At 39.7% G+C, this 947,914-nt stretch overlaps 70 protein-coding genes, 6 long non-coding RNA genes and 1 other non-coding gene across 224 annotated transcripts; 30 read left to right on the forward strand and 47 right to left on the reverse strand.

The window, feature by feature from the left end:
* Positions 1–43,421: 43,421 nt before the first annotated feature.
* LOC114871477 (protein O-mannosyl-transferase TMTC2) lies at positions 43,422–186,637 on the forward strand. Its single transcript, XM_046285286.1, has 11 exons — positions 43,422–44,533; positions 114,876–115,116; positions 115,847–116,143; positions 118,625–119,516; positions 124,183–124,297; positions 147,741–147,826; positions 161,767–162,011; positions 182,960–183,100; positions 185,034–185,118; positions 185,930–186,489; positions 186,557–186,637. The coding sequence occupies exons 1-10, from the start codon at positions 44,448–44,450 to the stop codon at positions 186,259–186,261; spliced, it is 2,520 nt and encodes an 839-aa protein (XP_046141242.1). The 5' UTR covers positions 43,422–44,447; the 3' UTR covers positions 186,262–186,489; positions 186,557–186,637.
* A 32,839-nt stretch (positions 186,638–219,476) lies between these two features.
* On the reverse strand, positions 219,477–238,641 carry LOC114871022 (UDP-glycosyltransferase UGT5-like). Its single transcript, XM_029176402.2, has 3 exons — positions 236,702–238,641; positions 231,331–231,550; positions 219,477–220,675 (listed from the first exon to the last, which is right to left on the reverse strand). The coding sequence occupies exons 1-3, from the start codon at positions 237,798–237,800 to the stop codon at positions 220,396–220,398; spliced, it is 1,599 nt and encodes a 532-aa protein (XP_029032235.2). The 5' UTR covers positions 237,801–238,641; the 3' UTR covers positions 219,477–220,395.
* Positions 238,642–242,722: 4,081 nt separating this feature from the next.
* Positions 242,723–243,577, reverse strand: LOC114871033. Its single transcript, XR_003788459.2, has 3 exons — positions 243,227–243,577; positions 242,956–243,161; positions 242,723–242,869 (listed from the first exon to the last, which is right to left on the reverse strand). It is a non-coding gene; the product is annotated as an uncharacterized LOC114871033 (long non-coding RNA).
* Positions 243,578–243,785: 208 nt separating this feature from the next.
* Positions 243,786–247,867, reverse strand: LOC114872628 (phosphatidylinositol-3-phosphatase SAC1). The gene is made up of 8 exons (XM_029180017.2): positions 247,552–247,867; positions 247,350–247,441; positions 246,935–247,275; positions 246,747–246,858; positions 246,333–246,679; positions 245,889–246,266; positions 245,656–245,823; positions 243,786–245,578 (listed from the first exon to the last, which is right to left on the reverse strand). The coding sequence occupies exons 1-8, from the start codon at positions 247,587–247,589 to the stop codon at positions 245,300–245,302; spliced, it is 1,755 nt and encodes a 584-aa protein (XP_029035850.1). The 5' UTR covers positions 247,590–247,867; the 3' UTR covers positions 243,786–245,299.
* A 673-nt stretch (positions 247,868–248,540) lies between these two features.
* On the forward strand, positions 248,541–251,197 carry LOC114872634 (malate dehydrogenase, cytoplasmic). Its single transcript, XM_029180030.2, has 5 exons — positions 248,541–249,105; positions 249,426–249,621; positions 249,925–250,247; positions 250,324–250,701; positions 250,778–251,197. Exons 1-5 carry the CDS (start codon positions 249,103–249,105, stop codon positions 250,877–250,879), a joined length of 1,002 nt encoding a protein of 333 aa, XP_029035863.1. The 5' UTR covers positions 248,541–249,102; the 3' UTR covers positions 250,880–251,197.
* A 16-nt stretch (positions 251,198–251,213) lies between these two features.
* Positions 251,214–263,963, reverse strand: LOC114872606 (E3 ubiquitin-protein ligase HECTD1). Of its 9 annotated transcripts, none has more exons than XM_046285210.1 (22): positions 263,669–263,963; positions 263,076–263,121; positions 262,799–262,938; positions 262,477–262,711; positions 262,070–262,410; positions 260,939–261,992; positions 260,644–260,766; positions 259,532–259,925; positions 259,275–259,310; positions 258,807–259,073; positions 257,277–258,737; positions 256,912–257,198; positions 256,518–256,778; positions 256,232–256,439; positions 255,862–256,062; positions 255,495–255,751; positions 255,198–255,356; positions 254,910–255,116; positions 254,597–254,841; positions 253,960–254,527; positions 252,835–253,871; positions 251,214–252,750 (listed from the first exon to the last, which is right to left on the reverse strand). In XM_046285210.1, exons 3-22 carry the CDS (start codon positions 262,936–262,938, stop codon positions 252,468–252,470), a joined length of 7,764 nt encoding a protein of 2,587 aa, XP_046141166.1. In that variant the 5' UTR covers positions 263,076–263,121; positions 263,669–263,963; the 3' UTR covers positions 251,214–252,467. The 9 variants fall into 9 exon arrangements, with proteins under 9 accessions (XP_046141166.1, XP_029035794.1, XP_046141165.1 ...); XM_029179961.2 differs by having other exon boundaries at positions 255,198–255,368; XM_046285209.1 differs by lacking the exon at positions 263,669–263,963 and adding an exon at positions 263,511–263,534 and having other exon boundaries at positions 255,198–255,368.
* Positions 263,964–264,531: 568 nt separating this feature from the next.
* On the reverse strand, positions 264,532–266,628 carry LOC114871582 (E3 ubiquitin-protein ligase RNF8-like). Its single transcript, XM_029177678.2, has 4 exons — positions 266,264–266,628; positions 265,322–266,174; positions 264,834–265,247; positions 264,532–264,765 (listed from the first exon to the last, which is right to left on the reverse strand). The coding sequence occupies exons 1-4, from the start codon at positions 266,390–266,392 to the stop codon at positions 264,707–264,709; spliced, it is 1,455 nt and encodes a 484-aa protein (XP_029033511.2). The 5' UTR covers positions 266,393–266,628; the 3' UTR covers positions 264,532–264,706.
* Positions 266,629–266,848: 220 nt separating this feature from the next.
* On the reverse strand, positions 266,849–290,514 carry LOC114871524. 5 transcript variants are annotated; one of them, XM_029177541.2, is made up of 12 exons: positions 290,411–290,514; positions 289,287–289,391; positions 281,698–281,908; positions 281,520–281,622; positions 280,549–281,416; positions 279,847–280,280; positions 279,667–279,776; positions 275,475–275,597; positions 274,065–274,160; positions 270,741–270,910; positions 270,488–270,662; positions 266,849–269,845 (listed from the first exon to the last, which is right to left on the reverse strand). In XM_029177541.2, the coding sequence occupies exons 1-12, from the start codon at positions 290,417–290,419 to the stop codon at positions 268,632–268,634; spliced, it is 3,618 nt and encodes a 1,205-aa protein (XP_029033374.1). In that variant the 5' UTR covers positions 290,420–290,514; the 3' UTR covers positions 266,849–268,631. The 5 variants fall into 5 exon arrangements, with proteins under 5 accessions (XP_029033374.1, XP_029033383.1, XP_029033364.1 ...); XM_029177550.2 differs by having other exon boundaries at positions 266,849–269,842; positions 281,520–281,625; XM_029177531.2 differs by having other exon boundaries at positions 281,520–281,625.
* A 294-nt stretch (positions 290,515–290,808) lies between these two features.
* Positions 290,809–301,384, reverse strand: LOC114871544 (protein mothers against dpp). 6 transcript variants are annotated; one of them, XR_003788588.2, is made up of 13 exons: positions 300,971–301,384; positions 300,456–300,873; positions 300,148–300,385; positions 299,831–300,067; positions 299,515–299,760; positions 299,188–299,437; positions 298,443–299,108; positions 298,120–298,372; positions 297,940–298,058; positions 297,535–297,884; positions 297,350–297,456; positions 296,830–297,008; positions 296,407–296,618 (listed from the first exon to the last, which is right to left on the reverse strand). XR_003788588.2 is itself a non-coding variant. In XM_029177585.2 (12 exons), the coding sequence occupies exons 1-12, from the start codon at positions 301,089–301,091 to the stop codon at positions 296,978–296,980; spliced, it is 3,036 nt and encodes a 1,011-aa protein (XP_029033418.1). In that variant the 5' UTR covers positions 301,092–301,384; the 3' UTR covers positions 296,645–296,977. The 6 variants fall into 6 exon arrangements, 4 of the variants coding, with proteins under 4 accessions (XP_029033443.1, XP_029033449.1, XP_029033418.1 ...); XR_003788590.2 differs by having other exon boundaries at positions 296,696–297,008; XM_029177585.2 differs by lacking the exon at positions 296,407–296,618 and having other exon boundaries at positions 296,645–297,008.
* Positions 301,385–301,769: 385 nt separating this feature from the next.
* Positions 301,770–303,033, reverse strand: LOC114871587 (CCAAT/enhancer-binding protein gamma). Its single transcript, XM_029177691.2, has 4 exons — positions 302,870–303,033; positions 302,393–302,503; positions 302,157–302,313; positions 301,770–302,096 (listed from the first exon to the last, which is right to left on the reverse strand). Exons 2-4 carry the CDS (start codon positions 302,501–302,503, stop codon positions 301,993–301,995), a joined length of 372 nt encoding a protein of 123 aa, XP_029033524.1. The 5' UTR covers positions 302,870–303,033; the 3' UTR covers positions 301,770–301,992.
* A 90-nt stretch (positions 303,034–303,123) lies between these two features.
* Positions 303,124–305,621, reverse strand: LOC114871573 (RNA polymerase II-associated factor 1 homolog). The gene is made up of 8 exons (XM_029177666.2): positions 305,431–305,621; positions 305,269–305,361; positions 304,879–305,203; positions 304,656–304,799; positions 304,472–304,575; positions 304,176–304,392; positions 303,870–304,110; positions 303,124–303,786 (listed from the first exon to the last, which is right to left on the reverse strand). Exons 1-8 carry the CDS (start codon positions 305,502–305,504, stop codon positions 303,326–303,328), a joined length of 1,659 nt encoding a protein of 552 aa, XP_029033499.1. The 5' UTR covers positions 305,505–305,621; the 3' UTR covers positions 303,124–303,325.
* Positions 305,622–306,001: 380 nt separating this feature from the next.
* LOC114871566 (probable protein S-acyltransferase 23) lies at positions 306,002–309,084 on the forward strand. Of its 2 annotated transcripts, XM_029177653.2 has the most exons (10): positions 306,002–306,095; positions 306,171–306,484; positions 306,739–306,992; positions 307,075–307,189; positions 307,283–307,408; positions 307,484–307,929; positions 307,995–308,244; positions 308,320–308,492; positions 308,567–308,732; positions 308,808–309,084. In XM_029177653.2, exons 3-10 carry the CDS (start codon positions 306,811–306,813, stop codon positions 309,009–309,011), a joined length of 1,662 nt encoding a protein of 553 aa, XP_029033486.1. In that variant the 5' UTR covers positions 306,002–306,095; positions 306,171–306,484; positions 306,739–306,810; the 3' UTR covers positions 309,012–309,084. The 2 variants fall into 2 exon arrangements, with proteins under 2 accessions (XP_029033486.1, XP_029033477.1); XM_029177644.2 differs by having other exon boundaries at positions 306,029–306,484.
* A 146-nt stretch (positions 309,085–309,230) lies between these two features.
* LOC114871560 (engulfment and cell motility protein 1) lies at positions 309,231–312,583 on the reverse strand. Its single transcript, XM_029177631.2, has 7 exons — positions 312,263–312,583; positions 311,834–312,127; positions 311,326–311,754; positions 310,835–311,251; positions 310,324–310,761; positions 309,930–310,236; positions 309,231–309,856 (listed from the first exon to the last, which is right to left on the reverse strand). Exons 1-7 carry the CDS (start codon positions 312,392–312,394, stop codon positions 309,693–309,695), a joined length of 2,181 nt encoding a protein of 726 aa, XP_029033464.1. The 5' UTR covers positions 312,395–312,583; the 3' UTR covers positions 309,231–309,692.
* Positions 312,584–312,689: 106 nt separating this feature from the next.
* LOC114871316 (T-cell activation inhibitor, mitochondrial) lies at positions 312,690–315,574 on the reverse strand. Of its 2 annotated transcripts, none has more exons than XM_029177064.2 (8): positions 315,392–315,574; positions 315,200–315,314; positions 314,513–314,907; positions 314,119–314,431; positions 313,903–314,003; positions 313,699–313,860; positions 313,412–313,543; positions 312,690–313,346 (listed from the first exon to the last, which is right to left on the reverse strand). In XM_029177064.2, the coding sequence occupies exons 1-8, from the start codon at positions 315,412–315,414 to the stop codon at positions 313,112–313,114; spliced, it is 1,476 nt and encodes a 491-aa protein (XP_029032897.1). In that variant the 5' UTR covers positions 315,415–315,574; the 3' UTR covers positions 312,690–313,111. The 2 variants fall into 2 exon arrangements, with proteins under 2 accessions (XP_029032897.1, XP_029032906.1); XM_029177073.2 differs by having other exon boundaries at positions 313,699–313,842; positions 315,392–315,570.
* Positions 315,575–315,769: 195 nt separating this feature from the next.
* On the forward strand, positions 315,770–319,352 carry LOC114871325 (equilibrative nucleoside transporter 1). Its single transcript, XM_029177085.2, has 11 exons — positions 315,770–316,337; positions 316,427–316,573; positions 316,643–316,724; positions 316,799–316,974; positions 317,055–317,149; positions 317,226–317,276; positions 317,358–317,590; positions 317,764–318,001; positions 318,079–318,164; positions 318,238–318,437; positions 318,505–319,352. The coding sequence occupies exons 2-11, from the start codon at positions 316,434–316,436 to the stop codon at positions 318,614–318,616; spliced, it is 1,413 nt and encodes a 470-aa protein (XP_029032918.1). The 5' UTR covers positions 315,770–316,337; positions 316,427–316,433; the 3' UTR covers positions 318,617–319,352.
* Positions 319,330–320,995, reverse strand: LOC114871335 (protein-L-isoaspartate(D-aspartate) O-methyltransferase). Of its 3 annotated transcripts, none has more exons than XM_029177116.2 (6): positions 320,925–320,995; positions 320,403–320,498; positions 320,122–320,261; positions 319,817–320,042; positions 319,662–319,747; positions 319,330–319,593 (listed from the first exon to the last, which is right to left on the reverse strand). In XM_029177116.2, exons 2-6 carry the CDS (start codon positions 320,461–320,463, stop codon positions 319,420–319,422), a joined length of 687 nt encoding a protein of 228 aa, XP_029032949.1. In that variant the 5' UTR covers positions 320,464–320,498; positions 320,925–320,995; the 3' UTR covers positions 319,330–319,419. The 3 variants fall into 3 exon arrangements, with proteins under 3 accessions (XP_029032949.1, XP_029032940.1, XP_029032932.1); XM_029177107.2 differs by lacking the exon at positions 320,925–320,995 and adding an exon at positions 320,710–320,918; XM_029177099.2 differs by lacking the exon at positions 320,925–320,995 and adding an exon at positions 320,830–320,901.
* A 147-nt stretch (positions 320,996–321,142) lies between these two features.
* Positions 321,143–341,740, forward strand: LOC114870982. 6 transcript variants are annotated; one of them, XM_029176342.2, is made up of 16 exons: positions 321,388–321,478; positions 321,599–321,624; positions 330,179–330,351; positions 330,450–330,597; positions 330,673–330,967; positions 331,064–331,402; positions 331,486–331,658; positions 331,765–331,904; positions 332,709–332,795; positions 333,327–333,557; positions 334,021–337,572; positions 338,100–338,207; positions 338,366–338,476; positions 338,964–339,068; positions 339,570–339,779; positions 339,854–341,740. In XM_029176342.2, exons 3-16 carry the CDS (start codon positions 330,193–330,195, stop codon positions 340,031–340,033), a joined length of 5,838 nt encoding a protein of 1,945 aa, XP_029032175.2. In that variant the 5' UTR covers positions 321,388–321,478; positions 321,599–321,624; positions 330,179–330,192; the 3' UTR covers positions 340,034–341,740. The 6 variants fall into 6 exon arrangements, with proteins under 6 accessions (XP_029032167.2, XP_029032158.2, XP_029032183.2 ...); XM_029176334.2 differs by lacking the exons at positions 321,388–321,478; positions 321,599–321,624 and adding an exon at positions 321,143–321,319; XM_029176325.2 differs by having other exon boundaries at positions 321,375–321,624.
* Positions 341,741–343,012: 1,272 nt separating this feature from the next.
* LOC114871010 (protein phosphatase 1 regulatory subunit 42-like) lies at positions 343,013–344,757 on the reverse strand. Of its 2 annotated transcripts, XM_029176388.2 has the most exons (7): positions 344,571–344,757; positions 344,198–344,503; positions 343,891–344,125; positions 343,705–343,827; positions 343,484–343,621; positions 343,238–343,402; positions 343,013–343,116 (listed from the first exon to the last, which is right to left on the reverse strand). In XM_029176388.2, exons 1-6 carry the CDS (start codon positions 344,709–344,711, stop codon positions 343,269–343,271), a joined length of 1,077 nt encoding a protein of 358 aa, XP_029032221.2. In that variant the 5' UTR covers positions 344,712–344,757; the 3' UTR covers positions 343,013–343,116; positions 343,238–343,268. The 2 variants fall into 2 exon arrangements, with proteins under 2 accessions (XP_029032221.2, XP_029032213.2); XM_029176380.2 differs by having other exon boundaries at positions 343,013–343,402.
* Positions 344,758–344,895: 138 nt separating this feature from the next.
* LOC114872719 (NF-kappa-B inhibitor-interacting Ras-like protein) lies at positions 344,896–350,652 on the forward strand. 3 transcript variants are annotated; one of them, XM_029180269.2, is made up of 3 exons: positions 344,896–345,140; positions 345,248–345,572; positions 350,450–350,652. In XM_029180269.2, exons 1-3 carry the CDS (start codon positions 345,042–345,044, stop codon positions 350,527–350,529), a joined length of 504 nt encoding a protein of 167 aa, XP_029036102.1. In that variant the 5' UTR covers positions 344,896–345,041; the 3' UTR covers positions 350,530–350,652. The 3 variants fall into 3 exon arrangements, with proteins under 3 accessions (XP_029036102.1, XP_029036112.1, XP_029036093.1); XM_029180279.2 differs by lacking the exon at positions 350,450–350,652 and adding an exon at positions 346,631–346,724 and having other exon boundaries at positions 344,898–345,140; XM_029180260.2 differs by lacking the exon at positions 350,450–350,652 and having other exon boundaries at positions 344,901–345,140; positions 345,248–345,759.
* LOC114872717 (fatty acid 2-hydroxylase) lies at positions 345,841–347,974 on the reverse strand. The gene is made up of 6 exons (XM_029180246.2): positions 347,281–347,974; positions 346,913–347,138; positions 346,668–346,828; positions 346,434–346,566; positions 346,241–346,360; positions 345,841–346,172 (listed from the first exon to the last, which is right to left on the reverse strand). The coding sequence occupies exons 1-6, from the start codon at positions 347,560–347,562 to the stop codon at positions 346,087–346,089; spliced, it is 1,008 nt and encodes a 335-aa protein (XP_029036079.2). The 5' UTR covers positions 347,563–347,974; the 3' UTR covers positions 345,841–346,086.
* Positions 348,118–358,663, reverse strand: LOC114872701 (sodium- and chloride-dependent transporter XTRP3). Of its 3 annotated transcripts, XR_003788812.2 has the most exons (13): positions 356,226–358,663; positions 353,796–354,028; positions 353,578–353,598; positions 353,135–353,356; positions 352,874–352,984; positions 352,549–352,790; positions 352,321–352,465; positions 352,043–352,244; positions 351,810–351,969; positions 351,505–351,667; positions 351,224–351,424; positions 350,659–350,726; positions 350,022–350,111 (listed from the first exon to the last, which is right to left on the reverse strand). XR_003788812.2 is itself a non-coding variant. In XM_029180194.2 (12 exons), the coding sequence occupies exons 1-12, from the start codon at positions 356,473–356,475 to the stop codon at positions 349,959–349,961; spliced, it is 2,103 nt and encodes a 700-aa protein (XP_029036027.1). In that variant the 5' UTR covers positions 356,476–358,660; the 3' UTR covers positions 348,118–349,958. The 3 variants fall into 3 exon arrangements, 2 of the variants coding, with proteins under 2 accessions (XP_029036027.1, XP_029036037.1); XM_029180194.2 differs by lacking the exon at positions 350,659–350,726 and having other exon boundaries at positions 348,118–350,111; positions 356,226–358,660; XM_029180204.2 differs by lacking the exons at positions 350,659–350,726; positions 353,578–353,598 and having other exon boundaries at positions 348,118–350,111; positions 356,226–358,661.
* Positions 358,664–361,327: 2,664 nt separating this feature from the next.
* LOC114872711 (venom serine protease 34-like) lies at positions 361,328–364,209 on the reverse strand. Of its 2 annotated transcripts, none has more exons than XM_029180231.2 (8): positions 364,070–364,209; positions 363,591–363,805; positions 363,286–363,513; positions 362,956–363,154; positions 362,685–362,885; positions 362,460–362,611; positions 361,993–362,146; positions 361,328–361,726 (listed from the first exon to the last, which is right to left on the reverse strand). In XM_029180231.2, the coding sequence occupies exons 1-8, from the start codon at positions 364,077–364,079 to the stop codon at positions 361,701–361,703; spliced, it is 1,185 nt and encodes a 394-aa protein (XP_029036064.2). In that variant the 5' UTR covers positions 364,080–364,209; the 3' UTR covers positions 361,328–361,700. The 2 variants fall into 2 exon arrangements, with proteins under 2 accessions (XP_029036064.2, XP_029036053.2); XM_029180220.2 differs by having other exon boundaries at positions 363,591–363,808.
* Positions 364,210–365,943: 1,734 nt separating this feature from the next.
* On the forward strand, positions 365,944–371,488 carry LOC114871794 (centrosomal protein of 89 kDa-like). Of its 2 annotated transcripts, none has more exons than XM_046284989.1 (6): positions 365,944–366,208; positions 366,290–366,554; positions 366,634–367,720; positions 367,807–368,059; positions 368,126–369,362; positions 370,644–371,488. In XM_046284989.1, exons 1-5 carry the CDS (start codon positions 366,161–366,163, stop codon positions 368,375–368,377), a joined length of 1,905 nt encoding a protein of 634 aa, XP_046140945.1. In that variant the 5' UTR covers positions 365,944–366,160; the 3' UTR covers positions 368,378–369,362; positions 370,644–371,488. The 2 variants fall into 2 exon arrangements, with proteins under 2 accessions (XP_046140945.1, XP_046140946.1); XM_046284990.1 differs by having other exon boundaries at positions 366,295–366,554.
* A 4,654-nt stretch (positions 371,489–376,142) lies between these two features.
* On the forward strand, positions 376,143–439,250 carry LOC114871729 (dystonin). 23 transcript variants are annotated; one of them, XM_046284975.1, is made up of 41 exons: positions 376,145–376,766; positions 382,577–383,062; positions 385,740–385,801; positions 389,903–389,962; positions 390,627–390,716; positions 391,018–391,188; positions 396,222–396,501; positions 396,886–397,336; positions 397,414–397,671; positions 397,736–398,309; positions 398,390–398,413; positions 398,527–398,991; positions 399,075–400,280; positions 400,357–400,440; positions 401,763–401,984; positions 404,022–404,137; positions 404,211–413,445; positions 415,880–416,026; positions 416,103–416,326; positions 416,401–417,195; positions 417,252–418,105; positions 418,272–418,561; positions 418,635–420,156; positions 420,231–420,400; positions 420,493–424,136; positions 424,374–424,385; positions 424,936–427,060; positions 427,119–427,366; positions 428,136–428,210; positions 428,516–428,687; positions 428,777–428,894; positions 428,969–429,198; positions 429,282–429,399; positions 433,544–433,650; positions 435,173–435,335; positions 435,403–435,540; positions 435,620–435,803; positions 436,344–436,406; positions 436,794–436,913; positions 437,482–437,541; positions 437,780–439,250. In XM_046284975.1, exons 2-41 carry the CDS (start codon positions 382,942–382,944, stop codon positions 437,937–437,939), a joined length of 25,158 nt encoding a protein of 8,385 aa, XP_046140931.1. In that variant the 5' UTR covers positions 376,145–376,766; positions 382,577–382,941; the 3' UTR covers positions 437,940–439,250. The 23 variants fall into 23 exon arrangements, with proteins under 23 accessions (XP_046140941.1, XP_046140931.1, XP_046140937.1 ...); XM_046284972.1 differs by lacking the exon at positions 433,544–433,650 and adding an exon at positions 432,166–432,317 and having other exon boundaries at positions 376,147–376,766; XM_046284980.1 differs by lacking the exon at positions 433,544–433,650 and adding an exon at positions 432,166–432,317 and having other exon boundaries at positions 376,147–376,766; positions 418,347–418,561.
* Positions 439,251–440,153: 903 nt separating this feature from the next.
* LOC114871830 (formin-2-like) lies at positions 440,154–448,111 on the reverse strand. 2 transcript variants are annotated; one of them, XM_029178308.2, is made up of 10 exons: positions 447,067–448,111; positions 444,970–445,657; positions 444,477–444,906; positions 443,249–443,415; positions 441,968–443,186; positions 441,768–441,889; positions 441,416–441,700; positions 440,806–441,343; positions 440,482–440,735; positions 440,154–440,420 (listed from the first exon to the last, which is right to left on the reverse strand). In XM_029178308.2, the coding sequence occupies exons 2-10, from the start codon at positions 445,450–445,452 to the stop codon at positions 440,274–440,276; spliced, it is 3,645 nt and encodes a 1,214-aa protein (XP_029034141.2). In that variant the 5' UTR covers positions 445,453–445,657; positions 447,067–448,111; the 3' UTR covers positions 440,154–440,273. The 2 variants fall into 2 exon arrangements, with proteins under 2 accessions (XP_029034141.2, XP_029034131.2); XM_029178298.2 differs by having other exon boundaries at positions 441,416–441,703.
* A 6,066-nt stretch (positions 448,112–454,177) lies between these two features.
* LOC114871842 (hemicentin-1) lies at positions 454,178–497,406 on the reverse strand. 4 transcript variants are annotated; one of them, XM_029178351.2, is made up of 8 exons: positions 497,284–497,406; positions 490,638–490,825; positions 459,611–461,072; positions 457,615–458,855; positions 457,365–457,533; positions 457,071–457,249; positions 455,971–456,246; positions 454,178–454,450 (listed from the first exon to the last, which is right to left on the reverse strand). In XM_029178351.2, the coding sequence occupies exons 2-8, from the start codon at positions 490,693–490,695 to the stop codon at positions 454,290–454,292; spliced, it is 3,546 nt and encodes a 1,181-aa protein (XP_029034184.1). In that variant the 5' UTR covers positions 490,696–490,825; positions 497,284–497,406; the 3' UTR covers positions 454,178–454,289. The 4 variants fall into 4 exon arrangements, with proteins under 4 accessions (XP_029034184.1, XP_029034174.1, XP_029034154.1 ...); XM_029178341.2 differs by lacking the exon at positions 497,284–497,406 and adding an exon at positions 490,892–491,488; XM_029178321.2 differs by lacking the exons at positions 490,638–490,825; positions 497,284–497,406 and adding an exon at positions 462,603–464,832.
* Positions 497,407–498,365: 959 nt separating this feature from the next.
* Positions 498,366–532,488, reverse strand: LOC114872099. Its single transcript, XR_006829292.1, has 5 exons — positions 530,681–532,488; positions 530,058–530,325; positions 522,146–522,329; positions 521,804–522,077; positions 498,366–504,171 (listed from the first exon to the last, which is right to left on the reverse strand). It is a non-coding gene; the product is annotated as an uncharacterized LOC114872099 (long non-coding RNA).
* Positions 532,489–532,916: 428 nt separating this feature from the next.
* LOC114872080 (medium-chain acyl-CoA ligase ACSF2, mitochondrial) lies at positions 532,917–538,365 on the reverse strand. The gene is made up of 8 exons (XM_029178856.2): positions 538,038–538,365; positions 537,443–537,953; positions 535,803–535,986; positions 535,514–535,723; positions 535,286–535,420; positions 534,011–534,124; positions 533,688–533,924; positions 532,917–533,564 (listed from the first exon to the last, which is right to left on the reverse strand). The coding sequence occupies exons 1-8, from the start codon at positions 538,135–538,137 to the stop codon at positions 533,235–533,237; spliced, it is 1,821 nt and encodes a 606-aa protein (XP_029034689.2). The 5' UTR covers positions 538,138–538,365; the 3' UTR covers positions 532,917–533,234.
* Positions 538,366–538,460: 95 nt separating this feature from the next.
* Positions 538,461–551,371, forward strand: LOC114871800 (serine/threonine-protein phosphatase 6 regulatory ankyrin repeat subunit A). Of its 7 annotated transcripts, none has more exons than XM_029178224.2 (14): positions 538,461–539,756; positions 539,824–539,925; positions 540,873–540,974; positions 541,061–541,177; positions 541,692–541,892; positions 541,960–542,343; positions 542,416–542,736; positions 542,843–544,073; positions 544,148–544,323; positions 544,399–544,827; positions 545,076–546,102; positions 546,697–546,810; positions 548,589–548,856; positions 549,150–549,833. In XM_029178224.2, the coding sequence occupies exons 1-14, from the start codon at positions 539,424–539,426 to the stop codon at positions 549,604–549,606; spliced, it is 5,262 nt and encodes a 1,753-aa protein (XP_029034057.1). In that variant the 5' UTR covers positions 538,461–539,423; the 3' UTR covers positions 549,607–549,833. The 7 variants fall into 7 exon arrangements, with proteins under 7 accessions (XP_029034057.1, XP_029034067.1, XP_029034073.1 ...); XM_029178234.2 differs by having other exon boundaries at positions 542,846–544,073; XM_029178240.2 differs by lacking the exons at positions 546,697–546,810; positions 548,589–548,856; positions 549,150–549,833 and adding exons at positions 550,291–550,558; positions 550,760–551,371.
* Positions 539,666–541,285, reverse strand: LOC114872096. The gene is made up of 3 exons (XR_003788711.2): positions 541,249–541,285; positions 540,272–540,499; positions 539,666–539,851 (listed from the first exon to the last, which is right to left on the reverse strand). It is a non-coding gene; the product is annotated as an uncharacterized LOC114872096 (long non-coding RNA).
* LOC114872093 lies at positions 544,512–550,577 on the reverse strand. The gene is made up of 4 exons (XR_003788710.1): positions 550,488–550,577; positions 548,048–548,182; positions 547,587–547,851; positions 544,512–544,597 (listed from the first exon to the last, which is right to left on the reverse strand). It is a non-coding gene; the product is annotated as an uncharacterized LOC114872093 (long non-coding RNA).
* LOC114872053 (transient receptor potential-gamma protein-like) lies at positions 551,261–553,456 on the forward strand. The gene is made up of 6 exons (XM_029178817.2): positions 551,261–551,310; positions 551,454–551,506; positions 552,502–552,629; positions 552,724–552,872; positions 552,984–553,119; positions 553,191–553,456. Exons 2-6 carry the CDS (start codon positions 551,479–551,481, stop codon positions 553,401–553,403), a joined length of 654 nt encoding a protein of 217 aa, XP_029034650.1. The 5' UTR covers positions 551,261–551,310; positions 551,454–551,478; the 3' UTR covers positions 553,404–553,456.
* Positions 553,457–553,486: 30 nt separating this feature from the next.
* LOC114871974 (inactive peptidyl-prolyl cis-trans isomerase FKBP6) lies at positions 553,487–555,420 on the reverse strand. The gene is made up of 6 exons (XM_029178638.2): positions 555,328–555,420; positions 554,996–555,248; positions 554,464–554,924; positions 554,213–554,401; positions 554,037–554,148; positions 553,487–553,971 (listed from the first exon to the last, which is right to left on the reverse strand). The coding sequence occupies exons 1-6, from the start codon at positions 555,366–555,368 to the stop codon at positions 553,684–553,686; spliced, it is 1,344 nt and encodes a 447-aa protein (XP_029034471.2). The 5' UTR covers positions 555,369–555,420; the 3' UTR covers positions 553,487–553,683.
* Positions 555,421–555,676: 256 nt separating this feature from the next.
* On the forward strand, positions 555,677–560,298 carry LOC114872015 (PIH1 domain-containing protein 1). Of its 2 annotated transcripts, none has more exons than XM_029178734.2 (7): positions 555,677–555,763; positions 555,831–555,906; positions 555,983–556,165; positions 556,233–556,405; positions 556,466–556,717; positions 556,787–556,930; positions 560,029–560,298. In XM_029178734.2, the coding sequence occupies exons 1-7, from the start codon at positions 555,701–555,703 to the stop codon at positions 560,134–560,136; spliced, it is 999 nt and encodes a 332-aa protein (XP_029034567.1). In that variant the 5' UTR covers positions 555,677–555,700; the 3' UTR covers positions 560,137–560,298. The 2 variants fall into 2 exon arrangements, with proteins under 2 accessions (XP_029034567.1, XP_029034575.1); XM_029178742.2 differs by lacking the exon at positions 560,029–560,298 and adding an exon at positions 556,996–557,177.
* Positions 557,039–560,077, reverse strand: LOC114871978 (sphingosine-1-phosphate phosphatase 2-like). 2 transcript variants are annotated; one of them, XM_029178650.2, is made up of 5 exons: positions 560,020–560,077; positions 558,592–559,689; positions 558,314–558,515; positions 558,005–558,229; positions 557,039–557,932 (listed from the first exon to the last, which is right to left on the reverse strand). In XM_029178650.2, exons 2-5 carry the CDS (start codon positions 559,085–559,087, stop codon positions 557,515–557,517), a joined length of 1,341 nt encoding a protein of 446 aa, XP_029034483.1. In that variant the 5' UTR covers positions 559,088–559,689; positions 560,020–560,077; the 3' UTR covers positions 557,039–557,514. The 2 variants fall into 2 exon arrangements, with proteins under 2 accessions (XP_029034483.1, XP_029034493.1); XM_029178660.2 differs by having other exon boundaries at positions 558,592–559,686; positions 560,020–560,036.
* Position 560,299: 1 nt separating the features above from the next.
* LOC114872001 (magnesium transporter NIPA2) lies at positions 560,300–562,555 on the reverse strand. Of its 2 annotated transcripts, XM_029178710.2 has the most exons (5): positions 561,971–562,555; positions 561,788–561,910; positions 561,521–561,663; positions 561,131–561,441; positions 560,300–560,618 (listed from the first exon to the last, which is right to left on the reverse strand). In XM_029178710.2, exons 1-5 carry the CDS (start codon positions 562,047–562,049, stop codon positions 560,603–560,605), a joined length of 672 nt encoding a protein of 223 aa, XP_029034543.1. In that variant the 5' UTR covers positions 562,050–562,555; the 3' UTR covers positions 560,300–560,602. The 2 variants fall into 2 exon arrangements, with proteins under 2 accessions (XP_029034543.1, XP_029034535.1); XM_029178702.2 differs by having other exon boundaries at positions 560,300–561,441; positions 561,971–562,554.
* A 411-nt stretch (positions 562,556–562,966) lies between these two features.
* On the reverse strand, positions 562,967–566,277 carry LOC114871989 (protein fuzzy homolog). 3 transcript variants are annotated; one of them, XM_029178690.2, is made up of 6 exons: positions 566,188–566,277; positions 564,490–564,670; positions 564,013–564,405; positions 563,756–563,953; positions 563,446–563,645; positions 562,967–563,350 (listed from the first exon to the last, which is right to left on the reverse strand). In XM_029178690.2, the coding sequence occupies exons 2-6, from the start codon at positions 564,565–564,567 to the stop codon at positions 562,993–562,995; spliced, it is 1,227 nt and encodes a 408-aa protein (XP_029034523.1). In that variant the 5' UTR covers positions 564,568–564,670; positions 566,188–566,277; the 3' UTR covers positions 562,967–562,992. The 3 variants fall into 3 exon arrangements, with proteins under 3 accessions (XP_029034523.1, XP_029034513.1, XP_029034503.1); XM_029178680.2 differs by lacking the exon at positions 566,188–566,277 and adding an exon at positions 565,008–565,529; XM_029178670.2 differs by lacking the exon at positions 566,188–566,277 and adding an exon at positions 564,988–565,529.
* Positions 565,843–571,616, forward strand: LOC114871855 (serine/threonine-protein kinase Warts). Of its 4 annotated transcripts, none has more exons than XM_029178391.2 (5): positions 565,843–566,062; positions 567,269–567,620; positions 567,705–570,180; positions 570,396–570,673; positions 570,770–571,616. In XM_029178391.2, exons 2-5 carry the CDS (start codon positions 567,342–567,344, stop codon positions 571,199–571,201), a joined length of 3,465 nt encoding a protein of 1,154 aa, XP_029034224.1. In that variant the 5' UTR covers positions 565,843–566,062; positions 567,269–567,341; the 3' UTR covers positions 571,202–571,616. The 4 variants fall into 4 exon arrangements, with proteins under 4 accessions (XP_029034224.1, XP_029034214.1, XP_029034205.1 ...); XM_029178381.2 differs by lacking the exon at positions 565,843–566,062 and adding an exon at positions 566,451–566,521; XM_029178372.2 differs by lacking the exon at positions 565,843–566,062 and adding an exon at positions 566,605–566,694.
* Positions 571,617–575,743: 4,127 nt separating this feature from the next.
* On the forward strand, positions 575,744–576,887 carry LOC114872067 (mitochondrial pyruvate carrier 1-like). The gene is made up of 3 exons (XM_029178835.2): positions 575,744–575,938; positions 576,111–576,211; positions 576,672–576,887. The coding sequence occupies exons 1-3, from the start codon at positions 575,883–575,885 to the stop codon at positions 576,821–576,823; spliced, it is 309 nt and encodes a 102-aa protein (XP_029034668.1). The 5' UTR covers positions 575,744–575,882; the 3' UTR covers positions 576,824–576,887.
* A 138-nt stretch (positions 576,888–577,025) lies between these two features.
* LOC114871917 lies at positions 577,026–581,326 on the reverse strand. The gene is made up of 12 exons (XM_029178501.2): positions 580,497–581,326; positions 580,296–580,414; positions 580,068–580,212; positions 579,855–579,984; positions 579,598–579,763; positions 579,304–579,484; positions 578,870–579,228; positions 578,625–578,781; positions 578,314–578,445; positions 578,048–578,165; positions 577,737–577,891; positions 577,026–577,653 (listed from the first exon to the last, which is right to left on the reverse strand). Exons 1-12 carry the CDS (start codon positions 581,141–581,143, stop codon positions 577,527–577,529), a joined length of 2,436 nt encoding a protein of 811 aa, XP_029034334.2. The 5' UTR covers positions 581,144–581,326; the 3' UTR covers positions 577,026–577,526.
* A 2,678-nt stretch (positions 581,327–584,004) lies between these two features.
* LOC114871930 (heterogeneous nuclear ribonucleoprotein R) lies at positions 584,005–609,144 on the forward strand. 13 transcript variants are annotated; one of them, XR_006829290.1, is made up of 12 exons: positions 584,005–584,390; positions 586,870–587,255; positions 587,356–587,463; positions 587,599–587,775; positions 589,072–589,207; positions 594,381–594,586; positions 594,712–594,861; positions 595,381–595,526; positions 595,630–595,745; positions 598,309–598,457; positions 601,491–602,038; positions 603,127–603,143. XR_006829290.1 is itself a non-coding variant. In XM_029178573.2 (12 exons), exons 2-12 carry the CDS (start codon positions 586,872–586,874, stop codon positions 604,538–604,540), a joined length of 1,986 nt encoding a protein of 661 aa, XP_029034406.1. In that variant the 5' UTR covers positions 584,005–584,390; positions 586,870–586,871; the 3' UTR covers positions 604,541–609,144. The 13 variants fall into 13 exon arrangements, 11 of the variants coding, with proteins under 11 accessions (XP_029034406.1, XP_029034417.1, XP_029034427.1 ...); XR_006829291.1 differs by lacking the exon at positions 603,127–603,143 and having other exon boundaries at positions 601,491–601,763; positions 601,868–602,038; XM_029178573.2 differs by lacking the exon at positions 601,491–602,038 and adding an exon at positions 604,293–609,144 and having other exon boundaries at positions 603,127–603,292.
* A 488-nt stretch (positions 609,145–609,632) lies between these two features.
* Positions 609,633–619,276, forward strand: LOC114871872 (dorsal-ventral patterning tolloid-like protein 1). Of its 4 annotated transcripts, XR_003788659.2 has the most exons (18): positions 609,633–610,331; positions 610,775–610,835; positions 610,931–611,029; positions 611,133–611,310; positions 611,437–611,463; positions 611,542–611,753; positions 612,015–612,222; positions 612,642–612,850; positions 613,727–613,958; positions 614,041–614,226; positions 614,302–614,547; positions 614,679–614,899; positions 614,982–615,164; positions 615,609–615,738; positions 615,864–616,048; positions 616,839–616,978; positions 617,115–617,189; positions 617,874–617,945. XR_003788659.2 is itself a non-coding variant. In XM_029178414.2 (16 exons), the coding sequence occupies exons 3-16, from the start codon at positions 610,939–610,941 to the stop codon at positions 618,269–618,271; spliced, it is 2,706 nt and encodes a 901-aa protein (XP_029034247.2). In that variant the 5' UTR covers positions 609,633–610,331; positions 610,775–610,835; positions 610,931–610,938; the 3' UTR covers positions 618,272–619,276. The 4 variants fall into 4 exon arrangements, 2 of the variants coding, with proteins under 2 accessions (XP_029034247.2, XP_029034257.2); XR_003788657.2 differs by lacking the exon at positions 617,115–617,189 and having other exon boundaries at positions 617,874–617,960; XM_029178414.2 differs by lacking the exons at positions 616,839–616,978; positions 617,115–617,189 and having other exon boundaries at positions 617,874–619,276.
* A 1,972-nt stretch (positions 619,277–621,248) lies between these two features.
* LOC114871920 lies at positions 621,249–625,558 on the reverse strand. Of its 2 annotated transcripts, XM_029178516.2 has the most exons (10): positions 624,783–625,556; positions 624,566–624,711; positions 624,314–624,439; positions 623,972–624,123; positions 623,775–623,891; positions 623,645–623,705; positions 623,278–623,573; positions 623,073–623,204; positions 622,768–622,989; positions 621,249–622,682 (listed from the first exon to the last, which is right to left on the reverse strand). In XM_029178516.2, the coding sequence occupies exons 2-10, from the start codon at positions 624,685–624,687 to the stop codon at positions 621,559–621,561; spliced, it is 2,352 nt and encodes a 783-aa protein (XP_029034349.2). In that variant the 5' UTR covers positions 624,688–624,711; positions 624,783–625,556; the 3' UTR covers positions 621,249–621,558. The 2 variants fall into 2 exon arrangements, with proteins under 2 accessions (XP_029034349.2, XP_029034359.2); XM_029178526.2 differs by lacking the exon at positions 624,314–624,439 and having other exon boundaries at positions 624,783–625,558.
* A 112-nt stretch (positions 625,559–625,670) lies between these two features.
* LOC114872088 lies at positions 625,671–626,165 on the forward strand. The gene is made up of 2 exons (XR_003788703.2): positions 625,671–625,886; positions 625,985–626,165. It is a non-coding gene; the product is annotated as an uncharacterized LOC114872088 (long non-coding RNA).
* A 57-nt stretch (positions 626,166–626,222) lies between these two features.
* LOC114871824 (protein artichoke) lies at positions 626,223–633,053 on the reverse strand. Its single transcript, XM_029178285.2, has 6 exons — positions 632,471–633,053; positions 630,424–631,037; positions 629,774–629,947; positions 629,591–629,709; positions 629,388–629,534; positions 626,223–629,315 (listed from the first exon to the last, which is right to left on the reverse strand). Exons 1-6 carry the CDS (start codon positions 632,479–632,481, stop codon positions 626,223–626,225), a joined length of 4,158 nt encoding a protein of 1,385 aa, XP_029034118.2. The 5' UTR covers positions 632,482–633,053.
* A 1,037-nt stretch (positions 633,054–634,090) lies between these two features.
* Positions 634,091–638,445, forward strand: LOC114871908 (vacuolar protein sorting-associated protein 16 homolog). Its single transcript, XM_029178490.2, has 16 exons — positions 634,091–634,322; positions 634,421–634,607; positions 634,701–634,829; positions 634,919–635,060; positions 635,143–635,270; positions 635,354–635,535; positions 635,604–635,976; positions 636,058–636,185; positions 636,259–636,403; positions 636,491–636,625; positions 636,725–636,886; positions 636,966–637,115; positions 637,216–637,463; positions 637,557–637,653; positions 637,725–637,828; positions 637,914–638,445. The coding sequence occupies exons 1-16, from the start codon at positions 634,267–634,269 to the stop codon at positions 638,050–638,052; spliced, it is 2,505 nt and encodes an 834-aa protein (XP_029034323.1). The 5' UTR covers positions 634,091–634,266; the 3' UTR covers positions 638,053–638,445.
* Positions 638,040–640,326, reverse strand: LOC114872026 (phosphopantothenate--cysteine ligase). Its single transcript, XM_029178755.2, has 6 exons — positions 639,649–640,326; positions 639,451–639,581; positions 639,265–639,365; positions 638,940–639,154; positions 638,658–638,840; positions 638,040–638,565 (listed from the first exon to the last, which is right to left on the reverse strand). Exons 1-6 carry the CDS (start codon positions 639,775–639,777, stop codon positions 638,380–638,382), a joined length of 945 nt encoding a protein of 314 aa, XP_029034588.1. The 5' UTR covers positions 639,778–640,326; the 3' UTR covers positions 638,040–638,379.
* A 290-nt stretch (positions 640,327–640,616) lies between these two features.
* Positions 640,617–641,367, reverse strand: LOC114872073 (NADH dehydrogenase [ubiquinone] 1 alpha subcomplex subunit 4-like 2). Its single transcript, XM_029178849.2, has 3 exons — positions 641,196–641,367; positions 640,985–641,131; positions 640,617–640,853 (listed from the first exon to the last, which is right to left on the reverse strand). The coding sequence occupies exons 1-3, from the start codon at positions 641,244–641,246 to the stop codon at positions 640,800–640,802; spliced, it is 252 nt and encodes an 83-aa protein (XP_029034682.1). The 5' UTR covers positions 641,247–641,367; the 3' UTR covers positions 640,617–640,799.
* A 272-nt stretch (positions 641,368–641,639) lies between these two features.
* On the forward strand, positions 641,640–646,626 carry LOC114871883 (tyrosine-protein kinase Fer). Of its 5 annotated transcripts, none has more exons than XM_029178442.2 (15): positions 641,640–642,180; positions 642,275–642,448; positions 642,529–642,625; positions 642,697–642,892; positions 643,088–643,225; positions 643,302–643,511; positions 643,597–643,780; positions 643,926–644,096; positions 644,471–644,704; positions 644,789–644,965; positions 645,276–645,489; positions 645,580–645,732; positions 645,832–645,954; positions 646,042–646,164; positions 646,255–646,626. In XM_029178442.2, the coding sequence occupies exons 1-15, from the start codon at positions 641,968–641,970 to the stop codon at positions 646,395–646,397; spliced, it is 2,550 nt and encodes an 849-aa protein (XP_029034275.2). In that variant the 5' UTR covers positions 641,640–641,967; the 3' UTR covers positions 646,398–646,626. The 5 variants fall into 5 exon arrangements, with proteins under 5 accessions (XP_029034275.2, XP_029034283.2, XP_029034300.2 ...); XM_029178458.2 differs by having other exon boundaries at positions 642,090–642,180; positions 642,261–642,448; XM_029178450.2 differs by lacking the exon at positions 643,926–644,096.
* Positions 646,418–649,929, reverse strand: LOC114872030 (translation initiation factor eIF-2B subunit alpha). Of its 4 annotated transcripts, none has more exons than XM_029178795.2 (9): positions 649,413–649,929; positions 649,237–649,338; positions 649,028–649,167; positions 648,774–648,890; positions 648,581–648,693; positions 648,354–648,498; positions 648,163–648,288; positions 647,914–648,068; positions 646,418–647,153 (listed from the first exon to the last, which is right to left on the reverse strand). In XM_029178795.2, the coding sequence occupies exons 1-8, from the start codon at positions 649,423–649,425 to the stop codon at positions 647,919–647,921; spliced, it is 906 nt and encodes a 301-aa protein (XP_029034628.1). In that variant the 5' UTR covers positions 649,426–649,929; the 3' UTR covers positions 646,418–647,153; positions 647,914–647,918. The 4 variants fall into 4 exon arrangements, with proteins under 4 accessions (XP_029034628.1, XP_029034610.1, XP_029034618.1 ...); XM_029178777.2 differs by having other exon boundaries at positions 646,418–648,068; positions 649,413–649,673; positions 649,748–649,926; XM_029178785.2 differs by having other exon boundaries at positions 646,418–648,068; positions 649,413–649,538; positions 649,629–649,926.
* A 1,143-nt stretch (positions 649,930–651,072) lies between these two features.
* On the reverse strand, positions 651,073–675,691 carry LOC114872202 (ankyrin-3-like). Of its 5 annotated transcripts, XM_029179227.2 has the most exons (28): positions 675,610–675,691; positions 673,139–673,240; positions 672,926–673,058; positions 672,700–672,863; positions 672,015–672,170; positions 671,809–671,937; positions 671,536–671,733; positions 670,888–671,184; positions 670,403–670,600; positions 670,022–670,168; positions 668,980–669,129; positions 668,755–668,895; positions 668,525–668,680; positions 667,955–668,251; positions 667,690–667,873; positions 667,430–667,549; positions 667,273–667,357; positions 667,131–667,148; positions 666,627–666,851; positions 666,400–666,545; positions 666,103–666,311; positions 665,383–665,587; positions 665,054–665,243; positions 664,832–664,970; positions 664,324–664,603; positions 664,093–664,242; positions 652,915–661,384; positions 651,073–652,057 (listed from the first exon to the last, which is right to left on the reverse strand). In XM_029179227.2, the coding sequence occupies exons 1-27, from the start codon at positions 675,649–675,651 to the stop codon at positions 652,929–652,931; spliced, it is 12,717 nt and encodes a 4,238-aa protein (XP_029035060.2). In that variant the 5' UTR covers positions 675,652–675,691; the 3' UTR covers positions 651,073–652,057; positions 652,915–652,928. The 5 variants fall into 5 exon arrangements, with proteins under 5 accessions (XP_029035060.2, XP_046141232.1, XP_046141231.1 ...); XM_046285276.1 differs by lacking the exons at positions 670,022–670,168; positions 670,403–670,600; positions 670,888–671,184; ... (5 more) ...; positions 673,139–673,240; positions 675,610–675,691 and having other exon boundaries at positions 667,273–667,303; positions 668,980–669,909; XM_046285275.1 differs by lacking the exons at positions 670,022–670,168; positions 670,403–670,600; positions 670,888–671,184; ... (5 more) ...; positions 673,139–673,240; positions 675,610–675,691 and having other exon boundaries at positions 667,273–667,348; positions 668,980–669,909.
* LOC114872273 lies at positions 661,401–663,838 on the reverse strand. 2 transcript variants are annotated; one of them, XM_029179338.2, is made up of 3 exons: positions 663,484–663,838; positions 662,228–663,355; positions 661,401–661,888 (listed from the first exon to the last, which is right to left on the reverse strand). In XM_029179338.2, exon 2 carries the CDS (start codon positions 663,258–663,260, stop codon positions 662,250–662,252), a length of 1,011 nt encoding a protein of 336 aa, XP_029035171.2. In that variant the 5' UTR covers positions 663,261–663,355; positions 663,484–663,838; the 3' UTR covers positions 661,401–661,888; positions 662,228–662,249. The 2 variants fall into 2 exon arrangements, with proteins under 2 accessions (XP_029035171.2, XP_029035161.2); XM_029179328.2 differs by having other exon boundaries at positions 661,401–663,355.
* A 53-nt stretch (positions 675,692–675,744) lies between the features above and the next one.
* Positions 675,745–679,201, reverse strand: LOC114872254 (bifunctional peptidase and arginyl-hydroxylase JMJD5). 4 transcript variants are annotated; one of them, XM_029179320.2, is made up of 9 exons: positions 679,092–679,191; positions 678,016–678,158; positions 677,722–677,866; positions 677,490–677,658; positions 677,218–677,385; positions 676,867–677,084; positions 676,629–676,790; positions 676,188–676,455; positions 675,745–675,834 (listed from the first exon to the last, which is right to left on the reverse strand). In XM_029179320.2, exons 2-8 carry the CDS (start codon positions 678,153–678,155, stop codon positions 676,198–676,200), a joined length of 1,260 nt encoding a protein of 419 aa, XP_029035153.1. In that variant the 5' UTR covers positions 678,156–678,158; positions 679,092–679,191; the 3' UTR covers positions 675,745–675,834; positions 676,188–676,197. The 4 variants fall into 4 exon arrangements, with proteins under 4 accessions (XP_029035153.1, XP_029035143.1, XP_029035126.1 ...); XM_029179310.2 differs by lacking the exon at positions 675,745–675,834 and having other exon boundaries at positions 676,070–676,455; positions 679,120–679,201; XM_029179293.2 differs by lacking the exon at positions 675,745–675,834 and having other exon boundaries at positions 676,070–676,455.
* On the reverse strand, positions 678,203–679,215 carry LOC114872285 (UDP-N-acetylglucosamine transferase subunit ALG14 homolog). The gene is made up of 2 exons (XM_029179348.2): positions 679,150–679,215; positions 678,203–678,871 (listed from the first exon to the last, which is right to left on the reverse strand). The coding sequence occupies exon 2, from the start codon at positions 678,855–678,857 to the stop codon at positions 678,222–678,224; it is 636 nt and encodes a 211-aa protein (XP_029035181.1). The 5' UTR covers positions 678,858–678,871; positions 679,150–679,215; the 3' UTR covers positions 678,203–678,221.
* Positions 679,216–679,596: 381 nt separating this feature from the next.
* On the forward strand, positions 679,597–682,638 carry LOC114872243 (BTB/POZ domain-containing protein 17). Of its 2 annotated transcripts, none has more exons than XM_029179273.2 (4): positions 679,597–679,793; positions 680,054–680,325; positions 680,395–680,535; positions 680,683–682,638. In XM_029179273.2, exons 2-4 carry the CDS (start codon positions 680,227–680,229, stop codon positions 681,940–681,942), a joined length of 1,500 nt encoding a protein of 499 aa, XP_029035106.1. In that variant the 5' UTR covers positions 679,597–679,793; positions 680,054–680,226; the 3' UTR covers positions 681,943–682,638. The 2 variants fall into 2 exon arrangements, with proteins under 2 accessions (XP_029035106.1, XP_029035114.1); XM_029179281.2 differs by lacking the exon at positions 679,597–679,793 and adding an exon at positions 679,834–679,960.
* A 174-nt stretch (positions 682,639–682,812) lies between these two features.
* On the forward strand, positions 682,813–691,009 carry LOC114872231 (serine/arginine repetitive matrix protein 1-like). Of its 4 annotated transcripts, none has more exons than XM_029179258.2 (8): positions 682,813–683,080; positions 683,528–683,767; positions 684,027–684,162; positions 684,265–686,233; positions 686,383–686,441; positions 686,534–686,602; positions 686,946–687,064; positions 688,542–691,009. In XM_029179258.2, exons 1-8 carry the CDS (start codon positions 682,994–682,996, stop codon positions 688,545–688,547), a joined length of 2,685 nt encoding a protein of 894 aa, XP_029035091.2. In that variant the 5' UTR covers positions 682,813–682,993; the 3' UTR covers positions 688,548–691,009. The 4 variants fall into 4 exon arrangements, with proteins under 4 accessions (XP_029035091.2, XP_029035081.2, XP_029035072.2 ...); XM_029179248.2 differs by lacking the exon at positions 688,542–691,009 and adding an exon at positions 687,172–688,258; XM_029179239.2 differs by lacking the exon at positions 688,542–691,009 and having other exon boundaries at positions 686,946–688,258.
* Positions 691,010–691,714: 705 nt separating this feature from the next.
* On the forward strand, positions 691,715–706,126 carry LOC114871210 (putative thiamine transporter SLC35F3). 5 transcript variants are annotated; one of them, XM_029176839.2, is made up of 11 exons: positions 691,715–692,193; positions 692,619–692,770; positions 693,334–693,569; positions 693,804–693,950; positions 694,704–695,051; positions 695,128–695,256; positions 695,579–695,768; positions 695,893–695,982; positions 696,063–696,192; positions 701,208–701,752; positions 703,374–703,460. In XM_029176839.2, exons 2-10 carry the CDS (start codon positions 692,632–692,634, stop codon positions 701,746–701,748), a joined length of 1,950 nt encoding a protein of 649 aa, XP_029032672.2. In that variant the 5' UTR covers positions 691,715–692,193; positions 692,619–692,631; the 3' UTR covers positions 701,749–701,752; positions 703,374–703,460. The 5 variants fall into 5 exon arrangements, with proteins under 5 accessions (XP_029032672.2, XP_029032687.2, XP_046141001.1 ...); XM_029176854.2 differs by having other exon boundaries at positions 701,343–701,752; XM_046285045.1 differs by lacking the exon at positions 701,208–701,752 and having other exon boundaries at positions 703,374–706,126.
* Positions 706,127–706,574: 448 nt separating this feature from the next.
* LOC114872108 (probable ATP-dependent RNA helicase pitchoune) lies at positions 706,575–713,250 on the forward strand. 3 transcript variants are annotated; one of them, XM_029178925.2, is made up of 11 exons: positions 706,575–706,870; positions 706,955–707,059; positions 707,145–707,285; positions 707,370–707,630; positions 707,694–708,008; positions 708,093–708,394; positions 708,730–708,882; positions 708,957–709,127; positions 709,853–710,030; positions 710,186–710,279; positions 711,752–713,250. In XM_029178925.2, the coding sequence occupies exons 1-11, from the start codon at positions 706,774–706,776 to the stop codon at positions 711,753–711,755; spliced, it is 1,821 nt and encodes a 606-aa protein (XP_029034758.1). In that variant the 5' UTR covers positions 706,575–706,773; the 3' UTR covers positions 711,756–713,250. The 3 variants fall into 3 exon arrangements, with proteins under 3 accessions (XP_029034758.1, XP_029034748.1, XP_046140969.1); XM_029178915.2 differs by lacking the exon at positions 711,752–713,250 and having other exon boundaries at positions 710,186–711,130; XM_046285013.1 differs by lacking the exon at positions 711,752–713,250 and having other exon boundaries at positions 710,189–711,130.
* A 137-nt stretch (positions 713,251–713,387) lies between these two features.
* On the forward strand, positions 713,388–742,506 carry LOC114872118 (protein held out wings). 3 transcript variants are annotated; one of them, XM_029178937.2, is made up of 9 exons: positions 713,388–714,359; positions 724,472–724,605; positions 724,751–724,867; positions 725,905–726,045; positions 726,309–726,408; positions 726,665–726,967; positions 728,213–728,281; positions 734,779–734,906; positions 738,454–742,506. In XM_029178937.2, the coding sequence occupies exons 1-8, from the start codon at positions 714,233–714,235 to the stop codon at positions 734,859–734,861; spliced, it is 1,074 nt and encodes a 357-aa protein (XP_029034770.2). In that variant the 5' UTR covers positions 713,388–714,232; the 3' UTR covers positions 734,862–734,906; positions 738,454–742,506. The 3 variants fall into 3 exon arrangements, with proteins under 3 accessions (XP_029034770.2, XP_029034780.2, XP_029034791.2); XM_029178958.2 differs by lacking the exon at positions 728,213–728,281 and having other exon boundaries at positions 713,617–714,359; XM_029178947.2 differs by lacking the exons at positions 728,213–728,281; positions 734,779–734,906; positions 738,454–742,506 and adding an exon at positions 736,010–736,155.
* LOC123987657 lies at positions 719,050–721,941 on the reverse strand. Its single transcript, XR_006829248.1, has 3 exons — positions 721,490–721,941; positions 721,076–721,311; positions 719,050–720,992 (listed from the first exon to the last, which is right to left on the reverse strand). It is a non-coding gene; the product is annotated as an uncharacterized LOC123987657 (long non-coding RNA).
* A 444-nt stretch (positions 742,507–742,950) lies between the features above and the next one.
* Positions 742,951–746,796, reverse strand: LOC114872103 (anaphase-promoting complex subunit 2). Its single transcript, XM_029178903.2, has 8 exons — positions 746,316–746,796; positions 745,690–746,122; positions 745,293–745,531; positions 745,026–745,206; positions 744,720–744,945; positions 744,384–744,568; positions 743,764–744,309; positions 742,951–743,688 (listed from the first exon to the last, which is right to left on the reverse strand). Exons 1-8 carry the CDS (start codon positions 746,385–746,387, stop codon positions 743,249–743,251), a joined length of 2,322 nt encoding a protein of 773 aa, XP_029034736.2. The 5' UTR covers positions 746,388–746,796; the 3' UTR covers positions 742,951–743,248.
* Positions 746,797–746,883: 87 nt separating this feature from the next.
* LOC114872364 (protein real-time) lies at positions 746,884–753,327 on the reverse strand. 2 transcript variants are annotated; one of them, XM_029179478.2, is made up of 17 exons: positions 753,130–753,327; positions 752,954–753,053; positions 752,692–752,841; positions 752,313–752,444; positions 751,933–752,061; positions 751,738–751,844; positions 751,385–751,458; positions 750,946–751,248; positions 750,744–750,832; positions 750,512–750,649; positions 750,220–750,340; positions 750,000–750,124; positions 749,322–749,390; positions 748,068–748,314; positions 747,654–747,748; positions 747,316–747,458; positions 746,884–747,217 (listed from the first exon to the last, which is right to left on the reverse strand). In XM_029179478.2, the coding sequence occupies exons 2-17, from the start codon at positions 753,014–753,016 to the stop codon at positions 747,148–747,150; spliced, it is 2,055 nt and encodes a 684-aa protein (XP_029035311.1). In that variant the 5' UTR covers positions 753,017–753,053; positions 753,130–753,327; the 3' UTR covers positions 746,884–747,147. The 2 variants fall into 2 exon arrangements, with proteins under 2 accessions (XP_029035311.1, XP_029035320.1); XM_029179487.2 differs by lacking the exon at positions 749,322–749,390 and having other exon boundaries at positions 753,130–753,324.
* A 147-nt stretch (positions 753,328–753,474) lies between these two features.
* LOC114872386 (calcium and integrin-binding protein 1-like) lies at positions 753,475–755,255 on the forward strand. Its single transcript, XM_029179530.2, has 5 exons — positions 753,475–753,946; positions 754,019–754,053; positions 754,467–754,714; positions 754,806–755,004; positions 755,077–755,255. Exons 1-5 carry the CDS (start codon positions 753,896–753,898, stop codon positions 755,096–755,098), a joined length of 555 nt encoding a protein of 184 aa, XP_029035363.1. The 5' UTR covers positions 753,475–753,895; the 3' UTR covers positions 755,099–755,255.
* A 760-nt stretch (positions 755,256–756,015) lies between these two features.
* On the reverse strand, positions 756,016–758,273 carry LOC114872391 (receptor expression-enhancing protein 5-like). Its single transcript, XM_029179543.2, has 4 exons — positions 758,037–758,273; positions 757,031–757,263; positions 756,827–756,962; positions 756,016–756,752 (listed from the first exon to the last, which is right to left on the reverse strand). The coding sequence occupies exons 1-4, from the start codon at positions 758,161–758,163 to the stop codon at positions 756,706–756,708; spliced, it is 543 nt and encodes a 180-aa protein (XP_029035376.1). The 5' UTR covers positions 758,164–758,273; the 3' UTR covers positions 756,016–756,705.
* A 742-nt stretch (positions 758,274–759,015) lies between these two features.
* LOC114872351 (transducin beta-like protein 3) lies at positions 759,016–764,887 on the forward strand. The gene is made up of 15 exons (XM_029179457.2): positions 759,016–759,261; positions 759,550–759,601; positions 759,663–759,870; positions 759,999–760,173; positions 760,549–760,719; positions 760,798–760,973; positions 761,113–761,312; positions 761,389–761,592; positions 761,670–761,859; positions 761,948–762,066; positions 762,186–762,344; positions 762,417–762,582; positions 762,669–762,893; positions 762,976–763,103; positions 763,196–764,887. Exons 1-15 carry the CDS (start codon positions 759,236–759,238, stop codon positions 763,388–763,390), a joined length of 2,394 nt encoding a protein of 797 aa, XP_029035290.1. The 5' UTR covers positions 759,016–759,235; the 3' UTR covers positions 763,391–764,887.
* Positions 764,888–764,943: 56 nt separating this feature from the next.
* Positions 764,944–770,185, forward strand: LOC114872289 (pH-sensitive chloride channel 2-like). 2 transcript variants are annotated; one of them, XM_046285014.1, is made up of 9 exons: positions 764,944–765,484; positions 767,021–767,210; positions 767,317–767,546; positions 767,925–768,007; positions 768,095–768,250; positions 768,319–768,474; positions 768,554–768,719; positions 768,810–768,996; positions 769,084–770,185. In XM_046285014.1, exons 1-9 carry the CDS (start codon positions 765,405–765,407, stop codon positions 769,345–769,347), a joined length of 1,512 nt encoding a protein of 503 aa, XP_046140970.1. In that variant the 5' UTR covers positions 764,944–765,404; the 3' UTR covers positions 769,348–770,185. The 2 variants fall into 2 exon arrangements, with proteins under 2 accessions (XP_046140970.1, XP_046140971.1); XM_046285015.1 differs by lacking the exon at positions 764,944–765,484 and having other exon boundaries at positions 767,056–767,210; positions 767,349–767,546.
* An 896-nt stretch (positions 770,186–771,081) lies between these two features.
* On the forward strand, positions 771,082–774,815 carry LOC114872370 (mitochondrial dicarboxylate carrier). Of its 3 annotated transcripts, none has more exons than XM_029179500.2 (9): positions 771,082–771,173; positions 771,803–771,893; positions 771,961–772,082; positions 772,216–772,371; positions 772,441–772,607; positions 772,669–772,876; positions 773,557–773,637; positions 773,706–773,762; positions 773,845–774,815. In XM_029179500.2, exons 3-9 carry the CDS (start codon positions 771,987–771,989, stop codon positions 773,950–773,952), a joined length of 873 nt encoding a protein of 290 aa, XP_029035333.1. In that variant the 5' UTR covers positions 771,082–771,173; positions 771,803–771,893; positions 771,961–771,986; the 3' UTR covers positions 773,953–774,815. The 3 variants fall into 3 exon arrangements, with proteins under 3 accessions (XP_029035333.1, XP_029035342.1, XP_029035352.1); XM_029179509.2 differs by lacking the exon at positions 771,082–771,173 and adding an exon at positions 771,255–771,498; XM_029179519.2 differs by lacking the exon at positions 771,082–771,173 and adding an exon at positions 771,570–771,687.
* A 6,183-nt stretch (positions 774,816–780,998) lies between these two features.
* Positions 780,999–861,305, forward strand: LOC114871290. 4 transcript variants are annotated; one of them, XM_029177012.2, is made up of 11 exons: positions 780,999–781,513; positions 801,540–801,795; positions 836,100–836,192; positions 848,028–848,162; positions 849,851–850,015; positions 853,529–853,663; positions 854,380–854,649; positions 854,898–855,272; positions 855,346–855,768; positions 855,950–856,241; positions 856,326–861,305. In XM_029177012.2, the coding sequence occupies exons 2-11, from the start codon at positions 801,565–801,567 to the stop codon at positions 860,087–860,089; spliced, it is 5,883 nt and encodes a 1,960-aa protein (XP_029032845.2). In that variant the 5' UTR covers positions 780,999–781,513; positions 801,540–801,564; the 3' UTR covers positions 860,090–861,305. The 4 variants fall into 4 exon arrangements, with proteins under 4 accessions (XP_029032845.2, XP_029032826.2, XP_029032855.2 ...); XM_029176993.2 differs by having other exon boundaries at positions 781,000–781,513; positions 855,941–856,241; XM_029177022.2 differs by lacking the exons at positions 780,999–781,513; positions 801,540–801,795; positions 836,100–836,192 and adding an exon at positions 842,100–843,953 and having other exon boundaries at positions 855,941–856,241.
* Positions 789,311–791,299, reverse strand: LOC114872296 (thyrotropin-releasing hormone receptor-like). The gene is made up of 3 exons (XM_029179374.2): positions 790,600–791,299; positions 789,973–790,166; positions 789,311–789,575 (listed from the first exon to the last, which is right to left on the reverse strand). Exons 1-3 carry the CDS (start codon positions 791,297–791,299, stop codon positions 789,516–789,518), a joined length of 954 nt encoding a protein of 317 aa, XP_029035207.2. The 3' UTR covers positions 789,311–789,515.
* On the forward strand, positions 797,956–798,027 carry Trnae-cuc. The gene has a single exon. It is a non-coding gene; the product is annotated as a tRNA-Glu (tRNA).
* Positions 861,306–861,475: 170 nt separating the features above from the next.
* On the reverse strand, positions 861,476–870,875 carry LOC114871484 (neprilysin-like). Of its 4 annotated transcripts, none has more exons than XM_029177464.2 (19): positions 870,618–870,875; positions 870,052–870,196; positions 869,128–869,288; positions 868,121–868,282; positions 867,714–867,797; positions 866,380–866,591; positions 866,026–866,220; positions 865,824–865,937; positions 864,620–864,761; positions 864,348–864,465; positions 864,125–864,215; positions 863,869–864,045; positions 863,672–863,772; positions 863,538–863,596; positions 863,345–863,396; positions 862,849–862,916; positions 862,622–862,767; positions 861,978–862,139; positions 861,476–861,826 (listed from the first exon to the last, which is right to left on the reverse strand). In XM_029177464.2, exons 2-19 carry the CDS (start codon positions 870,120–870,122, stop codon positions 861,653–861,655), a joined length of 2,289 nt encoding a protein of 762 aa, XP_029033297.2. In that variant the 5' UTR covers positions 870,123–870,196; positions 870,618–870,875; the 3' UTR covers positions 861,476–861,652. The 4 variants fall into 4 exon arrangements, with proteins under 4 accessions (XP_029033297.2, XP_029033290.2, XP_029033281.2 ...); XM_029177457.2 differs by having other exon boundaries at positions 870,052–870,387; XM_029177448.2 differs by having other exon boundaries at positions 870,052–870,396.
* A 2,847-nt stretch (positions 870,876–873,722) lies between these two features.
* On the reverse strand, positions 873,723–883,742 carry LOC114871166 (transmembrane and coiled-coil domains protein 2). 11 transcript variants are annotated; one of them, XR_006829257.1, is made up of 13 exons: positions 882,834–883,740; positions 880,955–881,099; positions 880,544–880,739; positions 879,858–880,023; positions 879,534–879,762; positions 879,189–879,233; positions 878,856–878,938; positions 878,437–878,445; positions 877,533–877,864; positions 877,059–877,459; positions 876,600–876,760; positions 876,196–876,301; positions 873,723–875,232 (listed from the first exon to the last, which is right to left on the reverse strand). XR_006829257.1 is itself a non-coding variant. In XM_046285031.1 (12 exons), exons 2-11 carry the CDS (start codon positions 881,086–881,088, stop codon positions 876,604–876,606), a joined length of 1,752 nt encoding a protein of 583 aa, XP_046140987.1. In that variant the 5' UTR covers positions 881,089–881,099; positions 882,834–883,740; the 3' UTR covers positions 873,723–876,301; positions 876,600–876,603. The 11 variants fall into 11 exon arrangements, 10 of the variants coding, with proteins under 10 accessions (XP_046140987.1, XP_046140990.1, XP_046140989.1 ...); XM_046285031.1 differs by having other exon boundaries at positions 873,723–876,301; XM_046285034.1 differs by having other exon boundaries at positions 873,723–876,301; positions 877,533–877,825; positions 882,834–883,739.
* Positions 882,834–884,591, reverse strand: LOC114871203 (GSK3-beta interaction protein). Its single transcript, XM_029176826.2, has one exon. The coding sequence runs from the start codon at positions 884,138–884,140 to the stop codon at positions 883,790–883,792; it is 351 nt and encodes a 116-aa protein (XP_029032659.1). The 5' UTR covers positions 884,141–884,591; the 3' UTR covers positions 882,834–883,789.
* A 683-nt stretch (positions 884,592–885,274) lies between these two features.
* LOC114871595 (F-box only protein 39-like) lies at positions 885,275–889,133 on the forward strand. The gene is made up of 7 exons (XM_029177704.2): positions 885,275–885,547; positions 885,869–886,101; positions 886,814–886,978; positions 887,044–887,270; positions 887,785–887,943; positions 888,307–888,471; positions 888,552–889,133. The coding sequence occupies exons 1-7, from the start codon at positions 885,356–885,358 to the stop codon at positions 888,701–888,703; spliced, it is 1,293 nt and encodes a 430-aa protein (XP_029033537.1). The 5' UTR covers positions 885,275–885,355; the 3' UTR covers positions 888,704–889,133.
* Positions 889,134–890,893: 1,760 nt separating this feature from the next.
* LOC123987670 (zinc finger protein 585A-like) lies at positions 890,894–896,943 on the reverse strand. The gene is made up of 7 exons (XM_046285125.1): positions 896,907–896,943; positions 896,420–896,789; positions 895,797–896,338; positions 893,171–893,999; positions 892,332–892,418; positions 891,757–892,155; positions 890,894–891,410 (listed from the first exon to the last, which is right to left on the reverse strand). The coding sequence occupies exons 1-7, from the start codon at positions 896,941–896,943 to the stop codon at positions 890,894–890,896; spliced, it is 2,781 nt and encodes a 926-aa protein (XP_046141081.1).
* A 910-nt stretch (positions 896,944–897,853) lies between these two features.
* On the reverse strand, positions 897,854–899,682 carry LOC123987671 (zinc finger protein 525-like). The gene is made up of 2 exons (XM_046285126.1): positions 899,666–899,682; positions 897,854–898,892 (listed from the first exon to the last, which is right to left on the reverse strand). The coding sequence occupies exons 1-2, from the start codon at positions 899,680–899,682 to the stop codon at positions 897,854–897,856; spliced, it is 1,056 nt and encodes a 351-aa protein (XP_046141082.1).
* Positions 899,439–947,117, reverse strand: LOC114872300 (zinc finger protein 436-like). 12 transcript variants are annotated; one of them, XM_046285197.1, is made up of 6 exons: positions 946,438–946,853; positions 945,479–945,652; positions 944,717–945,059; positions 944,436–944,613; positions 923,236–924,473; positions 921,498–921,632 (listed from the first exon to the last, which is right to left on the reverse strand). In XM_046285197.1, the coding sequence occupies exons 1-6, from the start codon at positions 946,567–946,569 to the stop codon at positions 921,583–921,585; spliced, it is 2,115 nt and encodes a 704-aa protein (XP_046141153.1). In that variant the 5' UTR covers positions 946,570–946,853; the 3' UTR covers positions 921,498–921,582. The 12 variants fall into 12 exon arrangements, with proteins under 12 accessions (XP_046141151.1, XP_029035221.2, XP_046141149.1 ...); XM_046285195.1 differs by lacking the exons at positions 921,498–921,632; positions 923,236–924,473 and adding an exon at positions 899,439–903,515 and having other exon boundaries at positions 946,438–946,842; XM_029179388.2 differs by lacking the exons at positions 921,498–921,632; positions 923,236–924,473 and adding an exon at positions 906,230–908,552 and having other exon boundaries at positions 946,438–946,844.
* Positions 947,118–947,914: the final 797 nt, after the last annotated feature.

Here is a 947,914-nt window from a genome sequence, read left to right on the forward strand (position 1 = left end):
GAAAATCTAATCGAAAGTTCCTACGAGCTAGGAAATGAAAGTTGAACAGAGGTAGAGTAGGGTGAAAAGAAAAACGAAGAGAAGGTACACCATGAAACTAACGTGTTTCGTTTGAGAAAGAAACTGAACTTATAAGTTCTCGAAGGGATTTCGAAGGGTGGTAAACGCGTGAACGAAAGATTTTTCGAAATTCTTATCTTTCAACTGACTTTGAATTATATCAAATTTTTTGCCATAACTGAAAACTCTACCACGAGTTTTTTTATTTTTTTCATCTCTCTTTGCTTGTTCGTGGTGGAGTCGAGGGAAAAAACGCTTACCGGGCAGATTCACGCGAGAGCTAAAGCCCTCCTTTCTCTCGTATTTTTTGCCATGCTAAAATTCTATCTGATACCCGGAAAGTTTTTTTGCATTCCTTTTCCCTCTCACTCTTTTGCTTTCTCTGTTGTAATTTTTCCTTTCTTTTTTTTTTTTTTTTTCATTATTCTTGTTTCATTCCGTCCGTAAAAGATGATACACGGAGCGCGCAGTCTGAAACAATGTAACGGTGGTCGAAGTTTCGCTTCAGTTACGCTTATTAAACGTAATATCTGTTCCAAAAGTAGCGAGGCACGTTTGTAATATAAAATCGTTAATTAAATATCGAAACGTTTGCAGCTGCAAATTAAAAGCTCGTCCGCGCGTTCTCTTTCTCTTGATGACGCGAGAGCATATTCAGCTCGAAAATGAAATTCGTAATTCGGTCACGTTGCAGTCGGACGTTTTAATCAGCCTGACGGAACGCTTGAAATCCGTGAAGGAACGGCTCTTTCTTCTATCGTTTCACCCCTTTTCCCCCACACCAACAGCCACTCTTCTCCTCCTTTCTGAATTATCTTGCGGTTCCTTGCTCGCGGGGACACAGATTTTCATTTCAGATCTGGCTCTGGTACAGTGCAGAGGAGAAAATAGAAGTCGCTTCCCGTTGATTTCAATCTGTTTGACGGTACTCTGCTCGGTCTTTCTCGCTTCGCGTAGCGGCGTCGCGATGCTCGAGGCCGGCCGCATCGCGACGCTACCCCGAAGACAACGAGACAAGATCCGCGACGCAGGCATCCGTTATCGTACCACGGCATCTTGTCCCCGACTATTCGATGATGTTCACCCTTCTTTTTCCCTCCTTCAAGTCCAACATCGCGATGACGTTTCCCTCTGTTAGAACATTGACGAGCAATTACGCGAAACTTTGTCGATTCTTCTTCGGTTGACTCTAGTATACAGGGTGGACTACTAACTTTGATCATCTTAATTATCTCCGTTATTTTTAGAGATACGAAAGAAGTTTATTTGCGAAAGTTTTATGATATCAAGGGGACCGTAACGTAGCGGTAATAATTTTGTTTGTAGGTGGACCGACTGTGAAGATTTTAAGGTCAATAGTGTTTTTTAAATGGAATTGCGTTTTCTTATGTAGATTATAAAACTAACAAAGATAATTTAAACTTTCGTATCTCTATAAAATAGTGGATGTAACAAGGAGGATGAAATTTAGTGGTTCACCCTGTATAGGTATCTGAAATTCCATCGATTCGTTCTCTGTGAACAACAGCTTGTTTTTCGCTATCCGTTCTTCGAATATCGAGCATAGAAGAGACAACAACGATCTGGTGCCATCGGGCTGTCGTTTATTAAGGCATCGTAAAGCTAGAGTACTCTTGAACTCTGTACGTCGAGTTTGCAAGAATTCCAGAGTAATTCTGGAAAGGGAAAAACTTTGCCTTGATTGGACAGCGATGAAACACAAACACGATCGTCGTAGTCGTCGTCTTACGAACATTCCATTTCTCTCCGCGTCGAACGATTAGTTAGAATACACGCAACAGACTCAATTTCATAATGGTGTTTACTTTCGCTTTGCGAACGCAGAATACGTTATACGTTTAAGGGAAACAAGTTTGTGCGCGTGCATCAAACTGCAGACAATATTCTAGAGTCAAGTTGATGAATGTTTACGGTAAACATAGCAACTTGCTACGCGACTCAATCTCGTTACCACTTTTCCCGATCGTTTCTACGTTCTTAAGCTATCTCGATGCCGATGGGTTGTATCCACGAGTGGATGAGACTCCGTAAGGGTGTCATCCCCTTTCTTAAAACTTTCTATCGATACTATCTTCGATAAGCTTTGCTAGCCTAGCAGATTATCGAGAAAGAGGAGATGCCGAGCAAAATTTCTTCCGCTCGTTTTGCCCTTAACGTTTTGCTACATTAACCCTCGTGCCGATAACTAAAATATTCACGATAGTTTTATAAACAGAGGCTATATTCTTAGGGTTGACGTAAGGGTTAAGAGTTTATTTTCTTTTGTGTAACTCGCCGTGACCAGCTAGAAGACGATACCGATATCGATATTGTGTAAGAGCTTCGATATTATCAGCGAACATTTTGCGCGAACCAGTATATTCCCCTGGAAGGGGTTTAATGCACAAATCCACTCCCTCGGGTTTCAGTTTTCGATCGCAGCTGGACGTCGGTCGAATCGACTCGGTTTCCTCCGCTCCGCCATCCCTTCATCTTCTCACCCCGGTACCAGCAGGTAGGCGTCTCTCGGAAATCGCTTAATCCTCCGGCTGGTCGAAAGCCCTTCGCCTGGTATTACGGTAAACGTTGATTTGTGGTCGCGGCAGCGACATTATTTATAATTTGTGGGTATTAATAGCTGACTCACGCGTGCGTACCTAGGGGGTATATAACGGTCGGCAGCCTTTCTGTTCTCATCTATCTCACCTATCGTCGATTTTCCTCCTCGTTCGCGGATCTAGTAGTTCAACTTTCGCTTCATTTTCGCGATCGTCTCTGTTCCATTTTTTAATTATTACTAGATCATTAGGGATCGAGCGAAGAAAGGGTTGAAAGTGAGTAACTAGGAGAACTTTATGAAAGGTCCGAATAATGGGATACGTTATTTCTCGAGGACTGTTATTTCACGGTGATATCCAGCAACTGTGTATAGAATAGGCGCCGTGATAACGGAATCAGATAGTAGCCGTGCCATCTCTTACCGCGGAATAATACCTTATGGGAATATAACTCACTCTGGCCAAACCGATATTTTTGCGGGAGAATCACGCACGTAGATCCCTACGTTCGACCTCTTCCTATGCTGACAGCCAACGTCTGCCAGTCGGTAATGGCTTATTCTCGAAATCGTCGACCGGGGTGTAATAAACTGTTCGGAGACTACCAATCAACCTATAAAGCTTCGTTCCTGCTGCTGGTGGAAAGATATTGTACGGGTGCGGACGTCACGAACCCGGTTCACAGCCGCAATCGAACTCCTTTGTATCTTATTTCGTTCGTCGATCTTTTCGAATACCTACTACAATAATTAAAAAATTTATTTCAGCTACGTTTTTATCATTTGTCCAGAAAATCTTAATTTAACGGGTTTTTATACTGCTATGATATGTTCACTGGGAAAATGAAATCCTTTCAACGTGCCCGATTTCAATGTAAAACTTTAATAAAGGCATTGCTACGCTTTTTGAGGAACTGAAACTATTACTCATTTCCAGGGCTATTAATTCCCACGTAAAGCTTTGTGGAATAATACAAAGATTACCAAGCTTCTGATTACTAATATTAATTATTTTAAAACACGGAACAAACAACGGGATTAACTTTTCGTTACATCTGTTTCGTGTTACAACACGGTGACACGGGTGTTATTTATTCTGCTAAATAAATTTTTCCACTTCTGTTTCTGCGCAACCCGAAGAGAAATAAAGAGTTGTTCATAATATTTGAAAGAACCGGATGATTCATCTTTATCGTACCGTTTAAAGCAAGACGATCATTCTCCCTCTTCTTTAACGATCTCATCGTTCTCGCGAACACGTGCTACGCGATAATTGTTTAGCGAGTAATCATCAGGAACGTTCGTGTAAATGGGATTTGCGCGAGGAATACGGGAGAAATGGAGGAACGGAGGGAAATTCTGCGACGACACACACGTACCTACACACGACGAACCGAGAGGAATTGTTAGGAAGAGGATCGAAGATGTTTACTGGATTCGGCTGCGGTCTACGGTGAATCAGGCCGCGAATTGGAATTCTCCACCTAATAAATCACCGTTGTATATCTGCGTACACCAGGCTCACCCTCCTCTTCCCCTATTCCTGGCATCCCCATTCGACGGTATAGAAGCGTCAGCTCAACAGGGCACGGTCTCTCGCCAGGAAAGCGAACATTGTTTCGCGTGTGACCGTAGAACCGATTACGGTGGAACGATCGAGTAGATAACGAAACACGCTTGCCACGAACGAGACAACTTGGCCAGAGATCTAGAAGCGGTTGGATCGATACCACGGATCGATAGTTTGCTGGGAAATCAAATAGAATCGCGAGGGTGTGTGCAGCAGGCACGATGGTTATCGACCCACCGCCGTTTATTCGCGGCTTAGATTCTCATTGATAAACAAGAGCCGATCGAATGGCAGTGTCGGGCTATTACGAGAATAAGGTCAATCTGCTTTTTTCTACGCTCTTATTCTTTTATTGTTTTTTTTTTTTTTTTTTACACGGTATAAAGGGGATGATTGCCACCTTTCGTACATAACGTCACACTATTTAAGCTTCGTGTAGAATATGCTTCTGTTGCGTGGTCTCCCTCATATAATAACCATAAAATTTTTTTTCGAAGGCTATAATATCCTACGATACGAAATAGAGTAAACTACGAACATTTAACATAGGTTGATAAGCAAAATACCGAGAACAGTATGGGGGGGATACCAATATTCCCTTACATGCTATAAAACCGTTAAGAATATGTAAGCTCGTTCATTTCGACGAAACGAGCTAGCCAGTATTCAAGTTCGGGCTTTAATATCGCTGAGAGCAGGTCCGCGTTGACAAAAAGGCTAGAGAGTTTTTATTAAAACTCGTTCACCCTCTCTGTTTCGTTCTCGCTACCCTCTTGCGCATTGATTTTCAATGTAATTTCGCAAATTTATGGGCCATTTGCATCGGTCCACGGACACGGTACCGATACGATCGCGTTTAATAATTTTCTGTTTTTTCCATCTTCCCTCTCCCTTTTCCAACTTCACCCTCTCGAACCTCATTTTCTTTTTTTTTCTTATTCTTTTTGCTCTTTTCATTTCATCCGACGAAATAGATTTCGTTCCATCGGATGTTACCGTTGCGAAATAGCTAACCGGTTATCTTCTTCCTGTTTCAGAACATTTTTCAAGGCCTATCCAGCCGCAGTATCGCATTTCGGATACGTCGCGAGTAAAGCTATAAACCAGCGAACGAAGCGATCGCCCCTGTTTCTCGTTTCTTTGTCACCCTTCTCTCTTGCCGCCACCCTTACAACCGTCACCACCGCCACGACACGAACGAACCTTGTTGCCGACATTCGGATTCCCCATTAAACATGGCCGTGGCTTATCTTAATGGACATCTAGCTGCTTCCTTGGATCCTGCGACGCGATACACCGGCAATCTTTTGCGACGAGCAACGTCCCTTCATCCTGGATAATCGATGACCAACGAGGACGTTTTCACGAGTTGCTGGATCAATCGGACTTTCCTGATCGCTTCCACGATTCCCAGTGATCATCCATGGTGAGTTCTTGTCAGCAAATACATATTTCATAAATCGCTTACACGCTTCTCTATGTTCCGTGTATTTAAATGCCATCACGATCAATGCTTCTGGAACAATTGATTTTTCGTTAATATCGTGATATGCAATATTTATTTGATACGTTCTTGATATCTCTCGGGCTTACGAGCTGATTCGATTTATCCTCTTGATTCGAGCACTTGATAATACATTGATTTGCATAACAACGAGTAACGCAAACGATACATCGCGTATTTACAATGAATAAATATTATCGGATACGATTCTGTTTAAGTGAAATATTTATCTGCCAATTGTTTTATAAGAGGTTAATAAATGTAGGGGGAATAGCGTTGAAAATAACGTCGCATTCTCGCGATGCTTTCTCTGTAAATGATCTAAGGGGGAAACATTTCGGTAGATTTCAAGGTACGTTAAGCGTCCTGTAGTGGAAAGTAGAGTAACGATCGTCGTCGGTGTTGGTAGAAAAATGTAAAGAAGACTGTACACTTTTTTTTTTTCGTCGAACAAGACGTTCCCGCCTTAGCAGTCTCCACGTTGGAAATAGAGTAATACGTCTTTCTGTCTGTGTATGTGTGTCTCACTCCCTCGGTGCGAGTACTCTTTAATTTACTGCCGTTCTCCACGGCTGCTGCAAACTGAATTAATAACAAGCCCGCTTCTTTGACGCTGCTGTTCGAGGAGGTGGCTCGAATAAAAAGTCGCGCCATCGACTCTTGTCGCGAGATCACCGCGTGTATTTTTCTCGACGACAACAATTGCCAGGACGAAAACAAGCAAGTCGCGTAGGAAAAAGGGGATTCACCCTCGTTTGTATAGGAAATTTTCGAGAAGATCTCGCTTCAAACAGAGTTCCGGCTAATTTGCCGGTTATTTCCGCGAGGCTGGGGGTGTCGATGAGGACCCGAGAGGTCGGTGATTTCATCCTACTCCGTTACTATACCTTTTATCCGGCTATGCAGAGTGGCCCCGTATTAAAATGTAAATGCGTGGTAGCTAGTTATTATGCGGAGCGACCGATGCGATCTCCACCGGCGGCGATGCGATCCACCTCGTGTGTGCTACCTTCTGCGCCCCTCGTCGTCGCCGTAAACACCCGATAATGGGGAAACCGTGTACCTCGCTATCCACCTCTGTACACCGAACGCAAGTGTGAGAAAGAGTAACCAAGAGAGAGAGGAGATCGTTGCTCTGACCTCTTCCGATCAAAAATCGCTCGGACATCGAAAACCATCTTCGATGATCCTCTTCCCAGCTTGTTCACGGATTTTACGTCCTTCTGGTCGCGACCCAGATCCTTTCGCGACCGTCTACGATGGCTGTCGCGATCCAGCTTACGATAGATCAAGTTCGCCCCTGTTCGGATTACTCTCTCGGCTCGTACTCGTAAAACTTTTAGATCTCGACCGTTTTTCATCGGGCGTTAATCGTACGATTTCGATTAAGATAGCCAGCTGACCGGCTCGTAAAAGTTGGACCCTCGTCGATGTCGAAATCGGTTATTGTACCGCGTCGGAATTAGAATTTCAATCGATGTCCTTCCCTCGACGACAATAACGGAAGCGAGGTCGAATTTTGCTTTTGAAGTAGCCCAGGCAGAACAAATATTTGAGCTACCACCTAAGAAAAATATGAAACACAAGATTCTTTTTTTTTTTTCTTTTTTACAAATATGTACGTAGGACTGGAAGTGTCCGTTTCTTCCGTCTTCGCGAAGATCCAACAGCGAACGCGAGTTTTATCCTCGCGATCCTCGCGCAGCGTATTTTTTCCCCGGTATACGTGACCCGGCGATGAAAAATATTTGCTGGTTTCGTTATTACGGTTCGCGTAGCCGTCTGCGAGCGGACAGGGGTGGTTGGATTCTTCGGCGGAAGAGGCACGTTCTCTTCTCGTCCCTCTTGGTTGTCACCGTGTTCTCGCGATGTTATCACTGCCTCCTGTTTTGTGGCTTTCGTATTATTTGCGCATTTCCACGGTTATATTCCTGCGGGTCTCCGTTCTACCGTATAATAAAATCCCTCTCAGCAGACTGTACTCTCCTTGCCCCTCTTTTACCCGATCCCATCCCCTCGGTACACAGAGTATGTTGCTTGCACGGGGCAACGCGTGGTGCATTCTTGGTGTAGTAAAAGGGGCGAGAAGAAGGAGAAGTAGGGGATGGACTGGGTGAGAAACCGAGACGGCGATGGTAAGGGTTGGATGGTATGGGAGACGGGGAAAACATAGAGGGCTGAGTAACTGCAAACAACAAATACCAGCGGGTACCGGGGCGTGCATTCCACCGACGACGACGGTGTGTATAAACACCAAGTCGACGGCCGTGAAATCCGTGCAGAGAAACCGAGTTAATGCCACTGAAGTACACGATACTCCGGCTATATTTGTCGATCGTTCCCAAAGACGATATATAGATGCCCCGTAAGCGTAAGCTAATCGGCCTTGCTACGAGTCTTGCCGAGTCACCCTCTTCTCTCTTCGGCACACCCGACGAAACTTTGCGCACCCATCGCTCGTCAGCTAATGAACTCGGGTCACCTTGATGCACCGAAAAGCACGATCGAACCGAGAGATGAAACTAGACGACGATAGATTGAAGATTTTAGATGAGCAGCATCCTGATCGGGTCAACTTAGCTGCGGTCGGAAGAGGTTACTAAGTCGACTGATTAACGCTGACCACGGGTCAAGTTTCCTTCTAGTATTAAGGTCAAAGAGTAGCGTTTCAACTGGTCGACGGTTAACGGGGCGTTTGAGGGATCGATAAGATCCTTGGTAAAAGGTATCGAGAATCATCTTGGCGAGCTGGTGAGGAACGATTATTCATGGCGCGGAATGCATCATTGAACGTTTAATAAGGAAGCGATGCAACGGAAAGAATCGTCTACTATCCTACGGCGAAACGGCGTCGTAAAAGGAACGCCCTGGAAACGTAAGATCGACGAGATACGCTGGCCGGGTAGCCGAGAACGAGCTCGCATAAATATTTCTGAAAAATTAACGAACCGGCAATAATGTATTTTACAACGGTTGATAAGTTCCGTTGAGTAACACGAGCGTGGAGGAAAACGCGGCGAAAGAGGTTGCCCTGATAAATAGGTCGATCATAGACGCCCTGCCGGAGCGTAAAGGATTAATCTTCTCTCGCCGAGAAGTTTAAATATTAAATACGATTTCTCGCCGCGATTAATTGATTATCGCTTTACGGTATGATGAACGAGCCTTCGAGGAAAGCCGATAAATAGGCACGTATCGAAACGAGGCGCTTGTATGCCGCTTTATGAGCAGCTGTGCCCGTGTAACTAGGCGAGGGGAAAAAAAAAACAATAACGGAGAAAAACGTGTCGTCTCAAAATGTTGGCCTAAATGGCACGTTCCATTAGAGTGGAAAATTCGAAGGCCGTTGCACGGGTCGATACGACCTGCTCGTTACAACGGTCCACTTTGCGAAAGAATAGAGGTCAGACGGATCGAATCGACGATGCGATTAATCCTCTTGTCTTATTTCCTTCGTCTCGTCGATACGAGCAAAGATAAACAGGACGGTTGTTTTTAGAAATATGGAAAAATGTCGTGTTCTTATTCACCTTGTATAATGGAGAGGGTTGGTTCGGATCGAGACTGTTGAAAAAAGTAAGATAGCTCGGTGGATGTAAATCGAATCGCTTAAAATTGCAATGGTTCGTCGTCGCGGGATAATGACTGTCGTCGCATCGGATCGCGTCTCGACTCGATTCGTCGATTTGCATTCGACCGTGGAATCGATAAATTTCGCTCTAATTGCTTCGATAAAACGGAAGTGGCGCGGCGCGGCCGATCGTTTACCAACGACCGCGTTCTTGCCAACGGACACAGATTTCTCGAGGCTCCTTTTTACCAGGTATTTCCAATGAAGGGGACAAAGAGGTTGGCCTGGTCCGGGAGGCCTGGATATCGCGACGCCGCTAAATATTCGAATCGCCGTTCGCGATACAAGAGATTATTAAAATATTTAAACGAGCTCGTCGACCGGTCGTTACTGGGACCCGGAGTCCTCTCCTCGCGAGGTTCTCAATTAAATGCTAACGAGCGAAGAGCTCTTTCCACCTGAATACTGCTTCGTTGGAAGCTGCAGCAGCCACCTAGCTTTTCCTTCGGCCTCTACCCTCCCCCCCGTCACCGTCCTTCCTTCGTCGTGGCCCTTCTTCTCTTTTTCCCTCGACGACATTGTTTTAACGAGACTGGGAAGTGCAATTTGTTCGTCCTGCCCTCGCTTCGTCGCAAGAGGGGTTACCTACCCTTTCTTCCTCTCTCGTTGCGATACCCTTTTTCTCGCGAAAACTCCCGTCATCCTTGCGCGCTTCCACGTTCCTCCCTCTACTCGCTCGCGGTATTTCAGCGGCTTCGTAAAAATCGCTGACGGTAGTTTCGAAATTTATGTTTACATTGCTCACCACCGTGCCACCGAGGGAGATTCAAACTTGTCGACTCAGTTCGCCGACAACAATGGGATACGTCGAGCGGTAATTGAAATGTTGCTTGCGCGCGAGAACGGCCTCCGGTTGGTTTAACCCGTTGGTGCATTCAGAAGAAAGAAAGAAAAAAAACAAAATAATACACTTCGCGGAGTCCATTACGCTTGGCTAACTAAATCCCTCGGTTGTTGTTGCATCCACCGAGAATAGAATCCACGCGATGATCTTTACAATTCGACTAATTTTCATCGTTTTTCCTAACCAACCATTCTGTTTCTACCCTTTGGCTTGGAAAAAAACACTCAGTTTCCCTGTGGAGATTCTGGAAATTGGAACAGCCTCGAACAACACAGCAGGCCCGGAGGAAAAAGAAATTTAATAAAGTTCCCCGCGTGCGTGCGCTATCTTATCCCAGCCATAGAATTGCGTAAATTACGTTCGACCCTTCGTATATTTCGTTCCGAGGATATACACTACCGGTCAAAAGTATGGGACGTAAAGTGAAATTCTCTACGTGCTCCTAAAACGGGCCGGGCTCCTGTATCTGCTGATAGATCGTCGGTCTTATAAATTTCATAAAGCATCGGTTCTTTTTTATTATAAATCTACTCTGGATAGGTGTTCCTTCGAGTTTCCTAAGAACCCACCCTCCCTGTCCGGAGAAACGCTCTAGCAGAGACCTAGGTGGGTAAGGTCGAATTAAATTTTAATTTGCAACTAGTTAAAAAGTTAGCGACACCCGCGAGCGTAAGAAGCAGCAGGTACGGGCGCGTCGGTGGTGCGACGATAATATAAGGGGTGAAGTTTGGTCGGTTGGCTGAAGACACGGTGGCCCCGTCGCGAACTCCTACCGCGACCAACCAACGAGCGAAGAATCATGCGAACATCCGGGAAATTCGAGAAGCGCGAACTCGTTAGCCCGTAAATCGTCGTCACCGTCTGTTCCACGGGACGCCAGGCTAGGATAAGCTTAGTTGCGATTAAAGCGTGCATCCAGCTGTCGTAGCTCGCACACCATAGGAACGGGGTTCAATTACAAGGCAGAGACGGAGCCGACTTGTTCGTTGTCTTTATCGTTACCCTACCCGGCAGACAATTACGCGACGATTCGCTGCTTATCGTAGCCATTTTCAGCGGGAAATGCGAATAATTAATTAGGGATAATAGCTTGGTAATAAGAGATTTTCTTAAAAATATCACTGCCCTCGTTGCGCTTTCTTCGGCTGACTCGGAGCTATAAAAAGATTGCATCGTTATTCTCGTGATAAACCTTTCGTGTAATTACAAAAAATATTGTTCTAATTCTTAACGCGGATCAGACTAGTCAGCTGCTATTCTTCAAGATTTTCGAAACTCTTTACGGAGAGTCAGAATAGTTAAATGGTGAACAGCACGCGTCTAGGAAGCTGTAGTTTAACGTCGACGATTAAACGCAAACGGAGAAACTTTCTGCATGACTCGACTAGCGAGGTACTTTCGAGTTGCTAGGCTTTTCAACCATCTTGCAAGCTTACCGTGGCGATCGTCGTCCTGGTTGATCGTTCGGAAGATTAACCGAGCACGAAACACGATCGATGTTATACATAGACGTAGAGATTTATCAATCGAGTCGTCGCGAATCGGCTCAAAGACGTTTATACGACAAATCGTTCAATTTCCAACGGTGCAGCTGAATATCGCTTGAATCTCGCGAACGCGGACCGTTTTCTGTCTTCGTGCCAAGGAAGGGAATAGGCTGTCCCGGATGATAGTTGAAAATATAGGCAAGCAAGAGAAAAAGAGGAAGAGTGAGAGAGAGAGGGGGAGGGAAAAAGATTGCGAGAAGAAGGGAAACGTGGCGCGCATACAAGGGACGCTAGATCCGTACGAATCCCTCGGAATAGAATAAAGAACCGGCGTATCGGCGAAACTACATAACCGTAACGATATTACGTCGCAAAAGGAGTTATTTGCCGCTGTAAATAAGAAGGTGAGGAACAGAAGCAGCGGGGATGGGAAGGGTGGAGGAGGAGGAGGCCGCGGAAAAGGGTGGCTAGGGATGGGTAGGGAAAAACGAAGGAAAAAGAGGAATAAAACGAGGGCAGCCCGCGAGAAGATGAAATTTCCTTTTCCGGGTTGATCGTTAAGCCGCGTACAGTGGTTCTGACGACGGAAATATCGGTTTTTGTGGACGAGAGATCCCATTGTCTTTGCGGATTTCTCTCTTATCAAAAAAGAGGAACAGAAGAGGAACGAAGAGATGAAAAGAAAGAAGAATAAAAAAACAAAGTACAGTCAGTTGTTCGCGGTCGTTACCGAGTATTCGTTGCTTTCCAATCGTATATTAGTACCAATCTGACTTCGAGATCGACGCGACGTTATAAATCAACGGCAATTCCGCGATTCCAATTAAACGTAGACCGACGTCGCCGCGATTCGCAGACGCTAAAAATCGAAGGAAATCCGTTCGAGAACATCTTTATCGCGCTGATACATGATTGCAGTTTAAACACGACGTCGCAGTTACCGTGCCAAACGAGTTTGTTACCGGCTCGATAATTGCATCTTCCGCGTCCCACTGTTTCCGGGCGGACGTAAGTCGCGAGGATAAGCCGCGTACAAAGAAGAAAGGAGTCTGACTTCTCAGAAACGATCGGGAATCTTGTGATTCCAATTAACCGATAACGAGCAAAAGTAATATCCTTTGTCCTTATCCTCTTCTCTCTCCTGCTTTCTCTTAAGCTCGTCTTATTCTACTCTCTCCACCATCTCTCTCGTTGGTTCTCCATTTCTACCAGTAGATCGATCCGAAGCCAACCGCCTACGTTACTTTTATCGGAATAAAAAGGGAGAGTTGAGTTTAGCTCGATCGTATAGATACCAAAGATCAGTCCGAAAAGTCGGCGACACACGGGTTTATACCTTGACGTTATATGTATTCCCAACCGAGTTACCGTCTGATTTCGATATTACCCATATTTTCGAAACTCGCGATGCGTAAGCGGTTCGATCGCGCGATTAATTAACGCGCTTCGTAATTGCCCGGCTCTCTTTGGCTGAGCGTCGAAAAGAGCCAACTGAAATTAATCATCGACCCGTCCGTACCTTATAAACGTACCAAATCAGTGAACGTAATTTTCGTTCGCGTTTTCTTAATCGATTGACCCATGGAGCACGAAATACCGTGTCCAGCATTAATTAACGGAACACGATGAACCGTGGAGTAGAAAATTGCTGGAACAACGAGGGTATCGCGTAGATAATAATCCATGGACGTAAACCAACACCGAGTGTATCATTTATAAAGCAAGCTACCACCCACCGCGGATACATTCCCGGTGCAGAATTTTCGTACGCTCGAAACGGGAACGTCTTCTCCCGTGGGGACTGTGGCTGGTAACTCGTATGTATAGAAAATATACATGGAAATAGTATAGGCGGATAATAATACCCTGTTCACGTATCGTATCGTACCGTGATACGGCAATAAGAGACGCGAGGCAGGAGGATCGTCGAATATTTCGATTACGTCTGCACTGCTATTGGGTAATACTACTTTCATCGGTACGGTTCTCATCGCAGCCCTGTTATCGGCATTCGCGAATCACCGTGACGTAACTGGCCGCAGTTACGTAAATTACAGCGAGCGAGAGACGACGACGACGACGTCGACGGCGATCATTAAGCGTGGCGTAATTTAATGACAAAGACAATGCACTCTTTCTGGGAAAAGGGAGGGAGAACGGAGAGCCTACGATCCGACTGGAAACGTCCCCCGTAATGGTACTCGTTAAACGACAAGGCGCACGATATAGAGTGGCCTTTTATCCTGGCTCAATTGCTAGAACCACGTCGACGCTAATAACAAGAACTGCATAATAACGGACAATTGGCGGACTCTCCTTAAGCGCGGGGAATTTGAAATTTTTCAATCGACCCGCACTCTCTCCCCGATCTACCCGTAATTGGATACTTAAGCGAATAATACCCGGTGCTGGTGTAATTATCGTTCACTCTGTGTCTCGCGTCCGATGTTGTATGCAATCCCGGAACTGTATGCATAAAAGAAACAAGCGGCAGGTGAGCGTCGTAGATACGTTTCAGGTTTATTTCCAGAGGAAAAAGAATGACGGTGCTCGCTTTCATCGCGGAAGACAAATCCGCGGCGTTAACTGGACACGTAACGGAACGCGCGACGGCTCGACTGAAATCACGTCAGAACCCGGTGTAATTTATATGAATCGCGCCGCGTGGTTCGTGGATATTGCGGCATCCGTTATCCGTCGTCGACTTTCCAGATTCCAGCTGGTCCATAAGGAAATTGCGAGCTCGATGAATGCAACTAGAGAAAACTGTATCGCTTTACAAGACCCGTGGGAGAAGGAGTTTTCGCGAGATGGTAAAATCGAAAACGTGATGTCCTTTCGACAAGAAAACGAAAAGATTATATTCGAAATTCACAACGAAATCGCAACGTGTATGGCGTTTGGCAAGCTCAACTAAGCGAGCTGAAGCGAGGCGACGAAAGTCACGATTTATGGGACTTTGTTTACGAGCCATTAAAGAAGAATTATATCGGGGGAAAATCGCGCGAGAATTGTCTTATCGTGCGAAACAACGCGCAACCGTGATGATTTAGTCGGTCGAGCACGGCTCTTCCCCGATAAATCAGGGTGGTAACGCGAGCCCGCGAGTCGAAACGGAACACAGATTTCTTTCTCTCTCGCGTCTCGTGACGATTGATCGATCGAAACGGACGATTCGACTCTCGACGATTAATTAAGAAGAAAAGGGGAGGATCTTTAATCCCCGGTATGCGGGCGTCCGCGGGAATATCGGATCGGCGATCGAGCGCACAAAGGCGGTCAATTCGTCGAAAGCTCGCTTTGTAGACGCGGAGAAGGCTTGTCAGCCACTTCCTGACTAATTGCCGGCGAGGCTCGCCGTTTCTCGGAAGTCCCGTGGAAATATTGCTTCCGCCGGTCGAAGTACCGAAGACCGACCTCAGGAAGACTTCGGGCCTATTTCAGAGCAGGGAATTGAGGTCGTAGATCCTTCTCCTTCTTCACCGGTTCCTGCTATTCTCTTCCTCTCGCCACCTCTCTCTGTTTCACCTCGTCCCTTCGCGTCTGCTGTAGGACTTGTACTAGTTTCCACCCCGTGTCTCGAGTAGGCCGAAACTATGCAGCCGATACACTAAATTCCCTTGTTTAATTAGAAATTAACGGACGTAGACTGCTCGTCCGATCGCGATACGTTAGACGAGGCTTTCGTTCAACAACGCGCCAATCGGCTGACTTTCTTCGCGTTAACAACTTCAAATGTTAATACTTTGATAACGAGCTTACCTGCTCGTTAGTTTGCCGTTTCACAAGAAGAATATCTCAACTGTAGGTCGACAATTTTAACGAAACTTTCAGAAAACGAGGTAGAATTTCGCCTCTTTACAAATCATCCCTTATATAGGAGTGCATACTCGGAAGTTTTTTAATTATTTTAAAATTTTCTGCCTATCTTCCCGAACTTTTCCTCCCAAACAACTTCTTAGCTTCGTCAATCGCGTTAGGGTGATTCGTTTACATCGATGCACGGAACATCCACTTCCCTCGAACGCATTTGTAGTAGCGTGTTCTCGTCCCGACGACACCGTGCCTTGGGACGACGCGTAATCGTAATTAACGAGGTAAAAATAGAGAGCACCGGTGGGTTCGCGCGGCGAGAACCAAGTGAAAACTCATATTTACCGGTTAGCGAGCTCAGACATCCGCAGTAATGCTGCGGCATTACGCGATGCGCCTAGAATACAGAGTTTCTGGCCGGTGGCGAAATAAGCCGCCAACACCGGCTTCCGCGTTCTGAAAACAAACGACACAGAATACTGATAAAAGGGGAGACCATTTGAGGCTGTATACGCGTTACGTGTTCGCTAATGAACGAGCCGTACCACGTGGAGTTTTAAGGTGTCGACGCGTCCCTCTTTTCACTCTTAATTATTTGACCAAATATAATTAGTAGAGCCGGGTAACGGCTATTACAGTGTTCGCGTTAAAGTCAAAAATATTACTTTTTAAACCTGGACGTCGAAGTTACCTTCAACAATGTTTTGCCCTGTTCTTGTTCACTGACCAGAACAAAGCAAGATCGATGGAATGGCTATTATTCGTTATCTTCCATGCAGCTCGTTCGTTCCATTTGCTTGGAAATCTACGTCCTTGAACGGACGGTTTTTTATTCGCAAAATTTTACGATGATTAGAAACTATGATAATTCGATAGTGTCAAGGGAGAAGACCACGGAGAATGATTAATGGCAACTCGGTTTGTCCTGTAATTCATTTTTTTTTCTCTCGAACCATTATTACCGCGTGTTGGTGAGCTTTATCGCTTCGCGCGCCATCTTTCTTTAATAACGACGCTTAATTTCTCTCGTAATTGGTTTTCTCTTGTGCCTGTAAAATGGCTGAAACTTGGAGAACGTTGGATGTCAATATTCTTAATGCCTCTTCGCGCATTCCAGGATGCTCATTTTTCATTTCTTGCAGTCAGCTTCTGAGCTCGATAAAAGTATCCTTAACCCTAAATCCTAGTCGATCGAATTGTTGCATACAATTTGTAAGATTGGATCACGGTTGACCCCGGTCGGCGTGGTACGAGGGTTAATATCAGTTCGACGATTGCCAGCGATTCGAATACAGGGCTAGTATTTTTCCAGCGACGTTTAATTCCCGGCGTGCACGGTTTGTTAAACGGTGTTCGATAAAGTCTTCCGCGACATCGAATACCAATAGAGGGAAACGAAACAACAAAGGAAGAAAAAAAAAGCAGGGAAAAGTGTAGCAGCTGTGAAAACAGAAGAAAGAGGGTCGGAGTTTCGATAGATGTGTCGATTAATGGGGAAATTTAAAAGGTTAGAACACGCTTTCAACGCGATCGCGCGTCGCCCTCGTAACGGAAAAGTAATACAATATTTTGAACAGCACGGGGGCGAGAGGGTAGTGGCGTTGCTGGCGGACAATTAAAAGCTCGCAGCGGTGGGTGAGAATAATTGCTCTTCGTTTCGATGCGAAAGCCGGAATTCTGGCAGCGCTGACAATAAAGCTGACCCGTGCCGTGGCTAGCGTGTTCGCGAGTGCCCGCCTCGCGACAACAGGAGGATGCGATTGTACCGAGTGACAACCCAGTATGTCGAACGACCAAATGGATTTTACGTGTACACGAAAAATACAGAGCCGACATCGCTATTGTGTTCGATACGTGGGCCGAGTCACGCGTGCACTGCTTTTACATGGACGCATTACACCCACATTTACCCAGGCCGGCCGTAATGCGGCGAACAAGCGAGACACGTTCGCGCGTTCCTCTCGTGAAACCTATGAAAACCAAAGAGGAAACGAAATTAATTTACTTGCAGCGACAACGTAGCTGCTTCTACTTCTGTTCTGTTTCTTCTTTCCGTCGCGCCGTCCTCTTACGCGCTTCTCTCTTCTCTTGAAATGGCACCTAACTCGATTTTCTCGACATTTTTCGCTCGAAACGTTTCGAAAGCATCCTCGTAATGCCGCGACAAAGCTCGTTCATAGATATTTCCGGTCTTCCGTCGCTCCTACCCCGTAGGGCAGAGGATTTTAATCACGAGATTTGTAATTAGTACGGTCGTGAAACGGCATTAGGGGCCGTCTCGTAAAACCCCCTGGAGACGCTGAGGTTTTTCAATTTGCCATCCCGAATCGCGTTTCGCGACGGATTTAGTCGGTCTGATGAAATTACAAAAAAAAAAAATGAAAAAAAAAAATTGGAGGAAGAGAGAGATGAAAGAAGAACGAAACACGCGTTTCTGTATCGAGCTGCGTCCCCGTCGAGCAACAACGGCACGTTTATCGCTTTCTGGCGAGAGCTAACTCGATTTATCGTCGATTCGACGCGGTACACGGGCCCGTTGAAAATCGTTATCGCGTCTCGGTTATCATATCGACTCGCTTCTACGTGTCGGCATTACGGTATTGTGTTAACAGCCCCTGTTTCCGGCTCCTTCACGCGACTCTCCCTTTTCCTACCCCCAGGCCAATCACCGATTACGTGCTACGTCTTAGGACCTGCTTGGTTATCGGCATTCCTGTACGCGCACCCTTTGCCAACGCGTCTAATCGTCGTTCAGGAAACAATAATAATTTCACGTTGATAAATCACTTGGAAAATTTATTAATCGATAGTCGATAATTGGAAACAATGGGAGCACGAACGGGAAATAATCAGCTATGTCTTTCGTAGCTTCTAGTTTTGCGAACGCACGTATGTGCGTGTGTGTTGACCCCATTCATCGTTCAAACGAGACAGTTATGTTATTGCGTTCGCGAAAGGGAAGCGCAACGGTTGAAAAGCATTAAATAAATCGACGTTACATCATAATGGTATCGGTGAAAATCAAATAAATATTTGCAGCGACACGATTCGGCCGGATAGCCGTGAAATTTAATTCGCGTCACCGAAGAGGGCACGGCGGGACTCTGGTCGAATGTAAATTCGGTTTTCCCTCGTGCGCGGAAATGTTCCCCCAATAATTTCCCGTTTTTCGCGTGGCCCACATTTGTCGAACAACCGGCGATTTTGAAAACTCTTTTTTTTTTTTTTTTTTCATTTTTCTGCCTTGTTCGACGTCGGAACGAGCGGCACCCGTGGTCGCCCGTGTCAGGCGTACGTCGAAACGAAAGCGTCAGTTTTAATTACGCGCTCGCTCGGTGTATCGCGCCATCGGGGATGTCCAGGATATCAGGGATATCGACTGCATATACCCTGTGTATCCGCTAGCGGGCACATTGCGCTGCGCGATATTGGCTATCGCTTCTCTTAGCCTTTGTCCGCGCCATCCTGTCCACGTAATCTCGAAATATTAGCTCGCCGGTGATCATCGGTTTCGCATGATACCTGTATTTGTCTTCTTTCATCTCGATCTATTTCGCGCTAACCTCCATGGCTCATTGTTGGGCTGTTCGTTTAGACAGCTTGGGATTTCGAGTATTAAAACGAGCCAACAATGTTCCCGGTTGAAATGACAAAAATCCACGTGCGCCCAGGAGGACGCCACTCGGCAGAGTGGTTCATAAAAGATACACAACCAGGCGAAACAGTAATACGTGTGTACCAGCGCACCTGTTTGTCCAGTAACTTCGCGCAGACGTTCCTGCTCCCTCGCTCGCTTTTCAATTATCGGGCATGCAATTCCTTGAATTATCGGTGCCTTATCTAGACATACCTAGCCCGCGGCAAATTTCCAACATTTTCGCTTTGCTCCATCACCGAGAAATTTTACAGCGATCGAGCATCGGTGCATATCGTGGCTTTTTATGCACGGTCAGCGCGTGCCAGAAAGGTGTACAAAGACGGAGCTGGATTCATAAAGTTAGACGGGTGCGGTGTGTCGAATGCAAATTTCTATTCGTTCAACGGTGTTCCACGTGAACGGAACGTCGGTAAAATTCAAGAATTCGATTTATCCCCGGCTTTAATTTCGTCGGTTGAAATACGCGATAACGTCGAGGACGGTCTGTCGTTGAACGGCTCGATTGCCGGGGATTCGAGCGAAAGGAAAAGGTAGAATTAATTTCGTGCAAGGTTGAACCGTGGCTTCGAGAAATGGCAGAACCGAAACAACGGGCCATGGAATGGCAATGCGTCTTTCGTCCGGCCGGTGCCTTTCCTCTTGGCCGGAATACGTCCGGTAATTGCGTTTGTGTGTAGCCAGGAAGTTTTATTTGGCTGGCATTTATTCGGCAACGAAGAGACAGCAGCCCACTTAGCAGCAGAGACAAATGTATTTACGTCGTGAATCTGCCAGCAAGCCCGCATTCACCTTTCAAGCTTACCCCGTTTATCCGGGGATTCTCACAAAATTACGGCAACCTTCTGCTACTGGTATTTCGACGGATAGAAAAAATACACACCGAGACAGAGTAACTGGAAATAGTCAGCCGAGTGTATTATACTCATTGCGACTAATTTTCACTTGCACTTCCCTTGAAAGTTTTTCTCTCTTTTATTTTTTTTTTTTTTATTCTAACATTACATCATATTTCACTTTCATCGGACCGCTGTTGTCATTTCGATCGTCGACTTACGACATCCTGGCGAAAGTAGCAAACGGGAACATGGCTCGACAGCTGCGACACCGACAGACCCGGCAAGACGCATAAACGAAGGTGTACGTGTAAACGCTGCTTCGATAATAGATTTCCCATTTGGAGTTCAGAGTTCTACGGTGAATCTGTAACTTCGACGATCAAACTGCTTGCAGAGTTTGTCGCTCGAATCGAATGGGAGTTTGGGTAACTCGTACCTAGCTTGGCTCTTCTCTCTTGTACACGGCTATGTATGTACACGAGCATATATACGCGTACGTCTCTCCTCTCTTCTCCTTCACTGTCTTTTCCTCCACATACACTATCGCTCAAAAGTATTTGCTGGTCGTTATGCGTGTATAACATTGTGGATACACAGATTAGATAACATTCGCGTATTATCATGACACTATGTCGCAAAACACATATTAATTTTCTTGATATTTTTTTTTTATCATTAGCATATATTTATTTTCCTGTGTCATAAAATGCATAAACAGTCTAGTTACGAGGCAAACTGTTTATCAATTAATTGTTTATATATTTTCATATCTTTCGTGGATGAAAAATAGAAGGTTTAAACGAACAAATATTTTTGAACAATATTGTACATACGTACACGCGTGTACATGCGCGAAACTCCAGTCAACTTGACTACTCCGCGTGCTCTGTTCGCGCATTGTCGATGCCGCGGAAAGTATCCGGAGCTTTTTCTCCTTCCGATTCCAGCTTCCCCTCGTTTCCGGTCTTAGCCGTCAGACTGTGTACCATTAAAGCGTTTCCCAGCGACAGTCCCGTATGTATCGCGATGCTCCACGATGCATAGTACATACATAAGCGTTGCACCCTGAAAGTGTGCTTTTCTCTTCGAGAAGCCACCACGGGAAAGCTGGAATCCCGATTATATTGCGGAAACGAGACACGGCAATCGCTGCTTTCCTTTTACTTCCTTGCACTGCGGGCCTTGTCTGTACGATCGTTTGTTTGAGAAATAGTTCGCGAAAAGCCTACAGTTGCGAGGCGAATTTTTATCATTCACGTACAAAACATCCTGGCCACATTTGGAACAATAAATGCACGCTTAATACGCGGTATTAATCATTGAATCTAATAACATTACGTTGTGCGGTACGTGTGCATGTTTCAATTATGCGTAATCCATTCAAATTAATTAATAACGATGAAATATATAAGGTTACCTGTTTCCAAATATATATATTCCAATATTATTCGGTTACCGCATATCAAGTAACCAATTTCAAATCATATAAATTAAAATTTAATTAATAAAGTAACACCTGTGGCGGGTCGATTTAAATTAACAGATGTTACGTCTGAACAAAAGTAGAGAACTTATATTCTTTTTGTTATTCTTGTCCTGGTTCGTACATATACTGGTTAGACTATAATACCACAAGTTCCATTTTTCTGTGCCGCGACGGAAAAAGCCATCGAGCGTAAAAGTATTTTCAAGCGTGTTGCTCGAGCATCCCGTGGCGAACGAAAGCACGCTTCCTGTGCAACGAATATTTTAACACCTGCGAGCGGATTTCATCCCCGCATCATCCTTTCCCCTTATACACTGCAGCTCTCCCCGTGGATTTAACACTGAAGAGCACTTATCGTTCTCTCGCATTCTCCTTCAGTCACAACTAAATCGTCCTGCTCGAGTTCGACTTCGAGGTGTGACCTGACCTTGTTCTTCTCCTTTCCACCAAAACGTCCTTCCTCTCTCTCCCTCGCTTGTACTTCCGTTTTGTCGGTGTTCTCAGGCCTCGATGCTCGAGGATCGTCTAACGGACCGTGGCACGGTTAGGGAAAGGTGGTGAAATTCCAGCGAGTATAGCACCGGAGTCGATAATAACCGGGCAAAGTCCATTATGGCGCGTTTAAGGATTTACGTGGAGGGATTATCGATACTCGAGGAAAAAAGGAACGCTTTCTTCCTTTCTCGATTTTTTTCCCTCTTTCCACTTTAGCCTTGTGGTACCCTTTCGTTCTCAGCGAGATTCACCCCGTTCTCATCTTTCTCCTTGGACCCATTCCACTGATCTCTTATTCTTCAATCCGGGCGTGCTCGTAAAGGATTCAAAAGAGATTGAAAAAGATTTGCTCGTCCTGGTGTCGGGAAAGCGCGATGGTAACGCGTGAAGCTACTATAGGAAGCGAAGAGGCGACTGGCCATTTTACTTGGTCGATAAAATAAGTTTTGAAAAAATTCAGAATTAACTTCCGATATTTAGAGAAAGGGTACGGTTTGAAGAGGGTGGTGTTACCGAAGCTATGGGAAGTCGCTTAGCCCGCGTTCTGTATAATTTATACCATAAAACGTTTAGGTGCTACGGTATACCGTTGGCACGATCGTTGCAGCTGCTCCGGAGACGTAAATACGCTGCAATATTACAACGTGTACCGCTCGTTTCCCCGTGCTTCTTTAAATAAGAATCGTTACGAGAACTCTTTGCCTGCACGATCGTCGGTGGTCGCCGAGCATTACAATTTTTCACCACTTTAACCACCTTGCTCCAGTTCAATATTCTCTCCCTATTATATTAACACTCGCGTGGACGTCCGTCGGTCTTTCGTGTGAGTGTAAATAAATAGTGGAAGAAAAACAAAAAATTGAATTCGGTCCAGAGTTCGAGTCGCGAATTTGGGTGGATCGATTGATCCGGTCGACCGTTCACAGCGAAACAGAATTAATTCAGGAATCGTTCGACGTATGATAATTCGTGCGAGGTCTGCATCGTTGGAGCGTCACGTACGGTTCTGTAGCTCGCGAGGGCGAACCATCGGGAATATTGAAAAATCGATATTTACCGGACCATCGGTACGTTGTCACCTCCATAAATCAAGCGGGCTAGGCTGGCGTACGCGTGAAACGACGTGCTCGCAAAAATCACCTGGCCTTCTTTCGTTTTTCGCTCGTAAAAGCCGTCGGCGCGGCGCGGCGGCGGGGAAATTCAATTGAATTTTGCGTCCAGACAGTCGACCACAATCGGACGTGTAAACGGACCGATCTGTCCAGCTATCAGCTCGTCGTGGCGATGATGCGTGGATGTACGACGATTTGCGACGTCTTCGAGCCAACCTCGCAGCGAGATTCCAATTTAGATTCGTCGTCGTTCTCGCTAAGATGGGCCTCGATGTTGCTCTGTGGACCAGTCACATAGCCGTTTCACTGGAAAAGTGAACTTCTCTTCCTCGAACCAAGTGCTAGCAGCTTGCTTCTGCACACAAATACGCGGGCAAACAGGAAATTAAGGATCCTTTGTTGAAGACACCGTGTCACTGTGACGCGATCGTTGCAATTTTGATACTCTGGAATTTTCTTCTTTGCGCAATGATAACCGAGTTAGTTTCGTAGATGAACGGAATGAAAGGAGAAGACTTAAAAACTTAATATTTTCTTTGGGTTTATCTTTTTCCCACGTTTAATTCCAGTCCTTGGTGATTCAACCTGTACGCGTCACGTTATTACACATTTCCTATCGTGTAAGCGCCTTTTGATTGAACATTACTCTTACGAAAGGGTTAATCTTAGTTCTAGAGTCGTTCGAGTTTTATAGGCACTTGAAACATTTCACGATCACTGTATACGCGATCTCATTAGTTCCCGTAGAAGATGGCTAAGTTGGTGTAGTAGGAGTAGAAGGAGCTTGTTTCAAGACACTCTTACTTCAATTAATACTCGGCAACGATTTCCTTGAAATCTTGCAGGCTTTCACGAGTCGATTCTCTGCAGTAATTATTTTCCATCTTTTGTGAAACGAGCATCGTGATTCTATATAAACGTACGTTCTGACGGAGCTAAGTGGAATTAAACACCTCTCTCAATTAAAAAGAAGCACAGTATACCAATTAAAACTCTTGAGTTCCTATAGAATCACATTATATTAATTAAACGAACAAACTTGTCGACTACACGAGGGTATATAACATTATCATCGAGGTGAAATTTGAGAGAAAGCGTTCTGCCCGACTAATCTTATTTCGCGTATGTACGTCTCATCAGTCTGTTTATGGCGTAGGATACGTAATATATCTTCCGGTTTAATCTCCTGGCTTTCTTGCGTATCCATTCTCCAGGGCTGACTTTCCTAGGATTAATCCATTATTTCTTTTTTTATCTCTCTCTCTCCCCCGTACAAAACGTTTCATGCAGACGAGACTGACACGCGTAAGCGAAGAAAAGGGAAACGCGAGTTGACAGAGAGACAGTGACGTGTCAGAAACAACGCTGATCTTTCATCCTCGTTACTCTTTCCCAGGCAGGATTTTTGCGTTATTATCGGGAAGCTCGGTGCTGGTACGTATAAATTGAAACGAATTACGTAATAAAATGGCCATCGTTAAAAATAATGAAACGCGGGGGATAAAATATCGTCGGACGTCGAGCAATCTGGGCCCCTGGCGCACAGAGGGAGGAATCACGGAGGGAAAGAAAGAAAAAAAAAAAAAAATGGAGAAAGAGGATGAAGGAAAAAAAGAAAAATATTCGGCCATCGACGAATAGGTACGGCGGTTGTGCGCTCGTGCCGTGGCGTTTGCCATGAAAGAGGGTGAACGAGGATGGGACGAGAGGTTGGAAGAATGGACGATAGGACGATGGCAATGTACAGTCGGGGTCGGACAGGTATGGGGTGTGGGGCATAGCCACGATATATCGTGGCTGAGCCTTTATTAAAACTGCTTTCGGTATTATTGCTTTCCGGGAACGTCGAGTCTCGAAAATGGCATTTCCGCGAGATAGGCCGTGCGGTGGTCGTGTGCACTGCCGAAAAATATACTATATATCACGACCCCTCGTGAGACCTGTCGTCTCTGAGGGCATCGTCACACAGCCTGCTGGCCCCGGCTATGGCCTGCAATAAATATGCTCTTCACTTTGTGCAAGTCGCTCGCGTGCTCTTATATTGCTCTCGCTTGGTTATTGCCTGCCGACCAAAAGTGACTCGGCCATTTTCAACCCTGTCCGCCGCGGATCATCCGACAAATCTGCATGCGACCATGTTCCTGCGTGTGATTTTCCCCCGTTGTTTACTAAACGACCGGAATTCATTTTGAGAAGTACTATTGTTTTTCTTCAATCATAACGTAGTAGCGTACGTACAAAAATCGGACACTGAATTCGTTCACTGTGAGATTGATATTTAAACAGTCGTTGTCTGTTACTTTCACCGCGTTCCGATGGTTATTTTTCGCCGCTTCGTGCACTCGACGTTGAATCGCCATCGAAATTTCCACGAAACGATGCTTTCGCGCCCGCTACACGCGTATCCGCTCCTGTTTTTCGTTATATTTGCTATGTTCCATCGAACGATCGACCGCGTTCCACTGACGCAGAAACGCTGATGCTCGATCACGAACTCTTCGTACGAACGAACGACGCTCGGTTCATTGAATTTTTTCGTTGCTGGTTATTCGACAAGTTGGTTCGTTTCTCAAGTCTGATCCACGTAATAGCTCAGATTCGCTCGGATGATATCTACGTTCGTTCCTTGGTTTCGCCAAGTAGAAACCGACCGAATTTCCGTCGACGTTAAACTTCTGGTTACGGACGGAATCTTTCATATCTGATTATACGTACGCGTATCAGTCGAGACAAAGCGATCGGGTCTTGTCTGCTGTTCTCTCTTTGAATATTACTTGTCTTGCCAAGAGTAAGCCGCGTCAGGATGATGCTTGGGAAACCCTTCGACCGTATGAAAAGCAACGGAACGACGGTAGTAATAAAGGCGTCATGACAGTAATGGATGGTATTGACAACCCCTCTGTTTGCCCCTTTCTCCTTCTTCATCTCGAAGGAGTTTAACTCACGGAAACTTCTCTCTCTCTCTTCAACTTTCTTTCTCCGTCCCTCTATCTGTCTCTGTGTGTGTGTGTCTCCCTCGTTCTCTATCTAGACTTCTAGAAAAGCAGGTAACAGGGACGAAGCGAGGGAATAATTTCCCGTCGGATCGTCTTGAACAATGCAAATTGATGCGGAATCGATACTAAGCTGGTAGGAGTTTCTAATAAGATTCTCTCGCTTGCTTCGACGCGGTATTGTATGGCAGCTCTTTCGATCGTGTTGAATAAAAGGACTACGGTTTCTTCGTCTGTCGAATCGTTCGCCGTTATTTCCTTTACAAAGAATCCACGTGTTGCAAGACACTTCCTCTTAGCCCCATTTAGACGGGATTTCGCCTTTACCTGTACAATGGTATCGAGCACGCTGCAACTCTTGCTCCTCGAATGTAAAGAGAATATGCGGATTGGATCGGATCTATGGACTTTTCCAAGCAATAACGCGCAATGTTATTCAGTTGTCTGATTGACGTACAGGCATGGCATACATTTTTCATTTATATTATATTAAAAATAACCACCCTAATGCTAGGTCTGGGTACTCTTCCGTAACGATAAACTATGCGCATAGAAGCGAAATACAATTTTCCATGTGATAAGGGTTTATCCTTCCACGACGGTAGATTTTATTGTTTCCAAGCGAGGAGAAACGAGACAAGAGCGTAAAACGAGCTCGTGCAAACGGCGCGGCGATGCATGTTTCGCACGTTTTTCACGACGTTACAACGGCGTGTCGAGGGGGATCGCAGTTTTTCGAGGTAAATCGGTCGGAACGACGGTGATGGACATTTTAAAAACTTCGACGGGAAAGAAAAGGATATCCTTGTCGCTCGAACGGCAGGCTACAAATTGACATACGTCGCGTGGAGTTTCTGAAAATGCAACGCGAATCCGTTCACTCGCGATGCTCTTCGACAGGTTTCTGTAACGCGGCACCCTCTCTACTTCCATTCATCGACGCTTTATTCGAGTTTGTTCAACCCTGTTCCTCGTCATCTGTTACACGGATTATTATTTGCAAAATCGAGACCGCTCGTTGGTGTATCCGATTTCACTTGGAAGACTACGCTTGGAATAATTTATAAGCGCGTTTCATGGTTGATCACGTTCGAGTCCGATGTACGCTCTCAGTCTGTCGGTTAACTCAACGTAATGTGTGTCCACCAACACCCACGCGTAGCCAAAGAGAGAGAGAGAGAGACAGAGAAAGATCTGGCCGGGTTCCACACAGCGTCCTCATTATTCGTAAATTATTTGCCGGCCGTCACGTTGACCCGAGCGGGGAATTGGAATTGGTTGCTGCGATCGTATAGGGTGCAAACTCGTTGGATCGTAATAATACAGGTTCCACCATAATACGTGGACGTAATTTCAATGACGAATTCGTTACACATAAATTAGGAAGATAGTTCGTATAAACGTTTGTTCTATCCGGCTTTGTTTCCCAGTTACAGCTGTTTCTGTAATCTCTTCATTCAAGTGTTTATAAACAACGCTTGATATCTCATGTACCACCCTGTTAATTATTCTGTAAACTCTATTTTCCTAAATGAGAGAATCGTGTATCAAATTTTCCATCCCTTCTCGGATTTCCAAATTTAATTCCACCGATTCGGATTATGGTGCACCCTGTATCGAACGTCCGTATTCCATTAGTTACCTTTCCTCGCGTAATGCATTAGGGATCGTGTTAGAACGTGGACGAGGAGCGGAGAGAGAATCAAGAGAAGAGAAAACAGGGGTAAAGGAAAAATCACGGTCAATCGGGACCGATTAAATCGACAGAAGATTCCTTCTTATCTTTTCTGCTCGTCTTCGAGAAGGCGGCTATTTTGTCAATCTATCGGCGATCAAATTATCCAGCCAATGGAACGTCGGATCTCTTTACCAGACTCTACTCGATTCGCGTATCAGTTGGCACGAGTTTGTCTATCTTTGAAACGCTCGCTGGATATACGACAGAGACCACGACAGATTTCCTCGTAGCTTCGACACAGATTTTCCGCCCGACTCTTGAAAAGTTTCGGGAAACTGTTGTGCCGCGGAGAGAAACCTGTCCCAATATACGTTCCCTCTCGAATAAATCGAGAAACCTGATGTATTCGTATGCATCCTATCGCGAAGTCTTTATAAAACGCGAAATAATACCTGAAACATCCACGCTGCTCTGATTTCCAGCCACATCGAAGAGATACGAAAAACAATACCGCGACGTATCGTTGAAGAACTTCGTCAGAATTAACGGAATTAAACTCTTTCCTTCGTCGATTCCCATTACGTTTCCGCGCGGAGGATGACAATCAATTGGCGATTTTCGTCGATGCGCGGTCAGCGTCGCTTTGACGCAGGGATAATAAAGATAACGAACCGATACGGAAATAATAAGGATAATGAAGGGGAGAGGAGCAAAAGGGAAACGGAGAGGGTGGGCGCAGGGAATGGGTCGCGACGTGGACACTGTTTGACTGGAGCTGAATTAATCACCCGCTCGGTGAATACACAGGTTCGGCAGTTTGAATCGACGATAGAGCAGAGGCTGGCTAATTACCTGCACACTCTCCACGGGAAAAGAGATTGCTTGACCGACAGAAGCCATATAGAAAGGGGCAGGACGGATTCTGCCAGTCGGTCAGTCGTCTGATCCTCGCGTGTACTCGTGGGCCGCTTTAATGCTCACCCACGCGCACCCATTGCTCGTCCGCGTTCCCGCGTTCTCTACGTGTACACGGCAATAATCGACGGGCGTTATATTTCAGCCGGTTGAATTGGATTCAACGAGTCGCACGCACCGTACCAAATTTGCAAGCTACACTCGCTCTTCCTCTCCCGCTTACGCTCTACCCGTCTACCCTTCTCGTCTAGCGTAATTATACCACTTCCGTAGATTCGCGCCAAGTTACCCACGGCTCGTTCGTTCCCCCGTCTACGTCCCACCTACACGCATGCATACATACGTTCTAGAACCAACGTCGGTGAACGTTGGATGCGTGCATGACTCGGCTTCACCTCGCTAGGCTTATTTCGCGGTCGTCCTACTGCCGCGCGGACGATGATGAATGGGTTAATTAAGCGTTTCACGTTCGCTGGTCACCGGACCGGCGCGACTCCCAAGAGTTTGTTAAATGTCCTGATGCTGATGTACGTGACTCGTCTAATTGTATCGCCTTCAACGGCAGGAAATCGAATCAACGTCGATGACGCGAAAACCGTTTCCGTTCTCTCGATTCCCTCTTTGCCACCCTCTGACTCGAGTTACTCTAATTGCAGGAGATTTTAACGCGTCGAGGGAACTTTGTCTATCTGCGATATCCATGCTCGTACCGAGAATCAGAATCAAACCTTACGGCAGAAATTAATTAATGGATTTCACGGTGTCTCGAATTTTGAGAAGACGCTGAGATTTGAATATTTCACAAACGTTTCAATGAAATTCACTGAGCCAGCCGGTGACTGTTCTTGTAGCGACGTTCCTCGAGTGGCTTGTCCGTGTGTATCGCGGAACGGGGTATTGTTCGGTTTAAGTAGCACCTAGTTATCGCGTTCAAAGGAAAGATCGGAGAGGAGGAATTTCAGAGGGTATTTAAAGGGGATGGTAGCGCGTACAAAGAGAAATTTGACCGACGTCATTGCGGATATAGCGCTGCTATAATGCCTTCTATCCTTGGTCGATCTTTTAACCGAGGTTGAAATTAAGACGCCCAGAGCAACCATAATCGCCGCGTCTCGGGATCCCGTTGTCGGGTCACGTACAGAGATCCCGGGTAGCTAATTAGCCTTCCGCCGCTCTACGATTCGCCCCGGTCAATCAACGACGGAGATTCGGTCTTGATTCGATCCTCGGAGCCTCGTTAGCAACGCCGTATATCTAGCACAGCCTTGTCTTCTTACTTTGTACGAAGCTACGGTTACCCGCGAGAAAGTGTACGTGCGTGTACCCACTTGGACCCTAGCGGTTCTCTTCTATGTCATTTAATTGCGCTACGTGAGAGCGCCGACGATCCGGCTGCTCTCAGAAGTGGCCGGAATTCTTTTACCTCGAGAGATCCTCGAATGTGTCGTAATTGCGAGTTTCCAGCGGACGAGGAGGTACGAGGAACAGACAGAGAGGGTGGAAGGGGGAGGGTGGAGCGCGTGTAGTCGGTGGCCGCGTTTAAAAATGCATTCCGGCCCTTTTGAATATTAAGACAATTGCGACCGTGCAGACGGCGTTCCACATTCGCGAATAATTCTCGCGGCGACGGTACTCGTTCCGCTCTTAATTTCCATCCCGCGAAGCCCTCGATTCATTTGCGAGTTTCTCGACTTAAGCTCGCTTTTCATAGCGGAGTGGACTGGTTTCAACTTAAATTCAATCGGACGGTTATCTCAGATAGAGAGGCATCGATCAAGCGAAACACGAGGCGGAATCGCGTTTCGAAGGGAGGCGCTCGTAAACGCGATCGCGTGACGTTTAGCGCGTAAATCCATTAACGAAATTAATAACTGAAGCGAATCGCGTTCGCGACGGTAGGCATTCGGCTAGCTACGGGGTGGATGGATCGGCCATCGAGAGAGCGAGTCGTGTCCCGTTGTCAGCGCGCTATTACTAATTCAGAAGGCGGTCGCAGAGCGGGGCAACGTTATACGGCAGACGACGCATTCTGCATAGCGTATTCAACGGTACAATGGGCCGTGGATGCGAGTTTTGAAATATGAATATGAATACGGCCACGAGTGCACGCCTCGTCGAATCGCGCCAACGAAGACAGAGCTGCCGATCGATGACTTCCCTTTCTCTTCTGCTCGCCGACTGTGTTGCCGACGGTTTCTCTCCCGCGAAAACCCCGGGCTCGACCTGATTTATGCGTTTTTGTGGAAAGCGATAGGTACGTCAGCTCGCGAAACCCGCGAACCGTGCTTCCAGGTTGACGAGACTGTTTCCCAGCTAGTGTCGCATTTTCATGATTGGATGCGAGAACGACGTGTCGCGATCACGTGCGCTCGTTTAGATGCGATCGATAATTTATGCCACGACACGAGTTGGTAAATTTCAAAGTCAGTCGTTATTAAAAGTCCATCAGAACATCCTGGTAGTCTGCGGTTCGTTCGCGCGTCTTACTTTAATCACGGTATCATTATTTGATCATTGGTAAAAAGTTACCACTCTACTCGATACAATAACGAGGTGAAAAATCAACTTCACGTTCGTATGAAGAATCTTCTTCAAAGTAGAGCGCTTCGAGTTTGAGGTACGTTTTATTAATTGCTCTTTTCACGCTTCGAACGTGGCCACTTTGTTCTGGCTAACATCTCTGAAAGTCCGGTAGAAACGGTTTCGAGCTGGCGGGCATTCTCGAGAGTGGCTCATCGGTGGCTGCACGTTCCATTGGTTTTTTTCGTTCATTGGATGTAATTTTACGGGGTGTGGATCGAACTGTGCGTGGATACCAGTCGAGCGCGGCTCGAGCGTACATACCGGTGAGATAAAAGGGCTGGCTATTTCCGATAATACGGATCGCCCTACTTTCACTCTGGCTCGGTCATTAAATCTAATAAAAAAAAATCTCCTCTCGCATCGAGGCAAGGTAAATTTCATGGAAGCTCCATTATGTTTGACCTGCCATTTTTCGAAAAAGCCCGTCGTAATATCCCTCGATTATTCCCGGTTAACGCGGCAAGAGGTAGAAGAGATTCGAGTCGATTGCCAACTGGCCGAAACTTGGACCGCTGGAAAATCGTTTGTCGGAAAAATTCACTCTCCCTCTCTCTCTTTCGCTCTCTCTTGAATCAATTGTGAAAAGGATCTTGCTTCTCGGTTAATTTGACGCGGCCGTTCTGGAGGCGAAATTGGTGGCGATTCGTGGTGCCACGAGATATTTGGCCTGCAGTGCATCATACCGTTGCCTCACACCATCGCCGCGCCTTTCTTGGACCATTTCTCGAGAGGCTGGTCCTCGGCAAGATGCTGCCGCCGGCAATAACCGGTAACGTATTACCACTTCTGGTCGGTTGAGCGCATTTAGATCGCCTATTTGGCAAGGCAGCCGAATAACTTTGCGTTTTACTCGGCTAGCGGCACGAATCAAGCGCGAATACCAGCGCCAACAGCACCGTCGAGAGTTACGGCGCGGAGTTTCTATGTACCGGGGTCTGCTACGCAACGATTGCCCGTTTCCCTGAGCGGAAGAGGAACGACACGCTGCTGGCTTTACCGAGCGTGTGCGATAAAACTTGACCCGTTCGCGCGTGAATTATTCGCGAATCCGCTATACACTATCCGTCGACCGCAATTACGAATTACACGAGCCTGCGGTTGTTTCGATATGCCTGGATCGCCGCTCGATACTCTCTCACCCCGTGTGGTCACTCGGAGAATGGTGAAAATGGAATTCTATAAGAATTCCACCGACGTAAATAAATAGAATGATCCGCGATTCCCGAAAATCGTCGGTGGTTTTCCACGTTGCCTCGTCGTGTTTCCTCATCTTTTTTCCCACCCCGGAGAAGTTTGCTCGAACGGTTGTGTAAACTCGATCGACTCGCGAGAACGATCGAACAGCTATTTGAATACGAAACATGTGTTTCAGTTTTAACGAGCTCCTTTTATCGAATGCTTCGTCAATATTAACGCCCCTCGAACTCTGAATACACGTTCCAGAGTAATTGCACCATCCGTTAGATTTGCTCGGCATCAAAGTTACGGAATCACAGTCGTGTTTTCCGGTTGCGGAACAAATTATTCGTCACTCTTTTTTTCCCTTCTACTTCTGACACGGCCACGGTGTAGTAAGCGCAGTAAGGGTGGTGCGATGAATTTTCTTGATTTCCATCGACCACGGTGGGTGGTCTGCGGTGGTCCGAGGTGGGAGGGGACTCGATCCAATCGCATTATATTCCCATTTTCCGTGTGGCACGGGCGTTGGTCGGTGACCTGCTAGTCCACGGGGGATCCACGGGAGGACGGAAAAATCCCATTTCAATATTTCACGGCTTACGCCCTATCGCTCCTTGCCGGCCGGGTGTCGTTAATACACGAAACAGCCCAGTGCCGGTGGCGCGACTCGACGCTCTTGGGGTTTCCAGGCAGCCGCGAAATGACGTATAGACGCTTCCACTATCTGCTGGTTGAGATACCGAGGACGCTCGTGAGCAAACCGCACCGCAGGGGTCGTAGGCCTACCGGATTACCGAACTGGTCATGCCTCACCGCATGCCAAAAGTCCGTGTACCCGATATCGTTCAGCCCAATTAGCCCGACGCGTCGCCCATAATGGAGCTATTACGAAGTTGCCTTGTCACCCCGCTAACGCGATTAATATTATTAATGGGCCGGGAATGAATCACACCGCCTTCGGCCCAACCTCTTTTTCCACTCCAGATTTCCTGTCACTTTTCCCTTTGTTTCTAGGCAATAATTTCGAATCAACCGTTATCAGGAAGTAGAAAATTCTCGGAAAATGAATTCTCCGTAAGGTGCAAATTACTGAGAATTTAACGACGCTCCCTTGTAATAAAGCGATTACGATACGTCAAGCGTTCCGTGCCCTGCTACCCTTATTTCCATCGCAACAGCTTTATTAGCGCAATAATCGTTGAAACGTATCGCGACGAGCCATTAACGAGGCGCGACGCGAACAGGGAAACGGTATTCGTGTTCCTTGTCAGGGTTCGTCGTCGGTCGAACCCGTATTACCCGAGTCTAAGGTATTTGACGTATCCAAGACACGCGAGGGAACGAGAGGGCGAGCACGAGCCATCTAAACGCTTGCCATATGTCGTCCTGATGTTCCGAGGCTGCTGGAAAGGATGACGAAACGATGGAAGAAATCTGCGTAGTTGTATAAAGGGAATCCGATTTTTCACGCACCGGCTGGCTGGGATGTCATCGTAGCCGGTCCTCGGGCTGTTCCGCTCGTATCCCGTCGAACGTAGCAAATGACTCGTACACGTTACTGGAAGCTCGGGGATACCGGGGATACCGGGGACAACGGAAAAATGAAAGGACGAGAAGAGTTCGGTCGTGTGGTACGCGTCACGTACCGTGGTACGTGTGTTGGATACGTTAGTCGTAAACGGTCGAAGAATCACATTCGACGGAGTTCGCTTTAATGGCTCCGCGATTCGATCTTCCCACGAGGACGAACCGGCACGGAACGAATGTTACTTAATACGTGCTTCATACGAGATAAAGAGTCAACGAACGTAATAAGGTTCATAGGTTTCTCGGTTCGATCGATTTCAAAGCACTCGTTGATACGTTCTTCCCTTATTGATTCGTCGTTAAAAGAATGAACACGATTCGGTGTTACAGTTTTATAAGAAAGTTGTTATGAAACTAGAAAGATCAATTGGACCGATAAAATGTGCTATTTCACGGAAGAAATTTTCTTCCGAGCAACGCGTGGTTGTCTCGCGTGAACGGAACGCTTCAGCGCAAGTAGTACTGTCCGTAATCGATCAGACGCGGATCGAGGCTCGCCTGGTCAACGAACGTGGCCCCGCTCGTCAACCGGTCGCGCTGCACGATATTTTGCGTTTCACCGCGCTCGAGTGGCAAACGTATGCGTATGTGTGTGTGCAGAAACGGAAACGTGTGCGTGCGACGAATGATCTATCGCGACAGACCGAATATTGCGCTTGCTATTATCCAGACACGACAGGCTCATTTGTGCCGAGTGGCTCCGTATTGCGCCACTCGATCTTGGGATCGGTACGCATGGACACTAATGGGCCGAAGGATCTCATGGTCCCTGACACGTACTCATCGGCAGGGATAGGTAGAGACTAATAGAAGCTGCTAAACGATGAACAGGGAACACGAGGGAGAAAGAGAAGCCGTTAAGGGGTAAATAGACGGGGTTGCACGGTTGTCAGTTATACGGATGGACACGCGGCGAATACGTCGGAAATGGAAACATTTACATAATTGTTAATCACGCCTGTGAAATTTCGAGCCATGATTGATTCCGATTTCCAGTGATATACATTTTTTTTTATGCAATTCATCACGCGACGCTTACAATCCGTTCATCGAACGATTTTCGCGATTGAAATTCAAATAATATCCGGCCGTTTGTTCTATACCCAGTTTTTCAATTCAATTATTCAACACCCAATAATAATAGCAAACTTTTTTATTGAATCTGAAAACGGATCGATATTATATTGGGTCGTCGGATAATGAATTAGAAGGCAGAATGTTCTCTAGGTCACGTTAGAGAGCGTGTCCCAAGGAAAAGAGCAAATAGTTAACGAGAGCAAGGTAGTGGCTAGTGGTAAGGTAAGTCGTCGGTGTAATCGAATAGTGGATTGAAATGACATCCGCCACTTACCAGTAACTCGACGAGACTCTCCCGTGTGTCTTCGGACCAAGTGACTCTCCTTGCTACTATCTGGAGCGTAGATGGACGTTACACCGTTGACCATTACCTGTACATGTTGCACGTAAGAAACAGCTACGACGGGCAACCGTATCATATTTTCTACGGGTTGCTACGTGGGAATCGTCGGTCTGTCGCGCGTGTACCAGAAACAGGATATCGTCGGATCAGCATTCGGTCTAACACATCGTGAGTCACGTTATGACGAATGGCTATGTAGCTCGATAGAATTTCACTGGAAACCGAAGGTCGAACGTGTCGGTCGTGTTCGATGAACGGCTGATAACAGGTCTGGTTATTCGGGCGAAAATGTTGCGAATTTCGGCATCCCAAGCGTGATCGTACCCGAATAGTTTCGATTTCCTTTGCCAACGTTAAGGTTCATTTTTATAGTCAGAGGCAACGGAAACGAATCTTATTGACTTTTGCACGACGTGGCGTCAGCTGCAGCGTATTTACATATTTGCCCGTGAAACGAGCCCCGTTCGTGTATTTTATTCCCATCAGCCCCGCTGATCGTCTCGCTAGGACACTGGCTGCGCGAGTACGTTAGAGCAGAAGATATGACTTTTTACGAGCGCGAGGACGATGAAAAGGTGGAGACGCAACGACAGACGATGCTCAACAAGTCGAGTCATTGTCCCGAGTTATGCTCGACTCTGTCTCTGCTACTCTTTTCCTCTCTCTCTCTTCGTTATACTCGTAATGCGTTTTCCATCTCGTTTCGTCCTTTCTTGTCCACAGCTCGTTCGTTATCTTTCTTCGTCGCTCTCATTCTCTTCTGACAATGAGACACGTAATAACGAGATGCCTGCTGCCGAGTGGAATTTGTCACATTTATCCTGCACTTTCTCGCCTCCTCAACGAATCGTTTAATTAGACCGTCGCATACGAGTATCATTCTTCTTTCCACGCGTTATAACAGGTTAGTCACGTGATTTAAGTGTCAACACGCGTGCGACCCTTTTCCACTCATCATTCGTTAATTTTCTTCGTCGAGCAACCGCCGGTTCAGTGTTCGACCAATTTACGCACGGTCGTCTTAGAAATTTCATTAAACGAACACCCTCGTTCCCGCGTGCCGTGGCACGAAATCGTCTTTGTGTCGACAACGCGGTTCTCGTTTCAACCCCTTCAACGTTTGTCCGGCATTTGCCGTCGCTTTGGCTCGCTACAAGAAGAAGAATGGTCGGATGTGTCGGCAAGAAGAAAGCCACGAAGCTGCCTCCCCCATTGGGAGATGGTTTTCCTTTGGCGAGGAACATTTGCATCCAACTTTGTTACACTTGGTCGAACGACAAAGACATACACGAAGACAAGCAGCCGCAGATGGCCGAAACTTTGCCGGTAGGACAATGCCGGAGGAAGAAGGGACACGAGTAGGGCGAGTCGTTGCTTCAGGGGGAATGGTTTAATCGGCTACCTTCTCTACTGCCGTTCCCTTCCAGGGTCCCCTCTACCTACTTCGTCCACCCCATCATATCACCCTTTCCTCTGGTTATCCGTCGGCTGACGAACAATGCTTCACTCTCCAGCTCGATGGAAACTGAGCCATCTCTTTCCACCCCTTTCTCTTCTTTCACCAACTCGCATCTCCTATTTTCTCCCTTTTCTTCTTTTTCACTTCCCTCTTTTGCTCGTCCATCCGTACATACTGCCGCTCGAAAGTATTTGCTCATTTGGATTTTCTCGTTTTTATGAAATATACGCTTAATTCTTTTAATCTTGCGCGCTTCGTATTACATTTACCGACGGGTTTTATGAAAATTATTAAAATTCCCTTACGGAACTTTAGAATGTCGTATCTCACCGATGGCCAAATAACGATAGCGTATACACAACCGCACGCGTATACGATGAATCCGTGGTCGCAAAAGCCCATAGTTTTCCCTTTGGAGCACCACTTTCCCGTTCGAGTTTTCGACGGACCAGCTGTTGTAAAGCCACGGAGGTTGAACGAGTGGAACGAGGGCTCTAGCCGATGTTGTCTTATAGAATTTTCCACCAACGATTACCGGGATCGCTTCAGAGCATTTTACACTACTCGTTAGAGAAGTCCGTGTTCCTCCCTCGGGGATAGCCACGCGAAACGCGTCCCCGTTGTAACTGGAAAACTTTTCGAACAAACGCGATTCCCAGGAAACTGTGGCTTCTCGCAATTTTCCTTTCCAACCTCTTCCCTTACAAACGTTCCGCGTCCGTATCCGTCCGATCGGCTCTGTTTCCTTCTTCAAGGTAGACCGTTTTCGTGATCGAACTTCCTAACGCGAATACACTAATCGACGCGAATGGGACGTCCGTTCCGTAATGCGGAGGAAATAAATTTTCGATCGTTCGATCGATTAAATTTCGCCAGGAAATTAATTATACCCTTAGCCGTGTAACGAGATCGATATCGTTCGCCACAGGATGCACGTTCTCTGATATCTGGATTAATTTTCCAGACGTGTATCGTGTTCCACCTGTCGACGCTCGTTTCAACTTGAAACAGGCGAGAAAAACTGTCGCGTTCGAAGCGTGAATTCATTTCTCCGGCTGTCGATTTTTCAGTCCCGACTCCGGCGAGCTGTTTCCTGCGCGTAAAAGCGTAGATTATCGCCGATAGGTTAATATATGCGGAAACGAATTTCTCACCGATGATCGTCAGTTTCCTCGAGCGAACGAATTTCGTGAAATTTTCACCCTGCATGAAAACGATTTATATTTCATGGGAATTGCGAGAAGTTTTTTTAACTCGAGAGGGTTTTTGTCGTTCTATCGCGCGTCGATGTATTCTCCAATCGACGCATTCAGCTTCCACGAAGGCTTTTTAAAAACAACCAAGCGTTTGTGCGAAACCTTGTCGTCCTAGGATAGAAACCCTTCAGGATAGAAATGGAACTCTGCAGGGGTAGATCTCTTTGATTCACACGCTATTGTTCTTGCTCTATTTCTTACCATTGTTTTCCTACCCCTCTGTGCAGTAAAATATGTACGATATTCAAGAGTGACACGAATCGTGTCGTTTGTTCTCTTAATAATCCTTGCAAGTCAATTATGAATTATTCTCTGCCTGTATTAAACGTGCAGCGTTTTTATTAGACACGAGGAAATGTCGGACGACATCGTTGTCGGATCGAGCGACTATATTAGCCGATCGAGGAAATTCAACGGGGTGGGACCGGAACGAATATAATCGAGACGAGAGGAACGGTTAAAATCCCGGCTCGCGGATGCTCCTTTTCACGCTTTCTCCATCGTCGTCGTTATATTCGGACGCACAAAGACCCGCCTACCCTCTTTCCAAGCGAACCCGATATTTCATCGCGATTTTCCGCACACTCATCGCCGCTCGTTCGGGGTCGTTGGCCCTTCCCGCGGTGTTCGACGAACAAACGCCTTCGGCTATTCTTCGTTCGCGAAGAAGGGGCAACGTCGATCGTGACTCGACGAGAACCCGGTTCTTCGCTACAACCATCATCGGGGAAAACGGAACAAACGAGCGACTCCGGTTCGCTCGCGATTCTCGCACCCCCTCCGACAATATCTCGCCTAACCACCACCAGCCACCTGATTCGTTTCCAACCTGATATTTTCATCTCGTATTTCCGATTTGTATTCGAGCCATTTGCGTTGGCGTATATCGGGGACAGGTATCCAGGGTAATCTCGCGGAGTAATATGACGATATAAGTTTCTTGCGGCATTTATCGATAGCATTGCAAACTCACCATTCAAATCAAAACCAGATCGTTCGTAACTGTGTTCCTTGTAGATCGATCATTTCTCCGTCTAGTATCTTGGTAGACAGGTTAAAGTAAATACGGTGGAAGGAGGAGCGATTACAAGACGATGTCTCGACACCAGGAAGCTCGATGCGATTTAGAAAATGTCGAGAACCGACGTCGCGCAAATCCTCTAGGGCCGCAGTCGTGTGTCCAAGCACGTATTTTCGAAACACCTGTCGGCCCCGTCGACTCGGAAACGATAAATCGAGTTTCGTTGTCGATTTCGACGCGCTCGATGGTACGTGCCCTCTTCCGGTACGGCCCGGGTCGTCTCTGCGTTGGTTCAGGAACCGGGATCTCTTGCGGTCCACGTGCAAGCTCGTGCTATCGTGTCACCGACAAAGCCTCGTAGATTTCGCCGGCGCCGTGTTGAACCTACTCTTGATACCAGTTGTTAACAACATTCAGCTTGTCGTTACAACGCGGGTGGGGGGGCTATCGTACGCGTACACACGGTCCTGCAGCTCGTTCCGGGAACAGCGTGCTCGAATAATGGCGTTGAATTTTCCGCGCTCGCACAGCCCGCGGCGCGGATATCGGAAAAATCTCGGTAACGCGGCGTCAGTTTCGATAGCGAACGAACCAGCCCATCCCATTCCGCTGCTACCTACCGGCGTCGAAAATGCGCCTGTCGATCGATAATCACCACCGTTCATACCAGTTACCGGGCAATTTTTTTCTCCCCTCGTCGACCAATTCGCCGATTAAAACGCTGTCCGCGGACACCTATATAATACCGTCAACCATGGAAACGCAGTTATAATTCCTGTTACGAAGACGAGTATTCCGTTCGACGGCAGATTGATAAATAATAATAACATTTACACCCACCGCGTACGTCGAACTTCGTAGAACGCTGTTTTTGAAATTTGTTCTTTGGAATTTTCACGTCAAATTCTATCACCACCCGGCTAAATTCCTACCACGTATTTCTCTATCTGATATTTTACCGTGTTCTGGATTTTTTTTTTCTATTTTGAACCGAAGAGGCATCGAATAACCGAGTAACGAGCGATATCGATAGGGACGTACAAGCTTTTACACGAGCTAACGAATCCTTTGGTTACACAAAATTGTTTCTAACAGAGGAACGTACATAACATTTCTGCACTTTGCTTTCTTGCAATCACTTTATTTACATCACCGTGATTATTTCTGAAATTCATCGGTGAACAAATTTCGTTCTCTTAATTTATAAATTCGTTCGATGTTTAAAAAGTAACCGGACGAAGTAACAGGTTTTTCTTCCATTTTTCCAGTCATTATTTCCTCCACACCTTCATCTATTTCCTTTCTCTACAGAGCGTAACCCAGATTACGTTCGAACGCGTACGATCCGTCCCAGCCGCATCAGGATTAATTTCCTCCCAGCGAAATCAAATGACGTTCAATTTCCAACGCGGCTGCAAATAATTGAGAAACCGCGTAGCCGATTACGAACGAATCGGCCACCTAGTCTGCTGCCACGCGAAACGCTCGATTTATACCGATATTATCGTCTACTATGAAACAAGCGCGTCGGATAGCGTATTCGCATGGGGTTCTCGAAGAGGGATCGAACGAAATCTGTCCAAGCGGACGACCCTTGTTCCCTTAAGTGGGAACGTATGTTTCGTTTTTTATAGTCGGATCCCCTACCGTCATAGTTTTTCCATGGTTACACTCTTTCGATTGTCCGTGGAAGAAAAAAGTCGAAAATATGCTTTCTGTTCCAAAGAGTAAGTTAAGAACGAATGGGAGTGTCGTAGATTAACACGGCTACCCTGCATGTCTGACCACCGAACAAAGCTACTGTTCCAATTAAACACCCATTCACGCGGTATAAACTCCCCATATCGTTGATGCCCCAAATGGCCACCACCGGTGGTTACAACAATTTCGTCGATCCATTGGGGCGCGTTATCCCCTGGAGACAACAGCACGAATCGGGCTCGAGGGGGTAATTTCGAATCTGACGAGGGGTGCGCACAACTTTTCTCGTCGCCACGTCAATTTTATAAAATTGCGAGGAATTAGTGCTGGGGTAGCAAGAGTCACGAGTACAAAATCGCGACAGCGATCGCGTAATCAATTAGATAACGAGTGTTCCACGGCGATGGGGGGAGAGAAGCGTTTCTTTCTTTGGAAAAAAAATATTACTTTCCGGTAGCTGTAATATAACCGAGGCGAGCGTGTAAATCGGTGTAGGGCACGCCAGCGTACAGTACCGTGACAGGGTTAGGTGCAGAGTGGCGGCGAAGGGTCGGCGGGATGTGTGCGGCCTGGCTAGCCTGTTATTTGTCCCACGCGCTGGCAGATTAAGATAATGGGCTAATGCGAACCCTCCCGCGCCTCCGTGCCGTTCCCGGCGACCGATGGTGGTCGCCTGGACATCAGCGTGTCGGCGGGGGGAAGAAGGGTAGAGATACGATGACCGGTGACCACGCGATCCTCCCGGACAAGCCCGGTTATACGCGCCTCGTTGCGAATTATCGTGCGAACTAATCGCCGGGCATGCGCCATCCGCACGCGCGCTCCAAACTGCAACTCCGCTTCGAGCGACCGAAAACGACCCGTTCGACGCTCGTTACGCGACACGCGTCGTCTATTACCTCCGGTACACAGAATTCTATTCTGAGAATTATGTATCGATAATGCTGAGTTCAATGATATTTTCAGAGAAATTAGAAAGAACTCGATATTCTTTTGACTATCTGCATCGCCGTTTTGAAACTCATTGAAACTCATGATCGGTGAATCCTCTTGGTGGACCAGAGAGACGAGGAAACAGAAGAAGGTGTGCAAAGGGTTCGTACGGATCGATGTGTTACGTGCAGCGTAATATACGTCGTCCCACGGGTTCGACCCTTTCCTCTCGTATATAATCGGCCCCGGTGTTCGTTCCGTGTGCGGAATTGTTTACCCGTCCCGGCCTTTCCGCTGACTTTCGATCGCCTCTCGTTACTCCGCGAGGTCCACGTGCTTTATGGGACGCCGAAATAAGTGGCGGTCGGCTCGATTATAATTTCTCTCCTGATCGTACATTCTTCTCTCCTTTTACGGTTCGTTGCGACGTCGACACCTGTTTAATATTAATCGCGAATCGATTGAACAACCTGACGCTTTAATTTGCTTGTTTTCGCCGGACGAACGTTTGAAAATCAACCACCCCTCTGGTCCGATGCGTTCCATCCACGATCGCTGCGAAAATATCACAGAAAGAGGGAAAACATGAAATAATTGAATTTGTGATACGCGCAAAACGGACAAGATTCGATTTGGAAAAGCTGAAAGTTTTCAATGAAACTGGGTCAACCGGTTACACACATTCAAATGGAAGAAAAGCAGTAATTTTCGAAAGAGATTAAATGAAATTACTGAAAGAAAAACGGCGGAAAATTATTTGCGGAGTACCTGTACGGTCTGGATAGAAGGAAAGGGATACGGACAATTTCAGGTGAAATTGAATAACGCGTTATTCGTAGAAAAGGGCGATGTTTAGGGGCCATTCATTTGGTTAATTGGGAACTCCGCGAGAATGTCTTTTGGTTCGCGGAGGGTGGTGGCACTCGACTCTGCTAAGTATACTATCAACGGCCGTAACTGGCACGGTTAAAACAATACTCGTGACGAATGTACGCTTCACGCAGCCCCTTGCGCGCAATTAATTATCCGCGACTATAGTGATTAATCGTGGTAATTTGAGCGAGCACGGGACTGAAACGGTAACACTGACGGACAGCATTACAAGCCGCAGCAACCCTATTTAATATCGTGGATATACAACCGAGCCGTGTATACCTCGGGAAAGAAACCTCTGAATCCCTTTAACACCTGTTGTCTCCACTCGTCTTTTTTCTCCAGCTTTCGACCATCCATCTTTCCCGTTTCTCCACGTTTCATAATCTTCCATTCCCTTTCCCCCGGTTCGCTGTGGAATTAGTATTCATCTCGGACCATCTAGCGGCGCGATACAAAATATCATTATTCTTTCAGCTGTTCGTCCAGCGGCGAGCTGTTGCCACGATAAGAAGTTCACGGCTCGAGAAGATTGCAAAACGACGCGAGGCGACGCGTATAGAGAAGGTGGCGTCATTATCCAAAAGGGCAGCCATCGGGCCAACCTCGTCGCCGGGGTTGCGGTTAATCCAGTCCAGTTGGTCGCGGTCGTGGTCGTGGTCGCGGCGCTGGTCGCGGCCGGTCGTAGAGGTTGCTCTGTCGCGGGAGGAGAAGAGATGAAACGAAGGAGGACCAGGAAGCAGATCGGAGGAGGATGAGGAGGAAGAGGGTAGAGGAAGAGCAGAGGAGCGGGCAAGCGCAAGCGCCCATCCGATCGATGCCCGTCTCCCTCTCGTATAAAGCGCTCGTCCTCGGGGGGCGCGCGACAGTTGGCGTTCCGCATTCGGAACATGCGCCGCGTCGCGGGTACACCGTGTCCACCGTTTCCACCGTTTTCATCGTTTTCATCGTTTCATCGAGTCCTTTGCTGCTTAATAGCTAGCTCGAGGATAAACATCGATTCGTTCGAGGACCGGTCTGCTTAATCGCTTAGATCGACGAACAGCACTCGGCTGGTGTTGATCTTTGTTTCGAAACGACGACAATAATAAATCTCGGGATTCATAGGAACAGGACGAGCTCGTCAGTACGAGCTCTGCCTTTGAATGAATCAGACGTTGTTTACCCGTCGTCCGCTATCGAGTGACCGCGCGCGTATTCGTTGGTGATTCGAAAGGGGTACGGAAGGAGATCGAGGAGTGAAATCGTTTCGGATAAGTGTCGCGATTCGGAAGCTTCCTGGATTCAGTCTATCATAGGAAGTTGCAAGAAGCAAGCTGCACCCAGTAAAATTCACGGACGGATCTGCGAAAGATCCAACGCCTGTAGCACGGATGTCGAGGTCTGACCTCGCGACGACCCAGAAACAAACACGCCACGGGATCGGTGCGCGTTCTCGCGTCATCCTCGAGGAATAGAAGTAGTATCGTCCGCGACCATTCGGTCCAATCGTTCGTTCGACGTCGTGCGTCAAGCTCGACGAAGCTGCGGCTTGATTACTGGCTCGTTTCTCGCGACGTGCCAGCGACATTCGTCCCGGACGAGATACATCCGGACAGACGTCAGAGCGGCGGTCGCTGGACCGTCCAGCGGACGTCTCGACCGCCGTACGGCGAGCTGCTGGAGCCAGGAGGTGGAGAAGGAGGGGCTGTGGAGGTGGTGGAGGAGGAAGGCCCGCGGACGTGCAACAAGTTAAGAGGCCGCCGCCGCTACCGTCGACATCGCTGCCGCCGCCACCGTCCTCGCCACGATGTGACATGGATATCCTAGCCGTAGCCTGCGCCCTCGTCGCCACGGCCCTCTACTGCAACACCCTGCAAGCGGGTTTCGTCTACGATGATCGGTGAGTTTTTCATATTTTACTAATAATTTTACAAACCAGCCACGTCTTTCGATGTTTAGACATTTTATTATTGCCATCAAACTTATCGTTAAGCTAACGCCGTGTTCGTAAAAGTGCATATTAGGATTCACTTATCCAAGTATAATCTTCTAATACTCGATCTAGAGATTGTTCAGAGAGGAGCAATTCACTGAGCTCCTATTATCCGAACATTCTAACTATCCGAACCGAATTGTCCCTCGACGTGTTCTGATAATTGAAGTTCTACCGTGCTCCGGTAAACTATCGAACGGATGTGCAGTTCGACGAAAGTTCGTTGGTTTAAGCGATTGACGTTCTAGCGTGTTTATAATCTACATGAAACAAGATCCCACGAAAGGGAAAGAAACTCTAATGGTTCGAAGTAGCTTAGTCTTTCGAAGCGGTCCAAATCTTCGGTCTGAACTGTAGTTTAAGGCGATTGCCTTAAGAAAGATTGACGTACGGGAATAAAGCAATTTCTCGGCAAGGTGAATCGAATTAGATCGGATCCTCGGACGATTTGGAAATTCGCGAACGAGATCGGGAATGCGAGTTTGTTTTGCGATATTTATTACTTTCGATGCAATAGACAGTAAATGCAGAGAGCAACGGCAAACAAGCGCAAACACAATGAATAAAGGACAAGTCGCAGCTGGATAAGCTGATTTACGAGCCACCGCGATTTGCGTTACAATTTCACTTAATCCGATTCCGCTCCGGTTTAGTTAATCAGATATTACTAATTACGCTAACGGCCACGCAAATCATACGCCACTGGATTACCGTTCGATACGATCGGGTTACGTGATCTATTAAAATTCTTTGAACACGTAGAAGACGATTTCCATCAATTAGATACCCGTTTAGGTTAACTAAAGGAAGTCGTAGCTGCTGTTTTCGCTAATTAGCCGTATTCGATAATCAGGTCCAGCGTTTAGAATGCGACACGAGTCGCGGCGAGTAGATAGGATTCGGTACGCAGGACGCGCTGCTAGTATAATCCAAAGTTACACTCTCGCGATAAGCGTCCTTAATCCGAAGCTCTCGAATTCTATGATACCGAATCCCTTAATTGAGTATCCCGTAATCTCTGGAACATCGTAGTTGTGGCTCGATCAGCTGCGAGGTCGGCTCGAGCTCGCCGAACCGACACGATTACGTACTTCTGGCGTCATCGATGGGAATCTGTTGCATCGTTATCGCGCGAGCGCGCCTCCGTGAACGTTGCACAGGGTGCAACGTCCCACCGACGATAACTTCCCTCCGACCATCGACAGTCAGCCCTGATAACGCGACGATTTATTCGCCCGCATTTTACACGATAAGCTCTCCACCGTAAGACTCGCACCGGTTAGACTTTGTCCTCTGTTGCTCTACGTTATTTCTGCTTCGATGTAATCGACCGTTGAAAAATAGTGCCTCGAATAATTAGCATAGATTTGCATCCTTTTTGTAGTAAATACAGGGTAAACTGGTCTCTCAAGATCTTTATTCTTTTCAAATTTGATAAACTTGAATTTTCCAAGTAATCAACGTGAGCGATGAAATTGTTCTTCTGTAAAGCCGATGGATGAATGAAATCTGCTGCATTTCATTCGCACAAGTAACCAGTTTGCCCTACATTTCTTGTCGAACGATCGGCTTTGATCCTCCGCATAAATAGTTAAGCTTCGTGTAATGGAATAACAGGACAGGTACGGTAATCGTATGAATCAGTTTATTCCGGCGACCGCGTTAGAAATCAACCGTGTTGCCTGTTCTAATGGAATTGCGTGTAACGGTTTGCCTCGCGATCAAACGTTTAATCAGCGGATAAATTTCAACGCCGACCAGCCTACGAATGATCCCTTCGTGGCCGTCCCAGAACCAGCACCGCGATGTCTCCCCACGGTGCCTCGAATGCCGAGGTAATTGCGAAAAACCAGGACGCGTGCATTAAACCCGGAGATAATTTTTCATCCACACCCGACCCATTAGCGGTTTGGATCGTTCGATGAGACCGCCAAGACTAAGGCGACCAACGCGCTCGTCCTGACCATAATTAACTCGAGTTCAATTATTAACGACGCTCTGTTCGACTTTTCCCCTCGAGTCTTTCTCTCTCTGCCTGCTCCCTTTATACAGGGTGTCTATCACGATTTCGAAACATCCCTTACATTCTATCTTCCTCCTATTTTCCTTTTAGTTCGCCTTTTACGATCGTAGTCTCGCGATGTCAGCATCGCGACAGTAGTAAAAACTTTCTCGACAGCGTTTTATGAACGTCACCGTCAAAAAATTCTTCGCGATCAAACGTCACCGTTACAGTAGACGACATGCATACCCGTGTGTATAGGTGGGTTTCTCCGTCAAATCCATCCTCGTTTCTGTTGGCCTCCGAGCCCGGAAGGGTATCGTGGCTTCGGCTAAAAAATGAAGGAAAGTTTGTATGATAAATAGGAGGTACGGGATCCGAAGATCCTCCCGTCTGGTTGAACGTGGGCCGCGCCTCGTATAGGTTTTACCCCTAGAGTTTACCCCGTCTCGAGAGTTTATTCTGGCCGCGTTGCGCCACGTTGAAACTCATAGGATAATAAAAGTGCCGTATTTTACTGCGCCGCGCCGACCACAATGCCTTGGCAAAGAATACACACGGCCATATTTATTTGCCTACCGGGTGCTTTCTCCTCTTTTGTTTCGTTTTCTTCTTTCTTTTTTTTTTTCAACGAACGAGCAAGGGTGGCAGGATGGTAACCGAGTAGAAAGACAGGAAAAAGTAAAGCAGGGTTGTTTTGGAAGAGGAAAGTTTCGTTGCGTCTTCTAGTCGGCCTAATCTCGTAAACCGTCGCGTTTCCTGGATATACGCGGTCGAGGTTGCTGCACTTAGCTCGCGAACCTTCTACGAGTACTGGAATAAGAAAGCTACCGATCGAGACTGAAAACTGTGTCTCGGTGTCGTTGAATAATACCGTAGCAACGTGGCTCGTCGAAACATCCCTCGATCCCGTAAAATGTAAACCAACTTGTTACTATTTCAACTTATTTTTTCGTAGAAACGCGCCCTTCCAGATACGCGCGTAAATAATTGACGGGGTTGCTGGAACGTTTCTTGTTCACACGTTAGGTATGCCATTTCAAATACATTCGAAACAACAATGGTGAATGGCGCGAGCGCACGGTCGTGTGTTTATGCTTTCTCTAAATAATGGAATTAAGCTGTTTTAAAAACCTTCTCCTCGGCCAGCCTGTTATTTCACGGTACATTCGTTTTACGGTCCGATTTCTGTAGCAATCGGGGAACGCTCGTTCGAAGCCGCCAACCCGGAAAATCTCTCTCTCTTTTTCCGTTTGCCGGGCATTATGAAACATTTGTCGTTTCATCGATGGTCCGCCGTGCCGCGCCGTTTGGTTCAGTTCGACAAATTCATTCGTCGCTCGTTGCATTCACGGAATTGACGGCGTACCCCGTTGTTTCTCCCAAATATCGCGAATCGATAATTCGCGATAATCCATTACGGGTTTTTGCGATATCAAAAATTACGGTCGTTCGTTTGGAACCGAAAACGATTACTTCCTCGCGTCATGTGCGGCCGCGGAATACCAGTATTCCTCTATTTACCCATAACACTCGTTCGTCCAAGAGTATTAAAAAAATGCATCGTTCAGTCGATACATGTATGTACGCGTACATACATATGTATATACGCGTGCACGTGTGTGTGTGTGTGTCGATGGAAACGAGCGTTTCCACTCAAATTAACCAGCCGCGCGCGATCCTTGCCGCGACCTCTAGCTTCGAATCAAACCGGTCGACGTTGTCTGCAAAATAAAAAGCAAACGAAGTAGAAAAAATAAAAGCGCAACGCGACACTGGCTACGTGAAATTGATTTTTTTCCTTTTTTTTCCCCCGAATCGCATGCAAATCCGCTCGTTGCTTCGGCTGGCCTTGTCAGCTGCGACTGACAATGCCGCCTCTCAGGACGAAGTTTATACGAGCACCACTGGTGCAAGGCTGAGCGTTGAAGCGGAGAGATTCAAAAACCGTGCCGTGTAGATGTTGTAATATTTTAATATCGGTTTATGGAAAGGAGCTGGGATATATATAGGTTCGTTTCGGTTATACAACGTTTCCATCGTTTCTCTTCAGCAAAGAATTTACAGGCTAAAATCCGACCATTTTTTCCCCCTCGATGTACATTTTTACACCCCGTGGCCCCGGGTAAATAATGATCGGTAATCTAGGAAGCATTTTAGAGAATGACCGTCACGAATCGATTGGATTCCCGTCTATAATACTTTTTCTCGCGATGACAAATTCCGGTTATTTGTCAACCGCCTCGCCTCTGTGTTCAATCGGTGTACTCCCATTAAGAGAGATCAATCAACTTTTTTTTTATGATACTCGATATGAACTACGCGATTATTTAGCTGTGAATATCTTTCCGCTAGGGGGTGGTTTTAAATAATCATCGCAATCTAAACATACTACCCCGTAAAAAAAACTATAAATCTTCGTTTCTTCGCGAACGACTGTATCCAAAATTAGAATCGAATTTCCCCGGTGCTTAATATCCGAAACATCTGCTCCCCATCCCATCGCTAGATATCGATGAATTCTTCACCCCTAAAGCCGATATTCGCGTACAATCGCGAAATCCGGTCCACCATGACAGAGTCATTCACGGGGTGGGTGCTGGTGGTGCACACGTGCAGGGTGAAGAACGAAATACGAAGGGTGAGAACAAAGAGACGAGGTAGCGAGTTTGGCCTGGCCGGTGCACGTTGCAGCGCGTCATTTGGCCGCCGGCTGAAATTCTTGCAATTCCGTTCCCGGAATATCGGTTTATTTATTCCTACATAACGGCAAATGTTGCTTATGTGTGCGCGCGCGTGGTCGAACGATGTTTCGTGCAGTTCGATGCAGCTCGAACGATACTGCAGTCGGTCGATGCACATTTATCCTGTAGGACCAAACGGCGGGATCGATGCGCTTTATCGCGACCGAAAGAGTGCAACGGAGGGTGGTGGGAAAGGGATCGAAGATTATTTATTACCGGGCTCTTGGTCTTGATAGGGCCTTACGGTTCAAATGAAATACAACGCGCCGTTGATAGAGACCTGCCGTGAAAATCGGGAAACAATCGAACTTCCCTTCGATCGTATATCTGTCTGCGGCTCGACAGAGAGGAGATTGCGCCACGTGCGCGCATTTAGGTAAACGAAATTGATTTGGCAAAATAAGATACATTTAGACTCGCGAGCTCTGGTATACTCATTGTCAGACCTATTGTAAATAAAAAGGACTGTCTACCCGAAACAAGAATTCTAAAGAATAAAGGGTGCAGTGATAAGCTCGGTGGTGATCAAAGTTTGCCACGTGTATTAGACGGCGAAGCGAAAGTCTCTTTAGAGTCAGCGTCTACTTTCGTAGATTCAAAAGGGAACGAGGAAACCGATACGTATCGGCGAATGTTTGTTGCCTCTCTGTGAAGTAACGAAAAATGGAAACACCGTGGTTATGTTCGTTTCTTCCTCTTGCCTCCTGTCAAAGACGATGAATGCCCGTACGTAGAGATTCGAAAAGCATGCTGCCGTTGCTGCTTCAAGACCTTAGTTTCTTTGTGTTTCCCTGTAGCCTTTTTCGTGCCGCGTATTTTACCATTCACTGATCAGCCAATATCGCTAAGAGATTTCTGTTCAGGTGAGATTTCTCGATAAAGTCTCGGTTACCATCGGGGAGTAAGTAATTGAGTACTGCTCCAGCACTTTGGAGCAAATTGTAGAGTAACCAACGCTACCAACCGTGATTTAACGATGAAACGAATTTGGAAACGAACACAAGTTACAACTTCTTGTTCGTAGCACGCCGCAGTTCCGGTCTGAATATGCGACGCATACAACATTTTAATCGAGCGACCGTAACGACTGGGAAACGAGCAAGCGCACTTTGTTTCACTCCCTGTCTTTCTTTCTCGTTACTCCTCCGCCTGCTGCACTCTCTTTCTCTTTGTTCGTGTGAAATCAGCAGGAGTGGTAAACTGATGCGCGGACAGGGCTGCAATTACACGGCGCGTGTCGCAGAACTAATTAGCCACGGTTAATTTGTGCGCCATTACCTGACGTAAGACCGACGCCACGCGAAACCAGCCATGAGCAACGTTGCAACGAGACGCGTCAATTTGAACGATTAATCGAATTGTAGGGGAATATCGATTGCTTCTTTGAGATGACCTGTTCGTAGAATCGATTCGACGATGCCTTTGTTCCGCGCCAATTTATGTTCAACGCGTTCTCAGAAAATTAATTAAATAATCGGAAAACAGGGAAGGAAAGATTATTTTAAACGTTGATTAACATTCCACCTAGAGTTAAACAGAGAATTGAATTATTCTTGTCAACCCACGCCGTTTTAAATATACAGTTAATCTACTTTGAAGGTAACGCAATGGAAAGATGTACGAGATTCATTTGTCCACTTTGACCTCTTTTGGAATATATTTAACCAAACATTAACGAAGTCTTAAAAAAAATGGCTGTCACAGCGAACCTATTAAAAAACGCGGTATTCGTCGTTATCATAATAAACTTTTATGCGATTTAACGAGGTAAATGGAGAGCATTTTTTCAGCAATTCAAATATAGTATACAGTTCGAGCTTGGTGCTTGAAACAAAAACATGGAAACAATTTCATGTTGCTTTAAAAAAGGAACCAGGAAATGGAAATTAATTAATTAACATAAATGTTGGCTCGTCGGCTACGATCGACGTTAATTACGCCCGAAGCGTTGCTCTTTTTTCGAAGTAGCGAAAATGTATCGTTTATCGGAACGAAAATCGCGTAACGCCGTATAGAAGGCTTTTGACTGATTGGGCGGGATGTGTAGTTTAATAAATCGCACGAGTGAATTCATTAACGGCGTGCACAGGCAGCTCGTCCAAAATTGCTTCGAGCCGATACTCTGTTTTCGCGGCGGTGAGACGGGTGACCCGGGAAACGGGCATAAAAATGGCGATGGGTGCCTCTTCTGTCTCTTTCTATCGTCGATACGTTACAATTCGAGCGGCTGCTGATTTCGCGATGAACGAAGAGAAAAAATAAGGGATAAAGAGAGAACCGAAGAGCGATACCACCTGGCGTCGACCTATCGACTCGATCGTATCATCGTTTCACGCGAATCCGCGCAAAATATTCGATTAGCGTGTGTCAATTAAAAAAATCCGATACCTTTCATCCATTTTTTCGACGTTTCGTAATTACGAGTTCTGTCTGAAACAGTAGAAATCGGCGTCGATGATGATTTCATCCGGCAATCATTGTCCGTCTTCTCTTTATTTTATTCGCCTACTATTTTTTCCTTTTTCAACGTGTAAAACGTGTAAAAATTGTTCGCAATTCCTGGAGTGGTAGAAAATCAGAAGGCGTGCTGGATTTGGCCCCGGGGCCATAGTTTGCCGACCTCTGGTCTAGATTCGAGGATTTCAGCCAGGTCTCGCGTCGAAGCGAGCTTTCTTCTCGCAGAATAAAGATTCTCACCAAACAGAAGGTTTGTTTCTTTCTGGAAGAAACGTGGAATTATTTCCAGGCGTCGACGATTGAATCGTAGGAAGGATTTTCGTGTTTCAAGGTAGGCGCCTGCGGGAGATAAAGGGCGAATTCTTTCTTATCATCGCGAGGCAGCGAGCATCCTGCTCGGAACAACAATGTTTCGTTGTTCGGTTGGCAACAAAACGTTGCCTACCTCTATCTCTCTTTCTCCGTTAGCTCCCTTTATTCGTCTTTTCTTAGACACACCCCTCTGTTGCTTTAACTCTTCCTTCCATCTTTATCTCGCCGAACGTTTCTACAAAGTCCCGCAAACTGTTTCGCCGAGTCCTCTGGAAAACTGGTACACCGTCGCTGGATGCTTCGGGACGGAGACGATGGCGGTAATAGTTGGGAGCTGGGTAGAGGGAACGGAAGGAAGTCAAGCGAAATAGCAAATCCTCAAACAAACGGTGGAGTCTTTGCGAACTGTGCGAGCTTAGCAGTGGATTATCTTCGTCGTGTATAGGTTGACGTCGAGCCCGGCCGGATGTTCGATACCAAAGGATCCAAAATCGTGTTCCGCCGGTTTATACCCTCCTCTACAGCATCCTGTCTCGTCGATACCGAGGAAAGTGCACGGTCGCGAAAGCGCGCGAACGTACGATCATACGGGGATAGCTAAATTCACGGCTGCCAGGCGCGACTGGATCCCCGAGCTATGGGGTAGCTCTGGCTTAACTGGCTTAAGAAGTTTCGCTTCCCGTGATTGAGTACATCCGTCTAAATCTTTGCAAGCTCTTGCCACAGAGAGATCTCGTAGGCGCCAAGATTCGAGGAAAGAAAATATGTTTGGGTTAACTTCATTCTTTCCAGGGTTGCTGGAGTTTGTCGATCGGATTGATGGAACCGATGGATAATACCGAAACACTCGTTTATTATCTTAGATCCATTACGTCCTTTATTTTATTCTCTTTAATATTTTTTCTCGTTTAATTATCTGTACCAAATTGAAGTCATTACAAGGAAGTATTTGATGCGCTAAGAGGATCGCGAAAAGGTCGTACTCTGTTAGTCCATGAATAATTTACGTTAACGAGCAGAGTATTTCGACTTGAACGTTGTATAGATTCCGCGAAAGTTGGGTTGTTGAGCCGAAGTCTGAAGAGATTTCGCGGACTCGTTACGTCTGCTCGATATCAGCCAAGTCTCATCGTGGCGCACTTTGAACCATGTTTTCCAAACGATCCTTCGAATATCTGAACGCCTTTTTTACCTCCTGAGGATTTATTTCATAACCCGTGAATTTCGTCGAGTTAGCGTGGATCACACGAAACAGCGCGTTGAACGGTGCGATTCATTGGGTTTCACCTGTCAGCTGACGAAAGCGAAAGGAATCGATCCGGGGTCCATGAATAACAAAGCCATGTTACGCCGGCGCCGGTCTCGTTTGTCATCGGTTTGAATGCTACGAGCTTTGCGGTCGATCGGTTTATCGTTAATGAAATAATCTGCTTTGCTCGTATTTCTGTTGATCTTACGCCCCGTTATATCGCTTTTCAAATTTTCACCCCTTCGTTGCCGTTGACGTCTTCGATTCCTCGTAATAAATCAATCCGATTATGAATTTATATGTAATTTGTCTCACGTTCGAGTCTGAAAATTGGTGAACATTTGATAGCAAGTATCGCTGGCAGAAAAAGGTATCGCGAACGTTAAGTTGGCTGGTTGGTAGACACGAGGTGGAGCACGAAGGGTGTTTCTGTTGGCCATACGTGCGGTAATTTCGTCGCGTTATACGGCTCGCTCTTTCCGCAAACGACAGACTGGTAGCACGGTGTGAAACGTCGCGCGAAAGTGGAGCACGGATAATGGAGGTCCTTTCCTACCCCCTTTGCACCGCCTACCCTTGCCTTGCCTTCTACGCTACCTTGCTTCTCTTACGACCGAGACACTCGGTGGATGCGAAATCGATGCTTGGGCCGGGACGTGTTCGCGCAAAAAACGACGCGTTGGCAGGGTTATAACGCTGAGAGGTCTCCCGTAGTCGTCGAAGCGAGACTGCAGTAGCTAGAAAGAGCATTACGGACGATACAGCAGGTGTTTGTGAGACGTTTCGACCACGCTCGAGCGTGTACATCGAACAGCAAAACCAACGACCTTCTCTCGTTCGCGTTTTTCCAAGCTTTTGCTGGATAAGCGACCGGAACGTCGTTCGAGTTTCACGGAAAAGGAAGACACACAAGGATATAACCAGTTTTCTTATCCTCCTTCATCCTCGTCCACCAAGATCGTTCGTTTGTTGCTGTTTCGAAGCTGGTCAATCGTTTCTGGCTCGGAAGCAGTGCTTCTCCTTCCGGTGGACGACTCTTAACGTGCGCGTAAATCGAGATCAGCTGCAGCTCGGTAAAATTCTGCTCGTGTATTCGGTGAAATGGCGCGGACGAAATTCGATAAACAGCTAGCTGCTCCTTAAACGAGCCCGCGTCTCTTTCGATTGCGAGAATTATACCCGGTCAACCTTGTTTCTATCGCGGTTGAGCTACTTAAAGGATAAAGGGCAATAAAGAATAAAATACTGCCGAGGAGATAACTGAATTTAGGCTAATCTTTTCGTTGCAACGTGTGCAATTAGCTTACTACGAGGTAGCTTCGCTAGCTTATAAAGCTGTCGAGAGATGTGCACAATTGTGCTCCGTGAAGCGTACTTTCGGCAAGGGATCAAATCGTCCCTGCGACCGCGATGAACCTACCCTCGCGGTTCAACGATCATCGATTAAGCCCATATTTTTGGCTATCATTCGCGTCGCATTCATCGAACCACTGACACCAACATTTCCATCGTGCTCATTGCGGGCAACGGTAAATTTCCTTTACACGCGTTTTACGCGTCGTTAAATACGCGTATCGGAGCAGGAAGAAAATTGTCCTACAAATCGGACGTAATGGGAACGACAAGATTTCACGGCTTTTTTCACGCAACAAAAATCTAATTGCTTTCTCAAAATGAGAATTAAATTAATTATGTCGCCGTAACGTTTGCTTCGTCATTCGACACAATTGTATTTGCCCTGAGCCATTTTCTCTTTCTCCACTTTCATTCTATTTGTCCAACACTGGTAGCGTTACAATTTACAGAGAAACGGTCGGCAATTCTCCTGAGAGAAGCAGACGATTAAATCGAAAACGCGTCGCGGTCCGCGAGAAAGCAACGCGAGGACGGCATCCGGTAGGCAGTAGCGGTTGTCGTGGAACATGACTGGCGGCAAATTACACGGAATTAACACGGAGGATTGTTTGTAATAAAGATTAATAGCCGGCTTTGTAACGAGTACGTTTGATACCACTTGCTCGCAGTCCTCGTCCCTTATTTCACTGCTACCCTTTTACTCTCTCTTTATCTCACCCCCTTTGCTTTGTCTATCTTTCTCTCTCTCTCTCTCTCTCTCTCTGCCCGACGACGAATGTTGTTTGTGTAATCAACGGAACGAACAGAGCCCCTCTGCCGTTGCTGGGTGGGACCTAGTGCTCCTGTAGCGTGTAATTTGTAATTCTGCACGTTGCATTATTTTCCGCTCTACCGCTTCCCACTTTCCACCCTCCCGCACCGTCATCCCTCACACCCTCCCTCCCATTCTCTCTTCCTCGTGTACCTGTGTCACCATCGTTCCACAAACGGTCGTAAACTGGCCCATCTCGCTCTCTCGTCGACGCACGCTCTAAATTATAGCTCGATTCGTGTTCCGCATGACAATACGCCGACTACCCAGGAAATTGTGGAAATCAAATCAGCTAAGCGTGCGTCGATACGTCCACTCCGGTAACCGATCCCGCTTATTATCGTGCGCAGAAACGTCATTTGTCCATTACACGACGACTGCATTTTCAGAGCGAATCCTTTGTAGATCAGTCGATTAAAGATTGGGTTAATCGTCTCCGAACTACCCTCTCTTCTTAACTGAAATATTCCATCGGAATTCGTAAGATACTTGCTGAAAAGTTTACTCAACTTTCTTCTTAAATCTTTTAACATTGTTGCAAAGATTGAGAATGGATTTTAAACGTTCTAAAAACCTGTTAATACATTCGCGATGATTAACGGAATAGTACGCCCTTTGATATTTTCACTTGAAATTGACCAAAATAAGTTTCAATTAGGAGATTAAACGAAACTGTTTGATGTATTTTGAGCGTGGAATACCAAGAAAATTAAAATGAATTATAGAACAATTTGCGTAATGAATTTGATATTATCTCTGTTTTCATTCGTAACAGCCAGATTTCCTTCAACTTTCTGCAATAAACAAACGTAAACGCGAGAGTTTGAAATGAATTTTCTAATTTGCTTCTGTAGCTTTAATTTCAGCTCGGCATTCTCATTTGTAAAATTTAAAATGTGAAAATTTCATATCAGAAACAGTGATACGTTTTAATCTCCACAGGGAACACATTACGTATTTCCCGTTTTTCTGTCTCGTGCGTGTCCAAAAGCATTCGCATTTATCAGATCGCTCGGGACGTAGGAAGCGAGTATTTTCGAAGATTAAGTTCAGACCGGGAGTATCTTTCGACGATCTAGATAGCTCAATTGGTAGAGCATTCGTCCGACCAATAAAAAAGATCAGAGTTCGAATCCCTGTTCGGCTATCTGATCAATCCTTTATCTCTCCGCAGATTCGAACGTTGTTTCCTCGCTCGGATATTTCTGTCGGTTCGTTTTCATTTATTCATAGTCCGTACGATGTGTAACTCGCAGTTGTCCGTCAAATTGAATCACGTATAATTTTAGAATACCACACGTCGGAAAATTCAACGCGTTGAGGAATATCAAAATGTAAACATAGCTGGGGAAGGTGTACTACTGTTTTAATACGTGTCGCAAAAGTTTCTCCGTGTTCGGAATAAGAAGGTGCAATATAGCAATGTATATTCAAATTCTCGTGGTTCGTGATCTTCGCAAAAACGTGTCGTTCTCACGACGTCGGCTTGCCTCGCAGCGTTGATATTAATAATGTAATCGGCAAGGGTGGAGGGACGAGAATTAGAAACGGTGTCACGTCGTCGCGAAGCAAAGAGGCGGCTGAGACGACGACGAGGACGAGGACGACGTCGGTGGCGGCAGCGTCGTGGCGTCGACGCTGGAAGCGAAGATAATTAAACCACGACGCTCCCTTCCAGGCCATCCCCGTCGCCGTCGACTCGGTTACCTGGCCGTTATCGTGCTAGGAATGAGAATCTCAAATGGAGAGAACAGAGTTACCGTGCTCGCCGACTTATGGCCGTGGCCAAAGAACGGGAACAACGTTAATAACGTCCAAGACCCTGGCTACTGGGCTGTTGTCGCAGCAGCTACGCGAAACGTAAATAATCGATCGAGGCTGGGATATAATTTAATTGCTAATTTCATCACGAGCCAGTTTGTATAAAAGGGTTCGCGTCTTTTCTCTTACAAAGGCCTTTTATAAATGAGAATTACCCTTGATACTTTTTCACCCTCAACTGAACTTTGGCTAGAGACACCGTTCCAATTAGTCCTGTTTGTGCTCTCTTTCGATGCCATCGATAGCTCGACGTTCAGACGATTGTTCCGTGAAATTGAATCCTCGAAACGATCTCGAGAACGCGATTGTATTTCTTGTTCGTTAACTCTTGGATGCTGCAACATTTGGTAGTTTCATCCCAACGCAAAACTGTTTACGAGAAAACCACCCCCCCAAGTGTTCTGCTAAGGTTTTAACGAGTTTCAAAGATATTTGAAACGATTTTCCGCGATCGTGAAGTCGATCAAGGAATCGGACAGTCGCGATTTAAAATTCGGATAATTGGCCCGCGCGTGGCTCGGGATTATCAACTAGATGGACGTTAAGCATCGAACTCTATAAAATTATACACGTTGCGCTGAAACCTCTCCACCGCCACGGCAATTTCGAGAAAACGACGCCATTATCGTTAATGTTTTACCACGATCACCGTTGTTCACCGCAAAGTGCTCGTTCCTGTAATAATTATTATCATCCTATTCGCGACATTACGACCGCTTCTCCTCTCCCTCTCCGTCTCTCTCTCTCTCTCTCTATCTCGCTGTTGCATCGCGGTTCGACCTTTCGCCGAAAATCGTGGGCGCAATTTGCGCAAGTATTTACCAGGTCGCTTCGTGGAAATTCACAATCGCGTAATTCCGTTCATGGACTCGAATGAAATCAATTGCTCGCAACAAACTTCTGTTCAAACGTTGCGCAAGTGAAATGCGACGGGAAAAATGAAACTTTACGGTATGGGCGGTAACAGGACCGTAAATTATTCGACCGCGATTCGAAACGGAGGGAAAAAATCGGGGATATTACGATGGTTATCGATGTTATTCCAGTTGTTGCGTCGATGGCGGTTACGTTGTTGTTAGCGCTATTGTTATTAATAAGTTACGAGAGCGTGATAGAACGAGCAGGATGTAGGATACAGCTCGATACGAGTAAAATTATAGAATAGTTTGGCAAACATGCCGGCTTGGTACAGTGGATGCGGCGTCATTATCATTTCAGCGTAATTACCATTCGGTAATTACCGGCCGTATTCGTCACAGAGCAGCGGGGATGTTTATACCGTCACACGTACCGTGCTAGTTAGCCTCGTCACGTGTGCGTTCACATTTCCAGCTGATATCAGCCTCCATCGCGATACACCTAAAAACGGCTGCCGGCTATTGGCTCATTCGCGCTCTCAACTTGCCCTCCAGTCCAAGTTTCACGCTTGAAATTCAGCTTCGTCAACATCGATAGTTATCAATGCGTTGATACTTAATTAAACGTTCTCTAATTTCACGGTACGCTTTTGACGTCGAATAATATTCAAAGGATTGAATATTCTTATGAAATATTACCAATTCCAGGGTAAAGTTAATAACAATTGAAATCGTTCCACCGTCCGCTTCCATTGTGCCTGGTCGCAAATGGAAACTTGATGGAATGGGGCTTCAGCGACACGAATGAAAGGGGTTGGAATTTAAACAACACTAGCCGCACTACGTATTCGCTGTTCCCAAGTTAGTCGCACCTGTATTCACGTTTCTTCTTTGTACACCGAAGTCGAGATGGCGAGCTTATCAGAACGGACGCATCCCCAGTTTCTGGCTGCACAGCAGCCTGTGTAGCGGAGCGAATTATTCCGCGTTGCGATTCACAGCATCGAGCGCCGATATCGACTGCTGACAAAAGAGCGGAATTCTGCTCGTGAAGCACCCTTTTCACCCACTCGCTTCTCGCTGCGTGTTCGATGAAACGCGCGTTTCATAATAATTCGTAATGCGCGAACAGAGCTCCTCGTTGCGTGCACTCCTCTTTATTATCTTTGAAATTTTTGCGCGATATTCGCGAGACGCGACGAGCGACGTCAAAGCGAAGAATAAATGAAAGAACATCCGCTTTATCCGGCTAAGATTGTTCGCCGAGCAATTTTTATTTCTCCGCTCGACGAATTTCACGTTCGCGATGACGTTTTCGCTATTGTTACCGACGATGTTGCGTTCAGTCGCGCGTTTCGTAGCTCGAAAGCTGAAAGACGTTGGCAAAATTCTGACCGGGCTCCGTTTCGGCATGCGTGCTCGAGAAGTTACGTCGCGAAAGTGAAAGACACGGGGGTGCCACGCCACCGTTTGCCGCTCGGAAAGGCAGGAACGGGAAGAAGAGGTTGCTAGCAGACGGGAGGCTGACAGACGAGCAACGACGCGAGAAGAATGAGGGTGGAACGATTTATAGCGCCTTAAGACTGCCGCTACTTTATGACGACCTTAATGTTTGCACCGTAAATTGGCCTGGGTTAGGACAGCGAGGCAGGCCGAAAACAGTAAAGCGTGGAAGATCCTTTGGCCGTGACTGGCATTCGTATACCGTCGGAATAATTTCCTCCTGGCGTTCTCTCGGAGAGGAAAAAAAAATTGCGCCGGTGAATAAAAATCTCCCTTTATTCGCTCGCCAGCGAAGCCAGCCCTGACTCGTCCAAGTGACCGACGTCGTTTTTAATGGAACTTTACGCGTTTTGCGGGCCAAGCGATATTAAGGCTGCCGTTTCTTTCTTTTTACGGCCGCGAAGAGCTTCGAGAGAGAGTTTCAACGAGCAGAGACGCGAGGAACTTGTTAGACAAATGGAGTTTTTCTTTTTTTTCCCCCCCGCCCCCTCTTCGTCGAGTAAATTATCACGACGCGAGGTGCACCATTAGCATCGGGTACCGCGAGAGCGTTCTATGAACGCTTTAATTCGAAACGGACCAAGAACGATTATATAATTTCGCTCTCAACGAGAGGCAAGTAAATTAGAGATACATTTCCTAGTATGAAAGTTACTTGAACGCTTTTCTACCTTTGAAATTATCTCCGACTCTAATACCTCGATAGTTTTTCATAGAGAGTAACAAAATGAATCGATTGGCGTCTAAAAAAAAAATGTAAGGTTCCATTTAAGAAAACGAGGGTGGTATTAACATTTTTAAAACATCACCGTTTCTAAAGCTCACGTAAATTTCTTTGGAATTGCGCGTAGAATAAACGCCCTACATTTTCGTTTCACCCAACTGGCCAGTATTTTTGTTCCAACGAAGCCCTCGCAGTGTTTAAGAAGTTTTCTAAAGACCTTGGTAAAAGAATCCTGGTGTTCTAAATTTGCCATACGGAAACACGTTAAGAATGAAATTACCGGTGTCGCTCGTTAACGCGGTTTAAAAGCGTTTAAAAAGCAGCAACGATGTTGCCTCTTGCAGCAGCCTCGCACGTGCATCAGTGTAAATAAGATAGCGACCGGTGACCGAGAAGCGAGAAGAGCATAGGCTCGAGCAGAGGGTGAGAAAGCGAGCAAGAACGACCCTCGTGGCTGAACGAGAAGCCTCTTGTTCGAGTCCTCATAATTGAGACAATGAGTGGCGCTCGATGTGCGAGCGTCGCTTTGGCTACCACGTTACCACCCTCGTACACCCTCGTTTCTCTAGTGCCTGTAAATTCAAACAGGCTTGAAAAGGGTAGGATACGCTGCTTCCACGAAAGTGTCGACTTATTATTTTCATCCCGTAACGGTGAGCAAACGTTTGCATAGGCGGTAGCAGCCTTAAGGCGGCGTTCGAGACTCGCAGCGTCGCGTTAAGGGGCGTGAAAACGAGCAAGGGGTTGGAGATATCAGGCCGAAGATAGGGGATGAAGAGCGAGGAGTACGTTGACGTTCAACGGACCGGCATGCTGGCGATAAAGTAAAACGAATTGCTAAACGCTGCTCGTAATACGGAATTAATACAATCGCAGGAACGTTCTCGGGCAAAACGAGCTACTAGCAGGTGTACAACGCTTTGAAAACGTCAACGCTGTGGAAATCGGCTATTTCGCCGAGACTCGAGGCACGATTAGTGTTTATTAGCGTTTCGTGAAATTCTCCACCATGCTTCTAATGAAATTCTCCGATGATTTATTATTATACTCGCCTCGTTAAGAACGGATGAAAGTATTTCTCCTTCGCGTTTCGATGCTTCTTACACGTGACTTCTGTTTTTTATCATACGTAACAGACACAGAAACATCCGCGGCTTAATTATGAGGCGAGAAGTTAATGGACACTGTCCGCCCTACAAGCCCTGCGCCTCGTTTCCAACAGCGCGTATCAAGGTGTAATGGTTCACGAGTCGGTACAGTGGACAAAAATGTTCGACCAGGAACTCGGGCAACGAGGCAAGAAGATCGTTAAGGTAATACAAGAGTACGGTGTAAAATTGCCGGGCAAAAATTTGCACGTTGCTGACCGGAGCACGAGATAGCAACACGGAAAAGGCTCGGATGTAGGGGTGCAATTTAGCAGGAATCGAGAACGCCGTTACTCTTCTCGTCGCCTGTGGCCTGGTCGCATTCGAAAGTCAAGGGATCGTATTTGCAATGTAAATTTAGACGATTCGCAAACAAAGGTATCGCCGGAAAGCGTACTTGGAACCGTTGGTTTTCGCGAACGTAGAAATATCCGTGGTCGAAGGAAATCTGCGTACCATTTGGCGGACCCGAATCTTGCAGAGAAACAATTAAACGCGAGCTTCGATCGTAAATCAAAAGATTATCATTGTATCACGAAAAAAACGTGTCAAAATCGCGGAAATCGGTGGGACAGCTATCGACTACCGTATTATTTATTTCCAAACAAATTACAAGCAATGAAATCGAATAACGTCAATCAACGTGGCTGGATTGGACGTTTTCCGTGACACCATAGCGATCGTTTTTGTCGGTCTCTCGTGATTGGAAATACGCCCCGTAACGCTTTGAACGTTTATCGAAAATCCGCGATATTAGCGGATTAAAATCAGCCCGGTAATAACGGCGCCGCATAATGGGAAAGGGTCTCGTGTAAATACATTGGAAAAATGGAAAATCTAAGACGATATCAGTTTAATGTCCGGACCAAATGGCGTCTTGCTCGGCCGTTACCTTCCATCTCGAGCTTATTCTTCCTATCTCTCTCTCTTCCTTAGTCTTTTATCGTAGAAACCCAAAGAAACAGGAAAGAAAAAGAAAAATTTTAACGCTACGGGATTTCCTTTTCTCAAACTGAATAGTATTTGATTAATTTTTTATTTTTCATAACTATGGTGTTTCAAAGGGGAGGTTACTGACTTCAGAAGAAAACGGTGCACCCTTTCTTATACTTAATCAGATCGTTACGTATTACTAGACGTTATGAAACGATTTAATAAACGAGTATCCACGGGCAGGGATGTAAGCGGATAATGTAATGGAATATATCAGCGTTGCGTCTCGTAACGAGAAACAGTTTCGTTCCAAGAGAACGCGTTCGTTTCACATTTCTTTTCTGTACCTTTTTCTGTCACGGAACACTGAGACTGCCTTGCTGGATTTTCATATAAGCTCGTTTCGCGCGGACTCGCGAGTTAAGAGGGCACGTAACCGGATCCAGGTGGATCCTGAAGAACGTGCTAAGTATATTACAATAGCTGGCCGTTTCGCGAATACGCAATTTCTATTCCACCGCCCATGGTACAGTGGTAATATCGAGTAGTTACGAAACGTTGGCGATAAACATTCCGTGGATAGCCGAGAATATCCGAGCAGGCTAAAACGAGACGGTACGGAAACTGTAAGAACTCTCTTTTCCGTTCGAGATCGAATTAGCGCGTTTATATCAGAAGATCACGGGAGAGTAAGAAGGAAAGAAGGTGGAATACACAGGAATCGGTGATATTCGCTCGATAATCGTCGATATTCCTTCCAGTCTCTTCGTTGAAAGTCTGATTACACGGCGAACGATCGGTTTTTATGATGTTCCTCTTTGGAAATGGATAAAGGAATGATCGTATGGCCCTGTTCCCGCGGATAAAAGTGTTGAAAGAGCCGTTTAACAAGCCACAGGCAGAGGGGATATTTCAAAGGACAAATGACGTTTACATAGGGTCGGAAAAATCGACGACGAGAAGACTAAGAGGGTAGTGAATCGAGCGTAACGCGAACACCACTACCGTTCTCGCACATTTTTCATTTAATTCGCCGAATAGCACGGGGGCTACTGGTGGCGTACAATACAAATTTAAATTAATTAAAAGAAACGCTGCCCGAAAAAATCCAAGTTTCATTCGAAACAGAGGGAGTACAATCTAAGTCCCGTTCGTCGCCGACCTTCCGGACGGATTCTTGGTGGACCAAAATACCGAGGAAAATGTTTCTAAATTCAAATTCTGTCAATCTAATGACACTGAAGGTCAGAAATCTATGTTCCACGCTTGCTAGAAATTCTCTTTCTCATTTTTCCTGTTTATTTCCCGCGTGTATGCTAATCGCGTTAGAAATTTTCAACGCGCGAAACTTACGTTTCGCGATATTATAAGGGACGTCGTTTGCGAAGCACAGTAATAAATATATATGACCGCGAGAATGTTTCACGCGAGCGCGTTTATTCTCTTTCATTTTTCCTACCTTTTGTTCGTTGCTTTTTTCCCTACCTTTCTTTTGCTCGCAAATTTACCTCTATACGGAACACGAGCGCGTTCATACTCGCGATCCTCGTTTCCCTGTTGTTTTCTGTTTTCCGAGAGAATTTCGTCGAGTCACTTGGCTCGATATCGGCTCAACAGCGCGACAGAAAGCGGCGGATAAAATGCTCGGTAATTAAAAGCGACGACAGAGGTTGAGGGGGTGCGCTGAAAATTCAGCGCGTTTCGGAGACGCGATGAACAGATCGGGGAGCGGATCAAACGGGGCGGTGTGTTTGCCTTGGCGAGGATATCGGGATCGGAGGGTTGTAGGGATATTTGCTTGGGATCCCCGTTACTCCGCTGTAAAAACCATCAAACGGGAAGCATCCATAAATCATGCATCCCCTCAGACTACGAATGTTTACATTTCCAACGGTGAACGAGGTACACGCGAACGGAGAAACGAAAGTTTTTCGATGGGATTTGCTATCAGCTGCAAACTCGTGCATCCCGTCCTATTTGGACACTTGCTACTTTTGTCGACTACTTTTGTAATTAAAAAAACGTTTTCATCTTATAACCCTCGCGAGGATTGAAACGAAGTCCGTGAAAGAAATTTCACGCAATGTAAAGAGGGGTGCGGATAAGCACGGCCGCGTAACACCAGGTTGGAAATGTGTGCTGTAAAGGGAACGTGTGTACATCGGTATCGACGCGTCTCAAAGGATAGTACAATGTTTACAGAGAGTAGGGAACCGAGACAGATAGAGGAAGAAGCGAAGCGAGAGCTCACGTTCGCCGTTGAGGCATGCCACTTGTGGGTCTCTCGTGCAAACCCCTTGCCTCAAACCTACATACATTCTCTACCTACTCTATATTCCGTTCGACGAGCGTTACCGTTAGCCCGCATCGTGCGAGTACCAGCACCTAGGCACCTGTAACGTCACCCACCCTCCAACCGATTCTATCCTCTTCTTCCCTCTACCTTCCCTCTCTCACCTTATCGCTGTCTCCGTTCGATTATGCTCTCGCGATCTATATTGCCTCTTTGCATCTGCCTCCTACCTGAACTAGAATCCTTGCTGTCGAGACGAATAAGCGAACCTTCTATAAGATGCGTTAGAAGCCATTAGGGAGGCTTTGGTTTACTTTACGCAAATTGTTACGGCTTGTAGTCTTCCACGGATCGCAGCAACTTGCATATCCGTTGTTGATGAAAGCCTTATGCTTGTGGTGTAGATATAAGTAGTTAACCACCCTTCAAACGTACCTCTCTATTCGCTATCAAAGGACATTGCAAAAGTAATTTTCATAATAGTAATATTTCCATTTGTAAAATGGAAATGTTATAGTCGAGACACCATTGAAAAGTTTCTAGTTTTATAGCCAGTGAAAACCTCGTATTCGTTCAGAATTTCTTTACTTTTATAATACGATGACATTAGACACTTTGAAAGATTATTCTTTCGAAATTTCTTCTCGATATCGTTTTATGATCGTCCACTAGAAGTGGGAGAAAACTCTCGCCGCAGGTCTGGCAAGCTTTTAATTCCGTTCGTTTCTACGTAAATGAAGTATACGATCCTGTCGCTCTAAACTTGCTTTTACTACTTGCCGTTGCGAAACGGCACCGTAAACTCAGATTCTTGGACAGCTGTACGAGCTGTTTTCTCGGTACAACCAAGAATCCGAGTATTATAAAATTGTAAGGAAGAAAAGATTGGAATTCTTTATTCAAGAAGAAACTCCTTTTTTAATGAAATTAATTATAAACTATTGAAAGTATAAATTATACGAACAATTTATCTTCTCTTTTTGTTTAGTAATTATTCAAAATATGAAATGTCGCTCACCAGTGATCACCATAGTAGCGAACGTGTTAATAATCCATAAAGTCGTGTGGCGTGCTAGGCACGGTTGTTTCTACTGTGCCAGTCGAGTCATTAACAGGTTAACTACCGCAGTGAAAATAGCCACGCGTAGTGCGACACGTTATCATATCGTTTGTTTTAGACGCGACTAATTTTTCAATGTAAACTTTCAATTTGACGCCTCGCTTTATCAACGTTTACATAATTAGAAAGGCAACAACCACGCGAGTAAAGTATGTTAAACAATTGTTTCGTTGTTAATTCTTATCGAAATGCATCCACGGTGTACACTGAGTTGCATTGAACTTGTCGCAATGAAGTTGGCTACAAATTCACTAACACATTCACGCCGCAGCGTCGGTGAACCGAACTCGCCATCGGCTCACCGACACGGCGTGAACGCGTTAGTGAATTTGTAGCCAACTTCACTGCGACAAGTTCAATGCAACTCAGTGTACATACACGTCGGTTTTCAGTGTGGCAAGTCAACTTGTTAACCACTTTCAAGCGAGTTGCTGGAAACCGCTTGAATCGAAACGTAAGGAGGTGTCTGAGTAATTTCGCATTGTTCCACTGAGACGAGGTGGTTCGCCAGCGCCAGCGAATAAATGTGCTGGCTCGTTCAAGCGGTCTGAACGCATCTGTTTCGGCTAGCCGTGGCTGGCTCGATGTCTCGACACGTAATTTCAAAGTTCTTCGCCTGTGTATCGTTCTGGCAAATGTTACGCCAACTTGTCTAACAACCCTCGGATTAACTTACCGAAACGGCGTTGGTCAAGTTTCGCGTTCGCACGTTTTCTCTTTACCCTATTCTTTTTTCTCACGTGTAATTTGTACAACACGGTGAAAAACGCGAGGCGTTTAAACTTTTCGTAGGAAAATAATGTTATTCAACAGGAACAAGTGACATTTAAAAATCGGAATTTTTTTTAATTTTTGAAAAAAGAAAACGAGGTTAACAGCTGTATTACTACTTCCTATTTCTCTCATTGTAGAAAATTTCAGTTTTTTTCACTCTTTTCATCCCTCTCGCGTGGAACTAGTTTTGTGGTAACCGACGAAATTTCATGAAACTCGCCCGGCTTCGATTAAACTGGTCCTCCCCGTGGAATGCACGTATACTTTGCCCTCTCACCGTTGTGATACGCGTTGTGCTGTATAAATAATGCAATTTCGCGTCGTCGCTAACGGCGTCGCTTTCTCGAAGCGAGCCTAATTCGAACATCCAACGCTTCGAGGCAACCGGTTACGTATTCATAGCTTCAAAGCGTTCGCGCGAGTCTAGCACCAAGTTCCCGAAGCGCACGATTTTCTACGCTATAGCATTGTTTGTTGAATTCCGCGGAACGACCTCGGGGACGATTAACCAACCGCGTGACTGAATCCAGAGAGAAGGAACACGGTCGCGTAATTCATTTCGGAAATCCATTAACGGCGGATAAATTATGCTAAATTACTTGCCAACCAGTTTCTACCTTCTTTTTTTTTCCTCCCTCTCGCGCTCCACGGGCCACGCTTCATTTATAAAGCTCTCAGATCTTTACCCGCTCGCGTCCCTCTTCCTTCCGACCTGTAAAAGCGTCCGTGTTAATTATGTTTCCCGTTGCGCGAGTTAACCGAGAACCGAGCACCGACGTTGGTCAGGATTAAAAGTATATTTTTTTCGTTGGAAACGAGCGAACGGAGTACGTGCAGTCATCGCTCCGCAAGTTTCGCCCCGAGATTGGATGGAACGACGTAAGACGCCTTTGGCGATTAAGAGAATTTATTCCGAAAATCCATTAGTGCTCGTACTCGGGTCCCGGATAAATTTATGTAATTACCTTGCTCTGCCCCCCGGGGGCTGAATCAGCAAGGGGCCTAAGGCTCGCGAAGGTTTAGGTGCGTCGAGTTCATCCGAATCCTAATAAGCAGACGGTAATTGGAGTCTTAAACGCGTTCGATCGTCTTCTCCTTGGATATGTATTTTCCCGATAATTATCAAGCGGAAGCTTCCTTCTTTTCTCGGCTTCCATTTCGTCAGGAACGCGTTAAGATTCCTCCGGTAGCCAGAAGAGATTTCGATTAGCTTAGCTCGCGGGTAGCGGGTAGAGAAAGCAAGGCCGTGCCATTAAGGGAAGCAACGGGTGGTAAATGCAGGGATTACAGGTCCGGGATGTCCCGAAGGATCGACCTTTAACTGACCTCGAAAGAAGGGTAGGACGTAGGAGCAGCATGTCCTGCTGCTCTGTATGTATCCGGCGTTCCGATGTTAACACCGCCGGAACTGCCGCATGATTCCGGAATTCGCCAGGCTCTAATCCCAGCGGAACAAAGTTCCCTCTTAGCGTAGCAACGGGACCCGAAGCGTAATTAACGTTCGTAGTACGTGACCGGCCAATCGGTGACTCTCGCCAGTCACAGCCGTTGCCCGACGTCAGAATAGTCTCTGGCAGAGCAAGAGATATAGATCGATCCACGTTCTGGCTCTCGAATCTGGCGAAATTTGCATCGTGGATCGTTACTACCATCCACGACCATCTCTCCTATCTCTCTATCTCTCTCCCACTCACGAATTACCGCGATAGAATAATTATCGGGGAATTCGGCTGGGACCATCGATGGTGCGTTTAGCGAACGCGTTTCGAAGGAAACGTTTCCAGATCTGATCGATGTTGCACGGGACGAACGTTGATTAAATTGCTTGGACCCGTTGCTATTCAACTATCTAACAAACGAACTTCGGTAATCCGAAGATTTCGATTCTTTGCAAACTTTGCGTATTTGCTGAGAAAGATCCTCCGTACAATATCGTGCAACTTTTGTCTTTGTACCATCTTTTGCTTCTTCAGAGGGAAAGCATATTCCCGAGAATATCAAAGTGAAAAAAAAAAAATCAACAGACTTTGACAGCGTAGCAAGTTTCCATTTTGTACGGTAAAAGTAAACGGTAGGCGAAAAAGATTTTTCTTTCGAAAGATCCATCACGTAGAAGCTCGACGAGGTATACGGCTCGAATACCGTGCTCGTGTCGAAATTTCCGCATGGAAGCAACGAGAAAGCATATTCGGCACGCTATGATGTACGAGTTGAAAAAGGAATGCAACGGGTCGAGGGTGGCAGCGTAGAGAACGTACGTATGTCAGGTGTATAGAAGGAATTCTATAAGTCAGTGCCAAAGAGAACGAGAGATGATGTCAGAGGCTATAATGGAGAAATTTTTCATCAGAAAACGGACGAGACGTTTATGAAAGCGACTCGCCATCGTAAGAGAGGGTGTTTTATTAGAAACTAGGCAAATTTTAGAAATATCGTAGTTGAAAATCTATCGTAGAAAGAAAGACACGGTGACGGTTCCTGATTGACAAACAAGAGAGAGAAAAAAAAGAAATGGAAGGTTGGATAGGTTTAAACGAAATCGCGATACGCTGCAAAGAGGGGTGGATAAACGGGGTGTTCAGGAAGCTGCATCGTTCCAGCGAGTTACGGCACGCGGTCCGCAGAAGAATGATAGTCCCAGCGGATTCGAGGCTGAAAGGTTCATTCGACGAACGCACCAGCATAAATCTCGGCTCGTTCGTTCGTTATCGACGGTCGTTTCGTTGCAGATCGTCGAGCCGATTCGAGCGTCAAATTACGCTGGAACAATCGGACAGCTATCGTTGCTGGACGCTCGTCGACGGCGGCCTCTATTTTTCCCTCTGACTCGAGCGGATATGCGTTCGCTGTACGTGGCAGCCGTCATCGCACACCTGTTCGTCGATGCGTAATACAAAAGGTGGTTCGCGAATACACGCGTCGCGTCGCGGGAAGTAAAGGGTGGAGGGTGAGAAAATGAGAGGCGCGTCTTTCGCAACTCGCCGCGAACTGGTTCACCAGCCAGCCTGGAGGTAAATCCAACTTCATCGCGGCCATCCATAGCCCTCCTACTTCGTTCCTTCCCTTCAGAAATATCATTGAACGCCTTTAGAAATCTGGAACGCACGCTCCTCTCATGGCTACCAACAGTCTTCTCCTCTTTCTCGCGTCAGCCTTCCGTTTCTCTCTGTGTCGTTGAATGAAAATGTCGGCTTTACCTCGCTGTTCCTACCCTTTTGGCCGCGCCAGCCTCGCGGATTACGAAGCCGACGATGAGCTACGGAAGCGCAACACGGTGTTAACCGCGTTTAAGGAGACGCCACACTCGACCACCCTTTTTCCACGAGGGCTGGCTTTATATTCTCCTATACACACGTCGCTTTCGGCACTTTCGTCCTCGCTACCGTACAGCTTCGTTTTCACCGGTGAAGGAAGTGACGGTGGTTAGGGTAGGTTTGTCAGTCGACAGGGGTGACGTTTAAAACGAACTCGCATAAAAATCTGCCTGTCCCAGATTCTTCACGCTTTCTCGTCGGATCCATTGACGAAAGGGAGGCGCGCAACGTTAACAACAACGGCGACAACGAGCAAAGCAAATACGAGATTACGCGTTCCTTTCGCGATGCTCGTTACCGCACGTCCCTTTCACTCGAATTTCTTTCGTTTGTTTTATACTTTTCATCCCTTCGGGTCGGTCGCGGCTCAAAAGACTGGCCCGATTTCCGTCGCGGTAGCCGTGCATCTTGCATCCTCGAAAATGTTCAGCCGAGTGTACACTCGGGGACAAACCCTAGTAACGTCGTCGCGAAATGTATAGGGCGCAAGATTTTGTTCGGATCTAAATTTATTCTTTTTTTGTCTCCTCAAAGGAACAGTTTCGATCGACGTTTGCGTCTCGTTAGTCTGGAATACGTTGTTAGGTATTCAAAGGATCTTTGATGTCGAGTTATCGATAACTGTTGTTCTGTGCAGTGATCAAAGAACTTTTACTCTGTTTAACGACCCGTACTCACGCTTATTGTATCGTATATTTCTTGTAAGGATACAATTGAATCTTATATCTGTTGTTCTGTCAACTCGTTATAAGATACAGCGACGCTTCTAACGCGCTGAAAAACTCTCGGAATCTTGAGCGAAGATTAGTTTCTTGTATTTATTTGAAAAGTACTCGCGAACGAGAGTACGAGTCTTAAGATATCTCCATAAAAGGAATCTCTCGCTTCTGAAATCGCTAATCCAATGTTTGCGCCGAGCGGAGCAAGATTAAAGGATCCTTTTCGTAGGTGTGTTTCACTTTCACCCAGTTGGATCGTCTCGCCGGCTATCCAAAGGTCCGACGGAGTCTTGAAGATCGCTAATCGTGTTTAAGAATAAACTTTGCCGTGCCGTGCTGCCGACGCGGCGTGGCGCGGCGTGGCGATGCACCGTTCGAGCCGGGAATACATTAGCATGATTACTTTCTCGTACAATGCAGCGCCCAGCTGCGACGTGTACATAGGACTCGTCTCTCTAACCATCTCTTTCTTCCCTTTGCCACGATATATTGCCCCGCTTCCTAAGATCGTTTGTTCTCCAGCTGAATTATTCAGCGGAGGCTGACGCACGAAATCTTAACAACCGAATTCACGCGCACCACCGACGCTACTTGGTTTCGTGCTGTAATAAAGCCGGCCACGCTTGATTAATGCCTCGCACTCGAACGACTTCTTCTTCTACGATTATACGCGATTCAATTTACGCGACGTCTCTTGTCCATCGTTTTCCTATTCGATTTATTTCAAGACAGATAATAGCGGCAGTACACTCGAGTCGGTGGATGAAATTGAACGTAACAATTTGGCCGACTGAATTCGGAATCTCGAAGTGGAGTAGGGTTGCGTGACCAAACTGTCTGCGATAGCTGTAGGTCAGCTCATCGTTTGGCCCATAACTTTGCTCTAACAGTTCTCTTCCGAAGTACCATTCATCATCGCGCTCCTACCGAATCCTCTTGTTCGCATTCCGACGGTATCTATTAAAACTTGCTACGATTTCGTGTTTCATGAAGTACGTTTTTATTAACGTGCTTCGATCATGAACCCTTTCGTCGTTTGAATTATCATCCTTGTTAATGGTACGTGTAACGAATTAGGTAACTGGATAATTGAATATTATTTTTATAAGAACAAAGAGAAGTAAATCACGTAAATGAAGCCTCTTCTACGAGTACCTTCCCCTGCGTTTCGACAATACAACAAAGAAATTTTAGAATGGTGTACCCTACTTCTTTAGCGAATCGCGGTCTCTTTATTTTCCCTGTGGTCAACGTATCGCGACTCGGGACAAAGGTTTTGAAAGGTTAAGAGAGGCGCACAGTGAGCCTCGGAGGAGAAAACGGTCCAGGTTCGGACCCTATTTTGATAAGCTCGGCTATCGACCGACCGCTCGAGCTTCGTCTCTAGTTTTCTTCGCTTTCGTCGTTGTTGTCCTCTAGTGGATCGACGGAAGAATCGACCGACGCCTGTAGCTTCTTTAACGGAAAAATTTCAAAGACTCGGGATGCTCTGAATGGTTCTTTGAAGTTACCATTCCACCTTCTCGTTCTTGCTTCCTACGATGCAGCTTCGTTTCATCTGTTTCTGTTCGTTCTACACCCAACACTCTCCCTCTCTTTCTTCCCTCGTCTTTTCCTTCCTAGCTTTGACCATCTGTGCCTCTGTGTACGTGTACGGCAAAAGTTTCGACGAGGCTTTTATTCCGGGACTCTTCGGACCATTGGAAAGTTGGCGGATAAAGCTCTCGCTAATAAACCCCGAGTCAAAGCGGCAGAAGTCCTTACCGATGAAAAGGTGGAGAGGAGAAAAGGGTGGTATGAGTTAGAGAAACAGACGAACAGAGGGACAAGAAACTAGGGGATAGGGTTGAATGGGTGCAAGAAGGAACGAAAACATCGTGAAACGGTGAAATAATCGTGGAAAATAATAAACGGACGGATCGATGCAACGACTCGGTGAATTCGACAATTCTCTCAACCCTTCTGTTACTAGGGGCGTTTGTAGTCGTTCGCCATAAAACAATCACTGTATATTATGAACGATTATAATACAAATACTACAGAAATTAAAATGTAGCGAAAGGGTTAACGAGAAGAAGGAAAAAGAGATACGTTATTGATTAAAACGGTGGATGCGAAGAAGAAAGAATAGTAGAGGGGCTGAATGTCGGTCGAAGATGAAAGTAGGAAATAAGAAGGAAGGGATGACGAGCAGGTAGGAGAAAAAGAGAGTAGACGAGCGAACGAAAGAGTCGGAAGAAATGCTTTGAGAGAGAAAGAAAGGAAGCTGGGCGTAAAGCGTGCCAGCCAACAGCTGAGAATAAATTGGAACGTCGTCGAAGACGCGCGAGGAGGGTGGTGCGCGGAGCAGAGGGTGAGAAGCATCGGGGGATGATGCCGCGGGGAATTGGAACGAGACGGAACGTCGCTCTCGTCGGCTTTGTCCGTGTTCCAAGCCGCGCGACTCTTCCCGTCGACTATATTTTCGCCAGCCGAGTGATTTTTTTTCGCTCCCTGGGATGAGAAGAAAGATGTACCCTACCCGGTTTCCCCTCCTCGCGTCCCAGGACAGCACGTTTAATCGTCCCCGAAGCCATCGAATTTATAACCAGCAGGGGAAAAAAGAAGCGACGCTAGAGAATCGCCGAGTAAGCGTCGAATAGCGGAGTATCCAGGGGATTCGAGCACAGTTTCCTCGTTATCCGCGATATCGTTTCTGCTTGTCTTTCAATCGATTATATTCTGTTTGACAGAGCGAGTTTACTGTCCAGGAATCGAGAGGATAGCGTGTGTACGAGTTACGCGCGCTTCTGTACCTCGGTACGTTAATTACTCTTCTAATTCGGCTTTGAATAATCCCTCGTCAAACGATACAGCGGTGCGAGCGAGTTATCAATAGCAACGCATCAAACTTTCAACGGATCGTTGAAAGGTTTGAACGTACAGAACTGAAGCTGCAGGCTACGCACTATCCCGCAGCCCCAGTCCGCGGCTATGCAATCCAGCTCTCGGAAATAGTTAATTCCGAACAGGGCATAGAGTTGCGTGAAGGTTCATTCCGCCAGGTGAAAGGACGCTGGCGAAAGGGTGGACTGTGGCCACGTGAACAATTCAACGAACGTACCTGAGGGGTATGCAGGTGCACCTTTGTGGTGCGAAGTACGAGACGACAGAATGGGCTGCATACAATGCCTCTATCGTTGATTCGCTACCGAAACTCTATTTGCAACTCGATTGTACGTATAATTCCACCTGTCCAGCTCTGTGGGCTGTTCGTTGCACGAGGAATTGTATGACTCATTTAGCGCAAAAATGTTCATAAACTTTCATGACCCATCGGACGATCAAGTTTCATCGATGAACGACCTGAACGCGCAGCTGTGTCTAGTAGTCGCGTTACAAGAGGGGTTGGGCGGGTGGGGATTGTTTGCTCGTTTTTGCCAGATAATTACGATGCTCGTTAAGGTACCATTACGTAAGCGAACGTATTATCCGAAGCGTTGTGCGGCCGTCTAACTGCTCGTTCGAGGAAAGTTGCAGTCGCGTGGTGTCGAGCTGTACGGAGCAGAAATTTCGGGTAACTCAGGGAACTTGGCAGTACTCGACCGGACACTCGGTCGCGCGAACCTAATTTACACGACTGTCCCCACGATCCTGTAGTTAAAAAGCAATTCCGACGTCACCGCCGGCAATCTGGCAAACACTGACGACAACTTCCGCAACGAATCGTCGGCAAATGGTTAGGAAGTCAGCCGAATTCGTTCGCGCCAGACGGTAGACCGTGTTCTCGCTAAGTCGCACTCTTTTTCTTTGACTATCTAATAGCGAGCCGCCAGTTACGAAACTGCTTTGCAATTGTGATTCTTCCTCGGTGAGGATTCTTGGCTTCTGCTTTTCCCATCTTTCCTCCTTCTAATGCTTCACCGGAATTCGACCAGTATTTCCTATCCCTCTTGCTCCTGCAACCCCTCGAACCCGCTGGAACTTCACCACGCGGACAGGATAGATGGATGGACATCGAGGTTCCTGGAAATCTCGCGGAAATTTCCGGCCCGAGGGTGAGCATGAAATTTGCAAAAGTATACGTCGGAAGATGGAGCGTTTCGGCTAATTTGCTTGCCACCCTGAGAAATCACTGCTGCCACGTGGTCGGGCACGGAGATTGGGGAAGCCGTTACAGTCGTTGATGTTGAATTATTCTACCGAAAGGTTTTGTTCGAGCAACGCAGGAACAAATTCTTTGTAAAACCAACGGTACTCTTTACTTATCTTTACCTCCGTCTGTCAGTTTCATTCGAACGAAAGCAACAATCGCCGAGATTCTCACGGTGGATTCTTTTTAGCGGAACTCGACGTGTCGATCCTTTTTCACCCGAGTTGAACGGCGAGACTATACGCGCCGTGGCAAAGTTATTCGAACTCCCTTAGGACGTTCCCTTCTCTCGGATGAAATATCAAATTTACAGGAGTCTGAAGCACGGTGAAACTGTATGAGCGATATCGAGAAGTTGGCGTCGGTGTACGGCGCCGGGGAAACGATACGAGCCGCGAAACAGGTCAAAAGTTTATGGCCGGATAAATAATTTATATTAAATGGAATTGAAGCGAACGCGGCTCGATCGGTATCCCCGAGAAAGATTTATCCGTGCTCGTGATACTGCCGCTTCTTCCATGGCCACTCTATCGAAAGAGATTTTCGCTTTATTATATTTTTCTCTGCGGTTCTTTCTCTTTTTTTTCATTTTCTCGTCTCGCGTTTGCTTTCTTTTCTTTTTCCCGGCGTGTTCGAACCGCTAGGCTGTAGACTCCAGCGTCTTAGACAGCTGAACGAATGGACAACGAGTTTTCCAGGTATCCTACGGTACGCTTTCCTTCGCTGAAACTTTAAATTTTCAAAAGCTCTGCATGCTTTGCGACTGAATTATTCTCGTTTGCCATGCAATTGCTATCGTTGTCGGTAGTGGTTTCTCGGAACGGTGCTTTCCTCGTTCTTCTTCTTTTTTATCTTGACGTCTACATTCGTCAAAGGTCTGAATAAATAACCATCAAAGTCTTCATCATTTCGAGCGATCCTGCGATGATAAATTTATGTTATTTTTATTGGCGTATAATTAACTTCCATGAAAATTGAAGAGTCACTTTTCGAAAATTGACTTTTCAAGTTACGAAGTCTTCGAGCAAAGTTACAGCAAAAAGCTATTACGAAGATATATTTCATCAAGATAAACTGAACGATATTACCGAAGCGAAACAATTGATTCAGAGTGAAGGTAGTCGTTCGGGATCGATCTTCGATACCTCTTTTTTTTATTTCGCCACTCTCAGACGGTGTAAAGAACAAATAGACAGATGGATATTGAATTTACTTAGGATTCCTGGCGCAGTTGGTACGTCAAATTTATAAAAGCCACCGCAATAACTAAAATATTCCAAGGCGCGTTCCCGATGTTATTGGTAACGGTGAGGGTGGATTTGGAAGGGGTGGACGGGAGAAACCGACGGAAACGCAACGTCAGGAAATCAATATAAGAACGAGGAAACTTTAAATTAGACCGCGTTACTCGCGTTTCACCGAAGAAAATCGTGAGAAGTTCCAGGCATTCCTGTGGAACCGCGCCTCTCTGTAATCGTTGAATCTCCGCCGCAGGTTCCAACGCGAAGAATAACGTTGTTATTGTTCCGTTGTTTCTCTCTTTTCACGCGTCTTTGCGTCTCTTTTGAAGAGACCTGTACAGGATCGAACGAACCCGGTGTCCCGGAAGCTGTGAAATTTCGCCAACGTGACACAGTTAATCAGCCGTGTCAGGAAACGGAATTAAAGCCGTGTAAAAATGTCGGCTCGTAAAATAACTTTCCGCTCATGAAACGAGGGAAAATAAGTTAGCAGCGAGGGCAGGGAACGATCCGAGGGTAAATTGGAGGGAGATCGGGGCGGAAAGTCTATCGGACGAAACGAGTTTCAGCGAACGCGAAAAGTCCGCGCCGAGTAGTTTCTCTCGGCGACGAATATGGTTAAAGCCGAGAGGCGATGGGCGAGGGCCGAGCAGCCACGGCACCAGCAGTAGCGGCGATGAATGTGCAAGTTTCCAAAGTGAGTTTCCAAGATTTCCGATCCCCTGCTACCCGCTGGCGAGGGTGCGAAAACGTGTAGGGTGAAGTGTCGCCTGGAGTGGTCGGAAGGGTAGCCCAGGCTAGACGGAGATACCAGAATCTCGAGGCACGCTATCTCGATCGGACACCTTGGGGTAACGCGATGTTCGCGGAGCCGAGGGATGGACAATCCTGCTAGGCGTTAATGTCTGCCAGTTTAAATCAACCCCCAGCCACCCCTCTGTTGTCTCTGACACTGGCGACACGCCGGTGGAGACAATACCGTTACTCGCCATCCGAGTAGCTGCAGGCGTGAGAAAAAGTTTCTCCAGCAGGCGTTACTGGCCTCCTGTTCTCTTCGTCCTGGATTTCCATGTTTTTTCTTCTACCAGCAACTTTGCGGTATAATTCCTGGGTCGGCGCATAAGAAACGAGAAAGTAGAGATCCGCTTTCCACGGAGCGTCGATTAATTCAGACTGGATCGCGACGTTAAACGTTCGCTTATTTTCCTAGGTACTCGGCTGCTTGCATAATTGATTAATTGCCACTTTCGTCGCGTTATCGTAGAACCTCCTTCCGATCGGAGTCACCGTTCTACCGATGTTACCTTGTTAGTTCAAGCGACCCGAGATACCTTTCCTTTTGCATTTATTTTCACGTCTAACTGCACGCGAGAACATTTTCAAGTCGGAAATTGAATTTATTCCCGCTTCTCCGCGGACACGTCACTGTGCATCGCTCACGTATCCGCGAAGCGTTGTAGTTCGATCAATTTTTTATCAATCCCCCAGAGTATGAGTCATGGCGGCCGATAAATATGATCTCTCTGCGGTGTGCTGCAACGATCATTTACAATTCAACCGCATTTCTCGACGCAGTCGAACGTCGAGTGGCTTCGAGTGGCTTCGGCCGTATCCATTAATTTCACTAAATCGTGCGTTGAATTCGTCTCGGCCGTCTTCTCCGTTGCAATTCGCAAAGGTTGCCGAGTGAAAAATAACGGCGACGAATTCGTCGAGAAACGTGCATGTGTATAAATCGTAGGTACAATACAGTTCAAAAGTCTTGGCGCAGAACGACGCCAGCGATATTCCCTCTTTCCCGTTGCGCCTAGCTGCCCGAGCACCGATGGACTATTTATTTTCGCTTTACGAAGCTCCGCGGGAAAAAATGGAGCGGATTTGTAACCGGTGGAAAGACGCTCGCGAATCGAGGCAATTTCGTGGCTGTCGGTCTAACGACAGTCACGTTCTTCGCGACGGGAGCAGGAGGTGTCCTCCTCCGAGGAACAAAGTGTACCATCGTCATCGTTTCTAGATTTCGCCGGAGGAAATTATTTAAAAGAAATTTCTTAAGATGAGATTCTCTTATAAATTAGTCGACCCCTCCTTTGGACCTCCTCGCAGGCCATCAGCATCGGGAATTCAACTCGAATGCAAGTGACCTCATCAACACACACAAAATGACCCCGCAGGGTGACACTCAGCGGTCGCAACGCCACGGTTTCCACAAACTTCCCAAGTGTCTCGTATAATAAATGCAATCTTTTTCTAACCAACCACGAGTCAGCGAGTAAACGAGCTCGTGGCTATTCAGCGAAACCAGCTAACCCCCCTCGGTCGTTCTTAAAAGATGCACGCCAGCATTCGAGCGTCTTGAACATCGACACAGATTGAAAGAGAAACGAGTAAAAAGGGAAGAAAAAAAGAAAAGGACAATGAGGATAATCGTACAATGGATCTCGATTGGTCTCTGACTATAAGGTAGCTGGTGGCGCGCCGGTGCAAGCGGAAAGGCCCGCATAAAAAGGACAATGGAGGATGCTGGGCGAGGGTGAAAACAGGAAACGAGGCGAAAGAGACGGCAGATGAGCTGGAAATTAACGGGAACGAGTCGCAGCTTCGTTTGCCGCGCGCGTATTCGCGACACTCGTCACGGATCGCTCGCAACTACCAGCCTAGGACCGATTAAAATGAAATCGGATCGGGATTGTAGAATGGCAATTATCGAAGCACCGTCGGAGCCTGGATATTGCGTTTTTTTTTTTTTTCTTCGATCACGAACGTTGTCGAGCTTCTAATGAGAACACTGCGTCACGTGGATCAGACTCAACGAGCTTCAACGAGTCGCATTTCATAAATTCTCGTCGATCCGTCGAAAGTATTAATCGATTCGCGAACACTAGTTGAAAAGCAGGACGGATAAGAATCTCTTGAACCTGTTCGTCCACGGTTTTATTGTTCCATCGATCGATGATCGAGTTTCGTTGGACATTTTGACGCGTTGGAGAGCAGGATTCCAGAGCTGGGAAATTTTTAATGAAAATTCAGGTATACGCAAGATTTGTCGGATCGTTTTCACAAAACGAAGCGATCAAACTATCAAACTATCTGTGAAAAGACTTACAAGCATGTGAAAAAAAGATAGCAAGCTCGCAACACTCGAGGTTATCGATAGCTAACAAAAACGAAAGCTGGTCGCTAAAGAAGAGGAAACTTCTCGAGTCTATCGAGTAGACCGTTTCGTGTCCCTCGACTCTAGCGGAAGAACGACTCCGGTTTGTCTTTGCCCCGGGATCAAGCTCCATATCCTCTCGTTTCTTGCCGGTCCCCGTTCTCCTTCTTTATTCGATGCTCCGCCAAAACTTTTCTGTCGGTGATATATCGCGTTACGAATGGGGTGCCGCGGGAACTATATTCCCGAGTAGCTGTTACCCCGTTAGCTTGTTCGCCACGGCCCGCCCACGCGATTTATCTTTCGCGGCAGAGAGCACAACCCTCCTTTTCTCTAGCGTCGAGAAGCCAAGCAAACCGACCTTTTCTCCATCCGAACCTCTCGAACCAGTCGACCTCGCTTCCGGTGCATATTTTCGTGGCGAGCTATGCGTTCGAATTGGCCCCCCCCTGGCTCCCGGAAACGGCCCTCTTAATTTACGAGAGGCTGTTCCACTCTGATTCAAAGTATCGATGTCTTTTCTCCGTTTCAAGTCGAATCCAAGGATACTACTCTTCCTTGTTGTTGCTGGTTTATCGCGTTGCACCATGTATCAGGTTGTTCGTTCGAACGAGAACATTAACGAGATAGTACGTTGCAGGAGATTATTTTGAACAAGCTCGAGATATATCGCTCTCGGTCTACGAGATCTAATATCCTCTTCGCTCGATAACGTATCTTCTTTCGCATCTTCCCCTCCATTCGTCTTTATTTGCATTCAGCCAGGCCCTTGTTATTGCGTCGTTCGGCAACATCTAACAACACTTCCACAACTGGCTGCCATTATTATTCGAGACATTCCGACCGTTGATACAAGCTCCACTATTATGCACACCCGTGACGAAAATAGCTGCAGTGTAGATACTCTGCTCTATGCAGTTCTCGAGAATGTACACTTTTGCAGCCGAGTTTACGATATACTCGTCGAGTAACTCGACGAAATTTTGCAGTCGGGTTATTCGGCATTATTTTTATCACGCTTGCAGAAGACGAGATCGTTTGATAGTCAAGCAATAATCTGCCGCCAGGTCCCTGCGTAAGATTGCGAGTGAGGAATGTATGATTACGGGATGTTTGGATGAATGAAATTGAATCTGCACGAATGCGGCGTGGTTGAGAGAATCGGTTCGAGTGTCGCGTAGTGTGTGGTCTGGTTCTGGGAACGACTGAGAGATGCGTGGCTCTGTCGATGGACGTCTGTTTAGAGCGAAAGAAACCGGAGAGAAGGAAGAAAGTATATTTAGAGAAAGCGTCTGCGTATGAAAGGGTATGAACGAGTATTTGCGTTGATTCTACTGACCATCCTCCCACACCTTACCACAGTTACCTCGAGGCTGGGGTAAGAAGAGATGAAGCTTGATCAGTTCACACGCGATCGTAGCAGCGTTTCTTCGTGTTGCAATAGTGCGTGCAGTTGAAGTTACTTGAAGCTTGACGTCACGCTCGGCGGAAAAGCTATCGGGTGTCTGAAGCCATTACCACGTCGACCATTAGTAATGCGATAACCCGTGGAAAGGAGACGGTCGAAGCGGTAACTGGTTCCCTCAAGCTTCGTATCGTGATACATATATGTATATATATTATATAAAGGATCCTTGGTGCACACGGTGCATAGGTTTGAGTATCTATCGAAAGACCGGAGATGATGGGATGACGTTACCCGGAGCGCGAGCCGAAACTTTCCCGCTGACTTGACACAATCGCGGGAAACTCAAACCTGTACCCTTCGTTTTCTCCGTGGGCTCTTATTACCGGTATAATAATTAAATCCATGTAGGTTAATGCGCTCGTCGCTTTCATTGGGTTGCGAACCATGCTGCCCAATTAACGAGGAACTGAGACCCTTTACACTCGGGGGAATTTTGTTCCTACCATCCCTCATTAGTTGCGTACACTTCCGTTTCGCCATGGATTTAAACTTTAAGCCTTGAAATCGAGAGGAAGTGTCAATAGCTTCCTTTAACGATTCGTATTATAACATGTCTGACCATATACGCGGAATTCCACTGCGAGGGTGAACGCGTTTAATCGAAAGGCGTTCGTGCGAGTAGAAACAGACTCGATCGATCAGACAGCCGCGTTAAAGGAATTCAAACTCAAAACGTCGACAAATTCTTTCCAGTCGAGCTCCATAACTAAAATGGTTGTCGCCTACGTTTCTCGAATGGTTCGTCGAATCTGTCAGGAATATCGTGAAAATTTCCTCTTTCTCCTCCGTTCGATGGTAACATCGGCTGTCGATCACGCTTCGATTTGCCGCGTTCCAGATCCCTCCTCGTTCCTCGCACGAATTCCCTCGGTGGCTAAAAGTGGCTCGTTACGAGTATTCAGTCGGTTGTTCACGAGGAAGGTATTCGAACGGAACCTGGTGCGTTTCTAACGATGAAAATCTTCGCAAGAACGTGGATGCATCGAGCCGTGACGTCGCGGAGCAACGATTACCGGCACGGCCAGTATTATTTCTTAGACGTACTGCCGGCTGCTCGTTGCCGCAGAAAGCTGAACGGGTCTCTGGTCGACGATAAAAATAGTTGGCCGGTATCCAGCCGCGTTTATTGCTGCGAATTTTCTTCTTGCTACGCGGCTGTCCAGCCACTCGTGCAGCGAATTCGTTCTTCGATTGCCAGACACCGAGCCTAGATCAGCGACCACTCGTTTCCCGCTGATTCTCCGACGAGAAACAATTGCAAAGCTGTTTATTTTACTCTTGATGTTTCTTCTACAGTTTTGCTTGCTTTCACGCGACATTTCATCGGCCAATTTAGTCCTTAAATTTCAACTTCTCTCGAACATTTTATTATATAGATCGTCTGAAATGATAACTTTGAAACAGCCTGAACAAAAAATGCTTTTGTAACGCGTTCTATGACTTTGCAGAGGAGATTCGCGTAGCAAGATTTTTCGAGAGCAATCGTGCGGGGAATGGGATTAAAGGGACGCGAAGCGTGAACATTTTATTTTCCATTACCGGTTCGTTTCCTTTTTCCGTGAGTATGGTTGTCGATACCGAGCGAAACGGGGAAAAATCTTTCGTCTGCTTTTTATTTTGTACGCGGCAGAAGCAAACAAAACGAGATACAGTCGTGCATGCATGGGGGAGCATTTACGTGCGTGATCAAATCTCGAGTTTCTATGGTCTTCCTCTTCTCCATCGAATTTCTCTACGGTTTGCATTTCGCTATTGATCGATGGATCCTATGGATCATTCATAGAAAGAATCCGCGATGTTTTTATTAATTTTTCCCTATTCAAAGCGCGTCTATCGCAACGTCACTTTTATGGAAACGAAAGAAAATAACTGAAATCAAAGGTATCCAGATTGTTTTAACTTTTCGATAGGAAATAACAAAAATGCAAACGAATCCATACGTCAACAACAGATGTACCGAGCTGATAGTGTAAAAAAGGTTGTTCGATTACTTTTTATCTCGCGACGCCCAATTCAGAGCGACGATTTCGTTATCCACATTACGTCTCCTGAATTCAAGATTGCCTCAATTCCTTCTTATTTGTCCGGACACATTTTCTTCAACACTACAGTCGGTTTCGTGATCGAAAAGCTCGCGTGGCCGATGGTATCGCGGAGCGGAGTCGTGCTCGAGGTGCAGCTTGCGCAGGACAGGATTTTCCTCGTCTCTCCACCCCTTTTCCTCCGCTATTCCGCAGCCATTCTCTCGACCGATTCCCAACGTGCAGGAAACGAAACGAATTTCAGCTGGTTGCGGTGTAATTCGTTCGGCTGCTTATATTTGCGGAATTTATTGTCACTCGGGTGGGTGCGCGACGGCCAGCCCACGAAGGGGCTTGTTTGCGACGTCGAGTACTCGCCGGGATAGTTGAAGAGGTCCATTGTGTTCCTGGTTTCAGCGTTCACCACGACACCGACACGTTCCCTCGTACATGAACACACGGTTTTCCGGGGAGGCGATAGAAAGCTTCTATCGCGAGTCCCACTCGACCTAGGCCGTCTTACGGTCACCCTTCTGTCGCCGATACCGAGCAACCTTCTGCTCCTCCTTCACGCGCATCCCATTTTTCGCCACCGACTCCATCTTGAGCTTACTTTCATGAATTTGGGTCATCGATGCGAATATACGTCATTTTCAATGACCTGCGATCGCTCCGCGTCGGATTGACGTTTCAATATCGGGCTAATTTCATATTTCGTCGAACTGAAATTTCTAACCGGATCTGACGTTTCCAAGGGTCTTTGTCTAGGTGGAAATCATCGATAACTGGGGTCAGGGAAATCCTAGGCACCGCCAGGAAAGGGTTAATTCATGTTGGTGGTTGGAAAGGTAGTCTGGCGAGCGGATTCGAAGCGTAGTTGGTAACTGGAGCTTAAATTATCGATCGGGAACCGCAAGGAGATCGATCGAATTCGGAAAGAGGTAGGAACTTGTGACCATGGAAATAACGTCGACCGTAAGCCGCTGTCGTATTACGAAGCTAAAGCAGGCAATTTATGCGGGTTTAAAGAGGCTACGGTTCTCTCTCAGGGTAGAAGTGAAAATAATTAGCTCGTGTTCTGGGCCGTTGCAGGCTCGAGTTATTTAGTAGCTTTAATTTCCAACGAAACCACCGGTAAATGGACCCTCCGACCGTCCTAACATGGTCGATTCACCAGTGACGAGCTCGTGGGAAGGGTGAAATTCGATCAGCAACCCAGCTTCGTGTGTCGTCCAGAATTCTTAGCCCGCCAGAGATTTATGTACCGTTCGACGAGAATGGAAAACACTTTCCAAAGACGTCGCCGCGAGTTTTCTTCGAAACGATCCGCCATGGGATACGACCGCCATTCCCCTTTTCCTGCACTTCCTTCGGTAAAGCTGCTACGTCGAAGGGACGACGAGGAAGGAGGGGAATCTAAATTGAATTCTTCCGTTTCATTTGACGATAAACCGGCGCGAACGGGGCGCATCGTGTTAAACGAACGCCAACCACCGCGTCGGGGGTGGTCGACTGGAACCGGGGACGGCCCATTTCGTGATTCACCCTGTAACCCAATGTTCACCATATACATCGGTCGCGTATCGCCGCTGCACATTCATGCGAAATTTTCTGTCGGGCATTCGCGACGTGTGCCCTTTTTCTTCGCCATTGTTTGCCGTTTCGTTTCCATTCACAGCTATTTTTCTCTTCCGTTTTTTGTTCATTGCGATGGATGGGGTAAATCGTTTGATCGATCGACTTTAAATAATTTAGAACCATAAAAGATTCTAACAATGAGTTTAGAATGAAGCTTCTATAATTACTATTTTCTCTCAGATATTTACATGTATTAATAGAAGACGAGGTACAATTTTAGCGCGTGTCAATTATTCTCACGTCAACGGTTTAATAACAAATCTACTGAATCGAATCGTTATGTCCATTCCAATCTAAAATAAGATTCTTAAAATATTCTACTTATTTCATTAACATCAGCAACTGCCAGACATTCTGAATCGTTCAAACGGAAAAGTCGGGTTATTTTCAAAGACATCCAAATGGACTCCGGAGACTAGTCCGGGTCGAATTAAATTTTCACCACTGGCAATCGTTCGAATGGTTCGGTAACGGTAATTATAGTTGTCTCAGCGGAGAGGGATTATCGTGGATATTAACATGACCGTTACATACATCATGCGAGTGTCACGTGCCCATTGTGCCAGTCAGTCTTGGATAATTATTACGAGAGATCGATCAACATCAGCCGTGGTCGAGGCATCGATCAATGTTATCAAGGTAACTCTATTGCCAACAGTACCGTTACCGGATGATTATCGATACTGCTATTTGCCCGTCAATCGGTCCGGCTATTATCAGACGACGTTGCGTGCCGCTAATTATCGTTTTGCGGACCATTACCACAGATCGTATTGTATTCTATGCGTTTTACGTTGCACGGGCTCCAGATTTGTCGATGTCCGATCGATGGAAAGGGAAACCATCGTGGCAAACCATCGGGACAAATATTTTGCCAACTGGGATTGCTGGACCGTGATTCAATCTAGGATCTACCGCTCTAACCGAAAGTAATTCGACTTCTGGAAACTGCAGAGAGAAAAGTATTTCGTAGAATTGCTAAATTCGAACAGACGTCTTCTGTTTACCGATCGGTTACTCTCTTCCCGTGTTTGTTTTTCTAAAACTTGGAAAATTCTATGGTATTTTTATAAATTATAGAAATTAATTAGATCACAGGTATTTAGTTTTCGTTTTAATTGAAACCGAACGAAGTAATAATATCCATCCGTGATTCGCAACAGAATATTAGGAAAATACGGTTCAATTTAAAGGCTCGTAACTCGAGGAAACAGCAGTCAGGAAAATGTTAAGCTATTCACATCTGTCGCTGAATATTCTGGCGGTGGAAACTTTTGAAACGCAAATGGCTACCGTCTACAGATATTCGAAGGAGATATCAGAAAATCGATCCCCCTTTTCGCATCTTGTGCACGCAGCATTTGAGAATCTTTCCTTTGCTCTGCAAACACGTGCCATAGCCTGCATATAGCGTGATTACATTCGAGCCGTACGAAACACGCAGATCCTTTGAGCGGAATGTTTAAAGGGGGGAGAGACCGGGAAGATGGCGGGTAGAGGGTTGGAGTTATACGGCGGATCCTGGACGGAATGTAAAATCAAGCGAAACATCGTCGTCTTCTAGTTACTATTCCAAGGATTCTACCGGATATCCATCCGGCTGAGAGTATCACGACCGTTTTTCCGGATTATCCGAAAGTTTCACGAATTAAAGGTAGCTCCGTTGTTTACCTCTCGCTTATCGTACGCGCGAATCGACGTGGCTGATACGGAAATAAAAACACGGCCAGGATGTTGGAAACGTGCTTCCTTCTAAATCGATCTTCTTCCTACAACTGTTTGTATATCCTCTTCTTCTTTACGTTCCAACTATTCCCGGAGCGGATAGAGAGACTTTGGAAGAAATATTTTTATCAGCTTTAGCGATAATACGGTGATGATTTACGAAGCTATCTACAGGATAAAATCCATAAACTATAGAATTGAAACATTCAGCCCAGCGCACGGTGTCCATATTAAACATGGCCCATCTATGCCGTAATGAACCTGTTAATCGCAATCGTTATCAAAACAAATTGATCAACTGCAAAGTTATCCAGGGACCAGCTACTATTGATCGCAATCCGGATAATTATGTCCACCCACGGTCAGATATTTTCTTCTTAATTACAACGATTACCTGGTTCCCCGTTGTGCCCTAGAAAATAAACATCGTAGCCCGCGTACACCATGGGGAATCGTGTGCGAGCTCGTATCGCGACAGACGGTCTCGATCGTCGTTCGCAAATCGTGTCCGCGATAATAATCGCATAGTCAGCGATAGCTCGCTCCCTTCTAGGCGACGAAGCATCCCGTTTCCCGGTTCGTAGACATTTTATCGCGCCCCGGAGAGTTGCGGCTCGCTGGAAATAATTTGCTCGACAGCGAAGGGGAGAAACGGCCACGATTATCCGGATCTGCTATAGATTTTCATAATCCTTCGCCGTGGCAGAAGGTGGGAACCGGGGTTAGGTGGCCGGGATCGAGACGCGACGAGTACGAAATGAGATCCTGAATCGTCGACGGAAGACCGCAGTTTCTCCTCTCTAATCTGTCGTTTTGACCTTTCGCGTGGGAGGAACGTTCCGGTTGAACGAGGGGATGGTTGGATCGAAAGGAGAAATTAGGGGAATTAAATTGTTATTTGGATCAGCTGATGCTTCGTCGTTGCTAGATTTAATCTTTAGAAACGTACACAGCTGGCATTCGTTGAATTATACACCCGCTTTTAACTCCGATAGCTCGAACAATCTTACGTTTTGAAAGTTTCCAGTTAAGTTTCATTCAGAAAGTAACTATGACGGAATAATCACGCGTTAATTAGCTGGAAATTTGAGTGCAAAGACGTAGGCTCGAGCCGGGCTTAAGTCTCTGATTTGAGTTTGCTATAAATTTCGAGAAAGTAAAATATTTGCGTTGGACGTCGCTTCGAACTGCTGGAAAGTCTATTAAGCTTCTTCGTCGCGTCGCGACCTTGCTGTCCCGGGCTAACAATGACGAAAGACTTCGGGTCCTGAAACTTTGATCCGGCTGGATAAAAGGAAGAATAACTTTATTCCGGGCATCCATTAACGCGATTCATGAAAAAGCATTTAAAGTGTATCAGAGGATAAAAACAATGAAATATCGTTTAGGCATTTGAAGGGATGTTTAAGAATTTCAACGGGAATCAAATTACTCGGTAGGAAGTTTTTCCAGGCAACGGTTCGACAAAACAATTAGGGAAGCAGGGAAAGGGAAGATAATTGCGATTCATGAATGGGACGTCGCGACTGCGAAATTACGATGATTTTCTCCGTATTATTGAAATACGTTAGGAGGTTGAATTACATTTCGAGGATGACAGGCCGCGGGGGAGAGAAGCGAGGGGATAGCTAAGGAGGGTAACTCGGGGCTGCTAATAATACCAGAAGGATCTGGAATGGTGGCTCCACGTTTGACTCGAGAAGCTGAAAGTGGAAAACGACGGTAAGGCGAAAGGAGAATCGTGAGAAGGAAAAAGAAAAGGAAAAAGATCTCTCTATTATCCTCGCGCCAGCCTGACGTTCCGTATAAAGACAATGAGATGTTATTCAACGACGGACCCAGAGTTCAATATTTTAAATCTCTGCTTTGCGCTCCTGAAAATTGACCGGAGGTATTCAAATCATCCGCGAGCAGAGTATCGAGCTGGCAGTTCGGTTCTTTAATTAAGAGAGCCGCACCGGCCTGGGAAACCCTAACGGTGTAAAAGGCAGGATGAAAATATTCGCCGTGGCAGAACTAATCCAAACTCGCAGCAGAGAGCAGCATTCGAGTTATCGCGGGTAAACGACGAACGAAATTAAATTCCGCGTATAACTGCAGAAAAGTTTCTTCTTTATACCTTGATAGAGCAACATTTCGTGAAATTTCGTCGTCGTCTTTCTCAACGATTCTCTCAGCGACGAATCGACCGATAAATAGACGTTTTCCGCTCTCTCTCTCTCTCTCTGTACGCTACCATCATTCCCTTGCCTCGTCTCCTCCATCCGTTCGTCTATCGTTGCCTCTCCATCTCTGATTTGATTACGGACCAGAGTGCCGCGGATGCTCGTGCTATCGATAACCATCCTCGGCACGGCAGTCTCTTACGACGTCATCGAGGATCGTGGCAACCGGTTGAGATCGGATAGCCATTCGTGAACGCGTTATCGACTTGCCCGGAATCCGACGTACGCTCGTTGCAATTAAGTGGAACGAACCGACGGTTCAAACCGATTCCGATCGTGGCCTGTATACAGGAAACGCGTTACGACCGAATCAGATGGAAAAATTCCACGTCGACGACGATCCGATCGATCGGTTTCTTAATGTCATTCGCTACGTTTCCTCGTTACCTTTCGCTTTGGAAACTAGCCCGAGAGGGGTAGAAGGATCGTTTCGTTGATTAGGCGAAACTGATAGGCTTTTGTAATAAGCAAGAGCAGGAAATAGGAAGACAGGGATAATGATGATACACTGCCATTTACCGTATTAGGCACACAATTAGGCTACATTAGGAACGTTGGAACCAGCCTGAATACATCAGCTCGTGTTCCTCGACGAATAAATAATGAACGTTGCACCAACTTCTAGCATTTTCAACGATACGCACGAGAGTTCACCTTTTTCCGTAGCCTCCATTAAAAGCGACCTTTCTTAAGTGCTCGGTGAAAGTTACACGCGTGGAACCGGATCGAAAGGCTGAAAGGTTCCACTGCTTGCGCCCGATAAAACGATCCCGTGAAATTACCGAGCCACCGAGTTCCATAGGGAGCGGGCCAACTTTGTCGCGATAGTAGTCCTTCAGGTATGGAGCGGCGATAAAAGGAGCCGGGACGATAACTCAACGGCAGATGCCTATTTTGACGGGGGAAAGGCGAGCTGGCGAGCACAGGTGGAGAGGAGGGCAGAGAAGGTGGCTAGGTAACACTGGCAACCCGGAGGTTGCAGGCGAGCTAGAGTCTCTGTTGGAGGCATACATTATGCTAAGTCGGCCATTAGAGAGTGAAATATGTTTCGCGTGCCCCAGTCAGTTACCGAAGGCAGCCTCGTCTCTCCTTACGTCTCTCCTTGCACACGAACAAACCGCCAGCACCTCGAAGGCGTTGTATTACGCGGCTGCACGCCGCTTTACACTTATTTGCAACTCTAACAACCGCTAATTGGCGTTCTTTCTCGGCTCGCCCGTGCCTTTCAATTGCGTTTGCCCTACCCCTTTTTCTTTCTTACCCCCTCGTCTACGTCGCATCGCCTCGAACTCTATGACTAACAATAAGAGTATGCTTGCCGTTGGCTTGTACCTCTACGCTCGTGTCGTATTTTCACGTCGATAGCGAAATCCCTGTCTAGACACGGGCAATACTCGCAAGGGAGAAAGGCACCCCAACGCGCCTTTGTAAGATGATAGCGTACAGGTTGCTGATACGCGTGAAATATTAGAAGCAGTCTGCAATTGTGACAGAAACAATTCTTGGAATATTTTTCACCTTTCACGTTCGATAAAATCATTCGTTCGTTTGTACACTGTTACAAGGGTTTCCTGGAAACGTTTCCGATTCGCGGCCTATCGTGAATCGATCGTCCAACGAACGGCACCGTTGTTCGCGAGCACGTCGCTGTTAATTGCTGAGGATCGATCAAAAGTGAGCTGAAAATTTTGGTGGCCGAGAACAGCGTGGACCGGATATCCCGTTAAGGTCGATTCAATCGATCAGGGCTTGGATGTAGGTCGGCACGAGGCGGAGAATCGTGGATCGTCGGGCCGGAATCCTCGGAATTGCCGTACCATCGGGGCCGATTAATTTGTCGACCAGCCAAGAGGGTAGTCGTACGGCGTTGCCGTCGGGATTTAAACGGGGGGAGGATTCTGGCCGCAAAAGGGAAATACCGGAGTGGCTGTACGACCGATCGACCATCCTTCAGTGGCCGTTTTCGCGAGTATCTATCACGAATGGAACCTACCTTGCTTTCCTCGTTCGGTGTCCACCTGAACTTCTGAACGGTTCGACGCTCGTCAACCTCGAGTGACCGAGGGCAAATTAATTAACGGTGATCTTTGCGACGGCTCTATAAGCGCACGGTTCCTCTTTTGTACCCAATTCATGATTTGCTGTTAAAATGAAATTTCCTTGTTCGATTTTCTATACGAGGAATTATATTTTAAACTGTGCCACACGTGTGGTTGCATATCACAAGTCAAACTTGTGAAACGAGAAAGGTAGAAAATGTGTAAGCTCCTATTGCTTTCGATCTCAATTGCCCGCGGGCATTCTGGCCTAGAGGAACGACGTCGACCTCATCCTTGACTTGCTTCCCTTCAAACTTGCCCACCCGACGCAATCACACGATCGAGTGAACTTCCCAATCTCGGGTTAACGTTTAACGTTCCTCGATTCTCTGGCTGCACTGCTCTTGCTCTTCGATCCTCTCTTTCTTCCTCCACCTTTCGTATCTATTGTTTCTTGACTTTCAAACTATTCTTCGGTGTTGAATTTTTAATTTCTCGCGCTCTTTGCTCGGACCAGGCCAACGATAGTTAGCTCTCGTCCAGTTGTTTCGATCTGATTTGAAAATAATCAAATCCCTGTGGAAAATCCTTCGGTGAAAGCGCTGGCATACTATAGAAAAACGGAATCGTCGAGCAATCTTTTGTCAGGGGCAAGTTTTTCGCATGAAACTCGAACCTCAACCCTCGACGATCATCCTGGACGCGATACGTACTCGTTGAACAATGTCGTCGGTTCCCGTAGAAGGAAAAAGACGTTCTTTTCGTGGTGGCTACTGAAAAAGGTACGGTATTAGAAGGCTGGCCCTCCTTTGTCCGGCAACTTCATTGTACGCCGTTTCTCTCTGGCGGAAATATTCGCCGGATATGCCGATGAAAATCCAACTTCGTTGTCCGCGCGTTATCGCGCTCGACAAAGAGACCGATTAAGGTATGAATAATTTATAGGGGGCCGGTATTTTTATAAACGAGGGATCTGATACCGAGGCCTTCCGAGATACTCGATTCACCATGCATGCTTGGTATTAAAAATTCAACCATAAATCGAAGGGAAGAAAAGGTTTTCTATTTTATCGAGATATTTATCTTAGAAAGTGTGTACTTTTCTTTCGGTTTTTTAAAAAGGCAATTTGAAATGCGATGTATATAGCAGGGCAATAAAATTTTAGAATTCCACGTTGTAAAATGGAACATTTTTATTACGAGAAATATGTTTGGTCGTAATAGGGAAACGAGGGAAATATTCGTCAAAATTAGATCGCACCTCGTCGCAGGTTAATCGAGCTGGCTTCGTTGCGAGCCTCGCGTTCGAGATTTATTTTCGGCCCGTGGATTTCGTGCCGGTAGGCTAATAAAACTAGTAGTAAGATCGTCGTCCCACGGAAGTCACGTTCCCGGACTGTTATTTGCGTATAAGTGCCATCGACCCGTCTCGTGGACGGTGATTTTCAGAATGGAATTTTCCTCGAAACTGGTCGATACGATTCTTTTCTCCGATTCGAATTCAGTATTCATTACGAATAAATATCACGTGTTGTCGAAATATTAGAAGCGTCGACAAGAAACTTAAAATGTAGCGACGACAGCAATAATTATTAGAACGTTGGGTCATTACGATTAGCTCAGGCATTAATATTTAAGCGCTCCAGCGAATCAATAATGTATAACTTGCTAATTCCATATAGATCTCGTTGAATAATTTACACTGTTTGTCGAACATCTAGGTACTTATGAACAGTACATCGTTATTATTACAATTATGAAAATTAAGGTTGCGAAGCTTGGATTTTCAACATGTCAAGTGTAGCGAAAGAAAAATGTAGGTAAGCATTAGTCATTGAAAAACTTGGATGCGTCCAATAAAGTCAAAGAAGATGGCGTGGAATAAAACAGGGAAGCAAAGAACTGCGGCTCGTTTTTCACCGCAAGTTTTCTCGTTAACATTCCAGCAGTCGTTCGTTCTCAGAGTTCAATTTGCTCTTTATGCATAAGACATTACGTGGCTTGGCCCGGGGAGGAAAGGAATACTCGCGTCATGCTCGCGAGGAGTATCCTCTCGACTCGCGCGAAAGACTTGCTTGCGAGGGAACGTGCTTCGGGTTTACCGCGTTTACCGAACACCCCTGACTTTAGCCATCTTTACTCCCTTAGCTCGATCTCCGTGGAAAGGTAGAAGGAAGGAACGAAATGGATCTCGCTTTTCTCGAGGAAATGCTTTCTCGCTGCGGCACGCCCGTCGACGCCGGCGTCGCGATGCTGGATGCACGCTTTGTACCGCCATATCACGGAACGTGTCGAATAAATAGCACGATTCTGTTAAGCTGTTTACGCCGCGGCAGCTCCTGCTTCTCGCTTTGTGTCACCTTTAAGAGGATACTTCCACGTTCGATTTTGATTCTTCTAAAATCAATCTATTATCATTTTTCTCTTCAAAAATCAATACAAAATTTACCTATTATTCGTGCTTTCAAATGGAAATATTCCCTTAATATCCACCGCTGTATGCTTTTATCATTTCTTCTTCTTTTGAACTGAAAAGGGAAACTGCTTGTGGTGTATTGTTGTCACTGCTCATTAGTAGCATCCAGTGAATGAAGATCTGCTGTATGGTTTGTCTCGTAACGATGCACGGCGCGTATAAAGCACGAACGACAAATGAGTGACTCGCAATTATGGCTATAAAGCAATAAAAATTTGCAGAATTTGTGCTGCTTTTTCTGCAAGATCGTTACGAACGATACAATGACTATAAGCTGGTCTCTGAATAGAATTCTTCAGATAAACTGTCGAAAACAGCAAATTAATTGATCGTCGATATCATCAATGATGAATGTTTCCAAAGTTTCAACAGTTCGACACATTCCTTTAATTACTAAACACAAGTACTTATTTTACCCTGTATGATTAAACACTTTTGAGTAGTAGTGTAATTCTGATCGCAGCTGGTTCGCGATGAAATTCCTGCGTTGCTTCTCGTTCCCGTCTCTCCCGGTTGTTCCATTCCTAATTTGTTATGCACGAGTGTCGTAATAGAAACCTAGGTTGCTACAGTTCCCGTATAAAATTTCGGGAAAGAAAATGAACGCGACACGACCGCATCGTTATTAAATTTCTTGCTGGTTGTTGCTTTTTTATTAAAGCATCGATAGTAGTTGGCGTATTCCGCTTTCATAAAAATTTAAATTTTCGTAACTAGCGAAAAGAAGGGTGATATCGGGGCTAACCTTCGGATCCGTCCAACGATTCCCGCGGTATCTCTTGTTTCTTCGGCTCGATGATAAAACGAATTCAAGCGAAAGTAACGACAGCTTTTCTCTGCCCTGTAACCTTTCCTGCAGCTCGAATTATGCGGGTCGTTTAAAATATTTCCATGAAGAAGCAGGCCGTCGTCTTACCTCGCGAACGTGAATTTCTGAAAACGCTGCTCGATGTACCGGCAAAATTGCTACATCGTCTCTGCGGAGACGGAAACCCGGAAACGCGACACGAGGTTGCATGGTTCGTCGATCCTCTGGAAATCGTATCGTTGCCTTGGAACGATTTTACATTTCACATCGTTCAATGGCGTCGACAAGATCGGTTGCCTCTCTCTTACCCCATAGAAAATTTCGTTTTAAATGCAAAGGGTTAATCTTGAACCCTTCCGTTATTATAACTGCTCTCTTAACCCTCCAACGATGAGGTTTCATATTTGAAGAGAAATGTATGTAGGTAGAGAAAAAAAAATATACCGTTTCCATGATCTAGAGAGCAGAGATTCCTATTGGTATGCAGATACCAGACACTCGTTTCGCGATGTTCAGAGAGAGAAAAGGAATACTTTGCTTGAATATCTGGCTGTGAATAGGAACGCATGCACGAACAAAGCGATCGGTAAGGAAGAAGAGGCTCGTGACTCGACAGGCAAACCGAGAAGGGGAAAAACTGGCATATTCGTGTGAATAGTCGATGATAGATCCGACGAGTCGCATGGTTCGCGGCATTTTTGCGTTTTCCATGATTTCTCTGCCCTCGGGCGAGTCTAGACTTGATTGAAAAGCAGCAACGATGGAGGAACGCGAACCATGCGTGATATTCATGAATTCGAAAAAAGCGCAGTGAATTTCAAAATACATACGCTGAGTTTACTCGTTATGGTCAAGTTGGTTGATTTTTATATTCCACATTTGAAAGTAGGAAATTAAAAAAAAATGCCAAACAGTGAGATTCAGTTGGAAACTATCCCGCGTTGAATTTCAGAATTTTCATCCAGCATAATATTCGCTGGAAGTAAAATGGCAATGAGCGAAATAGAAGGAAACGCGGTCGTGCAAAAACTCGCACAGCCGTTAAGGAAGTAAGTACATTCTGTCGCGCAACTGTTCCGGAAGGAAACAGGCTAAACGGGATGATTTATATCACTGTTCTCCACGGTACATTGCAGTTGTTTCGCAGACACTACGGAGGCACAGTGAAATTACCTGTTCGCATACAGCGGCACCGATCGCGATTTGTCACTCGGTAAATAGCTCGGTAACGATCCGGCTAGCCTGGGCTTTAGTAAAGAGAGTCGTTCCACGGGAACATCAGCATTTGTAGTCACCGGAGTGCCGATAACGATCGTACGAACGTTGCGAAGAAAGTAGCAGTTTTTCGATAACGGTCCGCTGAAGAAGAGACGATGGCAGAAAGAGAGAAGAGACACTTTGCAAATCTGACGTCGGCTACGAATTCGGAATTTTTATTCCTCCTCGGTGGCTCGACGAGAATGAAAAACTCCGCTGGAAAATTCGATCCGCAAAATTAAAACTTCTCGCGAGTGTTTCTTCCTCGAACTTTGTGTTTCCGTATAAAGCTTTACCTGAAAGTAGACCCGAGTCTTTTCTTGGTTCACTTTATTAGGCTGTTTGTTATCGCTGGAAACGGAAATTCTTGGAAAGTTACAGCTAATTTTGTCTGTATCAGTACATACATTTATAAATCTTTTAAAGCAACCGTCTTTAAAGAATTGATAGGATCTATCGGTGTTGATTGATTTCTTAATTCGCCGGGCGGAAAATCTGGGCCCGTTAGAATTCGCGTTCCTCGATGGAGATCGATCGGTGGGAAGGAGAAAAATTGGCTGTTCGACGTGACGATGACGAGGCCGTCAACGAGCAAAGAGACCGATGCGAGAGAAAAGCGTAGGGGAACGGTCGATCTTTTCGCTTATTTTCCCCGTCGGCCTGTTCCGGCGTCACTTTTACACCCTCCGTCTCTCAACCACCCCGTTCGACCCGCCTGACGCGGCTTTTCCAAGGATTAATAACTCCGTACCGTGCCACAACGCGCGCCCAGCATAAAACACTCTTTAATCTGGAGCAGCGTGAACGCGTGTATATTACAGCCGGCGGTGCATGTCAACGGATTTCGCGTATGCCGAAAGACGTTGACGTCGCTTTTCAACAATCGTCATCAGTTTCTGATCGAGTCGACCTGTGACGAAGGGTTTGAAATATTTTTTTCCCTTCTGAACTCGACTTATATCCGAGAATCGACGATAGCCAATTTCAGTTACGAACTCAAGTATTAATACATTGATCGGTATCTCGCTTCGAATCGAATCCTCTATTTTCAAGAGACAGAGATTCCTAGTTGATTGTTCTTTCATTCGCTTTGCTTCGAATCCCCGCGTCGTCGTTTGCCGCGGTAAAGGCGGAATCGTCCTGCGGACTCGCGACCGAAAAATCTGTCCACGATTGTTTGATCCGTTCGTATTCCATCTGCGGTTGTGTCCAGGCCATTTGATCGATTTCAGTTTTGCCGGGGCAACTCCTGCCGCCTCCATCCTTGCTCCTTTTGCCCGGTCAAACGAATATCCCCGCGTCCTTGTGCTGGTCTGGGGCTATCGAGCGCGTCAAAACGGTCAGAATGCAGCAGCATCCTTCCTGGCCAGGAGTACCGAGAGAGAGAGACCGACCGGTTAGTGACGTTTCATTAAGACGACAAAGGACTTCTCGTCCCTCGTGCTACCGTTCGTATCCCGGTTGAACAACGATGTCCTCGCGAGCGTGCCCTGACAGGTAGCCGCGTGGTTAGATGCGCAAGCGGGCCAACATTAATCTCAAAGGGTCTCGAGCAACTAATTAGCGTTTAATTGCTACACGGATATTACGTGATGTTTGTGCAACTGCTTGTAATTTTGTAACCAGGACTAATGGATTAACTGTTACCTGACGAAGCTAGCTCTTTGCTGACTCAGCGTATTATTTAGCGATTAAATTTTCGAAACGTTACACCATCCTCTTATATATTATTTTTGATGCAACGTTTCATAAATCAAGCTGAGGTAGAGAAGCACTAGCTGACTTCGCGTTAAAATATCTTTCTGTTTTTGACAAGGGATATAAACTCTTGGATAGCCCGTGTTATTTCTCCGAACGCGTTATTTATCGTCGCAATAAGAAGGTGGGGGAGGAAAAAGTTGAACGGCGATTCTTGACGGAACACTTTCCAGCGGATGCAGTGAAAGTTTATCCTGCGCGAAAGTCAATTTGATAGATCTTGCAAGTTTGACAAGCGACGAGTCGTAATACTTTAGCGGCAAACGGATATTAAAACCGTCCGGGAACGATCAGAATATCGCTTAATCGAATTTACCTGCTGAAACTTGTAACTGTCTCTCCATTCGCGAATATGGGTACACGTAATAGTCAGAGTTCTCCGGTAAGTTTCAAACTGTCGGTCCGATGTCCCATCAGCGACAATTGTCCTCGAATATTCTAGAGTGTCTTCAACCCTTTATGGATATTTTCCAATATATGTTTTGATTTACTATTTTGCATCCTGGTAACGGTATTCGAAATATTAAAGATCGATGTAAAGTCATCAAACGGACGGAGAATCAATCATAGGGAAGCCGTAAATTGATTCGAAGATCAAAGGAGCAGGGAAGCTGCGTAGGACGAGCAACGATAACCAAGCTTCCGGTCGGCCAATATGCTACTCCATTCGCTATTATTCAATGCCCAGACGTTTTGTGCTCGATCGTATTCGATCGAATGTATTATCAAAGATCGACTCTCCTGTTAATCGACGCTGGAATTTCGATTAAAAGTTACGTCGCTTATACTTTCATCCCAGTGCGCGTACACACACGCGTCGAAACACATTGAATTCATTGAACCTGTCGTTTTAGATGAACGTCGAATATCTCTTGACGTGTTTGATCGTTCGAAATTTTATCGACTCGTAAAGTGCACCGAGCTGAAATAACTCAAACGCGCGAAGGTGATTTGAACGGTTCGATTCGTGGGCGACGTATGCTTTAGTTATGAAGTTCAGCCAGAAATAATTTATCGACGACCTGGATAACATTGATAAGAGAAATGTTTCGACAGAATTTAAGCAATCGAATAAGTTTTTTAAAGATCATTATTCTCATTTATACCAATGTTAATAATTTCCTCGACCGGATGCCGTCTATCCTCTCGAAGCCCTAATCGCAAAACGATACTCGTCGTTCATCCGAAATCGAGTGAACGTTGGAGCAACGAGTATCCGCGAGATAATGTCGATGCCATCCAGGCTGGATATCCAGGTAAATCAATGCGTTATCGCGCGACGCCGATTCCCAGAGAAGTTTCTAACAAACCAGCTGCCGGCTCGGAATCGAACGAACGGCCCCGGCTATTATTCGGGCAAAATAACGTTGACCTGAATCGGGCAACGGTTCGATTTAATGGTGCTCGTGTTGGAGGAGCGGCGAGAGCTGTACGCGCCCCATTATTAGGATCATTGACGATTCATTTCCGGTATATGACAGAGGGTGTTTGATAGGACGGAACGGGGTCAAGTCTCGCGCGTCGTTTTGTCATCGTCACCGGGGAATCGATCGATCGATCAATTGACGTGCAAGAAAATATTGACCCGTGTATTATAAGGTAGCCACAAATTATTTCCGATCCGCTCGAACACGCGCCCCCGGTAGCTCTTGTTCGTGCGGAAAATATCAGAGAACCATTGTTACAAAAACGCTACGAATTGGTGAAACGAGACGGATGAAATTTCTGTTTGTACTGGCTAATGATGGATTATGTTTTTCAATAAAGTTGCAAAATATTCTGTGCTTTCCAACGGAATAATGAACCCCCCGCGGTTCGGAGCTCGGATGTTCTTGGCAGAAGGCTCGTTTCAATAGAATACATTTTATAGAAATTTTCATGACGAAAACTAAATGGACGTACAATGGTGCATGCAAATTTACGAATTAAATACATGTATTTTATTTTTCATTTTGAATAATGAACAATTGCGCGCGGTATGTATTTTAATCCTTCGGTGAATTTAATTTTAATCAATGTTGCATCGCATTTAAAAAATGTGTTATAACGTGAAATAAAATTTTTTATAAACTTCGAAACTTGCAATATCTGCAACGATAGCATTCTTTCAAGAATGATTTATATTATTTTAGCGTATCTGAAATACGTTGTAAGCATTTACACATACATTATTCTCTCTGGCTTTGAACATTTTTCTTCCTTTCGGGTATCTGCATCCCCCTCTGGTTTCTTTCGTGCGCACTCGGTGCAAAATTAAAAAATAAAGGGATCGTATCTGGCGTTGACGGACGGAATTTTTATCCCCTATAAAGGAAGCCGTTTCACGGTGGAGGAAGAACGAGAGTGTAAGTGTATGTGTTAATGGGAGCACGAGCTTTTCGAGAGACAGAAGATGGAGCGTTTCCAAAATCCCTCGGGGTCGAGCCCTGGCCGATAAACAATTTTTCCCTGGTCCGTAGCCGGTCTCTGTGTTTCGTACGCGCGAGGCTCGTTCATTCCGTTTCGCCTGGACCCTCGTCAAAAGCTTAGAAACGTCCGTCAGCCTTTGGCTTGTCGACCAAGTGACGGACGAGAAAGATAAAAAAATATACGTCGGACGTATCGTGGCTGAGGCGAGACTGGCTCGAACGCCTTTGAATGTTCAACGAGAAACAAGGCTCCCGCGTAATCCACGCCAGCCTGTAACGTTGCTACTTCGTTAATTGCGAACGACGTCGGTCGAGGGAAACGCGTTCTAAAATATTTTCGAAGCTGCCTGGAAAAAGGGAGATTAATGGAAACACCGCGGCTGCAAGTTTCGTCCGGCGCGAAGCAAAAGTTTCTATCCGTTGGAACGGTGTACAAGGGATCGTTGAATAAATAAGAATCCTCCGTTCCGCGGACTTATCCGGCTTGATCTCGCGGCGAAAGAAAAAGAACAGAAAGGAGAAAAAAAGAAAGTAGCAGAGAAGAAATTTAATTTCTCCCAAAGAAAAGAGGGGGTCAAATATTTCAGACTCGCGGGAAAAAACTCCAGGTCGAGGTGAAAAGAAAAAAGAAAATAGAAATAAAAAAGAGCATCCGCAAACCGCGAAACGGAAAAAGTTAACCGGTTCTGTTTTACTTAAAAGCCGTGGATGTTCGTTGAACGTGGCTAATCCTCGCCGCCATAATTTTATTCCGAAGCCCGGCTCTAAATGCGCGTTCCGTAAGCCGTGGCTCGAAAGCAGCTACGAGCTGGTCTGGAATCGATACCGTTAAAGTATCGATACTTTGACTCATTATTTAGCAACAGTACGTACGTACATGGTATTTAAACAAAAGTATCTACCGGTATTTACTGGTATCGATTGAAGTGTAGCAAACGAGTCGGTCGTAAGTCTAGTTTAACCCTCCAGTGACTCGAGAATATAGGAGACACGAACCGCCCTCGTAACCCGTCGAATCCATCCCCAAGGCCAATATCGTAAAGAAGGGAACGCCTGGCGTCGCCTTTTGCCTCGTCTTTTACCTCGCCACGTCTCTCGCTTCTCACGGATTTTTCGCGAAAGCTCTGCACAGGGGTTTAGGCCTCGTTCACAGGCCGTCGAAGTTCGCGGCTTTTCCTCCGCATGAATCTTATCTACGTGCCGCAGGCGCAACCACCCCCGTTACCTCTCACCCCGGCACACGGCTCCCTTATTTCCCCAGCAGCCAAGATCGACCTCGTTTTAGCCTGCCATCGCCACTATCGGCTTCCACGTTTCATTTCGTCAAGTCGATCCCCTGCTTTTCCTCGACTATCCCGCTTTCACGCCACCCCCTTCCTACCGGAAGATGCTCGGATATACGGGAACGCAGCGAGGACTCGCGTGCCTCTATTCTACGTTTCTTCTATCTACCTTCCGACCACCTACGAATCTTCATTTCCTCTTCTATTCTACCAACGATCGACTCCCAAACGTCTCTTGCTTTCCGAATGAATTCCCTTCGATCTTTTACCGTTTCCTCTCCACTCGCCTCGCTCACTGACTCTTCGTTTTCGATTCCGAGGAAACGAAGAAACCTCGACTGTCTCGTAATTCCTTCGAAAATACACGACGCGGTTGTGGAAGACAACTACCGTTTGAAGAAGTGCTCTTCTTTGTTTAGCTTCTTCAACATTTGAAACTATATCCTCTTTTCCTTAATACGCGTAGGTAATAACTTACCACTCGTTCGAACGGTGCCTAATTTTCCATCCTAATCGAGTCCCAAATCCCTTCTTCTCCCGGATCCCCCTTTCACTCGCAACCTAAACCCTTCCTTTGTTCTCTCGTTTCGCTGGTAGCCGCCTTCCAGAGTCATTCGTCCCTCCGCGTTTTCTGATCCCCCGCTCGTTCTGCTCGAGCTTTCCACTCGACAATAGAAGGTGGAATCGAGACTCGGCATCGAGCCTCAATCAACAATGCCCTACCTCGAGCCTCCAGGCTGCCGGATATATACGTTATATCCCGACGACGAACGGTTCTCTATAACGCGGGCCAGGCTATAGAAAAGGTGCTGCCTGGCATCATCGTCGATTCCTACCAGCAACCGCGATTACGATTCCTCTCCTCTCTTTCCCTCGGCCTCGGAAAAGAGGGAACGTCGACTCGACGTAGCTGAAAAACGGGCGAACGAGTCGACGGAATCGAGTCGATCAGGAATGTCAGAGAAAGGGGATGATCGCAGAACGAGAGTACGAAAAGCTTTGAGCAATCATATGCGACGCTCCGGGAAGATCTCATTCGCAATTTAACCTTCCATTGGAAGAGAAATAGGATCCGTACCGTTTCTTCCCGAACAATTCGCACGAGATTGCACCACTGTCTCGACTGGCATCCCTTGACCGCGGAAAGTCACCGTTTCCGATCTTCCTTTTGTCACGGGCGCGACCGCTTTGGGATCTTCTAAAACTTAAATGCAGTTGTTAAACGAACAACTGCATCTGCCCGTTCTGCATTGAAACGCCCGATGCTCCACTTTGGAGAAAATTTATTAGCATCCTTCTGGAAGACATTCGGTCGACGTTAACAACGGTGAAAGTTGGTTGCAGGAAATTCCTAGATAGAGAATTCCCGTGGATCGTGTAGGTTGCATTCAATACTTTAGAATGTGGGATGAGACGCAGCCGTGACGTGGGTGTAGGATCCTCCAGACACTTTGGACAGCCATGGGTACCACGGGCTGAGATTGCTCCGGTGACGCGAGAGATCCTTCGATGTTCGATAAATCAGCGTTATTAACGCGACCGCGTAACGCGAGAACCGCGTCACCTTAATCGAACCTGGAACGTTCCTCTTGGAAAACGTAAACCCTTCGTTGGTCCCGGAACATTCGTCATCGTCGCGACGTCGCAGAAATTCACGAGGTCGCGGAGCGTGTCGAAACGGTGCCAGGTATTGCGCGCGCCACGATCTGACGCGGATCCCCTTTGGCAGGAATCTGAAAAGCGTTTCTCAACGTCACGATCGAACACGCCAAGCCTTTTCACGAAGAATACCTTATATATATGTATGTATCGACGATATCGAGGCCTTTATGTACCACTTTACGCGATCGAACGAACGATTTTGTTGGGAAATAAGGTAACTCTTGTTTGGCGTTGTCCTTAAACGATGAATTGTTCGTAGGTTTTGAGTCTTTGATAATAATTCCTACAAACAAAGAAGCTTTATACCAGATTAACCTGGTTAAGAAAGCAGCCGGCTGCTTAACTATACGGCACACGTAATCGTTCGAGGAAACATCCTCGGGGAATCGATTTCGTATGCAGCGATTCTCGAAGCTACGGTATCTCTCGGCTCGCAGAGAAGCGGTTTCCGTTCGGCGTTAGATCGCGCTAGCATTTTTCAACGTCACGCTCGAGAGCCGGCAGTCCATCGTGGTGGAATATAGGCGTCGTTGTTGCGGCAGACTCACGGATTTGACTGCAGCTGCGACTGCACTTCCCGCTCGGAAGAGAAGAGCGATTGAATACAAAATGGAACGTGGTTGATTTGACAGCGCACCACGAGGACGAGCTGGCATGAGAAGCAAGAGGAACGACGTGAATCGGCATAAAGGGAGCTCCTCTTCCACGGGTTCTTTTCCCATGCATCGTCAGGCTCGAAGCTTCTCGCGTCGTTTCGCTTTTCTTCTGTTCGCGTCCGCGCCTTTTGAAACGCGAGAGAACCTTGTGAAAGACGCGAAAAAGGGGCTGGATATTTTTCATCGGCGACCGACACGCGTTCGTCGAGTGTTCCTTTGCTCCGCGAATAAAGCATCCGATGTCGGATCGATTCCTGGGCAAGTTAAGTTTCCAGTCTGACTTATCATCGACTCGTTTCCCTCGTTCGAGGCTGAACAAATTGCGCGCTGCGTGCAATTAACACTTTAACCTCTTTTTTTTTTATAAAATATGCTAGCCTGGATAACAAGGTGTTCTAGCAGATGTTCTCATCAGTTTTTCCACCAATTTCCATCCGGAAGAGTTATCCGGACGCGTAAAGGAGATCCTTCAAAAATACCCAAAGAGTCTACACGTCCACAGCATAAACCTGACCGCGTTTCCTTAACAAGATTCGCCCATTCGTTTCTGTCAGCGGCAAAAACTCGTCGCATCCTCTTTCCATCGCGTCGTTTGCATGCATGCACGCTCTTTGTCCCCGGAAACTCGTTTCGACGACGCGAACATCACCATTGGCACGCGATCCACCCCCGAATACAAGGTCAATCGAACGTTCACCCTATCCTCGTTTTATTTTTTCTCTCCGTCGAATTACCGAAACGTCACGGAATAGCTGTTACAGGAAGCAGGATTATCTGAAATTGGTAATTACCGTGTAATTTATGCGCGCGAACCTTAATGACGTTTAACAAACGTCATTATCCGCTTGTTTCGCGTATGACGCCTGGATTTCGTTATAAATACGACGACTGTTCTGTCGCGCGAGTCAGAAATTTTATTAAAAACGCGTCCCGATTCGAACTGGCGGGGTATCAGTGACATTTCGTTAATTATCATTATTAGTTGAGATTAATTTCGTCGCTCGTTTTGTGGCCGTTTGTGTCTGACTGTGCTCGTGACTGGCGACGCGACGTGTACATGAAATTCAAACAACATTACCCGCTTTGCTCGTTACCCACCGCGTTTCCCTGCAATTACTCGCGTCGGGGTGCAACCGGGACGATTAACTGCCGCAATGAAGCCAAGGTCGAGAATTCCTAGGACGTCCAACGATCTGCCACGACGAACGATCCTCCGGGGGATCGCTCTCCTTGATCGGTCCAGCGGAAAAATCGGATCAAAGCCACGCCGAAATTCGTGGCTGGATGTAATTTCGCCTTAGCAAAAGGAGAGGCATGAACCTGCTGTTCAATTTACTGATCAACAGTGAACTTTGAGTGGTTTTTCTCTACTACCTGTAAGGATTAGAGGCAACGTTGAATACAATCTTTACCAATTTAGCCCTAACTCAATTAGAACAGCATGTTTATTACTGTAAATACCTTTCTATCGCCAAATTCCCAACAAAGTTATGTAGTACAAGGAAAGTACAGGAATGCGATGTAGAACGCAAACAGCATCAGCAGTTTAAGCTGGGAATTCTAGACGGAAATCGATATTGGTTCCCTGCAAGTTCACCGTGCATAAGAGAATTCGCTAATTCTCGAACAGCTGTCTGGAAGAAAGTAGTCGAGAGACAGGTAGAGTAGAATAAAGGAGAAGACGAGGGCGAGGTTGACGAAGGAGACAGGTTGGAAGACACGAAGGACGCCCGGCGTCGTCGTGCGCCTCGAGGAAACCGGACGAGGGATAGTTATTCAAACTATTCGAGTAGCAAGGAATTTCCTGCAGCCAGCTCTACCCTCGTCCCTCTCGCTGCTAGGATAATGGTGGACTGGCGTATGCGTCTATACCGTTCGTTCGTGCCATAGTTTCCCGTTGTAACCGCGATCGAACGTCCACCACCCACCCTTTCCACCTTCCTCGCGCCCAGCTAGCCACCCCCTCTGTACTCCTGCTTCTCGGGGTGCATTGTGGTCCGTGCAATTTGTCTTCTCGTCGATGAATGGAATTACGTGTCCTCGAATCGCCAGCGACGCGATTAAACGTTGGAACGGCAACGGATCGACGACGAGTACAAGCGTCGAGCGCAACTTTATTCGACCACGAAGACAATACGCGGTGTCGGGGCTGGAGAGACTCGGTCCGGTCGAATAAAGGGGACCCGTTATTGGCCGTTCGAGCAGGATGGGTCCCTAATGAAAAATTAAGGGCGCCTGCGAGCCGTTTACACCAGCCTTGATCGTCCATTGCTTTTTACGAGCCTTTGGAATAGCCGACATTTGCCCTGTTCGTTGCTGTTGCGCGTAAGAGTCGAACGTCGTAAACGTTTACGGAATTTCCTGGCTCCGTCTATTTCGGTGTAAAATGGCGAGAAATTGGTATTCTTTTTTCGCTTCTCGTTGTACCTCGATACTCCTGCCGCGGAAGGAGTATACGAAGTGAAAGCTTCCGTAAACCAGAAACAGGACGTCGCGAAATTATTTTTCAAACAGGGAAAAGAGCTTGTTCCTGGCGAACGATAAACGCGTCGGTGGAACAGATACCGAGTGCTTTGCAGCGACAGGTAAATCCTTCTGGCACACCATCTTCCAGCCAGTTCGACATTATACAGGCAAAGTACGTAGTCGTCGTCGATATCGACGACACGAACGTCCGTCGTAAAAGATTCTCTCGTGCAAGCGTAGGAGCGAAATCCTCTGTCGTGATCGGAATAACGAGTCCCGTCTGAGTACAGCCGATCGAGTGTGCGTAAATGGGACCCGCGAGGGTGAAGAAAAGTTTCCAGCAGCGCGAGGGTGAACCAGAGTATGGGAACGTGGTGGTATGGGAACGTTGGGGGTGCGCGTTTCAAGTGGCGATCGAGAAGCACCGAGTCTGATTTCCAGGCGACGCTATGAATTTTATTATCAACCCCGGTACCCCGTCCGACCCTCTTTCTTCTCGCCGCGCGTGCGACTTTGCACCACCCTTTCCAACGACTAATCAAATTCGGGACAACGAGCCTTTGGGGAAGGCTTTCTTCGCGCTTTCTCGCCTTTCAAACTTGTAATCTTCAGAGCGTAGACTTGTTGGAAAAGGTGTTCTAATAATTGGTAAATGAAGCAACTCGGTTTCTTAATTATATTGTGATAATACGAGAGAATTTTCTGTATTTTCCCAGCTACAGTATCGAAAATGTGGCCATTTTAGTGGAAGCTACAATTTTTTGAAATCTGTGTCATTCGAAATTGAAACCTATTAAGGGCGCTCTTCAAACACAAAAGCAAATACCGTTACAGTTTCGTTTGCAAAAAAAAAGAATATCCGATAAAAATCATGAAATTCTCTTCTACATGCAATTTCGCCACACTGGCCACGACGAATCATGTACAGTTATTTATTTAAATTGACCGAATTTCGACGAGAAGCTGGAAAATTGGAAGCGTCGATCCCTTTTCCAATGTGAATGCTGTTCACTAAAAAATGTATGATACGGCTGTCGACCCGGCGATTATTGTTGACGGAAAGAACAATGTCGAATCCGAGCAGGGATGAATTTTTAACAAGAAGCCCTACGGGATTCAATATGTGCGATGGTTCTTCAAACGCGCGTCAAGTAAAAGGCTAGCTTAAATCTCGATTAAAATTTTAATCAAGCACAGTGACCTCCTAGTTTGATGAATATTTTCCGTAAAACCGATGAGCTGATTTCCTCGTTGCAGGTAGCCACCGTGCAACCCTTTGTCCGGTCCTTTGTTTCTAGATCATCTCGATTAATTAGATTAGCCCGTTAATTTTCAACGGCTGCTTTTAATCTGTCCATGGTACGTGGTTTAACACCCTCCTCTTGCAATCTGCTCTCTCGGAATCGGTTATTATTCGTCGATTAAACGCGTGAAACCGAATCGAGATCGATTTCACGCGATCGTTCATTATCGTGCAACCCCTCAAAAATTGCTATAGCCTGCGAACTGCCATGCTCGTCGAGATCTATGTTGTAAATTACAAAGTGGTTGCGTAATTGATGGCTCTGCGAACCGAAAACGTGCGATTGGAACCGCCATAAAGAGGATCGTGGAATTAGGGTGGCATTCTAAGCGTCTATATTCTGGAGCTCGAGTTCCCAACATGTGGGTCGTTCGAGGGTTGTAGGTCACGCGTAGATTTCCAACTAAACCTCAAAAGGTCAGAAAGGTAGTTTCGGTGAAAAGTTTTAATACCGGTAGTTCTCATGTAACGTGATAATCAACGTGTTACTAAATCCTCGATTTACCAGTCGAAAGGTCGAGCAACAATCGAGAGAGCAAACAGTGGAGAAATCGCAGCACTTTTCGCGTAATGTCGCGCCTTATGGAGTCGATAATAAAGAGGAGAGGAAGAAGGAGGGAAAGTCTATCGTTAACGGGCGCAAATGGACGCTCGTTCGGTCGACAGAAGGGGCCAAGAGACAGTGAAAACGAGCGAACAGACGGAGAGACACGTAGGAATTCGGGATACCTTTATTATCGAACGGAGGGAGCCAGCAGGGAAAATAGAAGCGACTGGTCCTCCTCGTTGTCGTCGTCTTCGGCGATGGCAGCCTGCCAGAGGGTGCACGGATAAAAGGGAAAATACCTTGGATACGCGAGAACCTATGGGCAGAGGAGTCGACGGTAGCCGTGAAACGACACTGGCTGCAGGCCATTCTCGGCGCGGAATAAAGTATTATGAACGACCCTGGCTAGGAAGAACAGAGGGTTCCCTTTGCGCATGGAACTCGAAGATAATCGACACTCTACCATCTTAAACAGATACCGAAATGTTCGATACCCTGAATCTTAAATTTTCCAATAACCGTGAATCCATCAGCTCGTTCCATAAGTATCGTGGTTATTTTCATTAACTGTGCAGAAATTGACCATTAATTAGAGAATATATCCAATTTAGCTTTTATCTTCATTGAACTCTTCACCTTTGATATTTCATTCTATCCAATTTCATTTGTTCGTCCAACTGAACTCATATTATATTAAATCACTGGTATATTCTTTAATCAGGTTGATTTTACCGGATTGGTTAATGGCGCTCGAATATAATTTCTAATTAGTTGACAAACCTCTCGAGCAAACAGGTTTACATTAAAGTTGCGATTCGAGCCGCAAACTTCACGTGAATCGTTGATTAGCCTATTGAGTGATGGCAAACTTTGCTAGTTCTCTGGCAGAAACGATGACCGAATAATTCCGTGGACCAGGTAGAGGATCTCATATTCATCAGGAAGCTAGACCAATGTTAGTCGTGAGAAGTTCCCCACACGTTTGATTTCGTCGGACACTTTGATCACGAGTTCTTCGATCGTGAATTTCATAAATTCATATGTATAAGCACTTTTCTATCGAATACCCTTTACACTTAGAATCCTCCCGATCAATTCACCCGAAATCACTTATTACTCCGAAGGTATTTCCGGCTCGGGTTAACTGTGGAAGAAGCTGCGAGAAGGAGACAGTAGGAGCGACGAAAGAAGGGTTGGTATGCAGAAATAGAGAATCGAATGACTCGGTAGCGAGCTTACCGGCGAATGAGATAGTAGGTCTAGATCGAAGCTGGGATTGAAGGATGAGGTTGATCGATGAATGCTAGCCTGGGTTGGCTTTCGGGATCGACCGTTAGGAGATTGACCCCTGTCAGGGGTTTCTATTACGACGTTCTCGGATTCTGGAGCATAAAAGGTATATAGGACCGGGCATCGTTCTTTCTTTCTCTCTTTCGCAGCTGCTTGCTCTTCACCTATCTCTTCGTTCTTGCCCTCTTTACACGGCGGCTCTCAAAGAAGACGAGCTGGCTCGATTTACGCTCGTCGATTTTCACGCCACCTTCCGGAAACCCTCTCCTAAGGTGCACGATTTTCCTTGGCAAACGAAAAAACTTAGCTTGGTGACCGCGTGAAAGAGACTCGAACCGGACTACACAGACCACACAGAGAGAGAGAGAGAGAGTCGGGTCAGATCCTTGAAGTTTAATGTGGTTTCTTGCTCGACCCCTCGTCGTTCTGCTTTAGTTAATCGACTCTTTGATTACTTGGCCAGCTACGAGAGGATGGAACTTGCTTGGACATTGATTTTCGATGAGACACGACGCGGATTCTAAGATCCTCGACTGCGGATGATAGCGTTAATTTTCTTAAAAGGTCTGCCTTTAAGAAGAAACTCTCGATTCGAACGAAATGACGAAAATTGCTTGAAAACGTTTATGGTTCGGTGTCTCCTATAATTGAACTATCGTACAGTTGTCATACGTAGAGGATCTGTTTGAGGAAGTTTAATGCGATAACTTTGATACTAATAGCATTACCGGTAGCTATCTTTCCTTATGGAATTAATGGCAGCTTTAATAATAGTTCTATCGTTCCATAGAACTCGTCCGGTCGAACCATTCTCGTCTTAGAAACTCATTTCACAATCTAACTATTCTGAGTTAAAGTTACCGTTTATATCATTGGTGCTATTCATTGTTTCGAAAATTCGTTTGATTTAGATTAGCTATTTCTCCTTCCCACTATCTGAAATACCATTGTTATAATATTTGAAAGTGACGATACCTTACGATTAACAAAATTAATGAAACTCTTGCAGATGATTACAGCGCGAAGTAAGAGAGGGTTAATTATCTGCTGGAAAGTTTCTCGGATATTCAAGAAAATGACAAAAGATTTAATCGTTCGTGGCAATGTCTCGAGGATCTCGTTTCTCCTCGAAAAGATACGCGTGCCACAAAAGTTTTTCAGGCTAATAAATTCCGATACGGAATCGGAACTTTATTTCCGTGGCGAATAAAACAGCAGCAACGGAGGGATGATTTACTCGTGGTTGCCCCGTACAAGGAGTATTCTCGATGCACACACCGTTCAGCCTTGGGATGGGTATATTTCCCTTTATCAACTTCGCGGTCTCCTCTCGCCGAGATTGGATAACTTCCGTTATTCCGTGGTCTACGCGAAAGTCCGTGGGTCTTATCGCGGTCGATGATGCATATCGAATAGCTTCGTGAATCGTGCACGCTTCGCACTACGAGAAGTTGGCAAATCTGGCCAGCGAAGATTGCCAACGTTCGTTGCGCCTTCCAATTCAACCGTGATTCGCGCAGCGAGTTTTGACAATTTGCCAATAGAATAATATATCATCCACGATAATTACTGTATTATTTAATACCCTTCGCCGTTCTAGCAATCGAAATAATTATTGCGCAAACGACGTAGTTAATTCTATTGTAATAATCAAAATTTTCAGAGTCTCTCTCGTATGGCTTTCTAACGATGCATATTGACGATCGCTCGTAAATCAACTCGCTAATCGATCCCTCTCGTGCTTATTGTTTCCACGTTCTCTCGCATGATGGCCGTTTTACGGCTTCGGTCATCGCTAAACTTCCCCCGACTGTCTGATTATCGCGTCTGACCCAATTCGTGGTTGCGCTACTGCGGAGGCGCGCGCCTAAGATACTACCCGGGGCTCGTAAAATATTCAATAAGCAGAATTACCCTGTGTAACGATTTAACGGGTTCGGTTTCACCGCTCGATTACTCGCATTATGCCATTATGGTTTCTACGTTAGCCAATGTGCTTTCAGCTATTGAATAGGGCTATTCTCGAATAGCGTGTATTCGTTTGATGACTGTAGAGTCCGGCTTCCTAGCTAATCCACCATCATATTGATCCGAAGATAGCTCGAAATGTTGATTTATACTTCCTATTACCTGTAGCGTCGCGATAAAATAACTATGCGTTGATTTACTGGCCCGAGAAATGGACAGCAGTGACAGAAAAATAGCTTTCTGTTGTTTACGGAGACTATCGGCTCTCGACGATCTGTTTTCCATCATACTGAAACATCAAAAGCTTAGGATGATCCTCGTTTTATAGCTGCATGATCTTCCAAGGTCCGTGCGTGATAAAGTGCACTCTGTCGTCGACCAAGCCAGCTGTCATTGAAGAGAAATCCATTGTAGCGTTTGAGGACTATCAAAGGCCTACTCAGGCTAATTGCAAGTGGTCTCCATATTCACTACTGCAAATCAGGACCGTAACCCTCGAACGACGCACTTGTTCCAAACTTTTCCCAGCGAAAAACGTCTTCGAGTTGTTCAGGACTGGTTGATCTCGCAAGACAGTTCGGTGTCGTCTTTTACGACTTAACTTACGACGGCCACTTTTCTCCCGTTCCGTCACACCTAGCGACCATGACTTAAGCTTCACTTTCGAAATTGCACAAGGGAGAATAGGCGGGTAGAAGGCATCGATGGGCGTGCGGTGTGCCGCTCGAACGAGCCGGCTGCGGCCGAGAGGCTTCCAAAGACGTTGTCCCACGGATGGAACGAGTTTTCCGGACGATTTAGTCAGGTATTTATTTCCTCCACCCTCGGCAACATCTTCGCGGTTCTCGGTTCGGGTACCATCTTCTGGGAAATGCCCGACATAATATAGCGTCGTCGGGGTTCGCGTCTTCTTCTTCCTCGTTCACCGAACCGTGCTGCCCTTTTTATTGTTCTTTGAACCCCTTACCCTTCGCCTGGGTCGTTCGTTCTCGCGAAATGGGATCTGTTCCCGGGGAGGGAACGAAGATGGAAAGCGGTGGCGAAAGGGGATGTCGTGCAAATTGCTGTCCTCCACGTCATCCCCTGGGATTCGACGACGCCTGCTACTTCGAAGAAGACAACGCTTGCCGCCGCGTGAATTTCTGTTTACCCGAGAAACGCTGTTGAATCACGTTCCCATGACCAAGAACTAGTCGATCGTAACGCGGTGAAATTTACGAGCCAGGACCTGGCTCGATCGGCTTTAACCGGTCCTGTTCCTTGCCGCCGGGGTGGCAGTTAAATTTCGCCAACGAGCGCGATGGCTCGTGGCCACCGGCAAAAATTTCCAGCCAACGGAACGCACGACCGCGGACGTTATCGAATTTCATTCGCGCGAAACATTATTTTACGAGAAGATAAACGAACCGTTGCGACGATCGCTGCCCGAGGAATTTAACGCGTACGACCTCCCTCGTGAACCCTCCTCTTCCCCTACGCCCGATAAATAATTCTTGTCGATTCGAGATTAAATATGCCGTTTCACGAAATTAAATTGTCATCTGTCGCGAAATTACGCATGAATATTTATGACGCGCCACCGTTCGGACCTTTTAAATCAGCAGCCGCTGCGTCGATAGCGAGAGAGAGGCGATGGTTTGATGGTTACCAAAAAAGGAGACCGAGATATGGAAACGAAGCCAAAGCCTCAACTTAACGTTAGCTAAATATACGTAAAGTACCTCAGAAATAACCATCGATTGTTCGCGTCTTATTATTTTATGCAACCTATATTGCATAAAATGGGATGAGTCCGTGATGGAGCATTTTATTAATTTGTTTTCGTAACAGAGGTACGGTCAATAATTCTAATTGTAGCAGTCGCTAAGCGCTTTTCGATTCGGGCAAAAGCCACGGTAAATTGAATCGACGTCCCTGGACTTACGTAAGTCGGTCGACGAGATGGCTTAAAGGGGTTGGTCCGGTATTAGTCTCGGCTCGGCATGGTGCAAGAACCAGCTACCCTTTCCAGTCTGAACCCTCCGCGTGCAGTCACGTCCCAAGTTGCTCCGTTAGACCGACGACCAAGTTTCATTAACGTCACGTGTACTGTCAGAAATAGTCCCGTGGGAATAACCGCGAGAACCGTGTACACACATACCGACACGGGGATGAGAAGAGTATCTCTGTTTCGTGACAGTTCTGACAGATACTTAATATCACCGATGCCTACGACTAATACCTTGGATTACGATAGGTTGAAGGGCCAATTCGCGAGGAAAAACGATGTGCTTAGCGGGCCTGAAGCATCTGTAGTAAAAATGAAAGCGGAAAAGCTACAAAATGACAGGAGTTATTTGTTATCCCCGAAATCGAGCTCATTTTTCGCTTTGACGCGTTCGTTCGTGAGAATCGCGAGCTTGCAACTGTTAACGGCGTAACAGCATCGAAATTACTCGCGAACAGAGGGGCGATATCTGCCCGATGCAATTTCATTGCAACACGTGCTCGCGTGACTATTTATTTCCCCGGGGCTAGAGAATTTTCATTAAACATTCATGTTTTCAGTTGAACGATGCTATTAATGTTGCACGCTCGAATGGATCGACGTCAACGACGAATAAACGACTGGATCATCTTTATATAATTTCGCTGATTTTAAATATAAAAAGAAAATCTAAACGTTAAACGTCGTCGTTGTTTCTTGGGAAAATATCACACGCGTACGTATCGTGTGGAAGTTGAAACAAACAGCAAGGGGAGAAGTTTACGGTGCCATCCGGCCGCTCGTATAAATGCGTCGGGACGCTTCAGCTCTGTGGAAATCGAGGGAACTCGAGCACCGTCGAACAGAGAATTGCTCCGAATTCTAATGAAATTTTGCGACATCGTAAATCTCGCTCGCTTATGTCGACGTTTGCGATTCAATCGAAGAACTTGTAATAACTAACGCGGCGGCAGGCGTTCCAAGTTACTCTTACGCCGTGCTGCTTAGCTGAAAGGGAATTAAAAGTAAAGAGAAAAGTGTTAACGAAGGATTTTCTCGGGAGAATCTATTAGCCAGTGAAATTGACTTCCAGGAGTCACAAGTGCTCGATATTTAGCAGACCTTTCTTTGAAATATGTACAAGATAATTTCAAAGTTTTTCCTACTCACAGTACTCGGTGCTCTAAATGGAAATGGAAAGCTCGATAGAGCTTTCCGAAGCATCGAGAGAGTGCAAAATGCTCGAAACCCTGCGATCGGCACGAATGAAGATTAATCGTTAGTCTCTTCCCCGCAATTTTGCAAGTTTTTATTATCCACGCTACGCGAACAACGTCGCTTCGACGCCCCGACGTAACAGAATGAAAAAGAAAGGAAAAGAATCCCGTGGACCACGAAGGCATCGTCGTAATTCATTTGCACGCGGCTGGTGCCGTTTTCAAAGCCAGCTTAATCGATTACCAAAGTTAATCGATGGTCGGCTAGCTTCCACTCGAAGCGTTTGGAAAAGATCGACCAGCTGGCGCAGCAAAATTAAACTAAACCATATTAAGATTCTATATAAACTATATAAGACCGCGCCATAAATCAGCCAATTGCTGAGGAATCCAAGTTTAATTACCTTCGTTAGTTTGTCAGTGGTTCCTCGAGCTTCCTCCTACATTTTCTTTCCTCTCCTTCAAACCATGCTTCTCACTTTTAATCGCATTAAAAGTGTTTAATTGCATTTCTTAATCGCTCGCCCTGAAATCTATCTTCATCTCCATAATTCATCAACCACTAAATTCAATATTAGAAGTGCCGTAATCGCAATTGTGTAGATGGTGATTTCCTATATTTTTAATGAATTTTTATTCATTGATCGTTGTGAAAACCGCCCCTAATAACGGAAGACGAAGGAATCCTTCGTTTCCCGAGAGAAACACGTTATTCCAACGGTCGATTTGATTCCCTGGCTGGTTGTCATGGAACAGCTGTTCGATTCAAATCCCTCTCGCAAGAAGAATCCATCCCTTAACGTTGTTTCCGTCGTAGAAGCGGGTGATGCGCGAGCTCACGTAGAAAATGCGACACGATTCTAGCGAGGGTGGCACACGGCTTATTGGAGGGCGGTGGAATTCGAAATTATTGGCCCGGTGTTCATCGAGCCTCGGTTCCATTTCCCCAACGACGATGGCTCAGGTGCGTCGCCTGCGGTATCGTAGTCTCCAGACGAACCGAAACATCGGGACAAGCTTCCATCGATGCTCATGAATATCGATCCCGTCGCTCGATTAAAATGCCGCGGGCCGAACTGTTTGCTTGTTTGCACGGCGAACAACGCGCTAAGAGAGGCCGAATTTCAACAGATACCGCATTCAATATTTATACTTGTACTTATGATTAATGCTCGGCCTTCCATTCGAGCGAATTTCCATTAATTTAATCGTATACCTGTTGAGATCTAATCTGATTGGGTTTCGCTAAGCTCGGGCTTGATTGGAATACGCTTAATAGGATGCTTTCGAGCACATGGCATCGTTTCGGGGTAAAATACGTTGTTATAAGCTGAAAATTATATGAAAAATCCTTTTCTATTGATATTGCAAACTGACTTCTAACGTAATCGTTATTATCCGTTACAGAAGGGCTATCCTGACGAATCCAGACCTTCTATCCAGCACACCGTGGTCCCGGTTGCTGGAGAACGATTTCTGGGGTACACCCCTGAACGATCGAGGCTCCCACGGTAGTTATCGACCTCTTTGCGTCGCGACGTTTCGATTGAATCATCTTCTGGGTGGATTGGAACCGTGGGGTTACCATTTGGTGAACGTCGCCCTTCACGCCGCCTGTACCGTGCTCGTGGTCAAGGTGGCCAGAAAGGTAAATTTCACGGTTATAAGATATAGCATAATTAATGAAACGGACACGGTGGTCGGAGGTAATTGGTTGGTCAAACAAGAAACTGATTCGATAAAGGAGAGAAGGTGAAGAGATTCGCGGTGGATCCGCTTTTCGATTAACGCCGTTGCTCGTTCGTCGCTGGGATTTTACGTCAGAGCGGTACAAAACGAGATAATAGTGACACCTGTAGAACGTATGTCAGCCGGACTTGATAATACCGGACGTTATTCTGTGGCGTTGGAAATAAAATTTTACCGGTCCATTTAATCCCGGAATATTACCGTTCATAATTGAACGTCGCGTGTTTCTTCTTTTGACGCCGCGCCGCCGGTGCGTGTCACCTGTCGCCGTGATCGTAATGGAAATGGGATTACCGGTGGAAATCCGTTGTTTCGTTCTGTACGAACTTTCAACCGTGTCACGGTGAATCTTAATTAACATAGACAAGGTATTCTCGAGCAACGCGAATTATTTTCATCTCGTTCCTTTTCCTCGTATAAATTATCTATACAGAGGGTAATCAATTCCGGGAATAAAGAATTCAACGACTGCGTAATTTCATATTTTTACGACCCCATATTTCATTCACGTTTCTTGTTACGTCCGAAAGGAGTCCATTGATAGAATAATATTTCAGAGCTTTCATGATACACATCGTAAAAAGCTGAGTGAATTTAATGAATTAACGTTATTTACATTTGCGTTACAGGTTCTACCAGGAAGAAACAACTTGGGGCACGCGATCACCGGCTTCCTGTTCGCGGTGCATCCGATTCATAGCGAGGCTGTAGCCGGTATAGTGGGTCGTGCCGATTTGCTCGCTTGCTTGTTAACCTTGTCGGCCTTCTTGGCGTATTGCGCCCACTGCGAACAGACCAGATCACCGTTTCCTCTCTTCTTGGCCATCGTCTCCTCGACCCTGGCCACGCTAGCCAAAGAGACCGGGATATCCTCTTTAGCCCTGTGTCTCCTCTGGGAATTGTGTCGCGGCGAGTCGAATAGAAAGGTAAGAGAAACAAGATTTAAACGAGAAAATTTCTTAATGTATTCACTGTCCGAACTTAATCAAAAGGATAAGAAAAGAAGCCGGGGTTCGTGTTGATTCGATAAACAGATAGAACAGTTTTCGCGAAAGTTTCGTGATAGAAAGTTTTGTTTAGCAAGTAGTTGTTCGTTATTCTTTATCGTTTGCGCGCACGAAACACGGTCAGAACGCGTTAAGTATCTCGTTAACCAACTCCCCGGCTAAATATTCTCAACGAGGACGCGACGGAGAGAGTATCGAGCGTGTGCTTCATCCTAGTCCTTCCTCGGAGCAGGATGCGCTTACGGATTTACCAAGCTGTTTCTCATCTCCCGACTACACATTTTACAACTCTATCCCGCCTCGGCTTACAAACTTTCGTTTCAACCGTGCTACGAAAGTGTGAGGAGAAACATACGGATTTAAATCATTTCGCACGGTAAGCGTCCGATCTGATCGTAAAATCTTGAAGCTTGAAATTTCCTTGAATAATTACCACCTCGTTCTAGAAGAACAAGAACAGTCTAGTTCTATTCGTTCATTCGGTCGTTACACCTATCAGAGGTAAAGCTACGGTGAATCTAGTGCTCGTCTCACGTGCCCCGGCCGCATTACCGTAAATTAACGTTTCGAGAGCTGCATTACGCTGGATTGCGTCGGCTGCGCATCCGCCTGCCATTACGAATATTAACAACTGAAAATGGACCGGTCTGGTAATCAAATTACCGCTGACGAGCGAAAGTAGACGAACAGTCGTGCCGAGTGTGTAGAGAATATTCCGTAGCCGGAAGGGCAAACTGATAGCAGTGGCCAATTAGGTGACGCGATACAATTATCCGTAAGTGCAGCGGAGTATAGACGTCGTTCTATGGTAATTGCGAGCAACTGGCGTGACGGTGAATCCGTGCCATCTCGCGTACAGTGTCTTCGCTCGGCAACTCCACGGTGCACACGTGCGCGGGTGGATATCCGTGGTTGGAAGTCCTTGTTTCTTGAATTCGATCCGCTCGTACGCGTACGAGACGCGTCGTCGTCGTCGTCGCGATAGTTGGCAGACGAGTCGTGTAACCGATAACGCGAAGGTGGCTGCATCGCGTGTAAACGGGAGCCAGCAAGACGATCTGTTAGAGACAGCGAGCTGATGCACGGTAAGCCACCTCCAGCCACCGGTTCAACCGGCTTTAACGGCTTTAACCACCCTTCAGCCAGCTTTTAGTCGACCTAGTCGCTCTTAGAACCCTTCGACTAGAGCCTCCAGGCCTTTCTGCCGCGTGTCGCATCCGGAATGCGCTGGATGCATCGGACGTCCCGGGTGATGCATGTCGCGAACCTTGCCCGCGAGGGTTGGAGGGGTGCCAAGGGTCGTTCGCGTTTCCAAGACACCGTAGCATAGCGCGGGAAACTCGTTCTTCCATCCTGTCTTGCACACTCCTTTCTTTTTCCACCTTTGCCTCCGGTATATATATTTTCTTCTTTCTTTCTTTCTTTCTTTTGCCGTTCTACAACTGCAGGGTTAACCTCGAGCGTTTTTCGCGTAAGCCGAAAGCGTGGCTCACGGTTGGGAAACGGAAACCTCGCGGGGATAGCCAGAGAATCTCTCCTTGGTCGTTTTCCGCTCGCTTTGTCTACGGTGAGAAAATATGCGCGTTGCGGACGGGATACGGTTACCGGAACTAGAGAGTCGAAGAAAGAGGGTGACTACGAAGGAGGGTGAGAATATATACGCGGTCGAGTGGCAATTCGTGGAAACGAACTGCGAATGGTTGGCTTGTCTGGTTTAAAGAATCTAAGGGTTGAATTAATACAGCATGATTTTTTGTTAGGATGAAAAAAGACCGTATAAACATAGGTCTGGAAACGCTTTCTTTTGCCGAGATATACGCCGTTTTTGTTTACATGAAAATTTGAATATTTCATTACACGAATAGCTATTAATAATGTAGTATAGTAAGTCATCCTGACATTGCAAACGGCATGTATTATTGAGAGTGACCTTCAACCGAAAGGATCGCGTTTTTTCAACCGCCCCCCCCCAAAAAAGCGCCTTTTGTTCGAGCAGACAGTTAAAAAGGCACCAAAGGATTTTCCGTTTTAAATTAATGTTTTCGACATGAAACGAACATGGCTTCTTTGAACAGGCGGATACACGCCTACCCGGTCAAATTAGTTTGCCCGGTGCTTTTGGATCCAGAATGTCTCGTTTAAATTAAGCTAAGGGGTGCGAGGGTGGGTGGCGCGCTCTTTGGTTCAAGCGCGTGCAATTATTATTGAGATTCCGTTTAATTATGAGCGAATGTTGATGTATCGAGATTGTCCGAGGTCTTAATTAATCTTCGTCTACCTCGAATTCGCGGATATTAATTAACTATGTTTGCACACTTATTGCTGTCTTATTACAGTCTTCTTTATAATAATCCGAAGTAATTTAGCTGAAGTCTAACAATTCCTACTTTTCTGTTCCAGGCGAATTGCGGGCTGACCCGTAGCCGTAGCATCGGTATTCTTTCCGGAAGTCTGGCCCTGTTGGTCCTCGGCAGGCTGAGGATAACCGGTACGAGGCCAGAGTTCGCCAGCGCGGACAATCCGACCGCCAGACACCCATCTCGTCTGACCCGTGGTCTGACGTTTCTCTACTTGCCCGCAGCTAGCGCGAGGATGTTACTTTGCCCCAGCACTTTAAGTTTCGACTGGTCGATGGACGCGGTGCCGCGAATAACGAGTTTCATGGACGCCAGGAACCTCGAGTCGGTCTGTTTATACACAGCACTGATCACCACCTCTGTCTGGGCTATCAGGACCCTTCGTCGACCTGTCAGGGAGTCGTCGTGGAGCCTGGTGCAAGCGTACCCTCGTTCGGCTTCGTCCAGGTGTCCCGTGTGCGCAGGGAGACGAACAGGCGGTTGTCACACGGACGGTTGTCGAGCCGCGAACAACAACAACAACGGTCCTTTCGGCGATTGTCATTGCGCCAAGAGGGCCAACAGTGGATCGTCGATGAGCTGGAGCAACGGCTTCGTTAGTAGACAAACGGCAGCAACCAGCGTCGCAGCCTCGCTCGGTTTCCTCGTGCTTCCCTTCCTACCGGCTAGCAATCTCTTCTTCTACGTAGGCTTTGTAATAGCCGAGAGGATCCTTTATTTACCGAGCGTCGGTGCCTGTCTGATCGTTGGGGCTGCCATTTCCGGATGTTATCGGATAGCGAGAAGAACCGGATCGAGAAGAAGGGGAAGACTGGTGTTGCTGGCCACCGTTGTATTATTGTGTTTAATGTCGGCGAAGACGTTGTTGAGGAACGCCGACTGGTACGACGAGGAGAGCCTCTACAGGTCTGCCCTGCACGTCAACCCGCCGAAGGGTGAGTTTATTTTATATCAAACTGTTTTATCATCGCGTTAGATGAAATTGAAAGCCACTTTTCTTGTTAACAATTTCGGTGTCAAAAGAAGCAAAGGTGTAGTTTTCAACAATTTTTCTTAGTCGAAAGTGGAAAGATGGATAAGGATAAAAATTATGACACGGTACGAGGTGAAAGACGAGCAACAAACGAGGAATAGAGTAGAGTGACTAAGGTGGTAGGTAGTCGTTTGCAAAGGGGCTACAGACGCGTCTACCAGTGACAGATAAAAACGGGGACGAAGACGGATAAGAGGGGCGATAAAAAACGGACAGGCGGTGGAAAAAGGAGTGAACGAGCGTGTCCCTCTATTGCATGTCGCGTATCCACCTTCCCAGCAATTTTATATACACGGTAGGCGGATCGTTGGCCAGCCTGCCAGTTCGAGATGAGTGGAGGGATAGCAAAGGCCAGCCACCGTCTGAACGAGTTGCCCTATATCGAGAAAACTACTATAAGCCATATCCGTCGACCGAGTGAAATTTCATTTTTACACCGCCTCGTATATTTTATCCATAGAGAACGTATTTTTCGTTATATTTATTCATTCGACAAAATTTCTTCTTCATCTATCTAACTATTACACTTTCGCTCAATGACGAGAGTAGAGTGCATCGGTTCGCCAGCTGCTTTCCTCCCTCCTCAAGGTTTTATCCAATCCCTTATCCGTCTCTGTCCATTTTTTCTAAATCGCTGTTCGTTTTTACCGACTATCTGCTCGATTCGATCTTCTTCTGCTTCATACAGTTCCAAGGCTCCTCTAATTACCCATATCGAGCCAAAGTGGTTACGTATCGCGGACATCGGTGGTTCCTCGGTCTTCTTCCCTAGACCATTATCGCGGTCGCTTATTCGCCAAGTTCCGGCAACTTCATTTGGGGAATGACGAACACACGGTAATATTCTTTGTGACGGCTCGCTCATCTAGAGCGTCGCGTCGTGTTGATGCTCCTCGCTTTGTCGCCTACCCTTCTCATCCCTCTCCACCCTTGTTTCCCTTTTAATCTTCGTGTCAAAAGGGTGCTGGCGGGTAGCGGCGAGAGGGTGGTCACGCGAGGCGAAGTCGGGAACACGTTGCAACCACGGACAATCCTTTTGGCGGTGTAACATCAGCCCGTTGCCAACCAGCCACCGGTCACGGACCGTTTTAATTGCGCCAACAGAAATTGCAAATTACTCTCGCTCTTGGGACGACTTTGTTTGCCTTGGCGATCAAATTCCTCCGCCGGGCACCCTTGCATGTGTTTCGAGCTCGTCTTTGATGCCGCAGGATCTCATAGTTGCTTTTCTTTCGGAATTTTGTTGTGGCTCTTTCTGTTTGTGCATTAAATATTTTCTCGGCCAAAATTTTCGTTTCCGCTTCTACGCCTTGTACATCTTCTACCGATCCCTAAGATTCACCCTCGACGGAACGTGACGTCGTCTCGACTCGCTTAATCGACCATCGAGGCTGATTCGACCGCGTTTTTCCCCGGTTTAGCAGCGTGAGTTTTCGGCCGATCGTTCGGCGAGGATGATTAGGCACGCGTCAGCCAGCTTGAACGAGCAAAAAACGGAGGGTAGAAGAACCGAGGTATCTCGTTAAATCTTCGGCGAGAAGATTCGCGATCGCGTTACACGCGCCAAATCGAGTCACGACAGTATCGAAGAACAGCAGAAACTGCCACGTCAATGGAATCGCGCGACGATGAAATATGCTTTGGGGCGATTTATCGCGACTGATTTAGTAAAATGACAGCTTCCAGGCCGCTCTGGATTATCCTCAAGTTACAGCTTCACAGATCGTGTTTTCACTCGGATATAAGGTTGGAATCAATTTAGGTTTCTACCGGCGAGTTTAATTTCCAACTGAATTTCCTGCTGTGCAATTCAAATTAATTTTTAAAAGCTTCCCAGTTAATCTTGGCGCGATAGGTTTGAATGATATTCTAAGAAAAGAAGATTCATTGGTTGTGAATAAAGGAAATGCTTCTGGGAATAGCCGGATGAATTGAGAATCAATTAATAAGGTATAGCGATCAATCATGATATACGTCTTTCTCTTAGCTGATTCTTATTCAGTTACTTTGTCTGGTAATAATACTTTTACAATAATTCGACATTGATAGAAATTAAGGATGAAATTTTCAATTTTTCAGTAAGAAATACGAAATTTCTGAAACGTAATGAAAATAAGTCTCATGAAATGTCTATCAAAGTGTCAATAATTCTTCTGAAAACAGTAACACAGCATTAAGTAGTAGAAAGAAAGCGACAACCATTTATCGAGTTCGTTTTACTCCTTTCTCCTTAGTTTCATCTTTCCATTATTTTCCTCTGACCTGGTGAAAGAGTCACGCAGCTTTTGTTGGTCTCGCGAGGTACGATCTATCATTCCCTTCATTTACATCGCACTCGGTGCTCCCTAATTCGCATTTGGTCGCGTTACGTTCTATTTTCCCATTCGTCGCGGTGAAATTGAAAAGAACCGGCTAACCGTATCGGTGCGGTCTTACGTTGGAATATTCGATCGAATAAAATCTAGAACGCAGAATGCGGCTGTGCTCGCCTGGAGGATTTCTTTTTACGTTTCGCGAGGAAATTCTCGCCGTGCCCGCGCGATCGTGAAACACTCGAGGCCGACTCTCTGGTGCTCTGCATCGCGTTCTAAATACCTCGCTTAATTCATATCGCCACGGAATCGAGGGAAAACGGCAAGGAACGAAGCTCGAACGCTTCGAGGATTGTGGTTGAAAATATGCCCTTGATTTCAGGAATTTTCTTCGATAATCCGCGTAGCTGCGAACGTACGTGTTCCTTCGGAATAATTCGAAATCAAATTAGCAGTTTCATTCGTACGCGTTATAATTTATCAGTTACGAAATATCTGTGAAGAAGATTGAGAGGAAAAAAATCGGATTACCCGTTAATTAAAATCTCTCTCAGCTTATGTTTTACGCGCTAGCAGAGCTGGTAATTAGATTATCGTTGTACTAGAGACGCGCGGATGCGGCAGCGTTTTAAAGCGCTAATGAAAAACAATTTGAAGGGTTAAACGGGAGTAGCTTATAAAATAATCGCGCTGGATTTCAGCAAAGCGAGAGCGCGCTTTCTTTCGTTGTGTCCCGTGTAACAATAAAATCTTGTTTAAGACGGTGCCGTGTAATCCACTTGTCTCCTCCGTTATTCATTGCAGATTCCACTTGAAGGATACTTTTACGCGAGAAAACGTTTCCTGTAAAGATCCTGCTTTTTATCCCCAACGCTTCCTTATAAGATTGTTAAACACCGTCCGATGTTCAAGCTTTCGTAACAAACATCGAAAGGTTTCTTGATCGATTCGTGCAATCTTCGAACGATCACTCGTCTCGTATCGAGCAACATCACGAAATCGAAAGGGGAATTCAAGAAGGTTTTCCACGCTCGGTAGCCAATTTTACGAGCATGGATTCATTTATTACTCTTCGCTCGAGTAGCCATCGGTCTAGAGTAGGGACGTGGAAGGCTGGGGAAATGTGTTTTATCGGCGATATTGTTCGGGGAAGATAAAGCGAAAGGGAGGAAGAGATAGCGGCGCCCGCTCTGCCGCGATATTCGCGCTGCCCGTAATATAACGTCGATCCGTAGAGTCGCGTGTGCGCGGCTTTATTGCTCGTAAATACAAAGAAGTGAAGAAAAAGCGAAGGGAAAAGGAACGGAAGCGAAGGAAGCAACGTACCTGGCCGGCGTCTTATTGCCTTTCGAGAAGAAACCGTGCACTGCGTGTAAAAATCTATTCTGCACAAGTACGCTGTTTGCTGAAAGAATTAAACTTTTTTATTCAAAATCATACGAGATAAATTTAAACAAATTTTTAATATACCTTCGTATGTGTTGTGTATCAGCCCTAGGGGAAAAGCGGGTCGCCCCGGACATTTTATATGAATTTTAGTTTAGCTGAAGGTATCCGGGGCTACTCGCCTTTTTTCGAATGAGTAAAAACAGAGGTTCCAGCTTATTGCTTGTTGTCTTAAATTTATTTAAGAAATATGTTTTTTTTGTGATATAATGAATCAGATAGACCCTATATTTATTACCTGAAAGAGAAATTTGATTAAAATTGATTGCTTCTATGTTTTTTTTGTATTTTATTCAAGTTCCCCTATATGGAGACGCGGCTTAAGGCGCATGGGAGGACGCAAAAATCAGTAAAATTCAGGACATACTCAAATTTATAAAAGATACTAAACTAATAGAACTAATAATGTAAGCTTTACCTACTCCTGGATGTCGCTAATAACCTTGTAGTTGATGTGACAATAAACCTTAATTTAAAAAAAAAAAAAAAAAATTTCGAGTTCATTGCAAAGCAAAATTGTGAAGTGATTTGTGATTAAGAAAGTGGCTTTCGGCGAGCAATGAAGTTTCATAAGCAGATCAAGAATGACAATTCGTTTGATCTATATTCTGTCGTTTGAACCCTCAGCCTCCATCGAAATCCTCACCACGGTTTCCTGGGATCTCTTGGAAACCGAATCGCCAAACGGTTAGCTTGCGACTCTTCTCACGATTCTCCCTTTTCCTCTTTCTCTCCCTTTATCCGTACGTTGCTTTTTCCGACGTTTGTCGTGGTCGTTTTGTAACGAGCGCGCCGTTGTGATTGTTGCAGCTTATGGTAATTTGGGCAGCGTGCTGAGCGCCCAGGGACGTGTCGCCGAGGCAGAGGAAGCGTTCGTCCAGGCGCTTCGCTATCGACCGAACATGGCGGACGTGCACTACAATCTGTAAGTACAGCCACGTACAGACTCAATAATCCACTTTGTTGCCTGTCTACTTTTTACCATTTTCTCTCCATCGATAATGGAGGCGGGGTTAAGATCAGAGGGTGCGCCTGCTGCCTCGTTTTGCCGGGTTAAATAAACGATTAGACAAGGAATTTATTTTCGGTGCTAGAAAACTCCCTGAAAAGCTTGATAAGTTTCGCTGGTTGTCGCGGAGGAAAGTTTCGTCGCCGTGAAAAGGGAGCAGGGTTCTAATTTCCTGTTTCGCCGTTCAAAATGCGCATTCACTTCGGTTCGCTGGAAAATATTCTTATTCATACGTTCGCGTCACGAACGCGAAATCCAGACACGATTCCAGCGTGCTGAATCTTCCGTTTGCCCTCTCGAGTCTTTCAACCCCTCCCCGTGAACTCTCGTTTGTCCTCCGTTTTTCCCTGAAACGAACACGCTGGACAGACAGCCCCGAATCCCAAAGACGTCTGTCGAATTTGCGTAATCCGCGAGCAAAGCGCCGCAGTTCCGCAAATCTCGCGTCCAATGAACTCGCTGCTGATTTAAGTAGCCCGCAGTCTCGGGAGCAGTGTCCGAAATCCTTAGAAGGATCGAAACGTGGAACGCGAACGTGACTGCTGCCGGGAAAATAAAAGCACGAAGTCGTTGATCCGTGGCGGAAAATCGGTACACGCGAACGAATGACCGAGGAATTTCCTCGATCGTCCTTGATACACTGCCACACGCAAACTCTGTGGCGTTTTGTTTCGCTCTGACAAGAATTTCGATCAACCTTCCCCCTTGAATTCAAGTAACAAACGCATCCATCCCGTTGATAAAGTGTTGAAGCTTGATTCCTTATCTCCGCCTGGTATAAACGATAGAGTTCCCTTCGAAGGGAGCGCGGAAAGTCTCCAAGGACTTTCGATCAACGCTCGTCATCTCTGGACGATCGTCTGCCAGGGTTTCGAGGCGAAGGTGGAAAGCTGTCAAGGCTGGGGGGTCGATAAGCCGCCGCTGGGCATCCCCCTGCGAGCTTGCGATAAGCCGTTCTACGTACCGGACGCTCGATACAACCCAGTTATCCATTATCCTCGTTCGTAAGAGCACATCCGTAAGGCGGCACAAGTATCAGAGAGTTGTTTCGAAGCCGACGGACACTTTGCGGGGGTGGAAAAACATTTCGTAAGAAAGGCAAACAATGAGCTCTATTTATTTGAACGTCTCCGAGGCATGCCTGCAACCGATACCGGCTATCTTCCTCCACTCTCGCGATTAATAAAGCTCTCCGGAGATAGTCGGGCTGTAACTTTATAAAATTTCACACGCTGAAAAGGGGCTGGGTGGTAACGTTATTACGATCTATTTCAACGGTAAAAGTTCTCGCAGCGACCAGTAGCTGGGAAGAAAAATTGCTCGGGCCAGTTGGATAACCTGGATTCATTCTTTCGAGGCTATCGGATGCCACGATGCAACGAGGCGAGTCATATGTGGCCATTATCGCCGTATTCCGTATTATAAAGCCGAGGGATACGAGCATTCATATGCCGGGATTTACAACTCTCGTTTATACCCGTGCACCGTAAACGCGTCTAATCGGACAGCACGCCAGGTCTTATAAGACTGGCTGGATTTACAAAAGTACCAACGTGTATGCACTGGAGCAAAGTGGTTCCCTTAGATTTCAGTCGGTTTAGCGACCCGTGTCCCTCGCTGGCGTGTAATCCTCTTGCGAAAATAATTTACAGAAGGTAGAGGGTTGACGTGGAATGTCGTGTAGAGGAATAGCCCGGAAACTCGAGGGATCTTTTACAAGGTATCGCGACGTACGTCGGCCTTTGGAAAGATCGATTGTCCAGATACGAAAGAACGACACCGAACCTCTTGTTCGCGGCGACAGGACAAGAGGATTTTACGCCTACCAGCGTTTTCCCTGCGGCGCTTTGCTCCGCTTTTCTACCCTCGGAAGAGTGATGGCTGCGTTTCGGAAGGAACGATGTGCTGTTGATTTATTAAAAGCCCGAGGCGGATCGTAAGTCATCCGTCAGTTGATGACGGTGAATGGGAAATTGATTAGTCGTCGGGACACAGGGGGTTGCTGCTCGAGGACGTGGCGAAAAGAAAGAAGTTGTCCGCTTGCTTTTCTGTTCGACGACACCCTCCCCTCGGACCATCGGTGCCGTCACCTCTGGCCAGATTACAGTGTACCGCCTAGGTAACGTTGTCGTCGGATCGATAGGTAATTAACGGATGCCCGGCTCGTGACGAGGGATGTTTTAAACGTGACGCGGCAGCCGCGAGATTAAAAAATAATTGGCCGTGCGAGCTGACTGGCAGAGCTTACGGGTAGAGAAAATCGCTCGAACCCAAGAATAATTAACGACCGGACGTGGAGCTACGCGGATAGGAAGCTTTATTACAAAGAAGAAAGAAGCGAGGATACAGGAAGCGGGTAGACCGTGAAAAATATACGAGTATGTGATAATCCGCCGAGTTACGCAGGAAGAATATGTGATATACACCTGAATTACGAATCAAACGTTGGGTATGGTAAATTTTTCACTCCGGGTCACCGTTTATCCTTTCTACTTCGGGAGGACGATCTTTCCTCCAGGTATACACTGTTACCTGACACGTTAATTAAGCGGCGAACGGGAATTATTGGTCGTTTCACAGGCGGCTCGGCACGGCGGATCCGCCAAATGGCGTTAATTACTCGTCGGTAAATAGAATCAGTTGATTCGACGACGAAATTGACACCGAGTTCAAAGGAGAGGCGCGCGCCGCTTAATTGTCGTCGCGACGCCAGAGGTGCGAGGTGGTAGATACACGGACGCCGTAAAGCAAGCATCCGTCGTTACGACGAATCGAAGCGCGAAATTACGATACACCAGAGGACAAGGAACATTCGGAATACACGCAGCTTCGTTTAATACCGAGTAATGAAGCGTATCGTTTTTATTAACGACGTCTCTGACTCGAAATTACGCGATCGAGCATCGTTATCTTGGCCTGCAGCTCGAAAACGCTAATGAAATCAAACAGCGATCCGAGCGAATTAATTTGCTCATTGTCCCGACGAAATCGAGGCGAAACGTGGATGCACGCTAATTTCCCTGACGGCATACAAACGTTTTGTCGCTCCAGCGATCCCATTTCTCGCCCTTTGAGCATCCCGTCGCCCGGCTGCGCTTCGATCGCGATGAACGTCGTTAAACGCGTGCAAATATTTACGTCGTTTGTCGACCCTGTCTTTGAACCAACCTGCTCCCGCGAATCAGGAAAAGTTTCTTCCGCGAACGATGCTTTCTTCGAAATTCGCGGTATGCTTGCAAACGAGGGTGCATCAGCCGAGGGAGCTGACGAATAATTCGTGGAAAGGGTTGATACAAACTCGAATTTTCCGAGTTCCCTTATTCGACCCGTTACTTAATTATACCAGTAGCAAATTCTCAATTTCGCGAAAGAAATTCCATTCGCCCTTCGAATTTCAGTCGAAAGATTCAAAGTTCCTCTATCAGCTGGAACAAGTTCTCGATTGCACGAAAGAAATTTCATTCGCCCTTCGAATTAGAACTCGCCGATTCGAAGTTTCACGATCAACGCGTCGTTCAATTGCTCGAGTACTATCTTGGCAATTTTGCAAAAGAAATTTCGTTCACCGTTGATGTTTGCTTCCACGTCGAACGTCGGAGGAAATAAACACAATAAAACGGTTGGCAATCGCGTACGATGTCTCCTTCGATCGGGGTTTTAATCGAGAAGGAATACGTTCGAGCAGAGGTTGAGAAACATCGAGGGAAGCTTCTTCTTTCGGTCGAAAGGGGACGGGAACGTTAATGGAGATTCCAGGGTAAGGTCAATATTGAGGATGTCATTTATTGGTCGACGGAATTCGTGGCCTGGAATAGAAGCTCGAACGTTTAAGGAACGATGTGACGTCAGACTGCTAACAAACGAGCAACGTAATGAAGGTAATGATCATAACGATGGAAAATGAAGGGCTCGTAAACTCGATGAAACGGTCGAAGAGATTGCGACAAAGCCTGTAGCAAAGATGTTAACGATTAATTAACGGCAGACAAGGAACGATCATCGCGATCGTACGTGACAATGCATAATTGACGCTTAATTGCTGAGATGAAGCAATTAAGGAATATCGTCGCTCGGAAACGCTCGTCGAATCGGCGTAAACGACGTAAACGCCTTTCTCGCGGATTTCCACGTTTCCTCGATGTAAATGTAAAGAAACATCAGAATCGAGTCGAGATAACGCGATAGTAAACTCTGAAATGATTCACGGTTAAACCGGTGGTACGAGATTATCCTTGGTAATTCTAAGCCAACTTCGATATCCGTTTACCCGAAGTTTCCGCCACTGGGCTGGTGCACGTCACAAATTAAACTAGCCCGTTAATGGAAACGTTCGACGCTTGGAAAAAGGTTACGCGTATCAGGTGCACGCAAATACGATCGAATTTCCACGATACTTTGTTAAACAAGCCACCGCGTTTGCAATGGATCCAATTACCTGTTGGTCCCTAATGCAATCTCCAGGGATCGCCGGCTATTGCTTCCGGGTTATCCGACTCTCAGTGACGTTTCAAGGAATAAATTTTCAGATCGTTCCGTTCGTCCTCTTTACTCGAATTCGCCTTCAAAGGTCCTCGTGTAATATGAAAACGATCTGACCAATGTTAAATTGAGATAGCATCGGGTAATATTTAATGTAATTAACGATTGATCAGTTCAAATGAGATATTCGATTAACAATCTCATTTGGTGATTAAATTTTTTAATTAATTTTAATTTGCGTCTCTGTTAAAACACGAGAGGGCATTTGATGAATTTATGGGTGACTATGATATGGTTCGCTTTAAACGCTTATATGAATTAATCGTCTACTATTGAATTAGCTATTCAATTGACCGAAACTAATATTTCAATACATCACTATTAAATACACCCTTCACCTTCGAACACTAATCGTTCGATCAAATGAAACATTTTAATCTCAACTTAAGATTGAAGTGATAGAATAATCATTTCTCTCAACTATTGAAACATAGTTAAAAAGGAAACAGGATAGGTTTGATTAAGGAACATCTTGGCCAAGAAAGTATTACTCTCGGATGTGACAGTATTTATTTCGCATTAACAGACGTGACTAGACATAGCGAAGAGGAACGGCTGGAATCGACAGCCTGGCTGTAGGATCCCGTTTCAAGATGGAATGCGAGATGGGTTGGTAGGAGTCGCGTCAGGACTAGAATTCGCAAGGCGGGAGACGAGGCTGCGAATTGAATGGGAAATTGATGGGCTTCGCCCTGTCGGTCGTGTATATTCGCCATAGCACCCCGCTAGATTCCGTTGTGTCTCGGTTCTGTATACACCGCTGTACCTCGCAGCGTCCCGACGCTTCTCCTCCCTTACCGCCGTCCATTTCGTGACGTTACACACGACGCGTTCCTCCTCGCATACGGAACGGAACGTCGTGGATCCTCGGTGCTCTGGTTGTGTGCGTGTGTACAGCTGTAGGTAGCCGAGGTAAACCTTGGTCGGTCCGTTTGGACCGGTGTTTACCCATGCTGACCGTTTGAATATGTATAGTCTCGACAGTGCTTTGATTGTACCCCGGTTCGCATTTGCATGCGGAAGTGTCCCATGCCCGCTAGACTCGGGGGCTCTGTTCACTCTCAAGACGCAACAGTCGGCGCCGGGCAGCGTTACAGCTTCCCATGACGACTTCCACCGTCTGTCTGCCGCAGGGATGACGGGACAATGCTCTGGGAAGATGGACCGCTGCTTGCGGGAACACGGAATATCGATGAGAAGCGAAAGCTCGTATAAATATTTACGCGAGGTTGAACGGAGTTGGAGAAATTTCCGAAAAATAGAGATTGAGGTAAACAGGAGTGGTAACGTAAATTTGAAGCGGTAGGAATAGTAGAGGATCGTATAAAGATCGTATAAAGATCGTCTAGGAAATAGCTGGTCCTAGTAATTCCCCAGGACACCGGTTTCGCGCGTAAAACGTCGCGCTCTTCGCTCCGGTTACTCAGTTTTCCCAACGACGTGCTACCTGATAACGCAGACGTAAACCTGAGATAATACTCTAACATACTAACCACCGACACGAGTGGTTTAAGTTTGAGCGCTGTCCGGGTATGTTGAGCGCGTACGAAAGATAAAGTGCTCCTGTAAAGGGGTGGAAGAAGACTTTACCTCGCGACGAGGTTTCTACAAAAATAAGCGACTCTTTTGCTACACGGTTGATGGCACAGGCTAGGAGGATAATTTAGGATCTGTTCGTCTCAGAAATACCTTTGGAAGATGATCGATGAGACGTTGTTGTGGAAATTGCCCTCTTGCGACATACTTGGGATGCATGATGTTACAAGAGATGCTCTTAGATCATCTGCGAAGTTTGCGTCGTTTTTCATACCCTAAATTATAGGATCCTAAGACAAAGTACTTTAGGATGTCCTCGTTAATTGCCTTTCAAGCTATAGTTTTCCGTTTACAACCGGCTCTATTTTAGCTTTAATGTCCTTTAATTTACACCAGGCCGTGTATACACGCTGTGGGAGTACACGCATAATTCTAACCGCGCGACAGTGTTCCAAACGCAGGTGAAAGCCATCTATCCGTCGGTGCAATTGTAGCTAGTGCGAGCAGGGAAATCGTAGATTAACGCCACGTCAAAGTAACGCGAACTTCCGGCCATGCTGGCAATTATCCTGGCTTCGTTACGCGTCTGTACGAACTTTAAAGACCTGTCTTTAGATCTCGTGAAATACTGCAATTGCGTAAGTAAGCTTGAAACGCGGACGTAACGTCTGCTCGATTCGATCGTTTCTTTAATACCGTAATATATGTGTACAGTGTGCTCGAACGTACGGATACGAATGAAACTTTGTTCTCCACTTGTTGCGCTCAACGTCACTCCGTTTCTGGCCATATTGCGCGACCAAGTTACGAGACTTTGTCGCAAGTGTTCGTGCACGCGGTCTAAAATGAATAAAGCTAGTTTCTATCGTCAACGAGGGATCAGACAGTTATTAATACATTCGACATCCTTATTAAAACAATTCTAATCTTCTTTCTGTATTTTTTATTTCAATTAATCGCATTCGTCGCAATTAGACGACTATCAATCAACTGCTTTCCGCTGAATTTCGCTCGAATGCAATTACGGCAGTACCTTAATCGCGTGTTTTCATTAATTTTTAATACGTCAAACGGAAACACGATTCGAATGGTAATATAACAGACTGAACGGTGCGTCTGCGTTTGACGGCTATGGTTATCTTTCAATTTGTACAAACGGTCACGATTCAAGCGAGCCAGCCACGGTTCACCTCAATGGGAATAATTGGAATCGATCGAGTGAAATATTTGCGTATGGATAGACGGTGGACGGTATCGTTTTCAAAGAGATTTTCATGTAATTCCCGGTATAATATTGTTTCGCCGTGATTCATCAACGTCGCCGGATAAGATGCGCGATAGAAAAGCGGAGACTTTTGGTTCGATCAAATCGCGACCAACGTCTGGTCGCAGATTTTTCTTCGGTCAACGGTGGACGGTCGAGAAACGAGGAGACGAACTGAAAAAAAAAAAAGAAAAGAGTCCACAGAAGAAGAACCCTTGAACAAAAGTCCGAGAATCTCTTCTTCGGTGATCCCCGACGGCAAAAGTGATTTCCTGACCCGAGCTTCTCCGTTCCTTTCGTCCAGGCTCCCTTCGCTTCTGTATCCAAGTAAATACACTTTCTCGCATTAATATTCGAAGAGGAATACTTTTTTCGCGTCGATGCGAGTTCGGCACGTTGGTCAACAGAAGAATGTCTGGCGACTTTGCTCGTTATACCTTCGACCCCTCGTCCTCTTTCCGGTTGCATTAACGATTGTTCCGTTTAGCTCGCACCCATTGTATCGCGGCTTATTCACCACTGCCTATCGTTTATTGTGACGCAGAATCGTTATGAAAACCTTGCGCTAATTCGGAAGTTGAACAGAAGATCGGGGGCGGATTCGAATAGCTCAGCCTCTGGACAATCAGAGTGTCGCGGTGTTGAAAGGCGGGAACTTTCGAGTCCGAGCATAGTTTGACGCGTTTCCCTCCGCCTCTGCTGGCACGACGAAACGGCATAGAATCTTTAGAATAGAACACGACAGGGCATCCTACTCTCTGCCCTGCAGAGTTTCGCCCGTTCCTCGAAATACCTCCGTCGACGAACAGCAACTTCTGACGATGTTTCGTCTCCCGGTATAGTATAGCCAGATAGCGAACCGTGCTGAGAACAGCTAAATGCCGTTCCTTGGAATGCTAGACAGTGAATCAATTGTAGCCACCGAGATAGGATACGGTTCAGGAATGTCGGATAAATTTATAGAGAACGTTGACTGAAGTATCGCGAAACGATTTCGTTGGTCGAGTTTAGAAACTTTTATTTAACTATATCTCGTGGAACTATGCCGAGATCGAAGCGTGCTGATAAAATTATTTAGTGGTAAACAAAAACAACGCATCCATCACCGAGGGCGACGGATACAGCGTCAGAATTGAACAACAAGCGTATAAAATAAAATTCAAACGTATCGGTTCGCCAGGACAGCGGAGAGACGAATTAAACGAATCAGTGGATCTGTCTGGTTGGAAATTTCACAAACAGACCGCAAAGGCCTGAAGGGCGGACATTAAAGCGAACTCACAAAGTCAGATGGAAGTTTCCCCTGTCCCTTGAACCGTCGCGTCGTCGTGTAACTCAAGGGATAGTTTGATACGTTAATCCGTTAAGTTGGAGAATTTATCGAGTTGAAACTTGGTTTAATCTGGGCCCGATGTAGTCGCAAGAGCAAGTGGCTCGTGTATCCAGCACTGTAATGTACACCAAGGAAGACGGATACGGAGCCCGCAGGCTGGTAGAGGAGAATGCGAAAGGCAAGAGGATGATGGTAAGATGCGAAAGGTCTTGACAGAGACAGAGACCAGAGAGGAGGAGCGAGAGAGGGTACCATTTGGGGACCTTAAAAGCGACAAGACACGAGCTACTCGACGAGTTATCTCCGACGTCTTGCCGCACTCGAGGCCCGTCAAGGTAAACCAACTCCATGAATTAATTAGTCGGCAAACGACGAAACGACCGTGCTGGCTACTTGGAGGCATGAAAGGGTTCAGCTCTTAACTTAGTCGCGTGTAGACGCAGGCGCGCCGCTTTCCGCGAGCTTCAGATGAACGAAGAGGAGACGAGAGGAGTGTCAGCAGTCATCGCCGACGAAACTGTGCCTCGGTGTTTTCGAACTAAGTAAACGAGACAAGTAACTGACGACCGAAGCGCAACCATCTCGTCGACTTAGGTCTGTCTATGGCTCTTAACTGCGAAATTCCATGAAACGTGTTGCATAAGGTATAAATTTTAATTATCGCTACTTTACGATATGCAAGATCATTCAAAGAGGATTTGAATATATATTGAAGAGGATTTTGAAAAGAAAAGTACGACTTGAAACACACGAAGAAGAAGAAGAAGAAGGGAGGCAAGCAATAATGGCAAACGGAAAAAGTCGAGGGCATAAACGTCTGCGAAACAGAAGCCAACGCAGCTCGAGGGACGAAGAGTAGTAACGTTTATTGGAAGTTGGAGTTACGTACTCCCTCAGGATCAAATAGCGGTGAATAATACAGTTCGATATGTATTCCCGTTTCCCCGTTCCGCGTCGATAGCATCCGATCACGCGACAAGGAGGAGAGAAAAAACGAATGCGAAAGAGAGAATACACATAAATATAAATCTGGAAAATGAAGGAGAATGGGGATGATACGATACGCAGAACAGTCGAAGATAAAAGAAGTTCAGAGTGTATTCGGAGGCGCAGGAAAGTTTTCCGAGAGCTTTGGTACGGCACCCAGGGGAACCGGAGCGCGCATACAATGTTCGACTCTCTTTCTTTTGCCAACCGGATCCTCATAATATTTCTGGAAATCCTTCAAAATACCGCAAAGGGAAATTTTTCCCGAGCGTCGTTGTTCCGTGAAAAGCAGCTGCTTTCGCGCTGTTAAATTTACGAAAAAGACATTTTCCGTGGGGATCGGCACGGTTATGGGTGAACATTTGTCAACAGGAAATCCCTCGTTCGCGGTTTACAATTACCGGAAACGAATCGATCCGATCGGTTCTCCCGTCGCGGAAAAATAATTGCCGTTTTATCGCGCGACCTCATGGTACGCGAAAATTGACGAGGTGGCCTCGATATATAGTTCCATAGAGGCAATTCCTTTCTCCGGGAATCCGATCGAAAAGCCGCCGACCGCACCAAGATGATATCAGATCGACCAACACCGACGGAAAAATTGATTACTTCTCCTCGATAGCGAATCTGACCAGTCGATGATAGCTTTAATAACTTTCTCGATACTCGTCAATCGGCTGACCAAGCCGCAACGATGATAATACTACCGCCAGACATCACTAACAATTTATCCAATGAACACATCCCGTTATTTTGTCCGCACTCGACCGAACTTCCTCCGAGTAACTCAACTAGCCGAATAATAATCGTGTCAATGGTGTTAATGCTCGTTTGCTGTGTGTATGATGGCAGACGAATAATTTCAGAAAGGAAAAATGTAGGAAAATATTCATTATATCCTCTCAGAGGCAATGCAGTAAAATTTAATCGAGCATACGAGGTAATATCGGGTTAACTTTTCAATTACCCAAGACAGCAGGATGTGACGTCTAAATTATAAGCTGCCACCCTCGCTCCCTTCAATCTTCCCTGACTCATCTCCGCAAGCCAGAAAGTCATTATAATTCACCCCCCTACAATTATCTTCTAAATCGACGCCGCGAGGACGGTTCGCTGTCCGAGCGATGTTAACGCATAACGCAGAACCTCGATTATGGATGGAAGTAAATAACTTGCGGATCGATATCGTTTGTTTCGCGAGCCCTGGGCCTTTCATAAATTTTCAACGATGCGCAATTCGAGGGGTTCAGATATAACGCGCCCTCGAGGTTCAGCTTCCATCATCGTCCGAGGAATCGATTGGTGCGGGGGATCTTTGAAATTCCCAGTCAAGTTCGGATGGTTAACGGTCAATTTCGCGAACTCGATCTCTCGTTTCGTACTTCGTCTGGAAATCTGTGTGCAATTCTGCGAGGACGAAGCACGAGGAACGTCGCGTCGTTTGTATGTCGAGGGAACGTTTGTGCATCGTACGTAGCTGCTTGTCAGAGCAGCAATGTCTGATAATACAAAGCGCCATACCGCACGTGGCTTTCCGTCCTACAGTGCAATCAGTACGAACAATCAGTTTGCGGAATAGCCGCCGTTGGACACACAATCGACGTCTTCCGCTGATTCACTGGCTTAAAATACGATTATGATTCCCTTTTGTCCACTAAATCGTCCTGTTGCTCGCAACCATTTTTCGAACCGCCATTGTCCTTCCATAAAACATCGTGCACGATCAGGACGTGTACGTGAAGGATGGCGAATAAAGGGCCAGCTATTTTTTATCAAGAATATTTACGTCACGAATTCAATTTTAATCTAATACAATTTCCCCGCGCTAAACGCACCGTTCTCTTAAATAATCCACCCATGGTAGTTCAATCGTTATCGATCAAACAGAAGTAGGGGGATCAGTATCGTAAAGCAGCCGGTTCGTTGAAAATTATAACCTACGCCCTGTATGAACTCGGTGGAGCCATCTCTAAAGCGCGAAACCAAACAGAGAATATTTCCCGGAAGCAAACACCTACCCTCCCGTCATTCTCTTCCCGTGCATTGGACGGTGGCCATACGCACCAACTGGTCTTTCCATCTTCCTGCCCGCCTTCCGTTTCGGCCCCCTACGTGTCCCTGATTTGATTACCATTCACACACCTCTATGTTCCTCCCTCGATCCTGTCGCTTATCGCTCTCTCCAACCCACTCGGTGACCACTGTACACACACAGACGTGCACGGTGCACACACATTTCTCTATCCATCCGCTAAACCCTGCCGTTGTCTCTGTCTTCGAGCCCATCTGCGGTCGCTGTACACGCAGCTCTCTACCCTCCACCACCCTCCGTCCCACCATCCGTCTCTCTTCAACCACTGTCAACCCCTTCCGTTCTGGGCATTATTCAACTGGAAAACCATCAATTCAATTTTCATTTCTCTTTTTTTAATAATGTCCAAAAGGATGGCAGAAAGATACGAGTCGTAGGAATTTTTCAGGATATTCTTTCCCTAGATAACCATTTTCCCTAGGAAAAGCACGCTATGCTCGGTTTGAAGCCCCCAGCGAATGTACCGATAATCGGATCGCGAGCAAAGTGAAACATCCAAAGGCCGGGGCCGATTCTGACCCGCATACGGTATTACCGTCCGCCAAATAACCACTGGTTACGCCGCTACACCGATCCCCTTTGCAGCTTTGTCTCGCAGCATCAGATATTACCAGGATAATGCGCCCACCGGACCAGTCTCTTCCATATCTATCCCAACGGTGCGTACACTCCACGATGCTCTACACCCACGTACACACACGTGCGTGACCACTATGCGAATGGACAGGAACGGCAAGCTGTAGGCCGATTGAATAGCGAGGTCAAAGCGTTGATACGCTCAAAGCTTCGTTTCGACCGGAAGGTCGTCATCGGGTATCGGTAGGGCGTCATCGAACCGTTCCGTTGACAGGTTTAGAATTCGGTTTTGGCTAATCGCATGAGTGTATTTATGTCTACCGATCGTTGTTCAATGGTCAATACGCTTTTCATAGATCGGCACATCAATTGATTAGTACTTCTGGATCGTACTCTATGGGTATTGAGTTTACAAACTGACAAACGAGTTTGGAATCGTTGGTCAAAAGGAAGATTATCGTAGGATTTATATAAAATAAAGGGACACTTCTATGGTACGTATAGGTCAATCGGTTCAGATAAAGGACAGAGAGATGGCAAAAGTGCATAGCTTGAAATCGGTCCCTTTTAGAAATGTACTTTTTACTAGTGGGTTAACCGCTGTTATGCAGCCTGATAGACGAAGCGAACAGACCGATGATTGGCTTTATCTCGCAGTGGATCTTTTCTGTGTTGATTTGGGTGAAACCGGGTCGGTAAAGAGCAATTGGAAATTTTCGAAAACGCGTTTGACGTGGATGTTCTAGATTTTTGCGGTGAACATTTTGAGTTGGTCTATACGCGATTGAAATTCCCTCAAATCCAAAAACTATAACTAAACGGTCTGCTTTAGCGTTCTACCTTCAAACGAATTTTCCACGAAGGTTATCATCGTTAATTAGCCAGGTTTAACGAGAATCGCGGTTTAATTACGCGGCGCGAACAGGCAACGCGTGTCTTATCGCTCACAGTGGAATTAATGCGCGAAATCTGCAATTGCATCAAGCGACGAATCCTCTGTTACTTCCTCGTTGTACTCCTCCCTATACACTCCCGAACCGTGACATTTACCGTTCGAATTTTCCGTTTCATTAACCGAGGTTATCCGCGCGGCCATTAACGGGTCCGCGCCTCGTATTTACGCGTCGGTAATTAAGAGCTAATTAAAAATGCCAGGGGTATCCGGATCGGTAAACAATCGGGGACGAAAGCAGCAGCGACCACCCTCGACAAGATAAATCGAACGCCTATCTGCCGATCGTATAATGTGGCCCGGATTTAAACGGTGGTCGCTAATTGCGTACGGTATTCTGGAACCATTTAAATTGGTTCACCGCGACAGATCTAATCGCTTCGGTCATCCGTTTCGCCTGGTCGAACCTTCTCCACCCCCGATTCTTTTCCCCTGTCCGATTCGACGATCCGCTACAGAATCTGGCTCTCTGTTTTCGTTAGAAATACGAAGAGAAAAATTGACTGGTAAAATACCATCGACTGTTATTTGCAAAATGTTTTTCACTCTTCGAGTTACTACCCCCACGAGAATCGCTGCGATTATTTTCGTTCCAATTATATGGACTGTTACGGAAATGTTTATGTAACCAGGTTGCAATAATTTACTCGTTCGGTTAACATTCAGAAACAATAGTAATTCATATTTAGCAATTACTCTGGTAATATCTCAGTAACAGTGTAATACTCAATTCAAATCAGCATTAGGAGTCCATTTAGGCTGAGAAGCTGCTCGCGAGTGTTCTGCTCATTTGTCACTGATCCGTAAATGGGTAAATCAGACTATTGTTCTAATCTCATTCATCAATGGCCCCGAACCGTTAGCCCATTGGTGAGGTTAGTTGAAATCCATTCCCCTTACCTTGGATATGGTTCACCGTGTAATAGTCGAACGCACATCCTCTGATCCAGATCGAAGCCTATTGCCTATGCTCGCTTTCCAGAATTAATGCCCGGTTCCCAGGTGCTGGTGAAATCAAGAACAATGGGTAAATATTTTATAAGCCCCCTGCTGTTCGTTTTTCCTTCCTTTTCTTGTCGAAAACCGAAACACGAACGCTTTCACGTTCTCTAATAATTCAATACCGAACGATCGATCGTTCGACCAAAAATTGAATGTCGTTTCATGAAATTTCTGTTCGACGAACGATTTTTTTTTTTTATTCACGCGACAATCGGTGGCGCAGAGTCGAGTCAAACGGTGGGCAGTTTCTCCCTTGTTTTTCGTCGCTCGTTGTCACGCTTTGACAGCGAGAATTTTCAACGAAAAATTCCAACAACGGTAGAGTTTTCACGGAAACGTGCGAGCCGAATTCTTTCGTTCGACAGCAGAACTTTCTCACTCCCGGCAACGAACGAAAAAAAAAGAAAAAGAGGGAAACAAACCCGGGGAAGGAGTCGCCACGATCGTGGCGCGGTTTAACGAGTTTGCAACCCCCTATCAGGACGGCTGGACCAAAGCTGCAAGAAACTACCCGCGCTTGTCGAAAACTCTCGTCTTATAAGAAAACTTATGAGTAGATGAGGGAAGGAGGAGGAGGGTAGATCGAAGAAACGGAACGGAGAGGGAAAGGGACTAATTTGTGACGCGGTCCTCGAGCAGCAGCCATTACTCGGAAGCTTCGCGGTGAAACTTACAGAACCTTAGATGGTGCTCGAGCTCTGCCTTAATAAGCGCCTTAACATCCCGTCTATAAATTTTAAGCGATGTAAAATTAGCGCGAACCCAATGGCGTTCTCTTTCTCGTCCACCCTCCTCGCTCCACCCCCTTGCGTTGTCCTCGGTCTTCCCTCTTTCCGTCGAATTCGTTGGAATAATAGGTTTCAACGTTCTCTGACCCGTCTCCTTATTCATCGTCCGGGTCAAACCGATCCACGGTGGCGCATCCCTCTTTACCACCCACCCCTCGCACCCTCCTCTGGCCAGGCCACCTTGCTCGCGAAAGTCGTTATTAACGGGTATTCCGTCGGGAGTCGGAAGGTAATTCGAGTCCGAACACGCGAATGAAATTGGGTCTTAGCTCGCGAAAGGGTGGCGGTACGTGTGTGAGTTGCATAGGTGTAAACGATGTTTGGAACGTGAGTGGAATTGGAAAGAATTCGAAGTGTGAACATTGCAAAGGGCTCGGGAGAAAGGTAATTAATAACGGTCGTAGGGGATCGGTTACTTTTTCGTTCTGTTCTTGTAATCCGACTTACAGTGACTCGCACGTTTCGCTCGTGGGGTTTTAAAGTTCGAATAGACGGTGATGTTGGCTTTTCTTTCGTAACTTGGAACGTGGCTGTTGAAATTGTTTTGCTCCGGGGGTAGTTTAATTATTTCTCAGGTGATACGATGTCGAGAGAACGGAGTGTAATTGTTTAAAGCAAATGATAAATGACCTTCGCGAATCACGATCCCCGATGAATTAAAGAACGAAAGCTTCAACGTCGCTTGGAAATGTAACGAAACCGATCGCAATAAGCGACGAAGACGGAGCGGCCATGCGGGAAGCATAATTTTCAGACCGACAGACCAGCCAATTCGGCTTCGACCGGCCGAGCGAAATTGAATCCGACCCAACAAACGATCGTGGATGCATCGAACCGATCGTCGAGCGTCTCTCGAGCGTACTTGCTGTATTCCTCGTTCCTCCTATCGTACGTACTTCCAGCATGCGGTGTAATCGTGCGACCGATTTCCTACGCAAAACTTCCCGAGTGTCGTGGAGAAACGACGCGAAAAATCGACGTCGAAGAAGAGTCGCACGTTGTTCGCGATAGAACACAATGGGTTCGAAGGGAAAAGAAAAGAGGGAGGAAGGGGCCGAGGGTGGGTTGAAACGCGCACGATTTACTTTGCAAACGACGAAGGAACTCGGTAAACTCCTAGGCGCCCCGATACGACGCTCCCGTCTGAAAACTTGCCCAATAAGCGGTGAAAACAAGAAAGAGGCAAGCCCAAGGGGCCGCATAAACGTAAGCAGGTACGTTAACGGCTTCCAAACAGACGAATATATTTCTCGGTTCGACGATGCTTCGTCCTCTCGTCTCCTACTCCTTCACTTTCTTCCGCTTCAATCGAGATAACACCGAACGTCGTATTTTCCCTCTTGACGTTTTGTTATCTTCAACTCGAGCTGCAAATGACCATCCCTACAATTTAACGAACAACACGCTGCATCGCTGATAAATTTCAAAGTATCAGGAAATATCGAAGGGAAGCATTAAACTTGAGCTCCGATTGGAGCGTAAAACTGGCTGGTCCTGTGCATACATGCATACATGGAGATCGGCGATCTCGAGGCTAATAAAAAAAGCCGTGCTCGAGGCAGTTATTGGGCCGTTTTGAATACCGGTAAATTGGGATTGCCGTGGAAGGGGAGCCGCGCGGAAAAAGAAAATCCACGCTCGATAACGAACGATGGCCCTCGAAGAATATGGCCGTCGATACGTCCTCGTGTGGCCTCTGCGTTTTTCAAGCGGATTTCACCCTCTCGTGGGACCAGCTGCTCCATCCGTAGATTCTTGGCAAGCTTCCCGGGTTCGAGAGGCCAGGGGGGAAAGTCGTCGCCGATTGGAAGTATGAGAGCAAGGCCAGCCAACAAGCGTGTGTAGCAGAGGTACAAATTTCGAGCTGCTCGTTTTCGTCGGTTCGATCTTTCCGCGACAAATGAAAAACTTGAGCCGGGATCGATCATCGTGGTGGAAGAAATTAATCAGGCCATTCGTTACACACCTGTCATTTACAGGTTTCGCGAGGAACCTGCCGATACGAGGCTGTCGCGGATCCGCTCGAGGGCACTTTAGACCGATCGAGAAGCGTTCAAAAGCCGTAAACACCGGGGAACGAGCAAAGAGGATGACAGAAAGATGGAGGAAAAAGCGATGTCGGTTCGATCGTCGGTTGTATCAATCGAGTGGCACGTCGACGAGCGTTGATCGATTCGCGTCTCGCTTTATCGCGTCGTTAACGGCATTTTCCTTCTAGACTCGCGTGAAACTCGGTCACGCGCGTTAATCAAAAATTTATAGAACCCGTTCTTCCGTCCCTCTCGCACGGCCGATCGATCGAACGACCAAAGCTCCGCTCGAGTGAGCCTCCCATTCCGGAAGCAACCTTCAGCGTGCGAGCGTGAAAATTCGAAAAAACCGAGAGAAGTCGACGAAGCGTGCTGGAAGAATGGATCCCTTCGCTGCTGGATACGCGAAGCGTGTAACGCGCGAACACTGCCGCGATAAACGTCGCGCCGTGTCGTTATGTTTGCGCGTACTATTATTTTAAATAATATCATTGGAAAGATAGCAAACGAGCATGGATAATTTTGTTAAGTATCGGTATCGAACCGAGAGTCCCGATAGAACGCTGTCGTTTCTTCGGCGAAGCTTGCAGCTTTAGCACCACTTGCAGCTGCAGCTGCAGCCGCAGCTGTCGACTCGGTGCATCGATCGGTTTCGACGAGAGTGAATCGCGTTTCCAGCGGCCACCGCAACCAACACAATTGCAATCCCTTGTCCTCTTCCTTTCCTTTCTCTCCTCTATTCCTGTCTTCTTCTCTCAATTATTTTTTACAGTCGCCTATTACGGATATATCTTTTTTTTTTCTTCTTTTCCCTGGCTGGAGATAGCCAGAGCCAGCTGCTTCTTTCTCGTTTATCCAGACTCCTTTCCTTCCGCTCCACGCGCTCGATTCTCATGGTCGTTCTTTCTGCAGCCCGTAGAGGGTGGATTCCGAGTTCCCCAACCCCGCATGCTTGGCTCACTCGAAACTTTCTGCGGCTACGCGCCACACCGCGAGAGACCACGGCAAGATCTCGCGGAGAATCGTGCGGACTCGAATTAGTGCCGGCGTTCCGCCGCGGGATCTCTGTGAATCAGAAACGGGTTGGAACGAGGCGAAACGCTTCTCGGAACTCGCAAGATTGCGCGAGAGATTTCCTCGTGGAAAGTTTCACCGAGATTTCTTACTTTACTCTGCTCCTCGAACTTTAACGTCGGTATTAGTTTCATTAAGATCGATCGGGATTCCCTGTTATACGTCCTCGAGCTATCAATTAACGAACGGAACTATGTCGAATCCATACTGTTGAATTTTCCAAACAAAGGTAATTAATTAAATTCCCCGGTAGATAGGGTGATAATTTTATAGATACTTGTGAAACGTGGTTAGGTGGCGGGATACGAACCCCAACGATTTCCATTGCAACATCTTGAACCATCGAGGGTTCTTCTCTAAAAGGGTAGGGGAGGATCGTTAAAACACCCCCGGGGTCGTAAATCGTAGCTCGTTACGTTTCGGAAACGGCGTAACGCCGTTGGAAAGATCCAATTATCGGACCTCGTCGAACGGAGCCGGTCCTCTCTCGAACCGTCAATCTTGCAGGATAATACGAGCGGCGTAACGAGCGGAAAGGACGAAAAGGACCGTCCGTACAGTTGAAACTGGTCGGTGAATCTTGCGGACTCGACGGTCGTTTTCGTGCTCGTATGTTGTCGGCCGGAACGTACGTCGATACGACCGCAACGACGTCGAGAAGAACGTCGACGACAATAGCATCCCGCTCGATGAAGCAATGCTGACAGCTGATGTCGAAGCTGACGCCGACAGCGTCGGCAACGACAATGGCGATGACGGTCATCAACGCGGCGCCATCCTCCTCTCAATAGCCAGCCGATCGAGACACGCTGAAATTGATTTCGCTGCACAACGCTCTGCCCATCGGATTACATTAGAACACTCGATTTTCTTGTAGACATCGGCTTCGATTGCGTTAACACTTTGTTAATCCTTTGAAAGGATGAAAAGCAAAGTAAAATATTTAAGGTATACTCGAATCCTTTTCCATGCCACAAATCTATTCTTACAGCAGTACTATTCAGGTCTGCCCTGTTCCATTGTACCTTTCCGAAAGGTTGAAGGTTACGTGGAGTCTCCTTAATGGAAATCGATGTCGGTCTCCCGGTAGAAATTATGGGTAATGTCACCGTAAATGGAACTACGTGCGAGCACTCGAAGCGATCTTGACCCAGAATCGCTGGCACATATGTGTCACCCCGAAGGACGTCTTCGGTCATTCGTTTAAAAATAAAACCGGATACAACGTCGGCGTTACGCTTTTCGATCTAACACAGATTTCGAGCTGACTTTGCAATTTAAAAAATTAATGGCATCCTTTGGCTAGAACGGACGAACCGTGTAAAAATGTAACCTCTTTCTACGAATTCGATTTTCACCCTCAAGGGAGTTCGATGGAATCGACATTTTCGTTGCCGGCTCCATTTTACGCGGTTTCAACGCGGAAAAGTATTCGACGCTCGATCCGTTCAACGAATATCGAACGTCGAGTAATTTCAGTAACACCAGAGCTTATTACCGTGCACCTGTTACTCTGGGACTACCATTATCGGACACTCTGCGCAATATCCGCCAGCGATAATTACAGATACATCAAATATTCGTGGGGCGAACAATGCGTCGCGAACGTACGAGTTATCGGCTGCCATTCGGCGTACGAGATCCCCAGTAGTATCGCGCGTCGCTAGTCAGACTCGTTACCGCGATAAACTCGGCTGTCTTTATTGGGATTTTTACTCGTACCGTAATTCCTGTCATTAACGACTAACAACTCTCTGAAATCCATGAGACCGCTTCGTTAATCGCCGCGCCGGCCGTGTAACACGCCGTGATCGTTGATCGATACTACTGGCGCAGTAGAAATACCTATAATATGTCAGACTTAACCGTACGCGCCCAATTATCTCTCTAATTATTGAGAATATCGAAGAATGTTTTATATGAAAGTTGTTTCATTTTATGAGAGGAATTTAATAAAATATTAAACTTTTCTTTTATCTATTGGGAAAGATAACGTAGGCAAAAATTTCCAAGCACTCCATTTCGTTTTAAATTCCTGACGTCAATAGAAATACTCCACGTGTCAGTTGCTCGAATTTTCTTTTACTATATAGCATAACGGTTCGAGCGATAAACGAGCCACGAGGAAAGTTGCACGAGTCGATGTCGTGTCGAGCAAACATCGAGCGACGAAATATCAGCGTGGCTTCGAAACTGAAAATACCATGGCAAGCGTGGAGTTGCGTGCTGGGGCTAAATAACGGGGGCGACGATACGTGTGACGCGTTTATAGGAAACGCTGCTCGAGCGTATCATCGTGGATAAAAATATTCCGGTACCGTGCCTGTCGTCGACAAAACAACGATCTTCCTCGTAACGCTAGGTCAAAGTTTCAAACGGTCCCTTATCGTCTAAGGAAACATTTAACGATAACCGATCGTTCTTCGCGTCCGGAAACGATGTTAACGTTTGTTCTCGGAAATAAATTCGACGTAATGGTATTCCATGTGGAACTTGGCAGACCATTAAGGCGATGGCTGTTGTTTCCAATTCGCCAAGAGTCGTAGATCGTAGGGAAAGCGAAAAAGACAGCCACGTGTTTGTCTCGTACGTCGTAACATGACGGCTTGGTTCTCTTGCAATTTATTACTATCGAGGGTGATTCTTTCGGCCCGACAGCCGCTAATGCGATTACCTTTACTTTTGAAACGCAAAGTTCGATCCGTCGAAAGGAAGCAAACATCTAGCTAAGAGTATTGTTGTCGCGATAGGCAATCGATAATAATAACTTTTCTATTTTGAAAAAGCTCCCTTCAAAAGGAACGCAGGATTGAGAAATTTGTTATTTAAGCGGTTGATTTACAGTAAAGGATCTGGAAGGGTGTTAAGGTTAAAGAGAACGATGGTAAGAGCAACAAATTACTTTATACCATCCCTTATTTTATTCATCCAACACCTAAACAGACAGATATTTCGTTTCTCTCTCGACGAAATATCACTCGCCCTTTTGCTTTCGTTTTTCTTTCATTTTCGTATCGTTTTTCAGGATGCTTCGGCTTTTGTTGGGCCAACGCATCTCTGAACCATGGAATAAAATTCTCGACGAGCGACGCGGTGCGCCGCCAGGAATATTCGAAGCTCGCTTTGTCATCGAGGCTCGCGATCGCACAAAGCCGCGAGTGCTTGTTGCGAAATGTCGTTACATGGCTCGTTACGCGGCGCGAACGACGCGGCAAATAATAGAGCGAAGGGCTCGAACAATGCGTTTCGACAATGTATTTATTTTAACAATCGATCCGTCCACCGTTTATCCGCAACCCGACGCGCGCGGCCGTCCATCCCGCGAACGTGAAGCCACTCGAAATAAGCGGGATTCGAAACCCTCCCTACGAATCGAAACAGCTTTCGCGAATACGAGTACACCGGGAACAATACGCGATTCTATCTGCGACAGAAATTGCCGGACTCGCGTTCGTTCGAGGGCTAGACAAGTCTTTTGTTGCATCGGCAGCAGCAACTTGTACGAGTCTTTTTTCAAACTAGAATTTCAAGGAAAAACGACCGACAGATATTAACCCTTCTTGAATTTAGGGAAACCGTGGACGATCGTAATAGATAGCGAAAGTGAGAAAGGGAAAACAGTCCATTATATATCGCGCGAATATTCATCTTGAAAATTAACGAACGCAGAGTGGCGTCTCGTTAACGAACAGGAGAACTCCTCTGAAGCAAGCTGGAATGCTTGGTCGAAAAGGAAGTATCCTTATCTTTTTCTCTTTCCTATCTGTCTCCTTCTACTCTGTCGCTTCCGGACCGCGAGGTATTTCTCTTCTTTTTTTTTTTTTCGTTTCAGTCGCTCGAACGCTCACAAAGCGTGTCATTAGTATAACTTTTTTACGGCGGCCGGAACAAGTTGAAACGATGCGAATCGGATTTTTCTATCCGGTTAAAATAATGAAATTCCACGCGAACGGGGCACGTACTTTGCGATCGCGATCCTCGACGTACTTTCAGAGTAATTACAATTGTTAGCGAGACTGTACCTCCGTGATTTCTGTCTCTTTAAGGGTCGTTAACGCTTTTTCAAAATATTTCGCGAGGGAAATCAAATTTCTACGTTTTTATTGCAATATTTTTGCAAAAGTTACTGTACCTCGTTCCTGATGAACGATCAAAGGAACCTTACCGAAACATTCCATACACGGAAACATTAACCGTGGACGATTGACGGTTATGAAACCATGAATTATCGATCGACCACAGGACACGCACGCCTGATTCTCTACCCCCGTGTTCCCGACCTTCTCTCTCTCTCCCCTTATCCTCTAAAGTCGAACCGACATGCTCGATTGGCGAATCGGTCGATCGTTCACGAATCATCCGACTATCTTCGCCTTTGACGAGGAGTAAGAAAAATAATGGAACGCCTCGATCGTAGCAGAATAACAGTGAACGATATCGTCCGCTTCCGTTTTTTCGGGGCAAAATATTAGCGATAAAAGCGCGAAATAGCCAGTCTCGGTAAATCATCCCAGGTTTTCATCTCTTTTCAACTCTCGCTCGCACCCTTGTGACAAGTGATATTTTCATCGTCCGTTGAGCGACAACGTTCGAGAAAAGATTAATCACTGGCGTGTTAAAATGAATTTTTTCTCCTAAAATATGTGCCATCGTGGCACGCGGGTCCGCGTGTAACCGTTATAAAGTTCGTTTATTGGCACCCTTCTCTCTCGGCACCCACTACCTGTACCGTGCCCATGTTCGCTCGTTACGCCGCTCGACTTTTCCACGATAAGTCATCGGGTTGACAAGTAATATTTTTATCGTTTCTGAGAGTGACATTGTTCGAAGGATGATTAATCGTTCGTCGTCCAGGGATACGAGAGAGAAAGAGAGATTGTTATCCATGGGGAAAAAAGAAACACTTGAACGAGTTTTAATCGCGGCTCGACAACGTTTCGTCGACGTGTTTCATGATTTTGGAGAACGACAGAGGCTCGAGATTACCGGGTGTTGAAAAACGAATTTTTAAACGCGAGATTTGTAACGCGGAGAAGATAAAAAGGTTTTCATCTTTCTGTTCACCCTTTCCGTTGTACGCCTTCTCAGCATCGATCGCCTGAAATACTACGAATAATTTACTTACTGTACCAAGTCTGCCGTAAGCTCTGCAAATTCACTAATGATTTTGAATTTCTCTGTTTCAGGGGAATCTTACAGCAGGGCAGGAAAAATTACGAGGAGGCGATTCTGAGTTATCAGCGAGCAATCCATTTCCGACCGTCGTTAGCCCGTAAGTATTTTCATTATTCCACGAGTTACGACTGGACGGAGCCACTCGTCGGAACTCGAAAATTCCGCGATTTTTTTCCCAATGATTTCTCCGCGATTTTCTGTTCCATGGAAATCGACGTTAGTTCGCCGAGACTCGAATTAACGAAACGTAGTTTAAACGCAGTTGGCGTGCACCATTAATGAACCGCGGTCGCAAGTTATTGCAGTTCATTAGGGCACTGAACTGATGAAAAATAGAACGACCCTTTTGAAAGAACCTCGTCGACCATTGGGTCTATAAAACACTTTATAACTTTTAACTGCCTCACCATTTTGACATAAATAATTATTTTTTCAAATTTTAATCAGTTGAAATGTTATATTTTATTATTGAAGTACATAACTGATATATTCATGGTAACCACACAAACCGAGCTGATTGAATTTCGAAGTTCCTCCAAGTCGGCTGCTTCAACAAACTGACGCGTTTCCGATAGAGCAAAGGCTTGATTAAATGATCCAAGACCTCCCTCTCTCCTACACTATTTACGAAGCTCACGTTGTTCCTGGAAACTAAGTTGAAACGCCTTCGAAACAGCCCCGACTAAACACTTAAAATCAATCTCGTTGAAAGTCTTCCCTTTACTCTATCTTTAACTTATTTCGCATCGAGAAAACAACGAAGCTTCGGTCAATGATAATCTAATTAGCAGTGTAAAAATATATATCTACGCGAAGCGAATCCTCGCTCACTTTTAATGTACCCGATATACGAGGAGCTTCGTATCCCCCTGGAAATGTCAACGCGGTAAATCGAACTTAAACCGATCATCGATTCTTGACGATGTCATAAACCTTAGCCCAGGACACCTGTCAACGACCCAATAATCGAGCCAGCGGCGTCGAACGCAAAAATAAATAACCGACCAGGTGGAAAGCGGAAAATAAGATCAATATCGCGGCACGCCGGACTATTTGCTCGGTAATGAACCGTTCCCAGGACGGTCGAAGTAAATCGTCGTACGTGGATCGTACGGTCCACGTGACAAACGACGCTCGTTCTTCTGTACGTTCTCCTCTGACCCTTCCATTCGTCGGTCGAACCATTCGCCCTGCTGGACAAAAGGTGGCTCGTTAAGGAGCTGAACCGATCCCTGCCTCTCCGCTCTGGTCACGCCTACCGCGTGTACGTGAATTTTCCGTCATCTAGCAAAAAATTCACGCTAATAGCCACGGATATTGTTCTCTCGAGTAGAGGTCGGGAAAACGCGAGGAAAGGTAGTGTTGAAAATAATTTATTGATTTATTGAAAGCGAAATAAACTCGGTGTCGACGCTCGCAATGCAACTCGCAATAATGCCCTGTCAAACTCTCGACTTGTTACCCTTTCGATGGCTCGCAAAACTCTGGGCCTTCAACTCGAAAAATTTTCCCTCTAGACCCTAGAGTCTAGAACCTAGCGAGGGTGGTAGACTCTAGGGCCACCCTCACTCGCATGTACGCCACAGTAGACATATCGGATTTTTCAGATTAACCCTTATATTGCGAATGATGTATTTATTTTTGGCGATCAACGTGTTAAACGCATTTTGCAAAATATCAGCTCTTACCTTTTTCCGATGCGAGCATGGTTTTCGTTTCGTGTCGGCTCGCTTTTTACCGAAAATAAATCACGGTTTCACAGGTCGTGTTAAAAAAAAAAAGAAAAAAAAATAGCGCATACAGTGGAACAGGAACGTGCGTCGTTTTTAAGCGGGACGAGGGATGACACACGACGCGCCGGTTATACTCGGCCGTGCATTATTTTTACGCGAGGGAAAAAGCCGCTTTATCAATGCTGTTTACACGGTGAATTTTCGTGGAACAATTATAATGCAATTCCGTGAAGCAAAATATGTTGGAAAGCCGACGAGAGCATTTCGTTGTCCGCGCCCTGTTCGAGGTTGGAAACGCATTTGCATCCATAAGCGGACTAGTTTCGCGCATATAAAGCAACCACGCCAGCCAAGAATACCAACTCGCGGGAACAGCTCGACTCGTCGGATTTGATCTTTCACCCTGGACTGATTATCTTACCGCTCCGCTGGGTTTGTTCTTCTCGTTTCATCCGTTTATCGTTTCCGCATCTCGTCGCGCGGTGTTCCTTCTGTTTGATACGATTAACAGATAAAAAGGCTGCAAAAGTCAAATAGACAGACGCTAAGGGAAAAGTAAGTTGTGTATCTTTGATAGTTTTTGAGAAAATCATTTTCAGGTCTTCGTGACGGTGGTATTTCCCCTTTAAAATCGATTAAACAACACGGATATAGGTATTTATATTATTATCGTACTATGATATAAATAGAGGATTCAACACCAACTATGTTATTTCTGATTATTCAATTTCCTGTAAAACTTTCATTCATCATTAATGGTAGTCAAATATTTACGCGACACGAACAGAGCGAGCCTTATACGAGCTATTATTCCAGCAATTAACGATCCAAACAGCGTTCGATCCCATTAACGCGCTTCTTTAAATCAAACAATTCGTATGTACCCCGTTTAAACAGTATTCAGATAAATCGACGAGTAACAAGAGTAGCAATTTCGAGCGCAGACGTTTCTATTTGCCGACTGGTGCGATTATTAATTAATTGCACGCCTGGTTCGCACATCATGCGTCAATATTTGATTACAATAACGCCGGGAATCGTGCTAGCGTAAAAGCGCGCTCGAGTACAAATTTGAAAAAAAAAAGAGAGAATTTACGCGTCGACTCTCGATTTCGACGAGTATCGAAGAATCTGGCGTCGCGTCGTCGATTAACGCGCCGTGATTCGTTTTCAAAAGCTTTGCTAACTCGTCGTGCCGTGATCGAATTTGTTGCCGGGGGTAGTTCTCGTGAAACTTTCGTATTCCAGATAAATAGTTTGGTCGAGGGACGCGTTATCAGTGGCGTCCCGTATGCTTCGATACCGAAGGGAGAAACTTTTTTTTTTTTTCTGCGCCTCGTTCTATCGGCTCGGCCGACCGTATTCTCGCGAGTTCGAATAAATTCTCTCTGGACTAAAAGGAAGCGGCAAACAAAAAATATGGAGTAACCAAGCCGGTTCGAGTGGATGAGAGAGGAGATAAATAGCTTATAGATCGACCTGCTTGCAGAGAAAAGGCGTGCATTATACGACGTTCATCTGGTGTGTATTAAAAGTTTCGACGAGTTCGGAAACGTAATTTAACCGATCAGCAATTTTATCGACGTCGTAAAATTTTCTGGCCCGACTTGAACGATATCGAAACTTTAAATTTCAAACTGCACAGCTCTTAGGAAGATACGTTTTTGTTTTTCCTTTGACCCGTGTTTCTTCAAGATTTTTCGTGGAGATACCTCTTGTGGAATAAAATCATAAGAAGAAATGTATCGACCTCCCTTAACGCAAGCGAAAGTAGATCCGCGGGATCAATGAAACAAGTGGCTCTTTCAGTTACTTTTAATTATAATTCAAGCTTTAAATTGCTCGCGAGAAATGGAACGACTTTCGATTGTTGCTGGTCGAAAGAAAGGGAAACGACAAACGGAAGGAAAAAAGGTAGAGTGACGAGGTTGAAGAAGAAAGAAAAAAAGGAACGACGAAAGGAACAACGTCGAGAGCCCTTTGTAGCAATTTTCGCGCCTTCTGCGCGGAAAAATTCGAAGCGGAAAATAGAAAAAAAAAAAAGAAAAAATTCTTTCTGCCTGAGGAAGTTGCCAAGCGGACTGGCACAATTAAAGCGTTGAAATCGTTACTTGCCGCGCCGCGTGGAAGCAGGCTGCTTGAGCGTGAAGCGTAAGCCGCGTAACCGATTAACGTGGCTCGAACACTTTCATCGATAATCGTCTCGCAGCTAGCCGACAAACGCTTCGAGTGGCTGCCAAGTGTTTAGGGTAAAAAGCAGCGACGTCTCGTTAATAACGTGGAATATTAATAAAGGTAGCGACGGTCTCGAGATCGATCCTCGACCACTCGTACCTTCACTTTCATCGGTGTCGTGTGTGCCTATGTCGCCTCTCGAGCAGAAAATATTGTAACATCGCGTCTTGAAAAGATTTCTACCTTTAAGCATTTCCACCCCTTTTCTTCAACCCCCTTCGCCGTCGAAGAAAATCCGTCCCCAAAGGATTAATCCGGTTAATGTCCCCATTACCCACTGTCCTTATCTATTATTTCATTATCTCTTTTCCTCCCGAGTTCCTTGTCTCTCCCCTTTGCGACAAACCTCCAGGTGTGCCATAAAAAAGCTGAACGGTTCTAGTATTTCGTCCTCTCTGCGCTTCATCAACGAACCTTCTAATCAACGATCATTTCCTCGATGTCTGTCATCATCGTATTCTGAAACACTCGTTCGAGTCCATCGACGTCACAGTCGTAAAGTATAGACCGTCGTCTCAGAAACGAGTCAGGACCGTCTAAGAAGAAGAAGAAAGTTTGCCGGTAGTCGAAGGACGTGGCAAAAAAAAAAAAAACGTCACACCTGAAGCCCTTTCCGGATTTAGAAAGAGAGAGAGTCCCTTTGAACTGCGACGTCTCGCAGCAAGAAACGCCTCGGGCCGAAGACTTACTGCGACAGAAACTTTCCAGACTACCCGTTTGCCTGCGTACGTAAAACGTCTTACGCGATACACAAGTGACTCAATTAAAGCGACCAACTTGCGACGGGAAGCTGGAGAACCGACGAACAAACAGACGTGTCGGCGGACCACTCGTAAAGTGTACACCCTACATCGTGTCCGCACACAACCCACCGGCTTCCACCTAGGTACAAGAACAAGCTGGATCTTTCTTGGTCCTCGGTTCTTGACGGTCTTGTTCAACAACGACGATTAAATTGACGAACTTCGACTCGGCGGGGTCGTCGAACTCCGGAAGTAGAATTACACCGCGCACGGTCAGACCAGACACTAAACTACTTGGACAGATTAAGTGGAAGTAGTATTATACGGAACGAGGCAAGTAATCGAGATGGTTCGTGTTTCAAATTTCATCGGAGAAACTGAAATATTATAATTAAATCGCGTTTGAATGCGAGCTGATTTTTTGTCTCGTACGAAACATCGATTTCGAAAACTCGTTACATACGCGCACATACGACCGCGTTTTAATTAACGAATCCGGGTTACCGTAAAATGTTTAGCTTTCTAAGCTAATAACGTGAAATTGTTAAAAAGCAAACTCCATCGTGTATCCGTCATTACCGGAAACGGTAAATATGAACGGAAATGAGAGTACTTTACACCGAGATTCATTAACTGAAGCGGTAATTAAATGTACACATGACAGACGAGTTTTGAAAATTGACTTTCCGACGAAAGGTAACATCGTAGCAGAAGAATATTACTCAACATTTTCCATGTATTTTCCGTCGATATAATTGCCATTTTCTCTCTTTTACCGCCAATTACACCACATCCTCGGCAACATTTCCACAAAATTGTTTCATTATTTTGCCCAACGATCGTTCCTCTTCTTTGACGGAATATTGTTTAAACGTTAGTTTCGGTGATATAATTAAACCATTCTCCGCGCGCATCCCATTCGTACAAATTGGAATGGAATTCAAAGGGAGAGTGATTAAACTACGTTGTACCCGTGGAATTTGTAGGAATATAACGTTCAGGGATGAATGAATGAATTTCTTGGGGGATGCGGAATGCGAATGAAGTCGCGTGATAAGGAAACCGGAAGACCGACTCGACTTAACAATTTGTCCGTCCCCATGGATTATCGTTATACAATACCACAAATCCGATACAAGTGCCATAAAACTAACTATAGAAACTCTATCGTAATTTTTAATTATACAAAATTTACGACTTCTATAATAGTTAAAACTATACTCTCGATAAATGTCACATACCACCAGTGGCAGGGAACGTGTTAATTAACACACTATTATTTTCACTATAACGTCGAACAAACGTTCGGGCAGACTACTAAACACGTCGAGTGGTAACACGAGAATATTGGCTGGTACGTAGCTGAAACTCTGTTCAAAATTATCGAGAATCAATTTCAACGCATCGTGACACTGCAAAACGAACAACAATGCCTGTCAAGTATCGTCGACGAGACAATAACTAATAATTCCGTTGGCGTAATTAGATTGACGCTCGAAGGGATCGCGAAAGCCCCGATCTCGAGAGCGAAACATTCTCCGGAATGCAGAAACGCGGCGGGTGTATTCGCGAAGCGAGACCAGAGAACGCTGGGTGATAGGTGTTAATTACGACCCCTTAGCGATCGGACGCAAAACAAGCACCATAATCCATTGCGAATAATGACAGCGGGTGTACACCCCGAGACCGTATTAACCAGCCATTCAGAATTCGTCCGTTAGTAGAAATTCCTCGTCCCGTGCGTTTGAAACGCGGATTAGTTTGCGGGACGAGACACGGAATCCACGCTAGCGATACGTGCTCTTCGTTGGATTAATCCTCGAAGGGTAGGACATCGATACACGCGAGCTCTGCTTCGCAGAATGTCAAATTATTCAGCTGGAAAGTAGTACGGATAGTATAGGCGAGTAGTTCAGGTAAACGCAAGGAGTTCCGCCGCGATCAGTAGTAAAACACGTTATTGGTCGGGCATCGAAGAAAAATCATTTCCTTTGATTAAACCAAACGCGAACGCGACCGTCAACCACATTCGCGCCATGAATTTGTTACGTTGACGGTAAAATGGAGAACTTCGCGACGAATTTATCATTCGTTTAACGTCACCGTCAACGAAAATCTGCGAGGCTGGTTCGCGCCCGGCGATCGCAACGACAATCGCGCGAAATCTGAGCGTGATTAATTGCTCGTCAGGCTAACTTTTCCACGGTCGCGAGCAATTTTCCCGACACGGGGAAAACCAAAGCCATCGTCGCCGGTTTTTGAAAGCGTCGACTCGGCCGCATCGATCACCGGAAATTAGATGGATTGCCGTGCAATATCTTAATAACGGTTGATCAGGATACCCGGTGGACTTTCCGCTATCAAAACGCCGTCGATGAACTCGCGCATCGGTGAATTCCATTAATCAGCTAAATTAACAAGATCGCCTATTGAAACACCGACGGGGTGGGGAGTTGAAAGTATCGCGTGATTAATTACGTTCGCGATGCACATTTGCATTTATCATCGTAACGTTCGCGCGATGACCCGTAAATTACGAATTTTCCAAACGAAACTTTTGCGATATCCAGTAGAATTGACTCCTTCGTGGTCTCTCTTCGACGCGGGTAAACCACCAAGGACAGAGACGAACTGCTCGAGACGGTCCTTCGTAGATTCGAACAAGCGTCGAGATTCCGGGTTGGATCGCAGGAAATTAGCAGGATTGCCGTACGAGCACTTAACACGATTGATTCGCTCGAACACGGCTGTTCAACCAAGGACTTCCGTTCTTCGTTATTGCAAGACCCCCCTTTTCTCCAGGCTCCTCGCTTCTCCATCGATCGAGCAAACGATTCGATGGATATTCTCAAAGGCTTGATTGTTAAAGCAATTTCCCTCGAATTTATCAAATAAAGTAACTCTTTTTCTTCCTTCTAAAATTGTCGGAATTGAATCTAAATACTATGAGTGCTAGATAATCCGTCCAACGAGTCGGGATATGTTTAAAAATTCACGCGCTCGACGCAGGGTCGGTGCTCAGTTGTTTCCAGTTCTTCAAACGTTTCGGTCGAGCCCGGGCCTGCTTCGAGCGCGTTAATTTACTGTCTCGAAAGACACAAACAGCCCTGAAAAATTACCATTTAACAGACAACTGTTTCTTCATGCGAGATCAAGGAATTGCGGCGACGAATAAACAGGAAATTGTATCTCGAAATTCGTGAAATTACCTTTTCCCGTGTAGTGCATTCAGAGAGCGCATTGTCGCACGAAATTACGAGCAAACGAATTCTCCTCGCCCTTAGGCCGTCGCTCTACCTTTGGAAACTGGTACATAGTTTTTCCCGGAGCTAAAATATCGAGTTAAAAGTGGATCGGATGGGAAGCTCGTTTCCCGTTTACCTGGCCAGCTGAAGTTTCCCCTTTAAAAGGCTTTTTTCCTCCCCTTTCTGACGGGAGTTTGAGAGGAGCGGAAAATTTCGAGGGTAGCCACTCCTCGAAGTCCCCGTAAGCCGGTACTCGTTGGTTTACCACTTTTTAGACAAACCCGTAAACTAGCCACTCCGGTCGTCACGATACCCTCTGGCAGCGTGACGTGTCTCCGGGAAAAAAAATGTGCAAAACGGAAGAAACGAGGGAACGGGGTTGCCAGGTAAACGCATTTAGGTACACACGCCAAGTTGGACGTGCGCAAACATACGCTTAGGCGTCTCTGCACACGAACGCTCATATAAACAGACTAGATACACGAAAACCGTAAACACACGTATCGACGGGACTCGCACATTCTCGCCTCGAACGGGGTCGATACAACTTGTGTATCCTGCTCTGCGTTCTCCACGGTCCAGAAATGCGTAGGTATAACATTTATTTCGCATATATAATATATATGATATATATTTTGCATACATTTTTTTCACCCTGCAAAGGGTCGCCAGATTCTTTCAGAAATCAATGGAACGTATTAATTTGATATTGTTGCGTTTCAAGCTTTATCGATCCTTTGTTGGATTGTAATCATGATACAAAGGGGTGAAGAACGTTTCGTTTAATTGCACGCGAAACCAAGATAAAATTTTCTGTTCCGGCTGGTACACGGTGAATTAGCGCAAATTATACACAATAACTCAGCAAATGATATTTTATCGCGTCGACTGAACGAAGTACGTATATTTCTCGGGGTGTTTCTCGTCTGAAATGGTATATTCCTGCACCAGGATTCATTCCAGACGCGGCGACGTAACTCCCTCAGGATTTCAATTAAATTCAACTAAATTTGATTTAATATCGCGAACGCGAATTGTACGGCCTGCATTTTCTTGCGTTCGGTCCGCATCTAGCCCTCAATTACACGCCGCATTAGCTAACATATTATTTATTTGTTTACGATGGGACACGCCCACCCTTGACGGTTAGCCACCGTTTCGCGTGTGAACTCGGCATAACGCACCGGTAATTGTTTGCGCACTGTTCCTTGTTGTTTGTCTTTGTTCGCTAACCCCAGCAACCATTTTTGCATTGCGGTAATTGTTTCGATAAACCGAGCTTGTACGGTTGATTGCACGCGATCCAACGCGATATTATTCCCAAAGAATCACGTGCAATATGTAATTACCGACCAGTCGATAATAAAATAAATTTTACTTGTCACTCTTTGCGATTTGTTTCGTGTAAAACACGCAAGCTTTTCGAAGCTAATTGAATATTTTCTGCAAACCGTGTTCGACAGAATGTTTTTTCGTGATAAAATACACGCCGAATTAAATATTATGCATTTTCAAACACGTATACGCACGATATTATCACTTTTATAATTGCAGTGCCGCGTTGAAAAATTTTCGAGAATAATTGCACGTTTCGATTCGTATTCGAGAAATGATTAAAAAATAAATAACGAAAATTTCTGTGTAATCTGTTTCGAATCGCATACAAATTGTGTTCCACAAATTTTCTACTAACGAGTTCAATGAACTCGCTTTAGCGGCGAATTGCAAACGGAAATTGAAGATAAACGAACGAAATTTCGATGGACGAGCCCGGTGGAAAACAGTCACCCTTTGCCGAACGCGGTTCGACGATGAAGAGGGTGCATGCGTTAGCCAGTCCACAAATTGGCGGCCTATCGGTCTGCTAATTACTCGATCGGTTGGTGTTTTAAAAGCCGCTCCGTTACGAATCATTTGCACCGGGAACGGGGACAAAAAGAAGCTCGTGGAGGATCATAGAATTTCGTTATCGATTGGAACATTAATCATACCGCGATACCATAGCGACAAAAGTACCTCAAAATTAACAATAGTCCCAATAGTGATCCGTACGGATTACTTCTTCTCGCTCCATTTACGTGTAATTGTATCCGAATCGTAGGAAAATTAACGTAAAATTATCGGAAAGCAATTAGATTAAATTAATGATTCGAAATTGGTTTACCCCATTACTCGACGTTTTCGAAGGCATGCGTTGTTCCTTCCGCTTCAACTCGACGTCACTGAAACACAAACAAACTCGGATGAAGAAAATATCGGCAAAAGGAATAGAACGCGAGCGGGAACCGGGAAGATCGTGTACGAAGTAGAAAGAGGACGGTCGGGTTAACCAGGAAATTGCAAGGCACACACAAAACTCGACTGCACGATGGAATCTTAATTCCGCGAGCGCCAGAGTTGAATTCACTTCGGTCTGCCTCTTTCTTCCCTCTCTATCTCGCCCTTTCTTTTCCACCATCGACTTACCACCGTCTCTTTTCTTCTCTTCCACGGTTCTTCGTCTTCCCTTACCATGGTCTAGCGCGTCTTATTCTCTCTGTTCCGTAATTAGGAAGCAAACAGGCCGGCGATCTTGCCAAGTTGGCGAAGTCAGAGATGAAACAGCAGTTTCCGTCCGCCTATTCTTCTTCCACCCTTCGTCTCGGCGATCTTCGCAGCCCGGAGCGTTGCTTTTACACCCCGCGCGACCTTTCGACCGAGCTGTTTCACCGTTCTTCGACTCGAACATCGAAAGACGAGCAACGATGTATCTGGCTGCCAAACGCAGCCTCTACGAGGTGTTTCGTCCTCGTTTCCGCTCCTCAGCCACCCACTTTTCGTCTCGCGATGCGCGAATCGACCGCGAGGAATCGACTTTTTGCTAGCTCCCTAGCTCGAGGACCGTCGCGAATGTTTTTCCGACGGTGAACTGGCGAAAAGTCGCGGAAACGAGTGTTTTTTCGCCTGACGAATGAAATATTACCCTGGCACCGAGTTTCCTTGCAAAACTTCGACCGCATACATAAGAGGATGTATTTTCCAACTTGTTATTTCTCATATCTCGTCGCTCCGAATCGGTGTCCCTGATGTGGCGGGGTTTATTGTTGGGAAGATGGATAAAGAAATTGGGGTGACTCGGTGATGGTCTTTGGGTCACTGAATAGCAGAGCGATGAGGTGATAAATTTTGGTTTATCGGGTAATTTCATCCAGAATAGGACAACGTTAATATTATCTGGAATTTTTTTTAACAAATCGACACTTCAACTTCGACTGAACAATAAACGCATAACGCAAATATTTAACGATAAGAACAGCTCCAGAGAGAATGGATTTCCCGTCCGATCGATGAGAATTTCACGTAAGCTATTCAGCAACGTGATTGCAAATGACATCTGCAATTGCACCGGGGACGCACGGAATATCTGCGAATTTACCGAGATTTTAATTAATCAATCGTTCGACAAGCTCTCTGCTACAGTTTCGTCTATAAATACCCAATAATGAATTCGATATTATCGCGGCGAAAAAAATCATCAGAAACGAAGCTAGTTTCTTTCAAATTATCTATGAACGATTTTTCTTATTTTAAAAAATATATAAGCAAGCATTGAATCGCTTCGTTGTTTAATTAACAAAAAATTTGCGTTATGAGTAAAAAGTATTGCGACGGAATGGCAATTTCCTGGTAGATGCTCGACCAAAGGAACAGAAACAGCACGATACCTATACCTCAGATTATTTTGAATAAGGAACGAGGCGGGAGCAGGGCAATCCATTTTCCTCGACGCGGTCCCCCGGGATACTCTATGGAATTAGAGTACCCGACTACTCTTCCCTCTCACTCTCTCCTACTTCTCTGTGTCTCCTTCTTTCCTGAATACAGTTGTGCGACGTTTATACATGTACCAGGCTGGTACACCTTGTGTCAAGTCACCGCGAGTGTAATATCTTAAAACGCCGCCGTCCGACCGACCAGGAAAAGCTCCGATATCGTGACGGATTACGCGGAGAATTGCGGCTGGCGTTTCGCGGATAGGAAGCTGCGTTTTCTATCTTTCAGTGATGCCTGCACGGCGCATGTTGCAAAGTTCATCCGGGTTCATCCGGTCGATCTGTTTTTACGCGTGACACGAGTAATTAATTATGGATAATTAGGGTAAATCATTACCCTGTCGCGTAACTATTTTTATTTTTTACCCGTCCGTATCATTGAGCGATCTCGTTGATCCAAATCAGATTTGCCGAGAAGCGATAGCGACGCCTTGGAAAATTTGCCAATCACACGGCTCGTTAGTGAAAGTCTCCCTGGTCGCCTGTTTATGCTGTTAACTCGAGGCAGACTGGGGTAAACGTCTTACGTCAGGGGTTGTAATATCCAAGCATAGGATGATATCGGGATTAGCAGCCGTCTCCGTGATCGTAGTACATTACACTTACAATTAGAAACCCGGTTGAACGGTAAATAATTGGGCTGGAGAAAGTTAATCTCTTATCAACTACAGAAGGGTGCACTTTTCGTGGGAGATAATTGAAAACATTTGTCGGCGATGAACGATGTATTTAATTACTTACGAATTGAAATTAGAAATTTTTCATTCATATGTTCATTCTCATGCACAGGAGTATACATTTTCCGTCCTTTGTTTTTCTTATCATTTCACGGTATAAAGGGTTGCACGAAGGGCGACAATAAAAGTGGAAATAAACTTTTTAATACGTTTCACTTGGCCCTGGTTGCCTCGTGACGCGGCCTCGGAGATTCTGAAGCCGTATACCAGGCTAAAAGAATGCCTCCCGAGAAACTTGAAATTTTTAATTAAACTCATAACCGACCGCGGTGTTTTTTTTCCTCTTTTTGTCCGCCTCGTTCCCCCGCGTTTACCTTCTCGACCTGGTCGCTCAGCCATTGTGGCGTGGATCGTTAAGCGACAACAACCGGTGTGCAATAAATTAATTAAAAAGGAAAATAAAATGGAGTAATCGATAGGCGGTTTCGAGATCGAAGCTGTTCGAAAACAATAAAGGAAGAAAGCATAATAAATCTTTGAGGCTATTTTTCATGCATTCGTAAAGTAAAGTGAAATCCTTTCAACGGACCAATCCGTTTTAATTAAAATCTTCATAATGACAGAAGGAAAAGTCGGAAATTAGCCGGAAATCCAGCTTAAAATCTCCGCTTTATGGATGTGTTCGACTGATTTCGTCGCAGCTGCGAAGCGTACGGCCGGTCGTTTCGCACGATATTTAGTAATTAACCGACTGAAAGGCAAGAAATACTGGCTGCACGCGACAAAAGATGAAGAAGAGGAACAGGGTATGAAAATTTATACGGACTTAACCCGATTCACCGTGAAATCGCGAGGAAAGCACGGCAAAGTGCCCTTTTAATTAGAAACGAACAGGGCAAGAAACAAAGTGGTCGTCGTCGTCATGAATGTCTCGGATTTATGCTAAAGACTTGACGGTCCCACCGCCGCTTTCCTTTTTGTCCGAATTCTAAAAGAACCCGCGGCCCTTTCGTCTTGAAATTCTGGACAGGCTTTTCGGTTGCCGAAGGAACAAAAACCGTCTTCTGTCGTTATTGTGCTACATCCTGACTTATTAGATTCATTCCCATTGTTCTGAAACTTTCATAGCAACCCGGTACTTTTCTAATTCACAATAAAAGCACCGGAGAACCACGAACTATTTATTCAATTCTATTCAATCGGTTTCAAGTTTTGTTTGATGTAAATATTATTTCACGTTAAATATTCAAGCTAACGTTTGAATTAAATCTGCTTACGTTTGCTTTTGTTTGTTCAATCCTGAAAGGTTTAAATCAAATGTCTATGAAGCATAGAGATTCGAGGAATTTGGAATTATTGAAAATATCGGGAAATTTTGAAATAACATGGTCAGGATTCTCTTCCTGATTAAATGAACTTTACTTTCCGTTTTGAAAATGAGGTATTATTCGAATAATTTAATTAAATACCCGCAGTCAGATTTTCTATCCGCGCCATTGATTGAACGTTATCTTCGGTATAATGATTTAGCAGTTTATTCGGTTAAAAGGATTCCCGGCTGCTCATCATCCCTGCTGCTTTTGTCTTTACAGAGGCTTACGTGAATCTGGGCGCGGCTCTGGCGTCGGTCGGACGTGGAACGGAAGCGGCTGCGGTTTTGCGGGCCGGCGCATCCTTGGACGGGTCCGGTCTCAAGGACAAAAGGGCTCACGAAGCCGCCAGAGTGCAGGCCCTGCTTCAATTAGGCGTTCTCTACGCCGATCAGGGTAGATTACAAAGGGCCCTCTCTGCTTACAGGGAAGCACTCGACGCTTTGCCGGATCACTATCCACCTCAGGTCAGTTCAAGCTTCCTGCTTGTTACTCCATTAACGCGAAACAGCTGTCGGAACAACCAGCAGCTGTGCCACTTTGGACAACATCCGTCAGAATCCCCTTTGACGCGATATCTGTCTTTACCGGATCGATCCGATGAGCGGATTTACGATTAACTTATTCATGTATGCCGGCTTAATTGGACGATTTATCTTAATTGCTCGATTCGGTGATTTAAACAGTTTAAGCCCTTATTTTTCTATGAAGGTATAATGTGCAATCAGTTCGTTTAAAAGATGCATCCACTTTTCAAGGATAAAGAGTAACGCAGGAAAAAGATTTCGCGCGGAAATTCGCAGAAGATTAAATGAAAATTGAATCAGTTAAAACGCGTCGACGTTTTCTCCTCCCGACGTTGGTGGAATAAAAAAGCTCCCGGCACAACAGGAGCGTAGGGGTGGAAAGAAGGGGTGAGTCGGTGTGCAGGGATTACGGCGAGCTTAAAATTTTTAATTTTAGTTTACGACGCGACTGAAAATCATATTTGCGGTGTGCATACGCGCGCGTACCGTAGCCCGCGGCAATGAAAACAACAGTCGTCGTCGCATCGACGCTTCCGTCCCGTTGGTAGCTACTTTTTCTCCCATTCGTTCGCCGGTTATGTCTCGCGGATGGATAAAACGTTAATTACGATACTGGATATATCTAGAATTCTTCTTGAATTCGTTGAGAAAAAACGTCGTTGTTACGCCGATCGATACTCGACGAGTTTAATTAGCCCCTCTCAGTCGCGTGTTTCCCTTCCCGGAGTAATTGCGAAAATTGCAATTCATACGAGGAGAAACACGCGTAACGCGATCGTACGACCAGTTAATTCGATTTAATGAAGAAGCCAGAGATAATGGCACGATCGAAGTATCGTCGCGATCGATGATAAACGAATTATGATTCTACTTTGTTGTTCAATCGCGTGCCGATAATCGTCGAACTCGACAGGATACCATCAGGTTACACGTTTATCCGTACGGAACGAGGATACAATCGATTTTAATGTTTTCTTTTTTCACTATTATACATTCAATAGAGCCCCTTTTAGTGAAAAGTGTTTGCGATGCATATTGTTGATCGATCAAAACGGATATTAATTACAATGTTTCTTTGTGAGGGAACCTGTTGCAGTTCGAGCAACTATATACCTATAGGAATAAATGAATGCATTTAATTATCTCGCTGTGAGCTTCGAAAATTGTGCATCAATTTTCGACGTCGACTATAAAATAGTATATAAAATATGCAGTTAAAAATTGACACGTTTCACTGTGGCAGGATATTGAAAGTTAAGTGTTTCCGTGCTGCATTATTTCAGTTTCGACTGTTTTTATAGAGATTTTCATTCATTTTTTCCATACACCAACTTTTCATCCTCTACACTATGGATACCTAGGGATGTCTAGATCGATTTAGGGATAGATTCTCTTAGTCCATCGTCGTTCCATCGTTAGAACTCTTAATTGCTTTGCAAGGTTAGCCGAGCCGCGGGCAATTTCGAGTCAGCTGCTCGATCATTGTCTCGCGGGTCTGTTGGTTGGGAAATTCCTTGAGGGTGGTACGCGTCTGACCAAGGTAGCAGAGGCGTGTTCTCTCTACTCGTCAAACTTTACCTCTTCTGCTATCCCGTCTCGAAATCACTCGCTCGAATTATCCTCTCTGCTCCTCTCCGAAATTCTCGCCGCATGCTCGACCGCATATGTGGCGAAATTCTTGCGAATTTGCCGGTTCCACGGTCTCGTCTGGCTCTTCCTTCCGCTCCTGCAGTCACCAACCATCGCGACCAGTTTATATTTTCCCTCTTTTTCTGTTTTCTTTTCCTCTCTCTCTCTCTCTCTCTCTCTTTTTTTTTATCTCAGCCTCGTCCAACTTTTTGGATACCAGCCGAGGGTAGACGACGACAACAACAGCTCGTACAACGAGCGTATCTTCGCGCTCGACTTCGAAAGGAGAAGTTTGCATTTTTACGAGTTTCTCTGTCCCTTTCTTTTAGAAGCACAGCCAACACCAGGCTGCCAAGCTACGCTGCTTTCTACGTGCACGAAGCGTGGCCGCGTTTTGTTCGGCGCATCGTCGTGGAATTCCTGCGCGACAATTTATACGAAAAGTATTTTTCGCCTCGACGTGGCTCTCGCCGCAGGCTGCCGCTCGTTGGATATACGTGTGTCGGTAAAAGGTGTACGGGAGGAAAACACGTCCCTGATACACCAAGAGATCCGCATTCCTTCCGGTTGCTCGTTGACGCGTACTACTTTTTTTTTTTCCAAATCGAAGGTAATTTCGTCTTGAAATCACAAGGGTGGAAGATTTAACAAAATGTAACACCTTCGAAGTGTTAATATGTCTTGAAGCGTTAAATTTGGCGAGCTGACTTGCAAGATTTCCGAAACATTTTCTATGAGAAAGGGGAAAGTTTCGCCTTTCCGAGGAAACATATTAAACAGCCCGAGTGTATCGGTCGTTTGCAACACTCCCACTTCCTTCGTGCGAAAGAATCATCAATATAAGCTGAAGATTCACGTCAATATTACCAGTACACCCTTATCTTTGCAAGATAAATTCGATCAATCATCGCGTCGATTAATCTTTACTAAATATCCATCTTTGTCAACCTTGATTTAACAAGAGGGAAAAATAAAAATGACAGAAGAATTTTAAGCACCGTCGAAATTACACCAGTTTCGAAAGTGAATAATGCTCTTGAATGAATGTGGGTCAACGATCGATTGGCTATAAATTTAACCACGCTGTTATTAACAGTAATATCAATAACCTACTCGTTGAAGTAAATTGAAAAATGACATTCGATCAAGTGCACCAATTACAGAGGCAGTAAAAAAAAAAAAGGGATTACAAGTCTCAACGAGGATTTTCAATGGCGCAATCCGCTTGCGTGTAATTTTCACGCTCGAAGTGGGCTGAAGCATCGAAACGCGAAATAATTTGTCGGCCCGTCCGCTGTAAAATACACCCGCGAAACGAAACAGATATCGACCGCGATTGCACGACTCGCCGATGAATTCGAATGCAAATTCAGGAAATTTCTAGTTAAACGGTATTAATAATTTATTGCCTGATGGCCATTTGGAATTTTAAGAAGCGACCACCGTTCCGTCCCCGTCCCTATTTATTATTCACCGCGCATTGCTTTTATCGTGTGCACGCTACATTACCCTGCCGTTCAACCCCCTTACTCCTGCACCCTTCCGCTGTATTACTAACTGATTACGTACACCTTGCCTCGACGAATCTGCTAAAAATATACGAGTTATTTTATAAGGTGGCACCGTCTTCCAAAATGGTAACTCGGATAAATAACGATTAGTTTATTTGAAGGAAAACCCTTAGCGACAAATCTGATGATTGGAGGAACTCTGGTACTGGCACGTTTCCACGGAAACTTTTCTACGCGGCCAGTTGATCCGCCTAATTGATTAAAGCCTTCTCGCTTTATCAGGGAATCCGAAATATTTGATATCGGGGGCAAATTGAAATTCCTCCGGTTCGAGCTTTTTGCATTCTGCCGAGGGAACGTCGCCGACCTGAAACCCCCTCTGGGAGACCGTGTCTCGCTTCGATCGAGCAGCGTTTTAAGTTTAAAATTGTCAGAAAGAATCCGAGCCGAGACGTCGATTCGATCGTTCGAAAGATTGCACCGGTTCAAATCGGGGAAAATCGAAGGTATTTTCACTCTGTCGAATATTGAATCGCGATAACCATCGCTGTTACAAGATCAACAATTTAAAAGTGAAATATTTTATAGAGAAATTAAAATAATTAATGGCATCAATTTAAACGATTCGTTCTTTGTTATCGAGTCTAGACAAGTCGAACACAATTAGCATCAGTTTAAATGAATAGAATAGCGGCTAATTATTATCTGTTTTAAATTCATTAAACTTGATTCGTAAAGAGAAATAAAGAAGGTGCCACTTGAGCGTTCTGAAATGGTACTCTGTAATCACAATACAAGCGGAAACTTTACGCTTTCGCGAGTTACATCTGTTTTCAAATGTACACTCTGTTCGCAGCGGCGTGCAATCAGATTCGAAAGTTTCAGTTTGTTGAATTATTCTCGAGTAACCCTTCTAAATAGGGTTCGATCGTCGATGCGCGAGGTAAGCGGGTAGAGAGTCCATTGCAGTTTCGTATAATTCCTGTTGGAAACGGGCTGGTCCGGCATTATAACTAGTTACGACGCGGGTAAAAAGTTTTCCCGAGGCCGGCTCGAAGTAATAACTCGAACGAGCCGGTTGGAAAAAGGACGGACAAACGTAGAAATAAGAGGGAGAGACGAAGCAAGCTCGTTCCCCATTCGACGAAAGCTCTCCGCGATGCTGTTCGCATAAGCCACCGATATCACTCTGCCAGCCAATTTAAAGTTACGATTCGAAAGGCTATCTCGTCGCCTGGACGACCGTGAATCCCGTTTCCTCGACCACCTTATCGTTCCCTACCGATCCTATTCCGCGCACCTTGCCCTCTTAGCCGAAAATATTTCTCCCACTTGTAAACCACTTATTTTCATTTTATTGGGAATTTAATTATTGTCTCATTTCTAACCCTATGTTTACACCGTGCCGTTTCTTATCGTCGCAAGAAATATCGGCGTATCTTAACCCAGAAACTCGCTACGATAATTTATATTTAAGAAGGTAGATAAGAGAATCACGGTGGTTGGGGTCACGGGACCCGGTTAAAAATTGAATTCACGACAAATCCGGCGTGGCCGAGACTTGGCCGGTTCGATATCGTTAGAATAAATGTTTAACAACGTGAGTTATCGAGGTGGTGGCAACCGTTGATGCCAGCCAGACTCGTTAAAATAAAGGTAAACGAAAATTGTTCACCATGTACGCGGTTTTATCGCGCGTGACGTGCTCCTGTGTCGTTCGTTACATATGTTAGGCCACCGTATCACGTGCCCGGGAACATTAAATCCGACGTAATTTACGTTTCGCCAAACTCCCAGATAAACCTTTGATCGTTCAGCCTGACCAGAGGTACGCGTAACGCGACGCAATGGAGCGTTGAAATGAAAAAAATTAATATTATTCATAACTCTATACACGTGTTCATTTGTCTTCTCATCCTTGGATAAATTATCCAGCAGCGCCAATTGGTCAGTCGACCAGCGGCTGATTCATAAGCGATTAGCAGGATTTAATTTATCGTCGTATTCGTTCGTACTTAGCCAGCAATTAGACGTGCCTCGTAATTTATCGCTATTTAGTCGTGGCAGGATTTATCGTCTTATTTCCAGGAGGCGAGGCGCAGTTAGAATTATTACACGGAATGGGGGTAACGCGCGGATGTACACACACATACCGGGTATGGAACGCGAACAACTCGGGAGAGAAACTCTCTAATGAACGTCAAAAATTTTCACCGTTTTTCCAGTAACTCAATGAAACGGACCGAGCGGTGATTTAAGCCCCGTAGCTGGCGTCAATTACCGCGCGTTGAATCGACGCGCGGATATATAATGTGGAAACACGCGGGGATGGCTATAAGGGATGAAAGAAACGGTGGATAGGCATAGAGGGGTGACATCGTTAGAAATCGAGCAAGTGTTTTTCAGGGTCGACGGAGTCGAAGAATCTATGGCTCGCTGAACAAACGCAGGCGACAATCACGGATCGTGATAATGAGACAATGAAGAGAGAGGGATAGAAAGAGAGAAAGCAGGCTTGCACAGACGCGAACCTATCGACCGCGGTTTCTGGAACGACAGAAAACAGCAGAGCCCTCGACGAACCGGCTGCACCAGCTTCGCTATCTATTATGAGCCGTTGCACTCGTAATTATGTGCCTCGGTTCGTCGGGATCGCAAAGAATTCGCGAACGTGCAGACAGTCAGCCGGCGTGCAGCGAGCGTTCCGTTCCGTTCCGTCTGCAACTTCGCGCGAAAGATCTTCTTTCATCCGCGTTTTCGTTTTACCCGGCCGCCTTTCACGCCGGATAATAAATGTACTCCCCCTAAACGTCGCGGTCGTCGTTTACCACGGGATGCTTCCAGTAGTCCACGGTACAAACGGGATTATCTCTGGACGAATTTACGCCCGGTACCTCCGTGAAACGGTGTCCAATTAGCAGAATGCGGGAATAGAATGGAGTATGCGGTGTAATTGTATCCGGAATATGTAAGAACGACAGCGGCATTCTAGGCGGTCTTGATTAATCACTCGAGGATACCTCATCCTGTAGTCGCGGTGTATGAATGATTGCCTTAAAGGAGAAAAGCGAACTCTGCCAGGGATTAGATTGATTTCGTTAGAGAAGAAAGGAACTGGTCGATATAGTTCGCCACCAGGAAGAGAAGGTTTCTTCTCTTTCCGTCTCTCTCTCTCTCTCTTCTTTTGGTCGTTTTCAACGGGGCATCAATTACGGCAGCAGCAAACTTCGCGACTTCGCGTTAATTCCGCGAGCATCGTTCGAGCGACCAACTTTCCAGAAGATCGTAGTCGAGAAAAAATTAATAACCGGAAAGTTTCCAGCCCTTTTTCATTTAGTCCCGGCCAACCGTGCCCCGACACAACACGGTATGGTGCGTGACACGCGTCGATTTTCGTTAATCAAACGACCCGGAGGGTTACTCGCCTCCACCCTTATGATCGTTCAATAAAAAAAAAGGGGGACGAGAATCATTATCGCTGTTCGTCTTTTGTTTACTTTCTTTTCCCCCTCGTCGTAGGTATCGTTTCGCTGAAATTCGACGTTATTCGAGTTCTATCAGGCTTCGTGAACAGACAACGACGATAAAGATCAACAAATAACTCGGAGATTGCGTTTTATTTTCTCCAGCAGGTACAGATTTCTGTGCCACTCGGTCACCACTTGTTTAGAATCACGATATTGCTTTCCTTTGATACAGAAACGAAGTTGTTCAGCGTTAGAAGGCATAGACTTTTTGCTTTTTCAATCCATTTTCTATTCGGCAAATGGACGAGAACTATTCCTTTGACTTAGACTTTTGTATCTCTGTTTTCAGTAGAACTTAGATTTTTGAATAGAAAACTTTTTCCTCGGTATTTTTTCTTCCTAGCACTATGCTCATCAAAAATCCTTCTATCGAACCAAATCAACTATACAAAAACTTCTTTGATCTTAATCTATTTATCGCATCATTTTTGACACTATTATTTATATCTTCTAATTATAAGAACAGAATTTGTTCTCAAAGCTCTAAATTAAATTTCTTAGAAATTCGAATACTAATTACCTATTCGACACCAGAGATATTAGTCGCTACATCAAGAAATTAGTCAATGTTTCCCATTGAGTAGCTCACCGTTCGCTCCTTTTGTCCAAAAAATAAGGGTTGCGCGGCCCTCTTTATATGTTGTTTTAATAACAGAGAGCCGCTTTGTGCTGCACTGTTTGAGTGGCTAATTAGGTGCTTGCAACCCTCCGAGCGACGCACAATGCTGCTCGAGGTAATTTCACGGCCCCTTCTACTTTTCATCTTCTCAATCTACGAACCGTTCCTCGTCCCTTCGCCATCCCCATGGCCCGTGCGGGCACATCTACATTGTACACGCGCGTACACACCCTCCAATCTCCATTCCTTCTCTACCCTATTTCGTCGACAACCCTGACTCGGACCTAACTTTCACCCACCTCCTGAATTCCAAACCCCATCCCATCCTGTCCCGTCCCGTTTCGTAATTTCACCAGGAATGCGTGCGACCTTCCACCACCTATCCTCTCTTGTTACATCGTAAATTCGTCGGGATCTCGTCAAATCCCTGGGAAATTCCTTTTTTTTTTTTTACTCGACGAATCTACTCCCTCAAGGACGATTCTCTGACAACTTAAGACCACCAGATTCACTTTTCATCGGCTTTCGGTGACGAAATCGAGCATAAGTGGATCGATGACAGGGGTTGAAAGGGAAACTTCGATGGACAAGAAGCAATAAGAGGAGGGTTGTCTTTCTTTCTTTTCTTTGGGACGTTTGCCGAAGGTCGATCAACCATTGAATGGTAAAATCGAACGTCACGTTCGCCGGTCTTGCGTCTCGAACACTCGGAGGGTTACCCTTGGGAACGAGACCACGACAAGCAGTGTTCGTTGCTCGCCCCGTAATAGACTCGATAATGTCCCATTCCATTCGACTACTTTTTTTCTACTCTCGATAGTGGCTCTCGGCTCCCTAGAGGTATTTTTCGGTGGGTCTACGCGAATCGCTTTCGTAAACCGACACCAGATATATAGAATGAACTCTCGTGAACGTATTGAACGTGTTTCGTGGGGGTTACTTGATTCGCGGAATTGGAAATAAACGAACGACAATGCGGACAATCGAGTCAGGTTTTTGTAACGTTTCAATATCATCCTTGTCAATTGCAAAACGTAATCGACGAATGTTTTGGAATATTTCATTGTAATTTTGATGTTTCTGTAACGTCCGCGTAAACGGACGTTCCGATAATCAAACATTCGTGGATTTTCAATCTGTCGAAAGTGTCGCACGCGTTTTCGACGATTTAATTTCAATACATCCAGGAAACGCGAACAGGAATTTTGATATCGTCATTATTCGGAAATTTCAACGGGATATTCTGTGCGATCGAGCGAACAGTACCTTAAGAGTGATTAAAATACGACGATGAAAGATGTCGATTTCCTGATAGAATGCGATCGCGCGGTGAAAATTTGAAATGAACGTGGTGCGCGTAGATTGCGAACTAAAGTCAGTTATACGAATACACGTACGTGTTTACAAAACAAATTGCGAACAAGCGCAACGATAAATCATTTTTTCTGCTGAATGCATCCAACACTTCCGTCTCGAAACTCACTTTCAATTAAATTTTCCCGACATATTAAACTCTCGCTTTTCACGCGCGAATGTACACACATGGTTTATACGAATTTGAACGGATATATTCTGAAGGGATGAAATTTGGAATTTTCTCACGCTTTTGTTTTTTTTTTTTTTTTTTTTTCAATTAATGCCATTCAAGCAAATCGCATCTAGTTTCTATAAACTCGCGGTTACCCGTCGAGTGTACGGCGTGCTATTCGTGTTCGTTCAATCGCGAAATACAAGCCGCCGGCGTTTCAGCAAAGTGGAACACGTCGATTGCGTCACGAAAACTCGAGGCGATTTCCAGGAACGTCGCGTCGTCGTGGTGGTCTCCGTAACCGGTGTTCCGTGGCTGGCTAACGCGTTCCTAAGGGCCGGTTGAAAACACCGAGAAGCTTTTAAATTACGAGGGAACGGTCGGCTCGAACGGCGATCCAACCCCCGACCGACCAACCCCCCTAGCCCGTACAAGTCTACAGGTTTTTGTGTGCAATTTTAATTTTAACGTGAGCCATTCCCCGGCAGCTCGCTCGCCATCGTACAGGCGCACTTTAATCTTCCAGAAGAACGTCCATTGTACACCCCACTCCACCATTTTTTCTTTCCTCTCCTTCGTTCTGTCACAGTTTTCTCCCACCCTCGTTGAAGCTTCGCGTGGCGGATGCCTTTGCGTGGGATAAAAAATTTAAAAAAAAAGGGAAAAAATGAATAATGCGAAAGAACGGCGCGTAAAAAGAGGATACAGGAGTAGGGGGAGATAGAATTTCTTGCGTCGCCATTCGGTCGAATTAAACACTTCCAGCTTGGTCATAGCAGACTCCTTTGTCACCTGGCGAGGCGCTGCGGTTCGTTCGGGTTTCACTGAAAACTGGGCCATTTGTTCTCCGTTCGCAACGAAAACGTAGAAACGAAGCGAGAAAGTAAGGCTTTTCATCGCGACTCAAGGCATTCAAAGATTGCGTCGAAGTTTCGTTAATACCACCGCGGTCTCGTCTTCTTTCCTGATTACTCCGCCATTTCATCGCTTCTTCTGACCATTTCGTGCACTCTCGACCTATTCGCGAGTCGATCGCAAAAGCATTTCACCGAGAGAAACGCGAACGAAACTGGGGGGATGTTTTTAAGTAATGAAATCCGCAAGCAGGCAGTCAGGCAATGGTTGCTAAGACGCTTATTACTGGCGGTCGTTTTACCCACGGACTTCTTGTTCGCCAACGAAATTCTGGCCGATTCAACGGAAACAGAAAAGGGGGAATGAAACGACCCTCGTTTAAATGGACCATTCGGTTCCTTGACGACGCTCGCAGCCAGGTTACGCCACGTACATTGCTTTCGAAAGATCTACCGCGAATTTATGTTTTTTCTATGGTCTTCGTCGAGGGTGAGTCGTATACAGGCTGTCGAAAAAAATAACGACCGTATAGAAAAACAGAAGACGCCAACCGAGTGAATAAAATCGCGAAATTTACGGTGCAACTTTTTATTCGTCCGCTCTTATAGAAACTTACCAATACTATCGAGCAGACAATAATACACTTCATTTAAGAAAAGTATAAAAATCTGAGTCCAGTTCTTAGAGAATAAGAGGAATCGCGTGCTTTTTCCACGGCACCGTTCTCACCAGACGTGGCTCGTGAAATTAAGAAAAATGACCGACTGCTATTCTCGCCACTCGCAGACGTCAAAAGCGAGCAGAGCTTCAAATCTCATCAGTCATATTTCCCCGAGTGCGATGCGGCCGGCAGGTTTATCGATTCCAACGGTCTGATTAAGATCGTCCGTATCCGCTGCGACGTTAATTCGACCGACACCCGCTTCCACGGGACAAAAACTTACTTCTGCGACCCAATATCAGACCCTTATTTCTTCAGCGATTCGCGAAAGAAAAATTTGCCAAGTTTTGCGCCACGTGCGGGTCAGCTGGCCACCCTAAAAGAGAAATAAATAGAAAAAAAAAAGAAATTGTCGAGACGGCCATACTCAGCCAGTAGAAATAATCACACCGTTCCCGTAGGATATTTTCCTCGCCCATAAAACCATAATTTCGTTTCTCCTCCTCCCCTCCCTCGTCCCTCCTTCTCTCTTCTTCTGTTCAAACTGAAAACAATTCCGAGCGATTCAATTTCCTTGCCGCGCAATTGAAGCAACGAGAGGGAGATAAAAATCATCCCCGGGAGCCAGAGGAAATTTCATTTCACCGGAACGATGTTCAAAGTATCGCGATACTTAAGAATCTGACCCGACCAGGTGTACCAACCGGCAATAGTTGGAAAGCAATGGCCGAGCGGAATCGTTGTAAGCGAAAAATCGTCAATGATATCGGGTGGCTTGTAACGAATTTCTGCGTTTTTCCTTTTATTGATTTTAACCGACTGGTCATTGTATCGAATAGGAAGTTCGCGAAACTGAGGTATTTGTTCGATGTGTATTTTTTTTTACTCGAAATTTTTCGAAACTATTTGTTTAAGAGCCAATATCCTGAATATCGCGCAGCAAAGGGTGAATGGAAAAATAAAATTCAATCAATTTGAATAGTTCGAGTACGAAAAATGGTATTGGGACTGATCGTATCGCTTTGAATTCCATTTGTACGATAACAGAAGCAACGATTAAATCAAAAGAATTGTAACTGGATACCTTTTATTATAAATTAAAGTAGAAGCTCGTCGAGAAATCTGACCTCATTATTGATTTCTCGTCCACGTGTTCCTACAGGATATTCTAGGCTTGGACCGCGCGAAAATAAACGCACCAAAGATCGAAGATGGGGTGGGAAAATGTTGCTCGGGACCCGCTGAAATTTAGTTCCCGAAACGAGGGTCTAATCGTTGCCGCGATATCTCTCAGGACTTTACGACGGTCGTCCACCCACACACACGTGTATAATCGACGTTCCCAAGAACGTTCCTAGGTTCACAAAGGGCGAAGAACACCCGGTCTGGCGGGGTACATTACGTTTCAAAAGTCTTAGAAAAATCTTGAAAACCAGGGTCAACTCGAATGTCCACTTTTAAACAAAATATCCTGAGATACATAAAATTTTTCTTAAACTTCCAAACTTCTTTCTGATTCCAAAGTTTTCCTCCAGTTTATCTGACATTTAGCAAGTGTCCCAGGACTTTTGAACGATAGTGTATACGATATAGTAGAAAGGAACACGTGGAGAAACGTTTCAGCGAAAATGTGTGTGTGTAGGTGCGGGTGGTAAAGCATCACCGTGAAGATTACAACGGAGTTTCGCCAGTTTCCGATGTTTTATCGCGATGACCCTCGGTCGCGTATCCCCGGCAGAGTACAGAGGCTAGCTGGCCGTTCGCCTGGAAAATCGGACGAAACTTTGGAATAATACGCTGTGGAAGTCCCTAGCTGTCTCTCTCCGTTTACCTAGAAGAAAACGATTATCAGGGATCCGTGATTCTCGGCGTCGAGGGACGCGTTGTTCCATTCATGGAATTTCATAGCGGTCGACTCGATCCGTTTCCCTAGGAGATGGAACTTTTCAAGAGGATGCCGAGCGACGTGTTCCATCCAGACGAAGGCGTGAATCTTTCGAATCGAGCGATTAGACGAGGGAAATGAAACGAAGTCGAGGGACCCGGCCATTAGCAGTTGGTAATTTCTTCGTCGTTCGACAAAATCAACCGAGAGACAGTATTTTATCGTCGTCTCGTTTCTTTAAGATCTTTGTTCTACATTTATTTTGAGATAGTCTCTGAATTTTTAGAAATAATCTCGTAAGTGTAAATTTTCATATAGTTCATCCCTTAGACTTAAATTTTTGTTATTATAAGAGAAAACGTCTTCTCTTATTTTCGAGTTTTCTGGTCTGTAAAGTTTCATGAAAATCTTGAACTCTTGAATCCTCTCGGTTCTCGACGCGAACAAACTGGACGAAAATCCGCGTCACATTTCTACTCTTTCCGTCGCCGGAGGGGAATGATTTACGAGCGACGCTGATAATTACTTTGGTTGCGTTAATTTTCGAGTCTGATTAAAACGTCGCGGTGAATCGGATAACGGCGGATAAACGGGTTGGAAAAAATCGTCTGGACGCCGTAGATAACCCCTCTCGCCAACCTTCCAACTCGACGGATGATTTTACATTCTCTTTGCTGTTTTTTAAGTAGAATCTCTCGTCTCCAGATTCGCAGGAATACCAGGCGAAGCTTTTGTTCTATAGCAGAGATTTGCTGGCGGATAGAAATCGAGAACGGGAAGCTGTATATCCCAGGGGATGATCCGTGCATTGCGAAAAATTTCGAAAGGATCTCTAAGCGATCGACATTCCGGAGGGGATCGAATGAAAGACAATTAACGGGAGATTGATAGAACGGTCGGTTATTCGAACGAGTGCTTGTAAAATATAATGAAATTTCAATAGTTTGCAACGTTTCCATCCCGTTGTACGATACTATCCAATATTGTATACAGAAATAATCGAAGAAAAGAAGAAATCCACGAACCATCCTGTTATGATAAAAATTTATGAATGAATGAATAATGTTTATGTTATATGTATTATTCAGAGACAGTATACAATATTTATTAATAATTAAAATTTGCATAACACAAATGACAGGCATGTTATTGGAAATATTGTTATTTATATAAACGTTAATTGACAGCTCTTTAATTAACACGTTAAATATATTTTTCTCACGGTTATTGATCGACTTGCGCCAAATAAAACCTGTAGACAAATCCGGTGGTCGTTTAACAATGATTTCATAAACATTTAATGAGCAGGATGGTTAAGCGCACCGGCGAAGAAGAAGAAAGTTCGTCAGAACGTAAAGACCTTTTAGCTAGGATAGAACTTTTAACTACTGGCCGGTTGCTCCTTTTTTCCTTCTCGCCGTTAGCTTTATGACGCGAAACTAGACGCAATAAACATTCTATTGCCCTGGCCTCGTTATCTTTGCCTTTTTCTTCTTTTCTCGCCAACTAGACTGCCGTAAATACTTTCTGCAGTTTAATAAAAATTCCTACCGAGCCAAAATGAAACTTCGACAAACATGAGGATTATTAGTTATCGAGTTTTCTCGATTTTCCTCTTCTTCTTTCGTTCAACCGTGTATTTTTCGCCTGCGCCGAGTTACATAATTATCCTGAATGTTTCCATGATTCTTAGAATATTCGAAAAGCTTAAAACGTTTGATTCCTCGTAAATTGATGGCTTATAGGCATCTAGATTGGTCGTCGTTAATTGCAGACGGATAATTAATTTTCCGAAGGGTTAATCGTGAAATAACGCATTCGAAGCTCGTCGGTAACCGTCTCGTCATCGCTCAGAACAATTCCTCGATGCGATTATCGCGAGTTTCCATTCCCCTCGTGGGAGATCCTCGATATTACGCGACCATAATACGAAACGAGTAAATGCGGTTGAAATTAAAGCTCGAACGACCCCACCCCCTCCGCGACGTCAATCGGATCGCAGACAGAAATTAATCCATTCGCTGAGCGCTCCTAATTCAGACCGGTGTCTGATTGTTCGTTTCGCTTTGCAATCGAGCGGTTCGAGTCCCCTGGAGGATCGTCTTCGAGAACCATTCGAATCGCGAATAGCGATGGGATCGATCCGATAACGTGATCGTTCAATATCGATCATTCAAGAAACATATAGATCTTGGAAAAATTTTAATTTACAACACTTAAATTCGACTGCAATTTTTCATCGAATAAAAAAGTGAGAATGCTTTCTCGAATATAGGTTGGCACTAGATCAAAAGGGATTAAACGGCTGTAAAATCTTTCCTGTAATTGATACCTATCGATAGTACTGCCTCGATAAATCTCAAATCATTCACCGTATTTCAAAATCGTCATAAAAGTATCAATTCCGTGCGCGAATGTATCAAAGGATATCAAGACAGGTCTCGATCCCATCGCTTGGTATCGTGGAACGAGGTACGATTACGATGGAAGAAAAATGGCCAGGGAATTAGAAAATCTTTTTCTGTTCGTTTTAACGATGGAACGGGGCTGGTTTGGTGCGCACCGGTCGCCAGAGTTGCGCCCGAACAATCGATTCAGCCCGTTCTGGAACGCGTAAATTTCGAATCGTTTCCCGGCTAGTTGAGTCGGTTGAACAATTTTCGTTGTTTGCGTCGGCCCGCTCCGCGTATTTGTCTAATGTAAATTTAATACAAGCGCGGCCAGGCTGAATTCGAAATAATTTCGCGAAAGTTTCAGCCGGCTTACACCTCTAGAGTTTGATCAATTTTCCCTTTCCAACGAATATTGTTTATTCTAGTCGAGCGTGTGCGACCACGTGCACGAGCGGGCAACCAGCTAACGGGTATTTAATGAAACTCGGCTGCGGAATTAATTTGGAAATTACCATACGCGTCGCGAGCCAACGACGGCCTTTCGTCGGCTATTCACGTACCGCGAAACACCTGAAAAAACCGTCAACCTGACCAACCAGCGAAAATCTGAATGGATTAGAAGCGAGCGGTTAGTGGATCGCAAATTTTCCATTTCTAACTACTTAACTGCATTCACGGCGAAATTCTCTACAGAAATAGTCCGTACGTTCCAAATCGAGCGTCAATTAATCTGCAATTAAAAAGTCGAACTGGTTCTCGATCAACTTGCCAGAAATCCTTCTCGACTTTTGCTAATTCCTCTTTAAACTTGCCTAATCCTCTTCAGTCACGTTATCGACTGCTATCTTTTCCTGCGCTCTTCCGGCTAATTAAACATCCATTATCTTCTTAAAGATCGCGAAAATATCTTCGGCTCTGTTTTCGTAATTATCAAACTCCTACGGCGTACGTCGCGTTAATCAGAGTTTTTGTCGAATGATCACCTCGTAACATCGTGACGATGACAGTGAACGGGATTAAAGTTCGAAGCAAGAACGAAGCGTCGACGGACACGTTGTTCGGGCATTAAAGCGACGCGATTAAATCTCTTCCCAACACGAAGTAAAAAAAAAAAAAGAGAAAAAGTTATTTCATCCGTCGCTCGACCGGCTGCATGCACGCGTCGTTACCTGCATACGTGTCGGGAATATATCTTAATCCGCTGAAGCCCCGGCCTGAATATTTATGCGAGCCACCGTTTGCGTTGTAAATCGCGACCTTTATATTTTCGTCGAACGCCGTTACGTTACCTTTTAATTGAAATTGCTTGGACACTAGCAGATGGAACCCCATCGTATAGCGTTTCGATATCGATTCGTAATTATACGCTCCTTTCGTATTAAAAAGAATCACGAAGGATTTTTGCAGTTTACAATTAGCGGCTGATTTTTTGTGGCATCGACGTTCTCTTAGTACGTTAATTACCAGTATCAGTAGTATTAACCAATGAATAATCAGACGCGATTGAAAGCGTCGAAGCGATTTCCAGGAAACATTAGCAATATTTCAGGTTCAAGTTCTGCATTGAAACGAGCGACGATTGCATTTCCAACATGAAAATCAACTCTCCCTTTCTTCTACGCCGTTAATTAATGGTTTTTGCAGCAATAACAGCAAAAAGCATTAATGGTGTTTCCAAAGAGCTGAAGCTGGGAGTCTCGTCGCAAAAGCGGAAACGAACGGGGGTCCTCGACCGAGGGACGGTTCGTTACCCCGTTCGTGGGTATAAATCAAAGGCGTGGGAGGGCAGCGGCCAGATTTCAAATGCGCGAAACGCGAGCCCGCAATTTAATCCAATTATCCTCGCCGATTAGTCCTCTTGCGTATCGCGTGCTGCTTCTCCTTTCGGTGCTCGAGCCCACAGTCAGTCACCTAATTGGCCCGCTCGACTTACCGCTCTAATTGTTTGTCCCCGTGGCTTTGCGACTCGGTATTCGAGGCCCGACCATCGACAATCACGGCAATCACAAAGACGTGACGACCGTTCGAAACCTGTTCGCACCCGCTGCATCTCCGCGATTGTCCTCGCGAAACCTTTGAACATAATTATCGACGAATCAAACGCGCTCCAACTTCTGATCCCAATAATTCATGGATCGTTTCGCGAAACCGGAAATCGTCTGTCGAATATACATAGGAAAGTTTCGTATTTTGCACGATAAAAAGCTGAGTGATCCTTAATATAAATTTCGAAGTCTAAAAACAGTCTGTATCAGTGAATATTGCTTAAAAGGGATCGTTAGCTGTCGGATGAATAGATTCGCAACTCTAGCTAAGGAGATTCAAAGCGAGACGTTAGGCAACCATTAAGGTAATTGAAAATCTTGCAGTCAGCGAATATCTTAAAGCGTCAAAGTATCAAATTATCAGTTTCCTTAGAGCAACAAAACGTTTGCCTCCGAGCGACGAATATCTACTCGTTTGAAGCTGAAATGCGATCCCTTTCCAATCTCGTGCTTTAATTTCCATTCTGGCTCTATATAGCCAGCGATAAAACACTTTCTTCTCCAATGAAAAATTGCAACAATTCTGATAAGATCCTCTCATAAATCTTTGATAAGGTTGACTTGAACTTTGTTGTCCATATACGAGTGGTGTAAGTAGTATAGGTCAACGTAACAATGAAACGTAACATAACTTTCCATGATTAATTATTAATCAATTGTTAATCTGGTCTAGGTTAATTATTTATCGCCACTACGTTTCTGGAAATTAGTATGCTGTAATATTAACACATTGACTGGCGCAGTAGAAATGCTCATCATTAGTGCGACACAAGGATTGATTATTAATTTTGTAATCTAACGCATCGATTTGCTGTTTCGTATTACCGATGTAATTTTTGTAACATTAAAAGTTTCCTTTGTGATATTTTATGATTATAAAAGGGAGATTACATTTGACAGTAGTCATTTTATTACATAGTAAATTGTACAAAGGGATGCACCAAAGTTGCAGAATACCTTAAACTAGTAATTAATATTTCATTTGGCTACATTTGACATTTAAAAATATTAATTACAAATTCAAAATTGAATACCATGCACTTTCTGTAATAATGAAACCTTTGATCATTATTTTACAAAGTAATTAAATCCTCAGATGGGACTCGTAAAAAGATAAATTAAAGCGTTAAGCAACGAATTCTGAAACTTATCGTTAATTATTCATCGAGTGTAACGTTAATCCGAGGTGCTATACAACTGGTCGCGAGAGGAGGAGTGGTAGATTCGACGAGGTAGGAGAAATTTGAAAATTTCGAGGAGAATGTTCTGTTAATTTACCGGCTGGTAGGAGCCAGCTGGTAAATCAGGTTCCGAGCTTGATTAACCATTCATCCGGTAAAGCGACTACTTTCGTCGCACCGACTACTTTCCTCCCGATATCGTCAAGTTACGTAATCAGGCAGAAAAAAGGAAGAAAGGAGAGGGAAAAAAAAAGGAAAAACAGAACTGTTCTGAGAGCGTACTAAACTGCAGCACTACGATCGTTCTGAATTCCTTGTTAGAACCGGCCGTGAATTTACGTCCCTAATTTTTCCCGGAGGAACGGCACACTCGTGGAACAATGGACGTCGAACGACGCACAACTCGAGATGCTCCTCTTCTTTGTGCCCTGTTCTGTTGCCTATAACTCGAGGGCGTATTTTCAACGGAATCGTGCTGCTCTACTGTGCTTGCGTACGGCGCGGAGCACGTTACTCTCTCGAAAAGCGGTTCGAGCGCAGCCAACGATCGCGAGGAAACAAGCAGATAGCTACGACTATCTTCTCGACAAAAGATTTTTAATATGCTTCTATGTAAATATCTACAAAGGATCGTGCTGTTTCACCGGAGTATTGAATAGCAAACTCTTTTGTTAGACGTTGTTGAATTTGTAACCCAGTTTGCAAGATACCTTGGAAAAAGAATTTCTTTATGCGATTACCCGTTATTTCTCTTATTTAATTTAAAAAAAAAAGATTTCTGTTCAAAAATATCGTCGAACCGGAAACAATTAAGTACGAACGAAACAACAATGAACAAGCAAAGAGAAGAGAATTCTTTTTGTTTCGTCAGGAGCAAATGTTTCACTAGGGAAACTCGATTGGTGAATCGATTGTCACCGGCGTCTCTTTGACGTCTCGAACGATAGAGCGTCGTTTCGGAGAAATCCTCGATCCTCGAGAAGACGTTTTTCGATGCGGCAAGCATCGAAAGGAAGCGGAGCTCGAAGTGGATGCGAGGAGAAGACGTTTCGAGGAGGCGATTGTCGCGAGAATAATGGCGACGGACGTCGACGAGGTCGGCCATGCAAAAGACATGCATATCACAGGTTTGAAGCGCGGCTATCCCGACGGCTGAAAGCGGCGGCGCGTAATACTCTTCTGGAAAAGTAGTCCAAGTGAATAATGACTCGGCACAATGGAGTTTCGAGACCTCTCGGTGCTCGCAACTTACCCTCCGGGCCTGCATTCTTTCCTCCCTGTATTTACTTTTCTCTCGAGCGCATTAGCGCTCGGTGTGCGCGAGAGTTCTCTCGCGGTTTCGGTACGGGTTTCCTTTAAATTTTTCATCGTTTGCGGTCCGCGCTTTGACGGGGAATTATTCAACGGGTCCCGTCGCGGCACAGAGGCCGCCGTATCGTTACCGTTTCACTGAAGGAATCGCGCAGGAAAGAAAATTCATGAGCGGTTTACAACGAAGCGACGTCGAAAGGACGCGCGCGTACCGAAAAGAGGGCTCGATAAAACGGGACGATTCGCAACGCGTGTCCGTGGAAACTGGTTCAAGTGAATAATGACGGGAAACAATGCGACCAAGTCCCGTTTCGCTTTTGTAAAAAAGCACCACGCGTTCTTTGACGACGCGCCCACTTTCCTCGAGCCGTGCAATTGCTTTCACCTTTCGAATGCAACCGCGAGAAACGCGTAGTACCTACGTCGCATACGCGATATCGCGATATAAAGGTTTCTTAAGAAGGCGTTGCTTTTTAAAGAACGCTTCAACTTCCCACGGGCTTTTAGAGCCTCGATGCTGTAAGATCTATTACGTGTGGAATTTTCTGAGAAAAATGGAGTAATTTCTTCTTACGTCGGCTTGACTTGATTTTAAAGGCTATTAAACTCAACAATTTTCAAACAATATTTATCTTCAAAAATGTAAACTATCGAAAGAGGAATCCATCTTTTTTTCCCATCAATTTCTTAATTTCAGAGGTTCAGTTCTCGAATCGATTCGAGTCGATATTCAATTTGATAGGTCTGTCGGAGCCGACCTCGGTGAACAAAGAATCCGATGGTAAGCGATAAATCATCGATGGCGCGTAGCGTCGTTGATCGAATTCTTATGAATCGTGCGATTCCTCGTCGAATTGCTGCAGATTACTCTGGCTCGATCGGATAGCAAGAATTTCCACGGGAACGGGCGCGGGATCCATCGAATCACGGGGCAATCGGGTCCGTCGAGTCAGTTGGATATTCGACCTCGTTCCCTTCCTCCGATGCTCTTTGCCATTTGTCTTCTCCGCCCGCGAAAGACTTCTCCTCGGGCATTCCCCTTCCTTCTTCCATTCCTATCTCTCTCCTTCTTCCTTCACTTTGCTTCTTCCAGCCAGCACACCCGGCACGAACAAAATCATAAAAGTTTTAGTCTACAACTCTGGGACGCGAGGCCAAGCCCCCGTGTGCTCGGAAAGAAGCTTTTCGGTGTTAGTCGTTCCGTAACGTTCGCAGTCGTTTGTGTTCCCATCTTGTTCTCGTCTATACGTGTTCACCACCCCCATCGAACCACCCCTTTTAGACAGCCGTACGTGTTTCCCGGTGTGTAGACATCCGTGTACGTATGTGTACCTCCGTAAGGGGTTGCATAGGTGTGTATGTGAGAAAAGTGTGGCGGCTGGGCTCGAGTTTCGTCAGCCATTAGCAGCAGCCGTTGGTCCTGAAAATCAGAAAACTTCCGAAACTGATTCTCCCCCTTTTCGAGCCAATTACTTTCTACCGTTGCGGATTTATCGTACGCGGACCGATATTAATAGCCACTCCAACGCTGCTCGTTAAAATTGCACCTTTCCTTTTTACTTTTTTAACATGGGTTGTTTGAGAGAACTTGGAATTTTTTTTTTTTATTGAAATTGGATGCGAGTATTGTGAGAAAAATTCAGGAGATGAAAATATACTCGAAGGGTGGAAAGGGGAATAAAAAATATATAATGAAGTTAAAATTCTTAGAAGTAATCCTGACGATTAAATCGTATGTTACAGAGCGTTTACAATCTACTGGGAGAAACTCTATCGAGGCTGCAACAGTACGCGGAGGCAGAAAGGTGGTTCCAAGCAAGTTTGGCCAGCCAGCCTGACCACGTGCCGGCCCACATCACTTACGGGAAACTTTTGGCCCGAAACGTAAGTAGTTACCAGTTTTGGATCGCTTCTCTTTCATCAGAGAGCAGATCCAGTTTCCAAGTTTACCACGGCTCGACCGATATCGTTCAACGGAATTTCGCGATCCTCGAGATACCGACGTGGCTATCGAGTCAAGATATCGGTCGAAGAAAAACAGAGAATCGGTAAACTTCTTGATCCTCCTTTCCTCGCGTCAGAGGATACTCCTCTTCGGAACAACCTTTGACACTGTTCTATTTAAAAGGTAGCTGATTTTTCGAAAATAGTATTTCAAATGTTGCACGATTGGAAAGGAGAAAAATCACGTGGATAGGTCGGGGTTAGGCGAACGAGACTTATCGTCTCGAATTTGAAAGGACAAACGACGTTTCCTGATAACCTGGATTGCAGGTGATCGTTCCGCGAGTCTGACCACGTACCGACCCACATCACTTAGCGAACCTTCGACTCGGCACGTAAGTAGTTAGTACTATTTCGGCGGCGCGGTGCGCCGAACGATAGGCCGGGGAATCGGTTGACCCACATCACTTAAAGGGAAGCCAACCGCTGACGGGAAACAGCGCGCATTTAAGCTGATTCTGCTCGATCCACCGACCGTTCCGTGTTCCGGGAAAGCCAATCGTTGACCGGAAACCGGTATTTCTCGTGAAAACATATCTAACACAACGGACGATTACGCTCACTGAACCGAGAAGAGATTCGAGACCCGTGATGTTCTACCGTACGTGTCTCGTTCACCGAACGAGCTTCTACCTTCTGTTTTCCTTTTGCAAATGTACCAATAGTTTGCGATCAATTAACGCTGTATTGCGAACGTGACGCGGCTATTTAATTAATGTTTGAAATTGCTTCCATTGTCTTTTCGTTGCTCGACGTTAATCCATTCGTTTCCAAAAGTCGAAAATATATTATTTCGAAGATGTGAAATATTCACTTGTAACAGTGTAATTATCATTAATCGCTTCCAATGACAATTATAGATTTCTAAAACTAAATTTCAGAAGTAATACCTTGTCAACGGTAGCGAATGTGTTAATCAACTATATTATTTAACGCGAGTGCAGCGCAAACATTGCCGTCAATTACATAATACACTTAATTGTTTGAAATCATAATAACCAACGGAATTACTAATTTTCCATCGGTCCCACGGCGCGTTCAAGCAGTCCATTGTTGTAAAATGATTTTAAATTAATTATCCGTGAAACAAGCCCGGCCACTTTACATACGATAAATTTTAATTAATTCACCAACGTTAATAGTGTAACGTTTTTCATCGTAACCTGTGACAATGGTTATTGGCTATCGTAACTAAGCAACATGGATCTGCGGCAAACAAACCGAACCGAAGGAAAATATAATAAACCAAAGAGAGTGTTACGATGCGAAGAAAAAGTGGCCACCTGTACAAACGAAAACACGCTATCGTTCTTTATTTCGTTTCAAAGCTTCCTCTTTCTCTCTCTCTATTTTTAAATCACAGTTTCAAATGCGACGGAAAAACAACAGGGGAAAAAACGTTAGTAAACGCAAACAAGCAACGCGGATCGAAAACAACAGCTCGGAAAATATCCTGCGAAATGTTACCCTCCGATTTGTTACGGTCTGTTTTGTAAGAGCGCCATTTTTTGTCTTCGCTTCGGTAACGCTCGTTCCGCTGGACAGGAAGTCCTCGCGAATAGGCGTGTAAATTACGAGACGCGTCACCGGAAGGGTCAATGGAAAAGTCAGTATCGGTAAAACGATTCGCCGATAAACATTCGCCTCTGTAGACAATGAATTTTCATTGGCCCGCCTTTTCGAGGTCGCGGAGAACCGTACTCAAGTTCCAATTCCATCTTTTACAAGAATTGTCCTTCTGGTCGAATCTCAGCCGCGTTCAAACAAATTTGGTTATCGATCGCTTATAAAAATGTTGTATTTTATTTTTCAGTCGAGCCGTGTGCTGGAGGCTGAAAGATGGTTCCTCAGAGCCCGTAGATTAGCACCGGACGACTCGAGCGTGCATCATCATTACGGTAAGCATAATCATTAGCATTCTTGATTATAATTACGAGATAGGATAGCCGATATCAACGAGACGCATTAGTTCGAGCAAGCTGCTCGTCGTTGTCGAGTAAATTGGAGTGGCCTCCGACAGGTTCCTTCTTTGACCCGTGGTAGCGAGCGGGTAATTGATTCCTCGGAAAGTTTGCGCGCCACGAGAACATTACGAATTCCCCTGGTGTCGAAACAAAAGAAAACAAACCCTCGTAAAGAGGGCCGAGAGTGAAACGAACCACGCTGGATAACCGAGATTTTTCGAGATTACTTTAATAAGGAAGATAAGAGGATCGTAGATTCTTTAACTTGTTATAAACACCTGTATAATATTCTCCCGAGGGATGAAAGTAGACGTTGAAGAACAAGAACACGATAATCGAGGAGGGTGAAATTTAAGGATATCCTGTATTCTTTTTCTTTTTCTTTTTTAATTGAATTTCTTTTGGATATTGACAACATTTTCAAACTTTTTACCACCCTTTCAAAATCTCGAGCGTACAGAAGATTAATCTACTGGTCGAAAGGAGTCACAGTGGAGCGGTATTTTTAGGTGATAAAAAAAGCACGCGCTTTATCTCTCTTAGTGACACACGTCATTAGGCAGTGGTCCGCGAAACGTGGCGTGATATATCGCGTGGAAATTTACGGCCGTCCTAGGGCGAAGTGGTGGCAAAATATCGGAGACGTTTCTCGGCCACGCCTTCTGACGGAGTTTAAAGAAAATCTGAAAAGCGTCGAGGGACGGTCAGCACGGGGAATGTACGGTGAATTTTCTTTGATTTTCAGGACTGTTCCTGACGTCGCAGGGTCGACTGTCGGAAGCAGCGGAAGAGCAGCTTCGCGCGGCGGAACTTTCCAGATCCGATTACGAGCTGTCGATGGCGGCAGCGTCCGCGCTGCGCCAAGCGGACCGGCTCGAGGAGGCCGAGGTGTGGTACAGACACGCGGCAAGGCTGAGGCCTCACGAGGCACGAAGTCACACGAATCTAGGCGCGATTCTTCACTTGAACGGGAAATACAAGCAAGCTGCGGCGGCGTACAGCGAAGCGTTGAGGCTTCAACCCGGTGACGCAACGACGATCATGAACCTGCACAAATTGGCGGCCATTTTGGCGTGACCTCGTGACACGAGGACGTGGTCGAGAGACAGCAACGAGAGTGACGAGTGTGTGTATAATAAGAGCGAAGGAAAGACCCTCTACCGACTCGCCGTAATCCCTGACCCCATCACGTCTCCCCGATCTTCCTCCCGATATTCGTTTATATCCGTCGATCGGCGCGACAATGTCATGGGACAGAAGTATCCTGGCACCTTGACGCGCCGTCGACTCGTATCGCCTGCTATGGTATGTAAAGAATAAAGCTTCCTTTATTTTTCTCTAAAGAGTCGTATAACATTTTCTTCTTTTATAGAGCAACACACCTCTCCTGTCCTTTGCTTCCTGTTACCACCTTCATTGCCATGGACAGTCATCGATGATTGGTAACTGGATGTCAGAAATGTAATATTCTCAGATGATTAAAAGAGGCAAAGTGGAGTTTGATAGTAGGAACGATTAAGGCTCGAGGTGAAATGTCAAAAGGTTCCGATTGAAAGGAAAGTCGCCGAGGGATCGAGGCGGGAACACGGGAAACGAAGGTAAGTAATATAATCGTGAAAAGTTGAACAAACAGTGGAAAGGGTTCGTCGAGCAATCACGATAGAAGAGCTTTTAAATTCCCGAGGAATGGCTTCTTGAACTTTCCTCAAGGTAGCCATGAATCACCTGCGAACGGTCAACTCTCCACCTCTGTTCTGTTCGAAAGAAAAACGCCGAGGGCGCTCGAGCCGTTTGACCCTGATTTCTCGGTTAAGGTGGAACAGCGTCGTGTTACGGGGCGTTTCGCGCGAATTTTCTCACACCACGGTAAAGTCTGTGAAGCTCCATTAATATCGAATCTATTTGCACGACGGCACCGACTGGAATATTTAAGTTTACACTTTAAATCACACCCCCGAGCGAGTGGCTGTTACGCGGTAGCTCGACAAGGATGAAGAAGAACACAGAAGAAAAAGACGGATGAAGGTAATACCGCGAGAAAGAGAGACACCGGAAGCCGAACGAGAGACGGAGAACGGTAGAGAGGAACGAGGAGGAAGAGAGAATATAGGAAAAGGTAAGAGAGAACGAACCCACCTGTCGCTCCCGTTGGGGTGACAGTCTCACGACAAACACTCGACAGGTGCCGCACCGGTTACCTACCTTTATTCCCCGCGAAGAACTCGCTTCGTTATCTTTAAAGCGGAACTCGTCGACTCGTCAGGGACGAAGGAGTGCTTCGTTTAGTCGTTTCGGTCCGAACCAGGTCGCGTGCCATTTCGTTTCCACCTTTTACAAACTCTCCGCAACTTTTACTCTGTCTTTTTCGACCATTCTTCGGTCTACTGCATTCTTCCCGAACTGGGATCCCTCGTTAACCCTTATTTGGATCACGACAGTTCCAATGGTTCTACGAATCTTTCGCGTTAATAGAATTATTTGAAAAATTCTCGAAACTCTTAACAATTCTACTCTCGAATCAGCCCTTGTCTGGTTAGCGGTTTGTTGCTTTCGATTATTGTAAGTGGCTTCGAAAGTCGGACAAAAGAAACGACAATCGTCGAAGAGAGTTACTTTCCATCGAAATAAAAGACTTCTCCACCCTGTCTCGCTTGCCAGCATCCGTTTCTTGCTGGTCGTTCGAGTCACGATACTCCCTTAGCTAACCCCTCGGCATGCTTCTTCTCTAAATGTCATTGATTTTTAGCGGCGAACCCGTCGGTAAGACAATTTAGGGTGGAACGTCTCGTGCTCCCTCGCCCTTTTTATTCCCACAACCTTCTCCTTGTCCTCGCTTCTTGCTATCGTGCAACCTTTTTCCATCCCCTTGTCGTGCCACGTCGTTGTTTCTTCCCTCGACACGCCTTCGCCAGCTAGACCGACGTATACCCACTTTGCTTACAGATTAAACGTATCCTCCTTTCCTTTCTTCTTCTCTTATTTCGCCCACCTTCACCGTTCAGCCACGTTAATTCTTATAATTACTCACAGTCAAGACCGCTTTAACGTCGACTGATTTTCTAAGTATGAAGCAGTGGAATTGTAAATAGCTGTCTGGTCTTGATCGATATGCTTCTGTTTCTGTAACTACATCTCATAAGATATTATCTTATACAGGGGAGTGGTAGTACGATTACTTGGACTCGAGTTCGAGGGCTGTTTGTATCCTATCTTGATGGAATATTACATATTCCTGGCAAGTAATAGGACTGAACTTCTGTCGTACTGTAATTCTCACTGCCGAAGGACCTTTGGTCGACACTGAAACTTTCTCTGCGCTCTGTTCTTAGTCCGATTACTAGCTTTCCAATGGCAGTAGTGATTTCCAATGGCTATATCTTGGAAATCTAACATTTTTCTCTATATTTTACTTAATTTCACTATCCCCTCACAATTTTAATTTCTCCTCATTTGCCTTCAAGATTCTAACACTTCATTTTGAAATTTTTAACTAAAAATTAAAATAGTAGAAATTTGTCGAACACATACCAAAAGGGGTATTCTCTGTTCTCAGTCCGATTACTAGCTTCCCAATGGCTTTATCTTGGAAATCTTCTAACATTCTTCTCTCACAATTTTAATTTCTCCTGAATTGCCTTCAAGATTCCAGCATTTCATTTTGAAATTTTTAACTAAAAATTAAAATAGTAGAAATTTGTCGAACGCATACCGAATGAGGTATCCTCGTGCACGATTATTCCAGCGTCCAACATCCCTCTCTATTTTTCACAAGGTTCGACGTACGCCGTTTGTCTACTCGGCGTTCCCTTATTGACATTCCTGCCTGCACGCTTTTCCGCTTCGTCTTACGTTCCACGGAGAGTAGCGCAATAAGAGATAGGCCAGGGAGACAGGCGGACATTTATTATGCCGTAGGAGTCCCCGAAGAGCCGGTCGACCTCTCTCGATACAAAAGCACCGCGAAACAGAAGGGCCGTGGCTCTCTGTGAAGAAGCCGGTGAAAAGGCTGGAGGAGATGCGGCGTGGTTAATGGCGTCGTTCTACGGTTCGCTCGTTCAAAACGGGGCTTGAAAGCCGGGATACAGATAGCAGCTGGTCGCTGTTTTGCGATACGGTCTACGGGGTTTAACACGCGAACGACCGGGATACGCTGTTCCCGTCTACAATCGGGATCATTGTATCTTCGTAAAATCAGGATTATTAGCGACAAAGATGTTCTGAAACCAACCGTTTCTATTATATCCGCAGGAAGCTGAAGATACTCGTCGCCTTCTTCCTTTTTTTATACTCTTTCATTTTTACACGCCCTTTATCGACAAACGATTCAGAGGTAAGAAGAAACGATTTAAAGCTTCCTTTCTGTGAACAATCGAACAAAGTCGTTATTGAAGCTAATTTCCTGAAGAAAAATCACTGAACATTAATCCGTGACTCGGAATCAACCGGAATAAAAAGAATCAAGCTGAAAGTTCGTTCGATCGTGAAAATTCGAATCGCCGTGCAATCTTCACCGACGCGATAGTATTTCTTTCGAAACGAAGAGGAAAGTTCGCCGGGTTCAGGGAGCAAGAGTTTTAAATCCGTCTTGGTAGAAAGTCGACGAACGAGATAAACGATTCGAGAAGAGACGTCGTGTTAGCCGTGAAAGTAAAGGTTTTGTGTTTCTTAGCGCGGCCAGCCTTCCCTTTTCCCGGCTGAAAAATCTTCTTTAATTATCCCAGAAGCCAGTCAGGATTAAAGGGAAAGGAGTGGTAAAACGGCTCAACGCCGGCCAACGCAAACAACGTCTCGACTGATCCTATTTCTCGATCGATAAGTAATTAAGAGGGATTGTTTAGGGTTTAATGATATTAGTAAGATAGATCGTAGGAAGAAAAGGGGATATGAATAAAAAGTACAAAGTTCTTTCGACATCTATCAGGTAGGCGTGCACAATGAGAGGTAGCAGGTGCGGCAACGATGAAATATTCCGTAGGGTCCTGTCATTCCGAGCAGTAAGGTCAAGTAGCGTTTCCCGCTGTCTATCCCGTACGCTTTCTTTTGGACCTATCCTGATTTATACTTTAACTCGGGTTGAGACACTGAAAAACGGCCGTTACAAAATTCACCAGCCGACGACCACTCGGTGAACGAGAATGAACCAACTGGTACATAATTTATCTTCGAAACGAACGTGCGATTGTTGTACCGGTAAGAAACCGTAATATGTTACAATTTATTTGTAGCGTAAGGTCAAATCAAAGATTCCGTTTGAACGGAAGGGAAGGGCAGCACGCGTGATATAAAAGGGAGTGCCTCTTTTTCCGGTTCCTAGATTTCAAGGATTGGAACCACCCCTAAGCTGACGCAGGAGTTTCTACCTTGAAGGGATCGTAGTACTCTAAAATCCCCAAAAATAGGCTTTCCTAAGAATGAAGATAAATCGGTGGTGTAATTCTTTACGTTTGAACACCTGCTGCTCGAATTATCTTTTCCACTTTTCTCGCATCGCATTGTAAACGGTGCTCAACAGTTTTAGCGCGGGGATATAATAGTAAAAAGATTTTCCCTCGATTCCTGACGATTTCTCGAAATAGCGAGCGGAGGATTTTACGCGCGAACCGATCGTGCTTCGAAATAGAATTTTCGTTTTATTCGTCGTAATCTCGGGACGAAAATTCCGCGCGACGATCGCACGGCTACCTGTACGATACACGCGGCTTATCGACGATCACGCCGAATCGATCTTCGTCGGCACAGAAACGGCGTCCGCGCGTTTTATTGCGCGTAACGTGGCCACTAAAAACCGCGTGTCATAAAAGGGTAACAGCCAGATAAAAACCGAGCGCGAAAAATCGTCGCTGGTACGTGCGTCGATCCATCAGCGCCGGTTCTCCTCTTTCCTCCAACCAACTTCCATCAGGTTGCACCCGCTGCAACTCGTTTCCGCCTCGGAAAACGCGACTAGAATGTCGATCAACCGTGTCCGAACGTACGTTGCTGTTCTTGCCGTTGTTACGCGACGAACGTTTCCTCTAAGCCCTATGCTAGCTTCCACTAACTCGATCCTTCGTCGTTAACAACCCGCACGATTAAGCGTACGTCAGCGGTATAGCTGCGATGAAAACGTTCCGCGAGAACGAATTTCACACGCTGATTAATGAACTCGGCTTATCGTCCCGGTCGAGAGGCGTTTTGAAAAAGTAAAGTGCGATGATTTTTCTGTTCGTGGTATTTACCAGATATCCAATTTTCCTGGCTACTCGAATAACCGAGGATCCTCGATTCGAATCGACAGACCTAATATAAAGTATCCACCAGGCACGATTCCAACCGTTTAATCTCAAGAATTATTTATTCGATTACTTTCGTCGAATCGCCGCGAGGATACGTTTCCTGGCCTTTCGAGCACTGATTAAATCACGACGAGTGTACCCTTTAATACGAGGGCGTATGCACATTTAAGAGGATCATTCGCTTTCAAAGCACACTCGGAAAGCTGTATAAACTGAAAAACCGTATTAAAGAGATTAAATAGAGCAATTTGCGTAGCGAAATGAAACGAAACGGTGGTAAATCAACTGTTATGTATGAAAGTTGTATATAAAACATTTCCGAGTGCATTCACCCCTGAAAGTCGAGGCTCGAACTTTCCTCGTCCCTTTTGGTGTCTCGACGAAAAGCCGTTCCGAAGCAGACAATAACGGTCGGACAGCTTTCCATGGCGATGCTGTTCCGCGCAATTAACGCGTGGAAATCTCTCCAGCGTATGGGGATACGCGCGCGTTCAACGTCGACGTCGCAAGCGTATTGAAAGCTCATCGAGGCGTGTCGCGGAGGCGCGTTATTAACGTCGACGATTAACGAGACGCCAGGCTTGCAGCTTTGTTCCCTTGAACGTTAATCGAGTAGTCGCGGAGCGGCGGTCACGGTATAAACGAAAATACCCTGTGTGTATTCCGCTCGAACGCAACGTCGGCCCGGAAGTGGCTTCCTATGCTGCACGTCCGGCTAAAATATTCCCGGCTAAACTAACATCCTTGCTGTTGGAGCACCCTTCGGTGCTTTCCTTCGTTCCTAACTGTGCACACACGCTTGAAAATTAACACGTAACGCTTGATACTGTAAATACCACGAGAGAATATCGTTTTCTGATTTACACTGGATGTTTCATGTAAAAGAACGTTTTAACATGATGAAAAATCTCGTAAGATTTTTAAACTATTAATCTTCTCCGACGCGTGTTCCGATCTCTGTTATTTTAATAGCGAGTATATTAAATCCAGCAGATAAATCCTTACGTATTTTCCATCGCGTCAAACTTCAAAAGATTAACCCGGTGAGGTTGAATCGCGCCGAGCAAGGGAGCGAGATTGATGCTTGCTTTTGAATTCGTGCCGGACGCGAGGGAAAATTTCGTTCCAAGCAACGAGGGGCTTGGATTTTAAACGCGTTCCATATAAAAAGAACATTCACCCCGCAGTTCTTTTTACACTGTACCGCACGTGTGATGCCGGTTGATTTTCAAAAAAAAGCCCGTTCACGGGCAGACGTGTGACAGGAAAGTTGAGGAAATTGACCCCCTGAACCGCGGAAAAGAGACTTCGACTCGCACTTCTCGTTATTCCAGAAACTTGACTAACTTTCGAGATCTTTTTTTTCGCGAAAAATTTGTCCCCTTTCATCGTTGAAAGGTTGAACGAATCGTTCGCAGCACCTGCTTTCATTATTTCAATAAAACGGCGAATTTTTCTGCTTTGAAATTTGATAATTGAAGGCACGCTAATTAACGCGGTGTACGCTAAAAATGTAGTATTTCAAAATTTCAAAGTTAAAATAAAATGGCAAATATTATCGCGATGCACAGAAGACGAGTTTACCGCGACCCGATTACCGTCAGTAAATTGTCTAAACACGCGAAATCATTTAGCGACGATAAATGCCTGGGCCGGTTGTTATCCAGCCCGAGGAAAATGGTTGAAGCAAAGGATTTAATAAAAGCAAAGTGGCTGGATAAGGATAGCGAGTCGAAAAGCAAGGCCGCTTCAAAAGCGAGATTGCGCTAAACAAGATCCAATTGTGCGCCTGACGGAATAAAGGCGGAATAATTTACTTTGCGCATCCGGAAGCGAATCAAACAGCTGACAGGGATGTCTATCGCGAGCGGCTGCAACGATTAAGTTAAAAAAGTGATGGGGGAAAAGCTGGGTGCATGGGAAAAATTGCATTCGCGATACCGTGAGATCGTGTACTGATGAAAATTGAAAGAGATTCGATTAAAAAAAAAGTTGTACATCGACGCATATGGTTGATTTGCCGCGTTTCTCAGTTAGTTTCAAAATTAATCCTTTCATCGTGACAATTGTCGCTCTATAACAGCGAATTGATAAACAAAAGGGAATAATCAAAACATTGAATATAATTTCATCGAGGATAAGACGAATTTCGCACACGTTTCCTCTACTCCCGATACGTTGTTCATGCATAAACATCCTTGCTCGAGTAATTACCGCGCGACTGGAGCAATTAAATGGCAGCCTCGCAGCTTCGCGAGCTTCTTGAGAGTTCTCTCGCGCCATGCCGGATGCTGCTTGTCTCGCGAGATCTCCGGCTTACGAGCTTTCCTCTTCAGTCAGGAAGAAAGCAACCAGCCGGGAAAACACGAGTGGAAATCGATCGAGAGACTTGGACGGTTTTCTGTTCGATGGAAGTTCCACCTCGATCGGGACAGAGATCGGGGGTGAAAAGAGGAGGTAAAAAGAGCCCGATTGCGAGCTGGTCGATCGATGGTAGACGATAATTAGGCTCTCGTCCCGGCGCGAATTCCCGCTGCAAAATGCTGGCGCAATATCGCTCGCGGCTAGAGACAAAAGAGACTTCTTCGCGCTAGATAGACGGACGAAGATAGAACGATCCGGGGAATTAATTAAAGCGCGACGCAAGGCGACGCCGCCGGCAGGCAGCGAAGGGACGCGAGAAGAAAAGAGCCAAAGACGAGACGAGACGATGCCTCGGCTGAAACGAAGCCAGCCGGAGTCGAAAAGTGGACGACGACGCGGAATTTCACGCTCGTGACGAGGTTTATAATTATAACCCCGGCTCGCTAATGAAAACAGCCCCGACGTCGCACGCTATTCTTTTCATAAATCATGTCGACGGAAACCAACCGACCTACCCTTCCCAAGACACCCCCCGGATGCTACCGCTTAGACTCTAAGAATCTTGTTCGTGTTTGTCGATGGTACATAGATGGCAGGATGTTAACGTGCTTTTTCTATGAACTTCCCTTGAAAGGGGTGGATAGAAAGGAAAGAAATTGAAAGTTGTTTCGTTTATTATTTTGCAGGGAAGCAAACGTTAATTGGGAATGCACGGATTATTCCCTTTTTATATGATAAAAAGAGACGTCTGTTTGATAAAAGTTTTTATCCTGTAGAGAACAGAAGCGACGGGATTTAAAACAATCCGATCCGAGGGTAGCAATCAGATTCGCAAGCGTTTTCTACGTGTCCCTGGAAAACGGCCCGAAGAGATGTAGGATTTTAACGACCGTGACCCCTGCACCGTTACAAATTCCAGAGGGGAAACTGTGGCAGATGAAACGAACGAGATTCACGATCGGCCCAGCCAAGTCATTCGATTTTCATTGCTCGTTTCGCTCAGAACGATTTCTATCGATGGCTCGGTACTAACACGAGTATGGAATTGAAACTAAACCACTATTTTCGTTCGATATTTTCCTACAAATTCAAAGATTTCTCCTATGAGAATAGTAAGTCATCTTCACTTTTAATATAATATTTTAAGTCGTAAGTTTGTAGAAGTTGTAAAATTAAAGGAAAGTTTTAATATTATACAAAGTATCAAGAAGCAAACTTTAAATTAATTGGAGAACAATTAATGAGTCAATAACTAGAGCTAGAAATTTAATATAATTAATTAAAAATTTCAAATTTCCAACGAGCTAAATATCCAACACGTTTTATTCAAAAATGACAGCAACGATACAAGTTTACTTATTCGCAAAATACCAGTGTAAACCGTGATGGTACAGCGCAAAACCGTTCTCGAAGAAGCGTAATTTCCTGGATCATCGAATATCGCGATAGTCCAGGGGTGCGAACCACGCGACTATCTCGTTCACGAGGCATGCGATCGATCGCCGACGATGCATCGACGTTCAGGCTGATCCGGATATCGAATGGAAATGAATTTCCCCGTTTTAGTTCACGCGCACGTTGAATGAAACGCATCCCCTTTGATCCTGACGGGCGTACCGATTCGACCCGTTCCAACTCCGGGGATCACCGATCCTTCCACGTCGCGTGACAATGAACACAGGCGACAGCTTGCCGCAGAAATTGCGGCTTTTGTACCTGCCACTTCTTTCTTGTATTTCAACGCCACGTGTCACTGACCGATCGCGATCGAGTGACTGCAAAACTCTATAACGCACGAACTGCACCTACCTCCACGAAAGATCTTCCAAGCGATTATTTTATTCTTTTAAGAAGAAAGATTCAAAGAAACTAAGCGCGATTAGACGAGATTCGACTCTTTAATCTTGATACACTTGAAATATTCTTAACAATTTTTCCAATTCATTAATCATCATCTATTCAAGCTATCGTCGTTTAATTATACATTAAAAGAAATTTAAGGTACATTATCCAAATGGACAAGTTTCGTGGGTCGGAAATATGATGTAACGCGAGGGCGTGAACACGCGTGGCTAATTAAGCATAAAATTCAGGGTTGTTCCGGTTGACACGGTCAGTGACGGTACGTTAAACGCGCGAACGGTGCCATCACCGTCAACTCGGGGGTGGATTCGCCGAGTGAAATTGTTTGGCGTGGCCTTCATCAAAAGAAAAGTTTCATTAGCCTAATGAAACGAGTGACTAGGGGAAAAAGCTAGGCCGCAGCCATGGGCCGCATCCGGGACAGGACGAAAAGGAGGGAACGAGGAGAAGGCACGAGGATGTACCGACCACGCCAGCACTTTAATTAGAGAAATTAAATTTTCAAACGAAACACACGGCCACGACCTAGCCGACCTCCATCTCTCCCTCCCTCTTGAACCATCAACTTGTGTTACCCCTATTTTCAACCGGACCACCGTCGTAAACTACGAAACCATCTTCGTTGAATGGATCACGATTTTTTTTTTTCTTTTTTATGTGTGGAAAAACACCTCTATTTCATCTTTTTTTAATTTGATTGTCCCGCAGGTGTAAGCGAGCTAGAAGTCACTTTCAATATTTTTGAAATAGGAAATTGTTGATAGCTTTGAGCTTTAATCATTGAAAATTGAATTTTTCGCACGTTTGAAGATTTCAAGAGCCCTTACTCTTTGCAGTGCACCTGCCTGAAAATTGACTTTCCATTTACCAGAACGCTCAGTTTATAATTCGTTCACAAGGATTTACAAACGAATATACCGGGTATTAGCATTGTAACTCGCATTTTGAAAGCTACGAATGTTATCAATGGCCAACGTTCACGAGCGCATACAGAATTATCAAACCGGCTTTGAAGTTCTCTCCACAAACACCGTCAAAATCACCGCCCAAGTCAACCTTTGCAACTCTGTTCCATTCGGCATTGAGTTTATGCCCTTTGCGACTGGTAAACATTCAGTGTGCACACAAATGTGCATATAAACTCTGTAAATAACAAACATCTTCATACTGCATACCCTGTCAAAACAGTGAATCCAATTATTGCACCGACCGTTTTTCAATCGCTTTAAACTTGAAATTTATTTCCCTCGATTTCCAAACATTTCTCATCGTTCTAAACTTCATCGATGAATTTCGAGAGGGGAAAATTTTTGAATTACTTTCAAGAATCGCCATACCTTGGTGAAAGAAACGTAAGAGGCAAACGAGATGCAAACTGTCCAAGAGTTCCAGTTTACGGTGCTATCGTTCTTCCGGATCCGTCCAGCTCGCCGTAACTTCGTGAAGCCAATTTGCACGGGCAACAACTGTCCCGATCGAATCATCGACGAGCAGACGGAAAACAAGGGGGATAGGAGGGTCGCAAAGTTTTCCAAGGAATATCGAGCGTCGTTTGCGAGAGCGTAAGCAAAAGAAGGCGCGACGAGTATTTCAATTAGCGTTGTTACCGTTTCAGCGTGATTTCATTTTAAGTATCGCGATGCAAAGCGATTCCTTTCAGCATCGATATTGATGGTCGGTGTCTCGAAACAATGCTTGAATTATTAAACGCGCTCGTGTTCGATCGGCAAGAGTTTTCAGAGTAAATTGTACGTTTGTATTAGCAATGTTAATTTTAATGCTATCAAGGAAACGCACACCCCTAGAAAGATTTTTAGGGCAAGAAACAAATCACGTTATCTCTTATCTTGTTCCCAACTTGGATCGAGATACCGTGGCCAACTAGATATGTAGGACAAAAATGGCAGGAAATTCTCCCCGGCAACCGAGGTGTCCGTGGCCAGAGGGGAAGGAAAAGAAGAAAGAGTAGATACGAAGGCGATGATAAGGTTATTTAGCGTTCCGAACCGTGGGCAAAATGAATTACCACGGGCGCGGTTGGGATCCCTCGGGTCGCGATATCGCGTTCGCTAAGAACATCGTGTCTTCCAGTAAAATTTCATCCTTTTAACAAAATGGATTTTAACAATAATTGAAAGGGTCATTCGAATTCAAGCAACGATTCGAGGAATCCTCGCCCCGGGTAACGGCCGCTTCGTTGTAATAATCAATTTAAGTTGGTCGCCGTTTTCCAATACCGTTCGCAAATTATTTAACGCGGCGAAGCAGATACTTTCGCAAAGTCCGTCTCCGTAACCCCGACTTACCTCGAACTCCGATCACACCGGCAGCTACTATCAGGCTAACCTCATAAAACTTCGACCAGGCTGGATACCTTATTCAATGAACCGTGCGTTGACCAGATCACGCTCGTCCCTTGGTGTTCCATCAAGACGTCCTTTAACAAAAAAGAAGGACAGATACGGGTGTAACCCCGCAGGGAAAAGGGCGACGAAAAGAGAAAATTGATCGTAAGGTTGTAACGGCAAAAAGGGTAGTCAAGGGGTTAATTCGTGTACAGCCTACTACCTTGGAGCGTGATAGAAAGAGAAGCTGGTGGCCGATGCTCGAACCGTCTAACGAGCTGGCAACTCGTTTTACTCGCGATCTCGAACACTAAACAGGGTTATCCCTGGCTCCACTTTCATTCTCTTCGTCTGGCTACGCGTCTCCACGAGGGTGCCACGGTGTGTCCCGAGGAGAAACGGGTGCGGCGAGGAAAGTAAAGAAAAGAAGCCGGTAACTAGAAGCGGCGAAGCGGACCAACGGAAGAGGAAGGAAGGAAGGAAGGAAAAGAAGGCTGCCAAGGCTCTTTGGTCTCGGCTCTTGGGCGGTAACTCGATTTGTCGCCCGTCTTGAGCCAGATGGATCGGAAGTAGACGCGAACGCCAGCCGCATTTCAAGCAGGCTATATCACCCCCAACCCGCCATCCTTGCCTTCCTCTACGTTTCGTGTGTTTTGCAGACCACTCGTCCTTCAACTGGCGGACGATCCGCAACAATCGCTACTTCCTCTACTTCCAGCATTCCCCGCCAGAGGGATTGTTCGCGGTACCAAGTTTCTCGAAAGTACTCGGCTCGGTATCTATCCAAACGAGTAAAGTGCAAAATAGGATGAAAATTGATCTTTCGTCATTGCTGATAATAGAAAATTTTTCGCTAAATTGCAAGAGGATGAATCGACCATGGATAAAACTCTATCCTATTTTCTTCCCTTTCCTTTCTTTTCCCCAGCCGGTATAGCTATTAACCCGATACACGATCAGGCAGGATCCGCACGATCGAAGTTGGGATTAACTTTGGATCAGTTGGACATTTAATTATTGCACGATTCTTCGGGAAACTCGTAGCGCCAGGAAAAAGTTTTACGACTCAACGAAAATTAACACGTTCGCTGCCGGTGGTCATTTCGAACATTATTCGTCTCTGACTATACTTATTTTTAAATGCTTAATTTTAGTCTGTTGTATATATTCTGTGGGTCTGAACTTGAAAGCTACATCACAAATATTTATAACCGAATTAGCAAATATTTCAAATATATATTTATTCATCTCCCCGATGAATGTAAAGCAACAAGTAAATAAATTAATAAATAGCAGCCCTTCGCTGATAGATGCTTCGAAATGATAGAATCTGTCATTTGGAAAATTGCGTTTTCAGTCGATCGGAAACAGGAAGCAATCGAATTAGAGAAACACAACGATGGAGTAGATTTCGAATAGCGAAATAAAATGCGTCCCGTTCAGTTTCCCTCGTTGATCGAGCGTACCAAGTTCCAAGTTCGAACGATGCTGCAACGCTTCGCTTCGATCTACCGAAAAGACTTCGGCTAAACACCGGAAGCTACGAAACTTCGAACGGGAACAAGACGAGCTCGAGTCCCGGGCTAGCCTCGTTCTCGAATAAGCATCTGTCCGAGAACAACATTGAAACTTTGTAACAAGTATCCCTCGTAACGACGGGAGACCGGTATTACCTTGGATTTTCCTCGAAATCCAGTATCCAGCCACCCCCGATATTACCTCGCCGAATGTTTGAATCGAGCTGCGAAACTTGCAGATTTCGCGCGTTCGCCGATACACTTCTCGACGGGAAACGAAATAGTTCGAATCGAAACGATACCATCTTCGAATCGTAGTTTCCGTGAAAATTGGTTAACACTGGAATAACCAAACTCGTCAAAACGAAATTGATATAAAAGCTCCTACGCCATTTTATTTCGATTTAAAGGTAAAGCGACGTCCAACACCAATTGTGCCAATATGGAAGTGAAAAAGAAAAAATATATTCCACCAACTTTTTTTCCAACTCGTACATTACCTCGTTCGGATAGAATCGAAGGTGCGACGAATCGGACAAAAAACAGACGGCAAATTAGAATGACGAACAAAGGGACGAAGAGAACCCTCGATCCTAGTTGGAAAGCATCGCTTCCTCGAATCTCGCACACCCTCCGACAACGCTCGAGACCGCTTTATCGGTCTCGACCGACTTTCTAACGAATCGTTCTCTCGATACGACAACCCTCGAGCCCTCGCGCGACATAAAAGACGCGAAGAGCCGGAAACGGAATTAAAAAGACAGTAGGTCGGTAGCGTGGCTGAGGGGGAATAGACGACAAACAAGTGAAAAGGAGACGGACAATCGAAGGGATGAAACGAGGACACAAGCGTATACGGTTGACAGAGATAGAGGAAGGTCGAGCAGCAACAGAGAAGAGCAAGGGTGTAGTAGCGGAGCCGAATGAGAGATAGAGGGTTAGTATTGCTAGATAGGTAGATATACTGGATGTGTCACAATATATGACCTTAAATAAAGCACGCGTAAATAAAATTCAATATTAGACTAGCGATTTTACATAGCAAATCGAAATATAAAATTAAAAAATTAACTTTCCTACTGTATTTATATATACTAAATTTAATAGTAAAGTTCAACTGGCATATTATAGCGGAGCCTGTAGAAGAGGCTGCAAGGGTGCAGGTATCACGAGCAGTGAGTGCCGGGGGTGCCATTAGCGGGGTGTGTTTTGCGCCCGGGTCGCGCGATCAACTGCGAGGCTCTCTCTGGCGAGGGTTGCAAACGAGGAGGCGAGGAGGGTAGCCTCTATTGTTGCCGCTTTACCCGGCATGCATATTTAACGCCCGCGTTCCTCTTCCCTTCTCTAATTCCGTTTCTCTCGCGCCGCTTCTGTTTCTATGGCCAGCGGAGTCTGCGTTTCCCTGGAAAGGCTTTCTCTTCGTTTCACCCTCGTAGCACGCTTCAACCTTCTCCTACCTGTCTATCGTGCTTTAATTTCCCTGCTTCGAATCTCGACGCCAACCAACGTACGCAGTCACGTGCGATACAAACACCATCCACTAGCCTCGCAAGAACCACCGAACCGACAGCCCTTAGATTTTAACCCTTTAACGTTGAAGTACAGTATCTGGGTCGTAAACCCGCAATAATAGGATTCCTCCGTTTTGCTTCGACCCTTATTTCATTCAGGTACCATTTTACCCAATTTCCTTTGTAAAAGTTAAACGCCTGATCAGATTGAATTTTTTAATTCGAAAGCTTCCTTTATCAAAGGCAGCTGCGACTGGAAAGAACATGGTCGAAAAGGAAGGGGCAGGTTAAGACCCGTAACAACCAACCCCTATCCTCGAAAGACCGATAATGCCGGTGTACGCTTTACGAGGGTGCACGCTTACCTATCGATGAAACGTAATTTCAGTTTTTCACCCTGATACCGGTGAACCGATTAATTATTGGGAATTATGCATGTGGGCGAGGATTAAGGTAATTCGAGGAGGGATAATTGACGGCGGTAGGACTTACATTTTATGGACAGAAGTTATCGTTCCATTGCCGGGTAACGACGACCCCTTACCCTCTAGTCGTTCAAATCAGATTTTCCTATAACTATACCGAGATATCGAGGCTGCGAAAAATATTCATGTACTAAGAAACCTTCTCGATCCGCGCCATATTTTCTGTATCGATTCGTTCGTTAATCGAGTGACCGTTACGCTGTTTCCAACGGAACGAACGTTATTTTCCGCGGGTAGCTACACCGCGACGTTTCGTAATCGTATTATCGTCGCCCAGCAACGTTTCCATGCGAGGGAAATTCCTGAAATTTCGCTGCTCCCTGGAAAACGCGTGCATCGGGCAAGCTGGCTGGAAGAACGCGAGGGTGGACGCGCGTGCATTATCACGATACGCGAGTTTACACGCGGCCACGGTATACGAAGAAAGTGTCGTGTTCACGAATTAACGCTTGTCATCCTCGATACACTGGACGCCACACTTTTTTATTATTTATATCAAACGCTTTCGGAATTTTAATAAAGCATTCGAGGAGAAGGAGGCAACGTAAACATTTCGAAATACAGTCGGAAGAGACTGAGAAAAAAAAAATGTTTAACTGAGCTTTGTGCGGCTGTTGGACGGCCATTGGATAATTTATATTCACCGCAATCGTGATGATAAATATTTCCCGGACAATGGGCAGCGTTCGCGTCAAAAACGTCGATACGAATGTCGCACGAACGAAACGGCGCAACAGCGAGTTACGAGACCGGAGTTTCCACGTGACGATTAATTGTTATCATCCGTGGGTTTCTCCCTATTGTTTCTCGGGGATAGAAATTCTCGCTCACAATAACGTTTCTACGACTAGGCTGTGAATGGTACGTCCCATAACGTTTCCCATGACGTGGCTCGGATTCAGTTGAACAGAAAAGCTGTACGTAACTGAGTGAATTTGAATTATGATGCTGGATTAAAACGATACCTGTTTTGAAATATTATTTCTAGGATAAAGTTATAATAATCGAGGAACGTGGAAAATAAATGAAAGAAACGAAGTCTTTATGAAATATGCACCTCTCAAAGTGTTAATTAAAGTTAATTTTATTCGCTTGAAATGACTGAACGTTTCCCGGACAATCGTAGGAAAACACAAAGATAAATAAACGGGGTTATTACGGTCCCGAGGAGCAGGTTGTGCAACGCACGACGTTCCACTCGTTTTGCAACTCTGGTCATACGGTTAATTGGTTCGTCAGTCTGTAAACTGATTCGACGTACACCTCTCTCTGTGTCATTTACCGTGTGCCAATTCTTCCTTTTTTTCCCATTCTCCCATGACAAATACACCCTTTATCCACTGTGACTGGTTAACGTAACGCAACTTTTATTCATCCCCCTCTGACACAACGAAATATGTATCCATCTAATCTCCTACAACCCTTGTTCGTTTACGTACATTTTTTAAACATTTATTCTGTGCGTTTGTTTATTTCAAAATAAGACAAAATGGCTCGTGTATTTGTCAGTCCCATTTCCATTCGTTTTTACGAGGATACAAAAAGTAATGTTCAACGTCGCGTATTGTAACACCGTTGGTCATAGTAACGAAACACCGATGGTTGACCATTAGCTATCAAACACTAGAATTCAATATATTGTTGCGGCTGGCGTACAATTAATTATCGACTGACATACAGGCAGACGCGGTGAATGATCATAGAGTGAATGGGGGCCTGAACCATATTGTTTGATCATTAGCCTCGTTAATTATTGGCTTCGCTACATTCCTCGGCTTTGTCGGGTTACGCAACACAGGATATCGCTGCAAAGGCGCATCGAGAGCATTGTCGTCGACGCGTTCGGTTAACAAGCGTGTACGCGAGTGGAAAGAAAAAAAAATTCAGCCACCCCCGTGATCGCTCGGAAAGCTCGTTGAAAAGCATTGTTCCCTGTTCGTTCAGGTGGCGAGCATGGAAATTCGGAAAAATTCGCATTCTTTAATTCCAACCACTCGCGAACGCTGACGTTTGCAAATGAAAATAAAACGATCGATCGCGATAACGAATAATATTTATTAACCATTTATAAACTGAAAGATCGATGCCATGGAAATATTGATAGCGGTAAGCAAATTAGAAGGTAAATTCATCGGAAACAAATAATGATTTTGATGTTCTTTTGATACCAAAAAATATTTTCGCACATTTTTTTATCTACGTTTATCCGAAAGTCTCGCAGACTTGTGGAAAAATATGATACTATCAAGATTCGAAGTAGTTTTTCACGGATAAGAGCCTCGTCGGAACGAAACTGATCTACGCTAACATAGTTTCCGAATGCGTCTCGAACACCGTAAACCTTTAACGAGTGACTGTGCATCGTACGGACGCTCGTATCGCAGGTCGATTGATAAAACAACCCCTCTTGAAGCACTCTCGAATTCGAAGGGTGGATGCGGATATAAAAAAAAATGCAGTACAAAAAAGGATAAAGATACGGAGTGGTTTTTTCGTACGATAGGTTCCCAGACAATTTGGTAGCCCAATATATACGGCAACAATATTGTACCGGGTGGACATAAAGTTTCGGGTAAACGACCACTGTAACCGGATACAAGATACTGAAAGAGCAACGTGAGCACTAGTTAAGGGTTAATGTAGACCGCCATAGTCAGATGAGCTTAGTTACGTTATACGGTCTCAGGCTTAAGTTACACTGCACTGTGTGTTTAGTTGCCCAGGGAATTGTGTGTGCACGATTACGTGGGAACAGAGGAAAGCTAACTCACTTAGCACGAGAATAGAGAAGGAATTAGAGTAAATTTTTATGAGGCCTTCATCCGCCCTTATCGAACATTGCAGTATCCAAACTTCACCTCCCAAATAATTATTAATCCTCATTCTACAAGAGATTAGATTGGTAAAATGAAGCAATTCTTCGGATTCACACGATTTTCCTCAGCTTTCCGGTTTAAGCGAAAATTCGTTACCAAAATTCGGAAAATCCAATGGCCCTGCGGGCAGCACGAACACGCGGTTTGCGGGGCTAAGTGCACCGTTGAAATATTTAACGCCGAGTCAACAACCATTCAAATTCGTCCGGTTAATGGCGGCGACGATGAACCGTGAACGATGCACGTTTATGCTGCGAAAGTAGCGCGAGTCAGGGTTTGCCCCGGCGAAATTAATACGCCGTATACCAGGCGACGGATACGTAAAAATCAGCGTTAAGTTACGATCGATCCGTGGCATGAAACGTTGGGTGAACGCGTAACTTTACGATTGACCTGAAACTTTTTTTTCCGATTTTCACCGGAACGATTTGGATTCCGGTTATGACGTCGCAGTTCGTCGTAACATTCAATAAGTTACTACGTTTTCAATTCACGCGTTCGATCAGAGTCGCGAGCGGATTTATTTCAATCTACTCGACATCCGCGGAAACACCTCCGGCCATTCGCCATTACTGTATCCATCCGATCGTTTTTGATCGAATATGATCGAGTTTTGATCTCGCGATCAATTTATACTTCTTTCTCTTGAAAAAATATTCTTCTTCTTTTGATTCATCGATCGTTTAATTAATTTGTGGTCACTAACGATTTTCAAGGTAGCGAAACGTGTTAAATAGTTTTCGATCCAAAGTTCATTCTAACCGACGAAACGTACACAGTAGCTACTCGTGTCAATGAAAACGCTGCCGAGACGACAAACGGAAACGCTAATCGTAATCTGTTTACAAGATGATCAAAGTTGCAGGGCGCAGCAGTGAGACAACAGTTTCGAAGCGATTATAAATTGTCGACGAACCGTTGGTCTCTCTCTTTCTCCTTAATGTTCTTCCTCTCTCTTCCTTCTTTCTCTGTACTAATGCTTTCGTCGAACGTCGGAAATCAGGTTAACGAAATGTTATCTTTAGACCGCGATGAGATTACCCTTCGACGACATCATAATAGGATCGTCCTTTGACAAATATTAAATTTCATCGAACGAACGGGAAAGAGGATTAATTCAAATGCGAAGCGTAAAGTTCGCGCGAATCTGTACAAATTAAATTTTCCATCGATCGACAGCTTTATTTTGCTACGCTGCCTTTGGTTTCCGGTATCGTTTAATTATTCAACATGCCATGCGGTTATAAATGCGCCCTCCAATGGAAGGCCATTTTCAACGTGCTATGTCGGGGGTGGGGGTCGCCGACGCTCTTGCACGCGGCCCGAGGATTGGCCGGCACCGGGTGCGATCCCCGGTGACAACTATTTCTTTGAAAAAATTTTCTTCTTTTTCGAATACAAAAGTGTCTTCTGCCTGCAGCTCGAGGTATCATACCCAGTGGTGGGGACACCATCCCCTCCGCCATTTAAACCGCCATTTTCCCTAGAGGAACTCCAAGCTTGCTCGAGGGTGTACATCGATACCCTCGCGGTGTACACGGTGACCATCGTCCTGGATCCGGTTTTAATTAGATTTTCAATTAGATTTTCAATTAGATTTTAAAACGCGTGCCGAGCGTCGCGAACAGCCGGCTTTGTCAACGGCACGCGTGCGAGTAAATTACTTTCAGCGACGATTACCTAGCCGCGTCGATTAAACCGACTCCAAAGCTGCGCACCTATGCATTTCCACGGCTGCGTGGTGAAGCCGCAACCATGCTTCCAACTTCCTCTTTCTCGCTTCCTCTTTGTCTCTCCTTTCCATCGTCTCCCGCATCTCAAACCGTTTTCATCACCCTACGACTCCGTCGAGCTATCCTCGTCGACCCGACTTCCGTTCTCCGTCTGGTTCCCGTCGACGAGGGCTCTTCACGAATGCACACGATTACCGGAAGTTCGTCGGTGAAGCGGCGGGATTGCGCGCTTCCTGAGAGACCTGGGAATGAGTCGCGTTCTGAGCGAAACAATGTGCCGCGGATCGACGATCTCGAACGTAAAACTTTCAGGATTTTTCACTTCTGTCTCTTTTTTCATGCTTCTTTTCCCTTTGGAGATCCTCCGAACGAACGCATAGAACATTGCGGTCGTTATTCTGTGACGGAAATCTCATTTCTCTCAACTTTTTGTATGACCTCGATGGGTAACTCGTGATACGCAAATGTTTAACGATCCTGAGTAAATATGTTATTGCAAATGAAACGCCATTAGCGAAATATGTCGGGGAAGGTTAAATGGGAGTAAATAATTACTGGAAAATCATAGATATTGCTTTGCAGATGATAATTTATCTGCTGGTTTATGTTTCAACGCGTTTGAATGGAGATATTCGAAATAAACGAAGAATTTGAAATCACAGAAATATGTAAATAACAGACTGAGAATATTATATAGAAAATTTAATTTGATTTTAGATTTAATTTAGAGATTGATTCGATGAAATAGAGTTTTATGAATATTTCTATGGAAAAACGTATTCATTTATAATTCGTTTAATTTAAAAGATTTGCAATTCCGCACAGCAAAGGAGAAATAAATTCTAAAAAAAGAGTTAGTCGGTTTTTAACACAAAAGTGCACGTTAATGGTACTAGGGGAAAAAGCATCCTTTTAAATTCACAAAACCTTCCATCTTGCATACGGAATTAATTAACACAAAACCGTGGAATCCTTTAAAAATACTTTTTTCCACAAATCCGTAAACCCTTCGCATCCTGTTTAATAAATAATCTTTAAAGGAGAATTTTTCATAAATCAACCATGCACTACAGCGGTTGTTATAACATAATAAAAGTATGCAAATATGGTCTCGTTATAATTGTAACATAAATGGAGATTAAATTTTATTTGCTTCTCGCGAAACTGATAATGTAATATTAAAAACATGCAAATACAGATTACTGATCAAATATAAGAATTCATTAAACGGTAAGAATAATTTATTATATTCATACAATACCATAATAATTTAAATAAAATTAATGATAAATTATACAAAATGAAATGCAAAATTGCTCATTTTCTAGCAATACTTTATAATATTCGATATCAGATACCGTTTACGTATTACAAGTTTCTGGATCGCGTAAATTCGATCGAATCCTCGGCAAAGTTCCGGCGGATGTGTGCACGAGATCCACGAGTTCCATGCCCTAGGCACTTCCCATCCCCCCACCCCGTTACCCTTTAAATATCACGGTGGCGTCGTTTAATTTGCAGCTGTTGATCCTGCAAGAGGGTGCAGCTACGTTCCTTGAAATTTTCTACTCCCGCTGATTTCAATAAGACGCCTCGGGGATTCTCGTAAAGCTTGACTCATGCCAGCCAACTTCGCGAGTTAATATCTTTATGAAACGATAAGGCGCGAGGATAATGAAACCAACGAAAAGGTCGCATGATTAAGTGCTCTGCCGTCTCGCGATAAATGAATTCCGGCTGCTGGCGGACCATCCACGTCGTCTTCAACCTTCTTCCTTCCTTCCTTCCACCCGTTGGCTCGAGCCACTTAAAATATTCGCGGAAAGCGCCATTTCGACGGTTCCCCACTTTGATTTCGAACTCGAGAATTTTTTTAATTACTTCTGTCATCTTCGATTAAACACCTTCGAGCTGGACGAATTTCACGCACAATTTAACTAAAACAAAGATTTTAATTGCTTTTCACCTGTTATTTCTACTAAATCCGCTTATCGAGAGAAATTTCAGTATGTGTATTTATTAATAATTTCACGTCACTGCAAGAAAAAAAAGAATTAAAAATGAAAAATTACAATTATATCAACGTTCCGAGTGTTGATATTTAAATCCACGATTACTCTTCGAAAAACAAAGAAGATTGGCAAAACTATTTCGTCTCGGTAAACAAGACTCGATAGCATATATCGATTGGCGCGCACAGCTTAGCGAGATGCGATAGATTTCGAAACAACTTTTAACGAGACTCTCATCGAGCGTTCTCCAGGAACAACGAACACGGAATTTCTCTGCAAGGGACTATTTTATTAAGCTGAACCATTAAATTTGTTTTCCATCCTGAAAATATTCTTCTCGCCGGCGATCAGGTGGAGAAGCCGGTAACGCGGTTTTATGAAGTCTCCGGGACGAGCACGCGAACGTTTCAATTGCTCGTTTTACGATGAAAATCAACATTGGGAGGCCGAACTGAACGCGAGCAAATATCGCCCAACTTACTCTTCTGTTCTCTCCTGTTTTCTCTTCCTCTCACCCTCTCATTCTGTTACATGCTCTCACTTTTTTTTTACACCGACCGTGTAAAAAGAACTGTGAAAAAGAGGTTCGCGCTTAACCGGTACCTCTGTGAACGCAGGCTACGATTATTTGACGTGCGTCAACGTTGTCCGTCCAGCCCCGGCTATGTATTTTTTCCTTCTCTTCAACCGTTCGACATCTTCTTTTTTCGTTACACCCGAGCGTAAAGTGCTGGTCGACGGTTCTCTCTGCGAAAACACGAACGCGTAAGCTGATTAAACGCACGCGTTCGTGCCTGACGAGGGTGGTGGTCCGCGCGAAACGCGATTTTCGCGAATTAAACGAGCATCGCGATGGAAATGAAGAGGCAAAGGAAAGTTGCGAGTCAATTAACAAATAAACTTGCTGGTCAAATTGCGAGAAAGCGCTAAACTGACTCGACGAGTGAAAAGGAATCTCGAATAAAGGGAAAAAGGAAAGGAAAGCGATTGTAACGGTTCGATCGTGAGCGAAATTGATTTCATGATTATATCGATGCGAATCGTAAGAGAGGCCGTTTAATTCGGCGTCTCATTTAGAGGCAAGCTGGCGAGAAAATTCGGTTCAAAGACCGCACAGCCTCGCAGCGAGCAATGAATCTTTCAACGACGCCTCTCCGACTCTATCCTCCGCGTTTTATTACACCCCCCTCTGTCGGTCTCGCGCCGCTGCAAAGTGCCAATTACGCAGCCGAGGGCTCGAAAGGACCCTTTTCGAGCTCACGACCCGGCAAGAAGTTCGGCTTCTGGTCTGGGATTCTTTTAATCCTGAAAACAGGATCTCCGGAACTGATTGGAGGAAGCGGAGTAGGCGAAGGTTGAACGGAAAGACGAAAAGAAAGGAACTGTGTACAATAACTATAATTTCAGAATGAAATATTTCTTAGAATATGGAAATAAATAAATTATATACGAACGAATAACATGGAACAATCTCGTCAGAGGATGTAGCCAGGTGAAAAATTCAAATTTCTGAACGCGAACTACTTCGAAACACGTCGTTCTCGGAAAGAAGGATACGCAGGAGTGCGGTAGACGTTAAAGAGAAGAGGACAATACCGGGAACCTGTATGAATATAGAGAAGTAGTAACTTTCAAGACTCCCCTGTGACATTTCTAACGGTGACGTTTTACCATTCAGCTCGAAGGAACACGCAAACTAAATCGAACAAGATCGAACTCAGTTTCCGTTCCGAACATGTGCATACATTCGAGTGTGCACAAATGAAACGTTATAATCTACGAGTATCCTGGAAAGTCTGATATTATATTTACATAAACATAGCAGAATTGAAAATCCACTGGATAAACACTTCCGCAATAAATATTGCTTTCTGTATCGAAGATTAAACCGGTATAAATCAATCGGTTGGTTTTGATCAACCATAAAACGCATTCGAAATGGAAGAAAATTTAGGAGAGACGTTCGACGTTGCCAGAGGGCGAGGACGAGTAAAGAGGTTTGGAGGAAAACAGAGCAGAACAAAGCTGAAAAGAGACAGGAGGTCGATAAATCTAACGGTTGGGTATAGAACAATTCGGTGTTTCGTTCGAGTCCGCCATATCCGGCGTTTACCGCACGATAGAAAGTATCCGGCCGAAGAACCGCGCCGCGGCGCCAAAGACGCGGAGCAACCCCCTCGTATTCCTTCCGTTCTCGGGGAAAATAACGAGGAGGAGACCGCAGGGAGCTATGCCAAACACCGCGATGCACATCCACGAAAATTGAATGCAAGGAACGAGGCGGCGAAGAAGAGGTGAACGAACGCAATCTGTTCACGTGGACTCGAAGAAAACGCGAAATCCATGGAACTCGACGCGACGTTTCCTGCCACGAAACACGCGTTCCTCTTCTTCCCGCCCACGCGTTCTCGCGGGTACCACGTTATCGTCGAGAGACATTACGCGCACCACGGAAACCAATATCGACCCTCGTGAAATTTCTCTCGACCGTTCAGACGTACGAAAACGACTTCGAGAACGACGGATAAGCAGCAGGGACAGATGGAAACGCATAGCTGGAATAACCGGAGAAACGGGAACACGTGCGATCCCGATGCCTGGAGACGTTAACGGAATGTGCGTAGGGAAAACGACTGGTGTCAGGATCGTTGGAATCTTGTCAAGAGGGAAACAGAAGTGGAAACCCGTCTGCGAGAAGGGTTGCCTGGAATGTAATAATTGTGTTGAACGAGGGAAATCTTTCCTGGAATATTGAAACTTAGCAGAAATAAGAAATAAAATACTGAAATGAAATTCAAGTTAGGGTGTCCCTTCAATAAATACAATAAAAAGAACTTGAAAGGAAGTACCATTTCCTTTCATCGCAAAAGTCGCGTACCTTGTTCACCGAGTAGGTTGTTTATCTTGCTGTTTATCTTGGTAATTTTTCCAAGCACAAGGCAAATTGGAAAATCCCCGCAGTCCAAGCAACCCGGACCGATCCTAAACACACTCTTATACGCTCTTATCGCGCGCTCGTTGTTTTCTCGTTGCGTCTCGTCGGTTTGGCAGCGGTGGCAAACCGGGAACCTGGAGTATCCCCGGGAGACACGTGGAATAGAGAAAGCAGGATGCTGGAAAAATACCGCGCCGCTATTCCCGCCGGAAAATATTCGATACCTCGACGTCAGATACGGATACAACCGACGAATCGCGTGATCCTACATCCCGGGATTTTTCATTAAAACATACAGGGCGTTCGCGGTGAAATTAACGTTTTATAAGAAACTTCATCGCTTTAAATTCAAGAACTTCAATGGCTTAAATTTCATATGACTCGGGTCTTGAAAATTTCATCTTCGAAGACTGAAACTTCAATATTTGAAGATACGCATCGAAGCAAACGTGCAGTAGAATTTGCCTGAATTCGCTTCTGAATTTGCCTTCGGCTCTTCTCGAATCGAAGAGCAGCCAGCATAGTCAGAAAATGCATCTTGGTTGTTCGTTTCTCCGACCGAGACAAACGTCTGCTTCCTTATCTTCGTTGAAGCAACTGGACATGGTCCAGCTCGACCAACGACACGTACCAGCTTCTCGTTGAATTCTCTTTCTGTCCGAGCAAAAGAGAAACAAGCACGGGAAAGCGCAGAACTCTTGATTATATAAATACAAAGTGGCAAGGGAGTCGCGCGTATGGACTTCTGGGTGAAAAGACGTTATCTTCAAAGTTTCCAGCGTCCCGTGGAAGCGAGCAGGTCTCGCGAGGACGTCTCGCACACGAGCGCCGGGGCAAAATTCCGACTTCCTCTCTCTGGCATTTTCGAGACCGAACACTGACCCCTTTCAACGGACGAGAGTTCAAGCGTGTTCGATGGAAAGGAAAAAAGAGAAACGGTGGTCCCTTCGGGAGGAGGCGTGTAATTAAATCAAGCCGGAAGAAAGACGAACGCAGCCGTGAACGACAAGAGAATCGATTCATATTGCAATCAATTTAACCTTCTCAAAAGAACATTGATTACGTTCAATTGGATCGCATCGAGTCACTGAAGGGACTTTCGCTAAGTTCGCGATTTTCTCGAAGCGATACTATTTGGCATTCTCGAAAGAGGAAACGAATGAATTTTGCATTTTCAAGACACCCTGTATATGTACTTTACAATCCACAAGGAGAAAGCAGCGAGATTGTCGTCGTGGAATATAAATTAATTTGTTAAGAAACTCCGGCGCGACTAGGAGGAATGTCTGACAGTGTTAATGCTCGGCCAATATTAAGCGTCGCTCCCGGGACGACGATTCTTCCGTGGCCGTATGAAAATTTATGTCGACGATTTTTAGTTAAATTAGAATTTACGCGAGTATCTCTGGCCGGCTCGACGCGGGTAACAAAGGAAAATTTGCGGGAACAAACAAGGCGCGAAACGAAACGCGAAACGCGTTCGTTGAAATTAAAACGCGAGCCTTTGATATCAGATATCAAACCAGATTCGATTAATGAAAAAGGCACGCTTTTTCATTCAAATATAATGATCCTCGTCCGTCGACACGTCTAAAGCCGCTTCTCCACATTTCGCTCTCTTTTTTTTCGCACACGTGTCGGTTTTAACCCTTTGACTACTGATACGCTACAGAGTGGCTCAAAATAGATGTGTAAAGTGAATTTTTTTTTTAATTACTTAAATTAATAACACGTATGTTTCCCATAGCAAATAAGATAAATGCAAATAAATGTCTACACCGATAATCGATGCTGATTGAAAGCTGCTTCCAGCAACAATTCTCATTTAAAAAGCTCCATATTCAAAGGGTTGAAACTCAGTCCTTACATTCCCTAGGCCATCCTTTTCTCGCGTTATTCCACTTCTTCCCTACCACCGGAGATTACGAATGCCTCAGCGGTTTTCTCATTTAAACTTCACTTCTCTCCGCACTTAATTAACGCGCGGCATCGGAAGCGAGCCTGAATCTGTTTAATTGTCTATTCAATTACGTAGCACGCGTTGCAGGCATTCGGCTACCGTTACCTTTCATCAATGGATACTAATGTTGTAATCGCATTTTTATTCATTCACTTGTTGTCTCTGCTTTCGTAACGTTTTTTCATTAAAAAAAAAATTAATGAAAAGACATAATTACACTGTACATTCTATCGGCATGTATCGAAATCAAGTTTCCTTTCTGTTCTACTCTGCGTCCTTACGAACGCAACTTTGAATAAGAAACATTCAGCTCTCCTTCGGTCCTGATAGCTGAATCAATAGCGCTAACGATGTCGTCGATGAATCGTTAACGTCGTTAACGAAACGAGAGTCTCCGACAGTCGGGTCACATAGAACCGGAGGACTCGTTTCTTTCTCCCGCGGAAGAAAGTCAAGGGTCGCTCGTTCCCGTTCGGATAATCGTCGTTAGTACGTTGTATTCTTTTCGATGTCGCGACATTTTTCTCTCTTTTTTTTTTCTTTCACCTTCAACGAGACCGGAACGAGAGAAAGAGAGACAGTGTGATCCAGTTCGAAGTATGTGTTCTCCGCAGAGAGGGCAGATACTTATCGAGGCGATTACCGTTATTGCACGAACGTGCCCCTGTACCAGCCACCGGCATAACCCGAAGAGCTTTTCCGGACTTCGGGCCACTTACAAACTTGCTCGAGACATTTTCACCCGAGATAAATGAAAATGAGTTCCTTCACCCTCGTACAGCAAGCCCAGTCTTCGAGCTCTTCAATATGTATCGACCAAATATTAAATTTCTCGCCTTTCATCGTCACGTAATACACAAGGTGGTGAAAAAAGAGGGGGCTCAGAATTTCACTCGCTAAACGAAGGAAAAATTTTTAATCTTTCACCGGTAACGTAAGTATTATAAATCGTGTTGGTGGCAGGGTTGAAAGTTTACCGAGATTCCGATAATAATCTACCGTTAAAATTTTCAATTTTCTTCTTTTTCACCACCCTGTGTATCGCTCGGTTACGATATATCGTGCTCGGAAAACAATGTTTCATCGGGGCTGATGCATCGATGCGAAAACGAGACTCTTTCAGGTTCCTCTTGCTTTTCCCCGAGATGAAGTACTCGCGGAAGAAGAGACCCCTTTTAATTTATCCCCCTCGATCCCCTTCGTTCGCGATATTCTCTTTAATGTCGCGACGGTTCTCGAGAAGATAGAAAAGCAGGAAGGGAAGGTAAACGAGAGATTCGACGTGGAACTATCGGCGAAGTACGCTAGCGTAGATAAGGTTCCTGCAATTAGAATTGCAAAGTGCTCCTTTATATATCCGGGGTTGGATTAAAAGTAACCGTTTTATTGGGAACCAATGGTAAATATCAAACGGTGAACATATCAGGATCCCTGGAAATTCCTGTCGTACTTTTTAAGCTGTTACAGATATGAAAAAGTTTCTTTGTTAGAAATTCGAGAAAGAGTAAAGAGCAAAGGTTTTCGGGGCGACGATACGTAGAATCTGTATCGGCCTTGGGGGTCATCTTCGTCGTGTCCGCTGACGCGAGAAGCGAAGCAGATTGCCTCGCGACGTAGACGAGCAAATATTGGCTCTTATTCGAGTCGGTTATACAGCCCTTATGTACCCACCGGTTTTCCGCTTGCCAACGCACGTTCCGCACCCTTACCCAGCACCCACGCCGATCTCTAGCTCCTTCAGAATCGTTGTTATCCCGTCGTCTCGTCGTACGAGGTCGCTCGTCGTGGATGTTATTAAGATTTCTTTCCAAAATCAATAAACGTTTAATTAGAAAGGGAAAGAAATTGCAAGTATTTTCTGGCATGCAAGTTCAAGGTTTCATAAAGCCACCCCTCTTACGATCGTTTCCAGAATCGTTCGAACTAGGAGAACGAGCAGATACACGCGTTATTACGTTCGTTCATGAGAGTCAAATAACGTTGTAGCGGGGAAACGTAGAAACGAAGGACGGAAAGAAGAGGACCCAGCGAGGGGGTGAGTCCTTGGAACCGTAGCGGGCAATATGTTCCGAAATTGTTTTACTCGAGCCGAAGCAAAGAGAAGATAAAAATGTTCCGTCGTAGCTACGTCGTGCTACTTCCTACCCTGCCAAGCGCCACGGAGTAACTTTTGCGGGATGTGATGTGGAAAATTGGATTCAAGTTTCGGGCGGAGTGTAGCCAGAAAGGGACAGCACGGACGAGGGTGGAAGAAAGTCGAATACAGGGTGTCCCGCGTAACTTGGACAAATTGTATCCTTCGAACAATTCCAAATAAAGAAAAAAAAAATGTCATAGAAAAAGAAAAATTAAATTTTTCGCTGTCAAGTGATGCTTCAAAAAATAATAATTTATCTCCGTTCAATGACATTTTTTTAAATTTTGGAACGTTTTAAAGTGTATGGGACACCCTGTATGATTCAAGAAGAAGGAAAAGAGCAAAAGAAGAAGAAAATCTTAAAGAAAGAATAGAAAAGACAAGAGGAAGAAGCAAGGACACGCTTCTCTTATTGTATCTTCGCCCTCTTGCCCTCCCACATTTTCGTTTTCTGTTTTCTTCTCTCGTCCTTTCATCCTTCTCCTCTCTCATTTGATCCAAAACGAGCTTCCTTGTTCAACCACAGCACGTACACGTAAGAGACTACGCTTCACGGCTCGACCTTACTTCTCGTGTCTCGTCTACGATTTTCAACTCGACGAAGCGGTTCGACCAAGTAATTCCCTGGTGGCCGGAAGCAGAATCCCTCCTCCGCGAGCCTCCTTCCTCCTCATCTAGCGACTTTCAAACGCCTCTTTCCAATTCGCGACTGTGCAACCCTTAAATTCGAAGACAATTCTCCGGCCAAGGTGAAACAACAAAAAACAAGGATCGATAGCGCCATTGGATATTTTATTTAGAGGTGGACGGTCGGGTCCGAGGTTGGAGTTATCGAAATACGTCTGCCGGTGTAATACACGGAGCTATAGGAGAGAAGAATTTACTGACCGGCCGATAAAATAGCGATACGGGTCGTAGATGGGACGTGCGACAAGCCGGGAACGGTGAGATCAATGGAGCAGAGAATTTTTCGAAACGTCGTTAAATCCCCCGTGTCAGCAGGGCTCCGCAATCGATTCTTTCCGACTTCGAGCCTGCGGCTATTTCTCGTATCGGGGATATCAAGCTCACTGGCCAGAGTAAGCGACTTAGCCGCCTATAAGCGGTGAAACGCATCGTCGTTCGATTTTCTTCTCGTCCTGGCTAAACCGACGGACCGTTAACCATCCTCGATTTCGATGCTCCCTAGCGAATATCTTCTCGTTCGAACCCATTTTCATACCCGTTCTTTGATCAAAGAAACGATTAAATTTGAAACTGAAGAATTCGATCCTTTCACGGATGGATTATAGAAACGATGAAAAATGATTTTGAATTGATAAAGTCGGTGTTCAATCTATTAGGAGACACCCTGTATAGATTCTGTTCGTCGACCATGTTCCTTCGGTCTCGTTTCGAAGTGGCGTTTCTCGAATAAACAGTCTCGAATCGAAAAGGGAAGCTGGGGGTTGGTGATTTAGAACACGACGAAGGTGGTAGGTAGAGGAAGGGCGAAAACGAGCAAGTCCTTTTCGAGGAGCCACAAGCAACGTGTGGTCTCGGTCTCGTAGTAGCTTACTCGCTCTACAAACGTTCCTTGATGAGATCGACGCTGGTACCTGGAACTCTCCCTGCTTCTTCGACAGCAGAGAGGCAGGGACTCTTTGAAAGTGTGCAGCCCTGGTCGAGTGCCGTTCGGTCCTCGGTTAACGAACTAAATTTTCGCGAGACGCTGCTCTTAACGGTTTAAAGGAACGTTTGCGGTCCGCCCCCGCTCCACTACCCGCAACCCCAACCTTACCCCTTAACTGTTCTCGCAAATTGCTCGCGTCCAGTCGAGTTAATCGTCAACCCAGCGGTGTCTAACGTTTCCCGAACGTTCGTTTTCCTTCGTTTTCCCGTAACACGTACGACGAGAACGGTCCATGCACGACGATACGCTTCGTCAAAATGGCACCTGTTGCCAGCGTGACGATTAGTTTCTTGTCGAAGGATAAATCGTAAGGGAAACGAGAAATGAAGAATTAGGAATTGGAAAAAAGAATTCAAGCGAATGTACGAAAAAGAAGAGTAATTGTATCTGTGTATCGAGCACCTGTTGCCACTCTTTCGAATTACAATTTACATTTTAACAGAGAATAGAAGCGCCACGAAAGTTGACGATTCTTGACCCCTTCGTCCTCGAGTCATCAGGAAAATTGGAGGCTCGTTGTCGAATTGGAGAGCAATTCGCGAGACGATTCGAGGATAGTAATGCGACGAGGTACGCGATCAATCAACGAAATGAAAGAAAAACGTTGGAGCCGATTGAAAAAGTTTGTCCACGTGGACGGAGAAACGGAGTGAAATTCCTTCCGGTCTCCTAGAAACAGGGAAACAAATGTTTAAACTGGGACGAGCGAAGGAATTGCATTTAAATTAGATTACCGTCCGGGTAAATATTGGAATTCTACTTTGAACCGCGACGAATGAAATCGTATTACAAAATACGAATAAATATTACCCTCCTCCTTTTATTGTATCGCTCTTTCTCTGTCTCTTTATTTCCGGTTCATTCCGTTGATACTTTCCACTTGTTACGCGTTATTCCTGCTGGTATACAGCCACGAGCATCTGGAATTTAATTAGCTTAATTAAATCCGGATTAAATCAGCCGGAGATCGCTTGACCTGAAAATCGTGATGAAAGAATGCGTTTGAACTGCTGACTTTACCCTGTTATAAATACGTACAGGATCATTCACAATACGTGGGCATGATTTTTAGATTTAAACTTTTTATTCTGGTACCTCAATTTCTATTGCGCTGCACCCTGTATACACTTGAGTTCACGAGAATCACGAAACGCGATTCGCAGTTGTTCATTCGGACGGTCCGTTTCTGAAGAGAGTCGCCGAATTGCGAAAAATACGAGAATTTTTCGTAAAAAATGGTCCAACCTAGGGGACGAAAGCAGAAAAATGCGCATTGCAACGAGAACAGCTCTCTTTCACGGATTTCATCCATTCCAACCGAAAATTCAGACGTTTTTCGTTGAAAACGCTGATTATTAAATTTCTAAAGGAAAAAACAGGGTTCCAGGTTAAAACCTACCCTAGCGAGAATTCAAGAGTATCGCGACCAAATTTTTTCCTTGCCATTTCGACAGATACAGGGGGTGGTGCGTGAACGAGCAACAGACAACCGAATCCTATTCCATTTGACCTGGTCCCGTGGTCGAGGAGCAGCGGCAACCCCTTTGGGAAGGGGTTGAATGTAAGGAAAAGGGGCGTAGCTCGAGTTCATGATTCAATCAACGAAGTTAAAGCGAGCGCGAAATGACGCGGCGTAAACTCCCTGCAAGCCCTCTTTTCATCCCTTCGAGGGCGCGTTACTCGGAACGACGCACCCTCTTCGTAGAATTCCATTCATCCCTCGTATGCTTCCGAGCCGTCGACTCTGCTCGAATCGTGTTGCAACGCGATTCGATCGACCTTACCGTAGCAGCGTGTTTTAACTGCATCATCTGAACTAGAGTTCGCGAATTCAAGAGTCGTGGGTGTCTGTGTGCGAGGTGCGTTACTCCAATTACAAACGAAGCAGGCGAAAATCCGGGGCTTTATAAAATATACTTGTTACAATTTCAATCTCGTGTTAGATTTCCTTCGGAATTTTAGAAACTTCACAAGATACTATCGATACTATTATTTGGTCGAAGTATCACTGTATCAGTCACAAAGCATTCCAAGGGTTAATTTGGTACCAGTCGGAGAACGATAATATTTATCGACGACGAGAGTGTGTCTATTGCGATGAAAGTTCGGGACAGGATCGTTTCAAAGAGAAAACTTTCCTCGCTCTCTGTTTCTCAACGGACAGGAAGCTTTTAAAAAAAAAAAAAAGGGAGGAGAGAAGCGCATAGACCAAAGAGGAACGTAGTACTTCCGGCGCTTTTTCTTCCGCGTAATGGAATGTAAAGTTCCCGATTAAATTGCGTCTTTAAGCGATCTTCAGGAAGACGAGGGATATTTTTTGTAAAAATACAGCCAAAGTAACCGAGAAATATCGTTATCCTGTGTGTGTCTCTCTCTGTAACGCCCCCACTTTTTCCCTCCCTCTGCTTCGACACGAAAATCCATTAAAACGTCTCGAAAACACAGTCCTTCGAAACTTCTATTGTGAAAGAAAATATTATTACGAATTATTCTTCTGTCAAACGTAATCGTTGCGAATAATAGCATGAGACAACGAGCTCTGTTTCTTTCAATATACTCAGGAGAAAAATACCCTCGTTAGGTAATAATTTGTAAAAATAAAAAAAAAAATCATAAAAATTAATATTTGTACTCTTACATTCTTCCAATATCAAGTAATTAATTAAACTAATCAATATTGAAACTTCAAACGAGCACCATGGTTAAATTACCTTCCCGCTGGACGATCCTCGTGAGAATTCATCGCTGAAGAAAGTAGCGAAAAGAAAACCATGAGATGAGGTCGTTCCGAAAGGAACCTAGCGATATTGCCATAACGATATCGCGAAAAACGAGAATCGCCAGCTAGACGCGTTATCGCGCGAAGCGAGTACCATCGACGCGTCGTTCGAACGGAATTTCTCCGTCGCGTTTATCGTTCCGCGTATATCTTTACGAGTCGCTCCAGCGAGGATCCAGGAGGAAGTTGAAAGAGGCCGAAGGCGGAGCGTGGGAGGGTGAAAACTGAACGCGAGCGAACAGAAGGTAGCAGGAAACATCCGGTCGCATTTAATCTGGCAACGGTAGACGCGATACATCTTTGTTGTCATCGTCTAGGTGGATGTGTGTGCACGGTGTTGAAGTGCATTCGAGCACACCACCGGTTCCAGTTGCCTCCAGCTGTGAGCACAGCCAGAAGAGAACCGATGCAACCTCCTGGTCGCAGTAAAACCTTCGCCTCTTCGTCTTCACCGTTGTTCCCTTCGTCGTTGGCACGAGGCAAAGTCGGTGACTCGGCCACCTGGGAAATACCGAGTAATGCCCCGCAAAGCTGCTTCCCAACCTCCCCTTTTTTCCCTCATCTTTCTATTTCTTTTTTCCTTTTTCTCCTTTCCATCTTCTCTTTGGTCTTTCCTTTGAAGCGTACACACTTTTGTTTCGAGAGGATGCGAGTTAAAATTAGGAGAAACCACGTCGCATCACAAATTCACGTTTGTACAATGTTCTCTTTAAAAAGAAGGAGTACGTATTATTAATGGCACAGGTTTCAATCTCTTTTCTTGTGGCTCTTTGACTTCCTGCCTGAGAAGACGAGACACTTGATCGCGCGATAAAGAATGTAAAGAACGATCAATGCTACGGCTATCAGAAAGGCGGCAACGTCGACGAGATTACGTTTGCACCAGGACATCTTTGACCCCTCGCTTTTTAGATACGGCACACCATTCCCTCGACCCACGTACTCCGTCCACCAAACAGCCGTCTCCACTGGTGTCGCAGGCCGATCTCTGTAAGCTTTTGAAAGCTGCCGAGCGTTCTCCAGGTATCTGGAAGAAAAAGAAAAACAAAGAAAAATTACAGCAAAGTTCCGAAACACTCCATGCAATTCGTATACATTTCTCCTTGAGGGATACCGGCGTCGTATAAACCGAGTTTTATTACTCGAACAAACGAAGAAAAAGTTTAAGGAGAAAAGGAGCAAGCAACAATCGCATTGGCCATCCCATCATATTACTTCTCCATACAACCGCTATCTCGCGTTTCCATTTTCTTCATCGGTTATCGTTGCTTGCCTCTTTCCTTTTTTTTCTTCTTTCGATCCGAACTTTTAACAACTATGTCCGCGATACGATACTCGATGAATAATTCATGCAATATACCGATCGATCCAGCGTGTTCGATACATTGGCCGAGCGTGGAAAGATGCCGCCGCGGGATACTTTATAAATATCCGCGAGAGCTTTTAACGGTACGCTTATCGTTCAGCCGGAAACATCCCCCATCCCTCGTTCATCGACCGGCAACGAGGAACTCGTTTCATCGTCGAAAACAACGTTGTTGAAACGCGTGTCCGTTCGAACGAATCGGCAATACAAGCCTCGTTTCATCCCGCAGAGACGCGACAGACGGAGAAAAAGGGAGGGAAAAAAAAAGATAGCAAGGGAAAGGAGAGGAAGGGACGAAGAGGACGAGAGGGTAGACAGGCTGGCAAACCAGCCTGAACGACCAGCAGCACACAATTTACCAATCGGTACTCTCCATTATTCGTGTTTACAGCTGCAGGCCGCGAATCAACTTGCTCCACCCCCCTGTGTTATTTGCCTCGGTCAAATTCAGTCGCAGCCCTGCGGTGGTTTTGAATTAACCATCAATTTTAAGCGTGTTCGACGTCCCTTCCGTCAACGCTGCACCCTTCCCGTCCTAACCCGTCGTCGAGTCGATGTTTCAAAGGGTGTCGGACAGATAGCGTGGCTAAAGGAATTAATTTATCACGTCGAAGGATATCCCGTAATAATTTACCATTGAAATTTCCTCCGTCTTTTGTCAATTTCGTATGCAACCTTCGAACGGTTCTATCAAGATGGAAATAGAGGGTAGTTTCCAAAAAGGTAGTAGGTGGAACGTTATCGGGAAACGGGTGAAATTATTTAGCCAGGGTAGTCTGAAGGCAGATGTCGCGAAAGTTACGCGAGAAACCATTTCTATCCCCATTTCTGAGGCCGGCTCGTATCTCGAGGGGATCATAATTCCCGCGATATCTCGGATCGTTGTCGCGAGGCTCGAGCACCCAGACACCTTACGAACTTACTTTCCGACTTGTAACGTTATCGCAAGCTTCTCAGAGGCTCGCCTACTTCTCAAGCCAAAACTCTTGCAACTCGTCCGCGAGTAGCTACGAATTATATGAGAAAGTGCAATTTGAAAAAGTTCTAATCCTTTGAAATAAATAAAAGGTCGAGAATAAAAATTGATAGCCAGTGATAACTCGACCCGACTTATTTGCAAGGTGAAAGGAGGAACCCGGCGTTGATGGAAAATTCAACGGTGGCGAGCTTGAAAGGCTCCGACACATAATAAACGAGGCTTCCGGTTATCGGGATCACGGCACGCCGCTCCTGGGTCCTTTGGCTGCTTGCAAATTCTCCGGGAACGAGTTGCGAATATTTCGAGTCTCGCGTCGCTGAATATGCAGGTACACGCAATTAAAATGTCCCTCGTCAGCCGGGCGCAAGGGGTGAAAGTAATTTTCTCGGTGAATTTTTTCGAACTCACTTCGTCACGCGTTAACTGTATCGGTGGTGAATGTCGGTGAATTTCCTAGCTGTTCCTGGCGGAAAGTAATCTTCCTTCCGCTCGTAATTCCTTCGAAGTTACTTTACGATTTCCTGGCTCGTTGTCGCCCGCCGACTCTCCGCCACCTAACCAACTTACTTTCCTACTTGTAACGTTATCGCGGCGAACCGAGACGCCTCCATCTTCTGCTCTCGCGACCAATTAGCCGAGGTAACCGAACTCGTGCACGTACACCTATCTTCCGGGGCGCGTTATTCTCCAAAGATCCTAGATTAAGAATCAGAAAATTTTTCGTTTCTTTAATATCATCGCGACTACTTATTTATACTTTTAATAAATGGCAGGCTTGTAACGAAGGTGCACCGCCGACAGCGAATTATCGAGCCGTAATTTCAGCCACGGTACGTGATACAGCTGTAACAGGAACCGCGAAACGCTTAACAAACAACCGCTGAAACGATCCCCTCCATCAGGCGAACCAACTAATTGGGCCAGAAGCAGAAAAGTCCGACACCGGGTATGTTTCATTTGCACCTGACACAAACAACGTTTAAATCCTCAATTACAGTCGCTTGCGCGTAACGCGGACAGGATATCCGTTTGACGTACACACGCGTGCCACGTTAATTTTCGAACGCGGTTTCCGGCTGCCGTTGCGCCCATTCGCCTCTATAAATCTACAATAATTCATTGTTTGTATAAAAATTCACCGGTACTTTGATTTCCAATTTGCTACCTTACATAAATCCTTGAATAAAATCTAATTAAAAAAACTGAAACGATTTCAAGTAAAATCGATCACGTTAAATTCCTCTCGCGTAAGAAGAATAAAAGTAACGAGAATATATCCGCGCTTTAGACGCAAGCGTTTATTAAGGCGCGTACTAGAGCAGAAGAGGAAAGAAGTAAGGAACCTCCGGTGAAATGGCCCTCGGGCCCCGAGCTCCGATCCAATTAGATTTTTAATAAAAGTTTACCCATCCCGCCGTCACTGTCCCGCGAGTCACGTACCGGTTTGCGTCCCAATGGGCTGAGAAAAAGATTAACTGGTTCCCAGGGTAACCGGCCTTTTAACACCGAACCACCCCCGATACCATTTCGGTATAACTTCGACTGTTTTTTTTCCTCTTCTACATCGATCAATAAAATCGATAGATTTCAGGTACACTTTTAAGTGTAACACCCTGTGAAACGAAATACGAAGAAAATCGTTCCAAAATTCATGCACCGCAGCGTTGTTTCGATATAAATAAAGCCTGTAGCTTTTAGGTGATTACCAGAGGTACGCGTAGAATACGTTGCTAGAGTAAATACCGAGAGTAAAGAGAGAACGAAGCGTTTGCATTGCAAGTGTAATTCCCTGTCGACGAAAATGGAGAACGGATCCAGCGCGATGCTTCGTAATATTCCTGAATCAAAGCTCGATCAGTATGGTTCGTTTCAAATAAACTAACGCGGATTCTGATCAATGGGGGTTTCCTCCGAAGACGTTCCGGACGACTACCCTATCGAATAAGTATTTCGATGTTCGAAGGGTGGGCGGATCGTTGGCAAACATCGTGGATGCATAAAATCGTGGCTGTCCGTGGCAACGATTCTAAATTATCACGCCAGACGGTGGTAGGGACGTTAAAATCTACGCGTGTTCGTTGCGCTTGTTCGCCGTCCTGCCACCAAGCTTTCTTGGCAGATTTCGAGCAATAAGATGGGAAAACTACGTAAAGTTTACGTATACAGAAGCTGGAGGAAATAACCGGGACGCTCGAGACAGATATATCTTTCTTTTATTAAGACGTTGAATAATTTACTGCGGCAGCCCTGTAATATGAATTAATTAATACGCCGGTTGTCAGGGTGGAAGTAACCGATTTGGAATTTGACGCAGGTACGAGTCGGTTAAAATTTCATAGAGATAAAGAGGAAAACCTGGAACGGCGAGTTGGCTTTTATCGTCGCGTCAATTAATCTGGTTCACGCGAACATTTGATATTAATTCCGTTCGAGGTATTGTCAGATTTTTAGAGGCTGAAATTTACGAGCCACGGAAATTGCTCGCTTCCCGATATTTCCATTTGCAATGATATTTATGCTTCCGCCACGTGACTGCGACGAACACGCGGCTGATTCCGTCGACGCGTGTAAGTCGAGAGTCGTATTAAATGGAATCGACGGTATTAAACCGGGGAAATGAGAATTTTCGGGGAAAAATGGGGAAAAAAGGAAATAGAAAATTACAAGACCGTCCGAGTGTTAATAAAAATTAATTCAGCTATTTCTACGGAGTGGAAATCGTACTTTCTCATTTTCCTCATTTTCGAAATGTTTTTTATTCGAATGGTATTCCACGGACAGACGTATCCGAATATTCGAGAAGGAGATCAGATTTTTCCGGATTTTGATCCCGGTTTTATCATTCGCCTTCTACTTTCCTCTTCGTCTTTTCCTTCTTGCTGGACGTCGAAATTTTCTTCCAAAGATCCCCGTTCCGCATTACTCGGTGACTTATCGAGTTACAAAGACGTATATCGTCGGGAAGCGATTGGATTTTCCCAACCACCGTCTAGCACCCCAACGAACGAGAAGCCTCCAGGGAACGAGATCGGTTTTATATATACTTAGACACACGCGTTTTGTGTACACGTACATTGCTCGTTCCCGTCTACCAGAATATACAACGTTTCGTATAGGGTGTTTCATTTTCGCCAGGGACATTTTTCAAAGAATCCCGCTACCGCGACAGTGTATCGAAATCGGATCGTTGCCGGGTAACGAGATGAAAAATTATCACCGTCCTCGCGATGGGCTCGATTATTTATTCATATACACGAGATAAGCTCTATGTTGCATATTTGATCGTATAATGCGGATAATTTAGTGACGAGTAAAATATGTATTAACATTTTGATAACCCCGTATTTTGCGATACCTGTCCAGCTTATTTTACCCTCCACTTTTTTCTATCTAGGAGATTAATGATAGGATTATGCTTGAAAATTTCAAATTATAATTGCCACGCGATACGGTTGATGAAAATGGGATGAAAGATCAGATAGATATTCATAAATATGTGAAAAAAAAAATATTGATAATTATTTTAATGAAATTAACGATTTTTCCAGGAAGAGACGAAAACTGGAGGACTGAAATTTCAGCTACCAATGAATTTCGTCGGAGATAAGAAACTCGGAAGCGAATGAAATTCCTGATTATTAGGAGATCAAAGGCAGAGGGATAGCTGTGTGTACGGGACTTAATAAGCAAACCGAGCCTGAGAATACAGCGCGTAAAACGCAAAGGCAATATTCACGGTGCGAAACTGGCTGAACGAAAGAGAAACTCGCTGAGAGAAACAAGATCAAAGTCTTAGCGTATCATCTGCGAGATTTTCGATACTCCAGTCCGAAGCCATGCGACGATACGAGAAAGACATCTTGTTCATGAGAGACCGAGACGGATACTTTGATTCTCGCGTACCAATTCTCGGTCTGATCTTCGCAGGAGAAGATTAAACTGCACTCGGATGTTATTAAACTTCCAATCACGTTGATCCAAAACTTTATAACGCGTGTACGTCGAAACTTTCGTTTAATCTTGAAATAATCCTCTCCTTGGATTTTCGTGTAATTAGAAAATCAAAATAATCATCTTCTTTTTTCTTGCCTGTCGCGAACGAAAAAGAGAATTTCCACGATCATCGAAAGAGAAAACTTATGAAGATATCAGGTCGGCGGACGAATATCTGGATTAGGGCGGCTTCTTAATGCGGCTTTCGTGTACATCGAGCCGAAATGCATTATTCAAACACTTGTTCCCGTACACGTGGCGTAAATAATGAAATTCAACGGATCCGAGGAGAGATAACTTTTTTTGTCATACGACTCGTCGTAACTTTACAAGCAAATATATACACGTATTGCCCTCGGTAAATAAAGTAACAGCAACGAGAAAGTTCCATTTGCAAATAAGCAACTTTTTAATTCAACTCGAGAGCAAAGAAACGATGCTTCGAACTCCTTTCTGTATCGAAATTAACTTCGAAATTCACAAAGAAACCCGTCCTTTCAAACGCTCCTCGTAAAAAGAAGATTCTTATAATTAGGTAGCATTATACACCATCCCCGAATCTGCTTTCCCTCTGCTTCGCGCAGCAAACTCCATTCATCGTTAACGTAATTCTCAAGATTGGAGGAGTTATTCTTTGATCGTGGAGAGAAAAGCGAATCGTTTAAATCATTCGATGCTTAATAGGGACGATATACAGAGTGATTGAAAATTTTATTTTCGAACTCAGTCCATCGATGGTTTCTCCATTCATCAAAGGAAAAAGCCAGACCGACTGTGAAAGTAACTCCAGCCAACGTCCAATTACTTTCTCGTCCTGAGATACGTTCCACGCGTCATTACGCAGCGTCTCCGCCCTTGTTCATTTCCAGCCCTCCGCACCCTTTCCCGACGGCTTTTGCCCGTCTCGTTTCCGTTTCCCCCCGCTCTCGCTCGACCATTACGCGTCCCTTACGAGCGAGCAGGTGCGCCCAAGCACTCGTCGAATCCGCACAGACTCGCAAAAGAGGATTCGCCAGGAATAAGAATACCTTGGTTATATTTCGTATCTCGCTCTCCGGCAAAATAAATCCCGGCTAAAGGACGAGCAAGCTGAACGATGGATGGCATTCGTGGTCGGACGACCGCGAAGAGACCGAGACTCGTCGAGCGAAAGGGTTGTTCTCGCGGCCGAATAAGAACAACAGGGTAATAAAGCGGAGGGAAGTTGGGAGCCGGGGAGACGATAGACGGGAGAATGAATGGAGAAAGATGGATGAAAGGAGCTGAGAGAAAAACTGGAGACAAAACGAGTGTAACGATTCTCGCTAATGAGACTTTCCAGGAATTCCTTATTGTTAACAATGTTTAACGCGATGGATTATTATAATCTAGGTGTTTCAATTTGAACACAGAGAAATTCGAATAAGTGATCGGATCCACGTTTCTTCCCTTAACCAATTTTTCATCCCTACGTAGCAAGGTGTTCTTTCATCCCCAGCACGTTTTAGCTTCGTTAAAATCTTGGAAAAAAGTCACTTGCTCGTTCGAAATTATCCGTAGAGTCAACGTGGATTTTTGTACAATTAGCTTCACCTTACTCTGGATCCGCGTACTCTGTTCGTTAATTTTTTCCTCGACGAAAGAAGCGTCGCGAAACGGTGTTTAATCACGCGCTCTCGCGTCATCGGTCTCTCTATCTCTTCGCTTTCTTTCATTCGATGGAGAACGAGAGAACTTGTAGCTCGAGCGACTTGCAAAGACGTCGTTTAAGCATAACCCGGTAAGGCACAGACACACGCGTGTGCGGTGAACACGTGGGAAAGGAAGAAAGGGGTGTGTGTGTGTACCGAGGCGAGCAAGCTGCCACGTAGTAAGGCAGTAGTAAGGAAGGAGGAGAAGACAGAGAGAGGATGGTAGTCAAAGTTTCGACAGTTTGTAAGGAGGTACGAGGCACGCCCCTGTTCCTCTGCTTCTTCTTCGGTTACGGCTGAGGGATAACATAGTACAGCACCGACGTCAAGTTAGCCCGATACCCAACTCACCCCTTTACTCTTGCCATTCTCTTCTCTTCTGTTTTCTTCCTCTACCGTTGTCTAGAATACTTCACTGGCTTTACGATGCACACGAAATAGGACACTGCTGTTTTCCAGCTGCTCGTTTATTCATTTTCCTTTATACTGAGCGTCCTAGATTTTTCCGTATGATAAAAACAGGACTAAAACGCTCATAAATGATACCGAAAGGGTTTTTACGCATATGCCATTTTCAAAGCAGTGCCATCCCCTGGCCAATTCCTTGTCCACAGAATTTTCAGTAGTGTAGGCGTTTAGTGGAAAGAGAAGGCGGTGAGTCTCTCCGGACGCTCTTAGCTCCGGTCGGCGACCGCTAGGTGGCGACGGGATTGGTCTGTTCTCGCTAGCGGTCCCCCGGCATGTGATCCAAACACATATGATTTCCAAAAAATAGAGTTATAAGCATCGTCACCCCACTGACGAATCTGGCAGACGATCCAGAGACGAAAAAACCCCTTTTTCTGTTCCTACACTATAGGATGTTTATATTCAAGCTAAGAGCTGGTATAGTTTTGAATATTGTTATACACGAAGAGGAGGGAAGAGGATGATACGGCTAACATAGAAGTACATCAGTAACGGTGTATGCCGTTTGATCTCGAGCCGAATGGCTGTAAGTCGAAGTTGGCTTACAAGCGCAATCATGCGCACAGATCTTTGGGAATTGAATGGCCACTTTGCGTCGCCTCGCGGGATCCGGAACGGAGGAAACAGGAAATTGAACAAGCTTGTTGGTACGTCATTGACCCGGGTTTACGAGCTTTCACCAGGGGTGCACGGTGAAGTTATAAAAAGCATAGATAATATAACGTTACTTTGCAAGTACATATTGAAGTTGATCTCATCAGTAGTGATCGCGAAGGCCAACACGGACAAAGTTTCACGAGAAATCGAGCAAGAGGAATCGATGTTAACCACTTTGACTCCGGCCGGTGTCGATCCAGAAACTTGGCAATCCGTGTCGGTTTTATGAGCTCGAATATACGTTTAAGTGGATCTCGTGGAACGATTCGCATCGACGATAACGTATCGTTCGCGTCGTTTCCTATCGTGGGCTCAATCGTTTTAACCACCGCCTTATTGCGTTTATCTGCGACGACTTTCTTACTTTCTGACCGGCGTACAACGCAAGAACCGTGCTCGTAAATCAATGGAGAAGTAGTGATTAGCAGGCGCAACAACGAGTACCGTACAGCACGACAACTTCGAGCCTGAACCTCCGACTCTCTAACAACGCTGTTTCCAAATCGTGGCTTAATTTTATATCACTCGCGCATGATACCTTGCCGTTAACTATTGCACCTTGTCACGCGAGCAACAGAAACGTCGTTCGGTGAACCTCCTCGCGTTTCACCCTGTTGTTACCCCAACGTTCTTCCTTTCCACCTTTGACACGCTCGAAACCGTGCTGTCATGCGAACAGTTTAATCGAAAATAATAAATCTACGAAGACTGTAACGAAGCAGAAAATTTAAAAGATCGAATGGGATTTGAATCGATTTGGTAAACGTCAGACCGATTAGTCTAGCAACCTCTTGTATTTTCGTCACGTAACGACGTCGTACGGACGGGATCATCGAATTACCGATGCTCGAATTTATTTATTAATTAGTATTCAAGGCGTTGCGTAACGAGGATACCAATCGCAGGTGCATTGTCGCGACGAAGGATCGTATCGAACCGCGTCCACGTCGAAGGACCAAGTCGGCGAGCTCGTAAATCCAGCCTGTCGTAATTACCGGGACAGTAGCGAGCTACGTCGAACGTGACGCTGCCAACGCTTTCATATCCGTTCTGATTTATTAAGCCGCTTTCATCGTTCGACGCGCGATTCGCGTGCCGGCGCATCGTAATTAAATCGCGAGTTACGAACCAACGAGCAACGGTTCTTGTTCGACGCCCGATACCAGACCCTGTTTCGATCGGCCAAGATTAATGGAATTCTTTGCCTCGTTTCGATACCAATATTCCAGAAAATTCTCCTTTTTCTTCCACTAAACTTCTACGATTTCATGAAGCTTGAATGAACGAATCTACCTCAAGCGGAGCGATTCAAACGACAGAATGCAACGTCGCGTTCGTAAATATTACAGAATTGTTTCCGTCATTTCAATCCTGTAACGTTAACTCGACGAAATTACGTTCACCGCAAATACAAGAAGATTTCCTATTTCCGTCAGACAACCCCTGCGGCGTAGCAACGAGAAAAATAGGCCACGTATCGCGGCGAACTACGTCCCTCGCGTTCCTGTTTCCATTCCGCGTTCGACAAAAGTCGTACAAGTCGCCCGAAGACCGTCACCCAACGTGACACAGGGACAAGCGAAAACATCCGACCGCAATCAGGTGAAAAATTCAACCGTCCAGCAATTTACGTGGACGCGGACACGCGGCGCCGCGCCGTCAACCGTGTAAACAAGTTCGGCTGGCACGCGTAACGGCGACGTAACGCCGAGCCTCGGCGCGGTTAACAAGTTATCCAGTTGGCTCGCCATTGAATAATGTAGGATTTAATTTCGTCCAGGTTCCCTGGTCGTCATCGAGTCGCCCTGCTGTTGATTCGCGCCGTGAAACATTTAGCGAGCGTGAAATTTCCCTGGCGACTGACCGGATACGAGCCGCTTCCACGAGCTAGCCTTGGGTATTTGTCGATGGACGAGTATCGTCCACTGAGAGCACGTCGTGTTCCTTTTTTTCAGCAATTCGTGCCTTGAATTTAGAGGAGCAAACAAGAAAAAATAACACGACGAGCGTAACACCCTTGCCACCTTCTTCTTTTAACGAAGCAAAAAGAAGTTAATCGTAATTCTTTACATTAGGCTGCGAATCGAACGGCTGATTTTAAAGCTAATCGATACGCGTCTATGTTTATGCTTGGTCAGATAATCGGAGAAAAGAACAATGGGAATCTGGCGAGGGGTTGGGGGTTGAAGAGACGGGCAAAAGTGTCAGAGAAGAGACAGCGGGACAGAGATCGTAAGCAAGGAAAGGGGAGGATCGAAAAACGTCAGTGAGCCCTGGTTGCGGATTAACGGGACGCTTGTGCTGCAACGACGATGCACTTCCCGGATATCCGAGCGCCCGGACAGCTCGTGAGATATTCAACGGACCGAATATCCGGCCAGATTATACGATTTCCCTTTTTGCCACGGTTCCCTTCCTCTGTGATTTTACCTGCTCCCCCTTTCTTTTTTATTCGATTTTTCTTCACCCTGCTGACGCAACCGACGCACAATCGATTGGATTTCTAGTAGAGATTTCGAATTCATGCGTATGTGAAATGAAACTCTTACCTGGTATTATTGAAAACTTCGTCCACCGCGTGTCTCAGTGTCTGTTCGTTTAATTCGGTGAATTTCAAGACTATCGCAGCCCCTCTGGCTTGGGCTGCTATCGAGTTCTGATACTGATCCCCGTAAAAGGGCATCAGAATCATGGGCACCCCCCTGTATACACCCTCTGACAAACCCAGAAGACCACCGTGGCCGAAGTAGCACTTGACGTTAGGGTGAGCTGTAAAAAGAGATCCCATATTAAGAAGAGAAATCGTAGTTTTAAATAATATAATTGCTTAAATGACAATTTCTGTTTACTCGAAATTATAACGCGTTTCGACACTTGTTATAGTTTATTATTTGTTTAAAAATGAAAACAACGTCTAGCAAATACCACTGAACGAAAAATATTTATGATACAAACAGACCCACGGTTTATACGTTGACAAAGAGCAAATTTTAATAAAATTTTCATCTACAAACCGGCCGGGAAATAGCGAAATCAAAGCAATATCGAGAGAAATCGATTCTCGATATCGGAGAGTAATCGTTGAAATCCGTTTGCATCTCACCGCGACGAAAATTCACCGCATTCTCCCCCCACGATTTTTCCTCGAAGAAACTTAAAAATGGGGAGCACCGTGTTCATTTCCATAAATATTCAACCATGGATTTCAGTCTAACCCCGTCAAATATGAATCAGTTCGAGGAAAGAGGGTTCCCCTCCATAATACGGATTATTACGTTCGTAAATAGTAGGGAAGAGTCGTACAGTAGGGGTAGTTGGGTTGAAGTCGGATAGCAAATATATTATTTGTATAGGGAAAAAAACAGGAGGTAATAGAAGCTTTGAAATTAAAATGTAAAAAATTATTTCTTTCGATAGAATAGAATGAAAAATAAAAATCCTGGCATTTATAATACCGATCCCGAAACCTTTTACCAAAAAGGTTTCCGTACCTTCGGTGTCGATCCTAATGTCAAATTCCATTACGATCCGACTCCCAACCCAGCGTCTTTTTTCGCTTCTTTCTTCTCTATCGTCCCTTCGTTCGTCGACACCGCCGATTTACGTACAGATGCAGACGAAGCTAGAGGGGTTGTACGTCTGTCGGAACGTAAGGGGATGAGACACGACGAGCACCTCTCGAGGTTTCGCCCTCGATACATCCTCGTGACGGTGCTCGTCGATACGTGACAGAGGATATCTATCGGAGGTGGCCTGAATTTTTGCAGCCGACATCGGGAATACAACCGATCGGAGAGAAGGAAAAATCGGTCGGTCGGTTCTCGCACGATTTGCTCGAGATTTCCGTCAGCCGCGTTACCTTAACGGATACATTTTTACGGCACTGGTAACGAGGAAATAACGCGATGGTATTTTCTCGAGGAAGGTCGTTTTACGACACGAATACCCCTGACGAGAATTGATATTTGCTCGAGCACCAGGTGGTAGGGTTGCCGTTCTTTATCCAGTAATATCGGCAAATACTTCCGCTAATAATATAATAAAATATTACGAATGAATGGTGAAGAAATTCTGAAAAATTGAAGCGAGACGAAAAGGAAGATATGAAAAAAGAAACGGTAAAAGGAAATGCGTAACCTATGGTAACGGGGTTAATAGAATTCGATGCCTCGAGGGTAAGTCTACGTCGCAAATCGAATCGCGATCGATTCGCATCTGAAATTTCAGCAATGTATCACCAGGGAGCATCGAGTTAGCATAGTATACCGAACTCTGCAACCGTCTGACCCAAGGCAATCTAATAGAATCGTAAAAGTAACAAAGAAGTATATCCCATTCCTTAATGGATACCAAAAAGGAATAACAACGTGTTCGGCATCGATCGAACGATCCGACTTTTTAAAAGCCCTCGAGGATAATGCGACCCATCGTTTCGTTTCTACCTTTATATATCGCTAAATACGATACTCTTGGGTATTGCGTGTCAACGTATCCTACCTTCATCGCCGATATCGTTGCCTCTAAAGTCAATTACATTAGCGAGTCGTATACGAATTGACAGGATCGATCGTGAAACACGACGTGAAACGGGTTCCACGACCGAGAACAGCCCGCATCAATTTATCAAATGCTTCTGTTTATTTCGAATGTTTCCTTCGAATCGAGTGGCCGTGTCGCAACTATGAACGCGATAAAACCAGGGAGTATAATTAAAAATGCCACTTTTGCTTTTAGATGTACAGAGTGTCTCAAAAAAATAAAAGTAGACGAAGGAGACAAAAAACGACCGTTGAAGTAGCTTAAGAAATTAAATGGAGCAGAGCGTAACCACGATCTTATCAGGATCAGGAAGAAGAATGATAAGGAGAGGGAGGAAGCGGAAGATCAGGGATACACAGCAGTAAGGAGATAATAAAATTAAAGCGATCGATGCCAGCCTCCGGTCGAGTTACCCCGCCAGTTTTAGCTAGATTATCTGGTCACCTAGACAGCAACGAGATCCGGCCAACGCTAAAAAACGAGACCATCGATATGGTCTTAACGTCCATAGCGTTGCCTCCATGGGAAATAACGGCTGGCGCGACGCCATTGAATATCGATAAAAACAAAAGTGATAAGAGAATATGATAGCGATAATGATACACCGGATCGATAGTGGCCAATCTTCTTTTTACAACGCATAGAGTAAAAGCTGCAACTAGGTACTATCTTTGCTCGTGTTTCCTATCTGATGATAAATAATTTATTAGATAAAAATCAGACGATAAACAGTGATAATGAATATCTAACGATCTATTTGTATTAGGATGTCTATCTAATCGAATGCTTTTTAAATTTAATAAATCACCTTCCTATTAAACTAATATTTTTTAGATAAGAACTTAGCAAAGAAGAGCTTAATCTTTGCAAAACAAGAAAGAACAATATTGTTTAACGCACATTTGATGTGCAAATTTGTAAAAGACGATGAGCTTAATGGAACATAACGCGTAGTCAAACGTGCGAGTTGATCGATGACTGTACGGGATGTTTAAAAAATAACGATCATGATTTCTAGAAGTGGATCCTCACGAAAATTCATTCTACAAAACTTTTTATTCTCTTAAAAAATTGAATACACGAAACTGATAATGTTATTTAACACACTTACATTAGCATACCAATCACAGGAAATGATTTCACAAATTACTTTATAATCAGTTAATGATAGGAGATAATTCTGGTCGTAAGTGGAAAACACTTAAACATATGCTCCGTGTTTGCGTTCAGATCAATACGTGTCTGATCACCTAAGTACCTAAACTACTGAACAACCTACTATCGTGAAATGGAGCGCAAGAAGAGGCAGCAACATTGCGAGATCTTTCAATTTTAATACATTGTCTACCATAGAGGTCTCCAATCTATTAAATTGAAAATTTAATTCTTAATACAGCACGTATTACCATGTATTATACCAGGTATGGCTATTTCAACTGTGGCAATCAACGCGTTGACGGTGATTTATGTTAGCAACGGGTCATTAACGATTTACCTAATTAAAGTAGTTTCGAGAACAGTACAGAACTACCGGCACGAACATTCTCGTGGTCTCTAAACATCTAAAAAAAGGTTTCTACTTTAACTAAACGAATATTCCTAACAGAGTATCGTTAAGACAACGACCTGGTTCCTCAAGAAATTTGTATTTATCCATTCAAAATAATCTTTCCCAATACTAATACGCGTTAATACATTCTGTTCGCAGAAATATTCAACCTTGACAAAGTTTCTGGCACTGGTTTCGATGACTCTAGTCCATGACCTACCGTATTATATATGCATATGAAAATATCATTGGACGAAACGTTACGTATTAACATAAATGACGCTTGATAGACAGTTATCGAAGAAGAGCACGATATACGAAGGTAATGAGGATTAATTCGATAGGAAGCATCGATGAAATCGGTATCGGGACCAATGACCGCCTATATCGATATAATTTCACGATCGAAAAATAATTTAATATGCGGCATGATCGACGCGATATACAGAGATATATCGATGTCCCAATATCATTTCGAAGTATCGAAAGCTTCTCGGCTATGCAAATCGTTTCGAAAATTTCAAAACTATTTGACGTTCGATACCGTGCCGCTACTCGACAAATACCCGTCTGGGTTCTCCCCGCTGAAATCCGCTTTCGATATTTCCCTACGATTTCCAAGGGCTCTTTCGATTAGTTCCGCGCAATAGAGGAATTTCAATTTCGATTTCGAGTAGCCGATCGATTCTTTGCCGTTGGCTATTCTCACTGTAGATACGTATAGAGACATCGATATATCATACCTTGACTTTAGTATTCTTTTATGGATTTGACCTTAGAAAATATGAATTAATAACAATAACATTAGATATACTAAACAGATACTAAAAAGTGTAGGAGCAAAGTTTAATTTTTCACTGGTCGTTCTACATGGGCAAATTTTAATAAGCTATCATCGCGTGCACTTTGTTCTTAATAGAGCAAACGATGAATCATTATTTCATCTAACTCATCGTCAGCGTACTAAACATATAACGTTTAGTGGTTGCATAACAACGTACTAATATGTTGTGAAGAGTTGTACACAGTCGTTGAAAAATAATTAGTAGAATATTTTTAAGTAATCAGTGGGATGTGATAGTTATATTTGGTAGATAAATTATTTATAAAATGATCTGATACTTTCACTCGCGATGTGTAATCAGAGACGATTATACTCTTAATGGCAAGAGGATTAATTTGGAGTCAACTTTTTTTTTATTCTCCATTAAACGAAAGACTTGACGTAACTATAATAAATGACTTCATGAATCATTATCACATAAATTATTCCTAGTACAATGATGCAGCAAAAGCATAAATAAAAAAATATCTGACAGCAAGATAAGAAATAGACTAAATTACAACGATACTTAACTCTATAAGGCAAAAGTGAAAAATGTAATGACATTCCGATGAAGTAAACTAACGCTGGTCCGATCAGCCTATTTATAATATGACCAGGAAACGAAGTACGACACCGAACAGAAGCGTATCGATGAAACATGATTCCCTGATTCCAATATCAACAAAATGACCACCATGTTCGTTTACGCCGAACACGATACTACCACTATCCCTTGCGTAATGGCTGCCATCGACTCAAAGTTGACTTTTCTCGCTCTACCATTATGTCATATGTCAGCAGTAAACATTGTTCCCCAAATGACCACGAATAACCTTCAGTTACCAAAATTAAGATATCTCTTCTTCAAACAAATCTTACTCTATTTATTGTGTCCATAAGAACTGTGTAATAAAAACTGACCCCTCGAAGCAGAATAAGTCTTTGTTTAATCTTCAGACCCTAAATCGCTGAATTGCAAAAATTGAAATCTAATTTAATTACTTACCCAGTATGTCGTATTGGGGTAGCCACTTCTTCACCAAAAAATTCGGAGGTAGTTGCGGTAACTCGTCAGTCTCCCACTTCCAGATGATCTTCCTAGGAATAGAACCGAATACTTTCAGCAGGGCGTCCATTTTATCCTTCGGCATACTGGAGGTTTTCACCATGGAACCGAGATTGAAGTACAAAACACCCTCGCGAGCTTCGTCGAGGAACTTGGCGATGTCCTTCGGCAGAGGATTCGTTTTCTGCGGTATGTGCAGCCCTCCAACTTCAACGACATTAGGAGGCAAGAGCATAGACCCATGAAGAGTGTAATGAGTATTAGCGAACATCATGGTTGCATTTCTGCTGAGGTCCTTTAAATTAGGGATGCCCGGTCCATATACTTGCTCGGCAATCGTTTGATCCTTCCAATGATAGACGGTGTTGTAAAAAGTGGTTAAAAACCATATGGTTATAGCGTTCCATACTCTGTCCGTGAAACTCATCGGCCTTGGCAAACGGGTGAGCATAGTAGGGATATAACTAGCCTCGTTAGAAATTCCCATATGTTCGATCGCCCATGGCATCAGCTGATGAGTGGATATTTCAATGACAGGGGCGTTGAACTTGTGAACGACCACCATGAAACAATTCGTATTGAAGCTCTCCGTGAGCACCAGGTCGAACTTCGCGCCGGAAGTCGCTAACTGCTTAACTAGTGGATGTTTCAAGCCGACTTCGCAGGCTACAGACGACATGTTGTGCAAACCGTACAACTCCATGAATATTCTTAAAGGCGAATCTGTGATCATTTTCAGATCGACCACGTTTATGAATACACCGTACCTTTCGTCTCTTAAATCGATGTCCTTGTAATTGGGCAATGATTCAGCCGCGATGGCCTTCTCTGTTCTCGGGAAATGGGAGACCACCGTCAAATCGTGACCACGACGGGCTAATTCTTCCAAAAGCGGCTTGAACACGTCGAAATGACTCTTGCCGAGGTGGCCAAAGAATCCCAAGATCTTCAGCTTCTTCTGCGGCACCGAATTCTTCGTTTCGGCACATGATGCGAGAAACACGAATAATAAGAAAAGGATCGTTCGTGGTACCCACATGGTTGCGGGTCTATCAGCGTCTAAGACACTGGCTCTGACAGTAGTTCTGACAAACCACGGCTTCGTGAGGCAACGCTATCTCCCCTCTACTGAAGGTGATTCGTCACTGGGTCCATAACAAGCGTAACGCAACCAACACTGTTGGTTCTTTTCGAGGGAATCCCAATACCAATGATGATTTCACAGTTGCCTCTTCGATATTTTGTAAAATAATCTCTATCTATTTAAGAGAGATATAAATAGCGAGTTTGATAGTGTTTCTAATAATTATTCATTTATTGACACTTCTTGTTTGCTTATCACTCTGTCGCATAATACGTGCCTCTTTGAATGATAAGAGAGTAAAGGTATAGCGATAGAGAAAACTAGTGGCACTGTTCGTACGAGCCTGACGTTATGTAACGAATTGAACCGGTGTCGTAATTACGATGATCTGCTATTCCGGGCTTAGAAGCTTAGGAAGCGTTCTTTCTCAATCGTTTTTACTCTAGTCCGTCGTACGACCATTAAATATTTGAAGAATTTCACTTAAATCACTGTCACAGTTTCAGATTCAATTACGAAGGGTAAAATGACAAGCGTCATTCGATGAAAAAAACTGTATAAATGGTGCATCGTAGGTAATTACACTTGATTAGAGAAATTTACGTCATTTAATATCCATTCATGAAAATGCTTATCATTTATTCAGATTACGCATTGCATCACGATTTCTTCAAATTACGAAGATAATTTCCTAAGCACGATGACAATGTTGAATACTCAAAGTGAATGACACGCAACTTTAAGTCCGCAAAAAATAGATAATCGGATGTTTATCGTTCGTGAACGACTATCGTGACTGACTAATTTACTGTCTTAACGCGACAGTTTTCTGCCCCCTACTATGCCTGATGTTTGCTATAGCGTTGAGAAAAATATTCGTAACACATTGGACGACGACCAGAATTGATCGCGACCTTTAAACTATTTGGAGCATGGGACAAAAACGAACAGAAACTCTTTAGAGTCTCACTATGGGAGGTATGCGGATGTACTTGCATTTTTAAATAAGAAATGGAATTTGAAAAAATTCCTATGAAGAATCGATGAAAAATGGTCCTCGTAAAAAGTACCATACAAGGTCCATAGGTACCGTGTCGTACAGAACTCATTAATTATATCATAATTGCATATATGCTCTTTCTTCGAACTTAATATAATTATTCAACTGCTTTTGCAAGGTGCAAAATCCGTCTGAAGTTGGAACAACAGGTAGAAACTCGTTAAAACGTGCCATGGTACCGACGTTTGATTAAATTAGCGAAGAACGCTTTCTCCAGTTCGGTTCGATTTAAAACAAGGAACACGCGTTCCCGAGTTCTCGAGTGCAAGCAAAGTAAACTGTACACGGCTTGACTCGATTTTCCCTTGATCGCTTGCTTTATTTCTCTTACTTATTCGCCTCTTTCCTCCTCCACTCCACTACGTTGTAACGGCACTTTACTTAATTACCTTCGAACACAGCCAAACACAAACCCTCTCTCTCTCTTTCCCTCTGTTATGCATATTCCTCTCTGTGCTGCTTTTTATTTCTTCTTTACCTTCCAGTGGTTTTCGATACCTTTTCAAGTTGTCCTGCTACCGATAATTTCAAACAGGTAAACAGAACACTAAAGTGATTAAATACAATTACATAATTAATTCTTACTCCATTTGAGAATCCATGAATCGCACCCTTAGAAATTTTAATTTAATTGAATTATTCCCGGTACTTAATTTATTTCCATTTTTATACGCGGCTAAAGAAGAATATTTGCTCGACCGCAAAATCTGTTAAACAGATAAATCTGGTGTGCCTGATGGATAATATAAACGTACATTCATCGTTGCGAGAACAGAGCCGAAAAACCAGGCCACGAAACGGTTTCACAAGAGACGATCTTCCATAAAAAAACGACGACGTGTCATTGTTGATCTTTCACGAGTGTTTCCACGCTCGTTTCCATAATGCTTACGGAAAATCGATCGAACAGCGAACGAGCGTGGCTTATGTTGACTTTTAATTTGAAACCAGCGATCCCGACGATACGATTCGGCAGATTTTTATCGACAGCTCCCCAGCTAACTGCTGTTTATCAAACACTAACGAAATCGCTCGCTTGAATGATTAATATAATTGGAGGTCCCTCGACCGGAATCAAAGCGGACGTTTTAACGAGAACAAGCTTCTCCTGCCTGGAGGAATACGAGCGAAATATCGGACGCTTGTTACTGGAAAATAACCGAACATTTCCAAATTACAAACGAAAAATAATATCGCGGTGGAATGATTTCAGACCTGAATTTATTTATTTGTTTCGATTAAATGTCTTGACATTCAATTAACAGGCACGAATTCTCTCCGCTTCTCCTGTCGCGTTGGCTGTGGATTAAATTTTTGGAATACGTATCCAACAAGAAAGGAACGACGAAGGGAATTCGTTTCGTCACGTAGCAGTCGTATCGCGTCGCGTGGAATAATTTCGCGAAGAAATTTTCAACCGAGAAAGTAAGAAGGATCTTCCAAAGTGTATTAAAGTTTGTCGTCTGGTCGAGTTACAAGCGTTGGCCACTTTGCGCGACCAGATTAAAAGCGTGTCTGCCACAAAAGGGAACAATTTAAGACAACATTATATTCTCACCACTTATACAGACGTCAGGGTGTTCGTCTCTTCTCATCGACCACCGAGTCCTCTTCTTTTTTCGTCAAATTCCAAGGAACGTCAAATCGTCATCCGCACCTGTAATAATTTGTTATATATGTAAATGACTGAATAGTTGAACAGGTTGAAAGGATTAATACGAGAAACAGTTTCACGAGAGTGGATTTCCAGCTAAAGGTTGTTCCCTTTTTACGCTTGTCACCCTTTCTCGGTAGCTCGTCGAGATCCACATACAGAAGGCAGTAAAAGAAACGCGGTCGAACAGCGACAAAAGGTATGAGGGAAGAAAAAAAGAGGGATGGGAGAAGAGTGCAACAGGGGAAGAAGGTCGGTCGTAACAGGGAATAGAACAGCGGCATAAAACGTCGCGTGGAAGACGCGTTGGTCTCCCGCAATTTCCTCGGGATCGACGAACCCACCCCTGTTGGCTTATTAACTTTTATGGGAGGAAACTGCTAACCAGTGAGAAAAGGAGGGAGGATCTGGTGGAAAAAAAACGAGCAGACGTCGTCTCCGTGGAGAAGCACGAAATTTGAATTTATGATTAATAAAAGTTAATTGAATTAATTAGTCTAAGTTTGTAATAAGTACGAGATAAATACCGAAATTTGTAATATAATCCAGATTTATTTTAAAGCTGTTCTATGACTTACGGAGGAGAGTGTACACATAGGGTGGAAGTTAATAATCTCAGTTCCTTTCGCTGGTGGCATTTCTGCCGACAAAATATCCAGCGATATCTCGGGGGCCATTAAAATCCCCGTGGCGGAAGGCAATTTCAATAATACCGCTTAAGCTGGTCGCGAACATGCCTCGAAGAAGCGTCGCTTCTGGCGTAGAACGCTCGCGGGCCAATTTATTATTCCGGAGGTGCAGCAACGCACGGCCAAACCGGCCAGATGCGACCCATCGACGCAAATTACGCGAGCCGCGACGATATTTCTCCAAAAATTGCGACCATCCCTCCTCCTCCCACTCCTCCCTCCGCTGTACCACGGTATCGTACGTTTTATTAGACGTTACAATAACGTATGCACGAAACGTGGTGTAATTTCAGTAATGCACATTCCAGTAAAAATTGCGCGCAATCTTGGAATGCTGGCCGTTCGCGAAATGCACGATTCGTTTTTATTAAAACGCCGGAAAGGGTGGAAAAGCGTGGCATCAACGCGACACAGCTTTATCACGGACTTTAATATCTTCTCAAAAAACGCGAAACGTTTAATCCGTTGGATAACGGAAAGCTCGTTTTTAAAGGAGAAGTATATTAACGAGCTTCTTAATATCCTTCATTTCATCCCTGAGTTGAATCAGTTACAATCGGAATAAAAATCGCGGCTTTTAAGAAACGCAGGGTGTCTAAACAATAAAGGCAAAAGAACGATGAATCTTTTTTTTCAATTATTCGTACTTCCAAAGTTTGATCTTTGGTCCACCGTAAACGCTGGAATCGCGCTTTGTTATAGCGGGAGGGAAAAAAGAGAAAGAAGAAATCATCGAGAGGCAAGGAAAAAAAGAGAAGAAAGTTAGCGGTGAAAGAGAGAGGAAGGGACAGAAGGAAAATAAAGAGGGTTGCCGAGAGGCCAGTGAGACGTACGACTCCCGAGGGAAATTTAGGTGCGACCTCCATGTATCACGGAAGCTACCGTAAGTAGCTACGTAACCGACGTACGTACACCGCATACGTGCACGATCCTGCTATGTACGATTGTACATGCGCAAAAAGCAACCGGATTACACGCGGTCGCAACCCTAAATACCCGTCCAACGATTTGCCAATCGTGGAGCAGAACGTAAACGACACATAACACGCTCCATATCCTCTAACTGCCTGATCCAAGAAATAGGGAATTAGAGAAAGGATCTAACATCGACTAGATACGTGAAGTTTATGTGGGAGAATCGTAATATAATCAGGACAGCATCAATTTGGAACGTTGGGGGTTGAAAACCCTCTCTGCCGTACCGAAGCTTCTGCTTATACCGGCGGGGTTAAAGGGCGCAATAGGGCTAAATAAATATCCACTCCCCAACAGCCACCACTCTTCAAGTGGCGCCGGGTATGGATGAATTGAATACTCATGGGTTTGGCCAATCATTGTATCGGAGAATATGGTACGGAAAATCCAACACATTACTCTTGGGTCGAAAAAACCTGAGTGGGTTAGCAACTACACCCACCAGGCGCTTTACACCCGTATCATAATATAATCAGTCATACACTTACCGAGATAGAAAAGTTAATAAAAATAAGTCCCAATTTGAGTAGCTAAAGAGTAAATTCTAAGTCCCATAGTTCTTGGTATATCTATATAAGAATCCAAGCGGCAAAGCGAACATGGATTATGCTGTTTTTTTCTCCAGGGCACATTGAAGACTAAGATCCTAGAGATGCAAGAGCAAAAGAGAAATGGTAATAAAATCGATGGCCTGGATCTGCCGTCGGTTTGTAATTGAATCAAATTAATCACCCTCGTCGACCTCCAGTCCACACTCCCCGTCACTATAGCAGCGCACCGCTTACCATTTCCAATTAATAGCAGAAAGGCTGCACGTTTCGTTGGAACTTTATAAAACGAATCCAATTACGAACGACCGTTTGTCAAAGGCTCAAAGCCACGGAAAGTTTTGCCTCGGCACGAAAATGACGTCGCCTGCCTGTTTTCCTTCCTCATCTCTGTCAATACGAATAAATGATAGGCTGATAGATAGGCGACCACTATTAATAGTATTAAAAGTCACCTGTAAAGTCATCTAATGAAATCCACGGGTTTATGAATCTTAATCACAGTCAACTGTATCAGTTTCTTCAATTCAATGTAATTTATCTAGCTTTCTTGAACCATCTGCTTCTTTAGGTAAATTAATCAGCTTCCAAATGAATTATTCTTTCCAGCACAGTATTATCCTATATATGTATGTTTCAAATGTTTTAATTTAGGTTTGCCAAGTTTATATAAGAGAAAGAACTTTCAGTTACAAGTCCTTGATACTCCATAAAAGTATTCCTTGCTCTTCGAATGTTCTACTCGAAATCCATATTAAGAGAAACTATATAATACATGTTTATATTTGTCTTATTTGTAAATTTGCTTTTTTTTATTCCTGTCCTATAATCTAGGGACTCTAGCATAAAAAGAAACCATGAAGGAAATAAAAAGGAACAAAGAAACAGATTTCTGTCGTCTATTTCTCTTGTCCATGTTGTTCAATACCTTGAAATAATTGACATAAAAGTGATAAGTTTTCTAAGAAATACGCATGTATAATATATATTGGAAGACATCAATTAAATACTAAAATAAATTTATCTAATTTAATTACGCCAAAAAGATAAACGAACAACGTGTTTAATTAACTAAGTTTGCATTATGCCAAATGTATGATACGTTTATTGCTTATAATTAATAAATACAGTATCGAGCATGACAGACTTCCTTATAGAAAATAGAAATGTTATGGAATCTGGTGATCGTGGCCCTCTTCGAAGAATTCTTCAGGTTCCTAGATCCCAAGTCCCCGACCTTAGGAGATTGCTCGAACTCCCCAACCTACCCCAAAGGCGGTCCCAAGGGGAATGACGATGCGTGGGAGAAGGCCCCGTATATATAGGCCTGTAACACCCCACCACTTGTGTATAAACGTTCACGCGGGAAAATTTGAATTAATATTTACTTTGTGCCTCGTACTTTTCAATTATATTCTAAATTTTATAATATTTAATAATTAAAAATTATGTTATTTCTTTCCCTAAATCACTTTTTATATTAATATCATAAAAATTAAGGTTCTGAAAATGTCTACTTTGCCTGTAACACTATTTTCCTTAGGAAAGCCTATTGTGCTCGATACTATTACACGCAACGTTCATTTGCAATATAGAGAAAACAGTTTTATTAACATTTGGATTAAAACGTATTAACCGAGTTTAGTATGAAAATTACTTCTGAAATGTTTAAAAATACTCTTTCAACAGAACATCCTCCGATATCTCACTACAATTAAAGTGACTATGCAAAATTGTAACTTCTAAACATTACAGGCTTACGGTAGATAGGATAAAATCTTAAAAACATTATTTACTTTGGTTCGACATTATATGGCTATCAAACGTCAGGATAAATAAATATTTCGCATATCTTAGAATGCGATTCATTCTCTGACTAGGTCGTATAGCAAACAATTGTTATGATTGTATTTTCTAAGATGTATTGTTTATCGAAAGAAATTATGAATAATTTATTAATTACTTTGTTTACATTGCAAGTAGATTTTACGTACCGTTAGATACCTGCACTGTTAAAATTTCAAACGAATGGTCGGGCATAGTTAATAATTGCAGATCATCTATGGACGGTACATGTAAAGCACTACAATGCAGACTGACTTTAAAAGGACGAATATTGCCTGAAATCAAAATCTGGTCTCTTTACAATACTTTACAAGTAGTGAACGAGTGACGTCCCTTACAAATTGTATCTTATTCTACTTATGTAGAAAATATAAGGGTTTTAATAATTAATTAAAAGAATCAACTACCGTGTTAACCTATGTACATCAATAAGAACATATCTGCCCAATTTTTACTACACTTACCTCTCATGTAACGTTACACCTATAAGTTTAGAACTTAAAATGCATATACAAAGCTGGAATTCATAAATCTAAAGTGTTTTATAATTTTTACAATAAATTCTAATATCTAATAACAAGAGAATATATTATTGATAGTTAAACTAACAAGAAATTTGTAATGCTCCCCCAGTATAAATAAAAAGTATTGTACAATATGTACTACCTAAAATTATGAACCACTTAAAGTAACTTAGGTTTATCCACATACTGCTTGCCATGATGAATGATGGTTGCAAATGTACCAGCAACCATAGCACCCCAAAATAGCATGTACAACAAAATTTCAGTGGTATATCTTGAAGGTAAGATAATATGAGCAACTAACATGGACGATGCAACCAGAAGTACCAAGGGGAATGTTGCATAGCGCCAATTTCTTTCGCATTCCAAAGGACACTGAACCGATGTACATTCCCCATCTTGCACAATGTAACGGCCCAAAAATAAGTCTATTGAATCCTATTGAATAAGCACATTAATCACTAACATACATAAACATAAAATTAAGAAATATATTTAAAAGAGAAATCGTTTACCTGTCTGTAACCATCGGTAAAATTATTCTTGTAATACCTTGTTAAAGAATTCAAACCATCTTTCATAGCGCCTAATTTGGTACGTTTTCCTGTTCGCGTAAAATCAGTTTTCAGTGCACCAGTACCCGAATACTGAATACTTATCACATCCGCATTATCAGCCCAAATCTAAAACAGACACATTAAAGTTCAGTATGAAGAATCTATAAAATATAAAACACATAAATTCTTACTCGTTTGAACTGTTCCTCGATACTGGGATGATCTTCGATTCTTCTAAGAATTTCCAATCTTAATAATGCATCGTTAAGGACCCTCTTCGCTATCATACTCTGAACAACGTTAGTTCTATCAAGGCAATCAATGCAATTCGTGCGGAAAACACCATCCTGCGCTGATAATAACGTTCCATCTTCCAACAATAAAAAGTAACCCATTTGTTCTAACTCGGGAGCTAATCGATCGAGTAAAACATTCAGTCGATCCCACCTCATTCGTCCACATTCAGCGTGGAAGTCGAAGCTTTCATACCGTACGTTTTGATTGTTAATTCGTTGTACGACATTACGGTATGCTTTTTCAAGAACAGCTTCTGGACCACGTTGATCTATCTGTTTAAAATAAAAGCACAATATTTAATAAAGTTTCATTCACTTTCGTGTCTTTTAATAACTTACTAAATTTATCAAAATCTGTTTTCCATAATGAAATATTTGAGCTTCAAAATGTCGAGCACAAGCGGTTTGATGATCTTCGTGAATGCTCAACTGAGGTTTTGGTTTATACTTTAGATTTGGTGCCTGATACCAAAACAACGGAATGGAACCGCGTGTTTGTACAAAAGAACTGCGATGTCCGTTGAATTCAATCAATTGCTCTGTTTCTACATAGTTAGAAACATTACCAGTAGAATCTATACCACGTGAAAACAGTCTCGTTCCTGCACGGTGCACACTTCTTTTGGATACAATACCCAAATTAAATGTTGTACTCCCAGTTACAGTAATAGTGTTTAATGAGACAACTAAAGAATTATTAAGGAAAGTATAAAAATTAAGGAAAGACATAAAATATTTTGTTTGCAAGGATACATCCATGAATAATAGGCAGACAAAATTTGTATTGTTCTGGTCTTGATGTTAAATCTTGGAGAAGATAAGCATTCCATATAAATCTAAGATCTGCCCTATCGTGAAGTGGCATCTGTATAATAAAAAACAAGGCATTTCTATTGTTATATATAAACAATTATTTAAGATGTATTAAGTGTAACAATAACCTGTAAGAACTCAGGTGGAGTATTATGAAGTCTTTGCATCGTATGACTGAGATCATACGTGTAACTAAAGTAAAAATAAGGTGTGTTCAATACAGATTTAATCATTTCTAAGTATGTAGCATTATTCTGCACTTGTTTTTCACTGAGGTGCAATGAAGATTTTGTATAAGGTATAACTTCTGTTGCAACTATTTTATAGATTTGATGACCAGCTATGGTTCCAATTTCTGTAGCATCTGTTATCACTATAATGTAGCGGCATGCTAACAACCGTATGGTTCCTATTATACCCCATATTTTCCTACGACTTGCACTTGCTGGGATCTGACTAGCCGTGCCAGCTAAAGTACAAAAAATATGTGTTAAAAATTTATAGTTCACAATAGCATTATGTGCAAGCTGTAACATTAATTACCTTGTGTGTAAATTTGCTGACTCACTCGATCAACTACAAGCAATACTTTCGTCCCAATAGGCTCTACATAGAACTTTTCAGGTGTTATGTATCTGAAAAAGAAATTGTCTGTCAGTAGAGTTTCAGTACACTCCTTAATCTACCAATAAGTGTTAACAATTTAAATACCAGTAAGAAAGTAACGTGGACATGAAATACTCACAAGTATAGTTTGTCATATACATCTGTATGGAGCTTCATATTGTTAGACAATAATTTCCGCAATGTGTTAAACAAGAATACAAGATAACAAAAAACTCAAAACACGATGCAAGAAAAAATAAACTATAATGAGAACAAAAATCGTAATCTGTACATACGCAGGACTTAAATTATGATGGTAACTTAACTACAGATTAACTGTCAAACTGTTGTCAACTTAATATTCGAATTGGCATGATCGAAATCTGTCAAAATCGGAGTAACCTCCGCGCGTATCTAAGTTTTCTACTATTCTTCGCGGTACACTCAGGTACACTATACTATTATTCGTTCAACGAGAGACCAAACGCCTTTCGCGCAGCTCAGAGAGGCCCTCTACACTCATTTCTAACTTCGTGGTCGTATACATGGTGGAGAGAAATATATGAATAGAGGTAACATGTGGTTACGTCGAAGGGTATACTAAATATAAGACCACTAGGTATGCATGCTTGGTGCTACAAACGGAGCATGCTTGATGCAGTCAAAGAGTTAACATGCGCAAAACGAACGAAAAATGGTCGTAGCCAGGTATAGTCTCTTGTTGAATGAATAATATAATGTTCTACTGCACGAGTGCAGTAGTGACCTATACTATATACATGAAGCTAGCCGGAGGGAATAATAAAATATGATTATTTTTAATTTTTCTTAGTGTATTTCGCTTGTAAATCGTTTGAGATTGATTGTGAATCTATTTTTAACGTTTGTGACAAATTAGATCTTTTGTAATTACCAATTTTATTTCAGTCATGATGTGTGCGGTAGTGATGGGTACGACCTGATTCGATCCTGGGCTCGCATCACCTTAAAATGAATGAAAATAAACTTATTACAAAGTTAAAAATACATAAGTCTATAAAATTTCAACATGTTTGTTCCAACTTACTATGTCATTTTTATTTAAATAGGGATTATTGACTCCTTAACTTTGTTGAATAGATGGCAGCAAAGTAGTAATGCTTTGATTGGGTGCTATGTTTAAAGAAATTTTTAAACTTTTACACGATATCCGTAAATATGATGCAATAAAATTTTACTTATGAAATATATTGCTAACATTGCAATAAGTGGGCAACAAATACTGAAATTATCTTGTATCTTTTATTTAAAATAAATTGCACAGGAAGTTGAATGAGTATGTACCAAGGAAGCAAACGCGGGAACTCAATTTATGAATTATTTTGTAAAAAATATTGATTTTACACAATAATTTCGGTTTCATTAAATAATGTAAATATTATATGTTTGTAATACGTAATTAACAATGTATAAATTGAACATCATAATACAGTGTAATGGCTAAAATATGATGTAAATTAATTCAAACATTTGGCCTCCAACGGAATCGTTCGAATTCGAATCTATCTTCCAGAACAGTCACTGTCAATGTTATTGCTCCAAGACTCCAATCGTTCTGATTGACTGGATTGACCTTACTACTGCTGGAGAGTTAGATAACTGTTTTTGAGTTGTTTTAAAATTATTCTGTTCCAGATAAGTACTACTTAAAATGGTAAGTTATAAATGTCGTATGTTAATCATATTTTACTATAAAATAATTATAAATATTTGAAAACATTATATTCTGCACTGTATTTACGTAACCTACATTCGACCTTCAATAATCTTTCCAAATACTGATTGTTTCTAATTTAACATTCATTATTTCCTCTGCATATCGCATTTATTCTAGCCGACTGTAGAAACAATTATTAACTAACAAAAATAATAATAATTATTATTACTATTATTATATTTACAATAACAGGCAATTATTACCTGAATTCTGAATGATATGTATGTGCAGTTAAATTATTTTCTTTATTCTTTTAGAGCGAACCAATAAATGTGGTGGTTACTGGGGCTGCAGGGCAAATTGCCTATTCTCTATTGTACCAGCTTGCTGCTGGCTCAGTTTTTGGTCCAGATCAACCAATTAATCTTCGTTTATTAGATATTCCAGTCATGATGAAAGTATTAGAGGGAGTAGTTATGGAACTACAAGATTTAGCTCTTCCACTTTTAAGGGGTAAAATAATCAGAATTATTAGATGAATGATTACTAATAATATATTTCACTACATCATTATTATATGAGCATTTTGCAAGTAAATATTTCAATGATACCACAGTATCTCAGATAAACTTGTTGACACCGTTAAATATATTTAATCTATATATTTTTTAAAAAGTAGGTATTACATAATGCTCATATTATGTAATAGGTAAACCATTTAAATTATCTAGTTTTTTTAATAGAACAAATCTTCATAAAAAATGTAAGTTAATCTAATTAGAAACAAAATGATGAACTTATATGTTTCACTTCTAGAAATTACTCCAACAGCTGATCCAGCTGCAGCTTTTAAAGATGTAGCTGCAGCTTTTCTTGTTGGAGCAATGCCCCGAAAAGAAGGTATGGAACGAAAAGACCTTTTAGCAGCTAATGCAGAAATTTTCAAAGTGCAAGGAGAAGCATTAAATAAATATGCTAAAAAAGATGTTAAGATCTTGGTTGTTGGCAATCCTGCTAATACAAATGCTTTAATCTGCTCTCATTATGCACCATCTATCCCAAAACAAAATTTTACTGCAATGACTAGATTAGATCAAAATCGTGCACAAGCAGCTTTAGCTGCACGATTGGGTGTTCAAGTAATTCTAATTCTAATATGTACATATATTTTAATAGATAATTCAAGATATAAAAGTATTTCCTTTTCTTAAACAGGTTGATAAAGTAAAAAATACAATTATTTGGGGTAATCACAGTTCAACTCAATATCCTGATGCTTCCCATGCTACTGCAACCCTTAAATCTGGAACTGTACCAGTACCTAAAGCTATAAACAATGACAACTGGTTAAATACCACCTTTGTGGAAACAATTCAGAAACGTGGTGCAGCTGTAATTGCTGCTAGAAAAATGTCATCTGCAATGTCTGCTGCCAAAGCAGCTGGAGATCACATGAGAGATTGGTGGGTTGGTACTAAGCCAGGTGAATGGGTTAGCATGGGTGTGCTGTCTGATGGTAGTTATGGAATTCCAAAGGATTTGGTATTCTCATTCCCAGTCACTATACAAAACGGACAGTACCAAATTGTTCAGGTAAATACTTCTTTTTATAATTACTATTATCTAAATATATTTTAGGTAGTAATTTACACTTACATTATTGTTTCAGGGACTTCCGATTAGTGATTCTGCTAGATCAAAGTTAAATATCACATCTAAAGAGTTGGAAGAGGAACGTACAGAAGCAAACAAAGTTCTGCAAAGCAAGTGACTAAAATCAACAGATCATTCTGAAAGCGGCTCACCTGTTTCAGCAAAATTATGAAGAAATTGATATTAAAATTTTGCCAAATATATAAATCGTGATACATGATACATAGACTGTGGTGGCTTTATGGAACATTCTAATATATATATAATATATTAATGATATATGTACATATATGTATTGATTATATGTATGTTATATGGGATCTAATGAAGTGCGTATCTTTTCTAAATGGCACATGAATTGTTAATTATATACATTTATATTCATAGACTGTATAAAACATGTAACAAATTATATTGAAAACCATGTTGTACTTTATAACGTTTTTTTTTTTTTTTATTCTTTTCCCCAAGAATCAATAATAATTTATATTACAGTAATAGTAACTATTTCTCATATCGATATCATTAATCAATCTGTTTTCACATTTATATTATCTTCATATTTTTTTCTAGACACTATTATTACAAGTATACTGATTTCCGCCTATAATTATAATTATTGAGTGAGCATTAAGTAGCATATTGTACAAAGATGCAGAGTGCTCAGCTTGCCAAGTCTTCAATAATGCTTTCATCAAAATGTTTCATCACGTCCTTTTTATTACTCCTTTTTATAATCGGACCTTTCTATGCCTTTAGAAACATGATAATGCATATTGATAGTGAATTAAAAGGATAAACATTTGAAGCTGTGAAAATTGGTCTAGATGCTAAGAAACATCATTGTGATAATAAAAACTTAGCACTTTGCACGAGTCAATTTTGTTTCACATCTTGTCGCGCGTTGTAATATACCTCTGCGATACACGTGATGTACCACAGAAATATTCTGATAAAGAAAATAGAAATTTTCATCAAAGGTGCCTTTTCCCATATGGATCACTTTCAAGCACAACAATACTTCACAAAGAAGACAGTACGAACATTCGTTCTAAAATGAGGAACTGTAAAGTTTTTGTTCCACGAGGACAGCAAATATACTTGAAAACACTCGCATAAATTACAGTTGTTGAGAAAATACAATTTCTATTGTATTGGACAAATTCGTAATATATTTATGATTATTACCTGGAACGGATAGCCCACGAGAATACATAATAGCGTAATTCTTCATTATTTTGTCATTTAAATATATATGTATATATATTACAGTTTTGTAGCAAATTTTTACGTAAGTTTAAAAAATTTACTACTACAAAATTTTAAATACCCAAGTTGTTAAAGCAACGTAATTTGATGGTATTTGTTACATTATAGATTTCCATTAAAATGGACAACTTTGAACATAACATTAAGACGTGATATTTTATATACTTAAATATTCGTAATACAATGAGAATTCTTACTGATTTATTTAAATATTATACACGATTCCGTTCCAGGTTATGTAATTAAATCATTCGTTTAAACCTGTACTGATTCCTATTAGACTACATTTTTAGGTTATCCAAGTGACATCAAGGCCAAACTTTGCTTTTATACATAAGTTGTACGATTCGATTAGCAAAGTTCAAGTCACACGTTTTAAGCGCAAGTATTTCTGATAATATTATCGTTAACAGTTCTTTGCTCGAGTAGAGACGAGCTTAATTTAAGTGAAATCCTCTCTCTCTAGTTGCAGCTAAGAGTCTTTCTTTAAGTATTTCTTCAGTAGGATACTCTGGCAACTTTAAATAATGAACACAGGTGTTAACAGAGGGATAACCACCTGATCCAGCGTCTACTTTTCGTACGACAGTCAATCTAGGATGTAAATTACATAATCCTCCAGGAGGTAAAGCTGAACATCCAGTAGCAAATTGTAAGAAAGCTTTTCTTTCTGGACCAGTCAGTGAAAGTAAAACATTGACGAATCTTTGGAAACCAGGGCTGTAGCAATAAGAATAGAATATTAAGTTTAATAAAGTATGCTGTTAAAAATACGAACCTTAAATGTATTTAAAATAATCTCACCTTTCTCTTGTATAACCAAGTTTTGGCTCAGTGTAATTGAGCAAATCTTCTCTGGTCCACTGTGGGTTTTGTTCTCCGCAAAGCATAGCCCTTACTTCTTCCGGACTGAAAGCATGAAGTTTTTCCATTGGGAAGACTTTTGAAAAACCGGCTTTAAATGATTCAAGTTGTCTAGAGACTCCTCGATCGAGACAATAATTAATTGTCATCTCCGCGTACTCTTTCGCATTCTGCACATTTACTGATGTCTCTGCACATCCTTCTATTAATTCCACATGCTCGTATCCAAACACTTTTGAACTAGGAGAATATGTCATTGTTAAAGCCAAATCTTCAATAGGCACTGACATTCCAGATGGATGAGTAATATTCAACGACGTTTCTGCGTCAGTAGTATTATGACTATCCGAAAGCGATCTATCACGTTTAGCAACTGATGCTTGTATTTCTTTTAAAAACTCTCCTCTCACCGGATCGACGAATACAAGATCTTCGATATCTAATAATCCAGAATACCATGGAGGTGGTTCTAACGAAGAATATGTTACGTCTGTTTCACCTTCTTCTGATATAAAGCTACTCGACATACTTGATGACATACTTTCTTGAGTTATACCACTAAGACCAATTTTTTCATTCACATTATTTGTAATGTCTCCGTGACACATTAATTTTAAGAAAGGACGGGACAACGGCAAATCTACTAATCTATTATCCTGCAAAACTTTTGCCAGGAACACACCCAAGAACCAAAAGTATCGAACAGCACGATCACAAGTTACCGAATCCTGTGGTAAAGGTGCTGGGAATAATCCACTTGGTCGAGTTACATAATATCCTGCAGGTCGAACCTGCTCTCCAGAAACATGTGACTGTTCTGTATCATGTATTTCTTCGTCATCGCACAGCCATAAACCCAAGTCTTTGCGCTGTAACTCTGCAGCAACTAATGCGAAAAACTCTAACGTGGGTCCCAGACCTGTTCCTTCTTCACCGATAAATTCAACTTCTAATATACTTTTCCGACTTGCATGGACCTACGATACATAATAAAAATATATATATTTATTAAATACAACAAATAAGTCGATATTTTTTCAAATAAATTTTACAGGATTAATTTACCTTCATTACTTGTTCTGCCCAGTCTAATAATTTCTCTCCCCTAGGTACACTGACTCTTTCGTGTTTGAGTCTACCCACACGAAATTCGTGAATATCATCGCGACGTGGACTCAAACCAGGTGTTCTTTGTCTCTCAAGAACCGCATCTCTTTGTGTTTGAAGCCATACAATAGATCGGGACGCTCCAAAAGCGGTACAACTAAAGTACAGTCGTCTAGTTTCAAATGGTAATAAAAATGGACAACTCCTTGCTAATTCCTCGCACCAGTTTGGCAAAGCTCCAGCAGCTAGTGCTAAAGGATCTTGAATTTGTTGTACTATTTTATTTGTGATTTTCTTTGAAGTGAAATCATCGGGATGAACCCAACACGGTGATTCCTCGTTTTCATAATCAACGTGTTTACCGTCGTCACGAGTAGTACTCAATACATAAACGTGCCTCAGGAGCTGTAAAACGTCTTCTACCGTACAGACTGAAGAGCTTTGAGTGGTACTTCGTGAATATAATGTTACAATTGGCGTTGCTCTTCCAGACGATTCTTCGTCTCTAGATTCTTTATATATTATACTACAAAAATATAAGTTTAATATAACAGTAGAAATAATAAAATTTTGTATTAATAAATAAATATATTACGTGTAAGTTGGTTCCCATATTCTTCTTAATTTTTCTTGCCGGCTGCCCAATTCAGTTAGTTGCATTAATTCTTGTACCGTTTTGAAAATACTAGCGTGTGGTTCTGTAAGGGGTAATTCAACGTCTGGCACTCCTGGAAGTCCTGGACCTTTCAATGTTAAAGAAAGTCTAGGCATTGACAATGATCCAGACCGCGTACTTGATTGAGTTTCACTGCCAGGTGGTGGAATTTCCAAATCAGTTGTCTGTAAATAGAATTTCATAATAACATTAACTTACACGAACGGCCTTTTAATATTTTTACCGAACATACCTGATTGATGTTTGTTCGTCCGGGTCGTGGATCGAAGGCTGGGATCAAAGCAGAAAACTGACGTTTAAGAACAAACTCGTCGTCCCAAGCACGTCTCTTGCTGCTTTCTTCTTCCATAAAAGCTGCCAGGAGATTGCGACTAACCATAACCTCTTCGTAACCAGCATCGCAACCATCTCCTTCTTCTTCATTTTCTTCGTCATCTTCCTATTGAAAAGAACGGAGAACTCGCAATTAAAAATCATTTTTCTTACTCCTTTGTTTTCCAGGTTATTTTTGTCAACTTACCTCTTGATCATTTTCATCGTTATCCTCTTCTTCTTCAAGCACGCCATCTTCGTCATCTTCTAATTCGGTCAAAAGAGTTGGTCCACCTGTTGTTCTACCTCCACCAACGCTAGAACTTGCAACACCTCCGCAAGATTCCAAAAAGTCTTCAAGACTGACCTGTAGCCACAACTGCTTATTACATTATATAAAATTATATATTTCATTTTAAATGCTATGTTCATAGTGTACAATTGGAAATATTTGATAGAAATATATTTGTTTTTAAATTACTTCCTATTGTACACTAATTTTTACCTGTTCGCTATCACTACTTGTACTAGTCAAAGACATTGTAAGTGCTTGTCCTAAGCCGGGTCCAGTAGTTGTCGTGACACCACTACCAGCTACTTGACCACTACTGGTTAAACTTGGATAACTTTGAGCTGTACTAAGTAAACCGCCAGGAAAATTAGGACTTAGGGCAAGTCGAACTAAACTCGATACCGAATTAGGTCCACGTGAATTTGAACCAGTATTAGAATTAGAAGCAATATGCTGTCCACCTGTAGGTCCTACAAGAATTTGTATCATTGAATCATATAGCTATTAATCTAAATCATTAAAAGACAAAAACACGAATAATTAATATAAATATTATTAAGCAATACACATAGGCACTGACCCAAAGTTCGTCTTCGTGCCATTGCCGCAAATGTTTCCAATAAACCAGTTGCAGCTGTTGGTTCCAGTGTATTGTTAGCATCAGAACAAGCAAGATTGGGAACAGACACAGACATGGGATTGGTAACAACAACAGGACATCCTCCTGCTGTATTTTGCGTAGATGAGCTAGCTTCTTTGTCCCGACTACATTCTTTGGTAGCTAGTTCAGGGAAAACACGCTTAGCTTTATGGTTAATTACAAAAAAACTTATGCGAATAACAGAACACTAATAACATCGCATTTAGTTTGCATGATTATTTCATTTAAACAAAAGGAAAAGGAGGAAAATTAAATGTATAAATGAAAGAGAGATCAATTTTAATCATACCATCGGTAATTGCTGAATGATGCCTTTGAACAGACTTTATTCTCAATGAATTCTCCTCTAATTCACCCGCCACGCTGATTCTAACAGGCACTAAACTAAGTAATTCACCGCTCAAGAAGCTGTTAGTGTTGTTACGTAATCTGTCAGCTCCTTCCCTGACGCGGTCTAATACTTCAGTAGCTTCAAGACTCAATAAACCAGCCCCCGGCTGTAAAAATATTAAAATTTAAAACAATTATACATATACATGCTAATGGTTATTTTAATAAACGCGCGAGTTTCACACCTTGTTTCCTCGCACAGTAGCAAAAAGTGGCTTTGAACTACTAGACGCGCGATTGCTGTTACTGTTGGCAGGACAATCAGTGTTAAGGGCAAGACTTTCAACAATTGTTGCCAGATCACTTGTCACGGTAGTGTCAGGCCTGGGATGTAATACAACGGACAGTTCGCCCGTTGAATTTGCTCCACCTTCGCCGGTTACAGCAACAACCGCCTCGGCACGAGCGACCGATAGCACACTTTCTGCTATCGATTCAGCGGCTTGCTGTTTATTACAAACGCGATATTAAAACTACATCGAATAAGTGATTCTTTACGCTAATTAATTATAACACGTTTCAATGTTCTGAGTAAACAATAATTAGATTCTAAATAATAATGAACATTCTAAATCATACCTTAGCTGCGAGGTTATCAGCACTCGCTGCTTGATCCGTTGAAGCTACCGAGCCACGCATCGCGGTATCGGTGCAATCTGGTAAACTAGGGGTGCTACTCGATTTTCGTCCAGTTAAAACTCCACCAGCGCTTTTATTTTTGGTTCCATTATCCGTATCAAGACCACTTCCAACCAATCTTAGATCAAATTTCCCCTCTGCACCCATTCTATAAGAATTGGAACCACCATGATCCCATGTTACATCTATCCAACCATTATGCAATTCTCCTGTTACGGTACCTTCACCTAATAACGTACAACATATTTATTAAAGCGTCAATTGTATAAAAATAATATTAAATCGCGTTATTTTAAGTGTTATACCTGGTGGAACACCGTCCTGATCTCTCCATTTCCAATCTAAACCTCTAGCTACCCTAGCACCAGCAACCAAATGACGAAGAACTTGGGATTTAATTAATCTCCGTTGTTTTCGAACTCCAGCTTCAGCTTCTCTAGCAGCGCGTCCTAAATCCTCGCAGACTCCAGTAACCTCACCGTAAACTTCAAATCCAGACACAGACAAATAATGTGTTTGACCAGAAGCGTTCTTTCCGATTTGTTGCAATCGTAAATGACGCCAGCCTTGCGTTTCATCGGCCGGCGGTTCCAATGTCCAAGTGGCTGTGCTGCCAGGCTCGTTTAATGATGGATCATCTACATGAGCATATAGTGTCGTCCAAGTTACACCATCCTTTGATGCCTGGAACATCCAATTCCGCAAGGCACTTCTACCGTAACCCCTTGCATGTCTCAGTGTGTAAGCACTTGGAATAATCCAGACTCCTAAATCGATTGAAAACCACGCGCGCCTATCGTCATTTGTATGACAATTTAAAGCTGACGGGTCACGACTTAGAATATCTTCAAGATGACCGTAAGGTAGATTCCTTCCATTACTTGATGTAACAACAACTAAACCGTATTGACCAGGATTCACCCATTCAGAACAAGTTTTTGCGTTTGTACCAATCCAGTATAACAAACCATTTTCATCAAAGTCATACTGGTATTTAAACGTTATTCTATTGCCTTCTTTCAGTTTCTTAACAAATGTAAATGTTGATCTATCGTGATCGTGCCATTGCTTTGCTACCATTTTTAATAAATGACTCTCTAATTGTTGTATAGTGCTCAACGGTTCCATCTTTAAACTCCGACCAGATCTGTCTATTAAAGAACTTTCACCAGTTGCTTTTTCTAATCGGAAACGTAATCTTCTAGTTAAAATTTGTAAGCCATAGCCAGAGCCTGGGGTGTCGTATAAATAAACAGGCAATTTCTCAATAGATTCCAATACTGAAACCAACTTTTGGACTAGAATTTTAGCGGAATTATGTTCTTTATTGGCATCCTTCGAATGGAAGCAATTTTTGAATACTGCTATTCTTTGCATTCTAAGTTTCGTTGCCCTCAATGTTGGTGGTTGCGGGCCCGGCGGAGCTGCTAACAGCGCAAGTAAAGTTTGTACGAGACCGCTAGAATGCAGCTCGTAAGCAGAAACTCGTCCTTCTTCGTTCAGTAAAGCTTTAAGTTCATCTAGCGCGCTTAGTAATATGTTGCGCCATTCGCGATTACCTGACTGTTGTTTTTGGCAAGCTTTTTCTATTTGATTAACAATAGCCCCTAGCTTAGCGACTACTCCGCGTGGCTGTGCCTGAGCAGCTTTAAAATAACATTCATAAATATCTTGAGCTTGTACTTTAACTTTTTGTTTAATAGCTTCAATTTTTGATCTTGATCTTTTGCCCCTTTTGCCAGCCCATCCTGATACAAATTCTGGGCCTATAAACAAATCAGGAGGTGTAAGTTGGTCAATATAGCTAAACATTTAGAAAGAAAATGTCTACCTACCTAAACTTGTTTCTGCTGTGAAGGAATGCTTTGTACCTCGATTTGACTCAAAAATAAATCCTGGTAAATCTTCTCTTAAAATAGTTGCTTGCTGCTGACCATCGCTATTATGTATACACAATTCGCTTTCTTTTCTACTAGATAACGCCCAATTTCCTACAACTAACCGAATCGTACCAGGACGTGATAATACGGGCTGACTCACTGAATTCGGTTTCACTTGGCTACGTGCTCTTTGTAATTTCTCCAAAAATTCACCGCGATTCTCTGAAAATTATGCATGCTAATCATTGATACAACAGAACGACCACGAGCGGTGTGAAAATTTTCAATGAACCGAATAATGTTGTGGAAGAAAATGTATATAAATTCAGTAGAAATAAAGGAATTTTCATGCAACTGATGATATACACTGAAGGGTAGGATTAGCGTGCACAACTAGGAGAGTTGAACATTATGTGTACCTACCTTCAGTGGTAAGCGACTCAGTGTTCCTCCCTTTTCCTGTAGGCAGTTAGTAAAACCAGTTATTTACTAAACTATACCCCTCGCGGAAGTTAATCACAAATGAAAAGATATAACATAAAAAAAGTGATCTGAAAAGAGCCAATTTATCTGGCGCGATGGGGGTGTGTGGAGGTGAGAAGGAAAATTTTAACAAGAAAGACAGTGGCAAGATGGACGAGACATAGGTGATGATATATCACGGTAGGAATAAAACGCACCTGAAGTATCTGTCCCTCCCTCTGGACTTCCACTTGAGTACATTGTTGCTAATTTTCCATCGAGTATAAACCTAAACCATCCATTGCTTCCATTTGATAATTCTAAAGCGGCTGCATACGACCATACGTATAAGCAATCGCGTCCTCTGCAAATACACCAATCTCCCCAATGGTAAGCTCTTCCAATTAAAAGTTCTTTAGCATCTTCCATTCTTTGCTCTTCGGATTGATTTGATTCTGCCTCTGGCTCTGGAGTTGTTTCTTGTGGTCCGGCTAGTGCAGCAACTTTCGAAAAGACTCCCAGACGAGCAAAATGTTCTAGAAATTCATCTTTCCCTTTTATCATCAAATCTTGTATCATTTGCAAAACCACTAAGTGTCCATCTTCATCCTCCTATTAAGATTAAAATAAAAATGTTTTAAATGCAATTCTTCCTATAAATATTCAAAATCCAGTTAAGTAAAACAAATGATTTTGGTCCTTCTTTCTTAGTTTGATATAAAACAATACAAGTTTATATGTAACATAACGTTTATGGTACTTTTACTGACTCATAGTCTATGTAACACGGAATAGAACAGCACAAATTTATGTATGAGCAAAACGATTACGCGACCGAATGAAATGACAAGCAAATGCCGATTAATTCCATCAGCAGCAGGCAGACAGTCGACAGAAGTGGACAACCAGCTTCGTGTCTAATCTATTATGATTAATACCTGTTTATAGCAATTGGCCATTCACTGAAAAATTTTGTCAGGGTCCTTTGCTGTTACTTAGTTAAACAATTTTTTCCCTATCTGTCCTCTTATGTCAAGTTCTGTATTAAAAAATATATTGCACATAGATTCTACATACCAATTGTATTTGCATATGATATTATTTCAAAAACATTTGACCAGCAAAGGAATTAAACATGCGTACGTTTGTTAGATTTCACCCTTAATATAAATTGTGTCATAAATACATTATGTTAATAGTAAACGAAATCTTTGCATAAATTATTAATGAACTAGTAAAAAAAAAAAAACATCGTGAAGTTCACGAGTAGCATAGAGGGGACACAAAGGACTGTTCAACTAATGACTGGCAAATATAGAACAGACGTTACCGTCTTATCAACAATGTAGTTCAGGGAACTGGAAGACTTGCGCGATGAGAGACAACGCAATTTTGGGCCAATTATCGGCTTGAGAGGCGGAGGTGGTGGTGATGGTGCTATTATCTCAAGCTCCTGTGAACAATCTTAACTAAATCGCTAGTATTGTCTGTTTGGCTGCCTGCCTGCCTGCATGAATACTAAATATTTTTTAATGTATTAATTAATCCTATGTATATCACAGGACCTAAAGAAATTCATGTAAAATAAGAAAATATAAATTTCTATAAGATAATTCTGAATTTACCTCGTTATCCAAAACACTGGCAATTACTTCCACCAGCATAGCACCACAGCTTCCTGTTCTATCGGAACCGCATGTTTCGACAAGTAATTCCGGCTGAATATAGTGCACCATTTTTCTAATTAAACTTAAACTGGCTTTTCTAACGCTGGGCAACATTGATGATTGAAATGTCGCGCAGAATACCGGTAAAAGCCTTTTTAAATAAACTGGAGCCATTTCAGGATCACCTTTTGGTTCTGTAAATTCGGTTTCTGTCTCTGGCTTTCTGTGCTCTTGATTTGGTAACATCCACTCGCCAGGAGATTGTAATATAGCTGCAACTTCTCTATGCCCTTCGTCTACACGCTCTCTAGCTTTATCTAGTGGTGTTTTTCCATCTTCATCTCGTAAATCTGGATTTGCTCCGTGTCTAAGTAATACTTTAGCGATAGCTGGTCTTCCAAAACAAGCAGCATAATGCAGACTAGACGATCTTTGACCTTTATTAACATCCGCCCCTCTATCACATAAGAATTCAACCATTTCTTGAGTTCCAAAAGCAGACGCCCAATTAAGCAATGTCTGTCCAACGTCGTCCATAAAATTAACTCCAATGCCTCCGGAATCTATAGCTTCTATTAATGCATCTGTATCTTTCGATCGAATGCAATCAATTAGCTGCCTGTGAGATTTTTCTCCGGCACTTTCTGGCCGTCTGAATCGTGGTAATAAAGGACCCGATGGGCCTCCACTCGTATTACGTCCTAACGCTGATCTCCCTTCAAACAGTAAAACCAACAATAAATCAACTAATCTCATAGAATCAAGAGCACATCGTTCGTCTCCCTTTAAAGCTTTCTCAATTGCATCTGGTAGCTCAGAACGTAAGAGATCGTGAGTTATAGAAGGTGATCCTCTACAAAGTGTTGATAAAAGACTAATTATAGTGGAAACAGAAGCGCAAGAGTTTGCTTCTGGAGCAGGTATTGTTGAAGTTGTACTGGATGGTGGAGGTGTTTTTGGATTTCCAGAAGTAGCTGCTATTGATGTACCAGGTCCTGCTGCATTTGATAACCTGTAACAATTTCATTTAAAATTGTGTTGATTATAAACAGATATAGAAACTAACATCTAACTGCATTTATAAGATACCTATATAAGAGCTCAGAAACTAATCCATGGGAGGCTAAAGGTGCAGGATCTGTATTTCTTCTTGAAAATCTATCAGCCAATGATGCAAAACAACGAAGGGCTCCATCAGCAACGTGTGCATCTTCGTGTCTGAGTAATGTCGATAACGCTTCGATACAATCTGGTAAAGATTTATCTTGTGGTTCTACTTTTCCACATAAACGAGTAACGACAGCCATTGCCGAGTGGAGCGTATCCCGATGAACAAGAGCTCCGTGTTCCCGAATAAAACATAAAGCACATGGAAGGCCACCTGCTTCAAGAACAGCACCAGCTTCCCTTGCGCAAACAAGCTCTAATGCCTAAAACAAGACAAGATTAACAATATTTTTACTGTTATATTTAATGTCAACTAAACGATACAATACCTTTATACATTGTTCAGCTAAATCCCGACTAGTTCTGGAACCTAATCCAGCTCCGGACAAGCGACTGCATATACCTCTTACAGCACCTTCCATGGCTATTACTCTGCGTATACATTCTGGTGATAGGTCGAAATAATATGTAATGGCTCGAGCAGTCACTTCTAAAACACTATCCGGTGCAAGTTGATCCAAAAAGATTCTACATAATGCAGGAAGAAATGTGCGTGGAGGACAGCTGGAATATAAATAATTTTATGTAGAATACAGATATTATATATATTTTATCAACAGAAGGTACTTATTTTAAACATGTGTGACATACCATTCGAAGCATCGATCAACATTATCAGACATAAGCAACAACATGCATAATTGCTCTAATGCAATTAGTTGCATGTCTCTTTCATCTCCTTGGCCCATATTAAGCCATTCCAATAAAGTTTCAGGATCCACATCAGCCATCTTAACAAATTACAAAACATAATGATTATTATAATACATTAATGATTTAAATAGACTCAATACTTGTATAGATCAGATCAAATAAAATGTGATATAAGTTCTCACTTTAAACTTCTTTTTTATGTAACAGAACTTACCTTGTAAGTTTAATAGCACCAATAGAATATAATTCAAACAGACAATCTGAAAAAAAGTAAGGATAACAAAATTAATATTACAATTAAAAAAATATTATTAACTTAACATACCATTGAAAAAGTAATAAAAAGGTCATTAAAAAATATATATAACAGATTATGAAAAGTCAATATAAAACAAAGTAAAAATAAGTATACCAGCTTTCTAGAATATATTTATATTAAGCATTACATTATCAAAATTCTATATCGTTTACAACTCCAAGAAAAACGTAAGGGTATAAATAATGCAATAAAGTGTAATTACAAAAGTGAATTACAATTAAAAAATATATAAATATACGATAAATAAAAACACGTGGTTAAGAATGCGATGTCGTAAAAATAATATTTGTCGTCGAAGTACAAAGAAAGGTGAAAAGAATTTGTCATTACGATGGCTGTACGCGTGACACTGTCTTAATAACACCAGGTAATCTTGAAGGAATTTAGAGGAACAGTTGCCGTGCAGGTATACATTGTAAATTCAATGTATATAAAAAATAATTATCTATAGTTTGGTAGATACGACCTGCTTACACAGAAAAACGTACCGTTGTGCACAGTATTCCATTATTTGGAAGGGGTCAGGTCGCCATCCTTCCAAAGACGTGTCGTTTTCCACTGCGAAAAACAACGCAACAATATCGTCGTGCTTGGTCCGTCAGCGACACGAAAAATTTATCGCACTAACGGACCAACAAAGCACTCCTCCGAACAAAAAGATCTCACTTTACCCTAGTACCGTCGTATATATTTCGCCATTTACACGACGTTCAGTATAGTTAGGTATCACAACTGGCAACTCTTTAAAAGTCGTGTTTCCATAAGTGAACACCTCGAGGACTGATTGCTGGCAGATTTTCATGGATTCTCATGCAATTCCGATCGTATATGCATCATCAGTAACTACATATACAAAGAGATTAGAAATGCTTTTGTTCTTGAAAGGGTCACAATTTTAGGGATCCCAGACACCCCAGGAGTTCCTCTTTTACACCTCGCACTCGCAATTGAAAAGACACAATTTTCATTTCCTATGATTCTGTTTTCTAGAAATCAGTCAAAACCAGCACAAGACTACACAATTATTAAAATGCTTGATCAACTTATATTCGTAAACATGTATTTTAAAAAGCCCACCATAAATCAAGTGGCTTTGAAAATCGATCCTGGCGCCATTTATACTAAACGCACGAGTACTCCCTTGTTTCGGAAAATCGATCGGTAAGTCGTTGATTAGTTTCAGCCGTTTTTGTATAGATGACGCTAGGATCGAATTTTAAAAAATAGTCGATTTTTGGCGGTTTTTAAAAAAATATGTTTCTTTTTAACATATAATACAAGTTTAACTTATAACTAACGTGTAACGCCACCAAAAACTTCATTACGAAGCCTTCATTTGGTAACGGTGATATACTGAAGCAATCTATCGTTTTATTCTACAAGATTTGTAACATATTATGAACAGTGTGTGAAAAATATGACACTACTCTATCTTTTTAAGAGATTTGTACTTAAAAGAAAATGCATTTCTTACGAAAAACAATACTATTAGAAAAATATTCTTAGCCTAGATACATTAATGTTAATTAAATTTTGATTCTTCTCACTGCAGATTTTTTTAAAATTCTGGTTTTTCGTTCCATCGCTGAAACACAAAATTATTTAAATAATATGTATATAACAATTGTAAATACTATTTTCTAAAATATTTACCTCTTCTTTCTTCTATAACTTGTTTCCTTTTTTCTTTAAATTGAGCAGGTAAATTTTCTATCATTCTATCAATAAAATTATCAAGAACTATTGACCTATTCATTGCGGACACTGGTGTTCTACACACTGGACATTCCCTTTTCTTGATCATCCATGAATTTATACAATGCTCACAAAATGTATGCATACAATGTAATGTTGTTGCTTTAACAAACAATTCTGAACATATACTGCAAGTTAACTGCTCATCCATTATATCACCAACTTTATGAAATACATCTTCTGATTCATTAGTATCTACAGTAAGCTGAGTAGAAGTTGTTAAATCTATTGTTTCTAAGATATAATTTTCTGAACGATCATTTAAGAGTTCTAAAATTATACTGTCATTTGCCTCCACAGAAGGATCTGCATCTGTAAATTAAAAATCAATATATTCTTCTGCATTCTCTTAAAAGATTTAACAGCCCATTTAGGAAAAAAACTACCATTATTTCGTGTTGTTTCTGCTTTAGCTTCTTTTTCCTTTAAGGCTTTTTCTGTTTCCTTTAGCTTTTCCTCCAAAACGGTTTTTTCATTTAGTAATTGAGCTTGTATATTCTTTTCTTCCTTAACTACACTTTCCATAGCATTTTTCCATTCAGCCTGCTGTTCTTCTCTCAACTTTTCTATTTGTTCTTTCATTTCCTTTTCTAACATTTTTTTTTCCTGTTTACTCACATTTAATGCTTCTTCCCATTTTTGTTTTTCATCATTTAATCGTTTTTCAAATTGAACCCTTTCATTTTCTAACTTTTCTAACAGTTCTGCATACACTTTACGTAAATGCTTTTCTTGAACATTGCCATATTCTATTTTACTTTCTAACACTGTAATTCGTGTTTTAAGATCTTCAGTGTCTTCTTTAGTAATAGCTTCTTGATTTAAAAGTTTTTTCAACTGCAGCTTTAAATCATCTTGTTCTTTTTGTTTTGTTTCCAATTTATCTTTAAGAACTTTCTTTTGACATTCTTGATTTTGTACAAATGTCTTTTGTTCTATAAGAACATTGTCAAGTATCTTCTCATCTAATTTAGGTCTCTTATTCTGAGGCTCAGTCTTAGTACCAAGAGTGAATATGTACTTAAATTTTTCAGATGTACTAAACTGTACAATATCTCCATCAAACAGTCTTTTACTTACACCAGAAGTAAGAAGAATGTTATTAACATATGTAGCAGAAGAACTTGTGTCTTTAATGGTCCATTCTTCATTACCTTCGCATCTTAAAACACAATGCTTTCTAGATACCATTGTATCCAAAATAATTTCATCATTCTCCCTTGCTCGACCTATCTGAAACTATTATAAATAAATTAGAAAAAATTGATTGAATCAAAATGCGAGTAAAAGTTCAAGGGAAAAGGCATGTGATAGATGTTTATTAATACCTCATTTTTATCAATACGAATGTCATGAGGAGCACAACCACTCTTATCAATCCTCACTAGAACAGGTTCACGTGGTTTTACATCAGAATCTTCTGACATAACCCTTTTTTCCGCTTTTAAACCTTCCATTATTTATAGTTGTATTTTCATAGGTAAAAAAGTTAAGGAGATTCATGGGATAATGAAACTGATTCTCTAATCGCCTCCGCTGTTTTACAGACACGAAATCTCATTAGATAGTAACTGAACACTCATTAGATAATAAATAAAAGTCGTAAATAAAATCCACTCATACAATGTCACAATTCTTGACTTCAATTGTCAACATAAGAACGGAAATATAATTTCCAAATAAACACTTGCAACGACATCTATCTTGCGTTAAACACCATATTGAACTACTGGGTTTTAAATTCAAAAATTGAACAATAAAAACACTAAATTTATCCTTCGTTTAACATTCGAATATAGAGGATTATTAGCAATTATTACTTTTGTAATTACAGAGGACACAAAATAATTATAACGAATGAATAACTTTAAAACATTTAACTAAAATACATAAATAACAGGGAATTTATAGGATTCATTTTAATTTAGATAATATTTATTTGATAGGTATATAATACATTGAATTTGCCAGCACATGTGAGAGAAAACACACTTCTCGGCGAATAATACTTGCTTTTTCTTATATTCGACATCTTCCAGTTATTCCTACACTACTGCTACCGAACATACTTTTCCTGTTATCCATGGAACGGAGTTTCTTTCTTTTTTTTTCCATTTTTCTTTTTTTTTTTCTCTTTTAATCAACTCTTTACCCAACCGACTATTTTTCAACGTATAGTAGTTGGTTAACAAGTCGCACCTGAAATAGCATAGTATCTGTAAATTTGATGTTGCGCGTAAAAGAGAATACAGATAAATATATCGATTCATCGGTATTTGGCAATAAAACGTATAACGTTAAGAATGCTGTTAGTTAGTCCTCTTTCCACGTCGAAGATACAATATTATTACGAATGCTATACGTTTCTGCGTAAGCAATGTTACCGCCAAATCAACTTTCAATGTTACACAAAAATTATAATTTTAATGTCAACCGTGTATTACATTCGAAATGATTGGCAAGTAATCTTGATTTAAATGCAACAAACCACAATTAATATCGTACTGTTCGGTAAGCTGCACATCAATGACGAATAGTTTTCTTCAGTAAGCACAGTGAATGCCTCCTCATCGACGTTTACTTCATGGGTTTTCTTTTTCTTTTTTTTTTTTCTTTTCTCGAGGATAGGATCGATTTGACGGTCGTTGTCTATTTACAATATTTGCGATAAAGACTAATTAATTTATAAACATCGTTGTCGTTTATGTACAGACGTAATATAAACGCATCATACCTTATAAAACGGACATGTGTAAAATTGTCACGAATTAAATAAACAGTGACCCGACTCGATTCGGTTTTCTGAGAGATACATGGCTCGTGGTCGCCAATAGCCCGCAACACTATGTCGAAATTGACAAAAGATTTTCAAAAAGAAATCAATTGAATATTTACGCGCATTTTTTCTATCTAAAAGGACACATCGACGATAAGATACGTGGCAATCAAACAGTATCCTGCTTTCGTTCTACCCCTTTTTCTTGTATAAAATAAATCAAAAATATTCTTAGTACCTAAGATCGCAAAAAAAGTTCACCGAAAAAATATACCTTGCAATTATAAAATATATGTATATATATATATGCGTGTATGTATACATTAAAAAATAAAAGAGAAAAACATTGATACAACAAATGGGTTAACGAACGGCGTTGTATTGTGCGATCTTTCGTGTACTTAAGTCCCGGGAACAAAGAGGATTGCCGAATCGTGACAAGAAGATGTAGAAGTCAGTTTACCAATCACAATAACATAGTCATAATTTGAAAAACACTAGCACACCATAAAAACACTGTGTCTCTAATCTAAACACTTAAATAAAGTCCTAACTTCTTTATCTTCACGCGATCCCGCTACTACGCAAAGTATGACGCAAACAGTCTCGAAAAACGTATGTATAAGTTTTGGTAGAAAGCTACGCTACTCATATATGTCTCTTCACGATCAAAACGTATGAGTTACAGGTACCGAAGTAATAGAAAAAGTGCGCGTACAATGTTTTAAAGAACAGCGAGAACGTTCATTTTTATGTTTTGTAAAAATGATATCGTTATCCTTGGAAATTGGTTGGCGTAATTACCACGTTAAGTCATGGGAATTACCGAACAAACTTTGTGTCCCGATCAAACGAACATAGCAGCCGTTCGCAAAATTGAAATCCTTATAAATGTGGTAAGCGAGAGGATCGCGAGAACGTTACTTGATCGGTTTACCCCAGGGAAATTGTATCGGCAACGGAGGAATATCGCTACTGGTGGATGATTCGTCCTCGCTGCTCGTGGCGGAAGCTTCCTCCGATATCATAGCTTCACCGCCAGCTTCCTGAGGTCTTTGACCTGCTCCGCAATCCTCGGCAGCGGCAGCGGCGGCGGCGGCAGCAGCGACAGCAACAGCGACGGCAGAATTCGTGGTTACCGCTGTTGCAGATGATGAGGACGACGAAGATGTGGAGGAAGAGGAAGAAGAAGAAGACGGGTCACTTCTAGGTCTTCGACGAGCGATCGGTGTTGAATTAAACGAAGGAGACCAAGTAGATTCCTCTACACGCGCGGAATCCGTAACGGAAATACTTTTAGACCTTGCCCTCATATCGACGGAAGGCCTTCTAGGTGTCAATCGAAGCGATCCTTGCCTCGATACCGTTGACGTTGAATCTGATCTGCCCATTTTAGGCGGTGTTGCCAATGGCGCGGCGTCCGACGATCCCTTGGAAAATTCATCATCGATTTCCAACGTCCATGAGACCGAATCGCCTTTCTCTACCATAAATTTAACAGAAGAAGATTGCGGACCGTTCTTGTCGGGTGAGAGAGAATGTTCGACGTGTTCCGGGCCTAATGAACGGCTAAGCCTAGGCGTCAAATTCGCAAGAACGGTCACCACCTCGTTTTTTTGACGCAACCTCCATTGAAGCTCCTCGTTGCGTTGCGCTAACCGTTTGTTCTGCTTCGAGATCTGATGAAACGATTCGTGTAGTACCTCGTTGTTGTGAGACATTTGCCTCTCAAGTGCCTCTTTGCACTGAAGCTGTGCCTTCAGATCCTCGCATCTCGCTTCGAGCGTGTCCACTCGCTGTTGCAAAGCCTCTTTGTCCTCGATTTCTCGCCTAATATTATCGAGATCCGATCTCAACGCAGCGTTCTCCTGGCTTCTGATCTCTAGCACCGATCTCAATGATTCCACTTCCGCCGTGAGCGCTGCCCCTTGATCGTGAACGACCGATCTTCTCTTGAATTCCGCCTCTCTTCGCAACAATTCAGCCTCTTGCTCGGACCGCAATTTTGCAATCGAGGCCCGTTGCTCTTTCGCAGCCTCGTTCAAGGAATCGCGTAGCCTGACCTCGTATCTGCGCCTCTCCTCTTGCAGGGCTGCTTCCAATGTCGCGATTTGCATCGCATAATGTGTCTCTACTGAGAAGAAAAAAAAATTTGTTCCCTTCAGCATTGTGATTGACGTCATTCGGATAGATTGAAAAATGGAAGAAAAAAACAAAGTCAGACAGACCGAGAGAACGGGATTAAGTTCGACGAACGTGCCAAACCTATAATTAACTTCGATGAACGTTACGTGGCCACTAAATTGAGCGTTTGTGAAGTTCGAGCAAGTTGTGTGTCCGCATTTGAAAATTTCACCTCTAAATTGTTCGCTGCTAAAGACGGGGTAGGTGTGCGTAGGCACACCAGCCTCCTCGCGTATTTTAATTAACAATTGCTCCACTTTATATACTTCCACTATTCGCCACATCAGGAGCATTATGCTTGTTAACCGAGTGAATATTATTATCATATGATAGGTCGTACCAGGCACAGAACGTACATAACGTAAAATATAATATTCAAGTTAAGAACAGAAAGATAAAATATAGTAGAAGAACAAACTGAATTTACAAAGGGAAAAATTGTAATTCAAATATATGTGATATGAAGATTCAATGTTAGAATTTGAAAAACTGTACTTATATACCGTAATATCGTAAGTTACGTCACTGTGAGTTTTCACCGTAACCAGCCAGGAAACGAAAAGAAACATAAATAATTCTTGGCAAGGCTTACGATCTTCACGAAGCTGGTCCAAGGCTCTCCGATGATTCTCCCTCTCTGACTCGAGTCTCTCTTCAATGCCGAGGTTTCTAGTTCTCAACTCTTCGATCTCCGTACACCTCGACATCCATTCTTTCTTCATGTTTTCGCAATCTTTTTTTAACTTTGGAGTAGAAAAAGCGTCCAACTACGCACGAAACAACAAACGTGTAACGATTGAAAATTTATAAAAATATTCAAACTTGCAGAAAAATGAGAAACGTACCTCGTAGGCCAAATACTGTACGGTGATAGAAAGGGCTTCTATTATTTGTTCCGCCCTTTTAACTTGAATCGCATCGTAATGTATGTCGGTTTGTGCGGCCTGGTCTCGCGTCTCCAAAGACGCCCTTGTCATCACATAGTTGTTACCGTGTTGTTCCTTGGTATCGCGATCTGCAACCAATGTTACCGGTCCCATCACCATTGTGATTCTTCGATCGTATAAACAAAAAATTCGACTCAGTCCTCTGTTAATGAATTTGGCTCATTTAAATTCGGATACATTTATTCCAATAAATTAGTTACACGATTCATCCTCCTTTTCTTCGCCTCCCTTGTCGTTAAGTAACTCCGTTGTTATCGAGATAAATTGGAACTTCGATCGACCTGATCATTATTATTCAAAATTCAACAATCATCGCAAAGACACGACTACGTGCATCACTCTCGGCACCATCGTGAAATTGACTACCACCTTCTAGTCATTTTATATAGCTAGATTTAGGTGTATCCGAAGAAAGTCGTACGGAAAACTCGTTCCAAGAGAGAAAACCGTTTATTCCAGTCTCTGGAAAGTCGAGCTACCTGTTTGTCAGGATCCTTCAGTTCACCGGATGCGATGAACCGACCTCCCCGCACGGACGCAGGGGGAGGTGTTTCTCACAGAGAAAACGCAATTATCATGGTGACACGAGGGAAATTCACGTACGTGGGTCATTAAATCGTAACGACGACAATTTGGTCTGACTACGTCATACGAGGTTCATCCTCCCATTATTGCCGATGTACGTGAAAGCACGCGGACGCGTCTGCGACCCCTCGCCACCCACTACCTGATCCTTCTCAGCAAAGGATCAGTGACTAAAAAGAAAAAAAAAAGACGAAGTGTGCCGGCAGTAAATCGATCGATTTTATTTCTACAGCCAAGCCAAATACGCTCAAGAGCACGGCCCAGTCAATGAAGACACCACTGGGTTAAGGTCAACTCTTGTACGACAACCGTGGCGGGTATTTGGAAACTCCAAAAAGTTGATTGACACCTCATGTATCGTTATCTCCTTCATTAGAATGTCAAAATTGCCATGTTTTATCCGAGTCCACCTACTGAATCCGGATTATTTTCGGCACGATACTACGCAATATCAAATGTTTATCGTTTCTGCTCTTGTTTATACATAGATCCTCCTCTATATTTGATCTAACATTTTTTTGATTACACTATCGATTCCTCTATTGCAAACACTATTTAACATTTACATGATCACACGTTAAGTGTTTCTTTTAATTAAGAAATTTTCTTCGATTATGTTATAATTTGTTGTTACAGTTTGATCGAATAAATTGTTAACGTATATATATGTAACACGACCAGACAATAGGTGTTGTATTCAGTTCACAGGAATTATTTAGCCGGGTCTAAACATATACGAAGATGGTCGCGGTTGGAAACAATGTTCGTTCGATAACAATAATAATCGTGTAAGATACATCAAGAGGATCTAATCGGGATCGTCATTTATAACGATTTGCTGGCCAAGTCCGCACTTCGACTGAATTAGCACGAGCCACAGGCTGCCTCGCGGAGCGATATATCCCTCCTTCGTTCTTGTCGACCACTCCTACCACCACCTTGAAATGAGGTGCAACCTCGAAGAATACGAAGACGATGGACACGCGGAAAGCGGTGTCTGGCCGGACACACGCTCCGCGCGCTTGATACACACGACTTGAATATGACCCACAATGTCTGCATACGTTTCCATAATTTCTACGAATATCTTTCTCGGTTTCGCGCGAGAAACACGTTCGAATGAAATTTCCACGAAACGAAGAAACTCATTACAAAGGCTGTTCCACGAGAAAATTAATGTATGCGAAACAGTGGCGGATTTTGTTCTTCGAGAACCGTGCCTCGAATGAATTCGTCTTCTTATTTGGAATTAGCTACCCTTAAATGGCAGAGGATAGCCGTATTTGTACGAAACGATTGTACGTGTTCACAAGTATCATTTGAAGATAATGGTCCGAATGATCGACGATCGGATAACGCTCTTCCGCTAGAAGCTTTGCAAACAATTGTTAATTCCGCTCATCGATATCTGTTTCGTCACAGTGTAACGTGAACGCACTTAATGATATATTAGAATTAATCATTGCTCTGGCATATTCGAAATATTTGCTTTAGCTTTCCAAATTATTTACACGTTTCGTTCAAAGAGTATCAACGAAGAAGACACTGTACGTGTGTTCAAGAAGAAGACATAAATCAGCAAAACAGTTTGTTGAAATTTTAAGTGACTATACTCCCCCAATTTGCTTCACTGCCAATGTATCTTGCCACGAGTCGCTTCATGAATGATTAATAAAACAATAAATTAAAATGAGAGGAAGTACAAGACCGTGACTCGTAGAAACTCATCCCGTGGTTAGTGTTTTCTAGGACGTAAACGATCATTGATAATAATCTTCACTTCAGTAATTTGTTCCACATATCAGGTCACAAGTAATGTCGTTTCTTACCTTACGATTCATCTTGAAAGTAAAAAAAAAAAAAAATATGCAAATTTTTGCAAACTGTCCCGAGAAAAAAAATTACCACTCGAAGAATTACTTTCACTTCTTATTCAAAATTCATTTTACGATGCTCGTTTACGATTAGCCCGCGGGTTTTTCGAGCGACAATCGTCCCCTCGGAGACAGAAAGAATCCAGGATTTAATCCCGAGGACCCAGTGAAAGCTATGACTTTCTTCGAAACGACAAGTAACAACACGGAGGGATACGCACGTGTGCGTCCTCGTGCATGCGGAGAAACGGTTGTACGTACTGTACGCACCGCAAAATAACCGTGGGACTTTTTTAGAAACTAGCTACCGTCGGAGTAGCGCGCGGTCAATGAATTAGAAAGCAAGATGTTTCCTATCATCTTGCTGCCGTATTATCTTTTCTGCCGGCACCGGCTGGGAGGTAAAACGCTTCTTCTTGCTACACAGCTTCGATAAACCTCTCGCTACGCAGGTATGCTACTCGAAACTGTCTAGTAGGGTCGTTCAATAATTAAAGAGGCAAACTCAGCCGTAGTCGAAAAACTACTCAAGATACTTCCAAAAGCACTAGACGGTACGGAGACAAGTGTATAATTACACCTTACACTTTCAAAACTACACGCGTTTGTGTCTCCATTCGTTAAACGACTCTGCAGAAGGATCTCGTGTTCCAACGTGTATCTGGTTAAAATTAGGTAGGATTATTAGTACGGTGAAAGGAAGATCAGTCGGTTAATTGCTTAAAGATGTGAAAAAAAAAAAAAAATGAAACTGTTAATGTACCTTTCGTCGATGTCGTTATACTATGCTGCTTCGCCGGGATAGTGGTTGTTAATCTCCTGGTTATTGTCGGCTTTCGCGTCGCTGACGGACTCTTCTCTGGAAACAGAATTCGCTGCGTTAACGAGAGCATGTTACACACTAGCCGGCAGTGCCTTAAATGATGTATTATCGAGTTTGCAAGTACCGTACGGTGTGAACCGTTCTACGTCCGCGGAAGATAAAACATGTACAAAGCGTACCGGGGAAACACATAATTCCTCGCGTGAAAATTTAACGTTACACGTATACAATATTTAAAAGAAAAAGAAAAAAAATAACAAAGAACATTTTAGAACGCTCTGTTAATTAGTGAAGTATCGAAAAGACGAAACGAAATGTAATTGAAATAATATTTACGGTAGTACGAGACGACCATGGTAACAATGGCCAAACTATACACTATCCTTATCACTGATTCTTCAAAACCAACTATTTCCTTATCGCGATCGCTGTTTGCGTTCGCATACCACATTCGTAAAAGGCAAGACGATGGTATGCCGATCACGAAACTGTGCCGTATGCAAGCAATTCACAAATCACGTACTCCGGAGAGGAATATTTCATGCGATGTGCACGACACCCGACCATCTGCCAGACTGAGTGGCACGCCGTCCTTTTGCCCGTTTAAATTTGAAGAAGGAACAACGATTTAGGGATACCGTCGGGGGTTTTAAACCGTGGAGTCGATGGCAATAAGGGATGCGTACCGTTACAATTCTGACCGTGGCCATAAATAAAGGCACTACTATAATCCACGGTTAATTAGCGTAATAACATTAAGATATTAGTTCCATAAATTTGAATGCAATTTTTCTGCAGAGTCACGTAGCATGAACGATAAAAGTTCATTTATTTTATACAAGAAACGCACGATAATGAACTATAAATTAATCTTTGAAGATTAGATTTAAATGGTATTTTCATTTGGAGATAATTGCATACAAATTTCGGTTCTCCAAATGAGAATAATATCTTAATGAACATTGTCATAGAAACATAAACTAAAATGAAATAATTAGTACCTAATAGCTAACGAAGACATATTAATCCATGCTATTTGTTACCAAAAGTAGATTTGATAATTATGATTAATCATTGATACAAATCGCCTAATGCATATATGCTTGATTATTAATGTACGAGAGCGCATACTGTTGCATAAAGGAAGGCGTTCAAAGAAAAAGCGTTCTCTTCGTCGCAATAGGCCTCCGACCGGAAGTACGCAGTGGTGCCCTCGACCTTTCGTTTCCTCCGTTCAATCAGCAGACATTTATATATATACATAAACGCATGTGTGTTCGACCACGTTGTACGTGCAATTCTGGTGTCACATAATTTTAGGGTGCACAGGAACCGGGCCCTCGAACTCACCGAGATTGATGGGCGAAATTTCTACACAGTTTTTCTTGTCGAAACTATTGACACGGCTCTGTTGACTACCACGACCGTTTGCTACCAGTCTTCTTGGTGGATTTACCGATGTTGGTGATCTCTCTGAAAAACATAATAAAATGATTAATCGATCATTTTCATCGCGGACAAATTGGAAAGAAAATAAGTATAGCTTCCATAATGTACAATATAAGATTATTAGATAGTTCATTGACCGTGGAATTTCGCTTCCCTCATAAGTCGTAGTTATTTTAATAACATTTCGCGCATCATCGGAATTCGCGCTTGACGAGACGATATATATCGTCTATAGCGGGAACGTAGCGCACGAAGAGCTAAGTTTGAACCGTGCTCGTCGATTAAACCAACGAGGAAAAGAAAACGTTTATTATGTACACCAGGCTGCACCGTAGCCCGTTGCCTACGAGAGCTTGAGCACATAACGGCCTGACACGGGTCCGTGTGCATAATACTTTGAATTAATCTTGCACGTTGAAGAAACTAGCCGGGCAAATATTCAGGACATGCATAAGCGATAATCGATAATCGTTAAGTAACACATTTCACTGTGTACGTTTTAATTAAACCGGTAATTATCAATTATATAGTACAATCTTTCTATTTCAATTACCCTGATCATTCATTAGTGTAATTAAGTTAGGAAACCTACGGTTCTTGCGCCACGCTCAGGTGTGAAAGTTGGAAGTTTGTAACTTTCAATTTTACATTTTTCAGTTTTACATTGTATCTAAATTGTATCAAAGTCGGCCAGCTTACGATATTCCTCGTAAGATAAATTCGTTTATCGCCGAAGCAATCCCGATGTAACAGAGCAAACAAGCTAAAGTGAACTAGAGGGAGATTCGCTCTAGAGCCAACCCTTTTTCGCCCATTTCCGGTCAGACCAGAGGTGGCAAAAAAAAAATTTGTTTCGCCCATTCGTTCAGATTTTGACCCACTAAACTTTTGCCATTTGGTCTGTACAAAAGTGACAATTTTTAAATACTATAGCCCCCTTCTAAAAATTTTCAATCTTAAACACGGGTTGGCTAATAATTCCCTGTGAGATTCCTCGAATAACAATGATCGATGATCAAGATAAAAGAGAAATCCCCAACGACGTGTAAGTAGGGTACCTTTGATCCTCCTCCATAACGTTTTAAGCTCGCCATAGGAGAAACCGTTCGAACCCATCTACCTTTTCGAATGCCCGTGCAAACGGCCATTTGCTCCTATTCGCGTCGATGGAACTTTCTAGCGTTAAATGAACCAAGAAGAAAAAGATAGATAGATAGCTACGGACATTCTTCTTCTATTTTTTCTGAGAGACGAGATTAAAGGATTAACGAGGAGAGGCTTATGGGATAATACATCTTTCTCCAGTATGATCGCGCGGGAAAAACGTTCTCAGGTTCAAAACAAGGATTGTCCCTTCTCTATTGTACGACTATACCTCTCTTGAAACTGCCCAGCCGCATTTTCGCCGAATCTCTGACGAAATCCGTCCGCAGAGGGGGTCTACCCTTCGATCCTTGCTGCCCCATTTTGAAAGTTTCCTTTCACCGACGATCCATCCCCAATAAAATTCCTCGAAACTTTCCGGTCACGTAACCTGCATCTTCACCTCGTCGTGTCTTCGCAGTCCACGTCCATATTTACCATCCAGGCGTACTCCGTGGTTATAGAACACATGCATGGTACAAATTCGTGACCATAATCCAGCATCTTCGTCGAATATTCTTCACCCTTGGTAATCGTACCGTCCTCCAGTTCTCACGAATCGATATACACTAGGGGAGTGCGTGGTGTTCCGTTCACCTGGGACGGTGACTTTCGTGTCCCTGTCGGGGATAATTCGAGGCGAGATTTAATCGGACGTGTGTCGTTCGATCGACAAGCACGACGACAGGTTGTCGGTCGTTCTTTCCACGACCTGAATAATCCAGAAGCGCGACGGGTGTCTTTCACCGGCACCTCGATCCTCGACCATGTCTTCGGCCATGTGGGTTTAACATCTGACTCGGATATGGGGATTGCGTAAGTGGTAGATGAAACCGGGTGCGTACCGGTGGTCGTCGGCCTTGGGAACGCACGTGGTCGCCGGGTGCACCTGTCTAAACGGGGTGGGGACACGGGTAGAGACACCGTCGTTGGAGCCGTGTCGAGTCGAAGGACGTGTACGTACGTACAGTATAAGGTGGCCAATGAAGAAAGGCAATGCCGGAAATAAACCACTAGTGCCGTTGACCCGTAAGCTACGTCGTCGAGAGATGCCTAATGTACACGAACAAGAGTTTAGACCAAGTTTGATCCCATCTACGATCACCTCTATTCTTTGATCAGGCTAAACGTGTTCGAGGGAACACAGTAGCGTATCCAAAGATTCCTTCCGTAACGGTATCTTGGGAAACTTTCATTCGAGTTATCTCGAAGAGAGGGGACGGTAAAATCCAGTCTTATAGTATTCAGTCCTTGCGGTTCAGATTCCTTTGCCGATCGAAGCGAACGTGCGATAACATATGTAAGGCGTATATTATCGCACGGGGTTGCTAAGTAGAGAAACAGCTTCTCTTCGATCGTTCCTTCGTATCGAGCAAAAAGCTAAGGCTCTGTGTGACACAATTTGAAAATCAGGTCACATCGAGTGCGCTGTCGGATGCGGTTGACACGGTACTGGGTGTTGTATCAAAGGGAATCGAAGATATTATACGAGGCGATACGAAAAAACACGGAGAAATACGAACGTCGGTGATACCCGAAAGGTTCTACGGTCACACAGTTTCGATGCACTTTGCACCGTCACCTTGCGGCATTCACTGACGACCGATGCACCGGCTGTTCGCTCTTTACTCGGCTACCGTACTTCTTTTTGTCCCGCACACGTATTCCCTTCGGATAAAATTGCTGACCCGAATGGGGGTAGAGAGTAAGAGAACGTGAGAAAGGGAGAGAAGAAGAAACCCAATCAGGGGGAAGGAAGAACGGATATGCAACACGCGTGCATAAACAGCGTCCGAGCGAGCACGAGGTCCGCCGAGGACTGCCGACTGGATGCTGCTGCTGCTGCTACGGCTACGGCTGCCCCGATCCAATGGAAACGAAACTGTCCAGTGGCGCCGGAAGAGGGGCACCGGCGCCCTCCTTCCTTTTCCTATCTAAGTTTCCCGGCTCCCTAGCTGCGGGTCGATACAAAATACTCTCCTACGCCCATATTTACGATCATCCCCACCCCATTCAACGAAAGAGAACCACCTACGTAAAAACATTCCATCCCGAAAGGTTTTGGCGACGTAAAGGAGACACATGTTTACTCGAATACCAAAATTAATCTGTCGTATTTCAAACTTCAAGGGTAAAATTTTATATCTCTGAAAACAGAGCCTATGAAATGGTGTTTGGAAATATTTCTATTTCTTTCTTTTTTTTTTTTTTATTGTACTACGCGCGAAGTTGATGAAACGCAAAATAGCTTTTTTGTTATTTGATTAAGATTTAACATTTTCAAAGACAATTTACAAGTTTTTATACTGTCGCTTTTTTTTGACTAAATTGCGACAAGCGGTTAGCACTAAAAAAGTAGCAGAAGTTATTTTGAATAATGAATAAATTGATTTTATTCAATACCGGTTAGCATTCGAGTGTTATTGGAGGTCAGTCGGTATTATCAATACCTCCCAGTGGAGTACCACATACGGGATTGCAAGAGCATGCGCTTTTTTGCAAATGCGCACTGACGTCTTTTGAAACAAAAACTTGTTCCTAGCTTCAGCCTGCATTTCGTATAACAAAATGAAAGAAAAAAAGCAATTTAAACGGTTCTTAATACCATTCGAATCTACTCTATTTCTCGGCCTTTGTGGTTTTCACTTTTTTTTAGTAAGACGCATGGTATGCGGTCAAATATAATTCGATATCGCAAAATCGGTTGGCATCGTGTTTATTCAAGCTCCACTGTTCATCGCAAGGTCTTCCATTCCTGGTTCATACTATCATCATTCCACAATCTATCTCTCTATTCGATCTCTCCCATCAACCCTTAATGGCCCACATTTTTATGGTCAATATTAAATTAGGGTATGTTACGTAGATTTCGCCAAGAATAGAAGCATTGTTAACAGCGGATTTTAATTTAATTTGCGACGATGCAAAGACAGATGTTAATGCAACTTACTTGACGCGTCTTTGCTAGGTCCGGTGCTGAGATCACTCAAAGAGCTACGAACGGAGCTCCTGGCAGTTTCTTGAGTTGGCGATTTTGTTTCTTGACGGCCACGTAATCGCCTGATAATTAGAAACTTCTTAGCAACGCTACACGAATGAAAACGTTCAACCAAAAATATCAATGTCTCACCTTTTATCCTTATTGTTATTGTTATTCGCGTCGCCAACTTTCTTTTGAGTTGATCCCGTGGACGATGGTTGGGTAAGGCTCTGTAGGACCCGCGACTTCACCTCTTTCCTCACGCATCTAGTCCTCTGTTCGTTCTTACCAGCTTCGATCTTACTCATAACAGCATCCCAACGTCCACCTTTTCTGGACGTCCTTTGCGAACGTCTCGCTTCTTTCTCCGTTTCGTCCTTCGGACCAGACTCGATCATTGCCTTGATCTTCGAGACGACGTTCCTCTTAGGCATCTTGTATTTCTTCAAAGGAACCGAATCAGTTTTGTTCTGTGTCTTCGATCTGACGTTGTCGTTGTTCCGTTCCACCTCGATCACCGTAACCTCGGGTGGGTTCATGGATCCATTAGAATCAGGCGATCCCTCCAAAGTTGTCACAGGAGCCTAAAGAGGATCAAGTACACACGAGATGTTTCAATTGATCTACGCAATCACAGTAATACGAATAGCTAATCAAACATCTCCTACTGCTATTTGCAGAAATCTAAATGAGAAGGATAACGACCAGGAGAAGATCCTTTACTATTTTGATCCTTAAAGTAAAACAAATGTCCAGATTACTTTATTACTGACATCCGTAGTCTACTTAGGATTAATAGCGGATTTACAAGTTGATCCTAATCGCTACGAATAACTAAGCTTATCAACTCGCCTCTAGGTAATCCATAATAACATCCGGTTTAATAGGCGTTGGTTGACTTCTCTGCGAGACCTCTGTATCGATGGTGTCCGGTGTACGATCCTCGTTCTCTTCCGGTGCTTCTTCAGGTGCATGAAGCTCGTCCTGTCTCTTATCGAGATCCGAGTAAATACCACTCGAATCCATCTCTTCTCCGGTAAAACTCGGACATCTTCGACCACCGGGCGCGCAGAAAAGAGTACCATCGATTACCTGAGCTTTCCTATCACCGCGTACGATTTCCTCGTACGCGTCGGCATCGCTTTCTGTAAAAAAATCCGAGTCCGTCATCGGATCTTGTCTGCAAGGTGCCGGCAGATTCGGTGCTGGTGCGACGGACGGTGGATCGGCTCCGCGACTCGCTGGCCTCGAATTTTCACCGTCACCTTGATAACCGGCCTCCAAACTGGTGATACTCGTCACCGATGTGACGAAACTGATAGGAACGGTGCCGCCTCTGACGGGTTCGGTGGGCTTAGGATCCAGCGGAAGTTCTTCGGGAGACGGCGTCCTTTCGCTCGAGGCCTCCTCCGTCGGTTCAATGTCGACCGATGGCCTAGACGCCGATGCTCGCGTTAACGCCAGTCTAGAACCTGCCGATCCCGTAAGATTTTCACAGGATGGTGTCCTGGAGCACTCTAACGCAACCGTGAAGTCGGTCATCTGGTCGGGGGTCAATATACCGAGACTTTCGTCGTGTTCGAACGAATTCTGTTTGTTTAACATCAAATAATGCGGAGTTGCGTTAGCTGCGCTATCATTGTAATTGTTCAGGGTTGTGTCCAGCAGGCAGCTCTCACCAGTATCCTCGATCATATTTAACTGAGAATTCTCGAGCAAACTGTAAACAGCAATGGTTGAAGACATATTTGGCAGAGAGTCTACTCGACTTTATCTCACCGTGTGTGAAACAATCGGACGATACAAAAGTTACATATATATACCTGAAAAAGTTACTCTTCTCCTCGGGAAAATGAACCAACTGTTGCACGTCATCTTTGTCAATATCCCACACGGGTGATATCGTGAATTTCTTATGCCCCGAATCTACTAATTAAAAATATCATTGTTAATTGTCTTCTTTAGATACATATTTCTAGTGTTAAGATTCAGAATAATTACCTTCGATGGACGGTGTAGATACGGAACGCGTTCCACACTTTGTTTTTGGAGTGTTGGACTCGTCCTCGGTATCAACAAACTGCAAACATCCTGACAGTATCAGGGAACGTCGATGTCCAGGTACAAGGGTCGGTGTACCAAGTACCCTTGACTTCGGAAAGAAAGACGGTCGAGCCGCGCGTGGTACTGGTATCCGACTCTCCCCTACGTTCTGCAATCAGATTACAGAAAATGATAGATACCCTTGCACGCGTTGACTAATCATAAACTATTTCACACATTCGTTTAGCTCCTCGAAAGACGCACATTCCAAGGAGATGGTTACAAATTCCTCCATTTATCCGTTAATTAGTTGAAACGTTCCATACCCTGAAGCTCCAACTAACTGAATATAGACATGCTTAATCGCATTGTAGCAATCGAATTAAATCAGATGGAAACAGACTTCTTGGCAATGACGTACATGTTGTAATAGTGATGGTTATAATAGTGATCCCTTAGTTTCTGGATTCATTTTTCAAAATCACTAATCTTTCAAGAGTCTCCAATGTCCATCACTACGTACAACACAACCTCCTGTACGTTTCAACGTTTATTATTCGAATTGTAAATTAAAAAAAAAAGAAGGCAAATGATTTTTCAAGGTCGACCGAAACGTTTGACCCGAAGAACGACACGAAGAGTCCGTTGCCCTTGGCCCATCTCCAAATAAAACCCTTCGTCCCCGAGGTGAATCAGAAGTGTCTCTCTGGCAGTTGGCTAATTTAATTTTAACCCTGGTCCACGTTACTTCTCGTAGCTACCTTTATCCATCGCCTCCTCTGTTCTTTACTTCTTTCCTATCGCGCAAGAACACGTGTACCAGCGTACCCTTATAACCCGTCAAACTGATTCAACCGATAGATTAATCTTATCGGTCGCATAGTTTAGTTAACGACGTGTACCTATAAACAATACGTTAAGCATAGGTCGGACTTTGTATTGTCAAGAATTTCAAGTATTTGCTCGAGGATCTCCCGATAAGAGACATCGGTAAGATTGTACTGTTTTCAATCCGTAATCGTGTCCAGAAGGAAAACGCTGCATTTCACCGTGCCGCTAATAATAGTGTTACCGATGGCCTGTTCAAAGGCAAGGAACCGGCTGCCAGAGTAATAGAGTGCGTTCACCGACGACCCTGTTGAACGACGTCGTGACTGAGAACTGGGTTACATCGCGCGCGAGTTTTACTACGAACCGCTACTCGTCAACCCGGTGAACCCTACGCGCAAATCTCTGACGAAACTTTATCTTTTCTTCTAGACTCTGTACACACGCTCGCATCAAAACCGGATACCAATATTTCGTCCGGCAAACTTTACGCGGAAATAATAAATTATTCACGAACGATGCATTATTTTGTTACGAATGCAACGATGACGTATGTGCTCATTTTTTCACCAGTCTCGAGTATATCTACAGAGTGGTACATCTACATAGAATTGAAGATTTTGAAATCTTTCAGGACATTCAATTTGATACGATTCTTAGAATAAGTCTATCATTAACAATGACTTGCAACAATCGTCTGGACCACCCTGTATAACCCGCATAGTGGTTCTAAATCGATATTCGTGACACGTTCGTTATCGATCTAGGAAAATGTCACGGTCATCGGACGAACGAGCGAAACGATATCGACAAGAGGAACAATATGTTTAAATATCGTATCGACTTTGCGACGATGCCGACAAGAAAACGTGGCAAGAATCAAAATCAACATGCACGCATGTGTGCGTCTCTGTATTTATCTAAATGTGTGCACGGATCAAGCCAATGACGGGCAAAGGCCAGACCGGCAGTATAACTTTATTCCATTAGACTTTAATTCGTGCCAATTCGAGCCGCCTACCCGGGTCGCTTGTTATCTGTTTGCCACGCCAGGCGAAGCAACTGTGTTAATTAGGAGCACATTCGTTTCGATTTTTCTAATCTAACGGTAATCACGACGAATCATTGAATCTCAGTTATACAGAAACAATAGATACTATTGAAACGAACGGAGAATCGAAGATACGGCGCGATGCTCGTACGAGCCGATTACACCAGATTGTTCTTCGATTCGAAATTCTGAAATTATATCGACGAGTAAATGTCATTCCTTTCGATCAGCGAAATCGGCATCGGGATGAAAAATACTTGAAACGCTTTCTAAAAGCTGAAAGACTTTCTAAAAGGCGGCACCGTTTAGAGTTATAAATTACAACGCATTTACGTCGTCGCTTTGGTTCGTTGTTCAGCTTCACTGGATGTCATCACTTAACTTTAAAAAAAAAAGAAAAAGAACTCGCGGTTTTGTATAATTTCACCAGTAAAATTGCATTTGGCAACGTCGATCCATCGAGCGCGACCACGTAAGTGACAAGAACACACGTGACCCGGTGTTGTGATCCCGTGTAACCACATGCATAATTTCAAAGCTACTCGTAATTTGAATGGAATAAATTATCGCACCTGCGAGGACATCGACGTGCTCTCCTCGGTTAATTACAATTTCCAAGCACGCGTAACACCCCGTTTTGATAAGATTAAGAAGGAACGGATCGACGCATATCGAACGCGGAAAAGATTCTTCTTAACGGAACAATATTTACGCACTTACGCACGCTTCGTTGCCACGATAGAAGCGTGGTAAAAGCAAAACGATGATCGAAATATGAACGTATATACATGGTCGTTACATCGACTAACAAGCAGCGCATCCTCGGTTGCGTAACCGCGATCTTCGGATCAACGAATTCGACGCGCAAAATTAATGCAACTACGAAATTGACTGGCTTTCGTTCGACGTCGCTTATTAACGAATAATATATACACGAACAAAAGCGAGAACGTGCATAGAGATCACGCGAAGTTTATACACAGCGTGTTACAATGAAAATAACGCGTTGACTGGAACACTGGATACGTACTTTAAAATATCCATTATTAAAGATAAGATCAATTAACTTTCAAATTTAAACTTTCAATTTTATACGCTACATTATTAGATTAATAATAATTATATCCGAAGTTTGTCTTTTCTTTCCTTTTACTAATTATTCGATTCGAGACACCCATCATTTCTTTTTATATTTCGCCGATCATCGGTGATTCCCGTGACGTTGAACGTGTTAATATTTTCATCGCAACACGCTATAGACGAGTTGAACTCACGATCGGTGCCGATCGATGCGTTTTCCTCTTCGCGCTTCTCTCGCGCTCCTCATATTCGATCCGATTCCAAGTCACTTTCCCTGGTCGAGCAAAAACACGCTCTCTTAGTCGGTAATAGTCACAGGACTATTAATAAAGCCAACTTTTCGCGAACTGAGTCACAACTGGACGAAGAGGATTCACCCCGTTCCAGTAATTCGTACCTACGACGCATTTGCGATCTCGATCACATCTCGAACAATGACAACGAAACCTTTCCTCTCGCTTATAAAAAAAAAAGAAAAACTCGTACTAGGAACTCGAAATTTCCCTCGGTACGGAAACGCGGGAAAGTTTGCCAACCGGGAAACTCGGAGGCAGCGAATCGATAACGAGCAACACGATCGCGACGAGTCCGCCGCGTGTACGACAATGAAACAACGTTCCGGATTCGCTCGGTGATCCCCTGGTACTACCTATGCCACCACCGAGTATCCACATACTGACACAACGATAGAACCGAAGACAGACAGACAGACGTACACGTTTACACGCGTGCGTCGTCCTCGTATTATACACCTTCACCGCGCGAGCGGTACGGACTGACAACAAACACACCGCAACAACGATTACTATTCTTCAGAAACACACGGTTTCTGCATTCACCGGTCCGTGAATCCGTATAACCAACGCGGTACCAGCATACTCGAAGACTGTACAGGGTGTTGAAAAGATACAGGGTGTCGGGATGGGTGCTGGAATCCGGACGAAGGGTTGAAAGTGTTCCATGGGGTGATCCGTGTCGTACCTAGGGATGGGAAAAAAAAAATGTTGCTCAGTGAACTGCTGATTGAATCGCAATCTTACCCTTAATACTACCCCTCTCAGAGCACCCTATGTATGCGTCGCAGTTTACTCAGGTGAGATTCAACGATGTCCTCCTGAATCGCAGCTGCGTACAAAATTCATTCTCACCTTGAAATTAACTAAAAGAGAACATATGTGACAAACATAAGCCGTACATTGTTAAACGTGTAAAGTAGCTTCTCGGTAAACGTCATCAACCGAAGAACAAGGTTGTGCCACGTTCATGTTACGAGGTTCACTCGGTTTTCTCATAGTTACACACGTCCTCAAATAGAACCGTTTTCTTTCACATAGCAAAATGAATTCTATAACGATTCGTCGGTAGAGCGAGTACGTAGAAAGTGGAAAAACATATGTATGTATATTAGAAAACAGATTGAAAGAATGTAATAGATTTTCAGTTCCTCTTACGTGCGTAACTTAGAAACTCGCGCGTTAAAGATGGTAACGCGGCGAAGAAGAGAAGAGAGACAACTTTCACCGTACGATTATCCGCATCGTAACAAACGATAAGAACGAAGTCTGATAATAGCTTGGCAAAGTGAAGTCACGTGTGGTGCGCATAATCGTCGGTTACAGAGGAGTATTGTCGTAGAAACACGAGAATACAACTTGGTACGGTATTTTCCGTGGAAAACCGATGACTCGATGCCACGGTAGAAATTTCGTGTGAAATAAACCTTTAACTATCGTACACGACACCACTTTCGCGGTTCTAGAATTTCATGGTACGAATGTGTTTCAACTCGTCGACGAACGATCCCTTTCTGTCTTGACATGTTTATCGATTTTAGGATCGAATTCGTGCTATAGCTACACGTACCGGTCCTCGTCGACCTTTATATACATCCGTTCCTACTTCCCGCCGTGTAAAAATCCCCGAGAGGACCTTGAAAGGCCTCTCCCTAGCCTCGTCGTGCCGACTGGACAAGTCGGTACATTTTCATACAATGCCGCGTGTATGCGAGAGACTTTTACACCAGCAATTGTCTTTTTCAATAGAATTCTTTCAATTCTTCTATCTGTCTCATCTGCCTTAAAATCGGTATTAAATCCTTATCCGAATAAACGGTTTCTTGGGAGCCATTTAAGTACCATTTTATCGCATTGATAAACTGCAAGCGAATTTGCTTGGTAACGTTTAACAATTTGATAAGATAATAAAGAATAACATTAATTTTCAAATAATTATCGAATGACAAGGCCATCGAGGTTCCCACAGGGCCTCCATAAGTCGATTTTGCGTCTAAGAATGCAACGAGAGTAATGTTTACTTGAATATTAATCGATATAAATGCAAATCTAAATTTTGTATAAATTTTATTTGCGCTCCCTTTTTTATGTTATATACGCGAAGGGGCGCTTTTTCGGAGCTCGCCTCGGACCCCTGAAATCTCAAGGTCGGCTCTGGGTTCCCATAATCCAAAAAAGGGTTAATCTATCGTACTAGTAAACTCGTTATAATTCTTCAACGCGAAAAAGAAATAGTAAAAGTCGATGAAAGGTGTATAAAGTATTCGAGGATGATTATTATCGGTTCAGCCACCCCGATATTATCTACAGACATTCGCTCATCTAGACAGAAATATAATACAGTTGACCGCAATTCACCGCGTATTCCTGCCAACTATTATAAATATATATATAGGTCTCCTCGAAAATGTTAGATGCAGTTGTCTAATGAAATCATTGGATTTCACGCAATTTCTGTTCGAACGCGTTTCAACGAGACCGTTCGATACGAATAATACATTTCAATTCCTAATTTGCAGTCGTTTCACGGCATGGAAAAAGTCTATTTGCACATGTACCGGTTCGTATAAACGAGCACGTCTCCGAAGGACCGTTAAACACGGTGAAAATTTTATGAAGAAAGCACCTCCGACGAATAATGGGTCAGTCAGTGATATAAAAAAAAAGAAGTCCGCTTTTACAACCAGTTCGCGTGTCGTTTCTCCTCTTTCCACGTATCTAATGTGCTCGATGATCGTTACGATCAACGCACCTGATTACGATTGATTGCAAATTGATGATTCGGGCTATGCGCGTCATTACGAATGTGGTGCTGCATCGAACGTGAAAGTGTTGTAAAGTTACACAACTCGAATACGTAAATTTGCCACATCGAATTTGCCTTTCTATCGTTTGTCGTTTAGGTTGATGGAAAAATAATTGCATTTTTCATCATTGCAAAATTCATAACACTGGTAACTTCGAACGTTACAAGTGGACGGGTTTCTTTTCTTTATACAATAATCGCAATTATTTTCGTGCAAACTTGATATTTTTGATAATTCGAGACACCTTGTTGACCGTACGAGGCACGAATGCGCGGCTCATCGATCACGAAAACTCGTGACATAGCTGATTACAAATGTGTATGCATCGCACGAACATGGCACGTAGGTATCCCTGCATTGTTCAGTGATTGATGTTTAATGAAATCGATCGGGAGAGAAGAAACGATCGGTGTTCGAACGTTAACCAATATCTTAGAATCAAGATAACGTTGAACCTTTCATTTGTAAATGGGTTAACGCTAAGAAATTTCTTGAATACACGAATCAAATGTTTCTATCTGATCGTCACGGTTTCCACACGACTGCGGGTAAATAAGTGCTTTGCGGTTTTTGCACAATCCCATTCTGGCTGTGTAGACACAAATACGGTATAACAATTACTTCTCTATCTTAATTATAAATGGATGCATCGAACAATAATTGTTTAAATATCATCCTATTCGAATATTAATGCAGACTACTGTTCATATATAGGAGCATACTTGAATCTATCGATAAGTTTCTATCTGCATACACTTAATTGAACGAAATTAAAAACCATTAGTCCCACGTGTGTATATCTTAAGTACTTGTATTTATAGACTCGATATCTTTCAAATATACTAGTTGTTTATGTGGTCAAGATTCATCGGCGAACAAGAGATCTGAGAAACAAGAAAAGCTTCAGAGAAATTTATTTCAGCCTCGTATAAGTCGGCCCGTATTTATCCTACTTCCGCGTAATTTACAATAGCCAGAACATGGCTAGCGTATAATAAAAACTATGATCATGCAAAAATTTGCTATTATCACTACAGAAAACAAGCAGCCTTTTATTCGTACTGCATCAAGGAAGTCGACTATGTGTCGTAGCCCGGCTGATCATGACGGCGCCAAACTACTTTTTCTGCCCAGACAGACCGCTACTACTTGTCCACATAGTCGATAACCGATGCGGCTCAAAATTGTAACCAAGAGAAAGGTCTTTCTAAAAAAAAAAAGTGAAAGAAAAAGGTCAGCCTCGTACAATCACCTATACCTCCGTTCAGAAGTAGAAACAAATCAGAAGTAAGAAAAGAAGATTAAGTGTTTCTTAGGAATCAGCAACAGTTGTTGACAGACGTACCCACGCTCATCGCGCGAAATGATAACGAGCCCTAGAACCAACTGTAATACCATTGAACTGAATAAAACAGATATAATTTCAATGACCTTTAACCCGTCACGATAAACCAACGACTGATCCTTTTTATTTTGACCAGAACTCACCTTGGCCATCGTGTCGTGGGTGGGTCCTAAAGATTGCTCCAATCCGATGATCTCTGGTACCGATTCCCGCTGATACTGTTGCACTTCCTTGACATAAGTCTCGTTCTGGAAAACGGCAATATATGCGGTGGTCGCATTACCAGTCGTTTTTTTTCTTTTTTCCCACGCGACGCTCCTTTTCGTTCGCACCCGTGTACAACTTTCGTAGCGACACGTCGATTGCTTGCGGATGCTTTCACGCAGCGACGCTCCCGACGCCGGCGTCGCCGAGAACAACGTTTATTGATCGGCGCCGTGCGGAGGCGTCGTTACCCGTGGAATGGAGAGAAGGGGGTGGAATTGCCGGTGACGGAGATAGTGCTCGAGGTGGCGGTGGTGCCGTCGTGGAGATGGAAATGACAACGGAGGCGCCACCGCCGAAAAATCATTCCGCAAAACTCTTCGCTGACTCCTCGGACTTTCTTTCTACCTCTTTCTCTTTGCGGAAGTAGGGTAGATATAATTCTGAGGGAACAAGGAAAATGTATACCTTTTAGTATGGATACGATTACAGTATTCCCTTGCAAACTGTCCTGATGAGATTTTTATCTACTGTCCGCAGCCCTATCCCCACCATTGCGTAAAACAGCTTGCTCTATCGTTGTCTACAATCTATAGCCGACGATTAGGATCAGCAACGCATATTTGAAAATTTAATTAAATTGCTGAGATTCAATCATGATTATGTTTCAGTGATTTTTAATTAGATGATATAGAACAATAATATCGTGAAAGTAACTTACTTACCCTTTCTCTATTTTATTCTCTCTTACTAAACATATCCAGCTAAATGAACCGAAAATTAGATAATACCAGTAAAGTCCAGCTAGAGACAATTAACAAGGGAATCCTGCTTGATGATCAGAAGAAGGAAATAGAAGATGGAGAATGAGTGGAGATGCCGTATCTTCGATATTCTTAAAATGTTTAAATTTCTTCGTATAATAAACATACCTACGGTAAAGATAATTGTCTATAATGAGATTTGAAATGTTCCTTATGTAACTTCAATGCGTCCGCAAGAATAAACATGTCGACCATTTCAGAATTTGCATTGTAGTCTCAACTGACTGATGTAAACTTACCGAATCCATTTTTCATTATTTGTGTCTTCTAAACATCTCGCACTTCACTTTATATCTCTTATCTCTTCGATACATATTTCTACACCTATCAACACTATCGTGTCAACATCAGGAAGGGAAAGTCAAGCGAAGAACGTCCGTGAATATTTTCAAACATGTTTTTCAACTAAAACAGCGAATCCCCTGAAATATATATTCGTAAATAAACCAATAACTTTCGAGCATGAAATTAACCTATAATAGGCTCTTATAAAAATCGCGCCATTTCATTCACTATTTGAATCACAATTCTACCTGTGTTAAGTGAATTTAGTTTTAATTTTAATTATCAATATGAAACTTTTGGGAATAACGAGGACATTATATAAATTGATAATTAAAGTAATAAAACTACGATATTTTCATTGCACATAGATACACAGATAGAAATATTTTTTTTTTATTTATACTTGATAGCTGCACAACACAGTAATTACCAGAAATGCAGATACAGTAGCACAAATGAAGTTTCGTTTCGAAAGATTGGCAGAGTAAAAGAGAAATACACTTTACGATATACGCTAACATGTACGAAGTCGTTTTCTTAATGAATTTCATAATCTTACAACGATAGCAGAGTCGTACGATATCGTAATATTGACTGATACAAGAGATCTATACCTGCTGTTTTATCATTCATTGTATTATGATATTACATTGTATTACGAGTAAACATTATCTTGATGAATAAAATGATGAATACACTTATGGACATATTTCACTGTATCTGATCCAAGTGTTCTGTTGACAATTTTTACAATTTCACAGGAAAAACTTGCATTATACGATATCGTACTTTTCATCACGACAGACAACTGTGTCTCTTGTCATCATCATCGTTTAGAACGATAATACAATGATATTGACATCTCAACAGACTCAAAGTAAATATTATAAGAGAAAGCCCGCAGCTATCGGTTCTAAACGATATATGTGGAATGGATTCTGCAGACGTACATTCGATCTTTTTTTTTTTTTTTTACAACTAAAAGAATTTATTTACACTGACTGACATCTAGAATTAATCACGAATCTCTTTCCAAATCACCAATCATGATAGTTCATTTATATACATTCATATACATACCCCTCTGCAAAATTATTATATCATTAAATATATCTTTATAATTCAAATTCATCATTGCAGGCAAAAACTTGATTTTACACAGTTTGCTGGTAAGACTATTTAGCAAACGATCCATCCATTCGTTCCATCGTATATTATAGTAAAAACTTCTTCTCATACTTTCATAATTATTATGAACATATAATATAAAAGGCATCCAAGGCACAACTTGGGCGGCATGTACACTCAAGTGCAACGTAGGCTTCTCTTGGTTAAGAGTAATTATAGGAGGAGACATCCACAAGTGGCCTTTAATCTTAAGAGAACTCTGGGAGAGCCTAACTGAGAATCTCTTATCCTTGCACGTGGAAAACATAGACAAACAGGGCAGGTATTGGGACACTTCTTCTTTCCACTTCCTTTTAACTAACAGAAGCCTAAATAGCACCAAACCGTACTCAAATACGTTAACTCGTAGCAGTATAGTTTGTTACTTCAATGATTAACTAGGCCTTCGTTCATAGGTACAAGTTCTGCAAAATAATGAAAAAGATTAAGAAGCAATATCGGGTGATTTGGAAATGAGAATTGTGATACACTGTGCATCGATTAACAAAGAAATCAAGAAAAATATCAACAAAGAGTAAAAGCTCTAAACATAGGTATTACATATATGTAACTATTCATACATACATATTGCAATAAAGCATTGTGCTCGTTACGTGTGCGACAAGCTCGATATACCTAAAACATTAATTCACATCTGTTTTAATTGATATACATATTTTAAAACTTTATCAATACCAATTACAGCATTGTTTCAATAAAAAGAAGTATTGTCTTTTTTCTTTCTTAACTAAACAGATTTAACAGGTGATCATGAACAAAACGGTAAATGGTACGATAAGATAACGTTCTAATGAGTGAATATCTTTATTCCTCGTTGTAAAAAGTCCTTTCTCTTGTTTAGAACGGAGGTTTATTGTCACATTTCCTTGTACGATTGGCATTTTTTTAATCAATTCAAATACTCATCTTCATTGATTCAATAGTGCAAATATAGAGCATCGCTGATCACCCACACATAATTTGCTAAATTTGGTAGCAAAGAATCACAGCTAGGTACATCGACAAATAAGTAAGAGCAAGCGGCAGTGACTTCTGTTCCACAGTTCTCAAGTACTCTTAGATAACGTTATTATGATCCGTATACCGTCTTCATACTTGTAATTGAAATATACATACGTAGAATATACATAAAAAAAAATTAATTTGTAAAATAACTATGAAGTTATCATCAAGCCAGAAGATCATTCGAATACAAATCACATCACAGGTATTTCCGATTACAACATTGAGGTCAAAAATTTGTGCTTTTTCTCAGTAATACCTGTGTATCTTAATTAAGCAAAATTAAGAAAGTAGTCAGTGTAGGTAAACTGTTCTTCGGTTATAAATTACATAAAAAGACACGGACAATAGCATTATTTATAATGATTTGTTGACGCTTATGACATTTCCCCACGTTTTTTAATTTTTATTTAATCTCAACTAAATATTCATATGACCTTTCTAGCTCATTACCGCATGTATGCGATAGATGATTCGGTACGTTCAATATTGTAATGGTACTCTCACAGAACACGTATATTTATTATTCTAAAGTTTACAGTAACATGTTTTTTATAACCGAATATTTTTTATGCAAAATTCATCGTTTTTTTTATCGTCAAGGCTTATATTGTCTGTTTATTTACAGAAATAACTAGTTTAATTTGAGAAAGATAAAGCATCACATACATACGATTTTGGCACTTTTCAGAATTCAACTAATAAAAGCTTTTCGATTTTTTACAAAATGTAATACCAATCGTTTAAATTGCACACAATACCATGCACGTAATTGATATACTTTCTTTTTCATATGTACATTAACTTCTGTTTAAAGTTTAAAATTTACAAATACTTCTGAAAAGTGCAAAGTTAATGTATAATTCTTATATTACTTTCAAATTTGACAAGCTGCAAATATGACTCTATGTTAGTTGTCACATTAGTTTCTTATAAGGCTACATCCAAAGGCTTACATTACACGAATGTTAGGGAACGTTGCACAAAAAATATTTTTTATTTTTCATACGCATTATCGAATATATTTAATATTTCAATATGTCATCGGATGCAGTTAACTTTCAAATGTTAACGTGAGATCAGCATCTGATGTCTATATTGAAATATTAATTGCATTTTCATTAGTAAAATCGAAATTAATTACATTTATATTATAGTCTTCATTATTATAGTAGTAAATTTCAATAATCTAAGGCTTGTTTAGGCATAAATCAGATGCTTCAAAAGCATGCATATTATTTTTAAAACCGTGAATGTCATAATGTTATTTGATTGAAATTTAAATCATTGATTTCTATTAGCTTCTAATTGTTGTCGTTTCAGTTTAGCTGATTTGTTTTTCAATTTGTAATTTCCGTATACATCTTAAAAAACAAACTAACGAAGCCATTCATGATATAGCATTAGGAAACATTTTCATAACAATTTTCCATATAAAATAATGTATTAAATGTAGTTGAATATATTTGAAAAATATGATTTTTCTTATATATGTAAGACGTTATATTTTTACTAGAATTCCTTTCCTATGTAACAGCCAAAAAATTGTACAGCTTTTATGCGCACATTATGATCTCTGAAAATTTTTTCTTATTAAGGATCACATTCAATACTTATTGACTTTTGCAATCCGTTACTTTCATACAAATTATATTATCAACTTTCTTCATTATGCTTATACGAAATAGGTCTCATATTGGGACAGCATTTTTTTTTCACTTACCATTTCTTCTATTTTTTTTTTTAAATCTCTTTCAATGTCTATATTACTATCGCACTATTTAATATTAAAAACTGCTCTTGAATCTGGTTTTTACCTACATATCACTATTTTATCTTCTTCCTATTAAACATGAAGCACAAATTATGATACAGAACTTATAGCATTGTGGGGAGAACCCATTTGTGTCAACACTTTATCCAGCCACTGTAAGGGTCCATGTAAGTGTGCTTCAATCCAACAAGGTGTTGATGTAACATCTTGTCGATGATACTCGGCACCCCAGCCTTTAACAAATGACATTCTGCAACAAATATATATGTATACACATACATATTATCAATAATATTTTCAAGTATTAATCTTTTTAAATGTAGCAAATGTTTACCTTATAGTACACATTTTTGTTAACTCGTATACTGCTTCAAAACCATGATTAACACTTTGTGAGAGCAGCTGAGCAAACTCTTGATTATTAAATATTTTCAGTGAACATCCTGGTGGAATCTTACAAACTGTACTAGGATGAAATCCATGATGATGATTACAATTTCTAGATTGCACAAATATAGCAGAATCAGACAAACATTCTGCATAAACTTCACCGCCTACATAATAAAGGTGTACTCCTTTTCCTATGTGTCTTCTTGTATTTTCAATAGTTGAGTTTCGATTTACATTAGACAATTGTCCAAGACAAAAACGATCAGAGTTGTTACTTGGATTTGTAAAACCATCCACAATAACAGAATGAGAATGACAGTGAAATACTTCACCCACTCTACAGTTTAATTCATAATATGCAATAGAGGCCCAATAAGGTGGTTCTTGGTAGCACACAGGTGCTACTTCAGCTGATCCACTTGTATCCATTGCCACTGGATCTGGTGGTGGTGATTGTCCAGGCTGTGAACCATCTTCTGGTGGAGAATATGCTGGAGGTGGTGTTTCTGGCAATCCATTAGTACCATACGGACTTTGTGGATTTGGCGATGTTGTACTTCCTGGACTGGGAACAGATCCAACAGAAGACATAGGTGAAGTTGGATTTACACCACCAGTAGATCCAGCATTAAATCCACTGGAAGAGTAGGATACATTATGTGGCATTGTTGGTTCTGCTATTTGTTGAAATGGCAATAATGAATGTCCAGGAGCATATTCTGAATGTCTAGGTACCAGTACCGGTGGTAATACTGGACTCTCCACTCTTTTATAATGATAAGGATTAATGCAAACTTCTTTCTGTTTTGCAGAAAAAGGGTATTGACATAATTCCAATGGTTTAAGTTCATGGTGCGATTGCAAATCCGGCCATCTCCATACTCGACAATAAATTACATGTGGTAAACCTTTACGGTGTGAAACTTGCAATCTTCCATCTAAGCTTCTTGGAATTGTTACACATTTACTAGGTGTACCTGGGCAGCTTAAAGCACGTTCTAGTTCTTCTATTGCACCTTTTCGCTTTTTTAATTTTTTTACTAAAGAATCAACTGCCTTCTCTGCCCACTTTTCCTCTTCATCACCCTGTTTCCATCCAAGTAACTTCTTAACAGCAGGACTAGTGAATGAAAATAAGCTATTCAATGAAGACATAGGTCCAGAACTTGAGGATCCCTCTTCATCATCCATGTTAAAAAATACTGTAATATATAACCTACACCTATGTTTTATATAGTTCTTCCGTTTCTAAACAACCTGTAATTCAAAACAACACATATTTTCTACCTCTAACATTGCTTGATATAGTTAATACAAACATCTTTTGTACATGTAATTTATGTATTTTATTTACAAATTAAGTAGTTATATACATATCTAAAGCAGTACAGAACTGTCCAAGTACATTAAATTAAACAAACAAAAAGAACGAATAAAGTCAAGAAAGAAATATTATATTAAATGTGAGGTTAGATGTCTTGTAAACTTGATATACAGCATCCATCAAACGCAAATATAACAATAAAGTATCAGAAACATAAATTTAAAGAAATTCTATAAAAAAAATAATTAGTAATAAATTGCATATGCACTTACGTAGAATTGCCTAGCGATCCAGCATTGTTTTTACTACAATCTCCCACTCCTGTTACCACATTCTTGACGCCAACCTTTCAATCTCTATCTCTTTCACTCCTTTCAGTGGCAGAGTCAGGGCATTTACAACAAGCAATAGTATAGAGAACTTTTAGAATTTCAGGAAGTATTTACTCACAGACCTTCTTGCGTACTCACCAAAAATTAAACACCTAAAAATTATTTTAACATAACAAAATACTTCAAACAATATTTATTCTTTTCATATTTCGCATGCAGTTTTAATTACAAATATTTATCGTAGAAAGAATGAAATGTCGAATAACAGTATTATGGCGTTGCAAGAACATCATGGCGTCTTGTTTATAAAGACTGAATCCTGCGAGAACTATACGCTTTAACAATTCTATATAGTTTGCTTACGATTTGTCAAGTTCTTCTATTATTATATTCTTCCGTTGAAAAATAAACGTCTTTTATACACTTTATTTCTAACATGTAAACATAATTTATGTATACGTTTACGTACAACAGTAATATGCACTCATCGCACTACGCAACGACAATGTATTCAACGATAAGGGCTGATCGTAGATGACTCACTTGAAAAAAATGATACATTAGAAATTGTTATAAAAATTCAACGCGAGAAAAAGTGTTTTTGTATGTTTTTAAAATCATCTTTTTTAAAGTTTATTGTTAATTTAATTAATGATCATATATATAATAAAATTTTCATTACTTTCGTGTTTCATTAGATCGATTAGAGCAAAAAACAAAAAGCCGTGATTGGTACGGGTTGAACGTGAAAAAGGAGGGAGATTTGATTGTTTTAATTATCAATTATCATTGTAAATATACAAAATACTGTATTAAGTGATAAAAAAATTATTATACAATCATATAGAATTTTATATACATATATTTTTATCAATAAACGTACTGTTTCGCTAATGCTCGTAAAAACTTTGCTTTCCGAATATTCGCAGCCTCTCGTTGTATCTCCTCGTTATTATTTGAATTTAATTCCAATAAACCAATCACTTTGATCTAGAATAAGAATTTTACAAAAACATATATAAATCTAGTAAGTAATATATTTAAATAAATGAATATTTAACTCCTAACCGCTAACTGTTTTCTATGATGTTCGCCGCGTTTTGTATGCAAATGAATGAGATACTCAAGTATTGTAGTATCCCAAATGCAATGATAATATGCATCCATAGCATCAGCCGAAGCACAACTTTTCTGATCACTCGCTGCCATTTTAAATGCTAAAGAATAATCTACTTCTTCTAAAAATTGGCATAAAACGGCAGCTTGAGTATAACATTGTAGATGAGCGCAACATTTTATCATACGTCTGTATACAAGATCATCAATCTGTAAACGTGGTACTGGTTGACTGAATAGATCACTGGCAACCATAATAGCTTCTAAATAATACTTTATTGCACTTTCGTAATATCCTAAAACTAAAAGTATTATATTAGCATGCTGTTATTGACAAAATGTTATTTGAACACTTACCAAAATTAAGATCTCCCATCAGTCTCAACCAAGGAACGTTACTTGGATAATATTTTAAAGCCTGTGTTAAGAGTTGAAATAATAATTCTCCTATACTTCTGATGTTATAAGAATTGGCACTGTAAGATCATATGTATATGTTATTAGAAAATTATATAAATTTTAAGCTTAAGAGCTTACTTTGGTACACCAGCTGGCCAAAGTGAAAGATACTGTGTATGTAACTCAAGGCTGGATTCATCGCGTAAAACATTTCGTAAACGTGCTAGCAATGAAATAACAACCGTAAGAACCATAGGTTCGCGTAATCTATTAAGGGTACCACTTATGCTAGCGATAACATCTCTTGAAGCACTACCGGTACTAGTACCGCTATTACCACTGTTACTTCGTTTTTGTGGTTGATCTCTACTCGGTCCAAACGCAGCTAAAACTAAAAATACAACAATAGAATGATATGCGAGACACCGCACAGTGTATTACATAAGGTTTATGAAACCTACCCATATCCCAAGCTTCTCTTGGAAATTTCCTATTTCCCTTGTACTTTACAATGTCTTGACAAACACTACTGATAGCTGCAGCAAATTCCGAGTAACTCCAACGCTTTTCTAAACTTGTAAGATAGTCCCACTCAGCCATATTTAAAAGAAAAACAGTACAATACTCAATAATTTCTTGACGTGGAATAACTTGATCGGTTGCTTGTAATGCTCCAAGGCATTGCTTACACCTTGTAACTAAACTTTGCGTATCGCATATATTTGTTGCTGGCCATGCATGAAGACATCTCCATATTTCAACAAGAAGGCACTCCCAATTCACCAATTTACATAACTTAAATATTAATGTGTTACCACTTTGTGTATGTTGCTGTGCTTCTTTCTCTAATACATTTAAAATTTCAATTGCCCCTTCAAAATCTTTAGACATTACCAACTCTCTACTTTTTGCTAACAACACATATGAATAATCTTGAAGGAAACCTCTAGGAAGTGACATTACAACGCTTTGTAATGGAATAGGTAATTCCCAACAACTATTTACATGCCATAAAGGTTTCATTCGATGTTTTCCATCTAAATGTACCAATATTTCGTGAATTTCAGTAGTGTTATATGAATGTATTAACTTTTGTTCTAATTCAAATATTTCGATCTTTGGGCTTTCTGCAATTAGAATTTATCATCATATTATTTCATAATTACTTAATACATCAAACTAGATAATTAACATTTATATACTAACGGGTATACGTCGCTAATGATATACCCCAGTCATTTTTTAACAATAACTCCGGTAATTCAAGTTCTTCGTCAGTAGCTGATTTTCTAATTTCTTCCAATTCTTTTTCATCAAACAGTGCTATATATGAAGGATCACCAAGTATTTTGGAAGCAATTCCCTCAGTATTACTCATATCTACAAGGTAAAGAAGATACCGGGAAATACGTTTTTTATCCGTAGCAGTTGCTTTTTCCAAAACATGTCCAAGTGCCTAAAACCAAATTCTTATATAGCATGAATGACACAAAAATCAATATGAACGATCTGAAGTAAAGGATATAATTTTACCCAAAAGAACACATCAACCCCTTTATTTCCAGCTGCTTGTATTTCTGTTACATAATCACCAAGAATAACATTACCATCCAAAATTTTTCGAACCAAATTTAAACACTGAATTTGAAGCAAAAGATCGCGAGCTACTACAATCTTCCTATTAACAGATCCTCCCTGTACATCAAGTTCTAAATTATCTCTATAAACTTGTGGAATTTCTCTAGCAATATTATCCGCTTGTAAAATTTGTAATATATTCTACAACAAAACTCATTGTTAATACATTATATATAAATAAGTTTTCTAAATAACATTTAATTATACATACAGTGTATTGATCTTTGATCGAAGTTTGTAATTGTTGAGTAAGACTAGAAGTAACTCCTTCTACAGATACTTCGCATGCTAAGCAGCAGCCATCTAAACATTCCTTCTTAATTCTACAATATAATCGCTTTTCTAAATTATCAAGTTTATAAAATAATTCCTTTGCTTGTATAGTATGTCGTTTTGCTTCTTGATATTCCTCTTTTAATAAATGAAATCTTGCTAGATCATAATGTATCTAAAAGTATCAAAGTAATGAACCATAATATAGAATAATAATAATAAATGAAACATTAAAAAGAAATATGCTAATTATACCTGACATTTAAATTCATCTAGGCTTATAGAATACATGTTTTCCCAATTTTGTTTAATTTCAGTGCTATCTTCTGTTAACATTTGAAAAGTATCAAAGGACAACATTTTTGGTTTTATGTCATTAGTTTCAAGAATATTATTTAAAAAATTTATACTGTTAGATACTTGAGCTTCTAATTTTCTAATTATATCATCTATTACTCCAGGAGGGACATAAGTTGATTCCTGAATACCTGGACTAACATAAAAATCATTTTACAATTGATAAATATTTCAATCAACTGTGTTGTAAACATTTGAAATCTTACATATGAAGAAACTGTTGCTTAGATTGTTTGTTATTTAAAGCTCTATAAATAATTGCTCTTATGTGCCATCTATGATAAAGAACAATTGTAAATAAAGCTTGGTCAGAAATTGAATGTATCGTAAATTCAGGTACTACAGGGATTTCAACAGATAAATCTGATGTCACATAGAAGAGATCTTGTAGCAATGTCAATTGTATTGGTAATGGCAACTTTTTTTCTAATATATCTAAATCCCATTTTAAATATGCTGCTACTTTCAAAGAAAGAATCTTCAAAGCGAGATTTCTATGAGTTAACTTATTTGTAGCATTAGGTTTTGTGTCATTTGTTTCTGTATCAACAATTTTCACTTCATTTTCCTTCTGTTCTGAATTGATTGTCATAAATTTGATTATCAAATCTGTAGCTGAAGGATCTAAAATAATAATAATGATGATAAAATCAAGACAGTCGCCTTACTAAATGTTGTTTATTGTTTATATTACAAGTATTAAGGTTAAATAGTTATTTACCGGGTGAAGATTTAGATAAATGTTGTTGTAACAGAGATGGATTTAATAAAAATTCAAACCAAAGAATTGTATCAGGTGATATTGGCACTGTGCCTGGTCTTAACAAATCTACATCCATCATTGCATCGTTTTTGACTAAAACATTCAATCATTCAACGTTACAGTGATGCAAACGTCGAGGCCGAACTCCGAATTCCGCGTTGGTAAAACAGTCAACGTTTCATCAAAAATTAGGCCGAACAGAAATTGATTTAAGCGCCACCTCAGTTATTGCATCCAACTAACGGCAGGTCTTTTTATAGGAGAAAAGTGTAGAATTTGACTTTACCGAAGATGCAATCTTTTCAAAAATTCAATAACTTTATTCTAAATAAATATTCATATTAGCTTTTATGTACTTTTATTTAATTCATAATCTGTTCAATTATCATTTTACAAATTATGAAACTACTTCTTTTTTAGAAAAAGTAAAATATTTAATTCAAAATATTTAAGTATTTATACATCGAAGTACTGGAATGATTTAACTGTTCTGTTATGAACATATTTACAATACATGTAAAGTTTCTATGAAATCGTTTTTCATTAACAATCATTACATTTCTATTATTGTAAATACATTTAAATGTATTATGAATATATTTCTTTATCTCTCAATTTTTCTTTTTCTTTGTATATATTGCTATAGACAAAATTTATATTTTTCTCATAAATATATATTGTACTTTTTTTCATTGTAGACTATTTAAATCTCTACATAGATTCTGTGATTTTTTTGGTATTCAACCCTTTTTTTCAATTTTGTACCTCCTTTCATCATGTACCAATAATGGTAAATTTTAAATGCAATTCATTGCATTTATCAAGATTTCATGCATCTCAAATTCCTTACAAGTCAATTAAAAAGTAGACATCGTTCCAAGATGTCTAACTTTATGCTAGAAATGGATAAACCAAAGTGCATCTTTATCTCAGATATAATCAATACCACGTTATTTCCTTCACGTGGCATTTCATACAACTTATGATTTTGCTGTTTGTTTTGTTTGTTCTTCAGATTTTGTATCATCAGCTAAAAGAGCATTGAGATCTATATCTTGAAAATTCACAGAATGTTGACTTGAACCTAAAATCATTAGTGTAATTCAAAAATTGATTTCTTGGCATAATAAAATAACATACACACCTGCATGTGCAAGAAATAAGTCTTTCAAGAAACCTAATTCCTTTGTGAGCATTTTAATCTTTTCTTCAAGTAATTCATTCTCTGTTTTAAGCTGATTCACACGTTCTAATGTTTGTTGAGTACGTAATTTACTTTTAACTCTTGACCGTTTCACAGCCTGTAACAAATATTAATATTAACAAGTCAAATAAATATACACATTTTACTTTTAATGAACTTATTAAATACTGATTTACTTGATTATTTCTATCTCTACGCCTTCTATAATCTTCATCATCTCCTTCTTCTGAAATCTGCCGCTTTCTCTTATTTCCAGATGAAGTATTTTCTTTATTTTTTGGTGCCATCTGTAACCAGATGCCATGTTATAAAAACTTCAAAATTAAGGGTATATTATTTAATTATAAATTAAAACGTTATTTTATGTTAATTGAACGTCTTTCAGTGCATTATTCAATTTGTAAAAGATATATTATTAAATCTATAAACAAGATATATAATGAATCAGTTTTTTCAGGTTGTTGTCAATTACTTTTTGTACAATATTTGAATGTGTACATACATACAGCACAATTACAAATGAATATGAAATAGTGCGTCGCATAAATCAGGGTCAATGTTTTTGGGGCATATAATAAACTCAAAACGTTAAGTTTGCGAAACACCATTGAGTGATGAAAGATGTCGTGCTTTATACAATCTATTTTACTCACCTTTATGTTTTATATAGATATTTATATTCAATCTCACTTAATAAACTCATGAAACTCCAAAAATTCACACTTTAATTACCAGTAAGTCACTAATGGGTATCATTGGTATCACGATAAAATATAATTCAGATACGTCATGTAGATGATGCAATGCTATTAAAAAACAAGCTTGCAGGTGATATACGAGATGGTATGAACTGCACTCTGCTGGTACTTTTTTACACTAGGCAAAATAACGTTTATCAAACGTGATCTTTCTTATCGATATAGTGTCTCTTTTTTTTTTTTTATTACCTTACATTTATTATAGGCACTATATACATATAACGATAGAATGTTCTCAAAATAATGATAAACCATAAATGGTTTTAAAAAATGTAGGTTGCTTACGATTATTGGCTTAACATTTAAGTTTCTTCATTATAACATTAATTGTTCTTTCATTATAATGTTCATTTATTCACTTTCCGAACCACTTTCACCGCTACCGCTACCAGATCCACTACCACTTCCGGAACCACTGTCACTACCAGTGACTGATCTTGATCTTGAACGAGATCTTGATTTTGAGCTTGACGATGATCCAGATCGAGATTTGGCTGGAGATCTAGATCGAGATTTAACTGGTGATCCAGATCGAGATTTAACTGGAGACCCAGAACGAGATCTTGAAGGTGACTTTGAATTAGAAGAATTTCTGGATTGTGGAGTACGAGATCTTGATCTTGATTTACTACGTGATCTAGAAGGAGATCGTGATTCAGAGCGCGAACGAGAAGCAGATCTAGATTTTGATGGCGAATGGGAACGAGATTTTGATCTTGAACGGGATTTTGAACGAGAACGGGATTTTCTACTAGATGCTCGAGAAGATGCTCTAGATGATGCTCTTGATTCAGCTTCGTTTTCAAAACCATCTAAAACAGATTACAAAAAATCATTTTAAACAGTTTTTTTAAAAGAGAGAGTCATAACAATTTTTAAATGTAATGCTATTAACCCCTTTCTTCTGGTTTTTCGACTTCTTGTTGAGGTTCTTCCTCTTCCTCCTCTTCCTCTTCTTCATCTTCGTCTTCTTCTCCTGGTGGTTCCAATTGCTTTTCCCTGTACCTTTGCATTTTAAATTCATTAGCGTTGAGTGGTCTGTGTCTTACTATCAGCCTTGTATTATTCGGTTGCTGTCCAACTTTTTGACGACGTTTACTAAGGCGTACTCGCGTTTCCAGTTCATTATAATATACCTGCAATGTAAGTAATTAAATTTTATAACTTGTATTTTGAAAAAATAATTTCATATTTAACCTACCCCATCTTGCCTTATAACAAGGAAATAATTTTCTTCGTATCCCTTTGAAGCTTTACTTTTTACATTCCAGTTATATTCCCTAGCCATTTTATACTCATATTCTTCATCATCTGCATAGTCAATTCCAGCTGTGAAATCCCTCCTACGTTTTTCTAAGGTTTCATCTAAAGGTAAGAAGTATGCTACAAATTGTTCACCACTTTCATCCATTACACCTCTGCAACAATACATACATTATAATATCTTGTGCATATTGTATACAAATAACTAATAAAATTTACGAAGAATAAATTTACCGAATCATAGCTTGTGACATTTCTTCGATCTGAGCTGGAACAGAACGACCCGTTGGAGCTGGATCTGAATCAAATATGACTTGTGCACAAGGATATTTCCATAGCTGAAAATAATCAATGATAACATTATAGAAAAATGAAAATATTTTACATATATTTAATATAGATTATTAATTCTAAATACCTTAAAATCAGGAAATACTGGTAAAATCTCTACAGGTACTACATTTGGTTTACTGTAATGTCTTTCAATTGGTTTCTTATTATCTTCAAATGTTTTCTCTATAGCTTTTATTTGACTTTCACGATCCATATATAATGTTTCTTCCTAAAAACAAAAACACAAATATAAAATTTCATACATGGAAATGCATAATTAAAGTAAAAGTATAGATCTATTAACTCACTTTGAAATTTTTCTTAATGCTGTAACCAACTTTAGCTTCAACCTTATCAACAGTCTGTGGTTGAAATCTGGTTTGTTCTGTAGAAATATATTCTGTACGTCTGAGCCAAGAAACACTTCTGGCATGGTGTCTGGATCTTTTAGAATCTTGTGGAGTAAGAACATCTTCTTCGAGAAGTTTTTCATCAGCAGGATCTAACTGTGCATTCACATCTCCAGCATATGTGTCTTTATTGATAAGATCAATCTCCACACCTAAGTCATGTTCTGTCAATACTTCATATTTATAGTTACGTTCCAATGAAGTTGGATTATATTGAATAAACCTAGAAATATTTCTCAGTTGTACATTACCCAAGGCACTTTTAAAATATAAACATGCAAAACTTACCGAGTGGATTCAAAAGGATATGTAATAAACTTGGGATCAAATGGTATATCAGGCAAAGTATTGCAATATTTAACTCTACATATTAACTCAGACCTGAAATAAAAGTATTACAGAAGTTATATTAATATCAAAAAGATTAAGGTTAACATTTGTAATTGTTACCTTTTCTCAGCTGGTCTAGCTGTACGTTTATCTCTATCTGCAGCGTTACCATTAGTCTGAATTGTTGGAGCCATTTTATATTAATTAAATGGAACCTAATAATATTTTATACATCACAATTAAATTTCATTTAACACAACGTCATACATGTAAACCGCATTTTGTATAATTACTGTGTTGTGTATGGATGAAGTAATTTTGTACAACGCCATCTAGTTAAGAAATAGTATTTAAATTTAAATTTAAGCTGAAATATCCATTTCTTCAAAATATTGTATATAACAATTATAGAATGCATATTCTATATAAAAAATAATGCCTATTTAAGAATTTAATCTTTATACAACATTCATATAATATTGAGCACAGTGCGTAGGTCTCCCGAGAGAAAACAGCGATATACAGAAAGCAAAAATTCTCAAAATCTTAAATTTTTACAATATTAATATTAGAAGTGATTTAGAAACAAAATAATATAATTCTCTCCAAGCCTATACATATACATAAGATCTCTAACCCTTTATACAATGTCAGTTTTCACATGAATGCCACCGGGGCTGAAGGGGTGGACTGGAAACCCGGAGCCCCTCTTCCCTTCGCCCCTGAAGAGGAATTTCCCAGTGGAAACCTACCATGCTCGATACTGTATATACGAACGATAAAATGTAATATTTAATAAAGCTATCCGCTAGTTAAACTTCCAAAAATAAAAATAAATTTTACGTTTCATGCAATTTTAGTACGCAGGCGTTCATTCAACTATAGTATTGATTTTCATGCGTAATGTCACGCAACTAGTATGGTCTCACTTCGAAGTGCGAACATTGCTGCTCGTAATTAATCAAACTGCTGTATAAGAAAGGTATTGTTCTAGACTTTATTACAATAAACGAAACGGTGTCTAGCAAGAATTCGATTGAACAACATGGTTGGACCAAATGTTTCTTTGTGACTAACTGTTTCGGAAGGTGGAACAACCTCAGCCTCAGGCGCATCCTTTAAGACACCTTCCGAACACGAGCGAGTAAATACGGAGCTCGCAACGCTTTGTAAGGTGAGCTACAAAGATACATTAGTTGTACAAAAATGAAATAAACATGATACTAACAAAATCAAACAATTAAATCATCTTAAGTTGTAAATAAATATAATAAAGTGCCTTAGAGACTAGCGTTAAGTTTCAAATCTATGGCGGAGTAAACAATTTTATCACTTTTAAAGTATTTAGATTTAAAATTGAACTTAAATTTAACATTTAATTGATAATTAATGATTAAAATTTTATCAAAATATTATCAACCTTCTTAGGTGTATCCTGTAAGCCCTGTAACTGGGCCCGGGGCAGCGAGATCCGTATGGGAATTAAGTCCCGATCCCGACATGGTCGGGCATCTACCAAATACTCCGATTTCTAGCACCACTCATCAAAATCATGGATCTGCTAAGGATTCTGAACTGCAACGGAGAAGCGGTCCTGACGACAACATTTATGCCGACGAAACTGCTCCCGGTCAAACTCCGTCTAACGAAACCAAACAGATCTTTGAACTACTTAGATCCGGGTAGACTTGTTATCCTAATATTGTTCGTATTAACAGTGAACTAAGGTAAAAAAAAATATTAAAAAATGTAATATTTATTTAGGGAAATAACGGATGTGGATGAATTAGTAGAAAAGAATGGTTTAAGTTTGTTAAGCGCAAGGGATGAATGGGGATATACCCCAGCCCATTGGGCTGCTCTGGATGGAAACATCGAAGTTAGTTTGTATAATTAACTTCATGAAATTCATACAGCAATTACGATAAAAAAGCTATGTTATTATTTATAAATAAAAATCTATATGAAATAGGTAATGAGATACTTAATAGAACGAAATGGACCAGTTGATCTTTCTTGTCTTGGAATTCAAGGACCGAGACCGATACATTGGGCTTGCCGGAAAGGTCATAGTGCGTTAGTTCAAGTGTTATTAAAGGTATTGAAATTAGGTAAAATTGTAATTGCATATAAAATTACAATTTGATTACCTTTTTTTTCTTATTTATTCTAGGCAGGTGTAGCTGTTAATGCAGCAGATTTTAAAGGCCTAACTCCTTTGATGACTGCCTGTATGTTTGGAAAATTTGCAACAGCAGCATTTTTATTAGGGTCCGGTGCATTAGGACATTTAACAGATATAAACGGCGATACTGCCCTTCATTGGGCTGCATATAAGGGACATGCAGAACTAATAAGATTACTCATGTATAGTGGAGTAGATTTACAAAAACCAGATTACTTTGGATCTACTCCACTACACTTAGCATGTCTTTCCGGCAATGTCAGTTGCGTTAAAATATTGTGTGAAAAGAGTAAAATTGAATTAGAACCTCGTGACAAAAATGGTAAAACACCGTTACAGCTGGCAAAAAGTCATAGACATTATGAGATTATAAGAATACTTCAAGCTGAACAAAAACGACGGTGTAGATGGATTCCACCTATCAATGAACTTTGGTTCGTATTTTCGTCTTTCGTATAATGTATGCAGAATAATGTATTAATATCCATTTATTTTTAAGGGCATTATTATTTGGTGGAGCTGGCAACAGTAAAGGTCCTATATTATTATTTATGGTATCAGTTCTTTTATGGGGATATCCAATGTACTTACTAAAATGTATCCCATTAACGTGGAATCTCTTACGCGGTAGTCATTATTGCTTTATTTATTGGAACATCGTTATGTGGATTTCATGGATTGTTGCAAATAGAAGAGATCCTGGTTACATACCACAAAACAGTGAAACTTATTATAGAGCAATCAATCAGGTATTATTTGAAAATATTGGCATCATGTAGTATTGAATATTATAGATGATATACACGTAACGATCTCTATTTTAGATTCCATACTTCGATAAATGGAAGAAACGAAATGTATTGTTATCTCGACTATGTCACAGTTGTAGATGCTTCAGACCAATAAGGGCTAAACATTGCAGAATATGTAATAGATGTGTTACATATTTCGATCATCACTGTCCCTTTATATACAACTGTGTGGGTTTAAGAAACAGGTAAATTATAAAATTATACATATTACTTATAACATGCTTACTAATCGTTACTCATTAATAAATTATTATTACAGAATGTGGTTCTTCTTGTTCGTCATGTGTGTAGCAATAAATTGTTCTTTTACAATTTATTTTGCCTGCTACTGTATGGCAATTGAAGGAATCCAATTACTATATGTGTTGGGGGTACTAGAAGCTTTAGTGTTTTGTGGACTTGGATGGATTCTAACATGCACTTCGGTAATTATAAAATATACTTTTATAACATATGAAATATTTGTCTGGATTCATAGTAATTTATCTTCTTTTACGTAGGTATTACATGCTTGCATGAACTTGACCACAAATGAAATGTTTAACTATAAACGATATTCATATTTAAGAGACAAGAAAGGAAAATATTTAAATCCATTTAGTAGAGGTCCTGTTCTCAATTTTATTGAGTTCTTTCTTTGTCCTCCAAATCACCAGACAAACAATCCTCAAAATTACCAAATACTTTCAGAAGATATGATGTAAACTATTACGAAACCACTATTTTATAACAACACTACGCTTCTAAAAGATAAAAATATTGATTATATAATTATTTTTGTTTTAAATAATTATACAATATCTGCACAAAACTTACATTATAAATGGCTTCAGCATTATTATTAATATTATTAGCATTATTAATTAACATTAATATTATTTTATATATAATATTAAACGTATAGCATAATGATTCAATAAATAATTTATTAACTTACATTAAAAATTTATTACACCTCTATATAAATTTCTAAAAAGTTGATTGAACAGGATTTTAAATATAGTCTCATTACGATTACCATTAAGTAAGTATAAAAATTGTTAATGGAATTGTAAATAATATTCATTTTTCGATCTATGTACTATCGTTATAATATAAAATCGATATATCGTTATATAAGTATCAAATTGATATATACAAATGATATTTAAAATAATGTATGTAATTTGTATATATAAAAATGTAAAATATATCTTTGGTAACGTGTACTGCGTCTCCTCACATAATTAAAATATGTTAAATTTATCTAATTAAAAATTTGATGTATTCTATATGTAAACGTCATTAATAAAAGTATTAAAAATGATTCACTTGTATAAAAATGTAAATCTAAAATAAAATATCTCACATAAAACTGCTATGATTCCTGAACATAAAAAATACTTTTACTTTAACTCATAACAAAAATCGTAATTTGGTGGCGGATCAGGAATAGCTGGTGGTTCTTGAGGAATAACAATTCCTTCTGCGTCTAAAAGTCTTAATTTAATATCCATAGATAGTAATGTTTCCAAATCGTTATCTGCTTGTTTGCTGGTCATTCTAATACCTGTACATAATTACCTCTATATTGAGAGAAAATAATATTCAATACATATGTACACATAATGTATATTACATACCGAGTAAGGCGTTAATGCCATCAGTCCAATAGTCAAAAACTTGTTCATCAGGTGCAACAAAGTCTAGGCTTGAAACTTCCACAGAATCCAACATTAAAGAAAACGCCAACTGATGTGTAGTTTTGCGTCGTTGTAAATCCTTCATGTGTGGACAATCTCTACCAGTTACTAAACCACGAATTTCAACAACGGCTAATTTTGTAGGAAGTTCATCTATTGTTGGCACCGATTTTTCGTCACAATCACCATAATGAAATACTTTGTGATTAGGTGAAAGTCGAACATACCAAAATTTGTCCTTAATTCTCTGTTAAAGATTAAAATATTTATTACAAATATAAAACTGTAGAGAGTAAATAATTTTATTACGATTTTCAAAAAAGTAAAAAAGTACCTGTCCTCTGGCACTGTATTTCATAAACCTGGTACCTTCTACCAAAAAACCTAAACGTTGTTGTTGAATAAGTTCTAAAATTTCAGGTGTAATTTGTTCTCTGAGTTCGACAACTGGTCTTGCATGACTTTCCCATTCTTCCCTGCTAGTCCTTTCTTGTTGCCAAAGATTAGTGATTCTTGAATATGTTAATTGTTGCAACTCATTTTTAAATTTATCCAATCCTGTAGGCTTACATTGAAGTGCTCTAGTAATTTGTTCTCTTACAACAGAAAATACTTTTACAAAATCTTCGGTAGTTGCTCTCATTTCCTTCCAAGTTTTGTTTAGAAGAACTATACATACACAGTAAAATTCTTCAAATGGATGATCATGAGTAAAAAACATTGGATGATATGATTGACCTTGTTCACTAGGTGCCTCTCCAATACGTAATACCTAATTAAATCGAGGGATAAATTAAACTAAAAGTAATTATTTAAATTACTTTGCATTGTTTTATACTACTTACTTCACAAAGTAATTTAACGAGTTCCACGCTTGTTCTACCGAACGGACATTCATGTTCATCCGCTCTGCATGAATTTTCCAGAACAACTTTAGTATAAGATTCGGTGTGGTTCCGGGCAAAATAGACCATGCAATCTAGAGCAAGCATGCCAGGAGGTGTTTCCATAAAATCGCGTGCGGGATTAATATCATACTTAAAACCTAATTTTTTATAATCTTTAGCAAAGAGGCCTTGTTTACGAGCGGTTACATCTCCACCTATTGCACCTTCGGTATCAAAAGCAATTCTTCTAAGTTCTTTAATTTTATCATGTGCATCTTGATCCTGAGGATCCATTTTCGTCATCATACGCTGCTCCCAGAGACTTAACATTAATGTTTGCAATACATATAATTGATGTGCCATTTCCGCACCAACCTACATCAAAATATGATTTTATAGCAAATGTTTACATTGATTGATAAAAAAAATAATATTTCAATATTTCATACTTGACCAGTAGACTGTATGACAATTGTTAGGAAAACATTCCTAACTTGCTTAGATTGGAGAGTTGCAGCCACAGATCTACGTTTAGCTAAATCAGCTTTAAGAAATAAAGCATTTATCAAAGCTATTGCATTTTGTTGGATTTGTGGACGCATACTTTGTAGATGCATTACTAAGTTGGGAAAGGTCACTTCTTTCTCAACTTGGCCATATTTTCCAGAAGAGTTTAATACTATATTTTCAAGAATGCTAAGCGAAGCTTCAATAATACTGGTATCTTGGGTAACAGCCTGATTATTTACATAGCTTGCTACTTTGTTGATAAAAGGGGTTTCTAATATATCCCATGAAACAATTCCATGATCCATAAGTTCCACAAATGATTGAAGCGAATATGCAAGTGCATTACCTTTATACTTCTCACCTTCGACCTATAAAAAAATGTATTCAATGAATTAAAATACATGAATGATATGAAAATGATCAATTATTAGGATTTATTTTTATTACCTGTGATATAATTAAAGCTAATCCTTGCTTATTAATAAATTCTAATGCAAATGTCATATCTGTACTGAGAGTACTCAATTTTTGCAAGGCTACAGTTTTTTCTTCCATAGTTCCATTATTAAGTTTTGTTAAAATATCACAAGCTGTTTTAGATGGCGAAAACTCCAATCTTAAAATACTACCATTCTTTACTTCATTGCGATTTTTTTCTGTGATATAATTTTGGTTATTACTTTCAGAAAATTGTAATGAATAAGATTCAGGGTCAGAGAGACCCCACCCATTGCACAGTTCCTAATAAAAATTAAAATTATTCTTATTTAAATATATCTTCACAATTTTAGTTCTAAACAGTTCATCTTAAAAAATCTAAACAGGAAGATAATACAATTATAGTAATGTAATGGACTTATATTTTATTCAATATACCTGAATAATCCCAGTAAGTGGATGCTTTTGATTAAATTCAATAAGTTGTGGCACTTGATCCGTCATCTGAACAGCGATTTTCACAATATTTGAATCCTTTTGGACCGGCATTTTTATTGTTTGCGTGTACATCAAGGTACCAGGAACAATTTTTAATTATTAAAACCAATTCCAGAGATACGATAATCGCCGGCCCAAGCTATTATGAAAAATATTACAAATTTGACGTATCTCTTGTCATAACAACGTGACGGCCATCATGCTGGTGCGTCGGACGACCTCGCCCCTCCATGAACCATTGATGGACAATAACCCATACAGATAAAAAATATGTACCAACGTCGCTCTAAACCTTATTTTTATCGGCCATTTTACTACGCATTCAACGATTCATTGTCAATGGGGGGTGAAGAAATTTCAACTTCAATTTAGAAAATAGTTTGATTCTTTCATTTATTTGTATGCAATGTATTTATTGCTTAACTACACGATTGTACAAAATATTTCTTCTTTTCTCAACTATACAATGTACATACTAAGATTAGTTACAGAAAAACAATTGCAATTAATATGCAAATATATTTTACAGAGTATTATAAATCATTCTTTGTTATTAATTGTACTGCCAAAGCAATAGTAAAAGGATTTATACCTTTACTAAGTTATTCTTTTATCTTAAGCATATGTAAAGTTTTCATAAAAATATCTACCATTTCTGTATCATATGTTCTGTACATTATTAATTGATTACAATTCATAAAATTTTTGGAAATAGTTCTGTTAATCGGCATAATGATACAAAATATCAACAAATTAATGTTGGTATTAATTACTATTTTACATTGAAACCTAAAGTTTCCAATCCCATGGTATACATAAAACACCATCGCTCATAACAGAATAATAATGTGTCACCCAAAGCATGACACCTTCCAACAATGGGGCTAAAACGTTTTTGTGCAATAATAAACGTTCGCAACATTGTATCATTAAGTCTGGAGTGATACTATCATCTTTGTTCAGAACAATTAAACCCAGTTCTTTAACAGCCTTATCATGAAGCTCACGTTCGACATGTTTGATGCTGCAATAAAATAAGATACAAAATAAAATAGAAACTGTTCCAAGATATTTATAAGATAGTCTTACTTGTTATAATGATGTAATCTTTTCGAGGCTTCTTCTAAGTTTTCAGTAATGAAATTTACTAAAAGAAAACTTGGACACGAAGATGGAACTATAAACTGTCCAGTAGGAGAGAGCATTAAAGGTCCTGCTTCACTGAAAGTAAACCTCATCTTAGTATATATATTTCACTTCGATATTATATTGCATTATACTTACAAAGATGTTAAATTAACCATGTTTATCAAATACTTACAAATTAACTGAAAGTAAACATACAAGAAACTTTAAGTACTATACATAATACTAACGCTTCAATCACAATCTCATAAGCAGATAATTTCTCGGGCCAGACTTTTGGATAATTTCGTCGTCCTCGGTAATCCGAGAGGGTTGTAGTAAGTTGTCGAAGTTGCCGTTCATACTGACTAACCATTACTTTTGGCATGAATTTCCTGCACATATAGAGTACCCTGAGCCTTACCGTCATTCAATTAATGTGTTGTATTACGCACCGTCGACCAACTTTAATGTCGAGAAGTACTTGTGAAACTGCCTTCTCAAAAGCTGGTAATCTAAACAGTACGACATCATACTTCCGGATATTTTTAATTAGCTGTAAAACAAAAATAACATACCAGCTGTTAAATATGATAACATTTGTTTGATTAAATCTATTTAATAAAATAAAAACTAATAAATAGGATACAAGTTTTATAATTCATTCTTACATCAAGCCAATTGTGTCTGACTTCACCTGAATTCAACATAACATTTCCCTCTAGACTAATGCCTGTATCATTGGCAAAAACAAGTGTTCTGTTTTTGAGTACTTGCATTGGTTCAGGATGATGTTCGGCTAATGCCTTGAAAGCTAATAAACATCCTCTATAGTGAGCTATGTTCCATCCACAATCCCATACAATACTGTTTAGACCTAATTCAGAGCATAATATTTTTTCTAACTTTTGTACTTCTTCGCGTATGGGTCTACATGCTTCCAACTTCACATGTACTACATTAATATGTTTGTCCAAGTATGCCCTAATCAACAATCATCAACTATGTAATTAAACACGTTTAACAGAATGTTAATTATTTACATAAAAACACTGATAATCTTACTTAAGAGTATCTGGTTCTAAATTAATTTTTCTTCTCATTATAATAGATGCATAAATGGGATCATCTTCTAATTCTGAAAAATCTATGTTTTCTCCAGAATATCCTTTTCTTTGCCAAAATCTTGATTTATATTTTCCATTTTCTGATGGTTTTTGTTCTTCAATCTGATCCACAAATGTGGTTGGCAAATCGCATGTCTTTAGAATAGAAAGTATAGTTCTTCTTAAGTCCTTATCCTTTAACTGTATTTGTACTAAAGTGAATTTACCAGCTTTGACTTCTTTCTCATCTTTTGATCTTAAATAAAATGGTAAAGTAATAGGTCTTATAGGTCTTTGCTGTTGTAAATTCTCAATGACAGAACTTAATTGTTTTAGAGAATTTTCATTTACTGTCTGAAACAATCAAGATTTTAAACAAATTAAAATCATATTTAACATACATTTGATATATTCTTTATTTAATCAACCAACAAATATCTTGTATTCAGTTTATTTATACCTGAATATTATGTGCATTTACCTACATATACATAGCAATTATTGCACTTCCTTTGTTCTATAAATAATTCTTAACATAATAAGACAATAAACTGCGTTGCTGAGGCTTAATCAATTTAAATCGCTTTCACTTTACAGACTTGCTTTTTATAAGTTACCTAAAATCATTATAATTAACTGAACTTACTCTTTGTGTAGGATATTGCCCAAAAAGGTCAGGGTGAACTGTAAAGTAAAAAGGTCGAAGTGCGGTAGATACCTCACCCGTACTCAAAGCTCTTACCGCATCTCTCCTGCAAAAACTATTAAAAAAATTGTTATCAAGCCACTACTTGGATCTATTTGTACCATTCAAACTTAATTAAATATAGCTATTTACCATCTTCCTAATGCACAATACATTTTTCTAGTTCACCGTAATGTCATCACACGTCCATATCACGCAAAAGTTTACGAGTTGAAATGCGATATTTATCGCATTTGCCACTCATCAAACTTACTAAATGTACTACATTAGTATTCAAATAACAATTCTCTATTTTGTTAGTCGTAGAATATAATCTTTGAGATATATAATCTGCATAAAGTCTAAATATATGGTGTATTTCTTAGAAAATAACTCTCCTCGCAATGCGACAATATGCAAACTCGTATAACATTGGACTTGAACCTCTTCTTTGTGTCTAATCAATGGTGAGATCTGTATATGTATAGCGTGTATAGATACACTATACATATGTGTTAGTTGGTATATGTTTCGATAATCATAAATAGAGCATTACATACAATCAGTCGAATAATCATGCTATCCTAACTAAAGCTGAATGTTCCTGAATAAACATTGAAATTTTAAATATTTTCTTTTGTTCCTATCACAAATTTATGATGCATCGCATTCTTTTAAGAAACGTCATTACCAATTGGCGGGCTGTACTTGGTTTGTGTACTACACCAGCTGTTTTTGCATTTATGATGTAAACGAGTAGTAAAGAAAGAAGTTACAGTAGGATTATTATAAGGCTAATGCTACGGTATTTACTTTTTGTATCTGTGCTTAGTCACAGGTGGCCAAGGAAATGTATTATATACGGCATCGAGTCTCTTAAAGACTCTGGCACAGTAATATGTTAGAGGTATTGCCATTTGCTTCCCAGATGTGGATTGCTAAACATAAATTTTACTAAAGTTTCAAAATGTGCTGAACGTGAGACAGTTTAAACAAAGTGACATTGGTTCTTATTTGCAACCATGTAAATGGTTATTATACTCTAATTACATGTAAATTACAGAGTGGCATATATATAGATAATTTTCTATGTAACCTTGTGAGTAGAAAGAGAAAGTTGTTAAACATTTTTACCTATTGTATAATTTGTATAAATTTTAATTAAAATTTTGATCTTTTAATTTTCAGTTTAACCATGTATCCAATAAATAAAAGACCTTTGTTAGGAGGTTCGGACAGCGAATTTGAGGATGATTTAGAAACTGAAGTTGATGATCCAAGTATTTCTGTGCCAGATGAAAAGCCATTTTTAAAACAATATGAACCTAGCGATAGGTAATTTTCAGTTAGAATAATTCAATTGTTTGCTATATAATATGCTTTATGTATTTCTTTAATGTTTAGGTATAATATTGCATATATTGTTTTTTATTTACTTGGGATGAATATATTAATTCCTTGGAGTTTTTTTATTACTGCTGAAGATGTAAGTAACTGATATATCTTATTATTTAGCATCATTGATAGTGTATGATTGAGTTTGTCTAATTTGTTTTATAGTATTGGATGTATAAGTTTAGAGAAATACAAGAAAATTCTACGCATATTAACTATACTCATGTAGAAAATTTAGAAAAGAAAACTGACCTTCAAGCTAGTTTTACATCATATCTAAGTGTAGCAAGTGCATTACCAAATACATTGTTTCTAGTCATAAATGCATTTATCAGTAAAAAGTAAGTAAATTATATACTTTCAACTACACGATACTAGTAATAGAACGACTATATCAACTTTTCAATTTATAAAATAATAGAATTCCCCTGAGGACAAGAATGGTTGGCTCACAGTGTATAATACTGTTACTTTTCATTGTAACAACAGTATTTGTTAAAATAAATACAGACAAATGTGAGTTACAAAAATAAAAATGCTAAATATTACTGTGTATTGAACTTTTAAAGTAAAATTCCAATTTCATTTCTAGGGCAAGGCACATTTTTAATTATTACTTTGACCACAGTAGCATGCGTAAATTGTAAGTACATACATGATATTTGAAATACCAATAAATATTTCAACATGTAAATTAGGGAACAATATCGATATTTTTTTATAGCTGCAAGTGCAATTTTTGGAGGAAGTTTAATGGGTGTTGTTGGTCGTTTTTCTCCCAAATATATAACTGCTATGTCAAGTGGTCAAGCTCTTGGAGGAATTTTCACTGCTATAACAGAGATATGTTCTCTTTGGATTGGTGCTAGTCCTATGCTTTCAGGGCTAGTATATTTCATTATTGGAGATGTTATCTTGTTTTTATCTCTGATTGCATATGTAATGTTGGAAAAAGCAGTAAGTAATTCAACATTTTAATGAACATAGAATAATGATATTTATCATACAAGTGTTTTTAATATATAAGTAGCTTATGGTAATAACACAGACATGTATTGATAATCTGCTTTGAACTTTGAATAGAAGAATTAAACTGTGTCATATAAATCGTATCTATACTTTCTGCTTAGGCATTTTTTAAACATCATATGGTGGAGAGATTTCCTGACAGTGTAGAAACAGATTATTCAGTAACTGGAGAAGTAACTTTTCCACACGGCACAACAGTATCTTATACTCGTATTGTTAAAAGAATTTGGCACTATGGTATTACTGTATTCTTAGTATTTTTCGTATCACTGTCTGTATGTCCAGCAGTTACTGTACTGGTAGAAAGTCAAGATAAAGGCAAGGGTTATGCATGGAATGGTAAGTTTCAGTATTAAATCTTATATATACAGTTTTTAAATTATTAACATTTATATATATATATATATATTTTGCAGATATCTATTTTGTACCTGTGGTGACATACCTCATTTTTAGTTCTGGTGATTATGCTGGAAGAATATTATCAGGCATATTCCAGTGGGTATGTACAAAAAATATTCTTTGTTCAAAAATATATTTAAAGGTAATATTTAATGAGTTATATATTTTTTTAGCCAAAAAATAAACCCTGGCAGGTGATATTTTTAAGTCTGATAAGAGTAATCTTTATACCTGCTCTTATGTTTTGCAATGCACAACCTAGATATAATCTTCCTGTTTACATTCATAATGACTTTTATTATATTTTAATAACTATTGCATTTGCCATTAGCAACGGTTATCTGTGTAATTTGACATTTATTTTAATTCCTACGTAAGTATTATAGTATATATTAATGAGTTAAAATTTGATACATTTTGTAATGAAACTTTTGAAATAGAGTTGTAGATTCTCAAGAAAAGGAAATTGCCTCTGCTATGATGGGAGCTTTCCTTGGAATGGGATTGGCATCAGGTGCAGCACTTAGTTTGTTTATGGTTAAAGCGCTTTAACCATTATGATTAAAAGAGGCAAATATGAAAAAATGCAGGCATTCATCTCACTGCCTATTGCATACTTAAAATAAACTAGGACCACAGGACACAAAGTCCAATCACATTTAAATAATACAGTTATTTGATATTTTATAATAAATTGATAACTGCAATGTTTGACACATTACAGTAAATTATTTTTTACGTATTTCTTTAAGGAGTTAAACTTGACCATTCCATGAATACTTAAATTATGTTATGTATAGAATGGAAATAATTGTATGTCAAATTATATGTAATACATCTGATACATATAACATAGAGAATGAATGAATTATATAAAAAAATGTAGTTCTAGTCATCATACATTTCCGTAATGTATTTATTTTTAAGCATTCAGAGTACAATAAATTATGACAAGTAACTCATACTATATACAGAATAAATTAAAGACAGTATAAAAATACATAAGAGTAGTTTGTACTTTATTATATACATTAATAATAAAAAGGATAGTAATATATTCCTATCCTTATAACTTATTGCATTTCTGAATCGAAATAATATATTTCACTAAATATAAATAAACGTTATGTCGTTTTTTGAAGATTATAATTCGAAAATATCAAAAATGTACACTATTTTAAAAGGTTTTAAGCTTATGATTGTATTACATATAATGATTGTAACCTAAAGCTTTCTTTAATTTTTAAAACAATTGACAGCAAATATACAGCTAAAGTTATGTGCTTTATTTAGTACTTTCTTTTACTCACATTTACAACAGAAAAACTGCTCACTTATTGGAGCAAGCATGAACTTCATGAAGGATATTGCTTGCTTTTACTTGTTAACGGAACGAAAACAACGCTTGTAAGCGATTTTTTCATAATTTTTCCGTCCATTGTCTTATCAACCTGTACCAATGTTTGGTCTGAATTTTCTGGACCCATCGGTAATACTAAACGTCCTCCAGGAGCTAGTTGATCAATTAACTACATAAAAAATGTCACAATTAATTTAATGAATACTATATTAATTGATAAAAACAAATTTTCCTTACAGCTTGTGGCATTTCTTTAGCTGCAGCTCCTACATGAATAGCATTATATGGTGCTTTCTCAGGATATCCTAATCTTCCATCTCCAACTAGATCAATAAATGTTTTTTATATAAAAGGATTCAATTGATTTACAAAATATTTAACTAGATACTTACCAACTAATTGAACTCTACCACTTTTAAGAAGCTCTGGATTATCCCTTTGAATGTTTTGGGTAGCAAATGATTTAAGTTCAGGAATATGTTCAATGCCCACAGCCAAGCCATTTGGTCCCAACATCATTGACATACATGCTGTTAAATATCCAGAACCAGAACCAACATCTAATGCTCTTGCACCATCGTGTAATTTATCTTCAAGTATTTCTAAAGCATATGCATGCTGAAACATTTTGAAATTGTATATTCTTCCTGTATAAATTATATTATGAATAAATCAATTTATTTAAAAACATATATACCATATGAGGAGCACTTATAGTTGCACCATAACCAATTGATTGTGGAGAATCTATATATGCATAGCTAGGGTGAGTATAATTTGCTCTATCTACAGCAGACATTGCTTCATAAACTCGATCAGATTTAATTACTCTTGATCCTAAGATGAAAAAGTGCATATTTTCAAATATATACATATTTACCTATTAATGTACATATACATTTGGTTTTCTTTATTCAATAACATCTAAGAACAATAAATCAATATAAAACTTATAATAAGTGTGTTAATATCACTTACTCTTAAGACTTTGTATAAGATCATGGTTACTTTTTGCATGAAATCTTCCAGACCAAGCCATTTCATATGCAAATTCGGAAAATAATAAACTTAGTACTATAAAAATAAAAAACGTCAGATAATGGGACTGAATTTTGAGGCCGTATATCGCAACACGATGAAACACTCAACAATTTTTCATTATATGTACAACGACTTGCAACGTTTAATAGAAATGTCAATTTTAACAAATATTATACAGCTGTTTTCTTCAAAGAATGAAATAAATGTAATGTTATAGATGTTTATAAATATTTAAATAATTAACAAGTAAATTGAAGCCGGCCGTGATCAACGTCTGCTTCTCGTTAGAACAGATATCAATTGTCTTCTATATAAACACAAATACGGAATTTTATAAATACAGAATTTATCAATAGTTGCATACAATACATTAATTTGCAAACACAATAAGCAATCGTTGCGCTATTGCAAACCGCAGATCAAACAGAATAGCTTGTAATAGATGAATACGTCACTAACCAACTTAAATTTAGTAGCAAGCCAAGTGGGCTATTTACGTTCTTTTTGCCAAAGGTTACACTGTTGCTATAATCAATTTCTATTTTATCGACGGTGATAGTTCGTTTATAGTATTTCATTTTATCGACTGTTAAATTCGTAATTCAGCTGCTGCTATCTAGTGGTAAAAATGTGTTTATGCAGGGCGTACTCGCTTGATTGCGTCATAAGAGAAACTGATTTTCCTAGGTAGTCAGCCATATTGACTCGCGCGGAAGAACATTGAAAGCAGTCCCGTATCCACAGTGCTACAGTTTCATTTAAATGGTGCATTATCGTTACAAAGATTCTCTAATCGAGTTGGATATTCCATGAACCGTAATTAATAATCGAGTGAAGAATCTGATAACATTAAGGTAAGTAACCATTAATATTTATATGCGAGAAGGGACTATTTGAAAATGGTGCGAGTATGGGCCGTGGCTGTATCTCCAGCGTCGCCCCGCGATTCGACGGACCTGTTCGTGTTCGTACCCGTCGGTGGAATTGGAACAAGAGTTGTTTATGTGCTTACGGTAGGAAGTATTCTGTTAGTTACTCGAGAAAAATACAATTAGTGCTTCAGCTTTGTACATTTTTTTCTTATTTACATTTTGATCCACGATTTTCTCATTGTGGTGTATTGTATATTTAAGAGAAGACCGCGTCTATATCCAGCAAGGTAAGTTTACTAGTTTTCTGATTTCACTTTATTACCTTTGTGACACAGTGTAACAAAATTTGATCGAATTTCATTAAAAACATTTTCTTAAGTATAAAGTAAAAAGAGTTTTATACTTTTTATGTTTTTGATCTGTGGCACTAGATTGGTATCAGTATACATTTGTAAATATGACAGTTTAGCGTTATTCGAAGTATTTATATAGTAAATTTATTGTTTGATTTCTGTTGTTTTGTTATATTTGTTCTCCACTTTTAGCATAAAATGTAAAAAATTATGTATTGTTCACCTAACCTACAATGATTTTAAATAAAATTCAGAACAAACAGTGTAACAGAGTTCTTTTACGATTGTACATATTAGCGAGAATATCTTCCACAATCAAACGTAGATGTATTGTATAGAATTTATATCTTTTAATCTATATTTTAATTAAAAAATACACGGAAACATTTCCTTGGTCCGGTTAACAAAAAATTTGTACATAAGGTATATGCAAAACATTTCTACAATTGCATGCGCGTGTGTCTGTGTGTGTGTACTCTATATTGTATAAATCTGATATGAAATTAAACAATTGAATCATCTGTTATTTGCTCGAAATTGTTGATAAATAAAATTACATCTGAAATCCAGACAAACATAGGATCAATACAATCAAGTGATCAAACTCGCAAGTGCATTCTTTGCGCACTCTGTATCATATTTCACCGGGGAAAAAAACTATCATCTATTCTCTCGTAATTAGTGGTATGGCGAGATGTATAGAACACGTTGAAAATGATTGTCAACGATGTATCATCGCTGGGATAAAAACAATTGACAAATCTGAAATAACAACGCATCGATTATAATTTCTTTCTGCTATCGTTTCATTTCTACTTTCATATGTGACCCTGAGAATAAAACTTCGCCGCACACATATTGTGCTATCACTTTACACAAAAGGGTATTTTAAAACTATCTACTAAATCTTATACACATCTGGTATAATTCGAAATGGTTACTTCCTATACATTTTTAATTGAAAAATAATTATACCAATAATGGTACATTGAGTTCCACTTTTCAGATCATTTTACATTCCCGTTTCCGCAGAATCGAGATTTCGTCATTGTGTCTCATGGACGTTCATTACCAGCAATTAGGTCAATTATGTACTTTGTCGCGGAGACGCCAGCATTTCCGAAAGATTACATAGCTTGGTTGCACTTTTGGTCACCGGTAATCGATGACAGCTTCCATCGTTCATTTCTTTACATTCCCTAGTACTTTTCCCGCATAATTATTAAGCGTTTTAATATTATTAATTACGCAGAAAAGAAAAACTGTTGAAAATTTCAAAAAATGATCAGAGTAGTCGCTTCACGTAATATACCGACGCGGTGTTCGGTTACGCGCAGATCAACCAAGTATAGATTCCAGGGTGTATTTAGGATTATTATTACAAACCGTGCACCGCGTTAACCAGGGCAAGGAAGTGTACTCACGGCCGATGCGTAGGGAGGTGTGGCGTTGATAGGAGGTGATGCACGACACGACCGAAGTTACAATGAACTTGGGGGAACCGAGCTTACCCGCCGGTGTAATACACCGTTTGTAACGCTCCTTTCTCCTACCGGGAACGTGCGTACTCGTGAACTATGACACGAGTACCGCTAGAATATTCTGGCTAGCAGCTTCGTTGATGCTGAAATCAGTATAAATGCGTTCTAATTGCGTGAGATTAATGCCGTCGAGATTAATCTGTTTAAAACCGACGAAAGCGTTGGGTGCTCTTTATTATCTGCCCCTTGTAACCGATTACCAGAGGATATCGTACTTTTCACAAAGAACTGATTGTGATTTAAACACACCTTCGCTTTCATATTGATATTCATGCGATACGAGTCTCTTTTTTTTTCGATATCAAGTAGATATGGCAGCTGGAAATATAAAATACAGTGGTACTTCGGTATACGACCTTAATCCGTTCCTGATGTTTTCTACGTATACCAAACCAACCTTTCCCATAAGAAGTAATGTAAAAATGATTAATCCGTTCTCATGTAAAAAAAACTCCTATATTATTATACCTACATTAATTTTTCTTGTTTTATTCAAGAGCATCCCTTTGTATGTAAGAGTACTAAGCACCGGGGAAGTACTCACATGATATTGCAATAATTTAACAAATTTACAAATTTAAAAAAACAATTCCTCTGAGATAATTATTTAAAAATGATGCAAAATTTGTTACGTCCAAACAGGACGTATTCCGAATTGAACTTATACCGAGGTACCTACTCGTATTTACTTATATCGATTTATCCCTGCGGATGACGCACCACGTGTTTCGGGTAAAGAAACTGATATCATCATTAAGTACTAAAGTAGCGGGAGAGATAAGATGGCGTAAAAAGAGAATAATGGAAAAAAATTACATAATAAACGGAGAAATAAACAAATCATAGGTGATTCTTTTAGATTGGACATTGAGTACCACTCGTTCTATGCGGTGATCATTTTATTTTATTCGTAAACGTTATCAGTTTATCGAAGGCAATCAAGATAGTTTTATCAAGTATTATCCCAGTTAAATTATAGTACTACGCCTTTAATAGTAGCTACGACGACGGTGGTGGTGGTAGTATTAATAGTAATCACGGAGATACGAGCACACCTGTCCACCGATAGTAAACGTGGTCTCGCGTGGCCGCTCGATTCACGTAAAATTTAATTGCTCAGCTAGCTAGTTACGCATACCTGTCTTCCGTAAAGCAATCACCGGAAGCATTGGCGATGCACGTTAACCACGCGATAGAAACTTGAAAGATAAACACGATCAAGGCGTGGCTAGGTTTGTCACGTGGTGCCACCGGGATCGCAGTTTACAGTGTAACCTGGATTTCGATGTACGATGATACCATTCAGTTTTAAAACGTTTCTTCGTTAAATTCTTTCTACTCTCTAATTAGAAATTCTACAAGTTTCTAATAGTTGTCATTTTGCATAGTTACGGATTCCAGGAAATTAAGTTATCAAGCGTTTCTTCTAATCACGTTTCACCCAGAAATTGCACGACATACCACGCATGATTAAATAACGTTTGTTACTTCTTTTATCACCTACTTAGATTCGTTAACCGAAGTGTCGCGTATTTATGAATCATCCTGTAGTGAAGCAAGTTCGCGTGCGAGATTGTCCTGTGAATCGATGAAAATCTAACACGCTCTTCCCGAGATATAAGAGTCCAGGACTGCCCCCCTGGGGATGTTTGATCGATCGACGTTCCTACATCGCGGCCGGATACGTGCTAGCTGACAATTTTCCGGTCGACGAGTGGCAACAAACGAGGACTGAAATACGGTCGAGTTTCCTACGGTTCCGTGGTGCGATCGTATAAACAGCTTCCGTGAAGCGTGCCTTAATGCGTTCAAGATCTACGACGCTTTCTTAGGTTTTCCGTGCGCGAGGCAAACGATGCACTTTGTGGGTCATTTTTATGCTAAAAGGTTGAAAATCTTCAGGGTATTAATTCACCGACGCCGACGTCCAAATACGACGCGGAAAGAAAGCCAGTTGCCAGATCGCTTGCCTTTCCAGAAGGCTGCTAATTCGCGAACGAATCGCGCGAATACGACGTCGGTGCACTTTACTTATTACCTCGACTTAACTGCACCCGCCATTTGCCTCCGGTATTCATCGTCGTTCGGTAAGAGATTAGCGACGAGACGCGAACGATAACCGTAAAATCTCACGTATAAAGACCAGTAGCAAGGGTAGAGGGAACAAAGAACGATGATACACGCTTTTAAGGGATGCGGTGCATTTTCGTATGCACTCAGGCACCGAGATCCACTCCGGTTTCCTCGATTCCAGCACGTGCACAACATCGGACGAGTGTATTTTATCGGTCGTCGTGTGCAGACGATAGAAAGGGGTGCTCTTTTTCCCCGTTATATTTTTTTTTTTGCCGTTCAACCCTTTCTTTCATCGTGCTCGGGTACATTCATCGTAGGTCTTCGTCTGTCGCGAGTTTCAATGGTAGGAATCGGGTAGGGCGCTAGAGGCGGGAAGAACAGGGTTGAAAGAAGGAAGGAGACACGAAGGGTGACGCGTATCCTTTGATGCGTGAAATTAAACGGATGAAAGGTTTAAAAACGTCGTCGAAATTTCGCCGAACTGTGCAAAATCCATCGCTTCCTCCCTTAAGGGGAAACAACCTTAAACTCCCTTTGCTTTCTAAACTGCATACAAATAAATGAAGTTGAGAATGGTGTTCCTTAAACCAGTCGAGCGTGAACTCGACGCTGGAATTAACGAGAATTGCATTTCTGATCGAAGGTATAATATCCGGGCGGGGTTACCCCCCGTTTATTGGATCGAAAGTCACCGAGTGGTTCGTGCTTTAATTAAACGCCGCGTTACGACTCCCTCGCGTATTTTTACACGAGAACTCGTTCACGAGTGATCTTGCGGGCTGTTGCACGAGCGTAGAATTAAAACCTCGAGCGGTCGTCAACTACGTGAACAAGTTTCGATCGTGTCGGGTAGAACCCTGTATAACTCGAGTACCCTTTTATAATTTATAACAATTTGAAGAGTATAATTTGGGCTTCGACATACAGTAGGAAACATTAATTATAAAATTTCTATTGTAATAACTGTAGCGATAGAAAAGGAAGTAATAAGCAGTACTTTCACAGAAAACAATGGAATTTCCTTGTACGAGCATAAACTAGCAACAGGCAACATTCCTCTTTCCTTTCTTTACCCTTTTCTCGCAACACGATTCCTGCGTAACAATGTCGACTTTTTACGACCGCTTTTCTTCCCGCGTGAACTACGATATAATTGCCTGTGCCCTACCGCAACACCGTGACGTCGTTGCATCGCGAGCCCTTCAGTTATTACGCTTTTTTTTCACAGTTAAATCGTTTCTCTTTTCAATTCGCATTTCTTCGAAATACCTTATTCGCGTTTGTAAAGAAACTCCTTTGATTTCCCAGTGGAAAGGAAAGTGTCCAACAGCTGGGAAAATGCGAATCACGTTATCGAGGAAGGAGGGCAAAAAATAAACGCGAAGCAACATTTCGATGTACACGCGAAGGAGAAAATGCACTCGTTGGTCGTCGATTAGATGCGCCAAGCGGCCATGACGAGAATAGAAAAAGCAAGGAAGAAAAAATAGAAATCACGCTTCTCGTCAATTACATGCGTCATTTAATCAAGCACGAGCGTTTGACGCGGTCCGTGATCTGTGAACATGGTAAAAGTCGTAGAAAAGATTGTTTAAAACCTTGAAAACCGATGCTCAGTAGAAATACTTGTACATGAATCAGCCCGTACTCCGACACGAGGGATTTAAATGCCGCGAACCGAAACGATCGCGTCCGCTTCTGGTTGGGTACAGCGTGTATTCATTCACGTAGCTCGATTGCCAGCCACCACTGGGTTAATAAACTGCATCGTGTATACGTATGGAGAGCTGGCCTGGCTCGTTTTCCGACATCCTCCACGTTCGTGCTCTTCTGCAAGCACCACTCGTACGATAAGAATTTCGTCGATCCGTTAATCGGTTGTGCACGTTCGATGTCGATACTCCAGATTCAGATACCGCGGTTCCGTTAACCGGAAAATGCGACTCCGTATCGTCAACTCCCTTGAAGCTTTGTTCTGTGAAAACAAATAACGTCTCGAGAGCAGGAACGAAACTGGAGATAAATTTGCAATTTAAAATCCTTATTATCCACCGCGTTGGTCGTTGATTCTTTTATTTCTGGCTCTCGAGATTTGCATTTTTGCAATTATCACATCCAACGCTGTTCTTTCTATTTTTATTTCACGTTTGACGTCTCGAAGGATACGTCGTATCTCGAGATGTTACGAATTCATTCATTAAAGACGATGGCTGTTTAATGCGTACGGAGGACGAGAAGATGTACGAGCCACGGAGCCGTGTGCACACACGATCGCGTGGGCGTGTGCCAGAGATCACGCGACCCTCGTTTACAATAAGCCCTTTGACACACGACCAAACGAAGCCCACGCGTCTTTGAAAGGATCTCGGCTGACGTCGGGAAAAAAAAAGCAGATTCTTTCAGACCTTTCAGGCTCGCTCCATTCAACCGGGCCTTTAAACTTTAAGGCGACCCGTTAGCGAAACGAGACGGATCGACCGGTTTCCTCGGTGTCTACGTCTTGGATCCGAGACTCTCCTTTTAACTTTCCAATTCTTCGCGACTGTCCATCACGGTCCTCTCTGCTGTCTATGATATTCTAAAATATTGAAGAACGGCGATGACTCAGTGCACTGAATTCGTGATTTAGAATTTCCTCTTTGTTCCGATTATTCGACTAAATTAAGCGATTTCGTATCGCTGGTCACTGATAACCCCTTCCATGGACAGTCAACTGTAAATCATCGAGAACCGTTGTTTCCTTTCTCTGGAAAGAAGCTGCAATGACGATTGCAAAGCGTTTAGAATACCCTCGGTGTTCAGCGTCGAACGGGTTAAAGTAGAAGGGCAGACGATGCAAGAAATAGATGTATCATTATCAACGATCATCTCGCTCGTAGGTGAAAGAAATTCCTCCCACATAGCACGAAGAAAACGATTGTTGGAGCATTTTGAACAGTCAATGCAACATTGGTCACCGCGTCATCGTGCTGCTAATCGGTGCATTACTTCATCAGCCTAGTAAAGAGCACGGTAAAGGACGTCTGCTTTCAGCGATGACGACATTTAGGCTTGTCGAACTTACACACAGACACGAAAGCAGCCATTCTACGAATTCCATCGTGATTACTGCATAATAAAAAAATGAATCAAATTTACTTTTACCATTTTGGATCATCGAACGAATCGTCAAGGCAATAGATCGTCGCATTGTATTCTTGTTTCATCTAGGAAGTTACAAAAGGTGTCCTTTTTTCTTTTCATTTCAGTCGCGACATTATACAACTCGTAGCAAGGCACGGATTTATGTAATTACTCTTTTGTCGGGTTAGATCGTTGCGTAGCCTCGTAACGAGATATTCGTTGGGAATTGAACGTTAAACCGTGATTTCCGTTTTAATGATGCACAGACCGGTCCCACCCTTTTTCTGGACGCGTCTGTCTGCCGCTGTGCATGAATCACGTTTCGCTCACAGCATCTGAAATGATAGGAAAAACCACGGTGTATCGTTGGTGGACACATTTTTCCAGCTCGTTCCCATCGTAGCACTAATGGTATTTGTAACGACAAACGGCATATCCCGGTATGGTTCTGATTCCATGCAATTGAGGTTGAATTACTGTTTGCAACGCTACCATTGCATAAGGGACCGTGTATCCGAGCTACTTCGCACAGTCGATTCGAATGATGGAAACTCGACAAGGCGTGTCGGTCAGGGTCGCGCACGTTATTTCGTGACTACTTTTAATTCCTAGAAACGAATATAAATTTCAGAGAACCCACTGTTAAATATAGTAGAATTCCATTTCTTGAAGTTCCATTTCCTAGTGTCTTAAATTCAATTTCACCAGTAGGGATATAGATTATGAAAGATAGATTATCGAAGTGTTAATTAATGTAATATTGGAGCACTTAGACCAAAATGAACATGTTTCGTTGAGTCATTTTTCATTCAAAGGATTGATCGATAAAGTATCTGATAATTTTTTATAACAACCTTATCGTCCAATAATATCCGACAGGAGATATTTTAATCTACGAGCTATTATAAATATCAACAGTTTATTGGCTTTGTATCGAGACATTGCTCTCAATCTATATATAAGAATCGTGTACCCACACACGTTCGTTCTGCTGCTCTAAGAAGGGCCAACGACCTGTAGTAAATGTACACACATGTGCCTCTATCGTACGTAACTACTACAACCTGTCTTCTCAAAGTCTTACGAAATCGCTCGTACTATTTTCTCTGTCGTTTTCTACACGCTGATCTCAGACACCGCATAGACAACGGAGATTCTGCTTACCCGACGTATGATTACGCACCAACGGTACCAGAACATAAGAGTACCTTATTTTTCTTCTTTTTGTCGTTGACCATAAATCTTGGAAAGAGTCGCATCTGGTGCACACCAGATGATAATGCGCGAACATTAAATCACCGTTGCGAAAAAAGAAACGAGCAGTCGTTGGGAGAGACGACGTATCATTACTGATGGGGGACCAGTGCTTTAGGAATAAATGTATTTCAAACTCACAGCAACGCTGAACCTGGCCCTGACTTCCCATAATTAATATCAGAGATGGAAATGATACGAATAGCTCAATTATTCAAAGTTTTACAACTCTATAGAATTCGAAGCAGTTGGAAATTATATTCTCGTTTTCCCTCCGTGTTTTTCTTCGTTAATGAGATAGAAACCACGGTGCTTTATGGAGGGTACGTGTAACTCCAAGAGCCCCGGCAAATATTGATTATTTCTCTACATGGCACCCTTTAGTCTAGACAGGATCTATACTCGAACACCGGTGAACCGGCACACGCGATCTTTTCTCGCTGGAAAATGAATTTATCGTCGAGTTCTTTTATATATGGCACTTTCATTTCCAGCACAGGGCTGAAATATGCCGGAGGAACAGAAGTCAGCTGGTGGGCCACCAGAGGTAACGGCAGAAAATGGGACCGGAACGAATTCACCGACCAAAAGCCCGGTTAGCAAAGGAAAACTGGCACTTGCAAGAATCACCCTGCTTGATGGGACCGTCAAAGATTTTCACATAGATGTAAGCTGCTTAGTTCTTGCTTTATTCTTCAATTGACCTACCGTTTGTATGCTAGCGGAGGCTAATAACAAAATCAATTTTTTTTTTTTTTATTGCAGAGGAAAGCAAAAGGTCAAGATTTACTCGACATGATATGCCAGAGTATGAATTTACTGGAGAAAGATTACTTTGGTCTCATTTATGAGGATCGACACGACTTGCGAAACTGGCTAGACCTTGATAAAAGGATTGCAAAATTTGTAAAAAGTATAGTGTATTCTTGATACTTGGCGTAATGGTATTTGCGTGATTGCTAATGCATTTTCCTTTGATGTTTGCCAGATGAACCGTGGAAATTTAATTTCGAGGTGAAATTTTATCCACCGGATCCAGCTCAATTGCAGGAGGACATAACTCGTTACCAGCTATGCCTTCAAATTAGAAACGACATCATCACAGGACGATTACCGTGTTCTTTTGTGACTCATGCACTTTTAGGCTCTTATTTGGTTCAATCAGAGGTTGGAGATTACGATCCAGAGGAGCATGGGCGTACCTATTTGAAGGATTTCAAGTTTGCTCCTAATCAAACACCAGAATTGGTAGAAAAAGTAATGGACTTGCATAAAACACATAAGTTAGTATCGTCTATATTAATCAGCGAATTATCAATTATAATTCCCAAGATGATTTGTTAAGAAGGAATGATAAAAGAACGTTTGCGAATTTTTAGAGGTCAAACACCTGCAGAAGCAGAACTTCACTACCTTGAGAACGCAAAGAAATTAGCGATGTATGGAGTTGATCTCCATCCTGCTAAAGACTCTGAAGGTGTTGATATAATGTTGGGTGTATGCTCGTCGGGCCTTCTTGTCTACAGGGATCGATTGAGGATCAATAGGTTTGCTTGGCCAAAGATATTAAAGATATCTTACAAGAGGCATAACTTTTATATAAAAATCAGACCCGGTGAATTTGAACAGTTTGAATCGACGATAGGTTTCAAACTGGCAAATCACAGGGCGGCGAAAAAGTTATGGAAAGTGTGCGTTGAGCACCATACCTTCTTCAGGTAATAATGATCTAAGAGTAATTTAAATTATAAAAATAGAATGGGTTGAAATACATAAAGGGTTTTAATCGTATTTCTTTTAGGCTCATGAGTCCTGAGCCTGTAAAGAAAGTAGGTCTGATACCACATTTGGGTTCTCGTTTCCGATACTCGGGCAGAACTCATTACGAAACGAAAAAGACTCCTATTGATAGACAACCTCCACAATTTGAACGATCTTTGAGTGGTCGACGCCCTACGTCTCGCAGCATGGATGGTAATAAAACATCTAAAATTCATAAAGTTTGACCCAATATATTAACGTGTTATTTTATTATTTGTAACATTGTCAAGATTTTACTAGATGTACACGTTTTATGCAGCATTAGGTGGACCAAAACAAGTCGAAACTTACGGATCAGAACCAAGTAAGAGACATACAATGAGCTATGAACCAGAAATGATTCCTGACATGGAGCATATAGATCAACGGCCTAGTCCAATTAAAAAACAAAAGGAAAAGGTAAAAAAGAAGATATTTATATTACACACCTACATTACTGAATATGGTAATAGTTTGTAGAAGTTGCATGAATTCGTCATGCAAATTAAAAATTATTTCATGAATTTTAAGGATAACATTTTTGCGGTCTACGCTTTCAAACATCGTTTATATTTGAGCACATTGACGATATTAAAATTTTAACTAATTATCTAACTTCATATAACAACAGTTTTTGGTATAATATATTATTGAAATATAACAGTTACATTATGAAACCGAGAAATTGTAGAACACCAATTGGATCACTTGGAGAAAAAAGAAAAAGAAAAGATAATAATATAATTTTATCATTATGCACTATTTTTTAAAATTAAACAAACAATATTAGTAGCCATGGCATGCTAATGATTAATTGTATGCCATGTATTAGACATAGTTGTATGCGTTAGATATTTTATTATATCTATTCTGAATTCATAAGAACATATGAAATAATTAAAATACAAGTTAATTAACACTGGTCATACATGAATAAATGGAAATTTGAAGGTGTGACAGAAAAATCAAAATATAATTGTGGGGGTATGCAACGAAGCATTTCAGTTAATTAACTTGTATAAGTTATACAAAGATTTGAAGTATGCAAAAAACCTAGGAATGTGTAGCATTTACAAGACATTGTCTTATAATGATTATCAGGCATCGAACACGTGGCATTTGTATGTGATAATTTAATTTTACAAACTTGAATTGAATCTTCACATCTTAGTGCTTCAATCGTAAAAAAAAAAAAGCTAACTGACACCTAACTAACACCGGTAGCTCACACGCAAAACAAGTGCTGGAACAACATCAGCTAGCAGTACCAGTAGCCTGGAAGGAGAATACGATGCAGATCGTGGCAAAAAGGTATAGAATTTCACCTGGAACATACTCTATCATGCATTAACCAACAGTTTTCTATTTGTATTAATGTATGTGACCATTTGGTGTTTTCCTTTTTTTCAATGCATGCAGTTATATTCTGTTTATTATTTGCAAATATACGGCCATCGCCTCAAAGCTGAACTTCCTGAAATTCTTTAACATTTTCATTTATTCTAACATCATCACATAAGCATGCGCAGATGCAAATATTTTCATAGGTTTTATAAACTGCGCTAATGCTTGTGTTGGCATGCTATTAACAATTATAATCACGTATAACATCGTGTAACGAGAAAGATATTACAGTATTACAAGCAATCCTTTCCAGGACAGTACGTTAACAACTGATCAACAACTGATATTTTTTGAGAGCGCAGACCGTACTTAGTTGTCAAGCATGAAATATGTGCCAAGAGAATGTACAAAACATGTAGTAGTTCATAATAGCTTAACAGTAAAAGTTGATTCGTGCTTATTGCATGAAGCGATGTGTGACTATAAATTTACTTATAGAAACCGGTCGGAGGAATCGCGGTCCTACCGCCCGGTGGTCTATCTAAGAAGAAAAAGGATAAACAAAATGAAAATGAAAAGGAAAATCATAATGATCTCAACAATTCAGATTTGATTAATGAAAGTGCTCTTGAGAACAACGACATAAAGTCACCCAGTAAGAAAGGGTTGAAAAAGAAAGATAAGGAAACCCCAGAAAAAACAGATAAAGAAAAGAAAGAAAAAATAAAGGTAAGTAATATATTGTTCCGCTACCGATGTGCTATAGCTTATTATAATATACTTATTGTTAGTGAGAAAAAGTATAGTTAATTGTGTTCGTTCTTAGAATAAAATTATCATGCACAAAAAAATGTAGATGTTCAATAGGTAGAGAGAAAAATATTCGGTCGATTAAATTGTTAAGACTAGGATTTACATCCTGACTTTTTGATCAACTCACTTTATTTGTTAAATTATCCAAATTATCGACGAATATTCTCTCTAAATTTCTTAAGCTCAAACGATTACCTTCTACGATTGAAAGAACGATCAAACTGCATAAATTAGATATGTTTTAGTACATTTTTGTAAAAGATACTAGTATTGTAAAATTTGTAGTATTTATTAGCTTCGTTAGTTTTTTTAATGTGTAAAAAATATGTTTGTTATATGGCATGTTTTTGGCATTGCATGTTTTTGTTTATTGTAAAAGAGTCCTGTTGGCGGCTTCCTATTTGGCAAAAAGGAGAAGGATTCAAAGCAGAAGAAGCAGAAAAAGAATAAAGAGCTAGAGGAATCGATGGAAAAGAGCGACACGGAATCAAATCTTTCTGTATCAGAAAAGCAAATGAAATCTTTGACTGAAAAACCAAGTACTGAACAAACAAAGGCTAGTCCAGAACCACCGCAACTCCCCAGTTATACAAAACCTTATGATTACGAAGAAACAGAAGCTTCTCCAACGAAAAAACCTTTCACACCGTATGGATTTTCATACGAGGATAGACCGGCGTCTCCTGAAATACAAAATCAGCAGTCACCAACTGCTGCGAGTCGAAAAGCTACGGGCTTAGCTTTTAATTACGCCCCAGGTGAGGAGAAAAAGGTAGCTGAATCAGCGGAAAAAAGGAAAACCAAAGAAGCTGAAACTAAACCACCGTCGGGATTAAAAACTCCTGGTCTGAATTATGTGGAATCTGCCGGTTTGAAGGAACAGCAAAAAACTGCATCCAGACCAGATTTGGATAAGGATGCATCGACGATGCTTATTGCTGCTGAAAAAGATGCTGGATGTCAACCGAGTGTTGTTCAACCGATCCCTGCAGAATCGAAACCAGAGTACCATATTTTGCCACTTCCAGATGGTTCTAAAATTATAGGAGGTGTTATTTATACCAAAGACGGTAAATTATTAGATCAAAACAGTATCGGGCCGGAAAATTGCAAAGTATTGAACGGAAAAGTTCATACAAAGGATGGTAATTTGGTTAAAAAATCCGAATTTGGTCCACATGGGATCTACATTAATAACGGTATAGTCACGACTAAAGATGGCAAACCGGTGAATCAAGAGGTCTTAGGTGTTGAAACAAATTTCATTAAAGATGGTGTTATATATGGTTCAAACGGGCAAGTACTCGACGAGTATTTACTAGGACTAGAACACGCCCAAGTCAAGGAGGGAAAAGTCGTGAGGAAACATGGAAAACCAATAGAATATCATAAATTAGGTACTAATGGAACATATATAAAAGATGGTCTTATATTTACTTCTGATTCTAAACCACTTACTCAAGGATCATACGGTATAAATAGAAATTACATTGTTGCTGGAATAGTATGTAATGACAATGGAAAACCCTTGAATCAGTTTGTTTTAATACCTGATGAAACTTACATTTGTGATGGATTAATTTATGGACGAGACGGAACTGTAGTATCGGGAGGTATCTTAGGTCATGATGGTCATTATGTAGCAGATGGAAAAATTTACTCCAAGGATGGTAAACCAGTTAAACATGAATCCTTTAGTTCAGATGGGTCTGTTATAAAGGATGGTATAATTTACTCGAAAGATGGAAAGTTTTTAAATCAAGGATCTTTACTTCCTTGTGGTGCTCATTTAAAGGATGGAAAAGTTGTTGGTAAAGATGGAAAAACAATCAAACATGCATTTTATAACCTTGATGGAAGTTTCATAAAAGATGGTATTATATATAGTAAGGATGGTAGACCTTTAAGTCAAATTCCTTTAATGGCTGATGGAAGCTTTATCAAGGAAGGAATGGTGTATGACAAAAGTAACAAACCACTTTCACAGAGTCTTTTCAAACCAGATAACATTATAATTAAGGATGGTATAGTTTATGATACAAATGGAGTAACATTATCAGAAGCTATGCTTGGACCAGATGGCCTAATGATAAAAGATGGAATGATATATGGAAAAGATGGTAAACCTGTTAAACAAGAGTCTTTTGGATCAAATGGAAGTTACATAAAAAAAGGTATCATTCATTCAAAAAGTGGAAAGCCTCTTAACCAAGATTCATTCATACCCGAGGGTACATCTATCAAAGATGGTAAATTATATAATAAAGATGGAAAGTTATTAAAGTTTTCATTTTTCAAGCCAGATGGAAGCTATGTTAAAGACGGCCTTGTATATGGTAAAGATGGTAAACCTTTGAATTTATGTTCAGCACTTCCAGAAGACAGTTTTATTGCAAATGGAGTAATTTTCGATTGTAACGGTACACCTATGGCTAGAAGTATGTTTGGATCTGATGGTTCGTACGTTGCCGGCGGTATAATTCACAACAAAGACGGTAAAATAATTTCAGAAGGTGCTTTTGGACCTGATGGTAATATTATCAAAAATGGCTTGATTATTGGAAGAGATGGTAAACCCTTGACTCAAGATGATAAAGGACCAGATAATTTAGCAGTGAAGGATGGAAAAGTGGTTGATAGTCAAGGAAATCCTACAAACTTGGCATCGCTTGTTCCAGATGGTTGTTATATTCAAGATGGCGTAGTTTATGATAAGAATCAGAGTCCTTTAAAACAAGGAGCATTTAAACCTGACGGCACTTATATCAGAGATGGTCTTATATATGGATGGGGTGGACAATTGCTGAACATTGGCACTGAATTACCTAATGGAAGTTACGTACAAGAAGGCAGAATTTATGGGAAAGACAACCAGCCTCTGGATCATAGCTCATTTGGTACTGATGGAGGATACATTGCTAATGGTTATATTTATGGAAAAGACAGGCAATTACTTGCTCATGGAACATTCGGAAACGATGGAAGTTACATAAAAAATGGATTATTATATGGAGCAAATGGCAAACCATTAAACCGCAAACAGTCGGTAATTTCTATTACACTCGTTCGTTATGGTTTAGTGTATGGTACTGATGGCAAACCACTGAAGTCTGGTAATTTTGATACCAATGGAAGTGTTGTTAAAGATGGAAAACTTTACGATAGCGCTGGTCAACTTTTAAATCAGGCTTCTTATAGAAATGATGGAAGCTTTATTAAAGATGGTCTTATTTATGGAAATAATGGAAAACCATTGTCTCAAGGTAATCTACCTCCTGAAAATAGCTTTATTAGAAATGGAAAGATTTATGATCCAAATGGACAATTATTAACACAAGAAGCATTTGGACCTGAAGGTTTGAAAGTAGTACAGGGAGTTGTCGTAGATAAGACTGGTAAACCCCTAAAACAAGGAAACTTTGATACAGAGGGGAACATTATTAAAGATGGTATTATTTGTACATCAGCAGGCAAGCCTCTTGACAAATATTTCACTATAATTACACTTAGCTTAGTCCGCAATGGTTTACTTTGCGACAAAGATGGAAAACCTGTTAGACAAGCACCATATGGAAATGATGGAAGTTATGTTAAGGATGGAAAGATCCATGACAAATTTGGCAAACTAATGAATCAAGAAATCTTTGGAGATGATGGAGCCTATTTAAAAGATGGTGTTGTCTTTGATACTTCTGGAAAACCTTTAGACAGTGATACAATTTTGAAAGATATGCAAGATGCAACAAAACCAACTGTTTCAAAAACAAAAAGAATTTCTACTACAAACACTACTCCAACAATAGTGAAAACAACAACTAAACAATCAGTAGTAAAGGATCAGGAGGGTGTGACACGAAATATAGAAGAAAAAGTTGAAGATCTTACACCTGGAGGCACAGGCCAAGTAACAGTTTCTACACAAATGAACAAGGTGATACAATTTTTAATAAAGTATATAATATAATATATAGTACAATTAACTGCTTCACTAATTATAAGGTAAGGAAAGTAACGTTAACAAAAACAATTTACGAGTTGATGAATTTCTGACATTTGATAAAGATAAAGAACCTCACACTCCTCAGTTTCATTTTTGTTCACTCTTAAATCATTTTACACAATGGTGTAAATTTTATATAATACTGTACTGATTATAATATACATAATGATTTTGTAAAGTGCACCGTAGATCTAGCTATGTGATTTTTGGTCATTGAATATTTATTGCATGTAGTAAATATGTACTATTGATATAAATTTTAAATATAATTATACAAGTAGCAAAGGAATATACCGAGGTCTCAAAAAAATTGATTGCCGTATGGCAAAAAGATACCAAAACTTCTAAGAATCTTAAATAGTAAAAAATTTAGAACATCTAACTCGCTAACACTTTTTGTAATTTTACACACATATTGTTTTACTATAAGACATTAGTTACCTTGTAGTTGTATTTAGGCAGAGGCACCAGATGATGGTAGAACTCCATATATGACTGCGACTGCTGTCACCACACGTACCGCTACAATGCACGAGGATCTTGAAAAAAATCAAAAGACTAGCCAGGTTTGTAGTATTATCATTTAGATATTCAGATTACATGCCTTACTGTTTTATTTTCATCGTTTAAAAATCATTATACATACAAATATTTGCAATTGTTTTGCCTATTATATTGATTTATAGGGCTAGAATTATTTTTTTTTGTAATTTTTTTATGTTAGGTAGAGGAAAAGACTGTAGCGCATACAACAGCAACCAGTGCAACAAGACAAGAGCAGAGAGTAGTAACTCAAGAAGTTCGAACAACCAGTCATGTACTTTCTGGTGAACAGGTAATAATGTACTCATCATTAAAAAATATCCCCACTAATGAATGAAGCATGTAAAATATTTATGTAAATCATCACATGTTGTGTCTTTGGTTCAGCCTAACATTAAATCATTAAAATCTATTATACATATTACATGATGATAATATGGTCATTGCACATACATTTATGCGTTTTTTTTTAAGTGGGAAAATCAGTTAACATTATGGAGCTTATGATTCTTAATTATATATTATATATATACTTTTAAATATACAATTGTATAAAAAAATAAGCATTATACACACGTTCAATATACTTTTAACAGGATTATACAGTACATTCAGATAAAGGGGTTGTAACTTGTTTAGTAAATAGCAATACCTAACTTATTCAGGAATTGGTTAATTTACACAGTTTAACTGGTGCTATTTTTCAATTAATTATTTTTATTTTTTTTTATTTTTGTAATTAATTTTTGCCGGCTTGGTTAACACATTGCATGGTGTAGCTGTTCTCACGAAGGCTCAGTACATCAAGTTCAAGCAGTGATGATTCAGGTACTCCAATTGACCTTGAAGATGATCAGCAGGCTTTCTACAATCAGTACTATCAGGTAAATCTAAGGAATAGTACAAACACATTGGTCCTTAAGAATTAAAAAATTTTCATTGTTATACCATTTTTATTACGATATTATTTTAAAAATTATTCTGAGAGGTGGACCTTCACCAAGGTACATATTCTTCAGGTATTATTACATCACAGAATGTTATTCATTTCAAAAGTAAATCAATCATTTTTATAAAAATATTAATGCTAATTCATTTCATATGGTATTCATTGCTTAACATTTGTGGGAAAAATCATTTATAAAAAATGTAATCTATTCATTATCATAGAAGCGCTGGTTTTAAGGTATTAATCAGTAGTTATAAATAACAATTATTATACGTGTACAGTCTATAAAATATGAATAATGCTTTGGTCCTGTACATTTTATAATGCCTTTATATTTTAATATAATGTAAATGTAATTGTATGGTATTAATTGAGTTTGTTGCATTTTATTATAGAGTATCTATATACAAAATATTAATGGAAAAATTTCATTTAGGGTGATCAAGCTGGTGTTGTTGAAACTGAAGCACATGTTTATAAAGGAGAACCAGAACATAATGTGACTACAACTACTACAGTTCCGCTGGTAGCAACTGAAACCAGGAAAGTAGCTGTTGAAAGTGAAGACGGCATGTACAGTGCGACTGGAGAAATAGTTAGTTCTCAAACAATATCGAGTAAGACCCGTACAGTTGAGACAATAACGGTAAGATTCTTATTTCTATTGTAGGTGTTGAACATCGTTTGTGATGTTATATTTATTTGTTATTGTATTTTTAGTACAAAACTGAAAGAGATGGAGTTGTAGAAACGCGCGTAGAGCAAAAAATAACGATACAATCTGACGGCGATCCAATTGATCACGATCGGGCGTTGGCAGAGGCAATCCAAGAAGCTACTGCTATGAATCCTGATATGACAGTAGAGAAAATAGAAATTCAACAACAAACAGCACAGTAACCAGATTTAAAAACAGTTTTGTAAGAAATTAAGGGCACTCTCAAATCTAAATGCTTAAAATTCTGAAAGCTAGAAAATTAAATTGATATTCTCTGTATTATACATTAACATGCATTCTTCAATATTGCATGGTAAATAATCGAATTGAATCTTTCTATTGTCATCAATTACTTAAGCATTTTGCCAGAAAAAGGCAAGTTAAAAAGAATTGGAAACATTATTTCTTAGCAAATGTTATCCAATAATACGAGCTTGAACTTGATTGAAAATCAAGTTACTACAAGAAAAGTATAAGTGATGTTTTCTTCTAAGAAAAAAAAAAAGTTACGGTACCTCGTCCCGTAAACTGCAGTGTTCATATTCAAAATATGTATTATTTACATATACAGAGGCATAAATAAATATATATTATACATGTTATGTATACATAGCGATGTATGTACGTAAACAAAACAATTTGTTCATAGTAATGTAATAATAAGACAGAGTGCCCTATAAACTTACATTACTGTTTGATAGTAAATACAATGATATTCATGCAGTGTCTCGTGTAATAAGTATAGTATGTCATTTATATAAAACTTGTTCAAATGGTACACAGTAAAACAACATTATTAAGCTTAATTTTTATTTTTATCTTTTGCAGACTTTCTGTTATAACTTAAATTTCTATTTTTGAAAGATCGTCTTTGAGCCTAATATTAATAACATAATTAAAACAAATATTAAAAACGTTTTAAACAGTCGAGAGTATTTAAGTGTATAATTAATATATATATTTGAATTATGCAAGCAGTACAATACACCTACACACACACACACACAATATATACATAGCATAATTTTATGAAAAATAATTACTTCAAGATGAATACATCGGAAAGTAACAGCGGAAGACTTATAATACATAAGCCACAGATACACAAATTTTTTTATAATGATTCATGCGATTTAAATGTAGCTTTCCTGCAATATGTTTTTTTGTATAGTTTAAATATTTGTGATATATATTTTTTTCAAAACAAATATTACATAATGTTTATTGTATGACAAAGTCCTTTAAATATAAAATATTAATATATACATAAAAAATATATATACATGTATACATAAACATTTATGGTTATTTGATAAAATGAATAGAAGTCTACAAAGTTTCCTGTAACTTAAAGTATTAATATTCAGCAATGTGATACTGAAAGGAAATACACGTTGTTAACATTGCTATTGTATACAATTTTTATTTAATAATTTAAAAATATGCATTTGGAAGCTATGTAGATTTTCTTAAGCTATATACTTCAGAAATGAAAAATGTATTAATAACATTAATAAGATAAATTATATGTATGTAACTTCACACCAAGAGCTACGATGCATTGGTCAGCGTACATGTCTAAATTTAGCTGTAATTTCTGTAGTTTTAAGACTACAATTTCATATAAGATTTTGTTTGTTCAATAGTTTATTTAATTTTTGTATGAAACATGAAAAATATTACTAAGAAACAAAAAAGGCTGATAACCTGAATCTACAATATAAAGTTATTATGATGCAAGTCATACTTTGAACAAATAAATCTACATAAATATATAAATTTATAAATATGAATTACGTACCGCAGTTTCGTATATTTATGTATGAATAGTATGTATATTGTTCATGCGGCAGTTATAAAGCAACATTAAATATGCATATCACACTGTAGGAGGCTTGTTTATACCTTTGTTCTTTAATGTATTGTTTAAAAGTCTATTCATGTGAATTACGCTTGCATTTTGCACAAAGCATTTATTTTATTATACTAAATATAATATGTTTATATAATAATTATAAATTAATCTTTTTTACTTTTCTACATTTTACATAACGTATAATAAATTGAATGAAAAAATTTAGATGTATTATTACGTTAAAACCATTATACTGGTTATATCTATTTTTTATGAATACATCATTTCTTCCATATTGTAATGCTAATAAGATTTATATTATGTAAAACCATCCAAGTTTCTGTAGAACAAAGGATAATCATTGACCGTCTACGTGCGAACTGCATTACATATTATATGTTAAGTTTTGTTATACGCTGGCAGCTAATGAATTGTTCGAATAATATAAAATATAACGATTCATTAATTTCATTTTATTTTGTGCCGTTAGTTGTATTTTAAATATGCTCAACCATTTCATTACATCTATTTGTTTCTGAATATTATTTATAAGTAGTTTAAGAGATTTCGTAGATCGATTTTTATGTTTCGATATTATAAAAAGTAGTAAAGTTACGATAAAAAAAAAAATTAATTTTCTACTTGTACCTTTTATACCATGTAATTTTATGATTTATATATTTGTTTTTATTGTACCTAACATTCCATGCTTATAGTGACTAACAAATATGTATCATAAATGCCTGTGTCATTTAAAAATTATTTATTTGTTTATTCGTATAATTAAAATTATCATAATTTTATATTAGCTCTGCTTGAAGATATTGCTATATGTTTATACGCAGTTCATTACATGTACAAAAATTTATCCATCGCATACAATTTATTTTTATTATTTCAGTTGACATACAAAGTTAAGCTTTAAAGATAAGATATGGATCTTCAAGCAGTGTACAAACGTAGCTAATAGTATTTTGTACTTTAATACTTCTGTGGTTCATTTAGTGATAACATAATGATTATAATATTATATACTTAAAATTATAGTTCTATGACATTATAATTATAATATAATAGTATTTTATGTGTAAGAACGTCATAACTGTTTAACTATGCACGTTTTGTTATTTTTAAATTGAATTATTGTTTCACATGCATGAATTTCAATGTACTTTATTTTAACTATGAAAATGTTATTTTAATGCACATTTATATAATATATAAATTTCGCCTTACTGCTAGAAAGTTGTACAAAACATTTATTGTAATTAATTTGCCTCCAGCTTCTTACAATAATTTGCTAATGTTTTTTTTGATCATAGATTTTATTTTTATTACATACACGACTTTCCAGCATGCAGGCAATAGTACATGACTTACGTAGAAGTTATTTCATAAAACACATATATTCTAAAAAAAAAAAAAAAAATTAAATATGAAAGAAGTATACATTAAATTATAAATAATTTTCTAAAAAAAGAGTATTAATAAACAAAAAGAATGTATCTAATTGAAAAAGCTGTTTTCTTACATGTATATATGTATAATATCACGGTGATGTTTCAAATTAGTGGCAGTTCGATAGTTTTACTATTTATCAAAGGTTGTATAACACGAGGTTGTTTGACTTTAGCCGTTTTGTTCCAAAATGGTCTTGGAGTGATATGACCATTTCTTTTAGCATTTGTGCCTGACGCTAAATTCATTATTATAATCGATCAATATCAATAATACTTCTCTATAATAGAACAATAAAATAACTTCTTTATCAATTTACCTGATTTCCATGGTGGAAAAGTGTATGATTGCATTTCACCAATAGCAGAAGAAATTGTAATAAATGACTTTGGATGAGGATACTGAAACAGTGCTCTGGATATTGATTTTTTTAATGCAGGCGGTAAATTTAATGAGCCTAAATAATAACCGTAATAAACAAAATTGTATTATTAACATTACACAGAAATTTTTTAAGAATCAAACTTTTTAACATAATACTTGTAATATCTTCATCCAGTCTAGTTGTTGAAGATTTTTGAGTGTGGTGAAGATGTTTCTTTACTTTAAATCTTTTCATAAAACATCTACATATGTCTGTCACTAGCCTTCCATCCAAGGTTGCTATAAATTAATGTCATTTACAATAGAGTGTATATGCTACTAAGAAATCCAGTATAAACATACTTATTGTATCATTATTGGCAATAAGGTTTTCTTTATATCTATGATACTGAGTTACAGGATTGCCTTGCAAGGATAAATTTGTTAAAGAACCTAAGGCACTTATACATTCTGTTAAATCATCAATATCATTAATCACATTGCTTTTAGCTTCTAGAACTTCTAATTCATGCAATTCCTTAATATTTTTTAGGGATGTGATTTTATTGTTTGAAATGTTTAGTGCTTTTAAACAAGCCTGAAAAAGGGAATTATTTCAAATTTATTAGGATGCATAATCAGAAAATAATAAGAATGCATATAAACCTACGGATAAAGTACGTATACTTCGTGGATCAAAACACAACGATTCTGTAGTAGATAGTCTTTGATTTTCTATTTGCAAAACGGATAAGTTTTTTAAACGTTCAAGACCTTCAACCACCACTATATTGTTATATCCTAAATAAAGAGTCTGCAATTTTTCCAGGTAATCTAAATTTTCTATTTTACTTATTAGATTGTGTTGCAAATAAAGGTGCGTCAAATTTGATGCAAAATTCAAATTTTCTATCTTCAATATATTGTTATTTTGCAAATATATTACTTTAAGATTTCTGAAAGCTGTAAAATTACCCTGTAATATAAAAATTATACATAAATATTTCAATTATTACTATTAATTTTCAATAACAATAACTTACAATACTGCTGATAAACATGTCATTCATACGCAAATGTGTTAAGCCATACAGCTCATCCTTTTTTATCTTCTTACTGAGCGATTTGTTTAATTGAATTTGAGAACATTTTTTTTCAACATATTCAGCAGTTAATTTTACCATGGTTGAAAAATGTTATTAATGAATAAACGTTAATGTAAAATGCCGAGCAATACGTTTATAATTGATCAAACAGACGCGCCTTTAATATGCGGCATCATGCGGCATCTACAGGTATCGTAGCATGCCGTTAATTGCATGCAATAACTTGAGGTAGCGCTTAAATCAGTTTCTATTCGGCCTATTTTTCGATGAAACGTAGACCGTTTTACCGACGCGGAATTCGAAATTCGGGCTTCACGCTAGCATCACCTTAATCTTAGGAAGATGAATGATTCTTTTTTTTAATATTTACTTGTATTATTGATGTTTGAGTGAAGCTAAAAGTTAAGTATGGGAAAAACAACAAAAGTAGTTGTTTGTGGAATGAAAGGTGTAGGCAAAACAGCATTATTGGAACAACTCATATATGGAAACATCACTGTCAAGACAGTAAGAATTTAGGTTATATTTATATAAACCGTACTGCAAAATAAACACAAATTTATTTCTTAAATACATATATGTTTTGGTACAATTGACATTTTGGAATGTAACAGGAAATTCATCCAACGATCGAGGATATTTATGTTGCTAATATAGAAACAGATCGCGGTACCAAAGAAAAAGTGCGATTTTACGACACAGCAGGACTAGAATCTCTTCAGAGTAATGCAAATAATCAGCAGCTTCCACGACATTACCTTGGTTTTGCTGATGGTTACATTTTAGTTTATGACACTGCAAAGCCAGAATCCTTAGATGTACTATTTCCACTGAAGAAAGATATTGACAAAAATAAAGATAAGAAAGAAATAACTGTGATTGTTGTCGGAAACCGAACTAAAGCTGAAGAAGAATCTCATAGTCTGGAGAACACTGCAAGTAAGGCTGCAAATTGGTGTACAAGAGAGAAACTTAAGCATTACGAAGTAAATGTTATGGACAGAGCTAGCTTGTTCGAGACATTTGTTCATCTATCTTCTAGATTAAATCCTCCTACTAATAAGAGTACTTTCCCCCAGCTAAGTATGGGTAGAAAAACTGTTAAAGTAGAGGGGTCTTAATCTTATTCGTTTAACTTGTTCACTAGTATTACTAATTACCACTGACTTCTTATTAATATGCTCAAATTACTTTTATCAAAAATAAGTATATGTACTTAAAATATCTATTTGCTTAGGTACTAGTAATACTGCATAATGCGATACATAATTTTATCATTCTAGATCTGGTCTTATTTCTTTTTGTATCTTAAGCAGTTTTGTTCCTTTCTGTACTTAAAAATATTTGAATCGTCGAAAAATCAATTATAAGTTGCAATCGACTGTTTGTGTCTTGTTTCGTAATTCCGAGGAACTCCTTATAAAGCGTATATAAGTTATTTCAATATATTAATTCACCATTCAATCGGTTTTCTGAGTTTTCGCAAACTAATGGTTGTTCCAAATGCGTAGTCCCATAATTTACTGCTGATGCCAAAACCTGGAGAAAAGAATCGTTATATATAAAAATAATTTTGTCAAGCATTTCGAGAATCGAGAAGACATTACCTAGCTCGTGATGTAAGAAATGATGATAATTATGATTCCTTTTTAAGAGGTAAAAATACGATCCAGCTTTCGGCGCACCGTAATGTAAATAATAATGAATTAAATCGTAACACAAGTAGCCTACGAGTAAATTATTTTACGTTTAAAATATTGTTAATACCGTTGATAGATATAAGTGTATCAGTTGTGATACCTGTTGCCGTGCCAGCGGTAATAAAATAAACCATCTGTGGTGGAAATACTGTATGATAAAGGTATAATATCAGTTTTGTTATTAATAAACCAGGTACGGGAGGAAATACCAATCTTCTATCATCAAATGGGGCCTAATAAAAAAATTATTCGTTATGTATTAAATTATTATTATTTTATTTTTATTTTTGTTTTTAGTTACTGGATGAAATTAATGACGAATATCAACTTTTACCTTGTGATGAATACCATGAAGTATAAAATGCAATGAAATAAGTACTTTCGAGGTAGCGGGTGGTTTAAAGTGAAAGAGCTTACGATGAAGCACATATTCTAAGGCGCTCCATAGCAATATACCAAATACGTACGAAATTAAAGCTTCGAACAGTATGTTTCCTACAATTTATTTACGTCAAATGATAGTCATTATCGTACGTGCTAGCAATAAAAAAAAAAAAAGGAAGAAGTAAATATGATTACCAGAGTGACTATCGGCAATGCCCTTCCATCCTAGATAGAGCAAGAAGATACAGACAGGGATCCATACGATCGGTATTAAATACCAAGGGGTGATCGATAAAATTTCCAAGTAGTCTGATTTAAAGAGTCGAATTTGTCGGTTTACCGGCAAATTTACCCATTCCCAGTATCGATCACCCAACGTACCTACTTGACAGAGTATAGGCGAGTTCCAGTCGATGAGATTCTATAAATGTTTTAAGTCAAGCTATTACGAGACCACGTTTGCACTCAATACACGGTTGAATCGATTGAAAAATCGAACACAACGTTCTGGTTGTTAAAAGAACGAAGAACAGGCGCTGCTCGTAGATCCTCGTTCAACTTACTTCGTATTCCTGATACTTTTCATCGTTGTTCAATTTAAAATCTTCGAACAAATGAAACGCTCCTTTCGAGTGGGGGTTGTTGTTAAAAGCATTATCCAAGCTTTGATTTTTAAAGTAATCGAATACTTTCTTTCCACCTGGATGATATCGTAAGAAATTGCGTATGTTGTAATATCGTTCCTGATAACTGACTAGAAATTTTTCCTCCTCATTTTCTGTTGTCTCTTTCTCGTCTTTTAGTTGACCGGTTCGTTTGCGCGCCTCGTTTGCGGTCGTCGCCATTGAACTTGATCGGTTATTTCGAATTGCGTTGATTGTTCCAAAAATATAACTCGTGCAAACGCGAAACGATCGTGGGTTTTACGTTTTAAATTATAAATTGGCGAACCATCAACCTGTTCAACAACGTTTTATCGTTAACACGCGTCGAATCTTTTGATAAGATTCCACGTACGTGGCTATTATACGAATAGTCGAGGCTATATCACCTTTGAAAAGTGTTATCTACCGTGATAAGTTCCTGTCTATACGCTGACGCCACCGCCAAACGGTTTGTCGTCCCCTCCAACTTACGGTCTCCCTCTTTCTTCCCTCTTTATTATTGCATTATGCGAAATCGTTAAAAATAATTATCATTAATTCAATGCGATCGAGTCATTTAGTCCATTATTTAGTTTTTTTACATCTCATTATATGTTTTGCATACGTATTATTCGATATATAAGTTCTTTCGCTCCTGGAAGTGCGTATTCCGTGTACCCTCAAAAAAATCTGGGAAAAAAGAAGGAGGCTAGGGGAAAGAAAGTCGAGGAATTATCAGACAAATATGGTCCCGTATACTCGGCAATAAATAAGCTTTTATTTAAACGTCTTGGATACTTGTGTATACAATATACCCTATGTACGATCTATATTTATAATGTCTACGAACGCAGCAGCGATCATGCTCCTGTGTAAAGAGAGAAACAAGAGGGAGAGTGAGAAGAAAAAAAAAAAATGGAAAATAGAAACGAGGAAAATGAAACGCGATACGGTTCCTCCGAGTAATCTGAGCATTCGCGCTGCCAAAAATATAATAGTATTTCGAGCATCGCCGACATAATAATTTCTTTTTATGTAATTACACAGAATAGGCTACACCTCGTCGAGTTCAATGCTCTTGATTTATGTTATACGTAATCAACGTAATTTTATGTGCATTGATAAATTTCTAATGAATTACAATTTGAATTTTTGTAATTTGTTAATATAGGATTCCACTTCGCTATCGTCAAATCACTATTGTATCACACGGAACGACTCGAGTGATTGACTTTATAACATACATCAAGATCATTGAATTTAGTAAGATGCAAGTATCCTATTCTACGTAAAATTACCTCTTCTTTTTGTATGTTTAATTATCATCACCATCGATGTCCTCGAGCCAGGTACTGACCTTGTCAAGCTCGACACCGCTCGACAGAAAGATAGCCGTTCTTGCGTTTGCAGGATGTTTGATTTTTGGCGTGCCGATAACGCAACCGAAAGAAGTGCGAAAACAAGAAATATTTCCACAGTTTCTCTCAGTATCCGGCTAGTAAAGTAATACGTCTCCGTGTTCAATTCGAATCTTGAACTTCTTTCGTTCGTGTGATTTTTTAAGTACGATCCATGTTCGATGGAACACTTTTCGCGGTCTACTTTTTTTCTTAAGTAATCAGGGTACTAACGAATCGGAAGTATTACGAAATTCTTCAAGAGATACCGTCTCTATATTATTTCTATTTCCTACTCGTTACGACGCTATTTCTCTTTTTTTAGCCGAGTAGGTTTCTAACGTCTAGTTAGACTCCGTGACTTTTTGCAACACCTCCTGACGTTTCTTCTTTTCTCTTTTCTTTTCTTTTTTTTTTACCCCTGAGGTTTGGAAGCAGTAGGAACGTAGGCACCGTCCAGAAGTCGAACGAAATTTTCTTCTTCCCGACGAGCCTCCACGTGGAAACGTTTCGACGGATTCTAAACGACTAGTCGAATCCGCATCGAATGTTGGCGGAAGATCGGACGAGACTTATCGTCTCGTTCGAACGGTATTATACGCAAAACAGACGGTACTCTTTCTAAAAACGCGAAGGAGGGAAACTGACGTTAAATACGATTCGTTTCTTCGATTCGACGGAGCGATAAAAAAAGAAGAAATCTAATTTTAGGAGTTCGCGTATACAATTCGGTTCGTATTAAACGAATGTTTGAGCGTTACCGAATGAAAATTCTTCGAAAGGAAGTAAAATATGAGGTTCAGGCCGTTCGAAATGATTTACGTCTCGATCGAAACCGAGCAAACGAACCGGTGCGAAGCGAGCAGAGGCGCGACGAAACGATCTCTCTTCGTGATATACACTCTGTAACGCCGAGTTTATTTTTTTTTTTTGCTTGTATTTTCCTGTGTTTTTTTAAATTTTTCATGCTTTTATTTGCTTCGAAGTCTAACGTTCCGTGTCACATGTTCGACGGAAGATAAAATATTGCTTTAAAAAGCACCGATCATCTAATTTCAACGTTCACAACGGATCGGTAATTCGTGTCGTTTTACGCGTCTCCGCAGAAACGAAATTCGAAATCATCCTTCGATCATACTTTTCACCGCTGCTCGTAGAAACGGCTCGAGAAGATACTTCTAACTCGATAATGACTCGCTTTTAAAAGTCCATTACTTCCATTTTAAAAGGTTTACCCCGTAGTTTATTAGGGACGATCTTCGTTATGGGCGGTGCGCTGTTGTTATCGTCGTCGCTATTTATGTCCTCGTCCTCCTCTGGAAAATCTTCCAAACGATCGTGATATTCGTCCAGCTGAAAATTGAGAGTAACACGATTAATAAGAATTCTTATATTTATTTAGAGATCGTTTCGTAAACGTAGAATCGTAGCTATTGCTATGCGTGATGATTTAACCCTTCTTCTTCTGGTTTTCTTCAAGGTTCATTAGGCGATAATTTCACGTATCAAATTATCTGGAAATATAGACTTAGTCGTTACGACACTTGCGATCTGAAGAAGGGTTAAAAACGTGGGCTAAGCTAGCGTGTGTTCCTTATAATTATATCTGCAAAAGCGCAGTGCCTGTGAGAGGCGTCAAGCGAGAAGAAAGCTGTTTCCCTTTACAATCATTCTCTCTCTTCTTTTTACAGGTAATATTGATTTTACTAATCTGCTTGATCGACAACGTCCGTTAAATCGTGATTGTCTTCAAGAAAGCCCAAGCACCTGAAGATCCTTAGTCCCATCTCGCGTTATTCTTCGTGCTCGAAGAGCTTTTCAGAAAAGTGCGAAGCGCGCATATTCAGAAAAACAAAGCTAAGAGCATTCCGTAAACGGTAGTTATATACTACGGACTCACGTGTAAGGTAGCTATGGAAGAAGCGATTAATCGACGTTACCGCACACAGAATGGACGCTTCCCTATAACTGGCAGGTACGTCCAACGTGAATCTTTATTGCTTTTTCAGGCTTAATCGACGCACCTGATTCTCTGACCTTATCTCTTCACGATTTATCACTCGGTGCGTCAATTAAGTCATCTTCTACCATGATGACTACGTTTTACTTATTTTCGACCATGTCTAAACAAGCATATGACCGTGCCTCGTGTGTATGTGTATATTTTAATCAATAATTACGTATGGCAATAATCGGTGAATCGGTGAATAATAAAAACATATAATGTGATAATAAAATTTACGTGGAAGTAAGTATTGAAATATTACGTTATCGATTAATCGAGCATTTATTACTTTCAGTGAATACACAGAAGCTACAAAGATGTAGAGAAAAGCACACAGATGCATATGCGTGTGTCTGTGTCTGTAGAGATATACAGTACCGGATATATGTAAGTGTACGAATAAATGGACGAAGAGAATGCAACTTGATGATGATGAAACAGTTCCCTTTTGTTTACTTACATCCACATCCCCCATCATCTCTTTGGTGGAAACTGTGGTATCGATACGTCGTATACTTCCTTGATGGATGTCTACGTCCAATTTGACACATTGGAACCGTCTCAATAGAAATACAATGGGTATTGGCGCGACGCCCGCGAAAATGATGACGGCTGCTATAGCCAAGACCCAGTTTGGATAGCTCATGGTTACTGGTTCAGCCTGCAAACGAATAAAGGATGACGAGGTCTACTCGCAAAAATGGATATTTCCCATCGAAATTTGGAAACGAGGATTCTTACACGAACGGCATCCCACGCTGAATACTGAGGCTTTTTTATAAACATGGATGCTATGCTAGAGACTAGAATGCAAACCATGATTATCGGGGCGAGGAATCGCCAGGTGAATTGCCAGTAAGCACCTGGCCTGTATCCTGTCATTTCTTCGATGTCCTTTGTGAACCTGAAATTATAAAAATAATAGTTGCGATAGTTCTTACTACAGTAGTCATTATCTCCTGCATCGTCTGATACTACTGCGTCGGACACGCGCTTATATCGCACTCGTTCTACTGATTCTCTTCATCCAATTCTACTGGACTTACTTCTCGTGACCGTACACGAAGATGACGGAAATCATTTCCATGAGAGCTACCACCACGAGACCAATGGTACCAGCGAAACTGTCGAACATCTTCAGCCAGTACTCTCCGGCGCCGGTGCAGAAAATCAGACCGACGAAGAAACAAATTGTACAAACCACCCCTGTGACAAGAGAGGATTATTTAGTCTATTGAAATATTGCATTTTAGTAAGAAAAAGGTTTCGTTAATCTTACCAGTCATGTATTGCTTCTTTATTCTCTTGAACAAGTCTATGTCGAAAATCACGCATAACATTCCTTCTAGTATACCGATCTGGGAACCCAGGCCAAGTGCTAGAAGCATCAGGAAGAAGATGCAGGACCAGAAAGGAGCACCGGGTAGCTCAACTATAGCCTCTGTGAATACTATGAAAGCTAATCCTGTCCCTTCGGCAGCCTAACGATAAACGATCAATGTTCAAGAGAAAACGGTAAACGAAATTGAATAGATGAAATAATAATGAAACTCGTACATTATCCAATTCCTTGCTAAGACTGCACGTTTCAATGGTTAAATTCAGTGCAGTCGCGTTTAATGTATTTACAACATTTTCATATTCCTCCGTGGTGATGTTCTCGTACTGTATAAGTCCATGTTGAAAAAGTAAGTCTTTGTTACTGAAAGCAAAAATGAAAAACGAAGAAACGATTCAGAACGTTGTTCTTGTTTCAGATGTTGGCGTCAAGAAGGATTCGTTTACCTCGCGAGGCACTTATCGACGTTTGTCACCGCCTTAAAGCCTAGAATGGCGAATATTACGACACTCGCGTAAATAGCGGTGAAGGCGTTACATCCGCTAACCAGGATCACGTCCCGGACGCAGTTGTTGTCCGGGGTGTTGTACGAACCGAACGCGATCAAGGAACCGAACGCTAGTCCGAAACTGTAAAAAACCTGGGTAGCTGCGTCGAGCCAGACCATCGGCTCTAATAGTTTCTCGATCTATGAATAAAAGAAGAAAATGATGAAATTTACGAATAAAAATGGAATAATTATTAATCGATTGTAAAAGTAGATCGATATACCTTTGGCGTGTACATGTGGGCCAATCCAGCGCTGGCACCTTTTAACGTTATTCCACGAATAAAAAAGATAGTAAGCACCAAATACGGGAACATGGATGTAAAATATACCACCTTTAAAATCAAGCAAAAACATAAGTCGTCGACACAGTATATCTGACTAAAGCGTTTACGAGGGATAAATTAATTCGAAAGGGAAAGTAAACGACCCTTGCGATGTAAAAGAAAATAAGGAAACCAATTGAACGTTTGGCCTCTCTTTACCTTTCCCGATGATTGTATTCCCTTCATCACGATAAAGAAGACGACGATCCAACTCAACAACAAACAAAGGACGATCCACCACTTCAGACTTTGCCCACTTTCGATCGACGAAGCTGCGTCCAACGTGGTTCTGTACCAAAAATAGACAGTTCCGGAACTCTTCGCGCATTCCTCGACCGGCTTCCCGTTAATTTCTGGACACTTTGCCCATGGTAAGGGTTCCTGCGTTCAATTATTCCGTTTAAGAAATCTAATTACTCAAACATTCATAGTGTTCTCTATCGAAGCGTACGTTCTAAACACACGTTCACCACCATGGTACATATGATTCATAATAATTATACAAAGTAGCAAGTGAAAAATTAATAAAATCCTGTCGGTGAACGTGTTAAAATATCATGCGCGTTACATGCCACTCTTTATTAATTACTAAAAATACTTACGCCGAATTTAATCGTGACGGCCTAACCGAACGCGGCATGAAACAACATATATCGTATTTGTTAATTAAAATATCATTGAAGTGTCTCCTTCTAATCGGTATCGTTTCCACGATATTTCGACGATCGAAATATTCGAATCATTTTCGATCGACGAAATAAAGGGAGGAAAGGGGTAGTTATCGTGATATACTGGCCGTTTTAGCGATCAAAGAACTCACCTCGAGCGAATTGAATAGGTAATAGAAGCACCAGGTAATGATGACATTGTAGTAAAGCGCTACGAAGAAGGTGACGATGCAAGATGCTATTCCTATACCTCCTAGCCACGGATGTATCGTATTCCATACGCCAAGGGCACCCTGTCGCATACGTTGACCGATACCCAGCTCGATTAAAAAGAGGGGTACACCCTCGAGGATTAGCATCACGAAAAAGGGGATGAGAAAGGCACCTGAAAAGCATCCAATACGTAATTTCTTTTCTTGTCCTCTTCATTATAAAAATTAGATTCGTATTCTTCCTATTCTGACGTGTAAAATAATATCGTTCGTTAGCCATCATCCCCCTTACACTCTTTCCAACGGAGTTCCTCTTGTTCCCCCTTTTTTGACCCCTTATTACGAAAATGAATGCGTAACCGTTTTCTCTTTTAATCTCTCCCATTTGAGGGGGTTGTCCGTGTGCCTGCTTAGAGAAGGTTCTCTTCATACCCCTTTTTTTCGCGGTAGTCTAGTTCGAGACAGCCGCAGCCGGAATGTCTGGTTCGGTATTGATCGAGTGACGCGTATGTAAGTACGTACATATACGCGTATAAACTTTGATCTTGGCTTAACGGTTTTTCGTTTTATTAATAGGAAAATTATCAATTTCATCCCCTAACTATTTCACACCATACGTGCGCCGATTCGAATTCGAAGACGAAAGCAAATCGTTACAACATAAGGTATTACGATTTGCGATTAACATTCTTCGAGTTCTTTCTGTTTGCATCGAATCGAAAGAATTTTTCTCCGAGTATCGTGTCACGGCAGATTATTGACCAACAAAGTCACGTTTCACGTGATACGAGCGTTGTTACACGTGCTCGCGACGCAATAAACCGTTTTGTTTGAATATACATACGATACGCGATCCTTTGTTAGTCGTTCGTGAAAAAAGCATTTCGATGTTATATAAAATTGCGCAATTTACCGTTCCACAGTTATGTCAAAAGATAACTGGTTCAGGCTCTTCTTGTTACGCTTAAATTTCAGACTGTTTGCTGAAGTAGAGCGTTACATGCTCTATGAGTTCTAGGTCATGATTCCCCTGGCTCTACCGTTGAAGGGTTGGTCCGCGTTCTCAACGAGAACAAGAAAACCCTGCGATTCTCGAAATCCTCGCAATCAAAATACCGAGTCTCTTGAAAGAAGTCCTAGGGCATCGTCTCTGAGAGCGTCCTCCTCACCCCTTGCATCCAAGGTTGATATCAATTAAAACAGAAGGTCTGCATACGATGAAAGTCAGGTGAGGAGGTGATTCTCCTAAACGTAGCCTGAACTGAGATAAAGAGAGGGTGGTTAAAGACACCCCCTCACACCTTGCAGCCAAGGTTACTATGAATTGAAACAAAAACAGTGTACCTACATTTTTGAAACCTACAAAGTAGCATGAAAGTGATTGTCAGGTGAGTAGGTGATTCCCCTAAAGGTAGTTTGTGAAATTGTTACGTGTGTGTGGATGGAGGGAGAGAGAGAGAGAGAGAGAGAGAGAACGGTTAAAAAATCGATCGATGCGCGTCGGACGTCGGCGTCGGCGTCGGTTTGAACGGGCGACCTCGCCACCAGTGTCGTGTCACGGCACGAGGAAATTTCCATTGAAGGTGGAGAGAAGGTGCTGGCTCGGTTTCGGTGCACTGGCACATCTTGGCGAATCGTTAACGCGGCTAGGTAACGAGCGGGTGGAGATGGCCGCGTTCTGCGCAGTAGAGGACCCACAGGAGTTCCCTAGCTCGGTCGCGACCGATGGAAACTTCCGTGGCGAAATTCGCGGGGGCGTTCGATTTAACGCTACACGTAAAACACGCTCGGTGACGTAACGTTTAACATCGTGATTTCATTCGTGTTTCATACAAACCCACCCTCTGCGTCTTTCCTTGCAATTCGTCCACCCTCCACCCCCGTTCACCGCGTTCCACTTTGATCCATTCCGTTCCGTTCCATTTCGTTTCGTTTCCTTTGCATCGGAACGTAATCGAATTACGCCACAGCAACGCATATAGCCATAGGTCGTGGATAGGAAAGATGGAGGGTTCAAGGGCGAATTTGATAGGATTTTATTTCTTTCTCTAGGAACGGAGAACGTTGAGTTGACGAAGAGAAACGAGGATTCTCGGTATTTCGAAGATACGCGAAACACTTGGAAGATATATATTTTTAAGTCATGCTTCGAGAAACGACGGGAAGGGGGATGGACTATCAGGGTGACCGAAAATAGCGTATAACGTGGCGTTTAGCGTAGGCATCAGTTTGCTGCGCGGATCTTAACTGATCGAAATCAATTTTTCTTCTTTTACAACATTCCCAATGATTTTTCCCATTTTACGATTTATCGTGCCATCTTTTTTCTGCAAATTATAAATGCTTAATAATGACATAATGATAGCTTACCTCCTCCGTTTTGTTGGCACAGGTAAGGGAATCTCCATATATTCCCGAGTCCCACGCTGTAGCCGATAATACTGAGGAAAAATTGCATTTTGCCGCTCCATGCTGCTCTGTTGTCCTCTTTGGTCTCTTGACTGGCAGCAGCATTTTGACTTCCGGTAACAACGATCGTCACGTTCTGGCCAGCCTGACGTTCCTCGTTCAACGGAGCCAGCTCATGCCCATTTCTCGTGTTCTCGTTCTTGACTACCATGCTTCGTTTCAGAATCTCTTGTTTCAAAGACAAACAGCCACTTCAGCAGGATCGTTTTTCCTTTCGACACGTTCCCTTCTCGTTTACCTTCTTCTCTATCTTTTTTCTATCCCCTCGCGTTCAAACTGAAACTCCTCCTTTCCCCTCTCTGTTTCTTTATTTCGTTCTTTTGCAGTGTACTTTGGCTAAATACGATTCGATGGATGAACGTCGAGTGAATTTGAAATCACCGCGATCCAAGCGGACCACTGGCAAGTGGAAAAAACAGCGACAGCAGCGACAAGACCGCTGTCGAGTGCAACAACAGTAACAATAACAACAATCGCGTCGACGAAGACGAGGGATAAGAATGAGAACGGCTACGGCAGTTCAACGAAAGGCCCGACAAACGATCTCGATCGTTTTACGGTTAATTATAAGAATACTCTTCTCTTCTCTTCTCCTTTTTTGAATACCTTTACTTGGAGTAGAAAAAAAATTGCTTAGGGTAACGAGGAAGGCATGCCTGGTACGAAGAAGCCGCCTATTCGCCGAACAGGCTCCCACGCGGACCCAAGCTGTTTTCTGCGAACAGCAGAAGGGAGAGAGCTCGGCAAGGTATTCTTCTTCTTCTTCTTCTCCTCCCTGTTCACGTTATTCGGTCTCGTATGCTTGAAAGTCTTATTGTTCTTCAGCATCGATCAGGTTTAGGGATCGTTTGTAATCGCACGAGGGTAATCGTTCCAATTGAATAGCCGAAAGAAGAATCTTACGAATTTGTCCGTTCCATTGGCCAGGATAGAAAGTTAGCGCGATTCAAATGTTTGCCTCGTGCGAACGGTATAATCGATACGGCGTGGTTCGAGAGCACGACACGCTATCGTCGTACATGGGACAATGTAAATTTCAACGATTCGATATCAACTAACGGAATCGTCGATTGGAAAACGGTAAATGAGAACGATGATGCGAGTCAGAGGAATCGAAAGGATGATCGAAGAAGGACAGTGGTACGACCAGCGTTGAAAGAGATCCAGCTCGTACAGCCGTGAACATTAGGTCGCTTTTCGTGCGGAATCGGCGCATCGAAATTTCGTGGTTGATCGCGACCACGGTCCAGGCACAAGGGAGATCACTTAGCAATTCGAAGGAATCGAGGGAAGCTCACGTTTCACGTTGCTGACACGATTATTTTCCCGTAACATGCCCTTGTATTTTCGTTCACCCTGTCCACTGATCGCCTCTTCTCCCTCTGTTTTCTCCTCTTTCGTCTACCGTTGATCGTAACGTTCCTCTCGATTGCGTCTGACATATAAGCTTCGAACGACTCGTTCTCAAACGATGGAAAAAGCTGATCGAAACGACAACAGCATCGTAGCAGTATCCTGTTCGTTTGGTGTTCGATGTTCACGATAGGATAACCCGTCGAATTTATTTCGATCCGGTGGTAGTCCGCTGATGGATGCGATGCTCGCTGGAACTTGGATAACAGACCCGTGGACGGTGGAAGGAACGAATAATTTTCGGAGCCATGTAGTTCGATTCCCTGGCCTCCCACCTCGCTCGAACTCGGCTATTTTTTTCTCCTCTACCAACAGACTTCTGTTTGATTTCTTTTCTTTTCTTTTCTTTTCTTTTCTTTTTTTATTTTACGTTTCAGATACGACTGATCGGCGAGACGAGGGGCTTCGTAAGGCGAGCCCGCGCGAATTCTTTCTTTCCGTGTGGTGTCGAGCCTGAACTACCTTGGGTCGAAGAGAACTCTAGCAACGCGCCCCGTACATATGAACGTCGATATCCAACTGAACCACCGTTGAGCAGTAATGCGCGCGCGCGCGCTCTCACCCGTTTACGTACGCACGCGAGGGAACGAAGCGGAACCTGGAACTTCGACAAAGCTTTGCACAGCTTTCAATCCCCGATTGGCGGTGGTAATTGCGAACATATGGCTCGTACGATCTACCAACCGTCCACTGTCCGCTTCTCTACCAAAGTGGACACTGTACGACGCGTTTCAAGAACGGCCGAGTTACCACTGGCCGACTTTGTACGGGGAGAAATTGGGAGGAATTGGGAGGAATTGAAGAAGGGAAAGAAAAAAAAAAAAAAAATGTAGAACGAAAGGGAGGGAGAGCTGCTGACGCTGATCTATCTCTATGTGCGCCGAAATATTCCACGAAAGAGGAAGAACCTTGGTCCTATGTTTCTCCTGGTACACCTCTTCTGCTCTCCGTTCTGTCCCGCTTGGATGAAGCACGAGGTGCGCGAGCGCGTTCCCAGTTGCACATCGATCCTCCTTGCAGCCAATCCCCGTCATTCTCGTACTCCTCGATTACTCCCTGATCTCAACTTCCTTCGCCAGTTTGCAAATAGAATTCTACGTACTTTCCCCTAGTTTCGATGGAGCAGCGTCCTATCTTAATCGTTCCGAACCTTTCCACCTTTTTCGCTGACCTTCGAAACCCTGCGGATCTGGCTTCTAAATTGAATTTTATTTTAATATATTCTGCTTGAAAGGTACCAGTGAAACCCATCACGATGATATGTAGAAAATACGACACATTCGTCTTTTTTTCAATGCAACCTTGCTGATAGTGGATAACAGAAAGGAATAAGAACACGGTGGTAAATAATATGACATTGAATATTTGACATAATTACGCGCCTAACACGTTCGCTGTGGATACCAGGGATCCACCTTGGTTCGGATCTTGGAGATAGGTGTACGACGTGGATACAAGTCATTAATAATAATATTTTCTCTATTTACATGTGAACGGACCTCAGTTCGCAGTAAACTCATTAAAGCGATTGCATAGCGTTGAAACAGCGCTTACGTTAGTTAACTTTTTCAAGTACCTAATTGCATAGAATGCACTCTTGACCCTTTTGGCACAACCGCATCTCGATTCATCTCATTCAGTTATCAAACTGTGCTTCTGGAATTTGCTAACGTCACCTCGAGAAAGTTTCACCGATAACGAGAAAGTTCGTTTAATTGGCAATCGAAGTGATTTTTCAGTTCCTTGAGATGGTGAACGAGAAGCAGTCGCGAGGCAGATATTACACGGTACGGAAACTGGCAGGGAATTTTCATAAGCAGTAGCAAGTAACCGTGTACGAAGTACGAACGAGGAGGGTACTCATTTATGAGAACTATCATCGACTCAATAACTGTGTCAAGGGCAGATCACACCGAAGCACGTTGAAGAAATCAATTTGTTTAATAAATATCTCCCGCGAACGGAACGATCACGTCGGTTTTTATGATACCATTCGTCTCAAACGCAATTGAGATACGAATAACAATAGGTACACGAATATCAAAGTACTCAACAGGAAGTATCGAATGGTATCGTTGTTTTAGGTACTTGTACGTCTTTACCTGTAAAGAAAAAAAAAGGAAGAAAATAATATTGTGAAATACGCGACAGGGACCATGAAAATCAATGTTCCTCTCTTTCTTCCTCGATTTTTCTTAAATACCATGCTCGCGATCGTATTTGTTCCTGTTAAGCGTTCCAGGCCGTCGAGTAGTATCCCCTCGTACAAACTGTCTCACGTCACATCCTCATTCATGAACTTGTTAATAATGAGACATTGTTTACGCACAATTAATTTCAAGCAATCTACGAGCAACGTGAAGGCTTCCTAAAGGACGAACCGCTGATATTCGTCGAAGGGTCAACCGTGTACCGTGCTCGTGCCTCGATAATTTTCATTCGTCGCACGTTTTGTACGAGGAATCGCGTTGCGTAAGCATTCCTCTATATGGTTGGTTAGGATCGCGTGTTAAAATTTCACTCGACAAGAAAATCCACGGATTTATTCTATTTGCAACTTCACGCGATCGTAATATGTAACAATATTTGAATCGTGTATAGTAGTATTATAATTAAGATTTAAAGTCCAAGTTAATAATGTAATTGTAAACTTCAACTCTCGAATGCGAGGGAATTCGAATTCATTATAATCCCCGATAGAAGGGTTGAAAATTGTATACCTAACTTTAATTTAGGCCACGATTGGAGGGTTGGAGGGTTAAAACCCGGGATAAAAAAAATCCGGCAGTTACGTTACTGGAAGGTTTCACTTTATTTGTTTTCTTACGAGTCGACGTACTATCTTCTTGGTTCTTCTGTTTGCGAACAAGGTGTTGCAATACCACTCGAAATCCAGTAGATCTTCGTTGTTTGATAAAAATAGGTTTCGTACGGATTGGAATCGATTCGAACGTTACAAAAGACAGACGCTTTGGCGTCGTTCTTACGTAAACGTCAAATAATATTAGCATGAACAATGGAAGGGAGGGTGAGAAACAGACGTAGAAAAGAAGAGAGAGAGAAGAGAGAGGGAGGTCTCGAGGGTGAACCACAGGGTTGCTCGAAGTAGCAATATTTAATAAAATGTGTACACGTGTTATCCTTCAATTTGAACAAGGGTATTTGACGAAGCCGTGAATAGGTTTTAACAGGTCATCCTAAGCAGAAAAATGTTATACGATCGTTTTATTTCTTCCTTTCTTCAGTGTTTTTCTTTTTTAGGATAATGTGGTACGTGTTAAAAATGCAGTTTCACAGCTTTATTGTGAAATGCACATAAGAAGAATGCGCTTGTTATGGATATAAATTACACTGTCAGCAAGAATGACTCATTGGAAATGGGGATCTGATTATAATAAAACGATCGCAGATTTAATTTCAATTATTCTTTATATATACGAAGTTTATCTTTATAGGGGAAATATGGTGTGTCATCGATTGCATTAGATAGTATCAACCCTTCCGTATGCGGCTGCTGCTGTGTGATAAACACAAATCGATCGCTAATACTGATAAGTAGAGGATTGGAATAGGTAAAATCGATCACAAAACACAGTTCAGTAGTTATATTTACATTTGGTAATAATGCGTTACACGTATCAGTTAAATTTCGTGCGATAAATAAATAATATTTGTAATCTGAAAACTGAATAAATTACGCGGTAAATTTTATCCACGCCACTTGTAATCTATTTACAACAGGTGTTCGTGTTTCCAGGAAAAAATTTATGGCTGATATTACTAATATCGAATTGCGATCGATAACCGTACTCTTACGTACGTTCTTCGCAATCAATGGTCGATTATACGAGGACGTATATATCCGTCCTTTGCAATGAAAAGATAATGAAAATAGTCACTCGTCTTATCGACAGAAAGTTGAATCGAGACGAAGAGATGAGGAAGACGATGAGGTATGTTGATTTATTCAATGATGCAGTACGAGGAATCTGTAACAACAAAGTCGTGCAAATTGTGCGAACGCAGCATTATAGATCAGTGTTTCCCAACCTTGCTGGATTCGTGACCATTTTTCATAATAACCAGATAATTTACATGAAAGTTTAAAAACATACATCAAGAGCACGCTATAGAAAATAATTCAAATAATATTGAAAGTTCCTTAGAAACCATCTGCAACCCTTATGGGAGCCACGATCCACAGTTTGGGAACCTAAGTTTAGATTATGTTACACCAAATATCATAATCTTGTACCTGAAGTTTGAGAAACAATCCAGTCTATATAAGCACCAACTCTCGTATTTATACCAGCAGAAATACCGCAATTGGTGCCTTGACTGATGATTCCTGTAAGTATCAGTCGCCTACTGGTGGGGTTTTGCCATAGAACTGGTCCACCGCTGTCGAACTGTACATCGAGTAATTGTATTATGCTCGTAGGTACTTGAAAACTTGGATCTTTTTTTATTACCACGTTCCGTGCCGCGTGGGGCATATACGCCCCACGTCATATGGGACTTAAGGGGGTATTACAGCAGTTTTTTCATTGGGCCCTCACCCAGCCTCAAATATTCTCATATAAGGACGAAAAGCGAAAAATCCCGGACCTCTTTTTAGGCTCATTTTTGCCGATAATGTCACCTCGCTGCATTACCCGTGTCTACCCCCTTAACGTGTACAGAAATTGGTCCGGTACGGAACGTGTTAAAAGAGTATCTTACCTGACACGAGTCTTTATCCTCGCCATAAGTGCAAATTAGGTCTCTGGTGATGTTGCTGTAAATTTGGGAACACTGTAGATTCGTCAATACACTAAGGGTAACTTTTTGCAGGATGTCTGAAGTGCTACCACCGAAACTGGTTGATCCCCAACCTAGTTTAGAAAGGAAAGATACTTGTTTAACTCTGTTAATATTTCAAATACCAAGATGGTTAATTTTACGAACCCAATACATCAACATAATTCCCTCCGAATGTGTCTGGCGAGTGTTGAAATGGTAGACAAGCAGGTCCCACCTGATTATTGAAAACTATCTCTCTTTCCGTTTTCAAAATAGCTATATCGTTCAAATTATTTCCGACACTGTAATTAGGATGCACGATAGAACGAATCACTCGATGCAGCACCGTGGCATTTGTGTCTGCGCCTAAATACCAAAGATGTTCTAACTGAACGTATCCTCCGTACGAAACATGCTCGCGAATAACGACGCCTACCTGTACTCAGATCATGATCGCCCACCAGAATACCTAGTTCACGGTAATCTCTTGTATCGACACAATGTGCCGCAGTGACCACGTATCTGTTTGATATTATCGTACATCCACAAAATACGATCCGATTTACAGAATCAACTAAACCAGCCATCATCGGGAATTCGTTTACTCCTGCGTTGACTCCACCGACGATTCTAGTCTAAAAGTAGCATAGATATTTTATCTAATTGAAAGAATTCCGTCCAATTTACTGTAGAAATTCTTTTCCTCCTAGTAATTCTCGAATGTCTTAGCGAAGGGGTTGAAGTATTAAAATTGTGTCATACGTACGGGATTCTTCCATCCACATCGACAATTTTCAGAAATCAAATCTTCCGGTCTCTTAACCGCTTCTACTTCGCAGAGGAATCGACCACCTGTCGACCACAGAGGCGATTTAAACGTCACCACCATCGTGGGCCCATCGGATGATATATTGAACGCCCTATTGCCGCAAAATTGATACGAGCTGGTCGAATTAACTTGAACGCTCAATTTATCTTGATTACAGTTGTTGCTCTACGACAATGATTCCTTATTTTTTATATTCTTGATTTTGCAAATAATTTTCTCAAATACTTCAAGATTCGACTTACCCTCGGTAATTCGAACGTGGTACAATTCATTTTAATACGATAGTCGCTCTTCATGGTCCACGAGCATGAATTTCCTCCTCGGTACTTGTACGGATATCTGGGATTGTAAATGTAATACGACGTGCCGACGGCCAATTCCTGGGAAAAAGTGCATTCCGCATCCGCACTTTCGCTTACGTTGATTAACAACACGAGCCAGCACAATACCGATAACACTACTATAAAAAAAAATCATCCTTTATCAAAATGATCGCTAGAATGGAGTAAGGGACTATTTTTATGGATTTTTTTACAGCAGAAAATTATCATGCATAGAAACGCAGAATCTATTTTTAAAACACTTTACGATCGATTATTGATACCAATCAAGGTATAATTTGTAATTCATCTTTTTTTTTTCTTTTAGTGCGAACATCAGTCATTTTAAATCGGAGTACATTTGATGATCGGTATAAAATAATAGATTATTGCCGATGTACCTCTTGCCATGATACCGTGGCCAGGAAATCTCGTTATCAAAGGGAAACCATACGATACTTTTGACCCGACGATCGATTCCCGATACGGTTACGAAAATTTCAAACAAACGACTGTCACGATCTAGCTGTTTTCGCGCGAATTCCGACGTTTTTATCCCTATCGCGAGGACGAATTAAAGCGAAGGCTAATGATTTTGCGGGTGCTATCATATTGTCTTATCAGTGGTAGTCGTAACCTCGAAAATAAAGGTAGATTTATAACTACCCGAGTATATTTTCGCAACGGGTATGAACGAAATTTTCTCGGTGTTGGTGTTTGTTCCCGTTTTTCACGTTACACACGCTTAACGTCTGCCTCATTAGTTGACATAATCGTTTTAATCACATATATTTTTTTCCTCTTTAATAATACGTAGGAGATATCCGAGATATGGATATCAGGGTATTAGTTCATACGTTAGCTAAGCTTCGGTAATCTTGTTAATCTTAACAACCCTCATAAAAGATAATCTTCATTTTTATTTGAATGCACTTCCAGAGAACGAAAAGGTTTCGATTGTTTTAGGAGTTCTTGTAATAATTTCTCAAGACTTTCAGAGTGATCCCATAATTATTGATAAAATAAAATTTCTTTTGAATATGCGCTTATATCATATTCGCAGCACCATTTATTCCCCATAGTAAAATTCAGCCTTCAAAATAATAGACTGTTTTTCCCATTTTAAGTGAACGTTAAACATTTGTTGATGGATTTTAACACGATAACAGTATTTAACGAAAGACACTTCTTTTGTAACATTATTATACATATTATAATAAATATGTGTACTACGTCAAATAGTCGAGGACATTTAGCAGGTACTGTAATTAACAGATAAAATAATAATAGCTACAAACGTTTTTATCAATTCAACTAGCAATTACCATGTATCTTTACGCGCAAAAAAAAGAAAAGCAATAGAGCTTTTGAAAAATGTAGGTATACAAATGAACCATTTATAATGCATAAAAGAATTAAAAACTTTATTTTTTAATCAAGCTTATTTTCTTAACCACTTGAGAAGATAAGTAGGGTAGATAAGCCAGCGCAAATTTTGCAATAAGCGATTATAACGATAAAAAGCATATTTAACACGTATTCAAAATTAAAATTCAATTAACTTTTACTAACGAACATTTGAAATCAAATTTGCCTCAACACGAAATGCATTCATTGAAGTGTTTCTTTTTCTTCGATTCTTTATTTCTGAACGGATCCTTCTACGTAATTTAATTCTTAAAATCCTCGTCCTTAATCGTAGATTGCGTCACATAATGACTGGCAAAAGTGAGATTAGATAAAATCGCTAGATAACAGTGCTTCCTTTTATATTTTCCAATTCGTGTACAAATTAAAACATTTATTACAATTTAATTGCAAAATTCAATCGCCCCTAAAAGATTCATCATTTTATATCTCGGTCTACTTTTAAATCAGTTTTACTCCCTTTAATTCGTATTCTTTATAAAATTAATCAAAATCAGCACAAGACTCTCAAATTATTAGAATAATTGGGTGACAAACTCGTATTCACAAACTTGTATTTATAAAAGACCGCCGCAAATTAAACATTTTTTAAATTCGATCTTATCGTCACCTATACAAAAACAGCGCAAACTATTCAATAACTTACCGATCGATTTTCCGAAACAGGGAACACTGACACTATCTATCGGCGACTACTGAAAGTTATGCGACAACATACGGTTGTTATACCAACTGTGCTCTTTATATGCAGACCTAACTTGACCTTGGGGCTTCTGGAACCCCTAAAATCCTGATTTCTCAATAAATGTCCAGTAGTTTTTGGATCTGTAGTCACTGATTGCATTAAACATCGTTACTATGGTAATGCTAAATATACAAACTTGGAAATTAATAATAAAAATACGTATGCGCGATCAAACGCACGTGCGTATACTTTTCGTAGATTTAAATATATTAAATAGATCTGCAATGAATTTGTGGTATAAAATCAATCAAGATCGTTTTACGTTTAAGTATTTCGATCAGTCTTGATCAGATGATCACTGTTTTTTAAAATGTAAAGTATGACAATGGCTAATTATGAAAGTAGTACTGAACAACAAAGAAAGAAGGTAATGCAGTTTATAAGATTTTAATGTATCGTTTTATTGTATACAAGTTTTTTGTTTGTCCTAACCTATCATCTGCTACAGCACAGTTGTAGAAGAACATCGCTTATAAACAGTAGTTTGGAGACACCTTGCAGACCAGTTTATTGTCGCAGACGCATTTCGAAAGCAAGACATACACTTAAATCTCATGTATTGCATAAAGATCCATCAGATTATAACATAGGTGATACAAATGATAATGATGATAATGTATGTTCAATGAACAAAAAGCATGATTGTGAAAGAAATAAGAAATCACATGAGAAAAGTCAGAAACAATCATTTGATGAAGATGATGTTGAATCAGGTACTATTAATAGACATGAGACACAACATACTTCATATCCTATCAAAATAATACTAAAAGTGATATTTTATTATAACAGGTACCGTATCGTCAAGAATAAAAACCAAACATCCTTCTAAAGATTCCTTGAAAATAGCCAATGAGTATCACAAATTAGAAAAACGTTATAAACATATTGAAGAAGAATGTAAAAAATTAGGTAGTATATTAGAGCAAAGAGAAACAGAATATAAAGGAATATGTTCACACTATGAAACTTTAGTCCATGTAGTACAAGAACTAGAAGAGGCAAAAGTTGATTTAACAAAACACAATGAAAAACTTGAAGTAGAGAAAGTTCAGTTAAATGAAGATATATTACTTTTAAAAAACATTGTCTACCAATTGAATACTGAATTGGAAAGATATCAAGACAAATTAAGAGATCAAAAACTTGAAATCAGTTCTGCACACATAGAAAGCAGTGAAAAGGAAGAGAAGTACAATCAGAGAATTTGGGGAAGTATTAATTTTCATGCATTAGGTCCACTTTTGAATGCCTATCAAGAAAATTTGTCGGAAAAACGAGAACTTTTACGCATGTACGAACAGGAGATGGCTGATTTTGGTAATAGATGTAAGGAAGTCCTTACAGAGAATGAACTTATGCACAAAGAAGTACAAGAATTAAAGTCAGAGTGCGATAGGTATGCAAAGGAAATTGCGACATTAGTTGAAAACACAGCATCTTTAAAAAAACAAAACGATATTTTGGAAAAGGAAACCGGAAGTTTAAAAAGGGAAACCGCCGAAGTTCGTTCGGCGTATGAATTAAAGATGGGAATAATTTTAAAACGTAATGATGTACTTAGGAAAGAAAATATGACCTGCGTATCAGAATTAAGTAATCTTCGCGGAAAATATGAAATTTTAAGCAAAGAATTTGAAAAACTAAAAAGTAAAGAGGATCAAACAATACCTACGAGCATTCACACTGCCGCTGTCGAAGAATGTAAAAAATTACTGGATGAATTAAAATACCGATATGAAAATGAAAAACGTAATCTTTCCAATCATATAAAACGTATGGAAGAGAATCAACCAGAGAACGAGAAAGAACTCGTAATGGCCATAGCCGAAAGAAATCATTTGAAAGGTCTTGTTGAAAATCTTGAGAAAAATTTGAAGTAAGTTATCTGTTTTTTTTTTCTTCTTCTCAGTATCATTTTTATCTGTCTCATTCGCATGTATCATATACGTAGATTTTCTTCAGGCGTACACAACGTAAACTGGAACACGTGCAAGGTCTTGTATATTCAACTCGGATTTCACGTGATTCTCTGAAAGGGCAATTAAGTAAGGCGACCGCTTATTGCGAGGAATTGTTTTCCGAATATGAAAGAATCGTGGCAGAAAGAGAAAAACTATTAGCTATCCTGCGCGAAACCGAACAAGAAAATGCAAATATTGATCGCCTTGGAAAAAGCATTACTAGTCGAGTGAATGATTTAAAAAATCAATTAGAAGTACGTGTAAACTATTTAGCGTATTGATAGCGCTGTGCAAAAAATGATAAACAAGTATTATTTCAGATTGTCCGAAGAGGTGCGAGACAGCAAGTAGAATCAGCCGAAAAGCGAATAAAATTACAGGAACTTCGTGTTCAGCGAATGAAACGTATTTGTCGGCATAAAGTACAGCATTTAAGCGATATAATTAAACAAAAGGAAGACATTATTGGGATGTTAGAAAAAGAAAAACACGGTAATAAAAATTCAACGCGACATGAACTTCAAACAACGAGTAATAACGTATCTAAAACAGCTAGACCAAATAATACATGATCGCGAAAACAAGTTGGAAAACATCAGCATATTGTTAAACTCATGATAAGATCATCTATGATACATTGGACTTTGAAATTGATATTCAATGAATCTCTTAATAAACATCTAATTATGGAATAGGTGTTACTCGAAACATCGTCCTCGTATTTACCGACCGTGTCAGTTGCTTTATTTAGCGGTGACATCAAATGAAGCAAGTGGCTGCGAAGGCTACCGTTCGCCGCTATATGAATGGCCGATGGCAGTGGAGACTAATCTCTTAGTGAAAAAGTTGATGTCATCCGTTATAGGTATGATGTCAGACACGTTCCATTCATTCATATGTAAAATACACCTGTTTTAGGCTGAAGGTTCTCTTTTTTTTTTTTATAAAATTTGATAATGTCAAGTATCGAATAATTATTGGATCTTGACCTTTTCTTATTGATTAATACGTTTCGTAATTTATTTTTCCTTCCTTAGTTTCCTCTACTCCCTTCGCAATTGTTATGAATAGAAATTCTTATCAAAAGAGGAAGAAAGTTTATTCAAAATAAAAGTGAAGAGAGAAAGAAACAATTAGATAATACGTAATCAAGGAAAAGCCAAGTATTGGATTGGGTCAATCCGCGGAGCGCAGGGCTGTAGAGAGAGAGAGAGAGAGCCACGGTGTGGCGTTGCGAATCGGGGCAGCTGCCGATTCACTCGAGTTCGGGGACGGTCGATGGACTTCGGGCGAATTCGTCAAAAGCAAAATGTCGTCTGCTAGGCGCGTCGTCAGGAACCGGGTCGTATTTCTAACTCGAATGTTGCTATGATAAGTGATAATGCGATGTCTCTACGTACAAGTATATAGTGTTTTTTATTGGAAGGTGTATGAAAAAACACAAAAGGATATCCTTCGAATTTGGTTGCCTCGTTGCCGACAAAGAAATTCAACGAGAGTACCGGTGAACATTGATTTTTCCTGCTTTCGCATTCTACTCGACAGATGATCCAAACGGTAATGCACATCCTTCGTATTTTCTTCGATATCGTTACCATTCTAAGAATTTCAATGACTTTATTCTTTTAACACTGTACATAGATTTAGACGAGATAGGATATCGTTTCACCCATATTGTATTACGTCGAACTTATTGTTTGTTTCAAGATTCGAACTGATTACAAATGAATCAGAATTACTTTTCACTATTTTTGGTCAGGCGGTTATCTTGATTAGTCTGTTCAGTGAATGTATTTCGCAGATGTCGCTGATTCTTGATACTGTACATGTCTCATGTCTTACCTCAGGTAGAAAAGATTAAAACTTTATGATTTCTAAGGGTATCATGCATTTCTAGCGCTAAATCTAAAATCAATTTATGATCATGTTACCAGAACATAACCGAGCATATTTTCGTCGTATTTTAAGAGCCGTAAGGTTAGGTTTAACTCGGGGTAGAATTCAGGTTATATCTTTCGTTTCATCAAAGAATATTTTTAAATAAGAAAGTTGTTTTGCGTCTGGTTATTCAGTAGAAAATCATCAGAAAGTATTTGTTATGCTTTTGTATTCAGACAATTCTAAATTTGACGTAAAGAGAGGAAGAGGGAGAAAAGAACACTTGCATGCGTGTAAACTGAGGTCTTTTGAAGCATGAACGCAGAACGGATGTCGATGTTTTTGCGTGTAAAGTGAAAAAACAAATCAATGAAAAACCGAAAACTTTCTTTGTCTAAAGCACCTTGATACACATAGCGTTCTCTTTCATAAAATAAACGTCCAAATATGAAAAAAAAAAAAAGATCATATTTCAAAAAACGATGCAACATTGTTTGAGCTAAATACAATTCTATGTATAGATACGTGTAAGCAAGTACCTAAGTAGTTCCGTTTGAAAGTAGAACGATGATATGTATGTTCAAGAATTTACGCATGTATCAACTTTTTTAATAATGCTTCTTGAGAATTAGTCCGGCGTGATATCTTTTACCGCATCCGCTTCCGGCTCTTTCTATCGAATCCTATTACAATAATTAATAGTTGCAGTTTATTTTACGCCAACAGTTGATAGTCGAGCGTTATGAAATTTTTTAAAGAAAGTAGCGATCCATCCGAAGCATTACTTTCCCTCCCACTATGAGTCATAATTCAATTACTAAAATATTGATACATTGTTCTCATCCTCCTCCCACGGTATACACCCACGTTATACGTGTACCACGATAAAAGTAAATTACTAGTAAAATTATTTATAATCAAATTCATTGAAAGAAGCAATGTTTCTATTTTTATTTATAGAATGTTTCCAAAGGGGAACGACGTAGACACCAGCGGGGGCGGTGGAATTAGACTAGGATGTTTTCTCAAGTAATCTACCGAAGAATCATCGGGATCGTGACACAAAGGTCTTAAGACGTACACCAACAACAACAACGAGAAGAATCTCCGAGGCCGTGTCTTGAGAGGTCGAGCCTGACCTAACCGTTTGAGCCAAATCTAACCTGACCTAAGCGCCGCGGACGACGAAGATGCGAAGCATCGGTTGATTATCGGCGTGCAGAGGAAGCACGTTGCGTTTGTTACTAGAAAAGTGATATCCATCGCTGTTGGTCGTTAAGTCATCGTCGTGGCATCGTCAAAAGAACGCCATAACATTGTACGCTTTCCCTTGTTCGTCGTCTCTTCGCCACCACCTCCCTCTTCCTTCCGTTACGGCGTGCAGTTCGTGCACTTCTACGCAGCGGTACACTGTACTCGACCCAACAGCGGCGTACAAGTAAATAAACGCGCGGCAATGGTGGATTCGAGTTCCACGTGCTTTTCATTCAACAAAACTATTTTCAACTAGAACCGGGTTATTTTAAAAGAGAAGCATACGCATAAGGGAGGAAAGAGAGGGAGTAGAAACGAAGAGGATGTCGTATCTAATATCGCGTGCAAAGTTGCCAGCTGCCTGCTGTCGATAACTACGGTGCGCTATTCGCTGCTGGTGGACGCTATTGAGCGAAGACGACGTAACACACGGTTCACTAGTGTGTCGCGGTTGTGAAATTGTCTAGTGGTTGTGAAAACAGTGCCAAGCGAGGAGTTGCACGAATATGGTGTAAAAGAAAAAAGAAAAAAAAGAGGAAGGATACGAAGATTTTTGGATAATGGAGTTCGAGCTGGACGGAAGCCTGAAGGAATGGGTAAAGGACAAACCGTTGAGTATCCTGCAGCTTGATCCTGCTGACAGAGCCGTCTTACGGATTGCCGGTAAGTGTCAATTCCCTGTTTCTACTTTCCGTTTTCGCAAGCCGGTTACGTGTATTACTTTGAATTCTCTACCGCGTATACCGTCTTCCGCCTTTCGTTTTCGTACGATGCGGAATTTAATTAATCGCTATCGGACGTTAGTATTAAAAACAACGTTTCGCTGTTCCTGTTTGATATACGAAGGAATTACGCGTCCCGCTTCCTACAGCTGGTATTTATCTCTACATTGAAAATATATTTGCAGCATCTGGGAATTAATGGGTTAATTGTAAAACGAGTATCATTGTACGCGCGTAGTGTACTAAATTACGTTGTACAGTGGCGACATTAGTCGTTTTTCTACCACGTTCTAGCTACGAGTATCCTTATAGTCGAGATACGTAATCGACCAGAATGGTAGCGTATAATGAGTTGTAAATTAACGACAACGTCGGCAATCAATCATTCGGTCTCGTTATTCACCTTCGCGAGCTATTATTCGTAATGTCCTACAATTACACGTATACAACGTAATTGATGAAACCTTTAGCTCCTGTTTATTGGTGTTTCTCTGTCGATTCTATCATCGTCAGTCAAATTGCCCCTTATCGACCGTATCGATTCGTACACTGGTCACGTGACGTATGGAAATCGTAGTAAGCGGTATTCGATTGTACCGTTCGAGTAATCGAATCGTAAACAGTCCGAGTTTACGCGAACGGTGGTATGCGTTGTACAAACCGTAGTAGAAATTATTCGCGTTGTATAAATTCCAGTGATGTAGAAAACAAGAATCGCTTGCGGTACGATCTTGCGTCGACCTTCGACGAAGGGTGCTGACCGGGTATAGATACTCGAAACCAATCGAGAAATATCGAATTGCAGTTGCCGATCATCTTACCGTGAGAATTTTTTACACTGCGCATGCGCGGCTCGATTGTGAATCGTTTCGCGCATCGTTTCAACGTCGGAAACGATTTTCGTACGTTCCGAATAAAAACCTTACTTCCCGATTATGGCTGATTTTTATGTACAAGACAAGTGTGTGCACAAACGTATGCATGTAGGACACATCCGATTCGTGAAATTACAGGCTCTGATTCGCGTTCGCAAAACGCAACGTGCGTGTTCGGTTCGGCACCATTTTCAAACGGCGTCGTTAAAATATTCGATATTTCTTAGCCTTAGTTAGCGATTCAATCGACGTAATAAACGTCAGTAGTCGATATCGATGTATCGCATCTCAGGCACGCGAGCATAATTGTTTCTAATTATAGTGACCTATCGACGCACTATCGCGAATGGTCTAGTAACCGTTAAGCGTTCTTTTATTGCTCTTCGAAACTCCCCTTGCACCCTGTTACTCCAATAATTTATTGCTTTCCGAGAAATCTCGGTGTACGGAAGGCGAGATTGGCTCCTTTAACTCATTCCAACCGTCGCGATGAATGAAGACACTTGTGTAACGATCAAAGTGGCAGACAACCGACTAACCTACGATTCAACCTCGTCGTCGCGTCGATGAACTCACGGTCGAGCTTTTTAACGGTCACGGTCCATGGAATCTGTTTGTAGGAGAGGTTATAGTAGTTCAACTGTGCCTACGCGGCTAGTATGGAGCGGAGGCGGCAGGTTAGGTCGGTTCGTATTAATCTAGGAGCGTGGAGGCGGCAACAGGTGCTGCTAGGGTCACGGTTCGATGCCCCAGCCTCGGCAACGTCTTCTCTTTCCTCTTCCGTCTTTTTTTCCCTCGCTTCGTGTCTCTTTTTTTTACACACTGCCTTTACTTCCTTCCTTGCGCAGGTCCGTTTTATTTAGAGGCTGCGTTCGGTGACATTGCAGGAAGCAATCGATCGCGTAAAGAGGGGTTGCAATCGATCCTTTATTCGTTTTAACCTTTTATCGTGCAAAGCTTTTCCCTCAGAAGGAAAAGGTTCAAATTTATTTCTAAGCTTTTTGAAATTATTATCGGCGCAGCAATTTTTTTATTTCACAAGGATTTTTGTTATAAATTTAGAGAATAAGGTGTAAGGAAATTTATTTAAAATTTGGATCTATAAAAATTAAATTTTTGAGAATATTTGAAAATAATAATGAGGATTATAAGAAAGGAGGATGTAAAAATATATCCTGTGCTTTTATGTTTGTTGCGATTCCTACTTTTCTTTAACACGAACGAGCTTTCACGGATTGCTCGCTAGATGTCCCGGGGTACCTGACGTACCTGAGGAGCTCGATGCACCAAAGATTTATCTCCGTGAAAGCTTTTCTTTGCAATTGGTGCAGATAAATGAAATAACCCCCCGTATAATACGGGTTCCTTTTGATAAACATAGTAAACCATTGTTCCCTTTATTTATCGGACGCTTTCTATGCTTACCTGTTGGCAAAGCTTTTCCAACGATGCAACATCTTCTTCGTGGATAATTTCGAAGATTCGAAAACAACATTGCGTTACCTTTAATCTTCCGTAGACGCGATCGGATCGATCGAATCGACGTTCACTAACAGACTACAATTTTCATCGGTGAATTCTCGCGTTTTAATATATATTTCGTGTAGTAATCTTAGTTTCGATCGAGGTACAGTTAGGAATGCACGTGAACTTGCCAAGGGGGCCATGAATAAGTAAAAAAGAAAAAAAAAAGAAAAAATAAAATAGATAAGAAAAATGTCGAGTGGGATCCAGGTCATACGAGCCGGGAACGATGAACCGCTGCTTCGAACTCATCGAATATGTAGTAGACATTACTAAATAGCGTTAAACAGTGGGAATTATCTGGCTAGATTACAACCTACGGTAGCCAGCCAAGTGCTAGAATATAATACCAATGTTGACTTTGTAACGTTCTTTGCATATCAACGCGGTGAACCTTGCTTGGTAAAAACTATGAGGATTCACCTCGTTGTAATAACCTTATTTGCAACGTTACGGGTTGCATAAAAGTTGCAAGCCAGATGTGAATCATCGATACGAATGGAAAAAACTATGGAAGTGGAAAGAAGCGAAGAACTCTGCCAATTATTCGCAACCGTGTTATAAGAGATGCAGGTTTCTATTGAAATTTAAACTTCTTTGAACCTGAATGTCATTCTGAAACTCAACGTACAGATTTTATCCAAATTATCAGGTATAATTTTGTAAATTTTGAAACTAATCAACATTCCGAAGTAATTGAGTTATTTCTAGGTTTGTCGCTTCTGAAATTAACATACTTAAATATTCGCACGGTTGCGGAAAGTACCGTAAGTCGGTGTACAGGGTTTGGGTGAACTTGGATAAGTTATCGAGAAAGATTGTACATTATTGGTATCACTGAATCAGAGTCCACTTAAGATTATACGGTTCTTTGATAACGATCAACATTCTCGGTGTCGTTCAAAGTAAAAGGATCAAAATGGGCTTTAAAAGTTAATGACCGCTTAAATGACTAATGAATTTGAGGAAAGTTACGTAAATTTTAAAAATATCTGGGAAATGACAATGTTAATTGATTCCAATCGATAGATCGGTATCCCTATTTTGTTACAAGGAATGTTTTTTCATATTTTGATAATATTTTTTATCAAATTCCGTTTCGAGGAGGGTCGGACCCACCTCGACTCCTGCCTATTTACTCGAATGGTATCGGTGTACAGATAAGTCAGTAAACTTTATTCGACACGATCGCGATCGTTTATCTAGACAAGATAAACATTTCTACATTCGCGCGGTATTAGCGATCTGGATGAAAGTCACGCATTTAGTGTCCGCATCTGTTAGCAGGCGGTCTCGCGTTTGCTTTTGGTTTGGTTTTTGCCGGTAGCATAAACAAGAGGTAGAATACTGGCGACGTTAGGAATGATCGAGGAAGAAAAAGAGAAAAATTAGGTACATTTGGCTTGGCGCCAGATCGCAAGAATTCTCACGCTACAAGGGTGATACGCGCCGCCCTCTCCGACATATTCTCTTTGGGACACGCGAGCGGAATTCGCGGCGAAACGGAAGATGAAGAGAGAAGGAGTGAAAGAGTTATAACGTTGAATGAAAATCGTGCTGCAAAAAGTGAATAATCTGTTCAAGTTGTTGCTTTTAATCTTTTCTCTCGAAATAAGAAGGAATGAAAAAAAAGGAACACTAAAAACTTATTAAGATAAGAACTTTTATTCTTAACAGCTGATTATGCAATATCAAATTATGTTATATTTATGTGTAATAGTGAATGAACGAAAGAGTTAGTGCACAATTGGCGGTATTTTCACGGCGCGCCCCTGTTGTTACGTGACCTGCCCTACGAACCTGTTTGTAACGGCAGCTATTCTACTCCGAAACGCTGTCAAAAAGACAGAGACGTCGTTGTCTCTTTATCTACCACATAGAACCTGTCCCTTTACTCTTTCTCTGTAACCCCCTCTCCTTGGTAATATCAGTCAGTTTCACCCCGACCCTCGTGTATACGATCATCTCCGTCGAACGAACGGAGAAAGTGAAGGATGGAGGGAGGTGCAATGGCGGGATACGCTCGGTAGAGGTTAGGTACTGGAAGCTCGAGGCTCGAGGTAGAGAGGCAGCTTGGGTGGGCGGCAGTTGTCCAGGCCGCTGCAGTCTGTGTCGAGGCGACGTGGTCTACACGACGGAGCGGCAAATCGCGTCTTCTCCAACTCGCAAGCCGCTCGCTCGCTCTCCTTCTTCTTTCCCCCCTTCCTCTTTCCTTTTCATTTTCTCCCCTACCCTATGAAATTCTTTCTTCCTTCATCACGTTGTGCCATTCCGCGTTCGCTTTAGGTCCCTCCCCTGTGTCGGTTCGTTGCCGGTGTACCTTATCCGTTGGGTTGCTCCTCTTTCCTCGAGCCCATTCATCCTTCTCGGTCCATCCTCCCATCTTTTTCCAATACGACCGTTTCTCGGCACCGAGCGTCGAGCGTGTTTCTCCTTGTCGTCGTCCAAGAGGTATATCCCCGTCCTCGTCTAACGGCCTACAGCTACCTGGCCGTGTTACGGCGGGGTTCCGGATACGCGCGTCGACTTCGTCAACGCGTTGTCGTGCGGTACGTTCTACCGAGGAATTTCAGTGCCACGTCTCGAGTACGAGCGATCGGTTGGTCGGTGGGATTCGATACGATACGATTCGATTCGATTCGGTTCATCGTGTACATGTCAGTTGGTTAGCAGTGTCGCGTACAGACGTCATTGTTCCGATAAAACGCGTACGTATAATGTTATACGAGTGACAAACCGACATAGTACCTATCGATAACGAGTCTTATGTGCTCGGTAAACAAGGAAACGAAGGAACCTCGCGGGTGTATCTATTTGGCTTTGACACGTGCACGAGGAGAAGCTGCCGTAGGAATACGCTTTTGTTGATACAGTTATTTTGTAACTTGGAAATAGGTATTATAATAGGAAGAAAGATTTCGATAAACCCGTGGCCCGTGAGCAAAACACGAGGCGTTCCGTGAGTCACGCTTCGTTCCGTGGCACCTCCCTGCTCTTTCTACCTCTGGTCTCCTCCGGCTTCTCCAGCTGTCTCTACCTCTTCGTTCTATCTCGGTTTCGCTCATTGATACCCGGCTATATCGATCCTTATTCCACGCTCGTATCGTTTCCCCCCTTCGCTCTCGTATCGCCCCTTCCATTAACGCGCGCGACTTGTTGGTAATCATGAAACGGCATCGAGTCTTGAACGGTTAACTCGACCGATTCACGAAATAAGAAATACGTGTTATACCGATATTATCCGGTTCCATTCAAGATTGCCATCGCACTTTCGTTTCTTTCCTTTCCTCGTAGCTTCGGATACTTCGAATTCCTTCTTCCGTTAAACCATACAGTCGATTCATCGTTTCGTTCGCGTTTAACTTCGATGACGATACGAAATCTGTTTGGGAAAAAGACGTTTCGACGAATATGGGTTGCGAAACTATTTTCGTAGGTCTGGGTCACGATTGATACAAGTCCGTTCGACGGTCGGATGTACGAATATTAACGAGGACCACGGTACTTAAGTACAGTGGATTAGGCAAGAATGACAAGAGGACGTTGACGTAATCGAAGAAGACTCGGTGCGGAGAATTGTGTTGCAGAGGCATAATAAAAGAGAGATAGGCGGTGGTTAGCAGCCGGCGAGTGAATAAGAAGAAAGTCGTTTTCATCGAATACGGGGATTGCGTAATAATTACAAGCTGGGTAGGAGCTCTATGACAAACCGGCTTCGCGAGACACGCCGCGCACAATCACGGTACATATGAGTATACCGACGTTTCTGTGTCCGTTTTACCCGCGTACGTGGAATTTCTTAATTTGGTCCGATCGACCTATTCTCTGGCCCGAATCGGTCGCAAAGCCCGTTTTCCACTCTCGTCATCGAAAAAGTACGACGAAGAAAACGTCATCGTTCGTGGAACGCGATCATTCGAAACCGGAAAAACCATAAGCTATACACAATGAAAAATGTTCCTCGAAGCGGAACGAGTCGCGTGTTTTCTTGCCAAATTACTCCAGTCGGTTTAATTGAGTTCTGCCAGCTCGAAGGTCTCCCCTTTAAATGGAATGCCAATTATTCGTTTCGCCCTGTCTCCGTTTTATCCCTCTTTATCTTGCTGCATGCCATACGATGATATTCGTGCGTGCTTCAAAAGCCGTTTTTGTTCATTGATTTTCATTCAGATTGCTCTCGGATTTCGTCTGTACTATCTTTACCGATCACCTTCATGGTACATGCAGCGAGAGGTCGTGATTTCATGAAACTTTAACGCTAGAACTAATGTCGCTTATTTTTAATTTGAAAATAATGTAGAATAATGTACTTCTAGTGTTATGCGCTTTTTCACTAATGAAATCACGCGAGAAAATGACGCATCGAATTTATAATTTTTCTTCATTTCCATCGGTCATATCGGTTCTCCGTTCTTGTTCATCGCTTCTCGCTATCGTTGCCGAGAGACTTTGGTCTGCTTCTCGCTCTCTTTCTACTTGTTCGGTTAGTATATCGCCCCACCTTTCGTATCCGCGACCTCCAGAGTGTTCGCACCGAAAGCCGTATTTGGTCGTTGCGTTAACAGACCCGCGAAAGTGCAAGTAAGCTTTATCGAAGCGGTCCGCGTCCAACCGAGACTTGCATCGAGAGTCAACCGTCGTCATCCGAGTCCCATGCAATCAGGACACCACTTTTTATTTTTTCCCTGTTTTCGATCGGATCGAGGTGTCGCAACGATTACGCGATCGTCGAAAGATTCTCTTCTTCCACGAAACTATTTCCGTAAAAAACGCAAAGAGACATTTTCAAGTCGAGAAATCGTCGTATTTGAATGTACATATCCTGACGTCTCGTTTTGCTTGCAAAATCACGTCGAATGTTTTATTTCACGAGGGACTGGAGATCGTCGACGCCGTTTAGCATCTCGAAAACCAGTTTCAGCTGCGTCGCGAAACAGGAACGAAGAGTTTATAGAGAACCCGCGAAGAAGTAGAAGGAGGTTCTATTAGTCGAAACGGTCCGCTTAACGAGCAGTTTCGAGCAGTTCTTTGTATCCGGCGAAAAGGCCGGCGAAAAATCGTCGAATTTACGAGCGGATCCCGAACGAATTCGGCAAAGGTCATCCTCAAGGCCTTCGATTATGCCGCATTCACACCTGAGTTTCCCCGAACGAAAGGAGTATCCTTTTCGAACGCGGATCTTGAAATTCCATGGCTCGTTTCCGAGATCTCGCGCCTCGATTCGCGGTATCAAGTTCGAGGTTAAGATGAATCGCGTATAAGAGCGAAACGCGACTGCGCTGGGCTACCTTGACGAGAAAGGTCGATTCGTAATTGATATTAGACAGCTAGAGTTACCTTGTTTCATAGGAACAGAGAACGTTGGGTTACGTTAGGATGGATCGGTAGGATGGTGATTCGTTACGTTATCCGTCTGTAGGTCGACCGGTATGATGCGAAAGAGTTGAGCGTGAACGTGTCGCGAGAGTGTTGTTCATAAGTAGGACGTTAGGGGGATGGAGGGGAGCAAGCACGCACGGTGTCGTTAACAGGGACAACCGAGGTAAGAAAGATGCTTTTGCCTTGTCACCGAGAGGTAGGATCGATGGATGTGGAACGCTTTTGTCGCTTGTCCTCTTGTGATACGGTGTTACGCGAGATGTCAAGATAGGTGGGGTTTCCGTTGGAGAAACCGAGAAGAAGAAACACGCGGAGGAGTTACTTTCCTTTTGCAACTTTTCTAACGAACAATTCCAAATTTCCTTCATATGTTAACCCTTTCCACTCGTATGTCGCCATATAGTCGCCATCCTACATTTTTTAATTGTTTCTACTAAACCGGCAAGTTAAATTGTAATATATTCTCATCAAAATGTTTTCATTTCGATCGAGTATGAAAACAAATTCCGAGCCTTCTCAAATATAAATACGAGTGCAAAGGGTTAATTGACAAATTTGTTAGTCGATCGGCAGGAAGAGGGCCTTATGGAAATAGACAAGAAGTCGCGTATCTGGTGTCCAAATTTCTTTCATATATTAACCCTTTCCACTCGTATCCTACATTTTCTAATTGTTTCTACTAAACCGGCAAGTTAAATTGTAATATATTCCCATAAAAATGTTTTCATTTCGATCGAGTATGAAAACAAATTCCGAGCCTTCTCAAATATAAATACGAGTGCAAAGGGTTAATTGAGAAATTTGTTAGTCGATCGGCAGGAAGAGGACCTTATGAAAATAGACAAGAAGTCTCGTATCTGGTGGCAGCGTGGCTCGCACGCTTTGCCGCGTGCGTCTCAAGGCTGTGCGAGGTATACGAGAGTGCGGAGAGAGTCTTCTCAGCTTGGAAAGAGCCCTCTCGAGAGGAGTCCTCCGAGAGCCGACTATGGACCCGTTATACTGCTACGCCGTTGCCGCAAGAATGCCGCCTAGCCGGCCTCTCTTGCAGCTCGCGTTATATACCGATCCGATGCGGGTACACGCGCTTCCTTTTCTCTTCCTTCTTCGTCGCTTTCCTCCTCTCGAGCCTTAGACACGAGAGGATCGTTCGCAAACGATCCCCTTCGCTACCTCTTTCTTTTGCGCGACGCGTTTAGAAGGTTGTCGAGCGTATCGATTCTCGCACCGCAATGGTAAATCGAAAGTTGGTAGGTGGTAGAAGGGTGGATGGGTGGGTGGATAGGAGATGAAAAAAAAAAAAAAAGACACGTCGCGTTTCGATCAGTCGTGATGTCATCGATCGTTTCGCGTTTCGTTCGTCTTTCACGGATAATGTTTCTCTCCTTCACGCGTTGCTTGTCGAGATGTTGTCATCGCTGATGCGTTAACGCCGGATACTTACGTGGCTACCGGTCTAATTACCACTTCGACGTCGGCACTTTGAAACGGTGACGATTTCAATTTAATTTCATCTCAAACAAACCTCCAACGTGCTTCTAATTTTATCTTCTCACCGACGATGATGCCGTTAGAACTATCTAATCGTAATTTTATCATTTCAATATCGAAAGATCTTGTCATCGATATCATGGTAATCTCTACTTAAAGTAGAAAATACTCGGAGCGAAATGCGTCCCTCGAGTTCCCGGGATATATCGTACTTTCAAGAGATAATCGTGAACGAAGAGCATCTGGCTCGTTTCCCCTCTTTCGAGGTTCTAATAAAATTTCAGATGTGACTCTGTTCGCGCGTAACACGTTATACGGGGGGGTTACTTTCTCTCGAACTTTCTATACGTCGTCTATCCAATGCGACAGACACGGTTAGGAGTTCGCCTAACACCGCGTGGCGCGTGACACGCGTTACTCTATTTTCTATTCGCATCTAATTCCGTCGGTCCCGCGGAGATCCGGCCAGACTCGAGTCGGAGTCGAGTCGAGTCGGGGTCGAGTCCGTCCAGTTTTGATCGTGAGTCGAGTCGCGAGCTACGAGATGCGAGGGAGGTGTTAGAACCACGTGCTGGTAACGACTTTGACGTTTTCTCAAATGCAGAATGCCGGGGAACAACGGTTTACCTTCGTGGTTAGTGTTCGAACGTTTCACTTTCGTAGGGGAAAGTTTGAGAAGAGAGGAGAGAGATGTATCGGTGTGCATCTAGGAATGCGGATCGCTAGAAACGCGTACGTTATCGTCTTACAAAAGCTCGTTAAAATTGGAGTCGGACAGTTGCGGTCCTTCCCTTACTAATAAGAGGCAGCCAGTCGGTGGTGTGTTGCAATTGGCTTTACTGCTTTTCGCTCCGATCCAGAAGACGACACCCACATGCCATTGCTTCCATTACCATATGCGGAGATCCCGATGGTCTTGGGTTTCCCTGGGTGGCACCCGTGTCTCAGTCACCAACCGTCAGTTTGGTAGATCGTTGGTTCGCTCGCTCGCTCTCTCGGCCTCGTTCATTCGTTAGTACAATCGCTGATTCGCTCGCGAGCTCGACGCTACTCACGATCCACTCTTCCACCGTTCGTTGTCCATGTCGTTTCGTTATCGTGTACACTCTCCTCCAGTCTGCATTATAACATTCGTAACGTAACATAACCAGCATTTTCATCGTTCGACCGTAATAGAATCGTCGTCCGGTTTAATTGGCCGCGTGAAAGTTCAAACCGGAGTAGCGAAAATTACATCGTACTCTTCTCTTTATCCACGCTGTCCGCTGGTGGATATAGTTAAACTCTCTTTCTATCTTTCTCCGTTTCTCACGGCGAACGATGAACTAGGGCGTCAGCGAAAAGACCGATTACCCCGTGTACGTTTCTCAGTGCGCTTTCCACCGTAGGCCACTTTGGCCTGAAGAAACGTTGAGTGGTTACGTCTGCGACGTGCCGTGATAAATTCGGTCGTTGATTCGTTAAGGTTCGTTCGTCTGGAGAGCGGGCGAACGGCCTGAACGGACAAACGGGTGGAACGAAATTAGCCGTTCCTCTCTTCTCCTCTTCGCATTGTGTCGAGTACCGAGTGTCGCCGATGCAACCCCTGTCGCGTGGTTCCTTCATTTCCAATCCCTTCGCTCGATCGTACGATATATTTCTCTGTCGACAGTGATACGCGACCGGTGTGTCAACGTCAAATAAAAAAGTCAAATAATTCGGGCAACAGGAGAGGAAAGAGTGAATTCAATTGGGTCTTCCGTCAACTCGAAGTGCCATATATACGTTAAGATAAATAAAATATATTACATTGATTTCGTTAAGATTAATTATTATCGATGATAGTGTTCACCGCGCGAAACTGATAAGTGTGTTCAATTAAAAATCGGTGTCGAAGAGAAAAAAGGGAAAACAGTGCGTGCGTGTTAGAAACGATATTAGTAGAAGTGCGTTTGAATCGGAAGTATAGGAAAGAAAATGGCCACGATTATGGCTGGTTTCGTGAGAATTTAAAGGAGGATTTAATCGGCTAACGACATGTCCACTCAGGCTTATTACAAGGAGAGGCTCGGTTTCGATCCGGCCGATACTGTGGCGGAGCATCACCGTGAACAGAGATCCCAGCACGGCTACGAGGAATCTTTATCCAAGTTCAAAGGTCAGAAAGCAAACGGATTTTCGTGGATGATGGAAGGTGAAGAAAATTGGCGGGTGGACGGGGCTATGGAACATCGTTCGGCCAACTCTCAGGCTTTCTGGGGTTGTTGGGCGATGTTCATCGAGGCGCACGGTAGGTGAAGAGTTGGCATGCCGATGGCTGGACCTGTTCCAATACCTTTTTACCCCTCACCCTTCTATTCCCCTTCGTGATTTTTATTTCAATTCCCTCGTTTTTTCTCTCTTTTTCTTTCTGTTCGTCGAATTCGCTTTGTGGCTTCATCCTTTTTGCCCTTTATCGTTGGAAAATTGTTCGGGGATGTTACGCAAGTGATACAGAAGGATCGTTATGCTTGGGCCTTTTGTAATTTCAAACTTTCAGCGTGTATCACTCGCGTAACACTTTTTTATGAAACGATCTGGTTACAAAGGGCACATTTCGGGCACTTTGAGTGCAATTCTCTGGTGACTTTCCTCTTGGTCGCTCGACGAACGAGTGAAAAAGGAACTGGGGAATTGCACGCACCGCGAAAACTAGAGTTCGTATCATCGCGGTGTAGTATCACGAACGGAAGTATCTCTTTTTTATTTTTTCATTTTGAGGTCGTTTACCTTTTGCCGTTTGACCCGAATGTTTCGCGGAAGTAGTCTCGGAAATAGCTGGGGTAAAATAGTTGGAGTCTTCGCGGCGGGATTATAATCCAAAGAATCGGATAAATCTGCTTGATACGAGAGATTTTTTGACACGCTTCGCGTTTGAATTTTTTCTTTTTTGGTTTTTTTTTTATCTCCTTAAGGGGGTATATACCACCTAGAAATAAAAATTTTGAAATTGCTTGGTGTATATGCCCCCTCAACATTAACTAACTTTTTTTTTTTTGAAGTGTCTTTGTGTGTCTAATATCGCGACGATCTATGTCACAAAAATAAGACGATCGAGGCTTTGCCTTCTTAGTTTCTTTACGGTAAAATCATTTTTAGAAACGGGTTTTTTACGCACAAGCACGTAGCATAGATAGCATCTTGCTTACGAAAGAATTTCAAGATCTCTTCGAGAAGAATTTATAAATATCCGGGCCAAACATGCTTATTAAAAATAATACGATCGATTATTCGCGCGACGAGCACGTAACTTCCTGATTTCTGTATCATCGTCACGAAAATTGCATCGTGATTCCTTTTCCATAGCGATGCTCAGGGACAAGCGTTCGTTTGTCCCTGTTATCACGCGTGCTCCGAAAATCCCATATGCCCCGAGGGGGACCAATGTGTTCTCCTCGTTGTCCCAATTTATCTCCATTGAGTTTCGGTATGCCACTCTTCCGAGGTGTCGTTCTCGATTACATCGGAAACTCCGTCTCGGCTGACGAACTTCGATTAAGCCGATTACCAGATAATGCCTTGTCACGTCAATTAGAATAAATGCGTGTTTTATTTTTAACGATTACGTGGCAATCTTAGCTAATCGATATTTTAGTGCTGGAACACGAACGTAAGATAAGGATAATATCAATTTTATTTCAGGCTATGTTTCATTTTCATTTGTTCAAAGGTTAAACCATTTAGACTTTCGCTCGAAATTTTTCATAATTTTAATTCTCGGTCAAGATCGACTCGGTTCATTAAACAGACTGCGCAAAAGGGTCATTATGAAACTGTACAAATAGGTTTCTCTTTCTTATCTTCAAAGGTTGGCGCCACGTCGGGGAATTTACTGAATCTGTTTAAATTTCTCTGAAATCTATCTCGTTAGAAAGATACATTCGAGACTTGGAATGACCCAGTAGAAGGGTTAATTTATCGTCTTAGTTTCGAAGTCGGTCGACGATAACTGTTTCTTAACGAGAGCTTCGCTAGATAGAATCAAATAATCGATGGTAATTAATTGCTCGGGAGCACGGACTGCCTCCCGCTTGATTAACTTCGACTCGGTGTCGTCGAACTTGTTACATCGTACAATACTGTCCAACAGGCAATTTGTATTTCTTGGTAAGCTTTTTCTTATCAATGCCCTTGGTTTTTAAGAATCTTGGACATTGTTGCGCGAACTTGGTAAGCTTGCTAAGTCGGATTACACGAAATGGCACTTGTCATTTCGAATAGAACAATTGCTTTTGCTTTATTACGGATCAGGTGTTTAGGACACAGGTTGAGAAACAAAGGCACAGGTTGGGAATTAGAGTCCCTTCTGTCAGGTATATGCTAAATTATGGCCATTTTCTATAAGCTGGTACTCTTATGCCATTTTTATTTTGCATACAATCAATTGGTAATGAATCAATTTTTAATTTTTAATTAATATCAATTTGTAACTGAAAAATGGCCATTGCTTTCGCGTTTACCTAACTCGGCAAAGATTTTAGGGCACGTTTGCTTGTGTACCTGCACGATTGACTGTTTTCGTTTCCTACCTGACTGCCCACCTATCCACCACCCATTTACCTACCTGCCTACTTACTTTTACCTATCTATCCAACCACCTACCTGTCCGTCTGCCTGTCCGTCTATCTGGATTGCTTCGACTCCTTTGACGCCTGTGTTTGTGTAGGTTCGCAACTGCAAATGCAAACGAACGATTTAATTAGACCGCGTTGTGAGAATCAAGAATATACACTATCGTTGTCTTGCCGATCGAAATCACCGAGTCTCTAACGAAATCCTTGTCTTTGTGATTGCAGACGAACGAGACGCGATCCAAAAGAAAACATTTACCAAATGGGTGAACAAGCATCTGAAAAAGGTAAGGTAACCTCCTGGAATCGTAGAAACTGTTTTCAACGTTGTGCTCGGTCGATGGGCGTGTACTCAATTTACCATGTAAGCTATATGAATCGCCTGTGGCGTGCGTTGTACGTTCCTCGTTATCGATTCTAACGCGACTATCGTAACGATCGAAGGATTAAAAAGAGCGTTCCGCGGATTAATACGATGGGTGCTACACCTCGAAGGCTAGTCTCTCAGGCCCTTCCTTCAAACTATCGAACCGATCCTAATTTTAGAGCGACCTTAGCAAGTAGGAGGAGGCCACGGGCTGGTGGAGTCGAAGGCGAAAGAGGTATCGTAACACCTGATAGGTAAGGATACGAGGAGAGCCAGCGAGGCGCAACGCCGTGACAACCAGCTGTGTTTCGTAACCACATACGTAAACGATAGGGGACGTTTCTGCTCCTGGTCTGTCCATGTAGGCTGTACGCGTGGGTCGAGCATAATCCCTTCCAGGAGGGTATTTCACGCGATGGCTATAGATGGTAACGTATGGTAGAAATCGAGTGGGTGAAATCGAGAAAATCATTCGGTGACTTTCGATATTCCAGAAAATTTTTTCCTCACTTCCTCTGTTCTATAAAATAAGTAGCCTATGGGGAGATCTTTTCATTGATTATTCTATAGTACGCTTTACGGGTCACGTTGCAACACGCAGATAAGTGTATTGTCTATAATTATCAGTTATGACGTTGATGATCACCTGGTTGCATCAATCAAGATCTTGCTCGCGTTCCTTCCGACAGAAGTTTCCTCTTTCATGGAACTCGGAGAGGGGAGGAATGTTTTTTCCAACGTGATTTGATTAATGAGATTCAAAGTACCGAGCTACCGTAGCCGACGTGTTCGCTCGAACAAACACCGCCACTGTGTTCTGCGTCTTACGCATTCTCGAGCGAACACGTGACGAAGGAAAAAGAAAAAAAAAAGAAATACGCCGACGTCGGAGATGCCAGCATCTATTCCAACGTCGATTGCTCGTCAGAGAGATGCCAGAGTAGCGATGCCAGTACCGATTCTGACGCCGATGACGAAAGCCTCGGAGGTTGCGGGGAACGTGTTAATGGCCCCCAAGACCATGGTGACCGCAAACCAACGTCGGTCGTCGTCGTCGACCATGTCCCAACGACGCCGACGCCGACGAAGACGACGACATGGCACGCGACCGCGAACAATTCTTGTTACTCGAGACACGTTAGCCTTGATCTCACCGCTGACTTCTCTTGATCCTCAGCCTCGCGAAACGCCGATGACGCGTTGCTCCTTATTCTGTTTTCAAAAAGGAAAAGTATTGAAAAAAATTATGATTATTCTGTCTCTCTCACTCGAGAGAGAGGAAGAGAGAAAGAGAAGAAGCACACGTTCAATGATAAATCGAGCTGAGATACATTCCACGCGTTGCTTTCGCGTTACGTTCTGGCCGTATGCAAAGTCAGCAGTCGAAGAAGAAAGGAGAAGATAGGATGCAAGGTTGAAGGTGTTCGTAAGCGGCCAGTATAACTCGGCTAGCATTTCAAGGGTTATCGAGCCTCTTTATTTTCTACCTATATTAGCTGCCCTCTTCGAGCCCGGTTTCCTTTCGAAATGCAACGGCGCCTATGGAAAGCAATACCATTCAGCTGTGGTCTACCTGCAGCGCGAACTGAGAATGCCGAAGGCGGTACGGTTTATTGCAAATCGATAGAAATTAACACGTTCGAGTCCGGAGTAACAGGTGCAGCTCGATCGCGATAGTTCCTGGATAGGCTTGAACGAATCAAGTCCCAGTTAATATCATTAGAACTCCACGGGGAGCACTCACAATTTCTCCACTTTTAATATTGTCCCTCGTCAAACGAACCGAATCCAAGAATGAATAAAGGGGTTTCGCCCCAATTTTCTAATTCGATCTAAAGCACCCTCTTCGAGGAGCAGTTTCTTCTTCACCATGTACAAATCCACTCGCACACATGTATGAACACAGTCCAGGTTGCTGAGATACCCGTTGACGAGGATAGCCAGTTTGAATCGACCGACTTGGTGTTGGTAATGGATTGCAGGGTAATACGGCGAACGGTACTGCGTGTTTGCTCGGTACTGGTTCTCTTGGCTACCTACCTGCTCGATTCCAAGCGCCCACCTTTCCTCCGGTAACTCTGACCTTATTCGGAAACGTTCTCCTGCGAACGACGTTCCCGATTTACCACCTCTTGACTCGATAAGTAGGTGGGTAAGTAGGCAGAGTCAGGTAGGCAGGTAGGCAATCGTAGAAGTCAGTCAGTCAGTTAGTCGGTTGGTTAGGTCAGAGGAGCCGGTCTGGAGATGTTGCATAGGAACGTGGCAATCGTTCAACACCGAGTGCATGCTTGTTCATGACGCATCGTAGACCATTGCGTAACCATTTGGTGGCAGGAAATGGTCCGCTCAAGTAACACCCCAGACGTTCATGAATTCCAATCCGTTGAATAATGAACATTCCGTGATTCCTCTTCGTACCTTCAACAAGAATTTCCCTATGGACAGACTAAATCTATACGTTACACACAGTATATATTTCATTCGATCGTTCGTTTATAGGTAAATCGCGTACTTTTTACGCACGATCGAACCCCGCGCCCATCGACCGATACGCGTTTTTCATGTTTACCCAATTTCAATCTCTGATCGGTCGGTCGTTGTCCCGAGCGAAGCTGCAAAAACACACCGTGATTCTCGTATATACGCTCGTTTTACTTTCGTTTTACTCTCGCCCGAGAATAGTTGAAAGCACGACGCGGTTCGCAGCCAGCGTGACAGACAGCGGTATATTCGTTTCGCTCGTGACAACGCATCGATTGTTCCGCCCAGATATCTGCCAATTGCATAAGACCCTATTGTCAGATGAACATTTATAATTACGTTCTTCACTTTCGATCCTCTTTTTTCATGCTTACCGCAGCACTGGAAGTACGTGAAGGTATGAATCCGATAGTGTTCCTTCTAACTTCTCTCTAATACGTTGAAACGAGTGATTCTCCTTAGAATCTTTTTTGATAATCGTTACATGCATGTCGATAGTTTAGAACGTAAATCTAGAACTAATGAATTATTTGGAAATAGTCGAGGTTTGTTAGACCTAGACGTTAGAGCAGTGTTTGCCAACCCTTTTTGTGCCATGCCCCACCTATGCCTTTCTAAAAATTCTTCTGCCGTTTTAATATTCAAAAATCGAATTGTTCACCTAAGAAACTTGAATGATAGGTTTTAGGAAGAATTCACTAGGAAATTGTTGAGGAAACACAGTAAGTAAATTTTGAACTGAAATTCAAGTACGAAATAATTTTAACGAAAGATTTTTCTATATTATTTTAATTCTTAGTAATTATTTATTTATTACTTGATGCTTGATGCAAAGTAGCGACCGAAAGTCGCCATACGGTTAACTTAAACTCTGGACAAGTCCATTGCCACTAGAGGTGTGCGAGTACTCGTAATTTACAAGCCGAGCTGAACTAGCTTCGAATTTGCCGAGCTACTCGAAATCGACGAACTGTTTGATATAAAAGCGAACTACTCGAATATTCGAGCCCTTGTGAAAGTTCGATTTACGAGGGCTAGAATATTCGAGTAGTTCGATTTTTTCGAGTAGTTCGTCGATTTCGAGTAGCTCGGCAAATTGAAGCGATCGACTCGGCTCGACCGACCGATCATTGGTCGACTCGAAATTCGAGTACTCGCACACCTCTAATTGCCACCCTTAACGATCAAATTGCCACCCTGTGGGGCGTGGGTGTTGGGAAACACCGCGTTAGAGCATAGATCGTACTTGGAACCTAGGTTCTTTAGTCTTTGTTCTAGATTTTCTGAGCAATGACGTGCAATTAAGGATTATCCTGCCTAACTGTTCTCAAAAGGGAAAATTATCCCGAAGCTTTGTGTTCTCGCATGACAATGAAATCCTTGTTCTATCAGCAAGGATCTTTGTATCGATCACTCGTTCCGTAGGGCCGTGAATAGCGGAAGGTTTAACCTGCCGCTATCATTTTCGGTCAAGTTTCAGGCAGCCGTAATAAAATAATTACACACCGTGCTCCTGTTTGTCAATCAATGTTTTTTTCAGACTTACACGTGCCTGCACGTGTGCGTCCTTGTGAACAACCAGCCATGCTGTTCCCCTACTGTAAGTCAAACAGCAGGTGTCGTTAATCACCGTTGCCAATGTTAGAAGGAATTTTTCGCATGCACCAAGAAAACGATGTCTCGTTTTGTCCATTGTAAACAACCCGATCCTTCCGCATCCTTTACCAGGAATTAGAAATCTACGACCAAAGTTATACATCTCTGTAGTCGTTGGGCAAATGTGCAATCATCGGCAAGGGGGTGGGAAAAATGAAAATTGCTTCATATTCGTGAGTGCAATATTGAACTTGATTTTATCTTCGTTCTCTACGGAGATACGAGCTTATCTCATGCGATATTTAAACTCTAACCGCAAGTTTGAGGGCCGTGATTGCTGCGTTTGCACGTGACGCACCGCGTCGAACAACTTGGTACGTTTATTTTCGCGAGGCACGCGATTATCTGTTCTCTAGCCTCATCCTTTCCTCCTGGTCCCTTGTTTTGTCTGTGTGCTTGCACGTACGTGTAGAATATATTCGTTGCCTGTTCGATGTCCTGTCGTTTAAAATAATCGTTTCAAATTCGAACTTCCTCTTTCCTTTCAGTCTTCTTTAGTGTTTTATTTAATTGCTTGTTTTTATTTTCAGTTAAGAATTGTCGGGGAAGGTTCGAATATTGAAATTTGTTTAAACAATGATTCTGATAGACTGCGAACGTTGTTACAGGCCAGCAGACATGTCGGAGATTTGTTCGAAGACCTGCGGGACGGGCACAACCTCATTTCTTTGCTGGAGGTTCTCTCAGGCGAGCATCTCGTAAGTATTCAACGCCATACTGTTCCATTATTCTGGTTACTCGTCCGAGATGGCAGACAATTGGCACTGTTCTGCTTAATCCTTGGCTGGTCAGGGTGAAAATGCTGGTCACGTAACTGGCGGGGTAGAAAGCAACTTGACCCCAATTATACAAGAATTGATGGAACGTACGTTTTATCCATCCAAATGCGTTTTCTTTACCCGCCTTGATATTAAATTAACCCATTAACGCACCATTACCAGTCGAGGGTTAAATCGGACGGATGATCCTGCAAATTCTAACCGATCGATTATATTCCAGCCGCGAGAAAGGGGTCGGATGCGTTTCCACATGCTGCAAAATGTACAGATGGCCCTTGATTTTCTACGTTACAAGAAAATCAAACTCGTCAATATCCGTGCCGAGGATATCGTCGATGGTAACCCAAAGTTGACGCTTGGTTTGATATGGACCATCATACTACATTTCCAGGTGAGTAGAATTCTTTATAAATTACGATAGCGATCATTTGTAGCGATGGATTCTTGGAAGAATCTGAAATATTCGAAGATCTCGAAGGTTCAAAGCTCGAATAATCCATCGCTATTCCCATGAAGTGATAGCATAGTGTACATAAGAATAATCAATAAGGTCTTGATACACCTGGTTCGCCCTTTCGTAACCGCGACTATCGGTACGATTCCCCTAAAGAAGGACGAGATCATTTTTGATATCCAGCCGTTCGAGGTTTTTGGTATCGACAGCAAACGGTAGAAGACGATACCGATCGAAAGTTTCGCTTCCGAGAAACTTCAGCGCAAAGGGAAAACATGGATAGGAGGAATCATCGCGTAGGAATGCTCGACCACTCTCGTTTTTCTCGCGATTCTCGTTCCGATTGAAAGCGAGTCGGAGGGAAGTAAAGTAAGTTAGTCTGGTTGCAGGCGACGTTTGGCGCCGTTCAACGGCACGGAAACGGGAACGCGATTACGTAGAGTGGCGGGCGAACGAGAGATACCCGGCGCCCGTTTAAAAAGACTAGACCGATGCCGGACGTCGGGCAAAAAAGCCCGGTTCGATCGCGGCGAGTTAACCGCGCGTTACGGGATCATCGCACAATGGGAGACAGTGTTCGTTATTCGAACGCGTCGAGAAATCCGTCATCCTCGTACATATTTATTTCCTCTATTATTTCATTTAACTAACGGCTCGTCGTTAGGCATCTATCTAATGGTGTGATTTTTGTTTTCTTTTTGCGCCGCAGAGCTGGCGACGCAAGGTAAGTTCCCTAACATTTCTATGCCGTAGTGCTTTGCGAAAGAAGTTAAAAAGAAAAAAGGAAATAAAAAATCTCCCTAAGAAAAAAAGTAATAATTCCGAGCGATGTATGCGCCGCACAATGGGGCAAAATTTACGAATTTCAAAATTCAAAATTCCCACTGTGCGCCGCGTCGCGACGACCGTCTTATCGACCGCGCGAATCGATCGAGAGAGCAGTTAGATGGCGCTCGCATGTAGAGCAGCGGTTGGTTCCGTTCGCCGTACACGCGGAAACTTCGAAACGCCGTGATCTTCTGGATCACTTAACAAGATTTCCCTAGACGCGATCGTGCGCGTCATTTTTCGTAGCCGTCGATGATGACTGTTCTTCCTGACCGTTTATGGTAGTTTCGCGGCTTACGACGAGTCAACAAAGGCGGAAGATTGACATAGCAAAGACGAGAGCAACACGGTCTCGCTGGAATTTCGATACGTGGGAGGAGAGCGAACTGGCTGAACAACAGTATCAGCATCTCGTCGTTGTCTCCTGCGGCGCTTGTTTCTCCCTCGAGCACGAACCGCCCACCTTGTAATTATGTTAATCAAAATCGGTCGATCGAACGCGGAATACAAAAAGGCGTATGACGCCACCGGCCAAGGTCAATCGTCATCGATTCCGTTCCTTTTTAGCGCGTTTACGCGCATCCTAGCAGCTTTCGCGCCCTCGCAAACGGTGCGCCTTCATTTTTCTACGCTTTATTCAAAGACATTTGTATGTAATATTATAATAGGAGGAAGAGGAGGTTTAATTCAATTGCAACAATCGGTTCACGCGCTCAGCTTCGCAACGGAAGCACGACTCGACTCGGCTCGAGTCGCGGAGCGATGACGTCACGTCCGGTCTCGAGTAGTCGCGCGACTCCTGCTCGACCGTATTCCGTTCCTTTTTTCCCCTGCTTCAAGTTTGCAACTCAGGGACACGACGCGTCGCGTTGCGTTCTATTTTCGTTCCTTTCAAACTTGGTCCGCTTATTTAGTCATTGTTTTCGTTGCTGCGTCCTCTGCTCGTTTTATTTTCTTACCAGAGAATCGCTCGTTCTCGTCCTCGAGATGAGCCAACGCTATTAATTACCGGCGCGTACGAATTAGGTAAATCAAACGCGAATCGGCTCCCGGTTCGGTACTCGCGACGCCGTTTACTGTGCCACGCAGAGATCGTAAAATCTCTGGAAAAGGAAAAGGAGGAAGGACGCGACGAATCGCGTCCGTCTCGTCGCGGCGCGTCCACTCGGTTCCCAAGTGCGCCAAAGTGGGCTCTCGTTCGACTCGCCTCGAGTCCTCCCGATGACTCGACTAGTATCGCCCCGGCGCATGCGCGATCTTCCTTGCACCGATTACAACACAACTATGACCAAATGGCGAGGACGTCTTCGAGGACACTATAAGGGGGCGTCGCGGAAGCGTACTCCAGTCATGGGCGTTATTCGAATAACGGATTAAATTAGATTTGTTGTTCATTTTATCATGTCAAATGGTAGATCGTAGGATGAATCGATTTCGTTTCGGTCCCATTAGATTTGCTTAACCGTGACCGACAATGTTCCACTTTTTTGTCAGATAGACAAGATCTCAGAATCGGCGCGCATCTTTGAAACAGTTAAAAGTTGACATCACGGGAACCTTAACGAGATTCTGGTTCACAAATTTCTATTTCGACGATTTATTTATTATTCGAAATAAGTTTAGTCCAGCAGCGGCATGTAGGGAGATAGGGTGGGCAGGATGGAGCTGGCCACGGTATGACAACCACGAGAAAATAAGTAAGGAAGGAGGGGGGGTAAGAGAGAAAAAGAGAGTGGGGAATGAAGAGGGGGACTGTCGGAGGCGTCTCTCACCTGTGCGCATTTCGTTGGCCTACTCTCGCGACGGCAGCCGGATACAACGCGGCACGCTGTCGGTCGTTCGGTGAATCGCGACGCATCCTTGTGCCGTTCCATAATAACTCACGTTCGTTTCCAGCAAGTTCGCTTTATACGAACATGTAACGAGGAATAAAAATCGTTAAAAGCCAGCAAACCTAAAGACACGTGTCGCGTCTGAGTCGTGAAACCTTAGCGGTGAAACGAGCGCGTAAAACAGAGCGACTGAAGAAACTGGGAAGTGGGGATCGGTCTCTCGATGAGCGAACCTGTATAGTGCAAGAGACAGTCGGTTTCGCGATACGCTCCGTGGTGTCGTACCTGGCCGTCGACAGTGTCAACCCGATAACCGCTAATTCCCTCGTGTCTTGTTATCATCCTACGTCTTCTTGTCACTTTCTTCTACATCCTTCGATCCTTTTTTGCCCCACCACTTCGAACCACCTTCCACTTGTTCTTTCGACATTGTCTCCCGGTCTGGTAAACACGGTTCAGCTCCGTAGGCTGTTTCACGAGCGGTAGACGCGCGATGTATATCCCCTCTATCGTCAGTTGGTGCTAAAATCGCAAACGGTGCGGCGAATTCCTCAAAAACAACGACTCAGTTTTCGTGATCGATCATCGATACCACCGATCGCGATTGATCTCATCGCATTCGAAAGATAAGGAACCGGCGCGGCGACGCGTTAACGAATCGATAATCGGAAGTTTTCGAAGCGTGGCTATAACGGTGGTCGAGAACCGAGAGGTCGATTCTCGATAATCGGCTTTCACGAGGCTAACGTGCGCCCGGTAAGCGGCGACTCGACGCCGGATAAGGCTACGAATCAGTCGTACGTGCTTTGCTTCTCTTTAACGGACGTCGATGCTAGTTTCTTCCAAGATCGACGATCCTCTCTCGACGATCGCGAACGATTCGCGACGACAAACGACCGGCTGATACGTTCGACAATGTCTATATATCGGTTTAGCAAGGGAGGGCGATTGTTCGTGCAAGGCACGAGGGAAGACGACCCTCGTGAAAATGTCGTCTCCTCTGCTTCGACCACACCGACGCCCGTCAACGACGACTTGAGGGCGGTTTATACCAAACGACGACTCTCGACCGAGGTTCTAGGTACGATGCGATCGTTGCACCAGGTTTACGAGTGTCGAGGGTCTTCACAAAAATTCTGCTCAAAATTTGACCGATACAGTGAGGAGCAAAATTCAACCAATAACATTGTTTTCTTAAAAAAAATTTGTTATCCATGGTACCTACATATTAATACAATAAGAAAAACCTCAACTTGAACTGTTTTAGAGGAAGACTTACCATCACGATCCCTTCTTACAGCATTACTCATACCGCAAATATACATTGAAGAAATCCTTCAGAGTCTTCTTATCCGTGTTACATACCTCGCATTCAATTGTATTATTCATTTTCATTACAATACCCTTTCTCAGTCCTCTAGAATTGCATTGGTTAAGTTTTGCTCGGTGTAGACAGGCGCTAGGCTGGAATCCAGCCGACTGTGCGAGTCGATCGTGACGCGATTTCAAATCAGCTGGCTCGATACGATGCCTTCCGAGACTCGTATCCTCTCGGTGCTGTATAATTTGCGCAACCGTCATTCGGTTTGTTTACCGTGCGACTGATAACGCTATTTAGGATCGTCGATCGAGTCAACGAAGACGTCGAAACGCGGCGAGAACGGTACGAAACGTATCGTTACTCGCATAGTTCGTAAAACAACCACATTGACGAGGGGCGAGGAACGATGCGTCGGGGAGGATTTGACGAAACGAGCCGCCGCTGGGTACTTGTTGGAAACTACCGCTTCCTCTTCCTCCTTGAGCCGGCAGGTCTCGCCGAAACCGAAAACCGTTCGGGTAAGCGCCATTCGTTGGTGAAAAAAAATTCAAAATCCCTCGTTTCGTTCCGTCTTTGTGTTTAGCATCAGGGTTTAAAAGCGACAGGAAGAATCGCGCGAGTGAACCTCAAAGGGCGAACCAAGCGGAAATAATATTGCATTTTATGCGCCGCAGAGTGCAACCAAAAAGGAGCTTAACGCGTTCACTGCCACGTTGGTTCCTATGGAAATTCAAGTGTCACTTAAATATGGGAGTCAACGCGTTGACCCTAGGGTGGTCGCGCCGATGACATTAGTCATAGACTCTCGAAAATTAGTCATAGCTTGATGAATCCGTTTGCATCATATTTAATGATCCTCAGGATGTTATGGGTCCTCGACAATGACCGTATACCTGCGGCATTTGTCATCCACGCGACCATTTATTCGCCGCAGGGTTAAACCGGTGACGAAGTTTGTTAATGAAATTTAATCTGTTTTTATTTCATAGATATCCGATATAGTAGTGGGCCAAGAACCCAACGTAACTGCCCGCGAAGCTCTTCTAAGATGGGCGAGACGATCGACGGCGCGTTACCCAGGTGTACGCGTCACGGACTTCACCGGGTCCTGGAGGGACGGTTTGGCATTCAGTGCCTTGATACACCGAAACAGGCCAGATCTGGTCGATTGGAGAGGTGCTCGTGCCAGTCAACCACGAGAGCGGCTCGATCGGGTCTTCCACGTCGCGGAGCGCGAGTATGGCGTTACGAGGCTTCTCGATCCCGAAGGTAATCACTTTTTCATCGGTGATATAAAACGTTTTATTTCTCTCATCAAGTTTCTCTCGCGTCCCGTAGCGTGCGTTCCGTTTTCTCCACCGTTCATTTCCTTTTCTCTTTTACAAAACGCTGCTAGCTTGGCCCGTTTCCGCTCGTCGCTTGGACCGTGACGGGCTCCATCTCCCACCCTCTGCTTTTTCCCTTTTGCACGATAAACCTTGTTTCCTTCATTTTTTCTTTTTTTGGAAATGGAAAGCGTGGCAACTGGTTCGAGTTACTCAAGTACCGCGACAAGGTCGTATTTGACACTGTCAAATCTGTCGAGTTTCACTCGAGATAAACTATCGAAGAGTTAATTTCTTTTGATCGATGATCTATGTTTTCCTTTCCCAGACGTGGATACTCCTGAACCGGATGAGAAGTCCTTGATAACGTACATCTCTTCGCTCTACGACGTGTTCCCGGAGCCGCCATCTATTCACCCTCTCTACGACGCCGAAGCTCAAAGACGTTCGGCCGAATATCGAGAACTGGCCAATTCCCTCCACGTATGGATCCGCGAGAAGATGTGCCTGATGCAGGAACGTGCCTTCCCCCCGACCCTGATCGAGATGAAGAAACTGGCTGCCGAGAGCACGAAATTCAAGAACGAGGAGGTACCGCCTAGATACAGAGACAAGCAAAGGCTTTCTTACATATTCAGGGATCTTCAAAAGTATTTCGAAGCGGTCGGCGAAGTGGATATGGAACCGGAATTACATATCGAGGTGATCGAAAAGAATTGGAACCGACTGATGATGCTGCATCAGGAGAGAGAGCAGGCGATCATCGACGAAATTAAACGGTAAAGTATAATCGAGATCGATGAAAAGGTGATAGGTCACTTCAAGGAACTATGGTTTTTGATTTTTACGCTTGCAGACTCGAACGACTACAACGATTGGCCGAGAAAGTTCACAGAGAGATGAAGACGACCGATAATCGACTGGAGGAGCTAGAGAGACGAGTGGAAGACGAAGCACGACGCCTCGATCGGCTTCATCCTCTGGAGGCCAAACACGCGGTAGATCTTTTGGAACAAGACATACGCAACACCGAGATTCAAATTCAGAATATCTTCACTGACGTGCACACTCTTACCGAGGGGAAGTACAGTCAAGCGGTCGAACTTCACAAGAGGTACCACTTTCTATCTTCTCCTATTTATTCGGAAGAAAACAGCGGGTTTGTGTTTGCATTTCAGAGTACAGAAGCTGCATCAACGATGGGTCGCGTTGCGATCTCTTCTTCACAAACGTTTGGTACAGCCACTGTCGGCCGTCTCCTTCCCGGTAGAAGAACGCGTCGTAACGAAACACCGTACTACCGTCCATGAAACACGACTGGTGGATACAAATCCACATTTCCGAGCCTTACACGATTGCATCGACTGGTGCAAAGCTAAGATAAAACAGCTTCAAGAAGCGGACTACGGGTCCGATTTGCCAAGCGTTCAAAACGAGTTGGACGTTCATCAGAGAGAACACAAGAACATCGAACAATTCCATCCTAAAGTGGACAGATGCGTGCAAGCCAAGAGCCACTTCCACGGCGAAGAGTTGACGTTGTACAGTCAACATCTCGCCGTTCTACAGAAACTTTACACCGAATTATTGTCAGCCTCTAACAAGAGGCTTTCCGATTTGGACACGTTACACGATTTTATACAATCGGCAACTGGAGAACTGGTCTGGTTAAGTTCCAAGGAAGAGACAGAGGTGACGCGTGATTGGAGCGACAAGAATCTGAACGTGCAAAGTATCGAACAGTATTACGAGGTATTCGATGTTTTATTTCTTTCTAACTTGCTCACGAATTGAAAGTAAGATTCGTTAACGTTTTTTCATTATTTTGCAAGCGTACCTATGGATCTGGCATAGAGGTAATTTAAAGTGGTGGAATGTTTGATTTTGGAATTAATGAAATTTATGTTGATGCAATGACGAGAGGAATATTACTCAATATTTAATTCATCAATTTTATTGTGTTTTACAGTCCCTTATGAGCGACTTGGAGAAGAGAGAAATACAATTCTCCGCGGTACAAGACCGTGGCGAAGCGTTGGTTCTCCAGCATCATCCAGCAGCGAAGACGATCGAGGCTTACATGTCTGCTATGCAAAGTCAATGGGCTTGGCTTCTTCAGCTGACCCTCTGTTTGGAAGTCCATTTGAAACACGCTGCTCAGAGCCAACAATTCTTCCGTGATATTCAACAAGCGGAACAATGGATCTCGAAGAGGGACGAGACGTTAAACACCATCTACTCTCAGTCCGATTTTTCTTTGGACGAGGGTGAACGTCTTCTGAAAGGCATGCAAGAACTGCGCGAAGAATTGAACAGTTACGGTGATCACGTGCAAAAGCTAGTCGAACAGGCGAAGGACGTCGTTCCTATGAAACAGCGTCGTCAACCCGTGACACGACCCATGCAAGTCACCTGTGTCTGCAGTTACAAACAGGTGAGCAATGAAATTTTACGAATACCTTCCGCATTGGTAATTAGTTTCTACGAAATCGTTCGTGTAAATTTTCTCTGTTTCAGATGTCGATCGAAAAGGGAGAACAATGCACGTTATACGACAATTCTGGTAGAATAAAATGGCGTGTGAAGAATCAAGAAGGAGTGGAATCCCCAGTGCCAGGTGTCTGCTTCGCTCTTCAACCTCCAGACAAGGAAGCTCTCGATGCCGCCGAGAGATTACGAAGACAATACGATCGAAGCGTGGCACTATGGCAACGTAAACAGCTCAGACTACGACAGAACATGATATTCGCTACCATCAAAGTGGTGAAGGGTTGGGATCTACCACAGTTCTTGGCTATGGGTCAGGATCAACGTACCGCTATCAGAAAGGCGTTGAACGAAGATGCTGAGAAGCTTTTGTCGGAAGGTGATCCAGCTGATCCACAGCTAAGACGATTGAAGAGAGAAATGGCCGAAGTGAACAAGTTATTCGACGAGCTAGAGAAACGTGCTCGAGCGGAGGAAGAATCAAAGAATGCGGGCCGTATTTTCAACGATCAGATCTCCACTCTTCAACAAGCACTCGACGAAGCCGAGAGAGTTCTAAATGCTCGTATAGCTGCTCCTTTGCCTAGAGATCTCGACAGCTTAGAACATTTAGTTCTGCAACACAAGGACTACGAGCAAAGTCTACGACGCTTGGCACCGGATCTCGATCGGGTCCAGCAGACCTTCCGTGGTATCACCTTGAAGACTCCAGCGATGAGGAACAAGCTCGACGCTGTTACCACCAAATGGAATCACATCTGGAACGCTAGCAATCTTTACATAGAACGACTGAAATGTGTGGAGATCGTGCTCTCTGGTATCGAGGAGAACACCACCGCGATATCCGAGTTCGAATTGAAACTAGCCTCGTTCGACGAATTACCATCCGATCTGAAGGGATTGCAAAATGTATTAGAAGATTTGATGGTGCTTCAGAACGCCATCGCTCAACAGCACGGCGCGATAGACCGATTGAACGACGACGCGCACAATGCCAGACGCCTCGTTGAGAAATCACGATCAAACCATCGCGGTCCTCATTCGGACGTGGATCGTTTGGATGCTGAAGTGAACGCGTTGAACGCCCGGTGGAGTAGCCTCTGCGAACAGCTAGTCGATAGACTTCGAAGCGCCGAAACAGCCTATGGATTGGCTCAACAATTGGAGCACGCTTACAGGAACGAAGTTGATTTCGTTGACGAGTCCTATGCGAAACTGGAAGTGGAGAACGCGAAGGTAAGATATACGCCTTGGAAAAGCGAATTAGGATATCAAGATCGTTGGTATTATATACACCTTCTGTTGTTTCTAGAATCTATTGAACAAAGTTGTGGATCGAGCACCAGCGATCGAGGCGGTAAATGTGACCGGAGGTCGATTGATCCGCGAGGGGAAGGTAAGATGAGACGCGACACGTTCGCGAATGGGTATTCGCAAGCCTTTAGGTAGGCTTAGCTAGCATTTAGGTAGCCTTTAGGTAGCCTTAGCTTACGGTATGAACGCTTGCGTGAATGGTATTATTGCGTGAGTCCTTTCTTTTGTTTACGTATTTATTCCTTCAGAAGAACACGTCGCGCAAATTACCCCGCGTTACGTACAACACCCCCCCAACCCCCAATTTCGTGTACCCTCCTTATCGAATCTTACCCGTATGTCCCGTGAAGTCTGTCCACTTTGACGTACCTGCTAGATTGATAGTGAAGTTCTGCCTGCGAGGATGTTCATCGTCGTCGGCCATGGTTGTCTTCCTCGTGGATCTGGCTGCGATCATCGCCGTAATTGTCATCAGCTGCAATCACTAGGAATATCGCTACCGTTGTATCACTGTTCGCCGCTATGGACTTCTACTTTAGCAACCAGCATCGATCGCAACCCTTTATTTTTTCAGCAGGGTTTTCCATACGAGCTTTTACAACCGATCGTACGGCCAAAGAAAGTCAGAGGCTCGTTACGAACCGCAACGTATTTTAGATATCTCGAGTTTTCAATTCTTTTGCAGGGATCAAGGATTCATCGCGAGCTACATTTTTCTCGCTTTTATCGCACTAAATTATCGCTTTAATCTTGTCTTTTCTTTTTTTTTTTTCATCGCGCAGTAGATGCTGTACATGAGCAACGTAGGCTAAAAGAAACACGCTGTCACTGCTTTTCACATACGCAAACAAGGCTGAGGCTGTTTCCTTCGAATCGAAATCGTTTTTCCCCGTGGGATTTAATGTTCGACGCGATCGATCAATTTAAACAGCTTTTAATCCACCATCCGCTTTGAACACCCGCCTCCTCGTGTTCCGTCTATCCATAGGGCACAATTAACCGATCCTATTAAACGCGAAGCCTTGTAAAACGGTGTGCAAATAAATGAAGGTAATTCGTCGCGGTTGTTTCACGGTGCTCGTTATATCGAATCGTATCGCCGCGTTTATCTCGCGCAATGGTTTTCTATTGTGCATTGTCAAGGTTCGGGGCTTGTTGCTTCGCGCATTCCGGTTGTCGATTAACCGTCCAGCCAGATGTCGTAGATCCGCTTGAAAATTGCGTACACCCGCTCGAATTTAGTCCGAGACCGATTTAAGCGGTTGCTTGTGCTTCAAGACCGAACGGGGGTACCTTAGGACGATGGTACTAGGAATGCTAAGGGGTATAGAAGGTTTTTAGCGATGCACAGGCGAGAATCTAATACTATGCACTAACCGTAACGGGCTAACCGAAAACCCTTAGATCTACGGGCAAAGGCTTCGAGCGTTCAAGGAAGAATTGGAAGATATCTGTCCGTCTTTGGACGCTTCGGTGAAGAAACCACGACGGGAATATGTTTCGACCGTCGACGACGTGGCTAGAGACCTAGATACCCTCAACAGGAAGTACACCACGCTCGTGAATATCCTTCAGGAAAAGGTTAAACAGCTGGCGGTGCAACATCCGGAGGATACGTCTCTGCAGGTAAGATCTTTATCCGTTCTTTCGTTTAATCCTTTGAGCGCTGAATACTCCCGGCGGAAACAGTTCTTATGGAGGGCAATTCGCAAGGCGCAACAATGTTATGATTGTTTATTTATTTATTTATTCATTAGAATATACGGGCATGGCCCTTTTTATAAGGCTTTCGATTGTTTAACCATTTCATGACTTGTGGTTAATAGCATTTCGTTCAATCTTCTTAAAACAATAAGAAAAAAAAAAGATAAAAGATTGTAATTCCTGTACGCCAAATTAAATAATCGAAGAAAGTTATTTTCGAACATATATGCGTCGTTAGTCCAGACTAACATGCGTCCATAGCACTCAAAGGGTTAAAGAGTAAAATTAGGTCAGTAAGAGATGACTATAAATTTCTTAGTAAGCGTTCCACTTCCAAATGATAACACTATGCATAGATAAACTTTGATGCGTTTTGTAATTGAACCGTGAATGGTTCATTAAGATATGGTTTCAATTTCAATATTTATTGCAGTTAATTGGATTATATCCCATGGATTGTTGATTTCATAGTTCATTACAAGAGGAATCCTGAAGATAAACACGAGTCGATCGAATCATACCTTAAATTACACCGTGCCTCTTAGAATCATACCATCAGTCTAGCCAGAAGGCACACTTAGCCCAGAAAAGATGAACCGTTTCAAATTTATCAATTATTATTAACACGTGTAAAATTGGCAGTGATCTAGTCTCTCCTTGGAGATCGCCCACGCAGATGTACTCGTGAATAATTAAAAACTCGTTTCTCGTTACGAAACGACACAGTATCGCAAACAAAAGTTTCATCCTTCCCGCCGGCACGGCGCGAGCCGACGCGGGATCGATACGATACGATACGGATATCGCACGGTATAGAAAGCTCGATAGTCGAGCAAGTGGCCTGACGACGACGGCGCACAACAGGAGCGTAGCTGCGCTCTTGCATTACCGCATAGCCACGTCGCAAAAGTGGCCGGCGTCGTCTACGCTTTGGGCGTATTCTATCGTGGAAAAACAACTCCGGTTTTATCTATTTTTTATCGTTAGAAAATGCGCGTGGAAACGACACCGTCGACCGGGGGGAAGGCATCCGTCATGCCGGGAATTAGAATCGTACGAAAGGTACGAAACAATCTACTTCTTTTTTCCTTCTCCTTCCGATTGAAAAGAGAAAAAAACTGGACGACCGTGTCCTCTTCTCTAACGATCCACGATCAAAGATGATTGGAGTAACGATGAGAAGAGGGGTCGGGTATGGAAGCGAGGAAGGAAGGGGTTCATCGTTAAACGCAAAATTTTTCCTCGCTTGTCACGTGCGCGATATCGGTGGGGGCACGTGTCTCCGCGTTACTCATCGCGATTACGTTATCCTTTAATTCTACGTAGGTTACGAGGCCGACTGTTCGCGGAGAACGTTCTTGCGACACGATTCCGTGTATTTGGAACGAGCCTAACGTTCGTGAAAACTAATTAGTATACAGCGTAGGGAAGAAAATAAAGGGGGGGCTGAAGAGGAAATCGTGAGAAGATAAAACTATGCACTCTCTCAGCCGGTAAAGAGCGGTCGGTCGCATTTCTAAAATAAGAATCTGGCTTTTTAACGCGCACAGATGCCTCGTTTTCGCGAGTTTACGTGTCGGCAGGCGCCGGCTGCTTGCCAACTCGGGGATCGAACTCAGTCGCAGTGAGGTGTTCGCGGTGATTATACGCGGATCGTAGCTTCCGCGAGAAACATGCACGCCGTCGAGTGCCCCACCGAGAGCGACACGCAGCCCTGACACGCGACACACTTTCCACAGTCGAGCCGAAGCGTACGCGAATCAGAACTCGATCGTTTTCTTGCGTGTTTCTTCGTAGTTAGACCGCTCTGCGAATCGAAACGATGAAGCTCGATCGAAGAATCGTTGGCGCGGTAATTTTCAAATTGTTTTTCACCAATTTATTATAATTTTCTCGATCGCCTGATACTCGATTAACAATTCGATCGAGGATTATGCAATGTTTGTCGCGGTGTTTCAGCGTGCTCTGCAGGAGCAAAGGCCGCTCAAGACGTTCCGTACGGAGTTCAACATCTACGAGAGTAGTACCTGCGAGGAACGTTACACTTCAACGACGACACACTACACGCAATCGCAGTAAGTAATCGTTTTAGAAGGTGGAATCGACGGATCGAATGCTGTGTTCGCTACGATATTCGATTGCTCCTAGGTACAGTTTGGAAAGACACGAGAGGACAGAGCGAACCGAGAGGACCGAGACTACACGACGCTCCAGCTCGCAAGAGAGTTCGCGACTCGATGCCAGGAGCGCGTCCGTGGATCGGGACGCGGCGACGACCACGACCACGCAGTCCGATAGGGAACACGAGATCGAAAGAGAAAAGATCGCGCGAAAACGACAGCAAGAAGATGAAGAGGAGCAGAAGAGGGACGAGGCGTCGTGGTCGACGAGAACCAGTAGCAGTATTAGCGGCAGCAGCGCGCATTTTAGCGAGAGTAGAAGCGTAAAGAGGATAGAGCGGGCGGAAGAGGGTATAGGTAGAGAGAACGTGATCGAGGCTAGGGGTATCGTAGATCCACGGACCGGAAACGTGTTGACGGTGGGCGAGGCGATAAGTCTTAGGATCTTGGACGTTAGGAACGGTAGGATAACGTGCTCGAGGGACGGGAAAAAGACGGTCTCGATAGAGGAGGCTGTCCGTGAGAAGATTATCGAGACGCGTCTTGCTGATCGTCTGCTAGGTCCATGCGGATTCGACGAGGAGGGACGTCCGGTGTCTCTGCTCGAGGCGATCCAGCGGGAGCTGTTCGACGCGGAGAAACCAGACGGTTCCGGGCACGGTGATAGAGCGAAGGTAACTTACTCTAAAGAGAGTACTCCTGGCGATGAGAGCGTGGTTAGCGTAGCCGATGCGATAAAGGACGACGACGACGACGTAGGCAAGGGTTCCGCGTTGGATCCGCGCACGGGCGAGCTAGTTACCGAGGATGGCGAGAGATTGTCAGTCGAGGAAGCTCACGCGAGAGGTTACCTGGCGAAACTCGACGTGACCGTGACTGTAAAGAGGAGCGCGTTACCACTATCCGACGCGATATCTCAGGGTCTGGTGGACGAGACCCTTGGTCGAGTACTCGACAGGATTACGGGAGAGAGTTACGCCCTCGACGAAGCTGTGGAGAAAGGAATATTGGATCCAACCGGTAGAGAGATCGTGGACGCTAGGAATGATACGAAAGTGACGTTGCTGGATGCTATGAAACTGGGCATCGTCAATTCGAAAACAGGAAAATACATGCACGGTCTGACGATGGAGAAATTGTCTTTGAAGGAGGCACGCCGACGACGATTGATTGTTAAACCGATGACACTGAAGGATTGTCGTGACTCGGAGATAATCGACGAAAGCGGAAAGATTACCAGTCCAGCGCATCGAACGAAATTGACCGTAACCGAAGCGATCGAACGGGGTGTACTCGATGCCGATCGATTGAAATCGATCGTCGATGCGAAAACGGGTGAAACGGTCACGCTATCCGAAGCATTGGATCGTGGCTTAATCAATCCTAAAACGACCACTTACAGAAACACGAACACCGACGAGGAGATAGCTATTTCCGAAGCCGTTGAGAAAGGTCTAGTTACCTCACTCGCGCAGAAAACTATATTCGACGTGGATGGCTTCAGAGACCCATTAACCGGAGAGTACGTAAGCTTGAACGCTGCTTTGCTCAAAGGTTTAATTAGTTCCAAATCGGGCGGTAGTTACATTATCGATCCGAACACCGGGGAAACAGTTTCGCTGGCCGAGGCTGAAGAACGGGGTTACGTTCGACCGGAAGTTTCCGAGATGCTCAACAGAGGAATCGGTATCGTGGAAGAAGGCAAAGAGATTACTCTTCTAGAAGCTGTTTTCTCGGAGCTGATCGATCCGAAGACGGGTCTGTTATTAGATCCTAGAACCAAGAAACCAGTGCCTCTCGAGAACGCTATCAAGCGTGGTCTGATCACTCCTGATGGAGCTGCTTTGCTCACGGGATTATTGAACGTCACTGTCACCACGCAAACGGTAACAAAAGTGAAGGAAATTAGACACGAAGATGAAGTCAATAACGTAATTGACGAGCGATCAATGAATAAAGAGCAAAGAAGTTCTTCTATCGACACAGCGATGGATGTTGAAGAGTCCTACGAGTCTTCTCTGAAGGACAATATTCCCAAAGCAATCGGCACTACCACGACTATCATTGCCAAAGACCATATAGTCTCTTCTTCAGAAGCGAAATCAAGTACCGTTGTTAAAATCAAGGACTCTTCGGTGATAATAACAAAAGATAACGATAATGTTCAATCATCGAGGACCAGTCGATACAAGGATCCTGATCAGGATCAGGATACAAGTATGATGGGCGATTCTGCCAGAGAGGAAAGCTTATCGATGGAGAAACGCGTGTTTGAACTACCCACCGATGGATGGTCTCTTGCCGAGGCGATCGATCGAAAGCTGTTCGACCCAACCACGGGTCTCTTCATCATTCCAGGAACAGACAGGCTGGTCTCTTTCGAGGAATGCGTGAAATTGAGCATCATCGATCCTAATTCCAGCTTCGTGATCGATCCAAACAACGGGAGGAAAGTTTCCTTGCTTCGAAGTCTGGAGAAGAACATCCTAGATTCAACCGGTCATTACACTTATCCTCAAAAGATTTCTATGAAAGAGGCGATCGATAAAGGATTCATCATCATGGAGGGTAAAACCACGGACACTGACACCTCTCAACAGAGATTACTTAGAATCACCAAGATGTCCGGAGAGCCGGACAAGTTGGAGGTGACCCGACTTGACGATCCCTCGAAGCAGCTAGAAATCAAAGATTCCGAAACTAGTCACGCGATACCTGACCCGGTGCGGGTGTCGCGAGGTCTGATCTACGATCCAAGCACCGCTCTAGTCATATCCACTGAAACTGGAAAGTCTACGGAGCTGATGTCAGCATTGTCCGATGGCACCTTGCCAGTCGAGGTGGTCGTCGTTAAAGATCCTGCGACAGGAAAGGACGTTGGCATAGTCGAAGCCATCCAACGTGGAATCGTTGATTCTGAAACAGCTGAATACAATGTGAACGAGAACAGAAAGATATCGTTGCTCGACGCGGCTAAATTTGGCATAGTAACCGTGCTGGGTTCGCCCCTGGTGCCTGTCACATCTTCTACACCTACTGCAGACACGACTATACTTCATCAAATAGAAACTGAACGATCTTTGAAAGAAACCTCGCCAAGTGAAAGAGACGAAAGTTCGATGACTGGCAAACCCATCTCCGATACAGATTCTGCTCTTGGATCCACGTCCGTGGTAGATTCGGTGACCGATTTCTCGCCAACAGCAGCGACCAGCGAAGAACCTTCAGTTTCGAAAGAAGGCGATGAAGAGAGGTTCAAAGACAAACCATCTTTCGATCTCAAATACGAAGCAATCGTTGGCGAGACGGTTGTATGGTCAAGTTCCGAGGGTGAAGCGAAATCAATTGTTCTCCAGAAGATGAGGAAGCGAGTGGTGAAGGCGAAGGAAGCTTTAGAAAGTGGATTGATAGACGCGGAAACAGCGGAGATTTTCGAAAATAAAATGGCAGTGGAGGATGGTAAACCAGTGACACTTTCGGAAGCTATTCGCAGCAAGAAGATAGATGCAGGTTCAGGGAAGATCATCGATCCTCAGAGAGGAGATACTCTCAATATCGGTGAGGCTGTTGAACGTGGAATCTTGGATCCAGTAAGTGCCAATGTCCTGGTACCTCTGGCAAAGAGTTTGTCCATTCCTGGCTTATACAAACAAGGTTTGTTAGATCCTCAAGAAGGTAAAGTGGTTCATCCAGAAACTGGTGCTCATTTAACATTGAAGGAAGCAATTCTCTGTGAAATAGTCGATCCGTTATCCACAGTAACCTGCTTTGATGGTCGCACAGAGACTCTTCGCAATGCCATCGAAAGCGACTTCATTGATCCTGAAAGGTCTTTGATAAAGACCAGCGAAGGCGACAGTGTCAATTTGGTGAAGGCTGTCGAGAACAACGTGTTTGCTGATTCGGATAAGGGCCAGGAAAAGATTCCACCTGCTGGTATGACCTTCACCGTGGCTTTGGAACGAGGCTTAATTGACGCAACAGGCAAGGAAATACGTCATCCAATTACGGAAGAACGATTATCATTGGAGGATGCTATAAAGGGTAACTTCATCATGTCCTTACCTTGCCCAGTCAGTTCTGACAGCATGGAAGTAACCAAAGCCCTCGAGGCTGGTCTGATTGATCGCGAGAAAGGTGTTTTCGTTCATCCAACGACTGGCACACCGGTACGCCTTCTGGAAGCCATAGAATCCGGTCTTCTGGTAGTCAAACCTCCCATAACCAGCGAAGCCGTCACTGTTACCACTGGTGGCATCACAGAGACCGTCACCTCTTATCACACTGTCACCACTAAAAGTATCGATATTTTGTCAGGTTACGCGCTGGTGAATCCAAACGAGGTACGAAACATGGAGACTGGAGACACCATGACGATCGAGGAGGCTCGTCAGAAGGGAATCGTTAAACACGAATTTGAGAAGAAAGAAAAATTCACCACGAAGGACATCAAAATGACCTTCGATGATGCTCTGCAGAAGGGTTTGTTGGATATGAACGCTGGTACCTATACCCATCCTTCGACAGGATACGCTATGCCTATTCAAAAAGCTATCGAGAATGGTTTGTTAGAAGATCGTGCAGATTCCACTGTCGAGACTGCTGAGACTCAAAGAATCGATGAGATTTATGATGAGAAGACGGAGAGGTTCGTGGATCCAGAAACGAAAAAGTCTTACACGCTTAAAGAAGCAGTGGAGGTTGGATTGGTAGATCCAAATACTGTTCTTTACGACACCAGGACCGCTGAAACTGTGACCACCAAACAGGCACTTGAAAGAGGAATAATTGATCCTGTTACAGGAAAGACCAAGGATGTCGAAGGGCGTGGTACGGTCTCTCTGAAACAGGCTGCAAAATTGGGATTATTGGCTGTTGTTGCTGCACCTGTTCTTGCTGGAAAAGCGGTGTACGACGCTGTTCGCGATGCTTCTGCAAGCAAAGAGAAACATGTTCAAAAGGAGGTCACTCGTCCTAGAGAAGAACACAAGGCTTCTCCCATGGTATCACAGACACCATCGGTGGTGGAAAGTGCAGAGGAAGCAGCAGAGAAATTGACAAGCAAGGACAAGGTTCAAACACCAAAGGATTCTTTGAAGACACAGGATCAAAAGGAAGCTTTGAAGTCAAAGATTCAGACAGAGGAAGAACCTCCAAAGAAGCAGGTCCAAGAAGAAAAATTGGAGAAACCATTACAAGAGGATAAATTAGAGACCCAAGCATTAAAAACAGAAGTAAAAGAACCTTCCAAACAGGATGTACAAGTTGAAAAAGTAGAGGAACCATCAATCTCACCAGAGGAAGCAATGTCTGAGGAAGATCATGAAAAGGAGCCTGAATTTGAACCTGAAGGAGGAGAAAGGTTTGTGATCGAAGTGACACCCGACTTGACGGTTCGAGATCTCGTCGTTCGAGGAGCATACGACCTCGAAAAAGACAAGTTCATGGATCCAGAAACCAGAGAAGTGATCTCGTTCAACGACTTCGTCTTAGACCTTGGAATATTCGATCCTGATGAAGTGTTGGTGAAGGACCTATCCTGTAAAACAACAGACAGGTACGTGTCTCTTCGGGATGCGATCGCCAAGCCTCTAGTCGATCGAAATATAGGATACATGGTTGATCCAAAGAGCGGTAAGAAGATCCCATTCTTCGAAGCAGTGAAGTTAGGTCTAATCAAACAGAAACCAGTTATAAAACAACCTGAAATCTCTGCCATTGATGGTAGTAAAGAAGGTTTGAGTTTGCGAAGAGCTGTTGAAATAGGTCTACTTGACCCAACCACCTGCGAAGTTCGAGATCCAGTCACTAATCAGACGTTAAAATTGAACGAAGCCATTGAAGTGGGTTTAATTGATCCAGACTCTATCAGCATTCGAGATCCTGTAAACGACGAAGTCTCCTCGCTTCAAGAAGCATTGGAATCTGGTGCCAAAATCGATGTTGAAGATGCTTTTGTGAAGGGATTGGTTGTACCTGAATCTCGTAAGCCAATTTCTCTGGAGGCTGCTATCAGAAAGGGATTCTACGAAGAAGACACTGGTAAAATCACGGATACGTTGACTAGTCAGTCCATAGATGTTGAAGAGAGCGTACGAAGAGGAATAATCGATGCATTCATCAGTGAATGCGAGGACACTAAAGCAGGAACCTTCTTATCTTTGGAGGAGGCATTGGGTGGCGAATCGAAGCTTCTGGATTCTGGTACAGGTCGTCTTCGAGACACCAAGGCTGGCGAATTACTTCCACTAAACGTTGCTCTTGACAGAGGTATGATACTAACAACAGGGTTCGTTCCATCTTTAACCGACGTGATTGTCCAAGAATATTATTCTCCAAGAACTGGCCTCGTCGCTAATCCTAGAACAGGAGATGAAACCACCTTGAAGGAAGCATTAGTTACTGGTTACGTTGATGGAGAAACAACGATGGTGAGGGACGACCGCAACGACAGAGTATTGTCCTTGCAAAAGGCTGAAGAGAATCAGCTGATCGACCTCGAGGAAGGAGTCCTGATGTCTCCTCACCCAATGACCTTAGACGTTGCTTACGAGAAAGGATACATCCTCAGCACAGTGAAACCATGGTCGTTGCAGGAAGCATTGGCTCACCAGACTTACGATCCAGAGAAAGGGACCTTCGACATAGAGGGGGTCAATTACACCCTTGAAGACGCCTTGGAGAACGGTTTAATCGCCAAAGACAGTCCCTCCGTAAAAGATCCAAGGAACAGTGAGATAATTTCTCTTGGCGAAGCTATCAAGCAGGGTCTCATTGACCCTAAAACCGGCACAGCCATCGATCCATCTACAAGTTCACCATTGTCCTTAACCGACGCCCTTGATCGTGGCCTGATAGTACCTGCCAAACGCAAGATATCCTTGCCAGAGGCGGTTTTCAAAGGACTGTACGAACCAACCACTGGTCGCTTCATCGTTCCAGAGACAAGGGAGAAATTACCAACCGATCGTGCCATCAAGGTAGGCGTCATCGATCCCAGTACAGCAGTCGTGGTGCATCAACCACACGGCAAGGTGATCACCTTCAACAAAGCCATCAAAGAATCGATAGTCGACCCGAAGACCGGTACGGTGACAAACGAGAAAGGCAAGCCGGTAGACTTCCGCGAGGCGCTGGAACACGGTTTGCTCCTGGAGGCCCGTAGACCCATGACCTTCAGCGAGGCCATCTCCAAGAGGATCCTCGATGAAAGAACCAACATGTTCCTGGATCCTCAGTCGGGCGTTTACCTGAGTTTGCTCGATGCTATCCAGAGGAATTTGATCGACGCCGATTCGGTGACCGTGAAGGATGGCAGAAGCGGTTTCCGCGCGAGGATCTCCATGATGGAAGCTATAAGAACCGGATACATCAATGGATCCACTGGTAAAGTGAACGTCACTCCGGAATCAACGATGTCCTTGCAAGAAGCTTACGAAGCTGGTCTCATAGTCGATCACAGAGCAGCTGTTTCTCTTCAGCGAGCGATACATCAAGGATTATACGACGAACAAACTGGGAAGATCATAGATCCTAGTACCGGAAGAGCGGTTACTCTGCACGAGGCAATGAGGAACTGTCTGATCAATCCCACGCTTCCTTGCTACTGGGACCAACGAGCGGATAGATTGTTGTCCCTGGCTGAAACTTGCCGAGCAGGAGTGATAGACAGACGGTCAGGAATGTTCAAAGAGCCTGGAGCTAACAGATCCGTGTCCCTGTCTTTGGCTTTGCAACTGGGTCTGATCATCGACATCGAAACTGCGGAATTTAACCTCCACCAGGCGATCATGATGAACATTTACGACCCTGCGTCCGGAAAATTCACCCATCCGTCGACGAACCAGAAGCTCACTCTAGCAGATGCCTGTCGCACGGAGCTGATCGATCCCATGGGTTCCATCATCCGGGATATTCGATCAGACAAGTATCTGCCACTGTCTGAAGCTGTTTCTTCATCGGTGATCGACGATATCAAAGGTACTTACATCGCGGTACCGGAAGACGAAGAACCGATGGATCTCCGCGAGGCTGCTAACAGAGGCTACATCTTGCCCTCGAAATTCCCGCTCAGCATCGAAGAAGCAGTGAACTGTGACCTTTACCGAGTTCAAACTGGTGCATTCGTTGATCCTCGCACCAGCGAGTGCCACGATTTAGCTCGTGCATTCGATGCAGGTCTCCTTGACCCTGACACCACCGCCCTGAAAGACGCAACCACTGGACAAATAACGTCTCTGTCATCTGGCATCGAAAGTGGTTTGATAGACGTGGCACGTGGTCGAATCGTAGACTCGAAATCGAAACGAGGTTACCCTATAGACGTAGCTCTGGAACGTGGTCTCCTAGTCACTCTGGAGAAACCGCTAACTCATCAACCAGCGCGACGAAGTCTCGCTCGCAAAGAGGAACCATCTCGACAGGAGTTCACCCTCCAAGAGGCAATTGATAATCATCTCCTCGATCCAAACGCTGCTGTGATCAGAGATCCAAGGCACGGACGTTTCGTAACGATTAGCAACGTCCTGGCTGACGGTATCCTCGATCCATCCGTCAAAGGAACCTTCGAGTCTGACTCGGCTAAATCCGATAGCAAATTGACCCCGCGATTCGTTCGCTTCGGAGACGTCGAGGTGTACTTCCTGAAACCTCTGACCTTCGAGGAAGCAACCGAGAAAGGATATTTGTCCGTGGAAAGTGGAAAATTGACGGATCCGAAGAGCGGAGAGCCTGTTACTTTGAAAGAGGCGGTCGATCTCGGTATCGTCGATTCCGACTCGGCGTTGATTAAAGACACGAAGAAGAGGAAACTGGTGAAGTTATCCGAGGCGTTTAGGAAAGGTCTGATGGACGCGGAGAAAGGAAACGTATTAGAGACCGAAACGTCGAGATTGTATCCATTGTCGAAGGCGTTAGAGACCGAATTGTTGATCACACCTAAACGAGGTTTATCTTTCATAGAAGCCTTGGAGTTTGGTCTTTACGATACCACTTCCGGTCGTTTTAACGATCCCTTCCTGGTCGCGTCCGCGTTAGATCGTAAACCAGCAACGTTGAAAGATGCGATCGATTCAGGTTCGATAGATCCGTCCAGCACGGTGATCAAAGAACCCGGGACCGGTAAAATCGTTAGTTTGTTAGAGGCGATTAATAGCGAGATAATAGATCCTATAGCGGGCAGGCTTATCGAAGATCCATCGGGAAAGAAGGTGGACTTCGCGAAAGCCCTGGAGCAGGGTTATATTCTCACCGCAGAAGCTAGGGTAAGTGGCACTCTTTCTTGCTTCTTCTATCTATTCTTTACTGTATACTTCGTCGTTCTATACGACGTTTATTCTACCCTTAAACTTTCCTTTCCTTGCTATTATTTTTTTTTTAATTTTCATTTTGTTTTTGCTAAACAATTTTCTCACCTTTTTTTGTCTTTTGTTTCATGTTTTTTCTCTGTTTTTAACCCTTTCAGCGTTACGTTTGAAATATTCAAAAATTAATATAATTAATAATCCTCGGTAAGATAAAAGTATAAATTATATTTTTAAAATATTTCCACCGCAATATTCTTCAGATTCTTTTTCTAATTTTTCACCGCTAAAAGGGTTAATTTATTTTTCTCTTTTTCGTCTCTTTTTTTTTTTTTACTTCTAATTTCTTCAATAACCGCTTGCCAAAGGTAATGGATCGTTATTGTACGCTTCGATGCATCCGGTCGTCTATCGGTCTACGTGTGCGACGATAGTCGGCCACGATCCTGCGAACGCACATTACAGTGTATCCTACTATCGGCGTACTTGTCGATAGCAGCAAACTAGCAACAGAGCAAAACAGCAATCGTTAACAAGAAGCACCGTCATCAGAACTTATCATCCTGCATGGAGCCCCGTAATAAGAGCGTGCCACGATACGTTTAGAACAATGAAAAAAAGAGCCTCGAGTCGAGAACAGATCGCCTTCTTTTGACAGCATGTCGCGGATAAACGATCGAGGAAACGTCTAACGCAAGAACGAAACCTGCTCTGTGCACAGCCATGACCAATTATAAAAAGAAAAGAAAAAAGAAACGATTTTCACGTGGGCCGCTCCTCCCTTTTAATTATCCCATTTTCGTTCACGCTCGCATCACACCCCAAACTGCGCACGTCATTCTCACTATATCTTTCACGTAACAGGGGGCTAATGTCATACTAAAAAAGAAAATGATAAACACGAAACAACGATAACGTTCGTAAGATAATGTGTGATTTTAATCGATTAACTTGAATGTAAATATTCACGTATCATCGATCTATCTTTCGTGTCGCCTGATCGCATCGGCAATGCTAATTCGATTCATAGATTTATTAATCTATCGTTTAACCTTCGTTAATGGTTGCACGTTGGTTCATTAACGTTTCAACGCTATCCTTCGATCAATCTTCCTTGGTATTATTCATGGAACATCGATGAGTTAATCGTTAAATTTAGCGTGGAAAATGATAGAAGAAAAGCGTGAAACGTTAACAGGAAATCTGTATTTAACGTGTACCGTGACAAAGAGGAAGTAAATCCATTGGGGGTAATTAACGAGAATCAAATCCACAGCGATTAGTCGTTCAATGCGTAGCCACGTGTTACGTGTGATCGCATGCTTGATCCTTGTATAGACAATCGGGGTACCAATTTCTATTCCTTTTCATATTCTTGGAAAAAGGAAATTGTAAATATTAAAACTTTAATGGGTACTTAGAACGCTCGGTTGCCTGTGCAAGGTTTAACACGTTGAATGTGCAGTACGGTATTAATTGCAGTTATTCGAATTAAAGGATCATCAGCATTCAACGTGTTAACAGGTTACCATCGAACGCACACGCCGTCATACCACAGAAACCGTTTCCCATAATTACATTACAATAATTCATCGAAGTAACGGAAAAATTATTCTGTTCGATACGATGCTCGTATATATTGATTTAATTCAGTTCGATTATTATTTACAAAGAGGTTTTTCATTTCTTTTTCAGGTATTTATTTACGTGTTCAGTTTTAGCTCGATCCTGTTTCTTTCTAGCACGAGTTTGCGGAAATCTCTGAGCACGTGTAGCATAGCTCGACACACGTTGATACTATTATCAATATATAGATATATTGATAATATAAATTATTTATACGATTATATATCCTGTATGCGCGAATTTATCCCAGTATCCCGTTTTCATCTATCGTTATTATTATCACTCGTCGTCATTCGACCCGATCGTTTTCTTTATTTTGCTTGTGAACGCGTCTAATTGACGAGAACGCGGCTTGTGTCCTCGTTCGCTTCCGAGACTGCATAGAAAAAGCCACGTACAGGACAAATTATGCAGTTCGATTACTCGCTGCAGATCAATTTCTAAAAAAACTGTGTTTTGTTTTTTCCTTTTTTTTGTTTTCTTTTTTTTTTTTTTTTTATTAATTGTTTACTTATATAACGTGTTACGTTTACGTTCCAAGTGTGTGTATGTGTTTGCATGCGTGAGATACGTTTTTTTAAGCTTACCATGTCTCCTGTTTTTAATCTTACCTCGTTACAGGGTGACCGCCATTGGTAAGAGGGTGGTTTTTCGTTTCTACTTGTTACTTAATAGAGCACGTTAGAATAAGTAATTTAATGCGCAGCCAGCTGGCTCGTAGCGATCGATACGAATTTGCATGTTTCCTTTTTGTTGCAAATCATTGTAGCAAGCGGTCGAAGAGAAGTACAAATTATGCGACGAAACGTCCTCGAGGTTGTTGCAATGGATATCCGAGGTCGAGGACAAATTGGCCAAGCAAGACAACGTCAAGGAAGATATCGACGAACTTCGAAATCAAATAAACGCCATGAAAGTAAGGACGATTCTAAAAGACTGAGGTATTAAAAGGGTTAACGAGAATTGGTACTAATTTGGAAATATACTTTCAGGAAATCAAAGAGGACCTAGAAGCCCATTCTCGTCCCGTCTCCTCTTGTCTCGATCAAATTCGTCAGGTGGTCCTGACCGGTAGCAATGTACTGTCCAGCGAAGAAGTGTCGACTTTAGAGAAAAATGGTCGATCCTTGAAGACCAGGTTCGACAGAGCCTCGGATCGTACCGAAAGAATGGTGAAACGTTTGATAGCTGCCAGGGACGAGTTGGTGAAATTCAAGTCAGTCCTTAAATCAAGAATCTCCTCTTTCATTTTTGCTTTCGATTTTTCAATAATCTGGTTTTTGTTCACAGGAACGAGTTGTCGACCTTCTCTCACTGGTTGGACAACGCAAGACGCGTCCTGGAAGAAAAAGAACACTCCCTGACCGATTTGAACAGGTTGAATAGCAGCACCGATGCCACTCGCGATTTCATCAGCGACGTTATAGCCCACCAGGCTGATCTTCGATTCATCACAATGGCTGCACAGAAGTTCGTCGACGAAAGCAAAGAATTCCTACACGTTTTAAATGAATTTCGAACCAGTTTGCCACAGAGATTGCCTCATAAAGAGCCTGCTGCCAGTCAGGACTCTCCTGTGCGCGGCGAGGTCTCCATTGTCACCGCTCAATACAAAGATTTGCTTTCACGCGCGAATATGTTATCTGACAGACTGTCTGGCGTTGGAGGAAGACAGAGAGATTACCGTGAATCCTTGGAGAAAGCGAGAAACTGGCTGAAGGAAGTGGAACCGAAGGTTCATCGAGCCATCTCCGAAGCAGTCGCGGCTGAACCTAAACAAGTTGAAGATCAATTGAGCAAAGCTAAAGCGTTAAACAACGAGATGCTTGCGAATGAACGACTGGTCGAGAACGTCAAAGTGACTGTGGAGGCTCTTCTGAGATCCCTGGATGGACAATTAACGCCAAAGGAAGTCGACGAACTGGAGGAGCCTGCAAAGGCATTGGAGGACAAGTACAAACAGTTGACCAATGCTATTGGCGAGAAGTGTCAGGAACTGGATGCTGCGTTGGTTAGAAGTCAGGGAGTGCAGGATGCACTGGACAGTCTGGTGCTTTGGTTGAACAACATCGAAGGCCAATTCAAGTAAGTATACAAGATTCTTAATTTGTACTATTCGAGCTAAGCTCTTGTTTTTGTAGAAACATTCAGAGACTAGCGAGTTTGCAAAAGGAACGTCTAGAAGAGCAACAGAGAGATCAACGTCTCCTTCAGGCGGACTTGGACAGTCATCGTTTGAGCGTGGAAGCTGTAGCGAGTAGCGCGCGTGATTTGCTCACGAATTCGAGCAACGCGCGAATCGCGAAGCGCATAGAGGGCAAGTTGAAAGATGTCCAAGGTAGATTCGAGAAACTGATGGACAAGTCATTGCGCCGGGGTGAATTCCTCGACGAAATCGCGCAAGCTCTAGGCGACTTCTTGGTTGATACGACGAAATTCGATAGCTGGTACGCTCACATGATCGAAGCTCTCGAATCCCGAGATTTGAGCAAGCTCGACGTCGCAGAGTACGAGAATAAAATGGCGAGTCTGATGGACAAACGCGAAGACCAACGGGCCAACTTCGAAGACTTGATTCGCAATGGAAAGAGCCTGATTTCAAAGAAAGACGTGACTGACGTTGCTCAGATCAGAGACAAGATCAAGGCCCTTGAATCTCAATGGAAGGAAGTGAACAATTTAATCGATGAGAAACAACGACTCAGCAAATCCAGAGCAGAACAACTTACCGCTTATGAGAAGCTTCGCGATCAAGTCATCGACTGGCTGACTCGCACTGAACACAAGGTGCAGGGTCTTGAACCTGTGGCCGTCGATTTGGAGAAGTTGAAGAGACAAACTGATGAATTGAAACCTATCCAGAAAGAGTATCGCGATTATGGCAATACCGTTGACAAAGTAAACGATCTTGGAATCGCGTATGATGGTTTGCTGAAGGAACGTATCGAGAGCCCGACTCGTCGTCGTGGTAGTACCAGTCCGACCAAGAGACCAGGTACATATTAGTCGTCTTTTATTTTAACCCCTCTAACATAATAGATAAGCCCCTCTGCTTAATAACATTACATTTTCTTCATTACATTACACTCATCCCCATCTGATCATAACCAGTAAACTCGTCTACACTCATACATTTTTTTTTCTCATTTTTTTTTTTGTAGTACGACGAATGTCACAAGACGGTCGCTCACCATCTCCCGCTAAATTGTATGCTGCTCAAAGTCCGGTCTCTCCAGGTGGTAGCAGCGGGTTCAGCAGTCGCCGCTCCAGTCAGGATGGTTTCCACCTGGAGGACTTGTCGCCAGTTCAACAGCAACTTTCAGAGATCAATAACAGATACGGATTGCTTGGTGTTCGACTGACTGACCGACAAACTGAATTGGACAATGTGAAGGATGAACTGAGAAGACACATGGACAACTTGAAGACGCTTTCTCAGTTCCTGGAGAAGGTAATCTGTTATCCTGGAGATAAAATGTAATTTCTATTCGTTGAAATGTTAATGTGTCCTTTCGTTTGTGTAGATTCAACGACAGATACCAAAGGAGGCGATGCCAAGTACTAAAGAAGAAGCAGACAAGACTGCGAGACAGATCAAGACTGTTATTGAAGAAATGTATGAGAAACAATCGTTGCTCGACACTACTCGAACCCAAGTGCGTGATTTAGTCAGACGTAAGAAGGGAGCTGCCGGTGTGGATAGATTGAACGATGAGATGGAAGACGTGACAAATAGATGGAAATCCTTCAGCGAACGTTGCAAGGACAGGATAAAGTTCTTGGACGACGTTAAAGACTTCTATGATACATCAGAGGGTTTGGCATCCTGGCTGGGATCAAAGGAGAGAATGCTGGGTGCATTGGGTCCTATTTCAGCCGATCCCAGAATGGTTGCCAGCCAGGTGCAACAGGTTCAAGTGTTGAGAGAAGAATTCCGTACTCAACAACCTCAGCTGGATCACTTGGTCCAAGTCGGAGAGAACATCCTCAGCGTTATTGACACTGATTCAACTGACGGTCAAAGAACAAAAGCCAAATTATCATCCATCTTGGATAAATGGTCTGATCAGTTAGCTCGACTCGACGAAAGGGCGCAGAGTTTGGGAGACGCGGTTGATACCAGCCGCGAATTCGACGCGAGTCTCAATCGTTTGCGCGACGCTCTGCAAGCGATATCAGACAATCTCGACGAGCTGACTCTCGAGAAAGATCCTGAAGATCAACTACGAAAGATCGAGAACCTTGAAAGACAGCTGGAAGGTCAAAGACCTTTATTGGCGGATGTTGAGGCATCTGGTGAACAGTTGTGCGAGGTCTTGAGCGATCCAGCTTCTAAATCCGAGATCCATGGAAAATTGGCCGCGGTTGGAAAACTGTACACGAATCTGCAGAAGAAATTGGACCACAAGAAAGCCGAGATCGAAGGAAATTTGCGAGATGGAAGACAATTTGAAGCTTCCTGCACTAAAACCTTGGGCTGGCTCGCCGATGAGCTTGGAAACATGTCCGAGAAATTGTTGGTATCAGCTGATCGAGATATCTTGCAGCAGCAACTCGATCACCACGAGCCTATGTATAGAAACGTGATGGGTAAAGAGCACGAGGTGATCATGCTGCTGAACAAAGGAAGAGACATGTTGACTAGATCTCAGAAGGTCGAGAATCGGTCTCTGCAACGGGACTTGGACAAAATGCAATCGCAATGGGATCGTCTGAAGAAGGACATGATGGATAGGCACACGAAATTACAGACTTGCGCGGAACACTGCAAGAAGTATTACAAGGCGCAAGACGCGTTCCTGCCGTGGCTGCGACAAGCTGAAGACAAATTGGAATGTTTGAAGCCAGCTTCCTTCAAACGTAAAGACATTGAGAAGCAGCTGAAAGAATTGTCCTCGTTCAGAAACGAGGTCTGGAAACATTCCGGAGAATTCGAGAACAATAAAACTCTTGGTGAGACCTTCCTAGGGGCTTGCGACATCGACAAACAAAATGTTAAAAACGAGCTTGGCGCTATGAAGACCAGATGGGACAAATTGAACAATGGTAAGCGTAATCGGTCATGGTTTCGTGAACTTTTAATCGTGTAACACGTTTTAATAAATTGACGGATGTTGTAGATTTAACAGCGAGAACACAATCCCTGGAAGACACCGCGCGACATTTGATGGATTTCAACGAGAACCTACGAGAACTGAGACATAGCTTGCAGCGTTGCGAGGATAAATTGGCATCGCACGACGCTCTTGGAGGAGCGGCTAAAGACCCGAAACTTCTCGATAGGATAAAGGTAAATAGTCTTAAAAATCACCTGTCCATTGACACCCTTATCCCTACTCTTCCTCTCACCATCGCACGCTATGAATCATTTTTGTGTTTCAGATTTTACGAGAAGAAACGACAAACCTAAAGAAACCCTTGCAGTACGTCAAACAACAAGCAAACGACCTGGTGAACAAAGCTCGTGAACAAGGAGTCGATGCAACGCATCTGCAAGACGAAGTAGACAACCTGAGTGATAGAATCAATGATCTACAAGCGAAGTTGGACGACAGATGCAACGAATTACAGAGTGCAGCAACTGCTGTTGCACAGTTCAACGATCACGCGAAAGCAATTGGTCAACAAGTGACCAGTCTAGAGAAGGAACTGGATTCGATGAGAGCAGCAGGCAGGGAAATCAAGATCATTAGAATTCAAATAGAAGAAACCTCGAAAGTGATAACCAAAGTTACCCGATTGTACGAGGAGGTGACTAGTCTGGAGAACCTTGGAGAACGTCTGGTCGATTACGGTTTCGCGGCTGATGCTGTGGCGACCAGGGAACAAGTTGCCAGCTTGAAACGACAAGTCGGAAAACTTGACGATCGCTCGAGGGACCGTCACGAGGAGTTATCAACCACTCTCGACAGATTACAAGAATTCTACCAAGCCCACACAACCGTCATCCATGAGATCGATGCCGCAAACGAGCATGTGAGGAGATTCAAGCCAGTCGGATCAGAAGTCGAGTCCATCAAGGTTCAGCAAGAAGACTTCCGACTTTTGAAAATTAATAAAATCGAACCTTTGGCTCGTGCCGTCGAAGAGTGCAACGTCCTTGGTCAAGCTTTGATCCAAACTGCCGGCCGTGACGTGAACACCAGCAATATCGAAAAAGATGTCGATAAGATGAACGAGAGATGGAACGATCTGAAGGACAGATTGAACGAACGCGACAGAAGATTGGACGTAGGATTGTTGCAATCTGGAAAATTCCAGGAAGCTCTGGAAGGTCTCCAGAAATGGTTAACAGACACAGAAGAGATGGTTTCCAATCAGAAACCACCATCGTCGGATTATAAGGTAGTTAAAGCACAGCTGCAAGAGCAGAAGTTCTTGAAGAAGATGCTGATGGATCGACAGAATTCGATGTCGTCTTTGTACAACATGGGTCAAGAGGTTGCAGCTGGAGCGGATCCTAAGGAACGAAAGATGATCGAGAAGCAACTGACAGAATTGGTAGGAAGATTCGACAACCTAACGGAAAGTGCTGCTGAAAGAATGGAGGCGCTCGAACAAGCAATGGGAGTGGCTAAACAGTTCCAAGATAAATTGGTACCATTGGCTATTTGGTTAGACAAGACAGAGAAACGTGTCAGAGACATGGAGTTAGTGCCAACCGATGAAGAGAAGATCCAGCAACGTGTTTCGGAACACTATACCCTTCACGAGGACATTTTGTCAAGAAAACCTGACTTCAGCGAGCTTACAGAGATTGCCAGTCAATTGATGGCTCTCGTAGGCGAAGACGAAGCTGCTACTCTGGCGGACAAATTGCAAGATGCTGCTGACAGATACGCTGCTTTGGTTGAAAGATCAGACGCTCTTGGTAGTTTGTTACAACGATCGAGACAAGGTTTGCGCCACTTGGTTCTCAGCTATCAAGAACTGCAGGCTTGGATGGAAGGCATGGAGATCAGATTGTCAAAGTATCGAGTACTGGCAGTCCACACCGAGAAGCTTCTTCAGCAAATGGAAGATCTTGCTGATTTAACCGAAGAAGTATCCACCAGACAGACTGAAGTGGACAGCACCACGGATGCTGGTTTGGAATTAATGAAACACATCTCTAGTGACGAGGCTCTTCAATTAAAGGACAAGCTCGACTCGCTTCAACGACGATTCAATGATTTAGTCAGCCGTGGTTCTGATCTCCTGAAACATGCTCAGGAATCTCTACCATTGGTCCAACAGTTCCACGACAATCATAATCGCTTGATGGACTGGATGCAAGCGGCTGAATCGGCTCTGCAATCCGCCGAACCTCGCGAGGATGAGATTGTACGATTGGAAATGGAAATATCGGAATATAGACCGGTGTTGGATAAAATCAATGCCGTTGGGCCACAATTGTCTCAATTGTCACCGGGCGAAGGTGCCGCGACTATCGAGGGTCTGGTCACCAGAGACAACAGACGATTCGATGCCATCGCGGAACAGATCCAACGAAAGGCTGAGAGAATCCAGCTCAGCAAACAACGTTCGCTAGAAGTGATCGGTGATATCGACGACCTCTTGGAATGGTTCCGCGAGGTGGACAATCAGCTGAGAGAGGCGGAACCACCCAGCAGCGAGCCAGAGATAATCAGAGTGCAACTAAAGGAGCACAAAGCTCTGAACGATGATATATCCAGTCAGAAGGGTCGCGTCAGAGACGTGATCTCGACGGCGAAGAAGGTGATACGCGAGAATGGTCAACACGAGGACACATCCACCATAAGAGAGAAGATGGAGGATCTCCGAGAAACGATGGAGATCGTCTCAGGTCTTTCCGCTGACCGACTCGGAGCACTGGAACAAGCGTTACCTCTGGCTGAGCATCTGCGCGATACGCACATCGGTTTGGTCAGCTGGTTGGAGGAGGCCGAACAGCAGGTCGCCATGCTTCCTATGCCCGCTCTGAGGCCAGACCTCATAGCAGCTCAACAGGACAAGAACGAGTTTCTCATGCAGAGCATCAACGAGCACAGACCTCTGGTCGAGAAATTGAACAAAACTGGGGAGGCTCTGTTGAAGCTCGTCAACGAAGAGGAAGGGATCAAGATACAGGACATCCTTGAAGCGGACACAGCCCGATACGCTGCCCTCAGAGCTGAACTCCGAAGCAGACAGCAGACTCTGGAGCAGGCGCTTCAAGAATCCTCTCAGTTCTCGGACAAACTGGAGGGTATGTTGCGTGCTCTTTCTTCAACCGCGGATCAGGTGCACGGCGCAGAACCTATCAGCGCTCATCCTGGTCGCCTGAGGGACCAGATGGAGGAGAACACTGCGTTGGTCGACGAATTGGCCCAAAGATCCGAGGCGTATGCTGCTGTGAAACGAGCTGCCGATGACGTGATCAGCAAGGCTGGTAACAGAGCCGATCCAGCTGTGAAGGACATCAAACGGAAACTGGAAAAACTGAACAAACTATGGAGCGACGTGCAGAAGGCTACCAACGAGCGCGGACACACTCTGGACGATGCTCTGGCGATCGCGGAGAAATTCTGGTCCGAGCTGAACGGAGTAATGTCGACCCTGCGAGAGCTGCAAGATGCTCTCGCGGGTCAGGCACCACCCGCAGCTCAACCTGCTGCCATCCAACAGCAACAGGTCGCCCTTCAGGAGATCAGGCACGAGATCGACCAGACGAAACCGGACGTAGAGCAAGTCCGTGCCTCGGGACACGAGTTGATGGGTCTCTGCGGCGAACCGGACAAACCGGAGGTGAGAAAACACATCGAGGACCTGGACCAAGCCTGGGACAACGTAACCGCGCTGTACGCTAGACGCGAGGAGAACCTGATCGACGCGATGGAGAAGGCTATGGAGTTCCACGAGACTCTACAGAATCTTCTGGAGTTCTTGCAAGAAGCCGAGGAGAAGTTTGCTCGGATGGGACCGCTTGGAAGCGACATCGACGAAGTTAAGAAACAGATCAAACAGTTGGCCAATTTCAAAGCCGAAGTAGATCCTCACATGGTCAAGGTCGAAGCTCTGAACAGGTAACACAACTCGCTTCTTTCTCTCTCCCCCCCCGACTTGAGAATTTGTTGATTAATACACGAAGTCCAGGAGTGTTGAATCGCGTTTCACTTGTACCGGTACTCCTTTCTCGCGCGGTTTCTCCCGTTTTTTGTTCTCTGAATAACGCAAGACCAAGCCCCTGATGATGGTAACCAGCGAGATTCTAATCCCAACTTCTTTTGTTTTTTCCGCGCCGGTTCCTGTGAACGCATTAGGAGTCTGACAAGGCAAGTCAACCTCTCTCTGTGTTGTTGCTGTAGTTAGAGCATGGCTTAAAATTCTTTATATCGTACAACGTACACCGAGTATACGCAATAGATCCCCGAGTGGTCCTTTCTTAATCTTATAATATCAGTAACAAAATGTCGTAATACCCTCCAGTTGACGATCGAATAATCGAAAATCCTTAACTTTCGATGATTTATTGAAATTCGAACGGTCCGTTGATCCATCGTTGTATTTGCCTGCCTGTCTGCCTGCCTGTGGATCGTGACGTGCCTGTTTTACTTACATAGATCATAACTTTGGTCCTGGATTCGACGATGGACGCGAGTTGACACGTATTACCTTTAGGATTATACTTCCTATGGTTTGTTGTATCTCTCCTTTTCCCCGTAGATTCGTCGATCCAGTATTTATTCTGACTAAACGTAAGAGTATAGGGTACCCTTTTTAAAAAAACAACCCCGTGGTGTACGCTTTCTCACATCGACGCGTACAGTTCGCGTTCAAGCGTCCAACGTGAAGCGATTTTAACATCGTTCGATGATATTTCAGGCAAGCTGCAGAATTGACGGAGAGGACGTCGTCGGAGCAAGCAGCAGCCATCAAGGAACCATTGGGAGCGGTGAACAAGAGATGGGATGGTTTGCTCAGGGGTCTGGTCGAGAGGCAAAGACTCCTGGAGAACGCTCTACTGCGTTTAGGACAATTCCAGCACGCGCTTGACGAGCTGCTTGTATGGATCGAGAAGACCGACGACACTCTGGACAACTTGAAGGCGGTCGCTGGTGATCCACAGGTAATCGAAGTGGAACTGGCCAAGCTGAAGGTGTTGGTAAACGACATCCAAGCGCATCAGACCAGCGTCGACACGTTGAACGATGCCGGAAGACAGTTGATCGAGGATGGAAAAGGAACTGCTGAAGCATCGACGACGGCTGAGAAATTGGGAACCTTGAATCGTCGTTGGCGCGACTTGTTGCAACGTGCCGCTGATCGTCAACGAGAGCTCGAAGATGCTCTCAGAGAGGCGCAGTCCTTCACTGCCGAGATTCAGGATCTTCTGTCCTGGTTAGGCGACGTGGACAACACGATAGTGGCCTCGAAACCGGTGGGTGGTTTACCAGAAACCGCCTCGGAACAATTGGAACGTTTCATGGAGGTTTACAACGAGTTGGAGCAGAATCGACCGAAAGTCGAGACTGTTCTTCAGCAGGGTCAAGAGTACTTGAAGCGCGCCGACTCTAGCAGTGCCGGTGGACTGAACCACAATTTGAGAACCCTGAAGCAACGATGGGACAACGTCACAGCTCGTGCCAGCGACAAGAAGATCAAGCTAGAAATCGCGTTGAAGGAGGCTACCGAGTTCCACGATGCGCTCCAGGCGTTCGTTGACTGGCTCACGAATGCTGAAAAGATTCTAACCAATCTGAAACCAGTGTCGAGGGTAATGGAGACCATTCTTAGCCAAATCGAGGAACACAAGGCCTTCCAGAAAGACGTCGGTGTTCATCGCGAGACCATGTTGAATCTGGACAAGAAGGGCACGCATCTGAAATACTTCTCGCAGAAACAGGATGTGATCTTGATAAAGAACCTGCTCATAAGCGTGCAACACAGATGGGAGAGGGTAGTTTCCAAGTCTGCAGAAAGAACGAGAGCTTTAGATCATGGATACAAAGAAGCAAGAGAGTTCCACGATGCTTGGTCCAGTTTGATGAATTGGCTCGACGAGACCGAGAAGACCCTGGACGAGGTTGCCATAGACGGTGGCCTCGGTGGTAACGACCCAGAGAAGATCAAGGCTAGATTGAACAAGCATCGTGAATTACAGAAGGCTCTTAGCGCGAAACAAGGTACCTACGATATAACCATGAAGAACGGTAAGCTATTGAAAGACAAAGCGCCAAAGAGCGACGAGTTCGCTCTGAAGGAACTCCTAAACGAGCTGAAGAACAAATGGACTACCGTTTGTGGTAAATGCGTGGACAGACAGAGGAAGCTCGAAGAGGCTCTGCTCTTCTCTGGCCAATTCAAGGACGCGATCCAAGCGCTTCTTGAATGGCTCAGTAAGTCACAGAAGCAACTGGCTGAAACTGGACCTCTTCATGGTGACCTGGACACTGTGATGAATTTGGTAGAGCAGCACAAGACATTCGAGAAGGATCTGGAATCTCGTGCTTCTCAGATGGAATCGGTAATCAAAACTGGTCGCGAACTTCTCAATAAAGCACCCGAAGACGCGTCTGCCATTGGATCTCAGCTGGCGCAGTTGAACGACCTGTGGGACACGGTCACAAGGTTATCTTCTGCGAAAACATCTCGGCTCGAGGAAGCTCTGAGAGAAGCTGAACGCCTGCACAAGGCTGTTCATCTACTTCTCGAATGGCTGAGCGATGCTGAGATGAAGCTGAGATTCGCTGGACACCTGCCAGAAGATGAACAAGAGAGCAGGAACCAACTGATGGAACACGAGAGATTCCTGCGTGAACTGCGTATCAAAGAAACTGAAAAAGATCAAACATTGGAATTGGCTCATATGATTCTTGGTAAAGCTCATCCAGATGGTGCTGCGGTTATCAAACACTGGATCACCATCATCCAGTCGAGATGGGAAGAGGTGTCCACTTGGGCACACCAGAGGAACCAAAGACTGGAGAACCATATGCGAGGACTTCAGGTAAAAAAATCAAATCAACTATAAATCAAACGTTTTTCTTACATCGTTCCTCTTTCAGGACCTCGATAACCTTCTGGAGGAATTATTATCGTGGCTGGAAGGTTTGGAGAACACTCTGAACGCTCTCGAAGCTGAACCCTTACCAGACGACAAAGCTACTTTAGAGATGTTGATAGCAGACCACAGAGAGTTCATGGAGAACACTAGTCGAAGGCAAAACGAAGTCGATCGTGTTTGCAAAGCGAGACAGATCAAACCGGTGAAAGATACCAAGAAGATATTGAAGGCTAAGTCACCAGCACCGACGTACGTTTACATTCTTTCGTATCTGGTTATCTTTTCACTCCTAGTCCCAAGATTTTTTAGCGAGTTCCCTAGATCGCCAAGGATCGCGCTCGTCGATAATCATCGAGGTAGACGAACTCGTCACTGAACGATACTTGATTTTGCTTCTCGATCTTAATTCGAAGCAGCGTATTCTCTTATCCAATGTTTGTTTTCGTTTGCGTGCGCTTTTTAAACGTTTGGAAAATTACACTTGCCCGTGCATGTGTTGCGTTTGATTCTTCTTCTTCTGTCGTACTTGTACTCCTATTTTTTTTTTACATTTTTTTTTCTGTGTGATCGATCAACGAGGACAACTGGAACGACAGAAAGGTGCGTTATCGAGACAAGTAGCAAAACGATCCGTCGTCGAGAGATTCGAATCGGTTGATTTTTTTTTCTCAAGTAGTAGCATGGTATGTGATAGCGTATCTTTGATCCGGAACACACTTGAAGCGCATCCAAGGCGGACACTGTTACGAGCATAACGAATAGGCCTGCGTGTGAATTACAGTAAAATTTCGCAAATTGAAAAATTCTTTCGTTTGACGGTAATTTTGAGCGGTATTCCGCGTGGCCTATTCTCTCTGTTTCTCTCCTCTTTTCTTCTGCGTTTTGCTCGTCTCGAAAAGGAAATCCGAGGATCGATCGCTGATTTGGGACTAAGCGATCGGTGCCAGGAAAACCGCGAGTTTTGTCGCGCGGATACTTTGTAGAAGTGTCGAGTGATGTGACGCATGTTCCTGTTTAGCCGAGGCAGCCCAGGCCGTGAGAGAACAGCCGATACGTTGCCGCACATCGGCCCAAGGTTCCCACCTAAAGGAAGGTTCGTCATAACCAGTCTTTTCGATTTTTCTAACTTGCCGATGCGTTGCTTTTAACCCCCGATAACACTTTCTACTCACACGTTTCTTCACAGTTTCATTTATCTTATTGGATCCAATCTCTTTGGTTCTCCTTCTTCTCAACTCTTCAGCAATTAGATTTCAATAAAGGTTCTTCAGTGAGTTGTTTCTTTTTTTTTTTCAATTCATCGTTCATTTGCTTCCTTCGCTTCTCACGCTTTGTTTCTGCAACTTCTGAATGCGATGAAGAGAAGAGATAACTGATGCTGTTCGTTTCCGTATATAGCAAAGGCGCTGAACCAGAATTCCGCAGCCCAAGGGTGAAACTTCTCTGGGACCGATGGAGACACGTGTGGATGCTGGCTTGGGAACGTCAACGTCGGCTACAGGACAAGTATAATTACATTCAGGAACTGGATCGTGTTGCAAACTTCAGCTGGGAAGATTGGCGCAAGAGGGTGAGCGTTTCCTTTCTCTTCATCTCTTGCTTATCTTGATTCACTGGCGTTCTTACCTTAATTTAACGAACACCATTGTTCCCTCGCAGTTCCTGAAATTCATGAATCATAAGAAATCCAGACTGACGGATCTATTCAGGAAGATGGACAAGAACAACGATGGCCTTATTCCTCGCGAAGATTTCATTCAAGGAATCATGAATACCAGTAAGACTTTTTACAGTTCCAGGCGCGATGCGAATGAAAGATATAAGAAAACTAAATTAAATATATCTTTCTAGAATTCGAGACGTCCAGATTAGAAATGGGAGCAGTCGCAGACTTGTTCGACCGTCACGGAGAAGGATTGATAGACTGGAAAGAGTTCATCGCCGCTTTGAGACCGGACTGGGAAGAACGCAGGACGTATAACGACACGGATAAGATTCACGACGAAGTGAAACGCTTGGTGATGCTTTGTACTTGTCGCCAGAAGTTCCGCGTCTTCCAAGTTGGCGAAGGAAAATACAGGGTAGCCGAGATTTCCTTACCAAAAAGTGTTAATGAGGAAATTCTATTGCATTTATTTAATTGAGATAATTGTCTGCTTCGCAGTTCGGAGACAGTCAGAAGCTGCGATTGGTTCGAATTCTACGATCCACCGTGATGGTTCGCGTGGGTGGTGGATGGGTAGCCTTAGACGAATTTCTATTAAAGAATGATCCTTGCCGCGGTGAGTATTTATCTTCAATCTATCTTTACTATTTATTTCTTTCAACTCCGTTACCGTCGAACTATACCGTCGGAATCGATGAATTCAGGATTAGAAATCTTATAAAAAAAGAAAATTTCAAACATCCCTCGACCGTTCCGTCTCCTCGAAACAATTATTACACCGATTCTCGATTGAGAAATGAAATTTCACTTCTCCCTAGATCCCTTCTCCTCATCCAAAGAGGCAGCTAAACGCGTTTATGTTCTTTTACCGACTAAGACACGCGTGTGAGATTGAATTTGAATTTTGTTTTTCAATTACATTTCACTAACACATCGTATGCTTTTTACTTTGAGTTTTAGTTTGAAGTTTGTGTTTGTTGATTATTAATCGGACACGATTGCTTTCCGCTGCCTCAGGGAATAATTGTTGCGGTTGTTCACAAACGAATTCACTCATCATCCCGTGAATATCCCGTACTAAAATTCATTCATATTAAAAATTACTATTTACTAACGTAATCCTCGTCGAATGTTCGTACAACTATCGTACTATCATTTTTGTTGGTGTCATTCGTACGTGTACGATCTCAGCTCCTGAGGTACCAAACAAGTGACTAATCATTAACTGACTCTGTGATGAGTTTTTTCTTTTTTTTTTCTTTTTTTTTTATTTAACATTTAAACGAAAGAAAAGCGTGCGCTCCGTAAAATTCACCTGCGTTACTATTAATTACGTTTCATTTGACGCTTGATCACTAACCACGAACGAATCTTTGTTCCACGAATCGTTCACCTTACGTTCTCGTTTTTAATTACAACTTTTTAGCAAGTTAGCATTTCTGTTCGATTATGTTTGCAACGAATAGAATTCGTGGAATGGAATTCGATCGATTATCATTAGCGAACATAGAGTATTTTTTGGAACTTTAGGAGATCCTTTGTCGCTTGTCATTAGTTACTCTATTAACATCCATCGAATCATCCTCTTGTCGATCCTCTGTTCCATTTCAAAAATATTTATTGTCGGTTTTCTAGAAGAGAATATTTGAGAAGAAATTTTATAATTACTAGACGATCGAATGAATAATAATTTCTCTTCTAGGAAACCGCAATACGTACACTACTGCCCAGAAATTTGGAAACATTTGAATTGTTTTAAAAAATAATTAAAAAGTCGAGATAAGTGATTCTATATACATTGTATTCTTTTGCTGTTCTCTTCTATATTACTATATAGGTGAAGTATTGAATTATTTATTTAAATTTCTTTGTTTCCAAACTTTTTGATGGTAGTGTATGTTCCATCTTGTTTCATCGAAACATCTCATTTTTTGATAATGCACAAGTTTGTCGACGTACCTCTTCGACATATCACGTGTACATTTTAATAAGCCTCGAGTTTATTGCATGTCTTCGTCTATTTTATCGAAATTTATTTTTAAAAAAACGGACCAACTAAACTCCTCATATCGTAATTAACCCGTCAAGTTTTTCTAATGCCGATACCGGACCCTAACAAACCGGAACAACATGAGGGTTGGTGTCCGCTCGGTGAGAATCTTTTTATATGGGAATAATTGCATACTCGTGGCCCGTACGTTTCACTATATTGTTCTTATTTATTTAATACTAATACAATGAAAGAAAAAGAAACATTTTTAGAAAAGAAGGTGTTACTTTAAAAATCGTACGGGCCATGAACTCGACGTTTCGTATATCCTGCATGATTGATACGTATTTGTACGTGTACATACATTAACTACGTTTGCTTCCCCGAAACGAATTCGATTCCTGTTGCGTAAAAATCCTTTTGTGTGTGTGGCATGCAAGATGGTGTTATGGTTTCGAGTCATTCTAACAACGAACCTTATCATGTATTATCATCATTTTACCATTCATGTTACTTGTCCCCTTCGATAGTGTTGCTGTTGAAAATCAAATGCTTTTGTGCTTCCAATTTACCATCGTTTATTAGATTGATTAAATTTTTCAATTATAAAATTGATTTTCGACTTCAATGCTGTTTGCATGTCATTCTCGTCTCATTTGAATTCTGTTTAAGGTATTAAACCTTATTAACCCTTTTGTTAAAAGAATTTATAATCATTGCTAGAATTTTATGGTGAACTAGAGTCAAGTTATAATACGTTAACGAAAGGGTTAATGAGAAATTGATAATAGATACTTAATCACAATCACCTTTATCATAAAACAGGATATTTATATATTTTATTCGAATCCTTCGATTATTATCGGACATACGTTCTGTAATACACTGTATTTTTTTTCTTTTTTTCCCCCCACTGTACACACACACGAACATACCGCGTGCGCCGCTATCATCACTCCAATTACTATCGCTACTATCGCTAATTACTATTAATCTTCGCCAATCGCTGCTACCTCTACTCTATATTTCTCTATTATCTTTTTCTATTCCTATCTCTTCTCTGCATATACAAAAATGAATTCAATTGCCCCTTATATACTCCGCTGTTGATAACGCGCATGATTCGATAACGCCACTGTAAATGCTCCTAATTACGTACCCTCGTTTGCTTCACCTACTATATTTTTAACTTTCCAATCTATACTTATCTATCTTTATCTATTATCTGCCCGTTTCTACTTTCTGCGCTCTATCTTTCTTTTTCTTTCCTGTATAAAAAAAAACAATGTACTCATTTGTAACTTGGCCCCCGCCCCCTTACTTTGATACACCTGGCATACATGTCCTGTAACGGCTTCCTTCTAACTTGCGTGCACGCAACACACTCTGTAGCCAAGGGAAGAACGAATATCGAGCTGAGAGAACAATTCATATTGGCGGACGGTGTCAGCCAGACAATGACAGCGTTCAGATCGAAGCCGAGTCCAACGTCGACCCTACAACGTACCAATATGTCGTCGGCGAATGCCGGGCCCATCACTAAGGTAACGTGTGTGTCAGATTCTCTGATTCCGTCGATGGATCGTGGCTCGAGGTCCGTCGAGTTCCGAAAAAATAGACTTGCGATTTCGCGAATCTTGGAGCTGCGATCACGATCCATCGAGGGAACGTTAACGCCTCGTTCGTGCGGTGAAGCAGAAGTTGCTACCAGGTGGTTTCTTAATTTAATTATGGATTCTTCCGTCGGTACCTGGTTTCGCGATTTCCGCTTACCTGTACGAACGAGGATTGGTCCATGGATTTACTTTGAAAGTTTTGAGAATTCTCGAATCTCGGTGCCTTTGGGCGCAGTTTCTCAAACTTTTCAGAGTAACTCTTATAATCGTAAACCTCATCGCAAACTCTGGATCGTTCGTTGATCCGTTCAGCCGGCCGAAACTCGATCGATGCTCCATGAGAATAATTGTGGGAGGTTTCCTTGGTTTCGATCTAATGTCGCACGCATTATAGATCTTTTCCTCGCCTATCGACTCATCTCGGTACCCCTGTCCCTTTTTCTTTCTACGATCTTTACCTAGCCGGGTCGAAATCGTTGCCGTGTCTTCTCTCTTCATCGGTAAGTACCAGCCAGTTGTACGAAAAAAAAAAAAAGAAACTGGTATCTAGATTTATTTAATCCTCCGCATGCGAGCATGATGGCTTTAGAAACGGTGTAGCGTTTGCCGCACCTAGAGCTACCTATTCTACCCCACGCACCCTCTCGAGGTAGTCGCTTCAAAATCTTCCCGGTTCCTCTTTCATTCGATTCCCATTGAGTTTTCAGCCTTCGATGTCCTTAAAGTCCTGGATCCTAGCCACGCTGATGCGTCTTCGAATCGTGATCAACGTGTCGTGAATCCTTGGCGCTTCTTCGCCGAGGGAATAGAATACCTCACCTCAGGAGATGCGATTTCACGAGACTACTTCTATTTTTATTTTTTTATTTTTTCTCCTGTTTTTTCTTCTTTTTTTATTCAAATTCTGTCTCTGTGAATTTAGACGTCGAGCGACGTCTCCACGGCACCTAATCGATCTCTGTCCATGTAACCAAGCGAACGGGAACGTTTCCATTGAATTCGATGTTAATCAATGAATTTTTAAAATAGTGAAATTATTTTTTCAACGATTTCTCGGAAACTTTAGCGTTCGCTCGATCTACGGACAAACGAGATAAACTGGTGTTCACCACGACACAATCGGTATATTCCTAAACTTTTCGTTTATGGTGTAGCGGAGGAGTTTATGAGCCAGCTGACGCCGATTTTTGAGAGTTTGAGGCAAAAGGAGGATCTCCCGTGCTCGTATCCCCTCCACATGCACGCCCCCTCTTATCATTGGGTAAATAAGAACTCTACTGTCTAATTTCTGCTGTCGTTGGTGTGTGACACAATGGTGTAACCAGAAATATTTGATATATTCATCTATTATTGGTTTTCTATTCAGTTTTTCTATTTTTTTTTAATCTTCCGTTTTGTTGCTGTTATCGTTGAGTGATTCGTCTCCTCCGGATACCACACGGTGTTGTATGACCACCGATGGTGAACATGATCGTTGCTCATCTCAACGCCCGACATGCCGATCTCGCGATCATCCGATTTCGTTTGATATCATTTTAATTTCCGTTGCTCAGCACCGTCTACGTTCGATTCTCACGAAGATACGCGCCACTCGAGTGGTTGCTGATAAAAACGCGTCTTATCATCGTTACATATCAGGATCGGCGAATCGCGTTTATACGCGATGCAACGATATGCAACGATGATACGAGAGGATATCAGTAACGAGCGGATATTCACCTTAGGACCGCGATTCATCCTCTCGACGTGGCATAGTTTGGACGAGAAGCATTATGCATGCGGTAGAACCTGGTAGTTCATAGCTTGGCAAATCAACGTCCAGATATCTTCGTGATTTAGTTTCGCGATACTTGAACAGCAAACCGCATGCCTAGCGTTTTTTCGTTTCCATATTGAACGCGTTCTCGGGGTATATTGATTTCATTTCGATAAATTTGTTAGCCTGATTTTTAAACTGGATGCCTCTGAACGAAATCCCCTCCCAAGTAGTATGACCCGGGATATCTCTTCCAGCTAGTTTCGGACTCGATCGGCACCCTCGATTTTATATAAATTTTTTATTCGAATTAGAATCCTTGATATTTATTCCTCGAGGGTGTCGAACGTTTTACGAACTATTTAGAGAATCTCTCGCGAGATGAAATCGGGACTCGCGTTTCCGCGGATACGGTGTACTTCTGTACCGATATTATGCATAACGAGATCTCACCTGTATTGCTGTATTGGTGCGTGCATAGTGGCGTTGATCGGAGACACTTCGAATCACCATAAGCTACTCTATCTCTCCCAACTTCCTCTGGTAAGTTTGCATGGATCTTTTATTTACACGTGAATCTCTCTGTCGAGTTATCACCACGACGATCTCTATTTCTCTGGTTTTCTTCATTTTCTTTTTTTCTTATTTTTCTTCACTTCCTTCGATCGATCGATCGGTTTCTAGCTGTAGTACGGTGGCCATGAAAGGTTGTAAACGAACGACCGAGCAACACCGCGATATTATAAAGTTTTTTCTTTGTACCGATGAGAAAATTGCGTGGTAGAAGGAAGTCTATTTAAAATAAATAAATTGAAATTAAAAAAATCAAATTTCCTTCTACTTAGCAATATTCATCGAGCATCGCTTAAACAGCATCGACGCAAAAGAAGAACTATCTCAGCTGTTTGTTTATCCGTTTGTTTGCTTATTTATCTATGCTGTGCATTCTCTCCTTCGGTAGATTGCACTTTTTCTTTTCATTCCTCCATTCGTTTCGTTCACCTGATCTGGGATTTCAATCGCGTAGGTGAGAGAACGCAGTGCTCGAAGCGTTCCCATGGGACAAACACGAGCATCCCGTTCTTCCTTGAGCGCCGGAACGCCGGACAGCCTAAGCGATAACGAGAGTTCCTTCAAAATTGGCTCCGCCAGGAAGACCAGTACGCCTTACAGAAGCACAATAACTCCAGGTACGTAAAAAAGGCATCCTTAATTTTTAAGTTAACAGACAATTTTCTAATATAAATTTTATTGCAGGTGGTAGTCGGCCATCTAGTAGACCAGCATCGAGACCAGCGTCCAGACCAACAAGTAGACCAGGAAGTAGACCAGCCTCCAGGCAAGGTAGCAAACCTCCAAGTCGTTATGGTTCCACACAGTCGCTCGATAGTACCGGTAAGAACCTTCAAAGATTAAAAAAAAATTCTCTTTTCATCTATCAAACAACAATGATCAATTTAATCGTTCATTTCAGACGATTCGAGCAACCTAAGCCGCATTCCTCGTAGAACAGCCGTCAGCACAACAGGAAACACACCGACTTCCAGCCGACATAACAGTGTTTCAGGAAAACGACTCGGAACACCGGTGAACGGCTCTAGTTCGCGACCCCGAACTCCCACCGGTCTGGTTAGCCCCGCCAGTGGGGTTCCAGCTAGGTTCGTACCTGTGAAACCCTTCCGCGTGTGTTCGTCCGAAAAAGGAAACCTGGAAATTGCGCAAGAACAACTAACTCGCATCTTGTCGAACGTAGATCAATTGATTTTCTCGCATCGTGTGTACAGTACCGAGTATGCTTTTCCTGAGGAAGAAGCATTTTATCTTCGATCGTTATATCGCCACTTGGATCTTCTACGAAAGGATAGCGTGCTCGGCACTGTACATTCGTGATAGAGATGTATCTTCGTATTCGCATCCCCGTTCCGTAAATGTTGGAATGATTTTTTGATCGACGAAATGTTCATTCGTTGTTCCCGGCATTTTGTACCCCGATCGTGTTTATTTTCTCTTTTTTTTTTTCTTTTGTTCCCCGATTTCTCCCGTTACTTTTTCGATAAACAGACAACACGCGGTTGTATTGTCTTTGACACACGATTTTAGAACTTAGAACGCCTCGTACCACGCACATTAACAAAGTCAGTTCTAAACGTGTCGGTTAACGACGATTAACATAAGTTTCGTTAATAACATTTTTTTAGGTTTGGCACAATCCATAGAGCTTCGAGCATTCCAACCCTGACTGGTGTCGGAACACCGATCAGGTAAACTGAATTAACGATTATAGAGAATTGGCCGTGGAAAGAAATTGGCTTTAGCTTTTAATATTCTGTCAGATAAATTCTTAAGGTGGGTTTTATTACCAAAAGAAAAATGCTTCTCTGGGTGCATTCAATGAATTCTCTTTCAAATTTATGTACATTTAATGCTCGTTGCAATGGTGGAGGTGATTCATACGTCATTTATTCTCTTCTGTTTTTCATTCTTTATGTTGGCTGTTGGTTTTCGTTCTATCGATGCTTCTCCTTTAGTCCGCGATTTTAGTAACAATTTGCAAGAATGAAATCTCGACGAGACGCGCGTCTGCGCAGATAGGTATCTTAGGTATGTTAACACGTTCAACTGATGATTCGATGATGATGATGATTTAGCCGCTCGAGGATCCCCGTGTACGTGGGTACTGATATTAAATCCCCGCAATCGACGACCAGCAATATTTCAACTCATTCTACGCAAAGCAACCACTCGACGGTTTCTACCGATTCTACCGGGTATGGCCGAACTACTTTCCCGCTGTTAACACTCGCTCGCTTCTCTTTTCTTTTCTTTCTGCACTTTGTGTGAAATGCATGCTGTACAAGTATCTTTTTTATTTTTAATATCTTTTCAGTTTTCTGTCATACTAGTACGAAGAATTCAATGCAGTTGATTGAGTTTTTATATTATTTTCACATTTAATTATTTTATGTTGGGGTGCATTTTTCAGTCTCAAGAGTGAAAGTAGCTAATTGAAAATTGGAAAAACAAATTGGTACCATTTCATTAACCCATTAACTGCCAAATTTTTATTTAAATGGCAAAATTTTATGCCAAATGTTTATATTTTTATGAAAAAAATATATACATATTCAAATCCCCATTTGGGGATCGTGGTAGCAAATGGGTTAATCACGAACGTTTGAATTTTATCGAGCACCCATTCGTCCTGCAACTGTTTCGCATTAGCATGGTATTTTAATTTGCATAGCCTGGCTTTTCGCTCCGTTAACGGCCGTTTATCGTGCACCGCTTGTGACGTACTAATAATTAAGTATCGTGTCTGTTTTCCAACACTTATAGGAGCAGCTCGATGTGTACAAATTCAGCAACTAACACCTCGTCGGCCGTTAAGCAAGCTAGGTAATCATCGTTACCCTCTGTCACTCGGTTTATACTTTGGTTTTCTCGCTTGATGTCATTGTTCTCGTTGTTGGTTGTTGTTCATCGCCTCGCGTGTATCATACCGATCAAATTCCGGTGAAACAGAGCCGGAATGTAGCCTGATACGTATCCGGGCCCGATCAGGCTACGTGTACGATCACGTTCGATTAAAATACTATGTAAAATATATTGTAACGATTATTGTAATTTTCTGTAGAACAAGGACACCGTCCAGCGGATCAAGTACCCCACTGCCGCCGTCATTGAAACTCTCCAGGAAACCTTCCGGCGCCTCGGACACGTCAGTGTCAACACCAGCCAGCCAAAGGAGAGGAAAACCAACGCCGATCGATCAACGTGCACCATTCCGATTATAGTCGCGCCACGGGCATAGTCGTTGAAAGGCCAAAATTGTTCTCGAAGCCGTGATCGTGTCACCGTGACCGAGATCGCCGCCTGTTTTGTTCACGGGGCATCCTCGTCGACGCTACGCTTAGGATATTCTAATAATATATTAACGATTCGAACGCGAGGGCGCCTCGAGAGAGAGGGAAAGAGAGAGAGAGAGAGAGAGACAGAGATGACATTCGTTAGTAAAGCTTTTTTGCTTCAAGGAGAACTTCATTTCTTTTTTTTTTTCTTCTTTTGATTAGGACCCTTGGAAGCGAGGTTCTCCTCGAGGATGCCCGAATCGAATGAAAGAGCTTAACGTTATCGAGATATTTTGTAAAAATATACGCATAGATAGCTCGCGTGATGCGCGCTCCTAAGAGAAAATTTATCCAAGAACGATGCGTGTCAGGGTCGTACGTAAAGGCGTCGTTGCGGCGTTATGTACGAGCTGATTAGCCGGTTTCGTAAGAGTGTTTCTTTACGGACAGATAGCGATAACGATTTATCAAATAATGTAATTGTAATTTTACGTTATCTATTAGGACTAGGTTTTTACCGGTCGTTAACACGAGTAACGTTTCATGTTCGTGAAAAGAAAAGAAAAAAAGAGAGAAAAAAAAAAGAAACCAGTCGCTGGTGTATGCGTATCCCGCGACCGTACGCTTGTTTCAAATGTTGCTGACTTTATCGATCAATTTTTCTTTTTCCGTTTCCTAAGATTCTCGTTACTTTCGTAAAGGGCCCCCGTTGGAAGGAGCAACGAATCAAGAAAGAATACGATGATCGTATCGTTTTCTTCGAAGAGTAGAAAAACCGCGATGTATATACTGCTCGGTTGTCCGGCTCGGTATCGTACCGGGAATCACTCCGCGAATAAGACAGTTTCCTATAAAAAATGAAAAAAGAAAGAAAAAAAAAAGACAAATTACGCTACACGCAACGATTTTGCCTTGAGTCTATCGCCGTAATCGCTTTTGCGCGAATCGTACCTGCCCTACCGAAACGAACCGTGGCTCGGACGAACGAGTAGGGCCCTTTTATTTATACACGGCCAGTTCTGACCATCTGGCTTGTTCGATAACTATATTTTGCAGAAAGGCATTTCCGACCTTCTTTTTTATGTTTTTTTTAGAATTGCGATTAACGCGATAGCACGATTCGTACGATGATGCGATTAATCTATTAACTATTCTTAAATGTTAATCTCCTGTTTTCGCTTTACTTGAAGGTTCTGTATCGTCGCTACTAATTGCAGTGGAAAAATATACGCAAACGCACACGCATTTGACACCAAATATTCAGTGTCTTCGTCTATATATATTCTTTTTTTTACTGAAGAAAAGAAACAAATTTCGTGTAAAAAGTATCGTTTATTATAATTATCTAATAGTTCATTGTGGTATATATATTTACAAATCATTCGCAAACTTAACAAGCCTATTTACAAATAACAAATTCACAAAAACGAACCGTAGCTACGCGATAGAAATCTTTACTTCCGTTTTAAATTCGACAAGAACGTTAGTGCCGTAGAGTAGGACGGATCGAACAGAACGGACAATCGATCCCGAGACTGTCCTTTGTAAGGGGCGCGAAAATAAACGACACAATCAGCGTTAAAAGTGTAACGTTGATTCTTCGATGTCCGTCAACGTTCTGCTCATTTTCCGCGTGTCCCTTCGTGGACGCGTCGCTCGTTTGTTTTTTCGGCTTACGGTACAGTCTCTTGGAAATATATAATAGATATACAGGGTGTTCCGTAACTTGTGTAACTCTCGGAAACGGGGGGTTGCTCGGGTGATTCTGAACAACATTTTCCTTTACCAAAATGTCGTTTGAAGCTTCGTTTTTGAGTTATTAAAGAAAAACACTGGCCAATCAGAGCGCGCGCTGAGCCACGGAAGCGTTGGATTTTAACGGCGCTCGGTCGTGGTCGTGAACAAATGCATTGGCACAGCGTAGGTATCAAGGGAAGAGTGCGACAAATGTTACATCGTCTTAAATCAATAACAATGTGATAACTCAAAAACGAAGCTTCAAACGACATTTTGGTAAAGGAAAATGTTGTTCAGAATCACCCGAGCAACCCCCCGTTTCCGAGAGTTACACAAGTTACGGAACACCCTGTATAGATATGTATAGTACAATCTCTTACATATCTTTTTTACAATCTTTTTTATCCGATTTCGAAAAGGAGGAGGATACACAATTCGATGTGTTTAATTTTTTTTTCTTTTTCTTTGCAACAATCACAGACCTTTTTTTTTTAATCCTCGCTCGAAAACTGATATATACTTTTAGGCGACTCGATGAGATCACTATTTGCGTGAAAGTTTCTGGAGCCGTGCCTTCAATCCCGTGGCGCTTATTTTCAATTTCTCCACTTTATTCTTACTTTCGTACTTCTTTCGCATTTCTTGTACTCGTTCCTTTCGTATTCGTTGTTGCTCCTTTTTCCATATATCCTGCAAAATTCGTTAAATCGAGTATTATGATTATCTGATTGATCGAGATCGAACGACGTACTTTGAAATCCTTGCAAAAACCCAGCCACATAATGAAAAACGCGTTCGGATCGGCTGCGTCCAGGTTACTTCCTTTAGGCGTGTACTGATAAAACTGCATCACAGCTTTGAATTTGTTCTTCGCGTCGAGGAGGGCCTCTTGCTCGTTGGCCAATTCCTCGGCTGCCTCCTGGAAGAATGAATCCATCTTTTCTTTGAATGGTACTGCAGCTTCCGGATCTGTTTCTACAACGAGGTTGCACTTTTCAGTGCAAACTGGAAAAATGACAGAAAGCGTCAGATGAATTAGCGATCTCGATAAAGAAAATACTCAAATAATTCTTACCTTGCAATTCCTTTCGCAGTCTCTCTAATTCACCGGAGATATTGTCGAAACTGATCGTCGAGGCAGCCTCGATGTCCGTTGGTTCGGGTATCGGTAACGGAAGAGGTTCCTCGAAATTGTGGTCCTTTTCTTGAGCCAATCTCGCTTTCACGACATAATGGAGCAACGTTATCCCAGGTACGTTCGATTTCACGTCCCTCAATTTTCCTAAAATCTCCAAGCCGAATCCATCGGCCTGTCCTCTTGTTCTGTTTCCACCGTTCATATAATTGCCTAGGGTTAGAATCAACGCCATCAACTTCTTCAGGGAACTGGAGTTTCTTAAAAAATCGCAGGTGGTACGAAGATTTGTCAATTTCGAAGATAAAGAGGAAATAGCGTCTTGGAATTCTGACTGAAACATCAAACACGCTATCCTCTCCGCAAAATGATGTATACTTGAAAGCTTCTTCAGAAAGACTTCCGGACGATCCAGAGGTACTTCCGGGTTTGCTTCCTCGAATGCTTTTATGTCTTCCAGTTCCTTCTGCGTTGGTCTCTAATCGGCAATCATCGAATTATCGTCTCGTGATTATAATAAAAATTATAACGTATAATTTTATACACTCACAATTTCGTATATTTGTTGCAGCGCTTCCAAGCTAACTACACTCGTGTCTAGATTATACACTGCGTTTTCCACCTCGCAAAAGTCCACGTGCAAACTCTTCTCTAGTATCCCCACGGTTTTAGATCGCTTCGAGTCGAGGATTTTCGCTGGTTGCACTTTAGACGGTTTCGAAGCGACGTCCGCCTTTTTTACAGGTTTTCTGTCGGTCACTTGGCGGGAGAACAGACCGGTGAACTCTTTCATGTCTAGATTTGTCTCTTCCTCTAGTTCCGCCCATAGTGGACCCTGCTGATAATCAAGTTCAACCATAATTCAACCGTACTTTAGCAAGAAATTAACGTTCTGAAATTACCTGAGCGGCAGAATCCACAGCGTCGATGGAGCCACGTTCCGTGGGCACCACTGGTACCAGGATCCTCGTCCAATAGAGCGGTTTCATAGGTACCTCGGGACATAGAGGTTCTTTTCTCATACCTGAATCGAAAAATTATGCAATCTGATCATCGCGAAATCTTCGAAGCAATACAAGCGATACGCTGTTCTGTTACTCACACGCTCTGCTTGCAGGGTTCCAACCTCCAACCGGAGGTATAGGTAAAGGACAAGGTCCTGTCGGTACGGTTCCTGTCGGAGGCGGAGGCGGAGGTGGTGCTCCAGGTATTCCAATGAGCGGAGGAGGCGGTGGTGCAGCAGGTATGTTTCCAGGTGGCGGAGGTGGCGGTGGAGGTACTCCGCCGAAAGGTGTCGGAGGTGGTGGTGGAGGAGGCGGAGCGGATGATCCTCCGGATAACGGTCCTATCGACGGTGGCGGAGGTGGAGGAGGCGGTGGTGGAATCGGTGGACCGCTGTGCAGTCCGAAGGAAGACTGCGACGACAGTTGCGACGGAGGTGCTGGAGGAGGAGGCGGTGGCGGCGGTGGTACCGAACTGAATACCGGTATCTGAGGTTGCGGCGGAGGCGGAGGAGGTGGTATGGATGCTATTAATTTACCGATGGATGGTGTAGGGGATGGCGGTGGCGGCGGCGGTGGCGGAGGTGCAGGGGTTTCTCTGTGCACTTCTCCAGTCATTGGTTGCAAAGGTGGCGGTGGTGGAGGTGGAGGAGGCGGAGGCGGTGGTATCGTTGGCAGCGAAGTGGTAGTTCGTTGCGAAGGAATAGACTGCGCGGACGTTGAACAGGCGGGCAATGGCGGCGGTGGTGGTATCGAAAACGAAGGAGACAGAGAAGAAGTTGAATTATTGAGCGAACGGTGGTCTAAGAAAGGAGACGGCGGAGGTGGTGGTGGTGGTGGTGGCGGTGGTGGAGGTGTGCTTGAGAATGTGCTGGAGGATGAAATTTGCGGCGGTGGTGATAAAACTGGAGGTGAGGATGACGATGATAGTCGTGCGGTTCGAGCCTGTGACACTTCGCTCTCCGCACTCTTCGCGTCTTGCGAACTACTTCCGGTCGACGTCGAAGAACCCGCGGCTGTGGGTTGTTCTTGAGAAGCTTCATTGTGAATCACCGGACTGCCCAAAGGCGAAGTAGCCGCCTCGGAATACTTTAACTTTGAAAACTTCACGAAACTTCCTTCCGGATACTCGGCCGTCGGAGAGGTCTGCGTAGATTTACCTTGCGTCGTTTTCTCCGCATACTTGGCAAGTTCCCGAAGACGTTCTAGCTCGCGTTTCAACGTTTCCTTCTCCGAATCCCATCGATCTTTGGCAGAGACACCTTCCGAGTTTAGGGTAACGGATATGGACGGCGTGTCTCTGCGTTCTGTTTGATCTTCCTGAAACGAAATAAACCATGTAAAAACGTAAAAAACTTCATAGATAGGAATATGTGTCCTACCGTAGATTCCTTGTGCGTGGCAGTATCAACTGTAATGGAACCAAGAACTCCATCGGAGACGAGTCTGGAGTAGATTCTAGAGGCGAATTGTTCCAATTCAGCTTCCGTAAGAGTAGACTTCAAGTGTTCCGGTAAGGCCGTAATTAACGAGTCGACGAGTCGTCGTTCTGAAAGATCGAACACTCGTTTCATTTCATTCTCCCTTTCATTAGGCCACTCTTGTCTATTCGAAAATGAATGAAAAAAAAAACAAAATCACAGAAACTAGAGCAACAGAGAACCTATACGATTGTCACAGATCCAACGCGAGTACAAACTTATGATAACTTCGTTTTTCGCTTCTCCGCCGTTCGAAACTTTGTCCGGCATTGGCGGGTAAGTGCTTATCACTTGCTGCTCCGATCTCTGGTGCTTTCCAGAATTAATTATAGAACGAACTGGTGGTAATCAGTTCCGCCTGAAGTTTGTCATTCGAATTGAACAGCGAGCGTCCGTTGCGTTCTGGTTCGCGTTTGTTCTTCAGCAATTTGGTAAACAGACCGCGATAAATAAGCGTTAACCTCTGACAGTGTCGAGATAATTGTTGATGGTTGATCCATCGAGGTTCCCTCTAACTACCATTCAAATGTGTCCTCTATCAGCCGGATGACCGTGGAACCACTGACAATCCGGACGAGGTCTCCCTTTCACGACTCGTAGATACGAGCTTTTCAACGCCATGTTGAAACGAGAGGCTTTAGGATGAATTTTTTAATAGGCGCCAACGAACCTGTCGCGTCAAACGAACGCTTATCATCGCACGGCGGCGGATGAAACTTAACTGTGGAAGTGCGAGTACGACACGTGGTGAAATCACGCCTCCTTGATAACACTTATCGCTTTCCTTATCAACGATAGGCATTTATTAATCTTGGGTTTGCATCGTCTCTGAGCGATTCGCGAATATCTCTGTAAACTTTCTCTCGAATTTCACTTCCTGGATTTAAGGTGAACGTACAGGGTGTTTCATAACTTAGGTACAGTTTTAACGAGTACAACCGTGAAAGACTTTCGAGTCTTTCAAAGCTTTCCTAACGAAAGACTATTAAAACCGGAATAAAATTCGAAGCGATTCGAAACTTTTTCTATGTACTTACATCGTACCCATATACTTTGAAACACTTTGTATTTGATTTCGTACATCGAGGTCACGCGTTGATAAAAAGAAGAAATATAGTAAAAGGCTTACCGAGCGGTGGGGCGATGGAAGACTGTTCGATCTCGCGGCTCTTCGGTGCGGCGTAGGTGGTGGGAAGTAACGACGAGGAGGTCGTATCGGCCACTTCCGTCTTCGCAGCTTCCGCGGCGCCAGCCAGTTCTTCGGGGTCGGTAAACACGCTGTCGCTCGAGGATTCTTGACTCGGCGGCATCGAGATTTCCGTTACGACCAGACTTTTATTGGCTAATCGCCAAGAGTCTGTAACCAGAAGCGCTGGTCCTTGCTTTTGACTTTGATCAGATACCGCTACCACCGCGTTCGATGCCTCATCTTTCTCTTTCGTTTCCGTTAATACAATCGTGTCTACCGATTCATCCTGCGATTCGTCTTTCTTCTCGACCTTTTCCTCTCCTTCCTGTCGCGGTCTTTCCGGAGCCTCCGGAAGTTTAGTTTCCGGAACCTGTTCAAAGCCTTGATTAAATTTCAGGAAGAATAAAATTAACCTTCATCCTCACCCACTGACCTGTCTTTCAGCGAATCCAGGTGGCCTTGGTGCTTGCCTCTTATGAGTCGGCCGCAATTTTTCCGTTCCACCCTTTTGACCATCTCCCGTTTTCCCAAAACTCTGAGTCTTCTTAGCTGGCGTCTCTTCTGTGTCTCCAGTCTCCCCGTCGTCCCCGGTGTCCGTCGCGTCCTCCAGGCCATCCGCAATGGAGTCAGGTGTGCTCGCGGTCCCCTCGGTGGTTCCACGTCCCTTCTTGCCCTTCTTCTTCGCGTCGCTCTGCAGGTTACCCATCGCAACTACTCCCGGGGCTCCCTGTCCCGTGAGACTTCCTGCCTCACCAGAGGCGGTGGCTGGTGAAGCTGTTGCCACGGGTGCAACGCCTACGTCCCCGGCATAGAAGGCTCTGAACGTGTTGATCCAGAGGCGGGCGATGTCGCGCAGCTTTGCCCTACTTAGACGCGGTGAATCCGCGGCTGCGCTCCTGTCCTCGCTCCCGTTCATCTCGATGGTCGATACGACGGTTCCTTTTCCTCCGCAGCGGCCACCGGTGTCCTCGAGGACGGACGCGCTTTCCCGCGAGCAGGAGACGACTGCTCCTCGAACCGGGCAGAGCTTTCTGTCCAGCCGTAAGCGAGGCGAGACTCGAGGCTAAGCCGAGGATTTTGGCGAATCGGGTTCACTGGGAGGATGCCAAGGTGTGGACTACCTAGAAACGGTAGCACGGTGGTGGGAGATCCATGGAGAATTTCAGGTATGGTATAAACATTTTTGGTAATTATTGAGATTAGGTTACACCTCACAGATTTTGATTAAATTTAAATATGTTGTAAAATTAGACATTTTGAACAACTTTTTCCTATACATATAACCGCCGCCCGGCCTTAATTTTCGAGATATTTTCGAAAAACTGTTGAAACTAACACATTGAATTCTGGCCATCCGTGTGTGTCCGTGACAACGTACGCATCAGTATGGGATCGCCGCTGTTCTATTGTTTTTGCAGGCAGCAGCACGGTGACCGACACCAATATATATATTCATATATAACGGATGGGCTTAAAAATTAAATTTAACTAATTTTGATGATTTTAAATCGCACTATGTGCGTCTGGTCGCCATTAGGCGACCAGAATATCGCTTTAGTTTAACCTAACCTAATTCACTAATTAGGTACATTAGATTAGGTGAGTTTAGGCTATATTAAATTCCCGGCTGTCGTTGGGCAGCCAGCACACACAAGTCCAAATACAAAATGTTTAAATATTCGTATAATTTCATTTTGTATTATCTAGCTACGACACGTTGAAGTGCAGAAGTACACAAGGTATATGTTGATCATCAGTCGTCATGCTGTTGCCTGCAGAAACAGTAGAAAAACGACGATCGCACACTATTGCGTAAAATGTAACACGAACGCACATAAACAGGCAGAATTCAATGTATTAGTTTCGACAGTTTTTCGAAAATATCTCAAAAACTAAGGTCGAACGGCGGTTATATGTATAGGAAAAAGTTGTTCAAAATTTACACGATATTTATATAAATTCCAATCAAACATTTTGTTTCTTATTTTAGTTACCATAAGCCTATTGTATCCTTTTTAGAATAAAAATGTATATAATTGTTGCTCGTAGTGCCGATAGATGTGAGAACCAGACTAATGTTAATAATCTTAATTTACAAATTATGAAATTTTAATTTTTGATACTACAATTAATTTGAAAATTCAAAAAAAGCCACTGTTATTTCATAGTTTTAAGTTTTCACTTCTGTCGACAGTCCCCATGACTGTTCACTTTTTTTTTATTATAGATCTATGGTATTTACGTTGATAGAGGAATAATAGTTGGTCGTGTATTGTTGTTACTGTTTACACACAGTAAGAGAGTTCCAGGAAATAGATATCAACTGTAACCACGTGTAACCTATACTTTTTTTGATAACATGTTCGCTGCGGATTTTAGCGATAGTGTAGTTTAATTAATATTATTATTAATCATCCAGCGAAGGTATTAAGGACTTAACCATCATTATCCTAACCCTCACTTGCAAGGGTAGAAACATCTATGTCGAGAAGAAGAAGTAGCATCATTTTTATCGTCACGCTGCACTTACCTGGATGGTGCAGTCCGAACGGTCCAAGGTATCGCAGGTATCATTCGAGGTCGTTGTACGAGTATTGATAACGTTTACGTCACGATCGAGATGCGCGTTTACGTTTCCACTCGTTCAGCCGGTGCGGCGTCACGCTGTCTGCGTTGAAACCGAGAACCATCTACCAGTTTCATTCGTTCAGCATCGATGAACATCACTCGTCACAAGTTCTTACGTATCCAGGCTCTCTTACGGTTAGTCCAACGGTCAAACATCACAACTTCTGATTCGATCAGTTTCGAGACTACTTGCTGAATTATCGATTCCTCGTTGGTTACCACGGAAAGTAACACCGTCCTGATCTCCTTGATGGAAGATGAGATTGAGGCTGCTTCTGGTAGAATTTCAATCTTCTTGGAGTCTCTTTGATGGAGACACGGTTCTTTATCACAGCGAATTTCCATCGATCGAATAGAGGTGTGATTTTTAAGAAATTTATGCTAATAATATTTTTGTTCGCGAAACGCTAATTCAAGACCGATTGTCGGTAAGCGCCTTCATTTCTGTGATGGTGCGATGCACTGCAGACACGATTATTCAGAATAATTGTTCGGTTTTATACTTATGGGAATTGATGTATATTAGTTAAGATGCTTGTAAATATTATACACGTAACAAATAGCAGTAAACTGATCTGGTATAAATACCGGGACGTTTTACACAACGTACGAATCGCGCAAGCTCGTAGAAATGCGACGAGAGACGGGGTGTCTCGAAGGATTATCGATGTCTCGGTCTATAGAATATTCATTAGAATACCACCAATCGCTCCTTTATTCCTGCTATTACTATACATTCTATCTGCATATATGGAACGTTCTCAGCAGTGTGTAAATTTAAATAATTTACTTTGAATTGAGAATCATCCTTAGCACTTCCAGTACTTCTTCCTTATTAAATAAAGTGTTAATTAATTTCATGTTTTATAATTAATTTCTCCTGTGGCAAGCGTACACAGACATTAAATGCATTGCGCAAGAAGCAAAAAAGAAACATTACAACAGGGTATAATATCGAAATAAAATTAGATAAGATGTAAATTAACATATAATTTATATATTATTCATTTATACGTGCCACCCCTCACTATTCTTTTATTTATTATAAGACCGAAAAGTTATTAGAATAATTATTTGACAAAGTTATATTTTGAGAAGACCGCCTAGATTAATTTTTAAAATTCGATCACTCCGCCATCTATACAAAAGCGGCGGAAACTACTCAATAAATTACCGACTCATCGACTGACTTTCGACAGTCGGTAATCGACCATTCGGCAGTCGGTAAGTTAACAACAGTTTGCGCCGTTTTTCTATAGGTGGCGCAATGGCCGATGACTTGGGGTATTAGGGACCCTGAATCACCAGTGATGCTATTATGCAATCCGGGGTGTCAGGGACCCCGATGCATAGGTAGCGCTCTCTGCATACCGACATATCATCTTGGGGTATCGAGACCTACATGAAGCTAGCCGGAAGGAATAATAAAATATGATTATTTTTCATTTTTCTTTTAACGTTTGTGACAAGTTAGTTCATTTGTAATTACCAATTTTATTTCAGTCATGATGTAAGCTGGAACTTTTTAGTAATTTTGTATAATAAACATATTTTATGATAACTGATAACTGTAATTGGTTGGAAATCGTAGGTGATTTACAAATATATCATTTTCATTATTTGTGAGTGAATAATTTCTTAGTTATCTACAAGTTTGTTTTACAATCAATCATAAACGATTTACAAACGAAATACACTTAGAAAAATTAAATATAATCATATTTTATTATTCCTTCCGGCTAGCTTCAAGTGGGTAGCTAAAGGCATACATATACCCTTATTTTATTTTCTGCGTTCATTTAATTTGCTGTAATTAACTTCATTAACTTATTGAATAAACTCCTTAGGAGGACGAACGTGTTGATTTTATTACTTCCGTCTGTACCCTTTATATCTCTGATTTCACTATATCTCTGCACCCTTATATCACTGCATTCCTTCCATCCCAGCAAACCTTACATCTCAGTATTCCTAACATCTCTGCATCCCTTACATCTCTGCTTCCCTTACATCTCTGCTTCAATTACATCCCTGCATTCCTCACATCTCTACATCCCTTACATCTCTGCATTCCTCACATTCCTGCCTTCTTTATATCCCAACATCCCTTACATCCCTGCATCCCTTACATCTCTGCACCCCTTACATCCCTGCATCCCTTACATGCCTGTATCCTTCACATCCTTGTATCACTTATATTCCTGCATTCCATATATCCCAGTACAATTGAAATTTTTGCGGCTATAAGGCGTGCGTTTTTATATAAATTTAGTTCCTTTTGTCACCACCAGAGGGCGCTGCTTCGACGTTTAAAATTTAGTTCGCCTTTTTGCCGCCAGAGGGCCAAAAACTTAGCAAGGTTTAGTTCCTTTTTTCAAATCCAGAGGGCGCTGATTCGACGTCGAAAATTTAGTTCGCATTTTTGCCGCCAGAGGGCCAAAAACTTAGCAAAGTTTAGTTCCTTTTTTCAAATCCAGAGGGCGCTGATTCGACATCGAAAATTTAGTTCACATTTTTGCCGCCAGAGGGCCAAAAACTTAGCAAAGTTTAGTTCCTTTTTTCAAATCCAGAGGGCGCTGATTCGACATCGAAAATTTAGTTCGCATTTTTGCCGCTAGAGGGCCAAAAACTTGGCAAGGTTTAGTTCCTTTTTTCAAATCCAGAGGGCGCTGATTCGACATCGAAAATTTAGTTCGCATTTTTGCCGCTAGAGGGCCAAAAACTTGGCAAGGTTTAGTTCCTTTTTTCAAATCCAGAGGGCGCTGATTCGACATCGAAAATTTAGTTCGCATTTTTGCCGCTAGAGGGCCAAAAACTTAGCAAGGTTTAGTTCCTTTTTTCAAATCCAGATGGCGCTGATTCGACATCGAAAATTTAGTTCAAATTTTTGCCGCTAGGGAGCGCTATTTTTAGAGATTTTCGCGAAAATTTCGCAAAAAAAACTTACCTTTACTTACCTTTACGCGAAACAGTCATTACAATATATATTTATTATAAGGGATGCAGAGATGTAAGGAATGTAGGGATGAATAGAATGTAGGGATGAATAGAATGTAGGGATGAAAAGAATGTAGGGATGAAAAGAATGTAGGGATGTAAGGGATGAAGCGATGTAAGGAATATAGGGATGAAAAGAATGTAGGGATAATAGGAATGTAGATATTTAAGGGATGAAGAGATGTAAGGAATGTAAGGTGGTTGTGTCTTCGCTCTAGATCGAACGTAGGTCGAACGATTGACAACGGTGCTGCATTCAGTTACCTTTACTCGCATTGGTGTCTGCAGATTATATTTTTCTTCTTTTTCAACGTGAGAAAATCTTACATAAGACACCCCACCATCCCCTGGACGAGGATGGCGGGGCAGTTTCAGATTCCTACAGACTAAAATCCCACGGCGACCGTCACTGATATTACAGGGAAGGCTCCAGATCCGTATGTGTATTACTCCGAATCCTTAGAATTAAATAAATTAAAGGTATAATTCAGATAGAAAATGTAAAATTACATATTTCATTGAGAAGATACTTTTCAAATCCAATGGAAATCAGGGAATAAAGTAACACAGTTACGAATGTCGTTTTATAGTTTATTTTATATCGCAACATAAAATTTGTACAAATAATAATTCGTAATAATATCGTAACTATAATGGACGATAATTGATATATATGTATGTGTGTCGATCGATATATATCAATTTCAGATTTGCACGCGACACGGGGGTGGCTCGTGGTGCATAGACACGGGACGACGCCTCCGGCGTCGTTTCGCGTGTACAAGAACACGTGCGCACACGCAAACAATCACTCCAACCGACGTTTGATAAAACAGAGACGCGTTCGACATCGCTAAATGTTCGCATCAAACGCGTTTTTATTCGCGAATGATTATGTTTGGTCGGTCGGTTTGTCGTTGAAAAGAACGGAAGAACGGGGATTTACCATCGTTTCCGGAGACGATGTGTCCTCGCCCAGCATCCGTTTCGATCACCTATCAATCGACGATGTTTCGTTGAATTAATTGTTCGTCCGTTTAGTCGACTACTTTGTCCAATTAAAAAAATACCCTATTTTTAATCATTTATTTCTAACTGATGGATTCATACTTGTCTTTATTTCAATCGAAAAATATGATATTTTTCGAACTGATCAAAGTAGACTAACTGGTTGACTCTGGAAGGCGCGTTACAAATGAACGATTAATTAAAAACAGAAGGAAAGAGTTAAGCAGAATATAAAAAATGATGTAACAACAGCGAATAAAGGAGACACCGTCCCGCGGTCGAAACAAAAACTCGCCCGTTCTCCCGATTGATAAAAAAAAAAAAAAAAGAAAAAAAAGAAAAAAGAAATCATCTTCGTTTTTAATCGAAGAAATGAGATCACATAGTCGAAAGGAACGAACGCGTACGATCCGGCTGGTCCTTTTCTTTTTCTTTCTTTCTCTGCTCTCCTCTAACGCGTATATCTCATATATTTTTATGTATAAGTCTACACGAATGAAACACGATTCGACGAACGACGGCTGTTGGCCGCGCGTTTGCTGAGCGGTACAAAAATAAGAACTTCAACGAAGGTCGCTACGTTTATGCGAGATTCCTAAACGCGCCGCGTTAATAATACTACAAAACTAAAGGGACGCACGGTAGATGCGCGAGCCAAGAAATATCTTTTTACGTTAAAAGCGTAGCTATCGTTAGTTCGGCTTGATCACCGCGTAATCGCGATAATTAACGCGTGACGGCGAACGTTAACGGGACCTGAAGTACACCAGGTACTGCTTCACCGATCCTTCTTCCCTCGTCGTTGGTTCGCGTCGAACGAAAGGAGAACGAGCTCATCGAGTTCCATGAAATCCCTCAGGGCCCTGTCCGCCATCGCGTTCAAACTCGTTAAGTACTGATACGTTTACCGTTATTTACAACAGATGAACGTTCGAAAGTTAACACAGCCCACATTTTTACCCACAGCTCGTCTTCTATCCAAGAATTCCGTTCGCACCTTAAAATCTTAGACGGTTCAATTTTCATTCCCCAATTCATGCACCAAAGTAAATAACAATATGAAGGTGGACATAACAAAACGATGTCAGAATTTATCACATTCCTACCGGGTTTCTCTTTAACGAACCAAAGGACGCAAACGATTCTCGGTTTTCGACTAATCTGTGTCGGCCATCTTACTTTCGAACGCCAGACTTATTGCTTACGTTCCTAACAAGGAGAACTCTTCAAACACGAGCTCAGATTTTAATAAGACTTTGCATGTTAATAGATTACACTGTGATCTATCAACACAGAGAAGTTCATTAAAATTTGAGGGGACTTGGGAAGTTCCGCCTGTAAGCGCGCCGCGGGCGCAGTCAATTTATGGTACATGTACAGAAGAGGGTGTGCTCCCGGGTCGCGAATCCGGGAAGCACAATGGGGATCGTTCGTCGCTCGAGAATCGACGGCGTCGTCCACGATATAAAAGTACAAAATACGTAACGCGTCGTAGCTCGAACGCGAACTGTGTTCCAATAAAACGCAATCGAGCACGCGTTCGAGCTTCGTCGTTTCACGTGCGCGGTTATTTTCTTCTTCTTCTTTTTATCTCTCGTTTTCGAAGGTATGGCCTCTTATGGCATCGCGTCAGCCTTTATGCGAGATTCATCAAGACTCGATCGTCCATCTTCGTCGCGAGTTACTTAGATACTACATTAAATATAATACACATCGAACGATAATATCGGTCGGCGAGAAACGAGTTATCTTCCTTTTGTCGGTCGTCTCTTTTCACAATTGTTCCGACAAAATGATCACTCGTAGGGTTTGGATCCCGTCGTTGTCTGCCATTTCGTCCGCCCTTTCCGAGGATTCGCCGTCTTTCAACGGGTTACTCGTCGATCCGTGCTCGCAGCCCTCCGCTTCAGCCCTCTCCTCGTCCGGCATGCAATCGGCAACCTTCTCCTCGTCTTTCTGGCTCGTCTCGATTTCCCGCATCGTCGACGTGGCGACCGTCGCCGTGGAGGTGGTCGCGGTTGTCGTTGTCGAAGGGAGACTCGGCGTCCCCTCGAAGCCTGGGAACGCGGTGGGTGTCCGAGCGACGAAAGGGAAATTGCAACACGTCTCCGTGTATCGCGCGACGCTCTCGAGCGCGTTGTTGCGCTCGTTCCTCGTCAAAGCGAACTGCGACAGCCGTCCCAAGCATCGTCCTCTGGCTTCGCAGCTTTCTTGGAACCGAAACGACGAACCGTAATCTGTTGCTTCGAAATTCGACGACTCGATTCCGCTCAGACGACGTTCGTAAACGTGATCGTTTCTGTACCGTGATTCGAGCGGATCGAAAGAGGCCAACTGCATGTGTCTTCCGCGAGAGTCCAACGAAGATCCGTCGCCTCTTTCCTGTCCGAGCATCGACGTCGCGGCGTCGACGGCAAGATTGCTGCTCGCGGAGGAGACTGGAAACGCTTTGGGAGATCCTGGGGTTACGTTTCCACGGCTGATCTGTCCTGGAACTTCTGGCACTGGGTCCAGTTGACCGATGCATTCGAATCTTCGAGGAGACAGGATCCCAGAAGCGGTGCCATTGATGGCGGAGAGGTAACGCGGGGATCGCGAGGCAGCTCGTAAAGAGGGCGTCTCCGGTTCCGTGATTCCCAGTAATCCGGACTTGTCGACGCGTCGAACCGACGGCGAGGCTCCGTCAGGGTCGTCGTACGATCTGGTATGGGGCTGAGGGCGACGCGTCGAGTAGAAATCGCCGGTGAAAGGAATCGAGTTACCTGCGTAGCTTTCCCGATAAGAGAAGTGAACGGGAGGAGGGTAGGTCGGAGCGGTGGGATTTTCGGCGATTGTTATCGTCATTACAGCCGGCGTAGACGTGCAGGTGACGACGGTGGACGTTTTCGAGGTTGGCGGGGCGCTTACGATCGCGTTCCACGTCGACGTAGAGATCTGTGGCGGTGGCGGAGGCGGAGGAGGCGGCGGTGACGACGATTCAACGGGATTCTCGATCACAATCTCCATCCTATGGCGGAGCGGATCGCGCGAATGGTCCACCGGGTGATAAGTACCGGTGGCAGCCTGCTGCTATAGCCATGTGGTGCGTGTGGTTCCGGCTCGCGAGCCGGTAGGTAGATCTCAAACGATTATCTCCCGGATGATCCTTCGTCCACGGCTGTTCGGGGTCGAGTAGCCCGATTCGAGGCTCTCGTCGTACGACAAGCTGACCTGCTGAGGTGGCTTCGCGTCCTCGTCGTAGTTCTCCTGATAAGGTAGACCGGACACGTCGTACGGCGAATCTGTCGGACAAACAACGAACAAGGACTCTGTTGAGACTGAGAAAACAAAAGAATGCAGAGGCGAATACGTGCGCTGCGAGCGAGAACGAGCAGAAACAGGATGTGGCCAGGGATGGGCTCGAGTTGCCGTAAACATTGTTCCTCGAGTTCGAAACTCTTCGAGATTTTTAAACCTCGGATATATAGTCACGTCTTAAGATACTCGAAAACGTGGGTAAGTATTAACCCAGGGGTTACCGAACTTTTTGAGAAACGGGCTGGATTGAAATTTTTTAAAACATGGGGGTCGGACGAGCATACATAGGCGTAGGAAGGAACCGGTGGGCAAAGTGGGTAGGGCAACATTGATTACTGTACCTGGAATTCTTATATCAAATCACAATAGAACAATAGAAGAATCGTTGTGTATTCGCAACCAAATCATAAAATTTTATAAAATCAATATTTCTTATATAAAATATTTATAAATAAAAGTTGGGGGACGGATGAAAATTTATGGATGGTCGGATCCAGATCCACGAGTCCACCGACCGTATTGAGAATGAAATGTAAAACAACATATCTCAACGACAGCATAAAGTAAAATGTGCGATCAGCATTGTTTGCGAATTTTGTAATACCTTACGTTACACGGGATTGTGTTTCGATGAAGTAAGCGTTACGGTTCGATTTGTGATTTATGATTCATATTATTTATAAATGTTCAAAGAATTGTCGCAATTTATCTTGTATTTTGAAATAAAATAACATTGAAGTAATATACCGAATAACGTGATTTGAAAAGTGTTGAAAAGCTTTGGCTATCCCGTAGCCGGCCGAACCTTCCTTTTTCCTGTTCCACCTTTACCCGCGCGTTCACGATCGACCCCACGTCCGACGATGAGCATTCAATTCTATCTGTCGCAAGTTCCCCGAGCAATTTAGTTATACGGAAGTTCGCGAATCGCCGGCAGTCGCCCCGTTATTCGAATCGAAAAATGTTTCGAGGTGTTTTCGACGTCTTGACAGCTTTAATAGCAAAACGGGGAACGAATTTAAGGCACTTTGAGCATTTCGAAAAGTCGCCGCGAGCTACCAAGGATATTAGAAGTCGGTCGCTGATCAGAAATGTTATTTTCCTTAGCTCGAGCACAGTGCTCTGAATTACGTTTCCTTCGTCCTTTTAAGTTTCAAAGTAGCCATGGAAACTTTTCGAAGAATAAAGTACGTTAACGCTTAAACGGCTGATCTTTCGTAGCGTTATTTGCTTTCGATGATCAATGGCGGTACTTCGCGAGAAAAAGGAGGGAGTTGTTGAAGTATTTAAAAAATGTTCATTTTAATCCTTGAATGACGCGACGAAAATGATTGTACGTTCGTTAACCGAACGCGAAGGAGAATAAAAACGTACACGACGAACGAAGAATTTTCAGATATTGAAAAAATAGTAATTTTAAATAAGACGCGGTCGGGTCCGCGCGACAGGAAGTGGGCGGAGATCGCAGAAACGTGGAGGTTCAACTAAAGAATACCACACTTACCGACGTGTTTTTGAGACTTTACGACAGTGGCGAATGGTTCCGAGCAAAACTGCTGTCGACTTAGATTATGGCTTTCCCGGTAATCCTCCCTCTGTGGGAGGTAATGAGGGTGGGTCGGGTAATCCGACTCGGTGGTTGCGTATCCAGCCAGATCGTAAGGTTGGCCAACCCCGTTCGCCGCTGCCGACTTCATCTGCCAGATAGAGTCTTGCGAATTAACCGAACCTCCGTTATTGGAGTTCGAGTAACTGTTGTCCATGTAACCCATGTTGACGCCTGTCAGAACATGAATAAAGCAATTGCAATTTAACTGGGAACGAACAATAACCGGTTTATCTCTAGCTTCCCGTGAAAATGTCCGCCACTAAGATTTGAATTTATAAGAAAGCACGACAGCTTTCATTTCCGGCGAGCTTGAAATTTCAATCGGAATAAACTTCATCGATCATAACGTATTTGATTACCAACTAAATTTACGAGTTGTTCGAGTATTTTTGCTTCGGAAATTCGATATTGCAGTCGAGTTTAACATTAGCGGGGGGGAAGGAGAAGGAGGAGGAATCTGAATATTTTATAAAGGCGCTAAAACGTTACCGATTAGAATGAATTATTTGTTGAATTTTAATATAGGATTATGCATACGTGCTATCTTAATTATCCCGAAAACTATAACAGTTAGAGGAGTATTCGAATAAAAAGTAGCCAATATAGAGCGGAGATAATACAGGGGAAAAAAGGTACCGTATAAAGTTTGCAAAGTGTGCAATAAAAGAACGGTCAGTAGTTCCACACGAGTCTGTTACTGTATCACGGACAATATACAATGTGACTAATGTAACCGTAAGGAAGAAATGGTAAATTGAAATTGCAGTTTGCGGGGTGAATCGTTACAGCCATTACGGAGAAGATACGATCACCGAATACGCTAGAGCTCGTTAGACCATCCCACTTTTTAATACATTGTGTTTTTTTTTTTCTCTCCCCATCTTTAACCAAAAGAAGATACGAGGGCCGGTAAAACGCAGCCAGCGTATAAATTGCGATTCAACCGTTCGTGAAAACGTTATCACCGAAATTACTATCGCTAGAAGGTTCATTACCATTGATATTGTGGTTCGGTTGATGATAACCGTATCCAGGCTGCGAGTACGCCGGTGTTTTCGAGTCTTCCATGGCCAACGCGTGATCCAGGCTGTGCTCGAGGGCTTTGTTCTCCGCGTAGTAAGGCGGAGGCGCTTGGCTCTGTTGACCGTTTCCAGCGACCAGGCTCGGTCGAACTCTGAATGGACAAAAGAACATCGAAACCCTGCTTCGAGAAAGCATTCGTGGAGGTTGAAACTCCTCGGACCAAGGTCCGGCGTCGGTTTTCGTTCGCCAAGTCAAGACACACTTACGCGTTCGAGTCCATCTCGTAATCCTTGGCCTTGGTCGCGTGTTTTCGACGACATCGACAAAAGAGCAAGAGAAGGGCAGCGAATAGTAAGAAGACAGCACCGCTGACCACCAGAGCGATTAAGGTGGGCGTTGCGAGGGCGCCTGCTTGGGCGATGTAGGACGGGCCGACTAAAACAAGCGGAAAATCGTACGTTTTACTAATCGTGATCGTAGAGAAAATGATAGTCGAGCAATCGAAGATATACTCACTCTCAGCCTCGGCGTAGTCGCCGCACTTTTGTCGGTCCGCCTTCAGGCATAGTCGAACCCTGATCCTCGGCTCGGCGTCCAGAGTTTCGAGGTCGTCTAAGACACCCTCCCTTTGCGTGGGCGCGCTACCGAGTACTTCGAGTGGCCACTCGTCGAGGATTCTCCATTGGGATTCGTCGGTGGAGGAGGCAGGTCCGTCGAACTTCTCGATCGAGGCGACCAACGATAGGCAAGTGGCGCCAACGCTGATGGCCAGCATACCGCTCTCGGGATCGTAGCTGACTCTCAATGGCGCCGGGATCTTTGCTACAGCGGTGGTGGCTGTTACCTCGTCCGAGTAATCCGAATGATTCTTCGTGTTGTACACTTTCACTTTGAACGTGTAGGTTTGATGCTGTTCCAAATTGGTCACGTTGCAGGGATTAGATCGACGACAATCTAGTTCGAGCCATTGACCAGCAGGTGGTCTAGGAACGGCGCAGTCTGGCGCCACGATCTCATCTCCGCCGGGTACTCTTCTGTACGACACGAAGTACTTGGTGATGGGTAGTCCACCGTCGAAACCGAGTTCCCAGAGCAGAGCCACGTGTGTTGGACCTACGTCCATTGCCGTGATATTGATGGGTCTCTCCGGTGCGCCCTTCGGTTGCAATCTAATGGTCGATGTGATGCTACCCTGGGCGTTTGCTGCTCTACAGCTGTAATCTCCGTAATCCAGTTCGCGTATGTTTGTTATCCTCAGTACAGATGTGTACACGTCGTAATTGTCGCTGCTGGTTGAAATTTCGTAATGGCCGTCGCTGGACGAACCTTGAAGGCTGGCCGCGTTTGTCCCGAAGCTCCATTGGAATTCGGGTTTGGGCCAGGCTTGAACTTTACACGCTACTTCGGCGGTCTCTCGTAGATTGTACGCGACCTTTCCGTGCTGATGCAGAGCGATCGGCTCGTGTTCCACCTTCAGCATCATCGTCGACTCGACCTTTTTTACCTCGTTCACGAACACGCAGGTATACTTGCCACGATCGCTAGCAACGATCTCGTCGGTTTGCGGTCTCGCGTGACCCAAGAAGCTTAGAGTCGAATTTACGGTGATAACGTTCCCGTGTCCTTCCGAGGCGCTAGTCGTCACTTTGTACAGCCTTTCGTCCGCGGTCAGCTCTTGATCGTCCTTCAACCATCTAACGCTGGGCCGAGGTTTGCCTTGCGCCACGCAGGATACTTGAAACGAGGACTCGCCGACCCTGCGAATAAGATTTTTCGTATCGCCATTATTTATAAAGGAAGAGGAAAGGGATATTTGAAAATTGAATTCAACGAAACCGAGATAGCTTTCCTTTATGTATATCTATGAAAAGTTCCCCTCCCTCCTACTGATTTATAGTAGCTCGTTATTACCCCCCTCGTTTCATTAAAACAACGATCTGACGTTTAATTTCATAGCCGTTAAAAATACGGAGGAACGTTTCGAAAAGGAAACTGAACGGTCCGATGAAACGAACGTCGGAAGATAAATCTGTATTTTTAACGGCAAAAGAGATAATTAGGTATTCTGTTTCTGGCCGGTCGTTCTCTATTAAACCCCGTTATCCGGCATAATTACGAACCACGTCACGAGACATACGAAGATGAATTTCATGCAAATGCAAGAGTTATAGTCGTCAGGGAAGAGGATCTATGCCGACGTCTCTGAATCCCATCGAATCGTAAACGTTATCGTTGATGCCGTTTTAATTACGCGCCCATTTAATGTACTTGCAATATCTGAGACGATTAAAAGTCCCTTCCCCCCGTACCACGGACTTTTAAAAGTATAAAGGTCTTTAACGTTGGCCAGCTTTAACGTCGGCTTAAAGTACACTGACCCAATTTCGTAGCGACCTACTAATAACGCGGCGCGTTATGGAGAAACGCTTTTAATTAGCATCTAAACTTTTATCTAGCTCCCTGGTATATAGCGAAGGAAAAATGGTAAATCCAGCAGTAGAAAGATACTCACTTCCTGGTAACGTGTGGTTGCAACTTGGTAAGTATCTTGGGGGGTTGATGCACGGTCAGATTAACGGAAGCGGCTTCACCGTTGCCGATCTCGTTGGTGGCATGGCATTTATAAGTTCCCTCGCTGCCTAAGTGAACCGAGTCGATCTCGTATCTTGGTCCTGTGTTCTCGGAAGGCATGGATATGCTTCCAGACTCTCCTTCCTTCCACCATTTGTACCTTGGTTCTGGGTAACCAGCCGGACTGGCCATACAGGTCAGGATGACCCTGGATCCTTCTACAGCGACCGGTGAGTCCGGTGTGACCCTTGCCGGGCCGGGTTTGTGCCTGACGCGTACGGTGAGTCGTGCCGAGGCGGAATAGTTTCTTCTCTCGCCGCCAGATGGATATATCGTATTCACCGCTCGACAGGTATAATTTCCGGCATGATCGGCGGTGACGCGACTCAGTCGTAAAATGGAGCCGATCTGCCGGAAATCCGGCCGGCCGTCGCGCAGCCACTCGATCACCGATGGCGGAGGATTCGCAGTCACGTTGCAATGTACCGTCACCGTGTCCTCCACTTCGGCGATCCTCAAAGAATCGCCTTCGATCGAAACGGTCGGCGGATAGAGGACGTCCAACATGAGAGAACTCTCGCCTCTTTTGCCCAACCCGTTGTCCGCCTGGCACGTGTATTTACCGGCATCTTGAACGGTTACCCTTCTGATGGTGTGTTGGAAACTGGTCGCCACGAAGCTACCGTCGCGCCACCATCTTACCATGCCTACGGCCGGTTTCGAATCGACGCGACATTCCAGATTCGCCGTTCCGTTCACCTCCACCTTCAAAGGGTTCTCCGGACCAACGGTGACCCGAGGGAAGTAGTTGACGTCTAGGGTTACCGTGGCGTTCAAAGTTTCACCATCGCGCATCGCACGATTTCTTACCACGCATCGGAATGTGGCTCTGTCGTCTTCCTTCTTTGGCTCCACCAGTAAAGTTCTGCCAGAATAGAGGATGTTGGTCTCGTTGCCGCGGTACCATCTTACTTCCGGCTCTGGGCTACCACCGTTCGTGTTGCACTGCAACTCGAGCTTCTGTCCCTCGGTGGCGGACGCGGAAGTCGGCGAGATGCTCGGCGGCCCTGGTGCACGGAGCACGGTCAGGGTGATAAACTTTCGATGCAGGTCGTGTCCGGTGCCGCTAGCCTTCACTCGGCACTCGTATTTCCCGTTGTCCCGTTCGTATGATACGTTCCGTATCTGCAGGTCGTACCTGCCCTCCTCCAGGTTCATGAACACTTTGTACTGCGGCGACAGGGCGAGATTGTCGATGGCCGCGTTGTCGTGATTGTCGTTGGTGTGCGTCAACCAGAAACACGTGACGTTCTCTCTCGGCGGGGAGAATCGACACTGCAGCTGTACCGTCGACCCCTCGTGCGTGTCCATCTGCGTCTCCTCGACGCGCCCTTGTGCCGCTGCTGAAATACAACCGAAACGAACCGTCCTCGTTAGAACCCGCGGTTATATACTATTTTTCATCGCCTGTCGCTCGTTTTCTTTTCATCGCGCCCTCTATATTTTCTCGCCAGCACGAGAGTATCTTTTATCTAGCATCTTAGCCGCGGTGCAATGTAAGGCACGCGTGACCGCGGTCGGAAAGGCTGACCGCACCGTTGCACGAGAATCTTTTTGCAAACGTTCTCGAACCGGTATCGAACCGGCGGCATACGAGATGTGTCCTGTACACGCGTCAAAAACGATCGACGACGATCCGACGTTGTCTCGTCTCATCATTGGGTCGCGTAACGGTACAGTCACCGGTTTGACTTCTCGCCGATATCGCAAGACCTCTCTTTCTTCGTTCTCCAATTCCCCTCGTTTACAACGCGAACCCCACTCTCACCGGTTCGTTAGTTCGTCGAAGGTATCGTTCCTCTTTCTGTCTAACCACCTTCTCTAACACGATACCTCCGTCTCCGTCGAACCGTACTCTCTCGCCTTACCTGTACAACATACGTCCGGGCTGCCCCACACCCCCATCTTTTCTCTGCCTATGCACCAGTCTATATTTACGTCTGCTTGTCTCTCTATAAATCCATCCGCGCCGTTCTATCCCTCTTCCTTTTCCCTCCCTTCTTACCTAACCATCGACCCATCGCAGCTTACGTTTTCCCCTCTCTACCCCTCGTCCCATCGTTTCCCAACGACTTGTTTACTTTTCGATACAGCTTTCTTGCTCGCGTGCCATCGAGCCAACGTTCGATTTCTTCTATCGCGTCCCCCCGTAATGTTTTACTATCTTTACGAGCACGCGGAACGCGAACGAACGGTTCAACGAAGACGGAACATAGGCAGGCGCCTATATAACCAGTCTCGAGCAGCACGTGGGAAAAATCGATAGTCGCCCGATATCGATCGTAGGTATCGAAACGTCGAAACGTAGCTGGGGTACGTAACTCGTAACGGCTGGCGTTCGCCGAAGCGGAGAGCGAAAAGCGAGGCGTCGTTTAACGTTAACGCGCCTAGTTCCGTACGGAGACACCTGTGGCAGCCGAGCTACGTCACGAGACCTAATACCGTCACAAGCCGTAGTTTGGTATTTCCCGAATGGGAAGCTGCTCCGACCGAGCTGCTCTGCATACCCGACGAATTTACGACGCTTCTAACCCAAGTGCCGTCGGTTTCTCCTTGAAAGCGATAAAATACAACAACGAGCCAGCGGGAGCTCGTTAGTTTACCAGCGAATCGACTGAAATCGCGTGGTCTCTCGATTGGTCGAGCGAAAGGAGGCCTCCTCTTGGCCTCGCGCGGACCAGAACGAGTTTGTTAAAAGGACGCGTCGCGCTTGACTCACTGGATACTGCGACATACCGACACGGTACGTCGCAACAATCGCGTGATGTATAAAAAACGAGGACTCGGTTTAGGGAAATGCGAAATTAAAATGTCCTCGTATGCGACTAGCTAACCTCTTTGAATTTCGACGAATTTTCCAGGAAGATACTTACCGTGATGCAACAGCAGCAACGAAACGGCTAGGATCGCCGTGCTCGGCAATCGAACGATTCGAATCCTATCCATTCTATCGTTTAAACGAATTCCACGAGAAGTTTGATTGCAGCTGAACAAAGAGAGACGCAAATTGCTCGGCTCCATTCGAGCCGAAGGATAGAGTTCCGCGTTGCGCCGACTTTCACCGAGAATCGACGACGATGCGCGAGTTTGGCCAGCACGCGGGATCGATCGTATCGATCGCGTCGTCGATCACGCTCGCCAACTCACTGAAAACACTGCACGCATCTTTCGATGTTCGCTTCGTCGCACCTATTCCACTGTCACACCTTTTGTCACTGTTATTTCTCTCACCCGTCGTCGAGGCTGGTAGAAACCGAATCGTTAGCTTCATCGGTTTTGCGATCCTACCGAATCGACGTTTTTTCCCCTCTCCGATTCCAACCGGACTCGTTTCAACAGACTACCTGGAAGGTAGACCCACGCGCGTCGTTCTGCGATCCACTGGCTCGAATGAGCACTCCATCTCACGGATTCTTCGCACTCGTGTGTGCGTCGATTTCTCAACCGTTCCTCGAGGATCGCACGGTGATTCCCATCGCGAGCGACCGTCTACGAAATTGGACGGGGAAACAATTCGAAAATCGAAAGAAACGGTTTGCGCGCGATTTCAAAATGCCACGTTGCAAAGAGCGAAGATACTCCTTTGTTCAGGCGATTCTTTTACACCTAAGTTTCGCACACTTTTATTATTTCCGTTGCTATGTCTGCGTCGACCCTGGATCCGTCTACCAAACGTTCCTCTCTCTCCGCCGTCACTTTCCCCGGTGATTCTTTTTTTGCAAAACGGCCGTCGATGCAAAAATAGAGAGGCACGCGGAGTAAGGAGGTCGGGAATGCGACGGGAATAGTTTGGAGAAACGTTATGGTAGGATTAAACTCGAACGAAAGACGAGGAATCGAAGACACCTTGGAATTTAAATTTCCAATAATCCAAAAAGTTAACGCCAACACACTCCACGAGGGTCGCGCGACGACTGAGCTTGGGGTCGCATAGCATCGCTGCTACCCCCCACCGTCCGTTTCCCCTTGTTCGGCTACGAGCCCCCACTACGTTCTTGTGCGCGCGTAAGCGCAGCGTACAACCGGTCGCTACGATGCAGGCTCGACGGTTCGAGGCTAAGGTACAACGATGGTGTCGGTGGTGGTGGCGATGGTGATGGTGGAAGAGAAGGTGGCAGTGCCTGAACGGAAGACGAATGCACCAACGAACGCGTAAATGGGAGAAACGAAGATGGAGCAAAGTAGCACGAAGAGAGAAAAAAAAAAGGACGGAACGAGGAGAAGATGGAGGGAATGGACGGTAGGGCATGATGAAGACGACGCGGTTGAAGCAAAGGGTAAAACGTTGGAAAGAGGCGTTGGTTAGAAAAGGTAAAACGCAGCCGAGAACAGCTTGCCCCCACCGACCTATGCGGCAGGTGGTTCCTACCGCCCTGGGCTAGGCCCATGGGACTGCCAAACCTTCGCGCGACCGTCTGTCGTTCAACTTTTTCACTGGCAAACCTGCTATCTCGACCCCCGCGCAATTTTTTAAACTTTCACGACCGCTAGAAACACGAGGTTAGGAAACATTTCCATCCGGGGCAAGTTTAGCGATTACAGTATCAGTTTGAGTACAAAAGCGTCGGATTCAAGTACGCTAAGGTGTAGGTATAGTTTCTTAGGACGACGATCGATTCGTAAAGAGTAGATCGATTTTTAGAAGAAGACTAGGACCGGTGGTTGTTGGACGGTCGAATGACACTTTGGTGCAGCAGGTGTCCGTTCCTCGAGGATCGCGCCTTTCCACTCGATTCACCCTGCTACCTGGTTCGAACTTTCGGCCATCTGCTCTTCCCAGCCCGAATTCTCTATTTTTCTAGGAATAAAATATTCTCATCCCACGCGGAGACTGGTGTTGCCGATGAAAGGTGCACGGACATATGGTTCCCGTGGAAATTCGACGTTTCCCACCCCCGTGCATTATGATCTCGAACCGTGAGAGACGGTGGCTAAAGGAGGGAGCCGAGGGAGCGTAGGAAGGAGGAACGAAATGAAATTGAAGCCGGGTCTCGAGGACAGGAGGGCAAGTGAAGCTCGACTTCGATGGAAGGTGAACGCGACGAAGGGGAAACGGTTCGCCGATCGGTCTGGGGTATTTAAAAAAGAAAAAAAAAAAAATCGAACCGCTCGCGATTGGTTAGACGAAGGGACCGAGTCCGCGCGTGGAACGCGTCGAAAATGTGCTTAATTAAACGATAACGATTCTCGTTCGCGAATCGTTAACGAACCTTCCGTCCCGCGAGTCGGGGTGGAACGGTCAGCTGGATAAGCCCCGGCAGAATCGTCGAAATAATTGCGGCCACGATAATTGCGCCTCGATTCGAGCGTGATTCGCGTCCGTCCCGCGCGCTATATAACTTTCCATCAGGAGGATTAAAAGTACACGGTCGAGCCGTGTGTCATCTAGGCGGGCGCGTCATAAACGCCAGGAATATATCTGCGACTCAGAATTCTAATGAAAAGATTTCTTGCGCAATCATTGCTTTTCCACCCCGCTCGTAAAAAGCGACCGTTTAATCCTAGCAGATTTTAATGGAGGACCTCGTAACTACGGTCTCTTTCTCCGCCAGTCAGATATTACCGAGGCAAGGTTACAGCCGAAGAAAAAGGACGTCTCTGCGCCGCCGCGGCTCAGCATCCCGTGGCCGCGTCCAGTCACGCGAACCATTAAAGATTCAAAGGCCCGGAGGCGAGCAGATGGTGCCCGAACCGAGAAACGAGAATCGGAGGATCGGAGAAGCAACAGCCTGGACTCGGACCCCGAAAGGGGCCTCTGCCTCTCGGCACTCGGGGAATTACCTAGGAAGTGGCAACACTGCGGTACCGCGGTTACGTTCTTACGGTCGTGCCGGTGACCGAGAGCACCCGACCCCTTCCCCGGGGCCTACACACGCTTCTCCACGAATCTCGCCAGGTACTTTTCTACGCTTACGTTCGAATACGAACGATTCCACTCTCTTCCCCTACCTTCTTTCTTTCTTTACCTTACCTTACCTTACCTTACCTTTCCTTTCCTTCTTCCTCTCACCCCCGCCCCCTTATGCCTACCTTTCCAACTCTCCGACGTCCGACAACGTCGCTTCGCGATCTTGCAACGTCGTCGGGCCCCGGGGCCGGAGCTGGCAACCTTGTAGCATCGGGCCCCGATACCACTATACATCCAGCAGCGATGCCTCGGCTATTTGACTTTCTTACCGTTACCATTCTCGCACGTGCGTTATCGGCGCCAGCCTTTGTTCCATGATCCAACGATCGCTCCAGTCTCCCACCTCCATCGGGAGGACATTGGCCGAATAAGACACGCGCAAACGTCAAACAGAACCCAACGTAGTTTGATGACATTGAATTAATCATGAGTTTCGGACTTGACACTACGCGATAACGAACGTCCCCACGGCTACTCTGCCGGCCACTACTGTTGGGAGTTTAATCCCGGAGATGGAGTATTTCTGCTTATCCATTCCATAAATTGTAGGCTCAAACAGGAGAGCTCTTCGAAGCAGCTCTTCGGATGCAACACGCCCGCTTCTTAGAATCCTTATGTTGGAACAGTGACCGCATCTTCCGCGCCTATACGAGAGATCTGGCATCGAGAATCCACGCTTCTCCGAAGGGAAATAATAATTTTACCACGAGTTTAATCTGAAGCTGGACCGAGGTACAGAATTAGGTACCTCCATCTTGTCGCTGCGGACCGATTCCCGTCAGCCCGATAGCGTCGGAGCCTATGGAAGAATACCGAAAGAATCGCATTCGTTTTCACAGCTCCAGACACCGCATCTGCTTTGTTTCTTCTCTACAATGGGATATATTTCGGGCCAGACTTCAAACCGGTCAGCCTCCAAATACCTTCCTCCGATCTCTCTCTGGTCGTAGCATCGCGACGCCAGAGACGCAGCGTAGGTCCGAAGCTAACGTATATTCGGCTGCAACGCAGGCTTCCTTTCGTTAAAAGGAAAGGTAGGAGTAGTCTCGCACCATTTGCTTTCGTGCCTTTGGACAGAGCGAAAGACTATACCTACGCTGCAACACCTATACACCCACGCCTTGGCAATGGTACTCGTCGGTTCCATCGCTTTCCCTGGACGCTACCGTCCCCCGCCTTTCGTCGACCTTGGAATTCCTGATTCCCAGGCGTACCGCGCGTCCATCGATACGTCGCGTTGCTCGAACAAATACGAGGTTACCGGCTGGTGAACAGGCGAGGTCGCGCGTAACACGCGCGTACCGCTACGCCGATACCGATATTGGGCGGACTCGTTCACGGTACGGTGGACGAAACCTTGTGTCCCGGTTCGGGACGCAACGTGGACGTGGAAAAATGAGGCGCGAGAGGTGACGGGCGAAGGCGTAAGCGAAACCGCATGGCTCCGGGAACCGGCAGTAACAAGAGACTCTTTCATTTGGTAAGCCGAAGGAACGCCGACGGTTCGGCGACAAAAACACGCTCCTCTTCTCTTTCCGTTGCTAGAGGTTAAGAGGACGCTTATCGCGCCGGTACCGTCGAGTGCATTCCTGCAGTCTGTCGTCGCGAACGACGTGACGTTAAACGGAAAGAAGGAGAGAGAGAGAGAGAGAAAAAAATGGAGCAGCATCTCGGTCGCCAGAAATGAGATGCGACGACGCGGCAAACGGCGGACCCAGACCGTGATGCTCGTTTACGAAATGAGAAAGAAATGTAAACGAAGGCAGGAAACCGAGAAGGTGGACTGACGAACGAGACCGATAAGAAAAAGAACACGTGCCGGCTCGTTAAAACGTTAATACACGAACGAGACCGGATATCGCGAGCTTAAAGCTTCTTGGAGGAATAACAGAAGCTGGCCGAGCAAAAGCCCGCGAATCCCGGTGGCCAGGCCTATATTTGTATATAGGCTTCGAGCTCGGTAACGAAAGGGAGACCAAGGGAGGCAAGCAACAGAGGGTCGCTAGAGGGCCGAGAAGCGAAGCGAGCGGTCGGCCAAGCCAGCCAGAGAGCCGAACAGACGGAAGGAAGGCGGAAGAGAGGAGAGAAGAGGATGCAAAAGGTCTTGGGTTCAACGTTTCCTAAGAGACGATCGAGGCTAAATTTAACCCTGTTCGCGTCACGGTACGGCAGATACGAGAACCGCTTTCAGTCCGAACACCGTCAAAATTCTCCCTTTGATTGGCGTTCTCGATCGATGTTCGATACCGCGGCTTCTGGGCGCGACAAAAACGAAACCCACCAACGGCTGGTACGCCGTTTACCCGTTTCTTTCGTCTTCGGGACGGGGAAAAGAAGGTCGCGTTTCCGCGAAAAGACTCGTACGGTCCCCGTAGCCGTTAGGTGCCGGTATAAAGCTTGCTTTACACGTTCCTGCAATTTGCACAAATCGACTCGAACGAGTAAACATAGTGACGCGAATTGTACGAACGTGTAAACTGAGCTTAAAACGTTCTCGAGGTGTAAGAAATTCTGACATCCAGAGCATCTGGAGAACGTTGCCTGTCGTCTCTATTGAGGGTGCCACTTGCGGCACCAATTTCGGGCATTCTTGTGCAGGGCGAACCATTTGCCAAGTGGCAACACACTCCAGAAACATGTATAGATCGTAATCAATAAAATTTTTATACAATTTCTTGACTGTGTCCATCATCCTATCCCATTTAGAGTTTTCTTACAGAGGATTCATTAAGGATCCTATTTCGCGCCAAAATGGATCCACTTATAGGAGAGATGGAGAGATAAGGGAAACGGTGCGATTAAGAGAGGTGTCGAGTAATCAATTTGGAAAATCTCTTTCGTGAAAGAAAATCAAAGTCTCTGTTCGTAGTAAGGCAGCGATAACAGTGTCCTCCGTTCGACTCCGAAACGATAAGGGGTCGGGCACGGTCCCAGCTTCGTGATATCTGCTTCTCGCGCCTCGTTTATCTTTCCTCGATTGCTTCTTCTAAACGCCCCCGCCTTCTCATCGAGGCTTCTGTCGACGCGACGATACGACGTGGCGTCTCGGTACCCGCACCGAACAGACGCCCGTCGTTGCGTGAAACAATGTGCTCATGGACGACGAAGGAGCGTGGGATACGCACAAGCAGTACGTATCACGTGTCCCTGATGGTTGTGTTTGAAACGCGTACGTACTCGTACGCATACGTATCTCTACGCTTGCTGCGTGCCTACGTGCCTGCGTGCTTACACAGCCAGCTCGAAAGGTTCCCTTTGTCCCCTTCGTGGGTTCCTGTTTTTTTGTTTTCTCCATCTGGAAAGAGTGGTCGAACGTGACCGAGCGACCTAAACGTTCCCGACCGTTGGCAGCTATGTACAAGCAAGCACCTACCGCTGTTTTGACGGATTGCCGGAAAGGTAACGAGCTGGCACGTTTACGAGCGTAACGAATTCGCGTTTACCCTGCCCACGAAACGGCAGAAACTCGCGGCGTACATTTCTGCACGAAGGACAATCATCGTTGGCTGGGGAAAAAATCGAGGTCGCTTCCTTCCGCGTACGCGAGCAAACGTGCGTTCTTCGTTTAAACCTACGCCAGTCGATCGACTATCGTCGATGACGTTGTTATTATAAGCAGCAAGGGAATTGCCTTTCAACCAGTGCTCCGCTTAGGAAATACACGCTGAGATTACGGTGGATCAGAGGGCGCAACCTATCGGCTCGATACTTTACGCGTGAAGTGTTGGCCAACAGCGATCGTTCCCTTTTTCTTTGCTCGTTAGCCGTAAAAGAATAAATAAGGGCGAGTAAATTTCAACATGGGACTGGACGCTACCCAAACGAAACGTAATTGGGAAACGAAGAAACTCGTATACCATGGCTCGAGACCATCGCGCAACTGACTTCCTGATAAGGAGACAAGACCGCACCAACTCTATTCCAAGCAATGTCAACGTACGTTGCTACCATAATTCTTCTCCAACTGCAGGATAGTGTCAATTTCGAGCCTTAGGGGTTAAGAACCTGGTATTAAAGGGCGCAACTAAATAAATATCCACCCCTCAGCAGCCATCACCCTTCAAGTGGCGCCGGGTATGGGTAAACTGAATACTCATGAGTTTGGCCAATCATTCTATCGGGTGCGGAAGACACTTGACTCTGCGTCAGCGTAATTATATTCTTGGGTCGAAAAAACTAACCTGAGTGAGTTAGCAACTGCACCCACAAGCGCTTTAGGTTCCAAGCTGACAGAAGACTAAGCACCTAACAGCGGCTTTATTTTCAACCCTTACCTTGGCATCCGCCATATTTCGATAAGGAATTACATCGCTGAATTAATCTCGCGTGACATCCGCTGTAAAATGTAATTTCGAACAAGACGGTCCTATACTTTCAGTCGAAGGTGTAAGGGTTAAAGTGGACCGTGTCCGAGAGGGAGGCTCGTAAATCCGTTTAGAGATACAGGGTGATCGAGTGGTAGAGGTAGAAAAAGCGTAGAAAAAGTCAGACGGTTTGGGGGAAAGAAGTCCGCGGTTCGGTAGCCAGCCTCGCCGCGATGACACGAGAATACATGGCACCCATGGAGGCAATTTATCATGGAGAAAGCGGCAAAGCGCGCGAGCTTTGCCACCGTCTCTCCCTCGTTACTCCTTCGTATCTCTGCGGCCCGCTATCGTTCGAATATATCCGTTCGCGGTATCTAACGATCGATTTCGATTGGAAAACGCGACGCAGCCAGCGGTCGACTCCTTATCGTACCCGCTCGTTTCACCACCCACCCCCGGCCCCGAAACTGTACCGAGTATCCTGTGAAACTGCGAGAGAAGTTTGCCTGCTAGGCGGCACCTGTTGCACGGATTTCCGGCACGTTTTCCGCGTGCGTGTACGTGTGTGTGTGTGCGCGCGCTGTCGACGTTGCGCGAGTAAAAGAGAGGAACGAGGAACAAACGGGCGGAACGCGGATACAACGTACGATTAAGTTGCAATCCGCAGATTTCAAGCGTTGCATCACTCCTTGACGCGCTACCAACGATGAATCAGTCCCATTGATTTCATCCAACCGTTTCCGCCGTTACGCGTTCCTAGCCCGAGGCGCGAAACTGAAATTGAACTGGAAATTAGGACGCGAAAGGAGAACATAGTTTGCTCGTAACGAAGAGAAGCGTGCAAAATCGACCGTTATCCATGATTTCCTCGCGTCGAGGAAACACGGAGAGGGCCAAGGAGGGTCGAACGCGTGGAACGGATCGTGGCTGGTTGCTTCGAGCGTACGTAAGCCGAGGTGCATGCTGGCCGAGGGACTTGCATCTGCGAACCCGTCACACCGGTCCCACTTCTCCGCCATTGGCGTAGCGTTCGAGTTTTCCGGGCCCCGAAGGCTTTACACGAACGCGAGCCTTCGATCGATTTAAAGGGCCACGCAGGAATGCGAAACAGGGAGATTAGGGCCCCTATCGCATGCTTTTCGGAATGCTGCTTATCAACCTATTATTAAATAAAATTAAAAAAAATCTATATTCCTTCTGGATGCTTGTAATTATGCAAAATATCAAGGATGCATTAATCTGTCATGCACATGAAAGTCGGCAATTTCCTTCTGTTTTGAATCGGGATTGAAAAAACATAGCTGCTCGATTAACTAGAAGAACGTTCCGTCTGTTTATAATGTACGCACCGCGAGACTATCCGGTACCCTGGGATAACAGACACGAAATAATAAGCAATCTAATAATAGCGAAGCGATTTTGGTTCACGGTGAATCTTTCACGATTATTCATCGTCTTAAATAAGAGCGTTAAATCAGTGGTAATCTTGCTGCTTTCTTTCGCGTCGTACTGTATCAAGTTTTCTCGGAGGAGTCGCACGATCGCGAAGCACAATGCACCATGGGGACGTCCTGAATTTTCCGACTGAATCGCTTCTCACGTCGAACGGAAAAGGACGTACGTACATGTAAGGTACTGTTCGTTCGCTCGACTAGCTATACCTGCGAACGCTTCGTGATCCAAATACGAATACGCTGAACGTTGCTTTTAAATTATTCCTTTTTATTTTTACACATATATCTGAACGATAGACTCGCCGATTTTTTCGTCACTTTTCCAACAGCAATACACCAGCCTCCCTTCTTCCCTCGTCAACCACCGACGGACAACTTTCGAACCATTTTTCCATCCCGGACTTCTCTGCAGCCCTCGTTTTTGTCTGCGCGCCGTTGTTCGTTCTTTGGCTCCGGTCCTCGACCGTGGATCGTCGATGTTTTTGCGAGCAACCCGGTAAAGCTTGGCCCGAGACGGAAAATTCCTGATGAAAACTGAAAATTCTTGGCTTTGCGCCATTGGATTCCAGTCGAGCCGGTTGCCGCTCCTACCACGCCGTTACCTTCTCTCCCTCTCCCTACCCCCGTCCCCTTTCCTGTCTCTCACCTCTCTTTCCTTTCCACTCTTTTTATCCTTCCCTCGTCTCCCTCACCTTCCGGAGACCTTCCAGAGCCGAGAATCTACCTTTAGCACTCTCGAGTCCCGGGACTCCAGCACCGTTCATTGCCGAAGGAACAAGTCCGTCGAGGCGCCGACTCGATTGCCCTCGTCGTTTCGACTTTTTAAACAGGCTAATCGATGCGACTTACTTTCCTTCGACCCTCCATCTTTTCCGAAGAACTGTCAGGATCTGAAGAATCACCGTGTCAATGGCGAGGAGCGAGTACCGTTCGCTCACCAGAAAAAAGCCGAACTCCGTCGAGTTAAAAAGTCACAGGGGCATGGGGAATCGTGCATTCGCACCGCCCAATTCTTTTCTAATAGGTCCACTGCCTGACGAAATACGCGAAGGAAACAAAATACGACCGAATGAGGCACAGTGATATTCGATATCCCTGTCGTACTTTGCCGCATTTAATTTCATTCGCGTATTTCTTCACGCAACGGACCTATTGGGAAAAGATTGGGTGGTGCGAATGCACGATTCTCCTTTCTCCTGTTACTTTTTAGCTTAAAGGAGCTGGGCCTTCTTCAGAACTTATCTTCGATGGCGCGTAGGCCATCTGGTGAAACAAGATGGTGGGTTGCGTTCAAAGGAACGGTGCAAGAATGCAGCGTCACTGTTTAAAAATTCTCTTTAACCAGCGACGATTAGAAACAATAGGCGCGGCGGCGATATCGGAATAATGAAGTTCAAGAGAAAAGCTCCGCTAGTATTTTAGGAACACTAATTGTTTCTCGGTTACCGCCACGGAGAAAATAGCATCGGGTTAGTGAAAAGTCTGGCGCAACTAATTGTTCTCCGTGCATACCAGCCGGAACAGCCCCGGTTTATAGGCGGATTAAGAGCGTTGGCCCACGATCGATGGGGGTTGCCGGCCAATAATGCTAAGCTTCCGATCATTGCAGCCTGGCACGATCTTCGAAATGCAGTCTGAGAAGAATTTCAAGCCCGCACAAGGGAAGCCCTTTTCACCGGCAATTCCAGGAACCGGGGGGCGCACAAGGCGACCATTGTGTTAGCCGGTGGTGTTCGCGAACAGGACCTGCACACGGTTTTCGGTTTCCGAGAAGGGTACACAGGCGATTCTCGATGCATAAATAAGAAACGACTTGTCGTTCGTTGAACAACGTTTACATTAAGCGATTTCACGTTCGCTATAAACGACAGGCTTTGTTTGAACCAAAGCCTTGGTCTCTTTACTTATTAAATTACCCCGATAAAATTGCTGACATTATACGTAAAACCTCTTTAACCAGCGCGTTGAGCATCTTTTCAACTACAAATATGTCGAACAACGATGCTCCGCTTTCGGTATAAACCTTTTAGTTGGACAACCAAGTGGTCGATCGAGTCCGCGTCGACTAAACTAATTGTAAACTAAAAGTTGTCCAATGTAAATGGCGCTTTACGAAGCCTCGCAGTATGTACATACTCGGTTAGTTAACTCACGGCCGCTAGTACACCGCGAGCTACTTATTTATGGGTATTGCGTTCAAGTCGTTACGCAATCCGGGTGTTTATGGTCGAGTAACGGTGCAACTTACTAGGCCAGCTACTACACGGGGCTACGTTGTAAACCCGTCCGTCTAACGCAACTCTGTGCTCGCGGTCCAACTTTTCCCTCCTCTCTATCTCTCGGTCGCTTCTTCTTCGCTTGGGGATGTTCGCTTCGCGATATCATCAAGCCACGCCACGGCGTAGCTTGGTTTTTATAAGGAACATAGCACGGACGTTGGGTACGCGTAAATTTTACCGCTAGCTACACCCCGTCCAGGCGAGAAAACTTTTGCGACGAGGTTTCTCGGCTCGGCTCGACTCTCGGCAACTGCCCCTGCCCTGGCCAGGGTGTTGCGCGATCCGAGAGGAGGGGAAAAAATGAGCTGCGATGCGGGAGGATCGTTATGCTCGAGCACATCCAGCCACCCGAAGAAGTTTATCCCAGCTTTTCCGAGGAAAACGAAGGCAGGTTGGATAAAAGGGGCAGTGGTAAGAGGGAAGGAGGCGGGACAAACGAGAAGAAGACGTAGTAGACGTTGCGGAGCGACTACGAAGGAAAGGAAGACGATGAAATCGTCCCTTTGCGAAATCAAGAGGAGGAGAGAAAGAGGAATATCGACGCGGCGAATCGTTCGAAGCGGTTGCGGAGCGGAGCAACGACGTACGAGCGAGCAGAGTAAGCTCGATAAAACTAGTTGTCGAATAGCTCGGGGATATAAGGCTCCCGTTCGGACCCTTTGTTCTCGTTTATCGTGCCATTCGCGGCTCGGTTCTTCGCGAACCGCGACTTACCGTACCCTGAGCTTTCGCTCGATCGACTCCGGAACCGAACAACTTTGTCCCGTGAGTCGTTAAGACTTCTTTCCTAGTTTTCCCTCAACTTTAACGGCAGTCGAGGAGAATTCGAACGACCAGGGAGCGGCCTGCTTTTCTTCGGCAACGGTGTCACCGATTCAATAACACCCCAATTAACACTATTTTTCGCTACGGAAAATTAAGTATAAATAGACGATAACCGCGACGAACTCAACAGATTCGATAGAAACTTCTTTGGGTCGATGCTTGGGATAATAGGAAAATCTAAAAACATGATACTCGGGTACGCTGTTCACGCAAAATTCCAATCTTCCTATCATCTATTGAATCAACTCTTCAAGCAACCCGAATGCTTTAACGTAAACACACCCTCCGGAAATACCTTCTCTCGAAATTCAAATAAATACGTTTCCTTTGAAAATAAAGTTCGTTCTTATAGTCGATCGTGGAACGACTCGATAGGAAAGTACGATTTCTTAAACGCGACACAGGTGCGCGAAAGAAGGAGACAAAGACCAGCAGGTTGGATAAGTTTGTTCTCGCGAGAGGAGTTTACCTTTCGTTAAGTCGAAGTGGTCGCCTCGGTTTTAGGAGACACCGGGAGTATCTAGTTAGCCGGTCGTCGAGCCTCCGCTCGAGTGACCCTCGTCTTCCGCTGCTGCAACTCGGTGAAACGATTAAACCTGTCTCTTCTTTCAAACGTACGTTCCCCGATTTCCATTCCCCCGTGTATATACACTCGCGTACAACGTAAGCTTTCATGGATTAAAGGTAAGCGCAGGGAAAAGGAAGTTAACCGAGAATTTCCTACCCTTTTCCTAAAACTTGCCCGAGTTGCAAGCGATTGTACATTTGTCCACGAATTTACGATATCTCCCGTTTCATTTTCTTTAACTTTCGTGGGAACGCCCGAGGCTTGTTCTTACGAGTGGAAGAGGTACAACGTCGACGATGTTCAAAGGTGGCCGCCGGAAAAACGAGAGAAAAATATTGACTCGGGGTCACAATGGGCCGGAATCTCGGATAAAATAAGGATAAGATATCCTGGTGGCGTTGGTAGCCAAGGGTGCGTCACGGCGAATCGCCGGACGGTGAAGATCGAGAGTACCGGAGCAAGTTATACGCCGGGATTACGAGATTGCCACCAGGGGATTACGAGGATAGCTCCCGGAACGTCCAATCTCAAGGATAAACACTTTCCTACGTTCCTGCTTCTCGTTCCTGGTTCGCCTCTGGAGGCCTGCTAGACGAACCACTCTCGACGACGCTCCGACCCGATTCCTTCATCTTTCTCCTTTTCTTTTCTTCCTAGGGTTTGCGGAAGACCTAGGGGAAACAATGTCCTCCGCCTTATTGAGACAGCGACGCTAAGGCGCAACGAAATACACCGAAGGAATCATTCTAATAGCTGATAAAACTTGCTCTCCATAATGCTATTTTAAACTTGATTCTCGCTGTGCAACAAAGAATTCTGAATAAATTAGATTTGCAAGCAGTATTCATGAAAAAAAAAAAAGAATATCATTTTACAAGGTTCCTTTTATCGACAGACGAAGCTTCGCGTTTCACTGTATCTAAAGAATTTTAATGAATGAAATTTGATTCGTTATTCGAATAACGTCCGACATTACCGCGAACGAACCAAATGGAACACGTACTCTTATCTTGACGTATCCGCGGCAAATCAATAAGGCGAGCTCGATATTATGCATAGAGTAACCAGTTATTATCTCGACGCGCGAACATCTCTGCTTTCGTATCTGGGGATAATCAGTATTTTGTATATATACCGTAGAAAACGTAGGGAAATGAAACATCAGGTTGGCGGAAACAATTGTTGGATGTTTTTCAAATAATCGATACGCTACCAGGAAGATAATGAAAACGTCAGTAATACGAGGGGATTCGCCGAAATTAATAATCAGGCTACAAATTGGAAGAATTAAATATTCCATTCGGTGTATTAAAATATATTCCCCCCCACCCCGCGACTCTTTAGACACGGAAAATAATCGATTTCACAGTGATCTGTAAAATCGGTCGAATTTCATATATGCAGGTGAATAATATCGTTATCAAGGTAAATTAAACCATCTCTTTCGACTCGTTGACCAGATCCGACACGTTCAAACAGCGGAGAATTTAAACACGATGAGGGTAGAATCGTAGCGAGTAATTCGACGCCCCTGTTACTAGAGACATTTCTCTGTCAACCGTCCGACAATTGTCTCCCCGTTCAGATTACCAGCTTCGGCAAACGTACTTAGGGGCAGATTAAGCGACCAGGATTAAAGGTAAACTTGATTATTTCGTTAGACTGCTTGTTAAGTCTTCTTCGATGCTGTGCCAAGCGACGATCCAAGAAATCGAGCGACCCGTTGAACAAACTGCCGGGGCAAATAATTATGGAAATTACGATCGTTTCGTTGGATAGGATCGTTCTTTTCTCGGGGCACCGAGCTCGAGAGGATCGTCGAGGACACGAGCGGCAGGATGTTAATCTGCGATTCCGCGTTCCAACGGCAAAAAGCCCCGGAGACGTTTAGTCGCCGCTTAAGGAGCGACCTCGTTTTCCTCGCCACCATTCCGAAAGGGCTAGTCGGTGCTACGAAGATAGGCGTTAACCGGATTTAAACGATCGAGAAACGATCGATAAAGCGACCGAATTGTTCCGGACGGATTCTGAGATCCCTGCTCGAGAGCGCCTGTATCCTTCTAAGAGGAGAGAAAAATTAATTCTAATCAAGGAAATGTAAAACAATTCGCGGATAAAGATAAAATAAAAATCGTACGAAAATATAATTATTTTCTCTATCGACCCCTTCTTCCGTTTCTCTGCTCCCATATTTTCTTGCACCCTATTTTGCGGGTCTTCCGTGTTTACCGTACGGCCTCTTCTAAAGCTGACTCGCGTTATATTCGTTTCGCGAGATATTCCTCAGCGTTCGAGTCGAGAGAAACAAGGTAAGAACCGTTTGAAATTGCTCGCTTCCTGCAACGCCAGGAGGTGTTAAAGTTGGAAGGTTTTATCTTTCGTTTTAAACGGAAATCGATAAATTTTCTTGACAAAACCTTAATATTCTCTCTTCGTCCGAAGAAGAATAACAAACTGATGGTCCCAGGAAAATAAGCACAAAAGGGAGAAAGGAAAGAGCCAGTCGGTCGAAAGCAAGCCTAAACTGTAGAGCGAAACTTTTCGACGATCCTCGAAACGGATTGTTCGTCTTTTCCGTTTCACGGTACACCTAACGATGTCCAGGGGCTAAAACGGTTAGACTGTACGAAAAACGTAGCTGTGTGGTTGCGAAGGGAGCTCGGGAAGTTGCTGGAAATTAGAGAGGAGAATGGACGTACGGCAAAGGGAGTATAAGCAAGGGGTAAAAGAGACGGGGAGGTGGCAAAAAGGAAGCGTTAGCTGGTCCGTAGGAAAAAGTTTGAAAAAAAAAGGGTCCGGTGCTTCTGGTAAACGAGAAGTCGAGGGCAAAAGCTTCGTTGCTCTGGTCGGTGTCGAGCAGAGTTGGTCGCCGCGGCGTGGCATTAATATGCATTTCGTATCGTTAGCAGGGGGCTGCTGTTTCCCGCATCCTTCTCGCCGTGGATCGCATCAAGGATCACGGTTCCGGTTTAACGAATCGCTGCCTCGTCCTCCTCGTACCTGCCTTCCTGCCTGCCTACCGACAGAGACTTCCCTGGTTCGACTCGCATCGGTGAACGATACGTTGAAGGTGGACAGGAAAATAGAATACATAAAAAGAGAAAGAGAGGGATGGTATCGATGGTCGGCTCGTTTCGAACAGCACGGACTACGCGAAGTGTAAGAGGGAAGAAGGGTAGGGTGAAATGGTAACCAGAAAAGCAATTCAATCTGGAATCGGCAAGATAGAGGCGAACCGTTGCGGCAGCGAGACCGTTCCATTACCGGTTTACTGAAAGAGAAAAAGGAACAAGGGAGAGCAATGGGTGGCGGTGGTGGAGACTGGCAGCAATGGCACGGTTTGCCGCGACGCGCGGCCATTGTCACGGATAATTGCACGGCTAGTTAGCCGGCTTAGCGGAGACGCCTCGAAAACGGCCCGATTCAGACACGAACGCGAACGGAAGAAAAATATTATTTCATATATCGCGTTTCATAACATAAAAATTCCCGATGTTTTTGGCAGGAATGAAAGTTATTTTTCAAATTCGAACGTTTTATTCGTCGAAATACCATTCGGATGTATGGCCCTTTTTTTTTTTTTTACAAACGCGATTCAATGAAAACATCAGCGCCGATCACGCGCCATGATCGGCTACGATATTTTTACGAACACCGACAGCAACTGACTGAGCAGTGAATCACGGTTTGTTTGAACGCGTTTGCAGGATAAACCCTGTACGGATAAAAGAGCGCAGCATCAGCGTTCAGCTTTACTCCATCATTCTTTGAGCAGCTATGTACCTTTGTACGGTTCATTTGTTCTTTCGAATTGAAAAAAAGAATTGTATAAAATCCCGATCGTTGTAGGATGAAAAATAAATTGAAAACGCGCAACGAGTACAGTCGTGCTGCCGGTCGCGTTAACTCGCGCTATCTCGTTGCCCCTCTTAAGAAATTTTCTTCCAACCTTTTTACGCGCGGTTTATCTCTCCGAGGATGCTGTTACGCTCTTCTTCCGTCTCCGTGAGGAGAACGCGCTTGTCCCATCGCGCGCGATACCAGATAAAGCCAAGCCCCTACGATTCTATTTGTTCCGGCTTGATTCGAAGACGAAACAAAAGCACGCGTTCCTCCATTAACCGTCTCGTTGAAACGGGCTTCTCGTTGATAAAAACAGTAAACGAGGAAGCGGCAGGACGAGGCTCGTTGCATAGGTAATACCGTGTAACGGGGCAATGCGGGATAATCGGAGAATTAAAGCGAACACTCGTCGCTGATCTCCTTTCCTCGAGCGTAGTAACCGAGGCTACTCGGTGTCGTCTTACGCGGTTTTAAAAATTATACTTTAACCGCGGAAAAATTTGTAATTTTCTAGCATTCGCGACGAAACGATGTTGATCGACGGCGAACACGTTGAAACGCTATTCGACGAGGAGGAAGTTTCTTTGGCGTATCGCGATGGAGTGCGCGAGCGTAGAAATCCCGAGTGCCCGTCGAGAACAGAAGACCCGAGGATACGGTGTATACCCACTCGTCCCGATTCCTCGATGACGAAAGTAAGAGAGAGAAGATGGGAAAAGGGATCCCGGCTTTCCATCTCGTAGGATGGGAAATGGAGGTTTCAACGGATAGGAAAACGGGCACGAGACGCCAGTTTCGTTACGCGTTTCCGATCCTTAATGGGTTTATACAAGGAGTCGCATTCCAAGTTCCACGCCGTACGTAAGTACGTAATTCGGAGTCGCTTTAACAAGTTCTGCCGCGGAGACATTCGCGGGCGAGAAACACGCGGCGAATCGATCCGTCGTCGAGCGTTTTGCGCTTTCAACGCTGGAGAGTCTGGTCTATCCGTTCGGCAACGATACGTATGAAATCGTCTCTGAAAACGTTCCAGCCGCGCGCTCCGCTTCCGGCTTTGGTACGTGTAACGTCGTTCCACGTGCTCGACAGATGTTGCTCGTTTTTCTGCGACCTATGCTTCGTCTACGACGTCGAAAGACGCCCTCGACCCGTGCCGCTTGCAACCCTGCTGCGGAAGAAGGGCAAAAAATGGCCCGAATAGAATTCGTGTATTAGCGTTAGAAGAAGCGGAGCCAAAACGGCGCGGCACGATTTCGTGACACAAAAGTATCGGAAAGTAAGCTTAACGTTTATCGAATACGAGTACATAAAACGTTTCATCGATATTCATAATGCAAAATGGCTGATTGCAGATTACAACGAACAATGATCGATTTCCGGATATATAAAATTTGACACGATTCGATGATATATAAAATTATCGCCAAATACCACTTATGATATATATCAATTTTAAGCTCAAAGCCCGATGATAATGACTACGTAAATGTTTCATCAATATTCATATCGCAAAATGGCTGGTTCTTTGTTGCAGCCATCGATGAATCAATCAGTTTCGAGTTCAAGTATCGTCCATTAGCGAGTACCCAATTTTCAATTGTTTATATTTCACAGCTTCCAGATTACGTAAGCCGTTTTTTAAACGGCCTGTACACGGAGGAAAGTACGAGGTAATGGAAATTGGATATTTCCTAATGAACAATACTGTGCTAAATTGGTTGATTCATTGTTGGCTACATTGAAGATTGATATTTGGAATATTGATGAAACGTTTATGGAGTCAATTTCAATAAACTTGAAACTCTAAATTGGATACCGCAAATGGCATTTTGCGATAGTTTTATATGTCATCGAATCGCGTCAGACTTTGTAAGAAATTTTTATAGAACATCAAGAAAGATGATTACGAGGGTGGATGAAAACGAAGCGATCCTTGCTGAGAGACAGACGGTTAGATTAGCTTCGAAAAGGGTTGAATCGGAGGATCGTAGGAGGCGACGCGTGCCTCGATACCGCGAGTGCATCGAAGCGTACCGAAAGGTTTGCGAGAAGGACGGGAACGGTTAATGCTCGGGCATAAATATCGAGGCTCTAATTACGTCGACGAGCGTGCACGCGCCGCACATATACCGGGCATATTCCCATCGAATTCGTAATTATGGGCTTAATTGAAAACGTGCCGGCCATTCTCCGTCAGCCGGTCGCCGTTGCGAGCGCGTTACCTCGTAATTTCTAAAAACAAAACTGCGCCCTCCCTCTTTCTCCTCTCCGTTCGCCCCGCTATTTCGCGCTCCGCTCATTCGCGAATCGTAGCGGGGCTGCGACGGCGACACCGTACGTAGTAGTACGTATGTAAGAGACGAACGATGACCTCGATGGAAGTTACGGTACCGCGAGCGGTGCGGATGGGGCGCAGAACCGGGCACCCAAGAGAGGATTCGGGTCAGCCGAGCGAGCTGAGCGAAGCCGAGTACAACGTTCGTCGCGTGTGTCTATCGGCCGTGAACGTTGCTCGAAGCTGCCCCCGCGTCGAAAAAAAAAGAGCACAGGGATGCAAAGCGACGGCCGTGTAATTTATATCCGGGAGCGGAGCCAAGAAGCCGAGGGTACCCCTCGATCCCGTGAATCCTTCGGCTTGCGCTTTTGCGACGAGAAAACGCGCAAAACTCGTCGAACGACAAAACAGACTGACGTTCGTCGATTACATCCGCTCCGGCGAGACACACATACGTGTACTGCTTACATAGTCGACGGATTGTACAACGCGACGAGCACGATGAACGAGCCGTGAGAACGGCCCGTTTGGGTTAATGGCATCGTAGGAAACGTTGCTTCGCTAACTCGTGCCCTCGCCGTTTTTTCTCTTTCCGTCCCGCGCGCGGATCCTCGTCACGGCCGGACGCGGACCGTTTTACGCGTTGATAATTTCACTGGATCACGAACGAGAGAGAGAGTGTGGTATCATCCGAGAAAAAGGAGAAACGAGGATCCGTTTCCTCTTTCGGGCAGCCTTTTTAATACCGCTCGACTGCGAATCGAGGAAAACGAACGGAGGGAGCGATTGTTGATCGTCTTGGAAGAAAAACGAATTCCTGGCTGTGTATAAGTCGATAACGCGAAGGGTAGAGTCCGGTAGCGAAGCTTGGCCGCGCCGCTTATGGGTATATCGTGCTCTTTGATCTTTAAAAAGAATTCAATTTGCCTGGAGATTGAACCAGGGTCACTGAACCGCGCTCAAACGCCAATCGTTCTTCCCGAGTGCACAGGGGCTGCTACCGTGCCACGGATCCTCCGCCACCCCTTTCCTCGCTCGCTCCCACAGCGCACCCTCTCACAAGGCACGGCTAGGAAACCGGTCGTTTTCCTCGAAAATCGTTCCAACGACTCGCACGTTGCCTTTCGCTGCCTTAATTAATATTAGGCGTCGTCAAAATAGCTGCACGAACGGCAATCACCGACGACGATTCGTTCCATGACCTTACGACGGTAACTTTCATATAGGCAATGGAACGCCTAATTTTGAAAGCTTGCAAAGAATAAAGAACCTTCATCGCGATATCCGACGCGTTCAGAAAGAAAACGATGGAAAGAGAGTAGACTTGCGAGCGTTAAAAGCGAACATTTAATTTTCTTCAACTACCTTTTCCGTTCGTTAACGGGTCCGACTTTCGAAGGAAGTACCGTCCGAACGATTCGATTCGAGTGTCCGAAGAAGACGAAGCTTCCTGTGAAGCTGCGGAACGACCCTCGAATGCGTCGATGGCCCGTCCTTTCTCGTATCCTGTCCAGAAGAAAACGAGAAGAAAAGAGGTGGCGATTCGGATCGAAATTCGATTGGAAATGTCTTGGCAGTTGTGGCGAATCTGGTGTGGAAGTCGTGCAAGCGGAAGAATCGCGTTCGCGACGTAACCGCGATAACCCCGCGTACCTTTGGAAATATTCGGAACGGAAAGACTTTCATGAAAGGGATGAGAGGGGGTAAAAAAGAGCAGTAGACTAGACGACGTTACTTTCTTGGCCTCGCTTATGGGCATTTGCATAATATCGGAATATCCTTTAATGGGGAAAGAGGGTGTTCGGGAAACAGCGATTCTACAGGGTACAATGAAACTTATCGCTTCTTAAGCAACGACCAACTCTCAACCTTCCTCTCCGCGCCTTCGATCCCCTTTCTTTTTACGTTGGTCGTTTCAACGACTGCTTCTATCGCGGATACCACCGTTTCCAACGGAAGAATGATTCGAAAGCAACGCGACTGGAAGAAATTCAACGAGAGAGCAGACCAGTTGTAGGTTTTGGCGGAATTTCGCGGGTAAATTTAACTCGGCCGTTTGCACGTTTTTAGCTCGCTGCGTAATCGCATTAGCCACGCTGTTACAGCGGAACGTTTCTCCCTTTTCTTTTTTCTTTTTTTCTTTTTTGTTCATACTCCATGCGTTTCGTTGATAAAAGGTACGGCCTCCGTTGTTGAATAATATCGTTCTTCGTTATTCGCCGCCCGATGTACTCGAGAGAATATAGCCCCTTTAGATAGGAAATACTATGTGGCACGTCATCGTCCCCACCAATTTTCCCTAGTATTCTCTAGGGACTCTGATATACCTGTCCCGCTGCTTCCCGTTTCTCACTCTCCTTTCCCCCTATGAAATCGTAGACCAAACGAGAGACAGGTAACAACGTTAAGTTCTAGGTTGACTATTAACTTCCCTAGACGCGATGGCGCCAAACCGCGTCTCCTGTCCTTTACGAATTTATGGATTTCGAAATGAAATAATAATATTTCCTTTTTCTTTATCCCCCGTTTAATATTTAACTAATTTTATTTTCGAAAGGTTGATCGTTGGAAAAGTGCTTAAAGCGTCGCGGTTCAAAGCGCTTTTACGATTTTACCCCGAAGAAAATTATTAAAGGAAATGCAAAAGTGGCTACCGAGGGTATCCGATCGCTCGCAAAAGGGTCAATTAAAATTTGATTACTACCATTTACTTCGATCCCATTGGTAAACTCTGAATCATTTTTCTTTTCTCGACGCGGCATAATAATTTAGTAGCTACGTGATATTGCAGTTTCAAGGCAAATATAAGGTCGTACTCGGTGGTTGAAAAGAAAAATGGTTCGCGTGTTCTCGTGAAACGTGACGCGTTCTTTCTTGTCGAAAACATTCGGAGTCCCGGAAGTTTCTTAGCGATCCTTGTTTTTCCGGTCCGGAAACGCGAATTCCGCGAGAGGAACACTCGTAACCACTGACCGGACTATCGATCGAATAGCCAAGCGACGTTTCGCGTCGCGAACTTTTCTTTTACGACGATATTATTAGCGTGGAAAGAAGTTGGCGACGCTCGCGCGTAAACCGCTACCACGATACGGCCTGACAAAACGTTTTCATCTGGAATTCTCAGTTATTTTTCTACGTCTTCGCCTGTGCATCGAACAAAGGTATAAGGAAAGTATTCGAACAGCTAGAATTGGCATAAATGCATTTAAAGTTAGTCTCGTTTGCATATCTCCATTGAAATTTGGTCAAACCATGGCTATTAACGAGCTAGCATTATGCGCCTGTAAACGAGAGGATTCGATTAGTATCTTATTAATGAACAAATCTGGTGTACTTTAGTAGCCATTAATATTTATCTCCTGTTTATCTTAAGAACAACACTTGGCTCGTCACCAATCGACCCTCTACATTATTTATTGAAAATCACCTGTTTTCAAAGTGTATCGTGGAATAAATAAATAAATTACACGGTGTAGTAGATATCCTCGCATCGCAATATGCATTATGCAGGGGGGATACATTCAAAGATAAAATCTATAAATGTGATTGCAGTTGAAATTGGAATTGAAATTGTTATTAATGTACTTCTGATTTGCTTCTTTAGGCAAACGTTATCCCCGAGATTATTAATTAAACGTTAAATCGAAAAACTTTTAAATTAATATTGACTTAAATCTTTTCGCTACGGATTACTCGTCAAATTAAAGATCGACATCGTTTACGCGAGAGTAAGCACGTACCATCGAATCATTTCGCGCCTTTTAATTCCCTGATTACACCGGTCGATCTCGCAGGTTGAACTGCAACACACATACACACACACACGAAATCTGACCGGCTGTTGCGTATCGGTTTCGTCGTTTAACTCCGTGACCGGACATTAGCGTAATGCACGGAACGCGTGTGCCGGGTAAAATTCAGCCGTGGCATCGGGGGTGAGGGAGGAGGAGGAGGAAAATCGATGAGCGCTAACGAGCAGCGAAAAACCTTCTTCCGTATGGCGTTTGCACGCTCGGTGCCACGATGACCGGCAAACATTTTCAACCTTTTCGCGATAGCTCCAAGCTGGAAACGTCAAGAGAAAGTTGGAAGAAATTCGAACGTTCGAAGGGTGAGTTAAGGAGAAGAGGGCCGAAAGGCTTGCCGGTGAACGCCGGTATCGTGCGAGGAAACGAAGCCCGCGACACGGCGACAAGGGTTTCACGTGGAATAATTTCACTTTGCACAGCCAGATAAGAGCACGGGTGCATGTTACCCTACCCATTCTGTATGATTGCGGAATCGCGTGATCCTCGAGCGGGCGAAACGAGAATGGAAGCCCGTGAACGCGTATGCTCGGCCCTTTCGCAGCCGCTGAAAGCTGCCCTTAACCACGAGGAAAGAGCAAAGGGTCGTGTAAAGCGACGCTGATCAGAAACACGATGAACGAGGCTGGCCCATCGAACGACCTTTACAAAACGCTGGTAATTTGACGATTTATGATCGTGACTTTAAGGAAAGTTTTAAGATACCCTTCCGAGAAACGATCGGCTTCTGAAAATGATCGCGTTTAATCTTTACGAGCGATTCGTTCGCGGCGATAACAAGACCCGCGTCGAGACTTTTTTACCGTGGAACGCCATCGGAACGGAGGAGGCCGCGTAAATACGATACCGATAAATCTATGAACGAGGATCCATAAATAGTCAGCCGATACGTGCGCTAGCTGCGATATCGCGCTTCCTAGGTGAGAGTGTCTCGCGAAAGGGTGGCCCAGCCAGCGAATTGGCCGCCGGCCAGCGGATATTTTCGTAGTCTTGCCCTCCCCACAGCTGGTGTACGCGTTCCTAGTAACCCCATCGTCTCTGCCCGGGCTACTTAAATCACTGGAAATATACGTCGGTAGATTCCGTCTGTTCCACTTACTCCCGCGAAACGTTTCGTTCGGTACCAGCGACCCCGGCTATGGAAACCGATAACATTGGATAGTTAAAAACAGAGTATACTGGGTCAAAGGAAAAAAAAAAAAACTGCTCGGTCGACTGAATATATTCGCAATGGACGTTCGAATTGAATCGCAGCGAACGTTCACCTTTGATCATCGATTTGATGTGCAACGCGTAGTTCAGCAGTCTTTTAATCCCAAAAATACGCGATAGGGTAAGATGGTATAGGAGTAAGCTTTGAAATATTGTAAAAAACAAAGTACATAACGCGTTTCATTAATCAAAACGAGTTTTATCTGAAAGAATATCGATCTAGATAATTAAACTTTAAGTAATAATCAACAGTTAATTGAAATAATTAATAGAAAATCACGACAGATAGGGGGTCTCAAATAAACAAATTATTTTTTACAAAATTTATGACCAGCTGTTATATGTTCATAAAAAACCATGAAACTTTTCCTTCGAAAGTTTTCTTCTATCTATGATAGTTTCCAAGATAGTCTATTGTAGCCGAAACTTTAGGGAGTCGTTTCACCCCCTAAATATGAAAACGGGCAAAAATAAAAAAATACGTATACCTTATTTTTATTTGGTCCTTTAAAACATATCCAAAAATCAAAACAACCGGAGACGGACACCTAAAAACCCTTCCTTGTTAGCTTTGATACGCAGACTATTTCACTGTTAGCTTCACTGCATACTCTTATCGACTGCGAATGTCGTTGTACCAGCGTACCCTATATTGTTCTTTCCGTGAAACATTGAAACTCACCCTATGCACTTACGAAAGCAACACGAACAACGGCTTTCAAGTAACATCACAGAACGAGGCTGGTGCGGTGGTAAGAAGAAAAGAATGGGAGAAAGTAAATGTGCAAAGACAGCTGTAAGTGACGAAGAGGTCGCAAACGAGCCGGAAATCGTACAAACGGGCTCAGCTTTGGCCGCGAAAAGAACACGGAGGGATACGAACGCGTATATACGAATCCAATTACGCGGGATGGAGACTTCGCGTACCCTCGGTCCAATTAACGGGAAAACTAATTTTCACGCGGCGAAATCCGCGCACACCGAGACCTACCGCGTATTTTTTTCCCCCTCTTTTGTCCCCGTGCACACCGTGGCGACCGGATTCCCGCCGCCCTTCGTCCTTTTTTCTCCTTTTTTTCTCTATTTTTTTTTTCCACCCTCTCTGGCCACGTTTGGTCCCGATTCAGCGCGCGGTAATACGCGCGCAGCCGCTTGCTCGTTCCGCTGAATTTAATTTAGCACTTACCGTATTGCACGGGGCACGGCTAACCGTTTAACCGCCTAACGCCTTTGCCAACTTGCAGGGGACAACGGGCTGCGGAATTTTGTAGAGCAGCGTATATGCTCGCCCGTGTGCGTTTCCACACGGACGGACACTCGGCCTCGATTCACAAACGCGTCCCGTACACCAACGACCGAAACTCGTAAGCTCGATTTTTCCAAACCGATCGTTCCTCTCTAGGCTAGGCTACGCGATATCGCTTTCTAACCGTTTCGCGTCCATTCCGTTAGCAGCCGCGGATTAACGGGCACTCGCGAAACGAAACCCTTTAAACTCGGCACCCAACTCGGTAGCTGCCCGATCCAGATCGACTCGATATCGACTGTTTGACGTTCTCCTCCGGGAGGATTGCTACGAAAGGGGAATGACGTGCAGCGAACGTCGACGATTGATTCCGGCTATTATTGGTTGCGACTGTATCGACCTCGTCAGAGACAACAAATAAATGAACAAATCTTATTCCCTACATTCGATTTCAATTGAAACTTTAATAATTCAGTGCCTCGACACAAGGTTGAAAAATTATTAATTTTACGAACGAAATCCGTAGGGTAAATATATCCTCTTTTTATATCGAAGTACATAGGTATACCGTCGAGAAATCTGAGATAGTATTCAGAATGTTTATCATCTTTTTCGTATTATTCCCGATGATAAAAGGGCGCGCGGAGTGCATAGGTCAGAGTAGCAAGGTTCTTCCATCGTCTATATAAATCTTCGGTTCCGAGAGGTCGTGTTACTGTTTCCTTCTAATAGGTCAAATTAACCCTTTCCAGTAATCTATATTTAGTGAAATAAGAAGCTCTCTATTATCTACGCGGAGCTGATTAGATGATTTATGCTTTCGTATGCATATTTATACCAATGAAAGGGTTAAGCTCTGAAAGGTAAGCCTTTTTCACGCAACGTGCTTAACCCGAAAACGGAATTACCCAAGGGTTTCCGGGACCTTTAAGAAGTTGCACCGCTCTCGGAGGTTGGATTTATCAAGGAAAATCAGCGGAAACCCGACGGAGAGAAACGGGGCGATGCAAGTTTGCCCTGAACCTACGACCTTCCTCCTCTCGCTGCTCGTTCATACACGCATTAAACACAAACGATCCCGACTGGCTGGCTTTTAATCAGGCTAATGCGTGGCGTCGAGTTATTCCGTGGCTCGTTTCCCTTTCGCGTCCCGTACCGCGCCGATATCGAGCAACGTGGGTGTACACCTCTGAAAATCGAATGCAACCGCGTCCGTCAACGTCGCTCTCCTTTCCTGATGCTGCAATCCATCGGCGACTAAAAACACAGCCGAGAGCAAAGATCCGATCCCGGATCCTCGGCTGTGCTTCTCCATCCCCGACGCCGTGGAACGGGCAATCCGATTCTTTCGACTGGAATAAAGCAAGAGTTCCGCGCGATATCGCGATCCAACGAACAGCGGAACGTTCGAAATGAAAATTTATTCGCGTACCAATCTAGTCGGGATGAATCATGGCGCTTCGGCTCGGATTAACCCTGTGACGGTTCGGACGGTGATGTTTGTTGGATATTTAATGGAACAAAATGGTATCGGCGCCGATATTCCAAACGGAATATCGTTGAGGCGAAGGTTTTTAAAGGTAACACTAGTGGATGGTTAATGTTCAACGTTAGCCTGGTGTTTCTAAAAGAGTCGGAGGAATCGGGTTATTTAGGTTACGAGGAAACCTTAGGAGCGCGTGGTACGAAGGAGACACGTTGTGTAGAGAAACGATTCGCGAGGTAAATCCGCTTTGCCGAGAAACTCGAATTCCTGACGCGGCAGCATTTCCTATGACAACGTAACCCCTTGTGTGTGCACAAGATCCGCGAAAGTTTCACAGCAATTCGGCCCCGAAAGTCGTTCTCCGATGAGTCCTTTACCTCGCACACAGTTTCCCGATAATCCGCTGCCGCGTCTTTCCACTCGTAAACTCGGACTTTATCCGCGCGGTTTGGCCGCGACCCAACACCCTTTCGCTTTCTCCCAAGGGACTGGATTTTTTTCATCGCGTTTTAAGCCCCCACCGTGCCCGTTACGTCCAAGCAAGTTATATTTATATCAAGAATATATCCACCGCTTTGTTTACTGTGTATTACTATCTTAAATTTATGTCTGTCGATATGCGAACCATAATTAACGATTTAGGTAATACCTAAATACTGTTCGTCCGCGAGAAAATGGCAAGGGAGATCTTCGTTTGCTCCGCCTAAAAATGGAAAATTTGCTTTCTTTGTCAAGCGATTCGACCAATTACGAAAATACTTGTGACGCGAAGTATGGATTCCTACAAGTTTTAGCCATCTTGTCGCGGGCGAATAGTCCTGTGCAGAGATGAGAAAATGACGAGAGGCAGGAATGCGCGTACGATTGGTCGTAGTCGGTAAGTCACACTCCCCTCCCACACGCACTTTAGATCATCGCGCGTTATTGGCTGAGGCGGTCACGTATTCATCGCGTTGCCTGGCGAAGAAGGAAAATGAGACTTCGCGACAAAATGGAACGGTACGAAGTCAGCGTTGCGATGAACTTTAAACGCGAGGATCAAAAATGGAGACAGGGCGGAGCGTGCGAAGTGCTCTGGTCATCTTTCTATCTCTGCTCGGTACATATTTTACAGAGTCGCTCATGCAACTTCGTGTTTCTTTTTGTATCGAAAAAGAGATTACAGAGAGAGAGAATGCGATGTTCGGAAATTTTTCACTACGCAGGATTACCAGCTTTCAATTCGGAATTACTGTACGGTACAATGGATAGAAATATAGTGGAGAATAGTGGCGTGAAAAGTAACGTACGAAAGTTAGAAATACGTGACGGTAATCGTAAATTTGCCAGGCTTTTTTTCGAACGACGGTCGCGTCTGAACCCTTGTTCCCCCGCTTCCGGTTCCTCCCTCGGTCCCGACTCGGTAGGATCGACTTGCTATCGAGACTTCTCGGAAAGTCTACTCGAGTGAAGTGTTCGCGGCTCGTGGGCCAATCTGTAGGCTCCACTCGCAGCGGATCGTTCAGGAAAAACTCGCGGGTCTCGAAAGAACCTGTTGAGCCGGATGGATAGAGCAATGCTCGAGGCTTGCCCGTGTGCACCAGCGACAGAAAGCGGACAAATACGCGGCAGAGGAAGAATAAACGTTGAGGGGTCAGCGAACCGAAACGTTGGACGCCCCGAGTGGCAGAAGATCAAAGAATCGCATTAGAGCACTCACCTATGGTTCCCAGCAGCGCGACCAGCGTCCAATGCAGTACCTTCCCCTTCCACTTCATTCCACCTTCTTTTTGGAAGCACGTTCACAAGGATCTCCTTCCTTCTTCCACGTCCATCAAAACGCACGACACTTCTAGTCCTTCGGCACGTCGCGAGGGATGCACGACCTTCTTCGCAATCCACTTGAATCTGCAGACAGAGAATTCTTCGTAACCCCTTTAATTGTTTTTATTTCAAGATACACAGAGTACGCACATTTTATTTCGATGAATCTTCAACGAAACATGATGGATTACACCAAGATCACTAGAGGATCTACACTCTTCTTCGAAATAACACTGTCGGACAAAGAACACTTGTTACTCTCCGACGTGTCTTTTCTTCGAGAATACACTATTTTCTTTTTATTTCTTGATAAATCCTCGTGGAAAAGTCGAAATCACGGATCGGCGTGTAGAAAAGCGGAGGACCTTGTATCCCAGTACTGGATCGTCCTCGATCCCCTGTTCGTCATGGCGAACAAAGAAGAGAAGCGCGGGAACCGAGTTGCCGGTGGCCTGAGGCGGCCTCGAGGTCGAGATAACTCGCGAGGATCGAGTTTGCCGAGTGAGAAAGGGCGGCAAAAACGAACGAAGCGCAGCCCGGTGTAGGTACCCCGGGCCGAAACGAGCGGAGCGGAGCGAACCGAAGCGGTTACGGAACGACGAGGAGCAGCCTACCTGGCTACCTTGATAGCCGGCGGTTAAGTGCGACCGCGGACCGTTCTCGGGCCGCGTCTGCCTCGTAGTTTCGCGAACGAGCGAAAGGGACAAACTGATCGCAGAAACGCGCATGCCTCCGGCGAAAGTTTCTTCGACTGAATTCGACGCGATTCGAGCCACTCGCGAGGACGGTTCGTTTATTTCTCGCGCGAGTACGCGCCACTCTTCTGTATGCACACCTCTGTACCGTGTCAATCGACCGATCGTTCTTTTATGCCTTCCCTTGATATGGCATCCTTTCCCAAAAGCGGAAATTGTATTAAATTCATGAAGCGACGTTAAAATTTGTGTAAATAACAAATTTATGTAACACGGGTTATTTCGGCAAAGTGGGACACGATGCAAAATATTCTAGTTGTATGTGCTATTATATGAACTAACAAAGACAATTAATGCCTTTTTGACAGTATTATTATTCCAATCATTGAACGACTAATTATCAATTAATTAATTAAATATTGAGATAGGTAATTATATTGAATGAAAATAAACTTATTTGAAAGTATTGAAAAATACCGTAACACGAGTTTCCAAGCAATACTCATAAGCAATCGTAACGCAACTGACTTTTCTTACCTATTTTACAATTACGTTGGTCGATTTCTGTAGCATACGAGAAGGTGAGTAATACGATTTATAACGTGTGTTGTAAAAGTGAAAGAGCAATACCGCTTAACTACAATCTCTTTTCGATAGACCCGACCCAGTTCTAACACCTTTAGTTCACACCTCAGGTAGACTATAGTTCACCGGTTAGAAGCATCCTTCCCTTACGTTACTTGGTCTACCGATACTCTTCAATTGCATCTCCTTTCTGCTTCGATTTCCTCGAGAGCCGAGTCCTCTAAACGCTTTAACGATCCCTCTCTTTGCACGTTTCAATTCGTTTCGTTCATTTCGCTGGCAGCAATATATGGCCGGTAGATAAAAGGGAATGCCGGACCAAGGGAGCGACGATTTACTGGCCGAATCGATGCTCGTAAAACCGCGTCGCTTAACGCGAACGTGGAAACAGCTTCGACGAGGGTTACGCATCTGGCAATGGCCGGTGACATACTCGCGGGCAAACCATCCGCCCGTTGGAATGCACACCACTAATTCATGCTGTCCCGCAGCTCCACCGGATACCTGCTGCTTCGCGACGATCCGTCCTCGTTAAAATTACCCTCTGATATCCTTCCATCGAAATCGGCCCGATAACCCTGTGGAAACGCTTTTGTCACAATTTTCAAATAAATGAATTTAGAAATTTCGAGTGGTTAATTTTATTCGAGACACCCATCGGTACCTGAACCGTTCCCGTGGTTCGAGGGTTAAATATTTCAGGCAAGTTGCCGTCCGAAAATTTCACTTTTGACCTGGCTGCGGCTCGTATACAATTGATAGGTCCAAACTAGAATTTAAATTTCGTCCCGGACTATAGCCGAACGGGCTCTAACGGCGGGAGAAGTTAACCAAGGGAGAAGCGGAGAAACTCGCAGACTCCGCATCCGGCCGCTCGATGGTAGACCGTACAATTGTCTGGCATTGTGCTTGCAAATCAAGCGGCGTCCCGAATTTACATGAGATTTACGGCATTCCGTTTGCCGTAGTCCTCTCCTTCGGGGTGTAACGTTCTCGATTCCGCCTTCGTACCTTGTACGGACCACACGCGATCGCCTAGAAGACGGGACGAAAAAAGCGCTGCTTTCTACGCTTTAATAAATTCCGTTCGATTCGTCTTCGACTTTTCTATCCGATCCTTCGATTCTATTCAATTCACGGCGATTCGTTTTTCCGGCTACGAGTCGACCGAGCAAAAGTTTCACCCGAGCGAAGGAACGCGAATACCTAGGCCAAGCAGAGGCACGTACGTTCCGAAGGATACACAGGCCGTGCTGCGAGCATCCCCCAGGAGATCCTTGTTTCTTAATTACTTCCATCCATTAATTAAACAGGTCGACTCTTGTAGAGGACCGGAAGGTCGAGCTGTATTATGGAAAGGAGACGGTGGGGACAAGTTCGACGCAGAAGTAACTGCCGATAAACGATCAATCTTTTAAGAATCAGTGAACCGAAGATGTTTCCAAGTCTATTTTTGATCTAACGCGTAACTCGAAACGAGTTGACATTTCGGTGTAAATTACCTTCACCATCTTTCCAACAAATTTACCTTCAGAATTATCGATCACAGGTGTCTGCCCAATATAGAACGTCCGTATACGATATTATTCGCTGAAAAGTCAGCTCGCGAGCGTGTCGCAAACACGCGTGCCCACGAGACTCGGTCCACCTCAGGCGTTCGCTTCCCTTCCCTGTAGGTCTCGCAGTTAAATTAGGCGAAATAGCTCCCAAGACGTCTCTTCGTTAGACTTCTGCCGCCCGTTATCCTTCCGCGTGATACGGGAACTAAACTTTGCTTTCCATGTTTCCTGTCTGCTCTGCGACTCGCCCGAGAAAAACTCGGCCTCTGCATCGACTAGCTTGATTCGGCCTTGACAGAGAAGCGAAGGGTGGTTTTTCGGCTCGGTAAGGTCAAGGGAGAGGGCGTATGTGTGTGTCAAGCGGAAAGGGGATCGATGATGGACCACGTCGGTCCATTAAGTATTCGCGCGGCTTTAATTACGAGAACAAAGTTTCCGCTCGATTGGAAAAGTTTCCACGATGCCTGCATACTCGATCGCGCGGCAGACCGAGGGATGAAATCGTTCGTCCAACGCCACCCCTCGAGATCGACCTTTTGGGAAAAGCGGAAGCTTTCTTTCCTCGACGCGGCTCGGCGCAACGCGGACAGGGTCGCGTAAAAATTCCCCAGCAACGAAGAAGAACTCGCTCGAACGGAGCGTCCAAAGTATCCAAAGTTCCAGCTCGATTTCCCCTGGAGAATTTCCTCCGGGCAGAAAGGAAGTAGACGGAGATGGCTGGAAATCTTCTTCCTTAAGAGATGTTCAAAGGGAGCAACGCGAGTCAAACGGCGAGTCCCGTTCGACGAGAAGAGGCGAATCTGGTTCGATGCAATTAGAGAACGCGATCGCTTCGAAACTTCCTGATAAAAGTTGCCCGATCGATCGATCTCTCTCCACGGTTTTTCCGTCTCACGACCGATGACTCCTCGACGCTTCGCCGTTTTGATTAATAACGCTTGCTTTTTCAACCGTGTACAACGATCTCGTACGTAGAGAATCATCGGATGGAATATCGAGCGCCTGTACCGAAGCATCCATCATAAATTCTTGCTGCTACGTTTTTTTCTTATCGAACTTACGTGTGCACGATGCTGTTTCCTGGGACTGATAATACGAGGTCGCCTCGGGAGACTGGCACGAGTTGTAGCTGTTTTCTTGGTACAATTAGAAAAACGGAATGTTGAAGGAAAAAGATATAGGGGGGAAAAAGTGGTATACACGTTTGTAGGATCATACGGTTCTCGCTAGTGCAACGTTACATTTGATAATAGCATTATATTTTTCTCCGCGTTTCCATTAACCATTTATAAGGTAAATAAATAAATAATGCAATTTTTAATGCACCCTCATCGTTGCGGTTGCAAAAAATAATATACCACCCCGCAAATGTAGTACTCTTTGAGCCATCCATCTTTTTCCTTTTAGACTTTTTTCTACGTGCGCCGCGAAAAGAGCTATAACTTTCAAAAGTAATTTTGTCTTCCTCTCCTTTTTTTTTTCCCCCGGAGCCATTAACAGTCGCATCGGAGCTGGTTAAGGTTGAATCCGATTAAATAGAACGCATTAGAACGTACTGAAATACGCGCAATTCGGTCAAACGCTCGTTTCAGCATTTTTACTCCTTCTTTTTTTATATTTCCCCGCTAGAAACTCATTAAACTACACTGTCGAACGGACCTCGAAACGGTCTAGTTCTCTGTCTAGCCGATTCAATTTCCTGTCGTTCTTCCTTTTTTCCATCCCCCACCATCCGCCCTTTTAGCACGCTCAAACAGAATAAATAAATAAATCTGTCGTTGGTTCCCAATACTCCCGGATAATTCTTCGGCCAAAGGAAATTACCGGAGAAAAGAGCTGACGGTGCCGACTGATCGTCGATATTACGTTGGAGCGGCGCCTATCTTTCCCGTTCGCCGCGCGAGTCGACCCCGCCGTAGAAACAGCTGCACCTCCTGTTTCAATCGAAAGATCCATGGACCTACCCCGAATGTCGCTTATCGCCGTTGATAAAAATCCTGTGTCGAATTTGTCCGAGCCAGGCGTTCGACGAGGATCGTTTTCCGTTACAGAAATCGGAGGAGAGATAGCGATCCGAGGGATGCTGGTTGGAAGGGTAGAACGGGAGAACGATGGAACGAGGACTCTCGTAATCCTTTTGTAAGATGGCCAGGAGGGTGGTGTGTAACGTTTATCGCGATAAATGTAGCCGGCTTCGTCTCCCGTGAGGTTAGACGCGTGGTGGTCGTTAAGGAGTCGCGGACGATAGGGGATGGTATCGTTAACAGAGCGGGAAAGCAAGGAGGCGAGTCGTGAAAGCTCTTTGAGGTTGCGGCCCGATAGTACGCGCCTTGGGTTAAGTGCTCGCTGCGGCCCCGAAGATTCGGCTCGTCGGCTTAATAAGCTCCCGGAAACGCGCGAGAGAATTTGTTAGCCCCCGACGCGCTGTATACGAGCGTACTTCGAGACCGACTAATCTGGAACCACCGCAACCACCGTGCTCCTACGTCGCCGCGGAATTCCCACGCGATATGCTTCGTCGTTGCGGTTCCATCGGCGGCGAGTTACTCTAACAGAGTGGATACAACCAAGAGCGTACAGGTACACTCGGGCGCAACTTATAGTCGAGGAGGAAAAATGAAGGGAGGGGTTCTTCACCGTAGTATAAGAGGACCTAGCGGTTATAGGTTAAGACAGGGGCTAGGACTTGGGTCTTGCTCGCAGGTGGCCTCGTACGAGTCGAGAATCGTCGCAACGCAACGGTCGAGAGCGAAGCGAAGGAGACTCGACGAGCCGTGACCAAGACTTCCGTTCGCACGGCCCGTACCAGCACCTCGGAATAAAAGCGTTTCTCTCGCGTTTCAGGAGGATCGGGTAAGGGACGAGGTCGCGTGTGGGAGTCTACCGGACGTCGCGATTGCCCGACCAGACCGATTGCGATCTACGGGACTACGGCCTCTCGAAGCGAGGAACTGACAGAGTGTTCGGCCACCTCTGGGAAATACGGAGCAAAGGAAAGCTTGACAAAACGGTGATTTCGCGAAGGGGAATAGCAGCGTTAAGGTGCCTATCCACCAGTCATCGTTTTATCGACTGGTTTTCTTCGATTTCTATGCGTTTCCGAATCGAGACAACCAGCCGAGGGTTTGATGCCGGTTCAATGGAAGATGATTTCAACGACGTTACGAGTAATAGCGGAATCTAAGTTAACGATTACGTATACTTTCCGGAAACTGGTAGCAAACAGCAACGTAGACGCACCTTAAGACGAAAAGTGACGGAAGCCTAGGGGAACAGGAGAAGTCGAGTATCGGTTGAAGGACGGAAGAGGCGCAGCTGCTGGTGACTCGTTTCGAGTGCGTCTTCGTCTACCGTTTGAAGGAAACAGCGACAAGAACGCCGTCTCTCCCTCGAGTATCTCGAAGAGACCTCGACATTTTAGAGGAGCGAAGACGAAACAAGACGGAATCGGGTATCAAAGAGGTAAACCTCGGTCCCTGCCTGTACGGTTCCTCGGTAAACACGATCGTTCTCGGGGAGAGGGTAACTATATGTATACAGAAACCAAGTTTGCGCGTTCGCTATGTAATTGCTTGCCAGATTTCCCGTTCTAATTGCAAGGTCCGATTTAAAGGAGAACATTTCCCACTTTTTCCCTAATTGAACACCTAGCCTTGGATCTCCTTACCAGCGACTCGCAGGTGTAAATTTCAAAAATACACACCTTTCGACTTTCCTTCCGCCTCGTTGCCTTTCGATCTCGTCTCACCCTTGTTTGCTCTTCAATTCCCTTTTGGAGCGGTTAATTCTCCATCCTGACTATAGGAAATGTTTCCATCCGACTCTTGGAGTTCGAAGACCGACACTATAATTTAATATAAAGAAAAATGTTAAATATTAAATGGAAATAAATCGAAGAAATAAAAGGCAAAGTTTAAAGGGGAGGCGCTTTCGCCTTCGGTTCGTTCCGTCTCGTTCCGCTCGGCGGGCGTAGAAGAGAAGCGGGCAGTTTAATCGAGGCAACGGTTTTCCCAGTGGCACTGGTAGCCGGGTTTCGTAGAACGTTAACGGTCGTTCGGAGGGACGCGTGCCGGACGACAGGTGTGTTTGCGCGAGTTCGCGCGTCCAAGCGCGACACGCTATCGTTTATCTACCGGCTTATCGGTTCGGCTCGACGCGATTCAACCCCTCGTTCATCCGTTCAGGGTCTCGGTCGCTTCCGAGTTTTATCGCTTCTTCGTTCGAGTACCAGGATGAGCGGAGGGGTTGGAGGGAGCCGAGCAGAGTTCCAAAGGAACCGTCTTTCGATGGAATAAGCGCGAAAACTCGGCCGTGAGTTTCGCGTTTTATTGAAAAGCCGGCCCGAAGTGCCGTTGGATCTTTATCGTACCTGCAGCTACCTTACCTTCTTCCCAGTTTGACGATGAGTTTTAACCCTCCATTGCCGAACTACAGTCTCACTGATTGTATTTTTCTTTCAGCCCAACTAAGTATTCTTATCTCGTCTACCTATTCAATAAAAGCTACGGCAGGTATGTGTGATCGTTCGAAGACGAAATTAATTAAGTGCGAGAGGACCGTAAGTGAAGAGTTGTATTTTATTTTTCATATTAAATATTTTTGTTAAAATAACTGAAAATAAATCCCTAACAGTACGCAAATAACATTGCGTGATTTTTTATTAATTATTTCAATAACGTTTATAACTATTTATTGTTACTTAAAGTTTGATTATCTAGATCAATATTTGTTGATTAATAATCACCTCTCTACTACGCAATATCTTTTAAGAGAAATATTTAACTACAATAGCAAAGAGGGTGAAGAGTCTCGTGACTGCACTTGTAACTTTACGTCCCGTGTATGGTAGCTCGACAGTAGAGGGTAAAAAGGAAGGTGGTTCTTTCCCCTCGATCTTAGATCTCGTCTTTCTTCCGCCGGCGGGATAGGTCGATCGATTTATCGGCTGGTCGACCTCGAGCCCGTCACGGGCCGTATATAAATCGATTCGCTCGATTATCGTAATGGCCAGCTGACTTTAATGGCTCGCTAAACGCTTCCGCTTGTCGTCGACTGCTTGCCACGCGGTTACCCGACCGAAGAAAAACCGCCCTCTGGCTCGTCGAAACGGCTGTACCAGTCAGAGGGGAAACCGGAAGCAGACGCCGGCACAGCTAGAAACGAGGACAACCGGCTACTTCCGTCTCGTTCGGTTTCGAAGAAACTTACAGGCAAAACGCGGACGCTCTTCTTGCCGGTTACTCCTCGTGACCTCGCGACGACGTCGATCTTTCCGACGAAACGTTCCGCAAGAAGCAACGCCGTGCTTAGCCGAAGCGAAAACGCGGCCTTGCCAGCCGGTACGTTATTTACGAGCTAAGCTCGTTCGTTGGTTAGCTTCTTGCCTGCGAGAACAGCACGTGCAGGGAAGCCTGTACACGTCCGATTCTGATTAAAAGTAAATTTTCAAGTGGCATAAAAAATCATCGCTTAAAACAGCGGTCACCAAACAACAGCCCTCCAAACATTTTCATTCGAACCCCAACTTTTGTTTATAAATATTTTATATAAAGAAGCATTAATTTTACAAAATTTTATGATTTACCATTTGGTACATTTTATATACCTAAATTCCAATAAAAACACATGCAGTGTAAATTAATATTCTTCGTTTGACCCCGTATTTTAAAAATTTCATTCCAGTCCGTTTCTCAAAAAGTTTGGCGAGCCCTGTCACGTGAGAAACGTATTCTAACGAGCGCGACTGTGTCCGCACGCATCGTTTTTGCGCTTTTTCAACTCTTTCCCTGGAAGAAGGAAATTCGTCTTCGAAGAGAAGAGACTCGTCGCGAGAGTATCCTCCATTTTACGTTGGCCATTTAGCGACGACGAGCGTGCTCGACCGGTTCGTTGGTTGGTTGCTTCTCCTCTACTCGAAAGGGCAAAGAAAAAGAAGAGAGAGAAGGAGACGCGTCGGAAAAAGATGCTGGCGAAACGAGTAGCGTGGAGTAGCGGGCCGCAGTGTTCGGCTGCTGGCCTCCTCGTCGTCGTTAGATCCGACACGCGGAGTCCGTTGAACCTTGCCCGAACGAGGCCGACCTCTGTCTTCTGTATTTTTCTCTTCCCCTCTCCACTTTTACCTTACCAACGTAAGTCTCTTTCCGTCAGTCCGACAAAACCGAAGGCTTTGCAGTCGCTTCTTCGGATCGTAACTAACGGTAGAGAATTACTCGAACGGCTTACCTGATGGATACTCGGATATATAGCTTGATCAAACATGAATGAGACTGTTCGTATGATGCAGTTGAAGTATCGCTGGTCGGTCGAGGCTTCTTGTATTAATTACGATGAGTGATCAGGAAGTAACGCCGTTGCGCAACTCTCGTACCCGTTGATGATACGCAACAGATGTTGAAGAAACTTTGCTCCATAATTTTCCTATAATCAACGTTTTATCAGTTTAATCATCTGTGGGTAACGCGGTTCCTTGACAGCACGAAATAACTCATAATTAAAGTTATCGATCGAATCAAGATTTTTGCAAGCCACTTTGTCCCCTCGATAGGGCTGTGCGGTTTAACTTCGCGTGTTTCACGCAAACGGGCATTTTCTTGTTCCAACGATCACGGTATAATTGTTATCGTAATATCGTTCGGTATATCCAACGAAATATCTTTCTTCTCTGTTCACGATCAAATTTATCTGTTGCGTTGTTTCGTCGCGTATTATGGCAACTATCTTTGTCAACTTCTCCCGTTGCTTTCTTATTGTTTGCGGTTTTTCCACCGCTCGCCCTTCCCTGCATTCCAAACTTGTACGGCTTCTTCATCTCCTCGTTAATTCCGCGGCTAAGAAGAAGCTGCTTCTTAGCTGTCATCTTCTTTTAGAACGAATGAAAAATTTAACTCCTTCCCATCAACTTTTTCCCCTGCTACCATCAGAATTTCCAGTCTCGTGAACAAAAATCTTGGCAGTTGTGCAATAAAATCTTCCACTGTCGTGATACAATATTGATCTCTTCTCTTCGACGCTGACGCGAAGTGACCCCAATGAATTGGGGAAACGACGCCCTGAGACCTTTGCTCCTCCATTCTTATCTTCATTAGGCTCTCGAGGGTCTAGGGACGGTGAAGCAACCGCACATGGCGGCGACAGTCGTCCGAACACGTGGATAGGCACGGAATTTCGGTGGTTTTGAAAGAAATTGAGTTGCGGAACCTGATGCAACGAGGGGTGATAATGATCCCCTTCTTCGGCTGTGTTATGCACAAGGGAAAAACGAGGGTAAACCTTTACGAGTATCGACTGCGGTTCGATATTGGGCTATTTAACGTCTCGAAGCTGAATCGATCTTTAAGTCTGTATCGATCCGAGCGCGATTCGAATCGTCAACATCCCGACAATAGCCGTAAGCCGTAGAGCGGGATGGAAAATTGGCCCATTTGCTGCGACACCACGGGTCAGCAGGTGGATAACGGGGGCCGGGTTAGAAATTATTGGCGCGGTGAAATTTCTTCACGGACTTTTTTTCCCTCGCCGCTTTCTTCGACGCCGCTCGAAGGAAGAAGCGACGATACCCCGAATGGCACTTAGCGAAAGCATCGTCTGAACATCGATTTTCGATTCCAGACGAACTTTATACTTCCTTCGTTCGCGAACACCGAACGCGAGGCTATTTTTTTTTCCTCCTAGCCGAACGGTGTTTCATCCCTTTATTTCGGCCCGGTCGTTTCGAAAATTTCACCGAGAAAAAACATCGGTCAGCTTTGTCTTTCTCTTTCGGCGTCGATCGATCCCGGAAATGTATTCTCGTTCAACGGAAGCGGTTTTCACGCCGAGCTCGGTTGGTCGCGGAATTTTTATTCGCCGTTTAGTTTTAATCAAAACTCGAGGCCGGCGTCGCGATCTGCCGCCGCCGGCTCTCTTCAACGACCTTTTTTCATTTCGCGACGCGTACGACCGAGACGCGAAAGGACGCTCGGTGAAATGAGAACGGGAAAACGAGCGACGCGGACCTGCCTCTGTCCAGGATAATTGGAAAAGTACCGGGGAGGAAAAAAAGGAAGAAAAAATAAAAAATTCAGTATTCCACGTGTAAGGAGAAGCGAGCCGTGCCGGAAGGCCTCGAGCTCCTAATCTTTCGACGAGGATCGCGTGACTGTTGTCCCTTTACCGGCTACGTTTCTTTTCAGGGATCAGCTGTTCGACAGAAACACATCCTGAAACTCTTGCGTTGAAAACATTAAGTTCTTTGGAAAGTACTTAATCCCGTGAAACGAGGAAACGTCAGGTTGACGATAAAAATATACGCGAAATGATTACGTTTCCAAGTTAATATTTATATGCATTCCTCTCGTCTAAACAATATTACTTCGTGCTGAAGCAGGAGCAGCAGACCGTAACCACGTTACTCATATCAACAAAGCTATGCGTCCAATTCTGCCGCGAGCAAAGGGTTAAAATTGGGTTGCAAACGAGCGCCGTTATTGCAAACATTTTATCAAATATTTTCCGGGAAAATAATAAAAACAACGAACAATTATTTCATCGTTCGAATAATTGGCACAGCAATTTCCGGAAATGAATACACTGTTATTTGCGAACAGTAAATTCAGCTTCGAGTCGGTGTTATTCATAGGATTTCCAAAAATTGTGATAAGCTACGATTAACAAGTGGCGGAGATTTTCTCGGACAACGACGAGCCTGTTTATCGGGAACAAGAAATTCATATACCGTTTACGATACTTTATATCAATATTTGCCTCTCGGTAGCCGCAAATTTTCTTTCAATTTTTCATAATTTCACCGTACCGTGCATTCATTAGTTATCCAGTCATCGAGTCAATTTATCGGTGAGGACGTAATAAGTACGTAGAAGGGTTCACCTATACATTGAAACACACACACACGAGGGTAACTGCATGGCTGCACGTAACCTATCCCATGTTTTCATACCGACGACACGATATTTAACGAGAACCCACTGCTAATCAACTCCCACGTCGATACTCGATAACGATACGAGTACCTATGGCTTTCCATTGTCTCTCCTATCTCCGCTATAGTTCCTGATAGAACGTAAGTATATTTGATAAGATAGTTTCGAACATGTTCCGAAATTTGATAGGATTTAATTCTTCCGAATCCCACGAAGTGTAACTCGCGTATCGAAACTGGATTCACCGACGACTACTCTGAAACTCGGTACCCTAATTTGTCGCGAAACGCGTGCAACGGCACGTAGTTACGATTACAGGGAGCAGATGCTTTAGAGTTTGCGGAATATCTGGCGCGGTAGTAAACCGCGTAGGTACCAGGAAGAAAGGGCGAACTATTCGTTCTAGTGTAAGAAGTGTTGCCTCTGGTCCCCTCTGTTCTCCACCGTCAGAATCCGTCGTTTCTACTCGAACGATCGCTCGAATATTAATCGCACCGTTGATTCGAAGGAACAACTCGAGTTGCTGTTTCGGTTCTCCTTGGTCCCTGTTTTCCCCTCGTCGGTTCCCTTCGTTCCTGTTTCACAGACTGTTATCCAAAGCCCGTCTCTCTGTGTCCAGGAACGTCGAAACGCGCCGCGTCGCTCCGCTTAGAACGTTTCTCGACGCGTTACCAGGAGTTAGTTTCAGCTGGCTGAACCACGCTCGTTAGCATGTCATTTTTATTCATCGAGCCTCGAGAGGACCTGTAAGACAGCCGAATCGATAGCTGGATCCGTGGAAGCACCGTCTCGTAGGCGCGACCATGCGCCTGCGTCTCTTCGACGTCTACCTTCCCGCGTTTACTCTCTTCCTATATATTCCCGTTCGCACCTTTCCACCTCTTCTATCTTGGATTTCAGCCTGGCTCCAGCTTCGCAGCTCGTTCTTCGGTTCGAGGATCGCGGAAAAGTTTCGCCAAAGCCGGCTAAAGAGCAGAGAGAATCTTTCGCCAGCCGATCCCCGTGAGCGGCTCTGAAATCCCTTTCGATCGGCTACACTGTCAGCTTTTCCTCCCCCGCTTCGCTTTCCTAGTTTCTTCGTTAAGTATCTTCAACGAGGACACGGTATTTTTTAGGGGAATTATCGCGTAATAACCGCGACGTCCATCGATCGATAAACTTTGACCGTACATTTCCCATTCCGCGCTGCCGCCCTCGGCAGGAGGAATTTATAGCGAGATCTTGGGATCCACGAGTTATGGTAGTTGGAAATGGACATAGGAGACCTGGATTCTTACCTTTTAACGTGACTCTAAGTACCTGGTGTTTGAGATAGGGGACTAGCTAGGTCCTAAACGAAACAGAGCCCCTCCGTCGTTCCTTTATTTTCTTTTTTCTTCTCTGTTTCCTACTCAATTCCTAGCTAAACTAACGTCGTTCTTCTCTCTTATCTGTAGAATTTCAACTGTTCATCGCGTTCAACTCCTACCAGTTGTTCTCTTCTTCCTTCCTCCCGGCTTCATCCATCCAGTTTTCGTACGCAGACTGCTTCTCAAGCGAGCTTGGCCCCGCTCCAGATCCTCTCCTCTACGTGCTTACCTGAGTGCCGCGGAAACGGCATCTATTCGAGCGAAACAACGTATACGTGTCCCCACGATCTTCTCCCGCCTCGTGTCTGCGAGCTCCTTCTGGCCCTGGAAAACGAGCAATCGAAATAGAGACAATATCTGTAAGCAAGCAACCACAGCCAACACGACCTGGGAATATAACATCGAGAGGGTAGAAGGAAAGAAAAAAAAAAAAAGAAAGAAAGAAAGAAGGAGGCCGCACTGCTTTTCGCATGCACGGACGATCAGAAATTGGCCACAATCTTTGCGCCCGTTTACGGACAATTACCAACGAGATTGCCTTCTCTCCCCTTTTCTACGACCTCCTCCTTCTCCGCTGTCTTCTCACCCTCCCCCTCCCGCTGTTGCTTAATATCGACCCCCGTGTCGTTTGCTACGCTGAATCGGATCGACCACGCGACCCCACGATGAATAAAATACAATCGTACGTTCTCGTGTGCCATTAGGACGGATTATAAGCTCGTTCCGTTCATCGTAGCTCGGCCGAGCGTTGCTTCGGGGGATTCGTAATTTCTATTCAAAAGCCGATTCATTGCTTTTTCTCTTCTTTCCCTCCTCGTTCTCGGCCGGGCTATTTATTCTCTTTGTGCGGAAATGATAGGCCCCTATGAAAGTGTGATCTTCCGTGAGGCAAAATAAGATTTCTGTCGACGACCCCCTTCGTCGCGATCGAACGTGTCGTCAAAAATGAAAGCGACGACCGAATTTTCGTTCGTTCAAAACTACCCGAGGTTAAATTTGGTTCGTAAAATCGTCGATTTAAATTAAACAACGAATTAATGGTAAATGTAGCTGTCGTTAAATACCGGGATAACTTTGTTCATCTTTAAACCAAACTCGTTCTACGTTTGGACGTTTTGACCTCGTTAACGGAATACGTAATTTGACAAATAATTCATGGATAGATTTTATCGTCCGTGTTAATAACGCATCTCGATCAGATTCATTCGGACGCGTGTCATTAAATCATCGCTAATTACTGTTTAATCGAGCGCCGATATCGTGAAGGAGAAAAAAAAACTAGCTCGTCGTAGTTAATTCCGTTCGTTCGGAAAAATAGAGCGAGAAGGAAGGGGGTGGAACGCGTCGGGTCAGATTGCGAACGTCGATAAGCCTCGAATCTTTTTCATCCCAGGGAAATCGTTCTGGTGATTATCTCTCGACGAAAATTCGACCCCTTTTTTCTCTCGAAGAAAGAAGAGAATCGGTCTCGAGTTCTCGTTCGAGGATCCCCGAATCGACGATTATAATTTCCACCTGGATCCTTTTTCTCTCGCAAGGAATCCGTTCTCTTTCGAATTCTCTTTCGAATTTTTCATGAAACAATTACAGAGTTCATTTTCACGACATCGAAGACGTTTAACGAGACTATAAAACATTATAAAAATCGTAGTCAGACGGTTGAAAGTTCCTGCTCGACGCGGTTCAGAGGATCATCTTCCTTGTCGCGAAGATGCTTGCTCGTCACCGGTCGAGGTCTTTAACCTTCGCAAAGAACTCGAGGCGAAGATACGAGTGGAATAAAACGATGCATGTCGTTCGCCGTCGACCACGATCCGCAAGGGAAATAAGGAAAAGGAAAGCGCGGAACAAATAGAAACGCGATACAAATATAAATAGAGATACGCGAGCAACCGGCTAAAGGAACGCGTACTTGGAAACACGGAATGTCGTTGTTGAAAGTGTCTTGGTTCGCGGAGGTGCTTCAATTTTCCTTTCTTTTTTTTCTTCTTTTTATTCTTCATCTTTTACCGGGATGAAAGGGCAAAGGTAGCGGGAAGATCTTGGCGCGATTTGATTCCTTTATCCAGAATGAATCTGGGTCGAGGCTGATGGGCCACCTGGTGCACACCCATCACGCACGAGTAACCCCGGTTCGATTAATTCGATGACGCGAGATGGTTAATGAAAATATTATCCACCAGCATATTTGAGCAAAGCCCGCGAGACTCGTGAACGTTTATTGGCATAGACACGGTCGGACGGGGCGTAATTAGGTCCGACTACCGGATACGATGGGTTAACATACGACCTGTGATTATTAAATGGGAATTACCGGCAGCCCCGACATTAATGCGGTTCCCAGTATTATCGCGTGACGACCCTATACGAGCTTACACCGTAATTCCGTGTCTCTCCCGCTGCGACACACTGATTTTACGAACAACAACAACAACAACAACAACAACGACAACCTTAGCTACGAATAGCCAGAACACATGTTCGATCCTGTTCGAAAACGCAGCCGATTTCGATCGATTTCCATCTTCCATTCCGGCCACCGCATGAATAAGCTTCGTTCAAATTAATTAACGATAAGATTAATTGGTCGAGTATCAATCCCGAACGAAACAAGCCACCCTTCGTCCCCGTTCAACGAACCTTACCCTTCCTTTCCCTTACCCTCACGTTCAACGTCTCGTTAAGGGACGCGAAAACAAAGTCGTCGCTTCGTTTCGACGCGAAGAAAGGTAAAAGCCGCGGCTTCTGTCCGTGACACTTTTGCGATCAGAAAATAGAAACGATCGATAACTGTGCTCTGGAAACGAGTCGTTGCTGGTCAACTCGAGGGTGCAACCTTTCGATCCGTTCCTCGGACGGCCATTCTACTTTCTCGTTTCCCTACGATGTTTTTCCTCCCTTTTTTCCCCTCCCCAGTTTCGTTTATACAGAGCGTTCTCTTTAAATTGCGAGCACAAGGATTATTCTTTTTTTAACCGTGAATTGCAACGTACGTCTCTCCCGCGCAACTATTACACGAGATATTTTCTCATGTAACAAATTGTAGTTTGCAAGTGAAATAAGGTAGCCGAGTTAACCTGTATTTATTCAAAGCTCGCGTACACTCGCGTGTACAACGGCGAGAGAGGAAAAAGTAGTTTCGATGGAGTCCACGACACGGCCACGAATCATCCCCCTTTTCTTCGGGAAGGTGGCAGCGCTGGTCGAGCAGATTTATTCGCGACTCCCGTTGCTCCGTTGCAATGGTCGTCCGCTAACGGTGGGCGTGCTCGAAGGAATAGTTACTTGCTGCGAAGAGGAGTCCCCCAGTAAGTCTTTAAAGGAGAGAATAGAAACGGACTCGTGAAAAGAGCAGGATCGTTCGTCCTGCCGTAGCAGCGAGCCATCGAGATTGGCCCTAAAGTTTCTCGCGCTATCCACAAAGGCACTGATCGTTCGATTTATGTTCACCGTTCGCCACCTTTATCGGCCTGGATTCTATTCGAACGGGACCCTCCGGCTGGTACCTTCGAGGAATTCCTTTCTGGCCGGATTCCTAATCGTCGGCCGTTACGCTCGGAACCGTTCGAAATCGAGTGACGAACGATAATCGAACCGAACGGAAGAAACAAGATACACCGCGCGAATGATAATTCGAAAGGAAGAGTAACGCGACGTTTCGGCCCGATATTTGGCCAGAATTTTCGATGCGGCCGTTGTAATTTATCCTGGTAAAATATCGTCGTTTCAGCGACGTCAATGACGCGGAAAGGCCGACGGTACATCGTCGGGAATCACGCGAGCCGATCACGGTGGTCGATCCGCTCGATCGAATTTCGTTACCGGGCCAGACTGACGTTGACGCGTTTTTCGCCGCGACGAAAACGATGAACTAACAGAAAATGAAAAAAAAAAAAGAGAGAGAGAAAAAAAATAGAGGAATAAAATACAGGGTACAGAGGAAAAACGATGGAGGGCAAAGATGATACGATGGATATAGATGGATGGATGAAAACGTCGAGTCTACCGTTTACCTATCGTCGAACAATTTCGAATACGTCGGGCCGAAAGCAATTTCGGCGGTTGCCGCGTGTGGCTCATCGATATGGAAACGGGTCGCTAAGGAATTAGAACGCGGACCTCGATTGTCGAACGCCATCGTTCCAGCGAATAAACGGACTTCCTTGTCCGGTTCAAAGATGGACTCGATTTCCTTCGAGGTTAGCACGAGACTTCTATCGAATCCTCTGTTATTAGAGTATCTCGTCGCTCGAAAACTTTATCCTTCAATTTCTTTGTTACTCGACGAATACTTGTGTACCGTGAAACCCTGTCGGATTATTCGATATCCAACAATTTAATAGTTAGAGAGAATCGTTACGTTTAAACGTTGAAGTCGGCTCCGATGGGACCGAGAATTCCGTATTAATCTCGCTGACACATTTATTGGAACGTTACTGAGCATTTCAGGGCACGTAATCTTGCCATAATAACAGGATATCCCTGAATATTAGCAAGCGTCAAGCGATGAGATATTCACGTACTGGCTCACCTATTGCCTTTTCATAGAAGATTCATGTCGTTTGTAGCCAAGCCTTGGGATCCTCCCGCTCGATTTATCATTAAAATTTGTTAACGGTGTTCGCCGTTGAGCAGCCTCTAAGAACGGGCTAAACACGCTATATTCTCAAGGGTGTCTCGCCTGCCTAACATCCCCCTTTCCCATCCCTTTAACGAACGACCGTGTTAGATTTCGCTTACAAATTATTGACAAGTCAATGTACCATCACAAACGCACGTTGTATCTGAAATTTTGCTTTATATACTGTATACGGCATAACAACGGCAAAATCGACCCGGAATCACCGATTCGACGATAGCCTCGCGACGCCAGTTCCTTCCGTTCTGATTTTACGCGGCAAACGAACAAGCGTTAGAGCGAACCCAGAAGAATAAGAAGAAGAAAAATAAAAAATATCCTGACCATCCTCGTAAATTATCGTTTCCCATTAGCGTGCCGTGTGACGCAACGGCGCGGTTCGTTTCACATAATTAGGAGGATGGCTCGATGACACGTACGGGGTACACCGCACCATGGAGCCCCATAACTCACCCCAGGAACAACGATAGCGATGCCGTTACACCGGCGTTATTACTTGCCACGGAAGCTGACTCGGAATAGCTGGCCCGTTGATACCGTCGGATTAGAGACGCTCTTTCCTCTCCACCCCCGTAACCTACACCAGTACACGCCTCCACCCTACATTTTCCCCATCGCCGTTCCTATTTTCCTTCCTTTCCACCGGCAACGCGATGCACGCGTCCCTGACAGTGGCCGTGAGCCGCGAAACGAGATCTTCTTGAAACCAGGCAACCGGAACGACGTCGTTCTTCTCCAGTTTAAGGCTGTCGGCTATTTAACAACGTTAAACTCGCGCGAACCTGGTAACATTGTTATAACGTATTACAATATTGCGCGTTTCAAGACAGATTCAATTTGAATACCGTGCGTCGCCGATTTTCCGGACGAATTCTAGGTACCCATAGAGAAAGCGCGGTGAAACTTTCTCGTTATAATTATTCAAAGTTTTTTCCCTTCAAAACTCGAATGTCAGAGGTCTGGGTTGCAATTGACCTGGCTTCCGGCATCGGTGGGTTAACCAGGAACAGAAGAAACGCGGTCACCATCTAGGAAAGGCGAGCGTTCTTACGAGCCACGATGAACTTTAACGATCGGTCAGGTTGTCGAGCGAGCGACGATAAAGATCTAGCCAAGAAATGGGCGGGTTAGAGTGGCGAAAAAAAGAAATGGGGGGGAAAAAAAATTAGCGGGTGCTGGAAGAAAGGCGGCGCGCGTGACGCGCACGATTTCGCGTCTACGTGTCGGCGCGTCGCGTCGCCTCGCGTCGCGTCGTCGAGCCCCGGTGAACGCGGTGTCGTTGTTGAAGGGGACGCGTTAGACGGGAACCGGATGACGGGACCGAGTGAGCCTTGGTCACGCACGCTAATACCTGCTTCGCTTAATAACCGACCCCGTTAATCCGCGATTTATTTCAATTTTCTTCGATAGCTATCTGGACGCGAGCTTAAATAGGCGACATTGGTAAAAATTTGTAATTTAAAAAAAATATTTAACCGGTCTGCCCTGCGATTCGACGAGCGCACTCGCGATTGATAATAGGCTTAAGAAGTTTAAGAATCGAGAGATTCCCTTCGCGATGAAAAAAAACACACGGAGAGGGAAAAGTTTCGTGGCTCCGCGAGTTAATGACGCTCGTATTTCTTCGGTTCGGTAGCTAGCAAAACGCCCACCGCTTTGTTCGCGAACCCTGCCCGTCCTGCTTGGCTCGGTTCAATTCGACAGCAGAAACGGCGCCAAATCGACTCGCGTGATTCACCGGCGATCTTCGATCGTCTTCCTAGCCGAAACTCTCCTCCCCGAGCGACGACGGTTATTTAAGGGCGAAAGACCGTGAAGGGATAGCACGGCAGACTTCCGGTCAGCTTTGTCTCTTTGATGTCGCGGAGGGCCCTGGCTTCGCGGCTAGCTCGTCTAAGACTCCGTCTGGCCTGCCCAGCTTCGGCTTTCGTTGTGCTCGTCTAATTCGAAACTACATATTTAATCCTGAGCAAACCTAAACGGACGTTGCCCGGGTAACCGACGACACAAAGAACCCGCTAGGCCGCGAGGGATTTTGAAGACTCGCGGCTGCCTCGTCGGCCTATCCCTCTTTTCCCCACGTCGCAACCGAGGAATCACGAGTAGGCTGGATGAAAGAGGGTAGAAAACGAGGAGAAGGGTGATACGAGGCGATAGCGATGCCGATGTGAACGATGCTTGCTACTCGTTGTCGGTGTCGAGCCGCGCGGCCACGACGATTGCGAATTCCAAGTGTACGAGACCGGCATAAAAGTGAAGGAACGACACGGTTGAATGAGAGAAGGAAAGAAAAAACGCGGCACCCTTGTAGTTTTGAACACGACCCTCGTTTCCTCGCGGCTTGTAACACTCCCGTACCCCTTCTCGCACTCGTGCACGAGAGATGCGCCACCCTGATGTCTGACTTGGTCTTCAGGATCGGCTCCGATGCGAAAACTAACACGGTTCGTGAAAATCTCCGCTCGGTTTTTACAATGATAAACGACGCGTTCGCCGATAACAGCCTGCGCAACCACGCTCGTATTTTCATAAAGTCCTTGGCTAACCACGATACATTTGTTACCGTTATTAAACTACCTACTTCTTGATTAGAGACCACCAAGATGAGAAAGTTTGCGAGCGGTGTTCACGCGAGTTGCAACACCGACGATAGGATTTCTTTGCCTCTTGATTACTTTCCATTGTACATGTCGTAATGAAATAAAAATTCTTAGGAAAGTAGAAAGAAATATTTCCTCGCGATAACGCTTCGATTCGGACGTTGATAGAGCTGGTTCCCTAGGTGATAACCTACACCGCGCTCGCTTTTTATTTACATAAGTGATCTATTTTTCATGGCAAGTTAACAAACGATCTCATATTGGCTCATTTTTATACCGAAGAAGGAGCAGAGCAAGGACGAAGGCCCTCTAGCGTTTCTGATCTTCCGTGAGCTCGTCGCGGTATCCATCTTCCTGTTCTGTATACCTTTCCGTATGGTTCCATCGCGCGCGCTGAATCTTTTACAAAGAATCCAACAGACTTGGTTTATCTTTAACATCCTCATCGCCAACTCGACTTAAATCGACTTCCTAAATCAGTTTTGCATTAAACCTCTGCAAATTGTTCCGGACAGATTCTAAAGATTCACTGTCAAAGTTAAAGAACAATTTTCGAATTTCCTCTTGCCCAAAAGCGAATGAAACTTGCAAACACCGGTATTTACGTTGAAACGGGTAAAACTATTTACGGGCACGAGGATCAGAAGTAGAATGCATAAAATATGTATAACGATCGTAAATCGAAGAAACTTTCTGGGCCAGCTATTAAAAGAGCCACGCGGTTTGTTCTGTTTAATCGTGGCGAATCAATTATACGCGCGACTCGCAGCAATACTCGCGGTTCGTCGCGCGACCAACTCGCGAGTTCGCGTTAACCCGCTCCCTCGTTTACGCAATTTCCACGCGTAACCTCGCTCTGCGGTGTGTAAGCGACGCGACGGCACGCTTGGAAGGGATAAATGTGGAGCGAGAGGGCAATGGAACGATCGAGCATACTACTGACAGAGAGAGAGAGAGAGAGAGACGGCAATAAACCAGGAGGTGAATTCTCATCCATCAAGGTGTACGAGGCACATGCGCGATATTAGCGGTATTTAGTGCTTACGGAATGCTGATTCAGTTCGACACCGATGGCCAACCTGCGAGAATACTGGAAACAGCAACCCGTTCTATCGCAAACACACCCCCTGGACACACGTTCCACACGACGGACTAACATCTTCCGCGGATGTAACGTTGTTTCATTGTATTTTAATTGAATTGATATAAAGATCTTGAAATTTCACGAAGAAAGTCATATACCTACCTTTTCCTTTAGGTGAAGATACCCGTTTATTCTTTCTATCGCAAACACACCCCCTGGACACACGTTCCACACGACGGACTAACATCTTCCGCGGATGTAACGTTGTTTCATTGTATTTTAATTGAATTGATATAAAGATCTTGAAATTTCGAAGAATTGACGAAGAAAGTAGATACTTTTTTATTTTTCATATTCCTTTCCCTTTAGGTGAAGATACATCCCAAGATTTCCGATCTTTGTATCCCACGTTGGTAACGCGTTTAATCCCCTTGTTTCTTCTTAACGCCAAGCACGTCGGCTCTAGCACGTTTCTCCGCGGTTTTGATGGAGCACCGAAATCCCATAAAATTCCTCTGCTCTCTCTGTGTGAAAAAAGAGTGAGCCAACAAGGCGGCGGAGGAGACTCGTTAAGAGGTGGGTGCCAGCGTCAGCTACATCACGAGCTGTAGGACGAGCTTTTAAAAAACGTAGCTTTCTAGCGTGCTCTCCCGAACCACCTGAGCTCGTCTTTCGCAAAAAGCATATACGTTGTTGGCAGACGGGCCAACATGCCTGGAACGTGGTCGACAGGAGAACGGGACACAATTTCAAGTAGGATTTACCCGTCGGTCCCTGGGATATCGTTTCTCGTAACCGATACCAGCGGTTATTGTTTCCGCGGTTACTCGCGAGGAGGATGGATTAACGGATGGAAAGCAGCCGGAGACGAGACGAATCGTTGGGGATTCAGTTCTCCGCGACTTTGCCTATCGTGTTGGCTAGTTTCTCTCCTATGTACGGATTAGGGTTGTCGTTCGAGGCAGAGGAGAGGCTTTCGTTCGAGGTTTCCACGATTAACCGTCCGCCAGAAACGGAACGTATCTTCTTTCTCTTCTCGTGCTACGATTTCCACCGTGGAAGCTGTTTTCCGTTCTACGGATCTCGAACAAAGAGCACCCCCGATCCTCCACCATTTCCGCGGCTTAAACCGTGATAAAAGCAAGCACGGCCGGCGTACACGGCAATTTCTCGTGGAAGAAAACGAAGAGACCGTACGCGTTCCCGTCGCGACGTTACGCGACGCCGCTTTGCACGGCGTGCTTGCAATTGCCTTCGAGGCAGACCGAAGAGGAAGCGTGATTCGGTTTTTATAGCCCGACATCCCGCGCCCCGAACAGAGATACGAGGGATATTTATCGACGTGCTTATTTCGACGAGCCTCGGGGCTCGGCCCCAGCCTCGGGATAATCGTCGCAAGAGGCCACCCTGCCGTTCTGTCTCCTCTCTACGCCCGCTAATCCGAAAGGCACACGGACCGACGTAAATCAAACCGATCGCCAAGGACCATTGGGGAAAGAATAGCTTCCCAACCATCGATCCATCGAACACCACCCAACGATCATCGCTGCTTTGAATTGCTCCATCTCCCCCGACCAATTCGAAACGAAAATTCTTCTAACAAGATTGTTTTCTTTCTTCGTCTTGTTCCCTTTTCGTCTGACTGCAGGTCCCTTTGACGACGCGGTGACTTCAGGCAACGGGAAAATTATTATCCGCCTCTGTACGGGAAATTGAAAAGATCGGATCGAAGATCGCGACCACTTGCCAGCGATGCTTTTCAGATTATCCCCGGCTCGTTGCAGCGATTCTGAATCGCGTGTTGGTACAACTTTGTTATCGATACCGTCCTATCGAATTGCTCGCTTTTTATTTCAACTATTCATTCCGTTCAGTCATATTCGATTACACTGATTGGGAATAATCTATTAATGGCTCTCTATTCGCGATTGATAATAACGCGCGGAGTCAAGTTTCGTGATTCGCAGGGAAAAATCGGTTCGCCGAGCGTACTCCGATTTACATGGCTATTCAAAGTCCCAGGCGACGCACGAAAACGCGAAAACCATGGACGGTTCATAGTGGATCTCCGAGTTTCCTTTGATCTGTCGAGTGGACACGCCAAGGGGATACGTGACGGACGGTATAACCGTTGATTAAAAATATCCCGATCAAAGAGTTAAAAAGCAGACGATGGAACTTTTCCGCCGTCTCGATCCCGATTTCAACACAATCGTTGGTTGGAGATCGACAAATGGACCCGATTGGAGATCGATCCTTTGAACCAGTGTCTTGGTACTCGTACAACCACTCGTCCATTTACACAAAAGTAGCAAATGAAGTTTCTTTTTTTTTTTTTTTCAAATTTGTTATAGTAACTCCAGCATTTTCCCACCGTTTCAACGCATTACCGCCACTGTAGTCAATGTAAACTCGGTTTAACGAGGTGAGAAGCGTGGATGTTAACCATTCTGCGTTTCTGCCTTCACAAAGAGATTCCATTCTGAACTATGGACCAGTTGGTCGTTGTTCTCCTGAGCACGCGGTTGCTAACGCATCCTGTGGTTCTCTTTCAGACGGCGTCCACAGGGCAGTCGTTACGCGAAGAATGTTTTATTTATCCTTTTTCTGGTGGTTCGCACAGGGCAAGCCAGGAAGAGGCAGCAGGCGGCGCGGCTCGCATACATTATCGATCGTTGGCCAGCTTAGCCGACGGAGTTTCGCGATGCCAAAACGGATGCGAAATTCGCGAAAAGAGTACGTCTGATGTTCTCCCCTTCCCTCGCCCTCTGCTTTCCGCCGATTCCTGCCGTTACGGTTCCAGGTTTTCGACGCGAACCACCGAGGGAAAACATCGATACCATTTGGCGATCGAAGCTGTTCCAACGGAACATTCCGTGAACCAAGTGGGTCGTTTGCTCGAGAAAGAAACCGAGATGAAAGCCGAGTCTCCAGAAGTGAAAATAATCTTTTTACGAGCCGATCGATGCTTCTCTAATAAGAACGGCAATTTCCTTCTTATCCAAACAGACGGGAGATCCGGAGAAAGTTGGATGAGGGAAAACTTCATTTATGTCTGCGCCCCTCTGTATATTCAGTTCTGTTTTTTTTTTTTTTTTTATAACAGATCATTCTTCATAATTAGTAGAAATGTTCGAGATGAAATTGTGTTGAATTTTCCAAGGAAATCGCTTCTGTCATTTCGGGGTGCAGTTACATCTGTAACGTCATCTTCGATTTTTGCCAAATCAAGTGGAAAATTTGAGGAGACATTTTCAGGATACCGTGCTTTAGAGATATGTAAAAATTCAGGGATCGAAGTTTTGAAATTCTTCGGTCTGTACGCCTTCTTAAGAATCTTCCCGGTTTCCTTGCTCCAAACGAGTCTGTGTTGAAATCACTTCCGTCAGCGAGGAATCCTCTTCGAAAAGCTTAATCTTTATCCCCGGATATAACGTATACTTTATGAGTGGCTTAATTTACCGTCAAACTTTGATATCGTTGAAAAATATTATAAAAGTCTCGAATTATTATCAAAATCTTCAGCTAGATTACAAGAATAACCCCTTAAGATTTTCCACGGAGAACGTGTTTCGGACGGATCCAGTCTGGCATGGATAATTTCTATTATTTTCTCGATCCGAAGACAACCAGCTCACTGGCGGCGTAAAACTCTAGCCTCGATTCTTGCCGCGTTTTCAACGTTTCAACCTTCTTATCCTCCGCGACCAGTTGAGCGTTCCTCGTGTTTCTACCCCGTGACCCGTACGACCAGCCACTTCTTCCTTTTCCATCGTTTCACCTCTCCGTCTAACGCCATCCTTTCCTTCCATTACACGCTTCCGCTAGCAGGATTCCCTTCAACCATATTACATCGTAATAATAGCACTCTAGCAGTTCCTCCGCTACCGCCTACGTGACTCGTAATAATTCGCGAACGTGCGGCCCGATACAGGAACGGCGCGAGGCGCGGCGGCATACGAAAGCCACCTTTTCCAGCTGGCGAATACATCGTATCGGTGCAAAACCGAGGGGGATCGCCAGGTTAACCCCCTGGTATCGATCTCTCCTGCTCGATGCACGCTCCTCTAACCCGCTCGATAGCCCTGAGGTAGGATACCGTTCCTCCCGATCCAAGGCCAATTGGATCTCCTTGCTCGAGTAATCGCAGGTCGACCGTTCCATTTGCGTCCTACCATCAGACCCTGCCCCGACGAAATACCGTTCCTAATCGTTCTGGAAACGAAACACGCTCCACGTCGCCCGTGCTTCACCGATTACAAACGAAAAGCTTCCCTCTCTCTTTCTCTGCTTACCAAGTCAAATTCCCTTTTACGTTTTTTCCAACAACCGACACTCGATGCGAGCAATTAGAGATGCGCTTTCAACGCGAGAACGGAGCAACGATTTCGTTCGGTTCGGTACTTTGCTTTTAAGTTTAAGCACGGATTTCAATAATTGCCATGGCCAATGCTGCGTTCAAAGGATTCAGATTTTAACGAGGATGAATTTTAATAGGTCGATAGATTTCAAATTACGTTTACAACATTACTGTTCAGTTTCAGTAACCCTGTTCGAATTCCTTCCGTTTTTCCTTCACCCTCCGGTCCCGGGAACAACAAGAAAGAAACGTGCATCGTAGCGAGAGGAGAAACGATCGGATCCGCGTAAACGAAGGTATCCCGGGACGTTTGGTAGCATGAATTTATCGTGCTCGACTAGATTCGAATTGCTCGAGCCGGTTGGAATCGATAGGAGAAGGATCTTTCCACGGTCGATCGTTCGACCCCGAAACAGGAAACGAAAATACCGGAAAATGTCTTCGTTCGCGTTCTTTGCGATTCGTTTCCTTTTTTTTTTTTCTCTTTATTTTTCGGTAACAAGACTTACGAGTTTTGCAACGTGGTAAACCGAACGAAAAGCGGATCAACGTTTCGTGGCTGGCTACTAAAAGTTTCAACGATACGACCCGGTTTTGTATTTAGAAATTCTATTATTTTTACTAATTATATTTTAACGCGGTGACACCGTGCTCGTTGCTAATTCACACGTGCATCCTCGGTGTTATATTTCGTCCTCCAAGCTTCATATTTTATTGCTCGTATTTTTGAACAAATTTACTCTAATCGAAGTTTGATAATAGTGGCCAATTGTGGTTCGTTTAATTTTCATGAGAATCGAGTCTTGAAATCGAGGCAAAGATTGACTAATTATAAAAACGCGTCTGGTCATTGACCCGGTGGCAAACTGGCATAAAATAAATATTCAGTAACAGTATATATATATAAATAAAACTTGCATTTACAACAACGGTACCGTTCATTCTTAATGACTTCTTCCATTAATCCCTGAAAAGCGACACCGCGTGCAATCTCCTCGCGATAAAAAACCGTTATTGTTATCGTATTAAAATTCACCGTTCGTTACTAATCAATCCTGATAATCTCATCCAGTTACACGTTCTAAGGTTATTACTCGCACCTTTCCGTCCTGTCGTAAATACGCGTTCTTCCGTCTATCCACCTGTCCGTCTGGTATATCTGTCTGTGCCTCAGTAATCGCGGAACAGTAGACGCGGAATGGATTGCGTCCTCGGCGATAAAAAGCCAGTGTTCGCGTCGCTTTGACGTTGTTCCCGCGATTACCTCGACGGAATATCAAGTTTTTCCACGGTACCGCGAACGGTTCGCCGTCCGCGTGTACGAAAGAAATCAAGAAATTTCCGTGTCACCGGGGAAAGAACGGAAAAGCCGGGTGCCGTCTGTCCTTTTGCACGGGACAGGAACGGAACCCGACGCGATTATAAAGTCCCTGCCCGCGGTGAGTACGCGTCTGGCCGAGATTATACTCGGGGAAAATAATCGCGAGCCCATTTCGGTGAAAGCCACGCGTACAAAGTAATTAGTCTGATTTTCCAGCACTGCCACTGGCGTTTCGTTACCTCTTCCACCATCCTCGCCCTTCTTCTTCTATTTCCCGCACACTTCGTTTACCACGGCCATACTCTCTTTCTCCAGCCTTTCTCCGGCTGGAAAATTCACTCGCTTTTTTTCCATCTCTTTCTTTCACTCGTCGTCTTGCTTCGTTATCCAGTAGTCATAGGCGTAGCGAATCCCTTAAGATTCGGCGGAACTTTGATTCAGAGTAACAGAAATTTGGAATTCGTCTCTGTATTCTTCCGACAGTACTCTACAGGCGAAGTCGAACGGTGTTATTTTGAAATTTAGAACGCTTTTGAAAATTAATTAGACGGTAAAGAGGGAAAGATAAGATTACGTCTATGAGAGGACAGTCTTGCTCTGCTCCTCTAGGCGTGGAAATTCGTGGAAGTTACGCGTGGGAGTCCAGAAAAAAAGGAATGCAACTTTTTCCTCGGGAAATCTCTCTGTACGTTGCGCGCGACGAGCGTTTCACTGTCCCATTTCCTATCCTCGGCTCCCTTCCTTTCATGGTTCTTCCTTGTTTTCATGTTCTCACGGTTCGTTTAGCCCGTTTCTCATCACTAAGCAGCCAGTTTATTTAAACGTTGTTTAAGCGTCGTGCCGGCAAGAACGAAGAGGACACCCGGATACAGGTACGCGCGGAGCGGGTGGCGAATTCGTTCGCTCGTTACCGTGGTACGATTCCGGGGATCGGTTCCTCGACGGTGATTCGCCTAATTTAGCCCCGGCACCGGGGGTTACACAAAGACGGCAAAGTCTCACGGCACGTTACGCCCGGATCGTCGGCTTTTCTCACGATCCTGGGGATTCGGTACGCGCAAAGCATTATCCTAGCCCGGGTCCCTAGGGATTTCTATTTCTACCCCTTCTCTCACTCTCTCTCGCTCTCCCGCTCTCTGTAAACCGGGTCGCGGCTAGCCGAAAGAGCGAAAGAAAGACAACGCGAGGGTTGAGAATTGTGCACCGCTCGCGAATAAAGCGAGTCGAATTCGTCCGATTATGCAGGCGTGTATTTGCCACTCGTTAGAGGGGCCGACCTACTTGTAGACACTGCGAACGTGTACCAACTTTTTGTTCCCTCTTTTAAAATCTTCCCCCTCCCCCTTAAATAATGCACCCTCGCGAAACGGCAAACGAGAACGATCCAGAGAGGCAGCTACGTTTTCACGCGATAGCGAATCGTGACTTTTAAAACGCCGGAGTTCGGATTCCATTGCTAGGAGGTCGCGTTTAATCGTCTAAAGATCGAAACGATTCCTTCCCCTACCCTCGCCGAGTATCCTCGATTTCCCGACAAAGGAAAATAAAATACGGGGGTAGTTTCTTATCCGATTCGTCTCTCAGTCTCGCCATTATTTGCATTTAGTCGATTCCCCTCTATGAAGGTCGTTCGATCCTCCCTCTCTCTCTCTCTCTATCCCTTGTCACGATATTCTTTTCTTCTCTTTCGACAAGATGGCAAGAAGCGCAAAAGGAGGAGGGAAAAAAACGAGGCCGCGACGGGGTGCGAGAGGAAGTTTCGCCGCAAGGCGGCCTGGGACGATCTTTCGAGTTAATCAGGGACCGCCAGTGCCAGACGTCTCGAGCCGAGGATTCGATAGAAAGGAGAGAAGAAGTTTCGGCGAAAGAGTGCGCCGAGAATCTCGCGAAAAGTCAAAGTGCACGAGAAGAAGAGGGTGGCGGCTGAGGCGAGAACCCCGGGCGAAACTGGACGTTTCCTTGCCAGCCTACCTTTTACAACCGAGAAACATCCCTCCGCGTGAACTTTCATTGATTTGAAAGCAAATTTGCAAATTTGAAAATAGATAAAATTCCGTGTTATAGTCGCATCGGTAAACATTTACGTTATGCATCGCGCCTGCCGCAGATTTTTCGCGCGCGTGTTAACAAATTTATGTCAGTGTGGACATGACGCGTCGCATATAAACCTATGCAAAAATGTACGCCACATCCAACGCACGCGATCCACTCGTTGTCGCTTTTTTAAATGACATCAAAGAGTTTCGCGCCACAACGTAACTTTGATCTGGACGTATACGCGGGCGGGGTGATTTTGACAAATGCTTTTTGTGTAAATTTCCACGTAGCGACCTGGCTCGGTTTGTGTATGCAAATATACAGAGGGTTTTAAAAAATCATTCGTAACTTATTGACTTACCCTCGCAGTCCCGAGTCGCATTAAAGCGTATAATTCCGGTATTCCATGAAATACCGATTATTTTGTATTAATTTATGTTTATTCGAAGGGAATAACTATATTTTTTGATAATTTGTTTTTTATTAATTACTAACCACTGAAACTCATCTAATAATCTTCCTTCCGTCTATTTATTTGATACTTTATTTTCTACAGCTACGTTATTACAAAATTATTCTATGATTTAAGATCGGTAGATCGGTATTTCATGGAATACCGGAATTATAACATATTCACTCGGCAGTCGATGATGTAACGAACTCCTAGCTGCTCCGTGTAATCCCTTGGAGTCTGGAGAAGAGAAAATAACGAGTGTGTAAATCGTCGGGCCAGCCCTTCCTCGGCGGGCTTACGCGAGTCGTTATACCGTCGGTACTTTCGTGGCCATTCCGAAGGCGTAATATCCTCGTGATAGACCTAGATCGCCAGCCCTTCTACCCCTCGATAAACTTTGCCAGATGGGTCGAGGACGCGTGCCACGTCGAGATAAAAGATTAGCTCGTAAGCCCGGCGAGAGCCATTGTACGACACGAGGCTGCCTTGCGCCTAAACTTCCCATCGTTCGACCAACCACCCCTCGGCACGAGTGTTGCTACCCTGGCTGCCAGTGACGGGAACAGGTTCTCTCGTGCGACAGGTTCGTCGAAACGAAACGAAAGCGAAGGGTGGGCACCCCATCCGTACCCACGATGCAGTCGAAACCAGGGTAGGAATATTCGTACACGGTCAAGGGAGAGAACGATAGCGGGACGGTATCGAGTGTTATCCAAAGGCTGGTGCTCGAGATTCGTGGCAACGAAATTTACGAGCCTCCCTTAATCATCTTTACGCGGCTCTTTTTTTTTTCTTCTCCCTCCCTATGTTGATCGAACGTTTCCCTTTAGAATCAAACCGAACGCGTCGAGGGGATGACTTCGGTGGAAATATAGTCATCTTGGATAGAGTAATTGAATTAAAGTGAATTGGCGATACTTTTTACGTTGGAGGAGGAGGGTAAAATTAATTAGGATGTTAACATGTAAATCGAGTTGGAAAGCGATTGGCCGGCAAAGCGAAAGTTACAAGCCGAGGGTAAAGTGTATTTAAGTTTCCGCCTTTACCATACGCTCTTGGAACCTATCACCTCGCTACGTAATAAACCTGGAACTACGGCCTTCCAGCCTTTGGACGCCTCCGCGTGGAAAAGAAAACAAATTTCCCAGGCTGCTGGTTTACGAGTAAATCTTTCACAGTTATGTACGTATTCTCTAAAAAGATACAGCCACATCCGTCTGCTATATTTTATGACCGAACCGAGTTACCGGGAATGAAAATTCTCCAACGATTCGTTTATAATCTTTCAGACTTCTCTATTTCGTTGTTCGAAAATAGAGTATTAATTCTGGGGATACTGCTAAAGAAGTTGTTTGCTGTGTTTCGACCGTAATATCGCTCCTCGTTTGTGTATTAAATTTACGGCTCTGAAATACGCGTCGTATATTTAGAAATATCTACTTAAAATCAAAGGACACTCACCGAAGTACTTTGCATCGATGACAAGAAGTTTTGCGGAGGAGATACTAGGCACACATCGACTAACACCCTAGTTTTGCACCAATCTAAATAGTAGCTGCGACCGGTTCGACCAATCGTACGTCAGAACTGAAAGTACGTGTAAGCTGAGATAGGATGCGGCCAATCAGATTGCATTATTCTCGTGGGAGTTCCTGCGATCGGTGAACGGTAGGTTCCTTGATAAATCCTAGATCGATCCACGTCTGCGACAAAATTCTTCGCCATCAGTTTGAACCTGCAGCATCGTTAACGAAAAACGAAATTAATACGCTCTTCGTCATCCTCGTTTCAAAGTCTGTTCACCTTGTTGTTCCTGTTTTACTAGACACCCCTGATGCTCTTCGGCGAAGGCACGTCAAAAGTCCGTAGGTCGTGAAACAGGTGAAACAGCTTTGAGCCTAAATTATTTATCGCCGTAGGCCCCCGTGTCGTGTCTCGTTAATGTTTAAAAACAAAGAACACGGGGATTACGTTATCCTCGAGCATCCTGAAACGTGCCCAACAATGTAAAGCGCATCATCAACGATGCACGCGCTTAAACATTTCCCCGCTTATTGCAGTAACAGGCCTAAGAGCAAAAGGAAATGTAACCCTCTTTTTATTATTATCGCGAATTGTACTAAATAATGTACGCGTTTAACACTAGATTGCCGGAGAAATAGATCCGTCAAAATAGATATAGCACATATGGATTTTTTGAACTAAGGAGTGCGAGGAGAAGGAATTAGTATTTCTATAGATTTCATAATTCTATTAAAAATCAACATATGTTTTAATAAAAATTATCTAAGTTTTTCTATATATATAGCAATTAAATCGTAAATGAGTGAAATTGACTCGCCCCGGCAATCCAGTGTTAAACATTTCCCTGTTTATCGCAATAACAAGCCTAAGAGCGAAAGGAAACTTAACCCCCTTTTTATTATTCCGAATTGTACTAAATAGCATCGAGCCGAGAAGAAACGTGTCGTAAGCGTAACACAGTCTTGCATAGTCACCCACTTTCGATCGTATCCGTATCACGTACCAGCTCGACGACAGTGAAAGGGTAAAAAAAAAAAAAAAAACACTGTCCCGGGTGAAAATACGAGCGGATGAGGAACGGATTGCGGCCGTTCAGTGCCTCCGAACGGTGAACGGGTTCATTGTGTGTACCTGGCCGGTAAAGTCCGGTACATATCGGCTCCTTGTTCGCTTTCGTCACGCTCACGCGTCCCCGTTGATTTTGCAGCAGGGATAGCCAGGAAATTGAAGCGGTTTCGAACGAATCGGGCGAAGCCGGACCGATTAATCGTGAAACGGAAACGATCGTGCCGTCGCACGCGGTTCGCGATGGATAATCGATAAGCACGTGAATTTTGTAACAGCGTTTGCGCGCTCCCGTACGAATCGGTGTATATGTATTACTCGTTAAAACATCCGTCGAATGTATAACGGAAGAGAAACGGTGATGAAGCCCGGGAGCGAATAGAGAGATAGTAAAAAGAGGAAGAGGATGAGGCGTAGGATCTCGCGGCGATCGGCCGGTCTTCGTTCTAATAAATCGAAATTAATTGATAGCCGGTTACCGGGCTAACGAGTCGACGCGACGCGACTCGACGGTGCGTAACCTTCCAATTCGAATATTTTATCGGAACGGATTCGATTAAACGTCACGCGGTGGCCGGGGCATTTGTTCTCGCCCCGGTGAAAATTTCGCAACAACCGAACAACGCTCGTAAACGCGGGCCAACTTGAATGGTAATAACCGTTTCATCGTCGAGGACAATCGATTACGATCGAATCGACATCAGATAATGGTCGTGAAATTGCAAATCGAGGCTGGAGCCGCGTAATTTCCAACCTTCCATCCCCCCAACTGGCTCCACTCGAACGCGATTCTTTTCATCGTTCCAATAACGAGATAATCCGTGACGGCTACCTAATAGAAAGATAGAGATTGTCTACCTTTTTCTCGTCTCTACCGCTCGTGTTCGGTCGCGTAGCCTGCCAGTTGGAAACAGGGAATCTTTTTCATCGTCGAAACAGGCCGATGAATATTAATGGCCCGCGGGCTTGATTTCTAATAAGCAACCAGCCTCGTGACTTTAATAAACCAGCTTTTCCGCCGGTTCAGGCCAGCGATAAATTCCTTACGTTGCGTCATCGAAGCAACGACCACTTGAATCGGTCCATCGTTTTATCCTCCCCCTGTATCGTACTCGTGGCCTTCCACTGTTCTGTAATCGTTACGGGAAAGAGCAGAAAAAAGCGAAGTGGTACGCTTGAAAATTGGTTTGTTCCCGACGGAGAATCGTAAACGACCGCTACTCGTCGTTGGTAGCTTGGATAAATACCGGGGCAAAAGAAAGGAAAGGAAAGAAGTAAAGTAATCGCAAGATACGTTTCACGAGAAAGAATTAATTCATGAGCGTGGGCTTCGATTCCACGGGGGATCGTTCGCGGATACGTCGGCTCGCAATTTGCGCGCATCGAAGTCAGTGCATGAGCTAATGTATAATTTATGCAATACCTTTGGGTGCACAAGTACCGATAACAAAAAACAAAAAGAAGAAACAAAATGATATATAAAAGCGTGAAGCGATAGCGTTGTAAAAGGAATTATAAATTTAACCGCGATAAAGCGAAACGATTCAGAAATCTTTTTGACGCACGGCTCAGTTGAAAAATTCGATTTTTTTTTCCTCCACCCCTCCCGTTTCTCTGTACACTGATTGTAAGTGTACCGATATCGTATCAATTAATAACTGATCACGCATGATGCACGATGTAATTTGACGGTATAAAATATTGAAAGCGGACGAAAGAAACAACTAGCGAGAAGCAAGAAGTCGTTTCTCTTTATAACGTCGTGACCACGATCCAAATGCAATTTCCACCCCCTGCTGGGAATCGAACGACCCTCTCTCACGATCGCGCGGCGTAGTTGAAACGAAAACGAGCAAGGAAAGAGCATTTTTCGTGAAGAAGAGTCGTTCGACTCCGGTCTTCTCGCCTTCTCGGAAAGTACCAGCAGCGTGACGAACAACTGGAAAGAACGGAAGAGGAAGCCGCGTAAGAAAAGTAGCGGGCGAACAGAAGTGGAAGCTCGAAGCCACATAATTTGCCCCTTCGAGTTTCTCGGAAAACTTGGTCGCTTCCGTGCTTTCCCCGTCAACTATTCCTTAACTTCCACCGTCCAGGCTTCGCGCAGAAGCTTTTCCCTGGCACCCGGTCACCCGGAAGGACGGCCACGGCCGAGAATTCAACGACAAAGGCGTCCTCGAATGGGTTAAAAGTTAAGACTTCGAGGGTTCCTAGTTTAAGCGTCGCGGATCGACAACAGCGTCCGAGTTAACGACGAGAAAAACCAGCCCGCTCGCAATTTTATCAGCGACGTATAGAGATCTCTGTATCGACTAAGGCTACGTAGGTGAATGCTAATGTTTGGCAAGTGCATTCCTTTCATCCTGGAGACCCTATTTCGCGACGAAGCAAAGAGACGGAAGGGTGGGCCGAGAAAGAGAGATGGACGCGATAGAGGGAGTAAAAACGAAGAAGAAAGGCGAGCAGGGGAGGTGAAAAAGGGGGATGAAACGATGCTGAAAGGACGAGGCGTAGAAGAGACGAGGGAGAGCCCTTCCGAAGAAATTGAATGCAAATACGTCTGCAATACGTTCCTTCGCTTCGGTTAGCGAAGCTTTCGTCGACTTGGCTGTTTGTCGGTTATTCGAACGGACGGTATGCTTGCACTGGACGCCGCGCGTCTTACGCTGCAGGAAAATTGTAAAATGGCTCGAATGAGGCCGGTACGGACAAGTACGTACCGTATACACGCGAAATCTTTTCGATGGAACGGTCGAGAGGAGGCGAGGCTTCTTTCGTGCCGTTAACTCGTACACGCGGTTGACTCTTTACTAATTCAACGCCCTACCAGGAGAGAAATTTTCGTCGATACCGTTGAACCGTGGAATCGAGCACGTCGAGTTACTCCTACCTCGAAACCGTCCACCGTTCCATGTCCCAGCTTCGAAACTGGAACGGTTCGGTTGGACGGTAAATGAAATAAAAAATTCTTCACGTTTTGCTGATAGAGAAAAATACGTTTAATAAGGCTTCGAAGCTTTCCGAACGTACGTAGGTGCTCTTTGAGAAGGTGGAAAATTATTCCGATAGCCAATCGATGCTGGTATATTAGATTGAGCGAGAAAAGGGACAGTGTTCGCGAACCGACTATTAGAGAGAACGATGATCAAAGGATACAGTCGTCGATCGCGACGTTTATGAGGTTATCTACTCGGTTATTGTCGTGCCTTGGCGCGCGACAAAGGAAAAGGGGTAGACGTTGAAGTAACGCGTCTGGCTGTAAGGAAAAAGGAACGAAAAGAAGAAGAAGAAGAAGAAGAGAAGCGGAGTAAAAAGGAAAGCCGAGAGAGACGAGAGCAGGGAAAATCCGCTTTGGCCGCGGTGTCGTTAGCAGGCTAATTGGAATCCAATCAGCGCGATTAATCGTTTAACGCGTCGTGCCCACGTATCGGCACACCGGTGGCTGACGGTATTTAGGTATTTAATCGTGGGGGGGGTGGTTAAACGGGGGGTAGGTTGCATGGGCGTGAATCAGCGGCTATATTTTACCGCGTGGATCGGAATCGGTATCCTTTGTTTTTCTCGGACCGCAACTGGGCCACGGGAAAAAAAGGAAAAGAGAAGCTGAACGGTAGAGTACCTCTCCAGAGAGAACATCTTTCTCCTGTGGTAGCGCGGGAGCGTAACGCGTCGGAAGAAACGTGCCTCTCTGTCCGACGTCGAATTTCGTTCGTTTACTCTGTGGGAAGCCGCAGTTTTCCCGCTCCGCTTTCCCTCTCTCCCACCTTTCTTTTCCTTTTTTTCCCTTTCTTTTTTTTTAATTCAACCTCTCTTTCTCTAATTCTCTCGTCCCTCCTTCCGTTCTTCCTTTCTTTCCCATACGTTCGTTAATTAAATCCACTTCGTCAGAACGACGACGCGAGCACGCGAAAGAGGTCACCGTCGTCGTTGCGCACAGCTCGAGCGGACGGGGAACGCTGCGTTGCTCGGACCAACGACCGAACGAGGTCCGATTTTTCCGAAAAGCCGCATCGGAAACGCATCGATCGGTAGATGGAGTCCCGCGGGGAAAAAAGGGGAAAAAAGGGAAAAAAGAAAAAGAAAAAAAAAAAGATCCAAAAAGAGGTGGATTGGCGGACGAGCGGAAGGCTAAAGCGGAACGACCAACCTGGACCAGTCGGTACCGCGTTCCACGAGATATCCTCGAGTAATCCAGTTCTCGCGAGTCGAGGAAACGGCTAGCCCGAGGATTTAGCCGATGGAAAATACGAGGAGGCGAGGCGGGGCGAAACGGTGATCTTCCCTTAACGTTCGCCTTTTTCTGTCTCGTAATTCGAAGGAGTGGCACGGGACGATTGGGAATAACGCGGGATTACTAGATGGTAGGGGTAGTCTTTATCCATCGTCGTCGTCGTCGTCGTCGTCGTTGTCTAGTCACCGTCAAAGGAAACGGGAACGCGCGGGCTGATGTAAATAATGCGCGAGCGGAGCGGAGCAAAGGGTGGGTAGGTGCAGAGAACATAAGAAGCTGCGTTGATTTGCGAGAAGCTTGCGGAACGTTGACGAACAAAGGGACGAAGCATAGTGGAGGGTATAGAAGTGTAGAGGAGAGAGAGAAAGAGCCGTGAGCGATTGCCATTTCGTACCTGAGGGTATCGTTGAGCGTTTCAGACGCGAGGAAAGAAGCGGAGACGGGAAGGACGGGGCAGTAAAGAGGGACCTGGTTAAGTGGGAACGAGCAGTGAAACGGAGAGAAAGAGAAGGAACGCGGGACTTTATCGTCGAAGAAAGGCCGGGAAGAACGAGCATGTATCTGCATATAACCCGGTTTCTCACTCTCGCGAACGCGCTTTTACCCGCGCACAGCGGCCCCTCTGCGCCAGAGACGGAGCTGAAACGAGTTCCCTTGGGAAGTGGCCAGCCGTACCCGGACCGTGTACCACCGCTGTAACCCCCGTACCCTCCCGCCGTCAGATATCCAGGAGAAGACCGACCACTCTCGGGAGACCGGACTAGTGCTTCTCAAACACAGGCCAGCCGGCCCTTCCATCCTTCATTAACCGGCTTCTCCTCTCCCAGCTTACCCTTCCACCGACAGTTTTCCTCGAGTGCACCCACGTGCCACGCAAACGTAAACGCAACGAATTCGTGGCCCACCTTTTAAAGCGGACATACCCAATCGCGAAAATCAAAGCGGACATCTGGTTTAGCTACGAATCGTAATATCCTTCCGCAATTTCTCGTCTATCACCTGTTCACCAGGGGGTCGTTCCGGTACCCTATTCTCTTCCATCGACGTTCCCGCGATTCGCGATGCGACCTTGTCGCGAAAGCTCCTCGGTACGAAAACCGCAGGGATAGAGGAAGTTGAAAGGAGACGAGGGAGAGAGCGTCTGGCCGCGTCGCGAGGTTAACGAGCCACGCTTTAATAGGCAAAGTTCCGTCGCGAGTCGTAAAATCGCGACTGTCGGTGACTTTATCGATGCGACGGAAGACAGGGGCAAACGGGCGACGGAGAACGAGCTAGTAGGAACGGGTGAAAAGAGAGAGGGCACGCCGGATGCGAGAGCCAGGCCAGCAATATCGAGATGAGTTATTGTTCGCGGAGCACAATACGCTCAAATATGGAACGAAGCCGAGAAATTGATAGAAAAAATCCGCACGGAACTCCGCCGAAAGGCTTTATTAATTCCAGACCTACGTTTCTGCAAATACGTACGAGCTTCCGAAAAAAAAAAAAATAAAATAAAATAAAATGAAATAAAATAAACAAAAAAAGGAAAAGAAAAATCCATTTAGGTACGCGCGTGATGGTTGGTCGCGCGAACGAAAAGGGGTGTCGAAAAAGGGTCGGCGATGAGATGCAAAAGCGAGAGACGATTCGAACGTTGAACAAGGGCAAACAAGTAGGGGAAAGACGATTGCTCGAATCGTATTAGACGTACGCGAGAGCGCGGCCGCCGGCACACGGCCGATACTAAACAATGTATCGCCATTAAATAGAGTTAAATCGTGGGACGCGGGGACTTGGCCGCCTCTACCCTGGGATCGATACGAAAAGAGAGAATTCTCTGGCTACGGTTCGTAGGGTGGATGGCAGAGAAGAGGGTGAGGTGCAACCACGAGAAAACGCAGCGACAAAGGGAAATGGAGATGGAAAGAGTGGCACAGTAGGGTGAGCGAGAGATCGTGGATGGGGGACACGGTCCCTCGGTCCAAACCGACCGGCACGCTTCCACCTCGCTTTCCTGCCCGATCCACGACGACGTTTGCCCCGGCAAACGGAGAAAAACGTCAGGGACGAATGACTCCTCGTAAATCGATTACGTGGACGGAAAACGCCATGGTTTTCGGTCTAGAAACCCGGGGACCGACGTATACCGATCCGAGAAAGGTTTTATCGTTATCGTTATACTTGTTCGATTATTTCGATTTCTTTTCGAACGGACACACGGGAAAAGGTTGGATCAAGGATATCGAATTCAATGTCTCGAGACGTGAAATATTCGAGATCTATATAGGGTTTTCGAAACATCGAATTCCCCTAGTTAGCGGAAGTAAGAATTCGTCATCGTTGATGCCTGTCGTTCGACCAATTCCCTCGCGCTCGACTCGTTTCCCTTTTGTCCTCGTTTCCGACGCGTTTCCACGGAAATTCTCGCCGGTTTGATGGGAACGCGATAATCTTGGAGCCCTCGCGGGATTTCCGTAGCTACGGTGTACGCGGACAGCCTTACGATTCGAGAGGCAAGGAAAAACTCGCGAACCGAGCTGCTCGTCCACGGATCGTTCTGCCGCTCCATTAAGCTTCTTCCAGCGACTTTTTTCCCCCGGCTAAGCACGGGCAACCGTGATTCGTTGCGCAGTTGCGATTCCCAGCTGTTCGCCATAGTATTTTTCCTCCTTCCCCGACGATCGTTTCGCGAGAGAAAAACCATGTCTTCGCGTTCTGCTACCAGGGACTCCTCGAGTTGTCTATTTTCCTAATAAAAGCCACGTTTCTTTTCGATCGATCTCGCGAGACCAATGAAAAAGGTAGACGCTCTCGAGGGTCGCGATCGTAGCCGGAATAAGAATATCGATCTGAAACACTCTCGCAACCGCGTAACCTCGATTCCGAAGAACGTTACGTGTCTACTATGCGTTCTACCTGGGTCTACGTGTCGCCCCGCGACCTCCACGAAATATTCTTCCGTCTTCAGCAACCACCTCCACCTACGTATTACTCGTCGCTTTTCTCTCTTCTCGCCGACACTCCGGTCCATTCTCTTCGTCCTCCAAGCCGGAAGCTGGAACGTCGTGGAAGGATGAACAACGACGCCGAGACTACTGGCGTCGACTGATTCTCCTTAGCTACTTTACCAAGAAACACCGAGCTCTCTTGACACGCTCGACACTCGCCCGGCTTGATTCAGAACCTGGGGAAATTAGTGACGGGTAGCGTCAAATTATTTCACGAAAGTTTTATCAGGACGTATAAAAATTAGCGTGTTATAAGATATTTCGTACGAACGTTATTAATCATCCGGACAGCTTTCGAAAGAGCAAGGTGTATTTCGCGATTCACGGGTAAGGAAAAGTTCTGGTCGAACAGGATTACCAGGAGGTTGAAATTTCGGGCAGCTGCACGGTGGTGGTACACTTTCGAAATCCGGGCGAAGAATTCAACGAAACGACAACGAGTTTCGACAACGGAGGGAAGGGTGGGAAGAAGGTGGATTACGTTTACGCGGTCGGACTCTTTTATTACGTCGGTTCCCGCGATTCGCGTACCTTTTCATCGATCCAGCCACTGTTCGAGTGTTTGCCCTGCCCTCCAGTTGGCTGCCATCCGTTTTACTATTTGGATATTGCTGTCGTTATCCGGAATAGAGAGGGGTCCATCCGCGCACGGCCACCTTCCAGGAACGGTCGGCTCGCGGGGATACGCGTCGCGGTAGGAAAACCGCGTAAAAGCAACGGGGGAAATGGAAGAAACAGCCATGGCGAATACGGGAAAGAAAACGACGGCGACGATGGCGCGCAACTTCGTTTTTAAGTAATTGCCGACCCTTTCGAGAGCTTTCATCGAGACGAAACGAAAGCTCGCTCACAAGCTCGGCTTTCGTTCGCCGAGCATTCTGAAGTCTCGATTAAGCGATTAAACGAACCACCCCCGGGGGCTGCTGCCGTATTTAATTTACCGCCATTCTCCGCCTACTGCTCTGGAATTTCTTCTATTCTTCTCCTTTCCCGATCGCGCCACCTGTCCTTTTACCTTTCAATTCTTTATCTTCCGTCTTCGCGTCTTTATTGTTCACCGCGCCCCCCGTCAACCTTCGCCGGAAATCGACTCGGCAGAGGGAAAAAACGAATCGATTCCTTTTTCGAAAGGAAATTTCGACTGTTCCGTTATGCATTGGATATCGCGCGATTCGAAATATAATTCAGAAATTTTTAAAAATCATATCGCTTTACCAGCGTTCCAGTCTCGGTTTCAATTCCGTAAAGACGGAGCAATGGCTGACGAAGGAACGGACGCCGCGACGCTGGATCGACGTTTATGGCTGATCATGGAACAGGTTTCTCGATTACGCTGATATTTGACAGCTCGTTAGCTGCTTTACTCGACTAGAGAAATCGTGGTCACGGTCGTCTATCCGAACTGTCGGCCCGGTTGCAGGATGCCACCAATTTTCCCGTACAATTTTCCGCGCCGGATCTGTCTCGCTGAGCCGAATTTACTTCGCTGCCAGTATCATCCCTTCGTTCCCGCCCCGTGTTTCGTGTCCCGTGCTCGTATACATTCTGGACGTTCGCCAAAATTAATTCCTCTGCTCCTGAGACGACCTCGAACCGTCTCTTTCGCGATGATTCTCTCGTTTCTTTTTTTCTTCTTCTACTTCTACTTTTTTCACGACAGAAGAACGTGTGCGAAAACGTTTCGACGCTGTGAGACGTGGCAGAAATCACTTTCGCTCGAGAAGCAACGATCCTGATTCTCTCGAGAGAATCCAGGAAACGGCGTTTCGTCGAGCAAAGCCTTGGAGAACGACGATCGATATCTAATATCTATTCCCATCTGTATCTTTTCAAGAGAAAACGCGCGTTATCTCTCTCCGGGGACGACGCCTGACTGTCCGACTTTGATTTATTTATTTTATAAACGGATAATTGTAGATGAAATGAAACACTTGAACTGAAATTCAGTGAAACGCGTTGAAATCAATGGTCGGGCAGCTGCAGTCTTTTCGTTGCCCTTGAAGAGGATTAAATCACTCTTGTATTATTATTAAAAATCTGTAATCTTATTAAGTTATAAAAACCTTTTGACATTGCAGTCGGAGCAGTTGGGATTCTTTCGTTGACAGAATACGAATGGACGGAGTACGAGGAGACGATGAAACCGAAGAAAGAACGTGAAGGAGAAGGTGGAGGAGGCTGGACAGTGATTTCGTCCATCCCGATAGACGGCGGAGAAAACGGCAGGTGTTCGTGTGCGGAGCAGCTGCAATCACGACCACCATCTGCCGCGGTAATGCACGCCTCTTCCAAGTCTTCCAGTCTTGAAGAAGCGACGACTCGTCGCCCGAGGCATCCATCCTCAATTAGACGCCACCTGAAACACGTGCCCCTCTCGAATCCAACGATTTCGATGGCTTCTTTCTTCTCTTCTTTATCTCCTTCTCTCTGTCTTCTCCACGATGCCCATTTTACCAGTTTCAGCTTCCTATCGTACCGTTCTACGGCTTCCATCCTTTCTCCGCGTTACACGCGTCATTATACTTCGCTTCCTGGTTACGACGACGGTGTCATCGATCATCGATCAACGTTTTTCGCCAGCACGACAGTTGGCGGGCACGAGGCTTTGCGTAAAAGTAAAAAACACCAAGACTGACACGTGCTGTCTTCGAAAATGCGAATCCGAACAAGGGATCCTGGGTGTCGCGTTACCTTCCGCCGTGACCTACAAACCGGTCTTCAAGAAGCTTTTACAAAAGAATTAAACGAAATCATGTAATACACTGTAAAAATTGGAAATAAAATATTATTTCGATATTTATGTTTGTGCATCACTGATTTGGAATAGTTTTCTACCTTGCCAAACACAGAGGAGATGGCTAGAACACGTGGCGCCATCTGTCACAACCGAACGTATCTTCAAGATACCTTTATATGCTCGCGTCGACCATTTTATCTTCACCTCTGCGATAACAGTATCAATAACAAAAAGAAAAAATATAGAAGAACCTTATTTTTAAGTCCGTATCGCTTGCATACGTTTGTGTAAATCGACTAGACAGAGTTTATCTTGTCCTATACACAGCAACGTTTTATCCTTCCAAGATTAGCTCTTAATCGGTATATTTAAACTAGGTGCATCGTGACTGGGTGCCGTAGGGATTATCCCCTTTTCTTCCAATTCTTTCTTCATTATATGCTTCTGTATTTTCCCGCTGGCTGTCTTCGGATACTCATCGACGAACACCACGTAACGAGGTATTTTAAAGGGCGCGATTCGTCCCTTGCAGTACTCCCGCAATTGTTCCTTGGTAAGACTGGCGCCTGCTTGGAGGCGCACGCATGCGCACACTTCCTCGCCGTAGACGCTATCGTAGGCGCCTATAACTTGCGCCTCCAGCATCAGAGGATGCGTCATCAATAAGTCCTCGATCTCCTGGAACACGATTTATAGGATAAAGAAGCAAAATCGAACGATAGAGTATATTCTACCAGTCCTCTAAATAGTTATCACTTTTCAGCAGTAACAACTATAATTTCCTTTACGCCGCGTCTGTACCTTAGGGTAAATATTCTCTCCGCCTCGTATCAGCATATCCTTCAGCCTCCCGACTATCCGTCCGTACCCATTTGATTCCAACACGAATTGATCACCGGTTTTTAGCCAACCGTCTTCGGTCAAAGTTTTTCGTGTGTTCTCTTCGTCCTGCCAGTAACCCTTCATGTTGCAGTAGCTACGTATCCAAAGCTCTCCTGGAGAACCAAATTGTACGGGTGATCCATTCTCATCCACCACCTTCGAGACAAAGAAGAAACATCCGTGTAAGAACGCGACTGGTGATTTTATAAAAGTACAGAGTAATTTTTTTTTTTCTTAATTACCATTGCTTCGACGTGGTCCGCCAGATGCCCAACGGTGTTCTCCGTCAAATGGTGGTCCTCGTTGGGCAACGATTGGAAAATCACCGCCGCTGTCTCCGTCAATCCGAATATCGTCTATCGAAGGTCAAAGAACAGACGATTGGTCGTTTTAGGACGAAGCTAGGAAAGCTCGGTACCCGATTTCGCGAAAGAGAACGTTATTGATCGCAGCCAAGAAACGATATTTCTCCACGCGGAATCGTATTTATGCATACGAACCGAGGAGCTGCCCGTAAGAGATATGTGCATAGATAACGGGCTGGAACGCGACGCGTTATGTCGGGACGAATTAAGTACGAGAACCCGTCGTGTCGACGACCTTCGTCGATTTCCAGCCCCGTCTAAAATCGTGTTAACTTTAAATATTATATATCGTCGAATGGAAAATCCTTCGTTACGTTGTACGATTGATAAATTTAAAAGTCGTTCGATCGTGGTGCTGCGAACAGGTTCACCTTGACACACCGTCGTTCATCATAGGCGCGGTTGCATTTACATCGAAACCATTCGTGAAAGATTAAGATAGCATTGTTAATTAAGACAGCGTAATCAGTCGAATTGCGTCCAATTTTATTCCAAGTAAATTTTATCTAAAGTAATTCCATTTGCAATCTGAAATTTTGCATATTCATACCTATTCAAAAACCAGTAATAATTTAAGAATAATTGTAGGCACTTAAATCCTAATTTCGAAGTTTTTCAATACTACACAGACTCGAGTTTGTTGCTTACTTACCATTGCAAACAATTATTTCTTCCAATTTCAATTTTGACCTTATCTAATCATGTTATATATAATTTACTGTTGTGATAATAAATAAGCGCATGTAAATTTATGATACCGTAACAATGTTAACGTTTGTACTAGATAGAGATCCTAATTTAAATTCTGTAAAAAATGTAACGTATGTAATGAATTATTAATAAATGAATAAATAATAGGTACTTAAAATGAAAGAACCTGTCATTAAAAACGTTGCGTCACTTTGTTATACTTCAGAATGTAAGTAGTAACTAACTTTAATTATTAATATCTTTTAAACAATTAACCGTTTGCCCCCAAAATGGGGTATAGGCGTATCCAGCTCGACGAGCCCTATACGATGGCAGAGTTTCACTAATAAGTGAGCGTAACACTTGGGTAGTTCCCCTCGGTAAAGTTTCAAGACTTCCAATAGGTTCCAATAAAATTTGAAACGATTCGAAAAATTTGACAGAGTTTCAACTGTCCGTTACCTTCATATTGTCGAAACGAAAGCGGTCCCTTATTTTTCGAAAGAGCTCCGGTGACGCAGGTGAACCACCGGTGAAGCCAGCGAACAGAGTTATCGGCGGAGGTTGAAGTCGTTGATGAGCGTCCAGCATATTGATCTATCGTAAACGTCGACATCGTTTATTCGCGCGAACGCTCGAGAATTTTATTCCTTTATCGTGTGACGTCTTCGAATCGCCACTCTTTCTTACCCACATCGTTGGCGTTCCATAAACAACGTTGCACTTCTCTCGAACTATCGCTTCGATCGACTGCACGGGATTGAACGAGCGTCCTTGCAGCACCAGAGTGGTGCCGGCGGTAAACGAGGAAAGCAAACCTTTAACTAACCCAAACGCGTGAAAGAGCGGTACGTTTAGGCAAACCTTGTGCCCGACGGCGAGTTCCGATCTTTTCGCAGCCTGAGAACACCAGAAAGAGTTTGTTACGTCGACGGTTCGATCATGATTAAGGAATATTTGATCTGCCGCGAGATCTTACCTGTATCGCGTTATTCACGAGGGACCAATGCGACAGGAACGCAGCCTTCGGCTTCCCTGTGGTTCCCGAGGTGAATTGTATGTCGGTACCCTCGTAGCAGGATATCTCGTCTTGCTGGGCTGCGATCCTCTCCACCTCGATCTTCGACGCGAGTTCCTCCACGTCGCAGAAACGATGAGTTCCCCTGTATCGATTCGAATATACTTTTATTTTCGTAACTCGTCTCTGTTACAGTCGAAAAGATGTAATTATTTAAATGCAATCAAAGCTCCATTTATTCAAAGTATATTTATACCCAGTTAACTGAACTCCACTGAAGTTTTATTATTTAAACGGTTGCAGAGCGTCGTTTCGGTTATAAGCGCACCACGTATAAATTATGAAATGAAATAATCCAATTTCGTGTACGAATCCACTTATTTAAACGTGAGCTCCCATTATTCGAACAAGAAATCATTAGTACAGGCTGGAATTCGGTGAAAATCCCCTATTATTCGGAACGTTCCCAGTTACCGGTACTGTCCCCTTCGGTATAAATGAAGCTTTACCATAAGTATAGTTCAATTTCGATCACATTAACACGTTTTATCTTCGAATGTGTTATTGTATCGCGGAATACGTATCTATTCCAGCTAGTAACGTAACAGCATCGCTTCTATGTGTACATGTCAGCCGTTGAATCAAGCCGTGTGTGAGGAGCGGCGGCTGACCATTAACCTAATTGCGAATCGGGGATTCCTTTCGCGGATAGAGATTATTAATCAAATCGGCTCGATGATCGGGCAAAAGTTTGAAAGTTACGAGACCCCGGATTGGAAATAGATTGGCCGGACGCGAATGGGCGCGTTAAACGATCAATCGGCCCCCGTTGGTCTTTAAATGACCCGGCACTAGCCTCGAACTCGGCAAACGACTCGACGCAGCGTTTTTCTTCTTCTTTTTTTACCTGGTAACGATCGATCTGCAAATTACATTTTACTTTCCGGATATGAAAAGTGAAAGGGTTAATCGAAGGATCGAAAGAATATGCAGATGCAAGGGAATGGAAACGAAGCGAAAGGGAAAAGCGTGTCGGGTTCCACGCGGATCGTTTACAACGTCTGCGACAAGAAACCCGCTCGAACCAACGATTAAGCCAACAAAGTCGAATGTAGTTTGTGCGTCGTGGATCGTTCAAGCTCGCACGCGATATTCATGAATCAGCGAACCGCGAGCGAAAGAGCGCGAGAATACATTAAAACTACGCCCGGCTTCGACCTCGTCCGATCCAACTTATCACGACGGAACGGCCGGCCAGGACGAATTTACTTCGAAGAGGGGTTTCTCCTCCTCGGCTCGTTTTAATGCTAGCCCGGCTGCGACCGCGTTTCCTAAGGACGAAGGATTTACGTGGCTTCGTCGCCGACCTGTCCCCTTATCGACCCGGAGTTGCCGGATACCAAGGAGAGTTATCGCACCGTGTCCATTCTACCGCTTAAATTAGACGAAATTCCAAGGAAACTCGGATATATCATTCGCGAGAGATAGGCCCCGTCGAGTCGTCCAACCGATTCGTTTCCAGTCCGCGCCAGGATACGCTCGGACGCTTAAAACGCGGCGACGCGAGGCGTTTAGTAAACGTTGATCGAAGGTTTCCTTACGTCACGTGATCCTTCGAATGGATAATTATGTGCTCCAATGTGGGACACGTTTGTCGCGCCTCCAACAGCATGCGTGGATAGTCTTGCATCTTGAAACTGGCGGGAGCTATCACAGCTTTCACGCCAACCTTTTGTAAACAGTAGTTGATCTCGTTCATCTGGTACGTCGGATTGATCGCGACTAGGATCAAGCCCGCTCTGGCGGCGCTAAAGAAGCTCAACAACCATTCGACGTCGTTCGGACCCCACATTCCTATACGATCGCCGGGTCTCATCCCCAATTTGATCAATCCCGCTGCCAAACGATCGGCGCGACGTAAACACTCTGAGAACGTCAGGCGTATATTTTGATGAACGGAAACCACGCATTCTTGATCCGGCCACCTTTCCGCTGCTGTTCCCAATAATTTTCCGATGGTTTCTTCCCTTAACGGTAGGTCCCCTCCGCGGGCTATCCGGGCCAGATTTTCTTGCTGATTGTGATTAAATCGTTTCTCGTTTCGACAACGATCTGCAGAATAAATAATTTCCTAAGTGCTTACGTAAGTTATTATTGTTAGCGCATAATTCATCGTTGTTGCATTATCTTACTCACCGATTAGCGAGTTTCCCGGATTGAAGACGTCTCCTCGATGTACGCGATAGTTGGCGATCGATGGAAAAGACGAATATCTGTTGAACCAAGAGCGAAACATATTGTTGCATAAAAATCTGCTTCAGACGTGGAAGCAAACGAAAGCGTGAGAAGATCAGAGATAAGACAGCAGTCGTGACTACTAGATACTTTTCACTTTGACAATGAACAATGCTAGCCTTTCCATATATAACATGTTCTAATCTCAACTCGTTATCCGTCGATGATTAAATGACTGATAAATAACTGGCAAGTCTGTTTACTATCGCGACTATATGCAAGCAGTCGATTCAAACATCGAAGCATAACTAAGGCCGAGGAATGACGATCCTTGACACTTCTGTAACGCACTCGCTCGACCTTTGATACGTAGCTATCGCGCTGTCTTTTTATGGAAGGCATCGGCCTTGCGTAATTAAATCAAGCCGCTCGGTTACGCGACACGTGTCGGGGCGAGATGTTTTGATCGGCAAGTGCAACAGTCTGCCCGATACGATAATTGCATCTTCATTCATAAAAGTTGGCACGTCGTACGATTCAATTTCCACCTCGAAGAAAGGGGATGAAACGTAGAGGACCGAATTTTTCTCTAAAGAAATGAAACATCTTTCTTTCGAGCGGATGTAAATATGTAATAAAGATAGCCCATAAGAGATCTCGAAGTGAAAAAATAATGTAACAAAAGAAAAAGGGGGATTATGGTTGAGAAATTGGTTAAAATGTAAAAGCAGCGGACTCGAGATTGGTGGATGGCGTGCCTGCTGGCCCGCGCCGGAAGTCGCGTGTCGACGTCGACCATGCCACCACCGTCGTACCACCTTCTGTCTCCCCACCCTCGTAGTAGGTTTCTCGGGTTCGCCACCACCGCCACCGGTTTACCGCATTTTCTTAGCTACCAACGAAGCGGCATACCCCACGACGGAGCAACGTTTAGCTGGTTTTACCGTAGCACGCGTCGTTGCAACCAGCTCGAACCGCGTCCGTTGTTGGTGTACCGTTACCACTTGGTTTCGCGCGCTACCCAGGCAGTGATTGGTCGATCCTGCCAGCAGCGAGAGGGTCGAGGGAAAGCAACCCTCCGAAGGCGAGCCTCTGTTACGTAGCGTCTTCAGAATCGTCAGGATAAACGCAACGTTAACCACGCGCCGTCCGAGGGTGCTTCTTCCTCGAACTCGATGAAAGATCTTCTTCCGTTTCGCGAGATCGTTTCGTTGCTGATCGACCTTCGTGTGACGATGTAATAGTTAATCGGTAAAAGAAAAAAGAAAAAAGGGAATCGTCTAGACGCGTTGCCTAAATAGTAAGGATGTTGGGGCTGGAGGATGAGAGATCCACCTACGAGGTACCATGAGCAGTAACAGCAAGAAGACGTCGGGTGGGAAGGACGACAAGAAGAATCCGTCGAGCAAAGAGGATAGCCCAGTAGCGGCGAAAGATGAGGCCGGAGGGTCAGCGTCGACGGGGAGCACCGGTGGTGCTGGTAGCACGGATGGAGCGCAGCCTGGAAGTAAACCTGGATCGGCTGGAGCAACTAGCCGGGAAGCAGCTCAAAAACTGCTCGGGCTTGCCGCGCGTGGAGAATGGGCACCGATGGACCAGTTGCTCAAGTCTTTGGAGAAGGCGGTGCAGAACGTCGGGGAGGATGCTTCGGTGGCTCCTCTCACCAGCGTTATGGATCCGGTTAGTCGAAGATCATGGTACCTTGCATCAAGAAACGTTCTCGTCGATAAACGCTTGTAATTTCCAGGCGACTGGGATGACGCCGTTGATGTACGCTGTAAAAGACAATCGGACCGGATTACTCGACCGTATGATTGAACTGGGAGCGGATGTGAGCGCTCGAAACAACGCAAGTATTCCAAGAAACGTTAATAGAACGCCTGGTCGTGACTTTATAGTAGTTAAACACGAGCAGTAAGATTCGTGGAATTCGTTCGTCGATTCTTCGTGATTCAGTCGCATTCCACGGAACACGATATACCTTTTCGTGTTGAAAAGGGCCGCGGGTTGGTATTAGCTTTAGAAATCATGCCCGCCGTTGCGTGGCGTCGACACGTAATATTCGAGCAGCTGCGTGGCTCGGCCGCTTGTAGACCACGGTACGTGTACAGTTAACGATCTTGTAATCTTGCGCCAAGTCGAACAGGGCAGGGTAGTAAGATCGCGTGAAGGAGGGCCAAGGCCAAGAGGTTTACCGAAGAGGTTGGAAAAGCAAGCGAGCAAGTAGGCCGTTGAGTCAGTAGGACGAAAAAGTAGCTCGATTCCGAGTGCTGATTAGGCGGACTTTCCAGATTCTATCGGCGCGTTTCTTCGCGGCCGGCGACTACGCCCACGCTCTCCGCCGATCTTGTAACCTTCGTCGAACGCGAGCCATTCGGATCAGCTGCAAAAAGTTGGCTCCACAGTAAACTCCCCCGAGGAAGCTGAAAAAAATTTCATGAAATTAGCTCGACGCACCCTTTTGCCGAGTGTAAAACCGATGGCTAATCGCAGAGGTCGGGGTTGCCAGCCCCACCCAACGCGTGGGATCGACATCGTTTTCGAATCGTTCGACGATAAAGCGTTCGTTTTATTCTGGGCGCGGCAAAACGCGATTTATAACCCGGGTTTCCATACCATCCACTCGATCCGACGAATCTTACCGGTTCTCGCGATTTATTATCACCTAACACCCGGCTATTTCGTTCGATCGGCTGCGAGCAAAAACGTTCGAAAGATGAAAGTGCCGCATCGATCAGACGCGAATAAGAAACGATCCATGGTTATGCTAACGAAAGTGACCTTCCTTTTTCGCAGGACAATTACAATGCTCTTCACATCGCTGCTATGTACTCGAGGGAGGACGTCGTCAAGTTACTCTTGTCGAAACGGGGCGTCGATCCTTACGCTACTGGAGGGGTATATCAATCATTTCCTTATCGATTATCCACAGATCTTAAACGACGTAATTTCGTGCGATATTCGTTTTTAATTCTTCCACCTAGCCGAGACAACAAACCGCGGTGCATCTGGTCGCATCCAGGCAAACCGGTACCGCCACTTCGATACTTCGAGCGTTATTGGCTGCCGCCGGACGGGACATAAGGCTGAAAGTCGACGGAGTAAGTAGACCGAAGGAATTTATCGTCGTGGTATTGGAAAAGAAATGAAACACGAAAGTTTTCAAACAGACCTATGGATCCTCGAATCGAATTAATGCTTTTTTTGCACGATTCCCATCGCGCATTGCTCCCGATTCTCGTCCAGGTTTCTCGCGTGACGCGAATGATGCCGGAGGACTATCGCTGCCTGGTACCGAACAGCTGTCATAATTCTCCGCTATTTCGTTTCTTCTTCACCCTCTGTCCCTTTCTCGTACAATTCCATACGTTTCTCTTTCCTTCTCGCCCCCGCACGCCCATCAGCCTCCTAATGTTCTCTCGTTCTTTGTCTCGTGAACAACCAGGATTATGCGACTCCCGGCGAAATACCCATCGATATTTACGTACGAATTTGGCCATTTATGGAAATCGTACGACGAGTTCGTTTTTCTTTATCCGTAAAAATCGATGCTGCTGGGACGATCAGATGGCAATCGATTAAAATTAATTTTCATTTGATTCGACGTCGTTACAGAAAGGGAAGATTCCTCTGCTGTTGGCGGTGGAGGCTGGAAATCAGTCGATGTGTCGGGAATTGTTGTCTCAACAAGCGCCTGATCAACTTCGCGCGACTACTCCGACGGGAGATTCCGCTCTTCATCTGGCAGCCAGGAGGAGGGACATCGACATGGTGCGGATACTGGTGGATTATGGAGCGACTGTGGACATGCAAAACGTAGGATACAATTTCGAGGACGTGAAAGAAAAATGAATATTTAACGTTGATGAAGTAATAATTACAGGGCGACGGGCAAACGGCGTTGCACATCGCGAGCGCCGAGGGTGACGAGACACTGGTGAAATACTTTTACGGTGTCAGGGCATCCGCTTCCATCACCGATCATCAGGATCGAACGCCGATGCACTTGGCAGCGGAAAACGGACACGCTTCCATAATCGAGCTGTTGGCCGACAAATTCAAGGCGAGTATATTCGAGAGGACGAAAGACGGCTCGACGCTGATGCACATAGCCTCGTTGAACGGCCACTCGGAATGCGCGACCATGCTCTTCAAGAAGGGTGTATATTTGCATATGCCGAATAAACGGGGTGCCAGGTCGATTCACACAGCGGCCAAGTATGGCCACGTTGGCATCATAAGCACGCTGTTGCAACGGGGAGAGAAGGTATGTATTCAAATTGAGAATTTCAATCGACTCGCTTTAATCTGCCACGTGTTCTACTTTTTCGTTGTATAGGTGGACGCGACTACGAACGATAATTATACGGCCCTGCATATCGCGGTGGAGAACGCGAAACCTGCCGTGGTGGAGACTTTGCTAGGATACGGGGCTGAAGTTCACGTGAGGGGTGGAAAGCTTCGAGAGACTCCTCTTCATATAGCAGCTAGGGTTCCTGACGGCGATAGGTGCGCTTTGATGTTGCTTAAATCCGGAGCTGGACCGAATTTGACCACCGACGACGGTCAAACACCGGTACACGTGGCGGCGAGTCACGGGAACTTAGCCACGTTGAAGTTGTTGCTCGAAGATGGCGGTGATCCTATGTACAAATCCAAGGTAGAACTTTGGTATTATATTTTTAACCCATCCTATTGTTCTTCTTCTTCTTCTTCTTCTTCTTCTTCTTCTTCTTTTATTACATCCACGATGAGGACATTTTCAGCAGAACGGAGAAACCCCGCTGCACTTGGCGTGTAGAGGATGCAAGGCGGACGTGGCGCGTCACCTGATCCAATTCGTGAAGGAGAAAAAGGGTCAGGAAACGGCGACCTCGTACGTCAACAGTTTGACAAACGAGGGATGTAGCGCCCTGCATTACGCTGCCCAGATCGAACCGTCGGAAGTCGAGACGCCCGGGGACGATCGAGCGGTGATTCGTGCCCTCCTCGAAGGTGGTGCCGACGTGTCGTTGCAGACGAAGCAGGCACAAGAGTCGGCCTTCCATCATTGCGCGTTGGCCGGAAACAACGAGGTCTTGTCGGAAATGATAAGCGGTATGTCCGCGACCGAGGTGCAGAAGGCGTTAAATCGTCAGAGCGCGGTCGGATGGACACCGTTGTTGATCGCCGCTCACCGTGGTCACATGGAACTGGTCACCACGCTGCTTGCCAATCACGCAAGAGTGGACGTATTCGATTTAGAGGGCAGATCTGCGTTGCATCTGGCCGCTGAACACGGTTATCTTCAGGTTTGCGACGCGCTGTTAGCGAACAAAGCGTTTATCAATTCCAAGTCCAGAGTGGGTAGAACGGCGTTGCACTTGGCAGCTATGAACGGTTACTCGCATCTCGTCAAGTTTCTCGTGCAGGATCATGGGGCTGCGATAGACGTTCTTACGCTGAGAAAACAGACTCCGCTTCATTTGGCAGCAGGTGCTGGCCAATTGGAAGTGTGCAAGCTTCTACTCGAACTCGGGGCAAGCATAGACGCGACCGACGATCAAGGCCAGAAGCCGATACACGCCGCGGCGATGAACAATTACGCGGAGGTCGCTCAGTTGTTCCTGCAGAGGCATCCCAGTCTGGTGATGGCGTGCACCAAGGACGGGAATACGTGCGCCCACATAGCAGCCATGCAGGGCAGCGTTCGCGTGATCGAAGAATTGATGAAGTTCGATCGGCAAGGTGTCATCTCGGCGAGAAACAAATTGACCGAGGCGACGCCGCTTCAACTGGCTGCCGAGGGAGGACACGCCGAGGTGGTGAAAGCGTTGGTCAGGGCGGGTGCATCCTGCGCCGATGAGAATCGGGCAGGATTCACCGCGGTCCATTTGGCCGCGCAACACGGCCACGGTCAGGTACTCGAAGTTTTGAGATCCTCCCAGTCTCTTCGTATATCCAGCAAGAAGCTCGGCGTTACCGCTCTTCACGTAGCCGCGTACTTTGGTCAAGCTGGTAAGCTCTACTTCGATAAACACTGGAGAAAGATGAAAAGCTTCCTAACGAAATTTCTTCTTCCGACGTTTCAGATACGGTCCGAGAGTTGTTGACCCACGTTCCGGGCACGGTGAAGTCTGATCCTCCAACCGGTGGTTCGCTCGTAGGAGAATTAGGCAGCGAATCTGGAATGACGCCTTTACATCTGGCTGCCTATTCCGGTAACGAGAACGTCGTACGATTACTGCTGAACTCGGCTGGTGTACAGGTAACCGGAAGAACAAAACGAACTTAAGTAATGAGCCATTGTAGCGAATAAGATCATTAAGATTCTTGCCTTTAGGTAGAGGCGGCGACCACGGAGAACGGTTTCAATCCTCTTCACTTGGCCTGCTTCGGGGGTCACATCACGGTGGTCGGTCTTCTGTTGAGCAGATCGGCAGAGTTATTGCACAGCTCGGATCGGTACGGCAAAACCGGTCTACATATCGCCGCGACGCACGGTCATTACCAGATGGTCGAAGTACTGCTCGGTCAAGGGGCTGAAATAAACGCGACGGATAAAAATGGTTGGACGCCGCTGCATTGCGCCGCTCGCGCCGGTTATCTCGATGTCGTTAAACTCCTCGTCGAGAGTGGGGCTTCGCCAAAGAGCGAGACCAATCTAGGCAGCGCACCGATTTGGTTCGCCGCCTCGGAGGGTCATAACGACGTGCTCAAGTATCTCATGGAGAAAGAGCACGATACCTATGCACTGATGGAGGATAAGAGGGTAAGCTCTGATCGCCGTTCACCCAGCTACTTTCCCTTTTCCTTTTTTTCTTTCAAAACTCCTGGCTCGATGGTAATTGCCGCACGAAATTTCGAAACTTTTAACTCGAACCAGTCGAACCGATAAATTTCGACGAGTGCCAACGCTAGATAGTTAACACGCGATCCTCAACCTTCTCCCCTTCTCCTACTCTTCATCATCCTTCGTACCTTTTCGCGATTGTACAAGATCGATCGATTTCTTTCCAGTTCGTTTATAACATGATGGTCTGCAGTAAGAGCAACAACAACAAGCCCATCGAGGAATTCGTGCTGGTATCACCGGCACCGGTAGACACAGCCGCGAAACTCTCCAATATTTACATGAAATTGTCGGAAAAGGAGAAAGAGAGAGCGAAGGATTTGATAGCCGCTGGTAAGCAGTGCGAAGCGATGGCCACGGAATTGTTGGCCCTGGCCGCGGGCGCCGATTCGGCCGGAAGGATCCTTACATCGATGGATCGCAGGAACGTGGAATTTTTGGACGTTCTCATCGAGAACGAGCAGAAGGAAGTGATCGCGCATACGGTGGTACAGCGATACCTCCAGGAGCTATGGCAAGGGAGTTTAAACTGGAACGCATTCAGGACGATCCTATTGTTCATCGCGTTCCTCATCTGTCCGCCTGTCTGGGTGGTGTTTGCCCTTCCACTCGGTCACAAGTACAACAACGTGCCCATCATCAAGTTCATGTCCTATCTCACGTCTCACATTTATCTGATGGTCTTCCTTTTGCTGGTCGGCATAATTCCGATATATCCGGTGGTGAGAGCTAGCCTGCTGCCATACTGGTACGAATGGTGTCTCCTCGTGATGCTTTCCGGACTGCTGCTCTTCGAACTGACCAACCCGAGCGACAAAAGCGGACTCGGTTGGATCAAATTGGCGGTCCTGTTGTTCGGCGTCTGCGGTGTCGCGTTCCATCTGATGGGTTTCGTGGTAGTTCACCGACCCTACTGGCCGACCCTGCTTTACCTCAGGAATCAACTGTTCGCACTGAGCTTCTTACTGGCGTGCGTGCAAATCCTCGACTTCCTATCGTTCCATCATCTCTTCGGACCTTGGGCAATCATCATCGGTAACCTGATGAAGGATCTCGCGAGATTTCTCGCTGTGCTGGCCATCTTCGTGTTCGGTTTTTCCATGCACTTCGTAGCGCTGAATCAAGCCTTCAAGAACCAATCGATCCAGGACGCGCGAATAGAGGACAGAAAGAAAAAGGGCGCCTTCCAGGACGGTAAGTTCGACGCACGTTGATCTTAGCCGCGATTCTCATAGACTTTAGGAGAGAAAGGGAGAGAGAATAACCTCCTGACTTCTACCCCCTGTCTTTTCTATCCCTCGGATACGATCGCAAGCTACTTTCAAAGATTAGAATGAGAAAAAGGAAAGTAAAAAGAAAAGAAAGCTAGCGGCGCGGTCGATGGGACCGCGAACATGCGATAACGCGAGAATAACGCGTACGAATGCTTCTCCTCGTTTGGAAAAAGCTCGCATCGATGTTCGAAATCGCTCGGAACGTCCGTGCGTAACTCGAGACATTTTCCTTGTCCTTCGCGATGACTCCTCGACTTGGACGAGTATCGATACGTAAGCGGCATCATTAGAGGGACTGAGTTCGATCGAATCGTTGTTAACGCTCGGCTTTGTCTAATTCGATACCGCTCTGTCTTCGAAAGATCGACTAAAATCATTTTTTCTCCTTGTTCCGAAACGCATAAAATTTTCGATTCTCTACACGATAGAAAAGAAAGAAAGAAAGAAAAAGAAAAAATACAAGCAGCCTGGTTATCTCGTGACAAACGCATAATCGGATCAATTGCAATAATAGATTTGTTGGCCAATGTTACGGAATGGATGATGGAGACGCCATCGACGGCGCCTCCTCGTCGCTACGGCCGCTACAAGAAAAAGAATGAGTGTTGTGACGATAGCTCCCGAGATAGTAAGTTTTGCCGATTGAGAACGTTTAAAAACGAGAATCGCAACCTAACGGATACGCGAAAATTTGAATGGCAATGACACGTGCACAACTGAATGCAGGACACGATTCTTCTTGGTGTCGTATCGTCTGCATTGTGCGTTTTGGCCCGATGTGTGTTGCCTGCTGGGACTGCTGCCTGATTCCAATCAACATTAAATTATATATCTATATTTGCAACGTCGCGAGAATTGTTACACACTACGCTGTAACCCGTGCTGTGATTCGGGCTTTTGGGCGATTCAATCATCGTCTCTCTCTCTCTCTTCGTATTGAATATTTCGTTCAAACGCAGGGATTGAAAAACATTTACGATATCGCATCAATTTTACCCCTGTTCGAGACCAAGCCCGAATAACGTTCGCGCTGTTGAGTCCGAATCGCAGCTACTCGGTGTCCACGGCTCGATCTCGATCTCGATTTCGTTGTTTGATCCCGATCTCGAGGTCTCGGTGTCCCACCGAGTGGGTTGGGCGACCACTGCCGGCTTGTTTCTTTACCTCACGGAGGCGCCAATCGAGCGCGCGTTTCTCCACAGCCTCTGTTGTGCATCGTACGCATCTCTCAATCAATATAAAAGAGCAATGTTGTCTTTCTGGTGCTGTTCGAGTCTTGCGCAATGCGTGTTTGTTTCTTTTTTCTTTTTTTTTTTTTTTTTTTTTCTTTTGATGTGTCACTGATCGGCCAAAGTCGGATATGACATCGAAGCGACACTTCTCCACATTCGGTGACAATCTTACCGATAAAGAACCACCCCCTTTCGTCTCGATCTCCGTTTTACGATTTCCTCATCCTCGATAGTTCCTTGCTACCGTCAGAATCTTCTATTCCCCCTTCGAATCCTTGTTTCTTCGACTACGATCGCTTCGCCTGTTCTCCTCTCGTCACCGTGTTTCCGGAAAGCAACGAAGCGTCCGATCTTGGTCCTTGCATGCGCACGGTACATAGTACTCCTTTCTTCGTTACGTACACGTGTTCGCTCGCGCGGCTCGTCGCAAGATCCACCTTGAATGTTCGACAAGAAATAAGGGAGAGAGAAAGAGAGCGCGCGAGAGAATGTGAGAGAAAGTGAGAGAGAGAGAAAGGGGACGGGGAGAAAGAGAAGAGAGAAAAACCGCTGGTCGTCTGCATGCTGCATCTCATCGTCCAAAAAAAAAAAAAAAAAAATTTTTTTCAAAAAAGTAAATAAGTAAACGAATACCGATTGTGAATCCCGTGAGTTGAGAGAATCCGGGTATAGAGAAGAGCACGCGGAAAAGCCGCGCAAAATCCGGATGATCGATATAACACACACTTGGCTTATGTAGATCCTCGATGCGTACCGCGAGTGTTTGCGCTGAAACAAAAGAAAATGCAAATGAAACAGAATAGAAACGAAACAAAACAGAACAAAACAGAAAAAAAAAAAATAAATAAACAGAAAATAAACGATAGTGACCATCACGACAGTTAGACGACACCCTCGAAAAAGTTTACACGACGTGGATCGAAGCTCACGGAACGTCCGGCATGCATCCAACGTTATTCGCAAGCATGGCCAGTCTGTATTAGCATGAGCATGTTCGTACATTCATCGTTCGTTCGATCGTTCCAATGTACGTATTGATACACCACCCGCATCCATACATAGCGAGCCCACAGTAGCCAGCCTAAAGGCACGACGCAGCAGTCACGAGAGAAAGCGCAAAAATGAATGCAAACAAACGACATATCAAGACACGTGTGTGTGCCTCGAATTCCAGTAAAGATGAATCCGGTACTCGCCTTCGAGTACCTGTTCTTCGCTGTCTTTGGCCAAACGACCCACGGCGAGCTGAAGGTCGAGACTAATCAGCCTCAGTGGACCTCGGTCCTCTTCAAGTTGGCATTTGGCGTATACATGTTGGTCTCGGTAGTCGTATTAATTAATCTGCTGATCGCCATGATGAGCGACACCTACCAAAGGATACAGGCGCAATCGGACATTGAGTGGAAATACGGGCTCAGTAAACTGATCCGAAATATGCACAGGTAAGCCGGCAAAACGTACCCCGTAACGTTAGGCGAAACGGATCATCGTCGCGTCGAAATTCAAATAACAATTTAATTTAATATATCGCGTATAAGAAAAAAAGAGAAAAAAAGAAAAAATGGAGCCCGCATTCTCCTCGCCTAAGGAGTGTCTACTCCGTCTGCATATGTATATCCTTTCGTTAATAATTTCCGTTCAGCTGCATCCGCGCCGGGTATCGCGCATCTCGTATGTAGATCATTTTTAAACGAATCTACGGGAGATAGGTTGGACACGCGATTCCGTGTTGCAGAACGACCACCGCCCCGTCGCCTCTTAACTTGCTCACTACTTGGATCGTGTACTTCATCAAGGTGTGCAAGCAACATTCGGCGAAACGAAAACGGCCCTCGTTGATCCACATGATGGGACTTCAGCATGCCGGTCGTCTGTCACCGAGATCGAAGATGGGCGCTAAATGGTTGGCCAAAGTGAAAAAAGGTCAAGTCAGACCGAAAGACAGCGTTACTTTGTCGGTGGTACACTTGAGTCCTCTCGGTAGCCAATTGTCCTTCAATAGCGCGACCAGAATCGAAAGCGTAGTCGATTGGGATTCCATCAGAAAGAAATATCTAGCGTTGGCTGGGAACGAGCCTGAAAAAGAAGCGGATAAAGACGATAAGAACGAGGAGAACGAGAAGGAAGAGGATAACGGACCGACCGCGTCGAACTCGTCCACGATGCCAGCTACTTCAACGCCACCTATCTAGAGGAACCATGTTCCTCGCCTCGGACTAACAAAAGTTCAATCCATAATTACGAACTTGCTAAATTAACGAGCTAACGGTGTCGTACAAATTTTTCGCGCGCTAATTGCGCAGCATTGAATAAAAGAAAAGATAAAGCTACGACATCGAACAATTCTAGGTAACATCTCCGAAGGTCGACGACCATCACAATTCCGCGAGATATAAATCGAGCCTGGTATCGTTTCGGAGTTTACGTAAGTAGTGCCGCGAACACGAAACTAGCCAAGTACATAATATGTACGACCGTTATATCGTGCGTCCAAACGTTTGACCCAACTATGGTTATCCTACTTTTGGACTGCACTTCAATTCTCCTCATGGTTCCTCCACGATAGGATATCTCCGACGTGGTAGTTTGCCAAAGTAACCGTGATCTCAGCAAACGCATTCCTTTAAATATGTATTATAAGACTTTAGAACGACGCCATCTTGAATCGCGTCTTAGCGTTTATAGCGATACAGACACGGCACCTCGACGTACCTCGAGGTCGACAAAACCAACACGCACGTTACTTTACACGCATACATATAATACATTACGTATACATATATACGTACATACAAACAGATCGCATAACAAGAAAACCATGAACGGGATACACAAGAGTTTTCACGAGACATATGTCGTTCCCACGTAATTTCCAGTCAGGATGAGTCCCGTACTGGCCGTTGAGTTATTGTTCTTCGCCATCTTCGGTCAGACGACCCACGAACAATTCAAGGTCGAAATAATGCAGCCCGAATGGACCAGAGTTCTCTTCAAGCTCGCCTTCGGTATTTATATGCTGGTTTCGGTGGTCGTGCTGATTAATCTGCTAATTGCCATGATGAGCGACACTTACCAACGGATACAGGCACAATCCGACATCGAGTGGAAGTATGGATTGAGTAAGCTCGTTAGGAACATGCACAGGTAAGGATTTATAATCGTTGCTCAACATTAAAAAGTAAAAAAAAAAAAAAAAAAAAACGAAAAATATGGACTGTTCTTGTATAGCATATTTCTCGAGAATCGAATCGAGATCAAACTGGTATTTATCGATTACTCGTTCGTTAACGTCGATCCTTCGTGAAAAATGTCTAATTGATCGGAAACACGTTTATCGATGCGCAGGACAAGCACAGCGCCATCTCCGCTGAATCTTCTTACCACCTGGTTGGCGTACTTGTTCAAACTCTGCAAGAAACGCGCTGCGAATAAACAACGACCCTCCCTCGTCCGTTTGATGGGAATGCAGAGAACCGGTGCCCTTTCCCCGCGTTCCAGAATGGGCGCCAAGTGGTTGTCGAAAGTGAAAAAGACACAGGTGGCACACAAGGACAGCGTCGCCCTATCGGTTGTTCACTTGAGCCCTCTTGGTAGTCAGCTATCGTTCAGTAACGCTGTAAGAATCGATAATGTCGTCGATTGGGACGCGGTCAGACGAAAGTATCGAGATCTTTACTGTGAAAAAGTCGAGAAACACGTTGAAGAATCGAAAGAATCGACGGAACACGAGCCCATGCCGGCAGTTTTGGAAAGCACGTTGGTCGTTGTTTCAACCGAAAATCAAGCTGCCCCCGCCCCTGTACCATAAACCGAAAAAGGAACCACCTAATTTTACACTTATCCATCTGGTCTTGGATCGTTGCAGCCGATTTCGACTTCAAACGCTGTTTCAACATGTACAGTCTCGTCTCGTACGATTTTTCTTATCAAAATAAAACCCAAATCGATCGGATCGTTTTTTGTGACTCTACTGTTATTCCGTGGACCTGTCACCCTTTCTCGCATCGATATAACGATTATCGTTTCAACCATGTTTTAGAAGAGACGTTGAAGACGTAGAAGAGATGCTGTGTAGCAACAATACACAGGAATGTAAGGTTGCTTGGTTATGGTTAGTCTCTCTGTGTGCTGTCACTCGTATTCGCCGTCCCCTTAAATGTTTCATCAACAAATTAATAAATTAGTTCCACCGTGTTAACGAAAATATCGTTGAAAGTGCACTTACCCATGCTTACTGGCCGAACATCACGATGCTTGCAAACTTAACAATATCGAATCTGTTTTAAAAACAATCGATTGTATCGCGATTTTCGGTTCATCGACCGTCCGCCGTTTCAATCGAACTTTGTCATCGATCATATCGCACATTCTCTTTATCGATAGAATCATTCGCACGAGTTGCCGCGATATTTTCAAATCAAATAATCACGTGTCCAATAGTGATGTGCGGCCCGACTAGTCGGGTCGGTTCGGAAACAATCGGGCGAGCGTCCGATACATGCGTGCAGTCGTGTAACCCGACTATTTCGGGTTCGGTCGGGTACAGTCGGGCAGTTTTGGACGAGCTCCCAAATTATCTTATTATTAAATTATTTTATTCCAAAATTCCATATAAAACAGATTTTGCGCATGCTTATTGCAAGTATTAACAAGTACATTAGAGTTGGGCCGCGGCCCGAGGGAGCTCGTCCGAATCTGCCCGACTGTACCCGACCGAACCCGAAATAGTCGGGCTACCAGACTCCACGCATGTATCGAACGCGCACATCCCTAGGGTACACCGTTCAAATGTTCTAAAATCATTATCGATCATTCGTATCAATTTCCTTTTATCATTGGTACCGATCATTCCTATTCTTCCTACTCCCCTCTTCATTTCCATCGCATGTGCTCTGTTTCATGCTACGTGTAATCCCTTCCTTTCGGCAAAATGACATTGATTTTCATGAATGGAACGCAACGATCATAATTGTAAATGTATACACATAAAAAAAATGAACAAGTTAAATAGAATCAAAAATGACGATCATTGCGCTCCTTCGTGACTAACTCTGGCAATTGTAGATGCTTGATTAACATTCTTTCAGTGAAAGTGAGTCCCATCGATATTACGGAAAATCTTTTCTTCGCTATTTTTGGCCAAAAGGACACGGATGACTTCACGATATCGTTGAAACGAAAGATGCAACCAAGTTGGACCATATATTTGTTTAAGGTCAGGCTAATGATTCACAGCAATTACTCGACAAATAGAAATTTGTTAATTAAACGATTCATCATCCAATGATACCTTGGTAATGTTCCGGCAGGTATCCTTTTCTATGTACATGTTGGTTAGCGTGATAGTTCTAATTAATCTGTTAATCGCGATGATGTCTGACACGTACCAAAGCATTCAATCTCAGAGCGACATTGAGTGGAAGTATGGGCTCAGCAAACTTATTCGGCAAATGCAAAAGTAAGTACGTAGATCACGATTAGTAGCTAAGCTATTTGGCCCTGGATAGATAGTACCATGGCAACTCAAAGGACAGAAGATCCTATTACAATTCGAAACTACGTTTTTAAGAACACGAACTGCGCCTTCACCTTTAAATCTTGCTACATCCTGGATTCCGTTCATTGGAAAAGCATGTAATAGTCGAAGCAGGCAAGAACGAAAGGCAGGTGTTATGAGATTACTTGCAGGACATCCATTTACGCAGGTACGTCGATCTTTCGATATTGCTTTCCTTTCTTTCTTCGATATTGCTTATATTGCTTTCTTTTCTTGTAGGATAACGGAATATTATCGCAACAACCTGATACCATTAGTTTTCCATTACTTCGACCAAGTCCGTTGGAAAGTCAATTATCTTTCAAAGATTCGATGAAAATCGAAAATGTCGTCGATTGGGATCTCGTAAAAAGAAAGTATAGAGTAAGATTTGGTAATGAAATCGAGAAACCTCTTCCAGAAGATTCATCTACAACCAATGCAAACGTTTAAACAATTTTATATACATATATATACTTCTATATTATTTATAAACACTATGAATTTATCACCTTATCGTAAATGAAATCTATATATTATCACTTTGATATCTCTTTTATTAATTTCATATCTGCTATATGTATGATTAACTATAAGTGTAGAAAAAGAATTAAAGTAGTATGTATCACTAATAAAATGTGCTTAAATCATATTAAATTTCTGAAATTCAGACGTTCTTCAGCACAAAAATAAAAAAAATTTCTTGCAGTTTATAACACACACACAAGTTACTTTAGTAATTAAATTTGTTGAGGTATGTTACTTCTCTACCATATCTTTGGTGTGTAGTAACTACCAAACCGAAAGCAGCTGCTTGTTGGCGTATACATTTATCCTCGTCTGGTGTTAACGATTCGGGAAGTGGTTGTCTTAAAAGTTCACTATCTTGAACAAATGCTTCGCATATATCATGCGCAGCCTTTTCAAATGCGGATTCTTTCTTCGGTTTGTCTTCATTCTTCAAACACTTTGACCAAAGTTGTTTCTCCATTTCCAAATACTTTCTTTGCTTTTCATTTGCCTAAATTTAATAATGAATGCATTAAAAGTAATTTGACCTTTAAAATTTATACCCTCAATACTCACCAGTCTGATTTCTTTAATAATCTCTTCATTCTTTGGTTCCATTTGTAAAGCAATTTGTAACTTTTCCATTGCCCTATCATACTCTCCCATTTTCAATAATGCTCTACCATAACTATAAAGTAAAATCTATGTTATATTCGTTCTTCATAAGTTAAGTTAGTTTGAATGAAACATACTTGAAATGAGTCTTAGATGTTGGAATAGGTATTCTATTGCACGAATTACACACGCGACGTGGCATATTTACTAAATTGTAACAAACTGCAAGATTATTATAGCCTCTTGAAAGCAGTTTGTTCGCTACATCTTCTTCCTCCTGATCTTTTAATGCTGCTTGTTCTAACCACTGAACTCCTCTTGAGTATCTAAAAAAGAAAAATAATAAATTACAATAATAATGATACATTAATGAATTCTGTTAACTTACTCTCTTATTGCCTGCTTAATCTTATTCTTTTTAAAGCAATCTTTGGCAGTATTAAATTTAGCCTGTACTCTCTTGACAATATTTGCAAATAACTTTTGCTCTTCTATAGACAAGCTTTTGTAAGATTCAATACATCCACTGTCCAAATAATCAATTACATGTACAACATACAAAATATGTTCATTTGGAGGAATACGTGGGGCACAACCACATTTTCCATATGCCAAATCAGGATGCACAATGAATATAGCTATTTCATGTTTCTGCATTGATAATAAACCAATTTCTAAACCTGGTATCAATGCACCTTGATTAAGACAAAAAGTTTCTGCACCTCCACGGGCAAAACTAGAATCAAATGGTTCATCACTATATTCAAAGTGAGCAATATATTTTATAGTAACTTGAGCATCATAAGGTATAATTCCTCCAACTCCCTTCTGTTTTATTAATTTCATAACCTACGAATAATGTTAAAAAAATTGATGTATATAAATTGGAGATCCTGGTAACAACAAAAAGTGTTATTTACTTTGCCATCTTTAGTAACGTTGGTCATTTTAGCCTTTAATTTTTCAAAACTTAAACCACAAATTGAAATTGAATTTTCCGTAGTGCGATTATTATCATAGTCTTCTTCATCCTGGAAGTCATCCATATTTAGAAGATTTAATGCTTCTTCGTTACTCAACGGCAGATCCGAAGAATAACAAAATTCCTCTTCGTCGAGGTTTTCAAAATCGTCACCGATTTCAAAAGCAAAACCATCTTTTTGGGTTAAATCCCTGAAACGAATATTTTTAATATAATTGCACTTATTTGTAAAGAAGTAAATTACCTCAGAATTTGTTTATAATTACTTACTTGAGACTAAATCCCTGCGATGCGTTTATAAACTTTGTCATTTTAACGATAGTTTACAGAAATCATAAACTTAATTTTCAAACGTTAATCTTAGTTATTTTTTATAGCAATATATATTACAAAATTGCTAACTATTTTAAGATCTTATTATCCAAGAATATTATGAAAACGACCTTTTATTACTGTGTGTTTGTCCTTTGAAGGTTTTCTAACTACCCGAGAAACAAAACCTGACAAAACCTTTTTCTCCCACCACCTAAACTTAACGTATTTAAATAAGCTTAGCTAAGGTTAAATTCATGAAACATGAACACACGCATAACAAATCTAGACGTAAAATAAATTCGTTATAATAGGTATTCTAAATAGAATCATGAATAGTAGAACATTTCTTGATATTGATGATTCGATATTAACAAAAAACTTAATATTACCCGTAAGTAATTGCAATAATTGCCTAAATTTTAGTTTGAAATTGTTATACAAATATTTTTCTTTTTAAGGGAAATGCACAAACAACTGATGAATTAATGAAACAATTTGATTCAAAACCGTTTTTTATTATACAACCTACACCTGGTAATTTATATCAACATTTTAAGTACTAATAATAATATGTATAAAGTACATAATATTTAGATAAACAATATTACAGGAATATGCATAAAAGCAAAAACTGAAGATGGAGAAAAAATTTTTCTAAATATATGTACATCAGATAAAATACCACCAGCTGAGGATATATCTGATGCAAAATTTTTTGAGATATTAACAGACGAAAATCCACAATTTGTAATACCTATGAGTATTGGGAATGAAAGACTTGAATCTGATAAGGGTACCTAAATCTTCTGTATGAATATAAATATAGATTTAAGTACAAAATGAAACATGTAATATTGTAGGTGGAACTCCTTGCGCAACATATGATATTGTAATTAACACCACATACTTTAAAAAATGCCAGAAGAAGAAAAATTTTTTATTATTCACGATATCGGTTATCATGGATGGTGTGTCAAACAAATTTAATAAAACTATAAATGCAGAGGATTATGTAATCCTTAAAAATAGAAAGGTATGCTTATATAATTAAGCAAAATAAAATAAAATTATAAATTTGAATTTCATATCATAGGTTATTGGTAAATTGCAACAACATAGAATAGAAAATCGAGAACCACGAATTCCTTCACAAACTAAAAAGCCATTAATCGAAGAGATCAAATCACCCATAAAAAATCTCAGTGAAGATCAAAATAAATCCAATCAGTTACGTAATGTTTCTTCAGAATCTGTTTCCAATTCAACATTGAATTATGTATTATTGAAACAACCAAAAAAAGGAATGCCTACACATTTGATTGGTTTATTTCAAATGCCTAAAGGGGTAAGATGATTAAACGTTACTTTTAATCAATAGAAAATAGATATATACACATATTGTTATCTTGTACAGATTACTAGTAAAGATGTTGAAGTACTTCTTGACGAAGATCGCGTTGTAATTACCGTTGATAAAACTGGTCTCACACACGACCTTTCAGTTCCATGTATCATAGATATAGAACATGTAAAATGCTGTCTAGATAAAGATCTGAAGGTAAGAATATTAGCTTACTATAAATTACATTTTATTATAAGCACATTATGTTATTACTTTTACAGGTATTAAGATTAGACATGCCTGTAAAAAACGTTGTAGACAACATTTAAACGAATTACTTTATTTAATTTATTTTGTTATAACAATAACCTGCTTCATGTATGACAGTAACAAACATGAAACATCATAACATTTAAATATATGTATTTAAAAAATCGTAAAATACAAAAAGTATTATTTGTTACTTCAGTTTCTTTTCTCAACAAAAATAGAATTTTTATATGCACAAATGGTACAACGGAACGCGTATGCAAATATAAACATGAACTGGATGTTTCTAGTAACTCTACAGAGTAATTAGTACTTTTTGTGATGTATTAAATAAAATATGTAAAATCTGAACATTGTAAAAGCAATGTGTAACTTGTGACTAATTTCTGTATACAAAAATAGTATCACAAACACTGCTACTGGAATGATTTGTATGATAGTAACTTCGTCTTATCACATACTACTTTAAATAAGATTCATAAATCCAAGTATACTAGTATGAAATACGGAAATAGAAATACCTGATAATTTTATATTTCCGTGTAAAATGTCGGTCGTTCAATTCCAATCATTGTGAAAAAATTTGGCAAGAAGTATACTGTATTTACGCCTATCATAAAACAAGACAAATACTTGTGGACTAGATCAACAATAACCTTATTTTTATTTCCGGAATAATTTTGACTTTTCATGAGGTCCTTGGAATTAATGTTCAATATGGCACACATTGTTTTATAACTAAGAGACTTGCAAATAGTTCTTGTTGCCAGAATGCAGCAAAATCCAAGTATCGTTCTAAGTATCATACAACCAAACATTGTATAAGATGGCCAAATAATTTGATATGGTGGTGAGTTTGGAGGAGTTAACATTATTCCAGTATTGTAGTTGAGCCATGCTCCTAAATGAATCCCAGTAGTAACAGATACAACCATAGTTGTGTCACCCCTGTAACAGAGGAACCATCGATTACAATTACATTCACGTATTTACGAAATACGGGATCATTATATTTATTACCTGGTTGGTGTCCATTTCTTACTGCAAGGATAATAAACTATAACCGCTATACTAATAGCAATTAAAATTGCTAAAGCCCAAATGTTTGAAAGGATATAATAGTCTGTTATATCCACTAAAGGTATTAATATGATCATTAATCCAACAGCTAAGATTAATCCTGCTAAAATGTCTAGCACCGTGTGCATACCCAAATACAGCCTACTCATACACACAAGGGTACACCTTTCAAATACATAAAGATACTCATAGATTAAGTCTTTTATGAACTTTATCAACCTGTTGTTAAAGGCTTGTGTTGTCACTTACCACAGAAATGCAATTGTCCAACCGACGAATACATGATAAATATACCTATTCATTGTAAATAATACTACACTGAATGGGATTGATATGCCAATCATAGCATGGGTAGATGGCATTCCATATTCTTCTGCCCATTTTGATTGTAATCGAACTGCTGGTGGACAAGCAGGTCTTGGCCAGCATATAACATCCTTTAATATTTGACCTACGGATATAGTTTTACATTACAGTTGTAATACTTGAGAATAATGTATACTAGATTTTATTGGTTAATAGCTTACCTATAGTCATGATAACAGCCCATACCAAAACAACTCTTCTACCTACAGCACCATCAATGTTCCAAAACCAAAATGGTATAAATGTAGAATAAAATATTTCATCTCCCAATTGAGTACCGAATAAAAATAAATAATACCAGAAATAATTTTTTATAGTATAATCCGAATTTATAAGAGTGGATGATTGTTGTGGTTGAGTTTTAGTAACATTGTTGGATTTTCTCTCTACTGTAGTATAACCATTCAATTTTGATTCTTCATTATTTACCGAACAATTGTTCGTATTATGTTTAAATTTGTGGGATTTAATATCCCGCGTTTCACTGTGCGAGTTTTTGTCGCTATAATCTTTTGAGCTTTTCGTATAGTGTGTTTTAACACCGAAAAATGTTTGAAATTGTGCGACTAAAGACGGATCTTTTAAATATTCCACTATTTCTGACCACATAGTGTTTACATATAATATACAATTTTCACCGCCAAACAAACATTTCATTTAACAATTCAATAAAATATTATTAAACACGTGGAATGAATAACGACGGCTTTATGCAACTGGATGTATAGATTACACAAAAATCCATAACATCTACAAAGATTAGATTACACATCTGTCATATGAAAAAAAAATGCTCTTTACATAAAACTGCCGTGAATACGTTAAATAATCTATTGACTATTCATCGTTCTTTGAAACTACGTAAACCTATTTTCAAATAGTGAAATTCACTTAAAATTTTCAACATATGAAAAGTTATAAAATAATTCTTGTGTTGTTCATACGTATACGGACAAGTGTAAAATTGAAAATATTGATTTATATCTGTCATTTAGAACACTTTCTATTATTTTCACAGCAATTCATTTTATTTTGTGAACTACAACACAGTTGTAACGTAGGACGCTATATGCTTATATCAGTGACTACACAATACATAGTGTGTACTACCTTAATTATTTTAGAAATTATAAAAGGTACAAAATATTGTTAAGGTGATGCAAGCGTCGAGGCTGAACTCCGAATTCCGCATCGGTAAAACAGGCCATGTTTGATCGAAAAGAAACTGATTTAAGCGCCACCTGAAGAATTGCATCCTACTAACGGCATACTATATGTATTACGATGCTCAAGAAAGAACGTTATTAAATATCAAACAGTAAATGGTGTGAAAGAATATTAAAAACGATCAATATTGGTTAGGAAATTAACGATATAAAAGGGAAAGTAATTCAAATTCTGCTGTTTCAACCTCATTGTACAATCGCGGCAAGAGGACAAATTTTCAACTCTTGTATTTTTGAAGAAAATGCCGAATTAATGTCAAAGATCAAGAATCTAGACTTCTCTTCGATGGTTTTTTCTCTTTTTTGTATTTTCAACACCCGAAAGACAATTTAATTTAATATTTGAAGATAATTTAATGTTACCTGTTGCAGACACGTGCAAAACGGACGAAGCTTCGAAGAGGACTCAAGAGGACTGTTGCACTCCACCACACTCCGCGCAACGCACCCTTTAACGATGAATCTGATTGGTCTAAATAGGAGGACGCCATAATGGAATAACCAATCACAGGCATTGGTAGAAACTTCAAATTGCTTTGAAACTTTAACATGAAAAGAATGGAAAAATTCGTTGAAAATTATCAACGCCATGCTTATTGAAATATGATCAAGATTACTTTTTTCACTTTAAAGCACCGAAATATAAGAAAAAAGATAGAAATATGTTATTTTAATTTGCATTTGTATCGACAAAATAGAAGAGTTTTTAAATGTACACATGTAACGCTTGTATAGAAGAGATCATCTTAACATGATATTAAAAATTTTCAATAAGTACAAATATTTCTACAAAATTTGTGGGTGCCCAACAATTATGGCCTTTTTTTTTATCTTCTTGAAGTATTTAACTAGTATGAGCGTTTTTAGCGTATTTGATAGGTTATTTCGATGCCATATTGACTTAGCCTGTTGTCGTCTAATGAGTGGAGTCGCCGTCGGAACAGAATTACATAAGTGGCGGCCTAAGTTTATAGAAAGTATATATCACATTACTAATTAAAAGTGTTTTTAAATTTATAATTGTACAACATAACACAGTGTATTCAAACATTATATAGTTCTTGTCAAAGTTTGAGCTCCGTATGTATGCTCTAGTCTTTTAGTTTCCATTCGTAACAATAATCTATCTTCGTGTGCATTATCCCACTGATTATTGCTTAGAACTATTTCTCTTTTAGGGCGTAATATGTGTTTAATATTATCATAATGTATATCTATCTCTTTAAATGCATTTAAAAGAAATATGGCAATTATTACAATTAAAAAACCACAACAAGAACCAAAAATATCTTCTGTGCTCATGTTTTCCCATTCTCTAAATAATATAGCAGATGCAATTATTACTAATGTTGTAAAAAATACATAGTACACTGGTGTTACAACTGTAGTTTCAAATAAGTCAAGTGACTTATTCAAATAGTTCATTTGTACACTGATACAAAGTATAACAGTAAATAAAAAAACCCATGTTAACCAGTTTGCAAATCCATTGTTGTATCCTGTAATTGTTTCTTTCAAAGCCAGTCCTAGTCCCTTACAGCTCATAACAGTCAATGAGCCAACAGATGAACACAGCCAAATATATATCATAATATTTTGTTTTCCATAAGCAGGACCAAAATAAAAAATTATTAGAAGACTACATATTATTACACTTAAAACATATGTAATGTATCCTGGACCTTTAACCTTATCTAAAAGTTCATCTAATGTACTAACTTCCCCTGCTTTTGGAGAATGAAGTACAAGAACTGTCGAACCTAAGATACATAAAAGACAACCGATCTGAAATAGATAGATCATTTTTGTTTAATATATACATTATATAAAATATATGTCATTTGTACATATACTATGATATTACCTTTCCCAGTAAATTGAGTTTCTCATTCAGGTACTTTGATGCTAATATTGTAGATATTAGAACACTAAGTGCTCCTAATGGAGTAACCAATGAAGCAGGTGCAAAAGTATAAGCAGCAAAATTAGCGGCTTCTCCTATAGCCACTTTAATAGAAATAAAGATATTTTTTCTTTACTAAAAAGGTTACAGTTTCTTATAAACACATTTATATTCTACGAATATTGATTTATAATACAAAATCTATTCCTATTTATTCATTTCACGTACTTGAAAGAAGGCCAGTCCACCATATCCACTCTTTCAGATATCCGAATCCTCCAGACGAAGCTCGTAATCCACCGTATCTTTGAAGACGAATTAATGCTTTTTTCTTTATAATAAAACTAGCACCTAAATAAATACAACAATGTTTAATGATCAATTCCTTACAAATTTTAAAAGTCAACTAACCTATAAAACCGTTAGAACTAATGGCTAACCCTAAACCTATATAAAAATCTGTTCTGTCATTCCATTTTGCACTATCCATGATGTTTGTCACACTACCTATACTTCGATTCAAATTCTGATACTATTATTTCTTATTGAATATTAATATTGTATAAAACTAATTTATCCTGGAGTGGGATGTATTTGAACCATCAAATGAAATTATCTTTGCGTCAACATTGTTGACTTGCGGAGTAGCTCTTTCTGAAGAATCATGAAGAATGCCTTTATTGAAATGTTTTTCAAATGTTTTCCACGGTTTTATAACGAAAATGTTTGGTAAAGGCGGCGTTTAACATTTTCTTTTTTATCGACTTCGACTCCGGCCGCTTACAGAAAAAACGAGGAACTAAATTTGTGGTCTGTTTTACCTTTTTGACGTCTTTCGCGAGTGAAAAATGAACGAAATCGTAGTTCTCACTATTTTTCTAAATTAAACCTTGTACACGATCCCCTGAATGCTCGTTTTGCTCTATCCGACCCAAAGAATGGCGCTCTGGTCTCTATTTGGACATACGATTCGCAAAAATGTTTATATTACGAATAAATTAATGCAGGTGAGTCCGATCCGCCATTTTCTTGACCGTGGACAAACACCAATTTCAATATTTTATAACTTTTTTGACGATTTGGGTAAAATAAGGAGCAGAGCGCCATTCTTTAGGGCCTCCTGCACACGTCTCTCAAATTTCTTTGCAATTTGTTCAGCAGGAACGAAGAAAGGTGTGTTCTCGTTTCTAGGGATTATTCTACGAACTGTCGGTAAAGTTTTTGAAAAAAAATACGAATTTGATTGATTTCATGATCAGCATTATTGATTACTTTAGTCAAATGTCTGTATACAGAAATACATTACACACTGCATTTATTTACTCATTTGTAAGTATAAAAGAAATAAACCAGTAATATCGAACTAGTATAAAGATATTAAAGAAACGAATATTATAAGAGCAAATGTAAGATAAAAAAATTGTATTTACGTTTTACCAACAACCTTGTTTGTCTACAAGTAATGTTTTCAATACTTTCTGACAAATCAATCTCATAGTATGAGTGGGCACTACAGAAGCATATAAAATACAAAGTATATGATCTCCCTGTTTAACTGCATAACACTTGTGATATTCTGAACATAAATACGTTTCCTTTGCGCCAACAAATTGCCAGTTATTGTCGCTTATTTCATCACAAGATTCAGAGGATAATATAAAAGTCTCCACAGCTTGATGATAAAAAGTTCTTAATATGTCTAATCTGTGTGAACCGCTAATTCTGTTTTTTGCATATTGAGTGTTTTTACTCAGTATAAATTTCTGCACCTTGTAATTCGCCAATAGAAATCTAAACGCATAGATAAAACATATTTTAACACTTTTTCAAAAATATAGAATGTAAAGTATAAAATTATTTCAGTAAAATATTTGTAAATGTATTACCCAAGTGTTTCTGAATCTAAATTTATAGATATAGGTAAATTCCGTGGATAGCATTGTTCCGCATGACGTAAGGTATCGATACCATTCTTCCAACACTGTATAGCAAATCTCTCGATTTCTGATAATTCTGGATTCGGCCCGCATAATGTTAGTACCTCAATATGATTAATCAATCTAACAGACACCAATCTAAAGGCTATCTATATAGTCTCCCATGGTAAAAAAAAATTTGCTTTATTAATTAAAATCTTTATGTTATAAATTACTAAAATAAATTCATGTTCAGAAAGTACTTTTTAAAAATACTTACATTCGGACTTTTATAAGGTAAAAATACTGGAATGTCACGTGTAGTATAAGTATCTTCACTGTTAACAGCTATTATTAACAACTTTCTTTCAATTGGGTTTAAACTCCACCATCCTTCAGTGGCTACTACTAAACACCCATGTATTAAAACACAGCCATATATAGAATCCAAACATTCCACGTATCCCTCTAAGTAAGTCTTGAATATATTATTACTTAGTAGAGAACTAATTAATAAAATAAACAAATTTTAAGTACCTGCAAAACATTATATTCTTGACACATAATGCATTCTGTCATGTTGATGATGTCAGTTTTTGAATAAATTCCATCTCCAACATCAATACATTGTAATAAACTGTCAACAACTGGACTACATAAACGCATATCTTTCTTCAACTTTTCAATATTTTTTGTGCTCTTTAATTCTTCGATACCCACAAATAAAATCATTGCACCAAAAACAGCATCAAGAAACTTATTTAAAACATATTTTGTGGTACCACTCGCAATAACTATTAATGCAATGCTCTGTTCAAATTCTTTCCACATTATAGTTGTATCAGGCAAATCAGTATTTAAAAGCTTGATGTCTTGCGACTTGAGAAACATGTGTATTCCATTTAGAGATGCTATTTTAGAAAATGTCATCTATAAACGTAAAGCAGGAAATTTAAGTTCATATCCATATTCATAAATCATGCATATATTTTTTTTATTACATAAATATTTTACCGTATCTCCTTCACCCCTTTGTCGAGAAAACAAAGGGATGCCGCCAGAAGAGGTTAAACACATAATATGGGCTACCATGATATTTACTTTCTGTTCTTCATGCGTTAAATAACGTAAATAATTTTAATCAGTACTTTTGTTTAATTATATAAAGGTATTTACATTTATATGTTTCTTCTTGCTGTTCAAATTAAAATTTTGTTTATGGTGTTAATTTTATTTCGTTCTTGTTGGTAGAAATATATAAGTGCATACATACATAAAATATACAACCATATGCAGGCAGGCAAAATTATATATATATATATAAATGCGTACATATATAAATATTTTTATAAAGACAATATAACCTATATACCAACGCTTGTATTGATAAACTTCAATTTATTGAATTCGTGTAAGATTGAAATATAAAATGAAACATCTTTTTTATGACAAATTATAAAATATAAAGAATAAATGTATGTATGTATGTAACTGTTCATGTATTTTACATACCTACATATTATGTTACATACTTGACCATGTAGTATATATTATATTTTTGATCATATCGATCATGATCCTAATTTTTAACTAAAGTTTGTATTTCATATTTTTATTCACTTTTAAACTACTATGTAGAAACATTTCACATATATACGTGAAATAAAAAAATTGAAGAAACAGTATTTAAAATTTATTATAAAAGATAATCTTGTACAACTTGAGCTTCACTGGGAACACATCTTACTTGAATTTGAATTTCAATATGATCAATACTATGAAACTTATTTTTAAAATGGCAAAAAAAGTAAATATAACACGCATGTGAACGTATGCACATGTAGGTATTAATATATACATACATATGTGTATAGATATGCACATCCCTATTCGAAAGATGTGTGCACGCATGTGCGCATGTATAGATGCATGTGCTCGTAAGCAGGTACTTATATAAATTCCATAACTTCACCACTCAATAGATAGTAATTTTAAAAAATGTAATAAAAATTGATGAAAAGTTAATTTAATCAATATATTGTTACAGATAAACTTTAAGGGAGGAAAATTTATGATATGCGGATGTTGATACGTTTACGTTCAAAATGCAAATAATCGCATAGATATGTTCCACAACAGGACGTAAATAAGTACAATATATGTAGAATGCCAATGAACTGTGTTTTTATTATTTTCATATTAAATAGATTTTAGTATAAGTTAGTTGTATGTACGATAATAGGAAAATAATAAAATTCATTAAAATATAATTTTGGTTATTTTATATTTTCAATTCATTTCTTGAATTCAGATAATTTAAAAAGAAAAAATGAAATTAATGAAAATACTAAATAATCATATGTCTATGTATATGTATTATATTGATTTGTTGATAAAAAGATTTAAAAAAGTTATGAACAATTACTTTATACACATTTTCTTCTAGTTTGAGAACACTTAATTATTAAGATCGTATAAATGCAAGAAGAGATGTAATGAATATTCGAGAAGAGGCAGAGGGAAAATGAAAAAGGAATGAACTTGATGAAAATTAAATCGATTTGAGTGAAATGTTCACTATACATAGGTATGGAAAATAGCTGTTGAACGAAAGAATAGAAACGATTAATATAATGTTGACATCCATTTGGCACAAAGAAGCAGTTGCAAATTGCTGAAGAAATATTTGCATGATCAAGCTTTTGAACATACTTTCTGAAAATCTGATATTTCGTGTGCTTCACTAAATCCTAAACACTATCTCCCAAATATACTAGACATATTAATTATTAAGAGCGATCTGTTTTTTCGCGCACAATCTTCGTGTATACTGTAAATTACGAAAAAGAGTGTCAAGTCGGTGTAGGAATGTGGCACTTCAAAATGGCTGCCAGTTACTTTAGTAATTTACGGCTGTATCTTTCTTTGTTGTTGCTGATGTAATTACGACTATAAATTGGAGTACTACGGAATTAATTTTAAGGAAAAATAGTGAATTAAAAGTTCTATGTGCATGTTACCTTCGTCACATGGGTTCTGTGGAAACGTGAGAATAGAATATGCTCTAAACTTGTTCTCTCTTGATTACTACTTCGGTTAAACTTATTGCAAGAAATTTTTTAGCCAATGTCTTTTCGTCTATGAAGAAAGTGTGTTACTGTTACTCGTTTTGCATACAAAGGACATTCTGGATCGATCTTTTACGCATCTAATGAATAGGTTAGATTTTTGATCGATCTCAATATTATGTAGCAAAGATTAAAAAAAATTTGAGATTACATACGAGTCTGTTTTATTTAACAATGTAGGATTCTGAATAATATAAAGAGAAAGTTACGAGTAGAAAAATTAAGTAATTTTACTAGAATTAGTAAAATTAAGATGTGCAATTCAATGAATAATGTATGTTGATATTTACCGATTCATTAATATCATATTTTTATTATTGTTTATGATTGTAAAGTATTTTGCTTTGAAATAATGATATTTAAGTTTGTTAATGCATAGTTCTTTAGAGTAAGTCAATGTTTGTACTGTACATGTTAAAAGTTTTTATTAATGTTAAATCACTTTCACAAGAATGGTGTTAATAGATTTATTTGGTTTACGATAAGGAATCTTATATGGTATCTATTATAGTGAAGCTAGCAACGATACTGTTGTATATATCAGTGGTTTCATAAATATTAAGTAACAACATATGGATGTTTATGTGGCTAAATTTCAAAGTATATAGAACTTATTGTAAAATGTGTACAAGGTTTTAATAAAATAATTCCATGTTATGTTTTAGATGTATGTATACATATATATATATGTCACAGCCGGATTAAAGCTAGGTCTCAGAAGGCCTAGCATGGGCCACTATGAATCCACCCGCAGTTAACAAATCGAGCACTCGTAGCTCTGGATATCATCAAAAGGCTTTAGCTGAAATTCGCAATTCTCTATTACCTTTTGCGAATATCGGAGGAACAGGAGAAGTAGGTTCTAGTGCTGCTAGTACTATATCTACTTTATCCACAACCAGTGGCATCAGTTCAGCCTCAGGACTTAGCGGTCTTTCTGCAGCTTCTGGTTCTACTATAGATAAATCTGATCAACGTCAACTGTTAGCCCAGTTATTAACCATGGGATATTCAGAGGTAGGTTAAATCTGATTAAAGGTGCCTTCGAAAAATATACATATACGTTTTTAGATAATTTCTAATAAAATTTGAAACGTGCAGGAAATCGCATTACGAGCTTTGAAGTTAGCCGGCTGGCGTTTAGATGCAGCTATCGAATTCTTGAAGCAGGCTCAAGGAGAATCTCTGAACGGACTTGGTAAATTGAACAGCAAGTTAATAAGGAAACCCAGTTTGGAAAGAGAATTAAGTCTACAACGTGGTAGTCCTGCGTTGGACAGCGGAGCGGGAAGTTCACGATCCGATAGTCCACGTTTGACGGAGCTTAGTCCACATCCGCAGTTGAGTCGACAATATTCACCGAGTAATTTTGTAGAAAGAGAACCACCTCCTCCTCCACCTCCTAGGTGCAGCTCGACACCGCCACCCCCACCACCACCTCACGCACCTTATAACCAGCCGAATGTACCTACTAATATGCAGCAGATGCTGAAACGTATGTCTCCCGCTCCGGTTGTTCCTACTCGACCACCTCCTACTACACCCGGTAATACTGGACCGATTTCAACGTCCGTTAATCTGCCGCAAAGGGGCACGAGTCCGGTGGCTAGTTCAAACAATAGTTCTAATACTCGTCAACCTATGATCGTTCAAAATGGTCCTCAAGTTCAACAGCAACTTTCTCAACAAATGCAGGCTCTCAGTATTTATCAAGCGAACAATAGCACTTCGAATACTCAAGTTGAACCACCACCTCCGTATCCAATAGTTTCTTCATCGTCGGCTGGTCCGGTGCAACCACCATCTTATAGCGCTTCTATGCAAAACAGGCAGAGCCCTACGCAATCTCAGCAAGATTACCGTAAAAGTCCTTCGTCCGGTATTTATTCGGGTCCGACATCAGCCGGTTCGCCGAGTCCTATTACCGTTTCCGCTATATCTCCGAGTACCCAGGCATCAATGGCCAGACCAACTCCGTTACAGGCTTGGGGCGCGCGGCAAGCGAAAACGCAGCCGCCGATAATTATGCAATCTGTAAAGAGTACTCAAGTACAAAAACCTGTGTTGCAAACAGCAATTGCGCCAACATCACCTCAACCGATTTCTACTACTAGCAATACACCTCCGCCTCCACCTTCTTATGCATCTTCGATTCAACAAAAGCAACAGCAGCAGCAACAACCGCAACAGCAGCAGCAGCAGCAACCACAGCAACAGCAGCAGCAGCAACAACAACAGCAACAGCAGCAGCAGCAACAACCACCACCACCTGCTTACCCGCCAGTAAATAACGTTGGTACAACATCCGCGAATAATATAAACGTGGGTGTTTCTGTAGGGGTACCCACCACGGAACCGCCGAGTTATGCAATAACGATGCAGGTATTAGCAGCGCAACGCGGCATGCATCATCCTGTTCCTCCACCTCCGTACGGTACAGCGAACACGGAAGATTCAAGCGGAATATCAACGATGGAGAACAACGCGTCCCTTAGATCGTCTCCGGTCGCTCTTCACCCTCCGTTACAAAGAAAATATTCGCCTGCGGATGGTTGCCAGCATTCGACAGAAACTCCACCTTTGCCTCCGGTGGCATCGACTTCTGTCCAAACAAGAAGTAACAGCTGTAATAATAACGGCAGTAACAATAATAATAACAACAGCAACAGTAATCCAAGTGGAAACAATAATAACCATAGTAATAATAATAACAACAACAACAATAATAATAATAACAACAACAATCATTCACCGGATAACAATGGGGCAAAGGGTAATTCACCTTCGTCTTATAAGATCAAGCATCAATCTCCGATACCAGAACGCAAGCATATGAGCAAAGAGAAAGAAGAAGAGCGTAGAGATTGCAAAGTTCGTAATTACTCTCCTCAGGCTTTTAAATTTTTCATGGAACAACACGTTGAAAACGTGTTAAAATCTCATAAGCAACGATTGTATCGGCGGCTTCAACTGGAAACAGAAATGGCTAAGATAGGTCTTAGCGCTGAGGCTCAGTGTCAAATGAGGAAAATGTTGTCGCAGAAGGAATCGAATTACATTAGATTGAAACGTGCGAAGATGGATAAATCGATGTTCACGAAAATTAAACCAATCGGGGTCGGTGCTTTCGGTGAAGTGACGCTTGTCAGAAAACTGGACACCAACCAGTTTTATGCGATGAAAACTTTAAGAAAAGCGGACGTGTTAAATCGCAATCAAGTTGCGCATGTTAAAGCTGAAAGAGATATACTGGCAGAGGCTGATAACGAATGGGTGGTAAAGCTCTATTATTCCTTTCAAGACAAGGACAATTTATATTTCGTAATGGATTACATACCTGGCGGTGACCTGATGTCCTTGCTTATAAAGTTTGGGATTTTCAAGGAACCATTGGCAAGATTTTATATCGCCGAGCTAACGTGCGCCGTTGAAAGTGTTCATAAGATGGGTTTTATTCATCGAGATATTAAGCCGGATAATATTTTAATTGATCGAGACGGGCACATCAAATTGACAGATTTTGGGCTGTGTACAGGATTTCGCTGGACCCACAATTCAAAATATTATCAACAAAACGGTAAGAGCATCCATGAAACTAATTATATTAGGATAAAAAGATGAATACCATTTTTCTTAATATGCTTATACACGATGAGAAAGAAAATACATGTACGATGAATTTATTATTGATACTGTTTATGTAGATAATTTATTTGTAGCCAAGACCAATAATGATGCGAGTTTATTTACAAGTTGACATTGTACGTTAAGAGATTATGTTCCTCAAAACAGGTCATGGGAAGCAAGATTCGATGGATCCTGCCGACGATTGGAACAACGAATGTCGCTGTATGCAATTGAAGCCTTTGGAACGTAGAAGGCACAGGGAACATCAGAGGTGTTTAGCTCATTCTTTAGTTGGGACACCAAACTATATTGCACCGGAAGTTTTACAAAGGACAGGATACACTCAGTTATGTGATTGGTGGAGTGTTGGTGTAATTTTGTACGAAATGTTAGTTGGTTCCCCACCGTTTCTTGCCAATACTCCAGCCGAGACACAATACAAGGTACGAATGTAGTATTATTGGTATCGACGAACAAGCGTTCGTTCCATAATGGATCGATTAGGTGAATAATATTTTTTATTCTATGCGTGTTACCAGGTAATTAACTGGGAGACAACTCTGCACATCCCGAAACAAGCGAACCTATCAGCGGAAGGTATGGATTTGATATTAAAGCTGTGCGTTGGCGCAGATCGTCGGTTAGGTAAGAATGCGGACGAAGTGAAAAATCATCCATTCTTTGCGAGTATTGACTTTGAGAAAGGATTGCGTCGGCAAGTAGCTCCTCATATACCCCGGATACAATATCCTACCGATACCAGTAACTTCGATCCCGTGGATCCTGATAAATTAAGGAATTCAGAATCTTCCGACTCTAACAAGTCAAACGAATTATTGGATAACGGAAAACCATTTCACGGTTTCTTTGAATTCACATTTAGACGCTTCTTTGACGATGGTGGTGGTCCTGCGTATCCTAGTCGAATAAGTTTGGACGATAACGATAATCAAGGTCCTGTTTACGTATGACAGTAGGTTTATAAGTTTTATTCGCACTCAAGTTGATGCAGTGTTTCACGTTCGATCAGATAATCTTTGTAAATATTGTTCGAAAAAATATTTGTTCAGAATCGATGAGTAGTAATAGTAGTTAGAGTAATATGAATTGGACAAATTTTTTTTTGTTAAATCTTCAATGAATGTATGTATCGTACTACCTATTATATTATACAAACTGAGAAAAGCGACGATAACACAGAAACCCTCGCGTTTGTTCCTTAATTTCGATAAATTATCATATCTGTTGTTTCGTAACTTGTTTTCCTTTGTTTTTTCCTATTCTTCTTCTTACTTGTTTTATAAATTCAAATTGTTAGAGTCACTTGTCCGAAGATTCAATTTTCTTTCATTTTTTTTTCTTCTTTTTTTTTTCTTTTAATCAAGTCTAGAAGACGGAATTTCACATGCTCGCATAATCCAGGTTCATGGGCATTTATCATCAGTTTCTAATGATACAATTGTTGTAATTTTATAGTTCTTATGTGGCACACATTATTTAAAATATCCCGAAAGTATTATCATTTTTGAAATCTTATGAAATATGAGAAAGACAAAGAAACAAAAGAAATAGTAAACGTGACTTAAACAGAAGAAAATCGGATTAATATTTGGCGAGGTGTATTAGTTTTTATAATGTAATTATGAATGTAATGATCAATCGAGAAAAAAAGAAAAGAAGCGATTGATGGCTAGACAATATACACTTTTATATGATTATTGAAAACAAATATATATTGTGCTTGCCATTTTCATTGGTATTGGCTCGTGTGCCTATTGAAAACGCGTGTTTGTATGTTTCAGCAAGTACTGTGATATTGCAGATAATTAGAATAATGTGACTTTTAAATGTATCGGCCTTATTTAATTCTTCTTCTACTTCTTCTTCTTTCTCTCTCTCTCGCGCACACACACACTCTCTCTCTCTCCTCCTTTCTTTCTTTTTTTACATTGAATGCGACGACGAATATAAATAATAATTATTGCTAAATATTAATTAATATTGTATAGATTCTTAAATGGATGTAATGTGTTCATTGTAATATTTTATGCAGCTTTTAATTGTCATTTTGTCCCTGTTTTTTAATACTTTGTAATTTTAAGAGATGTTCATTGATTTACTATCACCTCGTATATGTTTTGTGAATATCTTTTGTCTTTACGGTTTAATTAGATATAACTTAATTCGGATGTAAAATTGAAAATGTTAAAAAATCCTCGTCGCGTTGATTTGGATAATAGAACTTCAATTTCGTGGTGTAAGAGTTAAACAATGAAAAAAAGAAAAAACTAATTTCGATTGCATAGGAAGATTGTTAATTGTTTATTCTATGAAAGGTTGTTCAACCAAGAAACAAATATTTAATTTTGTCAATGCATTTTATAACAATTTTTATAATTGAAACTGATATCGTTAGTTTCGTATTTGAAATTCTTTCAACGATAGATATATCGAAGAAATTGCTGAACCATCTGATTTCAATCAATTAATTTTCATATATTATGCTACAAATGGATGAAACATTATACATATATATGATAATCAATCAATCAAGCGATGTTGTACTGTTTTTATAAAATTAATTGTCTTGTGTTTTTACGTTCTTATATCACAGTAATTCATCAAATGAGATACATCTAAAGCAATAAATCGCAAAGTGTCCTTATTAACTTTTCTACTCATTGTTAATGGTCATGTGTTGCTGTGTTATATTCACAATTACACACGATTAACGATAAATCGGTCCATTCGTTTAAAACGATACGAAATAATCGTTACATATTTTACTAATTAGTTGATAATGAAAAAATGTGATCGTTGATGTTACTCGTTTGTTGAAAGCAAAAGGAATTAACACCGCACTGCATTATTGCATCAATGTATTTAATATGTACAAAGTAAGGATAAGTCGTTTTTCACATACAAAACACACACACACACACACACACATAATCAATTGAATTTACAGACGATGAACAAAAATCATTAATTATAGAAATGTAAGAATGATACATGATATCGAAACGATAATGAATATCATCTAAAAGGTACATTATATAAAGTTAATTACAACTTCTCTCATTTTGTAAGCAGTTTCATGTTTTTTTTTCTTATATTGAAAATGTTTTGAAATTAGTTAAAATAATTACTGTTAATCTGTATGCTTATTGTGCGTCGTATGTACCAAAGGAAAAAGTAAGTCTTTATATAGAGTGGAAGAATTTGATAGAAAAATATAGCAAAAGATTTATTTTACACTAATTTCAGGTAGTAATTATCTTCCAAAACATCAACGAACGATGAATCTTTATATGAATATATTATGGATAATTGTTTATTTTGGTACATAAGAAGAATACGTGTTTATATGAAAATGGTAAAAATAGAGAAAAGAACTGATTAATCAGAAAAGGAAAAAAGAGAAAATTAATATTTTTTCATTAAAAGCGGTATATACAATAGACAAGAAAAAGAATTAAAAAAATGTTAAAGGTTTTAGTCAATTTTTTCATGCATTTTAAGGATTTTTATAAAAGAAAGTAGACTGCATATCTAAAATGCAGTAAAGATGTTACTGCTTGGAGAAGAATAGCTAAAGGATGTAACTTTCAATACAGTGCATTTAAATCAATAATTGTAAACGTCGGTTTGCAAAATATATTAACTCTGATTGCACAAAATTCGTGACTTACAATTAGTTCGCTACGTGTAAAATTATCGTTTAGCAAAGAGAATCGAGTATTGTGTTACATCACATTTGACAAATAAATACCAAAGGGATTCGCTCTTACTATCATAAAAGTAATCCTTGTATGCTACAATTTTATTCTTTGTATACATACATAATTTTGCATGTTTTATTTTAGTTAATAGCTGTGTGCAAAATAGTGGCACAATATTGTGCCATGCATAAGTGGATACAATGTTAATATAAACTTTCAACAGATAGTACTTGTTAATTTTTGTTCTAAATCACAAGTGATTATTCAGAAATTAATATAAAATATATGAAACATTGTTCGTCGCGCATATATTTATTGCTCGATCGTTAATGAAATTACAAACATTTTAGATCGTACGTTATACTTTAGAGAACAGTTGAAATCAAATAATAACAACAATAATATAATTTTTATCAACGAATACACAATATAAATAATTGCAGAAAAGGATAATGAAATTGATTATCATAGAACTTAGGTAAATGTTGGTATGAAAATTTATCGTTAAGATCTTTGAAATGAAAATATTTTTTATAATTTCAATGAAGGGACACGCATATGAAAGATGAAAGAAAACAGAAATTCTATAAATGACTGGCATTCAAGGTGTTAGATTAAAAGAAAAAAATAATTTGACAATTGAGAAGTACCTCTTATTGTGTATTGAAAAAAAAATATTTTTATACCATGAAATGTACGTGTATATAATAATTTACATTTGAATGTTATCAATATACAGTTATAAAGTAATATTCGTTAATTTCACACTCGCATACATACACACATACACTAAATTAAGTTGAATTTAATTAATAAATTGTAGTATCATTGCAAGGTTTTACATCGTTCGAATTGCCGCGTGGTATACATTAGAGATTATGTCTACTTCGATCATAAGATAATACAGAGATCTGTTAATCCATAAATCAAAGCAAAATGATTTTTGAATCATATAGCTGTACATTCTGTAACATCTATTTCTGCTTTGTAATTATATCATGAACGTTAGAAGAGAAACAAGTTTATTTTGTAAGGCGGTATAATATATTAAACTCTGTATATACATATTTTGGATAATTATTCTAAATTAAAACTATGTTTAATGCTTATTTTATTTCAACTTATTTTTCCTACGTATTAGATATAACCAATTCTTACTGTTCGACGAATATGTGTAATGTTAAATGTTCAAAATATAACGAACAAATGAACGTAAGTAACATGTATGTTGTTTAAAAAATAACATTGTGCATATTTTTCAAATTGTGATATCTAACAGTTAAAAGTACAAAGTTGGAATCAAATGAGTGCAAAGTAACGCGAAATAAATATTTTTTCTATTTTATATCAGACTTCTCGATTTGACAGTCAATTCAATATTTCGAACAGATTTAAATTTTAATTATAAAATCGTTTAAACCATCGCGCGCGTGTGTCGTGAATTATCGATTGCTCTTTAGCTACAGAGATAATGAATTAAAAAACCTATGCCATGGAAGAATAAAAACAACAGTGCCATATTTTTTGCTTAAAATAAGTTAGGCAACGAAGACATGGTAATGTAAAGTTTTTATAAAATCTTCGGTCAATGTACAAACTCATTCGATGATCATTTATGTAATTCGGTTAATGGAGCTCCGGGCTTCCCCCACTTCGTGTACCTTCCCCTTAAAAAATCAAGACAGACGGCGATAAGATAGAGTCTTTCCTTTTCTATTGTAGTCTTATTTGAGGGGAATGTGTACGGAGTAAGGGAAGCCCGGAGTTCTACTGGACATCACTGATGTAACTAGATCGATTGTCGTTATTTCACGTTATTCGTTCAAAGTTACTTTGCTTGTGAATATCGACAAAAATTGTTCGATCCCCTTTTAGAAGAAACTCTGTTTGTTGAAAAAATAGAATCAGAAAAAGTGAAAAATCTACTAAAATGAATCGCATCAAGAAAATGTTATCGAGCAAAGAGACTCGAAATTATTTTATGAGGCAAGCGACATAGAATTCGAGCACGAACACATTCGCATACACGTGCAATCGTGTAATCGTGCAACCGTGTAATCGTGCAACAATACAACCGTGCAACCATGTTACTTAACGCTCGTGTCGTTTGTTGAATTGAAAATGATTCAATTATATAAAAATTGCTTTTCTGTTTTAGCACCCACTTTTGGGGACCAGTAGCTAATTGGGGCATTCCAATTGCTGCAATTGCTGATATACGAAGTGATCCAAGATATATCAGTGGAAAAATGACACTTGGTTAGTTTATCGATTTTACTTCTTCTAAAATAATTAACATTTTTTTCATTTTGCCATCATACATGAATTAAATAGATGAACTTATGTGTGTTAAATGAGAGAGATAGTGCGGATATGATCACGTGCTTTTCCCTATACGCGTAATGCTTTTTACTTTTTATTTTTTTTTTTCAATTAAATTTCATCGAAGTTATAAAGGTGCGATACAATGAAATATGTATATAAATGTTTAAGTATTTGGACCAATCAGATATTTTGACTGATTTAATTTAGTATTTTAGTAAATAATATAAATGTAAAAAAGTACAAAACTGAGGTCTATTTTATGTATGTATAACTGTAATTACACGAGCATTTGTGTGAATGTCTAAGATACTCCTAAATATAGATAAGTTGTTGGGGATTTGAACTTTAACAGCATTTATTGAAATTTATAAGAAGTTATATTAATTTTTTTCAGCTTTATGCATATATTCGGCAATGTTTATGCGATTTGCACTCAAAGTTGAACCACGAAATTTACTTCTTTTTGCCTGCCATTTCGTCAATGAAGGAGCACAGCTCACTCAAGGATACAGATTTATAAAATATCACACAAGTAATCCTGAATAATCATTCAGAAACATAATAGATTGTTAAAGGTGTAAATAATATTTGTACTCGCTTGTTAAAATTATTTCATTCTTATAATTTATTGTTATTCAATCACCCATTTTTATTTAAAATGTACCAAAATGCTATGTAAATGTAATAATAAAAAATTAAAAAATAATGCTAAAGTAAATTTTAAAAAGACTGATATAAGACAACAGAGTATAAAATAAGCTAATTTAATTGTTTATGTAACATATAATATAAAAAAATACAATACATGTATGTTTAAAAACGATACTAAACTATAACAATAATATAAGTTTTGTTATTTGTATCTTCGGTAACGCTATCCAGATATAGAAACATCAGACTTATCGGATATGGTTCAATTATGCTCTTAAAATTAGCAACAGACTATTTAGTATAAAAAATACGTTTACTAGCACGTGGAAATGTAATAACCTACATGTAAATGTTCAAAAAGTTCTTAAAATGAACACATTCGCTGCTACTCACGTGTTTCGCGCATGAGATTCCATCGTTCTTATATAATATCATATTCTTTAAAATATTTATGTGGACGGCTCGTATATTAGAACATTAATGATACAACTATATACGTATGTATCAATGGACGGATTATATTGCCTACTAATATTAATCAGTGAATTTATAAAACTCGATTTACCGTGAAAGGCAGTATTTATAGTACATCGCGTTTCTACGATGTCACTATAAGATATGAATTACTTTTAGCAAAATAATATAATATTATCGATAGCGACAGCAATACCCAATTGGCTTGAATCGACGAGGCACTGGCTAATCGACACTTGAACATGTCGTACCTGCAAAATAAACGTATGTTCATGTTATTTATTAAAATTCATTCAAAGAATAACATCTTTAAGTATTATACAATTAAAATTACCTAGTTTCTTGATCGTTAACTAAATTATTAAATTCGGCTTCCACTAACTGACCATCGTAATACGTGATTAGATCTTCGAATGGATATTCGAAAGCTTGTTTACATTCGCATTTGTATCCGCCTGTTTCGAACCCTCTGCCAAGAATCGGTACACACTGTATACACATATGTAAAAGAAAGAGAAAAATAAAAAAAGTGTATTAAATGAATAAAAATGAAAAAAGAAAAGGGAATAGTTTGTATGAACAATATTATGTTGTATTATAATTCATTGTCAGATAAATAAGATAGAGAAAAATTGAATATCTTACGTATGAGGTTTTTCTGTCGCATTTATGAGTACCCTTAAACGCATTCGGCACGTAAAACTCATCGTCACACTGGTTGATGTCAAGCTGAAGTAGATCCATGGTAACAGCTACAACACCTCTGTAAGGATTTTAATATAAAATGTGATCTTCCTTGTCTCCGTCCTTTATAATGAAACAGGTTTTCTATCCTTGTGGGGAGTATTTCACGTTTGATTTTTCTCATGCACTTACTATACTAGGTTCTTCATGTGGACTGAGATACTTACTTGAATTCCAGTTTCTCTTTCAAACTGTCCAAGCCGAAAAATGGGGATGCATAAGTAATTACCCATTTCTTCATTTTGCCGTTGCAATCAAAGTACGGGGCTGTCCAGTAACCATGATTCAGGTTTGCTGCCCTATAAAAATGAACATATATTTCCATACATTGAAGTAAATCTTATTTACAAGATCGAATAAAATTGAATTTTTCTTCTTGTTTCTTTAAACTCCACAAGTACAGTTTCATTTCCATGTTTCAAATAAATATTACACGTTTGTTCTTAACTAAATAAATTTATAATTTTTGTATTCTTACCTATATGAGTTCGGGTAATGTTCATATTTTTTTAAATATTCACCAGTTTCGTTATATCTAATTTTTATTTTCATATAATAATGTTCTAATTCTTCAAAATTCGTGGCCCATCTTTCTTTTGATAATCGGAAATAATTCTTTTTCGTGTATACCTTATCTGTAATATCGTTTAATACTCGTAAAATGATAACAAGTATTTATTGAAAAAGACAAATATTTCTCAATAATATCTACAGATATATTACCTGTATTATTCAGTCTAGCTAAATCTTCAACTTTGAACTTTCGTGTATTTAACTGAGTTTTGTACGCATACGGAGCGAAAAACGTTCTATTTGTAAACTTATCACGATCCCAAAGTGTTTCGGCAGCCCATATTTTAGTGTCTCCTAAAACTAAAGCTAAAGTCTCTCCGATCATTTGATCTTCGGTAAGCGGTCTGTCTGCTACCCTTTTACCCGAATAAACTTCATGGGGGTCAGAAATTTGTAGAAACGCGCTAATAAAATTTGCCAATCTAGTCGCCATTCTTGCTTCGTTCTCAAAGAATTCTTTCGCGCCAAAGCTTATGTCTCCCCGCAACATTAACTCTTCCGATGTGTAACTGTAATTTTAAGCATGTTAAATGTATCATTACTTTTGTGCTTTTATTTTACTTGCGCCACCCTTATTACATTACCTTTTACAAGTTTTCGAATTTACATTTAAAATAAATTTCAGAGCTTGATCTATATTAGTTTTTTCAGATCTTAGTGACTCTGGTCCAGTAGAATAATTTCTATAATAATAGAATTGCTCAAGGTACTTTTCTCTGACATATGGTTTTGCTTTTTCCCATTGTACGGGCATCTTATGAACCCCTGCATAATTGATCAATAATTCAGAAACAGATAGATATAATAATAAAGACAATGTTAAAACAATAATAATAGCAAGAAGAATAAAAAGGAAATAAAAGAAATGAAAAACGTACATCCTATTTTGGTACAGTCAAATCCATTGTAGTATTGTTCTTGAGTTGCTCTTTCTACAATTTCTCCTAAATAGGGACGCCGCACTACATTCGGCAATCTATAACCCGGCTTACATCTACACTGATATCCTCCTCTTCGAAAACCCCAACCATGCAATGGTTCACACTGTACACAATAATAAATACATGCACAAAACAGAATCAACAGGGACAACATTTAAAGTCTACCATTATTGGTTATTTATATCAATTAATACCTCAGTAGTCTCCTTTTTACATCTGTCAGTATTTGCAAATCTATTCGGACCACTATTTCCTTTTCCTTTAGGACACTGATTTATATCAATTCTTTCAAAATCCATTTCTATTACCGATATAGCGGTATATCTAAAATAAAATTATATAATATGTATCATAGAATTCAATGAAATAACTTAAAGTTAAATAATTTTAATGAAGAAGAAACGTACGTCGGATATTCTATATGCCTGAATCCTGTATGTCTCGGATAAATATCTGCGATAGGCACAATTGCTGCCACAAGCCATCGATTCGATCTACCGCAATCAAAATACGGTCTAGTCCATTTTACAGGTCCAGGGTATTCGTCCGCACCTATATAAAACAAAAAAGATAATATATTATTAAAATCTTCCTGTTTTAATTAGTTTTAATAGTTGCTTTTGTTATTATAATACCTGGTGGTCCGTGAAACGTAAATGTTTCGTTAGTATTGTTCGCATATCGAATTTCAACTTGATAAGTAGTTTTGGTATCGTGTCTTTTTTCAACATTATCTGGCAACCATTTCTTGTACCTAAAAATACATATAACACTTTATGTATTACAACAAGCGAATCATAAATACATTGTTTAGATATTATTAAATATTTTCTTACCATTCATTTATACGATAATAATCTGTTGTATAATCTTCAGCAAGACTATCGCTAGGAAATGCTCCTAAGTCTTTAACATTGAATGTATTTCTTGTAGATATTCTTTCCAAATGTATTGGATCATTAAAATCATCTGCTCTAAAAGTTCTTGGAGCAAACCTGGGCATGGTTTTATTAAAGAAGCCTCTATATGATGGCGAATAGGACATATTTGGAGAGAAATAAATAGCAGAAGCATTTATATATGGATTTGCTGAAACATCTGCTACTGTTGATAAGAAATAATACATCATGCCTGGATCATATGTATCATTGATGGCTGGACGTATAAAACGTGATTGTAAAATATAACTCCAGAAAAACGATCTACTAAGGGCCATGTTATGAAGATGTAACAGAGCAGTTCTGTTTGGGAAAACAGGATTGATATTAATATCTTTAATGTCTGGTAAATGGGAAACGGTATCTTCTGGTAAATAGAGGTCTCCAAGATGTTGAATTGGGCAATTGTTATTGGTGATTTTATCCATTCGTAGACGAACTTCGTCATAAGCATCTCTAGCTTGCCATTCGTATTGTCCGACAACGCCCAAGCAACAGAGGCTTACGATCAGTGCAGCACATATTTTCGGACCAGTAAATTCCATTTTTCAAAAAACTTATGAATCACTTTTTTATACACTTACATTATTATTATACTCGTATTATGTTTTATATTCGTGTCATCATTATACATAAAACTGTAGTGCTATAAAACGAGTAAACATACCCAACTTCACCGGAATCGTATACTCACAAATTGTACGTATTCACTATATGTTGCTTCTGTTCTGACGTCATCTATTCTATACTAAATTAGAGTTAACTTTCAACATTAACAGTGTAATTCTAATATGATACGAAAAACAAATCGGATCGTTACAAATTTCTATAAAAATAGTTAAACAAGCAAAAACAATTACAACTCTAAAGGTAAGAAAAAAAAACAAAAACAAATGGTAGATTTATGAAAGAATTGTTGTAACAACGATATTGTTAAGAATGTAATTTGATACTTATGAAAATATTTTTTTTTTTAAATATTTGAGAAGATATAAAAATTTTCTAATTATTTATTTAATTGTTTATTACACAACAACAAATATTACGTTTTATTTTTCTAAAAATGTCTTTCGTGGAAATTATATTTTGTGCAATATTAGAAGAAGAGAAAAATAATGAAACATTAAACTAAAGCCTAATGTAACATTTAAATATCTTTTGTTATGGTAACATATAGCATCTTGGTCCAACGACCCTCCCCCCTTCTCTTCCCCAAGCGGTTTGACTCTCCTAAGTGCGTAAGTATTCCGTTCGCTGTGGTATTATTGTCCCAATACAGGTTCACCCCTATTTATCTGTGATGTGAAAAAAGAGAATTTCTCATAGCTAAACAAGTATTTCGAAGAGACAACTTGCTGGGGGTCTATTCCATGGTGTAATGCGGCTGTTCACATTATTCTGGTTCCTGAGAAAATTTTTGTGTTGCCTGTCTGCAGTCCCCGAGGCTTTTGATGTTAACGTGGGAAATAGACTTATAAAGATTTATTAAATATCATCATACAAAAATAGCATATTTCCTCTCACGATAGCTTTTTATTTACATTTAAATATCTTTTTATATCAATTTAACTTAACAATTTTGCTAATTTATTTTTTTTATTTATAAACTCCAAATGCGTAATTGTACATGACATACATACGTTCCTTCTTGTATAGTAATTTATTTCAAGTGATAAACTTAAAAATTTTTGAGTCAACAACCATTAATGGAAAACAACATTAAAATTATCAGACAGTTCAGAGTTTTTTAAAACAAGATTTATTCGTATAAAGTTTATATAAATTTTTCTATATTAAAATGCCAACCTCCCACGATATTGGCTCCAGAATCGAGAAAAAAAAATGCATTGTCTGTAGAGAGTGCAACAGCTAAGTAATGAGAGATAGACGGACAGACATAGAAAGAAGAAAAGAGAAGGAAAAGAAAAAGAGGGGAGTGTATGTGTGCGTGAAAGAAGAAGGAGAGAGAGACAGAGAGAGAGACAGAAAGGGATTACGATAAGGGAAGAAAGAAAAAGAACGGAGAAAGGGAACCAGAGTGAGGAAGGCTAAAAGGTAGAACAAGAAAGGAGAGGAAGAAAGGTAATAAAAAAGAGAAGCAAGCAATGTAACTATTAAGTAAAAAATAATCAAATGAAACTGTTGTAAATTAACAACTATTGATCATTTTTATGGTGATAGTTCATATTCGATAAACGGAGAATTTGAATGAGTAAAAATTATGAAAACGAAAAAATTCTGAAGGAACAGGTTTCTGCAAGCGAGCGTATAAGCATTATTCCTCTCTGTTACTCCTTCAGACTCAAGGGACGCGGGTGCGTGCTCAACCAGACAGGCGGTTTACGGTTGAATTCAGGACCGTATCTTCTTATTTGCGTTTTACTCGCTTATCTTGATAGTAAATTACATAACTTTTCTTCTTGCATCAAAATATTAATCACTTTGTGATTATACTTTTTTGTTACAATCAAAATGTGACAAAATTTTAATGATATTTACGGTCTTATCTTAGGTTGATGAAATTTAAACATGCGAGTATTTATACATTATTTCATCTACTTACCTCATTTTAACATTATAATTACCTATTCATTTTCTATATTCGCTTAAATTCTATAACAGTATTATAGGGGTATAAAATTTTGATAAACAAGCATTTCAAATTATTTTCTTGTCCATTGCTTATACATTTTAACTTGTATTAAGTTAAATAATATAAAATAACAATGAAATATAATATTTTAATATATGTACAATTACATTACAATTTAATAATTATAATTTACATATGTACCTATGTATATGGTTGGCTATATTTACATAAATATCGTACAGTATCTGTATAAATATGTATCCATTTATCGTTATCATTATTATAATCATATCGTGTTTTGGAGTGTACATACATTTTTGGCAAAAACATTTTTGTTCTACATAATAATATTTCTTGGTGCTGCTTATATATTTAGCAGTTGCAGAATTGGATAAACGATATTTTTTACGTATTATCCGATACTACGTGCATACGTACCTATGCATACATAAGTATTTACATACACATGTCCAACGATGAGTAATACCTGTGTTAATTATTAAAATATAGTCGTTGTTTTGTCAAATCTTGAAAGCAATACAACGTAAAGATATAAATTGTAAATAACACGATTAAAACTAAACGAAGTAAACTGCACGTTTTATTGCAAAAAAAAAAATTATGTGAATTTCGAAAGATATACTACGAGGCCGAAGAAAAGTTGGGACGAACCTGAATAAGGCGGGGCTCGCATATACCGCGAAGAGAGGTAAGCGGTTGAATCGGATTGGATTGGGGCGCAACTAGCAAGCAAGCAAGCAAGCGAGAAAACTGGTTTGGTTTTGTGAGGCTTGCACCACTGCATCGTTCTTTCAACGAGACAGTCCAATTTATGCATTACGGCTATGTAGGCACTACACGATATCAAAACGCTGCGCCCGGGCTTACTCCACTTATCGTCACTATCATTGCAATATTATTGGAACTTTGCAAGTGCCTACAAGACTAAATTCACTCATTACATTTCAGTTAATACAATAAAGTGTTTATAATTTGTAACACATATTAAAACACAGTGGAATACAACGCGAAAGTGAAGCGAAATAAACGCAAGTTCTCGTACTCGTATTAACATTGATTCTATCTCTAATATGAATTTTGTATCAGTTAAAAGCTTGTGACTGTTTTGTGCCGTATCTAGTGCTTCGTTTTACAATTTGTTTAAAATTAATACTGTGAAGATTTCAAATTTCATACAGGTACAACATTTTTATATTGTTTAATTGTACACATCGTATTCTTGCAATATCAATGAAAGTTTATTTTTTCATCTTAAACATGTACTTATACTCACATTTATGTATATTTTGTAACGTTGTCTTATGTGAGAGGTTATTGTATTTGGTCACCAACCGTTTAATGTTTCTAAAAGCTATATATTTAACTTTTCTATTTTTAATTATGGTAGAGGAAGTAGTACTGTGTAATAATTTTACAATATACAGGAGAACATCAATCATGAAATATCGTTATAATGTCTAATTATGGTAATAACAGCGTATTATAACTGAATAGGTTGCATTAGAATCACATTCAACGTTTTTTCCTTGTGAGGTTCGAGGTTATAAAATAGTCGTGTTTCTGTTTATCGTATTTTAGTAATAAGGACAAAAAACAGTTAATCAGTGTGACTTTTCATTTTTTATACTTCATCTTGTAACATTGGTGTTCACGTGAAATAGTAAACCAAATTATTTAATTTATAGTTAAAAGGAATATAGGTATTTTTTTTTAAATTTCGTTAATAAAACGTGCAAAAATTGAATAGAACAATATGAAAGTTCGTTACGTAGAATGTACTACATGTGTGTGTATATGCACTATTTTGTTCTTGAAGTGATCTGTTAAAGTTGATATTGCCATGTCAAAGATAAATTGCAAAAATTGGTAATTATTAGAAACAAAGAAGTTACTATGACGGCAGTAGTTTAAATTTGCATACAAAAAAAATTTACGTAATATGCTATATGCACGATTCAATTACGAGATTCGTTATTTTATGAATGCATGTTGCATGGTCAACTTTTTCCTTTAAGCTTTTTGCATGAACCAATCAGAATTCGCGAATGTGTCTTAAAAGAAAATGGCTAACTCGCCATGTCGCTGGGTTCGAGCGTATCTTTGCGCGTCGTTTTGTGAACCCCGTAGTCTGCAATCACGTTGACGTCTGTCGCCATTTCCTCGCAGGAGGATTCTGTTCATTTACCTACTTTCTAAGGTATATATAATTTTTCTTGTTGCAAGTTTTGTGAATATATTTTATTATCGTATTTTTTTTTGGTAATACATTAATAAGCGCGAGTGAAAATTCGTCGGTTGGTATGTTAGATGTTGATGTTGTGACGAGTGTAGAAGTGCATCGCATTCTTCAAGAAATATGGATGCAGCACCATTGCCGGCCGGCAAGCTATACGCATAAAATTTTAATTACACATTTCTGAAAGTTTAATTAGAGGATTGTACATTTAAATTTATTAATTTAATTTTTCGATTGCAGTAATATAAAGTTACCATATTTTTAGATATATATTGTTCAGTGATAATATTCTTTATTGTATTTTATATTTGAAATCGATGCAAAATGTCATTAGTAATGTGTTGACGGAGTTTTATAAAAATCTTTCTGCTCATCATTCTTTTATTTTTTTATTTATTACATGATTTCTGATATTTCAAATGTCATGTGAGCTATTCATTAACGCGGGAAATTACACGGATTGTGTATTACATACGGAATGCTTAAGTCCAGATTTCTGTAGAGAACGTGTCTTGCTTCTTTCTTTTATATATTACATTTATGTAGATAAATATTTTTAAAAATCTCGATTTCTTGTAAATCGTTTCTTATTATTTTAATTCTCTGTTTCTTTTTTTCTTCATTTTGTCTTCTGTTTTTCATCATTCGTCTTATTCTTCGTTTTTTCCTTTTTATTATTTCTCTTTTTTCATTTTGTCTTCTTTGTATAGCTTTCTCTTTCTTTTGTGTTTGACTTTGTTAATTGCATATTTCTTTCTTACAGTATCTACTGTTCAGTGTTTAATGTAAAAGTTTTTTTGCTGAAAGAGTTGTAGTAAATTCTGGCTTTATTAAATCACAAAATTGCATAAGAATTGGTAACTGCATTATTAAGAAAACTTTAAAATGAAATAAAGACGGTTTTATATTTTTTTAATAAAAAGAAAAGCAGTTGAAAATACTTGATGACCGTCAGTAATGTTTTTGCTGCCTTGTAATTTATATTCAGTATATTAAATTTGTCAATGTTTTTAATGGAATAGTTATAATATTTTATTGTTTAAAGTTAACTAGAATAAAATAGAAACAAAAAGATATTTCTCACGAGTGTTATAAATATTACATTAACCTGTTGCTGTCAAAATACATATTGGTGCATAGTTTGAAAGTAAAAGGTTAACCGCAAGAAACATAAACAGATACATTCTGATCATCACAAAGACTTTTAAGTGGACTATTGCTTAATATATATAATTATTAGGATTAGATTATTGGTTTTGTATATAGATAAAATTGCTTGTAATCTACATGTATAGTTGTAAATTGGTCCAATAGCAAAGCCTTAAGAATATTGTATATTGTTTCATTTCTGATACAATTTCCTTCTCTTTGTTTAATTTAAGTATTATATTTATATATTAAATTAAAATGATTTATTTCAGCTATGGCAGAAGGGAATGGAGAGATAAAAATGGAAGAGAAGCAATCTAAGGAGGAAATGGAATATGTAGAAAGAACAGAAGACTATGCAAAATTAATTCAATATGGATTGGATGAAAAAGTAGCTGCTAAACTGGATGAAATTTATAAGACAGGAAAGTTAGCTCATGTAGATCTGGATGCAAGAGCATTGGATGCGTTAAAGGAATTTCCTGTAGAGGGTGCATTAAATGTACTCATACAATTTCTTGAATCTAATTTAGAGCATGTATCAAATAAATCTGCATATCTTTGCGGTGTAATGAAAACGTACAGACAAAAAAGTCGAGGTGGACAAGGTACTGGTACCAGCACGACTCCAAAAGCACCAGACGAGGATAAAATAAAAGTAAACTTATATTTTGTTAATTCAACATTTTTACTGCTACATGTGTGAAATTGTTATTTAAGTTATGTGAAAGGTACAGAAGCAAACGATAATGTTTTAGATGATTCTTGAACGAACTGGGTATCCATTGGATGTGACAACAGGGCAAAGAAAATATGGAGGACCTCCTCCAAATTGGGAAGGTCCAACACCAGGAACTGGTTGCGAGGTAAAGTATAAAATGTTGTTATTTGACTCACTACAGTACATATTTCTTTTGTTTTTAATGTAGTAATTTACAAGGATGTTTTCGTTAACCGTCGATTTTATTCTTTCATTAACCATCTTTCTGTTTTTATGAAAGGTGTTCTGTGGAAAAATTCCAAAAGATATGTACGAAGATGAATTGATTCCATTATTTGAAAAATGTGGAAAAATTTGGGATTTGAGATTAATGATGGATCCAATGGCAGGTTGCAACAGGGGATATGCATTTATTACTTTTACTAATAGGGAAGCAGCACAACAAGCTGTTAAAGAGGTATGTAGACATTTTCCAATATCTTTATTATCATGTAGGTACATGTTTGTGAAGCGTATACATTCTGTTATCCTAGTTTCTGATATATTGTTATGAACATGTCAGATCCCTTCATTCTTTTTTTTTTATGAAATTTTTTAGAAATGTTACAAAATTGTTATTGCTACCAAAATAAGTAGACTTTCGAAATGTTTAAATCTGTTATTAAATACTTTTTTCCTTCGTCTCTCATCTTTTATTTAAACAGTTAGTTTACCAAAATTTGATTGTCTATTATAATAATACTTAACTAAAACCAAACAGCAGTGAAATTTTCAGCCTCCTAAATACTATGTTATATCTCTAATATTTATTATTTTATTCGGTAAATTTTATGAATCCAGCTCTATGATACTAAGTGTCTTCCTTTTTGTTTATTTTTATTTTACATTAAACATTTCGAATCACTTTTTTCATACTTCCCATGTGGCTTGTTCTATGTTGTGACTTGCGTTTTCTTTTCACTTTCCTTTATTATTATTATTATTATTTATTTATTTATTTATTATCATTCTATTTTTTGTTTCGGTAGCTTTAACGCAATCGTTTTAGTATTGTTTCACTAATAATAAAAAATAATTTAAGATTCAATGTCTCTAGTTAGGAACAATCCACATATTTGTCTTATACATATACATGTACATATACATCCACCTGCCCGCCCAGCCAACCAACCAACCAACCACCTACCCACCCACCCACCTATTCACACACACAAACAGCCATTTATACATACGTAGATACATCAACACATATATACCTACATACCTACATACATTAATGATACCCTGGATAAGTTTCTTTTTCCAGCTCTCCTCTTTGCTCAGTGGGCAAAATTGGGAGTGGAGAACCTTTCAAAACATTGACGGTGAAAAAAAGAGAAAAAGAAAAAAAAATATATATATAAAAGTCTCGTGTGGTCTAATTGGTTAGGGGTATATTTACCTAATTGGTTGACTTTTCATTGGACAGTGACAATTTTTGTAACAAAATTTTGAAAATTGGTAGGCTTAAAATTTGTTTACAGGAACACATGATACGTGAACGCCGGTTTCCTATATTGTGAAGACTCGAGCGACAAAGCGCATGCCACTTTCTCGCTTTTATGGAACCAGGCCTTTGTTAACTGATTCACTAAATTGCATATTTTGAAAAAAAATTTTTTCCTAAATTTATTCTGTTTATTGCAATTACATACAATGTGGAATATCTGATTGGAACAATATTAGGCATGTGTCTGTTTTCTTCATCCCACAGCTCGATAATCACGAAATAAAACCCGGCAAGAATCTGAAAGTAAACATTAGCGTTCCTAATCTACGACTTTTCGTGGGGAACATACCAAAGTCAAAAGGCAAAGAGGAGATCTTGGAGGAATTTGGTAAATTAACAGGTAAAGTGAATTCGAGGCGTGTGTACCTACCTATCTACCTATACCTACCTGTTTACCTGTATTTTTGTAATTTAAGAGTGGTAGCTTTTAAGTAGTGGTTGTAGATGGTATGGAATTTATGGAGAAAAATTATTCAAGGAAAAAAAGCAAAATGAACGATCGCGCGTGCGATCGTGCGATGTGCGATTACCTATAGCACCTTCAGTTCTGGTCAGTCTCCTTGCCTCTCGGTTTATTAGTGAACAGTAACACCTCTCTGGTCCAAATCTTCTTTTCCTCACATATTTAGGTTGAGTTATGAGTTATTCGCTTTTCACTTTTATATTCATTGTATTCCCAAATTTCTTTTTTTCCAACTCAATTTCTCTTTTTTAATCTTTCCTATTACCTTCAATTTCCTTTTCTCTTAGTTCTCACCAACTGTCATTGTCGTTCTTACTGCCACTGCCATTGTCACCTGGAATAATCGTCACCACTGTCACTGTCGTTTTCACACACATCTGTTACATTCTCGTATAATACATAATATCGTCACCATATTCACAAGTTACCACTGGTATCATTAATATATCGTCACTACAATCCAACGTTAATTCTAATATTTTATTGCATACATACATACATTCGCGTATGCACGTGTACTTCTTAATAATATTTTCATCATATCATATAATATTTTACCGTATTATATCGTACCATGAATACACACATCGTATACAAATAGACGTATATAAATACCGCGCGCGCACGTGCCAAATTTCATCCGAATTCTCCCGATCTTTTTACGGTCGATCGATGGGTCGATCGTATACCGATTTTGCAAAACGATTACGTTTTCTTTTATTGCCATTGATTATGCAAAAAGGAGACGTAATGACTGAAAGAGAAAATGTGGAAGCTACATAGTAACATAATAACGCTATAAAAAAAAACAAAAAAACAAAAGAAAAGTAGAACGTAGTGAAAATACATAATGTAACGAACAAAAGAAAAAGAAGAGAAAAAACTGTCGTATTCTCTGATTACGATATTTAACGATACGCTATACGCGCGATTCATGACTGGGCCTCGAGCATGAGGGTATGGGAGATCTGCGTGGACCGCTGGGGCGTTTGGCTCGCTAACAAACGGACAGGCACTCCCATCCATCTACCTATCACCCATCCACCTAATCAACCAACCAACCAACCAATCAATCAATCAATCAGTTATTGACCTATCCATCCACCTAGTCATTAACTATGTATATTTACTCTTTTTTTTTTTTTTTTTTTTTCTTCTCATTTTCCATAATCCATCAACAACTATAGCTTGCCCTGTTCCTTTGTACAATACAAACATCCCTGAAGGTCGCTTCACGAATCCCATGTTCAGACAGCCAATAAGCAGGTGAAATTATAAAAGGCAAGCTTAATTGGCACTCTCCTTCCACATTATTCTTACAGCTGAATGATTATGAGATTCGGAAAGGGAAAAAGATTGGTGTTACCGTATCTTATAACAATCATCGCTTGTTTGTGGGAAATATTCCAAAGAATCGAGACCGAGATGACTTGTTCGAAGAATTTACAAAGCACGCACGTAAGTTGACAATTGTCCTTAAATCAGCAACAAGCAGTAACCGAAGGAAGTTCGATGGGAAAGATGGTGGGAACCAGAATCTTAATCTCTTAGCGATACGTACCGGCTGATTGTTTTTTTTTTTTCCTTTTTTAATTCCATATTAAGCAGAGGTGTCAGGTGGGTTAATCTCTTAGCCCTCTTGCATCGTTTATCAATTAGGAAAATTTATTTTCGAAGTGGTATAGATATATATATATATATAATACAATACACAGTGCAAGACCTTTTTCATATCCACAAAACCATTTCGCACGTAATCTCGCAACGAAATCTCCCAACGATAGTTTCTTTCATTTCCTTAAGTAAATGATATTTCGCATAACGATCTCATCGATTTTTTATGGTTTCATTGATCTTTAGACAAATAGCTTGACAAATAGATACATAATATTCTCGTACACTCTTACTCCACGATCAAAGACTGCTCGATTTTATTATAGTATCGTATAGTTTCGTATTGTTTCTTGTTGTAACTATATTTTTGTTCTTTTTTTTCTTTTTAAGGTTCAACATTTTAACACTCCTTCCACCTATTTTTGTATATTCTTTTTCTAATAATTTCCTAGCACTTTTTTTTTTTCTTTTTTAACTATTTCATTACCAAAAAGAACTGTTTCACGCGTTCGTCTCTCTTTCAAATACATTTTTCTACTAACTTGGTGATTCCATAAGATTCTGTGTCGTTAGCAGAGAAGCTTCTTGTTCGAATTCATTGATATTCAGTTTAAATTAGTGAAACGTTGATCGTACACGCGTAAAGAGAAGTATTTCGGGTGTGTCAATGAAATATCCATAGAACGATGCTTTTTGCTCTCTATACACAATAACTAAGTTTTTTTTACCGTCAACTTGGTCAATTTCTCAGATATTTGTTATCGAAAAAATGGCAAGGATCGATCGGGGAGTAATTAAGCGAATGTTAGTGGTATTTCTCACATGTTTTATGTGTGTTTTGCATAGCATTCTTGCATGTAATAAATAAAGTCTGGACTCAGAGAGGAGATAAGGGTTGAATGAAAAACGAAATGTTACTGGCACATTTCATCGTCGAGTTGTTAAAAGTTTCACGAAAAAGAAAAGAAAGATAGAAACATTAAATATTAACGCGGCAATTGATTGTAAATGATTGCTGTAGAACGATGAACCGATATTTTTTCCTTCTTCTTTTTTTTTTTTTTATTTGTTTTTTTTCCTTCTGAACATATTACGGGCAGAAATTCATTGCTATCGAATGCCTTGTATTTCTGTGATACGCGTGTGTGTACGTGTTGCGTGTGCGCACGTGCGTGTACGAATACACGTACATATATAGTCATAGTCATAGTTATAGACATAGACATAGGCATATGAACCGGCTTTTAAACTGAGAGGAAGGAGAGGAGAACTATTTTTTATAGGGAAAAAAAAGAAAAATAATGATAATCCAAGTATGTTATTATAAGAGAAAAGTAATTGTTTGAATGTTTGTGCTAATGGTCTTTTCTTTTTATTTATTTATTTATTTATTATTTAATTAATTAATTCAATCAGTCATTCATTCATTCATTCATTCATTCATTCAATCAGTCATTCATTCACTCATTCATTCATCCATTCGTTCGTTCATTCGATTCGATTTGTTTATCTGTTTATTGTTTGATTTTGTTTTTTGTTTCTCTTTTTTTTGCCTTTTTTTTTTGTTAATCGTGAGAACAGGTTGGTTATCGTATTATCGGTCGTACATATAGAGTAATATTTGTTCGAACGAACTACAATTTAACAGTATATTGGTCCTTTGTGTACTTGTAATTTAATCGTTTCTCACTGCATGTCAATTCTAATAGCATGAGAGTACCATAATAACGATAGCCTCTTGTATTTGCTGTCGTGTGTCAGCAAGCCAGGGTAATGAACATTATCATTGAAACAGAGTTTGCAGATACTTCGACATAGTGTGACGAATCGAAATAATATTACGGAATTCACCGACGAATTACTTATTCAGCACTGTTTTATCAAATGAAAACCATGAATCATTAATCTTTTTTTAATAACATTTCATTCTCATATTCAGTTTACCCTCGCATATTACAGTGCATTTTCTGTACTTTCTTCTTTTCTTCCTTTTTATTTCGCTCAATTTTAATTTCCACATTTTTTTATTTAAATTAATTATATATTTTCTTCTCTATGTTTTTATGTTCTTTAATATATCATTTTAACAAGATGTAAATTGTTCACTTACAATTACTTAGGACAACGATGAATGCTTTGAAAGATGATATATTATCATCTTTGGTTTATATTTATTAATAACAATTGTTTAACGCTAGTTTTAAATTGAATTTTTACACTTTGAAAGAAAGAAAGGAAGGAAGAAAGAAAGAAAAAGAAACAATATATACGTATATTTTTATTTGCATCTTAATTATATACGTATGTATATGTTACATGGATCCATTGAAAAGTTAATGAAAATTAGCAGCTATTGCTAGATTTTTGCGAGTGAACGCGTGTTTATTCGAATGGTAGGGTGGAGAGAAAGGTGTTGGGGTAGAAGGGAGGAGAAACATAGGCATACACACGTAGATATAAATATACGATACAGTGTTGTGTGTTTTACCTTGTACGGTTTAAGAATAAATTTTTCTTACAACACGACGAGTACTTGAAAAACGAAAAACCCACTGTGGGGTGGGAAATTTGACAACTTTTCGTTTATGTATATGTCGTTGATTCGTGTTTTGTCTTTCATGGTTGAACACCTTTTTTTTTTAACTGGGTGAAGACCTCTGGTATATGCATTTTGGATTCATTGAAAAGATCCAAAAATTTCTACATTTGCAGTATAAAAATACGAAACAAGCATATTCGAATACTACTCGAATGAAATTATTTTCATAGTAAAGCCTTGTTACTTTTTACTTTTTCTTTCCCCTTTTTGTTGTTGTTGTTCTTGTTGTTTTAATTAACATTTTAATATTATCATCAATGTTGTTTACTTAGAGAAAAATATTAAAACACATATGCAACATCGACGATTTTCATATAAAGTAGTTGAATTAGCAACAAGTTAGACAATGATTTTACTACGTGTTCAGTTTTTCTTGTTTTTGTCCTTCCCTCACCTCTCTTTCTCTCTCTTACATTATTTCAAGCATAATAGCGTATCATAATCAAAAACATTTTCTAAACACATTAACATGTTGGAAGAAAGTGAAATTTAGCTGGCATTATGTACAATTCTTTCTTTTTTTTATTTTTTATTTTTCTTGTTCGTTTACTTCATTACGTTTTAGTATCACTCAATATAGTTGCTTATACTTACGTGTGTATGTGTGTATATACATATATGCACGCACGCGCACGCACGCACACTTATAAAGATACATTTTGACAAATTTTATTTCTCTCCTTTCTTTTGTTTTGCGTCTTTTTTTCGTTGTCATTTATCTCTTCTTTTTTTTTTTTCTTTATTCTTTCTTATTCCGTAGATGTATATATTCGGTATTCGGTTCATTGTTACGACGAATATTACTGATCCTGTTTTGTCTAATTGTTCATTGTATAGCTGGCCTGACGGAGGTGATTATCTACAGTTCGCCGGACGATAAGAAGAAAAACAGAGGCTTTTGCTTCTTAGAGTATGAATCTCACAAAGCTGCTTCTTTGGCGAAGCGAAGACTGAGCACTGGCCGAATCAAGGTGTGGGGCTGCGATATTATAGTCGATTGGGCTGATCCTCAAGAGGAACCTGACGAACAGACAATGTCCAAAGTAAATGACAAAAATCAAGTTGAACGAAAACACTTTCACCTCCTGTCTTTCAGCTTTCAATTTTATCTCGAGAAACTGATCAATCGAATGTTTAATTTTTAATTAAATTATCTATGCTTTTTCAGGTACGTGTGTTATATGTGAAGAACTTGACGCAAGATTGCTCGGAGGAGAAATTAAAAGAGTGTTTTGAACAGTACGGTAATATCGAAAGAGTGAAAAAAATCAAAGACTATGCTTTTGTACATTTCGAAGAAAGGGATAATGCTGTTAAGGTAAGAAACCTGTAAATGGTACCTGTCTTTTTCGTTTGATATCCAAAATTCCCAAAGTATCGTATTATCCTAGAGTACTCTGTTAACCCGTTGCTTAATCAACCCTTTACATATCGTATCACCGGTTGCACTAACATTACGTGCAATTAACCCTTATCGGACGCTAGCTTTGTACATGATTCTTGCTAGATAGTTTCGAAACGATACGTCTCGTCACCTCACACGTACCATACGAACGCAGCGACAAAATACTTTTAAGGGTTGAAACCTAGCCAGTGTATAGGGCATTAGGTGGTAAACCACCGTTGATAGAAAGAACATTGAATAATTCCGTTAGGTATAGAGATAAGCGTGTCGCGATGCTTGATACTTGAGAGGAAACGGAAGAACATCGGGGGGTTCTTGTTGCTTTGGCATCTTCTAAACGTATTCTTGCGATCATTCATGAGACTAAACGGTTATTACAATCTCAGCGTGGGTGTACGTGTGCGTCTGCGTTTACACGAGCATATGTTACAGGCAATGAACGAATTAAATGGAAAAGAGATCGGAGGCTCTCATATAGAAGTATCTCTGGCGAAACCACCATCCGATAAAAAGAAAAAGGAGGAGATGCTTCGTGCCAGAGAACGAAGAATGTTTCAAATGTTACAAGGTCGTAGCGGGTGAGTTGCGATAATTACATTTCCTGTTAGAAGTTATCCCTCTTAATACCAGTGATCTGTAGCCAATAGTTTGGTTCGTTATAGCAACAGTTTTCTATTACAGAGGTTCCCCGTCGCATCCGAGCATGATGGGAGGACCGATGCCAATTCGAGGACCTGGTCAGGGTCCTCGAGGTACTGGTGCAGGTATGCGAGGACAGATGGGACGAGGTGATTATGGTAAGTATTGGTCAGCTTGTTTTCTTTTTCGCGGTTCGTTGGTTTTCTTATGCCCATCCGTACATAATATACGGATGTTATTTATTTGTATTTGATTATTTAATCACTTAATCATTTAATTGTTTAATCGTTTAATCATTTAATACAAACTCACGTTTTTAACGGTACATCTACAGATATGAAACGCGTATTATTTTCCTATTAAATTAACCCGCTGTTTTCGATTACAGTCAGCTGTCTTCATATTTAGGCTTAGACCATAACTTTTGAACATATACGCTTCGATCAGTATTTTATTCCTTTTTTCTGTTTGTTATCATATTCTTGTTAATTTCATTGACTTGCAATTCATTGATGACGCGTTAGATTAAAATGCCCGTAATTACAAGTTTATTTATTAAGATACGTACTTTTGTTTCGATTAAACGTGAAACGATGAAAATAAAACACAAATTTATCGATCGCGGAACGAGGCAATTACATACATCAATCGAAGGATTTGATTATCGTGCACTTGTATAAATTTCATTCCAGATTTTAAACACTAATATTTCATTTTTCAGATTAAAGTAAATATTAAACCATTTATAGATCATTTACACGAATATCGTTATGGTAATGTTATATGACATAGATATCCCGCATGCTTATGGGGATTTTTCACTATCTCACTACATACCTTGGCTTACGCGCATGACACGTATACACGAGAAATTTTATTTACAAGTCGTAAAGTGTATCTAAAAATAACTTTATACCTTTAATATTGCAGTCACGTTAGTGTCATTATCCTTTTCTTCTAAACCTTGATCAGAACCAAACGATTCCATTATTCGACCTTATTGTCGTTTCTGGGCTCATATAAAAAATTACTTGTATAGAAATTAACTTAATAAATTCGTTTGTGGAAAGGAAAGAAAAGGATGATTTAAAAAAAAAAGAAAATTAGCTAAATATGATGGAAATTTCATACTGATTTTTAAAAAAGAAGACAGTCGGGTACGAAGCGTTTCAGGTATAGATTTTGTAAATTGAATCTCGCGTCATATCGGAAGGTTGTAGTGAGAAAGTGCTCGGATAATGGAATACTTTCTCTTTTTCTTTTTCTTTTTTTCTCTTTTTTTTTTTTAATTCATTGTTAACGTGTCAATAGAGCCAAGTTAAATTTGGTCTGAGCCTATGATTATCGCGTGTTCACTTATTAATCGTTTCTTTCTTTATTATTTTAATAATATTTTAATTATTATTATTGGTAATAAACTTATATTTAATTTTCGAGTAAAGTACAGCAAGTTTGTGAAAGTATGAATTAAGAAAAACAAAAATTCTCCTGTATTTTCATACATATGCAGGATTATGCATATGTATGTAACATTATGACCTAGCGTTATTACAGTAAGAGCACCTTGTTGCCTTACCACTACCACTTCCTGTGACACCTTTTTTCTTTTACATATATATATATATATAAACTTATTTTTTATCACAATGAATAATTGCATGCGTACTGTTTGTTTTGTATTTATGTACTATTGGTGCCCAAAAATGAGAATTTAGTTCGTGGCAGTGTGTAATCGCACACGCGTTGCCCACGAAGAGGATATTTTTTTTTCCTCCTTTTCTCTCTTCATTTTTTTATGTTGTTTGTTCTATTCCGTTTTACGTAAGCGTGTGTACTTTGTTGATTTTGTATGCATCATAAATTCATACAATTTGATTTCAGCTCTCATGGAAATAGGTAAGATGCGAATTGAATTAAGAGTGGAACACGTAGTAAAGCGTATGATTTATTAGTAGACAATTTGTACTTTCTTTCCTATTTTAAAAATACAACATACCCATTGTGCAAAATACGCTGACGGATCATCGAAAATTGTGCATAAAGGTGAAATGTGAATTGTACAAAATTTTGACGAACAGCTTAATCATTCCGCGAACACTCGTATACGTATCAAAAGTAATGTATTATTATTATTATATCGGTCAGCTGATCGAATTTCTGGTGTGAATCTGTGGATGCAATGTTATGTTTTTTCATAAGTAGCGCAAATATCGCGAAAAATTTAAAAACCGAAGAACATCGATTGAAAAGTTCCAAAGTTTTCAATGATCCAGACGAAGCGTAGGGTTAAATAAAATCAGGATACGTGATGGTGGTAGGGTAATTTACACAGATTTTTCTTCGCAGTATCGTATAATTACATGTTCAAAATCTACTAATCTCCTATTTTTTTTTTTTTCATAATGATTTCAATTAAACTGTTTTTATTAGTACCTACATATATGATTGCGAGGTAAAAATCACAGCATAATTGAAATACGTACCTACATTTTTTGCTCTTTATTTTCTTTTTCTTTTTTGTTGATTTCCTTTCATTGGATTTTTCAAAACCATCTTTTCCCGGCATGCCTTTTCTTATTGCAAAAACAGAAAACAAGAACAAAACAAAACAAAAAAAAACCAAAAAAAAAAAATGAAAACACAAGTATTAGTTTTGAATAAGTTGTCAATTGGATATATCGTGGCTAAATTTGGGTCTATTTGTAATGTGTGTTTTTATAGATTATGATTACGACTATTACGGTTATGGGGATTATCGAGGTGGCTACAGTGATCCATATTACGATGACTATTATCGATACGAAGATTACTATTTCGATTACGCGCCGCCTCCGCCACCTGCCAGAGGGAGAGGCAGGCAGCCTCAACCGGTGGGTCGCCTTTTTTAATGGTTCTAAAAAAAAGTCGTTTCCGTTCTTCAAATATTATTATTAATTTCTTCCCTTTTTTTTCAAATTTTTTTTTTTTTAATTCTTAAATAAATATTTGTGTATGTATGCGTATGTGCTGTATATGCGTATACATATATATATGTATGTATGTATGTACGTACGTACGCGCCATACATGCGTATACATGTATGTATATACATGTATACACACATTAGCAGTAATTTGACTGTGGCACAGTGTTCGTGGAATGTTCCCGAGTTTTGTCGTACGATCCACTTCTAGATTTTCCAAAAAAAAAAAAAAAAAATAAAACCTACCCATATTTTCTTCTCTTTTCTTTTATTGTTCTTATTATTTTTTTTTTTCTCCAAATCGTTTAATAAGGGTGTGCATTAATTTTTTTTGATTAACTGCTAATCAAACTAAGACGTTCAGGTATATATGTGTACATAATAATTTAGAAGCGTGCTTCGCTACATACGTTATTATCATTTCACGCGAGCTGCTATCTTAACATTTACGACACGTGTGCTACTACCTGTCACGAATGCGTATATCTGGACGAATACGTGCCTGAAATGTTTGCGTAGATGCGCGAGTAATTGCTTTAATGTTCTTCCATTTTTTTTTTTTTTTTTTTCTATTCATCGTTTACATCCAGGCTCAGGCCTAAAGCAGACTCTCAATTACATTATTAGTTGTACATGAGTCCTTCCTCCCCCTGCACCACTCGTAAAACAATAAGAAATTCAATAAAAAATTTTTGAACTACTGAAATGAAATTAATCGTGTTTACACACACACAAAAGAAAAGATAAAACTTATTCAGATAAAAGTATTTCTGTTCGTATGTATGATCACTACTCTGTGTGGAATACGTGGATATTTTCTTAGAATAAATGTGTTGATGAACGATCGAACTAAAGAAAGAAAGAAAGAGGGAAAGTAAGAAGGAGAATTAGAAGTTACGTGTGTACCGTATTGAAAAACCCCAATGTATTATGTGGTGTATATGTTTCACTAATTCCATCGCTTACACTAACGGTATCCCGTGAAACCGAACACATTGCCACTTTCAAATTACTTGCTAATCATATCTGAGCCATGGTAGACCCATTCTAAATTTTTTTCAATGAAAATACAGCCGGGAAAAGCTATTAGAACATTCGAAAATAAGAGAGAAATGGAAAAGTCGGAAAACAAAACAAAAAATACCAAAAATATAACAGCGAAGCGGATATTAACGTAATTCGGAGGGACGATAGAAGATTAAAACGGGGTTTTCAACTCTCTCTCTCTCCCCCGTTTTCTCCCTTTTTCCAACAAGAAAAACAAAATAAGGTTACGCATTTATGGTACTGTAGGTCTTTTCCTACCATTTACCCATCATAGTTGTTGGTCATTTGGAGAATAACGAAGTTGTAGGCTGAAAGTATCAATAGAGAATATCCTATTGTGTGTGCGTTTTTTTATGTACCTGGTATATATATATATACACGCGTATATGCACATACTGGGTGGAAGTAAGATAGTGAGGTCATTGAAACACCTGTAGCACGAGGATGATAAATGAATTATTGAATATAGATGATATCGATGGATCGATTGACTTTGAAAACATCCATTGGGTAGTTTCCAATTTGAACGAGAATTACTTTGCAGATCACCTGCCCATACCTCGGCCAATGCGTAAACGTACCTCACAGTATTCCGCCAAGTATATACATATGTTGGTGTACATGATATTTCTATGTACGTATCTATGTATATATACGTATATGTATGCGTATACGTGTACACATTTATGAGTACATAACGTACATTATGAAAACGTAAAAAGCAATTGCGGCATGTTTGAAATTTCTGTTATCTTTCTCAGAGCGACGTACGTCTCGTGGCTCGGATATGATACAGATATATATGTATATATCTTAAGTTGCAGAATTATTCAGATATCGTAAGAGGATATTGGACCTTTTGCGCATTTGATAATAACGTTAGTTTGATAAACTAACTAATCGATGATTTAATTGATGGTCCAATGTATGGATAAATAAATATATGATAGACGTATAGACGCGCGCCTGTAGGTAGGTAGATAGGTAGATAGGTAAATAGGTAGATAGGTAAAAAGAAAACAGGTAAACGGGTGAATGTATGGGTGAATGAATTGATCAGTTTATTGATTAACTGATTGATTGATCGATTTTTGTACGAGTGGATAGATCGATTATTCGATCGGTTGATTGCGACTGTCGTTTCATTTCCTACTTTTACTATTATTAACGCACAGGAATGTGTGGATGTTAATATTGTCCTCTCTTGATATTCTGTTAATGCTTGTATATGTTTGGAAGAATCGAGATGCCGTTGTTTCCGAGTCGAATTCGTCTAACGTGATTGTTTCCGGTTGAACGCATTTGTCATCGTTTTGTACTTCTTATTTTTATACATCTTATTATTCGTTATTATGAGAAGTAGATAACCCGTTGAAATAATTTTATTTCGATCGACGTATTGCTCTCGATATGCATCGCTTTGGTCGTAGTTGTTAGAACGTTTTGCATTCGTTCGTTGTATGTGCTAAGCTGGTTCTTTAGTTGAGAATCAGTTGTAAACGAGTATCGTTTGTGTCGATGGTCTTTTAATCATATTTTGGTTAACGTTTCTGGTTATCATTTGTTACGCTAGATATTGTCATATGTGTTATTTCTATTGTGAAATTATATGTAAAGTAGTTACGTTGATTTTCACGACAATTCGTTTGTTTCTTATTAAGTGAAAATTGAATACGTTATTATGCGTATTCTGTTAATTTGAGAATATTACAACAACTTGAGAAGGTAGGTTGGCAGGTGGATTTTCAAATGGATAGATGGTTGAACGAATGAATAGATGAATGAATGGATGGATGGACGGATGACTTAGATAGATTAGATCTTGCGATAGATTCCTGAGTTAACAAATACACTTTCAGTTTCGATTTAGTATTACATAGGTTTACAATTGCAGGAAGGAAAGTTAATCGTGGCTGTTTCGAGAAAACATACTGGTATAGAGAAGAGTTGCCTAGGTTGTTGTTAAAAACGGCAAACATAATATGGTGACGATTTATGTCACCTCTGTCCATAATATTTCCATACCGAAACGTGTCTCATTATGTAAATTTACTATATGATGTGGTAACGGAGAACTGACATAAGGAAAGAGCAACGATCTGCTAGTTCCTACTGGTCATTATGTAGTATATATTGCTAAAGATTTTGGCGACTGTTGCTTGCTTAGGTGTGTAAAATACCGCTTATGCTTTAATATATCCTGCTGTAATGTTGCGCCGCTTATATTTGAAATTTTGACTTGTTGAATTTATTTAATTTTTTTTTTTCTAGCTGAAAGTGCAGTAGGTTGTGTCGCTTAAAAATGTTCCTTCGCCATCCCAATACAATTCGCTTTCCGCTTTAACTATATATTGGGTAATTCTGCTAATACTTTTGCTGACTGTAAAAAAAAAGAGAAAAAGGACAAGCAAACAAAACGTGATTAGTAAAATTTGGTTTTAGGTAATTCCTTCTGTTGCACTGATCTTTCTTTCATACTTATAAACGCACATATGTGTATACATATCGACACGTATACACGCACGCCCGCACGCACTTACACGAAACATTACCCCTTCCGTTTACTATTCCCTTTATTTTCATTTCCTCGTACAATACGTATCATCCGTTTGCCTATCCTGTTCCTTCTAATCATACGTATACAATATACATACATAACAAGAAATAGTATAAATATATATATATATATCTACATACATAATACATAATATACGTACATAGGTGCATAAGTGCAACACGTATATACGTACATCGACGAGTATCGAAGAATTGTTTCGGTAAGCTTTTAACTGTGTATCGATAAAAACGATTCTCTTAATCACACTTATCGTTAGTGCAGAAGTACAGCGATGCTTTTGGTCAATTTCAGCGGCAGGAGTTTATTCCTGTTGTTACGTTTAAGTAACCGAAGTAAATCAGGTGAGTAACGAAAGTTTTCTCTTAGTTTTCTTTCCATAAAAAAAAATGATGTCTGTGCTTATCGATGTACCGAATAACGCGTGCAATGTGTTTTGTGTACGTGTATGTTTTTTGCATTTATGCACGTACGTATATTGCTGCACATAGTTCATACGTGTACATACGTACGGAGGTACGTATGTCGTATAATGTACTCTTCCACAAATACACATACCATTTCTACACATGTATGAATATATATATATATAATAATTAATTCATTTATTTATAATGAATATAAAATGTATATATATATATATATATACACATTAAGTTCGGAAGGTTACAAAGGTTCGGTTCTGTATATATTTACGAACGGAACGTTTGCCATTGATATAACATTCATGTTACAATTAGGGTTTATTTATCGATAGGTGATACGTTAGCAAACGATAGTAATGTATCGCGATATAGAAAGTAAGCGGAGGGCTGTTGACAAGAACACGATTAAAAAAAAGCATGATTTAAAGAAAAAGAAAAAAAGAAAAGAAAAAGTTAGACACGCGTAAACGGCGGTAGGAATGTAATAATTATCAGAAAAGGTAACGATTGGGTGTGTGTTATTTGGCCAGGCTGGACGTGGTCGTGGAGTAGTCCCGCGTGGCCGAATCGGTGGCCCGCAAGTCCGTGGGCCAGTCAGGGGGGGACGCAACCCCGCAACTTCAGGGGCCCGTGGGGTCCAGCGGCTGTCCGCTCGTGGGGGGGTCCGCGCCAAGGGAAGTTTACCAGGTGAGGATGGTCTGTATCTCCACAATAAATCAAACATTTTTTTATATATTATTATTAATATAACTACCACTATTATTATTATTATTACCACCGTTTTGCTTTGTCTTACCACCGTTCGCTTTCGCACGATTCTCGTTTCTTTCACTTTTTCTATATATACTTTCTCTCTTAGTATCATCGTACTTTCGCGTTATTCGCTTTACCACACCGAGACGTAGATGTTCTTATTCGTTTTCAATATTAATTCTTTCCATCTTCTTTCTATTTTCTCCTTGTTTTCATTCGGGCATCCTATTTGGCAAATTTTCTATTACGCGTCGGCAGTTGTAGCAATGCTATCTCTACTTAATATCTCTACCTGGTGTGCTTCTGACGTCGTATTTTACTTGGTAGAGTGTTAACGCTTGATCTATTCCATTAAAACTGTCAATTTCGTTTCTCGGCGATAATTAGATTATTCGATCACACGTACTGCAACGTCGATAGGTGTTTGTAATCGATTAGCCAATTCTCATCTACCGGAATCTCTGACTCGTCTGATCGATCTATAGTGGATTCAAGTACTTTGATGTCGTATTCTCGTTTCTCCTTTCGCGTTTCTCGTAATAAGTTGAATCGTTACAATGTACGAGAATGAATCTTTCTTTCCATTAAGGTGGATACTTATTCTAGTCCATCCTTGTACTTTTCTATTTTGTATCGATTCCTCTAACGATTCGGTTCTTTCTTTCGAGACGATATTATCAATCTTCTTAACGTTCCTTTCGCGATACGGTGTCGCGTTTATCGATTCGTTATCCGCTTTTCGTTCGACACGAATTATCGAGACAGACGGTTGTGCAGGTAACGTGATTTCGCTCGGTGAACGATTCGGTCGCAAGTAAACGGTGGCGATGGAAGAAAAGATATTCCGGTGATTTTGGCAGTAGAGGAGAAAGCGATTATTCTGACGATTATCTCCCGGATAGCAATTGTGACGGAGGTTTTGTTTGCTTCTTTTGTACAGCAGGTAAACGAAAATTTGACGGGGGTCACCAGAACCAGGGGGAATCTAAGCGTCGCTTCCAGAGCAACTGGGGAAACCAACCCCTCGCTCAGCAACCACTGGGCAATGCGTACGGATTGGCGAGTGTGAATGGTGGCAGTGGTGGTGGTGGCGGCGGTGACATTGGATTTGGAGGCAGGACCGCTACGCTCGGCGGTATTTCCAGTGACGACCACGAGTGGTATCAAGACTCTTACCAATCGTGGAGCTAACTTCTGCAAGTTTGTGAGTGAACACGCACGCACGTACGTAAACACGCACGCACGCACGCACGAACGAACGAACGAACAAACAAACAAATGACGGATAAACTATGAGAAAAGCGATAAAAAGCAACGGAAAACCAACTGAACTAAACTTAAAAAAATTATATATATATATATATATATATACATATATATATAAAAAAAAAGGTAATATAATTGTGAAAGAAGAGCGAGGAGCGCATAATAAGCGATAGAAGAAATGATTACGGTAGAGAAAGATTTGAAACGAAGGAGGATATAATCCACTTATATATATATATATGCTATTTATTATATCGATCTGGTAATTGTACATGTTTTCGTACGTATTCAGTCATCGGATGGACAAGACAAGTAGGAAAAAAAAAAAATATGCGTAAAGCGTCGTGCGCTCGGCGTCACCACCATCGCCCGCTATTGTTGTGATTATGTATACAGTGATGTGCCACTGGGACTAATTATTACATCGGAGTGACCACCCAACAACCCACCCCGTACTACTATTATTATTATTATTATTATTATTGCTATTATTATTATTATAATTATAATAATAATTATTATTATTATTAATGTTATTATACATATACGTATATGTATGCATATATATGCGTGTGAATGTGGGATGTGTGCGTTCTGTCTATATACGTGAATGTTTTATATACATCGTATGTATGAACATTACATATAATGTATATATCGCATACGCGGATAGGCAAACGCATATACAGCCTCGTATGATCCTGTGTATGTACGCCTCTGAGAGTACATGCGAGCATGTATGGTACGTATGGATGTATGTCGGACGTTGTACGGATGCATGTCCGCGTATATATGAATGCATATATGTATATTAATTTTTAAGTACTACTACATTGTCACATTGTTTACTGCCAAGTGATACACGAAGATCAGCGATGTTGACGTTAGGATTGTGATGGCTTGTACTAATTAAGAGAAATCAGTGAAGCCTGCGATTTTATTATTGCTGCGGTTCAGTGTTGCAAGTATACGTGTGTAAGAGAACGCGTGTGTGTGCGTGTGTGTGTGAGCGTAAAGGATAGCGATCGAAGGAAGAGAAAAGGAATCGATAGTAAAGTTTAAGATAAAAGTATAGACGAAAGAACTCGAGTAACCAGGGAATTTAGTGTAATGATATAATGGAAGTGGACGACGGTGGACGACGGCAGACGATACGGGAAAGAAAGGCGATGCAAGAAAGTTAAGGAAGAATGAATGGCGGTAGTAGGATGTTGCGATAGAGTTGTGACGCGTGAATGAGATATTGCAAGTATCGATATAGTGATAAATTTGAATAATTTTTGTAAGGTTGAGGAAGGTGGAACTGCGCGTGTACGTTTTATGCTGCGCGTGCGCATACTTGCGCACGCATACGCGCATGCGTACACGCGGCCGTGCGCGAATGTACGGTGTGTCGTGTATGCGTGGAGCGCGCCAAGCGCCGCTAGACCTTCTATTGTTGGTCTATAATGTGTACAGTCAGTGAAACTATTATTATTATTAAGGGTCAGGCGGGTTTTATGGAAGTAGGAACTGAAAGGTTTAGGAATCAACGGTTCTGCAGACATTTATCGCATTCGATCGGTTATAATTACGAAATAACGCGTCAGACGGAAGAACGAAACTTTAATCGAGACAAAATTGTTTGTTAAGTACCGCGCATATGTGTAATATTTGTTTTTTTTTTTTCTTTTTTTTCGGTGGTAGTGTTACAAGAGCGGAAATTAGTCGAAATTTTAAATGATGTTTGTTGTTTCTTTGCTTCTTCGTGTTCTTTTTTTCTTTCTTTTCTTTTCCTTTTCTTTTTTTTTTTTAAATCTGAGAACGAAACAAAGAACCGTTGAATACATACAAACGAGTGTACGGGATGAATAGAAAAAAAAAGCATAGCTTATATGTTTCGTTTTCCTTTTTTTCTTTTTAAATCTTAAAATTTTACTTTCAAAATTTTTATGTTACGTTTCATCGCGTGATTCGTGCAACGCTAATGCGCGCTCGCGCAAATCTTTTTAGATAACGACTGACTACTGAAATTTGATAATGATAGTCACGGATTGATTTAGGATGTGTAAAGTAAACGCAACGTTTACAAATGCATGAACGCATACAGCACACATTTTGAGTGTTGACTCGTTGTTATTGTTAGCCTGTTAGTTAATTAGTAAGAGTTGTAAGTGCGGGCTTATAGTTGGTCCCTGTCCCTGGAGCCCAGACACCCCCCTGTTCTGGAGAATATTTGAAAAGGAAATATAAGCAGAAGCTTGATACCATTTTACACGCAAACCCCCCAAACTTATTACGATGAAAAAGGTAGAAAGTTGAACAATTAATGAGAAACATTAAAATTCGTTTGTAACGAAGCGACTGCATATCACCGTATTGTTCTATCGTGTAGCATGAGAAAACGAATCAGCACATACATCGGCTCTGTTTGAATATTACATACATATGAAAAAAAAAAAGAACCAACGTACATAAACACACATACACATGTACAAGTAGATACCAGAAAAATGCAGTTTCATATGGAAGCGATAGAAATTTCAATACGTAAGAAAAATGAAAAACAAAAAAAAAAAAAGAAAACACGAATTCTGTCCACTGAGTTTTGAAACAATCGATTTTCAAGAACGAATAGCTTTGAAAGCGATCGATTAGTTGAAAACTTATCGCATCGATGAGCATTTTGTTACATTATTATTATTATTATTCGCTTTTTACTTAAACTTCATATTTCTTTGCCATCGATACTAATAGCGATGATATGATAACTGTAACATAAAGATCGAAGGCCCCTTACTTTTACTTCCTGTCCCCAGTCATGCGGTCATTGTCTAACGGAAAGAAGCAACCGGGAGTGTGAGCGGGAGAAATAGAAGAAATCGAATTTAAGAGTGAAAGTGATCGATCGGGTGAGAGGGAGAGAAAGAGAGAGAGCGAGTGAGAGGGAGGATGATGGCAAGGATGGTTGGATGGAAGGGAAGAAAAGGGATTGAAGCGAATGAAAGCAAAAGGAAGATAGAAAAAAAGGAGCCAGCAGTTGAAAAAAGAAAAAAACAGAAACCGATATTTTACCTGTACTGGTTAAATATTATTGCCTTTTATTCCTTTAGTCCTCCTCCTCCTCCTCCTCCTCCCCCTTCTCCTCATCTCCTATAAACTCTTCATTATTCACTTACCATATTTTATACCTACCTATTCTACTTACCTACACATGTCCTATTTATAAAATCATACTATCGAGGATATAATAATATTAATATTAACGATACGATAAGGATAATATTGCTAATTATACTGAGTGGATTTTTGTAACACAATAACATTTCAATATAAATTCTGGTTTTCCTTCGAAATTTGTAGTAAAGGAAGATTATATACATATATACGAAGCAGGCAGGCAGGCAGGTAGGAAACAAAGATGCAAGCGAGAAAGAAAGAAAGAAAGAAAGAACGGACGAACGAAAGAAAGAAAGAAAGAAAGAAAGAGAGAAAGAAAGAGGGAAAAAAAGGAAACAAATTCAGCTTGCGGGGGCAAGGAAGCATAACCTGGCAAAAGCAGAGGCAGTTCACGGTGACGAGACTTTAGACTGATCTAGGTACTAGCGTTACGATATTGGCCCTACCCCAGCCTTAAGGTGCCCCAACAATTATATCATTTACCCTCTTTGCGCTATTTTATACTTTGACCGGTGTGTGGCAGCTGGGGTGCCTGGGGGGTTATCGGTCGCATTTAGGATAAAATGCACCACTGTGGCTGACAATGCAGTAGCCACGCGCGCCCTTTTACCCGGTCATTGACCTAATTCGCGGCACACATCCTTGGGAACTTGACTCTTTTTTGGTTGGCCCGTGTCAAGCGGATGTTGTGTGATTTTTGGGTCGCTCAATTTATGTTAATAACGGCCCAAAGATGTGTTTTTTAATTATATATAAAATATATTATATATTATATTCCTGCGAATATGCATTTTGTGACGTGATGTTATATAGCACTAATGAGGAAAACAAATAACAAACGATAAACAAACAAAACAAGCAAACACATAAAACAAAAAAAAAAGGATAAAAAAATATGAACAATTGTGTACGAAAAGAAAATGAAAGAAAAAATGTTTAAAAAAAAAAATAACGAAATACGTAACACTATTCACACGAATATAAACGGTTTATGTTTCTCGCGCCACATGCCACATGTCAGCTCCATGGCTATAAAAAAGAAAAAAAAGTTTCTTACAAATTTCTTACGACCAAATTCTTCTATCGTTAGTAATTGCGTTTTCAGATTATTAATTCTCTTTTTTTTTTTTTTTAATTATTCATCTTCCAATTGCTTTGCTTTTTTTAATTCCCGCAATTTTAAAAGTTGCCCATAATTTTAGTGTGACGTAGTTGAACATAATAATTATCGATGAATTTAAAAACGATGTTGAAACGGTTCCTTTTTTTCGGGCTAGGAGCTTGATTTAAAGTGTCAAAGATTTTTGTGTATGACCAGATGTATTCTACATGTCTCAATAAACAGTTGTATGTGAATTACCTTTCTTAAACGATGCTGTATTTATTTGCACGGTATCGGTGTTTTCGGATATCAACTAACTCCTCGTTACAACTATTAATCTTTCCTTTTTCCACGCTTTCCAGCTTCTCATATTTCATCTTGTTATTATACAAGTAACTGTAACACTATAGAGAAGAAAAGAGAAGTAGGAAGCGGGAATTAAGTAGAAAGCGCGAAAGACCGGGGTGAGAAGTAACATCATTTGCATTCCTTTCCTTTCCCGATATACTTCTTTTAAAAGTGTCTTTTTTTATTTCTTTCGTTCATATATTCAATTATTTATGTATTTCTTCTGAAAAATAATCGTTTTTCTACTACTTTCTGTAGAATATAGAAGTAGAAACCCTCGGTCGATGTCAGAATCCCTTGTTCTTGCTCGTTTCTCCCCACTCTTGCTTTAACCGATTCTAGCGACCTCTCTCTCTGTATCTCACCCTTATGGTTAGGGCGTATCGGGGTAAACCAGTATCTCGATAGGAGTTGAAAGAGAGGGGTGCAGTTGCCATTGCGGGGGATTCTGTCGTATCAGTCGACTCTGTCACTTTAGCAACGTCCCTATTTTATCCCTCCGTGCAATAATCTTCGCAGTAGTCAAGTTCGCCTGTGCAACGTGCATGCCGGGCGCGTGTACGCGGGCACCTACCCCCGAGATCCGCGTACGCGTAATATGGAGTTTTCGCTATTATATTTCGCCCCGTATCTTGGCATGCAAGCGTAACGATAAAGATGATATATCGCATCGATGTCGTCCTGGTGCCACGATTATCAATAAGCAATTTGCCTTATGCCCCTATAAGATCAATAAGCAGATTGCTCGACACGAGCCTGGACCGTATACGGTGCAACCGAGTACCGCGATTCGGATAGATACCGCGTTTGGTGGCTGTGTTTGTCGTTTTCGCGCAACCATCGATTTTCCTACGATTCGTCCTCACCATTCCTTGCTACCTTTCTCAATTTCCTAAATGTGCAAACTTGGAGAGCCACGAACCATCGTGGCGTAAAGTGTGTGGCATAAAGTTGGTGCACCCAAAAGAAGGGTGAAGTGTGCGAAACAGCTGGCCGGGCGGTTGAGCTACGACAGCGTCGTATTGTTTAGTTTATCGTTCGTACTCCTACGAACTTATCGAAACGTTAAATAAGATTCGGGTGTTGAACTCGACCTACGCGTTCAAGGTACGTATTCAAAGTAATGTATGTTCGCGTTACTTATATACGTGTATAATTTATAATTTATATTCTTTATTCGTGATCCGCTGATGTTGACCGTGTTCTTTTCTCGTCCAAGTGACTAAAGGGCGCGGTTTCGAGTTCTACCGTCTCCTCTCCCTCTTGTATTTATTTCGCGACACTTCTCGCAATTCCTCCTTAAGTTTTATAGCTTGTACTTTAAAGTTGACACAACGAATGCGTGTAATATATAGAATAGTAACGAGGTAGATTAGATGGGATGACATTTTTAAAGGGCGCGTTCGCAGGAGGGATACGGGGTTACGAGGGCGTGGCCTCGATAAATAAACGCGACACGTGCTTTGAATGCCCCTACGGAACAGCATCTTTTCGATTTTTGCGAATCCTGTTTTAAAAGTGGTTGAAAGTTAAAACACTTATGATTACAGATGATGTTCAGGAGCAATTTTTCATATTCTTCCTATGCGTGGAACAGAGATTGACGATATGGTAAAATCATTGTAAAATTAATCTATTATTAATAATGTATGTTCGTCGAATCGATGAGGATTAAAAGCGCGCTAAAATTAACTCTGTATCCCCAGGATGCAGTATGGCTTCGGTATTCTGGCAGGCTTCAGGGAATAATTTCATTTCTTCCGCTTTTATCTTGTTCTTGCTGCTCTGTCCTCGTAGCAGTACAGGTCAGTGGTAATACCTGAATTACACCGTCTTAATGTGTCAGGACGCGATGCAGATATTTCTTTGCCAGGATAAGAAGGGATTTACGTGTTTACAATTTCACAGAATGCGATCAGAAGTTTATAAGCACACCGGATGGTGCATTAAACGGAACTTTTCATGCACCGACGTTGATTAATCCCGAAGGGGATTCTCGGCAATGCGTGTACACGTTTTTCGCTGGGCCGAGGCAACGGGTAGAATTGGTTTTCACCTCGTTCGGTCTTCGAGGTGCGCCACCAGAGTAAGTTTGTTTTTCAGTTTCATCGATGAACCGTAATATTTGCATAATATTGTTAATCGATCACATAAGTAAGTACACGTTGATCGCTTACCCTGGTCCATTTATTTATGAATTTGCGTTCGATAGTGGCGCCGCCGTCGGAGAAATACCTGCGTAAGTATCGGCGCATCTTATTTACACGGTTGATCACGATTAATTGAACGATTAATCAGAGATATTCTTCGTTTCCAGTTGCGTCCACGAATACATCGACTTGTACATGGAAGTTAGATCCGAGAACACAAGCAAGTTGGTAGATACGCCTTTCGGAGGACGTTACTGCGGTCCAATACCACCTCGCAGGCGGATTTCCCTATACCAGGGAATCGCCCTTAGTTTCTACACCGATAAAAATATCACGTTACCCAGCCTCTTTAGCGGTACTTACGCGTTTGTCAATGCATGTACGTTTACTCTTCTTCATCTCTTTCTTCTTCTTTTCCTTCTTCTTCTTCTACTTTTCTCTTTATTTTTCTTATTTTCATTTTTTTCTTTCTTATATCACCGTTGTACATTCGAGCCTATCGCAAAGGCGCGTATTCGATTCATAGAGTAAAAGGGATATAGAAAATTTGAAAACATGAAAATATGAAAATATTGGCAAACAATTTTTCGATAGATCGTTCGGTGCAGACTGGAATGTTAATCGACAATGTAATTTGCAGCGGAATACGAAGTAGGAACGCCAGCTCCTAGCACGCCGTGTTCTTTCACGGTAAATTCGGAAAACAAGCGTAACGGCAACATATTGTCTCCCACGTATCCGGGAACTTATCCGAAGGGACTGGTGTGTAGCTATAAGTTTATCGGGAAAGACAGCCAACGAGTACGCTTGGAGTTTCGAGACTTTGATTTGTTCTTTGGAGGTCCACAGTATGTATACGTAAACGTATTACAGGGTGATCCTCTTGCTAGTGGACCCAAAAAGAAGTGGCGCAATAATAGAATGAAGAAGTTGACATTTCTGTCATCGCTTACTTGACGGAATTAAGAAAATAAGAAAATGTGTTAAGAAAATATTCTATTTTCCCCAGCGTTTAAATGGGACTTTTCTGCTCATTGCTCACATTTTCACCGCCACAGCCGTCTCCGCTGCAGGGGCCACCTCCGTCAAGTAAGCAATGATAGAAATGGGATGTCGACTTCTTCATTCTATTGTTGTGACACTTCCTTCTGGATCCATTAGTACGCAACACTTGAAAAGAAGTTTTTATACATGTTGCATATTTGAAAGCAGTTGCATCGGAACATCTGTTTTCTTTTTACTTCTTTATCACACCTTCGTTTTACAGCTGTCCGTTGGATTACGTTAAAGTGTACGATGGTTTGGACAATAGCTCCGCTGTTATTGGAACTTATTGCGGTCAGCAACGAAACTTGGTATTATACTCTTCGGAGTCTAGTTTATACGTACTCTTTTCTACTCTTCAACGTACAGCAAACACGCAAAATCGAGGATTCAAAGGTATCTTTGAATTCTCCGAAAGTTTCGTCAAATTAGGTAAGTTCGAAGCAGCGAATATACAAATTGAACGAGTTAGAATCCTTATATTTAAACTTTCTTTTTTAATCTTGTATGCGTCTATATTGTATGATATGTACGTATATGCATGTATATATACTGTATCTGCAGGCTAATATGTATGTGCGCTCTGATTGGCCAGTGTTTTTCGTTAATAACTCAAAAACTTCGACCAACATTTTGGTAAAGGATAAAGTTGTTCAGAATCACCCCGGTAACCCCCCAGTTCCGGGAGTTACGTGAATTCGATAACAGGTGGGCAAAATTTTAAGGGGTGATTCTAGGAATCAAAATAAGACGAAAATCAAAAATAACGAAATAGCGTTTGCGGCTTTATTTTTCAGTAATTAACGTTTAAAAACTCGAGTAAAAAGCGCCTGAAACCTGCAACCCGCCCAGCACCGACGACTGAACGTCAGGTCAGCAGGGGAAGGTACAGTCATAACCAGGAATCATTGAATAGTAGAAACTTACCTCGTGCTATTCTGTTTCTCGGTTATGACTGTACCGACCCCTGCTGACCTGACGTTCAGTCGTTGGTGCTGAGCGGGTTGCAGGTTTCAGGCGCTTTTTACTAGAATTTTTAAACGTTAATTACTGGAAAACAAAGCCGCAAACGCTATTTCGTTATTCTTGATTTTCGTCTTATTTTGATCCCTAGTATCACTCCTTAAAATTTTGCCCACCTGTTGTCGAACACCCTGTATTTTCCAAATTATAGTTTCCCTTACCGATGGTACAATCGGCGGCTTGCAACTAGCATTACACAACTTCCTGTATATACGATATATGTATGTGCGTATGCGTATGTATGTACGTATGTATACATACATACGCTCGTCTTTGTCTACTCAGACTTCATAACCGCTTACAAGGGTGAGCATATTCGAGGATCGGAATGCGACCAAAAAATTTTGAGCAGAAAGGAGTCCTCTGGATACGTCGTTAGCCCAAACTTTCCGTATCCGTACATACCGAAGGTGGTATGTCGGTATTTTGTATATGGAATGCAAGACTCGCAACATCTCGAGCGCGTTCGATTAGAATTCATAACATTTAAAATACCCAAAAATAAAACAATAGGAGAGTAAGTTCAATTACTATTTTTTAAACATATCTATTAATTATCATTATCTTATTACAATGAATTATCGTTTTATTTCGTCTAGTTCGTCGTGTACCGATGGTTACTTGAAGTTGTATTTAAAAGGACAAGAGGCGACCGATTCATACGATAAATTCGATTATGAATTATGCGGTTTGAAGAGCAATCCGAGCCACGTAGTTAGCGATGGTCCGAGACTCGTGATGGTATTTAGCAGCGGAGAATCTCAAGGACAAGGTTTTAAAGCACGGTAGGAAAGGGATGAAAAATTCTTTCTACTTAAATTTCTTCACTTGATTTATCGATATACTTTTGATATTTACAGGTACAATTTCGAAACGGAGTACAAGATACCAGGTACCGCGGCTCCAGACGGTAGCTGCACGTTTACGTACCGCAGTTCCTCGCGTAAAAAGGGAGACTTTAATTCTCCGCGGCATCCCAGTAATTACCCAAGCGACACAAATTGTACTTACTTTTTTTTAGCAACGCCGAACGAACAAGTTACCTTGATATTCGATTACTTTAAAGTTAGAACGAAAAATATAAACATGACTGTCGGCCACTATGGGTAAGTTGACTCGACTACGTATACCTGGTTACCTGCTTCTCTGATCAGGGAACAAAGATAAATTATATCACCGACAAGGAATAAATATGAGAACAATAATAACCATAGCTCTTCCCTCGTTTTATTTTCAGGCTGATTGCCTGCCAAGACGATTGGTTAGAAATCTACAATATGTATCGGGACGATACAGAAAAATTAATAGGCAGATATTGCGGTAGTACAGCGCCGGGACCTGTAGAGTCGAATCTCGGTGCACTTGGCTTAAAAGTGATCCTTCATTCGGATTCCGAGCTCGTTTACAGCGGCTTCAAAGCGCGTTACACTTTCGAAGTGGCCAAACCTATTTTCGGAGGTACTTCTTAGCACGCAAACTTTGCTACGTATGGAAATTTCAAATAGAAGTACTTACGTACTTTTAATCGTTCGTGTTGCAGATTGCGGCTCGAATATAAGTAGCGTTAATTACGGAATCATTGCCAGTCCAAATTTTCCGAACAAGTACGACGGTCCTGCAAGAAATTTTGCTAGCAAAACTTGTAACTGGTTTATAAGAGTTCGAGCGAACCATCAAATACTGTTAAACTTTGAACTATTTTCAGTAGAGGGTGATCAGCTAGGTATGTCGATGCGTGATTAGTTTAACGTTTCGGTTGATACAGGTACAGGGTATCTGAAGAACAATGAAAAACAAGACGTACACTGTGCCAGAAATGACTGTACCGACTCCTGCTGACCTGACATTCAGTCGTCGGTGCTGGGCGGGTTGCAGGTTTCAGGCGCTTTTTACTCGAATTTTTAAACATTAATTACTGGAAAACAAAGCCGCAAACGCTATTTCGTTATTCTTGATTTTCGGCTTATTTTGATCCCTAGAATCACACCTTAAAATTTTGCCCACCTGCTGTCGAACACCCTGTATAACGGGGTGCTAAAGGACCTGATTATTATTCCATTATCGGTAAATAGCCGGTTTTCACGATGTACGTCTTTTCTTAGATACCGTGTACACGCTTCGATCAATCATTTTTTATCAAAAGCGATAACGATCAATCATTTTTTAGTTCGTGGCTGTCCAGCTGCGGTGTTACGTATGTGGTATTCTGCGTTGACAACGCCGGTCGAGTTGTGCGGCGTGAAGACACCGGACATTAAATGGACCTACTTGTCCGAGGATAATAACATGCGCCTTAGGTTTGTCGTTTGTTCACGATTTCATCCTCTGTCGCATCTCTCCCTTTATCTCTTAACGTTACTCTCATTGAGCCTCCATCGATAGTGTCCTAAATTCTTTCTCTTTCTCCTTTTGTCTTTTCCAGCTTTATCTTGGCCGACAAAGCGGTAGGGCAACAAGGGTTCAGAGCTACGTGGACCGAAGTCAGTACAAATGGCAGCTGCCAGGATCAGTTTTTGTGCAGCATAAGTAAATACTGCATTGCCGAATCACTTCGGTGTAATAACATTTATAATTGTGGCCCGGCTGATACTTCGGACGAGGAAAACTGTAAGTTTCGCAATCGTTAGAAAACATCGAGAAAACGACTCCTTAATAAGCAGTGTGGTTGGTTTCTTCTTTTACCTTGCTTCTACGATCGATACACCTCTGTATACCTATACATAGGTAGATAGATTACATATATACTTTCTCCGTTGCAAACTATACACACCGATCCAATGTCGAGTATGTAATTCTTTCGAATCGTTCAATAGATATTATTGTTCTACAAATTTTTCGAACGTGTTCTCTTTTTATATTATAAAACCTTAAATTAATCCTTTTCGTCTGTGCGTATGTGTGTATATATATATATATATATTTGTTTTTTCTTTTATTTATTAATTCATTATAATTAAGTATATATATGGGATCGGGACATATATGGTCCTGGCTTCGAGAACTGATGCTGACGCGCGTTTCGAAGTAACTTTCAATTTCATTTCTCTTTCCCATTTCATCTTTTGCTTTTACAATATTGCGAGAACAATAGTTTCATACTCGTATTGCTAGATTGCTATATGAAAATGTACAAATTCATATTGATCGTTTGCGAGATATTCATTCTATGATTCTTTCGATTTTTGCATCGCGTTAGATAACACGAAATATAACGTACCGGAGCGAATGTTTGATATTGAAAAATAAATCGAAAAATGAAATATTGTATAATAGTACTCGAGGACAAGTATGTACAAAATTGTAATATTTTGGGTAAGTAGCACGTACTTAGTTGTGTATGTACAGGTGAGAGAATGTAGGGATTGAGTTGGGTGAATGACTGTGTGTGGTGTCGCAGGTGCAGCATCAGCCCCATTGTCGCCAGCACTGGCTGGAGTCTCTGCCATGCTTCTTCTATCTCTGTGCTTTGTGTTCGTGGCCATCTGAGCCCTTCATGAAGCTTCCGACGATCCGGCATGTTATGATCTTCCCTATCACGTGAGTTCACTCACAGTACTGCACACGTACCGTTTCTTTTCTTTTCCTTTTTTTCTTTCTTTTTATTTAGACTTTATTTTAATCTATTTTGTTATTTATTTATTCATTTTTTTCTTTCATTATTTGTGTTTAATAGGAAACTAGTCCTTAATACTGATTAAACAATGAAGAAGAAGAAGAAGAAGAAAGAAAAGAACATCAGATACATCAGGTGCACATCTGAGAAAATCTTCACGTTCCATTTTGTAAATTGACCAATATTAAGGACAATGTTTGTTTCCTTTATTCCTCAAGTTCTATAAATGAATCTTGAATGTCTAAAGAATTACAGTTACTTTCTGCTGTACCGTTTGTGTTATCTTTTACACATAGATTTACAGAAAACGCATGATTTACGATGAATGCAAATTTCTCCGTGTACAGTAGCATGTGACATTATTTTTTTCTTCTACGTTTCTATCGTTACCTTTACCTCTGTTTCTGTCTCTGTCTCTCTTTTTACCTCTACATCTATTTCCTATTACATTCAGACAGACATAGGCGGACAATTGTCTCTTTTACGAATAACTTATCTACTTAGCTTTTGTTTCTTTCTTTAGCATTATTTACGCTCTGTAAAATGTAAAAACGAAATCTTTAAGAAATATCGATAAACAAGTACAAAGCGCGCCACTGAATCGCGTTTTTCTTCACACACATTTACATATTTGTAAATTACATATGTTTAAATATATGATATACGGTTATAAATTGAGACGAGGCACTTTGATCGCTTGCTACTAAAACGAATTAAAGATGAACATCGTTGAATCGCAATCAAGTGTATATACGTATATGTTTTAGATTTATATATACGACGATGAAAGACGTTTAACAGAGAATAATCATGTTGCAGGTGGTACAGTTGTACAGACGTATAATTATGCTGTTCCTGCGAGTTATGCCGTTGGTACGGTTTTGGTAGCAGTGATCGTTTGCCTGTTTTATCATCGAAAATTAAAGAAACGAGTTCAGGCTGACCATCTCGATCAACTACGGCAGCGAATGGATGAAAAGAATCACCGTTATCATAACGAGAATTTACTACAACATCATTTAATTCAACAGCATAATCATCAGTATCATAGTCATTATCATCAGCATCATCATCACAACCATAATCAGCAGCACCAGCAGCAACAGCACTATCAAGACTCAACGAATAATTTCGATATAAGATATCAACTGGAATCATCGGTTAGTCTTGCGAGCGAAAGCGAAGCCGAAGAAGCTAGCAGTCTCAACAGCGTGTGACATTGCGTGACATTTTGTTCAAACTTAACGACCATCGATCATCGATCAGTTTCTTCCGTTCGCGTTCTATCATTCTTCAATGAACAATTGTAGCTCGATCGGCCGACAAATTTTCTTTACCTAGTTCATTGCATCGAAGCCGTCTTCGGTTTACTTCGACTTGTGCCGACTTACTTCGATTTTGGACGAAAACGAAATTCATCGTTGTGGTTCATAGAGAAACATGTGTTCCAATAATATAAACTGTACGGATTCTATCAAACTATTCGTACGTGATCGAATGTACGAAAAACAATTTTCATTTTGTAAAACGTACATACGTTAAACACAACTGGCATTCTAGCCAAGTCCTAAGGTTTTTAACAAAGTTGATGTGCGGCGCGTTTAACGAACTCTGTTTTTTTCTGTAAATTCGTGTGCACTAGGGATGTGCGGGTACCCGATAATACGGATCCACCCGATACATGCGTGCAATCGGGTAGCCCGACTATTTCGGATCAGGTCGGATAAAGTCGGACATATTCGGACGAGCTCCCGCGGTCCGCGACCCAATTCTGATGTATTTGTTAATGTTTGGAATAAGCATGTTCAAAATCTATTTTGTATAGAATGAACATACAGGTGACATGGAATGAAATTCATTTCAAATAAATTCGTTACAAGCATCATATTTCCTCATAAAGATTATCTTATTTCAAAATTCCACATAAAACAGATTTTGCACATGCTTATTATAAGTATTAACAAGTACATAAGAATTAGGCCGCGGCCCGCGGTAGCTCGTCCGAATCTGTCCGACTTTATCCGACCTGACCCGAAACAGTCGGACACCCGCCCGAGCCCGCCCGATGTTTTCCGAAGCGACCCGAATAGTTGGAAACCCGACATATTAGTCGGCCCGCACGTCACTAGTGTGCAGGCGTCTATTATGTATACCGCAGGTCACCAGAGTCCATAACTGCGAAAAGACCAGTTTTCGTTCTTCGCGCATCTCTAGTACGCATCTTCGCCCTGATTGGCGATACTCCCAAACGAAGTGGAAAGCGATTAGCAGAGAGCTCACTGCGTTCCCCCACCATCTTCCAACCTGCGCGTTGCAGTTATGGACTCTGGTGAACTGCGGATTACTATGTATATAGGTACGATACGTTACCTTTCCGATATCGATACTGTTACCTTTTTGTTTCAATTCTTTTATATGCACACGTATAACGTACTCATATTTGCAATATGTCGTAGATACATGATTTAATAAACGTTGTGCGAAGTGTAATAGATCCTTCAGATCCAAACAAGATAAGATAATCGGCTAAAATAAAACGGTGTACTAGGCAGTAATTTAAGAATCGGCAATAACCTGACCACGTAGTATCAATTATTTTGTTAACGGTAAAAAGAAAAAATGAAACAATAAGCTTAGCTCGGTTGTAATTGAACGATATTTCGGAAAACTTGTTCCTTCGAAAGAACGCGAAATATATTTTTACGCCAGTCAACTCGCTTCGTTGTTGTTATTGTTATTGTCACTTGTGTAATTTTAGTATTTCATTTGTCATCTTCGATATAAATTATTATACGAATATTGTGGTTTTCGAAATTAGAATGCTGGCGAATATGACACTTTAAGGAAATTTAAGAAAAGTCAATTCTGTTTTTTTTTCTCAAGCTTCTCTTTTTATTTTACCGATAAAATATTCGATTTCTTGGAAAATACAAATCGTAAAAATACAATCATAAAAGAATACAGGTCGTTGCGGTTTTAAAGCAAGCGCGTTTAATCACAAAAACTCTATCTTCCTTTTCATTCTTCTATTAATTTGACACCGTACAAATGGATTGTTACGCTCAGGGTTACATATGTATATTTTACACGTATATAGTGTTATACTTACTACTGAACTCTGTCGTGGTTCAGTTCTGCTATAGTGCGTTACGTTGCTTTGCAAGCACGGATAAAAAATGAAAATAAAAAACAAAAAACGCAAATATCTTCTTTACGCAAGAACACAAGAACTGTATACATCAGTGATTAAAACTACGAACAAATGGAAGAAATTGTGTTCGTAAGTAGCGATGTGTTTCTTAACCGAAATGAGTGATCGATTAACGATAATTTTATCGTTGAGTGATGACGAGCGATCATTCGTTGGTATCGTGTAAGTATCTACCACGATGTGCAAAGAAATAAATTTAAAATTTATCGTAAAACTAAACGTACAACAGCGTGAACGAGTTATATTATCATTAAACGTTCGACGGATACTTGTATGCATTATCACCAATATACGAACGTGTTTTCGTTTTTATGAAGTAAAATGTTTTCTATGTGCACTAGGGATGTGCGGGTACCCGATATTACGGTCTCGGGCGGGCGTCCGATACATGCGTGCAGTCGGGTAGCCCGACTATTTCAAGTCAGGTCGGAAATAAATTCGTTACAAGTATTATTTTTCCACATAAAAATTATCTTATTCCAAAATTCCACATGCTTATTGCAAGTATTAACAAGTACATAAGAATTAGGAACATCCCGCGGCCCGCGGGAGCTCGTCCGAATCTGCCCGACTTCATCCGACCTGACCCGAACAGTCGGGCTACCGCTACTGCACGTATGCATCGGACACCGGCCGAGCCCGCCCGATGTTTTCCGAACCGACCCGAATAGTCTTGATCCGTAATAAGCAACTGGCCAGACGTGTTGCTTATTTCAAGACAATTCTGTATTAATCGGGCCGCACATCACTAATGTATATGTGCGCGCGCAAGTTGGCTTCTTTGGATTAAACGATGTACATATTGGGTTTATGCGACGTTTTAAAAGAAACATTTTACGTTTCAGCAGCAACAAAGAGAGAAAGAATAGTCCAGTGGAACATATACCGCAGTTCACCAGAATTCATAACTGCGACGCGCAGGTTGGAAGATGGTGGGGGAACGCAGCGAGCTCTCTGCTAATCGCTTTCCACTTCGTTTGGGAGTATCGCCAATCAGGGCGAAGATGCGTACTGGAGATGCGCGAAGAACGAAAACTGGTCTTTTCGCAGTTATGGACTATGGTGAACAGCGGGATAGAAACGAGTATATGAAAAAAAAGAGAAAAAAAGACGGTATAAAATACGCTTGTTAACGAAGATGGTTTAAAAGTAGAGAAAAAGATTATCGTACAATTTACATGTGTGTCGATTTAACAGATCCGCATATAACGTAGATTGGAGGGTAGCTTTTAGGCCTCCTTAGGTCATAAACCGAAATGAATCATCGAAGCAAGGAAATAACCCGCCTAGTAATTATACTTGCACATATTGTTCGTCGTCGGTATCCCCGTTATCGATCAGGTCCATAGAATGATCCTGATATATCCTTTCGTAATCGGTGTTGGACAACTGCTTTCTCACTTTCTCGTATCCGTCTCGATTGTGTTCGGTTTTATAAGAGTTCACTTGTTCGTACGGCGGTTCCTCGTTGGTACGAGCGACACTCAAATATTTAACGCTCTCGTAATTCGGATCACCGTGATTGACCGACTCGTAGTTGGGATCCGTGTCGCTGTCGCCTGGTCGACAAACGGACGCGTAATTAGGTTCACCTGGATCGTGCGGCATACTCTCGTAATTCGGTTCCGAGTCCGTGTCTTGATCCACCTCGATTCTTCTCTTCCGTAATCTCACCTTTTCGTATCCAGGATCTTCGCTGCTAGCGTTGCTCGCCTGTCTCGGTTTGAACGGTACCGTGTAAGCTGTCGGTAAGTCTGTACCGTTTCTTACGGCTGCCGTAGCCGCGCCGGCGCTTTGATGGTAATCCACGTTTTTCCCCGAATATTGTTGCGAACGTAGCGTCTCGTAATTGGGATCGCAGGACTCACGAATCGTAGTTGGATTATTTTTTGGCAAATCAACCGCGACCGCCTCGTAACCGTGCTCGACTCCGAAGTTTTTGCTGTCCGCGTTCTCATTGTTCCTGACCGATTTCAAAACGGCAATATCCGAATGAAAATTACCGATAGAATTGTTCGATGTTGCAGCGTAGTGGGCGGAATCGGACTCCTTCTTTTGCAGTTCCATAGAATCGTGACTAGACCATGAAACTCTATTTATCTCGACCAGACTAGGCTTTCGAAACGTTCCAGAAGAGACAACAATCTCCGAAGACAGAATACTATGCGCTTCGTTCTGTTGCTCTTCCCCGTCTTTCTTTTTCTTCATCACCTTCGCGTACATATCCTCTAATGATTTTTCGTTCGACAGACTCGATTTCAATCGGTCTTCGTTCTTCGTTCTCTTCTCGATCGACGCGTACACTTCCACCGTTCCTTCCACCGGTGGAGGCGGTGGTAGCGGAGAATTAGCCTGACGTTTCTCCGGTTTAGGCGATGCAGGATTTACGATTGAACTGTTGGCACTCGAGGACGAAGCTGAGGACGAATTCGCAAAACGATTAACGAAAATTGAAGGCGGAGGCGGGAAAACAAGAAAAACTTATCGTTGATTGTTATTTACCTTGTCTAGAATGAGCGTGCGCGACGTGCCGCAAACTGTCGACGCTCGGAGGTTGCGGAGCGGAGTAAGTCTCTTCGGAACGTGACGGAGCTCGAGAAAACAATGTTTGTTCGTTTTGAGTTACCCGTTGAACCTCTGTCATGGTAGGCTGTATTTGAGCGTACGTTTCGCTGCCACTGGTGTACACTTTCTCTTGTTCGTCGATCGCAGCGTACATCTCGTCTATTAAACAGAACGTATATACAGTTTGTCTATCGAATATCAAAGATACGCGTTAGCTATGGGTTATTGCTTAGCACGAATACCAGAGTCGTCCGACACCGTCGCATAATGAGGATCCGTAAGAGGTCTGGCAGATTGACTTTGTCGACAAATTGTCTTCGTTTGCGCCATGATGTTTGCTAGGGGCTCTCTCACGCTTATACTGGTGTATCCTTCTATTGAAAAAAATATATATATGTAAAGAGAGAAAGAAAGGAAAAAAGAACAAATGAACAAAAATATATTTACTCGAATCCTGAGAGTCTCCGCTGAAATGTTGTTGCGGACTGTTAGAGCGAGGTTGAGACGATTGGGGTAATAGCATCGAAAGCGGTGGAGTCATGTACGGCAGATCTTGATTAGCTTGTACTCCACCTGATATGGCATTGGCCGCTTGAATGTCATAGGAAGCGGTTTCGTTAGTTAAAAGCGAATTGTGCGAGGACGATCGACGGGTTCGCGGTGGAGCAACCGGGTTTCCGTTTCCAGCTTGACACGTCGACGTGGACGGTTGCTCGGTGTCGATCATTTGTTTCACGTTACTTCTGCAACATTATTATCGATTTTAATAACCGAGAGAACTTGTCTTCACCGATTACATTCAGCGTTGCTTTACCTAATCGCTTGATTAACCTCAGTCTTTTGAACGTTTTGAAGTTGAGCGTACGGATGCTCGACTGGAAGAAACGGAAACGTTTACCAATAAGATAAGAGAAAACGATAATAATTCTTCTTTCGTTCGTTACCAGTGTCAGAATTTGGAGATGTAAATCTTGAATACTGATCGGCCGAGTTTTCTTGAATCAAAGGCCTTTGGTGTGAAATTTCTTGTATCTCCTCTTCTGGTATTCGTTCCTTCGTCGCTATGTCAAACGCGATAGTATTATTAAATTATACGTTTCGTTCAAATTTACTCGATTATCTCTGATGTTTACGTTGATACCTGTATCACGAACGGTGGCATATAATTCTGAATGATCCCCGATCGTTTCAGTGGTTTCATAAATGCTTTGGGATACGGACGCATCTGTACTTTCATCTTTCTTTTCCTTGTCTTTTGGAATATCTGGAAGACTTCTATTGGCACTGGTTGTTCTATATACAGAATGTAAGAACGTTTTAATTTTTATTTGTAAATCAATCTTGTAGTTAATATATGTATACTCTATAATAGGCTACACGTATCAAAGCAACGATAAAGTTTGGATATTTTTGAAAAGCAATACTACGATGCGAGCGTATTCAGATAAAGTTGTTGAACGAAGCTCAACGTGTCGGCAGGAACCTTTTTGCACTTTCAACAGCATCTTGTGTAGATACGTGTGGGACATTTGTTACTGGAATCCTGTTAATGCCATCGTTGTCAGAATCGTTTAGAGTTACCATTCCGGCGAGGCCAAGAAATTCATTCCTATTTAAAGGAATTACAACTGAATGTATCCTTGGAAACGGTCAAATAAACTCTATCTTCAAAATTGTGCATTAAAGTATAAAAACATAGCTATACACTTGCGATTATAATTGTGTGCTCAATTACTTGTTTTCATTACGGCGACAACTGCAAATACAAGCAACAATGAGGCCAAGAAACGATAACAATGCTCCAACAGAGACAACCCAGTAACACCAGGTAGTTTCCTCGACGAAAGGTCGTATCATGTTACAGCATGTATCTTGAGGTTCCTATAAATTTTTCACCTTATAATATGCATATAATACAGAATAGATGATTTGCTGAAAAGCAAAAGATTTACCTTTCGATCAAGTCATTGTTGAAGAATCCATGCGTTTTGTCTTTGACATTTTACCAGTGAACATTTCTGTTTGTCGTATACTCAAGATCAAAACTGGATAAAAATTTCTCCTGATGTGTAGTCTTATTTCTTCAAATTTTGTCCTCTATTTGATTTTTTTCTTATCTCTCTCTATCTCTGTCTCTATCTTTCCCTTCCTCCCTCTATCACACTTTTTTCACTTTCATATATAAATTTTATGTACTTATACATTACAATTTGTACAATTATGTTATAAAATACGCGTCTTCAGGCATTCGGTGTATATGCGTAATATTTGAAACGACTGAACGTTAATCAAACCGTCGAAAGCAATTGAAAGCATTTTTGTGTAGTACTGTTTGTACAACTTACTGTTTAATTAGTATACATTTTAAGATTTTACAATTTTACACAGTTTCACGATTCTTTCATGACTGATATGATGTTCGAAAGAAGAGTAAAGAACCTGTCAAAAGTTGGAGGTTCGTTTCAAAGATGTACGCCAAACGAGCATTACGTTTGTTATTTTATAGACAATTAAGATTTCATAGGAGAAAACGAAACCGCTTTTAAATACTAATGTTTACAAATACCCGGCTATTTATCGATATTCCGATATGTCATATAAATATATATACTTGTGACATATCACGATCGCGAAATAAGGTTACGTTATATCAATGCATACCGTGTATATCGGCCATACGTGTATAGAGTATAGTAAAATACTCAATACTTGCCTATACCAGTTCACCAGAGTCCATAACTGCGACGCGCAGGTTGGAAGATGGTGGGGGAACGCAGCGAGCTCTCTGCTAATCGCTTTGCACTTCGTTTGGGATCGCCAATCAGGGCGAAGATGCGTACTAGAGATGCGCGAAGAACGAAAACTGGTCTTTTCGCAGTTATGGACTCTAGTGAACTGCGGTATGCTTACCTGCATACTCACAATCTAGCGCAGTACAAATACGCGATTTACAGTTCGTGATTACAAACGTAGAGTTTCATTAGTAACGCTAGGTTATGCCTTGCGCTAGTTAAACATTCGATTTTGAAATGATGGATCCATTGTCAGAGGAAAAGGTAACGTTTGCTGTATTGGAATTCATAGTGTAATGTATAACAATATTTATTCATTCATTTATCTATTTACTAACATTAACTTATTTACTTATTTGCAGGGAAGAAAGAAGCAGATAAGAGTATCGTTTAGCTGATCGCTTCTGGAAAATACGTCAAAGGAAAATGGATTCGTTGAAAGAAGAAGACTTTCCTGTATTAACAAATATGTAGTTTTCAAAATAAGAAAACGATGTATGTACATAAGTATGTATGATAATAAGATATTTGAAGATATTCGAATATGCATGAGGTATTATACGAGGCTTGCGCCGTCGCGTCGTGCTTGGAATGGAAAAGTTATCTGTCGCATTTAGTATCCGTAGGACAGGCAATGTACATAGGTAAAGAGGGAGCATCGCAATATCCGTAAAACTGTTGTGCTTGTAATTGCGATTGCGAGTGCGAATGGGATTGCGGTGTGGGAGGTAAAAGGGTGTGCACGAGGTGTATCGGTGGTTGTACGTAAGGCATCATTTGAACGGGCGTGGTCGGAACGGGGGGAACGATCGGTCCGTTTCCGCGATCCAACGTCGATCCATTGTAAGATCCGACGTAGATATCGTGATTGATTTTGCCTGAGTAGGTGCTGGCTGCACCTCTGATCATCGAAACGTCAGGAATGCTGCTAGTGGCCAGAGCAGCCAAACGCGCTTGCTCTATTCGGCCGGACCATTTGAAACGGCACACGCAAATGACCAGCACGATGAAGGCTATGAACGCGACTACTCCGCCAACGATACCGATGATCAAAGTATCGTCGGTTCCCGAAGCGTTCGCACCCGGTGACGCGGTAAGCACGCGATCCTCGTTGTAATGCTTATTGCGATCAGAGTTACGGACCGTAGGGGCCACTGTCCAAATGATGTCGGGCTCTGGGAGCGTCGACCTACCAGAGGCATGACCAACGGAAGGAAGCGTCGTTTCCAAGTTATTGGAGGCCGGTACTCGATCGCCCGACTGATCGTACAGCGAAGAAGAAACGAAAGAGAAGTTGGAACACGATAATCGATCCTCGGTCAGATTGGTGAAAATAGCCCCGCGGAGGTGAGGCGGAGCAGCGCAAAGGACGCTCGACGCGTGGCCATTACCGTTCGTTTTCAGCCACTTCCACAGTTGCCTGGCGTCGCAATCGCAGTTGATCGGATTCCGTTGGAGGCCGTTGATCTTGACGAAGCCGGTTCGTTCGTCGAGCGCGGCAAGGAATTGAGCGGACAGTGTGGTAAATTTACTGCCGGAAACGTCCAGCTCCAAGCGGGTGGAACGCGGCACCGGGAAGAATAAGGAGGCGGGTATCGAGTCGATGGAGGTGTTCTTTAGACCGAGAAAGAAGGTCGGTCCTCGAACGCCGACCAACGAGCTAGACATTAGATTCTTCAGTCTCTCGCCTCGCAGAGTTAATTCCTTGAGCCGAGGATGGCTGCGTATCGATAGCTGTTCGTTGCTCACCGATGAATCCTTCACCTCGACGTCCAACGTCTCTAAACCGTTCATTCCTTTAAGAATCCCCTGCAGGTCGAAGTAACCTAATTTCGGGTAGCTATACGCCGACAAGGAGCGTAGCTTCGGCAACGGTTTGAAAACGTTCTTCTCGATCCTGGTACAGGTGGGCAGGTCGGACAGGTTAAGAAAACGCAAGCCGTTCAAGCCATCGAAGCTGGTTTCATTTAAGATTCCCGCGTCGTTTCCAGACACGTCCAACCAACGAAGCACCGGTAATCGTTTCAAAGTACCGATCACGCTTTGAAAATCTGAAAAGTTGTTCCTCGAGAGATCCAAGCTCTGTAGCATGGTGGTGCGTTCTAGTGCGTCGCTCGGAACGTTCGTTAGATCGTTCCCGGATAGATTCAGTCGCTTGAGAAAAGGTGTTTCCAATCTGACCAGACGTTTAACACCGGTATTGGCAAGATTCAACGAACGCAAAATCTTTGCCTCTCCGAGAATTCGGTTGATCGCGTTCTCGCTCAAAGGATTGTCCGAGAGATCTAGGTCCTTCAGATTGCCGGGGATATCCTGATCGAACAGTTCGACCATCCTGTTACGAGCAAGATTCAAACTGGACAAGGAGCCAGATTGTCTTCGGAGGGATACGATCGGGATCTCGTTGATCCGATTTCCGGCCAGATCGATGCTCTCGACCGTGCGGACTCTGCTCGGCTCGAAGATCGTATCCGGTAAGGTGTTCAAACGATTGTCCCGAAGGTTCAAATGCTCGAGACGGAGCAGACCTTCGAGAGTTCTTTCGCTCAACGTTTCGATAACGTTTTCGGACAGATCGATCAATTGTAGCTGGGTAGAGTTGTGAAAAGCCAGCTCGTCGACCGATTCGATCCGATTCGCGGCCAGGTTCAAATCGCGAAGCCGGCCGAGCTGAGAAAAGGCAAACTCGTCGATGCGTCTCAAGCTGTTCCTGGCCAATCGAAGCCCCTCCAAGAATTGCGAAGGTTTCAAGTAATCGGTCGGCAAGTAGACGAGTCGATTGCCCGACAGATCGAGCTCCCTCAGCCTCGGATGAATCGCAAAAGCCGTCGGGGAGAATCGTTCTATTCGATTGTCGGACAAGTCTAGAATCTCAAGACCGGTCCCGGTATCGAAGTGTTCCCCGGCGAACGAGCTTAATCTGTTCCCTCGCAAGTTCAACTCGTACAAACCGATCAAGCCCACGAAAGCTCCGTTCTCGATCAGTTCTAGTCGATTTCCGGACAGATCGATCCTGGACAGGTTGCGAAGATCGTTGAACGTCGCTTCCTCGATCCTTTCCAAACGATTTCCGGCGATCGATATTCTCTCGATGGATTCGAGGTTCCGGAATAATATCGCCGGTAAAATCTTTAGACCGGTTCGCGACACGTCCAGGTTCAGCAAGGAGGAAGGAAAAACCGGCGGGAAGCCTCCGTACAACGGATTCGAGCTTAAGTTTAAAAATTCGAGCGTCCGCAATTGGGCGAAAGTCTCTGGCCTGATCCGCGTCAGTCGATTACCGGCCAAGTTAAGAGAAATCAGTTTCTTCAGAGCAAGTTCGCCGATCGACGTTAACCTATTGAAGGAAACGTCCAAGTCGAGCAACGTGTCCTCTAGTCCGGAGAACGTGTCGCTGGAGATGCTGGACAGCATATTTCCGGATAACTCGATGCCGATCAGATTCTCGAAATCCCGAAACAAGCCAGCCGGTATTTCTCGCATCAGGTTTCGGGTAAGCGCCAGTCTAACGAGACTGGAGGATGTCGGTTTGATCAACTCGGTGGACAGTGCGGCTATACGATTGAACTCCATGTGAAGATGAGTCAACGAGGGTAATCTCGCTAGAGCCGTACCCGGTACCAATAAGATGTTATTGTCTTGCAAAGATAGCCACTTTAGCTCGGTCAAACCGTCGAACGACGATTCCTCCACCTGAGTGAATAACGATAGAAATCCCGTTAAGTAGACTCCTCCTTTTACCTTTTTATTCTATTCTTTACCTACCGTGCGTAAAACGTTCAAGCTTAAGTCGAGCCTAGCGAGGCTGGACAGATCTGAAAAGGTATTTGCTCCAAGCCGACCAATGTTGTTCCGACTAAGATCCAGTACCTGAAGTTCTTTCAGCGTCGTCAGCTGCACGCGTTCTATCTCCTGGAAGGTGAACCGATCAGATCGGATAAACGTATCGCGACGTAGATATTGCTTACGGTAATTAAATTGTTGGAAACGTTGAGAAACTTCAAGTCCGTCAAATGTCTCAACGCGTCGCTGGGAAATTCTTGAAGGAAGTTTGCCGACAGATCCAATTGCAGTAAATTATAAGCCCCTGTAGATATAATCGATTCGATGTTAGTCGATGTTAATTGAATCTTTCTCTCTCTCTATTATACCTTTGAATACGTCACTGTTAAAACGGCCGAGATCATTGTGGGATATATTCAAGAGCAACAATTGTTCCAGTCCGGAAAGAGCGTCATCCTCCATATGAGACAGTTCGTTATCGCTCAGATCTAATCGCAACAGCGAATCACCGATCATCGAAAATGCGGCTCGTGGTAACGAAGCTATGAAAGGAAAAATTATAATTTTTATAATTTTTATACGATTTAGTGATGTGCGGCCCGACTAATCGGGTCGGTTCGGAAAACATCGGGCAGGCTCGGGCGGGCGTCCGTGCAGTCGGGTAGCCCGACTTTTTCGGGTTCGATCGGGCTCAGTCGGGTTGATTCGAACGAGCTCCCGCGGGCCAATAAACATGTGCAAAATCTGTTTTATATGGAATTTTGGAATAAGATAATTTTTATTATGTGGAAAAAGGGTTCTACCAAAGGTTCAGTCCGACTGAGCCCGATCGAACCCGAAAAAGTCGGGCTACCCGACTGTAGGGATGTATCGGACGTCCGCCCGAGCCCGTCCGATTTTTTCCGAGCCCGCCCGAGCCCGTAATTTCGGGTTCTCGCACATCCCTATGCATTTGAAAGAAAACTGAAACGGAAAGTTTTATATCGTTTCAAATACCAATCGTTTTACTCCTACGTACCGATATTATTACCAGACAGCGACAACACTCTGATAGACTTTGGTCCTTTCAGCGACATCGTCGGTACCGCGGTCAGATTGTTACCGTCCAAGTAAAGTTGCTCGAGGCTGTCGCACCCCTTGAATATACCCTCTTCGATACTTCGAAGACCGTTTCTGCTCAGATCGAGCAGTCTCAGCTCCTTCATCCCGTGAAACTCGTTGCTCGAAAATATCGGATTCAGGTTGTCGCCCAATAAATTATCGGCCATCTTTAATTCGGTCAGCAGAGTCTGGGCACGAAGCGCGCGACCCATCAGCCTATGAATCGAATTGCCGGATAAATCGAGTTTCCTCAAATTTAAGTTCGCGGATTCGAGCAAATCCTCCGGTAGATTTTGGTATCCGCTGTTTCTTTGGCTGAACGAAACGATCGGCTCCTCCCGTAGACTGTCCACGTTGTCTCGGGTAAAGATCGCCCGGTCGCAATTCATCTCGATCGAGCGGCTGTATTCCGTGGAAACGGAACATTTGCAAGGTACTTGCAAATCTCGTTTCAACTCGATGCACGGTATCCATCCCGTTTGCTTCGACGAGGAAACGATGGAAATTAAAAGCACCAACGGCAAGTACCACCTGAAATTCAAATAATTCTGTTTACAGAATCATTCGATTCAATTTACTTTCATTGTTATTCAAACCCACCGCCAAAAGCGAGTAATCGAATCGTAGGAAGATAATACGGCGAAGAAATTGAAATTTCGATGGGAAAGAAGTGTTGGAATCTGGGTGAAGAAACGACTGCTTTTTAAGTATGAAAGTTTATTCAAGTAGTTCCTTGTCTCACGCCGAACTTAACTAACAGAATTACGTGTATGATGAAATACGCAATGGAACGCAATAAGTAAGTACACGACTCGCTGGTTACATCTTTCTTTCTGAGCAGGACCTATGGTCAGGGAGTATACGCTATTTCGTTATTCTTGATTTTCGTCTTATTTTGATCCCTACAATCATCCCTTAAAATTTTGCCCACCTGTTGTTGAACACCCTGTATAATATATTCATAACCTAGTGGGGGAGGATGACCTTAGCCCTTATGACTAACTGAGTGACGAAGGTGAATAATCTGTTTTTTGACTATAGGGACTACCCCTATGATGACGGGCACAATGGTCCCTAGAGGACTGAGTGCCCGGAGACCAAGCAGTAATAATAATCCCTATGATGAGTTGGTTCATTCGCTATAGGTTAAATAAAATTATCGTTATTTGAATGGTTGGTCATCCAACAGAAGGAACGCGATAAAAGACGAGGCGGTAAAAGAAACAAGAACGTATGGCCTGCTTTGGTCAAGCTTGTACGATCAAAGTATCTTGAAACGTGGCTATCTGTTGCGGCCTCCTATAACGGTGATTTTGTCCGCTATACGAACTACAGGCTCGTCCCGCTTCGTCGCTAAACTTGTTCCTTGCGAATGTCCAAATGATCAGCGTATTTTCTTTTTCCCCTTTTCCCTTTCTTTTTTTCTTTCTCAATCGAGCTAGAATTTCTCGTTTTTAACCCGAACCGTAACGCAGACACGCGTGATGCATGCTAATGGAATGTGACGCGTACGTAAGATTCGAATGGGAATCGATGCAAATACTTGCTCGATCCCGATGCGATTAACTGGCCGCAAACTCGCGGAAAACAGGTTTGAAGATGGAAGAAAGCGCGCGTGTTCTCGAAAGTATTTTATAACTTGAATTCGTTGCGTTTTTATCTATTGCCCTCGTGAAGCAAGGTTCGTTTTCCTTTCGATTTTCTCTCGCTTTCGTTTACACGTTGCATCTCGCGACTCGACCTGACTCGGTTATCCGCTTATTCGCTTATTATCCACTCGTTTCGTTTCATTCCGTTCCGTTCCGTTCCGTTCCGTTCGAATAGAAGATTCGTTCGAAAGGTTCCGTTAGAAAGTATCCGTATGATCCTGTTCCATGGGATTACATCTAGCATTAAATTCGAGCGCGGTTGCTACATAAAACGAATAATAGAGTCATTTACTGACGAACAACGCGACCACTTACCCTCTTTTCATAGTAGCTATTCCACGTAATAATTCGAACCGACTAGAAATACCAACAACCAAATCGTTCTCTCTTCATCGTTGCATGTCTTCATCCATTTCCTCGTACGAATCAAACGCGTCAAAGAACGTGATCGTTTGCCATAGCGATCATCCGTAGGTGGTCCTGCTGGTCTACGAGACTGCACATTCACGCAGCTCTCCTTTTCCTTTTTCTCTAGCTTCACTTTTATCCCGTTTCTCTTTGTTCGCTTTCCCGTTGATCGGTTTATTAATCGATTAGTCGATTAATTTACTGCAGATCAGTCTCCCATTCTTCTTCTCTTTTTCATTAAGATCGATCGAAAGTTTTTCACAAAGTCTGATCTATCGTAAAAAGTAACGAACCAACTAACTTCTTCGCGCTGAACGAGATAAACGGCAAGTACCTACTCGGCCAGCCGCGCACCGATGAAAAATCGTAATAAAAGATCGAAAGAGAAAATGCTGGGAGCGTAACGCGCGCTCTACCCTTTTCCACTGATTTCGCAGAGTCTTGTAACGGGGACCGCGCGCGACTTTACTTACACTCGAGAAACCTCGGCTTACGAGGCGTGATTTGCAGGTAGGGGAAACGGTAAACAGCCAGATGAAGGGTACACCGATACGCCCCCCCCCCCCCCCCCCCCCCCTGTGTATGTACCTGTATGCATACATCCATCTATATAATACACGTTTGCAGCCTGAGAAAAGAGCACGAGATGGGATCGGATGGACGTAGGAATGTTCTTCGAACAACCTTTCACTGGCACCATCGCATTGCGTCGTCTGTTCGCGGTATCGCCACCAACTTTCCTGCCTGAACCGTTACCCTCGCACAATTCCATATTTACCGTCTTCCATACTCCTTTCTCGTTCAGCTACCTTGATATCTCTTTTATCGTACCATCACCATCTTACGCCATTGCGCCCTTTCCTCCTCTTACATGTATTTACGCATTTTCCAATACTTTTACTATCTATTTAGTTGTTTAAACGTGTAAACGTGGTAAACGGTCTAAAATCGCGCTTCCGGGGCTCGTAACGATATTGATAATCGAAAAAAATCAAGTTTTCGATGCTCGTAACAATGTTGCTAAACGGGAAATTCTGAATCTCCTTAGTACCTAACAATGTTGTAAAACGAGGTACATATCCGGATTACTCGGCCGGTAAAACAGAGACGATTGTCATACCGGCTGTCTGTAGGGTACCTAAAACCCTCTAAAGCAATGACCTCTCGAAACAATGATTTATCCAGTCTTTTTGTATCTGTAGTGACTATATTATTACACTTACATTTAATTTTATTTCAAAGTTTTAATTATTAAAAACATGATACTAAACCAGTTCAATCTTTCATACGGTTCTATTACGCGGGCAAGTAAATTTTAAAATAATTGAAATGGCGCCGTGTAGCGGACGGGATCGGAACTAAAAAAATTCGTAACAGGAGAGCGGGAAGCAATGGCGGTATGCAAGGTGATATATTATGGACATGCAGGGAAAAATCAATAACAACTGATTTTCTAGAAACAATTTATGAACTTTTATGATGCCATTATGGTGCCGTTTTCAAGGCAGAAATTCGAGACTCCTTGAAAATAAAGGCATGTTCAGTTTTATATCTGTAGTCACCGTTCATGATGAGGCATGCGCATTTCACTCTGACTTTGATAAACACTGCTATGCACTGCAAGTTGACGTAAATCTCAAACACAGTCGCTTATTCTTCTTCCTCTATTATTATTTATCATCAGAATTATATTACTCAGAAAAATGTCGGCTATGTTAACTGCTGATTGGTTTCCTTTGGGCCGAGACGTGTACTTTAGGTAATAGTATTGAGATTATACATAAATTGATAATAAACTTTAAAGAAAGAATATTTACAGAGGTTTATATGGTTAAAGAAAAACAATAATTTTTTCAGAAAATTCGAACTCTATCCATTATCTTTCCAACATGAGGTTTCGAATAATAATTTTTTAGTAGCAGCTCCTTATGGAGGTTCCATTGCAATTACCAGGAATCCAAAGAAATTGGTTAAAGTTCAAGGAACCAGTAAACCTATGATATATTTATACACATCGTCTGGAAAATTAACAGCCAAGTTACAAGTATGTCTTTCAAAACTACCATTATTTTGATACAATTATTTTTTAAGCAGATTAAACCTCTGATATTGAAATTTTATGGATTAATTGTTTTAGTGGAGCGGTGGGCAGTTGGTTTATCTAGGTTGGTCTCAGCAAGAAGAATTGTTATGTATACAAGACGATGGTATGGTTCACATATACGATATGTTTGGCACTTATCAACATGCCTTTACCATGGGAAATGTAAGTCATCATTGAATGAACCAAATAATATATACATGGTTTAATTTAGACATTATGGTTATATTATTGTTTCTTTTCTTCTATATCAGGAAGTGAAAGATACCAAAGTTGTAGAGGCAAAGTTCTTTGTCAGCTACACTGGTACAGGTATCGCAGTTTTGACCTCTACTAATCGTATATTCCTAGTGAATAACGTGGTGGAACCAAAAGTTAGACAAATAGAAATTCCCAGTGAGTTTGTTGAACAACATTCCGTATCATCCTTAATTCATAAATTCAATCTTTATCTATCATACGTTTTTTTTTGCTCCAGGGCACGGAGGCTCCATAGATTGTTGGTGTTTAGTACTTTGCGACAGGGAATCTCGTGTAATTTTATCAAACCGAGATGGAATATTTGTTGTACATCAGTCGTATCAAAACGCAGTCCACGTACCATTTGTATGATGTAAAAGCTTTAAATGTTCGAAAGTGAGCAAAATCTATACCCGGTATTTAAACAAATTATATATTTCTTTCTTTAGGACAATATCTTCAGCAGACATAATAAAATATACAGTGTAATAGCCATGGCTGTGTCTGGAAATAATCGTCATATCGCTCTTTATACGGATACCGGTCATTTGTACATAGGTTCTGTTGATTTTAAGAAAAAATATTGCGAGCATTATACCAATATGAAAGAACCATTAGAAAATATAGCATGGTCGGTATATCATTTCTGTCGTTATCTATACCATTTTAATCGATTTGCTGATACATTGAAATTTCTAGGTGTGGAACTGAAGCTGTAGTATGCAGCTGGAGTAGTACCGTAATGGTGGTCGGTCGAACGGCCGAAGTAATAATGTACACTTACGACGGTCCGGTACATCTTGTTACAGAGATTGATGGTGTGCGTGTACTGTCTGGTTCTTCTCATGAAATGATACAGAAAGTACCGAGCGTTGTTCAAAAGATTTTTGGTATTAATTCAACCGATCCTGCGTCTTATCTTTTGGAAGCTTCGAAACAATTTCAGAAGAAGAGCCATAAAGCTGACAGTTACATAGATTTGGTTAAAGATAAATTAGACGTAGCGGTGAAAGCTTGTATCGATGGTGCTGGTCATGAATTTCATTTTGAAACGCAAAAGCTTTTAATGAGAGTAAGATTTCTAAGTTGCTTCTTATTCTTACTTGCATCCTGCGGCAAATGAACGATACAATATTCTTTCTGATTATCCTAGGCAGCCAAATTCGGAAAAGGCTTTAGCAAAACAGTCAATCCTGACTATTATGTTAATATGTGTCGAACGTTGAGAGTTTTGAATGCGGTTAGACATCCTGCGATTGGAATTCCATTAACGTATACTCAGTATCCTTTTATTTAACTCATACTATGTACCTCCTATTCATTTTCATAAGGTTTATTTACTTAATAATGACAGATTTACTGTTTTAACGAGTCAAGTATTGTTAGATAGGCTCGTTGCGAGGAGACACTATTATTTAAGCATACAAATTGCACGACATCTTCAGTTACCTGAAATCGAAGGAGAAAGTCGAATATTAGCTCATTGGGCTTGTTATAAAGTAATATGCTTGCTTCTTCTCAAATATTAATTATTTTATTGAATGTATTTCTGTATGTCTTAATCATTCTCCTGTTTTTCTTAATAGGTCAAACAAACACAGTTGGATAAGGAGCAAATAGCAGAAGAAATAGCCGATAAATTAGGATACGCGCCCGGAGTTTCTTACAGCGAAATTGCAAAACGAGCAGCCGATTGCGGTCGAAAACAGCTAGCTATCAAAGTGAATTCTTTATTCTCTATGGAACTATTTAAGAGAAATTAGCATCATTTTAATGGCTGAGTTATTGTCACATTTAACATTTTTTCTTTTCTTTTTAAGCTGATAGATTATGAACCACGTGCACACCAACAGGTACCGCTTTTATTAACGCTTGGAGAAGAAAGAGCTGCTTTAAGCAAAGCCGTTGACAGTGGAAATACTGACTTGGTTTATACAGTGATACTTCACCTCAGGGAAAATATGACGCTCAGCGACTTCCAGGTAAATAATTGATTACCGTTCGATGAAAAGTATTTGAGAGAATACAAAGTTTGGTACGATTCATGTTATTGATTGACAGATGTCCATAAGCCGTTGTCCTTTAGCGATGGCCTTATACATTAAATATTGTCAAAATCACAATCGGGAAACACTTCGAGATATTTATAATCAGTACGATGACTTTCATTCTCAAGCGATATGGTTTATTACTGAAAGTTATCAGCGAAAGGTTGGTTCAACTTAATAATATAACTAAACCTTTAAGTTTTTAGTTTATGTTTGTTAATATCGTTGGTCAATCAGTTGTTTATACGATTAATATCGCTTAGAATTCAATGGCAAGAGAAGCTTTATTGCAGTCTGCTCAAGAAAATTTCAAGTTAGCTCGTAACGATACCAACGCGGCTTTGACAGAGGAACAAATAAAATTGTTACGCTATCAAAGATCTTTAGAAGATATATTACACGAATCGATCGTTGGAAAACCGCTTCACGATACAGTACAGATATTATTGTCACACAATGAATTAAAATTGGCAGATAAATTGAGATCGGAATATCGAATATCAGATCGAAGGTATGACGAGTAATTTCACTTCTCAGTTGCTTGTGAATTACTCTTCTTTTATACATATGTAATGTGTAACACATGTGAAAACGTTGTTTTTAGATATTGGTGGTTACGAATACATTATTTAGCAAAAGAGGATATGTGGAGTGAACTAGAAAAGCTTTCTAAAAGCAAAAAATCTCCCATTGGTTATGAGGTAATTTTTCTACTCCGCTGTTAAAGTAATCAATCAATTTTCTAGTTTTTTTTCGTTTTCATTCGTTTCAGCCATTTGTAGATCAATGTTTGAAATATAACAAAGAAAGAGAGGCAAAGAAATATTTACCTAAAGTAAAAGATGAGCTGAAAGTGAAATACTTTGTCAAACTAAAGTAAGTATACATATAAATTAATATCAGGATAACATGTTTATTTTGTTACGACAAACTTAATAAAATAATTAATACGATATTACAGAATGCTAAACGAAGCGGTTCAAACAGCAGTAGAACAAAAAAATGTTTCAGCATTAAAGTTTGTCCTGGCACAATGTAATGCATCTGATAGACAGTTAATTGATAAAATTAACATGTATATAACAAGTCTTGAAAACTAACATTTTATTAATATGATTTCGAATCATTAGTTAAAAAATTGAGATATGTTCATCAGAAAGTAATTTTCTAGATACATTTAAGTGAAAACAATTTAAAACAAGTTAAATTCTTTTTAAAGGTGCATATTTGTATAAGTATACACGTACACGTGTATGCACATCTGTATGTAAATATTATTACTATATATAAAATAATGAGATCAGAACCTATAATAGATCTCTTAAATATCTCGGTATATTAATATAATTAATTTAATGTATATACATACATATATATACATATATGTATTAAATCTTTCTAAACTTAACATGTAATGGGAATATTCATCAACTACTTTCTCCTGTAGACTTTATGAAATTTTGGTGTCTGTCAACAAGATCATTGACAATTAACCGTTCGATTTCCTCACCTCTGTTCAACTGTTCGTTAGTAAGAGAAATGACATGATTACTTTCCTGACTGACGATTGTTACTTGTTGTTTTCGAGTATGCAACATATTTGCTATGACCAGCTGGAACAAAAATAGTTTCAGTGTGTACAAAGAAACAGTATATTTTATTAATTTACAGTATGCTATTAACGAAATTAATTGAAATTACTCACATTGTGTTTGTATCTATTGAGTGCATTTCTGGCTTTTAAAATTAAAAGGCTTTCATCAGTTTCCAACTTAAAAGACACTACAAATGCTTGTGGAACCCACAGACTTACTAAAGGAGCTAATATTTTTGGCACCAATTGAAGGGATATTGTTTGCGGTTCATCTGAAGAAATTTTATGAACAGCCTAAAAATATTGAAAACGATTTTACACATAAATAAATTTTAACAATTTTGTTAAAATTGATTTCGTGATGTATTTATAGAAAATTTTGAATGTGTATACCAATTCATTGGAAGGAATGTAAAAATCTGAAACTGCAGCAGCCAGATACAAAATAGCTTTGTTTTTAAAAGAAGCTAGTGCTTGACAGGCAGAGCGAAGAAGCCAAAGATATTCAGAAAGGGTTGTGAAAGTGAGTTGCAATAGTCTGTCTTGATTCAGAGCTTCTTTATATTTATGCAGTATTGTCGCCAACTTCTCTGTATACTGTGGCAACACTACAAACACAATATGGATTGTATAGTTATGTTACAATTAAATCAATTACACAATTTAGTGTAACTGATTTTTTTATTAATTAATCAGGATAAAAAGGAAAGATATATACCTGCAACAGTAGATTTTCCATCTAGTTGCTCATTGACCTCTAACATATCTAAAAACTTTTGTCCTGTAAAATGTCTGGAAAATGGTTCTAAAGACTTAATTCTGTCAACAAGTAAATAATAAATATTAATATGATAAAATGGTGATTCTATAAATATATATAAAATATTTGTAATTTATTAATTACCTATACATAAATATTACTGCATATCCAGATTCTAAAAAATATTCTGCAGATACAGATCCCCTAGTTCCTGCACTGAAATTATCAACAAATCTTACCGTATTGTGTTCTAAAGGTATTGTTGTGCCACCACTCTACAAGATCCATACATGCTATCTTAATGCAATGAAATATATAATACTTAGCAAGTTAAACACTTACCGTAACTAATACAACTTTATTGTTTTTTTTAAATTGTCTTTCTGTAAATGCTTTCAGTAATGCTTCACTTTGAGCAAAATCTTGAGGTGGTGGATGTTTAGCATAAAATTCTTCCCAAGTTAAATTCATGTTTATATGTATATATAACACACACGCGCGCAATTAAAAATACAATATTATGATAAAAACTTTCTACTATATTACGTAAAACAAATAGGTGAGCGTTACTTTAAATCGTATAAATTTACGCAGTAGATTGTACATGTAAATTACAAAATAAATGTTGAAAATATATGATAGAGTAACAGTAGGATATTTATCGTTAAAAGCAATAATACTATGTTTTACTCAAGAACTTTTTATTGCATTGTAACATAATGATGCTTCCAACCTGGCACAACTAAACAAGAATTATCAATAATATTCCAACTCATCGATATTGAATATATTACGCGTTTAGCAAATGCGCCACCAGATAGCGCAAAAATTGATTCGTCTCCTTTGACAAACTTGCATTTTAAAAAAACCGCCATAAATTGAGTATTTTTTAAAATTCGATTCTAGCGCCATCTATACGGAACTGGCGGAAACTATTCGACAATTTACCGACTACCGCGTGATAAGTCGGTAAGTTGTTGAGTAGTTTCCACAATTCTTGTATAGATGGCGCTGAGATCGAATTTTAAAAATCCTTTATGGCGGTCTTTTTAAGACACAAATTTGTCAATTATTTTAATATTTCGGTCTTGTACTGATTTTGATTTATTTCTCAAAAATAGAATTAAAGGAGTTAAAATTATGTTTTCAGTTCCGAGTACGAGGTATCATAGAAGAGGAACTGTTAAGACAGACAGAACTGTCACAAATTGTGCAGACCTAACCTTACCTAGGGGTGGCTGAGGCTCCCAAAAATCATGTCCCTTTTGTAACAAAAGCATGTCCAGTCTTGTTGGATCTGTAGTCACCGATGTAATTTAATTCTGTACAGTATATTTAACAAAAGAATACAAAGCTATACAATTTATTTGTTATTTATATCTATTTGACGATCATTAGTATATCAAAGGTCATAAACAGATACATATTGAAATTACTTGATGTCACCTTAACTGTCTATAATAAATACTAATCAATAGATGCACGATATATTTTTAGTATTCAGGAGCTGGTGATTTCTTAGGAAGATTATCTTGAATTGTTATGAACTGAAAGTTAAAATTAAAATCGAATTATCAAGTCTCTTACAAATACGTATAGAAAACGATTGCCGTTAACTTGTAATATGTTAATCCTTTATAATTAACTATCATCTTTTTTTGTTATTTATAAAATGTACCTTATAGTTTTTATCACGATACTCATTCCAAGGTTCAGGATTCGTCTTTGGGAACCACGCAACATCAGGGCTTCGAACAGCGGCACGTAACAGACATACTGCCGATCCCACTGTTCCAAATCCAACGCAAAAAAGTAATGGAAGCAGCTAGAAAAAAAATAAAGAATAGTAACACTGCGAACAAACAACTCTCACTTATTATTTTACTTACCATGGGATTCTTTTTTAAGGTTGTCCATGAAAGATCTAAGTATTTACCCATTTTGCCGTGTATGTAAGTACGTACGTAAGCATGCACCAGAAGAGGACAAATACTACAAATACTTCAGTCACAATTAAACTACTAGCTGGTGCAAAGCTCGTACGCAATGAACGGTATACGAACGAAATTTTCATAAAGGCGATTATACCTTAAGGATCGATGAAACATTTTGTAAGTCGATGCAATACGATTTAAAAAAATGTTATTTGCTAAACTAGCATAATCAACTTGCGCATAAAATTTTTGTACTATTAATTTTGTCTAATGCTTAATAAACCATATAATGATTTAAACTTCTATATACATAAGTTTGAAATGGAGTTATATATATGCATATATATATAAATGATATAAATATATATAGCGGGATTCGTTTCCTATTTCTTTTACCAGAATAGAATTGTCCGTCTACCTCAACTATTGTTTCGTGACGGTATTTTACAAATAAAAGTAGATTTTTACAGCATTAGATCTGTATAAATATAAATGTTGATCTCAGTCATCAAAGTGAATGCAACGATGTACGAGAGTAGAATCAAATAATACGTATACTGACTTGTGCCGGAGATGCATTACATCAATAAGTGGTTTATTAAAATCCGCTAAATTCTTTGACCATTAATGTCATTATATTCGTTCAGCGTAAGAATGAATCTTTATTGGTAATACCATTTGAAAACTCAATAAAGACGGCGATATTTAGTTTTTCATCATAAGCGGGATGGGCTTTTCTACGAGTTTGCAAGGACAGTCATCGCACGAGGCGTTACTCGCCCGTCAAGATGCTGAGATCAAGCTTCTTGAAACGATGAGGCGATGTCTGACGATTAAAGTTAAATCAGACCGCGAATATGCGACGACGATTACCTCTTTAACGATGCAAGGGAAAAAAATTGAACGCAACGAGGATCTCGTTGGTAGCCTTATAGCACAGGTATTTCATCAAAAATAAGATAAATTTTCATATTTTTTTAGTATGTATAAATGATTGTTCAGAAATATTTGCTTACATAGTCCTATTGTTATAGAGTTGGAGAGATATTATGGACTCTATCGATCAGACTGCTAAATTAATCAAGCAACAAGCAGATACTATCGAAGCGATAGTAGTTGAACATATTGCAACGTTATATTCTGAAAGGAGACGCGCCAGGAAACTGTATCAAGAAGAACAGACATGGTTAAATAATCAGTTTCAGCAAGTACGTATATCGGCTAATCAGTGTTACCTGCGAAAGATAATATCCAAAATGTCGTGCGTTATACCTATTGCATGTTTTAGTTGACCGAAGATGTTGCCAGAAAGAAATTAGAATATCAGAAGAATTTAGAGGTGTATAAACTGATGAGATCCCGTTTTGAGGAACATTATGTTAAATGTTAATATTTGTATTATCTATTTATTTATTTATTTAAACTCATTTAGTATATAGTTGTAATATGTTGTTAGCTGGGAGAGTTGGTAGAAAGCTGGACGATGTAAGAGAAAAGTATCAGAAAGCCTGTAGAAAGCTTCACCTCACGCATAACGAGTACGTGTTACTTTTGGGTGCTGTAACAGAATGTGAACACGATTTAAGAACTTGTTATTTACCCAGCTTACTTAATCGACAGCAGGCAATTCATCAAGAATTTGTTACGTCATGGTAAGTATTTATTTTTATTACAACCGAATCAATTTGCAATGTGTTTTGTTGTTTTACATCATCGATCAGTAATCTGTTTTTTTATAAAATCTTTGTGCAAACACATAGTTATATAACAGGTAAATGTTAACGATAATTATTATGGTAATTTATTGGTTACATTACAAATGGTAAGTCTCTTTCTTTGTACGATAGGAAAGCCATACTTCAGGACATAGTGAAATATTCTGATTTTACAACAGACAAGTTTCAAGAGATACATTTACGGATGCAAAAAGCCGTAGATTCTGTGAAACCTGTAGAAGAGTACAAGGATTTTATAGGGAAACATAGGTATTTCTAAGATGTTTCCATTTTCTCGTAAATTATGAGGATAGAAATAAAAATTTATTTATAATAATTGATACAGAACGCGACCGACATCTCCGATAAGATTTACATTCGACGAGAACCTTGTGGACGATACTTCAGGAAAATTATTACCAAATAAATTGACGGTAGATAATTTGACGATAGATTGGTTGAGAAATCGGTTGACGGAATTGGAAGCTTCGCTAAAAACGGCTCAACAAAGCCGACAAAATGCTCAGTATCCATCAGAGAACAATAGCGATTCCAAGTAAAACCTTTTTGTTTTTGTTAAAATCAAATACTTCATTTCATATCGTGTATATTTAATATGTTTATTTCTACGATTATATTAGAATATCAATCTTGGATTACTCTCGCGAGAGAGAAGAGTTACGATTGCGTTGTCAAGAAAAAAAACTTCAGCGGCAAGTGGACGTAATTAGAGGTGCTTTAAATGAGTTAGGTTGCGAAGAATTACCACCGGGATATGATATTTCTATGGAGAGTTCTTTCACGGATTCGCCTGCTATTACTAAGGTAATTAATTAATACATTTTAAAAAAGTAGATATTTCTGTAAATATTACATGCACCTTTTTATAATTTCAATTTCAATCATGGTTCTCAAATAAAAACTTGTTTTCTCTGGAGAATTAATATTAGTTAGTACCACTGCCTTCCAGAAAAATACAGTTGCAGATATTGGTCTGTTTACGTTACGAAGGAATCAACGATTTATGACAATATTTAGGTCTCCCTTCAAATCTTTACCGATAATAAACGACACAAAAGATGGAACAGTTAGATCGAGTAGTGAAGGTCCCACTTCAAACGCAGATAATACTCTACCAGTTGTATGTTTTTCTATATATGTTACCCAGTTGTTGTACATACTCATAATTTGTTTTATGCGTGATTGAAGAAAAAAAAAAGTATATCAAACATTTTTAAAAACTGGAAGTAATTGATATATATATATTCCTATTATTATTATTATTATTATTTATAGCGTTCTGTCTTTAACATTAAGCATGTGTTTTCTTTTTTGTTTTAAGCAAAAGTCTAATAAAGTTTGAGTTTTTTAAAAGCTTCTAATACGTGTGATGCATCGTTTGATGTTATCTTAAAATAGAAATAATATGGATAAAAGAAACGTAGGATTTTTTAATATATAGAAATTATTAATCCTAGTTAAGTTGGATCGAATACGTGTGTAATATAATTTTAGGTACCATTTCGTGGAATATCGCATTTAACTACTAATCAAAAAGGAAGTGGAAACGGCGATCTTATGGAAGAAGAATGGTTTCATGGTGTCTTGCCAAGAGAAGAAGTAGTAAGATTACTTGTAACCGATGGAGACTTTTTAGTACGCGAAACAACGAGAAACGACGAGTGCCAAATAGTTTTATCAGTTTGTTGGGATGGGCATAAACATTTTATCGTCCAAACGACACCTGAAGTGAGTCAACAGTTATGTATACATATGATTACGCCATGAAATCTACCAAAGACGTATAACAAAATATGTTCATATAAATTTCAGGGACATTATAGATTCGAAGGTCCTACCTTTCCGTCGATTCAAGAGTTAATAAAACATCAGTGGTTATCCGGATTACCTGTAACTAGCCGATCAGGAGCTATTCTCAAAACACCAATTTTACGTGAACGTTGGGAACTTAATAACGACGATGTAATCCTTCTAGAGAAAATCGGACGGGTATATTGAAATTTAAAAAACAAAAATTCTTACCTTAACATACAATTACCCCTTGACATACAATGACGTGTCTGGGAGACGCCGTACAGTATTATTATTTTATAATGTTACTTAATTATTGTCCATTAACATTATATATCAACCTGATTAAATGTTATATAGCAATGCAAATTTCAAAATAAATGTTTTTAAGCTTGCACATAACTGAGCCAAATTAAATAATATTTTCCGGACGCATCAAATTCCGTTTTAATTGTAAGTCAAGGGGTTAAATTCCTCTTTAAATATAAAAAAATGTTCGTTTCTTTAGGGCAACTTTGGAGATGTATATAAAGCGCAACTTAAAACTTGTAAGACTGAAGTAGCTGTAAAAACTTGCAAAGTAACATTACCAGACGAACAAAAACGCAAGTTCTTGCAAGAAGGACGGATACTGAAGCAATACGATCATCCGAATATAGTAAAACTAATCGGAATTTGTGTTCAAAAACAACCTATCATGATTGTTATGGAATTGGTACCCGGTATGTTGACGATTAAATTATAATTTTATTTAAGATAATTAAATTTTAGAATACAATCGTTTATTGATGCCGAATGTGCATATACATTAGGTGGTTCCTTATTAACTTATTTAAGAAAAAATGCTAATACCATCACGCAACAAGAACAACTACGAATGTGCAAAGATGCTGCTGCAGGTATGCGCTATTTGGAATCTAAATATTGTATTCACAGAGACTTAGCAGCCCGAAATTGTCTCGTAGGTAAATATAACAAATAAATTTTTATTTATTACAAAATACCTCTAGTACTCTATAAATAATACCTCTAGATGTATAACAATCTTTTTCCCCTTTGGTTAGGGTACGAATCTATAGTAAAAATATCAGACTTTGGAATGTCCAGAGAAGAAGAAGAATATATCGTTTCAGATGGTATGAAACAGATCCCGATTAAATGGACTGCACCGGAGGCATTAAATTTCGGTATTTGACAAAGTATAGTATAGTATAAGTATAGTATATTACAGATGTCTAAAATTTTTCGATATCATTTTTCATTCCTTCCTTTAGGTAAATATACATCGCTCTGCGATGTTTGGAGTTACGGAGTCTTAATGTGGGAGATATTTTCTAAAGGTGGAAGCCCGTACAGTGGAATGTCTAATTCCCAAGCTCGTGAAAAGATAGATGCAGGTAATGTTTTGTCGAAAAAAGACGGTTTAATTTTTGCATCTCTTCTTACGTCTAAAATTTTACTAAAAGGATTAACTTTGGTTTCTTTAGGTTACAGAATGCCAGCTCCTGAAAATACACCCGATGAAATATATCGTTTAATGTTACGATGCTGGGAATACGAGCCAGAAAAACGTCCACATTTCGATCAGATTTATACTGTTGTTGAGACGTTGTCCCAAGCGTATTTATAAAGAATAAACTTGAATCGGTATTAATCTGTATGATGAATAATATTTCTTTTACACCGTTTATTACAGTTATAGATCATTTTATCAAATTATATATAACAGCTCGCAAAGAGCTGTAACAACCGACGCTTAGTACCAAAACATACGTACGTGATGTATCTATGATTTACGATGAAAATCTCAAGTATTGTACACATTTGATTTTTAAAGAAAATAAAAATAGAAAATAGAAGATGTAAATTTCATCTAGTAGTGACATGTTCGTCATAGGTAATTTCAGAACGAAATTTTAACATCTAATGAAGTAGCGTAATTGTGTTTAAAGAAGTAGGAACATGAAGCTTGGGTTATTTTGTTCTACACGTGTGTAATTTTTTTTTACCATTTTAAGATAAAGTAATAGCGTATTATAACGTACAGATTTTCGCAGTAAATCATAGATATATTTTTCGTTTCTGCTGTGTTTATACATATATTGTGAAAAAAATTATGTGAATATGTATTATTGCGTACTATGACACTGTATCGTATTTTATTCTTCGCATTTTGTTTGTTTTTTATTAGTAATCTTGCGTCCAAATTTTTTAAACTGTTCGTCCGTCCAAATCATAATCCAGTTTTACTTGTTACAAACGCAGTATTATAATTGACAATTAAAAAAGAAACCGTATATTTTCATTTCTTCAATTGTTGGTAGTCATTTGTTTTCAAATTAAATTCAATTTGTTTAATCTTTGTCCAGACCAGAGTTTAATGATACTGTTACAAAAATGTTGAAGAAAACGTAATGTAGAAAGAGTAAAACTAATAACATAATATTAATTCATGATTACATATATATATATATTCTGTTTATTTTTATACAATTGCTTGTTCCGTTCTATTGAACTACACTATACGAAAATAAATCCGAAAATTTTGTATATTTATACATGTACTAAGATTTAAAATTTCTAGAACGTAATTTTCATTATACTTGTATTATGAACTTTTTGTTTTTATTGAAATTAATGTTAATTGTTGCTGTGCAATATGCAATATACGTTTAACTATTAAAGTGCGTATACTTTATGTACAATTGCATTAAATGATATGCATATACATATACATGGTGATATACATATGTATACATACTGCGTGAAGCATGCAAATTGATTTAAAAAAGAAAAAACAGAATGGAACAACTGAAAATTCATATCATAGAACAGAAAGACAACTGAATACATATTTTATTATGTATTATTTTGAACAATAATGTAAACAAAAATAATTATCATTTTTCAATACTCATTATCATTTTAAAAATTAATTAATAAATGTTGTGCTGAAACTTTTTGTAAAGCTCGAGTTTTCTTATGTTAAACTGTTAAATTTGTACTGTCTTCATATAAGCAGTTTTACTTCAACTTTTGTACTGTATATCGTCTTCATACTTTTATTAAACTTAAATGTATATGTAACATGTACCACAGTTTAAAATAAACCCATTAAAATGGATAATGTTGTAATTAGTACATACGTTTCTTATAAGTACAGCTTGATAAGTTCGTCGCTTACAGCCGAAGGTGTCAAAATACCTAAATCGGTAAAAAGAAGACTAATATAATGAGGTGGTGTATAATCAACTAACGGATGTTCTTTTTGTAAGTCGTTTTTTAGGGTGCTTGCTGTATACTGTAAAGCGAAGATATAAAAAAGAAAACATTTCTCAATTATTTTATGCTATATTTAACTGTACTAGAAAAAAATGATGAATAAAAAATGTTACCTTGAATTCATTTGGTAGATCGACTTGATTTAAAGGATATATTCGTGAAAATTTAAAGCTCTCCGTTAGCACATAAAACGGTTTTTTTACTTCTTTTGCACACATAGCCATCGTATATGTGCCAACCTACAGATAAATAAATGAAAATAGCAACTGATCGTGTAAATATATAATTTATAAATCAAACATACCTTATTAATAACACCACCACTTTCTGCGACACCTTCTGCTCCAACCATAACCATATCAACCTGTTCCATTACATATCCCATTGCAGAATCTAATATTAGTGTACAAGACACACCTAATTTGGTTAAATTTTGGCACATTTCTTCACTATCAATTGAAGAAGAAAAGAGGTAAAAACACATAGTCAAGAAGATTGTTTTAGCAATTTAATGATGTCAAGAATTCTTACCCACTATTATCCGGAGAAGAAGAAGTTACATACACCTCAAATATTTTGTTACTTGCAGCAGCTTCCTTCATTGCTTGCAATACAACTCTAGATTTTGAATGAGTAAGTATTTTCTAAAACAAATGACATGTTTTGTAAGAAGGAATATTTGTACAAGATATCATAAAGTATTAATGGAAAAAACAAAAATTACAGAACCATCCTTAATAAAATGCGCTGCTACTTTTGCAACTTTTCCTCTTGCAGCCACTAATTTCTCATAGAACATCATTCCCCTGTGAAGCATTATTCCTTTACATTCTGCAAATGACTAATACCATATAATTTTGAAAGCTGTACAAGTTGTTAACCAAAAAAGAAAAACAACAAATATGTTATTGTTATATACTATTATATATAATTATATTTTATTATATACTGTAATAAAAAGAATGTAAGCATTCTTACCGGTGTATCTAATGTAGCTAAAGTGATAAAACGAAGAAACAATTCGCTACCAGATGCGATAGCAGTTACAGGATTTTCAGTAGATCTCATAGCATCTATCGCATTTTGCAGACAATATCTAAGCTCTTGAACTGTTTCTGCTGCGATGGAATGAAATGTTCGATGAAAACATAAATATACCTCAAAATGTTATATCAACATATGCTTACATTTTGAATATTCCAAGACTTTAAGTAATGTACGAATAGCAGCCATTCCAGCAGATACATGCTTTTCATCTCTAATAATGCTGTTAAAGTACAGACAAATTTCTGGAAAATAAAAACAAGAAAAAGAAAATATACTTGTTTTTTTTAATCCTTTAATGTATCTTTGGATCATATACCTTCTTTTTCCATAATTCTTGCTTAATTAATGTGTATTCGTTGTCGTACTTTTTTTCAACGTCAATGAAATATTTATTTAAGAACAAATTAATTCAAATATCGTCAGTCAGTACTTTTAACATTAACTTAAAAAACATAAGAGTTACTTCATTAATGTTTTTAAATATGATATAAAGTGTATTAAGTACTATACAGATAACATGTGATAAATATACCTCATGATACAGATTTTACTTAACAAATTTTTCATATAAAACAGTCTGTAATAGTAAAAAAGGTTATAAAAATAACATCAATAACAATCTGAGGTGAATATAGGTACATATGTATTTACACCCTCGAGCACGCTCAGTGACCTTCTAGGGCTAGCGAAAATAGTGGAGGGGAAGGTGTCCCTTCTACTGGGTATGATACCACGAGCCAGCAGTCATTATGCCTAATTCACAGGAGATACTTTTCTATTTGCATTTGCCTCCTTCTGCGAGGAGGTAATGTCGCAGAAAGAGACAGCGGAGCGGGATCGGGAGAGGATGGGGTTTTAGTCAATAGGAATCTGACACTCCCCCGCAACCCTCGCCAAGGGGTCGGTGGAGGGTCTTATGCAAGATTTCCCCATGTTAAAAAAAAAATCCTTTACATCTCTGCGTTCCTTACATCCCTACATTCCTTACATCCCTGCATCCCTTTCACCTGAATTTCAGATCTCTAATCAGCGCCCTCTGGAGGTGAATAAAGGAACTAAACCATGCAAAGTTTTCGGCCCTCTGGCGGCAAAAATGCGAACTAAATTTCCGACGTCGAATCAGCGCCCTCTGGATGTGAGAAAAGGAACTAAACCTTGCTAAGTTTTTGGCCCTCTGGCGGCAAAAATGCGAACTAAATTTTCGTTGTCGAATCAGCGCCCCCTGGATGTGAGAAAAGGAACTAAACATTGCAAAGTTTTCGGCCCTCTGGCGGCAAAAATGCGAACTAAATTTTCGTCGTCGAATCAGCGCCCCCTGGATGTGAGAAAAGGAACTAAACATTGCAAAGTTTTCGGCCCTCTGGCGGCAAAAATGCGAACTAAATCTTCGACGTCGAATCAGCGCCCTCTGGTGGCGAAAAAAGGAACTAAATTTTGCAAAAATTTAAATTTAAAATTATTTTTCCCGAGACTTTACTTACTTTTACTTATCTTTATTCAAACCAGTGGCCATAAGTATATTGTTTATAATATATTTATTATAAGGGTTGAAAGGATACAAGAGATGCAGGGAGAATTCAGGAGTGTAAGGGATGTAGAGATATAAAGGGTACAGAGATGTAAGGGATGCCGAGGTATAAGAAATGCCGGCATATACGAGATGCAGGAATATAGGGAATGTAGTGATGTAAGGGATACAGGGATGTTAAGGATGCAGACATGTAAGGGATGTAGTGATAAAGGGTTGGGCCTCATGAGGCCCTTAAAGACAAAAAAATAATAAACAACTGGAAAGGTTGAGCCGAGGCTCATGAAGAGGGATAAAATAATGATTTGGGAGGGTGGTCCACGGGAGGCCTAAAAATAGGGGTAAAATAATAAATAAAAGGATAAAATAATAGGCGAGGCACACATATGTAATAGAATTAACACGTTCGTGCTCCTAATGAGAAAAGGAGTAAAACTATATACTATAGTTTCGTTCGTAAAGGTTTATATTTTCATCGATGAAAAGAAAACAGATTTTCAAGATAAACGAAAAGACATCGTTAAATTCTTGATATAACACAGAACTTGTACAATGGATCGAATACATGTAATTGATCGTTAGCAAAAATGATGAAAGCAACCACTTATGTCGATTAAAGTTTTCGCATACAAAATGTCTACAACATTTGCGCATATGCGTTTATATAATATACGTAGAGAATGTATTCTTTCCGTTACTTTCTTCCTAATATTTTAAACATTACAGTTTTGTATATAAAATTTCCTATTTAGTTAATAGATATTTGTTCTTTCGTGAACACTCGCAATTAAGATTAACAAGTATCAGAACTCGTAAATGTTCCTCAAAATTATCTGCGTAATGTAAAGTGTTCGGAATGATCAACACGTTAAAAAAAAGACGTAGTCAAAAAGACACTTTACAATCGAAAAATTTACAAAACATGACATTATACAATAGTATTATATAATATATGTAGGACGTATAAACATTTGAAGTACAATTTTACAATGATAAATTAATTGTCTTGAACAACCATGAACATTCAAGCAAGATATTCGCGATTACTTGATTAAATAAAAATTCAGAGCAACGGCAAATATTTAATATGATAAACTTACGATTAATGCGAAATAATTAAGCGTAATTCACGTTACTATCTAATGCGTTATTTCGGTAACAATGGTATATTTCGTAAACCATAACTGTTTCACTAAAGCGTAACAAAAAATAAATATTATTGGAGAAAGAAATAAAGATAAACGCGTGAATACCTTGTACATGCACAACGCTCAAGTACCTACTTCTTTGGTACCTATCATTTGGTTTGCTTTTTCTTTTTAATTACGTTTTGTTGTACACGCGTAAAGCATCCGCCTTACCCGGTGCCGACGATACTTCGTTGTGGCTTTAGAAACCAATGTCGTAACAAATTCACCTTGGTAGTTTTCTATCTGAAATAAAACATATTCAAGGAGAGAGGGTACTTTAAAAGTTTCAAAGTACTTAATCGGCCCTTTCGGCTGATATTCGTAATGGTATCCGAATTAATTAACCCGTTCCGTACCTTGTGGGATTCGGTGGTTTTTAATATTTAATTTTGCAGTAGAATTTTTATGCAATCAAGTAATAAGATTTTAATAAAGAAATTTTGGTTCTAACTTATTTAAATACTAGTAGAAGGTTTAAATTGACCCAACTTAAACTAACCTTACTCGTTTCAAAATTAGTAAAAAGGTTTAAATTTCATAGTCGTGGCACGGAACGCGTCAAGAAATGGGTGTTCGACAACAGGTGGGCAACATTTTAAGGGGTGATTCTAGGGGTCAAAATAAGACGAAAATCAAGAATAACGAAATAACATTTGCGGCTTTGTTTTAATTAACGTTTAAAAATTCGAGTAAAAAGCGCCTGAAACCTGCAATCCGCCCAGCACCGACGACTGAACGTCAGGTTAGCAGGGGAACGTACAGTCATAACCAAGAATCGTCGAAACTTACCTCGTGCTATTCTGTTACTCGGTACTGCAGCATTCGGCTTCGATTCTTGGTTATGACTGTACCGACCCCTGCTAACCTGACGTTCAGTCGTCGGTGCTGGGCAGGTTGCAGGTTTCAGGCGCTTTTTACTCGAATTTTTAAACATTAATTACTGGAAAACAAAGCCGCAAACGCTATTTCGTTATTCTTGATTTTCGTCTTATTTTGATCCCTAGAATCACCCCTTAAAATTTTGCCCACCTGTTGTCGAACATCCTGTATGTATCTCATCGAGTTAGCATGATGTTCCGCGTTCAAAATCCGACACATACCTACGAAAGTATTCCTACGTATCGGTGCTGGACGCTGTCCTCTTCTTGTCGCTTGTGGCGTCGGTTTCCGTTCTCTCGGACCTTTGCTCCAAAGAATTGTCCGACACGACATCGTCCGGACGATCGTCTTCGTTACTTCTTCCACGAGCTTCAGCCTCTGGTTGATCGAGCAAAGGCATGTCCAACGAGTCCGAGGAAATACGTCTAACGATGCTAGGCTGACCAACCATGTCCGATTGGGTCTCCTTCGCATCGCGTACATTATTCAAGGAATCAGAACTTAATGAAGGATAATCCAGAGTAGTTTTCATCTCTAAAGAATCCGAGCTTCGACAAAGCGGATGATGTTTCTTATCCGTGTTATCCTCCAATTCCAGAGAATCAGTACTCGTCTCCATAATGTTGGTGTCCTTCTGAAGCGGCACAGCTTCAGGTGTCTCCTGTTTCGGAGCAACCTGCGCGGCTGCTTGAGTCTCCGTCTTCTCCACGTCCATAATTTCAATCTGCGAAATGTCATCCGTGGTGTCGTCCTGGCGATCGAATTTCTCCACGTTCGATTGAGCTATGCGTATAATCTCGTCGATCTCTTTAATCCTCTTCTCGTAATCGTCCGACCCCGAAGCGCTCGCGTTGAACGAACCCGCCGCGCTGGTGTCCACCCTCGTCCGCACCAGACTCTCCAGCTTGTATTTGTTCTCGGGACTCTCGTGCTCCAATAGGTCCTCCTCTTCCCTGGCACGCATTTCGATCAGATGAGCTTCTCTACAAGCTTTCTCCAGCCCTTCGAAATCCTTCAGCGAAGACAAGGAAATATCGTCACCGTGGCCGGATTTGCTAGCTGTGTATCTCCTAGGAAGACTGCCGTTGTTCACGGAATCATGGGAACCGCACTGGAACTTTTTCGCATTCTCAGCTGCCACCGTGCTCTCCAGGTGCTCGAACTCCTGCAACGAACTTAAGGACACGTTGTCGTGGTCGGTCGGCCTAGTGAAGTACTTTTTGCCGGCCAGGACGTCGTAGTCCGGAGTGCTTCCCAAGCTGCCCCGCATGCTGCCCACACTTCCTATGGATTCCTTGTGGCTACCCAAACTGCCGAACCTACTGCTACCAGCCTCGAAGTCGGTGATCTCTTCTTCCTTGATGTCCTCCAGGGGACCTCTGTCGTATTCGATGTCGTACACCCGGGTGTCCGCGTGGAACTGCATCTCTATCCACTTTTTACCACCCTCGTATTGCTCTTCATCCGAGTAAGACTGGGAATACTGATCATCATTGGAGACTTGAGGCGGGCTCTCCTCGGATTCGAAGTCGAAGAGCTCATTGTTCTTCGATACTTTAACCACCGATGCTTGGGGATCTTCTTTTTCCTTGGATATAAGGTTCTCGAGGTCCCGGTCGTAATGTTTACTACTTGTTTGCGGCATAGCGCTGATGCATATGCTCTTACCCTCGGAGTCGTACTCCTCGGCCTCTCGACCGACCTCCTCAACCACCACGAAGTCGTCGATGATGTCGGGTTTGTCGATCATCTCGAAGGAATCGCTGTCCGGTGAATGGCGGTCCGATTTCTCTTTCCCTATTACAGTCTCGATGGACGCACCCGAGGTCGAAGAAGTGGACATGCTTGCCTGCTGTATCATGGACGACGGGGTGGCTGTCTGCACGGACATTTCAGGACTCTCGCTTGTTACACCTTCAGCGATGGATTTTTGATTAAAAAACTCGGATTCAGCTTGTGCTTCACTGTCTTTCTCGGTTATCTCCATCTCGGAAATTTCAGTGGCAACCTTCGTCAGAGATGAAGCTGTCTCTTCCGTAGGGGCCTGGACCGAGATCACTTGAGTACACACGCTTTGTACTCCATCCTCGGACACTCTAGACGTCATTATGTCCACGGACTGAAGGGCACCAGGTGTCGAGGTAGCAGTGGATGTAGCAAAATCTACCCCCTTAGCGTCCTCCTCCTCTGCCTCCATCTCGGCGTCCTCCATCATCTGCGGGAAGATCATCTCGGAGGATCGTTTCATGCGACAAGGTACATTGCCCTCGAGCTTATCCATAGGTTCGTCCATCGGTATGTCGCTACCCGAGGAGTCGGACCTATCCGTGTGCTCTTCGTCCACCTCGCCCTTAAGATTCTCCTCCACTTCCTCCTTCTCCACGTCCGCCTCGGAGGGCACCAGAGTCTCCGACAGCTCGCTAGTGCTGTCGATGCTGCCCAAATGACCGGAACTAAAGGAGGCCAAGGACTTCATGGACTCACGCGAGCTCATGGTCGTGGCGGCTGTGTGATACTCCTGAGATGTCGGCCTCGAAGCCGAGGAATGTTCTATCGACATCGCCGCCGTTTCGTACTCGGAGGCGGTCGCCGAAGGAACACCGCAGGATTGGAAAGCCTCCACGTCGGAGGAACTGGGCCGACTGCCGCTACCGATCTCGTAGTCACACGATTGATAGTTGCTACTTTCCCCGGAGCTGGAGCCAAGATCCGCCTCGCTCTCCGAGGTGACTACTCGTTTCGAAGATCTGCCGGGCTTCTGTCGCCTTCTGAGCACCGGCCGCGGCAGGGCCAAAGAAGAACTCTCGTCTTTATTGTCTACGTCCGAACCCGATCTACTAGCGGGCACGGGACTACGATACTCCTCCTCCTCGTCTTTCGGCTCTTCTTGGACGGTTATCGCAGTCTCAGTATCAGACTTTTCGATTTTCACCAGCGTTTCTTCTTTACCGACGGGTACCGGTTCCTCGATACTACTGGAACCGGATTCTTCTACGTCCGCCTTGCTCTCGACGACATCCTTCGTCCGAGGCGCGGCATCGTCGGACACTGTTTTATCGACAGGGGAATAGCGCGTATCTACTGGTTCTGCTTCTGGCTCGAATGTTTGCTCGGGATAGGGTGATTTGTATAAAAACGGCAAGTCGTTTGGAATCGATTCCGGTTGTAATTTAAACTGGAACTCCGACGGTGAGTCTTTTATTTGAATCACAGTTTCGCTATTCTCGTTCAACTCCTCTATCAGATCCTGCTTAGCCGCCTCCAGAGATTCCTTCACCTCGTCGATCTCCTTCTTAACTACCTGGTCTAGGACTGTTATAGCGTACCGGGCGCTTAAATCGACGTTACGATCGTCTTTCTTTATTTTAAAGGCACAAGTGTCGGAAGGAACTATAGATCTTCCAGGTTTCTCGTGTTTCTCATTGCTTTTCTCCATGTGTCTCTTATAGTCGTCACCAGAAGGCTTCATCTTCGACAGGTAAGCCTCTGTCCATTCTTTCAAAGCATCGCCAACGCGAATAGTTCTTTCAGGTTCTTCTTCTTGGGTCTTTTCAGGCTCCGTTGCCTTTTCTTCAGCTTTTCCCTCGTCCTTGGACGATTTTTCCAATTTGGTTTCAACGCTTTCCCTAGCTTTCATTTTATCCTCAATAGCTATCCTCTCCTCCTCCTTCATTGGTTCTGAAGGTTTCTCGATATGCAGTTCACTGGGAACGGTTAAACTACTACGTCTCTCCCTTCTCTCAGGCTCCACAGTGACTTTTTCGCTAGACTTCTTCTCTTCTTCGCTAGACTTCCTCTCCTCTTCGTTAGACTTCTCTTCTTCGCGAGATTTCCTCTCCTCTTCGCTAGACTTCTTCTCTCCTTCGCTAAACTTTCTCTCTTCTTCGACAGACTTCTTCTCTCCTTCGCTAGACTTCCTCTCCTCTTCGCTAGACTTCTTTTCTCCTTCGCTAAACTTTCTCTCTTCTTCGACAGACTTCTTCTCTCCTTCGCTAGACTTCCTCTCCTCTTCGCTAGACTTTCTCTCTTCCTCGCTAGATTTCCTCTCCTCTTCGCTAGACTTCTTCTCTCCTTCGCTAAATTTTCTCTCTTCTTCGATAGACTTCTTCTCTCCTTCGCTAGACTTCCTCTCTTCTTCGCTAGACTTTCTCTCCTCTTCGCTAGACTTCCTCTCCTCTTCGCTAGACTTCCTCTCCTCCTCCATACTCTCCACATACTCTTTGATCGGCGTCTTCGCGTCGTACTCGCGCTGCAGTGTATCCACCAACTCCTGGCAGCTGACGTCCAGTTTGTTTTCCACCAACTCGTTATCAAAGTCTTGTTCAGTGACGGTGATAACCGTAAATTTACCATTTTTGCTGGCCACCCGAACCTCGGACACAGTCTCCTTTGTCGGCTCAATCACACTTACGTCCTCGGAGGACTTGGTAGCCGATTCCTGCTCATGGTCGGTGGATCCATCCTGGGACGTCAAACGCTCCTTCTTCTTCATCGTCTCGTACGCCTCCAGCTCCTGATCGAATATCTGAGACGGCTCGAGCGTCTCGGATATTTCTATCTTCTCGTCCCCGATCATCCAATCGACAGGCTTGATCTCCAGCCCCCGCACCTTCGGCTTAGGCGAAACCATCGGGGGGCTCTCGATCTCGAAACTGTCCGTCCTCTTCGTACTTACCGGTTCGTAGTCCTTTTGCATAGCCGCAGAGAGAGATAGCTCATGGACCAAAGAGTAATCTACGTTAGTGTCCTCGGAGACGGTGCTGGGACTTATGGTTATGTCCCGCTCTTGGACCAATCTCTCGAACGAATCCATTTCCGCGCTCTCCCTAAGGGACGGTATACCCCGGCTGGTGGTCTGTTCGGAGATTTTCTGTTCGTCCATCTCCAGCGAAGGCACGTCCACCGAGTCTTCCCTGGACCGTACGTCGCCACCCGGCTCCAGGATTTCCAGCACCCTAGCGCCTGAAATTTCAGACACAATTTTATCGTGGGGAAAACTAGCCTCGCTACGGGAATCCCTCGGCAATTCGGATCGCTCTTTCTCGAATTGCAGGCTCGAAGTGGCTTTAGACACGCCCTCCGATTCATTCGTGTCGACGTCGATCGTCTCCTCGAAGTCTATCTGCTCGGATATACTACTGGGACTCATGGTAATGTCTCTGTCCTGTAATTTCGCCTGAGACGAGGATAAAGGTAAACTTTCTTTTTCATTTGAAGACGACTCTTCGTCTCTAGTGATGTCCTCGCTTATACTCTCTCTGGTGGAGTCTTTAGAGTGAGACTCTTCCGGTATCGATCTCGAGTCCTCCCTCTCCGTTTTCTTCATTATACTCTCGAATTTACGCGTCAGATCGTCCGCCAGCTTTTCGTCGCTCATTATCTGTTCAAGATATCCTTTGTTTAATAATTCCGCTTTTAAATCCGCAGCGGATTTTGTTTCTATCTCGCTTTCGATTGATTGGATCAGAGTTTCCGCTATAGTACGAGCTTCGATCTCTTTAAACTTCCGGCGCTGTTGCTCCTCTAAACTTTCTATCTTCACACTTTTCTTCTCATCTTCTTTCGAATCTTCGTCTTTTCGTGCTTTTTCGCTTGGTTCGAATCGAGTAACATCGAAACTCTCTTTGCTCTCTTTATAAGATTCTCCTTGAACGAGTGTCTCTACCTGGCCCAAATCCACGGGAGTCGATCTTTTCTCCGTTTCCGGTTTCAATTTTTCCATTATTGTCTGCGCGTCGCCTTTGTCGTCGATCTTTCCCGAAACGTCCTTCTTTATTCTAATAGCCACATCTGCGTCGCTTTCTCTCGATATCGTGCTACCTACCTCGCGAGTAGTAATTCCTTCTTTATCCGATAATTTCTTAATTATTTCCTCGTTCTTCATTTCCACCCTGGACTCGGAAGCGGCCGCGTCTATAATCTCTTTCGTGTCTGTTACGTTCATCGACATCTTTTGAATCGCCGTTTTATCTAACTCCTCGCGTTTGCTCGTTTTCTCTTCCAACGTTTCTGTGGGAGATTCTTTTTTTAATTGCGATTCAGAGGATTTCTTTTTCTCTACTCGTTCCTTTTCCTCCAAAGTGATAACCCTGTCAGTGCCGCTGGAGATCTCCGAGGACACCACTTCCTTTTCTTCCAACGTGCTGGAAACTTTGTGATCCACTTTTGATGTGACTACCGCGAATTCATTCTTTCCAATGTCTTTGTCCTCGAACATTTTAAATGCTTCTCGAGGATCAGTGAAAGTTTTTGCGAAGGTTTGCGTTTCGGTTTTTGTTGTCAAATGCTCCTCCAATTTTGACGTCACCTCCTCGCTCGACTTCTTTTCCGTTATTGTGATCGTTTCGCTCTCCTTTTTAACGTGCGCCTCCTTTTTCCCTGCCTTTTCCGACGTCGACTTTACGTCTGTGATGCGTTTCGGAATTCGAGACTCGAATTCTTTCTTTTTACTCGGAGAAACGACATCTTCTTTCTCGCCGTTTGAATCTTTGTCGCTCGGTGATCTGCTCAGAGATTTCGGCTCCGTTGGAGATTTCTGCTTTTCTTTTTGAACCTTGTCTTTGTCCATCTTTGCCATTGAAATTGGAATACGAGACTCGAATTCCTTCTTTGTGTGTTTTGGTTCAATCTCTGACAATGGCTTCTCTTCTTCCTTGAGTTGTGAGTCTTCTTTTGTAATCAATTCAGAGACGCAAGGTACTTCTTCTAATTTTTCAATCTTTGCTTCCTGTTCAATTTTTTCCGTTTCTTTTTTAACGCCTATATCCATCTTTTCCTTTCTCTCCAGTAGCTTTTCTAGTTCTTTTTTAACTTCTGCGGATTGTACATCCTGCCATTCTTCAGAAATTGTTTTTATCCTCTCTTCAGGAAGTTGAACCAATCTGCCTCCTTCGCCTTCTATTTGAACTGATTTCGTTACTTTTTCTTCTAACAATGTGCCATCCTGTTGTACCTTATAAATAATAGTGGTTTGTTCGGTTATTACCCTTCTTGCGTTTGTCTTCTCTGTAACGACGTCTGTCGTTTTTATTCCTTCAGGTGCTTTGACTTTCATTTCTTCTATTATTTTTATCTGTTTCTGTTTTTCTTCTATAATAGGTTTTTGTGGTTTTTCTTCCTCTTTGATTATCTCTGGCCCTCTTTTCTCTTCAATTTCAACTTCTTTTTGTTTCTTTGACACATCCTCTTGTTGGACAGTTGTTTCTGTCAGAAATTCTTTCTCTTCTTTTTGTTGCTGCTGTTCTTGTTGCACAGTCACCTTTGTAACAGATTCTTCCACTTTGCTTAAAGCCTCAGTTTCTTCTTCTTTCTCTTTTATACTTTCTACTGCTTCTTTCACAAATGTTTCTTTTTCTTTTTGTTCTGCCACAAATTCTACTTTTCTTGTGTCCTCTTCTTTTTCTTCTTTCTCTTTCATACTCTCTTGTTTCTTAATTACCTTTGTAACAGGTTCTTTCACTTCTCTGGAATCCTCTTTCTCTTCTTCTTTCTCTTTTATACTTTCTGTTGACTTAACCACAATTTCTTCCTTTTGCTCTTTCTTTAAACTTTTTTGTTTCTCAGCCACTTTTGTAACAGATTTTTCCACTTTTTTTGAATCCTTTTCTTCTTCTTTTTGTCTGATGCTTTCTTTTCTACTTTCTGCTGCTTCTATCACCAGTTCTTCCTTTTGTTTTTGTTCTTTCCCTATATCTTCTTGCTGCTGAGTTATCTTTGTAACAAATTCTTCCATTTTTTTGAAGTCCTCTTTTTCTTCTTTCTCTTTTACACTTTCTTTTATACTTTCTGTTGCCTCTGTTGCCTCTGTTTGCTTCTCTTCTACAGATTTTCGTTCTTTCTCTACAATTTCTTGCTGTATACCTACAGTTTGTTGCGCATCTTTCTCTACTTTCTTCACATCTTTCTTCTCTTGTAAACTCTCAGTATCTTTCTTCAGTATTTCAGGTTCATCCACCTTTTCTGTCACAGCTTCATCGGATTCCACGTAATCCCGTTTCTCCTTAATCAATTCTTTTTTGGAAACATCCATTGCAACATCATCGGTAATTACCTTACTCTCATATTGTTCTTCTTTGGCAACCCATTTCTCCAACTCTCTCTTCACACTCTCCATCTGTACTTGATGGGAGCTGATAATCTCTTTCCTTTCTTCCATCTTTTCAACCTCCTTCAGTTCCATCGTATGCTTCTCGTCTTTGTCCTCTTTTTCTTTATCACTCACCTTAGTCTTTGTCAGTTTCTCTTTGTCAGATTTCAAAGAATCTTGTTGCTGCAATTTAGACGGAAGCTTCGTCGTTTCTTTCTGTATCTGCTCCTCAAAATATTGTGCTTTCTCCGCCACCGAACATTCTGAAATGTCTGGCACGTTTAAATCTTCCATCGTCTCGGAGCTTTCGACTTGAGGACCAATCTCTGCCATGTCCTCTGTGACACCGCTGTGACCATACTCGGTTTCACTTTCGTTGATGGTCAACTGCGAGGATCTCGACACTTCCGATTCGGATCGTTGGTAACTCTCACGCTTTCTTGATATGTCCTCCCAGAACTTCCTCTTCTCGAAATACGTTTGCCTCTCGACACTCGGCGACAAATCCTGCTCTTGGCCGACTACTTTACTGGGATAACTAGCATCTACAGATTCTAGGAAAGAAGCCGCTTTTTGCGCAAGGGATTCGTGGATAGTGACAGCATCTAGAACAACCAAGAATCATGCTCACATTACTTTTTATTCATCGATTACACCTTAGACGGAAAATACATTTTTCTTTTATATATGTATATGTTATATGTATATAGTATTTATAATTTCAAAGGATATAAGCGATCAAACTTTGGCAAGCGATATGCATTAACACACTTTTAGATCATTTTATAATCTTTTCTTTTTTTTTTTTTCAAAATATTAACGAAGTAACGTACGATAAACTCCGATACTGTACATACATATATAATTTTGTCTAAAAATAAATACACTCTCAAAAAATAATACTATTAATCTCTCTAATGTGTAACATGCAATAGTGTGTATATGTGTGTGTATATATATAGAGATATATATATCCAATATACAATAAACTCTGAACTCTGTTAGAATTATAATTGCTTTTACTTCTTTTTTTTTTTAGATATTCTTCGACACTTAAAATTAATATCCCATACGGTTGTGTATGATAAGGTCGAGGACGGCAGTTCTGTCTGCAATTATAAGTATAGACAAGTAAGTTAATACTAAGCGGTAACAGTAAAACGAAGATTTGTTCATTTTTTAAATCGTTAATATTCGAATTTCTTCACTCAATTCCTATTTATGGAATATCTATATTCCATATAATGTTAGATAAAAATAGGACACATATTTTTTTAACTATTATTTCTTTCAAAGCAAGGAAATATTTGTTAGATAATTTAAATAACTTTGTTATATAAATATAGTAAGATATAATACCCAATATCCAGTATGTGCTTGGACAAGCAAAAGCTAATAAATATTCTCATACCTAAAGAATTTGTACTTTTGTAAATTTATATCCTTACCGTGTATTTGCTTTAAATTATTTTATTCGTTTGGATCAACGTCTTCGATATCGGTATGACAATCGCTAATTACATCGTCGCTAGTATCTTTTACGTATAACAAGGTATCCATTTTATTAATATTTTTCATGAAAACTTGCGATCCCGCGAGAGCTTCTAGATCCTCGAATAATTCTTTCTGACTACAACAAGCTTCTTGTACGTCCTCGTCGTCAGATACTTCCATGTCTTCTTCGTCGGTGTTGGACAGAACCACTATGTCTGGCATAGCGCAACACGACTCGCTTCGAGAAATATCGTCTTTATACATTTTATTTCGAACTTCCACGGAAAATGGCCCGTCGCCTTCTTTAGTCGTTATCGTTTCTCCGCTGTACTCGCAAAATATATCTGATCTAGGTTTCAAGTAGATCGGAGAGTTTATTTCCTCCTCGTCTTCGACGTCTTCGAAGTCCGTTTCACCTTGACAAGGACTTTCAGGAACCTTTAAAACATTTTGACTTTCTTTTTGCTCGCTCTCCGGGTCACTCGGATAAATTTCGTCGACGTCGGTTAAGTTTTCGACGAAACTGTTTCGTCTAGACTCTTCTTTACCATCGGCCGATAAATAATTTCCTTGTTCCTCTTGTTCCTCCTTACCATCCACATTATCTAACGTTACAGATATCGTAGGTCTTTGTGGATCTTCTACCGTACAATTTAACGATCTACCTTGGTAATTAATCGTCGTCAATTCTCCCTCGGAATCGGTATCGGAAAAGTGCAACGACGAGTTGTGAATCATCGCGTTCAGTTTCCTACGGGTCGATCTCAATTTACGCTTCACTTTCGTCTTCGAGGGGCTTAAATGTTCATCTTGATTCAACGACAATGTTCTTCTCTTTTCTAAATGCTCCACCGGTTTTTCCTCCTTGCCACTTCTTTCCGAATGATCTACAGAATTATCTAAAGGTGGTTCGTTTTCTTCTTCCGTTTTCGATTTCAACGTGCACTCTTCCGTATGTTCTTCTTGCTTGTCACTCGACTCTTCCATGGCGAGAAGCGTTTTAGGAACAGTCCTTCCTTTCTTTAAGACTTATCGTGTCGATCTTAAGCGTAAATTACTAAAGAACTTAAAAAAACCTGAAACTGAAAATAGTAAAGAAAAATGGAAATTAACGTTTAAACAACGAAAGAGAGAAAGATGTATGTAATAAATGAAATAAATAAATAAAAGAACAAGGATCGGTAACACGATTGAAATGAAATAAACTCACGTTTATGAAATCATTGTAAGATGAACTCAAAAGAAGATAGATTTTGAAAGCAGCATTTCTAACGGCGGTTCAGATCAGACTACAGAAAGCCGTCGCCGTTATTTCCAACCTTTGTTGATACTATTATACGTAATCGAATTAAAGAAGTCTTACTGAACGCTCGGCCATAAGCGGATTAACTTTTTTTTTTTCTCTTAGACGAAAACAGAGTCACAATGGAGTTACACTATGTGTCAAGTATGTATAAAATGAAACTATCTCGGAGATCACTTTTCTTATTCCTTTTCTTTTTCTTTTTTTTTCAAATAAATATCGAAGAGTTATAAACTGCAGTTATTTCCTTATTTAATTCGTCCATTCTATTGCAGCATCATACGATTAAGTTTACTAAAATAACAAGTATTTAACCACTTAATACCTACACGTTCATACCTTTCTTGCACCTTGCATTGCAGTTTCAGTTAAATACAATAACTATTCAAATGTCTATTCGAAGCTTGTATTCTACAGAAATGTCTATAAAAATTGATTTAATCGAATCTTCATTTCGCTACTTTAAATTCATTATTTATTTAATAGGTAATGATAAATGGTAATTAATGCCCATACCTGTTCGTTCTTTTTCCAAGGTGTCGGTAATAAATTTCTTTTCCGAAGGGGAGGTATCCTTCGGCTCGTCGCTTTTCTCTTTCTCTTCCTTCTTGTATTTCGATTCGTAAGAATCCCATTTTTGGCTAATGATGTTTGAATCTTCGTAATCTGTAACAAATAAAAATATATTATAATATACAAATGTGCGTTGTTTGATATTAAATACTGAACGCGTTCAAAAACATTCACCTTTAGATTTTTGCTGAATTTCAAGTTTAGTTGTAATCTCTGGAAGAACAATGTTTAAGACGCAAATTGGTTGCTGAGGTGGTTCTCCTTTAGCAACCTTCGGCTCCTTCATGAACAGCATCCTCGCTACGGGGTCTGATAACGGGTCCTTTACTTTCACGTGGAAAGATAAACGATTCTGACGGAAGGCTTTGAACGTGAACTTTAATTGTACGCCTGATTTTGTTACGGGTACCAAATTTCCACTAAATTCAATGTAAAGATCCTTCCCATCGAGTACCTGTAAAGAATACATTCCTTGTATATTGGAAAAATTTTAATTGAAACCCAAATTGTAATCAGTACGATTTAACCAGAGCCGGATAAAAATTTCTGTCACCCAGGGCTATTAAATCTTCGACGGGCCCCTTTGGTTTATAAACGTGGTTGAAAAATTGAAATTTATTTCGAAGAAAATTAAATAAAATTTAACGATCAAAATGATAATTATGTAACGGGGAATATTTACTTCAACGTCACGGCTTTTAACAATTTCGACGAATTCCTCTTGCCTCTCCAACGTGTGAATTCCTTCTTTTCCATCGGTCATACACAGTATTCTTAATGTAGCTTCAAGGATGTCCATTCGTTTTGAATAGATCACGAAACTGGGTACAAAAAATTAATTTTTTATCCAAAGAAAAGTAAATTGATACCATAAAATCGTTATAGCTTTGAAAATATTCCATACTTTGTAATATATGGTACAAATAGTGACTCTTCGTATAATTCTGTAGCCATTTTTGGAACGGCGCTTATATTTTGGCAATCCATCAACCAAAACCGAGCAGAGACAGTTGTTGTGAAGGATACTCTATCGTTCATGAAAGTTAGTGGCGTTGATCCGGTAACATCCTCCCATTGTGATTCACTTGTTCCACCTATATTGTTTATAATGTAAATAAATATGGAATGGTTAATAAAAATGAGACAAGTAAGTTAGTCAAAAATAAAAAATAAAAGAAAAATACATTTTGCTGCTATTATAACAATATTTATGGTAGCAATATTGCAATTTACCTGCAATACTACACAAAAGACGTAACGTTGGTGTTTCACCCCCATATTGATTTATCATTCCTTTATTAGCAGCTTGCGGTACTGGTATCGTCAATGTAATCGGTTTATGGAATTTTCGTCTTCTTGGTTCAATTGTTATCACTGGAGAAACGGCCACGCAATTGCCGAGTAGTTTTGCTGTAAGTTCTGCAGGAATTACATGTGCCTGTACGAAACAAAACATTTACGTTTTTTATTAGTTATAATTATATGGAAATGATTGTATACAGTACCGAGTAAAGCAGGATTTCCTAGAAAAAATGGCGATACGGAGAAGCAGAAATTCTCAAAATCCTAATTTTAATGATTTTAATATTAAAAGTAATTTAAAAAAAGAAATAATCTAATTTTTTATTATTAAATATTATCAAATTTAACATATAACTGAAAAGTATGGATAAGAAGGTAAATGTTAATTCAAATTTTCCCGCGTGGAGCAAATTTTCAATAGGTGGAATAAATTTTAGATGATTCAGAGGGTTAAAATAAGACGAAAATCAAGAATGACGAAATAGTTTTTTAGTTAAAAGATAATAAAAGATTCAAGTGAAAAGCGCCTGAAACCGGCAACCTGCTCAGCACCGACGAGTGAATATCGTGTCAGCAGGGGCGTGCACAGTCATAGCCAATAGCCTCGGTACTGTACACACTATGAAAAATTAATTATTATTATTAACTTGCCTGCAATCCAACTTTAATTTTCTTTGTCAGAGCTCCTGGTGGGAAAACTGCTTGGACGTGATTAGCTACACTGGATATTAAAATTCCACCCTCGGAACCAATGACATGAACTTCTTGTTTTATTCTTGTCACAATAGCAAAATATTGAGGGAAATCCGAAGTTATTATTCGAGTAATCCTGCCAGAATGAGAAGCACTCATTTGTGGATCTGTAAAATTCAAATTTTTTAATATTACTTTTAATAAACTAAAGTATCTTCTTGGTAATAAAATTATCATAAAAGATTTATTGAATACCGTATGGTGTGTTTAACAATGTATCGTCATTGTCAACAGAATTGTCATGCTCCTTCCATGTTTCTCCATTCTCGCTTCTAAGAATAATGATCTCCCTTTCCTTGCCTCGAATAGATGCAAAATGTGGTATATCGATTAAAACAGGCCTGCAATTACGTTTATTCCGTTGATTGTTTTTTTAATAAAAATGACAGACATTATAAGAAAACATCTGGAAATATATTCACCCTAGGAATGTTGCACCAATTGGTCCCATCTCTATGATACGAGTTGCCAACGCCTCTCCCTCCATTAAAGGAGGAGGATTTGTAACTTTACTAGGTTTTATTAATCTACAGGTAACTCGAATCGGCATTGTTGCTTTACGTGGCGGTACAATAATGCGTACACCACTGTGTCTACATCCCTTCATAGCACCTCCGCGTGCATCCACCAGAAAGCTTACTAAAAATCTACAAATTCAAATTCAACGAGTGTATGCTTTTTTAAATTATAATTAAGTAAACGTAACATTTTAACTATACTTTATGACTATTCACAGAAACTAATAATATTGTCCACAAGTTGTTTTATTATCAAATTTTTAACAACAATGTGTCTTAAATTGAAAATATTCAGTTCTATAATTTGAGACTGATGAGGTAATTTATTTTTGTTCCATTGCAATTGTAATGTGAATAGTTTATCTATATAGTAAAATTGTTCTAATTACAGTAACAGAATTTACTTACGATCGGAAATGCAATCGGCTAGAAAAAAAAAATATTTGATTTCGATTAATAAAGGTTTGCGCACAAGAATGGATATTACTAATGTGAATGCATTATCAAGAAATAGTTTATCTATCTAGTATTGTAAAAAATGATTACATACCCCAAATTAATTCCGTCAGTATCAAAGTTTTCTGCTAGGCAATAATTATTGCTTTGTGTAAATTCTTTCTTTTCTTCTTTTGTAACTAATCGAAAATGAGTTTAGAGGATTGCGTAAAGACAATGGTAATGAAAAAAAGGATCAAAAAGTATCTTACCTTGTCTATGTATTGGATCGTCTCGTGTAACGTCAATAGGCAACGAATCATCCCTTAAACTTTTCATTAAATCTGCTGTCAGATACCGATATGGTTGTTCGTTAATTAAAGTGTCTGAACCTGTAAACAAACGAGTGAAGTGAATTTGTTGCTCCTCAAATTCAAACTTATGTACAAGATATTTCAAAAACAATGCCATAAATGCAATTTAAATGAATTAAACAATTTAATGTTAATATAAAACTTAAGTAATATTATACCTCCTTCGTCATCTGAGTCGGACATAAAACTGGTTTCTTGCAAACTTTCAGGTGCAATAACTTTGTACTTCTCGTCCCAATTTTTATTATCAGGTGTTAACGTATCGTAAGACAATCCTTTCAGTACTTCCGTAACAGATATGTATCCCAATTTTTGAGCTATATTTAAAGCAGTCAAACCATCCTAAAGCAATACAAAATTTATATTTTAACTGTTTTGTTAAAAATTCTAATTTTGTACATAAAAAGAATAATAATTGTTCACCTTAGTCTTTGCTTTATGGGAGGCATTCCCTTCTAATAGAGCAGTAACTACATGAGCATGGCCCTGTTGGGCAGCCTGGTGAAGTGGAGTATAGTTCTGATTAGTTCTCACATCAATGTTCGCATTGTGTTTCAAAAGAAATCGGATCATAGAAAGATTTCCAAAATGCGCTGCAATATGTATCGGCCGGTAACCAGTTTCGGTCTCACTTTCCACGTTTGCGCCGTTTTTCACAAGAATTGATGCTACTTTAATAAAATCCTCTTGGGCGCACAGATGCAACGCGGATAGACCATTCTAAATAAGGAAAAATTATTCATCTTTAAGATACCAAATTTTTAACAGGATGTATAGAAGGAATTTTCAATAAAATTCCTTTTGTAATTTATATGTGGATCACTTTCAAATTTTCTAATTTAATAAAAAATAAAAGGCTCTGATTTAAATTCTCTTAACTCTTGTTTTCCCTATTGTTATGTACATTTTCCTGAATGAAATATTTTTATAACGTGTATAACTTTACTGCTATTAAATCATTTAAGATTTTAACAAAATTCGAAATAAATTTACCTTTGACCTGTGATTTGGATTAGCTCCATGTTCAATTAACAAATTTGTCATATCATAATGTCCTTTTTGTGCACTCAGATGCAGTGGTGTAAATCCAGCCTTAGATTCGGCATTTGCATTTGCTCCATTCTCTAATAAAGTGGAAGCAATGTCCATCTGAAAATATTTAACATAATTAATCATTAAAGTACCTTTCTTGAGCCATTCTTTTCAAATTGTAAGTACTTTACCTGGTTCTTACGAGCAGCAATATGTAAGGGAGTATGTCCATTTTGAGAAGCAACATGGGGAGATGCTCCTTTCTCTAACAAAAGATTTGCAACATTTGGATGATCATAGTGGCATGCCAAATGTAACGGTGTAATATCATTCTGAAATGTTTGATATAATTTTTTCTGTATTACTAGAGATGATGATTAATCAAATAAATAATTTGCACTATAATTTATACAAACCTTTCCTTGGGCATCTAATTTGCTATCTCTTTGTAAAAGTATCTTTGCAACGCTCATATTGCCGTATTTAGCTGCGATATGTAAAGGGGTAAAACCATTTTTAGTGGTCGCCTTAAGAGAGGCATTATTATCCACTAGAATAGTTGCAACCTGTGTGTCAAAAAATTCAACATAAATAAGGCTACAATTATAACTCATAAATAAAAATATAAAACACATTTTACAATGATACTGCAATACCCAAACGCAACAATGTATTAATAAAAACAAATTTTAAATAAAAAATAATTGTCTTACCTTTTACTAAATACATACCGATATTAAAAACAATTGATTTATAGAAAACATTTGAAATATACATAATGCAAGCACAGTACAAAGCTACAAATAATGCAAGTAACATTACGCTGTAAAATAAAATTCACAGAATAAATATTCATAAAAATAATAACATAATGATTAAGGGATCGGGTTTTTTAAAACTACTCTATAACGGGAATAATCGTTATACACATGCTCTATTTTTAAAATCAGTAATGTTCAAGGTTTTCGGCTTTAAACAAAAATTATCGTAGATTTATAATAATTTTCATATTTCGGTACCGAAAACTTCGAACAGAACCGTGACAAATCGAAGCCGTTGAAATCTACAAGGTGTGCTCTTCTTTGCTGTGTAGAAAATATTAATTTGTACATACATTACATTTAAAAAGTATCAACATAAATCAGAAAACCATGGAGTATACGTAACAGAATGTTGAAAAAAAGTTTACATAGAAAATAATCGATGTGATAAAAAATTTTATTAAAATAAGTTACACGTAAATAACTTAACGTAAAATATGAGTATAAAACAAAAGTTTTATTAACAACAGATGAAATGAAATGTAGGTGGTGATAAAAGGAAATATATGTAACAACGAAAAATAACGAATCTATAGCGTTTCTATATAAGATATTCACGATAATTTGCCCAAAATAAATGTAATCTACTTTGTGTGCTGATATAATCCGCAATCTTTGCAATTTCTTTGTACATTACCTCCTCCTGACCTTCCTTAGCCGCAATGTGCAACGCGGTGTACATATCTTTAGTTGTGGTATCGACGGCTGCACCGTGTTGCAAAAGTAGCATAACAATATCGATGTTTCCTAATCGTGATGCTATATGAAGAGGCGTTTGTTGCTCCTAAAACAATTAATACTATTGCGTTACACGGGCTGTACGGTACAAATTGGTGAAATAATAAATACATAGTATCATTTCCATTTAACAACGAAAACAGAAGCAACGATATATCAACGTCATTCGTGTATACCGCGGTTTCATGAATAAAAAAAAAAAAAGCACAATTAAAATATTGAAATAAATCGTTAGCGTCAAGAAGGATTCATTATTTTTCAAGCATGATAATTTATTTACCCTTGCACGAGCATCAACTTTTGCTCCGTTTCGTAATAAAATTCGAATAATATCTGTTTGATTAGCTCTAGCTGCCAAATGCAGAGGTGTTTCGCCCCTGACTGTTGTCACATCAGGATTGGCTTCGTGTTGCAATAGAAATATCACGATGTTCATACATCCCATAAAACTAGCAACATGTAACGGAGTCAGTCCAGACTGCAAAACATAACAGCTTTTTGATAACCAACAAAGAAAAGAAAATGCTTAAACCGTAAATCCCGTAGTTCGCGTTTTGTACGTGTTTTCCAAGAAAATAATAAATTTCATTCTATACATTTTTTCATGACAAAAGAAAAAAAGAAAGGAATTATTTTAAACGGTAGTTCATAATAGCTGAACCTGTTTGATCTAAAATCAAATAAAAATATAAAACAAACTTATGCATTTTGCACATAAACAAAATGATGATTAGAATAAATAAAAAAGACACCAATTTCACGTACCTCGGTGGTAGATTTGATCGATGCTCCATGCTTTAACAAAAGTTCAACAACTTTTATTCGATTCTTTTTGCAAGCAATGTGCAACGGTGTGAAGCCGTTTAAAGCGCGTGCATTCGGGTCGGCTTTTCGATCGAGAAGCAATTTCGCGACTCTAACGTGACCGCAGTGAGCGGCTACGTGAAGTGACGTTAAATAATCAACGGTAACTTCGTCTACAGGGGCTCGATGATACAGAAGTACCCGGGCCGCGTCTACATAATCTCCTTGCGATGCCATATGCAGCGGAGCAAGTCCATTCTGAAAAAATTAGAATTATTTTATAACTATTACTATCAATGGTAGGAGCGTCAAATAGAGAATTAAAGACTACAATAAATTAATAAAAAAACTAAGGTATTTGTAAGTTACATTAATAAAGAAAAAGAAGTAAAATCTCTTACTCTTATTTTTTTTATTACTATGCTTGTATATTTAAATGAAATATTTCGTTTATTAAAAAGAGGGAGGGGTAATTAAATTTTATATCTACGAAAAAATTAATATGACGCCCCTGATTAATAAAAATAAGTAACGTTAATACGATATACATATACACCTAGCACCTAAGTGAACTGCTAGAATGAATATTAAAAGACATTGCTTACGTACTTTTGTTCGTGCACTTATAGGCGCAGAGTGTTCAAGAAGCGTGGTAATTACTTGTTCGTGGCCAGATCTTGCCGCGCAATGAAGAGGTGTCAAACCGTCCTTAGTTTTCGCATCGATTTGAGCTGAATTCTCTAATAATACTTTAACCATATTGTTTTTACCCCATTTTGCCGCTACGTGTAACGGGCTTATATTATGCTGACAACAGAAACGATCAATGATAATATATATTCATTTATTCAACCCTTTAATCGATATTAAATTCGTCGATACCTTTGCTAAATAATTTACATCGGCGCCACGTTTTATTAATAAACGCGCTATTTCTTCGTTTCCATAATGAGCGGCGATGTGTAAAGGCGTGAAACCACTCTTCGAAGTTACATCGGGTTTGTGATCGTTCTGAACGAAGCGAACCGGTTGTTTAATAAAATGACCGGGCTAACAGAAATAAATTAATTCTTTTAATCGTTATTCACCTGTAAGAGGAGATCAGCGGCTTTACAGTCATCCTTCTTAGCCGCGATATGAAGCGCTGGTAGTCGAACTTTTCCTTTAGAATCATTCTCTAAAAGAACGCTGACTACTTTATCGTGTCCTTGTTGCATCGCCACAGCAAGCGGTGTAAATCCATCCTAAAATATTAATTTTTTCATTTCTGTTTTATACAAACTATGACAAATTTGATCATTTTATTTAACACTAGATTGCCGGAGCGAGTCAATTTGACTTGCTTACAATTTTATTGTTATACAGGGTGTTCGCTAACAAGTGGGCAAAATTTTAAGGGGTGATTCTAGGGATCAAAATAAGACGAAAATTAAGAATAACGAAATAGCGTTTGCGGCTTTGTTTTCCAATAATTAACGTTTAACAATTCGAGTACAAAGCGCCTGAAACCTGCAACCCGCCCAGCAGCGACGACTGAACGTCAGGTCAGCAGGGGAAGGTACTGTCATAACCAAAAAGAGAAAGCCGAATGCTGCAGTACCGAGAAATAGAATAGCACGAAATGTATATAAATATTATAATAATTCCTTCCCCTCCCCACTCCTTAGTTCCAAAGATCCATATGTGCTATACTTATATTGAAGGATTTATTTGTCCGGCAATCTAAGGTTATATTATATTAGTTAAATAAGTCGATTAATTTGAGACGTTCACCTCTGTTGCGAGACTTTGATTAGCTCCGTTGCTGAGCAATAATTTAACAACTTGATCGTGATTTTCTTGTGCAGCCATGTACAAGGGTGTGAAACCATTTTGTGATTGAATATTAACCGCGGCTCCATATTGAATAAGAATGCTTACTATCTCCGATTGACCAGCTAAAAAAAGAAAACGAAATCATGTTCTTCTATATTTAGATATATTCGATATAGTTACGCACCCAAAGAAGCTATGTGCAATGCGGTGTTTCCTTTTTTCGTAGCAGCGTCAACTTTAGCACCCCTTTTTAACAGTTCCGTTACTATTTCGACGTGACCATCTTTCGATGCTAAATGCAAAGCATTTAAACCGTTCTAATAAAGAAAATATTACATTAATCGATGTCGATAGATAAATACGTAATATTAAATATTATTAATAGATTGATACTTACTGAATTAGCTGTGTTAATATCTAAATCGGTATCGAGGAATTCGATCACTTTTTCAAGATTTCCAGATCGAGCAGCGCGAAGAAATGCTGTCGTATCGTCGACCTGAATAAAATACATCAATCAGTAATTAATATGATAATCAAAGAGGATTCTGAAATTATTTATTTGTTGCGAATAAATTATCAAATAGAATTAGCCAATTAGAAAAGACATTAATTAAATGTGACCGAATTAACAATTGTAATTAACCCACTAATTTAATGTTCGATTTCAAATTTATTCTACTTTAAATTTATCATCGACAAAGAGTGTATATAAATAAATGCATTAACATACGAGTATCAGTGTATACTGTTATAATTATAAAAAAATATATGTATTTTAATTCGTATAAAAATTTCGATATAAATTGTATAATAATTAATTACAGCGTCCTAATTAACAATCTATTCGAAGTGTTATAATTGATGGTGACCTTCACCCTATTAATCGCTTTAAATATTTCCTATTTTATACAGTTTGTGTCGTTTTCTAATGCATGTGCACCTATTACGTATCTTTATCTATATTCAAATTACGTGTTTTATTACTAGAGTCATATAGAGAGAAGAAGCAGCTGGTTTATGAACCGTCTGCTTTTAGTATACATACTTATGTATGATTCTGACATACAATCCCCCCTTCCACGACTTCTTTTTACTTTCTCAATGAGTGTCAAATACATCACGAAACTTTTCTCAGATTAACAAAAAGATTGATATAATAGTAAGATATTAATTAAAAATAAAATGTTATGTACTTTGTTAATAAAAACAGCGAAATGATTTCGATACATCGCTTCGTAGTTCACACCCTTCGATTAATAGATAAAGGAGAGAAAAAAATACCGGCAACATTCTGACACTTCTTTTTCCCGTAAAATACGTAGAACCATACCTGGCTAGCATTATCCATAACCATTGTGCTTATTTAGAGAGTAGGCACTGTTTTCCTAATTGCTCACTTGTCCAGCAATTGCCGGACAGAAAGGTGTTTTCCTCGGCACACGTTAAATTACCATTCAGACGCTCCTGAGGTAACGCTAAAGACGTACAGGAATATAGGAGCCGCCCCATATGCTAAACCAGGGCGCAGACTCGAACAGCAACGATTACGGGAAAAACAGGGGTTGCGTTGCTGCCTTTCTCAACCCCTTGTTATCTCTATCCTTGTTTTTCTAACCCCGCCTTATGCGATATATTGCTCCCGTCATTATTGTGCGCACGCGCTTATTAAACCTCACGATATATTCCCTTTCTCTCTTCCAGATACCCCCCTTCTTTCTATCACACATAAATATCATAGTTGCTAGGAAAATTATCATACACCAATTACCGACCGAGCATTTATTACTAAAAAACTAAATCAAACGTAATTTTTTAAGTTTATATTGTTCTGTATCCAGAAGAAACGTGTATGTACGTACTAAAACTTAATAGAACTATTATACAAATTAAAAGCTCCTATAGATTAACTATTATACAAATTAAAAGCTCCTATAGATTAATTATTTGTACAGTTTATGTATTTAATTAATTCATTTATTTAATTAATTCTGTTGAAATATGTTGCAAAGAAAATGGATATGGTTTTACGTATGTGCTATACACATACGAGTAATGATATCGTATATTCTATGTAAACGCGATCAAATTTTAATTTATACGGCGCATGTGCGAAATTTAAACATATACGACAATATTCAGCAAACGATTTATTCTTTTTTTTAAAAACAATGTTTTATGCTATAAGGAAATTCTACTTGATGGGTTAAAGAGAATTGAAAATTCAGTCGATCTTGAATTATTTATTAATGTTACTACATTATATAAAATAATGTTATCACAACACAAAAAAGCTTTGATTTTATACAAAAGAAAATTTATATTTAAACAGTTTTATTTTATTGAGATTTTTGCAAACCTAATGTTTCATTATTATCTCCATATTATTTTCCAAAAATATTGTTTCTCTTATTAAAAAAATGACTGAAAAATGTTTCTCTTATTAATTGTATAAAATTAATTATTTGTAAAAGCTTTGATTTTTTTTAATTCATTATTATTTATAAATCTTGTTTAATAAATTTACTTAATAATACTAGTTATCCGAATTTTCTAAAAATAATTTTCAACTTCTCAAGCATTGGACTGTCGCCAATATTACAATATAAATATTAACCAGGATAATGTTAGATATTTAATACTTTTTATAAATAACATAATCTATAAAATTTTATTCAAAAGTAATGCCCTGTCACTGTTATTTATCGATATTATTTGTATGCTATTTATTTTAAAAGTTGAAAATATTTTTTTCAACTGTAAACAGGAAATAAATTTTTTTAATACTCCAACTATACCGCGATATGTAAGCTTGCTCACAAATATGCAACACATTTTTTGATAGATGTTATTTGCACACATTTTTACCTGCAACCTAATGATCGGCGGAAATGCTTCCTCTGTCGTCATTTCCAAATAATAAACTGTGTATTTCGTTTGACAGGCTACGTGTACGTATATTTTCTACGTCCCATACTAAAAACGTAGGTCACAAGATATTTATAGCATTCTGTTTTATTCTCATGAACGCCTTTGTGGTGCATCTACTTCAATGATTTGCATATACATGCAAATATAGCAATAACATATCATCTTACATGAAAAAAAATAATTCATTGACTATCAAATATCCAAGTATTTTTTAGTAAATAGTTTACGAAAATAAGCGTAAAACAAATTATAAGTTGATTTCTTATTATACTTCTAGCGTCGAAACGCAACTAGTAACTTTAAATTTATACCGTAAATTAAACAAGATATATGTTATTAAAAATACTAAGGAATTCATTTTCCTATTATCATTTTCTTTTTTATAGTTTTAATCATATTACAATTCCTTTTGTACAATATTATATTAAATTATATACAATTTATCAAAGTCTTTCTCTCCTTTTTTCTAATTTCACAGTACTTTACTATTCAGTACTTATTAGTATTAAATATACCTTTAAATGTTTAATTCCACCAAAAACTGATTGAAAAGCTTGGAGTCAAAGCAGTTACATGGTGCCACCATTTTGGAGGAATATAAAGTACTTCTCCTGGTTTTAAATAACCTATTAAACCCTTAGCTTTACTAAAATTAGGCCATTTCTCCTCATTTGGATTCAAAGGATCAACTTGGGCAGTGTTGTTAAGCAACTTTGTATCATAGGGATATAAATTAGATGAATCATCTGGATGATATAAAATGACTCTTTTATACCCAAATACCTAAAATGTATTTAGAAATATAAATGAAATGTCAGCAATATTAATGTCTTTTTAAAATTACAGTTGTTTCTCAATAATATTATACTTCCAACTATAAACTTGGCTATTAATTATTAATATTTAATGTGTAAAATGTATACTACTTTATTTAAAACAGGTATTAACTTTCATACTTGACATAGTAGATTATTTTTTGGATCAAAATGCAAGGGTGAAACAGTCCCCATAGGTCCAAACCACGCATTTATATCTGGTGGCTCCACAGTATTATTATCATCATCATCTGTAAAATTGCAATATTCTGGTACCATAAAATCTTCTTTCAATTCGGGTATCTGAAATTAGAGTTTTAAAAATTTAATAAAAATATAAATTCAATAAGCAGCACCAAACACGCAAAAACTTATAAACCTGATCAAAAAGCTGATGTTGAGCTAAATAACCAACTTTATCATTTTTTGTTAATATATATTTTTGCAAAAATTCTGAGAAAGTGGAAAGTTGTTGAGTCCAATCTTCATCCGTATAACGTGATCCAATTTCAATAGGTACCATTCGATTGCCGGCTATTTTACTCAAGTAACTCAAGTCTTGCCATCGTTCTAAAGCTTTCCAATGCTTAATACAACCTACAATTATATGGGGAATACATTTAAAACATCACATTTGTTATTTTGACTTTCTATCTAGAAATACAATAATAAACATAGATATACAAGAACATTAAATATATTTTTTGAACATTAATTAATAAAATGTTACCTGTTAATATTGCTGGAACTTTTGGCTTAAACATATCTCTGTAAAATAATTCCATCGAGGGTTCATCATAGTGTTTAATTTCAGTAAATCTTGATAACAATTCACTATCATGTAAATCTCCAGATTTGATATTCAATTTTTCAAAATTCAGTGTTTTAGATGATTCTACTGCAAAAATAACATCAAAATTGTAGTATAAAAATACAATATAATTATAAATCACATAAATTTAGATTATTTACATTTTTGTTTTGTTTTTATGTAATACTTACTAGTATGATTTAGTTTTGAAGCAATCTGTGGTAACAAGTCAGAAATATTAGGAAATGGAGCTCCTAACAAAATACCTTTGTCAATTTGTTGAACAACATTTTTCAATAGCGTTATCTTTTTTGTGGCTTCTTTGGAATTAATCTCGCATTGAAATTCCAATAATACTGCCTACATAAATAAGTAGTAATCAATGCTTCTTCAAAATTGTCAAATATTAATATGGTTTATTACCTTTAAAATAACGCACAATGAATAACAGTATCGATATTCTATTGGTACAAATTGCCAATAACCTGAATTTAATGTTTCCCATGTTTTGTCCAAACAAGCTTCAACTAAAATTAACGAATTTTCTATCCATTTTGTGGATGGATCTCTTTCACAAAAAACAGATTATTATTAAAACTGTATTTATGAGAAATGTAAGTAAATTTGTATACTACTTTGAATGTTTCTTAATTTTTTTACATAATAAACATTAATATATTAAGTAATTAATTCTTTACAAAATACTTTTGTATTTACATTTTATTTTCAATGAAGTTTTTTAACTTGATTGTTATTGTTGATAAATGTACTTTCATTTCAATGGGTAAATAATTCTGTACATTTTCCATTAATAAATCCCATGGAATTAATTTTGCAATGAATGGGCAACTACACATTTTCTAAAAATGTTATAGGGAAATAATTAAAAAAATTAATCAAAATGTGAATTAAAATGATTTTATTCACAAATAAAATGTTCTACCATTATTATCTGGTTTGCATAAATACGGCCATTGTACAATTTGATGATCAACTATACTATACAAAATTTTTCCTGTTAACGATAATGTTTTAACTCTACAAAAACTTTCAATAAATATCATAGTAGTTTGCATGATATAAAATACTTTAAACAGAAATGCTGTGATACATAAAGGAACACAAGTGCCTGGGCCATTACACAGGATTAATTCTGGACGTTCTTTCCATAAAATTGGAACTGATTCCAATATTGCATAAATAGTTGTATAAACAGATGTATAATACGACTGATGAATTTCTCTACTTCTACGAATTTTATATGCTTTATAGTCAACATTATTCTTTTCTAGGCTTTTAATTTTTTCCATGCTCATTATGTCTGTATCAGCATATACATATATTCTTGGAGTATAATTTTTAAAATCTAAATATTTAAAAATTCTTATCATTTCAGCAGTGTGTCCACCAGATCCTAATATTATCATTGTTTTAACAGGTTTAATGCAAGCTACTTTTCTCTGTTCTGTTTTATATGTAAAAAGTCTCATAAAACATATTCTTGCAATAATTGCAGAACAAATAAGTATAAAAATATAAACAGAATACATTATATACATTTTCTTGATGTAACCTGCAACAATTAAAATATAAATCAAGAAAATTATATCTCAATTATTAATTTATTTTAGTAAGATAAAGCTGCTGGTAAGAAATAGAATAATAGTTTTCTGTTAAATAACTAATATGACTTTAACTGTTACAGAATACTAAGCATGGATTATTAAATTTTATAGAATTTTGTTAATTGTATTCGTTAATATTCATCAAATTTTGTTTACAATAAAACTTACACTTACAAGCAGATTTAAATTTCTGTACCTTTTCTTTAGTAATAGATTATAAACAAACTTTTAGTCTATTTGGTTCTTATTGTTGCGTATTATTGTTTCATATTGTTGCATATGAATATACAGCACCATCTATGTTAGAGGGAAATATGACTTATTACGCACATCAAATAATTTATTATAAAATTATTATCATTTGAATTCACGTTTGTCCCTAACATGTAATCTTTTATTTTCTTAATTATTAGTCTTTTAAATATCCAATATTTATTATAAAGTTGTTATTGAATCCAATTTTCTATCTTATGAACAAACATCACACATTTAAATAATAGAAACAGAACTTTATTATTGGTATTCGTTATTAATATAAATAAAATTCCATAATTAACAATATTATTTGATGAAAATAAGTCTAAAAATTTGCACTGAATGTATTATTCAACCATTCGAGCAAAATTTTATCTTTGCACTGCAATTTACTTTCAAATCAGATCAGTTCATATTTCAAGTCTATGTCATTTGTGTAGTTTGAGTGTTTTGAACTTTTGGATAATGAAATAGATTCTTGCTCGATTTAATAAACAAAAAAGAATTTATGTTTTATAAATAATAAAATGTTCAAATTTATGAAGTTTTACTATTCGCTGTCTTTGTCCTACTCGAGGTTGTAAAACCTTTCTATACATATTGTTATAACAAAACGTATGTATTTTACTTACTAAAACAATTTATTCATAATTTCTTTTATTAGATAGTATCGCATAAGATAAAATTGTATACTATTTTTCATAAAAACATAATTGATTATTAAATAAATAATTGTCATTTGTGATAATCCTTTGACGCTTTTTGTTTAATGTTTTGTGAAAGTACGTATATATATAGAAATGATTATTTTAGCACCTGTAAAATAGAAAATCTATACTTGTGCTTTTATTATATATATTGATTCTTTTTTTCAGGTTTTCTGGTTTGTAAAGTATCTTAGAGATATGTAAGAGGTTATGGAAAATATAATTAAACAGTTGCTTCTGTCATTGATATTATTATATCCTATGATATAAACAGAAAAATAACAGCAGAAGTATGTAAAGGAAATATGCGTGTATGTATATTATAAAATTCATTTAAGCAGATGACAGATTCTTCGAAGATGGATTCAAATAAACAAACACAGGAATTTAACAATGCTCAAAATGACACAGGAGAATCTGAAAATTCTGATTCGATAGAGGTTATTATAAACTTATATAAATTATAATTTATACTAAAGAAGAAGTAAATATATTAATTTCTTATATAGGTTGACAATTCACGTACAGTTCTATTAAAAATAGCAACATTATATGCTGAACGTCTTATGAATGATATTTGTCTTGTTGTTGATGGTATAGAATATCCAGCACATCGTCTTATATTGTGTGCTTCTAGCGATGTTTTCCAAGTAAGCAAATTTATTTGTAAACTTACATTCTTAAAATGTAACAAAAGCTGATTAGAACTACATTAGATAGAGACTTATTTTTTTATTGAAATTACATTCAGTATATTCATAAATTCGTATAAATTTGATATCAATATTTTAATATAGGTAATGTTAATGAGTCCACAATGGAGCGAGTCTCAAGAAAGTAGAGTAACTCTTCAAGAAACACCTCAATGTGTACCTATATTTAGTGAATTTTTGCGCTACTTTTATACTGGTCAGATAAGAATTAATTATGGAGTTGTCCTACCAATATTATCTTTAGCAGATAAGTATAATGTTAAGGATTTAATATCATTGTGCCTTGATTACATGCAAAATCATATTGCACTAGCTGCCACACATGGCACTGTAGTATCATGGTTTCAGTATACATCAAACTGTGGTCATCACAATATTACTCAAGCGTGTCAAAATTTTATCAAATGGAATTTGGAATTGGTTGCTAAGACTGCAGATTTTGCAAATTTTGATTTAGATATTCTTGTATCGTTACTACATCAAAGTAGTTTAGTAATAAAGGATGAAATGACGTTATACAAGTGCCTAGAATCCTGGTTGGATCATCAGGCAAATCGTTTGAAAACTCAGTTGTCGCACGATGAGTTAGAAGCTACGTTGAAACAATTAGTAATAGCTGTAATGTCTCCTGTTAGATTTCCAATGATGTCTCCTCGACAATTGGCAGAATTACTTTTATTTCCGTTAACAAAAAAATATAAAGAATTCTTTGTAGAACGTATGTCAATAGGAATGTCATTTCATTCAGGTCAGTTGGATCGAGTTAGAGAAGTAAGTTTAAACGAAGAGGATGGCGCGTTACTTTTTGAACCAAGACTATATACCGTAGACACTTGTAGTTCGTTACTTACTATCGAAAATTTTCATTGTTTACCCTCTTATCACACCAGAACCCTTGTGTTTTCAAGTCATTCGTGTTTAGCTGAGTATGCTGGTGATCGTGCGTGTGAATGGGTCGTTGATATATATCCAAAGGGTGTTTGGTTTAAAAAGTTTTTCTTAATAGTATGGCAAGGAACGGTAGAAATGCCTGAACATGTGAAGCGATCGGTAAGATTATCGCTTACGTGCAAGGAACCTCCGGTAAATAGTGATACTGATATGCGGGTGAAAATAGGTGTGTTAATTTATGGACTACAAGATGGTGTTGAGCATATTACGAGAGTAACCGAAATCATTCATAGATTTAGTAAAAAAGAACGTGTTCTCAATTTAGACGATCTTCTACCGTTTGAAGAATTAAATCCTCAGCAGGAATCTGTACAAGAATATACGTCTCCTTTTTTAGTAGGTCCAAATAAAGATATGCTCAAATTGCATATTGTTATATCACCAGCCAATTAGTTTATAGATCCTTTATATTGTATTAAATAGAATTTCCAATTTTTAAATATTGGAATCTAGTAAAAAATTGTCTGTCAGATTCGTATATTTTTGATGTATATACATATATTTAGAAATTTAAGTTTTTTTTCCCGCTTTTTTTTAACAGTTTAATGTTAGATTAAAGTAAAGTTTTAGATTTAAATTGTTATATATGAAAAAGATCGTATAATAAAATAATAGATTTAAGTGTACTATGTATTTTAACTGCATTTATTTAGTAACAATTTTTAACATAATAATAAATTGAAAAAATAATGTAGCAGTAATCCTGGCGTTCACCGCCAGAGGGATCATACTTGGCAGCTATATACATTTACTTTCTCACAAGTCCCTATATATCTATCCATCACATATGTATATAATTAAGCATTGAAAATATGTACTTCATGTAAAAAAAGTCTGTTAAGAATATTTTACACTTCAGATTATTTTTATATGTAATGAATGTAAAACAGATGCTCATTAGTATATTTGAGTAATGGTAGGTTAAGATATATGTTTCCAATAATGTCTACTTTAAATTAAAAGAGTTTTAATTTTATGATATAAATTAAATAGTGAAATAATAATAGGCAATTATAAAACTGAGTGTTTGTAAATTTTATGTTACAAAATTGAGGAGATTTAATTTTTGAATAAATTTTTCATACAATACAATGTGGTCTTATTTAATCAGAAGTTAAAATTACATAGCTCTTTATGATAAATACTACAGCAAATGATATCAATGAAAATATTTACATCGAACTTAAGTTATGAAACTAGTAACCGATTGCACATCTTACGTTACATTCTACTTCGAAGACATTTGATTTTATGAGCGCTCACGCCATTTTATTTATATGTGGTGGGGGGTAACAGAGTGTGCAACATTGCCTGTAGGATTCATAATTATCGAAAAATTGATCAAAAGAACTGCTTTGTTTTTTGCGATGTAGTTATAATTTATAATGTAAATTGTGATTGCTTGTAAGATAAATCATATACCAAAATTGGTATAGAGTTATTAATGCAAGTGTTGGACCTTCGTGTTGGTGGTAATAACTCCAAGTTTTGCTCCAATTGTAACTCGAATAAAATGGATTACCGTCAAAAAGTGAGCATAAACATATTATAGTAATTAATAAATCAATATATTTATCATATTGTTATTAATTTGATGTGTATTACTGATTTATGTGTTGATCATATGTGAAATTCAGTCATGAGAAAGAAAATTTATTTCAATATTATTCAAAAATTAATGATGAACAAGTTTATTTACACTTCTCTTATACCCTTAAATTGTAGAATTTTGTTGCATACATATATTAATTATTATCAAAGGATTGTTGAAAACAGTGCAAATAAGATGCATGTAATTCTTGTATAGTCCAATTTTCATAGTATGTTGATGTTATAATGATATCTATAAGAGTAATTTTATATTTAAACATTATTTTTAACAGTTGTTTATGATGGTATAATTATATTTAGGAATAAAAGATCTACAATACGTTTTTTAAAAATATATTATAATCAATTTAAATACTGTTTATTTCAGATGATTATACCTTCACAGCAAAATACAAAAAATGATGACGAAGATGATGAAGATTTGGAGGCACTTAGATTAGCAGCTCTCCAATCATTAAGAACTAAAGATCCTGTACATAATAAGAAACAGTCTCTACCACAAGTACAGAAGATAGATGTTACACAAACGTTTCATCCTTTGTATAAAGGCCAGCGACCTTTAAGAAGAGGATATTATCATAACCGAATACAACAGCGACAAAATGGAGTAATACTCTTTTCTCCTTTTCTTTCCTCTTAAATTTTTAATTGATAGAATGATTCAATGTTACAATTAAATATAGTTAATAGAATTCTTGTATAATGACTGTGTTGAATATGAATCATTTTAAGATCACATTTTCTTATTGAAAAGTATTTTTTATTTTAAAATTATAGTTTAAGCTGTTTTATATAGGATTTTAGTAATTTAAATGAAGAAAAATCTTGTTCTATAAATAACCCTTACTTCTTCTCCTTATTTATAGAATTTATATTATCAGAGTCCACGTAATCCAAATTTGATAGCAATAGTTCCTATGGATGACCGTACAGTACTTCAACAAGCTGATTTAACTTGTTCAGTAGAAAAGACTGATACAAGTATGGAATCTTACCCCACAGGTATGTAGATCATTGTACGTATGCTGTAAAAGTATTCACAACTGTAATGCTTATAACTCTTATCGTTTGTTTGAAATATTGCATAAAGATAATATTTTTTAGAAGTATCAAAATTTCATCGTTTCAAAGACCATGGAAGTGGTTCGGACGAGGAAGATAACAAAGAGCAGAAAAATACAATCAAGAAAGAAGAAATGATTGAGAAAGACGGTATTAAAACTGAACCCTCATCTGAGGTGGCGGAAAATCAAGAAGAAATTGCAGAAAATTTAATAAAAACCGAAGAAGATAAACCGGTCGTTAATGACGACGACGATGATATTCTTTTGATGGCTGATCTCGAAGAGGAAGACAGTTTAGAACGTTTGATGGATGAAATGGAAAGAGAGATGAACGTTGACAAGCCGTCCGAGAAAAAAGAGAAAAGAAGTAGTAAGAGAGAAAGTAAAGAATCGATAAAAAAGGATGATGCAGGAAAAAATACGAGTCAGAAGAACAGAACAGAAGACGGCAATAATCGGAAGGATAGTTATACCACAGCTTCAACGGTAGCTGTTTTAAAGAGTGAAAGGCGGTCTATATCTCCTCACGTAGGTAATCGAATTCCACAGAAACGTAGATCGTTGTCGCCAAGATCGCGACCAAGGAAAAAATCACCCAGAAGATCTCCCAGAAGGTCACCAGCTAGACAGTTAAAAAAGTCCCAGCGGGAAATATCGAGGTATAGATCGCCTCGAAAATCACCGGTGCGATATTCCCCGCGCTCACGATCACCCAAAATGTCCTCACGATCTAGATCACCACGATTATCTCCGCGTCGATCTCCGAACAAATCTCCTATAAGAAGATCACCGATCAAAAAGTTATCACCGAGAGGAAGATCTCCACGACTTTCGCCGCATTCCAGATCACCAAGACCGATACGTTCTCCTAAAATATCGTCAGCTAAATCCCCTAGATTGACACGATCGCGATCACCAAAATTTTCACCGCTTAGGCTATCTCCTCAGTCCAGATCACCGATAAGAACAAGATCGCCCAAAATGTCTCCAAAACGGACGTCGCCTCTTCGCAGGTTGTCACCAAAATCAAGATCACCCGGATTATCTCCCAGAAGAGGAACGTTACAATTACCCTCGCCGAAAATATCGCCGCGAAGAATTTCTCCGCGGGCAAGATCGCCGCGATTGTCGCCGCGTAGATCACCGTGGTCGTCACCAAGAAATTCGCCTCGTCTTTCGCCTAGACGGAAAAGGTCTCCGAGATGGTCGCCCAAAGAATCGTGTAGAAAGCATGGACCAAGGTCGGTTACTCCGGACGGTACTGGTACTCCATCGTACGCGAAGGAATCCTCGCCGGCGCCCAAAGGTAGAATATCTCCGGAAGCAAATCGTGTTAAGTCGAAACAAAAGGAAGAGAATTTTGAGAAAGTTTCTACGACGGAAAAGGAATCTACCGATGTAATTAATGATCCTGTACTAGAAGCTAGGCGAAGAAAATTTGAATGTACAAGGCCTATAGATCCTATAAATGCGAATAAAAAAATTAAATTAAGTAAAAAAGAGAATACTAGTAAAAAGGTGGAATTTATAGAGGGGGGAGATTTACAAGCGGGAAATGTTAGAAAAGTTACAGAGGAATATGAGGTTCCAGACAATGATTTGTGTTTAGAATTTGAAGAATTTGATGAGAGTATGGAAAATACTTCTCCGGTTGCGATCACGAGCTCTGTTAATACGTGCGTAGAGTTGGAATCACAAAAAACAGAGAAAGAGAAATCTTCGAAAAAGAAGAAGAAACGCGACAAGGAATTGTATCAAGTAGGAAAATTGAAAAATGAACTTCCTCTCTCTGAACGAATTGGGAAGGATAAAAAGTGTAAAAAGAGAAAAGATGTTGTTTCTGATGGTCCTAGCGACGATGTGGATGCCATTTTTGAAGACATAGCAGTTGACGAAGAAAGTGATTTACGAACTGAATTAAGTAGAAGGCGGGCAGAAAGACTAAATAGAACAGTGCCAATACAATCTGCAAGATTAGTGCAATCTGCTTTTAAAGGAGTTGTTAATGAGTAAGTATATTTAATATTATTTAGTCAAAATTGACTTTCGCTTGATGAGAGTATGGCATTTAAAGAAATATATATTATTAACATTATTATTTTTGTTTCATATTAATATTTACATTTTTCAAATGTAAAATAATTGTTTCTGCTTTCAGAGTCGTCAAGAATAATGCAAAAGCAAATCAAAGACACTTAGTTAAAGCAGATGATAAAAGTAAGTAATATGTATTAAATAATGTACACTTCGGATTTCTTGTATTAGTAAAATACGTGAGATAATTTTGAATTTGTATTTATATTTTACAGCTAATCAAAAGGAAGTTAGAAGGGTTACTGTTCTTCATCGGCCAATATCTGACTTACATGATTCGGAAGGTTTGTGTTTTTGTGTTATTAATGTAAATAATTGTGATATTTTGTAATATATGTTTTAATTAAATTATTTTGTAGCAAAACTTATTATAAAAGACTAACAAGGTATAACAGAGAGTAAAAGGACGTTACATATTAGGTGCAAAAATTGAGAAAAATATTTATTATTGCTTCATTTCATTTTTGATAGTATATTTTATTTAAATTGCAATTTCAAGCCTTTTCTTTTCGATTTCTAAATTTGAATTATTAACCGTAATAGTTTGGAACTATTACAATGGTTCGTTTCAAATTAATTTTATTCAAAGCATTATATTATGTTGAATAATTGTATGTATTTTTACAGATGAAGGTACTCTGGATTCAAAGATGCCTGTGCGCTTTAGATTGGGTTTGAATAAACAAGTACACGATACCAGGGAGTCTAAAGTTTCACGAAAAGCATCAAAGAGACAGGGTCGCAAGGTAAAACACAAAGTCAATTTGACTCTAATAAATAGTGAAAATATTTTATAGCATAAAAATAACACTTTATCAAGTGTATATAATTCATATATTCAATTTTTTTTTAGAAACATAATGTTCACGCATAATTTAGTATTATAATATTCTAATTGCTTGGGATTGTAATTTACCAATATTTGTTTTGTTAATTACATATAACGGTTTGAACATTAAAATCAATTGTTGATATCTTCAAGGATGAAAAATATTAGGAAAAGGTAGCGATATAAATAAATTTTATGTTTAACACAATCAATCTGTGCAAAAACTTTTTTTTCATAATACAAATGAAAATGTATAGTAATAGAAGAATAAGTTCTATTAAAATCATAATTACCTATAAAAAAGAAATGTTCGCTTCCATTGCTGTAATTTTCAAAATAATTTATTTATAAGCTAATGTTTGACATTTGAACGTTACATGTTTCATTAGTATCATACCTGCATTATGTTTCACACAGGAATTTTATCACTTTGTATCATCATTACAAATTAAATAACATAAAATTTATGTTGCCAAAACAATTATCATTTAACAATAAGCAGCTTTTAGTTAAAAAAAAAAGTATTAATGCAATAATTCTTTACATTTCAATGATTTCAAATCTAAAGAATAGAAATATTTAGAAAATGTTCCATGCATCTTTTCGATATATAATTTCTTAGTATAAATTAAAACTTAATTGATGTAAAATTTATCATATTAATGCTTTACTATTTGGGTACACCAATTAAGAGTGTAATTATTTACCAGAGACATCACATCATATTTTAAAGGAATTAACAGTGGTGTTTACAGAGAATATTATGTAATATTTTAAGTTTATTAATGTTTCTTTTTAATTTATGATAAATTATTATAAGACTTGCAACGCATGTTAATTTTACTGAGTGTTTATGTTGTCAATACACACAATTAATAGTTTCAATTTTAAAATGTGACCTTTTATTTGTAATATGGATTCAACAAAATGGATCTATTGAATCTACTCAATGTCTCCAAGTGCATTAAAATCATTGTCATAATTCCTTCAAAACTATGGAATTTTCGTACGTAATATTTTATTGCATTCTCTCAACCAATAGAAATGATAAATTAAAATGGAGGCCATCCCTTGTACATGGTATAAAATAAATTTAAAGTGATACATTCAGTATCTGTTATGTTTCTTTTCTGTTATAAAAAATCAGTTGGGTAGAAATACTTGTCTTTTAATCTTTTCATTTAAAATTTTTTATTTTATACGTATATATAGATTAAAAATTGATTTAAATTTATCTAAAGCTTATTTTATTAATACATCGTCTCTTCAGTGAATTGAGAACTTTATAAAACTTAAACGATTTAAAATTTTTAAATATAATTATTTAAATTTAAAATCTAAATATGATTTTTGTTAGGGAACGATAAATATGATCTGGATTTTTTTTTGTTTAGGAATAGAGTAAACGTGTGTTCTCCTGATTGCATATTTATACGAAGAGTGCATAGCTGTTCATCTTACCTCCTATTTTATTGTCAGCATAGGAAACTAAGATCCATTAAAAGTTAATTGTATTAAAGATTGCACTCGTGTAGAAAAATAGTATTTGTTTTCATTTGGAGTGTGACCTAACATAAAAGAAAAAGAAAAAAGAAAAAAAGAAAACATTCTTCTAGAAGACAATATTGATATTTCAAAATACTTTATGTATCATTGTATAAGCTAATTATTTATTGTTAAGCGTTATCGTAGATAGTAAATTACATGTGATTATATTAAATCAGTTGTTGTGTTGAAGTATTTGTACATAATTTACATCAGTCGCTCATTTAATAAATAAGAATCATTATTAATCCCAAAGTCACCTTTTGTAAGCCTAAGCATATTCAGTAATATGAAAAAAAAAAAAAATTCTGTATAAATGAATTGATGAATTGTAAATATTATAATGTTAATAAGGGTGTGAAGAGTGAAGAAAAATAAGTTGCTGTATTATGTAAATTGAGTTGATATTATTCAAATATTGAATATAGTATATAAAGTGATCTATATTGACAGAAGAGTGATTTTATTGACATATATATATATATACATATATATTTTTTACTTTATGTAATTTGAAAGTAGCAAATATGAATCTTTGAGATAATTGAAAGATGCAGTATAGTATAAAGTAGTTTCCCTCCATCTACTTATTATTTTACATTTCAATTTAAAACGTATAATACAAATTACATATTACTATATTTTAGCAAATGTAAAGAAAATGTATCTATGCACATATTTAAATTTTATATGTATAATTAAAATAGTATTATTATTAGTCGTACAACTACTAGAATTATATAGGTATACAAAATTAACATGAAATTTTAACATGAAACTGCGAAAACGTTTTATTCTACTAGGATTTCTTTCTTTTCTTTTCTTTTATTATAAATAGCTTAAAACAAGAGAATCTTATCTTGTATTTTATGCTTCTGCCGAATATGTAATTAATTGTTACTACATCTGCATTTACTTCCTATTATCATGAGTAGCATGTAAAGTACATATTGAAAGTAAATTATTACCATGCGTTACCAGTGTGCAGTTCAAGTAACTATTATATTTACAAATGCAGGAATAGATTATTTCGTACATTATATTTGACGCATAATATAACATGCTTCATAGTATCTATGAAGATGTAATTATTATTTTGAATTGAATAAAAAAAAAAAATAACAAATTTATATAAACTCCTTTTGATACAAATTTTGATATCAAAGATATTGAGAGGTCTTAAAGAAAATTTGAAATACAATATCATTTTGATAGATATAGAAAAAGCAATGCTTCAAGTTGTACACGAGTGTTATGATTTATATTTAGTTTTATCATATCATAATGATACACGATTAAACATGCGTCGAAGAAAGCAGCATAATATTTTGCATCAGTCAAAATTGTTTCCTTGTATGCCTTTACACATGTATTCAATTGTCAACTCCAAGAGTTGAGTAACAGACACATAATAATTATTATAAATATAAAGTAACTTAAAAGACTTGAAACTGTTGAATTTATCTATCGTACAAAATGTGATATATAACAAGGCTTTAACAGCCTTGTTAATGATAAGTACATCAGTTATTGTAGAATAACACAAATAGTTTTTAAAATTTAGTTTATAGACAATATATACATTGTCTAAAGATACATTACGAAATATATCACACATTTTATTAATCAAAATGTTTTTGATATTCTTTTTTTTTCTGTTTACATCTCCTAGTTGTTTATTCTCAGCTTTTATGCATAATTTAGGCATTTTTAATCTAATGAATCAAATTATTTTCTCACAAAGGAGTAATATAATTATTTCATGAATATCACTTTTCAGTGTTATTCTATAATAAGACTGTGATTAATCTGTAATTTTAATTATTGCTATTACGATGTTTGATTTATTTGCCTCATTTTTGTCATTGTAGTAAATACGGATGGAATTATATAAGAAGTATAACAAGTGAAATTGAAATTGAACAATAATAAAACTACATTTGTATATATATAGTAATGTCTAGCCTTCTTTTATATGTATTGTTGCATTTGTATTTGATATCAATAGGAATTTCTTAACGTAAAGAACATAAACATTTGAATTTTTCAATAAAATACTAAAAATCATCATCCATCTGTAATTTACTACGTATGTTATTCTTATTATTGCGGATGACTGTACTAGTTGTATGATTGTGTAGTTGTACTTACATTTTTTTACAAAATAACACATAGGATTTAGATTGTTCAGAAGTAACAAAATACAAACACCAAGTATTAATATGAAGCAAGTTCAGTGATATTTAAATCACAGATTATTGAAATAAACTAAGACTCTTATTTCAGAAAAATATAAAATAAAGTATTTTTATCTTAATTGTACAGTCTTATCTCTTATTATCCTAAAACCTACAAAAATATATTTATAAAAATTTATACTTTGTTAAAATAAAAATTAATATTCTTTATTTTAAAAAAGTGCTTTATATATATATTTTTTTTAATTTCTGAAGCGGTAGCAGGTTTAGTCTATATACACATAAAATTGAAACACGTGTTATGAGTATTTCGGATTGGATTTTCTTATTTGCAATTCCTTTATTTTACTTATCGTATTATTATTATTATATTAGTGATCTCAAATAAAATGTATACTATAAAATATAAAACAATTGATTTTACAACTTATGGTTTTGTTTTTAAAATATATGCAACAATTGAAAAATTCAAATACCGAATCTGAATCATGCGGTTCGAATCAAAAGATTGAAGCTTAGGTGTCTGTTAATAATTAAATAGTTAATTATTTGTATGACTTTCATACCAAAATTTTATTTTATACAAAATTTCCTTCAATCATAAAAATAATTTTTTTATTTTTAATTAAACTGGTCAAAAATTGGAGGGAAGTGATGGACGGAGAACGGGTTGTCAAGTTTGTACTCAACGTACAAAATAAAATTTTTTTGAGATAATTCAATTACAATATTCTTCATAAAATATTAGACAAAAAAAATACAAATAATTTAATACATCAAATGTTTGAAAGCTCTAATAAAACAATTAGTAAACGAAGCGCAGACGCAAGGAGGGTGTTCTAAACGGGTAGTAGTACGAAGTTTACTAGTAATCAATGACGCGACATAGTATACTTAAAACTACTTGAAGACCATTAGCGTGGAATGTGTTAAATTGACCGATAGAAAATAATGTTGTATTCAATTCGACCAAATAATCGAACAATTCAAACTGTTAATTAATGGTTAACAATGACAGCCATACACGTTTGACCAAAAAAGTAACAACTTATGTCGAGTGGCAGTAAAATACAAATGCTCCACTGGCTGTTGCATTATTAGATTCTGTTAATAGGGCAGCCATAAAACATGTCAATCTAAAGAACTAGTGGAGTAGCAATGGGTGAAACGACTTTGTGATATAATTGTAGTCAAATTAAAATGACAGTGTGTGTAAAATGGAGTGAGCATTTTTGTGCACTGCGAACGATGGATACGTTAAATTTAAAGCACATCGTGACTTCCGATCAAAAATGTGAAGAAGGTATGTCAAGTTTGCGATCAAAAGTAACCGCTGAGTTAATGCGATAGTTGTTGTTTTTCTTATTTTAAAAAATCCATATCTTCTCTTCTAAATCTAAGTCATGTTGCTTAAAAGGGTGATTATTGTCAATATCACGTGTGGTTTAAAATTGACAATTATAAGAAGATAATGGTATAAATAATAGTAGAAAATTTGAATAATCTTGCTGTACTGTACAAGTTATAACAAAAGGATGTTATATGTAAAGTTAATGTCTGTGTGTTTGAAGTATGCAACACATTTGGTACATTTGCAGAATAATTAATTAATTGTTGAAGTAATTGCATTTACTTTATATTTGAAGATATTTAGTATGTTTAGGCGTATGAAAATTTTCTATCTTTCTTCAAGTATGTTGAAAGCAAACATTATAATATGTTTTAAAGAACAAACTTAAATATGGGTAGCCAAGGAGTTGGGGACATTCCAACAATATTTCATCCCCAACAAATTCATGCTCCAAGTATTATTCTTGGAGATGGTCAGCAGAACCATGGCCCTCAAAGCACCAGTGGTCAACTTACTCGTGACAATTCTGGTAAGTGTAGATTCAAAATACTTAATGGATCTCCCAAAATTGATTATCAATTGTATACATAATTCTTAAAACTCCACGAATTAACTTATCATTCTTTAATTATAATTTCAATTTCTGTCACAGGAATGCATATGAATTTTATACAAATCCACTAACAAATCCACTAACCATATTTATTTTTGTAAATATTAAAATAATTAAAATTTTGTAATATTAAAATAATTTAAAAATAATGATGTTAATTTGTTCTTCCTATTATTCAAAAGTAATATTATTAATTTTTTGTTTCCATTTCAAATTGAAAGGAAAATAAGAATGAAAGCAATTGTTAAATAAAATATAGGAAATCTGTGAAACATAGGGATCGTAGCTGAAAGCGAATCCGAATCTTTCGTATTGTAGTCGGCCATCGTCAGCACGCTATCATCCCTTCTTTCACTCGCTATCAATCCTCTTATTATTGTTTTAGTGTCTCAATCCCACAGAAATGATGTTTCATTATATACACATTACGTAATATTATTAATCTATAACTAATTAATTTATTTGTTTGAAAAATGTAGGCTGTGAACAGCAACAAGGATGTAGCATTAGCGGTGGCCGAGATTCCGTGCCAAGTTGTCGGCCATTGGATACAAGCGGAAGCGGAACTGGAGGTGGAGGTACAGATAATCAAGGACATGGTATAGGTCAAACTCAAGTTCAGTCCCATGTAACAGCACCTCCAGTTACTTACCATCACAGATCTAATTCTTTATCCACATGTTATGCATCCTGTTGTGCAGAATCTGCAAAAAAGGTTAATTATTTTTAAACGATATTTACCTGATTAAGTCACCTATGATACTGTTATTTAATTTTTTAAAAACATGATTTTTTTATTATTAATCTATTAAATTTAATTCACTTTTATCATTATTAACTGTTTTATTTAAATAATTTGTAATTTCGAATGATAATAATACTAATAATGATTTTTAAAAATAAAATATTTGTTATTTATTTTTTAACAATTATCTCATTATGATTGCAGATATATTTTGGAGTGTGTGTTACAATATGTGTCACAGCAAGTTGGGTTGGTGCTACACACTGTATCAAATATTTATATTTTCACAAACATGAAACTCCTAATTATTCGTCGTTTTCTAATTCATCCATTACAGGACGTCATCAGCATGTAAGTTTATACAATTTCTTCATTCACTAAATCTCTTCGATTTTAAATAAATTAGATACGTTACGAAACATTAATAAGCAGTTAAATACATACATGTTTGACGAATTTAACGAAGTTAACAAATCTGTAATTTAAAAGTAAGTATATTTTATTATTTTATTAATTATCGAGGATCTCTTTGCAAGATCCAATTTAATTGCATGCATTTGAACATACACTAGTTGCATGCAATTATGTCACCTTACATGAGTATTATATTTTTTTATTATCTCATTTCTTGTATTATATTAGAAATTTTGTATGAATTGGAAAATAAAAAATTCAAATAAATATAATTTTTGTAGAATATAAATTATTCTTTAATCATACATGTATATAGTAAATAAATTTAAATACATACTATAGAAAATAGGTACAGAATTTTTGTTATATATGAGAGCATTCCATGTTCACTATATTTCAGTAGTGCAACTATGCGGGTGAAAAGGGTCAGTTGATCCCTTATTAAAAAATTAAATTAAATTTTATTACAATTGTACATAATATTATCATAATGCTAATAAGGTATTAAGAAAATTTGTTGACTCCCTTATAGAACCCTTCTGGTTGCGCTACTGGTGTATTAAAATGAATAAACGATGTAATAATTACATACATTTATTATAATAAATATTTTAGTAATATATTAGATAATAAGATTACATTATTAGAATAATATCAGTTTAACGATATTCTGTTTTGAAATGTTTTCAGACGGTTCCATATAACGCGCCATTTTTTACGACCTGGTTTTGTACAAATTGGGAAATCCTTTACTTCCCAGTTTATTTTCTTTGCCAATCTATAAGGATAAAATGTAATACTCCATCAGAAATAATCGCGGAGAGTTTACGAGGTTTCCGTGATAAAGGATTCACTGGTGGTCGTTTTTTGATCAGATGTAGTCTTTTTTGTGGACTCTGGGTAGTTACAAATTACATGTATATTTATTCGCTCAGGATACTACTAGCCACCGATGTAATGGCACTGTTCGCGACGAACGTCTCTTGTGTCTATTTATTATCGTGGGTTATTCTTCACGAACAATTTGTCGGTGTAAGGGTTAGTGATTACTTTTTAATTATTAATTCACTTGATTGCATCGTACAACAATTTGTAAAACAAATATATATTTTAGATAGTAGCAGTGATTTTATGCAATACTGGAATTGCACTTTTAGCGTACATGGATGGTATAACCGGAAGTCCAACATTAGGTGGTGTAGTTTTGGCAACATCCGCGGCAGCCGGATCAGCAGTTTACAAGGTGAATTTTTATATATGTATAATCATTCTTTTTTTTTCTTTTTTATTATTGTATCCTAAATATCTTTAACATTAACTGATGAAATTACAGAAATAGAATGCATATTAAAATTTAAATTAAAAATCTTTAGATCAATTTTGCTCCAAGTAATGGATTTGCAACAAGAGACCTTTAAAAATATCCTCTTATTTGATTGTCGTTTGTTTAAAGATTTGATTGTTCCTCAAGAACCAGCTCATCAGTTAAGAGTTAAACAAACGTTTAACTAATGTTAAACCATTAAGGAAAGGTATTAAAAATAACTAATAAAATGTTAAAATAGGTGCTGTTTAAAAAAGTAATAGGAGAGACAACATTCGGCCAAATGTCATTATTTTTTTCTCTTATTGGATTATGCAATGCAGCTCTGTTATGGCCAATTTGTTTGGCTCTTTATTTCTCGGGAGCAGAAAGCGTACACTGGGGACGATTACCATGGACAACGTTGCTTTCAGCAAGTATTCTACATCTAGGTCAGTATCCTTAATGGTTAACATTGATATTGAAGAAAGGGCATATCCAAAACTCATGAAATAAGCGACCGTGAAACAGCTTTATAAAATCGTTAAAGTTATACTTTTTATCGTTGTTTGACAGTTGCAAACATGCTTGGTAACTTCAGCATTGCTCTAACGTATGATCTATTCATCACGTTGGGGTTGATCACAGCAGTACCTGTATCCGCTGGTATGCTAAACTCGGAATAAACTCGTGACCCGTTACATGTTTGACATATCTATTTATTTCCTTTTCCTTTCTGTTTTCAGCGTTGGATGTACTTCTGTACGGGGCCCATTTCATGGGAATGAAACTAGCAGGAATGATCTTTATAGCGGTTGGATTCTTCCTCGTGATGTTCCCGGATAATTGGCCAGATTACATAACCAGACTACTCCGGTATGCATTTCATATGTATTTCGTATACATAATTTATGGTATGTTTATTAATTCTAAGTTCATTTTTCTCTTAGTCTTTAGTTTTGTAGTTATTCTAAGCGACCTATGTTTGCTACCTCTTTACCCTGACACAGAAACATATCATGCAGTATTCCTCGTGCAAAAAAAGGAATTGAAAGTTATCTATACCATTTTGCAATCCTGAACCCCGTTTCTGAAAATTATAAACGATTTAAAATTGGACGTGCAGTTTAAATTTCAAACCATTGAACGTATAGTTCACATGTAAAGGGCCGGCCCTGAGATTTCGGGGATCCGAGGCGAACTCCGAAAAAGGGCCCCGTCGCATATATGACCATAAAAAAAAGTACCTCAAATAAAATTTATAAAATTAACATTAAAGCTTGTATCACTAATTTAGATTTGCATTTACGTCTACAATCGTCTTATGGGGGCCCTGGACCTTGAGGGGCCTAAGGCGGCCGCCTAGTCTGCTTAGGCCCAGAGCCGGCCCTGCACATGCATTGCATTTGCAGCATTATCAGCAATAAATGTTTTAACGCACCGTCACTAATACGATATTTCTATCACGCTTCTGTGTTTTTGCAACCTATGTACCATATATGCATAGGTGGTGCTTCACTGGATTACTTAAAATTTAAACAGTACCTAGTCTTTAGTCCTTTATAACTGGAAAGCAAAGTCTTAGTTGCAAAATGGTGAAGAAATTTTTAAATAACTTTTAAGGTGTACACCATTTTTAACGCGCCTTGTATATACACACTTGTACACACATACACACTACTTTTCACTTTTGCAAGATTATTCAAATGTTGTTTCTCTTGTTTTGCACCAAATAGAAGCAGCGTGTAGTATCACTGACTGTAGGATATGCTTGACATTTAAAATTTTTCTATAAATATCTATCTTTATACTACTTATTTTTTTATTTACAAGTTACATATATCAAATTTACTAAATTTTCTGTATAAACAGCTTCTATAAGAGAAAAAAAAAACTTTAAGATGAGAAGGATCAATGTAACAATACATAATAATATTAATATTACACCTGTGTATGTTGTATACACTTTAATAGTGCTTTTTCATATAACAGCTACTCTGTCAACAATTTTATAAACAATACAAATTTCTTGTTGGAGATCACGTTACACTACCTCTAGGAAAATCGATTACTACTTCTTGATTCACAACCTGTGAATCGTGGCCCTGCACATGCATACATGTGTGCTTGCGCGTGTATGTTCATCTCGCGCGCGTGTGTGTGTGTGTGCCTGTGTGTATGCGTAGGTAAATTGGGAAAACACGAGACCAATTAACCAGACTGAAATTGTTTTTGCTGCTTAGTTAACACACAAATTAAGTGTGCGATAGTTGGTTTAATCATTTTAGTTGTGTAGAAAATATTGGAAGCAAAGCGTAGAAATTTTCTTTACCGTTTAGAGGTAATTGTGTGTTAAATGAATTGACTAAAATAAAAAAATGGCATTGATGTTGTTTTACAGGATGCCTGGAATATGCAACAGGTTTAAAGTATAAGTAAATAAACACTTTTTATAGCTAAGAATACAATTGTTACATAAGAAAATGAAATATTTGGCTGTATGTTTAAACGAAACGATGAACTTACACGTAACCAGGTTTGAGGTGATTTATGCAGTCTTATTCGTACAGCTTTTAGATAGATGTAAAATTTGAAAGTTTATGTGATAGTTACGTTCAACTTGCTAATCATTTGTCAAGTACAGTAACTCTAAATTGTTATACAAGATAGTAGGGATGTATTTCCACGTTATGAAAGTATTTTTTTTACGTCGATTTCATACGTCGAATTATCGAAGATTTAATTAAAACAAATAAAAATATATATACATATTACAGTTTGAAGGAGCAAATATTATAGTTGTTGAAATTTATTAGGCCAATGTTATACTTCTTTAGATTTAAATGTGATCGTTATGGTGTTAAATAGAACTATTCGAGTGGTCAATTTAAATGGAATATCCTATACATATAAAGGGCGTCTCAAAAAAAGAAATATATCGTGAAAACTACAAATTCTCCGTGCCAATAGAAAATCGAAAAGTTCTTTACAATTTTGAAATTTTGAGGGAGGGAGGATTCAACTTCCAGACATGCGATTGATATCCCAGACATAAAAACACATAAGCAGTATCGAGCAAAATAGGCTTCCCTTAAATATTAAAAATAATTTAGAAAAGAAATAATGAAATTCTTCATTATTATATTTCATAAAATATAGTATAGAAGTACAAATTATGAATAATAACATAAATATCAATTCAAATTCTCCCGCGTAAACGTTGTTGCGCGAGTGGTGGGGGCCTCTCCCATACATCGTCATTTCCCCCGAGGACGCTTAGGTGAAAGGGTGAGAGCTACTATGCTAGATACTGTACTTATTGTTAAATACACATGTGCATACATATACACACAGAACTATTTAATATCGCGTGTGATTTGTATTACTGAATCCAAGATTTTTAATACATCACCTAATTATTTTTAGAACATTTCTTTTTATTGGAGCGAAGCTCTGCTATTAAACGACTGATAGGGATTTTTTTGTCACTTTTTAACTCAAAAACTGTCAGCCACGAAGCAGATGGCGGCCTAGTATATTGGTAAGAGAATCAGAGATTGAAAATAGTAAAGAGATTTTCGATTTCTTCTTGCACGTGGAATATGCACGTTTCAGCTTGTTACTTATTTTTGGGACACCTTGTATATACTCTACACTGTATTTACACGTGATTATTAAAATACAAACTGAACAGTCAAAGTTGCAATTCAATAGAGATTTAATGTGTTTTTTCTTGCATCTTACAAATAAACACAGGATATTATTACGAATTAAAGTACATAATCATAATTGGATAATAAAACAAGTACATGTACATATATAAATAGGATTAGGATTAGTATTTTGACGTATTTCAAATGTCGACGTTAAAAACATACATCCATAATTCAGAAATACTTGGAATAGTAACAAATATTAAAAAAATATATATAAAATGTTTCTATTAGTTTACCTCGGAAACTTATAATTTTTTTTTTTATATAAACTGCAAAAAAGTTTAATTATTTGCATTTAATAGATTTATATATTTATATAGATAAAGCATCTATCGGAAAAAGCTACGTATTATATTTTTAAAGTGAAATGATCGATCAATTAGTATTTCTTTTCCAGTATTTTAAATTTACTGTTTACACTGCCACTGTGTATAATATATGGACTACATAAACTATTAGAAACGGTTTTCTTGAAAAGTAATAGCAGTAGCAGCATAATTCTTTTTTTAAAGCTTTTATCTGATGTACGAGGTATTGTTGGCGCATCCCTCGGGAACCGGGTGCGGCGGCAATCTTTATCTTTTTTCTTTTTTTTCTCTTTTCATGTTTTCCAATAACTCATTGAAAAACAAATAATATTCATTCGAAACAGTGAACGCGGAGAATTTAAAAAAATAAAATTCAGCAGAAATATGAAAATAAATTTGACAAATATGGATTTTCTTGACTTTTTATGGTATCATTCGGATTTTAGTTGTTTACGTTGTAAGTTATAGACACAGTGTTTGCTTGTCCGTTAAGAATTGTTTCCGATAGAAACCGACGAAACGTTCAATTACGTAAAGAATACAAGAAAATTGCTTGAGCTGCTTACTGTGTTGTGTTGTGTTGTGTTGTGTTGTGATGCGCTGTGTATGAATTATGAATCGATATCAACACTTGATCACTCGCTTCCAAACAATCAGGACAATTATATGCTGTTACAGAAATATAGTCCTCGTGAGTCACAATTCGAGGTAAGAAAATACATTGCCCACATTTTTTTCCCTGTTATTTACATTAAAAATTCATCTGTTTAATCGAATGTCTTTCATCGTTGCAAATCAACGCGACATTGGCCACGTATTTCTAACGATCAATTATAACCTAAATACAGCATAAACTGGACACTTACGTATAGCATCGAGCATAGTAGACTCGGTACTGTACACTGTACATATAACACCGTACATAATACAATTACATGATACACGTAATCAATTTACCGTGTTTATCGCACTTATTCAATCTGATATTTAAGATGAATTTTCTGTAAGTAACAAATAAAAGATTTCAAAAGACGCACGATTTATGTACATATATTTTGCTGTGTCAATTTTTTGTGTATGTGGATGTACGATAAATATCCTACTTAATTCTATTTTCTTTTTAATGCAATTGCTTTCTATTGTCTGTTAAGAAGCATGAAATTTTTGCTTTCGCCTGCGTATAAATTTTAATTCAAATTTTAATGCATCACATACTTAATAAAACAAGTAAATGTATCAAGTGAGGTTTAATTAAATTACACCGCGGTATATAGGGAAAGAAGGAATTCTATGAAAGGAAAAGCCATTTCAAAGTTTTCTAGACGCAGAATTTCTATGGATTTGTATTGCAATATTTATTATCATTTACGTGCTCCTAAAATTCGACTAGCTTTTAAATATAAATAAATAAACAAAGAGAAGAAAAAATAATTGAAATGTGCAGTGATAATGAGTGCTGCATTATAGTACAGTACTGAGCAAAGCAAGCTTCCCTAGGGAAAATAGCGCTATAGGGAAGTAGAAATTCTCAGATTCTTAATTTTGAAGAAATTAATATTAAGAGTAATTTAAAAAGTAAATAATATAATTTTCAATTATAAAATTTAGTACATAATTAAGAAATATAAATAACAAAATAAATATCGATTTAATGATAGGATCACAGACCTTTACATATTTGAGGCCGTCTTCCCTATATTGCCATTTTCTCTTTAGACGCCTATTGTACATATCAATATCAGTAATTTGATTATCGACCAATGAATTGATAATTCGGCACAAAACTTCATTATCAACAAAAAAAAGTACATACACTCACCATCAGTTAGCCATGTCTGTATAATTCCTTTGAACAACAACATTAAAGGTCCGAGAAAAAGACGCGACGACGCGATATACATATAAGTCAAGACGCCGTGAAAAGAAGCCGTGATACAGGTCGTTGTGGGATAATAATACATAATGAAAATACTGATGAGAGGTGTGGAATTGATATACGCAGTACCACGGACGCCCAGCAACGTAGGAGCACCGTTGCTAGAAGCCGGTGCTCGTCGATGCAACAACGTCAATATCGGCTACGAAGTTACGGTGTGTCGTCGGCTCACGGTGACGGGCAAATGCTACTACCGATCAACAACAATAACAGCAACCAGACTAACAACAACAACCAGTCGAGCAACGATGTACTGATGACGACGGCCGCTAATCTGACACATCGGCATATTAGTTCGTCTCAACAGAACAACGCTGCTTCCGAATCCCAACCTCGACGCGTTCCTACCTCCGTTTCGATCTCGACCTCGACCCCGATCTCAAATTCGACCTCAACCTCGACCGCTACCGCGACCGTGACCGCGACCAACACTCATCAACGTTCCCACCTTCCTGGCCTTCAAAACCAATAAAAAGGTACGATTGAAAAAAGCCGCGAATCAACCTTATACCTTCGCATACTCGATAAACAACGGTTAGAGATTATTAAAATTTGAAAAATTTCACTTTTATATAAACTTCTATCCTTTTCCTCTTTTTTTATTTTCATTTCATTAGCAAAATTTCGCGTTATCAATTTATAAGAATTAAAACGGAAGTATGCATAAGTCAGACACGACTTTCAACTCGGAATTTGCCCATTTCCGTTGCTGCACAAGAACCTAATCTAGGTTTGGAAATTAACTGTTCTTTTCGGCCAATTTTCAGAAGCTACGTTCCCTTTCTTCCGCCGTAGGACGACCGTAAGTCCTTGATATACATATGTACCACAGACGCATGCCATATGAATCGTACCCCATGCGTGATACGCAAACCTATCGAAACAAATGTAGCCCTGATGCGCATGCGCGATCCATGAGGCATGCGCCTGAGGTGCACCTACTTAAAAACTACGGTCGTCGCGCAGGCCAAAACGCGCATTGGGAAAAATGGCGTGCAGCTTCTGAAAATCGGCGGAAAAGAACAGTTAATTCCTAAGCCTGACCTATACACTTAAATACACTATATCTGCAAATAACGAATAGGAAATATTACGTATTTTGCTGTTTCATTATTTTGCATTCAGCAAGCAAGATTCAAAAATATAAATGAATTGAGGTTTATGTCTGAAGAGGATCAATCTTACTCGATTTATCGAATATTAAGTTTATCGTTTATACTCGATTATTTTTCAAATTTCTACGTATTACGTATTTGAAAAATTACAAACTCCTATCTTCAATAGTTTAATGAACAAGGAAGGTAATGCACGGTTTATGATTTGCAACGAATCGCTGTAAGTAATATCTGTTTAATCTCGACGAGTTAAGTAATTTCTTCAACATTACATTATACATTGTGTATATTATACAATAGAAATTCACACATTGAATTGGAACCGGCTATTTAGAGTCTTGTACGAGAATAAGTTTAAATGGGCTTTTGTAATATAGGTTTTGCTAATTCTGAATTGCTAGTTCATGGTAGGTTTTGTTGAAAATAACTTATTGTTAGTTGATACGATATGCCTGCGTTAACGAATGACTGGAAATATTTATCTGTAGCTAATTAGGTAATTTTGTTATCATTCCTTTGTTATATATTCCCTAATATATAATAGTAAATATATTTATACATATAGTTATTTGTTTGATGGAATGAAGCATCGTGACTAATGTCATGCTGCTCGACGTTTTATTTACATCATAGTTTTTCAATTCGATTTATACGTTTGAAATTTTAAGTATTCGTATAATTTGTGAACTTTTTCATAAAATGTATCGGTACTGATACGTTTATAAGGTACTTACACGAGAGTACTCGCCGTATAAATGTAAAGGAATAGTTCAGAAATTTTACAAAAAGGATCGATTAATACTATCATCGTAGAAATTTTCAGCAGTTTTTCGTCGATCTCAAATTATGGATCTACTGTAAAATATTTTCTTGTTTGAAAATTTCTACGAGTTAGGCACTCGATAAGATTGCATGCAAATTGAAATTTAGTTGAAAAAAAAAATTTAGAAAACGATACGATTGAGTAGAGATGTATTTGCAGATGGAGTAGAAGACACGGACACGGTGTACCGGGAGGTACGCAACGCGATGTCATCGATTATCGCACTGGCTACATTAAATCTCATCTTCGATCACCTTCCGGAAGAGTTCGGTGACTATATGCACTGTCGATTCGATTAAACACAACATTCGTTTGCCAAACGAATATTTGGATGTTCGTAACGTTCGCGTTCCAAAATTCAACGTGTCTCGACAGTATCGTCAAGAAAGTAGCAATAGGAAGAAAGAAAAAATAATAGCACGAGAAAGAACTTTTAACGCGTTCGTTGCCGGCATGCGAGGCACACGATGAATGCCGAACATTCCCGAACGGCAACGAACGTATTAACTAATTGTAAATGCATACACACACACTCATACTCACTCACAAACACACACAAAATTCATTTTATTTCAAAGATTATGTACCGTTCCCGTAAAACTTTTTAAAGTGTATCGTCGTCTTTCTTCGACAACTTTTAATCTCGACGCAAATGTGAAATTTAAACTGTTCAAAATTAAACAGGTTCAATTCCACATTTTTTAAAATTATAAAATTACTATGCGCTCGCTCAAAGTCCTCTATACATGCTCGAGAATCATTTTCCTAATTTTGTTGAACAGTGTTTATTAGTTGATCGATCTGTAGCGGGATTTCTTTCTTTTGAGGAACTTCAAGCAAGCGTATAGACAGAATTTACTATATCATAGGGACAACGTTATACGTATAAAATGTTATGCAACAACATATGTACTTAATATGTTCAAATGCATCATTTAAACTAATTTATTTCTTAGACTAGTCAACAAAGAGAACGTTTAATTTATACTTCAATTAAATTTATAATACAAAATTGAATAAATATCTCTGTTGAATTTATTTTGTAATATAATCTAAGATGAATTTAACAAAGTAAATAACGTACGCACCCGCTCACTTACTACTTAAATAACCTGTAGAGATTATGACGAAAAATTATGATTTCGTTAAAAGAAAAAAGAGAAAGGGGAAAGTACAAAAGCTAGTCGGAGACGAAATTAAAATATTAAACATCACGTTTTCGTTTTGAAAAATTTCATTAATAGAGTAGTGCCGTTTAATCGTCGCAGAATTTTACTTTGATTTAATTACCTATATCGTAAAAATTTCAACTATTCGATCGAAATAATTGTTACGTATAGTAATCAATGAAAAAATAGGTAAATCTAATTAATTAATTAATTCGTTGATCTTCGATCAGGGACAATAAATCACGTGGAGGCAAGCTTGCCGAATAGTCCATGATATCGTAGTAGATAATTCCACGTCAATTATATAAATAGACAAATGTTGCGTTGCGGCAATTAAATAAGCACTACCACGACTGTGCATATTTCGTGTATTCGGAAACTTGAGTCAATTACTCGAGTTAACTATTTACATATGTACGTGTATTTATATCGAGCAAACATATTGTGAAATTAATCATTTCGGTAAGTTTCAATTCCATTTCGTCGAATCACGACGAATAAATAATCTTGTATTGTAATTATTTGGAAAGTAATGAAATATACGTAAACGCGTACCACTTCGTATATTTACTTCTTGTTCACTTTCTCAATTATACTATACTTTATAATTACATTTACTTTAACTTTTTTATTTGTTTAAGAATTATGACTCATTTGTAGTACATAGATACTTTTATTTTATCAATAAACAAGAAGCTTGTTTTCATCTTATAAAATAGAAGGAAGCGATATCTTACGTTTCCTCTTTCAAATTTTCTAGCGCCAGTATTGATATACGATAGATCGATAAGAATAGTCGACCTACAAACACGTGACCTGTAACTTGTAAAGACAATCAGCTATACTATGTATGTATGCATTTATATACAGAGTACTTGATAATAGATGAGAGAAACTTTAAGGGGTGATTCCAAAGGTCAAAATAAGACAAAAATCAAGAATCATGAAATAGCATTCGAGGCTTTGTTTTCTAGTTATTAATATTATAAAATTCGAGCGCCTGGAACCGGCAATCTGCGCAGCATCGATGGTTGAAGCATCAGGCACTTTTTACTCGAACCTCAAACACCATTTCGTTATTCTTGATTTTCATCTATTTTGACCTCTAAAATCACCCCTTTAATTTTTTCCACTATTATGGAACATTCTGTATATAATAGAAGTAGATTAAATAAGGAAAATTTTTCTTTAAATATTAGGTATATCTGTGCAGCATAAAACTATTACTTTATTATATTGCTTTCTAATTTACTTACGCAATTCTAATGCTATTTTTACCATCTTTTAAAATAGCAATTATTAACAATTTAATATAATTGATTAAAGGGAATCTATTATTTATCAAAGTGTTCTTATCAAACGGAAAGTATCGCCGATTTTTAATTTACGTTATAAAAACAAAGATTGGTGATTTCGCTCAATTAAATGATATATATAGCCATGTGTACTACTTAATTACTATCAACTTGTAACTCAATGTTACTACTGTCTAAGAATGTAACCGATAAGTACGTAAAATCAAAACGTGTAATGACTTTGCATGATTAAGTATCTCTAAGGATGTAAATAAACAGTGAATACATTAGCAACATGTTACACATTCAAAGATCTATCTGTTACAAATGTTGTAAGAGATAAGTATAAAGTATAAACAAAAAGGCATTATACTTAAAATATTTAAGTATATGTATGTATATACTGTAGCGATGTATTTAATAAAATGCATAGCGAATTTTAAACGTTTACAGAATCATCTTTCTTTCAAGCACGGCCAGTTAAATCGACGGTACAACACGTGCATTTGTATTCGATAGTTTCGACAATTTTTCGAAAATATCTCGAAAACTAAGGCCACGCAGCAGTTCGTGGTACATTTATTCAAAATTTAAATTTCTACAACATATTTAAAAATCATCGAAATCGGAGATTCCGCCCGTAATCTAAATAATTACCAAAAATTTAAACCTATACCGCAGTTCACCAGAGTCCATAACTGCGACGCGCAGGTTGGAAGATGGTGGGGGAACGCAGCGAGCTCTCTGCTAATCGCTTTCCACTTCGTTTGGGAGTATCGCCAATCAGAGCGAAGATGCGTACTGGAGATGCGCGAAGAACGAAAACTGGTCTTTATCGGAGTTATGGACTCTGGTGAACTGCGGTATAGATTCGACTATGGAAAAGGATCTCCATAAGTTGGTCGAGGTCGAACTCTGTCGAACTCTGAATTCCGCGTCGGTAACTGTCGGTAACACAGCCCACGTTTGCTCATCGGTATATAAGGTTAAGTTAACCTAGTTCACAGATGTTTTTGAACAATTCACCACGTGTGTAAAACAATGTATTAGAGAAATTGTCAATTTTTTTCGAATATTTACATTTATTGTATAAAAATGTCGGTACCTGATAAAGTTTTGATGCGAAAAATTAAGAAGAGGGAAAAGAAGAAGCTGCAAGTATTACAAGAACGAGAACAACAAATACAGAATGGTAAATATAAAATTATCATATAAATTGCTTGTGTTATATTTTATTTTGTTATAAAATTATTAAGTTTAATTAATAATTCGAAAGGCGAAGCTGCACTTGATTCAGAAAATAATATCGAGGAAAATAGAATGGAAACTTCAAACGGATTAAAAAGGCATATTACCGAAGATGGAAATGGAGTAGTAAAAAGTAAGTTACAGTAACAGTTCTCTTACGTTCACAAATTATAGTTCACTTTTTATACAATATATAATATAATTATATTATATTACAGAAAAGAAAAAGAAAGTAAAGAATGAAAAGAGGTTAGAAATGGAAGAGGATGATGTTAATACTGGAGTTGAATCAAGTAATGCTTATACGAGTGAGAATGATGAACCGAAAGAAGATAACAGTGATAAAACCACCACAGATTGTAAGTACAATATTAGACTTTTATTATATACTTTTTTTTAAATCATTGAATGTGTATATTTAATTGATAAATTTTATTTTCTAGTACCTGGCTCTACGATAGGTTTAGAAGTAACAAAAGATACGAGTTTCGAAACGCTAAAAGAATCAGTATGCGAAAATACTCTAAAAGCGATCGAAGATATGGGTTTTAAGAACATGACAGAAATCCAAGCGAAGTCTATTCCACCGCTGTTAGAAGGCCGAGATTTGGTTGGCGCTGCCAAAACTGGATCTGGAAAAACTTTGGCGTTTTTAATTCCAGCAGTGGAATTAATTTATAAATTGAAGTTTATGCCTCGTAACGGTAAATAATTTATGCGAATAAAATGTCTCTGATACGAGTAACGTATTACGTTGTTTTTTCTAGGCACTGGCTGTATTATTATATCTCCAACCCGAGAATTATCTATGCAAACGTTTGGAGTTTTAAAAGAATTGATGAAATATCATCACCATACATACGGTTTACTAATGGGTGGTGCTAGTAGACAGACAGAAGCTCAGAAACTTTCAAAAGGAATTAATATCGTGGTAGCTACACCCGGTAGATTATTGGATCATCTCCAAAATACAGCAGACTTTTTGTATAAAAATCTTCAGTGTCTCATTATTGACGAGGCTGATCGTATATTAGATATTGGTTTCGAAGAAGAACTTAAGCAAATTATTAATATTTTACCAAGTTAGTATATTTTCTCTGATATAAACCTATTGGTATTTAATGGTCGATAAGAAAATTATGATGCCACAATGTGACATGTTGCAGAAAAAAGACAAACGATGTTATTCAGTGCAACTCAAACTAAGAGAACCGAGATGCTGACAACTTTAGCTTTGAAGAAGGAACCAATTTACGTCGGAGTTGATGACCATCATGAAAAAGCGACGGTAGAAGGGTTAGAACAAGGTTACGTAGTTTGTCCTAGCGAGAAAAGATTCCTACTTCTGTTTACGTTTTTGAAGAAGAATAGGAAGAAAAAAGTGATGGTTTTCTTCAGTTCTTGTATGTCAGTAAAATACCATCACGAACTTTTAAATTACATCGATTTACCAGTATTAAGTATACATGTAAGATTATATATATTTATATTTCCTCGCATGTACAGTACCGAGCATAGTAACCCTCCTTTTGTAAGCTTCCCCTTCCTCAGGCTCTTACTCCTTTCAATACACGTTCCCGAATAAAATGACGATGTAGAGGTGAGGGAGGACCCTATATGTAGGTCTATGGGTCCCCACCACCTGCGCATAAACATTTACACGAGAAAATTTGATTTTATATCTATTTTAATAACGCCATTTTTTCCTAAGGAAGACTAGTCGATACTGTACAAGAAATATTCATATTGGTGTTAAGGCGACAATTTTACAATTTCCAATGATATATTTTAATTGAATTATAGGGAAAGCAAAAACAAACTAAAAGAACAACAACATTCTTCCAATTTTGCAATGCCACTTCCGGCATACTTCTCTGTACTGATGTAGCTGCACGTGGACTTGATATACCAGCCGTTGACTGGATTGTACAATATGATCCACCGGATGATCCAAAGGTAAATTACAAGTAATGTATTAATATTAAGAGATATTTTTAACCAAGAATTTAATTTAATTAATACGATTTTAGGAATATATTCATCGTGTCGGTAGAACAGCGCGTGGAGAAGGTAGCAGTGGCCACGCGCTATTAATTTTAAGACCAGAAGAACTTGGATTTCTTCGTTACCTTAAACAAGCTAGAGTACCAGTTAACGAATTTGACTTTTCGTGGAATAAGATTGCTGATATTCAGTTGCAGGTAAGTGATATAATTTTCTTTCCCCGTTAGACTTGTGCACAGTTAAAATAGATTTAGCAAGGTAAATATAAAAATAAACCTGTCGGATTAGAATACATAAATATTTTAAATTCTGACTTATGATTGTCGAGTATTGTGTATGCTCGAAAAAATGTAAAGTATTTGAAAGTTTCAAATTTAAAACTTTAAGTCGAACTTGGTCCAATTCGTGACAAAGCTGTTATTGCATCCAGTTTCTTCTTGAGTGACAATTTTTTGCTGATCGCGTATTTTCGGTATAGCCCGTGCAAAACTGCAATGTTATTTCCATATCCTGATCACGTGATGTGGAACGCTCCATGTATGATCTATTTTTAGCCATTTAACTGCCACTTTCTACGGAATTGAACAAGTCAAAAAGACAGATCTCGAGATTTAAAAAACAAAGATCCAGTTGCTGATTTCATTCTTTAAAATCATTCAAAAGCATGAAAAATAGAAATATTTAATTTGTATATTTTTTATGCAATAACCGATATAAAATATAAGAAATATCTATTGAAAAATTTATACATTGTAGTTTCTGTCAGTATCAAGCATATTAATAATGGTAATAATAACAATAGCAAAATAGCAATTATCATTATTCGTTATTATTTCTAAATTATTTCTTTTAGCAGATATTAGAGCAGATATTACAAGTTCTACATTTCAAGAAATTAATTATCGTGTATCGTCTGTTTTAGCTTGAAAAGTTAATTTCGAAGAATTACTTTTTAAACATGTCGGCGAAGGAGGCATTCAAAGCATACGTAAGAGCGTATGATTCTCACCATTTGAAACAAATTTTCGATATCGAAACATTAGATCTAATAAAGGTTGCGAAATCTTTCGGATTTTTGGTACCACCAGCTGTGGATTTGAGTATCCTTTTTTAAATTATACTTGACGGTACACGGATATCGTATGGAAATGAAAAATATTTTATTTACTATTTGCATAAATTTTATTAATCTTTTATTTAAATTCATTTATAGTGCGAAAATTATTATATTCCTTAACATAATTTCGTATTATAGAAGTAGGCGTAAGTAAAAATTCAAGACCACGAAAAAAATTAGGTGGAGGAGGTTATGGATATCTGAAGAGCGGGAACAATCCAAATTCAGAGAGGCAAGTACACCGTAGCAAAACCTTCCGGCAAGTAAATAAACGTGAAAAAGATGGTCGACAATTTTCCAGATAACCGTGTTTGAAAATATCTAATAAATTCATTTTTTGAATTTTTTACCTCGTTAATTTATAATAACGTTATTTTATTATTAATTTTAATACTGAAAAATAGAATATTTTAAATAGCCACTGTATTATATAAAATATATCATTTAGAGAAAGATGTTCACAAAAATTGTAAGCAAGATACATATGTGTTTACATTCTTTTCCGCAGTAAAATTGAATCAGATAGTTAAAATTCAATTGAAAAGTAATCTGTAAATTGTTTCATTCAATATATATGTCTTTTATGATTGAAATTTAAGAAACATCTGAATATCGATATTTTGAAGATTCTGTACGTGAAAGAGAAACTAGAAAGTATATCCATTGATTGTGGCTTGAAACGACACAAGAGAAATACTTAATAATATGTGACACCCACGCAATTTCTCAGCAGGACCATGTATGGTACATGTTGTATGACGTCAGTGCTACTTTACATTAACCAATATACGTGTGTAGGCGCGTTGGATGTGGCGCAAAAGGTAACACTCGTGGGAGAACGTTAAGGCGACAGCCTTCGATAATCGATTGTTTGTCTTCTAACAACGTCTTGATAGGTTACCGTAGGTAACTTGTACTTCCGATAAGCGAAATTTCAGCGTACATGATTACATTATACTTCTACAATGTTGACTAACAAGAAAGGTTAACTAAGTGGTTCATCCCGATCGTAACAAAGGCCTTGTAAATGAAACGTATAGAGTATAGATTCGCTTTTGTAATAAATACTACATGCGATATCAATTACATTCTACAGTTACTTTTTGATACAAAAATACATAAATTAACCCTTGAACAATGGAGCTTGGGTTAATCGTGACCGAAATTTACAAAATATGTACAAGAATGTTAACCTAAAGTTAAATTATTTTTTGAAAGGGCTCTCTCCATGGTCCGCTGCTCGGGAGTTGAAGCCGCTCCACTGTCTTGAATGAAATGAAAAGTTTGACTGAAGGGAATTGAATGACGAAAAGATAAATGGCATTGGAATGGAGTATTATAATTCGATCGGCGTTCGGAAAAGTATATTCGTTTTAGAAAAAGCGAAGAGGCTGCGGTACGCGGTTTAAATCCATGACTAGTTAAACGAAATATCGGGTAGTAGTGCTCGTACCGCACCTGCTTGACCGTGAACGTACCAATAATCGAGGGTTAAGCTATCTTTTATTATAATCTCATTCGTTATAAATGCTTGACGGCATCGCCGAATTTTTCTCTGCTTATTCAGAAGAAAACAAACCCACGCAGGTTATTGGATGTGACGCAGTGTATCGCTCATGGCTCATGCCTGATGAAGCGTGAAAACAAACCCGAATCACCCTTGTGTGGCCCAGTTCGGACTAATTCTGTCCCTATTTACTATAGATAGGAACACAGACTAGTCTGTTGCCCGACTCGACTGTACGACCTCGCCCTTGCGGACACACGGGACACCCACTATCTACTCCCAAGCGAGGACCATGTCCCAAGAACCGTCGTCAATGGAAACAAACATACATATGTGCGTTGTAAAGCGATTGCTTGTTCGGTTACGTGAGAGCGATCGCGGGAGAACAGCTTCACCCCCGGGAGCTGCCACGTCCACATGAAGCAACAGGGGTGGCGCACCCCCACTGTGTATATGCATATTCGCTGCTACACGCGTTTCAAACGTGTTTCATCTAAACGGATTATAGGTATTAAAAGTTAACTAAAATAACTTGATATCGTTTATCAAAATTACACTAATTAAAAAATGAGGTTATCTTTAAAAAATCCCATTACATTTATTCGTTGAACGCAAATAATAAAAGACATCTGAGTACTTCCATGAAAGTCAATTTAACGAATGTATTTAATAGATACAAGGTTGCAATTACGTGCACTTCATAAAAGTTCGATCGCAGGATATTTTTTGCAACATATCGATCGATGCCTAGTTCCAATCTGATGCGAAATTCTACATGATTGCGAAATGAAAGTAGGCAGGACCATTAATTATGCATTCTAAAGTATACTGCTTCGAGATTATAATGCAATCGAACACATTGATACATTGTAACGGGATAATTGGAAGGGCATTGAATTAAAAAACGAATAAAATATTCAAATTATAAAATTTATTCAAAATTAAAGTTTCCTAGTAACAAAATATTTTCTGATAAGTTGTTTTATCATATATTATTAATGTCGTATATACGTTGGTTGTAATGTAACTAAATCCCTGTTGCATATTTAAACGATAGAAATAGAAATTTACGAAATATAATTTGAAGAACATCCGTGTGTAACGTTTGTTAAATTTTAATACATCGTATACATGGTATTTAATTTCTTTGTTTACAAAATCTACCTTTAGCCGACTTTAAAATATCGAGTTAACGTTGAGATCTAAATTTAGTTTCCGGTTTATTTAAAGCATCGCATACATTTCCGTTGACGGTTAGTTATTAAATTTATTAAATTTCAGAAAATTATATACGAATCATAGTATGCGCCAATACATAGAAGCTAAAGTTAAAAAATGAAATAAAATGAAACAAAGGATAAAGAATTGTCGTTGTTACAAATACGTGTTTTTTCTTTTTTGCGACGAACTTGTAATTAATCGGATAAAAGTGAATAAGCATATTGTTTGTGACTAGGGCAGCGTTCTCGAATATCATGGATTCTTGAACAATAGTAAAATATTGAAGAAAATTCGATATTTCCTGTTAATAAAAAGAGTTGCACGAAACGATTGATCGATTCATAGATCGAGTAAATCTCAGGGCACCATGGTAAACGATCGCGTCCCTGAATTATTCAACTTGTATACGCGGCGATGGTATGGCGCGTACCTCAATACTCGCGCGTACGGAGAGGCCGTATATGGTAGTGGGCGGTAGCAGCGCGCCGATACACAGAACGCAAGAACCGATGCGCGGAAGACAGACGCGCAAGTCGTGCACTGCGCATGCGCTCGAACTCCGGAATCTATAGGTATCTTGACGCGGCACATGCACGGATGGAGCAGTAGAACCGAGAATTTTGTAGTGCGTGTTTGTTTTTAATTTCGTGATCTACAATTTAACTTTTTAACCTTAAACAGAGTACAACTCCCAAGAAAGACTACGCTATCTTTCTCTCTTTTTCTCTCTCTTTTCGTGTCTCTGTACCACACGGTTGTCCAATTCTTCCGTCTTTTCCTCCTTGCATCTCTTTTCCCTTTTTCTCCTATCCTTCTTTTTCTTTCTTTCCCTCTTCCCCTTCCTCCTCCTCCTTCTCCTTCTCTTCCTCCACCTCCTCCACAAACCTCCACCGCCTTCTTGTTTCCCTTTCACCTCTCTCCGCTCTCCACGTTCTTTCTCGATCTGTCTATCCTTTCGGTTTTTCTGTTTCTCTCGCTCCTACGTTCGCTCCCCCTTCTCCTCATCCTCCTTTTTCCTCCGCACCTCCTCCTTCTCCTTGCACATAGTATACCGACTTCGCTATTTCTAAAAACGTAACGCAATCGTGGCGACGTATGCGAGGAGCGCGCCAGAGAAACCACGAGCGAGGAGGCGCGACGTACGAAACGCGAGTTGTATTAATTACCAGAAAATAAATCGTGCGGGAAACAATCGGCAAAGCGAAAAGTGATATTACAGTGAGATATAACGGAAAGATCTATGTTAACGTTGTGCAAAACCGAACGTGAAAAGACTGCTATCGTTTTAGATCTTAATCGCAACATCGTCTGTCTCTTACTCGTTTACGTTTAACGTTCACTCTTTCTTCCGTCTCCCTCTCTTTGCAATATCTTTCTCTTTTATTTTTTTTCTCTCTCTTTTGTACATTTATTTTCTATTTTCGCGTGACCGCCATAGGAGTAATCAAGTAATTGCGATGTGTGATACTACTAACACAACGACGCAAAGTATAGCGGACTATCTGTCACAGTTACTAAAAGATAGAAAGCAGTTAGCTGCTTTCCCTAATGTCTTCATACATGTAGAGCGCCTACTAGACGAAGGTAAGCAACCATTAATCCACTAATATCTTCTATACCTTGTTCGGTAATGCATCATTTCATTCGCGACACGCCTTACTTTGGTTCGCATGATTAACGCCCACAGCGATTTATACTTTGAGTTTGATCCAAGCACGTTCCACATGCTCGTGATACTTTTACCACGGTTCTCGATGCCTTACGGTATACGCGTCAACGTAAGTCCAAAGAGAAAACGAGAAAATAAAATAATGAAAATGAAAAAGAAATATGTTCAGTCAACGCCTGAAAATGCTAACTCGTGTCAAAGAGAGACCGGTTCTCGTTCCTCCGTAGTTTGCCATAATCGGCAACGAACTGCCTCGCAAACATCGTATCTAGATCGTGTGTCACGTGTTACGCGTCCCGGTGTCTGTTCGTCGTGTCTTCGAGCCAGCCGTTCACTTTATTTTTTCCAATTTTCTACATCGGACCGAGAAGAAAAGGAAATTAGCTTACTGAACGTAAGTCGAACAGAATAAAATTACAAATATCATGCGACTCGCGATTCCTGCGATCTGAACGTAATTCGATGTAGACCGTACCGGAGCCAGCCCAGTTCGGCTCCGAATCATCGCATACCAGAGAGGAAACAAGATATGAAACGAAAGCGTGGGAGGGGGGATTGTCAGTGAAAATGAAGTGAACCAAGTGTGTTGAGAACAGTGACCGAGAAAACCAGAAAGCTTGTGATACATGTAGCAAACTCGTGTTCATCGTGTACGTTTTATATTCTTGTGACTAGGACTTATCTCCTTGGTACAAATTCGATGAACTGTTGGTGGAGACAGTTGTGAGAAAATATGTTTCGATATTCTCGTGGTCGTATACGCAACGGTATTCGTAGATACCGATCGAGCATCGCTCGCAATACGATTTATGTATGATTATAATCGATGACCGATCGTCCGTGGTCGATTATAATCGATAACCGTGATCCATGGTCGATTATCGTAAAAATTGATTAATACACCCCCTCGAAAATTTGTAAAATCAGTGACACACGCGTACTTGAGTATTATCTGTATTTGGTTATTGGAGAACGAGGAAACTGGAGTTGACGATTCAAAAGTTAGAGAAAGTTGTGGTATGTACTTATTCGGTTACAGTGAAATGCTGAAAGTTATCGATTTATAAATTAATCGCAGAGTTTTTATATTTTCAATTGATATTACCATACGTATTGCGTTCGATAACTTAACTTCTGAATTTTTATGCACTCGTTATGAATTTTTTAATCACAACGGATAACCTAAAATCTCAATAATTCGATACATCCCTATTGAAACTCAATTTTATATTTCTTCACGATACACGTATCGTATTGTATCTCTATTTTAATTTAATAAAGCGATTGTAATTTTCAAAATTAGATGTTGGATTATTTCGGTACGTGTCGTAACGCGGTTGGATATTTAATCTTGCATTTAAACGGATCGAGCGCGCAACATCTAATGCTCAAGAAATCATGAAACTATTTTTCCATCGCGAACCACTACTTAAGGTTATGCTCGACACAAGCGCCTATGTATAGAGCTGGGAAGGACAAATACCATAGAAACAGCGTGTTGTCATCGCGTGAAAATAAATTGATTTTCATATTTATTATCCATCCTTTTTTTTCTTCTTTTAAATCAAGTAGCTTAACCTTTCGTGCGATAAAAGTAGAACCTTATGTCTGTGATTTTAATTTGTATGCTTCTTACATAAATATACATTTTTTTTATGGTAATCGGGAGTCGTTAAAACGTGACTACTTTTGAAGGGATGTACTTGCATGTATACAGTTCGTTTTCCGGTTAAGGCATGATCGGTTTAAAAAAATTATCAAAATTTTTATTTTAACAATTGGTTTTTCAATAACATGTAGGTTTTATAAATAGTTTTGAAAAATCAGATTAAAGTTTTCTTTTTTTCTCTTTGTTAATTTATATAAAAATAACATTGTTTAAAATATATGTACATATGTGCATTCGAGTCGTCTATACTGTTTCACAGGAAATGTGTCAAATGGCGTTTACGACAAGAACCGGTTTCACGAAAGCTCTCGGACTTGTTGCATTCCTGCGAATATAGTCCTGTTGATGCAAAGAAATTTATTTATTTAAACAGTACATTAATTCTGCTGTTAAATATTTAAACTGAGTTGGTCCAAGTTAATGTACATACGAATATACATATTTATAAAAAAAAACTATGTTTCTATGATATGTACATTATATTATTCGCATAAATCGGTGTTCTTGTAAAAATTCTTGTAACGTTTGTCAGCAACTTGAAGAGCGATTTTTTGGAAAGATATCTATAACACTTATGATAGTATAGACAGTATAATAATCTCTGTAGTACTTTTTTATATCTTTAGGTATTTAATCTGTCCTTTTAATAAGAATTAACATTCTGATTGCCACACTGATGTTGAAAATTGTATTAAATATTTTTATTTGAACAAATCTTATTTGTTATTTTCATAATATTTAATTCAGTAGCGCAATTAAGGAGGGGATCTGAAAGGTTAGTTGACCCTTATTAAGAAATTGAAACCTTTTCTTCTCCTAATAAATAGCGAAATATTTAAAACCTCAGAAATCGTTGTAGGAAATAAACAGAAATGAAAAAAAAAATTGTTTGACCCCTCTATCTGACAGTTATGATTGCGCCATTAATTTAATTGCATCTATTACCCATGATTCCAAGTATTTCATATGAGTATTTCTAATTAGCTAAATAGAAGAATTTCTGATAATATGGATTACTAAGAAAATCAAGCGTTACATACTCACATATGAATGATGTGGCAGTCAAAGTGTTAAAATATATGAATTATACTGGAGACTCAAAATTTGGAAATTTCAAAATTCGAAGCCCAAACTCAAAATTTCAGAGTTTAGAGCGTACAGCTCAAAATTCAAAAATTTCAAAACCGAAAGCTTAAAATTTCAAAATTTAAATTCCGTAGTTGAAAAAGATATTACATAAAACTTTCCCTAGTAAGCATATTTAGGGTAGTAGTGAAACCTTTTTTCCCTAGAAGACCATTTTCCCTAGGGAAGCTTACCGTACATACATATCTGTGTAAATGAATAAGAAAAGTAGATAAATTTGAATGCGAATCCAGTGGAACAAGGAAAAGTAAAAATGGGTAAATAGTATGACCCAGAGCTAGATCTTGTAGACAATATTGTTGATCGTGGTGCATCGTTTACGTTGGCCCAAGCGTATTGCAATCGTGTCCGAAAGATCTATTTCGAACACGACGTAGCAAGTTTTCTCGGTGACCTAGTGGCGCGAATAGAACTCGTTGTCAAGCGCGTCCTTTCGAAACTGTCTAGCGAAAACTTGGACACACACGAGGTCTAGTTTTCTTCTGCTACTAGGTCGTTGTGCTTAATTGTTTCAAGTGGAATACGTATGAAATCATACGGGTTATGAAACGACGAATATATCCCTAGCTGAAGATTCAGATTATTATAATGCATAGTATAAAACAACGGTAGTCGGTACAATTTCATTTGCATGGTTCTCTTCTAATCATTTTACCGTGGTATAATTTTCTTCTCGCTATTGACCTAATCTGCTTACAATCATCCGCAAGATTACACACTGCAATTATCGTAACATCATAATGAGATAAATAGAGTGCCCCATTTTCTGTTAATGAAATATTTGATGAAAAACGAATATAGATCTCTGCAAACGCATTATCGATGAAAATATTAATTTTGATTGTTTGCGTCTATAGATTGCAAGGACATAGGGCAAAAGTCGAGATTATTGAAAATATTTCATTGGAGACAGATAACCGTACAACCTATTCTAGTAAAACTATAACACTACACGGATATTTTATACTCTTAATTTATTGTAAAATTTGATGATAAATTTAGTTCATTTAATTTTGAAAATATTTAAGCGCGGGGCCCAGGGCAAGTGCCCCGTTGCCCGGTGCCACTAGAGGCGCCCCTGCTTACGATGTAACGATTAGATCGCATGTTCTTTGGGACAATAAAACGTGTAGAAATCGCGTTTGAAAATATATCTGAACAATTCTAAATCAACAAGTTGGTCGTTCTGAATACATAACTTTAACCGAAATACGTAGATGCACGTATTCGATGCATAAACATCGCGACGCGTTACGGTTTGTTGGTCGGTTTCCAAACTTCAATCATGACAATATATACGAGTATTAAAAATATCTGGTACACATGTAAGTGACGCTCTTAAAAATTATGTATCTATTGTCAAGTGAGAGAGATATTTAGATAAGAGTGAATGGCATAAATCAATTAATATAACTTTGTATCTTATATTACTTTCATTTTCTAAATTTTACGTTGTTCCTTTAAAAATTATTTTTCTAATATATGAAACTCTTTCGTTAAAAAATTATCGTTGTTTCCTTTCGATATTTTGTCGTTACGTTGGCCGATCGGCAGCGATCGCAGCCTGAGAATCCTTGTCTCCGAGTCTGTTATTTCGGTTTGGCGTAGCGGTGTTTCTGTAAACATCGAGCAAGTATCGGGGCGACAGTGGCAATAGCAGCAGCAGTGGCGACAAAGGCGGTAGCGGCCGCATTCCTTCTTTCCTCTTTGTTCCTCTTCGTTTCTGTTCCTTTTAGTGGTCGATCGAAGAGGTTATCCATACCCGTTAACAATCGTCCAGTATCGTAAGTACGTCGGCTTACGGAAGTACTCGTTAAAACGTAATCTTCATTTAATACGTTAATCTTTGATTAACGCCTGGTAATGTTTGTCCGTATCGTAAGATCTCTTAGCCACTCCAACTTTTACGGAATAACGGTAATTTGAAGTTGAATCAATTCTACCTGATTCGATAGGTAAATCGTAATCTAAAGTGCCCCGAGTGTCAGCACGCGCTTAGTGTCAACAATACATAAGATCACATACACTCGATAACAATTTTTCGTTATCTCGATAAGCTTACGATAAGGAACATTGTCTTGAGTCGAGCATGAAATCACGGTTTGCGATGGGATACATGCGTTCGAACCGAGTAACGTGAAGATTTTTTAAATATTTTGTTAAACAAGAGACGAAGAGGATGCAAACACAATGCTGTTTTATATTCTTACCAAGTACAAATCACGCGTAACGTACTGTATCTTTAATTAATTAGAAACAGATTATTTCCTTTCTTTAAGTCGCTATTTCCTGATACAGCTATCTGCTTTTATGCACGCAACGGTGTTACTCTTAATTTATCCGAATTCTTTGGAAGAGTGGTCACGCTAGCAAAGACGTTTCTCTCTCTTGCTAAATAAGGAAATGCCTACGCGCTCCCGCTTTTGCGGTGTTCGTCGTGGTCGTGGTCGTGGTCGCTATCGTAATTTTCGTGTGTACATATGTGTATATATAGAGCTGCAAGCCACTATGTATACGCGCATACCTATGTAAAAGGTGTCCCGTAAGTTCACCATATATAGCTTCCTCATCTATCCCTGAATGCTGATTGGCATACGCATCTATACATTTGCACACGGATGTTAATTAGTATCAACGACAATCTATCAATTAATTTTATTTGATAATTTTTACACTTTATATGGGGATAGTGATTTACATAGCAGAGTCTGGGTCACTCGTGATCCAAACTTATAAAAAATTATATGTATATTTTCTAAACAAGATAGTTTCATATAAGAGTGGCTCTCTCCATGATCCGCCGTCCGAGGGTTCAGGAATGCCTATTCAGTTACGCTTGAATATTGGAGGTTATACATGAGTTCCTAGTACCGTTTTTTAAAGCAAAGGGGCTTCCCTTTTTTACAGGAAAAATTTAAATTGATTTATGAAAGGTTGAGGTAAAAGGAAAATTGGAAACCCTTAGGATGGCCCTTGAGAATTCACCGAGGCCGATGACCGGATTGACCTGCAGTTAACTTCATGCCGCATGGCATCCACCAACGGGCTCGTGCCACTTCTGCTTCGTTCCATTCTCGTCATTCTCCGTCTCTTTCTATCTCTGTTCTTTTACTCGCACGTATCTTTGCTCGTGGTTTGTTCGCTCGTGCAAATTTACTCTTCAACCCTGTTGCTGTCTCCTCGTACAACTTTGGTGTTCTTGGATGCTTTGAAATAAGCGCTTCTCGGCTGTCATTTTCGACGCACATGGAGATCTCGTTTAATTTTTCCTCTTTCTCAGACTTTGATTTTTCTCTTCGTCTACCACCATGATATTCTTTCTCATGCATTTTTTTTTTCTTTTTTTGTACTCCCTCCCTGCGCCATTACGCTTCTCCATCCTCCCTCGTCTCCGGCATCTCATCCCACCTCCGTTGAATTCGACTCTCTTACGTTAAGCTTCGAAAAGTAGGTAGGGTGAAAGGAATTCTCTGCCATCTCCGTTTCCAACCTGCACTCTTCCCTCTTCTCATCGTCACTCTTTCTTCTTGCCTTGAGTCGGCCGTGCACTAACACACGTACCTTCAGGTCATTATACCAAACCGTACTCGTATACCTCGTACCCGGCCTTAGTCGGTCAGCTTTACCTTAAGATGAAACAGGTTCAGCATTTATGGTTGTAACTTTGGAATACCAGTGGAATTTTATCAGCATCCTACCCATTATTTTTATTTTACGCCTTTTCGACGATTTTCTGTCAACGAATAATAATACATTAATATGTATAACACGGGCGCGTGGATATCGTAGTTTCGTTATGTCTTTTATTTATCGTACGTTAATAATTGTGTTTATGAATTTTCAAGTTGTTCCAATAAAAATTCTCCATTTGCAATTTCAAGGCAAAATATATTCTGCTACTTTGCGTTGCAACAAAATCCATTTTTCTTTCGAATCTCGAATCTTCGGCCAAGTCTGACAATACACAGATAGAGCGTCTTCAGAGATACTGCTATCTATGAAGCGTATAAATATTTGTGTAGACTACATGCTTTTATTGCATGAATACGTTACTTGTAACATAAAAAGTTTGTTTTTCATTGAAAATGTTAGTCACTTATGTGTGGGCGCGCGCTCGCACGTGCGCATGCGTCTACTCGTGCGCATGCGCCTACTCGTGCGCATGCGCCTACTCGTGCGCATGCGCCTACTTGTGCGCACGCGCCTGCGCCTAACCTCAGAGCTACATACCCATAAATGTGAGAAACAGGAAAAATATATTTGTTTATGATTGTAATTTTTTTCTTTTCATTTTTTATCTGAAACAATTAATAGGTAATTATGTTTCCGTAGATAGATATTATGCGTTTCACATTTTTACACTTTTACATCATCTGTGTAACATTAGCCTTATGCCAAAACGAAAAAATAATAAATGTTTGTGGTATTTTAGGGTTTTATTTAGTGTCTAATGCATTATGTTTGCGCAACTGTATAAGAAACGTTAAGAATCACACCTTACACATTATTGGTAGAAAATTTCTTGGCTACGAATTTATAAATATATCCTTCTGACTCACTGCGTGAAAATAAGTTGTAAATTGCTTAAGAGACTTGGCCACCGAGACACAAGTCCGATACACGCGATACCAAGTTTCAAATTGGAATTTGAAACCAGATTATTATTTATTTTTATATCATATACATTACCTATAACAGATACTTCATGATCGTCATTTCTCCAATCGCTAAACGGCAAAACTAAGTCAAAGCAACATAATTAATACACCGTAACAAGTATAGTCGGTCAAGTATTGCGAGTCAAGTATGATTATTTTTAGATTCGTGTCACGCCCTCGCTAATACGTTCTCAAATAAAATACGTATCCCTTAATAACTTCAAGATTTCTTTCATACTGTTTGAAACTATTTTAGTATTTGCAACAGTCATGTTGATAAACGTCTAAAAAAGTCCCCTTTGATCCACTTATCTCGAATATTTAATATAATCTGCAAAGCATCCGGAAATTTGGCATTTTGCTTTTTCTTATATAATTAGTTTCACATATTTCTCTTATAAAATGTAACAGTATTGCAAAATTAATTGCAATATTTTTGCATTTTTTTATTCACAAATTTAATTAACAAAGGGTAAATAAGTTTCGTAAGTTAATCGCGACGCAACGCGATCTTCTTATTCTTCTTGAAGCATTTGATCTGTGTCACGGATCGTAGCTGGGTGATTACAACATCGATGATGTCATAGACGCTGCACCTATACCACTACCAACATTGATCTACCATCGTAACCTACGCTTAGGTAGATTTTTATTCTCACACGTAATGAACGTTTTTACGTCGTGCATCTGGTTGCTAGCTTCGAATTTCATTCCATCTTCTCTTCCTTTCTTGTCGCTTAGAAATGTATTTTCCAATAAATTGTTCGTTCGTTTCATGAGAAACGTTTCTTTGGAAGAAGAAAAATGATACAAAACGCATATATTATATTATTTAGCAGCGCTATTATTAATTTAACAGCGCCGGATTAAATGGAAGTATAGGGGAGGCTACAGCTCTGGGTCCACTTTGCAGGGGGCGTCGTTACAAGTTTTCCAAATATTGCATAAAATTTTACTATTGCCCTTTATAATTTTATTTAGAATAAATTTCAATTCTTGAATCAAGGGGTCCTTCGAAGGTTCGACAGCCTCGGCACCCGGAAATCTTAATTCGTTTCTGCGATTTTCTAAAATTTTCAGAAAATTAGCGTGTTTTAATTGTGAAATAGAATATCAAGCATTTTTACGAATCGTTCATAGGCAGAAACGATTAACTCCAATTTTTTAACTTTTTTAAATTTTAATGTTAAACCACGTTTGATTGACGCTCAAACATTCTGATTTTATATTGTATTTTGATATTATTCGATTTTACAAATGAGCGGTTCATACATGGAGTATGGTTAGGAATGAGATTTCTGAAGATGAGGTGCAATTGGTTGCACAATGTGACTCATAATGTGAGTCAGATAAGTAGAATAAATTTTGCTGACATTCCTGGATATTGTATATCAAACAGTGTGTTCAAATGATTATTCTTGTTATCGTATCGATTAAACGCTATCCTTGATCAATTTTTTTTACTATTATTCAATTTAGGTGTACCCCGTGTGTAAATAACTGAATCAACATCGTTTTCTTAATCTTTTCATTAATTTCATATTTTACATTTTTTGTTGCTTTCTATTCGTTAGAACATTGTTCGTTTGGGCATTATTTAATGCGGATAAAATATCAAAACTATGACAAAGAAGTTTGAAAGGAAACGAGGAAGGTAAAGAAACTAAGAATATAATGCATCTGATGTCATCCGTAATGAGCAATGTTACTAAAAGTAGATACGATGCTCCGTTCTTATTGCTTACCCGTTCCATCTACCTTCCCTCTTCATTCATGCTTTCATGTTCGCAGATATGAGATCCGTATTGTATTATACACCGTTCGTATGTTATGTAGATACATTGCTGGTAGATACAACATTACGTATGTACAGTAACGAGTATGGTAGGCTTTAGTAGAGGAAATGGTGTTCTAGGGGAAAAATATCCTATTCACCTGTAAATGTTTGCTAGGGAAAATTTTATTTAATATATTTTTTTTAAGTTGAAAATTCAAATTTTTGCGAATCTTGCATTCGAGTATTCGAATTTACTAGAAGAAATGGTGTTCTAGGGAAAAAGTGCCCTATTCACCTGTAAATGTTTGCTAGAGAAAATTTTGTTTAATATATTCTTTTTAATTTGAAAATTCAAATTTTTGCGAATCTTTCATTCGAGTATCCGAAGCCACGTGTCTCAAAACTCGTGCCACTGACCAACTTTTCTACATTTTGTCAATCGCTTAACTCAACCTACATTTTCTGCACACGTCGAAAGTTCCTTTCCTCCGGAAACGTTCGCGAAAACGTTCAACAGAGGATTTCGTTTTTAGTTCAGAAGTCCGATGTTTATCTATACCATTATTCGAGATAAAATTCCCACGAAAAAAAAATAGCGATTACTTAAAGAAAAAATTATACGCGTATTTTAATTACCGTCCTTTTTGCTGCTTTTAACGGAAACGTAGCACGTAGTATCGCACATGTACCTTTTTATATTTATTTACGCGTATGTTACAAAATATTCATATTTAAGTAAAAGATACAGCTAATTTTTAATGGTATTTTTTGTTGTAGAAATCGCAAAAGTGCGGGCGAGTCTTTTCCAAATCAGTGGTGTTAAGAAAGAACCACTGATTTTACCAGAACCAGAGGGTAAAATCATCACGCTAACGGAGAAAGTTTATGTACCGGTTAAAGAACATCCAGACGTAAGTTTTACCTTTAGCTTTCTTATTAGTATATTTATACGTTGTTATATTACGACTTATGCTTGCAAATCAATGATATAAGTATAAGCAATGAAGTTTTGTTAAAAAAAAGTATTAACAAATTCTTGATACGTTTTTGTTGCAGTTTAATTTTGTTGGAAGAATTCTTGGGCCACGTGGAATGACAGCCAAACAACTAGAACAAGAAACAGGATGCAAAATAATGGTTAGGGGGAAAGGTTCTATGAGGGACAAAAAAAAGGTAAATTTATTCGTTAATAAATTATTTTCCGTTAACAATTTTTAATGACATTAAAAATATTAGATTAATACTTATCTACAGTATCGAATAAAGTAAACTTCCCTAGCGAAAATGGCGATATAGGGAAATAAGAATTCTCAGTATCTTAATTTTGATAATATTAATGTTAAAAATGATTTAGAAGGTAAATAATATAATTTTCAATTATTAAACGTTATAAGATGTAGTATACAATTAAGAAATATGAGAAATGTAATAAATATCGATTCAAATTCTCCCGCGTAAACGTAAGTGGTTGGAGGCCACAGAGCTATATATACGGGGCCCTCCTCCCTACATTGTCAGTCTGTCCTCGGCCACGTACTGGGTGGGGCGGGAGTCCGGAAGCCTGGCAGTTCGCCATTTTCCTTGGGAAAACCTACCATGCCCCCTACTGTACATGTTTAATTGGCTTGTCTAGATAATATATGATTAGTATCATTATTTTCACTACCATTAATAATTGTTTAAAAAGATGAAATGTATCAACAAATTTCAAATACCGTTTATAAAACATTGAACGATAATATTGATTTACCCGTTCGATCTATAAGTAATGTATTCCTCTTTTCAAGCTGCGTTTGATGAATGAGAGAAAATCTTATCGTAAGTACGAGTATAAAAATAAATACTTGTTACGTGTACTTAAAATTTCTTTCGATCTTCCACGCATTTACAGTTGTAATAATCTCTCGATATACATATATACTTTTATGTAGTCTCCAACGTTTAAGGGTTTAAACTAATACAAATGTATAACGCGTAGGTGTATATATGTGTATGAAATAAATGTGGAAATAGGTATAACTGAAGTATTACGATATCAAGTTGTTTGCTCAGAAATTTTGTTATTTAAACGTTACGTATAGTTATCCAAAATAGAATACGTATCTGTATTCGTGTAACTGCAGTATAATGCGTTTGTACAGTAAGATTGCATTAGAAGCGGTAGATTACGATTACAATAGAAGGCTTATCAAAACTGACCGGTTCGATAGGAGGAGCTAAACCGAGGGAAACCAAACTGGGAACATCTGACGGATGAACTGCATGTTTTACTAACAGTCGAAGATACTGAAAATCGTGCCACTTTGAAGCTTGCCAGAGCCGTCGAAGAAGTGAAGAAACTTCTTGTTCCCGTGGTGAGAGAGTTCCAGTTACAGTAATCCTTCAAACTGATTTTCTTGCAACGCACTTAGCATTCCTTTTATTCTTGCGTTAGTTCTCTGAAAACAAAAAACATAATAATAATAATATCATAAAAAATATTCATATAATACCAAAATATTAGTATCCAAAATTTGTAAAAAAGAAAAGAAAACAAACTTGCTTTTGAATTTTTTATAAAACATCAAATTCGTATAAATACATTGTTTTAATTAATTAACCTTATCATTGGCAGGCTGATGGAGAGGATGAACTGAAGAAACGACAACTAATGGAGCTTGCTATCATAAATGGTACCTATCGAGATTCTAACACGAAAGTGGCTGCAGCTTCCGGTATGTATTTAAGAACATTGATTTACTATTTATTTTTTAAAGAATTTCGTATAATTTATTTTAAAGTAATCTCCATGAATAATAGCACTACTTATAAAATAGAATGTGTGTATTATACTCAAACAAATATGGCGGGCGTTAATGGGTTAATATTAATTTTCTTGTTCCTGGAATTTGCATTTTTCTTGAATCGTTTCTAATTTATGATTCTGAGTGTAAAACTCGATGCGAGTATAGTGTTTATTGGATGTTTCAGCTTGCGACGAAGAATGGAGACGCGTAGCTGCAGCTGCGGCGGAGACGCAACGGCTTCTTCCTGGCTTGGCCACGCCGATGAGAACGCCGAGCGCTCCGCTCGGAGCACCGTTAATACTCTCACCACGGATATCTGTTCCAACCACCGCCGCCTCTCTACTGAACGGTTCGGGTCCACCAGGATCCCTTCTTTCTGCCGGTGATCCTCATGGGCTAATTTACACGCCGTACGCCGATTACGCCAACTACGCAGCCCTGGCAGCCTCGCCTCTTCTCACGGAATACACAACTGCTGATCATTCTGGTGGGTTGTTTGCTCGCTGATCTTGATTACCAAGATCGTTCTTTATATCTTTCATTTTCTTTATTTTCTTACGTTCATCGTGCAATTCCTTTTACTCGTCGCGGGTCGTTTCGTCTCTTCTCGGTACGTTTCGATGCAAATGAGAACACAGAGAAACAAGAATCTGCGAAAAAGAGAAAACGAGAGAGAAAGAAAACGATTTAGATCAAAAGAACGAACGAAAAGCAATATACGATATTATTTACATATTCTACGAAATTCAATTTTCAAGGGAATATTTCTTTTTAGAGGATTCCATTTTTCTTTCTTTCCTTGAAAATATTCTTCTTTTATGTTTAATCTGTAATGTGCTCGGTATGTTATTGAACAAGATGTTGAAATTCTGTCCGTTCTTCTAGAATTCTGATATACATACATATACAGTGTTCCCATATAACTTTATCCTTTGAAATCTCTTGCTACTTTTAGACTCTAACATGAAAAAATAATAATACTTGGAAATATAGTAACTTATTGTTGGTATATGATTTTCTTGCATTTCTAGAATAATAGAAAACATTTTCAAATGTAACTGTTGCTACAGAATTGTTTACAGATAAGCAAACAACTGTATTTATTTATAGCAATACTTTATGAATCCATCTTGAATGTAAAACGATACAACAGATAAAGTTCTAAAAGTAGAGGAAATTGTAATAAAGTTGGATGGGTTACTCTGTATAATAGGTATATATTTTTCTCTTGCATAGGTTTTTATTACTTAAAAAAAGAACGAGAAGAATATTCTGCGCGTTGAACAGAAAGAGCATGTGCATACGTAGGTTTGTACATAGGTACTTTTTTATTTTTATTTACGTGTGTACTGTGTACCGTAGCAGTAATATTATTAGCTATTGTCGCACTTGTAAGTGATTATTATCATTATTTTTATTGATATTATTATTATCATAAGTGTTATACAATAATTATGACTAGTACTACAATATCATCACCACCACCATCATCATCATCATTATCATCATTGTTATCATTATCATCGTTGTCGTTATCATTTATTACTTAGCAATATTAATAATATTACAATTGGCATAACTAGGATTTCTAGGGTAAGATACCTCCCTTAGAAATTTAAAAATTTAAAAATTCTGGAATTGTAGAAATCTGAAATTTTTAAGTTCTGGAATTTTCAAATTTTTGAGCTCTAAAATTTTTGTATTATAGGATTTTATAATCTTATAATTCTAGAATGGCGAGGGGGCCAGTCTACATTTTTAGGGGGTCCAGACCCACCCTGGCCCCTACCTAATTATGCCAGTGAGTATTACTATTAATATTATTATCATTAGTACTAGTACTGGTAGTATATTCACTATCATTATCATTTTCATTATTATCATTACTTAGATCACCATTAGCAACATTACGGGCATAGTAATGATTGACAGGAAGCTGATAGTTGTTTTGATATTTATATAAAATTGTTAAAATCTGTAGGAAGTTGGGGGATGGGAGGGGGTATCAATGATTCATTAAGTAGTAGCATTAAGTAAATGGTATTATTATTTTTATTTTGCGGTATAGAATGTTTGACACTATGAGAATTGAATCAGTCATTTACTAGTCGTATCAATTCTGGTAATTATTTAATAATGGTTACACGTCCAATGTTATGATACTATAATGCGCATTTTCTAAACAACGGATAGTAACGATTAACAGAGATATTTTAGGAGAAAACTATAAGATTCTGAAAGAAGAATTACTATTCGGGTAGTAAAAATTTGTTCAAAAACAGGAAAGATATTAGATCTAATTTTTCAATTAACACGTTATTTCTAAACATTTCAATAACTTTTTAAGGTCTTAAATGATGTCAGTTGCAATATTTTAACTGATAACAGTATTTATTTTTATACATAGTTTTTGACTATTTTTTCATTTTATTTTGGCGACGAAAGGATTTTTCTTGATAAAATTTCTGTTACATATTGTCAAATCTTGGTGGCTAGAAATTATATGATATTAAATAGATTTAGAAAAGAACGATTACAAGTATAATTGCAAACTTATCAGAGTACATTACGATAAGCGATTATATTATTTATTATATTTGTTTTATATAAGAGTTTATCACGATATCCTTCGACTATATCTGATTCCATTTTTTTTTCTTTTCTTTTTTTTTTGAGATTCTCTTTAATAATTTAGTACCTTTGTTACGTCTATTTAAATTTTATTAGTTGTTTTACAACTGTCAAGATTTTAATGCATGCAGTATTTTAATGACTGTGTGATTGATGTAAATTATTGAGCCACGTAATACAAATGATGTATATACATATTGTATATATTTAATATATACACATATATATTATCTATAAGACAGAGGGAGAGAAGAATCTCTTCTTTATCAATGAAGAAATACTCGGTTATCGTACCATAAATCTTACACTTGTACATTCGTTACCATTTACTATGCATAGTAAAGATCATTAATGTGTTCAGTAATTATGATCAGTTTGAAAAATGAAATATTATCCGTATATTCAATATTAATCATTGTTATTACTAAAACTACATAAATACTCTTCCTTTATTTTTCTTTTTGTTTTATATCGATATTATCATTTTAATAATAATTTCATTTGTCCATGTTACAGGGTAATTTTTGTAATTAATGGTTGAAATATTTATTATTATTTGACTTATTATTCAATTTAAATTTTCATTAAATTTTCATCTTCAAAGTAAAATACTTGTTTCAATAGTTTTCTGTATATTCAAAATGGCGGGAGTTTCATTTTTCAAACGCATCATATCGACATAGTTTTTATATTTCGTTATCGTTATTTAAAAGAACATTATGAAGGGAACGTGTAGTACCCATCGTTACTCTATGTCCGATATTTTCTGGTGCATTGCCATATATATATATATATATACATATATGTAATCAAACAATCAAATATTATTTATTCTTATACTTTTTAATCTATATATCATATGTACGTATATGTATATGTACGTACATACACGTATACACACGCGCGCACGGCTATACACAGATACATAGAAAGGAAAAGTTATAGAAAGAGTATAATAGCATTTGGAGAAACGATGAATTCTTAACCTAAATGTACGGTCATTTGATAAATACATAGACAATAACAGGTTATTTGTGTTGGCAATTGGCTTATCTACGTAGGTTTAAAATCGGTTTGATGACAGACAGTTGCACTCTTTCTGTATACCGCAGTTCACCACAGTCCATAACTGCGAAAAGACCAGTTTTCGTTCTTTCGTGCGCATCTTCGCCCTGATTGGCGATACTCCCAAATGAAGTGGAAAGCGATTAGCGGAGAGCTCGCTGCGTTCCCCCACCATCTTCCAACTTGCGCGTCGCAGTTATGGACTCTGGCGAACTGCGGTATACAACTTAGCTTTGCACTGTCGGTATATAAAGAGGAAAGCTGGGTGATCGAGAGAAAGATACTAATTAAGGGTCAACAGGAGCGACGATCTAATTGTTGATCTTGGGGAAATTCAGAAACCACCGAAAATCCTTGTCTCTCTTGCATAGAGAGACAAAGATGGCGCGATAGTTAGCCATGCTGGCATGAAAAGGTTCAAATTTGATTTTTTTGTTCACAAACTTTCAAGCTATACAATATTTTCTCATGATTCTTTTTTCTAAATATTCCTTATACAATTATCCAGCATCGTACAATAGTCCAATTTTGCACAAGAATTCTCGCTGGACGACACAAGGGCAAGAAGGGGTACTTCACACCCATCGACTGCCCCCCTAGTTTTACACAAGAATAATTACTTCTATTCCATCAAAGGTGCTACTGTCACTTCTGTTGACCCTTATAAGCCAAGAAAATTGAATACTATTACAATATACACACACACTGTAGAATATAGTCTGGTGGGTAATAGAAGAGTTTATTGTTTCTGTTGAAACGGACTTCCTTTGGGAAATCCACCATTACACGTAAAGTTAAATACCTTGCTGCTATTTATTCAATTTGTACGTTATATAAATGAATAAAATTAAATGAAACATGTGCTTATTTAATTCTTGTAGAAGTTGAATGTACAAAAAGATTAGTATAACTTATAAAACACGTGTGAACATATCGTGTTTCTGATTTTGCTTCTCCTTTTCAACGATTTAACAATTACACAAACGAAGCATTTAAGTTTACTAAAAAATAGCACCGTGAATCATATTAATGCGAGAAACTTGCAGTAATAAATGTTCAATTTTCTTTTCATAGTTATTCTCTGAATCGAAGATATGTACATATTAAGATATTTATTTATCGTTTGTAATTATTTACTTCGATATTATTATTTGTTAACATCGTAGGTATAATGTTTAACGTAATGACACGATGTTATCCGAAAGTTTTTTAAATCGTTATTTCATTCGTCCAGCAAATTTTATTTCTCTATTTATATCATGTTAAACTTACGTTATTTTATAAAGCCATTCGTTTCGAGTCAGGTTTCCCAAAGATTTACAAATCTTTCAATTTGTTAATAGTGGGATATATATAACATACACGTTACAGAAATACAGAAATAAAGCTGTCGTATATGTACTGTATGATAAGCTTATTTTGAGACACGTATTGTAATTTTTAAATCGTATATATTTATTATTTGTAATCAAATTCGAACGTACTTAGAAAAGAAAGAAAAAAGGGTGGCAGAAAACGATAAAATATATGGTTCTTTCGGCCAGTAACGTAACTGGTGGGTGAAGGTGGGGAGCTCAGTTGAACCCCTGTTATAAAATTAAAAACTTTTCTTTTAATAAATACCGGAATATTTTTAAAAATATTGTTTTAAAAAAATTAGTTTTTATATTATCAAGATATTAATTAGGTATTAGATGCAAATAATTTTTTGGGCCTCACCTACAGCCAATTATGGTTGCGCTACTACTTTCGACATACAAACTTTTAACAGTACACAATTCCATAAATTGAAATTTATGAACCACCTTTTATTCATTTTATTATATATAATTTTTCTTGAATTATCAGTTAGGAGATATTTATACTCGGCATAAAGTATATTTAATACAGTTTGTAGGTGATTAAAATTATTTCGACTTATATATATCAAATCAGCAGATTAAAAACTTACATAAAGAGCAGATAGAAAAGAAACACTACCTCATCAACATAATTAATTAGCTAAATTAAAAGTAGCGATAAACTGTATTTTTCAAATAATTTAAGCAAGTTTTGACAAATATTGACATTTTTCAAATTATTATTGTCATCATTATCATTATAATATTATATTTACATTTTCTTCGTAATTGTACACTAAGAAGCAAAGTAGATTTCCCTATGGAAAATGGTGCTATAGGGGAAGCAGAAATTCTCAAAATCTTAATTTGATGGTATTACTATTAAAACACAAACAAAATTAATATTAGAAGCAATATAATATAATTTTTAATTATCAAATACAAAAGGTAGTATGTTATTGAGAAATAAAAATGATAAAATAAATATCAAATCAAATTTTTCCGCGCAACCGTGATATGCAATTGGTGGGGGGCCACAGGCCTGTATATACGAGGCTCTCTCGAAGAAGGGTTGGAGGTCGAAACATTGCTGTTTTCCCTAGAGAAGCCTACCATGCTCGGTGTTACACATACTTACTTTGGTTTTCATGTTTTTTTTTCATAATTTATTACAATAGAGCGCAATATTTTTTCCAGTATTACATATCAATTATTCTGGTTGTTATAAAATTATCACACGTTCACTAATGTTTTTAATGCTTTTAATACAGTGTTATATAATTTTTATACAATTTTGTTATTTTACATTTACACTATATTGTAAAAGAATGCATAATTTCAATTTGATACACATATGTTCAAAGCAAATAATTTCAAAAACCATATTTGCTTAATAATTAATCAATAATTATATTATGTTATTATTATGATTATAATCATTATTATTAGTAGTAGTAGTAATTTTAAGAGTAATTTTAATCGATTTAAATTAAAATTATATCCAATCCGACAATTGAAAGTCGTTTTAAATTATGAATTTTTCGCAAAGGAGATTATTTGAAATTGTAATATTTTGAAAGTATGAATAAACAAAAACTACTCGTTTCGAGGATTAATAAGCGAGATATATAGATTAAGACACGACATTAAACGGTAGTCAAGAAATAACAGGAAAAGCAGGGACCAATTACGATACTGTCTTTTCAGGACTGATTATTATAACGCGTGCTACATACGTGTGAACGCTTGTTATTTCAAGTAATTTGTTTATTATCGGATAATATTGTATTAAAGTGACGAACAAAGTTGAAATGTATTTTTGTAAAGGTTAGCGACGTTTTCTCATAAAATCAAGATATCCCTTGAAATGTTATTTTGTCCTACCTCATAAAACAAATTATCCTACATTGTAAATATCGGACATCTACAATCTAGAAATACGATAATGATCGATAGTTTTGGTGCATCGAGTAATATCTAATAACAGTAATAGAAGTAGTTGTACAAAGTAACAATTTATAAGGGAAATGATAAATCTCGTCGTTGATATCCAGGAGCGTCAAGTTGGATACGGTAATTCTTGAACAGAGGTTAAAAATTTTTTCATTTTCATTTAGTAAAAAGAGGAGGGGGTGACAAAACTTTATATCTTTGAAAAGGTTAACATGACGCCCCTGATGATATCGTCTTTTATTACCAGTAGATACCGTTCGGTTGAAAGTACATAGTCAACGATATTGCGCAGAATATAGCAAAGACTATGTTAATTATTGTATTATTTCTCTATATATTTTGATTATATTAACAATAGCTGACGCTAAAGAAAGACGAGTAGACGTAACCAACAGTTACAGCTACTCATTGTTAATCCTCGGACGGCGAACCATGGAGAGAGCCCCAATTTTACTTCAATTTTGTATTTAATATTATTTCCATTTTCTAAATTTTACACTGTTCCCTTAAAAATTATTCTTCAAATATATGAAACATTTCATTTAAAAATTATACATTTAACTTTCAGTCACGATTAACCCAAGTTCCGCTGTTCAAGGATTTAATATTTTAAATAAACAACGGATAAGTGCCGTTTGTTATCTTTTTTAGTTGTAAGCGCAAGCGGTATTCCGATATTTTCAATTTTTACGACCCTTAAAAACATCATAAATTTTAATATATTCTTGTTGTACATACGATCTATCCATTTTGTTTTTCTTTTTTTTTAGTAGAAAATATTTATTGTACTTTGTTGGTAATAAGAAAATTCTGTAGGGCATTTTGATTGATATAGATCAAATTTTCAAATTTAAATCTAAATTTTATTATATAAATGATATAACTTGAAAATATTGAAAAAGCAATGATCACTGTGAAAGAGTAAGTAATGTAGAAGATTTGACGTGATACCTATTGGTCGAATAGATCTGGAATCATTTTAACAATTATTCGGGATAAAAAATGATTTCTTTTTTCAGATACAAAAAAAGGTTGTACTCAATTGAAAGGACACAATCAGCCGCAAACTGATAAAAAATAGAAATACTAAAAATATAATGAAAAGATGCTAAATAATTGAAAATTATTAAATGGAACACGTTGGAAATGGAGATATCAGTTTGCGTTTCGACTGTGATTTTATCGATCATTTTAATTGATAATATTATTTTTTCTAGCGGCAGTAGAGTGACCTGCCGAGAGGAGTGGAATGAAATAATAAATAGATGTGGAAGCAGATGAATTAAACAAGTTTGTATGTTGGGGACAGGTGCAGCAGCCGCTGCGAAACAACGTAGACACTTGGGTCAGATTCGCGAGCACCCTTATCAAAGGGCTGGTGCTTTATCGTGAATCCGGAGACCGATATCGCAATACTGTTCGCGCCTCCGCGAAAAGGTTAGTTTTTTTAATACCGTTTCATTATTCTCTATAGTATTCGCGATTTATTAAATTTTTCTTTTCTTTCACTTTTCACTATATACACTTATTCATGTTAAACATAATACGTATTATTTATGAATCCGTGAACACTACTCGCGGACAAATTTTACCTTTATTATCAAAGGTAATTGATATTACCATTTTTCTACGTCTTCAAAATTTTATTTTAAAGGAAAATAAATTTACGAACAAATAACATACGTTAAACAGGTATATAATACAGATGGTTTCGACGCTTTAAAATGTCTATATATAGGAAATTATGATTTCTGAACATGGAAATCCATATTATAAATTTTTATCGTGTTTTTAAATTCGTCTAATTCGAATTACAGTATAATGAATTATTATGTTAAAAATAATAAACAGTCGCGTTATACGTCCATGTGTTTACAGGAAAAGTTTGAAATAAAAGCAAGCATCTTGTTTTTATTTGATTCAAAACTCTGTTATTTAAATATTTAATGAAAATCAATCATTCCGTTAATGTATTTGCTGAATCTTGAATCAACTCCCCGCAATTAGGTAGAAAGGTTAGTTTCTTTTTTTTTTTCGTTATCCTTGTTGCAACATTACAAGTACAAGAAGCAACGCAAGTAACTTGCTGGAGAACAGTGGTATGGGTGCGCACCTACCCATCTTTAATATTATCTCTATTTATTTATTTATTTCTCTTTACACAATTTTTCTTAATACAGCTACATGGAATATCTTAACTACAGTTGGTTAAGTACAGATATTATCGTTGTTATTTAAATAACGTTTTAACGAATTACGATTAAGACGTTCGAATTTTGCATAAACAGTATAGAGTGCTCGTAAGGTAAATATAAAAGAAGAAAAATGAAAGGAAAAAAAGAAATGAAACGATACGTCGTCTTGTACCGTAATTAAATATAATCTGAACTGATTTATACGTGTGCATACGTACATACATACTTACATATACATAAACATATACTTGACGCAGTGAGTGTATGTAAATTTTGAATAATAATAAAAAAAAAAAAGAACAAAGAAACAGATAGTTTAGAATTATTTAGAAATTTTTTTGGCAGCTTGTGCCTGTGGAACACTTAGCCGATTTTCCAGTTTTAGTCCGCCTTTTTCTACGTGTAGACGCGTAGACGTGTATACGTGTATACATGGCGAGCGTGCGTTGTACACATATTTCAAATAAAAATTTATACGAAATACAGAAAAAGCAGTTTTTTTTATTTCATACAATGATAACAGGGGTGGTGCTATGATGTATGATGCGAAGGCTTGTTGAAAAAAGTATACGCATAAATTATCATATTTTTCATTGATTACTCGTTAATTTTTCAACCGTTTGTTCCACCTAACTCCAGGATATCGCATTTAGGAAATATTATCCTTGTGTGTATATAGTGTGTTCGACTAGGGGTGAACAACCTTTCAGGTAGCGGTAGCTAGAGTGATTCTGAACAACTTTTTCCTTTACCAAAATGCTCGTTAAGACTTGGTTTTTGAATTATTAACGAGAAACACCGACCAATCAGAGCGAGCGTAGTTTGCGGGCTCAGCCAAAGGGGTGTCGGCTACGAAGCAAGCTTGACTGAAGTCGCGCATAGTTCGTTCGCGGCCACGGTCGAGCGCGGTTCATAGCCAACATTCCTGCGGAGGTTTTCATTAATAATTCAAAAACTAAGCCTTAACGATGATTTTGATAAAGGAAAAAGTTGTTCAGAATCGCCCTAGCAACCACTATCTGCAAGAATGTCCACCTCTAATCGAACCCCCTGTATATTCATTACAATAATCATACGGATTGGATTTAGTTTCACCTTTTCTGAATACTTTACGAATTATTAATCGACTAATTTTACATAATCGATTAAAATTTTTCTTCTTCACATTGCGAAATATCTTTTTTTTTTCAGTAACTATTTATAATTAATTTTCAAAGTTCGTCCTAAAATTGCGTCCTATCCTTGTTACTATATGTACCGTCACTAACAATTCTTACGCATATATAATTTATAATGGCACCTTTATTATAAATAGAATCTCATTCGTTACACGAATCGTATAACTATACATCTTTAATATTTATTTAACTAACAAAAATGCTCCACATGGCCAAGTTGACGCTAACTCGTTATACATATGTATACAGAAAATTACTTTTGTTATTAAAGATAATTAATTTATTATAAATAAAATTAAGCAAACTATGTTTTCACTTGCTTGTAAAATGTAAAAAGATATTATTATTCTTTTCACAATATTTTATCAGTAAAATTTCAGGGGAAAAAATTGTATTTTTACAATGGGGTGCAAGATGTACGTATATCGTACAGATAAATAGCCGAGAATTTTCAGTTTCATATACATATATGTTATTTCGGAGCGATCACATTAACACTGTGTTTTATATAATATAATCTGTATAGTATTTTAACACCGTTTAACAGAATAGGTACGCTTATCTAAAAGTTTGTATGTATAATAGACCTATATCTTATTAATACGGCACACTCGCAATCCATTCGCCTGTTAACTGACCGCTTACTGACAGGATATTAATCGTTATAATTAATACGGTTCATAGTAATATAGCGTTCTTATATCTATGTATATCTTTAATATTATACACACGTTTAAAAAAATGTCATTTTACTTAACGTTGCTACATGGTGGCAGGTGCACACCCAAGCTGCCTACAGAATGATACAATTTTTTAGAAAAAAAAAAAAAAGTATGAAAAATAACAAACTCCTTGCATTTGAAGTAATCGAAATAATCTTATCATCACTACTCCAAGTCTGCTTTTGTTACACTCGTTCGTGTCTTGCAATGGTCTCGTGCTAGAATGTTGCGTAATTTTGCATTTTTAATTTTTTTTTTTTTCTTCTAAACTATCCTAAGCGCGGGGAGGGCACATGTAAAACTTACAAAATCAACGTAGTTTAACTTTCTAATAACCAATATTTCCATTTGAAAAAGAAAAAGAAAAAAAATCATCTTTAAAATATATGTTTGTTAAATGTAAATCTGACACGTTCACAATTATATTTCATCAAATAATTATACGCAACTGTAACATAATAACGAAAAGTAGTATTTGCAAAAATCGTTTGAATTCATAAATTTTTTTTCAATGACGTATCAGATTTTCTAGATATTATACATATGTATGCTTCAACACTAATATCGATCAACAGAAGGTGCGAAGCAATTGCTCCTCGTTTATTTTTAATTCGATTTTTATGAAAATGTATATAAAATAAAATTTAGATAATTTGATTTTTAACAAAAAATTAAGCAGATAAATAAATTTGTGTTTTTAATAAAAAAAAAAAAATAAATAAATAATGTACAAGTATCTAACGATAGGCAATGCTTCTCACTAACTATATTTCTTTTAACTATCAAACTGTTCGAATACTTAATGGTAACACGAATCGATCATAATTAAATAACTAACAAACTGTTTTTCTTTTCTTTCTTTTTAACCTTGGTTGACCATGGCCTATAGGCTTGGAGTGCTAACAATGGAATCCACCCGCCCCGTGCTAACACCTGGACTCTGGAACACAACATCCGCGTTTGATCTTCGATCTTCGATCTACGATCGGTTCACCAACCAGTAACCAGACGAGACAGACCACCTTCGCCACGTTCGCATCACCAGCCCTGTTCGTCAACACGTTTATATATCCATCCTGTATCCTCTTGGTCATTCTATTATCACGGTGTACAGTCTCGATTAAGTTGCTTTATTCATTTTAACCGGTTTATTCAACTTTTCTTGGCATTTTATATAATATACCTATACAATATGCCTCTGACCAGGTAAATTGAATAATTAATTCTATTTACTTTCTACATTCTCGTATTCATAGATGACGAATTTTTCAACAAACAAACGAAATATCTATTTTTTTTTTTATTTAGTTAAACTTATTTGTATATTGTGCGTGGGTATGTACAGTACTGGGCATGGGAGACTTCTCCAGGAAAAATGGCGACGTCTCGGAGTTCCGGGCTCCCACCCCCACTCCGTAGATGGCCGCAGGGAGAATGACGATGTAGGGGAGATGGTCCCATATATATAGGTCTGTCGCCTCCCACTACTTGCGTACGAACGCTTACGCGGGAAAATTTAAATCAATATTTACTTGGTTGCTCATACTTTTCAATTGTATAATACATTTTATAATATTTAATAATTAAAAATTATATTATCTTGTTTCTAAATCATTTTTTTAATATTAATATCGTCAAAATAAGGTTTTGAGAATCACTGCTTGCTCTATATCGCTATTTTATCTAAGGAAATCTACTTTGCTCGATACTGTACATACTTGTATATAATCAAAGGTAAACATTTTTTCAAATTATTCTTTTGACTTTACTATACAGCTTATCATCAGTTCTCTGTTTCTTTTTCTTTATCTCTCTCAGATTCAACGTTTTCTGTATTATACGTGTACAGAATACTTTGATTGGAATTATAATAAATTAAGTGCCTTCAGATAAAATGTTTGATGAGATGTGATATACTTAGGAAATAATTAGGAAAAATAAATTCAATGAAAAATTAGCATTTTATCATAAATGCAAAATATGAATAAAAGTTCATATTTTTTATTATATTCTTCTATGTATTACTTAATGAATCTCTGGTTATTTATTTGCACATATTATGTAGTGTGCAAGAAATGGTAAAAAAATGCTTAAAAAAAATATATGTATATATAAGATTTATAATAACGTTGGTTAAATTTAAAATTTCAGTAATTATTTTTTTATTCTATCACACCTTTTGAACATTTTACACATAGATAAATAGAGAAAGAAAAGAGAAAGAAATAGAGCATTTTATATTTAAAATTGTTGTTTGCAAGCTATACTCATTTGCATAATGACTATATCGATTTTAAAGTACTTACATTCTTAATAAAGCAATAAAATAAAATTAGAGGAGGAAGCGAGAAGAATAGGACGAAAAATTGAAATATGTACTTTGTATAATTAAAGAACGAGATACGTTCGTACGTAATAGGTGCAATATAAAATCAAAATTTATTTCCATTTTGATTTTTCTAAGTAGAAATGAAATTAATACTAATTAAGTCTAGTGCGACTACCTAGTTCGACTCAGGAAAAAAGAAAGAAAACGTACAGTTTGAAAAAAATATTTTTCATTACAATTTTGTTAATATTAAGCGAAAAAAAAATTTATTTACATAGACAAAGTTTTATATTAACAATTAAACGATTATCGATCGTTATATTAGTACAGATCGAAACATAACAATGAATAGTACATAATTTAATAACAAGTTATGTAGAAACATGTAACTTGAAAGTTTTCTCGAGATTGATAACTCTTATTAGTTTAATGAAGAAACGCCTAAGAAGGAGTATAAGAAAATCAAAATACACGAATCTACTGATTAGGCATTAAGACGTGGTAGTTTCTTTTTAAATATGTTAGTTTGTTATATAGCAACAAAGAATCTCCAGTTTTTAACAAAGATATAGATATATATATATATATATACATATATTATATTATATTATATTTTATTTTATTTTATTCTAATGTTTTGTAATTTAAAAAATCTGTTATATAACATTGTGGTGCAATTTATTTGTAAAGTAATAGACTTTAATCGTTTATTAAATACATATTTTCAATTTTATAAAATTAAGTTTTTAGAAGATAGAGACTGAATGTGCTCACTAGTAACCTGATTCTGAAATTGATATCTTTGTAAAAGGCAGGTTAATTTGATTACATTTGAAATCATAAATATTCTCATGAATTTCTATCCAGAATTTTCTATCTCTTCTCTATATTGATATATAAATAATAATGTTTAAACGCGAGCTCGAATTTATCAGTCAATTCATATACAAAGAATAATTTGTGTGATTCTTGAAATTTGCCATATGTACATGTAATAACAAGAACATCTTTTTCACGTTTGTTGTGTATATTTAGAGATTTGTACAACACGCTTGTATTTTTCACAGGCACTTTTAACAACTCTTTTGATTATCGAAAGGCAAGGTAATTAATACTTTGTGTAAATAGATAATTACGTTTCATAATATAATTGTACCAAGAGTGATCTGAAATCTACTTGAGTTTTTAGCTTAATATAGTGTTTATTATATTTTAACATTATATATATATATACATATATAATTCAAAGAAATATATTTTATAGAAATATATGTAGGAATAGGAAAAGTTGAAAATTGAAGGTACTTTTGTTGTGTATTTAGTGCAATAGTGTATTTAGATATAATTAGCACCAGGGATTGAAAGCTGTTACAGTAACGGTTTTTCAAATACTTTTAAAGAATCAATATTTGTAAGGAATCAGAATTAGTATCGGCCCTACAACGGTTCTGCATCGGTTTTATATTAAACAAAAGCAAATTTGAATTTTCTACTACATCTAATTATATTTTAACATGAAGGTTACATATTTCTCGTTAGGATTTCTGTTTCGGCAATTTTTGCTCTTTATTTAAATTTAATACTAAAATGTTTAGTATCATGGAAATTTCAATACATGTAATCTATGTATGTCGCAGCGAACCATGTTTCGAGATACATAATTATTTACCGCTCTAAGTAGTCTTTCTATCAGGCATTCATATACATATATTCCTGTATTTATGACGTCTTCCAGGGGCGGACTGGTCATCGGGAGTGTTCGGGAAAATTCTCGGGTCTAATTAATTAAAATTATGGCTCTTATTCTAAAAGAGGGTCCGTCATATTCCTAATCTCCCGGTAAAAATTTAAATTCCAGTCCACCCCTGACATCTATAGTTGCGATCGTGGAATGATGCGCCGATGTTCATTGTGATTTGCGCAATAAATTTTCATTTTATATTCTCCTAAAAAGTATCGACTAATCCGTCCAAATGGTGTTGCAATAATTTGCTTTTCTTCATGTACGTACATATCATGCAGGCTTTTTCAAATTCAAATTTATTTACTGTTCGATCAGTACCGTGTTTATATAATTTATTTTATTATGTTTAAAATTCGAAAGCGGCACATTCGTTTGTTTTATAGAGATTTTTAAATAATTGTTTCCTGGTTTACTGTTTCTTCAAAGATATTTCAGCATGATTACTTTCAATATATACGATGCATATGTACATATACAGAGAAAGTTTAATTTTTCTCCACGTATGTAACCTACATATTTAAAATCATGCTTGTATGCTTGTATATACGCGTCGCACGTGTATGAGTGTGTGTAACGAAAAGCACTTAATCATGGTAATTGATGTCGGAATCGTTTTGGAACCAATACGGTTAAACATCATTTCTGCTTTTAACAACTATGAGATTTATCGATTCCTTGTTACTGTTTTAAGCAGAATCAACTTTACACAGTTGAATAGTTTGGAATAGTTATTTGTAGAATCGGGTTTCAATTCCTGGCTTAGTATATACTTACATACGATATAAGTAACGGCATACGCCATACGCATATACATTATGTATTCACATGCATGAAATAATTATAATTAAATTGTACATCATGTTAAATTATATGTAAATGTTTAAATCTTAAAAATAACAAAAAGATACTCTTTAACATTACACGATGTCGAACATTATATTTTAACATTGAATAATAGTTTTTTCTTTTTATAATAAAAAAAGTCTCTAAAACGTTCTCCGTTAGTATTAATCGCCATTTATTAACAAAACGTAACGCGTTATTTTAATCGTGTAGTTACGTAAATCACTTTTACGAATTATTGTCAAAAATATTAATGAGGATTTCATTAAAAGAAAGCATGTCAGTTGTTTTAATAAAACAAAAAATCGTTTCAAAATTTGATAATATTAATTTCTTTAACCCATGTTTATTAGCATTTGTTCCCTTCATGTCGCCATTATTATTTACTATTTCTCCTTTGAGTCTTTTCTTTTTTAACACCCCAAATTTAATTTTACTGTAATGGTAGTAGTTTAATAATAAAACCTAACTGTGTTGATAGTACGGTATACTTTTTATTTACAAGCATTACATCCAGATTAAGAAAATAGATATTTTACAAATACAAGATTTCAATAAGACTTTCGAGGTTATCTCGAAAATTACTTAATGTTACCATTAGGACAAATAAAATTTACATTTCTTTTGTACAATGTTCATTATTGTTTTCGTACAAATATATGAAATAAATATTTTTATAATATATACACCGAGACGTAATCACTTTACGTTTCTTTCTTCTTCTTCTCCTTTTTATAAAAAGAAAACGAACGAACAATGAGTGCAAAATTATGACTTAGGTAAACGATATAAACCACCTGAAAATAATAACTGGTGTTCCCGAACTTTTCTATCGAGAAACTGTCTCAATTCAGGTAGCCCACATTCCATTGCACCCGGACCTTGAGATGCAAACATTTTCAACATTTGATGAATCCTTTCCAACGGCATCGAATCTAAATTAGTCAACATGCCGACGATGTAAGACCAAAACACTTGTAATTCTTCTTCCCTCTGATCGCTCGCAGACGCCATTACACTTTCGATTTCTTCCTCCTCGACAATATCTGTCAAAGATCTATTCTTCGTCGAGCTTTCTTCTTGTAACACAAATACGTCGTTAGATATTTCTTTCAAAAGACCTTGCGATACCCAAAATGTTATTTTTCTTCTAAGCACAGTTGCAGGAGCGTGCATCACTTCAGCAAGTTCTTCCAAAGTCCATTCCTCTGCAAAAATTAAAATTTAAAATTATACCAATTTACATTTACGCTAATTATATTGTTATATAAATGATTTCGTACTTTTATCTTGAAAATGTAAGATAATTGTAGCGTGTATAGGTGTCACATTTATGTCCAATTTTCTATCTTTCAATTCAATTTCCAGGGTTACATTTCCAAGATGTGGTTTCCAACAGAGCGTTCTATTTCCTTTCAAAGTCTCAAATGCTTTCACGTATTTGTTCAACTGATTTTGTACAATTTTCGGTAGTTCCAATTTCCAGTTTTCTTTGAACGGTGGCCAAAATTGCGCAGATAATATCAACGCGGAGGTAGGAAACCGTTGCTTCTCCAAAATGTAATTTGTATCAGACTGTATATGACCGTCTATCCTTTTAGAATCGTATACATCTTTCAACATAACTTCACAATAATGTAGTTGATTTTCTCCAAAACGCCTTTTCAGTAACTCCAAATGGCGTATTTCACGTTCGGTGTGATAATTTAATTGAGACAATAATCTATCCGCTAACAATGTACGATATTCGTTTACAAACAGATCTTGGCTGCCATATATATTCACCAACATGGAGATTATATCTGACATTCTGCGTTGGGCTGATTTTGCTGCATAAAACAAATCATAATATTGCAATGTATCAAAAAAAGATTTTTGTACAGTGGAATATTTAAAAATATACCAGGATCAGCGTCAACAGGGTCCGGCATCCATTTATCCCAATCTTCGTTTTCTTCGTCGCCAGAACCATCGTCTAATTGTATAGATTCGCCTTTAACTAATTCATCCGCTAGATCACTCGGTGAATCGTCGAGCAAGTCGCTTACCACGCAACGAACAGTGTCTTCTCTGGTTCTTAAATAAATTCTGTATAAAAGAGAAAAATATGTACAAATAGATTTTCAATCATTATCACAAATTCCCTGATATCATAATCTGATCAATGTTCCTAACATTTATGTAATAACATAAAATAAATGAAATATTGATTCTATTGAAATACAATAATTATAATTACTTAATAGGTTCCGTTATTGTTTCAAGAAGAACTCCTGTTGGATCCAATTGTCGTAATGCTCTTATAGCTGCTATATAAGCTGTTATGATATCCGGTGTATTTACACCTGGATGCAGTAATCTTGATTTCAGTGCTTCTTGTAAACTGTCTATTAAAAATTTTCGAAGATCGGTTCGTTGCAAACAAATACGTAGATCATCCACAGCAGGCTGGGAATCAGGATATTCTGAACATAAAGAATATTACAATGTGTCCGGGTGTAATTCCAATAGTATTGGAATTAAATAATGTTAACCAAATAAATACCTATAATAATATCAAAGAGTTGTTCAATTCTGAATCTTGTATATGTTTCGTATAAAAAGTGTGATAATTTCTGTTTAAATTTCTCTATAGCATTACGAGTTTGATCATTTAAAGATACAATCTTTGAAGAACCACCAGAGTATATTCTGATCAACCAATTCATAACAACTGTCTCAAGCCACTAGAAAGTTAATGTTTCCTCGTTTCATACTTGATAAATAATGTTTGTAAATCAAATTTGTATTATATCAAATAATAAAATATTACATTTTCTAGTGATGTTATCTGTGATACATCAAATGTTTTGTCACATGATCGATATATGTGATTTTTTATACGTATATGTATCAGGGATGTAAGAACATTACCAACTATTCGTTCCAGCAATTCCAACTCAATTAATTTTCTATTGGTTTCGTGGAACATGAATACTATCATTTGGCACTGACATTTTTCTACTTTTTGGAAACAACCCATACATTGAAGAGAATCACCTTCTGCTTTAGCTATTACAAAATACACAATATTAATAATATCAACGTTTCTTTACTGTACTAAAATAAATTGTAAAATAAGATTTTTATGGTATGAAAGATACACAGAGTATATGTAAAATTGAAAACTAATATTGAAAATTATATATCAAGCTTTTTATATAAATTACCATGCATAGCATTGTCTGCACTGCAGAATACATTAAACGATATTTTATAAAACTGTTCTACTATGTGTTCATAACGTAAGGGCAATTGGCTTAGCAATGTAGACCTCACAATTAATTTAAACTGATTCAATATATTGTTTTCACCAGTTGTTTGAATTACTTTAGTTTGAATTAGATATTCTAATCGTTTTAATAGTGGTAAAAATTCGGTTAAACTTGTATATAATCCATCCACTGCATTTTTAAAATGCTCGAAACCTTGCTGTCCATCTACAGTGTTTACAAACTGCTTCCAAAATGTAGGAGCAACATTTTGTCGTATGTATAGTTGTATATGATAAATAACTATATCTTCAACAAAATCCGTCAATCCCAGGGTCCTTATTTCATTAACTATTTTAGTAAATTCATCATCTGTACATTCATTTTGAATCTAAAAACAGAAAGTATTAGGTTATCGTGCTACAAAGGTAACAAAATATTTTATTTATTTAGCTATTAAATTACATTCTAAAATTAACAAAGAAACATAAATACGTACGAAACAGGAAAAAGATTCAAAACAATCATTTATAATACATTTCAAAATATTTTTAGCACTAAATATTTATTAAATTCAACCTAACCTGTTCATATAAAATAGGAAATGCATATTGTATCCGAGGAAAAATATTGTTTTTAATATCTGATTTAGCCATATTATTAAGAAAATTTCAATAAAAAACGCTTAACATATAAATGTTATTAATACTACTTGGTAAACAATATTATGTTGAATTTTAGTTGTTTTATAGCAACCATTGTATCTATATAAATATATAACATCTTCGAACTTATATAGCTATACCGCAGTTCACCAGAGTCCATAACTGCGAAAGACCAGTTTTCGTTCTTTGCGCATCTCTAGTACGCATCTTCGCTCTGATTGGCGATATTCCCAAACGAAGTGGAAAGCGATTAGCAGAGAACTCGCTGCGTTCCCCTACCATCTTGTGTTTACAATATTTTACCATACATGTCTTCACACAAAAGTAAAAATAAAATATTCTGCAAATTTTTCACAAATATTATATTTCACCAGCTATTATTTTCTACAATATAAAATATTTAAGAAATTTAAATATTTATTTTAATATTTCATAGATATCAATGTAGATATTCTATAGATTGTATGAAAGGGAAAACGTAACGATATTTTATAAATCTAATTTTTATTTATTTTACATATCTCTTATAATTAAATTTTCGTGCTTTCTACTTACAGGATTGACAGTGATATGCTTATTAGAAATGTACAATTTTAAAAATTAAAATTTAAAAACTTAAAATTGTATAAAATTACTGTAGTGGAAGATATTCTACAAAAATTAATAGCTTTATGAAAAATAACATTGCACTATTTTTTATTCTTTGTAATTTCAATCATCAATTAACGCTCTATGATGTATCTGTTACATGTCATCTGGATAAGAATGAAACTGCCTCTGACTTTGCACTTATGCCAGATTGCAAGCTCATCATAGATCCCCTAGAAAGCAAATTATATGTATTTCCATACTTATAATTACTGTACAAATGACATATTTACGTAAGTGTACGCATGTTAATTTATTTAAAAGAACATACCTATAGTGAATCGAAGGTAGCGTTTCATAAAAGTACATTAGTTGTGCTTTGTGACTACTAATGGATGGAAGAAATTCTGTTTGATCATCTTGATTATGCCATTGCAATACATATGTACCTGCCTCTTGCATTATATGAGAACCCTGTACCGATAAAACGAACGATTAGTTTACAGAAATTATATTTGATCGGGGAAATTCGGTGTTGAATAAAAATTTTTTAGTTAAAATCTAACTGTAAGTCAATATCTACAATTAAATAAATTTCGTAGCAAACAGAAAAACAAAATATTATATGAAATATGTATGCGAGTGAAAATAAAATAAAGATACTGTTACCTGAATACTTTCACCATCATGACAAGTAACACTGGGTTCAACTTTAACGAAAGGTCCTTTTATTTCCTCCGTTTCCACCAATTCCGCCTCCTTATCTGTAAAAAATAATAACAAATATGTTTGTTACTTATTTATTTTAAATAAAAATTTTCGAGTATTTCCATAGGCTTTCCCTTCGCTGGGAATGGAAGTAAAAATTAATATTTTGAGAATTTCTATTCCGGACTATTGCAATTTTTCCCGTTAAAATTACGTTAATTATGTTAATGTTTATGATTATGTTAATTATTTTAACGCTTTTATTAAATAATTAGATCTATGATATTTGCTGCAGTTAAACTTGAACTCCAAAGTCAGTGCTTTTTCACTAGACGAACGGACACTATGACTGATGTTGTACATTCGTATACGAACCTGAAGGCGAAGTTTTATCATCCGGATTAGCTTGATATAGAACAGTAAACGTAAGATTATGACGAATCACATCAAAATCCCATGTCAAAACTGCTCCTGGGTCGTTAGAATGTATTACCACTCGATGAATCTGTCCACGAGTTAAAGTAATAGTATGATACAGGCTATGCCCTTCTTCGGCGGATGCAACTTCCAACTCCGAATTGTATAGTTGTTTCGGTACGATTCCTCCCTCGGCAGTGCAAGCCTATAAAAGTACAATTTTTTAAGTACATAATGAAATATAATAAATGGTAGATTTAAATGATACGCTATGAATAATTATCGAGCATGCACGAACATATGTACAGGACCGGGTTAAGATTTCTGGGGTCCTGAATCTATCAATCCTTTGATGGGGCTCCTTAGATTGATAAACATAGCCCAAAAATGTAAATTTATTCTAAATAAAATTAAATACCATTTAATCCTAAGAAAAAAGAGCAATAGTAAAAACAATTTCATTCGAATTTCATGCAAAGTAGACCCCGGGACTGCAGCCTCCCTTAAATCTCCTCTTAATCCGGTACTGTATATGTATAGAACTCTTAAATTTACTACGCCTATATGTTTTACACAATTGGCATCTTAAAAGAAAATATGTTACTACTCATGAAGATTTACTTTCGGTCGACGATGACGATCGCTGTGAATATTTTATTAATATTTATGTTTAGATTTTTTAAGCTTCAGTTACACAACAAGTACAATACTCTCTCACAGTGAGGTGAGATCAGGAGCGGAAATTGTCAGAAATTAATCGGTATTTAATACGAACAATTCGTGCACCTTCGAGTGTATTAAGAACGAGGGTGAGACAAAGCGAAAACGCGACAAGATGATTATGTTTTGCGAACTTGAAATGGTGCTAAGAAAGGGAGGGAAGTTTCAGATTGGAGTAGAATATAAAGGGTGTCCCACAACGATAAAAAGATTGTTCCTCAGCAACCATTCCTCCAAGGGTCCTACAATCGTTCTGGGACACCTGGTAGAAGGGGGCCTTTTTATCATTGATTATTGATTGCAACTATTTTATAACATTTAAATGATTGTGCAATATTTTATATGTTTTCAATGTAAATAATTATCAAATTGTAAAATAATAAATGACACTGATGAACAAAATATCAGTAAAAAAGAAGCAGAATGGAAACTAAAAACATCAGGTATTACTACACTCTCCAACATATAAAATAAAGATATAAAAGTTCTTACGTTATTAGCAGTTGCGTCGAAAATATAAAATCTTCGAGGTACCATACCATAAATCTCGCACATACTGTCCTATTAGTTAAAATATATTATTTCTAACAATGAGATTAGGTACTTGCACACAATACGTATTACAAAATACTACCCTAAATAATTAACGGTAAAAGTATCATTTCTCGCGTTATTCGTTTCTATTTAAAAATAAGATTAGAAATTTGAAAATCTTTTTATGTAAAATAGTAGTGTGCGACCATTTAGAACTCGTCGCGATACGAAACGTCGTGTCAGCAGTATAGCAGCTATAAAAAACAATAAACGAATATCAAAGGAACAAAGCCTAATAAATTATCCGAGTGCACGTATCGAAAGCGCACACGAAAGATTAACTTTTCATATCATACGACAGCCTTGATCCAGATTTTGCAAGTAACTAGGCAACTTATCTTGTTGGATGATACAGAAATTGTTTCAAGGCCTGCCAACAACAAAAACCTAATGACGACAAAACGTTTCGATCAGCGAGTCCGTTATTTTGTTTTGACATTATCTTTTCATTTTGTTTCAATTTCAACAGTGTTTTTCAATATGTCTGTTGTGCTACGTCATCGTACACTATCAAACTGCATTTAATTTGCATAGAATGTCTTCTGTTACTCCGATAAATTATTATTATTTCTTTACCTCAGACGAGCCTCCAAGAAAATCCGGAATAAATTCAGGGTCGATATATTCGTCGATACCGCCTGCACCTTCTTCCTGATAACTGGTACCACAGTAAAACATGAATTTCTTCCTTGTATTTTCATCTGGGAAAGAAAATTTTATTACATTTATAGAAAACGAATAATTAATAACTATCTGTATCTTGTAATTAACATCAGAAGCATTAATACTTTCTTACTTATGAATGTGCTGATAAGGGTCCATAAAATGGGGAAACATCTAGGTGCTCGTGTAACGAGAACTCTACCCATTGTTTCTGGGTAATTTATCTCAACAATTTCAATGATCCGTAATAAGGCCTGTGACAAGAAGTTATAAATAATTTCCCCTGCTTACGATAAATTTTCATTTGATAAAGAACTACTTTTATAATTGTATTATTTATATTAAGCTGAATATAATTTAAAATACATTCAAGATAATCAATAATTTTACCTTTAAACATCTTATCTTATATCAAAATCTTGTACCTTTATACCAGGCCTCCATAAGTGGCGCATATTTAAGCCTTCCAAATCTATTAATAAAGTCCACTGGGATACCGGATGACCAGAAACAGTAGTAGCTTCTTCCATTAGATGAAGACCTTCCTCGCAAATATGCAATGCCTGTAATAGCGATAATGACAAATTTAACAAGATGTTTCCATGCATTTATTACAGATAACTTTTATACGGTTATTGTTATAAAAGTAAATTTTACCAATAATAATAAATCATCTTCTCCGATGGATTTTAATAATCCTTTCACATCCATTTGACCCATTTTCAAAATATATAAAGGTCGACCATCTGAAAATCAATGGATACATTGTACGTGTCAAAGTATTTTCGGTATTTTTGGAAAATGAAGAGATATCTATAATTTTTTTGATTGGTAAATGTATCGGTAATCATTGGAATACCTTTATCGAAATGATGCCAGCCGCCAGGAAAATAATCCTTTATTACATGTGGAACTTGATACTCCTCGAGTAATCTATCAATTTGATGCTTTTTTCGCCAGTGTAATGCTTGCGTTAACATTTCTTTTGCTTTGTCGACTGAAAATTCGGTGGATCTTAGAAATCTTAAAAGAGTTGCATCACTGGGTACTGAGCTTCCCCTCAATTCTTTCATACTCTGACGCAACTGAATAAGTTTACTTTCTTGTATCATGTTAAGCTTTCCTAAGTATCTTTCTATGTAATCAGAAGACAACGGCATTTCTAAAACATAAAATATCATTTCAAGATTGAATAAATGCAATTAAAGAGACGAATGAAAGTCATTTACTAAATCAATAAGCATGATACATACATTCAAACACACATACATATGTAATAAAAATGAGGTACATCGTACCTTTACTTTGCAAATCCGTATATGTATAAGGCTCTTTCAGATTCAGATTTTTCTGATTTTCTACACCATGATTTCTAAACACAAAAATTAAAAAAATTACAAAATGTACAACATACAGATAAAACACAATTAAAATAAATATTCTTGATTTTGTGCAATCTATTATTTCTCATACGGGGAAGACAACATAGACAAATGATGTATGGTTTCAATAAGATGTATATAATCAGTGATTAACGAAAACATTAATCAAAGTAAAATGTAACCATACAGTCATCAATGTTTTAAAGCAGTATGTTTCAACTCATGATGATGGAAAATAACATTTTTTCATGATGCAAGTCAAAACTTACCCGGTGTCCTTCTCAAACGATGTCTCATTTGGATCTTTCCATGGGGACACGTAAACTATACCTTCTTCTCTTAGTTTGTTTATGAAATATTCAATTATTTCTTTACCCTATATGTTTCATTGAAAATACTACTTTTACTTATGATTTATAAATAACATAATCGATAATAAGGATACCGCATTCTTCGGAAAGTACCTTTGCTATGTTTTGAGCATACTGTTTCATTGCCAATTTCTCCATTGAATTTTCAAATCCAAAAAAATTTCTGATATCTAAGCTTGCCGTTTGTTCAAAGCAAGTCCATTCTGGATTCTGAGGATGAACCTACAAATATTATGTATTAATTAATAAATACGTGCATATACATATTTTCATTAAGTGATTCGTTATAACAATTAAACTACATAATTACGTAATTATATACAGATAAAAACATTCAGTCTACAGTGATTAGTTAAAAGCAGATAGAAATACTTAAGTATAAGTGTGATCATATTTTCCTCCAATTATTGTTTTTCGTGATTATACAAAAATTTTAAAAAATTATAATGGTACAAAATGGATCAGATACTTACAAAATATCTGCACTTTTCAATTACTGTTACTCTGGATGAAAAACTTTCATTATATGCTTCAATTTCTAAAATGCTACTCCGTCTGTCTAAAATATTCCTTTGAATAAAATACACAAAATCAACCCCGATTATCTGTAACAAAGAGCAAAAATAATACAAATTGGTTGATACATACATTATATAAATCTTTATCAATAACTTAAAAGGAGAAGAAGAATGAAAGGAAAGGGTCAAATTTGAGAAGGTAAAAATTAATAGAAGATAAATGTAAATGTTAAAGAGTAGGAAATTATATAATTATTTCTTGAAATTATAGTGTTTTGTGTGATGTTTTCTCATAAACTTTCAAAGCAATACCTAAATAAATATATGTACATACCTTTTTTAAAATATATGGGGCTTCAACATTTAATTTACATCGTCGTTCTGTTATTCTAAGATTACCTTCTTCACACTCCTCATCCGAAACTATCTCACAACCAACTAAAACAGGAATTTGTGAACATGTTGGAAATCTACGTTCATATGCCTGTAAAAAAATAAGATTAAAAAAAATTAAAGAAAATGTATAAATTATAAATCAGCCCAAATCATTTGGATAATAAATAATCTTACTCGAAGAAAATGTATAATAAACGTACCATCATCACAAGTGGAAAAGGATGTTTATACACCCTTACAGGTGACTGATACTGCTGAACCATATCACAATGTTTATTGTAGACTGGCTACTATTTTAGGCTGCAACACAAGTGGAAACTATGATAATTTACCAAATTCAATTGAATAGAATTAGTCAGGTGTATTAATAACTGACCGATGAATAAACAAACTTTTTAAAACACCATAAATCAATTTGTAATATTCTTTTGTTTCATTTAATATACAATATATGTCATTACACCTTGCAATGTTCGAAAGAGACATGAACATGAATACGACTTCGCGTCTTGTAAACAAAAATTTTATATAATTATAATAATTCCTTGCAACATTACACACAATTACACAGTAACTTATACATAATAAAAAAGATGCAATGCTAGCAGTAGAAATACAGCAAATTCCACTAGATGGAACTAGAGCCAATTAAGCCGGGACCACACGAGAATTTGAAATGACGTTCATCATGGCACGTAATTTCAAACGCTCGTGTGATCCTTGCCTTATCTGACAATGTCACTATATTATTCAAGACAACTTCACGTGATAGCGTACCGTACCACCTGATAGTTAAAGTTCCTAGGATTATAATTAATAAGTAGTTGGTGAGCGTGATTAATGAGGCACGTTCGTTTTATAAACAAAAGACAAGAACGAGTTCTGCGTGAAGTTCATTTGCGTTATTTTAAACATTAATTAAAAATACACAAATTATAAAAGTCAACGAGTTAGTAGTACACTTGATTATTAACATGATCTGATAGTATTTATAGATAAATAGTATTTCGGAGTACATTACTCTAAAGGTTGCAAATACAAATTTACCATTTCAGTATTATAATTTTAAAAAATATTACATGGTCATGTGTTAAAAGTGTAATAAACTAAATATTAAATAAATTTATAACATATATAGAAAGATGGGAGTTGGTAAAAGTCAGTTTACAGAAGAAGAATTGCAGGATTATCAAGTAATTCATTTTAATCATCAACTGAATTTTATATTAATTATTTTTACTTGTCTAATATTATTTATTTTGTAGGATTTAACATATTTTACGAAAAAGGAAGTTTTGCAGTAAGTATGTACAATTTTTGTTAAACATATACTTTAGATGATACATGTACAGTTTATGAAAATTAAATTGAAAATATTTATATCATGTTGTTTTACTGTTTTTAAGCATTGCTATTTTATAAGATTGTATATAAATTTTAAAGCAATTGAATTATTGTACAAATAAAAAGTTGAATCTGTTAGTTCTTTTCCTTTTATTTTGTCATTATTTTAAGTATGTTATGTTGTTAAGTAATTTTATTGTATTAAAGTAGAATAAAAATTTGAAATACAACTTATATTTCAGTTATTCATGAAATATAACAACACTATTATTAGAATATAGATTAAAGAAAACTTTTCTTTTTTTTTAAATTGTATAATTAGTTGGAAGAACTATCAATTAATATTTAATTATTTGTTTTATATAACAGTGCACATCAAAAGTTCAAAGCTCTTGCTCCAGAAAAAGTGGGTCACAACAGAAATGCAAAACTTCCAATGTCAAAAATTTTACAGTATCCTGAATTAAGAGCAAACCCGTTTGGAGATAGAATTTGCAAAGTTTTTAGTTCTAGCCAAGATGGAGATTGTACTTTCGAAGATTTTCTTGATATGATGTCAGTTTTCAGCGATGCAGCTCCAAAAGCTGTTAAGGCAGAACATGCTTTTAGAATATTTGGTAATATTTCGTATCTTATATATGTTTCTTTTTACATTCGTTAGTCGTTGATATTTATTTGTTAGTTGACACATGAATGTATCATATTCAGATTTTGATGGGGACGATATGCTTGGTATCGGCGATTTAAGACAAGTGGTAGACAGACTTACTATTCCTCAAAGACTAAATGAAACAAATATGCAGCAGGTCCTTCAGTATATACTCGACGAAGCAGATTTAGACGATGATGGAGCACTAAGTTTTGCAGAATTTGAACATATTATTGAAAAGAGCAGTGACTTTTCTAAGTAAGAATTACATTGGTTTTAATGCTCTATCGATCATTATATAATATTTAATATATTTTAACTTGTTTCTAGGAGTTTTTGTATACGTTTATGAAACAGAAAACATTAATACTTCATACAAAAAGTCAATCTAAGATTGTACATCGTACGAATTTAAAAACAGTTCATGTAGTTAATAGGCCTAATTATTTATACTATATACTTAACGAAGAACTTTGTAAGTTAAAAATTGTATAAATCTTTTGTTGAGATTTACCTGTGATATTATTTGAAAATAATTTTTTTATATTTCATGTATATAATTCTATTAAGAGTTTGTTTATATTAAACAAAGTATAATATTACACTTTTATTCCAAGACTTTTGTTTTAAATTATGTAATTATTTGAAATACATTAACAGTAATATAATAACCTATGGATTAAAGTTTTTACCAGAGAGTAACTATCTCTGTTTTTACTAAATATATATACAGGGTGTTATGTAAAGAATGTAAGCTGTAAAAGGGTAATAGCTAAGGTGATTCTGAACAACTTTATCTTTTGTCAAAATGTTGATTAAGCCTTAATTTTTAAATTATTAACTAAAAGGACTCTCCATCGAAAGCGCGGGCTAAACCGTGAGCATTGGTCATTGACTGCTTACATGACATGTCATCCAGTTCAAATTATTGCATACCGGTTATAAAACATTTACTATTCCAATATTCGACGTCATTATTAATTATGTGATGCATAATGTTATAGAAACTGGTTACACGCTTGTTATTACAGTATCAAAAGATATAATCTTGTAACACGTTATACAAATACATTGCACAACAAAGTTATAAAATAATTATTTGTTTTACGACTCTGTTATATGTATAGCGTAGATGTAGCTTAAAACGCGTATCTTCATAGCGTGTGTAATAAATATCAGCAATACGAAAGTAAGCATTTATTTACCACACTTTTTAATTTTAGTGAGCAAGGATTAGCGAAATTTTAAATTTCAATAACTTGAACTACATTAGATTAAGTAATAACATTTATAACAACAAAAACACAGAACCAAACTGTAATTCATACTGACTGTATTAGTAAAAATATATTAATAGTAAAATTATCAAAATGCATGCCATTAACACCAATAATATCATATAAAATCAGATCATAAATTTTGTAAAATAAACTTTAATAAGGATCATAATACAGTGTGATTCTCTCGCTACACAAGACAAAAGCCGTGCCGCACAATCGAACCCTGCTGGTTTTGCGGGTAAAGAGACCCAGGGATCATATCGCCGGACCCAAAACTGCTCTGTGTGTTGATGGCTGAGACGAAGACAAGAAACGAAACAGTAGAGGTTCCATTGTGCGGTACGACTTTTGTCTTGAGTAGCGAGAGAATCACCCTGTAATTAAAAAGTAAAAAAAGAAATAAAGAATAGTGTTACATTTTTTTGAAATTAAGCACACTATTTTGGCGATACTGGAAGAAAGAATTACAAATTGTATAAATTGAAATTAAAATAAATTACCTGTGTAATAATAAAACATCATTTGAAAAATTATATAATATACATAATATGCAAATGGATTTATATAATCAGAATGTCAAATATATTTTTGTTTCTTATTATAAAGAAAAAAAAAGTAATAAGAAAAAGACTGAAAATATACAAAATTTTTATTCCTATGGGATGCAAAATTTTAGAAATTAATCTTTCTTCTCTGTCAACAGAGCATTTGCTGTCACTTTAATTGCTGAAATGAGAAAATTTTTAGTAATCAGCAATTGATAATAAACTGCTCAATGTATTTTATTAACATAAATGTACCTGCATCGTGAGCAGATGATATAAACTGATCAACTTTATGGTGATACCGTAAAAAGTATGGCCTAATAATACGGCGGTATAAAATTAAGGAGCCATTATTATCCATAGGGGCCATCAACCACATGTAAAATAGACACTACCAAATACAATAAAGTTATTAAACAGTTTATTAAAAATTTGATATTTAAATAAATGTAACCATACCTTAAAAAGCCAATAAACTGGAAACCAACATAAAATATAATCTGAGAAAAATTCAACAATTGTAAAAATTGCGCATACAACCCAATACGTTAACCATTTTGTATCATCCTCTTTATTTGTACTTTCTAAAGCTTTCATAGAACAATAGGCTGGATATAAAAATCCAAAAACATTACTGACTAGTTGTTGTCCAATACCAAATACCAAATATAATGCTATAAACCCGGTACCACCTAAATATAAAAATATAATAATTTATTTATCATTTTGCGATATACAGAAGGTTATGACATCGTTTGCCTTGTCATGTTCATCAATAATATTTAATTATGAGCAATTACTGCTATTACGGCTGAACTTTACTTTAGCGGACATAAAATTATTCACTTTTTTCTCCTCAATCTAATAGTTTTCGATGCGTAGAATTAAAAAATGCAGGTTTTAACTGTCAAAATGCAACGGTTTAAAAGTTATGAGCGTGTAAAGTTTGACACTTTTAGTGTATTTGCTACGTTACTGCGACGCCATATTGGCTTCTTGTCCAATGAACGGTGTCGATAGCTACAGGCAGCAGGTGCCGATCACTTTAGTGGGTTTAGTCAAATCGCAAATTTGATATTGCCTGAGTTAGTTAGGTTTATATTTATTTTAGCGAGCGAGCGAGAGAGAGAGAGAGAGAGAGAGAGAGAGAGAGAGAGAGTACAGCCCATGCATTTGCTTATTGCTTCTACTGTAACAATTTTATGAGTAATTTAAATACAGCTAGTGATGGAATTCGTACCCAAAAAGATTTACTGTCCCCTGAAGTAAAGTTTAATCGCCATTACTTTTTTTTTTATAGAAAGATTGTCTTATCAAGGTCCTTTTACACAATGATGACTAAATGTAAATTTGTAAAAAAAAATATTTATAATTTCATTGTTAGTACTCATTATGTAAAGCGAGAATCAATGAATATAGTTAGGATAAAAACTGTCACAAAGACCGAATAACCTCACATTCATACCTAAAAACACATAGAGTCGATCAACTCCTGTCTTTTTCTCAACTTTTGCCAAATATTTGGTCCAGATTCTACTTTCATCGTGCAACACTTTTTCTAAAGATGTCTTTACAGCTGCTATTCTAGCCATTCTCTTAGAATTTTTACAAATGCAAGTTTCTTGTCTAACACAACCGTTATAAATTTGCAACTCACTACTAACTTTGTGTGTATATATATATGCAAAATATAGCACGGGATAGCTAGGGAATGCAGATAATCGTGGTCACGTGTGTTACTCTATTGCGTGAATAAATTGTCGTGTGAACTTGACTTTGGTATATTCTTATAGGGTGGGCAAAAATATATGAACAACAAGAAGATAATTATGTAATAAATGTATGTATGTATGTACATACAAGATAAAACAAATATTGCATATACTCAATATTTTCAACACATTCATAGAATATAATAGTATTTCATTTAACAAATAGAACACTCTGTGATGAATAGACAACAATTATAAATCATGTTACTTTCTGTTCACAGGGTATATACTTTCGGCGTCATGAACGCTGCAAAAGATGGAGCTTGTACTAGAACCGAATAGAAGAAACTGAAACTGATAATCTAGGACTAAAATTTTGAATTGTTTATATGTAAAAAACCAAATATTAATAAAAGCCTTCATATCTTTGCTAACTGTAAAAAGCGAAAAGTAACAAAACAATGCGGAAAATTGCATTAGTAATTATTTTCACTAACGAGGGGAACTACCCAAGTGTTCCGCTCACTTATTAATGAAACTTTATTAATGAAACGTTTTACCGCGGAGCTAAGCATTTGTATGTGTTAGTTTGTCATGCTTCTCAATGTAAGGGGTAACTAACTTTAATTGTTAATATCTTTTAAACAATTAGCCGTCTGCCCCCAAAAGGGGGTATAGGCGTGTTCAGGGCGACGAGCTCTACAAGGTGGCAAAGTTTCATTAATAAGTGAGCGTAACACTTGGGTAGTTCCCCTCGTAAGGATTACATATCTTAGCCTGCATTATATTCTATGATTATATGCACGTGCACGTCCGTTTTATTACACCGTAATTTAAAGTTTGTTCCATTTTGTAATGTTGTTTTTTAACAAAATAAACACGAAATCAAATGGAACAGATTTAATTTTCAAATGTTTATAAAAATTAATATCATCAGTATAATTTTTCAGAAATGAGTAACGTTATTTTAAAAGAGGCGTAAGAAACTTTTGATAATTAATAGAATAATGTATTATTAAGTTCGCGTAATTAATTAATAACTTGCGAAAATTGTTAATACATATAAGTATTTTATAAACGAGTACCTCATTTTTTATGTATATTATAGTAAAAAAGTTACTTCAGTAATGTATGCATTTATTAAATAAATAAGTACTTAATTCAATATTGATTTTAAAAATACATATATTCGTAAGCAACGAAATTTAAATTTTTACTAACAGAAGCATAATTTCCTCATCTGATATTTATACATTATAATTATAGATTTGAAGTTGAATCCAAGCATGGTGCATTTTATACAGGAGGAAATGTTCAGGTATGTTAATTAAAATTGTTAAATATGTTCTTTATTTTTTTCATCAAATAAATAATTACAGTGGAGCAAAGATGGTCAACATATATTTTGTCAGAAGAATGGTGTAGTTTCTATAGTATCAGTGAACAAAGGCATAGTACTTTATTATTTGGGAGAAAGAAATGATGTTGAAGAGGAAGATACGATTAATACATTCACATCGAGTGATAATAATTTGAATATTATTACACACCACAAAAGTGGTCTATTCAAATTATGGAATTGGAAAGGTAATGTTTATTTAACATGTTGAACACAAAAGTGAAAATGGGCATCTTAATTGCATTACTCCTTGTAATTACATAAAAATCAGAAGAGATCATTATGATTATAGTTGCATACTGGAATTTCTTTACAGATAATAAATTAATCAAATTATGGAAGTCTATTCACAAAGGTCCAGTAGCTTGCATTGCACACTTGAGCGAAAAGAATTTAATAGCTTCTGGAGGTAGTGATGGTGCCGTCAGATTATGGGACTTGGAGCATTATGCTTGTATTCACAACCTGAGAGGAGTACAAGGAGTTGTTAGGTATGTACTTTAAATAGACTGTATCTTTAAGCCACGGAGCCGAGCTGAGCGGTCATCAGCGCTCACGGAGTATGTTGCTACATGTTCAATTCAGAGATCTGTAAATACTGCAATAAAGAAAATAATACTCCCAACCTTTCACAGTATCTTCTAATAGCTAAATGCCTTTGAAAAGAGCAAAAAAAATTGAGTTTGTTGGACTCAGATTACCAGAATGTCTCCTTATACAATATACAGAGTGGTTCATTTAAGAATAGTGGTACAAAAAATATGTTTTATGTAATTTGAATGGTATCAAAGGACCAGTATGCTATGAGAATATTTTCATAAAGAAACTTTTTTATCATATTATATATTTGTTTATTCTAATTTCAGCGTGTTAATTTTCCATCCAAATACTGAAAAAGACCTTATCTTTGCTGCTGGCGATGATGCTAAAATTCATGGATGGAACATTAAATCTGGTATAGAAAAAATAACCCTTTCTGGACACTTTAGTAAAGTTACATCTTTATCTTTTCTTAAAGATGAGGATTATCTAGTTAGGTAATGTATTAAAATTATTTTGTAGCTTTTAATATCAAATTAGGTACTTATATATGTAATAGGGTGTCCTTTATACAGTTCAGGGAGAGATAAAGTATTAATTCTATGGGATATTTCTTCTGGATCATCAATACGTATTTTACCAGTTTATGAGGAAATAGAAGATACATTTATTATTCCTAAAAATGCACAGTCGGCAGTGTTGTGTGATAAAGATGAAAATGGTGTTTATGTTGCTGGTGCAGGAGAAAAAGGTTCAATTATGAAACTTCAATTAACTTATTTATAGCATTATAGAAATCACGTAATATTGAAATATTGCAAATTTATAAAATAGTATATAGTTACACATTACAGAAAAGTATCTATTATAAAACTTAAATCTTTTTTTAGGTATTGTCAAAATTTGGGAAATGAGAAGTGGTAAAGAAGTATATACCCAGAAAAATTCTATTGTGTCAGCAGCAAAAGAAGAAGGGAACTTTGCAATTATACATTTGCTTTATAACGAAAGTAGCAACAGTTTTGCTGTAATTACCGTAGACCACAACATAATTATTCATTCATTCGAAACGTTTGAGCATGTAAAACAGGTAAAGTTGATTTTTATTTATAGTATGATCAATTTTTATGGATGCAAGTATTTGTAATAATATTAAATTGTCGTAGTTAATAGGTTACAGCGATGAAATTTTGGATATTGTATATTTCGGAAATAATGGAAGTCACATAGCAGTTGCTACCAATAGTTGTGATATAAAATTATATAACATATCAACTATGGATTGTGAACTATTATGTGGGCATACAGATATTGTTTTATCTCTTGCTGTAACATCTGCTAACGTCAATCTACTTATATCATCAGCAAAGGTATTTTCATAATCAAATATATTTTAATATAGCGTAATAAATTTATCAAATCGTTAATAGCATTTCACAATTTACAGGATAATAGCATTCGCGTATGGTGTATGGATAAAGAAACAACAAAAGTATCTTGTGTTGCATCTTCTGTTAGGCATACTGCTCCAATTGGTTCTGTTGCTATTTCTCAAACATCGTCTAAATTCTTTGCTTCAGTCAGTCAAGATTCTTGTCTTAAATTATGGAATTTATCGGAAAATACTGAGCATAAGGGTAAACGGAATTTTTACTTAAATTATATACTATTTATTGCTCATTATATTAATCATTATTAATATTGTTTTATGTTATATTGTTACAGACACGTATATTTTAAATGTAGTTCATACAGCATTGGCTCATGAAAAAGACATTAATTGTGTAACCATATCGCCAAATGATAAATTAATTGCTACTGGATCACAAGATAAAACAGCTAAAGTAAGATAGATTAAAATTTAAAACGTTTACAAATACTTTTATTCATTAACATGTTGAATACCAATATTATTAAATTTACCATATTATAAATATAAAGATATTTATATTAAATATTGTAGCTGTGGTCAGCAGATAATTTGCAGTTGCTTGGAGTATTTCGTGGACATAAGAGAGGTGTATGGTGTGTTCGATTTTCGCCCATAGACCAAGTACTTTTAACAACATCAGCAGATTGTACAGTGAAACTTTGGTCATTGACAGAACTTCACTGTTTAAAAGTAATTTTTTTAAAATTACGATTTAAATGTATCAACAATGTATCGTTGCTCATAATCCTTTTTATGCAATAGACACTCGAAGGTCATGAATCGTCCGTATTAAAAGCAGAATTTTTGAGCCGTGGAATGCAATTAATTACAGCAAGCGGGGATGGTCTGCTAAAACTTTGGAACATTAAAACATCAGAGTGCATATGTACTCTGGAACAACATGAAAGTCGTGTATGGGCACTTGCCGGTAGATACTGTTTTACTATCTTTAATTATTAATTTAACATTAATTTGTTTATCTAATATCCTCATTTTATTATATTTCAATTGCAGTTACTAAAGATGAGAAACATGTAATCAGTGGTGGAAGCGATTCATTATTAGTTATTTGGAAAGATGTAACCGATGAAAGGAGAATGAAGAAAGCAATGGAAATTGAGCAACTTGCATTGGAAGAACAAAAATTAGCAAATTTACTTAAAGCAAGTAAATTGACGTCTGCTTTAAACTTAGCTTTAAAATTGGATCGTCCTTTCAAAGTCCTAAAAATTGTAGAAAGTACGTTTCATTTACTTTTTATTAATATACTATTAATTTGAGTTATCTTCTGTATAATTACATAAAATTCAATTTGCGTTAGATATTTTAAAGCAAGATGCTTCTCAACTTGAACAAACGATTCGTGAATTGAAACCTATTTACAAAGAAGAATTACTGAAGTGTGCTGTGACGTGGAATGCCAACAGTAAAAATTGCCAAATAGCTCAGGTAAGTGCTGAAATATAATTACGTGTTTCGTGTGATTCATTGAGTGAAAACTTTATTCGTAATTTTACTTACGTAAAATTTGTATTTCATAGGTAGTCATAAATACGTTAATAATGGAAATGGAACACTTAGAATTTAAAACAAAATTAAGTTCCACGTTAGAATCCGTGATACCGTATACCGAACGGCATTACGTACGAATGACAAAATTGCTCCAGAATCTTCATTTGATTACGTATATCTTAAATCGTATGAAACCGCATATTGCATCTATAGAAATGAAGTGAAATATGTATATAAGTAATCAATTTGATACATTGTATATTATTTAAACATATTCTTTTTAATCATTTTTTCCATCGATTAATAAATTATATGAAATTCTTTAAGATGTTTAAATTTTTGTTTAAAAGGATTATCTTTTAAGATTCTGGAAAAAGGAGCAAAATTCAAATTTTAAATTGTGTAATGCTTGTTTTAATATATCTAATATAAATACTACTTAATTTAAAACAAGCACAATAGAAATAGAAATATTAGATAGGGTGACCCTTGATAAGGCTTTTATTACTCGGGGATCCAGGGTCTGGGAAAGAAATTATGTAAAATCAATGTCACATGCTTTCCCAACGCTTTCTTCATAATTCATTATAGCAAGAACCATTTTTAACCGGAAATTTAGTCGGAAAACATTGAGGTTCTATTGTAGATTGTAGGTGCAATCCACGCACGACTCTGTTTGCAACATTATCACTGGATACCGCCGCTCTTTCGGCGTAGGAAAACACATGTTGTTTACAGATCGATTAGATTAATTGCCCGCGCTATATTTCTGCGAATATTATAACGCAACACTACTGTACATACAAGACCATTCAGTTGTTACGCACAGCTCTATGCAGATATTTAACATGACGTCCAAACTCACCTGAATTTTCAGCACGTGATTTAGTTTTTCAGAGATATGTAAATATTTTATACCAGATGCCATTGATGTAATTAGAACATTCTTACATTAATTTTGTCTTTCACACTCTGATTCATACACACGCACGTCCATTGATCAAGTCCTATGGAAAAGAAAAAAATATATTAATAGCCTAAAAAGAGATATTCTACCGTGTCCAGTTGCAAAAAACCACCCCGTTTATCATAGGTTCGGTATTAAAATTATCTTTTAGAATTTCATTATAATTTATTTATTATTTTAGAATTTTTTTTATTCTTCTTTCTGTAAATCACTTATTTGTATAATTACATAAAAACTATTTTCTATAAAAAATGTGTATGATATAATTACAGTAAAATAATGATAAAAATCTTAAAGAATTTCATAATTGTATTATAGTTGTTCACAATATAAAAATATAAGTAATGTGATATTTAAGGGACTAGTGGTCCTTCCCTAAAATATCTCTTAAATTATTCAATTTTCGACCTAAGTGCCTTAATACTTTTTTGTAAAGAATTAAAAAGCGCTTCGATTGGTGTATAGAAGAATACATAGTTCCATTCAAAAAAGTGAAGCTGACCTTGAAATCTTTAGAATGTTTCTACTTCCGGAACCGACACGTGAAGCAAGTGATGCTCCATTTGACACCATTTAATTTTTTCTATCTTATACCATTTTAGAGCATAGCTTGGCCCAATTGTATGAGACACCCTGTATAATAGCAGAGCGCGCGGAAACGCCGGTTCTTTAACAGCTAATTATGACAGTAATTACAAAGTGATCACCTTAAAAGACTTGTTTTATAAATAAAAGTGCAATGAATATCATCGTATTTTTGTAAAACATAATCTCACCTTCCAGGAAAAAGTAATAAAATAAGAATTTTGGTACTACAAAATCAATTTTTCAAATAAAATGAAAGGAAAATAAACTCGAGGAAACAAGTGAAAATTGCAAAATTAAAAGGTTCATACTTTTTAAACGTATTCAAAACCACCAAAATGATGACTTAAACCTTTCTCCTAATTTCATGTTTATTATATCATATTTTATATGAACTAAAATCCTTGTCATTGATTTCAAAAAGTGATGAATTTGGTATCGAATGGCCCTGAATGCTTTTCATTCACCCTATATATGTACATACAATAGAAGCAGTATATTGTACTGTCCTAATGTCATATGGCACTTGAATATGTATTCGCTTTGTAAAAAGAATATTCTGAGTGGGAGGAATGGTTGGGTAATATTTGGTTTCCAGCAAATTTACTCAACAGCATACTTGTGTATCTAAGAAAGAATCAGTTCAACTTTATTAGTGAAGGAGTTCAGTTATAAGGGAACTTAAAATGGTTTCAAAAAGAAGAATTCATTCTCCTGTGCTGTTTTTCTATTTCTTACAAATATTACATCTAAATACATCAACTATGTAAGTTATATTTTCATTATGAAATTATTACAGTAATTATTGTGACTCTAAAATATATTTTATTTAAATTTAGTAGTATATATTCTTTTAAATATTTAGTCCTAAGAATGAAGGTAAAATATCTTATATTCATTTCATATGATAGAAAAGTAAAATTACTGGAAACCGGTTCTAATTAATTAGAGTCTTATACATCAATTTATAAATTATAATACACAACCACACGCATAAACACAATGCATAATATATAATAGAACAGACTATAAAATTATAATATTATCAAGTAAAGCTAATATCATTATTATAGTCATCTCAATTCATTGTAATACTAATAAGTTATTGTACAAAATATTTATGTATAAATATTATTGTTTTGTAACTGAAGACATTTCATATAAAAGTCAATAGCTTTCAAAACATTTATGTAAATATTAACTTTCAAGTGAAATGTGGATATTGTCTTTTGTTGTTTAAATAAAATTGTAAGATGTTTTAAATATTTTTTTAATTAGAAAAACTACTAGTTTCAGCTTCATATTACACTGGAGAACATTTAAGTGACAATAAATAATTGCACCTTTTAAAATGCTAGAGCTATTCCCATTAACAGTATAAATTTGCCATTCAATTTATTAGGAAGGAAAGTAAGAAGAATTTTATTTAGTAATGGTGTGCAGATATAATCAAAAATATTGATAACTTATATAAACAGTTGAATGTTTGATGCTATAAATTAATGTCTTCATGTATGTAGGTAGATAAGATGTTAATGTTGAAATTGGTATTAAAACTCTGATTGCGGTACCGATGTTGCATTATTTTAACTTTAAAATAAAAGTTTAATATGTTTTCTAATAAAACACTTAAATCACTCAAATCTTTGTTTAAATGATTTTTCGTTTGTTACACCTTAAACTTATAAGTACATTTTTATTATTGAATCTAATTTTATTTTCAAAAGATTTCCATTAATTTGAATACATTATAAGTAACTGAATGTTAAATATATTAAAAATTCATTTAGGTGAAAAAATATGTCTAAAGTTGCATAAATTTAAAAAGGTGTGAGTTTACTTTTACTCCTTTATGACTCATTTTGTAGATTAAAGAAACATATTAGAAGTATTGATATACTTCATGTGTAGTTCACACTTCTATTATTTTTGTATGAAACAATTATTTATTACTTGTAAGCTTTATCTTTTTTTTACGATTTGAAATTCTAATGAGAAGAACTTCTTCTCTAATGTACAGTCACATGCATTGTATTGTCATCTGCATCAGTACAAAGCAACAATAAACCATTCTTGCTATGCACTTAATAATGTGTAGAATTTTAATTCAAGGACTTTCTTACAAAACAACATTATCTTTTTGTACTGCATTTATAACTGTTATATATTAAGTTTCTCTAATTACTGTTTATTGTTAAAACATATTGAAATTTACTCATAAATCTTCAATGTGTTCATTGAATACTTAAGTGCTAGGAATTTAAAAGATATTTCTATGTAAAATTACTTGTATTTTTTGTAGATTGGGAAGTTGCCCAATGTTAAATAATAGCATTTCTATGACACAATCTGAGCTCCTACAAGTATTAACTGATGACTGTCGTTATGACAAAATGGTGAGGCCTCCAGGAGAAGTCAATACCACTGATCCAATTAATGTGTACACCAGTGCTTACATTTATACAATTAAATCAAATATGGTCAAAACCCTGGTAGTTTATGTTATAATTATATTATGCTTTATAAGTGTACATACAGTTTCAAACATAGTAATTATTTTTACATCTATTATACACATACTCAATAATGATTTTGCAGCAGTTTGATGTGCACATGATGTTACAATTTAGGTATTTGGATAAAAGGTTAAAATTTTCACATATTGTTCCAAACTTAAGTCAGATACACGGCGGACAATTTGCACATGACTTAATTTGGACGCCTAATGTATATGTTTCCAATGAACCCAGTTCAGCTATAATGGGAAATGGTGTTAAAGACATACTTATTTCTATAAATCCAGCAGGCATGGTTATATTAAATACTAGGTATGTTATTACAAATTAAACTAAATTTAAAAATGTTAAGTAAATATTTAATCATACCGTAAATGTTCTAAAAATATGCTATTTTTTTTATATCATTTATAGGTTTACTATTCTCATTATTATTACATTTACTATTCAATTTTATTTACTAAGACAAAAATTGCAATAACTATCGATAATAAATGTGTACCAAAATTACATTAAAACTATTAATTCTAGACCAAAAATTAATTCTGAAAAGATTACAAATGAGCAATATTTGTTATCGAATCTTACATAAACTTGTTTAATTATAGAAATACTAATTGTAAGTTTTAATATAGTAAATGTATTAGTAACTCATTTATGCGATATAAACAGTATGTACATTTATTTTAGGTTGCAAGCAACTCTTAACTGTGGGCTTCGTTTGGAGAAGTTTCCATTTGATGTACAAGAATGTCCACTTATTTTTGAAAGCTGTAGGATGTCATTGTTGTCGTATTACTACAATGTCAGCTATTTTATTCTACTATGCTCCTTGGAATGAATGGAATTTTTACCTACAGGGACACACAATGTGCTTGACATGGTATTGTATTGGGATGACGAGCCAATTGTACTTGCAGATGAATTACATTTAACTGAATACAAGCTTGTGGACAAATGGGTTAATATGACAGAAACATTTTATACTACATCGCAACAACATTATGGTCATTTTGGTATACATCTTATTTTATGTACTACATAATGTTTTAACTATTTTAATTAATATCTTTTATATTTGTAGCTGGAAATTTCAGTTCTCTTACTATAACGTTTAAATTAGCACGTGAAATGGGATTCTTTATGATGGACTATTACATACCATCTATATTAATCGTGGTGATTTCTTGGGTTTCTTTCTGGCTGCATATGGATGCAAGTCCGCCACGAATAGTATTAGGTAAAATATTTTAATAATATGGATATAATGTATATTAGTATTATAATATCAAGAACTAATTAAGCATTCTATTTATTAGGAACAAACACTATTTTGACGTTTATGACTCTTGCATCAAAAGTCGAAAATTCCTTACCAAAAGTTTCTTACATAAAAGCCAGTGAAATATGGTTTCTAGGTTGTACTATATTTTTGTTTGCAGCAATGGTTGAATTTGCTTTTGTTAATACAATTTATCGACGAAAGTATGTATATTTTTTTTAGTCTATAAATATGATTGCAGTGGCATTACATTTATTAATATAATTATCAATCTCGTGATTACGTTCATATAGGAAAAATGTGCCATTAAAAAAAGTTAATAGTAAATACATATTAAAATCAACATTAACACCAAAACTAGCACGGAAACAATTTCAGAAAAATACTACAGGACTAGAAAGATCTCGTTCTTGGTCATCGCTTGAAAATACAACTATTAGTGATCAAGATTATTCAAGTCAAAATTATCTCACCGTACATGTAAGTTAATATTTAATAACAAGTATATCTATCAGGATTAAATTAAGTGAATTCTAAGTATTTTTCATAAAATATATTCTTCCATAGAGTTTTCCAAGTAATCTCAATATTCCATCTGTAAAGATTGAGGAGGACAAAGACCAAGAATGTTCAAGAAAAAGTATTGCGACTATTAGCAGTACACCGCTACCAAAACCATTCCCGCGAAGAGCAACCCTTGCCCATTTACATAATTTTACAACAATGACGCCGCAAGAAATTGCTCAGTGGATCGATAGACGCAGTAGAATTGTATTTCCTGTAGCTTTTATCATATTTAACATCCTTTATTGGTCTTTTATTTGGATATAAAAATTTCATAGTTAAATTAAGTATATTTAAAGAGTATCTAAGAATTTAAATTTTTTGATTACATTTATTTTTACGATATAAAACAATCTCAAATACATAAATTATTTTAGAAAAGAAAATAAGATCTTTTAGCACTATACTATCTGATACCTTTTTCTTAAAATACAGGATGTTTCATGCAACTGGGACAAGCTCTAGCTTTAAAACGGTAAAAGACAAAAAGATTGGTACCGGAAATGGACATATTTTAAAGATTTCATTTTTTTTTCTAAGTGCTTTTTTATTCTTCACAAAAATATATTAAGATAATTGACTCGAAAACTGATTAATTTAAAAGATACCTTAGGGAGAGACCACTAGGCTCTCCTTGTTTCTCCCTAAGATATCATTTGAACTCAAATACCTTAATATTTTTATATTTTTAAAAAACGCTTCTAATGATGTACAACAAAATACACAATCCTGTTAAAAAAAAATGAAATACCTTTTTTAAAATCTTTGAAAAGTCTCCACTTCCGGTGTCGACACACATACATGGACTTCATTTGACGCTATTTCATTTTTCCCTATGACATTCTTTTCTACCATTTATCGTTTTAAAATTACACATTGCCCCATTTGCATGGAACACCGTGTATATTAAAAACATATGCAGATATGATATACTGATTTATAAAAGAAATATAAAAAATGTGTATACATATACACATGTTCATATACATTGTAATCAGGTTGAAATATATTTTATGAGCGGCAAATATATTTTTACACTAAAATATTTTATATTATATATTTTATATTTTATATACATAGCAAATAAATTCTCTATTAATTTGAACATACGTGTTCTACGATTTATAATCTAGAAATATCGGTTCTGTAGAAATAACCGGAACTGATAACGATATACACAAATAAGCCAGAACCTTTTTCATTCATAACTATTTTAAGATTATTTCGGTTCTTATAATTGTTTTGAGAACCGAAACCGACATCTTAGCTGTTTTCAATAATAGGGATTCCCCGTGCTTTAAATTTGAAATTTTACATACTATGTCATGATTGATAATAAAAACCGCGGGATAAATTTGGAAGCAATAAATATGAGTAATTTTTCTATACTATATAACCTATTTAGATGAAATTTACTTCTTGCGTGGATAGCAATACCACTTAACATTTATATTTTCCTAACGAATCATCCGGCTCTAACACCTGCTATTTACATTCATTTGCATTCCAGTTAGATTAGTATGTAGCTCAATGAACACAATCTATATGAAGAGAATAAACACGGAGAGGGAGAAACCCGGTGCAGCCTTGGATGTCCCTGGGTTAAAGTTTTGTAAAAGTTCATTATTGACCATTAAAATATCGTTTTTAAAAACGCGCTTTTTCGACATTTTAATGATTTTCAATAAAAATTTTGAATATACAATAATTATATAGCATAAACAAAAACTGAAGGATAACAATAATCGCCATAAATGCTTCCCACAAATATTGTTTTTTATGTAAACAGCTATTTACAAAATTTCAGTCAAATCCGGTTTGATAGGTTTTCGAAAATTTAGCCAGTAATAATCGTTAATTTGCATAGGAAACGTATAAAATAAACTAAAGCACATTTATATGTATATAAATACCTATGTCGATAAGGAGTAGCAGCCTTGAAAGGAAGTGGTATAACACGTGGCTGTCAGCTGATGCATGCGCGTTTACTGACTTTCCAGCTGTTGACTGATTTGTAATGTTACATCACCAAAAGTTTAGAGATCCTTGCAACCAAGTATGAATTAGAACTATCGCTCACAGCATGGAACAGTGTAAGTTCTGTTTTTAATATGTCTGTAATTGTACTTTTTTATTTATCTATACTTTATGACATATCTATATACTCTTTATTCATTAATAGTCTACGTTTATCGTTTTACGGTTACTTTTGTTCAAATTTATATTAAATGATTTTCATGTATTATACTTTTCATTGTATCAATACACTTTTATTTAATAAACAATTTACTATAATCAGTATAATATATTCTATAGAACTTTGCACTTATACGCACGCAAAACCAATATTTATGATCTACATATATGCTATTGACAGAATTAATTTATAACGAGTCACGATTGAACGTACATATACGTGTAAGTATATAAAGTAGAACTACTGTTAAATAATTTCAACTGTTTATGATAAATTGAAATGTAAAACAGATTTATATTTTTGTAAAACTGTACATACATAACACAAATTAAAAATTGTATGTAAAAATCACTAACATAAAAGTCTTCAAATTTAATAAAATCATGCTAATAACGTATATATGCGGACGAGTGCGTATTTATATCAATTTATAAATATTTTGTTTATTGTATTAAATAAAATGTTTAACTTTCAGATTCTAATTTTCATTTATAATATGAATATTATTTTTTTGCTTATTTACAGTTTCCATTATGTTGTTAAAATATCTATAACTAAAATGGTAATTATCATTTTCCTGTAATATATTTACTATGTAAATATATAAAAAGAAAAGGTAAGTACATTAATTTAAGTCTAATAAATATATTCTCAGAAAAATAACAACTGCTTACTTTATGAAGGTATTAGTTAATGAAATATAGAAAATATGGAAGATAAAACGCAAAAGTTATCACACTGGTATTTTGGCGGACTTGCTTCTGCAGGTGCTGCTTGTGTAACCCATCCCTTAGACTTGTTGAAGGTAATTTAATTATTAAATCTTTTATCTTATGCAATATAAATTTTAACTTTCCAGTGTTTTCCTTTTAAAATAATAAAATGATGTAAAAAGTGGATTATTACAGTTAAGAAAATTATATATACTCACATTACAGGTTCATTTACAAACGCAACAAGAAGGTAAAATATCTATAGTACGATTAACAACTTCTATAGTACAAAATCAAGGAATCTTAGCTTTATATAACGGTCTTAGTGCTTCATTACTTCGCCAACTTACGTACTCTACAACAAGATTTGGAGCATATGAAGTAAATTTAATTATATTATATGCGATATACAATTTTATTATATACTTTCAATGAATTATACACACATAGGTGGGTAAACAAACTTTTGAGACACCTGGACATCCATTATTATTTTATGAAAAATTATTACTAGCGGGATTATCTGGTGCAGTTGGCGGAGTTCTTGGAACACCAGCAGATATGATTAATGTACGCATGCAGAATGATATAAAACTTTCACCTGAGCTTAGAAGAAAGTAAGTATATAATTTTCTATGTTCATCTAGTTTTATTTCTATTGTATATTAATTATTGTAGTTATAAGCATGCTTTGGATGGAATAGTATGTGTAGTTCGACAAGAAGGTGTAGGTCAGTTATTTAGTGGATGTTCTACAGCAACATTAAGAGCAGCATTAATGACTATTGGACAACTAAGCTTTTATGATCAAGTTAAAATTACATTGATAGAAAGTGGTTATTTTCAAGATAATCCTGTAACTCATGTAATATCAAGTGTAGCTGCAGTAAGTATATTTAGATAGTACATACATAGCTAGTATGAAGAGTAAGTTATTTAAATGTAATTTACTAAATAAGTTTGGGTTTGAATTTTTTGTTTTTCTGGAGGGCAGTGTTGTAAGAGAAACAAACTTCTATATTTTTCAATGATCTATAATGTCAATTTGTTGACTTTCAATGTTTTTTTTTCGTTTTTAATTTATTTTCTTCTTTTTTATTAATGACATACATAAAACACAATAACCTCATTTAGCAGAATATAAGTACTTATCACATATCTAAAAATAAGTATATCTTTCTCAGTATGCAATAAATGACAATCCCATAATCTTCTGACATGTAGAGATTAATTTATCTTATTCATATCACAAACGTATGAGATATGGGATATTACATAACAAATGTAGCAGTAGTTTTAGATAATCACAACACAGTAATAATTTTTTTATATTTCTCACACTTTAGAATAACATGCACCAGCAAAAAAAAGTTACTAATAGATTAATGAAATGCTTAATTAAATAGTAAATATTACTTTGACTTGAACAATATTTTAAGCATTTTAATAAATGAATGTATCTAAAGTATCTTTTTAAAACAGAATTTAGTTATATTATGTGTTAAATAACTTACCCTATTTGTTGTATAAATTAATGCTTTATTTACATAGTATTTTTAATGTAAGGGTGCGGTAGCTACAACTCTTACACAACCATTAGATGTTTTAAAGACACGAGCAATGAATGCTAAACCTGGAGAATTTAAGGTAATTTTAATAATGAAACTCAAATATGTTGAAATATTTTTAATTAAACATTATATTTTATTTTATAGAGCTTAATGGATCTATTTTTATATACTGCTAAACTTGGGCCATTAGCTTTCTTTAAGGTAAGTTTTATACTTTTGTTCAAGCTTTATATGTACTGCAAAAATATAATGTTAAAAAAACCAATTCAATGTCTAATTTTAGGGATATGTACCTGCATTTATCAGATTGGCTCCACATACCATTCTTACTTTTGTCTTTCTGGAACAATTGAGAGCTAATTTTGGATTCTATCCTACTACTGTAAAATGATCATAAACATCTGGTGATTAGGTGATGTATTTATGTAGGAATTGTACAAAACAAATAATTAGCACAAATATGATGAAAATAAGTCACGGAACGTTTGTCCTAATATTGCTAACAGCTATAATTTGAATTATAGCTGTTTTATACTTTGTGAGTTAACTTATCAAGCTCAATGATCCATCCAAATATTTATAAATAATACTTCATGATAATTTCCGAATTATCATTAGTCCAATTTGTTTATAATAATATACATAAATATGCAAAAAGCTTGTTACAATAGTTTTAAAGTAAATAACACTCATAGAAAAATATTAAATAACTAAATTCAGATAGGACAAACGTTACTTTTTAGGTTGAATTTGTTGTTAAATTTATGTGTACGTTACGAACTATCTTGTATCAAATTTTTATATCTTTACATTATCATTTTTTTAAATTTTACCATAATCATATTTGTACAAATGTTAAAGTATATTGATATTTGTAACATTTACAAATTATTATTGTTATGCTAACGATACGCAATTAGCACGCAAATTATTTTACAAAGAGAAAACCAATATTTTTGTTATGTTTTGTATAACTATATAATTATTAAGAGATTGATATCTCAAAGCATTATCGTTTTCTAAGCTGGATATAAAATAGTTTCATAGTGGTTCATACATTCCTAAAAATATCATTATACTTATAATACTATTGTATACAGAGTTATATTTTTTGACATACAACAGTATATTTTCCTTATGCAAAACTATTCGTTTTATAAGTGTTGACAAAAAGTCCTTAGAACAAAATATTTTTTTAATTTGTTAAAATGTTATAGAAATTCTATCAAAATAAATTTATCCTGTAGCTATAAATGTATCTGTTGGTTTATATACATTTAAAATAACTAAATATTTTAAACTACTTAAGGCTTAAGTAAGTAATTACATAAAGTTATGTTAAAACATGCACCAATACTATAAATTTATAATAAAAAAAAAAAATTTCAGGAATAACAATTTTCTCAAAATCCTTCGTATTAAATTGTAATTATTTTAACTGATAATTGAAGTAGTTAAAAAGATCACACTAATAATTTGAACTAGCATATTACTCTTACTTCGAGATAGAGTGATAAGATACTTTTTTCTATCTTTTTGTTATTAGTGTCAAGAAATTTCAATATGCTTTGATTTATGAAAAAATACATGCCATGCTAAAAGGTAATGGAATGGATAATGGTAATTATATACATCAATATTATAATAATCCAGGAAATGTATTAATACATTAATTTTTAGTTACATTATTTAATAACATATAAATTTTATTTAATTGAAAAAATTAGTACAACACTGTTTTTGTTACATTGTTTACACTGAAACAATATTAGTTGAAAAATATACTAAATGATGCTAAACATAAAGAGTAATGATAATAAAAAGACTACAAAACATTACTAGTCTTCAATCTAATAATTACTTATTGAAATATTTAAAATACTTCTTATCATTACTTCATATCATTAGAATACTTCTTCTACTTTCATTATTGTGCAAAATGAAATACTTACATTCCAAATGTTGTTTTTAAATTCACTATAATATTTCGATAACACTGCAAATGATATTTAGGTTAACTTTTCACTGAAGATTAATATATATAATTACCTTTCATGTCAATACACAAAATATTAATTATATTGAAAATGTGACATAGTAAAAACGTATCACTTGAAAATTACACTAATTTAATTACTATATGTAATAATAATATTATAACAGCTGTACACACAAGTAAGTAAATACTTACGCACGCGTCCGGAAATTCCCGTGATCTTGAAAGCGAGTGCCATCTACTTTATTTTAGTACAAAAATATGAAACACATTTGCATCGCAAATACCCTTTATCGGTGCCGTTAAAAATAGACATGTGGAGTCTCATAGTACCTATTGTCACTAATGAAGAGCAAAAGTTTCATGATTCTTCCGTTAGCCACCCAACGCTGCAATCGTGAAAAATCCAACACGTTTATTTAAAAAAGAAGAATAGAATGCTTTTTTCTTTTAAACAATGAAAGAAAAAGTGTACAACTTATATAGTTGCATTGTACGTACAACATTTAAAAGATAAAAAAAGAAAAATGGCAGTAAATGGGGATAGAATGATGTGTAATCACTTGTTTCTATTAAATTAAGACAGAATAAACTATTTATAAAAAATGTTCTTTTAACAATATTGTACTTAATATGTATGCTATGTCCATTGATTGTACACCCAGTTGCCTATAATCACAGAAAACCGGTTAACCGTGCTGCTGCGTTGGACCACGACCATGTTTTGTGTCCCATACTGAATACCTTTGAAACCAGTTTGGAGCATCACCTCGATAATATTTATAGGCTTATGGAATGATAATTTCTGTCCATAACGGTACTACGTTAAATATCGCCAGCTTATACTACGCATATGCATATTAGATTTGTGTAAATTAGGTAGTTGGTTCCATATTTTCTTTTCTAATTACGAAACTTCAGGATCTGGATTTCTATTTAAATTTTGAAATAAACAAAATCGAATAACCACAAACAAGTTTTCTCATCTGTTTCATTTCAAAATGTGCATAATTAATTGCGTAATCAGACGAGATATGTCTGCAATATTTCAATTCATTAAGGATTTGACTTCTATATTTAAATTATAATTGTGTTACAATTGAGTGCGCAAACGAGCGTGTAAACGTTTATCTCATCGATACACTAAAAGTTAAATTTTCTGCGTTAGAGCGAAAAAAGTTGCAATTTGCTAAAGAAGGACGAGGGTTAATTTTTTTTTGGAGTACACCATATGTATAAAATCACTCTTTAACATACACACGTAAGACACCCATACTTAATCAATCCGTTTTCACGCTGCTTTCACGTCGCGTGTACCATTGTATGGACCGGCCTTTGTCGTCGGATCACATAAAGGAACTGTGTTTCTTCAATGGTGGCAGACAAATTACAGAAACGCGTTCTTGACCATCGAAAAGGCGAAAGTGGACACGTGTGTCTTCAGCCGATGATACGAGACAAAATTCTATAGTATCCAGTAAAAATGATGTATAGTAAATTCCATTAAAATCATTGATCAAATATCTTATCTTAATTTCTTTTTATAACAAATAGGATAATGGACCATTTGAGAGATAGGATACTTTGATTTTTCGAAATGGAAATTTCATTAAAATCGAGCCATGGTAATAATGACCAAAGCTTCCTTCGCGTGAATGTATATTGCACGCACCGTCTGTTATTATTGTTTTTCATTGTTATGCTCTTTTTTTGTCGAAAGCATTGTTCGACGAAACACTCGTGTTCCGGTTGCGTGTAGATCGTAACTTAACCCTGTATTTAGGCGTGTGTGGTTTGATTCAAAGGAATTTCTGTCGTTGGTACTGTTCACCGCTCACAAGAAGTCTCGCGGGACGGCATAGGGGCAAGAGGGGTCAACGAATGCACTTAAAGAATTCCACAACGAAATATTTTTTAGTGTTTCATTTTTTTATACATCAAATTCTGTCATGTCCTGAAATATCGTGCCTGTAAGTGCAATAAATACCGGGCATCTATTGTCTGGCTTTAGCTCATCCGTCGATTTACCACAATGCCGTGGTCAGCTCCTTGTGTCGATCCTTCTTCGTGGTTAGATGTATCGATGGTTCTCTGACCTTCTTTCCTCAAATTACGGCATCGTGAATCGAGCTTGCCAATTCTGGCTGAAGGCGTGTCGAAAATGGCAATCAGTTACTCGAAGTCAAATCCGTGGTGAATAGACGTAGGCAGCAATTTATGTTAGCTGTTGGCACCGGGGGAGAATCTAGCTGTTTTACCAGGAAATTAAATCGCGTTTCTGTGTAACATTAATTGAGAACAAGAAATAAAAATATCGTCCATATGAAATTACTACTTCGTATGTTACTGTTAATTCAGGTAACGCAAGATTCTCGTATCGTGTGGTAAATTCGAGTAAAAATATTGAACGATATAATGAATCAAATCAGGGGCAGGCATTAGCGGTTCAATTTCCGTTCCAAAACATCTACAGGAACTACGATTAATTACTTGGTGAACTCGTAGACCTTGATTCGATGTCTCGATCAATTAGAACAGACATATGAATTAGGTTTCATATCTTATAAATACTTTGGAAGCTGTTGCAATGGTTACATAGGGAGCATACTTGTTGGCGGCGTTTATCGATAACAAGTGATGTATTTACAGCCTCCAGGTTATGTCCATTCGAGTATAGGCTAGACTGGCGTGGAATACACGGGTTAGTATGAACGCAGGATGTGCGTTTGTATTTACAAATCATGGTATGTAGCGTGCGCGTAAAGCCATTCTTAAACTCGCATATCCTTTGCTCTTGGTCTTTTTTACGATCTGTTTAATGATCCTCGCATAATTCTCGCGGAAAACGTGCGCTAACGAATGCAACGAAGAATTTCTCTCGCATTACAGGGAAAAATTATTCGTATCCTCGTCGGACGTGGCAACGGACATTACCTAAGTTTCTCACTGCTAGTTACCCTTTGTCGGTTGTTATTGAATTATTATTTTGTCGAGTGTAAGGCTGTGTTTTATTTGAAACGTAGGTTTTATGATGGTACGCGCGACTCGTTACTCTTGGAAATTACATGTTTGTTTCCGGAAAATTACTAGATTTCTTCTTGGTAATCTAAATAATTTTACTATTACCATTATTATTGTTCTTATCTTTTTATTTTTTATAACTATATACATAGAAATGTGATTAGAATAATTGCTTGCAATTTGAACACATGTCTGCCCAATACGGCCATCCGTCAATGGCTACCTTATTTGTTAATTCGCGCTCATTTCGCGAAGCGATAGATGTCGCTTTTACTGAATTTTAATATTTTTTAACATTGTTAAAAGTTTAGAACTTTCCTGTTAGAACTATTAGAACTATTAGAACTTTGGAAATTTGAAACTTTAGAATATTTAAACTTTGGAATTTTTGAACTTCGGAACCTAGGAATGCTAGAACTTAGGAACGTTGGAATTACGAAACGTCGAAACCCCGGCGAAATTTTAATCAAATTTCTCTTTCAGGTAATAAATATAAGGTCTTTTTGATTCATTATATCTTAAAAAAAAACATATTTTTTAAATAACTTTAGAACAACAAGCAATAAACTGGAACCCCTGTTTTTACTCGGTCGAAAAATGGCGGATAGCCCCGGACACTTGAATAAAATGCAAAAAAAAACATTTTCCTAAGAAATAATATAAGACTACAGAAATCCTCGATTCGTTCTTCCATCGACGTAAAAGATACTCAACCCTGAAATACAAAGTTGTACATAATATCGTATTAGAAACACGCGTCCATAGGCATTTCCTCGTTCGCTCATTTGGCTAAGGAAATTTGCATAATCGTGTGTATGGCATCGCAATAGGACGGAAGGGAAAGGAAGGGACACGACGACCTTGCAGATGCGATACGTATGCGACAGGGCTCTCAGAAAAGGCGTAAACGAAGAGAAGCAGAAAGAATCGGAAACGAGATTCAGTTGGACTACGTTCGAACCTCTGTATGTCCATTTCGCGTAGAACATAACCTGCCGGATATTTGCAATTAGTCGCATTCCTTGCAGGGTCGACTACCGTAGGGATACCTTCATTCGCGTGATGGCTAATTGCCCCCTGTCTCTCCCTGTCACAGTGATAATGTAATTTTCAATCTGTTGATTTGCTGGCTTCGATTCGACGACAGAATGAATTTTAATTGAACTCCTTTGATCGACATAACCGAGAAACAGTTAACGTTGCATAGGTGTTCGAAATATGTATAAATGATTTTTTATCGTGATAGGAAATAATCTCGTTGTTAGACCGGTTTCATTTTTTTTTTGTAATATTTAGTTGTCAGACACATGTTAATTTCACATGTTTCATAATGAAGACAAAGATGCTCGGTTAATCTAATAAGCAAAGATATTGCAATAAAACTGATTTCGATTCTGAAGAGTAGTTTAGTGACTACCAGATAAATTGACCAAGTAATTCTGTAATTGGTTTCAGTTTTATTTTCAATAAATGGAAATTAATTACGAACTCTTGTCTTCTGTTATCTAAAAAGCTGATTTTTATTGTTCCTAACCAAAATGGGACTCGACTGAAAACGTGACTGGTATCCAATTACAGGATCCAGTTTATATACGTTATCCACTCTAGTTTCGAAAGCTGTTTATCAAAGTAGCACACTTGTACCTGTTCGAGTAATAATGTTATCAATCATTCTGTAAAATGCTAATTGATTGCGAATGATCTGTAACGAGCAATGTATTTCAGCATCAGCAAAGCTCTGATTATTATGATATTTAAATTTTTTCCAATTCTCAGTGTATAAACAGTAACAGTACATGAAATTATCTCAATATCCTCGAAAACTCCTTGAAAATGTCTCTAATAATCCTTGAAAGATAATTTAAAAATATGATTGTCAATCGTTTAACTGTTGAATAATTAAAAGAAAAAAGTTAAACCCACCTAACCTAACTTAACGTATTCGGGTTATTTTTAATTTGACCGCGTAGCCATTGGCGTAACTAAGATTTTATTCTAGGGTAGACCAGGGCCCTTAGAAGTTTAGAAATTTTAGAATTGGAATTCTGGAGGAGTGCAAATTTTCAATATATCAAAAACAAAGTATAAATATCCTAATCACATTTCAAATCACCCTAAAATCCTTGAAAACCCTCAATGACGGAAATTTTAAATGTGTCGGAAAACAGTACTCGATAATACACGAAATCATAAAAAAGTCCTTCAAAAATCCTACTTACAGTGATGAGGATAGCGCCCGCACGAGTTGTTATCAGTAATGTCCCAGGGTGCCCCATCAGCGGGTCTCGTTTCGTCGCCGATAACAGTCGGTCCGCGCATATACCTGCTCACGGCGGGCAGCCAATGAAAGAGCCGGTTCGGCGTCGACCATCTTGCGCGGCTCCGCTTTCGAGTTCGGAGTCGCGTGGCGGTTCGGTTCGGCTTGCAGTGTACGCTGACGGGGCGAGCCGTGACTGACTCTGTTCTGTGCCTCGTGCGTTTCGTGCCTTTCCATTCCGACCGCATCGCCCGTGCCTTTTCTTTCGTCGTTGAAAAACAACGGCGACCCGTGACCGTTCAATTCCACTGGGACAGTGTTTCGATCCCGTTCGATGTGACTCGTGACTGTCAACAGTTGTACCGCGAAGTTGACGCCGAGTGTTTATGTTCGAGATCTCTTCGAGAGAACCGCGTGACCGTCACTCGAGAGACGCATAAACAAGGGGACGAATGAGTTCTTTTATACTCGGGTTTGTTTCGTATTTCGCGCGACCGAGGGATTAAATCCAGCTCTGTTTACTTAAAGAAGGTTTTTTACGGAGCAACTGGTGTTAATTGCGTACAAGCGTGATCTTCCTCGCGTTGTGATCAGTCATTGACATCGTGAATGGTGGACGACGGGAATTTTCGGAGCTGCTTCGAGTGTCATTGGATTTCAAAGCTGTGCTGTATAAAGGTAGGTTAACTTTGTTTTATTTTTCGACTATGGATATTTATGCGTGTATTAAATTTGTATTGTCATAGAGAATCATATAAGAATTAACATTTTTTTATTAATGAAAGAAGACGTTGTCAATTAGAATATACGAATCAGATTTACGATGTAAATTGTATTCATTGTCGTTGATTAGTAACAAACGAGGCGCGAAAAAAAATATTAGGCCGAGTATTTCATGTTGACAAACGACCTTCGTTACGCTACGTGGCACTGACATCTTTGCCATAAAGAAACCATGTCGCACAAACGACGCGCAATTGCGACTAGTATTTGGTACAGGAGGACGATATTATTTGATTTAACCTTGCACTTTCGCTAAGGTACTCTGGATCGTCGGTATATTGCGTCTCTTGTACGCCCGGTATTTGACATTTATTTTTTGCCGCTATCCGACCGATATCAATCTCTTGACACTGTCCTATCAGCATTGTTTGAACAGTCGTTGTGTATCATTGTTTCGGTCATTATCTACAATTTGTCCACTTGTTTCGAGCGTTTCGGTTTTTTCTTTGATATGTTAATGATAGCAGTGAAGATAGAAATTTTTAATTAGAAACATGAAATTATTAAAGATATAGATGCCTAACCTAGTCTTTTCGAGTTATTTTCAATTTAATCACAAATGGATTAAATTATTATCAGCAGTTAGTGGTGTAACTAGGGTTTTATTTTAGAGTGGGTAAGGTCCCTTAGAATTAAAAAATTTTTAAATTTGTGTTTTACAATTTTGAAATTCCAAAGTTTTGAAATTTTTCCATGCTAAAATTTTAAAATGGTGAGGGAGCTTATTCACATTTTTGGGGGTCTGGGCCTACCCTGGTCCCTACCTAGTTACGCCACTATCAGTAGTGTAACCAGAAGGGGTAAAAAGGGTCAATTAAGAAATTAAAAACTTTTTTTTGGAATATTTTCAAAAATTTCACAAAACAATAATAGAGAAAATTAGACTTAGCATAATCACGATAATTAACAAGGTATTTATAAGGCCAACCAATTATGGTTGCGCCACTAAACTATATTGCAAATGGTATGACGTAGAATGAAAATTATTTGGAAAAAAGAAAATTTGTCGACAATGGTGTCTCGAAGCGTGTGTGTTTTTAACTTTGTCTCTTTTTACTCCATTGTTAAGCGACGAATTTCGTCAGCAAAGGGATTCGAAAGACCCACACGTCATTGTCTCTCGTCGCGAACAATGAACCATTTACCATGTTCGACACTGCATATTTTTTTTTGTTTTTTTTTTTCTGTCTTGTGTGAATACGAAACGCGAAAGGCGAAAACTTCCAAAGGCTTCTACGGCGCCTCTATCTGCATACGATGCATCTGTTTATACATAACCGCGAGTCTATGAATCATATTTGATAATAACACACGTAACTTATCCTTATGCAAATAAACGTACAACAATTTAACACTATAGCCGCGAAATGGACCGTTGGAGAAATTATTTTATTCAAAATTACGTTTTATCCTATTCTCTTATTATCACCGTATCCGGATTTTTATAGTTTAAAAATAATAACACTTGAAGGATAATTAGACATTATTATATATTTTTCTAATTTTACAAGTGTTAGGTTTTTATGTTTAACAAATTATACTCATGTTTAATTATTCTTTATTAAATACACAAAAGGGTAATGATTTCTCAAATCTACTTAAATACATTGATTATATTTTTTATTAATACTCGTTTAATTGATTAATTTTTTAATTTAATATTTCAATGTGCCCTTTAGAAATACATATTTCTATAATTTATATATTTATTATTTTTTTTTGTTCTTTTAATTGCTTGAAATCTGAAGTTATAAGTTTGCGCAATTAGAGGGGGTCAGGAGGTTCATTTGACTCCTTATTAAGAAATGAAAACACTGGAATATTTTTGAAAATTTTAAACAACATTGTAGGAAATAAACAATCACGAAAAATATTAGATTTCATACTTATTATCGTAATGCTAGGATATGAAAAAAAAAAAAATGTTTCTGACACCTTCTAATGGACAATTATAATTATGCCGTTGGATACGATTTTTCATCGCCTCAGGATCTTTCCAATTTCATTCAGACCGTGTCGCATATATTTCTCGCAAATTTTATCCACATTTTATATTAATCATTTCAATACTCGAGCTCTCTCGCGTCATTTTCACCACCATTACCCTCTATTTGCTCCCTTGCTCCGGTTTCAATTTCGTCGACTCCGTCTGCTCCTATCCTTGGCTTCTTCGCCTTTGCATGCCCCCTATGCAACACGGCTATGAATATTTATGCACCCGTTACCTTTTCGTCCTTTTAACACCGCGGGCCATAGTTTCATCTTCTTCATTACCCTGTCGTGAGTTTCTTTTTTTTTTTTTTTCTTATTCATCCGCCTTTCGCGACGATTTTTCCTTTTCGTCTTTGCCGTTTCATCCGCTTTCAGCCTCCACCTCCTTTGCTTACCATTTTTCTAACTCGTCCCTTTTCTCCGTGAATATTCACCCGACCCATATTCTTCGTTCCCTTTATTTCTCTCGCCTGTCTGTTGATTCCTCTTTCATGTTGCTCGCTGCGTTTGCAACTTTGCCGCGTTTCGTATTCGCCCGTAAAGCTTCTCGTCTTCGGGCGAGAAAACGTTGCGTCCCCTATCTTTAAAGCCTGATTAAATTACGCTCATCCGACGGTTGGTTTTATCGTCTTTATCGCGATTCAAATACGTAACGCTAAGCTCCTCGCTGAGATTATGATTAGAACTTGAACTGTGCACATCTAACGGAAGCTGTTTGATGAGATACACGCTGGGTTTTAACTGTTAAGGTGACGGACCATGGGGAGAGACGGTGATTATTTTTGATCCATTTGGATTTCAGGAGATTTCAAATATGGGAAATATTAAATACAGGGAACACTAAGTACAGCAAATATTAAATATAAACCTCAAATACAGCAAATTTCATATACAGTAAATTTTAAATATAGTAAATATTGAGTATAGGGAATTTTAAATATAGCAAATGCCAAGTACAGAAGATTTGCAAAAAATCAAATTTCGTTCTTCTAAATGCCATTCATCAGGACCAACAAAAAAGATTCTAAAACCTAGTCACGAGTTAACTAGGGTCCTCTCTATTCTGTTTTTCAAACAGGGCTATGACTCAACGCCCTGCAAGATTGTTTTTCGGCAAAGAATCTCGTGCAAAGCCTTCCATTCTGTACTTTGTCGAGATGCTGAGGTCCCTCGTTGTGAGACGCCCACCCACGCATCGCCTCTGGCTGTCTCTATGCATACAGGGTGTTAAGAAAGTGCATCGATCGTTGCATGGTGCACGCGCGTAAAGACGACCAGAGTCTGCGTGGGGTAGGTCCGGGGTGATTTTAATCCGCGATATTATTCAGACGCTTCGAGCGTTGTCAGTGAACGCTTCGAGGATCCCATTCATGTTTTTATGGTGGTGAAAAGGTGACTGGTTTTAATTAAAAACACCATACGATCTGTATATTAAATTTGAAATATTAAATTTCGAACGGATGTAGCATTGTGAAGATAAATTTTGGAATGTAAATTTTTAAAATTAAAAAAAAATAAGAACGATACAAAGGTAATGATAAAATTCCATTTCTTCACCTTTTCATCCAGATATGTACAGTACTGAGCACATATTGTTTTCTTTAAATTGAAATTATTCCAATTGTAAGTGAAAAAAATTCAAATCTATTGGCAAATTGTTCACTGTAGAAGCTCTCAACAATAAAAACAAAAATCTTGTCATATGGTAGCATTAAAAAAAACTAAATCACTTTCTTTTCTACCTAAAAAAATTCATCCCTAAAGAGGTTAATGTTCTGAGAATTCCTGGTTCCCCCATATCGTCATTTTCCCAATTATTCACTATTTTATACTGCTTTCAAATGAATGGTACAGACATCTGAAAATCTCTATGCTGAAATTTCATGTTACACGAGCGTATCGCGATTCAATTCAGAACAGCTGCACGTTCCACAACTTCGTCGTTGTTTCTTCATACGACTGCGATTTATGATCCTTCGTGCTTTGGGGAACGAATTAACGTTTCGATTCGATACGTCCACCGCCCACGCTTTGTGACATTTCGGACGGATTATTGAAAGCGTGAATTTCAATCTTGATGTGGCGTTCTTTGATCGCGATACGCGAATCGTGGATCAAGCAACGAAGAGATAATCGAGCCTCGAGGCGGTGATTTTTCATTTTCCACAAAGTGTTCGCGATTGGAACGCTGAAATCGCGATGGCGGGAGTAAAGACACGCACGAGGTGTTCCAGATTCGATGAAAGTCCTTTTATCAATAAATTTAGTATGATCTTATCTTTATACCTTGTCAATCCGCTATAAATGAAAGGAAATGAAAATATTAGAAACACGATAGTTATATTTAAGAACTTAACCCAAATATTGGGGTTGTGTAGAGATTATGAATGAATATTTTTTTCACGGAATTTATGTCACGTTTACAAGCTCGTTTTTATTAAGTATTCACACTTGACAAAATATTTTCCGACGCATCTCCGTTTAGCCACACCAGCGTCAAAATAGAGGGTGGTTTATATTACGATACGAGGATACATATGGGGGATTTATGTCCCGCATACTTGATACCTCGCCATGATACTTAGCAAAGGAATCGTCTAATATAAATTGAAATTTATAATTAAAAATGAAAAATTATTAACAAAACGAAATCTTTGAAAAAATTGGGTAAATAGGTGAACCATTTGTAGAAAATAATACATACGGTGAAAAATAACTTTAATAACCGGTTAAGATACAGGAACTCTTTTTCAGTCGTGTAACTTTTCAACTTTCTCATAGTGTAAAAACATCGACAAAGATCCAAGTGTTTCAATCCACTCAAGACTCTCTGTCTCTCTCTCTCTCTCTCGCGATTTTAATCGACGCGATGCCGGTGCTTTTTTCGTCGAAGGCCATGAATGAAGTTTCTATGTGTTTCATTGGCTCGCTCGTTTCATTCACACGTTAACCTAATGCATTTAACTTGCATATCGATACGCCATTTATTCCAGCTATTGTAGGGTGTGTACATATATGTTGCTCGTTTCCCGTTACTGTTATATAAAGTTCGTTTTATCCAATACAATCGCTTTTACATTTGTTAAGTATTTGTCATTTTTTATTAATTTGACGCTGATAGAAAAACAAAATTTTATTTTAATGATTTTAATTTATTTGTTTTTTAGTTTATTTTAATTAGTTCAATTTATTAGGTGTGTAAATTAATTTGATATCTTCAACGTCACGTTTCATTAATTACTCTTTTAAATTTGAATATTTTTCCGCGTTTATAAGGATTGAGAAGTGGCGCGAAAAATTTCAATAATCAGATTTTCAATAAAAATTTTCATATTTTACTGATCGTCAAGTTCTTATCGTATAGATGTATTTTTAACCCTCGGATGGCGGACCATGGAGAGAGACCCAATTTTAATTTAATTTCGTATTTCATATTATTTTCATTTTCTAAATTTTAACTTTAGGTTTATATCCTTGTGATGTTTGGTATGTTGGGGACGCGATTGACCCAGGCTCGAGGATTAAATTCGAGAAATATTCAAGTGGGTTCGCCTTGAAATTTTCATCCGCTGAACGGGAAAATACCTACGGGGAAAGTCAAACACTGGCCTATATTACCCGGTACAACTTTCTTTGTGTCGACTATCTCACGTTATAGAGAACTCTTTCCCTTATTATGTGCTTTGTTAGGTCTTCGCAAATGTATCATCCGTGAGATTTTACAATGGCCGGAGAAATTACTCGCTAATGTAACTCCTTAACAGTATATACTCGTCTTTCACAAATAAGCTGAAACGACACGGTGATCTTGAACATAACGAGTTATACGTGACACTCTGTGTATGCTGCTTGCAAATCCTCCGCACAATCGATTCGAAACGTCGATACGCGCTATTCATAAGCAAATTCTGCGTGTTTTTTGGAGCTACTATTCTTTCGAAACACGTTTATCATTGAGAGGTAAAGGGGCAAGCTTTCTTCATTATTTTGTCGACCCACGTGGTCTTTGTCGTTGAAAATACCTATGCTTTGTTCTTTTGTATTAGCTACTGTACGAATGATCAATTATAGTGGCTGAATTTGGAATTTTCTGGTCATAAATTATTTATTAATCAGCAAGCAAGTTTCCTTTATTAAAATTTCATTTTATTAAATAATTGAACGCACAGAAAAATCTTTTTATCATTAAATTATAAAATGATTCAGCATTTACCATTAAAAGGTTTATAATTTAATTTTAAAAGGTTAACAACCCTTTAATCTTTAATGATTTTTCTGTAATTAAAAAGATTCCAGATTATCTATCGAAGTTTTTATTAAAAATCTTTTTATTCAAATTCACAATTCAAAACTCAAAATTCGAAACTTGAAATTTAAATATTCTATGATATTACAATTAATTTTCCAGTTTTCACATAGTAATGATCGATAGATAAAGCATTAGTAATAAGTAATGAAAATATTTGAATTTTGCAATGATATTAATGGTCGGGCAATAATTCGATCGATTGTGCGGGCTGATCGAAGATTGTGTCGATCGTCGAAGAGCGTCAAGTTGACCGAAAGACCGTGCCGGAAGTGCCGTCTGGTACGGTGGCTTTCCGCTCCACTGGTTTCCTGTTTCTTCCATCGAGGTCTTCTTTTTCTTCTGCGGCGACGACACGTATACCTTCTGTATCTTCCTTCGAATGTTCTCTCTTATAGCCGATAATCGTGTCCTTTCCACACACTTGTAATACCGGCGAGCCCTGTAGCTTAGAATAGGAAAAGCTTCGTGAAAGGAATTCGTAATCATTGGGAAGCGAAGGCTACGAAATCAGATTCAATTTCAATTTGACAAACGATGTCCTGTTTTCGCGAAGGCTAGCCGCCTCGTTCCGGTTAATTGAATTTAAGTATACGCTCTTGTAGCTAGTTGATCGAAGAATTCACTTTTCTTTTTTTTCCATTAAGCTGTTACGCATGGTACAAGCAACAAACAAGAAGATCCAGTGGTGGCAGGTTTAAGGTTTTTTATTCGAGGGAATGAATAGCTTTAGGTTTTGCAGTATAAATGAAATGGAGCTTTTTCAATGGTATTTTATATTAAATAAAAATATTATTTAATATTAATAATAATATGAAACTTTCTTTCTATCGCCGTTTTTCTTTACGATTAAATATTATTTAATTTTATTCAGAATAAATTTAAATTTTCGATTTTATAGTCCTGGGTCCCAGAAATCTTGATTCGGCCCTGATTTCTTTTCTAATAAAAAAAGAAAGCGTTAAAGCTTATTATATTTGCGTCTTTTATAAAAGTACATAAATTTATTTTATGAAAAAGTTTGACTGTAGCATGTACAAATGTTAATATAATAATTTCTAGATAGAATTTGAGATAGAATATACAATTGTTTACGAATTCAATAATTAATTTTTTCATAAATATGACATTGGTACTTTTTGTACCAAGCCATACGTTTGAAACTTTCGCAAAGTGCAACTTCTTCGGTATGCATCGATAAGGCATTAACAATTGGAGCTTTCGAAGGGAATTTGCGCGCTTAGGTACTAGAAAGAAGATTATGGTTGGAGCTCTTTTTTAGTTCTTTTTTTTCCTCCGGCAGTCTGGCAGATACAAAGTGCACGTAGTTATTCGGTCGAGCACACGCGTGCTCGCACGTAAGCACGGCTCTCCATCGACTTAAGCACTCGGCAGACGTGGCCGAATTTGCATACAGAGAGTGCAATGAATTCGCAACTTTGCGAGTGTGACACCCAGCCTCTCTTCTCTGCTTTACAAATGTACTGGAAATTGCCGGTGTATCTTTTATCGATTCTCCTACACATCAGGAGAATATTCTTATTTCTGCTGCAATTTTTATCAAGTCGTAATGATTTATCGATTACAGTCAGTGTATTGCTAAACAATTATATCAACATGCGTTTCGTTAGAAGGTTGACACTGGCATCTTAGAATCTCCTGCAATTGAATAATTAAATATACAATTTATAACATTAATATAACTCTATTTTGCAATATGATGTTAACCCATAAAAATTGGAAAATTAATTTTCTTAAAACAGTAAGGAATATTTTTTAAGAAAACTTTTATTTAAGTTGATTGCATTTTAATGAAAAAGAAGCTAAAGAATAATTAAGAAAAATAGTATATATAAATTATTTTTGCAATAAGATGTTCGATTTTTTCTGATCCGATTCAATCTCGTCCGATTTATCTCGACCCGACTCGATACCGTCCGAATTTTTCCGATTCGTGCCAATCTCGTAATTTCGGGTATCCGCACACCTCTACATTAAATGGGTTAACACTGTATTGCAGAATAATGTCCAAATCGAAATTGAGTTTGAAACAAACCTGAAGAGATTTCCGAAATTCAGTAGACAATGAGATGTAAATGATTGCAAAAATAATCGGGAACGTCTTGGCCATGAAATAGAGCACTTCCCTTTTGCCGTCTGTGCAACATAACGCTTTGGGTTCAATGAAACTGATCGCCCTTGCGATTCGATATGGTGCTCGAATCAGGAAAAAAACGATCGCTATGATCACTGTGAGAAAAATCTTTCTAAATCATTTATTATCTTCTCTTGACAATGTACATGTAATTCATTCAATTTCAATAATTGAATAATTCAAATTATTTGAAGTCTCATTGTCCTAAACTATATTTGTATAATATGACTCGTACAACAGAGATCAGTGGCGCAACTATAATTCTTCTATAGAGGAGTCAAATAAATTTGTCTTATACTTTAACATTCTTCTCTCCGTTTTCATTTTTTGAAATTTTTAAAAATATTTCAATATTTATTAGAATAGATCTCCCCACCTCTAGTTACGTTACTGACAGAAATTCCCATATTGCATAGAATCTACTTTAGTCATACTAATTTTAGTCATCTAATTTTTAAAAACGTGTAATAAAAAATGCATCATTTTCATCCACAATATCAAAATCAATCATAAACCCAACTCACTCACCCAACATATAATAATGTCTCAACTGATTCGATCGCCATGATCCTTCGATAGCCTTCAGTATCATCAGCTCGTAAATGATCAGTGAATCCAGAACGACGAATATAATAAGCGGTAGAACGGAGAACATAAACGTGCTCCAAACGTACATATCAGCCATGTCCCCCTCGAAGAAATCGTATATATGCAATCCAATAGCAATGGACATGGTGCACGAGACCCAAACTAAAAAGATCGCCTTTACGGTGGTGTACCGTTTCACAAGTACATACCCAAAAGGTGTTTGACGGTGAAAAATGTTTATATAGAGCATGAACTTCAAAATGGCTATTGTTATTATCGATACGTCGAAGTTTATCAAGCAGACGTAATCCATATTTAGCTTCATTTTTACATCGAACAACCATTTGAGTACTTCTTCGAGAGGCTCCATCAGGATCAGCATGTTTGAACAGGCCATACTGACGATGTACAGGTGCCACGACGTCCTCATGGATGATTTCGAGAGGATCACTAGGACGATCAAGAGATTCATGATTGCACCAAGCGAAAGAAACGTTAGATTCATGATCCGAGCGTTTATCAGTGGGATATTTGAGACGATGATGTTGATCTTCGTGGGACTGGTCGCCCTGGTACAAGCAGAGGAATACGTTGGAAAAGGTATTTCAACATGGGCATGTTTCAAGTTATTGAGGGCCATTGATGCCACTTTGAGCCTCCAGTGGTGTTTGGCACAATTAGCACTCGAAATTTCACTGATTCTGAAGAATTTTTATTCCTACGACGCGCCTGACTCGCGAACAGAAATAATACTGAAGAGCTGGAAAGATTGTTGAAGTTTGTTTTTCGCACTTGCTCCCATTTGGGAATTTGATGGACTGAAATGTGGGTAGGTGCTTCTGGGTCGACCGTGACATTGCTTGACATGCAATTTTTTCATTTTGTTAAGTGCTTCTACGTATGTATGGCATGAAACAGCTAGTCAATATTTTGTTTTAAGTTAAAGTAATTAATTCAGAATTGCTAAGGAAATATCAGTTACAAGAGGCTAACGAGTAGAAAAATAAATTACTTCTGTCACAGTGAAATATATGAAAAAACGCAATCTTCTAATTACACAGCTGACAATTATTCAGTCAATTAACGCTACTGTCCCGAATACTTTAATCAACCTACCGATCGAAAGAAGTTCCCTTTCACCAGGAGATACATAATAACGAAGAAACCCTTGACCATGACATCACGAACGGATGATTTTGTTGTTGGAACTCACCCGACGACCAATGACGAAAATAATCGCGTACGAATAAATCATGTAGGATCGTGGTGGAAAGGAGACAGAGAAATGCAGCCTCACGTTCAGCTGCATAATGCAACGAGAGATGCAGGAGAAGAGGTTGGCAAATGGCCACGAGCGCAATATCGGTCAGTGTTTGGCCCTGATAGATTTATCGTTGGATTTATACGCTCAAGATACCATGGCGCGAGTAATCGTTTCTTTCGAGCTCACTGTTTCGCCTATTGTGCACCTTTAAACAGATTCTATATGATAGACTGTCTGTTGCTTTGCTGAACAAAGGATCTGCAGAATTGAAATAAGTCAAACGCTGACATTCTCCTTATCGAACATCTTAGGGAACTATTCATTTATTTTTTATGGTTAAAATGTAGGATTAGGATCATTGTTTTAAGATATATTTTCTAATTATTTTGAAATGTCATTTATTTTAATTGATTTATGTATTTTATTTTAATGTATGATAAAATTTATTTATTTTCTTTTGGCCATAAGTCATCAATTTTTCATAGTATGGAAATTAATAATTGAATATAATTGTATATGATAATGCCACTTTGGAGTCAATCCAGTAGCGTAACTATAGGGTGGAAGCCAGAAGGTTTAATTGAACCCCTATTAAAAAATTCAAAATCTTTTTTTTTATATAAATACCGAAATATTCTTAACAATTTCAGAAAACGTTATCTGAAGAAAATTAGATTTAACATTACAATACTAACTTCTTTAAGAAATTAGAAAATTATTTTTTGACCTCCATATTTCACAATTATAATCACGCCACTGAGTCAACCTACAATTTAAAGTTTCTTTATTTTATTTTAAGTTCTTTTTCATTCCCATTTTTAAAATTATTTTTCTAATACATGAAAATATTTTGTTGTTTCTTGTAAAATAAATATTCATATTCATATTTCATAGTGTATACAATCTAAAAGGTTAAAACGTTACCCGCCAATTTTCGCAGACCCATCTCACCTTTCCACTTCGTGCGAGAAAATATACACGCCACTCGATGATCAGAGAAGTAATCCCTGGTTGTTTCGTAAAATTACAAAACCCGTGTTCCTCTTCCAACGGAGCGTGCGTGTTTTCGGTGCCTCGAGTTCTCTCGCACTTTCATCCTTGGGCCAGGTGTGCGGTTCAGTTTTGTGGGTTCTCCTGTACCTTTTTTTCTTCTCGTCCGCCGAGATCGGGTTAGCTGCGGAGGAGGGTGCAAGGGCCAAATAAGTGCAGTGGCAGGGCCAGGGTCAGGGCCACAACCGGTTTAATGGTTAGCCATCATTACGACGTAACTCATAGAAACCCCGAGGCTGCAGGGTAATCTGAAAATTGCATTATCATCGCGAACACGAAGTTCCTAAATGTTAAACCTGGGTTTACATTAGCTTAGTAAATGAGTCTGTTAGTTGTACCGCTGATTTGCCAAAGAGCCACTGTGAACAAATAGAATTTCGATTTTCAATTTTTTTCCTGGAAAATTCACCCCATTTTAGATCTTAAATTTTCTATTTTATTTTAAATTTGAAAACAAAATTCACCTCATTTTAGATCTCAAATTTTCTATTTTATTTTAAATTTGAAAACAAGTGCTCATTGAACGTCGATGGTTCTAGTGTCTAATTTCACCATAATGGAAACCATAATTTCCTCCAGATAAAATAATTCGCGAAACTCGAAGAATGCGACACGCGTCGTATAAAAGGCGCGTACGCGTACGCGATACTGCAAAAGAAAGATTTATAGCGAGTGGACCGCGTTACCGCAACCTCGTGCTCCTGCGGCCACTTTACCCCTGCTTGGTCCTCTTGTCAAGGGGCCCCGTGATATTTTACGCATGACCGGTTCGACGAGTTTTTCCCGAAGACCGCAATCGCGATGCGCGACCGGCCAACATTCGATACTCGGCAGCGCAGGTGCATCGTGCAAAGAAAAAAAAGGAAAAATCAAAAGTTCGCGAGTACAACCCCTCGAAAACGCTGGAGCGAAGCTTATACGGAATTGCCACTGGGTTGCGTTCTCCCTCTTTCCAGGGCCGCCCCTGACACCGGGCAAACGGGGCACATGCCCCGTGCCCCGTGATTAAATTATCATCAAATCTTACAATAAACGATAAATATAAAATACCCCTGTTATGTTATAGTTTTATTAAAATAGATTTCAAGATTATCTGTTTCTAATTAATTATTTTCAATCATTTGAACTTTTGCCCGGATCCCTATAATCTTTAGGAGCAGCTCTAATTTAATATTTATAAATCTTTTTCTTTTGGCAATTTAATTTTTAGATAGGTTTTGAAATTATAGGAAGTAGGAAAATTTTTGATATTAGAGATAGTAGATCTACTTATCGTGAAAATTTCGAGAGTTCTGACTTGAGAATTCAATTACTTAAAAACAAAAGAATGAATGATAATAGAAGCTGATAATATTCGATTGGTTTCATTCACAATTTTCTAAATAATAGATAAGATTAAATAGAAATATTTGTTTAATCTCTCCTTTTAATGCTATCACTGATAAGAAAACGAAACGTGACAAATTCAGCTGAAACTTTTTAACTTAAAAACCACTCGATGCGTTATCGGCACGAAAAACTTTCGGACACGAGCCCATATAAGTGGAAAATCCTTAAATCCCTGGGGGCGAAAAACGGTTCGGCCAAAGCCGGAATTACCACGTCGATCACTTGTCTTGGATGTGCAGTTCAAATCCTATTTGATTTATCTAAACTCTGTTTGATGAATTGATTTTGAATATATCGAGTAATAATTGAAGACACAAATGGATACATACGTTATTTAAAATTTTTTTGATATAACCACAGATGGATACTTTTTGTACATAAAAGTTGAAAGTCTTTAAATCAATTTTGCTCCAAATAATTAATTTGTGATATCACACATTTATCTCCTTGTTTCTTCAATTATTATTTGGATACAAAATGTTTGATTTAATAAGGGGTATTCTTGCTACAATTTCAGCATTTATTATTATTCCACTTGAATTGAATCTTCCGCTCTATTGAATCGATATCTACTTAATGAATTCTATCATGGATTTTTATTTCCTCCATTGAAAGGAATTCTACCGCGAATTTCAACACCTCTATCACCGATCTTCTCACTTCACCACCTTCTTTTCTCATTTCATATCATTTCCATTTTACGTCTCTCCTCCCCTAGAATTCATCGATCCAGACATGGATTACCTTGATTATACTTTCACATTGCCGGCTGACATTGTACGGAAATTTGCAAATGAGATTCGTTATCAAACTCTTAGATATTTCTCTTAAGAAAAAAAGAAATTCTAGCCTTAAATGTTCTAAAACGATTCATTCATCCATACTGTATTAATTCAATGTTAGTTAATTTTATTCAATATATATTCTAATGATTCGCTATTATCCTATATTGTTATTATGGAATCTAATAAGGCGAGCACATCTGCAGGAATATCTTCTTCTTTCTAAAATTTTTCTGTATTACGAAAGAAACGCGTTTATTCTTTCGCCGCCGAACAAGACAGCCGTTCAATTTTTTTTCCCGCTCGTCAACGAGCCTTTCAGTCGTTCATTTTTTGCAACAGCCATTGCCAACTTTCTTCTGCGTCTTCGCGTAATTGTTTACCCTCGCGTCAAGCGTCTGCGGTCGAGATCGCGAACCAAGAAACTCTATCCGATGCTGCGGACGCGAAATTCTGCATTGCGGCTGAAACGCCATCGTGCTGACGCGTGTAAATCCATCTGGACTCTACATTGTCCGAGCATACGTTCGCTGAATATGTGATGCTTACTGAAATTAATTACTCTCTGTTCTTGATTAAGATTAATATTACAATTTGACGATCGCACATTTCATAAGATTTATGACAATAGTATAACTAGAGGGGGTTAAAACGATCAATTGATCCTTCTATTAGGAATATAAAAATCGTTTATTTTTAATAAATACCGGAATATTTTCGAAAATTTCCGAAAACGTTATCTGGAATAAACAAAAATGGCCCCCCATCCATTCGCGTAATTAGGATTTTCTGCTGGGGTGGATTAAGTCCCTTAAAAATTTTTAAATTTAAGAATTCTGGAATTTTTGAAATCTGACACTTCAAAATTTTGGAAGTTTCAAATTCTGGAATTCTATAATTTTAGAAATCAGATATTTTGAAATTCCGGAATTTTGGAAATCTGAAATTTAAAAATTTTGGAATTGTGGAATTTTATAATTTCATAATTATAGAATGATGAAGGTGCCAATTTAGATTTTTTTTTCGGGAGGGGCAGGACCACCTTGGCCCCTACCTAGTTACGCCACTACTGTTCTCACGACTATAATTGCATCATAGATCTAGGATTTTTAAATTTTACGTTTTGTTTCAAATTTAACGCGTTACCTATTGTGTGTTTCCTACTTAATACATTGTTTAATATTTTCAAGAAAATGTAAAATAAAATGGAAGAATATGTAGTTAATAGTATTCGGGATCTTCTTTGATATCGCTAAAATTGTTAATTTTCATAGGAAACATCGATAAATCTTTGCAGGTTCGACGATCAAAGCAGTAGTAATTGGCAGACCAACCGCGCTCCTGTGTTTTCTTTTCCACGGGTTAGGCGTCGCGGCGCCTCCCACGGTTTAATTCTTCGCGGCGTCTATCCGTGCGTCGAAACGGAAATAACCTCGCGATAGCAGCAGACCCCGAGTTTATGCCATAATACACGATCCTCTCCCCTCTTTCTCGTTTCCGTTTTTCGTTCGGCCCCCTTTGCTTTCTTTCTTTCGATCATTACGACGTCGACGAGCGAATCCCGCGAGAAAATACGATAATCATAGCAACCATAATTGTCTCGCGGACTCTACCTTTGTATATACTTATTTCTCCTTTTTTCGAATAATTTGGTTTCTTGAAAAATTCTAGCGAAATTGCTTAAACCGAACACCGCAGGTGTTTTACAGTTTTATCGTAATAATCTTGTGTCTGCATTTTTCTTTACTAAAAAAAATTGCAAATTAATATTAATTGAAAATATTTTAAACTGTCTGATAATTAGAACACGTTTTCAATAGAAGTTAGAAATTTTTAATGTTAGAAATGTGCAGCATTAGAAATTTCAAGCGTTAGAAATTTTCAGCGTTTGTAGAGAAATTGTATTAGAAATTTATAGCATTAATTTTTGAAGTCTACTTATTTCTTGCTATAATTATATAAATAAAAGTTTCCAATTTTCATATAACATATCTTCGTTTGCATTATTTGTTAGCTTAATCTTAGTTTGTTTAATTTTCTTATCTGATCGTGAATGCGCAGTAGTGTTTATCTTCACACGTGAATAGTAAAAGATTCTTCGATGCAATGACGTTAGTCGTATGTTCGCTTGGATCGCAAAAACTTACCCATCATACCGTTAGAGTAGTCACAAGTCCCGTAGAAATCTGAAAGAAAACGGCTAGCAAAGGAACCGAAAGAAAGTCTCAGCAAACTTGTGTAGATGGTGGTCGTCTATAAATACGCTGGTGTACATTGTCATTCAGAACAACGAAGGCTTGTTATGTCGGCATGCATAACACGTAGGGGATACTCTTGGAAGGAAAATAACGTTGTGTGTAGAAAAGGCTAAAGTTTTCAAGTTCTTGAAAGACTCCATAGTATTCTACGAAGGAATTGGCAGTTTGTATGGAATATAAATTATAAACGGTATTCTTAAAATATTACAAATAATTATCATTAAAATAGTCAAACATTGATTCTTTATTTTGATAATTTGTTAATTTTTTAAATATTCAATACAAAATAATATCTGCCAGATAAGAATAAATTCTAAAAGTATATTGAACATAATATAACTGTATATCATTATTTTTACTTTCCAGTTTTAATTAATTCATTTTGTAAAATAGGAATATTTAAAATTGTTATAAAATAAATGCAGTATATTTAATAAAATTAGTATAATGTGTATATTTTAAGATATTTAGGTAATAATATTAAAAAATAATGTAATAAAAAATTATAAGAAATTTACCCCTTTCAAAGGATTGAAGAACAGTACTCTTTATCTCCGGTATGGTCTAGTGGCTAGGATACCTGGCTCTCACCCAGGAGGCTCGGGTTCGATTCCCGGTACCGGAATTAAAATTTTTTTTCTAATTTCCATTTTTATATATATGTACTTTGTACACACGAAGATTATTAACATATTATTATGACGGCCAGCGAGGTTCAGGTGGAGGAAAAGGCAAAAGGCCATAAGGGCTTTTTGGACGTTCGAGCCGTTGGGTCAGGGGGTAATAAAACAATAATTCATACCGTTTTGGTAACCTGACGGCCACTCTATGAATGGTCAGGAAGTCCCTTTCTCCCTACGCTTGGAACACGTCGAATTTCCTTTCTGGGGAAAGTGTTTTCTGGGGCTTACAAAAACACTCTTGTCCGAACCGTCTTGGCATTTTCAGGCAGTATCGGTTATTTTCATATCCTACTAATTTCCCGCACATGATCTCCACATTATATTGGAATAAATCCAGATCTAATTTTTGAAACAGAATCTATTTATACAATAAATTTGCATAGCTCCAAAACAAGTTTATTGATTAATTTTAAAATAAATTTTTCGTTGAACAGAGAAATGAACGTTGGCGTAAAACAAGAACCTCGAAGGTTGTTTGGTCATTAATTGAAACAAGAGTTCTTCACGCGTATTTACGAGTATGCGACGCGATATTTCTCACTGATAAGGTAATCAGGAATTGAATCTGCTTGTTACAATGGTTCCTTCGGGAATGAACAATAGTTGAATGCGAATTTCAAAACATTTCTGTTCGTGATTGATAAGCGGAAACGAGAAAGCTTTCTGAAAGAGATACAGCTATAGATACTTCAAAAACAATTCTCAGAAACGTATTTTTTGAACTGATAAAAATAATCTCACTTTATCACCCCTCATTGCAAAATCTTTTTTTTCTTAATTTTGATATGAAATAAAAAAATATTTTTCTATTTTAGGAAAATTATATAACATTGAAAATTGTTAATATTATGTAAAACAAAATTTATATTTATTTATAATTGGTTAAAAAAATTTAAAAAATTTAGAGCACATTTTAGAATCAAATTTTACGTCAAAAAAAATGGAATTTACCTATTCCGAAACGTAAAACGTATCAAGTTGTCGACGTTAGTCGATGTCGCAGCGTCTCCTTGACGAGCGAAAAATTCCGCGGTTGCATTGTTACCGAACCCTAAAAGCGAACACGAAGACACCGAGGCCAGCTTACCTCTCGAGCACGTACTCGCTCCAACCACTTTTCTTGGCCCCTCGAAATTAACGCCAACCACTCAGCCGTACCATTTAGTGTGTCGAGCTATGCCACACTCTTTCACCCCCTCGCTAGCACCCTTTTTTTCACCGATAAATATCATCTTTCCTCAGCATACTTCGTCTTTGTTCCTTTTTCATTTCTTTGACGGCTGAAAAAGCGCGTTTTCCATTCCCTTTCTTTCGATCAAGAGGGTGCAAACATTCTCAACCCAATCTCAACCCAATAATTACATTCCTTTTTGTCAATTATAATTATAATTATTATATAAGGCCAGAACAAAAAATTATATTCTAACAGTATTCATTAAGGAAAATTTAAGAATACAAATTCTAATTTTAAGAAAGTTTTTAGTGTACTTTTGAGGTTAGCTCGACGCCATATTGGTTTCTACCCATAATTCCTCCAGTGAGCAAAGTCGATATACGCGGACCAATCAGATTGTAGATAGAAGTCAACATGGCGTCAAACTAAATTCAAGAGCAGATGGATTGCTAAAATTAAAACTTGTATTTTTGACACCAGAATAAATAAAAAAAATAGGTAACTTTTGCTTTTGGCAGTGGAATCTTTAGAAGTTTATTTTCTCCTCGAAGAAAGCATATAGATGAATATTTTAGTTCAGCACGTGTATAAAAGAAGCTTATTTTTAATAACCGTTCAAGATGACGAGGCATCGAGCTATGCAGAATTCCGAGAGATATTTTTGTACTGTTTTTATAGTAAAAAAAGAGATCATGGAAAGCGAAGAATTTGCTAACCTTACTTAAAAAGGGAAGTAAATATTGACGATGATATAATTGTTTTCTTCTTGGTTATTTTGTATCAGCTGTACCTCAATGTGTTACTATTTTCTTACAAACAATTTGCCGCTTTAATGCATCAATTATCCGCGAAAGAAAGAGTAAAATACACAGTCTGGTGTAATGATTGAATCGTTTCGATTACATGTCCGAGGAAAGTATACGTTTTACATCCTGCATCCTGTTTCTTGCGAAGCAAATGAGCGGTGACGCTTCCACGTCTCTGTATTTCATATTCATATAAGATAACGGTGTTAACACGCCGAGAAGCTAATATTGTTCGTTCGTGGACAAAAAGAGGACGTATGTAAGAGAGCGCGATGCTAAGAAATTACGCCACAGTCAATACACGTGTTTACCGTTAACGTGATCCCGTATGACCCGAACTTTGCCTCTGCCAAAAGTGGGATTTGGTTTAAGAATCGTGTCAGACTTTTTTCCCAATTCCTCTTAGAGCAATTTTCCAGGACCCGAGGGAACTTGTGAAAAATAAAAATTTTTCATTTTTAAAAAGGGCTTCTCAAAATTTTCCACTTGGCGACTCCTTTTACCCGAGCAAAAATATTTTCGCGACCCTCGGTATGAAATAGTACGACCCTGATAGTAAATCATAAAGAAAATTGATAAGTGATCATTTTTTATCTTTCTGTGTTCAGGATTTTTACGCGTTTATTTGCATGCAATTAGACAGGCGTTCTTGTAACATCGTTTTCCTTGAGAATCCCTGTTCGAGGCCGCATTTCACCGAGTAGAACATTAGGGATCGAAAGAAATGGCTAGTGAATATCGATTCGATGTTCATTGATTCGTTGAACAGGATTTCTCGGTATTGTTACGCTCGCTTGATTCGTGTCGCGTTACGCGAATGCTACTATTCGATGCGTACGATCACGTTCCAGGTATGGTGTACGATACACGTATGAAACTTAATTCGTATGTACCACGAGGTTGACATGGACATTGATATTTCTGCGCTTATTGCAGTTAATTAGCTGTCATTCAGTTTAGTCTTCAATTTTTTTTTGTAACAGTTTACGAGGATTTATGTTTCGGATAGGAGTGCGCGGGTACCCGAGCCTCGGTTTGGATCGGGTAATACTCAGGTCAGATTAGGTAATGATTGGGTTGTGTCGGGTAATGATCAGGTGGCGTTGGATAATGGTCGAGTAGTGTTCGAGTAAAATCGGGTAATGATCAGGTCAAGTCGGGTAATGGTCTAATATTAATATTAAAGTAGTCTCTCGTTAAATTGCCGCGGTGAGGGTAAACATGTTTCAAGATTCCAAACTCTAATTAACTATTCATTTATGTATGTCAGCCTAGTAAAACTTCGTTCTATCTTATATTATGTATTTTAATGTTACAATTTGGTAAAGTTGCACGGAACATTTTTAAAACCAAAGGGATGCAAGTAATATTTTGTGAGATTTTTCAATTATGAACAGAAATGATTAGTTAAAGTATTTAAGCAGTATTCAACAGTGATATTGATAATAACGTTTTATATTTCTGTTCGACGCAGATGACACTGACGTAGCTGATCGAGGATGGCTTCTATCATGGGGTTACAACAGCCAGTTGCATCCCAGGATACCGTGGATTACACCGGATATTTACAGTCGTCACAGTGCCATCAGTTACACGGAAGTCAGGCGAACGGGCAAATTCAGTCTGCTCAGAAATCACCTTCCAATGACCATAATACCAGCTTCACCAGTACCAAAGGATTACTCAATGGACCTGGCCAGAACAACTGCTTCCTCAACAGCGCCGTTCAGGTAGGACATTTCTCTTATGCATGAAAGATACGAAAATTTTCAGTAATCCAAACAATATCTGTTTTCGTTATTTAACGGTATTTACAATCAATTCTTTCACGGGAATTAATCTGAAAAATACTGAGATTTCTAGAATCAGATCTAACACATGGTATGATTTTTACTATACAATTTTGTTTAGGGTCTACATTCATTTTTAATTAATTAAATATTAAAATTTTCAAAATTTTAAATATGATAAGGAAAGCAATTTCCAATTTAAAAAAAGTGATTAAAATCATTTATATCATTATTCTCCCTCGGGAAGCCTGAGTTGATCACTAGTGTACCATTAACGATCTAGATTACTTAGAAAGGGTTAAAGGTTTGATTGCTTCGAATTTTGAGATACGTACTCGAAATTGGATATACTGATGTAGTTAGAACTTCAACGTCAACGAAACTCCGCTGTAACATTGTTTCAAAGGGAATTTCCAATCAAGAACAAGCTGCAAAGCTAAACAGAACTTTACACGATCGTCGGTTTTATTGAATTTACAAAAACAAATTTAGACGGTGTTTGGTCCTATGTTTGTAACGTGAAGCTCGAACTCTTTATTAATGGAAATAATTCTCGGTGAAAAGGAGGCTTCCCACGGACCGTTAGAATTTATTATGTCGATCAGAAGCGTTTTTCCCAGCTTTTGTGCAGCACGTTGTCCGATATGTAGCGGTAATTGTAACATCCGCAGGAAACAATTACACTCGACCGGGCTCGATTAAAACAATCGATCAGAATCGCATGTAAAAGGTAGCCGATGCAAAGTCGAGCTTTTTTGTATTTTGTTTCGAGGAAATTGCATAACTTTAATCCAACAAAAGGTGCATAAAAGTGCATTGATAATAATTAGGGAATCAAAGTTTCAATCCAAAGATTTTCATATACGTATTGCAAAAACAGATATGAAATTTGGAAAATGAAAATGAGAGTGAATTTAAAATTAAGTTTACATTCTCTACAAATTAATTAAATTAAATTTATATATCTCTGATATTATTCGTTGCATGGCTGCAGTTGCATACTGCACCGATCAGCATACGCCTACCTGTATGCAACCAGGTAGTCGAGTATGCATTTCAGTTTTCGAGATTTCCTCAGCGAAATATGTACATACAGTATCAAGTAAAGTAGACTTTCCTAGAGAAAATGGCGCTCTGGAAAAAACAGGAATTCTGAATATTATAATTTTGATGATATTAATATTAAAAGTATTATAATTTAAAAGAAAAATAATATAATTTTTAATTATTATATATTATAAAATTTAGTATATAACTAAAAAGTATCGATGAAAAAGTAAATATTAATTCAGATTTTCGCCTGTCAACGTTCATACGTAAGTGGTGGGGGGTAACAGACCTATATATATATGAGGCCTCCGCCCTTACATCGTCATTCTGCCTGGGAAAGCCGACCTGCTCGGTACTGTATACATAAATTTTTATTCAATGCTTTGCACTCAGATTTTCACTTTCATTTATACATTCGTTTTCTTTCATTTTCCATTCGAGTCATATAAAAGAATTTAGGAAACTAAATATTGTTTTATGATAATATTAACATATTATTAATATTATTAAAAAAAAATTCCTTTTTTCATTTTAGCAGTATATTTCTATTGCATTGAGATAATAGGGAACTCCAAAAATTTTAATCTATAAATAATCTATTAAAATCTATTAAAAATAATATTTTATTACCACAAATTATCTATAAAACAAACATTAAATTAAACATAGAATTATTTATCAGGTAAAATTGAAGCTGTCCTCAGAATTATTTTCGATTCAATAAACATTCGATTTTACGTAATGTTTCGCTAATAATAAGCCTGCATAATCCTCGACAGCAGCGCGAATATCCTGCCTTTAAATCTTTTTAACGCGAATTTGTGATTTTTTCCTCTCAGGCAGTTTTACGACGATGCTCATGACCCACGTCGGTAGTTTATGGCCACGAGTGGCCACCAAATCTTTACTATCTTCGAGAGCCTTCGAGGCAAACGTAAATATTCATGCCTGCTAAGTGACAGGACACGTGGAGAATCTTCTTAAGTCTCCAATATTGCCATCATCCTTTTTTCTCCGTGTTTCTCTTTTTTCGAAACTTGTATCTTGCTGCCCGGGCCAGTCTAATAGCTAGTTTCAAAATGTACCTTGACCACGCCATTTCCTTGACCAAGTCAAACGAGAATCGAGGGTCTTGTTTCTTCCTTGTTCAAAGTGCCCGAAGGCTCTTAAGTTAGGATTGTTATCTTCGTTAAGAGCCACGACCTTGTGAACAAATTGACTCTAGAAGTTAATCGTTAGAAGCTTTAGAAATTGTTGCGGGTGGTCGTTGCTTATCGAACGACGAATTTGGAAATATGGAAATTCCGATGGGATTTCATGACAGAAAAGTATAGTCAAATACCATTTGTGATATATCAATTGAAAGCTTAAAGTTTAATAAAAATAACCGTATAAGAATTTTATTAATATTTTTAATACAGATTTTCTACTTCTTTACTGAAGTAAACAGAGCATTAAGTTCATTAGTGAATATTCTATTTTTAAGGCCTCGCCATTTTGTATTATGAATATTGATGCAAAAAATATGAAAAAATTCTACAATATTCTAAACATGTTTATTTATGATCATGAATTTTTTCATATTTTTTGCATATCATTAAATAGGGAAAATATGGCAAAAACCGCTATTTCTATGTTACCCTCTAACTACCCTCGCAATTGAGGTACAGGGTTGAAACTTGGTGTACAGTGGTTTCTTTTGATAACATATTAAATGCTGCATTGCAGGGTAAAATCGGCTCATGGATACTTTTGACCATTTTATCCTGTTATACCCTTTGTCTGCACTTCCAAAGAAACAAACAAACAAAGGCAGTTTCTAACAGTAGCTAAACCGTGATAGTTTACATTCCAATTACGCAGCAGCTCGTGCCAGTCACATTCGAATCGACGAAATGCTCATCGATCAGCTCGAAGGAACGTTTGTGTTAACAAGAAAGAGATTAATTTTCAAGGCGTAACCGATCACCGCCAGACAAATACAAATACGTTATGAAGAAAGAGCCGTTCTAATCTAATAAAACAATCGTGCCATTAGCTATCGACGACGACTGTTCATTGTGGACGATGCAAGCGTACCAATATCTCGGCTTACGTGACACGAGCGCGATACAAACGCATTTTTTAAGCGTAAACCGTGCACGCAGTCAGGGTGTGGTAACTGCTTTGTCCCCGTGTCACGAATAAAAAGTGAACGTTAGCGTGTCGTTGCAACTTGAAACAATGGTCCTATTCAACCGTGGCTTTTCCCATTTCACGTTAAACAGCAGTGAGAGTAGCACCTCTGGTGGAGTAATAGGGAAACACGAAAAAGTAATTCACATTTTTCGTACACAATTCTGAGAGAATTCCATAATGATTATGATATTTACATTCAGGAGAAGTATACCTATCGACGTACAGAGCGGTTTTTGGGAAAAATTGTAAAAGAAATATTTTCAACGAAAATGTATCTTTTTGTGAAAATTAGATTCTATATGACCCTGGGTAATTGTAATTAACGATATTAATATTAAAAGTAATCATAAAAAATTTTTTAAATCAATCTAATTATTTTTTTAACAGACTTCTTAATCAGTGTTGAATTGTTTTAATATAAAATTTTAGATTGCCCCTCTGGTCTCGTTTTAAAATCAATATGTGTTTCCCAATTTCGTTCGGTAACCGACTTGTCGTTCGCGTCTTCCTTACATTATTAATACCTTCCAATTTTATTCACCAGTGAACGGTGAAATTGAACAATCGCGGCCTGTATCTGTCGGGGCGGCGGCCGATAAATGGTAATTTTTATCGATGCGATTTAATCGGTCCATAAATTAGCAGCGTGGATTAATGAAAGCCAGGAGCGTATAGCTTGAGGGTTCGTTCGTCGGGACTGTTTCATTAGTAGGATCGAACTAACGAACGTATTAATGATATCAAACTCGTTTTCGGCTTACCATAATGGCACCTCGGGACCAACGGATCCACCAAATATTTTCTTCGTCGGTGCTAATAAATGTTCCTCGTTCTCGTTATCCCTCGAAAAAAAAATTGTTAATTACAGCTTTGGTTATTATATATGGGACAGGAAGTTTATAAGGTTGAGAAATAAAAATTTTCCAGTCATATCAATAATTTATGGAATATATATTAATTTCTTTTTATTTATATAATTTCAAGTACATAATATTTTTATAAGACACTGAAAATATGAAATTAATTGGGAGCCGGGTTTTGTTAACTTTTGATATTGATTTATTTCTGAAAAATTCTCTGACCACATTTATTTATTATTAGTTTCTTCCAAATATGATCACGTTGTTTCCCGCAGATTGCAAATCACTGAAACGTACTTGTTTTATTGATAAAGCAAACCGACCCAGTTTTTGGGTAATGGGAGATAGTTACGAAAGAGTAGTTAATTGCTTTTTAATTGTTTCCCTTATAGTCCTATTTTTCTGCCTTTTTCGTTAATTAGAAACACTCTCTGTCCCTTGATTGGTTTACTATTGAGAAACAGTGCTGTTAGCAAAGAATTCGAAAGTAAACGAATTCATGCAAGTTAAAAAGTCTGGAAGTAATTGAAAGCTGTTCTTATTACGTCGTAACCATTGTCAAAAGAGTTGCAATTAATTCTAGTTAAAATTTAAAGCAATACTAAAATTCATTTTAATATTTCTTTTTAAATGAAATTATGTTCGAAAATTTGTGTGTATTATTTCGGGATCGAAATTGTTATTTAAGTTGCATTCCAATGTTTAATGAGGGCACATGTGCTCTTTCATGATTTAATGATCGATTGACGTTGTCTGGATGGTTGGAAGTCAATGACACTTGAAACCAGAACCATTCGAGCAATGATGTTACTCATCAATCTCGATAATTAAAGAGATTTTATTGAAAGAGGGCATGTTTGTCGTTCGTTTCATATGTGCATTCACTTTGACAAGCTAATTTAACCTATTAATTTACCCAGATCGAAAATATATTATTTTAAAAATAATACTTTCTGTTATAAACAAAAATAAATGCAAATAAATATTTAATAAAATAAATAGCTGTTTAGCAAGGATTGTTTATCGAGGGTGTGTACCGAATAAATTAACAAAATATTAGATTAGAATTTTCAAACGTGTAATAATAGAATTCAAAATTGTAATAATTAAAATTCAAAATTGCACTTTATACTCAGTTGAATGTAATGCAATTTATGCAGCTGATAAATGCAACGAATAATCATAGAAGCCACGTGTTTCTTACGAGGCAAGGAAACTCTGTTTCACGAAACAAAGGGTGATCTAGCCATCCATCTGGTGGCACGTGGTCGATCTGCACCTGACCCGATCTTTCTTAGGGATTTAGCTGCGCGATTGGTGAAACATCGGTGTTGGATGGCAGCGCGTGTCGTACTCTACGAAACATCTGCCTCGTTAGATGCAGATGCACGTGCTCGATCTACAGTGAGATTCGAAGATGATCTGATGGCATTTTCGGATGGCCATTTGCCATCTGTGAGCCATTCTTACACCCACTAGTTCCATTGTTAATAAACGAGGTCAATTTAACATTCTTCTTCCATCATTGCGATATTCTCACTTTCATCTTATTAGAAAATGATTTCTAATTGATTCAATCAATCCTAGTTTTTAATTAAATATTTGCAAATTCTAATTAAACCATTTATAAGTCAAAGCGATTAATTCCACTTTTACAATTTTGATTATATTTTTACCAGTGATTATATTTTTATATTTTATCAATTTTTATACCTTTTGATTTGTGGAGTTGATCGGTTTGACAAATGAGGGTTTCAACTGTTTTTGAAGGAGAACGAATGGAATAAATCAAAGAGGGGTCGGAACTATCCGCCGTCTGAAGAAACGGTTTGCCTTCTGTGCAAGTGCTTCCGGTTCCTTAGTTGCATCAAGCAGACATCACCTGGCGATGAGTCAGAAAAGTAATTCCCTTCCCAGACACCTGCTGGCCTGAGCCCGAATAGTATAGCAGGTTCCATCCGCCATTAACGATGCATGTATTTTTTTCCTCGGGGTCGTAAGCGGGTAACGCACAGGTCGACAGAAACGTGTAGGTATAGTTTCTTGGTCTATTGTCCCCGAAACGAGGGCCGGATTCATGGGCCAGCGAGTCGCGACATCAACGGGACCTTTGAGACCTCGACATTCACTGATTCGTCCTCGTAAAAGGGCTTCTTGTACTTGCATGCAATGCTGAAGAGAGAGAAATCATTGGGTTCTTTTTCTTCGCCTTTAGTTACAAAGTAGCAGTCACCCTTATTTCTTGGATTCAAATTATCTTTAGCTCAGGATCGGTGCCGGATGAAGGGGGGTTCTAAGGGCTCTGTTCTAAGTTTTACATTTACTATAGCAAAAAAATTCAAAAGTTTGAATTCCACTATAATTTTGCAAATTTTAGACTCAATTGCTTTTGCAAAAAAACATCTTCATATGATAGTGATTTGATCATGGTTTAATTATTCTTTATAATGATTTAACGATTTTTAATGATAATTTAACGATTTTCCATGATAATGATTGAATGATTTTTTAACTTCTTAAATTATTAAATTATCAATTTTTCCTAGAACATTATTTATTTGTAGATCATTATATTTCCTTTACGATTAAATTTTTATAATTAAATTCAATTTTTTGAATCCATCTAGAACAGTAATAATCCGATTTTCTAAATTATCATTTAAAAGCCACATTCGTCATAAATCATCAATTTCATGCAAATATCGTAGTCGTTCTATACGAACAATAAATTGGAAACAGTATAAGTAGACCGTTCGAGCAGCAAGAAGGAAAAAGGAAGAATAGGTAGAGCAGAAGAAGAAGAGGCGGAAGAGCTGAAAGAGGAATAAGCGAGTGGTCGGAAGAGGTTAAAACGAAGCTAGAAGCAGAAGAATAAGACGAAGCCGCGTGTGGGAAAGCTCCGTGATGCGAGACTGAGAAACGCGTGCGTTCGATCGTGAATTTGCACGTGCGTACGTTTGTATGTGGCTCTGTGTTCTTCTATGTCCTCGTACACCCACGCGATTCGCATGAGTACCGAGCCACTTATTTTCGCTTCTTTTCTATTTGCGACAATGTGTCGCCAACTTGATTAATCCTTGTGATCGAGTAACAGGATACGAGAAACGCGTTTCAGGGAGAACAACAATATCAGGAATTATTTTTTAAATATATATATATAATAATAATTTTAAGTTAAATTTTATATATTGAAAAGAATAGTCTAAAATTTAGAAAATGAAAATAATATGAAATACAAAATTATATTAAAATTATGGCTCTCTCCATGGTCCGCCGTTCAAAGGATAACATTTTATTTATCGGGGATTTAAACGTGCATGTATTTAACAATATTAATACTTGAACATTTCATTTATTACCAAATACTAATTTATTTATAATTTTATAGCTTTCCACCTTGTGCAAATGTTAAACTTTCGAATCAGAGTAGTATTCTGATTTCTTTTTAAACATTTATTTTTTAATAAGGCACATCTAAAGTGCAATCAATTAAGTTTCCATTAATCTATCAATTTCACCCCTCGTTTCCTCTAAAAACAAGATAATTCAATGTCGATAAAACTCTTCTCTGAAAAACCTCTCATGGGAAATTGAAAGTTCATGCTTGGAGCACCACTATTACCCATTCTTCCAACCTGGAGTATTGTTTCCTGGGTATCGAGTGGATTAGTTTCATTAGTACCCTCGACGATGGATTCTTGCAATTAGTTCTCCTATTGAATTTTCTAGGTCGTCAATTCACGGAACGATTGACGCGTTAATTCGTATGTCTCTCCACGGAATCTGCCTTCCTATCTTCTTGCTTCAGCGAGTTTTCTTGCGCGGATCAGCCTGTGAAATCTAACGCTGTCGACGCTTCGACGACTCCTGGAACCTTTCCCGTGAGTCTTCGCACCCTGATCCGTCGTCTTAGTGGACCAGAACCGTCTCACTGATCTCAGGTTCTGGGAACAGGGCTCGGTGATCCCACATCTTGACTCGTATCGGGTAATACTCGCGGTTCTATAGACTCGGTAAACGGGGGATATTAAAGACGTTCCAGATCGACGACACACCGTGTGCGTCTATGGTATTCATTTACACCAGAACTTCCCATAGTTAAATAAATAAGGAGATACGAGTGTCCAGATATACCTAGGAATTTTCAAATAATACAACTTCCAGTTTCATTTTCATGTCTTAAATAAAATAAAGAAAATTGACAATTTAAAAAATGTCGAAATTTTATAATTTAAGATAATGTGCTATAAAACTCTTGTGCACTCGCGATCAAAGTAGCATCCCCTAGGGAAAAGAAGAGTGTGTGCAACGAATCAATTGATCCAATCCCAAATTCTCATAAAGCGTCGAACGAACAAAGCAGCTCGTCGGTCGTACAAGACCTCATTATCGGGTGGCGCACGAAGGAAAAGGGTGTAGCGGAACGAATCGAAAGGTTAACGTGCTCAAAACCCGTTTCGTTCGGCCTAGTTTCAAACGTGTGTATGTATATACATATGTAACTAAAGTACACACGTTTCTTGTTTCCATTGTGCGACCGATCGTGTGTCGGTCTAACGAGAAATCACGGTGAAACGTGTCGAGGTCAGAGCGCACGTTTTCATCCATAGATACGTATTGCTACGTATTGATACGTTCAATAATTACTCACATTTCGGGCTCCGAAGGCGGGTACTTCTATCGCAAGAGGTATCTTCATGCGTGCCTTCTTTACTGTTTCTTTGTTTCGCTGCTGCAGTTATTCATTTATTGGCTGTTTATTTATTTATATAACGCTTTATTTATATATCGATCGAACGGGTTCGAGTTGGCTCGGGAAAAATCAGATGGAATCGGGTCGAGTTGGGAAAAGTTGAACGGAATCGGCTCGGTTCGGGAAGAATCGGATGGAATCGGGTCGGGCCGGGAAACATCGGACGGGATCGGTTCGAGCCGGGAATAATCGAAAGGAATCGGGTCGGGTCGGAAAAAATTGGGCCGAATCCGGTCGAGTTGGATCGGGAACAATCGGACGGAATCGGGAATATAAATTAAATATAAAGAAATTAAGAAATTATAAAGAAATTAAATATTGTAATACTGAGAAGTTCTGTACAGAGATATTGTTCGAAGCGATTATTATACGTGCTCGATTCGTCATTTTGAAATGATGGCGTGACTAATGACGTTATGGTGTTGGCGTAATCCCACGGTTACCACGATTAGTCGAAGCCATTAGCGGCTTCTGGTCCCTTTGCTGAAACGTGCTCAGATACGTACATGGTTGACCCTAGTCACGTTTTACGAGGATTGCATCGCAGTCTGGCGAAACTGGATCAGCCAGCTTTCGAGCAGAGCGTTAAATCTTTCATATCTTCGAGAAACTTGGTTCATTGCGTTTTTATTGCTTTTAGTATAAAAGATGTTAACTGGTTTTATAATATTCATATAGATAGATAGGGATGTTTGATCTAATTTACTATCGTGGGAAACTTTGAAACTATGTTTTTAATTAACTGTTGATTTAAAAGTGGTAAAGCACTGGTAGCAGTAAATCTGGTTTTTACATGTATTCAAATTATAGATGGTAATATGAAGGATATAGTTCAGAAATTAACGTATTAGGAGAAATAGGTATTGAACAATTTTAGTTATTTTATGACTTTTAAAAAAGTATAATATTTATTATATTTATTAATATAACATTTTTATAATATTTTTAATATTATAAAATTATAATATTTTTAATGTTCATTCTTTTCATTTTATAAAGATAAGTACATTCGCGATCACATCAGGCTTCCCCAAGAGAAATGGTGATGTCCTGGCCTCCCGCCCTTCTCCATAAGCATCCCCGGGGAAAATGATAATATTGAAAAGAGGGCTCCATATATATATTTATATTTATATAGTCAAAATTCAGGTTTTGAGAATTCCTGCTTCCCCTATATCGCTATTTTCCTTAGGAAAGTCTGATTTAATGGCGAGTGTACTTTACATTCTGAGTAAAGTACAATTTATGGATTATTTATGTAAATGGCTTTTTGTCTCATATATTTCTGCAGAAGGAAGTAATTACATGCTAATATTTATTACTAATAGTAAAAGGAGTTATAAACATCTCTAGGACCTTTATAATTTGAATATTTTTACATTCTTATTTTCATAGAAATTAATAAAAATTTCTAAATTCTATTCAATAATTTTAAATTAAACTCAATAATAATAACACCCTTTTTTATTGAATTCCTTCGAATTCCATTCTTCGTTTTTCTCTTTTTTCAACAATTAGTCTCAATTCGTTTCGCATAATTATCGCCAAGGGACCAGCGAGTATTTCTTAACAGTAAATAATCCCGGAGAATTTTCAATGGCGAATGGGTGTACCGTGGGTGCGGTCGTAACATTCGAGAGCAGAGTAAAAGCGGGAAAAAATGGAATAGCATAACCGGTAGTTAGTTGCTGCTCTCGCCAGGCGTTGCTCGCTTCTCTTGTGGTTCTTCTTATTTCACGGTCGTTCGATGCATTCCTCTAAGAATCGAGAGCAATACTATGTTCTTCACGCATCGACGTTTCCTTTTTCGTTTTTCCGTGAACCGTGTATCGGTGCGGATTTTTCATAGACCGGAAATTTCTCGTCGAGGAACAGCAACTACCAGTCCTCGTTTCGTCTTTGCTCTTAATGAAGTCTTCGATATGTAATATCTAATATGTAAGAAGTCGGATTAAATAAAACTGTCCCTGTTAAATGAAATTTTTAAATAAAATTAGGCAAATTGGAATATTTATTATATTCTAAATTTAATTTTTTTATAAAAATATTAGCTTAAATTTTCCAATTAAATTAAAATTAAACAAGAGTTGGCTATTTATGATAAAATTTTTTAAAGACTTTTTATTTCGTTTCGCTGAAATCGGCTCTGTTTTCCAAGCTACCCTTCACCGTTCCAACCGTGCGTAGAACGTTTTTCTGGGTAGAACAGATTCGTAACAATGGCTCTGGAATAAAGAAAAACGAGTGCGAGGAGAAAGGCCTTCGAACTAAACGGATCCGCGAAGAAAATAGCTGAACACCGGTAACATTACCTTCGCGGTTTACGAGCAAGATGTTCCGCGAGTGGCTCGTAAAAAATCAGCATCCCCCGGTCAGAAATTACGAACGAAAGATCGCTGGCACGAGCTAACAACCAGAAGAACATTCGTAACTGTGATCGTTAGCTGGAAAACATTCAGGAGACATTTGTAATTCCTTGCGAAATCGTTCGGTACTGACACCGGGAATGTTTCTTTTTCCATCGTGGAAATGTTTCATTGTCGATCTTCCAAGAATGTTTTCAGTGATTGTAATTACGGAATTACTACTGTTAATTTTTGTGTAGGAACAAAAAACACTTTGGGAAAACTTTGGTCATAATAAATTAATGAAACAAATTTTAGATAAAAGAAGTTGTCTGTAGTTTTTTTTAAGTATTCCAGCAGTGGGGTGAAAATTAATTAGTTAAAAGATATCTTAGGGTGAGATCATTAAGTTCTCCTGTGTTTCCTTGAGATATTTTTAAAATCAATGAATTTTTTACCCAAATGTATAATAAAGTACATAATTCTATTTAAAAAACTGAAAATATCCTTGAAATCTTTGAAACATTTCCACTTGCGGAACTAACATATGCATCAAGTAATGCTCCATTTAACACCACTTAATTTTGTCTAATGAAATTTTTCATTTAAATATTCTAACAATTACCCACAATATAAATAAGATTAATGTACGAGTATAAAATGAATTTCAGTAGTGACAGCATGATATTAAATTAATTTACCTTATCACGTGTAATCACCTTAGAACACGGTTTTCTAAATTACCCTTTACCACATTACGCAATTAACACAGTACACCCTATTTATACTTCATGTTTCCACATCCTATTATCTTTTTGTAAATGTAGCGGAACGATCATGGAAATGAGCCGAAAAGAAGAAGCTTCAGACGATTACTTTCTCACGGGGTGTAATAAAAATTTTAACCACATGAAATAACTTCCTCGGATTTTCAAAACTTCTACCCATCGTTTGAATGTAATTCTTGTGAGAATACGGCTTAATTGCGTTCCGAAGGCAAGTAACGTATGAAAGTTGAAATTTTTTAAAAACAACCCTTAATCCGGTTTTGCATACATTTTGCGCGCGTTAGAGGAAATAAAAGGTTGCCGGAGAACGGAAGGACGAAATCTCGCGCTTCGTTGTTGCGATCTAACGCGCAAGCGTACAATAGGACGGGACACACTCCCGTGGGAATCCCTTGGCGGCTGAATCAGCGCCTCCAGTAATCATCGTAGCAATTTTTTTCTTTTTCGTTGCTCTCACCAGTCGACGCGTTTTCACCGTCAGCGCCAACAGCGACCCTTTGCTAAGATAATGCGTCGCAATCATGATCTTATCGTCGTTAACGAGCGTTAGATCGTACGGCTTGTGCTAATGTACCAAATAACAAAATAGCTAATTGCTAGGAGTTTACGATGAAGATAGTCGTTCGTTAATTTTTGGAATTGTTAGAAAATTGTCCTAGTTATAGTGTAAGTTCATTATTATTACACCTCCAGTGTAATAATTCGCCCTGTCCAAAATCACAGCTAATATTAATATTACAGTAGTCTCTCGTTATATTGCCACGGTGAGGATAAACATATTTTTCAAGCTTTCAAACTCTAATTAATTATTCATTTACAATTTCTACATTTATTATTACACTAGAAGTCGCACGCTCTCTCCAAAATCACAGCTAATATTAATATTACAGTAGTCTCTCGTTATATTGCCGTGTTTTAAACTTTGCCTGTAACATATGAGAGGTGACAAAGTTCAAAGGTAGAAGAGTTTGACGACCGGGACAGTGTTGTTTCTCACAGGAGCCCTTCACGTGTGGAAATACGCGATTATAAATTAATCGAGCCCAAGAATAATAAGCCCTACCACGGACACGGTGGGTGCCTCACGTGGGAGTCGGCGTCTCGAAGAAGTCTGGCGCCTCTAGGTCGATCTTCGACTCTTCGAACGTTATCGCGTTCATTAAAACTTACAATACAATTTCTTTTTCTTTGTATATTATAAAATATTGCCTTTTTATATTAATATAATCTCTGGATGAAAGAAAACACCGCGTCGAGTTCAAGTAGAATATTCTTAATTAAGTTAAACTAAAGAAGTACATATTTAATTGAGCTGCGAATAGACGGTACAAAATAATTTACATTTTACTTGTTTTAAGTACCATAAATAACGTGATAAGGTCTTAAATATAGAATAAATGTTGCGTTTATTCAGTTCAGATACTACGCGCACTTGAAGGCAACAATGTCGACATTATATTTTCAAATATTTAATCTTGATGCAATATTTGAAGCCATATTTTTTCTTTAATTATACAAGTCAGATTGCAGCCCAGTTAGGTAAAGATTAAACGATATTTAAACATGGTAGAAATTGCAAATTTCTAGAGAGTTATGTTAGGTCAAGTTAAGTTCTCTACTCCAATAGACATTCAACTATTAAAAAGTATACAATCAAAGTAGCCAGGGTTATCGTTCGTCAGATTATGCTAAACAAGTGTAGAGAAAACAAGGGTGAACACCTAGGGCAGAGATATTAAAAAGACACACGTGAACCAACAGGTCCCACGTGGTTCAACGAGCGTGACCACGTGGCGAGCAATAGTATAGTAAAATGGCCGCGAGATAGAAACGATGTCGGCTGAATGGGAAGGCGAAGAAGGGTATAGGTTAAACCGGAAGCCGTCACCGGAACAACCGTCTACTTCGTAGGTTCACATGGTCGTCGTGCACCGCGGAGGTCATGATAATTTCACGGTGTCAGTGCAGGTGCTCGCATCAGATAAAAAGAAAACGTAACATAGTGTAACCTGTGACGTTCTGTTTGCTTCTTTGACTTTGACCCTTTAATTTATGAATCAGTTGACACGAGTCATACATTGAAAATTTTGGCCAGAGTAATTATAAATTACAATTTTATAATCAAATTAATTAAATTCTGTTATACTATTTTTTTTTTTTTACTACAATGCTGTATTTTTTAAGAAGTAGGATTAGGTAATAATGAAGAAGACCTTGAACCCGAAGAGAAACAACACGAACAATTGGTCATGCTTCAAGAACGAAACTCTTTGTTTCCCTCTCGAAGTAGACAATAAAGGATTTCCGATCGTACCGGGCGAACTGTCGATTTTTAACGCGTCTATCTTTTCCGGTGAACGAGTTCACCGCCCCGTGAGAACACACCCTTTTTTGGAATCAAAGATTCGACGAGTAATGGCCCATGAAATACATACCTATCAGGAAGCTTTTAGATTAATTCAGCTGTTTCGTCGAGCGTTAAAATACTGTAAGGGTAACACGTGAAGGTCTTAGGATTTTTATTTTGTTGACTTAAATGATGGCTGAAGAAACATATTATTTTATAAATTATTAATTTAATTAAATGATACATAATTCACCAATTTTACTGTAAAAACTGTGGTAATACATGTTGTTCGATTTGATGATTGTAAAATTCATATAACGGTTTTGTACGTGTTATTTGCAATTTTCATTGATATTAAAAATTGAAATGTACACAGAAGAACCGTATTCATTTGAATGAATATTTATGCAATTATTGAGTCAATGTGTGTTGAATTAATGTCATATATGAAAGCATCTGAAAAAAAAAATTCATTTTGCATGAATTGTGTCCAACAGTTGCATGAATTGAATAAGCAGGTTAACTCGGATGATATTAAAAGATTCAATGGAAGCTGTGATTTAAACGCTCGATGTTATTGCAACAGGTGTTGAATATGAAGTTTTGCAACTCGTTGCTCGTTCAGTTCCATCCGATGTTAAGATCTCTCTCATTCATATGCTTTTGAATGGCGAACGAGTCTTAATAGTATTCAGTAAATACACTATACAAATAATACAAATCCTAAAAAGTTAGAAACATTTGGTTCTAAATTATCAAAAATTTAAACTATCACATTTTAAGTTAAATACTTAATTTTAACACATTAGGTTTTTCAAACGTGATTGAATAATTGCATTGCATGCAGTTGCGCCTGGAGTGATGCAAAGTGCATGCACGCGTGAATTGCACTTCCAGGCGCCACTGTGGGTGCATAGTTGTTTCAACATCAAACAGTATGATTCATGGTTAGAAACAAAGAATATTAACAATGAAATTTTGAAATTTAATAAAAATTTTTAAAAACTTGGAAAATTATTAAAAATTCATAATAATATGTATTAAAATTTCAATAAACAAAAATATCAGTAAATCATGCAAGTCATGAGATACAATGCATTTTATACAATGATAAAATGCGAAGTAATTAGTACCATGAATTTTATAATGATCCAAGGTTCTTCATTTTTATCAGTGATAAACTCGTACGCAATTAGTGTTTCCTCTCGTTATTGTTCAACGAGAAAAATTTGATTTCCGATCGAAAAATATAGTAGAGATTCATCAGGAAGGATATTCTCTATTGTAGTCGTCAGGGTACTACACGTGATTCGTGTGCGATAGAATAATGAACAGAGAATGCCGATGCTGATTTACGCCCACACAGTACGAGTCCACACCCCGTACGTGTAAACAATGCCAAACGATCATAAATCATACCGATGAGCGGACCGATTGTATTTTTCAGTGGCTGTTTAATATTCCTTTGTTTTTGTACCTACGCGCCGTTGCAACGTGAAGTAAGTACATTCATGTTGCAATGGTTTCTGAAAGTACTGATGAGTGATATGGACCGGTTAATCGTTGGTGTAAATTGATCATTCGATTGGGGTGGAGTAGGTCCCTTAAAATTTTAGAATTTTGGTAATTTGAGATTTTAGAATTTTAGAATTTTAGAATTTTAGAATTTTAGAATTTTAGAATTTTAGAATTTTAGAATTTTAGAATTTTGAAAGTTTGAAATTTGGAAATTTTAGAATTCTAAAATGTAATGACTAATTTGAGGCATTAATTTAGCTTCTGTCAAGTGAAATTTAGGTTCAGTAAAAATATTAAAAGACTAAAAAAAAACTAAGATCCATTACTTCAGAGTTAATGATGATGGTTCTTAAATGGAACATTATCCATTTGCGGACACTTTCTCGTTCAAAGATAACTGGTCTTAGACACGACAAAGAGAGAGTAGGTTTAGGATGAATCAGAGACCATAGTAGGTTTACGTTCGAAACTGATACATGTTTCGAAAGCAATCGCTAGTGTGCCGAGCACGAGGAGGTATATGTAGGTGCCAGCTGTGAGTAGTACTACGATCACGTAAACCGTGATCCAAGATGGCATCGGTGGGTCAATATCCTGTAGAATGGCGTCGGTGATCCTGCGGCAGCCTCGGGGAAACACCACGTGAAGGCGCCACCGAAAGTCTTTTTAATGGAAACTGGTTTCAACGGCGACCATGGACCGCACGCTTGCGTTTCGCTTGACCTCGGCTCAACATCTTCCGAAGAACAAAGAGCTATGCCTGCTACTGGTTTCTCTCCCCCTGTTTCATGGCTATTTCTTCAACGCTTTTAACGTTTCAAATGTTTTGCCATAGATCCTTGTTCTTCTATGTTATCATTATTCAAGAGTTCCTGAAGATTTGCAATAGGAATTTAATTTTTTGATCAGCTGATTTGATGAGGAAGAGAGATTTAAGGCTTAAGTGGACCATGAAGAGAGCCCCATTTTTAATTTAATTTTGCATTTCATATTTCTTTCGTTATATAAACTTTACACTGTTCTTTCAAAATTATTCTTCCAATGTATGTAACCCTTTCGTTTAAAAATTATACATTTAACTTTAGAATATTAACTTAATATTCTTGTATATATTTTGTAAGTTTAATTTTTGATTTTCAGTTTATCTATTATCTATTATTCAATGAATAATTGGAATATGTTTTTAACATTTTGAATATTCTAAATTTATCAAAATGTTTTTAATAAATCTGACCTAGTATTTTTATAATAATAAGTTTCTTCTATTAACTGTGAGTACTTATTCAAATTGTTCAGAGTTAATTATGTAAAATTATTCTCTTTAAAATTAACAATCTTGGCAACGGCTATACATTTACGTTTTTTAGTCAGCACCCTTTAGTGGAAAACGTTTTAAGAACAAGAATTTTCCCGAAGAGAATTCAAACCTAACGTCGAGGCACCCAACATGGCGCCGCGACGTCCCTTCCCGCCATAATTCGCGGCATTGAAATCTCCGGGGGTACCTTTCGAGAAATCGCTGCGACTCTGGACCAATGATAGCGATTCCCGCGCTGACTCTATGCCCTTGGTCAGGCTATTTTTCTTTCCTTTTTGCAAGCAGTTGCAGTGCATGCCACTCAAGTCACCGTGTCTTTTGTTTTACTCGCAAATGCTTCTTGCGAGATGCTTTAAGGAATTACGCGACTTCGTGTCGCGTAGGCGTGAGATCATTTTCTTTGCTCACTTACTTTTGTTACCTAATGTCGCGGAATCCTTGGTAATCTTTTATAATTAATGGATGTTTGATCAAAGTGAAAGTAGAATTTCTCATTGTCGGTTTGTTTAACGTTAATATTAAATAACAAACATACTTCTTTCTTATATTTCTTTAATTTGGTAAATTTCTATTTTTTATTATTTTATTTTAGTATTGCTATGGGTTTTAATGCAAAATTTAGAAAATTAAACTGTCATGAAATACAAGATTAAATTAAAATTGTGCCTCTCTCCATGGTCCGCCATCCTAGGGGTAATCCAAAAATTGAATATTTATTTTTTAAAAGTTATAGCAACTCCAATTATTGAAATAATCAGTATTATCATATTTTCGCGCCACTTTTGAAGTTCAAAAAAGCGCAGGAAAATATTCAAATTTAAACTAGTAACTAAAAAAGTATAACATTTTTAGTTAGTACAAACATTGAATTAATTTATACACCTAATATTTTCTAAGGTATTAAACAAAATAGCCTTTCAATTGTAATTGCAAAATCTGCTTTCACTACTTCAACACCGTCGCAAATATCTACTTCCTGACAGCACTCGATTGACCCACGGAGGCTGCAAAAAATAACCCATGTGTAGTACGCTCTACTACCGCATTGTGCCGAGTCTGGCGTCCCAATTAGTTTCCAAACAAAAAAAGAAACATAAGCTTGTGTAGTTCACAAACAACCCTCGTATCCATGACAAAGAATCCTTTTTTTTTTCTACAAGGAACCCGATTTTCCAGTCGCACTATCGATTCCCGACCATAAACATCGGTTGTAATCATAAACATGGAAGCACGCGGTATTCGGCGTGTATGCAGCACACTTTTACTCCAGTTTGTATAGTACAACCGGTTTTCTCTCTCGTAACAGGCCACGCTAGCCTCCTTTAACTCCTTGGTACACCGTTCCCCTTCAGCGTGGTCAGCGTGCTCCTTGAAGAAACCGGTTCCACTTCCATCCTCGTCCGATTTTCTCCTTTCTTCCGTCCCTCTTTTCTCCTCGTCTTCCTATTTTTCTCGGGTTCCACGGCCTCCTGCAGGCTACGAAAACAACCGCCGACAACGGGTTCCCTGGATCCGGCCTGAGTCTCGGACTCGATGCCACGAAACGTATGACAGCTACGTTAACCCCTTTTTCCACCATCCTTACCCCGTTGTCCTCCTTTTCCATGGCGTTACGTGGCGTAACGCCGGAATACTACGACGATGAATAACTGACGATGATGCGGCAATCGGATGACCCATTGCTGATGCTGTCTTGTGTTTATCTTCTTCGAGCTGGATGAGGTGGGTTTCTGGGGGAAGTGGGTATTTTTTATGGGTTTTATTGGTGAACCAACACGATCGCCGTTATGTTGGTCACCATTGGCTGGGAATAAGAATTTTATAATCGGGAAATGTAAACAGAAGGAAATTTTTGATATCACGATAGAATCGAAATTGCAAGTTGGAGTATTTATTATATTTGAAATTTAATTTTCTTATGGAAATATTAGAGTTGGATATTTGTAATAATATTTCTTTAACTTTCTTAAAGTTAAGACTTGCATTTTTGAGTTCCATGTACAAAATACTATTAAATGGTAAACAGAAAAGTTAATAATTTAATTAAATTACATTAAACTTGGGACTTTCTCCATGGTCCGCCATTCGAAGATTCAGAAAATTTATTTACCCTCCAAAGCACATTATAATAATTATCAAGGATACGATCAACCTTCGAAACTGCCTCTTTATATTATTAATGTTAATGATAGTATTATTAAAAATTTTCCCTCTTAATTATTCCACTATTTCAACTTAAAACCCCAAGTCCCTGGTGACTACCATTAAAGTCAATGTATAATACCAATTTATTAAAGCTTTATTACCGTTCAGTCTTTTTGCTAAGAGCATATCATTGGAGAAGGATCTCATTACAGATCGCTAATTGCTCCCATGAGCATTTGTTTTGCATGAACTCGTTTCTCGTTCACTGATCCAATCTATTGGAATTAGAAATATCGATGCAATCTAGTTCGATACGTGCTTAGGTATTTGAATGAGGAAAGCGTCTGTATCGTTTCATTGGCATCGCGTAACGTTTAAAAATACATTGTCTGACTTCTTGCTCGAAATGTTTGTTAAACAATCGCTTTGTTGATCGTGGATCTAATAAAAGCTTTTGAAATAATTTAATGGATCTTTCACATTTATTCAAGGCTATTTCTATTTGCAATTTATTTTAAAAAATATATCGTTATGAAGAGCTGATCTTCTTTAAGTTTTTATTTTACTGATTACTTAATTATTATTAAAAAACTATTATTGTTATATTTGCATTTTTTTATTGTTAGTATGGTAATTAAAAATTATTATAGTCATTATGATTAAAATTAAAATTGATACCCCTCACCTACGTATATCTCAGCCCATTTCCCATTTGCTTCTTCAAAGCAAAGCAAAGAACCTACGATCTTCGAATCACGTCTTCTTCCTTCTCCAAGCATCCCGTCGTATCTTTCCCTTTCTTATCCCTTCTGCCAGCTTGGTTCGCCAAGGTGCTGCTCGCACGTGCGCTGCTTCTCAAAGCAAAAGGAAGAAATCGAGACGGAGTCGAAGAAGAGGAGGTAAAACGCTCGGAGGAACTGGTTTTCCTCTGCACGCGATCAAGCCGAAGCTGCTGAGAGTATACTCGCGAGGATCAGTCTCGAAGACGCTGAAATATCGTGGCTTTTGGCCTCATCGCTGGACCACAACGCGCTTATACCACCGAGTGAACCGGAACGGAGCGGAACTTGAACGAATCAAAGATTTTGAAAATTTTTGAAAATTTGATCGATATGAGGATAGTGGAAAGAAATTACGTATTTATTTTTATAAACGTCTATAGATAAGTAGGGGGCAGAAGGGTCGTACGACCCCTATTAACCTTTTGTCTGCTGAGTACTATAATTTATCTTTTTCCTTTTTTTTTTTAATTTCACTGTTATTTGATAACATTTGGCATGTAATTGCTACTAATTATTGATAACTCGAAGGGTTAAAAAATTGAATACCTTTTTTTTAATAAACACCACAATATTTTTGAAAATTTTGCATAATGTTTAAAGAATTAATTAAAAATGTAGAAAATTACAATTAGATATAGTGTTATCATAAAATTGTTGGACTCCTCTATCGGACAATTATAGTTACGCCACTGGTATAATTAAATTGAATTTTTCAGTTTCGATGCGTTACATTAATTTGAATCGCAAGAAAAGGGGGTTGGATATTTTTACTCCTCCACTCTTTGGTTGCGAATAAATAAATCGTGAATAATTAATGATCCTTTGGTAGGCAGAAAAAGTATATCGCAGGGAGGTTTGTTCTATTTATAGCGTATCTTATCCTCTGGAAAGATGATCATTTATCTCCTTGTAGCGTTTCTGAGTCGTGTTTCGAGGTTCTTTTGCTTCTGCTGACGGTGAACGGCGCACGTGCGAGGGTAAATAGAGATTCAGTTAGAATCCAGCGAAAAGACGCGATTAGAAAACGGTCGTTCGTGTCTTTGGTGAAAGGATAGTGATCTATGCGAGATTGTGCAATCTAAAACCGCTAACGAGATGAATTAACGTAAAACTTAGTGACGTCTTATTCAAGGAAGAGAAGTTTCTAAGTATTTACCATTTCGTTTGCTCCTACTTGCATAACACATTTATATCAACAAATTTGAAAAATCATGGGCTTCTGAATTAGAAATCTTCAAATCTTTTTTTCTACAAAATTATTTATTGAATAGAAATTTTTAATTATAGTAAATACTATTCCAAAGAATAATTCCTTTGTTATATAATTGGGGTAATTTGTTATCTTCCTCTTAATCATTTTAAGTACAATTTCCATATTTTCAAAAATTTATTCTCGGTTATACAAGAAACTATCGTTCAAATACTGTTGGATGTCATCCAACGGAATACATAATCATTAAATCACCTTCGTCATTAAACACGATGTACAGTTCCCGATGCACCTGATTCTGCATGCTTTCCTTAATGCACATTTTCACGTTATTCCATGAAGCAGTTTGCATCGTAACAGTCGATAAATCTGGACCAAACGATTCACAGTAATCGGTTGAAAATGTTTTTTCCTTAATACGGTCATTACTAGTGAACCAACGAATTCGTCTATTAAATCTTCGTAGGAAACGATTCAGGTGCAGGTGCACGCAGATGCAACGATTGCACTTTCCTTTCCCCGTTAACCGGACTTATATCAATGCACAACCGCGTCTTCCTGCTCGTAATTGCACGTAAGGAGCACGTGCCGAGTTCGAAATGTCACTGGCCTTTAAATTCGTCGCCATCGATTTGATTCAAACGAAAGCTTGTGAAATGATTCGATAAAATTCAGTAGTCATTGATAAATAATATATATTATAATACTAATAATATAATTAATTATATGTATTAGGTGTGTCAATTAATTCAGTGTCTTCAGAATTATTCTTTCTTATCCTGCACTTTTGTGAATTTGGAAAATGGCGCGAAAATCTAACAATAAATTTAATAATTGGAGTTATTATAAATTTTTAATTAAGAAAAGAAAAGGCACCGAATTAAGATTTTGAATTAACCCTTAAACGGCGGACCATGGAGAGAGCCCCAATTTTCATGGTAAACTTTGGGAACACTAATTAGACAGTAATTTAGTATCTCCTTCTGCATGGCAAGATTCGTGATTTCTCTTTAGGTTAACAAGGTTGACGATGTTAACGGTGCAGATTCAGACTGCTATCTTCCGGCGTGAAGTGTACCTGCAGTCATTTGCCTAACAATAATCCGGAAACGTGCAAGTCAAATACACCTCCTAATCTCGAATCAGTGTGTTCCACTGCAAGTGTTTCGAGCCGAGGCTCCAGAATATTGAACGAAACTATTGTGAGAATTTTTGACGTAAAAAATATACTAACGTTCTTTAGTGTCGTTTGAAACAATGGATGGGTAATGGAGCATGTTTTAATTTAGATTTACTGACGTTGAGATGAAAGTTGAGGCAGAAAGTTGTGCCGGAATCCTAGTTAAAAATAATCGGTAATAATCAGTGCCGGATCAAGGTTTCCACTTTTCAAAGGAAAAATTTATTTACTGTTGCCGATTTTCTTTTCAATTAAATGTAATTTATTTTTATTTAGAATAAAATTCAATTTCTAAACCAAGAGGCCCTCAAAGGTTTCATACCCCCGGGTCTAAGAAACCTTAATCCTTTCCTGGTAATAATCCACAATTAAATGTAATTAGAATAAAAATAAAATTTTTATTAATTTCATAGTAATATCAAATCTCGTCCAAAATTTGAAATTTCAATTTTATATTTGATAAAAATTGAAATTCGCAGTCTATGAATTATCTATCGTATCAAGAATCGTCTCAGTTTTCATCCATCTAGAATATAAAGAAATTCACCCGAATTTATCTACGATCAGAAATCTTGTTTATACAAACGCGTGGTCGCGCCACCTGACTCCATTGAATTAATTATCATACGTTAACATCGGTGCCAAGTTAACAGGTGGGTTCAAACAAACTACGAAGCGGTTCAACTTCAATTATCCCCATAGAGTAGTTTATCTTCTTGTCATTGGGGTTTGCGAATCCAGGAGGTCAATCTGTCGTTTGCAGGTGTTCGCTGGGTCATCGAGTCGCGAATAAATGTCAACGTAAGAGAGCAGAAGAGCCACGCATTCCGGGTGCTCGTGCCTGGATCACGGTGAAAGGGAAGGGTTTCTTCACGTGCAACGTGTATGCTTGCACCATGCTCTTGCTCATCTTTTACAAATTTATGAGCATGTAGATCTTGTTACATAGATGAACCTGAAGAATTTCACAAATTTTACTCTGTTTCCATGATTAACAATCTGTGATTTAATATAATACGTTCACTTGAAAATTCATAGGATATTTATTAAAGAAAAAAAATTTTCTTCCCATGTGCATCTCAAGTTTCAAAGTCACTGAATGCCTAGAATGAACTGAACCTTGCTTCATGCATAGATATCATTTCAAATGTAAATATTCTTCACACGGGAGATGGAAATGGTGGTTGACCACACGGATACGGATGGGAGATCAGCACCTGAACGTAAGAATAAATTCATCTCGAAGCCTATACTTATCCGAGTATCTTAGCAGGTTGCTTTTACGACCCCTGGCCTAGCTCGAAAAGCCCTTACCTGCTCCTTTTGTACCTGCGAACGAACCTGCGATCCCCTTTTTCCAGCGCATTAGCGCCCCTCTGTGTAACGAGGGCCCAGTAACACCTGTGCCTTGAAAGCTTTCGTTGCACAGGTTCCAAGGAAATTGTTAATCTAAAATTAATAAACCCCGATGGCGTCATAGAGAAAAATAAAACTAAAATTATTAATGTAACAATGTTGAAAATTTTCAACATAAAAAATATAAAACGGTATATTAATTATTTGAAATATGAAGTAAAATTTCAAATATATTTTCAAATGTAAATATCGCATTTTGCATATTTTATTTCTGTAATAGTCATGCGAGAGGTAATAATTATTTATTGTTCTCATACCAATCGCACGCGTTAGTGCAATGAAAGTAAAACGGAAACGCGACGGGAGGGATGAAACATCAATCGAAGGACACGAATTTACCACCTGCATCGTATCGAAGGGTGTTGCATGGCGACAGATGCGCTCGTGAAACCCTGCAAGGGGTGTGCATATCGAGAGGCAGTTGAATTGCTGTCTGGAACGTGCGTGCCACGTATTTAATAATAATATCGAGAAAAAAATGAGCGGCTGTTATGTGTTAAATAGATACCAAATGGCGAGGACCATCGGTGACGAAATATCTGGTTTCATAAATGGTATTTTCTTTTTATGAGCCAAGTCGAAGGATTTTTAAGAGATTTTGGTGGATTATACTTATTATACTTATCTTCCTAAAAATCGATATGTCTTTTTTTACATATTGCACTGAAAATGCATGGGGTGCAATAAGAATAGCTGCACTTATTGTTAGAGAGAATGTTAAATGACATATGTAGGAAGTATGATTGTTTGGCACGTGCGAATATTATTGACAGATTCAGGACACAAATCATGTCGATTGACATATCAAGGAGCAGCCTCATCAAATTTCGATGCCTGTTATTTGCATCAACACGCCTATGAACGTGTCATAGGTATACCCGAGTTATTCATAGAAAGTACTGTTATACCTTCGAAGCATTGTTCTGCATCGAAAGCTAATGAATAAATGATCGGTGCTAGGTGCTGTTCGCGACGCGATACAACCTTTAATGTGTGTTTCAAATCAAGCTGATTCGAAATTGAATAGCAGACTCTCGATAGAGGTAACTCGTAGTCAATTTATTATCTGGCTTCTTGATTATCATTCAGAGATTGTATTACAAGTTAATAAGATGAATTTATAAATAGGAAAGGAAATATGGTTTGCAACATATGGGGATCGATTTTTAATGCATAAAACAGGGAATAATAGATAACTATAAGAGGAACAGTTTTTGTATGAGTCATACCTCAAATAATAGGTTTGGACAATGGGGGAAAGGAACATCCCCTTTTCAAGGGTGGACGACTGGTTTTCATAACAAACGTTTTTTCTTTCTTAGTATTTCGTTTTAAAAATAAATTCTACTTATTTGGTAATCTGCAATGATTATTAAAAATATTTATTAATTATTAACACTTTTATTATCATCTTGAAGCTATTAAAAATTTTTTTCTCAAGTGTATAAAAAAAGTGAAAAATTATTTCAACAGGAAGTTAAAAATAGAAAATTTCAGTTATTTAATGAACAAAATAAATATTAACATTTTGCAATTATTTTTATGTACATATTACAGTACTAAAACTATTTTTATTTAAAAGAAATCAGAAAAGTCATAGAGCAGAATGTAAAAAGTAAAAATATTTCTAACTATATCTAACTAAATTTAGAGCAATAAATTAGTATTGTTAACAGAATCATAAAAATAATATACATTACGTAGAAATGATGTAACAATTAAATAAACAGAGAAACGTGTTTCGCGTTAACGTCAAGGTATCATTTATTTATAAAGAATCTGGAGGAGTGTCGATATGTGGGATAAAGATCATGTACTCTCGTGCTTCAATGACTTTCTCATCCATACATTGCATATCGGTTCATCATTCGTGGCTTTAAATTATTCGAGCATCTCGAACAATGGCCGTTGCTGTTGCATTTCCCGCCCACGTCGTTTTTCCTTGGAAAAGATTAGCTTTTCGATGCGACTTCTCATTTGCATCGTACTATAATGCAGACAATGATTTCAGAAAATGTGCCCAATACACGCCCTGTAATATTGTAACAAAACATCCTTGAATTCATTCGATGTCTCAAGGCAAACTAGATTTTATATTAATATTAGGTGTACAAATTTATTCTGTGCCTTTTCTTTTTTCATTGAAGATCTATTTTTAAACAATTAAATGTATAATTTTTAAACGTAAAGTTATTTAAATTCAAATTAATAGGGTATAAAGATTTAATCTTTTATTTTTATTACAAATTTTCTAAATTATCCATCGTTTACAAAAAAAATTTCGAAATTTCTAAACTTCCCTCTTATGGTGCACCCCATATTTCTTTCAACTTCCTGAAAGAATCTTCACGGATGAACAGCAGAACCATGAAGTCTGAGTGGCGAAGAAAAAAAAGAAGAAAAAGAAAAAAACGAAAGGTCCGGTGAATACTTAAGACAATTGTCTTGTAGACATCGGTACGGTTGTTGAAGAGCGCGTAGGAGGTCTGCGAAGCATCCGCGTAAAGAGAGGAGAGGCTGGCATGGGTCGTGAGACTAGGCAGCCTCTTTGTTATCGCGGTTCGTTTTGCTCTTTCGAAAAGAAAGTCCTTCATTGTTGTTGGTCCCGGCAAGTGGCGTCTGGAAATCCTCAAACTGTGCCAGACCTATGGAAAACCGGTGTTCTACGTGCTTAGGAATATCGTCTCCTAATTGAAGAGGCTCTGTCGGGGTTCAGCCACTCGAATCTGCTGCCAGAACTCTGCCCACTTGCTGCACTTTGATGCACTCGAAACGCATTTTAGATTTTTCTTTTTAAATAGCATTTGTTTATAATCAATTGGTGTGAAATTTACTCTGAATCACTACTTTTTTAATTATGTCCAGAAAAATTCTAATTCAAACTTGTATTAATTGAGAAATCATCGAGAATAATTAAGAGCTTTTTAATAATTCTTGAAGGCATCAAATTTAAAAAATTTAATTCTCTGATATTTTTGACAAATTTTTCAAATAGAAATAAAGCAAAATATCGGTGAATAAAATTCTTATATCATTTCCTTTGCTGCCAATTTCTCTGGTTTCAAAACCTTGCACAGATATCCTCGCGAGCAAAATGGCGTAGAAAGGATCCAGAATCCGCGCACGGCGCCATGCAAATGGGCAAAGACCGGTTGCGAGGGAGTCAACTAAATCAACTTCGTTTTATGTCTTCTATTTAGAACGAGAAAACGCTCGATTGGTTCGCAGTGAAACCATTATCTGCTCGCCGAACAACTCGCAATTAAAAATTTTGACGCGCGATATTAATCATCAGCAGCAGAAAATTGCTTCTATCTTCTTGTGATTAGGTCTCTTAGATACACAGCTGAATTCTTGTCTCAATTATTTTCACTGATTGTCCGACTCGTTTCATTTTTCTTCTTACAATATGTGTTAAGTGCTTTCGAGAAAGCAATTTTTAACCTACCTTTATCACGTGTCTCCGTTTACACGTGAAAGGGTTTAACTTTCCGTGTGCACGTGCAATTATGTCGACTGCATACAGACATTATGCACTCTGTTGCAACAACGGCCAGCGTAATAACTGCAGTCCTTCCTTTCCATTGTGAACATCGAAAAAATTTTGCAGTCGTTTAACTATTGACCATGTGCACGTGAACACGTTCTAGTAGGAAATAGTAGGCATTGTAAGTAAATAGAACTATTTCTAAATACATTTTTGTATTTTTGAAATTGTATAAACTTTACAAATACCCAGAAGTGCGAGATAATATTCAAATTTGAAATAGGACATTTGTACACCCAATGCTTGGCAATTAGCCTAAAATGGGTTAAATGTATTTATTTATACAAAATTAGAAAATGAATTGAATATATCATTTGCAAATTGAATTCAAAAACAAATTTAATCTCAAACGATCTCATTCAATAAACAAATTGTTTCTAATTAAAATTCAGCTTCAATATGCAAATTTTCATTCACAAAAAGGGCCTTCTACTAGCACACAAAAAAATTATTCCCCTATTATTACAAAGTCACAATGAGTATTCACACGCTGACAAAGGGGAGCCGTCGTTCTCCCTCGCGCAAATTAGCTTGGGAGTATAAAAATAAAAATTTCGACGCAAGATAGGAATCGCTGTTGCCCGAGGGAAATGGGGGAGAAAGAAGGGGCATTCCCAAATTACTCATTCTTTCCCGAATCAAATTGCGTAACAATCTCGTAGCATCGTAGCGTAACGTAAAACGTTGTCAGTGTCGTGATGAGCCTCTCTTTGTCCCTTCTTTACCTTCTACGTCACCGTACGTTCACTCTTCGCTATTCTGTGGGCCTGTTCGCCAGTTCCCCTTTCTGCTCGTTCGAAAAACCTCTCTCCCTTCTCGCGCGCCCTTTTCCCCTTCTCCTTCGACGTTACAACTGACCCAGGGCCTCTCACCCACACTGGCCACCTCGTAGTAAAGATGGCCGTTCGTGTACGACGCCGTAAACAGCAGGGACGCAAGCTGAATCTTCTGGAATTCTTATGAATAAATAAGGGTTTAAATTAACCCTTGAACAGCGGAGTCAAGATTAATTAAGGCTTAAATTTATAAAATATATATAAGGATAATGTTAAAATACAAAATTGAATTAAAATTCCGTCCTCCCAGGGTTAAATTTCTATCGTCCCAAATTAAAATTTTCATTAATAGCTTCCATATTATTACACTTACTATGTTATATTATTCATGATAATAGTATTTTTATTATAGAATTATAGGTTTTGCCAGTGACAGTTTTTAAAATTTTTGAATTAATAACAGAAAAACAAAAATAGAAATGAAAATGTCACTTGCATCCCTTTACTCCTAACTTCCTTATATCTAAAGGACTAATATAAAATTTAAACAAATGGAAATGAAAATGAATAGATTTCGCTATCCAAGGATCATCAGTTCCCCAAATAAAACAGAGTCCCTAAACAAAGAACCTTAGATAGGGAGCAATTGCGTCCCTGGGACTTACAGAACCCACCTCACTGTAGCGTACCGCGCACATACTATAGCGATCGCGTCCGGTAGTATAGGCGACGCCGTGTACGGACGCGGGTCCGTTCGTTTACCAACCTGTCCGCAGGAGTCCCAACGGCGCTGCTGTCGGCGCGGTGCGGTCCCAGCCCTATCCGGGCATTGTTGCACCGTCGCCCGGCTAAGATAGTACTACTGCTACGCGTCTATCAGTGCCCGCGTTCATTAACACCGGCTGGATCATGTACAGTGTGACATTAAATCATTTGAAAATCTATCGTGGATTATCTACGAGCGTTTCGTGGTGAATAATCGTCGGGAGGGCACGTTGTTCGAGAGTCGTCGATGCAACAGCTAGCGAAGCGAGGAAGGACGATGAAGCAGGATCAGAGACCCAGGAGGCAGGCCCTCTTCCAGATCGCCAAGGTTTCATGCGTTTTTATTTCTCGACCTTATCTTTTCTCTCCCACGGTAATCGATAATATCGAATACATTGCTGGAAGGATCCACCGTGTTGTGGCTCGATACGCTGGAATAACACGTATACCGTTACATGTATCTCGATCCCGAGGCTGTACCTGTTGATTCCACGGCCGGCAGGGCTTGTTTAAATCGCTCCGTGTATATGGAGCTTCTTGATTCATTCTGTTGATCTAATCTCTGCTCTCGTTTATTAAAGGATCTCGTCGATTAAAGGATCTGGTGGGTGGTAAACATTATTCATTTTGAAATTTTTAAAAATCAAGGTGATCTCAGGCTATGTACCATAAGGGATACTTTTGGCGCAGGCCTATTTATTATTAAAGAAGACTCTCGTTATATTGCCATATGAGTGATTTGACCTTCACACAGATTTTCAAGCATACTAATTTCTTTCTTTCCCTCTCCAATTAAAACTTTGGAAACCTGATAAATTTTCAAACGGCAATATAACGAGAGTCTACTGTATACATAAAATAAATAAGCAAAGGTTTGTGTTATTTGGTATGAAGTGGTATGGGTTTTGGGTATAAAGGATTTTTTTTAATAATGAGCGATTGGGGGGCTGAGGGGGATGAAAGTCATAATGACATGGTACTATTACAACTGTAATCTATGTATACCATTCAAATTTTTATTAAACCCTTAGTTAAATATTGGATTTCCATATTGGGTTAATTTGTCCTAAACAGTACAGAAGGGTTAAATGAAAGATGTTTTGAAGTTCTTATCACTAAGGATTCTGTTTGATTGTAAGTTGTTCATGATTGAAAATCTAAGATTCTGTGAAGAATAACGTTTGAAAGGGTAGCCGATACTTTTGTAATCGATCGATAATAACATCGGTTCGGTTCATTAAGCCGCAAGAAACTTGGACGGAATGCAACGAGATCCATTTTCCTCTCGTTTTTCCCGTCACCTTCCATCGAGTCGATTGTGAATGAACGCGTTTCTGGAGCAACGTTGCTATACGATGAAATGTGTTTCCGCGGTGTGACAGGGTTTCCACTTTGATGCTTTCGCGATTAATTCACTGTTACCAGCCGATCGGCCGTGCGCTCTATGGAAATCGCGTGAAATTGTTGGTTACACATGCTAATTAGCACGATCCTGGTGGGAAACCTGGCATTTCTCTGATGAAATCGACGATGGTAATGTATGCGGCAGCGTGTGAAGTGCGAGATCGTCGAGGGAATTCGTAGAATTGGGGTGAAAAATTGCTTCTTATATTCTTTTTATTCTTGTAATAAGGAAAATATTTTTATCGATCATTTAGATAATTTTGAGCATGCTGATTTCCTAGGAAAAATGACGATATAGGAAATGCAGAAATTCTCAGTCTTAATATTAGTTATAGTGTTAATAATTTTTTTGTATTTAAATTCATCATTGACAGATATAGCAAAAGATTATTAATTCCATTGAAAATTCTTATTTAATAATAATGTGATTATTTAAAACATCTGGTAGAGTAGTAAGTGCTTCTCATTGTAAATTTGAAATTCTTCGGAGTCATGCAGCAATAATTAGGTATTTAGCACAGGATGGAGTTATAAAGCGTAAATGCACGTAATTTCTACTATACTTCCTTTTGGATTCTTTTATAGGAGTAGCATGGTTAATACCAGTTAAAATCATAATTTCCAGACCTTTCAATTTATTTCATTTTATTTTTTCTTTAACAATATATTCACTGAACGTATGAATCTTTGTGAAGGCATATGTAGGTTGATCGTCATCAAAGGGTTAATCTACTTGTTATCAGAAATCCCGTTCATAACGTGGATAACTGTTAATACAAGTTGGGTCGCTGCGTTTCTTTGCTAATTGGTTCGCACGTTAATTAATATGTATCCAGGTGCAATTGATACTACTATTTTTAACGTGATCATATCATAAGTATTTTAAAATTTTATATCAATTTTATTTTGTATTAAATAATTTATTGGAGCGAAGCTCCGATAGTAAAAATTTTCCAAGCTTCCAAACTCTAATTATTTAAAATTTTTATATTTATCATTACACTGGAAGTCGCACGCCCTCTCCAAAATCACAGCTAATATTAATATTACCGTAGACTCTCGTTATATTGCCACAGTGGGGGTAAACATTTTTCAAGCTTCCAAACTCCAATTAACTAATTATTTACATATAAAACAAAAACTTTGTTTTATTTAATAAAACTGATTGCAGCTGAGATTGTTCTGATACAAATATCCGTACGCTCGCTGTTAATAGCAAAATTTGTAAAGGATATACCCTTTTCTACGATGTCATGTACTGCTTTTACTGCCAAAAGCACATTTGCGCGTTTTCTTTTATTCATCGAAGGGAAGTGCACGTAATAACCGAGACGTGCACTTGTCTCTCGTGTATTGTGCTACGACCTGACCTGAGAGCCATATTGATACGCTCCTGGTGGAAGGATCCTGTTCACCTGTTGGGTCCCACAAGTCTTTCAAAACACGTCCATTGAATGAAAACACTTTCCCGCATACATACACGCCACTTCTAGATCTTCCTTTCATGATAACACTTAAAAAAGGAAGGAAAAAACTGATCTCATAACACTGGGGACGTAATGGGGTGATTTAGGGTATTATGTGGAGTTTTCGAAAAATTTGCAAAGTTTGTTTTAATTCTTTTATTAATTATTTCATTATATAAAATTTGAGGTTGAAGCCACTGGTGGTCAAATCTGTCAATATTTCAATTTCTTTTTTTATTTAATTTTTAGTGTATATTGCAGCACATTTCAAAGTCTATTTTTAATCAATTTCTTCATTAATTATTCTCTAATAGAATGTCATCAAAATAATATGCACCTTATCAAAAATCGAAAGACAAATTAATTTAATCTGACAAATAGATCAGCGAACGAAGGACAAGAATACTATGTACTAGAATTTAATTAACTTATTTCTTCATGAATATTAATAAAGGGTTCGAAACCAGTTTCCCCTCGTATTCTCAGCCCAAGACGTTTGAACACGAAAAAATTAATTAGAATGTTCAGTGTACTAATTTCACACTGTCGATCATCCGAAATGTGTTCTATTTATCTCGCATAAATTAACATAGAATCAAGCCACCTGCCGATGGGTTTCAAGTGTAACCCATAAAAGTTGCTCGAGAAAATTTCTTCCTCCTGGAAAAAAATACATTTCGCCATTAGTGCTAATTAAATCGTATCGTGATGAGTACTCGTTATTGCGATCTCGAATTCTGTAATTAGCTTAATTGCACGAAACATCCTTTCCTCGAGATACTTTTATCGCTTATTTCATTTTTTTTTTTTGGTGCTAACAAATTAGTGTTTATTAAAGTACTGTAGTTAAAAAGATCACTATGAGGAGTACTTTTAACATCTTTTTGTAAGAAAATTTGCTCTACCTTGAAACGAGTTGCGTTCTCAATATTATGAGGTAATACTGTTTAGATGAATAAAATACAAATAATTAATGGAAATAGGTGAAGAAGTTTCTACTTTCGAGCGACTATGGGATATTCAGTAGTTCTCAATACAAAGACAAGAAGAAAGTTTAGTATAGTTTCATTTTGTTCTAGAAAATCATCTACAAGAAAACTATCATAATAGCTAAAGGGTTAAATGGTAAAGAATTCAAGAAAAATTTGTCAATTTTTTAATTTTTTCTCAACCTCAACTATATAAACGCTTGATCGATATTTTTAACATAAGAATGATTGGTTGCTAATAAAATAATCGATTTCAAAACCCACAGTGCCAACTAAGGGTTAATATAACCACGTTAAAATAAATATAGTAGCAGTAAAATTGCACGGGAAGGATATCATGTAATTTGTACTTGACGCAAAAGTATCAGGTACGTATGAACTTCTGGAATACCGGATATTTATCCAGTGACGCCGGAAAGGCGAAAATAATGTTCCGCTATGCGACAGGACACGGCTGCGGAAATTGTGATTTACTTTCCCTCGGAATAATAATGCGTCCACGATATGGTAACTACTATCGTGCGTGGCTACAGGCTTGTTTCACTCAGCGTGTTTTGTTGCGTTTACATGCGCTGGACAAAAGTAGAACAGCATCCTTCAAAAGAGGATACCTTTTTTTAAATTCGACCAAATGACATGAGATTTTTTTTTAGGCAATTTTAATCCTGTGAGGACAACAACAGTTTCTCAAAAAATCTCAAGTCATTTGATCTAATTTTGAAATAAATCTTTTATTTTAAAAGATGCTGTTATACTTTTGTACAGCACTGTATATGCTTCCTGGTATTGCGTGCACCCTGCACGACCATATTTTTCATTTGCCTGACGCCTAAATGAATTGAAGCCTCTATGAGATTTATTATTAATTAGCATATTGTAATTACGAGATATGCAGTGGATGAAAAAAGTATTGTAATAATTTCCCATTAATCTTCATTATGATAATTATAATTAATCCATGAACAGCGAAGTCTAGGTCAATCGTGACTGAAAGTGTACAAGAAAGTGTTTAATATATTGAAAGAATAATTTTTAAAGGAACAGTATAAGATTTAGAAAATGAAAATAATATGGAATACAGAATTATATTAAAATTGGGGCTTTCTCCATGGTCCGCTGTTAGAGGGCTAATTATGGAAATATGTATTACCTTTCCAGTTAAATCCTTGGCTAATGAGAGCGTATTTATACGGATTTATTATTAATTAGTATTCATTATAACGTGAAATATGGTGAAATGGGAATTTTCAAAAATAACAATACTGTAAAGTTGATTAAAGCACGGTATTTATTAATTTGACTCTTCTGATAATTAATGGAAATTAATTAGAAACTTATTTGCAGCAATTTAATAAATAATTGTTCTTATTTTTATTCTTATTAAAAATTTACTTTTTTATGTTTCAGGTATTATGGCATCTGGACATCTTCCGCCGAAGCTTCAGGGAACTTTCAGGACACGCCTGCATGCGGGAATCCTGCATCTTCTGTGCCCTCAAGGTAAGCGAGATAGATTATCAAAAAAAAAAAAAAAAGAAAATAAGGGAAAAGAATCTCTCTGAGAGCTATCAGAAGACCTGACTAAATGTGCTCCTCGAGGAACACGTTCGTGAAGGAGGATGGAAATTTAGGATGACCCTTTGCGTGCCAAGTGTGTTCCCTAGACACGAGCCAAATCTTTGAAATTGGATAACTTTGTTGAATTATTTTTAGACTAACTCGTATTACATTTTTTTATAATCCTTTAGTTTTTTAAGAAAATTGAAAATACCTTTCTCATAGGAGTTAAAACCGTTGGAAGGTTATCAAATTTCCGAATGGTCCTCGATCTTTTCAAGCAATTGTGCTCGATTTAATAAGAGCCCTAAGCATGTGTCGCTTTCATTAACAGCCGCCTTGACATCTTTACATCTCGATCGTTACAAAAGCGAACAACCTTGAATGCTCGTTGTACGCGGAGGATCGTGCGAAAGTGTCGTTTCGAGTGATTTCGAATTTTTCTAAGTACTCCCTGGCACTTCAAAAATTCTCAGGACGATCATGAAAATGGCTGGCTCGAGATAAAAGCATCTTACACTCGAGAGCTTAAAACAACCAAAGATTACTTGCGTAGGTCGTCCACTTCGTGTTACAACGCTAATCTCTGGCAGGTAATCTAATCTTGAAAAAAAGGAGTGCCTCTCTCTGTTTTACTGCCTTTGCAGAGGATAATGTTTGCATTATAAAATAGCGGCACCGCTTTACTCGGTGAAGTGTATGTAATCGAAGAATTTCTGGGAATTCACTAAAAATTTTTAAGGGTGTATTTACTTACCTTTGATGCAGAGGCATTTGAAAAATTATTCTATGATTAGATTTTTTTTAAAATAAATTGCTGAAGTTGAAAATTTCATTAATTCTTGAAAAATGGACACTATGCGTTATAGTCAGTTTGACCCATAATTTGAACGATATTCGTCGGGTAATGATCGGATCCACTCGGGTAATGATCGAGTCGGGTCGGGTAATGATCGAATCACGTCAAGTAGAAGTCATTCAATATATAAATTTATTCGGGTACCCGTAATTACAGAATTCTCCTCAGAACTCAAACTCTACTCGAGATCTGTAACTCAATTCGGGTACCCGCACACCCCTACTATTTTTCACATTAATTTTTTGCATCAGAATTTGCATTTAATCCGGTTATATCTGGTATCTTTCCTTATTTTCTTATTTCCTCGTAGACGTCAAAGAAAAGTTGTCAACGAAATGATAATTAAAAAAAATATTCGTTCCCACCGATATATTTCCTCTTCGCGCCAAACAACTTTCACATGGAACATTTTTTCATATATTCACTGGTTTAACAAGATATCCCTGCGTTTCCAATTAAAATAACCACGGTGTGGATTCTGAAAAAATATCAAGATTTGCATATTATCGATATTGGCGTCTGTTGGATGTCGATGGAAGCAGCGATCGTAACGGACCTCCAAGATCGTGTACACCTTTCTCCGGTAAGAAGGAACACGTTTTCAGATGTCTTCCGATTGGTCGGACCAGCTGAAAGTAGTATGTCTCTCCCACCATTTCATTGCGTTGGTTCATTGTAGTAAAACGTACAGCGCGTAAGATTTCTTGGAAGCGTCGCGATGCCGCATGGAAGGAAACGCGTTTCGAGGATGAGGCATCATTCGAGAAGTAGGCGTACGATTCTACCTGCTGTTCTCACGGGGTTAATTAGCAATCTCAAGAGTTAATTGCCGCAGGCAAAGGGTACCCCGTTTCTAGCGAAATTCACAGGAACAGAGGCTGACAAAGGGAACGTACCTTCGTAACACCGATTGGATTTCAAATTTATGTCTCTTTATTATAGGAAATTCGAAAGATAGTATTTTTACAAAATTATGGCATCCTTTTTTTATTTATAGCTTTGGGATAATTTGGACGCCATTTGGCAATACGGTGTTAAAATTTAGATGTTAAACAACGATAGAAATAATATTTCTATTAGAGATATTTAACATAGATCAGGATATGAACATCTTTATGCAAATGTACAATATCTGAGTCACAAAGTGAAAAAGAAACAGTCACGTATAATCGTGAAAGCGACAAATATGAAACTTTCTTCTGGGAACAGGAAGCATCCCTGCATACCAGAGAAGGGGTACGTGTACCATCGAAGAATTCGACCTGACGTAAGATAGCTTGTGGTGATTCACCACAAACGTATTCGAAGGGTCGAAACCTTCTTCAGGGTTAAAGCGAAACGAGAAGAGATCCTTTTCCATGGTCAATTGCTTTGACTTTACGATTCTAAGCCTCCAGAGATGTTTTAGCTTCATCCTTTAAGAATGCAGAAATTTTGCACAATAAATTTTCTCTAAAATAAGATATGAAAAAAAAATTTTGTGACCCCCTATTTCACAATTACTATTACGGCACTGATTTTAATTTTCTAAATGGAAAAATTGAAATTGCAAATTTTATTATTTGAAACTCACAACAATTAGGGGAAATGAAATCTTATTATTGACCTATACTACTGAAATATTAACTTCTCCCTGAATTCATCAAAAATCTGAGTTCAATCGCAATCTACTTTGCTTCACATTATCCTAATGAACATTCATAATCAGACAAGACATTTATCCATTACAATGATACTAATTAGAAGCAAGAAACACGTGCTTAGAGAGTTCATTTTTCGTCCTCGAAGTACAGTTAGGATAATGGTCGGTCATTTGGGCAATTAAAGGATATTTTCAAAGAGAGGACATTAGCAAACGTTTGCCACCTGGACAGTTATCCCGTTAGACTTCTGTTCGAGTAGTAACACTAGAGAAAATTTGTTCTCATTTTGCTCACTGCCAAGACTACGATTTGCGGTGGCACTGCGGTTGCACCGGTTATTATCAACACCGTCCACCTTCGTTTCCGGGCGTCTCCAATGATCCTCTTGAACTTGCACCTTCTATTACAGAAAACCACTCGATATCACGGTTCTTCGTTGAAAAGCTAATTGTTTTTGTCTTACTGTTACACTTTTTGTCTTGATGTCATTTTTATGGGGTACCGTTAATTGGTCTGGCGATTGGTCATGGTACTGATGAGCAAAGAGATTTCTAAGAAGAATGCAAATTGCTTTTGTTTTTGGGTGACTTTCTACTTAGGCACTGAAAATTATTATTTGTTAGATACAAATTTTTGTAATCTTAGAAAATGTTGATCGATTAATCTTAGAAAGACCGAGTTTCAAATGTAACAATTCATTTTTAATGCCTTCTTTTTTTAATAATATTTTGAAGGCATAAATGAAAAATAATTTGTTGAAAATTTTTCAGATGAGAAAAATAATATCTATATTTTCAATATCTTTTAATTGATGAGGTTAAAGAGGCTCCCTCTTTGGTCTTTCTAGGGTTAAGTAATTCATTTTAATGAGGTGCTCATTAATTATAAGCACGCACTTTTCCTGGTCGTTATATTACCAGAGCGTATATATACGCGTATTCACATTAATTGGATTATAAATTTCACCATTTTGTCAAATGTTATATGACGAATTAATTCGTCATTTCCAATTAAAAGGTTATAAATGCATCAACTTTAAATTTACGTGGGTCGTCTTTAAAGTTCCATGACGAGTTAACTCGTCGTTCCTCCTGAAGGAGTATTTTCCAATGACGAGTTAACTCGTCACGTCCAGTTAAAAGGTAAAAATAATAAAAGAAATTTGGTGATAAGAGGATATTTTTCATTATTTCAAATGATGCAAAGGGGTTAAATGAATATTGAATAGCATATTGATGTTAAATTCGATCAAAATTCAAAGGAAGTTTCCATACATCGATGAAAACGATCCCTGTTTCCGGTTATGTTCGTGCACATCGATCCTCGTGATTCGTGACACAAGACGTAGGAAGAATGATTACTATTTAAATATTCATGGAACAAGCCTTTCGTGTGGGGACTTCGTTTAGTATTCAATTTTATTTAGGAAGAAGGAAATACGAGAGAACCTACGCGATTTGAGTGGCTGCTTGGCTTACGCGTATTCGCCTACATATTGCTATTAAATAATAAAGAGAAGAGAATGGCGATAGATCTGTAATTTATCAGTGTAAAACACGAAGGTGGAATACATTACAAATTAGCTTACTGGAAATGAAACAACACCCACGACTAGTTTGCATGATATAAACTTGTTACAGTAGCGATGAATGGAAGTATTGAAAACTTATGATCGATTGATATCACTGTTGTAATAATCTTTGCTTTTTATTTTATGGTAGCTAAATTGATTATGCTAATTAAGTAGTGTATAAATAATTAGTGCCAATTATCGGCATAAATCTGCCTCCTCATGATTTTTAAATTTAAAAATTTTTAAATTCCAGGTTTCCAAAATTTAAAAATTTTTAAGGGACCTGGCCCACTTCAGAAAAAGATTCAGTAATTAGTGATTAAAGAAAATCTAAATTTATTTAGAGATTTTTATGATAAAAATTTAATTTTTTACATTAAAAAAAATATAGTAAGTGTTTATAAATGAACGTTAAAATTTTTCAAGAAAAGAAAAATTCTCCATAGAATTATACCTGTTCCATGGGTTCCCTCAGGTAAACTGAATGGTATTGGCGTCCACTTTTTCCTTCCTCCATGGTTTTTCGTGTCGAGCTCGGGTAGGCCTGTCGTTACCATTGTGTTGGTGACACACAGAACCCAATCGTATCTCGTACGCCAGGTTGAATATGTAGAACTGGCTTTTGTTTCGGAGAGTTCGTAGTACGGACCTCTCGTGTTTCTCGTACGATTCACGTACACCTTTACGACCACACGGAACCGTTCTCCTTGTGACTGTCGTCGTAGTTCTACGAGAGGAGCGGTGGTCTTCAGGGACGTAGAGAGTGATTTCAACGCGTGGTAGGCGCGACTCTTTCGAGTTCTTCTCACACGCAATGGAACGATGACCAAACGAACAAGCACGGTCTCTTTTTCTACCCGCTAATCACCCGTACGGCTGCCCAAGTTACGATCTATAATTTGCATAAATACTATGGGTGGCCCGTTTAGTTTTCTTTGAATGAAAGCGCGGTGATTCAGTCGTTAATATTGTGGTCAAATTAAAAATTTGACCATGTCAGAGTTGAATTTATAATCTTTTTATTTAAAATTTAATTATAATATACCATGTATTTTGATATAAATAATTGTTTACTATTTTCTTTATATAAGAAATATTTTAGTAGATAAAAATGAAAATTATAAAACTAATTATTTGAAACTTAAAAAGTTAGTTGCACCTGTGTCGTAATCAACTGAATTATTTCTCTCCTCTAGAACCCATCCCCTAATTCGTTCCTAACACCTGCTCCCATACCCTTTTTCAAACACACTTGCTGACTCTATGGTCCTCTTTAATCATCTCAATTATTAACACGTTCACTTTCACGTGTTATTTCCACCGAAATATATCTCCTGTACTATTAAAAATATCCTATTCATCTAATTACAAATACTCTTATTAAATATTTTAAATTATAAAGAAAAAAATAGAGATAACAAGATATTATAAAATCAACAGATAAAGTATTATCTAATAAAATTTCCAACAACTCCAACGCAGCAATCAATGTACCAAATCAACTCCAAAATATAATCCCAGATTCTCTCAGAAAAGAGGTCGACCGAAGGAACCCGAAGAATACACTCCTGATTGGGCCTCCAGGTTGGTGAACGTAGGACAGCTAACCAGGTGACGTCATTGGCTTCTCGGGTCTACGTTGGGCCCGTGGCGGCGGTAGGGGAAAGAAGGGGTCAACGTGGCGAGAAGGAAGAGGAAAAGAGACAAAAGGAAAGGTGGGGAGGGGGGTGTTCCTCGGCACCGTGCGAGCCGCTGCTCTCAGGTACGAGCGCACGGTGCCGCGTGCAGGTAGTCTCGTGTTCGTTCTCCCCACATTTCTACGACGCGATCGAACCTTTTCCCTGCTCGAAAACGATCCCTCCTAAAACCACCCCCACAATACCAACCACCGTCCCTCGTTCTATTCCACGAATCGATTAAAAGAGGGTCGAAAAGCAGTTATTTTATTAATTCGCGACAGTCGATCCCTGGTGGACGGTAAAAGTGGAGCGTCGATGAAGTTCACGGTGTCTCTGCTGGCTTCGCGGACATGCAACAGAATTATTATAAATATCTCTTAAAACAAAGTGGAAAATCATCATCGACTGTAATTAAATCCCACGTTCTCTGGAAAGGGATCGAAATTGAACCAGTGATTTATCGTGAAAAATCGTTCAGTGAATCCAGTGAACCTACGCCAGAACTATATCGGAAGTAGCTGATGATTCCAACTGAATTAACCGTGAAAAATCGTGAATTCCAAGTGGTATCGGCGAGAATTGAAAGAAAACTGTGTCAGTTCGAGGAGCGAACCACGTGGCACAGCGAAGTGGAACGAAAGATGCAACGGGTCGTTGAAGCCCGGAAGAAAGGATTCGAACTCATTCAGAAAACTGAATCCTTCGGTCACGCTTCTAGGAATCATCTAAAAATTTCCTCCTCGTGATCATTCGTAAACAAGAGAAACTACAGTGTTTAATATTCCAAGAGGACAAAGATATATTTATTTAGGATCGTTAGAAGCTGTTCAGCTGGTAGATCGAAGAAGTTCGCTCGTCAAACGAGTTTATGGTTTTTAATCGAGTCTACGACTTGTCTGGCGACGGGTTCCCCTTGTACATCCGGCATGCAATTGCCGCGTACGATTCTCCCTCTTCGATATTCGCGGAGGATCATCGAGCCGGCAGTCTTTCAGAAGGTGGCCACCTGTTTCCCGTACGAGCTGCTTCTTTCTCGCCTTTCCTTCCGTGAAAGCCGTTTGTCCAACGGCATCCACGATTATCCTTAATATTTCATCGTCCTGCGCGATAAATCGCTTTATTGCCGGTTGTAAATCAACTCCCGTGATGCGCTATTAATCGTACAAGGTAGATCGGAGGGGAAATTAAAAAAAGATAAGGGGAAGACAGTTTTTCCTCGCCTAGAACGGTCTATCGCTCTAAGGAAACAGAAAAAAGTGGGTTGAAATGGGGGACGGAGAGTAAACTGGCAAGTGCAGAGGTGCGATGAAGCGTGGAGCGTGTAGACACGGTAAACAGAGTTACATACGTATCTATCCCCGAGAGGATTGGCCGCGAGTAGCGGAGCGAAAATTTCTATTTGCTCGGGATCAGACGGAGGAAACATGTCTGTAATCTCGAACGTGCCGTTTATCCGGATTTCTAAACCAACGACTGGCGGAAATTGCCTGATCTTTCGCGTGTGAACTTTGCGGACCTTGGAAGTATTTTTGTAACCGTGCAGAATTGTTTCGTCGTGATTTTTTAATGAATCAAAATGGTGTTAAGATTCTGAAGAACTAGGAAGAAGAAAAATTTAAAAAATTTAGAAAAATTATTTTGAGATGAAACAAAGATGACACGCGATAATTTATAAGCGATACAGAGGATTTTTAAATAAAAATGTAAGTGGTATTTAAGAAAATGGAAAAAAGACGATAGCGATCGGGAAGATTGCGGAAGAAAATGTTGAAGTGGATAAAAGTTCGCCAGGACGCGTCGGCGACGCCGACGCCGCTCGATCACGAGAAGAAGGACGAGGTGGTGGCAAAGGTCGAAGTTGAAGGAGCGACGCGAGAAGAGGAAGAAGATGATAGCGGAATGGAAAGAGAGGACACACCGTCCAATATCGAGCTGAACGATCTACGAAAAGTATGCTGCACCTATTAATTCGATTTAATGCTTCCGCGAATTATCTTCGAGGCTGTTGTTGCAAAATTTTTCATTTCCAATCATTGATTCGCTGCTAAAGGTCGGGACATGTAAATTTTCAACTACCTCTTGAGGTCTGTTCAAACCTACATATTTTTGCAAACATTTGTCACTATTAGTGTTACATATTTTTTTAATATAATAAATTGTTTTTTATGGAAATAATTATAAGATAATTTTCCTAGAAAAATAGAAAATATAGTATGAGTTTCTTAACCCTCGGATGACGGACCATGGAGAAAGCCCTAATTTTATTTTCATTAACTTTAAGTTAAATTTACCATTTTTAAACAAAAGAGTTTTATCTATTGGGACAGTGTAAAATTTAAAAAATTAAATTTGGGCTTTCTCCATGGTCCGCCATCTGAGGATTAAAAAATGCATTATAATATATTTCTTACTTTTTTAGAAAAAGGATCGATCATTATTTAGAGATCAACAAATATATACATTACTCTATATATTATACTTCATTGTTTTATTTTATTTTATTTTATTTTATTTTTAAATTTTAAAGAAAGAAAAATTTATTGCAATTTTTATTTGTTACAAGTTGGATGTTGTTATTATTCGGTCGCTGAAGGTGTACAAGGTTTTTGTGACACTTTTTTTTGTTTAATAAAAAAAAAGGTTCTTCAGAATGCATTAAGAGGTTGGTGAGATAAGAATTAGCAGAGGTGTGCGTGAAAGCACTCGAAGGAAATCCACATGGCCGCTCTTTGAAATGTCGTTAGCGTTCAATTTCTTGCGTTTGTAACACTCGAGAGATTGTTCGTCCTCGACGTGATTTTATCTTCTTAGCGGCTAACAGCAGTTAAGCGTTTCTCGATGACGATTCTCTATCGAGGTAATAAATCATCCATGGTTATAAAAAGGAAAGGGAAATTTCGCTTTATACCCGAACCCTTGTATAACAAAGATTTGCTCAGTTCTTTTTCATTATAATTCAAAATATTAATTTGGAGAGTTTAATAAGGAAAATTAAAGAATTTGAGAAGCTAATATCGAGTAATAATAATTTTGAAAAAAGAATTAGAAATAAATTTTTATATTAGATTATTACATTACTGGATATTTTTATTTTTTATTTTTTATTATTATAGTGCATAATGATCTAATTATCGCTATTATCATTGACAAGTTAATAATAAAAGTAAAATTTCAATTATACCATTAAACACCTAGGTGGCTTAAGGGGAGTTTAAATTGTACTTTATCTATACTAATGAATTAAAAATAGCTGTATTGAATTACCAATGGGAAACCGGTAGAATTCGCTCGGAGCCAAACGTTAGGCCAGTCAGTGGCAAATATGAAATCTGTTATTGAGATTAATCTTAGAGCAAGGGCTCGGTTTCATTCATCGATTTCACTCGCTCAGCAATGTAGTTACTGCAAGCCGTCTGGTTTTTTCGATACCAGGCTAACCTGCTTCGAACAGGTGCAACATCCTTCTCGATACACGTGGACGTCCAGTCAGACTATCGTCGTCTTTTATATCGGCCAGCTTGCACGGCTGTGCCACATCTGTCATTATCCTATACCCCTGCCACCACTCTTGGCACTCGATACTCATCGAACGACTTTCATTGAAAAATTTCACCTCATCATTTGCGGTTAATTCGACGTTGATTTTTCCTCTGATCAAGTACACAACGTTACCTAGCTTTCTCTTATAAATCACTTCCGACACGTGCCGTTCATTTATTCAGTGCAATTTATTGAATAATTTAATCTTGTCATCTCGTATTTAAAAAAAAAAATAATTTCTGACCCTTAAATTACCCTTTAATATTATTTTTCAAAATAACAAAATAAAACATTCTAACAATTTTTTCTTGATTTCTATTTTAATTAAAAATTGAATAAAAAGAGAAGGAAAGTTCGATAGTTTTCTTGTCATCTCATATTTAAAAAAAAAAATAATTTTTGCTCCTTAAATTACCCTTTAATATTATTTTTCAAAATAACAAAATAGAATATTCTAATAATTTTTTCGAGGTTTCTATTTTAATTAAAAATTGAATAAAAAAGAAAAGGAAGTTGAATACTTTTCTTAATATTTTTTAATAATATTTCTTTATTCAAAATAAATAAAAATTCCACAGATATTATACTAATTCTCTTCAGCCTCGAACCAAGAATGATTTTTCGTAATTGTCCTTGCATTGATCTAGAATTCTCTTAATTATCCATTGCTCGTGTTCGCATACCCTTTTTTCCATCTTCGTTAACATTTTTCCTGCCGCTCTGTCTCTCGAAATGCTACGAGTTGAGCAATCAACCCCGACTTTCTACACATTCAGTGTCTGTCTACGATCGTCGATCGAGGATTAGTTACGAAACGAACTCGTTTGCCCCGAGTGTGCAGTCGCCTGCCAGGATCGCCATTTATTCATGGTATCTATTTTTTTTTTCTTCTCTCATTTTACACAATCCCTTCGAACGCATCTCGACAAAGATGGTCGGTTAAAACTGGTGCGATCGTTTCGAAATCGTTCTGTCATTCATGGCAGACGAGAAATGGAACGTTCGTCGATCGCTTCTCATACGATGACTAAACCGCGGCTTTTCGTTCGGGTTACCGATCCGATTTACATAGCCGGAATTTGCATACGTTTTATGTAACCGGAAATTGAGAGTGCGTGGGCGTGATGAGTTTCCTTTTGCATTTGCAACCACACTCGCAGATCTTGCCTCGCGATCGAACGACCAACTAGGCTCGTTCGCTCCCTTTAATTCCTCGTTTGGTCATGATACTCGTGTCGTCGTACGTCGAATGCCTTTTTTGGTATTTGTGCTGTTTTTTTGGTGGATAGTAAGAAACTTTGTGTACTTGAGGACGCGCTGCTGCGTTGAGGTATTTTATTTGAATTTAAATAATTGTATAGTAATAGGTATTTTATGGAAATCTTTTGGCTAAAAATAATTTGAATAAAAATTGTGATTAGGGTGGATAATAGAAGCAATTATTTATCAGATGGTGATAATTTTTGATAAAAGCTTTCAAGTGAATATTTTTCCTAGGCTCTCGTTATATTGCCGCGGATGGCGTTATAGGAGGGGAAACATTTATCAAGCTTCCAAGCTCTCATTTGAAGAGGAATAGAAGAGACAGAAGTGTTCTATTTTCGTAGGTTATATAATAGTATAAGTCAAATCACTCATCTGGCAATATAACGAGAGTCTACTGTAAAATGAATGAAATAAAATTACAAGTCGTCATCAAAGTGTTAAAATATAAATTTGGAATAAAATATGAATTATTATTACTGAAATTCATAATTTATAAAATATACAATTCTACACACTGTGCAATATTAATTTTTCAGAAAACATGTATAATTATTCACCATAATAATGCAATTATTTTAAGCAGAATTTCGCAATCGAATCTTTCATAAAATTGATGCTGTAATTATTGCACAACGCTTCGTTTTATACTACATTACGCAATGTTTGCCCATGCTGTGTGGCCAAGAGATTCAAGTGCATCTTCTGCATCGGTAACGCGATACATTTGTCCCACAAAAGGCGATATTTACACACGTGGAGGTACTTCGTTACTGTCCATATCCATTGTATTCACGAAGTAACATGTTGCCTCCAGGAATACCATTTTATTCCCCTGAACATTTATCATTTAATATCGCATCATTATAGACAGATAATTATCATAATGAAAATGGAAGTATTGAAAGTGTAATTATTAAAACTACCATTACCAACATTATTCAAAATTTGCATTCTATTTTCTTTAACTAATTATTAAATTATTAAATTATTCGAAATTTGAGGCGCGGGTCACCCGTGACCCCCTAGCTGTCACCCTGTTGATATAAACACGTTCGGACCGGGGGTAACGCTGCATATTATAGCTTGTTATGGGTAGATGTACCCAAGCCGAACGGAACGTGTTCAAGTGAAAGTACCAGGGTACAGAAAATTCATTTCGTATCATTAACAACATTCCAAAGCATCGGTATTAAATCTTTGTCATTTTCCTTGTTGCAGGACCTGTTCTCGCAGCTCCAGTTCTCGCAAGAGAGCGCACTGCCGCCCGACACTCTGCGTCGCGCTTTGGCCGAGAGCTTTCTCGATCAGCAAAGGTTTCAACTGGGATTCATGGACGATGCAGCGGAATGTTTCGTAAGTGACGATTGCCTTGTTCCCTTTGGCCTATTATGCGCGATCCACGCAATCCGCGGATCTAGGCGAGAACGGGTTTCGAAGCCGTCCATACCCGACGATCTTACCCCTGGCTGTAGGTCGCCTCGAATTCTAACGAGTTCAGCGAAAAGTTTATGAGGCGAGGTGGAATCCTTGCAACGACGGAGAAAGCCAATTGAATGCCAATTGGCGATGGTAAACTTTTCATTGAAATTTTGTTGCATTATCTGCAGGGTTAAATCTAATTTTGTTCATTGTTAATTGTTAATTTTGGGGACGCAAAATTAATCTAAATTAGATGAAATTCTCTGTCTGATTTTATAAATATTCTATATTCTCCTCTAACAACTAACACTTTATCAAATTCATCATAATTTCTTTCTATGCTAATACACGTATTCATAGATAAAATTGGAAAGTTATCCCCATCTAAAAGATCAATTATTCCTTTCCTACAATCGCTACTAAAACTGCATGATTACATATAATGTATTACATAGTATCAAGGAAATGAATACAAGCAAACGACTCTAAGATCATTTTGATTTTTACCCCGTTTAGATTAACTATTACGTAGTATAAGTGCAGTAAGAGCATTAATCTATCCGTTTCGACATTCGACATCCCTCTCGGCATCTCGACTTCCTTCGCGACGCGGCAACGATTTTCCAAGCGGTTTGCGATCCTGAATAATTCCGTCGGGCGAACCAGTTCTCCCCCTCTGTTATATCGCGTTGATTGCGGTAACGATATATCCCGTAGGTGAGTATGTAGTAAGTACTAAGCAAATTCAGCGACGGTAGTCCACTTTCTCGTTTACAACGGAGTCACGTTTAGCCGGACGACTTGTACGCGTGTGTCGTGTCGACATCGGTCTGAATAAAGCCGGTTACATTAGGAAATGGAAGAATGAGATCTTGGAGAGGAATACTGTTGCGTTGTCTCGACAAAGATTTATTTTAAAATAATGCAAGCTACTAGTAGATGTATTCATGGACGGAGAGTCCATTTTCATCGCTTTGGATCTGAGTAGTTTATAAGTAATTAGCTTGGAAGATGAATAATTTTTAATATTTAGTTATTTTTATCAAAAGGGCTCTTAATATGAGAAACTTGGAACCAAAGAACAGAATTTTTCCTAATCAAAAATATTTTACACTTTTGGAGAGTCCATTTTCATCGCTTTGGATCTGAGTAGTTTATAAGTAATTAGCTTGGAAGATGAATAATTTTTAATATTTAGTTATTTTTATCAAAAGGGCTCTTAATATGAGAAACTTGGAACCAAAGAACAGAATAACTCAATAAAAGATTTCTGCAATCTAAACTTAGCAGACCCATTTTCAAGATAATACTTTTGAAAATAAGATTTAGTAAAAATAAAAAAGAATTGAAAATCAATACTTTGAAGAATCATGTATAAATAAATTAATGCTTCATTTGATCATGCTATTTACATGTTTAATTATTACTAATTTAAAACCTCTAATAAATATTTACAACGGTTGATGATCATTTAAAACCAGAAAGTTATGAACAAAGAAAAAATCTGTATCCTCTTCACAACTTCTTCGAATTACCATAATCGAGGATGGTTATTGACGATTTCTCTATTTCTGGCGGTGTTAATCATCGAGATAATAATGAAAGAAAAACGATTGTTACAGGAAAACATTCTTCTGCGTATACATCTCCACATCGCCAGCGGAGAAGCCGAAGATATGTGCAGTGCGAGACACTGCGTGCCACACCAGAAGTTTGCCATGACGTTGGTCGAGCAAAGTGTTTGCGGAGCTTGCGGTGCCACTTCGGAGCCTCTGCCTTTTACACAGGTCAGTTTTCTCCGCATTTTTCTCAATATTAAATTGTTTAATTTAACCCTTGAACAGCGGTATTTGAATCAATCGAGAGCCAAACTTACAAAACATATACAAAAATAAGGCTCTCTCCCTGGTCCGCCGTTCAAGGGTGAACACGAAATTCTTCCAATTGATACAATCGAATTCAGTGAAATCATCGGGCATCCGTATTTCTTCTTCTCTTAGATCATCATAACCACAGACACGTTACTCGTCTCTAAAATACCTCGCATTTAAAGTTATTGCATCTCGCAATTCTCTCGCGTGCATGGCTCGCAGAAAACGTGTTTCTTGCGAAACCTTCAAGGATACACCTCGAGAAACATACATGGTTTTCAAGTTTTTTCGCAGAATCGTATAAAATTTTAGTACTTATCAGTGATTTTTAAATTGAAAAGTAGATCTGAATAATTAACACTAATAGCCGACTATATCTATGTTTAAATTGCAAATGAATGAATAAATCATAGTACAATTATTTCAACTTATAAACATACCACCTTTAATTGAAGAAAATAATTTTTTGCGTTGTACCACGATCATCGCCAACCATCTACCTGTTCCATCTTCAAAACCATCTGTCCCATCCATTTTTCATGCTTTCCCTGTACCTTTTCCTCTTCCTACACGAACCGTGCAGGTGGACCCGGAAAACGATGGGAAAAAACGAGTTCCAGGTAGATCCTGGCTTCTAGATCCTTTGTTTGCTTAGAGAAACCTTGAAATCGAGGGTGGGTCGGTTTAAACCTCGAAAGGAAGAAGACGGAGGGTAGTTACCCTCTCTCGGTTGACTCGAAGCGATTTAAGCGACTTAACTGAGAAGCCTAAGTGCGCTAAGACATCCAACAGCCAAGTTGCACTGTGTAAATGGATTAACTGATCGGGATTTGATGGTTCATTGATCCTGATTATCCCTCTAAAACTGGAGATAGTATTTTGGGGGGTGAATGATCGGATAAAGGGGTAGTTTTTCGTGGAATGAAATCGAAAATTGATTGAAGGGATTAGTGAAGGTGACTTAGAATTGGTAATTGGCTACTGAGATCAATCGAAGGGTTATTAACCCTTTAACCTTCTTTCTGGGTGTAAATATTAAAATAGAACAGTGACGTAACTTGGATCCTTTCTTGGGGTCGGCCAAGTCCTTTAAAAATTTGGAAATTTTAGAATTTTGGAATCTTGAAATTTTTGCATTTTGGCATTCTGGAATTTTGGAATTCTAAAACTTTGAAAATTTAAAATTCTAGAGCTCTGGAATTTTGAAATTCTGGAACTTTGAAATTTTGAAATTCTGGAACTCTGGAATTTTATAGTTTCTATTTGTAATTTTGCCGTTTATTGAGCGTTTGAACGTGGTATTCCTTTGAGAATTAGAATAGTAGCCAGCTGGAGACGGTAAAAGCGATCGGCCATGACCGATACGAGATTGCAACGAGTTTCGTGGTTTTTACGATCAACGGACAACAGTCGATACCAGTACACGAATGGAGAACAACTCCACCCACGTAAACCGTTTTCGCTTTGTGCTCGATTATGCACACGGTGAACAGTGCTCGAAAGGGCATTGCTTTTGTTCTTATGTATACGTACTCGAGGAAACGTCTACTTTTCTACCTATCTCGGATATGTAGACAATCAAATAGAGAATTACCTTACTTTCTAACTTAATCTACTGAACATATTCAATTTTTATTACTATTACGTCGATAGAACAGTCAGAATTTTTTCTTCTCCTTTTATGGAAAGTTCAAATTAATTTAATGCATTATTTATTAACTTTATACCTTTGGAATTATAATTGTTATATAGAATGTTAGAAAATTTATATTTTATTGATTTTGAATTTTATAGATAATTAAATCCTTTTTTATTAATTTTTAACCCTTCGCATTTAGCATATATTGCAATTTCTTAAGATAATGGCTAAATTATTTATATAGACAATTAAAAAATTTTAGATTTATGATCACACAATTAGGAAATTGCCTAGAAAATCACACGATTTTTGTAATCTTGAAAAGTTACATGCAACAGTAGTGTAACTAGGAGTGGAGGGTCTAAAAGAGTCCATTTGCCTCCTATTAAGAAATTAATATATATTTTTTAATCAAATTTCATTTAAACGTAATATTATCATAGATGAAAAAGATTTGTTGACCCCCATAAAAAATGTTGGTTGCGTCACTGACATGCATTACAAAAGTACCTACGATTAATGTCTTTCACACGTTGAATCACAGTTTTCACAGGATTAAAAAACACGAGGAAAAAAATGCACAACATAACTGCAAACTTCCAAGAAAATTATATAATATAATCGCGAAGAAAGAGCAATTACACGGCACCATGGACGAAATACGACTTTCTTTATTGCATTTGTTCGAAGCCGGTCTTTCTTTCTCACCGAAACTTGCCATGAGTGATTCTACGTTGCTAACCAGAGAAATTAATTAACTTCTTTCATGTACCGTAAAATATATTCGCTTCCATGATACAAAACATTTTCTGTTTTTATTTTCTCCGACGTTCTTCGTTACCTTCCTTAACAAATTCATGGAACAATCAATGGTAATTAGCAATTTACCCACGGTTAAATAGAGCGGTACTGATTTATTATGTGTAATATACTTAGATTTATTTAAAATTCTAAATAATATCAATTTCATAGAGTACAAAGTGGAAAATTTGCATTGAAAAATTAAATATTTCTTAAAACATATTTTAAATTTTATATACAGTTTTCTTTGAATTTGCATATAATAGCATTTTAAATTCTTTTTCTACCGAAAGGCTATTAACCCTTTGATGACGGACCATGGATAGAGCCACAATTTTAATATAATTTTATATTTCATATTATTCTTTTTTTTTTTTTAATTTTACTGTGTTACACCAGTGTTCTTCCACCAAATTGTCCATTACTCCAATTTATAAATTACACTTCGCCATTTCGAGGTGTCTGTTACACAAAGTACTGTTATTTGCCGCACGACAGCTGTTACATTTTAACCGACACGAGCAAAACGAATAAAATACACATTTTTACGAAGGGAAACCGCAAAATCGCATTAAGATGATCGACGTAAACCACTCTATGGGTGGTTGCAGTTCCGTCGTGGTTCTCTGAGTCATCCCAAGGGAATTTCCTTTCGAGCCAATCAGCCCTCTTTTACCATCGGTCTGCTTCAATGAAACCGGTTCGTTCGACCGCGATTTCATCCGTCGCGAGTTAATTATTTCTTCGTCACGTCGAGTTAAGGAGAAAAAGAAAAGGAGGGTTGTTTTCCACGCCAGGATTTCGTCTCATGCTCCAACAACTTTTCTCACTTTCCTCGTCGAACGGCTTCGTTATTTCCGTCTCGCATCGCGAGGAAAGTGACACTGTCAATTATTTTCCTCCCCTCGACCCTTTCGTTTCTGTCGATCCACTTGTTAATTATAGAAAATAATTTAGTAAATTTTTTTTTTCCTTAATTTATCTTTCAGATGGTTCATTATGTGTCAGCGTCGGCATTAACGTCACAGGCTCGACAGACAGCTCCGAATTCTCGCAACAGCCCGGATCTGTTCGGTCAGCTTCTTCGAAAGGCTGGAGGCATGGGTGACATCAGAGACTGTCCGGTAAGTGAAAGAAATTTTTTTGAATAAAACACTTTTTGTCGTCGACCTCAGGGATTTTATTCCACATGAAAAATTCATTCGATAACGCTCTCCTAATTATTATTTTAAATTTAAATATTTTCCCGACCTGTTTATGAATTTGAAATGCTACTGATAAATGGCACGAGAATATAGATAACAATAATTATTATTTTATCAATTGAGATTACTATAATTTTAAAACCCTCAGATGGCGGTTTTCATTTTCATTTTTTATGAATCTTTGAAATTTGCTATATTTGCCTATTTTTAAAAAACAAACTTCACTTTTTGTCCAATCGAGTTACATTTTCTTTTATTTTATTCCGGAAGAATTGGGCTATTATAAAATAATTTTTTTAACTGCAAGAATGAACTTCATAATATTGAAAATTATAAATAAATTACCCGGTTATGAGCTAAAGAGTTTCAAATTTCAAACTTCTTATAACATCGCTCCTTGAAAGACAGTTCCGGTGGATGGAGCTTTGATTCATCCGCTGCAGGATCAGACGCAACTCTGTGGCCTTTCTTGGAAATAATATCTCGCGAGATTGGACTTTCTCTTTGAAGTAGAACGATAACTATCGTCCAAGGAGCGTGGATTATTCATTCGGTTGCGGATGCTGTGCAATTTCGAATAACCAACAAAAATGTAATTTGTTAATAATGTAATGTTATTTTGTTTGAATTTTCAGAGCTCCTGTGGAGCTAAAATTCAGATCTGTCGGACTCTGATGAACAGACCGGAGATCGTTTCCGTTGGAGTCGTATGGGATAGCGAACGACCGTCATTGGAACATATTATGGACGTATTTGCAACTGTGGGAACGTCTCTCAGGTTGAGCGATGTTTTCCATAGCGTGGTGGACTCTCGATGGGGTGCTTCCACTGTGCACAATCTTGTGGGAGTTGTTACATATTATGGGAAACACTATTCTACCTTCTTCTTTCATACTAAACTGAAGGTTAGTTAGGTTTCTGTTATTGTAATTATACTATCACTACAGCAAAGATTCGATGAAAGCGGGGATAAGTTCTTCCCTTTCAAAATTGTAAAAGATTTCTTTTATTTTTATAAGGTTTTAAAAGCTAAATTCAATTTAAACTTAAACCGTCACTCCTGGTCCTTAAGTGCCAGACTAGTCATTAATATTTCTACTGTGTCATCACTACACTAACTCCTATCTAACAATTCCATGAAATTCTGTTTCAGGTGTGGATCTACTTCGACGATGCCACGGTCAAGGAAATTGGTCCTCGCTGGGAGCAAGTCGTGGAGAAATGTAGGAGGGGACGTTATCAGCCTCTATTGCTGCTCTATGCAACTCCTGGAGGTACTCCAGTTAACACAGAGAACGCACCCAAAACTGTAACACCTTTTCCAAATGGGAATGGTTTGAAGACACCGCCGAAAAATAATGTTCGCCGATCGATCACACCGAGCCCCGAGAAACCATCGATCAACAGCACCGCCAGACGTGCCATCACACCGAATCCTGACAGTCCTCCTCATCCCTACACTCAGCACAGGATCTACAGTGATTATCAGAACCTGACTGATATCCAAAACAACATCTTTGGGAATCAAGTAAGTCTTTAATGATTAAAAAAGATATGAAAATTTATTTATTTATCCGTTATTGGTTTGTTTATTGTTAAAGGGTGTAGATGTTGTTGATGGAGAGACAGAATCAAAGTACATCAGTCGACGTGCTGTGGAGACTGTCATGCAGCAACAAAAGAAGCAACAAATGCAGTTGACACGTAGTCTGAGTGCTGGATCCACCCCCCAGGATGCCATCAGTATTCCAGACCACCTAAATGTGCCACGAAGACGAGATTCTGGGAACTGGTCTGGTGATCGGAACAGTGCTTCCTCCAGTTCCTCAACCACCATGGACAATCCGTATTTGTATATTGTGAATAAGATGCAAAGGAATTCTGGAGTTCCAAAGAGTCCCACCAGCAAGTCTGGAGAACTCTCGAGCAGCAGCAGTGGCCATTATGATGCTGGTTATGATTCCTATTCTTTGTCCTCCACTGATAGCCTTCCACTGCAGCAGGGTCTTAAGCATAACCTACAGGTGTGTATCATCAAAGAAATTTTATAAAAATCTGAATATACTTAGTATTTAAGATCTTTGACTTTGAGACATTTTTTCATTGAAATTGGACGAACAGAGAAACTTGCAACAATAAGTAGAATAAAATAAATAAACGACAAAATCTACGAATAAATCAATTTACTTGGTATAGCTTGCCCAGATCCCGGAAGGCTACCAAGCGTCCTCTGGCGACGACTGTGAACGCCTCTGCAAGGAAACCGACGCCCTCCTGGACAAATCCAGAGCAGCAGAGGATGCAGGTGACCTGAGCACTGCAGTGGCTTTGTGCAGTGCAGCCAGCAGCAAAGCAAGAGCCGCAATGGATGCACCCTATAACAATCCCCACACGATCACTATAGCAAGGATGAAGCACAACACTTGTGTTATGAGGACCAGGAGTCTCCATAGAAGGATGCTACAGGAACAGGCAACTATTAATGGCGACAAAGAAGGTAAATAAATGAACAAAGATGAAAATCCTTTTTCCAATTTTGTATATTTTATTATAATCTGTTCATTTTGATTGATGATTACAGAAGGTGCACCAGAAGGTAGACACTCGCGAGAGAACAGTAAGTCCAGTCAGCATTCCCGTCAGAGTTCCCGAGACAAAGGGAACCACTCCAGACAAAACAGTCGCGAACTCCTAGTGAACGCTCCAACCACGACCACAGAGAAGCCAGCCACTAAGAGCATCGAGATCTACGCCACTTTGCCCAAGAAGAAGACCTTGCGCAGCAAAGCCACAGCAGTGAACGTGATCGAGGACGAAGAGTACATGCTGTACGACCGACCTATGCAGAGGACAGGATTGTTCAGTCGTACGAAGCGTTGCGACGACGATAAGAAGGACAAGAAACGTGCTCGAAGCGAAGAGAGAAATAAGAACGTTTCAAAGGACTTCTCCATAGCTCCGTCCCGGGCTTCTCCTTCTCCAAAGGGCGGTAAGGTGGAGAAGTCGAAAGAAAACGTCGACACGGTTGCCAATAACGCGCGTAACTCCCAGTCCAATAATACCAATGGAGAACAGAAACAAGGTAAGAAGCAGCACAAGATTCGCAGGAAGTTGTTGATGGGTGGGCTCATCAAGAGGAAGAACAGGAGCATGCCGGATCTGCGGGAAGGGCAGGACGGGCAGGCGAACACGAACGCGGAGGGAACCTCCAACACCTTGCCGAAGCAGTCAGTGGACGATTCCAGCGTTGGTTTGAAAGGGAACGAAGTGAACCAGTCGCTGAGCGGTTACTTGTCGGAGGGTCACCTGGAGTTCACCGGACAGGGGAACGGTAGTCCAGGCAGTACGAGCAACCCGAATCTGGAGAGAAGTCGTCTGATGAGGAAGAGCTTCCACGGCAGTGCCGGCAAAGTGTTACATGTGGCGAAGGTACCTCCGCCTCCTCCGCTCAGGACCACTTCTCAGCTTAGCAAGTCTAAGTGTTCGGGCGAAGTGCACAACGAGCAGCAGACCGAGAAATCCGCGTATCAGTCGTCAGAGGGACAGTGTACGAATAATTCATCCCAGGAGCAGAATGGGACCTACTGGAATCACGTGAACTCGGGGAACGCACCTGGAGGGGCTAACAGGACATCAAACTATACGGACTACTCGTCAGAGTCTCATTCATTGCCCTTTTTGCCATCGTATAGCATGGACCAGAATGGCGCGAATGTGCCAGGATCGTGTCAACCAGGTTACAATAACAAACCTAGGATTCAGGATGACGTGGTCCAGTATGCCAATGGAATCCTCTATGAACCCACTTTTGTGGTTACTCGAGCAGATGTCCACAATGAACAGAGCCCTGTGAAACAACAGAATCAACTAGATTCACTGCCTCCGTATCCTGAAAGTGGGAACGTATCCCATTCCAGACAACCCAGTGAGGATTTCCCCCCTCCACCGTACCCCTCCATTCATTCTGTCTCCCATTCGAGGCAAGCCAGTGAAGACTTTCCTCCACCCCCTCCACCAATTGATGATTGCTCTAGCCATGTCCAGGAGAGTCAGCAACAGTATCATCAACAGTACCAGCAGCAATATCAACAACAGCAATACCAGCAACAACAAGCCATGGTCTCCATGCAACAGCGTCAATTGCAATTAGACAGTCAACACATCAACAGCCTGTTGACGCAGCTACAAGTGAAGAGAGATCAGATTTTGACTTCTGAAACTTCCAGAGAAGAGAAGAGGTCTGAGGATCAGGAGGAAGAGGAGAAATCCTCCAGTGAAACTTGGCTCCGTGAGCTTCAGGCTAAGCAAGCGGAGAGGAGGATGAAGAAGCAAGGTTCTCTGGACCAGGATATCCCAAAGGTCAGAGCATCGGGTCCAACCATCACAGGGCCGACCATCGCACGAAGAACCAGTGACTTGATGATGAACAGCCTCGGCCAGGCCTACGATCAGGCCAGTCGGGATGTGACTGATTGTCCACGCGTTGTTTCTTCAGTAAAGGACATGGCTGCTAGGTTTGAACAAATTAAATTACAACCTGTACCTAAGACGGAATCGGAACAAAAGGTTCCAACGAAGCAGAATTGTGTTTCACCTTCTCCATTATTGGACCAATCTCAAGATACTGAAGAACCAAGACCAATGAAGCTGTCGACGGAAAATCTGAGCAATTTTACGAAACCTGATGGTACCTCGGGTCAGTCCATCATGAACTCCAGCTTCGAATCCAGTTCCAGTCAGAACACTTTTGTCTCAACAACACCGCCCAACAGTTCCATACAAACTCAACAAAGCGGATTGAATCAAGCACTTATGTCGATGTCCTTAACCTTGCCACACGAAAATGGTCTACCTATTGATTATCCTGAAGACGACATCAGCGAAGTCGCCATGCAGAACACTATCCAGAATACGACGATCCTGCCGAGCGAAGAGGATATAGCACCCAGGAAGGTGAAACGACGAATCGGGAAGAAGAAGAGCGTATCGTTCTGCGATCAAGTGGTTCTGGTAGCCACTGCCGAGGACGATGAGAAGGACTCTTATATACCCAATCCCATCCTCGAAAGGGTTCTCCGTTCGGCGATGAATAAACCAGAAACTGCACAAGTTCTTCGAGAGATAAGGAGTCTACAGGAAGCTGAAATGAATAGAGAGAACTGCACTGCTACTAAGTTCCAACAGCAAACTTTGCCACTGAAAAGCGAAGCTGACAGTGTTCCAGCGACCCCCTACCAAGATCAGCTGAGAAGCGTGAACCCTATACCAATTCCAGACACCATCAAGCCCACTTTTGGAAGACAGAACTCCAACGAATCTGTAGGGTCATTATCAGAAAAAAAACTGTGTGGTTTCAACGGGAACGAAGGGCAAGACGTAGTCAGGGAGACCTACACAGGTCTGCCTAATGTCTCTAAGCCACCAACCTCGTATTCCCCACAGCTTCAGCAGCAAATAAGATACTCCCAAAATGGATACATGCCATACTTGCAGTCCCAGTCATCGTACCCTCAAGCACAGACATCTCATCCAAGGAATCAAGGTATTCCCTTATCTCAGACACAGAAACCAGCTAGCCCGTATCCTACTCAACTCCATGGGCAATATGTCCAGAACAATGTACAGCAACAAAAACCAGTGTGTCAGAAGAACACCTACCAGACCTACTATCAATTGGAACAACAGCACAATCAGATGAACAAACAAATATCCCAGCAACAACAACAGCAACAGCAAAACATAAACCAGAGGATTGCGAATCATAATGCGAGTCCCATAACAGTTCAGCATTCTCAGCAACAATTTGCATACCCTCCAACTCAATCGCCAAGTCCTTATCCGAATCAGTACACCCATAGTTCCTATCAAGGTTATCCCTATCAGTCTGTTCCTCAACAGAACAGGATCAACCAACCACTGCCACAGTATCAACCTCCTCCCAATCCACCAGCAACCTATCAGCAACAGCAGAATGTTCAGAATTACCAACAGAGGCATGATAATTATCAGAGACCACCAGCTCAGAAAGGAGACCAACAGAACATCCTGGCACCAAATCAGACGTATCCAAATCAGTTACAGAATGGTCAGATACAATCTAATATGAAATATCCCACTTATCAGCATCCACCTGTATCCAAACAGAGCAAACAGATGCACTTTGTGTCTGCATCAAAAACTAATGGAACGGTGAGTCAATCCACGTCTCCCTTGCAGAAAGCTGTCGTTGGAGGTGCAGCTAGAACCGCCCCCTGTCATCTCTGCAGAAAGAAACAGGTAACTGAACCAGCGATCTATTGCTCGGATTGCGACTTCTACATGTCCCGTTTCCGGCCGAAGAACTGAAATCATGTGTGTATTAGATGAGTGAAAAGTATTCGTGAAAACACTTTCTGGAGTTGTTGTAGAGTAGATACTGAAGTTGTAGAACAGTGCTGTTCGTGTTGGACACTAAAGCTTGGGTAGATTCCTCGTGTTTGTCTCTCTTATTATAAGTTAGGATAAAAGAATTCGAAGAAGGATTAATGTAGCTGAATTAGTAATCATGTGAAGAAGCTACGATGGTAACTTTAAAACCTTTTTTTTTACTTTTAAGGGTTCCCTTCTAGGTTTTTGAAGTCTAATTAATTTTCATCGCAAATTGTTACTGTAAATTTATTCTGAACATAATTTCATCTTTAAAAAGTATTCTACTTTTTCTCGTTATATTTCTTTCGAAAATGTTACTTATCGTGAAATTATAATTAATTTTAGAAGAACTAGGATTCCTTCTGTTTTGTACAAAGTTAGAATAGGTGTAAGTTTGTATCATTGATGACCTTCGTCGAGCAGCTATTAACTATGTATTCTTACCATCGTGTATCTAGCGATCCTTGTAATTAATTAGTTTGTAATTTACAATAGGGGAACGTATTATTACGCGTTTTTATACAGCGATCGTTGTTTCATGCTTTGTACCTTTTTAGACAGACTTAACCGAGTAAGTTTGGTCTTTTAAAATTGCGTTGTACATAAATCGTTTCGTAGTTTAAGTTCCTGTATAAAAATCTTTTTTTTTTTTTATTGCAGCGTTAGGTTATAAAACCTAAGCGGAGCGTTCTTTTTACTCTCTTTAATTTTAGGAGCACGTTTTAAGGCCACAGTTGTATTTCGTTCGAGAGACAGATTTGTCAGAATTGTGATACTAGCCATGCTGCATAGAATTTTATCCCATTTTAACGTAGAAACGATGCATATAGTCGCACAAAAAATAGAAAAAATAATAAAATAATAAAAATAAAAAAAATGAAAGCGTATGAGGAATCGTGGTGGGAACATGATCTCTGATGAAAGCGTGAATTTTTATATTTTATGTTGATAGGCGTTGATGTTATATACATATATATATATATAATATACATTATGTACTTAACACGGTTACGTTTTATTGTACTATTGTGCACGTGCTAGATCGATGTACAAATCCCGGATTTTATACGTTTTTTAATGAGTATTTTGTTTTAAAAATACTTAATTTTCTCCCGTATGACAATTGAAATAAAGAGCTGTCAAAATATTTCAATACACGGTCAAAATTAATAAAAACACCTTTATTATAAATGATTAGGGAAGTTTTTAATAACTATAAACAAGGTTGAAATAAATTTAATGAAAGTGATAAAAATAAAACTGAAGTGAACTAAAAATTAAAATTAAATTAACTAATTATAAAAGTGATTAAGGAAGGCCATATAGAAAAATACTTCAGTAAATTTATTAACAATAACCAAGAGAAACAATCTTTCAGTCATATTAAAAGTATTAAGTACAACATTACTTTGTTGTTTACAAATTGTATAAAATAGAGGTACATATTGGAAAATTATTATATTATCCTATTTCTTGGTATAAAATTAATATTGTTCAACTTCATAAACTGCATTTGTGTCGTGGGTTCATGGTACTATTTCTTGAACATCTGAACGTTTTTGAAAACGCGGGCATGTTTGATAGGGAACCTATGATACGATACTTTGGTGGACTGTGTTCATCGCTGTTGATCACGTCTGCTTCGTACTCTGGCCTCGTCGATGAACACCAGGACTATAAAATGGAATTATGATAATTAGTCGAGAAACATTTACACGATATTTGTTGGAATACATGATTAGCACGAGTTGATTCATTATCCACACCAAATAATGTCTTATTGACATTTAGAAATTTATTATCAATGTTTTTATGTGTGACTTACATTGGCAAATGCTAGAAAGAATAATTCATCACTGGTAACGTATTCTAAACCAGGCAATCTTGTTTGATGCTTGTGCTTTGTGGCTGTTTTAAAGGCTGCATATGCTATTTGTATACCAATAGAATCTGCCAAATTTTCATCTTCTGTTAATTGTCCATCTACCTAAAATATAATTGCGTTTCATTAGTTAGCAGCATTAAATATCAAATGAAAATATTTTTACTGTTGCTTCCTTTTTTACGATTAAATGTTATTCAACTTTATTTAGAATAAATTTCCATTTTTTTAACTAAGGGGGTCCTTGAAGGTTTTGAGCCCTGGACCCCAGGAACTGAGTTTGTTAAATATAAATTTTTGATTAGATAATTTGAATATTCGAAGTGTTTGAATTCTCTAATTCTAATTCTTCTAATATTTCAACTGTCCATATGATTTGAGGTTGAAATCTGGGTTCTGTTGTTATTTGAATATTCAAATATTTAAATAACCAAATTTTTCGATTTTTGTAACACGCCTAAGAGCGCTAAGTAATTAGCGTCCAAGGTGAGTAATTTTCCACTAGATGATTCAGAAGGTTTTTATTTAATTAGAAATTCCTCATAACGACGCGAAAATTTGCTGTTGATATTAACAAGATAATATACCTTAATGTGATGACCATGTTTGTCTGTGATATCCAAAGTGTAATTATCATACTGATCTACAAAACATTGTGCTTTCTCATCGTATTCGCCTGATGCATTCTGTGAATTCCATGAAATTTTATAGCCATCTTTGTCAAACTGTATACCTAACAAAAAAATTCACAGGTATATTTATAACACTTTTATTAAAATTTGTGTAGATATAAAAATAAGCAATTGATGTTTACCTTCGTTGTCTAAACTATGAGACAATTCGTGTCCAATTACAAATCCTGTGGTTCCGTAATTAATAGCACTAAAAAAAAGCGAAAAAAATGTTACATTATCGAGCAAAGTAGACTTCTTTAGGGAGAATGGTGATATAGAGGAAAAAGGTATTCTCCAAATTTTAATTTTGACAATATTAATAGTAAAACTGATTTAGAAACAAAATTATTAAATATTATAACATTTAGTATAGAATTAAGTAATACATATATAAATAATAAAATAAATATCAATTCCAATTCTCCCGCGCAAGCGCGCATGCGCAAGGGCTTATGCGCAAGCGTTTATGCGCAAGTGGTGGGGAGAAACCTCCCCGCCATCATCATTCTTCCCGCAGCGACTTACGGGAAAGGTCGAGAGCCCAGGACTCCACGACATCCCCACTTTTCCTGGAGAAATCTATTATGCTTGATGCTGTAAATGGTAAATATTATACATATGTATAAGAATACTTACTCTGGTAAAAGTGAAGTAAAATAAGGATCCTGTAACTCGGCTGCTGGTATAACTAGAAAGATGAAAATAATTTTATCATTCAATTTGAATAATGATATTCTTCGTTGGAATTTTATTTTTCGTAATTATATATTACTAATTTTACACATTAGTATATAATTACATTAATCTATAATCTATTCATGGTACTTACGTATTGCATTAACTATCGGAGTATAAAATGCATTAACCGTTATAGGATAATCCAACCATCTAAAGAAAACAATTAGTATAATTGAAAGATATTAAATTTTGTACGTAATTATTAATTGTTTAAGGGATACCCACTGATCTCTTACAACGATGCCTTTAAAATCTTTGAGGCTTTTTATTAATTCAGCTTCTCCACACTTCAAAATATTTTCAAAGTAATCTGAACCTATCTCCAACTGTAGAAAATCAATGAAATTTTTTTGCGAATTATTAGTTATTATTTTTTTATGAGTAATGAATTAATATTATTTTATTCAGTCTAAAACCATTACCCCTTCATAATATTCAGTAACAGCATGATCGTCTTTGTACCAATCTGGGTATCCAATTTGTGTTCTCAAAGTATCCATTTTTTCCAGTAATAATAGTTTCATGTTGGTTGGTATCCAATGAGCCTGCATTATACGATGTATTAGCTCGTCTTTGACCTTTCGAACCATTTTTGTCGCCTTAAAAAAGTAAACATTGTAATAGAAATTTTCAAATTCATTTTCATATATTTGCGATTAATTAGTAAATAAATTGTACCTCATGGACAACATCATCAGAGATGTGCCTTTTTACAAACATGTAAGAAATCGCGTTTTTCATTCTCATATTGAACACACAAATTTGCCATCTGTGAATAAATTAACAATTTTTATATTTATTAGTAATTAGCAAATTTAAAAAAGAAGCAAAATTTTATACTACTCGACTGTTTTTCATTAAAGTAGCCTATTATCGTTAATTAAAAAAATAATAGTAATACCGTGGCATATAATTGGAAATATTGTACGACGATAAGGACATATTGAACTTGAGGTCTCTCATCTCCTCTGTGGTGTAAAGTAAAAATTTGTCCACCATGTTCCATTGGACATAATTCACTGGAAAACGAAATAAACAAGAACCGTGACAATGGGAATGATTACATGTCCAAGGAAAATGTTAAGCAGGTAATGATAGCATTGGTTATGAAAGAGGATAACGAAGACGAACACGTGGCATTGTTCGCGAATATTTGTGTAATTGCGACATTACCTAGTACACGTGGTGAGGTGTTCGCAAGCAACCTCGCCAGCTTGTGAAGGAATGCTGGATTATACACCACTATTGGTTCCGACGCGTTTATACTTATGTTAGCCAGCATGAATGCGTGTTGTATCAGCTCCAAGAAATTAATCTAAAAATATTCATCAATAGGCTATTCATTAATGTCATTTATTATTGTTAAAAATTATTTTGATTTTCTATTAACTATTAGAATAATTGCAGTTTATTTTCTTATATAAAGGGTGTTTCAGTTAAATGAGGCCACCTAAATTATATCTCCTTCATTTTCATGAAAAATGTTCAAGGCACAATTTGAATGGCTTTAATGTAATAATACATTGAAAAACAAAATGAATTTTTCATTTAAATAAATTTTGTGATTAAAACTTTCTTAAATATAAATACATTAATTTTTAAATAAATTCAAACTGTTATTACAAAAGAAATGACAATGATTTTGCAAAAATTAAATGTACGAGGAAAAATATGAAAGAGTTATTTTTAGATGATCGATATGGTATTCATATATCTGTTTTCTTTGATAAATTGTGTCAACTGAATATTCAGTGATGGGTGAATGATACTGTGGGTCACGATTTTAGCGTGAAATAGAGCAGAAAGTATTGCAATCGACTGAAGTTTTTAGATTTCGCTTTCGTTAGACAATACTGGTCAATGTCTTATTATCAATTTAATTAGATTTCTTTTATTTAGTAGAACTAGCAAAGTTTTTCAAATGACAAATATCAGATCGTGTATTTTATTTGAATTAGAAAAATTGTTAGATCCTTTTGTTGAAATATTGTTGTACATTAACTTTCTTTCTCCTGTATCTATATTTTTTAAATTTATTTTCAATTTAAAAATAGTTAATATTCTAATACTTCAGTTGTTCTAGTGTTAATTCATTATTTTCTAAAGATTAAATTAATTAACGGATTAATCTATTTTAAGCTTTAATGAGTTAAACACACTGCTCCTAAAATAAATTTCTTTTAAATATCTAATAAGAAATGTCCACAAATAATGGTTTGATTTATCAACTAATGAAAACGTGTTAAGTAGAAAAGGTCAAGTAGTTTCAACCTGTTAAGTGGAAAAGGTCAATATTACAAACGACAACTTGAAATACTAGTTTCACTTCCTAGTGATAAAAAAAACTAACTAAATTCTAATACATTCAATGTATTACCTTTGCCGTGGAAGCTCTAACACCAGAACTATTATACCATTTTTGCAATTCTTCAATCGTCATCTTTTCGTAATTATCAGTCGTAGCATGAACTTCCTTCCCAATTTCAATGATCTACAGAAAGAAAAAAAGACATGTACTTCCATATTTATCATCACCAATATAATTTTCAATAATTTATATAAAATTAAGGAATAATTACTTGCAGCAAATCAATTTCAAAATACATCATTTGTGCGATATCCATGGCCAATTCGCGTCGATTCAACGTGTACCCTTTTTCTCTTGCAAAAACTTGAATTATGTGATAAATACTAAGAGCATACGAGTCGTCGTCGTAGAATAATTTATTTATATCCTTTTTATTTGAAAGAGGGTATTCAGTGTCTTGATCCATCTGTAATATTGCAGAGATATTGTTAACATTATTAACAAATATACCTACATTTTTTTATTCCTATTAAAAATTGTCATTTTTGACTGTTTATGCCATAATAATTAATACGTTGACTGATGGGCAGTCGACGTATTAATTGTTAATGAACATGTAACTTACTGTTAATACATATCTCTTCGTGTTGTTCTGATCAACTTCGTATTCAAGATTATAGAAAGCGCTATTACCGATCAGTCTCACATAGTCTTTATCAATTTTCTGCCAAGGGAATTTATCAGGGTCCCATTCGTTCAATGGCATCGCCATCGGCCATCCGCCGGTTTGGTCCAAGATTTCTTGAATCGGTCTGATGCCTCTCTTTTCAATGGCCTCTGTCGAAGCATTGTGAATCATTATGAATCATAAGATTCCAGATTGTATAGACTTTAAAGGAGAAATATACGACAGAGCTTGTAATTGTGGAGAATAGTATGAATTTTGTCCCAGGCAGACAGTATTCTTTTTTTTATGAAAAGAATTCTTTAAAGATGCATGGACCTTCAGAAATATGAAGTAAAAAATAGTCTATTCAATATGTGTTTATATAAAATTGTTATTCACAGAAATTTTTTGATGTGTGTAGTTTGTTTTTTTAAATTCATTATACTATAACTATACCAGGAGCGTAGACAGTGGGAGTCAAAGGGGTCAGTGGATCCTTCCCTCCATTAAGAAATTAAGAATCTTTTTTTATAACAAATATCGGAATATTATTTTAAATTTCAGAGAAATGTCGGAAGTTAATACATATTATTATGGTGACTAATTAGATATGACAAAAATGTTTACCCCTTTATTAATAACTCACTAAATATGCTTAAATTAATTTTGTAAAGAAATCATTTTTTAATAACAAAAACTTTTGTTAGTGAAATTAGAAGAACTCTATGGTTGCTTATTTTGATAGAAGTAGCAATTTAGCAGTAACGAAATTATATAGGAAGTCTGTCTGACTCATATCGTAGTAAACATTTTAAATATCAGGTTGGAACAAAAATAATTACAGTTTTTATTATTTTAAACTTCCAACGTGATTTATACTAATGTTTTTGCTTCCATTGTCTGCTCTTGCTTTTTTCTGAATGACAAATTAACACGATAATTAATATGGTAGTCATTGATGATCAACACGATGAATTTAATATAATCAGATAGTTAAGAGAGAAATAATTAAACAAAATTATAAGAAAATTGAGACACTTAGAACTAAAGGGATGCAAATATTATTTATTGTAATTTTTGAATTAAAAATAAAAATAGATAGAAGTTTAGTAAATTAGAAATTAATGTTGTAAGTAAAAAGAAAATTGAAATTTGTCATTTGCAACCCTTAGTATCAAGGTATGAAAAATTTTAATTCAAAAATCAAATACATAGATCGCGAATAATTGCAATCATAGTCGATGGCTAAAATTAATTACTTTTGCATCGATCTAATAATAGATTTATCTTACCTGTATTCATACAGGATCGATAAAGCTTCTTGGCCTTCTTAACAGGAGGAATATCAGTTGGATCGTCGCGTTCCTCAAGGGCATCTTGAAAGAGAAGGTTTAGAAATAAATAATTTTATGCAATTATTCTATCTGGGGAGTGTTTCTCTTTTCTGTCAATTGTACAAAATAATTTAATGAAAAGAACCTTTAGAAATTTAGTATCTTAAAGTTTTGTAATTTTGTACTTCTGAAATTTGGAAGATTTTTAATCTTAGAATTCTGAAATGTGAGAAATTTGAAATCTTGAAATTTTAGAATGGTAAAGATCCAGATTTTAGTGGGGGGGTTAATTCAGATTTTTATAGGCACCAGACCCACCTAGGCCCCCACCTAATTGGGCCAATAGAAAATGTATAGTTCTTTACCTCTGATTTGTCTGTGTGTCTTTTCCATAACAATCTGGTCTTCTGACCATTCTACTTCGTTGTCTGGTATGGGGTTGTGCTTCGTCCATGACCCACAAGCGTGCTGATAGAAATCTTCGCAAGGGTCTGCATTCAGGTCTCTGTTTTGCAAAATTTTCTTCGCTAACATGACACACAGACAGTATCCCATTAATGAAATTAATCAAATTGAACTTCGCTCAATAATTAGTTATTTAACCCTTTCATTACATTATTAATTTTACAAGATAAAAAAAAAATAAAATAATCTAATTATAGACAATTTTATTCTAAATTAATTTATTTCATTTATTAATATATTTAACCCAGCCAGAGATCACGCTAATTAATTTTTAAAGAAACTTTATTTTCTAACTGCAGTTTATCTATTATTAAAAGATTTCATGATATTAGACTATGAATAAATAAATTAATTAAAATTAAAAACACATTTATCAGACACAGTGATCTATAAAAGAAAAATCCTGCTACACTAATAACCAAATAATTTACTGAAAATTAATACGGTCAATTAAAAAGAAAAACTCATCTTCATACTTATTCATCAAGAATTAATTTTTTTCTTAGAAACAACCGCTAATTTCATGTAACGGTATCCTTGAACCTGCTGCACGATGAATCTTCAGTTTCATATATGTATAATTTGCATTGTTCTTTACATTAATCGTGTTTACGTATCACGTGCAGTTTTATGCCTTGCCCAGGGGCAGGGTCGCGTTTACCCCTCAAAATAGGCACGTGTCTAGAGCCCAATGGAAAAAGGGCCCTGGTGATAAGAGGGTCCATGGGAATAAGGGGCCTGATAGAAAGACATCAACTAACATTTTCTTCTTTTTCATCTAATAAGATATTAACTAATGGGATAGAGTAACAACTATAAACTCGTTGTTGCTGTCTTATATAATTCGTAACCGATTCGCAAGAAAATTGCAACTTATGTAAATGTTACGTCACGAGCGTAAACGTACCGATCTCATTGCAGTACGAGGTCTCGCAAATTCTGTGCTCTCGATTTCTGTAATAGTCGTGATACAAATGTGATTCAGTGCCGTTCGTTACGTTCAACAGCCGCGAAATTTTGTCCACCGAAAACGAAGCTGGCAATGCAGCTATCATTGTCAACTGACATCTGCGACAAAAAAGAAATCACTGGATTCATAAATAATTCGCGTGCATTGAGTAAGCAATGATGAAGCTGAGTGACGATGTTGTGGAATGATGTGGTTTGCTTGATATATGATCTCGATAACGTGTTGCATTATGCATGGGTCATTGGTACCATTTTGATATAATTTTATTAGGGAAAAAACGAAAATTAGAGAAAATTCTGAGGTGCATTATAATTTTAATTATTTTAATTCATGATTTAAGGTGTTCGAGGTAGATTTAGGGTCATAGATATATGTAGCAATTACATTAATGTACATAGGCCCCCTTGCCCCCTTCATCTGAAACGTGGATTAGGCTTCTCGCGATTTTAAAATCCTAGGATCTTAAGTTCTATAATTCTAAAATTCTAAAATTCCTAAATTCCAAAATGGCAGAATTCTAAAATACAAAAATTTCAAAATTCTAAGTTCTAAAGTTCCAAAGTTCCAAAATAGCAGAATTCAAAAATTCTAAAATTCTAAAATACTAAAGTTCCAAAAATTCAAAATCCTAAAGTCCTGAAATTTTAAAATTCTTAAAAATTTTCTTTAATTTTCTGTTTCTTTAACTTGTATATTAAAATGGTACCAACCCCCATAGGCCCCAGCATTCTCATATTACGTGCACTGTTTCCGAAATTCAATTTTAATTGTGCAAGCAATTTGAAATATAATCGATACACAGTCAAGAACCACCACCATAAATAAAGAGTTGATTTATCCTCAATCACTTAGATCACTTACATTAGCGACAAGAGCTGCATGCTTTTCGAAGGAGTGAAATCCTGAACTGATCCGTTGGTGTAAATAAGCATCTATCCAAAAGTGGAGGAGCTGACGTCTTTTTCCCGGGGAGCGAGACTGTTTTTGAATTGGTCGAAGCCGATCGCTACGCAAGGTTAATTTATGAATAATCTCTCGTGAGGAAGGTATCAGTGGACGTGTAAACGTTAATTGATTTCTTGATCGTCACGTTCCAACATCCAGATATCGAGGAAAATGAGTCAATTGTATAAACATAACAGCGAATAGAATTAATTTATTCAAATGATTTTATTACTCTTGCATTGAATCACTTTCCTGCATTTCCTTAAAGAAAGAAAATTGTTACAGTACACGAAAGAACTTTTAAAAACAAATAATAAGTAATTAATAATTTTCTGTTCTTTTCATAAGAAAAATAATGGAAATTTTTATTCATCATTGATTGATTCGTATTATTTTTATTTTAATACAGCAATAATAAATTAAATAAAATATAAATCTGATTAAACAATTTGTGTTTTCATACACTATAAATTATTTCTTACCTGAATTTGTCAAATAATTATGATTCCCTCAAAACTGTATGACAATAAAATGTTTCTACAAAGTATACAATTGTTTTATCATCCATAAATTATTTATTAAAAACGATCACGTTACAATATATAGTGAATTGTAACGAATTTTAATTTTTTAGTTTATAGGATAATTATTTTAATTCGCAAATAGTATCCGAGCTAAGAATTACAGTCTTGATATGGCTGACCAAGACAATCTTGGTAGCTCATTCTACTGCATTAGGACAATGGTGAAGCACCTGGAAAAACTTCCTTCTGGCTGTCTTTTATGGACAATAGTGGGGTAATTGTTTTACGTGTATTATAGTGGGGGTAAAACAACCTCGACATCATCAACAATGACTAGTTACGTTCGCATAACACTATTAAACCAGTAGTGCAACTATGAGAGATTGAAAGGGTCAGTTGACCCTCTTTTAAGAGATCAAAAATCTTCTTTTTAATATTTTGAAAAATTCCAAATAACGTTGTCAAGAATAAATAAAAACGAACAAGAATAAAGAAAAATTGTTCATTCCCCCATCAGATAATTATAGTTACACCACTATATCAAACAATAGAAAGTCATTCATTTCTATTCCTCCTAATAGAAACACAAATTAATATTAATCGCATCTATTTTCACGAATAGGTGTTGAAAATTAGAAAGGTATTAGGAAAAAAACTGAACATTGTTTAAGAAATAAATTAATCTTATATTGTCGAAAATGATACAGTTGTAAAATGTAAAATCTTAAATATATAAAGCGCAAAGTTACACAGGTTTCAATTTTTCTATAGAAAGTCTATGGGTCGCACTTTTAGTTTCGGGGTCTCTGACACCCCGATGCCATAATGTCGGTATGCAGAGAGACCTCGGTGCTTCGGGGTCCCTAACACCCCTGATGACAATAGATTGGTGTCCAGATAGGCGCTTCATATCCTCGTTACGGCACTGTTCACGGCCACTGATTCGAGTAAAGGTATCTGGCTGCGACAACATTGTCAACCCTTCGACCTAGAGCGAAGTGAAACCCCCTCAGTCTAATAAGGACCGCCGAGGGGATCGGATCTACCTGTTAAGCATACATATACCCTTATTTTATTTTATATTTTTATTTAATTTGCTGTATTTATCTTCCATCTTATTAAATAAGCTTATTAAAAGGATGAACGCGTTGATTTTATTACTCCTGTGTGCCTAGCCTATTATTTTATCCTTTTATTTACTATTTTACCCCTATTTGAGGGCCTCGCGGGGCTCAATCCTATATCCCTTATACCACTGCATCCCTTACATCTCTGCATTTCTTACATCCCAGCAACTCTTACACCTCTGCACCCTTACATCTCCTCATCCCTTACAGCTCTGCATTCCTTACATCCCAGTCTCTTACACCTCAGCACCCTTACATCGCTGTATTCCTTACATCCCAACAACTCTTACACCTCTGCATCCATTACATCTCATTGTCAGTAATCCAGATATCCCCGGGTTGCGCCCTCTGGCGGTAAAAATGTGAACTAAATTTCGACGTCGAATCAGCGCCCTCTGGATGTGAAAAAAGGAACTAAACCTTGCTAAGTTTTTGGCCCTCTGGCGGCAAAAATGCGAACTAAATTTTCGACGTTGAATCAGCGCCCTCTGGAAGTGAAAAAAGGAACTAAACCTTGCTAAGTTTTTGGCCCTCTGGCGGCAAAAATGCGAACTAAATTTTCGACGTTGAATCAGCGCCCTCTGGATGTGAAAAAAGGAACTAAACCTTGCTACGTTTTTGGCCCTCTGGCGGCAAAAATGCGAACTAAATTTTCGACGTTGAATCAGCGCCCTCTGGATGTGAAAAAAGGAACTAAACCTTGCTAAGTTTTTGGCCCTCTGGCGGCAAAAATGCGAACTAAATTTTCGACGTCGAATCAGCGCCCTCTGGTGGCGAAAAAAGGAACTAAATTTTTTCGAATTTCCGTTCTCAATTATATATTTAGTTTAGTTACAAGGATGTAAGGGTTGCAGGGATATAAAGGAAACAGCGATGCTAGGAATGTAGAGATATAAGGGTTGTTTGGATGTAAGGAATGCAGCAATATAAAGGAAACAGCGATGCTAGGAATGTAGAGATATAAGGGTTGTTTGGATGTAAGGAATGCAGGAATATAAAGGAAACAGCGACGCTAGGAATGTAGAGATATAAGGGTTGTTTGGATGTAAGGAATGCAGGAATATAAAGGAAACAGCGATGCTAGGAATGTAGAGATATAAGGGTTGTTTGGATATAAGGAATGCAGGAATACAAGAGATACGGGGATAAGGTGATTTAGGTGTTGTCTCTGCGAGGTCCGTGAAAAGAATGAAACAATAAATAACTGCGAAGGCAGGCCTTGGGCCATAAAATGGAATAAGATAATAAATAACTGGGATTGGTGGTCCCCACGTAGCCCATAAAGAGAAATAAAATAATAAATCATTTGGAAGTGTGGATTTGGTCCGTAAAGAAGGATAAAATAATTTATAACTGAACAGGATGGGCTTAGAGACATAAAGTGGGATAAAATACTAAATAAGTGGAAAGAGGAAGCCGGTATCCATAAGGAAGGATAAAATAATAAATGACTGGACAGAGTGAATCGGTGCCCATAAGGCAAGATAAAATAATGAATATTATAAAATGGATGGTTGCTCGTGGCCCAGAAGAGGAATAAAATCATAAACTTTATGCCTAGGGGTGTTTGGGACCCCAAAATCCCCGAGAACAAAAGCACGTGCAGTCTTGATGGATCTGTAGTCACTGCCATTGGTGAAATGCAAAAACTCCTTCTGAGCCCTTAACACTAGATGGTGCCACATGTTTCTCCCGCTATAGCGATATTTTTAAAATATACATTTTTTACTAAATTCAGAAATAAGGTCTCGTACGGAAGAGAATATCATTCTACATTTTTAATTTACTTTATGCTCTCCGTCATTTATTAATACACATCAATTAAGGAGTTTCTTTTGTAAATATAAACAGCGATATTAATAAATAACAATTGATCTTGAAAAAAGTAAAATTCGAATATTTTGCAATGACAAAATGCAATAAATATAGAAGCGTATTTCTGAACACTCTACATATATTTTATCTAGTTGTCACTTACACAATAATAAGCAAACACAGTTTGATTGTAAAATATTAAAATCTATGTAACATTTAATTGAACCAATAAATTTGTATTTTGTTGTTCTTTGAATATCGTTCATTCTTCCAAACACTTTTTCCTTTTCACGTTACAATTTTGGTACGAAAATACAGACATAAAAAATGCATTCAAAATTTCCATTTACAATTATATTGATCTCAAAACTGATTTGCAACCTCGACACTTACGTATAAACTTAATAATAATCACAGCGACATACTTATATAAATTCGTAAACAATAAAATTATTCGTAGGAACGCAACGAGAGGATCGTTCGAAAGAAACGTTCTTTTAATCAATGAACAGGTTTAATTAAACAAAGTAATTATGATACAATTACAAAAGGAAAATCGATATGAGAAAATAAAGATACACGCGATCCGAGATAATATAAAAATTTACCTAATACAAATATAAATACACGATCAAACTTCCATTATTAATGAATTAACAATTTTTTCGATGATTCTCATGAAATATCTTTTAGCAGCATTTGTATCAAAGGTGTAAAAAAGTTATAAAATTATAAAAGTGATCGCCTTTTATAAACATTATAAAAAAAGATAAACGAAGACAAAAATAAGATATGTTACAGGGATTGAAGATGATAATATTTTTAATAATGTATTATACCGTCAAATACAAAATTAGGAAATTTGATTTTGTATTCACGAATAACAAGCATAACAAACGAAATACATTACCACATAAACTTTATTTTATTTACAAGTATTATTGATTAAAAATGATTTTCCGTATCTTTTTTTATCGATTAACGAAATAATAACATTACATAGCCCAACATATACAAATAACAGAAAATCTAATACGTGAATATAATACAAATTAGAAATGTGTTTGTGAAATATTTTACCGGGTAAAAAAGATTATATCAATGATGATCGAAAAATTTTTTCTTCCTTGATATACAAATGATTCGCGAAGTTTCATTGAAAGTTGAATGACTTTATGGTTTTGATGATACTATAAAAACAAAAACTAGAAAACAAATCAAGATGAAACAAATGATATTTCGCCCTATAAGTAGCAATAATACAATCAAAATATTTTACACATTCACAGATTTTTGAGCACCTATGTTAATTTATGAATTCATTTTTCTTCATATAATTATACAATTTTGCATGTTACATCATTATTATTCTTATATTCATTTTTTTTTTTTTCATTATCATTCTATCGACTTAACATTCCTCAATGATTAGCAACATAAAATCGCCACAAATATTAAATTATTCACAATTATAACAGCGATGTAGTCCATCAGTCTTTCTCTCATTTCAATATCTGTCATGGTTCATTTCTTTTATGTTCGATACAGTATATGTATGTAATTCTTGTGTCTGTGGTGGTTTTCAAACACTCATGAGACTGAAGAGCATAAATAGCTAAATATCATTTATTCTGAAACAAGTGTTATTCTACATTGCATATGAAATAAATTACTGTTATAGAGTAAGAGGAAAAGAGCATGTTGGTCCTCTTTTGATATTTGATGTTATGGTATATACACACATTTGTCTGTATTTCAAGTTCCCATGAATGTAGAATTAACTTATGAATTATACATAAAGGTTATTAGAAACGTTGCAATTTCTAAAAATGATCAAATCATCCTATCATCGAATACTAAAAGAGTACATCATACTACTTTATACATTCTGAATGTGAAAAGTTCCTACAATTATTTTAAGTGTACTTTTATTCTTCTTAATTTACATTATTGTTTAGCAATTGGACGAGTTTAATTACAAATACTTGGTTTAGTTCTGCGGTATCAAATATACCAACTATATTTCTGGAGTAAAAGAAAAATATTTTAACACCTCCCACAGACACTTGATAGAACATTTCTCTTCTACCTTTGAATCAATGATTTATGTAAAAGTGAACGTAATTATATGACACCGGAGTAAATTCTTCTAACAATGTGCCGTATGTAATCAAGCAATATCAGCGTACAGCGTTATAATTACTACTCTCTTTATGGTTGATAGATGTTTTAATTTCATTACAAAGCAGAATCATCTTTACATTAAGAGCACTCAACTAACCGTGCAAATACATGGACTATAGTTTTCCTTAAAAAAAAAAAAAAGAATAAAAATTGTTCAGGTAAAAATAAAGAGGATATCAATAAATTCGTAACAATTGCATTAGGGATAAGAGACACTTTCATCTATCGTCTCGAGGAAAAATTACCCTTTTCTTCCTAAGTGAAACATTTTTGCACAGCAAAATATGTTTTATATGTAATAATTCTGTTAACAGTATCAAATTGATTTAATCACTCGCCTCGTTTAATCGAATAATGGTGAACATGATCAAATTTCAAATATAAATAAAATCATTTGCGCATATACCTACTATTATTGCTCCAAAACTACAGCACTGATATAAATGGGTCCAAAATGTTGATCATTGTGTACAATTGTTCTTCATCACAGGGTATAATAAATTTAAGTATTCCACCCTAAAATGAATCCTATTTATTTGCTACATTCCAAGTTATAACTTCCCAAAAAGTGTTATACTATATGTTAGTGACATAAAATAGGTCATATTCATAAAAGCAAGTAAAAGCTTTTATTAGAAATTTTTTTTTGAAATACTCAATTACATAAATGATTAAGCACTTACTAGAAATAGTATTTCCTAAATTTTCTACTTTTATTTATACTTCATACTTATAAACATTTGATTACCTTTATGCATACGACCCAATATGAATTTTCCAATTTTTATAAAAATTAATTTAGTAATGTACTTACGATGCTACTTAACGGCGAGGATTTGTTTAAGATGGCGCATAAGGTGACTGCCAACATCGTGAACCTCAGGCCATTGTTTGAGAACGAACACTATTCCCAATACAACAAACGTAGTTGTTAATATGCGCACCCTGCACATGAAACAATGAGGCTTAGTACAGCTGGAACAGAGATGTGAAAACGAAATAAAAGAATGAGTGCGCGAAATTAAAATCGAACGGTGATGTACGTCACGAGGTATTATGAATAAAGATGCTGTATGAACGTGAGACGTATGAAGGGATGATATAAAAACAAAGTATGAAGCAATGATGTAAGTATGAATTATTAGTCTTGAATAATAATTTGTATTACAATTATCCATTTATTGTAAAATAAAAAAATAGGTAAACAAGTTTTGAAGCTGGGAACATATCCCATGATTTGATTAAATAAAAAAATCAAAAAAAATCACTCTACCTGGTCCTTAGGAAAGGCATCATTATACCAGCACCTGTTGCAACAAGAAGTAGAATAACTTGCAACACTGTTAATACTACGTTTATGAGTTTAACAACCAACGCCCTCGCGTTACTGTTATCCAGACCCTCTAACGTCACATATTGCTGGTGCTGTAGCTGTTGGTGTTCCATTTTACAAATTTTAGTCTGACAACATTCCAGCATTTCGTGTATGTCTCTTAAACGATCTTCGCTTTGATATTGCACTTTTTCCTCCATGTCTGTTATCGTCTGTTTCAAATTTTCTACCTCGTTTTGATGGAGTTCAGTCAGGTCATTGATTTGTTCCTCCAAACGTTCGCATCGAAATCGTTCCTCTTGCAAAGCATGGGAAAGATATGTCACCTCCTGTTGTAGAGTCTGAAATTATATAAATATTAGATTAAGAGAAAAGAATATTTTTTGTTAAATACACAAATCATTGGTGACGAACCTTAAGACCCTCTAATTTTTCTTTCATCCTATCCAAGTTTTCTCTGTGTTCTTGTAACTCGGTGAAAATGGACTTAAGACTAAGTGCAGAATTATTATTACTAGGGCACGTGTGTGCTTGACCTCTACTACCGGGCCCACTTTCACTCGTGACGCTAGAACATTCTGAACCTTCTTCAGACGGAAATTTAATTGCCGCGGCACTGTGTGTCGAGCCCAAACTACATCCACCGGGAAGCGTTGCTGATCCGTGGTGTGCTTTTTCATCTTCAACACTAGCGTTATCTCCATTACCTGCACGCGGTGTATCGTTTACATAAAAAGTCGAGCCATCTGTAGAGACACAGACGTCGCAAGTTAGAATGTTATCCAATACTAAATTATTTTACCGCTGATAACTAAATTGTCTATTCAATTTTCTTTAATTTTTTATTTATGAGATATTAACGCCATGCCGTCCGTTGTAAATATTAATATTATCAGCAACTTAGAAATATTTCTGTGTACAATATAGTTACATAATTGATTTGGAGTAGAATACATTTAAATTGTTGTGTATTTTTAGAGTTTGCATTTTTTGTTCTGAATGACTAATTTTTGTTGTTGTATTGGATAACTGATGTTAAGGAAAGCGAATGTTTGACTCACGAAAGCCACTAAAGATTGCAAGGCAAAGATTATAATGCAAAATTATTAAATAACGCAAAACCATTAATATAATTTGAAGCTTTTAAGTAAATACAACATTCTTGTGCGAAAATTGCCCATAAGTTTAGGGTGTACACATATAGATTATTTTTTTAAATCATTGAAAATAAAATGAAATAATTATACACATAGGAGACGTAACGTATAGTTAAATAGAATAGAAAGATTAGGAAAAAGTTAGCTAAAATATTACTTACTACTTTCAACTGCCATGACAGCGCAAAATATTAAATAATGTTTATTGTTAAACGTTAAAACAAGAAAATAATTACACTATGAACTACAGTACACATCTAATGCATGTATATACTTTTGTGTTATTGTAAATATGTGAAACAGTAACGTTTTAAAATAATAAATACATTATTAATTATGATTATAATCATATTGGTAGTGTATTTACATACATGTATATTATAAGTGAAAAGGTGTGCACAGTATTTTGTTTGTAATACTAAAATTTATTAGCATAAAGCAATTTGTGCTCGGTAAAAGTGCTTTTTAAACACGAAGTATGTATTGATATCTTTAATACTGACTTTTTAAAAATGAAACAGAGTAGGACAAAATATTGTATTAATTAATTAAAAGATAATGTGTAATAAAGTGCACTCACGTGATAAGGTGTTTATATTATCGGCACTACCGAACTTATTTTTTATTAAATGTGCAAATTCTCTTGGTTTTGACATAACACTTCTGGAACATATAAAAGGAACAAAGATAATTAATTGCTACAAGATAACAGCTGACTAAAAGATATATTAATCGATCATTAATTAATTTATATCAATACTTTTTATATTAATATACTTCTAATGTACTGAATATATGAAATAAATAATAAAAGCTTAGATGAGATACAAAATTATATGCGTATAACTTCAAACTGAGAATGTTTGTAAGGAATAAGCGTTATTTCAAAATCTATTTTTACATGAATACTCACCCTGAAAAACCAGTAATTCCATCTCTAATATTGCCGCCTACATTTCTGGAAGTGAGTCTTAAATTAGATGAAAGTATCACTGTCTATACTTAGCAGAATAAAGGACAAACTAGAAAACAAGAAATGAATAGAAAAAAAAATATATGTATGCTAAACCAATAATCTTTCTACTTTCTAATGCGAAATTAAAAGTGACTTTAAACAATATTAATTGCATATTAATGAGAACATGCTCAGAATATGTAATGCAAGATGTATTTCTATAAATATGTCCTCCTTTTACTGTAGTGCTAATGTAATTAACATACTGTAGATACAATTGAAAAAAGAAAAGAGTATACTCACTTGAGTCCTTGTCCCATATCACGAAGCACTTCTCTAGGTTGCCTATGACTCGCAGGTGCTCCATTTATCTCGTAATTTTTCAATTTCTTCGTGTAACTATCCAATTTTTTTTGGAGTTGAGAAATACTGTGCGCTGATTTTTGATTCTTTTTCTCAAATACTGCCTTGATTCTATTTAGTTGTTGTTTGTCTGCATTAGCAGCTAATTTTAAATACTCATTAACATTTTCTGAAAGGAAACAAGTTTTACATTCGTATTTAAAAGTTACCATTCTAATTTAAAAAGTTACACGTTTGAGGAGTATGTTAATTATTGAAAATTACCATCACGGGTGGTTTGTTCTATTCTTATAAGCTCTCGTGTTTTAGCAATTTTATTTTGAATATGCTCAATAGCTTGACAAACACGAGCAGAGTTAGAGTCAACATCGTCTGTTATTAGCTCGGAGGAGCCATTCGATAGGAACGATTGTGTTGCGTGATACTGCTCCTGAAAATAAATTTAATTTTACGTTAAAATAAATAAATTTTATTTACTTTCAGCCAAATAGTGTTAAAAGAAATGAAGTACAACTGACAAAACACATTCTATCGAATACAATACTCAGTAAAGCATACTTTAACAATGCACTCTGAATTCCTGAAGATTAAGATCTCTAGCTTCAAAGCCACTTAGAAAATTATGCAAATAACTACTTCATTTCTTAACCTATAACCCTGATTACACAGTTGTGGTTGATGACCTTGTAATACAGTGTAATTGTTGCTGCGTGCACAACAGCATTACATTACATAAGCAACTTTATATAAGGATATACAATCATATTTACTATTGTAACAGATATTCAGAAGGATATCTCGACAGGAAACTAATTTATCTAAAATTATTCAAGTGTATCACACATTGTATAAAAATGAGAAGATAATAAAAATACATAAAATGCAAAGAATATCAAGAAGTTTTGAAGCTATTAAGTTTGAAGTCATTTTACAATAAAGATGGTACATACTCCCTCATCATCAGTGGGTGGATGAATATTTGGCACAAACTCATCTTGTTCGGCAGTGATTTGATTGGTATTTGGATCATCCATAGCATCTCCTACTCGAATCACAGTTCCTGGTGATTTTTGCCTACTACCTTTCATACTGAAGCTGCCTCCACCGCTACTTCCACTGCCTGTACTACCCTCCCCTGTTTGGGAACTGTGAAGTTAGATTAATTTTGTACTATTCTCTTTTTATTTATTTAAGAACTTAGTAATCATATTTTCAAGCACAAAATATGGAAATGTAAATTTAAAAATGTTTTTTCAGTTTCATGTAAAAAATACTACAAAAAAAAAGAAATATACAACTTAATCTTAATATGTACCAATATAGATATAATAAAATAATATTTACAAAAAGTAAGATCTTACAGTGAAACATTACGTGCTTTTGGAGTATGATCCGAGCTAACTGACTGTTGTTGTGATGTCGATGTATTTCCTCTGTTGGGTGATGTACTGCGTGAACTATTCTTACTTGAGGCAGTTACCATCAAACTAGCCATTCCCTTATTTTCTGAAAAAGTAATTGCTTAATTATTTTGCTATTATTGTATTAATTTAAATAATACACTATGTATACATACTCAAGTGTGTCTTTTTGTTATAACCCTATATTAAATATACAAATAGATCCTTCTGATTAAAATTAATTTCTTCTTTAATCTGTTCTTTCAACATATTGCTTTATTAATTTAGATATCATCATGATCTTTCATATTAATGTAGTACTCTTTATTGTATCTTATTACACAGTCATATTCTTTATCACAAATCAAAATTATTTATAAACTTTCTTTCATGATGTGTATAAAATGTATACATGTATACACAATTTAATGACATATGGGTAAACAAGATTTACAACTATTTATTAACTATATACATATATGTTGAAACAAGAAATTAACAAAAGGATTAAAGTAACAAATAAATGAAAGAGTAAATTGCTGCACAAATAGTTCCATTTTACTTGACCTCTATATACCTATTTTGAGCTGTAATTTTCTCTGAGAGTGATATTATCTAATTTAAATCTTGTATGCATAGTGAATTATGTGTCTTGACCAAAAATAGTATATGGAATATTTGGTACGATAAAAGTTATTATTATTCGTTTGTTTATAATAAAATATGTTTAAAACTTATAACAATTATTAAATTCAGGCAACAAAATTGTATAATTGTTAAATAATGAAATTTAGTTGAAAATATTATTAAAAAATTTTATTCCGCATGAAACAACAAACAAGGGTAACAAAATTCGTAATCCCCTTGATAGAACGTCTGAGAAAGAATTACAGTTGATTCCTTCACATTCTATCACCTTTAACCCAATCCTTTAACTGATGAATCACCCTGATTATCATAATTAGACCATCGACATTGCCTTCGAAGCGTGACAAATATATTACGCGGAGAAAACGTGAGCAATGATAAACAAAAAGAAATAAACCACGTTTATAATTTTTATGAATGATATAATAACAAATTATTTTTCTTTTATCTATTCAATACAGTCATTTCACTTAATCACTATATACATATTAATTTAAATGTAAAATACAAACGATACATTGAAATTCGAAATTATTACAAAACATGATCTACACAATTACTAATTATCGTTATTTAATAAGGTATATTTAAAGTCTCTTAACGTTTATTTATTTAAAAAAAAAATAGATTTTATTACACAAAATTGTGTCGTGGTATGCAATAAAATATAAATACAAAAACTGCAACTTTTTTTTTTATTCAACAAGAAAATAAAATAAAGAAATCTGCCAAAATCTTCCGAACAGAATGATACAAATTCCGTTATGCTGCTGTTCTTATGTAAACTAAATACCTGTAACAATAACAGTATTGTTCCGTATGTGGATAAATCATGAGAAACATGCTGGCATTATAAAATTTTTTATTTACACTCATTAAATGTTATTGAAACGCTGTATATTCGCAAAAAGCTAGCGGAAAATGTTGGAATACACATGTACTTATGCGCATCGACTAAGAATTGACGACACTCAGCAACCTGTGATATTACGTTACTATCGCAACTCATTTCTGCATATACGATACTGTTAGCAGTAGTGTAGGATCCATAGAGATATAGGATGCGATTGTTCCACCCCTTTCGTGTTGATATCAAGAAATGGGGTACGGGAGTGGAATAAAAACAAACGAACTGTCATGATTTCGCAGTTGTTTGACACACTCGAGTCGCAGAAATATTCTTCTGACATACCTTCTTTACCGTCTGATGCACGCGGTTCTCGGTTGAAGCATGTTTTGTTTAATGTAATCACACAGAAATACACAAAGATGGTCCTTCGCGTACTGAGTTGTCTCTGTGCCTTTCTGATCAATCAAAGGATACACCGCCGTTGTTATCGTTTTTTTCACGGGCGTGTCATCGCTCACCGTTCGACATACCCACACTGGCCGCAGCGATATTATCAAATTGAACGCACTGTGTCGTCCTTAGGCACTTAATCGATGATAAACTCATTCAGAAACAGCACGAAACGCACACATAATGCGACACATTTGACGAAACCGCTTCGTTGCTTCACAACTCCGACAGTGGAATACGCCAAACGGCACACAGAGCAACGAACGTAGAGGTGGGGGTAAATACAACCGATATTACCACTTGCACCAAGTGATCTTTCGATCCTAGGGATATTTCCTAGGGAAACGTGATTCGTCGGTATCGCACTCCCGTATCTATCGTGTGCTGTCACAAAATACCATAAGTTCTTTTGTATAATATCAATACCACACGACTATCCGAATGCAGGGTTCACAGTGAATTTGCCAATAACATCTTTTACGCGATCATTAAAAGATTTATTTGATGTTATACACAAAACTACTCAGGAATATAGTTTTATGTCAAACTACATAAAAACTTGGAAAAATTTGTGACCGTATATTCACTACGATACTGTCCTTGCAAATCACGGTGCACTCGGGTATCTTCGGCTAGATTCGGATTAAACGAACACTGCGCAGAGAGAAGACGCATTTGTTGAGAATCATGATTTATTTTGGATTTCAAATGCATGATTCTGAAAGATATATGTACTCAACCACACATGTTCACCACTTTATTATAAACTATGTCCGATATTGAGAGTCTATTGTCGTAGCACGAAATGAAAACTATTTTCACAAAAGTACGAAGTAACCGAAACTTACTCACTGGTTGTCACTTAATTTTTTAAGCTTATCAACAAGTGATCTGCTAAAGGAATTTCTATATTGAGGGCTAACGAAATCTAGCAAGCTGTACGGTGTTTCGAAGTGTTCGTCGCTTTTTTGTGATCTATCGTCATGGTCATTACCAACGACAGCGAAACCGGCACTCGACAATTCTATGCAAAACTTCAATCCCTCTAAGGTGGTTAAATTCAGATACAAGAATTGGTTGTTTTGCAATTTCTCCGATACTTTTATGTCCGTTACATGGTGCTTCACGTCATCGATAATTGCTTGAGCCTCGATTTTCCACTGTTCCTTGTCCAATACTTCATTCGTCTCTTCCTTCATTCTCGCCTTTTGACAGCGTCGACGAGGGTCTTTTTTATCGACACATGTAATATTCTCGTTCGAATTGGCAATGTTACAGATATTCCGTTCAACAGACGTAAAATGCTGCACATTAAATGACGCTCACGTTTTACGTGTTAAAGTGGCACGTGGACAGGTTTGAGCAGGGGTCAAAGACCAAGATCAAACGATTATGTAATTATCTGGCGAAGAGTTTGTTTCTAAGGGATACACGATATCGCCGATATAATTGACGGTAGTGACTACGATCCGTGGTCAGTTTAGTCCTTGACACTGCGTGGTTATAAATTATGCCGTGCATTCAATCCTACGTAATCACCGGTACACGCGTACTCAAATATACTACGTGTACATACTGACTATAGAAATTCAATGCATACAACTTTTTCGTCTCTCGCAGCGCCATCTTGGAACGTATCGCGCAACTAACCTTGCCGCAACATTAAATCCGTAAGCGGGAAAACTTACTTATGTTATTAGAAAATAAACATACACATATTAATTTAGATAATCTTCCAATTTGCTATTACATAAACTTACTCCTTATAATTTTTATGCAATATTTAATATATTCAATTAAATACATAACTTTGATAATTACTGAAATTCAATGCCTAGAGGATGAAGGATGCTTCAATTAATAAAAAACGATAATATCAAATATGATATCTTTGCGTTCTAGTTACCCAAGAGTTACTAAAGAAATGTGACCTGGTTGTAACAAGGCGCACTACCTACATCGATCAATTTCATCTGCAGACTGCATCACGTAATCAGGAGATACGTTACGACAAATTGGGGCACGACATTTTTTGCGGACTTGAAAGAAACCGGAAGTAAGATACGACCTAAAGGAAGACCTTCACGGTGGCGGCAAATTTAAAAAATAATCTTCAAAATGATTTTGTTTGTAAAATTAAATGAACATATTACCATATACTTTGTTCCCCAAATATCTTTTCAATAAATAAATTGATTTTATTGCTTCCAAAGATTTATTTTATTATTGAAATTGAACGAGTTCGATTTATGAGGTGATTCAAGCCCTTGATTTATCATGAAATCACGCGATTGATTGCGCGTTATCGATGATAATCGATTCGATATCGAGGAGCGTGACAAGAGAACTTGACGAGGTTGCGACAGCTGCCTCAGCCACGAAGAGATGAAGACGGGCCAAGCTGAAACTGGGAGATGTGGGATCAGCTGCCGGAGCTGATATTGACGCAGATATTTAGTCACCTCGATCGTGGGGACCGTGCCAATGTTGCACAAGTCTGTCGCTCATGGAACCGTGCACTTTCCTCGCCAATTCTTTGGCGATCTGTAACTGTCCTTATCGATCGTGATCTGCGGGGTGACTTTCCTCTGGCGGGAGAATTAGCCGTACGCTTTTTTTTTTTTTAAAAACGAAATCACGATTCACATCATATTTATTAACAAATGCATTATGGTGTAAAAATGAATGAATGCTTTGGGTTCTTGGAGGCTAGGTTGCCAGTGGTATCATTTAAAACGAACAAAGACTCACTGTTGTCGAGTTAAGTGCAGTTAGAGCTTGATAGAATGAATTGTTAGCTGCTGAAGATTCTATTGTATTTTTATTCTATTCTATTTTTGTTTCATTGATATTATTGTTGAATAGTTAAAATCAATTTTTTTCTCTTTAGACAAGATTTTATATATTTTTTTTATTGGTGATTTTAGACAAAATATGGACAGCACATGCGAAGCCTCGAACTCGCCTGGTCGCGACCTTATATTCTACCAAGAGAAGCTCGTATTACTCGCAACATTCAAGCGGAAGCAGGAGCTGATTTCCTTACAGTTATACGGGCTAAAAATGTTCAATTAAAACGACTGACACTCACCGATTGGATATTTAGCTGTAAATGGGGAAACAGAGGCAAACTGTTGTATGCTCTTGCAAACTTCTTAGGGTAACTGAGGATATCCTCTTTTTTAATATTCAAATCAGAGATCTAATTCAAAGAAGGTGCAGTTACATGGTAAAGTAGGTCAAGTTTTAATTATGAAATCATCGAATGGTTGAAATTCTTCGTGTAATACGTTTCAATGCAACCATTCAATGTATATGGAGTGATACCTTTTTAGAACTATGATTGATCATACAATTGCATAGAACTGAATATTGATTTCTTAAGTGGAAGATGCTTTAAATAGCTCTCCTCTTTTTGACTCTGGTACTTTCCGGTATCATGCTTGATCCAAAAATTTGAGAAATGATTAATTTGAATAAGAAAAATGAAAATAAAAGATTTTAGATGTGGTAAAATTCGTCAATATCAATCTATGTTAAGGGGTATGCAAAAGTTTCCATCATTATTGAGGCTAGGATGGGCTTGGCCCCTACTAAAAAATTTGGATCTTCACCATTCTAAAATTTTAGAATCCCATAATTATGAATTTTCAAAATTTCAGAATTCCAAAATTCCAAAATTCATGTTTTCCAAAATTTCAAAATTCTAAAATTTTTAATAATTAAAAATCGTATATTATGTATGAAACATTAATAAGGAAGCCGTCTAAGAATAGATGCAAATCTTTACATACTCCTAATACGTAAGACAAGACTAAATACTTCAAGTAGCCCTATCAGTAATCCCTCACAAGATCAATACCTCCACGCAGCTGTCAGCACAACCTAGAAACATTAAGCTTGTTGAACGCGAATCTTGGAGTTAGCGACGTATTGCGACTTTTAGCCAGTGTTTCCAGAGGTTCAAGCGACCACTTGGCGTATATAGACCTCCGAGGTGCATTCCGGGAATGGCAAGCACCCCACAGTAATTCGAGGCACGTGAAACAGCTCAATCAATTCTATACAACAGATTTATCATTTTATTCCTATGAATTTTCAGATATTTGCGTCTGCTTGGTCGATTCCGAGCGTTGACCATTTTGAGACTCGACTATCCAGCCCTATCGGATCAGACTTTGAATGCATTAGCGAACGCGGCGTCAAAGGCGCTGAAAACTCTGCACATATCGGTGAGAGATTCAGATTCGAGGCAACATACGATCGCAGACACTGCTTGGCACAATTTGGTCCTCGTTTGCCCGGAACTCACCGTCTCTTACACTATAGGTACAATATAATACAGAGTGACGTAAAAGTAATTATTGATTTCCTGCCACCCACGTGTCTCGTTGTAAGAGGGTAAAATGTGGAGGATCTTTGAATTCTGTAATTGACGAAGAGGTTCTTTGTTCAACGAGAAACAATAAGAGATTTTTCAATGACAAATTAGATACCCACTTTAACACGTTAAATCCCATGTTGAAATTACTGATAATTTCGATAGATAGCATTTTTATTTTTAAGAAGATTTATTTATTATTTTTGTTAATTGATCCCCCTATTAAGAAATCAAAAGCTTTGGAATATTATAGAAAATTTAAGAAAATATTATCTGAAATAAACAAGAATAAAAATAATTTGTTGACCCCTCCATCTTACAATTATGATTACGTTACTGATATATGCAGGTAGCAGTCAACAAGTTAAAACTATCAAATAATTTATAGAATTATTTTGTAGATCGATACTATGCATAGGTTTGATTCTATACACCATTTAGCTGGTTAAGTTTGATTTTCAGTTAACATCTCCCATTACGAAGATATGTGCTATCTGCTGTTGCCCAGTGTGCCATTGGCCAGCTTTCAAATGTTCAGCGGTCATGTGTGGGATCAGAGCAGATCTCGTAATTTCAGAAGCACTGTTGGACTGCTTATTACCCATTACACCAACACGCTAGGTATAATAAAATCTTGAAAATCATTCATCTTGGTAAACGTATTCTTCATTTCGCAACGCGTTAGCTGTCATAGTAGAAATTACGGAATTTTGTGCTTCAGAGTTTCTACTTTAAACTCGCATGATTTTACGCATGAACAACGCGTAATTAAAATACACCTAACTTTTATCATATCAACCGAATAATAGATATTAGGTTGTAATAATTAAAAGATTATTAATTGCTTTTTCGTTAACAATCGATAGTGTCGAAAAGGCTATTAATAGCCTATTAAAAGTAGCCAATTTGAATCTGCCAATTTCAAGAAAATATATCTGAAAATTTTGCACAGTTATTGATAATAATTACGGCGTACAATTACAGCGGAAGTGATGCTACAATTAAGAAACAATCGCGAGTTGCTTGATGATTTGTTGGTGTCTATGCTCGTACGTTGCAAACACCTAACGAGATTACAATACGACGGTATAATCAGAAGTCTTGACACTTTGCGTGACATCTGTCAGCTTCAAGCTGAAAGCAAGACACGTAAGTATTTAAACAGAGTCATTTTTAGTCATTAAAAGGGTTAAAAAATGAAAATCAATAACCAAAATATAATTTAACAGGGTTTCGTACGATTCATGTGAAGCCACGAAACGTAAACGCTCGGAATCGTGCGGTACTACAGGACATCAATTATCATTACGATCACAAGATGATGGAGCAAGGAGTAGATTTTCGTATAGAAGATCCAGCCTCAGTTTTGGTCTTCTACTGAAATTGTCCTCTATTCTTCAGGCTGTTCAGCTGTACCTTCCCATTCGAGTCTCTCAATATAATCAAAAAGAAAAAAAAAAAAAATCTTATTTATATTTTACCACGATCGACTTTTTGTAAACCGCTTTTAATTGTATAAGTTTATTTTTGTAACTCTACGAATTTGTTTGTATACACTTTACACTGAGATAAAATAAAATTTCTAAAGTGAATTGATTTGGTTCTTTTTTTGTAATTATATAAGGCACCTATATAAGACATAAGATTTTGTAAGATTGATTTTTTGAAATCATTATCCATTAAAACATTATTGGGACAATATATTTTTTCAATGTGCATAGTGTATAGTAACGAACATGGCCGGTTTGCCGCGTTCCGGGGTCTCAGATACTCCCCAGAGACTTTTCCCCCACCCCGAACTTCCGACCTTCCTCGAGGGCGGTCCCGAGGAAAATGACGATGCAGCGCAGTAGGCCCCGTATATATAGACCTGTGGCTCCCCACCACTTGCCGTTCACCAATCACAAGAAGTCTCAAACGCTGATTGGTTGAGTATAATAAATTTATACTATAATGAAATCGTTCTTTTATTTAGTATAAAATCGTTGACAATCGAATAATCGATGACTGTTTTTTTAATAATAAATACAAAATCGTAAGAAAGACTGGCAGTAAGAATTTCTAAAAATATCTAAAAACGATTCAAAAGTGATTTCTATCGACATTGTGTTTGATAGAACACAATAAAGATTGTTTTCGTTGATTTCTTGAAGATATAAATCTTCCAACATCTTTTCCTCGAGAATATTGTAAACAGTATATAAAAAGTATAAAAAAATGTGTATAAATAGGTAGAAATGTGATGTTAAATTTATCACGTTACATCATGAAAGCTTTTTAACGAAACTTTTGATTAATCGACCGTAAATCAATGCGTTTACGCATGATTCGATGTTTCATTTTTTAATACTAAACACACTGGAGATCCTTTTTAAGAATCCAATTCAAATTATTGACCCACGATCGATTAAACGACAATATTCTAAAATCACACTAAATTCTGCGTTCTACGTTTCAGGAACGGATCAAGGTTTTTGAGGCCCGGAGCTATCAAACGTTCGAGGGCCCTTTAGTTGTTAAACTTAGTTTAAAAATTGAAATTTATTTTAAATAAAATTAAATAGCATTTAATCGTAAAAAAATTGCTTTCAATATTTTCTGACATAGTAAATAGAAAGCTTAGAAGGGGGCCCCCCTTAGACCACCCCTTGATCCGGCGCTGCTACGTTTATAAAATAGCACAGGGACACTTTTATACCTGTAATTAAATTTAGAATGTACCTTAATACTATTGTCAAGGACGGCTTTAAGATCGCAGAAGTTGCAAAAGTTACCACTGCACGCTTAAAATAAAATCATTAAAGAAAAATTAAAACAATTTGTTTAAAAAAAGAAATGGTATTTTTGGAAAGATCAATACCGTTTTCCAATGTCTTTCTTCTTATTGTTAGTTGCAAAATTTCAATGAAGAAAATATTGATAAATTATATTTAATATGACACGAAGTTCTTTTAATAGAACTTGCGATAAAAGTTGCCTTCATTAAACGCGATCGATCCTGACGCTTTAGTGCTTAATCCATCTCAGGTGGATAGCGATTATATCTCTAAGGGTTGCTCCAATTTCACGAGGGTTTTTTGTAAAAGTACCGCAAAGGTCGTAATTTACGAGGGTAGTTCAATATCAAACTTTCAGGTTTTTACGCCTTTCGAACAAAAACAAAAATAAATAAATTCTATGCCACAAGATAATTCTCTGCTAAAAAATTACAAATCCCATTCTATTAATTTGTAATTATTATAATTAATATGAATTAAAAATATTTTAAAAATTGAATTTAAGATTCCTATAATGATTAAGCAGACTAAAATTAACCCTAGCTAATTACACTGCTGGATTTAAAAAATGAGAACGAGAGTTAATTATTTATTATTTGAATTTTCAAATGGTCAAAGAGAACCAGAAATATATCCTCCATTTGGAACCTAAATTAAAATTTTGCTATCCCGCAAGTGGGATTTATTTAGTACGCAATTTGTATTAAAAATGTGATTTGTTATTACAAAACAAAAATCAAATCCCATTCTAAAATAGCTCACCTTTAAAAATATTCACATTTTCAAAAATCACATCAGCGGCAGGATTTCATATGAGTATTCAAAACTGTCCTAGTCACAAAGCCTTTGCTACACTGTGTGCAAACATACGGTCGTTCACCTGTGTGATAACGTTTGTGGACCACCAACGTGGACCTCTGTGTGAATGCTTTACCACACTGATCACAAGAATACTTTCTCTCCCCTGTGTGTGTCACATTGTGAGTCCTTAATAATGTTTCACAGGCGAAGCACTTTCCACACACTTCACAAGTATATGGTTTTTCACCTGTGTGCGAACGATTGTGAATTTCCAATCCCTTGGCGGTTTTCAGTTCCTTGCCGCAAAGGGCGCATAAATACCGACGTCTTTCATAATTAGGAGTATCACCGTGTGCTTTCACCTTGTGCTGTTTTAATACTGATTTATATTTGTAAACCTTCCCACAAACGTCGCATTTGTGCTCGGATCCATGTTGATCCCCATCTTCCAGCTTCTCTTGTATGGATCCCGCGGGGTCGTAATGGTACAGACGATTGTGTTCCTTCAAACTGCATCGATATTATGTCATAAAAATTTATTTTGGATAATTTATAAGAGGATCTGCTAAATTTTGTGAAGCGAGTAAAAAGTTATGGTGCATATTAGCAGGGGTAGATTAAAATTGGGGCCCGGGACTATCAAATCTTCGAGGACCCCCTCGGTTAATAAACCTATACTGAATTTTACATTCTATGCAAATTTAAACAATTAATTGTAACCTTATTTTAAAAATTTTAGGCTTGAATTTTTCTCTTATTGAAAAAAAATAAGAATTATTATTTTTTATAAATTAATATTCTGAAAGCTGTGCACTCTTGTTAATAAAAAGTATTTAATAAATCAATGTAATAATACCTGTATACGTCATCAAAGGTGCTACCGCAAGCGTTGCACTGTTGAAACTGCATAAAATTGTGCATCGTCGTATGCGTCACCAAAGAATCCTTATCAGTAAAATTCTCACTGCAAATCTCGCAGGTGAATTTAACCTCGCTATGGTGTCGCTTCGTATGTCTCTCCACATCGATGGTATTCACTCCCATGAAACTGCATTGCGTACAGGGTATGGTTTTTGGTGTGTGAGATTTTTTCACATGAGCGTTTAGCATGAATTGCTGAGGATATGTCTTGTCACAGGTGACACATTTAAAGGGTCTATGGATACCGTGAACGATCCTCAAGTGGGCCACTAATCTCGTCACAAAGTGGAATTTTTCTTGGCAAAGATCACAGATCTTCTCGTTTCCCTCAAATCTGAAAATTTAATTATAAAAATCACGTTAATTCAAGAATATAATATTTATTTTTCACTTTTGAAATACTGGAGAAATTTAAATTTAAATTTGGAATTGAAAGACTGGGAAATATCGAGATCTTTGTATTTATTAAAAATAAAATGGAATAATGACTAAACTAAAGTAGAAACTCACTTCTGCCCTGGATCTAGAAGAACGTCTTCGTTTTTTATTTGGAAATCTTCGCAGTTGGCAATCTCGTCTTGTTTGTTGGTCCAGTGGCTAGAATTAGGGAACCTTCATTGACAAAAATACATTTACACAAAGCATTTTGTGATTACTTTCACAATTTGTGTAAACGTTTATGTAGTCATTTTCATCGGACCCTAAACTTCAAATTGATGTATCTTAAGCAAGACCGGATTAAGGTTTCTGAAGCCCGGGGTTATCGGACCTTCAGGGGATAAATTTGATTTAAAACTATTTTACATAAATAAAAATAATGGAAGGTTTAAAACGGGGCCCCCTGAAAGTGGGGCCGGGGTCTGTAGCTTCCTCTTAGATATCTCCTTAATCCGGCGCTGACCCTAAGTGGTACTTTATCATCAAATCATGTTAGATTGTATTAAAAAATATCTTAAATAAATTTTCTTGAAAACAAAGCTAACATCTTTTCTTATTTCAGCCTACATATCTTTAACATAAAATTGCCCTTTTCCTAATTGTACCAGTACTTAAGGAACACCCTATATACAATATCAAAAATGACATAACACACGCCTGAAAAATTTCAAACAGAATACATACTGATTTTATGAATACAGATCACAGCTTGCTATCTCTGTATCAATGTTCAAATATGTGTAACACCTAATAAAATACAAGGATCCGTTTCAAGTCATCATTTATTACCACCCATCACAACATTCCTCGTAGTATCCTTATGCACTTTACGATGTTTCTTCAGAAAACTGCCGGAAACGAATCCCTTGCCACAATCAAGGCATTGATACGGTCTCTCTCCTGAATGGTACCTAAGATGCAAGATCAAAGACGTCCGTTGTGTGAACCTCCTACCGCACTGACTACAGGCGTGAGGTTTTTCACCGGTGTGAACACGTCGGTGAATACCAAGATTCTCCTTACTAGAAAACGTTTTATCGCATAAATCACACTTGGCGACCTTTTCGTTGGTGTGCCCTCGTCTGTGGACCATTAGCCTCCTCTTCGAGGACAACACTGCCCCACATAGATCACACAAATGATTCTTTTTCTCTTGTAACCCGTGTCGCTGCTTCAGATGCCTCTTCAACGATAATTTTCTTGCAAAATTCTCCAGACAAATGTTGCATACATGTTTCAAGTTATCACTGGAAGATTGAACGCATGTGAGATAGGGGTGTTGGGTCCTCAGGTGGGTCATCAGGTTCCTTTTATAAGGATACGATTTGCCGCAATGTTCGCAGTGATACAATTGTTTTCTGGTATGGACGTTCACGTGTTCCAAGTATTCTGTTCTTAAGAAAAATCCTTTGTTACATTGGTCGCATTTGAAAGCGTAATCCTTCGTGTGTCGACGTCGATGACTTTCCAAATTTGATTTCTGATTTGATTTATAGTCACACAAGTCACAGGCGAATCTTTTGGAACCCATGTGGATTAGCTTATGACGGGCGATGTTCATGGGACTTCTGAAGGTTTTACCGCATTCGTCACAGCTGAACGCTCTGTCGATGCCATGGAGGTTCTTCAGATGTTCCACTAGCTTCCTCGTGTGACAAAAACAAGCTCCGCATTTGATGCATTCGTGAATCGCGCGTGATGCTACTCTTCGTGACCTGAAATAGAGATTTTGATGAAGTACTTTGGAATAGCAGAGATTAGATATAGTTTTGGAAATGTATCTTTATGGTGGTATGTGATCTTATCACTCCAATGGAGATTCTGAATTTTATAGCGATTATACAACTGGCACATCTACTCATACAACACTCGTAAATGTTTATTACTAATAAACAATTTTCATTTGGTCAGTTCATTAAGAAATGAAAAAAATAGAATTGTTTACAATTCTCAAAATTTGTAAAAAGTTGATTTGCAAGTATGTTATTAATATTCTTGACGTGATAAGAACTGAGATATACCTACCCTCATCTCATGATGAGTTACTTTCAGGGATGAAAATGAAGCACACATTTAAAACCTAATTCTATGCACTCTTTTATATCTAAACATAATTTACTGATAAATTATATTTGGATAATTTCGCTGATATAAGCTGTAACATTAAAATTTCCAAATTATAATTGCGTAATGAAAATATAGTACAGACCATCAAAATATCAAACAAGCGCGGTCAAACCGAACTCCTAGCACGCTCCATAGTAGTGTCAATACGCGAGTCAAAACATTTCGAAATCTTAATATCTGAGGCATTATTTTAAAGCTTTTGACTGAAGAGGGATCGTAATTGTATATCATTCTCCCCTTATATATAAATAACAAGTTCAATTTTCGGCTATAAAGATTATTTTTGATGAAGAATCTGAAAAGCGCATCGAGAATATGAGAAAATTGTGGTCTGCGCATGCGTGAATTCATCTACTTTATGAGTTGCGCATGCGTAGATTACATATTACATTGTGGACTGCGCATGCGTGAATTCATCTACTTTATGAGTTGCGCATGCGTAGATTACATCTACATTGTGGATTGCGCATGCGTGAATTAAATCATTAATCACAAAGGACGTGACGTAGCACATTTGAAGCGTGCTAAAATTGAGAAAGAAAATAATATTTTGAATACCAATAAAATTTCACCAGTAATTCCAAATAGGAGATTAAAAGATTTAATTAAAAAATAATGATTCTAATGACCACATTATTACTCAACTTATTAAAAAAATTTTTCATTGTTATAAACTAAATTTAAATGTAAAATTTTTTAACATTGTATTTTGTGTTTGAAAAATTGCTTACGTATTTCATGTTTGTTTGTGTAATGTTATATTCTCTTTTTGTAGGAACTTATACAGGTATATAATTCAAGCCTATAATCAACGTATATGTATAATCTGTACAAAATTTGTAAATATAAATTACATTCTAGATATTAACAATTTAATCGACCTTTTCTAAACCTCTATTTAAATTTCGATACAAATAGTCGATTTCATAATATAAAAATTTAATATAATTTGATGAGATAAAAATATAATAAAATAACATTTTGTTAAAATACATCAATCTGAAGTTTGATGAAAATTGACTAAGTACATAAACACTTCATTAATATCCATAACACAAAATGGCTGGTTATCACTTTCAATTTATGAATTCTTCATTAATCAAAGATTTAAAATCATCGTCAATTTTATAATTTTCTTCTACAGTTAAAGACCTAACATCGTCAATTTTATATAAAAACAAGAAGTCTAAAATATAACATAAATTGGCAGCATACATATCAACTTCAAATTACAAGGAGTCGCTAAAAATCCAACTAAGTGATGGATGCGATTTTAAATAATTAAACTAACAAACAAAAAATTCACAATTTACAACCAGCAGTTTTCAATGATTCAAGCCCTAAGAAGATCAATAAAAATCGCACACCGCAGTCACTAATCATTCTTCTTCAAATTGGTATCAGTCAAACCTTGAATGAATTCAGCAACAATGTTCTTAACGGCCACGACAGGAATCGGTGGTAGAGGACCAGGATGTTTCTTCCTGTGTGCACGCAGCCCTGACTGTTGAGCAAATGTACTTCCACATATACCACAGGAATATACTTTCTTTCCAGTATGAATCAATACATGCTGTTGCATAGATGCCTTTTTTGAGAAAGTTTTACTACAAAGTGGGCAAGAATAGGGCTTGATACCCTGATGAAGCCTCAGATGAGCAAGCAAGTTCCATTTATGCTTGAGTATCTTTCCACAAGTAGGACACGTTGCTTTTTCTCTCCTTTTATGCCACTGCAAATGCAGTGCCAGGTTCCTCTCGCTCGTCATGCAACGTTTGCATATGTGGCATACGTACGCAGTTTTATAATGTTTATGTTTCATATGTGCCTTCAGGGCAGATAGACTTCTGGAAGTACGATTACATATGACGCATTTCAGTGGAGGAACACCGTTGTGCACCATAATTGTATGCCGATATAAATCAGCCATGAATTTGTACTGCTTCTCACAACTTGAACATGAATACGGAAAATTACCGGTGTGTTTACGAATGAAATGGTCCTTCAGTCTCCATTTCCTGTTGCTTTTATACCCACACATAGTGCATGGAAACGACTTGCAACCATGTTTTTGGTTGCAATGCTGCTTCAATTGTTGAAGAAATTTAAAGGTCGCAGTGCAGTAACTGCATTGGTGTTTGTGGTCTTTCATGTGACTTTCTATTAAACATTTTCGGTCAAATTGTTGGCTGCAATAATTGCATTCAAATATTTGTCGAGGAATTTTATTCTTCTCTGGCTTTTCTATGTCGGTAAAGACTTCTGAATAGTTTCTTTTATATTGAGTCTTTGTATTTTCCAGCTTGATTGGTGATTCCTTTTTTATTGATTGTAAGCTGTAGACCTGGACAATTTTTATGCTGCATGGTTCTTGTATGCTGTCCTCTTCAGAAGTAAAGGGGTCTTCTTCGTTAAAGGAGTCCCATTTAAAGAAACTAAAACAGATTGAACGAGGCTTTGGTTAAATTTTGATAGATAAGTGTATTAAGGGATGCATGGACAGATGAAGAGGGTACTTACTTGGAGGTTCATTAGTAGATGGACCATTCACAGTCATTTAAGAATGCTATGGTCATAAATAGAGACAACAGTTTTTTAAATAGAGATAATTTTTTTTAATAATCGTAATTACAGGAGTTAAAGTTTTAATTTGATGGTAGTAGGTTATTGAAAGTACAGTACAGTAATTTTTCAAAATCATAATTTTTCACAATTGCTTGTAAAATTACTAAATGGTTAGTAATTTTGAAAATGGGGATTCATAGTTTTTCTATACTTACTTTTTTTATACCATTTTCTAAGCTGAATATAATTTTACAAATAAATCACGGTTATTATAAAAATTCTTTGCTTATTATTTCGCATTTTACAATGTTAAATTTAACTACATTTGTTTTTTATTAAAAAAAACTGCAATACAATAAAATCTTACAAAAATTCATGCATTCGTGATTGATGAGTTGAGAGAGATCATAAAGAATTTTATACAAAATTGAAAGACTGCAAAACTAAATACTCTAAAATACAATTATTCAATACACTTAACTCTTTCCTACCAACTTCACTACAAAATACACTTATAAAAAAGCTGAACCAATGCTCAAATTATTACTCATTCAGATAAAAAAAAATCCATTTTATGTGCCATTACACTCACAGCCCTTCCTTTATCTCGAAGCAGCACCAAAGGGTCATCCAATAATCTTCTATTAATTTTAATTTTAAAATGAATTCGAAAACTTCGTTCATCGAGACAGAAGTAAGACAAGAATAGAAGTTATAAAATTTCTTTTAACTCCAAATACTTCAAACTACCTTAAATCTGAAAAATAATAAATAGGACATTTTAACTAATTGTAAGATAGGTAGTACACCAATTTAATTAAATCCTTAATTCCATAAGGATTCATTAAAACTTCCTTAATTACCCTAATTACCGAATGACCCTTGTACCAAACCCAATCAACTCATTCAATCTTAATCATAGTATTCTTCATAGTATACTCCTTAGTGAACTCCGTAACAATATTCTTGATCGACACGACAGGAAGCGGAGGCAGAGGACCAGGATGTCTCTTCCTGTGACAGATAAGCCCAGGTTTCTGCGCGAAAGCCTGTCCACATATGTCACAGACGTACGGTCTCTTCCCTGTATGAATAAGTACATGCTGCTCCTGAGCAGTCTGCCTCCTGAAAGACTTCCCGCAAACTGGACAAGGAAAAGGTTTAACCCCTGTGTGCACCCTCATATGAGAATCCAGATCCCTTCCACGAAACCTCTTCCCGCAGGTAGGGCAGAGGACCTTTTCCCTAGTCTCGTGCCACGTTAAATGTTGCTCGAGGTTCTCCTGAGTGGTCATACCTCTTCTACAAATCCTACAGATGAACTCTGGCTTATAGTGCCTGTATTTCATGTGCGCCTTCAACGCATGAAGGTTCTTGCTGAAGTGTCCACACACGTCGCACACGATGGGAGGCGAGTCGCTATGGTTCTGCTTCACATGGTGGTTCAGAGCTTTCTTGATCTTGAACTGCTTACCACAAACGTCGCAGGAGAAGTTATAGTTGCTTGTGTGTAATCTTATGTAGTGGTTCTTCAGGGTTCCTTTGTTGTTGCTTTTATACTCGCAGACACTGCAGTCGTACACTTGGCGTCGATGAATCTTCTCCACGTGGGAGGCTAGATACCGACGGAGTCTAAAGGTTCTTGGGCAATCGGGACACCTGTGTCTGTGCTTCTTCAGGTGCTCCGTTAAGTTGCTCTTCTTCAGGAACTTGCGACGACAGTGGTCGCATTCTAAATGGACTTCTTCTTTGATTTTTTGATTGGGGAAGGGGAGAGATAATCTGCAATCTGTTTTGTAGATCCTCTTCGGATTAGTCTCTTCTTGGATCGAGGACACTTCGAAATTCTCTTTGTCGATCCAATTTGCGAAACTTTCGGAGAAATCTATCGTTGAGATTTGAGAATCGGACTTGAACTCTTCGCTCAGAGGATCCAGGATCCTAAAACAGAAAATTGATTGCATTACGTTATCGAAGGTTGTAAATTGATTCTGGAGAATCTTATTTAATTGGAATGGGTCACTTTTGGACCTGCTGAAGACTTAAAAGTACAGTGTCACTTTAATCCTTGCGCGATCATTGCGGGGTCATTTTGACCCAGCTGCAGAAATACAAGTTTATGCAAAAAGTAAAATATTTTCTATTTTCTATATAATTACGTTTTGATTATGGGTCAAAATGACCCAACCTAGAAGATTAATTGAAAATAAATGAAATTTGAAAAATTCTAATATCTGTGTGTTATCATACCTTCTCCTTTTTCGAAACAATCCATAACAGTCGTATCCTGGAAACGTATGAAATTGATCAATTATTATTGTCCCTATTGTTTATAATTTTTTATACAATTATACTTATCTTGCGTTAATTCTTCAGCGATTTCAACGAAATTTTTTTATTATTCTTATGAAACTTAAACAAACAATAATACCAAGAGTTTTCCTTTTTGCAAATTTTTATTTTTGGAGGATAGTTGAAACGATCAGGCTCAGTAAAAATATTTATTTCAAACTCAAAGCTATACACAGCGTGTACGTGCCTTTACGAAAGTATTAGACTAAGGTTTTGTCGATTTTAGAAAAATAGCGATCGTAGGCGCGCTTTTTCTTTTCTTCCTCCGCTCAAGGATTTAACAACTAGTCCCTTCGAAAATTACTAGCAACAAGGTAAGGGGATTATTTATCTGTTTTTCTTTTTATAGGGAATCGTCTTACGTTAATGTTATAGTCATTCTTAGGAGGACTAGCTCGCAAAGAGAATAAGTATCATCGAGATATATCACAATGTGTACGTATCAATGAACTCGTACTTAAATTATTATTTCATCGAACAATTTTATGATACAAGATGGTAGCAATTGTTCTCCATGCTCGCTTTTTTAATCAAGATATTCACGAATTGTTTTTATACAATGTGGTTGAAATATTATTAACACTTTGATGGCTGAGGATTTTGTGAAATTGATCATTTTTGTAATTTTGAGTTCTTCTAATTATTTATAATATTTTACTTGTAGAGTTTAATATTTATTCGACTGAATCTATAAATTTTGTAATTTTACGTTCCTTTGATTGTTGATAAAATTAAATCCAAAAGCTTCATTTAATATGTATTTCAAAATTGTTAATTTATTTTTATAAAGCCATGGTAACTCCAATATTCAAGTAATCGTTATTGTTATTATATTTCGCGCCACTTTTCAAATACGCAAAAACGCGGGAAAATATTCAAATTTAAAATAGTAATTAAGAAAGTGTAAAACTAAAACTACGAAATTAACTTGTACACCTAATACCGTAGGGTATAATGTTTAAAATAATAAAAACATGACAGCAGCCATTAAAGTGTTAATTCTCAAATGGCAGACTTTCCTAATCGAAAATATCATTTACAATTTCAAGTTTTTGTGAACTTAATTTTGAATCCACTGTCAAAATCTTATACCATTTCGTTAGATATTATTTTTTCAATATTTTTCGAGTGTCAAGTATTAATCTATAATTGCATTTGGGTCATAAACGACCCGATTAACGCCATTTAAGGGTTAAAGATGGAAATGATCGTTCATTCGGAATGGGTAACAACTTTATACCGAAATAAATATAGTTAATTTAGCGTTATGACAAGTTTAATATAAGGGTGAGCAATTGTTCATTTCTGGAGCAATTAATTTTATACGAGCTCGTTATTATCAAAATACTGTTGAGAAACTAAAGTTTCCATATGATACACGATTGATTTATTAATTGTTAATTCAACATATTAAAGAATTTCATATTGTTTAACTGTCATCTTTACAGTATTCAACGGAGAACATTTTTATATACATAGTGTAATATCAATTATAGTTTTCATCAACAATAATATTGTTACAAATTGACTTCTAATATTATTTTTTCTTTTTTTTCTCAAATCAAAAGGGAAATTCAAACATTCAATCCTATGCTCTCTTTGTTCTTTCGTAAATTATCAATTTACAAATTCTTTCTTACCATATTATACATCTTACAACTGTATACTTACAATAATACGCGAGACGTCTAAAAATAAGTATCGTTCGCGATTACGCCTTCGATCTTTCAATTACAAATTATTTCTCATCATTCTATTTGTCTTATATTTTTATTTATTGTTGCTCATTCATTTCAAGCTGATTTTGGATAAACAATACGGGTGGGAAAATATTATTCTGACTCGTTGTTGAAGAATACCTTTTCTGTCAAATAAACAATATTAATATTAATGTGTACTCTCGCAATCGAATCAGCTTCCTTTCCCAGGGAATATGGCGATATCAGAGAATCAGGAATTCTCAACAATCCTAATTTTGACTGTATTAATATTCAAAGTGATTTAGAAAAAAAAAATAACATGATTTCTAATTATTAAATATCATAAAATTTATTATATATAATTGAAGAGTTCGAATAATAAAGTAAACGTTGATTTAAATTTTCGGGGAAGGGGAAAGCCTGCAATGTGGGCCAGAAATTTCGGTGCATGGGGAAACCTATGGAGGGAGTCGGGAACCCTTTGGATGAAGAGGAGGGCGAGGGGCATTGCCATTTTCTCCAAGGAAGCCTTATTTGATCGCGAGTGTACATCACTTTTTATTATTTATATAATCATACAAATGTCCATAAATAAACTGAAATATTTTCTTAATTAATTAAAAAGTATCATTTAAAAAGCAAAATAATTGTTAAACGTGCATATTTCTAAACAACCCTATTCGATTTGAATTCAAATTACACTAAATCCCAAAACTATTTTCTCAATTTCCAATAAATTCTTCAACGAACCAGCTCGTCTCAGGAAGCACAAATCTCCGCGATCAAACATTACGCCCCGCCACTCTCACGGAAATTTTCCCACCGTCATTCCGAACGATATGCAAATGGAAACCCGTTAGTCCCCAGTTTTCACAAATTAAGTAATCATCTGTTTCAGTTTCGAAATACCGACACTGTCAAACGATTCTACGCCTCCTCTTCGATCCTCTCCTCGTTCTCCCGTGCGTTTATCTCTTGAACGTATCCCTCGGTGAACTCCTTGACGATGTCCGCGATCGGCATGACGGGTAACGGAGGATGGGGACCGGGATGAGTCTTTCTGTGACATATCAATCCAGGTTTCTGCGTGAACGCTTTCCCGCAAATGTCGCAAACGAAAGGTCTCTTGCCCGTGTGGATGAGCAGATGCTGACGCAGCTGGGACCTCCTGGCGAACGGTTTGTTGCAGATGAGACAGGAATGTGGCTTGCACCCTGTGTGAACCGCCATGTGCCTTTTGAACGAATCCTTCTTAGTGAACGTCTTGCCACATTCAGCGCACACGATCTTCTCCCTCTTTTCGTGCTGCGTTAACAGATGCTGATCAAGATTCTCTTGGGTCACCATGCGTCGTTTGCATATGTGACACTCGTACTTCGGTTTGTAGTGCGCCCATTTCTGGTGGACGTAGAGGGAGCCACTGTTCTGGCAAAGTTTACCGCAGACGTCGCAGTTGATCGGCTTTTCTTTATGATGGAATCGCACGTGGTTCGTCAGGTCGCCCTTCACCTTGAACTTCTTAGGACAGAACTTACACTGATGCTCGTATCTGTCGGTGTGCTTCCTGATGAAGTGCGACTGCAACGAGTGCTTGGACCGACAGACGAATCCGCAGGCGGCGCAAGGGAAGAGCATGTTGTTGGGTCGCTTCCTCGACCAGGTCTCGTGTTTCCTTTCCAAATGTGCGGCGAAGAGACTCTTCTTCAGGGTCCTGTAGTCGCAGACGGCGCAGATGTATGCACCGTCCTCCTGGATGCATACTTTCTTCTTGTGAGTCCAAGCCACGTGTTTCCTGAAGGATATGGCGGAACTGAACATCTCCGAACAGACCTTGCATTTCAAAGCACCAGCCGAGGTCTTGGACGACTTTCTGCGAGTTTTCATGGGAGACGTATGGTTGTTCACTGATTCGAGGATCTCCTCTTCTAGATACTCTACTTGCTCTTCTGCATCCTGGTCCACCTGATCGATCTGTTCCAACTGTTCCTGATCGTTGTATACTTCTTGCTCATCCTGTTCTTCTTGCTCTTGCTCTGGTTCTTCCTGTTGGTATTCAATGGACTTTCCGTCCACCTCGTTAGACATCAGTTTCTCTATGGTCACCATGCTTCCATGGACCTTCACTTGGTACAAATCTCCGATTTCCTTATCGTTCTCGGAATCGATGGTCCCGTTGAGGATGATGGGTTTGACGTCATCCTCTTCGTCGTCCCTTTGCTCGGTACTACAGTTCAACAATTGCTTCTCTTCGTAGAGTTTCTCATCCAAGGAATCGTACTGCAAGTCCTCGTCGTAGAGGCATTCGACCTTGACGATGCTCTTATCCTCGTCCGCGTTTCCTGTCTCGTCTATCTGTTCAGGTATATCATCCTCGGACAACGGTGTATCACCTTCAGGTACAAAAGCGTAGTACGGTTTCCCGTCGAACTCCAGGATCTGCCACTTCTTCATCACGACCGACTCCTTGTCGTAAATGAAGATACCACGGGAGTTGAAGCTATCGAGCTCGTACCTGAAACATCATCGATCAACAGCGTTATTAACGAGCACTTCACGGAGGTGTCGACAAGCTTTCAAGCGGTTTTTCGTTTCTTATCTTACGATGTCATGTCAATCGAACCATCTCTCGGCAAACGATGTTACGCGGCTGTTAGAGAGACACCGTGACAGAGATTAGTTAAGAGTAGATTTTGACGAGGTGTACACTCGGATGCAATGTAGGCTTTTCTTAGGTAAGGTAGAGGGAGAGGCCAAATGTACACTTTCGTGCAATATAGACTTTTCTTAATCAAGATGGAGCTTTTTGCCATTATTTTTTATTTTGGGAGAGCTCTGCTTACTCTTAACTAAGAGAAGTCTAAGTAGCACCCAAGTGTACAGTAGAGTGAAATGAGGCTTCCTCTGATTAAGAGTAAGAAGAGTCCTTCACTATTCGCCTCGGATTTTAAAGAGATCTCAACTTAGAAAATAATTCCACTTAACTAAAGGAAGCCTAAGTAGCACCCAAGTGTACAGTTGGGTGCAACGAGGCTTCCTCTGGCTAAGAGTAAGAAGAGCCTTTCACCACTTGCCTTGGATTTCAGGGAGATCCTAATCTACAAAATAATTCCTCTTAATTAAAAAAAGCCTGAATTGCACGCGACCACATACGATTAAAGGGTTGCTGCAATTTGACTCGGAGACTACAATAGCGTATTAGTGGTGAAGAATGCTTGAGAAGTGAAAGCAGAGAAAAAGTGTCTATCAGGGATCGACGTGTGTTGCTGATAGGGAAAATACTTTATTTCCAGCATACAAAGAGTTACAAATAGTTGGAGTATATTCAACTCTCCTTATTAATATACAAAGTCTATAAAATGTCAACGCAATACAATTCTTCTTTTTTCAATAAACATCTTAACAATCGTTCGCTATAAATTTCTCTTATAATATACAAAATAAAAAACACAGTCTTGCTCGTGATTCAAAATAAAAAAACAGTATCTCCTTTGATAAAATCCTATAAATAAAAGAAACAACACCTTTAACATTTCCATCACTCCTTAGTGAATTCCTTCAACAGATGATCAATGTGCATGACTGGAAGAGGAGGTAAGCTTCCAGAGTGTATCTTCCTGTGACATATCAGTCCAGCCTTCTGAGCAAACGATTTACTACAAACGTCACATTCGTAGATTCTCTCACCGGTGTGCAACAGCAGATGTTGACTCAAACTGCTGTGCGTGCTGAAAGCTTTACCGCACACTGTACACCTGTAGGGTTTATCGCCAGTGTGTATTCTCAAGTGTTTCTTAAAACCATGATTATCAAAGAAAGTCTTGCCACACTCTTCGCAAATAAATTTCTCCTTCTTCTCGTGTTGCAATAATATATGCTGGTCCAGGTTCTCCTTGGTGACCAATCTGGCGCGACAAACTGGACACTCAAACTTAGCCTTGTAATGGGCATACTTCTGATGGGTGTATAAACTATGACGATTCCTACACGTTTTTCCACACACGTCGCACACTACAGGTGGTTCCAAATGGTTCAGTCTGGTGTGTGTCGTTAAGTCACCTTTGATCTTGAATTCCTTGCCACAGTGTTCGCAGGAGAACTGGTAACGTTGAGTATGTTTGCGCACGAAATGAGATTTCAGGGTTTCTTTTCTAGAACACAGCAGCCCACAAATGGTACAAGCGAATTTTTCCCTACAGGTGAATCTGCTTTTGCTGGAATCCTTGTGACTTTCAGTCATGTGTGCGATCATCGTTGATCTTTTATTGCACTTGAAATCACAGGTCAGACAAGAGAGTGCTTCTTGTTTCTCAGAGGCTAATTCTATGAAGGAGGATCCCTTAAGGGTCGTATCCCTCTTCGCTTGATTCTCGTGCCTCTGTTTGTGTCGTTTTAAGAGATAAGTTCTTTTGAACTGTTTCTGACAGATATCACAGATGATTAGAGTTTTGACGGTTCTTCGAGATGGTTTTGATTCTTCTTTAGAGTTTCTCGTAGTTTTGAGTTGGTCGGTAGATCCTTGCCGCCTGAAACAGAAATATTAGTCAGGTTTATTACAGTTCTAACAGGATGGTGTTTAATTAGAAGAATTACTTACAATCAAAGTTAAAGATCACGTTGAGAAGAGTAGAAATTATTGCGATCAGGTAAAAAATTGATGATTGTATTTTTGGGGAATAATAATAGAGACTATGTTTTTATTCTGTGTAATAATTAAAATAGTACATCGAATAATTGTCGATGATGTAGTATTTTACAACTTCTGTTGAAAAATATAAAAAATAATTTAATATTTATACTGAATTTTACTTGTTATTAATTGGAAAAAAAAACAAGATTATGTATTGTATTTTTAACTGCATCATCGATGGTGACCCATTATAGAGACAACCATTTCTCTTTATGACACTCCAAGGATGCACAATTATTGATTAACTGTTCAAGATGACCCTGTTGCTATCACCTTCCCAAAATAGTCATACAGAATTTCCTGAAAAATAAAATCATGGTTAAATTTAAAATTATCTTATCAATCGTGACACGTCTTTAAAATTTATCAAATATCCAAAATATAATACGTACCTGAAAATTAAAATACTGCAATTCTTCTGATATTTCTTCTATTCCATTTAAATCACTGTATTTCACTATATAAAATAAAAATGAGTTTTGATAAAATTAAAAATGGAATAAGAAAAATAATTTAATCTACTTTTTAAAGAACAAATATAATAAAAATTTCTTTTTAATTCCTCATTATATTACACAAATCTGTTAAATGGTTTCACAATCCGTCTCGTTTTATTTTAAATAATTGTAAACAATTACGAGCAAGCATTTTTCAATAGGATTCATGAAAAATATGCACAGGATGCAATTTTTTAGGCACCCTGTATATCTGTCGCAAGATTGTGCACAAAATAAACTCCCATAATCTCTCCCCGTGTACATATTTTTTTTCATCATAAATCTCTATATCCATCCCTTAAATTATTCATTTTTTTACAAAGATCATAGCGTATAAACATTTAAACCGAACATAGCACAATAATGACACGTATAAAACGCGTAGAAACTAGCAACAAATACTTAAAAGTTAAGTAATTACAAATTACACGATGTTAGACGAATAGTTACAAACTTCAATGCCTCTTTCCCTTACATTAATCAACATTATAAGTAAAACAATAATCTTTCAATTGATGGAAACAAATGTAACTTTAAGAACGATTTTTTTTTAAGTATAAAAAATACCAAATGTATGTTTATGTGTATTTATTAAGTGAACTTTTGTCTGGAATTTAAAATTTAAAGACATGAAAAAGGAAACGAAATGGCGGCGTGTGAGCTAAAATGGTGGCTTCTGCCCCACAAGTCATCAAAATTGTGATTTAAAATAAAGAAGGCTTTAGCTAAAAAGCTAAAGAAAAACACGAAGTTTTAAATACCTACGTTAAATTTGCTAAAGAAAGACATATGGATTTAAGAAAAATATTAATAAATGAGAAGGAAGAAATAATTCTAGGAACTCTGGGAAGGGATACACTATTTCAGCTCCAATGTCACCATTTTGTTTCTTTCTCCACATCTTTAAATTTCAGATTCCAGACAAAAGCTCGTTTTATAAATACATATAAGAATAATTTCCATATCTTTTATACTTTTAGAGAAAACCATTCTTAAGTCCTTCAGGATGACATAACCTCTTCAATTACCCTCAACATAATCCATCAAGCTATAAAACACAATAGTTCACGATCAATCCTTCTTCATGAAATCGCTGAGAATGTGATCGATGTGCACCACAGGTAACGGTGGGTGCACACCAGGGTGCGACTTTCTGTGGCAGATGAGGCCAGGTTTCTGGGTGAACGTTTTGCCACAGATATCACAGATATAAGGCCGTTTCCCAGTGTGGATCAGTAAATGTTGCCTGTAAGCCGTTCTCCGAGCAAAGGCTTTGCCACAAATATGGCAGTCGTATGGCCTGTCCCCAGTATGGGTCATCATGTGCTGCTTCAGACGATGATTCTCTGAGAAGGATTTACCACACTCCTCGCAAACGAAGCTCTCCCTTCGTTCGTGTTGCAATAGAATATGTTGGTCCAGGTTCTCCTGGGTCACCATTCGCCTCTTACAAATGGCGCACTCGTACTTGGGCTTGAAATGAGCCCACTTCTGGTGTACGTACAAAGAATTGCTATTCGAACAGGTCTTTCCGCAAACGTCGCAGACAATGGGTCCTTCTTTGTGCTTGAACCGTACGTGTAGCCTCATGTCGCCTTTGACCTTGAATTTCTTGCCACAATACTCGCAGTCGTATTTGTATTCAGAAGCGTGTTTGCGCTCAAGATGTTCCTTCAATTTGCGACGATTCTGGCACTTGAACTCGCACTCGTTACAGGAGTACTCTTTCGGCTCTGTACTTGACCCGTAGCTGCCTCTTCGTTTGTCTATAGCCTTGCCAGCGTGCTTTCTGCTTATGTGAGAGGTGAGGGTGGATTTGTTGGTGCTCTCGTAGTCGCAGAAGTTGCAGGTGTAGGTCAGACTGTCGTTGTCCTTCGGATTCTGTTCCTCTTCCTCCTTGTGCTCTAAGGCGACGTGCATCTTGAATGCTACCAGACTGCGACACACCTTCAGGCAGACCTTGCACTTGTAACGCTGTGCCTGCTCGTGGACAGCGCTTTGGTGTCGCTTCAGCATCTGTATCACGGGGAAAGAAATGTTGCATTCTTTGCAGGCGTAAACCTCCTCGGGTTTTTCGTCGATGTCTTCCTCGAAATCCTCCTCTTTCACCTTCACCGTACACCTCTCGTCCGCCTGCGATGTTTTCTCTTCGATGGGGACGATGAAATCTTTCTCGTCGTCGTCGGTGTTGTTTCTGTTCTCTTCCGACAACTTTTCGGTCGATTTGGAGAATTCGGAGAGATTATCCCCTTGATTCGCTGGGAGGAAGGCGTAGTAGAGACTACCCTCCACGTCGACAACCTGCCACGGTTGCATCGCTATCGATTCCTTGCCGTACAGGAAACGTCCGTTCCCGTTTAGGGTCCTGAAAAGCACAGAACAGTCAGTTAGGTATCGCACGCAACAGCGCCATTGTTATTTTATTTTCTGTGCCATCACTTTCTTTTTCTTATGTTTCTTAATATATGATCTGTGAATGAAACTGCGTTTTCAACAAGCAATGGTCGACGTATATATACGTCGTGTCGTACGGTTTGATGTGTAGGAAACAGAATCGTGTCGGAACTTACAATTGTAGATATATTGTTGCTGGGCAATTAAATATTGATAAATTATTCATCTCTCTCCTCTATATACACATTTCACTGTAATAAAATGTATCCTTCAACACCTTGCAATTTTTCAACTTAATATGAAATATATTACACAGAAATGATTTTTCCATGTATGTTTTACAGAGTCTTACAAACAGAATAGATTAATAATGATTTCCGGTCAGTTATCTGGCGTGAACATAGATAGTAGGGATAAGACACATTTTTTTGTAAGTAGAATATACAAAGTAAAGTCCTGAATGATTATTTCAAGTATTCTACAGTGCTTACAGATTATTCCTCTTCATAGAAACATTCAATCTTCGTGGGTAATGTTACATGTTACAATGATACTATTTAGCTGGAAAAATAGTACAGCTGATAAACTATCGCTTACAAGTAATTTGATATTACACAATCCCTTAATACTAGAAATGGGTTCCTCGAAACGTTGAAACCTTGAAACCCAAAAAAATTTCAAGTTTCAAGAATTCGAAACTTTTTAATTTTCTCACGATTTGAAGTATAAAATAAATTAATAAAAAAACAATTAAGATTTGTGCAAAAACGTTGTCTTTAATTTGTAAAACAAGACATACCTATATGTATACTTTCTATTAAAAACAACACTTCAAATTTCAAGAGTTTCGAGAATTTAAAAATTAGTTTCAAACCCATCCCTAATTAATACGTTCATTTCACAACAGATAATTAAATTATCAGAAAATTAGAGTAGGGTATTCTAAACTTTAATAATATTTTTTCTATTAATATAGAATTTGTTTTCGTTGCGACAGTCGACGCCTTAAAAATGAAAAAGAAATAGGATCGCTGAAAAGAATCAGCACGCGTTAACCCTTTCGCTTCCAAGAGCGTATATATACGCATTTGAAAAGTGAAAGTTTGTGCGTATATGTGTAAATGCCCGCGGTTGATAGAGATGAGGACGTATATATACGTCATCGAAAAGCGATCATTCGCCTTGAAATAGTGGACGTCTGAGCAAAAATATATATACGCTCTAGAAAAAAAATGGACGCCTCGGTGTATATTTACGCCTTCGATTACAGGGAATGAGAACGTATATGTACGTCCTCGAAAAGTAGACACTCGAGCGTACAAATACGTCTTGAAATAGTGTACGTATATACACTTTGAAAACGTGGACGCTCCGACGTATATATACGTCCTTCAATAATAAAAGCTTAGGTACAAAAATCGTATATACATACTTTCAAAGAGATTAACTTCCATACATAAACCACGTCTCCATAAAAAATACTATATTCCAAAGAACATACTAAAATAAATTACGCTGTTCTCAAAAAGTAATTCTAATTACTATAATAAACTTCATCACAAATTTCATAAAGCAAAAAAAGAACACCATACATGTGTCGAGTGATCAGGATTGCATCAACAATGAGCAGATTTCGTCGCAACACCCCAAAGCGAAAGGGTTAATCACACATCATAGTTCACTGTACAATATCCCTTCCCAAATGTCAGGTATCTCATTTGTTCATAACATCGTGCAATATGTGATCAATAAAGATTCTTGGAAGCGGAGGATGTGATCCAGGATGGGACTTCCTGTGGCTGATCAATCCAGGCTTCTGCGTAAACGCCTTCCCACAAATGTCGCAAACGTAAGGCCTGACGCCAGTGTGTATCAGCAAATGCTGCTTCATAGCTGTTCTACGAGCGAATGATTTGCTGCAGATGGTACAGGTATATGGTTTGTCTCCTGTGTGGACTCTCATATGTACTTTCAATCTGCTGTTTCTGGTGAAGGTTTTCCCACACTCCTCGCACATCACAGCTTTCCTATTCTCGTGTTGCTTGATCAAGTGCTCGTTCAAGTTCTCCTGAGTAACCATCCTTCTTTTGCACAGGTGGCATTCGTACTGTGCCTTATAGTGAGCGAACTTCTGATGAACATACAGAGAATTACTATTGGGACAGGTTTTCCCACAAACATCACACATGACAGGCTGTTCTTTATGACTGAAGCGTATATGATTAGTTAGATCACCTTTCACCTTAAATTTCTTCCCACATATCTCGCAAGAGAACTTGAAGTCCTTAGTGTGCTTTCTGGCAAAGTGCACCTTCAGTTCATATTTATTTTTGTTCTTATATTCACACTGGGTACAATAGAATAGCTGTGGCTGACCATCAGCTGTGAGGGACTTTGCTGGCCTGTGCTTCCTTTTTATGTGTGAATACAGAGATGATTTCTTGTTGGTCTTAAAGGAACACTCGTTGCAGAGATACACCTCAGCAATGTCCACCTTGTGGCGACGCTTGTGGGAATATAAGGTGCTCTTTTTCGAACATGCAAAGTCGCACAAATCGCATTGCTGCCTTCCAGAATCTTTCTCAGGGCTCTTGTTAACTTCTGATGATGATTCATCCTTGCTGTCTGAGTCTGAAGAGGACGAGACACTGGGAGCATCCTTGATTTCTTCTTTCAAGTATACTTTTTCTGATTCTTTCTTCTCTTTAGATTTATTATCGTTTTTCTTGTTCTTCTTCTGTAAAGTAATCTTGGTATCAGTCTTACGGTGAGTCTGGGCCAGATGAGAAACCAAACTACTGCTCATCTTACTAACAAAACTGCAGGCGTTGCACTTGAACACCATCCATCTCCTGTTTCTATGATTTTCCATGTGTTTGTCTAGAATTGAATAGTCGTTGCATTTAAGATCACAAATTATACAAGAAATTTCTTTGTGTTCCTTTTTTATGTGCACAGTTAAACTGGCTTTCCTGTTGCAATGGAAACCACAACACATGCAGATGTACTTCTGGTCTTCTGATAGTTTCTGTGATTTCATTTGTCTATTTTGTTTATTTGAAATTTTAAACTGATTTCTGTTACTCAGACGCTCTTTGCGAAGCCAGGAGTTGAAATTGTGAAATATTTTATGTTTGTTCAGCATAGTCTCCACAGGAAATTTAATGCCACATTTATCACAGGTATAGGAATCGATGGTGACCTCGCAGAGATGCATCAAAGATCCCATATAATTTGTTTTTTGAACATTTTTATGTTGTTCTTCGTTCTCCTTCTTAGATGACACAGTTGAGAGTGTTTTTGAATTTTCTTCAGATTTCATACTGTCCATCACTGATTTATCGTCGAGGTGACCGGAAGTACCGGTGGTCGTCATCTTCTTGCAGCAAACGCGTTCCCTAAAACAAAATCAAAATAACTCGATTAATTTTAATGAAATGTACGTTACTTTCGGGTACATGAACGTTACTTACTGTAGATCTAAGATGTCTTTAACGGATGCTTATGCGATTTTTATTCGAATAGAAATAGCGGGTTTAAAATGAACTTTCGTGGTGTGCACTATTCGTGTGGTCTTTATTCTTGTTTTCTTATGTAGGATTTAGGAAGTTTATTAAATATACATTAACATCGAATGGAATTCTTAACTACAGCTAAAAATTTATAAACTGGGATGGATATAAGCTTGTAAAAGCCTAAATATAAAAATGTACGAATATTTTCTTCAATAAAATATTATACATATAAATAAAAAAATATTTTCAAATGTAAACGAATATTTTCCTACTTGAAGGCTTCAATGATATATTTTTAAAATTTTTTATCGTTATTGTATCTTCTTGAAGCTTTCATGTAAGAAAAAGGTACATTTTCTTTTTAAAAAATGTTCCCTTCTATAAAATGGTAAAAGATTTCGTAAGGAGTTTACACTTTTCACAGAGTAGATCTTATTTAAGATACCTTGTATGTACAACTTATTCCAGTCTTCTCTAAGTACTTAATGCTAACCGTTTCATTAGTATCGTAAAATACGATTGCCATATCACATCATATAGATTATATTTTTACAAATCACTGTTTACTTTCATTATCTCTTTGAAATCAACAGTTTCTTTTCGACCTCAGATTTAAATTCGCAGCTGGTACGTTAAATTTAATTCAATGGCACAAAGTTGTGGGAACAAAAACTGGAGTATGTGAAAGTAAGTACAAAAATCTAAGTATTAAATTGGCAATTAAATTATTTTTTCCTTTGGTAATTTGAGTATCTAATTTTGTAAGTCTAGCTTATATCGATTTCTCTAAATATACAATTTTCAACCAAAGTAAGCCCACTTGAAACTTGCAATTATTCAGTTTTCCAATTTTTCAATAGGTCACTAATTTAATTGCCAATTCCATAAATAACTATCAGATTCTTCTTATCTACTAATTGCTATATTACAAAGAAATCTCAGCTCGATATTCAGTCACAATTTGACCATCCAGTTCACCAACATTTCTCTTTCTCCCAAGAGGCACCGGAGGCGACGACAGATGGGCGTCAGGGTGCTTCCTCCGATGCTCTATCATATAATACCTCCTCTTAAAAGACTGTCCACAAAGGTCACAGATATGTGGTCTCTCTGCAGAGTGCGTTAACAAATGTGTGTTCCTCATATGCGACGTTCGAAAGTTTTTCTTACAAATCTGACACGTGTACGGTTTCACACCTGTGTGGGTGGTCGTGTGGGTGGCCAGGTACCTCTTCGAGGCGAACACTTTTCCGCACTCTTTGCACTCGTATGTTCTACTGTGCTGTTGCATATGATTGTCTAAATTCTCTTGTGTAAGCAACCTCTTATTACAAACGGTACACTGAAATTTGTATTCATTCAAATGTGCCACTTTTCTGTGCTTGTACAACGAATAATTACTTGTATAAAATTTCCCACAAACATCACACATGTGCTGCGAATTACTGTGAGTTCCTACATGAAATTTCAAGTCCCATTCCATCTTGAAACGCTTTCCACAGTGTTCGCAGGCGAATTTGTAATCGTCAGTGTGCCTTCTGATGTAGTGGGACTTCAGGTTGTTCTTCGTCTTCGTCCTATAATCGCACTTATCACAGCAGTGTAGCAAACTCGAATCAATTTCTTGGTGAACCAATTTGTGTGCCTTCAAGTCGCATTTGTACTTGAAGGTTTTGTCACAGGTCTGACACTTGAATGGACGATGGAAACTGTGCTTGCTGGTAATATGCCGCAGGATCTTGCTCTTCTGCTCAAATGTTGTTTGACAAATATCACAGGTGTATGTACCATCATGAAGCTTCTTGTATAGATCTTCTTGCGACGAATTCTTATTTTGTAATTTATCTGAATAATTATTAGAATCCATGGGTGATTTTTTATTAGGGGGGCGTTTTAGTGGAGGTTTCTCTTTGTTACTTGATTCTTCTTCTTGAAGATCGATATGATCTTCGTATTTTATTTTGTAAGTGGAGCTTTTATTACTTTTGTGTCTGCGTATTTTTGAAGATCGAAAGAGGAGTCTTCTTTGGAGAACAGTTGCCGGTTTACTTGATGCTTTTAATTCATCTTTTGGCTGAGCACCGACGGTGGATTTGTGCTTCTGATTTATTTGCTGCGTCGATTTCCTAAAACATGAACGAAACGAGTAAGTACAAAAGGTTTATTCATTGTCAGGTGGACAAATTTAGGGAGCGTTTATTTTCTCTTCCACTTAGAACTTCAACGAGCTTCTAATATTCTGTATAAAAAAGGAGTTAAGCAATTGAGTTGATATTTATTAACAAGAATTCGATCTTGATATCATTTTTGAAGTGTAGTTTACTGAAGAAATTTCAAAAAACTGAGTAAACTCAAAAATTCATTTATAATTGCTGAATTATGTAATTCTTTAAATAATACTGTGGATAATTAATCAGAAAATTGCTCGATGTCTGCTATGATGAATTCTTCTTCCTTGTTGCTTAACAGTAGAAGAAAATATTTATTTTAAAAATGAGAAACCTAAAAATAAGAAAGATCTGTTAATTATATAAAAATATAATTTTGTAACAGCTTGATGAATTTCTGCAGCGAAATTCTAAGCAAACGAGAATAAAGATATTTTCTTTTATTGGAAGAAAATCGAAAAGAAAAATTTACCGTACAATTGTTATATCAATGAAACATTCTGAAATAAAATAATTGCATCCGTTTGCGTTTTATTTCGTATGTCGATTAACGAGCTTCATATACAATCTTCTGTACATTCAGACATAATATAAAAAATGCTCAGCTATAAACATGAAAAAGATCGTGGAGGTTGCACTACACTGTTAATTGTGTTTTTTTTTCATGTAAATCAAAAGCTGTAAATTCTACAGTTAATTGTTGAAAAATTATTCTCCTGTACAATATTGATACAGCTTTTAAGAATGATATATTTTACATGATGTTACACACACGTGTGCACGTATATTTCTTTTTTCTTCTTTTTTTCTTCAAATTTACAAACATTATAATTTTCTTTCATAAGAATACCATTATCTATATTACAGTTCTCTTGTTACACTTATATTCACATGCATAAAAAAACTGTCGTTTGCGAAGTAACTCTTGTTTATTTGCGACATTTTTAAAAATCATACTTCAACCCATTATATCGGAAAAAAAATTTTAATAATCAAAACAGATTTTCAGTCTGCACATTACACTAATGCTATATTGTACAGTACAATAGTTAACTAAAAATCAGAGGTAAAAAATACGAAAACTTACTCTTATTATTTCTATCCGTTATGTCTTGAAATGAACACCCCTAAAGTGCATCGGAACAAATGTATATTTCTACTTTTACAAAATGATGCGAAATAATTTTTTAATCTACAGAAAGGGTAATTATCTGTTTAAGCAGTTCATGAAAATTTGTAAGAATTTTACAAAATTTCGCACGCAATCCCATTCGAAGATAAAAAGATAATAAAAGGGTAAAGGAAAACTTACAACACAATATACCAAACGTTACTAAAGTCAAAGAAAACCAAAATCTATATTTATTTAAAAAAAAAAGAAAAGAAAAGAAAAAGAGGTTTAATTAATCTAATTCACAAGTCATTAAAATGTAATCAATGACGATATAAAAAAAAAATCACAAAGGTTCTCCAAATTAACTTATCCGATTCCTCGAAATCGTTACATTCAAATAAATCCATCTATCAGATGCAAAAACTTACGTATTCCACGACCGACGATCGTACAGTCCCACAACGATTCCTCGTGCACAACGGGGTAACAAAAAAACGTAGTCTTTCATCCGAGAATTCGAAATACAATTCATCGTACCACTCGATTCACACGATCTTCAATGTACAAAAACCTCCCTCAAAGAAGTCCCAATCCTCCGGACAACAATTCCTCTTCTAACGTTATATAAAAAAGTGTACAAAATCTGATTAAAATTTATCATCCCGTCTATTTGCTGCTCTTGTTCACGATGATCTTGTCCTGAACACCGTGGAGAAGATTGGTGATCTTGATAGGGGGTGGCGGAGGATGGATCCCAGGATGTTTCCTACGGTGGAGCATCATGGGCGATCTCTGCGTGAAACTCTGTCCACAAATATCGCATACGTACGGCCTTTCGCCAACGTGGGTCAACAGATGAATCTTCTGGGAGCTGAGGCAGCCGAATGTCTTTCCGCAAATCGCGCACAAATAAGATTTCTCCCCGGAATGAGTTCTCAGATGTTTCGTCAGACCGTACTTGCTCTTGAACTCCATGCCGCATTGCTCGCATACGTATTTAATTTTATGCAGCTCCATGTGATTGTCCAGGTTCTTCTGCGACTTGAACTTCTTCTTGCAGGTCTCGCACTGGAACAACTTCACCTTCGTCTTGTGTTTGTAGTGTTTGTGAAAGTAGAGGGAGGATTTGCTCGGGTAAGACGAGCCGCATATGTCGCAGACGCAGGACTCCGCGTCGTGGTCCTTAACGTGGGTGGTGTAGTCGGACTGAACCTTGAACATCTTGCCGCACTGTTCGCACTTGTAGTTGTAGTCCTGAGTGTGTTTCCTGATGTAGTGGATCTTCAGGTAAGGTTTGGTGCGTGCCTTGAAGTCGCACATGCTGCACGCGTGCAGGGTCAACGGTTCGTCGTGGACCTCCATGTGCCGGCTGAGATGAGCTGTGGTCTTGAACGCTTTCGTGCAAATGGCGCACTTGTGAGGCCGAGAGTTGCTGTGCTTCAGCATGTGCCTGGTGTGCTTGCTCTTACGATCGAACGTCGCGTAACAGATCTCGCAGGTGTGTAGTCTCTTCAGGGACATGTGCTTACCCGGGTACATGTTCTTCTCCTGTTGCAGCTTCTTCCGGAAGTCCAACGGCACGTCGTCTAGGTCCTCGATCGACTGATCGGCGTTGGAGGAGTTGCTCTTAGTCTTCTCTTCCGACTGGTTGCTCTTCGCGACCGCTTTCGAAGGCTGACCGTTCGCTTCTCCGCCCGGTGCTGGCTCCTTCATCATGAAGACACTCAGCGACGTCGGTATCCGAAAGTAATTTTCCTCTAGTTTTACTATCAGAAAAGTTGGAGCGAGGGGGTCTAGCGCATTGTACCTAAAAAACCATAAAGCTAGTCAGTCGATATCGAAAAGGGACAGGGTGATTTTTTATTTTATTTTTCATCGCTAACCACGCACGAGCATGCACCGGCGTGTTCGCTTTTTTTTTTTTTTTTTTTGGAGAACTTGCCACTTGGCAAGTTCCAGAATAAATGGTTCTTCCTTTAGATCCAGTGGAAGGTAAAGCTTTCTTTTATTCAGTGTTTTGGTTGTAATCACTTTATTAGAAGACTTACGTACAGGTTCTAAATTGTGTTTTTTTTTTCTTATGAAATATATGTCCTCGTTCATTGGTGATACCTTGACGAATGATCTTTTTCGTTAATTTTTTAAGAAAATATTAGGTCACAATGTTTAACGGCAAATAGAAATAATATTAATATTTTGAATATTTCATACAATTAAAATGATCCAATTTTATTTTCCTTCATTGTCATACATTTGATATATTAAATTATATTTATTAAGCAATCTTAAGAGGATTAAACAACGCATATACTTAATTAATTGTATGAAGTTTAGAATTAAAATGTGATGATTAATTTATTATACTTCAACTGCTGTGACTGTATCCTGAGAAGTGATTTATGTATGTACAAATATACATAAACGAAATTGTCCTTTAAATTCTAATCATTCTAAGAAATAGAAATCATTAGTCAATTTACTGATGTTTACTTATTGCGTGGAAATTTTATTAATCAATAATAACACACTATTTCGAAATTATCCCAATTAATCATAGAAACACAAAATGTATTAGAATACTTGAAATAAAAATTCTTTGCAAATAAAGAGATACTTAAAATTAACTTCATTTTTCCATTCAAAGAAAAGTACTAGTTAATGTATCATATCATCAGTCATCAACTTAATGAACAATACAATTACATCTACCTTCCAAAAAAAAAAAGAAATCAGAATCGTTGATTTTTCACCGATAATCGATTGCAAAGTACTTTTAACTTTCTTCCAACTCAAACGTCTATATCAATAATCTTGATGTCCAACAGAAAACTACTTTAAACCATCCCGTAAATGTAGCTCGCTGAAAATTCCAGATCAATCATAAGTTCCCATCCTCGTCGTTGTTCTTATCTACTTGATCACCTTGCATGTTCTGCAAGTAACTCTTGGCCACTTCGGCAACGTGCGGAGGTGTCCACTCCATGGGTGGCAAGGGTCCAGGGTGCTGTCTCCTGTGCCTGAGCATGCTGGACCGCTGAGTGAAATCCTCGTCACAGATATCACACTTGTAGGGTCTTACACCAGCGTGAGTTAAAACGTGCTGATAGAAATTACTGGTGCAAGCAAAAGTTTTCTGACATATGGTACAAAGATAACTCTTCGGTTCACGATGCTTCAATTTCCTGTGATTTATTAACTCTTGACTGCTACGGTGCTTCTGTCCACATTCCTCACATTTGAAACCTTCTTCGTGGAGTCTAAGATGATTATCCAATATGATCCTCTGACGGAATTTCTTGTTACAAAGATGGCAATGGTGCTCGTATTTTAACTCTTTGTTTCGCTTACGATGCTTCCATTCGTGGCCACTGATGTCGATCACAGTCTTACCACAGAACCGACAAACCTGAGGTTCTGAATTGTGAGCCTTCTTCACATGAAGAGTCAAATCCGTCTTCACTTTATATCTACGTCCACAGTGTTCACAGACGAACTTGGACTCGTCGTCACCGGTGTGAACACGTAGATTATGTCTCTTAACACTGTATCTCTTCTTGAACTTCGCGTTGCAGATGTCACACTTGAAGAAATAGTCAGGCTGATGGATCACTTTGTGCTTCTCCAAGGCTCTTTCACTTTGATACGCTTTCTTACACATGTCACATTTGTAGGGCTTGCAATGGACGATCGCCACGTGGTCTTCCACCATCAGATCATTGATGAAGCGTTTCCCGCAAAACGGGCAGATGTTCTTGATCTTCGCAAGGACGTCGTCCACTTCAGCATCGCCCTTTTGGCTGGATTCCGAAGACAACTGATTCTCAGATTTTTCAGTGGATTCTTTATGCACTTCTAGAGGGTCCTTCGACACTGGTTGATTAAAATTAATCGACGAAACCGCGTTCGATTGTCCTTCAGGTGTTGTTTTCTCATCTTCGTGTTTGGACGCTGGGACCACTATTAAGTAGTATGACGAACACTTGTCTTGCTTCGTTTGTTGTCTTACGATTCGTACTCTGAAACAAAGATAACGCATGTCAGCGCACAAAATGCTTGTAGATCAATGTTGAAATTTATATCTTAGAGAATCATTGAATAGAAATTTCTCGATCGACGGAAACATTTTTTTCGTCATTCATCGTTTTCTTTTCTTCTGTAGAGAAACACGTGAGAAGACAGGTTCAAGCTTTGAAGTATACTGATATTTGTAACTTACTTTCTTCATTGTTTAATGCATACTTTATTGCAAACTGTGTCGTTTAAATACGAATTCAAACAGTCACTTTTGTGTTCCAATAAACACAATAAACAGTAATTAGAAGAAAAACTTGACACATGGTACTAATTATAAAATATATTATAAAATTTTTTTTTATTAGTTTCATGTAATATTACAAAAAGTGAGTTTCTTCTGCTTCATAAATAAATAGATTAATAAATTTTAATGATGGGGATCAAAAACTTTAATATTTAAAACTGTTTCGAATCAGCTTAATACAATACTTAATTAATTCCACTTGATTTCATTGTGAAAAAAAATAAAAAAAATAAAAAATAGCGATATAGGTAAATTAAGAATCCTTAGAAGAGTACCTAAATAAAAGGGCGAGGTTTTGATCTTCTTAATTAGAGGTTTACTTAAGTGTTTTACTTAAGTATTTACACGAAGTATATCACTATAATAATATATTATTATATTAATATACTCAAGTCCTCCAAATAAAAGCTATAATAATTTCTCTTCAAAATATCCACGTCAAGTTCCAATAAATGAAATAATAAAATGAAAAACTCCAATTAATATAAAAATCCTAAATAAATCGAGGCACTTAAATAAAGTTGTCCTCAGCATCATACAATCTACACGCCTTAAAAAATACCTCAATACACATCTTCTCATAGTGTCCACTATATACATTTTCAAACGAAACCACTTTTACAAGAACCAATAATACTCGCCGAACTCCTAAGCCTTATCCAAAATTTTCTTCGCAATTTCCGCTATTTTCGTGGTGGTAGTCAACGGCGGAAGTGGTCCAGGGTGGTGTTTCCTATGCCTACGTAAACTGGACCCCTGTGTAAAATCTTCACCGCAAACATCGCACTTATATGGTCTAATACCATCGTGGGTCAACACATGGGTGTAAAAACTACTTCTAGCAGTGAATGCCCCCTTGCAGATGGAACACACAAAGCTAGGCTTATGCTTCACAAACTTGTGCTTATGCAAAGCTGAAGGAAGATCAAAGGACTCTTCACAAACGTTACACTTGAAGCCAACCTTATGCTGCACCAAATGATTCACCAACTGATTGTTATTCGTAAACTTCTTCAAACACAAATGACAAAAATGATGATAACTAACTTTCTTCTCTGTCTTCAAGTGCTTCCACTCGTGACCCACTATGTTCTTAACTGATTTACCGCAATACTTGCAAACGCTAGGCAGTTTTGTATGAGTCCTCTTGATATGATCAGACAAATCATTCTTCAATTTATAACGTTTGTCGCAGTAATCGCAGACGAACTTCGCTTCAAGGTTGCTGTGAAAACGAAGCTGATGACGCCTCAGTCCAAGCTTATGCTTGAACTTCTGAAGACAATTGACGCATTCTAAGAAAGTGAAGTCGACCTTGTGCGACGCCTTCTCGTGCTCCCTAAGGGCCACCTTGGAATAATAACCCTTCTGACACTTGTAGCAAGTGTAAGGTCCCTTGTGAATCCTCTTATAGTGCCTCTGCATCAGGTTCTCGTCGTCGAATTGCCTCTGACATACTGGACAGACATTTCGTAGGGTCTCTAGTATCTGATCAACTTCCTCTTTTTGGCTGTCCCCTTCGGGCACCTTTTCAACTTCCTTCTTCTGTTCAGAGCATTTCTCTGTGCAAAGAATTTCATTTCTCTGTACTTTTGATATTTCGTTTCTTTGCACTTCTGATATTTTGTTTCTTTCATTGTTCATTTCAATTCTGTTCCACAGATGATCATTCTCATTTTCGACATAACATGGAAGAAATATGCTTTCTATCGGTAGAATTACTGTATTCGTTAAATTCGTCGAATCGTCTTCGATTTTGATCATCGAAATACAATTATTCGATTCGATTTTTAAAGGATCACAATTTATTTTATCGTGCCATGGATAATTATTTTGGACAGTGTCGTTTCGTTTCAGATCGTGTTCTACATCTTCGTGGTTCCTTTTTATTTTCTTGGGCATTTTATTCTCGAAGATAAGCTGCCGTATCGCTGACCTGAAACATCGATTCGTTTAGTTAGTCGTAAGCAAAGATCCACGCGACTAATTAATTAAATGACACCGAGATATTCGATAAGGCTTCCTTAACAGTCTCCTGTATATGAGTGTTCTCATGAAAAGGGAAGAAAGGAGAAAAATTGTATAGTGAAAATTGAACGATTTCTATAAATGATTTAATTGGAGGAACGAAAATATCACTACAAATAACAGATGCAAAGAATATATGATTACTGGATCGTTCAATTAACATTTTGACTATCATCTTAAAAATAAAAAACAAATAAACTTAGAAACTTAAAAACATAATTAGATATAAATATTTTTATCAGACAGTCAAAGTGTTAATTAATATTTTACTTACAATAACAATGCCACAGTTTCTAGACACTTTATAAATCTTTTTTTTACACTGTGAACTATGTACATTTTTAAATGCTGACCTGAGTATTATCGCTGGTAACTGATACTGAAAACTTAAAAAAAAATTGTAGTAGTGATTTGAATAATAAAAAAGAAAACAATACTGTATATTATTTGAAAAACATAAATGCACGAAGGTAATGAAATTATGATATATATAATGCATATTTTATAAATAAAAGCCAACAAAAAATTGTTTTTAAACCAAATGGTATAGATTTAAGGGTGAAAAATGTCTCCACCACTTTAATTTTTTTTAAAGAATGATAATTTCACTGAATTTGCTTTGCAATGTTCAAGAACTTAAGATAACAGAAAATTATACAAATTTTCAAATCATTTTTAATATGCATCAAGGGATGTTTAGTTTAGAATTTTAGGAGATTGCTGCTACCCCATGGTATACACAAGGGTTAAAATAGACTAGAATGGAAATCGGAAAATTTTTTCAACCACTCTGTAATATTTACCAAATTAATATTGCAATTAAACAAATACTAATCAATTGCACGAAACGTAAGAAATTAAAACAAAACTTTCCCAAATTTATACAAAATTAACTTCGCAAACACCCTTCTAAATAACATATTTCCTCATTTAATTCGTCCATATTCAACAAACATAAAAAAACCAACAAAAAAAAATACGTCGACCATTGTAAGTCTTCGTTCAACAAATCTAATGTTTTTAACATCAAGTTGGCAAAAATCCTCCTCTCATCCCTTATCTCTTTTAACCCAATTAAAATTTTGTTCAACAAATAACACGAAAAAAAAACATGAAAAAGAAAACGAAGAATCTATGCCGATTATTATAAGTCTAATGTTCATTGATTTCGAGTTTGGTGAGACACAACGGTGGTGGTGGTGGATGATTTCCAGGATGCTTACGACGATGACCCATCATGGTACTCCTCTGTGTGAAACTCTGTCCGCAAAGATCACAAATATAAGGTCTTTTACCAGTGTGCGTCAACTGATGCACCCTAAGCGTATTGGTCCTAGAGAAGGGCTTCAAACAGACCTTACACTGATAAGGCCTTTCCCCGGTATGCATTCTCAGATGCAACTTCAAAGAATAGTTATTCGCGAAGGTTTTCCCGCAAGGATGACACTTGTAAGTCTGCGAGTGCACAGACACGTGCTTGCGTAGATTCTGTTCGTTAGCATAAATCTTACCACATATATTACACTTGTAACTATCAATCTTTTCCTTAGGTAGTACGTGCTGGTAGAAGTCCTTGCTCGATTCGAAACTCTGTTCGCAAAGTGTACGTAGCATGCTGGGTTGTCGATCGTTATGTTTCTTCAGGAGATGATTGGCCAGTCCGTTCAACAATTTGAACTCCTTGGGACAGTGGTCGCAGCGATAACGAGTAGTGTCTTTATTGGCCTCCTCTTCGTGGGTCGCTTCATGGTTCAGGATGTTCTTCACTACCCTACCGCAGAACCTGCAGATGTACTCTGGTGGGTTCAAATGGATCCTGTCTATGTGGATACCTAAGTCGTGCTTCAATTTAAAGCACCTGCCGCAATAATCACAGGTGAACTTTGGGTCTACAGTGCTGTGCTTGCGGATGTAATGATTCTTCAAGCCCAGAGTGGTCTTGTATTTCAATTTGCAAATAGAACACTGCAGGAACGAAGCTCCTTCGTGGGTCTTCTGGTGCTCCTCCAGGGCTGCTTCAGAGCCGCACCTCTTTTGACACATGTCGCAGCTGTATCGCTTTCTGTGGGTCCTGCGAACGTGCTTCAACATCTCGGTTTGATTTTTAAAATTCTTCTGACACAATGGGCAGCTATTTTGCAGGCTCTGATCCACTGTTTCTTCAGAAGTATTTTCTGATTCATTCTTTTCTTCCTCAGGCATCTTCTCTTCGGTATCTAGAAATTTCTCTTCCATGTTTATATACATTTCTTGAGGTGCTGGGTTTGGTTCTTCTTCCTTCTCTTCGGTGATCTTCTCAGTTTCTTTAAAGTTCTTCCGAGTTTCTTCAAGGTTTTTCCGGGCCTCTTCGAGGTTTCTTCGAAGGATATCTAATTCGAATGGGGCAGGTACTGCAACTCTCTTGATTTCGTACGACACTGATCCATCGTCACTCTGAAATGGTATCAACACACTTTTGATTATGTTCAACCCAGATTTGTCCTTCATTTCGACAGGTACCAAGGTGTTCTTCACTTGTTTCGTTATTGGGTTTCTAACAGGCACTAGAACTGTTTTCACTGCACCTGTTGAGTCTCCAGTTTCATTCATAACTAGATCACTGTCAGCATTATCGTTGTCTTCGTTCTCGGAGTCTCTTTCCACTTTCATCAGCAACGTATCGGAACGATCTTCCTTGGAAGCGGGAATACTTTTACCTTTGTATGCCGCTCGATCCTTACCCTGGCACAGGGATGCTTTCGCGAGCCTCCTGAAACACCGATTCGTTTAGTCAGTAGCAAGAAAGGATCAGTACGGTGATGTTGGACAAGATACATTCTTGAATTGTCGACATAAACGATCACAGAGTCTTTTCCACAAGATTCGTGGCCATCTTGCTGGGGTTAGCCCTTTCAGTGTCTGAAGGAGAGGAGAGAAATGGATTCATTTCGACGATTTGCTAGGAGAGTGATATAACTGAAAAAAAAAAAATTTTTTTTGAAAATTTTCAGCAATTGACACTGTTTCGGCTAGTCGTTATCCAAGGGTTAATTAGTCGCATTGCTATTACATTCTGGGTCAAATATTTATTTTTATTAAGAATTTTGAGACTATCTGCTCTATTAACATTTTAACTAAGGGTGACGAGTTAACTCGTCAGTGGAAAATGCCCCTCCAGAGGGATGACGAGTTAACTCGTCATGGAATTTTGAAGACGACTCATAAAAATTTAAATTCAATACATTTTTAACCTTTTAACTGAGCATGACGAGTTAACTCGTCATATAACTATTTAACACAATACACTTTTGGGAAGTTAGCTCCCTAATTAAATACTAATTGCAATTAAAAAATTAGTAATTTCGCAACGTACATAAAATGAGATTTCAAAATTAATTTAAAAATAGTAGGAATTACAAACACCTTGACAAAAATATCTTAAAATTAACAGTCCTTTAAATGTATCACTCTTCTAACAAATCGACGAATTAACGAAGAATTCTGCAGTGAAAACGATCGTGCAATTTCTGAAAAGGATTTAATTAAAGGAACAAAGAATTCAGTACAGGCGATAAATGTTTCGAACATTGCACTGAAACAATCTCTGACCTCGTGATTAATATGAATTTACAATCGATGCTACTTACATCGGTAAAGTGTGTCACAGCTTCTAGAAACAACCAACGTTTATGGAACTCGCTTACATTCTCTCTCTCTCTCTCTCTTACACAAAATTCCAGACGAATCCAATTACATATCAACGATTTATTCGCCTTCTATTTGCACTGTTCCAATTTCCTACCTTATTTTCATCGTTGCATCTTACAGATTTGCTTTAAGTACATACGATTATGTACACGTTCGTGTGTTCGGTACGGTGCATCGTATCTCTGATATGAACCAATGAACCATCTGCCTCGAAGAGAAGGCAAATTTCACCAAAGCATCGTGTGTTACCTTTTACTTCCACCGGCATTCGATTAAACAAATCAATTATACAAATATAATACTCGTTCATAAACGCAGACCTTGAATGAAAGCTCTTTATTCAATCGTTATAAACACTATAACACTTTCAGACCCGAAATATTACTCCCCTCCAGTTGCCTGGCAACCGTTCGTCGAACAATCTCGCAGTTTTATTAATCGCTAATTAACAATTGGGTCCCGCGTAATCGTGTGGCATGCAAACAAAAGGGGTAGCCTCCGTCGATAACGTAAATCCCGACAATGGAACCGATTCAACTGATTCGAAAGAACATCGTGAGATAACCGCAGCAAGCATCGAAACATGTAACGTTAAAACGAGTAATAGAACTGTAGTGGCGGATGAACGAAACTTGGTCACGGAACCGATTCGTTCGTCGCCAATCACAGCGAACAAAAGTGCGTCTGCGCAATGATGAGCACCAATGAAGAGCGGGTCCGTTACAGAGAGTTCTAGCCTCGTGGGGGGAGGAAGGCACTCGGATTAAACGCAGGTGGATTTCTGATGAGCCGTCAAATTTCCTTGGCAGGAGAAGCCACGGTTGCAGATCTGACAGACGTACGGTCGTTCCCCCGTGTGCCCTCGCCTGTGGATCGTCAACGTCGACCTCTGCGAGAAGGCTTTGGGGCATTGGTCGCATTTGTACGGTTTTTCACCGGTGTGAACCCTCCTGTGCATCCTGAGATTCTCAGAATCGGTGAAACCTTTGCCGCAGATGTCGCAGACGTACGGTTTCTCCCCGGTGTGGATGCGCCTGTGCTTCTTCAGATGCTCGGCGCTGCTCAGACTCTTGCCGCAGTAGTCGCATAGATACAATTTAGTGGGATTGTGGCTCTCCTTGTGACGGAACAGGGATCTCTTCGTGGCTAGGACCCGGCCGCAGATGTCGCAAGTGGTGCTGGTCACTTTGTTGGCCTTCATTTCAGGATGCATGCGTCTGCAGTGGGCTGATAACTGTCGTCTCAGGTAGAATGCGTTGTTGCACAGCTGACAGACGAACGGCTTGTCTCCGGAATGAATGTTGTAGTGTTCTTGAAGATCTATCGCCTTACGGAAACGCTTGTCGCAGTCGTTGCACTTGAAGGGCAGGTCAGCCTTGTCCGTGTGCCGCAGCATGTGTATACTCAGCGCTGCCAGCACCGTGGTCTCGTAATCGCACTCCTTGCAGACGTAGCTAGGGTAGAAATGTGTCTTCTCGTGCCTGGTCAAGTCGCGGAACAAACGAAACTTTTTCGGACAGTGTTTGCACGTAAGGTCACCTACGGTGTGTCTCATCAGGTGTTTCTGATAATTGCTTTTGTGTCTGAACACCTTGTTGCAGGTCTTACAGACGAACTCCGGTTCCGATTTCTCTTTCTTCACCTTCAGATCGGACGAATGATTCACCGAATTGTTACCGCCCTTTCGGCTACCCTTGCGACCAGCGTGCTTCTTCATGTGCTTCCTCAGGTTCACGTACGTTCTGAACACGCGTCCGCACTGGGAACACGTGTTCTTACGTTTACTCTTGTGCTCGAGATCGTGATTGTCCAGGAGGGCCTGAGAGGCGAAGAACACGCCGCAGAGCTTGCAGTGGTAGGCCAACGGTAGATCCTCTTCGTCGTCCTCGTCGTTCACCTCCTGCTTGATGAAGTCAGCCGGCTGATCGGCGGGCAGGCTGACCGGGTCGTTGGCGGGCGCCGATTCCGGGCATTTAACTGGCGATTCGTCGGAATCGGCGTCCTTTTTCACCAGCTCGAGCTTCGTCAACATTGCCATCGGATAATAGTCTTCGGAGAAACGTTGCTGCTGGTCGTACCTGAAATTGAAAAATTTGAAGGGCCACATCAGTATCGAGAGTCCTGATTGGGCGATCACGTCGTCTTTCAGCCCTAGGACACCACCGGTTCCTGGGTCCTATACAATTTCAACGTGACGCACCTGAATTCGTTTAATTAATTTTTGGAAATTCATTCTTTTTTTCTCGAGAAACTTTTACGAGGCCTGCTAATATTTCATTTAACGAAACGATTATTCGTGAATATGGTACTGAATTACGGTTTCTAACAACACACTGCTCGTCTATGGACTATGTTAAACAGTTCTTTTTATTTAACAACATTTTTACATGTCATGGTAATTGAATCGGATGAGAAAATACTTGAAATTTCTTCTCTGGATCTCCATTTTTCTTCTAAGTAAATATAAAATGACTGAACAGTGGGAAGACTATGGGAAGATTAGACGGATAAAAATATATAAAAATATAATTCTGATAGCTTTCAGAGTTCACAGCTTTGGCATCAGTGAATTTCAGGATCAGGACCGAATCTGTAGCTTCTCTTCAGCCTACACCTTTACTTCGATTCCTATTTGAAAATCTAACGCTTACGTGGAAAATTAAAAAATAACGTACACGGTTTGTCCCAAAACACTTGCCATAAAAATACATTAAAATGTTTTAACAAAGCCTGTTGAATCTTTGAAATTGTCATCCTTAGAACAAACCATGCACGATCAGGTATGAGAGTAGCATCCCGTCCATTTAATTTCCATCGATCACTCTGATTGATCTACCGCAACATTAACAGAGTGAACTTTAGTGTGAGCATTCAAAGACGACCTGGACACGAACGATTTGTTACAATAATCGCAATGGTACGGTCTTTGTCCCGTGTGGTAACGTTTGTGAATGACCAGGGTCGAGTGCTGGGTGAACGATTTCCCGCAAGTATCGCAAGTATACGGTTTCTCCCCCGTGTGGGTCCTCTTGTGGACCACCAGGGTGCTCCTCTTCCGGAAGGCCTTGCCGCAAACGTCGCAGATCAACAGTTTCTCCCCGCTGTGAAGGCGCAGGTGATCCTGAAGAGATCCTTTCGACGAAACCGATTTACCGCACAGATGGCACTCGTGTTTGTTCTCGCCCATGTGGGACTTAACGTGCAACACCAAAGAATTCTTATAAACGAAAGTCTTCCCGCAGAACTCGCACTGATGCTTCACTGGCTTGAAATTTGGATCGTGGATCAACAGATGCTTCACCAAGGTATGATTATTCGGGAACGATTTGTCGCAAGAATGACAAACGTGTTCCTTGGCGCCGTGTTTCACGTTCATGTGACCGTGGAGTTCCGCGTTCGTGAAGAATCCTTTTTGGCACACCTCGCAGTACCTGGTGTATTTATCGAAATGTCGTCTGTGATGGGTGGTCAATTGAAAGGCTTGGACGAACGCGTGTCCGCAAACGTTGCAGACGAAATTCTTCTCGTGGGTATGGATCCTCCGATGGACGGCCAAGGTGTTGGTCCTCTTGAAGGACTTTCCGCAGATGTCGCATTGGTAAGGACGAGCGTCGCTGTGGGAGACCAGGTGTCCTTCGTAGAGATTCTTCGTCCTGAAGAGCTTTTTGCAAGCTTCGCACTGATAGAACGTTTGAATCGTCAATTGTTCTGAAGATGTTTCTTCGTGTTTCGTTGACTTATTCGAAGAGCTTCTTGTAATTTCCGGGTCGTTCGAATTTCTTTGTTCTTCTTCTTGTTTGACAGAGAACGGTGACACTGATTCTTCGATTAGTTCTCGCGTTGATTCGATATCGGTCCTTGAACATCCTGCTTCCGTTGATCTGCGAATAAAATGAGAAAAAGAGTCTCGTCAATAGCGATTCGTACACTATCAGATGATGTAACGACAACTTTCATTTAACGAGAGGATTTGGTTCGTTCTTTTTTATTGAGGAAGATGATTACATATTCTGAATACATATCGAGTTGGATTTTTCAGTTCCTCTTCTTTCTTCAGGGTTGTACGTTCACTTACGTTCGTTTTAGAATTTAGATTTGTTGCTGGAAGAATAAATGAGTTTTTACAAGGATAAAACTTTTATATTATAATTCTTGTACTGGTATACAGAATAAGTTACATTAACAAAATTTTTATGTCATGAAAAATTTCTTCTGTTGCTTTCGTTCAACGTATAATAAAATTAATGCAAATAAAAACTTAAGTAACTAGTTTGTATAATGTTTCGTTACAATTGTGATACATATACGTGAAGAAACAAATGTTAAATAATTTTCAGAAATAACAGAAGATTTTGAGATTTTTCTATGTGATCTTTCGTATACATAAATCTTATGCTACTTAGAGATAAAATATACAAAAAATGCATATTGCTGGTCTTTTTACGAGAAATGAATTAATTAACTTTATGTGCGTTATTAATTTTTGTATTTTATATTTACATGCAAAATTATACAAATAAAAAAAAAAATAAAAAAATGAAATGGATTACTGCAAAATCACAATTTTGTAGACAGCTCGTTTATTACACTTTGTCTATTCTATCTGTAATTCGTGGATAATTAATTATTAAGGAAAATTATTATATATTATGTTAGCAACTTTATTCTATTATATTGTTTATTATATGTATGTTTTATGAAACAAAAATTAAAGTAGCACATACATATGTAAGTTTAATTAGTTTGTTAATGACTGTATATCATGGCACCTCAAAATTAAAATAATATATTTTATATTATTTCACACATTGGTTAAATATTGCTGAACGAGTATCAGTCTTGTTACAAGACTTCCTAATACTTTGTTCTTTTAATATTTTTATTGCAAAATTTATATCTTAAATTATTGTTAACTTATTATGTAGTTGTAATATTATTGTATACAATATATTGGCTGCTTTGTAATTATTCAATAGTGTAATAAATTGATTGTGTAGCAGAGTATTTAATATTTGCACTTGTATCTTTTCCTTTATTGTAAGAAAATTTTACCACATTATTAAAAAAAAAAAAAGCTCACGTTTTTCTATTGAACCTACTGTTTAAAAAGTACAAGAACCTGAGTAAAAACAGTAACTATAAGAATATATTGTCAAACATTATAATTACCATATTTTCTATAAAGGAAGATGAATAATCTTTTAAAATATTCAAAAAATTCTATTAAAACAAATGTATAAGAAAACTTACTAATAATAAAATTAGTATTTCTATATTTAAGTAATGATCAAATCTAAAAAAAGATCTAACAGTTCAGGGTTAATGGTACACGATAACAATTTCGTATAAAAATCAATATTTTCTAAAGTTATATTAATAATTCGTTATTAATACGATACAAAAGTTGGCCACTTGATTTACTATTGAAACATCTTTGTACCCCATGAATTTGAATAATTTTCATTTCAAAAAGAATAATATATAAAAATTTTAATTTTTCCATATGAGAATATCTTTTTACAAAAACTATAACAATTGAAAATTTGTTCACATTATGTCCTTTCAAATCTATCTTCAATAAACAAAGAATCAAAATTCTGCATCGTTTAAAATTTCTCATAGAAAAATCATTATGTGATCCTTAACACCATTTCCCAATTTAAACGAGATCAAAAGACTTATCACCTTTTACTAGTGATCAAATCAATACTAAGCAATGATTAGTATCAAATGGTACCAATATTTTAGGTATCTGGTATCAATTTTTAATTTCGTTACTTTCTGAAACGATACCAAAGAAATACCTATTCGATCTCAGCCCAGTCTTCTGACCGGTCACTTTCTTTCATTATGAGATTTCATATGCGAGTTCAATGAACCCTGCTGAGTGAACCTCTTCTGGCATACCTTGCACTCGTAAGGTCTCTCTCCAGTGTGAGTCCTCAAATGAACAATCAAATATTTCCTCACGCTAAACGCTTTCCCGCACACTTCACAGACATGTGGTTTCTCACCGGAGTGTATTCTCATGTGAACCTGAAGATACGCCTTACTAGACACTGACTTCCCGCAGATCTCGCAGGTAATCAAATTCTCCCCAGTGTGAATCTTCAGATGCACCTTCAGAGCAGCCTTCCAATAACTCTCGAAGTTACAAACATTGCACTTGTGTTTCTCTCGTTCTCCATGTGACTTCATATGCGTATTCAAGTACGCAGCACTTGCATAAGGCGTGTTGCAAATCTTACAGATGAACGGTTTCTCACCGGTGTGGGTGAGCAGGTGCCTCTCCAGGGTCTGATTGGTATAGAAACCTTTGCCACAGATTTCACAGTGCGTCACGTATTCCTCGTTGTGCTTCTTCTTGTGCAGCCGCAGATCATAGCCGGACACCTTTGAGATACCACAAATGTCGCAAGTGAAACGTTTGTTGTGCTGCTTCAGATGGGTCTTCAGAAACTCCTCCGTTTTGAAGCACTTGCCGCAGAGTACGCATTGAAAGGGTTTCTCTTTCTGGTGGACTTTAATCATATGCTTCTTCAGCTTCTCTTCGTCCACGAACGTTTTGTCGCATTCCTCGCAATGTTCGCAGGTTTCTTCGATGTTCCTTTCGTGGTCTTGTCTGTGCTTCAGGAATTGTAGCTTCTTACGCATTCTCTTGTTACAAATGTCGCATTCATAAATTACAGTATATTTTTTATGATTCTCTCGTTTGTTTTGATAATTTCGAGTCCTTGGCTCTGGTTCTATTTCTGTTTCTTCAACAAGCATTTTTATCTCTTCGTGATCCGTGTACTCTATGGTATCAGTTACTATCTCGTGATGGCCGATCTCTTCGAACTCTTCAACGGTGCATACCTCGTTTTCGTACTTCACCAATTCCATACCGTCGAGCGTTTCTATCGGCTCGATTTTCGCGTGCTCGATGTCGACCACCTGGCACCTGTAACCGACAAGACTCGTCAACAGGCGAAACACAGATACTGAACGAAGGTTTAACAAGGTAATAAACGGTAGTACGTGTTGTTGGGGTGGGTGGAGGAGTTTCTTCGATTAGAAGAGGTCCACGTTCTTCTTCTTGGGTTTTGGCGGTACAAATACTCGAATGAGCAATTGAAACTATGCACGGGTGGATTTTGACGAATATAATAATACATTTATTAAAATATTAGTGGTATTGTAATTTTTCTGTCAAAAATTCTGGTGCCCATTAACTTTCATTTTTATATTATTTTTGGAGCCAACAAGTTGAAAATTCTTCCTTTTCTTTCCTTTTGAAAATATATTATTTACTTACCAGTGAACTTTCTTGTTTAAAATTAATTTATGTTATAGACAATATTTTTGAACCTTGAAGTGTCTTCAATTATCATTTATAAAAATTAAGTAGTTTATCACGAATATGCTCTAATAACTGTGTGTAGTATTCATTTTATTACATTTTGTACAGTGTACTTGATTTACTTAATTAATGTAACATGTATTTCTTTATATCAGAAATAATTATAATTATTTGTAATGAAATTATGCTTACAACTTCTAACATACCAGTTTCACCATTATCACATATAATTTCTGAAATCAAATCTATCTTTGATAAATTCTCAAATGAACCATCTCAGGAACAAAGACCAAAGATACTAATCTCCAAATTTTAATTCAAACTCAATAATTTCATTTAGCAGCCTCGTGACGACGCAAATGGGCGCTAAGAGTTCCACGTTGGGTGAAACGTTTCTCACAAATTTTACATTTATAAGGTCTTTCTCCAGTATGAGTTCGACGATGCTTAATAAGATACTTCCTGGAACTAAACGCCTTTCCGCAAAATTCACAAATCTCTGGTTTCTCACCAGTGTGTATCCTGATATGAATCTTCATGTACTGTCGTCTGATCAATTTCCCACAAACCTCGCAGGCCACCTGACTCTCACCGGTATGAGTCCACAGATGTTCCTTGTAACAATAACTATAGAAGGTTTCAAACCCACAGATCTCACATTTGTACTTCTTCCTGCTCTCCGGTTGGCTATGAATCTTCATGTGACTCCTCAGGTACACGCGATTGCCAAAGGACTTGTGACAAATCTCACAAGTACAAGGCTTGTCATCGCTGTGAACGCTCATGTGTGTCTTCAGGGTTGCCTTCAGGTAGAATCCTTTATTGCAGACCTCGCAGAATTCCGTGAACTCCTTGTTGTGTCTTCTGATGTGGATCTTCAGGTAGTACTCAGAGGTCAATTTAGCCCCGCACACGTGACAGATATGAGGGGCACCGTGAAGAGTTTTGTGAACGTTTAAATATTTCTTCTTCTTGAAAACTTTGTGACACACGTTGCACTCTATCGGTCCTGCGGAAACGTTCTGATCCTTCTGCTTGATCTTGATAGCTTTATCCTTTGCTCTGCGCTGTCTCTGTTCGCTTATCGTTGATTCTTTGCATCTAGTACGCCTATGCTTCAGCAGTTGTATCTTTCTGGCGAAAGTCTCGCAACAAGAATCGCAGACGTACTTCTTCTCTGCCTTCTTCAGGGCTTCCCGAGTTCGAAGGATGGATTGCTCGGTTCTGTGCACCAACAGAGCAGCTTCCGTGTCGAATTCTTCGTCGCAGGACTCGCATTTACGCGATACTGCCTTCTCGACTACGGTTTTAGGCACTTCGTCTTGCTTGGCTGGTATCGTCTTCACGATTTTCGCTCTGGAAACATAGAACAGGGTTTAAGCAGACCTAAACGGGTATTCAAGGTCGCGCGGAACGAAGACATCAACGGGTTAATTTGAAAATGTTAGATCGGAAACAGCGAGAAGATAATGCTTCCTCGGATATTCTTGTGTTCCTATGCGATGATTCTTTGATGGCTGGTCGAAGAAAATGTTTACTGATAGATGATGAAGCTACTTACTGAACGAAGTTGGTCAAGCTGCAGGAAATGATTGGATTTCTTGATGAGGAATGACAAACGTTGCACAGACACAGGTACAAAAATACTGAATGATGGTATTTCTGATTTTGAAATTTTAGTTATCCTTCATACACGTGGTACTATTTTTGTTCATGATGTTGAAGAACCTTTTATTTCAGAGATTTTCATTCATAATTATTCGCTGAATAGAATATAAAACGGAATGTTTATTGCATCGTTTATTTTTATGAAGTTGCTTACAAAAAGATGTTGCACCTGCTCCAAATAATTAACAATAATTCGATGTATCGTGAAAATTAGGGCGGTTGATAATAAGTTGTACATTCATTCGAGGAATATATTATATTTTAACACGTTGAGCGTCAAATTTTCAATTAAGTTGAATGCTGTGCACAGTCATTAGTGATTAGCACTGCAAATTATAAATACCGAATAATTAAAAAAAAGAAATAATAGAAAAATATTATTTTAAATGGCACTAATTAAAAGCATGCAATTTGAGGCAATCAATGTGTTAATTATAGAAATCTCTAATTATGTGAAAGCGTTAATTACTGTAGGCTTCTCGAGGGAAAGTGACTATGTAGAGGAGGTGATCCTCCAATATATAGTCTTTTGCCTCCCACTACTTTAAATTGATATTTATGTTACTAAATTTTATAACATTTAATAACTAAAAATTATATTATTTTCCTTTCTAATTTATATTTATACTTTCAATATTAATATTTTTAAAATATGATCCTGAGAATTCCTACTTCCCCTACATGGCCATTTGCCCTAGGGAAGCCTACTTTGCTCGATACTGTACGTTTAGTTAACAGTATGGTCATATGGCGTTCAACGTGTTAATTACCTAATTAAAAATGACGAATTTAGACTTTCTTTCTCATTGATTGATGCAAGTAATTCTATCTACACTTAATAATTCACTAAAGCGACGTATTACTAATAATTATCAACTACAATAATAAAAAAAAAATTGTTTCTCTTTGCTTAGCACGAGGTGCAAGTAGAAGCCACACATCAAATAAGCTTCTCTCTAAATTGTCTGATACGATTATATTTTTCAATTACAAATTAATACAAGTGCAATTTTACAATGTTTCATTAAAAAAAAAAAAAAAAGATAGAATTAATTCCTAGGATAACTATTACGTATGCTGTTTCTCGTACATTTATTAACATAATTGAAGACACTATCACAAATTGAAGTACTGGTTCTATTTTAATAACGATTGTTCTTGCACTTAACTTATTTGCACGTATCAAAGCATTAAGAGTGCTATAGTTGGCTGCCTGATAAGTTCAAAATGTATGACACTTTACATCTATCGATTTTACAACTTGCTGTATAATAATTACTCCTTAATTCGGATGCTATAAATGCACATTATTCCAAATGCATCGCGTAACAACTAAGGCACTATCATATACATTGTGTGTGTGCATTTATTTAATCAAAAGCACCATTCGCACGATTTTAATAATTAAAGCAGCAGATCACGTGTGCGTATAAAAAGAAAAAAAAAAAAGAAAAAGAAGGACTTTGAGTATTCGAGTAACGTGACGTAAAAGATCTTCCAAAGCGTGGACGGTTGTGTGTCGATAAAATCATACTCGTCAAGGAATTTATCATTCGACGCTTGTGCAAGACGAATCTAAAGTAGAAATTATGAAAATATAAAGTGTTAACGTCGTAAGAGCTATTTTACACACTTTTAACCTTCGTATTCTATGTATACGACTTGCAGTTTTCGTAGGTTTAAAAAAAACAAGCGAAGAAGGTTAATTTACAATTATCTCTAAACGTTAATAAAAAAAAAAGAAAGAAAAATGGAATTCTTAACAGAATGTATATAATAATTATCGCGGTATAAACTACAATTTAATGAAAATATTGTCAAAAATATTTCTTCAGACGAGATTCTATTAAGAAGCTCGTGATTTATAACAAATTTGACCGACTTCGATCAAACTGTAGAAATTTACAATTTTATGTAGCAATTTGTTGAATGAAATAATATATAAAATTGTGAACAATGATCAAATATAAAATTACGAATGTGACGAATAAATATTCTAAATGCTAACAATGAAATATCACTGTCAATATTTCGATTGATCTCGAGAAATTCCCGCATCGTCCACGATATCATCGTATAAAAATAAACGAACATCCGAACGATCGAATACCTACCCTCGCGAACAATCTAAACATCCGTATCGTTTCATTCATTATTACAAATATAAAAGAAAGTTGTATCTGTATATTCATAATTATTTGAAAAATTGACGAATTCCTATGCAGCTGTAATTTCCAGAAGCTGAAAATATATTATTTTCAAGATAATATATTACTGTCGACGCTGAATATCCGATCACGCGATATCGCGTGCTGGAGCCTGAAGCCTCGAACACTGTGGCACACAGCGAACCGCTCGTTCCTTGGACCCTAATCATAATAATAAAAAAAAATGTACAAATTTTGAATTCTAAACAAAATAAAAAAGCTACATAGAAATCAGACAACCCTAGACGTTCAGACGAAACTTCTTTTTATAATTATAACGAACCGATGGTAATCCTATGCAAAAGTAATTAGGCCCACGTGCATCACCTAATCTATACCCAAACGACTTCCATATCTCTCTCAAATATCAAAGATTCTCTCTTTCAAGGCCTTGTTCATTTCACTGTACCTACATGATTGCCACAGGAAATGCCCTAGCTAGGTAACAATATAGTGATCGTGTCGAGGGACTGTTCCTGATCCTGGACCTCCGAATCCTCCTGTTGCAACTGTTGTTGCTGTTGCTGCTCCTGTTGCTGTCGAGCAGTCTGCTTGGCGTGGGTTTTCAAGTGAGAATTCAGCATGGTTTTCGAGGCGAATGATTTATGGCAACAGGTGCAGGGGTAGGGTCGATCGCCGGTGTGACCCCTGAGGTGTACCACCAGGGTGGTTCGTTGGGTGAAGCGTTTCTCGCAGTGGGTGCATTTGTGGGGTCTCTCGCCCGTGTGGGTGCGCCGATGTACGCTCAAATAATTCTGCGAGATGAATCCTTTGCCGCAGAGATCGCAGATGTGCGGTTTCTCGCCGGTGTGCTTGCGCAGGTGGACGGTCAGGTATGTCTTGCTGGACACAGCCTTGCCGCAGACCGGGCAGACGTACTCTTTCTGAGGTCCCACGTTCCCGTGGGTCTTCATGTGGACCAGCAACACCTGTTTCCTCGAGAAACGTTTGTTGCACAATTCGCAGTGATGCTTCCTTTGAGGGGGCACGTAGTCGGGCTGATGCAGTTTCGCGTGCAGCCTCAGGCCCTGTCGATAACGGAAGGTCGCGTTGCAGATGTCGCATTGAAATGGCTTTTTGTTGGTATGCATGTTCTGATGCTCCTCGTAGCTGTCCTGCGATACGAAACTCGCACCGCATACCTCGCATTCGTATTTGTAGTCGATGTTGTGACGCTTCTGGTGAGCGATCAGGCTCTCCCTGTGATCGGTGACGAAACCGCAGGTCTCGCAACTGTACGCCTCGTCCGTTTCGTGTTCCAACTGATGGTCGGCCAATTCGGCCGCGGTTGCGAAACTACAACCGCAGTGCTCGCAAACCAAATGGTCGTCCTGAATTTGAACAACTTCCTCTTCGTGGATCTTTATATGCATAGCGAGTTCCTCGTCGGACACGAAACTGTCACCGCAGAGATTGCATTGAACGATAGTGTCGGTGATGATCACCTCCGCGTTCTCCACCTTAGGCAGGTGCAAACTATCATCAGTGATGAGCATCTCTTCTGTATCTTCCTGTTCGTATATCTCGGTGTCGCATTCCTCCTGTTCATCCTGAGCTGCCACTTCAAGCTTTGACACAAAATATCTGGAAAGAAGAGAGACACAAAACGGCGGTCAATCAATAGTTGAATTCATGCTCGATCGTTATACTGTACTCTTTCTTTTTTTTTTCCTTTAAGGGACTTTTTTTTATCTTTTAGCAGATTTTTGTTTGCGGGGAGAATCGGTCAAACATCCGTGAACATCTTTATAAAATGAAACACATTTATAGAAGTGCCTCGGTGCTTTCCAGTATTTTCTTTATTCAATTCCTGTATTTAAAAACCTCTTCCTTGTCTCGCTATAAATTATTCTTAGATAAATATATTCGTTTAATTCTATACACATTTGTTTTAGGACTATTCGGTACACTTTGTTCAGCAGTATATTATTATTTATTCGTACAATAATTATAATATACTTCTGAAAAACGTTACTCGATTCTATTTAACACAATCGAGTATATTAAATAATTTATTTCATGTTCTCGATGACTCTTATGTAAATGGGCAATGATTAAAAAAAAAATAAAAAAATAAAAATAATTAGCAAAATTGCGTTATATTTTTTGTTAGGAAAAAGTGTTAAATATTCAACAAATCGTACATAAATTTATAATCGTGTCATATAATTTCGTATATTTAATTGTTTCATCGATAGCAATCTCTGTTGCACACTTACCGACACGATGCACTGTTTTATCGACAGCGTAGTCACATCATACGATCCGCCATCTTAGATTTACCCAAATAAATTGCCACTCAAATATCAAACATTTAATTTCAATATTTATAATACCCTCAATAAAAATTGTATTTTGAATGTAAAACATTTCATACGTTAACAATATTTCTCATCTTTCTACCCTCAAAATTCCCTAATTATTTAAATAAAAAAATAACAATCACTGGTATAAGTTACTACATCCCAAAATATAATTTTCTTTTGAGAAAATCTGGATTTTTACTCATTGAGCGTTTTGCTATTCAGTATAATAACCAAATCAATTATTTTATTCGATCTTTACTCGAATAATTTGCTTGAGAATAAAATTTTTCTAAGTTTGAAAATAAAACTTAAATGGTGATACGGATACTATAGCTTCCTGTTGCACATACGTGAATTATGATATATCAATGAATCGTTAATTAAAGATAGTTACAGATATTCCAATAACATTGAAAACTTTAATTAGACGAAAAAATTACATTGAAGAGTGATAAAATTCATAGAAATTCTTCAGCAACGATTACGTCCAACGATTAATCACAACTATGTTATGTAATAATATTAGTAGCAAAGATCTTCCACGAGATTACATAGAAATATTTAAGCGTCTTCATACTTACGTCTTACGATATTCATGTAACATGTAATAACCCTGTACTTACATTAATCAGAGGCACATGAATTCATCGTTAAGGCTGAAATACTAACTGTATCATTTCTATCTATCAATTTAACCAAGAAATGTCTAAAATAATTGTACATTTTCAAGATAATCGTATACTAATGTTTTTCTATCATTTTAACAGTAATTTGTAAACATCAAGTAACTTCTAAATACGCATTTAATTATTACAATTAGCTTCCCTATTTAGGATGTTTCCTTTTTTTCTATCGATTAAAAATTCTCAAAAATTCTATTTTTTTTTTTTTAGGCACATTTAAACTTAGCTCGTTACACAGGTACTAATTTTAGTTGTAGCTAATTTCACGGACCGAATCTCAGAACTGATTACCCTATCCTTTGAACTATTCAGAATGTACACGAACGAACAATATCACAGTGACAACATGCACGTAACACGCAAGATTAATTAAATTACTATTTTTGTCATAGACTTCTATAGTTAACAATTAACAAATGTTTCGACTTAAAAACGCAGTAAATCATTACGATCGGTAAACTTTGTAAAACTATCAACACAATAATTCTAATAAAATCTTATTACAGTAATAAGGCTATCTACTTAATTGTAATCAATCTTCAGGCACTTTATGATCTGTTTCCAGAAGAAATTTAAAAAAAAAATTCTAAGTTTGTCTCCATTGAGACCTCTAATTTAAATCTAAATTTTGTCTCTATTGACTAGAAAGAAATAAAATATTAATACTTTGATTGCCACGTCACAAATACCTGGATGATAAGTAAATTTTAATTAAAAAAATCTGACTCCCATTTTATTTCTCCAGCTCTACTAAATCTACTAAATGTTGCTAATAATAAAATTATTCCGTGGCGTTTAAAGTGTTAAATGATACTCTTAAATAAAAAATAAATCATAACCCAAAGTATTTCTTAATTTCCATGATCAAATATGAATCAGTGTTTGGGGCACGTTTTAACGTGCATCCATTGAACAACCTGTATCCATCCAGGGATATTTAATGCTTTTTCATATGATTCAGCATGATGGTTCTGGTAACGAATCCTTTACCGCACAACGTGCACGTGTAAGGACGTTCCCCGGTGTGATACCGACGATGGACGGTAAGCGTGGATGCCTGTGTGAAGGACTTGCCGCACATGGCACAAAGGTACGGTCTCTCCCCGGTATGGATACGTTGATGCACCACGTAATACTTGCGATGGGTGAAACCTTTGCCGCATACGTCGCAGACGAGCGGTCTGGACCTGTGTACGGCCTTGTGGGTCGTCAACGATTCGATGCTCGCGAATTGCTTGGAACACGAGTCGCACGGATAAGAGGCTACAGGCTTGTTCGTGGCCGCTACGGCGCCGCTAATACTGCTAGTTACCGGATCACCGGAAGGCACAACGGTGTCGGCGATTCTATTGTTACCCGTCGAAACAGGCTTGTGAGTTTTCGCGTGATGATTGTACAAGTTTCGTGTCTCGAACCGCATCAGACACCTCGGACAGGAGTAAGGTTTCTCCTGTCCAACCTCGTGCATCCTTCGGTGCCGTTCGAGGAGGGTACGGTACCGAAAACTGGCCGGGCAACGGTCGCAGACGAAAGTTTTCTCGACGTTCATCGAGGTCGATATCGTCGGTAAGGAGGCACACGAGGTTGCCGGCACGGAATGAGTCACCTCGTGCATCCGCAGATGGCTCAGAGCGAAGAACGTTCGCGAGCAAATGTTGCACGAATACCTCATCGGGTTCTCTATATTCTGCTCGAATTCCGGCAGAGCGGGGTGACTTGTCCTTATATGGTAATTCAGTTTAAGCGTGCTTCGAAACTCGAGGCCGCACGTGGGACACGGATGGGACTCGGTGACGTACTGCACGTGGTCCATCAGGTTCTGATCGGAACACATGGACGGTAAGTGGGACGGGATGGTTTGAAACGTCGAGGGCATCATCGATGACTGATTGGAGTACATCGAGTTGTTCTGAAGCAGGGTACACGTGACGGGTAGACCGGGGTCCCCCGTCTCGGGCGATGGCGAAAGTATCTGACGCAGCATCCCCGATAATCCGCCGAATGTCTCGCTTCCTTCCCTGAAATCGACAAAACCCAAGGACAATGCAGCGGCGAACAATACTGTACGGGTGCGCGTATATCATTGCCATTTGATTCGTTCTGGTGATTGTCTTTCACGATTTCTCTCTTGCGACAGGCGGTGTGTTAAGAATAGGAAAAGCAGAGAAAGAGAGAATATCGAACGCTGCGTGATGCTTTTCGGCAATTGTGACCGTGCGTTAAGTGCTTGGGCATTGTGATTCTTTCTTTTCCAGACACAGCAGTACACAGTGCGACCAGAGCGCGGGTGCAGATCGAGATCAAGAAATTTTTGTCGTCGTCGTTCTCTATTATCTTCACGATTTTATTCTTTTCACTTTACCATCAAATATCTTACCTTTTATTATTCAAATCAATCATCTTGTTATATATAAATAAGAACGTTGCGACGAATATTAAACAGGATTTTATTTTTATTAAAAATCATCTACTAAAGAGACTAATTAAAAGGAAACACTAACACGTTTCGTGACTAATCTTAGAAACTATGTCTCCTCTTTCCACGTCTTTAGACTGGTGACAAATTAGCACAAACTCAGAAAGAAATTAAAAGATTTCTCTACAGCAAACCAGCAGAAGGAAGGAAAATAGTTAAGCTACAAAACTTGGCAAAAAAGTTAATAGAAGCAAACCCTTGCTAAAAAATCATTATTCTTTACTAACGATACAGGTATGTTTAGAAATTGAAGTAAATTAGTATAAGAAGAAAAATGTTCATTCTCACCTGTTAATTGGTATCCGTGCACTGTCCTCTTCTCTTCTTCTCTTGGCACTAACTTCTTCCAAAAATTTTCTTCTCAAATATTTCACTCACAATTATAAACACACTTGGAGTAAATAGTAAAATATCAAACAATTTGTCCACAGACAAAATTGCAAATTCAGTACATCTTGCAAAAATGAAGATGTACCATAAAAAAAGAAAAATATAAAATGCAGCATGAAAGCTTGCATCGTTAACCGGCGCGCATCGCAGCCTGGTAATAATTATTTAAAAAAAAAAAAAAAAAAAAAACAGTCTGGTTAATTTTCCACCAAACTGCAAAAAGAAAAAAATAACGCGCGCAAAATAGGCAGCGCGTTATTGAAATTTGGAAACTTCAAGCGCAGCAAATTTTCAGCAAAAAAAAGTCTGCTGAAGCATGCACTCAAGTTTCAATAGAAAACATCTCGCGTATTTTTCTGTATCACGTTAAATAAGAACGTGATAACAGAAAAAAAGAACGATAATAAACAATAAATTTCATCAAATATAAATTACGCTTACAAACTATTGAAATGAAAAATATAAAAGCATAATACTCGCCTTAAGAAGAGTATCGCTCGATGTCCTCTTCGTATGTTTCTCAAACGATGATCGTTCTTCAATCTTCGATATTATTCTAATCATTTTTTCTCTTCGTATTTATGTTAAATCGATCGATTTCATTTTTATTTAAAGAAAAAAAAAAGCACTTGTATTGAACTGGCAAGATCGCCAGTTAGACAATAGCAATCGAAACCGAGACCGTGGCACGAACAGTACCATTTATTTATCAGCAGTTCTAGTGCGCAGTTAACAGAACGATAGCACTTACAAGCTAACCGGTATACTAAAGTAAACTATATGGTCCTGACGATAATGTAAAAGCGTAGGCATTTGGAAAGCACGAAGACGACAAGAAACGGTATGGCTTGTTTCGTTTGGTTTCTCTCATTACGAATTGTAATACAGCTTGGTGATCATTTTCGTATCCACCAAGCGCGTCTATCATCGTGACGTTAGCTTACGAAATTATTAGTTTGTGATTTTAGATCTTTATCTTTCTTTTTTTTTTTTGTCGGCCTAATTGTTGGCCGTGTGCGGCATTTTGTGCCTTCACGTAAGCGTGGGATATTGATACTGACAACATGTAAACATCTGGTTTCCAATTGAACAGAGGGATTATGTACTTACTGTTATATGTTAAAAATAAAGACTATTCATTTATGATTTACATACTGATTAAGAGATGACGTGTAATTAATAGAATCCCTCTGTTCATTTATTGTACACGTATCGAATAATAACTAGGATAGAGTTCATTTAAATAGGAGCATGTGTGATATATTATATCTTGTGTGATGTAAGTTCCAATGATTCAGTTAAGATAACTCTTATTGAAATGAACTCTATGTACATGCTATTACATGTAGGAATATCGAAGTATTTTGCAATTTGTTTCATGCAGTGAATGTATTTCTAGATATTGTATTAATTTTGCTGCAGGTTGAACGAATGGATTGAATGAATGTTCTTAGTTTGCGATTCCGGATGTCAAATTGCAAAATACAGAGAGCCAAAGATGGTTGTGGGGTGTGTATGAACTTACCTCGTAATCTTGCACCTTATTCGTTCGAATCAGGTGACTAACTCTCAAATATCTATTTGAAAATTGAAAATTCTACTACATGTCTAACTGTACCAGTGATTTCATTAAAAATATATACTCTTCCTGTTCAAACAAAATCAATTCTTAAATATTCTGAATTTTTTTGTAATTATATTCAATACACAATTATAATAAGAGAAAAAGAATGATAATCAAAATGAAGGGAAATAATACAACTAGTTTTTGTACTTTATGCAATAAATTATTAAATGATGAATGAAATTATCTGTTAATTTATTTTAAATCACGAAAATTTTGAATTTGTAAAAAATAAGGATAATCAAACTGTTTGTGTGGGTGTTTGTGATCTCCACAACAGAACGGCACCTTTGGCTCTGAAAGTACGAAATATGAATAAAAGACTCACCCAGTTTTGGGATCCCCATCTGCAGTCTGTGGCATTGGCATCTCAGGTATGTCTGAGATTTTCTGCTGTAGCCCTGAAGGGCCTGCTTCGTCACACGCCAAGGAAACATTTACAAAAGTGGTAGGCTCTATAGTTCTATTATTGGGATCTTCTTCGCTTTCTTCTTTTACAGGTAGGCCTGAAAGAAAAAATTAAAATCCAAACGTACAAATTAGTATTTTAATGTTTCTTTTAAAAATAAATGTACTTAAACAGAAAAGTAACATAAGCATTCAATGCACCTTCATCTCCATCACATTCGTCGTCAGAGTTCTCTTCATCTTCGCTACTTTCTTCTTCGTCTTCTTGCTGCGTAGAGCTCGACTGATTCTGTGATATTTGGTTATGTGTGGTTTGTGAACTTGGACCAGGCACTGCCTGAACGGGTTGTACAGAATTACCGCTTGTGTCCATAGGAACTGAGGTTATTTGTTGTTGCTGATTAGCATTGGATATCATCATAGGAATACCCAGGCCCATGTTATCCATCATACCCATACCCATATTGTTTTGATGCTCGCCAACTTGCTGCATCACATTGCCATCTAACCTGTTCTCTGGTCTTTGTTCTTGTTTCATTACATTCTGAAACAAAAAATACAGAGCAAATTTGTTAACTTCAAGTGTTATACTTAATTAAATAATATATTATCACAGTTTCAAATAAATGAATGAAAATAGTATCCAAAGTCATAAAAGTAATATAACCTTGAAATAATCATGCTACGATGTATTGAAAACATTAACATATACTTTAATTATGAAAATTAATTACTCCAATGATAGTAAAGCTTAATCAAACATTTACATGAAGAAAGAACTTACAAAAGTTTGAAATTTAAAATATTTTTATCACTAGTGTAATGGTAACCAAGTAAACACGTAACTGAATATCAAAATAATAAAAGAATATCTATACTTCTAGATTTTGTTATACAATGTGTAAACATTCACAGTGATTAACTGTAAATAAAAGAAATATTTCATATAGAGAATAAAATTACCGGATTGAGAACATTGGTAACATAACCCTGTTTGTCTTCTATATTGACTTCTCCTAGCCATTGTAGAAGCTGCTTTTCTGCGTTCGCTGTTGTATTCCAAAATTGATAAAATAGCTCTACTTTATACACACAGTCATCACATATCTTTTTGGGTAACTTGTCTTCTCTTGTAACCTATAATGATCCAAAACAAAAACAAAAATATTTAGTTTGCCCTTTGTACCATCAGCCGTGTAAATAATGTAAGCAAAACACAAAAGGAAAGTATGCTATGTATAAGTTTCTCATTATTTCAATTTTGAGTGAAACCGTTCATTTCAAATTCATAAATAAAATCCTACATCATAAAATTACAGGAACAAAAATCGAGGTAGGCAAACAAATGAATTATTAGACAAAAAATTAATAATACATTAAGTTGTTTCCACAAAGCGTCTATTAATGGAACAACTTTAAAAAGTTCAGAAAGTTACCTATAGATGTTTTATAATAGAAACAATGATGTCGAAAAGAAAGAGCGTTATTCAATTCCATGCATTGTAAATAGAACATTAATACTGCGTATGTCCATGTTGAAATGGAAAAAAATGTCAATTCACATGCGTAGAGATTGTTATGAAAAATATTTGGGGCGATTCGCAATGCCTTAAGGTAGTAAAAAAGCGCGGCAAAATTCTACTAAACAATAGTTGGCGTCGTGGCTGAGTTAAACAGGAGTTGAAAAAAGAGTGAAAAAGAGAGAAAAACAGTACAACAGTATCGTAAAGCTACCTCGATATCGCTACTGTGGAGGTAACTTGTAATTTCTTGTCTATAGGGCGATCTCTGAAATAATCAAGACCAAACAGTATCTACTGGGAGGTCGAAAAGTCGTGGACAATCAAGGAAACGCGGTGTAGCTATGAAAATGCACAAGATGGCGGATCGCCATTGTCGAGGCGATGGCGTAGTTGGCTTACCTTGACCGGTAGACAGGCGGCGATTTTGAGAAATATTTGCCGTACGTCTCCTTCACCCTCGAAAATCGGTACCGAAACACGGTCCTTCACGAGACACAGCCGACACAGGTCCAGATAATCGAGGGAGGACATTTTACCATGTAAAACGCCAGCTCGAGACGCAAAACCGCGCCCGTAGACGCGAACGCTGTTTCAATCCAAGCCGGAGAAGAACCCCGCGTTCTTCGGTACGCGTCGTTTGCTCACTGCGCTTCGGCTAATTCCGTCGGTGTTCGACCGGTCTCGGCTATCATCGGCTAACTTCGGATACACTCGATAGAACGGTTACGTATCGATCACGTTGTGCTTGAACCCACTTCTTTTACACGCAACGGATTCGAACATAGCGAAAATCATTTTCTTTTAAATTTATCGTTATTTAATATTAATTAATTGTATTATTATTGCAAAATTATTGTAATAAAACAGAAACTTGAACTTTCACGGTTTTTTGATTATATATTTTAGTTGATTTTCTTCTCTAATACATTTTGCACCGTACTTATGATAAGTCGCAAATGTTGCAAGATGGCTACACAATCGCTGCTGATTATATGTTCCTTCGTAAACGATAAGAATACGTTAGGCAATTGAAGAAATCCTGTCCATTTTATTTATCTTTGATACATACCGATTGATCGTTCAGGTGTTTAAGAGGTCAGCCGAGTTAATGCAAACCTATCAAATTTTCATGCACAATTACTCCCACTTCTGGGTACGGATACAATCACGCATGATCAAACAGACGAGACACACTTGTCGATGAGCGATAATCATAAATCAGAGCTTCTTAAATAATATTCTCCATCTTTATTAACTTTTTGCTACTTTCTCGTTGCATAATTAAAAAAAAATACTAATTAAGCACTTCATATCATTTTTCTTAAGTATAAAACTGTTTTATACACTTTAATATATCTGATTTATTATGATACAATACAAGGCATATATTTTGAGTATAATTTTTTAATAAAACTTTCAAGAGATTGTAGGAATATGCTATTACTACATATGTATCATGATTATTTTATTATTCGATTCTAAAACAAACATTAATCTCATAATCGTTATCGCAGATGTACAGTGACACGTAATGCAAATATTAGTATTTAATAGATCTAAACGTGTATGGTAATATTGCACTGTAAATATTATATCTACATATAACATGCACGAATAATTTCAGTTTATATAAATATAAATATAAATTATTCTTTATAGCTTACATCAATAGGAAATGAAATTAAATTTTCAATATAATATTTTAATATTAAAAGTAACAGCAAAGACACGGTACTTACCCTTAGATTGTTAAAGATATCAATGACCTGTCTTCTTTTCCCATTGATTATCAGAACTTTACTGAACATGACAAATTAATTTAAATTTGAAACTATATTGTTTTCCAAAGGTTTCACAATCTTTGATATGATTTCTC

Source organism: Osmia bicornis, chromosome 3, assembly GCF_907164935.1.
Source record: "Osmia bicornis bicornis chromosome 3, iOsmBic2.1, whole genome shotgun sequence".
Lineage (NCBI taxonomy): Eukaryota > Metazoa > Arthropoda > Insecta > Hymenoptera > Megachilidae > Osmia > Osmia bicornis.

What these genes read in the sequence shown, in the direction of transcription:
- LOC114872351 (XM_029179457.2), top strand. Translation starts at nt 759,236, where the DNA reads ATGAGTAACGTTATTTTAAAAGAGGC. An exon ending in ATACAGGAGGAAATGTTCAG is followed by an intron (nt 759,602 to 759,662) that starts GTATGTTAATTA and finishes AAATAATTACAG; the next exon opens with TGGAGCAAAGATGGTCAACA. An exon ending in TGCTGGTGCAGGAGAAAAAG is followed by an intron (nt 760,974 to 761,112) that starts GTTCAATTATGA and finishes ATCTTTTTTTAG; the next exon opens with GTATTGTCAAAATTTGGGAA.
- LOC114872030 (XM_029178795.2), bottom strand. An exon ending in TCTTCTCCGGATAATAGTGG is followed by an intron (nt 648,499 to 648,580) that starts GTAAGAATTCTT and finishes TTCAATTGATAG; the next exon opens with TGAAGAAATGTGCCAAAATT. An exon ending in ATCTACCAAATGAATTCAAG is followed by an intron (nt 648,069 to 648,162) that starts GTAACATTTTTT and finishes TTCGCTTTACAG; the next exon opens with TATACAGCAAGCACCCTAAA.
- LOC114871573 (XM_029177666.2), bottom strand. Translation starts at nt 305,504, where the DNA reads ATGGCTCCAACAATTCAGACTAATGGTAACGCTGCAGATAGAGATAAA. An exon ending in GCATTAAGAAAAATTTCAAA is followed by an intron (nt 304,800 to 304,878) that starts GTGAGTTAATAG and finishes TTTTGTTTTTAG; the next exon opens with GAAGAAACATTATATATGGA. An exon ending in TTGTTATAAGGCAAGATGGG is followed by an intron (nt 304,111 to 304,175) that starts GTAGGTTAAATA and finishes CTTACATTGCAG; the next exon opens with GTATATTATAATGAACTGGA.
- LOC114871883 (XM_029178442.2), top strand. Translation starts at nt 641,968, where the DNA reads ATGGGCTTTTCTACGAGTTTGCAAGGACAGTCATCGCACGAGGCGTTA. An exon ending in CAAGAATTTGTTACGTCATG is followed by an intron (nt 642,893 to 643,087) that starts GTAAGTATTTAT and finishes TTTGTACGATAG; the next exon opens with GAAAGCCATACTTCAGGACA. An exon ending in ATTCGCCTGCTATTACTAAG is followed by an intron (nt 643,781 to 643,925) that starts GTAATTAATTAA and finishes ACTGCCTTCCAG; the next exon opens with AAAAATACAGTTGCAGATAT.
- LOC114872015 (XM_029178734.2), top strand. Translation starts at nt 555,701, where the DNA reads ATGAATAGTAGAACATTTCTTGATATTGATGATTCGATATTAACAAAA. An exon ending in AAGACTTGAATCTGATAAGG is followed by an intron (nt 556,166 to 556,232) that starts GTACCTAAATCT and finishes GTAATATTGTAG; the next exon opens with GTGGAACTCCTTGCGCAACA. An exon ending in TATTTCAAATGCCTAAAGGG is followed by an intron (nt 556,718 to 556,786) that starts GTAAGATGATTA and finishes TATCTTGTACAG; the next exon opens with ATTACTAGTAAAGATGTTGA.
- LOC114871917 (XM_029178501.2), bottom strand. Translation starts at nt 581,143, where the DNA reads ATGGAATTTACTGGTCCGAAAATATGTGCTGCACTGATCGTAAGCCTC. An exon ending in AGGCATATAGAATATCCGAC is followed by an intron (nt 579,985 to 580,067) that starts GTACGTTTCTTC and finishes ATTTTATTTTAG; the next exon opens with ATATACCGCTATATCGGTAA. An exon ending in CATTACCCGAACTCATATAG is followed by an intron (nt 578,446 to 578,624) that starts GTAAGAATACAA and finishes TCATTTTTATAG; the next exon opens with GGCAGCAAACCTGAATCATG.
- LOC114872118 (XM_029178937.2), top strand. Translation starts at nt 714,233, where the DNA reads ATGTGTGATACTACTAACACAACGACGCAAAGTATAGCGGACTATCTG. An exon ending in CTATGAGGGACAAAAAAAAG is followed by an intron (nt 724,868 to 725,904) that starts GTAAATTTATTC and finishes CCGGTTCGATAG; the next exon opens with GAGGAGCTAAACCGAGGGAA. An exon ending in GCCCCTACCTAATTATGCCA is followed by an intron (nt 728,282 to 734,778) that starts GTGAGTATTACT and finishes TGTTGGGGACAG; the next exon opens with GTGCAGCAGCCGCTGCGAAA.
- LOC114872391 (XM_029179543.2), bottom strand. Translation starts at nt 758,163, where the DNA reads ATGGCTAGAATAGCAGCTGTAAAGACATCTTTAGAAAAAGTGTTGCAC. An exon ending in TCGACTCTATGTGTTTTTAG is followed by an intron (nt 757,264 to 758,036) that starts GTATGAATGTGA and finishes TTTTATATTTAG; the next exon opens with GTGGTACCGGGTTTATAGCA. An exon ending in CAGTTTATTGGCTTTTTAAG is followed by an intron (nt 756,963 to 757,030) that starts GTATGGTTACAT and finishes TGTATTTGGTAG; the next exon opens with TGTCTATTTTACATGTGGTT.
- LOC114871544 (XM_029177616.2), bottom strand. Translation starts at nt 301,091, where the DNA reads ATGATGGATGTAGATTTGTTAAGACCAGGCACAGTGCCAATATCACCT. An exon ending in TTTATCTAAATCTTCACCCG is followed by an intron (nt 300,874 to 300,970) that starts GTAAATAACTAT and finishes TTATTATTTTAG; the next exon opens with ATCCTTCAGCTACAGATTTG. An exon ending in ACAAAAATGTGTACTATAAG is followed by an intron (nt 294,671 to 294,754) that starts GTAAACATTTGC and finishes TATTTGTTGCAG; the next exon opens with AATGTCATTTGTTAAAGGCT.
- LOC114871855 (XM_029178391.2), top strand. Translation starts at nt 567,342, where the DNA reads ATGAATCCACCCGCAGTTAACAAATCGAGCACTCGTAGCTCTGGATAT. An exon ending in TAACCATGGGATATTCAGAG is followed by an intron (nt 567,621 to 567,704) that starts GTAGGTTAAATC and finishes TGAAACGTGCAG; the next exon opens with GAAATCGCATTACGAGCTTT. An exon ending in AAAATATTATCAACAAAACG is followed by an intron (nt 570,181 to 570,395) that starts GTAAGAGCATCC and finishes TCCTCAAAACAG; the next exon opens with GTCATGGGAAGCAAGATTCG.
- LOC114872711 (XM_029180220.2), bottom strand. An exon ending in GATGTGGATGGAAGAATCCC is followed by an intron (nt 363,155 to 363,285) that starts GTACGTATGACA and finishes TGCTACTTTTAG; the next exon opens with ACTAGAATCGTCGGTGGAGT. An exon ending in GAATTATGTTGATGTATTGG is followed by an intron (nt 362,612 to 362,684) that starts GTTCGTAAAATT and finishes TTTCTAAACTAG; the next exon opens with GTTGGGGATCAACCAGTTTC.
- LOC114871166 (XM_046285031.1), bottom strand. Translation starts at nt 881,088, where the DNA reads ATGGCTAGTTTGATGGTAACTGCCTCAAGTAAGAATAGTTCACGCAGT. An exon ending in AGAACAAACCACCCGTGATG is followed by an intron (nt 879,763 to 879,857) that starts GTAATTTTCAAT and finishes GTTTCCTTTCAG; the next exon opens with AAAATGTTAATGAGTATTTA. An exon ending in GGAATTACTGGTTTTTCAGG is followed by an intron (nt 878,939 to 879,188) that starts GTGAGTATTCAT and finishes TATATGTTCCAG; the next exon opens with AAGTGTTATGTCAAAACCAA.
- LOC114871524 (XM_029177531.2), bottom strand. An exon ending in TATAACGACATCGACGAAAG is followed by an intron (nt 270,911 to 274,064) that starts GTACATTAACAG and finishes CATTGGTTGCAG; the next exon opens with ATCGCGATACCAAGGAACAA. An exon ending in TACAGTATTTGGCCTACGAG is followed by an intron (nt 270,663 to 270,740) that starts GTACGTTTCTCA and finishes TTTCGTGCGTAG; the next exon opens with TTGGACGCTTTTTCTACTCC.
- LOC114872103 (XM_029178903.2), bottom strand. Translation starts at nt 746,387, where the DNA reads ATGGCTAAATCAGATATTAAAAACAATATTTTTCCTCGGATACAATAT. An exon ending in ACTCTTTGATATTATTATAG is followed by an intron (nt 744,946 to 745,025) that starts GTATTTATTTGG and finishes CTTTATGTTCAG; the next exon opens with AATATCCTGATTCCCAGCCT. An exon ending in CCCTGTTGACGCTGATCCTG is followed by an intron (nt 744,310 to 744,383) that starts GTATATTTTTAA and finishes TGTTTTATGCAG; the next exon opens with CAAAATCAGCCCAACGCAGA.
- LOC114871729 (XM_046284972.1), top strand. Translation starts at nt 382,942, where the DNA reads ATGTCCACTCAGGCTTATTACAAGGAGAGGCTCGGTTTCGATCCGGCC. An exon ending in GAGGCTTCTCGATCCCGAAG is followed by an intron (nt 396,502 to 396,885) that starts GTAATCACTTTT and finishes TTCCTTTCCCAG; the next exon opens with ACGTGGATACTCCTGAACCG. An exon ending in TTTCTCAGTTCCTGGAGAAG is followed by an intron (nt 418,562 to 418,634) that starts GTAATCTGTTAT and finishes TCGTTTGTGTAG; the next exon opens with ATTCAACGACAGATACCAAA.
- LOC114871325 (XM_029177085.2), top strand. Translation starts at nt 316,434, where the DNA reads ATGTATCCAATAAATAAAAGACCTTTGTTAGGAGGTTCGGACAGCGAA. An exon ending in CAATATGAACCTAGCGATAG is followed by an intron (nt 316,574 to 316,642) that starts GTAATTTTCAGT and finishes TTTAATGTTTAG; the next exon opens with GTATAATATTGCATATATTG. An exon ending in ATGTAATGTTGGAAAAAGCA is followed by an intron (nt 317,591 to 317,763) that starts GTAAGTAATTCA and finishes CTTTCTGCTTAG; the next exon opens with GCATTTTTTAAACATCATAT.
- LOC114872364 (XM_029179478.2), bottom strand. Translation starts at nt 753,016, where the DNA reads ATGGTTCAGCAGTATCAGTCACCTGTAAGGGTGTATAAACATCCTTTT. An exon ending in ATGCTCAAAACATAGCAAAG is followed by an intron (nt 751,845 to 751,932) that starts GTACTTTCCGAA and finishes TGAAACATATAG; the next exon opens with GGTAAAGAAATAATTGAATA. An exon ending in TACGGATTTGCAAAGTAAAG is followed by an intron (nt 751,249 to 751,384) that starts GTACGATGTACC and finishes TTTATGTTTTAG; the next exon opens with AAATGCCGTTGTCTTCTGAT.
- LOC114871908 (XM_029178490.2), top strand. Translation starts at nt 634,267, where the DNA reads ATGTCGGCTATGTTAACTGCTGATTGGTTTCCTTTGGGCCGAGACGTG. An exon ending in GGCCGAGACGTGTACTTTAG is followed by an intron (nt 634,323 to 634,420) that starts GTAATAGTATTG and finishes TAATTTTTTCAG; the next exon opens with AAAATTCGAACTCTATCCAT. An exon ending in ATGCCTTTACCATGGGAAAT is followed by an intron (nt 634,830 to 634,918) that starts GTAAGTCATCAT and finishes CTTCTATATCAG; the next exon opens with GAAGTGAAAGATACCAAAGT.
- LOC114871560 (XM_029177631.2), bottom strand. Translation starts at nt 312,394, where the DNA reads ATGTACACGCAAACAATAAAAATGCCGGTCCAAAAGGATTCAAATATT. An exon ending in TCATACAGTCTACTGGTCAA is followed by an intron (nt 311,252 to 311,325) that starts GTATGAAATATT and finishes ATTTTGATGTAG; the next exon opens with GTTGGTGCGGAAATGGCACA. An exon ending in TCGTTAAATTACTTTGTGAA is followed by an intron (nt 310,762 to 310,834) that starts GTAAGTAGTATA and finishes CGATTTAATTAG; the next exon opens with GTATTACGTATTGGAGAGGC.
- LOC114872370 (XM_029179500.2), top strand. Translation starts at nt 771,987, where the DNA reads ATGGAAGATAAAACGCAAAAGTTATCACACTGGTATTTTGGCGGACTT. An exon ending in TCACCTGAGCTTAGAAGAAA is followed by an intron (nt 772,608 to 772,668) that starts GTAAGTATATAA and finishes TAATTATTGTAG; the next exon opens with TTATAAGCATGCTTTGGATG. An exon ending in TAATATCAAGTGTAGCTGCA is followed by an intron (nt 772,877 to 773,556) that starts GTAAGTATATTT and finishes TTTTAATGTAAG; the next exon opens with GGTGCGGTAGCTACAACTCT.
- LOC114872108 (XM_029178915.2), top strand. Translation starts at nt 706,774, where the DNA reads ATGTCGGTACCTGATAAAGTTTTGATGCGAAAAATTAAGAAGAGGGAA. An exon ending in AGAACAACAAATACAGAATG is followed by an intron (nt 706,871 to 706,954) that starts GTAAATATAAAA and finishes ATAATTCGAAAG; the next exon opens with GCGAAGCTGCACTTGATTCA. An exon ending in TGATAAAACCACCACAGATT is followed by an intron (nt 707,286 to 707,369) that starts GTAAGTACAATA and finishes TTTATTTTCTAG; the next exon opens with TACCTGGCTCTACGATAGGT.
- LOC114871989 (XM_029178690.2), bottom strand. Translation starts at nt 564,567, where the DNA reads ATGGTAGCCCATATTATGTGTTTAACCTCTTCTGGCGGCATCCCTTTG. An exon ending in AAGAATATAATGTTTTGCAG is followed by an intron (nt 563,954 to 564,012) that starts GTACTTAAAATT and finishes AATATATTCAAG; the next exon opens with ACTTACTTAGAGGGATACGT. An exon ending in TACCTTATAAAAGTCCGAAT is followed by an intron (nt 563,646 to 563,755) that starts GTAAGTATTTTT and finishes GAGACTATATAG; the next exon opens with ATAGCCTTTAGATTGGTGTC.
- LOC114871290 (XM_029176993.2), top strand. Translation starts at nt 801,565, where the DNA reads ATGGCTTCTATCATGGGGTTACAACAGCCAGTTGCATCCCAGGATACC. An exon ending in AGCCTCTGCCTTTTACACAG is followed by an intron (nt 850,016 to 853,528) that starts GTCAGTTTTCTC and finishes TTTATCTTTCAG; the next exon opens with ATGGTTCATTATGTGTCAGC. An exon ending in GTCTTAAGCATAACCTACAG is followed by an intron (nt 855,769 to 855,940) that starts GTGTGTATCATC and finishes TACTTGGTATAG; the next exon opens with CTTGCCCAGATCCCGGAAGG.
- LOC114871800 (XM_029178224.2), top strand. Translation starts at nt 539,424, where the DNA reads ATGAGCAGTAACAGCAAGAAGACGTCGGGTGGGAAGGACGACAAGAAG. An exon ending in TAAGGCTGAAAGTCGACGGA is followed by an intron (nt 541,178 to 541,691) that starts GTAAGTAGACCG and finishes ACGTCGTTACAG; the next exon opens with AAAGGGAAGATTCCTCTGCT. An exon ending in ATCCTATGTACAAATCCAAG is followed by an intron (nt 542,737 to 542,842) that starts GTAGAACTTTGG and finishes GGACATTTTCAG; the next exon opens with CAGAACGGAGAAACCCCGCT.
- LOC114871842 (XM_029178321.2), bottom strand. Translation starts at nt 462,750, where the DNA reads ATGGAGCCGAGCAATTTGCGTCTCTCTTTGTTCAGCTGCAATCAAACT. An exon ending in ACCGAACCACAATATCAATG is followed by an intron (nt 456,247 to 457,070) that starts GTAATGAACCTT and finishes ATGTTCTGACAG; the next exon opens with GCGTCAACATGGGTTACATG. An exon ending in AAAGTCTCAAAAACACGTCG is followed by an intron (nt 454,451 to 455,970) that starts GTAAGTGTGGTA and finishes TTTGTCCGACAG; the next exon opens with ATTCGCCGTACGACGTGTCC.
- LOC114872080 (XM_029178856.2), bottom strand. Translation starts at nt 538,137, where the DNA reads ATGTTTCGCTCTTGGTTCAACAGATATTCGTCTTTTCCATCGATCGCC. An exon ending in TCCGGGAAACTCGCTAATCG is followed by an intron (nt 537,954 to 538,037) that starts GTGAGTAAGATA and finishes TTTATTCTGCAG; the next exon opens with ATCGTTGTCGAAACGAGAAA. An exon ending in GAGAGAATATTTACCCTAAG is followed by an intron (nt 533,565 to 533,687) that starts GTACAGACGCGG and finishes ATCGTGTTCCAG; the next exon opens with GAGATCGAGGACTTATTGAT.
- LOC114872073 (XM_029178849.2), bottom strand. Translation starts at nt 641,246, where the DNA reads ATGGGTAAATACTTAGATCTTTCATGGACAACCTTAAAAAAGAATCCC. An exon ending in CCTTAAAAAAGAATCCCATG is followed by an intron (nt 641,132 to 641,195) that starts GTAAGTAAAATA and finishes TTTTTTTTCTAG; the next exon opens with CTGCTTCCATTACTTTTTTG. An exon ending in ATCGTGATAAAAACTATAAG is followed by an intron (nt 640,854 to 640,984) that starts GTACATTTTATA and finishes TTTAACTTTCAG; the next exon opens with TTCATAACAATTCAAGATAA.
- LOC114872053 (XM_029178817.2), top strand. Translation starts at nt 551,479, where the DNA reads ATGCTGTGTAGCAACAATACACAGGAAT. An exon ending in TAGCAACAATACACAGGAAT is followed by an intron (nt 551,507 to 552,501) that starts GTAAGGTTGCTT and finishes ACATTCTTTCAG; the next exon opens with TGAAAGTGAGTCCCATCGAT. An exon ending in CTTATTCGGCAAATGCAAAA is followed by an intron (nt 552,873 to 552,983) that starts GTAAGTACGTAG and finishes TACGTTTTTAAG; the next exon opens with AACACGAACTGCGCCTTCAC.
- LOC114871824 (XM_029178285.2), bottom strand. An exon ending in TAACAGTGACGTATTCAAAG is followed by an intron (nt 629,710 to 629,773) that starts GTATAATAGAGA and finishes TTATATCTACAG; the next exon opens with GGGCTTATAATTTACTGCAA. An exon ending in GCTTGAACGTTTTACGCACG is followed by an intron (nt 629,316 to 629,387) that starts GTAGGTAAAGAA and finishes TTATTCACTCAG; the next exon opens with GTGGAGGAATCGTCGTTCGA.
- LOC114871477 (XM_046285286.1), top strand. Translation starts at nt 44,448, where the DNA reads ATGGATATCCTAGCCGTAGCCTGCGCCCTCGTCGCCACGGCCCTCTAC. An exon ending in CGGATCACTATCCACCTCAG is followed by an intron (nt 162,012 to 182,959) that starts GTCAGTTCAAGC and finishes CGTATGTTACAG; the next exon opens with AGCGTTTACAATCTACTGGG. An exon ending in GGAAACTTTTGGCCCGAAAC is followed by an intron (nt 183,101 to 185,033) that starts GTAAGTAGTTAC and finishes TTTATTTTTCAG; the next exon opens with TCGAGCCGTGTGCTGGAGGC.
- LOC114872285 (XM_029179348.2), bottom strand. Translation starts at nt 678,857, where the DNA reads ATGTATATAATGTATTCTGTTTATATTTTTATACTTATTTGTTCTGCA.
- LOC114872243 (XM_029179273.2), top strand. Translation starts at nt 680,227, where the DNA reads ATGACAGATTCTTCGAAGATGGATTCAAATAAACAAACACAGGAATTT. An exon ending in AAAATTCTGATTCGATAGAG is followed by an intron (nt 680,326 to 680,394) that starts GTTATTATAAAC and finishes TTTCTTATATAG; the next exon opens with GTTGACAATTCACGTACAGT. An exon ending in CTTCTAGCGATGTTTTCCAA is followed by an intron (nt 680,536 to 680,682) that starts GTAAGCAAATTT and finishes ATTTTAATATAG; the next exon opens with GTAATGTTAATGAGTCCACA.
- LOC114872026 (XM_029178755.2), bottom strand. Translation starts at nt 639,777, where the DNA reads ATGAATTTAACTTGGGAAGAATTTTATGCTAAACATCCACCACCTCAA. An exon ending in ATAAAGTTGTATTAGTTACG is followed by an intron (nt 639,582 to 639,648) that starts GTAAGTGTTTAA and finishes TGGATCTTGTAG; the next exon opens with AGTGGTGGCACAACAATACC. An exon ending in GCAGTAATATTTATGTATAG is followed by an intron (nt 639,366 to 639,450) that starts GTAATTAATAAA and finishes ACTTGTTGACAG; the next exon opens with AATTAAGTCTTTAGAACCAT.
- LOC114871210 (XM_029176839.2), top strand. Translation starts at nt 692,632, where the DNA reads ATGGGTAGCCAAGGAGTTGGGGACATTCCAACAATATTTCATCCCCAA. An exon ending in AACAATTTGTCGGTGTAAGG is followed by an intron (nt 695,052 to 695,127) that starts GTTAGTGATTAC and finishes TATATATTTTAG; the next exon opens with ATAGTAGCAGTGATTTTATG. An exon ending in AGCAGTACCTGTATCCGCTG is followed by an intron (nt 695,983 to 696,062) that starts GTATGCTAAACT and finishes TTCTGTTTTCAG; the next exon opens with CGTTGGATGTACTTCTGTAC.
- LOC114871872 (XM_029178414.2), top strand. Translation starts at nt 610,939, where the DNA reads ATGGCTTCGGTATTCTGGCAGGCTTCAGGGAATAATTTCATTTCTTCC. An exon ending in AGTAGAGGGTGATCAGCTAG is followed by an intron (nt 615,165 to 615,608) that starts GTATGTCGATGC and finishes ATCATTTTTTAG; the next exon opens with TTCGTGGCTGTCCAGCTGCG. An exon ending in GATAATAACATGCGCCTTAG is followed by an intron (nt 615,739 to 615,863) that starts GTTTGTCGTTTG and finishes TGTCTTTTCCAG; the next exon opens with CTTTATCTTGGCCGACAAAG.
- LOC114872717 (XM_029180246.2), bottom strand. Translation starts at nt 347,562, where the DNA reads ATGGCGACGACCGCAAACGAGGCGCGCAAACGAACCGGTCAACTAAAA. An exon ending in AAAAGTATCAGGAATACGAA is followed by an intron (nt 347,139 to 347,280) that starts GTAAGTTGAACG and finishes AAACATTTATAG; the next exon opens with AATCTCATCGACTGGAACTC. An exon ending in TACCGCTGGCACGGCAACAG is followed by an intron (nt 346,361 to 346,433) that starts GTATCACAACTG and finishes ATTTACTCGTAG; the next exon opens with GCTACTTGTGTTACGATTTA.
- LOC114871930 (XM_029178555.2), top strand. Translation starts at nt 586,872, where the DNA reads ATGGCAGAAGGGAATGGAGAGATAAAAATGGAAGAGAAGCAATCTAAG. An exon ending in ACGAACAGACAATGTCCAAA is followed by an intron (nt 594,587 to 594,711) that starts GTAAATGACAAA and finishes ATGCTTTTTCAG; the next exon opens with GTACGTGTGTTATATGTGAA. An exon ending in AAAGGGATAATGCTGTTAAG is followed by an intron (nt 594,862 to 595,380) that starts GTAAGAAACCTG and finishes CATATGTTACAG; the next exon opens with GCAATGAACGAATTAAATGG.
- LOC114871587 (XM_029177691.2), bottom strand. Translation starts at nt 302,503, where the DNA reads ATGGCACCAAAAAATAAAGAAAATACTTCATCTGGAAATAAGAGAAAG. An exon ending in GTAGAGATAGAAATAATCAA is followed by an intron (nt 302,314 to 302,392) that starts GTAAATCAGTAT and finishes TATTTGTTACAG; the next exon opens with GCTGTGAAACGGTCAAGAGT. An exon ending in CTTATTTCTTGCACATGCAG is followed by an intron (nt 302,097 to 302,156) that starts GTGTGTATGTTA and finishes TAATGATTTTAG; the next exon opens with GTTCAAGTCAACATTCTGTG.
- LOC114872296 (XM_029179374.2), bottom strand. Translation starts at nt 791,299, where the DNA reads ATGGCCCTCAATAACTTGAAACATGCCCATGTTGAAATACCTTTTCCA. An exon ending in GAGACATTATTATATGTTGG is followed by an intron (nt 790,167 to 790,599) that starts GTGAGTGAGTTG and finishes TTTTTCTCACAG; the next exon opens with TGATCATAGCGATCGTTTTT. An exon ending in AATTTCGGAAATCTCTTCAG is followed by an intron (nt 789,576 to 789,972) that starts GTTTGTTTCAAA and finishes ATTCAATTGCAG; the next exon opens with GAGATTCTAAGATGCCAGTG.
- LOC114870982 (XM_029176334.2), top strand. Translation starts at nt 330,193, where the DNA reads ATGCCGGAGGAACAGAAGTCAGCTGGTGGGCCACCAGAGGTAACGGCA. An exon ending in GATTGCAAAATTTGTAAAAA is followed by an intron (nt 330,598 to 330,672) that starts GTATAGTGTATT and finishes GATGTTTGCCAG; the next exon opens with ATGAACCGTGGAAATTTAAT. An exon ending in ATGTACTTTCTGGTGAACAG is followed by an intron (nt 338,477 to 338,963) that starts GTAATAATGTAC and finishes TGCATGGTGTAG; the next exon opens with CTGTTCTCACGAAGGCTCAG.
- LOC114871022 (XM_029176402.2), bottom strand. Translation starts at nt 237,800, where the DNA reads ATGTGGGTACCACGAACGATCCTTTTCTTATTATTCGTGTTTCTCGCA. An exon ending in ACCCCAATACGACATACTGG is followed by an intron (nt 231,551 to 236,701) that starts GTAAGTAATTAA and finishes CTCTTTTTACAG; the next exon opens with CTCACCCTAACGTCAAGTGC. An exon ending in GAAGTTTTCAATAATACCAG is followed by an intron (nt 220,676 to 231,330) that starts GTAAGAGTTTCA and finishes TTTTTCTTCCAG; the next exon opens with ATACCTGGAGAACGCTCGGC.
- LOC114871830 (XM_029178298.2), bottom strand. Translation starts at nt 445,452, where the DNA reads ATGAACGGGAGCGAGGACAGGAGCGCAGCCGCGGATTCACCGCGTCTA. An exon ending in CTGGATTCGCTGAAAGACAG is followed by an intron (nt 444,907 to 444,969) that starts GTCAGTGGGTGA and finishes GGCTTTGAACAG; the next exon opens with GTTCCGGAAACTAAACTTCC. An exon ending in CCACGCACAAGGAATCTACG is followed by an intron (nt 443,187 to 443,248) that starts GTAGGACACATA and finishes ATTTCGTTTCAG; the next exon opens with GAAGATCAAACAGAACGCAG.
- LOC114871974 (XM_029178638.2), bottom strand. Translation starts at nt 555,368, where the DNA reads ATGACAAAGTTTATAAACGCATCGCAGGGATTTAGTCTCAA. An exon ending in ATTAAGCAGGCAATAAGAGA is followed by an intron (nt 554,402 to 554,463) that starts GTAAGTTAACAG and finishes TTTCTTTTTTAG; the next exon opens with ATACTCAAGAGGAGTTCAGT. An exon ending in TTATTAAAGAAATCAGACTG is followed by an intron (nt 553,972 to 554,036) that starts GTGAGTATTGAG and finishes TATTAAATTTAG; the next exon opens with GCAAATGAAAAGCAAAGAAA.
- LOC114871203 (XM_029176826.2), bottom strand. Translation starts at nt 884,140, where the DNA reads ATGAAGGAAGAGACGAATGAAGTATTGGACAAGGAACAGTGGAAAATC.
- LOC114872001 (XM_029178702.2), bottom strand. Translation starts at nt 562,049, where the DNA reads ATGGATAGTGCAAAATGGAATGACAGAACAGATTTTTATATAGGTTTA. An exon ending in TAGTTCTAACGGTTTTATAG is followed by an intron (nt 561,911 to 561,970) that starts GTTAGTTGACTT and finishes GTATTTATTTAG; the next exon opens with GTGCTAGTTTTATTATAAAG. An exon ending in AACTCAATTTACTGGGAAAG is followed by an intron (nt 561,442 to 561,520) that starts GTAATATCATAG and finishes TATCTATTTCAG; the next exon opens with ATCGGTTGTCTTTTATGTAT.
- LOC114872202 (XM_029179227.2), bottom strand. Translation starts at nt 675,651, where the DNA reads ATGACGACAGAGGAAGCATTTCCGCCGATCATTAGGTTGCAG. An exon ending in CTATAAGTGCACGAACAAAA is followed by an intron (nt 671,185 to 671,535) that starts GTACGTAAGCAA and finishes TAATTTTTTCAG; the next exon opens with AATGGACTTGCTCCGCTGCA. An exon ending in CCCATAAAGCAAAGACTAAG is followed by an intron (nt 667,874 to 667,954) that starts GTGAACAATTAT and finishes GTATTGCTTTAG; the next exon opens with GATGGTTTGACTGCTTTAAA.
- LOC114872300 (XM_046285193.1), bottom strand. Translation starts at nt 946,569, where the DNA reads ATGTCCTCCCTCGATTATCTGGACCTGTGTCGGCTGTGTCTCGTGAAG. An exon ending in TTACCAATGTTCTCAATCCG is followed by an intron (nt 945,060 to 945,478) that starts GTAATTTTATTC and finishes TTTTTGTTTCAG; the next exon opens with AATGTAATGAAACAAGAACA. An exon ending in CGAATGTGATGGAGATGAAG is followed by an intron (nt 944,614 to 944,716) that starts GTGCATTGAATG and finishes TTTTTCTTTCAG; the next exon opens with GCCTACCTGTAAAAGAAGAA.
- LOC114872067 (XM_029178835.2), top strand. Translation starts at nt 575,883, where the DNA reads ATGAATCGCATCAAGAAAATGTTATCGAGCAAAGAGACTCGAAATTAT. An exon ending in ACTCGAAATTATTTTATGAG is followed by an intron (nt 575,939 to 576,110) that starts GCAAGCGACATA and finishes TTTCTGTTTTAG; the next exon opens with CACCCACTTTTGGGGACCAG. An exon ending in CAGTGGAAAAATGACACTTG is followed by an intron (nt 576,212 to 576,671) that starts GTTAGTTTATCG and finishes AATTTTTTTCAG; the next exon opens with CTTTATGCATATATTCGGCA.
- LOC114872289 (XM_046285014.1), top strand. Translation starts at nt 765,405, where the DNA reads ATGGTTTCAAAAAGAAGAATTCATTCTCCTGTGCTGTTTTTCTATTTC. An exon ending in ATGGTTATATTAAATACTAG is followed by an intron (nt 767,547 to 767,924) that starts GTATGTTATTAC and finishes CATTTATTTTAG; the next exon opens with GTTGCAAGCAACTCTTAACT. An exon ending in TCCGCCACGAATAGTATTAG is followed by an intron (nt 768,475 to 768,553) that starts GTAAAATATTTT and finishes TCTATTTATTAG; the next exon opens with GAACAAACACTATTTTGACG.
- LOC114872231 (XM_029179239.2), top strand. Translation starts at nt 682,994, where the DNA reads ATGCAAGTGTTGGACCTTCGTGTTGGTGGTAATAACTCCAAGTTTTGC. An exon ending in TATGGAATCTTACCCCACAG is followed by an intron (nt 684,163 to 684,264) that starts GTATGTAGATCA and finishes AATATTTTTTAG; the next exon opens with AAGTATCAAAATTTCATCGT. An exon ending in TTTAAAGGAGTTGTTAATGA is followed by an intron (nt 686,234 to 686,382) that starts GTAAGTATATTT and finishes TTCTGCTTTCAG; the next exon opens with AGTCGTCAAGAATAATGCAA.
- LOC114871566 (XM_029177653.2), top strand. Translation starts at nt 306,811, where the DNA reads ATGGTCGGGCATCTACCAAATACTCCGATTTCTAGCACCACTCATCAA. An exon ending in CTCTGGATGGAAACATCGAA is followed by an intron (nt 307,190 to 307,282) that starts GTTAGTTTGTAT and finishes TATATGAAATAG; the next exon opens with GTAATGAGATACTTAATAGA. An exon ending in TAGTTCAAGTGTTATTAAAG is followed by an intron (nt 307,409 to 307,483) that starts GTATTGAAATTA and finishes TATTTATTCTAG; the next exon opens with GCAGGTGTAGCTGTTAATGC.
- LOC123987670 (XM_046285125.1), bottom strand. Translation starts at nt 896,943, where the DNA reads ATGACTGTGAATGGTCCATCTACTAATGAACCTCCAA. An exon ending in TCTTTGATCTTGCATCTTAG is followed by an intron (nt 892,419 to 893,170) that starts GTACCATTCAGG and finishes CCCTAATTCTAG; the next exon opens with CCACTGGACCAACAAACAAG. An exon ending in ACCTTTGATGACGTATACAG is followed by an intron (nt 891,411 to 891,756) that starts GTATTATTACAT and finishes ATATCGATGCAG; the next exon opens with TTTGAAGGAACACAATCGTC.
- LOC114872628 (XM_029180017.2), bottom strand. Translation starts at nt 247,589, where the DNA reads ATGAAGCTCCATACAGATGTATATGACAAACTATACTT. An exon ending in TCTGCCTATTATTCATGGAT is followed by an intron (nt 246,680 to 246,746) that starts GTATCCTTGCAA and finishes ATAATTCTTTAG; the next exon opens with TTGTCTCATTAAACACTATT. An exon ending in TCGAGGAACAGTTCAAACGA is followed by an intron (nt 245,824 to 245,888) that starts GTAAGAATTTAT and finishes TGTCTGTTTTAG; the next exon opens with ATTTGGGCTGATAATGCGGA.
- LOC114872386 (XM_029179530.2), top strand. Translation starts at nt 753,896, where the DNA reads ATGGGAGTTGGTAAAAGTCAGTTTACAGAAGAAGAATTGCAGGATTAT. An exon ending in ACGAAAAAGGAAGTTTTGCA is followed by an intron (nt 754,054 to 754,466) that starts GTAAGTATGTAC and finishes TTTATATAACAG; the next exon opens with TGCACATCAAAAGTTCAAAG. An exon ending in AAGAGCAGTGACTTTTCTAA is followed by an intron (nt 755,005 to 755,076) that starts GTAAGAATTACA and finishes ACTTGTTTCTAG; the next exon opens with GAGTTTTTGTATACGTTTAT.
- LOC114871920 (XM_029178516.2), bottom strand. Translation starts at nt 624,687, where the DNA reads ATGATACGACCTTTCGTCGAGGAAACTACCTGGTGTTACTGGGTTGTC. An exon ending in GCTGTTGAAAGTGCAAAAAG is followed by an intron (nt 624,124 to 624,313) that starts GTTCCTGCCGAC and finishes TTCTGTATATAG; the next exon opens with AACAACCAGTGCCAATAGAA. An exon ending in ATCTCCAAATTCTGACACTG is followed by an intron (nt 623,706 to 623,774) that starts GTAACGAACGAA and finishes CGTTTCTTCCAG; the next exon opens with TCGAGCATCCGTACGCTCAA.
- LOC114871595 (XM_029177704.2), top strand. Translation starts at nt 885,356, where the DNA reads ATGTGGGATCAGCTGCCGGAGCTGATATTGACGCAGATATTTAGTCAC. An exon ending in GCTCTTGCAAACTTCTTAGG is followed by an intron (nt 886,102 to 886,813) that starts GTAACTGAGGAT and finishes ACCTCCACGCAG; the next exon opens with CTGTCAGCACAACCTAGAAA. An exon ending in CCATTACACCAACACGCTAG is followed by an intron (nt 887,944 to 888,306) that starts GTATAATAAAAT and finishes GTACAATTACAG; the next exon opens with CGGAAGTGATGCTACAATTA.
- LOC114872701 (XM_029180194.2), bottom strand. Translation starts at nt 356,475, where the DNA reads ATGGTAGTCAAGAACGAGAACACGAGAAATGGGCATGAGCTGGCTCCG. An exon ending in GAATACAATCATCGGGAAAG is followed by an intron (nt 352,985 to 353,134) that starts GTAAAGAGAGGC and finishes TTGATTTTAAAG; the next exon opens with GTGGTATATTTTACATCCAT. An exon ending in TTCGTGTACGGTCACGAGAA is followed by an intron (nt 351,668 to 351,809) that starts GTAAGTCCAGTA and finishes TTATAATTTCAG; the next exon opens with GTTCACAAAGGACATCGAAG.
- LOC114871794 (XM_046284989.1), top strand. Translation starts at nt 366,161, where the DNA reads ATGACAATGGCTAATTATGAAAGTAGTACTGAACAACAAAGAAAGAAG. An exon ending in CTGAACAACAAAGAAAGAAG is followed by an intron (nt 366,209 to 366,289) that starts GTAATGCAGTTT and finishes CATCTGCTACAG; the next exon opens with CACAGTTGTAGAAGAACATC. An exon ending in TGAAGATGATGTTGAATCAG is followed by an intron (nt 366,555 to 366,633) that starts GTACTATTAATA and finishes TTATTATAACAG; the next exon opens with GTACCGTATCGTCAAGAATA.
- LOC114871484 (XM_029177464.2), bottom strand. Translation starts at nt 870,122, where the DNA reads ATGCTTATTTACACCAACGGATCAGTTCAGGATTTCACTCCTTCGAAA. An exon ending in TTAGAGCTTCCACGGCAAAG is followed by an intron (nt 864,762 to 865,823) that starts GTAATACATTGA and finishes GAATATTTTTAG; the next exon opens with ATTAATTTCTTGGAGCTGAT. An exon ending in TTACTGAATATTATGAAGGG is followed by an intron (nt 863,773 to 863,868) that starts GTAATGGTTTTA and finishes GATTTTCTACAG; the next exon opens with TTGGAGATAGGTTCAGATTA.
- LOC114872606 (XM_029179961.2), bottom strand. Translation starts at nt 262,938, where the DNA reads ATGGCTGATGTGGATCCTGAAACTTTATTGGAATGGCTTAATATGGGC. An exon ending in TGAGTCGCTTACCACTGAAG is followed by an intron (nt 259,074 to 259,274) that starts GTAGGTACACAT and finishes CATAATTTTCAG; the next exon opens with AGAATCGCGGTGAATTTTTG. An exon ending in CTACTGTGCGAGGAAACAAG is followed by an intron (nt 256,440 to 256,517) that starts GTGTGAAACTCG and finishes ATATTTTTACAG; the next exon opens with CCGGGGGCTGGTTTATTGAG.
- LOC114871316 (XM_029177064.2), bottom strand. Translation starts at nt 315,414, where the DNA reads ATGTATTGTGCATTAGGAAGATG. An exon ending in TATTGTGCATTAGGAAGATG is followed by an intron (nt 315,315 to 315,391) that starts GTAAATAGCTAT and finishes TTTTTTTAATAG; the next exon opens with TTTTTGCAGGAGAGATGCGG. An exon ending in TTAGAACCAGATACTCTTAA is followed by an intron (nt 314,432 to 314,512) that starts GTAAGATTATCA and finishes ATTGTTGATTAG; the next exon opens with GGCATACTTGGACAAACATA.
- LOC114871582 (XM_029177678.2), bottom strand. Translation starts at nt 266,392, where the DNA reads ATGGAAGGTTTAAAAGCGGAAAAAAGGGTTATGTCAGAAGATTCTGAT. An exon ending in TTCGTATTGATAAAAATGAG is followed by an intron (nt 266,175 to 266,263) that starts GTATTAATAAAC and finishes TATTTATAATAG; the next exon opens with TTTCAGATAGGTCGAGCAAG. An exon ending in AGAAACAACACGAAATAATG is followed by an intron (nt 265,248 to 265,321) that starts GTAGTTTTTTTC and finishes TTTAATTTACAG; the next exon opens with ATGCAGATCCTTCTGTGGAG.
- LOC114872634 (XM_029180030.2), top strand. An exon ending in CTGCACGATTGGGTGTTCAA is followed by an intron (nt 250,248 to 250,323) that starts GTAATTCTAATT and finishes TTTCTTAAACAG; the next exon opens with GTTGATAAAGTAAAAAATAC. An exon ending in GACAGTACCAAATTGTTCAG is followed by an intron (nt 250,702 to 250,777) that starts GTAAATACTTCT and finishes TTATTGTTTCAG; the next exon opens with GGACTTCCGATTAGTGATTC.
- LOC114871335 (XM_029177099.2), bottom strand. An exon ending in TCTTATACAAAGTCTTAAGA is followed by an intron (nt 320,262 to 320,402) that starts GTAAGTGATATT and finishes TTTTCATCTTAG; the next exon opens with GATCAAGAGTAATTAAATCT. An exon ending in CTATAAGTGCTCCTCATATG is followed by an intron (nt 320,043 to 320,121) that starts GTATATATGTTT and finishes AAAATGTTTCAG; the next exon opens with CATGCATATGCTTTAGAAAT.
- LOC114872273 (XM_029179338.2), bottom strand. Translation starts at nt 663,260, where the DNA reads ATGGAAGAGTCGAGTGACAAGCAAGAAGAACATACGGAAGAGTGCACG.
- LOC114871010 (XM_029176388.2), bottom strand. Translation starts at nt 344,711, where the DNA reads ATGGTAAAATTAACTGCTGAATATGTTGAAAAAAAATGTTCTCAAATT. An exon ending in GAAGTATACGTACTTTATCC is followed by an intron (nt 344,126 to 344,197) that starts GTAGGTTTATAT and finishes TCCCTTTTTCAG; the next exon opens with GCTTGTTTAAAAGCACTAAA. An exon ending in ACTGGATGAAGATATTACAA is followed by an intron (nt 343,622 to 343,704) that starts GTATTATGTTAA and finishes GTTATTATTTAG; the next exon opens with GCTCATTAAATTTACCGCCT.
- LOC114872719 (XM_029180260.2), top strand. Translation starts at nt 345,042, where the DNA reads ATGGGAAAAACAACAAAAGTAGTTGTTTGTGGAATGAAAGGTGTAGGC. An exon ending in GAAACATCACTGTCAAGACA is followed by an intron (nt 345,141 to 345,247) that starts GTAAGAATTTAG and finishes GGAATGTAACAG; the next exon opens with GAAATTCATCCAACGATCGA.
- LOC114872254 (XM_029179320.2), bottom strand. Translation starts at nt 678,155, where the DNA reads ATGTGTAGTTGCCCATTCATTGCAAAATTAATTCCATGGGATTTATTA. An exon ending in AACTTCATTGAAAATAAAAT is followed by an intron (nt 677,867 to 678,015) that starts GTAAATACAAAA and finishes TTTTTGTGAAAG; the next exon opens with AGATCCATCCACAAAATGGA. An exon ending in AACATCAGCTTTTTGATCAG is followed by an intron (nt 676,791 to 676,866) that starts GTTTATAAGTTT and finishes CTCTAATTTCAG; the next exon opens with ATACCCGAATTGAAAGAAGA.
- LOC114871978 (XM_029178650.2), bottom strand. Translation starts at nt 559,087, where the DNA reads ATGAAATGTTTGTTTGGCGGTGAAAATTGTATATTATATGTAAACACT. An exon ending in TGGACAATTGCATTTCTGTG is followed by an intron (nt 558,230 to 558,313) that starts GTAAGTGACAAC and finishes TGTATTTGAAAG; the next exon opens with GTGTACCCTTGTGTGTATGA. An exon ending in AAGAAATGGACACCAACCAG is followed by an intron (nt 557,933 to 558,004) that starts GTAATAAATATA and finishes CCTCTGTTACAG; the next exon opens with GGGTGACACAACTATGGTTG.